Source organism: Rhinatrema bivittatum, chromosome 6, assembly GCF_901001135.1.
Source record: "Rhinatrema bivittatum chromosome 6, aRhiBiv1.1, whole genome shotgun sequence".
NCBI classification, from domain to species: Eukaryota; Metazoa; Chordata; class Amphibia; order Gymnophiona; family Rhinatrematidae; genus Rhinatrema; species Rhinatrema bivittatum.
The window spans coordinates 135,612,768-136,766,200 of NC_042620.1; the positions used below are offsets into that span (position 1 = coordinate 135,612,768).

At 44.9% G+C, this 1,153,433-nt stretch overlaps 5 protein-coding genes and 1 pseudogene across 13 annotated transcripts; 3 read left to right on the forward strand and 3 right to left on the reverse strand.

The window, feature by feature from the left end:
- The first annotated feature begins 8,098 nt into the window (after window positions 1-8,098).
- ZC3H15 (zinc finger CCCH-type containing 15) lies at window positions 8,099-107,836 on the forward strand. Of its 2 annotated transcripts, XM_029605958.1 has the most exons (11): window positions 8,132-8,284; window positions 12,728-13,308; window positions 18,439-18,540; window positions 25,275-25,386; window positions 25,598-25,750; window positions 25,939-26,030; window positions 35,088-35,270; window positions 48,790-48,936; window positions 61,529-61,630; window positions 92,912-93,041; window positions 107,018-107,836. In XM_029605958.1, the coding sequence occupies exons 2-11, from the start codon at window positions 13,303-13,305 to the stop codon at window positions 107,203-107,205; spliced, it is 1,215 nt and encodes a 404-aa protein (XP_029461818.1). In that variant the 5' UTR covers window positions 8,132-8,284; window positions 12,728-13,302; the 3' UTR covers window positions 107,206-107,836. The 2 variants fall into 2 exon arrangements, with proteins under 2 accessions (XP_029461817.1, XP_029461818.1); XM_029605957.1 differs by lacking the exon at window positions 12,728-13,308 and having other exon boundaries at window positions 8,099-8,284.
- A 12,819-nt stretch (window positions 107,837-120,655) lies between these two features.
- On the reverse strand, window positions 120,656-126,014 carry LOC115094656 (annotated as a pseudogene).
- A 24,808-nt stretch (window positions 126,015-150,822) lies between these two features.
- B4GALNT2 (beta-1,4-N-acetyl-galactosaminyltransferase 2) lies at window positions 150,823-562,964 on the reverse strand. 6 transcript variants are annotated; one of them, XM_029605962.1, is made up of 11 exons: window positions 562,813-562,964; window positions 354,738-354,920; window positions 319,271-319,408; window positions 311,799-311,905; window positions 310,524-310,561; window positions 276,428-276,608; window positions 252,719-252,805; window positions 250,774-250,961; window positions 226,086-226,226; window positions 196,576-196,798; window positions 150,823-151,089 (listed from the first exon to the last, which is right to left on the reverse strand). In XM_029605962.1, the coding sequence occupies exons 2-11, from the start codon at window positions 354,758-354,760 to the stop codon at window positions 150,872-150,874; spliced, it is 1,344 nt and encodes a 447-aa protein (XP_029461822.1). In that variant the 5' UTR covers window positions 354,761-354,920; window positions 562,813-562,964; the 3' UTR covers window positions 150,823-150,871. The 6 variants fall into 6 exon arrangements, with proteins under 6 accessions (XP_029461822.1, XP_029461821.1, XP_029461820.1 ...); XM_029605961.1 differs by lacking the exon at window positions 562,813-562,964 and adding an exon at window positions 404,483-404,558; XM_029605960.1 differs by lacking the exon at window positions 562,813-562,964 and adding an exon at window positions 398,554-398,629.
- Window positions 553,540-735,715, forward strand: ITGAV (integrin subunit alpha V). The gene is made up of 30 exons (XM_029605959.1): window positions 553,540-553,838; window positions 586,925-587,052; window positions 611,302-611,393; window positions 626,189-626,306; window positions 645,746-645,807; window positions 646,745-646,790; window positions 651,075-651,200; window positions 656,384-656,428; window positions 658,750-658,793; window positions 659,435-659,491; window positions 672,394-672,446; window positions 673,480-673,685; window positions 674,056-674,247; window positions 676,306-676,351; window positions 678,727-678,834; window positions 680,534-680,592; window positions 681,408-681,562; window positions 681,876-682,013; window positions 684,214-684,281; window positions 687,163-687,310; window positions 697,402-697,494; window positions 709,382-709,461; window positions 710,944-711,024; window positions 714,692-714,797; window positions 716,683-716,841; window positions 722,151-722,264; window positions 727,006-727,119; window positions 727,253-727,360; window positions 732,256-732,378; window positions 732,916-735,715. Exons 1-23 carry the CDS (start codon window positions 553,672-553,674, stop codon window positions 711,014-711,016), a joined length of 2,304 nt encoding a protein of 767 aa, XP_029461819.1. The 5' UTR covers window positions 553,540-553,671; the 3' UTR covers window positions 711,017-711,024; window positions 714,692-714,797; window positions 716,683-716,841; window positions 722,151-722,264; window positions 727,006-727,119; window positions 727,253-727,360; window positions 732,256-732,378; window positions 732,916-735,715.
- A 14,003-nt stretch (window positions 735,716-749,718) lies between these two features.
- On the forward strand, window positions 749,719-792,838 carry FAM171B (family with sequence similarity 171 member B). Of its 2 annotated transcripts, none has more exons than XM_029605966.1 (8): window positions 749,719-750,249; window positions 766,468-766,701; window positions 772,414-772,506; window positions 773,244-773,387; window positions 774,491-774,661; window positions 785,305-785,421; window positions 787,325-787,445; window positions 788,381-792,838. In XM_029605966.1, exons 1-8 carry the CDS (start codon window positions 749,883-749,885, stop codon window positions 789,717-789,719), a joined length of 2,586 nt encoding a protein of 861 aa, XP_029461826.1. In that variant the 5' UTR covers window positions 749,719-749,882; the 3' UTR covers window positions 789,720-792,838. The 2 variants fall into 2 exon arrangements, with proteins under 2 accessions (XP_029461826.1, XP_029461827.1); XM_029605967.1 differs by having other exon boundaries at window positions 750,243-750,381.
- A 28,886-nt stretch (window positions 792,839-821,724) lies between these two features.
- ZSWIM2 (zinc finger SWIM-type containing 2) lies at window positions 821,725-893,146 on the reverse strand. Of its 2 annotated transcripts, none has more exons than XM_029605970.1 (10): window positions 893,109-893,146; window positions 873,955-874,113; window positions 869,265-869,341; window positions 867,035-867,075; window positions 858,429-858,645; window positions 857,378-857,629; window positions 855,812-855,896; window positions 839,308-839,405; window positions 837,658-837,811; window positions 821,725-822,669 (listed from the first exon to the last, which is right to left on the reverse strand). In XM_029605970.1, the coding sequence occupies exons 2-10, from the start codon at window positions 874,102-874,104 to the stop codon at window positions 821,884-821,886; spliced, it is 1,860 nt and encodes a 619-aa protein (XP_029461830.1). In that variant the 5' UTR covers window positions 874,105-874,113; window positions 893,109-893,146; the 3' UTR covers window positions 821,725-821,883. The 2 variants fall into 2 exon arrangements, with proteins under 2 accessions (XP_029461830.1, XP_029461828.1); XM_029605968.1 differs by lacking the exon at window positions 893,109-893,146 and adding an exon at window positions 884,066-884,447.
- Between the last annotated feature and the right edge of the window lie 260,287 nt (window positions 893,147-1,153,433).

Consider the following 1,153,433-nt stretch of genomic DNA (forward strand, 5'->3'; position numbering starts at 1 on the left):
AAATTTCACGGTGCCGAACACGAAACTTCACATGAGACTCTTGCAGTGGGGTCTCAAATGACAGTGGAAACAGCATGTGCAACCATTGCAAAAACATGTAATGTTGACATTTCAAATGAAGAAGGACATCGAGTGGTGGGTCCTAGAACACACGTTAGACAAAGGAGCCCTATTCAGTCCTCCGCCACACAATGCAGTCCTCATGACAGATGCATCCCAGAAAGGTTGGGGAGCACATCTAGACCTCTGGGAAACGCAAGGTCTATGGACACCTACCGAACAGAATCTGCAGATCAATCTCCTGGAACTAAGAGCGATACGCAATGCCCTACAAACCTTTCATAAACACCTGCAAGGTCGGCACGTCATGATTTATACCAACAATCAAGTGGCAATGATTTATATAAACAAGCAAGGCGGGCCCGGTTCATGGTCCCTCTGCAGAGAAGCTCTGCAAATCTTTCACCATGCACACAGGCACTCCATCCATCTTCAAGCGACCTACCTGCCGGGACTAGCAAACACCAGAGTGGACAGGTTAAGTCGCATTTTCCACCCGCACGAATGGTCACTCAACCCAGAAGTGACTCAGCAGATCTTCGATCATTGGGGAACCCCAACGATAGATCTATTTGCAACTGAAGCGAACATGCAACTTCCACAATTTTGCTCGATTCGACCAAGCTCATCAAGACTCGCCCAGGATGCCTTCCTAATACCATGGACGACAAATCTTCTATATGCCTTTCCACCGATTCCACTAATCACCAGGGCACTTCAAAAATGCATATTGGACAACAGCCAAATGATCCTCATTGCCCCAGCCTGGTCCAGACAACCGTGGTACAGTTATCTCTTACGTTTGTCGATCGCAACCCAGTTCGACTTCCAGACCGACCAGATCTTCTACTTCAGGACAGCGGAGTGCTCATCATTCCACTCCATTCCTCCCTCCATCTGACTGCATGGAGATTGAACGGGCACTACTAACGGCACAGGGAGTTTCTGCAGTAGCACAAGCGATACTTCTAGAATCAAGGAAACCATCTACTAGACGCAGTTATACATTCAAATGGAAACGTTATTCCAACTGGTGTACAGAAAATGGTATTCCACCCATCGACTGTTCACCAACCCTCTTATTAGATTATCTCCATTCACTATATCAGGCTGTATTAGCAACATCATCTATAAGAGTTCATCTCAGCACGATTGCCGCATATCACAGACCGATTAATAATCACTCTAATACTGAGCACCCATTATTATCCAGGTTTATCAAGGGGTTACTGCATCTTCGCCCGCCTATAGCTAAACCACCGGTTCCTTGGAACCTCAATGTACTTCTTGAACAATTAATGCTACCACCATTTGCACCCATGGAGTCAGCACATCTCAAATATCTCACCTGGAAAGTAGTAGTTTTAGTAGCAGTAACATCCGCACGTAGAGTGAGTGAATTACAGTCACTAGTACATTATGAACCATACCTACAATTCCATCACAATAAGGTCATCCTGCGTCCTCATCCAGCCTTCCTTCCAAAGGTGATTTCGGCCTTCCATCTCAATCAATCAATCGAGTTACCCATCTTTCTCCCAAAACCTCATTCAAACGACAGAGAATGTTTGTTGCACACCTTGGACTGTAAACGAGCACTGGCTTATTACAAAAGAACTCACTCCACGAACCGGGTATCTCAATTATTCGTTTCCTTCAACCTGAATGCCCCGGGATTGCCGGTAGCTAAACGAACAATCTCAAGCTGGATAGTACAGTGTATCCAGTTTTGTTACAACAGAAAAATAATGTACCACTTCCCTCGCTTCCATGAGCTCATCAAGTTTACGCCATGGCCATATCCATGGCACATCTCAGGAATGTACAACGAGTGGACATCTGCAAGGCGGCCACATGGTCCTCCCTGCATACCTTCACTTCTCATTACTGCATAGACAAGCAGTCAGCAGCAGATGTGAAGCTGGGACAGGCGATTCTTTACACATTGCCTACTTAAAACAAGCGACTATCACACTTACCCATCACGCGCTAGGTAACTGATAAAGCGTGATAGGGAGCTTGGGACTCCCATGACAGCATGGCTAAATCAGCCCTGCTATCGACGGGAAAAAGCAAGTTTGCTTACCGTAAACTGTGTTTCCGTAGATAGCAGGATGAATTAACCATGCTGACCCACCCACCTCCCTGGTAGTCGCATTTTCAACAGCTACGCTCAAGCTTAACTACAGACTGAGGAGAATCTGTTACTTTCTTGCGCGGGAACATACGCGCAGCCGCAGAGACTGAAAAAATCTACACTCTGCTACTTAAGCTCCACCTCCCGGGCCCTGATTAGCAGTTCCCATGACAGCATGGCTAATTCATCCTGCTATCTACGGAAACACCATTTACGTTAAGCAAACTTGCTTTATACGCTAGGCCCTTGGAGAGACCCTGCTGTAGAAAAGCAAGACTATAAGGGACAGGTGAAGACTCTGGCCCGATCCCCTGCTTCGCACACCAGGACTGTCCAAAGTCGCATATATGCCCTGGAAGTGGAAGGGCGCCTGGCCTGTAGCAGCGTGGCAATCACCGGCTCTGAATACCCTCAACCCCCTCTGAATACCCTCAAACCCCCCCCCCCCCCCAAAGCAGGGGCATCCAGCAACAACGGATCGCCCCTGCCAGCCTCTGGTTCCGGATCAGGGTCAGAGTCACCCTGGGGCGTGGCTGCCCGAGGGCCAGCTGCCCGAGGGCCCAGAGAAGGCAGAACCTGAGTCTTTAGACGCTTGGCAGAGCCACCAGCGCTGTCCTGAGACCTCCTCGTTGCAGCCTTCCTAGCCAGGAAGGCCTCATGCATTAGTAGCACAAACTCCGGGGAGAAACCACCGGGTCCCATATCCTCGTCACTGGAATCTGAAGTTGTATCCTTCGGGTCTCCCTGGCCCAGTTCTATCACTACTGGGGAAAGCGGAGATAGCGGGGGTGGGGATGGGGGGTTGGGGGGGAACGACTTCCTTAGCTTCCTTTCCCTGGGTAACCTTCAACCCCAGGGGTATAGCTGTCGTTCCTGCTCTTCCCCCAGGCACACTCTTAAGCTTTCTGGGCTTCTAACCCATGGCAGTAGAGCCCCCCCCCCCCCCGCAGCCTATGAGGCACAGAGAAAGTGAGCATCCAACTCTAAAACCAAGCCACAGGCCCTACAAACCTTCACCAGGGCACTTTCAGACATGGCAGTCTTTCCCCCAGCTCCACTGGGGTCCCAGAAGGAAGAAATCTGTCAGGCTGAGTACTAGCACAAAAAAAACAAAATGGCTCCAAGCCTAGCCCAGGTTCAGCGCTCCACAGAGGAGGAAGAAAACAGAGAAAAAGTACTGCAAGCCTCCGGTTTAACTGCCCAGGCCCTCAGAACGACTGCCCTGAGGCCAAAAATGCCCAGGAGCTACTTCCCCAACCCGAGGAGGCTCCAGGTATTAGGATGCTCCTCCTCCCCCAGCCGAGCACTGCCTAAAAATGGCAAACCTCAGAGAAAAGCCACTGCAGAGAAAAAAATTGAAGGCAAGAATTTCCTTTTTTTTTTTTTAAACTCTAAGTAACAACAAAAAATCCCCACATGGGTACTTTCCTTTAGGAGGCGCTGGAAGAGGGCTTCGGGGCGTGGAGGGAAACAGTCCCCTAGCTATCCAACTCCCCGGAATCCAAGGGCTCTACGGGATGGCCCGCAATCGGAACCTTGCACCTCGGGGAGCACTGCAAAAACTCAGTCCAGAGCTGCAGGATGCACGACCACTATCTGCTGGAGACAGAGAAATACTGAGGAGCTGCAGATTGCATTAGAGTTATATAGCCGTGCCTCGAAGTTTGTTCTCTGCCTCCATCTGCTGATGGGAGTATAAAGCCCACTGGTTTGGACTGATCTGGGTATGTCCATGAAAGATTAATTTGAGGAAGGAGATAAATAGCATAGATGGATAAGACTCTAAAGCAGAGCTTTCCAAAGTGTGTGTCACAACACTTTAGTGTGTCGCCTGCAGTGTGCCGGTGTGTCGCGCAAGCCCGGTGCACGTGACACACCGGCAAGTGGGAGCCAATGCGGCCGCCGGTGAACCTCATCCCACTGGCGGCTTAGTACTGAAGAATCGCTGTGCTGTGTGCCGGAGACACGCAGCAGGAAGATCGGCAAGGCCGTGGTGGAGCTCACGTCACCATGGCCAGAAGAAAAGGGTGACGTCTAAACGTGCAGGTGCTCCTTCTCCTTCCTGCCCATGCGGCCCCGGAAGAAAAATATTGAAGGAGCCGCACGGGCAGGAAGGGGGAGGAGTGTCGGCCACGTGCAGAAGAGGAGCAGCGTTGTTGCTGCCAGCTAAGAAGAGGAGGAGGAGGCCCGGTAGCAGGGTCCCTACCGCGGATCGGCCGGAAAAGAGCAGGGCCGCCGCTGCAGCGGATCGGCCCGAGAAGAGCAGGGCAGCCGCTGCCGCGGATCGGCCCGAGAAGAGCAGGGCGGCCGCTGCAGAGCCCATCCTGCAGCGACCCGTGAAGAGGAGGCCCAGAGGTAAGAGAGAAGCTGAGGGCCCGTAGAGTGCATGTATGCGATGAGTTGAGAGATTGTTTGCGTGTATGAGATGAGTTGAGAGATTGTGTGTGGGAATGAGGACCTGAATGTTTGCAGAGACAGCATGTGAGAGCCTCTGTGTGTGTGAGAGACAGCATGTGACAGTGAGAGCCTGTGCTTGAGCAAGACAGCATGTGGGAGTGAGAGAGAGCCTGTGTGTGTGAGTCTGACAGCATGTGCAAGAGAGAGACTGTGTATGAATGATTGTATGAGAGAGAGCATGTGACAGTGAGAGCCTGTGTGTGTGTGTGTGTGTGTGAGAGAGAGAGAAAGCATGTGAGAATGAGAACCTGACTGTATGTTTGAGGGAAGAAGATAGATGGAGAGAAAAGAAATAGAAAAAAGACAATATGAAAGGAATTGGCAAAAAAATAATAAAGGGGGGGGGGGGTGGAACAAAAAAGCCTGGGACCAACCGATTAGAAAACTAAGATCAGACAGCAAAGGTAAAAAAAATAATAATAATAAATTACTTTTTACTGATTGGCACATGTAATCTTTGGTAATGTGCAGGAGTAGCACTTTCTCTATGCGGATCTCACAATGTACGAGATCAACTTGGAGGAAGTGGAAAACCACGGGGCCTGCACAGAGGAGGCAGCAGAATGGGCTTCAGTGCCAATAGCAGCAATCAGTGCCACCCCAGTAGCCATGTGGCATCAGTGACAGTGGCAGCAGAGGAATGAGAGAGGCTCTGAGGTTGCTAGCAAAAGAAAGAGAGGGGGTCTGCCTTTAGTGTGCATGTGTATGAATGGGAGTCTGCTTGGGGGTGTATGTGTGTGAATGCATGGGTGCCTGCCTGAGGGTGTGTCTGTGTATGAGAATGTATGGGTGTCTTCCTGGGGTTTGTATGTGTGAGAAGAGGCGCCTGCCTGTGTGTGGTGTATGTGTGTGTGTGAGAATGAATTGGTGCCTGCCTGGGGGTCTGTGTGAGAATGAATGTGTGCATCCCTGGGGGATGGTGAGGGAGTGGTATGAAAATGAATGGGAGCCTGCCTGGGGGTCAGTTTCAGTGTGTGAGAATGACTGGGAGCTTGCCTGGGTGTGTGCGTTTGTATGAGAATGATTGGGAACTTGCCTGGGTATGTGTGTGTGTGTATGTGAGGGAGCCAGATAGAGTGAGAGCATGAGTGTGTATGAGAAAATCCAGGGGAGTAAGAGTTTGTGTGGGGGGTGTGTGTGGAGGGGAAGAGAGTGTCTTAGAGTCTGAGAGTGTGTCAGTGTTTGTGAGAGCGAGAGGTTATGGTGGATATAAGAGCATGAATGTGTATGTATGTGACAGTGTATGTGTGAGAGAGAATGGACATGTGAGTATGTGTGTGAGAGAGAGAGGATAACCTCCTAATCCTTGACAATATCAGGGTGACTGGAAATCAAGAGCTCCAAAGTATGGACAGCAGGGGCTTTTTAAAATCCTTATTAGTTTTAATTATTGGGTGTTATTTGATAAATGTGCTGTTTTGAAATATTTTATTGGTGTTTGGGAAATTGTAAAAAATGTATATGATTTTAATTAATAGAAATTCTATTTATCAATAGTTTTAAAATATTCTTTTATTAGTATGGTTTTACTATTATAACTGATGCTTTATGTTTCTTCATTTTATGTTTTATGAGGAATGGTGGTTCTGTTTTTCCATTGTTAATACACAGAGTCTGGCTTCTTGGGATTTCCATTTCAGTTTTTGTCTAATTTGTGCTCCTTTATTTTGTAGTCTGTATTTGGTGAGGGTCTGTCTCTGCTCTGTGTGTGTGACCATGATGAGAGATTCTGCTAGCATAGAGATCTATAGCAATCTGGTTTGTTTTGTTTCCTCAGTAGGTGGTATATTGGTATTCTGGGACCCAGTGTAATATTTACCCTTGCTTTTTCACAGGTAGGGTTATTGTTGTTTGAGTCCTTGGTGTTATTACTGTTACGTTATGATGGGATTGCAGTATAGATTTTGAGTGTCTTTTTTGTGGGGTTTTGTGTTAGTTCACAATGTGCCTGGCAGTGGAAGGTGTTTGTGCTGCTGTTACTGTGAGGTGACACCAGAATTTGAAAATATCTTTTAGTATGATGAGCTGTAAGGGAAACATCCAAGCTCCATTGTTTGGGGGAATTTCAGTGGATGCACAGAGTTACAGAACTGGAGGTGCATTCTGTCCCTTCCTATAAATTCCAGACTTCACTCTCATAGCCATATAGAATTAGTTGAATGAGGCTATCAAATAATTATATAGTGTGAAACTGGCCAGCTTTTTTAAATTACGTAGAAGACCTTTTGGACTTTTTTATTAACATCAAATATTCAAAAGCTGTGTCCATCAAGCTCATATATCTCATTAAAGAGGTAAATTGAATAACACAATAACTTTGTTTTATTATTGTTACTCATAAATTATAACAATAACATTAATCTTGGAATATTATATATATTTAATATAAATGAAAGGTTTTCACAAGATAGGTTGTGTCGTGAAACATTTTATTATGTATATATTTAAGGACACATACATAAATTGTCGAAATACATTTCGTTCGTTTAACCTTTAACCTCTGGTTTGCTAGTAGATGAATTACTGTGTCCCGAAATTATGTTTGTCTAAAAAGTGTGTCACCAACATGAAAAGTTTGGAAAGCTCTGCTCTAAAGAAAAGGAGGGGAGACAGAGCAAGAGGAATCCAAAGGCAGGGCATTGTGAAGTTATTCCTGTCTTGGGTGTAAATAGAAAAGAACTTGTGGGTAAAGAGATGGAGAAACCTCGAGGAATGAAAGGAAAAAGATAGACAGCAACTTAAGAAGGGAGATAGATATGAAGTTATTAGGGACTGGAGATAGAAAGGTAACTAAGAGAGAGATAAAGACAACCACGGAATTAGTACAAGAGAAGGAGACAGAGAGTGAATGAGTATGCAGGGAGGAAGTGAGAAGAAAGGCGTAGGGGGCTGAGGATGCACCACACGATCTGCACTGTCCCTCCACATTTCTAAATCCTAGATCTGCCTATCTGTATGATGGATTCAGTTGAATTACATTTTCCATGCATGGTGAGACTGAGAAACAGAATTGTACATACTGTTCTCGCTTGGGCAGGATAACGTCTTAAAAGACAGGACTGCTCTCCTGTATAAAACAGACTACATATATCTTAAGGTCTTCTTCTATCAACATGATTCTGTTTCTAAACCTCTGACATTGGCATTCTTCTAACATGATGTAGCATTTGAAAACATTTTCAACATAAGCCGTTTAATTACCAATATAACACTAAGTAAGGCCGTAAGTACAAACTAATTTAAAAAAAGAACAGAACTAGCTAAAAATTTCTCTCCAGCCATTGAGTAACCTAGCGGCATGAAAAGCACACCATCCATCTCATTATTCCAGGATCAGCACGAGACTGAATATAAGAAAATTGGAAAGCTCTGACAGAAGCTCAAAAGAGCACTTTCCGACTTCCTGATTACAAATGCACGACGTTCAATTGCGTCACATCCAGCTTACGTTCCTTCCGTTCGCCCCCACAATGCCCCTGGCTCTAGAAGTCTTCAGGCCTGTGCTGGAGTGAGTGGCCGAAGCACGCCAGCGGAGTGATTTACCGCGCCATGCCCCCAAAGAAAGCTGCGGTACCGCCGTCCGCGGGCAACAAGAAGGCCGACCAGAAGAAGAAGGAGAAGATCATCGAGGTGAGCGTCGGCGTGGAAAGCTAGGGCAGCCGGGGCCGGCTCGCGGCCTGCTGCCCGGCTTCCCTTGTTCACCCTGCTGCCTGTCGGCGGCACGGAGCCGGCAAACTCGCCGGACTCAGCATCCGGGTCCTTGGTTGGCGCGCTGCGTCATAGCGAATACTGAGGGCGTCATCATGAATCAAAGAGGAAAGAACCCACAGGGCTGGTGGTGGTGTCGGCAGAAAGGGTCAGTGGTAGCCGGAGGAAGGAACTGCCCCTCCAGCGACTCTGTTCTCGTCTGGCCATTGGGGAAGGTTAAGGCTCTGCTGTCATTATAGCAGCATTTCCTGTGTTTTATCTAAGATTAACAAAAAAATCTACTTCCAGAATTGAATATAATTAAAGACTGTGTCCGAATAAGACGGAATAGAGGTGGCTGTCAACATCATTTTACTGCATTTATCAGTAATAATGTGCTGTGTGGGAGTGTAAACAATGAAGTATTCTTTATTTACATGATAACTTATTTTCAGAATATTCAAGCATGTGGCAGACTGAGTTACACTTTCATGGCTGCAGTGATGTGGGATAAAATGTGGGCAGAGGTGAGAACTGGGTGGTGAAGGCATATTAAAAATATGGGAAGGGGATGGTGGCAGAATATTAGTTTAAGTTTAGGAGCTTGTATCCTCACGTGCCCAGAGCGATTGAGAACCAAAGAAGAAAGGTGACAAAACTGACTTGGACAGGGAGTGATATCCAGGTGGGGAGGCTTGTACAACTAATAGCTGGGATCTAACCTTTGCTAAATAAGAACAATTTGGTAGCATCTGAATGGGTCACTTGATTCTTACTTTCTATCATTTAGTATGTTATGTGCATGTATACACTCATTAAAAACAAATACATTTTGATCTGTAGTTTTTGTAGTTTCTTCCAGTTCCCCTGCCAGCTCTTAATGCAGCTGATCAGAGTGCTGCTGAAATGGGGAATTGCTCCCAATAAGATAACTAAATATCATTATAGGACTAATAACTTGGAGCCACTTGTGATACCTAGAAGAGGCTTTTTTAACTTATGCTGTAAAGAAATAAAGACCACAGAAATACTTGTATCTATCTGACTTTGCATAAATACATATAGAGCGTTCACAATTTTGTATGACATCACAATAAACCATTTGCATAGACTTTTATACCTTACCCAGTTCTGATTCCTACCCAGAAGAATGTCTATTATAATATCTGTATTTCTCCCAGATCTTACTATACAATCTTGCACTATTTTTTGGCCTATAAATTAGCCTTGATTAAAAAGTTATCTCATAAACTTGTCTGTGCCAGTGTTCCATTGTGGGAAGCAATTTCCACATAGATGCAGTGTGTACTAAGTGATTTATCTGTTTGCTATATTTCGCAAATGCCTGCGATCCCCACCAACCTAACCCTGGTGTAAATTCCACTGCTTCCTCCACTATACGTCTGACAACTTGTTTTACTCCCAGGATATTGCCACTCATTTTCAGGACCATCAAACATGAATATATGATCCTTTGTTTTGTTTTGTTTTTTTAAATATGCATTTAAAATAGAAGCTTACCTTAGTTCATCAACAAGATGAGTCACGTAGAAATGCACTGCCCAACACGATTCATGTTTCAGAAGTTTTCTTTCCTCAGGGGTTCAAACAGCAAAAAGGTATAACAATACTCTCTGAAAAGAAAAAAACATACACAGATATTGATGTAAATCTTGAATAAAACAAGTTGTGAAGCATATAGTACATATGTGTCTTGATTGAAATAACTCTTCTCATCATCAACTTTTTAACAGCAGTTGGAGCGTTTCCCTCTAGGATCTGCCATTTTGCTTATACTTATACAATATGATTGGACAGAAATAAACCAATAGGAAACCAACAAATTTGAATTTGCCGATCGGCTTGGTATGCATGTGTGACAATAAATGTTATCCACTACTGCATAAACAAGTGCATGAATCAAACAAGTGACATCCACTCTGTATTGCCATTCATACCCTGTGGGAAGCTGGAAGCCAATTTGAAAATCCAGCGTTGTTTATAATTTAATAGTGATTTAATGCCCCTCCCCCTATCGGGGGGATGACTACATCTAAAATAGTCCAATGTAATTGGTTGAAAGTATGTTCATGTTATAAACAATGTTTTTCTATGGGCGCATCAATTTTACCCGTATTTAGTCTACTGCAATGTTCTCGTAAAATTATTTTGATTGACTTTGTTGTGCGTCCTATGTACAGTTGTGGACAAGTGTGTTGCAACATGTAAACATTCCGTGAATTGCAACCAGTCGTGAACAGTTTCTTATAATACACATTTAGTTATGGGGTCTTGCCAGATGTTACCTTCAAGTGGTTAAACACATATCACAAGCATCGCAGGAGAAATGACCTTTACGATGTGTCATATCTGCTACACTAACAGCTGGAAGTAGGGATGCATGGATAATCTGATTTCTAATACTAGGGCCCTTCTTAAAAGAAATCAGTGGCTTATCTGAAAAAAATTGTATGAAATTGGAGCACATGCCGGTGCTTGGGCTATGGATGCTGCCTTGTCCGAGTGTTGTACGCAAACACCTTGAGTTAGCAAGCTTTTATTGCGATATCCAGCAATGCCATTCAAGGGGAATACAGTGCCCGCTTATAAGCTATTTTAACTATGGATAATGGATAACTTCGCTCAAAAAATCGTTTGGCTAGAACATAGACTTGTGTTTTGAATTCGGCGATAAAACAAATTCGCCGAATTCTAAAGTATTGACTCGCTGGGAGACCATTTTTGAAAGCATGCGGATGGAAGCTGTAGTCTCCAGTTATCACTTTTGGATATCAACATGCACTCCTATGTACAAAACACCACTCATGCTAAATAAAACTATAGAGTCTTCCATTACTTTCTGTTAACATCCATAGTGACTAAAATGTTATTTCTCTCTCTACCAATGTTTCCCATGAGACTACGCTCAAGACTATTGAGACCACTCTTTCATCCGTACAACACATGCATCACATTCCTTCCGAATGTTTGGCTATAGCTCGATTAGTGTTAAAGAGAAATTATTTAAAATTTAATGGGGATTATTACATTCAAACTCATGGAATAGCCATGGGTTCTTCAGCAACCCCATCGATAGCCAATTTAGTGCTGGATTACAATGGAGCAAAAATTCATTTACAAATCTTCATTTTTTTTTCTCATGTTTTTGGAGACTACAGAAATTGGACCTCAATAACCTTTTAATGTATCACAGCTTCCATCTGCAAGCTTTCAAAGATGGCCTCCCAGCAAGCCAATTTTTTAGAATTCAGCGAATTTTTTCATCTGTCGCCGAATTCAAAACACAAGCCTATGTTCTAGCCTCACGATTTTTTTGAGCGACATTATCCATTATCTTTAGTTAAAAATGGTTTGTAAGCGGGCATTGCTGGAATATCGCAATAAAAGCTCTCTGACTCAATATGTTTGTATATTACAACACTCTTGACAAGGCAGTATCTATAGCCCAAAGCATTTGGCAGCATTGGCATGTGCTCCAATTTCATACTATTTTTTTCAGACAAGCCACTGATTTCTTTTAAGAAGGGTCCTAGTATTTTAAATCAGATTATCCGTGCGTCCCTAGTTCTAGCTGTTAGTGTAGCAGATATGACACCGTAAAGGTCACTCCTGTGATGCTTGTGATACGTGTTTTAACCACTCTTGAAGCTAATATCTGGTAAGACCCCATAACCAATGTGCATTAAAGGAAACAGTTCATGACTGATTTTGTAATTCACGGAATATTGTTTGTGTTACAATGCACTTGTCCACAACTGTACATAGGATGCACAGCAAGATCAATCAAAATACATTTACGAGAACATCTCGGTAGACTAAATATGGGTAAACTTGATGTGCCCATAGTAAAACATTGTTTTTAACATGAACATACTTTCAAAAAATTACGATGGGCTATTTTAGAACTCCCTTCCCCCATTGGTGGGAGGGAGTTCTAAAATATGCAATAATTGTAAAGCCTGTTGCTAAGTTCTGTTCTATGTAAACCGACGAGATGTTCCCAACGTTCGTCGGTATATAAAAGTTATTAAATAAATAAATAAAATTGGTGGGTGACTACATTAAAGCACTATTAAATTATAAAGAACTACACTTTATGCAGTAGTGGATAACATTTTTTGTCACCCATGCATACCAAGCTGATTGGTTCATTTGAATTTACCGGTTTCCTATTGGTTTACTTCTGTCCAATCATATTGTATAAATAAGTATAAGCAAATGGCAGATCCTAGAGGGAAACATTCCAACTGCCGTTAAAGCTGGTGGTGAGAAGCGAGTTATTTCAACCAAAACATGCATGTACTATATGCTTCACAATGACTTATTTAATTCAGCATTTACATCCATATCATTTTTTCTTTTCAGAGAGTATTGTTATACCTTTTTGCTGTTTGACCCCCTGAGGAAGGAAAACTTCTGAAACGTGAATCGTGTTGGGCAGTGCATTTCTACATGACTCATCTTGTTGATGAACTAAGATAAGTGGCTATGGTTTATACTGGGAAGCTTCTATTTTAAATGCGTATTTAAAAAATAAACCAAAGATAAAGATTCAAGAGACCTATGATTGCCATACAGTTTTATAATCTATCAGCCTTAGTGGTTTAATAGAAAATTGTAAACCACAAATAAGTTAAACTCTAGCCCTAAAATTACAAGGTCTCATCCTTTGCGGTCATATGAGTTCCCCATTTATATGACCATTTGAAATTTATAGCAGTCATTTTCCATATGGTATTCAGTTTTCTATTTTGTGTGATAAATAATAGTACATCATCCACATACAAGATTACATGTGATGTTCTGTCCACCAAGAGCCTTGACTTTGCTGGGTTAGTACATATTCTCTGTGCCAATATCTCATTTGCCAGATCAAAAAGTAAGGAGGAAAGCGAACACCCCTGTCTACTACTCTTCTGAATCCAGAAGAGATCTGACAAATGTTGGTTAGTAACTACTCTTTGTCTTTGGATGTGCATGTAGCAACTTTATCCACCAACAGTACTGTTCTGGGAGTCTAGCCTTCTCAAGGACTGCAAATAAGAAAAGCCACCTTAGCTTATCAAATGCCTTGTCTTTGTTCAATGCAGCTGTCAGGCTAGCGATCCTGTCCCATTTAGCCACTGCCATAATATTAAAGATTCTGCTTATGGTTGAGAATCTCCCCTTTATAAAAACTATTTGGGCTGGAGCTACCAACTCTCCCATTAGAACCTGAGGCTTATCTGGAGTACTTTGGCCAATATCTTCTTATATTAGCATTCAGTAGAGAAATTTGGGCAATATGCCCCAGGATTTGTCTTTTATCCTATTTATGCAATTAAACTTTCACATATTATTTTCCAGAGATAGCCGCTTTAATGAAGATATCTGAATATATATCCATTTGCACCCTATATGCCCAAGCAGTTTATCAGGTGCCACATTTGTGCTCCTGAAAGCCATCTGGCCCAAGACTTTTTCCATTGGGGAGCCCTGCCACTGCTTTCTCCATTTCCATTCAAGTAATAGGAACTGCTAATTTGCCTTTTTTCCAAATAGGCTTTTATTAAATTCTTCAGGGTGGTTACATCTCAAATACTCCATATTGTGCAGTATTTCAAAAGTAAACATGGTAATAGTCATGTGTAAATCAAAAATGTTACTGAAGATTTTAAAGCTGCTGCCCATCGTTTCATTTGAACCTTGGTAGCAGAGTGGCAACAATCACCTTACACTTTCTGGAACTGATTGTCACAAATGTCATCACACATACTATATAAATAAGATTCCATTTTGAAGAGGTTTCTTTTATGATGCTGCTTCTGAATATGGCTACTTCCAAAGGTTCAAGTTCATGGAAGAAGTTTAAAAATATTTTTCAAAGTGACTTGACAGTAATCATGTTCCCTGATGGATAATGGGAGAGTTTACAGTGCCATTATGCAGGAACAGAGGTTTTCTCTTTTGGATGATAGGTACATAAGAACGTAAGATATGGCATGCTGAGTTAGAATCAGGGCTGATGACCCATTGGTCTGTTTCTGAAAGTGGCTAGTCCAGGGCACTAGAAAGTACCTGGCAGATCCTGAAGAGTAGATCGATTCCTTGCTGCCCACGCCTAGGGATAAGCAGTGGCTTTCCTGCATCTACCTAGCTAATAATGGTTTATGGATGTTTCCTTCAGGATCTTATCCAAACTCCTTTTAAACCCGGCTATGGTACATGTCTTGACCAGGTCCTCTGTTGTCAAATTCCACAGCATTATTGTGTGCTGAGAGAAAAAATATTTTCTCTGAATTTTTAAAATCTGCTGTTAGTTTTATGCCATGTCCCCAAGTCTTAGTATTAATAATCCACTTCACTCATAATGTTATAAACTTCTAAATTTTACCAGCCTTGAATTACTGAAATTGAAATGTCGTCTTACTGTATGTTTGTTTATCAGCAATATCGTAGAGCACAGTTTATCCAAAATGGTTGAGACCAGTGCATTCTGGATAATGGAGTTTTCCAGTTAAGTGTGTATTTACGTCATATATATATTACAAAAATAATAGTTGCTCAAAGAAAAACTCTTGAGTGCAAACTTAAAAATTGAGTTGTGGCACGTGTGGAGCATGTTGAAATTTTAGCACTAGTGCACATATGAGGACTTCAAGCTGCCTGATAAGTTAGAGCAGGTGCGTGCTGTGACTTCTGGGTTGGTAATACTTCTGGAATAGTGATACCTTAAATACAAAAGAGAACTGTATTTTCCAGAGAAGCATGTGAGTCTCAATCTCCAAACCATACTAGCATATCAAGAAAGCCAGTCTGTGAGCTGCCATGGTAGAAGACAGAGTTTGCATCATGACCCATTGATCACAGCTGGCTTGTGAACAAGGCAAAATGACACTGAGATGCTTGGAAACATCTTCCAGGAACACGGTAGAAGACTGTCTTTTATGGGTAGCATGTATGCCTCTTCATTTTTCACTCATGATATTGCTGCTGGATTTTATTTTACAAATTCAGTACGTAAGCCTTTGCCTAGTTTACCACTGGGAACAGGAGAGGGGCTATACTGCCAATCTGCCATGGCTGTTTCAGCTGCAAACAACTGAGAATAGGGGTGAGGTGCTGGCTTATGATTTCTACATGGTGCATAAATTCTGGGTAATAAAAGGTGGGTGTTTGTTTTTTTTTCTGGTAATGGTTCAGGGCAAAGGGAGTATACTTTTTCTGGATAGTGTAAGCTTCCAGTTAATGGATTTCCAAATAAACCATGTTCTGCTGTAATAGTTGCTACCCCTTAGGGTAATACATTCACTTACTATCCTTTTGTACCCTAAGAGGTAGGATATCACTTAGCTGGGAGGTATGGAATCAAATTTATTCAGTCAAATCTGATTAGTTCAACCTTTTATCAAAGGATAGACTAAATTTTACTATTTCTGCTTGGTAATGTTATCACTTTCATTAGTGTCCAATTTAAGGGCAATTGCTGATTTAAAGCAAGTTTATTTGGTAAACAGTGTTTTTTCTGAAGATAGCAGGATGAATTAGCCATGTTATTTGGATGATGTCTCCGATGGCAAACTCAAGCGGACATTCTTCTCCAAGATTCAAAGTCTTTGTGTGCTGTGCCTGCGCGGCACTTCCCGCGCACATCATGACATCACTCTTCAGTTACTAAAAAAGCTAGAAGGCAGCAGTCTTAGTATATAGAAGCAGAAAACATGTCCAGGGAGGAGGGTGGGAAGCATGGTTAATTCATCCTGCTATCTGTGGAAAACGCCGTTTACTGTAAGCAAACTTGCTTTTTTCAGTCGATAAGCAGGCTGAACTAGCCCTGCTATTTGGGAGTCTCAAGCATATAAATAATAAACCGAAGTGATGGTTTGGTTTATTTACATTTTTTTTAACTTCTTAGTGGACATGAGTTTTTTGGTCTAGCACACTGGATAAAACTGCCTGTTCCAGTCTAGTATCCACAGCTGCTAAACATGCCAAGCAGTAGTGCGCAGTAAAAGTGAGAACTGAGGACAAGTGGCAGCTCTACAAATATCCTCTATGGGAGCATTTAGCATATGCGCTATAGAAGAAGCTCTAGCTCACAGTTGATGTGTTGAAAATGAACCTGATAAGGGACTTTGTGTTGAAGTATGACAACTGAATACAGTTTGTGATCCAGTTTTGATATGGTTCTTTTGGAAACTGCCATTCCTAGTGAATTTGGGTTGTATGATACAAACAGTTGGGAAGAATTGCGGTGAGGCCGAGTTCTTTGTTTATAGTAGGCCAATGCTTTTTTGCAGTCTAATATATGGAGCATAGATTCTCTCTTGGCATGAGGCCTGGGAAAGAATATTGGAAGTGTAATGTCTTAATATGAAAAGTTGATACTACCTTGGGAAGGAACTTAGTATGAGTTTGAAGAACTACTTTGTCGTGGTAAAATTGTAAGGCGAGACATGAACTAAAGCTTGAAGTTCACTTACTCTTTGGGCTGAAGTTATTGCTACTAGAAAAACTACTTTCCAAGTTAGATATTTCAAATGAGAAGACTGCAGAGGTTTGAAAGGAGCTTTCATTAAGGTTGGTAAGACTATATTGAGGAACAATTATGTCTCTCATGATACGCCACTAAGGCGCTGAGGTGTACTCTTACTAATGAAATAGCTAAACCTGATTTGGAGGGGTGTGAAGCAAGTGAGTATTTCCATCTGTGTTGAGGTGAATAGATTAATTTTTTGGGTTCAACACCATTTAGTATCTCTCTTCCATTTGAAGGAGTTGTTTTTCCTCATTGATGGTTTTCTTGCTGCTATTATTATCTGTTGAATATCCGCTGTAAGAGTTAAACCTTGTAAGATCTCGTGTTCAACATTCAGGCTGTCAGGTGGAGGGAGGAGTGAAGAGGGTGAAGGAGTGTGGTCCCCTCTTGAGTTAATAGGTTTGGGTCTTGACCAGATAAGCGAACCAGGGTTGTCTTTGCCATACAAGTGCTATGAGTATTGTGCGTCCGCAGTTCCTGCATGATGCTTTGTCATGGTCTGGGCCCAGGCAAATATAACAATAATTGTGATTGTCAGTGATGGACATTGTGTCTGCACTGACAATATTTAAAACCTGGCTTTTTCAAATACATTTTAGCACTGAAAAGTGCTGTTTAGGAGTCGCTAGCACGAACCAAAAGACTTTCTGGAGAGAGAGAGAAGTAGCGACTGTGCCTGAGCGTAGAATAAAAGTAACTGAAAAAAGTGATGACGTGTTGTGCGCGGTAAGTGCCGCTCAGGTGCAGAACACAGAGACTGAATCTTGGAGAAGAATGTCCGCTTGAGTACCCCATCGGTGACATCATCTAAATAGCAGGGCTAATTCAGTCTGCTTATCGATGGAAAATGATTTTTCTTGTTTGCAGAAGTGCTTCAGATATAGTTTATCACATTTTGGGGTAGATTTTAAAAGGTTGTGCGCAGGCGTACATGTTCGCATGCTACCCGGTGCACGCACATGTACACCCAATTTTATAACATGCACGCACGCATGTTATAAAATCCGGGGTCGGCACGCTGCCTTCCTCTGTTCCCCCCCCCCCCCCCCCCCCCCAAATGTTTCTTACCATTTGCGCACGCCGGCAGCCTACCGGCACGCGATCCTCCAACACAGCACAATGGCCGCTTTGTCGGAGGCCTCTGACCCCGGGACTTACACGCGTCCCGGGGCTCTTTGTGCGTCACCGGGCCTTTTTAAAATAGGCCCGGTGCGCGTAAGCCCGATTACGCACGTAAATCTTCTGAAAATCTGGCCCTTTGTATTATGTTAAGACATCTATTTTCTCTTCAGGAAAGAATCGGAAGCAGTCTAGTCTTACGGCCTTCAGATAGTGTAAATATGTCACTGTTGCTTCTTCAGGGAACATTTTCTGTGTACAGTTTTCTGTAACAGTCCATGATATTTCCTCATATACAAAACAATAGATACATGAAGGTGATAGAACAGAAAAAGGCAGGCGAGAAAGCAGAGTCCTCTGAGTGGTCTGTCTTTTTGTCAAGGTTCACCACAGTCATGGTAATAAGTGCTTCATTAAAAGTTGTTGCCTTCTCTTTAAGGACAAAACATTTGGACTAAAGAACAAGAAAGGAGCCAAGCAACAAAAGTTTATCAAAACCGTGACCCACCAAGTAAAATTTGGCCAGCAAAATCCTCGTCAGGTAAGGATATTTTCTATCGACTATCATGTCCTTACTAAGCTCGTTTTCCAGTTTGCCCTCATTGTAGAATTCAGTCAAGCCCCCCCCCCCCCCCCCATTTATTGTAACAATCTGAGCATAGGTTCTGTGGCATGCAAAATGGAAGTCTGCAAACATGCTGGAACGCCGCACAGTTCAGTAGCATTTATGCTGCATGTTTGCGGTATGAACTAGGCCTATCCATTGTTGTTTTTGACATCAGTCACTGTGGACCAGTTACAAGCCTTAATAATAAAACTAAAAGAATCGCTCATTTTGGAAGATGTCTTTCTACCCCCCCCCCCCTTTAATTTGGGTACATTTTGTGTTTTTTTTTTTAATATATAGGTATTTGATTTATATTCTGCTTTTTCAGCACTTCAAAGCGGATTACATTCAGGTACTGTAGGTGATACCACTTTGTAATGGTGAATGTGGCACTTAGGGTGAAGTCTAGATCAATGGTTCACAAGCCAGTTCTCGGCACACTATCTAGTCAAGTTTTCAGGATATCCACAGTGAATATGCATGACAGATTTTCATGCACTGCATCCACTCTGGGGGTAGATTTTCCATTGTGCAAGCAAGCGTCCATGTGCGCCCGCTTGCCAGCGCGCGCACATGGACGCGCCAATTTTCTAACATACGCGCGCATGTTAGAAAAGCTGTGGGCTGCGCGCACATGCGTGCTGGATTTTGTAATCTGCGTACGTGCGGGCAGTGCTCGCAAGGGGGTGAGAATTAATGCAACCTCCGTGCAGAGACGCATTCCAGCCTTCCCCAGTTCCCTACCCCCCTATCTAACCTTCTTTCCTCTTCCCCTCTCCTCCCCACCCCCTAAACCCTACCTATTCTTTTTTGTGTTTGTTTGTTTGTTTTATTTCTTCAGGTCAGGCTCTGAAGTAAGTAAGGTGTGTGCGCCAGCAGCCATGTCTTCGGGAAGTGATCAGTGGTGCTGGCCCGGCATTTATGTGCATACCGGCGTTTACTCACGTGGCCGGGGCCCTTTGAAGATTCGCCCAACGTGTGCAAGGCCCATCCACGTGAGTAAACGCCGGAATTTATGTGCGTAAGACTTTTAAAGTTCGCCCTTAAATGCACATCTATCTCATTCATATTTATTGTGGATATCCTGAAAGCCCAGCTAGATAGATATGTCTGAAGGATTGGGTTCTATCTCTGGGATAGCTAGACCAGTGGTTTATGTACCACAATTGCATCTATTTTGGTAATCTGTTGATCAATAATACCATTAGTCACATTATATGAACTTGACTACTCAGTAGAAATTTTTGAAATTTAAATTAATATAGACAGCCATCCTTTACAAAGACAAAATATCCCTAAATGTACAATGTTGGTGTTCGATGTGTAACCCATGAAGCTTTAATGTCAAAGACCTATGAACTACTTCTCCTACCATTGTCCAGGTGGAGCTTTAAACATTTGCATGGTGTGTGTTGGCATTCAATCAGTAGTATAAATTCAATATTTCACTTTCAGGTTACTATTTTTAAATTGAGATTTATCTGTGCGTCACTGCGATTAACAATATTGGCAGCTGTCCTAAGCTGATCATTCTTTTTAGCATGAGATGTGGCGTGACATACTTGCCAGTCTGGACCAGTTGGATGGTTTAAAACTTCTCACAGGGGACGTGACAGTGAGATCTGGCAGCAGTGCAGCTTCTGAGGCATGAGGGTGATTCTTGCTCCAGATAAGATTACTCTCTGGCCCACACAAGAAAAGGATCAGTGATCCCACTGTATATCTCTGGGTTAGGCAACACCCGCCCTCAAGTCATGCATGCAGGTATGGTTTTTAGCATATTCATAATGAATATGCATGAGATCTACTTGTATACTATGGAGGCAGTATATTCAGCATGCCTCATGCATATTCTTTGAAAATACCTTAGAAACAAACATGTTAGGTAACTAGTCTGAATGCTGCCATCTTTGTTATACCTGCTTCCGGAAGAATCAAAAATGTATCAAAGGGTTCAGCTTGTATGAGGCCTGTTGGTCTCCTTATTGCAACTTCTGGTCTTGGAAATATTCCCTTAGAAGGTATATTAATCAGGGAAAATGGTTCCAGTTTAAGTAATATAAAAGTACCCCTCCTGTACATCATAGAATGGACCGAATCGCTAATAAACTGCACTTAATTCTGTGAATTAATATAAATTAACATATGGAAAGAATTGGAAGTTTCATACCAGCCTCAATTACTGTTCCTACCCTGGATCAGTCCAGACAAATGGGTTTATGTATCCCTATCAGCAGACGGAAGCAGAGAGCAAAACCTTTGAGGCACTGCTACATAACCGAGTGCCACCTGCAGTCTCTCAGTATTTCTGTCTCCTGCAGATGGTAGAGGTGCAAACCTGCAGTCTAGAGTTTGATGTTAAAAAAAAAAAAAAAAAAAAAAAAAAAAGACAGAAGATTCCTGGAAGGCTCCCAGAGATCTTAGTGGGCCATCCCTTGGGTTGAGCAGGTCGAGCAAGGGGTTTGGTGATCCCTGAGCTAGCTCAGCCTTTATCGGTCAGGGGAGGTGAAAGCCAGGGTTCCTGGTTCCCTCACCCCCTCTGAGTCCTTACCTCCAGAGTCTGCTCCCTCTGTATCCAGAAGCAGGGAAGTAGCCCTTTTATTTGTGCTTTCCTTGTTTGCTGGTTATTTCCTTTATTTGGTGTCTGCCTTTTAAAAAAAACACCGTGAAGGGAGCTGCTCAGGTAATGATCGGCTGAGCTGCGGGAGGCAGGGCCGTGCGAGTGAGGGCAAAAACCTCTCAATCGCCGGGCCGGGAGCTCGATTAGCATCGAGGGTGCACCACCAGCGGTGTGTGTTCAGCAGCAGGGGCTATTTTTAGGCGCGATCGCAATTCAGGCTGATGCTCGCTTAGTGCTGGAAAAGTGGCTGTGGTGTGAGAGAAGTTCAACTCTGTCCAACAGCGTTGTACGCAGAGGGTTTCTCGGGAGGAGCTGGGACCTCCACGGGCCCATTGGGGGGGGGAGGGTGTTGGACCATGAGGTCGGCTGGGCCAGTGCTGCAGGCCCTGGGGGCGGGGGAGGGGGGGGCAGAGGCACCGGTGGCCATTTTGAGAGCACATGGTAGGAGCTAAGAGGCTGCTTCAGAGCCTCGAGACGCCCCTCTCCAGCTTTTGCGGTAGATTTAAGCCCTGCTGGTGCCAGGGGAACGGGGGGGGGGGGCGGGCAGGGGGATGATGTGCATAATCACTCCTCTTCAGAATCGGAGCAGTTGTCTGTGGATATTGTCCTGCTTCATCACAAGGCCTATCTGGATGAGAAGGAGGCAGGATCTAGGTGGCTGCTTCCCATGAAACCCCTTGTGACTAAAAAGCCTCGGGGGGGGGGAAGCAGCAGGCTCTGGAGGTTTCCTGCATCTCCTTGGGCTGGGACGGTCCATGTCTGAGGATGGGGACATGTCAGATGAGTTGGATGGGCCTGATCAGCGGCAGGATACTGTGGTGGTGCCGGGCAAGGTCCTGGTCAGTGATTTAGTGGATCTTATTCGATGGAAGTCCCAACTACTGAGGGTGACTGCCCTCGGGTAGTTCATTTGTTCCGCATAGATGTGTTAGGTCTGCTGGTTCCCCAAGTGTTGGAAGATTTGGAGATTAAGGGTTGAACTCTGTCCTAGAGGGACTGCGTGGGCCTCCAAAGGTGGTTTTCCTTTACCCAAGAAGGTGAAGAAGTTAGTGGATTGGGAGTGAGTCTCCCGAAGCGGGCCTGAAGGTAGCCAGAGCTATGGCTAAGCTATATCCCTTGTTGGAACAGACCTGGGAGGACTCGGATAATGAAGGGATGAACCGGTCCTGGAGGAATTAAAGAGACCCCCTAAGGCCTTTCCTTTGCCAACGACAGTGAAGATGCTGGTAGATCATGAAGGGGGAATCTCCTGAGGTGGGCCTAGAGGTAGCGAGAGCTATGGCAAAGCTATAGCCCTGGCCACAGCAGATCTTGAAGTCCCGGGGAAAACATCCATTCCAATAGCTGAAGCGGCAGCTCTAAAAGATATCCAGGCTCAGGAACTGGAGATCCTGCTCAAAGACAGTTTGAGGTTTCGGTTTGGAGCCTTGGGAAGTTTGAAGCAGAGTGTGTGCTGGGTGCAGAAGGCACACAAGCAGTAAGGGACTGTGGCTGAGGCAGCGCAGGCAACCCGCTTGGAGGCGGGAGTGGCCTCTGTGGCTGATGCTCTGTACGACATGATCCAGACTTCCACCCATGTGACCTGGAAGCTGTAGAATGCTTCAAATGGACCAGTCATAATGGTTCCTTAATCTGGTGATTAATTGTTTCATTTTTGGCATATTGAATGAAAGGGAACCATTAGGATTAGCTCATTTGAAGCATTCTACAGCTGATTGGTGGCTTCCAGGTCACATAGGTTTTTTAAAATATGGATGGTAGTTGCAGATTCTTTTCAGTGTATGAGCCAGTGAGCTTACAAGCCATCGGTAAGGATCGTGATTATTTGGATGATTCCATTTTTCCAGCATTGTGTCACTGAAGTAACATCCTCCTGAGGAACAACTTTCATTTGAAATGCGGCCACGTAGGGAGGGCAGTAAGACAATGTTAAACTGTTTATGCTGCGGACTAGCGATTGTTAGCTTTTCAACTACTTAACGAGTTTGTCGTGGATCTCTTCTTCCACTAATTAATAGCATAGACAAAAAAATGTTTTACTGAACATAACACTTTTAGTTTTAATTCATCGATAGTTACTTGTTGTGCTGCATATACTGAATCCATGAATCCATCACAAAATCACTCACGCACTGGAACAACTGCCTAAAATCGATCACCAGCCTTCTCAACAGTCTTAATTTGGTTCTTAAAGCATCTAAGACCGAACTCCTCCTCATCTCCCCCAACCAAGACAATCCACTCTCACAGACCATCCTCAATACACAGCTCACGCATACCCATGTAAGAGATCTCGGGGTACTACTCGACAATCGCCTAAACATTAAGAAAATGATCAACACCACAACCAAAGATTGTTTCTATAGACTTCAGGTCCTAAAAAAACTCAAACCGCTACTATTCTTCCACGACTTCAGGACAGTTCTGCAAGCCTTGCTATTTGCCAAAATAGACTACTGCAGCGCTCTCCTCTTGGGTCTCCCCAGCTCTACCACCAAGTCTCTACAGTTGATACAGAACGCCGCGGCAAGAATCCTGACCAACACCAACCGCGGAGAACACATATCACCCATCCTCCGCAACCTACACTGGCTCCCAGTGAACTATAGAATCCTTCACAAATCACTCACTTTCATTCACAAATCCATCTACAATCACCTACATTTGGACCTTGAATTCCCCCTCAAACTTCATATCTCCAACAGACCAACCAGAGAAATATATAAAGGAACCCTACAGGCCCCATCTACAAAAGCCACTCGCCTCATCTCGACCAAAGATCGATCCTTCTCGACAGCAGGCCCAGCTATCTGGAACAACATCCCCTCCGACCTTAGACTGGAACCCTGCCTCTTAACATTTAGGAAAAAACTGAAGACCTGGCTTTTCCTCCAAGCCTTCTCAGATCCCCCCGATACCCACTAGACGACCGAAAGATCCTTCATGAACTATGGATCTCCGTACTACATTCAAGTTCTTGATAAGAGCCTCACCTGACTCATCAATTGTTTATACTCTTTTTGTTTACTGCGTTCTTAGGCCTTTCTTTCTTTCCAGCAGTCCTTGCTTCCAAGTTTGCTTTCCTTGTTAAATGTAACTTTGTTCTTCCTTTTTTCATATTATGGTTTGTGTTACAGTTCCCCAATTCGATGTAAACCGATCTGATATGGTCTTTTAACCATGAAGGTCGGTATAGAAAAGTGTTAAATAAATAAATATACTGTTTTTAATGCATAAAAAAAAGTTTCCTAAAAAAATCATTATGGAAGGTGGTTGGGAGTTTGATTACATAAGACGCCCTCCATGTTATCAGTCTCTTGTATCAGTAATAGAGCCTGGTCTAAAACTTCCAATCCTTTCCATATGTTAATTCATGGAAGTAAGTGCAGTTTACTAGCAATTTGGACTGTTCTACGGTGTACAGGTGTACTTTTGTATTTATTGTAATGGATATTACACCTATGAGTGGAGCATTGTATCAATTGAGTTTGTTCCAGTTTAAGCAAAACTTTGTTTTTACATTGAGTACAAGTACTCTGTGTGTGAACTTTCTGGAAGCTTTAAATATTTTCCATGTACGGGAACTGCAGAAAGCTGACTTAACTGCTGAACGAAACAAATTTTGTTCTAGGCAGGGGAGTGACTCCAAAGCTGGTTCAGTGCTTCAAGCCCTGTTACGTTCTCCTTGGCATCTTTTTGTTACTGAGCGGGGCAGGGGCCTTTCTCAGCATGAGCCAACTTCTGAAACAAGTCAGGTGAGAGTTTTGATAGCAGAGAAGGCAGTAAAGTGGTATCCACACTTATTACCTGTGCTTTAATGATGCCATCCCGCCAACCCTTTTTCCTTATTTGTGTTAATAGTCCCTTACATTTCCCAGGTCTTACTGTGAAAAGGCAACTGATGCTACCTGCTCTGACCCAGGAGCTCCAGACACATGGGGAGCAGGAGCAGGAGCAGGAAGGGATGTGCTTATGGAGGTATTCCAGTTTTGTGCTATCTTTGCATCTCACAGTGGCTGTGCTTAATGTTTTGGACATGGCACTCTAGGTTGCTCAGGTTGATGGTGAGAAGAAAACAAAGAAGGATGACAAAAAGAAGGAATTGCAGGAGTTGAATGAACTCTTCAAGCCAGTTGTAGCTGCTCAGAAAGTCAGCAAAGGTAAAGCCCGGAGGACTTTAAATAATGATTTCCTGCTGTGTCTTCATGACAGAGGTAGACCAGAAAGCAGAGTACAGTCTGCTGTACCTTGGGAATTTGGAAAGAGAGTTGATGCGCCTGTCATCCTTTAATATTGCCAGTTCGTGGTGCTTCTTTGATAAGACGTGGCATGTGACACATGACTTAGCCAGTTCTTTTCCATTCTTCACAGGTGCAGATCCCAAATCTGTGGTTTGTGCTTTCTTTAAGCAAGGACAGTGTACAAAGGGTGATAAGTGCAAGTTCTCCCATGATCTGTCGCTTGAGAGAAAGTGTGAGAAGCGTAGCGTCTATGTGGATGGACGAGATGACGAACTGGAAAAGGGTGAGTGAAATTCATTTGGCTGTCTTACCTACCACCAGGATCACGGTTTTACTGGAGTCATCCGTTATGTTTGTTATGAATCGGGTAATATACTCTGCATTGTATTCAGTCAAAGGCTGCTTCTGCTTTTTACATGTCTAGTGAATGTGAAGAGTATAATATGTTGATAGTATTCCTGTTGTGCCTAGATACAATGGAGAATTGGGATGAAAAGAAGCTGGAAGAAGTGGTGAACAAGAAGCATGGTGAGGCGGAAAAGAAAAAACCCAAAACTCAAATAGTATGTCCTTTTCTTGCATTGAGTTGCAATATTTACTAGCTATGAGCAGAGAAAATAAAATATAGGACCAATGCTGTATTTCACTGACTGACTGTATTCTGCCATTGATTGTTAAGCTTTATGCTGCACACCTTTGGCTGTATGGCTCCCACCTCCTTTCTTTGGAGCTGGGGCACATTACAGATCTTCCTTGGCTGTGCCTTGGGACATGAGGGACTGGATGCATGCACGGGGTTGGGGGAGAGGGAACTGATTAGCGCTTGCTACCCACTTAGGTCACAATTCTGTTTATATCTCAAGTAATCAAATTGATAAAATTAGGAGTTTTAACTTTTGAATTAGAACATAAGAAATTGCCATGCTGGGTCGGACCAAGGGTCCATCAAGCCCAGCATCCTGTTTCCAACAGAGGCCAAACCAGGCCACAAGAACCTGGCAAATACCCAAACACTAAGAAGATCCCATGCTACTGATGCAATTAATAGCAGTGGCTATTCCCTAAGTAAACTTGATTAATAGCAGTTAATGGACTTCTCCTCCAAGAACTTATCCAAACCTTTTTTGAACCCAGCTACACTAACTGCACTAACCACCTCCTCTGGCAACAAATTCCAGAGCTTTATTGTGCATTGAGTGAAAGACTTTTCTCTGATTAGTCTTAAATTTGTTACTTGCTAACTTCATGGAATGCCCCCTGGTCCTTCTATTATCCGAAAGTGTAAATAACCGATACACATCTACTCGTTCAAGACCTCTCATGATCTTAAAGACCTCTATCATATCCCCTCTCAGCCGTCTCTTCTCCAACCTGAATAGCCCTAACCTTTTCAAGCCTTTCCTCATAGGGGAGCTGTTCCATTCCCTTTATCATTTTGGTTGCCCTTCTTTGTACCTTCTCCATCGCAACTATATATTTTTTTTGAGATGCGGCAACCAGTTTTACACATTATTCAAGGTGCGGGCTCATCATGGAGCGATACAGAGACATAATGACATTTTCTGTATTATTCACCATTCCCTTCCTAATAATTTCTAACATTCTGTGTTTTGACTGCTGCAGCACACTGAGCCGACTATTTCAAAGTATTAATCACTATGATGATTAGATCTTTTTCCTGGGTGGTAGCTCCTAATATGGAACCTAACATTATGTAACTACAGCAAGGGTTATTTTTCCCTATATGCAACACCTTACACTTGTCCACATTAAATTTCATTTGCCATTTGGATGCCCAGTCTTGCAAGGTCCTCCTGTAATGTATCACAATCTCCTTGTGATTTAACTACTCTGAATAATTTTGTATCATCTTCAAATTTGATAACCTTGCTTGTCGTATTCCTTTCCAGATCATTTATAAATATATTGAAAAGCACCGGTCCAAGTACAGATCCCTGAGGCACTCCACTGTATACCCTTTTCCAATGAGAAAATTGACCATTTAATCCTACTCTGTTTCCTGTCTTTTAGATAGTTTGTAATCCACGAAATGACATCGCCTCCTATCCCATGACATTTTAGTTTTCTTAGAAGCCTCTTGTGAGGGACTTCGCCAAACGCCTTCTGAAAATTCAAATACTCTACATCTACTGGTTCACCTTTATCCACATGTTTAACTCCTTCAAAAAAATGAAGCAGATTTGTTAGGCAAGACTTCCCTTGGGTAAATCCATGTTGACTGTGTTTCATTAAACCATGCCTTTCTATATGCTCTACGATTTTGATCTTTAGAATTGTTTCCACTATTTTTCCCGGCACTGAAGTCAGGCTCATTGGTCTATAGTTTCCTGGATTGCCCTGGAGCCCTTTTTAAATATTGGGGTTACGTTGGCCACTCTCCAGGTACAATGGATGATTTTAATGATAGGTTACAAATGTTAACTACTAGATCAGAGTTCCTTCAGTACCCTAGGATGCATACCATCCAGTCCAAGTGATTTGCTACTCTTTAGTTTGTCAATCTGGCCTACTACATCTTCCAGGTTCACAGTGATTTGGTTCAGTTCGTATGACTCATTACACTTGAAAACCATCTCCGGAACTGGTTTCTCCCCAGCATCCTCATTAGTAAACATAGAAGCAAAGAATTAATTTAGTCTTTCTGCAATGGCCTTAACTTCAAGAGCCCCTTTAATCCCCCTCAGTCATCTAACGGTCCAACCGACTCCGTCACAGGTTTCTTGCTTGTGATATATGGCTTTACCCAAGGCAAGTCTTGCCTCACAAATCTGCTTCACTTTTTTGAAGGCGTTAATAAACATGTGGATAAAGGTGAACTGGTAGATTTAGTATACATGTATTTTCAGAAGGCATTTGTCAAAGTTCCTCATGAGAGGCTTCTAGGAAAAATAAAAAAGTCATGGGATAGGTGGCGATGTCCTTTCATGGATTGCAAACTGGCTAAAAGACAGGAAACAGAGTAGGATTAAATGGACAATTTTCTCAGTGGAAGGGAGTGGGCAGTGGAGTGCCTCAGGGATCTGTATTGGGACCCTTACTTTTCAATATATTTATAAATGATCTGGAAAGAAATACGACGAGTGAGATAATCAAATTTGCAGATGACACAAAATTGGTCAGAGTAGTTAAATCACAAGCAGATTGTGATAAATTGCAGGAAGACCTTGTGAGACTGGAAAATTGGGCATCCAAATGGCAGATGAAATTTAATGTGGATAAGTGCAAGGTGATGCATATAGGGAAAAATAACCCATGCTATAATTACACAATGTTGGGTTCCATATTAGGTGCTACAACCCAAGAAAGAGATCTAGGCGTCACAGTGAATAACACATTTAAATCGTCTGTTCAGTGTGCTGCGGCAGTCAAAAAGGCAAACAGAATGTTGGGAATTTTTAGAAAGGGAATGGTGAATAAAACGGAAAATGTCATAATGCCTCTGTATCGCTCCATGGTGAGACCGCACCTTGAATACGGTATACAATTCTGGTCGCCACATCTCAAAAAAGATATAATTGCGATAGAGAAGGTACAGAGAAGGGCTACCAAAATGATAAGGGGAATGGAACAGCTCCCCTATGAGGAAAGACTAAAGAAGTTAGGACTTTTCAGCTTGGAGAAGAGACGGCTGAGGGGGGATATGATAGAGATGTTTAAAATCATGAGAGGTCTAGAACGGGTAGATGTGAATTGGTTATTTACTCTTTCGGATAACAGACTAGGGGCACTCCATGAAGTTAGCATGGGGCACATTTAAAACTAATCGGAGAAAGTTCTTTTTTACTCAGTGCACAATTAAACTCTGGAATTTGTTGCCAGAGGATGTGGTTAGTGCAGTTATTATAGCTGTGTTTAAAAAAGGATTGGATAAGTTCTTGGAGGAAAAGTCCATTACCTGCTATTAAGTTCACTTAGAGAATAGCCACTGCCATTAGCAACGGTAACATGGAATAGACTTAGTTTTTGGGTACTTGCCTGGTTCTTATGGCCTGGATTGGCCACTTTTGGAAACAGGATGCTGGGCTTGATGGACCCTTGGTCTGACTCAGTATGGCATGTTCTTATGTTCTTAAAGTTTTTATTATGAGTTTTTGCCTCTGCGGCCAACTTCATTTCAAATTCTCTCTTCATCCATCTGTCTTATCAATGTTTTACACTTAACTTGACAATGCTTATGCTTTATCCTATTTTCTTCAGATGGATCCTTCCAATTTTTGAAGGATTGTTTTTGGCTAAAATAGCCTCTTTCACCTCACTTTTTAACCATGCCGGTAATCATTTTGCCTTCCTTCCATCTTTCTTAATGGGTGGAATACATCTGGGCTGCGCATCTAGGAGTGTATTTTTAAATAATGTCCATGCCTGTTGAACACTTTTAACCTTTTTAGCTGCACCTTTCAGTTTTTTTCTAACTATTTTCCTCATTTTATCAGTTTCCCTTTTGAAAATTTAGTGGTAGAGCTGTATATTTACTTATTGTCCCCCTTCCAGTTATTAGTTTAAATTTGATCATGTTATGATCACTATTGCCAAGTGGCCCCACCACCGTAACCTCTCTAACCAAATCCTGCGTTCCACTAAGAATTAAATCTAAAATTGATCCCTCTCTTGTTTTGGTTCCAGAACCAATTGCTCCATGAAGCAGTCATTTAGTACATGCAGGAGCTTTGTCTCTCTAGTAAGTCCTGATGTTACATTTACCCAATCAATATTGGGGTAATTGAAATCTAATACAAAATTCTCTTAATATATAATCCCACGATTAAAGTAATCTATATTGAAACACGTGGTATTGAAAAACTTAGACAAATTACAACGCTGTGTATGACAATGTTTTCATGTATTCAGAACATAAGTTTAAAGACCGTCATACCACCCACAGTGCTCACAAGTTAAACTTGTATTTCATGCACTTCATTGGGGTCACTTTTAATCATTGGTCCGAGTAGCTAGCATCCAAAACGTCAAAGTTCAATTTTTTGTTTTTTTGTATAATTTTTTACACTATATATTAAAAGGTATCAACTTCCCTTATTCGTAGCTGTCGGGGTCACTCGAGCCCTCTTTGGGCCCCCTGAAAGATCTCCCAGCTGCAGGAGAAGTACTGCAGTTGAGGGCTGGATCAGGGGAGTGCCTCCCTGAGGAAGAGGAGCAGTTGCTCTTGAGTCAGTTAGGACCTCTGCCTCCCTTCCGGAAGAAAGATCTAGGAGAAAGGGCCAAGTAGCAGATTGGCCATAGAATCAAGCCCTGAAGTAGAGCCAGCCAGAAATTCCTTTGAGGTGTGCCCCAAGGAATTTTCACCAGACTTTGTCGTCATGATGTACCAGATGTTCTGCACCATGAGGAAGCTTGGGCCAGCAGCAATCTAGGATATCTACCCCAAAACTGGGGGGAGTGAGGAGAAAGGATCCCCAAAAAGAAGCAGGATGCCCCAAGGCTGGGGCCTTTGTTGGCCCCCATCCCTACGCCAAGTGGGTTCCTATCCTCAAAGGACAAAGAACAGGCCTTATTGGAAGAGGGGAGCTCAGCGATTATTGTGCTCTTTTGTAAGGAGGAGTTGCTAGCAGCTCTTATGTAGGGGTGTAGGAAGCTTTTAAGGATCATAAGGAAAGGGGGGGACCCTACCTTACAGGGCATGAGAAAACATTCAAAAGCTTTTCCTCTGCATGACGTCCTAGAACAAATGGCATTAACTGAGTGGGGCTCTCTATTAGGAGGCCTTAGAAGGGACAGTGCTATGGGGACGTTGTATCACCTGTCTGCTGAAAAAGGAAAGGCAGCTGAGGATCTGGAGCATGGGCACTTCGGTCTCTGTGATAGCACACAGGACTACAATTCTTGTGGTGGATAGCACAACCTTAAATGATCGCAGGACAGGAAGATAGTTGGTACTCAAGCAGCCTTTGCCACAGGAACTATAGCATTACAGGCATTGATTTGTGGAAACTATGTTACATGGGTAGCCCTACACTGGATTCAAAAACTCCACCAAAGCCAGGAGACCATGCACCTGGAATTGGCAGTCACCTTTTCTGCCAATGTTTTATATGAGTTAATCAGACTATCCTCAAGATCTGTAGTGTCTGGTGTAGAGGCTGGGAGGCAGAGTTAGAGTCCAAAGTCTGCCTGTGTAAGCTTTCCTGTAAGGAAGGGTCTGTTATTTTGGAGCAAAACTAGAAAAGTTGTTGAAGTAGTTGGGGGAGGGAAGCAAAGGATAGAGGCTGGTCAGCCATGTGAGTGCACTTCAACACTTTACATATCAGCGTAAGACCAAAGCAGAAAGATCAAGGGCAGCCCGAGGAAGATCAGGAACAATTCACCCAATGACACCCTGTGCACTTAAAAAAAAAAAAAATGCACGCTCTTGTACTTTTTTTTTTTATCTTGAACGCCGATCAACTTCTCCAAAGAACAATTCACATGTGTGTATTTTTCAAATCTACATACAAAAGAAATCACAATTTTTATTTTTTTAGTGATTTAGATGAATTTATTATATCTGTAGATTTGAAAAGTTACACACATGTGAATTGTTCTTTGGAGAAGTGGATCAGTGTTTGAGATTAAAAAAAACAGCACGCTCTTGTACCTTTTTTTTTTTTTAAGTGCACAGGAACACCAACCTGATTGTGATCTGTGACTGTTGTAAGCTCCCCTGAAGAAGCTCTTTATAGAGAAACATGTTGGGAGACAATGGAAGATTTTGTTAGATTTGGTTTTTATTGGTGTGAATGGTTGTGTGTGGTGGGATGATTTTATTGTCATTGGGTGAATTGTTCCTGAGCTTTCTTTGTGTATTTTTGTAATTATTAAAAGTGCTTTATATATATTTTGTATAAGTAAAATGTATACAGGTTATTTATCACTTTTTATTTTAAGCTTATGATGTAAATGATTATATATAATTTGCCTTATTGTTAAAGTATATCCTTGATAGAGTAAGTGAGACAGTTTTGTTCCTTAACCCTCTAAAGGTATGGGATTATTTGCAGTTACTAGTATTAATGGCAGCAACTAAAGATTTATGTCCATGGGCAGGAGCGCATATGCATCCGCTTCAACAGACACAGTTAACCAATGGTCCCCAGGCTCCCATGATTACAAGTGTCGCCTACGGTTCTCCTGAGAGGTAGGACAGAGTTTTGGATTGGAGGATAATCCCAGGCAACCTAGCAAGGAGTGTGTATTTAGATCCTCCAGATTGGGTCAGGCTGACCACAAATGCCAGTCGGGACAGTTGGAAGGGGCTCACCATCAGTGCCAGGTGACCCAAGGAGTCTGGTTGAAGGAAGAAGCACTCTGGGCAATCAATAGACTGGAATTAAGGGCTGTCAGTCTAGCATTACAGTACTTCCAGAAGCTGTTGGAAGAAGGAAGGCAGTCAAAATTATTTTCACAGTGCCACAGCAGAGGGGAAACTCACAGCCTCAAGCTGGTGAAAGAAATGAGTGGAATATTCAGGTGGGCAGACACACAAACCTAATCAAGCTTCTAGTAGAAAGAAGCTCCCCTACTTTCTCCCAGAGAATGTTGGTTGCTTTAGCAGGGCCCAATTCTAAGGGAAAATCTAGCTCCCTTTTGTCTTACAGCCTGGCCTTTGAGAGGGTGCAGCTTCGAAGCAGAGGATACTCGCAATCTGTAGTAGCTACCATGTTTAGGACTGACTTCATTAACATGTAGCAGAGTCTGGTGTCTGAAGAATATTGTGATGATATTGGGAATTGTTCCAGTTAAAGCAGAGATGCCTCAGATCTTAGACCTTCTACAGAGGGGCCTAGACAAGGGGTTAGCCCTCAGTTTGCTGAAAATATAAGTGGCAGCTATCTTGTGGCCGCCCGTCCGGTCATTGTACATTTTCTACTGGGAACAAAGAGAATTTGGCTGCCTTTCAGGCCAATCTTCCCTCAATGCAATTTCAACTTGGTCATGAGGGCCTTAAAGGGAATTCATTTTCAAGTTCCTAATGGAAGCTTTCATTAAATATCTTTCTTTAGAGACCACCCTTCTGGTAGCAACCTGTTCAGCTTGGTATATCTGAGTTACAGGCTCTATTTTGTAGAGACCTACTTAGTGATATCCATGCAGATGGCTATCTTTAAACTGGTACCCTCATTTCTCCTGAAAGTTGTGTCCTCATTTCATATGAACCAGGCAGTGGGGCTGACAGCATTCGAGAGGGAGGAATGGTTACCTCCGCCTACTAAATGTTTGTCGAATGGTAATCTGTTACCTGAAGACTACTTAATGCGTTCAGAAAAGCCAACAGTCTATTTGTGCTCTTTGGAGGATCTCAGAAGGGGAAATAGCTTACAAGGCCACAATAGCAAGATGGTTTAAAGAGGCCATCTACTCATCATACAATCTTAATGATAAACGGGCACCAGTGGCACTCCATGCTTGTTCCATGAGAGCAAAGGCTTCCTGCTTGGCAGAAGTCTCATCAGTCTTCCCAGAGGAAATCTGCAGGGTCACCACCTGGTCATCCCTGTACTACAGACTAGCTGCCCAGGCAAAGGAAGAAGCAGTCTTCGGGTAATGATTTCTGAGGGAATCCATGTCTTCTCCTTACCTGCATAGGAGGTCACTCCTGTATTTCCATGGTATAATGGATTGGTCTAGTAGGCGATAAGGAAGGCTACATTATTCTTAATTGATGATTTTTTTGAGCCCTGCTAGACCAGTCTAAGCCCCACCCAGATAGACAAGGTCTGTGGGGATAGCAGGTTGGGAGCCTCTATCTTTTTCTCATCTGCTTATTTACCCTTTCCATCCTCCCTAGAAAAGGGATGGTGATCTCGAAGGACCATAATAGCTATTTATGTAATACATATTGGTAGTACACTTTTATGAAGGGCACAAAATTGGACCCGTATCTGCTCACTTTGACAGAAGGCTACTGGCAAGGCCTATGACCACTCCCCCCACCCCCCCTTTTTTTTTAATTTTTATTTTGACCACTCCCCCTTTTATGCCAAGGAGTGAAGTAATCAAGTGAGCATGTCCTCTGTCTCTAGTGGCTGAGGGGGAGGAAATTCCCAGCGTAATGGACTGGTCTAGCAGGACTCTAAGAGAAATTTATCAGGTAATAATTGAGCCCTCCCTTTCCTGAGTTTTACTGTATGTTTTGTAATAACTGGAAGAGAAGATTAGTGAGTGCTCATGCTCAAGAGACTGGCATGGAAAAGTTGATCCAAAAACTAGCACTGTACCCTTTGCCAGTGTGACCTGAGGTACCATTCCCAGCTCAGGCACTAGAGTCGGGACAGTGATATTTCAGTGGATACTGCTGGAGAGGAGAGACACCTGCAAATATTTTTTTTTTCCTGAAAGATCTGCTTTTCTGACTACTCGGCTATCTCTGCATCCTTCTGCATTGCAAAAGGTTGCAAATTGTGAGGTGGGAGAAGAAAAGATAAATGCTTGTGCTAGCTAGAACCAAAACTCCTCCTCTGCATGTTACATAAACATAGTTGGGTGCTGTTAAGGAAACTGAATGTGAAGGAAGTGGTAAAAAATCAATGCAAAATTAAAGTGGGGGAGGAAAGGCTGCATGAGAAGCTTAATGCAGGTTGCCTTAATGAATTACTTTTTCATTACAGGTGTGCAGGTATTTTCTTGACGCCATAGAAAATAACAAGTATGGCTGGTTTTGGGTCTGTCCTGGTGGAGGAGATATCTGTATGTACCGCCACGCCCTCCCAGCTGGCTTCGTACTAAAGAAAGATGTGAAGAAAGAAGAAAAGGAAGAAGAAATTTCATTAGAAGAGCTAATAGAAAAAGAAGTAAGCGGGAAAGAACTAGATTTCACCATTCTGTGTGTGGTTTGGGAGCTGTGAGGCATCATGTAGGAGCACTTTATCGTGCATGATTCTGATTTGACCTTTGCCATTTTGGGGATAAAATAGCATTTGTGTGTAAGGTAATTAGACCATGAAATTTTAAGCCTAATTGCATTAAGGATAACTTTTTTTAATCAGGTGCCAGACTTGCTCATACTGAGATTGGGGATGGGAAGGAAGATAATTCAATTAGTGTTTTCTGGTACACAGGATAGAGCCACAAATAGCCATGTAGGTGCCAGTGTGCCTTTTGTGTAGGTAAGGGAAAGGAAGAGACCCATTATGTATGCAGTTGGGTGTTAACAAAAGACATACATGCTGTGACTTCTGGTCCTCTCATATGTTCCACAAAGCACTAAGTAATGCATTACATCCTTGTTTGCTAGATTTTTCCTCTTTTTTTTTTTTCTCCTGATTTTGTAAATCCCTAAGCACAGAAAACTTTTTTTTTTTAATCTTTTATTTATTGCTTTTTTAAATTCAGTTAAGAATAAACTTGACAAGAAATGGTATACAGAGATAAATAATTCTCATAGATCATATACAATATTTAACAGGAATAATAAACTCTAACATTTAATCCCTGTAATATCCTGTCAGACCACATTTTTGGGGGAGTTCCAATAAAAATCTGAAGGAAATTTAATCTATCAAAATCAAAAAGAAATAGGCAGTCACAAAGCTAGTGGATTTTCCTTTCAATAGTCGGAGCACATTATTCGGAACTAATTCTAGCAATTGAGGGGTCTGGATTAACTTTGCTATTGACAAAAGAATTTAATTGTAGGGGATCAAAAAACGCATATTTTACCCCAGCATGTTTCACCACACATTTACAGGGGAAATACAGCCAAAAGGAGGCGCCCAGACCAAATCGGCTGGGCACATCATTAGGAAACGCTTTCTTTTCGCTTGTGTGGTTTTTGCTACATCTGGGAACATGCACATTTTTTTTACCAAAAAATAATGCATCTCTTTTCCTAAAGAACATTTTAAGGACAAATTCTCTGTCTGAGTCCAGTGCTAGTGTTAAAATCAGAGTCTAAGTTTTCACTTCTTCAATTGAAATTTCCAAAAAGGAAGATAAATGTGAAGTATCTATTATAGGGGACAATTCAGGTCTTATATTCACTTGCAGAGAAGACTTAACAGGCAGGTAATAAGCCTTGGAAATTGGAGGAATCACTTCTTCGTTTATAGATAGAATTTCCAGAAAATATTTATGGAGCATTTCAATGGGTGAGACAAATTTTTTTCTTAGGAAAATTTAACATCCTAAGATTGCAACGACTTACATTATTCTCAAGATTTTCCATTTTATTTTGTAGATATGAGTGTCCCTTTATTACAATGTCTACAGACTTTTGCATGTTTGTCTCTTTAGTCTCCAGGACCTCATTTAGCTCCTTTATCTCAATAATTTGAGACTTTATGGCGTTTACTTGGCCAGTTAAATCTTGATGTTGGGAAACAAAGCATGAAAGCTGGTTTGAAAACTGAGTGATGGCTTTCCATATATTTTCCAAAGTTATTAAGGGAGGTTTTAATAGCGTAAAAGTTGTTACCTCCGTATCATTTTGAAGAGACGCTGCAGGTTGGTTCAATGCTTGGTCAATTCCAGCTCTACCCTCGTTTGCGGTCCGGCTAACAGCTCCTTGTGTTTGCCCCTCCTTAGTGGCTCCTTCCAGCGCTGAGGCAGCTGGCTGCCTGATCTTCTGCATGTGACGGGAGCTGGATGATCACATCATCCCGCTCCATGGGGGGGCCAGGTTGGGGAGGGGCCCGACTCTGCTATGGTGATAGCGATGATTCCAAATCTGGAATGGGCTGCGTTGGCTCACCACACGCTTTACCTTCCAAGGATTTTGCTTCAGAGCTGCTTTCTGGGTTCCGGACTACATGTTGGTCCATAGGGCCAGTCACAGGTAACATCTTGCCAGCTTCGGGGTAAGATCTAGCCTTCCCCTTTCTTTTTCCCAAAATTTGTTTAGGAAATTTTGTCACAAGGTAATTTTATTTGGGAATCGAAGAACGTCCGTAACTCCCGGCACTAGCATGCGGCCATCTTGGAATCTCCCCCAAGCACAGAAAACTTGTTGATCTCTATAACTGCTACTATACAGGCAGGGTTTTGATGTGGGCCAATGTTTTGTGTTAGTAGTGCTAGATATTTCTGCAGTATATAAAAATAACACCAATTAATATGTCTTCTATAACACAAAATGTATAAACAATACAAAGTGACCAAATATAGGGATACTGATCTTTATAAGATTCATGTCACCTCCTCTAATAACTTTTGAGCCACTCATCCTTCTTCATAGAGTGCCTCTGACTTTCGGCCTCTCGCTTCTCATATGTCCTTGGCACCCTCATTGTTTAAAATGTTCCACCTTTCTATTTCCTATAGATCCTGTTCATTCCCTGTACGTACCAGGATCAGTCCAGACAGCTGGGTTATGCCTCCCCTCCAGCAGATGGAGTCAGAGAGAAAACTGAAAGCACCCCCTAGATATACTGGTGTGCCACCTGCGATCCCTCAGTATATTCTCTGACTCCAGCAGATTGAGAGGCATAACCTGCGGTCCTGGTCTGGTCAGTTTATCGGTACTGGGAAACATTTGTAAAAAAAAAAAAAAAAAAAAAAGAGGGACAAAGATCAATTGGTTTCTTCCCTCCTATCGTTTGTTGTCTGTGTTAGTGTCTGGCGCAGCGCGGTTGGAGCTCATTGCGGGCAGGCAGGAGGGCAGTGTCCTCCTTAATTTTCCCGGATTACAGTGTCCTTGAACCTGGGGGAGAGCTTACCGGTGGGCCGGTCACCCTCCCCCCAATTCCAGGGGATTCAGCCCTGAAGGGGGTTTAAAAAAAAAAAAAAAAAAAAAGTTTTGAATTGGGCTAGCTGAGTCACTTAAGTCCTGTTGGGGACAGGCAGTGAGTTATATATATATATATTTCTTTCCCTTAACCCCGGCCTGCCAGCGTGTTCTTGGACCCGGAGGGGGTGGCTAGTTCACCCGGCGCGCTGTATCTGTGAGGATCCTTCTTCACCTTGCCTTTGGCGCCCTTTTTGTGTAGCAGCTCCGTTCGCTGCTCTGATGCCGCGGTCTTTGCTCTGCGTGTCCTGTGGGGGGGCGGGGGCGCGACTCTCCCGAGAGGGTCTCTGTCCCCGATGTTTTCCCGGGGGCGAGGGATCCTCTCGGGGGCCGAGCGCTGCCCGCAGCAGGTCTCCTCTCCCCTCTCCGTCCCGGCATCGCAGCGCTGCAGGCAGTGGTTCTCCGGCCCCTCCTCCCTCGGCCCCTCCTCCCTCGGCCACGAGGCAGACTGAATCGTCAGCGTCGGAGGAGGAGGAAATCTCCCCTCCTCCCTCTCCTGGTGCCCAGAGCACGCACTCCCAGACCGATTTGGGGACTCCTCGAGCACAAAGCCTTTTTGCAGGCAGAATCCGGCTGGGAGGCAGAGGCGCCCACTCCCCCGAAAGTCCCCAGGACCACTGCCTTGCCCCAGGGGACCCAGCCGGGCGCGGGTTCCTCCGGGGGCCAAGGTCCCCGTCCGCGGGGGTGGGGGGGTGCTGCGGACCCGGAGGACTCAGCCGTGCCGGAGTCCCCGGGGGCTCCGGACTCTTTGACGGCGGATACTCTGGGGGCCGTAGAAGGGGATGACCCCCAGGTGCTACGTTTGTTTGGAAAGGAGGAATTGAGCTCCCTTATTCTTCACGTGTTGCAGGAGCTAGAGTTAACGACTCCGCCGCAGGAGGCGGACACGTCTACAGGGGATATTGCAATGGCAGGGATTAGAGCTCCCCCGCAGACCTTTCCCTTTCACCACAAGGTCTTACAGATCGTTTCAAAGGAATGGGACCTCCCAGAGGCGTCCCTGCGGGTGAATCGGGCCATGGAAAGGCTATATCCCTTACCCAAGGAGTCATTGGAGCTCTTGAAGACGCCCGCGGTAGATTCGGCTGTCACGGCTGTGGTAACGCATACGACAATCCCCGTGACGGGGGGTATAGCGTTGAAGGACCTCCAAGACCGCAAGCTTGAGGTTTTATTAAAGCGTATTTTTGACGTGGTGGCTCTGGGGGTCCGAGCGGCGGCTTGCAGCAGCCTTGTGCAGAGGGCCAACCTCCGCTGGGTTCAGCAGCTGCTGACCATGCAGGAGCTCCCTCCGGGAGAGGCTGAGCAGGCGAATTGTGTTGAGGCGGCGGTCGCTTATACTGCGGATGCCCTGTATGACTTGTTGCGCACATCGGCTCGCATTATGTCCTCGGCGGTCTCAGCCAGGAGGTTGCTGTGGCTCCGTCGTTGGTCGGCGGACGCCAACTCCAAGGCGAGGTTAGGTTCCTTCCCCTTTAAGGGCAAGTTGCTATTTGGCGAGGAGCTGGACCAGCTTATTAAGGACCTGGGTGACAACAAAGTCTACAAGTTGCCGGAGGATAAGCCTCGGCAACCTCGGTCGTATGGGAACGCTAGGGCTCGCTTTCGGGGGCAACGGTGTTTCCGTGGGGGAAGAGGGGGTTCCCTTCCCCAGCGGCAGCAGGCGACAAGATCCCAGGCCTGGTCGTCTTCTTCCTTTCGCGGCAGGAGGCCTCTACGCGGGGGCGCTTCCACAGGCTTTCCTGCCATCAAGCCCGCACAATGAAGGTGTGCGGGCCCACTCCTCCGTTCCCGTTATCGGAGGTTGGCTGTCCCGGTTCTGGGAGGAGTGGGCCAAGATCACTTCGGATCAATGGGTCCTCGACGTGGTCCGGTATGGCTACGAGTTGGATTTTGTACGTCCCCCCCGGGATCTCTTTCTGGTATCGCCATGCGGGCCAGTAGCAAAACAGGTAGCTATTGCCCAAACGGTCGCCCATCTACAGGCTCTGGGGGCGGTGGTTCCGGTTCCGCGGGACCAGCTACGGACGGGTCGGTACTCCATATACTTCCTGGTTCCCAAGAAGGAGGGCACCTTCCGACCCATTCTGGATCTCACAGGAGTAAACAAGGCGTTGCGTGTGCCCCGCTTCCGGATGGAGACCCTCCGGTCTGTTATTGCGGCCGTCCACAAGGGAGAATTTTTGGCTTCTTTGGACCTGACAGAGGCCTATCTTCACATCGGAATAAGAGAACGGCATCAACGGTACTTGAGGTTCACGGTGATGGGGGACCACTACCAGTTTTGCGCCCTCCCCTTCGGGTTGGCCACCGCGCCGAGGGTGTTCACCAAAGTTCTCGTGGTGGTAGTGGCCTCCCTCCGCCGTCAAGGCGTCCTCGTGCATCCCTATCTCGACGATTGGCTCATTCGAGCAAAGTCACAGGCGGCCTGCAACCGGGCGGTCTCCTTAGTGGTGCACCAGCTGCAGGAGTTGGGTTGGGTAGTCAACTTCACGAAGAGCAGACTCGAACCGACCCAACAGCTGGAGTTCCTGGGAGCTCGGTTCGACACCTTGGTGGGCAAGGTTTTTCTTACGCACCAACGCATGGTCAATCTCATGACTCAGGTACGGCGCCTGTTGGAGCTCGAAATGCCCACGGTCTGGGATTATTTACAAGTCATTGGTCATATGGTGTCTACTATGGAAATGGTACAATGGGCTTTTGCGCATATGCGTCCATTACAAAGAGCACTTCTATCTCGCTGGGATCCCCGCTCGGAGGAGTACGGGATAGAATTGCCTTTGCTGGAGTCGGCTCGCTCCAGTCTCTCTTGGTGGCTGACTCCAGCCAATCTCCTACAAGGGGTGGACCTCGAACCCCCGCCTTGGTTGGTGGTGACAACGGATGCCAGCCTGTCGGGCTGGGGAGCGGTCTGCCAGTCCCGTGCGGTCCAGGGCACCTGGTCAGCACTCCAAGCGACTTGGTCCATCAACCGATTGGAGACCAGAGCGGTCCGCCTGGCCTTGCGTTGTCTCCTTCCACTGGTACGCGGACGAGCAGTAAGAGTTCTGTCGGACAATGCGACCACAGTGGCGTACATAAATCGACAAGGAGGCACAAAAAGTCTGGCGGTAGCGACCGAGGCGGCGCTGTTGATGTCTTGGGCGGAAAGACACATAGAGCGTCTCGCGGCCACCCACATTGCCGGCGTGGACAACGTTCAAGCGGATTTCCTCAGCCGGCAGCACCTGGATCCAGGAGAATGGGAGATCTCAGCGGAAGCGATGGCTCTCATTGCGCGGCGTTGGGGGACTCCGCGCTTGGACCTCATGGCGACCCGTCGAAATGCAAAGGCGGTGCGCTTCTTCAGTCGGAGGAGAGAGCACGCGTCAGAAGGAGTGGACGCGCTAGCTCTTCCGTGGCCTCGTCACATTCTTCTTTATGTGTTCCCTCCGTGGCCCCTCGTAGGGAAAGTGCTATGACGCATAGAGTCCCATCACGGTCCGGTGATCCTCGTGGCTCCGGAATGGCCGCGGCGTCCGTGGTTCGCGGATCTGGTCAACCTGGCAGTCGACGGCCCACTGCGTCTCGGTCATCTTCCCAATCTTCTTCGTCAGGGTCCAGTATTTTTCGATCTGGCGGATCGTTTTTGTCTGGCGGCTTGGCTTATGAGAGGAAGCAGTTGAAGAAGAGAGGTTATTCGGACGCGGTGGTGTCTACTCTCCTTCGGGCCCGTCGGTCGTCCACTACGCTCGCCTACGCGAGGGTTTGGAAAGTTTTCCATGATTGGTGTGACACGGTGGGTACTTCGGCCAGACGTTCGTCTGTGGCGGATATCCTTATGTTCTTACAAGATGGATTGAAGAAGGGGTTAGCGTACAATTTGCTTCGAGTTCAGGTGGCGGCCTTGGGATGCTTGCGAGGTAAGGTAGAAGGCTCTTCCCTTGCGAGTCATCCGGATGTGGCGCGTTTTTTGCGAGGGGTTAGAAACTTGCGTCCTCCCGTCAGGCTTCCCTTTCCGTCTTGGAACTTGAACTTGGTACTCCGTGGCTTGTGTGCGGCTCCGTTTGAACCTATTAAGGCGGCTTCCTTGAAGGATCTGACTCTCAAGGCTGTCTTCCTTGTGGCCATTTCTTCGGCTCGTCGGGTGTCGGAGCTTCAGGCTCTCTCTTGCAGGGAACCGTTTTTGCGCATATCGGCGTCAGGGGTTTCCCTACGGACTGTTCCTTCCTTCCTACCCAAGGTGGTCTCCGCGTTTCATGTCAACCAAACGGTGGAATTACCTTCCTTTTCGGACAAGGACCTGCAGTCTTCTCAAGGTAGGGACTTGAGGCGTCTGGATGTCCGTCGGATTCTTTTACGCTATTTGGAGGTTACCAATGACTTTAGAAAGTCAGATCACCTTTTCGTGTTGTGGAATGGGCCCAAGAAGGGTCTTCAGGCTTCTAAAGCTACGATTGCACGCTGGTTAAAGGGTGCTATTGCGGCCACGTATGTTGGATGTGGTAAGCCTATTCCTGCTGGGCTTAAGGCTCATTCTCAAGCGACTTCATGGGCAGAGAATCACTTGGTCTCTTGCCAAGAGATATGCAGGGCGGCCACATGGAAATCCTGGCATACTTTTGCCAGGCATTATCGCCTGGATGTTCGTGGTCCTCCTGCAGAGTCCTTTGGGAGCAGTGTAATTCGAGCGGGACTCTCAGGGTCCCACCCAAGTTAAGGCGGCTTGGGTACATCCCAGCTGTCTGGACTGATCCTGGTACGTACAGGGAAAGGAAAATTAGGTTCTTACCTTTGCTAATTTTCGTTCCCGTAGTACCATGGATCAGTCCAGACGCCCGCCCTCAGTACTTCTGGGAGTCCGCTCGTGTTCCATTTCTGTTTTTTCTTCCATTACAGTTTGTATTGGTAATAGATGCCACAGTTTCGAGGTGAAGTATCTCCTTTCCTCGTGTTTTATTGTTCGCTCTGTGGTGTCCTGTTTGTTATGTCTGGTTTTACCTGTTCTCAAGGAGGTTTCTACTTGATCTGGTCATTTAGGTTATGATTTAGATCACAATTTTTTGACATTCTCTTGGGGGTACGGTTGAAGGTGATTCATTCCTTATTTCTGCTTTGATATCACATATACTGAGGGATCGCAGGTGGCACACCAGTATATCTAGGGGGTGCTTTCAGTTTTCTCTCTGACTCCATCTGCTGGAGGGGAGGCATAACCCAGCTGTCTGGACTGATCCATGGTACTACGGGAACGAAAATTAGCAAAGGTAAGAACCTAATTTTCCTATTCATTTGAAATATCAAGGTGGCCAGAGCATATTATGATAATGTGAAATTATTTATAAAGCTGCCCTGCTGTTGAATAGTGCCTTTGGTCACTACCCAATAGCAGCTATCTCCATTTCTTGCCTAGTTTCCTATAGAGAAAAAACATCTCTTACTGTTTAATGATGCCTATATTACACACACATTCATATAGTCAATGTTATCATAAGAAGCATAGGCAAATTTCTATACCAAAGAAGGAAAGCAAGCATCAGAAAATGTTCACAAGTCTCCTTGTTTTGTGCCTTTGATGTGGAGATTATCTACAGAAAGGGCAGTATATGTTGCATGAAAGGAAATTGTTTCCTTATAGTTTCAAAGGTGCTTAGGGTTGTTTTTTTTTTTTTTTCTTTCATTAAATACAGGAGATAATTGCAGGGCTGGAGCAATTTGAGAGTTGAGTCACCTGTGTCGCTGTGTTTCTTCAATGAGTCAGCTCACATGCAGAGTGACTGACTGGGGTGAAGGCAAATCTGCTCATTTGAGCTGGTGAAACAAAAGCTCCCATTAGGAGGCAGCAGAGATCCTCACTTAAAGAAAAACAACAAAAAAAAAACAAACCAGGATTGCAAATTCTGTGTAGTTGGGCCTGTGTGATATTAAACAACCTTTGAGTTCAATAGAAAACTAGCAGGGGAGAAAAAACAATGCTGTCTCTTACAGTGAGAGGCTTGAATTTTTTAAATGAGGTTTTAGAATCTGCATGAAAGATCTGCATGCAATGAAGGCGGTACATGAAAAGCTATCTCCTGCATATTCATTGTGAATATCCTAGATTCCTGTTCGTACCCCGGATTAGTCCAGACAAGTAGGTTTATGCATACCTACCAGCAGATGGAGGCAGAGAACAAAACGTTGAGCCACTGCTACATAAATGAGTGCTACCTGCAGTACTTCAGTATTTCTCTGTCTCCAGCAGATGGCAGAGGTGCAAATCTGTGGTTCTGACTGATTTGAGAGACTTGGAGATCTGACGTTTGGATTCTGTTCCCCGAGGTGCTAAGTTCCTTTTGTGGGCCATCTCTCTCTGATTGAGCTGGGCGACCGAGGAGTTGAATACGTCTGGCTGTTGTGGCCCGCTGTCTCTGGGGACCTAGATACGCAGGGGACTGGCTCCCTCTTGGTGCCCTGAAGTTCCCTTCTGTGCACCACTGGCTCCATTCAGGGAAGTATCCCTCTCTTTATCTTCTTGTTCTCTGAGCTGAGCTTACTTAAGTTTGTTTAAAAAAAAAAAAAGGAGACTGGAGATTTGGACTGTGGTACAATGCCGATGTGGTTGGTCAGCGGGCAATAGAAGTGGGAGACTGAGAGAGGCCGTGTAAGTTTGTTTTCCGACGGTGGAGGAACCTGTGCTGAGCACTGTGAATGTCGCGTGACTTTCGGCCTGTTGCTGTTTTTCCCGCGTGCCGGCTGTTACGGCACAGGCACGCATCTTCGTGCGGCCTGCCTCACGGCAGTGCGCTAGGGCCAATTGAATTCATGGACCTCATGGCAGACAAACCGCGTGTGGAGGCTTGCGGGCTCTGGTCTGCCCGCTTGAATTCTCGCTCTCTCTGCACAGGTTATGCGTTGGAAGGGGAGAGATCTCTTAAAGCTTCTAAGAGTAGGGCTTCCCGTTCCGCAGGGACTGCGGCAGGCACTAAAGTAGAGGTATCCACTGCGTCTTCTCCCGAGGGGGATAGCAGACGGGAGACTCCAGTCGATCAAGAACCTGATGACTGCTCTCCTGCAGGGCAGGAAGCGGATTCAGAGTCCAGTTGTCCTGAGCCAGGGTTTGAAGGCCAATGGGGGTTTCTCCCCCAAATTTGTCCTGCTGATGCACGAGGCCTTTCTGGCTAGAAAGAGAGTGCAGGAGAGAGGAGATCAAGATAGGCCAGGGCCGCCCAAGAAACCTAGGCTGGCTTCAGCGGGCAGTTCAAGGCACATGCTCAAGCCCCCGAGATTACAAGACGCTTGTGTGGAGGGTGATCCCAGGTATCTGGATAATTCGGACAGGAGGATGCTGCATCGTAACAGGGAGCTGATCCGGATGGGGACTTGGATGGATGCGAGCAAGGTTGACCTGGATCTCGTGGAGACCGGGACCAAGGGGGATGACCCTCGAGTGGTCCACCTGTTTAAGAAGGAGAAACTTTGGCCCCTTATTCCACATGTTGGAAGAATTGGGGGTAAAGCAAATTCAAGAAGTCTGATAATAAGGCATCAATCCAATCCTGGATGGACTGCGGGGTCGACCAGTACCTTTCCCATCCCTAAAAAGATTCAAAAGCTAATTAGTTGGGGGTAGGATTTCCCGGAAGCAGGCTTTGAAGGGAGGGAGGGAGATGGAGAAGCTTTATCCCTTGCTTGGAAGAGCTTCGGACCACCTTTAGACTCCTAAGTTGGACTCTGCAGTCTCTGCAGTAACTTAAGGAGACTACGATTCCGGTGGCAGGGTCCTCTGCTCTGAAGGATGTCCAGGACTGCAAGTTGGAGATTCAGGTGAAGCACATGTTTGAGGTGTCAGCCTTGAGTTTGCGAACAGCAGTGTATGTTAACATGATGCAGCAGGCATGCTTGTGCTGGATCCAGAAGCCTCAGGAACAGGCCTCGTCTGGTATGATCACCTCTGTTCAGGCGGCTCATCTGGAGGCTGGGGCTGCTTATTGGCAGATGCTGACACAGCTGCTGTTGCTGTATGTGTTTCCTCTGTGGCATCTTGTAAGTCGAGTGCTGCAGCACATTAAGCGTCATCCGGGCAGAGTAATTCTGGTGGCACCTGAGTGGCTGCATCTGCTGTGGTTTGCGGACCTTCTGCATCTGGCGGTGGACGGCCCTATTTGCTTGGCTCGTCTCTCAGGGTTGCTATGGCAGGGACCCGTATTTTCAGACCAGTAGGATCGCTTCTGTCTAACGACTTGGCTTTTGAGAGGTGGCAACTCTTTGCTTTAGGAGAGGAGACCTTTCACTTCAATGGCTTATGTCCAGGTGTGGAGAGTTTTCGAATCTTGGTGTTAACTGAACAGGGCACAGTCTTTAAAGGTGGACATCCCGTAGATCTTGGCCTTCTTGCAGAACGGTTTGGCTAAGGGGTTGGCCTATATTTCCCTTCGGGTTCAGGTTAGCAGCCTTGGGTTCCCTGCGTGGTAGGATTCAGGGAAGACCACTGGCATCTCATCCAGATGTGGCTCATTTCCTAAAAGGGGCAAAGCATGTGTCCTCCAGTGTGGAAGATCTGTCTGGCTTGTAATCTGAATTTGGTTCTTTGGGCACACTGTGGCCCTCCCTTCAAGCCAATGCGGAGAGAATCATTGAAGGATTTAACCCTGAAGACTTTTCCTGGTGGCCATTTGTTTAGCAAGGTGAACATCTGAGCTGCAAGCATTGTTGTGTAGGGATCCTTTCCTGTGCTTTTCAGAAGATAGGGTTTCTTTACACACAGTTCCTTCTTTTTTGCCAAAGGTAGTTTTTCACCTTAATCAGGTGGTCAAGTTTCCGGCTTTTCCAAACGTAACAGCCGATACTCTGATGGCTAGGGAGCTTCACTTATTGGATGTGCGTCGTATTCTTTTGCGATATCTCAAGGTGACAAATGCCTTTCGGAGATCGGATCATCTTTTTGTCCTATTCATTGGAGTAAAGAAAGGAAATAAGGCTTCCAAGGGCACTATTGCTTGATAGTTAAGAGACGATAGCTTCAGCTTACATCTGTAAGGGCAGGTTGGTGCTGGAGAGGTTGAGAGCGCATCCAACTAGAGTGCAGGCGACCTCATGGGCGGAGTGTCAACTGCTTTCTCTGCAGGAGATTTGTGGCAACATGGTCTTTTCTTCACACTTTTACAAAATGTTACCATTTAAACTTGCGGGCCTCAGAGAAGGTGACATTTGGGGAGAGTGTTTTGCGCATGGGTCGTTCGGGTTCCCGCCCAGAATAGAGGGGCTTGGGTACGTCCCACTTGTCTGGACTGATCTGGGGTATGAACAGGAAAGGAAAATTGGTTCTTACCTGATAAGTTTTGTTCCTGAAGTATCATGGATCAGTCCAGCGACCTGTCCCCATCTGTTGAAAGACTTCCTTGCTTCTGGAGATAGCTGAGCTGGCATCTGATATTCTCAGAGTAATGAGAAGTGTTCATAGTTTGGTATATTTTTGGTGTTAACTCAAGGGGATCTAGTTTGCAGGGGGCTCCAACTTTCTCTGTTCGCCAAGGTTTATTGGAGTTCAAGGTAGACATCTTGGCTTGGGTACAGGTCAGTGCTGCGGGACTGCAGGTGGCACTCTGTAATGTAGCAGTGCCTCAAAGTTTTGTTCTCTGCCTCCATCTGCTGGAAGAGATGCATAAACCCACTTGTCTGGACCGATCCTTGATACTTCAGGATTGAAAATTAGCGGGTAAGAACCAATTTTCCTATACTCCATCTCTAGCTTGAGAGAGAATGTGGTGGCAGGAACTGGATCTCTGATGTTACTGCCTGCAAATGCTGCAGTCCACCTTTTCTTTTATGTCCCATCTGCAACCCTTGCAAGAGTTTCCGCAGTCCATAGTCTAGTGCTTCATGGCCTTTGTTCCTCTGCAGACCTATGTGCCTGTCTTGCTGGAGTAACCCCGTTTCCACATGTCTTTTAAACTGTTTCTTTATTGGAAGGCAGTCTGAGTTGTTGCAGCGACACTGCAAATGCCCATTATTTTAGTACTTATGGAATCAATCATACACTTCCCATTAAAAAAAAAAAAAAGACTAATTTTAAACTGTTCCTATAAACCATTCTTTTATATTAAGTAATTACAGTGTTCATTTGTTCTCATTTTCTTAATTAAAATCAAGTATGGTAGTCCCCCTTTAATAGGTTGAAATATTAACGGTAAGGCTGATACTTCGTAGCTTATTGATGAACTCATATTTTCTCCTTGATGAAAGCTAATAAACATATCATCAAATGTAGAGAAGATTTAGGATGAAAAATGGGCAGGGGCCCCTTCCATTCTCCAGCTAGTCAAATGTGCTATCAGACACGCATGTTTATATTGAAGATGTCCAGGTCTTCTTCTGAAGGAAATTTCTTTAGCAACTGAAGTATTTTTTCTTGATGCATTAGAAGTTTAGCTAATCACATTAAAGCTGAAAATAACCCTTATCAGGGCATAAAATCATACTTGGGGGCACCTGTACTTCTCACTCAGTTTTGCAGTACATAGCTGTTATGTCAGTAGTGAAAAGAATGTTCTAGAAATTTGTATCTTTCTTTTTTTTTTCTAACAGGATGTAATGGTGCATGTCTGATTTATGTACTTGTTCTGCAGCGTGCCGCCTTAGGAATAAACGTTACCAAAATCACCCTGGAGTCTTTCCTTGTGTGGAAGAAAAGAAAAAGACAAAATAAGATCTTAAAGTCTGAAGAAGAAATGGAAAAGAGGAGAGCGGACTTCAAAGCTGGCAAATCCTTAGGGGTGAGTAATATTATCAAAGCTTTTTTCTAATCTCCATTAACTCAATAACAAAAAAATGTCACAGCCTCTACCAGTACACATTTTGGTTGTAATAGGCAGAATTCTTGGCCCTCTAAATCAGTTCTCAACCTTTATTTCATAGCATACTTTTGAAGTTTACTCAGTTCTGAGTTCTTTGTACCTGAAGACTGGAGGATAGCAAATGTAACCCCAATATTTAAAAAGGGCTCCAGGGGTGATCCGGGAAATTACAGACCGGTTAGACTGACTTCAGTGCCAGGAAAAATAGTGGAAAGTGTTCTAAACATCAAAATCACAGAACATATAGAAAGACATTGTTTAATGGAACAAAGTCAGCATGGCTTTACCCAGGGCAAGTCTTGCCTCACAAATCTGCTTCACTTTTTTGAAGGAGTTAATAAACATGTGGATAAAGGTGAACCGGTAGATGTAGTGTACCCCCTATGTTAAATATAATCAATAATCCGTTTTTTCTTCCCGGCAGAGGTTTGACCCCTTTCTTAAGGTGGCAAGCGAAAGGTCTAAACTACCTTCATCAATTAATCCATCCATTAACCAGGGTGTTATACACATTCTCCGACTTCTCCGAGAAGGGCAACCAAAATGATAAAGGGGATGGAAAGCTTCCCTATGAGGATAGGCTGAAGAGGTTAGGGCTGTTCAGCTTGGAGAAGAGACGGCTGAGGGGGGATATGATAGAGGTCTAAGATCATGAGAGGTCTTGAACGAGTAGATGTGACTCGGTTATTTTCACTTTCGAATAATAGAAGGACTAGAGGGCATTCCATGAAGTTAGCAAGTAGCACATTTAAGACTAATCGGAGAAAATTCTTTTTCACTCAACGCACAATACAGCTCTGGAATTTGTTGCCAGAGGATGTGGTTAGTGCAGTTAGTGTAGCTGGGTTCAAAAAAGGTTTGGATAAGTTCTTGGAGGAGAAGTCCATTAATGGCTATTAATCAATTTTACTTAGGGAATAGCCACTGCTATTAATTGCATCAGTAGCATGGGATCTTCTTAGTGTTTGGGTAATTGCCAGGTTCTTGTGGCCTGGTTTTGGCCTCTGTTGGAAACAGGATGCTGGGCTTGATGGACCCTTGGTCTGACCCAGCATGGCAATTTCTTATGTTCGATAAGTTTTTTTCTGGTGCTCATGGTTGATCAGACTGTGTCGCCTCCCAGTGGCCGCCGGCCATCAACCACACACCGCGTTCTTTTTGCCATGGCATTGTCCAGCTTTTGCCAATGCCCCCGGATTATGACCTTCACAGATCCCCACGAGGTCTGTGTTCTTTGCCTGGGGAATCGTACAATATCCATGGTTGGAATATTTGTGCCCAGGTGACCCACAAGGGTCGTCAGGCATGGTTAGACAAGATGGAAAAGCTGTTCGGCTCCAAGAAATCAGATCTGTCGTCAGTGCCCGGGACTTCTACTCCTCAAGGTAAGGAAGTCCCAGCATCAACCCCCTCGGTATCACCTCTGCTGCAGTTCCTCAATCCTGAGGTAGGAGTGGGGGACCAAGCACGTGATGAGGCCTGCTTCGCGCAGCAGCATGTTTGCTACATGGGGAGAGTGAATTTCTTCTGGGATGGCAGAAAAACTGCAGGCAGAAGCCTGCAAGGCCTGTGGGACCTGGCCCACCTGCATGAGTCCCTTCTCCCTGTGCACAAGTTGTGCCTTGGGGGGTGCTCTCGAAGGGATCTAACCTCGGGCCTTCCAATCAGGAGGGCCCGCGTCAGGGGTCAAGGTAGGGTGTTCCCCACCTGATGCTCCCAGGGGAGAGCACGGCAACACTGAATCCCCTCCTCTTTCCCCTGCAGTGTAGGGACGCAGAGATGATCGGGAGGAGGGGAAGGAGTCTCCACCCAGTAGCCCTGAGTGGGCATTGGGGGAGGAGGGGCCCGGAAGGTTGTTCTCCCAGAGATTATTTTGCTTATGCATGACTCCTTTCTGACTAGGAAGGCAGGTGCTCAGAGGCCCAGGGAGAAGTCCTCTGTGTTGTCTAAGTGGCCTCGCTCAGGATCTGCGGGCTCTGTGGTCCGTGTGATCAAGCGTAGTGACTTGTGTGACCCTCGTTTGGACCCTGGCCTCAGGGATCTGGATGACTCTGAGCCACAGGAGGACCCGGAGATAGACCCAGATGTTGGTCTGAGTCCAGGCTATGATGTCTGCAAAGATGATCCAGATGCTGTGGTGAATCCGGGGCGATTGGTGATGACTCTTGTATAGTTCGCCTATTTAAAATGGAGGAGCTGCGCCCCCTCAACCCCCAGGTGTTAGAGGAGCTGGGAATCAAGTTGGATCAAGAGGAGTCGGACGGCGAGGGCATCATCCCAGTTCTTGATGGTCTGTGGGGTCCTCCTAGTGCTTTTCCCATTCCTAAGAAGATTCAAAAGCTCATTACCTGGGAGTGGGATTTCCCAGAAGCGGGCTTGAAGTTGGGGAGAGTGAATACTAAGCTTTATCTCTTGCTGGAGGAGCACTTGGAGCACCTTAGAACACCTAAGGTGGATGCGGCGATCTCTGCTGTGACCAAGAAGACTGTCATTCCGGTAGTGGGGTCGGCCGCATTGAAGGATGTTCAGGATCGCAAGCTGGCAGGACATTTGAAGCGCATGCTTGAGGTGTCCACCTTGGGTCTCTGGGCAGCCGTTTGTGCCAACTTGATGCAATGCACCTGCTTATATTGGATTCAGAAACGCAGGAGCAGGCGCACCTGGAAGCGGGAGTGGCTTATGTGGCGGATGCATTGTATGATCTCATGTGCACGGTGGCCAGGAGTATGGTCCCTGTGGTTGCTATGAGGCGGCTCCTGTGGCTGCGTAACTGGTCCTTGGACAAGTCATCCATGACTCTGTTATGTAATTTGCCATTTAAGAGGAAGCTCCTTTTTGGAAAAGATCTGGATCAACTGATGAAGTCCCTGGGTGAAACCAAGGGCCATAGGTTGCTGGAAGATAAAAGGGGCAGTAAGAAGCCTTACTCGTCTCATCTGCATTTTCGCAAGTTGAGATGATTTTGGTCAGGAAAAGGGGCCCTCCTCTTCAGGTTCCAAACAGTCGTTGGGTCATCAGCAGTCCTTTCATGGGTCTGGCAGATCCGCCAGAGGTGGTTCTGGTAGGGGGCTGGACCTGGCAAGCCGTCCCAATGATGCCAGGCTGGCCCACTCCTCTCTGATGGCGGTAGGGGGCAGGTTGTCCCTTTTTTACGAGGCGTGGGTCAAAATCATCTCGAACAGTGGATTCTGGAGGTAGTGAAAGACTGTTATGCCTTAGAATTTTCGCAGCCTCCCAAAGAAACCTTCCTGGAGTCATACTGCTCTTCGCGAGTCAAGCAGGCAGCAATAGAAAGGACCCTTCGAAGATTGATAGACCTGGACGCAATAGTGCCAGTGCCAACCAGCAAGCATGAGCAGGGAAGGTACTCCATTTATTTCATGGTTCCAAAGGAGTACACCTTCTGTCCCATCTTGAGTTTAAAGAAGGTGAACTTGCGCCTGCGAGTACCACTTTTCAGGATGGAGATGCTGTGTACCGTGATTGCGGCAGTCCGCAAAATCAAGTTTCTGGTGTCCTTGGATCTCACAGAGGCTTATCTACACATTCCTATTCAGAAGGACCATCAGACATTTCTGCGCTTCAAAGTGCTGGGTCAGCATTTTCAGTTTCAGGCTCTCTTTCGGCCTGGCTGTGGCTCCTCGACCCTTCACAAAGATGATGGTGGTAGTAGCTGCGGCCTTGAGGAAGGAAGGAATATTGGTCCACCTGTCCTTAGGCAATTAGCTCATTCATGCGAAGATGGATGAGGACTGCGCCCAGTCAGTGCGGTGAGTGATGCAGACTATGAGCGACTTGGGATGAATGATCAACGTGACGAAAAGGCACTTGGTTCCATCTCAGTCTCTCGAGTATCTAGGAGCCCATTTTGACACCCTGAACAGCCGAGTGTTCCTGACGGCGGACAGGGTGTGGAAGTTGCAAGAGCAAGTTTCTCGACTACTGTACCTGCCAGTACCGAGGATCTGGGACTACCTATAGGTTTTGGGATCTGGTTCCATGGGCCTTTGCTCATATGAGACCTCTGTAGAAGGCGCTGTTGTTCCGGTAGAAACCAGTGTCAGAGCAGTTTTTTCTTCTGCTCCCCCTTCGAAAGGAAGCCAGGATCAGCCTGGATTGGTGACTGTCGAAGAGTAATTTGGAGAGAGGAATGGACCTCGAAATCACAGATTTGGTGCTGGTGATCACGGATGCCAGTCTCCAAGGGCTGGGGATTGGTGCCAGGGTCTATAGATGGTGGCGGAGAAGGCCTGGTCTATCAGTCAATTGGAAATGAGGGCAATCTGCAGAGCCTTGGACATGTTTCTGCCCCGGTCCGGGGCCGAATGGGGTTAGTGCTGTCAGACAGTGCAGCAGCAGTAGTGTGCATCAACCTCCAAGAAGGAACAAAGAGCCCTGTGGTGGCACATGAAGCGCAGCTGCTCTTTGTGTAGGCAGGAATTGCGGTCTCCCACGTTGCAGGAGTCAACAATGTACAGGCGGATTTCCTCAGCCGACAACAGCTGGATCCCAGGGAGTAGGCGCTGTCCTCGGAGACGTGGAACCACGTTTGTGCCAGATGGGGAGCTCCTCAACTGGATCTCATGGCTATGCAAGCCAATACAAAGATATTGAGGTTTCTCAGTCGCAGAAGGGAGGTTGGTGCAGTGGGATTGGATGCCTTAGTATGTCCGTGGCCGGGGTTTCTGCTGTATGTATTTCCCCTGTGGACGCTCATAGGGCATGTACTACAGCGCATAGAAGCCCATCCAGGGTTGGTGGTGCTGGTAGCACTGGAGTAGCTGCGGCATCCGTGGTTCGCGGATCAAGTCCATCTTGTGGTGAATGGGTCTCTACGGCTGTCTCATCTGTGGATTTGCTTCACCAAGTGCCCATATTTTCGAATCGGGAGGATCAGCTTGGCTTTTGAGAGGCGCTGTTTGCACATGAAGGGATATTCGGAACTGGTGATTGCTACCTTTCTCCAGGCTAGATGGCCAGCTACCTCCCTGGCTTATGTCAAGGTTTGGAAGGTGTTTGAGGCCTAGTTTACACATCAAGGTTTGGATCCTCTGGCATCTGTGCCTCACATTTTGTCCTTCCTGCAGCAGGGTTTATCCAAGGGTCTGGCTTACAGTTCGTTGTGGGTCCAGGTTTTGGCCCTGGGCTGTCTTCGAGGCAGGGTCCAGGGCAAGCCTTTGGCCTCTCAACCAGAGGTCATTTGTTTTTTTTCAAAGGAGTGAAGCATTTGAAGCCTCCAGTTAGAAAAGTCTGCCCGGAGTGGAATCTCAATTTCCCTGTATGTACCAGGATCAGTCCAGACGGTGGTTTATGTCCCCCGTCCAGCAGATGGCATCAGAACAGAACTTTTGAGGGTGCTGCTCTATAAGCTAGTGCACCCTCAGTATGCTCTCAGTATTCTTCTGACTCCAGCAGATAGGAGCTGGAGAGCCTTATCTCCCCTGGGATTGTAGGATTTGTATTCTCTCCCTGTTTCTATACAATTTGTGTTTGCTGGTGAATCAAGTTTGTTAAAAAAAAAAAAAAAAAAAGGCAAAGGAAGGTCGGTTTTCCTTCGGGCTCTGCCCCTTCAGCACTTGCAAACAGCGCTTGTTCTCTGTGTCCTTCTTCTCCCTGTTTCCTGATCTTGGGGTAAGTTTTTGTGATTTCTTTCAGATTTTTTTCTGTGGCTGGACCTGCTTTCTCTTGGGGGGGTGACTGCTGGTGGGCTCAGCCTCCCCCCCCCCCCCCCACCCGTGCCGTGATTCGGCCCACGGTCCCGAGATGCGCATTCCTCGGGACCGCAGACAAGAAGTTCTCTACTGTGGGGCCGGGGACAGCAGAAGCGTTTCCCTGCTGCCCGCAGCACTGGTTATCTTGCAGCCCCTCTCTCCTCCGGCCCGAAATCGCGGTGCAGATGCCGCGATCCGAGCGATGCGCCGCCTGTGGAGAGCCAGGGGTATGTTCGCGGTGCGTCCCCGGTGGGGAGGGCACCTCATTGCCGGCGAGACGGCCTTCTTCACGCACTGCGGTGCGCCGGCCTCTGCCTGGGTCTGCCCCTATCCAGTCTTTGGCGGGAACGGCGGCCATTTTGGCTTCGGAGGCAACTTGTGCAGGAACGGAGGAAGAGGAGATGGAGGATCTCCTGGACATTTCCCCCCCCCCCCCCGATTCTCACCCCGGTTCAGCCCTTGGGCCCCGGGGGGCTGCCTGGGGACCCTCCTGCATTGTCTCCCGCGGGGCCCTCTCATTTCACTAAGGAATTTGTGGTGTTAATGCATCAAGCCTACATGGCAAGCATGGGCCATGTCCCTGACCCAGCGTCAGTACCTCCACTGCCCAAATCCCCCAGGGTGGGGGACACCCTGGGGCCCGGCACGTCAGGATCCTCGGCAGGGGCTTCCCGGATAGGATTGGCACTCCCCCCGTCAGCGGGTGGCGCTTCAGGGGCCGATCCAGCCCTCGTGGACCCGCTGCAGGGTCTGGATGACCCTCTCCTGACGGCCCACCTGGAAGGTGACGACCCCAAAGTGTTGTGTATTTTTCAGAAGGAAGAGTTAGATGACCTCATTCCTCATATTCTCCAGGAGCTGGACCTTGACCCACCACAGGAAGTGCCAGCACCCGCAGGGCCAGGGCCCTCCGTTTCAGGGAAGAAGGGGGACCCCGTCCTTGCGGGGCTCCGACCCTTAGCGAGAGCCTTCCCTAACCACCCCATCTTTATGCAACTGATAGCCAGGGAATGGGATGCTCCCGAATCTTCTCTAAAGGTCAGCAGGGTAATGGAAAAGCTCTATCCCCTCCCAGAGGAGGTACTGGACCTCCTTAGGGTTCCAACTGTGGACTCAGCAGTCTCTGCGGTTATGAAACGTACAGCCATTCCGGTAACTGGGGGCACGGCGCTGCGAGACCTGCAGGACCGGAAGCTGGAGGTCAACCTCAAGAAGGTCTTTGAGGTCTCCGCCCTTGGGCTTCGGGCAGCACTCTGCACTTCCCTGGCGCAGCGGGCGGGTCTTCGTTGGGTACAACAGTTGTTGACTTCGCAGGCTCTCCCGCCCAAGGAATCCTCACAGGCAGATCGTTTAGAAGCAATGGTCGCTTATGGAGCAGATGCCCTTTACGATCTTGTGAGAGTACTGGCTAGATCCATGGTCTCGGTAGTCTCGGCACGTCAGCTCCTGTGGCTTCGGAACTGGTCAGCAGACTCATCGTCTAAGGCACGGTTGGGATCTCTGCCGTTCAAGGGTAAGTTTCTGTTCGGGGAGGATCTGGATCAGATCATCAAACTTCTGGGGGAAAATGCGGTACACCGGCTACCTGAGGATAGACCTAGATCTTCGGACCCCAGGTCCTTCACTCCCGCCAGAAACTGCTTCCGAACGCAGCGTAGGTCCTGCGCCACCAGGCAGTAGACACCCTGGCCTTCTTCCACCAGGTCTCAGTCTTGGACTCGGTCCTTTCGGGGCCACAGGCCATCCAGGGAAGGGGTCCCCCTCGGGGCTGCCAATAAGGCCGCCCAATGATGCCAGAGGGTCCCACTCCTAGACACCCAGGATCGGGGGACGTATCTCGCTCTTCTACGGGGAGTGGGCTTACATCACCTTGGATCAGTGGATCTTGGACATCTTAAGATGAGGCTACGCATTGGAATTTGTAAGATCCCCGAGAGACAGGTTCCTCTTCTCACCCTGCGGATCCCCGCACAAGCAGCTAGCGGTCTGTCAGACCCTCGACAGACTCCTAGATCTTGGAGTCATCATACCTGTACCCCACGGGAAGTGGGCTCCGGCCACTATTCAGTCTATTTTGTGGTCCCCAAAAAAGACTGTTTCTTTTGCCCGATCCTGGATCTCAAGATGGTCAACAAGTCTCTCAGGGTGCTATACTTCCGGATGGAGACCCTACAGTCCGTAATAGCGGCGGTTCACACAGGGGAATTCCTTGCGTCGCTGGATTTGACGGAAGCTTACCTACACATTCCCATCCTTCAAGAGCATCAGCAGAAGATTCTGGGACAACACTTCCAGTTCCAAGCGCTCCCGTTCGGCCTTGCAACCGCTCCGCGAACATTTTCCAAGGTTGTGGCGGGAGGGCATCTTGGTGCACCCATACCTAGACGATTGGCTCATCTGTGCCAAGACCCTCGCTCGGGGACATGCTGCGGTCTCTCGGGTGGTACAGCTCCAATCCTTGGGTTGGGTCATCAACTTCTCCAAGAGCACTCTCCTACCGTCGCAGATCTTGGATTTTCTGGGAGCACGCTTCGACACGGCCAAGGGCAGGGTCTATCTGTGGCTGGAGCCGGCGCAATCTATCCGGGAGCAGGTACATCGCTTCTCTACCCTCACAGCTCCCACGGCTTGGGATTACCTGCAGCTTCTCGGATCCATGGCATCCACCATAGATCTCGTACCCTGGACCTTCGCACATCTACACCCCTTGCAGAGGGCACTACTATCAGCTTGTCCTTCCGCTCCCCCAGTGCGCCAGGGACTGTTTCCGGTGGTGGCTGGACCCGCTACATCTGGCTCATGGAATGCCCCTGGAGGTTCCGGACTGGGTGGTGGTCACCACGGATGTCAGCCTATCCGGCTGGGGTGCAGTCTTCCAGTCAAAGTCGGCACAGGGGTTGTGGACACCAGAACATCCAAGTGGACCATCAATCGTCTGGAAACAAGGGCGGTGCGTCTGGCATTGGAACAGTTTCTCCCGCTCGTCCAGCATCGAGCGGTCCGGATATTGTCCGACAACGCGACCACGGTGGCGTACATCAATCGTCAGGGGGGCACAAAGAGCCAACAAGTCTCCCTGGAAGCAGACAGTCTGATGTCCTGGGCGGAGAGGCATCTCTCCCATCTGGCAGCCTCGCAGATGGGAGAGATGCCGTCGTTCACAGGCGGCTTCCTGGGCAGAAAGTCAATCGATTTCCGTTCAGGAGATCTGCCGCGCAGTGACCTGGAAGTCTCTGCATACCTTTGTGCGACACTACCGGTTGCAGCTTCCATCGCCGTCTTCCAGCTACTTTGGGGAACAGGGTAGTTTGAGCAGGGCTCTTAGGGGCCCACCCTCTTTAGGGACGCTTGCGTACATCCCACCGTCTGGACTGATCTGGTACGTACAGGGAAAAGAAAATTACTTCTTACCTGCTAATTTTCGTTCCTGTAGTACCATGGATCAGTCCAGATGCCCTCCCTCAGGAAAAGTTGGGGGATTTACTGCTCAAACTAACCTCTGTCTCTAGTTCTTCGGTTTAACTGTCTCACACCTATGTTCAGGGGCTTCGCTCCACAGTTCTTTTTGCAAGTTGGTTCGTTATCAATCTGTTAATGATAGTTTGTGAGTTACCCATACTCAGTGGGTTTATGCAGTTTGATTCATCATTATTCGCATGTATCTGGCTTTGGCTTTGATATTCTATATACTGAGAGCATACTGAGGGTGCACTGGCTTATAGAGCAGCACCCTCGAAAGTTCTGTTCTGACTCCATCTGCTGGACGGGGGACATAACCCACCGTCTGGACTGATCCATGGTACTACAGGAACAAAAATAAGCAGATAAGTAATTTTCTTTTAGTATTGCAGGATCTCTGTGAGGCACCTTTTGAGCATTTACATCAGGCCACCCTGAAGGATCCTACATTGAAGACAGTCTTTCAAGTGGCCATTTGCTCCGCCAGACGAATTTCGGAGCTTCAGGCTATTTCGTGTTGTGACCTTTTCTTGCGGATTTCCAACAAGGTGTCCTTGCGTACTGTGCCTTCCTTTTAGCCTAAAGTGGTTTCTGCCTTTCATGTTAATCAGATGCTGGAATTACCAGGGTTCCCAGAGTGGTCTCTGGATCCTACAATGGGCAGGGACCACTATCTCCTGGATGTTCATCGTGCTTTGTTGCGTTATTTGAAGGTCACTAATTCTTTCCAACGATCGGACCACCTTTTTGGTTTGGTGGGGCAAAGAAAGGGGAAAGGGCGCGTCTAAGGCTACTTTGGCCCGCTGGTTAAAAGATACAGTTTCTTTGGCCTATATTTGCAAGGGCTGTGTACAGTCCTGACTGGCCTTAAAGCGGATTCCACGTGGGCGCATTCGACCTCTTGGGCAAATGCCAATTGCTTTCTCACCAGGAGATATGTAGGGCCGCTGTTTGGTTCTTACTCCATACTTTTACTAGGCATTATCGCCTGGTTGTGCAAGCTCCAGATTCGGTGAATTTCAGGGAAAGTGTTCTTCGAGCAGGTCTTTCGGGTTCCCGCCCAGTGTAGATGAGCTTTGGTACATCCCACTGGTCTGGAATGATCTGGGTATGTCCAGGAAAGGAAAATTTGGTTCTTACCTGCTAATTTTCATTCCACAGAGCATTCCAGAGGCCTGCCCCACAATTGCTGCCGAAAGACTGATGATTCCCAGCTATGTTTCTAATGCATTCTGCAAAAATTTCTCCATTGAGGATTTTAATCTGGTTGAGTTCCACAGTTGGCAGGAATTATGGGCTTTGGCATTGAAGCCATTTAGTTCAGGGGGAATACAACCCTAGGTTCTAGTTCACCCTGGTGTAAGGGGTGATATTTTTCTTTTGGCTTAGGTACAGGTTAATACTGTGGGACTGCAGGAGGCACTCTTGGTTATGTAGCAGTGCCTCAAAGTTTTGTTTTCTGCCTCCATCTGCTGGTAGGGATGCATTAACCCACTGGTCTGGAATGATCTGCAGTGTTATAGGAACGAAAATTAGCAGGTAAGAACCAATTTTCCTGTTTCTTATCAACTATCTGAAATACCATCTCCAGCCATTGTTACAACTGACTTCATCGGGGCCAGGCTGGACACCGTCCAGACAAAGGCCTTTCTGCCTCGTGACAGGACGGATACTCTGTCTGCCCTTGCTCAGATAGTCTCCTGTTGCTACTGTGTCTCAGCACATCAATTCCTACGACTTATGGGTCATATGGCAGTGATGGTGCATGTTATGCCATTTGCTCGGCTTCACATGCAGAGGGCTCAGTGGACATTACGCTCCCAGTGGCGTCAAGCCACCCAGGATCTTTGGGCTCATGTCATGATCACCATTCCCCCCTCGGCCAACCCCTCATGTGGTAGGCGAACCCATCCAATCTGGAATAGGGGATGCCCTTCTGGATCCCACAGCCCCAGATTGTCCTCACCACAAACACGTCTCACATGGGTTGGGGAGCCCATATTGCAGACCTCCACACTCAGGGTCTTTGGTCTATGTTGGAGACGCAGTCTCAGATAAACTTCCTGGAATTACGGGCGATCCGGTACGCCCTGAGGACGTTCAGAGAGCACTTGCACAAGAAAGTGGTCCTAGTTCAGAGTTCATATGTATACCGCCATCATGTTAAACGTGTTACCGATACAATTTTGTATTACGTAGGAGCATTCTTATAGGTATGCCGCCATCATATTCATTATGCTGCCAAAATTGTTTTCTTCAGATTAAGACAAACTTATTCCCAACCATTACCACGCTCCGTTTCTTTGACGTGAAGGGACGCATCCGAACGTCTCCATGTCATCAGATAGCGGTATATGCATGAGAACTCTGGTCAGTAAAGCGTTTGTGGATGAGAATTGTAAAGATACTTGGAATGGTGCGGACACTATCGGCATAGAGAGCATTTGAAGAATTTATGGAAGAAGGAATATGTTCTATATAAAAGTATGAGATTAGAAACCGTTTAATAATCCCCCTGGGGAAGCCCTGTGTAGGGTGAAATGAGGGTTCTCGTCGGAAGCTTGAGAAATTAGGAGTTTGTGAAATCAAGAGGATTAGGAAGCATATTGAGGAATGGTTAAAATTAATATCCATGCTTTCAATGTGATATCCTTTTAGTTTGTATTGGGGGAATTTCCCCTTATGATGTGGATTTTATGTGATTTGGATGGGTGTTGTGTGAATGAGTGAGAATACACGTAAGGCTGCAGCCTAGATTTGAGGGTAATGCATATATTGGTGTATTACACGATAATATTATTTGCGGGGTGTAACGTCATTTTATATGGGATGAAATGCATGTTAACTTGATATTACTGAATATGTGTGTATAAACATTTTGTTAAATACTGATATTGTCTGCAAAACATTCATTGGTTGAATTTGTATCTCTAACAAACATACATTGTTAAAAAGAGATTAAGAATGTTTTATATAGTATTTCAATATTCCTCTGATTATGGTAATGTGTATTTGATATTTCTTCAGAGGGCCTGCACGGTTTTTGTTACCTCAACCAGAGATCTCAGCATACTTCTAGCATGTGACAAGTGGCCATCTTGAGATCTTGACACCATGCTAGTCTGCCACTTCCTTGTGTTCTGACAGTGCTTTTAGTTGCATGACACTTGAACAAAATGCAAATGTTGCTGGAATTGAAAAGCAAAACTTGAATGAGAAGAGCCGACAGCCGGTAAAATTAAGCATGCCAGGCTTTAAATGGTCAGTGTTAACTTCAAACATTTCATTGTAAAATATAGATGTTCTATGTTTGACATTTTTCATGGTTTTTATGTGGACAGATCAGTGGCCGTGAAGTGTTTGAGTTTCGACCTGAATTGGTTGACGACGATGATGAAGAAGCAGATGACACTAAGTACATCCAGGAAATAGACGAAGCTGAGGTAAGACTCTGTCAGATTGTTTTGTCACAATTTCTGCTCCATTTTTGTAGGCGTATTAGTAAGGCAGCAATTGTGGTGGTAAGACTCTATTTTTTCAGTTACGTCGTTCCCATAAAACTACTTGGTAAAATTATCTTCACCAAACTAATCTGCTGAATCATCAAAACAATAATATAACCAGATTTCCTTATTCCAAGCATTTCTGCCATTTTTGAAAATCAAAGTTAGAGGATACTAAACCGATAAGAACAGATACTACACTTGATTTTGTTTTGAAGAAATTGAAATCTGTGTGGGGAAAATATTTAAATTTCTGCATTTCTGAGGCTTAGTGACTAGATATAGCATTTTCTGTAGTGAAATGATTGTATAAGTGCTAACATAAAATTGATACAAGATTTTTTTTTATAGATGGTACATAAAATAGGGGTTAAAAATTCTATGTAGTGAAAAAGGTACCTTCATACATATGAGATGGTCTTGTCCTGTAATTAAGATCTTTTGGACTGAGATCATTTCTGAGTGTCAAGAGTGCAATCGTTTCTCTCCCAGATGAACCAGCTGTTATATTATTGGAGCATAATTTGGATTGTTTGTATACTTAAAAAAAAAAAAAAAAAAGTGTACAGTTCCCTGTACGTACCAGGATCAGTTCAGACTGCTGGGTTATGCCTCCCCTCCAGCAGATGGAGTCGGGGAAAAGCTGAAAGGCACCCCCTAGATATACCGGTGTGCCACCTGCGATCCCCCAGTATTTTCTCTGACTCCAGCAGATTGAGAGGCATAACCTGCGGTCCTGATCCACATTGCCTAATTGGTTATCCAGGTTTTTAATTTATTGATATTCTACCTGACTAGATCAATTAGTAAAATAAATTGAGTAGGCAGCTTAGGTTTTGCTGTTTTCAATTTGTTTCACGCGCAGCGAGAAGCAGGGTTGCGGCAGGCTTAGAAGGGCATTGCCCTCGTACCATTTTCCTGTAGTTGGTTGATCCCCGTGGCACAGGGGATCTAGGAACAGCGCGATATTGGGGGGAAAAAAAAAAGGATAAAGACCTAGCTAGCACAGGGCCACGTAAGTCCTGTTGGGGGCAGGCAGTGAGCTTACTGTTTGCATCCCCAGCCTGCCGCGGTTCAGCCCGGAGCATCCGGAGGGGGTGGCTGTGTCACCCGGCACACTGTTTCTTGAGGAGCCAGTGTGTTGATTTTTGACGCGCTTTTTCTGGACGCGTGGTTCCCGGCCCGGCTCCCCATGTCGCGTTCTTCGGCCTGTACGGCCTGCGGGGGGAGGGGGGGCAGGGGCGCGAATCTCCAGAGAGGATCTCTGCTCCCGATGTCTCCCCAGGGACGAGAGACCCTCTCAGGGATCGAGCGCTGCCCGCAGTGTTGCTTCATCGTGGCGTCGGGGAGTTCTCGGAGCTCGTTCAGCAGCCTCGCCTCCCTTGCAGAAGGAGGCGGCGGCCAACTTGTCAGCACTGCCGATAGAAGGGGCAGCGTCAGAGCCGGAGGAATCTCCTCCCTCCTCCCCCGACTGCCTTGAGCACGCACAGTTCGGGGGATTTGGATGCCCCTCGACACCCCCCCCCCTCCCTCCAGACCCGCGGCAGCCACCTTGAAGAGGCCAGCCCCGTTTTCTTCACAATTTGTGCTTTAATGCACAAGGCTTTCTTGGAAGCAGAGGCGGGCTGTGAGGTAGAGGACCCCTCACCGCCTAAGATACCCAGGACGACACCGGATCGGGGGACGGTGGGGGGGAGCGGGAGTATCGGATTCCCAGGAGGCCAATCCGGAGGGTCCGGATATGGATGATGGGGGCAATTCGGAGTGTCAAGCGACTGTGGAGGGGGACGACCCCCAGATTCTCCATTTGTTTGGCAAAGATGAGCTGCGCTTCTTGATCCCGCAGGTGTTAAGGGAACTGGATCTCTTGGTTCCACACCAGGAAGGGGATACCTCCATGTGGGATGTAGCTCTGGCGGGGCTCCGAGACCCCCGCCTACATTTCCCTTTCATCCCAAGTTGCTCCAGATTGTCTCTAAGGAGTGGGATTCTCCGGAAGCTTCTTTGCATGTTAGCAGGGCTATGGAGAAGTTGTACCCCCCTGCCTTCGGAGTCCTTGGACCTTCTCAAAACTCCCACTGTGGATTCGGCGGTTACAGCCGTGATTAAGCATACTACAATACCTGTGACAGGAGGTATAGCGTTGAAGGATCTCCAGGACTGTAAGTTGGAGATCGTATTGAAGCGCATTTTTGACGTTGCGGCGTTGGGAGTCCGGGCAGCGGCCTATAGCAGCATGGTGCAGCGAGCCACTCTTCGTTGGATTCAGCAACTGTTAACAACTCAGGATCTGCCACCAGGTGAGGCAGAACAGGCCAACTGTGTTGAGGCTGCGGTCGCCTACACAGCAGATGCTTTATATGATCTGCTGCGGACTTCGGCTCGCGTGATGTCGTCCGCCGTATCCGCCAGGTGGCTGCTTTGGCTACGTCAGTGGGCGGCGGATGCTTCCTCTAAGTCACGACTAGGATCCTTTCCATTCAAAGGAAAATTGTTGTTTGGGGATGAGCTGGACCGGCTTATCAAGGACTTGGGAGACAACAAGGTTTATAAGTTGCCTGAAGATAAGCCCCAGCAATCGCGACCTTTTGGGAATTCCAGGGGTCGCTTCCGGAGTCAGCGCCGAGTTCGTATGGGGAGGGATAGTTCCCTTCCTCGGAGACAGCAAGCGTCGAGAGCGCAATCTTGGACTCCTTCCTTTCGTGGTAGGTGGCCTCAGCGGTCAGGATCCTCACAGGCATTTACCCCCAACAAGACTCCACAATGAAGGCGCGCAGACCCATTCCTCCATTCCGCGCATGGGGGGTCGGCTGGCCCTGTTTCGGGAGGAATGGGTCAAGATAACGTCGTACCAGTGGGTCCTCGATGTGGTAAGTCACGGCTACAGGTTGGATTTTGCTCGTCCACTCCGGGATCTTTTCCTGGCGTCACCATGCGGTCCCCCGGAAAAGCAGCGGGTTATTGCTCAAACGTTGGACCGGTTGCGAACGCTGGGGGCGGTGATCCCAGTTCCGTCGGGCGAACGGCGAACTGGCCGGTATTCCATATACTTCGTGGTTCCAAAGAAGGAAGGCACGTTCAGACCAATCCTGGATTTAAAGCGGGTCAACAAGGCCTTACGCGTTCCTCGTTTTCGCATGGAGACGCTCAGATCTGTTATTGCGGCCGTCCACAAGGGAGAATTGTTGGCTGCTTTGGATCTAACCGAGGCATATCTCCACATTGGAATCCGGGAGCGTCACCAGAGGTTCCTAAGGTTCATGGTGTTAGGGAAACACTTTCAGTTTTGTGCCCTTCCGTTCGGTTTGGCGACGGCCCCAAGAGTGTTTACCAAGGTTCTGGTGGTCGTCGCTGCATCTCTACGGCGTCAAGGTATACTGGTACAGCCTTATCTCGACGATTTGGCTCATCCGAGCAAAGTCGGAAGCATTGTGCAAGCGAGCGGTTCGTTTGGTAGTGGAACAACTGCAGGCACTAGGTTGGGTAATCAACTTTCCGAAGAGCCAGCTGAAACCGACACAACTGGAGTTTTTGGGAGCCCGATTCGACACGGCCGTTGGCAAGGTGCTCCTACCACATCAGCGAATAGTCAATCTAATGAAACAGGTGCGAAATCTGTTGGATCTTCCGTTAACCACGGCCTGGGATTATTTACAAGTCATTGGGCATATGGCTTCTACTCTGGAGATGGTACCGTGGGCGTTTTTGCATATGCGACCTTTACAAAGAGCACTTCTTTCTCGTTGGGATCACAGGTCCGAGGATTACGACATGGTGCTACCATTGCTGGAACCGGCCTGGTCCAGCCTCGACTGGTGGTTGGTCCTGGACCATCTCCTACAAGGCGTGGATCTAGAGCCTCCGCCTTGGTTGATCCTAACGACGGAAGCCAGTCTGACCGGCTGGGGGGGCTGTATGCCAGTCCCGAGCAATACAGGGGACGTGGTCTGCCCGCCAAGCCACTTGGTCAATCAATCGCCTGGAGACCAGGGCGGTTCGCCTGGCCTTGCGTCAACTCCTCCCGATGGTTCACGGTCGGGCGGTGTGAGTTCTATCGGACAACGCGACTACGGTGGCATATATAAACTGGCAAGGAGGCACAAGAAGTCGGCAGGTGGAGGACGAAGCGTCATTGTTGATGACCTGGGCGGAACGGCATCTAGCCCGCATCGCGGCCACCCATATTGCAGGGGTGGAAAACGTTCAGGTGGATTATCTGTCGGCAGCACCTAGATCCGGGAGAATGGGAGCTGTCGGCCGAGGCGATGTCTCATAATTCAGTGTCTCATAATTCAGCGTTGGGGGATACCGCGCTTGGACTTGATGGCAACTTGGCTAAATGCAAAGGCAGTGTGTTTCTTCAGCCGAAGGCGGGAGCACGGATCAGAAGGGGTGGATGCGCTGGTTCTTCCGTGGCCTCTTCACATTCTCCTTTACGTGTTCCCTCCGTGGCCCCTAGTGGGAAAGGTGTTGCGGCGCATAGAATCCCATCGGGGTCTGGTGATTCTGGTGGCTCCGGAATGTCCAAGACGCCCGTGGTTTGCGGATCTCGTTAATCTGGTGGTGGGCGGGCCTCTGCGGTTAGGTCACCTCCCACATCTGCTGCGCCAGGGTCCAGTATTTTTCGATCGGGCGGATCGCTTTTGTCTGGCAGCTTGGCTTATGAGCGGAGGCAGTTGAGGAAGAAAGGATATACCGAAGCGGTTATTATTACTGTACTTCGAGCGCGCAGATCCTCGACTACGCTTACTTATGCCAGAGTATGGAAGGTCTTTGACTCGTGGTGCGGTGACTTAAAGATTTCGCCGCGACAGTCTTCTATAGGGCATATCCTTACTTTTTTGCAGGCTGGTTTGAAGAAGGGTCTGGCCTATAGTTCTCTTAGGGTGCAGGTGGCGGCTCTGGGTTGTCTAAGAGGCAAGGTTGACTGTGTCTCTTTGGCGACTCACCCAGATGTTGCTCGTTTCTTGCGCAGAGTTCGGAATTTACGTCCTCCTGTGAGATGCCTCTGTCCTTCCTGGAGTTTGAACTTGGTCCTTCGTGGTCTCTGCACGGCCCCCTTTGAACCTATTAAGCGGGCCTCCTTGAGGGATTTGACTCTCAAGACAATCTTTCTAGTGGCCATTGCGTCGGTGCGTAGGGTTTTGGAGCTGCAGGCGCTTTCGTGCAGGGAACCCTTCTTGCGTATTTCGGATTCGGGTGTGTCGTTGCGCACGGTTCCTTCCTTCTTACCTAAGGTGGTATCGGCTTTCCATGTTAATCAGACGGTGGAATTGCCTTCTTTTTCAGAGGAGGAACTACAGTCTCCCCAAGGTCGAGATCTGAGGCGTTTGGATGTCAGTCGTATACTCCTGAGGTATTTAGAGGTGACTAACGAGTTTCGGAGGTCGGATGACCTGTTTGTGTTGTGGAATGGCCCCAAGAAGGGTTTTCAGGCATCAAAAACGACTATTGCGCGATGGTTGAAGGCCGCTATCGAGTCCACGTACATTGGTTGCGGTAAGTCTGTGCCTGATGGGCTGAAGGCCCTTTCTCTGCGTTCTCAGGCAGCTTCGTGGGCTGAAAGCCAGTTGGTTTCTTGCCAGGAGATTTGCAGGGCAGCCACCTGGAAATCCTTGCATACATTTGCTAGGTACTATCGCTTGGATGTTCGTGGCCCGTCGGCTGAGACCTTTGGGAGCAGCGTCATTCGAGCGGGACTCTCAGGGTCCCACCCCATTTAAGGCGGCTCGAGTACATCCCAGCAGTCTGGACTGATCCTGGTACGTACAGGGAAAGGAAAATTAGTTTTTTACCTGATAATTTTCGTTCCTGAAGTACCAAGGATCAGTCCAGACGCCTGCCCACATCAAGGTTGTTTAGGAGAGCCCACTCGTGTTTCTATTGTTCTCTTGCAGTGAAACAATCCTTCTGGGACTGTGTTGGTGACAATTATGCGGTAAGTTATTCTGAGGTTATTTCTGGTTTTCATTTCTATAGCGTTGCAGGTTTCTGTTCGACGATGTTACTACTTGATCTAGTCAGTGGATGCACTAAAAAGGGGGATGGTTTCCTTCTGCTTTGATATCAAATATACTGAAGGATCGCAGGTGGTACACCGGTATATCTAGGGGGTGCCTTTCAGCTTTTCTCTGACTCCATCTGCTGGAGGGGAGGCATAACCCAGCAGTCTGGACTGATCCTTGGTACTACAGGAACGAAAATTATCAGGTAAGAAACTAATTTTCCTATAGCTAATTGCATGCTGGTGGCAACTGGGAGAAATTTTCTTCAGCATAATCTAAGTACTTTTTGAATTAAAAAAAAAAAAAAAAGATATTTATGGATTTATAGTGGAGGCGGCTCGGGCTCAGCGGGTTGAGCAGCTTTGGGCTAGACCATATTTCTCAGGCTCTGTTCAGTCAGTTGCTTGGTAGACCGTGGCGGTGATTATGGATTTATACTGATTGACATTGGTGAAAAAGACAGCATCATTTAAGCTTTTAATTTAGTTATTTAACTTGGCTCATGACTTCCTCATGGGAATAATTGACTGACTAGAATTTTATCGTGCTTTAAAAAAAATAAATAAATAAAAAGCTGAAAATTACAAGTTGGATTTATTTGTTTATTTTATTTAAAAGCTTTTCTATACCGGTATTCATGTGAACATATCGGTTTACATCAAAAGATAGAAATTACATCGAACAGGAGGGGGAAAACTGGGGCAGGGAGGGGAAAACTAGAGGAGAACAGACAGAATGAGGTTAACGGCAAACTGGGAAAGCAACAGCAAAAGGCGATATTTTCAGAGACTCTATTTTAATGCCAACACTTCATTAATTTTGAATGATTAATTTGTTATAAATAATTCATATATAAGTTGATTTCTTTACTTTTTTGATCATATGTTGTGGCAAAATATCTGCTATTCAATTATGATTGCGTTAGAAAAATATTTATTCCTGTACACTCAGGCAGGCCAATCCACACCAGTGGGTTATACAATCCTACCAGCAGATGGAGACGCAGTAAAGCTGACTTGCTGACGTCATTGACATATAGCCCTGCCCCGATATCAACCTGCCAGTATTCTTCATCTCCAGCAGATGATGGAAATGCATCTCCCTTGTAGGGATTGCTTATAGTTTAAAAACAAAACAAAAAAACAAGAAGAAGATAGAAGACTAGGAGAAGATTCAGACACACCGCTTGAGTTTTTGAGGTGACACTCTTGGTCCCTTCCTCAGTTGAGCACTTTAAGTCTGGAAGCTTGACCAGGAGTAGATGTGGGGAAAAAAAGTTAGTAGGGAAGTTTTAGACCTCCTTTTCCTTTCTGGGTCCTCCTTTCCCTCTGTGTTTCACTCTGCATCTCTTTATCAGTTTTTCCCCTTTTACTTCTCAGGGGAGTTAATGAAGAGTGGAGGCGGCTCGGGCTCAGCGGGTTGAGCAGCTTTGGGCTAGACCATATTTCTCAGGCTCTGTTCAGTCAGTTGCTTGGTAGACCGTGGCGGTGATTTTTTTTTCTCCGCGCGCTTAGACGCGAGGCAGTATCCTGACATGGGCATGCATATGCACAGGTACTTGTGCACGTAAGGCTGCGGCCTAGATTTGAGCGCATATTTGCATGGCTATACCCAGGCACCATTTATGTGCACACAGGAGGCCGTCTAGAGCCGGGTTCATTCGGAGACAAAAAAGTCTAAATGCCTTGCTCTCTGTGAGGCTTGCCATATAAGGACAATCCAGCTATCACTCTCTCTACACGTTAGCAGTTTAGATGCCCAAGGCGATTTGCCTACTGCTGGCTCTTGGTTCCTCCCTGGTAGTTGATCTAGCTTACCGTCATTGTGTTGTCTGACATTATGCGGACTGCTTGACCCTGGAGTCTGTGGCTGAATTGCAAGCATTCCAGCCTCACTGCCCAGGCTTCCAGGTGATTGATGTTCCAGAGGGCCTCTTCCTTCGTCCAACATCCCTAGGCCGTGAGTTCCTGACAGTGAGCCTCCCCAGCCCGGAGACTCACATCCGTTATAAGAACCAGCCAGTTTGGGGAGGACAGGGACACCCCCCTGCTCAGATGAGCCTCCTGCAACCACCACTTAAGGTGAGAGCAGACTCCCATCGGTAAGTGGAGCGGAATCAAATAGTCTTGAGACTGCGAGTTCCAACGTGACAGCAGCAAGCATTGAAGTGGGCGCATGTGTGCTCTCGCCCACGGCACTACTTCCAAAGTTGCCGCCATCAAACCATCGGGCGTATTGTGTTCATGAACTGACGCACCTGAGACATCAACCTCTGTATCCGTGTGGTCAGGAGGAATACCTTGCCCTGCTGATGTCAAACCGGACTCCCCAGTACTCCCAACGATTGGGAAGGCTTGAAACTGCTCTTGTCCAGGTTTACTACGCAACCTAGTTCCTGAAGCAAGGATGTCACTCTGTTGGTCACCCAGAGACTCTCTTCCATGGACTTGGCCTGATCAACTAGTTGTCCAAGTACAGGTGTTCCAGGAATCCTTCTCTTCTCAACACTGCCATCACAATCATCATAATCTTGGAAAATGTTCTTGGGGAAGTAGCTAGGCCAAAGGGCAGTGCCCGGAACTGATAATGGTGACCCAGTACAGCAAAGCATAGGAAGCATTGGTGTTCTTGACGGATTGGAATATGTAGGTAGGCCTCACATAGGTCCAGGGAGGTTAGGAACTCTCCCGGTTGTACAGCCATTATAATGGAACATAAGGTTTCCATGCGGAAATGACTCGCTCGCAGGTGACAGTTGACACTCTTGAGTTCAGGATGGGGCAAAAGGAGCCTTGCTTCTTGGGTTAGATGGAATAATGCCCTGTATTTTCCTGGGGCATAGGTACTGGGATTACAACTCTCATCCTGAGGAGCCTTAAGAATAATCTCCACTGCCTGCTTTTTGTGCTGGGATTGGCAAGGAGACATCATGTTCCCTGTATGTACCAGGATCAGTCCAGACGGTGGGTTATGTCCCTCGTCCAGCAGATGGAGTCGAAACAAAAACTTCTGTGGGAGGTCCTATATAACCTCACCTCCCTTGCCTCAATTCTCAGTATCTTTCTGACTCCAGCAGATGTGAGCAGGGGACTGTTCAGTCCCCAGCACAGTAGCTTAGGTTTTTTTCTAGGCTCTTTCCCTGTTCTCTTTTGAGGGATCAAGTAAAAAAAAAAAAAAAGATAATTAGCTAGGCAGGAGGGCAGCATTAAACCTGGGAGAGTCAGTTGCCTTGGCTCTCCGTCCCAGTTGCTTGCTGACAGGTCTGTTTTTTCCTTGTCTTCCTACCTTCTGTCTTTCTCCTTCAGACTGTTGTGGGGTAAGTGTGTGAATTTGCTTTTCAGGCTTACCTTCCTTTTAGTTCACTTCAACGTTGCTGTGGGCTGCTCCTGAACGTGGGGGTGCATGTTGGTGGTGCTAACCTCCCCCCCCCAGTGGAGTGAGATGATCGTTGCTGACCCGCAGCCCCGCGACGTGCCATTCCCCGGGGCCACCGGCCGCCAGGAGGTTACATTCCTTGGTGGTTCCTCCGGGTTGGTGGGGGGGGCGGTCCGTGTGTTTTGGCAGCCAGCCGCCGAGGACTTTGCCGCGCTCTCGTGCCCCTCCCCCTCGAACTCTTGATGCCGCGATTGGCAGCCTGTGCTACAAGCGGCTGACAGGGGGGTCGACTTTTGCAGGAGGGGCACTGCGCGAGCTGCCTCCCCGATGGGGAAGACAGCTCTTCAGGGGGACGCCGCACGCGGACAGGACAGCGCAGCCAGGAAGCGGCAGACCCTGTTCCCTCTGAGCGTGGGAACGGCGGCCATTTTGTTTTCTGATTCTGACGCCGGCATCTCTGAGGAGGACACGGAGGCCCCGATTTCAGCGGCACCGCCTGTTTTGGCCCCTTTTGCAGAACCGGAACCAGGATTTCAGGAGGGGGAGGCCCCGGTTTGCCCCCCCCCTTTCGGGGGTTCCTTCGTTTTCTCCCGAATTTGTGCTATTAATGCACAAAGCATTTCTGCAGAGCAGGGACCCGCTTATGGATTTCCCGGGATCCCTGCCCCCCAAACTGGCTCGCACGGCTCTACTCCTGGGGGGACACCCCCCGGGGCAGTACTCCGCTAGCCAGGGGAGTGCCAGGCCCTTCCCGGGACCCCCCCTGCGCCACCTCGAGGATTGCAACCCGTCCCGGGGGGAGACCCTCTCCTGGATCCGGATGGGGACGACCCCATCTTGGCGGCCCAGATGGAGGGAGACGATCCGAGGGTCCTCCACATTTTCCAATCGGATAAGTTGGACGACCTTATTCCCCACATTCTGCAGGAGATGGACATCGACACCCCCTGCCCCGGAACTGGAGGGCCCGACCCCAAGCGGGTCTTTGGCTGCTGGCCAAGGCTTTCCCTACTCATCCCACCTTCTTATAGTTAATCTCCAGGGAGTGGGATGCGCCGGAGGCCACCCTCAGGGTCAGTAGGGCGATGGAAAAGCTGTATCCCCTCCCAGAAGATTTTCTTGAGCTCCTCATGGTCCCCGCTGTGGATTCCGCAGTCTCGTCAGTCACGAAGCGTACCACCATCCCAGTCACAGGCGGCACAGCGCTGAAGAATGTCCAGGACAGAAAGTTGGAAGTCTACCTCGAGAGTTTTCGAGATTTCAGCGCTAGGGATGAGGGCGGCCATCTGCAGTTCGCTAGCGCAGAGAGCTGGTCTTCGTTGGGTTCAACAGCTTCTCACCTCTCAGGCTCTACCGGATGCGGAGGCCCAACAGGCGGATAGATTGGAGGCTGTGGTCGCCTATGGAGCGGATGCTCTATATGACCTCCTTCGGGTTCTGGCACGATCAATGGTGGCTGCGGTCTCAGCTCGTCGACTACTGTGGCTTCGTAACTGGTCGGCGAATGCCTCATCTAAGATCCGGCTGGTATCGCTTTCCTTTAAAGGCAAGTTTCTTTTTGGGGAGCATCTGGACCAAATCATCAAGTCACGCAATGAGAATGCGGTCCATAGACTCCCAGAGGACCATCCTCGCTCCACGAGATCCTTCAGTGCCACTAGGAACCGGTTCCGTAACCAGCAGTAGCCTCCCCGGGCTCCGTCATCTCGCTCGCAGGCCCGGAAATGAAGGACAGGGACCGGGCAACTCCTCAAAGCCTGCCCAATGATGCCACGCTGACCCACGGGCCGATTCCCCGGGTAGGGGGTCGGATTGCTCTCTTCTACGAAGAGTGGGTCCAAATCACGTCAGATCAGTGGGTCTTGTATATTCTAAAACACCGCTATGCCTTGGATTTTGTTTGTGCGCCCAGGGACAGGTTTCTTTTCTCTCCATGCGGGTCCCTTCACAAGCGAAGGGCCGTTTGTCAGACCCTCGACCGCCTCCTCTTGCTGGGAGCGATAGTGCCGGTTGCCGCTTCCGAGCTGGGCCGGGGACATTATTCCATCTATTTCGTGGTGCCCAAGAAGGAAGGCACTTTCAGACCTATCCTGGATCTCAAGACCGTCAACAAGTCCCTCAGGGTTCCGCGTTTTCGCATGGAGACCCTCCGCTCGGTGTTGGCAGCAGTGCATCAAGGGGAATTCCTGGCCTCACTGGATCTCACGGAGGCATACCTTCATATTCCGATCCACCGGGCACATCAACGCTACTTTCGCTTCAAGATATTGGGACAACATTTTCAGTTCCAAGCCCTCTCCTTTGGTTTGGCCACATCACCACGGGTCTTTACAAAGGTCATGGTGGTAGTGGCGGCTGCACTACACTGGGAAGGAATCCTGGTGCATCCCTACCTGGACGACTGGCTCATACGGGCGAAATCTCAGGCCCAGGGTTGTCAAGCGGTCGACAGGGTGGTACAACTGCTCCGTTCTCTGGGATGGATCATCAACTATGCCAAGAGCAACCTTATTCCATCCCAGTCGTTTAACTGTCTGGGGGCGCGTTTCGACACAAAGGAGGGCAAGGTATTCCTGCGGCCGAAGCGGGCACAGGCGCTGTGCGAGCAGATTCTTCGTTTCACTGCACTCGTTTCCCCCTCAGCGTGGGATTACCTTCAGGTCCTGGGAACCATGGCCTCCACCATCGACCTGGTCCAGTGGGCTTTTGCGCACTTGCGTCCTCTCCAGAGGGCCTTGCTATCCCGTTGGAAGCCGGTATCGGGGGATTTTTAGGTGGTACTCCCGATCCCGAGGCCAACAATAATCAGCCTCCGCTGGTGGCTGGATCCTCATCACTTGGCCCAGGGGGTATCCCTGGAGGTTCCGGACTGGGTGGTAATCACCACTGATGCCAGTCTCTCCGGCTGGGGAGCAGTCTGTCGGTTGAGTTCAATCCAGGGCCGGTGGACGACGGATCAAGCATGGTGGCCCATCAACCGCCTGGAAACCAGAGCGGTCCGCTTAGCATTGAAGGGTTTCCTCCCACTGGTTCGCTATCGGGCAGTCAGGATTCTCTCTGACAATGCGACCACGGCATACATAAATCGCCAGGGGGGCATGAGAAGCCGTCACATCTCATTGGAAGCAGACAAGCTGATGCAATGGGCGGAACTCCATTTGCTGCGCCTGGCCGCCTCCCACATTGCAGGCATGGATAACGTACAGGCGGACTTCCTCAGCCGACAGCACTTAGATCCCGGAGAGTGGGAACTCTCGGAGGAAGCAATGCGTCTGATAGTCAGATATTGGGGGAGCCCCCACATGGATCTCATGGCCACCGCCGGAAATGCAACGCCCCTCGCTTCTTCAGCCGCAGAAGGGAGCACGGCGCGGAAGGGGTCGATGCTCTAGTTCTACCGTGGCCCCGGCAGATCCTATTATATGTCTTCCCTCCGTGGCGCCTTGTAGGAAAGGTAATTCGGAGGATAGAGGCTCATCAGGGTCCGGTAATTCTGGTGGCGCCGGAGTGGCCCCGTCGGCCGTGGTTTGCAGACCTCCTCAACCTGGTGAAGGAGGGTCCGGTACGTCTCAGTCACCTCCCGCGTCTTCTCTGTCAAGGACCAATATTTTTCGAGGAGGCAAATCGCTTCTGTCTTGTGGCTTGGCTTTTGAGAGGCGCAAGTTGAGGCGCTGGGGGTATCCGGAGGCGGTAATATCGACACTACTGCGGGCACGTAAAACGTCCACTTCCGTTACTTACGTTCGGGTGTGGAAGGTCTTTGAGACTTGGTGCATGGCGCATGCCATTCAGCCGACCCATGCCTCGGTGGCGCAGATTCTCTTGTTCCTGCAGGCTGGTCTGGATTTGGGTCTCGCTTATAACTCCATCAGGGTTCACGTGGCGGCCTTGGGAGCTTTCCTTCACACCGGGAACAACTTGCTACTCTCTTCCCATCCGGATATCCTGTGTTTCCTCAAGGGAGTTAAGCACCTGAAGCCACCAATACGACCACCTTGTCCCTCATGGAATCTCAACCTGGTACTCCGTGTCCTCAGTGGACCACCTTTTGGGCCTCTGCGGGCCGCCACCCTCAAGGATCTCACCCTCAAAACTATCTTTCTAGTCGCGATCAGCTCAGCGCGTCGTATTTCCGAACTTCAAGCATTATCCTGCCGAGAGCCATAACTCCGCTTCACTGACAAGGGGGTTTCCTTGCGCACGGTACCATCCTTCCTACCCAAGGTGGTTTCGGTTTTTCACCTCAACCAGTCGGTTGAGCTACCTTCTTTTTCCTTGACGGATTCCAGTGATCTTCGTAAGCTAGATGTTAAGCGATGTCTGATGCATTATCTGGAGGTCACTAATGAGTTCCGGCTTTCGGATCATTTGTTCGTCCTTTGGTCAGGTCCTAAGAAGGGTCATATGGCCTCCAAACCGACTATCGCCCATTGGCTGAAGGGAGCAATTGTCGCCGCATATCTTGGGGCTGAAAGGCACCCGCCGCTGGGTGTTAAAGCTCACTCCCTTCGCTCTCAAGCTACGTTTTGGGTGGAGAGTACCTCAGTGTCATCGCAGGAGATCTGCAGGGCGGCCACCTGGATGTCGCTCCACACTTTCGCGAGACACTATTGCCTGGACGTCCGGGCCCCAACTTTCGGTTCTTTCGGGGGGACAGTGTCATTCGAGCAGGGCCGTCTACGGCCCACCCATAGTAGGGAAGCTTTGGTACATCCCACCGTCTGGACTGATCCTGGTACGTACAGGGAAAAGAAAATTATTCCTTACCTGCTAATTTTCGTTCCTGTAGTACCATGGATCAGTCCAGACGCCCTCCCTATATTTGGGGGATTTGATGTGGGACACCTCTGCTCGAATGTCGATTCATATTCAACGCTGTGATCCAGGAAATTTCTTCTTGCAGTTCTGTTCGCAAGTTTCCATTGGGGGTTTTTCTACTGCAGTTATGGTTTTTGTCTTAACGTTAATTTGAGTGCGTTTAGTTACTTGATCCCTCCGTCTCTTCTCTTCTTGGCTTTGTTAGTCTAGTTACTGAGAATTGAGGCAAGGGAGGTGAGGTTATATAGAACCTCCCACAGAAGTTTTTGTTCTGACTCCATCTGCTGGACGGGGGACATAACCCACTGTCTGGACTGATCCATGGTACTACAGGAACGAAAATTAGCAGGTAAGGAATAATTTTCTTATGTCCCAAGGAGTGCTATGAAATTCCAACACATATCCTCCTCGTATTTATTTATTTATTTAAAATCTTTTCTATACCGTCGTTAAGGTGGGTACCGTCACTTCCAGTACCCACTTGTCCGAGGTGATCTTGACCCACCTTTGGTAAAAGAGACAATTGACCCCCTATCTCCTCATTCCAAAGATGGGTTGTAAAATTTCTTCCGAAAAGGTACAGCGATCCCCATAGGGAAAGCATGTCTACATCTGCTGGAAACGGAAAAATACTGAAGGGTTGAGGTCACTGCGGGGGTGTATCTAGGGTGAGATCAGCTTTGAAACCTGACTCAGTCTCCCATCTGCTAGCAGGTGAGCATAACAAATTGGTCCTGTTTAGATGCCCAAGGCGATTTTTCCTACTTCAGGTTTTGCCGATGTTGGGACATTCCCTCAACCTATGGGTGGTGCCAGATGGGTGTGGGGTGGGAGGTGACATAGTGGACAGTTCCCCTCCCTTGTTTCCGATGGCAGATGCATCTCCGGGAGATGGGTCGGAGAGTGCTAGGTTTGGACCTATGCAGCCCAATCCATCATCCTCCTGGGCAGAATTTTTCCAGGGCCTGAAGGGGTGCCCAGTGGAGGTGAAGCAACCTGCTAAGAAGGGATTGTGTTCTCGGGCCTCCTAATTGTCATCCACTGAGGGCAAATGTCACAGGGAGGCTATCCCTGGAAATTCAGGGGGATGCGGATGACACGTCAAATTATTCTGATGGGGACTTGGCTTTCTCGCCTCCTGGAAGAGGGAGAAATTTCATCTGATCTGGAGCCACATCAGATGCCTGTTTTTCACAGAGATGAGTTGCCAAGTCTGATTCAAACCCTGAAGACACTCTGTATAAACGGGGATGATGTTACGGGCTTAAAAAATGAAAGAGCCCATATTGGTCACTTTGTGCAAAGAGTCCCATTTCTTTCTGCTCCTGGATCCAATTCAAGAGTTAGTTGACCTTGAGTAGAATACCCTGGAGGCAAGTTTTAAAAAGGGGTGCACTTTGATGGGTTTGTACCCCTTGGATCCGAAGGCAAGGAAACAGTTACGATTCCTGAAAGTGGATACCTTGGTATGCACTTTTACCAAGTGTACCACCATCCCAGTTGAAGGATGAGCAACATTGAAGCATGCTTAGGATAGGAGGATGGAGTCCATCCTTAAACAGGCCTTTGAAGCCATGGCAATGAATTTGCAAATTGCTTCTTACTGCTGCCTGGTTGGCTCGATCTGCTTTACGTCTCTCTCAGGAGAGACCTAAGGAGCAGGGTCCAATGGTAGATCGGTGATGGAACAGGGAGCCACATTCATAGTCAATGCGGGCTTTGACTTGGTGTGGACGGCAGCTAGAAGAGTGGCTTCCATGATAGCGGCTAGGTGCCAGTTGTGACTGCGAAACTGGTCGGCAGACACTATTTCCAAGTCAAATCTCACAAGGTGACCCTTTGAAGGTTTTCTTTTACTTGGAAATAAGTTGAAGAAGATGGCAGATAACTGGGGCAAATCCAAGGTTCCTCGATTTTGCCAGAGGTCAAGAAATCGACATTGTCCTTTTGGGGCAAAGAATCACTCCAGGGATTCATGTCTGTTTCTTCCTTACAGAGGAGCAACTACTCAAAAATCTCATCCCTTTGGAAGATGTCAGTCCTTTTGGCCTAAGAAGCCTCATAAGGCTGCAGGCTCCATGGCTATGCAATAAAGGCACAGAGGCTCATCTACTGAATCAGGCGATAGGCAGGCATTTATCAAAGGTGGGCCCAGGTTACGACAGACTATTGGGTCCTGGAGGTGGTAAGGGACGACTATGCTCTAGAATTCCTCCGGATGCATTTATGGTCTCCCCATGCAACTCTCTACAGAAATGGCTGTGGGGACTTTTAAGGAGGCTGTTGGATTTGAAGGCCATAATTCCTGTTCCCAGAGTGAGAGAAAATACAGAACACTATTCCATTTATTTTGTCGTTAGAAGAGGGGTCCTTTCAGCCCATCCTGGTTCTGAAGGGAGTGAATCGACATTTGCGGATGACTTACTTCAGGATGGAAATGCTACGTGCTGTAATGATGGCAGTACAAACGGGAATTTTATCATGTCTTTTGATCTGACTGAGGCCTTTTTACATATTCCCATTCTCCAAGAACATCATTTCCTACTCTTCACCATTCTGGGACGTCATTATCAATTTCAGGCCCTGCCCCTCAGGCTGGCTGCTCCACACAGGACCTTCTCCAAGGTCATAGGGGGTGGTAGTGGCGTCTCTGTGCAAGGAGGGCATTCTGGTCCATCTGTATCTGAACGACTGGTTGCTTCGGGCCAAATGTCCAGAAGAAAGTAATTTGGTATTTCGCAAGGTGGTCACCTTGCTTCAGGAGCTAGGCTGGGTGGTAAGACTTGCCAAGTGCAGTTTGTAGCCGTCACAGGAGCTAGAGTACCTTGGCATGTGATTCGATACAGAGCAGGTCAGAATGTTTCTGCCAGAGAGCTGCATTTAGTTACTCAAGTTCACATAGAAACATGTAAAACATAGAAAAAACAGCGGAAAAGGACCAAATGGTCCATCCAGTCTGCCCAGCAAGCTTATGGTAGCATCTGCTGCCCCTTACAGGTCACCCCCATACAGTTTCCTAGACCGTCAAAGTAAGGGCCCTTGTTGATTGCTGTCTGAGTCCAATTCCCTGGTACCTCTTGCCGTTGAAGCAGAGAGCAATGTTGAGTAGCATCAAAAGTATCAGGCTTATTGGTTAAGGGTAGTAACGACTGCATCAGCAAGTTACCCCCATGCTTATTTGTTTTCCCAGACCATAAAATTCAATGTCCTTGTTTGTTGCTGTTCAAAGCCTTGAGATGGACTATTTGCCTGGTAGTGTGGTCTTAACTGCAGGTCCTGGGATCAATGGCAGCCCCATTGGATGTAGTTCCCTGGGCAAGGGCACCCATGTTGCCCCCTTCAGTGTGTGTATTGCTCTCCTGGTGGAATCCACAGTTGCAGGAGTACGCAGTGAGACTCATTGGAGGTGAGTGTCCACTTGCAGTGGTGGTTATAAGCAGATCTAAGGAAGGGGGTTCCCTTGGAGACACCGGACTCCTTAGAGCTCACAAAGGATGTGAGCCTTCTGAGTTGGAGGGGGCTCACTGTCGAGTTGGTGGCACAAGGTCAATAGGATGCTGAGGAGTGGCAGTGGGCCATCAATCTGTTGGAAGCACGTGCAGTCCAGCATGTTTGTGGCTCACCAAGCAACTGGAAGCTCGAGCAGTAAGGATAATGTTGGACAATGCCACGACAGTGGCCTACATCAATCATCAAGGTGGAACCAGAAGCCAACAGGTGTCCGTGGAGGTAGATGCGCTCATGTTATGGGCAGAACAATATCTTCAGGACATATCTGCCTTCCACATTGCCAGGAAGGGTAATGTATGGGCTGACTTCCTCAGCAGGCAGGTTTTGGACTCAGGATCATGGAAGATGGCAGATGAGGCCTTTCAACTCATAGTGACATAAGAACTTAAGAAATTGCCATATTGGGTCAGACCAAGGTCCATCAAGCCCAGCATCCTGTTTCCAATCCAGGCTACAAGTACCTGGCAAGTACCCAAACACTAAGTAGATCTCATACTACTGATGCCAGTAATAGCAGTGGCTATTCCGTAAGTCATCTTGATTAATAGCAGTTAATGGACTTCTCCTCTAAGAACTATCCAAACCTTTTCTTAAACCCAGCTACACTAACTGCACTAACCACATTCTCTGGCAACAAATTTCAGAGCTTAATTGTCTGAGTGAGAATTTTCTCCGATTAGTTTTAAATGTGCTACTTGCTAACTTCATGGAGTGCTCACTAGTCCTTCTATTATCCGAGAGAGTAAATAATCGATTCACATCTACCTATTCTAGACCTCTCATGATTTTAAAGACACCTATCTTATCTTCCCTTAGCCGTCTTTTTTTCTCCAAACTGAACAACCCTTACCTCATATGGGATCTCTTCCAACCCCTTTATCATTTTGGTCACTCTTCTCTGTACTTTCTCCAGTGCAACTATATCTTTTTTGAGATGCAGCGACCAGAATTGTACACAGTACCCAAGGTGCGGTCTCACCATGGAGCAATACAGAGGCATTATGACATTTTCCATTTTATTCACCATTCCCTACCTAATAATTCCTAACATTCTGTTTGCTTTTTTGACTGCTGCAGCACACTGAGCCGACGATTTTAAAGTATTATCCACTATGATGCCTAGATCTTTTTCCTGGGTGGTAGCTCCTAATATGGAACCTAACATTGTGTAACTACAGCATGGGTTTTTTTCCCTATATGCATCACCTTGTACTTGTCCACCTTAAATTTCATCTGCCATTTGGATGCCCAATCTTCTAGTCTTGCAAAGTCCTTCTGCAATTTATCACAATCTGCTTGTGATTTAACTACTCTGAATAATTTTGTATCATCTGCAAATTTGATTACCTCACTCACCATATTCCTTTCTAGATCATTTATAAATATATTGAAAAGCACCAGTCCAAGTACAGATCCCTGAGGCACTCCACTGTTTACCCTTTTCCACTAGGAAAATTGACCATTTAATCCTGTTCCCTGTTTCCTGTCTTTTAACCAGTTTGTTGTCATCCACAAAGGGACATCGCCTCCTATCCCGTGACTTTTTAATGTTCTTAGAAGCCTCTCATGAGGGACTTTGTCAAACGTCTTCTGAAAATCCAAATACACTACATCTACCGGTTCACGTTTAGCCACATGTTTATTAACCCCTTCAAAGAAGATTTGTGAGGCAAGAAGTGCTGGGAGTCAGCCGTACCCTGATTTGATGGCGAGCTCCAGCAATGCGAAGTTACCACATTTCTTCAGTCATAGAACGGATCCGAGAGCACTGGGAATCAATGCTCTAGTTCAGGTCTGGCTGCAGAGTTGCATTTTATATGCCTTCCCACCATGGCCAATGATAGGCAGGGTCATTCAGAAGATTGCGAGTCAGATTGAAACTACTTCTGGTGGCTTCGGATTGGCCCCTGAGGTTGTGGTATGCTGATGCTACTGGTGGACAGTCCTCTGACTGCCACTCAGAAAGGATCCGTTGCATCAGGGACCAGTACTCCACAACAGTCCGGGTCAGTTTTGTCTTACGGTTTGGACCTTGAGATGGCTTGGTTGCTGAAGCGTGGTTATTCTTCTGCAGCGATTTCCACTTTGCTCCAGGCCAGGAAGTTTTCTACTTCCCTAGCCGATGTTAGGGTTTGAAGAGTATTCGAGAGCTGATGTGAGGGGCAAGGTTCTGCTGATACTGGAATTTTTGCAGGAAGGTTTGATTAAAGGATTGGTCTTAACACACACTGAAGGTACAGGTAGCAGTTCTCGCTTGTTATAGGGGATTGGTCAATGGGAGGCCCTTGTCTTCCCATCGGTGATGTGTCCAGGTTCTTGAAGGGCATCAAGCATCTATGTCCTCCCTTGTGATTAGCGGTGCCTCTTTGGGACCTTAATGTGGTCTTGTGTTTTTTTTTTGGCAAGTCCTTCATTTCAGGCAATGTATGGTCTCTTTTTGTGACTACTCACCTTGAAAACGGGTTTTTTTCTGGTAGGAATCTGTTCAGCAAGACAGGTCTCCAAGTTGCAAGCTCTTTCTTGCCGTGAGCTGTTTCTGTAAATGATTCCGGGGGCGGTACGACTTAATACTGTACCTTCCTGTTTGCCTAAATTGCTTTAGAAGTTTCATTTAAATCATTCTTATTTCCCTACTCATGCTGGACAGGGATAGAGATGAGCGGGATTATTGTCTGTTGCATGCCATGGATGTCAAGCAGTATCTGGTGCGGTACTTGAAGATTACTCACTCCTTCAGGAAGACTGATTGATTGTTTGTTCTCCATGGTGGAGGTAAACATAGTGAACTGGCAACGCAGGTGACTATACCCTGTTTTTATTTATTTATTTATTTATTTATTTTTAGTTTTTATATACCGAAGTTCTTGTACAATATACAAATCAATCCGGTTTACAGGTAACAGAGAAAACGCCAGCGGCATTAGTGGGTGCCCAAGGGCTTTACAAGGAACAGTAAAACAGTTGAAAACAATTAAATACAAATTAAAACCATTAAAAACAATTAAAGCAGTTTAGAACAAAGAAACAAAAGAACTCTAAAACAATTGAGTAATAAATCTTACATAGTTATACATAAATCTTACATAGTTGAGTGTTGAGTGAAAGAAGTCATCACGGCTGCCTGTGTGGATTCAGATGTCTTATTACTTAGACAGGTCAGGGTGCATTCCACTAGAGCTCAGGCGGTTTCATGGTCAGAGCGTCGGTTGTTGACTCCCATCAAGATTTGCTGTGTAGTGATATGGTCCTCCTTACTCAAGAGGGCACAGCTTTTGCATGTGTGGTGTTGATGGGACCACAGGCAGCCTCCCACCCTTTTCAAGAGTAGCTTTGGTACTTCACTGGTGTGGATTGGCCTGCATGAGTGCAGAGGAAGGAGAAATTACTACTTACCTGATAATTTCCCTTCCTCTTAGGAAGGCAGGCCGATTCACAACACTCCCTGGGCTGCCTGCTTTCTTTTAGTTCATCCTTTTATATGTGTACAATGAATGTTGTTTCTGTTAATTTGTTTGAAGGACTGGTAAGTGACATAACCAGCCCCTAAGATTAATGGATGTTGACTTTTGTACTGAGCTCCGTGTTTCCCAGTTGGTTGGATGCATGAGTGGTTGACTGTTAAGTCATGTTCAAGTATAATCAGTGTGTCCACAGTTTAGGTTTTCTAGAGATACTGGCAGGCTGATGTCAGGGCAGGACTATATGTCAGTAATGTCAGCAAATCGGCTTTACTCCATCTCTTGGTAGGAGTACATAACCCATTGATGTGAATTGGCCTGCCTTCCTTAGAGGAAACTAAATTATCAGGTAAGTAGCAATTTCTTCTTCTCCGAGGACAAGCAGGATGGTAGTCCTCACTCATAGGTGACATTATCAAATGGAGCCAAGCACAGTAAACTTATGTCAGAGTTTCTAGAACTTTGACTGAACCTCATTGAGCATGCTCAAGCATGCATCATACTATGTGTCCATGCGAGGTCCCATTCATTCTCTTCTTTTCTGCAGAGCCTGTTGTCTCATGATTGGGTGATAGCCTCACTTTTTCTAGCTTTGTGCCTAATTTTTGGCCTACTTTCAAATATTTCTTTTTCATAACTTGTTTCGCTGCCTTGCGTGGTCAATACAGGGTCCTCCCGGTTCTCTCATGAGCATCCTAGATAGGTTTTTCAGTGTTTATTGGTAAGTTTCTTTTTGTAGTCGATACTACAGGGCGAAAATGTGTTCGGTGCCTACTGGTGATCAACGGCCACCGCCTTAGATTTCAATTTCACAATCCTTTTATTTCTTGACATGTCCACTTCGGGCTTTAAGCAATGCCCCCGATGTGTGAGGACCAGGTCTTTCACGGACCCCCATGATCGATATGATGTCCGGTGTTGCAACAAGTATGCCAGGATGACACCAAAGAGATGTTCGATCTAGCTCAATAAGGTGAGTGCCTCTTCAGGCTGGAAAAACTGATCCATTGGCATCAGCATAAAGGGACCAGTAAGCCACACCGAACTATTGACATGTGCAGAGCTGTCAGTTCCATCAAGGTCACCGGCTGAAAGGGACGCCAGAGACCGGCCATCATGGGGCTTCTCTAGGTCAAGGATGTCTGGTTCCTCATCCTTGTCACTGGGAAAGGAGCATGCCGAGTGTCGAGGGAAGCCAAAGAAGCACCAGCCTCGGTCCACTTCAATGCACAGTGCCAGACACCGGGATACACCAGTTTCTGCTGTGATGCTCTCAAAATGACCTTGGAGTGAGGAGAACCAGGCCTCCATCTATGCCGGGGGTATTCCATGGACTCCATCGGTCCCGATGTCAACCAGCAATCTTCCTCTAAGTTCCGAAGAGGATCTGATTGCACCTCCTACATCCCAGCCTCTTTTGATATTTGCAATGATCGAGGACGAACTGGAGAGGTGTGCAGATGACTATCGAGAAGGCGATGTGTGGCCTCTGCATTATGGCATCGTCTCTCCTCGAGTGCTGCTGGAATCCCTGCATGCGCTAATCAGCATGTTACCAACTCAGGTGGTGTCTCAGAAAGACGTTGATGCCCTGCAGGGTACCGCCGCCACCTCCTGCTGATTGGTTGTCATTGCTGAGTCCTCTGAGGAGGAAGCTCCTCCTGGACCAGCAAAGGCAGAAGGACCGTGGCTCCCATGTTCCATTTCCATTGGTTCCTGCACTGCTGGACGAAGGCCGAGCTCCCAGGTCCCGTCCCGAGTCAATGATAGTGCGGATGAGGGCACGTATGACCCCTGGGGGGATGACTCATCTGTGATGATGCTTCTAATGGTCTCCCCTCAGATCCACCTCCTCCAGAGGAGCGAAGGAAGACCCAGCCAGAGGACCTCTCCTTCTCAGGTTTTGTTAGGTTGATAGCAGAAACCATCCCTATTCAATTGATGATTGGAGAAGATACCAGGCAAAAAATGCTTGATAACTTCCAGTTCATGGAGCCTCCCAAGGAAATCGTGACAGTCCCAGTATATCCTTGTGGAGTTACTGTTGAGGATGTGGGAACACCCCCTTACAGTGCCTCCCATAAACAGGAAGGCAGACGTGGTATATCTCATCCAAAATACTCTCAGATTAGACAAGCAGCAGATACCCCACCAATCAGTGTTTGTCAAATCCAATGTCAAGAAGGCCAAGCACTCTCGAACCCATTCTTTGGCACCCCTGGGGAAGAATCGCAGCGCGATGGACACTCTTGGGAGTAAGATGTTCCAGGGCACTATGCTCCTTGCCCGTATAACTTCCTACCAGCTCTAACTGAGCCAGTATACGTGGGATATCTAGAAGCAGTTGCAGAATGTTGCCAAGTAACTGCCTCAGCAGCATAAGAACATAAGAAATTGTCATGCTGGATCAGACCAAGGGTCCATCAAGCCTAGCATCCTGTTTCCAACAGATACCAAACCAGGCCACAAGAACCTGGCAAGTATCCAAACACCAAGAAGATCCCATTCTCCTGATGCAATTAATAGCAGTGGCTATTCCCTAAGTAAACTTGATTAATAGCAGTTAATAGACTTCTCCAACAACTTATCCAAACCTTTTTTGAACCCAGCTACACTAACTGCATTAATCACATCCTCTGGCAACAAATTCTAGAGCTTAATTGTGTGTTGAGCGAAAAAGAATTTTCTCCGATTAGTCTTAAATGTGCTACTTGCTAACTTCATGGAATGCCCCCTAGTCCTTCTATTATTCGAAAGTGTAAATAACCGATTCACATCTACTCATTCAAGACATCTATCATATCCCCCCCTCAGCCATCTCTTCTCCAAGCGGAACAGCCCTAACCTCTTCAGCCTTTCCTCATAGGGGAGCTGTTCCATCCCCTTTATCATTTTCGTTGCTCTTCTCTGTACCATCTCCATTGCAACTATATCTTTTTTTGATTTGCGGTGACTAGAGCTATTCACAGTATTCAAGGTGCGGTCCCACCATGAAGTGATACAGAGGCATTATGACATTTTTCGTTTTATTAACCATTCCCTTCCTAATAATTCCTAACATTCTGTTTGCTTTTTTGACTGCTGCAGCACACTGAGCTGACAATTTTAAAGTATTATCCACTATGATGCCTAGATCTTTTTCCTGGGTGGTAGCTCCTAATATGGAACTTCACTTTCAATGCATATCCAGCGTAGCTCTCTGCTTCAACGGCAGGGGGGAATGAAGAAAATGGGATCTATATACAGACATCAACCAAGGACTGAATTACATAGTCTGTGTAAACAAATAAGCATGGGTGTAGCTTGGTTATTGTGGCAGTTAATACCCCTAACTAATTAAGCTATTTCACTTAGATGCAGTTCCAACACTGCTCTCTACATTAATGGCAGGGGTGGAAGGGAAATAGAACCAAAAGGTTACTAAGGGCCAAGAGTAACAGATAAGTATGAGGAAAAAAAAAGTGCAAAAACTTGCTGGGCAGACTGGATGGGCTGTTTGGTCTTCTTCTGCCATCATTTCTATGTTTCTAACATTGTTTAACTACAGCAAGGGTTATTTTTCCCTATATACAAAATCTTACACTTGTCCACATTAAATTTCATCTGCCATTTGGATGCCCAATCTTCCAGTCTTGCAAGGTCCTCCTGTAATGTATCACAATCCGCTTGTGATTTAACTACTCTGAATAAGTTTGTATCGTCCGCAAATTTAATAACCTCACTCGTCTTATTCCTTTCCAGATAATTTATAAATAGATTAAAAAAGCACCAGTCCAAGTACAGATCCCTGAGGCACTTCACAGTTTACCCTTTTCCACTGAGACAATTGACCATTTAATTCTACTCTCTGTTTCCTGTCTTTTAACCAGTTTATAATCCACGAGAGGACATCACTTCCTATCCCATGACTTTTTAGTTTTCTTAGAAGCCTCTCATGAGGGACTTTGTCAGATGCCTTCTGAAAATCCAAATACACTACATCTACCTTTATCCACATGTTTATTAACGCCTTCAAAAAAATGAAGCAGGTTTGTTAGGCAAGACTTCCCTTGAGTAAATCCATGTTGACTGTGTTCCATTAAACCATGTCTTTCTATATGCTCTACGATTTTGATCTTTAGAATAGTTTCTACTATTTTTCCCGGCACTGAAGTCAGGCTCAGTTCTATAGTTTCCCAGATTGTCCCTGGAGCCCTTTTTAAATATCTGGATTACATTGGCCACCGTCCAGTCTTCAGGTACAATGGATGATTTTAATGATAGGTTACAAAGACACACCTGTCATTGGTCATAAGGGCCTGGAATGTGGAAAACATGAGGTCTGCTCAACCTACAATGTTCTTGAAATGGCATACAGGTTCTCTGCAGCGGGAATCGGTGCCCGCAGACTGGCATGGCTGCAGGCTTCAGATCTCAGACCAGAGGTTCAGGAGCGACTGGCTGATGTGCTGTGCATGGGAGAGAATCTCTTGAGATAAGGTCAAGGACACGGTGACTTAAATTCGGTACCACCATGTGACCCTGCAACAACTCTCCACTAGCACTCCAGACCCTCTCTCATCTAGGCGGTTAGCTAGGTCAGGGACCAGGAAGTCCTTCTTCTGCCTGAGGAGGTACTATCCTCTGCCGCCCTTTTGCTCCCATCAACTCCAGGGCTCCTATAGCCATTCCAGTCAAGAAAAAGCCCCAGCCAGCGCTTCAGTCAAAACCAGGGACAGGTTTTTACTAGATCGTAGGGAGCATAGCCCAGTCACCCATAGCCAGAGCAATGAATCTACCAGTCGGGGGAAGGCTGTGTTTCTTTGCGAACCATGGCCTAGTGTAACCTCAGATCAGTTCCATCGTCCTCCGAGTATACCGATTGAACTTACTGGATGCCCCAACAAATTGGCTCCGGAGCCCATTTTGGGACCCAGTGGAACATCAGGAGGTACTTGTAGCAGAATTCTCCTCCCTCTTAACGGCCAGAGTGGTCAAACCCATTCCACCAGGCCAAAGAGGGCAAGGATTTTACTCCCAGTACTCCATGATACCAAAGAAAACAGGAGGACTCTGTCCCATCCCAGACCTAAAGGCCTTGAACATATTTATCAAAAAGGAAAAGTTAAATATGGTTTCCCTGGGTATCTTGATCCCTTTTTTGCAGAGAGGGGACTGACTATGCTCCCTAGATTTGAAAGACACGAACACATACATCGAGATCTTCCCAAGTATTTCTGATTCGTGATGGGGAAAAAAGCACTTCCAATATAGTCAGCCCAAGTGTCCTTACGAAATGCCTGGCCGTGGTGGCAGTGCACCTTTGCAGACTGGAAGGTCACATTTTCCTGTATCTGGACAATTGGCTGGTCAAGAGCACTTCTCATAATAACATAAGAAATTGCCATACTGGATCAGACCAAGGGTCCATCAAGCCCAGCTTCCTGTTTCCAACAGAGGCCAAACCAGGCTGACAAGTCCATATGTTTGACCATCCGGGTGTTGGATACACTAGGGTTAGTCGTAAACTACCCCAAGTCCCATCTCAACCTTTCACCTCAATCTGACTTTATCGAAGCTCTGCTAGGCATGGCTCAGGCCAAGGCCTTCCTGCCTTGACAGTGGACTAACAACCTGATGACCATCGCAGCAGACATTTAACAAAGCCAGCATAAGAACACAAGAACATACCATACTGGGTCAGACCAAGGGTCCATCAAGCCCAGCATCCTGATTCCAACAGTGACCAATCCAGGCCAAAAGAACCTGGCAAGTACCCAAAAACTAAGTCTATCCCATGCTACTGTTGCTAGTAATAGTAGTGGCTATTTTCTAAGTCAATTAATAGCAGGTAATGGACTTCTCCAAGAACTTATCCAATCCTTTTTTAAACCCAGCTACACTAACTGCACTAACCACATCCCCTGGCAACAAATTCCAGAGTTTAATTGTGCGTTCAGTGGAAAAGAACTTTCTCCGATTAGTTTTAAATGTGCCACATGCTACTTCATAGAGTGCCCCCTAGTCCTTCTATTATCTGAAAGAGTAAATAACCAATTCACATTTACCCGTTCTAGACCTCTCATGATATTAAACACCTCTATCATATCCCCCCCTCAGCTGTCTCTTCTCCAGGCTGAACACTCCTAACCTCTTTAGTCTTTCCTCATAGGGGAGCTGTTCCATCCCCTTTATCATTTTGGTTGCCCTTCTCTGTACCTTCTCTATTGCAACTATATCTTTTTTGAGATGCGGCGACCAGAATTGTACACAATATTCAAGGTACAGTGTCACCTTGGAGCGATACAGAGGCATTATGACATTTTTCCGTTTTATTCACAATTCCCTTTCTAATAATTCCCAACATTGTTTGCTTTTTTGACTGCCACCACACAATGAACCAACTATTTCAATGTTTTATCCACTATAATGCCTAGATCTCTTTCTTGGGTGGTAGCTCCTAATATGGAACCTAACATTGTGTAACTATAGCATGGGTTATTTTTCCCTATATGCATCACCTTGCACTTATCCAAATTAAATTTCATCTGCCATTTGGATGCCCAGTTTTCTAGTCTCACAAGGTCTTCCTGCAATTCATCACAATCCACTTGTGATTTAACTACTCTGAATAATTTTGTATCATCTGTAAATTTTATTACCTCACCCATCATATTCCTTTCCAGATCAATTATAAATATATTGGAAAGCATGGGTCCCAGTACAGATCCCTGAGGCACTCCACTACCCACTCCCCTCCACTCAGAAAATTGTCCATTTAATCCTACTGTGTTTCCTGTCTTTTAGCCAGTTTGTTATCCACGAAAGGACATCGCCACCTATCCCATGACTTTTTACTTTTCCTAGAAGCCTCTCAATAGGAACCTTGTCAAATGCCTTCTGAAAATCCAAATACACTACATCTACCAGTTCACCTTTATCTACATGTTTATTAACACCTTCAAAAAAGTGAAGCAGACTTGTGAGGCAAGACTTGCCTTGGGTAAAGCCAATCTGTCTTTGTTCCATTAAACCATGTCTTTCTATATGTTCTGTGATTTTGATATTTAGAACAATTTCCACTATTTTTCCTGGCACTGAAGTCAGGTTAATTGATCTGTAGTTTCCCAGATCGCATCTGGAGCCCATTTTAAATATTGGGGTTACTTTAGCAACCCTGCAGTCTTCTGGTACAATAGATTATTTTAATGATAGGTTACAACTCAACTTGGCACATGTTGAGGCTGTTGGGCCATATGGCTGCGACAGTTCATATCACTGCCTTGGCACGTTTGCATATGCAAAAGACCCAGTGGTGTCAGGCTATGTAGAACCTCCAGGATTGCATCTGAGTCACCTCGTCTCTCCGGGACTCTGTCCTGGTGGCGAGTAATTTCAAATGTGGAACGGTGGTCCTCCTTCCATAGTCCCCCCTACCCAAATTGTCCTAACCACAGATGTGTCCACACTAGGTTGGAGAGCTCAGCATTTTGGGGTTTATGATCCACCCAGGAACGTCTTTATCAAATCAACTTCCTGGAGCTCTGGCCAATCAGGTACACGCTAGGGTCTTTCAGAGATTGGCTGACCAACAAAATTGTCCTGATCCAGGCACCCAAATAGCAGTGTGGTATATCAGCAAGCAGGGGGTACAGGACCGTATCTCCTGCGCCAGGAAGCGGGCCTGGTATGGTTAAGGGCCCTATCCCACAGGATGGTGGTCAGGTCCATATAACTGGCTGGAACGAAGAACGTGATAGAGGACAGACTGAGTCATGCCTTCATACCCCACAAATGGTCTCTGGACCAAGAGGTCATGAATTGGATCTTCCACCTCTGGAGGAAGCCTGGATGTGGATCTTTTCGCAGCACTTTGGAACAGGAAGATTCCTCGGTTCTGCTCCCTGTACAGGACATGTGGCAAACCAGCCCTCAGTGCCCTCACCCTGCATTGGGGCAAGGGTCTTCTATATGAGTATCCTCTATCTTCACTGGTAGCGAAACACTTTTGAAGCTTTGCAAGGACAAAGGGATTATGATCCTCATAACTCCTCATTGGCCGAGACAGGTCTGGTTTCCACTCCTCAGGGAGATGTCCAGCCGGAAACTGATCAGACCGGGGACTTCCCCAGATCTCATTACACAGGATTGAGTCAGGTTGTGACATCCCAACCTCCAGGCCCTGTTGCTCACAGCCTGGATGTTGAGAGTTTGATATTGTCTCTTGGAGGTTGTGTCTTGGGTCGTATTGGCTTCTAGAAAGCCTTCCAGTAGAAAGTACTGTGGACGGAAGTGGAGGAAGTTTACTGTGTGGTGTGAGCAGAAGGCTCTAGACCCATTTTCCTACTCCCCACAAAAACTGCTTGATTACCTTCTACACCTATCGAAGGCTGGACAGGAGACCAAATCCAAAGTTCAACTAAGTGCAATTGGCACATGCCACCATGCTGTAGATGGTACACCCATCTCTATAGTATGTTTCATGTGGGGCCTGGTTCAGTTGAAGCCACCTCTAAAGCCTCCCTCTGTGATGGGACCTCAGCATGATGTTAGCTCAGCTGATGAAAGCTCCCTTTGAATTGCTGCATTCCTGTGGCCTGAAGTACCTGACCTGGTGGTGGTCACTTCAGCATGTAGGGGTCAGTGTGCTCCAGGCCTTAGTGACTCATTCACTTTACACTACATTTTTTCATGATAGCGTGGTGTTAACATGCACACCCTAAATTCCTGCCTAAGGAGGTGTCTGACTTCCATCTTAACCAGTCCATCACCCTGCCAACATTCTTTCCCAGGGGCCCATTCGCACCAAGGCGAACAAAACTATGCATGGTTTGTACTACAAAAGAGCCTTAGCCTTTTATCTGGAGTGGACAGAAGCCCATAGAGGATCCACCCAACTTTTTTTTTTTTTTTGATAGGAATAAGTTGGGTATTGCTGTTGCCACACTTTCTAATTGGCTAGCAGACTGCATCTTCTTCTGTTATGCCCAGGCGGGATTGCATCTCTGGGGCCATGTCAAGGCTCACTCTGTTCAAATCATGATAGTGTCAGTGGCCTACTTGCAAGCAGTTTCTATGGAGGAGATCTGCAGAGCTGCAATGTGGAATTATCTCCACACATTCACATCTCATTATTATTTGGATCGGGATGACCAGCGCAGCAGTAAGTTTGGCCAATATGTCCTTTGTAACTTATTTGAGGTGTAGAACCCAACTCTATTACTGCCTAGGGCCTTGGCACCTATATTGGGTGCTTTGTTGGTCCCCTTTTCTGTTGGGTGCAGCCTGTAGCTAGCAGTTCACCCATGTGTGAGGACTACCATCATGCTTGTCCTCGGAGAAAGCAGAGTTGCTTACCTGTAACAGGTGTCCTCTCAGGACTGCAGGATATTAGTCCTCGTGAAGCCCACTTGCCACTCTAAGGAGTTGGGTTTCTACTATGTGGGTTTCTTTTCCTTTTCTTTTATCCTTGAATTCTATATTATAAGACTGAAGAGGACTCTGCATGAGCGTGTGGTATAGTGCATGTCTGAGCATGCTCAATGAGGCTCAGTCAAAGTTCTAGAAACTGACATAAGTTTTCCGTGCCAGGCTCCATCCGATGTTACCCATGTGTGAGGACTAACATCCTGCTGTCCTCTGAGAATAATTGTTACAGGAGATCAACTCTATCTCCCTGTTTTTCCTGTTTTACTCTTTTAGCTTTTATTATGGAAATTGTACCCTACAAAGGTTTGGTTTTGGTTTTTTTTATTCAATAAAAAAAGAAATGTAATCAAATTTTATTAAATTTTGCTAATGACAATAAATCTTTCCATCTGGTGAAAGATTAATGTAAAATAATATCCAAGTCATAATGTCTTATCCCAAGGAAGTACTTTTCTGCTATGATTTCAGGTTAGGTTCTTATTTGATAAATCTTGATGTGATTTTTTTCGACTGCTACTGAATTTTTTTACTAGTTAAACTTGATATGGTGTGTTGTATATGCACCAAAAAAATCAAGAAACCTGATTTCTTAAAAACGAAGTCACAAGGCATTCTGCTTTTAATAAAACTTTTGAATCTCCTCACAGATAGAAGACATGGATGACATAACGGATATTGATTTAAGCAGATTTGTTCCTCAAGATGTAGATGAGACTGGCATTACGGTGGCTAGTCTGGAGAGATTCAGCACTTATATTTCTTCTACAGAAAAAGATGGTAAGTTTACTTCCTAAATTCGGCGTCTAGTTTTTCAACTAGCATTGTTATAAAAGGGGGTAAAATGGGATTGCGATGGCAAACAAAACATCTAGTATTGAGTGGAATGACTGCAGATATTTGCTTCATAGTGTTACTGCTAAACAATTTGCACACGGGGAAGAGAATGAATTAGAAATGGATGTTATTGAAATGCTTCAGAGCTACCAGTTGTAGCTTATCTGATTGAAGTTTATACTTTTTATTATTAGTTTCTCTGTGAACTGAAGTAGTAATGTATTGATCTGATTCTCTTCACAATATCAGATGGATTCAAAATAAGTCCAAGTAGAAAAACATCTTTCCAGAACATACCCAGATCAGTTCAGACCAGTGATTTATGCATTCCTACCAGCAGATGGAGGCAGAGAACAAAACTTTGAGGCACTGCTACATAACACAATGTGCCACCTGCATTCCCTCAGTATTTCTCTGTCTCCAGCAGATGGTAGGGATGCATACCTGCAATCCTGACTAACCTGGAGTTGGAAAATTGGGAGCTGCTCCTCCAGGTGCCAGGTTCCTTAGTAGGCCATCCCTCGAGTTGGATACCCCTGGCTGTAGATGCCTGTGGATTCTGGGGCCCTTCATAGCCAGGAGACTGGCTCCCTCTTCGTTCCCCAAGGACCCCTCCTCTCCACCACTGGCACCCTCGGGGAAGTATCCCTTTAAGGGGGTTTTCCTTTTGGTTGTTTTTTTCTATTAGTAAAGCTTTTGTTTAAAAAAAAAACCAAACTTTTCTCTTGGTTTTGCATGTGGAGGGACAGCCAGTAGAGCCAGCCTGTGGTGCAGGACCGGGGCAGACAACTTTGGTGAGTGCCGGGTCGCTGAGGGAGTGGTGCCTGCCGGCGTTCTGTGTGTGTGGGGAGGGGGGTTTCCCAACGGGACCTAATCGCTCCGGCGTGTCACGGCTTATCTTTGCTTCGGGCGGCTATTGCCGTTTTTAGCCACCCGTTTGCGGACTGCCTCCGTTCTGACCGCACAATTCAGAGGTCTTTACCAGTGGGGATTTCTCTTGTGGCCCGCTGCGATTTCGGGCTGTTTGGAGCCCCTTTCGCGCCTGTGTGTGCTTCCCCCACTGCAAACCTTCCCACACCCTATTAGGGGTTGTGTGACGACAAGGCCTAGTTTTAGCCACATGGTGCAACCTTCCCCGGAGCAGCAAGCGCTTCAGCATAGTGGTCGGGGATGTCGGATAAACCGGGGGTAGAGCCCTGTAGGGCCTGCGGTACCTGGTCTGCCCACCTCAATTCCTGTTCCCTGCGTGCTGGCTGTGCTTTGGAGGGGGTGGAACCTTCCGCTAAGGGTCCTAAGATCCGGAGGCCCTCTTGGTCTTACGGGCCCAAGGTGGGGACCCCTGTCCTTGCTGTTCGTGAGGGGGATCGCAATTAGGGGGTTCCAACTCCCAGTGACTCTGACTCTCCTCCTCTCTCAACTGCGGTGCAGTTTCGTGAAGATGGTTTTGAGGAGGGGCAGTTTCTGAGCCTAGTAGGCCTGAGGGAGTTACTGAGGGCTTGGGGGTTTTTTCTCCAGAATTTATTTTGCTGATGCACGAGGCCTTTCTGGCAAGGAAGGCAGCTAAGTTGGCGGGCCTGGAAGACCTCTCCTTCGGCCTCCAGAGACCTCAAGTATCTGCAGGGGCATCCTCAGCATGACCAGAATTGCATCGCAGGTTACGGGCCATACGTACAGATCAGCCTGAGAGATCTGGAGGACTCTGACCCGCAAGATGAGGGAGCATTTTCTCCGGCTGCGGACCAGAATCCAGACTTGGATGGGAGCAAGGATGAACTGGACCTCGCAGATGCTGTCGGCACGGATGGGGATGGACCCCTGGGTGGTGCGCTTATTTAAGAAGGAAGAGCTCTGGCTGCTTATTCCTCAGGTGTTGGAGGAATTCGGTGTTAAGCTGACTCAGGAGGATCTGGACAATGATGAGGGTGTTAACCCGGTTCTTGAGGGTCTGCGGGGTCCTCCCAGTGCCTTTCCAATTCCGAAGAAGATCCAGAAGCTCATTAATGGGGAGTGGGATTCCCCAGAAGCAGGCTTGAAGGTTGGAAGGGCCATGGCTAAGCTGTATCTCCTGTTGGAAGAGCACTTGGATCGCCTTAAAATGCCGACTGTTGATGCGGCAGTGTCTGCAGTGACCAAGAAGACTGATTCTGGTAGCGGGGCAGCTCCCCTCAAGGATATCCAGGATCATAAGCTGGAGGTTCAATTGAAGCGCATGTTTGAGGTGTCAGCATTGAGTTTCTAGGCAGCGGTGTGCGCTAGTATGATGTAGCATGCTTCTTTCTGCTGGATCCAGAAGCTGCAGGAGCAGGTGTCTCTGGGGGTGCTGTCCCCCCACTTAGGCAGCCCATCTGGAGACAGGGGTGGCCTATGTGGCAGATGCCTTATATGATTTGGTGTGCACCACGGCTAGAAGAATAGTCTCAGTGGTAGCAGCCTGGCGACTTTTATGGCTGTGTAATTGGTCAGCGGACATATGGTCTAAGTTGTGTATCCTTCCCTTTAAGGGAAAGCTTCTCTTTGGGGAGGACCTGGACCAGCTCATGAAGTCCTTGGGGGAAACCATGGGCTGTCGGCTGCCGGAAGATAAGGGTATCAAAAGTTTTCCCGCTCAGCCTCGCTTTTGAGAATTGAGGAGGTTTTGGGCCGATAGAGACTTCTTTTCCGTGGGGAAAAAACAATCATCGAATCATCAGTGTTCCTTTCGAGGGGTTGGCCAGTCCTCCAGAGGTGGCTCTGAGTAGGAAGCCCAAGCCAGTAAATCATCCCAATGAGGCCATGGGCACCCACTCCTTGGTGGCAGTAGGGGGTAGGTTGTACTGTTTTGTTTTTTTCGAGGAGTGGGTCAAGATTACCTCAGACTGGTAGGTTCTGTAGGTGGTAAGGGAGGGTTAAGCTTTAGAATTTTCTCACCCTCTCAGTGACGCCTTCCTGGAGTGGCATTGTTCTTCTCAAAGCAAACGAGACGCGATGGAAGGAACTTTGTGCGGGTTGATAAGCTTGGAAGCCATCCTCCTGGTTCCTCTGGATGAGCAGGGGCAGGGAAGGTATTCCATCTACTTTGTGGTGCCAAAGAAGGAGGGCACCTTACGTCCTATCTTGGACTTGCAGAAGGTGAACTTGAGCTTGCGGGTGCCACGATTCCGGATGGAGACTGTGCGTACGGTGATTGCAGCCATTAGCAAGGGAGAGTTTCTGGCATCCTTGGACCTCACCGAGGCTTATTTGCATATCGCTATCCGAAAGGAACACCAGAAGTTTCTGCGATTCAAGGTGCTGGGTCAGCATTTTCAGTTTCAGACCCTTCCCTTTGGTCTGACCACGGCTTCTCGAACCTTCACAAAAATGATGGTGGTGGTATCCGTGGCCTTGAGATGGGAAGGGGTGTTGGTTCACCCATACCTGGATGACTGGCTCATCTAGGCGAAGAAGGAAGGAGGAGTGTGATCATTTGGTGCAGTGAGTGAGACTGCTTCTGTACTCCCTGGGTTGGGTGATCAATGTGGCAAAAAGCCATCTGGTTCCATTTCAATCTCTGGAATATCTGGGAGCGTGCTTAGATACCCAGCAGGGCAAGGTATTTCAGACAGCGGACAGAGTGGCGAAATTGTAGGCGCAACTTTCCCGCTTGTTGCATCTTCCAGTCCCAAAAGTCTGGAATTACCTGTAGGTCCTGGGATCCATGGCATTGATGTTGGATCTGGTTCCGTGGGCATTTGCCCATATGCAACCGCTACAGAGGGTATTGTTGTCTCGCTGGAATCCGATGTCGGAAGAGTATTATGTACCCCTGCCTCTGATGCGGGATGCCAGGTCCAGCCTGGCATGGTGGCTGTCTTGGCCCAATTTGGTCAAGGGAATGGCTCTCGAAGTTCCAGATTGAGTGGTGCTGCCCATGGATGCCAGCCTTAAAGAGTTGCAATGCTCTAGCCTTTTCATTCAAGGCTCACAGTAGGCTGAGCCGGAGCCAAGGGCAGTTCTATAATGAGGCAAGGTGAGGCAGCTGCTTCAGGTGGCAAACTTTGTAAGCTGCAAAAACTGCCCCTTCCCCCCCCCCCCCCCAGCTCCTCTAGCGACTGCTTCACCCTGCTGCTAAAACACAAAGGACCCACGCAGAATTCCCCCCTGCGCAGCCGTGAGCGGAGCACATCTCGTTCGCATCGAAGATAAAGATGGTGCTGGTTCCCAGGTCAGCGAATGTGAGGGTGTTGTGTGTGTCGTGTTGGTTTCCGGGTGAGTGAGTGTGAGGGGGTTGTGTGTGTCGTGTTGGTTTCCGGGTGAGTGAGTGTGAGGGGGTGTGGTGTTAGCGCCTCCTCCTCTGGGGCTTTGCAGGAGCAGATGGCATTGGTCAGGAGAAGTCGCTGAGCTGCTGCCCAGCTCGCTGTTGACTGCCTGCCTCAGGGAGGAGCTGAAGAATCTTTGGTGGCCTTTCTGGTGGAGCACGCATGGATAGGCTCTGGCTTGGGCTAAGTGTGTGTGTGCGTTGTGCCCCTCATGCAGCCAGAGTGAGGAGCCGGTGGGGGTAGATCTGCCTGGTAAATGGACTCTTTTTTTTTTTTTTTTTTTCTCCGTGGGACTGAGCAGCAGCTGACCACCCCCCCTACCCCATCCAGCTCCCAGGGGGTCGAGGGAGGAGATGCTGCCGCTGCTCCTCCGCCTCGTCATGGCAGGGGATGGTGGCCAAGATCCTGGCACCTGGAGCCCAGTGCTGGCTGCAAGAGAAGGGGAGAATCAGCACAGTCACTCGTTGCCTTTCTACTGCCCCAGGTCTGGGAAGAGGGAGCACTCGCACTGCGTGCTCGGTGTCTGCACCACCTCCTCTTGGTCCTCTCGTCTCTGTGTAACTTCGCTCCAACTAAAATCTGCAGCCGCTATGTTTGGCTAAAAGTTAAAAACAACAAGAATTGTAAAGAAAGAGGCATGTGAACTTTCTGCCGCTCCGGCGTGCACAGGGGCTGCCCTTGAGCTCGGTTTGTCCTGATGCCATGGGGCTAGTGTGGGGTTAATCTGTCAGCAGCAGCGCCACGTGAAAGCGGCCGCCTGCAGAGGTGTTGTTATATTGGGGGGGGGGGATATGGATAGCGCAGCTCCCAGCTGAGCGGAAGGCAACAGGTTGCTGCATGTGATTGCCACGCCTCCCAGGAAGTTGGCTAAGCAGCAAACAGGCCCTATCCCCCCAGGCAAGAAACTCCTCGGGGAGGGGGAGAAGCACCAAAAGCGAAGGCCATGGTGAGAGTGAATATATGTAGAGGGGTATGAATGTGTGTGTGTGTGTGATTGCAAGCTGGGGGGGGGGGGGTGTGAGAGCATGTGAGGGTGCTCGGGTGTGGGAGCCAAAAATAGGGAACCTATGGGGGGCAGGGGGTGGGTGCCATCTCATCCCTCGCCTCAGGCAGCAGATTGCCTTGAGCCGGCCCTGGTTGGAGCATCAATTGACACTGGGCCAGTGGGAGGTAAGACTATTGTTTCCCTCTAGCTCAGAATTAGGAATATTTGAGGGTTTCCTGTAGAGCAGAAGTGTGGGGCCTTTTTTGATCAGCTGGGTAGGAGGGGACTCTATTCATCAATTAAAGGAGGGGCTCTCTTTTTGATTAGTGAGTCTTTGTTTTCAAAATGGGAGAGAATTGTGGGGTTATACCTGATTTTCTTTATTCCCTCCTCTCCATCAGCAGGGGTATAGGGAATTTGTTCTCTAAATATGTACTTGGTGTAAAGGGTGGAGGTGGTGGGTGGAAGGGGAGGGTCAAGTACATGGCCCCTCTCCACTGGTAAAGTGCTAATGTGACAGATTGGTGCATTAGTAGTTTATTATTGCCTCTGACAACTGCATTTAAAACACTAAAAGAACACTCTAAATGTATCCTACTCTGAGGGGTCTTTGTCCATAGCATATTGAGATCATTAATATGTACTTGTTTAGCATATGTTGGTGTATTAACATGTACTTTGCCAGTATATGAGAAACAGTGTGCTGTTTTGTTTTTTCTAAGGTGAAGGGTGGCCTTTGTGCATAGCACATTAATTAACGCACATGTAGTACATTGGCCTCATAGTTTAATCTTCTCTGCATGGTCAGAATAGGAGTTTTTGAGTTCAACTTCAGAAAAACTTGCATTGCTAAGGAAGGAAAAGGAACGAAGGGAACAACTATCTCCACTGGAGTTTAGAGCAGATAAGAAATAACATCAAGCAGTATAACAAATATAATTAATTAAAATCCAGTTTATTTTTAATGAGACCCTGCAGGAAATCACCATCTGAAATTCTGATCATTTGCTCCTACTCACATACAGGCCGATACAGTGGAGCGCACTGTTAACCTGCATTTGGACGCACGTTTTCGACGCGCTAGCTTTACCCCTAATTCAGTAAGGGGTAATAGCGCGTCGAAAACACGCGTCCAACCCCCCCCCAAACTAATAGCGCCCGCAACATGCAGATGCATGTTGATGGCGCTATTGGTTATTCCCGCACGATACAGAAAGTAAAATGTGCAGCCAAGCCGCACATTTTACTTTCAGAAATTAACGCCTGGCAGAAATTAAGGCTGGCGTTAATTTCTGCCGACGCCGGGGAAATGTGTGCACCCTCCGACTTAATGTTATGGCGATATTAAGTCGGAGGCCCCAAAAGTAAAAAAAAAAAAAAAAAATTAAAAATCGGCCCGCAGGTCGGAAGACGGACGCTCAATTATGCCGGCGTCCGGTTTCCGAGCTTGTGGCTGTCAGCAAGTTTGAGAACCGACGCCGGTAAAATTGAGCGTCGGCTGTCAAACCCGCTAACAGCCGCCACTCCTGTCAAAAAGGAGGAGCTAGGGACGCGCTAGTGTCCCTAGCGCCTCCTTTTACCGTGGGCCCTAATTTGCATAGGCCACCCTCCTGAATCGTACACCCAGGAGAGTAGCCCGCGCATTTTTCTGAATCGGCCTGATAGTAAACTGTCCATTACTGTTCTGGTACTCCCACCTCTCAAACCTGTGCAGGCACCACTTGTTTCGTAATTAATCATTTTATTTTGGCATTTATGTAGCATGTTACACTGCAGTGCTTCACAGCAAATTACATTCAGGTGCAATAAGTCCCTGTCCCAAAGAGTTTACAGTGTAAATCACAGAAGGTAAAGCCACTAGCCCAAGGCCAGGAATTGTATATAAAATAGATCTACCACATATAACTGCAAAAATGCACTCTTAGGACCTGATTCACTAAGGGTTTTTCCTATAGACACAAAATGGAAGAGAAGCCTTAATGAATCTATCCCTTGGGTGGCAGATTTTGAAAGCTGGGGAAGGGTCATATTTTTTTCCTACTTGTACAGAATTCTAAGAAGCCTTTGAAGAAATTAGAATTGAGACCCAGAAAGAGCTAATGTTTACAGGCTACTAAAGGGGAGCTTTGATTTCAAGATATAAATCGGTCGTTAGTCCAAATGCTTGGTTATGGAATCTGCTTTTGAGAACTGAAGAAATGTTTTCTTAAATGTCAATTTGTTGTACCTTAAATTAGACAATTTAATTTTGCAAATGGAAAACATTTGTGTTCATTTACCTGACTAATTAAAAAAAAATTATACATGAAAACTATGGAGGTAATTTTCAAAAGCATTACATGTGTAAAGGTGACATGACATATAGCAATTTTCAAAAGTCTATATTTTGAAAATTCAACCCTATGGAGTGAATTTTCAAAGGAGTTACACACGAAAATGTAGCAGTTTTTCAAAAGTCTTTCTTTTTACAAGCATAAAACCCAAGTTTATGTGCATAAAACCTTCTGAAAATTACCTCCTAAATATTTAATAAAATCCAAGTAATAAAGATGGAACTGGATCAAAGGCTGAGTATTTGTTTCTTAGCTGTTGGCTCTTCTCAGGCTGGTGGGGGGACTAGAAAGCTGCTGTAATTTAAAGGCAAGCAAGTCTGGTTTCCTTTGTTTACCCCACTGTTAAATCCTAACTAAGGGCCCAATTTACCATCTTGTGGTTCAGAAAAATGTTGATGACTGTTCTGTTTATCATTGATCTGATACTACCCTAGGGTGGTGTTACCAGTATTCTCAACATTCTCAATCCTTTCCATGATGTGGTGCGGTAAGAATTGCCACCTGCAGCTAAAACTAGCAGTGACTGCATAGGAGCTATGCATTAGGAAAATAGAGCCTTTGGGGGCGGGGCACAATATTTTCTAATGGTTTTGCTGCAATTTCAGTTCCTTCTTTGACACTGATGGATTTATTTCCAAGCACCTTTAATCTTCATTGCTAACTCCTTATAGATGATGGTGATAGGACAATCATGGAAGACAATCTATGGTCTGAAAATGGCTGTCGGATCAGTAATTATAGAACTAAAAAAAATAAAAAAATCTAGCTAAAAGGGAATTTGCCAGAACACAGGGGAGTTACAAGGCCAATTACTTGGCCTAAGAAAAAAGTCAGCTGCATTTAGGTTTATGTTTCAGTACATAGTACTTTCTCCAAGGACAAGCAAGGTGGTAGTTTTCACATATGGGTGACATCGGATGGAGCCCTGGTCCGAAACTTTGATCTCCAAGATTCTAGAACTTTCAGACATGCCCTACTGAGCATGTGCAGCTGTAGTTATCACTTTGCCCCCTAGGCATAGTCCCTCGCTCTTTTTTTTTTTTTTCCCCCCGCAGAGCTGTTAAGCCACGGGAGCTGTGTGTCAACGGTATTCAGCTTTGTGCTCTCATCACAGTTTTTGTGATTTTTTTTTTTTTTTTTAATAGAGCTGCAGCTGTTTTTCTTCCCCTTACCTTACAGTAGTTTTATTTTATTTTCCTTTTCTGTCTCTTCTTTCCACTGTCTTCCATCCACGTGGCGGGCCTTAGTTGCTGTGCAGGCTGGCAGAGTCTAATACTATCCCTTATTAAATAAATACTGCATCTGCAGTTTAGTGTCTGTCCCTCTCCTTGCTCTGACTGTATTTTGTATCTTTGTCAGATGCTGGCAGGACTGACAGAATGCAGTGCATGGGTGATCTGTGTAGGCCGCTGAGCTTGGGGACTTGCCTGAGTTCTACTCGGGCAGAAGTTTCATGTTTCACTGATAGATTGGCATCAATGGAGGTTCAGACAGGGAAGAGATTGAGGAACACATCGTTCCTATGGGAGGGAGAGCTCATCCTCCCCACATTCAAAGGAACTAGTCTTCACGGGCAGGAACCCTAGACGATGTAGCCTTCCCTCCTGCTTGCTAGTGATGGCAGTGCAGTCTCCTTGTGAGAGAGAGTGTGAGCAGGAGCCTGGGCAAGCAGCTTGCTGCTGCACCTTCAGTGCTATGCCCAGTAATTGTTGCCCGTGCACAGATGATCTGACAAATCGATGTCAGGATTGCCATTGAGCGCCAAGGTCACCCTTGATGCCATTGAAGTGCCAGGGCGTCCTCAATGCCAATGAGGATTCGTGACTGACTGCCCTTGATGCCATAAGGGCCTTCTATTTCGTAGGCATCTGTGGACTTGATGTACTGGAGTCTTCGAGCACCTTGGGCCTCGATGTGGCAGAGTAGCAGCACAGACATCTAGTGTCGGAGACCAGGACTTCCATCTAGCGCCATGGTCCCCCTTGAAACCATCAGAGCCGCCCTTGGGGCCATTGAGGCCATCAAGGTGTATAGCCTCAATGCTGTCAAAGTACGGGGCCTCCATGCCTCGGCTGCTGTCGAGGTGCAGGGTTGCCATGGAGGTCATCGGGCGTGTTAGCCAGCGATGCCATTCATTGCCATTCCCGACAATGTCTAGCATTATCAACAAGGCAGTGGGATCACCATTGAGCACTCTAGTTGTCCTCGAGGCCATCAACTGCTGAGGCCTGAGAGCCCTCGGGTGATAGGGGTTTCGGCCTTGGACAGACTTAGTGCTGTGGAACGCCGAGGCATCCAGGTGCAGTGTTCCGGTGCCCTTGAGGCTCCTTTGTGATGTCCAGATGGGGCACCAAAGGACATTGGAGTGTCCCATCACTGTCCTACAGATCTCGGGCACCATTAATGCCAATGATCTCAGGGGCCCTGAGCTGCTGGAATTTGGGAACATCGGAGGCCTCGCATGGCTCCGTGCTTCATGCACAGAGGCGTGTTGGGGCTGCAGAGCCTCTGCCTGCAGGCGCCCCTGGTATCCTCGGTACCCCCAGCCCATCAATGCCTTCAGACGCCTGCGGCACTGGGGATGGCACTATATACTGTTGAAGTGATCAAGAGACAGTCAAGCACCATCGAAGCCCTGGGTGCAAGATCATTTGGTGTCATTGATGCGATCCATCATCTGAGTGCTAGAGCGCTATGGGCCCTATGGGCGCCATCACCACAGTGGGCACCAGTGGACATGGTCAGATGTCACAGGACACAACTGCAGAGCACCAGAGACACATCGGTTTCCACAAACTTTGCTGCTGCTGTTCCATGAGGGAAACAGGGTTAGCCATTCTCAACGCAACTTCAAGGGCTGTGTCCAGCCTCTTGGAGTGTAATCAGGAACTGGGGTACTATGGGCGATGCCATAGAACGCCACCCACCACCATACCATAATCAGAGCCCCATTGATATTGGGAAGCCGTTGGCACACTGTTCCTATCCATTCCATTGGGAGATAGTGTAACAGTGGAGTGCAGTATGTGCAGTCAGGTACGGCTGAGCTTCTACTCCAAGCATCTTTGTGCTGGCAGGTGGCAGTCTCCCTGTCTGTGCAGTACACAGCTATGCCAGGGTTCTGCCATTGTCACTTCACGGTATCAGCCTCCTTGTCTATTCTGTAACTGGCAAGGAAGGCACCATCACATACTCTGATTGCTTTTTGGCAGTGTGCTGCCACTAACTCTAACAGGTGGTGCTCGGTCCTTGCTGTGCCATGGGATTCTACCCAGAAGCACGCGAGTGGGTTCATAGGTATGCCGCCATCTGTAAGATGGGATACCACTGTATGTGTACTAGTCAGTGTGCTTTTACAGCAGAGGGCACTATTCTTTCAGTTGCCCTCTACTGTATAGGGTGTGTGTGTTTCCCTCGTGACAAGCCACAGCCACAAGACTGACCTAAGACTGCGTCCTGGTAGAAATGGAGTGGATACCAGGAGGGTAGTGATGGGAGTTTTCTTCTTCCTCAGAAGAGGGAATCTCTTTCGACCCCTCCCATGTTAGAAAGGGATGGAAGAAAGCACCTGGGGTGCTCTGTCCCTTGCAGGTTTATCACTGAACTGGAGCCACGATTCTTTTGAATTGGTTCATCTCTGTGTAGGCAGGACAGGGGGACCGCAGCAGCGGTCATTGGACCATTTTTTGCTGGGGTCCCTCAGTTGATTATCGTGGTGGCCTACTCCATCTGAGAGTGACTACAAGTGGCAGATTGGTCACTTCTGAACCTCAGCGATCAGTGACTGTAATTCAACTCTGACCTGAAGAGTTAGGTTTTTGGGATTGTGAGACCCTTATTCCTGTTGCTTTCCTGTCCTTTCAGAAAGGAGAGAGATGATTGGGTTTCCAGGGTGACCCTTATGGGTTCCTCCCCTCTGGATGCCTGGTTGTCCATCCCGAAGAAGGGATGTCACTGCTTCTGACTGGCAGTCGCTCTCAGTTCCTCATGGAATCCAAGAGCTGGTCAGGCAGTAGCGTGCTCCTTAGGTTGTCCTAAGGCACAGCAGGTCCAATTCGTGAGGGAGCCATTACAGATTCTTCCCTGTCATACTGGGAGTCTCCTCTTTGGGGTAGCTCCCTGATGAAGATTAGGGGGTTTCTCCCATCCAGGAATCACCTTTGATACCTGCTGAGCTCAATGGGCATTTTTTGTGGATGACCACTATTGCCAGTCATTCTCGCCTGCTGGACCCTACCGCAGTGCAAGGAGGGTTCTAGTCTAATTGGCAAGTATGCCTTTCAACCTATCACCATATATCCATGGCTGCGGGAGTTGGGGGACAAGTAACAGAGGTGTAACTCTTTGGTTGCAGTGGCATGCAAGCTATACATCCACATTTTAGGGATAACCCTGTCTGTGGACACGGGAGATCTGGTTCAGTTAACGGTTGTTCAATTTACTGGACCACATGCTTCCTTTTGGGGGGGGTATATGTAATCATGGCAGAGATATTAATACTTAAACATAAGGTTCATGGGCAGTCTGTTCTGAGATTACACTAACCCTGCCCTGGTACCCTTGGTTTCCAGGCCAGTGAAGAAATCCTGTTTGACAGGGGTTTGCACTTGTGGCACCCTGGTTTTGTCTCTTGGTGGAGTGTTTCTGGATTTCTTCTCTGGGGGATTTGCCCTCAGTTTCAGCTGTTCCAGGCAGGCTAAGGGCTCTATCTTGGTGGGTAACTCCCTACTGGAATCGGCAGTGAATTATTCACTTGGGGTTGAAATATACGATCTAATGACTTCTTACCCCTGCAGTCCAACGGATCTGCCTCCTTGTGTTCTTCACTCCTTCTGACTTCCAATTGGAATGTCAAGGGGAAGAAAAGCTAGGGCATTCTAGTTATATCTTAATATATGCCTGCAGGGAAAGATACACCACATTTTCCCTATATTTTTGCCAAGTTCTGGCCTGTACTGCCTTTAGCTTTTCTCACTTCACTAGGTTGTTCAAAGTGTGCCTTTCTGCTCACTTGAACTATCCTCTAATCAAGATGAATAGCCCTGCCCTTGACAGGTTGCAGTGTAGATGAGCTTCAGGCCTAACTTATCTCCCTGGTCAGGGATTTGGGCTAGTGAATCCCATTCAGGGGATTTCCTTTCATCCACTGTAACTCTTGATGCTGTCCTGCATGGTCAGCTATGTCTGGTACTTTGGCACATAGGGTCTGTGACATACCCTGCCATTGCTGCTAATTTATTCTTTCAAGCGTTGCTTGCATTTTTCTGCCCCTTGTGCTTATCAGCCAAACATAGGCATACTTCTGCAAATGCAGTCTGTCCTTCAGATGCCAGTGGACCTCAACTTCTTTCTGGTGAGCTCTTGGGCCCGTTGGTTTTTCGGTTGCTTGTAGCCCCGAAGAAAACTACATGGTCTTCATCCAAGAGTCCTTTTCTTGTTTGCATCTCTAGACTTTTTTTTTCTTGTTTCCAGGAGGTTCTGTATACCTACTGTTATTGTCAGGATTTACTGATCCCTGCTTAGAATGTTTTTCGTGATGCAGACTGTTTCTTCCTGACACTGACACTTAGGTGTCTCTGCTACGCATCGGGGTTTTCTGTCTGTGTCTTTTCTATGGTTTTCTCTTGTAGAACCCAACTCTTTTCCTACCTAGTCCTCTTTGTGGGTCAGCTGCCTCTCAGGCAAAATGGAGAGAGGTGGCGCTTTCAGCACACTGCGGTTTCCCATTTTGTCCTGCTCAGACAGCTTATAGCTTGTGAATCACCCTTGTGTGACGACTATCATCCTGCTTGTCCTCTAAGAAAGCAGAGTTGCTTACCTGTAACAGATGTGCTCCAAGGATAGCAGGATGTTAGTCCGCTATATCATGGACTCTGCCTAGGGGTCAGTGATAACTACAGCTGCACATGCTCAGTAGGGCATGTTTGAAAGCTCTAGAATCTTTGAGAACAAAGATCCGGATTAAGGCTCCACTTGATGATGTCACCCATATATGAGGACTAACATCCTACTATCCTCGAACACCTGTTACAGGTAAGCAACTCTGCTTTACCTTTTAATTGTATTTTTTTTTGTAAGCTGTGATAGTTTTTATTGAATTTGGTATAATAATTAAAATCATAAACTCATAATTGTTAACCAATATGATCTAACAGCAAGATATTCAGATCAGCAGAATATAATTGTTCAATGAAGATGTAGTGTAAGACCTAATATGGTTGTAGCATGCTTAGTATGACTATCTTGTCCATGCCAGAAGAACCAAATTGTGGTATTTTAATGGGCTTTGTGTGGAATATTCATGTGTGTATTTTCCCTCCACAGAAAACAAATTAAATGAAGCCTCCGGAGGAGGAGCAGAAAATGGGGTGCAAAGTGATTTAGAAGATGAGGATGAAGATGAGCAAGAAAATGGTGAAATTGATGCAGTTCCTGTTGATGAGAATCTCTTTACTGGGGAGGACTTGGATGAACTAGAAGAAGAACTTAACACACTTGACTTAAAGGAATGATCAAATAACTAGTCACATCACTGAGAAAAACATCAGCCTGACATGAGTAGGAGGTTCAGACTACATCATCTTTTTCCATCTAGAATTTTTGAATGGGATGCTTCTAGTTTCCCAGGCTGCTTCTGGAAGGAAGATCAAAGTATTTTTTTCCCCATTCTCTTTGTTCTGGTCTTGACAACATCTCTTAGTAAGTTATCAGAATAGTGCATAATTGAAGTGAGAAATAAAGGGCATTTCAGAATATGAAATTGTTTTCTTGTAACTGTCACAGGACTACAACTGCTTCATCAGCCTTGTAAATTTCAGTGGTGTATGTGTGTCTACCAGGTACATCATCCAGCAAACCAGGAATGTCCTTTATCAAAATTGCTTTATTTTCTTTCAAAATGGTTTCATGTTTTTTGTGTTGTAAAAAAGCAACATACTGAAAGAATTGGTACAGCACATGAAACTGTTACAATTTGAGTCTGATTTCAGTCGTGTTGAATTGCTTTTGCACGATGGATCAGATGGACATAACTAAAGGTTCCTAACTAATACAGCTACAGTGCCCTTTGTTGAACTCTTACATTTCCCTTTTTATCTTTTTGCCAATGAAAAGTTGTAAATAAAGACAGACCTCTCCACTTCACACAAATTGCTACATTGACCTTTTGTTGGTTCTGAGATGCAAAGTGAATAAAAATGTAACATTGATGGTTGGGTCACTGTTCCCAGTTCAATTCTGGAAGATTACCTTACCAGTCAGATTTCTGCCCACTGGATATACACTGTCATTACTGACCACCTGAAAATCAGATTAGGGCCGGGTTGGAAACCACTGGGCTAAATTACATTTTCCTGGCCAGTGTGTGGGTCTTGAGGGTTGTAAGTAGAAACAGCATAAGACTACTTTGAATAAGCTCTGTCTTTTGGTTCTGTATTAGTTAATCTGGTCACAATCATTGCTCTCTTTATACTGGGGGCTTGCACTGCTATGGGGAAAATCCCTGTTTTAATCTGAGCTGGGTTTTCCATTCCCCAGGTTGGCTGGGGATGCTGCAAAGGCAGTGTAGGTATCCAGATGGGAAAGTGCGAGAGGAGTCCAGGTCATTAATCAAGGGTGTCATAGATGCCCAATTAAAAGTCCATAATTTCAGGATTCTGATGCATGGCCCCTCACTAATAATTGTCACTGCAGTGACTAGACTTCATATAATAAGAGGAGAGGGGAAATAAGGCAAATTTTCCACTAGCTATTTGCGAATGAAGGTGCATGGTGCCTGATCACAGCCCTGAATCTACTATTTTTCCATCTTGAGTTGGAAACCCAAGAAAGGGGAATCTGGGATTAAAACAAAATATAACCTGATTTTGGGGGATCACGAATTAATGATATAGTTCGGTGGGATTGAGCTTGGTGAAATCAATAAACCCTGGTCACAAGCAATGGTATACTGATGCTCATGTGTGAGGACTACCATCATGCTTGTCCTTGGGGAAAGCAGAGTTGCTTACCTGTAATAGGTGTCCTCTCAGGACAGCAGGATATTAGTCCTCATGAAGCCCGCTTGCCACTCTACGGAGTTGGGTTTCTACTATGTGGGTTTCTTTTCCTTTTCTTTTATCCTTGAATTCTATATTATAAGACTGAAGAGGACTCTGCATGAGCGCGTGGTATAGTGCATGTCTGAGCATGCTCAATGAGGCTCAGTCAAAGTTCTAGAAACTGACATAAGTTTTCCATGCCAGGCTCCATCCGATGTTACCCATGTGTGAGGACTAACATCCTGCTGTCCTCGGAGAATAACTGTCACAGGAGATCAAGGGCAGGGAAGGTACTCTATATACTCTCTGTGGTTCCAAAGAAGGAGGCCACCTTCCGCCCTATATTGGACCTGCAGTAGGTAAGCTTGAGCCTTTGAGTGCCACAGTTTCGGAGGGAAACTGCGAATAGTCATTGTGGCAGTCCGCAAAGGGGATTTTCTTGCGTCGTTGGATCTCACCGAGGCACATCTGCACATTCCGATATGGAAAAATCATCAGATGTTCCTGAGGTTCAAGGTACTGGGCCAACATTTCCAGTTTTAAGCTCTCACCTTTGGATTCACCATGACTTCCCGCACCTTCCTGAAGGTAATGGTGGTAGTGGCGACAGCTCTTCGGAAGGAGAGGGTGTTAGTTTGTCCGTACCTCAATGATTGGCTTATTCAGGTGAAGTCAGAGGAGGACTGCACCTGGTCTGTACACCGGGTGCTTAGTTTCTGCATTCACTAGGCTTGGTGGTCAACAGAGCAAAGACTTATCTGTCCCCCTCTCAGTCCCTGGAGTACCTGGGGTCTTGGCTCCACACCCGAATGGGCAAGGTGTACCTCATGATAGACAGAATGGCCACACTGCAGCAGCAAGTGACTCGACTGTTGCATCTTCAGGTCCCCAGGGTCTGGGATTACCTACAGATTCTCGGCTCCATGGACCTTTGCAAATATGCGACCACTGCAGAGGGCATTGTTATCAGTGTTGTAATACACAAACATCTTGAGTCAGCGAGCTTTTATTACGATATTCCAGCAATGCCCACTTACAAGCCATTTTTAACTAAAGATAATGGAAAACGTTGCTCAAAAAATCGTGAGGCTAGAACATAGGCTTGTGTTTTGAATTCGGTGACAGATGAAAAAACTCGCTGAATTCTAAAAAATTGGCTTGCTGGGAGGCCATTTTTGAAAGCTTGTGGATGGAAGCTGTGATACATTTAAAGGTTATTGAGGTCCAATTTCTTCCAATAAATTTGTAGTCTCCAAAAAACATGAGAAAAAAAAAGATTGTAAATGAATTTTTGTTCCAGTGTAATCCAGGACTAAATTGGCTATCGATGGGACTGCTGAAGAGCCCATGGCTATTCCATGAGTTTGAATGTAAAAATCCCCATTAAATTTAAAATAATTTCTCTTTAACACTAATCGAGCTATAGTCATCAAAAATTCGGAAGGAATGTGATGCGTGTGTTATGCAGATGAGAGTGGTCTCAATAGTCTTGAGCGTAGTCTCATGGGAAACATTGGTAGAGAGAGAAACAACATCCATAGTGACTAGAATGTTATTAACAGAAAGGACTGGAAGACGCGGTAGTTTTATTTAACATGAGTGGTGTTTTGTACATAGGAGTGCATGTTGATATCCAAAAGTGATAACTGGAGACTAAGCTTCCATACACATGCTTTCAAAAATGGCCTCCCAGCGAGTCAATTCTTTAGAATTCGGCGAATTTGTTCTATCGCTGAATTCAAAACACAAGTCTATGTTCTAGCTTCATGATTTTTTGAGCGAATCTATAGTTAAAATAGCTTATAAGCGGGCACTGTATTCCCCTTGAATGGCATTGCTGGATATCGCAATAAAAGCTTGCTAACTCAAGATGTTTGTGTACAACACTTGGACAAGGCAGCATCCACAGCCAATAGCTTTTGGCAGCACTGGCATGTGCTCCAATTTCATACTATTTTTTTCAGATAAGCCACTGATTTCTTTTAAGTAGGGTCCTATTATAAGAAATCAGATTATCCATACATCCCTACTTCCAGCTGTTAGTGTAGCAGATACGACACATTGTAAAGGTCATTTCTCCTGCGGAGCTATGTGTTTAACCACTCGAAGGTAACATCTGGCAAGACCCCATAACTAATGTGCATTATAAGAAACTGTTCATGATGGGTTGTAATTCATGGAATGTTTACACGTTACAATGTACTTGTCCACAACTGTACATAGGATGCACAACAAAGTCAATCAAAATAATTTTACATGAACATTGCAGTAGACTAAATACAGGTAAAATTGATGTGCCCCTCCTAGCACATCTCTGGCCTCCACCCCCCTCCCAGCACATCTCTGGCCCCCACACTATCATTCCCCTCTCCCCACACCCCTCCGAGCATCTCTGGCCCCCACACACTCATTCCCCCATCCCTACCCCCCCCCCCCCAAAAGCACATCTCTGGCCCCACATTCTCATTCCCCCCTCCCAACATACTAATTCCTCCCCTCCTGATACCTGGCTGTAGCTGCACAGTCTGAAGATTCCTTTGCTGTTGCCCTCCAATGCCGTGCTGCTGGCCTTCCCATTCCAGGTCTGCCCACGTGCGATGCTGTGCTGGACGGACGGCTGGGTCTGCCCACAAAATGTGCTCGTGACGTGAGCATCAACAAGGCTTGCAGCTCTGCTCTGATTGGCTTACTGCTGCAATATAGGGATAGGGTGCACCTGCTAAGGACGGGCTTCATCGCAGCAGCAGCCAATCACCATAACATCATTCAAAGCACAAGTCCCGCCCAACAAGCCCAAAAAAACACGACTGACAGAATAAATAGCCCAATTAAAAGCAAACCGCGAATCAGAAAAAAAAAACACGAATGACTACAAAAAGAAGCCCAATCTCGCAGTAACAGGCCAATACAGTTACCCTGTTTCTAACCCGCTGTGTACTCACAATTTGGCTGCATAAGTCTAACCCGCGATTCACTATCTGTTTTTACCGATCCTTACCGCTTCTTTTACTCGACGCATATCCCTTTCCGCCCGCAGCATGCATATGTATGTAAACAATCCGATTAGCTATTCCCTCCCATACAGTAACGTGCGCCCCGACTATCTCCTTTTTAGCCTGCTATCTTGCCGCATCTTTTACCTGCTAATTTACTGCCTACCCTGGCATTAGTGCGGTGAACTTAGCCGCCCAGTCCCAAAACAAACCAACCCAATCCAAGCCCCAGCAGAGAGAGACAAAATTTCACAGTCCCGGGCAAACTTTCCCCCAGCCCCCGCTCACCTGCCCTGGCCGCGGCCACGCAGGCCCCCAGCAGCAGCAGTAGAAGGGTGTTGAGAGAGAGTGACTTCAGCAGATAGGGTGCTCCCCATGTGAGGCGGCTTCCAGCAGCCCTGCCAGCGAAGGTGAATACGCGCATGCCGTGACCTCCGACGTCCAGCCGGGTGCTCAGGTCACGCCGTGTGCGCATGCACCTTCGCTGCCTTGAGCGCCCATATTGGACGTACAGGCATGCACGTATTCACATTCGCCGGCGGGGCTGCTGGAAGCCGCCTCACATGGGAAGCGCCCGATCCGCCCCGGGCTGCTGAAGGCAGGTCCCGCTAGGAATTCCAAGACTAGGTTGAGGTTCCACAGGGGCACTGGCCACTTCAGTGGCGGGCAAATGTGTTTGACTCCTTTCAGGAAACGTGAAACGTCTGGGTGTGTGGCAATGCTGTTGCCGTCACTCCTGGGGCCGTAGCAAGATAGCGCTGCCACCTGAACCTTGATGGAACTGAGGGACAGACCCTTCTGAAGTTCATCTTGCAGGAAATCCAGAATGATGGGAATTTTAGCGGCATGCGGATTGGTGCTGCGAGTTCCGCACCAGGCTTCAAATACTCTCCAGATCCTTATATAAGTTAGTGATGTGGAGAACTTGCGTGCTCGGAGGAGTGTGTCTATTACCGGCCCCGAGTATCCCCTTTTTTTCAGTCTAGCCCTTTCAATGGCCAGACCGTAAGAGAGAGTTGAGCTGGATTCTTGTGGAGGATGGGATCTTGTCTCAGCAGGTCCCTGTGCGGGGGCAGGGGTAGAGGATCCCCTGCCAGTAGTCTTCTCATGTCTGCGTACCAGGATCTTCTTGGCCAGTCCGGGGCCACCAGAAGAACTAGGCCTCTGTGCCGCTGAATCTTGTGTATAATGGCACCCAGCAGGGGCCATGGGGGAAAGGCATATAGCAGGATCCCTGGAGGCCATGGCTGCACCAGGGCGTCGATCCCGTGGGACAGAGGATCTCGCCTGCGACTGAAGTATCTGGGTACTTGAGTGTTGGACCTGTCCACTAGTAGGTCCATGCCCGGGGTCCCCCACTGATCCACAATCATCTGGAAGGCCGTGGGTGAGAGCTGTCATTCCCCCGAGTTTAGGCTTTCTCTGCTGAGGAAGTCTGCCGTGGCGTTGTCCTTCCCGGCAATGTGGACGGCGGAGATGTCCTGGAGATTTGCTTCCGCCCACGCCTTCAGGGGGGCTATTTCTAAGGATACCTGTCGGCTTCTGGTTCTGCCCTGTTGGTTGATGTATGCCACCGTGGTGGCATTGTCCGACATCACTCTGACTGCTCTATTTTGAAGTCTGTGGGCAAATCGCAGGCATGCTAACCTGACTGCCCGTGCCTCTAGTCGGTTGATGTTCCACCCCGACTCTTCTCTGTTTCACCACCCCTGGGCGGTTAGCTCTTCACAGTGTGCTCCCCAGCCGCTCAGGTTGGCTTCTGTAGTGAGCAAGGTCCAGGTTGGGGAGGACATCCCCGACCCCCGGCTCATGTGGCCGGGCTGCAGCCACCACCGTAACTGATTCTGTACTCTGGCAGGTAGAGGTAGATGCACGTTGTAGTTCTGTAATCGTGGGCACTACCGAGATAGGAGGGCGCGCTGTAACGGTCTCATATGAGCCCGTGCCCATGGTATCACTTCCAGCGTGGAGGCCATTAGGCCGAGGACCTGTAGGTAATCCCAAGCTGTGGGCCAAGTGGAGCCCAGCAGATTCTGCAAGTGATCCCGGAGTTTTGATTTCCTCTTGGAGGTCAGGCTGATCTTGTCTTCCAGGGTGTTGAATCAGACTCATAGGTATTCCAGCAACTGCGAAGGCTGAAGGGAACTCTTGTTTATGTTGACTACCCATCCTAGGCTTTCCAGAAGAGATATAACTCTGTTGGTTGCCCGGTGGCTCTCCTCCGGCGACTTTGCCCTGATCAGCCAATCGTCTAGGTAGGGATGGACGAGAATGCCTTCCTTCCTGAGAGACGCCGCCACCACTACTATTACCTTGGTAAAGGTCCATGGCACGGTGGCTAACCCGAAGGGTAGAGCCCGGAACTGAAAGTGCTGATCCAGGTCTTTGAAGCGTAAGTAACACTGGTGATCCCGATGAATTGGGATATGCAAATAGGCCTCTGAGAGATCCAGGGATGTGAGATACTCCCCTGGCTGTATTGCACTTCGGACTGACCGCAGCGTTTCCATGCGAAATCTTGGGACCCGTAAGTGCTGGTTGACTGACTTGAGGTCCAGGACGGGTCTGAAGGTGCCCCCCTTCTTGGGGACAATGAAATAAATGGAGTAATGCCCAGAATTTATATCCCGTGCAGGCACTGGGATTATGGCTTTTAGGGACAGGAGTCTCTCCAAGGTAGCTGCCAGTGCCGCCCTCTTGAGGGGCGGACAAGGCGATTCCACAAACTTGTCCGGAGGGAGATGAAGGAAGTCCAGGTAATACCCTTCCCGGACAATGGTGAGGACCCACTGGTCCGAAGTAATCTCGACCCACCTGCGGTAAAATAGGGTTAGCCTGCCCCCTATGGCTTCTTTCCCCAGATGGGTCGGCTGATTTTCATTGTGGGGTGCGGCCGGGACCCGACCCCCGAGCTGGTTCCCTTCTTGTTGTGCCTGGTCCGAAAGGACTGGTTCCTGGTCTGAGAACGAGGAGCTTGGTAGTGAGCCCTGTAAGGATTGAAGCATTGAGAGCTTCTACCTCTGGATGGTCTAGGAAAAGGGCACTGGGTCCTCCTTCACCTGTCTTCGGGTAGACGGAGTAATGGAGATGCGCCCCATTTATTAGCCAGCTTCTCGAGGTTGCTGCCGAACAGGAGGGATCCTTTAAAGGGCATTCTTGTAAGGAGAGTCTTGGAGGAGGAGTCGGCCGACCAATTTCGTAGCCAGAGGTGTCTTCTGGCTGCCACTGAGGATGACACTTCCTTGGCTGCTGTACGGACTAGGTCGGAGGCAGCGTCAGTGAGGAAGGAGAGGGCTGATTCCATTTCTTCTCCCGGGGTGTTGTTCCTGGCTTGTGATAAGCAGGAGCACGTCACCACGGTGCAGCAGGTCGCAATTCGTAGGGACATGGCTGCCACCTCAAAGGCTTGTTTCAGAATGGCGTCCATGCGCCGGTCATGTGCATCCTTGAGGGCTGCCCCTCCCTCCACCGGAATGGTGGTGCGCTTCACAATTGCACTAACTATGGCGTCTACCATCGGGCACGCCAGCAGCTCCTTGGTTGCTGGGTCTAGGGGGGTACATGCTGGACAAAGCCCGACCCCCTTTGAATGAAGCCTCCGGCACATTCCACTCCAGATTGATTAACTGCTGTGCTGTTTGTAGAAGGGGAAAATGGTGAGCCGTTGGACGCAGGCCCTCTAGCAGGGGGTTCATCCTAGGTTCCCCTGGGGTGCCCTGGCCCGGGATAGCCAGCTCCGACAGGCATTGAGAGACCAGGTCTGGAAGATCCTCCTTAGGAAAGAAGCGTCTCATGGTTCGATACGGTTCTATCCCCGAGGGGAGTTCCCCCTCCTCGGGGGGCTCTCCATCTTCCTCAGAGAAATCCGAGTCCCCATAAATGGGGCTTCCGGGCAGCGGGTGGCCATGCGTAGGTCTTGAGGGTCCCGGGGTCGGGTCATCCGGTATGTATGGGTCCGGTTGGGGATCAGACTGCATCTTGACGAAGGCATGAATCCCCTTGAATAATTCCACCCAGGAGAGCGAAGCAGGTTCTAGCAGTAGGGGCACCAGGTCTGTGGGGTTCCCCAGCTGCTCACCGCGGCCTGCTAGGTTCGGGGTGTTCCCTGAGCAACTGGCAGTCAAACTGGGCTGAGACCGGCCCTGGCCTGGAACTCCCAGGGCCTCCTCACATTGGGCACATAGGGAGTCTGCTTCCTCGCTCTGTGTGGCTCTGAGGTGGCATGCTGAGCAGAGGCCTAGAACTCTTATGCCTGATTCTGGAGGTGCCGGCTCTGTGGACGTATGGGCTCTCATACGCTCCATCGCGTCTAATCTCCTATCAATGAGCACTTATGAATGGGCGCCTATCAACGGGCGCCTATCAACGTGCGCCTATGAGCGTGCGCCTATCAACATGCACGTATCAGCGTGCGCTTAGGAACGTCTGCCTATCAGCGGGCGCCTATCCACATGCGCGTATCAGCGTGCGCTTAGTAACGTGCGCTTAGGAACGTGCGCCTATCAGCGGGCGCCTATCCACGTGCGAGTATCCTTAACTCAAGCAATGGGCGCCCAAATCTTGTCGGACGCTAACATACGCGCCCGTCACCCCGCTTAGATCGAGGCGGCGAACCAGGGCTGGTGATGACGGGCAGGCAGGCAAAATGGCGACCTCCTTGGCGGGCTGCCACGTAGGCAGACCCCGCTAATCCTCCCTCTTCGGAGACCAGTAAAGTAAAGATGTACCTGATCTTCGGCGCTTCCCGGCTGCGACCCGGGCGATCTCCGGCTGCGGGGGGAGAGAGTAAGTACCGTCACCGCCATGCTCGAGGAAGTGCACCCGCTACCTCTAAGCCGCGCCCAAACTCGTCTCGCTCGGGGGCTAAGTCCTCACCGGGACCGAAGCTGCCTCTATGCCGCGCCCGAGCCCTTCTCACTCGGGGGCTAGGTCCCTGCCGTGATCCAGCCACCGGACCGAGGCGCTTACCTCCGAGGGACCACGAAAATCACCTCGGGAAACTCAACTGGGGGAGGGACCCGAGGGTATCACCGCAGGAGTGCGGGGCTCGTCTTCAGGATTTCTTCTACGAATTTAGTCGATATAATTTTGGAAAAACGCTCAGCGAATGTAAGATAGCTCCAAACTGCTTTGGAGAAGGAAATTACTGAGTTGCTGCACTTCCTGCAGGGGTATATGTACCATGTGCTGACGTCAGATCCGTCTCCAACTGCTAGCACGAGCACACTATACCCATTTGTAATGAGTCCATCTGCTACACGCTAGGAAATATCTTTTTTGAGATGCGGCGACCGGAATTGTACAGTATTCAAGGTGCGGTCTCACCATGGAGCGATACTGAGGCATTATGACATTTTCCGTTTTATTCACCATTCCCTTTCTAATAATTCCCAACATTCTATTTGCTTTTTTGACTGCCGCAGTACACTGAACCGACAATTTCAATGTGTTATCCACTATGACGCCTAGATCTCTTTCTTGGGTTGTAGCACCTAATATGGAACCTAACATTGTGTAACTATAGCATGGGTTATTTTTCCCTATATGCATCAATTTGCACTTATCCACATTCAATTTTCCAGTCTCACAACGTCTTTCTGCAATTTATCACAATCTGCTTGTGATTTAACTACTCTGAACAATTTTGTATCATCTGCAAATTTGATGATTTCACTTGTAGTATTTCTTTCCAGATCATTTATAAATATATTGAAAAGTAAGGGTCCCAATACAGATCCCTGAGGCATTCCACTGCCCACTCCCTTCCACTGAGAAAATTGTCCATTTAATCCTACTCTCTGTTTCCTGTCTTTTAGCCAGTTTGCAATCCACGAAAGGACATCGCCACCTATTCCATGACTTTTTACTTTTCCTAGAAGCCTCTCATGAGGAACTTTGTCAAATGCCTTCTGAAAATCCAAGTCTATTACATCTACCGGTTCATCTTTATCCACATGTTTATTAACTCCTTCAAAAAAGTGAAGCAGATTTGTGAGGCAAGACTTGCCTGGGGTAAAGCCATGTTGACTTTGTTCCATTAAACCATGTCTTTCTATATGTTCTGTGATTTTAATGTTCAGAACACTTTCCATTATTTTTCCTGGCACTGACGTCAGGCTAACTTATGTTCATATGTAGTGCACGACGATCCAATTCAGTTTTGTCTTACAGTTTGGAACATGAAAGGGCATGTTTGCTGAAGCATGGTTATTCTTCTGCAGTGATTTCCACTTTGCTGGGGGCCAGGAAATTTTCTACATCTCTAACATGTTAGGGTTTGGAGAGTTTTCAAGAGCTGATGTGAGGAACGAGGTTCTTGCCCTCTTCAAGTTGAAATTCCACTGCTTTTGGAATTTTTGCAGGAAGGTTTGGTTAAAGGCTTGGCCTTAAACACTCTGAAGCTGGAGAAGTGGTGGAGGTAAACAAGGAGAACCGGTGAAGCAGGTTACTATAGCATGATGGGTGAAAAAAGTCATCACAGTTGCTTATGTGGATGCAGATGTCCCATTACCTAGACAGGTCAGGGCGTATTCCACTAGAGCTCAGGCGGTTTTGTGGGCAGAGCTTTGGTTGTTGTCTCCTGTCGAGATTTGACAAGCAGCGACATGGTCCTCCTTACACACTTTTTGCAGGCATTACTACTTGGATGTTGGGGATCAGGAGGATGTGGCTTTCACGTGTGCTGTGTTATCGGCACCACAAGCAGACTTCTGCCCTCTTCGAGGGTAGCTTTGGTACATCTCACTCATGGACTGGCATGCCTGAATGCAACGGATGGAGAAATTACTATTTACCTGATAATTTCCTTTAGTCTAAGGAAGGCAGGCCAATCCACAACCCACCCTGGGCTGCCTATTTGCTTTTAGTTTGTTCTTTATATGCAGATGATGAAAAATGTTATTTCTGTTAATTTGTTTGAAGGACTTGTAAGTGACAGAACTAGCCCCTCAGATTAGTTGATGTTAACTTTTTTGCTGAGCTCAGTGTTTGCCAGTTGGTTGGAAGCATGACTGTTAATAGTCATGTACAAATATTTATTTATTTATTTATTTATTTGTGTTTTTCTATACCGGCATTCACGGCAGTTCGTATCATGTCGGTTTACATAAAACAAGGGGTGAGCAATACATTATAACGTACATAGCTAAAACGTAAGAGTATACATTACAAAAGTATAACAAGTGCGTAGAAGAAAAAGTTACAATAAAACAGGGGTTATTCTAACTGGGATTAGAGTTAGAGGAGAGATAAAAAGTTTAACAAGAAGTAAAACATTGTAGTGATTGGTTGGTATTGTCTGTTTCAGTTTAATAGAAGATGCTCAGTGTTGCTGCATTTGATGGAAGTGAATCATTAAGGGTCCGGAAATGCTTTCACTTGTGTGGTAGAGGTGCCATTTGTGCGCGTATGTTATAAAATGGCCGCGTCCGTTCACGCTAGCCAGCGCACGTGTGTGAATGTACGCCCGTGCGACTGTTTAAAAGTTAGTCATAGTGAAAGTGTACAGTGATAACTTTCCAGTGCAGAGAAAGTGTACAAGCATATCTATTTCTGCCTTTTTTTGTGCTATCCATGTTCAGCATGTACCGCTGTAGAAACACAGAACTATTAATCATAACTTAATTCCATTATTATCCAGGTCATGCATAGTTTGGGCAGGTTTCTTATTATGTGAGTGTGGATCGCTCAGTCATGCATGATGGGATCAGTTCCCATCAGTAAAATCCCCAAAAACAGCCGTCATCATGTTCCTTTCCAGAGATGCAACAAAGGAGGCCAAAAACTGGAGCTAGCGTGTGGTTGTAGGACGATACAGGGCACCACGCGGGTGCAAAGGGAATTTTTAAAATAAATAAATTTAAATACAAAGTATTTTTTTAACGCATCCAGTGTAATTCTTATTGTGCATTCATCTAAAACCGCAGATATAGTGTTCCATTTCATACTGCTCAGCATTTTTTGCCTAAGGCAGCGCACTAATAGCTGTGCAGTCCGAACAAGCTAAGGAGATTTTGAACAAAAATTACTAACAGACCCAGGGTGTGCATCTTGAAAAGGGGGAAACAATTCTTTCATCGCTGTGAAGCAGCATTCCAAGTTTAAAAATAAATGTCTGTTGAAAATTTAATAGCACATTTCTAAATTTGTGAAACATGCTAATAACAGGAGGATGTAGCTATAATTAAAGATGCACACCATTTCCATCAAAAAAAAAGAATGTGCAGCAGTGGGGAGGATGAGGCCTAGGATTAGAGCAAGGGGGAAGGCAATGGAATCACGCCAAGAGGTTGCCTTGTCTATTTTTATTTTTCGTTGATGGGAGTATGGAATAACCATGTGCGACTTACAGCACCTTCCTCGCCTCTGTCTGTGGTGCTGTTTTCATGGGGGTATTTGGGAAGGCTCAACACACAGTACAAGCTTCCAAAGACACTGAGACTTCTCCTACAGAACCAGGGCTCGAATGCATGAACAGAGCTGCTGTCACTTCTTTCTACAGCACCTGTCTAAGGCATTACACTTCCATGTGAACTGTCAAAGAGTGTGAAAGACTGGGCCTCCTGACCCTGTCCAATTAGCAGCTCTGCAGGTGTGATGGCACTGAATGGGCTGGGAGGAGCTGCTGCTGCTGCTATTCCTGCCTGAACAGAGCTTAAATGATCAATTACCACTATTCTGCAGGCCCTGCCAGCTCGTGGTACACATTTACCGTGGACACTGGAATACTCACCAGACTGTGGCCAGGACTAACCAATGAAAACACAAGACAAATCTTGTGTTTTCTATTTTTAGTTCTCTGTAAACCGAGATGATGTTTCCCAACGTATCTCGGTATATAAAACGCTTAAAATAAATAAATAAAACTTCCCCTACACCTTCAGTGGTGGCTTTTTTGTTTGGTTTTTTTTAACTAACAGGAAAAGCAGATATTTTTCAAAGAGGAACAATGCAATGGCTTTATTTGTGTTCAGCTAAACTTTGCTGTATTTACATACAAGAACTTTTTTACTAAAACCCTTTCTGATCTCATAGCAGGTACTTGATAGCAAACACCAACTCTCTGGGAGAACAAGATACATTACCTGCATTTCTCAAGGAATTCTTTTGTATGTTTAAGGCAAAACCCACCCAAACATTCTACTGTTTTCTCCAGTCTTTTCATAGGAATGTGAACCTTCGTCCATACAAAAAGAATTAAAAACTAGACGAACACGGAGCACGGAAAGTCTTTCACTGCAGAGAGCTTGGGCCCTGTTACTGCGGCATAGGTCCTCGCATGGGGCCCCGGAGAGGTGCGGGCATCCTCTGGGCAGGGCGAGGTGGCAGGGGGAGGCCTCGCTGGTACCCGTACGGTGGAAGCCTCGGTGGTCCATTGTAGCCGTGGGGGGGCAGGAGCGGGGGAGGCCCCCGCATCCCAGGGTGCGGCATGTGACCCGGTGGTCCCATGGGCGTTCCAAATGGTGCTCTTGGTGGCATGCCCATGGGCGGAGGGCCAGGATGTGGCATCCCGGGAAGCGGGCGTGGTGCAACTTGCCCACCTGCTCCGGGAGGTCCTGGATGATGCAGGCCCATACCAGGGGGGCCATGATGTGGAACAGACATCGGTGGCATTCCTGGGTGCATGCCTCCAGGTGGGAAGTGGTGAGGTACTGATGGGTGTCCCCCTCCCCCAGCACCTGCCTGGGGAGGTCCTGGAGCTCCAGAGACTGGAGGCATTGGTGGGGGTGGTATTGCAGGAGGCATTCCTGGGGGCATGGTTCCAGGTGGCGGCCCAGGAGGAAAGGATCCATGTGACGGCACACCTTGAGGAATGCCAGGTCCCAGCGCTGTAACAATGGGGGTTGGAGCCGATGGAGGAGGTGGGGCATCCGCAAAGAGCTGATGTGGCCGGTCTGCCTGCGACAAGGGATGCTGTGCGGCCAGAAGCCGCTCTGCCGCTGAGCCATGCCGCTCCCCTTTGGAGTCCTTTTTAAAGGCGTAAGACACTGTGATGGGCCTGTTGCACAAGTACTGTCCATTCATGGCCTCAATGGCAGCATCTGATATAGATCTGATCTAATATAATTAGTTTGTCCACAGTTTGGCTGTTCTAGAGATATTGGGGCAGAGCTATATGACAGTGAGGTCCATGAGTCAGCTTTACTCCATTTCCATCTGCTGGTAGGAGTGCACGACTCACTGGTGTGGATTGGCCTGCCTTCCTTAGAGGAAAGGAAATTATCAGGTAAGAAGTAATTTTGCCTTTATGAAGTTAACTGACGCTATTAACAAAGCATGATTATAAGATAAGTATGTCTAGAATACTACATTAGATTGAAATGAAACCGTTTTAGCTGCATTTCTTTCAAAGTGAAAGTTAACAGTACAGACTATATTCTATAGAAGCAGTTGCTTTCATGAGTAGTGCCCAATTAGTGACTGCCTAATTGATGAATTTGAAAAGTATAGGAAGTGAGAATGAAAGGCCTCCATTGTCCAATAAAAACACATGCTCATTTATTTGTAGGGAAGATTTGTGAGGGGTTTCTACTATGGGAAATTAAAAAGGTTCTGGAAATTCATTATTGCATGGCAAGCTCCATTTAATTCCATACCTGGAGCAAATTAGAATTTTGCAGTGAGTACAGTATGTAGGATTGCTGCCTGCTTTAAAGCTTGGTAAAGAAAGACAATTAATCATAAAGAGAGCCTGCTACGTGCCAGAGTCAAATACTGCTATTATTATACCAAAGTGAAGTTCAGTGTCTGGCCACATGCAGATTTAAATGAACACAGGGAGTACAGAGATAAACTTCCATCTGGCTAACGTTCAGTATGCAGTAGGGGGTACTCTAGTTGTATGAAATGTTCAGGTTTTGTACTTGACATTCTCTTGATTCATATTCTTGTCTTTTATCTTTTCTGACTGTGCTACTCCCAGCAAGCTAGGTCTTGTTGTTTATTATAAAAGTTGGTTAATATCTGCTGATTCCACCTAATCTACAACTATTTCTGGAATGAGAATGGGATCCTGCTATTATTAATATGCACTGACGGTAGGAATGTGCAATTTTAATCAGTGAGTCCAGTGAGCCAGCACTCAGAGGGTAAGGCTGTGCGTAGAAATCAAAGCAACACGTTCACCTGCAGTTATGGCCACTGTTGGTTACATTCTGGCTTTTGATGTTGGAAAGCTCAATGCCTGAGACTTATATGCAGAGATACTACTACTCTATTTCTATCTCCTCCACGTCGACTTGCCACGCTTGAAGGCTCGTGCTCTACTCTAGGTGCCAACCCATTCTAGGGACCCCTTTCCTGCGCAAAGGAAAGGGAACACTCCCCGGGTGTAGCCAGCCTCTTAGTACCCGTTGACCCATGTTGAACCAGAACCGCTGTTCACATGGAAACCTTCTCCACGTCGACTCGCCACGCTTGAAGGCTCGTGCTCTACTCTAGGGGCCAACCCATTCTAGGGAGCCCTTTCCTACGCAAAGGAAAGGGAACTCTCCCTGGGTGTAGCCAGTCTATCTCTTAGCACCCACTGACCCATGTTGAAACGCTGTTCACATGGAAACCTCCACATTGACTCGCCAAGCTTGAAGACTTGTGCTCCACTCTAGGGGCCAACAACCCATTCTAGGGAGCCCTTTCCTGCACAAAGGAAAGGGAACTCTCCCCGGGTGTAGCCAGCCTCTCTCTTAGCACCCACTGACCCATGTTAAACCGCTGTTCAAATGGAAATCTCCTCCACCTCATAGAAACATAGAAATGATGGCAGAAGAAGACCAAACGGCCCATCCAGTCTGCCCAGCAAGCTTTTGCACTTTTTTTTTCTCTCACATACTTATCTGTTTCTCTTGGATCTTAGTAACCTTTTTTTTTTTATTTCCCTTCCACCCCCACATTAATGTAGAGAGCAGTGTTGGAACTGCATCTAAGTGAAATAGCTTAATTTAGTTAGGGGTATTAACCACCACAATAAGCAAGCTACACCCATTATTATCTGTTTTTTCAGACTGAGTACTTCAGTCCTTGTTGATTGTTGCCTGAATATAGATCCACCTTTCTTCATCCCCCCCTGCCGTTGAAACAGAGAGCCATGCTGGCTATGTATTGAAAGTGAAATATCAGACTTGCTCTCCTGCCGTTGAAGCAGAGGGCTATGTTGGATATGCGTGAATTGTCAAAATTTCCTCCCCTGCCATTGAAGCAGAGGGTTATGCTGGATATGCGTGAATTGTCAAATTTCCTCCCCTGCCGTTGAAGCAGAGAGCTATGCTGGATATGTGTGAAGTTGCAAACTTCCTCCCCTGCTGTTGAAGAAGAGAGTTATGCTGGATTTGCATTGAAAGTGAAGTATCAGGTATTTTTTGGTTTGGGGTAGTAACCACCGTAACAAGCAAGCTACTCCCCTGCTTTTTGGTTGCAAATCCTTTTTTCCACATTTCCTCTTGCCATTGAAGCATCGAGCAATGTTGGAGTCGCATTATGGAATAAGGATATTCATCTCCATGTAGTAGCCATCATTTCCTCAAGCCACCCCCATGCCTCTTCTCTTCATTCACATCCTCTAGACTTTATGGATGCACAGTATTTATCCCACGCCCCTTTGAAATCCTTCACAGATTTGGTCTTCACCACTTTCTCCGGAAGGGCGTTCCAGGCATCCACCACTCTCTCTGTGAAGAAATACTTCCTGACATTGGTTCTGAGTCTTCCTCCCTGGAGTTTTAAATCGTGACCCCTGGTTCTGCTGATTTTTTTGCAATGGAAAAGGTTTGTCGTTGTCTTTGAATCATTAAAACCTTTCAAGTATCTGAAAGTCTGTATCATATCACCCCTACTCCTCCTTTCCTCCAGGGTGTACATATTTAGATTCTTCAATCTCTCCTCATAAGTCATTCGATGAAGACCCTCCACCTTTTTGGTCGTCCTTCTCTGGACCGCCTCCATTCTGTGTCTGTCCCTTCGGAGATACGGTCTCCAGAACTGAACACAGTACTCCAGGTGAGGCCTCACCAAGGACCTATACAATGGGATAATCACTTCTCTTTTCTTACTCGATATTCCTCTCTCTATGCAGCCCAGCCTCGGCCTTCAAAATTCTCGTTTGTATATCTGCTACGTCCACCAGATTTTAAAAGACCAGCGAGAGCTCACTAGATGCCAACGGAAACACCCCACTCTATGGGCAAACCCATTCTAGGGAGCCCTTTCCTGTGCAAAGGAAAGGGAACTCTCCCCGGGGCCAGCCTGTCTTGCCCCTATCAACTTTCTGCCACTCTACCTTGCTGCCATACACCAGATGACTCACTCTACTCCTTGTGGTGTTCTTGCCACTATCATGGTTCCTCAGTGTGTTGGTGCTAGTCTTTCTGCTGTTTTGTCCCTTTATCGGCGCCTTGTGGTTTTTTCTGACACTCTTTCTGCTTGCTATGTTCCCCCTTCAATGTGCTGTAGGATGTTGATGCCACTTTTCTTGCCACTTTGCCTGTCATGCTGCCTTCGAGGGTTCATGCAACTGTTATAGGTGCTCTTTTTGAAGCTGTGGTGTGTTTTTGACACTCTCGCTGCTGCTTTGCACCTCTGTTAAAGCACTCTTGCCACTCCTGGTACCCCTTTGCCCCTTTACAGTGCCTTACGCTATTCATGCCACTTTGGTGCCACTTTGCCACAGTCTAAGTACCTTGGAGCTCTTTTCTCGTTCTGATTATTACTCCCAAGTAGTTTCATCACAATTGATTAGAAAACCCCAATTCTGCAGCCAAAAACAGGCTGCAAATACTTCCCCCATTGACTTTAATGGGAAAACGAATAAAGCTAATCAACAAATTGGTTTTTCCTCCTATGAAACTAATGCAACAAATTTGGGTCCCGGCAAAACGAAAACCAAATTGAAACAAAATGTTTCCTTCTGCACATCCCTATGCTACAGCTAGCATAAAAATGAGTGATTAAAGAGCACGGTCTTCAGCATAGACATAAAAGTATTTAAGCAGTCCAGCTGCCTGATCTCTTCTGACAGTGAGTTCCAAAACATGGGCGTGGCAACAAAGGAACCACACTCACGAGTGACAGCCAAGCGAACCTGTGGAGCTGAGGGAATGTCCAAGAGTCTACACTGTTGCGACCTCAAAGCATGAGTTGGACAATACAGATGAACCAATGCATTAATCCAGGGAAGCTTGTCAGAGCTGATCAGTTTAAAAACAATCATGTCCACTTTGCATTGAACATGTTAGACTACAGGGAGCCATCAATGCCCCACTGGCCACCGTTACCTCCTCCTTCTGGTGCAATCCCCATTGTGGGTGCCTCCGAAGCCTAAGGCACCATCAAAACCTCTGGTTCCATGGTCAGTGTTGCCTGGACCGGTCCCAGGGCCTTAGATGCCCTCAGTGCCCAAGCTGCTGGGTCAGGGAAGGGTCCCTCCACGGATGTCCTTGGGTGGTGTCAGTGATGAAGATGCCCCTTATGACCCATGGGGGGATGGTTCCTCAGTGTCTTCCTCTGATGACTCTGGGGATCTCCCCTGTGACCCATCTCTTCCAGAGGTGCATCGCTGGTCCCCGCCTGAGGACTTAACCTTTGTAGGGTTTGTCTGAGCCATGGCAGAAGCCATTCTGTTCAAGCTTTTGACGGAAGAATATTCCAGATACAAAATGCTGGAAGTTCTCCAGTTTGTGGATGTCCCAAAGGAGGTGGTGGCTGTTCCCATTCACAGCATATTCAAGGAACTGCTCCTTAGAATTTTGGAACACACTATATTTGTGCATCCGGTCAATAGAAAGGACGAAGCTGTGTACTTGATTCAGCAGACCTTGGGGTTTGAGAGGCATCAGCTCCCACACCAATCAGTTGTGGTGGAGTCTGCTTTAAAGAAGGCCAAGCACTCCCGTACCCATGCCTCCACCCCTCCCCGGCCTGAGAGCATAGGGCTTTGGATGCACTGGGCAGGAAGGTGTTCCAGGGTACCAGGTTAGTTGTCCTTCCAGCTGTACATGACACAGTATTCCTAGAACCTCTAGAAGAAGGTCTAGGAGGAACTGTCTGAACGCCTGCCCCAAAAGCAGCAGGACACCTTTGCAGCAGTTGTTCAGCAAGGCATGGAATGTGGCAAACATGAGATGCGTTCCACCTACGATGTGTTTGAAACAGCAGCTATGGTAGTGGCAGTGGGCATAAGTGCCCTCAGGATGGCCTAGCTTCGGGCTTCTGATATCCGGCCAGAGGTTCAGGAGAAGCTCGCAGATCTGCTGTGTACTGGGGAGAACCTCTTTGTGAAAAGATGAGGGATGCTGTGAGAGCCTCTAGCATCTCTCTGCTAATACCTCAGACACACTGTCCTTGGCCAGAAAGTCCTCATGTCAGGGCCCAAGGAAGCCCTTATACCACCCGAGGAAATACTACCCACTCGCTTCTCGTGGATGTTCCCAGCGGGTAAGCTTTAGGGCCTATCCTAGGCAAGCACGGGTCTCCAGACCTCAGCCATGTTCCAGTCTAGCCCCGCATTGGGGCTTTTACTGGCTGCAAGGGAGCGTAAGCCAACCATCCATGCCCTCGATGTGCAGCCCTCCGGCCGGTTCTGTCAATTGTTCATCGAGGGTACAGACTGAACTTTCAGGGTGTCCCTCTGGACTCTTCCCCTTGCCCCTCCTGGTGCCAGTCCTTGCATCAGGAAATACTTCTGTGGAGCTCGCTGCCCTTGTGGCTGCCAGGGCCGTTGAGCATGTTCCACTGAATTAGCAGGGGCTGGGATTCAAATATTTCCTGATTCCAAAGAGAACAGGGGGATTCTGTCCGATTCAAGACTTGAGAGCCTTGAACAGGTTCCTAAGAAGGGAAAAGTTCAAGAGGGTCTCTGGGCACCCTGATTCCCCTCCCTTCAGAGAGGAGATTGGCTTTGCTCCCTTGATCTCACTGATGCCTGTGCTCACATCGAGATCATCCATAGTCACAAGAAGTACCTCCGGTTTGTGGTCAACAAGCGACACTTTCAGTACTGGGTGTTGCCGTTCTGCCTGACTTCGGCCCCCCGAATGTTCACCAAGTGTCTGACAGTAGTGGGGGCATACCTCCACCAGTTGGGCATACAGGTGTTCCCCTACCTGGACGATTGGCTCATCAAGAGCCCATTCAAGGAGGGAACGGCAAGATCCCTACACTTGACCATTTAAGTGTTAGAGTCCCTGGGGTTAATTGTCAACTACTCCAAGTCTCATCTAGACCCGTCATGCCATTTGAACTTCATTGGCGCTCTCTTGGACACTGCTCAGGCCTGAGCATATCTTCCATGAGATTGAGTGAGTATGTTGTTCTCCATTGTGGGAGTAGTCCAGCGAAGCCAAGAGGTTTTGGCTCACCGTATGCTGCACCTTTTGAGATACACTGCTCACTTGCATATGTGCAGAGTGCAATGGGCCCTGTGGTCACAGTGGCAGCAAGCCACCCAGGATCTCTGTGTTCGCATCCACATCTCTCCCCCTCTTCAGGACTCCCTGTCTTGGAGGGAGAGTCTGTCCAATTTGGAGCAGGGGAGGCCTTTTCAACCTCTCTCTGCCCAGATTGAACTCACCACAGATGAGTCCAATCTGGGGTGATGCACCCATGTGGAGGGACTCGGCACCCAGGGCATGTGGTCTGCTCAGGAAGCACAGTGTCAGAACTACTTTCTGGAGCTCTGTGGGATTTGGTAGCTCTCAGGGCGTTCTACGATTATCTGCTCAACAAAGCAGTCCTGATCCAGACAACAACCAAGTGGTGATGTGGTACATCAACAAGCAGGGAGGCACCAGATCATTCCCCGTCTATCAGGAAGCAGTCCAGATCTGGGCTTGGGCTCTATCCCAGAGTATGGTCCTCTGAGCCACGTACCTGGCCAGGATGGAGAATGTGGTAGCGGACAGTCTGAGTTGGGCCTTCCCACCCCATGAGTGGTCCCTGAAACAGGAGGTGGCAAACCAAATCTTCCACCTGTGGGGGATCTTGGACATGGATCTGTTCACCTACCTGTACAACAAGAAGGTGGGTCAATTCTGTTCCCTGTACAGGGGCTACAGAAAACCAGCCTCAGATGCCTTTGCCCGTCATTGGGGCAAGGACCTTCTGTATGCGTATTCTCCACTTTCTCTGGTGACGAAGACTCTCTTGAAGCTGTGCCAGGACAGGGGGATTATGATCCTCATAGTCCCTCATTGGCTGAGGCAAATCTGGTTCCTGCTCCTGTGGGACCTCTCCCTCCAGGACCTGATCAATCTGGGAACTTCTCCAGATCTCACTCATAGAAACATAGAAACATAGAAATGACGGCAGAAGGAGACCAAATGGCCCATCTAGTCTGCCCCGCAAATTTTCTCTTTCATACTTATCTGTTTCTCTTAGCTCTTGGTTCTATTTCCCTTCCACCCCCACCTTTAATGTAGAGAGCAGTGATGGAGCTGCATCCAAGTGAAATATCTAGCTTGATTAGTTAGGGGTAGAAGCCGCCGCAATAAGCAAGCTGCACCCATGTTTATTTGTTTTACCCAGACTATGTTATACAGCCCTTATTGGTTGATTTTCTTCTCCCATGCCGTTGAAGCAGAGAGCCATGCTGGATGTGCATCGAAAGTGAAGTATCAGGCACATTTGGTTTGGGGTAGTAACCGCCGTAACAAGCCAGCTACTCCCCGCTTTGCGAGTGCGAACCCTCTTTTCTGGATGTGTGAAGTATCAGTTTTTCTTCTCCCCTGCCGTTGAATCAGAGAACTATGCTGTATATGCATTGAAAGTGAAGTATCAGGCTTATTTGATTTGGGGTAGTAACCGCCGTAACAAGCCAGCTACTCCCCTCTTTGTGAGTGTGAATCCTTTTTTCCACATTTCCTCTTGCTGTTGAAGCTTAGAGCGATGTTGGAGTCACAGTAAGCCTGTGTATGTTTATTTAATAAGGGTATTGACTCCAGGCAGTAGCCGTCATTCTGGCGAGTCACCCACTCTTCATTGGCAGCCTCTTGACTTTATGGATCCACAGTGTTTATCCCATGCCCCTTTGAAGTCCTTCACAGTTCTGGTCTTCACCACATCACTCATCCCGCAGGATCAGAGCAGGCTATGCCATCCCAACCTTCGGGCCTTGTACCTGATGGCCTGGATGTTTTGCAACTGATTCTGCAGCCCCTTAACCTCTCGGAGGATGTGTCTTGAGTTCTGGTGGCTTCCAGAAAGCCTTCCACTAGGAAGTCTTATGGCTTGAAGTGGAAGAGGTTTTCCATGTGGTGTGAATGCCATGGGTTAATCCATTCTCCTGCTCCACACCAATGCTACTGGACTATCTTCTACACCTTTTGGAGGCTGGCTGTAAGACCAACTCCATCAGGGTACACCTGAGTGCTATCAGTGCCTACCACCAGGGTGTGGATGGTTCGCCCATCTCTGTGCAACCTGTAGTGGGACACTTTATGTGGGGTCTGCTTCAATTGAAGTCCCTCCTGTAGCCTCCCACTTTGTCCTGGAACCTCTATCGTGTTGGCCCAGCTTATGAAGGTGCGTTTCAAGCCGTTATGCTCTTGTGACTTCAAGAACCTTATCTGGAAGGTCATGTTTTTGGTTGCGGTTCACAACATTCTTTCATGATAAGTTGGTTCTGTGTACGAACCCTAAGTTCCTGCCAAAGGTGGTGACAGATTTCCATCTTAATCAGTCCATCATCCTGCCCACCTTTTTCCCCAAGCCTCATTCACCAGGGCAAATGAGCTCTGCACAGCTTGGATTGCAAGAGAGCCTTAGCCTTCTACCTGGAGCGGTCAGCAGGCCACAGGCAGACCACACAACTCTTCATCTCTTTTGACAAAAATAGATTGTGAGTTGCAGTGGTTAAGCATCTCCTTCTGCTATGCTCAGGCGGGACTGCAACTTGGGGCCCTGGTAAGGCTCATTCTGTTCGAGCCATGGCGACTTTGGTGGCCCACTTGAGAGAGGTCACCATGGGCGAGTTCTGCAAGGCTGCAATGTGGAGTTCTTTCCACACTTTCGCAGCTCACTACTGTCTGGACAGGGATGGCCGATATGATAGCAGCTTTGGCCAGTCTGTCCCCCAGAATCTCTTTCAGCTGCAAAACCCAAATCTTCCTTCCTACGGCACATTATTCGGGTTCAGGCTGTTCCCAACAGCACCTGTGTAATTGTGCCCATTGGCACCTGTTAGGTGACTGTTGCTTGAATTGTTACTGGAGAGTAGAGATGTGAATCATGTCCTCGATCGTCTTAACGATCGATTTCGGCTGGGAGGGGGAGGGAATCGTATTGTTGCCGTTTGGGTGTGTAAACTATCGTGAAAAACGTTAAAATTGTGAGCCGGCACACTAAAACCCCCTAAAACCCACCCCCCGACCCTTTAAATTAAATCCCCCACCCTCCCGAACCCCCCCCCCAAATGCTTTAAATTACCTGGGGATCCAGCGGTGGTCCAGAACGGCGGCGGTCCGGAACGGCCCCCTCAATTGAATCCTGTTGTCTTCAGCCGGCGCCATTTTGCAAAATGGCCGCCGCAAAATGGCGGCGGCCATAGACCAAAATGATTCAACGCAGGAGGTCGTTCCGGACCCCCGCTGGACTTTTGGCAAGTCTTGTGGGGTTCAGGAGGCCCCCCCAAGCTGGCCAAAAGTTCCTGGGAGTCCAGCGGGGTTCCGGGAGCGATTTCTTGCCGCAAATCGTTTTCCGTACGGAAAATGGCGCCGGCAGGAGATCGACTGCAGGAGGTCATTCAGCGGCGGCCCCCCGCAGGAGGTCATTCAGCGGCGGCCCCCCGCTGAACGACCTCCTGCAGTCGATCTCCTGCCGGCGCCATTTTCCGTACGGAAAACGATTCGCGGCAAGAAATCGCTCCCGGAACCCCACTGGACTCCCAGAAACTTTTGGCCAGCTTGGGGGAGCCTCCTGACCCCCACAAGACTTGCCAAAAGTCCAGCGGGGGTCCGGAACGACCTCCTGCGTCGAATCGTTTTGGTCTATGGCCGCCGCCATTTTGCGGCGGCCATTTTGCAAAATGGCGCTGGCTGAAGACAACAGGATTCAATTGAGGGGGCCGTTCCGGACCGCCGCCGTTCTGGACCACCGCTGGATCCCCAGGTAATTTAAAGCATTTGGGGGGGTTCGGGAGGGTGGGGGATTTAATTTAAAGGGTCGGGGGTGGGTTTTAGGGGGTTTTAGTGTGCCGGTTTTCCTGCCCTCCCCCTTCCCCCGATTTACGATTTTTTAACGATAAATCGGGGGAATTGGTATTGTATCGTGGCCCTAACGTTTTTTGACGATTTAAAATATATCGGACGATATTTTAAATCGTCAAAAAACGATTCACATCCCTACTGGAGAGCAGCCTGTAGCTAGGGATTCTCCCATGTGTAAGGACTTAGTTTTTGGGTACTTGCCAGGTTCTTATGGCCTGGATTGGCCACTGTTGGAAACAGGATGCTGGGCTTGATGGACCCTTGGTCTGACCCAGTATGGCATGTTCTTATCCTGCTTGTCCTAGGAGAAAGCAGAGTTGCTTACCTGTAACAGGTGTTCTCCTAGGATAGCAAGATGTTATTCCTCACAAAACCCACGCACCACCCTGTGGAGTTGGGTTTCTCCTTTTTATTATTTTATTTTTTGTAATTCTATGTTACGAGACTAAATAGGGATCCCGTGTGGATAGTGGCATGCTGTCACCCATGTGTGAGGACTAACATCCTGCTGTCCTAGGAGAACACCTGTTAAAGGTAAACAACTCTGCTTTCCAGTACAAACTACATATTATGCAATCAATAATTTCCAAATGTTTCAGTAAACAGATATGCATTTACATATTTACAGAACATCTTTACATCTTCAATCAACCTCAAATACTGTGGGAGAGCATGCCATAATTGTGGGCCAATATATGAAAATGCACGTTTACATGTTTCTGCCAAACGATATTCTTTCAAGGGGGAAAGGGCAGCAGACAATCAGCTTCTGAACATAAGCATCATTTTGAGATATATTTATGTAACATTGATAATAAATAAGATGGACCCATATTCTTCAGTGATTTGAAAACCAATAGAAGTATCTTAAATTCAATTCTATATTCTATTGGTAACCAATGTAAGCACTGAAAAAGTAGAGTAACATGATTTCTGAAGTTGCTGCGTAAAAGCATATGGGCAGCGGCATTCTGCATTATCTGTATGAACTTGATTTGATACTTGGGTAGTCCAAATAATAGTACATTACAGTAATCAACAGTTGTTAATAAAAATATTGTACAATATTTCTAAAAATCAGCAGTATCCAAAATAAAATTAAGAAGTCTTAAAAATTGGTTTATAAAAACCAGATCTTAATACTTTTTTCAAATGGTAAATATATGTTAGGGAAGAATCCATTTCAAATCCCAAGTTGCGGATCTTATCTTTAAATGGAATCAAGATGCCATTAAATAAGACTCCAGGGCAGGTGTGATCATAAGATATTTTTGAAATAAGCATTACTTTCTTTGTGTGCAGAGAGGTGAATCCAGAACCAGAAATAAAAAACATCTGAAAGTCAAGTGGGTGTAGGAGGCTGAGCACGGCAGGGATCGGTCTTGTACTCAGCTGGGACGGGCTGAGCTCAGGTAAAGGGGCAATTTAAAAAAAAAAAGAGGGGAAGGAGAATTCAGTAGGGACTCCTCTCCCCCCACCCCAGCCTCCATGCTTGGTGCACCAATTCAACAGATGGTCGCGCCTCCGGGGGAGCTTAGGGGATGTGGGCAACTTGGAAGGTTGAGCAGTCTTTATTTGGCTAGGCCCTGCACTTAGGCTTGTCTTGTTTGCCACGTGGTAGGCCGTGTTGGTGTTTTCATGCATTTTTCTGCACACAAGACTGCCCTCTCTGTTTCCGTTCGTTCATGCTTGTGCGCTCGACTGGGCATTCAGCTGTGTGTCCAGGTGGTGTACCTGGTTGGGTGCCTAATTAGGTGCATAGTAGCACCTATGGGGTGCCCAGTTGTGTGTGTGCGCACACACACACACACACACACACACAGGCACAGGCACTTATTTGTGCTCAGTATCTGAGCATCTTGGTGGGAGCTCAGTTTGTGCACTTGTCAAGGCACAGTGTTGGGCACCTGATATTTAGCAGCATCAACACAGCTGGGCACACTATTATCAGATGCCTGTTAGGGCATATTGACAGAATGGCACCCATTGCAAAGAAGCCTAAGCGCCTTGCACTATTTGTTGCTTGTCATATTCAGGCATCCCAACCTAGCTTTCCCTCTAATTTGTGTTAGTGCTGTTTGAAAGCTCAGGGAGAATTGCCTCCATCTGATTTTACTAAGTCCAGGTCTTCCTAGCCTGGTGCAGAATGGAGAAAGAGCTGCCAGAGGTGTCGCCTGCTTTTGGGACTCCCCTAAGTGGTTTGTCAGCGGGGAAAAGTAGTTCAGTGGGTGCAAGTCTGATGCCCCCTGGTTTTGGTATGGATCCCTCTGCCTTTTCTTGGGTAGAATCTTTTCAAGGACTGCAGTCCTTTCTTCAGGCTCAGTCCTTGGCCCCAGCCAATCTTGACAATTTCAGGATCGCAAGCTGCGGATTCCCGCATACCATGTGTTGTGGCTAAGCATTGGAATAAGCCCAGATCTGCTGCGGGCCTCCATGACAGGGACCAGATGGCACACATGATGAACCGATCCTTCCTTCCTGGAAGATGGAGAAATTCCTTCGTGATTAGAGCCGTATAGAACTACGTTGCATTTCTTTCTTAGATATGCTTTACCAATTCTGATTTTCCAGACATTGAAGATGCTGGGAGTTCCGGGTACTGAATCTATGTCTGAGCCAAAGAAAGATCTCATTCTATTTATTTATTTAAGGCTTTTTTTATACCGGCATTCATGATAAAATCACATCATGCTGGTTTACATAAAACAAGGGGAGTGATAACTTTGAACGATAAACAGGTGTAGAGAGGCAGAAAAGTAAGTTACAATAAAACAAGGGAAATTGGAACTAGGAGAAGAAGAGTAGAAGCAATAATTTAGGCAGTAGCAATGAGAGGAATTATTTACATGGTGTTGACAGGAAATTTACAAATTGATGTAGTCTGTCTGGTGAGAAAGTTAGGAGAGTCAGTTGTGGTCAGGAAAGGCTTTTTGATTTTTGATTTTTTTTTTTTATTTCTTTGTGTAAAGCCTCTTGTTTCTTCCCTATTATGGTGGCATTCAAGAAGTGACTGATCTTGAGTGGGGCGCCCCGGAAGATAATTTTAAAGGAAGATGAGTCTTGGAAGGACTGTACCCCCTGGATCCAGCTGCAAGAAAGCAATTGCACTTTCTGAAGGTGGATGCGCTTGTGTGTGCTGTTACCAAGCAGATGACTATCCCCATAGAATGGGGAGTGGCCTTGAAGGATGCACAGCATAGAAGAATTGAGGCTATCCCTAAGCAGGCTTTTAAAGCAATGGCAATTAATTTGCAGATAGCTTCCTGTTGTTCCCTGGTGGCTTACTCTTATTTACTTCTCTCTCAGGAGGTCGATGAATCTGGTGTGAATTACAGGGCAGTGATGTAACCAGCAGCCACCTTTTTGGCAGATGCGGGCTGTGATTTGGTCCGCGCTTTGGTAATAGCGGCTAAGCATCAGCTATGGCTGAGAAATTGGTCGGCCAATACAACCTCGAAGTCTAACCTTAGGAGGTTGCCCTTTAATGGCTTGCTCTTATTTGGGAGTGAGCTGGAGAAAATGCCCAATAAGTAGGGTAAGAAACAAGTGATGAGCTCATTCAGCACAAGAGAAGGTTCAGACATTTTCGACCCTTCAGAGAAGTGGCTTTTCAGAGGACTTGTGCTTTGGATAGGTCTCAGTCCTTTCATCCCAAGCAGTCCAGATTGTGTGCAGGCTCGGGTAGTGGAGCATCCCGTGCCTCCCAATGAAGGTGTACCGACCCACACCTGAGAACAGGAGATAGGTCATCTCTCTCTTTTGTACTGGAGGTGGGTCGAGATCATGTCAGACCAGTGGGCTCTGGAGGTGATAAGAGATGGCTATGCGCTGGAGTTTTACATTGTTCCTCAGGATGTGTTCATGGTATCTCTCTGCAACTCTCTGCAGAAGAGATAGGCAGTAGAGTGTACATTGTGAAGACTCTCAGCCTGCGGGCTATGGTTCCAGTGCCCACGTCTCAAGAAAATGTGGGCCAATATTCCATTTATTTCTTTGTGCCCAAGAAGGAGGGCTCTTTTCATCCCATCCTGGAACTCAAAGGAGTCAACCATCATTTGTATGTGACTCATTTCCATATGGAAACCTTGCACTTAGTGATAATGGCAGTACAGTTGGGGGAGTATCTGGTGTCTCTGGATTTGTCTGAGGCATACCTGCATATTCCCATACAGCTAGAGCATCAACGATTTCTGTGTTTGCGGTTTTGGGGCGCCATTATCAGTTTCGAGCACTAGCTGTTGGATTGGCCACGACACCCAGAACTTTTTCCAAGGTTATGGTGGTGGTGGTGGCAGCAGAGTTGAGAGAGGATGGGATCCTGGTACACCCGTACTTGGACGACTGGCTGATTTGGGCCAAGAGTCTGGAAGAAAGCCTTCGAGGTGATCTCCTTGTTGCAGGAGCTAGGTTGGGTTGTGAAACTGGCCAAGAGCAACCTTCAGCCATCATAGTTGCTAGAGTATATCAGTGTACAGCTAAACATGAAACAGAGCAGGGTGTTCCGGCCAGAGGGCCATATTCAGAAGCTGATGTTGCAGATGTGTCTCTTGATGAACACAATATGCCCGATAGTGTAGTCCTCTCTACAGGTGCTTGGATTGATGGCGGTGACCCTGGAGGTGATGCCATGGGCAAGGGTGCATCTGTGTCCTCTTCAGCACATTCTGCTGTCTTGTTGGAGCCCACAGTCTCCGGACTATTCAATTTGGGTTCGTCTGCTGATGAAGGTCTGCACACAACTGCAGTAGTGGTTAAAAGCGAATCATCTAAGAAAGGGGGTTTCCCTAAGATTACCAAACTGGCTAGTATTCATGACAAATGCGAGCCTCCGGGGTTGGGGAGCTTCCTGTCAGAAGCTGACAATGCAAGGGCACTGGAATGCAGAAGAGTCTGTAGAACATCAATTGGCTGGAAGCCCGTGCAGTCTGGTTGGCATGCTTGCAGTTCGGCGACCGATTGCAGGGTCGAGCGGTCTGGATAATGTCATACAATGCAACGACAGTGGTTTACATCAATCAGCAGGGAGGAACCAAGAGCCAGCAAATGTTGCAGGAAATAGCCCAACTTATGGAATGGGCAGAAGTGTATCTTTAGGAGATCTCACATATTACAGGAAAAGACAATGTAAGAGCAGACAGAGTCTGGATCCAGGAGATTGGAAATTGTCAAACGAGGTGATTCAGGTAATAGTGGATCACTGGGGCCTTCCATTTCTAGGCCTGCTGATGACTTTTCACAATGGGAAGGTTCCAAGGTTCCAAAGCCCTTGGGCATCGATGCCCTCATGTTGGAGTGGCCAGAGGGCAAGCTGCTTTGTGCTTTTCCCCTGTGGCCCATGTTGGGCAGAATAATTCAGAAGATTGAGAGTCACAGGGTGATGGTGCTTCCAATGGAACCAGATTGGCCCAGGAGACCGTGGTATGCAGATTTGCAAAGACTCCTCTCCTGTTTACAAGGCTCTGATATGGCAGGGACCTGTTCTTCATGAAGATCTGACTCAATTTTGTCTCTTGAGGGCTCGATTGCTGAAGCGTGAATATTCTACTGCAGTGATTGCCACCTTTGCTACAAGTGAGAAAGTTCTCCACTTCCTTAGCTTATGTGCGGGTTTGGCGAGTATTTGAGGCTTGGTGTGAAGATCGAGGGGGGTTCTTCCTCGTTCGGTTAAGATCCCGCTCATTTTGGAATTTTTATAGGATGGATTGGCCCTTAAATCATTAAAGGTACAGGTGGTGGTTCTTGCCTGTTTCCGAGGTCAGGTGAATGATGGACCCTTGAAAGGAGTGAAGCATCTTCGTCCTCCCTTGTGATTACCAGTGCCCTTGTTTTAATCTAGTTTTGGATTTTTTAGCGGGCCCTACTTTTTGGCTGATGCATACCCTTTCCTTGAGGTTACTGACCTTGAAAACAATGTTTCTTGTGGCAATTTTTTTGTGCGTTGAGTATCCGAATTGCAGGCCTTGTCTTACTGGGAACCATTTCTACGAGTGACTCTGGGGGTGATACAGCTGTGTACTATTCCTTCCATTTTGCCAATTGTGATCTTGGATTTTCACTTGAATCAGTCCATTTTCCTGCCATCTCTGGAAAGGGAAAGAAAATTGGAGGAATATTGCCTGTTACAACAATAGGATGTTAAAAAGCATATATCTTGAGGTATTTGGAAGTTTCTTAACATCTCAGGAAGTCGGATCACCTATTTGTTCTCCTTGGTGGAAGTAAACAAGGTGAGCTGGCGTTGTGGGCTACAATAGCCTGCTAGATTTAGCTGGTACTCACGGCCATGTATGTGGGTGCTGAGCAGCCATTACCAAGTCAGGTTAGGGCTCATTCCACTAGGGCTCAGACAGTGTCATGGGCAGAGGATAGATTGTTGTCTCCCATCAACATTTGCCGAGCTGTGACATGGTCCTTTTTACACACCTTTTCCAGGCATTATCTTTTGGATGTGCAGGCCTGGGAGGACGCAGCCTTCACATGTGTGGTTTTGACTGGACCATGGGCAGCCTCTTGCCCTGTTCGGGAGTAGCTTTGGTACATCCCAATGGATCTGGATTCCCCTGTCTGAACGCTAAGAAAGGAGAAATTACTACTTACCTGATAGTTTCCTTTTCTTTAGTACAGACAGGTGAATCCACCTTCCTGTCCTTGGCTGCTAAATTTTTGTGCTAAATGGTTGTGCTATCATTGTCCTGCGTGGCTGCATGTTCTAGGGAGAACTATTAAATGTCAATTCACTCCCTAGACTAGTGTTGTTGCACTCTTTGTCTGAGCTCAGTGGTTTACTGTTATCTGAGTGCTAGTGTGGTTGTTAATAATCACGTTTTTGTTAGTTTGTCCACAGTTGGCTTTTGCAGAGAATACTGGCAGGCTGATGTCACTGCAGGAGTATATATACTGTGATGTCAGCTTTGCTCCATCTCCATCTGCTGGTAGAAGTGCATAACCCACTGGTTCTGGATTCACCTGTCTGTACTAAAGAAAAGGAAATTATCAGGAAAGTAGAAACTTCTCCTTCTGTCTTTTTTAAGTTTAAAAATAACTGATTTGCCTTCATCCACATTTGTATAGTCTTTAAACTATCAATAATGTTCTGTACCGATAGGATAAAATCCATGTCCATAGGAAAATAAACCTGGATTCTTCAATTTAACTTCCCTCTGCTCACAATACCATTGTAGCAATCTGGTTTCCCACTAACTATCCACTTTGTAACAAAGTCCACAGGTATTTTTACTTGTGTTCATAGCATTTTTTAACTCATCCCATTCAAGTGCCCTAGCCAAGATAGAGAATGTGATCACACTACTTGACCTTCATAGTTTCCATGATCTATGTACTAATGCAAAATAGTGTTAGAATGTACTTAAGTCATTCATTCAAGAAAACTAAATAATAAAGTAGTGTGGTTGCAGTGTTAGTATACTTGAATATACAAAAATAAAGATCAACATGCAAAAAAAAAAAAAGTGATACCTTTTTATTGAACTTAAAACATACATAGATTTTATTGGACTAATTTAATATATACATAAATAATGATATGGTCATAATGCATAATCCAGAAAACTATGGCCATCATAATTTGGTGATTAATACCTACTGAAACAGCAATTAGATTACCATACCCTTTATATGCACTATACATTCATTCATTAATGCCTAGGGACCTTACAATGAATGTTGAGCTAATCACTGAGTTACATACAGACTGAAACATATTATATTAAAATTACTGTTTCCCTGCCCCTTTTTGTGATGTTTCTTGTGTGTTAGCACAAATTGCCCTAATCAGGGTGTACAGCACCTTAACTATTCTTGAGTCCCAGTTACCATACTAATATTCCCCCCGAGTGGTACAAGACCTTTGTCGCTTTGTGGGCCCTTATGCAATGGTCCAAAAAGTTGGGGTAAGGGGGACATAAACAGGTAGCATAGAAACACCAAGCCAGGGGACTGAAATGCAATGCAGGAAGCTTATCCAAGACTATGCAGGCACAAACCCAGAAAGTTGGAAGTGATGTAGCTATGGGTAAGTCTGGGTGAGCCACGGCCCAGCCACTTTGGGCTCAGGCCCACCCAATTAGTGTATCTTGGGAATTTCACAAGACCAATGAGAGAAGAATGAGGTGCTGGTGTCGGTACCTTGCAGCTACAGAACTGAAATGGAGAAGGTGGTGTTAGTGCTGTGTGGGTCAAAGAGGCTGCTGGGCATTAAGAAGAAGAGTCAGAGCTGTTTCAATGCCGCATGGCCAAAGAGAAAGATAAATTCAAGCTGTTTCGGTGCTGCGTAATGAGAGAAAGAAGAGTCGGAGCTGATTCAGAGCAAAGTGAAAGAGGCTGCGGTGTCAGAGTTTGTATTAGTGGCCCTTGGAGGCTTATGACCTGAATGGGATTGCTATGGGGTGACAAATGACTCCCTTTGCCACCCCAGCTAGAGCACAGCAAGCAAAAGGAGCACTGGGAGCCTAGTTCTCCACACCACACCCCTTTTCCTTCTGTGATTGTTATGGTGCCTGCACCATGATCAGATTCAAAACTTGCATGTGTAACCTCCTGTTGCTAATCTCACAAGCTCAGCAACAGGAAAAGCTGCTAGCAACTATTGAACGTGCTGGTGATGCCAGTGCCATAATAAAGAAGAGTGGTGGGGAGGGGAGGAACAGGCTTGTGCTGCTTCATTCATTTGAAGGAGAGTGGGGAAGTAGGAAGAGGTGAGGCAGATGCTGGGAGAAGGCTGGACATGGTGGGGCAGCTGTTATAGTGGGAGAGACAAGGGGAAGATTTGGTCTTTTTCTGCTGTAAGTACTATGTTACTAAGCTGTTGGGGCAGGGGAGATGGGGAGGTAGGTGGCGGGAAAGAGGCAAATTACTGGAGGGGGAAAGAATGCTGAGAAAGGAGGCAAGGGGAGATGTGGAGAGCAGCAGGGGCAGATGCTGGGAAAGGGAGTGGGAAAAGCAGTGGGAATGGATGAAGAAGAAAGGCAAGAGGGAGGCTACTCGGGAAAGAAGCAGGAGGGCAGATGCTGGAAAAGTGGGCAAAGGGCAGGAGGGCAGATACTAGAAATGAGGTGACGGGAGAATAGGGACAGAGTAAGGTGGGGACTCAAATTTTGTGGGAGAGTAAAAGAGCATATACTTGGGGATTAGGAGGAGAGTGGGAAATCAGGACTTGATTGGATATTGGGTAGTGTGAAAGAGTGCTAAGAGTTTGGGATCTCAATGAATAGGAAGAGGGCAAGGACTAGGCAATTTAGTAGGGAATGAATAGAGTTGTTTAGATGGCCTGTGGAGTATGAAACAGGGTAACAAACAGTGCAGAGCCATGGGAAAATGGTGTGAATGATCTGGAAAGGCTAGAAAGGGGCTGGAAGACAGTAAAAAAGGAGGAGACTGTGCAGGGAATAAGAGACAGAAGAAAAAACGAGTCTTCAAAGGGGATGAAAGAGGGTGGAAATGGAAGAGGTGAAAGGGGGAATAGGAGAATAGAAGGTAAGAGACAGAAGAGGGGGCTGGAGGCAGAGAAGTAGATGTGTGACGGAAGGAGCTGGGGCTGGTGAGGTATGACAGGCAGAGGAAGGTAGATGAGGACTCAGGAGGTGGTAAGTATGGTGGATGGAAATGGTGAATACGAGAGCAGGTGAAAAGAGAATAGAAGTTCAGGGAAGGAGTGAAAGAGGGGGGAATGGGAGGACTGGGGAGGTGAGAGTTAAAGAAGGAAGACTGGTAGGTAGGTTAAAGTAAAAAGAGGCAGACTGAAGACTGGAGGTGAGAAGGGGAGGTGAAGAAGTAAAATCTAGCTATGTAGATAGAAAGGCTAATGAGAAAAATTGAAGAAGAAGATGAAAAGGAAAAATCATTGTCAGATGCAGATGTTGGGGAGGAAGAGAAGAAGACAGGAGGAGAGAGAAGAAACTGAAAATGGAAACAAGACTTTGATTTTTTTTCTTTTCAATTATATGTTTATTGATTTTCATATATTAGACATGAAATAAAACATAATTATTAAACTATATCATAGAATCATTTTCTTTACAGATCAAAAACTTTCCATTAATATTTATAGTCTAAGTTATGATGTAATCAAACAGAAATCTTTCAATCATTATCTGAACCAGAGGCATATTGAAAATAAAATGGGAGATACAAAGAAACATTATCTAGAGTTTAACATTGTATTCCTGCATTAAGTCTATGCTTCACCATTGGGTTGTGGAAGAATTACTTCTAATCTCTTTTGTTCTACAAATGTTTTTAGATGTTCAGGGACAAAGAAAATGTATACATCTAATTGTTTCCTGATCACACATTTACATGGATATCGCAGGGTAAAAGTGAAACCCATCTCTATCAGTTCTTGTCTATATAGCAAAAATTCCCTTCTTCTTGCCTGTGTAGTGATTGATAAGTCAGGGAAGATCTTAACCAAACTTTCATGAAACATGATAGGGTACTTGGCAAAATATTGTTTCATAACATTATTAAGATCATTTAAATTAAGAAAAGTTACCACTAATGTACCTCTATCTATTATCAAATTGTTGGTACTTTCTAAAAAATTTGTGAGGTTGCCTTGAAAAGGCATTTCCTCAACTCTTAAGTTTGGGTCTTTTTTAGGAAGAAAATAGCAATGGGTAATAACAGGCATGTCATTTTCTAGCAAACTCACGGCTTCTAACAGAAATCTTTTCAGCGTTTCCATCAATGTCTGCCCTACCACCCGGGGGAAATTGAGCAAACGGAGATTTAGGCGCTTGCTATTATTTTCGAAGATTTCTATTCTTCGAGATAGTGAATCTCTATCCTTTACTACCAAGCTTTGAAATTCTGAATTCTTTTTCTCCCTGTCTTCTAATAATGATATCCTTTCCTCTGATTTTTTCACAACATCTCGGATTTCCTTAATATCCTGCTGTCCTTTCCCTGCCATTGTATCCACTTTCCTATCTAACCCTTTTATATCTGAAGACATTTTATTCATAATGTCCCACAACAAGTCCAATGTTACCACAGTAGGGCGTTCGGGGGTCACTATGGAGTCACCAGCTGAGGCTCGATCTTGTGTCTCATTTCCAGCCCCTCCTGTGATATTCTCAGTGTGGGACTGTGGCTCAACTATATTGAGCTCCTCAGGTGAATCCATTTTGGGGCCCTCTGTTGCCCTACACAAAGGTGGTCTGTCCAGATTCGGACTCAGTGATGCCTCCTCCATAGACTCTGATACTCCTCCCAAAGTACCTGAGCCAACGGTATCCTTGGCCACTGGAGTTGATGCAGGTATTGACAAAAACCGAACAATTTCCTGTTGGATCGGTGAAGGGGGAGGTAGGGAAGGAAACACCCTTACTCTCCCCTTCCGTTTTGGCGGCATCGTATATCTAAGATTACTTATATCAGGATGTTCGTTCTTTGCAACAATGTTAATAGTTATTTGCCTCTGTGGCAGCAGACACTCTGGCAGGACTTCACCTCCAAGCCTCCCAATGCCGAACTAAGCCGCACAAAGCCGTGCGCCCCTTGAGTGTGCGCGGCTTTGGTGGCGCGCCGGCGACGGTGGCGCGCCTATTAGGGACGCTGTTCTTGTAGCGTCTCTCGGCCCCTCCCGCTGACGTCGGGGTAGCTGCCAGGAACCAGAAACCAATAGAAAAATAAGGCTCTCCGGGTGCTTTCTCCCACCACAATCGCTGCAGCTCAGGTGCCTCTACGACGCCGTTCTTGTAGCGTCTCTCGGCCCCTCCCGCTGACGTCGGGGTAGCTGCCAGGAACCAGAAACCAATAGAAAAATAAGGCTCTCCGGGTGCTTTCTCCCACCACAATCGCTGCCGAAACAAGACTTTGATTTTAGCCCCGATGGTAGCGCATTGTTTAGAAGGAAAGCATACTTTCCAGCAATTACAATGGCAAATTATGGAACAAGTTCCTATTAACCCTAGAAGTGGGGATCCGAATGCAGTGTTAAACGTGCGTAAACAACAATGGATTTTCCGCATGAAAACAGCGGCACCGGAAGGTCTAAATGCACTGCAGTAATTGATTGGAATTCTTTGAATTAAGAGGAGTCCTGTAGAGTCATGTGGTCCGTGATGTCAGTAAACGTTTTTTGTAAGATACCACACTCAAATGCACTTAGGGGTACATTTTCAAAAACCGCGCGTGCGCGAACAAAAGTACGCTGGATTTTATAAAATCCAGGGTTGGCGCGCAAGGGGGTGCACATTTGTGCAACCTGCGCACGCCGAGCCCGGCGTGCGCTGCTTGTTCCCTCCACCTCCCCTCCCCTTCCCCTCCCTTCCCCTCCCTTCCCGTACCTAACCCACCCCCCGGTCCTATCTAAACCCCCCCTACCTTCGTCGGCAGATTTACGCCTGCCCAAGGCAGGCGTAAATCTGTGCGTGCCAGCAGGCTGCTAGCGCGCCATCACCTGTACCGGAGGCTGGTCCGGAGGCCTCGGCCACGCCCCCTGGTGAGCGCCACGCCCCTGGACCCACCCCGATCTGCCCCCTGACCCCGGACATGCCCCCAGACACACCCCCTCCCGCCCCTTTTACGAAGCCTTGGGACTTACACGCGTCCCGGGGCTATGCGCGTGCCGGCGGCCTATGCAAAATAGGTGCGCCGGCGCGCGAGTGCCCTGCGCGTGTAAATGCGGCTGGATTTACGCGCGCAGGGCTTTTAAAATCCGGCCCTTAATTCTTACTTATTTCAGAGGGAATCAAAAAATAACATATACTGTAAACCATAGAATCACCTCGTCGAATGATCTTTCTTCACTTTAAACTTTCAAAAAGTAATTCAATCTCCCAAATGGGTATCTTGTGCAAATATTTTATAACATATTTAAAAAAAAAATTTGTGAAAAAACACAAAAAAAATTTTTTTAGCTGAAGAGGAAATTTTCATACCAACTTTTTATCCCCAACCGGGTGATATCTCTTATATTGTAATCATGAACTGACCTCCACCAGCCAATGTGTTTTTCTGTGAAATTGTATGTGTGTGAATTAAAAATCAATTCACAAAGCAGACTACACTGCACTGGACAATATTATACATCTGCATAAATCATCACGTACAACAAGATCTACATATAAAATTCAGCTGGATGTTCCTTCATTACCACAAGCCAAACTATCCTCCACTAGAAATAGAGCCATCTCTATAGCCGGCCCAAAATTATGGAACTCACTACCTCTACACCTCAATTCACAAGAAAACTTTAAAGCTTTTAAAAAAGAACTTAAAGAATGGCTACTCTCACAATCATACAATGGCTGCTCACCCAATGACAACAGAACATAAATCCTTTCATTTCCACCTCACGCTCCTTTTTATTCCAGCAATTTCCTTCTGATACTCACCCTAATACACAGAAAACTTTCATTTACAATACCAACCGTCAACTTCAAGTGTTGCATACTTTCATATCTAATGTTCAATGTACTTATCGATGTTTATTAAGTTAATGTTCTGATTCAAATTTGTTATAATGTCATGAATTTAAATGTATCTGGTTCGTTATAATGTAAACTGGAGTGAAGGCAATGTCAGCTGTACCTCGGTATATAAACAAAATGCTAAATAAAAATAAATAAATAAAACAATGCATACAGAAATTCCAGATCAGAAACCAAAGAAAAAAGCTCACTGTGATGGATGACTCTGTCATCAGAGGCACTAATCTTTCCCCTTGCACAAATGCAAAGGGAAAAGTGGATAACAAAACTCAACTAAAGAGGTCACAAAAGGAGTCCAGGAACAGCAGTAAACTGAACGAAGAAAGCTGAAAAGCTATGAGCACAAATTCTTGTAGTTTGGGCAATAAAATCCCAGATCTGCAAGCCCTAATGGTAGAGGCGGACTTGGACGTTATTGCTGTCACAGAAACGTGGTTTACGGAATCTCATGACTGGGATACGGCAATACCAGGCTATAACTTGTTAAGGAAGGACAGAGAGGATAGGAAAGGGGGAAGAGTGGCTCTTTATATCAGAAACAATATCCAAGCATCTGAGCTGCAAGGAAGATGGGACAATGAAGAAGCACTATGGGCCGACCTAAAAAAAAAGATGGGGCATCCATTTTTATTGGAGTGGTTTACAGGCTTCCAAACCAAAAGGAAGAGCTGGACAGAGATCTGGTTGAAGACATCCAAAAGATAGGAAAGAAGGGAGAAGTGGTGATCGTTGCAGACTTTAATATGCCAGATGTAGACTGGAGAATCCCATGTGCAGAATCTAATAATAGTAGAGAAATAGTGGATGCCCTGCAAGTAGCTTTGTTCAAACAAATGGTAATGGAACCCACGAGAGAAGGAGCTATACTCGACTTAGTGCTCACTAATGGAGATAATGTCTCTTATGTCCAGGTGGGCGCCCACCTCAGCACCAGTGATCATCAAACGGTATGGTTTAATATCACAATAAGGATACGGAAAAGAAGCACAAAGACCCGAGTTTTGCAGTTCAAAACCACGGACTTTGATGAAATGGGGAAGTACCTAGAGGAAGAACTAAAATGCTGGGAGAACGAGAGAGATGTGGATCAACAGTGGACCAGTCTAAAAGGAGCAGTTACCAAGGCAACTAATCTATATGTTAGAAAAGTAAAGAAAAGCAAAAGAAAAATTAAACCTATCTGGTTCTCAAAGGAGGTGGCTGACAAAATAAAGGCTAAAAGAACAGCATTCAAGAAATATAAAAGATCCCAAAGGGAGGAGCACAAAGAAGAATATCTGGTAGAACTGAGGGAGACGAAGAAATTAATCAAGACATCAAAAAGTCAAGCGGAAGAAAGGATTGCCAAGGAAGTAAATAGAGGTGACAAAACATTTTTCAGATACATCAGTGAAAAGAGAAAAGTTCAAAGTGGTATAGTGAAATTTAAAGGTGGAAAAAGGATCAATGTGTGGAGAGAGATGAAGAAATGGCAGAAATATTAAATGAATACTTCAGTTCTATGTTCACTAAAGAGGACCCTGGAGAAGGACCGTCGCTAGTTAACAATAAACTGGAGGGGAGTGGAGTAGATGTAACTTCATTTACAGTAGAGAATGTATGGGAAGAGCTGAGGAAACTGAAAGTGGACAAAGCCATGGGGCCTGATGAAGTTCATCCCTGGATACTGAGGGAGCTCAGAGATGTGCTGGTGGGTCCGCTGTGTGACCTGTTCAATAGATCCCTGGAAATGGGAGTGGTGCCGAGTGATTGGAGAAGAGCGGTGGTGGTCCCGCTTCACAAGAGTGGGAACAGAGAAGAGGCTGGTAACTCCATTACTTTTCCCACCACTTCAGTGGTGGGAAAAGTAATGGAGTCACTGTTTAAACAGAGAATAGTGAACTATCTACAGTCGGGAGAATTGCTGGACCAGAGGCAGCATGGATTCACCAGGGGAAGATCCTGTCAGACAAATCTGATTGACTTTTTTGACCGGGTAACCAAGGAATTGGATCAAGGAAGAGCACGCGATGTCTTCTACTTGGATTTCAGCAAAGCTTTTGATACAGTCCCTCACAGGAGACTGGTGAATAAAATGAGAAGCTTAGGAGTGAGTGCCGAGGTGGTGGCCTGGATTGCAAACTGGTTGACGGACAGAAGACAATGTGTGATGGTAAATGGAACTCTCTCTGAAGAGAGAGCGGTTTTAAGCGGTGTACCGCAAGGATCAGTGTTGGGACCGGTCCTGTTCAATATCTTTGTGAGTGACATTGCGGACGGGATAGAATGTAAGGTTTGTCTTTTTGCAGATGACACTAAGATCTGCAACAGAGTGGACACGCCGGAAGGAGTGGAGAGAATGAGACGGGATTTAAGGAAGCTGGAAGAGTGGTCGAAGATATGGCAGCCGAGATTCAATGCCAAGAAGTGCAGAGTCATGCATATGGGGAGTGGAAATCCAAATGAACTGTATTTGATGGGGGGAGAAAGGCTGATGTGCATGGAGCAGGAGAGAGACCTTGGGATGATAGTGTCAGCGAAACAATGTGATAAGGCGATAGCTAAAGCCAGAAGAATGCTGGGCTGCATAGAGAGTGGAATATTGAGTAAGAAAAGGGAAGTGATAATCCCCTTGTTCAGTTCTGGAGACCATATCTCCAAAGAGACAGAGACAAGATGGAGGTGGTCCAGAGAAGGGCGACCAAAAAGGTGGAGGGTCTTCATCGAATGACTTATAAGGAGAGATTGAAGAATCTAAATATGTATACCCTGGAGGAAAGGAGGAGCAGAGGTCATATGGTACAGACTTTCAGATACTTGAAAGGATTTAATGATCCAAAGACAACAACAAACCTTTTCCGTCGGAAAAAATCAAAAGAGCCAGGGGTCACGATTTGAAGCTCCAGGGAGGAAGACTCAGAACCAATGTCAGGAAGTATTTCTTCACGGAGAGGGTGGTGGATGCCTGGAATACCCTTCTGGAGGATGTGGTGAAGACCAGAACTTTGAAGGACTTCAAAGGGGCGTGGGATAAACACTGTGGATCCATAAAGTCTAGAGGACGTGAATGAAGAGTGGGTGGCTCGCGGGAATGACGGCTACTACCTGGAGATAATATCCTTATTCAATAAACATACACACGGTTAATGCGACTCCAACATTGCTCTAAGCTTCAACGGCAAGAGGAAATGTGGAAAAAAGGATTTGTATTCACAAAAAAGCGGGGAGTATCTTGCTTGTTACGGTGGTTACTACCCCAAACCAAATAAGCCTGATACTTCACTTTCAATACATATCCAGCAGAGCTCTCTGCTTCAATGGCAGGGGAGAAAGTCTGATACTTCACTTTCAATGCATATCCAGCATAACTCTCTGCTTCAACGGCAGGGGGAATAAAGAAAAGTGGATCTATATACAGACAACAACCAACAAGGATTGAATTACATAGTCTGGGTAAACAAATAAGCATGGGTGTAGCTTGCTTATGCGGCGGTTAGCAGCCCTAACTAATTAAGCTAGATATTTCATTTAGATGCAGTTCCAACACTGCTCTCTACATTAATGTTGGGGGTGGAAGGGAAATAAACCAAAAGGTTACTAAGAGCCAAGAGTAACAGATAAGTATGAGAAAAAAAAAAGTGTGAAACTTGCTGGGCAGACTGGATGGGCCCTTTGGTCTTCTTCTGCTGTCATTTATGTTTCTATGTCATTTCTATAAGGGCCAAAAAACAGAATATGAAAAACAAATAAAATAAAAATATGGTGCAAAACTGGCCCTTAAAAAACTTGTGATGTTATGTGTGATTATACCCAATGTGAATGCTCCTTGTGGGAAGGGAAATTGCTTAAAAAATTAATTTAAAAAATAACAAAATAAAAACTAAGACTAAGAGGATTTGCCTGCTGGAATGGAGGGTGGGGAGGAGACTCTTATTATCAACGACAGGTAGGCCATATAGCCTTTTTGCTACTGTCATTTTCTAATTTTCTACTAGCGGACCCCTGCTACGCATTGCAGTGGCTGAGTCAGATTCTTTTTCCTCCCTGCCCCTTCCCCTTGCTCATTTAGCTCAGTCATTCATCCTCTTCCCCCTTGTTCAATCCACCCCCGCTTCCCTCCCCTGTCCCCGCTCCAACTCTGTCCCCTCACACTCACCTCTCCCCTCATTCTTCCTCCCCTGACAGTTACCTTCCTCCTCATTCTTCCTCCCCTCACTGTCACCTCAGTGACTCCCCAGCTGGTGAGGGCTGCTTTGTTTCCTTTCGGAGATGGTGCACATTTTGTGTATGTGTTTGTGTGCGCCTTCCCCCTTTGCAACCCAAAGTATTCCCCACATAAACGTTGTGTTTATATAATCCTCCCCCACCCTCCTTTCCCCCCTCACAGGCCGGCGAAATAGACTAACCCACAAGAGTTGCAGAATCTCGGAACTGCCTACTGGCCTCTTCCCCCCCCCCCCCCGAACATGGACGCAAGAACATCCCCACGCCCCCTCCCTGCAGGCCCGATGATACCTTTCAAAAATGGTAGTTAGTGGAGAGGGCGTTCGTTCCAGCATGGAAGTATTGTCACCGGGCCCTCGAGATGGAGCAATGGGAGCGTTCGTCTCGCTCAGATAGTAAGGGTGAAGGTGCGCAGGTTACCAGTTCAGAAAATGGCGTCGACAGGCCTTCGCCCTTACTATGTCACTTGGGCTATTTATTTATTTATTTATTTTTGGTTTTTTTATATACCGATCTTCTTACATTGGATGCAAATCAAACCGGTTTACAGTAAAACATTAGAATTTGCCTAAGAGCATTACATGGAACAAAGAACATTGAACATGGAACAACTTAAAATGCTTGAGAGCATTACATAGAACGAAGAATATGCTACTGCCGCTATTGGCGTTTCCGAGTGTCCTAGTAAGGGAAAGAGCCCTCGGTGCCATTTTGATTGTGGGCAGCCGATGGCTGTAGTATATGCGATGTATACCGGAGCGGTGTTGATCCCCCCCGCTAAAGCAGCCCGAATTATTCTGCAGTTTTCCGTGCATTCGGAGGGTGTGTCATGTGCGTGGGGAGTTGAGGAGGGTGTTTGTGTGTGATTTCGTAGGGTGTGGGAATTGCAAACATGTGTTATGTGAGTGGCCTCCCGGTGTAGCATGCTGGTATTTATTGGTTTTTAGTGTGTTTTTGGAGGGTGTGTGAAATAAGTAAAATTGGCATGTGTGCGGGGGGTGTGAGGAATGTGGATTTGTGTCTGTTCGGAGGGTGTGTGAATCGCAAACATTGGTCACGTGTGTGTGGGGTGTGAGCGTTTGTGCAAGGTGTAAGAGCTTCCGCTTACAACCACCAGATGTCGCTGTTTTGTGGAACCAAATTTTAAAACTTTTTTACCAGCCCCGGTATGACATATATGTAATGTAAGTATAGAAGATCCTTGCCGTATGTGAGGTGAAACTTGTGTCCAAATTTGAACGCAATCGGTTAAGTGGTTGCTGAGATTAGCGATTTTGTACAAACTATTTAACATTTTTATTTATATAGATTTTCGTGTGTAACATTTTAAGTTGTTTTTGAAGAATATCCGTGCCAGTTTTGACTGGAATTCATCTTGTTTTTCATTTCGGAAGGTGGCATAGATTTTCTCCACATTCACCAGCTTAGGGTCAGACGGCGTGTCCTTCTTCTGGTGTCCTACAGAAACATCTCTGCAGGAACCAACGAGCAGGGTGCCCAGTCCATCAATAAAAAGCTCTGCAATGAAAGCAACTACTGGTTAGCACCTGCATGCCACACAATCTCCCTATGCTACAGCTGTGCAATTAAATCAAGCAGGATACATAATTAGCACACATGATGGATTTCAGACAATAAACTCTCCAATCACACAATATAACCACATGATAATATCCTAATACTAAGCAAACAGGCAGGGAAAATCTAGGAGGATATTATGCAATAGAACCTGTTCATTGGTTTTTAGGTGGGGCTTTCCTCTTACCACTAGAGGGCACATATGATGTATCCTAATACTCAGAGTCTCCATTTTACTGATCTTAGGAAATCATTGTCTGTATTTAAGGCAATATCTAAGAAAAGTGTGTCAGAACTGTTGAAAACTGCATCTTTAAGTATTCATTAGTCATATAAAGGTATCTCAAAACAGCTACTTTGATAGTTTAATTTCCATGAACTATACTTTTGCCAGATCAGGCAAACCTCCCTATTTTCTGAGATAAAAGATACTACAACCGATCTCACACCAAATGCAGGACTTACTGACAGTATAAAAAAGAAACATAAGTTAGAAAGCTGATATACCTCTTGGGTACAATAAGAAGTTAATATTGTCTTTCAGTACAGTCTGTCAAACCTACTGAGGAGGGCTTTAAACTAGGATCATCGGGGAGGGTAAACAAAGCCCTAAGGTAAGTAAAAATACTCAGGTAAGTAAAATATTAAAACATATGTATAGAAATGGGGAAAAAGGGCAATATCTGGAAAGCTGTGTACACTAATGCTCATAGTATGTAAAATAAAGTCCTGGATCTAGAGTCAGTTAAGTGTAGAAGCTGGCTATCATGGAAAGAAAGCCATGATTGGGACATAGTTATACCAAGTGACAATCTACTCAGGAAAGACATGAAGAAGGAATGGCAATATATATAAAAAAAATATTAAAGCAACAGAATTGTTGGACTTGTAGGGTAAGGAGGGGAACTGTGGGTTAATCTTGAAAGAGAGAATGAAACATCTATTTATATTGGTGTAAAGCAGAGTTCCTTACCTGTAACAGGTGTTCTCCCAGGACAGCAGGATATTAGTCCTCACAGATGGGTGGCATCATCAGATGGAGCCCTGTCACAGAACACTTTTGTCAAAGTTTCTAGAACTTTGACTGGCACACTGAGCATGCCCAGGATGCTACCAACCCCATGGCCACACAGGGTCCCCTTCAGTCTCATTTTATAGCAAAAAAGCACGAGCAAAAAATAAAATAAGAAAACGTCAGCGAACCCAACTCCACGGGGTGGCGGGTGGGTTTCGTGGGGACTAACATCCTGCTGTCCTAGGAGAACACCTGTTACAGGTAAGCAACTCTACTTTCTCCCAGGACAAGCAGGATGGTAGTCCTCACAGATGGGTGATTAGCAAGCTCCAGGCTGTCCCTGAAACACCCTGGGCCAACTAACACCCAATAAATTGCAACAGGTATAACAACAGGGGCGCTATTGGCAACAACAGGGCAGCCTGAAGATCATACTGGGACAAAGGTAGGAAGAGTTGGTTTGTTATACTGGAAACAAATTACGGAGGACAGACTGGCCTAAGACCCTGTCATGTCGACCATCCTTGTCCAGGCAGTAATGGGTTGTGAAGCTGTGGAGGGAGCTCCATGTCACATCCTTGCAGATTTCAGTAATAGGGACTAGAGATGTGAATCGTGTCCTCGATCGTCTTAACGATCGATTTCGGCTGGGAGGGGGAGGGAATCGTATTGTTGCCGTTTGGGTGTTTAAAGTATCGTGAAAATCATTAAAATTGTGAGCCGGCACACTAAAACCCACCCCCGACCCTTTAAATTAAATCCCCCACCCTCCCGAACCCCCCCCCCCCCAAATGCTTTAAATTACCTGGGGATCCAGCGGCGGTCCGGAACGGCGGCAGTCCGGAATGGCCTCCTGCAATTGAATCGTGTTGTCTTCAGCCGGCGCCATTTTCCAAAATGGCGGCGGCCATAGACCAACACGATTCGACTGCAGGAGGTCGTTCCGGACCCCCGCTGGACTTTTGGCAAGTCTTGTGGGGGTCAGGAGGCCCCCCCAAGCTGGCCAAAAGTTCCTGGGGGTCCAGCGGGGGTCCGGGAGCGATTTGCTGCCGCGAATCGTTTTCCGTACGGAAAATGGCGCCGGCAGGAGATCGACTGCAGGAGGTCGTTCAGCGGGGGTCCGCTGGATCCCCAGGTAATTTAAAGCATTTGGGGGGGGGTTCGGGAGGGTGGGGGATTTAATTTAAAGGGTCGGGGGTGGGTTTTAGGGGGTTTTAGTGTGCCGGTTTTCCTGCCTTCCCCCTTCCCCCGATTTACAATTTTTTGACGATAAATCGGGGGAATTGGTATCGTATCGTGGCCCTAACGATTTTTGACGATTTAAAATATATCGGACGATATTTTAAATCGTCAAAAAACGATTCACATCCCTAATAGGGACTGCCCGGAAGCGTGCCACTGATGCTACAATGGCCCTTACTGAGTGCGCTTTCACTCGTCCATCGAGCGGAAGGCCTGCTTGCTGGTAGCAGAAAGCAATATAGTCCGCCAACCAATTTGAGAGGGTCTGCTTGCCCACTGCAACTCCCAGTCTATTCTTGTCGAAGGAGACAACGAGTTGGGTGGACTGCCTGTGGGCTGCGGTGCAGTCCAAATAAAAGGCAAGTGCACACTTTCATTCCAAGGTAAGCAGAGCCTGCTCCCCTGGGTGTGAGTGTGGCCTTGGGGAAAAAGGTGGGCAACACAATGGGCTGATTTAGGTGGAAGTCAGTCACTACTTTAGGCAGGAATTTGTGGTGAGTGTGCAGTACCACCCTGTCTTGGAAGAACCTTGTGTAAGGTGGGTAGGTTACTAGGGCCTGCAGCTCACTGACTCTGTGAGCAGAAGTAACCACCATGAGGAAGAGAATCTTCCAAGTGAAGTGCTTGAACTCACAGGAGGGCAGAGGCTCAAACGGAGGCCGCATGAGCCACGTTAGCACTATGTTGAGGTCCCAGGCCAGAACAGAAGGACATAATGGAGGCTTCAGCTGAAGTAAGCCTCTCATGAAGCGCCCTAGCAAGGGCTGCACCGAGACTGGGGTATCGCCCACCCCTTAGTGGTAGGCGCTAATGGCACTCAGATGTACCTGGATTGAGGTTGTCTGTAGACCAGACTCCGAAAGGCACCAGAGGTAGTCCAAAAACCTCGGCGTGGGGCAAGAGAAAGGGTCAAGGCCTTCTTGCATACACCAAGAGGAGAAACCTTTCCACTTCATCGGATACGATTTTCGCGTGGAAGGCTTTCGCGAAGCTACTAGGACCCGCGAGACATTATTGGAAATGTCGAGGGACTGCAGTATCAACCTTTCAACATCCCAGGCTGTTAGGGTCAGCGACTGGAGGTTTGGGTGGTGTAGTCTACCCTGATCCTGCATAATGAGGTTGGGCGAGGTGCCCAGGCGAAGGGGCTTCTGGATAGAGGTCATGGAGAATGGGAAACCAGACCTGACATGGCTAATGTGGGGCTATGAGGATCATGGAACCTCGGTCCTGCTGTAGCTTCATGAGAGTCTTGCCTTTTAGCGGAATCAGAGGGTACACATATAAGAGGCCCGCACTCCAGGTGTGGGTGACGGCATCTACAGCCAGTCTCTCCTGGTCCTCGTGCAGGGAGCAGAATTGGTCCACCTTGTGGTTCTGCGAAGACACAAAGAGATGCACATCCGGCAGACCCTAACAGTGGAAGATCCTGTCCACTACACCAGGGTTCAGGGACCACTCGTGGGGCTGGTATGTCCGGCTGAGGCGGTCTGCCACTATATTCTCAGTGCCTGCCAGGTAGATGGCTTGCAGGAGCATGGCACATGACAGGCCCAGGCCCATATCTGTGCCACCTCTTAGCAGAGCAGATAGGAGCTTGTGCCCCCCTGTTTGTTTACGTACCACATGGCTACCTGGTTGTTCACCTGGATCAAGAAAACTTTGTTGGACATGCAGTCCTGGAATGCGTAGAGGGCATACCGCATCGCCTGGAGTTCCAGGAAGTTGATCTGGCAGGCCGCCTCGGCTCTTGACCAAACCCCTTGTGTCTGTAGGCCGTAAACATGGGCTTCCCAGCCTAGGTTGGAGTTGTCCATGGTCAAGGTCACCTGAGCAGCTGGATGCTGAAAGGGAAGTCCCTTGCTAAAGTTGGATTCCTCAGCCCACCAGGCAAGGGAGAGCTGGAGCGGGTTGGATATCTGGACGAGTGCTGAGAGTTTCTGAGTTGCTTGTTGCCACTGAGACCGCAGGGTCTACTGTGTGAACTTCATGGCTTGGTGGGCTATTGGGTTGACATGCACTGCTGCTGCCATGTGACCCAGCAACTTCAGGAGCAGATGGGCGGAGGCAGTCTGCCGGCAGCAGATGGATCTGGATAGGCCGGTCAGGTTGGCTATGCGTTCGCTGAGGAGAAACGCATTGGCCACTGTGGTTTCCAGGTCCGCTACTATGAAGGTCAGTCGCTGGGATGGATTCTGCTGGGATTTCGGGTAGTTGACAAGAAACTCCAGTGACTAGAGGAGGTGTAACGTCATGCTGAGGGACTGAAGGGCCCCTTCCCTTGATGATTTGTTGATGAGCCAATCATCCAGATATGGGAACACATGTACCCTGTTCCGGCGCAAATGTGCTCCCACCACTGTCAGGCACTTCGTGAAGACCTAGGGTGCAGAGGTTAGCTCGAAGGGAGAACCCTGTACTGAAAGTGTCAGTGGCCAACCACAAAGCACAGATATTTGCGATGAGGAGGAAAATCACAATGTGTGCGTAAGCGTCATGTAGATCCAGAGAGCAGAGCCATTCCCCTCAGTGCAGAAACAGAAGCAGGGTGTCCAAGGACACCATTCTGAACCATTCCCTGCAAAGGAACCTGTTTAAGGCTCGAAGATCGAAGATGGGACGGAGATATCGAGAGTAGAACCCTTGCCCCTGCTGAGCCCGAAGGACCAGTTCCATGGCTCTGGACTGTAGCAGGGCCGAGAGTTCTAACTTGAGGGTCTCCGCCTGCTCGACCAGGCTCCACAAAGGGGAAGGTGGAGAGTCTGGAGAAACAGCAAGGAGATTCAGGTGATAACCGTGAGCTACGATGGACAATACCCATTGGTCAGTGGTGATTGGGCACCAATGGTTGACAAAGTGGCAGAGATGACCTTCCTCAGGTGGGCTGGACAGTGTGGGCAGAGGGGATTGGTTTCTGTTCTCTGGATGCCAGTCAAAACCCAGCTGCAGGACCAGGCAGGGAAGCTGGCTGAGCTCTAGGTGCTCTTTGGTAAGAGTTCCCTCTTTGGGAGGACCGAGCTACACGATCACGGGAGGCCAGAGGGTAGTATCTCTGTTGCTTGTAAAATTGCTTCCTAGTATCCCTATGTGGACCTCTATGGTCGCTGAGGGGGCATTAGAAGTGGTAGTGGATAGCTGATGCAGGGTCTCATGGTGGTCCTTGAGTTGGGCCACTGCATTGCGGATCTTGTCCCCAAATAGCTATTCTCCTGTACAGGGGAGGTCAGCTAACGTTTCCTAGACCTCTGGACAAAGGTCTGAGACTTTGAGCCAGGCCCAGCATCTGGCACTAATACCCACGGCTGAGACCCTTGACGCTGTTTCAGAAACATCATAGGCTGCCCTCACTTCGTGCTTCCCAGCTTCCAATCCTTTCTAGAGGATGGAGCCCAGGCCCTCCTGAAACTGCTGTGGCAAGGTCTCTGAGAACTCCTGAACTTGTTTCCAGAGATTCCTGTTATACTGATTCCTAGGGATAGTCCTAGGGATGACGAGGTCATCAATGTGCGTCAGACCCCATTTCCCATCACTGGCCCTTTAAGAAGGGTAGGATCAGGCATGGGCGCCTAGGGGAGCAGCACATTGGGGCTGGAGGAATCTTGCTGTGCATCTGCATGAGCAGGATGGAGGCTTTGTTCAGTGCCCCTGCACAGTGGCCTGAGTTCTCTGGTGTCGGGGGAACGCCGAGGTGAGTGTGGCGGCTCGCAGGAGGCTGTGAGCCACCAAGTGCAACAATTTGAGAAGCTCTCCAGTTAAATTCAAGAGGTACGAAATTCAGTTGACTCTTTTAATGGCTGCATTGACACTGTGGGGGTACACATATGTAATAATGAAGAATAACTAAATATGCCCCAGCATAAAATTGTAGCACTTGACAAAATAGTGAATGAGAGAGAAGCTAAATTAGAGGAGCTGTAAAACAGGTCTAGATGAAATAATCTTTGTTTCATAAGGCTCCCAGAAGATCTGATTGAAAGAGAGCTCCCTGTGCCACTCGAAAAATGGTTACCAAAGGCTTTAGGGCTTACCACATTACAAGGCCTGCTAGTAGTAGAGTGGGCTCACCATTTGGGGCTGCAGCAAGAAAATTGTACCCAACCAGAGAGGTGATCGTAAATATTTTAAATTTTGCTCACAAAGCAGAGATTCTCCAGAAGTACAACTCTACACAAAATCTGCAGCATCAGTTGAGTAAAATTCTCCTATTTCAGGACTATTCTGCAGTGGTTTCTACAAAAAGGAGAGGAAATTTGACCTCATGCAGTGAGCTGGCTAAAAGGAATACAAAATTTATGCTTACCTATACCACCAAGTTGAGAGTATGGAGTCAATTGCAGTGCTTAGCTATGGTGAAAGCAGCACAGAAGTTCTTGCAATCCATTCAAGATCTGGCATTGGACTGAAGGAAATGTGTGAGGTCTAAGTGTCAGGGTTTCAGCGATTGATGATTTACCTCTTGAACACTGTAGTGAATTCAGATGGCAAGAAAATAAGCTTGGAAGAAGAACACAATTGCTGTGGCTGTATGCGCCTGATGGGGAAAGTATCCTTGAATGTTTGAGATGTTGCAGTTAATAAAGGTTCCAGTGGTTAAAAGTTGAAAGCTTGGTTCAGCTACTCAATCAGGATACATGTTAGGAATTATTAAGAAGGGAATGGTTAACAAAACGGAGAATGTCGTGGTGCCTCTGTGTTGTTCCATGGTGAGACCGCACTTTGAATACTGTGTGCAGTTCTAGTCACCATCTCAAAAGGGATGCAGTTGCGATGGAGAAGGTACAGAGAAGGGCGACCAAAATGATAAAAGGGATGGAACAGCTCCCCTCTGAGGAAAGGCTGAAGAGGGTTGGGGCTGTTTAGCTTGGAGAAGAGACGACTGAGGGGGATATGATAGAGGTCTTTAAAATATTGAGAGGTCTTGAATAAGTAGATGTGAATCGGTTATTTACACTTTTGGATAATAGAAGGACTAGGGGGTACTCCATGAAGTTAGCAAATAGAACATTTGAGACTAATCAGAGAAAATTCTTTTTCACTTAATGCACAATTAAACTCTGGAATTTGTTGCCAGGGGATGTGGTTAGTGCAGTTAGTGTAGCTGGTTTAAAAAAGGATTGGATAAGTTCTTGAAGGAGAAGTCCATTACCTATTAATTAAGTTGACTTAGAAAATAGCCACTGTTATTACTAGCATCAGTAGCATGGGATAGACTTAGTTTTTGGGTACTTGCCAAGTACTTATGATCTGGATTGGCCACTGTTGGAAACAGGATGCTCGGCTTGATGGACCCTTGGTCTGACCCAGTATGGCATGTTCTTATGTAAAACTGGTATTCAGATATACGCCTGATCAGCATAGACCCCTGGAAAACCCATCGCCCAAGGGTGTCTAAGGCCCTTTGGTCTTTTCCTGGAGGGGCAGAGGAGTGAGGGCAGGTCCTCTTGGCTTTCTTCTAGGCCGATTCCACCACCATCGACTGGTGAGGCAATTGGCTCTTTTGAAAACCCAGGGCCTGTTGCACTAGGTAGGTGGCATCCGTCTTCTTGTTGACAAGGGGCACAGTACCTGGATGTTCCCACATACGGTAAAGGAGGTCCAGAAGAACCTCATGTACCAGGACCACCATTACTTCTTTAGGAGCATCCAAAAATTGTACAACCTCCAACATTTTGTGGCAGGCATCTTCCTCTGTTGACAGCTGGAAGGGAATGGTTTCTGCCATCTCCCTGATGAAACTGGCAAAGGAGAGATCCTCCAGAGGTGAGCACCATCTCTCTTCCGGGGGCAAAGGCTCTGAAAGAAGGTCCTCGGAGGCCTCCGAGGAATGTTAAGAGGAAGCATCCCCCTATGGTCATAGGTGGCCTCTTCCTCACCAGCGAATCCTCTGGGTCGAGGAGAGAGGCTAAACCCAAGAGCACAGGGCACGGGCACTGATGGATGGTACAATGGCATTGATAGTGGTGGCACCGGCATCGAGGGCAGTGGGGCCTGCGAGAGACACCAAGGCACCGGGAGGCACAATGGTCCGGGGACGGGCTCCGGCATTGGCAGCTATGACCACAAAGATAGGCACGTAGCCGCATCTTCCTTTTCTGAAGAGCCCGGGATTGGGATTGAGACTGGAGGCAGCGCCGGTGGCTGGCTGGGCACTGAGGGCCCCGCCAGTACAGGTTGCATCGGCAAGGTACCGAGCAAGACGTCCAGCTTTTCCAGGAGAGGTGCTAGCATGGAGGGCACCGGTTCCCATGCCGGTATGTGGGCCGGCGTCAGTGGCGGTTGAAGGCGAAACTGACTTACTGGACATCAGCGAAGTCGATGCGCGATGGGGTACCCTGAATGGGGAAAAAAACTTTGAAGAAAACTTCAAAGTATTCCATGTGAGGAAAACCTCCACAGAGCTCCAGTAACTGCGAGGCAATCGCTGCACGGAAAAAAAGAGACTGAAGGGGTGCCCTGTGTGGCCATGGGGTTGGTGGCATGCTGGGCATGCTCAGTATTTCGTGACAGGGATCCATTTGATGATGTCACCCATCTGTGAGGACTACCATCCTGCTTGTCCTGGGAGAATATACATACTTTTACTTATTTATTTTATTTTATTTAAAAGTATTTCTATACCGTCTTTTCAAACAATGTTTAATCAAAACGGTTTACATAATTGAATAAAATAAGCATAAACAAAAAATTAAAAAAAATTAAAAGAACATAAGAATTGTAAAAGCATAAGATTACAAAAAAATAATCAATACAAAATAACAAACTATCTAAAAATAATAATTAGTTAATATAAAACAAATCAATATATAATAATGTTGTGCCAAATTATTTGCAAGCATGGAAAGGAGAGATTGTATAATTTGGTAAGTGATATATGGAATGCAGATTGAAACAGATGTGTTTAAGGATTTTTTGAAATGTTTAGAATTGGATATGGATCTTAGAGAGTCTGGTAGTGCGTTCCATAGAATGGGACCTATGACTGAGAATGCTCTTTTTCTGGTGATGTCAAGACGGGCCTGTTGAGGTGATGGGATATCTAAAAGGTTTTTGTCCAGTGATCTTAAGTGCCTAGCCGGTTTGTATATTCGAAGAATAGAACATAGAGTGACAGAGTTAGGAGTATAGATGAGAGAATGTATAATGGACATATATTTTATTTATTTATTTATTTTATTTAAAAACTTTTCTATACAGTCGTTAAGTTAATTAACCATCACAACGGTTTACAGGAGGGCACGATAATGAAAACTATGGGTGGTATAGCTAACAAATTAATCATGTGCCATCATAGTATGGTAACAATTTTAAAATAATAAACTAAGGGCCTCATTTTCCACCAATGCAAATGAGGCTTCTTTCGTGCAGTGGGGAAACATCGCGTGCGGCGATGTTTCCACCATTCGCGAAAACATTACCACCACACACAGTTTTCCCAGTGTGCAATGATTCTTTTAGTGTTTTGTGAGAGAGAGAGAGAGAGAGAGAGAGAGAGAGAGAGAGAGACTTACAATAGTAACTATGCCCTAGACAGGTATTTGAATCCCTGTGGGAGGGCCACCTACTAACTCGGGGTGGGGATTAGGCATGAGCATCGGGGGTTGGGGGCCACTTTCGCATTCCACATGAGACGTACGGACAGAACAGTGGTCTCTAGTGCAGATTTGTTGGCCGTCGGAGTGAGGACGCTCACTCCAAGAAGTGGTTTGGGCAACGTTCTCTCCACCTAGCATGATGGACACTCTACCTGGGCAACAACAAGCTAGGTGGAGAGAATGTTGCCCAAATCACTTCTTGGAGTGAGCGTCCTCACTCCGACGGCCAACAAATCTGCACTAGAGACCACTGTTCTGTCCGTACGTCTCATGTGGAATGCGAAAGTGGCCCCCAACCCCCGATGCTCATGCCTAATCCCCACCCCGAGTTAGTAGGTGGCCCTCCCACAGGGATTCAAATACCTGTCTAGGGCATAGTTACTATTGTAAGTCTCTCTCTCTCTCTCTCTCTCTCTCTCTCTCTCTCTCTCTCTCTCTCTCTCTCTCTCTCTCTCTCTCTCTCTCTCTCTCTCTCTCTCTCTCTCTCTCTCTCTCTCTCTCTCTCATATATCTGTAGTGCAGTCCTTAACACAAATTTGAGGGTTGTAGATAGCAGCTGTGCTAACACTGTGGCTGTTTCACTGCAAATGATAATCAGGTTCCTGCTTTACATATGCTCTGCCCCCTGATACCAAATGACTAATTTGCAATTGTGTTAACAGCTGTAAAGTGCTTGGAAAATGAGGCCCTAAGTGTGTAAATTAAACCTGTTCGTTAGGAACATATTAGGCAGTTTGATTTTAATTTGCTTTTGTAGGTTAAAAAAAAAAATAACTTCTAGCTGGGTGCGTCCTTATCCATCAACTGTTTTTCTCCTTTTCTTTATCTTCATAAAAAGCTAGTTAAAAAGCCAGGTTTTCAGATTAGTTTTGATTATTTTCAAATTTCTCTGCAGCCTTTTTTCAAGTGGCATGGTGTTCCATAGTACGGGACCAGCCAGTGACAGTGCTCTTTCCCTTACTTGTGTCAGACCTGCTGATTTCACAGAGGGGACAGTTAGAAGAGCCTTATTAGCAGATCTCATGTTTCTTTGTGGGACATTAGAGGTAGAGATTTAATGGAGGATATTCACAAAATTGCTATGAAAGAGGAAGTGCTATTGCTATGGGATTTCAATCTCTTGAATGTTGATTAGGACAGCCCAGCTACATGGTCTTCTAGAAGCAGGGAGATCCTGGAATCTCTTCTAGGAGACCTGATCCATCAACTGGGAATGGAACCCACACAGGAGGGATTGATACTGGATCTAATGCTTACCAATGTGGACAGTGTTTCTAATGTTGTGGTGGAGAATTTGGGATGCAGTGACCAACATGCTGTGGCTCAGAGTGCAGGAGATGAAGGTTCATTCAACAGTGAGGATCCTAGATTTCAGGTAAACTAACTTTGTTAAAATAGCTGGATGGGAAAATCTAGGGGAAATAGAAGAGCAGTGGGAAAAACTAAAAGGAAGTATTTTAAAGGCAATCTTTTTGTTAGAAACATAAATAAAGAAAAGAGAAAAAAGAGGCTGTTATGCTTTTCTAAAGGAGTAGCTGAAAAGATAAAGAAAAAAAGGTTAGCATTCATAAATTACAGGAGATTGAAGAAAAAGGAAGACAGGCAACACTATCTGGAACAGGTAAGAGAAGCTGGGAATGTAGTCAGGAATGCAAAGTTGCAAATGAAAGAAAAAATTGCAAATAAGTTAATATTGGGGGCGGGGGATAGGACTCTTGTTAGAAATGTTAGGGACAGAAGGAATTGCAAGTGTGGCATTGTGAGAATCAGAGATGATGGGGGAAATATGCAGAGGCTGAAGAGGAAAATGCAAAATTTCTTAACAGATATTTCTGTTCGGTGTTCACTGTAGAAGAGGCAGGAGTGGGCCTATGTAAAACAATAGGATTGGAAATGAGGAAAACATCAACTGATTTTCAGAAAAAGCGTATTTGTGAGGAGCTAACTAAACTGGATAAAGTGATGGAGTATTAAGGTATTAAGGGAACTTAGAGAAGTTCTGGCAACATCTCTGGCTGACCTTTTTAAAGTGGATGTGGTTGACAAAGGGTGTGGAGTCAAGATAGCGCCCTGACCAGTTGCATTGTTTGTTTGCTACTGGCATATTTCCTCGATTAAAGTATTTTCCTTCATTCAAAATGCCACCAAAAAGAAAAGGCAGGGTGAGGAATTACCCCTCCATTACCACCCTGCCTCTTGGACAAAAAATCATCCAACAATGCATCAAGTTACCCGCACAAGAAGGGAATAGAGTTCCCGCTGTTGGAACCCCAGGAGGAGAAATGGATCTAACCACGGACGAACTATCGCTAAGCCCACCTGATGAGAGGTCACCACCGGAGCATAGAGAAACCTTGATGCCATGCTCGAGGACGGACTCTGAAGTCAAGATCCAGCACGCGCAGGAGAGAGGGAGCTTCGCCGCAGGATTCTCTTGCCATTAGCCCTCAGGAGATAGAGGTGTCTTTGACCGGTGAGTTTGAATGGGAGGATGGAGAAGTGCAGGTGGGAGGTAGAGGAGTGAGGCCTGCAATCCCCCTTAATCCCTCCACCGGAGCATTGGTAGGCTTGGAAAAGCCTGAGGTGGTGACTTTGGAAGTGCTTTGGCATCTAACATCAGCCATAGCGAAATCCTGTGGGGACTGTTCGGAAAACATCAATGTGCTTTCTCAACAAATGGATTTGTTGAATAAAAACTTTGAAACACAGAAGCAGGAAGTGATGGGGTAATTGGAAAAAACTGGAAAATGAAATTAAGCAGGTGAAATCTGTACAAAATGTTATTATCCAAGACTGTGGGAACATCAATAGAAAAATAGAAATAATTGAAAATGTGTGAAGACATCTCAACTTACGGATATTGAATTTTCCCAGGATCATGTGGGAATTTCCTCATAGTACAATTAAAAGGTACCTTACTGAAGTATTGGAATTTCCTTCTCAAAGTACCCCACCCCTGGATAGAGTATATTTTCTGCCAAATAAGAACAGACAGAATATACTGGAAACTCCAAGAGACTTTGCTAACTTGACAGAGTTCTTAGAATCTTCTGGTTTTGAAATAATTGAAAGAAGCACATATTGATTACATTCTACAATGAGAAAGATCTTGCAGATGTGATGAAAGCATATTTCAAAAAAATGGATGCATTATTTATGGGTGCAAAAATGAGAATATATCCAGATTTGACAAAAGCTATGCAGGTAAAAAGAAAAAAACTTTCTGGCATTGAAGCAGGAGACACTTGCTCTAGGAGCTTCATTTTTCCAGAGATTTCCCTGCAAGTGTGCAGTGAAATTTAATTGAGACAGTTACATTTTCTTTCAGCCCGAACAGTTAAAGGATTTTATACAATCTAAAAGAGCTCAGCTGATGCTTGAGAATTAATACTCATATTAAGAATAAAAGGGTAACCAGGGTAGCTTTTTTCTTGTTTGAGATAATATTTCCTGTGTTTTCTCCTCTGTTCCCTCCACCCCATATTGTTCTACGTGCAGGTCACCAGAGGCAGGCAGAGCTCCGGAGTCTCAATGCGTGGATGAGACGATGGTGCAAGGAAGAGGGATTCAGTTTTGTTAGGAACTGGGGAACGTTTTGGGAAAGGGGGAGTCTCTTCCGAAGGGATGGGCTCCACCTTAACCAGGGTCGAACCAGACTGCTAACCTTTAAAAAGGAGATAGAGCAGCTTTTAAACTAGAACAAAGGGGAAAGCAGACAGTCGCTCAGCAGTGCATGGTTCGGAGAGAGGTATCTTCAAAGGATACTAATGATGCATTAGAATTAGGGCATCCCGACAGTGAGGTTGCAATAATAAGAAAAGTAGTCCAAATGCCTGTAACTAAAAACTCACCTGAGCTAAAAAATTCTAACTTACGAGAGATCACATGACACGCTGAAGGAAGAAGACGTGTTCTTCCTTCCCGGGGGATAACCTCCACCTATCCAACCCCATCACGCCGTTTCGCCGCCTCTATTTACCCGCTGGAGGTCGCATTGCACTGTACCATCTAGTCTCCTGGGAAAATAGCCCTCGATGGCGACGCACACCGCAAAAAAGGACAAAGACAGAGAGAAGACGCGGCTGCAGGACCCGCCGCCGGAAGATGAGGCTGGGCCGGCGGACGTTGCGGCGCTTCCCTTGCCGAGCTCGGCGGAGATGACTGCGGCGGTTGTGGCAGCCCTTACCCCAGAACTGAAGAAAATATCGGCGCAACTTGCTGAGCTTACCGCAGGTATGGCAGGGATTGAGAACCGGTTTACTGAGGCAGAAGCGCGAATCTCCGCTAATCAAGATGGCTTCCACGTGGCCCAGGGGGAAATCCAGGCCCTTAAAGAGGCAGTGGCGAAACAAGCTGCAAAGCTTGAAGATTTGGAAAACCGCTCCCGCCGCTCGAACTTGCGGTTTGTCGGCTTCTCGGAGGAAATGGAAGATAACAACCTAGCCCGGTTTTTAGAAAAATGGCTGACCGAGAATCTGAAGCTGTCGGAGGTATCCGGCCCACTCCGCGTGGAACGAGCCCATCGACTTGGCCCTCGGCGGGAAGGGAGCGCGCGACCAAGGGTGATCATAGCAAAGATTTTAAACTTTGCTCATAAGGCGGCGATCCAGCGAGCGGCCAGGAGGGGTGAGCCCCTAACATACTCTGGGCAGAAGATTTTAATTTTCCAGGACTTTTCTGCGTCTTTGTCCGCACAGAGACGTGTTCTGGCCCCCTATTGTTCTCAGCTGATTCAAAAAGGGATGAGAGCAGTACTGATTTATCCGGCGAAACTACGAGTACAGACATTGAATGGAGTGCACTGGTTCACGGATGGCTCAGCAGTGGAGCAATTCCTGCGAACCCGAGGGAATGCACAAAGTTCAGGTGCGAGCAGCCCCCGAGAGGGAGACCCATGAGGCTGGCGTGGAGCGACGTGGAGCTTGGCGGCCCAGAGTGGCGGGTTTGAATATATTGCTGTTGCAGTATTCGATTTGGGGATTATACAGTTTTTCTTCTGCGTTGTCCTAGGAGTTCCCACAGGACTGTTTTGTATAGATGGTTATTTTTTTCTTCTCCTTCCTGTTTTGGAAGCTCTACAGGGAACAGTGCGGTGAAACGAGGGATTTCAGTTAGAGCCATGGAATTCTAAGTTTTTTGGAGCTAGCAGGTTGAGCTCTCTACAAGTTTTTTTTTTCCTTTTTACAAAGCCTTCTGCGGTGTAGAAAGGGGCTAGACTATTGTTTTGTTCCTGGATTTTGTTTGTTTGTTTGTTTGTTTTATTTTTTTTCTCTCCTTTTCCATCGCCAGAATGAGTGAACCAGCACCCAGCTTTCTACACTGACACAGGCTAAGCTCCGGCTGTTAATATGTGCCGTTCAGGCGGTTCATTTTGCCAATTAGGCCATATATGGACAGAACATGTAGAGTAATCTTTATCATGGCCTTGGTTGGGAGGTGGATAGGGGGAGGTGGGAGGGGGGGACCTGGAACGTGTCGTTAGATCTCACTTGCTGCGCAGCACAGCAGGCTAGGTTCTGGAGATGGGATGGGGGGGCAGGTAGGGGGAGAGGGGGGAGGGATCCGGCATGGGGTAGGGGTGGGAGGGGGGGGGGATGGGACGGAGTCCTTGTGCTATGGTTGTTGGGGAACTGTTGAATTTTGTGTACTACTTTGGTCTTTGCCCGTGGTTCCGATGGGCTATGGGAGGCGCTCCGGCTGGGAGGGTGTCTCCTGTACATCAGAAGGTTAACTATTTACCATATGCCTTTCTGTTAGTTAGGAATGAGTGTCAACACCACTAGAATAGTTACCTGGAATGTGGGGGGTATTCACTCCCCCATAAAATGCACCAAGCTTTATTCAGCCCTGAAGCGCCAGAAAGCCGATATTGTCCTTTTACAGGAGATGCATCTCTCCAATCTCGAACATGAAAAATTAAAAAGGGGATGGGTGGGGGAGGTCCGGTATGCGACGGCCACAAATAGATCTGCCGGGGTGGCCATATTAATCCGTCAGGGGATTCCGCTGATTATTCATCGGGAGATCAAGGACCTGCAGGGCCGGTATCTGATCTTAGTGGCTGACCTGTATCAAACACCGGTGGTTTTATGCAATATTTATGTGCCCAACCAGTATACTCCTTCCTATTTTAGAGAGGTATATGGGCACATACTACCACTCTTGGACAATATTCTGATCCTTGGGGGAGATTTCAATGCTGTGCGGGATCCCAGTCTAGATGCCTCCCAGGGGTTGCCGATACACCGCCCGCAGAGCAAGGGCATAGCACTTCTGGAAAACTCCCTCCATCTCTTAGATGTGTGGCGAACCCTCCACCCTACTGAGAGGGACTTCACACATTTATCCCGACCGCATGCATCCTTCTCCCGTATAGACTACCTTTTACTTAGCACTTCCGCACTCGGGAAAGTGGAAGAGGCCCAGATAGGAGACATCTGTATCTCGGACCACGCCCCAGTTTGGTTCGATTTTCGTTGGGGCTCGCCGACAACACCTTCTAGAGTGTGGCGTTATCCCTATTATCTCGCAGACGACATATCCTTTCAGAACTTTTTGAGGGAACAGTGGGCAGAGTATGCTAGGGTTAATGCTGGGCAGGCGAATGACCCCGTTCTTTTTTGGTACGTGGGGAAAGCGGTCCTTAGGGGCGATATTATTTCTTACTTGGCGCACCGTCGCAAGATGCTAGATAAACAGCTACTAACCCTGACTGGGGAATTGCGGGCTGCCAAGAGGAACTATATACGGACCCCTACACTGGCCAATAGGGAAAAATAGATGACTACACAGGCAGCGGTAAATACCCTTCTACATCAAAGAGGGAAAAAAAGTTTACTGTATTACCAATTCTGACTATTTCAATACGGTAACAAGACTGGGAAGTTGATGGCCAATTTGCTCCGGTCTAATCGCCAATCTCGTCAGATAGCGGCACTGCGGGACCCCTCTGGGCCCCTTTTCACTGACACTGATGCGATTTTAGCTGCTTTTCAGAGATATTATGCTGCTCTCTATACGGCGGAGGCGGCATCACCACAGGACGTGGAGAGCCTTTTGTCCTCCATGCCCTTACCTTCTTTGACCCGGGCACAATCGGAGTACTTAAATGGCCCTATAACAGCATTAGAGGTAGTCCACGCCATTCGGGCAGCTCCTAGGCTCAAAGCCCCAGGCCCGGATGGGTTCAGTGCGGAGTTCTACAAGGCTTTGTCGGTCGAACTGGGGGACATATTAGCATTGACTTTCAACACTCTAGTTCAAAGGGGATTCTACCCAGCCCATACTAACATTGCCCACGTCACGCTGATTCCCAAACCTGGGAGGGATCCTTTACACCCAGAGTCTTATCGCCCTATTTCACTCCTGAATTTTGATCGAAAACTTTTGGCTAAGATTTTGGGGGAGCGTTTGAGTACTATTTTGCCCACTTTGATACTGGCTGGACAGGTGGGGTTCGTTAAGGGGCGGTATGCCTTTACCAATATCTGCTGGGTGACCATGGCCATGGCTCTGAGTAGAAGAGTAGCAGAATCCTTTTTAGTGGTCAGTCTAGACGCGGAGAAGGCCTTTGACCGGGTAGATTGGAGTTATATGTTCACTACTCTACAACACATGGGCTTTGAAGGGTTTTTCCTACGGAGCCTCCAGCTGTTGTATCGGGACCCGGCAGCCGTAATCATAGCTAATAACAGTCAGTCTCAGCCATTTCCAGTGGCGAGGGGGCGAGGCAGGGTTGCCCTCTTTTCCCCTTATTATTTCTTCTTACTTTGGAGCCCCTGCTGCGTGAAATCCAAGATACCCCGGCGATACGGGGAATCAAGTTGCAAACTCAGGTGTTTAAGTACGCTGCCTTTGCAGACGACATACTCTTGTTTCTGACGAGACCAGCCGCTTCATTGAAAGCGCTTTTGCAGCTTTTTTCCTTTTGTATGGCCAAATCTCTGGACTTAAGATCAACTGGACTAAGTCTGAAGCGCTGGGTTACCCACACACAGTTCGCTCAGGCTGGGATGGGCCCTTTCCCCTGCGGTGGGCGGAGGGCCCTTTTCGGTATTTGGGAGTGTGGTTATCTATGGACCCTAGTGAGTTATACTCTCTTAACATCCCTCGCCTTCTGCAACGCACTAAAGACAGACTTTTCAACTGGCGTAATTTGCCTTTATCGTTGGGAGGGCGTATCAATATTTTTAAGATGGTACTGCTGCCCCAATGGCTTTATGTTCTCCAGAACACAGTGATCTTTTTGAGGCGGAGGGATGTACGACTTTTGGACTCCATGCTGACCAAATTTTATTGGCAGGGTAGGAAGCCCAGAATTGCCCTGACGACTTTAAAGGGAAAGTGGGGAAGTGGAGGGATGGGTGCCCCGGATTTGCTGAAGTATAATTTGTCCAGTAACTTGCGTATAATTCGGGAATGGCTGTTGGATAGTGCCCACTATACCCACCTCCCGGCCGACCGCACACTGGTTGCACCCTTTGATCTTCGGTTTGTGCTCCAATGTACGGGCTCCCAATTGCCTGATACCCTGCGGGGACACCCACTTACGGAGCCTATACGGCAAACATGGAAATGTCTATGTAAATATTTGCGCATTCCGACGATTTGTGTCTGCTTTATGCCCCTGCAGGGGAATCCACAGTTTATGCCTGGATCCACCACGATGGGTTTTCGATTATGGGCTCAGAAGGGCATTACTTTAGTGGGTCATGTTATGGACAGAGACTGTTTTTTAATAACTTTTGCTGAACTTGTTAAGATGTACACACTGAGACCGCAGCAGACATTTCCATACTTACAGATAAAACACTATATATCTTCTCTACCGGAGAACTGTAAGAACCTAGCTAACTTTGAGGCTTTAACTAAACTTTTGAGACTAAGGCAGGCAAGTAAATTGTCTTTAGCCGAAGCATACAGGGGCCTAACTCAATTAACAGTTGTTAGGGATTGGGGGAGGCTGGCGGAGAGGTGGAGCAGTGACGGTACCTTCCAGGTGTCTGCGAGCATGCTTTGTTCGTGCATTAAACAAATTTCCAAGGTGACCAGCAATTTCTATTACAGAGAAATGCAGTATAAAATACTGTGGAGAGCATATTTTTCCCCCAGTTTTCTTTTTCGGGCTAATTTGCGAGAAACCAGTCAATGTGCTAAGTGTTTCGCAGAGGAGTGTACACTCTCGCATGCTTTTTGGGATTGCCCACGAGTACGTTGTTTTTGGAGGGCGGTGGTGCGTTATCTGGAGAGATTGTTGGCAGTCGCTGTTCCACTCTCTTCCTCCACTCTGTTGTTTGGGTTGCCAAATCCCAACCAGATTAAGAAACTGGAGACACGGCTTCTTATTCAGAAGGCGTGCTATGTGGGGAAAAAGCTTCTCTTGTTACATTGGAAGGGCTCTGAAGTACCGACCTACTGGATGTGGCGGAATAATTTTCATAAATTACTACAGATGGAACTTTTGGCATCGCGGCTTTCTCCTCTCCTTGTTGATCCAAAATAAAAATTTAAACCCCTCACCTTCCTTAATCCCCCCCCCAAAGACTTACCACAACTCCCTGGTGATCCAGCGAGGAGTGAGGACGCCATTTCTGAAATCCTTTGCGAGGAGCACGTGACGTCAGCGCCACGTCGGAGTGACGCGGCGTCACGTGATTCCCCGCGGGTTCGCGCCGGCACCCTCGTTGGGTCAGCACCCTCGTTGGGCCCAAGTTACTTTTGGGCCCAACGAGGGTGCCAGCGCGAACCCGCGGGGAATCACGTGACGCCGCGTCACTCCGACGTGGCGCCGACGTCACGTGCTCCTCGCAAAGGATTTCAGAAATGGCGTCCTCACTCCTCGCTGGATCACCAGGGAGTTTTGGTAAGTCTTGGGGGGGGGATTAAGGAGGGTGAGGGGTTTAAATTTTTATTTGCACGTATGGACATAGACTCAAATTATGGAATTCTCCATATGTCCATATTGACCGCAAATGGGACCCCCTTTCGACTTATGGACATATGAACTTAAACTTTTGCTCTGCACATCCCTAATGGATGGTGTATATTCAGTCATTACCACATAGGATTCGGAGTCATATCCTCAATGCTTCTGAAGAACCTCGTTCCTTGCTGATGGACTGATTCGGTTGGTGGCGTGAATGGACCACGAGACACATGACCTCAACAACCATTATGACAACTATGTTTGGACTCCTTAGGGGGGGAGGGACAGAGAGGGGGGGGGGGTTTCGGGATGGAGGATACCTTTTCGGGGGGAAATAACTCCATGTAAAAGAGCTTCTTCCTTACATTACTGTAGCGGGGGGCTAAGGGCTATAGCCTCCCGGGCAGAATGCAATATGTTATGTGGTTTTTTTTCATTGCTCAATAAAAAAGCGTTTAAACATAAAAATTCTAACTTATCCCTATCAATTAAAAAGCAGAATGAAAATACAAACAAAAAACAAACTTTGAAATGTCTGTATGCTAATGCCAGAAGTCTAAGAAGTAAGATGGGAGAATTAGAATGTATAGCAGTGAATGATGACATAGACTTAATTAGCATCTCAGAGACATGGTGAAAAGAGGATAACCAATGGGACAGTGCTATACCGGGGTACAAACTATATCGCAATGACAGAGAGGAGCACTCGGGAGGTGGTGTGGTACTTTATGTCCAGGATGGCATAGAGTCCAACAGGATAAACATCCTGCACGAGACTAAGTGCACAATTGAATCTTTATGAGTAGAAATCCCTTGTGTGCCGGGGAAGACTATAGTGATAGGAGTATACTACCGTCCACCTGGTCAAGATTGTGAAACTGACAGTGAAATGCTAAGAGAAATTAGGGAAGCTAACCAAATTGGTAGTGCAGTAATAATGGGAGACTTCAATTAGCCAAATCAGAGAAGTGCAGATCATAGAATTTTAGTCCTGATCAAAGGAGATTCCAAACATTTTATGCAAAGAACAATTTATAAATTTTATTGCGGCAACTCCACTGCATAATAATATCACAGAAAACAATTTTCAAGGTGCCCCAACACGGTCCCGTGTTTCGCCGGTGGCTGCATCGGGGGGAACCAACAAAGATTCAATCAATCTGTAAATTTAAAATAGTTAAAGATCAGGACATAAACAATGGACTGAAGCTGATGTACAACTTAAAACAGTAGCAAATAACATACCTGAGTACGGAGTGTTCACAAGATGGCAGGGAGTGCATTTACCCTCAATACAAACAGGTATTTTAAAGGCAGAATTTGGGCGCCAAACTGCAGGTGAATTGATCACCTTTCTCGCGGGAACCAATCACCGGTTCCCAAGAGGCAAAGCGCCCAAGCAGGTCCACAGACGGACAACCAGTGACGGTGTAATGAGTAAACAAATTTACGTGAATAAGTGCCATTCAATTACCCCAATATTGACTGGGTAAATGTATCATTGGGACACGCTAGAGAGATAAAATTCCTGGATGGAATAAATGATAGCTTTATGGAGCAATTGGTTCAGGAACCGATGAGAGAGGGAGCAATTTTAGATCGAATTCTCAGTGGAGAACAGGATTTGGTGAGAGAGGTAACGGTGGTGGGGCCACTTGGCAATAGTGATCATAATATAATCAAATTTGATTTAATGACTGGAAGGGGGACAGTAAGTAAATCCATGTCTCTCGTGCTAAACTTTCAAAAGGGAAACTTTGATAAAATGAGAAAAATAGTTAGAAAAAACTGAAAGGAGCAACTACAAAAGTAAAAAGTGTGCAAGAGGCGTGGTCATTGTTAAAAAATACCATCCTAGAAGCACAATCCAGATGTATTCCACACATTAAGAATGGTGGAAAGAAGGCAAAACGATTACCGGCATAAAAGAGGAGGTGAAAGAAGCTATTTTAGCCAAAAGATCTTCATTCAAAAATTGGAAGAAGGATCCAACAGAAGAAAATAGGATAATGCATAAACATTGGCAAGTTAAATGTAAGACATTGATAAGACAGGCTAAGAGAGAATTTGAAAAGAAGCTGGCCGTAGAGGCAAAAACTCACAGTAAAAACTTTTTAAAATATATCTGAAGCAGAAAGCCTGTGAGGGAGTCAGTTGGACTGTTAGATGATCGAGGGGTTAAAGGGGCACTTAGAGAAGATAAGGCCATCACGGAAAGATTAAATGATTTCTTTTCTTTGGTGTTTACTGAAGAGGATGTTGGAGAGATACCCGTACTGGAGAAGGTTTTCATGGGTAATGATTCAGATGGACTGAACCAAATCACGGTGAACCTAGAAGATGTGGTAGACCTGATTAACAAACTTAAGAGTAGTAAATCACCTGGACCAGATGGTATACACCCCAGAGTTCTGAAGGTACTAAAAAATGAAATTTCAGACCTATTAGTAAAAATTTGTAAGCTGTCATAAAAATCATCCATTGTACCTGAAGACTGCAGGATAGCTAATGTAACCCCCATATATAAAAAGGGCTCCAGGGGTAATCCGGGAAACTACAGACCAGTTAGCCTGACTTCAGTGCCAGGAAAAATAGTGGAAAGTATTCTAAACATCAAAATCACAGAACATATAGAAAGACATGGTTTAATGGAACAAAGTCAGCATGGCTTTACCCAACGCAATTCTTGTCTCACAAATCTGCTTTACTTTTTTGAAGGAGTTAATAAACATTTGGATAAAGGTGAACATGTAGATGCAGTATACTTGGATTTTCAGAAGGCATTTGACAAAGTTTCCTTCTAGGAAAAGTAAAAAGTCATGGGATAGGTGGCGATGTCCTTTGTGGATTGCAAACTGGCTAAAAGACAGGAAACAGAGAGTAGAACTAAATGGACAATTTTCTCAGTGGAAGGGAGTGGGCAGTGGAGTGCCTCAGGGATCTGTATTGGGACCCTTACTTTTCAATATATTTATAAACGATCTGGAAAGAAATACGACAAGTGAGATAATCAAATTTTCAGATGACACAAAATTGTTCAGAGTAGTTAAATCACAAGCAGATTGTGATAAATTGCAGGAAGACCTTGTGAGGCTGGAAAATTGGGCATCAAAATGGCAGATGAAATTTAATGTGGACAAGTGCATGGTGATGAATATAGGGAAAAATAACCCATGCTATAATTACACAATGTTAGGTTCCATATTAGGTGCTACAACCCAAGAAAGAGATCTAGGCGTCATAGTGGATAACACATTGAAATCGTCGGTTCAGTGTGCTACAGCAGTCAAAAAAGCAAACAATTTTGGGAATTATTAGAAAGGGAATGGTGAATAAAACGGAAAATGTCATAATGCCTCTGTATCGCTCCATGGTGAGACCGCACCTTGAATATTGTGTACAGTTCTGGTCGCCGCATCTCAAAAAAAGATATAATTGCGATGGAGAAGGTACAGAGAAGGGCGACCAAAATGATAAAGGGAATGGGACAGATCCCCTACGAGGAAAGGCTGAAGAGGTTAGGGCTGTTCAGCATGGAGAAGAGACAGCTGAGGGGGAATATGAGAGAAGTGTTTAAAATCATGAGAAGTCTAGAACGGGTAGATGTGAATTAGTTATTTACTCTTTCGGATAATAGAAAGACTAGGGGGCACTCCATGAAGTTAGCATGTGGCACATATAAAACTAATCGGAGAAAGTTCTTTTTCACTCAACGCACAATTAAACTCTGGAATTTGTTGCCAGAAGATGTGGTTAATGCAGTTAGTATAGCTGTGTTTAAAAAAGGATTGGATAAGTTCTTGGAGGAGAAGTCCATTACATGCTATTAAGTTCACTTAGAGAATAGCCACTGCCAATTGCAACGGTAACATGGAATATACTTAGTTTTTGGGTACTTGCCAGGTTCTTATGGCCTGGATTGGCCACTATTGGAAACAGGATGCTGGGCTTGATGGACCCTTGGTCTGACCCAGTATGGCATGCTCTTATGTGGTCTAAAGGGTAACAAGTAAGGGATTTACCTTTGTTATAATTTATTTCCAATTATATTAAGTTATTGCGATATGATGCTATGTTTCTGTACAAAGTGTATACTTTGATGTTTATTTTGAAAATTCAATAAAATATAAATTAAAAAAAAAAAGTGAATCTGGTTCCTATTCACAAAAGTGGAAGTAAAGAGGAGGCTGGGAACTACAGACCAGTTAGTCTGACTTCTGTGGTGAGCAAATTAATGGAATTGCTGCTAAATTCTGGAATTCAGTGGAGTAGAAGACCAGAGGTAGGTCTTATCAGACAAATCTGATCAATTTCTTTGAGTGGGTCACCAAAGAGTTGAATCAGGAGAGCACTAGATGTAGTGTAATTGGATTTCAGTAAGACCTTTGCCCTGGTTGCCGATAGGTGACTTATAAATTAATTGAGCACTCTTGATATGGGACCTAAAGTGACTGAATGGATGAGAAAGCGGATGAGTGGGAGATGAAAAAGGAGGGGAGGGGAAGAGGGGGGACCATAGAGACAGTTGTTGAGGAGCATAATTAGATCAGCATCACTACTAATAAGGTTTCTAAATGGGATGTGTCTCACTCTATAGCTAACTCTGTCTCCCTTCTGTGTAGTAGTGCTATGGTGCAAATAGCTAGTGCAACAGAGTACACTTTTCTATATTCCAGGCCCCACAAGTACACAATGTACACATCTGGGTGCTGAAATGGGGTTGAGGATTGGAGCAGGAAGTAAACAGACAAGTCCAGGAGGAGGCCAAAGGTCAGGACTGGTGGTGAAGAGAGCAGAGTACTCCGCATATTGTGGCAGTAAATCCAGGGAGGCTGTGGCAAGGAACATCGAGAGAGGATGCCTAACAGGAAGAAGGAACACCTGGTGGCAATGAGAACTCCATTTGGCCAGCTGGAGAGTCTCCCAGTCGATAATGGGGGAGTGCTGCTGAACCACGGTAACCCGAGGACAATAGGATGAATCATCTTAACAATAACGTGGAATGTTATCTCCTCGAGATGCAGCATGCCGGTCCAGAGACGCATGGGGAGAGTGGTCCTGGTAACTTGACCTGGGAGGGGGTACCCGGAGATCACCAGTAGAGTGTTTCGTAGTATCTTGGGCAAGTTTAGGTGGTCAATCAAGCTCTTCATAATAATATTCCCTCCTGCGCCTGAGTCTATAAGGGCCAGGGTGGAGAATTCTTGCTGATTCATGAGAAGGGCTACTGAAAGGGGGAGCAGGATCCATAAAGCCTAGAACCACCTCCCCAGATGGTCCTAGGCCCTGGGAGTTTCCCAGCTTCTCAGGATATTGGGCTAAGAAGTGGCCTTTCCCCGCACAGTACAAGCACAGGCTCATCACACACTGATGCTGCCTCTCTTCAGGAGGCTTCGCCCCAGCTGCATTGGTTCTTCCTGCCTTGTTCTTCTGAATGCCAGAATCAGGGTCATCAGTGGCCGGGGAAGGGTGCCAAGGTGATAGGTCTGCACGGTATCCACAACTCCTGGGAGTGTTGCTGGAGGCGGCAATCCACTCTGCTGGCTAGGTTCATAAGAGCATCCAAGGACTCCCGGAGTTCCCAGGTCACCAGCTCATCCTTGATGCCTGAGGATAGACCCTCCAGAAAAATACTTCTCAGGCTGGCCTCCTGCCAATTCAATTTGGTGGCCTTGGTGAGAAATTCTATGGCATAGTCCGTCAATGGCTGTGCTCCTTGGCGGAGGTACAGGATATCAGAGCTGATGGCAGACAGACAGCGAGACTCATTGAAAGTCTGTTTGAACACTTGAATGAAGCATTGTAGGTCCTGGAGGAGTGGGTCCCCTCATTCCCATAGAGGGGATGCCCAGGCCAATACTTTACCATTCAGGAGGGAGAAGATAAAGGTGGTCTTAACGGTATCCAAGGGGAACTGCATGGACTGTAGTGTGAAGTGCATGAAACACTGGTTGAAAAATCCCTGACATTGCTTGGGGTCACCAGCATACTGGGGAGGAGCCACTAACTGTAGGTTGGCCACTGCAGGCACCACTGGAGTGGGAGGTGTGTTTGTGGCTGTGGAAGCATCGAGGCAGAAGTTCAGATGTTCCATTGAGGCAACCAACATCTCCAAAAACTGTTGCTGTTGCTGAATCTTCATGGCCAGGCCTGGGATAGCCTGGAGGCCCGAAAGATCCGCCGAGTCCATGGCCTCAGCAAACTGTTACACGGAGTGGACTCTTGGGCTGGGGTGAGGTTGACGCTACCTGCAGAAAGGAGTCCTCATCGTCAGTAGGTGGTGCAGGTGATGTGGAAACCCAACAGGGCCTTCACCCACACCAGCCCTTGTTTCCTGCAGGTTGAGCCCTTGGGTACCGGGGATGGTTGGAAAGGTCTCCAAACAACAAATCCAAGGGTGATGGCAGATAAGTGGAATGCAGAAGACAGGCTGAAGATTGGACAGGCAGCAAATAGACGAGTCCAGGAGGGGGCCAAAGGTCAGGGCTGGTGGTGAAGAGAGCAGAGTCCAGAAAACAGGCAGAAGGTCAGGGCAGGCAGCAGACAATCTGAAGTCAGTGGAACATACCAAGGTCAGGCCAGAGAATCAGTCCAAAGAACGGGAGCACGGAGTCAAGATCAGGAACATGGAAGCAAGACCAAGAACATGGAGGCAGGATCACCACGCTGAGCAACTCACTACTCATAAGAGTTTGATCTATTGCTGAGGCAAGGGTTGGGCAGCAGGGGCTGCCTTAAAAAGTGCTGTGGGCTGACGTCAGCATCCGGAGCCGCAGGAAGTTTTCCCGCCGCAGTCCCTTTAAGTTTTGCAGAGAGCCGCATGCGCATGCCTAGTGGCGGCTGAGGCAGGAAGTGCAACAGCAGCAGTGTCGGCGCCCCACCGCACTGGAAGGAAGCAATGATGGCTACTCAGGGACGTCATGAAGGGGCCCGGACTGGCTAGGAGGGGGAGTGTGGCTGGCCGTGTGGTTCTACGGCCAGCCATCACAACATCTTCTTAGGAAAAGAAAATGACAACAGCTGCTTTCTTATTCTAATATGCACAGCTATGCATTAGCTTTTTTTCGGATCAGACGTATTTGTTCTGATACAATAGAATTTGAAAAGCAAGCTCGTGAGATATGGCTTCGCTTTAAATCTAGAGGTTATCCAACTAAAGCGATTAATAATGCATATAAGCGAACTAAATTCTATGACTGACAATCTCTATTACAATATAAACCTAGAAAGGAAAATTCTCAGTTTGCGTTTTAAAACAGACTACAGCAATGGCAGTGATTGCATCATCAATCCACAAACACTGGCATGTGTACTGTCTCTGCATGAGGTTTTCCTGGAACCCCTTTTGATTGTTACTACATGGGGGAACAATATACGGGACAGGGTTGTTCATGTTCAACTACAAGCCTTCTCGGAAAGGGAAGAAGTGGGACACTTTAAATGCGGACAATGTTCTCATTGTGTAAACTGCATTGAAAGTGAAGATTGGATAGATCCCACATTTGTAGTATATGCATTAATATGCACCTGCCCGATGATTTATGTTGGACGTACTACTCGTTCAATACGGGTTTGACTAAGCAAACATAAATCACGCTTAAAGAACAAGCAGCTTTCAGCCCCAATCATGCAATATTGAATACAGTATGATCACAGTTTTATGCAGTTAAAATGGACCATTATAGATCATGTGAGCATTTCAACTAGAGGGGGGATAGAGTGATTAAATTGAATTATCGGGTGGCATTTTGGATTTTTACTTTAAGAATGAAAACTCCAGGGGGTTTAAATGAAGAATTGGATTGGTTCACTTTGGAGTATTCATGTCAGTTGCTTGTTTCTGATTGGTCAGTTTTTTATTCTTCTGGGTAGTACATATTGGTCATCTTAAAAAGGATATGGCGTCTGGAATAGTCAAGAAGTGAAGCTTATGGAACAGCACACCTTATTGAGTTAACAATTCGTGAAATGATTTGGATAAAGAAGTCGACGGATTAAAGACAAAACATCCCCTGAGGAAAGACTATGGATGTCTGAAATGTGGCCTTGTTGGGAGGGCTGTAAATTTTTGATTCACGTCGAATTTAACTTTTCTGATTTAGAAAGGGAAACGCGCTTGAGAGCATATTGACTAGTATGAAAATAGACAGAAGTTATGGAACTGTAAGATTAAATATTTAAAATTGTGAACTGAGATGTACACAATTTTTATTTAAAAAAAAAAAAGTGTCCTTTGATAAAAACAACAACACATTAATTGGATTGATTTATCATGCTCAGAAATATAAAACAGCTGAAGGTTGGAGGGTTGATGATTAAAACATGATTATATCATTACTGGATGGTAACGCTTAAACGATATAAAACCTTTAAACATTTTTTTCATAATTTTTTTTCATAGTGGTGATTTAATTGATAGCACAGGTTATGTGTTTCTTTAATTAAGGATTTTTTTAAAGTTGTTAAAAGAGAGTAGATAGTTGAGGTAGCATATTTGGAGTCGATTATAGTTGGTTAATCCCTCAGTGAAAATTTTGACATGCTTTGGTATATTATGTTGAATTCACTGTACATTAGAAGACATCGTGGAAGCGTGGAAACAGATTTATAGCTTCTTAGTCGCACATATATCTGACATTAAGAATGAGCAATCATTATTTTCTGAAGCTGAAATGACCAATCATGAATCTTTATGGGAGGAATTCATGCGATTAAGTAAAAAGTTAATTCGCGTGGAATTGCATGGCACAACATTAGTGGAATATATTAAACAGATTATTCCACATGGTCTACGGATTCAAAAAGAACCAATTTTATTTAGTGACAATGTTGAATTCACTAAGACCTGGATTGCAATTTTAAATAAGTGTTCATTAGACCTAATGTTGCTGATAGGAGGTCAGGTTAAAAATGGAGTGGCATTAACATCACAAATACAGGATAAAATTGATCAAGAAAAATGGAGTTGTATAATTTTGAAGAAAAATTGAAAGAATTTAAATATAATTTGGAACAGTTGAAAGGGTCAATTAAAAATATGAAAATTAACAAGTTTAAATGAGATCAAGCAGATTATAAAGCTGAAACAGTATATATGTGGTGGGGTACCAAAATTCAGAGTGGATTATCTAAGAAAGTTTGTTTCAATTTTTCATCAGATGAGAATTCCAGTGGCTCCGATGAATTTGAAAATAGCAATCAAGAAAATATTGATACAGGGGATCAGAGTAATTGTTTAACCAATCGAGGAGGAAGAGGCACATGACGCCCGTTTTGAGGCTGCCCACACAATACAGATTTAGTGGATACGGGCACACAGGGAAAGGAGCATTCATGTGCAGTCCAAGAAAGCAGTGATAAATTTGTCAGCTGTTCCTTTGTCTGCGACTCAATCAGAAATATTAAATCATGGACTTTCATTTGTACCAACCACTGGACATTCTCCTTTTGATTGCTGTATAGCATTATAATGGTTCTTTCGGAAATTAAATTTGAAAGTATATTTTTCACATGTACCTAACAGTGATAGTATTTGATCTATCGATTGTACATCCTTGTTCTACTTGGAACCCTCTGGGTCCATGTGATCCTTTTATTCGTACATTCCATCAATTAGTATTACAGGATCTTTCTATGTATGAAGCCTGCAATCATAAATGGTATCATAACTTATCTCGTGAACTTCATGATGCATTCATTTCACTGGCACAATCTCCCCAAACCAGTGGACAAAGATGGGGTAGTTCTGGTACAGGATCATTCACAGTATACCACTCTTATGCTCCAACATTTGAACAATTCCAAATATTACTTAAGGTTGACGATTGACCTGACTAAAGCATTGATTAACGTATTAAATCAGTGTTGAAAACAGCTAGGGGTCTAACGGAAAGGAATGTAAATATTTAGTAGCTGTATTCACACATCAAAGGAGATGCAAAATAATAAATAAGGTCCAAAGCATGGGTAGATTTGTAATGAAAAATTATTTCAAATTTATTTTGACACTCATTTAATTCGGCAACTCCATTGCTCATCCGTCAAAAATATACAGTTCTCGACCAGGTACCCCAACACGAATCCCATGTTTCGCCAGAAGGCTGCGTCAGGAGGGACAGTAGACAATATATATTTCAACAACTGAAATGTAAACACAAAAAATAAGCTTAAAAGAACTTTAAACTAAAGTAGGACCAAAATAGTACATGGTATACCATAAGAATATTTTGCCAACAAACATACCTTGTATGTAGAGCCACATTTAAATAGGCATGGAGAGCGGGTGGCACAGACAGACAGAAACATTTAAAGGGACTGACATTTGGCGTGAAAAAATCAGCCAATGAGAAAGCAACAGCTCAAGAAAGATACAACCGATCGTAGAGTGAATAATGTAAGATGACAAAACTAGAGTAAGCAATACAGAGTAACAGAAAACAAAGGAATTACACGAAATATTGCCATTCTATTTCATTGTTCAAACCCTTGGGGGCAAGACAGTCCAATCTGTGAATCAATTTTTTTTCTCTACGGATCAGCATTTCAGAGAAGTTGCCACCCTTATTTATTATTTTGCATCTCCTTTGATGGATGGATATTTATTATTTAGAGTGCAATCTCTCCTGCTCCATTTTTTCGTTTTTAATATTTTGTAGCTGCACATCCTCGTGTACCTGTTATTTATTCCGTGCTGAAAATTCATGAAAATGTGATTAATCCTCCTATTCGACCAATTATTGTTGGAGCTTGCGTTGGCTTTGACATCAAGGAACATCAGGAAGACTATGGAGGTATGAAGATACAGGATTCACGGAAGTCCATGGAGCTGGAAACAAGGAATCCTTGGGAGAAGTAGCCCAGGAGGACTAGCTCCTTGCCGAAGCAAGGACTGACTGATGGAGAAGCCCTTTTATAGGGCAGGAAGACAGGCAACTCCCTGGGAGGAGTTCCGATGGGCCACACCTGGCTGGCCCTTTAAAAGAAGGAAGAAGGGGGAGCCTGAATTGGAGGTGAGAGGGGCCTCCAGGTATTGCCGCTATCTCGAATTGACCCAGGACATCACGGGTCGTAGCCCCTGGAACAGCTGAGAGGACTTGGTCCTCGGGAACGAGAACGAGGCTGAGTGACGTCACCGGAGCGTCCGCTCCTACAAATTGGGCAGTGGATGCTGTATTACCTGGGGAGCCTGAATTGGAGGTGAGAGGGGCCTCCAGGTATTGCCGCTATCTCGAATTGACCCAGGACATCACGGGTCGTAGCCCCTGGAACAGCTGAGAGGACTTGGTCCTCGGGAACGAGAACGAGGCTGAGTGACGTCACCGGAGCGTCCGCTCCTACAAATTGGGCAGTGGTCTGCGCACCGCCGCCGTCGGTGCGCGCTGCCTAAGCCGCGCGTTCCGAAGGGGCGCGCGGCTTGGTCCGGCTTAGGCTGGCGTAGGCTGGAAGGCTGCCACGGATTTTGGTATCGGAACCTGAATCCCCTATAGCCTCCTAAACCTTGATGTCAATTGGCGGAACTGTGAGTAAATCCCTTAAACTGTTATATTACTTATCTGCTTACATTTATGCCTCACACGAAAAGAAAAGGCAAAGTCAGGCAGGATGCCTCTACCCCTGTCAGGCCGGGTCCTATACAAACAACTTTAAGGGGATTTTACACACCTACAGCTGTTATGACCCCGGAGTGTCCCATTACAATGGGGGAATGTGAGCAAGTTTCCCCATTGTCGGGAGAAATAAGCCTTAGTCCCGGGGTACCAACAACTCCTTTACCACCAATCAGCGGTGCAGATACCATTGGTCTAGGATCACTGCAACTGCGGACAGAGTATATTGCAGTGAACCCGTTAGAGGAAGCTCAAGAGGGGAAAGCTGCACTGCCAAAGAAAATGGAGGGGGTTTCCCCATTTTCTCAAATGAAGGATCAGAGAACTGGAGTAGCCAATGAGAGACTCTTGGCAACTGGAGGAGCCATGTTTGCCCCTACTCTGGAGAATACCTCAGAACAGGAATCCTTAAATTTATGGACAAAACCCTCTACCTCTAGTGCTATGCTAGGTGAAACGAAACAGATATCGCTAGAAATGTTATGGACTGCAATAATGTCTCTGCAAAAAAATGTTGAAAACATGAATATCAATATTAAAGATGTGCAAACTACATTACTGAATTTGAGCCCTATGGTAATAAATAATGGAACGACTCTTAAGAAGGTAGAATCAGATATTATTAAGATTAAAGAAGTACAGACAACAATAATTAAGGGTGAAAATATTTTATCTAGAAAAATTGAAAATATGGAGAATGTTGTTCGTTACTCAAATCTTTGATTTGTAAATTTTCCTAAATGTAGGATGATTTCCCCAGTAGAACAGTTAAAAAACTATTTTATAGAAGTTTTGTCATTCTCTTCTGATAATCTTCCGTTGGTTAAATGTGCATATTTTTTGAATGAAAGAAACCAAAATCTTAATATACCATCACAAGAGTCTATTTTGAATGTTACTGATCTGATAGAGTCTTCATTCAGTGCACAGATAGAGAAAAGGGGAACTCTAATTGTTAAATTTGCCCTCTCTTTGGACAGGGATAAAGTATTAAACCATTTTATGCAGAATAGATCCTCTCTCTATCTAGGCCAGAAGCTATGGGTCTATCCAAACGTAGCAAAAGATACTCAATCGAGAAGGAGAAAGTTTATTGCCTTAGCTGGTATAGCCAGAACATATGGGATACAGATAATCATACGATTCCCATGCAAATGCACTATGAAGGTCGATGGTTTAAAATATGTGTATTATGAACCTTCAGAATTAGAAAGATTCCTGGAAGAACGTAGAACTCAGAGGGGGGAGGCTGGTTCCTCAAATTGAATTAAGTTGGTATTTAAGAAGTTTCCATATCGTTCTGTCATATGTGTTTAAATGCTTTTTATAAAAATGGTTTGCTCATCGGGCTCCCCCCAATATATAGTAACTGGAAACTAGGAAGCTATGTAAAATTTTTATGTTTTTTTGTGATTGAACCTATTGTTTCCTAAAAAGTTAAATGTAAAAATTGGATACAAATTAAGTGATTTACTTTGTAAATTGAAATCAGAAATAAAGAATTAAAAAAAAAAAAAAGAAGGAAGAAGCCGCAGGCCCACCCCTTAGGAAGGAGGGGCAGGACCCTGGATAGCGGCCATGCTGCCACTGCAATGCTGAGTCGGAGAGGAGATGGAGCAGGCCTCAGGGCAGGCCTGACGAGGAGCGGCAGCGTCCAAGCTGCAAGTAGGTTCCGGGAGCAGCTCCTTTGCTGCAGGAAATGTTGTGGATGTGGCCTCAATGCCGCAGGAGGAGATGGCGGCGGCAGCCACCGGGCCGCAGAGGAAAAGACAAGTGCGGCTCCTTGCCACGAAAGGAACCTCGGCACGGCTCCTGCCTAGCTAGTACGATGGTGGCCCCGGGCCGCGAGAATCAGGCAAGACCCCGGCTTTGCGGCTTCCGACCGCACAGGTAAGCACCTCCCATGGCTCCTGCTATGGGAGGAGCGCAACAGTACTCCCCCTCAAAGGGGGTCCTCTCCCCTCCTCAGGAGGTCCAGGAAGGACAACTGGAACTGAGATGGTGCAGGCACCTCCTGCAGGTTGTATGGAAGAACAACATGGAAGAGACCAAAGGACCAGGGAGTGCACAATGGGAAGAAGAAAACATGGAACAAGTACAGGCAAATGGAACAAGAACAGGTAAATCAGGGGAGCAAAAAACAAGACAAGCAACAGCAGAGCACAGGAACAAGACAAGAAACAGGGGAGCACAGGAACAAGACAAGAAACAGTGGAGCACAGGAACAAGCAAAATAGCAGAGCAAAAGAACAAACAAAACAGCGGAGTGCAGGAACAGGACAAGGAACAGCGAAGCAAGAGGAAACAAGGAACATGGAAACAAAAGAACAGTGGAGAGCAAAGCAAGAATACAACAATGGAGCGTAGAACAAGAACAAGGAACAAATGGGGAACAACAAGAACAAGAGAACAACAGGACTAGGAAGAAGAGAACAACAAGGAACAAGACCAAGGAAGACAAAGGTGGGAATCCAGGGTGGGATCAGGCTATGACAGCAAACATCAAGTGGAGCACAGGCGCCTCCTGCGGGTCGTGGAACCCCATCCTGGAATTGTCAAGGACAGGAAGTCTGGATGCAGGCTCTTCCTGCAGGTCGTGGGAACTAGATAGCTGGCGCCTCCAGCAGGTCATGGATTCAAGAGAACTGGCGCCTCCAGCAGGTTGTAGAATCAAGAGAGCTGGTGCCTCCAGCAGGTCATGGAAAGTCCAAAAAAGTTTTTTCTGGAGCCCAGGACTAGACCCGGGACAAGGACAGTCCCACCTGACACATGGCTTTGGAAATCTGTTGGAGCTTGCGTCGGCCTCAAACTCGGGATGTTCAAGGCTTGGCCCTCCTGTTGAGCTGACAATGGGTCAGAGCACAACCAAGGGATGTCCAGGATGGAACAATGAGAATGTGTGCCCTTGCGGTGAAGACTGTCCAAGTCTGGGAATCAGGAACCTCGAATCCTCCACCGACCTGCACACCCATGAGACCACCAACGCAATGGTGATCTCTAAATGGTCCTCCGGCCATTCAAAGCCCTTTCGGACCTGCCACAGGGTGTAGCAGAGGTTGCAGGCTGGACATAGGTCACGGTGGAAGAATGTCATAGGCATTGGAGTTTGGAGTGACGACTGGAACTTGGAACGAAGACAGGAAACAAGAGGGATGAGCAAGACCCTCAGGCACCCTCCACTGCACATGGGGCTGGTCGCGGACCACACTGTCCCCTTCGTGCCCTACATAGTTGGATGGCTGGTTGCGGACGACGAGGAGATCGGGAAGGTTCAGGAAGACTCATAGCACAGGTTAGTGGAAACCCCTCAGATCCTCCGGAGTCAGGACTTGGGAAACAAGATAAAACCTTGGAGCTTCGAAACTCAGAGTAAAAGCAGGGAATCTCCAGAGGCACAGGTCCCTCCAGACCTGGAGCACTAGGACTGGGAACATGATGGAACTTGGGACATCAGGACATCGAGGAACTGAGGAAGACTATGGAGGCACGAAGATACAGGATACACGGAAGTCCATGGATGAAATCAGGATGCCAGGAAGGAGCTGGAAACAAGGAGTCCTTGGGAGAAGTAGCCCAGGAGGACTAGCTCCTTGCTGAAGCAAGGACAGACTGACGTCCAGCATTCCCACTTCCAGATGGTCCACGTTGGGACCATCTGGAAGTGGGAATGCTGATGAAGAGGGAGAGAGAGCCATACAAATCTCACCTGTGTTTATCACAGGGGGAAATGGGGCCCCCCCATTGGTAACTCCAGGGACTGGAGGAGAAAATCCTATACCAAACTCTCAATCAGCAGGAAGCATGACTCGCCCTGCATCGGTGACGCTGGAAACGCTGTGGGAAATGATGGCAGCCATGTCTATAAATATTAAGACATTGGAAGGGAAAATTGATATGGTATACAATAAGCATGAACTAGACTTTCTACAAACTCAATCACAGTTTAAAGAAACTAATGATAGAATTAAGTACCTGGAAAATCAAGAAAAGAAGTTTAATTTGGCAGTAGTAAAAGATAGGGAAGCCATGACTAGGCGAATTGAAATGTTGGAAAATAGTTCAAAGAAACTTAATTTAAGATTTTTGAATTTCCCGAGTTGTTGGTGAGGAGCCCTTAATTACTCTGAAAAAAATTTGGGTAGAGCAATTTGGATTCTCCCTGGAACAAACGCCTGTAATTAACAATTGCTATTTTCTCCCAGTAAGAAGGGATTTACCAGGTACAGAGTTGTCTCAGGGTGACCTCTCTATTTTTTTAGAGGACTCCTCAAATAATGTAATAAGCTGGGGTACGCTATTGGTATCTTTTTATTCCACAGCTGATGTTAATGCAGTAATGAAAAAATACTTTAACAAATTTCCAATTTCCTATCTTCAAAAACCAATAAAAGTCTTTCCAGATCTAGCTTTTTCCACCCAATCAAGACGAAAAGCCTTTTTTGGCCTATCGTCAGGATGTAATATCATTAGGATTTTCATTTCAATTACGATTCCCTTGTAAGTGTATTGTAAAAAGACAGGATGATATATTTATCTTTTTTTGTTCCCGACCAATTAAAGACATTTCTAAATCAGATGAGACAGTCTACCTCTACCCCAGCTGCCAGTTAAGAAAAGAAAAGAAGGTTCAGGATATGCTAATTGTGTATTAAAATATATTTCCTGATAATTTTCTCCCATATTAGAACTAAAGTCCCTCCATTTGTTTGATAAAAAGAATGGAAAGGTTAACAAACTTTATCTTATTTTCTTTTTTCTTTAATTAATATCTTATATGTTTATTTGTTTATTTTATTTGTTAATTATTCATTGATATTTCAATTATGCAATCCTTGTTTGAATGTATATTAAAAATTGATAAATAAAGAATTAAAAAAAAAAAGACTGCCTCTGGCTCCAGCAAACCGACTTGGCAATGTTTCCCACATTCTTGTTTCAGCGTTCCTGTTGCAGCGTTCTTGCTCCTGCACTCTGATCCCAGATCTCCGGTCCCAGTGCCTCTGCTCCGGTTCCAGTCCTCGCCCGCTTCGGGCCCATCTCTCGCTTCTGACCTCAGACCATACCTGACCTATGCCTACTACTGCCTGCCTCTGACCTTGGACCGGACCTGACCAACGCCTCCTTTTGCCTGCCTCTGACCGGACCTGACCACTGCCTTTTGCTGCTTTCCTCTGACCCCGGACTGGACCTTACCATACCTCCTTCTGCCTACCTCCAGCCTTGACTGACCCCTGCCGGTCTGGCCTCTGGTTCCTGCTCCAGTCCCTACGGATCAGGCTTGACCTGCCTCTCGCCTACCTCGGGCTCACAGCCCCGAAACATCTGTCTCTTCTGGCCACTCTCCGGGGACCAGCTGCGCAGAGGCCCATCTAAGAGCAGCCGGCCCCAGCATCCAAGGGCTCAACCTGCGGGGAATGAGGGCTGGTAGTGGCGAAGCTTCTGTTGGCCTCTGTTTCCCGTTCGGCCTTGCCTCCCGATGGTAGGAACCTGTGGGGTCCGTCCCCACAGGTAGCACCAACACCATCTTGGGCCAAGGGTCCACAATCTCTAAGAAATTTCCAAGTCCATGGACACGGTGGAGGCTTCCACTTTGCAGGCCATTCCAGGCCTGGCCCAGAAAATCCTCGCGCAACAGAAGGTTTTGGAAACTCTTGTGACAGCAGTGGAAAATCTTGGGATCTGCGTAGACTCCTCCGTCTCGGCAGGCCCACCTGCACCTCCTGCCCCAAGCTACGTGGCTCTCATGCCGACCCCCTGAACCGTCATACTGCTTCCAGCACCTCCACGCTTCTCCTGGGATCCTCAACAGTGCCAAGGCTTCTAAACCATTGCAACATGCATTTCTGCCTATAATCCACACTTTTCCCGGATGAGATGATGAAGACCACCTACATCCTCTCACTTCTGGATGGGAAAGCCCTGACCTGGTCTTTGCCCTTGTGGAAGTGCACAGATCCTGTCCTATGGGACCTGCCTGGCTTTCTGGCCCTCTTTTGCTCTGTTTTCGATGACCTGGGTTGGCAGTTGGCCTCCGGTTCCACCTTTCTCCTCATACGCCATGGTTTTCGACCCTTGACGGATTATGTCATTGAATTCCAGACCCTGGCTTCAGAACTCCACCTGGTGGTAGACTGCTTGCGTTCCATTTTCCTCGAGGGATTGGCCGCGCGGATAAAGGATGAACTAGCGGCCCACAAGTTGCCCAGCTCTCTGGACGCCCTCATCGATCTCGCCGGGCACATAGACTGATGTCTCCAAGAGCGCTCCCATGAGTTGCAGTCCTCTAAGAAGCACTCTCCTGCCTCTCAACGCCTCCGGTGTTCCCCTTCTCCCAAATCTGGCCCTTTCTCATTTGGGTTGCCCGGGGAGGAACCCATGCAACTGGGCTGTGGCAAGCTCACACTGGAGGCATGCCTTCGATGCCAATAGACCAGCTTCTGTTTGTATTGTGGAGGGTCTGGCCATGTGATAGCTCGCTGTCTGGTGCGGCCGGTAAAATCCCGGGCCTAGGTTCTGACGGGAGACTGTTCCTAGGCCTGACTTCACCAACACCTCCACTAACCCTTCCAGTGAACCTCTCGGTAGGAAGCCGAGACTTCCACACCCTTTTCCTGGTGGACTCTGGAGCAGGGGGCAACTTTATCCTGAAGCAACTGGTAGAACATCTCCAGATTCTCACCTGCTGCTCCACGGTGCCCCTTGTAATCTCTTCCATCCAAGGCGAACCCTTGCCAGGCAGGGTCACTCACACTAGTGCTCCACTCAGACTCCGCCTCGGCTCCCTGCATGTGGAGCTCCTAATATTCCACGTTCTCAACAAGGCCATACACCCCTTTGTCCTCGGCCGGCCCTGGCTTCAGCAACGCTCTCCCCAGTTCGATTGGACCGTGCTGCAACTGTCCCGCTGGGGCCTGTCCTGCCACACCTCTTTCCTGGAAGCTGTCACCCCTCAACATTGTCTAGCGACCTCGCTTCTTCCTTCTGGCCTGCCACCCCAGTACGCGTCCTTCTCGGACATCTTTTCCAAGAAGGCTGCAGACACTCTGCCACCTCATCACTCCTACGACTGCGCCATTAATTTCATACCTTACACTGAACCTCCCCTGGGCAGGATTTACCCGCTGTCTCCCCAGAGACCTGGGCTATGTCTGAATATGTCTGTGAAAATCTGTCCAAGGGCTTCATATGCCAATCTACCTCTTCTGCGGGAGCAGACCTTTTCTTTGTGGGGAAGAAGGATGGGACGCTTCGCCCCTGCATCGACTATCACGGCCTAAACACCATTACTCTAAAGGACCGCTATCCCCTGCCGCTTATTGCAGAACTCTTCGACTGACTCCAAGGGGCCAAAGTATTCTCCAAATTGGATCTTCGAGGGCCTTATAATCTGGTCCGTACCTGGAAGGGTGATAAATGGAAGACGGCCTTCAACACCAGAGATTGCCATTACAAATATCTAGTGATGCCTTTTGGTATTTGTAATGAGCCAGCCGTCTTCCAAAACCTGATGAATGAGGTATTCCGGGACATGCTGTATGAGTGCATGGCGGTATACCTCTATGACATCCTGGTATTTTTCAAAGACCTTCAGACCCACCGCCAGGATGTCTCCCATGTCCTCCAACACCTCTGGGAGAACTAGCTGTTTGCTAAACTAGAAAAATGCTCCTTTGAGAAGGAGAGCTTACCGTTTCTGGGCTAAATTGTCTCCAGTCAGTGCTTCCAGATGGACCCAGAGAAACTCAAAAGCATTCGGGATTGGCCGCAGTCCTGTGGCCTGCATCCCTACAGAGGTTCCTTGGCTTCGCGAACTACTACCGTTCCTTCATCCATAGCTACCCGAAGCAGGTGGCCCCCCTCAAGACCCTAACCCATAAGGGGGCGAACCCTATTCGGTGGCCTCCCAATGTCATAGCTGCCTTCCAAAACCTAAAGGCTGCCTTCCTCCGGGAACCCTGCTTCTGGCAACCAGACCCTCGTGCCCCTTCATTGTGGAGGTAGATGCCTTCTCCGAAGGAGTAGGGGTGGTCTTGAGCCAATACTCCATCACTAACACTTTCCACCCCTGCTCCTCTTCTCTAAGCAGTTCTCTCCAGTGGAACAGAATTACATCTTAGGCGACAAAGAGCTCCTAGCTATCAAACTCGCCTTTGAGGAATGGTGCCCTTGGCTAGAAGGAGCCCAGCACCAAAATCACTGTTTACACTGACCACAAAAATTTAGAATACCTGCACTGGGTACAATGCCTCAACCCACGCCAAGCTCATTGGGCCCTTTTCTTCACCCGCTTTAACGTTGTGCTGTGTTTCTGGCTCAATGACAAAAACCTCAGGGCAGACGCCCTCTCACGGTCCTTCACCACCGAAGATTCGATTGATCCTCCTTGACACATCATTGATCTGGCCAGGGTCTTGCTTGGCGTCACCACTCCCATTCTTCCTAGGAAGATGCTTGTTCCACGCAGACTCAGTAATAAAGTGCTCTTTTGGGCCCATGATTCCCATGTAGCAGGCCACCCTGGACAAGCCCGGACTCTCGCCTCTCTCCAACGTTATTACTGGTGACCTGACATGAAGAATGACGTCCAATCCTACAGCCAGTCCTGCCACACCTTCACCCAACACAAACTCCCAGTAGGCCGGCCCTGGGGACTGCTCCATCCTCTGCCGGTTCCCAACGAGTCCTGGACTCACATCTCAACATTTTTCATTGTTGACCTCCCGCTCTCCGACGGCAATACTACCATCTGGGTGATAGTGGATCGCTTCTCTAAGATGGCACATTTCATCACCCTACCTGGCCTTCCCTCAGCCCCACAACTAGCCCAGCTCTTCGTCCGCCACGTCTTCCGACTCCATGAGCTACCCAAACACATCCTCTCCGACCGCGGGACTCAGTTCACCGCCAAATACTGGAGGTCCCTCTGCAAAACATTTGACATCACATTGGATTTTATGACTGCCTACCATCCCCAGGCTAATGGGCAGGCAGAAAGGATGAACCACACCCTAAAACAATCTCTCTGCGCCTATGTCAATACCAGACAAAAGAACTGGGTGGAACTGCTCCTCTGAGCAGAACTTGCTCTCAACTCACATCCTTCCTCAGCCACGAGCTCCTCGCTCTTTCAGTGGTCTACAGGAGACAGCCACTCCCTCCGCTACCTCTGTCGGTGCCCTCACCTGTGGCACAGTTGACCGCCCATGAATTACATCACCCATGAATTACACCACCAATTACAACAATTGCTATGCAAAGCAGGGCAAAAGGCCAAGAAGTTTGTCCGACGCCCATTGCAGAGCAAGTCCTGGCGAGAGGGTATGGCTCAGCACTTGGTACATCCACCTCAAACTCCATTCCATGTGTCTTGTACCATGATGCATCAGGCCCTTCCCGGTACTTCGCTGCCTAGGCCCCGTAACTTATCAACTCCGTTTACCACCCTTGCTAAGGATCCATAACTCCTTCCACATTTCTCTCCTGAAACTCCTGGTGCTATCTTGGCCTTCAAGGAAATCACCTGAGCCACAACCACTCTCCTCCGAGTCTGACATCACCTACCAAGTGCATGATGTCCTGGATGTGAGAAAACATGATAAAAAATGGGAGTATTTGCTCACCTGGGAAGGTTTTGGCCCTGAAGAAGATGTTGAAAAACATTGAAGACAATGGATAATTGTATATAAGATAGACTCTACCGTACACAGCAGCAGACATGGTAAACATTACTAATCAAGGACCTATGGACTTGGCGTATATAGTCTTTCTTACTTTAGAAATGGATTCCTAACAAACAGAACATTCTAGTTGTGACAGACCAGATATGAACAGGCATGCCACACCAGGGACCAGAGAGCAGAGACTATTGCCCAAGTATTATGGGAGAAATTCTTTGTAAACTATGGACTCCCAGCTTGTTTACACTCTGACCAGGGGAGGGATTTTGAAAGCAAACTCATTAAAGAGATGTTGCAGGTGGCTGGTGTTAGGAAGTCACATACCTCTGCCTATCATCCCCAAGGAGACCCTCAGCTTGAGAGGTTTAAAAGGACACTTGTTGGGAACAAGTATGTGATCTATTTGGTGCATACTTACAACTGCACATACAATGATGCTACAGGGTTTTAACCCTATGGGTCACTGATTCAGACTATTGAAAGCAATGTGAAGAAGCTAAAAGGACAATTGGGGGTAGGATATAAGTTGGCTGTAGAGTTTGCCTACAAACTGAGCTAGAGAAACAAACATTGATATGACCAGAAGGTGAGGCATAATGACTTGACAGCAGGGGACAGAGTACATTTGACAACTGGGGGTTGGTTGGGAGACAAAATTGCTAAAGGTGGAAGTCTACCCCTTATGTTGTTGAGGAAAAATTGAACAATCTGCTATTTATAGGGTATGGCCAGAGTGAGGTGAAAGACCAATAAAATGGTACATAGAAACCATCTCCTGATCATTGGACTGTTGGTATTTCCCCGAGAGAAGTTCCAAGCTATAGCTGATCCTCCTCCACCTCAATCAAGAAGGAGGGGAACAGTAAGATCTGAGACCCAACCTCTTTGGGAGTGTGACAGTAATCTCCATCAGAAATTGGTAGGGACCCTTGAGTATCGATTGAAATACAGACATAGTAGATATAATAGTGAGGATTCAGAAGGAGAGTTAGATGGGGGAAATATGAGATACCTTGAAGCCATATTGGACAGACCATACCCCAAACTAACAGGCACATGATGGTGACTTAGTAAGACAATTCCCAGGGATGGAAACCCAGGAGAGAGAAATCCAAGAAGCTTCCAAAAGTAAAGATGGAACTGAGGGTAGTACAGATGATAAGAGAGGGAAGATCCCCTGGAACAAGAAAGGAAAAGAGATGCCACATACACCCCCAGAGAGAATCAGAAACTATAGAGGCTGAGGAATTTGTTCCATTGCCACTCCGAGAGCCAAGAAGGACAGGCAGGTCTGTGAAGTCTACAGTAAGGTTCACTTATGATAGCCCTGTAAACCCAGAGAATGTCCCCCTGATAGTAGCCAACAAACAGGTGACTGCCTATTACCAAAAAAGAATGAAGGAATGCCTTGAGACTTTAGTCTAAAGGGGAGGTACTGCTAGAGAGTGGTGTCTTGTTGAGGACAAAAAGAAATTTAAGTAGGGGAGAATGAACCCCCCTGCCCAAATGAGAGGAGGAGTAAACAACATGCTACTATTTAAGTGAACTGCAACAGAATAAGAGGGTAATGCAGCTATGTAAAATGAGCCACCTGCCCAGGAAAACCAGAGTGAGATTGAAAAGATTGCCAGACCCCTTACTGTGAAGGTGCTTAAATGAACAGATGAATCAGGGACTCAGGTTGAAAATTTGCATGTCACAGCCCCCTTGACTACTACTGGTAACTTATAGTGAAACATCACAAAGGATAGCAAATTCCTAAGATAGAGAACTTTGGCCTGGATTTATCAAAATGTGGTAAGTACCGCATGCGATAGCAAAAGGGGCGTGTTTTATGCTAATATAGTATTTATCGCATTTTGCGATAATTACCTGTGCGAAGAGCTAAGTTAGTGCACTTTGCGATACCATTTCAGATTCTGCGATAAGTGCCAAACCTGATGTATTTCCTGCATTCAACCACTGGGGGACCAGTTTTTCAATGATCCCAGACACAGAGAGAGAGAGAGAGAGAGAGAGAGAGAAATAAGCCCACTCTCCGCCCCTAACTCCTCCCATTTTTTGAATTTGCATCACACCATACGATATGGTGCGATCGCATGCGGTAAACACATTTTTGCATGTGTTAAAGGCCTATTGCATGCAAAAATGAGGCTTTTCGCATGCGATAAGCCCTTAACGCATGCGAAAACGCCTTACCGCATTTTGAAAAATGACCCCCTTTGATTGAAAAAGTCCTACATTATAGAATTCTGACACAGAAGGATTGGTGAGAGACGTACTGAAAATCAGCCCTAGGAAGCAAACAGATTCTCACCCTGACTAACAAGAGGAGTCAAGACCCTTGGGTACCTAGTTTTCAGACAACAGAAGAAAAAGTCCAGGCAGGATGGAAGTGTTTGTACATATTCTCTTTCATAGTTCAGTATGGGCCTTGGACTTTTGGCTGAGAGGAAATTATTACTCCAGTATGAGTAACAGTGAATGCCTTTCCATGAGTTTAGCTGAGCTTGAATCATTGAAAGTTGAGATTGTTGAAGCCCTGAATAACTGAGCAATAAACAAGCCATGAGCTTAGTGTAACTATGAACCCAAGAAAGATAAAACCCTCTTACAGGAGAAGAAGAGCCTAAGCATAACTACAGCTCTGGAAGTGGAGTTAGTTCCCCCCAGTAGGACTGGGACCACAGTGCCAAATAGGGTGTTGACCTCAGGTCCCCTACAGGAAAAAGGACCCAAGTGGCAGATCAGGAGGTAATTTTGGGTCCCCCAGGAGGAAGAGGACCCCATCAGTGGATCAGGAGTTGAGCCCAGGTCCCCTTGAGGAAGAGAATCCTAGTGGCAGTTCAGGAGGTGACCCCAGGTCCCCCAGGAGGAAGGGTAACTCAGCAGTGGATCAAGATTTTATGCCAAGTCCCCCATGAGGAAGGGGAAGCCAGAAGTGGACCAAGAGGCAGAGTCAGGTTCCGCAAGAATGTGGGGTTGTGTCCCTCAGGAGGGTGTGCACTCCAGCGGTGGACCAGGAGGTGGAATCAAGTTGCCCAGGAGAAAAAGGACCCTAGTGGTGGATTGGAAGTTGACGAAAGGTCCCCCATGAAGAAGTGGACTCCAACCGCGGACCAAGAGGTGGAATCAGGTCTCCCAGGAGAGTGTGGACTCCAGCGGTAGACTAGAAGGTGGAGTCAGATTGGCCAGGAGCGTGAGGACCAGGAGGCAGATTCACATCCCCCAGAAGGGCAGGGACCCCAGCAGCAAAACAGAAGGCAGAGTTGAGTCCCCTAAAGAGGGCACTGACCTGTCAGAACAGAAGTGGCTCAGAAGAGCTGGCAGCAATTTAGACATAATGAACTCCAGCCCACCCCAGCTCTCCACTGCCTAGCAGCCTGGTTGCATCTTTTCACATGAGTGAGACTTGGGATAAAAGGGGGAGGATAATAATAATAATACTTGATAAAGTGGGAACACAAGAGGTCCCTCTTATTCTATATGGTGGTATAATGTGGTGACCAATAACCCCAAATTGCCAAATATTACATGTTCTTGCTATCTTGTAGAAATGTATTGCATGGCCTGAGATTACTAACCAAAAGCAGGTAAGAGTGTTGTTTGATATCCTATTAGCAATGTATATAATCATGTAGAAATCTATATACTTATATAGTCTAATAAACCTGTATATATTTGTATATATTGCCAGTCTTGTTCACAGTCCCAGTTCTTTTCCTGGGGGGAAGGGAAGGAAATCCCACCCACTAACACCTTCTTCCCTAGGTGGAAGCACCAGGTGCCACGAACACAAGGACTGGCGGAGTATGCCCTGGGAGGGGGTGTCTCTCGCCAGATCATTTCCTGACCCAGGAATGCCCCATGAGGTAAGCGGTGAAGGGGGCATTACAAAAAGGAAACAAATAACATGTAAATAAAAATGCCTTTAGTATTCAGAGAATAGCCTCTCATAGATATATCTGTTCACCCTGGAATGCATGACATCATATACAGAATATGCTGGTGATCAAAATCGAACCAGAAATTGTGTTTTGTATAATTAAGAAAACAACTGTGCTTGTTCTGTGAGGCATAGCACCTTGGGATGATATAATCTTCTGATATGCTGTGTGCACTAAAGAACTTAGTCCCATGATGCTATCTGAATTCTGAAATGACAATGCTCAAATCTCAATATTATAGTAAGATTTTGTATTACTTATGTAATGTTCAGATACATTATCTTTTCAATATAGTGTATTTATCTGCACAAAAAGAGGCCCTATTTAAATGCATGATATTTACTTGTGGTAAGCAGACTCTGTTCACCTGGATCATTATATAAGCTTAGTTAATCTGTGTGACAAACAGAGGCCTTAGTTACCTGGGTGAGCCACTCTCTGATATTTAGGATCAAAGCCAACACTTCGGATTTTCTCAGTATGTGCCAGGAAGAAATTCACCACGCCTCCAGTGACCACACAATTTGGAAATCCTTCCAGTGGGTGGTAAAAGCCAGGCCTCATATGCAAACAGTCCCCATCTTCATCTCCTTCTTGCAACAACAACTTAAAATTGAAGAACCTTCCATTCGCTCCACCACTCACCTGTGCAGAACAGAAATCTTCTTTATTTCTTGAAGGTATCCTTGTATACATACAGGTAAATTTTAAAAGGAGTGCACGTGTGCATGCAAGTACACGTGTAACATTTAAAATATCCCTGCTGTGCATATGTGTGCAGCCTTTACGTGCACAAGTGACCATATGAGAGAGAGAATCTGACACTCTGTCTCTCTTACTGTAAGAGGGGCACTTTCAACTCAGGGTGGGTTTTGGGGAGGCAGTGTTACATTGATCTGCCTAGGGTGCAAGTGTCTGTAGACCCTTGTAACACTGCCCCCCAAACCCCACCCTGAATTGAAATGTCTCTGAGATGCCAATTAAGTCTGTCTTCATTCATTGCTCTGCATTCTAATTCTCCCATCTTACTTTTTAGACTTCTGGCATTAGCATACAAACATTTCAAAGTGTGTTTTTTGTTTGTATTTTCATTCTGCTTACTAATTGATAGGGATAGATTGGAATCTTTTAGCTCAGGTGAGTTTTTAATTGCAGGCACTTGGATTACTTTTCTTATTAATGGAACCTCACTGTTGGAACGCCCTAATTCTAATGCATCATTAGTATCCTTTGAAGATACCTCCCTTCGAACCATGCACTGCTGAGCGACTGTCAGCTTTCCCTTTTGTTCTAGTTTAAAAGCTGTTCTATCTCCTTTTTAAATGTTAGCGCCAGCAGCTTGGTTCCACCCTGGCTAAGGTAGAGTCCTGCTTCTTATTATCCTCCGGCAATTGGGGAAGTGAGGACTTGCCCCACTTACTGGCCAGCTTTTTCAATTTGCACCCAAATAAAAGTGGTCCTTTAAAGAGCATTTTCATAAGATTAGCTTTGGATACCACGTCAGCTGACCAATTCTGCAATCAGAGCTGACATCTAGCACCACCGAAGCCAATCTTTTGGTTGGAGTTCAGACTAAATCACAGTTCACATATGCCAAAAAATCAGCAGCAGGTTCATAACTGCTCTGGAATTGACCACAGAATCATCTACCTCCTGAGAGAAAAGCAGCCAAGAATGGACCACAAGAGTGCAATAGGAAGCAATCTATAGGGATGTGCAGCCAAAAAACCTTCGTTGCATTCAGGATACGTATTCATCGGGGGTCATTTCCGTTGCATTTGGACATATGAAGAATCTGATACGTCGATAGGTGAATATGTTTTCGGTTCCCATTAAAGTCAATGGAGGAAGGATTTCCTGCCTATTTTTGGCTGCAGAATTTGGGTTTTCTTATCAATTTTCATGAAACTTCTGGGGAGCAATCATCACAACAACAAAACAGCTCCAAGGTACTTAGACTGTGGCAAAGTGGCACCAAAGTGGCATGAATAGCCTAAGGCACTGGAAAGGTGCAAAGGGGTACCAGAAGTGGCAAGAGTGCTTTAACAGAGGCACAAAGCAGCAGTGAGAATGTCAAAAACACACCACAGCTTCAAAAGAGCGCATCGATAGCAGATGCATGAATCATCGAAGACAGCACGACAGACAAAGCGGCAAGACAAGTGGCATTGACATCCAACAGCACAATGAAGGGGGAACATAGCAAGCAGATAGACTAGCACCAACACACTGAGGAACCATGAGAATGGCAAGAATACCACAAGGAGTTAAGTGAGTCATTTGGTGTATGGCAGCAAAGCAGAGTGGCAGAAAGCTGATAGGGGCAAGACAGGCTGGCAGAGTGGAGATAGGGGAAAGACAAGCTGGCCCAGGAGAGAGTTCCCTTTCCTTTGTGCAGGAAAGGACTCCCTAGAACGGGTTCACACCTAGAGTGGGGAGTTTCCGTTGGCATCTAATGAATACCGTTGGCGTCTAGTGTATACCGTTGGCATCTAGTGAATACCGACTGTACTTACGTGCGTCAAAGGACAAAGGAACTTGAAGAGCTCTCAGAAATAGGAATACTGCTATTCAAGTCCAAATCTGCAATATCAACCTATGTTGACTTTGTACCGTACAGTGCCTCTGTAAACAATGGGAACACAGAGGATGAACTAGAGTACAACTACCACCAGTTTTCAATAGCACTAGAAACATTAATGTAGCAACTAAGAAACAGCTTGGGAAAATGGCTCGTATTATGAAGGTCATGAAAACTATATCCTAGCTCCAAGCTGGACAGACAGGCACAGCGTTAGAGGTCGAGCCCTGGTAGGGACATAAGGCCTGGATGAACAGGCACAGCAATCAAGGTCAAACACTTGTAGGAACACAAGGCATGGATGAACAGGCACAGCAGTCGAGGTCAAACACTTGAAGGAACACAAGGCCCGGACTGACAGGCAAAGCAGTTGAGGATAGAAGTCAATCCCACCTAGGGACATAAGGCCTGGATGAACAGGCACAGCAATCGAGGTCAAACACTTGTAGGAACACAAGGCCTGGATGAACAGGCACAGCAATCGAGGTCAAAGAATTGAAGGAACACAAGGCCCAGACTGACAGGAAAAGCAGTCGAAGACAGAAGTCAATCCCACCTAGGGACATAAGGCCTGGATGAACAGGCACAGCAATTGAGGTCAAACACTTGTAGGAACATAAGGCTGGGACTGACAGGCAAAGCAGTCGAGGACAGAAGTCAATCCCCCCTATTGACATAAGGCCTGGATGAACAGGCATAGCAATCAAGGTCAAACACTTGTAGGAACACAAGGCCTGGATGAACAGGCACAGCAATCGAGGTCAAACACTTGTAGGAACTCAAGGCCTGGATGAACAGGCACAGCAATCGAGGTCAAACACTTGTAGGAACACAAGGCCTGGATGAACAGGCACAGCAATCGAGGTCAAACACTTGAAGGAACACAAGGCCTGGACTGACAGGCAAAGCAGTCGAGGACAGAGGTCAATCCCACTTAGGGACATAAGGCCTGGATGAACAGGCACAGCAATCGAGGTTAAACACTTGTAGCAACACAAGGCCTGGATGAACAGGCACAGCAATCGAGGTCAAACACTTGTAGGAACACAAGGCCTGGATGAAAAGGCACAGCAATCGAGGTAAAACACTTGAAGGAACACAAGGCCTGGACTGACAGGCAAAGCAGTCGAGGACAGAAGTCAATCCCACCTAGGGACATAAGGCCTGGATGAACAGGCACAGCAATCGAGGTCAAACACTTGTAGGAACACAAAGCCTGGATGAACAGGCACAGCAATTGAGGTCAAACACTTGAAGGAACACAAGGCCCGGACTGACAGGCAAAGCAGTCGAGGACAGAAGTCAATCCCACCTAGGGACATAAGGCCTGGATGAACAGGCACAGCAATCGAGGTAAAACACTTGAAGGAACACAAGTCCTTGAACACTGTGTACAATTCTGGTCGCCGCATCTCAAAAAAGATATAGTTGCGATGGAGAAGGTACAGAGAAGGGCAACCAAAATGATAAAGGGAATGGAACAGCTCCCCTTTGAGGAAAGGCTGAAGAGGTTAGGGCTGTTCAGCTTGGAGAAGAGAAGGCTGAGGGGGGATATGATAGAGGTCTTTAAGATCATGAGAGGTCTTGAACGAGTAGATGTGACTCGGTTATTTACACTTTCGAATAATAGAAGGACTAGGGGGCATTCCATGAAGTTAGCAAGTAACACATTTAAGACTAATCGTAGAATAATATTTTTCACTCAACGCACAATAAAGCTCTGGAATTGGTTGCCAGAGAAGGTAGTTAGTGCAGTTAGTGTAGCTGGGTTCAAAAAAGGTTTGGATAAGTTCTTGGAGGAGAAGTCCATTAATGGCTATTAATCAATTATACTTAGGGAATAGCCACTGCTATTAATTGCATCAGTAGCATGGGTTCTTCTTAGTGTTTGGGTAATTGCCAGGTTCTTGTGGCCTGGTTTTTGGCCTCTGTTGGAAACAGGATGCTGGGCTTGATGGACCCTTGGTCTGTCCCAGCATGGCAATTTCTTATGTTCTTATGTAAGTCCCGGACTGACAGGCAAAGCAGTCGAGGAAAGAAGTCAATCCCACCTAGGGACATAAGGCCTGGATGAACAGGCACAGCAATCGAGGTCAAACACTTGTAGGAACACAAGGCCTGGCTGAACAGGCACAGCAATCGAGGTCAAACATTTGAAGGAATACAAGGCCCGGACTGACAGGCAAAGCAGTCGAGGACAGAAGTCAATCCCACCTAGGGACATAAGGCCTGGATGAACAGGCACAGCAATCGAGATCAAACACTTGTAGGAACACAAGGCCTGGATGAACAGGCACAGCAATCGAGGTTAAACACTTGAAGGAACACAAGGCCCGGACCAAAAAGCAAAGCAGTCGAGGACAGAAGTCAATCCCACCTAGGGACATAATGCCTGGATGAACAGGAACAGCAATCGAGGTCAAACACATGTAGGAACACAAGGCCTGGATGAACAGGCACAGCAATCGAGGTCAAACACTTGAAGGAACAAAAGGCCCGGACTGACAGGCAAAGCAGTCGAGGACAGAAGTCAATCCCACCTAGGGACATAAGGCCTCGATGAACAGGCACAGCAATCGAGGTCAAACACTTGTAGGAACACAAGGCCTGGATGAACAGGCACAGCAATCGAGGTCAAACACTTGTAGGAGCACAAGACCTGGATGAACAGGCACAGCAATCGAGGTCAAACACTTGAAGGAACACAAGGCTCGGACTGACAGGCAAAGCAGTCGAGTACAGAAGTCAATCCCACCTAGGGACATAAGGCCTGGATGAACAGGCACAGCAATCGAGGTCAAACACTTGAAGGAACACAAGGCCCGGACTGACAGTCAAAGCAGTCGAGGACAGAAGTCAATCCCACCTAGGGACATAAGGCCTGGATGAACAGGAACAGCAATCGAGGTCAAACACTTGTAGGAACACAAGGCCTGGATGAACAGACACAGCAGTCGAGGTCAAACACTTGAAGGAACACAAGGCTCGGACTGACAGGCAAAGCAGTCGATGACAGAAGTCAATCCCACCTAGGGACATAAGGCCTGGATGAACAGGAACAGCAATCGAGGTCAAACACTTGTAGGAACACAAGGCCCGGACAGACAGGAAAAACATTCGAGGACAGAAGTCAATCCCACCTAGGGACATAAGGCCTGGATGAACAGGCACAGCAATCGAGGTCAAACACTTGAAGGAACACAAGGCCCGGACTGACAGTCAAAGCAGTCGAGGACAGAAGTCAATCCCACCTAGGGACATAAGGCCTGGATGAACAGGAACAGCAATTGAGGTCAAACACTTGTAGGAACACAAGGCCTGGATGAACAGGCACAGCAGTCGAGTCAAACACTTGAAGGAACACAAGGCTCAGACTGACAGGCAAAGCAGTCGATGACAGAAGTCAATCCCACCTAGGGACATAAGGCCTGGATGAACAGGAACAGCAATCGAGGTCAAACACTTGTAGGAACACAAGGCCCGGACAGACAGGCAAAACATTCGAGGACAGAAGTCAATCCCACCTAGGGACATAAGGCCTGGATGAACAGGCACAGCAATCGAGGTCAAACACTTGTAGGAACACAAGGCCTGGATGAACAGGCACAGTAATCGAGGTCAAACACTCGAAGGAACACAAGGCCCGGACTGACAATCAAAGCAGTCGAGGACAGAAGTCAATCCCACCTAGGGAAATAAGGCCTGGATGAACAGGAACAGAAATCGAGGTCAAACACTTGAAGGAACACAAGGCCCAGACTGACAGGCAAAGCAGTCGAAGACAGAAGTCAATCCCACCTAGGGACATAAGGCCTGGATGAACAGGCACAGCAATTGAGGTCAAACACTTGTAGGAACATAAGGCTGAGACTGACAGGCAAAGCAGTCGAGGACAGAAGTCAATCCCACTTAGGGACATAAGGCCTGGATGAACAGGCACAGCAATCAAGGTCAAACACTTGTAGGAACACAAGGCCTGGATGAACAGGCACAGCAGTCGAGGTCAAACACTTGAAGGAACACAAGGCCCGGACTGACAGGCAAAGCAGTTGAGGATAGAAGCCAATCCCACCTAGGGACATAAGGCCTGGATGAACAGGCACAGCAATCGAAGTCAAACACTTGTAGGAACACAAGGCCTGGATGAACAGGCACAGCAATCGAGGTCAAACACTTGAAGGAACACAAGGCCCAGACTGACAGGCAAAGCAGTCGAAGACAGAAGTCAATCCCACCTAGGGACATAAGGCCTGGATGAACAGGCACAGCAATTGAGGTCAAACACTTGTAGGAACATAAGGCTGGGACTGACAGGCAAAGCAGTCGAGGACAGAAGTCAATCCCCCCTATTGACATAAGGCCTGGATGAACAGGCACAGCAATCAAGGTCAAACACTTGTAGGAACACAAGGCCTTGATGAACAGGCACAGCAATCGAGGTCAAACACTTGAAGGAACACAAGGCCTGGACTGACAGGCAAAGCAGTCGAGGACAGAGGTCAATCCCACTTAGGGACATAAGGCCTTGATGAACAGGCACAGCAATCGAGGTCAAACACTTGTAGGAACATAAGGCCGGGACTGACAGGCAAAGCAGTCGAGGACAGAGGTCAATCCCACTTAGGGACATAAGGCCTGGATGAACAGGCACAGCAATCGAGGTCAAACACTTGTAGGAACATAAGGCCGGGACTGACAGGCAAAGCAGTCGAGGACAGAGGTCAATCCCACCTAGGGACATAATGCCCGGACTGACAGGCAAGGCAGTCGAGGTCAAACACTTGTAGGAACACAAGGCTTGGACAGTTGATGGTCAGGCACAGTGTTTCATGTCAGGTACATGTGCTGCAGTGCTTATATTATCTGGAGCATAGGAGGCAATTGGAGCTGCTGCAAGGCTTTGAATTGCTTTTATTCATCTTGCCATTTACAGGGAAAAATTGGAAACCCAAGCAAAGGCAGGTTTACTTTCAAAAACACTAGCATTTCCATCAACTCTGGTGGCAGCCTTGAGCAGTGAGGGCTCATGATATCCGCTGTCATTGAAAAGACACGTTCCCTGGGCACACTGGTTGGTGGACATGACAGATATCGCTGAGCCACTTTGGCTAGGTGTGGCCATACAGTGTACTTCTGTGCCCAATATGCCTGCGGATCTGTCTGCATTTTCTCTATCGGCTCTGAGAGATACCGTGTGACTGACAGCTGTGCTGCTCTCTCCTGTGCTTGGGCGGGCTCAGAGTCACTCAATCCAGCTGCTTTCTCTCTCACCCGTTGCACAACTAATGAATCTTTATGGGCAACATGCCTTGGGCGTTCTGATGTGGAGGAGGAGGTACTATCTGTCGCTGACACAGTGTTGGTCCTGCTTGGGCTAGCAGCACAACTCTCTGACGTGCCTGCTGTTTCCACCTCTGCTTCAAGCCTAATCTGTCTCCGCCTATGGTGCTCCTGTTCACGGACCTTTGCTAACAGCAGCTCCTTCACAAATGACAGACAATTGGACTGTAGGGCGAGTTTACCTTTCACACGGAGATTACAGACAGAGGTGAGAATGTATGTGCGGTTGTCTGTTAAAGGCCTTAATCTGTCTTTCACCTGCTGCTGCAAAACGTCCAGACACTGCAGCACCTCAGCAGTCATTCCCTCTTCCTGTTTAAAGGCCTCCAAATGTTCATCCAGGAAATTAACTATAGGGATGATGTCAGCCAAGGTGGCACTTCTGGAACTCAGCTCGTCCATGACATCCTTGAAGGGCTGCAGGATTTTTACCAGCTGACTCATGACTAAACAATAATGATGCCCTAGGGGATTCTGCACACCTACGTCCATTGTACCAGAAAGTTCATGAAGGGGTGTCTGCATCTCCAGTAACCTCTCCAGCATCATAAAGGTAGAATTCCACCGGGTGGCAATGTCTTGAATGAGACGCTTGTGGGGCATATCCAAATCAGTCTGCTTTTGTCGGAGAACCTGCCCCACCTTGACACTTCTGTGGAAGTGTGCTGCTATATTCCTGCACTTCTGTATTAACCTATGCAGGTATTCATTCTCTTTGTCATTGGACTCCAAGCCCAGAACTGACTTCAGTACCAGGTGCAGAGTGTGTGCAAAACATCGGATGTCTTAAAGCACCCATCGGTTATTGCCTTAATCATGTTTGTACCATTGTCTGTGACAAAGAACCCTGCCTGCATTTTCCTGTCTTGCTGGTGTAGTTGCCAGCCCTCCAGCATCTGTCTGATGCATGCTAAAATCTTGGCTGTGGTATGGGCCTGGTCCGTCAGGTGGGTATGCAGTAAAGCCCACCTCCACCCTGATACTTCAGTAATAGAGCTGCTGGCTGCCCCTGCCTCTGCCATGTCCCACCAGTGTGCTGTCAGAGAGAGGTAAGAGTGTGCAGTATTCATGGCAGTCCAGATATCACAGGTGAAATGCACTCTTCCGTCTGCCTTAGCTAGCAGTGCTTGCATGTGACTGCGACACAGCTTGTACAGGCTGGGGATGACCTTTCTACTAAATGTGGTTCTGCACGGGATTTTGTAATTTGGAAGTATGACCTTCAAAAAATGCTTGAAACCCACATTCTGCACTAGCTGCAAGGGCTGGTTATCAAGGGCAATCATTTCCCCAATGATCCTGGTTACAACGTTTGAGGCTGCCTGCATCCTACCCCGGGATAGCGTTACCGCACTCCATCCCATTTCCTCCATGGTGGATTGTCGCTTCTGCCACATGTCAGGGGTTGCTGGCCTGCTGCCTGACTGCTAGAAGGGGATGAGGGCGTGGGCTGACTCTGCTGCTTTCCTACCACTGCACACTGGTTGGAAGGGGTCCCCCGACTGGAACTGCCACCATCCCCAGATGGCAGTAATCTTGTTGGGTGTAGCCTCTTCATATGATGGTTCATGCCAAAGTTAGATAGATATCCCATTTGCTTGCCTCTGCTAATATCCCTGGCACAGTAATTACACTGAGCATAACGCGGGTCTTCCGTCACTTTAAAGTGTTTCCAGATCGGAGATGTCTTTCGTGATCCTCCCCTCTCTAACACCTTGGGGGTGGATGCTGGCACTGGAGTTGAGGTAGTGGGTGTACCCTGAGAAGCAGTGCCAGAGGAGGCATCAGTCACCCGCTGTGCCTGTACTGACTGCTCTTCCTCCTCCTCGTTATCACTGTCATCTCTCCCCTGCTGCACATTTCTGGAGGCTAAGACAGGACTAACTGATTCTACCGAAGATTCATCAGCTATTACTTCTTCTGTTTCTGATGAGAATCCCACAGAAGAAGATTCTTCATCTGAATCAGAAGCAATTGCAAACAGTGACTGTGCTACCTTATCAACGCTGTTAGTCGAGACTTCTGTCCCCCTGCTGCTTTTGGGTGTCTACATTTTGTCTGGCATGACTCTGCCTCCCCTTCCCTCACCTCCAAAACAACAGGGCCAGAAACAATGGTGGCGATGGCGATGTATCATGGTCAGATTTCATTTTTTTTGGCATGGAACTGCCATCCCCTACAAAGAGTTTAGATTGCTACAGTTGCCTTTTTAGCTGTACTGGTGATGTTGCACTTGTATCTTTTGAGTGCCTCCTCTGCCAGTCCCAATCACTCGATTACATCTCTCTTTCCCTGACATTATGGATTTAATGTGACTGAGTAGTAACACTGCCCACTGTCACGGTGCCTGGCTGTGCACTAATGTGTGTGGCATGTACACAGAAGCTGCTTGCTTGTAAGCACAAAAGAGGCACACTCCCTGGGCACTTGACTGCACAGACCCACTCAATAATAAGGTTCAGTCTGTTTAAAATGCTCACTGTCCACTATCAAGGTGCCTGGCTGTGCACCAATGTGTGTGGCGTGCCCACAGAAGCTGCTTGCTTGTAAGCACAAAAGAGGCAGACTCCCTGGGCACTTGACTGCACAGACCCACTCAGTAATAAGGTTCAGTCTGTTAAAATGCCCACTGTCCACTATCAAGGTGCCTGGCTGTGTACTAATGTGTGTGGCGTGCCCACAGAAGCTGCTTGCTTGTAAGCACAAAAGAGGCACACTCCCTGTGCACTTCACTGCACAGACCCAGCCTGTTAAACTGCCCAGTGAAGCCCAGTGCACTGAGAGACCAAGTAATTGGAATTTAAAAAAGCAGGATTTCCTAGCTTGTAGCAGATGGACTCAAAACAAGTGGGATATGGTGTGCTCGTGCTAGCAGTTGGAGACGGATCTGACGTCAGCACGGGTACATATACCCCCACAGGAAGTGTAGCAATTCAGTAATTTCCGTCTCCAAAGCAGTTTGGAGCTTCCTCACGCTCACTGAGCGTGTTTCCAAATTCTACACGACTAAATTCATAGAAGACACCTACCTGAAGACGAGCCCTGCACTCCTGTGGTGATACCAGTCGGTCCCTCCCCCAGTTGAGTTTCCCGAGGCGATTTCCGTGGTCCCTCGGAGGTGAGTGCCTCGGTCCGGTGGCCGGCTCACGGCAGGGACCTAGCCCCAGAGTGAGAAGGGCTCGGGCGCAGCATAGAAGCAGCCTTGGTCCTGGCGTGGACTTGGCCCCCGAGCAAGACGAGTTCGGGTGCGGCCCAGTGACAGCGGGTGCACTTCCTCGAGCGAGGCGGTGACGGTACTTACCCTCTCCCCCCGCAACCGGAGACCGCTCGGGTCGCAACCGGGAAGCGCCGAAGACAAGGTAAGGCATACATCTTTACTTGGTCTCCGAGGAAGTGAGGCTTTGCAGAGTCTGCCTGGGTGGCAATCCGCCACGGAGGTCGCCATTTTCTTGCCTGGTTTGTTAGCCGCACGTTGTTAGGTGCACGCTGTTCCGCGCACACTGTTCCGCGCATGGCGTTAGGCGCACACTGCTCCGCGCACACTGTTCCGCGCACGGCGTTAGGCGCACACTGTTACGCGCACAGCGTTAGGCGCACGCTGTTAGGCGCCCGTTGTTACGCACACGCTGTTACGGCGTCCGTTCCTAGACGCACATGGAGCGTAAGAGAGCCCAGGCATCAGCGGAGCTGGCCCCTCCAACATCAGGCATGAGCCTCTGCTCAGCATGCAACCTCAGAGCTACACAGAGTGAGGAAGCAGACTCCCTATGTGCCCAATGTGAAGAGGCCCTGGGAGTTCCAGGCCAGGACCGGTCTCAGCCCAGCGTACTTGCCAGTTCCTCAGGGAACACCCCGGACCTAGCCGGCGGTAGTGGGCAGCCGGGGACCCCGAGGGACCTGGTACCCCTCAGACCAGATCCTGCTTCGCTCTCCTGGGTGGAATTATTCAAGGGGATTCATGCTTTTGTCTCAATGCAGGCTGCTCCCCGAGCGGGTCCATACATACCGGATGACCCGGCCCCTGGACCCTCAAGGCCTAGGCACGGCCACGTGCCACCCGGGACCCCCACTTATGGGGATTCAGATTGCCCTGAGGAAGACGACGAGTCCCCCGAGGAGGGAGAACTTCCCTCGGGGGTTGAACCATATCGGACCATGAGGCGCTTCTTCTTGAGAGGGGATCTCCCAGGCCTGATCTCTCAATGCCTGTCGGAACTGGCTCTTCCGGGCCATGATGCTCCAGGGGAACCGAGAGTGAACCCCCAGTTGGAGGGCCTGCGCCAAACGTCTCACTATTTTCCCCTCCTACAAGTAGCTCAGCAGTTAATCGATCTGGAATGGAATACACCGGAGGCCTCATTCAAAGGGGGTTGGGCCTTGGCTGGCATGTATCCCTTAGACCCGGCAACAAGGTAGACGCCATGGTTAGCATAATTGTGAAGCGCACCACCATTCCAGTGGAGGGGGGGACGGCCCTCAAGGATACACATGACCGGCGCATGGACACCATTCTGAAACAAGCCTTTGAGGTGGCAGCCATGTCCCTACGGATTGCGACCTGCTGCACCGTGGTGACACGTTCCTGTTTATCACAGGCTAGGAGCAACACCCCGGGAGAAGAAATGGAATCAGCTCTCTCATTCCTCACTGATGCAGCCTCTGACCTAGTCCATACGGCAGCCAATGGAGTGTCATCCTCAGTGGCGGCCAGGAGACAGCTCTGGCTACGTAATTGGTCGGCCGACTCCTCCTCCAAGACGCTCCTCACGAGAATGCCCTTTGAGGGATCCCTCCTGTTCGGCAGTGACCTTGAGAAACTGGCCAATAAATGGGGCGCCTCTCCATTACCCCGTCTACCAGAAGACAGGTCAAGGAGGAACCAGCGCCCCTTCCCCAGACCATCCAGAGGTAGAAACTCTCAGTGCTTCAACCCTTACAGGACTCGCTACCAAGCACCTCGTTCGCAGGCCAGGAACCATTCCTTTCGGACTAAGCACAACAAAAGGGGAACCGGCTTGGGTTCCGGCCCTGGCCGTACCCCACAATGACAATCAGCCGACCCATCCGGGGGTCGCAGCCATAGGGGGCAGGCTGTCCCTCTTCTACTGCAGGTGGGTCGAGATTACATCGGATCAGTGGGTCCTCACCATCATCCGAGAGGGGTATTACCTGGATTTTCTTCGGCTTCCGCCGGACAGGTTTGTGGAATCTCCTTGTTCGCCCATCAAGAGGACGGCCCTAGATGTCACTTTGCGGAGGCTCCTGTCCCTAAAGGCCATAATCCCAGTGCCTACAAGGGAGATGAATTCTGGGCATTATTCCATTTATTTTATTGTGCCCAAGAAGGAGGGCACTTTCCAGCCCGTCCTGGACCTCAAGTCAGTCAACCGATACCTGCGGGTCCCCAGCTTTCGCATGGAAACTCTGAGGTCTGTCAAAAGTTCAGTACAGCCAGGGGAGTTTCTCACATCCCTAGATCTGTCGGAAGCCTACCTGAATATCCCAATCCATCGGGATCATCAGCGCTATTTACGCTTCAAGGTCCTGGACCAGCACTTCCAGTTCCGAGCTTTACCCTTCAGGCTAGCCACCGCACCGCGGACCTTTACCAAGGTCATAATAGTAGTGGCAGGGTCCCTCAGGAAGGAGGGAATCCTAGTCCATCCCTACCTGGACAATTGGCTGATCCGGGCGAAGTCGCCAGAGGAGAGCCGCCAGGCAACCAACAGAGTTATAGCTCTTCTGGAAAGCCTAGGATGGGTTGTAAATTTGAACAAGAGTTCCCTACAGCCTTCTCAGTCACTGGAATACCTAGGAGTCCGATTCGACACCCAGGAAGACAAGGTCAGCCTGACCTCCAAGAGAAGATCAAAGGTCCGGAATCGTCTGCAAGCCCTGCTGAGTGCCACCTGGCCCACAGCTTGGGATTACTTACAGGTCCTCAGCCTTATGGCATCCACTCTGGAAGTAATACCATGGGCGCGGGCTCATATGAGACCATTACAACGCGCCCTCCTATCTCGATGGAGCCCACGATCACAGAACTACACCACACACCTACCTCTACCAGCCAGAGTGCGGAATCAGATACAGTGGTGGTTGCAGCCCGGCCACATGAGCCGGGGGTCAAGAATGTCCTCCCCAACCTGGACCCTGCTCACTATGGATGCCATCCTGAACGGATGGGGAGCACATTGCAAAGAACTCACCGCCCAAGGGCGGTGGAACAGAGAAGAGTCGGGGTGGAACATCAACCGACTAGAGGCATGGGCAGTCAGGCTAGCGTGCCTGCGATTTGCTCACAGACTTCGCAACAGAGCGGTCAGAGTGATGTCAGACAATGCCACCACAGTGGCATACATCAACCGACATGGCGGAACCAGAAGCCAACAGGTATCCTTAGAAATAGCCCCCCTGTTGACTTGGGCGGTAGCAAATCTCCAGGATATCTCCGCCGTCCACATCGCCGGGAAGGACAACGCCACGGCAGACTTCCTCAGCAGAGAAAGACTACATCCAGTGGAATGGCAGCTGTCACCCTCAGCTTTCCAGATGATTGTGGATCGGTGGGAGACGCCGGGCATGGACCTACTAGCGGACAGGTCCAATGCTCAAGTACCCAGATATTTCAGCCGCAGGCGGGATCCTCTATCCCAGGGGATCGATGCCCTGGTACAGCCATGGCCTCAGGGGATCCTGCTATATGCCTTTCCTCCATGGCCCTGCTGGCCGCCATTATACACAAGATTCAGCGGCACAGAGGCCTAGTTCTTCTAGTGGCACCAGACTGGCCAAGAAGACCCTGGTACGCAGACATGAGAAGACTACTGGCAGGGACTCCACTACTCCTGCCTCCACACAGGGACCTGCTGCGGCAAGGTCCCATCCTCCATGAGGATCCAGCTCAATTCTCTCTTATGGTCTGGCCCTTGAGAGGGCTAGATTGAAGAAACTAGGATACTCGGGGCCGGTAATAGATACCCTCCTCCGAGCACGCAAGTTCTCCACATCACTAACATATATAAGGATCTGGAGAGTATTTGAAGCCTGGTGCGAAACTCACTGCACCAATCCACATGCCGCTAAGATCCCTATCATTTTGGATTTCCTGCAAGATGGACTTCAGAAGGGTCTGTCCCTCAGTTCCATCAAAGTTCAAGTGGCAGCGCTATCCTGCTACGGTCCCCGGAGTGACGGCAACAGCATCGCCACACACCCAGACGTTTCACGTTTCCTGAAAGGAGTCAAACACATTCGCCTGCCACTGAAGTGGCCGGTGCCCCTGTGGAACCTCAACCTAGTGTTGGAATTTCTAGCGGGATCCGCCTTCAGACCACTTTGAGGCCTGTCTCTCCGTTTGTTGACCTTGAAGATGGTGTTCCTACTGGCTGTATGTTCAGCACGCCGCATCTCAGAGCTACAAGCACTGTCCTGCCGTGATCCATTCCTCAGAATCACTCCAGAGGCTATCCATCTTCGCACGGTTCCTTCCTTCTTACCCAAAGTAGTCTCCCAATTTCACCTCAACCAAACCATATCCTTGCCAACCACGGAAGGTTTGCAGAAGTCAGAAGAAGGTTGAATACTGCGTCATCTCGACATCAGCAGAATACTGGCCAGATACTTGGAAATGTCAGAAGCAGTACGAAAGATGGACCATCTGTTCGTCCTTCACAGCGGGAAGAAGCAAGGAGAAGCAGCCTCACGGCCAACCATCGCCCGCTGGATCAAAGACGTTATCAAGGCGGCCTATGTAGAGGCAGGAAGACCACCACCTCTACAGGTTAAGGCGCATTCTACCAGAGCGCAAGCAGCCTCTTGGGCAGAAACTAGGATGCTGTCGCCTGCAGAGATATGTAAAGCGGCGATGTGGTCCTCCCTCCATACCTTCTCCAGGTTCTACCGTCTGGACGTTCAGGCCAGGGAGGACACAGCATTTGCGAGGTCAATCCTAAACGGACCTCAGGCAGCCTCCCGCCCAATCCGGGAGTAGCTTTTGTACATCCCACTTGTTTTGAGTCCATCTGCTACACGCTAGGAAATGTTGAGATTACTTACCTGATAATCTCCTTTTCCTTAGTGTATGCAGACGGACTCAGCATCCCGCTCGGCTGCCGGTATACATGGGGATTCGCCGACTCACGGTAAGCCATGTTTGCTTATATAGGCCTTCCACTCTGCCGGGTGTCGACGCCTTCCGATTAAGTACACTGGCGGTCTCCAGCTACCATCAATTGGTCAGGGTAATCCTGTTTATTTAAACGATCGGTCAGTCACACATATATCCATAAAAGCTTTTGCAAGGAAGATTACTGAATTGCTACACTTCCTGTGGGGGTATATGTACCCGTGCTGACGTCAGATCCGTCTCCAACTGCTAGCACGAGCACACTATATCCCACTTGTTTTGAGTCCATCTGCATACACTAAGGAAAAGGAGATTATCAGGTAAGTAATCTCAACAATTTTTGTCACTGCAGAAAAATGGATGAAATTGAAAATAATATATCTCTCCAAGCCAGCCCAACACCCTAAATGGTGGTCAGTGCTAGCTGACCTAGCACAGCTTCTCTTCTCAGTCAGAGATGACCAAAATAAACAGCTTGAAAGAAACAGGACTAGTAGTAGCTGTAGCTGACCCTGGCACTGCAGCAAAACAAAGAATAATTTTCTTTCCTTTACTAGTAGCCTATCTCTCTTAGTTCAGCCTCCTTCTTCTTCCACCCAGCCCATCTCCCCACAGCATTGCTGGAAATAAGTGTGTGGCTCCTCATGCTGATGTTTATATACTGTTGGCTCATCAGTAAAATAGACAGAGAACACTGAATGACAGCGCTATTGGCTGCATTCAGTGCAGCTCAGAAAATGTCAGCGCGGATACGCTGCATTCCGGTATCCATGCCAACCTGTCCGACCCTTTCCTGTGAGTCACTGTGACTCACAGGAAAGGGTCAGACAGGTCAGCATGGTTACCGTAGGGGCGCTGCCATTTTGTGCAAATCATAGGTAGCAAGTAGCTAATGGGGGCGAAGAAAAGCACGCGCCGCTGGGCGCGCTGAATTAAACAGAAAGTACGCTAAATACGTGGGGAGTCGCGATACATTTCGCCTCCCCACGTATTTAACGGATAGGACAAAATACGTTGCAGATCGCCAATACGTCGAAAATGGATGCACACTCCTAGCAATCTATAAAGTCATTGCCACTGCATCAAAGACCTGCTAAAGGATAGACTCAATCCTTCTATCATGTACATCTTTCAAGACTGCTCCTCCCTCCACAGCTATAGTCATTCGCTTAGAGATGGCACAAACCAACGTATCCACCTTGCAAAAATGCAAATATTCTCTCACAGCTGGATCCAGAAGGTAGAAACCCTCCAATGCCTGACCACCTTTAAAACTGGCTTCCGGGGCATCCATTCAATCAGTTCCTGAACAACAACCATAACAGGAAAAGAAGCAAAAAGCTTTGTGCAAGGAAACCAAAATAGGATGCTTCTTCTGCTCTGACATATGATCTACTCCAAGAACTCCCAGCATCTTCAAAGTCTGGGAAATCATGGCTGGCAGTTTATCTTTATGAAAGAACCGTAACATGATCCAATATGGTTTCAAACCAGGTGTTACGCCCGTCAGGCGCAGGTGGCTGCGACCGCTGTTGCTCACCGCATGTCTCACTGCTCTCTCCCCTTTGGGTAGACTCGCAGCCTCCGCCAGCTATCTCAGGTCCTCCTACCTCCGTTCCTGGGCTCCCAAGGCGGCGAGGACGCCGCCGACTGCCATGTTATCCTCTGAGTTCCTTAGGCGCGCGCGTGCCCCTGGGCCAGTCTTAAGCACATCATGGCGGGAACCTCAGGGGTGTCCCCTCTGGATGGCGTCACTACCCCTGGACTCTTAAGCCTGCTGGCCCAGATTGGCAACGAGTTCCCTCCTTGCTGAATCCCGCTATGCTTCAGACGCTGATCCAGTTCCACTTGCAGTGATGCTAGACATTGGGTACCCACTCCTCGGGGGCCCTCTCTGTCTCTTGACTATCTGCTCCTCGGAGGGTCCTGTGTCTTGCTACCTTCTTCTACCCACGCTCCTCATGGCACCTTGGAACCTTCTTCTCTGCTTCTCACCTGCGGAATATAACTATGCAATTGGGGAAAGGAGCTGTTGGTGATCAAACTGGCATTCAAGGAGTGGTGTCCTTGGCTCGAGGGAGCACAGCATCAAATTACTGTATACACAGATCACAAAAACCTCGAATATTTGCACTGGGCGCAATGCCTCAATCATCGCCAGGCTCGCGGGGCTCTTTTCTTCTCTTGATTTAATTTTTTGTTGAAGTGCTGCCCAGCGAACAAGAGCCAACGCACTTTCCAGTTCTTTTGTGACTGAAGACATCCTAGATGAACCGCACCACATCACTGACCCAGCCAAGGTCATTCTAGCTTCCACATTCACAGTACCACCTGGGACGATGGTAGTTCCCCGACAACTTTGCCGGAAACTACTCCATTGGGCCCTCGACTCTCTGACCACAGGCCATCCAGGTCAAACCAGAGCCCTTTCTACACTTCAACATTTTTACTGGTGGCCCTCCATGAGAAAAGATACACAAGCTTATGTCACATCGTGCCCCACTTGTGCACGTCATAAGCCTCCAGCTGGCCTTCCTTGAGGTCTCATGCAGCCACTGCCTTCACCTAGCGAACTGTGGACACACATAGCCATGGATTTCATCGTGGATCTTCCTCCTTTGGATGGTAACAGCACGATATGGGTTACAGTGTACAGGTTCTCTAAAATGGCCCACTTTGTGGTACTTCCTGGTCTGCCCTCGGCCCCAGAGTTGGCGAAGCTGTTCATCCGCCACATTTGTTGACTCCATGGACTCCCAAGACACATCTTATCTGATGGAAGAGTACAGTTCACTGCCCGGTTTTGGAGAAGCCATTGTAGAAAATTTGACATCACCTTGGACCTCACGTTGGCTTATCACCTGCAGGCTAATTGTCAGACGGAAAGGACCAGCCGGACTCTAAAGCAGTTCCTCCGGGCGTATGTAAATTCTCATCAGAACGATTGGTCTGAACTACTGCCATGGGCCGAGTTTGCCCTTAATTCTCACCAGTCTGCATCCAGGGGGTCTTCCCCATTTCAAGTGGTCTACAGACACCAGCCGTTGCCTCCCCTTCCACATTCTCTGTCGGTGCCATCCCTGGCGGCACAAGCAACCACACAAGAGCTGCACCATCTCTGGGATCACACCAAACAACTTCTGCAACAAGCCGCACAAAGGGCAAAGACGTTCTACTATATCCATCATCATGAATACCTCAGTTCGCTCCTGGGGATAAAGTGTGGCTCAGCATGCATTTCATTCACTTGAAGCTCCCTTCAGCGTGCTTTGCCCCCAGATATTTTGGACCATTCCCCATACTCCGTCGGCTCGGCCCGGTGAGTTACAGTCTGCGACTCCCTACATCTCTCAAAATTCATAATGCCTTCCATGTCTTGCTACTCAAACCGCTCGTACTGTCTGACTTTTCTAAGAAACCGCCCGAGCCCCAACCGCTGACATCAGAATATGATGTTTCCTATCAGGTCAAAGATGTCTTAAACATACAGAAGCGCGGCAGGAGTATTTCATTTCTTGGGAAGGCTATGGTCCCAAAGAAAACAGCTGGGAGACTGCAGTCAATATCCTGGACAAAGAGCTAATCAAACAATTCCATGCCTCTCATCCAAGAAGGCCTAAGGGGGGGGGGGGGGGTACTGTTACACCTGTTGGTCGCAGACGGCTGCGACAGCTATTGCTCACTTCATGTCTCACTGTTCTCTCCCCTTTGGGAAAACTCGCGGCCTCCGCCAGCTATCTCTGGCCCTCCTGCCTCTATTCCCGGTCCTCCCAGGGCAGGGAGGATGCTGCCGACCGCCATGTTATCCTCGGAGTTCCTTAGGCGCGCGCCCCTGCCCCTGGACCAGTCTTTTTTTTGTGTTTAAATTTTTTTTATTGAATTGAAAAGGAGAAGTAGACAAGAGCTTTACAAGTAATACATTTACCTAGAAAAAATATAATTGAAATGTCAGAGCCAAAATGAGTGAAAGGGAAAAAGATAAGTACATATTATCCAGATACTTATAAGGAAAATCTCTACTAAATAACATGATAAATTGAAACTCTGAATACAGAGTTAATAGAAGTGTGGGGAATAAAAAAAGAGAGAAGTAAAGTAAAAAAGAGAGCAATAGAGAAACGAGAGGAGAGGGAGGGAGAGAAAAAAAAGGAGAAAGGAAGAGAAGAGGGAAGGGAGAGAGAGAGGAATGCTGTTATATAATATTACGGAGTTAGATAAGTCTGCAACAGGTGTTAAGCTGATTATGGAGAAGCTAAGTAGGTAGTTAGTGGTTTCCAAACTTGAGCCTGTTAAACTTGACCGCCATGGCCTTCTCATATTTGTAATACAAATTCACAGAATTCCACCATAGATGTTCCAATAGCATATCCCCACATTTCCAATTAGATAAAATATTAAATTGTGCCACTGTAAGGAAAAAATCCAAGAGTGTATGTTGAGGAGTGGTAATAGGGAGGTGTGGGTGAGCACCTTTGAGAATTATAATACTATATGAGAATGGGCATGTAAGGTGTAATATGTTGGACACAGTTAACCAAATTTGGAGCCAAAAAGTGTGTACGTAAGGACAAAAAAATAACATATGGTGTAGGGCAGCCTGAGGTGCAGAGAAGGTCCAACAATCATGAGTTTTAGTTAGCCCAGCTCTATATAATTTCCATGGGGTCCATACTGCCCTATGCATGATAAAAAAAGGATGTTTGTGTCAAACTAGATGAAAGGGATATGCGGATGGAAACATTCCATACATGATTCCAAACCTCTGTAGAGAGCGATTCCTGTAAATCAGGCGCTGTCTGAGATAAACGTTTAACAAGTTTGTACATGTGGGATACCCCTTAGGACCATATTCCAATATAGGTCTAATAAGTACGGAGATTTGGTAGGGAAAATGGTATGCTCTTTTAAAGGCTGTAAAGCGTTGCGAAGTTGTAACCAAGCATAAAATTGTGTTTGGGTTAGGTTAAACTGTTCCTATAGTATGGTAAAGGAGTGAAAGGTATTATGTTGGAAAACAGATGCCACAGTCCAAATATTCCTAGTTTGCCAAACTGACCAATTCAGGGGCTGATTTCCAATACGGATTAAGGAATTTCTCCACAGAAGGGCCCATTTAGATGATCGCCAAGTATAAGTTGAGGGTGGTCATAAAATTTCTAGTTCCAATAAAGCTCTATGTAGGGAGCTCAAAATCGGACAAGTAGCATGTTTGGATTGCAAGGAGATGCCTGTAAATATTTCTAAAGGGTATGGAGAAAGAGGATTGCGTTCTAAGGATAGCCATCTGGGAGGATCTATTTGGAGCTCACGTAAGGCAAAGTAGTGGTATCCCTGTTGTAATATGAAGGCCTGGTGATATGTGTAAAAATCAGGGAAATTCACTCCCCCATCTAGTTTGCTAGCCTTTAACTTCTTTAACGCAATTCTAGGAGTTTTCTCATTCCAAAGAAACACTGTGAAGAGGCGATCCACATGGGCATACAAATCTTTGGAAAAAAAATATAGGGAGCATTGACAGTGTGTACATAATCTTTGGGGCTAATACCATTTTTATGGTGTCTAATCTATCCCACCAAATAAGGTGAAGTAGAGACCATTTAAGAGTAGCGTGCTTCACCTGTTGCAAAATTGATTCTTCCACATGTGTGATAGTATCTGTTGGACACATGTAAAAATGTATCCCCAAATATTTGAGACCTTTAGAAACTTTTTGTATCTGAAAATGAGAAGTGTCAATCATGGAACCTCTATAATTGAGAGGGAGGAGTTCTGTCTTATGCCAATTGATTTTATAACCAGAAAGGGTAGAGTACAGTGAGATGAGATTAAAAAGATTGGGAAGAGAAGAGTCAGGGTTGGAAAGAAAAAGAAGCACATGATCAGCATATGCAGACAATTTGAATGTATCTGATCCAACTGTTATTCCAGAAATAGAAGGGTTATTACATATAGCCGATAGTAGTGGTTCCAATGCCAGATTAAAAAGGAGTGGGGAAAGAGGACAGCCTTGTCGTGTGCCTCTAAACAGAGGAAAGGGCAGGGACGACAGATTATTAATATATAAATATAATATATAAAAACACGGACGGAGAGAGGTAAATATGTTTTATCCAAGAGAGAAAGGTGGAGCCAATGCCATGCCACTGTAAAACATGAAATAAAATGGACTATTCAACGCGGTCGAAGGCTTTCTCAGCATCCAGTGCGATAGCTACTGCAGAGAGTTAGCTGAAAACATATACTGATGTATATGCAAAAAAAGGCAGGAGTTGTTAGATATCAGCCTATTTTTAATAAATCCTGATTGGTTTGAATGAATGAGAGATGGCATGATACAGGATAATCGGTTGGCTAAAATTTTTGCAAAAATCTTATAATCTGTGTTAAGCAACGATATAGGATGATAATTTGCAATATTGGTATCATCTCTGCCTGGTTTAGGAATCACTACTACACATGCTTCAGTAAAGACCGAGGAAGCTTCAGGGTGTAAAAGAAGAGAAGAGTAATAGTCCTGAAGATGTGAAACAAGTTCCTGTTTAAAAGCTTGATAAAAGTCTGTGGTGTATCCATCGGGGCTGGGAGCTTTCCCTGTGGAGAGAGAAGAGATCACCGCTGAAATTTCAGGAGTAGTAATTGGAGCGTTGAGTTGGAGGTTTTGAGAGTCAAAAACAGTGCCTTTGGGAAGGGTGGCCAAGAAACGGTAAATTGCATCTGTCGATTGTGAGGCTTTGGATTGATATAAAGAAGCATAAAAGTCTCAAAGCTTGAAGTATGTCCGTATCAGTATGTAGCATCTTGCCTGAAGAGGAGGAGATTTTAATAATCCTTTTTTTTCCTGTTTTTTCTTGAGGAAAGAGGATAACAAGTGTCCGCACTTGTTGTTCTCTGCATAATACAAGGACTTAGTATGAAAAAGGGATCATTTCACTTAGCAGCTGGTTGTATTGAAACCACACCTTGATTAAAGCTTGAAAGGATGAAGTAGTAGGAGAACGGATATGAGAAGCTTCAAGGGCAGCAACAGTTTGGTGAAGAGTGTAATTCCGCCTTCTGATTTTTTTTCAATTGAATAGAATAGCTAAGGACTTTGCCTCTGATCGTAGCTTTAAAAGCTGCCTAGAGTGTAGAGGAAGTAATGATCTGTGTATTATTAAGTTGAAAACATTCCAAAATCTTAGGTTTTAAGAATTCCAGAAAGGCCGGATCCACCAGCAAAGCTGAGTTGAAGCGCCATTGAGGATCCACAGGCATTCTATTCTATATGTTACATTGAAGAATTATTGCTGCGTGATCAGATATGAGAATTGGACATATTTTTGCCACTTGGATCTGGGAGTCATACTGTTAGAAGTCAAAAAGTAATCAATATGTGAATAGGAGGAGTGCGGAAATGAGTAGAAAGTATAGTCTAGGCCAGTGGGATAAGTAGTCTCCAGGGATCTGAGAGACCAAACGTGCTGATTAGATGTCGCAGCGTGATCGTAGAATTGGAGATTGTTGATTTAGTCAATGATTTCTTGTCCAAGATTGGATCTAGTGGCTGGTTGAAATCACCACCTATGATGCATTGAGAGGAGTCGGTTGATAACAGCTGGGCAAAAGTAGAGTGAAAAAAATTTGTATCGTCTTGGTTGGGGGCGTATAGATTGAGAACCATGACCTTTTCATCATGTATTGAAATTTGAAGTAAATTCCATCGGCCATCTATGTCGGCAGATTGGTGTAATATTTGTGCCCCTAATCGTTTATGTAATAAGATAGTCATGCCACGCTTCTTCTGAACCGCTGGACTGAAAAAACTTGGCCGACCCATTGTTGTTTTAATCTCAGCGATTCATAGGCTATTAAGTGAGTCTCTTGGAGCAGAGCAATGTCTGCATGTAGATTCTGCAAATAGGTCAGGACTTTCCTTTGCTTGATGAGATGAGAGAAACCATTAACATTTAATGATACTAATGTGAGTGTAGAGGGAGTGTTAGCCATGAGATTTGCCAGAGAAATCAGTAACCTTGCAAACAGACCACAATAATGAGCACAAGGAAAGGTAAAAGAAGAGACCAGAAAGAGACTCAAGAAAGAAAGAGAAAGCAAAGAGGGAGAAGGAAAGGAAAGTAGAAGTGTACATATTATAAAGCAACTTAAATTTAGTAAGAATAGGTAGGAATCCCTACTGCACCAGGACCAAATAGAATAACACGATTAGTCGAGGAAAAAATAAAGAGCCTCAAGGCGGACAAAAGGCTCCCGACTCTCATCTCCTTGAGACAGACATTATTTAGTGTTGGATTATATAATAAAAAAACAGCTTGGTTAAACAGATGAATGGTCTATATCTGAGCCAAAGTGCTCAGCCAACCTAATAAAAAAACAAATAGAAAAGTCACATTGTTCTCCATGTGAACCGTGTATAATATGAATCAACAGAAAAACTGTCAGAAGCTCTGACCTTTGGAGGGATAAGAATGAGCAAACAAAAAAGATATGGGTTAATCAAGTGACCATTTCAGTGGCTCCTTCCAAAGTTAGAATAAAATCCTCCGCTTCTTTTGGCTGTTAGAATAGCTTAGTTTGATTATTGCAAGTAATTTTCAGTTGAGCCGGGTACAGTATGCCATATTGGGCCCCTATAGCTTGTATCCGAAGCCTTAGCGCTAAAACACTTTCCTTCTCTGTAGACTTAGCAAGGCCGGGTACAAAAAGTATAGTGTTGCTCTGATAGTGGATCGGAGCTTTACTGCGCGCTGTTGCCAGGATATCCAAAACCTGAGGATATCACAGTACTTTTAGTACTATCGGGTGAGGTTATTTTGGAGACCGGGGAAGTCTCGAGGGAACTCTGTGCCCATTCGATTTCAATGGGCTTATCGAAGGTAAATTGGAGTCTGGAAGGGATTAATTTGGTGACAAAGTCGATAACATTCATACCTTCTGTTCCCTCTGGGATGCCCAGAATTCGTATATTGTTCCTCTGGTTCCTGTTGGAGAGATCCTCCATATCCTGCTGAAGTTTCCCCAATGTCTTTAGTTAGGCGCAGCAATGACACAGTTGCAACCAGCAAAGAGGAGGTCTGACTCTCCATGTCATCTAATCTCGCTTGGAAATTAGTCATCTGGGTTGACATCGATTGGAGGTCACTTCGAATCATGGCAGTAGCATCTATATTAAGTTGAATAAGTTCTTTTAGCTGCTTAAGCTCTGTCAGAACTAAATCAGCCGACGCCATTGATTTAGGAAGCGGGACCTTGTCAGGCGTCTGAGGATCTTGCTTTGCTCATTTGGTGCCGGCCGAAGCCGCAAATGCCGCTTCAGTTTTCTCAGACTTAGCAGCAGCCATTCTTATTAAAGGATAATGAAAAACTTAACGATTCACATTCGCAGATTGATATTTTTTGTTGATTTGAGGAGAAAGTCTCATGGAGCTAAGAGATCAGGCGGCCATCTTGTCGCTGCTCGAGAGTGCCCCCCCCCGGGCCAGTCTTAAGCACGTCATGGCGGGAACATCGGGGGCATCCCCTCTGGATGACATCACTACCCCTGGACTCAAGCTGGCTGGCCAGACTTTCAACGACTTGGCAACGAGTTCCCTCCTTGCTGAATCCCCGCTACTATTCAGATGCTGATCCAGTTCCACTTGCAGCTGACACAAGACATTGGGTACCTGCTCCTCGGGGGCCCTCTCTGTCTCCTGACTATCCGCTCCTTAGAGGGTCCTGTGTCTTGTTGCCTTCTTCTACACGTGCTCCTCACGGCACATTGGAACCATCTTCATCGCCTGGAATCCACTGTGACTCTTCACCACGGTGTACCCCACTCTGCGGACCATTACCGTGCTATGCTGTTGTTACTCCCAGCCCAGTGTACTCCACTCTGCTACCATTCCTTCTTTTCAGGGAGCTCTTCCCTCAGTGGCCTCATCCCACGGGCTGCTACCGTGAGTCTCTGCTACGGTGTATCCCGCTCCACGGGCCATTGTCATTCTTCTAAATGGTACTCTCTCTGTCAGTATACTTTGCACTGAGGACCACCCATGCTACACTGCAGTGCTTACTTCCCTGCACCCTGTGCTATGGGCCTTGCTAGCTCTTGAGCTCAGAACTGTATGCGCTATCCTGCTCCTCGGGATAGCGCCTCCATGGACCAGAGACTGTTCTAAACCTCCCGCTCATCGGGACAACGTCTTGTCTCCTGCTTCGAGGTCCCAACCTCTCTGTGTGCCACTTGGTCCCAGCTTCCTCCCCAGCTCAGACTATCCCATGGCTTCGCCCCTGTGAGTCACTCTCTCACTCTGGCACTGTCCCTCTCAGCATGCACCACACTCTCCGGAGCGATTCTAGCACTCCACCACTAGAGAGACCTACTGGGGACTTCAGTCTCTTTCTCTCGGATTGACCACTGGCTAGACCTCACCTCCTGATGGTGAGGCTCATGGGGCTTCTCCCCGAGAGCTGTGTCATCGCTCAGCTCGGACCAAGAGCCCTCAACCACCACAAACCATAACACCAGGAGGAATTTCCCCATCTTCCAAGGAACCAGGATTCACCCATCATCCATGCCATCTGGATCCCTGTCAGGGAAACATGGTGAAACGAGACATGCCTCGATGCTTAACTGTAGGAGTGGAAGAGGGAGGGGCCACTGGCTGAGCGTCTGACCTGACAGGAGTGGGAGAAGTAGAAGCCTAAGCCTGAGCCTGAACAAAGGCCTGTAAATCCTGGAAAAACCCCACCCAAGAAAAAGCAACCAGATCCAGGCCAAGCCCAGAAGGTACTGGAGGGGTGCCAACAGAACTGCCATCTCCTGCGGAGGACTCAGTCAAGGAAGTATCAAGATCTGGTGCACCTTAAGTCAAAACCGTAACCAGACCATCATCAGAATGGGAGGATCCAGGCTTAGCAAAATCCGAGGAAGACAACTTTTCCTAAGGATATGTACAGCGCTGACACATGTTGGAAGACAGGTCAGGCTGAGAACCCCTAATATGACAGGCAATGAAAAGAGCAAGGCACATAGGCTTCTTGGTTACTGGCGCCATTAGCGATGGTAACAGTGCATGCAATAAGCTCGCGCAGAAAAATTTATTCACACAAAATTCAGGCACCAAGGAACAAGCGTGACAAGGCACATGCACCACATGTGCATCAAGACTCTACGCACTGTGCATACCGACGTACTGTAGAGGGCAGTAAGGCACGCACAAGAGCACACAAAAAAAACGTCACCATGGCCTACCATGGGGAGCGCCAACAAAGCCCAAAGCGGGGCCTATCCCAACAGGGCTGCTCAACCCACAAAGCTGCCCAGGTCCCAAAATTCTGATGTGAGTGGGAACAGATATCGGAATGGTGTGTTGAGCATGGAGACCGGAGGAAGTCCTGAAAACCCCTCTGACTGTCTCTGTCGCTAAGGGTAAAACCCTTTCCTTTTTTTTTTTTTTAACACTTATCTGAGCTCAGTGCTTACCAGCTGAGCTCAGAGACGATCTCTGGCTGTGGGCGAGAGGGCTTTAGCCATCACTGCCACACTCGGCCTATACACCTTCTGCCTTTCAGCTGCACAAGCAGCAAAGTCCATGCTGGGAACCAGCTACAGGACCAAGGCACACCTCTGAGGGATCACGGAAATCACCTCACAACTATCTCAAGTGGGAGAGTGACCTTTAAGTATCACCGCAGGATAGTGGGGCTATTCCTTTTTTCTCAATTTAGAATTCTCCTTCTAAAAGAAGGGCAATCCCCATAGGGAGATGCATGTCCACCATCTGCTGGAGATGGAGAATACTGGGAGGCTGGGGTCACTGCATGTGTATATATACTGTGGAGTATATATACGTTGATGTCAGCTTGCTCTGTCTCCATCTTCTGGCAGGGGAACATAACTCACTGGTCCTGAGTCTATCTGTCTACATGCTAGGGCAATTTAAAAACTGCATGTTGCTGTAAATTTTGCACTTACCTTTTATGTGCAGACTTTACTCATAATTTTCATAGCAAGCTTTTGCACATAAAATCACTTTGTAAATTCCTGTATTAGTGGCCTAGAAAACACCCAAACTAACCCTGCTTTATGGAAGGTGTAACTTGTACATACAACTGTGTTTTATGCATATAATAGGTTTGAACATCTGAACCTAAGAGACAAACAAATACCTTCAATTCATCTCTGCATACTCATTACCCAGGTTCATAAATATCCTTTTTATTCTTGCATGTGAAAAAGTTGAGCCTCTAGTGAAGCATCTGGACTCTCATTAGCAGGGTTTGAAAAATGAGCTCTTGCTTTCCTTGGGTCAATGGATTTTTTTCATTATTTGAGGGCAGTGCCTCCAGTCTCAATTGGGGCCCTAATAGAGGAGGCTGCATTTTTTGATCCAATCAGGATCTAGGAAAGAAAAGGCTGTGGAATAGGTAGGAGAGCAAGAAGAGAGAAAGTGGGGAGGAAGAGAAAAGTGTTGTGCTGGGAGGTGGACCCTTGGCCTAGTGCAGGATTGGTAGGCTCCCTGGTCGGACCCAGAGAGTGCCTGTCACCAGGAGGCGAAGCACAGGAGGAGACAGAGGCTTAACTGGAGCTTCACCACTAGCAACCCGGGATTCCCTCAGGTTGAGCCCTTGATTACCCAGGCCGCCTGGTCTTAGGTGGGCCTCACAGGATCTCCTTGAGAGAAATTTCAGAGGTGTGCCCATCACGATCAAGGGTACACAGTCTATGTACAGGCTAGAAGTCTGGGGTGCCAGATAAGGCCAGAATAGAGACTTGGAATGAATGGCAAGGATCAATGCGAGAGTCAAGGTAGCGTAGTCAGCCAAAGCAGAGGTCAATACCAGTGGTCAGTCCATGAATAGTCAGCCAAAGCAGGGGTCAGGTTTGAGTGGTCAGTCCATGGGTAGTCAGGCAAAGCAGATATCAGGTTCCAGGCAGCCATCAGATGTGGTCAGAGGTCAGGCAGAGGTTGGTTCCAGGCAACGTGAAGACGTGGTCGAGGAAACAGGCAAAGATCAAATCCAGGCAGTGATCAACGTAGTCAAGAACAGGCAGAGGTCAGTACCGAGAAGACAGTCTGAGAGGTACTACCTGGGGAGACGAAGGAACAGGAGAGCACAGGAACTGAAGGATGCTGGAACGAGACTGGAACAAATACTGGGTACGCAGGCAAACTAGAAATCACAGGCATTATCGACCCAATTGCCAAGGCAGGGAAGTGTAGGCAGGCACTTCCTTTTATACAGCATTCAATCAAGACGCGCCGCGGAGCTGGGATCCGCCCCTGGCCCTTTAAGGGACCGGGTGGTCCAGGTCCATGCGCCTAGGGGTGGGGCTGACTCTATAGAGGACACCGAGCCCAACCGTGAGGCCTGGCTTGAGGTGGAAGGCTCGGTGACTGCTGCCGTGGGACACCAAGGCCTGGCTGTGCTCGCTGCTGCTGCAGGAGAGGAAGACCTGGGACCCATGGAGGAGTTAGTGAGGTGAGCAGGCCTGGACGTGGGCCGAGCACACGTAGGATCCGCAACAAAAAGAAACTTGGGGGGGAAAAGAGGGAGACTGAGGGTGGTTAAGGAGAAAGAGTGAGATGAGAGTAAAAGTTATGGCTGTCAAAAGAAGAAAAAGGCGGGAGAAGAAGAGGAGAGGGCTCCATAGGGATGGGATGGGGTGTGTCTTTACCAGGGAAGAAATGCACTTATCATTTACTCCTGCCTCTTGCTACTCTCAAATAAAATTATATTTTGGGGAAGGGGAGGGAAGAATTGAATAGGAGTACACGGTGAGTGCATTTTTTCCCTAAAGAGTAAGTCCTTCAGGGTTTGTTTTTTTTTAAATCCTGCTTATTCAGTTGTATTTTCTAAATATATCACTGCCTTGTCCCAGGAGTATTCTTAGCTCTTACCACATCCAAGTTTGTCTTTTCCAACACATCAACCAGCTTCTCAATTTTAGTTTTTTCATTGAATAAAAAGTCATCATCAATCCAAAGGAAGTATTTGGTTGTAACCTGAGATACTGCCAGATTTCTCCCAGCAAACCAGCCCTGTTACACGAGAAAATCAGATCATTAACCGACTCACCTACAGAAGAAATCCAGTCTTAGAAAGGCAGATATAATAAAAACTAAAATAATCTGTTGGTGCAAGAGTTTTAAAAGCTGGACTTCTCCTTCCATTGTTTCATAAGTTTAGTTACACTATACTTTGTGTCTATTCTGTCCACTGGCCTGAATGGTCCCTAACAAATCAGCCAATAAAGGACATGTCTTTTGTCTCAATTAGTTCTTCTCATGTTTTAGAGATACCTCTCACTTCAATTATGTCATAGTTTCCTAGTTACCCCAAGTGCTTTTGCTTCTTTTGAACACCACATGGCCACTTCAGTTTTTGAGAGGTCCATATGCAGTCCATTTGTCTAAGTTTAGCACTTTATAAATTAATCAATGGTTTAAACTATACAGCTACTAATACAAACATAAACAGATAAACAAGTATATATATATATATATATAAACAACAAAATCTGTACCCAATTATTTTAAAATAAGTATACCATAATCAAATATATTAAATAATGATAACATAACAAAAATTATGAAACTTGAATTGACATCACCAAATATTGCATATAATACATAATCTCTGGCCACCACTAATTTACATTAACCAATAAACACAAAAAAACCCCAAACAATAAAATAGACATAGATTAGGGCCCACAGATGAAAAAACATACAGTACACACACACACACACACATACACACTCTCACACTTACATCTCAAAGACAACATAAACCTGGGACACAACCACCCAAAAATATCTCAAAACAATCCCAAAACAATAAAAAGAAAATCTACAAATCAAAAAAAGTGTCCATCAAAATCCAAATAAAGAGTAAAAAATTATAATAGTCAATGTCCACCAATTCTTCAAGTGCTTTGCTATAACAAATCCACAGATAAACTTAGTATAAATTTACAAAGCTTCACAAACAACATTGAATTACCAGATGATTTCTAGTTTTATTGGGATTGTTTTGAGATGTTTTGGATAATGGTGTCCCATTTTTATATTTTCTTTTATATTAGAGTGTGTGTGTGTGTGTGTGACTGCTTTTTCATATGTGGACCCTTATCAGTGTCTCTATTGTTGTTTATTGGTTAATATGTATTTCTGGCTAACTTAGCTGATTTTCAGTGCTATCCTGCTAAGTTAGCCAGATAACTTTAGACCTACATCAGAGCAGGTCTAAAATTATCCTGCCTTGTGTGGCCTGATAACTAGCTACTTAATCAGAATTAAAAAAAAAAAAAGAAAAAAGAAAAGGGTCTGTGGACAAATCTCTCCTTTCCCCAACCTAATTATTAAATGGCCCTATCAGGCCATATGCCCCCCATCCCCCAAAACATCTCTGATATTACTGTAACTTACAGCACTTATACTTCTAGTGCTGAAAGCATAAACCAATCATAGATTATGCTTTCAGTGCTGCTTCCATCAAAAGCGGTGCTGGAGAGGCATGAATGGGTGAGTTAAGACCTTATGCCCAGCAAGGATTTTTTGGGGGGTATTTGGGGGTGGGATGAGGCAGTCTGAAGGGGTGGAAATGACCTGGGCCTATTGGGATTGCAGGAGAGAGGAAGATCCAAGGGGAACAATTTTCAAGAAAACATTGAAAATTGGGACAGGGAGCTGTGGACTGCAATGTGTACAGTAATGTCGGAGATGTTTAGCAGATTGCATGACCTGACAAGGCCCTTTATTAATTAGGTTTGGAAAGGGAGAAAGACAGGCTATAGGCCCTTTTATTTCTTTTTATTTTTTTAATTCTGACTGTGCTACTTGATGTTTTTGAAAATATCCAGAAGTAACTAGTTATCCAGCTGCACAAGGCCACAATAATTTTAGACTTGCTCTGAAAAAGGTCTCACGTTATCTGGATAACATTGAAAATCAGCTAAGCTAGTTGGATATCTCAACACCTCCCCGAAATGCACCTGGAATGTCTTTTTTTTTTTATCCAACTAGCTAGACAATGACTTATCCAGCTATAATAAGTGGCTCAATATTCAAAAGCTTGCCATATAGATGGGATAACCTTTGAGTTATCCATCTAAATGACTTTGAATATTGACCTCCTTGTGTATTCATTAGGGACACATTATTTAGAAAATACAGGGAATGGTAAGGCAATGTTTCTAAACTCGATCCTCTTAACCCACCCAACCAATCCAATTTTTCAAATATCCACAAAGAATATGCATGAAATGTACTGTATTTGATTCCACAAACCGAATTTTGATCCACTGATTATAATAGATAGAAGCATGGATAGCAAAGGTACAAATAACATCAGAAAGCGAAAGTTGAAAGAGTGAGGAAAAAGCATAAGCATTTCCAATTTAAGTGTAAAACATAGATAAGACAGGCTAAGAGAGAATTTAAAATGAAGTTGGCCATAGAGGCAAAAACTCATAATAAAAACCTTTTAAAAATATATCCAAAGCAGGAAACCTGCAAGTGAGTCGGTTGGACCACTTGATGACCAAGTTGTTAAAGGGGCTCTTAGGGGAGATAAGGCCATTGCAGAAAGACTAAATTAATTCTTTGCTTCTGTGTTTACTAATGAAGATGTTGAGGAGATGTGAGTTCCACATTTTCAAAAGTGATGAGACAGATGAACTGAAGAAAATAACGGTGAACCTGGAAGATTGATAAACTAAAGAGTAGCAAATCACCTGGAGCAGATAGTATGCACCCCAGGGTTCTGAAGGAACTAAAAAATGAAAACCGAAATTTCAGATCTGTTAGTTAAAATTTGTAATCTAGCATTAAAATCATCCATTGTACCTGAAGACTGGAGGATGGCCAATGTAACCCCAATATTTAAAAAGGGTTCCAGGGGTGATCCAGGAAACTATAGACTAGTGAGCCTGAATTCAGTGCCAGGAAAAATACTGCAAACTATTCTAAAGATCAAAATCACAGAACATATAGAAAGGCATGGTTTAATGGAACACTACATAGATTTACTCAAAGGGAAATCTTGCCTGAGAAATCTGCTTCATTTTTTTGAAGGGATTTTTAAACATATGGATAAATGTGAATCAGTAGATGCAGAGTATTTGGATTTTCATGGGTTTGACAAAGTCCCTCATCAGAGGCTTCTAAGAAAACTAAAAAGTCATGGGATAGGAGGCACTGTCCTTTCATGGATTGCAAACTGGTTAAAAGACAGGAAACAGAGGAGACCGGGAAGGGGAGAGATTGAGCGTCCTGTGTGCGTGTCTGGAGAAGGAGACCGGAGGCCTGTCAGGGCTGGAGTGTTCCGGGAAGGCTGATGAGGTGGGCCGAGGACACACACCCATGTGACGTCACCGGCGTGCAAAGTCGGAGGAGGCTTAAAAACCGCCTCCCAAAGTACCTTCCCCAGGAGACCGGGAAGGGGAGAGGGTGTGCGTCCTGTGTGCATGTCTGGAGAAGGAGACTGGAGGCCTGTCGGGCTGGAGAGTTCCGGGAGCGCTGATGAGGTGGGCCAAGGATGCACCCCCAAGTGCCGTCACCGGCGTGCGACATCGGAGGAAGCTTAAAAATCGCCTCCCTGCAGCGTGCAGCTGCCACTGGCATGGCTTTGGTTTTGACATCTTTGGTTTTGTTACATCTAAGAAGCTCCTGTACTCTTCTCATCGCCACCAGGGGGAATTCAAGAAAAAGATGATCTAACTCAGCTAAGTACCTTTGTTTTCTGGATTTCTTTCTTTCTTAAAGTTATGCCTCACTCAGCCCGTAAACGTAGGGTTAGAGAGAGGCTTACAGTGGAAGGTACGGTAGCGAGTCTGGTGTTGGGCCCAATGGATGCCTACATCAAAAGGGGAGTCATAACTCCGGGTGGAATGTCACTTGAAGGGTTACAGGAAGGCATTGTACCCCTTCGTGACTTAGAGATCTCATTGTCTCCAGAACAAAGAGCACCCCCTGAAAACCCTGCAACGGTAAGATTGGAATCATTTAAGGACACTCTGTCACTTCTTGAAGAGAGTAGCGAACGAGGTGGTGGACTAGGAACAACTTTGATTCCAGTTGCAGGAGAGACCAATGTGGTTAATATTTCAGAGGGGAATGTTATAGAGGGTGTGTTGTCACCCCAGGAAGCTATTCAAGGTTGTGATGATGCTGGAATATTGCCAATTGTAAGACTGCCTATATTTACTCTAGAATTTATATGGGAAACCCTAATGGTCTTAAATAAAAATGTTACTCTGCAATTGAAACCTATAGTTAACAATATAGAAAAATTGGAATCCAGGATTAACAAGATAATTCTTGATGATAAAAAGAGAGATCAGGCAATAGAGAATACTACTTGTGAATTATAAAGGTTAAGTGGAGGAGTAGCCTAGTGGTTAGAACAGTGGGCTATAAACCAGGAGACCAGACTTCAAGTCCTGCTATCACTCCTTGTGACCTTGGGCAAGTCATTTTTCTCTCCATTGCCTCAGGTACAAACTTAGGCCTGGATTTATCAAAATGTGGTAAGTACTGCATGCTATAGCAAAAGGGGCATGTTTTATGCTAATATAGCATTTATCACAATTTGCACTAATTACCTGTGCGAAGAGCTAAGTTAGCTCAAATTGCGATACCATATTCAGATTCCACAATAAGTGCCAGACCTGTTGTATTTCCTGCATTCAACCACTGGGGGACCATTGTTGAGAGAGAGAGAGAGCCTGAGCCTGGCCATAATGTCATGGCCCATAGGTAGGTATTTGTATCCCTATGGTAGGCCCACCTAGTAATTCGAGGTGGGGTTTAGGTAAGAGTGTAGGGGGTTAGGGGCCACTTTGACATTTTACGTGACACCTACGTACAGAACAGTGGTCTCATGAAGATTTGATGGCCTTCGGAGTGAGGAAACTCACTCCAAGATGAGATTTGGGCAAGATTCTCTCCACCTAGCTTGATGGACTCATCAAGCTAGGTGGAGAGAATCTTGCCCAAATCTCATCTTGGAGTGAGTTTCCTCACTCCGAAGGCCATCAAATCTTCATGAGACCACTGTTCTGTTCGTAGGTGTCACGTAAAATTTCAAAGTGGCCCCTAACCCCCTACACTCTTACCTAAACCCCACCTCGAATTACTAGGTGGGCCTACCATAGGGATACAAATACCTACCTATGGGAATGACATTATGGCTAGTCTCTCTCTCTCATTCTCTCTCTCTCTCTCCCCCCCCCCCCCTTTCAATTCACCTGAAATAGGCCTTACGGGAGACATTGCAAAGGGTGATGAAACCTTTCTGCACAGTCATGGCAGCTATCACACAGCCTAATGCAATTCAAAGAGGTGTAGTTAAAATTGGTGTTATGGCTGTGCAATAGCTCTTTGCAGACAGGCTAACCCAGCCCACTCTCTGCCCCTAATTCCTCCTATTTTCTGAATTTGCATCGCACCATATGATATGGTGCTATCGCAGGCGTTAAAGGGGCTTTTCGCATGCGAAAATGCCTTATCGCATTTTGATAAAATGACCCCCGTAGATTGTAAACCCTTTGGGGATAGGGAAATACCTACAGTACCTGAATGTAGTCCACTTTGAAGTGCTGTGAAAAGTGGAATATAAATCTAAATAAATAAGTAACCAACATGAGTTGATAATAAAAGAAAATCAATATTTGTCTAGGAAAATGGAAAATCTTGATAACCAAATGCGAAGTAGAAACTTGAGGGTGGTAAACTTTCCAAAGTTGCCAGCCTTATCTGCAAAAGAAAACTGAAACAAATTTGCTTTAGAATTTCTGAAAATTCCACAAGAAGTGTTGCCTCCTCTTTCTCAAATTTATTATATCCCTGCTTGGAAAATGAAATCCGAGAAAGAACAAGAATTTCAGTCAATAACACCATTAAATTTTACTGAAATTTTGGAATCTAGAAACTTAGAAATGGCTCAGCCAGACACTTTGATTATTTCCTTTTTATTAAATTTGGATAAAGAGTGGGTACAAAAGTTATTTTTCAGAAATATTAAAGAGACATTTGTCAGTTGAATGTTAGAATGTTTCCTGTTGTCACTAAAGACACTCAAAGGAGAAGGAAATAATTTCTCAATCTGGGAGCACTGTTTAAATTAAAATTCCCATGCAAATGTTGTATTACATACCAGATAGTAAAGTATTGTTTTTTTCAGCTGTCACACCTGATAAAGTTTATTACAGATAAGGATATGGAACAAAATGTAGAAGCTGCAACTCCTCAGTAATATACCTAGAAATAGCTCTAAAAGATAGAAATAGCTATCCTAGTAAGACCATCTATTATTTATTTAGAATATTGTGTGAATAATATGCCTTTGAAATGTTACCTTTTGAATTTTCCCCTTATTTAGAGGACTCGGAACTTAAATATGGTTTTGAAAATGTTTCTTATTGGTAACTTTATATATATGTATTTCTGAATGGCCACATATGTCTATCAAGGTATTCTTGATTGTATTGTTAAAATTTTCAGAAATAATAAAAAAAAAAAGACAGGAAACAGAGGGCCTCATTTTTTAAAGTATCGCAGGCCTGCGATACTTTAGGGCAGCGGTTCTCAACCGGTGCGTCGCGACACATTAGTGTGTCGCCAAGCACCGGCAGGTGTGTCGCGTGGCTCCCGGTCCCTCCCGCTGCTCGTTCTTCCCTGCTGTCGTTGCCGCCGGGCTATCAGCACGTTCAAGCCCAGCGGGAACGGCAGCGGTGCAAAAAAAAAAAGCTGTGGCATCCGCGGCTGGCCTTTTCTTCTTCCCGCGCCTGCATTCCCCCCCCCCCCCCCCCGGACCCGGAACAGGAAGTGGTGCGCGGGAAGAAGAAAGGCCGTGCCGCAAGAGAACCCACGCCTCGCGCGCCATCACGGCACACATGGGGAAGCGCTGCTGCGGCCGTATGGCCAACCGGTCTTCCTGTTCGGGGGGGAGCGGAAGCGCCGCGCGCAGCTTCCGCTTCCTTCCCCCAATGCAGGAAGATCAGCTGGCCTCTCCTGCTGCCACCCGTTCTCCTGCTATCTTCGGGCCAAACGGCCCGCCGAACTTCCTGTTTGGGGGTGGGGGAGCGGAAGCGCCGCGCACAGCTTCCGCTTTCTCCCCCAAAGCAGGAAGATCAGCTGCCTCTCCTGCTGCCACCGGCCTCCTGCTATCTTCGGGCGTCGGGCCGTATGGTCCGCCGATCTTCCTGCTTGTGGGGGGGGGAGGGAGGAAGCGGACGTTGTGCGCTGCGCTTCCGCTACCCCCCCCCCCCCCCGACAGGAAGTTCGGACGCCCGAAGATAGCAGGAGTCCGGTGGCAGCAGGAGAGGCAGCTGATCTTCCTGCTCTGGGGGAGAAAGCGGAAGGGAAAGGAGAGAGCAGCATGAGCTTCCCGCGATCGATGGAATTCTTCCTTCTTGGCCTGCGGGGGCTGGAGGAGGAGGAGCAGCTACCGTTTGTGCTGGGGGGGGGAGAAGAGGAAGTGAGTGACAGAAAGAGAGAGAAGCAGCCAGCCAGCCTGTGTGTAAGTGAGAGAATGTATTTGATCGAGAGTATGTGTGTGATTGAGAGAAACTGGTCAGAGAGCTGATGTATGTGTATATGTGAGAGACAATGAAAGTGACTGCTCAAGGAGATGACTGATGTGTATGTGAGAGTGTGAGACAGTCAGGGATGTGTGTGTGTGTGAGAGAAAGAGAGAGAGAGAGAGAGAAAGCATGGAAGTGAGAAATCTGGGTATGTGAGAAAGCATGGGAGTAAGAAGCCTGGTGTTGTGGGGGTGTATGTGAAAGAAAGCATGGGAGTGAGAAGCCTGATTATGTGAGAGAGAGCATGGGAGTGGGAAGCCTGTGTGTGTGCATGTATATGAGAGAGACTGGTTGGTAAGGTGACGGTGTGACTGGTGTGTATGTGAATGTGTGAGAGAGAATGTGATTCAGGGAATGAGAAGCCTGTGCACGTGGAGAACGAGCATGGAAATGAGAGAGAGACTGGGTGTGTGTGTGTAACAGAGAAAGTGATTATGGGAATGAGAAGCCTGTGCATGTGAAGAGAGTGAGCATGGGAGTGAGAACCTGGGTGTGTGTGAGACACAGCATGGGAGGGAGAAGCCTGTGTATGTAAGACAGAACATGGAAGTGGGAAGCCTGTGTGTGTGTGTATGCATGAGAGAGATCAGGTGACGGGTGTGTGTGAGAGAGAGAGAGAGAGAAAGTGATTATGGGAATGAGAAGCCTGTGCAGGTGAAGAGTGGGCATGGGAGTAAGAAACCTGTATATCTGAAAGAGAACATGAGAGTGGGAAGCCTATGTGTGTGTGTATATGCATGAGAGAGATCAGGTGACTGGTGTGTGTTTGTGTGTATGTGAGAGAGAGAAAGAAAGTGATTATGGGAATAAGAAGCCTGTGCATGTGAAGAGTGAGCATGGGAGTGAGAAAGCTGGGAGTGTGTGAGATACAGCATGGGAGTGAGAAGCCTGTATATCTGAAAGAGAACATGGGAGTGGGAAGCCTGTGTGTGTGTATGCATGAAAGAGATCAGGTGACTGGTGTGTGTGTATGTGGGAGAGAAAGAAAGTGATTATGGGAATGAGAAGCCTGTGCATGTGGAGAGAACAAGCATGGGAGTGAGAGACTGGTGAGTGTATGTGAGAAAGAGAAAGTGATTATGAGAGTGAGAAGCCCATATATGGGAGTGGGAAGCCTGTGTGTGTGTGTATGGCATGAGAGAAACTGTTCAGGAAGGTGACTGGTGTGTTTGTCAAAGACTGGGAGATGATTGGTGTGTGAGAGACAGAAACTGGTCATGGGGGCATGACTGGTATGGTGTGTGTGTGTGTGTGTGTGTGTGAGAGAGACATGGGCCCTAAGGAAGAGGACCATGAGTATAGAGCTTAGCCACTACTGCTGCTTCTGGTGTGTGCTACAGCCTGCATGGAAGAGGAGTAGGAGAGCTGCTGGAGGGGGTAAGTAAAGGTGGCTTTTTAAGTTTATTTTTCTTGATTGACTGCTATTTTAATTATTTAATATTATGTGATGTGTCTGCTTTTTTTGAAATATTTTATTGGTGTTTGGAGAATTTTTAATAGTTTTTATGAGTTTTTAATTGTTGGATTTTATTCTGTTCATAGTTGTTGTGAAACATTTATTCTGCTTATTAGTATAGTTTTACAATTATTTCTGTGTGGGGATCTATAGCTGCTTGCTAGTTCTGTTTTCCTAAGAAGAGGTGTATTGGTTTTTAGGGCCTGATTTAATATTTGTAGTGTTGCCTTTTCATAGATAGGGTTGCTCCTGTTTGAGTGTATTCCATAATACAGGTGTAACTGTGTGTGGATTAGTTTATGTGCATTACTACAGATCCTGGGAGTATGTTAGGTCAGTTCTGTGTCTGTTACAGAGATATTTTACTAGCATGTAAGTGTTTTATCAGTCTTATTTGTTGCGTTTTCTCAAGAGGACATGCATTGGTGGTAAACTGCTGTCTTTTCATAAGTAGGGCTATTGAGCCTGAAAGTAGAAGGAGTTTGAGTTGCTGTTACTGAGATGACACCAGAACCAGAATATATTTTTTGTAGAGTGAGTTGAATGGGGAATGTCATAATTCTTCTTTACATCCATTATTGTGGATCAGGGGGGTTCCCGTGGATGCAAACTGTACATTTACATCTAGCCCTGTGACGATCATGGGTCAGTGTGTCACGCATGTGAGAACCATCTGTCAGGTGTGTCCCGACAGAAAAAAGGTTGAGAACCACTGCTTTAGGGAATGAGGGGCGGGGGGTGGGCCTGTGCTAGCTGGCAGCGATTGCACCGTCGCAGTGCGATCGCTGTCAGTTTTGCACCCAATAGCGCCACCATAGAAGGTGTAGCTATTGGGCGTGAACTCGGACGCGAAAAGGGCCTTACCTTTTCGTCTTCCGCGGTGTCTTCATGGAGTCGGCCCCGGTGACACACCAACTCCTCCTCTTCCGGGGCCAACTCCGCCCCCATTTTGGTATTGCATGCGATAAGAGACATTTCGCGAGCGAAACACCCCTTATCACATGCGATCTGTTTAGAAAATAAGGCCCAGAGAGTAAGATTAAATAGTCAATTTTTCACTGGAAATGGGTGAACAGTGGAGTGCCTCAGGAATCTGTTCTTGGACTGATGCTTTGCAATATATTTATAAATGATCTGGAAAGGAATACGATGAATGAGGTAATCAAATTTACAGATGAAACAAAATTATTCAGAGTATTTAAATCACAATCACAATCAGGAGGAATTGGGCATCCAAATGGCAGATTAAATTTAATGTTCAAGGTGATGCATATAGGGAAAAATAACTCATGCTGTACTAGTTACACAATATTAGGTTCCATATTAGAAGCTACCATCCAGGAAAAAGATCTAGATGTCCTAGTGGATAATACATTGAAATTATCGGCTCAGTGTGCTGTGGCAGTCAAAAAAGCAAACAGAATGTTAGGAGTTATTAGGAATAGAATGTTGAATAAAACAAAAAATGTCTTAATGCCTCTGTATTGCTCCATGATGAGACTGCACCTTGAGTACTGTCTACAATTCTTGTCACCACATCTCAAAAAAGATATAGCTGCACTGGAGAAGGTATCAAGAAGGGCGACCAAAATGATAAAGGGAATGGAATGACTTCCCCATGAGGAAAGGCTAAAAAGGTTAGGGCTGTTCAGCTTGGAGAAGAGAAAGCTGAGAGATCTATAAAATCATGAGATGTCTAGAATGGATAAATGTAAATTGGTTATTTACTCTTTCGGATAATACAAGGACTAGAGGGCACTCCATGCAGTTAACAAGTATCTCATTTAAAGCAAATCAGAGAAAATTCTTTTTCACTCAATACATAATTATGCTTGGAATTCATTGCCAGAGGATGTGATTATGGCAGTTAGTGTAGCTGGGTTTAAAAAAGGTTTGGATAAGTTCCTAGAGCAGAATTCCATAAACTGCTATTAAACAATAAGGGTAGATTTTTAAACATATGCGTGCGCGTGCAGTTGCACGCATGCTATGAAATCTGGGGCGGTGCACTCAAGGAGCAGACTGGGAGGGAACTTCCCTACCCCCCTGCCCATACTCCCTCCCTCTTCCCCTTTCCTCCCTAACCCCTTAAAATGGCTTACCTTTTTTTTTGTTTCAGAACTTACACCAGCCGTACCGGCTGCCTCCAACTCTGCCCCTCCCTGCCCCCTGGAACCGTCCCTTTTGTGAGGCCCAGCCGCACATGTAACCCACGGAATTTCCACGCACGGGGGAATAAAAATTTGGACTTTAATGTTTGGGTACTTCTCAGGTACTTGTGACTTCATTGGCCTCTGTTGGACACAGAATACTGGGCTTGATAGGCTCTTGGTCTGACCCAATATGTTCTTATGAGTCAGAATGATGTGTTCCTTAAGTCAATATCCAATGATGGAATGAAAATACTGAGAGATCCATATTCAGCTGCTTGCTGGCTAAGAATGTTAGCTGGATAGAAGGGATTTGCATTTGTTTGAAATAAATGGGTAAAATGCAACAATTGAGGCAATTTTCATTTCATTTTTGGTCCTTCAAACAAATGGGGTTCACGGAAAAAATAAACATTTTCATTTAATATTTTTATGTTTACTTTTAAAGTATATGGTCTATGTAAAACTGCAGTAGAAAAATTGGTATTTTTCGCCTCAGGGAAACTATAGCAACTAAGCAAAGCAGTCAGAAATTATGAGTAACATGCAATATTTGTTAATGTCAAGTCAAATAATTTTTGTCATGTTATTTTATTTATTTATTTATTTATTTTGTATACCGTCGTTCAGGGGTGCCATCACAATGGTTCACATGGTTACAATGATTTAAAATAAAATAAACATAAAAGTTAATTAAGTTATAAATACAAGTAAAAGAAAATAAAATTCAAGCTTACAGTAGAGCTTCATCCAAGTAAAAGAAGATAAAAGACTAAATAAAAAGGAAATAGGCCTTGACAAAGAAACAGAGAAACAGGCTACTGCACCAGAGTTTTGTCATAGATATTATTCTGAGTCTTGATAAACCTTGTTGAATAACCAAGTCTTTAGGTCTTTTCTGAAAGACTTTAGATCCGATTGTAAATGTACTTCAGTTGGCAGGGAGTGCCAAATTTTAGGACCGGCAAGTGAAATGACTCTAGCACTAACCTGACTGGTATGATTATTTAATACATTTTATTTGGTATACTTATTTAAAAATATTTGGGTACCTTTTGTTTATTGATATATTTGTTTGGTACTTAGCAAGACAAATGCTGGGATTTCAAAATCCTGCTTGCCTGACCACCAATCACTTAGCATGATAAGTTTTAACTCGCCGAGAATTTATCCAGCTATGTCAAGGGTAGTTCAGGGCATTCCAGAGCAGAGCAGCTTTATCCAGCAGAAGCCTAGATTTATCAAAATGCTGTAAATATAGGGGAAATAGCCCTCACGATTAAAAAGTGGCCATGGTTAGACTAATTTCTTGTGTACCGCACCGGTTTAAGCAATTTTCACAAAGCATGTTACATTATTGCATCGCATGTAGTGTCAGTGTGTCGAGCATCATTTTACACTGTGCGCTTTGGTGTACAAGTGGTGCGTTATATTTTTGTTTATTTATATATACCAGCTTCCTGTAGCTGCTTCTTTGAGGGTGTGTCTAGGCGCTGCTTAGAGGAGAGAAGGTGAGTTGATGATTTAGGTAGTTGATCGGTGTAGGAGATTAGCGATATCTGAGTGCATTGACCTGTTCTTTTCTGTTCTCATCTGTTTTCCTTTACTTTTGTCTCTTGTCTTTATCTCTGTGAGAAAGTTTTTGTCAGTTTGCCACATTTGACTGTCTTTTTGTGTGGAAGAGTTATGAGGAATAGTGGTGATGGTGGTGTGGAGGAGTGAGGAGGAGTGGTGATGGTGGGGTGGAGAAGTGAGGAGGAGTGGTGGTGGTGAGTAGGGATGTGCAGAGCAAAAGTTTATGTTCATATTTTTTATGTCCGAAAGGGGGTCCCACTTGCGGCCAATATGGACATAAAAAAAATCCAATGAGTTGGGTATATGTACATATGTGCAAAAAAAAAAATTAAACCCCCTCACCCTCCTTAATCCCCCCCCAGACTTACCACAACTCCCTGGTGATCGAGCGAGGAGTGAGGACGTCATTTCTGCAATCCTTGGCGAGAAGCATGTGACGTCGGTGGCACGTCGAGTGACGCGGCGTCACGTGATTCCCGGCGAGTTCGCGCCGGACGGCTCGTTCGGCCCAAAAAGAACTTTTGGCCAGCTTGGGGGGGCCTCCTGACCCCCCCAAGCTGGCCAAAAGTTCTTTTTGGGCCGAACGAGCCGTCCGGCGCGAACTCGCCGGGAATCACGTGACGCCGGCGTCACTCGACGTGCCGCCGACGTCACATGCTTCTCGCCAAGGATTGCAGAAATGGCGTCCTCACTCCGCTCCATCACCAGGGAGTTGTGGTAAGTCGGGGGGGGGGGGGGATTAAGGAGGGTGAGGGGGTTTATATTTTTATTTTGGCTCAACAATCGCGATTTCCCACATATCGAACATATCTATGTTCGATATGTGGGAAATCCGATCGTTTATGTCGAATCAATTTTTTAAGTAAAAAAAAAAAAAGAGTTGCGTTTCACTAATGCGGTCAATCCGAATGCACACCCCTAGTGGTGAGTAAAGGTGGAGAGGATGGAGCGTGAGAGGCAGGGGGAGAGAGAAGAGGCGTGAAGAAAGAAGAAGGGGGAGGGAGGATAGGAGGAGGGAATATGAGGGCAGGAGGGCTAGGGGAAGGAGTAGAAGTAGGGTCAAGGTCAAGAGTAGGGAGGGGAAGGAATAAGAGGATATGGGATGGAAGGGGATAAGCAGATGAATACAGTGGAATGAAGATGACAGGCTAGGGATAGACAGAGAGGGCAAAATGGAGGGGAGTTGGAAGGGCAAGTACAGGAGGGGAGTGAGGAAGGAATGGGAGAGAGGAGTGAGAGTGAGCAAAGGGAGAACACCTCTCTGGAAATAGAAGTGACACCAGTTTCTGGCAGCCAGACAGCAGGGTGTGTTTGTCTGAGGGATTGAAGAACAGCCAGGAGGATAATGAGATGATCATCGCAGGGGTTCTGGAACATTATGCCATGCTCTTTGGCAATCATGCAGCCAAGACCTTGAGGGCATCCAAGGTCCAAAATTGGCCCACCATTGTCCAGGCTATGTCCTGGCGAACTGGTGTGAAATGCAATGGGGAGCAGGTGGCCCAAAGGTACCGGGACATAAAGGCACAATTGAAGAGAAAGGTTGCTAACCACAACAAATACATATGGCAAACCAGTGCAGGAGCCCTTTGTCCAACTGTGCTCATACCCATGGAGGAGCACTTTGTCCAATGGCTGGAACCAGATGTGCTTGAGGGCATGGCTGAGTGGCTAGACACCACTTGAGCCAGAGCTGTAAGTTCACCTTACATTAAATGGCAAGGCTGCTACAGTTGTGAACATCATTTGGCATAAGATGCTCACATTGATTGGGATTGAAAGTGTACATCTCATGCCAAATGGTGCATATGTGCACTTCTTGGCTTTGGTACTTATGTCTTCTTTGTTTCCATAGCTTTCACCCAGGACTCACTCAGATATTAAGGGGTAGATTTTCAAAGGGTTACGTGCGTAAGATACGTGCATAACCCCCGAAAAGCAGCCCCAAGCTGCCCCTGCACACGCCGAACCTATCTTGCATAGGCTTGGCGGCGCGCACATGTCCCGGGGCTTCGAAAAAGGGGCGGTCCATGGGTGCGACGGCAATCTGGGGGTGGTCTGGGGTCGGGGCCGAGTGCTCCGACACAGTGGTCTATGCTGGGACATGGCGCGCTGGCACGCACAAGTTACGCCTGCCTCGGGCAGGCAAACCTTTTCAACAAAGGTAGGGGGTATTTAGTTAGGGCTGGGGGGTGGGTTAGATGGGGAAGGGAGGGGAAGGTGGGGGGGCCAGAGAAAAAGTTCACTCCAAGGCCGCTCCGATTTCAGAGCGGCCTTGGAGGGAATGGGGAAAGCCATCGGGACTCCCCTCGGGCTTGGCGTGCACAAAGTGCACATTGTGCACCCCCTTGCACGCGCTGACCCTGGATTTTATAACATGCGCACGGCAGCGCATGTTATAAAATCGGGCATAGATTTGTTTGCGCTGGGTTGCGCGAACAAATCTACGCCCGTGCATAAGTTTTAAAATCTGGCTCTAATTGTTTGAAAGCCAGTGCACATAAGTAGATCTTCAGTTTTTTTCTTGAGCTCCTTAGGATTGGATAGTAGCCTTAGGGAATCTGGTATAGAGTTCCAAAGCGTGGGACCTGCAACTGAAAAGGCACACTTCCTTGTGAGATCAAGCCCTGGCTAGTTTAACTGATGGGACTTCAAAAGGTGAAGGTGATGTGTAGGTTGATAAATGCGAAAACTTGAACATAACCAAATTGCTGATTTCTTGTACATGAGATTCTGAATGATCGTGAGAATATTGTACTGTATGCATAGAGACACGGGGAGCTAATGTAGAGAACAGGTGTTATGTGATCATGATGTTTTGCATTTACAAGAATGCAAGCAGCAGTATTTTGAAATACCATATATACTTGTGTATATGTCAAGAAATTTATACCAAACAATCAGCATAAATTAGCTGGCTGGACTTATATACGCATACTATACACATGTTGTGCACAGCCCCCCCCCCCCAAAAAAAAAAAAACAACTCACTGAAAGTCCATGGTAGTCCAGTAGGGGGCCTAGGAGCGAACTTCTGCTCTGGGGCTGTCAGCTACCAGTAAATCTCTCCCTTCCTCCATGGTTGCCCTCCCTGTTCAAGGCCCCTCTCCCTCCCTAACCCCCCAGAATCAACAAAGTCCCTGAAGGTCCAGCGGGGGGCCCGGGCATGATTTCCCATGCCCGGGCCAGTGGCTGCCAGAATTCAAAACAGTGCTGGCGGCTCTTCGCCCTTACCATGTGACAAGGGCTTCCAGTGCCATTGGCCGGCCCCTGTCACATGGTAGGGCCATCCATTGCTCTTACCATTACGTTCTGCAATTGTTTCTATTGCACACAGGGACCACAGTAGTATCTCAGAAAATATATTGAAGGCCAAGCTCTCTTCTTGACTTCTCATTTCTTTAGAGTTGCCTTGTAGGATCTCTTTCCTTCCTTCTACCTAAGTCACTGGCACATATTTATAATCTCATCACCTCTTGTCACTTCATGAATTTTACTAAAGAGCGTGATTTGACATGATTTATGTTTAGGAAATAAAAATCCTTGGTGTAAGTACTGTTATGTAGAAGATATGGTTCCCACGCCATGCTTCTGTTCTTGAGCCGGCCAGAGCTAGGGTTGCAGTGAAGGCAACAGTCACAGCCTCTGTGGTGAGGGAGTCTTAGCTACTGCTCAGCAGTGGCACTTAGTGACCAGATTTAGCATCCATCTGAGCCAGATTTTGTAGACATGTGGTATGTGACTTTTGACCAAATACTATCACGGTAATGTTTGAGCTAAGTGGGAGATATATAGAAGGAAAAAGTCCTCCATGTAATTGCAAATGGAGGCTCATGAGAATATAGTCCACTGGAGGCCAGTTCTATTGAATTTAATGAAAACCCAGAGGAACATTTATTTATTTATTTATTATTTTGTTATACCGACTTTCATGACTAGAATCACATCAACCCGGTTTACAATTAACAATGTGTGTAAGGCAGAGAGTAACATAGTAATTAATATTCCCATTTCAAACTTCAAATACAGTAAACAATATTATAGATGTGAGAAAGTTACAATAAAACAGGGAAAATTAACTAGGATCTGGAAAGGGGGAGAAACTGAACAAAGAATATTTACATTTCAGCCAATTGCATCAATTAATATAGTTGTATAGCAAAAATGAATATATATGATACAGTTGTGAAGGATGATAGTATGGTGCTGTGTAGGAGTGGGTAGTTGGTGGATTCTTATTTCAATCCTCTTATTTCAATTTTTGAATATGAGTTTGTGCTGATGGGTGGAGGTTTTAATCAAGGCCTGGGAATGCTTTTTTAAAAAGCCAAGTTTTTAGTCTTTTCCTAAATGTTAGAGTGCATGGTTCTTGTCTCAAGTCAGGTGGGATAGAGTTCCATAGAGTTGGACCTGCTGAGGAGAAAGCTCTGAGACTGAAGGATTTGTGTTGGTAGGTTTTGGCATGTGGAACCTGAAGAGATTCTTTGTAGTATTCCCTGAAGGGTCTAGCGGATGTGTGTTTTTTTAAAGGGGATTTGTAGGTCAAGCTGAGTGTGTTGGTGGATGGCCTTGTAGATGATAGTGATGGATTTGTACATGATTCTGTAGTGGATCGGTAACCAATGAAGGTCTTTGAGGATAGGGGAGATGTGGTTGATTTTCCTGGAGTTTGTAAGGATTCTGGCTGCTGTGTTCTGTACCATTTGTAGAGGCTTGGTAAAAGAAGCAGGGAGGCCTAGTAGTAGTGAGTTGCAATAATCTAGTTTGGAGAAGATTATTGCTTGTAAGATTGTTCTAAAGTCCTGAGCATGGAAAAGTGGCTTTATTCTTTTCAGAATATGTAATTTGTGGAAGCAATCTTTGGTGGTTTGGTTAATGAATGGTTTGAGGTTAAGACAGTTGTCTAAGATGGCTCCTAGGTCTCTTACGTGAGCAGTTTGGGCTGGTGGCTTTAAATGTGTGTTGTTGTTTTCCGGTGATATAAGCAGGTATTCCGTTTTCGAAGCATTGAGGACTAGGTTTAGGCTGGTGAGGAGGTGTTTGATTTCTAATAAGCAACTATCCCAGTATTCCATTGTTTTTGAGATTGATTCTTTTATAGGGATCACAATCTGTACGTCGTCTGCGAAGAGGAAGTGTTTCAGGCTTAATTTTGTGAGTAGTTGACATAGTGGTAGCAGGTAGACATTAAAAAGCGTGGGTGAAAGTGATGAGCCTTGCGGCACCCCTCGGGTGGAAGGGTGATATTGGGATTCTGTATTATGAATTTTGACCCTATATCCTCTGTTTTCCAGGAAGGTTTTGAACCAAGTTAGTGTAGCACCTGTCACTCCTATGTTTGACAGCTGTTTTAGAAGGAGGTAATGGTTGACGGTGTCAAAGGCCGCCGAGAAGTCGAGGAGGATTAGTAAAAATGCTTGGCCTTTATCGATTCCGGAAAGGAGGAAGTCTGTGAGTGAGAGGAGTAGCGTTTCGGTGCTTGCAGCTTTGCGAAAACCATATTGGTTTGGAGACAGTATACTGTGGTCCTCCAAGTAGTTGGATAGTTGTGTGTTCACCAATCTTTCCCTAATTTTGGCTATGAATGGGAGGTTGGAAATAGGGCGGAAGTTGTTGGGATCGCATGCGTTTAGATTCGTTTTTTTTTTAGGAGGGGTTTGATTGAGGCTGTTTTTAGGTCATCTGGGTAGATACCCTGGGCCAGGGAACAGTTTATGATATCGGCTAGGGTTTTTGATATAGTATCAGGGATGAGAAGAAGCATTTTGCAAGGGATTTGATCAAAAGGGTGTGATGAAGGTTTCATTTTCTTCAGCACCGATTGTATCTCTGTGATTGTGATGGGTTCGAATGCGTTAAGCTGAGTGTCTTTGTTTGGAAGAAGATATGTGTTATCGGGAGAGCTAATGTTTGGTGTCAGCTGATTCGAGAAAGGGCAATCCTATATTCTTGCCTTTCTCGACATCTCTTCCGCATTTGACACCATCAGCCACTCCATTCTCCTACAGCGGTTAACTGAAATTGGCATCACAGGTGTTGCCCACAACTGGTTCAATTCCTACCTCAGTAACAGAAATTTCAAAATCCAGCTAGGAAACCACGTATCCAATGCCATCCCCCTCAATCAAGGTGTCCCACAAGGTTCATCCCTTTCCTCTACCCTTTTCAATATCTACATCTTACCCCTCTGTTTCCTCCTTTCTAGTCTCAACCTCCCTCATTATGTTTACGCTGATGACGTTCAGCTGCTCATACCCATCACTGACTCTCTTTCGAAAACCATGGATATCTGGAATGACACTCTCCAATCCATAAACAATCTCCTGTCTTCCATCCACTTAGCTCTTAACACCACTAAAACTGAAATCATGTTCATCTCACCCCAAAACCAACCGAACCCCCCCCCCCCCCTCTTTCTCATATTCCATTTGCCCAACAAGTCCGTGATCTGGGAATCATCCTCGATGGTCACTTCACGCTGAAGAAATTCATCAGTAACATACTAAAAGACGGCTTCTTTAAACTTCACACCTTAAAAAAAACTTAAACCCTTACTACATCCCCCCGACTTCCGTACAGTACTACAAACCACCATCTTCGCCAAAACCGACTACTGTAATTCTCTCCTCCTCGGCCTACCGAACAACGCCATCCACCCCATTCAAATATTGCAAAACACAACAGCCCGGATTTTGACCAACTAACGCAGACATGACCATATCACACCTGTTTTAAAAAACCTGCATTGGCTCCCAATAGCATCCCGCATACAATATAAGGCTCTCTCTCTCATCCATAAGGCCTTATACAATCCTGAAATGAACTGGTTTAATGAATCCTTCCGACTCCACCAATCTAATAAGCCCACTAGACACCCTCATCTCGCCACCATGCCTACCCCCTCTCCCAAACTCTACAAACTAACTTCCACGAGAGCCCGTGCACTATCAATCGCCGGGCCAACTCTCTGGAACACAATGCCAGTCGAACTACGGCAAGAAGAATGCCTAAAAACTTTCAAGCGGAAGCTTAAGACCTGGCTTTTCACTAAAGCATACACCTAACTTCCCCTATCTCTCTCCACCGCGCTACCCTCCCCCCTTTCCCTCCCCACTCCCCTCTCCCTTCACCCCCCCTCTCACTTCATATTCTGCCCAAATTTTATATTTTATGTTATCTCCCATTATTGTACATAGAGGGGCGGATTTTAAGAGCCCTGCTCGCGTAAATCCGCCCGGATTTACGCGAGCAGGGCCCTGCGCGCCGGTGAGCCTATTTTGCATAGGCCTACCGGCGCGCGCAGACCCCGGGACTCGCATACGTCCCGGGGTTTTCGGAGGGGGGCGTGTCGGGGGCGTGTCGCAGGCGGGCCCGGTCGTCGCGGCATTTCGGGGGCGTGTCGGCAGCGTTTTGGGGGTGGGTACGGGGGCGTGGCTACGGCCCAGGGCGGTCCGGGGGCATGGCCACGCACTCCATACCCACCCCCAGGTACCCGCCCGGCGTACCCGCCCGGCGTACCCGCCCTCCGTACCCGCCCGGCGCGCAGCAGGCCCGCTGGCGCGCGGGGATTTACGTCTCCCTCCGGGAGGCGTAAATCCCCCGACAAAGGTAAGGGGGGGGTGTAGACAGGGCCGGGTGGGTGGGTTAGGTAGGGGAAGGGAGGGTAAGGTGAGGGGAGGGCAAAAGAAAGTTCCCTCCAAGGCCGCTCCGAAATCGGAGCGGCCTTGGAGGGAACGGGGGTAGGCAGCGCGGCTCGGCGCGCGCCGGCTATACAAAATCGATAGCCTTGCACGCGCCGATCCAGGATTTTAGTGGATACGCGCGGCTCCGCGCGTATCTACTAAAATCCAGCGTACTTTTGCTTGAGTCTGATGCGCAAGCAAAAGTACGCTGTTCGCGCTCCTTTTAAAATCCGCCCCATTGTATATACTTGCAAATCTTGTTTATAATAATTTAACGCTATACTCCCCTTTATATCTCCCCCCCCCTCAATTACTCTCTTGTTAACATGTTATATTTGTTCGACGTTATATTTGTTCGATGTAAAGCGCCACCCCAGGCATCTGTTTGCGTTACACTGTGAACCGATGTGATATCATTGATGAATGTCGGTATATAAAAACTTTAAATAAATAAATAAAAAACTTGAGGAGGTCAGAGATTTTTTTGCTGAAATGAAGAGCCAGTTCTTCTGCTTTAGTCTGGGATAGTTCGGGTGGGATATCTGGAGTGATAGCTTTAGTGAGACTGGAAACGAAGGCAAATAGAGCTTTTGAGTCAAAGATGAGTTGCCTAAGAAACTGATGCCTCCTCTAAAAAAAAAAAAAATCCTTAATCTTAATAAAACCTTTCAAATTAATTCCCATTTAATAAAACAATTAATTAATTCACCATAAGTTGAAATGCCTCACAGCCAAGGGTGGATTGCAGGAAAATATCAGCCCAGAGGATATTTTTCAAAACCATCCCACAAGATATCTGTGACTCACTTGTGTGCTTTCTGTGTAGCACATATTTTAACAGTTCCAAAAACCACACTGTCGACCTGTGAGAGGCCTGGCAGAATTGAGAAAACATCTTCAACAAATTTAATATTTTTCCTAAACAACTAACTACACAACGCCTTAGACTAGGGGTAAGCAAACTGACTGCAGTCCCCTTCCGTCCAAGCAATTTGTTGGGCCCCCACAATTTTGGTTACATCTCTCATATATATATATCCTGGTCTGGAGTTAAAGTTGCTTGCACAATTAAGCTTTGGACTTTGTTGCCAGAGGATGTGGTTAGTGCAGTTAGTGTAGCTAGGTTTAAAAAAGGTTTGGATAAGTTCTTGGAGGAGAAGTCCATTAACTGCTATTAATCAAGTTGACTTAGGGAATGGCCTCTGCTGCTACTGGCATCAGTAGCATGGGATCTTCTTAGTGTTTGATTATTTGCCAGGTTCTTGTAGCCTGGTTTTGCCACTGTTGGAAACAGGTTGCTGGGCTTGATGGACCCTTGGTCTGACCCAGTATGGCAATTTCTTATGTTCTTATGTTTTTAACCAATCAAATGTTGAACCAATTGCCAAGAAATGAGACAACACACTGCCAACCAGTGGGTCATTTGCACATACAAAGACATTTGGTGATGTGCTGCTGCTCATATGTTCACTCAGCAAGTGCCCACTACCCCAGCACTTCCACATCATTATGTAAAAATTCTTGCTTGTTGCCAGCCTAACCTCAGCCTACTCTCTTTCCCATTCTCACTCCCTCTTGGCATCCGTTCTCGCCTACAGACTCACTGATTCCATAGCCAACTTCCCCTCTCAAAGCCCTGCCACCTCTGACAGAAGCCTCACTAACGCTGTACAGGCACTTCTTTCTGGCTCACCCCTCTCTTTCCATCAGGCCGATACAGTACAGTGTATTCAGTACAGTGTATCCAGTGTATTCAGTAAGGGGTAATAGCGCGTCGAAAATGCGCATCCACCCCCCCCCCCCCGAACCTAATAGCGCCCGCAACATGCAAATGCATGATGATGGCCCTATTAGGTATTCCTGTGCGATACAGTAAGTAAAATGTGCAGCCAAGCCGCACATTTTACTTTAAGAAATTAGCGCCTACCCAAAGGTAGGCGTTAATTTCTGCCGGTGCCGGGAAGTGCACAGAAAAGCAGTAAAAACTGCTTTTCTGTGCACCCTCTGACTTAATATCATAGTGATATTAAGTCGGAGGCCCAAAAAGTTAAAAAAAGTAAAAAAAAAAAAAAAATTAAAATCGGCCCGCGGTTCACGGGTTGAAAACCGGACGCTCAATTTTGCCGGCGTCCGGTTTCCGAACCCGTGGCTGTCAGCGGGCTCGAGAACCAATGCTAGCATAATTGAGCATCGGCTGTCAAACCCGCTGACAGCCGCCGCTCCTGTCCAAAAAGAGGCGCTAGGGATGCGCTAGTGTCCCTAGCGCCTCTTTTTGCCATGGACCCTAATTTAAATAAATTACTTTACTATATCGCGCGCACAGGAGAGCAGGCACTCACCCGCTCTCTCGCGATTTTTACTGTATCGGCCCGTATGATAGTAGCTTGCCTCTATTTGTCAGGCTCCACCCCAGCACATTTATATTGACTGTGTGCTACACAGAATGCTGCTTTTGTGGTTCCCTAGGCTCTTCTCTGCCAACCAACTCCAGAGAAGGGGGAACCAGAAGTGATCCATGCTGCCAGCTTCCTCCAGGGCTTAAGAAAAAGAAAAGAAAATTAAACCCTGGTCAAGAAAGAGGCTGGGGAGAACCTGGCCCAAAGCAGCACAGCTCCAGATGGGATCCTGCTTTCCTACATGGAGCCAGTGCAGTTAGAGCTAGATTGGTGCAAGGGTATTAGGCAACCCTTACAGCCTTTCACACCCCCCCCCCCCCCCCCAGCCCCAACCTCTCCACATGAAAATGGACAGAAATATCTCAACATATATATTATATTTACAAGCACTGCTGTGGTACCAACCAGAAAACCCTGTAAAAAAGTAAACAACACAATTGGAACTCATATTATATTAGACCTATTGTAATATGTGTTGGCTGTAGGTTTGGCCCTCAGAAAGTCATGAGTTAACTAAATTACAAATTGTAAACCTCCCATATGAAAACATCACTATCTGCCAGCGCTCAAACCTATCTAGAAAAGGCAACACTGCATAACCCAAAACACTAATACCCCTCCTATTAGGAAAATAGAACAAGCCAGGCTACTATAGATCATTACAAAAAAAAAACACGCTAACAAAATAGCTGATCTCAGTTACACATGCATAACACAAGCAGACCCTCATCAAATGCAGAATAAAAAGAACATAAAAAGGAATGTGCAGACAATAAAACTAAACTGGAAAATGCAACAAGCCAGACTCTGTATGCAGTGCAACAATAAAAAACAAACATTACTATTGCTCATAGAACATTGAACAATAAAAACTAAGAAATATAAAATATAATAGTATAACCAAACCAATAAATACAGTAAATGCTAATAAAAACAACACATATTTCAAAACTATTTTTTAAAATTTCCCAATACCAATAAAATATTGAAAAAATGAGTAGATGCATAAAATAACACCCAATATTTAAAACAAATAAGGATAAAAAAAATATACCCTGCTTTCCATACCTAGAAACATTTGATTTCCAGTCATTGTGAGATTGTCATGGATTAACAAAATGCAAAACCACATACACAAGCTTCCCTTCTGTCTCATAAAAATAAGCTGCCTCTCACACAAACACACACACACACACACACACACACACACACACAAAAGCTGCCTTTTTCTCATGTGGGGCCTCTTTTCATTCTTCAGCCCAGCAGGCATGGACTCCAGCGGCAGACGCGCAGCCTCTCTTTGATATTCAACCACTGCCGGCCTCTCTCCGCTATTCAGCCGCTGCCAGTCTAGGTTCCAGTGGCAGCCTCCAGACTCTCTCCACTCTTCAGCCGCCACTGGTCTAGGCTTTGGCAGTGGCCCGCAGTCTCTCTTCACTTTTCAGATGCTGCTGGCCTGGGTTCTGGAGGCAGCCGTCACTAGCATGGGCTCCAGCAGCAACCAACAGCCTTTAGCTGCTAATGTCTGGCTCTTCACTCTGCACACCAGAGCACATGGACATAGAACAACAGAGGAAATGCCTATTCCAAATATCATGTGACCAGCTTCATCAGCACACCGGGGGATGCCCGATCCCCCAATAGGCCAATCTGTCCCTGCTCACAGCAAAGTTAAAATTTCATAACCATACAAATTACTTTCCTGGTTATTCCCTCCTCAATTCTCTAGGACTGAAGGTACCTTTGCATATGGCATGAAATATTGTTCCACGTGGGGTTCCTGCAGTTTTTCAGGGGGATCACTGTCATCTGCAACAATTATTGTCATGTCTGGATAATACTGACGAATACTTTTAATTAAAATTCGCAGTTTATGATAACGGAGAAAAGTCTTTGTGGTAATTGTCACCAATGAGCTGATTTTCTTGTCTGCAAAAAAAGAAAGGCAAAAATAAATGCAGGATTCTTTCATCTTAGGGTATCAAATCTCTGAGAAGCGCTCGCTAGGGTCATTGCGAGTCACAGGGTTTTGTTTCTGAGGGTAATCGCTGGGATTAGTCCCCAGTCTCAGGTGGTCCTGTACCCTAAAGGGGAATTGCAGGAGTTGGATCCCAGTCTCAGATGTTCAGTTCTTGAGGGGTTATTGTTGGGGTTATCCCCCAGTTAAGGAGTCCTGAACACAAGGGGGCACCACTAGAGTTATTCCTCATTCTCAGCGAGCCTGTCACCAAGATGGAATCTCTGGAGTTAGACTCCAGTTGTAGTGGTCCTGTCCTCAAGGGTAAATCATTGGGATTGCTCCCTAGCTTCAGACATTTCTGCAGTTAATCTCCACTCTCAGTGATTCTGTCCCTGAAGAGAGTTTATTTCCTGTCTCTCTCCAAAGCACTCCCAGGAAATGCACTTGCCAAATTGCAAGGAACATCTGCCAGAAAAGTTCCTGCACAGCACATTTCATGTACCCTTCTGGCAAAGCATAAAACAGAATATAGGCTGTAACTATATGATTGTGAACTATGGTAATATGCATCATCCACTGTGGCACTACAAAGTTGACAGTAACAAAGTTCATATACAATAGTAAACAACTGAAAAATATACATAACTTGGGCTTATTCCTTTCCACTTGGTGCTGAATCATCAAAAGAAAAGAAAACGCTCTCAACTGAGGTAAAAAGAGAGGGAGAGGTCATTTGTCAGTCGACACAGGACAGGAATGAAAGTACCAAGAGTAATGTGGCATTGAAACGTTCTAAATCACAGGCTGGCCAGGAGGAGAAGTATAGGGACAGAGAAGTGCTGCGGCAGAATTAAGTTAGGAGGGAGAGGAAGTTCCCGAACTGGGGCTTGAAGGGATGAAAGGCCATAAGGTGGAGTGGAGGAGGGGCTTAGTGGTTAGAGCAACATATGGAGAACCAGGGTCAAATTCCATTTCTCCCGCTGATGTTCCTTGTGACCATGAACAAGTAATTTTGTCTTCCTTTATCTCAGGTACCAACTTAGATTATAAGCACACTGGGGCAAGGAACTACCTACTCTACCTGAATTGTATCTTGCCTTTAGTATGAGCTTGGAAAGACAAGCAATTATTATTATTTTATTTGTATACCGTCAATCTGGTAAGACAATCTTGGCGGTTCACAATAATTTAAAAATACAGGTATGTAATGACAAATAAGCAACACACATAAACTACATTAAAAATCGTACTTAAAATACAAAATTGAAATAGACTCAGCTGCTATAATATTGTCCTGCTGTCTTTTCCTATCTATGGAAACATGATGACATGTAGCAAGGTTAATGTAACTTCACTGTTACGATGTTTCCCTGTTAAAAGCAATGCCGGATAGCCATATTTTTAATGCCTTTTTGAAGTTTGTAATATCTGGTTCAAGTCTTAGCTCGACTGGCATGGTGTTCCAGAATTTGGGACCAGCTATGGAGATAGATCTCTCCCTGACTTCACTCAGGTGAGCGCCCTTAACCGATGGTATGTGTAGAAGCCGATCTTAATGTTCTATTGGATCTGTAAAGATGTAAGGAAGCATTTAACCAATGAAATCCAATATCCAAATACAAATTACAAAGTGGAGATAAAAGGACACGCACAGAAATCCTATGATGAACCTCCCTGTTCCACAATGAAATATGAGTTTTAATTAATATTAGCGTTGGAGATTTACCTGCTCCAGGATCATATAACTTTGCAATGTTTGGTTGTCGGATAACCACAGGAAATCGAACTACATGTGATCCCAACTCGAAGGTGACTGAAAAAGAGTAGAATAGGAAATTAATATTTATAGAGACCTCCATCCCTCTCTTCTCTATCCCTATCTCCCTTCTCTCTCTCTCTCTCTCTAATGTGCAGTAGGGGTGGGGATTCATTTGCATTTCCTTGGACTAAAAAATGAAAGAAAATCTATGAAATTGTTTGTGTTTTTTCTTTTGTTTGTGTTTTTTTTAAAGATGCAATGTATTTATTTTTTTAAAAACCCTGTATCCAGAACCCTCTCCCAACCCTTCCCTTTTAATAAGCATTTGAACCCCGACCACTTTAACCCACCCTCCTGAGCTCCAATGGACTCACCAAAATGTTCCTGGTGGTCTAGTAGGGGCCTGGGAGCAACCTTCTACTCCCGTGCTGGCAGCTGCCATTATTCAAAATGACGCTGGCTGACCCTTTGTCCCAATCTTGTGATAGGGGCTCCCGCTGCCATTGGGCAGCCCCTGTCACATGATAGAGGCAAGTCTTGGGCCCCTTTTGAATAATGACAGCTGCTGGCCAATGAGTGAGACGTTTCTCCCGGACCCCTGCTAGACCACCAGGAACATTTTGGTGAGTCAGGGGGAGCTCGGGAGGGTGGGCTAGAGTGGTCAGGGTTGAATCACTTAATAATGGGAAAGGCTTGAGAGTGGGTTCTGGGGTATTTTTTAGTTATGAAATAAAAAAAAAAAACAACCTAGGGTGGACCTGAAATGGCCCAGCCCTGAACGAAATTCAAAATGCAACACATTTTTTTTTTTGGGATACCACCCCTACTGTGCAGCAGTCTTCTCTCCCCTATATAGCACCTCCCTCCATCCTACACCTCCTATCTTCTTGTGTGGCCACACTCCTTTCATCCTTACACTCCGCCCATAACCTGTAAATTGGTGTGTGTGTGTCCAGTATTATAAGAGGAAACTCTATGCACTGCTGAACTGCCTTCCTGCATCCCTCAGGAACTAGCATCTCAGTATACATTATGAGGTAGATCTTAAATAAGTACGCTGGATTTTATAGCCGCACGTATCATATAAAATCCGGGGTCAGCGTGCACAAGGCTGCGCAAAATCGGCAGCCTGTGCGCGCCGAACCGTGCAGCCTGCCTCTGTTCCCTCCCTCGGAGGGAACTTTCCTTCCTTGTCCCCCCACCTTCCCATTCCTTCCCCTATCTACCCCACCCCCTAGTCCTACCTAAATCCCCCCTACCTTTGTTGGGCAAGTTACGCAGTGCTGTGAGACTTGGGACCGCCCTCCCGGCCAGCTCCCGAACCGTCACCATGCCCCCAGACATGCCCCCTCCCATCCCTTTTACGAAGCCCCGGGACTTATGCAAAATAGGCGCACCGGTATGTACGGCAACATGATTCAACTGCAGGAGGTCGTTCCGGACCCCCGCTGGACTTTTGGCAAGTCTTGTGGGGGTAAGGAGGCCCCCCCAAGCTGGCCAAATGTCCCTGGGGGTCCAGCAGGGGTCCGGAACGACCTCCTGCAGTCGAATCGTTTTTCCGTACGGAAAAACGATTTGCGGTAGGAGATCGTTCCAGACCCCCGCTGGACTTTTGGCAAGTCTTGTGGGGGTCAGGAGGCCCCCCCAAGCTGGCCAAAAGTCCCTGGGGGTCCGGGAGCGATCTCCTATGCTCCTTCCATCAGGGGACAAAAAAACAAAATGGCGCCGGCGCTACCTTTGCCCTGTCATATGACAGGTCAAAGGTAGCGCCGGCGCTATTTCTACAACGCACGGAGGTCCGAGAGTGAAAGATCACACCGGGACCCTTCCTCTGGACCCCAGGTAATTTAAGGCATTTTGGGGGGGTTCGGGAGGGTGGGGGATTTATTTTAAAGGGTCAGGGTGGGTTTTAGGGTTGTTTTAGTGTGCCGGTTTTCCCGCCCTCCCCCTTCCCCTCCCCCTTCCCCCGATTTACAATTTTTTGACGATAAATCGGGGGAATTGTTATTGTATCGCGGCTCTAACGATTTTTGATGATTTAAAATATATCGGACGATATTTTAAATCGTCAAAAAACGATTCACATCCCTATAATACAATTAAAAGGGGAAGGGAAAGGCGGGGAGGGTAGATAGGCAGACATTTTCATTGGGGTCGGGCATGGAGGCTCTGCGGTTAACAGTGTTTTCTCTTTGCAGAGCGAGTCAGGGCGGCGGGAAAACAAGAGTGCGTCTGGATTGTGGGCCACTCTTACGTGCATTGGGCACAGCAACGGGCATGGAAGAGACTGTATAGAGAGCACCTTGATCTCGAGAGCCAGAATGTGACCATCGCCTGGTTCAGCAAGTGGGACGAGCTTTTATCTTTCCTAGGGAAAGGGAGGGCTTGTGGGAGGTGCCCGATATATTGTTGTTGCATTTGGGGGGTAACGATGTGTGGTCTAAAACTTATAGAGCGTGGGTGACGTGCGTAAAAAAGGATTTATCTCAAATTCTCATATGTTGACCACAAGTCAAGATGGGTTGGTTGGACATTATCGTGCGGCTTTGGTGCAAGGATGATGTTTTATGGAAGTCGGGGGTGCCCAAGATGAATAAACAGATTGGAAAATGGGTGATTCGGGAAGGGGGGGTTTGGGTGCGGCATAGTTGGGCGTGGGGGGTGGATGAGGGTTTTTTCAGAGGGGATGTGATCCATTTATCGGACATTGGGATGGATTTGTTAAACAATGATTGGCAGGAGGGGTTGGAGCAGGTATTGCTCGAGGCCAGGTTTGCCCCCGCTGGTAGTGAGGCGGGGCAAATTGGGGGGGTCATGGGGGGTGGGGCTTTACCACTGGGGCGAGGTGGTAAAGCATTCAGAGGGAGGTGGGGAAAGTTAAAGGGGGCGGGGGTTGTTTGCTATCATTGTTAAGTTTCAGTGTTAGTTGACTGTTAGGGCTCGGGTTAGGTAAATAAACTACAGCCTGTTATAAAGCCAAAAGCGATAAACTGTGTCATGTGTTATTTGGGGGGGGGGGGGGGGGGCGGTATTGAGCCGAGCACATGTCTTGACTCCTTGTGTTATAGTCTATTTTAATTTATAGCTCTGATACGACTAGCACATTCAGATAGATATGAAACCCAGAATTGGTCTGTAAGGGCCAATCCCTTATTTTTTATTTTATTCTTTTTATAACTTTTGGAATTTCAAAGTATAATGATTAACATTCTTGCTCTTGCTTTTGAAATGGAGCAGGACATAACAGCACTGGCTTTATTAATTTGTTTAGTGTTGCCAGTATAGCAATTGTCTTTGCTGGTGATATACACGGAAAAGAAAAACATGAGTGTGTTGGAGAAACCAATTCTAGGGCATATCCAAGATTTACTTGTCTCAGGTAATGTGGATCCATTTTTTGTAAAAATATGTGTTCTAGGTTTCCTGTAAAGTAATATTTAACCTCAGGAAGTCTCTGTGATTTTGATTCATCTTGACTCAAGACTAGTCTCAAGTATCTCGCCAAATTATCTCTCTTTGCAAGGCATTTGCAGAGATGAAATTTGAAGATAGAGCCAGCAGCCTAATGCCTGAGTCATTGAGGGCTTCTAGCTCCTAATGTGCTAGTGATCTGGAAGAACTATCAAATTCATTAACCTTGACAAAATGATAGGCAGTTGTGGATTCAAATTGTGTCATCTGTTCTCCATCAAAAAGCTGCAGATTTTTGCTGCATAAAGCCCTTTCTACCTACTAGTGCAGATGCTCTTTTGAGTCAGTAACTTGTTGTGGTGTTCTGCCACTATTCTGCTCCTACCCCTCTTATGGTGCCTTGGGGAACTCCTGAAAAAAAAAAGTTAAGCTTAATTCCTTATATACCACGCCTCCTTCTAAAAGTGGTGAGAATCTCCAGCAACCAGTGTCTTAAAACAGACATTTCTTTACCTGAAAGTAGTTTAATCTCCAGTTCTGCATAGAGTGGAACACCTATGGATACCTTCTGTGTCCTCAGAACTGAATCACAGTGGGCAGAATTTGTCATACCTAAATTTCAGCTTAGTGAAACAGATGGATTATTGAGACCTGCTATTGCTCAGAATTACTTTTTTTTGTAAAGGCTGAAAAGCTTTGTTTAAGATTCGTAAACCTCAGAGGCAACCTGCTTTATCAATGTTTTACACTTAATTTGACAATGCTTATGCTTTTTCCTACTTTTTTTCAGATGGATCCTTCTTCCAATTTTTGAAGGATTTTTTTTTTTTTTTTACTAAAATAGCCTCTTTCACCTCACCTTTTAACCATGCTGGTAATTGTTTTGCCTTCCTTCCACCTTTTTAATGCATGGAATACATCTGGACTGCACTTCTAAGATTGTATTTTTAAACAATGTCCATACCTGTTGTACATTTTTGACCATTGCAGCTGAACCTTTCATTTTTTTCTATTTTCCTCATTTTATCAAAGTTTTCCTTTTGAAAATTTAGGGTTAGAATTTCAGATATACATATTGCCCCCCTCCAGTCATTAGTTGAAATTTGATCATTTTATGATCACTATTGCCAAGCGGCCCCACCACCGTTACCTCTCTCATCAAATCCTGCATTCCACTAAGAATTAAATCTAAAATAGCTCCCTCTCTCATTGGTTCCTGAACCAATTGCTCCATGAAGCAATTGTTTATTCAATCCAGGAACTTTATGTCTTTAGCATGTCCTGATGTTATATTTATTCAGTCATTATTGGGGTGATTGAAATCTAGTACAGAAAATGTGGAAATCGAAATATAATAAATTTTAGCCTAAGAAGGTGTCAGCAAGCCTGACGTTATATGTCCTCATAACAGACACTAACCGGTCTACTCAATCATCCACCTTCATCATTTTTTAATGCTTTAATATTCCAAAATTTTTTCTTTGAGTTTTTGTCTTTTAACTAAAAATGTCCTCCATGGAATTCATAGAACAGCAGACTCTTAACCAACGACTATTTCATGTTGCCCTACACGGGCCGGTGTTTCGCTTATGCAGCTTCGTCAGGAGCACATCAAAAAGATGTTTAAGCAAGAGTCAGTTACCTACAATAATCATATGGTAATTACTTCATATATCAAGAAGAGGAGGAAAATAGTACTTATCTTAGTAAAGGCAGGGCTACCGTTCAGAATGGACCTCACGTCTCGACCATCTTGTAAGAAGAAAAATGGAGGAACTGAAACCGAGGTTCAAAGCTCTTTAAATTCACCTGAATTCTGACGTCACAGACCTAATTCAAGTGTGATTGGAAAATCATGAATTAAACAATGAAAGAGATTAATCACCCCAGGAACGCATGCAGTTCTAATTCATTATTCAAGCCAGATGGGGACACAGTATTAAGTCTATATATCCAGCGCTGTTCAGCTTGCAATAAAAGACGATGTCTATTTCCCCCCTCGCCAATGAGGTAATATGTGATCAATTGCACAAAAACGTAGATCAGCAAACGTATGTTTCTGTTCTTGACAATGCACAACTAGCGGTTCATCCTCACGATTATTTTTGATATTAGAACGATGCTCTATCATTCTAGTCTTTAGAAAACGCTTGGTTTTCCCAACGTAGAGTAATGAACACGGACATTGAATCAAATAAACAATCATTGAGGAGTCACAGGTAGTATTATATTTTAAATATATTTTGTATCCTGAAGGTAATAATAGGTGATCCTGTATAGACATTGATGATTGACACACTGAACATGTATTACAAGGACGATGCGATCCAGAAATTTGGCTGCTTGAAACTGCAGTCATAGAACTGTCAGATTTTACTAGTAGATTTCTCAGATTAGCAGCACGCGGAAAAAGTAATACGTGGTGGAGATTGGAAAATCTTGTGTATTTGTAAAACGTGCCAATATTTCAAAATTGATTCCCGAATCTTAGAAGCAACAGAGGAATAAGGTAAGATACAGGTCTGACGTTCAGAGTCTTCTACTGTGCGTTGAAGAAACAGGTAGTCTCGATTAGAATATTTAGCACGAAGGTAAGCCTTCTTAATACAAGATCGAGGATAACCTCTAGCGAGAAAGCGTTGATGTAATAATTGAGATTGCATTTCAAATTCTGCAGTCGTTGTGCATAAACGTCTTAAACGGATATATTGACTTACCGGCAGGTTCCTCTTTAGATTCCTCGGATGAGCACTGGTATAGTGAAGATAAGTATTTGAGCAAACAGGTTTACGGTATAATGAAGTGACAAACTTTTTGTCAATCAAAGTGATGTGAATATCCAAAAATGTAATGGTATATGGATCAATTGAGGCAGTAAACTTTAAATGGGAATTACAAGAGTTTAGCCAATTAAGAAACAATTGAAAAGTCTCCTCATCACCTCTCCAAAGAACAAAGACATCGTCGATGTAACGCTTCCAAGTGACCAAATGTTGCATGAATGGATGAGTAGTGAGCCAACTGGTCTCAAAGTGACGGTTCGTTGATCAATTTTTGGCACCGTTTGTCCCCCTAATGCCATCTTACATTAGGGATTCTTCAGACATGATTATGTTTTTGGAACACCTAGACATTGACACTACAGGTTTACAATTAGTAACATTGGACGTGGAAGCTCTCTATACTTCTATACCTCAAGATGAGGCAATTGAAATTGCAAATAATTTTTTTGACTTACGCCCAAGACCCCATCGAATTCCAAGTGAATTTTTGTCACAGTTGACAGAGATTGCATTAAAGAAAAATTTTTTTGCCTTCAATCAAGAATTTTATTTACAGGTATGTGGTACGGCCATGGGGGCATCCATGGCCCCAGATCTGGCAAATTTATACATGCATCACTTTGAGACCAGTTGGCTCACTACTCATCCATTCATGCAACATTTGGTCACTTGGAAGCGTTACATCGACGATGTCTTTGTTCTTTGGAGAGGTGATGAGGAGACTTTTCAATTGTTTCTTAATTGGCTAAACTCTTGTAATTCCCATTTAAAGTTTACTGCCTCAATTGATCCATATACCATTACATTTTTGGATATTCACATCACTTTGATTGACAAAAAGTTTGTCACTTCATTATACCGTAAACCTGTTTGCTCAAATACTTATCTTCACTATACCAGTGCTCATCCGAGGAATCTAAAGAGGAACCTGCCGGTAAGTCAATATATCCGTTTAAGACGTTTATGCACAACGACTGCAGAATTTGAAATGCAATCTCAATTATTACATCAACGCTTTCTCGCTAGAGGTTATCCTCGATCTTGTATTAAGAAGGCTTACCTTCGTGCTAAATATTCTAATCGAGACTACCTGTTTCTTCAACGCACAGTAGAAGACTCTGAACGTCAGACCTGTATCTTACCTTATTCCTCTGTTGCTTCTAAGATTCGGGAATCAATTTTGAAATATTGGCACGTTTTACAAATACACAAGATTTTCCAATCTCCACCACGTATTACTTTTTCCGCGTGCTGCTAATCTGAGAAATCTACTAGTAAAATCTGACAGTTCTATGACTGCAGTTTCAAGCAGCCAAATTTCTGGATCGCATCGTCCTTGTAATACATGTTCAGTGTGTCAATCATCAATGTCTATACAGGATCACCTATTATTACCTTCAGGATACAAAATATATTTAAAATATAATACTACCTGTGACTCCTCAATGATTGTTTATTTGATTCAATGTCCGTGTTCATTACTCTACGTTGGGAAAACCAAGCGTTTTCTAAAGACTAGAATGATAGAGCATCGTTCTAATATCAAAAATAATCGTGAGGATGAACCGCTAGTTGTGCATTGTCAAGAACAGAAACATACGTTTGCTGATCTACGTTTTTGTGCAATTGATCACATATTACCTCATTGGCGAGGGGGAAATAGACATCGTCTTTTATTGCAAGCTGAACAGCGCTGGATATATAGACTTAATACTGTGTCCCCATCTGGCTTGAATAATGAATTAGAACTGCATGCGTTCCTGGGGTGATTAATCTCTTTCATTGTTTAATTCATGATTTTCCAATCACACTTGAATTAGGTCTGTGACGTCAGAATTCAGGTGAATTTAAAGAGCTTTGAACCTCGGTTTCAGTTCCTCCATTTTTCTTCTTACAAGATGGTCGAGACGTGAGGTCCATTCTGAACGGTAGCCCTGCCTTTACTAAGATAAGTACTATTTTCCTCCTCTTCTTGATATATGAAGTAATTACCATATGATTATTGTAGGTAACTGACTCTTGCTTAAACATCTTTTTGATGTGCTCCTGACGAAGCTGCATAAGCGAAACACCGGCCCGTGTAGGGCAACATGAAATAGTCGTTGGTTAAGAGTCTGCTGTTCTATGAATTCCATGGAGGACATTTTTAGTTAAAAGACAAAAACTCAAAGAAAAAATTTTGGAATATTAAAGCATTAAAAAATGATGAAGGTGGATGATTGAGTAGACCGGTTAGTGTCTGTTATGAGGACATATAACGTCAGGCTTGCTGACACCTTCTTAGGCTAAAATTTATTATATTTCGATTTCCACATTTTCTGTACTAGATTATTTTTGTGGTTATCTATTGACTCTCTGTTTGTTTGTTGTGCTCCACGATTCTGAGTCATGGAGGCTGAAACCATTATTCCTTTAAAGACTTTGAGTTTTTCTGACGCCGACCTACAAGTTCTTTTGGAGAAACCATCCTCCTTTATCACCTCTGTTAATTCTACTTCACCGGACACACAATGGTTTACATTACAAAAGTTATTCCGTCGTTCAATTCGTACCATTTCTCATGCTGATACTTTATTGGAATACTGTCGAATTCAGCGTATCCCCCGAGGTCTCCGTATGATTAAAGCACCACATCTGTTTCAGGAAGACGCTGAGTTCGTCTCTGATTGGAATGCAGTGCTTAACAAATGTAGTCTGGATCTAATGATCTTGATCATTAAGAAATCTCAATCTACAGATATTTTGATACGTGAAGAAATTGAAATTACAAAAACAATGTTGGCATCTACAGTGGAAACAGAACATTTTAATACTCAGATGAAATCCACTGAGGAATTAATGGAGAAATTTAAATCAGAGCTACGCCAGTTTAAATTTGAAAAACTTTGCCGTGATGAACGGGATTACAATCAAGGCTATGTGTATCCCTGGATGGCCAAGGAATGTATTGAAAAATCATCCCGACATGTGACCTTTGATTCAAGTGCAGATGATTCATCAGGGGACGATGAGCGTTCCCGTAGACAAAGATCAGAGCCTACTACATCATCAGCTTTTTTAGGACGAGGCCCCCGCCGTCCATACCGGGGCCGTTACAACCGGTTTCAATCCACCGGACGAAGGAACACTCAAGAAACCCGATATCCATCAGCGGGTCGGCAAGATGCATACGAACCACGCATCACGAGGTCACAACAAATGAAAAATCTCTAATACTTAATTTATCATCTCGACAACTCTCTGCAACAGAATTTAAGTTGCTTGAACGAGGACTTTCATTTGCACCAACAAATTTGGGTGATAAATTTCCCTTGCAAGTAGCTCTATTTCGGTTTGTCCGTACGTTGAAAATTAAAAATTTCTTCACTACACACCCTACAACTGTGGATTTATCTGTGCTTTCGAATCCTTCAACTTGGAGTCCTCCTGGACCGGAGGATCCCGCTATTAATGTTTTTTACCAACTCATTTCACGAGATATCTCGTCATTGGATCTTACTGCTGATGCTACTTTTCAAAATATATCTCGATGTGAGCGTAATGCCCTTCATGATCTCCAGTCTGCATCTGATGTAATCATTAAGTCCGCTGACAAAGGAGGGAAAATTGTGCTTCAGAATCGATCGGATTATGAAAATGAAATTCGACGTCAATTAGATGATGTTCGGTTCTATATACATTTGGATGTTGATCCTACTAATGAGATTAAGAGCCTCATTACATCGGTGGTTAAAGCTGGAATGAAGTCTGGTTTTTTGACTTCTAAAGAATCTAACTTCTTGATTAAACAACATCCCCGTGTACCAGTATTTTACACGCTGCCAAAGATCCATAAAAACATTGATCACCCGCCAGGACGACCGATTGTTTCAGGTTGCGATTCACTTCTCGAACCCCTGTCACGGTTCGTTGATCAATTTTTGGCACCATTTGTCCCCCTAATGCCATCTTACATTAGGGATTCTTCAGACATGATTATGTTTTTGGAACACCTAGATATTGACACTACAGGTTTACAATTAGTAACATTGGACGTGGAAGCTCTCTATACTTCTATACCTCAAGATGAGGCAATTGAAATTGCAAATAATTTTTTTGACTTACGCCCAAGACCCCATCGAATTCCAAGTGAATTTTTGTCACAGTTGACAGAGATTGCATTAAAGAAAAATTTTTTTGCCTTCAATCAAGAATTTTATTTACAGGTATGTGGTACGGCCATGGGGGCATCCATGGCCCCAGATCTGGCAAATTTATACATGCATCACTTTGAGACCAGTTGGCTCACTACTCATCCATTCATGCAACATTTGGTCACTTGGAAGCGTTACATCGACGATGTCTTTGTTCTTTGGAGAGGTGATGAGGAGACTTTTCAATTGTTTCTTAATTGGCTAAACTCTTGTAATTCCCATTTAAAGTTTACTGCCTCAATTGATCCATATACCATTACATTTTTGGATATTCACATCACTTTGATTGACAAAAAGTTTGTCACTTCATTATACCGTAAACCTGTTTGCTCAAATACTTATCTTCACTATACCAGTGCTCATCCGAGGAATCTAAAGAGGAACCTGCCGGTAAGTCAATATATCCGTTTAAGACGTTTATGCACAACGACTGCAGAATTTGAAATGCAATCTCAATTATTACATCAACGCTTTCTCGCTAGAGGTTATCCTCGATCTTGTATTAAGAAGGCTTACCTTCGTGCTAAATATTCTAATCGAGACTACCTGTTTCTTCAACGCACAGTAGAAGACTCTGAACGTCAGACCTGTATCTTACCTTATTCCTCTGTTGCTTCTAAGATTCGGGAATCAATTTTGAAATATTGGCACGTTTTACAAATACACAAGATTTTCCAATCTCCACCACGTATTACTTTTTCGCGTGCTGCTAATCTGAGAAATCTACTAGTAAAATCTGACAGTTCTATGACTGCAGTTTCAAGCAGCCAAATTTCTGGATCGCATCGTCCTTGTAATACATGTTCAGTGTGTCAATCATCAATGTCTATACAGGATCACCTATTATTACCTTCAGGATACAAAATATATTTAAAATATAATACTACCTGTGACTCCTCAATGATTGTTTATTTGATTCAATGTCCGTGTTCATTACTCTACGTTGGGAAAACCAAGCGTTTTCTAAAGACTAGAATGATAGAGCATCGTTCTAATATCAAAAATAATCGTGAGGATGAACCGCTAGTTGTGCATTGTCAAGAACAGAAACATACGTTTGCTGATCTACGTTTTTGTGCAATTGATCACATATTACCTCATTGGCGTGGGGGAAATAGACATCGTCTTTTATTGCAAGCTGAACAGCGCTGGATATATAGACTTAATACTGTGTCCCCATCTGGCTTGAATAATGAATTAGAACTGCATGCGTTCCTGGGGTGATTAATCTCTTTCATTGTTTAATTCATGATTTTCCAATCACACTTGAATTAGGTCTGTGACGTCAGAATTCAGGTGAATTTAAAGAGCTTTGAACCTCGGTTTCAGTTCCTCCATTTTTCTTCTTACAAGATGGTCGAGACGTGAGGTCCATTCTGAACGGTAGCCCTGCCTTTACTAAGATAAGTACTATTTTCCTCCTCTTCTTGATATATGAAGTAATTACCATATGATTATTGTAGGTAACTGACTCTTGCTTAAACATCTTTTTGATGTGCTCCTGACGAAGCTGCATAAGCGAAACACCGGCCCGTGTAGGGCAACATGAAATAGTCGTTGGTTAAGAGTCTGCTGTTCTATGAATTCCATGGAGGACATTTTTAGTTAAAAGACAAAAACTCAAAGAAAAAATTTTGGAATATTAAAGCATTAAAAAATGATGAAGGTGGATGATTGAGTAGACCGGTTAGTGTCTGTTATGAGGACATATAACGTCAGGCTTGCTGACACCTTCTTAGGCTAAAATTTATTATATTTCGATTTCCACATTTTCTGTACTAGATTATTTTTGTGGTTATCTATTGACTCTCTGTTTGTTTGTTGTGCTCCACGATTCTGAGTCATGGAGGCTGAAACCATTATTCCTTTAAAGACTTTGAGTTTTTCTGACGCCGACCTACAAGTTCTTTTGGAGAAACCATCCTCCTTTATCACCTCTGTTAATTCTACTTCACCGGACACACAATGGTTTACATTACAAAAGTTATTCCGTCGTTCAATTCGTACCATTTCTCATGCTGATACTTTATTGGAATACTGTCGAATTCAGCGTATCCCCCGAGGTCTCCGTATGATTAAAGCACCACATCTGTTTCAGGAAGACGCTGAGTTCGTCTCTGATTGGAATGCAGTGCTTAACAAATGTAGTCTGGATCTAATGATCTTGATCATTAAGAAATCTCAATCTACAGATATTTTGATACGTGAAGAAATTGAAATTACAAAAACAATGTTGGCATCTACAGTGGAAACAGAACATTTTAATACTCAGATGAAATCCACTGAGGAATTAATGGAGAAATTTAAATCAGAGCTACGCCAGTTTAAATTTGAAAAACTTTGCCGTGATGAACGGGATTACAATCAAGGCTATGTGTATCCCTGGATGGCCAAGGAATGTATTGAAAAATCATCCCGACATGTGACCTTTGATTCAAGTGCAGATGATTCATCAGGGGACGATGAGCGTTCCCGTAGACAAAGATCAGAGCCTACTACATCATCAGCTTTTTTAGGACGAGGCCCCCGCCGTCCATACCGGGGCCGTTACAACCGGTTTCAATCCACCGGACGAAGGAACACTCAAGAAACCCGATATCCATCAGCGGGTCGGCAAGATGCATACGAACCACGCATCACGAGGTCACAACAAATGAAAAATCTCTAATACTTAATTTATCATCTCGACAACTCTCTGCAACAGAATTTAAGTTGCTTGAACGAGGACTTTCATTTGCACCAACAAATTTGGGTGATAAATTTCCCTTGCAAGTAGCTCTATTTCGGTTTGTCCGTACGTTGAAAATTAAAAATTTCTTCACTACACACCCTACAACTGTGGATTTATCTGTGCTTTCGAATCCTTCAACTTGGAGTCCTCCTGGACCGGAGGATCCCGCTATTAATGTTTTTTACCAACTCATTTCACGAGATATCTCGTCATTGGATCTTACTGCTGATGCTACTTTTCAAAATATATCTCGATGTGAGCGTAATGCCCTTCATGATCTCCAGTCTGCATCTGATGTAATCATTAAGTCCGCTGACAAAGGAGGGAAAATTGTGCTTCAGAATCGATCGGATTATGAAAATGAAATTCGACGTCAATTAGATGATGTTCGGTTCTATATACATTTGGATGTTGATCCTACTAATGAGATTAAGAGCCTCATTACATCGGTGGTTAAAGCTGGAATGAAGTCTGGTTTTTTGACTTCTAAAGAATCTAACTTCTTGATTAAACAACATCCCCGTGTACCAGTATTTTACACGCTGCCAAAGATCCATAAAAACATTGATCACCCGCCAGGACGACCGATTGTTTCAGGTTGCGATTCACTTCTCGAACCCCTGTCACGGTTCGTTGATCAATTTTTGGCACCATTTGTCCCCCTAATGCCATCTTACATTAGGGATTCTTCAGACATGATTATGTTTTTGGAACACCTAGATATTGACACTACAGGTTTACAATTAGTAACATTGGACGTGGAAGCTCTCTATACTTCTATACCTCAAGATGAGGCAATTGAAATTGCAAATAATTTTTTTGACTTACGCCCAAGACCCCATCGAATTCCAAGTGAATTTTTGTCACAGTTGACAGAGATTGCATTAAAGAAAAATTTTTTTGCCTTCAATCAAGAATTTTATTTACAGGTATGTGGTACGGCCATGGGGGCATCCATGGCCCCAGATCTGGCAAATTTATACATGCATCACTTTGAGACCAGTTGGCTCACTACTCATCCATTCATGCAACATTTGGTCACTTGGAAGCGTTACATCGACGATGTCTTTGTTCTTTGGAGAGGTGATGAGGAGACTTTTCAATTGTTTCTTAATTGGCTAAACTCTTGTAATTCCCATTTAAAGTTTACTGCCTCAATTGATCCATATACCATTACATTTTTGGATATTCACATCACTTTGATTGACAAAAAGTTTGTCACTTCATTATACCGTAAACCTGTTTGCTCAAATACTTATCTTCACTATACCAGTGCTCATCCGAGGAATCTAAAGAGGAACCTGCCGGTAAGTCAATATATCCGTTTAAGACGTTTATGCACAACGACTGCAGAATTTGAAATGCAATCTCAATTATTACATCAACGCTTTCTCGCTAGAGGTTATCCTCGATCTTGTATTAAGAAGGCTTACCTTCGTGCTAAATATTCTAATCGAGACTACCTGTTTCTTCAACGCACAGTAGAAGACTCTGAACGTCAGACCTGTATCTTACCTTATTCCTCTGTTGCTTCTAAGATTCGGGAATCAATTTTGAAATATTGGCACGTTTTACAAATACACAAGATTTTCCAATCTCCACCACGTATTACTTTTTCGCGTGCTGCTAATCTGAGAAATCTACTAGTAAAATCTGACAGTTCTATGACTGCAGTTTCAAGCAGCCAAATTTCTGGATCGCATCGTCCTTGTAATACATGTTCAGTGTGTCAATCATCAATGTCTATACAGGATCACCTATTATTACCTTCAGGATACAAAATATATTTAAAATATAATACTACCTGTGACTCCTCAATGATTGTTTATTTGATTCAATGTCCGTGTTCATTACTCTACGTTGGGAAAACCAAGCGTTTTCTAAAGACTAGAATGATAGAGCATCGTTCTAATATCAAAAATAATCGTGAGGATGAACCGCTAGTTGTGCATTGTCAAGAACAGAAACATACGTTTGCTGATCTACGTTTTTGTGCAATTGATCACATATTACCTCATTGGCGTGGGGGAAATAGACATCGTCTTTTATTGCAAGCTGAACAGCGCTGGATATATAGACTTAATACTGTGTCCCCATCTGGCTTGAATAATGAATTAGAACTGCATGCGTTCCTGGGGTGATTAATCTCTTTCATTGTTTAATTCATGATTTTCCAATCACACTTGAATTAGGTCTGTGACGTCAGAATTCAGGTGAATTTAAAGAGCTTTGAACCTCGGTTTCAGTTCCTCCATTTTTCTTCTTACAAGATGGTCGAGACGTGAGGTCCATTCTGAACGGTAGCCCTGCCTTTACTAAGATAAGTACTATTTTCCTCCTCTTCTTGATATATGAAGTAATTACCATATGATTATTGTAGGTAACTGACTCTTGCTTAAACATCTTTTTGATGTGCTCCTGACGAAGCTGCATAAGCGAAACACCGGCCCGTGTAGGGCAACATGAAATAGTCGTTGGTTAAGAGTCTGCTGTTCTATGAATTCCATGGAGGACATTTTTAGTTAAAAGACAAAAACTCAAAGAAAAAATTTTGGAATATTAAAGCATTAAAAAATGATGAAGGTGGATGATTGAGTAGACCGGTTAGTGTCTGTTATGAGGACATATAACGTCAGGCTTGCTGACACCTTCTTAGGCTAAAATTTATTATATTTCGATTTCCACATTTTCTGTACTAGATTATTTTTGTGGTTATCTATTGACTCTCTGTTTGTTTGTTGTGCTCGGTGATTGAAATCTCCCATTATTACTGTACTGTCAAACTGATTAGCTTCCCTTATTTCTCTTACCATTTCATAAGAACATAAGAACATAAGAAAATGCCATACTAGGTCAGACCAAGGGTCCATCAAGCCCAGCATCCTGTTTCCAACAGTGGCCAATCCAGGCCATAAGAACCTGGCAAGTACCCAAAAACTAAGTCCATTCCATGTAACCATTGCTAATGGCAGTGGCTATTCTCTAAGTGAACTTAATAGCAGGTAATGGACTTCTCCTCCAAGAACTTATCCAATCCTTTTTTAAACACAGCTATACTAACTGCACTAACCACATTCGCTGGCAACAAATTCCAGAGTTTAATTGTGTGTTGAGTAAAAAAGAACTTTCTCCGATTAGTTTTAAATGTGCCCCATGCTAACTTCATGGAGTGCCCCCTAGTCTTTCTACTATCCGAAAGAGTAAATAACCGATTCACATCTACCCGTTCTAGACCTCTCATGATTTTAAACACCTCTATCATATCCCCCCTCAGTGTTGCAATCCCCCCTGTTGTTGCGCTACAGGAGGGCTCTTACCTTCCCCCGGAGGCCGCTCTGAAGCCAGGGCCTCGCCTGCGCATCATCCAGGACTTGCTCCAGGGCCTGAGAGGCCTAGCTGTGCCTGTGGCTTGCATGCCATATATTGTGGGAGGGAGGGGAGGCGGGGGCGGCCAAAGGCCGCCCCGCCCCCTGAAAGAAAAAGGAGAAAGGGACAACAAATGTAGGGAAAAGGAGTAACACACAGCACTCCAGCGCCACCTAGTGAGGGCGCCAGAGACCAATAATGAGAGTTGACAGAGGGAGGAAAGGGAGGGGTGACAAGAATAAGAGGCCACGAAATGGAACACGCGGCCAACCACCCCCTGGTGGTAGGTCGAGGCCCAGGAGACTCAAAGTCACAGGGCTGGAGGCCCAAGAGACGGCACTACAGGGCTGGAGGCCTAGCAGACACAGTTCCAGGGCCCGAGAGGCCTAGCAGACACAGCTCCAGGGCCCGGGAGGCCTAGCAGACACAGCTCCAGGGCCTGTGTTCCATCCGGGACTTGCTCCAGGGCCTGAGAGGCCTAGCTGTGCCTGTGGCTTGCATGCCAGCGTTTGGACTTCCTGTTCGGCGACGCCCTTCCCTAGGGGCTGGCCCGCAGCTCTCTTCCCCAGTTATAGGGCCAGTGGTGGGCAGTCCTGGCAAGCTCCTCCCAGGGAGTTGCCTTCTACTTCCAGTATTTAAGGACTTTCTGTTCAGTTGCAACGGGCTTCGGATCAGGTCCTACAGTCGTCTGTATCCTTGCTGATCCAGGTCTTCCGTGATCACATATGCCTTGATGGATCCCTGTCCAGTGTCTCTGCCTAGATGTCTGTTCCTGTGCCTGCCAGCCGAAGGGGCTTCGGATGTCAGTATCCCAGCATCGGAATCCTGTTCGCCTGGAGTTTCCCTGCACCCTCCTTCCGCAGCGTGGTCCGCGACCAGCCTTCTGGGCTGTGTAGGGCGCGTCTGGGACGGGGTGGTCCGCGACTCAGTCCCACGGGTGGGCTGAGTAGGGTGCCCTGATGGACAGTGCCATGTTTCCGTCCAGCCTTGTCTCAATGTCTTGCTTCAGCCTTTGCCCTGATGTCTTCGTGTCTCTGCCTTGACCTACGTCCTTGTTTGGTTCCTGAGCCTTCTGTCCTGTTGGGCCCTGGAGTGGCCAACAGGAGGGATTCGTCCCACGGGCTCTTGAGCTTCTGCCAGCCGAAGGGGCTTCGGATGTCAGTATCCCAGCATCGGAGTTCCTGTTCGCCTGGATCTTACCTGCCTTGTTTACGAGTTCTCGCTTCAGCCCTTGCCCTGATGTCTCCAACGTCTTGCTTCAGCCTGTCTTGATGTCTGCTTCAGCCCCCGTCTGATGTCTTCTGCAAAGGACTCTGTCTGCCCTCGCCTCTGTCTGGCCTGCTGCCCATTGCCATTCCCAGCGGCAGGTCCGAAAGGGCCGGGAACAGTCGGAGGACCGTTCATTAGTCAACTTCCCCCGTGTTGGCTACCATGGGCATGCAGGTCCGGCTGAGGGTCGGACTTCCTGCTTCTGTTCCTGCCTGCCTGGCTCACCATGCTTGCTCAGCTCACCTCCCACGGTGTGGCTTTGGGCTCTTCCTGGAGTCCTGCCATGGCCCAAGGGCTCACCACCCGCTTACGACGACCGCGCCCGCGCGCGCTCGTAACACTCAGTCGTCTCTTCTCCAAGCTGAAAAGTCCTAACCTTTTTAGTCTTTCTTCATAGGGGAGTTGTTCCATTCCCCTTATCATTATCTGTCTGACCATTTTGGCCAGGTGGATGTAGTATACTCCTGTCGCAATACTTTTACTCAACACATGGGGTTTCTACCCATATTGATTCTACTTTGCATTTAGTCTCTTGTATGATCTTTATCCTGTTGAATTCTATACACTTCTGGACATAAAGTGCCACATCCCCACCAAGTTGATCCTCCTTATCATTGCGATATAATTTGTACCCAGATACAGCACTGTCCCATTGGTTATCTTCCCTCTAGCAGGTCTCTGAGATGCCAATTATGTCTATCTCATCATTCACTACTATACTCTCTAACTCTCCCATCTTACTTCTGGCATTGGCATACAGACATTTCAAAGTGTGTTTTTTGTTTGTATTAACAACCTGCTTTTCAGTTGATAGGGATAACTTGGAATTCTTAAGCTCAGGTGATTCTTTACTTATAGACAGATGGAATATGTTTACTTTTATTGGAACCTCTCTGATGGGTTGGCCTAACTCTCTTGTTTCATTAGTATTCTTCAAATATATATTCCTCCAAATCATGCACTGCTGAGTGACTGTCGGCTTTCCCTCTTGTTCTAGTTTAAAAGCTGTATTATCTCTTTTTTAAAAGTTAGAACCAGCAGCCTGGTTCCACTCTGGTTAAGATGGAGCCTGTCCTTTCAGAAAAGTCTTCCCCTTCCTCAAAAGGTTCCCTAGTTCCTTACAAAGCTGAATCCCTCTTTCCTGCACCATCATCTCAACCACGCATTGAGACTCCAGAGCTCTGCCTGCCTCTGGGGACCTGCACATAGAACAGGGAGTTTTTCAGAGAATGCCACCCTGGAGGTTCTGGATTACAGCTTTCTACCTAAAATTCCTAAATTTGGCTTCCAGATCCTCTCTCCCACATTTTCCTACGTTGTTGGTGCCCACATATACTACCTTGTGTTGTGGTATATGTGGGCACCAACATATTGTGTTGATCTGCCACTATTGAATGCAAAAATAACTGACTCTCCTTTGGTTCAGTAACTTGTTGTGGTGTTCTGCACCATTCTGCTCCTACCCCTCTTATGGTGCCTTGGGGAACTCTTGAAACTGTGTTTTCTGCTTTTCCCCTCACTCGGTGCCATGGAATGTTAATGTCACTGTTGTTGTTTGCCCCTCTCATGGTGTTTTGGTTCATTCATGCCACTATTGGTTCTTCTTTACCCTCCTCTAGGTGTCTTGGAATGCTCTTCCCTCTGTTATTGCTATCTGTCTGCAAATTTAATTAAAACTGGATATAAAATAAAAATTTTAGAGCCCAAAATAGGTTGCATTGCTTTCCATATTGACTTAATGGAAAATGACTGACCAAATGACACAAACAAATAATATTTTTGGTCCTAAACTGAACAAAATAAATCACCAAACCAAATGGAATGAATGAATGAACCAAACCAAAAATTTTTTTCTGCGCACATCCCTAGTGTACATTGTTCTTTGTGCACTTGAGCAGGGCATTGCTGCAACATAGTTTCCTTTCTGCTACTGCTGTCACTTATACTCTCTTTCCAGATAATATTCCCAATGTTCCTTCGTACCTAGAACGTGTTGCTTTGATGACCAACTGGCAGAACGCTGTCTCAGAGCCCCCTACTGGCCATTAGAGATGTGCAAAGCCTGAACCTTTTGGTTTGGGCTTTGTTTTCAGCCTGCCGTGGGAAATTTTGTATTTCCCGTGGTTTGGGTCTTTTAAATTTGGGGGGACCCGAATTTTGGATTAGTGCGCACTAACATTTTTACGTTAGTGCACACTAAACCCGAAAACAAATTTTTCCAGAAATTTCAGGAAAAACTCATTCGGGTTTCGGGCTCCCTGAACCAGGACAAATGCACATCCCTAGTGGCCATCACTACTGTAGAATGATCATCTGGATCCATGTTCTAAGATTTTGCCGCTCATAAGTAGAGTGCCATGGCAACGCCTCTTAAAAGCTGTACTGGCTCATGGCCCTAAAGCAAGTAGAAGCAGGATCTCTTTTTAGTTTGGATACATGATGCCTTCAAAATTTGCCCCCACTCTAGGCAGTTGCTCATGTTGCCTATGCCTAAATCCGGGCCTGGGAACAGGTAGTGAGTGAGAAAGGACATGCTTCCCATTTGCTCCAGGGGTTATCTGATATTTCAACCTCCACAATGATAATTGGCAATTTATTTTGCAAGTAAATTAGCCTACAGTAAACTACACATGTCATTGTATGGACAGGATTGTATTTAAAAATAAATGCCTCAAGATGGCCACCAAAAAATTTCTAGAGACAGGGAAAAGGAAAGGGCTGTAGACCCTCGGATGGAGGATACTCCAACAGATAGTCCATAATTACCAGTAAAAGATTTTCTGGTGCATAAGGTAGCAGTAAAGGTAGTAGTGGCTTTGGAGCATAAATTTGATACTGTCTAGTCTACAGTAAATTTGAGAAGATTAATCACCCATTAACCGACATAAGTTAAAAAATAAACGAAGCTCAAACAAGAATCTCAGAAGCAAGAGAGTGTTAGAAAATTCTTCTTACTGTCTAACCTAATTATCAGGCTGATACTGTACAGTGCGCTCCGACGGAGCGCACTGTTAGCCTGCTCTTGGACGTGCGTTTTCCCTTACCCCTTATTCAGTAAGGGGAGGAAAACGCGCGTCCAACCCGCGGCACCTAATAGTGCCCTCAACATGCAAATGCATGTTGATGGCCCTATTAGGTATGGGCGCGGGATACAGAAAGTAAAATGTGCAGCCAAGCCGCACATTTTACTTTCAGACCCAAAGGTCGGCGCTAATTTCTTCCAGTGCCGGGAAAGTGCACAGAAAAGCAGTAATAACTGCTTTTCTGTGCACCCTCCGACTTAATATCATAGCGATATTAAGTCGGAGGTCCCGAAAAGTAAAAAAAAGTTCAATTTTGCCGGCGTCCGGTTTCCGAGCCCGTGGCTGTCAGCGGGCTCGAGAACCGACGCCGGCAAAATTGAGCGTCGGCTGTCAAACCCGCTGACAGCCGCCGCTCCTGTCAAAAAGGAGGCGCTAGGGACGCGCTAATGTCCCTAGCGCCTCCTTTTCCCCATTTTTACCACGTCACCTAATTTAAATACAGAATTGCGCGCGCCGGGAGAGCGGGCGTTCGTCCGCTCTTCCGCGGACTTTACTGTATTGGCCCGTATGAAGGTAATGAGGCACTGGATTGTGTTATCTGAGGGAGGGATGGGGAATTCTCTTTGTATGTGTAATTATAAGAGCAGGTTAGTTGCACATCTACTGGGGATGGTTTATGGACAAGGGATCCTGCCTATAGATAGTGGACATCTTATCAACAGTAATCTCATACCATAGAAGGCTGTGACTTTGAAAGGTATGAGCTTTAAAGCAATGGTCTTTTATAAAATACATTTTAATATGCTATTTGTAATTGATTATAAAAGTTCTACAATCGTTGGAAGTTGCTGACTGTGTTGCAATCTATAAGCCTTTTTGTTAAGAGAGATTAACATGTACTAATGCTAAATTTGGTGCTTAACATTAATTAAATTCATGTTACTACAAATTAATGAAAACAATTTATTTTAATGAAGACCAAGTGTTACTGATCTGTGACAAAAGTAAATGCATTAAGAACGGATTAAACCATTCAGTTTGCATTGAGCCAAATAAATTTCACTACCGCTTAAGGGCCTGATTTTTAAAAGCATTTTATGTAGATAAAATGAAGTTTTATGCCTGTAAATGATCCTTACAAAATTACACAGGGGTGGAGGTTTGTGTGTAAAAGTACACAGGGAGGTGATTCTGCACACACTTTTATGTGCACTGGAAATAAGCATTCCAAGGCGGGGGGAGGGGGAATAGAATTTACATGCATGTTTTCAATTTTCAAAAGTATGTATGTAAATCTATTTGCATGCATTTATAGCTACTAATTAGCAGATGTAAATGTGTGTATGTATGCCGCAGTGGGTTCTGTATGTACCCCAATTTTCAAAGTCTGCTTTGAAAATCAAGCTAAAGTTTGTTTGTACATTTGCATGCAAACCTTAGCTCTGCGTGGAATGCTGAAAGTTATTCGGTAAGAAGGGTTCTTAAATTTTGGCCAAAAGCATTGGCAGGTAAACACACCTGCCAACAAGTCAGCTTCCCCAGCAACAGGGGCAAATAGCCCCGAATGTTCCCATACCAATACTCACTCTTTCTCATTCCCAAGCAGACCCCTCTAAGCAACCCCGCCCCCCAGAGTCCCTGCACCTGAAAACCAAACCCACTCTCTGCCCAACTGAAGAAACCCCTCAAGTCACCCCAAAGCCTCTTCTCCTAAGATCTTCCTAACAGAACTCCTTAGGAAGCAGGGTTCTCTGAGTAGAACTGATTCACTCTTGCCTGACCAGCTCCGTTATTCAAACTGTGCTGGCTGACCCAATGTTCATCTTGATCCTGCAGGCCTCATTCTGCTCAGGAGAACTTCGATCTAAAGAGTTCTAGTAGAATAATCCTAAGGAAGAAGGGATCTGAGGGGGGTTTCAGCTAAGGGATTTCTTTGGCATTTGGGTGTGGGTATGTTAAGTGTGCAATAAGGGATCTGGAGGGGGAATGGGGCAACATAATTATATGCCTTGTTTATCTGGGGGAGGAAGTCATATGGGTAGGGTTCTGCTGAGGAAATAGAGGTCCTTTTTATTTCTGGTGGGAAGGCCACCTTGCATTATTGTGGCTAGTAATCATACAGGTTGTGAAACAATCACACACAAGAAAACACACAGAAAAAGGAAAATAGAATGATATTTCAAAGAACACTACGCATAAATTTGTTCATTACAAGGCCATTATGGGGTAAGGATGAGGGGTAAGGGGTGAGCGGTGACTGGAGGATTGAGTAAGCCAGACAAATGGCAAGATTTGAAAATTCCTGCTGGCTGATCATCTAAGAGTTATCCAGCTAGTTATTCAGGTACATCTTATCCAGATAACTTGAGGCAATCCAGGGATTGTTTCAGGGCAGAGTTAAGTTAGCCGGATAAGTTATCTGACTAGGCCTAGTATTCAGAGTTAGCCAGATAACTTATCCTGCTCACTCTGGTCATACTGTAGAGCAGTCCTAACATTAGCAGATTAAAGTTATTTGGCTATCTTTAAGATAGTTGGGTAAATTCAGCAGCACTGCTGTTTATCTCAACAAAATTAACTCAATTTGTTTTTGGCCAAATAGCAACTGGTATTGGACCCCTATATTGTATATGAGAACTGTTTTGTGCTCCCAAAATATTAGTAGAAAAGTTGCCAATAATGCATGCACTTTACCACTACTGGGAATTTACATGCATTACACATACACACACACACACATACACTCATATACAACCTGGTTTTTAAACACTATTGCCAAAATCACAGCTACTTATGGTAAGTGATTACAAGGCTCATTTATAGTAATATTCTAAAAAAAAGTAACTTGATCCTGCTCTCTTGGAAATGTGAGACAATGCTATTAGCTTTGAATTCATCACCTATATCCAGTGCTTGGACGTGGTAAACACTGCTTGTATAGGTGATATGCTGCAATATGTAATTTAGAGAAGCAACGTCCATGGTGGAAATAATCAGATGATTCTTGCCACGACCTTGCACCATCTTTTCCGAGACAACCATGAGTGTGTTCAGTGTTCCCAAGGATGCACGCAATGTCACCTGCAACAACACAGAATTCAGACTATTAGTGCCATTCATGCGGTCCCTTTCTATGTGCAGCAGGCAGACATTCAGGGTCTTATTTTCTAAAGGATTTACACATAGAAACCATGGTTTCTATGCATAAACCACCTTTTTAAAATGAATTAGGAGTCCCTGTGAATTAAAATACACACAGAACATGATTTTGCCACCCCACGGGTCCAGAAAATTTTAGGAAGAGAGGAAGGCAAGAAAGGAGAGAGGAGCATTTGCCCAGGCATTGCACCTGTATGGGCTTCTTTAACTCACTGGCTCAACCTGAATTCTGATGTAGCCCATGGGACTAAAAACAAAATGTTCTGCTGCTGCCCCACACTCCTGATCCAACCCATGCAGGGCTGAAGAAACTGTGACTGCTACCAGAGCCAAAAATGTGAGTCAGCTGCTGGTGCTTTCTCCTTCCCATGATTCACCACAAGCCAGAAGAAGAGTGGATCTGGTGCCTCTCACACTCTCATGCAGTTTAAAGTCTAAGATACCATTGGAACCATATGGAGCTCACTAGAAATTTAAGATGTACTTCATAGTTCAAACTTCTTCTTAGACTGTGAATCATGCAGGAGGAAAGGAAAAGAGCCAGTTGGGCCATGGAGAAGGAGGGAAGGAGAGAAGTACTTTATGCATTTGGAGGAGAGCTGCAACTAGGGTTAGGAGGGGAAGAGCAATACCTGGGGCAGTAGGGAGTAGAGCAGGGACAAGGGGTTGGGGGGAGAGAAGCACCTGGGGATTCGGGTTGGTGAGTGAGAGATTAGATGTGGGTAGGAATGAACAGGGAGTAGGACACTTGGGTGTATGTGGAAAGCATGGATTGGGAATCCATGGGTTTGTGGGGAAGGTAGTAACTAGGGGTCAGGATGAGGGGTAAGGGGTGAGTGGTGACTGGAGGATTGAGTAAGGTCTGGAAAATTGGGAAGAAATGGGAGAGAGGCAAATGAGGCATGGGTGGATGGGAGAAGACTTGATGATTTAGTGGGGACTCGGGAGAGCAGCACTTGGGGCATTGAGAAGAAGAGCATGGACTGAGATTAAGTAGGAGGGGATTTGCAGGAAATAGAAGATTGGGGGTGGGTGTGTAGAGAAGATATAATTTGGGAGGTTAATTATGGATGGGAGATTGGGTGATAGGATTCTGGGATCAGCTGGGGTTGATGGAACTTGAGTGTGAGTCTAGAGAATGTGAGACTGGGAACTGTGTTTAAGAGTGAAGATGTATGGGACAGGGAGCAGATAGTGTAAGCTGGGAAAATGATATGCAGCTAGTGGATGCTAGAAGTGGGGATGGGAGCTGAACAGTGAAGAAGGGGTCAGACATGGTATGAAGGACCTGGAGGATTGGGAGGGGGAAACAGTGGAGAGGGATGGGTGAGAGAGAATGGAAATGGAGGACTAAAAAGAGGGTGAGAGGAGGAATGGGAAGCTGGGTAGCAGGAAAGAGAGAAGAAAGGGACTAGAGCCAGGGGAGAGTGTGAATTACAGGGAAGGAGTTTAAGCAAGTGAGGGTATAAGAAACAGATGAGAGTTAGGGAAGGGGTGAGTACAGAGGGTCGAAATGGATGACTAGGCAGTGGATGAAAAACAGAGAGAGAAACAGGAAGATAGGGAAGAAGAACATGGGAAAATGGAGGAAGGGTTAGAGCGGAAAATATGAGCTGGGAAAGGGGTGTGTAAAAGTGTGAGAGAGAGCTGGTAGGTAAGTGAGAGATGAAAAGAAGGAGACTGCAGATTGTGAGGAAGAACTGTGGTAAGGACAAAGGCATCAGAGCTTGAGATCAGTGAGAGAGAGATGGAGAGCTGAGAGGGGGCAATGAAGGATAGAGTTGGGAAAGGAATAGCAGGAGCAGGGAGAACTAGAGAGAGAGCAGGAGGAATGAAATCTAGCAATGAATAGAGAGAGAAATTAAATGAAAGGAAAATATCAATGTCAAAGACACAGGGAAGGAAGAGAAACAAACAGGACAAGAGAAGTAGAACATAAGAAGAACCTGGAAAAGTAGTTTGGAAAAAAGAAGAAGAGGAAAGCACTGAAGACAGAAGAAAACAAGAACAATGCAATTAGAAAAAAATAAAATACCTAGACAGCAAAGGTAGAAAAGATTTTATTTTAAGTTAGTGACTGGAATATGTCAGCTTTGGAAAAGTGCATCTCTAATATCTTTGTATTTTACATAGTACAGGAGGAAATCCATTTCTATTCCTTTTTCTCCAGTGTTGTATTGTATGCAGAGTTAGGCTTCTTGGGGTTTCCATTTCAGTTTTTGTCTGCATATTTCTGTATCTAATTTGAGGTCCCTTGTTCTGTATTTGGTGAGTGTCTGTTGGTGTTCTGTTTGTGACTTACAATATTCTGCTAGTTTCTTTTTTCCATGTACAGATCTCTAGCAATCTAACTTGTGCTGTGTTCCCAGTTGGAGGTATATTAGTTTCTAGGGCCTAGTACTGTTGCGGTCCCGGGCCGTGCCCCAGTCCCTCCACCTACCTCGGGGACGGCTCGGGCCGTTTCGGGGCCTTCTCGGGCCTGCATGGCCTCCAGCGTGTCGCTTCCTCCTCGGGAGAGATGCCGACGATCCACCGCGGTTGGCCCCATCCCCTAGACGCACGCACGTGAGGAGGAGTCCCTCTTAAAGGGGCCAGCACGGGAAAACTCTAGCCCTTCCTTGGATGACTTCATACGCTATCAGGGTATTTAAACCCTGCTTCTGGACATCTTCAGTGCCTTGCAACAAGGTTCACTCAGTCCCCTGAGTTTCTAGTTGCTGCGTTTGGATCTTGGATCGTCTCTTCTGTCTTCTGGCTTCCGACCCAGCTCCGTCCCATGACTCTGTCTTCAGCTTCCACCCCTGGTTTTGGTTTGGATCTCTAACTTCTGGCTTCTGACTTGGCTTCACTCCTGGACTCCAACATCGGCTTCTTCCACCACCTCAGGTATCCGGTACTCGCTGGCCCAGAGGATTCTCCTAAGTCCCAGCGGCTCGGGCTCTCACAGTCTCCTCCCGGGGGAGCCGTGGGCTTCCGAGGGTGAAGACTCTTCGAACCTCCTGGGCCCAGCTGTCCTCTTCGTCCACCTCTCCAGACGCTGCCCGGATCCTTGGTCGCATAGGATCCCACCTAAGTCCAAGAGGCCCGGGTACCTACGGGCTCCTCCTGGGGGGACCTCGGGCTTCCAGTGGTGAATTCTTCTCCAGAGTCTCTTCAGCGCCGCCTCCCGGCTGTGACGCTTCCTGTGGGTTTCCACAGTAGTCCATCTACTGTCTCAGCCGGCCCAAGGGTCCACAACCGTAACAGTTTGCAAGGCCATGGACCCGGCGGATCTTGCAGGCTTGAAAGCCATCCCAGGGATCGCACAGAGGCTGCAACAGCAGCAAACATGCCTCGAGTCCTTGATGGCAACAGTGCAGGGAGTAGCTGACCGCGTTGGTGGAGCCACTGCTTCCAGTCCCCCGGTACCTGGAGCTGAGACCAATACCGGACCAGTGGCACCCATACAGATGCCAGCACCCTCGCGGTTTTCAGGGATTGTGAAGATCTGCCGAGGTTTCCTGAACCAGTGCTATATTCGATTCAATCTTCTTCCAGCCCAGTTCTCGACGGACCGGTTGAAGACGAGCTATATTATCTCCCTGCTGGATGGGAGACCCTTGGCGTGGGCCTCCACTCTGTGGAAGCATTAGGACGCCCGCCTAGCCAATTTGGTACAATTCGTCACCGCCTTTCGGCGGGTCTTCAATGAGTCCTCCCGCAGACCTACTGCCGCATCTGAACTGCTCCAGCTGTGTCAGGGTAACCGGCCTTTGGCTAAACTTGCCGTGGACCTCCAGACTCTAGCCGCCGAATTGAACTGGGCAAGTGATAGCCTGCACGGCATCTTTTTGGAAAGTCTCTCCCCAAGCCTTCAGGATGAGTTGGAGGCCAGAGATCTCCCGGACGACTTGAATGATCTCATTGACCTAGCGGGCCGCGTAGACCGCCGTATCCAACACCGGTTCTGAGAGAGGAAGCCTGCTCACAGACTCGGGAGCTCCGGAACCACACCTTCCCGAAGCGGGCACTCCCCTTCTGCCTCTCCCAGGGCTCAAGATCCTGAACCCATGCAGGTGGGCCTGGGGCCAATCTCTCAAGAAGAAAGGAGGAGACGTCAGTCCCTGGGTCTGTGCCTGTATTTCGGTGGCAAGGGCCATTTCCTTGCTCGCTGTAGCGAGCATCTGGGAAATGCTCGGACCTAGGGACAGTCGGGGAGCTAACCCTAGGTCACACCACTTCTGCCTCCCCGTGCACCATTCCGGTGACCTTACTCCTTCCCGAAGGAGAGTTCGATACGCTATCCCTGATCGACTCAGGAGCAGGGGGGAACTTCATCCTCAAAAAATTGGTTCAGCAACTCCAGATTGGGGTTCAACCCCAAAGACCCCCTCTCTGTGTGTCTTCTATTCAGGGACCATTGCTATGTATACCAAGCCTCTCATACTACGCACTGATATTCTGCATCAGCAGGAGATCTCGTTCCTCATCCTGGAAAAGTCCATGCATCCGGTCATCCTGGGGATACCTTGGCTGCAGAAGCACTCTCCTGTAATCTCATGGGATACCCTCCAGGTGGCGTCCTGGGGCCCCTCGTGCTTCGACTCCTGTTTAGCCACTGTCCCATGACCACCAGTACCTCTGCTGATGACTTCCTTGGCATTGCCATCCCGCTCCAGCATTTTCTAAGGAAAAGGCTGAGATCCTCCTGGAGCACCGCTCCTTCGACTGTGTGATCAACTTGCTCCCAGGTACCACACCACCATGAGGGCAGGTATACCCATTGTCCCTTCCTGAGACACAGGCCATGTCTGCATACATCCGGGAGAACCTGGACCGAGGGTTCATTCAACCATCCAAGTCCCCAGCTGGAACGGGGTTCTTCCTTGTAGCGAAGAAGGACGGGTCCCTCTGACCCTGCATAGATTATCATTGCCTGAACATCATTACCTAGCGGGATCAGTATCCTTTGCCCTTGATTCCAGAACTTTTGGACAGACTACAGGGGGCCAAGGTGTTCACTAAGTTGGATCTCCGTGGGGAGTATAATCTAGTGACAATTCGGCCAGGAGACCACTTTTAACACAAGGGATGGCCACTACGAATACCTGGTCATGCCCTTCGGTCTCTACAATGCCCCAGCAGTATTTCAGAACCTCATGAACGAGGTCCAGAGGGAGATGTTACATACCTTGGTAATTGTTTACCTTGACGATGTGCTCATTTATTCCAAAGACTTGGAGACTCATCGCTATGATGTATGCCATGTGCTACAGAAACTCCGAGATAACCAACTCTACGCAAAGTTTGAGAAGTGTCTCTTCGAGCAGGAGTCGCTACCCTTCCTTGGGTACATCATATCCTCCACAGGTTTTCTTATGGACCCAGAGAAGGTCGCAGCGATCAAGGATTGGCCGCAACCACTGGGAGTGAAGGCACTCCAACAGTACCTGGAGTTCACCAACTTTTACTGGCAATTTATTCCCCACTATTCCCAGATGGTGGCCCCGCTGATGGCCCTTACCAGAAAGGGCGCCGATGCTAAGAACTGGCCACCGACGGACTTGATGAATGCATTCCTCCAAGACACCTGCCTCCGCCACCCTGACCCTCAACGCCAGTTCATTGTGGAGGTCGACGCCTCCGACATAGCTGTAGGGGCCGTTCTGAGCCAGTTGTCCAATGGAGGCAAACCCCTGCCGTATTCCTACTATTCACGCAAATTCTCCCCTGCCGAGAGGAAATATGGCATAGGGGATAAGGAGCTACTGGCCATCAAACTTGCATTCGAGGAATGGCACCAATGGTTGGAGGGGGCCCAACACCCAGTAATCGTTTACACAGACCATAATAACTTGGAGTATTTGTGTCGCCCAGCGCCTTAACCCACGGCAGGTGCGCCTGTCACTCTTCAGCCGTTTTAATTTTTCTCTTCATTACCGACCGGCGTCCAAGAACGTTTGATCGGATGCCCTCTCCCGCATGACAGAGACTGAAGATATCACCAACCCGCCTCAGTACATTCTGGACCCGGCCAAAGTTCTTCTGGCAGCATCCGAGGTGGTTCCCGCGGGAAAGACTGTGGTGCCCTCTCGTTCCCGCCAGAGTGTTAGCATGGGCCCATGACTCCTTGACTGCTGGACATCCAGGAACAGCCAGGACCCTTAGAACTTCTGTTGGAGTTCTACCGATGGCCGCAGCTCAAGAGGGGTGTCCGACTCTATGTTCAGTCGTGTCCTACATGTGCCCAGCAGAAACCCTTGCATGGATGCCCCTGGGAGCTCCTTCAGCTGCTGCCCATTCCTACCGAGCCCTGGACCCATCTTTCCACCGATTTTATTGTTGATTTGCCTGTTTCAGATGGGAAGACCGTGATCTGGGTCACGGTCGACCGTTCTCGAAGATGGCTCACTTCGTGCCTCTCGCTAAACTGTCCTCGGCACCAGAATTAGCTATCCTCTTTACGCAACATATCTTCTGTCTACATGGACTCCCTTTGCACATAGCCTCTGACCGTGGTCCGCAGTTTACTGCAAAATATTGGAAGGCCCTTTGCAGGAAGTTCGGTGTGCAACTCGACTTAACAACAGCCTTAAGGTGAAGATACTAATGGAGGGTCTTCAGAAATTGCTGCTCCCATTCTCCTTGCTCTTTTTGTTTGGTATGACTTTACAGAAGGGATGGTTGTTAGGATCCCTGGCTGATAGTAGTGGAACCACCGGTTAGACCGCTTACCTAGTGATGAGAAGTTCCAAAGGCAGTCCGAGTCAGGGCAGGCAGCAGGCAACGAAATCCAATACTCAGTCCGGGTCGGGGCAGGCAGCAAACAATCAGGAACCAAAACAGCAGATAATCCAAAGGCAGGCAGCAGGCAACGAAATCCAATACTCAGTCCGGGTCGGGGCAGGCAGCAGACAATCAGGAACCAAAACAGCAGATAATCCAAAGGCAGGCAGCAGGCAACGAAATCCAATACTCAGTCCGGGTCGGGGCAGGCAGCAAACAATCAGGAACCAAAACAGCAGATAATCCAAAGGCAGGCAGCAGGCAACGAAATCCAATACTCAGTCCGGGTCAAGGCAGGCAGTAGACAATCAGGAATAGCGGCAAATCCCCAGGCGAAAGCTCCACAGAACAATCGTGGCCGAAGCAGCGAATTGGGGAAGCTGCTTCCTTTAAATAGTCTATTCTCCCGCGCAAACGGAGCCTCTGCTGGCGTCTGACGTCAAGGGGGCGGAGCCAACGCTCGAATCCCGCGGTGATTGGTTCCCCTCGCCGCGCGGAGACGCTGCTCTGCCCGCGGAGCGAAAACGCCCCGATCCCCGCCAGCTCGCGCTGACGATGCTGCCGGGACCGCCCTGCTACTCCCCGGAGCCCGAACGTCGCCACCAGCGCGCTGCCTCGCCGCGGCCCGCGCGCCAAAGGTAACAGTACCCCCTCCGCAAGGCCCCCTCCTCCCACCTTGAGGTCCAGGCTTGAAGGGAAAGCAAAGGTGAAAGGCCCGCAGCAAACGGGAAGCCTGTATATTAGAGGAAGGCTCCCAGGTATTGTCCGCTGGGCCAAAGTGTTTCCAGGAAATCAGGTATTGAAGCCGACCCTGCACGCGCCTGGAGTCTAAAATCTCCCGCACTTCGTATCGACCATCATCCGGAAGAACGGGTACAGTGGTCCGTCGCCGGCGCTGAGGCCAAGACAGGACAGCAGGTTTCAGCAAGGAAACATGGAAGGCGTTGTGAATACGCAGGGAGGGGGGGAGGCAAAGTCCATAGGTGACTGGGTTGATCCGTCGTTGAATCGGAAACGGCCCAATGAAACGAGGCGCAAACTTGGCAGATGGGAGACGTAAACGAAGATGACGGGTGCTCAACCAAACGAGATCCCCACAACGAAGATTAGGAGCCGGAATCCACGTCTTATCCGCCTGATGCTTCATGGCAGCAGCATTCTTAGCCAATAAGGCATGTGTGGCGGACCACAGGCGGGACATAGAGGCGACCGTGGCATTGACCGCAGGACAAGTGGAGAAGGTGTGGACCGGCAGAGGGAAGTTCGGATGCCTGCCATAGACCAAAAAGAACGGGGAGCCTCCTGTGGCCCGACGAACATGATTATTATGGGAGATCTCGGCCCAGACCAGTAGAGAAGCCCAATCATCCTGACGTTGATTGACATACGCCCGAAGAAACGCCTTGACAGATTGATTAGTTCGTTCAGTGAGACCGTTGGACTGAGGGTGATAGCAGATGAAAAATCAAGCTTCACTCGTAGAAGTTTACAAAGATTTGTCCAAAAGCGGGCCGTAAACTGTACACCCCGATCGGAGACAATGCTAAGAGGAAGGCCATGGAGGCGAAACACGTGGTGCAGGAAAAGATGAGCCAGTTCCGGGGCCGAAGGCAAGCCAGGAAGAGGAATGAAATGAGCCATCCGGGAAAAACGATCCACCACCACCCAGATGACAGTATGACCCCCGGAGGACGGAAGATCGGTAATAAAGTCGGTGGCAATATGTGTCCATGGAGACGTGGGAAGAGGAAGCGGGTGTAACAACCCCAGAGGACTCCGGCGTGGCGTTTTTTGAGCCGCACAGACCGAGCAAGAATCCACAAAATCCTTGACGTCCCTCTCCCAGGTTGGCCACCAATAATGACGAGAGAGAAGTTCCTTGGTACGAGTAACCCCCGGGTGGCCTGCCAGCGGATCGGAGTGACACCACCGGAGAACCTTCAGACGCGACCGTTTAGGGACAACGGTCTTCCCTATGGGCACCGTGAAGGTGGCAGCCAGTTGAATTTGGGCTGGATCAATGAGGAAGCGAGGAGGATCCGGAGTATCAAGCACGTCAAAGCTACGTGAGAGTGCGTCGGCTCGAACATTCTTTTGAGCCGGACGGAAGCGGACGAGAAACTGGAACCTGCTAAAGAAAAGAGCCCATCGGGCCTGCCGTGGATTCAGTCGCTGAGCAGTCGCCAAGTATTCAAGATTTTTATGGTCGGTATAGACCGTGATGACATGACGAGCGCCCTCCAACAGATGTCGCCACTCCTCAAAGGCCAATTTTATGGCCAACAATTCCTGGTCACCAATGGTATAGTTGCGTTCCGCAGGCGTAAACTTCTTAGAAAAGAAGGCACAGGTCACCCAGTGCTCCTCAGTCGAGTGTTGAAGAAGAACCGCCCCCACACCCACTGCTGAGGCATCGACTTCGAGGGTAAACGGCCTTGCAGGATCAGGGCGGCGGAGGCATAAGTCAGTGGTGAATGCCTTCTTTAATCGATGAAAGGCCAATACCGCCTCCTCCGGCCAGTGCTGCGTAGAAGCTCCCTTCTTAGTGAGGGCTGTGAGTGGTGCCACCAAAGAAGAAAAATGAGGAATAAACTGTCTATAATAGTTCGAGAAGCCCAAAAATCTTTGTAAGGCACGTAATCCTACAGGCTGAGGCCAATTGAGGATGGCTTTGAGTTTGTCAGGGTCCATAGATAAGCCCTTGTTGGAAACAATATAACCGAGGAAAGGTAACTGTTGTTGATGAAAAATACACTTCTCCAGCTTGGCGAACAATTTATGCTCCCGGAGGCATTGCAAAACTTGCGGAACATGGAGCACATGTTGAGACAAGGAATGAGAAAAAATCAATATGTCGTCCAAATAGACAATGACGTGGGAATAAAGAATATCACGAAAGATGTCATTTATCATGTCCTGTAAAACCGCCGGGGCGTTGCAAAGCCCAAAGGGCATTACCCGATATTCATAATGACCGTCATGGGTATTAAATGCGGTCTTCCACTCATCCCCTTCTCGGATCCGTATCAAATTGTAGGCCCCCCGCAAGTCCAATTTGGTAAATATTTGCGCCCCCTTAATCCGGTCAAATAACTCCGTGATGAGGGGAATAGGATACTTGTTCTTTCTGGTGATGGAATTAAGACCACGATAGTCAATACAAGGCCTTAAAGACCCATCCTTCTTCTTAACAAAAAAAAATCCAGCTCCCGCCGGGGATGTAGAAGGTCGGATAAATCCCCGATCTAAATTCTCAGCAATATATTGACGTAATGCTGTGGATTCAGGTTCCGATAGGGTGTAAATTCGTCCCTTGGGAGGAGTCTGTCCGGGGAGGATATCAATGGCACAGTCATATTTGCGGTGAGGTGGTAAGGATTCCGCGTGTCGTTTACTAAACACGTCCTGAAATTCTTTATAAGGAAGTGGGATTCCTGAAGACAGTAACGTGGTCTGCACGGAGATAACTGGCAGATTCGTAAGGCAGTGTTGGAAACAGAAGGGGCTCCATGCTGTGAGCTGTAGTGAAGCCCAATCGAAGCGAGGCTGATGAATCCGTAGCCACGGTAATCCCAATATTATCTGATTTACAGATGATGGAAGAACAAATAGCTGAATGTGTTCTTGATGAAAAATACCGGTACGGAGCAACACGGGTTTGGTTCTATAGATGATATGCATTCCCACCGATTGCCCCGAAACCGAGGTTACCGACAGAGGAGTGGGTAATGATTCTATCGGTATCCAGTATTTCTGCACTAGATGTTCCTGGATGAAGTTTCCTGCCGCTCCTGAGTCTATGAAGGCTTGAAGGTGCACTGATTTGTTGTTAAGACAAATGGTCGTGGGTAGTAATAATTGAGGAGAGGAAATGGTGGGACCCAGGGAGGCCTCTCCTACCCGACCTAGGTCTGGGAGTTTCCCGACTTGTTGGGGCATTTATTGAGAAAATGCCCTGCTCCGGCGCAGTACAGACAGAGATTCCTTGCCCGTCTGCGATTACGTTCCTCAGGAGTCAGGCGAAATCGATCAATTTGCATGGGTTCCTCCGAGTCTCCAGAAGCCTGAGCCGTAGGTGGAGTAACCATAGGTTGCTGAAACGTCGGGGCCAATCGGAAATTTCTACGGGTGGCAGCTCTCTCTCGCATCCTTTCTTGAACACGTAAGTCCAACCGGATGGCTAACCGGATCAAGCCTTCTAACGTCTCCGGAGGATCTCTGCCCGCCAATTGATCCTTAATGTGCTCTGCAAGGCCTTGTCGGAAGATGGCCATGAGACTCTCCTCTCCCCACGCCAGTTCAGCTGCTAAGGTGCAAAATTGAATGGCATATTCCCCCACCGTACGTGACCCTTGTCTTATCTGAAGCAATTCATTTGCCGCGGAGGATGAACGTCCTGGTTCGTCAAAAATCAAACGGAATTCTTTGAGAAACCGGTCCAATGAATTGAGGATAGGGTCATCTCGTTCCCACAAGGGAGATGCCCAGGCCAGTGCCGGACCCTCAAGTAAAGACAATAGGAAGGTAGTCTTTGTCTTATCATTAGGAAAGGAGGCGGGTTGTAGAGAAAAATGCATTCGACACTGGTTGATGAATCCCCGACATAAGGCAGCATTTCCATTAAAGCGAGGCGGAGGTGGCACCCTGACTGGGACAGGAGTGACCACTGGGCTGGGAGCTGGTCCCGTAGGTAGATGAGCCAGGGCGTCCATTCGTGCAACCAATCGGTCCAGAACTCCCGTGACTTGGTCTAAGACCCCCTGCTGTTGTTGGATCTTACTAGCCATCCCAGGAATGGCTTGCAGAGCGGTCAAATCAACTGATTCCATGGCTTCGGCCAACTGTTAGGATCCCTGGCTGATAGTAGTGGAACCACCGGTTTGACCGCTTACCTAGTGACGAGAAGTTCCAAAGGCTGTCCGAGTCAGGGCAGGCAGCAGGCAACGAAATCCAATACTCGGTCCGGGTCGGGGCAGGCAGCAAACAATCAGGAACCAAAACAGCAGATAATCCAAAGGCAGGCAGCAGGCAATGAAATCCAATACTCAGTCCGGGTCGGGGCAGGCAGCAGACAATCAGGAACCAAAACAGCAGATAATCCAAAGGCAGGCAGCAGGCAACGAAATCCAATACTCAGTCCGGGTCGGGGCAGGCAGCAAACAATCAGGAACCAAAACAGCAGATAATCCAAAGGCAGGCAGCAGGCAACGAAATCCAATACTCAGTCCGGGTCAAGGCAGGCAGCAAACAATCAGGAACCAAAACAGCAGATAATCCAAAGGCAGGCAGCAGGCAACGAAATCCAATACTCAGTCCGGGTCAAGGCAGGCAGTAGACAATCAGGAATAGCGGCAAATCCCCAGGCGAAAGCTCCACAGAACAATCGTGGCCGAAGCAGCAAATTGGGGAAGCTGCTTCCTTTAAATAGTCTATTCTCCCGCGCAAACGGAGCCTCTGCTGGCATCTGACGTCAAGGGGGAGGAGCCAACGCTCGAATCCCGCGGTGATTGGTTCCCCTCGCCGCGCGGAGACGCTGCTCTGCCCGCGGAGCGAAAACGCCCCGATCCCCGCCAGCTCGCGCTGCCGATGCCGCCGGGACCGCCCTGCTACTCCCCGGAGCCCGAACGTCGCCACCAGCGCGCTGCCTCGCCGCGGCCCGCGCGCCAAAGGTAACAATGGTCCAATGAAAAACTTTGGCTCCTGCGGCCCTTTGTCCCAGAGTAGGGATGGGTGGACCAAAATCCTCCCATACTTCCAAAAACTGATACTTTAGCTAACAAAATAAAAAGCCATATGGAGAGAATAAAATCACGTTCACTGCTAGTCTGCCTTGCCCCATAGGCATATTGCCACATATTCAGTGTCCTGGCTTCTAGCTTGGGGAATGGACCTTCACTAAAAAACCAGGCATCCACTCCAGTCTAAAGGAAAATCTGTAAGGACCGAAGGCAAAACCCATTGGCAGGGAGTACTGCACATCAGGGTTAGCCTTCTATGAACAAAACAGTGAGGAGTTAGGCCCTACTCTAAAGAAAAAACTCCAAGGTACTCTTTACTCATTCAAAACTATAACCAAATTGCCACACTACTCCTCTTCTTAGCCCCACTAAGTACCCTGAGACAACCAATTACCAACCAACCTCGCACAAGCATCAGAATTGTGATCTCAGTACTAAGCTGTTATAACTCCTAATGTGCAGTTACATAAGGCCATCTAATGGCTGACTAGAGGGTTCATCACACAAAATAAAGTATAAGCTGAAAAAGTTTCTATCTTTTCCTTTTCCCTTGTACTGCAATTGTACAATTTTTGGAATCCAATGGATTACAAGATCAGAGGCACCATTGCTTTACCATAGGTAAATCTTGTCAGATGAATCTAATCAATTTCTTGGATTGGGTGACCAGAGAGTTGGATCAAGGGAGAGCACTAGACATAGTGTACTTGGATTTTAGCAAGTCCATTAACACGGTTCCGCACAGGCTTATAAATAAAGGGGAGGATTTTAAAAGCCCTGCTCGCGTAAATCCGCCCGGATTTACGCGAGCAGGGCCTTGCGCGCCGGTGCGCCTATGTTCCATAGGCCTACCGGCGCGCGCAGAGCCCCGGGACTTGCGTAAGTTCCGGGGTTTTTCAAGGGGGGGGTGTCGGGGGCGTGTTGGGGGGGGGGGCATGTCGGATCGGTGCGGCGTTTTGGGGGCGGGACGTGGCATTTTGGGGGCGGGCCCGGGGGCGTGGTTTCGGCCCGGGGCGGTCCGGGGGCATGGCCGCGCACTCCGGAACCGCCCCCAGGCCGCGTCTCGGCGTGCTAGCGGCCCGCTGGCGCGCGGGGATTTACTTCTCCCTCCGGGAGGCGTAAATCCCCCGACAAAGGTAGGGGGGGTCTAGATAGGGCTGGGGGGTGGGTTAGATAGAGGAAGGGAGGGGAAGGTGAGGGGAGGGCGAAAGCGAGTTCCCTCCGAGGCCGCTCCGATTTCGGAGCGGCCTTGGAGGGAATGGCGGCAGGCTGCGCGGCTCGGCGCGCGCCGGCTACACAACATCGGCAGCCTTGCGCGCGCCGATCCTTGATTTTAGCTGATATGCGCGACTGCGCGCGTATCTACTAAAATCAAGCGTACTTTTGTTGGCGCCTGGTGCGCCAACAAAAGTACGTGAAGGCGCACTTTCTTAAAATCTACCCCAAATTGTGCACTCCTGGTATGGATCCTAGAGTAACTGACTGGTTTAGAAAGTGGCTGATTGGGAGTTGACAAAGGGTAGTGGTAAATAGAGTTTTCTCTGAGGAAGGGGTAGTTACTAGTGGTGAACCCCAGGGATCAGTCCTTGGATTGGATGTTTTCAACATTTTTGTGAGAGACATAATGGAAGGGTTGTTGGGAAATGTTCGTCTTTTTGCCAATGATACCAAAATCTGTAATAGGGTGGATAGCCAGAGAGGAGTGAAAAACATAAGGAAGAATAAGGCAAAGCTCAAGGAATGGTCTAAGGTCTTGCAGCTAAGATTTAATGCTAAAGATGCAGAGTAATGCATTTAGGATGCAGAAATGCAGGGGAAAGGTACAGTATTGAAGGAAAAATTCTTCTAAGCACAAAAGAAGAAGAGCAGGATGTAGGGGTAGTTGTATCTGTTGATTTTAAGGTGGTCAAACAGGTGGATAAAGTGATGATAAAAGCCAGAAAGATGTTTGACCGCATAGGGAGAGGAATGGTCAGCAGAAAAAGGGAGGTGATATTGCTCCTGTAGAGACCTCACTTGGAAATCTGTGTACAATTCTGGAGATTGCACCTTCAAAAGGATATAAATAGGATGGAGTTAGTCCAGAAGGTGGCTACTAAAATGGTCAGTGGTCTTCATTCTAAAGCATATGAGGATAGACATAAAGATCTAAACATGTATACCCTAGAGCAGTGGTTCTCAACTGGTGTGTCGCGACACACCAGTGTGTTGACAAGAACACGCAGGGGTGTTGCCACACTTCCCGGTCCCCTGCTGACCCATCTGCTCCTTGGTCCTCCTCCGCCCGGGCAGAACGCGGCAGAACAGCTGGAGTCAGCGGCACCGGCATTGTCTCTTCTTCCAGCCCCCTCCCCCGCGGCCCAGAAGAGGAAGTGGTGAGCAGCAGGTGCGTGCACGGGAAGAAGAGACCATGCTAGTACGGGCAGCGTCGGCCTGAAGGACAGAAGAGAGACGCGGCCGGAGAAATGAGCAGCGCGGCTCAGAGAAAAATGAAGAAGAATGTCAACCCCTGCGGCCGATGGGACTCCTTTCTCCGCGCGAGGGCTGAAAATGAAGGAGGTTAGGGTTGGGAGGAGGCTGCTGCTGCCGCTAGTTCCGGGGAGGGAGAGAGAGTGAATGAGCAAGCAAGCATGTGTGTTTGAGATCCTGTGTGGGAGTGAGATAGCATGTTTGTGAATGATTGAGAGCCTGTATATTGAAAGAGAGTATGTCTGTGATTGAGAGCCTGCCTGTGAGAGAGAGAGAGCATGAATGCAAGTTTACGATTGGGAACCTGTTTGTGTGAAAAAGTATGTGTGTATGATTGAGATCCTTTGTGTGTGACAGAGATTATGTGTATGTATGATTAAGAGCCTGTGTGTATAAGTAAGGGAGAGAGCATGTGTGTCTGTGTGTGATTGAGAGCTGGTTTAGGTGAAGGAGCCTGTGAGCCTGTGTGTAAATGGGAGAAAGAGAGAGAGCATGCTTGTAAGCATGTGAATGAGAGTCTGTGTGTGAGAGAAAAAGACAGCATGTATATGTGTGATTGAAAGCCTGTGTGTGTAAGCGTGAAAAGATAGACAGCATGTGTGTAAATGTGTAATTAAGAACCTATATAAGTGAGAGAAAAAGCATGTGTATATGTGACTGACAGCATGTGTGTATAGGTGTGTAATTGAGAGCCAGTGTGAAAGAGAGCACTGGTAAGTGACTGAGAGAGAGGAGAAAGTTCCAAGCAAACCATCCCTCCTCCTGCTAATTCAAAACAATCTCAGGACACCTGGATTTCAAATGCTCCCAGGTATGCAGAGCAAAAAAATTTTTGTATCCTTATCTTTCATTACTGGGTCTTTGTGTCTGCTATTTTGAAATATTGTATTGGTATCTAGAAATTTTTTATATGAGTTTTTAATTATTGGATATTCCACTCATCAGCTGTTTTGAAATAATCTGTTCTTTTTGTTAGTATGGTTTTACTGCTATTGATTTTTATATTTCTTGATTTGTTTTATGAGGATGGGTGATGTTTCTTTTTTCCTTTATTACACTGCATACAGAGACTCTGGCTTGTTTCAGTTTCCAATTCAGTTTTTTCTGCATGCTTCTAGTTATGCATTTTGGTCTCTTTATTCTTTGTTAGGTGAGGTTAGTACATGTGATTCAGGTGAGGTTTTCTGCTGGCGTGTAGTTTCTGTGTAGGGCTCTATAGAAGCCTGACTTGGTCTGTTTTCCTAATAGGAGATGTATTGGTATCTTAAAGCCTGGTGTAATATTTTCAGTGTTGCCTTTTCTTAGGTAAGGTGGTTACTGCTTAAGTGCTGGAAATTGGTGCTGTTTTGGTGTGGAATGTTTACTATTTATGCAATTTCTGTTCAGACAGAATATGTATCTTTCCTAGTGTCATTTTAAACAATAAAAATAATTACCGGAACTTTACTTTGTATTTCCATCATGAATTGTAATGAGCAGTGTGTCACACATGTGAGCGTGGCCTGTCAGGTGTGTCACGATGGGAAAAAGGTTGAGAACCACTACCCTAGAAGAAAGGCAAGATAAGGGAGATATGAAGAGAGACATTCAAATATCTCAAAGATTTCCATGCAGAGGAGGTGAGCCTTTTTCAAAGAAAAGGAGGCTTTAGAACAAGGGGTCATGAGATGAGGGTGAAAAGGGGTAGATTCAGGAGTAATCTTAAGAAGTATTTCTTTACAGAGAGGAAGGGTGGATATTTGGAACAACCTCCCAGTGGAAGTGGTGGAGACAAAACAATATCTGGATGGGCCGAGTGGATGGGCCATATGTTTTTTTTCTACTGTCATGTTTCTGTGTTTCTATGCATAGTAAATACTTGGGATGGGGGTTTTGCAGTTGGAAATATTAGGATTTATGTAATATGTGCAGATAGCTTGGGATTCTTTATAGTAGTTAATTATGTAAATGTTTTTTAAAAAAAAGTATTGGTGATTCTGCAATATAGAGGTGGAGGTGGTCAGTTAATGCTTATAATCAAAGAAAATCTTTTGTCAACCAAGTTTTGATGCTTAAGATTGGTTAAGATATAAAACTACCATAGTTCTACTTTATTACCATTTAGCTCATTTAAAAAAATTTCTTTCAAGCAGATTTTTCACATATTAAGAGAATAGAGGGGTTAAATTTTTTTTTTAGTTGGGTTGATATTGTTAACCCCAAGAGTGGAGATTTTTGACATTTTGAGTTTGCTATTTATGTAAGGCCAGTGGCTTGTCCCTGTTGCTCACACAGCCTTGGCAATCTGTTGCGGGAGTGCTGGGGAGCGATCCCCCTTCCTCGAGAAGAGATGTACCTTAGGCCTTGGCAAACTGTTGCACTAGGATGAGTAGAGTGTGCCCTTGGACCTCGGCGAACTGGGAGAGGAGCTCCGAGGAAGTGCGAAGGCAGGTGAGACGGGACCTTGTCTGGGTGGAAACCGGAAGACCAGGCCCCTGCCAACCTGCACAGCCTCAGGGAGGCCAACCATGCAAGGTTGCTCTCTGAGTAATCCTTCAACCACTCCAAGCCCTTTCGGACCTGCTGCTGGATAACGGCAGAGGTGGCAGGCCGGACAGGAAGCAGAGGAGAGTCTCAGACGAGGAACTTGGAACGTGGAAACTCAGACACAGGTGAGCAAGGTCCCTCAGGCACCCTACACAACCCAGCTTGGTCGCAGTCCACACTGTCCCCTACGTGCCCTACACAGCTGGTCGGCTGGTTGTGGACCATGAGAGGAGCGGGGCAAGCTCTGGACAACAAACACACGTCAGGAACGCAGCAACCCATGGACCCTTCGAGGTCGGAACAGGATACTAGACTCAGAATTAAAACCTGGAACGCGGAAGTCGGAACTTTAAAAACAAGGAACCGCCAGAGGCGCAGGCTGCTCAGGACCTGGAACATCAGGACTTGGAACATCAGGACTGGAGCACAGAACATCAGGACTGGATAACGGAACATCAGGACTTGGAACACGGAACATCGGGACTTGAACATCAGGAACAGAAGAGTCATCAGCAGAGATCAGGAACAAGGACAACGAGAGATCCCAAAATGAAAAAAGGAAATGCCAAGCAGGGGCAGGAACATGGAGTCCTAAGGAGGACTAGCCCTTTGCAAAGGCAAGGAAGGAATGGAAGCAGGGCCCTTAAATAGGGCTGAAGAGGAGGAGACACCTAGGGAGGAGTTCAGGTGGGGCCCAGGGCATATCCAGCTGTGGGCCCTATAAATGAGGCAGAGAGACGCAGCCTCGCCCCTTAGGAGGAAGGGGCAGGACCCTGGACAGCGGCGTCCTTGCCGCTGAGCGGAGGAGCAGGGCTGGGCCGAGGAACAGGCCCCGACGTGAGGGAGGCGGCCTCCTGTGGCACGAAGGAGAAATGAGGGCAGCTCCTGCTGCAACCAAGGCCAGGGACTGTGGCCTCCAGGCCACAGAGCGATGACATCAGCGGCTCCTGCCACTTCGAAGTGCCAGCCTGGCCCCTCCGTGCAAAAACATGAAGGCGGCCTCCGGGCTGAGGAAGGACATCAGCGGTGGCTCCTGACATTCTGGGAGGTCCGGGGACGACAGCGGCCTCCAGGACGCGAAGTAAGTGCCTGCTCGTGGCTGGGCCTCTGAGCAGGAGTGCAACAGTCCCTTGCCTAATTTTAAAGTTAAATTAATAAAAAAAAAAGAAAACCTGTGGAATGATAAATACATCTATAATCTCATTTTTATATATTTTTGATTGTGTTCTATTGTTGTTCACCACTTTGAATGGTCATACGATCATGAAAGAGGTATAGAAAATAATTAAATGTAAACATAGCTAAATTCCACTTTTTTAAGAAGCAATACTCAAAATTGGAAAATAAATAAAAACAGTAGAAGCACCTGCAGTACACCATTCTTTAATGCACATTGTCCCCAAGAATAGCAGCAGCAAAACGTTTTGGATCTCAAGAATAGTTTGATAAAGGCTGCTGGGAATGTTGTTAGATTGGTATACATAACTGCTTCTTTATTTCAGCCTTGCAATCACATCTAGATATCTCAAAAGCCGATCTACTGAGTCACTAAGAGGTACAAAGATTCTAAGACAATTGCTAGAAATAAATCTGAAGCCAGAGACAAAAGCATGTGATGACTAATTGAAAAAATAACTGAGGAATTCTCCATATTCTTTGTTTCAGCTGATGATTTTCTTTTGGTCCAGAAGTTTACTGCTATTCCTTTGCGCCTCCAGTTCAAATCAGAACTAGTTTCAATTGAACTATAGTGCTATGAGCCTTCATTTCCAGCTACCAAGGGTTTTCAGCACTTTTTAAATCCCCTCCACCTCTCTAACTTAGCCCAGCCATTGCAGTGAGTGTCCTTGGCAATGGTCCTCCTCAGACCATGGCTCCCTCTAGATCATGATAAGTGTAGACTAAGAGTCTGGCCGCTAGGTATCACGTACACTGGCCAAGACTATCCCCCTCAAGGTTTGTGAATGCTGCCTTCACAGCATTCAGGAGCAGAAGCTGGGACCAGGAATCAAACCTGGAAAATGGCCTATCAGCTAGTACTTTGAAAATCATTTGCTGGATTGGAAAGATGTTGAAAGAACCTACAGAATTTCAGTTGAGAGAAACACAGATCCTACAGAGCAAATTTTCAAAGGGGTTCCAGGAGAAAAACAACTTGTATGCACAAATGTTTGACATACACATGTATAAGTAATTTTAAAAACAAACTGAACACATATGAACTCTCATGTTGCTATGAGTGCGACCTCCGGCAGGCTGTAGGGACCAAGGGCTTGGGGTCTTCGGATCCCATTACGACCCGAGGACACAGTGGCCTTCGGATCCTGTTACGAGTATGACCACCGGCAGCGGTTGCACACCGAGGCACGGAGGCGCAGTCGTCTCTAAAGCTTGGATGAGAGTCCTTGGGCCACGGCATGACCCAGGGAGGAGCCCCAAGCCACACCACGGGAGGTGAGCTGGTGCAAGCATGGGTAACGAAAGCAGGACAAGGCTGAAGTAAGGACTAGGGTACAAGCTCTGACCCTCAACCAGACCTGCAAGCCCCAGGATAACCAACAACGCAATGTTGATTAATGAACAGTCCTCCGACCGTTCCAAGCCCTTTCGGACCTGCTGCTGGGTATGTCAATGGGCGGCAGGCTGGACAGAGGACAAGGTCAGACGAAGTCCTTGGAACACAGAAGTCTTGGGACTAGAACTGAAGCGAAGACACTGTAGACATAGACTCTGAAGCAAAGACACTGTAGATGTTGTTACGGGAACGGGCCGTGCCCCGGTCCCTCCTCCTACCTTGGGGCCGGCCCGGCCCACGCGGACTCTTCGTCGGCCAGCCAGGCCCGACATGGCTGCCACCGCAGCTCTCCCTTCCCGAGGGAGACCCCGCCAACCTGACGCGCTGGGCCACGCCCCCTAGGCACGCATGCACGCAGGGGTTCGGCTCTTAAAGGGCCCAGCACGAGAAATCCAGGGGATGGCCTCCAGATGACATCTGATGCTGCAGGGTATGTAAATCCTGCAGTTTGGCTGAATCCCTGCCTTGCAACAAGGTTCCCTCTGGGTTCAGAGTATCTAGTTGCTGTGTAGGATCCTGGATCGTCTCTTCTGTCTTGACCCGGCTTTGCCTGCTTTTGGTATTGACGTCTGACTTCTGGCTTCTGACTCAGCTCCGTTCCATGACTTCGTCTTCAGCTTCCGTTCCTGGCCTGATATCGTCTTCTGACCTCTGGCTCCTGACCCGGCTACGTCCCACAACTCCGTCTTCTGCTTTCGACCCTGGCTTTGGTTTGGATCTCGGAATTCTGGCTTCTGACCCGGCTTCGCTCTTGGACTCAGACTTCGGCTTCTTCTTCATCTCAGGTATCCGGTACTTGCTGGCCCAGAGGATTCTCCTAAGTCCCAGCGGCTCTGCTCTCACGGGCTCCTCCCAGGGGAGTCGCGAGCTTCTGAGGGTGAAGACTCTCCAGCTACCTGGGTCCAGCCTTCCTTCATCCATCTCTTCAGCCATAACCTGGATCCTTGGTCACATAGGATCCCACCTAAGTCCAAGAGGTCTGAGTCCCTACGAGCTCCTCCTGGGGGGGACCTTGGATTTCCAGTGGTGAAGCCTCATCTGAGCCTCTTCTGTGTCGCCTCCCAGCTGTGACACTTGCTGTGGTCCTCCACAGCATACCATCCACTGTCTCAGCAGGCCCAAGGGTCCACGACCGTAACAGACGTAGACTCTAAAGCAGGGTACTATAGACATAGACTAAAGCAAGGTACAGTAGACGTAGATTCTAAAGCAAAGTACTGTAGATGTAGACTCTGAAGCAAGGTACTGTAGACGTAGACTCTGAAGCAAGTTATTGTAGATATAGACTCTAAAGCAAGGTACTCTAGACGTAGACTCTAAGGCAAGGTACTGTAGACGTAGACGCTGAAACAAGGTATTGTAGACACAGACTCTGAAACAAGGTACTGTAGACATAGACTCTAAGGCAAGGTACTGTAGACATAGACGCTGAAACAAGTAGGAAGGCTGAGACATTGGCACGGTCCCTCAGGGCGCTCTACACAGCCAGTACCACTGCTCTGGTCATGGACCATCCAGTCCTACACCCACAGGAGCGGGACTCGCGCAGGAAAGGAAAAGCGCTGTGCAAGCAGTCCAGGGAAAATACTGCACTCCTGGCAGGCTGAAGCAGGTTACTGAACTCCGGCAGTCTGAGGCAAGCTTAAAAGCATCAGGATCAGTAACAAACACCAAGGAACATCATGAAACATCAGGACATGCAAGACACACAGAAGAGCAGAACATCAGGTACTGGGGACACAAAGACATCTAGATGAAGAAAATCTGGAACATGGAAATGACTGAAGACCTGAACGAAGAACATCTAGAACATGGAGATGACTGAAGACCTGGGCGAAGAACATCTAGAACATGGAGATGATTGAAGATCTGGACGAAGGACATCTGGAACATGGAGAAGACTGAAGACCTGGACAACGGACATCTGGAACATGGAGACGAAGCCGTCAAAACAGAAGAAGACCACGGAGGACCTGGACCGGTCAGAAGGCACAGACAACTGTGGGGCTCAATCCGAAGGCAACGAGAGACTGAAGAGGAATCCCTTTTATAGGGCTGAAGCAGGAAGTTGTCATCAGATGGAGCCAGCACCACTTCCTGTGGCTGGCCCTTTAAATAGAGTGAAGAGGCACGCACCGGCGCCTAAGGAAGGCTGAAGCAGAGAAGCAGGACCATGGTTAGCGGCACCCCCCTGCTCGCTGACACAGATGCAGGGAAAGGCAGGCTGGCTGCAAGCACCAGCAGGGACAGCCTCCCTGCCGGTCAAAGACCCCGGCAGTTGTGAGGATGGCTCCCTGCCGTCAAAGAATCCCAGGAGGAGCATCGGTGAACCAGAGTGGCATCGGCCGCGAGGGAAGGCTCCCAGCTTGACCAGTCCTGCCGCGCAGGGCCGAAGATGGGCATGATCCCCAGGCCATGGGGGATGGAATCGGTGGCGTCCTGCTGCCTGAAGAGGCTTCTGTTAGCGGCACTCCCTGCCGCAGGGCAGGTAGGCGGCGGCTGAGGTGAGAGGCCTGCTCGCAGAGAGTAGCTCCGTGGGCAGGAATCGTAACAGTACCCCTCCTTAAAGACCCCCTCCTCAAGCCTCATGTCAACAGCTTAGAGGAGACAAGGTATCATTCCAAACTGACAAGGGGAGAGCGAGGGTCCAAGAACAGACGTTGGAAGATTCTTGGCAAGGAACTGTAACGATGGTAGTACTGTAGCTGAAGACATGAAGAATATTGAAGATCTAGGCAAGACGTAGATGGGACATAGAAGACATAAACAAAAGGGGTGTGCATTCGGTCCATACGTATTGGCAATCCGCAACGGATGTGCCAATATTCGTTGTATTCGTGGGGAAGCGAAACGTATCGCGATTCCCCACGGATACATCGAATTTTTGCCGAATTATTCGGCCGCCAATTTAAACAACCCCCCCCCCTCCTGATCCCCCCCAAGACTTACCAAAACTCCCTGGTGGTCCAGCGGGGGGTCCGGGAGCCATTCCCTGCACTCTCACACCCTCTGTACTAGTTCAAAATGGCGCCGATAGCTTTTGCCCTATCATGTCACAGGGGCTACCGGTGCCATTGGTCAGCCCCTGTCACATGGCCATCGGCGCCATCTTGTGCTCCTGCCATGTGACAGGGGCTGACCAATGGCGTCGGTAGCCCCTGTGTCATAGTAAGGGCAAGACTATCGGTGCCATTTTGGTTCCTGGCACCCGACGGCACGAATGCAGGAGATCGCTCCCGAACCCCCGCTGGACCCCCAGGGACTTTTGGCCAGCTTGGGGGGGCCTCCTGACCCCCACAAGACTTGCCAAAAGTCCAGCGGGGTTCCGGGAGCAACCTTCTGCACTCAGGCCGTATTGCCAGTATTAAAAATGGTGCCGGCGCTACCTTTGCCCTCACTATGTCACAGGGGCTGAGGGTCGGCCCCTGTGACATAGTGAGGTCAAAGGCTTGTGCCGGCGCCATTTTGAGTACTGGCAGCCGCTAGCTTTTGCCCTCATATGTCACTGACCGTCAGCCCCTGTAGCAGAATGAGGGCAAAAGTAGCGCTGGCGCCATTTTGAATGCTGGCAATACGGCCCGAGTGCAGGAGGTCGCTCCCGGACCCATGCTGGACTTTTGGCAAGTATTGTGGGGGTCAGGAGGCCCCCCCAAGCTGGCCAAAAGTCCCTGGGGGTCCAGCAGAGGTCCGTGCCGTTGGGTGCCAGGAACCAAAATGGCGCCGATAGCCTTGCCCTTACTATGACACAGGGGCTACCGATGCCATTGGTCAGCCCCTGTCACATGGCAGGAGCACAAGATGGCGCCGATGGTCATGTGACAGGGGCTGACCAATGGCACCGGTAGCCCCTGTGACATACTAGGGCAAAGGCTATCGGCGCCATTTTGAACTGGTACAGAGGGTGTGAGAGTGCTTCCGGACCCCCGCTGGACCACCAGGAAGTTTTGGTAAGTCTTGGGGTGGTCAGGAGGGTGGGGGGTTGTAGTAAATTTAATTTTAGCCGGGTAACGAATAGGATTAGACATATAACCGTATCGGCACGCCATATGGACGTATACAACGTATCTGCCCCCCGACGAATACATATCCCGAATTCAACGTATGGCGTCCCTCTGCACATCCCTAATAAACAATCAAGACATGAGATTGCAGGACAGCAGGCTTGCATCTCACGTTCTAGTGACCGAAGAGGCAGAGTTCAAGGCAAGACATCCAAGATGAACAGAAGGCCTTGACGAGTATTAACTTGTAGTGTAGACCAGTTCTTGGTTCACAGTGGTAACATGAAGTGAAGTTCAAACTGGATTCTGTAGCTGTAACGGTGGACTTGGAAGAATACGTAGACAACTTTCTAGCTGACTTGAAGAGCCATGGAGTCAGGAGGACTCGAATTGAAGTCCGATGCACAGAATTCAAATGCTGGAGAGTAATTATGGAGGCAACTTGTCTAAAGAAGATGGTGGATTCAATACTGAAGGAAGACTCTCAGCGAAGGTCGTAACTGGGATACTTACAAGATCTTCAACATTGGAAGCTCGAGATCCCCCCGGGCAGAGCCCTTGAGGAATTGAGCCGCTTAGGCTTAGGAGTGGACATCCGGGAACTAGTGTGCGATGGAAATTTCAAAGGACATGAGTCGAGCAAGAAGTCGGAACCAGAGAGACCCACAATCTTTACCATAGGAAACCCGAGATCCCCCCGGGAGGAGCCCTTGAGGATCCGAGCTGCTTGGGCTTAGGTGGGGTCCGCGGAAAGCGGAAGTCTGAAACTGAGCAGGTAGCAGAGACTAAGAGGCTCAGGATTGTTGCTTCCCGACTGGCATGGTTGAGAGAAGAAGGTCTTTACCGCTTAGTGTGAGAGTGAGCGACTTGGGAAATCCATGAATACTTCGGGCATTCACAACGTAGTGACGTCACACTCAGAGTTGATGGTCAGTAGGTGTCACTATAGTACTTAAGCAAGGGACTGTTTGCTGATGATAATTGCTCCGATGATGTAAGGATGTAGTCCCCTTAAGCTGGAACAAGGAACATCCCAGACGATAGATGTCGCTGTGGCACTATGCAAGGAACTTTTAGTCAAAGGAAAACACTCCTTTAAGGCGGAGTCAAGAAGCCACGTTGAGATGGAAGGAGCTTCATGGGACTAGACTTGAAGATGGCAATGGATTCCAATGGGTGCGAGGAACCCCCACAGACAGATGGTTAAATGTAGGCACTGGTGAGCAAACTTGCAGAAGTGAGTCACTGGTGGCAGAATAGATGACAAGGAATCAGGATGGAGGGAGAATGGGGTGGGTTGGGGGGGAAGGTTGGTAGTGTGATATGTAATAACCAAACATGTAAAATACCCGTTTTCTTTGTTTGCTGCTCTGCCTGTTCGCAAGTATTGATTAGGCGATGGATTGTCTAATTTTGATTATTGTATGGCGAGCTACATTATGTTTTTTGCTACTTTAATAAAAATTGTGTTGAAGTAAAGGCTTGAAATGCTACATGTTTGAAAAACTCATGGTGGCGAGCTCATAGGTTCAGGATAGCTCGCGATGGTTATCCTGAGTTGAATTCATCTGTATGGAATGGAAGCTGAACCAAACTATGGATTCAAGGAAATTCACAGGAAGGTGACATCTGCGAAGAACCAACAGGTATTCTATAGCTGGGAACTCCCTTGCGGATATGAAGAGAGACTTCTAGTTGAAGATGGCTCCTATGGCAAGCACTAGGACAGTAAAAGCAGGAGTGGAGTCAGGAGCGAAGAGATGAAGATGCGTCTAGGGTGCAGGTGCCCCCTGCTGGTCGTAAGAACCCTATGTGTGAACTATGAAGGAAACTCCTGGCTGAGACGACTCCAGAGCCAGCACTAAGCCAGTGCAGGCAAGGGCTAAATAGACTGAGAAGATGTTAAGACAAGTCTTGGGTGCAGTCGCCTCCTGCTAGTCGGAAAATTTCAAGACCTGAGGTGATGTAATGATGCATTTCGAAGACAGGCATTCCCTGAAGCATGAAGATTCTCGAAGTTGAGGATGTTGGTTGCTGGATGTGGAACCTGGGTGCAGGCACCTCCTGCAGGTCATGGGAACCAGACAGCTGTAGCAGAGGGACATCAACAACAAACTACAACATTTTTTTGACTAAAGCAAGCATTAAGGGGCGGATTTTCAGAGCCCTGCTCGCCGGCAGCGGTGGTCATCTCTAAAGCTGGGATGTGAGTCCTTGGGCCACGGCATGACACAGGAAGGAGTCCCAAGCCATACCACAGGTGGTAAGCTGGTGCGAGCATGGGTAACGAAAGCAGGACAAGGCTGAAGCAAGGTCTAGGGTACAAGGTCTGACCCTGAACCGGACCTGCATGCCCCAGGATAACCAACAATGCAATGTTGATTAATGAACAGTCCTCCGACTGTTCCAAGCCCTTTCGGACCTGCCGCTGGGTATGGCAATGGGTGGCAGGCCGGACAGAGGACGAGGGCAGATGGAGTCCTTGGAACACAGAAGACTTGGGACTAGGACTGAAGCGAAGACACTGTAGACATAGACTCTGAAGCAAAGACACTGTAGACGTAGACTCTAAAGCAGGGTACTATAGACGTAGACTCTGAAACAAGGTATTGTAGACATAGACTCTGAAGCAAGGTACAGTAGACGTAGACTCTGAAGCAAGGTATTGTAGACGTAGACTCTAAAGCAAGGTACTGTACTGGCGCCGGCCATCCAGTGCTTCTACTATGTGACAGGGGCCGGCCAATGGCACGGATACCCTGTCACATGGTAAGAGCAAAGGGCCATCGGCGCCATTTTTATTAGTGGCAGTCGATGGCCTGAGAGCGGGAGATCACTCCCCGCGCCCCCACAGGAAATTTTAAAACATTTTGGGGGGGGGGGGTCGGGAGGGGGGGAAGCTAAGGGGTCGATTTTTAAAGGGTTGGTAGGTTTTTTTTTAATCGGGCCATTGGCGCCATTTTTATTAGTGGCATCAAAATGGCGCCGATGGCCCGAGAGCGGGAGATCGGTCCCGGGGCTTCCACTAGACCATCAGCTACTCGTATAAGGTTTTGGGGGGGTTCGGGAGGGTGGAGGAAGGTAAGGGTTTAGTTTTAAAGGACCGGGGTGGGTTTAGGGGTTGTTTTGGTGTGCCGGTTTTCCTGCCTTCAACCCCCTCCCCCTAAATCCCCGATTTACGATTTTTCACGATAAATCGGGGGAATTTCTATTGTATCGCGACTCTAACGATTTTTGACGATTTAAAAAATATCGGACGATTTTTTAAATCATCAAAAAACGATTCACATACCTACTCTTAGATTCTTGTTGATTAGTGTGTGTGTGTGTGCGTGTGTTCATACACAGTCTTTCTCCTCAGAACATTAAGAAATTGCCATACTGGGTCAGACCAAGAATCCATCAAACTCAGTATCCTGTTTCCAACAGTAGCCAATCCCTGGCAAATACCCAAACAGTAAATCTAAATCTCATTTTCTCTCTCATATGCACATACTCTCTAACACAAACGTTCATTCTTACACACATCCGGGTACATTTGTAATCAGCCACGTGCGTAAAAAAAGGGGGTTACGCACGGGGCTGGGCCTTCCGTGCACTGCATGCATTTTCAAAAGGGCCTGGCCAGGCTCCCATTACGTGCAGAAGTGCTGGGCCAAAGGAAAGGGGCAGTCTGGGGAGTAGGGAGGGGCGGTCCGGGGGCGGGGAGAGGCTGGGTTGGAGGCGGCCGGTACAGCGGCCATTTGCCACTGTGCTGGGGAGGGGACTGCAGGCATGCACAAGTTGCTTCTGCTCCAGTAGAGCAGTAAGCAACAAAATAAAAAAAAAAAGGTAGGAGAAAGGGTTTAGGGGGTGGGGAGGAGAGGGGAAGAGGAAGGGGAAGGGAGGTTAGGTAGGGGGGTAGGGAAGTTCCCTCCCAATCTGCTCCTTAATTGGAGTGGACTGGGAGGGAAATAGGGAAGGCCGGGATGCATCACCGAGCGGAAATTGCGGAAGTTTCCTCCCCCTTGTGCGCGCCACCCACACATACGCGCATGGATTATAAAATACGGCACGCATGTGCGTGCAGCCCCTGGATTTTATAACATGCGTGCGCCAGGGCATGCATGTTATAAAATCAGCATGTCCATGTGTGCGTGCCGGGAAGTGCACGCACATGGACATGCGCGTGCACCTTTAAAAATCTACCCCATACTCTTTACCTTGCACACCTGCTCATAAATGGATACCTACCTGTTCACTCTCACACATACATACACACTCACATACATGTTCACTCTCACACATGCACACACATTCACATGACCATACACATGTACAGATGTGCACACACATTCACTCATACATACATATATTTATTTTCACTTTTATACATACACACTCACTCATGCTCACTCACACATGAGCACACACAAACAACTCTTACATGTGCACACATTCTGTCATGCTTACTCTCACTCTCAAACATACACACACTTGCCCACACATTCTCCCTTTTACTCAGCTCACATGTCTGTCTTTGTCTGGGACTAGGGGCAGCCTGATCTGCCAGCCTGAGGCTCTAGTCTTTGTCCCTGAACTGACTGCACTAGTCAATGGGGGAAGAAAGAGTCCTGCACTACAGCCAATAGCTTTTCATGTCATGAACCACCAGGCAGGATGTGCTGTTCTCTCCCTTGTAGTTCCAATCTGCTCTGACTTTTCTGATTGGAAAAGCAGGGGGCCCATGGTGTGAGGCCTCAGGGAAGTAAATCTGAAACCAGAGCACGGATCTGCATCACAATTGCTGCTGAAGGGGAGGAGTTAGAAGTGCTGGAGAGAGATTGCTTCTCCTTCTCTTCCTTCCCTGAACAAGCAGGAAGGAGAAGAAGGAGCAACAGTGATTTTGGCCTACCTTTGCCACGCCACCTCCCAAAAATGTGGCACTTTAGGCAGCTGTCTAGTCTGCCTTATAGAAACATAGGAAATGACAGCAGAAAAGGACCAAACGGTCCATCCAGTCTGTTATGTCCGCCAGCCACGATACCCGTGGCCGGCCTTCCTCAACTTCCGCCGTGACAGGGGATAGACTCTAGTCCCTTCCGACGTGGGGGGAGCGCCTCCAGCGCTGCCTCCCTCGTGGCGGCCGTGCCGGCGGTTGGTGCCGTGGGGTGTGGCAGAGACTCCATCACTGCTTTCTCAGCTGACCCGCCCTCCTAGGCATACACGCTCGCCTCACTGGAACTTTTAAAGGGCTCGCAGTGGGAACCAGGCCACGGACCCCAGATGATGATGTTACACCCTGCAACAGGCCCCTTGCTCCTAGATGCCACTGGGCCTCGAGTTCTCGACTTCTGCTTCTTCCAGATTGCTTGCTTGGACCTTGACCATTGTTTCATCTGACCACGCCTGCCTTCTCCGTGCTTCGACCATTGCTTCGTATGACCATGCCTACCTTCTCCATGCCTTGACCATTGCTTCATCTCACCATGCCTGCCTTCTCCGTGCCTTGACCATTGCTTCGTCTGACCATGCCTGCTATCTTCGTGTCCTGACCATTGCTACGAACGACTACACCATAGACTTTCTTGAGTCCAGAGGTCTATGTTGCTTGCCTCAACTCCTACTTGTTGTCGGTCCTGATCTTTGCCTATCCTCTGGATGTGGACTGATAAGGCTTAGGCCTTCCCTTGCTCGAACACCTCCAGTCTTTCCTAGTTCCTTTGGCGCCCAAGTTCCTTATCAAATACAGTCCAGGATAGGACTACGCCACCTACAGGTTTCTGTCTCTGGGCTGAACCATCTCTTATCTTTAGCTACCCTCGAGGCCTACCTAAGTCCTTCCGGCCCCGGCACCCAAAGGCTCAACCCACGGGGAACGAGAGCTGGTATAGGTAAAGCTCCAGCGGCCTCTGCCCTTCAGTCCTTTATGCCTGCCGATGATTGGGCACCCGTATATCCCTACCTATGGGTTGCATCAACACTACTTCAGTCCAAGGGTCCACCTCTGCCGCAACAGATTGCAAAGGCCATGGACTCGGCGGATCTGTCAGCCCTCCAGGCCATGCCGGGCTTAGCCCAGAAGATACAAGAGCAGCAACATTTCCTGGAGGCATTAGCTGCATCAATTGAATGGATGAATTCCTGCTTGGATTTCCAGCTGGTGGATTTTGTCACATTGAAGTCCATTCCCAGACTAGTCCTGAAACTTCAGAGTCTCCAAGCGACCCTAGAGGTAGTAGTAGCGGACGTAAATCGTCTTGCTGCTCGTCAAAACTCCATGCCACAGTTCAATGCACCACTACCATCCTTGGCGGCCTCTGTGCCAACTCCCGATCCTAGACGGGCAGTCATCTCCTTGCCGGCACCGCCGCACTACTCAGGAGACCCCAAACAATGTTGGAGTTTTCTAAACCAATGTCAGATGCATTTTACTCTACAGTCCGCACTTTTCCCGAACGACTTGGTCAAGACAACATTTATTCTGTCTCTATTGGACGGCAAGGCCCTGACCTGGGCTTCTCCACTGTGGGAATGTTCCGATCCTCTGCTATCTAATCTTCCCCAGTTTACGGCTGCCTTTAGGCAAATTTTTGATGAACCTGGTAGGCTCCCCTCGATGGGTTCCAACTTGTTGCAGTTAAGACAAGGGACTCGCTCTTTGACCGATTGCGAATTGAGTTCCGCACGTTGGTCACAGAGCTGAACTGGCAGGGGGACAGTCTACATGCCATTTTTTTGGAAGGATTGGCACCCAGGCTTAAATACGAACTCACTGTACGAGAGATTCCTGCATCCCTTGAAGGTCTAATTGACTTAACTGGGAAATTAGACCGACAACTCTAGGAGCGGGCCCGAGAAAACCGGTCTATTCAGAGGATCCACCCTAGGACCCCACTCCCTTCTGTTGGGAACTGTCTACTGCTCTTGGAAAACTCTGCTGAAGAACCTATGCAACTGGGCCGTTCCCATATTTTGTAGGAAGAAAAACCCCGCTGTCGCCAACTCGCCCTTTGTTTGTATTGCGGGAACCAAGGTCACCATTGTCTTCAATGGCCTGAGAAAAAGGAACCGTTGTCGCGTCGAGGAATCATGGATTTGATAGCCCTTGGTCTAGCTACAGTATCACCTTTGTTTCTACTACCAGCCTCCCTGGAACAATCCTCTATCTGCTTCACCACCCAGGTCCTAGTGGACTCCGGTGCGGGGGCAATTTTATCCAGCAAAACCTCGTGGACCAATACCGAATTTCCACGTGCTCCTTGACTTCACCACTGGCTCTAGCCTCTGTCCATGGAGACTTCCTTTCCGGATTGGTGACTTGAGTTACACATCCTGTGACACTAACGGTAGGACCTGATCACACCGAGCTCATTACCATTTACGTCCTTCCCAAGGCTGTGAACCCAGTTATACTAGGCCTGCTGTGGCTACAAAGACATCAGCCACAGTTCGATTGGACCTCAGCAGACCTTATTCAGTGGGGCCCACAATGTTAAAAAACCTGTTTGGAACCGGAGGAGCCTTCCTGCTCTCTGATTGTGGCTACCACTCTACCTAATCATCCAAATCCAAGCATGAAATCCAAGCATGAGGAGACTCAGACTAATTTCAACTTCCTCTGCAAGAATCTTTTAAATACCATCTTTACACAGCTGAAGGAGCAACTGTCACATAGGACGGCCGAATACGAAGCCTTAGAAAGGGAACACAAGCAAACTATGAAAGGATTTGTGTCCCTCCTGTCCTTCAAGGAAGAAGAAATCCAGAATCTACATGTCCTCCTATAACAAAAAGGAGAGGGGAAAGTCTCTCAATGTACCCGAAGTTGCGGACAACCTATGTCTCTGCCTACAAAACTACCAGAAAGGGGGCCTTGAAGAGGGGGTACTGTTATGTCCGCCTGCCACGATAACCATGGCCAGCCTTCTTCACCTTCTGCCGTGACAGGAGATAGACTCCAGTCCCTTCCGTCGTGGGGGGAGCGCCTTCAGCGCTGCCTCCCTCGCGGCAGCCTTGCCGGTGGTTGGTGCCGTTGCAGCGCGGCAGAGATGCCATCGCTGCTTTCTCAGCCGACCCGCCCTCCTAGGCGCACGCGACTCACTAGGACTTTTAAAGGGCCCACAGCAGGAACCAGGCTGCGGACCCCAGATGATGAAGTCATACCCTGCATAGTATATATACTCCAGTGTTCCACAGAAGCTTTGCCTTTGCAACAGGTCCCTTGCTCCTAGTTGCCACCGGGCCTCGAATTCTCGACTTCTGCTTCTTCCAGATTACTTGCTTGGACCTTGACCAATGTTTCGTCTGACCATGCCTGCCTTCTCCGTGCCTCGGCCATTGCTTCGTCTGACCACGCCTGCCTTCTCCGTGCCTTGACCATTGCTTCATCTGATCACGCCTGCCTTCTCCATGCCTTGACCATTGCTTCATCTGACCATGACTGCCTTCTCCGTGCCTTGGCCATTGCTTTGTCTGATCATGCTTGCTATCTCTGTGTCCTGACCATTGCTATGAATGACTATGCCATAGATTTTCTTGAGTCCAGAGTTCTATGTTACTTGCCTCAACTCCTACTTGTCGCTGGCCCTGATCTTCGCCTATCCTCTGGATTTAGACTTATAAGGCTTAGGTCTTCCCTTGCTCTAACGCATCCAGTCTTTCCTAGTTCCTTTGGCACCCAAGTTCGGTATCAAATCCAGTCCAGGATAGGACTATGCCACCTACTGGCTACTGTCTCTGGGCTGAACCATCTCTCATCTTTAGCTACCCTCGAGGCCCACCTAAGTCCTGCCGGCCCCGGCACCCAAGGTTCAACCTGCTGGGAATGAGGGCTGGTATAGGTGAAGCTCCAGCTGCCTCTGCCCTTCAGCCCATTCCGCCTGCCGACAGTGGGGACCCATAGGTCCCTACCTATGGGTTGCATCAACCTCACCTCGGTCCAAGGGTCCACCTCCGCCGCAACACAGTCTGCCCAGCAAGCTTATGTTAGCATCTGCTGCACCATACAGGTCATCCCCGTTTCCCAAACCGTCCAAGTCAGGGCCCTTATTGGTTGCTGTCTGAGTCCAATTTCCCATTAGATTAAGATAATACTTACATTGCAGTAAGAGTCCTAATTTTATTGCTTCTGTGGGTTTTGCAAATTTGCAATTTAAAAAAGCCTTACCAGCTAGCTGTTTCCTGCAATAATATATGTGTTCTCTGCTGCCAATAATTGCAGTGGCTAATCCCTAAGTCAAATGACTTCTCCTCCAAGAACTTAACCTAACCTTTTTAAAACCCAGCTACACTAACTGCACTAACCACATCCTCTGGCAACAAATTCCAGAGCTTAATTGTGCATTGAGTGAAAAAGAATTTTCTACGATTTGTTTTAAATGTGCTACTTGCTAATTTCATGGAGTGCCCCCTTGGCCTTCTATTATCCAAAAGATTAGATAACTGATTCACATTTTATCCATTCTAGACCTCTCATGATTTTAAAGACTTTTATCATATCCCTCCTCAGCCCTCTCTTCTCCAAGTTGAACAGTCCTAACCTCTTTAGCCTTTCCTCATATGGGAAATAAAAACCTACCATATAAAGTGAAATAAAATTACTGTCTTGTGGTATTGAAGATTTATTTTATTTATTTTATATATTTAAGCATTTTATATACCGTCATTCCTAATAAAGATCACAACGGTTCACAAGACAGTCATAGATAATCAAACTGCTAATTCACTACATTCATGTGCAGTGGCATTCTCAGATTTTCAAATATCGTAATTCTATACTTACCCCAAACATTTCATCATCTGGTCTATGGATTCTTAGTCCTAGGGGCAACACAGATTAAAATTACTATAAAGATATTTCTAGAACAGAAAAGTTTTGTCAGATATTTCCTATACTCCCACAATCCAGTCAGGACCCTCCTTTATTCAGATCCTGTTTTGTCAGGTCTCTTCATAGTCTATTATCCCATAGCTCAAATCCCAATTCCTTTTTAGCCCAGCTATCAGTCCTCCCTTGAGCTTTTCCCAATACAGTTCTATCAGTAAGGAAGTGGCATCCCTCCTCTGGTGGGAATCTAGCAGCTGTATCAGAGACAAGTGCTATGAGTCCCAAGCAGAAAGTGTTAATGATGTGATGATGGTATAATGGTATTCTTTTTTTCGGTATTTATATATATATATTTTTTATATATATATATTTTTTTTTAACTTGTACACGCTATGGTAAAATTACTTTTACTGGCCTTTCTTCTTTCCAGCTTGTTGCAAGCTTCCAAGTTCTCGCCCCCTGTTGATTGTAACTTTGACTTATTCCTACTTATTGTTAACTTTCGTTTACGTGAATTTGTTACTCTAGTTTTTTCCCTTTGTTAAACTGTAAACCGATCCGATATGGTAATTTACTATGAAGGTCGGTATAAAAAAATGGCCAGTGTGAATTTCACTAATGGCAGCTGCTGGCCCGGGAGTGGGAGTTTGATCCTGGACCCCTTGCTAGACCACCAAGAGTTTTTGTTGAGTCCTGGGGGGTCAGGAGTATGGGTTAGGGTGGGTGGAAGGATCTGCTGGTGGGGGTCCTCAATATTATAATAAATGGGAAAGGTTAGGGCAGGTTCTGGAGATTTTTTTCCTAACTTGATTTTTTTGGCACCCCCCCAAAAACAAAATAGGAAAAACAACATGATATTTTGTGTTTTTTCCTATCAAGTCTTATTTTTAATTCCAAAATGCAACAAAACAGAAAATATCGGTATTTCCTATTTTGTTGCAAACGAATGCCCACCCCTAGAAGCTAACGTTTATCTATGGCATAGATTGCTGACTTGCTCAACTATCCAAGACATGAATATATTCCATAGCAATAAAATAGTTCATTGTCAAGAACACAGCAATACTAGAACCAGGAGATTGAGGCAACAGCACTATTAGATGCCCACCAAAAAACATATACATCATCATTCTATCTGCAACTTAGCAATCTTAGGGTTCTATTTTCAGGAGAGAACATCCAGGACTTTGGTTTGGAACTGGAGTTCATGTTTGAGCAAAACAGTGATACCTGGGACCAAAATGGTATGAAGGGGATTTACTTCTACTCCATGGATAGGGTAACTCAGCGGGGAGTTTGGCTCAGCTAGGAGCACCTTCTGATCCTGAAACGCATACCTGCAGGAAAGCCAGAAAAGTCTCACATCAGGGAAAAAAGAATACAGAGAATGCTAAGAAGGTGGCTAAGGATAGATTTTCATATGCCATTATTCACTCAAAATTATGTAACTACAAAATATTAGATTTAAAACTCAAGAAAGAAGGTGCCCTATGTCATTCTTTTCCACCCTTCTGGAAACCATATTTGGGGGAGGGGGTGTTTCTCCATATCCTACTGGGGTGATCAAGGTATAATGAGGATGTTATTATAGGGATCCATTATCTTACCCACCCGGGGGGTCTTCACCATTACGCTCTTCCCAGATAGTAGGGGTGTGCATTCGGATTGACCGCATTAGTGAAACGCAACTCATTTTTTTTTTTTACTTAAAAAATTGATTCGACATAAACGATCGGATTTCCCACATATCGAACATAGATATGTTCGATATGTGGGAAATCGCGATTGTTGAGCCAAAATAAAAATATAAACCCCCTCACCCTCCTTGATCCCCCCCCCCCCGACTTACCACAACTCCCTGGTGATGGAGCGGAGTGAGGACGCCATTTCTGCAATCCTTGGCGAGAAGCATGTGACGTCGGCGGCACGTCGAGTGACGCCGGTGTCACGTGATTCCCGGCTCGTTCGCGCCGGACGGCTCGTTCGGCCCAAAAAGAACTTTTGGCCAGCTTGGGGGGGTCAGGAGGCCTCCTGGCCCCCTCAAGCTGGCCAAAAGTTCTTTTTGGGCCGAACGAGCCGTCCGGCGCGAACTTGCCGGGAATCATGTGACGTCGGCGTCACGTGATTCCCGGCTCGTTCGCGCCGGACGAACGAGCCGTCCGGCGCGAACGAGCCGGGAATCACGTGACGCCGACGTCACATAATTCCCGGCAAGTTTGCGCCGGACGGCTCGTTCGGCCCAAAAAGAACTTTTGGCCAGCTTGGGGGGGCCTCCTGACCCCCTCAAGCTGGCCAAAAGTTCTTTTTGGGCCGAACGAGCCGTCCGGCGCGAACTCGCCGGGAATCACGTGACGCCGCGTCACTCGACGTGCCGCCGACGTCACATGCTTCTCGCCAAGGATTGCAGAAATGACGTCCTCACTCCTCGCTCGATCACCAGGGAGTTGTGGTAAGTCTGGGGGGGGGGATTAAGGAGGGTGAGGGGGTTTAAATTTTTTTTTTGCACATATGTACATATACCCAACTCATTGGATTTTTTTTATGTCCATATTGGCCGCAAGTGGGACCCCCTTTCGGACATAAAAAATATGAACATAAAATTTTGCTCTGCACATCCCTACCAGATAGGTTTATAACCCACCTAATACAAGGCTCTCCCAGAGGTTGAGAGGGGAAGCAGGGATAAAGCTGGATTATTGAAAAGAAAAAATCATCTGTCAGAGGATATTATTTAGTTTGCTTTATTGTCTAAAGATGTGGCTAGTAGAAGAGCGATGATAATTCAATAAACAATTTCACATTACATTTTAAATTTTATATTTAATAATAAGTACTTGTTATAAAACTTAGTAACAGTACTCTATAGTTATAGTTAACTGAAACTCCTGAATTTTAAATACTATAACTTACATTTCTTATAGGTCTAATTTTACAACATAGAGCACTGTGACCAGATAGATTTTTTTAGTAATACTTTCTCTTCATTTCTCAACCAATGTAATGTAAGAATAAACTGCTATTAATCAATAAGGAATAGTAGCTTGAGTTCTAGTTAATGTTTGGGTACATGCCAGGTACTTGTGACTTGGATTGGCCACTGCTGGAAACAGGATAGACCTTTGGTCTTATGTAGCTGTGAACTTCCTTCCCTGTTGTCATATTGGTGGTCAAGGAATAAGGCTTCTGGGTTTCCAGTAAAGTGAAAGAAGTTCAGTAGATGGTAAAAGCTACAGTGAATTTACACAGTAATATATATGACTTAAATTTTACCAATAAATACATTTTATTTTAGAAAAATCAGCTGGCAGGAAAAAGTTAAGTTATTCTCAAATTACTTTCAATACATAACTCTGCTGATAGATATGTAATCCTTCTTTGCAAAGTTCTCTGTCCCTCTCTATGAAACTTGATTGTAAAATAAGATCATGTCTCTTTAATTAGACTGTTTAACTATGATTAAAAGGCTGTTGTGAATGCCTACATGTGGATAACCACTTTTTGAAATGTGCACACCTTACTCTTTTTGTTAGACTGTAGTTTTTCTGATAGGAACTATCCCTGCTTCTGTAATATCTCTATTGTAAATAGTTCCTTGCCTAGTTAATTTCCATATAAACCTGTTGGCACAGGGATCACCAGGATGCTTCTTGGGACATAAAACTTTCATGGGACCCTCTCTTAGGTCTTCCCGGCTGAAATCGGGGCTTTTTAAATTTTATTTTTATCTATTTTTGCCTGTTTTTAAAGTTTTAATTCTTCTCCAGGCCAGGACCTGTTGAATGCTAACATCATCAGTGACATCAGCGGGATTAAGGCCTGCTTGCTACTATTGCGCTGTGGGCTTTCCTAAGGCCCTTGATGTCTTTGGTCACCCTCCTGCAGTGTGTTTAATTTTTTAATTCACTGCCCACCCCATCTTTGGTGGGAGCATTGGTAGTGGTAGCTTCCTATGCCGCACTGCTTGCTTTTTCTGCAGCTTCTAAATTGCCGCAGGAGATCCTTTCATGCTCCTGCGACTCTGAGCAGCGTCATGGATCACTCTTCTAAGGCTCCTCCTGGCCACTGCAAGACTGTGGGGAACTTTCACATTATTCCCGCAGCATCTCTACCACCACAGCACACAGCTGCTGGAAAACAGTACCATGCTACCTGAACCAGGCCCATTGGAGCCCCATGAGAGGCCTTGCCACTTCCCCATGGCAGCTCCAGAATTTCAGCCCTAATCATCTCCTAACTCCTGGGTCCACAAGTGCCCTGACTGTATCAAAGTATCTCACAATGCCAGGGGCTAGAGTCACCAAACAGGAAATTATATTTGTTTCTATTTTATTTAACCCCTGTCCACAATAAGATTCTTTCTTAAAAGATATATATATTTTCTTCTTGCAGAGATATTACGCTTCTTCAAATTATGTGGGTTCAGAGAAGTATGAAAGTGTTTTTCTCCCTTTTATCCTAAGGAGTGGAATTAGCTCAGTCACTACAAGTAGAATAGCTGACTAGAAATTAGTGTTTGTGCAGAATATTGCTCACAAATTCAGAACCTGGTTACTTAGGGTACCAACCTTCTATGTCCCTGGTCTCTGTCCTGTTCTGGTATCCGATACTCTGTCTTTACAAACTCACTAAGAAAAACTTTATGACTCTCTCATGTCCATCTTTCGTAAGCTATAGTATGTAGCTTATTCACTGGATACCTAGGTGATTTTTGTGAAACTAAGTAAAAGAAAAGATATGTTTCCCTGCCTTTTTCTGTTAAGTTCTTTTTTTGTTTATCCATAGGCTGTAATTCCCCAATTCATTACCTTTATTAAGGAATTTTTCCTCTTTGGACAAAAAATCCTTTTAGTCAGCCACTTATCGTTAATACAGATCTGTCATTGCTCCTTCTTATGCTGGCACTGCTGCTTCAGTGTCAGTTTATTAGTATTCCGCTAGCACAGAGAAAGGATTGAAATCTGCTGCAGGTAACAAAAAGTCACCTTTTTCTTATTCTAAGAAAGGAATGTTTTAACTTTAATTCCTTTCAAGTTAGCCAATTGATTTATCCTAAATTTGCCAAGTTTCACAACTTAATCACCCAAATAGTGACTTAAAGCTTTGGACAGCTGTCAGTGAGGGACAAATCTTTTAAAAGAGACTGTTAAGTACAAAAAAATGAAACTATTACATTTTCACTTTTGTTTCTTTAAGCTTATTGGTATTTATTACAGTTCATAAACTTTTGTCAGTCACTTCATTTCCACATTTCTGCTTCAACGATAAATTAATTTTCCTTTTATCTTATATTGAAAGAAAATTTGTTCTCAAATTAGTTTAAAAAACTCACTCTTTCTTTCCTGCTACACCATTTCAGAATGATTGGGTTTGGTCCCTCATCCAGTTGATAGAGAGAAAGAACAATCTCTTTTTTTTTTTTAATCCTTTGGCATCACTACTACATATATGTGGTGCAGTAACAGATAAATTAAATATGGGTGGATTTACACATGACTCTCATACACAAATAAGCATCACAAATGAACTTAATGAGAGTCTATATTTATTCAACCAAATAACATAATTCAAATACCCACATTAACATTATAAAATGCCACACACAACACATTCACACTACATCCATACCTTAAAAACATACTTCACACATGAAATCCACAGATTGGTACAGTATATATCATCAATAATTATAAACACAGGAACATCAAACTATATTTCTTATACTACCACAAAATAGTTTTAACACCAATTATACATGATGTTACAGCTGGTAACATCAATCATTAAAATAGGTAATTTTTTCATCTAATGTAGTCCATTAACTTTCCATACATATAATAACAACCACACAAAATCTCACACCCTTGTGTGTACAATTTACATGTCAGTATGTTTTTATTCCAATATGTAGATTCCTTTCATATTTCTTAAGATGATAAATGGAATAAATGGACAAAACACAATACTATCTAGTACAAACTAAAGATGGTAAATATTCCTATGGATAAACTCCAACGTACTATGTACTACTCCCAATCAGCCCAAATGGAAGATATCTTCCATTATAAATCGACTGTATCTTCTCCTACGGTAACCGCTGGATCAATATTCTTCCATTTAGTACACTTTTTGGGAAGAATATTGATCCAGCAGTTAACGTAGGAGAAGATACAGTCGATTTATAATGGAAGACATCTTATATTCGGGTTGATTGGAAGTAGTACATAGTACTTTGGAGTTTATCCATAGGAATATTTACCATCTTTAGTTTGGACTAGATAGTAGTTGTTGAGAATGTGGACCCTTGGGCCAGCTAGAGTGTATAGAAGGACCACTGAAAGAAGGCCAGTCGCCGGGTCCTCCACACCACCGGAGCTGTCACAGGCCTCCCTACCATGGGACGCCTGTGACAGCCCCTGCGACTTTGCCCCTCCCCGGCTTCCTCCTAGTGCATGCACGCGCCACCTGGGGGGCCTTAAAGGGCCCGCGGCAGGAAATCATCAGCAGCTCCTCCTATTTGACGTCAGAGCCTGCTGGCATTTAAACCAGCTCATACCTGCAGCAGGCGACTTGGCTACAGGTCTGCTTCCTCTGTGTTCTGATTTGGTCTCCTGTTCCAGCGTGTTCCTGTTCCTGTGCTCTGTTCCTGCTCCAGCTTTCCTGTTCCAGATCCTGCCTGCCCGTTCCTCTTCCTGGCCTTCTCCCTTTGGATTGATCTTCTGGCTTCCTGACCTCGGACTGGCTGTCGTGTATTCTTCTGGCTTCCTGACCTCAGACCAGCCGGTTGGCACTTTTACCTTGGGGTGAATTTGCCCTCAACTCCCACGTCTCGGCCAGCACCCAGTCTTCTCCCTTCCAAATAGTCTATGGAAGGTAGAGATGTGAATCGGAACTGGAATCTGTTCTGATTCCGGTTCTGATTCACATCGTGGGTTTTTTTTCCGTCCGGCCCGATCGCGGTTTTGTTTATCGGCTGCGCCCAAGCCGATAAACAAAAAACCCACCCCAACCCTTTAAAACGAATCCCTTAGCTTCCCCCCCCCCCCAAATCTTTTTACAGGTACCTGGTGGTCCAGTGGGGGTCCCGGGAGCGATCTCCCGCTCCCGGGCCGTCGGCTGCCACTAATCAAAATGGCGCAGATGGCCTTTGCCCTTACCATTTGACAGGGTATCCATGCCATTGGCCGACCGATGTGGGAGGAGCATGGGCAGAGTTTTGGGTGGGAGTAGGCTGAGAATGGGTGGGGCTTAGACTGGACATAAACCTGATTGGCTGATATCAATTTCGAGTGACAGTGTACCTGTTATACTACTGTCGCTTACTGTAGTGCTTTGGATGGTGCAAATGAGAAGAAAGAGATATCCAGGAGACAGTGGCCCCAGGGACGTTTGCTGTGACACCCTGTATTAGAAACATCTAAACCAAGAGGGGGGTGGGGGGAGAGGTTATAGAATATTCTTCCATTTGCTGAACTAGGTGGTTGCCTAATGTGCCACAATTTGTGGCATGGCAAAAAGCTTGGAGATTTCAATATGCTACCTATCCACTTTTAAGGCACAGCACCCCAAGAGAAAAGTGAATGGATTCTGGGTATATGTGAAGGGTGGGTTCAAACAGGAAGCTGAGTGGGTAAAAGAGTTGTGGAGAGAGCATGTTGAGTTAAGTGGAGAGAGAGAGAGAGAGGGTAATATGTGAGTGGAGAAAGAGTGAGAGAGTAAGTGTGAGCAAGTGCTGGACAGGTGTGGGAGGGGTAGAGAAAGAGAGAGAAGATTCTGGGCAGGTAGAGGGTGGAAAGAGAGAAGATACTTGACACTGCAAAAAAGGGATACAGAGATTAGGGTGATGCTGTTGTACTCAACAGAGAGTGAAAGGAATAAAGAGGACAATGCTCAGATAGATGCTGAACAGAGAGAGAGGGAGAGAAAGGATACTAGGTGCTGTGGACAGAGGCAAAGGGAGGAAGATATAGGACTTGGCAGACGGTGAGAGAAGAGTGAGAGGTGGATGTTGAGTAGGGTGAGAGAGGGGGATGCTGTGCCAGAGCTGCCATTAATAGGCATGGGTATAAAAGGGAGGAAAACAAGACTGAAAATTTGCCTAGGGCACCTAATACCCTTGCAATGGCCCTGGATCAGGATCATAGACACAAATTGTGTTACTATGTCTTAAGCTCCCACCTCTTTATTAATTTATTTAATTTATTTAAAAATATTTTATTCTGCAACTTCCTAGTACCTGTTCAGTGCACACTCCCTTCTTCTTGCCACCTCTCTCTTGTGCAATACACAGCCCATCTCATTAATTCCCCCCAGCTAGCCAAAAATTGTTTCAAACGCAGAAAAGAATGAGAATCCATCTTGAGACTGCCAGGATTTTATAGCATACTAAATGCTATAAAATTCTATGGCCTAGGGTAGGTAATTTTAATTAATTTTAGTTTACTTTAATGTTTTTTAAATTTGTATGGTTTGTTAATGTAGCTTTATTATGTATTGTTTTATTGAGTTGTAAATTGATCTGTTTAAACTTGTACATCGCACCAACCAGGGTTTCCCTGCATGAGTGGTTAATAAGAATGAATGAATAAATAAATAAATAAATGCTGCTCCATCTTGTCCTATACTATGGTACAAGAGCCATGTCTTTCTGTGGCACTCAGCTCCTCAAATCTGCAGAGGGACATCATTCCAAGAAAATTATTTACCTTCTCTGAAAATGACTCAGTTCCATCTTTCTTCTTTTTTTGACAAGCTCAATCTCGTCTGGGTTGAAAATATCTTGCAGCTGATAGGTCAGCATTTCTTTCTCATTCTGACACATGCATGACTTATTATCGAGCAGGCTGTAGAGAAAAAATAAACTATTAATTAAGCCCTATTCACAGGAATTCTTGTTGCCTCCTCTAGTGTACAACTGGGAAGACATTCAGTATATAATTAATAGGGATGTGAATCGTGTGCCCGATCGTCTTAACGATCGAAATCGTCTGGCAGGAGAAGAAAATCGTGTTTGGCACGATTTTTTAGTTAAAAAATCGTTTTTTCCGATTAGAGCGCACTAACGGGAGTTAGTGCGCACTAACCATTGTTTGGGGCGGATTTTCAGAGCCCTGCTCGCCTAAATCCGCCCGGATTTAGGAGAGCAGGGCCCTGCGCGCCGGTGCGCCTATGTTCAATAGGCCTACCGGCGCGCGCAGACCCCGGGACTCGCGTAAGTCCCGGGGTTCTCCGAGGGGGCGTATCGGGGGCGTGTCGGGGGCGGGCCCGATCCGTGCAGGGTTTTCGGGGCGGGACGTAGCATTTCGGGGGCGGGCCCGGGGGCATGGTTACGGCCCGGGGTGGTCTGGGGGTGTGGCCGCGCCCTCCGGACCTACCCCCAGGTTGCGTCCCAGCGCGCTAGCGGCCCGCTGGCGCACAGGGATTTACGTCTCCCTCCGGGAGGCGTAAATCCCCCGACAAAGGTAAGGGGGGGGTTTAGACAGGGCCGGGCGGGTGGGTTAGGTAGGGGAAGGGAGGGGAAGGTGAGGGGAGGGCAAAAGAAAGTTCCCTCCGAGGCCGCTCTGATTTCGGAGCGGCCTCGGAGGGAATGAAGGTAGGCTGCGCGGCTCGGCGCGCGCCGGCTATACGGAATCGATAGCCTTGCGCGCGCCGATTTCGGATTTTAGCGGCTACGCGCGTATCTACTAAAATCCAGCATACTTTTGTTTGCGCCTGATGCGCCAACAAAACTACGCCAAATTGCGCTATTTGAAAATCTACCCCTTAGTGCGCACAAACAGAAAATGATACAATTTGACACTTTTCAGGTCAGTTAAGGTCAGTTTAGGAATGAATATGTATTCCTATTGGCTGCCCTCTTATTTATTCATGTTACCAAGGTTCCCACTGACAATATATGGGGGATGGGAAATGGAAACAGTTGGTAGCTTGACAAAAAAAGTAATGTGATCAGTCAATGTTACTAGAACTTGTGCCCTAGCCCTGATGCCAGGAGTGTTGTGATCTTCCTGCATGCAGTGCCGTATCCTGATACTGGGAGAGTTGTGATCTTCCTGCACAGTGCCCTATCCCTGATACTGGGAGTGTTGTGATCTTCCTGCACACAGTGCCCTATCCCTGATACCAGGAGTGTTGTGATCTTCCTGCACTCAGTGCTATATCCCTGATACTGGGAGTGTTGTGATCTTCCTGCACACAGTGCCCTATCCCTGATACCGGGAGTGTTGTGATCTTCCTGCATGCAGTGCCGTATCCCTGATACTGGGAGTATTGTGATCTTCCTGCACACAGTGCCCTATCCCTGATACCAGGAGTGTTGTGATCTTCCTGCACACAGTGCCCTAACCCTGATACCGGGAGTGTTGTGATCTTCCTGCACGCAGTGCCCTAACCCTGATACCAGGAGTGTTGTGATCTTCCTGCACACAGTGCCCTATCCTTGATACCGGGAGTGTTGTGATCTTCCTGCACACAGTGTCCTAACCCTGATACCGGGAGTGTTGTGATCTTCCTGCATGCAGTGCCGTATCCCTGCTCAGTGCAGGAAGATCACAACGCCCCCGGTATCAGGGATAGGGCACTGCATGCAGGAAGATCACAACACTCCTGGTATTAGGGATAGGGCACTGCATGCAGGAAGATCACAACACTCCCAGTATCAGGGATACAGCACTGCATGCAGGAAGATCACAAGGGCACAAGTTCTAGTGACATTGACTGATCACATTACTTTTTTTGTCAAGCTACCAACCATTTCCATTTCCCATCCCCCCAACCATAACCTCAATGTGAACCTTGGTAACATCAATAAATAAGAGGGCAGCCAGCCAATAGGAATACATATTCATTCCTAAACTGACCTTAACTGACCTGAAAAGTGTCAATTTGTATCATTTTCTGTTAGTGCGCACTAACTCCCGTTAGTGCGTACTAACCCGATTAACGATTTTTTAACAATAAATCGTTAGAATTCCTATTGTATTGTGTTCTTTAACGATTTAAGACAATTTTAAAATTATCGGACGATAATTTTAATCGTTGAAAAATGATTCACATCCCTAATAATTAAAATGTTGTCCTCTGGTGCTGGAGTTCTCAACCTAGCCCTCAGGATCCACCAAGCCAGTCATGGCTACTATGTCCATGAAGCTCTCATCTATATACCTATCTGTCTCCTTCAAGTCTGCCACTCTAGCTTCCAGAGATCAGATTCGTTCTCTGAGAGACAGGAGCTCTTTGCATCGGATGCACACATATAACTTCTCACTGGTAGGTAAAAAATCATACACATGGCACTTGGTGCAAAAGACAGGGAGGCCCCCCCCTCTTGCTGCTGGTCTGCTGCCTTCATCTCAAATTTGATCAGTTCCTAATTAAGTTTTAGGTTGCTATGGGAGTAGGAATGTGTCTAATTAGGGTCCTTTAAATGCATTAGTGTATTCATTATATATCTGGTAGTGGCCTACAAAGGAATGATCAAACTCTCCATAAGGTGTGGAGAATTCATGAAGTGAAGTTATAGGCTGATTTTTTTTTTGTGTGTGCATGAAAGTGGCGCCTGTCTATAAAATAAAAGATGAGCTGGTGTGGGTGGGAGGGTTGGGAAAACAAACATACTAACTTGTTTATTAGCTGCTTTACTATTTAAAAAATAACCCAAAAACAACACACACTAACTTCTGTTTATTAGCTTCCTTTCTATTTAAAAAACAAACACTAACTTCTGTTTATAAGTTGTCTTACTGACTATTTAAAAAACAAACACACTTAATAATATACCCCAATAGTTTACTTCTCCCCAATACTTTAAAAGAATTTCCCAAGCAGAACTTACTGATTCCTTTCAGCCACCTGCTAGGTGATCCTTTCCTCTCAGTGCTCCCCCTGGATTCAAAATAAGCTTTCCTAGCTATAGTCAGCAGGATTTGAACCTGCACAGGGAAACTCCCAATGGATTTCTAACACATTGCCTTAACCATTCAGCCATGATTAAATCCTATATGATATTATCATTAAGGTTCCCTTACCTAGTAATGTTTATTTAGTCACAGTACCTAAGAACTCAATAGTTACTGTAGGGGGTGTGTCTTATACTATCTAGAACCAGACCCAATTTCCACAGAAGTAGAAATCTTAGATGTGTTTTGGGGCCATTAAATCAATTTTAATGAAAACCTGGTATATCATTTAGGCTATAAAGACTCTCACACTGAACTGTCTGAAGACCAAGACACGCAGAAATAGCTGATTACAGAGATGAAGATATTTTACAAACTGTATATAGTCTTATGCCTTACCTGCTTTAGCCATGGTAATCGTAGCCCACTTGCTATTTTCAATCACCCTGTTTATCAGGGTAATGACCCTAATGAGACACATATGGGAAAGGTCTCGCCGTAAAGCTATACTCTTGCGAAACCTCCCTCAGCCCTCATCTCTGGAACCATATGAGGTATGAGATAATCAGTGATCAATTTTTGTAGCTTTCCAGACTTGGAAAAGGAGGGTTGCAGACACACTCTATCTCAAGTCTGAGATGAGATCTCTACCTCATATTTCTACAGCATGCACCACGTGAGAACTACATTATTTCCTTATTTCTTATCACCCATATATATTTCCTATTACTATTATTCATTTATTTTTCTTCATTATACCTTTTACCTTTCCTCATCATAATGATTATTTTATTCCTTATTATTAAATCTATTACATTATTACATTACTCCCATGCTATTATTACTATTATGATTCCTTATAAGTACTATGATAAATATTATTGTTGCATTATTCCTACCTCATGTTGATGATTTCATCATTGATGGTCATATATGTCATACAACTGAAGCCTGCATAGTAGCAGATAGGCTTAAGTGAGATAAGCTCTATTGCTGACTCATCTTACTTAAGAAGAGGAAAATGTAGGGAGATATCACTGTTTTACCACAGAAGCTCATATATGAATTATATTAGCTATGTATAAGCCAAATTCTGACAGGCCCCAGATGCTTTTACAGCAAGAGAAGGAATTTTAACCAGTTGAATTTTAAACTGTATTGCATTTCATCAGTAGAAACAAGAGGCCTTGTCTTGATACACTGAAGGATACCTTATCAGATGTGCCTATTTGTCAGTTCCCGTGCAAATAAAAAAACCAGACAGAAGAGACAATATGACTTAAACCTAAGCAGGAGTCATGGTTCAATCAAAGAAGAGTACAGAAGGGTTTGAAGACTCCCATCCTTGTAAGGAAGAGGGGGGCTAGCCTGAGACAATGCTGACACTCTGTCATACAGCTTTTCCCCCTCCCATTCCCCTGAAGGAATGGGAGGGAAAAAAGGACCTATAATGCAGCAGGACCCCCCTGGAAGTAATGGAGAGCTGGAAAAGACCTGCAATGTAGCAAAATATACTCCACCTACCACAAGGTTCTATATGAGCTTATGCATATTTATTAGCTGGGAAATATAAGACAGTGGGGCAAGGAAGAAAAAATGAAGGAAGAATGGACCCCCTGGGAGAGCCCTGAAAGAAAGGAAAAAAGAAGGGACCCCCCTAGGAGAGTGACCCTGAAACCAAAAGGGAGCAGGGAGGCAAGCAATGGACCCCCAGAGGAAGAGGAGGCACAAACCCTGAACACAAACCTGGGGTGAAAACCCAGAGAGCGAGAACCTTTGCTGAGGTTTCCTTGGAAGCAAAAGGGGGCCAGAGGCAAACCAGCCCTCCCTGCTATTGAGAAGGGAGAAGACTAGGTGTGGCCAGGTGATTGGAGATAGGAGACTCCAGCTTAGGTGCGGAAAGTGATATGGAGTCATAGATGAGGAAGGGTGAGAACCAGCCGAGATAGCCAGCAAACACCAGAGCCAAAAGCTAGCCTCCTTCCTGCACAGCCTGCATGCTCTGCCATCACCAAGCCAAGGAAGCAAGCCTTTCCCCTGCCCACATTCTTCAGCTCTCCAGCCGAACTTGCTTCAGAGGTGAACAGAGGTATCACCTGAAAGTTGGAATCAGGGGAAAGTTAGCCATAAGTATTGATACCTTTAGCAGGCTAAAGTTTATGGCATGTTTTGTTACCAAACAATTTCACAAATGAAAATAGTGTCACTATTTATCTACATTCTCGGTATGGTAGTAGTAGAAATAGAATCTTTAAAGAAGTAACTGACATACCATAATTAGTTATCGACACAAGATGTTAACACAAAATTGTGAATGACCATCATATATGGGCACAATGTGTTCTGTGGACACGTACAAGTCTAAAAGTTGACTTATAATGAGCCCTGTTGAGAAGGAATCCCACTTTCCGAAACACGGACCATGTTGGGCGTTGTTTGCAGTTTAAATCTGCCATCTATTCGTTGGGCTTATAACATCATACAAGTTAAATCAAGATAGCATTATTTATAATATAGTGGATGAATATTGTGGCAAATTCTTTATTACGTGGAAAAATACTTTATTATTTCTCAAAAATTCTTTAATATTGCATCACTTGAAAAAAACCTAAAAATGACCGATGATTAAATATTGTGGCAAGAAGTTGATGTGCTAAGCACACTGAATAATGTGTGTCCACAGAACACATTGTGCCCATATATAATGGTCATTCACAATTTTGTGTTAACATCTTGTGTTGATAACTAATTATGGTATGTCAGTTTCTTCTTTAAAGATGTTTTGTTACCACCCATGACCCAGAATTTTCTGTAGGGAAAACTGGTGCTTACTGGCCAGGATGTTAGAGATAGGAACTGTTGTTATTTTCTAAATGCAATGTCTTGCCAAATCTGATAAATAAAGTTTATTTCTGAGGAGAATACACATGGTCTTTTCCTTGACATAGGATTGCAAGTAAGATGGGAGGGCAGCTGGCAGTGTCTTGTAGTAGACAGATCCCTGAACCCCTAAACCTGTTTACAATTGTGTCAGAAGTAGGAGGAGTGAAGAACCCCATGTTTATGGGGACATATTAGGAGGCATCAGGCTGAGTTAGACCCCAATGTTGTTTATGGGACTGTGTCAGGAGGCAACAGGATGTAACAGACCCCAGTGTTGTTGATAGGGACATATCAAGAGGCAGCAGGATGTGATAGACCCCAGTGTTATTGATGGGGATGTGTTGTGAGGCAACAGGATCTGACAAGAAAATGGCACTGGTCAACCATTAAATGTCACCATTTTATGTCACAATATGGAGCCAGTCTCAGAGCCAGTCTGCAACATTTGAATTATAGAGAAGCTAGGGGCAAGAGGCGATTGAACATATCTCATGTCCTCCTAGAACGATAGACCCCTATGGACGGGATAAGTGGAAGCTGGTGTGGTTCCCATCTCCAACTCTTTGTTTTGGGAGGGAGAGGGGATGCACAGAGAAGGGGATTGGAGGCCCAGAAGGCCTCATAAAAGTCTCAGGGCTTCTAAAGGGAGATTTTTTTTCTATTCTTTTTAAACTTTCAAAATGAAATGGAAGAAACAATGAAATTTTGTTGTTTTTTCTTCCATTTTGTTTTGAAAACATTATGAAATGAAATAGGAAATGTTGTTTATTGTCCATCGGGGAACTTTTTATATTTTCTGACCCTGTCCATCTAGATGCATTTTTGTAGACACATCTTCTGTGACAAATTAATTAGTTTTGGGGTGCTTTGGAGTTGGAGTATTAATTGTACTCAGCATTGTCAAAGTCTCCTTGTATTTTGTTTTAAATTTTTCCTCCATTTTTTTCTTTCTTGTACTCGGTTTATTATGGGGTCTTGAAATGTGCTATATGCTTCCAGTGTTACTTAGGTAATAACACTGGATACATACTTCTAAACTGCACAGTACACTTCCAGCATTATTACCGAAGTAAGAACCAGGATGGCTGTGCTTAGCACAGCCATCCTGGCAGATCAAGAGGTGCGATTTGAATGGTAACTGGGTGAATGGGAGGTTGCCTGGCTGGGGGGGGGGGGGGGGGTGAGTGAATGTTTGGGGGGCCAGAAGAGATAAAGCTAATATTTTTTAGCCAAGAGGAGGCGGACTGGAGGCCCAGGATGGCAGCACTCATCTTCTTACTTTTATTTAGCACTTTTCTATACCGACATTCATGAACAGACATATCACATCGGTTTACATTGAACCAAGGTTAAACAAATTATTATTATTACATCGAACACTTTATTACATCTTGCACTTTCGTGTATTTTTTAAAGATTGGGGACCATTTTTTTGGTGATCAGAGGAGAGGGGAGTTGAGACAGGTGATGAGAGAGTGAGCATTGGACCAGGAGGCCCACAACTTGGTGCCTTTTTTTTTTTTTTTTTTAAGGTATGCTACTTAGACAGATATCTCTGAAGATATCCAGCCACATGAGGCAGGATAACTTTAGATCTAACTGACCATATTCAACCAATGGCTTGTTAGTGTTATATGAGTGTTATATGAGGCCAGATAATTTTAAATAAGTCTATTCAGTGGGACATTTATCCTGTTGAATATACTGGACAAGTTATCCAGCAAACTTTAGCCAGATAATTTATCCATTAAACAACTTACAGAATATTGGCCTCAAAGTTATCAAATTAAAAATATTAGATTTTAAAGGATATCAAATAATATAAAATCCCTTAAATTGAGAGACCTACTTACTCCATAATCAGCTTTAAAACTTTATCAACTTAATAAAATTAAGGTGCTGACAGAAGTTCAGCAATGAGTTGGGGGCTATCTAGTCTTTTGCACCGAATGCCACATGTATGATTATCTACCTATTGGTGAATTGTTTTATGTCTGTACCCAGTGGAAAGAGCTCCTGGCTCTCATATAGGCCAATACAATAAGAAGTGCAGGAAAATGAGCACTTCGTGTTGAGTGCCCGCTCTCCCAACGCACGCCCAGCCACCTCTCCTGGGCATGCGATACTATATTTAAATGAGGGGGTCACGCTAAAAAGGAGGCACTAAGGACAATAGCACATCCCTAATGACTCCTTATTAGCAGAAACCCAGGAGAGGTGGCTGTCAGTGGGTTCAGAAAACAGACGCTTATTTTTACGAGCGTCGGTTTTCCGAACTCGCTGACAGCTAAGGGTTAGGAAAACAGATGCCGTTAAAATTGAGCATCCATTTGCCTAACCTGACCGGCCGGCACATTTTTTTTTTTAATTTTTATTTTTAACATTTTTGGTTCCTTTGACTTAATATCGCTAGGATATTAAGTCAGAGGGTGTGCTAAACTCCTTACAGTATAAGGGGTAGTGGATGCGCATTGAAAACACATGTCCAACCATGTGTGAAACAGTGTGCTTGGCTGAGCGCACTTTACAGTTTTGTCCTGATAGAGAACACATTTTATGTCTGGACGCCAGAGTGGCAGACCTGGAGGAGTTGAGGCAGACAGAAAGGTATATAGTTTATATAGTTGAGACTAGGAATGTGCAGCCAGAAAGTATTCTTTGCATTCGGGATACATATTTGTTGGGAGGCATATTCGTTGCATTCATACAATGGCGCCCCAATACATTGATACGTGCATTCGTTTTCCAGTTCCCAATAAAGTCAATGAGGGAAGTATTTGCAGCCTATTTTTGGCTGCAGAATTGGTGTTTTATTATCAATTTTGATGAAATGTCTGGGGATCAATCATCAGAACAACAAAACAACTCTAAGGTACTTAGACTGTGGCAAAGTGGCACCAAAGTGGCATGAATAGCCTAAGGTACATTAAAGTTTGCCTGCTTCCACAATTAAACCTCTTCAACTTCTTCAAAACGCTGCCGTCAGATCCTTAACAAGTTGTAGAAAATTTGAACATATTACTCCAATCTTGAACCAATTACATTGGCTTCCCATCACTTTTAGATCACTGTATAAGATAATTATGCTTATCCATAAAGCATTATACAATAGAGATGTGAATCGTGTCCTCGATCGTCTTAACGATCGATTTCGGCTGGGAGGGGGAGGGAATCGTATTGTTGCCGTTTGGGTGTGTAAACTATCGTGATAATCGTTAAAATCGTGAACCGGCACACTAAAACCCACCCCCGACCCTTTAAATTAAATCCCCCACCCCCCCGAACCCCCACCCCCCCAATGCAGGAGGTCGTTCAGCGGCGGTCCGGAACCCCCGCTGAACGACCTCCTGCAGTCGATCTCCTGCCGGCGCCATTTTCCGTACGGAAAATGATTCGCGGCAAGAAATCGCTCCCGGAACCCCGCTGGACTCCCAGGAACTTTTGGCCAGCTTGGGGGGGCCTCCTGACCCCCACAAGACTTTCCAAAAGTCCAGCGGGGGTCCGGAACGACCTCCTGTGGCGAATCATTTTGGGTCTATGGCCGCCGCCATTTTGCGGCGGCCATTTTGCAAAATGGCGCCGGCTGAAGACAACACGATGCAATTGAGGGGGCCGTTCCGGACCTCCGCCGTTCTGGACCACCGCTGGATCGCCAGGTAATTTAAAGCATTGGGGGGGGGGTTTGGGAGGGTGGGGGATTTAATTTAAAGGGTCGGGGGTGGGTTTTAGGGGGTTTTAGTGTGCCGGTTTTCCTGCCCTCCCCCTTCCCCCGATTTACGATTTTTTAACGATAAATCGGGGGAATTGGTATTGTATCGTGGCCCTAATGATTTTTGACGATTTAAAATATATCGGACGATATTTTAAATCGTCAAAAAACGATTCACATCCCTATTATACAATGATTACTCATCTTGGTTACAAAAACCCCTATATCAATGTATTTCCACTAGAAATCTACGCTCAACAGACACAGGGTTATTCACTATTCCCCCCAACAAAAAAATTCACAAAACAGCTACTCTGAACCGGGCTGCTTCTATAATTGGTCATACACTATGGAACTCCCTACCATCACCACTAAGGACCGACCCTTCTACACCTTCCTTTAGAAAAAAACCTTAAAACATGGATTACATCCCTTTTCTATAGTTTTTCCTTTTATTTTCGTTAGATACTTAAATTTGTTTTAGAACAATAGGTTATTGTTTTATATAGATCTACTTTTAATCTATGTTGGGTTTTTTTTAAATCTAATGTTTTTTAGTTCCATACTTAATGTTTGAACTGTTTTAGTGTATTATGTCCTCAATATTATTTGATGACAATTTGATTCAATGTAAACCGATGTGATATTTTGAATTGAATGTCGGTATAAAAAAAAGCAAATAAATAAATAAATAAAATAAAGGGGCAAAGGGGTACCAGGAGTGGCAAGAAGAGTGCTTTAATAGAGGCACAAAGCAGCAGCAAGAGTGTCAAAAACACACCACAGCTTCAAAAGAGAGCACCAATAACAGATGCATGAACCCTCGAAGGCAGCACGTCAGGCAAAGCGGCAAGACAAGTGGCATCAACATCCTGAAGCACAATGAAGGAGGAACATAGCAAGCAGAAAGAAGAGCACCAACACCCTGAGCAACCATGATAGTGGCCAGAACACCACAAGGAGTTGAATGAGTCATCTGGTGTATGGCAGCAAGGCACAGAGGCAGAGGGTAGATACAGGCTGGCTACACCCGGGGAGAGTTCCCTTTCCTTGGAGCCGGGAAGGGCTCCCCGGAATGGGTTGGCCCCTAGAGTGAAGCACGAGCCTTCAAAGCGTGGCGACCTGGAGCAGGGTCTCACTGTGAGCATGGTCTCACTGTGTTGTGTTTGCCACAGTCTAAGTACCTTGGAGATCTTTTCTTGTTCTGAACATGGGTCAACAGGTGGTAAGAAATAGGCTGCAACAACAGCGAGAGTTCCCATTCCTTTGAGCAGGAAAGTGCTCCCTGGAATGGGTTGGCCCCTAGAGTGTATAATGGTACAAATTGTTAGGAAATAAGCATTTGCAAACAGATCATGACTTCATAAGCAAGACGGAGGAAGTTCTCTTCTCTGCCCTGAAACTAAAGGAAACTGTTTGTTTTATTTAAGGATCCATGCTATGAAGGATTACTAGTTTGAATTGCCAGAGACTGAGGTTTCCAATGAGGGTTCAGCCGTTAGGACTGGATATAAGGCCTGGACTGACAGGCACAGCATTCGAGGACAGAGGTGTATCCCACCTAGGGACATAAGGCCTGGACTGACAGGCATAGCAATCGAGGTCAAACACTTGTAGGGACATAAGGCCTGGATGAACAGGCAAAGCAATCGAGGTCAATCCCACGTAGGGACATAAGGCCTGGTCGGACAGGCACATCAATACAGGACAGAGTCAATCCCACATAGGGACAAAAGGCCTGGACAAACAGGCACAGCAATACAGGACAGAGTCAATCCCACATAGGGACAAAAGGTCTGGACGAACAGGCACAGCAATACAGGACAGAGTCAATCCCACATAGGGACATAAGGCCTGGATGAACGGGCAAAGCAATCGAGGCCAATCCCACGTAGGGACATAAGGCCTGGTCGGACAGGCAAAGCAATCGAGATCAAACACTTGTAGGAACATAAGGCCTGGACGAACAGGCAAAGCAGTCGAGGACAGAGGTCAAGCTCACGTAGGGACATAAGGCCTGGACTGACAGGCACAGCAATCGAGGTCAAACACTTGTAGAAACATAAGGCCTGGACGAACAGGCAAGCAGTCGAGGACAGAGTCAATCCCACTTAGGGACATAAGTCCTGGACGAACAGGCATAGCAGTCGAGGTCAAACACTTGTAGGAAAATAAGGCCTGGACGAACAGGCAAAGCAGTCGAGGACAGAGGTCAAGCCCACGTAGGGACATAAGACCTGGCATGACAGGCACAGCAATCGAGGTCAAATACTTGTAGGAACATAAGGCCTGGACGAACAGGCAAAGCAATCAAGGTCAAAGACTTGTAGGAGCATAAGGCCTGGTCATACAGGCACAGGATTCAAGGACAGAGGTGAACCCCACCTAGGGACATAAGGCCTGGACTGACAGGCACAGCAATCGAGGTCAAACACTTGTAGGAACATAAGGCCTGGACTGACAGGCACAGCATTTGAGAACAGAGGTATACCCCACCTAGGGACATAAGGCCTGGACTGATAGGCATAGCAATCGAGGTCAAACCTTTGTAGGGACATAAGGCCTGGACAAACATGCACAGCAATTCAGGACAGAGTCAATCCCACGTAGAGACATAAGGCCTGGATGGACAGGCAAATCAATCGAGGTCAAACCCTTGTAGAAATATAAGGCCTGGACAGACAGGCACAGCAATACAGAACAGAGTCAATCCCACATAGGGACATAAGGCTTGGATGGACAGGCAAATCAATCGAGGTCAAACCCTTGTAGGAACATAAGGCCTGGACAAACAGGCACAGCATTTGAGAACAGAGGTATACCCCACCTAGGGACATAAGGCCTGGATGTACAAGCAAAGCAATCTAGGTCAAACCCTTGTAGGAACATAAGGCCTGGGCGAACAGGCACAGCAGTACAGGACAGAGTCAATCCCACATAGGGACATAAGGCCTGGACGAACAGGCAAAGCAATCGAGGTCAATCCCACATAGGGACATAAGGCCTGGACGAACAAGCACAGCAATACAGGACAGAGTCAATCCCTCATAGGGACATAAGGCCTGGACAGACAGGCACAGCAATCGAGGTCAAACACTTGTAGAAACATAAAGCCTGGATGAACAGGCACAGCAGTCGAGGACAGAGGTGAATCCCACCTAGGGACATAAGACCTGGACAGTGGACGGACAGGCACAGCGTTTCAGGTCAGGTCCTTGTAGGGACATACGGCCTGGACAGTGGATGGTCAGGCACAGAGTTTCAGGTCAGGTACATGTGCTGCAGTGCTTAAATTATCTGGAGCATAGGAGGCAGTTGGAGCTGCTGCAAGGCTTTCAATTGCTTTAATTCATCTTGCAATTCACAGGGAAAATTTGGAAACCCAAGAAAAGGCAGGTTTACTTTCAAAAACACTAGCATTTCCATCAACTCTGATGCCAGCCTTCAGCAGTGAGGTCTCATGATATCCCCTGTCATTGAAAAGACACGTTCACTGGGCACACTGGTTGGTAGACATGACAGATCTCTCTGAGCCACTTTGGCTAGATATGGCCAGACAGTGGACTTGTGTGCCCAGTATGCCAGCGGATCTGTCTGCATGTTCTCTGTCGGCTCTGAGAGATAGCGTGTCACTGACAGATGTGCTGGTGTCACCTTTGCTTGGGTGGGCTGAGAGTCCCTCATGCCAGCTGCTTTCTCTCTTGCCCGTTGCACAACAGATGAATCTTTATGGGCAATATGCCTTTGGCATTCTGAAGTGGAGGAGGAGGTACTCTGTGTCGCTGACAGAGTGCTGCTCCTGCTTGGGCTAGCAGCACAACTCTCTGAAGTGCCCGCTGTTTCCACCTCTGCTTCATACCTAATCTGTCTCTGCCTATGGCGCTCCTGTTCATGGACTTTTGCTAACAGCAGGTCCTTCACCAATAAAGACAATTGTACTATAGGGCGAGGTTTCCCTTTCACACGGGGATCACAGACTGTGGCAAGCATGTATGTGTTCTGTGCTGTTAAAGACCTTAATCTGTCTTCTACCTGCTGCTGCAAAACGTCCAGATAATGCAGCACCTCAACTGTCATTCCCTCTTCCTGTTTAAAGGCCTCCAAATGTTCATCCAGGAGATTAACTATAGGGATGATGTCAGCCAAGGTGGCACTTCTGGAACTCAGCTCCTCCGTGACATCCTTGAAGGGCTGCAGGATTTTTACCAGCTGACTCATGACTAACCAATCATGATGCCCATCATGATGCCCACCTATGTCCATTGTACCAGAAAGTTCATGAAGGGGTGTCTGCAGCTCCACTAACCTCTCCAGCATCATAAAGGTGAAACTCCACTGGGTGGCAATGTCTTGAATGAGATGCTTGTGAGGCATCTCCAAATCAGTCTGCTTTTGTCAGAGAACCTGCCCTGCCTTCACACTTCTGTGGAAGTGCGCTGCTATGTTCCTGCCCTTCTGTATTAACCTATGCAGGTATTCATTCTCTTTGTCATTGGAATCCAACCCTAGAGCTGACTTTACTACCAGGTGCAGAGTGTGTGCAAAACATTGGATGTTGTGAAAGCGCCCGTCGTTTATTGCCTTAACCATGTTTGCACCATTGTCTGTGACAAAGAACCCTGCCTGAGGATTCCTGTCTTGCTGGTGTAGTTGCCAGCCCTCCAGCATCTGTCTGATGCATGCTAGAATATTGGCTGTGGTATGGGCCTGGTCCATCAGGTGGGTATGCAGCAAAGCCCACCTCCACCCTGATATTTGTTCAGTAAAAGAACTGCTGGCTGCCCCTGCCTCAGCCAGGTCCCACCAGTGTGCTGTCAGGGATAGGTAAGAGTGTGCAGCATTCATGGCGGTCCAGATATCGCAGGTGAAATGCACTCTCCCCTCTGCCTTAGCTAGCAGCGCTTGCATGCGACTGCGACACTGCTTGTACAGGCTGGGGATGACCTTTCTGCTAAATGTGGTTTATTTATTTTATTTATTTATTTTAATCTTTTCTACACCGTCGTTTAGTGGTATACCATCACAACGGTTTACAGATAGGCACATAAATAAGTCTGGTTAAGATTATAAATTAGCTAGTAGGTGCCAATAAATTTTCGGTTACATGATTCAAATAATATACGCTATCTGGATCGTGGATTGGAAATTCCATTTATATGACTAATAGAATATCTATATATGAGATATACTGTACTCTCTTAAATTAATCTTTAGGTATGAGAAAAATAATAAAGGAGGGATAACTGCTGTTTGTTGACTTTCACTGTGTGTCAGAGTTCTTTTTCTTGTTCGTTAGTATTCCTTACTCCCCACTCTCACTGTTAAAAGCTTTTATGAAGAGACATGTTTTTACATTTTTTTTAAAGAGTTTTAAATCTTTCATTAATCTTATTTCGAGTGGCATTGTGTTCCATAATATTAGACCCGCTAGGGATAGTGCTCTCTCTCTTACTTGCGTCAGTTTTGCTGGTTCTCGAGGGGCTTTGGAATTTGGAACTACGACCTTCAGAAATGCTTGAAACCCACATTCTCCACTAACTGCAAGGGCTGGTTATCAAGGGCAATCGTTTCCCCAATGCTCCTACTTACAACTTTTGAGGCTGCCTGCCTCCTACCCGGGGTTAGCGTTACCGTACTCCACCCCATTTCCTCCATGCTGGGTTGTCGCTTCTGCCACATGTCAGGGGGTTGCTGGCCTGCCACCTGACTGCTAGAAGGGGATGAGGGCGTGGGCTGACTCTGCTGCTTTTCAACCACTTTATGCTGCTTGGAAGTGGTCTCCTGACTGGTACTGCCACCATTCCCAGATGGCAGTAATCTTGTTGGGTGTTGCCTCTTCATATGATGTGTCATGCCAAAATTAGATAGATGTCCCATTTGCTTGCCTTTGCTAATATCCCTGGCACAGTAATTACACCGAGCAAAACGCGGGTCATCCATCACTTTACAGTGGCTCCAGATCGCAGATGTCTTTCGTGATCCTCCCTTCTCTAACACCTTGGGAGTGGATGTTGGCACTGGAGCTGACGTAGAGGGTGCACCCTGAGAAGCAATGCCAGAGGGCCTCAGTCACCCTCTGTGCCTGCGCTGACTGCTCTTCCTCCTCCTCCGTTTCATCTCTTCCCTGCTGCACTGATGTGGAGGCTAAGACAGGACTAACTGATCCTCCTAAAGCTTCGTCAGCTATTACTTCTTCTGTTTTAGATGAGAATCCCACACAAGATGATTCTTCATCTGAATCAGAAGCAAACAGTGACTGCGCTACATTGTCAACGCTGTTAGTTGAGACTTCTGTCCCCCTGCTGCTTTTGAGTATCGACATTTTGTCTGGCATGACTCAGCCTCCCCTTCCCTCACCTCCAAAACTACAGGGCCAGAAACAGGTGGTAGTGATGGCAATGCATCATGGTCAGATTTCATTTTTTTTGGGATGGAACTGCCTGCCACTACAAAGAGTTTAGATTGCAACAGGTGCCTTTTTAACTTTAATGGGGGAGTGGCACTAGTGTCTTTTGAAGTGCCTCCTCTGCCAGTCCCAATCACTCGACTATATCTAGCTTTCCCTGACATTATGGATTTAATGTTACTGCCTAGTGCCTTCCGGCTGCCCACTGCCACGGTGCCTTGCTAAGCACTAATGTAACGTGTGTGGTGTGCACACACACGCAGTTTGCTTGTAAGCACAAAAGAGGCAGACTGGGTATTTCACTGCACAGACCGTCCCTATAATAAAGTTCAGTCTGTTAAACTACCCACTGCCCACTGTCACAGTGCCTTGCTATGCACTAATGTAATGTGTGTGGTGTGCACACACACGCAGCTTGCTTGTAAGCATAAAAGAGGCAGACTGGGGATTTCACTGCACAGACCGTCCCTATAATAAAGTTCAGTCTGTTAAACTACCCACTGCCCACTGTCACAGTGCCTTGCTATGCACTAATGTAATGTGTGTGGTGTGCACACACACGCAGCTTGCTTGTAAGCATAAAAGAGGCAGACTGGGGATTTCACTGCACAGACCGTCCCTATAATAAAGTTCAGTCTGTTAAACTACCCACTGCCCACTGTCACAGTGCCTTGCTATGCACTAATGTAATGTGTGTGGTGTGCACACACACGCAGCTTGCTTGTAAGCATAAAAGAGGCAGACTGGGGATTTCACTGCACAGACCGTCCCTATAATAAAGTTCAGTCTATTCAACTACCCACTGCCCACTGAAGCCCAGTGCACAGAGAGACTGAGTGACTTGAATTAAACAAACTCAGTTTAAAAAAGCTGGAATTTTTGGCATATCAGGAAAATGGATGAAATATATTTTCCAATACAAATTCTAGCAAAATTGAATATATCTCTCTCAGCCTCAACACCCAAATTGTGCTTGCTTGCAGCCTAGCCCAGAGGGTGAATGAAAAAAAAAATGGCACTGCTAGCAGCTTGTCTCCCTGGCACAGAGAGACCATCTCAGATCACCTAAATAATAAACTGATTCAAACAAACACAAATAGGGCTAGCTGGCATAGACACTGCAGCCAAATTAAGAATAAAAATATTTTTTTCTCTTTCCTAACTAGCCAAAATTGCTCTCAGTGCAGCCTCCTTCCACAAAGCCCACCTCCCCACACCACACCTGCAAAGAAAGTGCATGGCACGCCTCATGCTGATGTATATATAGCATTGGGTCATCAGTAAAATCCTCACAGAGCGCTGAATGACAGCACGATTGGCTGCATTCAGGGGCGGATTTTCAGAGCCCTGCTCGCCTAAATCTGCCCAAAACCGGGCGGATTTAGGCGAGCAGGGCCCTGCGCACCGATAAGCCTATTTTACATAGGCCTACCGGCGCGCGCAGAGCCCCGGGACTCGAGTAAGTCCCGGGGTTTTCGGAGGGGGCGTGTCAGGGGGCATGTCGGGGGCGGGCCCGAACCGCGCGGCGTTTTCGGGGCGTGTTGGGAGCGTTCCGGGGGCGGGCCCGGGGGCGTGGCTACGGCCCGGGGCAGCCCGGGGCGTGGCCACGCCCTCCGGACCCGCCCCCAGATCGCGTCCCGGCGCGCTAGCGGCCCACTGGCGCGCGGGGATTTACGTCTCCCTCCGGGAGGCGTAAATCCCCCAACAAAGGTAAGGGGGGGTTTAGACAGGGCCGGGCGGGTGGGTTAGGTAGGGGAAGGGAGGGGAAGGTGAGGGGAGGGCGTTAGAGGATTCCCTCCGAGGCCGCTCCGATTTCGGAGCGGCCTTGGAGGGAACGGGGGTAGGCAGCGCGTCTCGGCGCGCGCAGGCTATACGAAATCAATAGCCTTGCGCGCGCCGATCCAGGATTTTAGTGGATACGCGCGGCTCCGCGCGTATCTACTAAAATCCAGCGTACTTTTGCTTGAGTCTGATGAGCAAGCAAAAGTAGGCTGTTCGCGCGCTTTTAAAATCCGCCCCTCAGTGCATTTCACAAAATGTCAGCGCTGATACTCTGCATTCTGGTATCCGTGCCAACCTGTCCGACCCTTTCCTGTGAGTCATCAGTGACTCACAGGAAAGGGTCGGACAGGTGAGTCACTGTGACTCACAGGAAAGGGTCGGACAGGTTGGCAAGGATACTGGAATGCAGGGTATGAGCACTGACATTTTTTTTAAAGATTCCAAATGGCGGCGAAGAAAAGCATGCACGCCACGCAACATATTAAATGGATGTTAAGTCATATTCGTGGGGAGTCGCGATGCATTTCGCCTCTCCACGAATATAACGAAAAGTGACATATACGTTGCAGATCGCCGATACGGCGAAAACGAATGCAAACCCCTAGTTGAGACCTTCAAGGACATAAAATAGAACAGTTCCAACGCCAGTCTAGCAGCCATTGTGCTTCTTTGGAGGATCAAGGTCATCTGGCAGGAGACCATCACCTTGGTGTGACAAAAAGTGATCTACCCTCCAAATGATCTACCTTCCAAGTGATGCATTATCCTCTTACTCTGAGGATGTGTGCCCAGGAGGGAAGGATTAGGATGGCTGTTATAGCATGTAAATAGATCATTAGAAATGCATATAGCTGGGTGGCTGGTGGACATGAGAGTCACTTGGTAACTTACCTGCCCGGTGCAAAGATAGCAGACTTCACACACCACTAGATAAGATTCTTGAGAGTATTGAAATGAAGCCAACTGTTGTGGTTCATGTGGGTACCAATGACATAGCAAGGTGCGGAAGGGAGGATCTGGAGGTTAAATTTAGACTCCTAGGTAGGAAACTGAAACCAGAACCTCCAGGGTTGCATTTTCAAAAATTGTCCCCATTTCATGCACAGGATACCTGTGGAAAGCTGAGAACCAGAGTTTCATGGTGAGGATGAGGATTTTAGAAACTGAGGAACATTCTGGGAAAGGGGAAACCTATTCTGATGGGATGGGTTCCATTTTAACCTGAGTGGAAACAAGCTATTGGCACTAACCTTTAAAAATGAGATAGAGCAGTTTTTAAACTGGATGATGAGAGAAAGCCAACTGTCACTCAGAAGTACATGGTTTGCAACGATGTATCTTTGAAGGATACTAACAAAACAGGTAAGTTAGGGTATCCCAATAGAGAGGCTGCAATAAACGTTAAAGTAAGCCAGGTACCTTTAAGTAAAGAGCAGACAGAGCAGAAAGATTCCAAATTATCTGTCAACTAGTAAATAGGTTGTTCATATAAAAAATATGTACTTTGAAGTGTCTGCATACAAAAGCTAGAAATCTAAAAAATAAGATGGCACAGTTAGAATATATAGCAATGAATGAAGATGTCATTATAATTGGCATTTTGGAGACCTGATGGAAGGAGGATAATCAAGGGGACAATGTGATACCAGGGTACAAATTATATTGTAATGATAAACTGGATCAACATTTGGTGGAGAGGTGGCGCTATATGTTAAAGAGGGCATAGAGTCAAACAGGATAAAATTAACTGCAGGGAACTACGTACACTGTAGAATCTTTATGGAAGAAATTCCATGTGAGAAGGGGAACAGAATAGCAGTGGGGGTATACTACTGTCCAGCTGGCTAGAATGAACAGACATATGATAAACTGCTAACAGAAATTAGGGAAACTAACAACAATTAGTGACACAGTAATAATGGATGATTTTAATTGCCCCAATATTAACTGGGTAAATGTCAAATTAGGACATGCAAAAGACAAAGTTTCTAGGCAAAATAAATAACTGCTTCATGGAGCAGCTGGTAAAAGAATCAACAAGAGAGAAACCTATTTTAAACCTAATCCTTACTTGCACACATGATATGGTGTGAGAGGTAATGGTATAGAGGCCACTTGACATTAGTGATCATAGTACAATCAAATTTGACTTGATAATTGGAGGGAAGGTACTAAAACATCTACTGTGATAACATTTAACTTTCAAAAGAGAAACTATGAGAAAATGAGAAAAATGGTTAGAAAAAACTACTTTCTGGCATGCACACATGAATGTGCCAATCTTATAACATTTATTTATTTATTTGTTTGTTTGTTTGTTTATTTAAAACCTTTTTATACCGGCATTCGTAGATACATCATACCAGTTTACTTTGTAACAAAATGGTTGAAAATACATATAACAGGGCTAGTAAACAGGGTACACAAGATAGAAGGAAGGATAGTGTAACAGCAGACAACGTCTTAACAAGCTAAATCAAATAAATGTATCAATAAGGGAGAGCTCTTAATTGCTAATTGAGTAGAGGTAATTAATAGTTGGCTGTAGCTATGTACAAATATGTATGAAGTATAACTAAACTGAAGCTATATACAGAGTAAGCGAGGTAAACTGGAGTTATAACTCCAGTTTACCTCGCTTTTTACTCCAGTGTGCATGTTATAAAATTGTTGGGCTGAACACACATCTGCACCGGATTTTGTAATCTGCACTCATATGTGCGTGTGGTGGATGCAAGGGGAGGGTAGAAATCTGGAAATTTTGCGCTGCAACACATTCTGGCCTTCCCCAGTTCCCTCCCAGTCCACTCCATTTTTAACGCACACAACTTTTTGAAAATCTACCCGTTTGTCGAGAGGTAGTCTAGATACTTGTGAATTGAGTTCTATACCTAAAAAGGAGATGACATTGGAAGCGCCCTCAGTTTTCTCCTGTGCGATCAGTATTCCGAACTCCAAGGCAATCTTTTGGAATTAGCCAAGCAAGCCAGCACATACTTGTACCCACCCATTGTTCTACCACCCAGTGTAGGAAGGAACTGAACAACTCAAAGTGCGCATAAGAAACCGCACAACCCATAGGCATACATTTGTCAAAATAGTAATGCCCAGGGAAATGAAAACCTAGCACCGGAAAACTGCATAGTTGCACTAGAAGAAATCTAATGGCAAACTCAATGTCATCTTGGCCATCAGGGTACCCTGTCTGCATTGCCTAAAAAATGCAATAGCACTGTCGAAGAATGCATATTGCACGGAACATTCTTCCTGTGGTAAATGGTTAGTCACTGACCCCCAACGCGGTATAGGACAATTTTTGAATGATCCTGAATTTTCTGGCTCCATTCTTTTTTTGGAATGACTGCCAGGAACAGGAGGGGTCAGTGAACGGACCAGCCATTCAACCCTGTGCTAACTCCGCTTCAGTTTTCTACTGTACTATATCAGCATGATGTATGATAAAACACACATTATGTGCAACATGTGTGATAATCTTCCCTTGCACAGGTATTAAGAAACCTACCCAAAACCACTTGGCTAGTTTGTGAGCAGCGCTGAGCTTTGGGTAACAGTTCAGCCAAGTAATCATACTGCACAACCTAATCAAAAATGGGTCATTATAAAAGTGTGGGGGTCATTTTAATTTAGCAGAACTCCCATTATTGGGCCTTTTGATGCACTTAGCAGAGGGGTGAGGCCTGAAGCAAATGGAACAAGCGTGCTTAAACTTGCCATCCTGGAAATTGCAAGCAGACTTGTTGAAATGCCAACAAATGTTATTAACCTGAGTATGGGTGAACCAGAACCTGTGGCATTGCTCGACCTCTGCACTGACTGCCTTCGTGCCCCCACATTGCTCACCTTGTTGGTCATTTGCTTTAGCCACAACCCCACAACCCCACATTCTGCATATTTTATGTAATGAACCAGTTCTTTTCCATTTTGTCCCGGAAGCATTTGTCATAGTTTAGCCATGCCCATCCCTCATGATGTCTATATGCCTCAATGATGGTGTCAATCAAATCGATGCACTATTACCATTATACCGAGGGATATATATCTTAAATCTTAATTCTACCAGATATCACCTCATTTATTTTTTTTATAGAAACATAGAAACATAGAAATGACGGCTGAAGAAGACCAAACGGCCCATCCAGTCTGCCCAGCAAGCTTCACACATTTTTTTCTCATACTTATCTGTTTCTCTTAGCTCTTTGGTTCTATTTTCCTTCCACTCCCGCCATTAATATAGAGAGCAGTGATGGAGCTGCATCCGAGTGAAATGTCAAGCTTGATTAGTTAGGGGTAGTAGGGGTAGTAACCGCCGCAATAAGCAAGCTACACCCATGCTTATTTGTTTTACCCAGACTATGTTATTCAGACCTTATTGGTTGTTTTTCTTCTCCCCTGCCGTTGAAGCAGAGAGCTATGCTGGATATGCGTGAACTATTAGTTTTACTTCTCCCCTGCCATTGAAGCAGGGAGCTATGCTGGATATGCGTGAACTATTAGTTTTACTTCTCCCCTGCCGTTGAAGCAGGGAGCTATGCTGGATATGTGTGAAGTATCAGTTTTACTTCTCCCCTGCCGTTGAAGCAGAGAGCTATGCTGGATATGCGTGAAGTATCGGTTTTTCTTCTCCCCTGCCGTTGAAGCAGAGAGCTATGCTGGATATGCGTGAAGTATCGGTTTTTCTTCTCTACTGCCGTTGAAGCAGAGAGCTATGCTGGATATGCGTGAAGTATCAGTTTTTCTTCTCCCCTGCAGTTGAAGCAGAGAGCTATGCTGGATATGCGTGAAGTATCAGTTTTTCTTCTCCCCTGCCGTTGAAGCAGAGAGCTATGCTGGATATGCGTGAAGTATCAGTTTTTCTTCTCCCCTGCCTTTGAAGCAGAGAGCTATGCTGGATATGCGTGAAGTATCAGTTTTTCTTCTCCCCTGCCGTTGAAGCAGAGAGCTATGCTGGATATGCTTGAAGTATTAGTTTTTCTTCTCCCCTGCCATTGAAGCAGAGAGCTATGCTGGATATGCATTGAAAGTGAAGTATCAGGCTTATTTGGTTTGGGGTAGTAACCGCCGTAACAAGCCAGCTACTCCCCGCTTTGTGAGTGCAAATCCTTTTTTCCACATTTCCTCTTGCTGTTGAAGCTTAGAGCGATGTTGGAGTCACAGTAACCATGTGTATGTTTATTGAATAAGGGTATTATCTCCAGGCAGTAGCCGTCATTCTGGCGCCAACGTTTCTTTGTTTGTATATATTTTTTAAGATTATACAATTAAGTATATATTTTTAAATTCTTTAACATGCTCTATCAAAAAAAAATTTTTGAAAAAATATTTTAAGGAAAGAGAAGCCTTCAGACTGCTTCGTCCCACATGCTTCACCTCAATATTTGCTTTCTCCACCAGCCTCGGGAAAATGGCGACACCGCGTCTGCTTGCCGCATTCTACGGCATCCCTGGAACAGCTATGGCAAGGCATTCCACCATGATTCATCTGAGAGCCTCCTAGGGCATGCGCACACGTGCTACCCATGTCTTTATTCCAACGTTGGCACGAACCTCGGGGGCGTTCCCCTCGAGTGATATCACATCATCCAGGTATTTAGGTTGCCCATTTGCTGACTGACTTTGAGTTAGCAAGGATTGGATTCGTCCGGTCTAAGCTGCTCTGCCACTTCTCACTGCTGCTGGAAGCTCTCTCTACCCTCCGGGTTTTACTATCTTCGGTACCTGCTCCTCGGGGGCCCTATGCTTCTTTCCAGGTGCCTATCCAGTATCCAGGTACTCACTACTCGAGGGCCTGAGTTATCTACCTTGGTGCCTGCTACCAATACTTCTACCTGCTGGGAACTCCACCATTACAGCTACAAGAATGTGAGTAAACTAACATCTACCAGTCTGTCTCACCTACAGCTCCTTATTGGAAACCTTCATCGGAGCTCCCTATACCACCATTGTGGGACGGGTCTCCTCAGCTGAGGACCCAAGACTGCTGCTGCAGGAATCTACTCACTACTGCCACCTCTGGTGAACTCTACAAGCTGTTCAATAAAATCTATCTCTGTGTTTCTGCATCTGAGTCTAGCATGGTACTGCAGTTCCCCACGGGGCTCCTCCCCATTGGAGTAGCCATCATTGCAGCACCTAATAATCTACCAAACACCTCAAAACCATAACATCATATAATTTTCTGTGTCACTACATCCAGTAGTGTATCCCATATAATCATTAACCAACCTCCTCCGACGTTTTATGAATTTTATCTATTTTTATCAGCGTGTTATCAATTTTATTTATTCAATTGGTTTAAAACAACTCTTCATATATCTTGACTGTCAATCATACATTTCTGTGCATCCTCCGCAATGTTATTCAACTCTCAAGGAATGTTTTTTCACTTAAACCGTTCCACTTAAACCGTTCCATAAATGCCAAAGTTATTAATTGTTTAAAAGTCAAAAGTCAACTGTTACCACATAGAAAATTTGTCCCGGACTTATCTTAATATATTTCTTCGTCCCAGCAAGGCCTTGTTTCAGATCAACCGATCCTTCATCAAGGGATCTTCATATGTTTCCAGTTCAAAATGTTCTCACGGCGTTTCTCAAATCTAGCTATCACATCTTCCCGTCGCTGAGTTGTAACTGGCGCCATTCTTGCTGACTACTTATATCCTACCCAATTCCTTCAAAATTCACCAACCACAATACATGTTATTATGATGTCATCTCGTCCAATCTCACTGCACGTAATCATGATGTCATTTCGTCCATCTAAAACACCCCTCCTTCAGCATCCCCAGTGCTTGCCCAGCATGTCCAATCAGAGTCTAGCACTCATTCACTCCATTTAACCCTCATTTTAGAGTAAAGTGCCCCATTCCAATTCCTCATTTAATCCACTTGGCGATTGCTTCTGAAGTGTAAAAATCCAATAAGCCTCTCTTTGATTCAGCAACTCGGTACGGCTCCCACCATGTATGGATGATTTCACTTGATCAATGATGGTCCATTTTATCTGGGAAAATGTATGCCGATACTGTATACAGTGATTGACTATCGGTGCTGTTAATGTTTGTGTATGTAAACGGGACTTGTGTTCATTCAGTCTCAGTCTCATATTATGTGTAGTTCTTCCAATAAATACCTTTGGACACTCACAAATCAATTCATACACTATATGGTTAGAATTAAAAGAGGTGAACGATCTCCGTTCCACTCTATATTTAGTTACTGGATCTATCCATGTTTCACCTTCAATACAATTAATACAGTGTGTACATTGGCCACATTTAAAATGGCCTTTTTCTACTTGATCAACATTTTGCCACATTTGTGCATGAACAAGTTGGTTGCAAATATTTTTACCTCTTGTCATGACAATTAATGGAGATTCTTAAAATATGCTATGTAGACCTAAAATATGCCAATGTTTTCGGATAGATGCTGCTGCTGTTTTCAGATAGATGCTGCTGCAGCTGTTGTGTGTTGTAACACACACACTAATTGTGGGTCCTGTATTTTAGGTTTATATGTTAGAAGGGACTGTCTGTAAGAAACTTTTGCCATTTATACGCCTGCTTGACTGCTTTTTTCAAATATCCCAGCTGTAAAAATCTGTCCCATAATGATGCTGCCTTTATTTCAAATTCAGACATGCTGGAGCATATTCGTCTGATACGAAAAAATTGACTCGTTGGTAATCCATATTTGAATGAATGCGCATGATGGCTGTGGAACCTCAAAAGTTTGTTGCGATTGGTGGCTTCTAAACACTGTCGTTTTCAATACTCCATCGATGTACTGTATTGAAACATCCAAAAAGGTTATCCCTTGATCAGACCATTGTGCAGTGAATTGTAAATTTTCATTGATAGTATTGATCCATTGGCAGAATTGGTTCAAACGTCCTTCAGTACCTTGCCATATAAAGAAAATGTCATCTATAAATCGACACCACATAATGATATCCTACCACCATTCAGATACATAGATTTTCTCACTTTCAAAGCATGCCTTATACAAATTAGCTGTGGTAGGAGCAAGTGGTGACCCCATGGGGATTCCATGGGTCTGTAAATATAATATAGACTCAAATAAAAAATAATTATTGGTTAATACTAACTCTGCCAATTGCATTATAAGAGTAGTAGATATTCTCTGTGCCCCTGTTCTTTGGTTCACTGTCAGTTGTATGACATCTAATGCCTGATCTTGCAGTATATTTGTTGTGGCACCTGGCCGTGGTAGACCCCGGCCAGATCCCCCTACCTTCATTGGTTCGCCGGCACAGGGACCCTCTCGACGCGGCAGATGACGCACGATCCACGGCGCGACTTCCCCGGTGTTCCTGCAGGCAACATCGGGGAGAGCTTAGCAGGCTCCGCCCCTTAAAGGGGCCACGGCATGAAAACCAGGCCGGCCCTGGAAGATGACATCATCAGCCAGGGAGATTTAAACCTCTCCCTGGGACTTGGAAGGCATCTTGCAACAAGGTTCCTGTGGTGTTTGCCTGCCTTTGTCTCTTCGTGCGGTCTTCTTCTCCTGGCTTGACTTCGGATTGGTTCTTGGTTTTCGTCTGTCTGCTGCCCGCCCTGACCTTGCTTTGGACCCCAACTCTGCTCCTTGCTGTCGGCCCTGTATCTTCTGCCTGGATCTCAACTCCGCACCTTGCTGCCAGCCCTGGATCTCCAGCTGGGCTCCATCTCTGCTTTTTCACCGCCTGTCTCTGACCCTCGGCCCGGCCTGTTCCTTCGTGAATACCCGACACTTGTAGGAACGTCTGTAGTACCCGCTCCTCAGGGGCTCCTGATGCTCCTAGGCTATCCGCTCCTCGGAGGGTCACCTGGCTATTCTGCGGGACATTTGTTCAAGTAAGACTGTTGCCCATACCACCTTCCAGAGACAAGTTCATCAGGGCTGTTCCTCGGTGGGTTGTCATCCTTCGCTCCGGACTAAGGATCCACAACCATTACAATATTTGTGTATAGGGCGGATACATCCATGGATGTCAACAAAAAATGTTTCTGCGGATCCAACGTGCAATCCTGTAATTGTTGTAAAAAGTGTATCGTGTCCGTTGTGTATGATTGCATATTTTGCACATATGGTTGTAAAATCCGATCAATTAATTTTGCTGGAGCTTCCAATACTGATGAGTTAAGGGATACAATGGGATGTATTGGGGGATTCTTAATGTCCTTGTGTATCATTGGTAAAGAATAAATTACTGGAATCCTGGGATGCAAAGCCATCAAAAATTTTTTCTCTGTCTCGGTCAATCGAATTGATGACTCAACAATTGATTTTATCATCTCCACCAGTATTCCTGTTGGATCCTGTGTTAATTTATGATAATATTTCTCATCAGTCAGGTGAGCTTTTGGAGTAGCCGCTTATGAAAAATAAAAGCAAGGAATTCAGTTTCCTATTTTGCAACACTACAAATCTTTGAACTATATGATTCTTTCTGCTCTCTTTTTTTGTGTGTTGATATTAAAACATTATCATCATTATTATCCAATTCCAAAATCACGCAAACTGAGGGCCTCATTTTCAAAAGCTGTTAGCGCAAGCCTGCGATAGCTAGCGAAAGTAGCGCAGGCCTGCGCTACTGAAATTGGGGCGGAGTCGTCCCCGGAAGAGGAGGAGTCAGGGGCGTCACCGGGGCCGACTCCACGAGGATGGTGCGCTGAGCGGAAAGGTAAGGCCCTTTTCGCTCGCTATTTCGCGCCAAATAACTACACCTTCTATGGTGTAGTTATTGGGTGCGATGCCGGCAGCGATCGCACCGTGGTGGTGCGATTGCTGCCGGCTAGCGCAGGACCGCCCCCCCAGCCCACCCCCCAGTAGCGCAAATTTTCTAAAGTATCGCAGGCCTGCAATACTTTATAAAATGAAGCCCTAAGTCCAGAGGGCGGGGGGGGGGGGCGGTCCTGTGCTAGCCGGCAGTGATCGCACAGCCGCGGTGTGATCGCTGCCAGCATTGCGCCCAATAACTACACCATAGAAGTTGTAGTTATTGGGCGCGAAATAGCGAGCGAAAAGGGCCTTACCTTTCTGCTCGGCGCGCCTTCCTCGCGGAGTCGGCCCCGGTGACGCCCCCGACTCCTCCTCTTCCGGGGCCGACTCCTCCCCGATTTCAGTAGCGCAGGCGTGCGCTACTTTCGCTAGCTATCGCAGGCTTGAACTAACAGCGCAAGCCTGCGATAGCTTTGGAAAATGAGGCCCTTAGTTAGACTCAGTAAAAAACATATTTGAGTAGAATTACATGGCTCAACACTGATAGAGTATATAAAGCAACAAATAATCCATAGAGGATTACGGATCCAGAAGGAACTGATGCTATTTACGGGTGACAAAGAGTTCATGCAAACCTGGATGGGGATACTTAAGAGCTGTCCTCTGACTTTAAATTGGACTTGACTTAAGTGGTTGAAATTAAACACTGTGTTCAGTTCCTCCTGATGCAGCTCTAAGCGAAACACGATCCGTGTCGGGGGACCTGGTTGAAAACTACGGTATATCGCATTGAGCTTTTGGAGTAGCCGCTTATGAAAAAATAAAAGCAAGGAATTCAATTTCCTATTTTGCAACACTACAAATCTTTCTGCTCTCTTTTTTGTGTGTGGATAATAATTGGAAAGCATTCCTGCTATTTGTGTGTTGGACTAATGTTTTAACATCAGCAATCTGCGCCTCCGTAAAGCTGAAAACTTGTTTCCACACCTCCATACTACAATTGATAACTTCCCTAGTGCTGTATACCATAAGATACCAATCAAATTGATGCACTATTACCAATATACCGAGGGATATATATCTTAAATCTTAATTTTCCGAGATATCACCTCATTTATTATTTTTTTTCAAAATGTTTTTCTTTGTTTGTATATATTTTTAAAGATTATACAATTAAGTATATGTTTTTAAATTCTTTAACATGCTAAATCAAAAAATGTTTTTAAGGAAAGAGAAGGAAGGTTTCATACAATTTTCTGTATCACTACATCCAGTAGTGTAACCCATATAATCATTAACCAACCTCCTCCGACCTTTTATGAATTTTATCTATTTTTATCAGCGTGTTATCAACTTTATTTATTCAATTGGTTTAAAACAACTCTTCATATATCTTGACTATCAATCATACATTTCTGTCCGTCCTTCACACTGTTACTCAACTCTCATTGAATGTCTTTTCACTTAGAACGTTCCATAAACGCCAAAGTTATTAATTGTTTAAAAGTCAAAAATCAACTGTTACCACTAGAAAATTTGTCAAGAACTTATCTTAATATATTTCTTCATCCCAACAAGGCCTTGTTTCAGATCAACCGATCCTTCATCAGGGGATTTTCATATGCTTCCAGTTTAAAACGTTCTCACTGCTTTTCTCCAATCTAGCTATCACATCTTCCCGGTCAATGAGTTGCAACTGGGGCCATTCTTGCTGACTACTTATATCCTACCCAATTCCTTCAAAATTCACCAATCACGATACATGTTATTATGATGTCATCTCATCCAATCCCACTGCACGTAATCATGATGTCATTTCGTCCATCTAAAACACCCCCCCCTTCAGCATCCCCAGTGCTTGCACAGCATGTCCAATCAGCGTCTAGTTGATTAACAGTGTGGAGGACGCACAGAAATGTATGACTGACAGTCAAGATATATGAAGAGTTGTTTTAAACCAATTGAATAAATAAAGATAACATGCTGATAAAAATAGATAAAATTCATAAAAGGTCGGAGGAGGTTGGTTAATGATTATATGGGATACACTACTGGATGTAGTGATACAGAAAATTGTATGAAACCATACTGCCATACTGGCAGTCGATCGCCTTTGCCCTTACCTTGTCACAGGGAGCGACGGTCGCTCCCTGTGACAAGTTAAGGGCAAAGGTGATCGGCGCCATTTTGAAACCTCCAGCACTGGCACTGGCACGATTGAAGGGATGGCTCCAGGACCCCCTGCTAGACCACCAGGTACATGTAAAAGGTTTTTGGGGGGGTCGGGAGGGTGGGAGAAGCAAAGGGGTAATTTGAAAAGGGTCAGGTGGGGGTTTTTTTTCGGGCCATCGGCGCCTTTTTATCAGTGGTAGCAAAAATGGTGCCGATGGCCCGAGAGCGGGAGATCGCGCCGGCCCCCCCCCCCCCCCCCCACTGGACCACCAGGTAATTAAACTTTTTTTTTTGGGGGGGGGGTTCAGTGGGGTTTTGTTTATCTGCTCAGGCCTCACTAAAAAATTAACAATGTGAATTGGAATCGGAACGATTCCAATTCACAATCTCTAACGATCCGATTTTTCCCTCCCACCATCCGAACCTGATCATTAAGACGATCGGGCACACGATTCACATCTCTACTATACATTTACATGGAAAGCGTAAAATAAATTTTGCTCCCCTAACAATAACTTCAGTCCTCATCTGTAAAAAATTTCTTCTCTTATCCTGGGTAGTTTTAGTAACATCCGGATAAATCCAAATTCTATACCCATGGAAGGTATATCCTTGATTTCAAAGAAATAATCTTAATACGGTGTCTCTCTCTGCAATAAACACAAAGGAGACTACCAAAGTTTCCCTTGTCTCAATAACAGATTCAAGAGTCAAATCAAGCAATGTTGAAACATTCAAAAGTTCTTCTTGACCTCCTTGCTATTGTTGATTGCCTTCCTTCCTTTCTTTAAGCATCGCTATATATAGTACATTTTAAAAATGGCAGGTAACCCTTCTTCAGGAAATTTTAATATATTCTTTAAATAGGATTTAAACATATCTAGTGGGGCCACTGCCTTCATCTTTGGAAAATTCAATACCCTCAAATTAATTCTTCTGTTTTCATAAGATACATAGCCGCGCGTATCTTATAAAATCCGGGGTCGGCGCACGCAAGGGGGTGCACATTTGTGCACCTTGCACGCACCGAGCCCTACACGCGCTGCCCGTTCCCTCCGAGGCCGCTCTGAAATTGGAGCTGCCTCGGAGGGAACTTTCTTTCCACCACCCCCCCGCACCTTCCCCTCCCTTCCCCTACCTAACCCACCCCCCGGCCCTATCTAACACTCCCCCCTACCGTTGTCAGCAGAGTTACGCCTGCCCAAAGCAGGCGTAACTCTGCGCGTGCCAGTGGGCTGCTGGCGCGCCATCACCCGACCCGGGGGCTGGTCCAGAGGCCTTGACCACGCCCCCAGGCCGGTGTCACGCCCCGACATGCCTCCCGCCCACCCTGAAATTCGTGCCGGCCAACCGACACGCCCCCGACACGTCCCCTTTGCGAAGCCCCAGGACTTACGCGTGTCCCGGGGCTTGCTTGCGCCACCGAGCCTAAGCAAAATAGGCTTGGCGCGTGCAAGGGGCTTTTTTAAGGGTTACGCACATAACTTATGCGCGTAACCCTTTTAAAATCCGGCCCTTAGTGTTTTGCAAATTTTCTTTCAACATAGTAGTCAAAACTTTTATAGAACTGTCCATTGAGACTAATACTTTCCAAATAAGATCAAGAGTTATTTCTGGAGGCTTAACTAAAGGCAGGCTACATATAACATGTACCTCTGATTCATCTGTCCCTGTAGCCACAGGTTCTCCGTTCTCACTGTCCTGATGTTGCAGCTCGGTCTCCATGCCCCCGGAGCCCTGAATAACAGGGCTCTCCGAAAAGATCGTTTTACCCGTGTCTTTTCTCAGTGCTGTTGTTCTTAATGAAGCCTCTTTCCCCCCCAGCCATTTAGCCGTGGCGTCTCCAGACATGCTGAAGATTTCTGACAGCGGTTCCGGAGGATTTGGAGCGCTGGGGCTGTGGGATGTTTCCTCCACCTGGGGGCTTGGCGTCTTCTCCATGTCGGGCACTCCCGCGGTTCCTCCCACTGGCAGTTGTCTCATGGATCCAGCAAACAACGATTCGATTCGCGGCTGTCTCAAGTCAGGATTCGACGTAGAGGTAACAGTTTCTTTCAATTTTGTCTTTCTTTTAGTGTGAGGCATAGCAGAAAGAACTAAGGTAATCAGCAAAAAGGCAAATTGAAGAAAATCCGCAGAGCGAGGTTGTGAGCGTCCTCTCTAGGCGGCAGCCATCTTGGACTCTTTTTAGGGCTTTCTCATTTGTGTGCGTACTGGGATATATGTGCATACATGCATGGTGTGCGCTGGCCGGACATACTCTCATATCTCCCAGCTTTGATGCATGCTGGACTTTTAAAATTCACTTAAATTAATTTAACAGGTAACACATTTAAGATAAATAAGAACATTTATTTTTACTCAAAGCAGAATTCAACTCTCTAATTCATTACCAGAGTGTGGTAAAAGCTGTTAGTGCAGCTTGGTTTGAAAAAGGATGAGATAAACTCCTGGATGAAAAGTCCCTAAATCATTACTAAGGTGGATTTGGGAAAATCCATTGCTTATCCCTAGTATAGTCAACATGGAATCTGTCAAAGTTTTGGGATCCTGCCAGGTACTTGTGATCTGGATTGGTCATTGTTAGAAACAGGATATTGGGCTTGATAGACCTTGGGCTGACTCCGTATGGCAAATTTTATGTTATGTTCTTATAGTTTATCCTTTGGAAATCTGCCAGTTACTTGTGGCTTGGTTTGGCCATTGTTGGAGACAGGATGCTGGGCTTGATGGAACTTTGGCCATTTGTTATATTCTTTACGCGCCTAACTGGCCTTATGCACGCTGGGCCTATTTTAAAAAGGCCCGTTGAAGCACGTAAAGCCCCGGGATGCGTGTAAGTCCCGGGGCTTGCAAAATGGGCTGGTCCGGGGGCAGGCATAGGCAGGGGAATCGCATGCCAGCAGGCTGCTGGTGCGGAGGCGCAAAAGGTAAAATAAAGATGTGTGGGGGGGGGGGAGGTTAGAGTAGGGCTGGGGGGGGAAAGATTAGAGGAAGTTTTAAAATTGGGTGTACATGTGCGCACACCAGGTAGCATGTGCATATGTACGCCCGCGCACACCCTTTTAAAATCTACCCCATAATGTGTGATTTGCTTGTACTATGAATTTCTGAAATATTTTCCTTCTTTTCATATAAAGGTTATAATTATATAGGGGTAGATTTTAAAAGAAGCGCGATCAGCCTACTTTTGCTTGCGCATCAGACTCAAGCAAAAGTACGCTGGATTTTAGTAGATACGCGCGGAGCCGCGCGTATCCACTAAAATCCTGGATCGGCGCGCGCAAGGCTATCGATTTTGTATAGCCGGCGCGCGCCGAGCCGCGCTGCCTACCCCCGTTCCCTCCGAGGCCGCTCCGAAATCGGAGCGGCCTCGGAGGGAATCCTCTAACGCCCTCCCCTCACCTTCCCCTCCCTTCCCCTACCTAACCCACCCGCCCGGCCCTGTCTAAACCCCCCCCTTACCTTTGTTGGGGGATTTACGCCTCCCGGAGGGAGACGTAAATCCCCGCGCGCCAGCGGGCCGCTAGCGCGCCGGGACGCGATCTGGGGGCGGGTCCGGAGGGCGCGGCCACGCCCCCGGGCTGCCCCGGGCTGTAGCCACGCCCCCGGGTCCGCCCCCGGAATGCTCCCGACACGCCCCGAAAACGCTGCGCGGTTCGGGCCCGCCCCCGACACGCCCCCCGACACGCCCCCTCCGAAAACCCCGGGACTTACTCGAGTCCCGGGGCTCTGCGCGCGCCGGTAGGCCTATGTAAAATAGGCTTATCGGCGCGCAGGGCCCTGCTCGCCTAAATCCGCCCGGTTTTGGGCGGATTTAGGCAAGCAGGGCTCTGAAAATCCGCCCCATATTGAAGAGTAAAGGGTGATTATTTTGAACTGTTTAGTGGAGTCTTTTCTGGTTATATTTGCAGTGATGTCTTTGCTGCTCTTTGAGTCCTGGGAGTTAGGGCTGTTTTTGTAAGGCAGGTTTGCTACACAGGAATTGAGTGTCTTTTTGTAGTTTTGTATTACTTTACAAAGTGCCTGGCAGTGAAGAGAGTTTGTATAGCTGGTATGTAGGTGACAATAGGTTTTGAATATCAGATACCAAAAAAGGAACACTAATGAAACAATATTATAGAACATAAGAACATAAGAAAATGCCATACTGGGTCAGAACAAGGGTTCATCAAGCCCAGCATCCTGTTTCCAACAGTGGCCAATCCAGGCCATAAGAACCTGGCTTTTCAAACAGGCTACCATTTTTTCTAGTCCATTGTTTATATAGGGTTTCTTTGAAGAGTTGTCACTTTGAAGTTCCGAGTCAGCGTCATTTCTCAAACCAGACTGCTGTTTTTTCTAGTTCATTTTTTTATATTTGACAGACTTAAAATATTGGACTTACTTTGTCTGATTTCCTATTTGTTCAGCAACCTTGGATTTATGTTCTTGAATATGCTGCTTAAACTTAGATCCTAAAGTGATGTATGTGATTGTATACTTTATGAAACTTTGAAACATTTTGTTATAGAAACATTTTTTGTGATATTTTTGTTCTCATAATATTGGAATAGTTTTTCATGTACACTAGTTAGCACCAGTTAAAAAAAAAAATATTTTGGGTACAAATTAATACATTTTTAATGGTTGTTCTATAATATTGTTTCATTAGTGTTCCTTTTTTGGTATCTGATATTTGTTTATGTTTTGAACACTTTATTGCTCATATTTTTTTCATTATTTTTGTTCAATATATATATATATATATATATTTTGGTATGGTGAGTTTTATAGGAAAATGTCCTTTCTCTGTTTACATCTGTTATTGGGGGAATGTCTGTGGGTGCGGATAGTGTGTTATAGAACTGGAGGTAAAGGTTTATAATGAGTTCTATTCCCTTCTGTATGTTTTATTATTTATATTCCAACTTTTAGTAACTTCCAAGTTGAGTACATTCAGGAACTATAGATGTAGACTCCAGACTTCAATCCCATATAAGAAGACTTGCCTTAATGATGCCATTGAATATTTTTAATATAAGTTTTCTGCATGATTGAAACTGGGCAGAGATTTCTTTATTACATAGGAGTCCGATGGAACTATTTCACATAGAGCCAATTTAAAGGAAGAGAGTCATGCTATGGTGGTGGGAATGATATATAGACATGTCACTTTATTTTGCCTCTCACAATACCAAACTTGCCTCCTACAACTACATGCTGCATACGTGTACAGAGTGACTGATGTCATATTTAACATCCCAGTAATGTGAAAAGAGAACTTAAAATTGCTAGGAGGAGGCAGAATACCCTCAGGATAAAATATGCATACTTCTGTCTAGAGACACAACTGGTTATACACATAAGCAGTAACTGGTTATCTGGTGCTTATGCACAGCAAGTTGGAAAAAAGCATACATATCATTCCAATACAACATGTTAAACAGCTAAACAAAACAAAATCTTCCCTAATTCTGCAATTAGACTTTAAAGTAAATCTCCTGGAAGGTATCAGCTATCTGAATTTATGTTCTTCCTCAGTAGTACCCCAAAAATGTACTTTTACATGCTTTTTACGTTTAAAAAGTGACTGACCTGAATCCATCATAGATAAACATGTTGCTAGATTCTTCTGCTGAGAAGATACTCCAGTTGAAGCGAATGCGTGAAGGCTCATGTGTTTCTCTTTTTTTTGAAACGAACTTTGCTGTTTTAATGGTAGAGTAACACCCAAAGGCCAGGATGAACAATTTTCCCAGAAACTTCAGCTTATCATTCCTTCAAAGAAAGAAAAGAAAGGGGAGTAAGTAGAAATTTTAAATAAATAAATGAATAAATAAAATAAAGCAGAAAAAGAAAAAGTTTTCATCAGTTTGAAGAGGGGGAAGGGAGGGTGAGGCATGAGGGTGAGGCATGAAAATCTAACGTGCTCCCTGCAAGTGATCTTGATGATAGGGAATAGAGGACATCCACTCTAACATGTGTCAGTTGCCATTACAGGTGTTATTCACTACTTAAATATGTCTGAAATATGTTCTATAAATAAATAGATAACACTATATGCTGCTTAAGTGTCAGAATGACTGGTGTCATCCCAGTAATGTGAAGAGAAAACTTCGAATTGCTATGAGGAGGCAGAGTACCCTCAGGATAAATATGCATACAATAATATACAACACAAGGCAGAGTATCCCAGAAGTCAGAGTATCCCAGAGTATCCCAGAAGTCATGTAAGGTTTAAAATCATTATTTGTCACTGTTACTTTTACATTTGTGCTACTAAAAGTAATTTGATGCAATATTGAAAATATGACTATGTGACATAAAAGGGCCAACCAGAGTGGGAGCCTTGCTGACTCTTCTCTGTCACTTTTCTGCTATTTTGCTCTGTGGTCACTGATCAGCAGTCTCACAGGCCAATGCAATATCTAGTGTGCAGGTCAGCACACCGCTATGAGGGGCGGATTTTAAAATTTTGCATAGGCCGCCGGCGCGTAAGTCCCGGGGCTTTCGAAAAGGGGCGGGAGGGGGCATGTCCAGGGCGTTCCCGAAACGACGCGGCATTTTGGGGGCGTGCCGTGGCATTTTGGGGGCGGGCCCAGGGGCGTGGCACCGGCTCGGGGGCGTGGTCAAGGCCTCCGGACCAGCCCCTGGGTCGGGTGACGGCGTGCCAGCAGCCCACTGGCGCGCGCAGATTTACGTCTGCTATTAGCAGGCGTAAATCTGCCAACAAAGGTAAGAGGGGGTTTAGATAGGGCCGGGGCGTGGGTTAGGTAGGGGAAGGGAGGGGAAGGTAGGCGGAGGGCGAAGGAAAGTTCCCTCCGAGGCCGCTCTGAAATCGGAGCGGCCTCGGAGGGAACAGGCAACGCACGCTGGGCTCGGCGTGCGCAGGTTGCACAAATGTGCACCCCCTTGCACGCGCCAACCCCGGATTTTATAAGATACGCGTGGCTACACGCGTATCTTATAAAATCCAGCGTACTTTTGTTCACGCCTGGTGCGCGAACAAAAGTACGCGATCGCGCAAGTATTTAAAATCTACCCTTATTTGTAGTTGGATGCACTAGACTTTCGCCTGATGCAAAACTGGGATTAGTGCATCCAAAACGCACATCCAAAGCAGCGCATAGCTAATAGCACTCATCACATGTAAATTCCATGTAGACAAGGCTATTAGCTATAACCTCACAATTCAAAAAAGTCCCACATGCCAATGCACCCATTGTAATGCGGCAAATTTAACGACAGTTGGCATTAAGGCATGCTGTGCTTAAGGGCACAAACAAAATAATGAAAATTCTGCTTTCTGTGATTTCTCCTAAAAGTATTGTCACGATACATAGTAGGAGAAACCAGAGAAAGCAGCATCATACAAAACATAAAAAGTCTTGAAAAAAAAATTCTGGGAGCCCAGTACACATGTGCAATATACCCTGTCCAGGCTGTGTATATTGTGCCAGTAGCTGGAGAAAATGGATGCTCATATTGAGCGTCCATTTTCCTAAAGTGCATTGACAGCCTAATGCTGAGGAGGTGCTACGGATGCACAGTTTCCACTAGCGCCTCCTTTATAATGCCGCAGCTCATTAGCCTACTGCATTGCGTGCCCAGGAAAGGAGGATGAGTGCGCATTAGAAAATCAGGTACTCAATCATGAACGCCCATATTTTGCATGCCGATATTGCATCGGCCTGTCAGTTTTCAAACACTGGCCCTTCAAGAACTATACACATAGGGGTAGATTTTAAAAGCCTATTTTGCATAGGCCACTGGCGCGTGCAAAGCCCCGGGACGTGTGTAAGTCCCGGGACGTTGCTCGGGGGGCGTGTCGGGGGGGGGGCATGTTGGGGCAGTGTGGCGTTCGGGGGCGTGACGGTGGTCCGGAGGCGGGGCTGAGTGCTCTGGCACAGCGGCCTGTGCTGGGGCAGGGAGCCGGCGATGCACGCAAGTTACGCCTGCCAGAGCAGGCATAACTCAACAAAATAAGGTAGGGGAGGGGGATTTAGTTAGGGTTGGGGGGTGGGTTAGATAGGGGCAGGGAGGAAAAGGTGGGGGGGGGGCGCAAAAAAAAAGTTCCCTCCAAGGCCGCTCCGCTTTCTAATGATCAGACTGGCATACAAATAAATATGACACCCCCCCCCCCCCCCCCCCCCCCCCCCCCGCCAAAGGAGATGGAATTTGAAGAGTATGCTACCATTAAGAGAACTGCAGCAGAAACAAAAGAGGACAATGAAGCTATGTAACATGAGCTGCCAACCCAGGAAACTCAGAATGAGATTAAAAAGGTTGCTAGACCCCTTACTGTGAAGGTACTTAATGACCATTGAATAGATGAGTCAGAGTCTCAGGTAACATAAGAACATAAGATATGCCATACTGGGTCAGACCTAGGGTAAATCAAGCCCAGTATTCTGTTTCCAACAGTGGCCAATCCAAGTCACAATTACCTGGCAACTATCCAAACATTAAATAAATCTCAAGCTACTATTGCTTATTAATTAATAGCAGATTATGGATTTTTCCTTTAGGAACTTATTCAAACTGGGGTAGATCTTTAAAAAAATACGTGATCGCGTACTTTTGTTCGCGCACCAGGCGCGAACAAAAGTACGCTGGATTTTATAAGATACGCGCGTAGCCGCGCGTATCTTACAAAATCCGGGGTCGGCGCGCGCAAGGGGGTGCACATTTGTGCAACCTGCGCGCGCTGCCTGTTCCCTCCGAGGCCGCTCCGATTTTGGAGCGGCCTCGGAGGGAACTTTCCTTCGCCCTCCCCCCACCTTCCCCTCCCTTCCCTTACCTAACCCACCCCCCCCGGCCCTATCTAACCCCCCCCTACCTTTGTCAGCAAAGTTATGCCTGCTGGGGCGGATTTTAATCCGTCCGGATTTACGCGCGCAGAGCCCTCGCGCGCCGGCGCACCTATTTTGCATAGGCCGCCGGCGCGCGTAAAGCCCCGGGACACGCGTAAGTCCCGGGGCTTTCGAAAAGGGGCAGGAGGGGGCGTGTCTGGGGGCGTTCCAGAAACGACGCGGTGTTTTAGGGGTGTGCCGCGGCGTTTCAGGGGTGGGCCCGGGGGCGTGGTGCCGGCCCGGGGGCGTGGTCGAGGCCTCCAGACCAGCCCCTAGGACCGGAGGACGGAGCGGGGCTGCCGGCCGACAGGCGTAACTTTGCCGACAAAGGTAGGGGGGGTTAGATAGGGCCGGGGGGGGGTAGGTAGGGGAAGGGAGGGGAAGGTGGGGGGAAGGTGAAGGAAAGTTCCCTCCGAGGCCGTGCCGAAATCGGAGCGGCCTTGGAGGGAACAGGCAGCGAGCACTGGGCTCGGCTTGCGCAGGTTGCACAAATGTGTACCCCCTTGCGCGCGCCGACCCCGGATTTTATAAGATACGCGTGGCTACGCGCGTATCTTATAAAATCCAGCGTACTTTTGTTTGCGCCTGGTGCGCGAACAAAAGTCCACGATCACGTATTTTTTAAAGATCTACCCCGCTGAAAGCAGGCGTAACTTTGCGCGCGTCGGCCGGCAGCCCCGCTCCGTCCTCCGGTCCCGGGGGCTGGTCTGGAGGCCTCGACCACGCCCCTGGGCCGGCACCATGCCCCCGGGCCCGCCCCCGAAATGCTGCGGCACGCCCCCGAAACTCCGCGTTGTTTCGGGAACGCCTCCGGACACGCCCCCTCCCACCCCTTTTCGAAAGACCCGGGACTTACGTGCGTCCCGGGGCTTTACGCGTGCCGGCAGCCTATGCAAAATAGGCGCGCAGGCGCGCAGGGCTTTTAAAATCCGCCCCTGAGTGAATAAGAATTTTCTTTGATTTGTTTTAAATGAGCTACTTGCTAATTTCATGGAGTGCCCTTAGTCCTTCTATTATCTAAGAAAGAAAATAATGGATTTACATTAACTTGTTCAAGTCCTTTCGTGATTTTGTAGACCTCTATCATATCCCACCTCAGTCATATCTTCTCCAAACTAAACAGCCTTAACTTCCTTAGCCTTTCCTCATAGGGCAGCCATTCCATGCCCTTTTATCATTTTGGTCACCCTTCTCTGAACTTTGTCCAGTGCAAATATATCTTTTTTGGATGTGGCCACCAGAATTGATCACAGTATTCAAGATGCGGTCTCACCATAGAGGGATACAGAGGCATTATGATATCCATTGTTTTATTTGCCATTTCCTTCCTGAATAATTCCTAACATTCTGTTTGCTTTTTTTATCGCCACAGCACACTGAGCTGATGATTTCAATGTATTATCCACTATAATGCCTAGATCTCTTTCTGGGTGGTAACTTCTAAGATAGAACTAGACATAGTATAACTACAGCAAGGATTATTTTTCCCTATATGCATCACTTTGCACTTGTCCACATTAAAATTTCATCTGCCATTTGGAAGCCCAATCTTCTAGTCTTGCAAGGTCGTCCTGCAATTTATCACAATCCATGTGAGTACTCTGCATAATTTTGTGTCATCCACAAATTTGATTACCTCACTCATTGTACCCCTTTCCAGATCATTTATAAATATATTAAAAAGCACGAGTCCAAGTACAGATCTGTGCATGTCTCAGCCCCTTTTAACGCTCACCCCGCCAGGGGGGCGGAGTTAGTGATCTGTTGAGGAACTCCTCCTGGAGAGGGAGGAGTTAGCAATCTGTTGAAGACCAGCTCCCCAAAGGGGAGGAGTTAGTAATCTGTTATGACTCTGGATGCTGGATACTCCTGTTGAAGAAGGAGATAACAATCTGGTAGTGATTCCCCACCAGGGGGCGAAGTAGCACACTGTTATGGTTCTTGCTAAGGAGTAGCAATCTGTTAGTGCTCTGCTCTTCCAGAGGGAAGGAGTAGCGACTGTTATGCTTGTTCCTGTAGAAAGATGAACCAACAACTTGTATGATCCCCATGAGGAGATAGCTATGTGATATGGATCAGCTTCCACAGAGAGAGGAGTAATGGTCTGATGTGGGTTGGCTCCCACAGAGTGGCAGATGATAATACCACTCTTGTTAATGTAGGAATACCACTTAGTAGAATAGTGAATAGGAATGTGAATCGTTTTTTGACGATTTAAAATATCGTCCGATATATTTTAAATCGTCAAAAATCGTTAGAGCCGTGATACAATAACAATTCCCCCGATTTATCGTCAAAAAATCGTAAATCGGGGGAAGGGGGAGGGGAAGGGGGAGGGCGGGAAAACCGGCACACTAAAACAACCCTAAAACCCACCCCGACCCTTTACAATAAATCCCCCACCCTCCCGAACTCCCCCAAAATGCCTTAAATTACCTGGGGTCCAGAGGAAGGGTTCCAGTGTGATCTCTTACTCTCGGACCTCCGTGCGTTGTAGAAATGGCGCCGGCGCTACCTTTGACCTGTCATATGACAGGTCAAAGGTAGCGCCGGCGCCATTTTGTTTTTTTGTCCCCCGACGTCAGGAGCGTAGGAGATCGCTCCCGGACCCCCGCTGGACCCCCAGGGACTTTTGGCCAGCTTGGGGGGGCCTCCTGACCCCCACAAGACTTGCCAAAAGTCCAGCGGGGTCCGGGAACGACTTCCTGCACGCGAATCGTTTTTCCGTATGGAAAATGGCGCCGGCCATATGACAGGGCAAAGGTAGCGCCAGCGCCATTTCTACAACGCACGGAGGTCCGAGAGAAAGAGATCACACGGGACCCTTCCTCTGGTCCCCAGGTAATTTAAGGCATTTTGGGGGGGGTTCGGGAGGGTGGGGGATTTATTGTAAAGGGTCGGGGTGGGTTTTAGGGTTGTTTAGTGTGCCGGTTTTCCCGCCCTCCCCCCCCCACTGGACCCCAGGTAATTTAAGGCATTTTGGGGGGGGGTTCGGGAGGGTGGGGGATTTATTTTAAAGGGTCGGGGTGGGTTTTAGGGATGTTTTAGTGTGCCGGTTTTCGATTTACACGATTTACACGATTTAAACGATATTTTAAAAACCCAAACTGCGACGATCCGATTCCCTCCCCCTCCCAGCCGAAATCGATCTTTAAGACGATCGATCACACGATTCACATCTCTAATAGTGAATCCCTGGGCCAATGGCAGATGACAGCGCCCTCAAGTGGAGATCCTGAGAGAGATCACCGGCTAGGCTGGAGTATTGAAACAAACACAGATAGTTCTTTATTAGCCTGAAAGTAGAACCACCAGAGGTGGTAGTAGTGAATTGATATGCCCGGCAGAGCTGAAGTCCCTCTGATACTGGAACTACGATCTCTGAGTTGTTAAGCTGTAAGGAGAGACTATAGGGAGTGAGTAGACAGGGTATGCTGGGCATAACCAGTGGTAGATGATACACTCACAATTATAGATCTCTGTAGTGTCTTCTCTATGCAACAGAGAGTCATCAGTAGTCAGAAACAGGAGCCACAGGCGAATACTGGTTTCTGTAAGCAGTCTGAAATAGAACTCATAATGACTATGTGTGGAATGGCTTCTGGATAGAAGAGAGGTTAGAAGAGATATAGGAACGTAGACCCTCGTGGAGCGAGTAACGGTCCCTCTCTGTGAATCTGTAATAAAATCCATAAGATATAGGTAAGCGATATCTTCTGAGGAAGAAGAGAGTAGGAGAAAGGAATTAGGAACACAGGCCCTTGTGCAGATTCCTATCTGCAATCTGCAATGGTAACTCACGATCTCCATACCTGCGATAACGTCTTAGACTGAAGGGAGCCTTAGCGATTAGGAACAATGGCCCTCGTGGAGCGAGTACCGGTTCCTGTCTGTAATAGGACTCACTGTGTTCACGTCTGCGATCGCCTCCAGGCAATAGGAGTCTTCTGAGTCTTCGGGACTGTAGTCCCTCGAGGAGTGAGTTCCGGATCCAGTCCAACAATCTGAAATCAAGAATAAGAGAGCGGAGCCCCCAAGGATTGGGTACTCCTGGTAAGTTTGAATAGGCCGAGCAGTGGAGAAAGGTTTCCCCTTGCTGATCATTGTTGCAAGTAGCGTGGACTGCCAAAGCAAGTCCGGTTGGAGTTCCTTGCTAACTCATTTGAGGTTAGCAAACAAAAACCTTTTAAAGGGGAAAGTGGATGACGTCACATGGGGGGATGCCCCCGAGGTTCGCGCCCTTGCTGGTACAAAGTCTGGAGCATGCGCGCGCTCGCACCCTTACGTCATCAGGAACATGGCAGATCTGTAGCGTCCAGCCAGCCCGGGGACACTGGGACCAAGAGGCAGGGAGAAGCCGCGGCAGCATCTGTCCGTTAGAGCCGAAGGGAGTCGCCACAAAGGTAGAGATGGTGGAGCGAGGGCGAGAATACGCATGAACGCAACAGCCCCCTGGTAACTTACAGTGAAATATCACCTTAAAATCAAAGGATAGCAAAATCCTAAATTACAGAACTATGACTGGAAAAGACCTACACTGGAGAATTATGAATGACAGAGGGATTTGTGATTAAAATGTATTGGAAAAACAGTTCTAGGAAACAAACACATCCTCACCCTGACTAACAAGGGGAGTCAGACAACAGAAAAAAAAAAGCCAGGCAGGATCGAAGGATATACACACATTCTCTTTTCAAAATCCTGTCTGGTTCTTGGCCTTTTGGCTGAGAGAAGGTGACTCATCCGGGCTGGGTAAGAGCAAATTACTAGTCGTGAGCCTAGTGGAGCTGTAAACCCAAGCCAGGGAAAACTCTCCTACCAAGGGAGGTGACCCTGGTTCCCCCTTGAGCAAAGGGACCCCAGTGGCAAATCTGGAGGTGGAGCAGTCCCCCAGGAGCAAAGGAACCCCAGTGGTAGATTGAGTGGTATCCCAGGAGCAAAGGGACTGGATCGGCAGATTGAGTGGTTCCCCTATGTGGAAGAGAACCCCAGTAGCAGATCCAGAGGTGAAGCAGTCCCCCAGGAGCAAGAGGACCCCAGCGGCAGATCAGGAGGTGACACTGGGTTTCCTCTCGAGCACGGGGACCCCAGTGGAAGACTGAGTGGTTCCCAGGAAGGAGGGGACCCCAATGGCAGGTCCAGAGGTACAATCAGGTCCCCCAGAAGGGTGACCCCAGTGACAGACTAGGAGGCAGAGTCAAGTCCCCCAGGAGGGCGTGGACCCTAGCAACAGACCAGGAGGTGGAGTCAAGTCCCCAAGAAGTCATGGACCCCAGCACTGGCATAGACCCTTTCAGCTGAGTGAAAGTGGCACCAAGGAGATGGCAGCAGTTAGACACAATGGACCCCCCCCCACCCCAGGCCAACAATGTCCAACAGTCCAGTTGCATCTTTTCACATGGGTGAGACTTGGGATAAAAGGGGGAGGATAATAATAATACTTAATCAAATGGGAATGTGTTACTGTCGTGGACCATTGGGCTAGCTGAGACAGTAGATGGTATGCTGTGGAGGCCCACAGCGAGTGTCACAGCCGGGAGGTGGCATGGAAGAGACTCAGAAGAGGCTTCACCACTGGAAGTCCGAGGTCCCGCCAGGAGGAGCCCGTAGGGACCCGGACCTCTTGGATTTAGTTGGGACCCTATGCGACCAAGGATCCGGGCTGTGGCCGAAGAGATGGACGAAGGACGGCTGGGCCCAGATCGCTGAAGAGTCTTCACCCTCGGAAGCCCGCGACTCCCCTGGGAGGGGCCCGTGAGAGCCCGAGCCACTGGAACTTAGGAGAATCCTCTGGGCCAGCAAGTGCCGGATACCTGAGGTGATGGAAGAAGCCGAACTCGGAGTCCAAGGGCGAAGCTGGGTCAGAAGCCAGAAGTCAAAGGACGAACCAAAACCAGGAGCGGAAGCTGAAGACGAAGTCAGGAGATGAAGCCGGGTCAGAAGTCAGGAGTCAAGAGTCGACAGAGATGAATTGGAGTCCAAAGCAGCAACTAGAGACACAGAGGAACTGTGTGAACCTCGTTGCAAGGCCCGGTCCTGATGGAGCTGCAGGGTTTAAATACCCTGCAGCATCTGACGTCATCCGGGACATCCCCTGTAGTTTTCCCACGCTGGCCCCTTTAAGACTTTAGCCCCTGGGCGTGTGCGTGCCAAGGGGGTGGGGCCAAGCGCGTAGGGCCGGCGGCATCTTCCTCGCACAGGGAGAGCTGCAGCAGGCCACAGATCAGGCCTACTTGGCCTAGGGAGCGTCCGTGCGGGCCAGGCCAGCCCGGAGGTAGGAGGAGGGACTAGGGCCCGGCCCGGTCCCATAACAGAATGTAAGATGTCCCTTCTATTCTATATGGTGGTATACTGTGGGGGCCAACAACCCCAAGTTGCTAAATATTAAATGTTCTTGATATCTTGTAGAAGTGTATATAGTTGCATGGCCTGAGACTACTAACCAAGAGTAGATACGTTTGCTGTTTGATATCCTGTTAGCAATGTACATAGTTGTGTAGAAATGTTTATACTTGTATAGTCTAATAAACCTATATATATTTGTACATACTGCCAGCCTTGTTTACAGTCCCATTTGTTTTCCAGGGGTTAAGGGAGGGGTATCCCACCCACTAACACCTTCTTCCCCAGGTGGAGGTACCAGGCACCAAGAACATGAGGACAGACAGAGTTTGACCGGGGTGGCCTCCCGTCATGTCAGACCTGGACCCAAGAACGACCCGGAAGGTAAACAATCAAGGAGGCGTTACAAATATATTCTAAACACAGCAAACTTCATATTTCTTATTTATTGGAAATATTTGCTGGCAAGATTCTGGTGACAGGGAACCAAGGTACTGTAATGTTTATTATATTTTGTCCCTCCTCAGTAAAATATTGCAGTATGGTAAACCTCCCCCCCTAGTCTAAGTCCTCTGGGGATAGGGGAATCCTACAGTACCTAAATATAATATGCTTTGAAGTGCCAAAGGGTAGAATATATATTAAATAAATAAATACATAAAGAGTCCTAGAGGGAAATTTGTAATTGTGGCTAACACATGTAGAAGAGACTTAAAGCCAACATTGTCCACTATCTGCAGTATCTAGTCATCCTGGGCAAACATTTCTCAAAGTCACATCATTACTGCTTTCAATGCTTCCTACGTCTTGCCCAAAAGAGTGATATGGAACACCATCCTATTTCCTTTATGGTGGTCTGATACTGGCTTTTACTTTGTGTGGCAGGAAGGGTCTCCAGCTAGTACTGCCACCCTTGCAGCACTCAGGTGTGGATACTTGGCCTGGTGCAGGATAGGACAGCTCCCTGGTCAGGCCCAGGAAGCACCTGCCACCAGGAGGCAGAGCACAAAAGGAGACAGAGGCTAGCTGGAGCTTCACCACTGGAAGCCCGAGGTCCCCCTGGTGGAGCCCATAGAGACCCAGGCCGCTTGGACTTAGGTGGGCCTCATAGGTTCTCCCAGAGAGGAAGTTCAAGGGTGTGCCCACCAAGAGCAAGGGAGCGCGGTCGGTGTCTGGACAGGAGGCTGGAGGAGCCATGGAGGGCCAGAATAGAGTCTGTGATGACAAGGTTAGGAGCAAGGCCAGAATCAAGAAGGCGTGGTCAAGGATAGCTGGGGTCAAGTTCCAAAGGTCAGTCCGTGGATAGTCAACCAAAGCAAAGGTCAGGATCCAGAAGGTCAGTCCGAGAGTAGTTGAGGAGGCAGGCAGAGGTCAGGTTCCAGAAGGTCAGTCCGAGAGTAGTCGAGGAGGCAGGCAGAGGTCAGGATCCAGATAGAAAACAACAAAGTCAGAAGCAGGCAGAGGTCAGTACCAGAGAGTCAGTTCAATAGGTACTACCTGGGGAGACACAGGAGACAGACCCTTGAACAGGAGGATGCTGGAATGAGGCTGGAACAGAAGGACGCTGGAACCGGAGGACACTGGAACAGGAGGATGCTGGAATAGAAGGACGCTGGAACAAGACTGGAACAGGCGATGAGACAAAGGCAAACTAGTATACAACAGTATTGACCCGATTGCCAAGGCAGGGAACAGGGGACTGAACCTTGCCTTAAATACAGGGCTCATGTGATGTCATCGAGGCGTGCCGCGGTGAGGCTTCCCATGCTTTGGCCTTTAAGAGGCCGTGAGTTCCACGCGTGCGCACTAGGGGGAGGGGCCAATGCCTGCGAGGACACAGAACCCTGCCACGAGGAGCCATGTGAGGTAGAGGGCCCGGGAGAGGCCATGGCCTGCCGCGGACGCCGGGAGCTGGTGGCGGTTGCCAGGGAGGACGGACAAGGCCCTGCTGGGAAACCCCTGAGGTGTCCCGCTGGCTGCTCCCCACAGAGGGACAGTGCCGTCGAGATGGAAGAGCATGTCCCGCTGGCTGCTCCCCACAGAGGGGCAGTGCCGTTGAGATGGAAGAGCATGTCCCGCTGGCTGCTCCCCACTGAGGGGCAGTGCCGTCGAGATGGAAGAGCATGTCCCGCTGGCTGCTCCCCACAGAGGGGCAGTGCCGTCGAGATGGAGGGGGAAGCACCATGCAAAGCTCCTCCCACCCACCTGCTCACCTGGCTCACCGGCATCCGCTGCACCACTCTGCTGTCTGCCACCGCCTTCCGCTGTGCCACTCTGCTGTCTGCCACCACCATCCACTGTGCCACTCTGCTGTCTGCCACCTTCTGTGTCAAGGGCTGCAAATTCTGGCAGTGTGCTGTAGGATGACTGGTCTGCTGAAGGCCTGTTAATGCTGGTTGTGTGGTGCGTTCTGTGCCTCATGTCTCCAAAAGCCACGTGCTGCTGTGTCGTCCTGGGCCGCCTCCTGCTGCTGTGTCGTCCTGGGCCTCCTCCTGCTGTCCTGCTGCTGTGTCGTCCTGGGCCTCCTCCTGCTGCTGTGTCGTCCTGGGCCTCCTCCTGCTGTCCTGCTGCTGTGTCGTCCTGGGCCTCCTCCTGCTGCCATGCCGCTGCTGTCTGGTCCTGACCCTTCACTGCTGTAGCCAGACCCTTCATGTTTTTGCCTGCTGCCTACATGCTGAACCGCTGGTTACCTTGTCTGCTGGCTGGACTTTCACTCTGCTGGCTGGCCTCTCAGGCTGTCCTCTTTCAGTGCACTCTTTCAACATGGACTGCCTGGGGCCTGGACTTTCACTCTGCTGGCTGGCCTCTCAGGCTGTCCTCTTTCAGTGCACTCTTTCAACATGGACTGCCTTGGGCCTATGCCTGTCTACTCATTGTATACTGACCAGCGGTAATCTATGTATTACAGTATCCAAGCTATTGGGGTGCCACTTCCTGTTTCTCCGTTCCTAGGTAATCATGCTTTGCCAGTACTGATAACACCCACTACCTGCATATGTGTATATACTGCTGATGGTGGAGTGATGTAGTCCGGAATTGGATCACTTTGGATCTATTAGCTATCTAGTACTTGCAGATAATGAATACCTAAGAACATCAATTGTATGCTGTTACTGCTGACATAATACTTGACGATACCCTGCAGAATGTTGTCAGAAATAAATATCCTGTTTAACCTGCCACCTATTGTGTCCTTGTTATGTTCCTAATGTGCTGTTGGTGTACCCCCGCCACACCTTGCATGCTGTATCCCACATTGCACCGATACTGAGTGTTCAAACTGGTCCCTGCCTGAGGTTCAGTATTGCAACATGTGCACATACCTTACAGAGTAAAACATAGGGGAGTACCTGACATGTCCCTGACAGTAGAAGAGGTATTGTTCCTCAGTACAGGGAATGCACAGTAATGGAGTGTGCTGATGTATGCCAGCACTCCTGATCTGTGAGGAAAGGGGAAGGGGTGGCCAGCTGTGTATTGCAATAGCACTGCTCATGTCACGCACTGTTGTCGGTGAGGAGTCCAGACATGGATATCTGACCAGGGTTCAGTATTGTACCTATCTCTGCATGACAAACACCACGTAAGTAAGGCTAACTGATGCTAAGGTACTAGCCGACGTTGCTTCCTAGATAGTCTCTCACCTGTGCAGGTAAATGGAAGATTGCTTCCACCACTGCTGGGTGACTGACCGAGTGGTTGCCATGCACGACATCCATGATAGTGGTAGCGCATGCACACTCTTCATTTCCAGGCACCATTGGCATACAATACTGTGTAGGCCTTTCCAGCTGTACATGCTAAGCATGTACCCTGTGCAATCTCATATATCAGTGTACATCCCCACCATGGCAGCATGGTTGTGTGCCAGGAAAGCCATCCTATAGTCACGCTTTTAGCATTAAGGTTGTGGGCCCCTGACAAGTGTGGCAGGGGAAGGGTAATGTTGCTATCTGCATGCTGTGTATTAAAGCAGTTGCACAGACTGTCAGCAGCCAGCTAAGTGGGCTATTAGTCGTACGGAGAGGGGACAATATTAATGCAAATCTGTCATACCTGTTTACAGGGTGCAAGCGGTGTAAGGCATGGTCAACAGGCCTTAAGTGTGTTTAGCGGGTGTCCATGTGCACACAGATGTGGTGACTGCTGGTGTGCAGTCACTGTTACTCACCCATATAGGATTTTGGGGGTCTGAAAAGTGCAAAGATCGCAAGAAGGAGACCCCATCCGTAGTGGCACACATCCCTCTGGTGCCATCTCCTAGCTGTGGGGTGTGCATGGAGCCTCCATTAACTGTTCACATGGTGGACATGGCCCACCATCTGATGGCCCACACTGTGTGGTCCACAGTCCTACAGTGTCTTCACATATGTAAGGTCGCTACACACACATATGCAAGCCACTCCCCAAGGTTGACTGTCCTTGGTGATAGGGCATGTTGATTGGCCAACCAGTACAGGGCAGTCACAGGTATCGGTCACTTGTGACAGATATTCGTTAGACATAACTGTCCCTCAACAGTACAACAATCATTAACATGCTGCAGAACCCCAGTGGACTTTCCTTCCTACAGGTGTGCAGTTGCGATGGTTACAGGTCAACAATGTTGCTCACACATCATTATCAGCAGACATTTTACAAAGACTGTGTGACCTGTGTCACCATCAGGTTATGTACCCACCTCACCCCCGTTGTGCTACATACTCTGTCGTGAAGCTCCTGTACCTGCAAGCCTTTCTTGAGGGACATCATGTGGATGGGACGCCTACCCTCCCAACGTAGCAATATGGGTGCATCTATGTCACGCGGAGGGACATATAGGCCCATGTGTGGCCCTTATTCCCTATATGCTTGCACACCGCGCAGTTAGCAGTACTGGTAAAACCACTGTGCACCAGCTCCTGTGCACTACATACTTGGGAAGCAAGGTAAAGGGGTCTTCTACACATATAGCCTTTCAGGCAGTGCCACAGGTCATTCAGCATGTGGAAACAGTAATGTTCTGCTGATAATGATGTGTGTGCAACATTGGTTAGCTATAACCTTCTGACCAGCACACCTGTAGGGAGGGAAGTACACTGGGGTTCTGCAGCATGTGAATGATTGTTGTCCTGTTATAATTCAGTAAATTATAATGAAGATCTGTATCACTGGGTGTCACACACTTCTGTACTCATGTCATTACTAAGGACTCTGTTGGTGCACCCATGGAGGACACAATCCATGACTGATGGTCTGCCATTGTACGTGGACATCATGAAGCTCTCACCTGTCGAACTCTTGCCATACATGGTGTACGGTGTTGCCTCCATGTCCATGCCACTGTGTGGCCTGTGTATGTACTGATTCAGAGGCCAAGTGCAACACTGAACACTGTAATGGTATTTGTCAGCGCCCTTAGGCACATCTTGCTTCTCTGACACATTCCGCCTCATTAAGAACAGGTAGCCATGTCAGAAGATACAGCATGTACCGTTCAGCCTGTTTAATGTCTGTGTACCGAGCTAGTGGAAATCCAGGACCACACAACTGTGGTGCAGCAGGTAGCACAATTGTTAAGGATGCACATGTGCTTGGCCAAGTGTGAGGTATTTGAACACTGTGGCCAGCCATGGCAGGGGCTCATGGCACCGTTGGCCCTCCTTATATACCCTTGTGGAGGACATCGCTGGGTGCAGCCAGGTCGCGTGCTGCCAGACGGGTGCACCCTCATAAGGTACAGTACATGTAGGCTCTAGGTGTAAATCTGCATGGTATCATGGTTGAGGGGCAAAGCAAGAGTGGATGGTGGTGAGGGAGGGTGTGTTCTGCAGAGCCTAGGTACCACCTGTACCCCGAGATGCCATCCTGGTATGGGCTGGTGCAGTGGGCAGCACCATCATTGTCATATAGTGGCAACACACCAACCTGTGCCATTCACACAAGCTGGGTGGGATGGGTTTGCATATATTGTGGCCAGACTGGGGGGGAGGTAGGGTTGTGGTCAGAGCGCAGACCGAACATCATCCCAATTGGTCACCTTCCTGCCCAGTGTACCATTGTACCGTACAGTATGAGGGTGACAGTGCAGTGTATCCTACATACCTTATGAGCCACAAATGCTTCCAGTATTATGATAGAGCCAGCCATTAGTTTGTCACCCGGCCTGACCCGCTGTCATCCTCATCACTGCAAGTAGCAAGCATGGAAACCGCTGTGGCTGTACAGTCATGGGTACCAACTAGTCCATCATCACTCACACCCATGCACGTGCTGGTGTACCCAAGAGCTCTGGAATATGGTGTGCATTAGGGATGTGCAGGCAAAAAGTTTTCGTTGAAACATTGATACGTTGAAGGTGAGGGTCGATTCCATTCAATATGGAAGTATGGAGAAATCCATAAGTTGTGGATCTGTCCATTCGTTTCCCGGTTCCCCTAAATAAAAATTTAAACCCCTCACCCTCCTTAATCCCCCCCCCCCCCAAGACTTACCAAAACTCCCTGGTGGTCCAGCGGGGAGTCAGGAAGCCATCCCTGCGCTCCTTTGCGATTTCCTCACGGCGCCGATAGCCTGTGTCACAGGGGCTGCCGTGCCATTGGTCAGCCCCTGTCACATGGTCACGGCGCCATCTTGTGCTTCTACCACGTGACAGGTAGGTCATGTGGCAGGAGGTCGCTCCGGGACCCCCGCTGGACCAAACCAGAACTTTTGGCCAGCTTGGGGGGGCCTCCTGACCCCCCCAAGCTGGCCAAAAGTTCTGGTTGGGTCCAGCAGGGGTCCGGGAGCGGAGGCGCGGAGGAGCACGTGACGCCGACGGGGGGGTCAGGAGGCCCTCCCAAGCTGGTCAAAAGTTCCGTTTGGGTCCAGCGGGGGTCCCGGAGCGGAGGCACGGAGGAGCACATGACGTCGGCGTGACGTCGGCGTCACGTGCTCCTCCGCGCCTCCGCTCCCGGACCCCCGCTGGACCCAACCGGAACTTTTGGCCAGCTTGGGGGGGTCAGGAGGCCCCCCCAAGCTGGTCAAAAGTTCCGGTTGGGTCCAGCAGGGGTCCCGGAGCGACCTCCTGCCACATAACCTACCTGTCACGTGGTAGAAGCACAAGATGGCGCCGTGACCATGTGACAGGGGCTGACCAATGGCACGGCAGCCCCTGTGACACAGGCTATCGGCGCCGTGAGGAAATCGCAAAGGAGCGCAGGGATGGCTTCCTGACTCCCCGCTGGACAACCAGGGAGTTTTGGTAAGTCTTGGGGGGGGTCAGGAGGGTGGGGGGTTTAAGTGTTTATTTAGGTTCAACGTATTCAACAGAAATATGTTGAATACGTTGGAACTCACGATACGTTTCTCCTCAAACCTTTTTTTTCTCTTTTAAAAATATAAGTTGCGTTTTACATATGCATTCAAAACGAATGCACACCCCTAGTGTGCATAGGTTGTGTGCTGAAAGCCTGGTCGCCTCTATCCAGACACCTAGCAGACGGTCATTGTTCCCGCTCATTGTTCACCGATTCCTCCTATTCCACACCCAAGTTTGTTGCCGCACAGGGGTCGTACACATGTTAGGAAAGGAGAGTGGCCCGTACATCAATAGACCTCATCACCTGCCTAGCCATACATTGGAACCCCTTCATGCACACATTGCACCCTGTGCAACCTCCATCAGCATTCTGCAACCTCCATATGGGCAAGAAATGGGTAATGTGGGTTCAGCCACAGCCTTCGGCTCTATGGACAGTTTCACATGTTTGTATTGACGGCCTTTCTTGCCAACTCAGGCCCTGTGCTGGAGGCCTGTGTGATCATCTGTCATTAGTGACATTAGTTAGTCATCATAAGCAGTACGGCAGCTGTGATGAGGGCATTGTTAGAGCCTATATGAGTATGATGGTCTGTGTTTGCACGAGCGTCAATGACTGTGTGTCTGCTCACCAGGAGCATGCTGTAGGGGTACAAATGGATGGTTCGATGTGCTTCCAATGTCCACAACATGCCTTATGTGCTATTGAACAAACTGCAGTGGGTTACGTGGTAGCAGCCACACCCACATCAGCACCTTGTGTAGCTGTGACCCATTTGTGGGTGGTTGTGCAGGCCATCTGTTGAGGCCCTGCCCGAAGAGGCACTCTGTTACAGTCCAGAGAGCCGCATAGCCATTTGGCCCAGATCCCTATGTTTGACTACATTGCAGCCTGCTACTTTCTGCACCTTATATACATTGGAAGGGCACCTGACACCACATTGAGGGGCACTGCATCATAGTGCCTTTCACCTGTCAGTCCTCTTGTGAGGGCTCACACTTCAGTAATGGCCATCTATCACTCAATAGAGCAGTATACACATGCATGCATCCTTCCTCTGCTAGCCTGGCCGATCAGCTGTGCTGCTGGTCACGGGCCATCCGCAAGGTGGCTGCCAATCACCTTTGTAGCAAAATATGTGAAATGTGGCTGGGTAGCCCCATGCCACAGCTCAGTGCAGCCAGCACTGCTGACACTTTCTTCAGGTGAGATGTCATGACAGGAGTATGTCCGGCATGCATTAAATGGTGGCTGTGTGTCCCAACAGGGGACATCTATATAATGAGGAGTCTGACAGCATGTGTGTGTGCTGCTTCCAGGAGCATGCATGGCTAGGTGGCTCATCCTTGCTTCTCTGGTGCACTGTGTTGATCAGTAACTCCATCAGATAATGTGTGCCATATCTGGCATGACACAGGTGTGTGGTACGCCTTGGATGGCAGAAGTGCACTGCACAGCAACCCAGAGTATGTCGCAAGTGCTTAGCCCAATGGCACAGAATAGGTATCACACATACAGCACCTCAGCAGAGGCTTGAGCCAGCCCTTCGCCACCCTATTATGGCCTAAACCCTCTGTGGTAGGGCACCAGCCCAAACAGTTGTTGGCTGGACACGCGTAGCAGGTGAGGCACGTAGCAGACTGAAAGGAGGTCTGCACATTAAACTATGTCCTAACCCATCGGTGGGCAAACAGGGCTTCTGGGGCAGGGTTCTGTCCCATGCCAACCTTAAAAGTGTGTCTGTATAAGGTGTTGGCGAACCTGGCTGCCCCTGAGTGTGTTTTCATGCCGTCGTGCACGCGCACTTGGGGGATCAGGTCTGAGGTCTGGATCTATAGCCACAGGTATTCCATGGCGAAGAGCCACATTATGGAACACACAGCAAAGCAGGATGATCTGAGCAACCTTGGGGGGGGCATACAGTAACGCTCCCCCACTCTTGTCCAAACATCGGAAGCGGCTCTTCAAAAGGCCGATGGTACGTTCGATGACCGAGCGGGTAGCACGTAAGACCTCATTATAGGCCAGCTGTCGTGCTGTGGCAGGCTGGAGGATTGGGGTCATAAGCCAGGGCCTGCATCCATAGGCTGTGTCTCCTGTAGCAATGACATAGGGAAGAGATTACAAATACTGATGTTTGTGTCCCATGGGTGTATGTGCTCAATACATGCAGTAGAACCGGATGGCACGAGGTAGCCCATTCCAGTTTCCCTACACCTTATGTGTCTGGCTTCAGGATTGCTTTGGCACACAGCTGGTGTGTGGCTATTAGGCGTTATAGCACGTGAAGGGCCCCTAAACAGTGAGATGTATGTCAGCTCTGTGTATGCGGTTGGTGCATTACACCACTGTCCTTACAGATGACATCTCTGTGTTCGAATCATATGCATTATGCACTCCAGTCATTGTGTACTGACATATGTGCTCAAGTATACCTTCTCTGTAGGTATGCATACCCAACAACATACATGGTGTCAACTGGCTGCCCCTCAATGTGCACAACTGAGTAGAAGTGTTCATGCAAAGTCTCAGGAAATTCAGGAGCTCACTAACACCTGTGGATGTGAGCTGCCCTTACATGACAAGTCTCGATTCATCTTGCACACTGCCAGTAGCCATGGCTACACCCAATATGCGTAGGCTGTCCACCTGTGCAGTGAGGTGACCAAGCCATGCCATATACAGGCCTTACAGGGGCTTCTGTATAGTTTGTGCTTGGCAGCCAATAGTAAGTGGTTGGGTGCATTAGCCATTCCACCACTTTCGCTAACACAATGTGCCACTCAGGTCTGTTGTGATGGGGACCTGTGACTCCATCCCGACAGGCGTCTACATCACCTTTGTGTGCCATTACAGAGATGACCATTGCAAATATGTTATATGTATGTTAACGTGGATCTTACCTACAAGCCAACCATCGCCATACAGGCCATCTTCGAATTTGTGAAACAGAGCTGATTGCCTGAGTATGAAGGAATCGTGCGCAGATCCCAGAAAGCTGGACATCACCGAGAGGATCCGCATTCCAGCATCACACACCACTTGTACGTTGAGGGAGTGGAACTGCTTTCTGTTGCGGTAGGCTGCCTCTGTCTCACGGGGTGGAACGATGGCCACATGAGTGCAGTCAATAGCTCCAATGACATTCGGAAAGTGGGCAATGTCATGGAAACCACGCTTGAGCTCCATCAGGTCCTGTCTGTTGCACGGGAATGCTATGTAGCGAGGCATGCGGTCCATAACAGCTTCAATGACCTGGTGCAGACACCGGGAAAAGGTGCTCTGTGACATCCCACCCACAACAGCTACCGTGGATTGGAAGGAGCCACTTGCTGTGAAGTGCAGGGCGGCCAAGAGTTTGGTCAGGCCGGGGACGGCATGGCTCTTTCGGGTTCGAGGCTCAAGGGCGCCTCGTATGTCTTCATATATTTCCATGATGGCACGAGCGCTGAGGCGATATCTGCTGATCACAACATCCTCTGGCATACCCAGCAATGAGGTTCGTGGAAGATAGATCCGCTGCCTGTACCCACGGCGACGTCGACCAACGTCCTGGCGTCTGCGTCGGGCCTGCTCAGCCATGGGGTGCACCTGCCCCATACACTGTGAATGTGTGGAGCAGATAGACCTACTAAGAACAGGCCTTTTTATTGGGCAGCTGTACCTTTGTAGGTCTGTGGGGATTGGTTTTCCACATTTTCATTCAATCCGATACTAGCGCAGTGCGCGCTGTGCGCCGCGATACACTGTATCGCATTTGAAAGGGTTGTAGTTATTGGCCGCGTTAGGAGCCACGCTAACACCGCAGCTGTTTTCGCGCCACGCGATACATCCTCCCTACTTTACATTTGCCCCGCCCAACTCCGCCCCCTGAATACATTATCCCAAATTTACATTCGCGAACCGCGATAGCTGCTTGTTATCGCAGTTTGCGAACTTTTCGCACGCGATACAGCCGTATCGTGCGCGGTAACTCCTTGGAAAATGACCCCCATAGTCATTAAAACCAACAAATGATCAGAGAAGGCAATATCTAACATTTCACAAGAAATTAATTTATCAAAAAGTGACTCAGATAATAATATATAATCAATTCTTGAATAAACTTTATGAGATTTTGAAAAAAAAGAAAATTCTTGAGCATTTATATGTAAAAAATGCCAGGCATCAATTACATGCAATTATTGCATCACAAATCCTATCCCTATATCAGCTTGTTTTTTTTTATTTTGGGATTTTTGGCGGCTTACAACTATGGGATAGATCTTTAAAAAATACGCGATTGCATACTTTTGTTCACGCACCAGGTGCGAACAAAGGTACGCTGGATTTTATAAGATACGCGCGTAGCCGCGCGTATCTTATAAAATCCGGGGTCGGCGCGTGCACATTTGTGCAACCTGCGCGCGCCGAGCCCAGCGCAGCCTGCCTGTTCCCTCCGAGGCCGCTCCAATTTCGAAGCGGCCTCGGAGGGAACCTTTCTTCGCCCTCCCCCCACCTTCCCCTCCCTTCCCCTACCTAACCCACCCCCCCGGCCCTATCTAAACCCCCCTACCTTTGTCAGCAAAGTTACGCCTGCTGAAAGCAGGCGTAACTTTGCGCACATCGGCCGGCAGCCCCGCTCCGTCCTCCGGTCCTGGGGCTGGTCCGGAGGCCTCGACCACACCCCCGGGCTGGTGCCACGCCCCGGGCCCGCCCCCGAAACGCCACGGCACGCCCCCAAAATGCCGCGTCGTCGGGAATGCCCCCAGACACGCCCCCTCCCGCCCCTTTTCGAAAGCCCCGGGACTTACGCGCATCCCGGGGCTTTACGCGCGCCGGCGGCCTATGCAAAATAGGCGCACCGGCGTGCGAGGGCCCTGCGCGCGTAAATCCGGAAGGATTTACGCGCGCAGGGCTTTTAAAATCCGCCCCTATATATGGGTTGTGTTTAATATTAAAATCACCACCTGGGGGCGGGTCCAATATGGCCACCGGATGAGTAGCTGTGTTCAGAGCGTCCTCGTGTGATTCTGAAAAACTTTTTGTTTCTTGCGAAAGTTTTGCCTGTTATGGGAAGGAAGCACAAACCAAGGACTTTTTACCCCGCTGAACCTTCGGTGAGTGCTCTGTCCAGCCCGATGGATGCCCATGTCACACGCAGCGCCAGAGTGGCGGGAGACCTGCCGCTGCAGAGTGGGGGAGGGGAATCGGAGCTCCCCTCTCTGCTTGGCTCTATGTCGCCTTTGAGTCCCGCCGTGAGGACCCCACCGCTTGATTCAGCTGCTGGGAGAGAGGCACCATTTTCTGGGGAGGACACCCTGAACCGAAGCGTCCAGGATATTTTCCCAGCGAGGATGGGAATGATGCTGACGGCATCCTATCGGGGGAAACTTTAGATGCTGCTGCCTCTACTTCCATGAGAGAAATACCATCTATGGTAAGGCCTTCAGTCTTTTCTTTTGAGACTTTGTGGGAAGCCATAAATGAAATGAGGACTAATATATTACAGCAGCTAACTCTAGCAATGGAACAATTGAGAAGGCATGAAAAGAAGTTAGAAGTGTTTGAGAAGTCAAATATGGAATTAGAGCAACAATCTGTAACTATTCGGACTGAGATAAAAATGATTCAGCAAATGCAATCAATGCTTATAAGGGATAATAAGTCTATGGTTCAAAAGATTGAAAATTTAGAGAAGAGAGCCGGAATATAAGATACATAAATTTTCCTCAGTTACCAATGAGATCTTCAAGGGAAGTTCTTAATAAATACATGTGTGAAATATTGAAAATTTCAGCTGATCAAAGTCCAACAATTCTGAAATCATTTTATTTATCGAAGCTCAGAAAAGAAGCAGAAAATCGAGGAGGTGAATTGGAAACATCGGACACAGAATTGGCTATCCCAGCAACATTGATAGTAACTTTTGCCTCAGAGGCAGACAGGGATAGGCTCTTAAGAACGAGTATAAAACATAGGAATGAGAGATTTCTTGGATTGTTGGTTAGAACCTTCCCCGATCTGTCTCGTGAGACACAGAGGAGAAGGAAAGCTTTTTTACTCTTGAGACCTCAGGTCTTACTAATTGGGGCAAGATATTTCCTTAAATTTCCATGCAAATGTGTGGTAAAATATTTGCAAAATACTTATGTTTTTTTCGATCCACCCCAGTTAACACAATTCTTAGTGGGTAAGATGCCACTCGCAACAGATGGAATACCTCGTGACGAGGTTCCTAGCTCCTCATAAGTAATTAGAGTCGCTGTAATCCGGGAATTTCTTGCAATTCTTAATTTTTATATTTTCTTTTTCCTTCAGGTTTGGTAAAGATCCGCCCCTCCCTTTTGTGGATCTCTAGAAGAGATACTATAAACGATTTTTTTTTTCTTTTTTTCATTGTTTATTATTAGATGATATTGTGTAAAAAAACAGTATCTGTGTTGATTACAATGTATTCTCTGATTTCTGTACAAGATTAGTTCTTGAAATAATTGTAAAATTCGCATAAATATAAAATTTAAAAAAAAAATCACCACCTAATATTAGTGAATATGTTTCCCATTGAATCACTTTGGCAATCAATAAGGAGAAAAAAAAATATGTGAAAAACAATTAGGTGCATATACATTAAGTAAAAGATAATTTCTACCATATAGTTTACCTGCAACTAATACATATCGTTCCCCTGGATCCAGAATGTTATGCTCAACTTCAAATAATATATTTTTATTTATTAAAATAGTAACTCCTCTCTGCCTATTTGTGTATGATGCAAAATTACATTGCCCTACCCATTCGACACAATTTCTTATGTTCTATATCTGAAAGATGTTTTTCTTGTAAAAATGCAATATTTACTTTTTTATGACTTAATTCAGACCGCATTCTTTTTCTTTTTCTTGGAGAATGAAGACCATCTACATTAAATGAACATATTTTTAAATCACCTTATTATATATTTGCTATCTAAAAAGGAGATAGCCCTCCAACTTAGGCTACCTTCCCATAATACATTTGTATCCATATAGATATATAAACAACCAACCTTTTGTTTTATGCTAATATAGCATTTATACTAATTACCTGTGCAAAGAGCTAAGTTAGTGCAAATTGTGATGCTGTTTTCAGATTGAGAGAGAGAGAGGGAGGGAGAGAGAGAGAGCGAGCGAGCACCTAGCCATGATAGCATGGCCCATAGATAGGTATTTGTTAGGGATGTGAATCGTTTTTTGACGATTTAAAATATCGTCCGATATATTTTAAATCGTCAAAAATCGTTAGGGCCACAATACAATACCAATTCCCCCGATTTATCGTCAAAAAATCATAAATCGGGGGAAGGGGGAGGGCAGGAAAACCGGCACACTAAAACACCCTAAAACCCACCCCCGACCCTTTAAATTAAATCCCCCACCCTCCTGAACCCCCCCCCCAAATGCCTTAACTTACCTGGGGGTCCAGCGGCACACTAAAACACGGCACACTAAAACCCCCTAAAACCCACCCCGACCCTTTAAATTAAATCCCCCCCTCCCGAACCCCCCCCCCCCAAATGCCTTAAATTACCTGGGGGTCCATAGCGGCGGTCCATAGCTTAAATTACCTCCGTAGCGGCGGTCCGTAGCTAAATTGGGGGAAGGGGGAGAGCAGGAAAACCGGCACACTAAATCGTGTAGTCTTCAGCCGGCGCCATTTTGCAAAATGGCGGCAGCCATAGACCAAAACGATTCAACGAAGGAGGTCGTTCTGGACCCCCGCTGGACTTTTGGCAAGTCTTGTGGGGGTCAGGAGGGCCCCCCAAGCTGGCCAAAAGTTCCTGGGGGTCCAGCGAGGGTCAAGGAGTGATTTCCTGCCGCGAATCGTTTTCCGTACGGAAAATGGCACCGGCAGGATATCGACTGCAGGAGGTCATTCTGTGGGGGTCAGGAACCCTCGCTGAACGACCTCCTGCAGTTGATCTCCTGCCGGCGCCATTTTCCGTATGGAAAACGATTCGCGGCAGGAAATCGCTCCTTGACCCCCGCTGGACCCCCAGGAACTTTTGGCCAGCTTGGGGGGGCCTCCTGACCCCCACAAGACTTGCCAAAAGTCCAGCGGGGGTCCGGAACGACCTCCTTCGTCGAATCGTTTTGGTCTATGGCTGCCGCCATTTTGTGGCGGCCATTTTGCAAAATGGCGCCGGCTGAAGACTACACGATTTAGTGTGCCGGTTTTCCTGCTCTCCCCCTTCCCCCGATTTAGCTACGGACCACCGCTACGGAGGTAATTTAAGCTATGGACCGCCGCTACGGACCCCCAGGTAATTTAAGGCATTTGGGGGGGGATTTAATTTAAAGGGTTGGGGTGGGTTTTAGGGGGTTTTAGTTGCCGTGTTTTAGTGTGCCGCTGGACCCCCAGGTAATTTAAAGCATTTGGGGGGGTTCGGGAGGGTGGGGGATTTAATTTAAAGGGTCGGGGGTGGGTTTTAGGGGGTTTTAGTGTGCCAGCTCTCGATTTTAACGATTTTCACAATACTTTACACACCCAAACGGCAACAATACGATTCCCTCCCCCTCCCAGCCGAAATCGATCGTTAAGACGATCGAGGACACGATTCACATCTCTAGTATTTGTATCCCTATGGTAGGCCCACCTAGTAACTCGAGGTGGGGATTAGTAGGGGTGTGCATTCGTTTTGACCGCATATGTAAAACGCCACTTTTTTTTTTTTTTTAACTTAAAAAAGTGATGAGGCGTATACGAGCGGATTTCCAACTTATTCAACATAGCTATGTTGGATACGTCGAACCGCCATGCGCGCGCTTTCTCGCCGCCATTAGCTGCGAGCTCGGAGCCCCGGATTACCTCAAAATGGCGGCGCCCCTGCGGTAACCATGCCAACCTGTCTGACCCTTTCCTGTAAGTCGCAGTGACTCACAGGAAAGGGTCGGACAGGTCGGCATGGATACCGGAACGCAGCGAATCTGCGTTCACGTTTTCAGAGAAGCACTGAATGCAGCGAATCGCGCTGTCATTCAGTGCTTCTCTGAGGATTTCCTGACGAGCCAGCACTATAAAAGCAGCAGCAGCACGAGGATTCACGGACATTTTCAGCGATTGTGTGGGGAGGTGGGCTCGGGCTCGGGCTGGGTGGCAGGCTGAGACAGGCTGAGACAGGCAAGAAAGCAGAACCAGATTTGATAGACAACACAGAACAGATTCTGTGTTAGGCTAACAAAAAAAACAACTGAACATAGTTATTGACAATATTGAGTGAGTCTGTTCCTTTTATGCTGTGAAGTGCTAGGGCACTGGCAGGCAGTACTCTGCCTCATATCTACTTAAAAGGAAGCTAGTTCTGTGTGCACTGCACACACACAGACACATTCAGTGCATTGCCAGGCAGGCAGTGAGGCAGTGGGCATTGTAAACAGAGTGAACATTGGCCTTCAGCGAGTCTGTTCAATTTGCTATTTTTAAACAGACTTAACCACATTGTCCTTGACTGGTTCAGTGCTGGGTGGGGGCAGTGCCAGGGCTGGGAGTGCTGTCCCTCATATCTACTTGACTTCTGTGTGCACTGCACACACACAGACACATTCAGTGCATTGCCAGGCAGGCAGTGAGGCAGTGGGCATTGTAAACAGAGTGAACATTGGCCTTCAGTGAGTCTGTTCAATTTGCTATTTTTAAACAGACTGAGCATTGTCCTTGAGTGGGTCCGTTCATTTTGTTATTTTAAACAGAGTGAGCATTCTTCTTGAGTGGGTCTGTTCAATTTTGTTATTTTAAACAGACTGAGCATTGTCCTTGAGTGGGTCTGTTCAATTTTGTTATTTTAAACAGACTGAACATTATTATTGTGGGACAGTGGGCAGTGTTACCACTAGTACTCATTGACATTAAATCCATAATGTCAGGGAAAGAGAGATGCAAGCGACTTAGTGGGACTGGCAGCGGAGGCACCGCAAAAGACACCAGTGCAACACCACCAGTACAGCTAAAAAGGCAACTGTCGCAATCAAACGTCTTTTTAGGGGATGGCAGTTCTATGGCAAAAGAAAAGAAATCAGACCATGAAACTTTGCAATCGCCACCACGTGTTTCTGGCCCTGTTGTTTTGGAGGAGAGTGAAGATGAGGCAGAGTCTAGCCAGACAAAAGTTACACACCCAAGAGCAGCCAGGGGACAGAAGTGTCCAGCAAAACTTCGCGGTGACAAGGTAGCGCTGGCACTGTTAGCTTCTGATTCAGAAGAAGAATCTTCTTGGATGGGATTCTCATTAGAAATGGAAGATGTAATACCTGAGGAATCTTCGGTAGAATTGTCAGTTACTCCTGTTTTAGCCTCCACCTCCAGAATTCTGCGGCAGGGGAGACATTCCACTGATATCGAGGAGGAGGAAGAGCCATCAGAAGGGAGACAGAGGGTGACTGTTGCCCCCGCTGGCATTGCTTCGCCGGGTGCAGTGGGTGCACCACCCACACCCACTAGTACCTCAACTCCAGTGCCACCATCCACCCCCAGGGTGGGAAAGAGAGGAGGATCACAAAAGAAATCTGCGATCTGGGCACATTTTAAAGTGACAGAAGACCCGCGTTATGCTCGGTGTAATTACTGTGCCAGGGATATTAGCAGAGGCAAGCAAATGGGACATCTATCAAATTTTGGCATGGAGCATCATATTAAGAGGCAACACCCAACAAGATTACTGCCATCTGGGGATGGTGGCAGTTTCTGTCGGGGGACCCCTTCCCCTTCCAACCAGGGTGCAGTGGTAGGAAAGCAGCAGAGTCAGCCCACGCCCTCATACCCTTCTAGCAGTCAGGCGGCAGGCCAGCAACCCACTGACATGTGGCAGAAGCGACAATGCACCAAGGAGGAAATGGGGTGGAGTGCGGTAACGCTATCCTGGGGTAGGAGGCAGGCAGCCTCAAAAGTTGTAACCAGGAGCATTGGGGAAATGATTGCCCTTGATGACCAGCCCCTGCAGTTAGTGGAGAATATGGGTTTCAAACGTTTTTTGAAGGTCATACTTCCAAATTACAAAGTCCCCTCCAGAACCACATTTAGTAGAAAGGTCATCCCCAGCCTGTACAAGCACTGTCTCAGTCACTTGCAAGCACTGCTAGGTAAGGCAGACGGAAGAGTGCATTTCACCTGCGATATCTGGACCGCCATGAATGCTGCACACTCTTACCTCTCTCTGACAGCACACTGGTGGGACATGGCAGAGGCAGGGGCAGCCAGCAGCTCTATTACTGAACAAGCATCAGGTTGGAAGTGGGCTTTACTGCACACCCACCTGACGGACCATGCCCATACCACTGCCAATATTCTAGCATGCATCAGAAAGATGCTGGCGAGCTGGCAAGTACACCAGCGAGACAGTAAAACGCGGGCAGGCTTTTTTGTCACAGACATCGGTGCAAACATGGTTAAGGCAATAAGCGATGGGCAGTTTAAGAACATCCGATGTTTTGCACACACTCTGCATCTGGTAGTGAAGTCAGGTCTGGGCTTGGAGTCCAAGGACAAGGAGACTGAATACCTGCGTAGGTTAATACACAAGTGCAGGAACATAGCAGCACACTTCCACAGAAGTGTCAGGGCGGGGCAGGTTCTCCGAGAAAAGCAGACTGATTTGGATATGCCTCAGAAGCGTCTCATTCAAGACGTTGCCACCCAGTGGAATTCCACCTTTATGATGCTGGAGAGGTTACTGGAGCTGCAGACACCCCTTCTTGAACTTTCTGGTACAATAGACATAGGTGTGCAGAATCCCCTAGGGCACCACGATTGGTTAGTCATGAGTCAGCTGGTAAAAATCCTGCAGCCCTTCAAGGATGTCACGGAGGAGCTGAGTTCCAGAAGTTCCACCTTGGCTGACATCATCCCTATAGTGAAATTCCTGGATGACCATTTGGAGGGCTTTAATAGGCAAGAGGGAATGACTGCTGAGGTGCTGCAGTGTGTGGACGTTTTGCAGCAGCAGGTGAAAGACAGATTAAGGCCTTTAACAGAGGACAGCACATACATGCTCGCCTCTGTCTGTGATCCCCGTGTGAAAGGTAAACTCGCCCTACAGACCAATTGTCTGTCATTTGTGAAGGAGCTGTTGTTAGCAAAGGTCCGTGAACAGGAGCACCATAGGTGGAGACAGATTAGGCTGGAAGCAGAGGTGGAAACAGCAGGCACGTCACAGAATTGTGCTGCTGCTAGCCCTGGCAGGAGAAGGACTGTGTCAGTGACAGATACTATTATTAGTACCTCCTCCTCCACGTCAGAACGCCCAAGGCATGTTGGCCATAAAGATACATCAGTTGTGCAATGGGCGAGAGAGAAAGTAACTGGATTGAGTGACTCTGAGCCCTCCCAAGCACAGGAGGAGACAGCAGCACAGCTGTCAGTGACACGGTATCTCTCAGAGCCGATAGAGAATACGCAGACAGATCCGCTGGCATATTGGGCACACAAGTCCACTGTCTGGCCACACCTAGCCAAAGTGGCTGAAGGATATCTGTCATGTCCACCAACCAGTATGCCCAGTGAACGTGTCTTTTCAATGACAGGGGATATCATGAGCCCTCACCGCTCAAGGCTGTCACCAGACTTGATGGAAATGCTAGTGTTTTTGAAAGTAAACCTGCCATTGCTTGGCTTTCCAGATTTTCCTTGTGAATGGCAAGATGAATAAAAGCTATTGAAAGCCTTGCAGCAGCTCCAGTTGCCTCCTATGCTCAAGATAATGTAAGCACTGCAGCACATGTTCTTGACATGAATCACTGTGCCTGACCAGCATCTACTGTGCAGCCCTTGTGTTCCTACAAGTGTTATACCTCCATTGCTGTGCCCGTTCATCCATGCCTTGTGTTCCCACAGGTGTTTTAACTCCATGGTTGTGCCTGTTCATCCAGGCCTTGTGTCCCTAGCTGGGATTGACCTCTGTCCTCGAATGATGTGCCTGTTCCTCCAGGCCTTGTATTCCCACAAGTGTTTTAACCTAGTTCATGTGCCTGTTCATCCACGCCTTGTGTTCCTACTGGTGTTTTAACTCCATTGCTGTGCCTGCCTGTTCCTCCAGGCCTTGTGTCCCTAGCTGGGATTGACCTCTGTGCTCGACTGCTGCACCTCTTCATCCAGGCCTTGTGTTCCCACAAGTGTTTTAACTCTGTTGCTGTGCCCGTTCCTCCAGGCCTTGTGTTCCTCTGGGGATAGGGAAATAATACATACAGTACCTGAGTGTAATCAAGTATGAAGTGCTAGAAACTTTTTAAAAAAAGAATATAAAACCATTAAAAAGAAAATTTACTATCCGAGTATCCGTGTTCATCCATGTTCCTACTGGTGTTTTAACTCCATTGCTGTGCCTGCCTGTTCCTCCAGGCCTTGTGTCCCTAGCTGGGATTGACCTCTGTCCTCGAATGATGTGCCTGTTCCTCCAGGCCTTGTGTTCCCACAAGTGTTTTAACCTAGTTCATGTGCCTGTTCATCCACGCCTTGTGTTCCTACTGGTGTTTTAACTCCATTGCTGTGCCTGCCTGTTCCTCCAGGCCTTGTGTCCCTAGGTGGGATTGACCTCTGTGCTCGACTGCTGCGCCTCTTCATCCAGGCCTTGTGTTCCCACAAGTGTTTTAACTCACTTGCTGTGCCTGTTCCTCCAGGCCTTGTGTTCCTCTGGGGATAGGGAAATAATACATACAGTACCTGAGTGTAATCAAGTATGAAGTGCTAGAAACTTTTGAAAAAAAAAAATATAAATCCATTAAAAAAAAAAATTTACTATCCGAGTATCCGTGTTCATCCATGTTCCTACTGGTGTTTTAACTCCATTGCTGTGCCTGCCTGTTCCTCCAGGCCTTGTGTCCCTAGCTGGGATTGACCTCTGTCCTCGAATGATGTGCCTGTTCATGCAGGCCTTGTGTCCCTAGGTGGGATTGACCTCTGTGCTCGACTGCTGCGCCTCTTCATCCAAGCCTTGTGTTCCCACAACTGTTTTAACTCTGTTGCTGTGCCCGTTCCTCCAGGCCTTGTGTTCCTCTGGGGATAGGGAAATAATACATACAGTACCTGAGTGTAATCAAGTATGAAGTGCTAGAAACTTTTTAAAAAAAGAATATAAGACCATTAAAAAGAAAATTTACTATCCGAGTATCCGTGTTCATCCATGTTCCTACTGGTGTTTTAACTCCATTGCTGTGCCTGCCTGTTCCTCCAGGCCTTGTGTCCCTAGCTGGGATTGACCTCTGTCCTCGAATGATGTGCCTCTTCATCCAGGCCTATTGTTCCTACTGGTGTTGTAAGTCCATTGCTGTGCCTGCCTGTTCATCCAGACCTTGTGTTCCCACACGTATTATTATTTCTGAGAGATCTTCCAATTCTTTTTTCATCAGCTGAAGTGCATAAGTAGGGTAGCAAACTAGTAAATGAGGAGAATATTGGAGGGGCGATATTATTTATAATATATTAATTATAATATTGGCAAGGCTTGTGTAAGCCTTGCCGATTTAATATTGGGAATTGATAACAAGCCCTTAGCCTATCTCAGCTCTCTCTGAGGTATGTGCTGGCGTAGAGATGTATTCAGCCATTCCGTTCGCTCCCCGTGTACAACATTTTGAATTAAACAGGCCACTTTATATTGTATGCAATATTGGATTGGAAGCCAATGAAACTTGATCAATGTGGCGGTAATATTGGTCGCATTTCCGTTTACCAGACAGAACACGTGCTGCTGCATTCTGCAAGACCTGCAATGGTCTAATATATGAAACCGATAAGCCAAGTAATAAAGAATTACAGTAATCTAAATTCACAAAATCAAGGTCTGTAAAACAGATATAAAATCTTTAAAATTTATGAATGGCTTTAACTTTCTTAAAGTTAATAGTTTAAAATAACCATCTTTCAATTTGGCGGCAATATGCTTTTTAAAAGAGAATTCAGTGTCTATAATCATACCTAAGTCACGGGTATAAAAAACAGGACTTATTTTAGTGTTAGCATTTCACCTCAAATCTGGAATACTTTTAACATGACATTTGCGTTCAAGAAGCACAATTTCAGTTTTGTCCATATTCAGAACTAAGCGCAAGTGTTGAAGTATGAGATAAGTATGAGAGAAAAAAATGTGTGAAGCTTGCTGGGCAGACTGGATGGGCCATTTGGTCTTCTTCTGCCGTCATTTCTATGTTTCTATGTTTCTATGTAAGTAGCTGATTTAAAGATAAAATAAACATTTTACCAATTTCTAACGTGGCCTCTACTGAATTTTCAAGAGGTACTAAAAACTGAATATCGTCAGCATTCAAATAAAATGTGAAACCAAGCCCATTTAAAAAGTGACATATAGGTAAAACATAAATATTAAAAAGGGTGGCTGATAATGTTGAACCCTGCGGAACACCTGTTCATCCAGGCCTTGTGTTCCCACATGTGTTTTTTTTATTATATTTGTAACTTTATTAACAAGAGATCAGATACATTGAGGTCACCCCCCAACATTAAGGTTCCCCTTCCCATGCAACAAGATAAGATTGTTGACTTCATTAAAGAATGTCCCCTGGTCCTGATTGGTTATTTGTTAAATGTAAGCCCCCGAGGCGACAGTTTTGTTTCATTGTACACCGGTGCGATGTGTATATTATACAGGAGCGTCGGTGTATAAAAACTAAATATAAATAAATAAATAAATTGGGAGCATATAGATTTACACAACTATATTCCGTTCCATCTATTGCTATCTGTAATAATAAATATCGACCCAGCGGGTCGGTAAGGCAAGAGCGGTATTCAAACAGCAGGTGCTGGGCTATCAATATACAGACCCCTGTGCACTTGGTAGAGGTTTTGCTAGGAGTAAAAAATTGTTGAGGATAATGTGAGTTTCTTAATAAGATCTCATGCTTATGCTTTAAATGAGATTCTTGAATGAATACTACATCTGCTTTCAGCAGATTTAATTCTTTAAACAGGCTATGCCTTTTATAAGGTGAATTCAGTCCCTTAACATTAAGGAATACCAGGCGGAATGTGGCCATTATCGCTGTTTAGAGTAAATAGTATTCCAGCACCATCCACCAAAATACACAAAGCCATGCATTGCCTTCCAGCTGAGCATTCTTCTTGAGTGGGTCTGTTAATTTTCTTATTTTACACAGACTGAGCATTGTCCTTGAGTGGGTCTGTTCAATTTTCTTATTTTAAACAGACTGAGCATTGTCCTTGAGTGTGTCTGTTAATTTTGTTATTTTAAACAGACTGAGCATTGTCCTTGAGTGGGTCTGTTAATTTTGTTATTTTAAACAGACTGAGCATTCTTCTTGAGTGGGTCTGTTCAATTTTCTTATTTTAAACAGACTGAGCATTGTCCTTGAGTGTGTCTGTTAATTTTGTTATTTTAAACAGACTGAGCATTGTCTTTCAGAGTGGGTCCGTTCCTTTTGTTATTTTAAACAGACTGAGCATTCTTCTTGAGTGGGTCTGTTCAATTTTCTTATTTTAAACAGACTGAGCATTGTCCTTGAGTGTGTCTGTTAATTTTGTTATTTTAAACAGACTGAGCATTGTCTTTCAGAGTGGGTCCGTTCCTTTTGTTATTTTAAACAGACTGAGCATTCTTCTTGAGTGGGTCTGTTCAATTTTCTTATTTTAAACAGACTGAGCATTGTCCTTGAGTGGGTCTGTTAATTTTGTTATTTTAAACAGACTGAGCATTGTCCTTCAGAGTGGGTCCGTTCCTTTTGTTATTTTAAACAGACTGAGCATTCTTCTTGAGTGGGTCTGTTCAATTTTCTTATTTTAAACAGACTGAGCATTGTCCTTGAGTGTGTCTGTTAATTTTGTTATTTTAAACAGACTAAGCATTGTCCTTGAGTGGGTCTGTTAATTTTGTTATTTTAAACAGACTGAGCATTGTCTTTCAGAGTGGGTCCGTTCCTTTTGTTATTTTAAACAGACTGAGCATTCTTCTTGAGTGGGTCTGTTCAATTTTCTTATTTTAAACAGACTGAGCATTGTCCTTGAGTGTGTCTGTTAATTTTGTTATTTTAAACAGACTGAGCATTGTCCTTGAGTGGGTCTGTTAATTTTGTTATTTTAAACAGACTGAGCATTGTCCTTCAGAGTGGGTCCATTCATTTTCTTATTTTAAACAGACTGAGCATTCTTTTTGAGTGGGTCTGTTCAATTTTCTTATTTTAAACAGACTGAGCATTCTTCTTGAAGGCCGAAGTGGAGAAGGGTTCCATGTGAACAGCAGTTCAACATGGGTCAGTCGGTCCTAAGAGATAGGCGAGAGCTGTTCGGAAGGGACGGGCAATGGCCTCCGTCGCCCTCGGCCGATCGAAAGGGAGTCGGGTTCAGATCCCCAAACCCGGAGTGGCGGAGATTCGGTGCTGGGCTCTTCCCTCTTCACTCGCCGTTACTGAGGGAATCCTGGTTAGTTTCTTTTCCTCCGCGGCTTGTGTCCCTAGGTGGGATTGACCTCTGTCCTCGAATGATGTGCCCCTTCATCCAGGCCTTGTGTTCCCACAGGTGTTTTTTTTTATTATATTTGTAACTTTATTAACAAGAGATCAGATACATTGAGGTCACCCCCCACAATGAGGTTCCTCTTCCCATGCAACAAGATAAGATTGTTGACTTCGTTAAAGAATGTCCCCTGGTCCTGATTGGGAGCATATAGATTTACAAAACTATATTCCGTTCCATCTATTGGTATCTGTAATAATATAAATATCGACCCTGCGGGTCGGTACGGCAAGAGCGGTATTCAAACAGCAGGTGCTGGCGTATAAATATACAGACCCCTGTGTACTTGGTAGAGGTTTTGCTAGGAGTAAAAACACCGGGGGGAAACGGCGAAGCTGCTGCCGGAGGGGGGGGGGCTATAACACGCGCCGCCGGAGCGGCGGGCCACCTGCCCCCCCTGGGCCTTCCCATCCGACCCGTAGCCGGTCGCGGCACACCGCCGGAGGAAATGCGCCCTGCGGGGGCCGGGGCCCTCCGGGAGGCGTTCCCCGCCCCCCCCCCACCCCCCGCGAAAGGGGTGGGGGTGGGGGATCCGCCGAAACCCCGGTCCGACCGAACTCGCCGGGTTGAATCCTGCGGGCGGACTGCACAGACCCCACCCGTTTACCTCTTAACGGTTTCACGCCCTGTTGAACTCGCTCTTCAAAGTTCTTTTCAACTTTCCCTTACGGTACTTATTTATTTTATTTATTTAAGGTTTCTTTATGCCGGCATTCATGAAATCTTTAACATCATGTCGGTTTACAGAAAACAGGGGTGCAAAGAAAACAACCTAAAACATAAAAATACAGTACACGTGGTGAAGAGATGCAGTTACAATTAACAGGGGCTAATGAACTGGGAGTGTAAGAAATAAAGAGAGATAGAGGAGGTTAATTATATACATGTGTACAATATAAATATACAAGAGTACAATATAAATATGGAGTCCAATATATAGCTTCTGAGCAGAGAATTTATTGATGGTGCGTGTTAGGTGGAGTTCGGGAAGGCTTGCCTGAAAAGCCATGTCTTGAGTCTTTTCCGAAAGGTTAGGAGGCAAGGTTCATTTCTGAGATCTGGGGGGATGGAGTTCCATAATGGTGGGCCTGCTGTGGAAAGGGCTCGATCTCTTAAGGTGCTGTGATTAGTGGTTTTGGTGGGTGGAATAAGGAGGCATCCTCTGTAGGCTTCCCTGGTCGGTCTTGTGCATTTGTATAAACGGAGAGGAATTTGTAGGTCGATTATGGTGTGTTGGTGAATGATTTTGTATATCAAGGTGATGGATTTGTAAATGACTGAACTGAATTGGTAACCAGTGGAGGTCTTTTAGGACTGGGGAAATGTGGTCTCTTTTCCTAGTGTTTGTTAGTGGACGGGCTGCTGCGTTTTGAACCATTTGGAGTGGTTTTGTGTATGAGGAAGGGAGTCCAAGTAATGTAGAGTTGCAGTAGTCTAATTTAGAGAAAATGAGGACTTGGAGGATGGTTCTGAAGTCTTTGGCGTGGAAGAGTGGTCTTATCCTTTTTAAAACTTGCAGTTTATAGAATTTATTTATTTATTTATTTAAAGTTTCTTTTATACCGATGACCGTTTACACATCGCATCGGTTTACAGTTAAAAAGGAACAAATGGGCAGAACCCTTACATATAACATTGAAAAAACAGGTTAACTTTTGGGCAGGGCCCTTACATGTAACTGAGAACAAGGTGGTTAAAAGTGGGATAGGGTATAGAGCTGACTATGCCGCGAGCGTCCGTGATATCAATAAATAGATACAGCAAAATCAGTAAAATCACAACTATTTACAAAAGCTAATTACATAAGTAGCCGAGTCAAAGTACAAAATCGATGGGCATGAGACATATTCCGAGAAATAGATTCCTAGTCATGTAGCAAATTCTTAGTTACTCAATTTTTAGTTAAACAGTGGGGGTTTATGTAATGGCAGGTGATATGTGGTAAGCTTGCTGGAAGAGCCATGTTTTCAGTTTTTTCTTGAAAGTGGGTGTGTATGTTTCCAGGCGTATATCGGGAGGCAGGGAGTTCCATATGGAACAGTCTTTGGTGGTTTTATTGATGTGGGCTTTGAAGTTCAGTTAATTGTCGATTAGCACACCTAGATCCCTCACATGAGTAGTTTGTAGGTTGGTTGGGAGACAAGCTGTGAAATTGTTGTCAGGAGTTATGAGTAATACTTCAGTTTTAGAGGAGTTTAGTACCAGATTTAGGCTGTTGAGGAGGCTTTTGATTTCTAGGTGACAGGAATCCCAGTATTCAAGGGTTTTTGAGTATGATTCTTTGATGGGGATCAGGATCTGGATGTCGTCTGCATAGAGAAAGTGTATTAAATTGAGGTTGGTAAGGAGTCGGCAGAGTGGTAGGAGGTAAATATTAAAGAGTGTAGGGGATAAAGAGGAACCTTGTGGGACTCCGATGGCCGAGTCGTGGCGTGGTGATTCTTTGTTCTGGATTTTTACCTTACAACCTCTGTTGCTTAGAAACGATTTGAACCAGGCGAGCGCCAATCCAGAGATTCCTATTGCTACTAGCTGTTTGATCGGTCTCGTGCCGGTATTTAGCCTTATATGGAGCTTACCACCCGCTTTGGGCTACATTCCCAAACAACCCGACTCCGAGAAGACCCGGTCCCGGCGCGCTGGGGGCCGCTACCGGCTTAACACCGTCCGCGGGCTGAGCCTCGATCAGAAGGACTTGGGCCCCCGAGCGGCGCCGGGGAGGCGGTCTTCCGTACGCCACATTTCCCGTGCCCGCCGGATGGGCGGGGATTCGGCGCTGGGCTCTTCCCTCTTCACTCGCCTTTACTGAGGGAATCCTGGTTAGTTTCTTTTCCTCCGCGGCTTGTGTCCCTAGGTGGGATTGACCTCTGTCGTCGAATGATGTGCCTGTTCATCCAGGCCTTGTGTTCCTACTGCTGTTTTAACTCCATTGCTGTGCCTGCCTGTTCATCCAGGTCTTGTGTCCCTAGGTGGGATTGACCTCTGCCGTCGAATGATGTGCCTGTTCATCCAGACCTTGTGTTCCCACAAGTGGTTTTTTTTTTTATATTAACCATTTTTATTAAGACTGTTTCAGTTCAAAATGGAAATCTTTATGTATCAAGATACCCAACCCAGAATATTTATGGGTCGACGTTGCTAAGCCACGATGAGTAGGAGGGCCGCCGCGGTAGGCACGGAAGCCCGGGGCGAGGGCCCAGGTAGAGCCGCCGCGGGTGCAGATCTTGGTGGTAGTAGCAAATATTCAAATGAGAACTTTGAAGGCCGAAGTGGAGAAGGGTTCCATGTGAACAGCAGTTCAACATGGGTCAGTCGGTCCTAAGAGATAGGCGAGAGCCGTTCGGAAGGGACGGGCGATGGCCTCCGTCGCCCTCAGCTGATCGAAAGGGAGTCGGGTTCAGATCCCCGAACCCAGAGTGGCGGAGATTCGGCGCTGGGCTCTTCCCTCTTCACTCGCCATTACTGAGGGAATCCTGGTTAGTTTCTTTTCCTCTGCGGCTTGTGTCCCTAGGTGGGATTGACCGCTGTCCTCGAATGATGTGCCTGTTCATCCAGGCCTTGTGTTTCCACACGTGTTTTAACTCAGTTGCTGTGCCTGTTCATCCAGGCCTTATTTTATATTTTTTATTTAACATTTTTCTATACCGACCTTCAAGGTTGAATACCATATCAGGTCGGTTTACATCGAACAGGGGTAGATCAGTATAACAAAACGTTACATAAGGAACAACTTTTTATAATTAGTGGAGACAAAGCAGAGAAGTAAAAAAGTTACATAATAACAAGGACCATAAACTAGGAAGCTGATTCAGCTGGAAAAAGAGAAGCCTTAAGAGGGTATTAAATTAAATACATTGTGAAATGACCGAGCTTGGTCTAGAGCTAGTTAGCTTATTAGGGTAGCAAACTAGTAAATGAGGAGAATATTGGAGGGGAGAAGTTCCATATTAAAAGCTGAGTAGTTGTAGTTATCTAGTGAAAGTTTGAAGGATCAGGGAAGGCTTGTAAGAAGAGCCAAGTTTTGAGTTTTTTTTAAAATGTTGGTAGGCACGATTCCATTCTGAGTTCTGCAGGGAGGTTGTTCCAGATGGCTGGACCTGCTGTAGAAAAAGCTCGGTCTCTGGTAGAGATGAGTCGTGTGGCTTTAGATGGTGGGGCTTGTAGTGCTCCTTTGTAGGTTTCTCTCATTGGTCTGTTGGAAGTGTGGAGTTTGAGTGGGAATTCGAGGTCGAGATGGAGGAGGCTATGAATTGATTTGTGAATTAGAGTTAGAGCTTTGTGTAGAGCCCTGTGACTGACTGGTAACCACTAACCAGTGTAAATTATGGAGGATGGGCGTAAAATGGTCTCTCTGGTTGGTGCTTGTCAAAATTCTCGCTGCGGCATTCTGTATCATCTGTAAGGGCTTGGTTGTTGAGTTGGGTAGGCCAATGAGGAGAGCGCTGCAGTAGTCAATTTTGGCAAATATTAGGGATTGGAGAACAGTCCTAAAGTCATGAAAATATAGGAGAGGTTTGAGTCTTTTTAACACCTGAAGTCTGTAGAAGCACTCTTTAGTTGTGGTTTTGATCATATTCTTTAGGTTAAGACGGTTGTCTATAATTACTCCAAGGTCTCTCACATGAGTGTGGGTGAGAAGGTGTTTGTGATGGATCTGAGACGGGAGGTTTTCTTGGTTGGAGGAAATGAAGAGGAGTTCAGTCTTAGAGGCATTGAGGACCAGGTTTAGACTGTTGAGGAGATTAGTGATGGCTTGTAAGCTGTTGTTCCACAGTGGGATGGATTTGTTAATAGATTCTGTTATGGGAATAAGAATCTGAACATGGTCTGCATAGATGTAGTGAATGAGGTTAAGACTAGTTAACAGTTGGCAAAGGGGAAGGAGGTAAATATTGAAAAGGGTAGGTGATAGGGATGAACCTTGTGGTACGCCAAGGGAAGAATTTGTAGATGGTGATTCTTTATTGTTTATTTAGACTTTAAAACTTCTATTACTGAGGAACGACTTGAACCAATTGTGGACTGTTCCCAAAATGCCTATGTCTGAAAGGCGATTCAAGAGGATGGGGTGGTTGACGGTGTCGAAAGCCGCCGAAATGTCTAAAAGGATTAGGAGAAAGGAGTGTCCTTTGTCTAGACCCATAATAATATGGTCAGTTAGAGATATGAGTAGGGTTTCTGTGCTGCGAGATTTGCGGAACCCATATTGAGAAGGGAAAAGTAAGTTGTGATCTTCTAAATAATCCAAGAGCTGGATGTTGACCAATTTCTCTGTGAGTTTGGCTAAAAATGGTAGATTCGAGATAGGGCGGAAATTAGCCAGAACACCAGGGTCTAGGTTATGTTTCTTGAGGAGTGGTTTCAGGGATGCGTTATTTAGACTATAGTATCTGGGTAGAGTCCTTGAGTTAAGCAGCAGTTTATGATTTTGGTTAAGGGACCAGAGATTATATTTGGAATAAGTAGCAGTAGCTTGGAAGGTATGTTGTCCGATGGGTGGCTGGATGGTTTCTGCCTTTTAAGAATGGATTCGATCTCTTTGGTTGATGTTAATTCGAATTTGTCGAACTTGACTCCCTTAAGAATGTAGGTGTTATCGAATGAGGTGTTGTAGTCAGTCTTGGTAGGAAGGAGAGCAAGTGTGTTTGAAATCTTCTGCTGAAAGAATAGGGCTAGCTCATTCGCTTTGGATTGAGCTTGTTCGCCTTGTGTCCCTAGGTGGGATTGACCTCTGTGCTCGACTGCTGCGCCTCTTCTTCCAGGCCTTGTGTTCCCACAAGTGTTTTAACTCCGTTGCTGTGCCTGTTCATCCAGGCCTTGTGTTCCCACAGGTGTTTTAACTCAGTGGCTGTGCCTGTTCATCCAGGCCTTGTGTTCCCACAGGTGTTTTAACTCAGTGGCTGTGCCCTTTCTTCCAGGCCTTGTGTTCCCACAGGTATTTTAACTCAGTGGCTATGCCGGTCCATCCAGGCCTTGTGTTCCCACAGGTGTTTTAACTCAGTGGCGGTGCCGGTTCATCCAGGCCTTGTGTTCCCACAGGTGTTTTAACTCAGTGGCGGTGCCTGTTCATCCAGGCCTTGTGTTCCTCTGGGGATAGGGAAATACCTACAGTACCTGAGTGTAATCAAGTATGAAGTGCTAGAAACGTTTTAGAATAAGAATATAAATACATTAAAAAAAAAAATTACTATCCGAGTATCCGTGTTCATCCAGGCCTTGTGTTCCCACAGGTGTTTTAACTCAGTTGCTGTGCCCATTCTTCCAGGCCTTGTGTTCCCACAGGTGTTTTAACTCAGTGGCGGTGCCTGTTCATCCAGGCCTTGTGTCCCTAGCTGGGATTGACCTCTGTGCTCGACTGCTGCGCCTCTTCATCCAGGCCTTGTGTTCCCACACGTATTCTTATTTTTGAGAGATCTTCCAATTCCTTTGTCATCAGCTGAACTGCGTAAGTACAGTCGGAATTCACTAGACGCCAACGGAATTCACTAGACGCCAACGATATTCACTGGACGCCAATGTAAACACCGGGTACACCCAACTCTAGGGGTGGACCCGTTCCAGGGAGTCCTTCCCTGAACAAGCATCAGGGTGGAGGTGGGCTTTACTGCACACCCACCTGACGGACCATGCCCATACCGCTGCCAATATTCTAGCATGCATCAGAAAGATGCTGGCGAGCTACCAGTGTTTTAACCTAGTTCCTGTGCCTGTTCATCCAGGCCTTGTGTCCCTAGCTGGGATTGACCTCTGTCCTCGAATGATGTGCCTGTTCATCCAGGCCTTGTGTTCCTACTGGTGTTTTAACTCCATTGCTGTGCCTGCCTGTTCATCCAGACCTTGTGTTCCCACACATATTCTTATTTCTGAGAGATCTTCCAATTCCTTTGTCATCAGCTGAAGTGCGTAAGTACAGTCTGAATTCACTAGACGCCAACGGAATTCACTAGACGCCAACGATATTCACTGGACGCCAATGTAAACACCGGGTACACCCAACTCTAGAGGTGGACCCTTTCCAGGGAGTCCTTCCCTGCACAAAGGAAAGGGAACTCTCTCCTGGGCCAATTGATAAGAAAACCCCAATTCTGCAGCCAAAAATAGGCTGGAAATCCTTCCCCCATTGACTTTAATGGGCGACTTATGGACATAGACTCAACTTATGGAATTTTCCATATGTCCATATTGACCGCAAATGGGACCCCCTTTCGACTTATGGACATATGAACTTAAACCTTTGCTCTGGGGATGTCTGCTAGGCTTGATGGGGGGATTTGGGGGCGAAAAACAGAGGAGACTTGCCCTGCATATCTTCGTAGCTGCCAGGTGTGAAATTGCCTTTAGATGGAAAGGAGATACCGTTCCTAGCCTGACACAGGTATTATCAAGATTGGATAGAGTTTATCAGTTGGAATATCTGACAGCGGTTACACATGACCGGGTCAACAAATTCCATGCTATTTGGGATCCGTACCGAGTCTGGCAACAAAAACAGTAGTCACCAGTAGTGCTTGTCTCTGTCTCTGAGTCCGATTAGAGCACCGTAATATGGACGGCGGGGTGGGTGGGGAGGGAGTAGGGGGGGGGGCATATAGGGGGGATAAAACCGGGGGAGCAGTTTGATATCATACGCCACACATGTTGATATTTGGGAACAGTTTATTATACTTATGTACACAACGCTATAACATTTGCCATTGTAAAGCGCATAATATATGTACACTTGTGCAGAAAGTTGTGTTATACTGTCGGTGCAGTTGAATGTTCTTCTTCTGAAGCTTTTTTTTTTGTATCTTTGTGTTGTACGAGCTTAAATAAAAAATTTCAAAAAAAAAAAAAAACTTTTGCTCTGCACAACCCTAGGGATTAGGTAAGAGTGTAGGGGGTTAGGGGCCACTTTGACATTCTACGTGACACGTACGAACAGAACAGTGGTCTCTTGTGAAGATTTGATGGCCTTCGGAGTGAGGAAACTCTCTCAAAGATGAGATTTGGGCAATGTTCTCTCAACCTAGCTTGATGTTACCCAGGTAGAGAGTGCTTTACTTCACAATACAGTATTTACTTCACAATACAATCTCAGTACTGTTTCACCTTTCATACACTACCTGCCCCTGACTGATTTATTCATAAGTGACAGCCTGGATACTGATTAACTAATTCTGCTGAACAAGAAAGGTAAGAAAATCTGAAATAAAAATCATTGCCATAGGTCTGAAGATGCAGAATTTGAATGCGCCTAATAGCCTTGTCTCTGATCAGGAGCCAGGCCACTGAGCGAGGGGAGGATTGGAAGAAAAAGGAGAAATAGGACACTGGAAGCTGAGGCTCTGGCTCTGTGAACTTGCTCTGGACTTTTGGCAGCGGTCTGTGGTCATTGACAGGAAGTTTAAGGGAGGAAAAATTTTGATTCTCAGCTGCACCCAACTGAACTGTGTGACATGGCTAGGCTACCACATAGAGCTGGCTTTCCTGCAGTATAGGTACCCTGAGAACTGGGGAGGTTACTGCAAAAAATCCCAGCCAGCCCCACACAAAGGGGCTCATTTTCCAAAGCGATCACACACGAAAAGTCCCTTTTTGCGAGTGATCACTAAATGGGGACGGAGTCAGGGCGGCATCAGGACCGGAACAGGAGGAGTTGGGACGGCACCGGGATGGACACCGTGAAGACTTCGTGAACAGTAAAAAGGTAAGAACCCTTTTCGCTGCCAATTTCACGCCCAATAGTGCCACCTTTTATGATGGCGCTATTGGGTGTGAAAGCCGGCAGGGATCGCACCGCAGAGGTGTGATCGCTGCCAGCTTTCGCAGGTCAGCCCCACACTTCGCCCGCCCCCCCGCCGCCACCACCCTGTATTGCGCGATCCAAAGAGCCTGGCGGTATTAGAGAATCCAGGGCAAAGGAAGGGAAGCTCGCCCTGCAGCTATGTAAGAAAGCAGTAGAAGGGTGAGAAAGGGCTGCCAGGGCTCCTCTGAACTCTTCCTTACCACTTCTTCCACCAGCTAGTTCTGACTCTTAATCCCTGCTGCCTGTTTCATTGGATCCTTAATCCTTCCTCTTCCCTTCTCCCTGCTGTCTCCCCAGCCCAATCTCTGGTATTTAAAACTTTATTTCCTTCCCAGAGGCTGTTTCCAAGATATAATTCATTTCCCCTTAGCCTCCTGAATTACTTTTCTCTCCAGAATATGCTACTGTTCTTCCTTTTCTTTTGGTTTCTCAATTTATTTTGAATTCCTAAAATAAAAACACTGGGATGAGAGATAGAGGGACAGGGGGAAAAGAGAGAAGCCACTAGGACAGAATACAAGTGCTTCCATCTGCCAAATAATATCCTCCCAGAGAAGTCACAGAAATCACCCTGATCCTAGAAATACAGATGCCAAACCAAAAAAGTGCATTAATCCCCTTTTTAGAAAAGCCCAAAACACTGTAATTTAACTAACCTGGTGCTGCACATCCTCATCTCTCCAGGATAGCATTAAGATAAAATTGAAAGGGATAATGCAATGATAAACTCTGCCAAAGAGTTGCTAAAAAGCTGCATACCTAACCTTTTATATAAGTCCAGCCTACTAACCACACCTATTTACATAATGATAAGAATGTAGACAATTACAGTCTAAATGTTTTTTTTCCTGTCTAAACTGGTCTAGCTAAAGATATATATAGCCTGTCAGCTAGAGAAGCTTGACCAGTTTCAGAACATCATTCCTTATCCTCCTTATTTTCATGCATCACCCTACTAGATAAATGAGCATATATAAATTCACATATTTCCTCCCCTGGCCCAAATGCCCTTCTCCTATTTCCCACATACATATCTTTTCTAGGGATGTGAATCGTTTTTTGACGATTTAAAAAAATCGTCAGATATTTTTGAAATCGTCAAAAATCATTAGGGTCGTGATACAATAGAAATTCCCCCGATTTATCGTGAAAAATCGTAAATCGGGGGAGGGCGGGAAAACCGGCACACCAAAACAACCCCTAAACCCACCCCTGACCCTTTAAAACAAATCCCCCACCCTCCCGAACCCCCCCAAAATGTTTTAAATTACCTGGTGGTCCAGTGGGGGGGGGGGGTCCCGGCGCGATCTTCTGCTCTCGGGCCATCGGCGCCATTTTGGCTGCCACTAATATAAATGGCACCGATGGCCCGATAAAAAAAAAACCCACCCGACCCTTTAAAATTACCCCCTTAGCCTCCCCACTCTCCCGACCCCCCCAAAAACATTTTACACATACCTGGTGGTCCAGGGGGGCCGCAGGGAGCGATCTCCCATTCCCACGCTATCAGCTGCGCTAAAACAAATGGTGCCAATGGCCCTTTGCCCTTACCATGTGACAGGGCAAAGGTAGCGCCGGTGCCATTTTGAATATTGGCAATATGGCCCAAGTGCAGGAGATCTCTCCCGGCCCCCGCTGGACCCCCAGGGACTTTTGGCCAGCTTGGGGGGGCCTCCTGACCCCCACAAGACTTGCCAAAAGTCCAGCGGGGGTCCGGGAGCGACCTCCTGCACTCCGGCTGTATTGCCAGTATTCAAAATGGCGCCGGCGCTACCTTTGCCCTCACTTTGTCATAGGGGCCGACGGTCTGTCACATGTCACATGGTAAGGTCAAAGGGCCATCGGCGCCATTTTTCTTTTAGCGCAGCTGATAGCGTGAGAACGGGAGATCGCTCCCCGCGGCCACCCTGGACCACCAGGTATGTGTAAAAAGTTTTGGGGGGGGGGTCGGGAGAGTGGGGGAGGCTAAGGGGGTAATTTTAAAGGGTCGGGGTGGGGTTTTTTTATCGGCGCGGGCCTTACTAAAAAAATTAGTGATGTGAATTGGAATCGTTCCGATTCCAATTCACATCTCGTAACGATCAGATTTCCCCCCCCCCCAGCCGAACCCGACAGTTTAAACGATCGGGCACACGATTCACATCCCTAATCCTTTCTTCTCCCTTTCCTCTACCTCCTCTCCCTGATTCCTGAGATTCTACTCCTAGGCTGATACTCCATTCTTTCTCTCTTTCTTCCCTTTTCTTCTTTGTATTTTCATGCTCCCATGCTCCTTATCCCTTCCCTGTACAGATCATACAGGCCGATACAGTACAGTGCGCTCTGACGGAGCGCACTGTTAACCTGTCATTGGACGCGCGTTTTCCCTTACCCCTTATTCAGTAAAGGGTGGAAAACACGCGTCCAACCCGCTGAACCTAATAGCGCCCTCAACATGCAAATTGTTGTTGCCCTATTAGGTATTCGCGCACGATTCAGAAAGTAAAATGTGCAGCCAAGCCGCACATTTTACTTTCAGAAATTAGCGCCTACCCAAAGGTAGGCGTTAATTTCTTCTGGCACTGGGAAAGTACACAGAAAAGCAGTAAAAACTGCTTTTCTGTGCACCCTCCGACTTAATATCATGGCGATATTAAGTCGGAGGTCCCGAAGAGTAAAAAAAGTTTAAAAAAAAATTGGAAGTCGGCCGGCGGCTGTTGGGTTGAAAACTGGACGCTCAATTTTGCCAGCGTCCGGTTTCCGAGCCTGTGGCTGTCAGTGGGCTCGAGAACTAACGCCAGCAAAATTGAGCGTCGGCTGTCAAACCCGCTGACAGCCGCCAGCTCCTGTCAAAAAGGAGGCGCTAGGGATGCGCTAGTATCCCTAGTGCCTCTTTTTGCCCGTTTTTACCGCCAGGCCTAATTTAAATACTGAATCGTGCGCACCGGCGAGTGGCCGGTGCACACGCCGGGAGAGCGTGTGCACCGGTTCAGCATGTGCACCATTCAGCGGCGGTCCGGAACCCCCGCTGAACGACCTCCTGCAGTCGATCTCCTGCCGGCGCCATTTTCCGTACGGAAAACGATTCGCGGCAAGAAATCGCTTCCTGAACCCCGCTGGACTCCCAGAAACTTTTGGCCAGCTTGGGGGGGCCTCCTGACCCCCACAAGACTTGCCAAAAGTCCAGCGGGGGTCCGGAACGACCTCCTGCGTCGAATCGTTTTTGTCTATGGCCGCCGCCATTTTGCGGCGGCCATTTTGCAAAATGGCGCCGGCTGAAGACAAAAGGATTCAATTGAGGGGGCCGTTCCGGACCGCCGCCGTTCTGGACCACCGCTGGATCCGCAGGTAATTTAAAGCATTTGGGGGGGGGGTTCGGGAGGGTGGGGGATTTAATTTAAAGGGTCGGGGGTGGGTTTTAGGGGGTTGGCTCATGATTTTAACGATTTTTCACAATATTTTTAAAACCCAAACGGCAACAATACGATTCCCTCCCCCTCCCAGCCGAAATCGATCGTTAAGACGATCGAGGACACGATTCACATCTCTATCATTTACAGAATCTAAAGGAAAATTGGTTCTTATCTGTAATTTTCATTCCTGTAATACCCCAGATCAGTCCAGACAAGTAAGTTTATGCATCCCTACCAGCAGATGGAGGCAGAGAACAAAACTTTGAGGCACTGCAGTGCCACCTGCAGTCCTTCAGCACTGACCTGTACCCATGCCAAGATTAACCTCAAAACCCCCCACCAGGGCAAACAGGAAAAGCAGGGCTGGAAGTTACAAGGGATACGACCAAAATGGCCTTGCATGCAAGACTGACACTGGGCATCCCAACTTGGGCTTGGGCACAATCTCACATGCAAGGCCATTTAGGAACAAGCACTTACAACAATTAGGGATGAACAGCACCTAAGTACATACTGTTTGTCTATATGTTCCCGCACTAGAATTCTTACCCTTTGGTTTGACTTTTCTTGCCTTACCAAAATGGCCTTGCATGCATGATTGTGCCCAAGCTGCGATGCCCAATGCCAATCTTGCATGCAAGGTCATGCTCCTGACTCCTGTTTTAAAGCACTATTTAAAGCACTTTTCTGCATTAGTGTATATTTTTCAGGATGTTACTTTTTAGAATGTTTTTTTCATTTTGCATACTTTTTATACTCCTGCTCAGTTTGTATCGAATTAGCTTACTGGTTACATTGAGACTGCACGCAGATCTTTATGCAAGCATTCTTTGTTGACACAAGCAGTAATCTGTCCCTCCTGATGCAGTATATCTGTGAAACACGTATTTGTCGGGGAGACTCAGCATCTTTCAGGATATCTCTGAACATCAGTATTTTCAAGGAATAAATAAATTACTTCTTGATTTTCAGATCAATCACTGCCTTGTATACGTGATTATATTTTGGCACTTGGAATTAAAAGGATTTTCATTTGTGACTTCTTCACTACTTTTTTGCTCTATTTATGCTTATGTGGTGCAGTTAATGAGCACTTGTCCTATTGAATATTAAACTGTAAACAATTGAAAATCTTGAAGTTTGCAGAAGGGTTTTAAATGGTATCCTGGACTATCAAATTCTATAAACCTTGCCCTCCCTTTTTTACAAGGTTTTGTCTGTTTGCTACCCCGCTTTACTTCACAATACAATTTCAGTACTGTTTCACCTTTCATACACTACCTGCCCCTGACTGATTTATTCATAAGTGACAGCCTGGATACTGATTAACTAATTCTGCTGAACAAGAAAGGTAAGAAAATTTGAAAAAAAAATCATTGCCATAGGTCTGTAGATGCAGAATTTGAATGCGCCTAATAGCCTTGTCTCTGATCAGGAGCCAGGCCACTGAGCGAAGGGAGGATTGGAAGAAAAAGGAGAAATAGGAGACACTGGAAGCTGAGGCTCTGGCTCTGTGAACTTGCTCTGGACTTTTGGCAGCGGTCCGTGGACATTGACAGGAAGTTTAAGGGAGGCAAAATTTTGATTCTCAGCTGCACCCAACTGAACTGTGTGACATGGCTAGGCTACCACATAGAGCTGGCTTTCCTGCAGTATAGGTACCCTGAGAACTGGGGAGGTTACTGCAAAAAATCCCAGCCAGCCCCACACAAAGGGGCTCATTTTCCAAAGCGATCGCACGCGAAAAGTCCCTTTTTGCCTGTGATCACTAAATGGGGACGGAGTTCAGGGCGGCATCAGGACCGGAACAGGAGGAGTTGGGACGGCACCGGGATGGACGCCGTGAAGACTTCGTGAACAGTAAAAAGGTAAGAACCCTTTTCGCTGCCAATTTCACGCCCAATAGTGCCACCTTTTATGATGGCGCTATTGGGTGTGAAAGCCGGCAGGGATCGCACCGCAGAGGTGTGATCGCTGCCAGCTTTCGCAGGTCAGCCCCACACTTCGCCCGCCCCCCCGCCGCCACCACCCTGTATTGCGCGATCCAAAGAGCCTGGCGGTATTAGAGAATCCAGGGCAAAGGAAGGGAAGCTCGCCCTGCAGCTATGTAAGAAAGCAGTAGAAGGGTGAGAAAGGGCTGCCAGGGCTCCTCTGAACGCTTCCTTACCACTTCTTCCACCAGCTAGTTCTGACTCTTAATCCCTGCTGCCTGTTTCATTGGATCCTTAATCCTTCCTCTTCCCTTCTCCCTGCTGTCTCCCCAGCCCAATCTCTGGTATTTAAAACTTTATTTCCTTCCCAGAGGCTGTTTCCAAGATATAATTCATTTCCCCTTAGCCTCCTGAATTACTTTTCTCTCCAGAATATGCTACTGTTCTTCCTTTTCTTTTAATTTCTCAATTTATTTTGAATTCCTAAAATAAAAACACTGGGATGGGAGATAGTAGGGATGTGCAGACCAAAAGTTTAAGTTCATAAGTCCATAAGTCGAAAGGGGGGGTCATTTGCGGTCAATATGAACATATGGAGAATTCCATAAGTTGAGTCTATGTCCATATGTGCAAATAAAAATTTAAACCCCTCACCCGCCTTAATCCCCCCCCCCCAAGACTTACCAAAACTCCCTGGTGGTCCAGCGGGGTCAGGACGCCATTTCTGAACTCCTTTGCAAGGAGCACGTGACGGCGGACGCGTGGGGAATCACGTGACATCCGACGCCACGTCGGAGTGACGCGGCATCACGTGATTCCCCGCGGGTCCGCTCCCGGACCCTCATGGAACTTTTGGCCAGCTTGGGGAGTTTTGGTAAGTCTTGGGGGGGGGGGATTAAGGAGGGTGAGGGGTTTAAATTTTTATTTAGATCAACAATCGCGATTTCCAACGTATTCAACATAGCTATGTTGAATAAGTTGGAAATCTGATCGTTTACGCCTCATCACTTTTTTAAGTTAAAAAAAAAAAAAAGTTGCGTTTTCCATTTAAGTTGAAAACGAATGCACACCCCTAGGAGATAGAGGGACAGGGGGAAAAGAGAGAAGCCACTAGGACAGAATACAAGTGCTTCCATCTGCCAAATAATATCCTCCCAGAGAAGTCACAGAAATCACCCTGATCCTAGAAATACAGATGCCAAACCAAAAAAGTGCATTAATCCCCATTTTAGAAAAGCACAAAACACTGTAATTTAACTAACCTGGTGCTGCGCATCCTCATCTCCCCAGGATAGCATTAAGATGAAATTGAAAGGGATAATGCAATGATAAACTCTGCCAAAGAGTTGCTAAAGAGCTGCATACCTAACCTTTTATATAAATCCAGCCTACTAACCACACCTATTTACATAAGAATATAGAAAATTACAGTCTACCTGTTTATTTTCCTGTCTATACAGGATACATATAGCCTGTCAGCTAGAGAAGCTTGACCAGTTTCAGAATATCATTCCTTATCCTCCTTATTTTCATTCACCACCCTACTAGATAAATGAGCATATATAAATTCACATATTTCCTCCCCTGGCCCAGATGCCCTTCTCCTATTTCCCACATACATATCCTTTCTTCTCCCTTTCCTCCACCTCTTCTCCCTGATTCCTGAGATTCTACTCCTAGGCTGATACTCCATTCTTTCTCTCTTTCTTCCCTTTTCTTCTTTGTATTTTCATGCTCCCATGCTCCTTATCCCTTCCCTGTACAGATCATTATTACATAGTAGATGAAACAGAAAGGCTAACTGGTTCATCTAGTCTGCTCAGTTATCTTGCTGCACATTGTCAAGAAAATATCTCAGGTATCATTTACAGAATCTAAAGGAAAATTGGTTCTTATCTATAATTTTCATTCCTGTAATACCCCAGATCAGTCCAGACAAGTAAGTTTATGCATCCCTACCAGCAGATGGAGGCAGAGAACAAAACTTTGAGGCACTGCAGTGCCACCTGCAGTCCTTCAGCACTGACCTGTACCCATGCCAAGATTAACCTCAAAACCCCCCACCAGGGCAAACAGGAAAAGCAGGGCTGGAAGCCCTGCACTGGAGCCTCTGACACCTCCAGAACACCAAAAACTTGTGTACAACTGAAAAAAACTCTTAGAAATATTTCACAGTGACCAGCTGGAAAAACACACAGGGCCAGATATTCGTACCTACGCGCGGGTGTAGATTTGTGTGCGCAACCCGGCACGCACAAATTTACGCCTGATTTTATAACATGCATGTGCAGCCGTGTGCATGTTATAAAATCCGGGGTCGGCGCGCGCAAGGGGGTGCACACTTGTGCACATTGCGCTCACTGAGCCCTAGGGGAGCCCCAATGGCTTCCCCCATTCCCTCCAAGGCCGCTCCGAATCTTGTGATCCTTACAAATATACGCTGCACAAATGGTCTCCTTTAGCCAACATGTAATCTTTCTCACCCGCCAACCAACACAAAAAGATTATCTGACCGCTGGAAAAGATTGGTGACTCCGTATACTGCAAGAGAATCCGACGCACATCTGAAAGATGTAACTCCCTCTCCTGCAGGGGTGGAAGAGTTCAGGGGGAGGTGTTCCTGTCATTGTCTCTGTGGGGAATTTGGCTGGTATAAGTAATGTATAATGGGTAATGATGATAGGCATTTGGGTGGTGAGATGACCTCTCATACAGCCCTTGCTAGGATAATGCTACCTCTTCCCCATTTGCCCCATTTGCCAAATACTTTGCCTCCATCTTGTTGATGTCCCTTCTCCAAAAGATATCCAGACGAAATTGACCAGAAGGCTCTGGACAAAATTGAGCCTGGAGTCATCCTCCACTAAACTTACCTGCTCCCTTTCCTGACCTACCCTTCCCTTTGCTCCATATGCCTGTGACATGAGGGCAGGGCAGATAGGTGTCAGGAGGTCCCCTTGATAATGTGGATGGGGGTTTGAAAGGGTCCAGTTGACTATCCACTTTCTCGCCCCTCCTCCCTCTTCTTGCTGTAGAGCTACCTTTTCCTTGTAGATCTGATTTTCTTTTGGTTTGGAAGATTTCTTTTTCTGGAAAGGGTCTATTCTATCCTTCATATTTCTTGAGGGGGTTACTCTATTACCAGATCTCCCTGTGTCTGGGTCTTCTGTTAGGGTCCAGGACAGATCTTGCCCTTCACCTCTGCTCCCAGGGATGGGGAGTTGAACCCATCTTCGGGCTCCTTGTTACTCATACTCCCATGGATTTTTGGACCTTATGAGTGGTTTGTATTAGGGAACAGTTTTCAAAGGTTTGGCTTTGTTCCCGGACTGCCTTCAGTAATGCCTGGATGGTGGCCATGGGTGGGGCACGCAGGGGCCTCAGTCTCCTTCTGACCCAAGTTATACTGACCCTACTTCCTGAATGCATTTGGTGCTGAGGGGTTTCCACCAACCGGGCACATTGGCCCGGCAGACATATAGGGGGTAATTTTCAAATGGATTTACACATGTAAATGTAACTACTATTGTAACAAGCTGATTTTCAAAAGCCATTTACCCATGTAAAGTGTACTTAGATGGATAAATCCTATGGACAATTCAATGGCAATAATGTGAAATTTTCAAAAGCCCACTTACACAGGTAAAGTGCATTTAACATGTGTAAAACCCAGTTTTAAGAATGTAAATGTTATTTAAAATTGGGCCCTAAGGAAATGCCACCTTCAGAAATAATATGGGCAAAATGACTCACTAGGCTTGAGGTGGAGGGAGTGGAGGTTCATGCTTGGGCATCTTTCCCCAAAGGAATTGTTTCTTTTGGCTTGCAGTGGGTTTAGCCTGAGTCAGCTGGGAGGCTTCTGCCCTCCTGTGACTCCCAGCCTTCGGGTATATGAGGTGCATGTGCACCAACCCTTGACACAAAACATCTTGCCTCCTCGATTTGGTAGTAAATTATGTGGAGGATACCCTCATACTTGATCTCCAGGTGCCCCTCCAACTCCTTCTGCCCTTCCAGCAAAATGATCCAGGCCTGCTGCTTATATAATATAGTGGTGAGCATGTGCCTTAGGCCTTGGTCATGGTGACTGAGGGATGACACTGAAACGGTCTTTATTTCATCCAGGTGTGCAAGATGGAGCAGCACATCCAGGAGATAGGGTAGTAGGTTAGAGATGACCACTCTAAAGCATGGCACTTCCAGAGGCTCCAGCAGGTGGATGATTTCCCCCACAACTTTAGAGCATAGTGCAAGGCCGCCAGCATCTGCATGAACATGAAAGCTTTGCCTTACATGCATCCAGCAGCCACCACATTCAGCTTGCCCACCATGAGCGCAAGAGCCAAAAAGTATACATAGATGTCATCGAAAGCCAGGATAGGGTAGTAACCCCATGCTTCCTTGAGAGTCCATTGTTGTCTCCTCCAACTGTTCCAGTCTGGGCTTGAGCCATGGAGGTTGGAGGGGGGGTGTTTGTGGCCACAGCTGTAAAAGATTTTGGAGGTTGAGTATATATTGAAGCAGGGGCTCCACCTCCTCCCCTTCTTCAGGGGTGGGGTCAGGAGTTTTTTCTTGTCTTTCTTTTTCTTTGGTGTAGTATCTAGGACTTCTCCTCCTTTTAGAGCTTGGTGGCCTATGCTTCCACTAGGGTTAGAGGCCAGTGTCACAACACCAGTGCCTTCTGCAGAATGCTGTTTGATGCAGGGCTGGTGGCATTCATGGGTTGTATCTTGCTCAGGCAAAGGGATCCTGGATGCCCTCCAGTTTTCCGGGCCCCTTGAGGTGGGATAAATCTTTTACAAAGTGTGATCATCTTCAATAAGGAGGCCACAGGTAAATCCTCAAAAAGATTGTTTTTATTTCTGTTGCTCTTGGCTGGGGTATGGTGGCAGAAGTCATCCCAATTTGCCTACCCTTCTGAATGTATGGGACTATATTGAGCCCACCCCTTCAGCCTCTCCAGGACAGAATGAAGCCAAAGTACTCCCTGCTTGCCCACCCCAAAGGGTAAGTGTTTGCCAGTGGGTTAAGCCTCCCAATCCTCTGCAGGACAGGTAATGTCCAAAGTCCTCTCCCGCTCCCTACCTGCTCACCCTATAGGGTCTATGTTTGTCAGTGGGTTAAGCCCCCCAACCCTCTTCAGGACAAATAGTGGCCAAAGTATCTCCCTCTCCCTGCCTGCTTACCCCCTTAGGTTTGGACATATTAGTGGGTATGGTAAACCCAGCTGGCCCCTCTGGGACAGGTAGTGGCCAAGGTTTACCCTGCCTGCCCATCCCTTTATGGTCGGAGCATGGAATGACCATCCTTGCCTCCTTCCCTAGCCTCTGCATGATGGGGTGTGACCGGGGTACCTTTAGAGCAGGCTTTTCCTTCCCATTTGAGAAGCCCACCCTGGGACTTGACATGTCGGTACTGGTAGGGTGAATGGACTGGGGGTCTATGGTATGGGGGTTTTAGCCATGCCCCTCCCCTCATGGCCAACAGCTGTTATAATGGGGTGGTTGCCTGCAAGTTTGATGAGAGGCAAGCCTGGCTTGTGTTTTTTATGCTTTGGCTTGTGTTTTGTTTGGCTTTTTTAGACTAGGGCATTTTCTGTATGGCATGCATGAAATTACTGCAATGTTGCTTTTGTCTGCTAGTATATGAGGATCCTAGATTTTGAGTCATTGTGTGAATAAATAAGAGGATAAAATGAAATAAGGAATAGGCTTAAATTCAACCTAATGGCTAAAAGGTATAGGTATGGGGAAAAAAAGTGAAAAAGCTCTCCTTTGCTGCAGTTTTTTTTTTGTTTTTTTTTAATTCTAGCTCTGTTTTGTGCTGGTTATGTGATGAGGTTGGGGGGGAAGGGATAACAAACTGTAATACGATGGGTTAAAAAATGCTCTCAGAACAAACATTATGCTGTCCTGTAACTTTCTGAGCTGGGGACTTGTTTTTTAAGCAAAAAGCTGTATCAGCAGGGTTTACACAAGTGGTTGTGGGGGAGAGTAGCTTATCTGTGCCTGGGACCTGATTCAACAGGAGGAGGAATGCCTGGCCAGAAGTCCTTCAGAAAGGTTCGCAGACCCAGGTGCTGGCTCATCTATGCACACACACTTGTTTACAAAGCCCTATAAAAGTTCAGGGTACTCCATGGGAACTTGGAGCCTTACCTGTGCACTGACAAGTGGCGCAGGATGTTTCCTGTTAAAGCTATGTGCTTCTGTTTTTTGGTCACACTGGGGTTCCCCAACCTGATGAGTGGCAGGATGCTAATTAGCTGTGTGCTCCTGTTTTTCAGTCGCACTGGGGTTCCCTGACCTGATGAGTGGCAGGATGCTGATTTGGTATGTATTATAGTCATGGAAATGAAGTATGTGTGCTGTAAATAAAGCTATACTTTCATCACTATATATCTCGTATCTTGTATCATAGTGTGTGTGTGTGTGTGTGTGTGTCAGTGTGTGTGTGTTGCAGGCCTGCCTACCTCCCATTCGGGCATCTTGTTACATTTGGCGCTGTGAGCAGGATGTCCTTGATTAAGAGAAAAAATGAAAGAAGGACAGTAAAGAATCTGCAGGGGAGGAGGTGCAAGCCCAAATGGAAATTCTCAGCTGCGAAGATGTACCCTACTCCTTGCTGGCCAAGGAGTGGGGATGTAATACTGGTTTGTGTGAAAGTGGGCATAGAACCCCATGAGATGGTGGATATTTTAAAAAAAAAGATCCCTGTAGTTGCAGGGAAAGAAATGGCGTGCATTGCCCGGCAGGGATGGATACCTCTTACTGGGTATAGGAAAACTCACTTAAGGGTTAATGAGTTGCAGTAGCAACTAGCTGCAGCCCAAGAAGAATTAGGGACGTTAAGGCAGGATAGAGTGGTGTTGCAATGTCAGTTGCAGATTTGTAAAGATAAAGTGGACATATATCAAGTGATGGCAGAGAGGGCAGCCATATGGGCGATACAAATACAGCGTGGTGCAGTGAGCTGGGCTATGCAGAAAGTGAAAGGAAAATTAGTGTAGCATAACATGTAAATAAGCAATATAAAATGTATAATTCTTGAAAAAAAAAAAAGGGTGAAACTAGTGGGTTAAAAGACTTCCTAGATATCCCGGGATGGGAGAATAAACCGTATAAAATGCTTATGAAAACTGGGAATCAAAGGTAAAAGTTGTATATGAGTCTTTAATTTGTGTCTGTGTTCCCCTTCATCTTTTAGTGTGAAGGGCTGATGTGTTTATGTTGGGACCATCTAGCTTGTGTTAAGAATTTTTCTTGTAATCTGCAGAAAGCAGGATAGTACATAAGAAAATCTATTGAGTACAGAATATTCTGTGTGTGTAATTAACATTAGCATTATGTGGCAACAGAAGGTGTCATTTGTTAAGAATCACAAGGACACTAAACTAGAATTAAAAGCTGAAACAAAGAGAAAGCACTTTTTGGAGATTGCAGCAGCAGTATATGGGAAGAATCCATGGGATTCTAATGTCGCAGCAGACTTAAATTCTTTTGATGATGTAGAAAATAAGATTTCTAAGTATATCCATGCCACAATGCTCAAAAATAAGAGTAACCAAAATACTATGCACCCAGTTCTGATTTTATAAGGGATACTTGTTACATCAACCAATAAATACCAACTCTCATAGAAAGTGTCCCATATGCGATTTTATAAAATATCTTTCAAAACATTATAAGGGAAATGCCTCCTCTGTTAAATCAAACTGTTTTCTTAAACGATTCATTCATTGAGAAAAATTTTTGAGAAGAAAGTGTTGCGGTCTCTACCGCTTCCCCCCTATCTGTTATGCTTGGGACTCACCTCCGACAGGGGGTACACCGCGTCCGCGGCTTCACTGGGCCTCCAGGGCGCCCGCCATTGTTCGATCAGCTCACTGCTGCCACGAGCGTGTGCAAGGACGCGCATTTTGGACGCATGGCCGCCGGAAGTCTGGCCCCGCCTGAGTTAATGACGCCACGCCCCAAGCCCGATTTAACCAGCGTTCGCCTGCCTTCTCATTGCCTTGCAACGAGGGTCGCTACTGTTAGTAGTTCTTAGTTACGCTTCTGCTGTCCTGCATTCCGGTTGACCTCAGCTTGTGCCCGACTTCGCTTCTGCCTGCCGTCTGCCTTGACCTCAGCTTGTGCCCGACTTCGCTTCTGCCTGCCACCTGCCTTGACCTCAGCTTGTGCCCGACTTCGCTTCTGCCTGCCGCCTGCCTTGAACTCAGCTTGTGCCCGACTCCGCTTCTGCCTGCCGCCAGCCTCTGACTTCCGCTACTCCAGAGACTGCTTTTTCTGCTGCCAGCTCGACTTGGATTCGTCTCCATTCCTGCGCCGTTGCACACTTCAGACTCAAGTCCTGCCTTCTACTGGTCAGTGCACTACACGCTACGGACTCCGGTCCCGTCTCCTACCTGCTCCACTCCACAGTTTACTACAGACCCCGGGCCTGTGCTCAGACTGTTTCCTTTCAACAGACCAGGGTCTCTCTCTGACCGCTCTGCCTTCACCGGGCCTTCCAGCCCCCTGGTTACTGGACTCAGTGATTTACCCTTGCCCAGCATGTGCACCGTTCAGCGGCGGTCCGGAACCCCCGCTGAACGACCTCCTGCAGTCGATCTCCTGCCGGCGCCATTTTCCGTACGGAAAACGATTCGCGGCAAGAAATCGCTTCCTGAACCCCGCTGGACTCCCAGAAACTTTTGGCCAGCTTGGGGGGGCCTCCTGACCCCCACAAGACTTGCCAAAAGTCCAGCGGGGGTCCGGAACGACCTCCTGCGTCGAATCGTTTTTGTCTATGGCCGCCGCCATTTTGCGGCGGCCATTTTGCAAAATGGCGCCGGCTGAAGACAAAAGGATTCAATTGAGGGGGCCGTTCCGGACCGCCGCCGTTCTGGACCACCGCTGGATCCGCAGGTAATTTAAAGCATTTGGGGGGGGGGTGCGGGAGGGTGGGGGATTTAATTTAAGGGTCGGGGGTGGGTTTTAGGGGGTTGGCTCATGATTTTAACGATTTTTCACAATATTTTTAAAACCCAAACGGCAACAATACGATTCCCTCCCCCTCCCAGCCGAAATCGATCGTTAAGACGATCGAGGACACGATTCACATCTCTATCATTTACAGAATCTAAAGGAAAATTGGTTCTTATCTGTAATTTTCATTCCTGTAATACCCCAGATCAGTCCAGACAAGTAAGTTTATGCATCCCTACCAGCAGATGGAGGCAGAGAACAAAACTTTGAGGCACTGCAGTGCCACCTGCAGTCCTTCAGCACTGACCTGTACCCATGCCAAGATTAACCTCAAAACCCCCCACCAGGGCAAACAGGAAAAGCAGGGCTGGAAGTTACAAGGGATACGACCAAAATGGCCTTGCATGCAAGACTGACACTGGGCATCCCAACTTGGGCTTGGGCACAATCTCACATGCAAGGCCATTTAGGAACAAGCACTTACAACAATTAGGGATGAACAGCACCTAAGTACATACTGTTTGTCTATATGTTCCCGCACTAGAATTCTTACCCTTTGGTTTGACTTTTCTTGCCTTACCAAAATGGCCTTGCATACAAGATTGTGCCCAAGCTGCGATGCCCAATGCCAATCTTGCATGCAAGGTCATGCTCCTGACTCCTGTTTTAAAGCACTATTTAAAGCACTTTTCTGCATTAGTGTATATTTTTCAGGATGTTACTTTTTAGAATGTTTTTTTCATTTTGCATACTTTTTATACTCCTGCTCAGTTTGTATCGAATTAGCTTACTGGTTACATTGAGACTGCACGCAGATCTTTATGCAAGCATTCTTTGTTGACACAAGCAGTAATCTGTCCCTCCTGATGCAGTATATCTGTGAAACACGTATTTGTCGGGGAGACTCAGCATCTTTCAGGATATCTCTGAACATCAGTATTTTCAAGGAATAAATAAATTACTTCTTGATTTTCAGATCAATCACTGCCTTGTATACGTGATTATATTTTGGCACTTGGAATTAAAAGGATTTTCATTTGTGACTTCTTCACTACTTTTTTGCTCTATTTATGCTTATGTGGTGCAGTTAATGAGCACTTGTCCTATTGAATATTAAACTGTAAACAATTGAAAATCTTGAAGTTTGCAGAAGGGTTTTAAATGGTATCCTGGACTATCAAATTCTATAAACCTTGCCCTCCCTTTTTTACAAGGTTTTGTCTGTTTGCTACCCCGCTTTACTTCACAATACAATTTCAGTACTGTTTCACCTTTCATACACTACCTGCCCCTGACTGATTTATTCATAAGTGACAGCCTGGATACTGATTAACTAATTCTGCTGAACAAGAAAGGTAAGAAAATTTGAAAAAAAAAATCATTGCCATAGGTCTGTAGATGCAGAATTTGAATGCGCCTAATAGCCTTGTCTCTGATCAGGAGCCAGGCCACTGAGCGAAGGGAGGATTGGAAGAAAAAGGAGAAATAGGAGACACTGGAAGCTGAGGCTCTGGCTCTGTGAACTTGCTCTGGACTTTTGGCAGCGGTCCGTGGACATTGACAGGAAGTTTAAGGGAGGCAAAATTTTGATTCTCAGCTGCACCCAACTGAACTGTGTGACATGGCTAGGCTACCACATAGAGCTGGCTTTCCTGCAGTATAGGTACCCTGAGAACTGGGGAGGTTACTGCAAAAAATCCCAGCCAGCCCCACACAAAGGGGCTCATTTTCCAAAGCGATCGCACGCGAAAAGTCCCTTTTTGCCTGTGATCACTAAATGGGGACGGAGTCAGGGCGGCATCAGGACCGGAACAGGAGGAGTTGGGACGGCACCGGGATGGACGCCGTGAAGACTTCGTGAACAGTAAAAAGGTAAGAACCCTTTTCGCTGCCAATTTCACGCCCAATAGTGCCACCTTTTATGATGGCGCTATTGGGTGTGAAAGCCGGCAGGGATCGCACCGCAGAGGTGTGATCGCTGCCAGCTTTCGCAGGTCAGCCCCACACTTCGCCCGCCCCCCCGCCGCCACCACCCTGTATTGCGCGATCCAAAGAGCCTGGCGGTATTAGAGAATCCAGGGCAAAGGAAGGGAAGCTCGCCCTGCAGCTATGTAAGAAAGCAGTAGAAGGGTGAGAAAGGGCTGCCAGGGCTCCTCTGAACTCTTCCTTACCACTTCTTCCACCAGCTAGTTCTGACTCTTAATCCCTGCTGCCTGTTTCATTGGATCCTTAATCCTTCCTCTTCCCTTCTCCCTGCTGTCTCCCCAGCCCAATCTCTGGTATTTAAAACTTTATTTCCTTCCCAGAGGCTGTTTCCAAGATATAATTCATTTCCCCTTAGCCTCCTGAATTACTTTTCTCTCCAGAATATGCTACTGTTCTTCCTTTTCTTTGGTTTCTCAATTTATTTTGAATTCCTAAAATAAAAACACTGGGATGGGAGATAGTAGGGATGTGCAGACCAAAAGTTTAAGTTCATAAGTCCATAAGTCGAAAGGGGGGGTCATTTGCGGTCAATATGAACATATGGAGAATTCCATAAGTTGAGTCTATGTCCATATGTGCAAATAAAAATTTAAACCCCTCACCCGCCTTAATCCCCCCCCCCCAAGACTTACCAAAACTCCCTGGTGGTCCAGCGGGGTCAGGACGCCATTTCTGAACTCCTTTGCAAGGAGCACGTGACGGCGGACGCGTGGGGAATCACGTGACATCCGACGCCACGTCGGAGTGACGCGGCATCACGTGATTCCCCGCGGGTCCGCTCCCGGACCCTCATGGAACTTTTGGCCAGCTTGGGGAGTTTTGGTAAGTCTTGGGGGGGGGGGGATTAAGGAGGGTGAGGGGTTTAAATTTTTATTTAGATCAACAATCGCGATTTCCAACGTATTCAACATAGCTATGTTGAATAAGTTGGAAATCTGATCGTTTACGCCTCATCACTTTTTTAAGTTAAAAAAAAAAAAAAGTTGCGTTTTCCATTTAAGTTGAAAACGAATGCACACCCCTAGGAGATAGAGGGACAGGGGGAAAAGAGAGAAGCCACTAGGACAGAATACAAGTGCTTCCATCTGCCAAATAATATCCTCCCAGAGAAGTCACAGAAATCACCCTGATCCTAGAAATACAGATGCCAAACCAAAAAAGTGCATTAATCCCCATTTTAGAAAAGCACAAAACACTGTAATTTAACTAACCTGGTGCTGCGCATCCTCATCTCCCCAGGATAGCATTAAGATGAAATTGAAAGGGATAATGCAATGATAAACTCTGCCAAAGAGTTGCTAAAGAGCTGCATACCTAACCTTTTATATAAATCCAGCCTACTAACCACACCTATTTACATAAGAATATAGAAAATTACAGTCTACCTGTTTATTTTCCTGTCTATACAGGATACATATAGCCTGTCAGCTAGAGAAGCTTGACCAGTTTCAGAATATCATTCCTTATCCTCCTTATTTTCATTCACCACCCTACTAGATAAATGAGCATATATAAATTCACATATTTCCTCCCCTGGCCCAGATGCCCTTCTCCTATTTCCCACATACATATCCTTTCTTCTCCCTTTCCTCCACCTCTTCTCCCTGATTCCTGAGATTCTACTCCTAGGCTGATACTCCATTCTTTCTCTCTTTCTTCCCTTTTCTTCTTTGTATTTTCATGCTCCCATGCTCCTTATCCCTTCCCTGTACAGATCATTATTACATAGTAGATGAAACAGAAAGGCTAACTGGTTCATCTAGTCTGCTCAGTTATCTTGCTGCACATTGTCAAGAAAATATCTCAGGTATCATTTACAGAATCTAAAGGAAAATTGGTTCTTATCTATAATTTTCATTCCTGTAATACCCCAGATCAGTCCAGACAAGTAAGTTTATGCATCCCTACCAGCAGATGGAGGCAGAGAACAAAACTTTGAGGCACTGCAGTGCCACCTGCAGTCCTTCAGCACTGACCTGTACCCATGCCAAGATTAACCTCAAAACCCCCCACCAGGGCAAACAGGAAAAGCAGGGCTGGAAGCCCTGCACTGGAGCCTCTGACACCTCCAGAACACCAAAAACTTGTGTACAACTGAAAAAAACTCTTAGAAATATTTCACAGTGACCAGCTGGAAAAACACACAGGGCCAGATATTCGTACCTACGCGCGGGTGTAGATTTGTGTGCGCAACCCGGCACGCACAAATTTACGCCTGATTTTATAACATGCATGTGCAGCCGTGTGCATGTTATAAAATCCGGGGTCGGCGCGCGCAAGGGGGTGCACACTTGTGCACATTGCGCTCACTGAGCCCTAGGGGAGCCCCAATGGCTTCCCCCATTCCCTCCAAGGCCGCTCCGAATCTTGTGATCCTTACAAATATACGCTGCACAAATGGTCTCCTTTAGCCAACATGTAATCTTTCTCACCCGCCAACCAACACAAAAAGATTATCTGACCGCTGGAAAAGATTGGTGACTCCGTATACTGCAAGAGAATCCGACGCACATCTGAAAGATGTAACTCCCTCTCCTGCAGGGGTGGAAGAGTTCAGGGGGAGGTGTTCCTGTCATTGTCTCTGTGGGGAATTTGGCTGGTATAAGTAATGTATAATGGGTAATGATGATAGGCATTTGGGTGGTGAGATGACCTCTCATACAGCCCTTGCTAGGATAATGCTACCTCTTCCCCATTTGCCCCATTTGCCAAATACTTTGCCTCCATCTTGTTGATGTCCCTTCTCCAAAAGATATCCAGACGAAATTGACCAGAAGGCTCTGGACAAAATTGAGCCTGGAGTCATCCTCCACTAAACTTACCTGCTCCCTTTCCTGACCTACCCTTCCCTTTGCTCCATATGCCTGTGACATGAGGGCAGGGCAGATAGGTGTCAGGAGGTCCCCTTGATAATGTGGATGGGGGTTTGAAAGGGTCCAGTTGACTATCCACTTTCTCGCCCCTCCTCCCTCTTCTTGCTGTAGAGCTACCTTTTCCTTGTAGATCTGATTTTCTTTTGGTTTGGAAGATTTCTTTTTCTGGAAAGGGTCTATTCTATCCTTCATATTTCTTGAGGGGGTTACTCTATTACCAGATCTCCCTGTGTCTGGGTCTTCTGTTAGGGTCCAGGACAGATCTTGCCCTTCACCTCTGCTCCCAGGGATGGGGAGTTGAACCCATCTTCGGGCTCCTTGTTACTCATACTCCCATGGATTTTTGGACCTTATGAGTGGTTTGTATTAGGGAACAGTTTTCAAAGGTTTGGCTTTGTTCCCGGACTGCCTTCAGTAATGCCTGGATGGTGGCCATGGGTGGGGCACGCAGGGGCCTCAGTCTCCTTCTGACCCAAGTTATACTGACCCTACTTCCTGAATGCATTTGGTGCTGAGGGGTTTCCACCAACCGGGCACATTGGCCCGGCAGACATATAGGGGGTAATTTTCAAATGGATTTACACATGTAAATGTAACTACTATTGTAACAAGCTGATTTTCAAAAGCCATTTACCCATGTAAAGTGTACTTAGATGGATAAATCCTATGGACAATTCAATGGCAATAATGTGAAATTTTCAAAAGCCCACTTACACAGGTAAAGTGCATTTAACATGTGTAAAACCCAGTTTTAAGAATGTAAATGTTATTTAAAATTGGGCCCTAAGGAAATGCCACCTTCAGAAATAATATGGGCAAAATGACTCACTAGGCTTGAGGTGGAGGGAGTGGAGGTTCATGCTTGGGCATCTTTCCCCAAAGGAATTGTTTCTTTTGGCTTGCAGTGGGTTTAGCCTGAGTCAGCTGGGAGGCTTCTGCCCTCCTGTGACTCCCAGCCTTCGGGTATATGAGGTGCATGTGCACCAACCCTTGACACAAAACATCTTGCCTCCTCGATTTGGTAGTAAATTATGTGGAGGATACCCTCATACTTGATCTCCAGGTGCCCCTCCAACTCCTTCTGCCCTTCCAGCAAAATGATCCAGGCCTGCTGCTTATATAATATAGTGGTGAGCATGTGCCTTAGGCCTTGGTCATGGTGACTGAGGGATGACACTGAAACGGTCTTTATTTCATCCAGGTGTGCAAGATGGAGCAGCACATCCAGGAGATAGGGTAGTAGGTTAGAGATGACCACTCTAAAGCATGGCACTTCCAGAGGCTCCAGCAGGTGGATGATTTCCCCCACAACTTTAGAGCATAGTGCAAGGCCGCCAGCATCTGCATGAACATGAAAGCTTTGCCTTACATGCATCCAGCAGCCACCACATTCAGCTTGCCCACCATGAGCGCAAGAGCCAAAAAGTATACATAGATGTCATCGAAAGCCAGGATAGGGTAGTAACCCCATGCTTCCTTGAGAGTCCATTGTTGTCTCCTCCAACTGTTCCAGTCTGGGCTTGAGCCATGGAGGTTGGAGGGGGGGTGTTTGTGGCCACAGCTGTAAAAGATTTTGGAGGTTGAGTATATATTGAAGCAGGGGCTCCACCTCCTCCCCTTCTTCAGGGGTGGGGTCAGGAGTTTTTTCTTGTCTTTCTTTTTCTTTGGTGTAGTATCTAGGACTTCTCCTCCTTTTAGAGCTTGGTGGCCTATGCTTCCACTAGGGTTAGAGGCCAGTGTCACAACACCAGTGCCTTCTGCAGAATGCTGTTTGATGCAGGGCTGGTGGCATTCATGGGTTGTATCTTGCTCAGGCAAAGGGATCCTGGATGCCCTCCAGTTTTCCGGGCCCCTTGAGGTGGGATAAATCTTTTACAAAGTGTGATCATCTTCAATAAGGAGGCCACAGGTAAATCCTCAAAAAGATTGTTTTTATTTCTGTTGCTCTTGGCTGGGGTATGGTGGCAGAAGTCATCCCAATTTGCCTACCCTTCTGAATGTATGGGACTATATTGAGCCCACCCCTTCAGCCTCTCCAGGACAGAATGAAGCCAAAGTACTCCCTGCTTGCCCACCCCAAAGGGTAAGTGTTTGCCAGTGGGTTAAGCCTCCCAATCCTCTGCAGGACAGGTAATGTCCAAAGTCCTCTCCCGCTCCCTACCTGCTCACCCTATAGGGTCTATGTTTGTCAGTGGGTTAAGCCCCCCAACCCTCTTCAGGACAAATAGTGGCCAAAGTATCTCCCTCTCCCTGCCTGCTTACCCCCTTAGGTTTGGACATATTAGTGGGTATGGTAAACCCAGCTGGCCCCTCTGGGACAGGTAGTGGCCAAGGTTTACCCTGCCTGCCCATCCCTTTATGGTCGGAGCATGGAATGACCATCCTTGCCTCCTTCCCTAGCCTCTGCATGATGGGGTGTGACCGGGGTACCTTTAGAGCAGGCTTTTCCTTCCCATTTGAGAAGCCCACCCTGGGACTTGACATGTCGGTACTGGTAGGGTGAATGGACTGGGGGTCTATGGTATGGGGGTTTTAGCCATGCCCCTCCCTCATGGCCAACAGCTGTTATAATGGGGTGGTTGCCTGCAAGTTTGATGAGAGGCAAGCCTGGCTTGTGTTTTTTATGCTTTGGCTTGTGTTTTGTTTGGCTTTTTTAGACTAGGGCATTTTCTGTATGGCATGCATGAAATTACTGCAATGTTGCTTTTGTCTGCTAGTATATGAGGATCCTAGATTTTGAGTCATTGTGTGAATAAATAAGAGGATAAAATGAAATAAGGAATAGGCTTAAATTCAACCTAATGGCTAAAAGGTATAGGTATGGGGAAAAAAAGTGAAAAAGCTCTCCTTTGCTGCAGTTTTTTTTTTTGTTTTTTTTTAATTCTAGCTCTGTTTTGTGCTGGTTATGTGATGAGGTTGGGGGGAAGGGATAACAAACTGTAATACGATGGGTTAAAAAATGCTCTCAGAACAAACATTATGCTGTCCTGTAACTTTCTGAGCTGGGGACTTGTTTTTTAAGCAAAAAGCTGTATCAGCAGGGTTTACACAAGTGGTTGTGGGGGAGAGTAGCTTATCTGTGCCTGGGACCTGATTCAACAGGAGGAGGAATGCCTGGCCAGAAGTCCTTCAGAAAGGTTCGCAGACCCAGGTGCTGGCTCATCTATGCACACACACTTGTTTACAAGCCCTATAAAAGTTCAGGGTACTCCATGGGAACTTGGAGCCTTACCTGTGCACTGACAAGTGGCGCAGGATGTTTCCTGTTTAAAGCTATGTGCTTCTGTTTTTTGGTCACACTGGGGTTCCCCAACCTGATGAGTGGCAGGATGCTAATTAGCTGTGTGCTCCTGTTTTTCAGTCGCACTGGGGTTCCCTGACCTGATGAGTGGCAGGATGCTGATTTGGTATGTATTATAGTCATGGAAATGAAGTATGTGTGCTGTAAATAAAGCTATACTTTCATCACTATATATCTCGTATCTTGTATCATAGTGTGTGTGTGTGTGTGTGTGTCAGTGTGTGTGTGTTGCAGGCCTGCCTACCTCCATTCGGGCATCTTGTTACATTTGGCGCTGTGAGCAGGATGTCCTTGATTAAGAGGAAAAATGAAAGAAGGACAGTAAAGAATCTGCAGGGGAGGAGGTGCAAGCCCAAATGGAAATTCTCAGCTGCGAAGATGTACCCTACTCCTTGCTGGCCAAGGAGTGGGGATGTAATACTGGTTTGTGTGTGAAAGTGGGCATAGAACCCCATGAGATGGTGGATATTTTAAAAAAAAAGATCCCTGTAGTTGCAGGGAAAGAAATGGCGTGCATTGCCCGGCAGGGATGGATACCTCTTACTGGGTATAGGAAAACTCACTTAAGGGTTAATGAGTTGCAGTAGCAACTAGCTGCAGCCCAAGAAGAATTAGGGACGTTAAGGCAGGATAGAGTGGTGTTGCAATGTCAGTTGCAGATTTGTAAAGATAAAGTGGACATATATCAAGTGATGGCAGAGAGGGCAGCCATATGGGCGATACAAATACAGCGTGGTGCAGTGAGCTGGGCTATGCAGAAAGTGAAAGGAAAATTAGTGTAGCATAACATGTAAATAAGCAATATAAAATGTATAATTCTTGAAAAAAAAAAAGGGTGAAACTAGTGGGTTAAAAGACTTCCTAGATATCCCGGGATGGGAGAATAAACCGTATAAAATGCTTATGAAAACTGGGAATCAAAGGTAAAAGTTGTATATGAGTCTTTAATTTGTGTCTGTGTTCCCCTTCATCTTTTAGTGTGAAGGGCTGATGTGTTTATGTTGGGACCATCTAGCTTGTGTTAAGAATTTTTCTTGTAATCTGCAGAAAGCAGGATAGTACATAAGAAAATCTATTGAGTACAGAATATTCTGTGTGTGTAATTAACATTAGCATTATGTGGCAACAGAAGGTGTCATTTGTTAAGAATCACAAGGACACTAAACTAGAATTAAAAGCTGAAACAAAGAGAAAGCACTTTTTGGAGATTGCAGCAGCAGTATATGGGAAGAATCCATGGGATTCTAATGTCGCAGCAGACTTAAATTCTTTTGATGATGTAGAAAATAAGATTTCTAAGTATATCCATGCCACAATGCTCAAAAATAAGAGTAACCAAAATACTATGCACCCAGTTCTGATTTTATAAGGGATACTTGTTACATCAACCAATAAATACCAACTCTCATAGAAAGTGTCCCATATGCGATTTTATAAAATATCTTTCAAAACATTATAAGGGAAATGCCTCCTCTGTTAAATCAAACTGTTTTCTTAAACGATTCATTCATTGAGAAAAATTTTTGAGAAGAAAGTGTTGCGGTCTCTACCGCTTCCCCCCCTATCTGTTATGCTTGGGACTCACCTCCGACAGGGGGGTACACCGCGTCCGCGGCTTCACTGGGCCTCCAGGGCGCCCGCCATTGTTCGATCAGCTCACTGCTGCCACGAGCGTGTGCAAGGACGCGCATTTTGGACGCATGGCCGCCGGAAGTCTGGCCCCGCCTGAGTTAATGACGCCACGCCCCCAAGCCCCGATTTAACCAGCGTTCGCCTGCCTTCTCATTGCCTTGCAACGAGGGTCGCTACTGTTAGTAGTTCTTAGTTACGCTTCTGCTGTCCTGCATTCCGGTTGACCTCAGCTTGTGCCCCGACTTCGCTTCTGCCTGCCGTCTGCCTTGACCTCAGCTTGTGCCCCGACTTCGCTTCTGCCTGCCGCCTGCCTTGACCTCAGCTTGTGCCCGACTTCGCTTCTGCCTGCCGCCTGCCTTGAACTCAGCTTGTGCCCGACTCCGCTTCTGCCTGCCGCCAGCCTCTGACTTCCGCTACTCCAGAGACTGCTTTTTCTGCTGCCAGCTCGACTTGGATTCGTCTCCATTCCTGCGCCGTTGCACACTTCAGACTCAAGTCCTGCCTTCTACTGGTCAGTGCACTACACGCTACGGACTCCGGTCCCGTCTCCTACCTGCTCCACTCCACAGTTTACTACAGACCCCGGGCCTGTGCTCAGACTGTTTCCTTTCAACAGACCAGGGTCTCTCTCTGACCGCTCTGCCTTCACCGGGCCTTCCAGCCCCCTGGTTACTGGACTCAGTGATTTACCCTTGCCCAGCATGTGCACCGTTCAGCGGCGGTCCGGAACCCCCGCTGAACGACCCTCCTGCAGTCGATCTCCTGCCGGCGCCATTTTCCGTACGGAAAACGATTCGCGGCAAGAAATCGCTTCCTGAACCCCGCTGGACTCCCAGAAACTTTTGGCCAGCTTGGGGGGCCTCCTGACCCCCACAAGACTTGCCAAAAGTCCAGCGGGGGTCCGGAACGACCTCCTGCGTCGAATCGTTTTTGTCTATGGCCGCCGCCATTTTGCGGCGGCCATTTTGCAAAATGGCGCCGGCTGAAGACAAAAGGATTCAATTGAGGGGGCCGTTCCGGACCGCCGCCGTTCTGGACCACCGCTGGATCCGCAGGTAATTTAAAGCATTTGGGGGGGGGGTTCAGGAGGGTGGGGGATTTAATTTAAAGGGTCGGGGGTGGGTTTTAGGGGGTTGGCTCATGATTTTAACGATTTTTCACAATATTTTTAAAACCCAAACGGCAACAATACGATTCCCTCCCCCTCCCAGCCGAAATCGATCGTTAAGACGATCGAGGACACGATTCACATCTCTATCATTTACAGAATCTAAAGGAAAATTGGTTCTTATCTGTAATTTTCATTCCTGTAATACCCCAGATCAGTCCAGACAAGTAAGTTTATGCATCCCTACCAGCAGATGGAGGCAGAGAACAAAACTTTGAGGCACTGCAGTGCCACCTGCAGTCCTTCAGCACTGACCTGTACCCATGCCAAGATTAACCTCAAAACCCCCCACCAGGGCGAACAGGAAAAGCAGGGCTGGAAGTTACAAGGGATACGACCAAAATGGCCTTGCATGCAAGACTGACACTGGGCATCCCAACTTGGGCTTGGGCACAATCTCACATGCAAGGCCATTTAGGAACAAGCACTTACAACAATTAGGGATGAACAGCACCTAAGTACATACTGTTTGTCTATATGTTCCCGCACTAGAATTCTTACCCTTTGGTTTGACTTTTCTTGCCTTACCAAAATGGCCTTGCATACAAGATTGTGCCCAAGCTGCGATGCCCAATGCCAATCTTGCATGCAAGGTCATGCTCCTGACTCCTGTTTTAAAGCACTATTTAAAGCACTTTTCTGCATTAGTGTATATTTTTCAGGATGTTACTTTTTAGAATGTTTTTTTCATTTTGCATACTTTTTATACTCCTGCTCAGTTTGTATCGAATTAGCTTACTGGTTACATTGAGACTGCACGCAGATCTTTATGCAAGCATTCTTTGTGACACAAGCAGTAATCTGTCCCTCCTGATGCAGTATATCTGTGAAACACGTATTTGTCGGGGAGACTCAGCATCTTTCAGGATATCTCTGAACATCAGTATTTTCAAGGAATAAATAAATTACTTCTTGATTTTCAGATCAATCACTGCCTTGTATACGTGATTATATTTTGGCACTTGGAATTAAAAGGATTTTCATTTGTGACTTCTTCACTACTTTTTTGCTCTATTTATGCTTATGTTGTGCAGTTAATGAGCACTTGTCCTATTGAATATTAAACTGTAAACAATTGAAAATCTTGAAGTTTGCAGAAGGGTTTTAAATGGTATCCTGGACTATCAAATTCTATAAACCTTGCCCTCCCTTTTTTACAAGGTTTTGTCTGTTTGCTACCCCCCGCTTTACTTCACAATACAATTTCAGTACTGTTTCACCTTTCATACACTACCTGCCCCTGTACTGATTATTCATAAGTGACAGCCTGGATACTGATTAACTAATTCTGCTGAACAAGAAAGGTAAGAAAATTTGAAAAAAAAATCATTGCCATAGGTCTGTAGATGCAGAATTTGAATGCGCCTAATAGCCTTGTCTCTGATCAGGAGCCAGGCCACTGAGCGAAGGGAGGATTGGAAGAAAAAGGAGAAATAGGAGGACACTGGAAGCTGAGGCTCTGGCTCTGTGAACTTGCTCTGGACTTTTGGCAGCGGTCCGTGGACATTGACAGGAAGTTTAAGGGAGGCAAAATTTTGATTCTCAGCTGCACCCAACTGAACTGTGTGACATGGCTAGGCTACCACATAGAGCTGGCTTTCCTATAGTATAGGTACCCTGAGAACTGGGGAGGTTACTGCAAAAAATCCCAGCCAGCCCCACACAAAGGGGCTCATTTTCCAAAGCGATCGCACGCGAAAAGTCCCTTTTTGCCTGTGATCACTAAATGGGGACGGAAGTCAGGGCGGCATTCAGGACCGGAACAGGAGGAGTTGGGACGGCACCGGGATGGACGCTGTGAAGACTTCGTGAACAGTAAAAAGGTAAGAACCCTTTCGCTGCCAATTTCAGCCCCAATAGTGCCACCTTTATGATGGCGCTATTGGGTGTGAAAGCCGGCAGGGATCGCACTGCAGAGGTGTGATCGCTGCCAGCTTTCGCAGGTCAGCCCCACACTTCGCCCCGCCCCCCCCGCCGCCACCACCCTGTATTGCGCGATCCAAAGAGCCTGGCGGGTATTAGAGAATCCAGGGCAAAGGAAGGGAAGCTCGCCTGCAGCTATGTAAGAAAGCAGTAGAAGGGTGAGAAAGGGCTGCCAGGGCTCCTCTGAACGCTTCCTTACCACTTCTTCCACCAGCTAGTTTCTGACTCTTAATCCCTGCTGCCTGTTTCATTGGATCCTTAATCCTTCCTCTTCACTTCTCCCTGCTGTCTCCCCAGCCCAATCTCTGGTATTTAAAACTTTATTTCCTTCCCAGAGGCTGTTTCCAAGATATAATTCATTTCCCCTTAGCCTCCTGAATTACTTTTCTCTCCCAGAATATGCTACTGTTCTTCCTTTCTTTTGGTTTCTCAATTTATTTTGAATTCTAAAATAAAAACACTGGGATGGGAGATAGTAGGGATGTGCAGACCAAAAGTTTAAGTTCATAAGTCCAATAAGTCGAAAGGGGGGGTCATTTGCGGGTCAATATGAACTATGGAGAATTCCATAAGTGAGTCTATGTCCATATGTGCAAATAAAAATTTAAACCCCTCACCCGCCTTAATCCCCCCCCCCCAAGACTTACCAAAACTCCCTGGTGGTCCAGCGGGGTCAGGACGCCATTCTGAACTCCTTTGCAAGGAGCACGTGACGGCGGACGCGTGGGGAATCACGTGACATCCGACGCCACGTCGGAGTGACGCGGCATCACGTGATTCCCCGCGGGTCCGCTCCCGGACCCTCATGGAACTTTTGGCCAGCTTGGGGAGTTTTGGTAAGTCTTGGGGGGGGGGATTAAGGAGGGTGAGGGGTTTTAAATTTTTATTTAGATCAACAATCGCGATTTCCAACGTATTCAACATAGCTATGTTGAATAAGTTGGAAATCTGATCGTTTACGCCTCATCACTTTTTAAGTGTAAAAAAAAAAAAAGTTGCGTTTTCCATTTAAGTTGAAAACGAATGCACACCCCTAGGAGATAGAGGGACAGGGGGAAAAGAGAGAAGCCACTAGGACAGAATTACAAGTGCTTCCATCTGCCAAATAATATCCTCCCAGAGAAGTCACAGAAATCACCCTGATCCTAGAAATACAGATGCCAAACCCAAAAAAGTGCATTAATCCCCATTTTAGAAAAGCACAAAACACTGTAATTTAACTAACCTGGTGCTGCGCATCCTCAATCTCCCCAGGATAGCATTAAGATGAAATTGAAAGGGATAATGCAATGATAAACTCTGCCAAAGAGTTGCTAAAGAGCTGCATACCTAACCTTTTATATAAATCCAGCCTAACTAACCACACCTATTTACATAAGAATATAGAAAATTACAGTCTACCTGTTTATTTTCCTGTCTATACAGGATACATATAGCCTGTCAGCTAGAGAAGCTTGACCAGTTTCAGGAATATCATTCCTTATCCTCCTTATTTTCATTCACCACCCTACTAGCTAAATGAGCATATATAAATTCACATATTTCCTCCCCTGGCCCAGATGCCCTTCTCCTATTTCCCACATACATATCCTTTCTTCTCCCTTTCCTCCACCTCTTCTCCCTGATTCCTGAGATTCTACTCCTAGGCTGATACTCCATTCTTTCTCTCTTTCTTCCCCTTTTCTTCTTTGTATTTTCATGCCTCCAATGCTCCTTATCCCTTCCCTGTACAGATCATTATTACATAGTAGATGAAACAGAAAGGCTAACTGGTTCATCTAGTCTGCTCAGTTATCTTGCTGCACATTGTCAAGAAAATATCTCAGGTATCATTTACAGAATCTAAAGGAAAATTGGTTCTTATCTATAATTTTCATTCCTGTAATACCCCAGATCAGTCCAGACAAGTAAGTTTATGCATCCCTACCAGCAGATGGAGGCAGAGAACAAAACTTTGAGGCACTGCAGTGCCACCTGCAGTCCTTCAGCACTGACCTGTACCCATGCCAAGATTAACCTCAAACCCCCCCACCAGGGCAAACAGGAAAAGCAGGGCTGGAAGCCCTGCACTGGAGCCTCTGACACCTCCAGAACACCAAAAACTTGTGTACAACTGAAAAAAACTCTTAGAAATATTTCACAGTGACCAGCTGGAAAAACACCACAGGGCCAGATATTCGTACCTACGCGCGGGTGTAGATTTGTGTGCGCAACCCGGCACGCACAAATTTACGCCTGATTTTATAACATGCATGTGCAGCCGTGTGCATGTTATAAAATCCGGGGTCGGCGCGCGCAAGGGGGTGCACACTTGTGCACATTGCGCTCACTGAGCCCTAGGGGAGCCCCAATGGCTTCCCCCATTCCCTCCAAGGCCGCTCCGAATCTTGTGATCCTTACAAATATACGCTGCACAAATGGTCTCCTTTAGCCAACATGTAATCTTTCTCACCCGCAACCAACACAAAAAGATTATCTGACCGCTGGAAAAGATTGGTGACTCCGTATACTGCAAGAGAATCCGACGCACATCTGAAAGATGTAACTCCCTCTCCTGCAGGGGTGGAAGAGTTCAGGAGGGAGGTGTTTCCTGTCATTGTCTCTGTGGGAATTTGGCTGGTATAAGTAATGTATAATGGGTAATGATGATAGGCATTTGGGTGGTGAGATGACCTCTCATACAGCCCTTGCTAGGATAATGCTACCTCTTCCCCATTTGCCCCATTTGCCAAATACTTTGCCTCCATCTTGTTGATGTCCCTTCTCCAAAAGATATCCAGACGAAATTGACCAGAAGGCTCTGGACAAAATTGAGCCTGGAGTCATCCTCCACTAAACTTACCTGCTCCCTTTCCTGACCTACCCTTCCCTTTGCTCCATATGCCTGTGACATGAGGGCAGGGCAGATAGGTGTCAGGAGGTCCCCTTGATAATGTGGATGGGGGTTTGAAAGGGTCCAGTTGACTATCCACTTTCTCGCCCCTCCTCCCTCTTCTTGCTGTAGAGCTACCTTTTCCTTGTAGATCTGATTTTCTTTTGGTTTGGAAGATTCTTTTTCTGGAAAGGGTCTATTCTATCCTTCATATTTCTTGAGGGGGTTACTCTATACCAGATCTCCCTGTGTCTGGGTCTTCTGTTAGGGTCCAGGACAGATCTTGCCCTTCACCTCTGCTCCCAGGGATGGGGAGTTGAACCATCTTCGGGCTCCTTGTTACTCATACTCCCATGGATTTTTGGACCTTATGAGTGGTTTGTATTAGGGAACAGTTTTCAAAGGTTTTGGCTTTGTTCCCGGACTGCCTTCAGTAATGCCTGGATGGTGGCCATGGGTGGGGCACGCAGGGGCCTCAGTTCTCCTTCTGACCCAAGTTATACTGACCCTACTTCCTGAATGCATTTGGTGCTGAGGGGTTTCCACCAACGGGCACATTGGCCCGGCAGACATATAGGGGGTAATTTTCAAATGGATTTACACATGTAAATGTAACTACTATTGTAACAAGCTGATTTTCAAAAGCCATTTACCCATGTAAAGTGTACTTAGATGGATAAATCCTATGGACAATTCAATGGCAATAATGTGAATTTTCAAAAGCCCACTTACACAGGTAAAGTGCATTTAACATGTGTAAAACCCAGTTTTAAGAATGTAAATGTTATTTAAAATTGGGCCCTAAGGAAATGCCACCTTCAGAAATAATATGGGCAAAATGACTCACTAGGCTTGAGGTGGAGGAGTGGAGGTTCATGCTTGGGCATCTTTCCCCAAAGGAATTGTTTCTTTTGGCTTTGCAGTGGGTTTAGCCTGAGTCAGCTGGGAGGCTTCTGCCCTCCTGTGACTCCCAGCCTTCGGGTATATGAGGTGCATGTGCACCAACCCTTGACACAAAACATCTTGCCTCCTCGATTTGGTAGTAAATTATGTGGAGGATACCCTCATACTTGATCTCCAGGTGCCCCTCCAACTCCCTTCTGCCCTTCCAGCAAAATGATCCAGGCCTTGCTGCTTATATAATATAGTGGTGAGCATGTGCCTTAGGCCTTGGTCATGGTTGACTGAGGGATGACACTGAAACGGTCTTTATTTCATCCAGGTGTGCAAGATGGAGCAGCACATCCAGGAGATAGGGTATAGGGGTAGTAGGTTAGAGATGACCACTCTAAAGCATGGCACTTCCAGAGGCTCCAGCAGGTGGATGATTTCCCCCACAACTTTAGAGCATAGTTGCAAGGCCGCCAGGCATCTGCATGAACATGAAAGCTTTGCCTTTACATGCATCAGCAGCCACCACATTCAGCTTGCCCACCATGAGCGCAAGAGCCAAAAAGTATACATAGATGTCATCGAAAGCCAGGATAGGGTAGTAACCCCATGCTTCCTTGAGAGTCCATTGTTGTCTCCTCCAACTGTTCCAGTCTGGGCTTGAGCCATGGAGGTTGGAGGGGGGGTGTTTGTGGCCACAGCTGTAAAAGATTTTGGAGGTTGAGTATATATTGAAGCAGGGGCTCCACCTCCTCCCCTTCTTTCAGGGGTGGGGTCAGGAGTTTTTTTCTTGTCTTTCTTTTTCTTTGGTGTAGTATCTAGGACTTCTCCTCCTTTTAGAGCTTGGTGGCCTATGCTTCCACTAGGGTTAGAGGCCAGTGTCACAACACCAGTGCCTTCTGCAGAATGCTGTTTGATGCAGGGCTGGTGGCATTCATGGGTTGTATCTTGCTCAGGCAAAGGGATCCTGGATGCCCTCCAGTTTTCCGGGCCCCTTGAGGTGGGATAAAATCTTTTACAAAGTGTGATCATCTTCAATAAGGAGGCCACAGGTAAATCCTCAAAAAGATTGTTTTTATTTTCTGTTGCTCTTGGCTGGGGTATGGTGGCAGAAGTCATCCCAATTTGCCTACCCTTCTGAATGTATGGGACTATATTGAGCCCACCCCTTCAGCCTCTCCAGGACAGAATGAAGCAAGTACTCCCTGCTTGCCCACCCCAAAGGGTAAGTGTTTGCCAGTGGTTAAGCCTCCCAATCCTCTGCAGGACAGGTAATGTCCAAAGTCCTCTCCCGCTCCCTACCTGCTCACCCTATAGGGTCTATGTTTTGTCAGTGGGTTAAGCCCCCCAACCCTCTTCAGGACAAAATAGTGGCCAAAGTATCTCCCTCTCCCTGCCTGCTTACCCCCTTAGGTTTGGACATATTAGTGGGTATGGTAAACCCCAGCTGGCCCCTCTGGGACAGGTAGTGGCCAAGGTTACCCCTGCCTGCCCATCCCTTTATGGTCGGAGCATGGAATGACCATCCTTGCCTCCTTCCCTAGCCTCTGCATGATGGGGTGTGACCGGGGTACCTTTAGAGCAGGCTTTTCCTTCCCATTTGAGAAGCCCACCCTGGGACCTTGACATGTCGGTACTGGTAGGGTGAATGGACTGGGGGTCTATGGTATGGGGGTTTTAGCCATGCCCCTCCCCTCATGGCCAACAGCTGTTATAATGGGGTGGTTTGCCTGCAAGTTTGATGAGAGGCAAGCCTGGCTTGGTGTTTTTATGCTTTGGCTTGTGTTTTGTTTGGCTTTTTTAGACTAGGGCATTTTCTGTATGGCATGCATGAAATTACTGCAATGTTGCTTTTGTCTGCTAGTATATGAGGATCCTAGATTTTGAGTCATTGTGTGAATAAATAAGAGGATAAAATGAAATAAGGAATAGGCTTAAATTCAACCTAATGGCTAAAAGGTATAGGTATGGGGAAAAAAAGTGAAAAAGCTCTCCTTTGCTGCAGTTTTTTTTTTGTTTTTTTTTTAATTCTAGCTCTGTTTTGTGCTGGTTATGTGATGAGGTTGGGGGGAAGGGATAACAAACTGTAATACGATGGGTTAAAAAAATGCTCTCAGAACAACATTATGCTGTCCTGTAACTTTCTGAGCTGGGGACTTGTTTTTAAGCAAAAAGCTGTATCAGCAGGGTTTACACAAGTGGTTGTGGGGGAGAGTAGCTTATCTGTGCCTGGGACCTGATTCAACAGGAGGAGGAATGCCTGGCCAGAAGTCCTTCAGAAAGGTTCGCAGACCCAGGTGCTGGCTCATCTATGCACACACACTTGTTTACAAAGCCCTATAAAAGTTCAGGGTACTCCATGGGAACTTGGAGCCTTACCTGTGCACTGACAAGTGGCGCAGGATGTTTCCTGTTAAAGCTATGTGCTTCTGTTTTTTGGTCACACTGGGGTTCCCCAACCTGATGAGTGGCAGGATGCTAATTAGCTGTGTGCTCCTGTTTTTCAGTCGCACTGGGGTTCCCTGACCTGATGAGTGGCAGGATGCTGATTTGGTATGTATTATAGTCATGGAAATGAAGTATGTGTGCTGTAAATAAAGCTATACTTTCATCACTATATATCTCGTATCTTGTATCATAGTGTGTGTGTGTGTGTGTGTGTCAGTGTGTGTGTGTTGCAGGCCTGCCTACCCTCCCATTCGGGCATCTTGTTACATTTGGCGCTGTGAGCAGGATGTCCTTGATTAAGAGGAAAAATGAAAGAAGGACAGTAAAGAATCTGCAGGGGAGGAGGTGCAAGCCCAAATGGAAATTCTCAGCTGCGAAGATGTACCCTACTCCTTGCTGGCCAAGGAGTGGGGATGTAATACTGGTTTGTGTGAAAGTGGGCATAGAACCCCATGAGATGGTGGATATTTTAAAAAAAAAGATCCCTGTAGTTGCAGGGAAAGAAATGGCGTGCATTGCCCGGCAGGGATGGATACCTCTTACTGGGTATAGGAAAACTCACTTAAGGGTTAATGAGTTGCAGTAGCAACTAGCTGCAGCCCAAGAAGAATTAGGGACGTTAAGGCAGGATAGAGTGGTGTTGCAATGTCAGTTGCAGATTTGTAAAGATAAAGTGGACATATATCAAGTGATGGCAGAGAGGGCAGCCATATGGGCGATACAAATACAGCGTGGTGCAGTGAGCTGGGCTATGCAGAAAGTGGAAAGGAAAATTAGTGTAGCATAACATGTAAATAAGCAATATAAAATGTATAATTCTTGAAAAAAAAAAAAGGGTGAAAACTAGTGGGTTAAAGACTTCCTAGATATCCCGGGATGGGAGAATAAACCGTATAAAATGCTTATGAAAACTGGGAATCAAAGGTAAAAGTTGTATATGAGTCTTTAATTTGTGTCTGTGTTCCCCTTCATCTTTTAGTGTGAAGGGCTGATGTGTTTATGTTGGGACCATCTAGCTTGTGTTAAGAATTTTTCTTGTAATCTGCAGAAAGCAGGATAGTACATAAGAAAATCTATTGAGTACAGAATATTCTGTGTGTGTAATTAACATTAGCATTATGTGGCAACAGAAGGTGTCATTTGTTAAGAATCACAAGGACACTAAACTAGAATTAAAAGCTGAAACAAAGAGAAAGCACTTTTTTGGAGATTGCAGCAGCAGTATATGGGAAGAATCCATGGGATTCTAATGTCGCAGCAGACTTAAATTCTTTTGATGATGTAGAAAATAAGATTTCTAAGTATATCCATGCCACAATGCTCAAAAATAAGAGTAACCAAAATACTATGCACCCAGTTCTGATTTTATAAGGGATACTTGTTACATCAACCAATAAATACCAACTCTCATAGAAAGTGTCCCATATGCGATTTTATAAATATCTTTCAAACATTATAAGGGAAATGCCTCCTCTGTTAAATCAAACTGTTTTCTTAAACGATTCATTCATTGAGAAAAATTTTTGAGAAGAAAGTGTTGCGGTCTCTACCGCTTCCCCCCTATCTGTTATGCTTGGGACTCACCTCCGACAGGGGGGTACACCGCGTCCGCGGCTTCACTGGGCCTCCAGGGCGCCCGCCATTGTTCGATCAGCTCACTGCTGCCACGAGCGTGTGCAAGGACGCGCATTTTGGACGCATGGCCGCCGGAAGTCTGGCCCCGCCTGAGTTAATGACGCCACGCCCCAAGCCCGATTTAACCAGCGTTCGCCTGCCTTCTCATTGCCTTGCAACGAGGGTCGCTACTGTTAGTAGTTCTTAGTTACGCTTCTGCTGTCCTGCATTCCGGTTGACCTCAGCTTGTGCCCGACTTCGCTTCTGCCTGCCGTCTGCCTTGACCTCAGCTTGTGCCCGACTTCGCTTCTGCCTGCCGCCTGCCTTGACCTCAGCTTGTGCCCGACTTCGCTTCTGCCTGCCGCCTGCCTTGAACTCAGCTTGTGCCCGACTCCGCTTCTGCCTGCCGCCAGCCTCTGACTTCCGCTACTCCAGAGACTGCTTTTTCTGCTGCCAGCTCGACTTGGATTCGTCTCCATTCCTGCGCCGTTGCACACTTCAGACTCAAGTCCTGCCTTCTACTGGTCAGTGCACTACACGCTACGGACTCCGGTCCCGTCTCCTACCTGCTCCACTCCACAGTTTACTACAGACCCCGGGCCTGTGCTCAGACTGTTTCCTTTCAACAGACCAGGGTCTCTCTCTGACCGCTCTGCCGGAACCCCCGCTGAACGACCTCCTGCAGTCGATCTCCTGCCGGCGCCATTTTCCGTACGGAAAACGATTCGCGGCAAGAAATCGCTTCCTGAACCCCGCTGGACTCCCAGAAACTTTTGGCCAGCTTGGGGGGGCCTCCTGACCCCCACAAGACTTGCCAAAAGGTCCAGCGGGGGTCCGGAACGACCTCCTGCGTCGAATCGTTTTTGTCTATGGCCGCCGCCATTTTGCGGCGGCCATTTTGCAAAATGGCGCCGGCTGAAGACAAAAGGATTCAATTGAGGGGGCCGTTCCGGACCGCCGCCGTTCTGGACCACCGCTGGATCCGCAGGTAATTTAAAGCATTTGGGGGGGGGGGTTCGGGAGGGTGGGGGATTTAATTTAAAGGGTCGGGGGTGGGTTTTAGGGGGTTGGCTCATGATTTTAACGATTTTTCACAATATTTTTAAAACCCAAACGGCAACAATACGATTCCCTCCCCCTCCCAGCCGAAATCGATCGTTAAGACGATCGAGGACACGATTCACATCTCTATCATTTACAGAATCTAAAGGAAAATTGGTTCTTATCTGTAATTTTCATTCCTGTAATACCCCAGATCAGTCCAGACAAGTAAGTTTATGCATCCCTACCAGCAGATGGAGGCAGAGAACAAAACTTTGAGGCACTGCAGTGCCACCTGCAGTCCTTCAGCACTGACCTGTACCCATGCCAAGATTAACCTCAAAAACCCCCCACCAGGGCAACAGGAAAAGCAGGGCTGGAAGTTTACAAGGGATACGACCAAAATGGCCTTGCATGCAAGACTGACACTGGGCATCCCAACTTGGGCTTGGGCACAATCTCACATGCAAGGCCATTTAGGAACAAGCACTTACAACAATTAGGGATGAACAGCACCTAAGTACATACTGTTTGTCTATATGTTCCCGCACTAGAATTCTTACCCTTTGGTTTGACTTTTCTTGCCTTACCAAAATGGCCTTGCATACAAGATTGTGCCCAAGCTGCGATGCCCAATGCCAATCTTGCATGCAAGGTCATGCTCCTGACTCCTGTTTTTAAAGCACTATTTAAAGCACTTTTCTGCATTAGTGTATATTTTTCAGGATGTTACTTTTTAGAATGTTTTTTTCATTTTGCATACTTTTTATACTCCTGCTCAGTTTGTATCGAATTAGCTTACTGGTTACATTGAGACTGCACGCAGATCTTTATGCAAGCATTCTTTGTTGACACAAGCAGTAATCTGTCCCTCCTGATGCAGTATATCTGTGAAACACGTATTTGTCGGGGAGACTCAGCATCTTTCAGGATATCTCTGAACATCAGTATTTTCAAGGAATAAATAAATTACTTCTTGATTTTCAGATCAATCACTGCCTTGTATACGTGATTATATTTTGGCACTTGGAATTAAAAGGATTTTCATTTGTGACTTCTTCACTACTTTTTTGCTCTATTTATGCTTATGTGGTGCAGTTAATGAGCACTTGTCCTATTGAATATTAAACTGTAAACAATTGAAAATCTTGAAGTTTGCAGAAGGGTTTTTAAATGGTATCCTGGACTATCAAATTCTATAAACCTTGCCCTCCCTTTTTTACAAGGTTTTGTCTGTTTGCTACCCCGCTTTACTTCACAATACAATTTCAGTACTGTTTCACCTTTCATACACTACCTGCCCCTGACTGATTTATTCATAAGTGACAGCCTGGATACTGATTAACTAATTCTGCTGAACAAGAAAGGTAAGAAAATTTGAAAAAAAAATCATTGCCATAGGTCTGTAGATGCAGAATTTGAATGCGCCTAATAGCCTTGTCTCTGATCAGGAAGCCAGGCCACTGAGCGAAGGGAGGATTGGAAGAAAAAGGAGAAATAGGAGACACTGGAAGCTGAGGCTCTGGCTCTGTGAACTTGCTCTGGACTTTTGGCAGCGGTCCGTGGACATTGACAGGAAGTTTAAGGGAGGCAAAATTTTGATTCTCAGCTGCACCCAACTGAACTGTGTGACATGGCTAGGCTACCACATAGAGCTGGCTTTCCTATAGTATAGGTACCCTGAGAACTGGGGAGGTTACTGCAAAAAATCCCAGCCAGCCCCACACAAAGGGGCTCATTTTCCAAAGCGATCGCACGCGAAAAGTCCCTTTTTGCCTGTGATCACTAAATGGGGACGGAGTCAGGGCGGCATCAGGACCGGAACAGGAGGATGGCGCTATTGGGTGTGAAAGCCGGCAGGGATCGCACTGCAGAGGTGTGATCGCTGCCAGCTTTCGCAGGTCAGCCCCACACTTCGCCCGCCCCCCCGCCGCCACCACCCTGTATTGCGCGATCCAAAGAGCCTGGCGGTATTAGAGAATCCAGGGCAAAGGAAGGGAAGCTCGCCCTGCAGCTATGTAAGAAAGCAGTAGAAGGGTGAGAAAGGGCTGCCAGGGCTCCTCTGAACTCTTCCTTACCACTTCTTCCACCAGCTAGTTCTGACTCTTAATCCCTGCTGCCTGTTTCATTGGATCCTTAATCCTTCCTCTTCCCTTCTCCCTGCTGTCTCCCCAGCCCAATCTCTGGTATTTAAAACTTTATTTCCTTCCCAGAGGCTGTTTCCAAGATATAATTCATTTCCCCTTAGCCTCCTGAATTACTTTTCTCTCCAGAATATGCTACTGTTCTTCCTTTTCTTTTGGTTTCTCAATTTATTTTGAATTCCTAAAATAAAAACACTGGGATGGGAGATAGTAGGGATGTGCAGACCAAACGTTTAAGTTCATAAGTCCATAAGTCGAAAGGGGGGGTCATTTGCGGTCAATATGAACATATGGAGAATTCCATAAGTTGAGTCTATGTCCATATGTGCAAATAAAAATTTAAACCCCTCACCCGCCTTAATCCCCCCCCCCCCAAGACTTACCAAAACTCCCTGGTGGTCCAGCGGGGTCAGGACGCCATTTCTGAACTCCTTTGCAAGGAGCACGTGACGGCGGACGCGTGGGGAATCACGTGACATCCGACGCCACGTCGGAGTGACGCGGCATCACGTGATTCCCCGCGGGTCCGCTCCCGGACCCTCATGGAACTTTTGGCCAGCTTGGGGAGTTTTGGTAAGTCTTGGGGGGGGGGGGATTAAGGAGGGTGAGGGGTTTAAATTTTTATTTTAGATCAACAATCGCGATTTCCAACGTATTCAACATAGCTATGTTGAATAAGTTGGAAATCTGATCGTTTACGCCTCATCACTTTTTTAAGTTAAAAAAAAAAAAAAGTTGCGTTTTCCATTTAAGTTGAAAACGAATGCACACCCCTAGGAGATAGAGGGACAGGGGGAAAAGAGAGAAGCCACTAGGACAGAATACAAGTGCTTCCATCTGCCAAATAATATCCTCCCAGAGAAGTCACAGAAATCACCCTGATCCTAGAAATACAGATGCCAAACCAAAAAAGTGCATTAATCCCCATTTTAGAAAGCACAAAACACTGTAATTTAACTAACCTGGTGCTGCGCATCCTCATCTCCCCAGGATAGCATTAAGATGAAATTGAAAGGGATAATGCAATGATAAACTCTGCCAAAGAGTTGCTAAAGAGCTGCATACCTAACCTTTTATATAAATCCAGCCTACTAACCACACCTATTTACATAAGAATATAGAAAATTACAGTCTACCTGTTTATTTTCCTGTCTATACAGGATACATATAGCCTGTCAGCTAGAGAAGCTTGACCAGTTTCAGAATATCATTCCTTATCCTCCTTATTTTCATTCACCACCCTACTAGATAAATGAGCATATATAAATTCACATATTTCCTCCCCTGGCCCAGATGCCCTTCTCCTATTTCCCACATACATATCCTTTCTTCTCCCTTTCCTCCACCTCTTCTCCCTGATTCCTGAGATTCTACTCCTAGGCTGATACTCCATTCTTTCTCTCTTTCTTCCCTTTTCTTCTTTGTATTTTCATGCTCCCATGCTCCTTATCCCTTCCCTGTACAGATCATTATTACATAGTAGATGAAACAGAAAGGCTAACTGGTTCATCTAGTCTGCTCAGTTATCTTGCTGCACATTGTCAAGAAAATATCTCAGGTATCATTTACAGAATCTAAAGGAAAATTGGTTCTTATCTATAATTTTCATTCCTGTAATACCCCAGATCAGTCCAGGACAAAGTAAGTTTATGCATCCCTACCAGCAGATGGAGGCAGAGAACAAAACTTTGAGGCACTGCAGTGCCACCTGCAGTCCTTCAGCACTGACCTGTACCCATGCCAAGATTAACCTCAAAACCCCCCACCAGGGCAAACAGGAAAAGCAGGGCTGGAAGCCCTGCACTGGAGCCTCTGACACCTCCAGAACACCAAAAAACTTGTGTACAACTGAAAAAAAACTCTTAGAAATATTTCACAGTGACCAGCTGGAAAAACACACAGGGCCAGATATTCGTACCTACGCGCGGGTGTAGATTTGTGTGCGCAACCCGGCACGCACAAATTTACGCCTGATTTTATAACATGCATGTGCAGCCGTGTGCATGTTATAAAATCCGGGGTCGGGCGCGCAAGGGGGTGCACACTTGTGCACATTGCGCTCACTGAGCCCTAGGGGAGCCCCAATGGCTTCCCCCCATTCCCTCCAAGGCCGCTCCGAATCTTGTGATCCTTACAAATATACGCTGCACAAATGGTCTCCTTTAGCCAACATGTAATCTTTCTCACCCGCCAACCAACACAAAAAGATTATCTGACCGCTGGAAAAGATTGGTGACTCCGTATACTGCAAGAGAATCCGACGCACATCTGAAAGATGTAACTCCCTCTCCTGCAGGGGTGGAAGAGTTCAGGGGAGGTGTTCCTGTCATTGTCTCTGTGGGGAATTTGGCTGGTATAAGTAATGTATAATGGGTAATGATGATAGGCATTTGGGTGGTGAGATGACCTCTCATACAGCCCTTGCTAGGATAATGCTACCTCTTCCCCATTTGCCCCATTTGCCAAATACTTTGCCTCCATCTTGTTGATGTCCCTTCTCCAAAAGATATCCAGACGAAATTGACCAGAAGGCTCTGGACAAAATTGAGCCTGGAGTCATCCTCCACTAAACTTACCTGCTCCCTTTCCTGACCTACCCTTCCCTTTGCTCCATATGCCTGTGACATGAGGGCAGGGCAGATAGGTGTCAGGAGGTCCCCTTGATAATGTGGATGGGGGTTGAAAGGGTCCAGTTGACTATCCACTTTCTCGCCCCTCCTCCCTCTTCTTGCTGTAGAGCTACCTTTTCCTTGTAGATCTGATTTTCTTTTGGTTTGGAAGATTTCTTTTTCTGGAAAGGGTCTATTCTATCCTTCATATTTCTTGAGGGGGTTACTCTATTACCAGATCTCCCTGTGTCTGGGTCTTCTGTTAGGGTCCAGGACAGATCTTGCCCTTCACCTCTGCTCCCAGGGATGGGGAGTTGAACCCATCTTCGGGCTCCTTGTTACTCATACTCCCATGGATTTTTGGACCTTATGAGTGGTTTGTATTAGGGAACAGTTTTCAAAGGTTTGGCTTTGTTCCCGGACTGCCTTCAGTAATGCCTGGATGGTGGCCATGGGTGGGGCACGCAGGGGCCTCAGTCTCCTTCTGACCCAAGTTATACTGACCCTACTTCCTGAATGCATTTGGTGCTGAGGGGTTTCCACCAACCGGGCACATTGGCCCGGCAGACATATAGGGGGTAATTTTCAAATGGATTTACACATGTAAATGTAACTACTATTGTAACAAGCTGATTTTCAAAAGCCATTTACCCATGTAAAGTGTACTTAGATGGATAAATCCTATGGACAATTCAATGGCAATAATGTGAAATTTTCAAAAGCCCACTTACACAGGTAAAGTGCATTTAACATGTGTAAAACCCAGTTTTAAGAATGTAAATGTTATTTAAAATTGGGCCCTAAGGAAATGCCACCTTCAGAAATAATATGGGCAAAATGACTCACTAGGCTTGAGGTGGAGGGAGTGGAGGTTCATGCTTGGGCATCTTTCCCCAAAGGAATTGTTTCTTTTGGCTTGCAGTGGGTTTAGCCTGAGTCAGCTGGGAGGCTTCTGCCCTCCTGTGACTCCCAGCCTTCGGGTATATGAGGTGCATGTGCACCAACCCTTGACACAAAACATCTTGCCTCCTCGATTTGGTAGTAAATTATGTGGAGGATACCCTCATACTTGATCTCCAGGTTGCCCCTCCAACTCCTTCTGCCCTTCCAGCAAAATGATCCAGGCCTGCTGCTTATATAATATAGTGGTGAGCATGTGCCTTAGGCCTTGGTCATGGTGACTGAGGGATGACACTGAAACGGTCTTTATTTCATCCAGGTGTGCAAGATGGAGCAGCACATCCAGGAGATAGGGTAGTAGGTTAGAGATGACCACTCTAAAGCATGGCACTTCCAGAGGCTCCAGCAGGTGGATGATTTCCCCCACAACTTTAGAGCATAGTGCAAGGCCGCCAGCATCTGCATGAACATGAAAGCTTTGCCTTACATGCATCCAGCAGCCACCACATTCAGCTTGCCCACATGAGCGCAAGAGCCAAAAAGTATACATAGATGTCATCGAAAGCCAGGATAGGGTAGTAACCCCATGCTTCCTTGAGAGTCCATTGTTGTCTCCTCCAACTGTTCCAGTCTGGGCTTGAGCCATGGAGGTTGGAGGGGGGGTGTTTGTGGCCACAGCTGTAAAAGATTTGGAGGTTGAGTATATATTGAAGCAGGGGCTCCACCTCCTCCCCTTCTTCAGGGTGGGGTCAGGAGTTTTTTCTTGTCTTTCTTTTTCTTTGGTGTAGTATCTAGGACTTCTCCTCCTTTTAGAGCTTGGTGGCCTATGCTTCCACTAGGGTTAGAGGCCAGTGTCACAACACCAGTGCCTTCTGCAGAATGCTGTTTGATGCAGGGCTGGTGGCATTCATGGGTTGTATCTTGCTCAGGCAAAGGGATCCTGGATGCCCTCCAGTTTTCCGGGCCCCTTGAGGTGGGATAAATCTTTTACAAAGTGTGATCATCTTCAATAAGGAGGCCACAGGTAAATCCTCAAAAAGATTGTTTTTATTTCTGTTGCTCTTGGCTGGGGTATGGTGGCAGAAGTCATCCCAATTTGCCTACCCTTCTGAATGTATGGGACTATATTGAGCCCACCCCTTCAGCCTCTCCAGGACAGAATGAAGCCAAAGTACTCCCTGCTTGCCCACCCCAAAGGGTAAGTGTTTGCCAGTGGGTTAAGCCTCCCAATCCTCTGCAGGACAGGTAATGTCCAAAGTCCTCTCCCGCTCCCTACCTGCTCACCCTATAGGGTCTATGTTTGTCAGTGGGTTAAGCCCCCCAACCCTCTTCAGGACAAATAGTGGCCAAAGTATCTCCCTCTCCCTGCCTGCTTACCCCCTTAGGTTTGGACATATTAGTGGGTATGGTAAACCCAGCTGGCCCCTCTGGGACAGGTAGTGGCCAAGGTTTACCCTGCCTGCCCATCCCTTTATGGTCGGAGCATGGAATGACCATCCTTGCCTCCTTCCCTAGCCTCTGCATGATGGGGTGTGACCGGGGTACCTTTAGAGCAGGCTTTTTCCTTCCCATTTGAGAAGCCCACCCTGGGACTTGACATGTCGGTACTGGTAGGGTGAATGGACTGGGGGTCTATGGTATGGGGGTTTTAGCCATGCCCCTCCCCTCATGGCCAACAGCTGTTATAATGGGGTGGTTGCCTGCAAGTTTGATGAGAGGCAAGCCTGGCTTGTGTTTTTTATGCTTTGGCTTGTGTTTTGTTTGGCTTTTTTAGACTAGGGCATTTTCTGTATGGCATGCATGAAATTACTGCAATGTTGCTTTTGTCTGCTAGTATATGAGGATCCTAGATTTTGAGTCATTGTGTGAATAAATAAGAGGATAAAATGAAATAAGGAATAGGCTTAAATTCAACCTAATGGCTAAAAGGTATAGGTATGGGGAAAAAAAGTGAAAAAGCTCTCCTTTGCTGCAGTTTTTTTTTTGTTTTTTTTTAATTCTAGCTCTGTTTTGTGCTGGTTATGTGATGAGGTTGGGGGGAAGGGATAACAAACTGTAATACGATGGGTTAAAAAATGCTCTCAGAACAAACATTATGCTGTCCTGTAACTTTCTGAGCTGGGGACTTGTTTTTTAAGCAAAAAGCTGTATCAGCAGGGTTTACACAAGTGGTTGTGGGGGAGAGTAGCTTATCTGTGCCTGGGACCTGATTCAACAGGAGGAGGAATGCCTGGCCAGAAGTCCTTCAGAAAGGTTCGCAGACCCAGGTGCTGGCTCATCTATGCACACACACTTGTTTACAAAGCCCTATAAAAGTTCAGGGTACTCCATGGGAACTTGGAGCCTTACCTGTGCACTGACAAGTGGCGCAGGATGTTTCCTGTTAAAGCTATGTGCTTCTGTTTTTTGGTCACACTGGGGTTCCCCAACCTGATGAGTGGCAGGATGCTAATTAGCTGTGTGCTCCTGTTTTTCAGTCGCACTGGGGTTCCCTGACCTGATGAGTGGCAGGATGCTGATTTGGTATGTATTATAGTCATGGAAATGAAGTATGTGTGCTGTAAATAAAGCTATACTTTCATCACTATATATCTCGTATCTTGTATCATAGTGTGTGTGTGTGTGTGTGTGTCAGTGTGTGTGTGTTGCAGGCCTGCCTACCTCCCATTCGGGCATCTTGTTACATTTGGCGCTGTGAGCAGGATGTCCTTGATTAAGAGGAAAAATGAAAGAAGGACAGTAAAGAATCTGCAGGGGAGGAGGTGCAAGCCCAAATGGAAATTCTCAGCTGCGAAGATGTACCCTACTCCTTGCTGGCCAAGGAGTGGGGATGTAATACTGGTTTGTGTGAAAGTGGGCATAGAACCCCATGAGATGGTGGATATTTTAAAAAAAAGATCCCTGTAGTTGCAGGGAAAGAAATGGCGTGCATTGCCCGGCAGGGATGGATACCTCTTACTGGGTATAGGAAAACTCACTTAAGGGTTAATGAGTTGCAGTAGCAACTAGCTGCAGCCCAAGAAGAATTAGGGACGTTAAGGCAGGATAGAGTGGTGTTGCAATGTCAGTTGCAGATTTGTAAAGATAAAGTGGACATATATCAAGTGATGGCAGAGAGGGCAGCCATATGGGCGATACAAATACAGCGTGGTGCAGTGAGCTGGGCTATGCAGAAAGTGAAAGGAAATTAGTGTAGCATAACATGTAAATAAGCAATATAAAATGTATAATTCTTGAAAAAAAAAAAGGGTGAAACTAGTGGGTTAAAAGACTTCCTAGATATCCCGGGATGGGAGAATAAACCGTATAAAATGCTTATGAAAACTGGGAATCAAAGGTAAAAGTTGTATATGAGTCTTTAATTTGTGTCTGTGTTCCCCTTCATCTTTTAGTGTGAAGGGCTGATGTGTTTATGTTGGGACCATCTAGCTTGTGTTAAGAATTTTTCTTGTAATCTGCAGAAAGCAGGATAGTACATAAGAAAATCTATTGAGTACAGAATATTCTGTGTGTGTAATTAACATTAGCATTATGTGGCAACAGAAGGTGTCATTTGTTAAGAATCACAAGGACACTAAACTAGAATTAAAAGCTGAAACAAAGAGAAAGCACTTTTTGGAGATTGCAGCAGCAGTATATGGGAAGAATCCATGGGATTCTAATGTCGCAGCAGACTTAAATTCTTTTGATGATGTAGAAAATAAGATTTCTAAGTATATCCATGCCACAATGCTCAAAAATAAGAGTAACCAAAATACTATGCACCCAGTTCTGATTTTATAAGGGATACTTGTTACATCAACCAATAAATACCAACTCTCATAGAAAGTGTCCCATATGCGATTTTATAAAATATCTTTCAAAACATTATAAGGGAAATGCCTCCTCTGTTAAATCAAACTGTTTTCTTAAACGATTCATTCATTGAGAAAAATTTTTGAGAAGAAAGTGTTTGCGGTCTCTACCGCTTCCCCCCTATCTGTTATGCTTGGGACTCACCTCCGACAGGGGGTACACCGCGTCCGCGGCTTCACTGGGCCTCCAGGGCGCCCGCCATTGTTCGATCAGCTCACTGCTGCCACGAGCGTGTGCAAGGACGCGCATTTTGGACGCATGGCCGCCGGAAGTCTGGCCCCGCCTGAGTTAATGACGCCACGCCCCAAGCCCGATTTAACCAGCGTTCGCCTGCCTTCTCATTGCCTTGCAACGAGGGTCGCTACTGTTAGTAGTTCTTAGTTACGCTTCTGCTGTCCTGCATTCCGGTTGACCTCAGCTTGTGCCCGACTTCGCTTCTGCCTGCCGTCTGCCTTGACCTCAGCTTGTGCCCGACTTCGCTTCTGCCTGCCGCCTGCCTTGACCTCAGCTTGTGCCCGACTTCGCTTCTGCCTGCCGCCTGCCTTGAACTCAGCTTGTGCCCGACTCCGCTTCTGCCTGCCGCCAGCCTCTGACTTCCGCTACTCCAGAGACTGCTTTTTTCTGCTGCCAGCTCGACTTGGATTCGTCTCCATTCCTGCGCCGTTGCACACTTCAGACTCAAGTCCTGCCTTCTACTGGTCAGTGCACTACACGCTACGGACTCCGGTCCCGTCTCCTACCTGCTCCACTCCACAGTTTACTACAGACCCCGGGCCTGTGCTCAGACTGTTTCCTTTCAACAGACCAGGGTCTCTCTCTGACCGCTCTGCCTTCACCGGGCCTTCCAGCCCCCTGGTTACTGGACAGTGATTTACCCTTGCCCAGCATGTGCACCGTTCAGCGGCGGTCCGGAACCCCCGCTGAACGACCTCCTGCAGTCGATCTCCTGCCGGCGCCATTTTCCGTACGGAAAACGATTCGCGGCAAGAAATCGCTTCCTGAACCCCGCTGGACTCCCAGAAACTTTTGGCCAGCTTGGGGGGGCCTCCTGACCCCCACAAGACTTGCCAAAAGTCCAGCGGGGGTCCGGAACGACCTCCTGCGTCGAATCGTTTTTGTCTATGGCCGCCGCCATTTTGCGGCGGCCATTTTGCAAAATGGCGCCGGCTGAAGACAAAAGGATTCAATTGAGGGGGCCGTTCCGGACCGCCGCCGTTCTGGACCACCGCTGGATCCGCAGGTAATTTAAAGCATTTGGGGGGGGGGGTTCGGGAGGGTGGGGGATTTAATTTAAAGGGTCGGGGGTGGGTTTTAGGGGGTTGGCTCATGATTTTTAACGATTTTTCACAATATTTTTAAAACCCAAACGGCAACAATACGATTCCCTCCCCCTCCCAGCCGAAATCGATCGTTAAGACGATCGAGGACACGATTCACATCTCTATCATTTACAGAATCTAAAGGAAAATTGGTTCTTATCTGTAATTTTCATTCCTGTAATACCCCAGATCAGTCCAGACAAGTAAGTTTATGCATCCCTACCAGCAGATGGAGGCAGAGAACAAAACTTTGAGGCACTGCAGTGCCACCTGCAGTCCTTCAGCACTGACCTGTACCCATGCCAAGATTAACCTCAAAACCCCCCACCAGGGCAAACAGGAAAAGCAGGGCTGGAAGTTACAAGGGATACGACCAAAATGGCCTTGCATGCAAGACTGACACTGGGCATCCCAACTTGGGCTTGGGCACAATCTCACATGCAAGGCCATTTAGGAACAAGCACTTACAACAATTAGGGATGAACAGCACCTAAGTACATACTGTTTGTCTATATGTTCCCGCACTAGAATTCTTACCCTTTGGTTTGACTTTTCTTGCCTTACCAAAATGGCCTTGCATACAAGATTGTGCCCAAGCTGCGATGCCCAATGCCAATCTTGCATGCAAGGTCATGCTCCTGACTCCTGTTTTAAAGCACTATTTAAAGCACTTTTCTGCATTAGTGTATATTTTTCAGGATGTTACTTTTTAGAATGTTTTTTTCATTTTGCATACTTTTTATACTCCTGCTCAGTTTGTATCGAATTAGCTTACTGGTTACATTGAGACTGCACGCAGATCTTTATGCAAGCATTCTTTGTTGACACAAGCAGTAATCTGTCCCTCCTGATGCAGTATATCTGTGAAACACGTATTTGTCGGGGAGACTCAGCATCTTTCAGGATATCTCTGAACATCAGTATTTTCAAGGAATAAATAAATTACTTCTTGATTTTCAGATCAATCACTGCCTTGTATACGTGATTATATTTTGGCACTTGGAATTAAAAGGATTTTCATTTGTGACTTCTTCACTACTTTTTTGCTCTATTTATGCTTATGTGGTGCAGTTAATGAGCACTTGTCCTATTGAATATTAAACTGTAAACAATTGAAAATCTTGAAGTTTGCAGAAGGGTTTTAAATGGTATCCTGGACTATCAAATTCTATAAACCTTGCCCTCCCTTTTTTACAAGGTTTTGTCTGTTTGCTACCCCGCTTTACTTCACAATACAATTTCAGTACTGTTTCACCTTTCATACACTACCTGCCCCTGTCTGATTTATTCATAAGTGACAGCCTGGATACTGATTAACTAATTCTGCTGAACAAGAAAGGTAAGAAAATTTGAAAAAAAAATCATTGCCATAGGTCTGTAGATGCAGAATTTGAATGCGCCTAATAGCCTTGTCTCTGATCAGGAGCCAGGCCACTGAGCGAAGGGAGGATTGGAAGAAAAAGGAGAAATAGGAGACACTGGAAGCTGAGGCTCTGGCTCTGTGAACTTGCTCTGGACTTTTGGCAGCGGTCCGTGGACATTGACAGGAAGTTTAAGCGAGGCAAAATTTTGATTCTCAGCTGCACCCAACTGAACTGTGTGACATGGCTAGGCTACCACATAGAGCTGGCTTTCCTGCAGTATAGGTACCCTGAGAACTGGGGAGGTTACTGCAAAAAATCCCAGCCGGCCCCACACAAAGGGGCTCATTTTCCAAAGCGATCGCACGCGAAAAGTCCCTTTTTGCCTGTGATCACTAAATGGGGACGGAGTTGGGGCGGCATCAAGACCGGAACAGGAGGAGTTGGGACGGCACCGGGGCAGACGTCGTGAAGACTTCACGGACAGCGAAAAGGTAAGAACCCTTTTCGCTGCCAATTTCGCGCCCAACAGTGCCACCTTTTATGATGGCGCTATTGGGTGTGAAAGCCGGCAGGGATCGCACCGCAGAGGTGTGATCGCTGCCAGCTTTCGCAGGTCTGCCCCCCGCTTTGCCCCCCCCCCCCCCGCCGCCCAGTATTGCGCGATCCAAAGAGCCTGGCGGTATTAGAGAATCCAGGGCAAAGGAAGGGAAGCTCGCCCTGCAGCTATGTAAGAAAGCAGTAGAAGGGTGAGAAAGGGCTGCCAGGGCTCCTCTGAACGCTTCCTTACCACTTCTTCCACCAGCTAGTTCTGACTCTTAATCCCTGCTGCCTGTTTCATTGGATCCTTAATCCTTCCTCTTCCCTTCTCCCTGCTGTCTCCCCAGCCCAATCTCTGGTATTTAAAACTTTATTTCCTTCCCAGAGGCTGTTTCCAAGATATAATTCATTTCCCCTTAGCCTCCTGAATTACTTTTCTCTCCAGAATATGCTACTGTTCTTCCTTTTCTTTTGGTTTCTCAATTTATTTTGAATTCCTAAAATAAAAACACTGGGATGGGAGATAGTAGGGATGTGCAGACCAAAAGTTTAAGTTCATAAGTCCATAAGTCGAAAGGGGGGGTCATTTGCGGTCAATATGAACATATGGAGAATTCCATAAGTTGAGTCTATGTCCATATGTGCAAATAAAAATTTAAACCCCTCACCCGCCTTAATCCCCCCCCCCCAAGACTTACCAAAACTCCCTGGTGGTCCAGCGGGGTCAGGACGCCATTTCTGAACTCCTTTGCAAGGAGCACGTGACGGCGGACGCGTGGGGAATCACGTGACATCCGACGCCACGTCGGAGTGACGCGGCATCACGTGATTCCCCGCGGGTCCGCTCCCGGACCCTCATGGAACTTTTGGCCAGCTTGGGGAGTTTTGGTAAGTCTTGGGGGGGGGGGGATTAAGGAGGGTGAGGGGTTTAAATTTTTATTTAGATCAACAATCGCGATTTCCAACGTATTCAACATAGCTATGTTGAATAAGTTGGAAATCTGATCGTTTACGCCTCATCACTTTTTTAAGTTAAAAAAAAAAAAAGTTGCGTTTTCCATTTAAGTTGAAAACGAATGCACACCCCTAGGAGATAGAGGGACAGGGGGAAAAGAGAGAAGCCACTAGGACAGAATACAAGTGCTTCCATCTGCCAAATAATATCCTCCCAGAGAAGTCACAGAAATCACCCTGATCCTAGAAATACAGATGCCAAACCAAAAAAGTGCATTAATCCCCATTTTAGAAAGCACAAAACACTGTAATTTAACTAACCTGGTGCTGCGCATCCTCATCTCCCCAGGATAGCATTAAGATGAAATTGAAAGGGATAATGCAATGATAAACTCTGCCAAAGAGTTGCTAAAGAGCTGCATACCTAACCTTTTATATAAATCCAGCCTACTAACCACACCTATTTACATAAGAATATAGAAAATTACAGTCTACCTGTTTATTTTCCTGTCTATACAGGATACATATAGCCTGTCAGCTAGAGAAGCTTGACCAGTTTCAGAATATCATTCCTTATCCTCCTTATTTTCATTCACCACCCTACTAGATAAATGAGCATATATAAATTCACATATTTCCTCCCCTGGCCCAGATGCCCTTCTCCTATTTCCCACATACATATCCTTTCTTCTCCCTTTCCTCCACCTCTTCTCCCTGATTCCTGAGATTCTACTCCTAGGCTGATACTCCATTCTTTCTCTCTTTCTTCCCTTTTCTTCTTTGTATTTTCATGCTCCCATGCTCCTTATCCCTTCCCTGTACAGATCATTATTACATAGTAGATGAAACAGAAAGGCTAACTGGTTCATCTAGTCTGCTCAGTTATCTTGCTGCACATTGTCAAGAAAATATCTCAGGTATCATTTACAGAATCTAAAGGAAAATTGGTTCTTATCTATAATTTTCATTCCTGTAATACCCCAGATCAGTCCAGACAAGTAAGTTTATGCATCCCTACCAGCAGATGGAGGCAGAGAACAAAACTTTGAGGCACTGCAGTGCCACCTGCAGTCCTTCAGCACTGACCTGTACCCATGCCAAGATTAACCTCAAAACCCCCCACCAGGGCAAACAGGAAAAGCAGGGCTGGAAGCCCTGCACTGGAGCCTCTGACACCTCCAGAACACCAAAAACTTGTGTACAACTGAAAAAAACTCTTAGAAATATTTCACAGTGACCAGCTGGAAAAACACACAGGGCCAGATATTCGTACCTACGCGCGGGTGTAGATTTGTGTGCGCAACCCGGCACGCACAAATTTACGCCTGATTTTATAACATGCATGTGCAGCCGTGTGCATGTTATAAAATCCGGGGTCGGCGCGCGCAAGGGGGTGCACACTTGTGCACATTGCGCTCACTGAGCCCTAGGGGAGCCCCAATGGCTTCCCCCATTCCCTCCAAGGCCGCTCCGAATCTTGTGATCCTTACAAATATACGCTGCACAAATGGTCTCCTTTAGCCAACATGTAATCTTTCTCACCCGCCAACCAACACAAAAAGATTATCTGACCGCTGGAAAAGATTGGTGACTCCGTATACTGCAAGAGAATCCGACGCACATCTGAAAGATGTAACTCCCTCTCCTGCAGGGGTGGAAGAGTTCAGGGGGAGGTGTTCCTGTCATTGTCTCTGTGGGGAATTTGGCTGGTATAAGTAATGTATAATGGGTAATGATGATAGGCATTTGGGTGGTGAGATGACCTCTCATACAGCCCTTGCTAGGATAATGCTACCTCTTCCCCATTTGCCCCATTTGCCAAATACTTTGCCTCCATCTTGTTGATGTCCCTTCTCCAAAAGATATCCAGACGAAATTGACCAGAAGGCTCTGGACAAAATTGAGCCTGGAGTCATCCTCCACTAAACTTACCTGCTCCCTTTCCTGACCTACCCTTCCCTTTGCTCCATATGCCTGTGACATGAGGGCAGGGCAGATAGGTGTCAGGAGGTCCCCTTGATAATGTGGATGGGGGTTTGAAAGGGTCCAGTTGACTATCCACTTTCTCGCCCCTCCTCCCTCTTCTTGCTGTAGAGCTACCTTTTCCTTGTAGATCTGATTTTCTTTTGGTTTGGAAGATTTCTTTTTCTGGAAAGGGTCTATTCTATCCTTCATATTTCTTGAGGGGGTTACTCTATTACCAGATCTCCCTGTGTCTGGGTCTTCTGTTAGGGTCCAGGACAGATCTTGCCCTTCACCTCTGCTCCCAGGGATGGGGAGTTGAACCCATCTTCGGGCTCCTTGTTACTCATACTCCCATGGATTTTTGGACCTTATGAGTGGTTTGTATTAGGGAACAGTTTTCAAAGGTTTGGCTTTGTTCCCGGACTGCCTTCAGTAATGCCTGGATGGTGGCCATGGGTGGGGCACGCAGGGGCCTCAGTCTCCTTCTGACCCAAGTTATACTGACCCTACTTCCTGAATGCATTTGGTGCTGAGGGGTTTCCACCAACCGGGCACATTGGCCCGGCAGACATATAGGGGGTAATTTTCAAATGGATTTACACATGTAAATGTAACTACTATTGTAACAAGCTGATTTTCAAAAGCCATTTACCCATGTAAAGTGTACTTAGATGGATAAATCCTATGGACAATTCAATGGCAATAATGTGAAATTTTCAAAAGCCCACTTACACAGGTAAAGTGCATTTAACATGTGTAAAACCCAGTTTTAAGAATGTAAATGTTATTTAAAATTGGGCCCTAAGGAAATGCCACCTTCAGAAATAATATGGGCAAAATGACTCACTAGGCTTGAGGTGGAGGGAGTGGAGGTTCATGCTTGGGCATCTTTCCCCAAAGGAATTGTTTCTTTTGGCTTGCAGTGGGTTTAGCCTGAGTCAGCTGGGAGGCTTCTGCCCTCCTGTGACTCCCAGCCTTCGGGTATATGAGGTGCATGTGCACCAACCCTTGACACAAAACATCTTGCCTCCTCGATTTGGTAGTAAATTATGTGGAGGATACCCTCATACTTGATCTCCAGGTGCCCCTCCAACTCCTTCTGCCCTTCCAGCAAAATGATCCAGGCCTGCTGCTTATATAATATAGTGGTGAGCATGTGCCTTAGGCCTTGGTCATGGTGACTGAGGGACGACACTGAAACGGTCTTTATTTCATCCAGGTGTGCAAGATGGAGCAGCACATCCAGGAGATAGGGTAGTAGGTTAGAGATGACCACTCTAAAGCATGGCACTTCCAGAGGCTCCAGCAGGTGGATGATTTCCCCCACAACTTTAGAGCATAGTGCAAGGCCGCCAGCATCTGCATGAACATGAAAGCTTTGCCTTACATGCATCCAGCAGCCACCACATTCAGCTTGCCCACCATGAGCGCAAGAGCCAAAAAGTATACATAGATGTCATCGAAAGCCAGGATAGGGTAGTAACCCCATGCTTCCTTGAGAGTCCATTGTTGTCTCCTCCAACTGTTCCAGTCTGGGCTTGAGCCATGGAGGTTGGAGGGGGGGTGTTTGTGGCCACAGCTGTAAAAGATTTTGGAGGTTGAGTATATATTGAAGCAGGGGCTCCACCTCCTCCCCTTCTTCAGGGGTGGGGTCAGGAGTTTTTTCTTGTCTTTCTTTTTCTTTGGTGTAGTATCTAGGACTTCTCCTCCTTTTAGAGCTTGGTGGCCTATGCTTCCACTAGGGTTAGAGGCCAGTGTCACAACACCAGTGCCTTCTGCAGAATGCTGTTTGATGCAGGGCTGGTGGCATTCATGGGTTGTATCTTGCTCAGGCAAAGGGATCCTGGATGCCCTCCAGTTTTCCGGGCCCCTTGAGGTGGGATAAATCTTTTACAAAGTGTGATCATCTTCAATAAGGAGGCCACAGGTAAATCCTCAAAAAGATTGTTTTTATTTCTGTTGCTCTTGGCTGGGGTATGGTGGCAGAAGTCATCCCAATTTGCCTACCCTTCTGAATGTATGGGACTATATTGAGCCCACCCCTTCAGCCTCTCCAGGACAGAATGAAGCCAAAGTACTCCCTGCTTGCCCACCCCAAAGGGTAAGTGTTTGCCAGTGGGTTAAGCCTCCCAATCCTCTGCAGGACAGGTAATGTCCAAAGTCCTCTCCCGCTCCCTACCTGCTCACCCTATAGGGTCTATGTTTGTCAGTGGGTTAAGCCCCCCAACCCTCTTCAGGACAAATAGTGGCCAAAGTATCTCCCTCTCCCTGCCTGCTTACCCCCTTAGGTTTGGACATATTAGTGGGTATGGTAAACCCAGCTGGCCCCTCTGGGACAGGTAGTGGCCAAGGTTTACCCTGCCTGCCCATCCCTTTATGGTCGGAGCATGGAATGACCATCCTTGCCTCCTTCCCTAGCCTCTGCATGATGGGGTGTGACCGGGGTACCTTTAGAGCAGGCTTTTCCTTCCCATTTGAGAAGCCCACCCTGGGACTTGACATGTCGGTACTGGTAGGGTGAATGGACTGGGGGTCTATGGTATGGGGGTTTTAGCCATGCCCCTCCCCTCATGGCCAACAGCTGTTATAATGGGGTGGTTGCCTGCAAGTTTGATGAGAGGCAAGCCTGGCTTGTGTTTTTTATGCTTTGGCTTGTGTTTTGTTTGGCTTTTTTAGACTAGGGCATTTTCTGTATGGCATGCATGAAATTACTGCAATGTTGCTTTTGTCTGCTAGTATATGAGGATCCTAGATTTTGAGTCATTGTGTGAATAAATAAGAGGATAAAATGAAATAAGGAATAGGCTTAAATTCAACCTAATGGCTAAAAGGTATAGGTATGGGGAAAAAAAGTGAAAAAGCTCTCCTTTGCTGCAGTTTTTTTTTTGTTTTTTTTTAATTCTAGCTCTGTTTTGTGCTGGTTATGTGATGAGGTTGGGGGGAAGGGATAACAAACTGTAATACGATGGGTTAAAAATGCTCTCAGAACAAACATTATGCTGTCCTGTAACTTTCTGAGCTGGGGACTTGTTTTTTAAGCAAAAAGCTGTATCAGCAGGGTTTACACAAGTGGTTGTGGGGGAGAGTAGCTTATCTGTGCCTGGGACCTGATTCAACAGGAGGAGGAATGCCTGGCCAGAAGTCCTTCAGAAAGGTTCGCAGACCCAGGTGCTGGCTCATCTATGCACACACACTTGTTTACAAAGCCCTATAAAAGTTCAGGGTACTCCATGGGAACTTGGAGCCTTACCTGTGCACTGACAAGTGGCGCAGGATGTTTCCTGTTAAAGCTATGTGCTTCTGTTTTTTGGTCACACTGGGGTTCCCCAACCTGATGAGTGGCAGGATGCTAATTAGCTGTGTGCTCCTGTTTTTCAGTCGCACTGGGGTTCCCTGACCTGATGAGTGGCAGGATGCTGATTTGGTATGTATTATAGTCATGGAAATGAAGTATGTGTGCTGTAAATAAAGCTATACTTTCATCACTATATATCTCGTATCTTGTATCATAGTGTGTGTGTGTGTGTGTGTGTCAGTGTGTGTGTGTTGCAGGCCTGCCTACCTCCCATTCGGGCATCTTGTTACATTTGGCGCTGTGAGCAGGATGTCCTTGATTAAGAGGAAAAATGAAAGAAGGACAGTAAAGAATCTGCAGGGGAGGAGGTGCAAGCCCAAATGGAAATTCTCAGCTGCGAAGATGTACCCTACTCCTTGCTGGCCAAGGAGTGGGGATGTAATACTGGTTTGTGTGAAAGTGGGCATAGAACCCCATGAGATGGTGGATATTTTAAAAAAAAAGATCCCTGTAGTTGCAGGGAAAGAAATGGCGTGCATTGCCCGGCAGGGATGGATACCTCTTACTGGGTATAGGAAAACTCACTTAAGGGTTAATGAGTTGCAGTAGCAACTAGCTGCAGCCCAAGAAGAATTAGGGACGTTAAGGCAGGATAGAGTGGTGTTGCAATGTCAGTTGCAGATTTGTAAAGATAAAGTGGACATATATCAAGTGATGGCAGAGAGGGCAGCCATATGGGCGATACAAATACAGCGTGGTGCAGTGAGCTGGGCTATGCAGAAAGTGAAAGGAAAATTAGTGTAGCATAACATGTAAATAAGCAATATAAAATGTATAATTCTTGAAAAAAAAAAAAGGGTGAAACTAGTGGGTTAAAAGACTTCCTAGATATCCCGGGATGGGAGAATAAACCGTATAAAATGCTTATGAAAACTGGGAATCAAAGGTAAAAGTTGTATATGAGTCTTTAATTTGTGTCTGTGTTCCCCTTCATCTTTTAGTGTGAAGGGCTGATGTGTTTATGTTGGGACCATCTAGCTTGTGTTAAGAATTTTTCTTGTAATCTGCAGAAAGCAGGATAGTACATAAGAAAATCTATTGAGTACAGAATATTCTGTGTGTGTAATTAACATTAGCATTATGTGGCAACAGAAGGTGTCATTTGTTAAGAATCACAAGGACACTAAACTAGAATTAAAAGCTGAAACAAAGAGAAAGCACTTTTTGGAGATTGCAGCAGCAGTATATGGGAAGAATCCATGGGATTCTAATGTCGCAGCAGACTTAAATTCTTTTGATGATGTAGAAAATAAGATTTCTAAGTATATCCATGCCACAATGCTCAAAAATAAGAGTAACCAAAATACTATGCACCCAGTTCTGATTTTATAAGGGATACTTGTTACATCAACCAATAAATACCAACTCTCATAGAAAGTGTCCCATATGCGATTTTATAAAATATCTTTCAAAACATTATAAGGGAAATGCCTCCTCTGTTAAATCAAACTGTTTTCTTAAACGATTCATTCATTGAGAAAAATTTTTGAGAAGAAAGTGTTGCGGTCTCTACCGCTTCCCCCCTATCTGTTATGCTTGGGACTCACCTCCGACAGGGGGTACACCGCGTCCGCGGCTTCACTGGGCCTCCAGGGCGCCCGCCATTGTTCGATCAGCTCACTGCTGCCACGAGCGTGTGCAAGGACGCGCATTTTGGACGCATGGCCGCCGGAAGTCTGGCCCCGCCTGAGTTAATGACGCCACGCCCCAAGCCCGATTTAACCAGCGTTCGCCTGCCTTCTCATTGCCTTGCAACGAGGGTCGCTACTGTTAGTAGTTCTTAGTTACGCTTCTGCTGTCCTGCATTCCGGTTGACCTCAGCTTGTGCCCGACTTCGCTTCTGCCTGCCGTCTGCCTTGACCTCAGCTTGTGCCCGACTTCGCTTCTGCCTGCCGCCTGCCTTGACCTCAGCTTGTGCCCGACTTCGCTTCTGCCTGCCGCCTGCCTTGAACTCAGCTTGTGCCCGACTCCGCTTCTGCCTGCCGCCAGCCTCTGACTTCCGCTACTCCAGAGACTGCTTTTTCTGCTGCCAGCTCGACTTGGATTCGTCTCCATTCCTGCGCCGTTGCACACTTCAGACTCAAGTCCTGCCTTCTACTGGTCAGTGCACTACACGCTACGGACTCCGGTCCCGTCTCCTACCTGCTCCACTCCACAGTTTACTACAGACCCCGGGCCTGTGCTCAGACTGTTTCCTTTCAACAGACCAGGGTCTCTCTCTGACCGCTCTGCCTTCACCGGGCCTTCCAGCCCCCTGGTTACTGGACTCAGTGATTTACCCTTGCCCAGGCATCCTTGCAATAGAGACTGTGCTGTGCTCCTAAGTCCCAAGGTTCTAGGACACTATGGGCTCCTCCTGGGGGGTTCCTGGTTCCCAGGTGAAGACCTTTGCCTGTGGTTCCGCCTCCCGACCTACTCTGCCTTCAGGGTAGTTCGGCTCAAGGGTTCACACCTGGACTGCAGCTTCCAGACTGCAACAGTTTGCAAGGCCATGGACTCGGCGGAGTCTCCCAGTCTGCAGGCTATCCCTGGGATGGCGCAGCGGCTTCAGCAGCAGCAACATTGTATAGACACTCTCGCTGCCACTGTGGACCAATTGGCCTCTCGTCTAGAAGCTTCTACTCGCCGAGGGCCTTCTGGACCAGTCACTGTTCCTAATACACAGTTGTCAGCTCCTAGCCGGTACGCAGGGGACAGTAAGTCCTGCCGTGGGTTCCTGAACCAGTGTCAGGTACGGTTCACTCTGTTACCATCACAGTTTCCCACTGAAGCGGCTAAGGTAGCCTATATTTTTTCTTTATTGGATGGCAAGGCGCTTGAATGGGCTTCACCCTTATGGGAGCGCTCCGATCCTCTGCTACAGAATCTTCAGGAGTTCCTTCTTCAGTTTCGCCTGGCCTTTGATGACCCTGCACGCCAGTCCACAGCGGCTTCTGAACTCCTGCATCTCCGCCAGGGAACACGTCCGGTAGCGGAATACATTATCAATTTCCGAACCCTGGCCATGGAATTGGCTTGGCAGCAGGACTGTTTAAAAGGGATCTTCCTCGAAGGCTTGGCCGGCCGGATTAAAGATGAACTGGCTGGAAGGGAGATTCCTGAGGAGTTAAATGATTTAATGGACATTGCGGGCAAGGTTGACCGCCGTCTTCAACAGCGGGACAGAGAGACTCGGCCGGTTAATAGGAGTCAGCCGCGCCTACACGTCTCCTCCAGGTCTCCTCTACAAAGGGGTTCTCCTGCTGCCAGCCCTGTCTCTGAACCTATGCAGCTGGGCAGGTCCCCACTGACTCCAGAAGAGAGGAGCCGTCGGCGCTCCTTAGGCCTCTGCCTATATTGTGGAGGTAAAGGACATTTCTTCTCATCATGCACTGAGCGTCCGGGAAACGGCCGTGCCTAGGTTATACCGAGGAGCTACACCTAGGGGCGGATTTTAAAAGGCGCGCGAATAGCCTACTTTTGTTTGCGCTCCAGGCGCAAACAAAAGTACGCTGGATTTTAGTAGATACGCGCGGAGCCGCGCGTATCTGCTAAAAACCTGGATCGGCGCGCGCAAGGCTATCGATTTTGTATAGCCAGGGCGCGCCGAGCCGCGCAGCCTACCCCCTCCAAGGCCGCTCCGAAATCGGAGCGGCCTTGGAGGGAATCCTCTAACGCCCTCCCCTCACCTTCCCCTCCCTTCCTCTACCTAACCCACCCCCCCGGCCCTGTCTACACCCCCCCTTACCTTTCTCCGGGGATTTACGCCTCCCGGAGGGAGAAGTAAATCCCCGCGCGCGAGCGGGCCTCCTGCGCGCCGGGCCGCGACCTGGGGGCGGGTACGGAGGGCGTGGCCACGCCCCTGGACTGCCCCGGGCCGTAGCCACGCCCCCGTACCCGCCCCCAAAACGCTGCCGACACGCCCCCGAAACGCCGCAACGTCCGGGCCCACCCCCGACACGCCCCCCTCGGAGAACCCCGGGACTTACGCGAGTCCCGGGGCTCTGCGCGTGCCGGGAGGCCTATGTAAAATAGGCTTCCCGGCGCCCAGGGCCCTGCTCGTGTAAATCCGCCCGGTTTTGGGCGGATTTACGCGAGCAGGGCTCTGAAAATCCGCCCCCTAGGCGCTACCGGATCCGCTCCTCTCTGCACTCTGCCTGTAACCCTCAAGTACCAAGGTGGGGAGATCCAGATTCGGGCCTTTGTAGATTCTGGAGCCGAGGGGAATTTTATTGTAGCCGAGTTGGTGACACAACTGGGCCTGCCTACGGAACCAAGGAATCCTCCTCTACGCATCTCTTCAATCCGAGGGACCTTACTGCCTGGAGTTATCGCCCGCTCCACGAAGCCTGTAACTTTGCAAACAGGCTTATTTCACTCCGAAGAGATTCCGCTACTCATTCTAGAACGAGCCGTGCATCCACTGATCCTGGGACTTCCGTGGCTTCGCCAGCACTCCTCCGTCATCAGATGGGATGACTTCCAGCTTGTCAGCTGGGGTTCTGCTTGCTTTGACCGGTGTTTGCATCTTCCTCGTCCGCCCAACTCTCTGCATCTCTGCTCATTGCACTTCCTGCCTGAGGCCTACCAAAGTTTCCAAGATGTCTTCTCCAAGGAGATGGCAGAGATCCTTCCGGAACACAGGCCATTTGACTGTCCCATTGATTTGGTTCCCGGTACCACACCACCTCGCGGCCGTGTATATCATCTCTCATTGCCAGAAACTAAGGCAATGTCCCAGTACATCTCCGAGAACCTAGCCAACGGGTTTATTTGCCCATCCCGGTCACCAGCAGGTGCTGGATTCTTTTTCGTGGGTAAGAAGGATGGTTCGCTACGACTGTGTATTGACTATCGCGGTCTCAACGCCATTACCAAGCGAAACCGCTACCCACTCCCGCTTATCCCGGAACTACTGGATCGTCTCCAAGGGGCTCGCATCTTTACGAAGTTGGACCTTAGAGGAGCCTATAACCTCGTCCGTATTCGCCCAGGGGACAAGTGGAAGACGGCGTTCAACACACGTGATGGGCATTACGAGTAACTCGTGATGCCCTTCGGGTTTGAAATGCCCCTGCCGTCTTCCAGCACCTCATGAACGAGGTGCTTCGAGAGATGCTCCATTCCCACGTAATAGTCTACTTGGATGATGTCCTTATATTTTCTAAAGACTTAGAATCTCACCGCCAGCATGTTTGCCAGGTTCTTCAGGCCCTCCGGGCCAATCATCTATACGCTAAGCTTGAGAAATGCGTGTTTGAAGCCGAATCTCTACCCTTCTTGGGATATATTATCTCAGCCGCTGGCTTCTGTATGGACCCTGAAAAGGTAGCCGCCATCACTAAATGGCCCCAGCTCACGGGTCTCAAAGCCCTTCAGCGCTTCCTGGGCTTTGCAAACTTTTATCGACATTTTATCTCTCGCTACTCTCACCGTGTGGCTCCCCTTACAGCCTTAACCCGTAAGGGAGCAGATGTTAAACACTGGCCGGACGCCACAACTGCAGCCTTCACAGACCTCAAGGAGGCCTTCCTCTCAGACGTTTGTCTCCGACACCCGGATCCCTCAAGACCGTTCATCGTGGAGGTTGATGCCTCCAGTATCGCTGTAGGAGCGGTCCTCAGCCAGCACTCTGAGACTGGTCAACTCCTTCCTTGCTCGTACTTTTCCCGGAAGTTCTCTGCCGCAGAGTGTAACTATTCTATCGGAGATAAAGAGTTGCTGGCGATAAAACTCGCCCTCGAGGAGTAAAGACAGTGGCTCGAGGGCTCCTTACATACCACCACTGTCTACACGGACCATAAGAACTTGGAATTCCTGACCCAGGCCCAACGATTGAATCCCCACCAAGCCCACTGGGCCTTGTTCTTCAGTCGATTTGACTTTGTGGTACAATATCGTCCAGCTGCCAAAAATCTCCGGGCAGACGCCCTGTCTCGTACTTCCTGTGCCGAGGAAGACAGTGAGCCACCTCAGCTCATCTTGGACCCCGCTAAAGTACGCCTCTCTGTGATGACCATCCTCTCACAAGACCGGACGGTGCTCCCGCACCGGGATCGCCTGACGGCATTACGATGGGCTCACGACTCCCTGATTGGTGGACACGCTGGCCAAGAAAGGACCCTGGAGCTCGTTAACCGGTATTACTGGTGGCCCAACATCCGGCGTGATGTCGCCACTTATGTAGCTTCTTGCCCCACCTGTGCTCGCCAGAAACCCAATCCTGGCTCCCCCTATGATCTCCTGCACCCGCTTCCGGTTCCCACTGAACCGTGGACCCATATAGCGACAGACTTCATATACGACCTGCCTCCATCCGAAGGACATACTGTCGTCTGGGTCACGGTTGACTGTTTTTCTAAAATGGTACATCTGGTTCCTTTGCCTAAACTCCCCTCTGCACCCGAGTTGGCCCACCTGTTCACCCAACATGTGTTCAGGCTTCACGGCCTCCCTCAGGATATCGTCTCGGACAGAAGTTCGCAGTTCGTGGCCCGCTACTGGAGAGCCCTCTGTAAATGCTTCCAGGTTAAGCTCAGTTTCTCCACCGCTTTTCATCCTCAAAGCAACGGACAGACGGAGAGGATGAATAGGACCCTAAAGGCATACCTCCGGGCCTTCATTAATGAGAGACAAGACAACTGGTCTGAGCTCTTGCCCTGGGCTGAATTCGCATATAACAATCAGGTCCATGCGGCCACAGGCAAGTCTCCGTTTCATCTGGTATATGGTAAGCCACTGCGACCATCGCTTTCGCTAGAGGCTTCCAGTGCCTCCCCTGCTGTGCAAATAACTGCCCGACAACTCCGGGCCTTATGGCACACGACACGTAAACAGCTTCTCCGTGCGGCCATGAAGGCGAAGCAGACGGCCGATCATCATCGCCAGCCAGCCCCCACATTCCAGCCCGGGGATAGAGTCTGGCTAAGTACGAAGAATCTGCACCTTCAACTTCCCTCTCGAAGATTTGCACCGAAGTTCTGTGGCCCATTTCAAGTCGCTGAACGAGTGGGACTGGTATCTTATCGGCTTCGGCTACCCTCTTCTTTCAGAGTACACAACGTATTCCACGCCTCACTGCTCAAACCTGTGGTCCTCTCTCAGTATCACCGCACGCCTCCGGATCCTGCAGACACAACCCTTGACGACGATCCTACATACCAGGTACGGGACGTCCTGGACATCCGATTTCATAACCGCAGGTGGGAGTATCTACTGGCCTGGGAGGGTTGTGGCGACGAGGATAACACCTGGGAGCCCAGCCGTAATATTCTGGACAAAGATCTCCTGCATCAATTCCACCAGGACCATCCTGAAAAACCTGGCCCGCTCAAGAGGGGCAGTAAAGGGGGGGGGGGTACTGTTGCGGTCTCTACTGCTTCCCCCCTATCTGTTATGCTTGGGACTCACCTCCGACGGGGGGTACGCCGCGTCCGCGGCTTCACTGGGCCTCCAGGGCGCCCGCCATTGTTCGATCAGCTCACTGCTGCCACGCGCAAGGACGCGCATTTTGGACGCATGGCCGCCAGAAGTCTGGCCCCGCGTGAGTTAATGACGCCACGCCCCAAGCCCGATTTAACCAGCGTTCGCCTGCCTTCTCATTGCCTTGCATCAAGGGTCGCTACTGTTAGTAGTTCTTAGTTGCGCTTCTGCTGTCCTGCATTCCGGTTGACCTCAGCTTGTGCCCAACTTCGCTTCTGCCTGCCGTCTGCCTTGACCTCAGCTTGTGCCCGACTTCGCTTCTGCCTGCCGCCTGCCTTGACCTCAGCTTGTGCCCGACTTCGCTTCTGCCTGCCGCCTGCCTTGAACTCAGCTTGTGCCCGACTCCGCTTCTGCCTGCCGCCAGCCTCTGACCTCCGCTACTCCAGAGACTGCTTCTTCTGCTGCCAGCTCGACTTGGGTTCGTCTCCATTCCTGCTCTCCTCCTGTTCCTGTGCCGTTGAACACTTCAGACTCAAGTCCTGCCTTCTACTGGTCAGCGCACTACACGCTACGGACTCCGGTCCCGTCTCCTACCTGCTCCACTCCACGGTTTACTACAGACCCCGGGCCTGTGCTCAGACTGTTTCCTTTCAACAGGTCAGGGTCTCTCTCTGACCGCTCCTAGGACCCTATGGGCTCCTCCTGGGGGGTTCCTGGTTCCCGGGTGAAGACCTTTGCCTGTGGCTCCGCCTCCCGACTTACTCTGCCTTCAGGGTAGTTCGGCTCAAGGGTTCACACCTGGACTGCAGCTTCCAGACTGCAACAGATAGTGGATTGTTTCATAGAACTTCAATGCATTACTTATTTGTAATGCTATATATCGGTTTTAATCATGAACATTCCACCTCCAACCCTTTTATTTTTCTTAAATTTTTTTGTGAATTACAGTGTGCTTTAAAAACTTATCATAGAAATTCTTGATGGCAGTGCTCCTCAAAATGGTGCCAAATAGCCTCTGAACTACCATGTCACAGGGGCTACCGGCGCCATTGGTCAGCCCCTGTCACATGGCCATCGGCGCCATCTTGTGCTCCTATCCCCAAGGCTTGCCAATAATCCCTGGGGGTCCAGCGGGGGTCCGGGAGCGATTTCGTTGTCGGCTGCCAGTAATCAAAATGGCGCCGATAGCCTTTGCCCATACTATGTCACAGAGGCTTTTGGCGCCATTGGTCAGCTCCTGTCACATGATAGGAGCACAAGATGGCGCCGATGGCCATGTGACAGGGGCTGACCAATGGCGCCAGTAGCCCCTGTGACATGGTAGTTCAGAGGCTATTCGGCACCATTTTGAGGAGCACGGCTTGCAGTAGCACACCGGGCAAGGAGGGCAAATGGAACCCGGGACCCCGCTGGACCACCAGGGATGTTCGTAAGTTTTGGGGAGGGATCGGGATGGGGGGGTTGTATTATAGTTAATTTAAATGTTTGGGGTAGTTTGGGGTGGTTTTTATTTTTTTTAAAAAGTGCCCCTCTCCCCATGCAAAATCGAAAAACGAAGTTTCCCCGAAGTTCGGGGAAAATCCTTTTCGGGTTTCGGGGCCCCCGAACCACTACAAATTAGGCAATTTCGTTGTAATTGCCTAATTCGTGATAAACGACTGCACATCTCTAAAAATTGCTAGTACTCAGAATTAAAACTTTAAAGTCTGAAATTACCCGTCTAAATAGTTACTTGAAGAAGAAGAATTAAAAATCCTTTGGTAACACCGTAAACCCAAATCCTCCTCTGATTATAAGAATGAAAAAGAAAGTAATATAAAGACCACTGCAAACAGGGGAGAAAATGATCCAGAAGAGGGGGGAGTGAGAATGTCACCACTGCATGCATCTGTGACAGGACGTTAAAGGGAAGACCTGTATTTAGTTAGAAGTTTTGTGGCATTTGTTATCGATGCAGGAGAAAAGGACATACAGCAAAATATTGTCACAAACCCCCAGATTTTACATTCAGTATTTACCTTCTCCTCCCAGCAGGCCCGCAGATTAGGTTGGGGGTGGCTGACCCCAGTCCTTCTACTATCTGGCACACCCAATACTTATTTAAACAGTGGGGCATGTGGCCTCAGCTGATAACCTAATGTAAAGTTTGTAATATTTTAATTGTGCAGCTATAGGTTGAGCAAAAAGATTTTGTAGAAGCAGGGAGAGATCTGACTAGTAAACCTTTTTCCTTTCTCCTCTCTTCCTTCTATCTCGCATGACCAAATTTGAAGGAATGTAAACAATTCTGGTTTCTGTGATTAAGAAATCAGAATCTTTTAGTTAGAAGATAATCAAAGTAGTGGTTTGCTACTTTAATGTTGTAGCTCAGTTACTTAAAGCTAGCCACTTAATACTTTGTAATGTGATTTAAAAGATTAAAATTAACCTCTTTGTATGTGAGATTTTTCTTTTACAGATTTACAAGAATAAAAGCTGCTGTACAGGATAAAGTGTAAAAGCTGAGGTTTTTTTCTCTCTCCTAGATTTTTATTTTTTTTAACAGATCTGTTTTAAAAATTCTGCTTTTTGCTTATTTCTGGATCCAAAGATTTTTGTTTTTACTTTTAAAAGGCCTACTTTTTGAGCTCTAATGTTCGATAATTGTTTATTGTCTGTGGTTCTCTGTCATTACCTGTTCTGTTTGTGTGTCATTATGTGTTGTACATGTTACATTGTGTACAGATGAAGACAGAGTTTACTGGCTATAGAAAAGTGCCGTGAATAAACAATAGCTTCTGACATCATTTAAGCGATGCAGTCACAGCTGAAGTTTTATGGACAAAATGTTTTAAATAATGTTCTAGAGTATAATATGCTAAGGGATGATATTTGAATTTTTTATTTTTTATTCCCTCTTCTCGTCCTCCTTTTTTCCCTGTTAACTTTTGTTTACTTGCAAGTAAGGAGGTACTGTGAGGTGTTTTTTTGTTTTCTTTTTCTTCCACTTTTCCTCCTTCCACCTTTTGGGGTTTATGTACAGTTTGAGTGAAAGGATGATTAAGCATCTGGGTTGCTTTTGTCTGAATATTGTGTGTTACTTTATAGGAAAGTGAGGAAACAAAGAAGGGATTAGACATTTTGTAGCTGTTTCTTTGAACTATGACAAAACAATATTGGATATCCATATGAATAGTGTATATAGGGATTATTACGTACAAGGAGTTATTGATGTTTATTGTAGAGTTTCTTACTTAATCTCATTTTTTTATTCATCTCATATCAGGTATTAATCCATAAACACGAATATCTGAATTAGTGATGAGAGTGTAGAGGCTGTACTTCGAGGACAGCTTCCAGAGTGCTGGGCCATGAGAATTGTACACATCATTGGTCATTGACCTCATAACGTGAAATCATCCCACCCCTTGCCACAGAAGACATCTTGCATCTTTCATTTTATGGACTGAAGTGCTCAGAATTTCCTTATTTCATCGGGGTGGCATTATTTAGACACTGTTTTTAAGCAACATGTATCTTTCTTTGAAATGTAATAACTGATTATCATGATGAAGTATGATTATGATAAACTCAGCTAATAACTAGTCACACTGTTACTTGCAGATGCTACTATTTTGATTCTCACATTAATGATACAGTCTGAATTGATGCACTTCTATTGCTCTGTAGTTGCTGTTCTCTGTGTTAATGTTCAGATAGTAATTTTTCTTTTTGTAGAAAGAACTAGAATAGATTTTTGAAACAGGAATTTTTTTTTATTGCTGTTGTTGGGTTGTTTTTTTTGGCACCACCAGAGGGTGGGGGAGTATGTACTACACCTGAATTTAACTGTTCCAGATACCTAAAAGATAAGGAGATTAGCAGCCTGTATGCTGCCAGTGGGAGAGGCCGTTGAGCAAAGACCTGAGATAATACTTCATGGAGGGGTGGAGAGGCACCCAAATAACTGCACATGTGGACGCAGGCTATACTGAGCGCAGTAAGCCTGATACTGGATAATCAATGAAAGTTGGCCTATATATCCTGATGAGCTGGGTATCCCCCAGGCCAACCACATACAACAAGCAAAATGGAGATCACAATGGATGATAGAAGACACTGAGACGGATCGCTGTGGATACACCAGGCAGGCCAGAGGCACACCTTGCTAATGTTTTAAATTGGGTAGACTTCTGGGTCAGTTAAATTCCAGGGCCATGCAGCTTAGATGGGACTTAGGTATTCTTGATAAGGCTATTCTGACCAACTGCACAGAGGGAGCAATGAGTTAATGGATTTAGCTTTTCTTTCAAATATGGTAGTAGCCCTGGTCTTTTATATTTGCTAGTCCTAAGGGAACCAGTGTTTAATGCATTTATATATCCAACAAGTAATACACATTCTTGTGATTAACGCTGACCCAAAATAAATATAGATTAGGAAATGTTTCATCCAGCAATTGTCGGTGTGAAAACTCTGAATTCAGAGGTGGAATATGTTGGAGAGGCCAAATGCATTCAGAGTTTTCATCCAGACACAAACTAGTTTGAAGGCCACACAGCTGTTTCTGAAAACTGATAAGAACTTAGAAGGAGGGAAGCTATTGTTTTCACAATCATTTGTAGTATATTTTATTTATTTATCTATTTATTTATTTATTTGTTTATTTATCGAGTTTTATATACCGTCGTTCAGTTTCACCATCACAACAGTTTACAACGTTTCAATGTTTAACAGAGGTTCCAAAAGGTTCCTATGATTGTTAACATATATATTGTAGGCTTTATAAACATAGTTCGGATGTCAAACTATACAGTTTAGGCTACGTGTTATATTACGTGCTTGCATAGGCTCCACATGTTTGCATTGGGTCAGTAGGAGGGAAGTGATGTTTTAGAGTCATTGGGTGAGTTGGTAGGCTTTGGTAAACATCCAGGTATTTAGTTCTTTTTTGAAGGTTTTTAAGTTTTGTATAGGTGAGACAGCCAGAAAGAAGAGAGAGAAAGAGCAATAGAATAATAGACTGTGATTTTATTCTTTAATTAAGGACTTTGTACATTGCAACATCATGTTAGCTTGATTAATCAGTCCATATTGGCAACAAAGCTCAAGCCATTATTATTCAGGATAAGTTATCAAATTAGCAGCTAAAACTGAATCAGACACTGCCTATAGTTGGTGGGATATTTTTACTGGCGCTTCACCAAAAGCTACTAATTTTTGGAATTGGGTAATTCACCACATTTTAATAGTTTTAGTACTAATAATAGTACTTTTTGTATGTATATGTTAACATTTATTCTGCTTTAGTAACACAAGCATGGATTAGAAAGGTGCATTATGAAGAGACCATATGTAATTTGTCCTGAGAGGAATGGGTGAAATGTAATACGATGGATTAAAAAAATGCTCTCAGAACAAACATTATGCTGTCCTGCCAGGGCTTACACAAGTGGATGTGGGGGACGGGAACTTGGAGCCTCACCAGTGCATTGATGAGTGGCGCAGTATCTTTCCATTGGAAGTTGTGTGCTCCTGTTGTTGCGGTCCCAGTCGCTAGGCTAGCGACCGGGTCCTTACCTCTCCACCGACTCCCCCGGGCCCGCCACGATCCGCTGCTCCTGGGGCCTGCACGGCCGCGTGGCGGCGGCTCCATCCACGTGGAGACGCCGCCGAAGGCCGAATCTGACTCCTCCCCCTGCCTGGGAATGCGCACGCGCGCGAGGAGACTGCTCTTAAAGGTCCAGCACCCGGAAGTGCTGAACCGCCCCGTTCCTGATGTCAGACGCCGGCCGGCTATTTAAACCGGCGTCTGACTCTCCTACCTTGCCTTTGCAACGAGGTCGCTCCTTTGAGTGCTTAGTTGCTTCCAGTTCTGGTTCCTGCTTGTTCCAGCCGTGCCTTGCTTCCAGCTCTGGTTCCTGTTTCTTCCAGCCGTGCCTTGCTTCCAGCTCTGGTTCCTGCTTGTTCCAGCCGTGCCTTGCTTCCAGCTCTGGTTCCTGCTTGTTCCAGCCGTGCCTTGCTTCCAGCTCTGGTTCCTGCTTGTTCCAGCCGTGCCTTGACTCCAGCTCCGGTTCCAGGTTTTACCTTGTCTTCAGCCAGCCACGACCCTCGGACTTCTTCACGATTCTCCTTGTCTTCAGCCAGCCACGACCCTCGGACTTCTTCATGATTCTCCTTGTCTTCAGCCAGCCACAACCCTCGGACTTCTTCACGATTCTCCTTGTCTTCAGCCAGCCACGACCCTCGGACTTCTTCATGATTCTCCTAAGTCCCAGCGACTCGGACCCCTACGGACTTCTCCTGGGGGGGTCTCGGGTTTCCAGGGTGAAGACTTCACCAGTCCGCTCCAGATAGGGTCCGCCTCCCGGCTCATTAACAACTGTTGGACTTTGTCTATAATCAGCCGGCCCAAGGGTCCACTATTGACTCTCTCCATAACAGTTTGCAAAGGCCATGGACTCGGCGGACTCCTCTCCCATGCAGGCCATTCCCGGTATGGCCCAAAGAATCCAGCAGCAACAGCAATGCCTGGAGGTCTTGGCAGCTACAGTGGATCGTCTAGCCAACCGGTTGGACGCTAATCCTCCACAGGTGGTACAACCCCCACCTCCGCCTGGGCCTCCGACTCCCTTGCAGACTCAACTTCCGGTGCCCACACGTTACTCCGGGGATGCCAAATCATGCAGGGAGTTTCTGAATCAATGCTTCATCCGCTTCACCTTGTTACCAGGGCAGTTCCCTTCTGATGCCGTCAAGGTGGCATATATTTTGTCACTGCTCGATGGGAAGGCCATGCTTTGGGCCTCACCCATGTGGGAGAAGCAAGACTCCATGCTTCACAATTTACAGGATTTTGTGACTCATTTCAAACAAACTTTTGATGAACCAGCTCGTACGACTACCGCTACCACTGAGATCCTGCAGCTAAGACAAGGGCCCCGTTCTCTGGCAGAGTACGCCATTGAATTCCGCACTCTGGCTATGGAACTCGGCTGGCAGGATGACTGCTTGCGAGGTATTTTCCTGGAAGGACTCGCAGGGCGTATCAAAGACGAATTGATGGCTCGGGATGTTCCTCTCACCCTGAATGGGGTAATAGATTTGGCAGGGAAGATTGACCGACGTTTACAACAGCGAGCCAAGGAGGGCCGAGTTCTTCGTCGGCCAGTTTCGCTGGCACCCACCTTCTCCCGATCTCTGACTGCACCTCACAAGACACCATCGGCTACCGGTAACTCCTCGGAAGAACCCATGCGGCTTGGACGGGCGCCTCTCACCGAGGAAGAAAAGAGACGACGTCGCACCCAGGGGCTCTGTCTTTATTGCGGTACCAAGGGTCATTTCTTGGGTCAATGTCCAGCGAGACCGGGAAATGGTCAAGTCTAGGGAGAAGTGAGGAGATTCCCCTAGGCTGTATTAATGCTGCTCCTCAATGTACGGTTCCTATAACCTTAGAGTATCCCGGAGGCTCCTTCCAGACTCTAGCATTTATTGATTCCAGTGCCGGTGGGAATTTTATCCTGGAAGAGCTGGTACGCCAACTGGGATTATCTACAAAGCGCCGGATACCTCCGTTACGAGTTACCTCCATCCGGGGAACCCCTTTACCTGGCTGCATTTCTGAAACCACGATGCCTCTCACCATACGAACTGGCACGCTCCACACTGAGACAATCTCTTTTTTGCTACTCGAGAAATCAGTACATCCTGTGGTCTTGGGACTCCCCTGGTTACAGCAACATGCTCCTGTGATCCATTGGGACTCACTCCAAATTGCTCAATGGAGCTCTTTTTGTTTCCAGAACTGTCTGGATCCCCTCCCAAGGCCAGAAGTACTACTCTCTCACTCAGCTCTGGAACTTCCTCTGCCTTATCAAGAATTCTCTGACGTGTTCTCTAAGCAAAAGGCAGAACTCTTCCCGTGCCATCGGCCCTTTGACTGTGCCATTGATCTACTACCAGGCTCCACCCCTCCGCGGGGTAGGGTCTACCCTCTTTCATTGCCAGAAACCCGCGCAATGTCAGACTACATTACAGAAAATCTTGCTAAGGGCTTCATTCGCCCTTCACACTCCCCTGCAGGAGCAGGCTTCTTTTTCGTAGCCAAAAAAGATGGCTCCCTCAGGCCATGCATAGACTATCGAGGGTTGAACTCCATCACGAAGAAGGATCGCTATCCCTTGCCGCTGATCCCGGAATTGCTCAATAGACTTCAGGGAGCCAAGATCTTTACAAAGCTGGATTTGCGTGGGGCATACAACCTGGTTCGTATTCGTCTGGGAGACGAATGGAAGACAGCATTCAACACTCGTGACGGACATTACGAGTATTTGGTAATGCCTTTTGGCTTATGTAATGCGCCTGCTGTCTTTCAGAATCTTATGAATGAGGTACTCCGGGAGATGCTTCATTCTTTTGTCATAGTATACCTCGACAACGTCTTGATTTATTCCCAAGATCTCTCTTCTCATCGTCAACACGTCAAACGGGTGCTACAGGCCCTTAGAGACAATCATTTATATGCCAAATTTGAAAAATGCCAGTTTGAATGTGAATCGTTTCCGTTCTTAGGATACATTGTTTCCTCATCCGGTTTCCAGATGGATCCAGGAAAAGTTGCAGCCATTATCAATTGGCCCCGTCCGTCTGGCCTGAAGGCCCTACAGCGTTTCCTTGGTTTTGCCAACTTTTACAGGCATTTTATACCTCATTACTCTCAGAAGGTAGCTCCTCTCACGTCGCTTACTCGCAAAGGAGTCAACGCTCACGATTGGCCCATTACCGCCTCCGATGCCTTTGAAGAGTTAAAACAAGCATTTCTAGCAGTGTCTTGCTTACGTCACCCAGATCCACAATGTCCCGTCGTCTTGGAGGTCGATGCCTTGAACCTGGCTGTCGGCGCTGTCCTCAGTCAACACGATGCTTCCGGCAAGTTGATGCCATGTTCCTACTTTTCAAAGAAATTTTCGCCCGCCGAATGTAATTACGGCATCAGAGACAAAGAACTCTTAGCCATCAAGTTGGCCTTCGAGGAGTGGAGGCAATGGCTAGAGGGGCTAACCATCCGGTGACTGTATACACTGACCATAAAAATTTATTGTACTTAGCTCAAGCTCAGCGACTGAACCCACGGCAAGCGAGATGTTCACTCTTCTTCAGTCGTTTCAATTTCGTCCTCAAATATCGACCTGCAGAGAAGAATGTTCGAGCCGATGCCCTATCTCGTACCACTCAGCTGGAGGAAGAGGAGGACTCTCCGCAACCCATCTTGGACCCTGCATGTGTTCAACTAACTACCACCTCAATTGATTCCACAAGTAAAACTCCGGTTCCAAAAAGGCTTCGGAGAAAAGTTTTGTCTTGGGGACACGACTCTTTGACCGGGGGGCACGCCGGTAGACAGAGAACATTGGATCTCATAAATCATTTCTATTGGTGGCCCGGACTTCAACATGACGTTTCGCTCTACGTTAACTCATGCCCCACCTGCGCCCTGCAAAAACCACTAAATGGTCCTCAGAGAGGTTTACTACAACCGTTACCGGTGCCCACGGAACCCTGGACACATATTGCCACAGATTTTGTGGTAGAACTTCCGCCTTCTCAAGGCAAGACTGTGGTGTGGGTCACGGTGGACCGCTTCTCTAAAATGGCTCACTTCGTGCCCCTGCCCAAATTACCTTCCGCAACTGAATTGGCTTCTCTGTTCACACACCATGTGTTTCGTATTCATGGTCTGCCCCAAGACATTGTGTCCGACAGGGGTCCTCAGTTCACAGCCAGGTATTGGAAGGCCTTATGCAGAAAATTTAAGATCCAGTTGAGTTTCTCTACCGCTTTTCACCCGCAAAGTAATGGGCAAACTGAACGCATGAATCGTTCGTTAAAGTTATTCCTACGAGCGTTTATCAACCACAGACAAGATAATTGGGTGGAGCTTCTTCCTTGGGCAGAATTTGCTTATAATAATCAAATACATACGGCAACAGGAAAGTCGCCCTTCCAAATCGTGTATGGTAAACAGCTTAAACCACCATTACCCCTGCTTGTACCCACCTCTTCACCTGCCGCTCAGTTAACCGCTGATCAACTGAGTAAACTTTGGACCTCTACTCAACACCGGCTTCAGAAAGTCGCACGCACTGCTAGGCGCTACTATGATCAACACCGGAGACCTGCATTCTCTTTTCTCCCAGGCGATCGAGTGTGGCTTAGTACAAAAAACATTCATCTGAGGCAACCTTCCAAGAAACTGTCACCCAAGTTCTGTGGTCCCTTCCGCGTAGCAGAAAGGGTAGGTCTGGTCTCTTATCGCCTACGACTTCCCACCACTCTACGCATCCATGATGTCTTCCACGTCTCCCTCTTAAAACCAGTAATTCTTTCCAGATTTCACCCCAGGCCACTCGACGATGGTTCCACCACCGCAGATGAAGATCCCACATTTCAGGTACGAGAGGTCCTTGATGCTCGATTCGCCAACAGGCGTTGGGAATACTTGCTGGCCTGGGAGGGTTGTGGGAACGAGGACAATACGTGGGAGCCTGCCCGCAATATCTTGGACAAAATTCTCCTGCAGCAGTACCATCTGGACCATCCTGATAGGCCAGGTCCTTTGAAAAGGGGGCGTAAAGGGGGGGGGTATTGTTGCGCGACCGGGTCCTTACCTCTCCACCGACTCCCCCGGGCCCGCCGCGATCCGCTGCTCCTGGGGCCTGCACGGCCGCGTGGCGGCGGCTCCCTCCACGTGGAGGCGCCGCCGAAGGCAGAATCTGACTCCTCCCCCTGCCTGGGAATGCGCGCGAGGAGACTGCTCTTAAAGGTCCAGCACCCGGAAGTGCTGAACCGCCCCATTCCTGACGTCAGACGCCGGCCGGCTATTTAAACCGGCGTCTGACTCTCCTACCTTGCCTTTGCAACGAGGTCGCTCCTTTGAGTGCTTAGTTGCTTCCAGCTCTGGTTCCTGCTTGTTCCAGCCGTGCCTTGCTTCCAGCTCTGGTTCCTGCTTGTTCCAGCCGTGCCTTGCTTCCAGCTCTGGTTCCTGCTTGTTCCAGCCGTACCTTGCTTCCAGCTCTGGTTCCTGCTTGTTCCAGCCGTGCCTTGACTCCAGCTCCGGTTCCAGGTTTTACCTTGTCTTCAGCCAGCCACGACCCTCGGACTTCTTCACGATTCTCCTTGTCTTCAGCCAGCCACGACCCTCGGACTTCTTCACGATTCTCCTTGTCTTCAGCCAGCCACGACCCTCGGTCTTCTTCATGATTCTCCTAAGTCCCAGCGACTCGGACCCCTACAGGCTTCTCCTGGGGGGGTCTCGGGTTTCCAGGGCGAAGACTTCACCAGTCCGCTCCAGCTAGGGTCCGCCTCCCGGCTCATTAACAACTGTTGGACTTTGTCTATAATCAGCCGGCCCAAGGGTCCACTATTGACTCTCTCCATAACACCTGTTTTTCGGTGGCACCGAGGTTCCCTGACCTGATGAGTGGCAGGATGCTGATTAGCTGTGTGCTCCTGTTTTTCGGTCGCACTGGGGTTCCCTGACCTGATGAGTGGCAGGATGCTGATTTGGTATGTATTATAGTCACAGGAAATTAAATATGTGTGCTGTAAATAAGGCTATACTTTCATTACTGTATATCTCGTATCTTGTATCATAGTATGTGTGTGTCAGTGTGTGTGTGTTTAGTATTATGCAGGTCTGCCTACCTCCCATTTGGGCATCTTGTTACACAAACATTCAAAAGAAAAAAGTGAGGACTGAGGCTTTAGCTGCAGACCCAGCTGGGGAGGAGGGGAAGTAATAGGAAAAACAAAACAAAAGGAATTGTTTTCAGTCAAAGGGAGGGGGAGGGGGAGCAAAGCAGAAGAGGAAAAAAATCAACACAATAATGTAAATGTTTATGCAAAAACTATTTGGTGTATTCCTTCCTTGACCCCTGGTTACCTCAAATGCAGTTTTTGAATAGAGATGGCTGCTGCTTACTGGGTGGGGCTGCTGCAAGCAGTGTGGCTTGTTAGTGTTCTCTGCGCTAAAAGTAGTTGCAATAATTAAGGGGTTGATTTTAAAATCGATTTTAAAACATGCAGGCAACGGCGTGAGCATGTTCTAAAATCCGATTGCCATTTGCACATGCGCACTGGATTTTAAAATCCAGTGTGCAGGGAGGGGAATTTTCCAATTAAGCGCAGTGATGCAATCGGCCTTTTTCCCAGTTCCCTCAGTTCCCTTCAATTATGGAGCAGACTGGGAGGGAAATTCTCTAACCCCCTGTACCTAATCTTCCTCCTCCTCTCCTCCTCCCTGCTCCTTAAACCTAACCTAACTATCCCCAATTTTTTTATTTTGGTACTTGCTGTTCCTCTGCCCCCTCCGGCCCACCCCTTTGGAGAGGCCCGGCACTTCGGCGTATACCGGGGTTTACGCCTGTGGCTTGGCCCATTGTAAAATGCCTGCAAGGCCCAAGCCACGCACATAATTCCCGACATTTACACTTGTAGCCCTTTTAAAATTTACTTATAAGTACCTATGACTCTGGTAGTTAGCCTGTTTCCAGCCCAAAGTATATTTGTAATCCACATTATCATTAAGGTTTTGTTGTTATTCTTAGTGATGGTTCAATAAACGAATGTCTTTGGCTCTTGGCAGTTAGCCAGCTCCAGGCCCAGTGTAAATTAGCTAACCTCACAGTCCTAAAAGGTTTTATTGTTGTGTACAGGTGGAATTTGAAGCAATAAAAAAAAAAAAAAGGTTTGGCTCTTGTCAGTTTAACTTGTAAAGTCCACAAGGCCCTCTAAGATTTTCTTGCTGGTGTGCCATGGCTGAACTGCTGGTGTACCGTAGCTGTGGTCTCTTTCTCTCCTGGCCTGCAAGATGTCCTCCCACTAGTAGGCTCCTGCTCCCCCCTCTCCCACTGGCTGTCCCCTGCAATAGAAACTGCATAGGGCTCTGATGTCTTGTGAGACCTGTTGGCCCTGTGCAGTTCAGATTTGCAAATGGAAGCTGGCAGAGGAAGAAGCAGCACCCAGTAAAACTACTCCCATACTTTTGTTGTTCAAGGATTGGCGGTGGGGAGATGAAAGGGAAAGCTGAATGTGCTACTGGATGTGGATGTTGAGGTTGTGGACCCTTGGGCCGGTCGGGATAATGGGTGGTGCGCTGTGGAGGACCACAGCAAGCGTCCCAACCGGGAGACGGCTCGGAGGACTCAAGGAAGGCCTCAGCCCTGGAACAAGGTGGAGTCCTATGCGACCAAGGACGGACGACGTTGGGCCCTGGTGACTGACGAGTCTTCACCCTGGAGACTGGTAGTCTAGCGAGTCGGGGCAGTCTCCTATCGATTGCGTCTGCCTTCCACCTTGAGGATCCACAACGTGTTCCACGTATCCCTACTAAAGCCTGTGATTCTCTCAAAGTTTCATACAAAGCCTCCCGAGCCGGCTACCACTACGGCAGATCCTGATGTCATATACCCCTGAAAAAGATGTCCTGGATGTTCGATTCCACCACCGCCGGTGGGAATACCTCCTCTCATGGGAGGGGTATGGTCCTGAGTAGAATTCTTGGGAGCCGTCCTCCAATATCCTGGATAAAAACCTCCTCCACAAATTCCATCTGGACCACCCGGGGAAGCCTCGGCCTCCAGGGAGGGGGCGTAGGAGGGGGGCTACTGTTACGGCCCCGGACCATGCCCCGGGTCCCCTACCTACCTCAAAATCATAGAGCATATAGAAAGACATGGTTTAATGGAACACAGTCAACACAGATTTACCCAAGGGAAGTCTTGCCTAACTAATCTGCTTCATTTTTTTGAAGGGGTTAATAAACATGTGGATAAAGGTGAACCGGTAGATGTAGTGTATTTGGATTTTCAGAAGGCGTTTGACAAAGTCCCTCATGAGAGGCTTCTACAAAAACTAAAAAGTCATGGGATAGGAGGCAATGTCCTTTCGTGGATTGCAAACTGGTTAAAAGACAGGAAACAGAGAATATGACTAAATGGTCAATTTTCTCAGTGGAAAATGGTAAACAGTGGAGTGCCTCAGGGATCTGTACTTGGACTGGTGCTTTTCAATATATATATATATATATATATATATATAAATGATCTGGAAAGGAATACGACGAGTGACGTTATCAAATTTGCGAATGATACAAAATTATTCAGAGTAGTTAAATCACAAGCAGACTGTGATACATTACAGGAGGACCTTGCAAGACTGGAAGATTGGGCATCCAAATGTCAGATTAAATTTGAGGGATGTGCAGCCAATTTGAGGGTCCGGGACACATAGTGAGAGCAAAGGCGATCGGTGCCATTTTGAGTATTGGCATCGGACGGCCGGCGTGCAGGAGGTCGCTCCGGGACCCCCGCTGGACTTTTGGCAAGTCTTGTGGGGGTCAGGAGGCCCCCCCAAGCTGGCCAAAAGTCCCTGTGGGTCCAACGGGGGTCCCGGAGCGACCTCCTGCACGCCGGCCGTCCGATGCCAAGACTCAAAATGGCGCCGATAGCCTTTCCCCATACTATGTCACAGGGGCTACCAGTGCCATTGGTCAGCCCCTGTCACATGGTAGGAGCACAAGATGGCACCGGTGACCATGTGACAGGGGCTGACCAATGGCACCGGTAGCCCCTGTGACACAGGCTATCGGCGCCATGATGAAACCGGCAAACGAGTGCAGGGATGGCTTCTGGACTCCATGCTGGACCACCAGGGAGTTTTGGTAAGTCTTGGGGGGGTCAGGAGGGTGGGGGGTTTAAATTTTTATTTAGGAGGCCGAATAAAACAGAAATCTGTTAAATACGTATTTAACAGATAGGACAAAATAAGTTGCGGATTACAAATACGTGGAAAACGGTTGCACACCCCTATTAAATTTAATGTGGACAAGTGCAAGGTGTTGCATATAGGGAAAAATAACCCTTGCTGTAGTTACACGATGTTAGGTTCCATATTAGGAGCTACCACCCAGGAAAAAGATCTAGGCATCATAGTTGATAATACTTTAAAATCGTCGGCTCAGTGTGCTGCAGCAGTCAAAAAAGCAAACAGAATGTTAGGAATTATTAAGAAGGGAATGGTTAATAAAACGGAAAATGTCATAATGCCTCTATATCGCTCCAAGGTGATGCCACACCTTGAATACTGTGTACAATTCTGGTCGCCGCATCTCAAGAAAGATATAGTTGTGATTGAGAAAGTACAGAGAAGGGCAACCAAAATGATAAAGGGGATGGAACAGCTCCCCTATGAGGAAAGGCTGAAGAGGTTAGGGCTGTTCAGCTTGGAGAAGAGACGGCTGAGGGGGGATATGATAGAGGTCTTTAAGATCATGAGAGGTCTTGAACAAGTAGATGTGACTCGATTATTTTCACTTTCGAATAATAGAAGGGCTAGGGGCATTCCATGAAGTTAGCAAGTAGCACATTTAAGACTAATTGGAGAAAAAAAATTTTCACTCAACGCAAAATAAAGCTCTGGAATTTGTTGCCAGAGGATGTGGTTAGTGCAGTTAGTGTAGCTGGGTTCAAAAAAGGTTTGGATAAGTTCTTGGAGAAGTCCATTAACTGCTATTAATCAAGTTTACTTAGGGAATAGCCATTGCTATTAATTGCTTCAGTAGCATGGGATCTTCTTAGTGTTTGGATAATTGCCAGGTTCTTGTGGCCTGGTTTGGCCTCTGTTGGAAACAGGATGCTGAGCTTGATGGACCCTTGGTCTGACCCAGCATGGCAAGTTCTTATGTTCTTATGATGTACTTTCTCCCGGAGTGGTGTATATCTGGCTCGCAGCCGGCGCAGCATCCCATCGGGGTAAGGCCCTAAAACTCGCCCCTACCTCCGTGGATCCCGCTCCGACCACGTGACCGCCGCCGCCGAACGCCGCCGCCGCTGAACGCGGCCGTCGCCGTCCGCCACCCTGAAGCCCAGCCCTCAACCCTGAGGCCCAGCCCGACAGACACAGAGGCAGCCAATCAATCAAAAGTCGCCCCGGTGACATCACAAGAACGCGACCGCAAGGCCCTTTAAACAGCAACGAGGCTCACAGGCGTCGCACGCCTGGGCGTCGCGCGTCTAAGGAGCGCGACAAAGGGGCCCGCCCCTTTGTGCGCCCCTTCGTGCAGCCCCTCTCGGACAGTCCCCGAGGGACCACACAACGTCACTCCTCACCCTGCTAATCCTCGTGGAAGCCTGTCCCTCAGGCGGAAAGGAACACAACCGGATGATACCCTGGTCACACTGAAACCACCTATCGACTTGACCATCATCTATAGACAAGACCCTGCACCCGAAGCCTTACTGGTCAGGTCCTTGTAGTCCACCTTGCCAGACCGTGTCCACTTTCCGGACCCGCTAATAGAATTTATTTGTAACCCCCTCATCTCCTCCTTCCTTCCTAAACCCTCCCCCCCAGCTTCCCCTGCAGCCTCCACACCCTATTATCGAAACGCCCTGGGAACAGCTCCATACCTTGCAATGTACTCATGATCTGTTGTACTACTCATACTCATACCAATGATCCCAGTTCACCGATCTGTACCTTGAGACATCCCATCTTCTGGACCTTTGATTTGAACCTGTTCTACAATACCTGCCTGTCTTCCCAAATCGACACCTGTGTAGTGCAAATGGTATAATTCTGCTCTGTATTATCTATATTTACAGCACCACTATCCGCATCACTTGCTCACTCACCACTTACCCTACCCCATCTCCTAACCTTATAATCAACCCTCTCCCGCTTACTTTCTACCTGTCCTCACTCCCCCCCCCCCAAAAAATGTGTTTCCCTACTATACCTATCATACACCATCCCAACCGGCGAATCCTACGCCAAGTACACCCTCACCTCCTAACCCAACAAAAATCCCTAATCCCCATCATGATTTCCCCCAACACACAACTCCTAGGCCTAGCCACGCTCGCCATCTCCCTCTTCAATGCACAATCCATTCTAAAAAAAGCCCCCATACTCCAAGATTTGCTCACTGACACCAACCCTGATATCTGTGCGATCACAGAATCCTGGTTAAAAAAGTCAGACCATGTTTTTATCAACCAACTCCCCACACAGTCATACGACATTTTCTCAATCCCAAGGCCTAAAAAAAGAGGAGGAGGCTTACTCCTAGCTACCAAGAAACACCTCAACCTTAAGCTACAAACCATCTCCCCCCCACCAAGACTTGAAATTGGCCTACTTAAATCCAAATACCTGCAGATATGCCTTATCTACGCCCCTCCTGGAATACTCGAACAGGACCCATCCCCCCTCATCGAATACATCACTGAAAACATGAAACCAGATTTACCCGCAGTAATTCTTGGAGACTTCAATCTCCATATAGACACCCTCCCCGCAACGCCTGCCTGCGAAACCCTACTCATCACCTTAAACGCCCTGGGTTTCAGACAACTAATCTCCGAGCCTACACACAAAGCTGGTCACACACTCGACCTCCTTTTCGTAAATACAGACATCATAGTACCACACGCACCCACCACCACCCCCATCCCCTGGTCCGACCACTTTCTCATTAATGCCCACCTTACTATCAACACCATCACACCGATCTCAAATTCACTTAAAAAAACGATCTCCTTCCGTAAACCATGTCCATCTGAGCAACTCTCACTAGCATTCAACAATATTAGTGAATATCTCGACCTTACCAATCCAGATACCGCTCTACAGTCCTGGGATAAGTCCATCTCCGACATTGCCAATGCCCTCTGCCCCACCATCCACAAAACCATAACACCGACACGCACAGAAAAAAAACCATGGTACACAAATGAATTAAGAACACTAAAGCAAGAGCTCCGATCCAAGGAACACACCTGGCGTAAACAACCTACACCCTCCCTCAATATGGCCTACAAGCATACATTGCATACATACCGGCAAGCTATTCTCCTCGCCAAACGCGATTATTATGCAGCCAAAATCCATAGCTACACTTTCAACCCCAACGCCTTATTCTCCTTCGTTTCAGATCTCACAAAATCCTCCTTTCCCTCCCCCCAAGATGAAAACAGCTTAGAGAAATGTGAGAAGCTTGCTGACTATTTTAAAAATAAAATCTCCAAAATCTTAACTCTGCTCCCATCCAACCCTGCCCCAACAGACCCACTACCTTTCCACAATGGAGGTACCCTCAGCAACCTTGACCTCACCTCCTTGAAGGAAATTGAATCCATACTAAAAAAGATGCGACCAGCCACCCACACTGCAGACACCATCCCATCAAAAATCCTCCTTACCATTCCTACCGCCATTGCAAAACCAATAGCAGACATTATAAATTGCTCCATCACCACCGGCAAAGTCCCCGACCCCCTTAAGCTTGCTATTGTAAAGCCTCTACTAAAAAAACCCACCCTTGACCACAATGATCCTGCAAACTACAGACCCATATCCAATCTACCTTTTATCTCCAAAATCATGGAGAAGGTGGTCAACACCCAACTCACAGAATTCCTAGAAGAAAACAATATTTTACACCCCGCCCAATATGGCTTTCGCCAAGACCGAAGCACCGAAAAACTCCTACTCGCCATAACAGATACCATCCTTAAGGGCATGGACCACAGCCAATCCTACATCCTTGCCCTCCTAGATATCTCAGCCGCATTTGATACTGTGAACCATCAAATCCTAGTATCACGCTTATCCGAGATAGGCATATCAAATACAGCCCTATCGTGGTTCTCCTCATACCTAGATCATAGAATGTACTTAGTCAAACTCGATGACTTCGAATCCGCTCACATTCCCCTCACGCAAGGCGTCCCACAAGGCTCCTCTCTATCATCCATCCTCTTCAATATTTACTTACTCCCACTCTGCCACTTACTCTCTAAACTAGGACTGAAATTTTTCCTATACGCAGATGATGTACAAATATTGATTCCCATTCGAAAATCCCTCAACGAAACCCTGCAGTACTGGGAAACTTGTCTGACCTCCATCAACTCACTCCTCTCCAATCTCCACCTTGCACTCAACACCTCCAAAACTGAAATCCTTATCCTAACAAATCAATCTTCCGACTCGATCCACCATATGATCCAAAATGCCTCACAAGCTCAATCACTACCATATAGCGTCAGAGACTTAGGAGTTTACCTAGACAACCAACCAAACTTGAAATCCCACATTAAATCACTGCTAAAAAGAGGCTTCTTTAAACTCCAAACCCTCAAAAAACTGAAGCCCCTCCTACACGCCCATGATTTCCGCACCGTTATGCAAACCACCATGTTATCCAAACTCGATTATTGCAACGCCCTTTTCTTAGGCCTCCCAGCCTCTACTATTAAACCTCTTCAAATCCTCCAAAATGCTATGGCACGTATCCTAACAAACACCAGAAAATCCGATCATATCACTCCCATACTACAAAATCTCCACTGGCTCCCCATTGCTTTCCGTTCCCAATACAAAACACTTACCATCCTACATAACACACTATACAAAAACAGCTCCCCCTGGCTTGAAGATATGCCTCAATTCCGGCAATCGAACCGCCCCACCAGAAACGCCCTCGCCGGCACCCTCCAAACCCCCTCACTCAAAATTGGGCACCTCACCGCCACCAGGGAAAGAGCCTTCTCTATCGCGGGCCCCTCCCTCTGGAACTCCCTCCCGGCCAAACTCCGCCTAGAACCATCCCTGAGCCACTTCAAAAAAGGAATAAAAACATGGCTGTTTAAACAGGCCTACCCCAACTCCTCTCAACACTAGGCCTCCCGCGCATATAGGAACCTGCATTCTCCATACAGCCCTTCCCACCTTTCCCATCCTGGTAACCCTCCAGCACACCCTATGCTCCCCCTTACCCCCCCTCCATCCCCCCTCCCACTCCCCCCATCCCGCTCCCCCCCCCTCTCCCCTCCTTTAGCCTCTACAGCCTCCCCCTCCCCGCCTTCTTTACCTTATCAATCCCTCTCTTATCTTTACCTCCTCTTTCTCATCTATTCTCCCCCCCGTTCCCTCTCCCCTCACCCCTCCCCCCAACTTTGTAAATATTTTTTCATATGTAATTTTAAATCCATATCGTCCCAATTAAGTTATCCATGCTTGCTTACTCTATCTCTTGTACTTCGCTATTTACCTTGTTCTTTATTATCCAATTATTTTCCAATTTCTCCCAGTTAAACCCCCTTGTTCAATGTAATTTCCTTTCTCAGTTAATTGTGAACCGACATGATGTGTCCTACGAATGCCGGTATATAAAAATGTTAAATAAATAAAATAAATAAATAAATATATATATCTATATGACAGATAGGTGCATGTTTAGGCTTTTCTTAAAAATCAAAATTTAAAAATCAAGAATATTACAAATATTTTAGAAAAAGTACAAACCTACAATATGAAATTACTGATGATTAAAATTTGCAAGCACAAGGAGAGCTCTTTAATAGTCCTTCAGCATTAAGAGGTTCAGTATTTTATGATCCTCATTGCTTTAATTCATGCTCTATTATGATGATCATTCATATTCTGCTTTGATATTTACAATAATATCATGCATCAGAGTGGTTGTTAAAGTGAGATCTTCATTGTTTCAGCATCTACATCTGGCAGAGTAAGGTGCAAAAAATGTGGCCTGGTATGTCAGCATCTATTTGGAGTGTCCAGGTTCTATTCTACAGAGAGGAGGCTAATTAGGCCACAGTCTAGAAAAAGGGAACCTCTAATAGAAGCACTAGCATGAATCAAGCAACCTCCCTCACACCCCCCCCCCCCCAACAGCAAAACCTCTCTGGAAGCTGAGGCTGTTGGAACCATGCATACCCCCCAAAGAATGGACAATTAGGTCCACTCCAAGTACTAAGTGGAAGAGCAACAGGGTTTGGGGGTGGAAAGGGTACACTATAGGCAGATATCTACTCATCCAGAAATGTGACACCCCATATCTGAGGTTGGATGCTGTCAAGTTTCACATTTCCCCTTCTCAACATAAGGAAGAAACAGTGTGAGCCATACGTAGAATGGTATTTGAGCGTGAGCCCATTTCCTCACTCAACGATACAATTGTATCTTTAAGGCACCCGGTGTAAACAGTGGAAGCACAGGATCACTTGTGTTGAAAGACAGTTTGTACAAAATGGATGAACACTAGGGATGTGGCTGGGGGGGGGGGGGAATCTGATCCTTACGAGATGTGAATTGGAATCGGTTCCGATTCCAATTCACATCACTATTTTTTTTTAGTGAGGCCCGCGCCGATAAAAAAAAGCCCACCCGACCCTTTAAAATTACCCCCTTAGCCTCCCCCACTCTCCCGTCGGCCAACCGTCGGCCCCTATGACATAGTGAGGGCAAAGGTAGCACCGGCACCATTTTGAATACTGGCAATACGGCTGGAGTGCAGGAGGTCGCTCCCGGACCCCCGCTGGACTTTTGGCAAGTCTTGTGGGGGTCAGGAGGCCCCCCCAAGCTGGCCAAAAGTCCCTGGGGGTCCAGCGGGGGTCCGGAGGCGATCTCCTGCACGTGGGCCATATTGCCAATATTCAAAATGGCGCCGACGCTACCTTTGCCCTGTCACATGGTAAGGGCAAAGGGCCATCGGTGCCATTTTTTTTAGCGTAGCTGATAGCGTGGGAACGGGAGATCGCTCCCCACGGCCCCCCTGGACCACCAGGTTTGTGTAAAAAGTTTTTTTTGGGGGGGGGGTCGGGAGAGTGGGGGAGGTTAAGGGGGTAATTTTAAAGGGTTGGGTGGGGTTTTTTTTTTATCGGGCCATTGGCGCCATTTATATTAGTGGCAGCCAAAATGGCGCCGATGGCCCGAGAGTGGGAGATCGCACCGGGACCCCCCCTCTGGACCACCAGGTAATTTAAAACATTTGGGGGGGGTTCAGGAGGGTGGGGGATTTGTTTTAAAGGGTCGGGGTGGGTTTAGGGGTTGTTTTGGTGTGCCGGTTTTCCCGCCCTCCCCCCGTCCCCCAATTTACGATTTTTCACGATAAATCGGGGGAATTTCTATTGTATCGCGACTCTGACAATTTTTGATGATTTAAAAAATATCTGACGATTTTTTTAAATTGTCAAGAAACGATTCACATCCCTAATGAACACACATTTCCTGATCTGGGGTATGTATAGGTGTGGTAACAGAGGGAACAACAAGGCAAACATCACCCACAGACAAAGATGTAAACCAAGGCTAATGTCACTCACCCAAATGCACACAGTCACACATATGAGCTGGCTCTTGTTTAGGGACAGACTACACCTAGTAGTTTGTAGAGATGTGAATCGGAACTGGAATCGGTTCGGATTCCGGTTCGGATTCACATCGTGGGTTTTTTTCCGTCTGGCCCGATCGCGGTTTTGTTTATCGGCTGCGCCCAAGCCGATAAACAAAAAACCCACCCCGACCCTTTAAAACTAATCCCTTAGCTTCCCCCACCCTCCCAACCCTCCCGGCCCCTGTCACATGGAGGGAGCACTGGATGGCCTGTGACAGGGGCCGGCCGATGGCACGGATACCCTGTCACATGGTAAGGGCAAAGGGCCATCGGCGCCATTTTTATTAGTGGCAGCCGATGGCCTGGGAATGGGAGATCGCTCCCGGGACCCCCACTGGACCACCAGGTACCTGTAAAAGTTTTTTTTTTTTTGGGGGAGGGGGTCGGGAGGGTGGGGGAAGCTAAGGGATTAGTTTTAAAGGGTCGGGTTGGGTTTAAGGGTTATTTTTGTGTGCCGTTTTTCCCGCCCTCTCCCAAAACGATAAGAGAACCCCCACGAACAATATCGTGGGGTTTTCCTATTGTTTTGGGGGAGCCCCCGATTTCTGACGATTTTGAAATTATCGATTTTGAATTATCGATTTTGAAACCTCTGGGAGCAGTTGCCCCATACTTTCAGCACAGTTACAGGTTTCCCAATGAGGTCATCAGCTGATAACAACTTCTCTAGCCTTTATGCTATATAAAGAGTTGATGATTGAGTCTATCAGCACACCTGCCTGCTCACCACTAACTGTAAAGGTGACAAACAACAGATGAGGCACAGCTTATAGGACAGTAACTCTTCCAGCTTGGCCTCAAGTCCTGCCAGCCATTTGGATCATCAAGGGCCTGCAACCATAAAACCCCTGAAAGGCAGTAACAGACCTTGGAAACAAACCATTCTGCAAGCTGTTCACCCCAGGAATCCTCAGCCTATGTGCTTTAAGAACATAAGAACATAAGAACATAAGAAAATGCCATACTGGGTCAGACCAAGGGTCCATCAAGCCCAGCATCCTGTTTCCAACAGTGGCCAATCCAGGCCATAAGAACCTGGCAAGTACCCAAAAACTAAGTCTATTCCATGTAACCATTGCTAATGGCAGTGGCTATTCTCTAAGTGAACTTAATAGCAGGTAATGGACTTCTCCTCCAAGAACTTATCCAATCCTTTTTTAAACACAGCTATACTTACTGCACGAACCACATTCTCTGGCAACAAATTCCAGAGTTTAATTGTGCGTTGAGTAAAAAAGAACTTTCTCCGATTAGTTTTAAATGTGCCCCATGCTAACTTCATGGAGTGTCCCCTAGTCTTTCTACTATCAGAAAGAGTAAATAACCGATTCACATCTACCCGTTCTAGACCTCTCATGATTTTAAACACCTCTATCATATCCCCCCTCAGTCGTCTCTTCTCCAAGCTGAAAAGTCCTAACCTCTTTAGTCTTTCCTCATAGGGGAGTTGTTCCATTCCCCTTATCATTTTGGTAGCCCTTCTCTGTACCTTCTCCATCGCAATTATATCTTGTTTGAGATGTGGCGACCAGAATTGTACACAGTATTCAAGGTGCGGTCTCACCATGGAGTGATACAGAGGCATTATGACATTTTCCGTTTTATTCACCATTCCCTTTCTAATAATTCCCAACATTCTGTTTGCTTTTTTGACTGCTGCAGCACACTGTACCGACGATTTCAATGTGTTATCCACTATGACACCTAGATCTCTTTCTTGGGTTGTAGCACCTAATATGGAACCCAACATTGTGTAATTATAGCATGGGTTATTTTTCCCTATATGCATCACCTTGCACTTATCCACATTAAATTTCATCTGCCATTTGGATGCCCAATTTTCCAGTCTCACAAGGTCTTCCTGCAATTTATCACAATCTGCTTGTGATTTAACTACTCTGAACAATTTTGTGTCATCTGCAAATTTGATTATCTCGCTCATCGTATTTCTTTCCAGATCATTTATAAATATATTGAAAAGTAAGGTCCCAATACAGATCCCTGAGGCACTCCACTGTCCACTCCCTTCCACTGAGAAAATTGCCCATTTAATCCTACTCTCTGTTTCCTGTCTTTTAGCCAGTATGCAATCCACGAAAGGACATCGCCACCTATCCCATGACTTTTTACTTTTCCTAGAAGCCTCTCATGAGGAACTTTGTCAAACGCCTTCTGAAAATCCAAGTATACTATATCTACCGGTTCACCTTTATCCACATGTTTATTAATTCCTTCAAAAAAGTGAAGCAGATTTGTGAGGCAAGACTTGCCCTGGGTAAAGCCATGCTGACTTTGTTCCATTAAACCATGTCTTTCTATATGTTCTGTGATTTTGATGTTTAGAACACTTTCCACTATTTTTCCTGGCACTGAAGTCAGGCTAACCGGTCTGTAGTTTCCCGGATCGCCCCTGGAGCCCTTTTTAAATATTGGGGTTACATTTGCTATCCTCCAGTCTTCAGGTACAATGGATGATTTTAATGATAAGTTACAAATTTTTACTAATAGGTCTGAAATTTCATTTTTTAGTTCCTTCAGAACTCTGGGGTGTATACCATCTGGTCCAGGTGATTTACTACTCTTCAGTTTGTCAATCAGGCCTACCACATCTTCTAGGTTCAGTCCATTCAGGCGACCATGGTTTATCTGCATTGGTTTTTCCGGAGAACCTGCCAGTAATGCCTTTAACTTGGGGCTCATGGCAGGGGTGGTCGTAGTGCAGGAGGTCGGAGAGTCTTTACTTCCTGGTACAGTTCCCGGAGACGGTGGTCTATCCGCCCAACCAGAGAGATCAGTTCTTCCAAGGATGTAGGGATCTCTCGGGTGGCCAATTCATCTTTCGAGGATCCCCATTGAAATGAGGAGGAGCTGGGAGGGCCAGCAATGCCCGCGAGGGTGATGAGACAGTGGACGGACTATGGGCAAGGGCCCCTGTGTTGGCCATAGCAGATTCCTCGAGTTGAGAATCCAGTCTTTTGACTGAGGTGACCAATGCTTCAATGAATTATTGCTGCTCCCGGATGCATGTCGCCAGACCTGGAATGGCCTGCAAGGCAGAGGACTCCACCGAGTCCATGGCCTTGGTAAACTGTTGCACTGGAGATGGACCCTTTGCCTGGTGCAGGATTGGTACAGCCCTCTGGTCAGACCCAGAAAGCGCCTGCCACCAGGAGGCAGAGCACACAAGGAAACAGAGGCTAGCTGGAGCTTTGACAATAGCAAACCGGGGTTTTTGCAGGTTGAGCCTTTGGGTACCCGGACCGCCTGGACTTAGGTGGGCCTCAGAGGGTCTCCCTGAGAGGTAGAAGAGAGGTGTGCCCACCACGAGCAAAGGTGTGTGGCTGGTGAGGAATGGAGGGACTAGACCTGAATCAGGATCATCGGAGACTTCTGGAATGCAGCAGGAGGTGAAGGTCCTCCGGGCGAGATAGGCAGCGCCTACTGGTCTAGTCTGAAGTAGGCCGTGTGCAGTGCCCGAGCAGGCTGGCTGGTGGTCACAGGAGCAAACAGAGTATCCAAGTGTAGCGCAAGGGTCAAAGCCAGGGTATCCGTCCAAGGGTGATCAGCCAAAGCAAGGGTCAGTGCCAAGATCAGTCCATACGTAGTCAAGAAGAGCAAAGGTCAGTTCCAGGCAGCGATCAAATGTGGTCAGGCAAGCAGAGGTCAGTACTGTGAATCAGTCCGAGGAGGTCGACAAGAGGAGGAATGTGGAGCAGGAATCAGGAGAGACAGTGGAGCACAGAGAGGACCACGGGAACACAGGAACGCAGGAGCACTGGAACAAGACAGGAATGCAGGCACACTGGAACAAGACTGGATCAAGAAGCAGGTAAACGCAGGAACTAGGAACAGCAAACTAGAAACACCAAGGGGATTGGGCTTCACCTTAAATACACAGGCTAGATGATGTCATCATCGGGCGCTGCAGACTGGTTTCCTGCGTTGCACCTAGGGGCGGGGTCGACATCGTGGAAGATGCTGAGCCCCAGCATGAGGAACGCTGAGAGTCAGGAGGCCCTGATGAGCCTGGGGATGCCCAGGGACGCTGTGGGCGAGAGGTACTGGCTGCGGCTGCAAGGGACGAGGAGCCGGAGCTGGTTGAAGGAAGCGCGAGGTGAGCTGGCCCGGTCGTGGCACCAACGCGGCCGGAATACGCAACAGAGAGAGAGCATGTGAGTGTCATAGTGCATGGGAATGTGGTTGTGTGTGTATGTAAGGGAGGAGAAAGTTTGTCCACTCCATCTCCACTAATCCACAACAATCTCAGGATGGCTGGAAATTAAATTGCCAAGTATATAAAGTAAGGGATTTATTAATTCTTAGTGGATTTAATTATTAGATGTTATCTGATGTGTCTGCTGTTTTAAAATATTTTATTGGTGTTTGTGAAATTAAAAAAATGTTTAATTATTAGATGTTCTGTTTGTCACCTGTTTTAAAAATATTTATTCTTTTTATTAGTATGGATTTACTGTTATGATTGTTTTATATTTCTTGATTTTGTTTAATGTTTTGGGAGGAATGGTAATGTTTCAGTTTTTCCATTGTTGCACTATATACAGTGTCTGTCTTGTTACAGTTTCCTTTTCAGTTTTTGTCTGCAGGTTTCTATTTATGATTCATGGTATCTTTTTTTTTCTGTATTTGGTGAAGATCTGTCTGCATTCTGCATATGACTGAGGCAAAGTATTCTGCTAGTGTGTAGGGATCTATAGCAGCTTGGCTTGTTCCATTTCCCAATAGCAGGTGTATTGGAGTTTTGGGGGCCTAGTATAGTATTTGCGATCTTGCCTTTTTCAAGGAAGGCAATACTGTTTCTATTTGAAGGCTGACAATTTGCACTTTTTTGGTATAGGAAGTTTACTATAGTGTAATTCAATTTATTTATGGCTGTCTAAGGGTCAAGCCTACACCCAAAGGGGCAGATTTTCAGAGCCCTGCTCGCGTAAATCCGCCCAAAACCGGGCGGATTTACGCGAGCAGGGCCCTGCGCGCCGGGAAGCTTATTTTACATCGGCCTCCCGGCGCGCGCAGAGCCCCGGAACTCGCGTAAGTCCCGGGGTTCTCCGAGGGGGGCGTGTCGGGGGCGTGTCGGGGGGCGGGCCCGGTCGTCGCGGCGTTTCGGGGGCGTGTCGGCAGCATTTTGGGGGCGGGTACGGGGGCGTGGCTACGGCCCGGGGCGGTCCGGGGGCGTGGCCGCGCCCTCCGTACCCGCCCCCAGGTCGCGGCCCGGCACGCAGGAGGCCCGCTGGCGCGCGGGGATTTACGCCTCCCGGAGGGAGGCGTAAATCCCCCGACAAAGGTAAGGGGGGGGTTTAGACAGGGCCGGGCGGGTGGGTTAGGTAGGGGAAGGGAGGGGAAGGTGAGGGGAGGGCAAAGGAAAGTTCCCTCCGAGGCCGCTCCGATTTCGGAGCGGCCTTGGAGGGAACGGGGGTAGGCAGCGCGACTCGGCGCGCGCCGGCTATACAAAGGGGCGGATTTTAAAACGAGCGCGAATAGCCTACTTTTGTTTGTGCTCCAGGCGCAAACAAAAGTACGCTGGATTTTAGTAGATACGCGCGGAGCCGCGCGTATCCGCTAAAATCCTGGATCGGCGCGCGCAAGGCTATCGATTTCGTATAGCCGGCGCGCGCCAAGCCGCGCAGCCTACCCCCGTTCCCTCCAAGGCCGCTCCGAAATCGGAGTGGCCTCGGAGGGAACTTTCCTTTGCCCTCCCCTCACCTTCCCCTCCCTTCCCCTACCTAACCCCCCCGCCCGGCCCTGTCTAAACCCCCCCCCTTACCTTTGTTGGGGGATTTACGCCTCCCGGAGGGAGGCGTAAATCCCCGCGCGCCAGCGGGCCTCCTGCGCGCCGGGCCACGACCTGGGGGCAGGTACGGAGGGCGCGGCCACGCCCCCGGGCCGTAGCCACGCCCCGTACCCGCCCCCAAAACGCTGCCGACACGCCCCCGAAACGCCGTGACGACCGGGCCCGCCCCCCGACACGCCCCCCTCGGAGAACCCCGGGACTTACGCGAGTCCCGGGGCTCTGCGCGCGCCGGGAGGCCTATGTAAAATAGGCTTCCCGGCGCGCAGGGCCCTGCTCGCGTAAATCCGCCCGGTTTTGGGCGGATTTACGCGAGCAGGGCTCTGAAAATCCGCCCCAAAATCAATAGCCTTGCGCGCGCCGATCCAGAATTTTAGTGGATACGCGCGGCTCCGCGCGTATCTACTAAAATCAGGCGTACTTTTGCTTGAGTCTGATGCGCAAGCAAAAGTAGGCCTATTCGCGCTTTTTGAAAATCTACCCCAAAATGTATTACATTAGGCCTAATACCATATGAAATCCAAGTGTCTTTTTTGAAGCATGTTTTGGCTGGTACCTGAGTAATGCATGTAAATATATACACATTTTTGTAAGTGATTTTTTTTTCCTCAGAAGACTGTATTTTGATATCCTTTTTCATGTAAGCTCTGTTATTAATGCATAGGGGCGGATTTTCAGAGCCCTGCTCGCGTAAATCCGCCCAAAACCAGGCGGATTTACGTGAGCAGGGCCCTGCGCGCAGGGAAGCCTATTTTACATAGGCCTCCCGGCGCGCGCAGAGCCCCGGGACTCGTGTAAGTCCCGGGGTTCTCCGAGGGGGGCGTGTCAGGGGCGGGCCCGGTCGTCGCGGCGTTTCGGGGGCGTGTCGGCAGCGTTTTGGGGGCGGGTATGGGGGCGTGGCTACGGCCCGGGGCGGTCCGGGGGCGTGGCCGCGCCCTCCGTACCCGCCCCCAGGTCGCGGCCCGGCGCGCAGGAGGCCCGCTGGCGCGCGGGGATTTACGCCTCCCTTCGGGAGGCGTAAATCCCCCGACAAAGGTAAGGGGGGGTTTAGACAGGGTGGGTTAGGTAGGGGAAGGGGAAGGGGAAGGTGAGGGGAGGGCAAAGGAAAGGTAGGGGAAGGGAGGGGAGGGCAAAGGAAAGGTAGGGGAAGGGAGGGGAAGGGAGGGGAAGGTGAGGGGAGGGCAAAGGAAAGTTCCCTCCGAGGCCGCTCCGATTTCGGAGCGGCCTTGGAGGGAACGGGGGTAGGCAGCGCGGCTCGGCGCGCGCCGGCTATACAAAATCAATAGCCTTGCGCGCGCCGATCCAGGATTTTAGTGGATACGTGCGGCTCCGCACGTATCTACTAAAATCAGGCGTACTTTTGCTTGAGTCTGATGCGCAAGCAAAAGTAGGCCTATTCGCGCTTTTTGAAAATCTACCCCATAATTTTTAATTGTGTGTGAGAAGTGCTGGGGGAGAGGAAACAAGGTTGTAAGGATCACCTAGGGCACCACACAGTTATCCCCCACCATTCACCCATTTCCCACTTCCCTGGTGCACAGATGCTGAGGAAAGATGGGAGATAGGTTGTAGGGTTCTTGAGAGTGTGGCTGGGTTGCCAGATTCCTAGAAATATCATTACTGTCACTATCTGCCACTCCTCTGGGAACGTGGTTGTTTGAGGGTTGAGGAAGATAGCCAGAGGGGGACATTTTGCTGTTGCCACCTTACAATTTTGTTCCATGCCTGGCCTCAGGCCCTGCCTAATTGTAGAATTGCGCTGTTTGCAGGTATGGAGGGTGAGACTGGGAAATTTCTTTATGCGTATTAATTTTAAGGTATGTGTGTGTGCATATATATGTAAATGATATATATATAAATTGTATTGTGTGTATAATTGGGTACCTATGGGCAGTATGGAGAAAAATCCCTCAGGCCAATATTTTCCCACACTTCACCCCGTTGCTATTTCCCAGTCAGAGCATCAGCATCTACATAGGCAATGCTGGTAAACCTCATTGATATTTAGGAGATAACCCATTCATACATCCAAACATTTCCCACAGTCCCTCCCAACCCAACCTCACCTAATAACCCACATTCATTTCATTTCACAAGTTTCAACCACAACAACAAACAAAACCAACAAATAATAGCTTTTGTATAGGATCTTCCTATACAAAAGTGCACCCCTATGTGAGTGCACCCCTATGTGAAATTTAAGGAAGGCCAAAAATTGCCTAAGCTATATAAAATTCTCCATAACTGTGTAGCAATGAGATCCCAGTGTCGCTTCACCTTCACTCATGTCAGATATGTCTAGCAGATAATATAAATGTGATTTCAAGTTAAAAAATAAGCTTAATGTCTATCAGATTCTTCAAAGAGGACATATATCATGTTAAAGTAGAAACGGATGTGGAAAATTTTATATACCTTAGGCAATTGTTGGCCTTCTTTAAGTTTTGCATAGGGGTGGACTCATAATCTTGTTTGAAAAATCCTATACAAATCTTATTATTTGTTGGTTTTGTTTGTTGTTTTGGTTGAAATTGTGAAATGAGATGAATGTGGGCTATGGGGTGAGGTTGGATTGGGAGGGAAGGTGGGGAATATCTTGATGTATGAATAATATAGAAAAGTGCAGTATTAGGTAATCTTCCAAATATCAATGAGGCTTACTAACATGTCTATGTGGTTGCTGCTGCTTGGGCTGGGAGACGGCAAGCAGCAGCAACACAGTCATCTTTCTTGGAAAAACAAACAGCCTTGTTTAGCTTGTAAAAGTATAGCTTAGTAAAACATCCAGAGGTTCAGATAGCATCATTGAGGGTCTGGATAAAAGATTTAGCTGCTGCAGTTTCAAAAAATTGGTCTGACCTTATGCCCACCTTTCATCTTCACCGGATACTGCAAGGAGAACTTAATTTTCTTACTAAACAGGTCAGAGAAGAAAATCCCTTTGCTTAGCTGAAATCTTGCTGGAGAAATCTTAGGAAACCAAAACTTATTTCCCTTAAAAACACAACTCTTTTTTTTTCACTGTGTATTTGAAGTGTAAGATTTTTAAGAGCATAGTTCAACAATGCGCCATCACTACACAAGGTCTGGTTTGCCCTCCATGGGATCTAGCTCCAAGCCTATGTGCATACTCAGACAGAAGTTTTCCCTTCAGATCTGGAAATCTGGTTCTATGGGGAGTCAGCTTTCTAATGCATCCACCTAGTCTGGATCCACCACGCTTTCATCCGTACTGATGAACCTTAAGTTATTGTGGCATGATCTAGTTTCAAGATCATTGATTTTGTCTTCCATTTCACTGTTTTGCTTTTTTAACCTTTGCACGAGTACATTTAATTCTTTTATTGCCTCCTCTCCAGGTGAGACTTTTTGTTTCACAGAGTCCAAACAATTACCTACAGCCATAAGTGTATTGAGCACATCAAATTATGCATGCATTTTGTCACAGTCATTTTTTAAGTCTGTGCCTACTCTGCTAGTTCCTTTGCAGTCAGGTCCTCATCTGAGTCTTGAAGCAGCACATCATCCTCTTTCTCATCGGCCACCTTTGTTTCACACAATCACACCTTATCTTTCTCTTTCTTCCCACTTTTTGTGGTCATTACAGCTTTGCTTATCTTTTTTAATAAAGCTGAAGCTTTTACACACAAAATGCAGATGCTGGTATCAGAGAACTTTTAGAGCCCAATGTACCGAAAATTATAGGGAATGGCAACTGGAACTTAGCCGCAGGATAACCGTTTTAGTTCACAGAATCATATAACTACCAGCTTAGATACCCTTAGACTAGGGCAAAATAGCATCAGAAAAGAAGAGGCAGGGTAAAAAGAAGCTCCTAAAAAACAGGACAGCAAAGAAGTGACAAAGTAGGCCAACAATACAAACCTCTTACATCTAAAATGCTCACCAGCTATGTCATAACAACTGGTGCACAACACACATCTACCAGATAGATCTTGGGTTAAGTAATGGGACTCTCCACAATCTCTCTGGAATGCTCCACCTATAATGGTCCCCTCTCCTCCTTCCTCAGATTCTTCCTCTGTATCTCAGCTACCAAGCTACCTCTTCTGGCCAGGAAGGATGGTGACAGATATAAATGTTGTGTGATATTAACCACACAATGATCACCTTGCTGACTTTCCAGGTGCAAGGGCAAGAAAGCCTCCTCTGTGGTCTACTGAGCAAAACTGGCTTTTCAGCAGCCCTAAGGTGTGTTTAACCAGGGACCTACTGGAGCAGTGAACATGGTTGTTCTGCTCTTCAGAGGTAGAGGAGGGATAGAGGAAAGGAGTCAGAAATCAGGCCAACAGATGGTCGCCATTATCATCTCCAAGCACAGAAATGAGTGGCCCATTATGAAATGCTAGTAGTTATGAACACATCACAAGCACTACTGACAACTACAATGGTTCCAGCACTTACTCAGAAGAACTCCATTTCCTGTATCCTAAGCACACATTTAGTCATAGAGAGAGATCTGTTTAATTATAAGAGAATTGTGGCTGGAACCAGGGAACCTGACCACTACATCTGTCACCAGTAAGTGATGATCTTAGCAAGCATGTTCAGATTGGGGTAAAGCTTACACTTCTGGCAGATGGCTTCCAGGCTGCAATCAGTAAAATTGATGATATTAGAGAACTCAAGCACTTTCTTCTTGTCCTGCTCAATATAGAGATACTGGATATAGTCAAGCATTGGGGCAAACAAGGCTTTCAGAAAAGAGATGACATAGCTTGAGAGAGATGATTGACTGTGGTCAGTTGTGTCTCTTACTACCCACTGGAACAAGACAGTAGACAGATAATGAAGAGCTGTCATGGCTTTCACCTCAAAGGATGGCTTATACAATGGGCCTGGAATCCATATAACTGTTCCACACAACTCAGAGCTGGAGATAAGAGCTTTGGATAGCCTGGATCTTCTCAGTACTCTTTCTTTGCTCTTCTAAATCTTTCCTGAGATGAAATGTTCTCCTGTGTAAGGTTTAGTGTCTTCTACAATGTGCATAAAAGAAGAGTAGATGCTAACTTAAAGCCACTAAAATGTACTTCAAATGTTATCCATCTTAGACTACATAAAAAGGAAACCACCACAATCTTTGTAGCCCTTTTATATAGGCTGCTGTTAATTCTGAGCTGATCACAGGAAGTTTTTTAGAATGTGTCAAATGGCTACCTCCCTTCAAACAGCTGGTCTTCCCAGAACAATACTAGCAGATATGCTTCAGTGATCTCAGTACTGTCTCTTTCAGAGAGCATTGAGCAATAGCTGTGAAATGGGACTTTACCCCAACTTTTTCCTGAAACATTTTTTTATTCCATTTCAACAGAATCAGATAGCAAAAAAGGTGAACGTGTGGCATGACATAGGCTAGCTCCCATGATTTTCTATGGGCAGGAAAGAAAATAAAAATAACGTTTTCACTCCCATAGAAAATAATGGGGAGCAATATAAGCAAAAGGGAGACTGCATGAACTTAACTCCTGAGCTGAGCAGGGAGCCAAATAGAAATGGCATGACTAGGTTAGAAAATAACCCTTTTGGGGGCAAAGTGAAGTTTGATAATGGAGAGTATAAACAGGATCTGCCTCCTGCATGCTCCAAATATCTTTTTGGGCCTTTCCAAATAAATTTATAAGTGTTATAAAACACATCAAACAGCAGCAAAATTTCTTCTTTTTACAACAGTAAGAATTTTGGGAAAATCCAATATTTGGCTGCTGTTTACCTAGTGGAGGCCCAAACATTTCGGGGATGAACTGACCCTACTATTACTTTATGTGCCTTTTTGTAAACCGTTGTGATGGTAAATAACTTAACGAAGGTATAGAAAAGATTTTAAATAAATAAATAAATAAATAATGCGTGGGTGGTTTATAAAATCCGGTGTGCATGTGCGCACGGTCCACGGAATTTCTAATATGCACATGCCAGTGCACACATGTTAGAAAATTGGCACATCCATTGGAAAAATCTACCCCTTAATCTACTGATTCACCTTTACCCACATGTTTACAGCATTAACCTTCAAAACAAATGTAGCAGATTTGTGAGTCAAGACTGCCCTTGGGTAAATCCATGCTGGCTGTGTCCCATTAAACCATGCCTATCTACATGTCTGATTTTATTCTTTAGAATAGTTTTCGCGATTTTTCCCAGCAATGAAGTCAGGCTCATTGGTCTATAGTTTCCCAGATCACCCCTGGAGCCCTTTTTAAATATCAGAGTTACATTGGTAACTCTCCAGTCTTCAGGTACAATGGACAATTTTAATGATAGATTACAAACTACTAGTAATAAATCTGAAATTTCATTTTTGAGTTCTTTCAGAAACCTGGGGTGATAATCATCTGGTCCAAGCGATTTGTTAATTTTTAGTTTGTAAATCTGGCCTACTATATCTTCCAGGTTCACCTTGATTTGGTTCAATTCATCTGAATCATCATCCTTGAAAACCATTTCCGGAAAGGGTATCTCCCCAACAATCTCATTTGTAAACACTAAAGCAAGTAATTCATTTAGTCTTTCCGCAATGGCCTTAGCTTCTCTAAATGCCCCTTTAACCCCTCAATCATCTAACAGTCCAATCAACTCCCTCACAGGCTTCGTGCTTCTGATATATTTTAAAAAGTTTTTATTATGAGTTTTTGCCTCTATGGCCAGCTTCTTTTCAAATTCTCTCTCAGCTCTCCTCTACAATAAACATAGAAACAATAGAAGCCTCCACCACTAAGCTCGAACAGGATATAGCACAATTTAAGAACCAACTAAAACAGTTTAAGATACAGAAATTCCATAGGGATGAAACGGACTATAAAACCGATAACATCTATTTTTGGAAACATAAAAAGTATTTTCCTCATTTTATCAAAGTCTCCCTTTTGAAAGTTTAGTGCTAGAGCTGTAGATTTACTTATTGTCCCTCTTCCAATCATTAAGTCATATTTAATCATGTTATGATCACTGTTGCCAAGTGGCCCCACCACTGTTACCTCTCACACTAAATCCTGTATTCCATTAAGTATTAGATCTAAAATGGTTCCCTCTCTTGTCTGTTCCTGTAGCAATTGATCCATGAAGCCTCATTTATTCCATCCAGGAATTTTACCTCTCTACCATTATTGCTGAGTTTATTTATTAAAATTTCAAGAAAGGGACCCTGTGGGCCAAACCCCAAGTCTTTTAAATACCTATCAATACCTCTGCTTCTATGGCTGGCAGCTGGAAAATATCCTTAGCAATGTAAACCAGAGTCATTGGGCAGCTGGATGGGCCAACTGGTCTTTTCTGCCATGTACTATGTCACAATCAGTATTATTTTCTCTTTAGTTCATGTAAAATAAATCTGAAATTATAAATCTAGAAATTTTATTCATACTAATGCACAATATTAAATAATCTTCAAAGATTAGTGGAGGGGAAGGAATCAAAGCTGAAGGTTCGCCTATGGTGCCTAATTCCCTTGCACCAGCCTTGACCAGTCCATCCAAAAGGCTATGAGAAAAAACAAAAGCAAGACCGATGCCTTGGAAAGTAAATGTATTCAATACAACAATGCCCGCCAGACTCCAGCTGAGTTTCGCCCTTTCGGCTGCATCAGGGGTCTGATATAAAACAACCCAATGTGAAAATTAAAATTTTCATTAAGATGAATAAAATCTATTTGTTTAAACTGAATAATACATATACATAAAATAACACAATAAATGAGGGAGACAACATATTGCGTGTTTTTGTTAAGAACAGAGAGAACTATGCAATATATGTAGTTTGGAGATTAAACCAAATTTAAAAATATAAAGGCAAATATTACCTTACAATTGCATAATTTACAGAATGTGTTCTCAGACAGACATGGGTAATGTGCGTGCATGTTATAAAATCAGGGGTCGGCGAGCACAAGGGGGTGCACACTAGTGCATCTTGCACGCGCTGATGCCTGCGGCCTTCCCCCTAAACTAACCTTTCCACCCCTTCCCCTAACCTTTCCCCCCTAGCCCTACTCTAACTCCCCCCCCCCCCCCGACCTCTGTCTTACCATTTGTGCCAGCCTGCCGGCACACGATCCTCCGACACAGCGGCACATGGCCGCTGTGCCGGAGGCCTCTGGTCCCGCCCCCGGACCGCCCCGCCCCTTTTGTAAAGCCCTGGGACTTAGATGCATCCCGGGGCTTTATGTGCATCATCGGACCTTTATAAAATAGGCCCAGCATGAGTAACCATGCGTAAATCCTTTTAAAATCTGGCCCTAAGGTTATAAAGGGGACTCCATGAGTCGCTGAGGAGCTAGAGAAGAGGCTCCAGGAGAGCAAAAGACAGATTTCCTTTTCTCTCCACGTGAGAAAGAGTATGTTTGCTTTCTCATATGGGCTGGAGTGAGTTTCAGGATGAGCTCAGCAAGCAGTGAGTGTAACCAACCTGTGATACCACTTAAATATCTGTAGGAGAAGAGAATATAAAGGTTCAGTTGGGGCCCTAAGAGAGAAGCCCATAAAAAGCAGAGGAGGTCAAGCAGCTTGAGAAATTGATTTCTGGTGATTTTTTTCTCCTGACCACATGGAACTGTAGTGTCTATTGGTTTTTGTGAAGAACTGTTTTCTTGCATGTTTCTATTTTTGTACTGAAATTTCAGCTTTTGGTTTCAGTAAAGTATATTTTGTTTTGGAACACAACTCAGTTATGTGGACAGTTTTCATTAAGAGCCTTTGTCAGTGACCCCCTGGGTCTCACGGCTTTGTAGTTCCCCTTGGAAGAATCTTGTTCTGGGTCTGCAGCCAGGTTTTCCTCAACCTCTCTGGCATCCTTGACTGCATCTAGGACTGCCTGGCAAAAGGGGGTGTCATGTGTGAGAGATCGTTCTCCATATATTTAGGAGGTGCTTCATTTCCAAGTGTTTAGTTTCTATAAATGCATGTATGGAATAAAAAAAGGCGGAATAACTTCAGTTTTGTGGGAAACAAAAATCAAACAACCCCCTTCTCTGGGAATAGTTATTTATTAGCGAGCACAATTCAGTGAAATCATTATAAAAGATCTTTACATGACCACTTGCAAATGGGGTGAGTACATAATATAGGCACCCCCCCACAGAATCTCAGCAAGGAATTTATACTCTTTTTGCAGGCTGAAGCCCTGGTTTTACTTCCCCCTTTTTGACCACACTGATAAGCACCCTCTTGCTTGTTCCACCCCTTTTAGTTATCTCTTCCTTTGCAACTGGGAGGGGGCCCCTTATCTCCATTCCCTGATGCTTATCAGTGTCTGGCAGGTCTTTGTACCTGCAGTTTCTAAATGGCATGGCTACAATATCTTATAAGAAGCTAATTTGCACAGAAGCAGAACTTTAAAGGGAGAAGGGGGGGTTAGTTCTAACCTCCTGCCTTCACTTTATGCTTTGTCAGGAAGAAGAGGCCCCTAAGTGCTCTCCAGGCATATTCTGGGCAAAAAGGCATATAGAAAGGGACGTTTTCTTTAGCAATGTTTAAAGGTCATTTTAATGAAAAAGATTTTTAATATCTGGCTTAATTACTGAGATGGCAACAATTAAAGTCATTTCTCACAGTTTTAAACAGATTTTTGGGCCAGACTCCTTCAAAATTTTATTAAAGGGAAGTACCACAAAAATGTTTTCCTTTCATTTTACTTACCTTATTTCCTATTTAGCATCTAAAATGGTTTCACTGTTTTTTTTCCTTAGAATTTCCCTATGTTGATCATTTATTTTGATATATTACCATCGTCTCTTAAGCTCATGCTTGACCCCTTTTCAGGAAGAGTGACTCCTGCCCCTTAGGGCATTATTGCCATGGGATTCATTTTGATGAGGTCAGATTGCTTGAGGACCCTAGTGCTTCCATCCATACTCACTGTTTCAGGATTGCACAGAGCTGGGCTGCAATGCCACTAGTACAGTGCTGCAGCATTTCTGAGCTTTTCAGACTATTTTGCTTCTCAGTAGGTAAACCCTCTCATCCACTTACATAATTTCAGCCTTTCCAGTGTCAGTGACTGCTCTTCTGCCACTCTTTGGGTCTATAAAGGTAAATATTTATCAAATAAGTCATCAAAAGATTATCCAAATACCTGAGAGACTTACAACTAAGGGGGTAATTTTCAAAAGGAGTTACATGCGTAAATGTAGCTACTACTGTAGCAATTTTCAAAAGCCATTTACTCAAGTAAAGTGCACTTATGTGAGTAAATCCTATAGACAAGTCAATGGCATATATTGTAGCAATTTTCAAAAACCCACTTACTCAAGTAAAGTGAATTTACTCCAGTAAACCTGGTTTTTACTCGAGTAAATGCTTTTTTAAAATCAGGGCCTTAGTGTAGAAATGTTTAGTTTTATACTTTGTAATTGTGCTTCCTCTTTAAGCCTCCCTATCTACTAGGACCCTTCAAGTAAATGAGAACTGCACTACAGAATGTACAATATCTGCTCAAATACTACAGATCAGTGTCATGTTAGAATTAACGTGCAAGTGAATGTTGTACTGTGGAGTGGGTTACCACCAGGTGGCATGGTGGGACTGAACCTGGAAATAAAGAAAGATAGAAAGTTTGTTATGAATGGCCAATGCCCACGACAATCAGAAATTGCAAATCCATATTATTCCTGTTTTTCAGCCTTGCTTAAAGGCCTATATGTTCTAAAAGTCATTTCACTATTGAAGATCCATATGTTTACTGCTTCACAGGGCTGGCAGGAACATTAAATGGCCTAGGCGGCTGCCTAGGGCACTAAAAGTGAGTGGGGAAGCATTGACCATATGTGAGGGAGCCATGTTTTAAAACCTGGAAAGAGGTTGGCAACGGAGGTTTAGGGGGAGGTTTGGTACGATTCGCAGGGTTTCAATGATTCAGAAGAGAGAGAGAGAGCGCACTGCCTAGGGCAGCTGCAGATGCTGGCACCAGCGCTGCTGTTGCAGCTAGAGGAGTATCCATTGTTCACCCCAAAATGAGAGTCGGCATTAATCCACATGACCTGGGGAAATCCAGGCAAAGCCATTCACCTACTGCAGTGTTTCCAAAATAATTTCACATCTGGTTTAGCACACGAAGCATGTTTGCAACTTGAACACAAACTGATTTCGGCATCACTTTATAATAAACTGAGTGTGATTTTCACATTACCCTGCATTTGGATGATAGAACATAAGGTTTATCATATTCCAAACCATCCATGTCATCCCTATTGACTATCAAATTATATGAATAAGACCTAATCTGATGGTTTGTTAGTTGTGAAAAAAGAGTTTTCACCTATGTCTAGATCATACTTTGACATTTCTGACAAATCAGAGAATTTTCATATCATGTTCTATTGCTGTAGGAATGTGCATGGGAACCAAAGCAAGGCAATCTTGGAATCTCTGTGTGGTCCCAAGGAGAAGGGCAAGTTTTCGGCAGTGAAGTTCATGCCGTTTAGAACACTAACATAATCCTGCAACAGTTGATGTTTCTGGCACTTATGGCAGTAACAAGGAGACCTCAGCATTACGTGGCTAAATTTTAGAAGCCTCAACGCAATTCGAAGTGCTTTCTTTGTTGTTTAAACAACCACGGCAGCTTTCAAAAGCAGACACACACAAATACACCTTTTACACAATAATGTACGGTGCTTGGCAACATTTAAACTCCCCCTGAAAAAGCCTGTCTGTGAAACCAGGATCCTTGTTGGGGTTCTTCTCAGTTGTATTCAAAGATCTGAGCCGTTGACTTCATTAGCCTATGTATCGATGTATTAATATATGCTTGACTATCCATGACATGATTATGCACATGGTTGCAAGGTTCTAGCAGTGCTTACAGGATAATTTTTTAAATTGTATGTACTTAAATTCAATGTCAATTATAATGCAAGTTACTGACTAATAGGTACAATTAAATATATTGTAAGTAAATTTTCTAATTTTTTAAACAATTTTGTATGACTGATGTTATAATATAGATTTTTTAAAATTTTAAACAAAACATCAGTACAGGTTTACCTTTGGGTTTCATATAGCATGTAGATTATATATATAACACACAAAAAAAAAATACACTCAAAGCCAGAGTGGGGAAAAAAGCACTTGTACTGATTAAAGTAGTAATGATATATAGAAAAAAAAAACCCATTTCCTTTATTAATACACACTTAAAATAAAGCCTGTAATGATTCAATTTGAATAAAACAACTCAAATACACAAAACTGTCTCTAAAGGAACTATCTAGACCAGTGGTTCTCAACCATTTTTCTATCAGGACACACCTAGGAGACGATGCTAGGAGCATCCTCTCCCCTGTGCTCTCTCTCTCTCCCCTGCTCAATTCTCCCTGCCTTCCCCTTTTCCCTTCCCTACCCAGCATAACTCTGACCACCTCTTTCCCACCCCATCCTGCTCAGCATCCTCTGACCTCCCCCAACCCAACAGACCCCACATGACCGTCATATGCTCTGCATCCACAGGTGTCCCCCCCGCTTCCTAACAATGGGTGCAGAACAGAACTAAGACATTTCCCTGTACAACTCGCCATACAAAAATGATATTCTGATTCTGGTCTCATCTTAATATCAACATCACGAAGTCCCTCTACTGCCAGGTGCATTGTAAAATAATGCAAACAAACTCCACTCTGTACAAGTCTATCAAACCTGCCACACCTCAGCAGCGCTAACTCCAAGAAATGAAACAGCAATAGCCCTACCCATGAAAAGGCAGCAGTTTACCACCTGTGCAATATAATATTGAGAAAATACGACTGATACAAATCCCTACATGGTAGTAAAGTACCTCATCTTAATCACACACAGACAGAACACAGACAGACAGACAGACCTGCCTTCACCTAATATAGAATAAAATATCACAAATTACAAAGGTGGAAACAAAACCTGGAATGGAAACCCCAAGACCTTCTGCATGCAGTGCAAAACTGAAATATATTTCCTCCTACACTAAGCAAAGTTCAAAGAGAGAAGAAATGCATATTCTCAAAACGGACATGTTATGGCTCTTGTATCCCGTCACTCCCCTCCATGCCCCCATTACCCTTCACTTCTCCCAACTACTCAATCTTCCCTTCACATGCTCATCTCCCTGTCCAACATTTTCCCCTGCATCCTTTCCCCTGTGCTCTCTCTCTCCCCTGCTCCATTCTCCCTGCCTTTCCCTTTTCCTCTTCCCTACCCAGCATAACTCTGACCACCTCTTTCCCACCCCTTCCTGCTCAGCATCCTCTGACCTCCCCCAACCCAACAGACCCCACAACTCTATCCCTCCCTCCACTTCCATCTCTCCTCCCAGCCCCTCTTTCCTCCAACTCTCCCTACCCAGCAAACCCAACCTCCTTTCCCTCACCACTTCCTACCCAACATTCCTGTCCAGCACATTTCCTCCTCCTTCTGGCTCCCAGCCAGCATAAGCCTTCAGTCTAATCCAGAGTCGACCTCCCGTTTTACCAGCAGCAGATGAAAGCAAAAAGCATTGAGGAGAGGAAGATGAAGCAGCAGCAGTGGATCTACAGAGCATGTCCCTCTCTCCGTCATGCTCCTGATTTCATGTCCAGGCCCCATGGGATGAAGAGAGCATCAGCAGACTCACTGCCAGGCAGAGGAAGATAAATTTGGTGTCCTGTCAGGCCCATATGAACAGGAGTTGGTGATATCTCACTCTGATCTGGGTAAAAGAAGGGAATAACCTCCCACTGGGCCAGGAAGAGAAGAAGGAAGCAAGAGCAGCTTCCTGTCATACCCAATAAAGAAGAAATCAGCCAATTCCTGCCCAGACAGATGAGGAAAGAGCAGCCTGCTGGGTCTGTGACACACTTTCCGTGACCTCGCAACACACTAGTGTGTCCCGACACACCTGTTGAGAACCATTGATCTAGACAAACAATGTCTAAGCTAAGCTGGGAGTAGAAAACTAACTTGATTAGTGAAACAAACAGTGTGGAAACAATATGTCTCAATAGTTACAAAATGTTAGTAAAGAACAGTCTGTATTTGAAGGTCACAATGTTTTACAATGGTTATTAGAGGAGAACAAAGTTACAAGTATAATACATTCGGACAAATCAATTCAAATAACGAATACAAAGGTTCACCAAGGGTGATACCCAAATATAGCATTCCTTGTCATCTGAAACAGATGAATATTCATATAGTAATGGTGTTCCTACTGGGTCAGATGTTACTAAGCCCTGACAAGACCCTTGTTTCACCAAGGCTGCTTCCTCAGGGGGAAACCCTGATATTTTGGACACCCAAACAGATTCTTATGGGGCTCCGCTCATGCCGAAGCAAGGGGAGCCGAAACCAAAAACTATTTTTAAAATGCTCTGTGGCGCAATAAACCAAGTTGTTTGAACAATGTAGATTTAGGACATGAAAGGTCACTCATGTTTTGTTTTAGTACATGCAGTTTTGCAATGTGCATACTTTATTAAATTTTATTACAGCACATGTACTTTACTAAATTCTGTGATTAGCGCACACTGAGAAAATTTCAATGACATTTTGCTAAGTTTTCTTATCATTTTGCTAGCAAAACAGCACAAAATTAAATGACAAATGACATTGATGCTTTCCTGTTTTGAAATGACAGTGCATCTTGAACTGGTTACCGAAACATTAATGAATGGCGCACATGAAAGCTATTTGTAACAGTGTCTTGGGCCAATGTCACATTTGCCCCAATTTATTTGACTCTCATTATTGGGATTCATTGAACTTCATGACCTATTGTTGTTTGGCTTATTGCAAATTTGTGTGTGCATACTTACATGTATAGTCCTCATTGGTCAACTTCTCACTTCTTTTGCTATAACAATCAAATATTTTCAAGTAATGCTCACATTAGGACACTTAATTCCTTGCTGCCATGTGTGGATTAAGTATCTTGCAGAGAAATCTATTAAATCCTTTTGGAACATAGCCCTAAGGAACTAACAAAATATTTCCATTGTCCAAGACAATTTTTTCTTCTATTTTGTTTTACTGGGAAACTATGGATGAGCTGCTGTCTAGGCAAAAATTGTTTTCTTAAATCCCTATAGAGCCTATGTAATCTTGGCAAGTGCTGTATATTGTAGATTGCACAATGTGACAACTCTGAACATGATCTATTGTTTTTCACAATCTAGATAAATCTGAGGTTAAAATATTAAATTGATGTCTTTCCCTCCATAATTTCTTTCTTTCCTTTAATTCAGCAATAGGCATAAATATCACTTATGATTAAAAGTAATAATGTCCATTTGCAAGTTTGAACAGAAGGAAACTTCTGAAGGTGTGTTATGACTGTCTATAAACTCATAACAGCTACATAAGTAAAATAAATAAATAAGATAAATACAGTAAATAAATAAATGTTGCAATTATTGAGAAATTTGTATTCTATAAGGTCTCAGACTAAGGGTAGATTTTAAAAGGGTTACGCACGTAACCCTTAAAAAAAAACCCTGCGTGCGCCGAGTCTATTTTGCATGGGCTCGGCGGTGTGCGCAAGCCCCGGGACGCGCATATTTCCCAGGACTTGCAAAAATGGGCAGGGCACGGGCAGGGCCAGGGCGGGGTCACGGTCCAGGGGCATGTCCAGGGGCATGGTGGCAGTCCAGGTGCATGGCCGAGTGCCCCAACACAGCGGCCTGTATCGGGGCCTGCCGCACTGGCAGAGAGCCGGTGTGCGCAAGTTACGCCTGCCAGAGGCAGGTGTAACTCAACAAAATAAGGTAGGGGGGATTTAGGTAGGGCTGGGGGGTGGGTTAGATAGGGGAAGGGAGGGAAAGGTGGGGAGGGAACAAAAAAAAAGTTCCCTCCAAGGCCGCTCCGATTTCAGAGCGGCCTTGGAGGGAACAGGGAAAGCCATCGGGCCTCCCCTAGAGCTCAGCGCGTGCAAGGTGCACATGTGTGCACCCCCTTGCGCGCACTGACCCCGGATTTTATAACATGCGTGCGGCAGCGCTAGCATGTTATAAAATCAGGTGTACATTTGTGCATGCCGGGTAGCGTGCACAATTATAAAAATCTGCCCCTAAGTGCTTTAATAGAATATTAGTAGTTTGTGTTACCTTCTCTTGGATTGATGTAAGAATAATCAGAAGTCCATGTGATACATAAGTGTTCAAGATCAGGTGGGTTCTTTCTTCTGAACATGGAACAAATGCAATCTTGAAAATCCATCTTATGGGAGGTCACGTGATGTGGTGAGCTGGGAGGATGCTCTCTGCTCAGCTCCCAGGACCCGCTCCGCTCATCTGCAATAATCCTCGTGAAAATCCTCCTCTAAAAAGATACGAAGGGACCAGAGAAAAGTGCCTATGTCGATAGTCACATATATGAAAAGAAATTCACCAGTGATGACCACTAAGGGAGGGGAAAAGGATAAAGATAAGCCTCGCGGCATGGAAGTCAAAATGGCAGCTGGCAGTGATGAATTGGGCCCAAGTCCTGGATCCAGTATCTCGATAGCAGACATCAAGGAGGTCATATGAAAAATTAGCCACCATAGTGTCACCACTAGAGGAAATGAATGCATGAATCCATGAACAAAATAAATCCTTGGACTGAGTGAGCGGAAGGTAGGATATCATTTCTTGAAGATGATGCGAACGTCTGCGCCGGTAAAATGGCCACCCACGTCAAGAAAATAGCCGACCTGCAAAATAAGTTAGATGATCTTGAAAATCGAACATGATCGAGGAGAGAAACTTGAAACAAGAACTAGAAAATTGGCTACCGGAAATGTTAGACCTTCCGGAGCTGAAAGGGAAGCTGGTGGTTGAAAGAGCACATAGACTGGGAATGAAAAGAGATGCAACATGCAAGCCGCGATTTGTAATAGCAAAATTTATGAACTATGCTTATAAGGATGAGATCTAGTGGGTGTCACGGAAAAAAGCTGAAATGCACTATAATACTCACCCAATAAGCATCTTCCAAGACTACTCTTTCTCAGTCTCGGAGCAGCGCAAAAAATTCTCTCCTGTGTGCTCTAAACTGCACAATCTCAATGTAAAAATTTTGTTGTAATACCCAGCCCGACTGCAAATTTGGCATGGTGATGCAGTGCACAGTTATGACACCCCATAAAAAGCTAGTGCCTTCCTCGACAAACTAAAGAAAACCGCATACCAAGGACAGGCTGCATGCAGATTATGGGAGACACTGAGTTCAGAGAGGAGAATTAGAATCAGAAGCAGTTTTAAGACATGGCAAAGGAAAATATTTATTTTAATTTTTGAGTAATGGAGGAATATTTAATTTTCAACCTATAAAGAGCTAAGGGGAACCCTATGAACTGGTAAACCAGGATCTTAATATGTTCATATGAAGGACAATATGCCGGGGGCAGACACGCTAGCAAGAGTACACATAATTGGAGTCCTTGGAAGAGGGCCGCCTACAGGTTCTAAACAGCATGAGAGGGAGCAATAATCCAGAGAGTTACCCCTATAAGTCACTCTGGAGCACTACAATCATACCACAACTGTCACACATCAAAGAGCCGTGTGGTCGAGCGAGGAACCCACCTGCTTCTTGAGATAAAATGCCAGTTAACCTGGGCACTCTGCTAGATGTTTTGAGGGGCTAGGCATTAAAGATGGACCAATATTCCCCTATGGAAATTTTTACTCTGGCCCTTATTGCCTCTTCATTCCACCAATTGAGGGTAAGTTGGAGGTGTCCTAGTAGCAGCTGGGAATGGCTACATTAACTACTAACTGGGCTGACTGATCTGCCAGGCTAAAACGGGCCACGGAGCACATAGAGAATCTAGCTGAGCCCGGAGACTGAAGGATACTTGGGGCTGTTACATTTTTTCCCGTCGATGGGATGGTGAATCCATTGGGAGGATAGAAGTAACACAAATTATAACGCCTTGGGTTAGCGGTGAAGAAGTCTAAGGCCCCTGAGGAGCGGGGCTGGGAACTCTAATGAAATAGGAGGTTCCACTATAAAACTGTGGAGAGGTTCCCAAGTTTTATCACTCTAATGCACACCCAACCGCCCAGCTATGGATCACCTAAGTTAAAATTGAGTAATCACAGTGAAGTGCGCCTGCGACCGCAGAATACATTGATACAGCAGTTGACCTTGGCATTCATAAGTTCTTCCTCAGCCAATACCTGCAGGAGGAGTGAGGCACCTGGGCCCATTATATCGGACCTCAGCACCTAAAAAATGAAGACTATGTTTTGGACTATAGAAATTCGGGGAGTTATAGTTTAAAGGGGAGGGAAGGGGGGTACAGGGTGGGGTAATAGAAAGAGGGGGTAGGAAGTTAAACAACAACGAACCTTCTTATCTTTTCTTATTCATATTGCAGTTACATTAAGCGGGCACATTGACGGCAGTTTAGGAACCAGTGCACGTGCAACCATGCCGAATTATATTCCTCATTTACTACATCTCATTTACCAGTTGGGATGGCTAGGCTGGGGGCCATCCAACAGACTAATCTGATTATATTCTTCAAATTATACTTTCCAAACCCACTTTATGAATAAATTAATATCTTGGAATGTCAATGGGCTGGGGTCTCCCATTAAAAGAAAGAAGGTACTCTCACACCTCAAAAGATTGCATACGGATATAGCTTGCATACAGGAAACACACCTATCCGCAGCTGAAAGTCAGAAATTACAAAGAGAATGGGTAGGATCATGTTTTTATGCAGCTGCTTCCCATAGGAAAACAAGAGTTGCGGTTCTGATCAACAAAACTACTAATTTTCAAATACATCAGAGTGTGGCAGACTCTGAAGGCAAGTACATATTGGTCATTGGGGAGTGGTATGGAATTCGAGTCACTATTGTGTGTCCATCGGTCTCAGACGGCTTTGACCTCTGTGCCTCACCTTTCTTTCTGCCCTCCCCGCAAGCCTTGGGAAGATGGCTACCACCGCGTCTGCATGCCGCTGTCTTTGGCATCCCTGGAATGGCAATGGCAAGGCTATCCTCCATGTTTCTCCTGAGGGCCTCCTAGGGTGTGTGCACGCATGCCACCCATGTCTTTATTCACGTTATGGCGGGAACCTGGGGGGCATCCCCTTGAGTGATGTCACGCCATTCGGGTATTTAGCCTGCCCTTCGTTTGCTAACAATCGAGTCAGCAAGGATTGGATACGCCTCCGGTCTGAGCTACTCTGCTGCTTCCGTGCTGCCACTTGAAGCTCTCTCTGCCCTTTGGGGTATTTCTCTAACCTGGGTACCCGCTCCTCGGGGGCCTTTTGCTTTCTTTCAGGTGCATATCTGGGATCAGGTACTCGCTCCTCGAGGACCTGCTCTCCCTGGCTCGGTGCCTGTAATCCAACTACTTCTACCTGCTGGGATCTCCATCTATACAGCTACTAACTTAGTGAGTAATCTAACATTGTCAGTCTGTCTCATCTACAGCTCACACTGGGAACCTGCATCTGGAAATCCCTATACCATCATTGTGAGATGGGTCTCCTCTGCAAGGGCCCCTGGACTGCTACCACTGGATCATCTCACTACTGCCACCTCTGGTAGTATCATTCAGCAATATAATAAAAGACAAATCTCTGTGTTTGCGTGTCTTGAGTCTAGCCTAGTACTGTGGTTCCTCATGGGGCTCCTCCCCGTGGGAGTGGTCATCACCACAGTACCCAAGAATCCACTCCAACACCTTAAAACCATAACAGATTGCTAACTCCATGGATCCGGCTCAGCTCACTGCATTGCAGGCCATTCCAGACATGGCCCAGTGAATCTCCAAACAACAGAACTCGCTGGATAACTTGACTAATGCATTTAACCAGTTGCACACACAGATGAATACACCGTCCACCACAGGTAAAGAAGTTACACCGCCAGAAGTAACGGTCAAGACAACTGTGCCTCTATCTGCTCCAAAACACTTCTCAGGGGAAGTTTGGAAATGTAGATTTATCAATCAATGTTGCATGCACTTTTCTCTGCAACCTAATCATTTTCCTACAGCTTAAGCCAAGACCACCTATATCTTGTCTTATCTGGACAGAAAAGCGTTGCCTTTGACCTCTCTGCTGTGGGAGTGCGATGACCCTATCCTCAATGATCTTGCCGGGTTCCTTGAACTGTTCAGATCAGTATTCGATGACCCTGCCCGGTACACAACAGCAGGATCTACATTGGTTCATCTGAAGCAAGGTAATAAACCTTTACCAGACTTCGCCATAGAATTCAAGACGTTAACGTCAGAATTACATTGGGACCCTAAATGCCTGAAGACCCTCTTCTTTGAAGGACTGAACTCCCGGTTGAGAGATGAGCTGGTGGCTCGAGAGATGTCTGAAACCTTAGCAGAACTAATGAAGTTGGCAACAAGGATTGATCGCCGACTTCGTGACAAGGATCAAGAGGCCAAGAGTCTCAGAAGACCATTTCAGGGAGAGACTCAAGTTAAGTCTACACCCAGGCCTATTCCCTCAGGTCCAATTACTGGCGAAGAAGAACCAATGCAATTAGGCCATAGTCACTGGACTTCAAAAGAGAGAAGAACGCAAAAGAGGTTGGGACTATGGATGTATTGTGGACAAGCTGGTCATGCTGTACAAGCATGCCCTATATGTCCGGGACACTGGCAGACCTAAGTCCTGTGTGAGGACTCTTCTTAGGTCTAACTGCACCCTCTCCTCCATTCTCTCTCTTCTTGTATCCTTAATCTGCGGACCTCTAGAATACCAGACCCTTGCCTTAGTGGACTCTGGGGCAGGGGAAAATTTCATTTTGAAACATCTAGTGGAACATTTGCGGATCGCCACCACTACCATGACATCTCCTCTACTCCTATCTTCTATTCATGGGGAGCCCTTACCGGGTGAAGTAACCCTGCTCACCGAACCAGTGAACTTACATACCGTTGCTCTTCATACAGAGACTATTTCCTTCTTTGTGCTAGAGAAGGCCATCACCCTTTAGTGCTTGGGCTACCGTGGCTACAGAAACATGTGCTTCAATTCAACTGGGTCACTTTGGAGCTTTCATGTTGGGGCCCAGATTGCCATGGTAAATGTCTGATGGAGGTCTCTCCAATACCCTGCATGCCAATTACCCCGTTGTTGCCTGGGTTGCCGCCTCAATATGCATCTTTTCAAGATGTATTTTCCAAAGAAGCCTCATACGTTCTGCCTCCACACAGATCTTACGACTGGGTCATCAATTTGAAGCCTAACACAGAACCAACCTCCGCAGTAGAAAATAAAGCTGTGTCAGAGTACATACAGGAGAATCTTCAGAAAGGCCCTGTGCCCTTAGCATGTGACAGGGTATCCATGCCATTGGCTGGCCCCTATCACATGCTAAGGGCAAAGGGCCATCGGCGCCATTTTGTTTATTGGCAGCCGACGGCCCGAGAGTGGGAGAATGCTCCCGAGACCCCCACTGGACCACCAGGTACTTAAAATTTGGGGGGGGTGTTGGAGGGGTCCGGAGGGTGGGTGGATACTAAAGAACTAATTTTAAACATCGGCTGTGTTTTTGTATGTGCCCTTTCTTCCCGCCCCCCCCCCCATAACAATAAGAGAACCCACAAAATTAAACGTGGGGTTTCCTATCGCTATCGGGGACCCCCCAATATCTGATGAGATTGAAAATATCGTCTGATATTTTCAATCGTCAGATAAACGATTCACATCCCTACTGCAAAGACTTCATGAGAACTGCTTATACGCTAAATTGTCCAAATGCAAATTCCATAAGGAATCTGTGCCCTTCTTAGGGTACATTGTTTCAAACCAAGGCTTCCAGATGGACCTTCAGAAGCTTGAGAGCATTCAAAAATGGACACAACCCACCGATCTAAAAGCTCTTAGACAATTTCTGGGATTTACCAAATACTACAGAACATTCATCAAGAATTACTCTTCACTAACTGTTCCACTAACAGCAGTGACTAAGAAGGGTGCCAATGTCGCCAATTGGTCTACAGAAGCTGTGACAGCATTTCAGAAGCTGAAAGATGCCTTTTCGAGTAAACCATGCCTCTACCATCTAGATCCTACATGGCTCTTCATTATGGAAGTCGATGCCTCGGATGTAGGCGTAGGGGCCGTGTTAAGCCAGACCAGTGACTTTAAAATCTTGCATCCATGTTCTTTCTTCTCTCAATGCTTCTCGCCAGCGGAAAAGAACTACAGCATTGGGGATAAAGAACTACTGGCAATAAAGATGGCATTCAAAGAGTGGCACCCCTGGCTTGAAGGTGCACAACATCAGATCACTGTCTTCACTGATCACAAAAATCTTTAGTACCTCAGTCATGCTCAGTGCCTAAAACATAGACAGGTGAGGTGGTCCCTGTTCTTCAACAGATTTGACTTTGTGTTGAAATACCGCCCTGGAGATAAGAACATCAGAGCAGATGTCCTATCTCGCTCATTTCTCTCTGAAGACGTACCTGATGAACCCCAGCATATCATCAACCTGAAGAGAGTTATTCTGTCAGCTACACATCCAGTACCTCTGGGCAAGACCATTGTACCCTGCAATCTAAGAAAGAAATTGTTAGAATGGGCTCACGATTCGAAATTGGCTGGACATCCTGGTCAACGAAGAATTCTGGCTAAACTACAGAAGTACTATTGGTGGCCCACCATAAAGGAATGAAATAAAGAATAGATGCCTGTAGTCTAAAATCAATCCTTTATTGAAGTGGAGACACAAGGGTAGCCCGACTCTGGCCGAGTTTCGCCGTTTCAAACGGCTGCCTCAGGGGCTAAAAACACAAATAAAAACTTTAAGAATAAGAATGAAAATACTAAAAGTGACATCATCAATAAATATATAGTTAATTAAAATAAATCAACTACATTGGTGAATCAACAATTTGAAAACCAGATAAAAAAAGGGGGATAATAAACTCATGGTGACATAAAGAGGGTATGTACACTAAAAAAACTTATAACAAACCAAGTAAATTTATAATAAGCCTCACGGTTGAATGGACTACATAAAAACTAAATTCAAAATATTGGTAAAAATGTCAACATTACCTTACAACAATCTTCTTGAATTCATTAGTTATATATGAACTAAGAATGTAGGGTGATCATATAGAGAGCTTCAATAAAGGATTGATTTTAGACTACAGGCATCTATTCTTTATTTCATCCTGACGGCTATTATAGATCGCCTTCCTTTGTGCTTTCTGGGTCCACCATAAAGGAAGACACGTTCGCCTATGTTGCTTCTTGTTCCAATTGTGCTAGACAGAAACCTCTGCCCGGACGTCCTTGGGGCCTGCTTCATCCCTTTCCAGTACTAGATGGGCCCTGGACTCACATTGCTGCAGACTTCGTGGTAGACTTACCACTTTCTGGAGGTAAAAATACCATCTGGGTTACAGTGGATCGATTCTCGAAGATGGCTCACTTCGTGGCTCTCCCTGGCTTGCCTTCAGCCATGGAGCTTGCTAAATTTTTCATCACCCATATCTTTCACCTACAAGCATGCCAAAACACATTGTCTCTGACTGAGGAGCTCAATTTACAGCAAAGGTCTGGAAAGTTTTGTGTAAGAAGTTCGACATCACTCTCAACTTTACCTCTGCATACCATCATCAATCAAATGGCCAAACTGAGAGAATGAAAAGAACACTCAAGCAGTTCCTTCGAGCCTATGATGGTTCACATCAAAATGACTGGGCTAAATTCACCATCAACTCTCATCCAGCATCATCAACTGGATCTACACCATTTGAAGTGGTCTACGGATGACTACCATAACCACCTTTACCACTTCCACTTTCAGTGTCGTCCCCAGCAGCTCGATCTACTGCCAAAGATATCCAACTACTCTGGAGTAAGACTAAAGAGATGCTCCAAAAAGCAGGACAAAGAGCAAAGAAAGGCTACATAGCTCACCACAGCAAGGCTCCTGAATTCCAGCCTGGTGACAAAGTCTGGCTGTCTACCAAACATCTGAGACTCAAGCTACCATCAGCTCGATTTGCTTCACGCTTTGTCAGACCCTTTCCCGTCCTCCGACGATTGGGTACTCTCACGTATAGCCTGAACACAAGAAACCAGTGAGGGAGTCGGTTGGACCATTAGATGACAGAGGGGTTAAAGGGGCTCTTAGGGAAGATAAGGCCATTGCAGAAAGACTAAATGAATTCTTTGCCTCCGTGTTTACAAATGAGGATGTTGGGGAGATACCAGTTCCGGAGATGGTTTTCAGGGGTGATGAGTCAGACGAACTGAACGAAATCACTGTGAACCTGGAAGATGTAGTAGGCCAGATTGACAAACTAAAGAGTAGCAAATCACCTGGACCAGATGGTATGCATCCTAGGGTCCTGAAGGAACTCAAAAATGAAATTTCTGATCTATTAGTTAAAATTTGTAACCTATCATTAAAATCATCCATTGTACCTGAAGACTGGAGGGTGGCCAATGTAACCCCAATATTTAAAAAAGGCTCCAGGGGTGATCCAGGTAACTATAGACCAGTGAGCCTGACTTCAGTGCCGGGAAAAATAGTGGAAACTATTCTCAAGAACAAAATTGTAAAGCATATAGAAAGACATGATTTAATGGAACATAATCAACATGGATTTACCCAAGGGAAGTCTTGCCTAACAAATCTGCTTCATTTTTTTGAAGGGGTTAATAAACATGTGGATAAAGGTGAACCGGTAGATGTAGTGTATTTGGATTTTCAGAAGGCGTTTGACAAAGTCCCTCATGAGAGGCTTCTACGAAACTAAAAAGTCATGGGATAGGAGGCGATGTCCTTTCGTGGATTACAAGCTGGTTAAAAGACAGGAAACAGAGAGTAGGATTAAATGGTCAATTTTCTCAGTGGAAAAGGGTAAACAGTGGAGTGCCTCAGGGATCTGTACTTGGACCGGTGCTTTTCAATATATATATAAATGATCTGGAAAGGAATACGACGAGTGAGGTTATCAAATTTGCAGATGATACAAAATTATTGAGAGTAGTTAAATCACAAGCAGACTGTGATACATTGCAGGAGGACCTTGCAAGACTTGAAGATTGGGCATCCAAATGGCAGATGAAATTTAATGTGGACAAGTGCAAGGTGTTGCATATAGGGAAGAATAACCGTTGCTGTAGTTACATGATGTTAGGTTCCATATTAGGAGCTACCAGCCAGGAAAAAGATCTAGGCATCATAGTGGATAATACTTTAAAATCGTCAGCTCAGTGTGCTGCAGCAGTCAAAAAAGCAAATAGAATGTTAGGAATTATTAGGAAGGGAATGGTTAATAGAACGGAAAATGTCATAATGCCTCTATATCGCTCCATGGTGAGACCACACCTTGAATACTGTGTACAATTCTGGTCGCCGCATCTCAAAAAAGATATAGTTGCGATGGAGAAAGTACAGAGAAGGGCAACCAAAATGATAAATGGGATGGAAAAGCTCCCCTATGAGGAAAGGCTGAAGAGGTTAGGGCTGTTCAGCTTGGAGAAGAGACGGCTGAGGGGGGATATGATAGAGGTCTTTAAGATCATGAGAGGTCTTGAACGAGTAGATGTGACTCGGTTATTTACACTTTCGAATAATAGAAGGACTAGGGGGCATTCCATGAAGTTAGCAAGTAGCACATTTAAGACTAATCGGAGAAAATTATTTTTCACTCAACGCACAATAAAGCTCTGGAATTTGTTGCCAGAGGATGTGGTTAGTGCAGTTAGTGTAGCTGTGTTCAAAAAAGGTTTGGATAACTTCTTGGAGGAGAAGTCCATTAATGGCTATTAATCAATTATACTTAGGGAATAGCCACTGCTTTTAATTGCATCAGTAGCATGGGTTCTTCTTAGTGTTTGGGTAATTGCCAGGTTCTTGTGGCCTGGTTGTGGCCTCTGTTGGAAACAGGATGCTGGGCTTGATGGACCCTTGGTATGACCCAGCATGGCAATTTCTTATGTTCTTATGTTCTTTAAAATGGAAACTGGAAATTGGTGAACAGAATTCAATGTGAATTAACATGTTCTGGTATATAAGATATTTATTGTATCCTTTGTTTGATAATGGTTTGAGAGTATATCTTTGTATCTGTTTCACCTTTAATAAAAAGGATTAAAAAACAAAAACAAAACAAATAGACATTAAAATGTCCTTTTTGTGGCTTTCATCTATTATTTTTTAGTTTAAGTTTATGGTTAAACAGAAGGATAGACAGACATAGCCTTCAGTGCCCACTGGACAGTTTTGTGGTGCATGATGTGGTGGGTGTAGCAGGGCTGGTGCAAGGGTATTAGGCACCCTATGTGACCCTTACAGCCTTGTACTCCGTCAGCCCCTACATGGACTTCTCCACAAGCAATTAAAAATGATGCATTTGTAATAACAGATTTTACATGAAAAAGGACATTCAAAGTACAGTCTTCTGAGGTAAAGATATCACTTATAACAACATGTATATTATATTAACATGTACTGCTGTGGTACCAACTAGAAAATCCTGAAAAAAAAAAAGAAAAAGATACTTGGGATCCCATATGGTATTAGGTCTATGGTAACACATGTTGGGTATGAGTTTGATGCTCAGATAGCCATGGTAAACTGAGTTACAATTGCAAGGATATCTAGCCCTTACTATAAGATTGCCAGCTAGTGCTACTCTATTCTTTAAAAGAGGAAGCTTCTAGCAATTGGAGCTTCCCTGGGAGTCATAGCCATCTTTACTGTTACCAAGAGTGAATTATGTGGGAGATAATCTAGAGTCACTAGCAAGAGTCTAGAGAAGATTTTTGAGTGAATAAATGTACATCTTAGATGGTGTGTGAGGAGAGGCAACAGAGAAGTTGTACTCTGCCTTGGATTTCAAATGATTTGCAAGAGAAATCTCTCTTGTAAGGGCAAAGTGCTATTCCAGGAAGATCCAAGCCTAAGAGAATGGGAAAATGTTCTGATCAACCAAGATAGTTGTGAGTAGTAGTTGGTACAAAAGATGATTCTGTTGATATTCTTGGTGAATGAAGCATAAGCAGCATAAGATCAATGTCTTCATATGTGGTTGTGATAACCTGAAGAGCTGTCTGTTTGGATTTTTGAACTGAGACTGTTTAATTTTTGTAACTATGCTGAATTTTGGATTCTTTAGTAAATTTCTTTTGTCTGTTTGGAGCAGAAGATTATTTGGTGGACTGATAGACCTCCTAGCCTTATCTGCAGGCTTGTTCCTTTATCGAGTGGGTCAGTGATCATGATCAGCAGGGCTGAGAAGTGTGGCCCCCATCCCCAGAGGAAAAGTTACACAATTAAAGTATAGTAAACATAGGGATTTTTCCCCTGTATTATTATCCCACAGCATATCTAGTCTAGTCATTGAAGCAACAGTCTTAGTCTGAAGGCCATACACCAGAGCTCCTTCTAGAACCCTGCACTCATGAACCTTGAATCTGACCACTAGGTGTCATCATTGTGCAATGACCACAACTCCCTCCCTCTGGGAACAATGAATGCTTAAACTTAATTTTAAACATTTTGTCCCATATTTGAACTCCGCTTTGTTACTAATTATAGTATAACACTTTATGCTATGTAACATATAAGTAAACTATTGGATAACCAAGATTTTCTGAGCTATTTTATAATTGTAGCTCATAAAAAAGATTATGTTTATTTTCTAGAAAGAGATTATAGACTAGAAGCAAAATAATTATATATCCCATAAAGTATCTTTACCAAATTAAAGAGGTTATCAAGATGACTTAATATAATCATTCACAATACATTAGTCCTTTTGGTACTGATACCTAGGATTCATTTTACAGGACATATGCCAATTTGTAGGTAATAGAATACAGAGTGAAAATCTTGTTAAATTGTAATGTTATGATATTCAGAGCTGTGCATTAAAATGATGTGAATGTGAAATTTGATCGGAATGAGTCAATTTTTGCTTAGGTTTTTGTTATCTGAACCAAATGGGTGCAGCCCCTCAAAAATGTGAATCCTTTTTGACTCATTTAGTTTAGTTCTACTAAAGACTACAATGTAAGCAAAGTCAGACTGAGTGGAGCTGGTTGGAGATGGGACAAGTAAGGAATCATGTTTCAGTGCTTTTTCAACCAATCTATCTGAGCTGGCAGCTACATGAATTAACTTTATCATATGTTTTTAGGTGAAAGTGAAACTAAGAATTCTTTGATCAGCCAATGATCATTTTGTTCTCAGTCGTTCCTTTGTTGGATCTCAGGAAGAGAAGGCAGATATTTTGAAGTTCTTTGCTTCAAAGTTCCAGCGGTAAGGAAAAGATTAGAAAAGAAAAATCTTTATATTTAGAGAAGAAAGCAAGGTATGCGCTTACATTCACTGTCACTGTGCTGCTATCAGCAGGAAAAACTGTAATGTCTGTCAAATGGTTACAGAATAATTGTATATCAGCAGGGTAAAACGACACTTCTTTTCTACATTAAATAAGCAGTATGATTCAGTACCTGTAGGAAACATACAGAGACAAAGAGATTGATTTTTTTTTTCTTATAGCATGTACAGAGTTGCCAGTGACTGTGACAGGGGTCATAAGAACATCATGACATAATAAATTGCCGTACTGGGTCAGACCAAGAGTCCATCAAGCCCAGTATCCTGTTTCCAACAGTGGCCAATCCAGGTTACAAGTACCTTGCAAGTACCCAAACAGTAAATAAATCCCATGCTACTAATGCCGGTAATAAGTAGTGACTCTTCCCTAAGTTAAATTGATTAATAGCAGTTTATGAACTTTTCTTTCAGGAAATTGTCCAAAGCATTTTTAAACACAGCTATGCTAACTTCCTTAACCACATTCTCTGGCAATGAATTCCAGAACTTAATTGTGTGCTGAGTGAAAAAGAGTTTTTTCCAATTTGTTTTAAATCTGCTACTTGCTTTCTCTATGTAAAAAGGTCAGTGACACTTAGACACTGTACTAAATACATGTGTGACTCTTGCACTAACTTCTTAGTATACATAGCAAGCATGCCTTGGGGTCTTGATACCATTGTGCTTGCTGCCATACTCCCCACTGTATGCTTTGGGGTTTTTGTGCATCTGTTGGTGCCCTTTGTCCCTCTTTTCGTACTATGGGGTGTTTGTCACTATTTTTGCTATTTTTCCTTTTTTACAGTAGATTGGAATGTTCATGCTACTGTGTTGCTTCTCTTTGTCTCTCTATTGGTGCCATGTAGGGTTCATGACACTCTTTGTTTCTTGGGGTACTGTTGCCTCTGATGCTGATGTCTGCTAGTAAGTTTCAAAGAACTTGGATGCAAAACCCAAAATTAAAGTAAAAAATAGAATGTATTGCTTTCCTCAATGATTTTAAAGGAAATGAATGATCCAAATAAAATTAATAAGTTTCTAATCTGAAATGAATAAAGCAAACAAAACAGGAAACTGAACAAAAAATCCAAGCAGAACCACATTTTTTTTTATGTGTACACAGCTATTGGTACCGGAATTCATTATGCTTTCCCTCCATAAACAAGGTTCAGTGTATAGTATTGACTGATTACAATATAATTGAGCACTATGTACATGTAGTATATTGTCTTATTAGATTTGCAGGAAAAAGTAAAGATATCCCAGAAATGCATATCAAGAGAATATTACCCAGTAATGAGCAGATGTACAGAAAGAAGTTTTTTTGGGCCTCATTCACTAAGGCTTTTCTCCCATTCTTTGTCTATGGAAAAATAAATACATAGAACACAGGGCCCTGAGCAACCTGTGTTGGATGATTTCATTCTGTCCAAACCAGAGACTTATATGGTTTCCATCTAAAGCCAGTGACAGATTTGTCTATGATTCTGACTGTATGAAGCCTTATTTTGGAAAGAATGCTTTGGTCAATGACTAGTATCTTATCCATTACTGAACAAGAACAAATAAGAAAACACTGAGTTACTCACTGTCTGTTCATGATGTTTGGCTTCTTGTTGTGTGTCATAACTCTAGATATAATATTTGGAAAAGTGTGAATGACTGCATCTACATTTTAATGAATGGGAAGCATGTAGAATAAATAGATCTTGGTGCACCTTTTCTCTGCAAATTCCATTGATTCTTTTGATATTTTCTTTAAAATTCAACATTGCTTTCAGACCATATGTGAAGCGAGAGGGGAAAGATACCAGAATGGTGGTATCTGACTTTCTTGTCCTAGCTCCTCTATCACATTAGCCCTCACCCTATACCTCTTACAAAATGGCAAAAATGTGATTTTTAGAGCAGTTTAATACAGTTTTATACATACACTGGACAGATACTTACTTTATACTATTACTCATAGGCCGTTATAAAAAATAACAGAGCTGTGTTTATGTGCAGTCTGGAAAAGATGAAGGAGAAAAGAAGAGAAAATAATATAGAAACATAGAAATGATGGCAGAAGACCAATAGGCCCATCCAGTCTGCCTAGCAAGCTTTCACACTTATTTTCTCACACTTATCTGTTACTCCAACCACTGAGTTCAGGGCCCTTATTGGTAACTTTTTTGATTTTAATTTCCTTCCACCCCCGCCATTGATGCAGAGAGCAGTGTTGGAGCTGCATCAAAGTGAAGTATAAGGCTTAATGTTTGAGGATACGGATAGTAACTGTCATTTTGCCATTTTGCTAAATGGCGCCGGCCGTACGGCAACACGATTCGAGTGCAGGAGGTCGTTCCCGGACCCCCGCTGGACTTTTGGCAAGTCTTGTGGGGGTCAGGAGGCCCCCCCAAGCTGGCCAAAAGTCCCTGGGGGTCCAGCGGGGGTCCGGGAGCGATCTGCTACGCTCGTGACGTCGGGGGACAGGAAGCAAAATGGCGCCGGCGCTACCTTTGCCCTGTCATATGACAGGGCAAAGGTAGCGCCGGCGCCATTTCTATCAACGCACCCGTGGCCCGAGAGTGGAAGATCACAATGGGACCCCCCCCACTGGACCCCAGGTAATTTAAGACATTTTGGGGGGGTTCGGGAGGGTGGGGGATTTATTTTAAAGGGTCGGGGTGGGTTTTAGGGATGTTTTAGTGTGCCGGTTTTCCCGCCCTCCCCCTTCCCCTCCCCCTTCCCCGATTTACGATTTTTGACGATAAATCGGGGGAATTCCTATTAAATATCGCCTCTAACGATTTTTGACGATTTAAAATATATCGGACGATATTTTAAATCGTCAAAAAACGATTCACATCCCTACTAGCAATGAACAATTTCGTACTCAAAGGTTTTGAAAAAGGCAACAGCGACCTTCTAATCCTACTCGACCTATCTGCAGCCTTCGATACAGTAAACCACTCCATCATGATTGACCGTCTATCCAAAATTGGAGCTAAAGAAACAACCCTACAATGGTTCTCCTCTTACCTGTCACAAAGATCCTACCAAGTGCTACTCAATGATTCCCTCTCAAAGAAAATCAATCTAAACACTGGAGTTCCCCAGGGATCCGCTCTGTCAGCGACACTCTTTAACATCTATCTACTTCCATTGTGCCACTTCCTATCAAATCTCAATCTGACCCACTTCATCTATGCTGATAATATTCAAATATTAATCCCAATAAAAAAATCACTAGAAGAAACTTACAAATCAACAGCAACTCACCTAAACAATATAAAGGAAATACTAACCAACTTAAAACTCATCCTCAACTTCGACAAGACTGAAGTGATCTTATTAGACAGAAGGAACAACTCTCCTCAAATACCACCACTTAACCTAATGAACCAAAATACGGCTATATCTCCAATCAATCATGCTCGCAACCTCGGAGTAATAATTGACAGAGAACTTTCCTTCAAAAACCATATCACAACAAAAATCAAAGACTGATATAATAAACTACTTACACTCCATCACTTAAAACCTTTTCTTTCCAATAATGACTTCAGATCAGTCCTTCAATCACTAATTTTCTCCAACATAGATTACTGTAACTCACTCCTTTTCAACTTACTTCTAAACACTATTCGCCCACTCCAGATCCTACAGAACGCAGCTGCAAGAATCCTCACTGGATCCAAAAAGCACGACCACATCACTCCAACACTTATTTCACTACATTAGCTACCAATAAGATTCAGGATTGAATACAAAGTACTATCCATCCTTCATAAAATTATATATGAAATGTTACGGGAGTCTCTGTTTAGTGGACCCTTGGGCTGACCTGCAAGAGACTGGGATAAGGTGTTCTAATGTCTCTCAATATGAGCAGGTCGGGAGGTGGATAACTGGCAGGACGTAGATGATGCTCTTCACCCTGGAAGCTGGTGCTCCCCTGGGAGGAGCCCGTAGGAGCCCAACTGCTGGGACTTAGGTGGCTTCACCCTTGGAAGCCGAAGCCCCCTGGGAGGAGCCTGTAGGGACCCGGCCGCTGGGACTTAGGCAGGTAGTGGATCAGGACGGGTAACTGGAACCAGACTAGGACAGTAGCAATACTGTAACTGGGTTCGGGTTCTGGAACCAGGCAGGAACTGAAGCAAGACTGATACTGGAACCGGACTGGAACTGAAGCAAGACAGGTACGGGAACCGGACTGGAACTGAAGCAAGAGGTTACTAGAACCAGGCAGGAATGGTGGCAAGACTCGGGAACTGGAACCAGGCAGGAACTGTAGCAAGACTCGGGAACTGGAACCAGGAAAGAACTGTTGCGGAGACCGGAGCCCCTCCGGGAGGAGCCCATAGGGGCCCGGCCACTGTAGCAAGCAGGCAATAAAGCAGAAGGCAGGAACTGTAGCAGGCAGGCACTGTAGCAGGCAGGGAGGCACTGTAGTAGGCAGGCAGGCACTGTAGCAGGCAGGCAGGAACCAAGCAGGTAATGTAGCACACCTCGGCGCCTGGAGCAACTAGGGTCCGCGGTGGAACCCGGTTGCAAGGCCCCGAGTAGGAGCAGATGCCGGGGTTAAATGCCCCAGGGCATCTGATGTCATCGAAGAGGGCGGAGCGTTGTGTGGCGGGAAGCGGGCTATTTCAGCCCCCTTCCTGCGTGCGCGCGCATCTAGGGGAAGGGCGTTCCTGGGGAAACCTCCGCGGGAACACCGCCGACATCTGCACCGCCGAGACCAAGGAAGGGAAGGTAAGGCCCCGGTCGTGACCGGGACCGTAACATGAAAAACAAGAAAATTGGCTAAGCTCCGCTATAAAATTACATACCCCAAACAGAAACCTAAGATCAGCAAATAAGGGACTTCTATAAACACCACCTACGCGTTCCAATCAACTCACCTCAACCCAAAAGAGAGCAATATCTCTAGGTAGCCCAAAACTCTGGAACTCCCTCCCAACTGAACTCAGAACCCAAGAAAACCTAAAAACATTCAAAAAAGATCTAAAAACATGGTTGTTCAACAAAGCATACCAGCTCACCCAATGAACAACACAACATCTTCACCCTCCACTCCAACCTGAAGATTAAATGAATAAATGAACTTATCACAACTATAGATTATAACAAAGAAATGAAACGTAAAACAGAACAGTAACTAACTAGCATATGATTCCCCTATGTTTAACAACTGTTTGAACCTTTTTTGAAACCCTGTTAATCCCCTTAACCTTGTAACTTCGTATTTTTGTAAACCGTTATGATGGCTTTATGATGACAAACCCAAATGATGGTATATAAAACTTGATAAATAAATAAATAAATAAAATAAGTATAAATATCAAATAATTAACAAGCATGTTTTGGTGGAAAAGAGGTCCTAGAGTCAGAGATCATGATATGAGACTGCATGGAGTAGGCTCATGAAGTAACATAAGGAAATTCTTCATGGAAAGAGCAACCAGTGCTTGGAACAGCCTTATGATCTTTTTCCATGTTCTTTAGTAAATACTGCACAAGCTATTCTGTATTTACTCTTCATTCTGGACAAGCACAGTTGGGCTTGATTCCTTTAATATACAATTCAGAACTTGCAAAGCTTGGCAAACAAAAAAACAATTGTATCCTATGTTAAAAATGTGCATCATGATCTGTATATTGCAGGAGCATTGTGTAAATCCATTATATGCATGTTTTTTAGAACGATTCTGTTCTGTGGGGCATGAAAAGAAGCATCACATCTGCCACAATATTCCACTACTGGCTCACAGCTCCTCATGATTTAGAATGACTGAGATCCTGGGGGGAGACAGGGGAAGGGGAATGTAAGTTTGCAGCACAGGGTGAGAACAGCAGAGGAGAGAGAGAGAGCAATGGGAAGTGAGAGAATGAGCACTGGGGATGGGGAAGTGAGAGAGGGAGTAAGGGAGAGGAAATGAACAAGGGGATATGAGGAAAGAGTAAGAAAGGGAGGAGAGAAAACATCAGGGAGTGGGGAGAGAGAAAGTGAGTATGGTGGTAGAGTGGGGAGAGAGAGAGAGAGAGTGAGCAGAAAAGCAAACCAGACACTTTGGAAGGAGATCATGAGCAACAGACAGGCCTACTCATCACATTAAATGTAAATGAAACTAACCTTGGTCTTTTTTTAAATCATATCTATTTTATGCACTGTTTAAAATAGATTGCAATGTCTAATTTCAGTTATTATTTGATGTGGTTAAAGCTAGCAATTATTGTTCATCTGTTAACCAGCAGAAGTACTGTGTAAAAGAAGATGTTTTTCTTGACAGGATAAAAGTCAGCTTTTTTTTCCCCAGCTCATACCACCTTCCTTAAGTTGAAAATAGTGAGAAGACCGAACCTTTTTCAACATCTATGGATTTAAGCACAATTGTCCAGTTGCTAGTCATGGCTGGTGTAACCCTTTTGTCATGGATTAGTACTGTTTCCAAAGGCATACAAAAATATTTCTTCATTTCTCTGGGGCTGTCTTCACTGACTCTCTTACGCTCATGCTTATCCCCAGGGTGTGGATTCTTTCTGTGGAGGTGAAAGCAGACCTTCTTGGCCCAGACAGTGATGTGAATTCCTCCTAGTGTGTGTGTGTGTATATCTCTAGTGATTTTTGTGATGCAGTGCTGTAGGGACAGACAGGATGGACACAGATGTGAGTGTTCAACATAAATTTACTGATTCTTTGAAGTAAAATCAATGTTCAATCATCAATTCAAAATGTAGTTTTACAGCTGTCTTTGTTTACACTGCTCTCTCTTGCTCTGGATATGTGTCCTGTCTCTCAGGTGCCTGGGATGTGGCTTATCTGTTGCGGTCTCCACCGCTTCCCCTTCTCTTACTCTGAGCAGGGCTCACCTCCACTACTGGAAACGCCGCGTTCCGTACGCCCGGGACCCCTGCGGCTCTACTGATTCCTCATGGCGTCTGCCATTGCTTGCCCGTCTCCCCGCTGCCTCGCGCGCGCGTGAGGACACACACTATGTGCGCACAGCTCCCGGAAGTCTGGCCCCGCCTGTGCTAACGACGCCACGCCCTGAGTCTGATTTAACCGGCGTCCAGACGCCTTCTTCTTGCCTTGCAACGAGGTTCACTACTGCCTAGTAGTTCTGAGTTGCGCTTTCGTCTGTTCCTCGCTCCTGACTTGACCTTTGGATTGCCTTGACTACGCTTCAGCTTGCCGCCTGCCTCCGACCTTGGTCCGTTCCTGACTTCGCTTCAGCCTGCCGCCTGCCTCCGACCTTGGTCCGTTCCTGGCTCCGCTTCAGCCTGCTCCGGTTCACAGCCAGCTACAGCCTCCGTTCCAGTCTACAGCCTGCTCCGGTTCACAGCCAGCTACAGACTCCGTTCCAGGCTACAGCCTGTCCCGGTCCACAGCCTGCCTTCAACTCCTGCCTCACGGTCCAGCTTGCCACAGGTGTTGTTACTGCCTGCTGTCCTACCTTCAGCTGGTCCTCAACCTGCATTGCTGGCTTATAGACTTTTGTGTTCTCTTTGGACTTTTCATTGCTACACCCTCTGCCCAGGCTTCCTCTGTCTATAGACTCTGAGCGTTCTCCTAAGTCCCAAGGTCCCAGGACCCTACGGGCTCCTCCTGGGGGGTTTCTGGTTACCAGGTGAACACCGCTAGCCTGTGGCTCCGCCTCCCGGCCTACCCTGCCTCCCTGGGTAGTCCGGCCCAAGGGTCCACTATCCTGACTGCAGCACCCAACTGCAACAGTTTGCAAGGCCATGGACTCGGCGGAGTCTCCTAGCCTGCAGGCCATTCCAGGGATGGCTCAACGTCTTCAGCAACAACAACATTGCATTGACACTCTCGCTGCCACGGTAGACCAGCTGGTCTCTTGCCTGGAGGCTTCCACTCGACAGTCGCCCTCCGCAGCTGTATCCACTACAAGTACTCAACTGCCCATGCCTACTCGGTACGCTGGGGACAGCAAGACATGTCGTGGTTTCCTGAACCAGTGTCAAGTGTGGTTCACGTTGCTGCCTTCCCAATTCCCCTCTGATGCAGCCAAGGTAGCCTTTATCTTCTCCTTGCTGGATGGCAAGGCCCTCGACTGGGCTTCACCCTTATGGGAACGTTCCGACCCTCTGCTGCAGAATCTGCAGGACTTTCTCCTTAACTTCCGACTGGCCTTCGATGACCCTGCACGACGTTCCACCGCGGCCTCGGAGCTCCTACACATCCGACAAGGGAGTCGCCCGGTGGCTGACTATATTATAGACTTCCAAACCCTGGCTATGGAACTCGCCTGGCAGGATGACTGCCTGAAGGGGATCTTCCTCGAGGGCTTAGCAGGTCGAATCAAGGATGAACTGGCAGGAAGGGAGCTCCCGGAGGACTTGAATGACCTAATGGACATTGCGGGTAGAGTGGATCGCCGCTTCCAGCAGCGAGATAGAGAGACTCACTCAAGCCGCAGAACCTCACCCCACCTGTCTGCCTCGGCCCGAACACCGGCCCCCAGGGTTCCTCCCTCTGCTTTGCCTACGACAGAACCCATGCAACTGGGCAGGTCCCCACTCACTCCGTAAGAAAGAAGGAGATGGCGTTCTCTGGGCCTCTGCCTATATTGTGGGGGCAAAGGACACTTTCTTTCTTCTTGCCCTGAGCGTCCGGGAAACGCTCGTGCCTAGGTTACACTGAGGAGCTACACCTAGGCGCCACTGGATCAGCTCCTCTCTGCACGCTACCAGTAACCCTAAAATACCCAGGCGGGGAAATCCAGATTCGGGCCTTCGTTGATTCTGGAGCAGAAGGGAACTTTATTGTGGCCGATCTGGTGACACAGCTTGCCCTGCCCACACACCGAAGGTTCCTCCCCTGCGGATCTCCTCGATCAGAGGGACCTTGCTTCCAGGAGTGATCACTTGCTCCACTGCACCAGTGACTCTACAAACCGGCCTGTTCCACTCAGAGGAGATCTCTCTACTCGTCCTGGAACGAGCAGTGCATCTGCTAGTACTGGGACTCCCTTGGTTACGTCAACATTCTCCAGTAATCCAATGGGATGACTTCCAGCTGGTCCGCTGGGGTCCTGCCTGTTTTGAACACTGTCTGCACCTCCCACGTCCGCCTCGGCCTCTGCACCTCTGCTCTTCGCATCTCCTCCCTGAGCCGTACATGGGCTTTCAAGACGTCTTCTCCAAGGAGATGGCAGAGATCCTTCCCCAGCACCGGCCATTCGATTGTCCCATCGACCTGCTTCCGGGCACCACTCCTCCTCGTGGCCGAGTGTACCCTTTGTCATTACCAGAAACTAAGGCAATGTCCCAGTATATCACGGAGAACCTAGCCAAGGGATTCATCCGCCCATCTCGCTCTCCGGCGGGCGCCGGATTCTTCTTTGTGGCCAAGAAGGATGGCTCTCTCCGCCCGTGTATCGATTACTGCGGTCTCAACGCCATTACCAGGCGGGATCGGTACCCTCTCCCGCTCATTCCTGAACTTCTGGATCGCCTCCAAGGTGCTCGCATCTTCACAAAGCTGGATCTCAGAGGGGCCTATAACCTCATATGCATACGCCCAGGGGACGAGTGGAAGACAGTGTTCAACACCAGGGATGGGCACTACGAGTACCTGGTGATGCCCTTTGGGCTCTGCAATGCCCCCCGCCGTCTTTCAACACCTCATGAACGAGGTTCTCCGGGAAATGCTTCATTCACACGTCATAGTTTACTTAGACGACGTGCTCATCTTTTCCAAAGATGTGGACTCCCATCGCCAGCACGTCACGCAGGTACTCCAGGCCCTCCGAGACAACCACTTGTATGCCAAACTGGAGAAGTGTATATTTGAGGCTGAGTCTCTGCCCTTTTTGGGCTACATCATCTCCTCTACCGGCTTCCGCATGGACCCAGAGAAAGTAGCGGCAATTACCAGGTGGCCTCAGCCCACGGGACACAAGGCCCTCCAGCGGTTCCTGGGCTTCGCTAATTTTTACAGACACTTTATCCCGCGTTACTCTCACCGAGTGGCCCCACTCACGGCTCTGACCCGCAAGGGAGCTGACGCTAAGAACTGGCCTGACGCTGCGGTGGCAGCCTTCTCCGATCTCAAGGAGGCATTTCTCACCGATGTCTGCCTCCGGCATCCGGATCCCTCTAGACCCTTCATCGTGGAGGTTGACGCCTCCAGTATCGCGGTAGGGACGGTCCTCAGTCAACACTCCGACTCTGGCCAACTCCTTCCCTGCTCTTACTTCTCCAAGAAGTTCTCTCCCGCTGAAAATAATTACTCTATCGGGGACAAGGAACTCTTGGCAATAAAGCTCGCCTTTGAAGAGTGGAGGCAGTGGCTCGAGGGATCGCGGCATACCACTACCGTATACACGGATCACAAGAACTTAGAGTTCTTGTCACAAGCTCAATGACTGAACCCCCGTCAAGCCCGCTGGGCCTTGTTCTTCAGCCGCTTTGACTTCATTCTTCAATACCGACCAGCGGCCAAGAATCTCCGAGCGGATGCCCTTTCCCCCATTACGTGTACCAAGGAGGATCAAGAACCTCCTCAATTCATCTTGGACCCGGCTAAAGTCCGCCTGTCGGCACTAACTGTCCTCTCCCAGGACAGGACAGTGCGCCCTCGCTGGGATCGGCTAACTGCCTTGCGCTGGGCTCATGACTCCCTCATCGGAGGACACGCTGGATGCGAGAGGACCCTGGAGCTCGTCAACCGGTTCTACTGGTGGCCCAACATCCAGCGGGATGTCACCTCCTATGTAAATTCGTGTCCAACCTGCGCACGCCAGAAGCCCAGCCCCGGGTCTCCTTGTGGCCTTCTACAGCCCTTACCGATCCCCACTGAACCATGGACCCACATAGCTACGGACTTCGTAGTGGACTTGCCCCCGTCCAGTGGGCATACGGTCATCTGGGTCACCGTTGACCGTTTTTCTAAGATGGTGCACCTGGTTCCTCTACCGAAACTGCCTTCAGCACCCGAACTGGCCCACCTCTTTGCCCAGCATGTCTTCAAACTACATGGTCTTCCTCTGGACATAGTTTCAGACAGAGGTTCTCAATTTGTTGCCCGCTATTGGAAAGCCCTCTGTAAATGCTTTAAGGTAAAGCTCAGCTTCTCCACGGCCTTCCACCCCCAGAGCAATGGACAAACCGAAAGAATGAATCGGACACTAAAGGCATACATTCAGGCTTTCATCAATGAAAGACAGGACAATTGGTCTGAACTCTTGCCCTGGGCCGAGTTCGCGTACAACAACCAAGTTCACGCTGCTACCGGCAAATCCCCGTTCCACCTGGTCTACGGGAAACCACTGAGACCTCCACTACTGCTAGAAGCTCCCAGCACCTCTCCAGCCGTACAGATGACGGTGCGGCAATTACAGACATTGTGGCACTCGATGCAGAAACACCTTCAGCGCTCAGCCGCGTCTCCCAAGCAAGCGGCCGATCGACACCGAAGACCAGCTCCCACCTACCAACCCGGGGATCGAGTCTGGCTCAGCACAAAAAACATCCACCTCCGGCTCCCATCCCGGAGATTCGCACCCAAGTTCTGTGGGCCATTTCAAGTTGCTGAGCGAGTAGGACTGGTGTCATATCAGTTAAAACTACCATCATCCCTCCGAATCCACAATGTCTTTCATGCAACTCTGCTTAAACCGGTGGTTCTCTCTCGGTTTCATCGCACGCCTCCGGCTCCTACAGATACTGCAAGTGAGGAGGACCCCACGTATCAAGTGCGAGAGGTCCTGGATGTCCGCTTCCACAACCATAGGTGGGAATACCTACTGGCATGGGAGGGCTGTGGTGACGCAGATAACACCTGGGAACCCAGCCGCAACATCCTTGACAAGAGCCTTTTGCAGCAGTTCCATCAGGACCATCCAGGAAAACCGGGTCCTCTCAAGAGGGGCCGTAAAGGGGGGGGTACTGTTGCTGTCTCCACCGCTTCCCCTTCTCTTACTCTGAGCAGGGCTCACCTCCACTACTGGAAACGCCGCATTCCGTACGCCCGGGACCCCTGCGGCTCTACTGGTTCCTCATGGCGTCCGCCATTGCTTGCCCGTCTCCCCGCTGCCTCGCTCGCGCGTGAGGACACACACTATGTGCGCACAGCTCCCGGAAGTCTGGCCCCGCCTGTGCTAACGACGCCACGCCCTGAGTCTGATTTAACCGGTGTCTGGACGCCTTCTCCTTGCCTTGCAACGAGGTTCACTACTGCCTAGTAGTTCTGAGTTGCGCTTTCGTCTGTTCCTCGCTCCTGACTTGACCTTTGGATTGCCTTGACTACGCTTCAGCTTGCCGCCTGCCTCCGACCTTGGTCCGTTCCTGACTTCGCTTCAGCTTGCCGCCTGCCTCCGACCTTGGTCCATTCCTGGCTCCGCTTCAGCCTGCTCCGGTTCTCAGCCAGCTGCAGGCCCCATACCAGTCTTCAGCCTGCTCCGGTTCACAGCCAGCTACAGACTCCGTTCCAGTCTACAGCCTGCTCCGGTTCACAGCCAGCTACAGACTCCGTTCCAGTCTACAGCCTGCTCTGGTTCACAGCCAGCTACAGACTCCGTTCCAGTCTACAGCCTGCTCCGGTTCACAGCCAGCTACAGACTCCGTTCCAGGCTACAGCCTGTCCCGGTCCACAGCCTGCCTTCAACTCCTGCCTCACGGTCCAGCTTGCCACAGGTGTTGTTACTGCCTGCTGTCCTACCTTCAGCTGGTCCTCAACCTGCATTGCTGGCTTATAGACTTTTGTGTTCTCTTTGGACTTTTCATTGCTACACCCTCTGCCCAGGCTTCCTCTGTCTATAGACTCTGAGCATTCTCCTAAGTCCCAAGGTTCCAGGACCCTACGGGCTCCTCCTGGGGGGTTTCTGGTTCCCGGGTGAACACCACTAGCCTGTGGCTCCGCCTCCCAGCCTACCCTGCCTCCCTGGGTAGTCCGGCCCAAGGGTCCACTATCCTGACTGCAGCACCCAACTGCAACATTATCACTCCTTTGATGAATGCATAAGTTGTACTAGTGGACCAGGGAATATCCTACTGGTAGGGGATCCCTTAAATCCCAGAAAAATCCTACCTGAATCCAAATATTCACTCTCTTGAACCCAGCCCGTGTCCTGGTCCCTTTAGGGTGGAGATCCTGTTGAGTGTCCCCAGATCTTGCTCCATCTTCCCGAATTTCTTATGGATTTGACTTCTCTGAGGGAAAGGTTTGATGTGAGCAGGATACCAGCTACCTTGTGAGGAGGGATGGATCAAAAAAACTCCTCACAACCAAAAAGTTAAAGAAAATATTTAAATCCAAAAGCTCTCACTCACACTGTAGCTCCTTCTCTGGAATAGAAGGGTGGCTCACAGATCTTCAGCTCCCTGTCTTCAGGACCCGGGGTTCTGTCGCTTAGCAAAGGATACAAGGCTTCACACCAGTCAAAATCATTAAAACAGCCAACTGCAACATCACTCCTATCGCAACTGCAACATCATTCCTATCACAACTGCAACATCATTCCTATCACAACTGCAACATCATTCCTATCGCAACTGCAACATCATTCCTATCGCAACTGCAACATCACTCCTATCACAACTGCAACATCATTCCTATCGCAACTGCAACATCACTCCTATCACAACTGCAACATCATTCCTATCACAACTGCAACATCATTCCTATCGCAACTGCAACATCACTCCTATCGCAACTGCAACATCATTCCTATCACAACTGCAACATCATTCCTATCGCAACTGCAACATCATTCCTATCACAACTGCAACATCATTCCTATCGCAACTGCAACATCACTCCTATCACAACTGCAACATCATTCCTATCACAACTGCAACATCATTCCTATCGCAACTGCAACATCACTCCTATCACAACTGCAACATCACTCCTATCGCAACTGCAACATCATTCCTATCACAACTGCAACATCATTCCTATCGCAACTGCAACATCACTCCTATCACAACTGCAACATCATTCCTATCACAACTGCAACATCATTCCTATCACAACTGCAACATCACTCCTATCGCAACTGCAACATCACTCCTATCACAACTGCAACATCATTCCTATCGCAACTGCAACATCACTCCTATCACAACTGCAACATCACTCCTATCGCAACTGCAACATCACTCCCCACTCCGACAGCGGGGCGGTGGGGGGGAAAATGGGAACTGGATACAGACAACAACCAACATGGGCCCTGACTTTTACGATCTGGGGTACTGACATGCAGACATAAGGGGAAAAGCCCAGGACAGCTTCTACAGTCAAGTTCCAAAGAAAAGAACGTCAAGCAGCATTGTCTGAATTATCAAGAAAACTCCTCTCCTAGTAAAACTGTTGCTAGCAGTAATATATGGGTTTAACAGTTGCTTGGTTTTGATTGATTGTAAATATTAGGTTTGGGGTAACTGCACGGACTGGCAGAAATTACCATAAGAAGCTTGCTGGGCAGACTGGATGGGCCATCTGGTCCTTTTCTGCCATCATTACTATGTTAATATGTTACTATGTCTTTTAGAAAGAAAGTCAAAGCGTGTTTTTTCTAGCAGGCCTGAATGTATGCCTGCTGGTTTTATTGTTTCCTGTATTTCTAATTACCTTTTTTAGGTTTTACTAGGGCCAGAATCTTTTTTCATTTAATTATATTTATAACTCGCTTCAATCAAGGCTTCATGCTGAAAGCAGATAACACATTAGGCAAAGTAAAAAGGCCAAGTTTAAACAATTTTAGTTAAAAAATAAAACAGCACAAGTTCAAGTAGCAATAGCAAACACACAGTGACAAATATTACATAGAAAACAATAAAATAAATGGGAAAATTGAAACAAAACTTAACAGAGCCATTAGCACAAATTTCCAGCATTATGTACCCTTGGGCTCAGTAGGCTCGAAATGATTGTAAAATAAAATAAATAAAAACAGTAATAAATAGGGGGAGGGAGGGGGTGGGTTTTGCAGCTTCTGTTACTATGACCCTAATGCATTGCACCTGTATTGGGATGACAGTGAAAAAAAAAAAAAAGGAAAAGAGATAAAGCAAAGGAACCAGCTAAAATATGAACCTGAGGCTGACTTTGGCAAATTGTATTCTCATCGAGACTAGTTTAGCCTGAGGTAATTGTACATTCTCAAAGCTTTGATGAGGCGATTAGCTATTTGCCCTAAATACAAAAAAAAACCAAATGTGCGCTTGATCCGCACATTTGTACGCTCAGGGGCAGATTTTAAAAGCCCTAAGAACATAAGAAAATGCCATACTGGGTCAGACCAAGGGTCCATCAAGCCCAGCATCCTGTTTCCAACAGTGGCCAATCCAGGCCATAAGAACCTGGCAAGTACCCAAAAACTAAGTCTATTCCATGTTACCATTGCTAATGGCAGTGGCTATTCTCTAAGTGAACTTAATAGCAGGTAATGGACTTCTCCTCCAAGAACTTATCCAATCCTTTTTTAAACACAGCTATACTAACTGCACGAACCACATTCTCTGGCAACAAATTCCAGAGTTTAATTGTGCGTTGAGTAAAAAAGAACTTTCTCCAATTAGTTTTAAATGTGCCCCATGCTAACTTCATGGAGTGCCCCCTAGTCTTTCTAGTATCCGAAAGAGTAAATAACCGATTCACATCTACCCATTCTAGACCTCTCAATCCAGCTGGATTTACACATGCAGGGGAGTTACACGCACTGAGACTATTTTGCATAGGCCCGGTGACGCACGCAAGCCCCGGGACCCGCGTATGTCCCGGGACTTGAAAAAAGGGGCGGGTGGGGGTGGTCCAGGGCGGGGTGGGGGCGGGGTGGGGGCGGGATGGGGGCGTGGCCAGAGGCCTTCGTAGGACTGCTAGGCCAGGGGATCGCGCACCGGCACTCAGCCGGCACACGCAACCTATGCCTGCCCGGAGGCATGCGCAACTTATAAAATAAAGGTCGGGGGGGGGTTTAGGTAGGGCTGGGGGGCAGGTTAGGTAGGGGAAGGGAGGGGAGGGGAAGGTGGGGGGTGGGGTGAAAGGAAAGTTCCCTCTGAGGCCGCTCCGATTTCAGAGCGGCCTCGGAGGGAATAGGGAAAGCCATCGGGGCTTCCCTAGGGCTCGGCGCGCGCAAGGTGCACAAATGTGCACCCCCTTGTGCGCACCGACCCCAGATTTTATAACATGCGCACGGCTGCGCGCGCATGTTATAAAATTGGGCATAGATTTGTGCGCACTGGGTTGCGTGCACAAATCTACGCCCATGCGTAGGTACTAAAATCTGGCCCAGTATTTTCTGCTCTTCTGTACACTTTTAGGCTGGCATTAAGTCACGATACACGATATTAAGTCAGAGGAGCCAAAAGGTTAAAATAAAAAAAGTGCCAGCATTCAGGTTAACCCGTGGCTGTGCAAAGGTTAGGAAATGGACGTTCCTAAAACTGAACGTCCATTTTCCTAACCCGCTGACAACCACCTCTCCTGGCCGCCTGCTGTGAGTGAGTTGCTAGGGGCATGCAATTGTCCCTCATGCCTCCTTTTAGTGCGACCCCTCATTTAAATATTATATCGTGCACCCAAGAGAGGTGACCGGGCGCGTTAGGAAAGTGGACGCTCAACACTGAGCACCTATTTTCCGCATGACTTTACTGTAGCAGCCTGCTTGAGTGCTACCCTGCTAAAAAATGACCTGGGTGGCTGTCCTAGAGTTACCCGGGTAACTTTATCTGGCTAACTTTAGGAGAGTATATTTTTCCGCAGACTTACCCTGGTAATTCCCACTGAAATTCTTGCCTAAAGTTACCCAGATAAACTTACTCAGATAACTTCCTGCTACCAGGGCAGTCCTTGGGCGACCACCCCAGGCCTCACATCGCCATGGTAGCCCCATCCCCAGCATTAGAATTTCACTCTTCCAGCGGTTGATTCACCCTGGGCCCTGCATCTTCCTCTTCCTAAGGTCAGCTCTGCCTGCTCCCTGCCTTGCCGAATATGGACTTCATAGTTGCTGCGTCTGTGAATAAAGAACTGTCGCTTCTCTGTGATTCAAAGGCCCACTGTGTGACAGTGAAAATAACATGACATTTAGCATGCGCCCTGCAGATAAAAATATTATTTTGGTTGGTTAGTAGCTCAGTAATCTCACAGGTTTCAGTTTGCTGTCTATTCATTTTGCAGCCAGCTGGAACGCTTCCAGTTGAACAACATCAGAGACTTCTTCCGATCAGATGACATAATCTTGTTAAGGTCTCACTGTAAATATTAATTAACTCTAAACCATTTTTTGTACAGTCAGCTAGAAAGCCTGTTTTGGCTAAGTGGGTAAGCGATTTGTCAGACAAATAATTGCTAGGCACCAGTGGTGCAGAAAAGACGACCTTTGCTTTCATGGAAACAGACATTGTGCTTCTCCTTCATCAAAGTCTTTCCGTTTATTCATGACAGCGTGCAGGCAATGTCTGTAGTCCGCAATAACTATAAGCCAAGTGTGACTCGAGAGCCCTCCTCTCTCTGTCCCTCCCATGGAAAGGAAATTGGACCATTTATGGACGCAGCTACACACCCTGAAACTGACTAGACTGATTCGGTCTGACTGTGGTACATTTAAATCTCAGACAGAAATGACTGTGCCACTTCCGGTATTCTGGATGACTAAACTCGGGGGGAGTTAAGACAAGCCATGAGTTATCGTCTGTGATATGACCAGTTTCATAATCTTATACAAACAAAACCAAAGTGAGGTTAAAAAGAGGTACTTAAAGTGGAAAGCAGTTATAATGTACCAAATCCACATAGTCAGGAGAAACTAAAGGGAAGAACAAGAATTCTCTAATAGTTAAAGCATTAAACTATGCATCTGGAGAAATCCAGATGAATTTAATCTTTTAATTTAATTTTACACTTTTATCCTAACTTTTCAATCCCAGAAGTTGCCCAAAGTGCTTATAGCGTAGTAAAAATACATTCCCCTCCTAACCCTGATTATGTGACCTTGGATCAGTCACTTTATCACCCTGTCACCCAGCCAAAATGTTTGACAATATGTTTAACTTAATATGGCTTTTTTGGGCTATACATTTTAAAAAATTCTATAATTTTATATTATTATTATTATTATTATTATTATTATTAATTAAAAAATTTAGGGCTAGATTTTAAAAGAAGTGCACTTGCGTCCATGTGCGTGCACTTCCTAGCGCGTGCACATGGACGCGCCCATTTTATTACATGATCGCATGTTATAAAATCCGGGGGCCGCGGGCACATGCGTGCAGGGGGGGCCTAATATTACAAACATATCCACGGCGACGAGATCAGGCCTCTCCCAGTTCCCTACCCCCCATCTAATCTCTCTTCCCTTCCCCTCTCCTCTCCTCCCCATCCCCTAAATCCTTTCTCTTACCTTTTGTTTTATTTTGTTGCTTTCTGCTCTGTTCAAGCAGTAGCAACTTGCGCACGCCGGCAGTCCCTTCCCCGGAACTGCGGCAAATGGCCGCTGTACCGGGCGCCTCCAGCCCTGCCCCTTCCTGCCCCCTCTCCGCCCCTTTCCTTCTGCCCAGCACTTCTGCGCGTAATGAGAGTTCCGCACGCGGCCAGGCCCCTTCTAAAATGTGCGCGGCGCACGTGCATAACCCCCGGATTTTACGCACGCAGGGGATTTTAAATTCCCCGTTATATTCCACTGATCCTCCAGTCTCAGTGGATTACAACAAAACATATATACTCAACAATAACACATTCCATGACAGCAAAAGACAGCTTCATTTATTCTTATTACTTCATGCTTTATATATGCTCAGCAACCCAGTAAGAAGGAGTCCCGGCCACCATCTAAAATAGACAGAGAAATCCGAGATGGAAAAATGGGAATTAAGAAGCTTTCAAAAGCCGAGCAAATCAGTTTGAGTTTTTAGCTCCTCAGGGAGATTATTCCACAAGGTAGGGCCTGCTAGGTGGAAAATATGTTTCCTAGACACAGTTAGTCGTACCTGATATTAATTGTACCTCATAATTGTAGGTGATAACTGAATGCTTTAGAAAGGATTGATGCTACCTATTTTTCTGCCCCTGTGCAAATAATTTCTGTGCTGCCCTCCACACCCATCCCTCCCCTTGGCCCTTCAAGGTCTTCTCTTTTTTACCCAACACTATTTTTGTGTGTCTGAACATAGTTTACAGGTACAGTGGGCAAATTTGGGACACTTGTTTCCCAGAGTGCCAATAGTAGCAACCAGTTCATTTGGAGAAGGGTTTGTGCGCTGGATTGTCCCCATGGAAAATTGTAGTAATCTACTTTCAAAATATACCTTAAAAGCACATTCTTTGAATTGTGTTACCACTTAGTATTTCAAGCCAAATACAAAAGCCTCAGGGCTGGCGGATGTCTCCTACATACAAGGGAAATCATTATGCACCAGAAAAATTCATTTTGAAAATTGCTACAATATATGCCATTGAATTGTCAATAGGTTTTACCCATGTTAAGGGCACTTAGCTTGGATGAATGGGCTTTCAAAAATTGCTATGATAGTACAGTATGTTACATTTTTCTTTGAAAATTGCCCTGAGAGTCTCTTTTTTTTCTGTGGGCATCAGGAAATGTGTCTTCCTATTTAACACAGCACTATAATCTATCTTCTATGGACACTTCTTAAAGCACTTTTTTCAATCAGTGAGAAGCAAAAAATCTATTAAAACACTTCATTAGAGTTTTTATAATTTAATATAAATGTATTCACTGATTTCTTATAGAAGAATATAAAAGTGTTTCCGCATTGTATTTGCCGTTCCCTGTTTTTCCTTGCTCATGGGTCTATTGGAAAGGATGCAATGGAACTCTACCAGGGAGAACTGACAAAAGGGAACAACAGTACAAAAAAAAAAAAAAAAAGGTGTTGGAGAGAAGAATGTAAGAGGCGCTTCCAAAGACTTAAATGGAGTTGCACTGCTGCAGCCAGTAACCATGATGACTTGCTCTTGCCTCAGGCTTCAGTAAATGGATTCATTCGGAAGACAAACGGGATGGTTTGGTGGCTGACTGGAAAGCTCCAGAAAATATGGCAGAATATCATTTTTTCCTGCATCAAAGGTGCAGGTTTTTGGGTGTGCGTGTTGTTTCGATGTGGCCCTTCTACTGAATGGGAGAAAATAAAGGGTCAGGTGTACTAAAGGGTTTTTCTTATTTTGTGCTCAGTTTATTCACAGCAGTCCAATGCTGGAAAAAACTTTCTAGAATGCTGCCAGGAGAGAAAAACTGATTCTGCCAGCCTCAGGAGGGCAAGCCACTTACTGTCCTGCTGGTTTTACCTCTCTGGGACTCTCTGTTAGCCACTGTGGGCTCCAGGGTCATTGTACCACAACCTCAAAGCAAATGTTAGGGCTGCTGACTCTAAGCCTTGCCCCTTTAATGTCACCTGCAGTCCAATGCTGAAAAAGCCCGTTGAAATGCCACCAAGCAGTTCATGGCTGGCAGCTCGTCAAAGGGGTGAGACCCTTAGCTGTCCTTGTGTTTTCTTCAATTTATTTTATTTTAATCTAATTTAATTACATTTATCACTCTCTTGTTATTTATTGCTTGTATGTATTACAACACTGGGAAGGAGTCTGGTAAGAATTTTATACTATATCTCGAGCCGCTATTTAACATCTTTGCGGTAACTATACAATGTGTTGCTACCACTTCAAACACCCTGCAGAATCAGTTTGGGGTAGAAGAATATATCAGGTTGGAAACCACATTGTAGGAGATCTCTTATTTATTGTTATTAATATTATGACCCAGTCTCTTATACAAAAGACTCTTTGAACCCTATATCATTAGCTATGGGATTCATCAATGTCAGGTTGATTAAAAATAAACTTCCCTTGTGTCATGATGTATTGGAGAGTTATAAATTGAAAATCTAATGCCTGAGAGAGATGTGGATAGAATATGGGGCTATAGTTATTCTGTAACAAGCATGTCCTGAAAGCTACTTGTTGTTAGGATGTGGAGGAGGAGTGGCAATCATCTACCATGACTCTTTCATTCTAAAGATGGTTGATGATGGCAAAACAACTAAATAATGTTTATTTATGTATTTATTTAACATTTTTCTATACCGACATTCGCACGAGACATCACATCGGTTTCCAGGCAACAGCAAATTCAGCCAACAGGGCTTTACATTGTAACTGATATTATAACTGGGGGGGAGGGAAGGGAAGGGGCAGGGGAGTAACTTGGAACTTTATGAATATGCTGGGAACAGAGGAGGGAAAGAAGGTGGTTTATTTACAAAAAGCAGGAGTTATGGTGTCTTGTGCTGCAATCAGCAGGTCAAGCGACCATATAGCTGTTATTTTTCATATCCCAGTCAAGCTTTATGATGCCTTTTAAAAATTATTAGAATATTTCTCAGATTTGTGACATCCACTGTTAAACTGTTGCTAGTAGGGCCCTTTAATGTTCATGCTGAGGATTCTACAGGTATGAATGAGAGCTTCATTAAAAGCATGGAAGACATGGGTTATTTGGAGCACCTACACATTGTGCAGGTCATTCACTAGATCTGATTCTCCAGTCAAACATGTGTAGATATAAAGATTGAGCCAGTGTCCTGAAATGATCACAATTTCATCTGTTTTTCATTATATTTTGTAATGGATAAGCACCATACATTGGAAGCTAAAACCAGGTTTCAGTTGTTAACGGGTTATTTTTGCCCCTTCTATGCATGAGGTAAAGGATCTGAAAGCAGAGGATTTTGCTGATTTTTTTAAAATCAAGATTACCTCTATTTGAATAGATATTGAGAGGGAACAGAAGGAAATGGAAGGGGATGATATGCTAATTGCTTCATGTAATCCAGTTGAAAAGATCACTGAAAGAACAGATAATATTTTGAAGCTTGAAGTTAGATCTGTAATGACAGTTGAGAAATTGAAGGTTATTAGAAGAATTAAAAAACCTTCTTCTAACCTTGACCCAGTTTCCTCCATTGATAATTATCCTGGCAAAACTGTATATACAAAATTATGCCTGGGGTTCAAATCTTGCTGCTATTCCTTGTGCCAGGCAACTCACTTTACCCTCCATTGCCTCAGGTAGAAACTTAGATGGTGAGTCCTCCAGGGACAGGAAAATACAAAAAGTACATCAGTGAAATTCATATTTGGTCTGTGTAGGTTTGCTGATAGAATTTATGTACATGCATTTTACAATCAAAAGGCGTGCATGCAAGTCCCACCACCGCCTGGAGTGCCTCTTACCTGTGCAGGTAAAAGTGCGCACCTACACCAGGTACGTACATAATTTTACATGCAGATTGGTTGCTCAATTTTCTAACGGGCCATTTCTGTGGATAAAAACTGCTCCACCCACAGAGATCTCTTTGAAAATTACCCTTCCTGTGGCTAAATTTAGTGATTAGTAAATGATGCCAAGCAATGGAGCGGGAATGCAGTGTGCAGCTGTATGAGTGAATGGGAAGAGGATGTAAGAATGATGAGAGGGGCAGTAGCATGTGTGGTATGTGAGTGCTGGGATGTTGCCAGATAGGAACTGTCAAAGTTGTTTTTCATAAACTAACTGTTGTGCTATAGTATGGCAATCACAGTAACTCTTTTTAAAAGCATCAAGAAATGGCTCTAAACTGAACTTCTCACCCAACTCTTTCTTCATTCTTCTCTCCCCCCCAGTTCTATTTCCATGGATTCAAAGTAGAAGGAACAAGGGTGGCATGGGCCAGTTCCCAGGAATTTCCATGGTAGGAAAAAATATGCTCTCCCTTTGGAAAGCATGGGATCCAAGCAGGCACAAAGAAGACTGCCTGCACATACTCTTACATCGAGCAGCTATAAATGTACACATGGTGGAGGCTGCAATGAAGTGAGTAAAAACTGGGAGATCAACATTCAAAGGGGTTTGTCTGGGTCACCCCAAGGTTTAAATATCCTATCTCTCTAACCAGCTAAATTAGATCCAAGTGAGTCATTACTTGGGGATATATTCAACTGAAAACTTAGGAACTTAACTTAGGTGCCTAAATTTAAGATCTCAGAGGTTGATATTAAAAAATAGCTAGGCACCTAAATGTAGGCTCCTGTAGGATCCTAAGTTTTCAACTGAAATTTCATTTCCTGAAGTTTAGTGTACTAATTAAATCTAGGCCTGCTATTCAATTGCCTAGATTTAGGACCCTAACCCCTTGATTCATCAAAAAGTGTTAATAACGTATTGATAACGCCTGCAATAACTTAGCACACCCAGGAGGGGGGAAGAGAGAGAGACTATCTACAAGGCCTTCATAGTAGTGAAGTATTTATATCTCTATAGGAGGGCCATCTAATAGGTCGAGGTGAGGTGTTGGTGGTGGTTTAGGGGCCAGTTTAGCATGTATTTAAATATAAGAACTTAGGGGCCTAATGCTAAAAATCAGAGCTAAGCACATAACATTTTTGCCCCCACCCTAACCCTGCCCCCATAACTACCCATGTTTTAGGATCCTAAATTTAAGACCCTAATGAAACTAGAAGCCTAAATTTAGGAACTCAGTCTTAGTAAATTTTCAAAATGGTTGATTTAGGGGCATAACTCAACTCAGCCTTGCTATATTTTTATTGAAGAACTAGAGTTTGGCATATTCAAACTTTATTTTATTTTACAAGCCAGCTGAACTAAGGCCCTGTATGGGATTTTTACAAGCTGTTTTGCAATTGGCTGATTTCGAGCTTTTTTATATGAAGAATTAAAAGTAAGTAAGATAGATTTATCTGACTAACTAGTCGAGTCACTCAGCAGATAAATATTGCCCCCTAAATTTAGGCACTCAGACCTAGTAAATTTTCAAAAGGGTTAATTTAGGGGCCTAAACTCTTTGAAAATTGGCCCCTTGGCTTTTTTTTGAATTTCAGCCTCAAAGCATTAGTGCAAAGAGTTTGGTGAATTCTGAGCCTATCGGAAACCAGCTTTCCACTAATAGAATAAAGAGCAGTTCAACATTATAATGGCTCAGGTAGCCGAAGTCAGTGAGTTTCACAAAAGCAGTACTGTGTTTGAAGCTCTAATCAAATGTATTTTGTGGCATTATGATCTCCAGCTCTAGCAGTAAACATTTATGCTTTCAAAATATTTTACCTGCTAAAGGAAAATCCCATCTATTAAAAGCATCATTGATAATATAATCATGATGCTCCAAACTTTGGATGTTTCTGTGTCTCATTAACCGTTCATGCATGTTTTTACTGAAGTACAATATTATGTATTTTGTACACAGAAGCCGGCAAAGCCTGCCATGCCAGAACTTTTTCCAAAAGATATCAGGATTTTTTTTTTTTAGATCTTATCCTTTTTATTGTAAGTGAAATTAATTCATTCCAAGAGTCCCAGCTGCGGTTAAAAACAGGCAGAAATGCGGCAAAGCAAAACAACGTCTGTAAAGCCAGCACAACCACAGCATAGGAATCACTACTCAAGTAAATGACCTGTTAGACAGATTATCACAGCCAGTTCTCAGAGAGACTGAAATTCAACCTTCAATTTTCAGATCAGAAGAGAGAGCCTTGGCATGCTGAAGCAAAATGTCTCTGCTCAGAAGCATGAACCAGCTAAATTCTCCATCTCCTTCATTTCTCAGCCCTCCCTTCTCCACATCCTAGAAAGAATCTGTAATGCCCAAAGCTTGTCTGATTCTAGATAGGATTTCCCCACTGAATCTCTGTGGAGAATTGCATAAGCTTCCACATATTGCTGCCATCATAACTGTGTGGGGTGGGGTGGCAGAATGCTATGGCTGCCCCATTTTTCAACAATAAAAAACATTCTATCTATTTAATACCCCCTTCCCCCTGTACCTCTCTGCTCTAGGCCTGATGTTGGTAGTGGCAGGAACGGAGCCAGTGTTTATTTATAGGCCCCATCCCCTTCTGGCTCCTGTGATTAATGGAATAGCACAGAGATCGCTGCTGGTACCTGTGCTATTTAACATATTCATAAATGATCTGGAAAAAGGAACAACAAGTGAGGTGAACACATTTGCAGATGGCAAGAAATTTTCAAAGTTGCTAAAACACATTCCTGGGCCAAAGTCATGTCAACGCCATTTTGGAAAAATATCACCGACCGGGACGGGTGGAAGGGGGTGCCCTGGCCCTGACAGGGGAGCCCCTTCTTTAATTTAAGGTTCTTGGGGAAGGCTGGGTCTCGAGACTGTAATTTTTTTTTTTTTTTTGCTCTGGGGGGACCTGGGGGGGGGGGGGGTGTATGCTATTGTTGGTCTTGGAGAGAGGGATGTGGGAGCCACAAAATGAGGACACTAACATTTATTAATGGTATTCAGGGGTGAGGGGGGTATTGCTGCATGGTTTTTTGTTCTATTTTTTTAACTTTGGGGGAGTCAGGGCTGCCTCAGGTTGAGATAGGGGTCAACACTGACCCCCACTCAACCTCCCCATGTGGCTGCAACATTTTATTTTCTTTGTTGGCTCTTTAAATGTGAGGCGGGAGCCTCAGGACCCACATTAGGATTAATGATTTTCAAATAGGTGTTATTTATTATTTTATTTATTATTTATTGAGTTATAACACTTAAACAAAAATGGAAAAGATGACATACAGTAGGCTGGAACTCTTCTTATCCTCCTAGATGTGGGCTGGTATAGTAAAATATATTATGTAATGTATAAGATGATCTCGTTATTATTTATGGAAATTCCTGGATTATTTCATTTTTGTTTAAATGTTATAACTCAATAAGTAATAAATAAAAAAAAAGGTGCTATTTTATCATAGCTGATCACCTTCTCGGTCGGCCATGATAAAATATTTGCATAGGATTTTCTATGTATGACTTAATTTGCATGCATTTGCATTATTCATGTTAGCAAAAAGGTCATTGTAATAGGGGAGGGTAAAAGAGCAGGGAGATGCATAATATCATGTATATCGCTTGATAATACTTCAAAATGTCGGTACACCTGGTCTTCTCTTAACACTTATTAAGAGCAAGCTAACATATATTTGTGGGACCTCTCCTCCCAGGGTCATGGTATTTTTACCAGACTCTGTCTCATGGTTCTGGGTCCGTTTTACTTTATATTTTTTTGGTATTTGTCATTTTTCACCAATCACCATTTTTTTAAAACTTTTTTTCTTTTTTTCAAAGCCAATGAATATAGTCACTTTTCAAAAGTCACTGAACTCGACATCAAAAGTACTTATCTGTACAACCCAACACGATCGCGTTTCGGACCACATCCCTTGAGGTCCTGCTTCAGGGGACAAAGATTTTCATCATTTTTCTGTGACAAAATAACCAACGAAGAGTTCAATAGCTGCATTCAGGCATGTACATTCTTATATCCGCGATCCCGGCGTTGGATTCCAGCCAGGAGAGCATGCTCGTGGGGGACCTCTGGTGGTGAGGCGGCTGCGTAGCAGCCATGGTCGTAACATCCACTATGAATATGAATGAGATAAATTTGCATGCACTGCTAAAGGTCCTCCAAGACAGGTTTGGGAACCACTGAGCTAGTACATTTGCAAAAGGGCCAATTTACAAAGTTAGGGAACTAAACCCTTTCAAAACTAACATCTTGCAGTGCCTAGTTGAGAATCCTGACTCTAGCCTCCGAGGCAATGCATCACTTTTCCTCTTCAGTTGTCTCGTTCAATATATGCCTTTCTGCCCTTTGTACTCACTATCACAAGCCTATCTAGTAGTGCTGGCCCCAAAGAACTATGCCTTATAAGCACCAGGAAGAAATCTTTCCTTGGATCAGTCCCAACCTTATGAAACTCCCAACCACCAAATACCAGATAAGCTCCAGCTCTTCTTCAGAAAGCAGCTTTCGGTCCACAGCCGCAATCTGATCCATAATTGGTGCTCCCTGCCTATGCGGATTGTACATTATTATGTATTTTATCTGATGCATTCCTGTTCTTAAACTGTGATCGCTGGCTTATTCTCATATTTTGATGTAATCTGATGTGTTGATGTTCTCTATGCTTTTTATTTGAGATGTTAGAACTATTAATATTGACCTGCTGTGGCACTTTGCCTTTATTTTATTTATTTGCGAGGGTATATTATAACAGATCATTATATTGATCTGCTATAACATATTTTGAGCTCTTCAGTTGGAAAAGCATGGAATAAATGAATGATGATGGTGAACTGCTTATGGCCCTATGCGCTAGTCATTGTCTTCACAGACACAAAAGGGGCCAATTCAATAAATGTTTTTTTCCTTAGGCAGAGAATGGGAAAAAGTCCTTTGTGAATAAAACCGCAAATGGGAGAAAACCTTTAGTACAACCTTATTTAATGAGACTTTCAAAACCTGGAAAACACTGGATACAAGAAAGAGAGAATGTATAGAAGTGAATGTATTAAAAACATCTTAAGAATAGTTATATGTAGTCATATATTAAAAAGGAAAATCAATTTTATACAGTTAATCTAAATCAGATTGTATGGATTGACACTGTATAAAGGTGAAAGGAATGTCATTTAGCCTGGTTGGGACTGAATTGAGAGGCAAAATAGGGAAAATTCCTTTTTTTGAAGTGCTGGTGAAAAAGCAATGGCCCACAGTTAAAGCACTAATGAGCTGTACCAAACTGAGAAGGGTCCTGCTGGGTGGATTTAGTCACAAGTGCAGATTCAAACCTGGATAGCCTTTTGTTGGACGTAAGGCTATCAAATATATTCATACAAGTGCCTATAGTGGCGAAATAGCTTCTCTCCTTCCTGCTTTAAGTGCTGTGCCCATCTTAATATCTGTCATCTCAAGTTCTATGAAAGCCACAATAAGCAGGAATATAACTAACACTGTTCCTTCTCTCTCTATTTTTCACCAAAGCAAGACTTCCATTGAGTGTTTCTGATTTCTTCACTAACACTGCCGTAATTGTAGTTACTCTTATGAGCATGGAAAATTCTACCTCAAAAATGAATATTCTGTTTATGCTGTTTTATTTCATTATTTTAGAGCAGTGGTTCTCAACAGGTGTGTCAGGAGGTCCTGGGAGGTTTTTCGCAGGATCAGCAGGAAGCTGCTCTCTCATGAGCCCAGGTAGGAGTCAGTTGACTTCTTTATCGGGCCTGACAGGAAGCTATTTTTTAAGATGGTGCCGGACGTCCATTCCTCCTACCATGTGACAGAGGCTGGCCAATGGTATCGATAGCCCCTGTCACATGATAAGGGCAAAGGACCACCGGCACCATTTTGATTACTGGCAGCCGACGGCCCCAGTAATCAAAATGGGCCCCCTGCTGGACCACCAGGGACTTTCGGCAAGTTTTGGTGGGGTCGGGGGGGTGGGGGTTGTAGTTAATTGAATTTGAAGGGTTGGGGTGGGTTTGGGTTTTTTTTTTCAGGGCAGCCAAAAAAAATCGGCCCGAACCGCGGGAAAACAACATTTCCCACGGCGGGCTGATAATGAAGGCGAAACCAAAAGGTTCAGCCGAATCACATCTCTATACAATACAAATGAAACACTAATTCGGATAAATATACTGGCCTAGTACAAGTATAATACATATCCCTAAAACAAGTTGACCACAGACTGTATGTGAAGTACATACTAATTAAATTAATATGGTGCGAGGAGTCACTAGTGAACCCAGGAGTAGGAAAATAATCATAATAGTCCTGTTAATAACCCAATCTGAAGCTAATCAAATGCTGGATGCCGGCAATATGAGTGACCTTAAAATATGGATGAATCTGCGGGAACTTTGCCGACTGAACCAAGACTATGCTCCAGAGTAAATACTTGTATGAGTACAAGATTTATATAAAAACCAGAAACTGCATTTTATTGGTGTGCATCTGTGACTGGTCCACTGCACGCAGGATGACCTGACTGGTGATAATTGATATAGTGTCGAAGAAAGCTCCAAAAACAAGCATCTTAAGATTTAAAACAGGAAAGGTTATCTTAAACAATGTCTAATAAAATAACTTATGCAGGGTTGACCGAGTGAGGAAAATGCTCTAAAAACTAATGTGATCTTGAAGTAACAGAGCCCGTTATCAGCCTAAACATGTAATAATGAAACAAAATCAGCATGGTTGATCAGTTACCATGCTCTATTCTGTTAACTGGATCGTTGAAATTGCCTAATTCATCCAAAACGAATGCACATCCCTAAAATGGGCTTATATCATGAGAAAAATATCTCATACTACTGGACAATTACAGGGGACCTCTTTGCAGGTTAATACGGTGACCTCCTAAGTTGTTATACAGCATATTACACCTTATGAACTCCAGAAAGAAACTCTCTCTAACACAATGCAAATTTAAGATGAGCATTAACAGTAAATTTGAGAGGATGAGATTGTACCTACCTACCTAGCATACTTTCATCTTACGAGTGATGTTCATTCCTGTCATGGTATGTGCAAAACAAATCCATTTGGAGACACTACCCTGATAGTTATTCATTGGTTAGTTTCTTTGAGAAATACTTATCCTGGCATATTTGGTAGTAAACTTCAGACATGCTATATTGTGTTGTCATGTGAACCCTTTCTACATGGCATATAGCTAGGGCATTGCTAAGACCACCACCTCAAGGCACACACAAATCTGTTGTATGCAAGATGTAAATTGTATATGGAAACAAGATGGAAAACAATTGAGTATCTGGGAAATACCACTTTTAATACATCTTTTAGACTTTCAACCATTTACCTTTCCCGAACTTATTGTTAGAGATGGGACAATACAAGATGAATGATCTGTGGATCATGATCCACGACCCACTTGGCTGCTGGCTCATGGATTATTTTCCAGGTTGCAGTCACCACAAATGTTGTCACACTGATTGCCAATCCTAGACCGAAATATTTCAAACCCTGGCAGAGGATGTGAGCCTTATGATGTTTTATGACTCAGTCTGTGTGTGCCTAACTCTAAGTTTAGCAGATTCTTTAAACTTTTCAACAGTCCGAGAGGGAAGGAAGATAAAATTGCTTAATATAAACTAGACAAATGGACAGGCACCCCACCACAGAGATAAAAATAGAGCAGGAAAAGTAGTGGAAATCAAGATGACAAAGTGAGATGTTAGAAAACTTGTAACATGTTACAAAACATAAAAATCGCACATCCATTTAATAATAAATAAATGCTTCGGTCTGTTTATTTGTCTCTTCCTACGGTTATCTGTATGATTACAAAGGAGACATTTCTTCTTGATAATTTGCTGAAGATTCTACACCCAACTGGCTTTACAGTTTCTGTTTTGTAGTGAAAATGCATTTGAAAAATAAATGACGATTTATTCTTGTGGCTTAAAAAGAAACAAAAAAATCTTTCAGGGAGGGTGGTTTTAATGTTTTGTAATGTCTTGATTTTGCGCATATCTTGCCAAGAATGAACCTCCCTAATAAGCCAAGGTATGTCAATATGATCACAATCTCTCAAATGTACTGCTGATGCCCTTCTTATTGCATGCATTTTGCCAAAGAGAGCCTCCTTCTGGAGTTCATAAGATGTAATTATGCACAGTCAACATGTCTAGATATGCCTGGAAGTCCTTATTAATCAGGCCAATGACACTCAATACAAGTGGGACTGTTTCTGTCTTTCTACCACATTTTCCTGTTCTCCGATTGCATCATTTGATATTTGAGGATTTTCTCTCTCTCCATATAATCTACAAAATAGGCACTATGTACTGGCACTTTTATTTAGGAATGCTGTTCTTGTGCTTTTCTTTTTTATCACTCTGTCTGGTTTTCTTGTGTTGAGCTTTTCACCTGTTGGACTGGGAATAGTCCAGGTGCATCTTCACATTATGCCAGATACAGAATTCTGTTTTCCACTCTGATAAGAAGTTAGAACACAGGACTCTGTTTATCAGACTCACGGTTTATCCTTAGAGCAAATAAGTGTGACAGTGAAAGCAATATGTATCCACAGTATTTATAATAGTTTAATAAAATGTATCAACACTTCCAAATTACATTTTCCCATTAATTTAAAGCCCTGTCGTTACTTTCTAAGATCCTTCAAATGCAAGCTCTCTGTCTTCCAAAAGCAGTCAGTGTGTAAACTGGGGATGACAAATGCTAATTCCACAGGTGGCTTTTAGAGAAGAGACACAGTACTTTACATTAGACATTATACTGAACAAATATTAACAACTTGGATATCCGGGACTCCAAGATATTGCAGAATGTCATCAGCAAATAATGCATTTTTATGTTGGAAACCATCACTGACTATAACAAGAGGTCTTTTTATTTTTCATTTATTTACTAGTAATGCGATTTTTCCTTCCAGCATTTTGTTGTGTAGGATGGTGTTAAAGTCATATTTTCATGTATTACTTAATTGCTTTGCTGTAATGTTTCTGTGGGAAAGAGCAACGATTCCCACAGGCCTGGAGACAAACTAGACTGACTCCAGCCTTTCTTAAAACAATAAGCTTTATTATGCCTTCACACGTGCACAATAGTAGACTTAGGGGGTAATTTTCAAAAGGAGTTACACATGTAAATGTAACTACTATTGTAGCAATTTTCAAAAGCCATTTACTGGAGTAAAGTGCACTTACACAAGTAAATCCTATGGACAATTCAATGGCATATATTATAGCAATTTTCAAAAGCCCACTTACTCAAGTAAAGTGCATTTACTCGAGTAAAACCCTGTTTTACTCGAGTAAATGCTTTTTAAAATCAGGCCCTTAAAGTGTGTTGCTTCGTCTCAGCTTACTTTTTGGACAGTGTTGCATACAGGAACTGCCTTCCTCCCGGAGACCTGGCCTGGTCTGCATATCCCCACCTGGATCCCAGTTTGTATTCCTCAGTCTCTGGCTACCTCTGAGCTGCACCTACTCCACAGGATCCCATCCATAGAGCACACTCTCCTTAGTGGATTTAAGGTGGAATGGTCCACCCTGCACAAGTAAATAGAAGAATACTAGGTGCACTGCCTTACAGTTTCATTAGTTTATTTAATTAACTTTAATAAACACTTTCAAATTAAAAAGAAAAGTTGGAGCATTATCCCTGGTGTTTTGCCTGAATTCAACTTCTACCCGCTGTTTTATCGTATGCAGAGACACTAAGGGGGTCATTTTTTAAAGCTAGCGCACGTGAAAAGGGGCTTTTCGCGTGCGATAGCTAAAAAAGGGCAGGGTCGGGGGCGGCATCTGCCCCAGAAGAGGAGGAGTCGGGGCGGACGCCACGAAGGCAGCGTGGACGGCAAAAAGGTAAGGAGCTTTTTTGCTGCCCATTTCGTGCCCAATAGCACCACCTTTTATGATGGTGCTATTGGGTGCAAAGCCGCCCCCCTCCCCCCCCCCCCCCCGCGCAATTCACGTCGACGCGGTGTTTTAGAAAATATAGGCCTAAATTACATATGTACACTGATGGCTCTTCATCAATAATAATTTCTAAATATACTGCATGTAATATACTACATGTGCGTGTTTTGTTATTTTGTCACATTCTAAAAATCATATTTGCCCTGTGTTTTCAGGAGATTTGAGGAGTGGTTTTGTTTCCTTAGTGTGTCTTATCAAAACAGAAATAAAAGGGATTTTCTCATGACAGCAATTTTCTGCATGTTTCCTGTGAGTGACGATGAGTGTACATGCATAAAATGCACCTCAGAATTGTCCAGCATCTTTGCAGCTAAAAGCATGCATTCAGTGTAACAGTGCCCATACTTTTACCTGCTACATAAAATATACACTCAAGCAATCTGCGATTCAGGTACAATGCATTTCCTGTTGGAGAGGGATTGACTCTGTACAAGTGAATGCCTTTTTTCCCTGTCATTTTTGATGGGTCCTTATACTAGTAAGAATAATAAATGTGCCACATCTGAGAAGGGTCCTACATGGTCTAAGAAGTTTATGTATTACAATATCTTTATTTTCTTTTGTCCAATAAAAGATTTCACATTCTACAATGATTCCATGCAAACATTGGCAAATGACAAGCAAAGACAGGACCTGATTCACCAAGAGGTAAATTTTAAGACCTGTGCGTGGGCGCACGTGCGTACATGTGTCGGCGTGTTATAAAATTGGCTACGTGAGCGTACACATGCGCACAATTTATACTGACATGCACATTTGCGCACAAATGGCGAATCAAGTGCGTAAGTGGGAGGAATTTTGATAGATGCACGCTGATGCAATTACCTGTTTCTCCTGTTCATTCACAGTTCGCCCTAGTAAAGAAGAGGACTTAATAAACCATCCAGCTAACTTGCCTCCATTTTACCCTATTAGCCCCGACCCTTAAAACTCTGACTAGCCTAGTTTTTTTCATTACAAGACTTACATGCTGTCCATAGCAGAAGTAAAGTTATATGAAGGGGGACCACGGCACGCGCTTGTGCGCTGACTTCATTTTATACATTCGGCCCACCCATGGCCCGCCCAGACCCTGCCCACACTCTGCCCCTTTTTGGATATTTGTGATTTGTGCACATAGCGGGAGATACGTGCGTACCCACACGGGTTTTAAAATCCACTACGCCGGGCCAAGTCACACGCGTATTTCCCGGCTTTGGCGCGTGAAGGGATTTTAAAATTTACCAGTAAGGATTTTTTTTTCCCATAGACAGAAAATGAGAAAAAAAGCCTTAATGAATCTGGTCCATATTATGAGAACTGCAATAAGATATACCAACATATACTTGGTAGTAAGGTATCAGCACTTTTCAGGGGATTGAAAGCATAAAACAAACAATATACCGGATGCAGATATACGTCAACAGTCACTGTTGGACCATATTTAGGGACCTTTGTATTCAATTTTTATTTTTCCCAGGAATATATCAGTATTTATTACAAGAACAACAAAAATGGTATTTACTTACTAAAATGACGAGTCATTTTTTTCATTGATTTATCTTGTAATAGATTACTGATAAATTCCAGAGTAAGATAAAATAAAAATTGAAAGCAAAGTGTTGCGCACATGGGCCTGCTCGCCTCGCTAGCTCCTCTGCAGGTCACGGGTCGGCCTTCCCAGCGGCAGCCGCGAGCTCCTCCAGGCCTCGGCATCCCGCGGCAGTGGTCGCCGGGCCTTCCACTGCGCACCAGGCCTCACGCCGGAGTTTGGCGCCTCCAGTGGCGTTGGCCACGCCCCTATGCACGTGCGGACTGCCCGGCCTCTTATAGGGCCAGGGGCGGGTCCTAGCTCCATGGTGCGCCCTGATTGAATGATATAAGGAAGTCCCTGCCTGCACTTTCTTGCCTTGGCAATCGGGTCGGCACTGTAAGTGTACTAGTTTGCCTCCACGTTCATAGTCATGTTCCAGCGTCCTACTGTTCCAGCCTTCTAGCATCCTTCTGCTCCAGCGTCTGTCTGTCCTGACTCCCCAGGTAGTACCCTCGGACTGTCTCTCTGGTACTGACTCGGCCTACTCCTTGACCATTCTGTCCGCTGCCTGGATCCTGACCTCTGCCTGCCTTGTGACCTTGTCTGACCTCCGGAACCTGATCCCTGCCTCGTTGACTACTCCTCGGACTGATCCTCAGATTCTGACTTCGGCTACCATTGACCACGTCGCCTGATTCTGGCTCTGTCCCTTGCCTTGTCTTCGCCTATGCTGTTCTGGTCTTCCTTACTCCTCCAGACCTACAGCCTAGAGTCCGACCTCGCTCCCTTGCTGTCCGTGGGCATGCCTCTCTACTACCTCTCCAGGAGACCCTGCGAGGCCCACCTAAGTCCAAGCGGCTTGGGTCTCTAAAGGCTCCACTCGGGGGGACTGCGGGCTTCCAGTGGTGAAGCTCATCCTAGCCTCTGTCTCCTCCTGTGCTCCGCCCCTGGGGGCAGGTGCTTCCTGGTCCCTTCCAGGGAGCCGTTCTCCACTGCTCCAAGACAAGGGTCCACCTCCAAGCGCAACACAAAGGTCTCTAGCCATATTGCATAATTTACAAGTATTGTAAGATTTGGTAAATGAGGATTTCAGCTTAAACTAATATTTTTTTTTTTAATTTCTTGACTGTACTAATGAAAATGTATTGCAAGCGTGATCACTAGAAAAAAAAAGTACACAATTGTATTAAAAAATCAGTTGCATTGACACTTCCTATATGACTCACTAGCAAATCTGACTAAATTGGCCTCATATTGGAGGCAAAATGTCAATGTAATCCAATTATTTTAGGGGACTATTAACATTTAGATAGCTAATGAATAAAGTGATCACAATGAGCTGCTAAATATTTTTTAAACTATCTAAAATGATGTAGATTTCATTAAAGATGTTGGATGAGTAATTTTGTCCGATGGGTCATTAACAAGCTCATCCATCTGATCTATTGCAACACCAAAAGTATGTTTATTTTTCTGGGTAATTTACTATCCCTTTGACCCCCAAAGCTTCATAGATTTTTTTTTCTGTTTTCATTCTGTCTATATATACTAGTGGAAAAGCATGTCAAAAATAACATCCAGGAAAGTAGCCTCATAGAAACATGAAGGCAGAAGACGACCCTTCTGTCCAATTAATTTAGCATTATAATTCTCATCACTTCCTTAGAGATCGCCTGTATTTATCCCATGCTTTCTTCAATTCAGATACTGTTTTTGTCTCCACCACATCCACTGGGCGGCTGTTCCATGCCTCCACCACCCTCTCTGTAAAGAAACATTTCCTAAGATTATTCCCTTCATTGCATGACCCCTCGTTCTAGAGCCTCCTTTCTGTTGAAAAAGGATCACCTTCTGTACCTGGAAACCTCCGAGAGATTGTCTCTATCATATCTCCCCTATCTCACTTTTCCTCTAGGGTATATATATGTTTAGATAACGGTAACATGGAATAGACTTAGTTTTTGGGTACTTGCCAGGTTCTTATGGCCTGGATTGGCCTCTGTTGGAAACAGCATGCTGGGCTTGATGGACCCTTGGTCTGACCCAGTATGGCATGTTCTTATGTTCTAAATGATTAAGTCTATACCCATATGCTTCAGAACGAAGACCATTGACTACTTTAGTAGCCACCCTCTGGAATGATTCCATCTTTTTGAAGGTGCAATCACCAGAATTGTACACAATATTTTAAGTGAAATCTCACCAGATACAGTGAACACCGAACTCCTATACATAGCACATGTACCTCTGTCAGACACAGAATGTGCGTATCTCTTGCAGCAGGCAAATGTGTGCACACCATTATACAGAGCATATATTTTCACCCGCAGAGAGTGATCCGCAGTTTACGACTCTGGATCCAGTGAAACGTGTCAAATGGCTAAAACAATTTTTCTTCAGTTTCTTCCTTTAAAGGTATATATAGGTTTTCCTAAAGGCCTTTTTTTTTTTTTTTTTTTTTTTACTGGGACAGGAAGAGGAAACCTATGGGCGAATATGCTTTTTTCCAGCCTTACGCACACAGTGATCTAGCAAATCATATAGTAACATACATAATAATGACAGCAGAAGAAGACCAAATGGTTCATCCAGTCTGCCCAGCAAGTTGCTCATGGTAGTAACTGCCGCTCCATGCAGGTTACCCCATTGCCTTCTGTTAAGGGTATATATAGGTTTTCTGAATCTTGCCCTCCTTATTACGTTGTAGCTCTCTTATTTGTTTTCTTTGTGTCTTGCCTAGAATGTCTTTGCGCCTAGGGGCTTACAATCTCCTATGGATCCCTGTAAATGGTATGTGCTATATAGGAATGATTAATAAGAATTTGCTCTCTCTATATAGATATAGATAGAAAGATAAAGATATAGAGTGAATTATAAGTGGTGGAAAGAAATATTAGATAGATAGATAGATAGAGTAGGGAGAAGGAAAGGGATAATCACCGTGTACAGGCTGAGCCTGCGGAACAGTGGCTTAGCAAGGGCTGGGTGTGGGGGGTCACCCTGCCCACGCTCCTTCAGCGGCTCAGCGCCTGGGAGCGGCCTCTCCCCCTCCTGCCCCGCCTGCCGATTTGCGGAAGTTTGCCGCCCGCCGCTGGGATGCTTCGGATCCCTCTCACTTCCTGCTCGGAGGAGACGCGGCATTGCTGAGCCGGGGCAGGGCCATGCTGTACTGAGCACGAGCCGGGCTCGGCCGGGAGGGGAGGGAGAAGGACATGGCTCGCGATCGGCATTCCCGGCGACTGCCCCCTCTCCTGCTGCTGCTCTCGATCGCCGGTTGCAGCGCCTTCAATCTGGACGCGGACGGGCCGGCGGTGTATTCGGGCACTGTGGGCAGCTACTTCGGCTTCGCCGTGGACTTCTTCGTGCCCGACGCCTCCTCGTAAGTGCCGCCGGTCCTGAGTTATGCGAAAGGTGGGGAGGAAAGGGGCTGGGGGACATTCCCGCTGCGCTTCCCGATCCCCGCCCAAACGGCAGTAATCAGGACGGGCCCTCTCCCCATTTATGCTGATTGCTTCTGTCTCCGATATAGCAAACTCGCCTCCCGAAAGAACTGCTGCATGCTCTTGGCTCCAGCGACAAGTTCTGTATGAAATGCGCTGTCCTCCTTTGTTGTGAATGGAGACCTCCTAAAAGCCCTTTCTCTAGATGTGCACCACTGGCAGCCCCCGTGTATCCGCCAGCAGACCTTGTGAACACCCCTCTTCTAAGCTGAAGTTCGTTCTCTTGTGATCTGCAGAGACCAGAAGTTGTGAAATAAGATTCTTTTAGTATAATTAGTTTAGCTTTAAGCTTGTGGCAGCTGACGTGAATGGAATTTATTGCATGATTGTGTTCGTTTAAAAGTTTCCTCGAGTTGGTAGCAAAATCTGTTCTGTTTGAGATTCATGTGTTTGCTTTTTCTAATACAGAGTTCTACTGGACCTATTAGTTTTGGAGAAAGCTGGATTATTTGCAGGCTGTGATTCCTTTTTATTGAACCTTATCACATGAACTTTCAAGCCCATCTGCTGCTACTACTACTGATCACTTCTATAGCAATACTGAATGTATGCAGTGCTGTACAAAAACATGAGACAGTTCAGTCCCTGCTCCATACTATTTACAATCTTATCAAGACATAACTCTGGCACGCCGTAGCTCACGGACGACCGCCCCTCCCACCCTTGACCACGCGACAACAGAGTAGGTAAGCCAAGATAACTTTTATTAAGTGGAAGAAACGGCCACAGCCAGCATTTAACATTATAACCTTATTACTTTATATTGCAGCAGCTTAAACAATTGGCATTAGCTAAATGCCACGCCCTCACCGGTACCTTGCTTGTTCTTCCCACCCCAATGCTTTTTTGGAGACGGCAGCCCTCCATCCTTCCGCTCCGTGAAGGTGGTATACCGTTGGCACCCCGCTCCGTGAATGCCAATCCCGCCTTCCGCTCCGTGAAGGGGAACACCCGCCACTGGCATCCCGCTCCGTGAACGCCTCCGTGGCTACTGCCGCTCCGTGCAGTATTCTGCCGCCTCCTCCCACCCCTGGCCTTGCGGGCCGCGATTATTGCTTATGCCAGGCCTTCATTGGGCCACCCCCAGACCGGCCATTATCTCGGTCTCCGCCATGCTGGCCTTGCGGGCCGCGGTTATTGCTTATGCCAGGCCTTCATTGGGCCACCCCCAGACCGGCCATTATCTCGGTCTCCGCCATGCTTAGTTATATCCATGCCCCCGCTTTCCCCCTATGCAAAGTCCTTGGTGCTGTGCTCCTCCCCTTCCCCCTCCCCCAACACCAAAAACTTCCCCCCTATGCAGCGACACATCCCCTTATGCTCCGGTGAGGGCACCCGCTGTTCCTTTTGTTATGGCTGTGATGACTTATCCCCCCAATCCCAGTATCCCCTTGCGCTGTGGGGTGGTGGGAGGGTTGCTCTCGCTTCCAGGCTGCAAATGTGCTCCCCCCACCCCGCCCTACCTCTAAGTACCCGAGCTCAGAGACGCCGCCTTCCTTGTCTCATTGGCTCATGCCCAGGTTTGAACTGGCCCCTAGCCCCATTGTCCGCCCCTCTCCGCACCTAGGCTGTGCCCCCCTCCCCCCTCCCTCTTGCCTGCCGCACGTCTGCCCAGTTATACGGCCCATGCCTCAAGAGGCGGGCCTCCTTAACTCTGGCACGCCGTAGCTCACGGACGACCGCCCCTCCCACCCTTGACCACGCGACAACAGAGTAGGTAAGCCAAGATAACTTTTATTAAGTGGAAGAAACGGCCACAGCCAGCATTTAACATTATAACCTTATTACTTTATATTGCAGCAGCTTAAACAATTGGCATTAGCTAAATGCCACGCCCTCACCGGTACCTTGCTTGTTCTTCCCACCCCAATGCTTTTTTGGAGACGGCAGCCCTCCATCCTTCCGCTCCGTGAAGGTGGTATACCGTTGGCACCCCGCTCCGTGAATGCCAATCCCGCCTTCCGCTCCGTGAAGGGGAACACCCGCCACTGGCATCCCGCTCCGTGAACGCCTCCGTGGCTACTGCCGCTCCGTGCAGTATTCTGCCACCTCCTCCCACCCCTGGCCTTGCGGGCCGCGATTATTGCTTATGCCAGGCCTTCATTGGGCCACCCCCAGACCGGCCATTATCTCGGTCTCCGCCATGCTGGCCTTGCGGGCCGCGGTTATTGCTTATGCCAGGCCTTCATTGGGCCACCCCCAGACCGGCCATTATCTCGGTCTCCGCCATGCTGGCCTTGCGGGCCGCGGTTATTGCTTATGCCAGGCCTTCATTGGGCCACCCCCAGACCGGCCATTATCTCGGTCTCCGCCATGCTGGCCTTGCGGGCCGCGGTTATTGCTTATGCCAGGCCTTCATTGGGCCACCCCCAGACCGGCCATTATCTCGGTCTCCGCCATGCTTAGTTATATCCATGCCCCCGCTTTCCCCCTATGCAAAGTCCTTGGTGCTGTGCTCCTCCCCTTCCCCCTCCCCCAACACCAAAAACTTCCCCTCTATGCAGCGATACATCCCCTTATGCTCCGGTGAGGGCACCCGCCAAAGTAGGAAACAGTAAAACCTTATTTGTTTTCTACCCCCACTAATTAACTAAAGCTGCTGTGGCCGTTTGCAGGGCAAGGATGAAGATATCTACCCCAACGTCTGATAAGTGAACCCCATCCGGCCTATACATGCCTGAACATGAGAGCGAAATATCATCATGCTTGATGACATACCCCCTTATAGCTCTCAACCACGTCCCCACTTCTTTATTTAATTTGCTCCTGCTTTTTTTCGATGGATTTGTGCGACCTCGCGTCCCTCCATACCAATCGGGGAATAATGTGGGACCATACCAATACCACGGCTGGCCATATAGCCTTAATTGCAGTCAAGTCCTTCTTGATCGCGATTATTAAGTCAATGTTTTTGACTGCGACCAAATCGTTACCGCCCAAATGACAGATGATATCAGGCTGTGGTAGTTGCGTGGCGTATTGGAGGATGCAAGGCATTAGTTGGACCCACCTCATCCCTCGTTTGCCGAGCCAGAATAAGCTGGCCTTGCTATGCGGTATGCCCATCTGCTCGCTGGAGGTCTTTCTCTTGGTTCTAATGTGCGCCTAATAAATGTACGAGTGCCCCATGATCCATATCACTTTCGCGCTCCCCGCTGGCGAGTCTATGATAGACAAAATAAAACGGTTATGTGTAACAGGACGGTAAATATATGCTTTTTATGTTTCCCAGTGAGACTGTTCATTGGGCTGTCTGGTTATTGGGTCGTATGTATGTTTTGAATTTACCGGATTTCCACCGCCCTAGCGCCTTAATTTGATCTTCGCTTAAACCGCTGCTGGCGAAGGATGCTGCGCCTATTCGGAATGAATGTGTGTGATAAGCTCCCGCGTCTTCCCCTATCTTTTCCAAGCCTTTGTGTAGCATACTGATAAACTGGTAACGCGATAGCGCGTTGCCATCTTTGTGTTTTAGAAAGGGCCCTCCCCCCAGCGGGCGTATTGGGTATTCTGTTGTAGCCCTTACAGGGCATATCACCCCCGTATGAGCAGGGTATAATGTAATCCAGCGACCTACTGCCCGTTGATCAGTTTTTGCTCGCCTGAGAAAGATCTGTACTGTCTCATTAAACAGCCTTATGTTTTCTATCAGGAGACCCCCATCCGATGCCCTGGTCACCTTTGCCCTCGGGATAAGCTCGCTGTTTCTAAATGCACCAAGGAACATTAGTGAAAAAGCCACGGTCCATAGCTTTACCTCATAATTGTCCCAAACTAGGCTGGGGAGCTCCTTTACCAGTGCTGGTAGCAGCATTGGTGTGATAGGCTTTCTGGCGTCCCTTCTAACTGGTTCTTGTCTCCGCCAACCCTCTAATATCTTTTTTATGAGAAAGGAGTTGCTAATTGAGCCTATCCCCCATAGTTTGGAGACGAAAACAATAGCAGCTACATGTTGCCCTGCCTGTGCTCTTGATACTCCCGAGTTCTTGAGGTAGAGCAAGAACTCTGTTACATTTCTCTCTGTCATTACATTTCTCTCTGTCATTGTCCCCTGAACTTGCGTGTTATTTGATTGGCAAAATTTTTGGAACAGGCTCCAGCCGCGTGCATATGCTCTCCCCGTACTCTGCCAGAGCCGATCTCAATATGGAGGCGATTCCGGGCACCCTAATTCCCAAATCCGCGGAAGGACGTGATAAGGGTGATGCTCTGCTTCCGGGGCCAGGAATCTGAAACGAGACCACTGACAACGAGACAATGCATCAGCGATGCCGTTAGCTTCCCCCGGAACGTACTTAGCCTTAAAGACCATGTTAATGCGCAGGCAGAGCAGTACTAAATCCCGCAATAGCCTAATGACCCTAGGGGAGTGAGCGGTGAGAGAACTTTTCGCCTGTACAACCGCCATGTTGTCTGACCAAAAAACCACTCTTCTGTTGTGGAAACATGCTTTCCACATGTGTAATGTTGCAACAATAGGGAACAATTCGAGAAAAGTGATGTCTCTGAGTAAACCCATGGCTTCCCACTGTACTGGCCATCGTTCCGCGCACCATTTCCCAGCCAGATAGGCCCCAAATCCAGCGCTCCCCGCTGCGTCGGTGTAGAGCTGCAGCTCCCTATTGGTCATGATTGGGTCCCTCCAAACTGTCCGCCCATTATATTCCCCTAGGAATGTCTTTCATACTATGAGGTCCTCCCTGAGCTCCTTGGTGATTCTAATGAAATGATGGCTCCTGCGAATACCTGCTGTGGCTTGGGACAATCTTCTCATGAAGGGGCGACCCATGGGCATGATCTTGCAAGCGAAATTGAGGTGACCAATGAGTGACTGCCTTTGTTTTAGCGTGATTGTTCGGTAGTAGATATGTTGGCACGTAACGCTTCTAGTTTTGCGGGCGGTAGGCGTGTGACCATTTGCAGAGTATCAATTTCGATACCGAGAAATGACAATTTTTGTGACGGTCCTTCTGATTTGTGCTTAGCTAGCGGAATGCCTAATTCGTCAGTTTTCCGGGTGAATGCTTCGAGGGCTTGCGCACAAGCCTGTGTGTCCCTATGGCCGGTAAACAGAAAATCATCCAAATAGTGTATGATTTTCCCTTTCCCGATGTCCTGCTCTACAGCCCATTGCACAAATGTGCTAAACCTCTCAAAGTAGGCGCAATATATAGAGCAGCCCATCGGGAGGCATTTATCGAAGTAATATTTACCTCGGAATTGAAACCCCAACAGATGGAAGCAGCTTGGATGTATTGGAAGCAAGCGGAAGGCTGATTCAATGTTGGCTTTTGCCAACCATGCCCCTTGCCCCCAATGCCTCACCATGTCTAATGCCTGGTCGAATGAGGCGTAGGCGTCCGAGCATGCTTCGGGGTCCAAGTAATCATTCACTGACCCACCCTCTGGGAAGGATAAATGGTGAATCATTCGGAATTCCCCTGGCTCTTTTTTGGGAACCACCCCCAGAGGGGAAATCCTAAAATGAGGTAGAGGTTTGTCCTTGAATGGGCCTTCCACCCTACCCATGTCGCTTTCTTTTTTGATCTTTAGTGCAATGACCTCTTCATTATTCCTCGCAGATAAGAGATTCTTAGCCTCTGTGGTGGTTTCTGGCCCCATGAAAGGTATGTGAAAACCTTGGGAAAACCCTTCGTATAGCCATCTGGCCTCCTTGGGCTGATAACCCTTTAAACAGACCTGCAAGCTATGTATCTTAATGGGGGTGGGTGCTCTGATGAATTTATTGTTGCTCTGTGTGGGGGATGGTTCCTCCCCTTGAGCATTTTGTTTGAGGGTGGCCTGCACCGCATCCTATGCAGGCGTGTCTGAATTTGCAGGCAGCAGTGAATCTGCAAAAACCAGATTTGAACAGCCTACAGATGGGAGTCCCCCCACCCCTAAATCTAGTGGCTTGCCCCCACCTTTGCCCTTGACGAAAGGGCTGACCTTGCCGAAATGGAAATCTTCCCGTAAAAGTATGTTGGCGAGGAGTTAACCATGTACTCGGCTGGTATGCATTGCCAGCGAAGCCAGGGACAACCTCCTGCACCTGTCGGTACGGTGTGATTTTTGAGAGCCAGAGGTCAATATCCTTGCGATCCCATTCTAAACCTGGGTTCACAGCCATATTCCTTCTGAACTGCTCATCATACTCCAACCAAGCCGTACCGCCATACGTGCGATAAGCACCACAAATGACGTCCTGGTAAGCAATTAAGGAGCAACATTTTTCAGGAAATTCTTGACCCATGATGGATGACAGAATCCCGAATCCTGCCGACCAACCAGCCAGCGTCCTAGCGATGCAGGGTCTCTCCCTAGCTGAGAGTTTGCACGCTTCGTGGCACTTGGGATCGGAACCCTCCCCTTCTTTCCTGAGCAGCTCGAATATATCTACATATTCGCTGCGCCATATTTTCTCTTTTAACGCCTCTGACACATGCGCGGTTAGTGAGCCCACTGTACATGTGTATTGCGCAGCGTTATTGCCATTCGTGGCTGAGCTACCAGTGGTATTGTGCCCATTGGTCCCCAGCTGACCCACCATTGTTACAACCGCTGTAGCTGTGGTTGGTGTTCCAACAGCTGTAGCTGTGGCTGGGGTTGGTGTCACAAGTAAAATATCCCCCATGGGTCGTCCTGACTGCCCTGTTTCCTGTGTTGGGCTAGTGTTAGCATTACCCTGCCCATGCCAGTTATCGAAAATAGCTTTCATAGCAGCGAAATTGTCAGTAGGAGCGCTTTGTGGCCCCAGCCACACTTCGCTGCCATTCCTTGGTGGTGGGTAACTGGGCTGTGTTGGGGGTACCTGCACATTACCCTGGCCCCGGTTTAAATCAGGGTACTCACAGTTCTGTCCTTCTTGCGGTTGCCCGTGTTGTCCATGAGCTGTCTGTTGACGTGCTGGTGGCTGGGTGTTGCCAGCTGAACTGTTGGAGCTGCCCGCTGCACCGTGCTGTGGACCGATGGGCACTGAGCCAGGGGATGGGCTAGTGGTATGCGTTAAGGCATCCAGCATTGCCTTCACCCTGTCCGTGCCATGGATAGCAGCCGCTGACCAGGTTTGGTCCATGAGCTGACGCAGCTGTCATTCGGTAACATTGCCGAAGTTCTCTCGTGGCGGTGCTGCAGGGGTCGGTGCTGCAGGGGTCATGCCCCGTGGAGGGGGCTGCTCCGGCACATAGCAGCCCAAATGGCTGATGCTACGCGGTTGTCGTGTGCTTGCGGATTTCCTCTTCTTATTCCTCTGTGTCTTGGTCTTACGTTTTTCGACTTCTGGCGTTGCCGCGAAGTTTTCCTGCAATTTGCTTGGCTTCCGACGTGCTCGCTTGGCTAGAGCCTGAGCCTGGTCCGGCATAAGTGCGGACGGGGCAAAAGCCATAGCAAACTGAGTGGTAGCCATGCTGTGTAGACATATTAAATGGTTAGATCCCGCACAGTTTTGGGGGGGGGGGGGGGGGCATATGAATAGGTAGCCAAACGTGGGTGTGCGCACACCTGCTAAGGGGGGTGGGGGGGGGGCAGCGAGCCGGGGGGGGGGGGGGGGGGGGCTGGGCGCACGTTTGGGCCCGGCAAGTTTGGGGGGGCTGGACGGGAACAGGATGGGGGTGGGGGCAGCTGAGGAAGGTGGGGGGGGGGCGAGGGGCGGCCGGACTCTGTGGGGAGGCGGGAGTGCCGGCGCATGGGGGGGGGGGGGCCTGGGGAGTAAAAGGAAAGTAATAAAAAAAAAAAAAAAAGAAAATCCTGAAAGTCCATGTGCTGACCTCCAAAATGGCCGCTGCCATGTGCTGACCTCCCAAAATGGCCGCTGCCATGTGCTGACCTCCCAAAATGGCCGCTGCCATGTGCTGACCTCTGCTGGCAAGCCCTTCCCATGAGAACCACAATACCATGCTAAGATGTAAGCCAACCTTTCATTAATATTTTAATTTACTTTGTATAGAGCTGCATAGCGCAGCCTAAATCATATCTATCAAGCTGGGGGGCCTGTACCCCTTATAATTCAGTATAAACGTGCACATGGGACAGCTGTCCCTTTAAATGGTAACCGAATGCTAAATATCACCTTTAGGATTAATATAAAAACATCCTGTTAACCTGGCTGAGCACTCAAATGCCGTACCACTGTCCCACAGACATATCATCAGAATTCCCAACTACGGGATGCTGGCTACTTTTTAATTGTCAGATTACTTAGGTATAACAAAGCACATCCACAGGATGTTGAGGTAGCATGGTAGACATGAAGCCTGCCCACTTCCTAGCAATTTAGAGAGCGAGGGGTAAAGCAATACATAGAAAACATCGATTTTAAAGTAAAGTAAGCCTACAAGATCAGTGCTCTAACCACTGAGCTACCAAGCCTGCTACTGCCAGCCATGTGCTCTAACCACCTATGCATTCACCATGTGTAGACCCCGTCAATGGCGTTTCTTAAGAGGCTACAAGTGAAAGATAACCAGCCCTGCACTCGCTGCCCTTTCAATAAATACAGCAACATGCAGAGCAAGCATTGTGCTGAAAGCCAGCCATGAATTCATAAATTATATATATATAATAACAGGTAAAGTGGGGCCATGTGCCCATGGCGTTTCACTAAATATATATTAGTTAAAATATATATAACCAGCCATGTGCTAAGGCATTTCCTTAAATAAAATAACATTCCAGGCTGAAGCAGCCATGCATTCAAAGCCTTTTCATTAAATAAAAGTACTAGTAATGCAGAGCCAGTTCAATGCAAAAGGGGGGGGGGGGGGGGTGAGCATACCTTCCAGACCTTAGCAACACAAAATTACCATTAATATTCTCAACATTTTGCCTATCAGCCACAAAATCTATGTACTTTACCCAATGATGTAATCAAAGAAATCGTTCCTGCTCCTTTAGCTGATCTGCTCCTCTTACAGCACGGCCGTGCTGGAGGCAAAGTGAAAGTAAAAGCAAAACTGTTGTAGCACAGCCGTGCTGAGGTCAGCCTGTTACAGCACAGCCGTGCTGAGGTCAGCCTGTTGCTCTCGCTTCCAGGCTGCAAATGTGCTCCCCCCACCCCGCCCTACCTCTAAGTACCCGAGCTCAGAGACGCCGCCTTCCTTGTCTCATTGGCTCATGCCCAGGTTTGAACTGGTCCCTAATCCCATTGTCCGCCCCTCTCCGCACCTAGGCTGTGCCCCCCTCCCTCTTGCCTGCCGCACGTCTGCCCAGTTATACGGCCCATGCCTCGAGAGGCGGGCCTCCTAAAACCATGCATGCAGGTCCTTTTTTCAAGTGACCTTGGTTGTGTTGAAAGCTCACTCGCATTTATGGATAGTTTTATTGCTGGTGCGGCAGAGGGGATCCTGACCTGCCACTAATCAGGCGTACATTCTGAGGCAAAGGGTTTAAAAATTCAACAGCATTTTAATACACCTCTTCAAACAGCTGTATTACTGAATACCAAGTCACTTTTTTCAAAATTAAAAATCTGTTAAATGTTTAAAACGGTTTATTTTTTGTAAAGAAATAAAATATAGACATTTTTTCTGTTCTTTCTTTTTTCAGTTTCTTCTGGTCTTTTTTAAAATTTTACTTTTCATTCCATAGGGCTTTATTTAGTATGGCTTGGAGTAGCGGCAGGAGAACTGCAGCCTCATTGGGTTGGACACAGGTTGGGGGAGGGAAGGATCTGTGATTTGGATATTAGTTTGGAGCAGCAACAAGAATGGGTTGAGAGGGTACAGCAAGTTGCAGCCTGAGGAGGGAAACCCGAGGGAAGAATAAGGCCGCAGTCCAAGAGGGGAAGAGGGTGTGTGTGAAGAATAAAGCAGCAGCCTGGAGCGACAGCAAGGTGAACAAGATGGCAGATCAGTGAGGTAGGAGGAAGGGGTTGAGGTAGGCTTTAGGATTTAGTGGTGGCGGCAAGGAAGCATGGCGTCAGCAGAGAACAGGTTGAGGGAGGGAGAGGAAGGTAATAGCCGGAGGGATGGAGTGAGGTTGGTACAGGGCTGCTGAACTGCAGCAGAAGGGAGGTAGTGGTATATTGTAATGTTGGCTAGCAGACAGTTTGCCTCGGTTCCACAGTATTTGCCGTGACTGTGGATTTCCTGGAAACTAGGAACCTCACTAATAACCTGGATTTTGTATTTTATAGTGAGCCATGGATGAATTTTGCATTGCACAAACAGCTTCGTAAAGTGAAATTTGCTGTTTGAGGTCTTTCAGCCTGGCCAGCTAAGTTTAATTGCTTTAAAAGTTCATTTCTCCCACCGATAACATTTCAATATTTTTTGTCAGAAATGCAGGTTTTGACATGTGCCAAGAGAGCATTTGTTCCCTCTGGCAGTACTTCCCATTCACAAGCTCTTTGAGGTGCTGCAGGCTTCCCCTGCAGCTTCCTGCTAGGCCAGATGTTTAATATTTATTTATTTATAACACTTTTATTTCGCCTATAGTGGCAATGCCATACTAATTGGATTACAAAAAACATAGACCATTATTATAAAACAACAAACAATCAGCAATAAAAATTACGTACGCAGCATAAAGCCCAAAATATTGCAGGAAATTGCTTCTTTTTTTTTTTAAAGTTTTCTTATTCTTACAGTTGTATGAAGAAGATTATCACCAAAAGACTGTATGGTATTGTCTGCATTTGTGATCTGTGTGTAAATGCTAATAGGCATACACAGGCCGATACAAGTAAAGTGCACTCGGCAGAGCACACTGTTTAACACACGGTTGGACGCATGTTTTCGACGCACGTCCTCTATCTCTTATCCGGTAAGGGGTTTAGCACGTCGAAAACGTGTGTCCAACCCCCCTCCCTGAAACTAATAGTGCTCATCAAATGCAAATGCATGTTGATGAGCGCTATTAGTTATGCACCCGGGATACTGAAAAAAAAAGTGCAGCCAAGCCACACATTTTACGCTCAGAAATTAATGCCTGCCCTAATTTAAAAACAGAATCGCGCACGTTAGGAGAGTGGGTGCTCAACACAGAATGCTCGTTCTCCCGCAATTCATATTGTATCAGCCTGACAATATATTAGTATTTTGTCGTAGGTAATGCAGTTTTCATACTTCCCCTTTGTGTAATATTTTGGCATAGCTGAGTTGGCTAGGCTGAGGAGCCTGATTGATGTGTTAATTTGTTAAGTCTTTGTTGTCTCGCAATATTAACAATAATGAAGACAAGGTTTTGAAAGAGATTGTATTAGAATGAAAAGGTTTGGAAAGATCTTACTGTAAGGCTTCACGATCCCCTTCCCCTCTGCCCCCCACACCCCTGTCCTAGCACCGCTGTGGACCCACATAAGACCAGCAGTAAATGGAAGAATGAGATGGGGTTTCTATGACTAATAAGTAACTGGGATCTTTGTGCTAAGGTGCTACAGCAGGGGTAGGCAGTGCAAACAGGTCTGGTTTTTAGGACATCCCCAGTCAATATTCATGATATATTGGCATACAATGGAGGCAGTGCATGCAAATCTATCTCCTGCATATTCATTGTGGATATCCTGAACACCAGACCCATTTGCGGCCTTCCAGGTCCAGAGTTCCTACCTCTGTGGTACAGCCTGAATGTAAATTGCTTCTCTTTGATATTTTACATTACAGTTAGGACTGGAAGGCTTGCACTCTGACATCCCTCTACTAGAGTTCCATTCAGTTGCTTGGTGTTGTGCATCCACTGTTGCGCCTCTGCCTAAATCCCAGGGATCTGAGCTGGGTAGGAATCTACTTCGTCTGTTTAGTGGTGTACGGCTGTGGTCCCTAAATCTGTCTTCTGGGACACCCCATGGTCCTGTTTTCAGGAGATGCACAATGAAAAAGCTTTGGCATGCACTGTTTACATGATCATAATGCGTATCTCGAAAATCTGTCCGACTAGGAATCCTCAAGGACATATTGTGAAACCTCTCTAAGATAAAGTGCAAAGGTTTTGGAAGGCTCCCTAATTTGCATGACTTGAAAGATTGCAGTTGAAATAGGAGTGAGGTAGGAGGTGTCATAGGAGTGAGGTAGGAGGTGTCAAAATACTTGCTGGGAAAGCAAATATGTCAGAACCCGTGTTTAATGCATATGCTTGCCTGGGTGACAACAAAGAGGTCTGATTTTTTTTGGACTGCAACAATTAATATTCATGACTTATAGTTGTGTATAACTGGTTTCTGAATCAAAATGTCTAAAATTCAGACCTATTGGCTTACAAGGAGCTAAGCTGGAAGTCCACCAGTTTATGCCTTTGTGGAGAAATTAATTTAAAATGCATCTGCAAATTTCTTCTTCATAGGAATTACCTGGGAAATGTCCCTTTCTCTGCATTTATCATCCCACTTTTATTTGTATGGCTAAGCACTGCAGAAGTGGTGAATCCTGCCCTTTTCTGCCTTTCTCAAGAACATGTTTCCTGGTTAAATCAATAGAGAATATTTCCATTTAGCAGAATGTTTGTGGAATAGATTTGCAGAATGAAGCAATGATTTTTCACCAGTCCTTGTCCAAGAGCCTGTTTTCTCATGCAACGTTTTCTTTATTCCTCATGCAAAGGCCTTATTTTGAATTATTGCTCATTCATTTTAACCCTAGGAGAAGTACAGATGATTTCCCCTGTGCCTTTTGATTCTAAAATGTTGGCAGTACCCTGCAATAATGCTTAGACTGAAATAATACATTTATGGCCCTATGAAGATTTGAATGGTTTTGCAATCCGTTGCTTTGGCTAGTTTTGTATCTTCCCTAACATTCAAAGTTAGAATTTGCTTTTTTAATTTTCAATCTACTTATTTCATTTATTAACCTGTGAAAGGCCATTGATTAAGAATCCACTTCTCTCCCATACAATACACAATTTAGTGGCACGTTAGTATGGGAAATCTCTTCTGCCAGCTCTGAGATGTTATATTAATCTTGAGCCAAAGGTACATTATATGCTGTCTAGGGCTGAGTGAGTGATGTTTTTTTTAGCATTGTGATGGTTCAGCAAAAGGCAGCCCATTTAAATGTAATAAATACAACCGCTGGCTGTTTGCTCTCTGGTGAAAAATAAGGGTATGCTGTCTGTTTTAAAAACTTTTCATCATCAACAATATTTGTTATGCCATTTTGTTTCATTGCCCATTTGAAATGACTCAGAAAAACACAAATGAAATATTATTATTTTTTTATTTTTGTGACTTCAGTGGGCAAGATTCAAAAATGTTATCAAAAAACGTTCCTCTGCACTCAGGCAGGCCAGTCCCCACCAGTGGGTTATGCACTTCTACCAGCAGATGGAGATGGAGCAAAAGCTGATGAAATGGATATATAGCCCTGCCCAGACATCAGCCCGCCAGTATTCTCCATCTCCAGCAGATGGTGGTCAGGCATTTCGCTACTGGGGATTTCCTATAAGTATGGTTTCTGGAGCAGACAAGCGACTGGCTAGCACCTCTTGCTTCCTGAGGTGATACCGTTGGGTACCTCCCTCAGTTGAGAGCCTTGAGTCTGTTAGCATTTTTCTGGCATGGCCTTTTTTAAAAAAAAAAAGAAAGAAAGAAAGTAGTGATTGCAGATGAGAGAGGCTTGGTGGTGAAGGCTTCTGCCCTCTCCTCCTGTAGCCGGAGACCCATTCCTGCTCTCAGCCAGGGAGGGCTGAGCTCAGGTAAAAACAATTTTTTTAAAGTTTTCATGAGGCTCTCCTTTGTTCTAACTGGGTGTCTCTTCTCGGCATCGGTGTGCAGCGTCTTCTGCTCACGTCTTTGGGGAGTTTAGTGAAGAGTGGAGGCAGCGCAGGCTTGGCAGGTTGAGAAGCCTTTTGGCTAGGCTCCGCTTCCAGGCTTCCTATCTCTGGTCACATGATAGGCCGCAGCAGTTCCTTTGTGCATTTCTTTTGTATGTGTGATATTGGCACGTGCGTGTGCGCCTACTTGTGTACCTAGATCCATGTCTTCTGTTGTGCACGTACTTATGTGGTCTATCATGGTGCTAGCTTTGTAGAGTGGCTGAAGTGTGTATTGTGTGCACAAGTCTGTGAATGCATTATGCATCTATTGTGTGCATAGTTAAGCGCATAGTTGAGCAGGTATTGTGCGCATAGCAATGTGGCCAGGTATGCATTTAGCTTAGTGTGTGTTAACGCATGCCTCAGTACTATATGAGCTTAACGACCATGCCATGACGCCATCATGAGAAGTCTAAGCACTTAGCAATTTATGGTGCATGCCATATAAGGGCAATACAGCTGGAACCTTCTGCAAGCTTATGTCAGTGCTGCTTGGATGCCGGAGGTGATTTGCCCCCACTGTTTTTGACAACACTGGTCCATCTCCTCGATCTGAGGGGAGTGGGGCTGGAGGCAATACAACAAGGGTGTCCCCTTCTTCAGTTGATTTACTGGCAGAGACGTCTTCAGGAGAGTCTCACTTACAAGATGTCAGGTTTGCACCTATGGGGCCTGGTATGGACCATTCCTCCTTTTCCTGGGTGGAAATTTTCTGGGGTCTACAGACCTTTCTGCAGGGGTGTCCTTCGGAGATGGTAATGCCTCCTAAATCAGGATTGCATGCTCAGGTCCCTCCTTTGTCTGCCACCTCGTGCAAACGCTGTGGTGCAACAATCTCTGACGACGTTCGAGTGGATGTGGGTCAAGATGACACTGATGATGATTTGGGTTTCTCTCTTGAAGAAGGGGAAATTTCCCTGGATTTAGAGCCACATAGAACTGCAGTATCTAGGCTGGATGGCACAAACCTTATCTTCTTTCTCACACACATAACACATTCATTCTCTCACTCACTCCCTCTCTCATATACATGCCTCTGCTCTCCCACACACTCCCTCTCTCTCACATATACAGTCTCGCTGTCCCCCACAGACACGTGTGTGTGCCTGTGAGAGCCTATATGTGACACACAGGCTCTTTCAGGCTCACACACGCAAACATGTAAACAACTTCCTCTACTCTTCAGACCACTGTGGGATGAGCTTGGGATGAGCTCCACCACGGCCCATGGGCCTCCTCTTTACTTCAGGCTGTGGTGGGATGATGTCCACGATAACCTGACTGACCTCCTCCTCACTTTAGGCTGAGGTGACATGAGCTCCACCACGGCCCCATCAGTCTTTTTGCCACAGGTGGGGTGGGGGAGGGGGGGGAGAAGCTTCATGCACACACAGCAGAGAGAACACATCCCCTGTGGCCTCTCCTCATTTCCAGCTGTTGGCAAGTTGGGCTCCTCCAGTGGCCCACAGTCTCTCTTCTTTTTTGATTGGTTGGTGGCTCCCTGGCCTCTCCTGCTGCCACTGGCCCCAGGTCTGCCGCCCTGTGCAAATGCAGTGTGGACACCTAGTTGCACTGGGCCTGCTTGTTCCTGGTAGTTTGAGGTTTATTGAACCATGTAGGAGAACCCAGTGGGAGATCTGTGAAGACTTGTTATTGAAGTAAATTGTAGATTTTCTTCTTGAAGGAAAGGAACAGAGTACCTGGAAATTCTAGTCTTGGACCAGACCCATGCAAATAACGAGAATGTGTATTTTGACTAGAACTGAAACCCCAGTTGTATAAAGTCCTTCAGAGTAATTGGACTTGTGTTTAGGTTGGAACCTGCTATATGTAAGCCAGGCCATTACTCTTATGTTGCCAATTTGATGAAAGCCAAGTTTAAAATCGTGAAAGATTGTGGCTTGCCTTAGTAGAAGCTCAAAATCTGACAACTACATGCATAGAACTGAATTTTCAATTAGCTGTTCTCACTAATCCTATTAACAGGCAGACTAAACCCGCTGTTTGTTATTCTAGTAATGAGAAGGACCTAATACTTCATATTGCTGTTTAAAAAAAAAAAAATCAAGCTACACCTTTCCATCAAAGCAGTGAGCTGATCCTATCATGAGAGACTTGAATCTGAATTTGAACAAGGAAGGAGATATGTAATTTTATTCAGAAGATTTTAAACCACCTTGACAGATTACAAATCAAAACCAAGACAGTGTACAGTTGGTAATACATAAAACAAAATAATCACAGAACAACAAATATAGTATAATATGACAAAAGCAAGACAGGGTCACACATGCATCAGGTTATAAAATAACTAATAAAGGCCTTTATTCAAACTTTGCTCATCCTTATAAACTTTTGATTGCAACATGTATCTGATTGGGGGAGGAGGAACAAACTTATCTTCCCTGGTATTGTGGCTGTCCCCCAGTAACAAACCTATTTTATAACACAAGCAGTACTGAAATTGAGCTGGTATGCCAGACCGTAACATTTTTTCTAAACCGTACTGTACCACACCATCACATGCTTAAATTAGGATGCTGAAAAACAGGCCCTCTTCCACCAGCTTCAAAAGCCGCAGAGAAGCCACCTTGCTTGTTTATTTATTTATTTATAGATTCTTTTATACCGCGGTACGTATAGACATACATCACCTCGGTTTACAGTGAAACAATAAATTAGCAACAGGCTTTACATGTAACAGTTTAAAAAACAGTAAAACATTTGACAGCAACAGGCTTTACAGAAACAAGGGTTTTAAAGATAATATGCATACATCATTAAAATAACAAACAAAATATAAATAACCATGTATTCGCCGGAGCAAATTAACTGTCAGCAGCAAATTATTAATTAGTAATTAGATGGCTTGTGATTCCATTTTCCCAGTGGCGCTAGAAGCGTGCGACAGCAGGCACTGTCTTCATGTCACAGATGACAGAGGAAACCTGAGGAGCCCCGCTGGAGCCAGCCTGCCATTCCCTGAGCAAGGCCCAACTGGAAACTCCTAGAGCTAGAGGAAACCCATGAGAGATAGCTGTTGGACCTGGTGTTGGTAGTTAGCTCTATTTAAAACATTGCCTTTGCTTCTTACTTTCACCTTTTTATTATTGTTTATATTTATTGGATTCATTTCTCGCTTCACATATGATATACTAAGCAAGGTATGACAAAATGACAATAACATAAAATCAGCAGCACTTCCAATAATAAAGTATAAATATACAAATATAATAAATATACCAAAACGCCCATAAAAATACATTAAGAATAAATTAAAGAAATAAAGCATAGCAGTAAAGACTAAATACTACTCCCAACACAAAACAAAGATAGCAGCCACAAAGAAGGGAAACGAAACATAACCACAAAAATGTAACAGACGTAAATCAAAAGATTTATAATAGTTAATTAAAAACAGATTGCAGTAACCTTTACTTTTACTGTTGTTAAACACTAGGGGGCAGATTTTAAAAGTCTACGCTTTTACGCGCGTGTGTGTGTGCGTGTGGGGGGGACGGCGCCGAGCCTATTTTCAAAAGGCCCGGCGGTGCGAGTAAAGCCCCGGGGCATGAAAAAATTGGCAGGGCGGGGCCTCTCTTTGGCTGCTGGGGATCGCTTGCCGGCACGTGCAAGTTACACCTGCCTCTGGCAGGTGTAACTTCTGGGATAAAGGGCTGGGGTGGGACAGGTAGGGGAAGGTGGGTCAACTTCGGAGCCAATGGGGGAAAGCCATCTAGGGCTTGGTGCGTGCAAGGTGCACTAGTGTGCACCCCCTTGCGTGTGCACATGAATTTATTAAATCCGGGCATACATTTTATAACAAATGTATGCCCGGATTTATAAAATCAGGCATACATTTGTGCACACCAGGTAGCACACACAGGTTTTAAAATCTGCCCCTAGATCTACATGTTCCCCCTACTTTATTTATTTTTATATACTGACATTCGATCAGAGATATCACATCAGTTTACATTCAGGTACTGTAGGAATTTCTCTATCAGTTTTTGTACCTGAGGCAATGGAGGGTAAAGTGACTTGCCCAAGGTTACAAGGGATAGCAGGACTCAAACGCTGGTCTCCTGGTTCATAGCCCACTGCTCTAACCACTAGGCTATTCCTCCTCCCTTGGTCTGACCCAGCATGGCAATTTCTTATGTTCTTATGTAAGGTTAATTTATCCATGTGGTTCCTTTGCCTCGAGGTGTTGTAGTTTTGACATGCATTATGGTACTTTTATGGCGCAACCCTTTGGTTTGTTCTGCGTGAAAGGTTTTGGAAGTTTTCCCTGTATCAGGAAATGTATTATTCAACACTGAATAACAACTTCTCATTGTGAAAGAAATGTGAAATTTGAAAACCACCTACTTTCACATTTTTGATTTTATTTTTGTTAAAGCTTTTGAAAGTAAAATCTTCCAGATTCACTGCTAATAAAGAGTCTCAGATTATTTTTTTTTAAAGCTCGTCACAGATGCATTAAGTTAGTCCAGTAAATAATTAGTTTGTTAAGGTTTTCTTCATTTTCAGGTGGACTAACAAGGAAACCCCAATGGTTTTCTCACTTCTAACAACCGGAGAAAGCAGAAATCTCTTTTTAGCAGCTGAAGTCCTATCTGCGCATTTAAATAATTCCCAGTGCGAACCAGAATATCACTCATAGCAAATGCATTGTTCAGAGGATACTGTTACTGTTTCTCAGCAAACTTTGTTTTGGGTGTGTTTGAATTTCTTTTATGTTTGTTTTTGGCCTTTTTTTCAAAGGAAAAGAAGGCTTAGGCGGCGACTGTGTGTGTCCTTAAAAACCTTTTGTGTTTGGTGTCTTATCCACACCACATTTTTGGGATATGTCAGGAGGACATGAAGACACTGCAAGGGTGGTGGAACTTCTCGTTTTCCATAAGGAAGTAGTTATGAATCATTCAAAACATTAAATCAGAGAAGCAGAGCATTTCCGGGGAATCCGTGTCTGGCCAAGCGGAAGTTGGGGCATGAATTGAATATTTTGTTCAGCAGGTATGTTGAACACAGCAGACTGCAGGATGTGAGCCAGAAGGGGGAGGCAGCGGATGTGTCAATTTTCAATGAGGCCTTCGATGCTGTCCCACACAGGAAGCTTCATAAACAAGCTTAGTGTCCTAAGGCAGGAAACTGGGTCAAACGGTGGTGGTAAATGAGACTGCATCCTGAGGAAAGGACAGGTATCACTGGAGTGCCTCAGGTACAAGCTCTGGGTTCAGTTCTGCTCAATAGATTCATAGGGGATATTGCCGAGGGGCTGGTGGGAAAGATTTGCAGATGACACTACAATACTGCAACAAGGTGGACACACCAGATGGAGGAGACAAAATGAGGAATGACCTAAGGCAGGGACAAGGCGCTGATATGTATCAAACAGGAGAGGGATTGAGGTAAAGGGGGAAAGTGTCATGATATTTGCTGATTTCAGGGTTACCAAATAGTGTGGCAAGATAGTGATAAGAGCCAAAGAAATGCTAGGTAGGGTGCATAAGGAAAGGCCTAGCCAGCAGGCAGAAGGAGGGGATAATGCCCTTGTGCAAAGTGTTGGTATGATGCCATCTGAAGTAGTGTCCAGTTCTGCAGGCTGCATCTCATGTGCATGAGATGGGCATTTTCAGTGGAAAGGTAGAAATAAAAATCAACAGTTGTAGATGTGAACTTTTTTTTTTTATTGGACTCTAGTGCTTTATTTCTACATAGCTGAGTGGACTAACATACAGGAAAGGAGAGTCTTGACTGGATCATGGCCTGAAACTAAAATGGACTAGACTTGGAAGAAACATAAGAAAATATGCCCTGATGGAAGGAGTCTTGGATGCTTAGAAGAGCTTCCCAACAGAGGTGGCAGAGGCCAAAATGGTATCGGAATGCACGGGAAAATCGAACAGGATCCTTCCTTGCAGGGAAGCATGGATGAAACTGAAGTCTGTTCTGTGCTGCTCCAACAAGAGAAAGTTTACAGGCTAGATGGGTCTTGCGGTCTTATTCTCCACCATTATTATTATTATTTTGGTGTTTATAGCGTGCCCTGAACCAGAGCAGTGTACAACATATTACAGTACAGATACGAGTCCCTGCCCCAGAGAGCTTACGGTCAAAGTGGGACCTGAGGCATATTGATTGTTTCTCTGTTAAGCACAATGGAACTGTAAATAAGAGAGAGAAATCCTGACTTTTGACCTTAAAACATTCATTACTGTAAAACGTATTATGCAGTTATTGCCCTAAATACACGATGGGGGGCGCTGTTAAATGCAGGGCTGCCAGTCCCATGGGGCTGCAAGCACTGTATTAAGGGAAACTCCATGCAGGATGTTCCTCTGAAAATGAGGCTGGCAGCACCCAGTGGGTGGCAATGTGCATGTAATTGTCGAAATGAAAGCGCCAGCGGTACTTTCGCTCCACCCCAACCTAACCCCCTCTCCTTCTCTGCCACTTTTACCTGTAGTAAAGGGAAGGACGTGCAGTTTTCAGCAGATGCACAGCTGTTTACCCGGATTAAAAAAAAAAATCTATATCCTTTTTTTTTTCTCTTGCTTTATATGAGAAGGCTCCGTCCTTGTTTAGCTTGTAACGTTTATTGCGGTGGAACTGTAAGCCTGCATTTCTTGCCTTTTTTTTATTTTTACTCCTTGGCTTTGTTCTCCATAAATAGCTCTCATCTTTGTGGCCTCATTAAGTTTACATTTTTGGAAGATATGTTGTACAGCTCTCGTTAGCAAATATGTAGCCAGCTTGCAGCTCCTTGCACATTTTTCAGGATTTCCTATTTCTTGGCAGGGATTTTTCTGGTTTGGTTTACAGGGCCTCTGGTTTTGGAGAAGAGATGCTTTGGCTTACTTACATCTTGTATTCTTTACACCCTGGGAGAGGATCTTATTGGACCAACAGAGGAATTATGCAAAGAGGATGATGTACATGAGCCTTTCAGATGAAGCCGACTATTGTACTACCTACCCTCTTGCAGAAACAATCAAATGCTTGTGTTTAAAATTAATTTAAAGTGAGCCAGCAAAGCAGTTGGGTGGAAGATGCCTTTTTTTTTTTTTTAATAGCAATTTATAATAAACAGAAGCAAAAAAAACAAAACCTTGTAACAGAAATTTTGGGTTTACATAGATTCTAAATTCAAGACATCCAATATCGAAAAGAAGAAAAGAATAAGCTAGCCCCGGTGCAAAAAACCCATCATGAAAGGACATGAAGGGAGATTCAAAATGAAGAAAGCAAACTTTATCCAGAAAATAAAAAAAAGATGAAATACGGATGTCAAGACAATTACAGTTTAATGTATGTGTAACAGTTCTCTAATTAATGCTGGAAGCTGGCCTATAAGAATCCAGGAAATATCTTAATTGCAAAGGCTCAAAGTACACATATCTAGCATCGTGCGGTCTCAATGATACATTTACACTGATAAATATTTTTCTACGATCTTGTGTAGATCTAGTAATATCTGGGTAAATCCAAATCTTTTGACCATAATATAAAGCAGACATATAACCGGAGGATGCCTTTCTAAGGGTGAGTTTCTTCCACAGGGAAGGTGCAGACATGAGCATGGATGTGCACTGAGTGACCACAGGGAAGGTGCAGACGTGAGCATGGATGTGCAGACGTGAGCATGGATGTGCACTGAGTGACTGCGGGGAATGTGCAGACGTGAGCATGGATGTGCACTGAGTGACCGCGGGGAATGTGCAGACGTGAGCATGGATGTGCACTGAGTGACTGCGGGGAATGTGCAGACGTGAGCATGGATGTGCAGAAGTGAGCATGGATGTGCACTGAGTGACCGCGGGGAATGTGCAGACGTGAGCATGGATGTGCACTGAGTGATCTTGAGTTCTGTTTTCAATGGGTTTAGGAACCTCTCTTTGAGAGTCAGGGGCCTATTTTTACCCCTGTGATAAGTGGCTAGGGCTGAGCACCCAAATATACGCACCTTTTTTTCACTTGGTCCCTAAATTTCGGTGCCTGGGCCGTGCCAGGGCAGGGAAGGTAAGTTAGAGTTGGAACCATCGACACTGATTTCCAGTGCTGGGTATCTACATTTAGGCAGGTGGAATAGCAGGCTTAAAATTAGCTGCCTGCGTGATAGGCCTTGAAGAATTTTTAGCCTAACACTGAGGTTCCTATTTCAGCTGTAATTTTGCCAGACCTTAGAGTGTCTAAAACTGAGGTGCTCAGGTCAGGCAGTGAGTGTCCTTTTGAAAACCAGTCAGTTTATTACCAGGTTTCTTATTTTATGTGTGCCTGTTTTTATTGGGCACTGGGAAAGGGGAAGAGAGACTGTTAGGTGATAGAAGAAATAATGCTATATGGGTGATCCTGAAACAGACTCCATCTTGTGAAGCAGACATTGGCAATACAAATCTATTAAGGCGATCACAAAGAAGAAAATAGATCAGACTAAACATCTGAGATACAGGTAGCTGACGATGGGTCTGTACTTGGTCGTCTTCTTCCAAGTTGTGTCCATCTTTATAAGACTTGTAGTGCTGGACAAAGAGCACTCCTCTGAGAGGCTTCATCTGTTAATCTTTTTGTAACCTTTTTCTACGAAGTGGCATCTTTCTTCAAGGGTCTAGGGCACACAAAAATAATTTATGTCTCTGAGGTTAGCTTCACTGATTTTTCTTCACGCCCCTCCTTTATCCTCGAGCTGTGGGCCTTTTCCTGGGAGGGGAGCTGATGCTTATGGCCCAGGCAGTGATGTGCTTTTCTAGGCACCTTGTATGTAATTCCTTCTGTAGTCTGTGATGCACTGGACACAGAACTAGGGGTTCAAATAATAAATTACTGATTCTTCCAAAAGTTAAATCAGTGTCCAGTTCTGAATAAATACAATTACTGCTCACTGTCTTTCTGCTGTGTAAGTGTCTCTAGCTTCGGTTCCTTACGACAGTCTTACCTTACTACCAGTAATTTGGGACAATCCTGTTCTGCGCAGGGATCCCCATAGAACACAGGAAAATCCTACCTGAGTCCACAGATGTTTAGACCTTTTACCCAGCTTGTGCCTGTGTCCCTGGGGGTGAAGATTCTGTTGAGGGTCTTCAGATTTGTTCACCTTCTTCCTTATAGTTAATGGACCTCTCAGAAGGAGGGGTCAGATGGTGAAGTTCAGAACTGCGCCTTCCAGCCCAGCTCTAGGAAAGGAGGGGTGGACAAGGAAAAAAAAACCTCCTGCCAAACAGAAATAGTATAAATCTCTTATAGCCAAAAATCTTCTCTGAAGGGGGAATCGCTACCCTGCAGATCTGTTTCTCTCCTAGACAGGGTTCTGTCAGGCCTTCAGTGTCCTGGCATCCAGATCAGGGGAGCTGCCATCACCAAAATGACCAGAATTCTACTTCAGTGATCTTCTCTTAAAAAATAGCAAAAATCATAAAGAAAGTCTCTTACTCTAAGAAGAGGCAAATCCAAACTGTCAGGAAGGGCCCAGAAAGGAAATAACCTCCAAAAATATGTACTCAGTGAGGGGGGTAAGCCTTACTCGAAACTAAAGGAGTTCCTTTCTCCTCAAAAGCTGAACTCAAATGCCACACCTCTTATTACTCTAATCTTTACTTATAAAAGAAAGGTGCACCCATTTAGGCCGCCGCTGGAGGAGGAGCTGAACTGTGGTATCCCTTGTAGCTGGTTTGTGGGATACTAGGGAAATCTAGAGACCAACCCGGAGGGGCGCCACACTTTCATATGAGCAAACAGCATACGAGGGGCTCACTGAGCCTATAGACTGTGTGGCAAGCCTTGTAGAATGGACCAGATTTAATCAGTATAATTACAGCTGATCAGCCGCTGCAGGGATCTTCTAGGCCACTGGTTCTCAACCAGAGGTACTTGGAAGGCTGTCACGGGGTACACGGGGTCCCCTGCTGCCACACGAGAAAGGGGATCCTGAGCCCCTGCTGCAGCAGGAGCTAGTCTAGTTGCTCTCAGTGATCCCCAGCAGTGAGACCACCTGTGGTATCTCTTAGTCTTGCGGCAGTTGGGGAGGAGCAGGAGAGGCTGCTGGTCGCAGAACTAAACCAGAGGCAGCAGGCACCACAGAGGAGGCTGAGGCACTATGCTTCCTGACCCCGTGACTGCAGTTTCCTCCTCCACCCGTCTTTTTTGGTTACAAGGACTTTCCTATGCCCACAGCTGTCGGAGAATGAGACTTCAGCTGTGGGCATAGGAAATGGAGAGCTTTCACTCAACCCTGTGGTATCTGCTGCCTCTTCCCAGTCTGTGCTTGTGGTGGTTGCTTGGCTGCTTCTCTTTGGTTACTGTGGGCGAGACAGCAAGATTGGGGAGAAGCAGGGATAAGAGGCTGGAAAAGCGAAGAAGGGATTTGGGACTTGGAGGGAACCAACAGTTTAGTGGCCTAAGAGCTTGGGAGAGAAACAAGAGCAAGGAGCTAAGGGAAAAGATAGGCGGGGAAGTGAGAGGAGCAGGGGAATGCTGGCGTGTGTGAGTTTTCTGGGGGGAGGTCGGAGTGTGGGAGAGCCAGAGAGAGGAAGATGGTGGAGTGAGAAGAAAAGAGTCAGAGGAAAGTAAAAGAGGGGGAAACGGAGAGCTGAGAGCCAGCAAAGAAGAGAAGAAAAGCACAAACGGGGACGAGAGTGGAAGGGCAAGAAACAGAGAGGTGAAGGGTGAGAAAGCGAAAAAGACTGGTAATGATGAAAGAGAGTGCTGGAGAAAAAAAGATGAAGAGAAATGAGTAAAGAAAGTTATCTGAGAGAGAGAGATTAATGAAGAAAGGAGAACTAGGAAATTAAGCTAGAAGACAGACAAGATGAAAACAGAGAAGAGACCAAGATGGGGGGGGAAAAACCCATTGTATATCCAGTTTAGGTATTAGAATATACCTTCCTGAAGTATTGAATTATTTTATATTCATATGCAATTTATTTGTATTATTTATAATTGTGTATAAGTATTTACAGACAGCACTACTGCCCTGTTTAGCTCTGTTTTCTGCATGTAATAATATGTGTCCCTAAAATACACCATACACTCTTTTTGGCGTAGGCTTTGGATGTGGGGAGAAGTGACATGGATAGGGCAGTGTCCACGTGTAATGTATTCCTCTGCCCCCTACCTAAAGCAAGCAGGGCAAACTTGGGCTGTCCAGCACTGCCTCCCTCTACTGCAGCTCCTGCCATTCCTCCCTGGAGCTTTGAGCCCACGCCAGTTTGTCAGGAAATGAACCCACCAGCTCCATTGCACTAAAGTCATTTCTTGCTAGGTTTGCATTGAATTCAGCAGTGTCTATCTGTGTCTGTCTGTGTGTGCAGGGCTGGCTCTAGGTCAAATGGCACCCTGGATGAAAATTGTCAGTAGTGTCCCCACTCTCTTCATTCTCTCACACTTTTCCCCTTCTCTTCCTCCAGGCATTCTCCTCCCTTTCTATCTCTTCATATATTTTCTCTCATCTCTTCTAGCAGCCTCTCCCTCTTCTCCCCTTCCCTCCAGCAGTCTCTCTCCCCCTCCCTCCAGGCATTCTTTTCTCCTCTCCTCCCTCCAGGCATTTTCTCTCTCTTTCTCCCAACTCCCCTCCCTCCAGGGATTCTTTCCTGCCCTCCAGAGGTTTTTTCCACACTCCCCCCCCCCTTCTGCCTCCCTCTATTCACTCCTCTCTCCCTTCTTCCAGATATTATATTACACTTTCTACACTTCCCCTCCTCCCAGGTATTCTCTTTCCCCTTCCCCTATCTGCTCACCTTCCAGGTATTCTCTCCCCCTTCTCATGTACATCTTCTCTTATTCCCACTCTACCACTGATCCATCTACCACTTTATTATTTCACAAACCTTCTATAATAATAATAGCCCATTTTCTTACAATATTGAATTCAGATAATACCACTCAACTATGATTTATTTAAAGGTTTCTTTTTATTGCTCTATAAAACATGTACAATAGTATACAATTATACCGCCACAGATGATGGTCAGTGTACATAATAAACAAAGTCTAGAGTAATCTAGTAATAATAACACAGTCTCTCTACTTCTAGGCATTTTGGAAATAAGACAAAAGTCTGAAAAAAATATATTTCAAACCTATAAGGAAAATTTGACATACCAAAAAGCACTAATTCCCAGGACTCAGTCAGAAAAATCCTACCTATGAAAGGCATCACTGTAAATATTGCCCTGGGCCCTAGAACACCAATAAATCTCCTACTGGGAAAATGGAAAACAGATTGCTACAGATCTTTACAAAGAAAATAAACACTAGTAAACTACTTCACCTCTGTTATAAGTGCAGAACACACACGGATCTAAACCAAATACAGAGAAGGTGACCAGAAGTTAGAACTAGAAACCCTGAGAAGTCCAACTCTTCAGGCTGTGTGACATCAGAGAAAGAGAAACATATAGAAGTGACGGCAGAAGAAGACCAATGGCCCATCCAGTCTGCCCAGCAAGCTACGCAGTTTATCCATTTTTTCCCCCTTTTTTCTCCCTCCCACCCGTCTCTATTGGCTTCCAGCACCCTCCGGCCCCAATTCCCTTCCACCCCTCCACCAATGCAGAGAGCAGCGCCATCCTAGTGAACATCCAGCTCAATCAGGGGTAGCAACCGCCGCAACCAGCAGGCCACACCCCTGCCCCTTACCCACCCCTGTTTTGTTTGCTTGTTTTGTTTTTTTTTGAGATGGCAGCCCTCCATCCTTCCGCTCCGTGAAGGTGGAACACCAACCACTGGCCACTGGCATCTCGCTCCGTGAATGCCTCTGTGACTACTGCCGCTCCATGCAGTGTTTTGCTGCCTGAAGGTGGAACACCAACTACTGGCCACTGGCATCCCGCTCCGTGAATGCCTCTGTGGCTACTGCCGCTCCGTGCAGTGTTTTGTTGCATGAAAGTGGAACACCAACTACTGGCCACTGGCATCCCGCTCCGTGAATGCCTCAGTGGCTACTGCCGCTCCATGCAGTGTTTTGCTGCCTGAAGGTGGAACACCAACTACTGGCCACTGGCATCCCGCTCCGTGAATGCCTCAGTGGCTACTGCCGCTCCGTGCAGTGTTTGCTGCCTCCTCTCTATTTATGCCCACTAGACTTGATGGATCCACAGTGTTTATCCCACGCCCCTTTGAAGTCCTTCACAGTTTTAGACTTCACCACTTCCTCCGGAAGGGCATTCCAGGCATCCACCACCCTTTCCGTGAAGAAATACTTCCTGACATTGGTTCTTAGTCTTCCTCCCCGGAGCCTCAGCTCGTGACCTCTGGTTCTGCTGATTTTTTTCCTACGGAAAAGGTTTGTCGTTGTCTTTGGATCATTAAAGTCTTTCAAGTATCTGAAAGTCTGAATCATATCACCCCTGCTCCTCCTTTCCTCCAGGGTGTACATATTTAGATTCTTCAATCTCTCCTCGTACATCATCCGATGAAGATCCTCCACCTTCCTGGTCGCCCATCTCTGTACCGCCTCCATCTTGTCTTTGTCTCTTTGTAGATACGGTCTCCAGAACTGAACATTTACCATCACACATTGTCTTCTGTCCGTCAACCAATTTGCAATCCAGGTCACCACCTCGGCACTCGCTCCTAAGCTTCTCGTTTTATTCACCAGTCTCCTGTGCGGAACTGTATCAAAAGCTTTGCTGAAATCCAAGTAGATGACATCGAGTGCTCTTCCTTGATCCAATTCCTTGGTTACCCAGTCAAAAAAGTCAATCAGATTTGTCTGACAGGATCTTCCCCTGGTGAATCCATGTTGCCTCTGGTCCATCAATTCTCCAGACTGTAGATATTTCACTATTCTCTCTTTCAGCAGTGACTCCATTACTTTTCCCACCACTGAAGTGAGGCTAACTGGTCTGTAGTTACCAGCCTCCTCTCTGTTCCCACTCTTGTGAAGCGGGACCACCACCGCTCTTCTCCAATCTCTCGGTACCACTCCCGTTTCTAGGGATCTATTGAACAGGTCACACAGCGGACCCGCCAGAACATCTCTGAGCTCCCTCAGTATCCTTGGATGAATCCCATCAGGCCCCATGGCTTTGTCCACTTTCAGATTCTTTAGCTCTTCACATACATTTTCTACTGTAAAAGAATTTTCATCTATTCCACTTCCCTCCAGTTTCTTGTTGTGTAGAGATGGTCCTTCTCCAGGGTCTTCTTTAGTGAACACAGAACTGAAGTATTCGTTTAATATTTCTGCCATATCTTCGTCTCTCTCCACACATTGATCATTACCACCTTTTAATTTCACAATACCACTATGGACTTTTCTCTTTTCGCTGATGTATCTGAAAAATGTTTTGTCACCATTTTTTATCTCCTTGGCAATCCTCTCTTCTGCTTGACATTTTGCCATCTTGATTAATTTCTTTGTCTCCCTCAGTTGAATCAGATATTCTTCTTTGTGTTCCTCCCTTTGGGATCTTTTATATTTCTTGAATGCTGTTCTTTTAGCTTTAATTTTGTCAGCTACCTCCTTTGAGAACCAGATAGGTTTCAATTTTCTTTTGCTTTTCTTTACATTTCTAACATATAGAGTAGTTGCCTTGGTGATTGCTCCTTTTAGATTGGTCCACTGCTGCTCCACATCTCTCTCGTTCTCCCATCCTTTTAGTTCTTCCTCCAGGTACTTCCCCATTTCCTCAAAGTCTGTGTTTTTGAACTGTAAAACTCGGGTCTTTGTGGTTCTTTTCCCTATTCTTTTAGTGATATTAAACCATACCGTTTGATGATCACTGGTGCTGAGGTGGGTGCCCACCTGGACATCGGAGACATTATCTCCATTAGTGAGCACTAAGTCGAGTATAGTTCCTTCTCTCGTGGGTTCCAATACCATTTGTTTGAACAAAGATACTTGCATGGCATCCACTATCGCTCTACTATTTTTAGTTTCTGCAGATGGGATTTTCCTCCTCTAAAGACGTCACAAATGCACATTCCCAAAGTTGACATAGTTCAATAACTATCTTTAAAATAAAATATTTTCTGCCTTTGTTGTCTGGGTATTAGTTTTTTTGGCTTTCAGTGCTGCTGCCTTCTTAATTTTTCCCTTTTCAAAGCCTCCTTTCCATTTTCTCTCTCTCTCCTCCTTCCTTCACTTCCTCCCTACTTCTGTCTCTGACATTGATCTTTTTCTTTCATCCCATTTCTGTGCTTCTTTGCGCAAAACTAGATATCACCCCCTGCTTCTCCTCCTCCTCCAGTTCTTACTGCTTCAGCTTTTTATTTCCCTAGCCGTTCCCTCTATTGCCCTTCATCTTACTCTCAATGATCTCCAGATATCTGGCTTCCTTGTCCATACCATGCAACTATTGCCTCTCTTCAGGCTCTCATTCCCCTGCCGACTCTCTCCAACCGTCCACATTAAAGCTCTCCCATCCTCATCTCTTTACCTCTCTACTTTTCATTTCTCCACATCTTTTTTTTTGTCTTGCAGCCTCAGTCACCACTCCCTATCCTACCTCTCTTGCTCTCGTACCTTCTTTGTTCTTCCCAGACCACAATCTCCTTTTCATCTTTGCCCTGTCGCCCAGCTTTCTATCTCCTAATCTCACTTCTCTTCCCAGCCCTTCTTTCCCTCTTTCTCTCTCTCACCATCTTCCCATTCTCCACATTGTCACTCTTCCCCAGCCTCCTGTGTCTCCTGCTGTCTTCCACGCACTCCACAGCCCTCGGCTACTTTCTTCTTCCTCTTAGCCCCTCACCATCTCAAGCTCTTTCCCCATTGTTCCCCTTCCTCTTGACTCCAATCCCTTTTTTCTGCTGTCCTGCATCCACTCTTCTTATTCAGCCACCATCCCTAATCCCCTCTCTAGCTCCCTCCGTCCCTATTTCCTCTCTTTCTCTCTCTCTCACTTTCTCTGCCCTGTTAGAAGACAGGAAACAGAGAGTAGGATTAAATGGTCTGTTTTCACAGTGGAAAAGGTAAACAGTGGAGTGCCTCAGGGATCTGAACTAGGCCCAATGCTTTTTAATATATCTATAAATGATCTGGAAAGGAATAAGACGAGTGAGGTGATCAAATTTGCGGATGAAACAAAATTATGCAGCGTAGTTAAATTTCAAGCAGATTGTGATAAATTGCAGGAGGACCTTGCAAGACTGGAAGATTGGGTTTCCAAATGGCAGATGAAATTTAATGTGGACAAGTGCAAGGTGATGCATATAGGGAAAAATAACCCTTGCTGTAGTTACACAATGTTAAGTTCTATCTTAGGAATCACCACCCAAGTAAGAGACCTAGGCATCATAGTGGATAATACATTGAAATCGCTGGCTCAGTATGCTGTGGCGATCAAAAAAGCAAACAGACTGTTAGGAATTATTAGGAAGGGAATGGTTAATAAAACGGAAAATGTCATAATGCCTCTGTATCGCTCCGTGGTGAGGGCACATCTTGAATACTGTGTGCAATTCTGGTCGCCCCATCTCAAAAAGGATATAGCTGCACTAGAGAAAGTGCAGAGAAGGTCAACCAAAATGATAAAGGGGATGGAACATCTGCCCTATGAGGAAAGGCTAAAGTGGTTATGGCTGTTCAGTTTGGAGAAGAGATGACTGAGGGGGGGTGGGGGTGTGTGTGTGATAGAGGTCCTCAAAATCATGAAAGGACATGAACAAGTTAATGTAAATCGGTTATTTACTCTCTCAGTTAATAGAAAGACTAGGAGGCACTCCATGAAGTTAGCAAGTTGCTCATTTAAAACAAATTGAAGAAAATTCTTTTTCACTCAGTGCATAGTTAAGCTCTGGAATTCATTGCCAGAGGATGTTGTTATGGTAGGTACTGTAACTGGGTTTAAAAAAGGTTTGGATAAGTTCCTAGAGGAAATATCCATAAACTGCCATTATTAATAAACAATAGTAACTTGAGATTTATTTAATGTTTGGGTACTTGCCATGTACTTGTGACTTGGATTGGCCACAGTTGGAAACAGGCTACTGGGCTTGATGGACCCTTGGTCTGACCCAGTATGGCATATCTTATGTTCTTATGTACCATCCCAGATTTAGTCTGACACTTCCCAGATCTTTGCACACTCTGTCATCCTATCACCCTCTCACTCTTTGTCCAACCAGCCTCAGCTTTCTTGCCCTCTATCTGTGGTCTTTTCTCTCCCTTGCTGGGTTCAAAAAAGGTTTGGATAAGTTCTTTGAGGAGAAGTCCATTAAAGGCTATTAATCAAGTTTACTTAGGGAATAGCCACTGCTATAAATTGCATCAGTAGCATGGGATCTTCTTAGTGCTTGGGTAATTGCCAGGTTCTTGTGGCCTGGTTTGGCCTTTGTTGGAAACAGGATGCTGGGCTTAATGGACCCTTGGTTTGACCTAGCATGGCAATTTCTTATGTTCCCATCCTGAATGCTCCCCTTTCCCTACCCCAGCTCCATCCTACCCACGGCATCCCAGGAACAGTCTCACTTTCCATGTCCTTCATATTTTGTAGGTCTCCATCTCCTTGTCTTCATATACAGTGAGGGGCGGATTTTCAGAGCCCTGCTCGCCGGGAAGCCTATTTTACATAGGCCTACCGGCGCGCGCAGAGCCCCAGGACTCGCGTAAGTCCCGGGGTTTTCAGAGGGGGCGTGTCGGGGGGCCGTTTTCGGGGCGTGTCGGGAGCGTTCCGGGGGCGTGGCTACGGCCCGGGGCGGCCCGGGGGCGTGGCCGCGCCCTCCGGACCCGCCCCCAGGTCGCGTCCCGGCGCGCAGGAGGCCCGCTGACGCGCGGGGATTTACGCCTCCCGGAGGGAGGCGTAAATCCCCCGACAAAGGTAAGGGGGGGGTTTAGACAGGGCCGGGCGGGTGGGTTAGGTAGGGGAAGGGAGGGGAAGGTGAGGGGAGGGCAAAGGAAAGTTCCCTCCGAGGCCGCTCCGATTTCGGAGCGGCCTTGGAGGGAACGGGGGTAGGCTGCGCGGCTCGGCGCGCGCCGGCTATACGAAATCGATAGCCTTGCGCGCGCCGATCCAGGATTTTAGCGGATACGCGCGGCTCCGCGCGTATCTACTAAAATCCAGCGTACTTTTGTTTGCGCCTGGAGCGCAAACAAAAGTAGGCTATTTGCGCTCGTTTTAAAATCCGCCCCTATCCTTTTACCTGGTCTCCACAACCTCATATGATGTTTTCCCTCTCTCTATCCCCACACGATCTCATGTTCGTCTCTCTCTTGTCCCCTCCACCCCAGGTACAATTTCCTCTCCCTGTCTCACCCCATATACAATGTCTCTCTGTCTCCACCCCCACTCCAATGTAGGTCTCCCTCACTCTGCTCCACTCCACCTTACTCCACTCCATGTATGTCCCCCCATGTGTGGTATTTTCAATCATTCCCCATACCCAGCAGCCATATCCCCCAGCTTTTCTTTAGCCCCCTTCCCCACAGCTAGTGAGTGCACTGTTCAGTAGCTGACACCATGAGACTTCCCCACATGGGCATCAAAGCTGACATGCTGTTGAGCACTGTTCCTCCTGCCAGACATGCATGTGGTGGGGGATGGCATGATGGAGGCAGATGAGGACCAGCCCAGCAGACAGTACTGGCGGTTCCTAGATCATTCCTCATTTGACAGTAGTCGGGTGACCATCCAGCTTGCTTTAACTGTCTGTTATTTGGAAGTTAATTGCCAGTTGGAAAAGAAGCCCAAATATCAATTAAAATGTAAATATATTTTTTGCTGTGAAATTTTGTGACATGACACCTCCAACTCTAGAAAAGGGTAAAGCAGTCATGAAAAAGCACTATTCTAGGCTTTTGGGTCCTGCTGCTGCAGCACTCACAACTTGCAACCAGAGGATACATCACATTTTAGGAAATGGTGACACCTAGAGGTTGGCAAAGAGCATCTTAGTAACTACTGCTGTATGAACTTCTTTACAGGAAGGATTATGGGAGCCATTGAAGCTGCAGAATAATTTCAGCCCAAATATACATTGGGGTTGGCTACATTGAAGTGCAGCAGCACTTCAATGTAGCCAACCCCAAGGCAGTTGCATCGCAGTGCACATCCATGGGCATTTGACTTTTCTTATGCACTGCACCATGCCAGTCTTATTTTGGAAACAGAGAACACTTTTTTTTGTCTTTACTATGCTCCTGCCTAGCCACTGATGTTATGTGCTTGGTATCTATCTATGAATCAACTTGACTTGCTTTTTAGGGTCAGAATGTTGTAGAGCTGGCACCTCTGTGAGGTCAAATCTTGAATCTGCACCTTTTTTTTTTTCCTTTTTGTAGGATATTTTTGCTGGTAGGAGCCCCCAAAGCAAACACTTCCCAGATGGGCATTGTGGAAGGAGGTCAAGTGCTCAAATGCGGCTGGAAGCAAAATAGGGATTGTCAGCCAATTGTTTTTGACTCCCAAGGTAAGATGTCTGAGATGTTCATGCTGCACACTAGCCATAGAGAACTTGTGAGCTCCGAATGGGGGTTAGAATGAGTTTTTTTTTTTCCCATCTATAAAAGGTTGAGTAGAAGTTTGAATAGGGTTTGGATTTTGAATTTGATTACTTTCCTTTCCAACCTGAGCTCGAGGCTGTATAGTTTTTTATTGGGGGGGGGAGGGGAACCATCTTCCTCCCAAAGAATTAATTTGTCACCCTCCATATACTAGAGACACTGACATTTTAGTCTGAAATTCTTCTTGAATTGTTCAAGGACTTCCAATATTAGGGACTGGAGAACCCATTCCATAAACTGTATAGCATAAAAAAACCCCACATGCTGGAGGTAATTTTGTAATATCATATGTAAATTAACTGACAGAATTGCACAAACATTTATATCAATTATCAAAGCAGACATGAGTATATGTCAACACACACACACCTACATACACCTATAACCCCATCCCTGGGTGCTGGAGTGCTACCCGATGGGGCCATAAACGGATTTGGTTCACTCTTTGAGGCTAGCTTTGCATGGTCTCTTCCTTTCATCCTTTGTTGAGTGTGGGGGGTGGGGTGGGGAATTACTCCCAAGGCCTCGGGCGGTAAGGATGACCCCTCGTGTCCTTGTTCTCTTATCTCTGGGAGGAAGGGGGGACTGTATGTCCCAGTGTGTGCTGGATGGGCTAAATAAAGTCACTGGAGCCAACATGTTAGTGTCCAAACAAAATCTTTACTGTTGCAAATCTATGAAAGACAGTACAACAAGTGTATCCACAGCACCACAGAATCTTTCCTTTTTACAGTCTGCTCCTCAATCTGTGCAGAAGTGTCTGACGCCAGAGCCAGGGGGAACGTCCACCCTCCAGGGCTTGGGAAAAAATGGAGTCCCCAGGTGGGCAGGGTGTCCTTTGGATGGGCAGAACACCCCTTCTGGCTGACCAAAATACAAAGTTACTGTTTCTGCGGAGAGGGAGAGTAATTCTCTCTCTCTCCCCAGGGGTTTGAAAGCACCGGATGGGTGTCGTCAAGAATGTTAGGCTTTGCCTTTACTCGCTGTTAGGTGAGTTCCCGGACTTCTTTGGTTGTGAATCAGTCCTTTTATCTCTTTGCTCTGGATCCCAGATGGGAGGGATTCCCTGAAGCAGGCAATTCTCTGAGCTTCAGTCAGGAAGGAAGGACAGCCAGAACTTCCTCCTGGATCTTGAAACCAAATCTTTTCCAAAAACTGAAGATAACACCAGGGTGTATCCTTGCAGTAGGTCACTGGTACCCTCTGTGACTGGGCTGATTTCAGTTTTAAAGTATACTTCTGAGGTTGGGAGGTGGGTTTCATCAGGTGGTCAGGGTCCCCTAACCTGGCCACCATCATTGGCTTTTTTTAAAATTAATTAATTGATTGATCGATTTTTATTTATTTATTTATTTATTTATTTATTTTTTACATGCATGGTTTCCCCCCTCTGAGCCACAGGCACTCATTGATTTCATCAGTGACATCAGTGGGACCACAGCCTAGCCGGCTTGGTGTGCCATAGACTTTCCTGAAGCTCTCCGACGCTGATCGTTGCTTTTTAAAAAAAAAAAAAAAAAATTATCTTCACAGCGATGCCTCAGGGCACTCACCCAGTTACTTGGTGCTCATGGCTGGAGGATGCCGGCAGCCACAGCGCCTCAGTGTGTTTGCAGCCTGCTCCTGACTCCCTCGGATCGCGCCTCGTATACCTAGGCCTGGCAGGGTTAAGCCTAAGGGAACAATGACTCTAGCAGCAGGAATGACTGGCAGCCGCAACAGCCCTGATGCTGCTTAGCTGCCCGGGAGTCTATGCATATTGTGGGCCTCAGCCGCTAGTTGAGCCTCCACTCCTGCCCCTGCGCATGCTGTTGGTGCTGCTGCTGGATGCTGGGCCCACCACATTCAACTGTGCTCAGCTGACACCCAGGCCGTTTCTTCACTGTCACCAAAGATCTAGGAGACCCCTGAGAAAATGTGAGTTAGGCTAAAAAAAAAAAAAGTGAGAGATTTGGGAAAATGAATATGGCAATGAATATAAGGAAAGTAGAGGACTTTTAAAGATAAAAAAAAAATGGCAGCGATGAACAGAAATAAATCAGAGAAAAGTTACTGACACTCAGGGGAATATATTAAAAGCAGGGTCAAGGAGCAAAATTAAAAAATTGGCAAAAAGGTAGTGTCCAACCACCCTATGCTCAGTGGTTAGTCCCAAAGCTACCTGGAGAAATTAGTACTGCTATGGCAACCGACGCCTGGACCGAAGCCGTATCCCAGGAAACATGGCAATGGCTTCCCTAACGACAAGTAATGAGGCAGGCGCGGCATCACCTTAGAAGGTCAAAGCACAGGGGAAACTAAGAAAATTGGAAGAGAGACCACAAATAGTAAGAGTAACTAAAATTTTAAAATAGTATTACTAGAAAACCCAACTAAGAAAGGTAAGCTTTAAATCTGATTTAATATACAAACTAGAGAGTGACAGACAACGACAACAAAAGCAGGGATTTGCTAGGATGTAAAGACTGTAGGCAGTTTAGGGAGAAGCTTGGTGAGATTTGATGTGAGCAGGAGCATGTTACTGCAGCTCGTCACCAAGGCCCATACTGGGTCAGAACAAGGGTCCATCAAGCCCAGCATCCTGCTTCTAACAGTGGCCAAACCAGGCTACAAGTACCTGGCAAGTACCCAAAAACTAAGTCTATCCCATGCTACTGATGCTAGTAATAGCAATGGCTATTTTCTAAGTCAACTTGATTAATAGCAAGTATTGGACTTCTCCTCCAAGAACTTATGCAAACCTTTTTTGAACCCAGCTGCACTAACAGCATCCTCTGGCAACAAATTCCAGAGCTTTATTGTGTGTTGAGCGAAAAAGAATTTTCTCCGATTAGTCTTAAATGTGCTACTTGCTAACTTCATGGAATGCCCCCTAGTCCTTCTATTATCCGAAAAAGTAAATAACCGATTCACATTTACCCATTCTAGACCTCTCGTGATTTTAAACACCTCTATCATGTCCCCGCTCAGCCGTCTCTTCTCCAAGTTGAACAGTCCTAACCTCTGTAGTCTTTCCTCATAGGGGAGCTGTTCCATCCCCTTTATCATCCTGACATCAGACAGGGCAGAGTTCAGTATCTTCACACTCACACTTTTGAGAGTTTTGCTGCAATTTTAGTCTGGTATTCTGAGTGTGAGTTTTTTTATTTGCAGTGTGTATGGTATGTATGGAGTATGAGTGAGTTGTTTAGTACCGGTATATACATTAACATATGCTGGGAAGGGTGCCAACGAGATGGATACTAGGAGGTGTTTTAGAATGTACATGCGAGTACAAAATGAATAAAGATTTTGCATTAAGATATTGTTTCAATATGTAAAATGTTGGGTGCTTTTTTGTTTTGATATGTGTCTATAAATTATATATGATCCTACTTTAGGGCAGTGCCAAAAATTTGTTTGTGCTCGCTGTCTCGGAAACTTTTTGGTAACAAAAGAATTGCATTCTCTTGCTATGATAGCTGTGGTCACAACATAATTGTGTCCCAGATAGGGTAGGGTGCCACGGTGTTATTCCCCTCCTCCCCCCATCCCTCCTGCAGTACTGTATAAGTTCTCAAAGGGATCATCCTTATTTCATAGTGAATTCCTTGTACTTCATCTTAGCTAAAGCACTGAAGGAAAAAGTCACACTAATACCTGCCATGTGGATTCTGGTTTCTTGTGCTGTTAGAATGAGCCAGTTAAGAATGCATTTTGCTATGAAAGGCCTCCCATGGCATGTGAGCGCCGGGGACTGTGTAATAATGTTAGCATGATAGTTCCTCTCTGCTGCAGTTTCCCCTTTGCCTCCTTTCAGTCTTCAAATTTGGGGTAGACAGCTCTGGTCCTCCGGGGCTGCAAACTAGACTGTTTTTAAGCATATCCACAATGAATATTCATCAGATAAATCTGCATACCTGTGCCCTATGAGTCAGATTAATTTAGTTTATTTTAGCTATTATGAAAAGCAGTAACTGTTTGTTGCCCCTCAAAAGCCAAGTGTTCTGCCTATATATAGTTATATCCCATTTATCCTTAGTCCATGGCTATTTAGGAGCTGGCATGAAGGCTACACTTTTGAATAATAGCTGGCATGAAGGCTACACTTTTGAATAATAGAAGGACTAGGGGGCATTCCATGAAGTTAGCAAGTAGCACATTTAAGACTAATTGGAGAAAATTCTTTTTCACTCAACGCACAATAAAGCTCTGGAATTTGTTGCCAGAGGATGCTGTTAGTGCAGTTAGTGTAGCTGGGTTCAAAAAAGGTTTGCATAAGTTCTTGGAGGAGGAGTCCATTAACGGCTATTAATCAAGTTTACTTAGGGCTCAGTAGCATGGGATCTTCTTAGTGTTTGGGTAATTGCTAAGTTCTTGTGGCCTGGTTTGGCCTCTGTTGGAAACAGGATGCTGGGCTTGATGGACCCTTGATCTGACCCAGCATGGCAATTTCTTATGTTCTTATGTATTGTTTTCGATACAGGACTCTGAAGATAGAATTTATCAGGGTACACCTTATTATATAGGATAATTACCATGAGAGCAAATTCCCTGCCTCAAGGTTACTTTCAGGCTGATTCAGTAAAGTCCGCGGGAGAGTGGACGAACGCTCGCCCTCCCGGCGCGCGATGCAGTATTCAAATTAGGTGGTGCGGTAGAAACGGGGAAAAGGAGGCGCTAGGGACACTAGCGCGTCCCTAGCGCCTCCTTTTGACCTGGAGTGGCGGCTGTCAGCGGGTTTGAAAGCTGACGCTCAATTTTGCCGGCGTCAGTTCTAGAGCCTGCTGACAGCCACGGGCTCGGAAACTGGACACCGGCAAAATTGAATGTCCGGTTTTCGGCCCGACAGCCGCCGGTCCAATTAAAATTTTTTTTCTTTTCTTTTTTTACTTTTTGCATCCTTCGGGACCTCCGACTTAATATCGCTATGATATTAAGTCAGAGGGTGCACAGAAGCAGTTTTTACTGATTTTCTGTGCACTTCCCCGGTGCCGTCAGAAATTAGCACCTACCTTTTGGGTCGGTGCTAATTTCAGAAAGTAAAATGTGCAGCTTGGCTGCACATTTTACTTTCTGTATCCCACGCGCATACCTAATAGGGCCATCAACATGCATTTGCATGTTGAGGGCGCTATTAGGTGCCGCGGATTGGACGCGCGTTTTCCTCCCCTTACTGAATAAGGGGAAAGGGAAAACGCGCATCCAAGAGCAGGCTAACAGTGCGCTCTGTCGGAGCGCACTGTACTGTATCGGCCTGTTTATTATCTAAGCTTAAGCCAAGAGAGCTTAAGTGGCTTGCTCGCGGTCATAGGGTGAGTATTAGAAAAGAGAATTAAATCCATTTCTTAAAGTTCACAGTTGTGGGCTCTAACCTGGATGATATACTGCTACTTTTAGCTCTACGTTCTTTCTCCCCTGCTCCTCAAGACTAGTTTTTCAAATATATAAGAGTCTAAAAGGTTAGGGCTCTTCAGTTTGGAGAAGAAAGGGGTGAGGGGAGATATGAAAGAGGATTATAAAATAATAAGTGGAGTGGAATGAATAAACAATCAGTTTTTTACTCTTTCAAAAGATACAAAGACTAAAGGACATTGAATGAAGTTACTTGAATTTAAGACAAATAGGAGAAAATATTTTTTCACTCAACACATAAGTAAACTCTGGAATTTACTGCTAGAGGATGTGGTGAAAGCTGTTAGTGTAGCTGGGTTTAAAAAAAGGTTTAGATAAGTTCCTGGAAGAAAAGTCCATAAACAATTATTGAAGTGGAGTTGCAGAAATCAGCTGCTTATCCCTGAGATAAAAAATAAAAAAATCCTGCACTCTTCTTAAGAGCCTCTGTAGTGATGGGGCTTATGAGAGAAGGGGCGATACTGAACCTGATGTCTCCAAATGTAGAAAGGATGCTCTAGAACGAGGGTTTATGAGATGAGGGTGAAAAGGGGTAGATTCAGGAGTAATCTTAGGAAATATTTCTTTACAGAGGGGGTGGTGGAGGCATGGAACAGCCTCCCAGTGGAGGTAGTAAAAACAAATACAGTATCTGAATTCAAGAAAATATGGAATAAATACAGGAGATCTCTAAGGGAGTGATGTAAATTATAAAGCTAAATTAATTGGAGGGATGGGCAGACAAGATGGACCATGCAGTCTTTTTCTGCCGTCATGTTTCTTTATTTCTAATGTCCGGTAGACAAACATCTGAACACCGGTAATGATCAGGCAGTATGGTTTGAAACAACAACTAAGGCAGAAGGGAATCACACAAAAGTATGAGTCCTGGATTTCAAAAATATCAGCTTTGGTAAAATGGGGAAGTCCCTTAAGGAGATGCTGGCAGGGTGGGAAGATATAGGTGAAGTGGAAGAGTAGTCATCTAAACTAAAGGAGCTACAGAAAATACAACATTTTTATGATGTGATAGTAAAGAATAGACTGATTATGCTTTTCAAAACAGCTGAACAAGTAAAGAGAAAAATGTCAGCATTCAAAATATTCAAGGGCTCTCATAAAGAGAAGCACAAAGAAGAATATCTGGTTAAACTGAAAGAGGAGGAAAATAAGATGCCAAAGGTACAAGTACAAGAAAAGATAGGTAAAGAGAGGTGAGAAGACTTTTTTCAGGTGTCGGTGATAAAAGAAAGGGGGAGACTGGGCCTGAGGAGACGAGAACTGCATGGATGGCATTGTGGAAAAAGCACATGTTAAATAGATACTTAAGAACGTAAGAATTGCCATGCTGGGTCAGACCAAAGTCCATTGAGCCCAGCACCCTGTCTCTGACAGTGGCCATAGATCCCATAGATCCCATAGAGTATATCTAATTCCTTTTACTAACGCCCAGGGATAGCAATAGCTTTCTTTAGTTTACCTGGCTAATGTGTCATGGACGTTTCCTTCAGGAACTTGTCTAAACCTCTTTTAAACCTCCCTATGTTAATCACTTTGATCACGTCCTCTGGCAACAGACTCCACAGCTTGATAGTGCACTGAGTGAAAATATACTTTCAATGATATATTTTGAATCTGCTGGTTGTTAGATTCATGGAGTGTCCCCTTGTTTTAATATTATTTGAAAGGTAAATAACCGTCCTGTATTTATCCATTCCACCCTACTCTTGATTTATAAACTTCTATCATGTCCCCTCTCGGCCATCTCTTTTCCCGAACTTAAGAACTCTAGCCTGTGGAGTCTCTCAACATAAGAAAGGTATTCTACCCTGTTTATCATTTTGATTGCCTTTCTCTGCACCTTTTCTTTTTCTGCTATGTCTGTCTTGAGATGGAGCAATCAGAACTGCACACAAGGTGTGGCCGCACTATAGCTCGATACAGAAGCAATATGATATTTTCTGTTTTATTTTCCTTTCCTTTTCAGATCATTTCTAATATTCTATTTGCTTTTTTTGACTGCTGCCATGCACTGAGCCGAGGATTTCAGTGTATTGTCCACAAGGACTCCAAGGTCCTTTTCCTGGGTGGTGACTTCCAATGCAGAACCCAACATCGTGCACCTGTAGTTGGGATTATTTTTTCCTAAGTGCATCACTTTGCACTTTTCAGCATTAAATTCTATCTGCCATTCAGATGCCCAGTCTCCTAGTCTCACAAAGTCCTTCTGCAGTTCCTCACAGCGTGCTGCCGATTTAACAAATTTGAAGTTTTGTGTCATCTGCAGATTTGATCACCTCATTCATTGTTCCCTTTTCCAGATAATTTATAAATGTGATAAACAGCACAGGTCCCAATACTGATCCCTAATGACCTTTCTCCATTTGGAAAGCTGACCATTTAGTTCTACCCTCTGATTCTGGCCTTTTAACCAGTTATCAGTCCACAATAGAACACTGCCTCCTATCCCATGACTTTGTAATTTCCTGAGGAATCTCTCATGGGGGACATTGTAAAATGCCTTCTGAAAGTCCAAATATACTGTATCAGCTGGTTTACCTTTACCTACATGTTTATTTACACCTTCAAAACATTCTAAAAGATTGGTAAGGCAAGACTTCCCTTTGCTAAAGCCATGATGACTCTTCCCCATTATCATGTCTATCTATATAGCCAGTGATTTTGTTTATAGGAATGGCTTCTACTGTTTTGCCCAGCACTGAGGTCAGACTCACTGGTCTATAGATTTCCAGATCTCCCCTAGAGCCCTTTTAAAAAATTGATGTCACATTAGCCACCTCCATTGTTCAGGAATCATGACTGTTTTAAATGAAAAGTTATAGATTATTAGTGATAGGTTAGCAATTTCATATTTTAGTTCTTTTAGAATTCTAGGGTGGATGCCATTTGACCCATTTGTTTGTTATATTTTAGTTTGTCAGTTTGATTCATTTCATCTTACATTGTTACAGATATTTGGTTTAGTTGCTCAGAGTTTCTATCATTAAAGAATAGTTCTGGTAAAGGTATGTTTCCAGGCAAAGAATTAATTCACTTTTTCTGCTATTTCCTTGTCCTCCCTGAGCACCCCTTGTTTTCCCTTCTGTCATATAGTGGCCCAACTGGCTCCCTCACAGGCCTTTTGCTTCAAATGCACTTAATAACTTTTTATTATTAGTTTGTGCCTCACTGGCAAGCTTTTTCTCAAAGTCTCTCATGGCCTATCTAGCTGCTATTTAATATCTAACTTGCCAGTGCTTATGATGTTGCCTGTTTTCATCATTTGGGTCTGCTTTCCATTTCTTGATCAATGCTCTTCCATTTTTAACTGCCTTTTTTACCTAAGCATTAAACCACACTGGTTGTCATTTGATCTTCCTTCAACCTTTTTTAATGCATGGAATACATTTTATCTGGGCTTCTAAAATGATATTTTTAAAAAATGTTCATATCTTACACAAACTTTCACCCCTTATAACCACTCCTCATAGTTTATTTTCTAATTCATTTCCTCATTCAATCATAGTCTCTCTTTTTAAAGTTATATGTTACTCTAGTAGTTTTAATTAATGTCCTCCCTCCAATGATTATGTCAAATTTGATTGCATTATGATTCTTATTGTTTAGCGGCCCCACAAGAGTAACACCTTGTACCAGGTTGTGCTTTCCACTGAGGACTAGATCTAAAGTAGCTTCCCTTCTCGTTGGTTCTAGGACAAGCTTCTCCATGAAGCAGTCATTTATGGTATCTAGAAACTTAACCTCTCTAGCATGTCCCAATGAGACATTGACCCAGTCAGTACCATGGTAAGTGAAATCTCCCATTATTGTTACCAAATTTATTTGATTTCTTAATTTCAGCTATCATTTCACTTTCTCTTTCTTCATTTTGATCAGGTGGCTGGTAGTATACACCTGCTGCTATATATTTACCTATTAAATATGGAATTTCTATTCATAAGGATTCCACACTGCATTTTATTTCCTGCAGTAATTTTATCAAGCTTGACTCTTAAGTCATCTGTTACATATAGTGCTACCCCTCACCAGTTTGATATGCTCTTCAATTCAGTATTCATTAAAAAAGGGATTGTTGACAAAAGTACATAAGGTAGTTGCCATGCTGTTTATGGAAGTGACCATGTGGCACAAAGCCATAGGACTAGAAGAGCTACACCCTAGGATATTAAGGGAATTTGTGTCATGCACCCTTCACTGTAGTCTATTTCATTGTGTCCTTTTGTTTAGTTTATAGATACTTTCTGATGGTGGATTCTGCTGCGCCCTTTGGCACTTGCCCTATTTTCAATTAACAAATCAAAATTATTGTGTTGGTGTATTGAAGGATTAATATAATTATTTTGTTTTGAAAGCAATATAGAAAGGATTTGTCCATTGGTTTTATCGATAATGTTATGGTGTACACTGCATTCACTTAGCATGGGATATTTGCACGGATTCTGTGCGTTGTTGATTTAACATTCTTGCTCTGAAAACACTCCCAGGAACGAGTCATGAACTGTATACCTCCGGGCACACATACCTTTGCTGTGACTTATATACACTGTAAACCCTGGAAGTGTCTTCTTTGAATGGCTGGCTTTTCACTTGATTTTATTTATTGACAGAATGGAATGATTAGTCCAAAATATCAGAAGTTCTACCATATGACTAGGGGCCTTTGATCTCAGTTTTTATTTTATTTTCCTGGGAATTTCTCAGTATTTGTTATAACGATCAAAAACGGGAGAAAATCAGTGGGGAAAAAAAGTCGTATTTTTTCGCCGCTGTTTTTCTCCCATTTTTATTCATTATAATAATCACTGAGAAATTCCCAGGAAAAATAGAATAAAAACTAAAAACGAATGTCCCTACATATTACATGTAGTGATGTAGGAATTTGAGCAGTTTGGTTAATTTTTATCTATATGATAACTCTTATCACTCTGATTTGAAACTACAGTCATTTTAGAAACATAAAAAATAAATAGAAATGTAATGGCAGAAAAAGACCAGTCACACTAACTAATTCAGCTTTACAATCCCTAGGACTCTCTCTGAGAACCCATGTATATCCCATGCTTTCTTGAATTCAGATACTTGCATGTGGTTTCCTTTTTGTGCACTTTCAAGTTAGAGAGAGTGTGTGTGTGTGTGTGTGTGTGTGTGTGTGTATTTTTCATAACATAGTCACAATCTTTTTTTGGTCTGTATTGTCATCTTATTAGGTTTGCAGAATATAGTAACTGTAGGGTCATTCTGTGGCCACTCTGAGATCTTTATGAATGGCAGTCTGTAGGAAAAACTAAAGAACAACTTCACTTTCCTTGTTGTTCTTTCACCCTATCTGTGAGCAGACACATTAACGTGACCCTTCAACTCTGGGCCGCCTTCCTGATTTTCCCTCTTCCCCCACCCATTTAAGTCCTACCTTGGGCCATCTGTAATTCAGCCATTGACTTTGGTAAGAGATTATGGCTCACAGCTCCCTTTAGGATCCATTACAGATGCATCTTGAATCGTACCCATAGGTGTCGCTGGTGTGCAATGGCAATGACTGCCTCTCCCCTTTTGTCCTCCCACTACCTCCCAGGGTCTGTGGGTTCTCCCGTCACAGTAGATTCTACTCTGTGAACAAGTCCCTTTTAACCGCTGCGCAACTGTACAATACTTCATAAATAATAATTAGTGGTTAAGATAACTGAAGTGAAAGATTCTCACAGGTTTTAGAATTTAGTTGCTAATTGGTTGCAGATGGCTGTGGCGAGTTTCTTTAGCAGGGATTGTGTTGGCTGCTTTGTCATTCTCACAAGGTGAACAAAAAAAAAAAACAACCTGACTCCCAGAATAATTGTTTCACAAAGTAGCATTGATTCATTGTAGAGTTTTCTGTTTTTTGGTTTTTTTTTTCTAACAAAGATAGTTTCAGATGAACAGTGCTGCAATGTGTTTTACATCTGTTATCAGGAGCTGGGAAAAACACTTCTGGATTACCAAGTCAGTCTCGCACAGCTCCAAGGGTTTGTTTTCTTCTCCCTCTGTATCAGATTTGCTGGGATTGATTCAGAAGCCAAAGAATGTTGTTGGGCGCGTGGGTGGAGATGGCTGGAAACAGTTCGACGTTGCCTCAGTGCTTTCTGTGTTAAGCAGCAGAGAGTCCCACAGTATGGAGGTTTTCAGTAGAACATTCTGGGGATTTCCACCATCACCCATTTCATTATTTCTTCCAGAAATAAAGGTTGACCAATAAGTTGTAGGTGACAGTGTTTTTATTTGATTAATTTAATAGGTTTATGACTTAACTCTCCAGAGCTGTACTCCCTTCACCAGGGGACTGATATGAATATTATCAGGTCCTCTGGTTTTCCAGTGAGGCCAGAGTGACTCTCACATTATTTGCAGGAAACCAGCGACCCTCTGCTGCCTTTCACTCCTCCCTCTGGGCTGCCTTACTCGTTGCAGCTTCCCTTCCCGTGCCGGGGCTGCCTATCTCAATTCCACTCAGCGAGGGCTATGCCTTCCCATTCATTGCATTTTTCTGCCTGTACCAGGATGCCTCACTTATTTCTCTCTCCAGCTCTGCTGGTCTGGCTGCAGTGTTTGCTGACCGCGTGTTAGGGAGAGACAAAAAGAATGGTGACCTGTTGAATGCAGCAGGGGGAGGGAAGGGTAGGGTTAAAGGTCGAAGGCAGTATAGAGGGTCTGGCACACTCTAGTTAGAGCTGCAGAAGGGTGAGAGAGGGAAAAAGGGAGGGATGGCAGAGAAATAGGGATCTGGCGACATGAACCTTCATTCTCAGCCAGCCAGGGAGCTTTTCCCCATATTATATCCCCTCCCAAATTGATTTTTAATTTGCAAGCTAGCAGTGCTCAAGCCAATCTTTGGGAACACACTGGCTGGTCTGGATTTCAGGCAACTCATAATGGATATGCACAAGATATATTGTCTCTACCAACCTGGTTCATACATACGAATCTATCTTGTGCATATTCATTATGAGTTGCCTGAAACCCAGACCAGTTAGGGTGCTTTCAGAGACTGGGTACTACACTGGGGAGAAAGAACCAGTGTGGTAAATAAGAGGATGTAACCTGTATGACACAAAAGAGGCTCTTACAGAGAGGGAAAGTTCACAGCCTTCCTTTCCATGTTTAAAAGCCAAACTTCCATATAAGGGTAGGGAGGCAGCTGTGCTCCCGACCAGTCTCCAGCATGGCTCAGGAGCCTGCATCAGCAGCTTGGCACTCCTCTTCCCCTCAGGGGCTTCTTCCACAGGGCCTACTAGTCACATCAGTGGCAGGGAACAAAAGTACTGCTGAAACTGCCTTCAGTAAATGTTACTGCTACAAAATCTTATTGAGAGAAGATTTTTACGTATAATGTAAGATGATATAAAAATAACTTGCCATCTTGTGTGTATAAACATTTTGAGCTTTTTTAATGACCCTGGCAATTTCTTCCTGCTCCTTTGGGATTCTAGCTCTGTTGGACTTCAGTACTTTGAATCTTCACTCGTAAGAACCAAGTCTCCCCCTCCCAATATTTTGTACCTCCCTTCTCTGCAGTCCTAGGCTGGGAACCACAAACTGTGACTGCTTCAGGAGCCTACAGTAACTCCTATTTTTCCTGCTTGCATTTCCTTTATAAATATGGAGGTTGGGGTTGGTGTGGGGGGAGAGAGGGTCACCTGCGGAGGCTGCACGCGCGCTCGCTCGCAGTCTCCGTGCCCGAGTGCTGACAGAGTGCTGGTGCTGCCAGTGCTCAGTGATAGTGGCAGGGCCAACACCATTTTGGGAATGAGCTGAGATGAGCCAGGAGCTGAAGGAGAAGAAGTGGCAGATTGGGAGCCTTGGGAGGCAGAAGGTTATCAGCTTGACAGTTTTATTGCTATTTTGAGGTCCCTCAGGCCTCCTTTACCAAACACTGGCCTGGCTGGCCATATACCAGCTGATTGGTAACCCTAGAGTTCCGTGGAAATTGGCCAGGACACATTTCCCTTCTTTAGTGATAGTGATCAGGCAAGAATTGCGTATCCCTACTTTAGAAGAATAAAATGACTCTCTGATTGTATATGTGGTAAATATATAGGAAATTAGAATTGACGGGAACCAGGAAATGGCAAGATATTTATTTCAGGAATCCAGGAGAGGGAGACAGGATGGAGAATTCTCTTGACCTGGTCAACACTTGGTAGCCTCTAACATCAGTCATTTTTAATAAAAGGGAACGGGATTATTTCATGATAACCTCATGTAACTGTAGTAAGTGGAGAATGATGCAATGCAGGCATCGCTGAGCATTTGTCCCGATGCATTTGAAACCGATTTTTCTTGGATTCTTGCTGCAGTCAGAAACTGGTTGGCAAACTCATTTGGATTTTTATTTATTTATTTGTGTGTTTTTATATACCGAAATTTGGTACAAGCCTTCACTCCGGTTTACAAGTATAACAACTTCTTACATTAAAATCATAACATTGATATAATATGTTAACAGATACACTTTAACATTTATCTTTACTAACGGTAGCATGGTAATTTTTAACTATACTAATGGTAACAAGGCAACAAATAACTTTACTAACAGGTATGGTAACTTTAAGTTAATGTTATACATTGTTAATATTTACTTTTCCGAATTCTATGTGAAGATGGTTTCATATCTTGATGTGTAAATGTGGATCGGTAGGTCTGGAGGGAGAGTGGTTCAGATCTCAGGAGTTGGGGTAATGTGGTTCAGATTTCGGGAGTAGAGGGGGTGGAATTCATGAATCAGGTGACTTGATTGTTTGTGAAGGGTTTACTAACCAATGCCGTCATTGTAAGTTTGTTGAAATAGCCATGTTTTGAGGAGTTTTGATTTGTTTTTTGAATAGTTTAGTGTCATTTTATAACCTTAGGTTTTCAGGTAATGAGTTCCATAGTTGAGGTCCAGCTATTGATGCTGCTCTATCTCTAACTGTTGTGAGGCTAGCAGATGTGACTGATGGGATGATAGCAGAGCCTTATTAGCTGATCTTGTGTTGCGCTGTGGGATATGTTTTTGGAATATAGTATTTAGACTTTCATTTTCGTTGTTATTTATGTTTTTGTGGATTATGGAAAGCAATGTATATTCTATGCATTTCTCTATGGGTAGCCAATGGAGTTCCTTTAGTACTGGAGTGATGTGTTCAGATCTTTTGTGATTTGTGAGTATTCTCGCTGTGGCATTCTGTAGTAGTTGTAGAGGGCGTGTGGATGATTTGGGTAGTCCTATTAGTAGTGAATTGCAGTAGTCAAAGCTTGTGAATATTAGGGATTGGAGAATGGTTCGAAATTCAGGTAGGTTTAGTAGGTTTAGTAGTCTCTTAAGTATTGATAGCTTGTAGAATCCTTCTTTGGTTTTCATGGCTATGTGTTTTTTGAAACTCAATTCAGAGTCGAGCCATATCCCAAGGTCTTTTACATTATCACTCAGTTTGATCATGGTGTTGTCTATTTGGATTGCGTTCTTGGTTTGGTTTAGTTGGTTTTTTCTTTCAAGCAGTATACATTCGGTCTTGTCCATGTTAAGGCATAGATTTATTTGATTTAGAGTATTTTTTTATTGTGTTGAGATGGGTGGCTGTTAGTTTGAGAGCATTCTTGATGGTATTAGTTACGGGGATGAGTAATTGTATGTTGTCTGCGTACAGATAGTAGGAGATACTGAGGCTTGAAAGTAGCTGGCATAAAGGGAGTATGTAGATGTTGAACAGTGTGGTAGATAGGGATGAGCCTTGTGGCACTCTGGATTTTAGCGGAATTAGATCGGAAAGGGAAATATTAATGTTTACTTGAAATGTTCTGTTTAGAAGGAAAGAAGTGAACCAGTTTATTGTTTTACCAATTAGGCCAATTTCAGATAGTCTGTGGAGAAGTGTTTGATGGTCGACCGTATCAAAGGCTGTGGATAGGTCTAGAAGTATGAGTTAAATGAGAACCATGCTGTAACTGCGTTTTTGACACAGCAGAGCTCTCTCATGAATGGACTAATAAAACAAAGCAGCACTCATGCCAGGAACAGAAAACAAGTTGTTTTCCTTGAGCCTATTACTTCCGCCCTACAGCAGTCATGCAGAAATTCACCTCTACTGTGTTTGTACTGGGTGATCAGATGTTTACTTTAGCTGGGTGCATTTACTGGAATTGGGGAAATCTTTCTTCTCTCCCTTAGGAAGCTATCATAAGGCATGGATTTCCTGCTTTTTTATTAGGTGTGCCCTGAACTGGAAGTCATTGCATGTACAGTGCATTTAGTGAGGAAAAGGTGCTTCCTGACTTCAGTGTGTTGTCTGCTGTGCTTTATAACACAGCAGACAACAGCTTCATAGCATTTTCATTATGGTGAATCATAATGACAAAATTGCAAGTGGTCATTTTTTGTTGGGTGCCTCACTTTTCAGTAATTGAAAGGGAAGTATCATCTGCACAGATTTTACATATTGTGCTCCTTATCTTCATAGATGTTGCAAAAAGCATACTTTTTTTTTTCAAGAGTAAGTTAGTTTTAAAGCCTTGGGAGCAGCATACTCTACAGTCATTTTGCCTTCTCTGTCCTAGAGCCAGGATGTATTCCAAGAAGCATTGCTGTGTGACAGAGTGTTGTTTCCTTTGCAGTCCGAGAGCAATTACCTCCAGTTAGTGCTCCTGAAGTCCTTCTCCCTCCACCACAGTTCCTTGGGTTTGCACTCCCATCTCTAGCCATTGCTGCTGCCACTTCACTAAACAAACATAAAGTCCTGAAGCCTTTTTTAGCTGCTACAGTTGAACCACCCTCTTGGGCTAAACCCTACTGCCTGCTTCCCACTGATTCCAGTCCTAAAACTGGCCTGAGCCATGCTCTGCTGCCTGCCTTACATATACTCAGGTACCTGGCAGCAGCTCAAGTGACACCTGCTGCTTATCTCCCACCAACTTTGGCCTCCTTTTCTTGTTGGAGAGTTCCCCAGTGGAGTCAAACCAGAGTGCGCACACAAATGAGTTTCCTAGAACATCATTTGTACTCAGTGAAGGAGGCTAAAGTGACAAAAACAAGAAACAGGCTTTCTCCCATACTACTCCAAGGCTATGGAACACCTTTCCTAAAGAACTGTGATTGACTCAAGATTATTATTATTTGTTTAATTTGATTATTTCTTAGCATCTAGTCATATGAATCCAGAACCAGCAGATGTCAGCTTTTCTCCAGCTCCATCAGCACTGACTCCTGCAGTGACATCAGCCTGCCATTTTTCTCCGTCTCCAGCAGATGGTGGACATGCATCTCTCTACTGGGGTTTGCCTCAAATTTTAGAAGGAGAAAGAAACAAGGAGATTGAATTCATCCGGCTCTCCTTTGCTGCTACCAAATGGACCCTCTCCCAGTTGAGATTTCCTGAGGTGATTTCCATCGTCCCTCATATTTGCCATTGTCCAGTAGCTGGCTTTTGAGCTGGCATGAACTTAGCTGTAATAAAAAACAAACAAACAAAAAAAAAACCACAGCTGAAAGGCAAGTGGGTGCAGGAAGCCGAACACGGCAGTAGTGGTCTATGCCCTCTTCCCCCACAGCCGGAGACCATGCTTGTACTCAGCAGGGATGGGCTGAACTCAGGTAAAGGTTTTTTTTAATTTTGAGAAGAGAAGGGGAATTGATTAGGGATTCCTCCCTTCCCCTCTTCCGGTCTCCATGCTCCGCAAGCGATCTGATAGTTGTTCTTGCCTCTGGTGATGCTCAGGATCAGGGGGCAGCCTGGCAGGTTGAGCAGCCCTTGTGGCTAGGCCTTGCTCCGAGGCTTTCCTGGTTTGCTGCGTGGTAGGCCACAGCAGCGCCTTTGCGCGCTTTTTGTGTACTGTATACTGCCTTCTTCGGTTCCGTTGGATTTGCTCGACTGTGTGGCCTGTTGTGCATTTTGATTGTGCGCCTAGATGAGCACCTAGCTGGGCGCCTAGTTCAGCGCCTAGTTAAGAGCATAGGTGCACCTTCTAGGGCACCCAAATTGTGTACACACGTACCTGCCTTTTTTACGCTCATACACACGAAAGTACTTGTTTTTATGTGCATTGCCTGAGTATCCTGTTGGAGCTCATTTGGGCGCTTATTTCGACATGGTGTTGTGAGCTTTATCTGATGGCATCTGTAGTGAAGAAACCTAAGTGCTTTGCCCTGTGTGTGGCATGTCACATTCGAGCATCTCAGCCTGGCACTATTTGGAGGCTCAGGGAGAATTATTCCTCTCTGATTTTACTAAGCCCGGTTCTTCTTAGCCTGGTGCAGGAATGGAGGAAACTGCTAGAATGGTCGCCTGACCTTGGGGCTTCCCTAACTGGTTCATCAGCAGGGGAAGTTAGTTCAGTGGGCTCAGGCACCTGCCCCTGGGCCTTGGCATGGATCAGTCTGCCTTTTCTTTGGTGGAATATTTTCAAGGCTTGAAATCCTTTCTTTAGGCACAGTCCTCAGCTACAACCAATTTTGCCAGGCCAGATTTGCAGGTGGTGAAATCTCACTCACATGGTACTACGGTTAAGTGCCAAAGTACATCTAGATCAGCAGCAGGTCTTCCCAATAGGGATCCAGATGGTATGGATGTTGAGGCTGATCCTGACTCTGGAGGATGGGGAAATTCCTCTGGGCCTGGAACCATATAGGACTATGTTGTGGTTCTTTCACAGAGATGAGTTACTGGCTGTGATTTCCCAGACATTAAAGATGCTGGGAGTACCTGGGGCTGATTCCATGTTTGAGCCAAAGAAAAAAGCCTCTTGTTTGTTTCCCTGTTATGGAGGCCATTCAAGAATTGATTGATCTTGAGTGGGGTGCCCCGGAAGTTAATTTCAAAGGGGGTTGAGTTTTAGAAGGCTTGTATCCCTTGGATCCAGTGGCGAGAGAACGTTTGCATTTTCTGAAAGTAGATGTGCTTGTCTGTGCCATCTCCAAGTGGTCGATGATCCCCATGGAGGGAGGAGCATCCTTGAAGGATATGCATGATAGAAGGATTGAGGTCATCTTTAAGCAAGCATTTAAAGCAGTGGCAATGACCTGATAGATAGCTTCTTGTTGTTCCCCGGTGGCTCGCTCTTGTTTGCTTCTCTCTCAGGAGGTGGATGATTCTGGAGTGAATTCCAGGGCAATTATGGAGCCAGTAGCTGCCTTTTTGGCAAGATGTGGGCTGTGATTTGGTCTGTGCATCAGCCAGAGATGTGGCTTCGGTGATAGTGGCCAGGCATCAGTTATGGCTGAGAAATTGATTGGCCGATGCAACCTCCAAGGCTAAGCTTATGAAATTACCTTTAAAGGCTTGCGCTTCTTTGAGAGCGAGTTGGAGAAACTGGCCAATAAATGGGGGTGAATCCCCGGTTCCTCTGTTGCTGCAGGATAGATTACCAGTGTTTTCTGTGCTTCGCGGTTTTGGGATGCCATTATCCGTTTCAGATGCTGCCTATTGATTTGGCCACCACACCCAGAACTTTTTCCAAGGTTATGGTGTTGGTGATTGCAGAGTTGAGAGAGGATGGGATCCTGGTAAACCCATACTTGAATAACTGACTGATTCAGGCCAAGTCTCTGGAAGAGAGCCGCCTGGTTACCCGCAAGTTGATCTCCCTCTTGCAGAAGCTCGGTTGGGTGGTAAACCCGGCCAAGAGCAGTCTTCAGCCATCTCAGTCGCTAGAGTATCTCTGTGTTTGATTCAAACCAAAGTAGGGCAGGGTTTTCCTGCCAGAAGCTCTTATTTAGAAGTTGTTGGCACAGGTGCGTCTGATAAACACTATACGCCCAACAGTGTGGTCCTATTTGCAGGTACTCTGATGGCAGCAACCTTGGAAGTGGTGCCATGGGCGAAGGTACATATGTGTCCTCTTCAGTGCTCTCTGCCCTCTCATTTGAGCCCATAGTCTCAGGACTATTCAATTTGGCTCCAACTGCAGATGGAAGTCTGCTCTTAACTACAGTGATGGTTACAAGAGGATTTCTAGAAAAGAGAGTTTCCCTAAAATCACTGGACTGGTTAGTACTCATGACATATGCAAGCCTCAAGTGTTGGGGAGCTCACTGTCAGGAGCTGAAAGCGCAAGGGTGCAGGAGTGCAGATGAGTCTCTCTGGAACATCAATCGGCTGTAAGTCTGAATGGTCCGGTTGGAATGCTTACAGTCCAGCGACAGGTTGCAGGGTTGAGCGGTCCGGATAATGTCAGACAATGCAACAACAATGGCTTACTTCAATTATCAGGGAAGAACCTAGAACCAGCAAGTGTCACAAGAGATAGACCAACTTATGGAATGGGCGGAAGTGCATCTTCAAGAGACCTCAACCTTGCACATTGCAGGAAAAGACAATGTAAGAGCGGACTTTCTCAGCAGACAAGAGTCTGGACCCAGGAGAATGGGTATGGTCAGACAAGGCATTTCAGCTGATAGTAGATCACTGGGGCTTTCCATTTCTAGACCTGCTGGAGACCTCTTGCAATGTGAAGGTTCCTCAATTCTTCACTTGCAGGAGGGATCCGAAGTCATTGGGTATCGATGCTTTCGTGCAGGAATTGCCAGTGGACAAGCTGTTGTATGCCTTTCCCCCGTGGCCCATGTTGGGCAGGATGGTTTGGAGTGTCGAGAGTCATAGAGGGGTGGTGCTTCTGGTGGCAGCAGATTGGTACAGGAGACCATGGTATGCGGATCTGCAAAGGCTCCTGGTAGAACCCGTCTTATGGTTTCCAGTGCACAGGGATCTGTTGTGGCAGGGACCTGTTCTTCTTGTCGATCAGACTCAATTTTGTCTTACGGTATAGTCCTTCAGAGGGCTCGCTTGCTGATATTCTACTGTGGTGATTACCACCTTGCTACAAGTGAGAAATTTCTCCACTTCCTTAGCCTATGTGTGGGTTTGGCAAATACTTGAGGCTTGGAGTGAGGATTGCTGTGTTCTTCTTCATTTGGTTAAGATCCTGTTCAAAGTGAATTTTTTGCAGGATGGATTGAATAAAGGCTTGGCTCTTAATTCCTTAAAGGTGCAAGTAGCGGCTCTTGCCTGTTTCAGGGGTCAGGTGAATGGTGTCCCTTGTCAGCTCATCCAGATGGTGGCCCGTTTATTGAAAGGAGGGAAACATCTTCATCCTCCCTTGCAGTTACCCGGTGCCCTTGTGGAGTCTTAATCTGATTTTGGATTTTTTAGCGAGCCCTATGTTCAGACCAATGCGTAACCTTTCCTTGTGGTTACTGACCTTGAAGACTGTGTTTCTTGTAGCAATTTGTTCTGCACATCGGATTTCCGAACTTCATATACCCGGCTATCAGCTGGATAGGTATATCTGGCTATATTTAAACCTGCCCTCTAGTGCGGCCAGAGTTAGCTGGTTAGGTTAACTGGCTAACTCCGCTCCTCTGAGAAACGCCTATTGCCCTCCCCTGGAACGCCTCCAACTTAACCGGCTATATTCTAGACAGATAAGAGTGTTAAAATCACATTTTGGTCATTAGACCGGTAACTTTTCAGTTATCCATCTAAATGGATTTTGAATATTTTCCCCAAAATACATTATAATTCACATCATATATTATACTATATAAAATATAAGTAAATTAAAATAAAATAAAAATCAACAAGCATGAAAACCCCCCATATAGCTGCAAAAATAAGAAACATTCAATAAAACCAAGTTGCACATATTAAGTTAAAAATAGGATAGCTATACTTCTGAGGTAACAATTGTTATACTTCATAAACCTTTGATGAAAACATTCTAGTTTCTCAAGTCTTCCAAAATTGTAAAGGTTTTTTTTGCCTTCGTAATATTCAATGGAATACTATTCCAAAGTGAAGGAGCCATGAAACTGAACGCTCTGTGTTGTACATGTTATAACTATTCTCACAGGAGAGAGAATATAATGAGTAACTCCTGTTGGGAAGAACATAAACAACATGCTGGCTGATAAGGGAGCAAATAAATGGCCAAATATTGGGGGTATCCCTTAAGAATTGGCTTAAGAACTAAGCATAACCTCTTGAACTTGATCCTGTAATTAATTGGTGAAGCTTAAATATTAATGGAGTAAAAGAATCATTTTTCTTAATATCAAACAGAAATTTAATGGTTGTGTTTTGAATTAAGCAGCATTTAAGCACTACCTAAAAGCTTCACTATTTGTTCAATCATATGTAGATCAATAGGATTTAATGTAAATAAGTTAATTAGTTCTGATTGGCCTCTCTGTTTTATTTGTTGCTGAAGATGGTATTTATGATTGAAATTTTTTTTATTATTCCCTGGATTTTATTATAGCTAGTATTGTGATTTGCATTGTGTCATGTTTATGATTTTGTGATGGATTTGTATTTTGCTATCGACACTGTTGCTGGTAAAATGTGTTATAAGTTAATGTGGTTATTTCTGGCAGCAATGGGGGTTTAAGTTCTACCTTTGGGGCACTGGGAAAGTTCTCAGGAACTCAGAGACCACAGAATTAAAAAAATAAATAAATAAATAAATTAAAAGGTGCAGTAGTGCGGATAGAGGAACTGTTTCTTTCAAGCATGCTTTGTCTTGGTGGTGGTACTCCTGCCTATAATAATAACTGGAATTTTAGCCTGCCTTCCAAAGAATGTTTAACATGGCTTATTAGCATTCAGGTACAATAAGTCTTCACTTTAAAGAGCTTACAATATAAGCAGGTACAGGAGGCAAAGGGAGATAATGTGACTTACCCTAGGTCATAAGGAGCAACAATGGGATGTGGAGTCTGGCTGTCCTGGTTCTCAGCCCTCTGCTTTAAGCATTAGGCCACTCCCTCTCTTTCCCCATAACTCCCTGGGCAAGGAAGTATCATCTGGGAGTGCTTGGAGGAGTGAGGCTGTCTCATCCCCCACAGACGCTTTCATGGACTGCAGTGCTACCTCCCTTTCTTTGTTTACATGGGTATAGGAGGGCTATGCACAGGGGAATAGCCAGGAGGACAGAGGGGGGGAAAGGGAGGAGATAAGGACAGAGAGGTACAGGGAAGGGAAAGGATAAAGGAAAGAACTGTTAGCAAACAAGAGTAAGCACTCTCTTCCAGGCTGGTACAATTATAAGAAACTCGCTTCAGGAGAAGGAAAGCTGGTATCCTGAATGGACAAGTTCCTAGAGAAAACGTCCATAAACCATAATTAAGGTGGAGTTGCAGAAATCCACTGCTTATCCCTGGGATAAGCAGCATGGAATCTATCAACCTTTTGGGATCCTGCCAGGTACTTGTGACCTGGATTGGTCACTATTGGAAACAGGACACTGGGCTTGATGGACCCATGTTCTGATCCAGTATGGCAAATCTTATCTCATGTTCTTACATGTGTCACTGTAAACAGCATTTTCCCACGTGCAGATTTTAGAAAACGCTATGGAGCATGAAGCACCATACAGGATACAGGCTTCCCTTTTCCTGCCGTGAGTTTATTACGATGTTACCAACTTGGAAAAGCGGTCACGTTATGTTTCTTTGGCTGCCAAGCGCACGGTTCCAAGTTTGGCTGTTTCTGCCCTTTTTTCTTTGACTGTGCACCATCTTCTTGCTGGTTCCCCTGTAGAAGGTGTGCTTTGGACTGCAGGGGAGAGGTGGGGGGACCAGAGGGAGAGGGATGGAAAGGCACAGGGTGGAGAATGCACAGAGAATGGACAAAAAGGACTAAGGGAGGTGAGAAAACTGGAGAGGGGAAGGAAGGGGAAATGGAGGTGAAGAGGAGAAGAAAAATCAAGATATGGGTAGAGCAAGACTTCCCCCCCCCCCCCCCCCCAGGAGGTTTAATCCTTCTGCTTTGGCAATGGTTGTTACATCATTGTGGCCCCAGTGGGGTCGGATGGCAGGGCATGCACCCCCATATTCTACCAGTTCTCAGTCTCAGCCTAACGGCCAAGAAGGGATTGTCCTTGGCTCATAATTCAGACTCTGAATTTGGATCAACGAAAAAGAGGCAGAGATCAGCTTATTCAATCTTTACCCGAAAAGAAGCCAACAATGCTAGTGTTTCTGCTACATATGACTGTGCCAGAAATCACAGTGTATGTGTTGATACTTGTGCCACCACCCCTTAGGTTTCAGAGTCAGCAAATTTCAGATGTTCCCAGGTTATTTTTTACCCAACTCTCCATGCAATAGGAGACACAAAGGAGCTGATATTCAGCTACAGAGCAGCTAGTTAAGTTAGCCGGATATAACTATCCGGCTAAATCAATGGGGATATTCGGTGGCGCAGACACGCCGCTGTATATACCTGGCTGTATTAAAGTTAACTGGAGAAGTATATCTGGCTAATTGTAGGACAGCCCTACAGCGCGACCAGAGTTAGCCGCATGGGTAAACTTATGCAGCTAACTCTGGCCTGCCCTGAAACACTCCCCACCTGCCCACAAGGCTGCCCCTAATGTATGCAGCTTAATTCTAGTTTCAAATATCGCTGCCTTGCCATTTAGATGGATAACTTTTCAGTTATTCATCTAAATAGCTTCTGAATATTGGCCTCTAAGAAACTAAGATGCTGATTAGCAGGGAGAACAGGAAGTAATTTCAAATGCACTTTGGGGACTAGATAATTCTAAATCAAACACACAAAGAAGCAGGGTCCATGATGTAAGCCAATAACAAGGTGCTTAAATCATTAAACCTTCCTGCTCTCTTTTGCCTTCCCCCATAAAAGAAATATATATATATTTTGATAGTAGTTGCCTTGTAAGAGAAAAAAATATGAATCTATGTATACATCAATTTTCCTTGCAATGAATTAGTTTTATTTTCATTTTGTGCTTTCTTTCAGGTAACAGAGATTTTGAAGAAAATGATCCAATAGAGTTTAAGTCTCACCAGTGGTTTGGAGCTTCAGTGAGGTCCCAAAATGACAAAATTCTGGTATGTCTTATTTACTGCATTGTGTTTGAGTGGTCTCCAGCAGCAGGTACATATGAAATAATGGCAGGAAAAAGACCAACTAGCCCATCCTGTCTGCCCAATTGTTTCCAGCTCTTCTGCTAAGGATATATCCCTACTACCAGCCAAAGGGTATGACCACTTGTAAGATATCTCTCCTTAGCCAGGATGGTTTTTAGCATATTTCTTATTTGGATTCCATCCAACTTGGGTGGATGAATATCCAAGATCCACCCCCACTTTGTTCACATCCAGGTCTCATCCCTTCCCATATCTAAACACAAAGCTTTGTAATGATCTAAATTGCTGTCATAACTTGTTTTCACTATTGTCCCCTCTGGGGACAGGGAAATACCTACAGTATCTGAATGGTAATCCACTTTGAAGCACTGAAAAAGCGTGAAAAGCGGAATATAAATCCAAATAAATAAATAATATGCCTGTCCTGGGCTTCCTCTTACTTTGGTAAAAAAAAGAATAGGAGCATAGTCACTTGGTCTGCCTAGGAAGCTGCTGACAGTCTGAGCAGTTTGCTGGCTGGTTCCTGGGCAGGAGAATAAACGCTGCATGTGTACTGGTTCTTCACAGCAGTGTGTCTGTTTACTGTCATAAGAACTGATTGTGCTGGCAAATTCCCCCCTGTTATGTAGCATTCAGTTTGGACAGTAGAAGCAGAGTCCTTGTTTTCTGCAATTATGCGACTGCAGAACATACTTTATGCTGCACAATCACAGGAAACCACTCTGCTGCTGCTACCTCCCTCCAATGGTGTCTCTTTCTCCTTCCATCTGACTGCCTCTTCTGACTGTTGTCTCCCTTGCATCCCACCTTCTACTTCATTCCTCCACTGCCTGCTGTCACCTTCCTTACATCCCCTCCAAGCTGCTGGCTGCCACCTGACTCCTGCACTCCCCCTCCTCCGTCAGTTGCTGACTGCTGCTACCTCCCGCATGTCTCCTGAGCAGCCATTTGCCACCAATGCTCATACATTCCCTCTCGGCAGTGGCCTACTCCAGCTTCTTATACCTTTCCCCCCCCCCCCCCCCCCCCCCCCCGTCCAAAGCTATCACCTGCAGCCTGCCACAGCTGCCTTCCACACCTTTTCTTAGCTGCCACCTATTATAGCCTTCTGTGCCTCCCCTGCCGCCGACTATCGCTGTTTCCTGCCTTTCCCTCATTCCCCTCTACCGTTTGCCATCTGTGTACTGCTGACTTCAATGCTTCCCTCAGCAGCCACCATGCACACTTCCATCCCTACTGCCAGCTAAGACCCCCACCCTGCTCAAAACATTGGCCAATTTTTTTGACCCTCCCCCCTTGCATTCACAGGAGACAAACTGCTAAAGTGAAGTGGGATGGAGGAGTGGCCTAGAGGTTAAGAGCAATGGACTGAGAACCAGGGAAACCAGGGTTCAAATCCTGCTCCCACTGATGCTTCTTGTGACCTTTGGCAAGTCATTTTGCCTTCTCTTTCATTGCCCCAGGTATCAACTCAGATTGTAAGCCCTCTATTGTATCTGAATTGTAACTTGCCTTTAGCAAGGATTTGGAAAAGCAAGTAATTAAATCCACATTTAAAGGTTGAGAGATTTGAGTTATTCCAGAGAGGAGAGAGAAGTGAATGGAAAGATGTATTAAGAAACTTAGTACAGTTGTAAATTCCTGCTAATTCTTCAGTATATTGGCCAAGCATCCTAAGCTCTCTCCTGTTCTTTGGAGGTACCCAGAATATCAAAACCCCTCCTCTAAGGCTGCTAAGAAGCCCTTTTTCTCTAACACAGTCCAGAACATATTTCACTGGGAAGCAAAGTTATACAAGATAAAAGTTTTGATCTGGAAGAGTCACTCTTCCATCCACATCCCTTCTTTCTCCAAGGACAAGCAGGGTGGTAGTCCTCTCATGTAAGTGACATCATCAGATTTAGCCAGGCACGGAAAACACTGAGCATGCCCAGCATGCTACAATCCATGCATCCACGCGAGTACTCTCTTCAGTCTCTTCATTTCTGGAACGTGTGCTCTTTTTTGTGGGGAAATGCTCCACAAAGTGCATTTTTTTCTCTTATCTTCCTGCACTGGGTCTCTCTCTGGTTCCCCATTGGCTTTTTCATTGGTCGGTGAGTTTTCTATTTTCCTCTCCCTCGGTGTCCACTGGTCTTCATGTCCTTGCAGTCTTCTGTGCACCTCATGGCGGCCTCGGGCTTCTGTCAGTGCCCCTGGACTTTGTCCTTAACAGATCCACATAAAGTGTGCATCCTGGGGGCATTGCACGATGTTCAGGGCTGTGAATTGTGTGCTCAGATGACCCCAAAGGACCACCGTGCCTGGCTGGACAAGATAGAGAAGGTTTCTGGATTGTGGAAATCCAATCCTCCCACTCCGGCATTGATGCCATCAACACCCAAAGACTGGGGGGAACCACTCGTCATTGTTTCTGCGGTGTCTCCTCCGATGAGGCCTTTGAGTGAGGAGGACGCCGGAGATTGGCCCGTGTCGGTTTCTTCTAAGTCCTGGACCATTGGATCGTCATCCTCGGTGCTGGGAAAAGACTGGACTAAGCACAGTGTGAGATCTCAGAAGCACCACCATCAATCACTGTCCTCGCGCGGTGTGGGACTCGGGTTGGTCTCGGCGCTTGCTGCCTTGCCACCAAAGTGGCCATGATGAGAGGAGGCCTCATCCCCCCTCACATCTGATGGCCCGAGGCCACTCACACTGATTCCAGTGTTGGGTGCAGACCCTCCTTGGCGACCCAAAGAGAAGCTGGCCTTGCCCCTCCCCTCTCAGCCTGCCCTTTCATTGGAGGCTTTTGAGGTGGAGCTTGAACGTAGGGTGTGCCTGGAGGTGGAATGTGCTTTGTGTGACAGGGCGTGGAGCTCCCGCCACTGGTGCCAGTGCCTCCCTCGGTTGCAGTGCCTTCACCGATGCCAGGATCTTTGCTGATGCCGGTGCCTGCACCGATGCCAGTGGTGCCCAGGTTGGAACCTCCTTGGTGTCCTCCTACCCAGTTGTTGCCAGTGCCCCGTGATCCCTTGGTGACCCCTCAGGTAGCAAAGCGTAGGGCGTCCAAACCAATCCCCGTCGGGGATTCCTCCAGGGATGAGGGCCCATTGGTGCCATCTGCACCATTGGGACTCTGCGTGCCGTGGCCTGTGCTGCCTGGGCCGGTGCCTGGACCCTTGGGCCCCCATTGCCCACAGGACCCCTGGTGCCTCAGCCCCGGGATGTCCTAGCGCTCCCCAGCCTGTCTCCCTGGGCAGTGTTGATGAGCCTGAGGACCCTTATGACCCTTGGGGAGACGATACCTCCGATGACTCGGTGGATTCTGATGGACTTCCTTCAGATCCATCCCCCTTGGAGGAGTGGTGTCTATCTCCGCTGAAGGACCAAACCTTTGCGGGTTTCGTCCGCACTGTGGTGGAGGCCATACCCTTCCAACTTATGATGGAAGAGGATGCCTGCCATAAAATGCTGGAGATCCTCCAGTTCGAAGGAGGTAGTGGTGGTGGTCCTTGTTCATGAGATCTTTCATGAACTGCTTCTTAGACTATGGGAACCCCCCCTCTCTGTTGCCCCGGTGAACCGGAAGGCCAATAGGGTATATCTGGTGCAGCAGACTACAGGTTTTGAAAAGCATCAGCTTCCCTACCAGTCAGTGGTGGTAGAATCTGTGCCAAAGAAGGCGAAGAGGTTGAAAACACATGCCTCAACTCCTCCTGGCAAGGAGCATAGGGTGTGGGATGCTATAGGTAGGAGGGTGTTTCAGGGCTCCATGTTAGTAGCCCATATCTCCTCCTATCTTTTGTACATGACACAATATACTTGTGATATCTGGAAGCAGGTCCAAGAGGTTGCGGATGGCCTAGCCCAACAGCCCCAAGAGGCCCTTATGTCCATTGTTCAGAAGGGCTTGGCGTGTGGAAAGCATGAAGTGTAGGCTACCTATGATGTCTTTGAAACGGCAGGCCTCGTTGCGGCTGCCAGTATTTCTGCGAGGCATCTCGCTTGGCTTCATGCCTCGAACCTCCATCCTGAGGTTCAGGAAAGACTGGCTGACTTCTTGCACCAGGAATAACCTTTTCGGTGACAAGGTGAAGGATGCGGTCTCACAGTTGAAGGATCACTATGAGACCCTTCAGCATCTGTTGGCTGGCATCTCTACTTCTCCCGTCCTCTTCCAAGATGTCCTCAAGGCTGGAGCTGAGAAGGCCTTTCTACAGGCCAAGGAAGTACTATCCTCCTGCCCCTGACTCCCATCCACAGCAGGTCAGTTCTAGGGGCAGGTCCAGGCAGAAGCGGGGCCCCAAGCCTCAGCCACTGTCCCAGACTAGCCCCGCTACGGATTTTTGACTGGCCGCGAGGGAGCACAAGCCAGGGGTTTCAGCCAGTACCAGAGGGCCTAATAGTCAGAGGCCGTCTCCATTTTTTTGCGGACCGATGGCCATCAATGACTTCGAACAATGGATCCTAACTATCATCCATCATGGATACAGGCTGAACTTCATAGAGGTTCTGATGGAATCATTCCCATGTCCATTTTGGGATCCCATCTCACATCCAGAGTGGCTCCTAGCGGAGCTCTCAGTCCTCTTAATGGCCAGGGCTGTGGAGCCTGTTTCTTGGGACCAGCAGGGTCAGGGGTTTTACTCCCATTATTTCTTGATTCCAAAGAGAACAGGAGGTCTCCGTCCCATCCTCGATCTGCGAGCCTTGAACAGATTTCTCAAAAGAGAAAAGTTCAAGATGGTATCTCTGGGCACCCTGTTTCCCCTCCTGCAAAGAGGGGACTGACTTTGCTCCCTTGACCTACAAGACGCCTACCCCCTGCTTTCTGATGGGTCATTGGCATTTTCAATACCGTGTTCTACCGTTTGGCCTGACTTCCATGCCTTGGGTCTTCATAAAGTGTCTGGCCGCGGTCGGGGCCTATCTCTGCCAGCGAGGGATCCATGTTTTTCCATACATGGATGACTGGCTGGTCAAGAGCAGCACCCAGGTGGGAGCTTTGCAGTTGCTTTGCCGAACCATTCGGGTTCTGGAGTCCCTTGGGTTCCTGATCAATTACCTGAAGTCCTACCTCCATTCTTCGTCACAGCTGGTCTTCATAAGAGCTGTGTTAGATGTGACTCAGGCAAAGGCTTTTTTGCCCCGCAACATGGCAGGCGCATTGATGTCCCTGGCGGAAGAAGTCCAGTGGCACCAGATGGTGTCAGCACGGTGTATGCTGCAGCTTCTGGAGCACATGGTCATGACCGTCCATGTCACTTCTTTTTCCCGTCTACATATGTGCCGGGCCCAGTGGTTCCTGTGATCCTAGTGGCCTTCAAGTTCGCATCCAAGTCTCCCCTCTCTCAGGGTATCCCTGTCTTGGTAGAGAACTGCTTCCAATCTGGAGCAGGGCATTCTCTTTCAGGCTCCTCCCACCCAGATTGTGCTTACCATGGATGCATCCCACCTGAGTTGGGGAGCCCACGAGGAAGGCCTCCACACCCAGGGCCTCTGGACCACCCAAGATGCTCTATGTCAGATCAACTTCTTGGAGCTGAGGCAATCCAGTATGCTCTGTCAGCCTTCCGGGATTGGCTAGCCAACAGGGTGGTCCTCATCTGGACTGACAATCAAGTAGCTATGTGGTATATAAACAAGCGGGGGGTACTAGATCCTTCCTCCTCTGTCAAGAGGCGGTACAGATCTGGGCTTGGGCGCAGGCTCAGGGAATGCTGCTCCGAGCCATATATTTGGATAGTGCAGAGAACGCCCTGGCGGAAAGGCTGAGCTGAACTTTCAGACCCCACGAGTGGTCCCTGGAGCAGGAGGTGGCAGATCGGATCTTCCACCTCTGTGGGACCCCAGACATGGATTTATTTGCCGCCTCCTGCAACAGGAAAGTTTCCTTGTACTGCTCCCTGACCAGGTCAGATGGCCAAGCAGCCATGAATGCCTTTGCCCTTCACTGGGGAACAGGCCTCCTGTATGTGCATCTTCCACTTTTATTGGTATCGAAGACTCTCTTAAAGCTTTACCAGAACAGGGGAACTATGATCCTCATAGCCCCCCACTGGCTGAGACAGGTTTAGTTCCCGCTCATGTGGGATCTCTCTCGGCAGGACCTGGTCCATCAGGGGACTGCCCCAGACCTCCTCATCCAGGATCAGGGCAGGCTGAACCACCTCAATCTCCGGGCCCTGTCACTCATGGCCTGGATGTTGAGCGGTTGATCTTGCAGCCTCTTGACCTCTCAGAGGAGGTGACCCGGGTCCTGGTGGCTTTGAGAAAGCCTTCCACCAAGAGGTCTTATGCTTCAAAATGGAGGAGGTTTACCATCTGTGTGAGCAGAAGAGTCTTGACCCCCTTCTCCTGCCCGGTTCAGCAATTCCAGGATTACCTACTGTACCTCTCTGAGGCTGGGCTCAAAACCAACTCTGTTCGGGTACATCTGAGTGCTATAGGCGCTTGCCATCAGGAGGTGGATGGTTTGCCCATCTCGATGCAGCCCATGGTAGGCTTTCATGCGTGGGTTGCTTCAGCTGCGGCCTCCCCTGAGGCCCCCTGTGGTTTCTTGGGACCTTAACATGGTGTTGGCCCAGCTGACGAAGCCACCATTTGAATCGCTGCGCTCATCTACCCTCAAGTATTTGACCTGGAAGGTCATAATCGTGGTAGCGATCCCATCAGTGAACTACAGGGATCTGTATTGGGACCCTTACTTTTCAATATTTATAAATGATCTGGAAAGAAATACGACGAGTGAGATAATCAAATTTGCAGATGACACAAAATTGTTCAGAGTAGTTAAATCACAAGCAGACTGTGATAAATTGCAGGAAGACCTTGTGAGACTGGAAAATTGGGCATCCAAATGGCAGATGAAATTTAATGTGGATAAGTGCAAGGTGATGCATATAGGGAAAAATAACCCATGCTATAATTACACAATGTTGGGTTCCATATTAGGTGCTATAACCCAAGAAAGAGATCTAGGCGTCATAGTGGATAACACATTGAAATCGTCGGTTCAGTGTGCTGCGGCAGTCAAAAAAGCAAACAGAATGTGGGAATTATTAGAAAGGTAATGGTGAATAAAACGGAAAATGTCATAATGCCTCTGTATCGCTCCATGTTGAGACCGCACCTTGAATTCTGTGTACAATTCTGGTCGCCGCATCTCAAAAAAGATATAATTGCGATGGAGAAGGTACAGAGAAGGGCTACCAAAATGATAAGGGGAATGGAACAGCTCCCCTATGAGGAAAGACTAAAGAGGTTAGGACTTTTCAGCTTGGAGAAGAGACTGCTAAGGGGGGATATGATAGAGATGTTTAAAATCATGAGAGGTCTAGAACGGGTAGATGTGAATCGGTTATTTACTCTTTCGGATAATAGAAAGACTAGGGGGCACTCCATGAAGTTAGCATGGGGCACATTTAAAACTAATCGGAGAAAGTTCTTTTTTACTCAACGAACAATTAAACTCTGGAATTTGTTGCCAGAGGATGTGGTTAGTGCAGTTAGTATAGCTGTGTTTAAAAAAGGATTGGATAAGTTCTTGGAGGAGAAGTCCATTACCTGCTATTAAGTTCACTTAGAGAATAGCCACTGCCATTAGCAATGGTAACATGGAATATACTTAGTTTTTGGGTACTTGCCAGGTTCTTATGGCCTAGATTGGCCACTGTTGGAAACAGGATGCTGGGCTTGATGGACCCTTGGTCTGACCCAGTATGGCATTTTCTTATGTTCTTATGTTCTTACATGCCTTAGTGACTTCTCTGTCCTACACAAGATTCTTCCATGACTGGGTAGTTTTGCGCATCCACCCTAAGTTCCTTTTGAAAGTGGTGACAGATTTCCATCTTAACCAATCCATCGCCCTGCCTACTTTCTTCCCTAGGCCTCATTCCAACCAAGGGGAAAGGGCGCTGCACACACTCAATTGTAAAAGGGCCTTAGCTTTCTACCTGGACCGGACAGCAGGCCACAAGCGATCCACCCAGCTCTTTGTCTCTTTTGATTCTAATTGGCTGGGACTGTTGCTGAGCAGACTCTTTCCACCTGGCTGGCAGGCTGTATTCCCTTCTGCTATGTCCTGGCAGGACTGCAACTGGGGGGTCACATCATGGCTCATTCTGTCAGAGCCATGGCGAATTTGGTGGCTCATCTGCATGCAATTCCAGTGAGGGAGCCTGCAAAGCTGTGACATGGAGTTCTCTCCACACCTTCAAAGCCCATTATTCTCTGGTCAGAGACAGCTGTCAGGATAGCAGATTCGGCCAGTCTGTCCTCAGGAACCTCTTTCAGCTGTGAACCCAACTCTTCCTACCTAAGGTGCCTGGTTTGGGTTTAGGTTCTCTCTGCTGTTACCAACAGCACCTCTGTTATGCTCGTTGGCACCTATTTGGTATCTGTTGGTCCAATTGTTTTTCAGGGCTAGCCTGTAGCTAGGGATTCACCCACATGTGAGGACTACCATCCTGCTTGTCCTAGGAGAAAGCGAAGTTGCTTACCTGTAACAGGTGTTCTCTTAGGAAAGCAGGATGTTAGACCTCAGGAAACCCACCCACCACCCTGCGGAGTTGGGTTCCTATAGTTTATTTTTTCGTAATCTACTTATGAGACTGAAGAGAGATCCCGCTTGGACGCATGGATAGTGGGCATGCTAAGTGTGCCAGTCAAAGTTTCTAGAAACTTTGACAAATTTTTTTCCATGCCAGGCTCCATCTGATGATGTCACCCACATGTGAGGACTAACATCCTGCTGTCCTAGGAAAACACCTGTTAAGGTAAGCAGCTGCACTTATTCTCACTCTGGACACTCTTGGGTACTCCTCCTGCCCCTAACCACAGAAATGGCTTCATCATTCTGTTTCCTTCTGATTTTTGTTAGGAACTGCATCAGCAAAATAGAAATCAAATAAGAAATTAGTTCTTGAAAGGATATTATTTTAATAGATATGATCCAGCTTATCTGGAGATCTTGGAAGTTTTGTCAAGCTTTTAGATCTTGTTTGATCCTCCTGAAGAGTAGGGGAGAGGTGGTGAGATGGGGAATAGTTTGCTTCATAAAGGTTAGTGAGATTTATTGATCTCTCCCCATCCCAAATAGTGCATTTCTCTTTCTTCCCATCTTAAAGGGAAAAACTGCCCCAGGGAGTTTTTTGTTGACTCAATTATTATTATTTATTCAATTTATGAATTGTATATACAAAAGAAGCTCAATGTGATGTACAATAAAAACATAAAATAAAAAGAGCAAGGGGAGCTTTACAATGCAAAATATAATAATAATGGAAACAAAATAGCATTTTGAAAATTCAATAATAAATAAAAGATAAAAATTCAGCAAAAGAAATTTCAGAAGCACCATGCTGGGAAGTGTTTGTGAAAGACAGTAACCAGGTGTCCTCTTCTCACCTGGGCTAAATGGACTGGATCTAGCACCCTGCTGACACTTTTATAATATTTCCTCCTCCTAATAAAACTTGTCTGGCCTCCGTTAACAACAGAAGGAAATGTAGCCTTAAATCTTCTTGGTAAGATCTTTGCCAGGATCTTAAACTCAATTCAGGAGAAAAAAAGCACCTAGTTGAGTTTGTTTCCTTCTTGTGAATAACTGATATTGTAGCATTCAACATAGATTTAGGCAGAGGAGCCACCTCGACTGCTGCATACACATTTTTAGTCAGTTTAAGTGCCAATAGTATCTTTGTAATGTTTATAAAATTCCAAGGAGAACCCGTCTCACCCAGGCACCCCCCCCAATTTCATGGCTTGGATTGCTGCATCTTCTCATCTGTTACAGGAGCCTCTAACATTACCCTCTCTTCCTCAGAAATCCTAGAGAGGGAATGATCTCACAGGAAGGACTGGATTTCCTCCAGGGCACCCTCCAGTTCATAAGAATATAATGACCTTAGTACTGAGCAAAAGCTTGGGATGCTTTCCTAAACTGACCATTCTCTCTTCCCTGAATATCCGCTATTTCAATAATATTAGCATTACTGTCCCACTTTTGCAGTTTGCGGGCCGGCGGTCTATCCATCTTCCCATTACTATAGAATAACTTCAGTCTTCCACCTCATATGTAAAAACAGTGCCCTGCTCTCCTCTCGTATGTATAACCTTACTATAATTTTCTGAGTACAACTTTTATTCAGCCCCCAAATTTCACTTAGTTCTCTCCTAGGCACTTCTGTCCCATTTCTTTAAGCCCACATCAGTGTTGAGCCAATATTAGTAGAGATGCCTACTAAGCTACCCCTCATGAAGATGTGTGTTCTCATAGGGTACCTTTTTGTCTTATAAAGGGACATATCTACCTTTTAGAATTCTTACTCTTTGCATCTTAACTTTAATGAAAACATAAATGAAATTTCAAGTTATAATTATTTTTTGACCTCTTGCTCCTTTGTACTGAACATGGCTCACTTGTTTAAATAAGCTTTTGGCTAAGTTTGAGATGTCTGGTGAACTTTATTGTTTGTTTTTTTTTAACTTTTTTATTATTGTCTTTATTATTTGAAATGTTTATTTTGTTATATAAGCAATGTTTGGGATGTTTGAATGAGATTGATTTAGCTACTTGTACTTTGTTCGGAGCCTGTGGGATGGGACGATTCATCAAATATCAATAAATAAAATACTTCCAATGCAGCTGGAAACGATTGCTGGGATCTAGTGCCATGAGCCTTCATTAACATCTGGGCGGGGATTTTTTCCTTTATTTTATTTCCCATCTTCCCGCTCCCTGCCAATGTACCTAGTCTGGTCATTGTAGTGAAAGGCCAGGAGCATGCATCAGGACTCCTTCCAGAATGCAGCAACCCCAGGCCCTGAATCTGGCCGCTAGATGTCACCCTTAAGCAATGACCACAGCTCCCTCTCTCTTTCCCTCCCTCCCGCTGACCGAAGTCTGTGAAGACTGCCTTTAGCACATCTCCAGCCAACCAGTGAAACCAGTGAAATACCCAACTGGGAGGTCAGACTGGGTTGGCACTGGACCAGCTCCTTCATTTCTAAGCATGTGAAACACTTACAGTGGTGCAATATGTTTCCTGATCGAGATGTCCTGGGGACTTCATTTAAGAGATTTTTCCACTGGTTTTCTCCTTTTAATGGAGAAGTTCAGCTCCTTAACTTTCATAGATTCATACTTAAGCTAGACCACTGTTCCCTCATATTAGGTTACAATGAAAAAGGAACCTACATCTATCTCGCAGGGATGATGCAGATCCTGCCTTCATCCATTACCACTCCTATAATGAAGCGCTTATCTAAAAGCACTCAGACAAAACCCGAGCACAACAGCCAACAGGCATACAACTGTCCTCCTCCTTGTTCCCTGTAGATCTGGACAGCAATATGACTTGTCACCCCTGCCCTGCAGAACAAACTGGATAAAAAGTTGTGGGAATCGCTGTCCCTGTAAAAACACAGAATGCTTCCTCCCTGCATTGTCGCTCCCACACATTCCTCTATTGCCATATGAAATGTAACCTCTGCAATGGCTGCGTCTGTCACCACCTTTCCTAAAATAATAACTTTAATTAAACTTTTCTTCCCTTGCATTCCAGGGTCTGTGTTATTTCCCTCCCTGGTGTCTTTCCTATCCCTGTGCTGAGCTGGTGGAGGAGTCGCTTGCTCCTGGTTTAGCTGCCGGCAGAGAATCAGAAAGCAGCGGTGTGCAGAAAAGAACTGTTAAATGAAAGTTATTCTCCCTTTCTGATGGCTTTTAGGCTGATGAGACTGAGGTGCTGCTTGAAATAAACTGATGGAGACCATGTACAAATTTCAAGCAGTAACACCTTTCGCTCACGTAGTGCTTGCCATTTGAATGGAGTCTCAACTCGTACATGAATTCTCCTCCAGAATGAGCAGCCCTGCTTCTTTGGAATTTTTCGACAAAATATTTATTTAAAACATTTCTAGATCGCTTATCAACATTTCTAACTGGTTTACTATTAGACATTCATAAAATTATAAAACAAAAATAAGAAAAAAAAGTACTCCTGACACTGGAAGTAAAATGTAAAGAGGGCTGATATTCAGACCACAATTTAGCAACCAAAATCATTGGTTAGGTTTTAGCTGCTTAGCTTAGTCTAATATTTTAGCCACTAGATTGTGGCTGGAAATTCTCTTAAGTTGAGCTGGCAGGTGCAAAATATGTGTGATAAGGGCTGTGTCGGGATCTCAAAATGAAATGAAATCCCGGGGTATATTTTAGCTGGCCTGCCTGGCCTTAATCCCACTTAGTACATCTCCTTTTCCCTATAAAAAAAATACAATGCATGCATATTTTCCCCTGCAGAAGAGGGGGTGGGGGGAAATATTGTAATAGGGTTTTTCTGTGATTAAACACTCATATACCCATGGAAATCCCTTTGAAAATTGCATTCAAAATGTTTTAAATTGAAGTCCTTGCATATCATATATTCAGTGATGATAATAAAAATGATATATGGCACCTTCTAGCCGTACAGGATTCCAGCGTGCTTTACAATTTATTACCTCGGAAACGTATGCAGCCACTTCTGAGGTAGAAGATTTGCCTGCCATGTTTAAAACTATGATCCCTAAAAGACTAGAAGATGGGAATAAATAAAAAAGCTTAACCGGCACGGAGCGGCAGTTACTACCCTTAAGATAAACATGGGGGTAACCTGTACAGAGCGGCAGTTACAACCCTTAAGAGAAACATGGGGTAACCTGTTCGGAGCGGCAGTTACTACCCTTAAGATAAACATGGGGTAACCTGTTCAGAGTGGCAGCTACAACCCTTAAGAGAAACATGGGGGTAACCTGTACAGAGCGGCAGTTACTACCCTTAAGAGAAACATGGGGGTAACCTGCACGGAGCAGCAGTTACTGCCTTGGGAAGCTTGCTGGGCAGACTAGATGGGACCATTTTGGTCTTTTTCTGCCGTCATTACTGTGTTACTATATTGGTGCTTGATCGGTGTGACTGTTCCCATAAAAGAGGAGAGATCAGCAACAATGTTACTGTACCGACATGATCTCAGGGCCAATGTGATAACATGACTCATCGGAGTTCACATAGAGGGAGGCAGTGGAAGAGCAGGGACTGAATTCACACATCTCAGCAGCTCTTCTAGTTGTATTTTATCTGCTCTGACCAGCAGGCCATGCCTCTTACTGTTTTCTAGGGGTGTGCATTCGTTTTGAACTTATATGTAAAACGCTACTTTTTTTTTTTTTTAACTTAAAAAAGTGATGAGGCGAAAACGATCGGATTTCCAACTTATTCAACATAGCTATGTTGAATACGTTAAAAATCGCGATCGTTGATCTTAAATAAAAATTTAAACCCCTCACCCTCCTTAATCCCCCCCAAGACTTACCAAAACTCCCTGGTGGTCCAGCGGGGAGTCAGGAAGCCATTCCTCTATTCCTTTGCGAGGAGCACGTGACGTCCGCGTCACTCCGACGTGACGCGGCCGTCACGTGGTCCACCGCGGTTCCACTCCCGGACACAAATGGAACTTTTGGCCAGCTTGGGGGGGTCAGGAGGCCCCCCCCCCCCAAGCTGGCCAAAAGTTCCGTTTGTGTCCAACGAGGGGTCCGGGAGCGGAACCGCGGTGGACCACGTGACGGCCGCGTCACTCTGACGTGATGCGGACGTCACGTGCTCCTCGCAAAGGAATAGAGGAATGGTTTCCTGACTCCCCGCTGGACCACCAGGGAATTTTGGTAAGTCTTGGGGGGGGATTAAGGAGGGTGAGGGGTTTAAATTTTTATTTAGGGAACCGGTGCACGTATGGACATAGACTCAACTTATGGAATTCTCCATATGTCCATATTGACCGAAATTGACCCCCCTTTTCGACTTATGGACTTATGAACATAAACTTTTTGTCTGCACATCCCTACTGTTTTCTGAGCCACACAGTTAAAGTACAGTGTGGATTACCCACATGTAATATAACTGGAGCACTTTCAAGTCTTAATGCAGTTTCGTAAAGGGTAAATGCAATTTTGGGAAGGATAAATATTTGCAGATTGCCTTGTTCATAAAAATCCCAATAGAATTGATATTTGTATGATCTATTTTTGGCATTCCTACGCTGCTGCAGCTCCTTCCCATGTTCGTCTACCAACTTCCTATTTCTTTTTACTGATGAGCACATTTCAGTGCTTGTGAGTTGGCCTTAGGATGATCCCCCATAATGTTCAGGGGCCATCCTCAAGCAATTGGCGGGCCAAAAGGTGTTGCATGGTCTGCCTATCACTACAGTCTTAGGGTTTGGTCATGGCAAATCTACAGACTGACTAACTCTTAAGGAATTTATTTATTAAAACGTTTTATATTCCGCCTTCTGGCATTATACCAATCCAAACAGTGTACAAAACAGAATTAAAATTGCCAAACAATATCAAAATAAAACAAAACTATATAGAAAAAAACAATAACCACAAATAAACACAACAAAAATAAAACTGCTGCAAAAGTTAATTGTATCTCAGACCATCCCAATTGTGTTTCTGCTGCCTGGGAACAACCAACTGTTTTCTAAACTGTAGATAATCTGCTTGCTGACGAATCACTGAAGGTAAACTATTCCAAAGTGTTGGTGCCACCATTGAAAACATCCTTGATTACATCTGATGACCTCACTTCATTTTAACTGTAGGGATCACAGTCAGTGCCTCCTGGCTAGAAGACCTTAAATTTCTACATGGCTTATACCATCTCACCTTATCTTTCAAGTTATGAGAAATAACCTTCAGTTTCTCAGTATGATGTTTTAATTTTTTTTCAGGCCTGTGCCCCATTGTATCACTGGAGAACAGAAGTCAAGCAAGAGAGGGAACCTGTTGGAACTTGCTTCCTACAGAATGGAAACAAGGTGGTTGAGTACGCCCCCTGCAGGTCAAGTAGTATGTATCTGGCTTTGTTTTTTTATATCAGAGCAGGGCATCCTAAAGCTGTCCTATTGATCCCATAGCCAGTTGAGCTTTCAGGATGTCCCTACTTAACATGCGTGAGAAATGTGCATATTCTGGGTGTGCCATGTATGCATATTTCTTGTGCATATTCACTGTGGATATCCTGAAAGCAAGCACGACTGGCTGTGGAATCAATAGGACAGGTTTGGGAACCAGTGTGATAGGGAAAGACATTTCTTTTGTTTACTCCAAATGGAATTGTCTAATTGCCGTAAGTGGGCAACATTTTAAAAGAAGATCTCAACATGGCCAGCCAAAAAAATCCTCTCTGTTAAAATGCTAATCCTTATATATAAAAGCTTTTTTAGATCATGCTATCTACTTTTGCAAGTGAAATACAAGTAAAGGTATATAACTTATTTTTTTGACCACTGTACCTGAAATATCTTCTGTTGGCATATCTTTAACCTCTGCTAGACTCTGTCAAGAGAATGTACTGTCCATAAAATGCTTTTCTTGACTCTTGGGCCAGCTGGTGGCATTAAGGGAGTAATTTTTAAACAGCCCTCCTAAAAGTTAGGCGGCAAAACACATGTACATTAAACCAAGTTTTAAAGCAGAATTACCTGCATTAGTCTCCTTTGAAAATGCTCCCACCAAATTTACCTGCACATAATTGCATGTACTATTTATGTGTATGAAAATTGTAAATTTTATGTGTATACATATGCAAATTCAAAAGTATGCAAGCAAGTTCAAACCCTTCCCATTCCCCACTCCCAGGAATGCCTCCACTCAGTCTAGGCAAATACAGGACATGTGCTTGGAAGTTTACCTGCATTTTATTTGGGCAAGTCTATAACAGGCCATTTCTGTAGGAAAAACACCTTTGCCTGTGGAAATGTCTTTGAAAATATCCTGTATGTCACGAGTCCCAAATCTTGCTCCTTGGGGACTACAGCTCAGTTGGCTTTTCAGGATTTGCATAATGAATATGCATGATATCTATTTGCATACAATGGATCTCATGCATATGCATTGTGGACATTTTGAAAACCTACCTGGATTACAGCTCTTGAGGACTGAATTTGGAGATCCCCCCCTGCTCCAAGTCTTTTAATATAGTCAGCGGTTGGTTAGCTTTGCTGCTGTCCAAAGGCATGTGGAAACGGAACAGTAGAAAGCCAAAAACCTTACTTTCAGGAGGGCTAAACTTTGGCCTTTCCCAATCGTCTTCACTTGATTTTCAAGCTATTTCTAGAGTTGATGGCATTGAATAATGTTTGAAAATTTATACTGATCTCAGCATCTAGCTATTGTATTCAAAATATATTATTCAGAGCTCTCAAATGATCTTTTATCTCATTACATCCACGCCTGAGCTTGGTCTTTCAGTTTCCTTTGGGAGCAGTTTTGTCTAGTAAACCAAACTTGTCAGTCAGCCAGTGAGATCATGCCCTTGGGCAGGGACAGAGGGATATACCAGACATCCTTTGCTTGAGCATGTCACCGGGCACCTTTTTCCACATCCTGTGGTAATAAATTAGCTCTTTTAGAGCCGTGAGAACTGAAGACTGGACACATTTTGACAGCTGCATGGCACCTGAATATACTGACCCTGTTGGAGATGATGGCGCCAGTCCAGGGAAGCCCAATGAAGAGAGATTTACAGACGTGGCCAGGGACGTTTTTCTGGTGCTTTCTGCTGTAAATGATGTGCACCATTCATTTTGCGAGCGTGATGCATGTTCATGTTAGAATGTATGGCATCAAAGTATGAGCAGCAGTACAGTTTTCATAGGAACATTACTGTGTTACCTTTGCACATGTGCAGCAAACACCATGACCAACTGAAGCAGCCACATATTTTATTTCCTTTCTATACTTAAGAGCATAACTGCTAGTGAATGCTGCACACTGTCAGTGTAAAAATATGGAAGCATTGCCTGGATAAATTCACCGGCACCTCTGGAGATGTGGTCAACGTACAGCACAAGAAATCTATCATGATGGGATCAATGTGTTAACAGATAATTTGGTGGGAGTTTATGGACTGCCCCCCTCCACACACAGGTTTTGGGCCTTACTGCTTCTTCCCTGCCCACATCTGGCAAGTCCCACTTGAGGCATCAACCCACCTGACCTCCAGTTCCCCCATGAATTTTTCAGGTCAGAGTGTGAAGGGCCAAAGCCACTGTTTTGATCCTAGATGGTGAGATAAAGTAGGTCACTCTCTTCCTTCTGCCAGACTTGGGGAGGTATTCAGGGCTGAGCTAGTAGATACCTTGAATGGAACTGGGGGGGGGGGGGAATATTGGGTGGAGGGACCATAAGGAGAGGTGCCTGGGAGGGTCCTGCTGGAGATGGAGGGGGGCGATGTTGGGGGAACCTGGAAGTGGGAATGGAGGACTGGGAAGAGAGGTTGCTTGTGCTTACCACTGAATCCCTACTCCCTCCAAATCCCTCCTTCAACTGTGGGGCTTCTCTTCGCTACACTTGCTGACTCTTAAACTCTGGGTTCATTAATACAAGTTAGCAAAGCTAGATAATGATGCGCAGAGTATGGCTGCACTCTGGAAATTTCCTCAGTTTATGCTGTCTTTAAATATGGTTTAATGCAGTTTAGTAAACAGGTCCCTTAAGTGCTGACATTCTGGGCTTAGCGTTGGGTGCTGAGCACATGACTGAGCATGTTGTGCTACAAAAAGTCACCGCTGTAATAGCCGATCATGGGCAATGAGTTTGGTGCCTAAAATTAAAACTTTATGCAAATTGAAAGATTTGTGGATTTGGACTTAGTTAACTTCCCTTTTCAAACTCAAGCTCAAGGCAGGTTTTATTCATGTACAGTAAACATTTCTCTGCCTACGAGAGCTTACAATCTATGGGCCCTGTCTACTAAGCATTTTTCCCATAGACACAAAATGAGAGAAATCCTTTAACATAAAAAAAATCTAAAATAAAATTATGAAGTAAAATGCAATAGAATAAGATAAAATGAAGAATTAGATAAAAATACATACATACACTCTTAATAATAATGAAAGCAAATCAGTTGCAAATCACCAGAAACAGATCTGCCATTTTAATTTTTAGTTCCTTCAGAACTCTGGGGTGAATACCATCCAGCCCCCAGTGATTCTGTTATTCTTTAGTCTGTCAATCGGAGTTCTGTCCTCCAGTTTCGCATTGATTCCATTTAGTCGCTTACAATCATTATCATCAAAAAATGTTTCAGTATGAATATGGCCTGACATCCTCTGTAAAGACTGAGGCAAAGAATTCATTTCGTTTTTCCTGCTATTTTCTTGTCCTCCTTGACCACCCCTTTTACTCCTCAGTCATCTAGTGGCCCAACGGACTCCTTCACAAGCTCTTTGCTTCAAATTTACTTGAAAAAGTGGCAAGCTTCTTTCAAATTCTCTCATAGTCTGCTTAAATACTTTTTTTACATCTAACTTGCCAGTGTGTATGCTCTTCCCTATTTTCTTCATTTTGGTCTGCTTTTCATTTTTTGAATGATGCCTTTTTTCCTTTAATTGCCTCTTTTACCTCACTATTAAACCATGTTGGCAGTAATTTAATTTTCTTTTAACCTTTATTAATGCACGGAATGCATTTTGCCTGGGCCTCAAGGATGTTAATTTTAAACAGTGTTCATGCATCCTGCAAGTTTCTAATCTTGTGGATTGTGCCTTTCAGGTTTTTTTTTCTAAGATATGCCCTCATTTTATCATAATCTCCATTTTTATAGTTAAATGCTACTGCAGTAGTTTTCCTTAAATATTCACTCTCCAATAATTATGTGAAACTTTATTACATTATGATCACTGTTGCCAAGTGGATCCACCACCTTTACCTCTTTCATCAGGTCCTGCATTCCACTGAGAGCAAGATCTAATACATTTCCCATTCTTGTTGATTCTATGACCAACTGCTGCATGAAGCAGTCATTGATGGCATCTAGGACCTTTACCTCCCTTGCAAATCCTGATGTGATATTTATCCAATCAATACTCGGGAAATGGAAGACTCCCATAATTGTTTTGCCTGTATTACTAGCAAGTCTAATCCATGTTAGTATTTTGCTGTCTGTTTCCTCATCCTGGCCAGGCAGACTGTAATATATCCCACTACTATACTCTTCCCTTTTTCCCTTGGAATTTGTATCCATAAGATTCCAGAGTGCAGTTTGTTTCCTGCGAAACTTTTAGCATGCTTGACTCAATGCCATCCTTAAACAGAGATGACACTCCTCCACCAATTTTATCTATCCTGTCATGTTTTTACAATTTCTATTCTGGTATCACAGTGTTTCATTGGTTATTCTCCTTCCATCAGGTCTTCAAGATGCCTATTATGCGTCTATCTTCATTTAGCGCTCTAGGTAAGTTTTAGGGGTGCAGGAACCTGTCTGCTACTGGACATTTCCGGTTTCCCTCCCACCTTACGAGCCTAAGTTCAGGAAAAGACAATGTTTTCTCCACAGAATTAGACTTTTATTTATCAGATTGGGCAGGATTAGCATTTAGAAGATAACAGTACTTGTCTCTAACATCCTGGCCACTAAGCACCAGTTTACACTAAAGAAAGTTCTGTACCATAGGTGGCTTAAAGCATGCTGTAAACCTTAGCCTGCGTAATATAATACTACTTATGGCTAACTTACTTACCCCTGGTCCCAACTTCAGGCGATTTCCCTGTTTACCTCTAAAGCAGGCTCTGGCTGGAGGTCTGGAGAATGTGGAGGAGGGGAGGAGGCTTGCTTCTGGGTCTGGTACTGGCAGAGCTGCCATGCTGTTTTCGGCTTCTCACCGCCTCAGACTCCAGGCACGATGTTTTCTCTCTCCAGTCTCCTGGCCACACTAGCAGGGGATATTGGGGCTGCTTCAGGTCCGCTCCCTTTTTCCTTATTTGCCCCATCTTATATTTTCCAGCTGATAAATATGCATAAGCTCATGCATAATCATGAGGTGGGTGGAGGGTCTTTGCTGCATTGCAGGTCTTTTTCCCCTCCCCTTTTCTTCGGTGTGGAGAGGGGGCTGCCATCTCTGGACCAAGGCTGTCTGCATTCATCTGCGTTTTCTCCATTTCGGAGTGCTCTTCCTTTGTTCAAGGGTAGGAGCTCCTCTGCCCTCTGGACTTCCCTTGGCTGGTCAGTGGCTTCTGCTTTTTGAGCCAAAGTTGCTGCATTGTCCCTCTGCCTTGGTTTCATTTGCACAGGATCTTTCAGACAAGCAGATCTTGATAAGTATCCTTCAGTTCTGGTTTGACGTTTTCAGATGGACAGTTTCTTCTTTTCCCACTTCCTACAGTGTTTTTTTGGCATGTCAGCATTCTTGTCAGCATCCCTCTTTGGATATTATGATTCATATTGGGTGCTCTCAGTGATTAAACATGGGATAGCTTCCTACAGCGCCATACATTTTAATTCTCCAGTTTTATTTTTAAGATTTCTGCACTCACATGCAGACTATATAAAGTACTTTTATTTGTATTTTTATATGTACCTATAACCTGCTTATTATCAGATGATACTTATCAGATGATACACAGTTTGGAGTAATTTTTATGTGCATACTCTGTATTTAATACATCTGGGTTTTTTCAGCTTTTAGAGCCACCTCTCTGTTGGGACATTCTAACTTTGCTTGGTTTGCCAAGAACCTTTGAAGATACCTCCCTCCAAACCATGGATTAGCAAATGACTGTCTGCTTTCCCCCAGGCTCTACTTTAAAAGCTGCTCTATCTCCTTTTTAAAAGTTAGCACCAGCAGCCTGGCTCCACTCTTGTTAAGATGGAGCCCATCCTATGGAAATAGGCTCCCCCTTCCCCAGAATGTTCCCCTCTTCCTCACAAACCAAAAATCCTCTTCCCTGCACCATCCTCTCATTCACGCATTGAAACTGGAGCTTGACCTGCCTTTGGGGTCCTGCACATGGAACAGGAGGTATTACTGAGAATGCAATCCTGGAGGCTCTGGATTTCAATTTCCTACCTAAGAACCTGAATGTAGCCTTCATAACCTCCCTCCTGCACCTTCCTATGTCATAAATACTTACATGTAGCATGACAGCAGGCTCCTCCCCAGCAATCTCTAAAATCTTATCTAGGTGGTGTGTGTGTGTGTGATCCACTATCTTCGCACAATAAGCAAGTTACCAAATGATCTTCACGTCCACCAGCCACCCAGCTTTTCACTTTCATAATAATTGAATGATCCACTCTAAGGGCCATCCTAACCCTTCCCTTCTGGGCAAATAACCCCAGAGATGCATCCTCTGTACAAGGTGATAAAGCATCACCTGGAAGGCAGGTGCTAACTACAGGATAAATTATTGCCACACCAAGGTAATGGTCTCCTGTCAGGTGAGCTTACTCCTCCAAAGCAGCACAAGGACTACTAGACTGGAGTTGGGAGCGCTCTGTTATGTCCCTGAATGTCTCTTCTGTATACCTCTGTCTGCCTTAAGCTCTTCCAGTTCTGCCACTCTGGCCTCCAGAGATCAGACTCTTTCTCTGAGAACCAAGTGCTCTTTGCATCTGATGCACATATACAACTTCTCACCATCAGGAAGGTAATCATTTATGTGACAGTCGATGCAAAAGAGTGGATAGTACCCATCTCACTGATGGGTTTCTGTTTACATCTTAATTTGCTGAGTTGATAAAGTATGAAAGACCGATTAAGGAGTAGATATGTCTCAGTTTAGGGTTTTTAAATTTAACTACCCTTAATCACATTTATTAATTAGGTGTCTTTTTAAATCTATGTTTTTTAAATTTGATAACTGGTTTACTAATGCTAGTGAATGACTAACAGCAGGACTAAAATTAGTCAATCACTAAAATCAGTGACTTAGTTTAAGTGACTGACTAATTTTGAAGATTTTCCTCCTTGTGTGTGTATGTCTGTGGGGGGGGGGGGGGGATAATCTATATATTAAAAAATGGGAGAGGTTGGGTGGAAGGATGGGAATCAAACTAGTAATTAATTACCCAGGAACTAGCACTCTCACCTTCTCAGATCAAGTAGGTAACCTTCGCAAACTCACAGTTCAAACACTGGCAAACAAATATTAACTTTAAACCTAGCAATACTAACCTGGCAAACTAGCTCAGAGACTCTGTCTATTTTCCTGCTACACAAACTGTTCTAACACTGACAAACAAATACTAGTCTTAAAACTAGCAGACAATATAAACAGCCAGTAATAGTTAACTCGCCAGGAAATATTATTATTTTTACATTTTGTCTCAAGATTTAAGTGCTTGTTCCCATCCAGTCCAAACTTACTGCCCTCAGATGAAGGTTCTGCTGTCAGCACTCCCTCTGAACTGAGGTTTACCCGGTTCTTACTTTCCTAAATGTTTTTGCTTAAAAGGCAGTCTCATTCTTCCTATCTTTTTCAGTCTGCAAAGTCTGCTTTAACCATGGTGGCATACACCATTGTCCAAAGTCACAAGGAGCATCAGTGGGAGAAATAGGATTTGAGCTTTGGCTTCCCTGCTTCTCAGATCATTGCTCTAACCACTAGGCTGCTACTCTAAGAATAAGAGAAAGTGTCTTAATTCCAGAAAATATCTTCTTATGATTCAGTCATTAAAAGCAATAGAATCTGAAATGAATGAAAGAAAACAAGATATAGATTGGATCATTTGCTTATACTAGAAGATGTTTTAATAGGCAAGAGATTTTCTTAATTTACTTCCTTTCAATGTTTGTCACAAACCGGGTAAGCCAGCGGTAGCTCAGTGAGCTGTCTTGAGTTCTGCTGGGCTGAGGTGGGTTTTGAAATGAACTTAGAATTCTACTGATTGGCACAGGATCAGCCACGACAAGAAAGTCTTAAATTGCTCATGCTATATTATTTTGATATATTTTTCTTTATTTTATCTTTTATATTGTGCCTTAAACTATGGCGCTATGAAACATGCAATCAGATTTGATGGGGGGGTATCCAGTATGATGCCGGTGTAAAAGAAAATGTTTTTGCTCTTTTAGCTTGTGAATACCGAGTCACAAGTCACCATAATTTTGAGTGTATTTCTGATCTATATGGTTGAAAGGAAGGGAAAGTTTAACCTTTAGCCTGTGCTTGATCTGAATTCCATGGAGTCAACAAAGAAAGGTTCATTGGATGTTTTTGTTTTTTTTCATTGGCTTTTCCCCTAAGACTCATTCCTCCTGTCCATCCACCTGAATGCTCATTGAGGGAGGGACTGGGTTATACACAGCATGGACTTAACTGGATCTTAAACATTTCACAAATGGGTTTCCCATGTCAGATCCCATCTCTGCTTTAGTTGCACATTATGATCGATTGCAAGCTACCCAACTGCCTCTATTCATTTTAATTCATTGTATTCCGCCTTGAGACCAACTTTGGGAAAAGTCAGAATATCAATTGTCCATAAATAAATAAATGTAACCCTATCTTCGGGTAACCATTTACTACCTATGAGGCCATAAATGTAAATATAGAAACATAGAAATGATGGCAGAAGAAGACCAAACGTCCCATCCAGTCTGCCCAGCAAGCCTTCGCACTCTTTTTTTTTTTTTTTTCTCCTCTCTCATACTTATCTGTTACTCATGGCCCTTAGTATCCTTTTGGTTCTGTATCCCTTCCACCTCCGCCATAATGCAGAGAGCCGTGTTGGAACTGCATCTAAGTGGATATCTAGCTTAATTAGTTAGGGATAGTAACTGCCGCAATAAGCAAGCTACACCCATGCTTGTTTACCCAGTCTATGTAATTCAGTCCTTGTTGGTTGTTGTCTGTATATAGATCCACTTTTCTTCATCCCCCCGCCATTGAAGCAGAGAGCTATGCTGAACATGCGTGAAGTATCAGTCTTCCTCCCTTGGCTTCCCAAGGCTTGCCAATAATCCCTGGGGGTCCAGTGGGGGTCCGAAAGCGATTTCGTTGTCTGCTGCCAGTAATCAAAATGGCACCGATAGCCTTTGCCCATACTATGTCACAGAGGCTTTCGGCGCCATTGGTCAGCTCCAGTCACATGACAGGAGCACAAGATGGCGCCGATGGCCATGTGACAGGGGCTGACCAATGGCGCCGGTAGCCCCTGTGACATGGTAGTTCAGAGGCTATTCGGCACCATTTTAAAGAGCACGGCTTGCTTGCAGTAGCACGGGCACGGAGGGCAAATGGAACCCGGGACCTCGCTGGACCACCAGGTCCATCCCGATCCCTCCCCAAGACTTAGTAAGTCTTGGGGAGGGATCGGGATGGGGGGGTGGTAGTTTGTATTTATGTAGAAAACTGATTTTAAATGCTTGGGGTGGGTTTTTTTTAAGCTTCCTTTGCCGTTTCGTTTTTTGGCCCGGTTTCGGGTTTCCTCGTTCCGTTTTTCAAAAAACGGAACGAGAAAACCCGAAATTTACCACGAGGTATCAGAGTCAAAAAACGACCCGACAGAAAAAAACGAACCACATCTCTAGTGAGTACCACTATCATCTACTCCTCAGAGTTGTCTCCCTGGAACCAGGTACTCGCTCCTCGAGGGCCTGCCCCCGTTACAGCACCAGTGCCTTCTCTTATGTGGAACTGCTGTGTGAGTACTTTGCCAACAAGTCTCTCTACCTCCAGGGATCTGGTACTCGCTCCTCGAGGGCCAGCTCTCCCTATCTCGGGGCTTCTCCATACTTGTGAATGTTCTATTGTACTCACTTTCTCAGTTCTTTCCACTACAGCACTGCTACCGGAGAAACTGCTGTTCCAGCGCCCTGGGGAATACTAGCCCAGCCAGGCTACATCTTCTACTCACTACTGCCACCTCTGGTGGCTTCTCAAACTGTCTAAAGAACTATCTGTGTTTGTGTGTCCAGAGCTGAGCCTGACCTGTGGCCCCTCACGGGACTTCCCCCCGTGGGCATGGTCAGCTGCCACAGTGTCCAAGGGTCCACTCAAACCTCACTAACTATAGCAGAACCCCAGTGGGTCATTACAAAAAAATTGTAACATAATTGATGATGGCAGAAAAAGACCATCCATCCAGTCTGCCCAGTTATTACAGCCCACATTGCCAAGGATACTGTATATCCTTGCTGCTAGCCAAAGTGTATGGCTGCCTGTAGGATATTGTACTTCATGCAAGAAAGCTCTTGTCATCTTCATCCCTTGAACTCCACTCTCTTGGGTAGCTGATCATGTAAGATCCCCTCTTTTTAGTTCACAGCCAGTACCTCTTCTCTTCTATTTCCATGTACAAGGTCCCATAATAATATAAATAGCCATCAGCACCAGTGCTGCTGATACCTGGACATCCAGCCTGCTAGGTGACTGTGACCTTTCCAGATAGCTCCTTCCACCATAAACCTGTTGCTCTTCAACCCGTCAACATAGCCTGCCAGACAGACCTGATTGTGTGAGTGCCCGATTTCCACTAGGACATCTAGTTTTTACTGTACTTGCAGCTTGCTAGACAGACCCAGCTACTAATTAATTCTACTATCGCAGCCTGCAGTGTCAAATCTTTGGCAACAGTTTTTTTTACCACTGGTATTGGGTGGGGATCTGCCTTCCGAACAATTATTAGAGGGCACATCCCTGGCCAATATGCCACCACTGGATTCATCTGCGAAGGTTTGTAATGCCTGCAGTGGCTATGCCAACATCTGCACAGTTACCCCCCCCCCCTCCCCTTTCCTGTGTTTTGTACAACTGTCTATGGCTTCTGCAAATTCAGCAGGTTTTTGCAGTGGGCAAGTGGAGAGAGGGGGGATTGGATATCTCCAGTGAGCCTCAGTTTTATCAATGGCCTGTCAGGAGATTTCAGTTGGACAGCATTTTCAGCATTGGAATCTTCAAATCAGAAAAAGCTCATGGCAGGAAGTGACTTTAATTTTCTTTCTTCTGTAGGACAGCTTTTCATTAATGCATCATCCTATGCCAAGGGAAATAATTTTACAAGCTCTGTGGGCAGTCTTGATGAGATTGAAATCTGCTGTTATTACCAGTGTGAACAGTACTAATACTCTCTGGTTGGAAAGTTGCATGTTCAGTTGTTACAACGGGATGGGAAAATCACTGAACTTGAACAGAGAATTCAGCAACTGAGCAGAGAATCCAGTCTCTGGAAGGAAAATTTGATACTTCTGGGACACTTTGTAGACCAGGGTTTCTCAAACCCATCCTGGGGACACCACAGCCAGTCGGGTTTTCAGGATACCCACAATGAATATGCATTGCATAAATTAGCATATACTGGGTTTCCAGTGTATGTACATTTATCTCATTCATATTTGTTGGTTTATCCTGAAAATTCAACTGGCTGTGGGATCCCCAGGACAGGTTTGGGAAGTCCTGGTCTCTAGGAAAGTCGTGAACTTAGAAAATTCTATGAAGTATAGGAATTTAAGGTGTATTAATTTTCCAAAACTTAGTCATCTCTCCAAATGAGTTAAATAAATGATATTTGTTGTAAGTTTTATTGATTTCTAGGAGAGCATTGCCCAGCCACCAGGTGGCATATTTTTGCTGTCTGCAGTGGGAAATGTTAAGGACCTATGCTCCAAGGATAATTTAAATGTGACTCAGACAGCTGAGAATTAGGAAGATCGAGTGGTTAGTAAGGCAACATTGGTTGTTCCTTTTCTGCTTGTAACCAAATGTGATTGGGTTCCAAAAATATTCTTGCATAAAACACTATGAGTTGAGTTTAGCTGGTGCAACCCGTGTTCCCCGATATTACTTATTTTACACAATTACATAGGAAAGAAGTTATGAAACTGAGAGAGGCTGCTGTATGATTAGGACCACAATTTATTGTGAAATATCCTTCTAAGGCCCAATTAATGTAGAAAAGTGCAAAGTGATGCACACATGAGAAAATAATTCAAACTATGGATACACATTGCTGGATTCTGTATTAGGAGTCACCACTCAGGAAAAGGATCTTGGAGTCCGTGAGGACAATACATTGAAATCCTCTGCTCAAGGTACTGTAGCAGCAGCCAGAAAAGGAAATAGAATATTAGTAATGATCTGAAAAGGAATGGAGCATAAAGCGGAAGATATCATATTGCTTCTGTATCGATCTATGGTGTGACTGCACCTGGAGTATGGGTACAGTTCTGGTCATCCCATCTCAAGAAAGACCTAATGGGACTAGAAAAGGGGCAGAGGAAGGCAACAAAAATGATAGAGGATGAAATAGCATTCCTGCGATGATAGGCAACCTGATTAGGGCTCTTTAGCTTGGAAAAGAGATGGCTAAGGGGGGACTTGACAGAAGCTTTTAAAATCATGAGTGGGGTGGAATGGGTGAATTCAGAATAGTTATTTAATTTAATTCTTAGTGGAACGCAGGATTTGGTGAGAGAGATAACAGTGGTAGGGTCACTTGGCAACATATTTAAACTAATAACTGGAAGGGGGTCAATAAGTAAATCTGCAGCTCTAACACTAAACTTTCAAAAGGGAAACTTTGATAAAATCAGGAAAATAGTTAGAAAAAAACTGAAAGGTGCAGCTGCAAAGGTTAAAAGTGTTCAACAGGCATGGATATTATTTAAAAATACAATCCTAGAGGTGCAATCCATAAGTATTCCACACATTAAGAAAGGTGGAAGGATGGCAAAATGATTACAGTCATGATTAAAAGGTGAGGTGAAAGAGGCTATTTTAGCCAAAAAAAAATCCTTCAAAAATTGGAAGAAGGATCCATCTGAAGAAAATAGGATAAAACATAAGCATTTGCTTTTTATACAATGGGAGAAACAACAGACGGGCCAGCAGTAGTTTGATATCAGATCCAGAAGACATTTTGACCTATCAAGGATCCTATCTTGGATTTATTCCCTTATATTATAGTAATCTTACAGCACTGCATTAGAAGTAGATTATGCGAGCTCATGGACGGGGGGGGGGAGGGGCATGTAGAGTTACAGGATTGTTCTAACACAGTGTTATGTATCTGATTGCACTGTTAACTTTGAAAATAGAAAATTATAAATTGAAATAAAAACCATAAACATTGTCAAGTTAAGTGTAAAACATTAATAAGACAGACAAAGAGAGAATTTGAAATCAATTTGGCTATAGAAGCAAAAACTCATAATAAAATTTTTTTTTAATATATCCAAAGCAAGAAACCTGTGAGGGCATCGGTTGGACCATTAGATGACAGAGGGGTTAAAGGGGTTCTTAGGGAAGATAAGGCCATTGAAGAAAGACTAAATGAATTCTTTGCTTCTGTGTTTACTAATGAGGATGTTGGGGAGATACCAGTTCCAGAGATGGTTTTCCAGGGTGATGAGTCAGACGAACTGAGCGAAATCACTGTGAACCTGGAAGATGTAGTAGGCCAGACTGACAAACTAAAGAATAGCAAATCACCTGGACCAGATGGTATGCATCCTAGGGTACTGAAGGAACTCAAAAATAAAATTTCTGATCTATTAGTTAAAATTTGTAACCTATGATTAAAATCATCCATTGTATCTGAAGACTGGAGGGTGGCCAATGTAACCCCAATATTTAAAAAAGGCTCCAGGAGCGATCCGGGTAACTATAGACCAGTGAGTCTGACTTCAGTGCTGGAAAAAATAGTGGGAACTATTCTCAAGATCAAAATCGTAGAGCATATAGAAAGACATGGTTTACTGGAACACAGTCACCATGGATTTACCCAAGGGAAGTCTTACCTAACAAATCTGCTTCATTTTTTTTGAAGGGGTTAATAAACATGTGGATAAAGGTGAACCTGTAGGTGTAGTGTATTTGGATTTTCAGACGGCATTTGACAAAGTCCCTCATGAGAGGCTTCTAAGAAAACTAAAAAGTCATGGGATAGGAGGCGATGTCCTTTCGTGGATTACAAATTGGTTAAAAGACAGGCAACAGAGAGTAGGATTAAATGGTCAATTTTCTCAGTGGAAAAGGGTAAACAGGTCCAAGCACCGGTCCAAGTACAGATCCTCACGGATGATCTGGAAAGAAATACAACGAGTGAGGTTATCAAATTTGCGGATGATACAAAATTATTCAAAGTAGTTAAATCACAAGTGGATTATGATACATTACAGGAGGACCTTGCAAGACTGGAAGATTGGGCTTCCAAATGGCAGATGAAATTTAACGTGGACAAGTGCAAGATGTTGCATATAGGGAAAAACCTTTGCTGTAGTTACACGATGTTATATTCCATATTAGGAGCTACCACCCAGGAAAAATATCTAGGCATCATAGTGGATAATACTTTAAAATCATTGGCTCAGTGTGCTGCAGCAGTCAAAAAAGCAAACAGAATGTTAGGAATTATTAGGAAGGGAATGGTTAATAAAACGGAAAATGTTATAATGCCTCTATATCGCTCCATGGTGAGACCACATCTTGAATACTGTGTACAATTCTGGTCGCCGCATCTCAAAAAAGATATAGTTGCGATGGAGAAGGTACAGAGAAGGAAAAGCAAAATGATAAAGGGGATGGAACAGCTCCCCTATGAGGAAAGGCTGAAGAGGTTAGGGCTATTCAGCTTGGAGAAGAGACAGCTGAGGGGGGATATGATAGAGGTCTTTAAGATCATGAGAGGTCTTGAACGAGTAGATGTGAATCGGTTATTTACACTTTTGGATAATAGAAGGACTAGGGGGCATTCCATGAAGTTAGCAAGTAGCACATTTAAGACTAATCGGAGAAAATTCTTTATCACTCAACACACAATAAAGCTCTGGAATTTTTTGCTAGAGGATGTGGTTAGTGCAGTTAGTGTAGCTGGGTTCAAAAATGGTTTGGATAAGTTCTTGGAGGAGAAGTCCATTAGCGGCTATTAATCATGTTTACTTAGGGAATAGCCACTGCTATTAATTGCATCAATAGCATGGGATGTTCTTAGTGTTTGGGTAATTGTCAGTTTCTTGTGGCCTGGTTTGGCCTCTGTTGGAAATAGGATGCTGGGCTTGATGGACCCTTGGTCTGACCCAGCTTGGCAATTTCTTATGTTCTTATTTACCCTTTTAAATGATACTAAAGCAAGGGGACAGTCCACTAAACTAATAACCAGCAGATTTAAAGCAAATTGCAGAAGATACTTTTTCACTCGGACTACAGTCAAGCTGTCGCCAGAGCACACAGTCAAGGTGTCTAGAATAGAAAAGGGTTTAAAAGAGGTTTAGATAAGGTGCAGGAGGAAAAACTCCACAAAACATGATTAGCTAAAGAAAGCTTATTGCTGTCCCTGAAAGTGAGCATAAAGTAGATTACTTTATGGGATCTGCCGTGTGCTTGTGACACAGACTGGCCACTCTCAGAGGCAGGATGCTGAGTTTAATGGACCTTGGTCTAATTCAGCATGACATTTCTTATGTTATGATTTGCTAAGCTTTTCCCCCCAAAGACACATTATGGGAAAAATTCTTCAGTAAATCAGGGCCTAAGTGATTATAGAATATTTGGGAAAGTCCTATGTTTCTGTAAAAGTTAACTGAGCTGGAAAGTCTATCCATTAGCTTTATTAGTGCCTACACTTTCATTAGCTGATTTGTTGAGAAAGTATTTGCTGTCAATTCTGGCCCTCCTTTTTTTTTCTGGAAAACTGTGCTTTTTATTTTCTGTTTCTAAATATTATTTTTCTGTCAGAGCAAGAGACTGTCTGATTCTTCCTTTGTGATTTTGATTTAGATGTGTTATTCCAATGATGATTATTTGGAAGACCATTATAAAATATAATAAAAATAAAGTTGAAAAAAAAATCTGATTTGTTGACAATGGTTGTATGAAAATGGTGTTGGTGACACCACGGCTAGCATAGACCAATCAGTCCTGTGTGTCTGAGTTAATTTGTGTGAGATTGTTCTGAGACTGGCTGCTCCCAGGAGGTCAGGCGGTTACAGGAATTAGCACAGTAAGGAATTTTTCAAAAAAGTAACTTCTCACTCTGCATGAAAACCTGACCCCTACCCCTAAACCACCACCAACACCTCACCTTGAGCTATTTATTAGCTGCCCCTCCTATAGAGATATAAATAATTGACTACTGTGAAGGCCTTATAGATAAGTCTCTCTCTCTCTCTCTCTCAGCATGAGATGTGAAATAGGAAGTATCATGGGGCACAAAATCTTTTGTTAGGCCTGTGATATTACAGCGTTTTGATGAATCTATGGGCAAAATTGGTGTTATACGATAAACAATGAAAACAAGCACAGACAAGACTGGAACGGAAAATGAGATTGGTAGAAGTAGATGCAGAGTTCAGTCAGTTATATCACCAAAGACCTGGCAGAAAGTCCATGCTTTGCCGTGTTTCCTGAAATGGAGGTAGCCCTGGAATAAGGTACAGCACGTCTGGGAGCAAGTGCCGGGTGGGTGGAGGGACACGTACTTTTTTTTTCGTTTGGCAAGGGTGTAACTATGGAGACTCCTTGGGATGACCGTAAAGGTCTGGAAAGGGCATATAGAAATAGACTACTCTTTCAGTAACCTGGGCCATTGCTTCTGATGGCTTTGAAGGTTAAATGAGGGTTTTAAATTTGTCCTGCAGATCACTGGAGACCAGTGAAGTTTTTCTGAAACGGATGTGATCTAATCATGCCACTTGCAGCCCTCTAGCAGATGTAAAGGTGCTTTCTGAATTACTTGAAGCTGGCATAATCCTTTTGTTGTCAGGCTATTATTCAGTGCATTACAGTTGTCCAACTGTGATGTTACTATGGAATGGACTACTGTTGTCGGCCTCGTCTTTTCAATAAATGGATGGAGTTTGTATAATCATTGTAGATGGTAGATGCACCTTTTTAAAGATTGTCTGAATTTGGGGTGACTGGTTAGTGCAGAGTCTAGCAGGATCCCCAGGTTCGTAACCTGTAATTTTAGGGGGCGTTCATTTTTACCGAAAGGGATTTTGATATCAGGAACTTGGCCACTTGCATTATACGCCCATAAAAGCTTGGTTTTACTTAGGTTTGGGCAAAGTGTGTTACTTTTATCTCATTCTTGAATTATTGTGAGACATGAAGACAGCTTTCTCACTACTGTTGGTAGGTTTGGTTCTGTGGGTATGAGAAGCTGTACATCATTGATATAGATATAGAATTTGATATCCATAGCCTGGATTAGCTGTGCTTGTGGCTTCAGGTAGATATTGATTAGGATGGGTGACAGAACAGAGCCTTCTGGTTAGGGCCCAGGATGGAAATGTAGAGCCAGTGAACTGTACAGACTGCTATATGTTTGATAGGAAGGATATGATACAATGTCACTAATGCCTGTCTCTGCCAACCATCGGGCCGATACAATAAAACCCGCAGGAGAGCCGGTGAGCGCCCGCTCTCCCGATGCGCGCCCAGGCCACTCTCCTGGGTGCGCGATTCAGTAAGAAAAAAAATGTAAATGAGGGCCCACGGTAAAAGGAGGCGCTAGGGACACTAGAGCGTCCCTAGCGCCTCCTTTTTGACAGAAGTGGCGGTTCTCAGTGATTGACAGCCAACGCTCAATTTTACCGGCCTCAGTTCTCGAACCCGCTGACAGCCACGGGTTTGGAAAATGGACGCCGGCAGAATTGAGTATCCGTCTTCCGGGCCGCGGGCAGATTTTAAATTTTTTATTTAAAATATTTTTTTACTTTTGGGGCCTCCGACTTAATATCGCTATGATATTAAGTTGGAGGGTGTACAGAAAAGCAATTTTTTTCTGCTTTTCTGTACACTTTCCGGATGCCGGCCGAAAATAACGCCTGCCTTTAGCAGGTGTTAATTTCTGAAAGTAAAATGTGCAGATTGGCTGCACATTTTACTTTCTCGATCACACAGGAATGACTAATAGGGCCATCAACATGCATTTGCATGTTGCGGATGCTAATAGTTTTGGGGGGTTTGGCCGCACGTTTTCCACTGTATAAGGGATAAAAATAGCGCGTCGAAAACGCATGGCCAAACGGGGGCTAACAGTGCACTCAGCCTGAGCGTGCTTTACTGCATCGGCCCGCATGATAGTATACTAAACCGGTGATATGTATCCTATACAGGAGCATCGGTATATAAAAGTTTTAAATAAATAAATAAATAAATATACTCAGTACTGCTAAGAAATCCAGTAGCACCAGTACTGAGGCAGGGCCCCTATCATGGCTTCTGTGGAAGTCATTTAGCAGGGAGACAAGAACCGTCTCTGTTCTCTATCTGGGTCTAAAGCCCGATTAATTAAGGTCTAACCAGTTTCTCTTATCCAACTAGTGACTGAGTTGTGTGCATACTGCCTATTCCACCAGTTTCCCTCAAAAAAACAGAATTTTGCACATTATAAAAACTCCCCTGAAGCAGGCATTCATGCCAAAACATGGACATGCTGGGAGTTTCTAAACATATCTCTAAAACTCGTAGAACTCTCCAAATAACTGGCTTTATTTTCTAGTTACTTATGCTCTGTCTCCTTCTTCCCCCACTTTTTTTCACCCCCGTTTTATTGTAACTTTTTTACTTCTGTACTATGTTAATGTATTCAAGGTTATCGTTCCCCAGTTTTATGTAAACCGACATGATAGGACTCCGTCATGAATGCCGGTATAAAAAAAAAAAAGCATCAAATAAATAAATATTTGAAGTGCCAGTTCTTTGGCTATTGTTTTAATTAAATATAATATTTCTTTTGTTTGTAATGTGTCTAATTGTTTGATACGCTATTGCATTTTTGTGTACTGCCCCATCCCCCGCCCTGAGTAGACTTCCACTGGATTTGTATTTCTTTCTTCCTCTCTTCTTACACCACTATGTTGTTATCCACCATATGTTACCAGTTGCCATGTACAACACAGGCAGTGTATGCAGATATATCTCATGCATATTCATTATGCGTATCCCAAAAACCTGACTGGGTAGGGGATATTCAAGGCCCGGCTTGAGAAACACAAGGCTTATCAGGTTGGATTCTTTTCTGATACTGCTACATTTGTCTTCTAAAGTGCGAGAGTATTACATGCTTACATTAGGAACTTAGGACCTGCTTTATTCCTGCCTAATTACAAAAACTAAAACATCAAACTTTTGTTCTATTAGCTGTCATATTTTGTCATATGATGTATGTTTTTGTTGCTAATTTATGTAGAATTCTGATTGTTATTTTGTGATCTGCACTGGATAATTTTGTTGCAAGCTTGTGGATTTTTAGAATTGCAATAGACAGACACTTGGGATTATGAGAAAAAGCAAATACGCCCACAATGATAATGTTTAATAACCATATTTAAATTGCTGTAGAACTTAAACCAAGATACTGTATGCAGGCAGTTAAAGCTCATGTAAGTAGAATTCTGCTAATTCCTGCTCATTCTGGCCTGGTTTCTGTCTGTTTGAAGCTTTATATGCTGATATCTCAAGTTTTGAAAATGATTGCGGACAGGTACAGACAAGCGGTTCCCACTTTGTAATTCTTATTTTCCAACCTCTTTTTTTTTTTTTTTTTTTTTTAGCAAGTCTTGATGCTGACGGACAAGGATTTTGCCAGGGAGGATTCAGCATTGACTTCACAAAGGTATGCTATATTATTCAGCTTGGAGGAGACTTCCTCCAAAGACAAACTTAACAACTTTTGTTGCCTCCTTTAGAGACCTGATCGTAGCAGTTTGGTACTGTATATAAAGCATTTTATAAGTTTTTCTCTATGCTGAAATGTTTCAAGGGGCTTTTCCTTAAAGTCATTTGCATTACCAGTGGCTGTAATGAGACAATATTAGCAATGGCACTCACCTCTTTCCTCTGCCACATGTGCTTGTTTCTATACTGAAATGATTAAGACTTGATTTGGAGCTCCCATGCAGACTGATTTCTTGCCAGTCAGCAGAGTTGTCCCTTTGATGCTTCTTGAACATCTGCCGTCCTGTTGGTGCTAACAGATGTGTCAGGATAGCTGCTGCTCACATGGTATAAATTAACCTGATGCAAATTGGGATATTAAATGATGTAGGAGCAGGAGTCTTCATGCTGAAGTCTGGCAAAATCTCCAAAGGATTTTTATAAAGCGAAGAACATTTTAAGGAAAAAAAAACAGCTAATCACATCTTAATTCTCTCAGATTGACATTCTTAAAGGTTTTCTTCTAAACAACTTGTAGGGGATCCGTTCCTCCTAACAATCTCCAGCATGAGTTTCTTGTCCAGGTGGATCATCTGGCTGTCGCGATGAAGGAAACTCCAAAATCAGTTGGCATTGTGGTTTATTTTGTTTCTGTCAGAAAAAAAAGATGAAGCCATGACATTATAGGGAGGGCAGTTCTCAGCCCAGAGAAATTACCCGGGATACTGCTTAGTGGCCAGGTCAAATTCCTTTGAAAATTGGACAAGTAGGAATATGTCAACTCATATGAGCAACAACATGGCTGTTTTCCTCAAAGTAGTTATTCCCTGTCAAACGTCTCTATCACGAGCATTATAAAGAGGCATGTGTTACTCGCTTTGCTTGTTTCTTCATAGGCAGACCGAGTGCTTCTTGGAGGACCTGGCAGTTTTTATTGGCAAGGTACTGTATCATCGAGCATTGAAGGTGACATGAAGTGAGTGGATTGTATTTCTGCTCTTAGGAAACTCTTTCCTGATAACATTTGAACATACAGCAAATGCATATTTTTCTTTTATCGTTTTCATAAGTAGTCCTTCTAACTCTATAGCGCCGTTCATCTGCCTTGGTTTTTCTATACAGGAAAGAATGTAGCAGCCTCCAACACAACTGTTCATGCTCCACAGTAGAGGTTTACCGATGATACATACTTCTGTTCAGTGACAGAGGGAAAAGGGGTCTCTGGCAATGTTCCCTGCAAGCTCTGCGCACGTGCACAGGAAAACATAGCATGCACAAAAAATGGAAAATAGAATGGCATTTCAAAGAACTGTGCACAAATTAGATTTCTACTTTGCGCATGAGAACTTTTTCTGCAAGCAAAGCCTACAAAGAATTAGAGAGAACGTTGGTTTCTGGCACGAGACCCTCACTACTACTATAGATGAATTCTGATAGCAGGCTAGTGACCTACCCTCCTGTAGGGCCGATACAGGCCACTCTCCTGTGCGCGCGATTTAGTATCGGCCCGCATGCAAATAAGGGCCTGCGGTAAAAAGAGGCACTAGCGTGTCCCTAGCGCTCAATTTTGCCGGCGTCTGTTCTCAAACCTGCTAACAGCCACGGGTTCGGAAACCGGACGCCGGCAAAATTGAGCATCCGGTTTTCAAGCCGCAGGCCGATTTTTAAAGTTATTTTTTTTCTTTTTAATTATTTTTAACTTTTGGGACCTCCGACTTAATATCGCCATGTACACTTTCCCGGTGCCGGCAGAAATTAACGCCTACCTTTGGGTAGGCGCTAATTTCTGAAAGTAAAATGTGCGGCTTGGCTGCACATTTTACTTACTAAATCGCGCGGGAATAACTAATAGGGCCATCAACATGCGTTTGCATGTTGCAGGCGCTATTAGTTTCGGGGGGGTTGGACATGCGTTTTCGACACGCTATTACCCCTTACTGAATAAGGGGTAAAGCTAGCGCGTCAAAACTTGCGTCCAAATGCGGGTTAACAGTGCGCTGCGCTGGAGCGCACTGTACTGTATCGGCCTGTGTGGGAGCTGAGAACGTCACCTTTGTAGTGACACAGACTTACTTAACGCAGCCTTTGAAATCTATTATCTATTACTAATGAGCCAAGACAGTTTTAGATCAAACGAAATTTGAGTCTCCTCAGGTAATTGGGATGGGCATATCCATACATGCAAATGAAATGTGAAAACGCCTTAAAATTATTGCTGTGGGCCACATAGAATTTCAAACAGGTGATGTGTGTAATCCAAACAGGAGCTCCTTCTTACATGTCTCACTTACAGCTAAATATCATGAGCCTGTCCCAGCCCAGCTACATGTTGGGATGTTGCCTTTCCATAAACAAGGGGACGGCAATTCTGATGCTGCCCATTTGATTAATGGCCCCTGGGGTACTTTGCATCTGCAGGCCTTCCTGCTCATTTGCAAAAGGGACCTTCCCCATGGAGTTTCCCCTTGAAAATGTAGCTGAAGCAAACTGCACATCTGGCAGTACGTGCGGTGATTTGTAAACGCAATCACGGCGCATATTTTCCCTCTTCTGACCCATTCCCACCCAAATTTTCATGCAGATAAGTCTGCACACTGTGCAGGGGGGACGGAAGAAGGCAGTTTTCTAACTGCATTTTTATTTGGATAAACGTATTTACTTGTGAAATCTTGTGAATCTTGTCCCCTTTAATGTCTTAATGAAGACGTAACAGGACGTAACTGGTGGCCAGTTGGTAAGATATTCTACAGCCTTGCAATTGCCTTATAGAGCAGAACATTTCCTTCTGCAGCCCCGGGTCACATCTCTAGATTGTTCCTGCTAGAGATTCATTTTGTAAGTCACAAACACAACCCCATTGTGTAGGGATGGCTTCTAAATTACCTATTTTTTCATAACCTCACTGACTAAGGAAACCAGTAAGTAGTTGCATTTGCATTGCCAGCATTTTGGTTGTATGCAGATGGTTCCAATTAAATCTTTTTCTTCTAATTACAGTTTTCAAACTATTTTTAGGGATCTGAATGACTTTAAAAGTGTCTGAATCAGTTATTGTGCTCGCTCTGAAGCAGTTAAAACCATTACTAAAAATAGTTTGGACAGCGTGATTGCTAATTTTGTTTTAAACAGTGTAGCGTTTCAACTGCACTGGTTTAACTTGTGCATGGGCAGGCCCCTGCAACCTTTAACCTGTTTTACGGAGACACTTCGGCTCCAGCACAGAATGTGAATGAAACTGCTTTAAGGTTTCAGCTCAGGGTTCTGTGAAGATTGTTAACAGGTCAAGAGAGACCTTTACAGAACTGAGTTTTGTAAGGCAGACACACCGAACTGCATGTTTGAGGGCTTTGTCAGGCTGTTGGCCTTCTCACATAACCTGTTTCTCACCTTCTGTAGAGTCGAATCCAACTGGGCACTGAAGGGCGTGAACGATTTGCTTTTGGATTTATTTAGATCATAACCAGTTCATAATAATAGCAAAGTAAAACCAGCTTTGCATATTAAAGTTTTAGTTTATTTGACCTCACAGCATTTTACATTACTTTATATGCTTTGCTTCAGATCTCCAGTGTTTGGTGGGGTTGTAGGAGATTAATTTACATGCTTTGAGCTGGAGGACTCTGGTCTTATCAGTTCTTCAATGCTGAATTTAACACAGTCCAAAGGATCTGTTGTAAGTAGTGTTCCGTTGCTTATATCCAGCATCCAGTTTTCATGCCTGTTAAGTACTTTATACGTTATCTGTTCACCCAGTTTGATCAGTTGAGAATTGCAACGATGGGCCTGATTTTCCACACAAGTCTCTTTGCTTGTCATGGAATGCTGTGAAGGTCTTAAAATGAACGAGTTAACTGATAAAATCTGCAGGGCACAGATGCAGTCTGAGTTCTTTTTGGGCCTCTGACCTGAGGTCCTGTTAGATTGCTAGCTGTCTAGCAACCCTCTTTTCACAAAATCCGGCAACATAATTATGTTGCCAGTGGCAGTTTACAGGAGAAATGTGAAAGACTGAGGCCTTCAGGAATTATGATGCAGTAAGAGTTGATTGTGCTAAAAGCAAAAGCAGCCTGATCTTAGACAATATGAACTTTTGCCTTTCTCTTTATCATTATTTTATATTGTATGCTGCTTTGAGTCCGAAAAGACAAAAGTGGGCCCTTAAATTTAAATAAATAAATACATATATAAAAAAGGTGTAAATGACATTTTATTGATAGGACTTGGTTAAGAAAATGAATGTCAGAAAATTCCATGCATCTGAAATATTCTAATAGCTCTGAACATCAAAACAAAATATTAAGATCCCAGGTTTTGTTTTGTTTTGTTTTTTTTAAATGAGAAAGGAACAATTTTTGCATACCATGTTCTTTTCCACTAGGAAGGTCTTATCAAACCTTTGAAGTAAGATGGGTTTCATGTAGGCAGTGCCACATTGAAAAATTGATTCACAAAGTCAAATCTCTGTTGTACTTTTAAAAATGATAGCAAAAGGTAGAAAAGGTAAAGATACAATTTAATTGAGGGATAATTGATATCCCTTGTTGTTGAGATACCCATCATGCATTCACACCTACTCAGAGTCCTCATCAGGGATAACACAGTTTCTTGAAAAATGTAATACTATAATTACACTTGGCTTTAATGATTTCTCCCCAGAACCAAGTAGCTTCCCTCTGAGGATTATCAACTTCTTTTAGCATTTCATTCACATCTCAGCTGCTTGCCTTCCGGGCTACCTATTGCCCTCAACACTAACATTTCTGTTCAAAGGTGAACCTTAACATGACCTGCACATAGTTATAGTTATACAAGGGACTGAAAGATTAATCAGGATCCTGGTGAAGGTCCAGTGCTGGGACCAAAATATTGGTCTAGTTTGGTCTGTATCATTACATTTTGAATGTTAAAGTTCTATTAATAATATGCTGTTACAATAAATTAACTATGTGCTCGAGTTTGTTTGAATTTACAATGTTACAAAATAGTATCACAGAAACTGGATCTTTTTAGCTTGCTTTCTGCAGGAAAAGAAGGCTTATGAAATTGGTCCTTTTGTTCCCTTAACAGCTTTTGTGTATGGTGTCCTATCCACACCAGTCAGATCCATACGTACGCGCGCACTGTGCATGCGTGTGTTTTTAAAAGTAAGCTTGTCAAGCTCTGGGTAGAACTTCTTGTTGCTGATAATGCTTGCTAAGAAATTATTATATATTTTTGATCTTGCAGGTCAATTAATTTCTGATCAAGTGGCCGAAATTGTGAACAAATATGATCCTTCTAAATTCAGCATTAAGTATAGTAACCAGTTAGCAACTAGATCAGCTAGTGCTACATATGATGACAGCTACTTGGGTAAGTGATTGAAAAACACAAGTACACTTGAATGATTTTTTATTGCAGGTAAATTCATTCTAACTCATGGACAAATATTATTGGCAGTAATAATCGCTAAACTATTTTAAATCTATGCCTTCAAACCTGCTGATTATTTTATTTGATTTTTTGTTTGTACAGAAACATGAAACGTAATAGATTATTATTTATTTGTTTTGATTTATATACTGCTTAATTTTCATAGAAAGCCCAAATGGCGTATAGCCTAAAAGCAATAAGTCACAGAGTTACTGTGATGTTGAAGTCTACTGCCAAAAAAAAAAAAGATGTAGGGAACTGTTTATAAAAGACATTATTATCAGGTCAATCAGCTCATGTCAAGCTAACCTAGTAAACTATATTGAGTCAGTGAGCAGACACAGATAAGGGAAATATTTTGAATGTCAAATATCAGAACTTGCTAGCAGTTTTCAGATAGTGCCACTAAAAATGTATTAATAAGCTTCAGCAGCAGAAAGTGGGAGCACCTTAGGAAGCTGAAAGAAGTGGAAGATAGCATGGACATTTTTGCAGGTGGACTAAATACCCTAGCAGATATTGAGAAGACGCAGAGGCACTTCAATTCAGTCCTTTGCAAAAGGTTAATGGCAGATTTGTTGTTCTAGAGAAAATAAAGCTAAGCACTTTGGAAAGAATTATACAAGCAGTTTCTAAACTGAGAGGGGAGATGATTGGGATATCAGACTCGGGGAGTTTGCTAGACAGGATACTATTTCTTTATTATATTTTAATAAATAAGACTGCAACACAGGGACAGTAACTTTCAAATGGGTGTGCAGGCGCACACTGACGCACGTGCATCGGCATGTGCCAACATGCACAGCCTTTTTATAACATGTGCGCGCATACGGGTTACCACCCCGGAGCGTATATGTGTGCGCCCAATTTTGCAAATGGGGGCGCACAGTCACCTAAAGTCGGGTTAGTGCCGCATGAGTGGGAGAATTTCATAACAGGCGCGCATCCACACCATGACCAGTTTCACCAGTTTGTCTGTCAGTTCATCCAATCTACAGCTAGGTCCTTCAGTCCCCACCTGGTTCTTTCGCCTGCACTTCCTCCTGTTACCCCAGACCCCTTAAATCCCTCAGTGATGCCTGTATTTTTTTTTTTTTAACTTTACTTCTGCTATGGAGGAGGTGTTAAGTTATGAGGCACTGGACCTGGGCGTGTTACCAGGCACATGCGTACATACATGTACATCTTTTGGCCCCGCCCCGGAACACCCACACCATGCCTACGCCAATACCATGCCCCTTTTTTTGAACAAAGTGAGATGTGTGTGCATGTGGGCGGCTATTAAAAATCAAGTGGAAACGCACATGTCCTACATGCACACACATGTCCTACATGTACACACATCTTCCGATTTTGGCACACGCATCTCTTTTAAAGTTCACCTTATTATTTGCAGGAAAATAAATATTAAGCACAAAATGCAAGATAATTAATGATCCACATGGAAATAATTAAAAAGGTTCAAAAATATTATTGTGCCAATCAACCTTCTATAAAGTCCCCAACATAACAGGATACTAAATATGCTGTTTCCGAGTCATGTGGTGAATACAGGCTGGTAAGATTCTATCAGTCTATAGGAAGGTTAATTAGAACAAGAAGAAATGAAATGACAGTACTCTTCTACAAGGCCTTGTCTACAATATGAAATACAGTTTTGGATGCCTGTTCACCAGAACAATGTTGACGGGATTGAAGATTTTGAAAGAAAAATAACAAAGCTAATCAATTGAATTGCACATTTATCATATTAGGAGAGAATAGAAAAAACTAATAGTATTTTCCAGGAAATAAAATAAATTATTATATGAAATATACTTGAGGATTGTACAAAGATTCTAGGAACTGGCATTCAGAACACACGGAACTTGCTCTCAAGGTTATTTCAAGTGCTGTGAATTGACAGAAGTAGGAGTATGTACTTGTGAAATTTCTCATTTCTCTTGTTAACCAAGGACTTTAGATTTGTAATTGAGCAAATATTGAAGCTCAGAAGACTTCTCAAAAGAATAATGAGCAATTATAGAACCTCTTTCATCCAGGCAGTATCCCAACTTGTTTTACCATTCTAGCAATGCAGCGATATATCTACAGACATATCAGTGGTGGTTGGTCAGTTTAGAAAGTTGATAATGAAAAATCGTCATTAGCCAAATGAAAATGTCATAATGGGGAGATATTTAACAAGCTAATTTTCCAAAGTACATATATGTTTGTTCAAATTCTGTTTCAATAAATCTGTATTAAAAATTTAACCATGTAAAATCTCTGTTTGCAACAGATCCTCACCATTCATACATTCACACATCATTTCACCTGCCAAACCAGGCTTCTTCAGTGGCAGCGTAGGGTTATCCTTTTAACCTGGGATGCATTTAACACAAACAACGAGGTGCAAAAGACAACGCACATATAATATAGAACTATAAATAAAGATCCTCCGGAAGAAGCCCGGTTTGGTGGGTCGATTGAAGGCACGCATACTACCATCTGTTATTGGAGTTTGCACCCATTTATTATCTCAAGGATATAACTGAAATTCAGAGAGGAGTAATGTGCATCACAAGGTTTCTATATACCATCTTCAGTCTGGAACCTTTGCATTTAGCTTATCAGCATCTCCAACAGAGTTTATTGCTACATGTATAGACACTATAGAAAGTCTTAGAATTGTCAGAATGTTTTTCTGCATTGTTACGAAATGAGAGTAATCGGGAATTTGCTGCCTATATGAGAAGACAAAGCAGTGAATAGATGGTTTTATGTGCGGATGAGGATGGTTGATGAGTGAATGAGTTGTGAATGTATGAATGGTGAGGATCTGAAGCAATCAGATTTTACGTGGTTAAATTTGTAACAGATTTATTGAAACAGAATTTGAATAAATAAAGGAGACAGAAGGTAGGGACTGAAGTATTTTTTTGGTTTTTTTTGTGTATATATAGGGGTAGATTTTCAAAGGGTTACGCGCGTAACCCCCGAAAACCTACCCCTGTGCATGCCGAGCCTATTTTGCATAGGCTCGGCGGCACGCACAAGCCCCGGGACGCGCGTATGTCCCGGGGCTTTGAAAAAAGGGGCAGTTCGGGGGCAGGGCCGAGTCCTCCGGCACAGCAGTCGTGGTGGAGGTTTGCACGCCGGCGCGCGCAAGATACGCCTGAAACAGGCAGGCGTAAAAAATAAAATAAGGTGGGGGGGGATTTAGGTAGGGCTGGGGGATGGGTTAGATAGGAGAAGGTGGGGGGGGACCAAAAGAAATGTTCCCTCCAATACTGCGCCAATTTTGGAGCGGCCTTGGAGGGAACGGGGAAAGCCATCGGGGCTTCCCTCAGGCTCGGTGCAAGCAAGGTGCACAAGTGTGCACCCCCTTGCATGAGCTGACCCCGGATTTTATAACATGCATGCATGTGGCAGCGCGCACATATTATAAAATCGGGTGTACATTTGTGCACGCCGGGTAGCGCGCACAAATGTACCCGCGCACGTAAGATTTAAAATCTGGCCCCTTATATGTATGTGTATATATGTGTGTGTGTGTGTGAGACTGGGTATTTTTGTTTGTACTGCTACTACAATAATTGCAAAGAAATGTATAGAAACTGTAGAATTTAAAAAAAGATTTTCCCTCTTGTATCCCAAAAATAGAACTAGACACATCATTAAAACAGTATAAGTATCTATTTTTATTCAAGGGGAAGTGCACTCAGGGTACTTCTGAAAAAGAAATGCATATACAACCAAGCTTATATGTTCTCTCTTGCAAAATCATGGTTAAGAAAAAACATTTCAAATGAACTAATCATAATTTCACTTCTTACCTTTCATCATCTCATTCTAAATCATGTCTAAATTAACAGGTCAGCATAACCCAGGCCCTCATCGCAATGACATACAAGTGCAGCACACAAACGAGGACATCTCAGCATTATTTCTATTTTCCAACACACATAATTAATTCTTCAATCTTGGCATAGTGGTATTATGCCTGTCTAAGGATTGCTTAATACTTCAGTATCTTCCCTAGTGCAGGCATAAAGTTTTGCAACAACCAATACATCTGGTTTTATGTAAGGAATAGCATTTAGAAAAAGAATAAGTATGAGAGTCTTTTTTTTATGTTGAATTGAACAGAGAGAAAGAAAATCTTTTGTCTTCGGCAAAACAAAGATCAATCAGAATTGAAATTGGTGGTATATTGCATTGATACAAGTACTCGAGCAAAAGCGAAAAGTAAAAGCTTTGCTTCAGACTGTCATTTGTATTTTATAAACTGATGTTCAGTATATAAAGCCTTGAGGGTCCATATTCACTGTCATTGAGCCGGATAACTTGTGAGTTATTCAACTAAATGCCAATTTTTTAATATATCTGCCACCTATCTGGCTAAAATTTAGCTGGACAGCATAAGCACTGTCCAGTAGGGATGTGCAATCGTTTTTCCCGAATTAGGCAATGTCAACGAAATTGCCTAATTCGGAATGGTTAGCGTGTGCTTACTCTGCCAGGTTAGTGCGCACTAACCCGAAAATCAGGGCCCCTGAAACCCCCCCCCCCCCGAACCATGGGAAAAACGAAATTCCTGCGTGGGGGGGCCCCTAAAACGAAGCCAGACACAAAATCTTTACCCGAAGCACATCTCTATGGATTTAATTTAACCAGACAAGTTATCCAGCTAACTCTGACATCGAGAGTAGACCTAAAGTTAGCCAGATAAACTTAATCTTGCTAATTTTAGGATAGTCTGGTATATTAAGTGGTGTAGCTGTGCTGCTGAATATCTTGCCAAAGTAGCTAACTTTGCAAGCCAGCCAGTGGCTGAATATTACCCCCTTTAAATTTTGTGGCTGCTGCTCCATACAAAGATTACAAAAAGCTTAAAAGTTTGACAAGAGTCAACTGCAAATGAAATTTTGTTAAATCTGTTTCCAGTATGTGACTGAAATTACATGAACATACCAATTCAAGTCTTTGTCATTTAACTTTGTTCAGGCTAGTCCAAGAATAATTAGGGACATCTCCCTAATGACTCTTGGAAGTGGGTGGAATGAAATAATATTCAAAAATTCTCAAATAGGCAAAGCTAATACAGTTTTCTGGTAATTTGCTTTCTGTTTGTGCTCTAGGATATTCCGTGACTGTTGGAGATTTCAACAGAGATGGAACAGAAGGTACGAAATGCTATGAACTTTCAGGAAGTGATGTAGTTGGTCATCTTTAAATATGGAGGTATTAAAGTTGAAGAGATGTTAAGAATGAAGGCCAGTAACTTGGTACTAAGGCAACATAAAGATCAGTTAAAAAGTAAGGATAAATCATGGCCCTTTTTGAAGTAATGCATTCTCCCCACATTTTTTAGTTCTTATGCTCAAGAGGATAAATATCCTGACAAGACACACTGCCAAATGGTAGGTTATGATGTTGGGAAGAGTGCAACAGAATATTATACTGTTTCATAGCATTCAGTGGATTAAGCTACAGCACCTGACACCTGAGAGCATAAGAACATAAGAAACTACCATACTGGGTCAGACCGAGATTCCATCAAACCCAGCATCCTGTTTCCAATAGTGATCAATCCAGGCTACAAGTACCTGGCAAGTACCAAAGCACTAATTAGATCCCATGCTACTGATGCCAGTAATAGCAGTGGCTATTTCCTAAGTCAACTTGATTAATAGAAGTTAATGGACTTCTCCTCCAAGAACTTATACAAACCTTTTTTAAATCCAGCTACATTAACTGCACTACCACATCCTCAGGCAACAAACTCCAGAGCTTAATTGTGCGTTCAGCGAAAAATAATTTTCTCCAATTAGTTTTAAATGTGCTACTTGCTAACTTCATGGAGTGCCCCCTAGTCCTTCTATTATCCAAAAGAGTAAATAACCAATTCCCATTTACTCATTCTAGACCTCTCATGACTTTAAAGAGCAGTTTGATAGTGCTCAAAACCATTTTCCTTAGAATTTTTTTTTAATTATGGGGAAGAAACATTTAGTTGTTCACTGTTATGGCTAACTCTACCAAAGTTATGATTTGGATGAGAGACATAAATCTTATTTATTTCTTTAAAAATATTTCTTAGCCTCCCAAGGCGAGGTACAATAAACATAATGGGGTAGATTTTATAAATCTACGAGCGCGTACTTTTGTTCGTGCATCAGGTGAGAACAAGAGTATGCGGGATATCAATAGATACGCGCGTAGCTGTGCGTATCCATTAAAATCCGGGGTCGACGCTCGCAAGGCTGCACAAAATCGGCAGCCTGCGTGCGCCGAGCCGCACACCTGCCTCCGTTCCCTCCGCCTCCCCCCACCTTCCCCTCCCTTCCCCTACCTAACCCATCCCCCCGGCCCTATCTAAATCCCCCCTTCCTCTGTCGCGAAAATTATGCTTGCTCGAGGCAGGTGTAACTTTGCGTGCACCGGGCCGGCTGCCACGCGCCATGTTCCGGTCCGGGGGCTGGTCTGGAGGCCACGGCTACCCCCCTGGGCCGAAAGCACGGCTGCGGCGCCGCCCCCAGATGACGCGCCGGCCGCGTCACGCCCCCCTGACACGCCCCCGATGACACGCGGATCACGACATGCCCCCCCCCCGACACCCCCCCCAGGAAAGGCCCGGGACTTACGCGCGTCCCGGGGCTTTGCGCGTGCCGGAAGCCTATGCAAAATAGGCTTGGCGCGCGCAGGGGCATTTTAAAAGGGTTACGCGCGTACCTTATGCGCTTAACCCTTTTAAAATCCGGCCCAGTATTCTCAAATAAAGGCAAAGAAAATAAGGAATCAGTTAAACAATAAAAATAATCTTAAGAAACTATGTCATCAAAACACAGTACTTTACATCATTACAAAACAAAGTGCAAAGTAATCATAGATAATCCAAAAACAATGCCCACCCATAAGTACATAGCTCTACGGCCATTAATGACAACTTCCAAACCTATAGCAGATACCAAAGAAGATACACTAGGATGACTAATGATCGGTATCTCAATGAAGGCCATATGCCTGAAAAAAGAGCCACAATTTTAATAGTTTTCGTAACGGAAGTAGTTCTTTTGTCAATTTCATCTCTTCTGGGAACTATTCCAGAGGGTAGGTAAAAGCAAAAGAAGGCTCTGTTGCAAGTCACTGCTGATCTTACATTTGAAAAAGTCTGTCTGATGATAAACATCCCTTTATATTCTTTCAGGTGCTGATGATGTTATTATTCAGACTGTAGTCATGCCAGCTCTGATTTTTAATTCATTTTTCAGTGATAAAATATTAACCAGTTAACTTGGGAAATATAATTGGAAAGAGACAAACCAAGGCTTTACAGTTAGTAGGAAGATGCAATTTTTATTCCATGACTTTTTATCACTGGAGGGTAACTGTAGTTTTCTTATTGGATGCTCTCTTGGTAACCCCTGAACTTATTGCTATGCTTGACCATCTGACTATATTTTATCTCTCAGAGAATTATAGCATTATCTTCCTTTTCTTTCAGATTTTGTCTCTGGTGTTCCAAGAGCGGCCAGAACTTTGGGCATGGTATGACATATAAACCATTTCACATGTCTCAATTGTGGGATCAGGCATATATATTTAAAGCTAGTTCCTGTTTGTTACATTGTCATGAAAAGAGTCTGATGTCATAGTCTTTCACCAACCAATCAGCTTTTGAACCAGTTGCCATGTGATCACACTGACAGCCAGTATCTCAAAGCCCCAGTTTTGTTTCTTTTTGATTTGCTATAAGGAGCTTCCCATACATGCCAAAAAACATACACACATGGTGAATTGAAGCTTGACAGTGGGGACTATCAACATATTATACTGATGGGGACAGAATTAAGGCTGAGAAGGGAAAGTGAAGCTTTAGGAGGATGATTGAGACTAAGAGAGGTTGCTGGATGGGCACTGAGATCATTTTGGCATTGTGTGGGAGGGGTAGATCAAGTGAGAGGGAGGAGAGAGAGAGAGAGAGAGGGATAGATACTGAGCAGTCACATGATACAAAGAACATCTTTGGAACTATTGTATACTTCATGAAGTACACTTTTCCAAACTTGAAAGGAAATGGACTGCCCTTCTACTATACTTATAAAATATTTGAACTCTCATATCCTATAATTTATAACTGGGCATTTCTGTAGTCAAAAATAAAATAATGGGAATGTTTCTTGTTGCAGGTATCCATTTATGATGGGAAAAATATGGCATCCCTACATAATTTCACAGGAGAACAGGTATGATGACATATTTCGTGAAATTAGAGCAAAATGAAGACTAATTTAGTATATTAGTGCATGCCCATATTATCTCTTGAAGGAACAATGAGCATTGTGAAATGGTGTGAGCAATTTGGAAAAACATTTGTGTGTGTAAAAAGTGATTTTTATGGATAAATCAGCTCTCCCACTGCAGCTAAAATATACTCAAATTGTTCCATTGGAGAAGGACCAATATTGTCTGTCCTCATGAGTGTGGTAATAGGAAGGAGGTAGGAAATTACAGGCTGGTTACCTTCACCTTAGTGGTGAATTAATGGAGACTCTACTAAAAGAAAGGATAATGGAGTATTTTGAATTCAGCAAGATGCAGGATCTGAGGCATCATGGCTTTCCCAAAGTGAGATCGTGAAAAATAAATTTAATCAATTTCTTTGACTGATGACCAGAGGCCTATGCTAGTTATAGTTTACTTGGATTTCTGAAACATTCTTATTACTGTACTGTATAGGAAATTCACAGATGAACCGAGCAGACTGGGATAAACTCCCAAGGTGCTGGATTGGATTAGAAACTGATTGTAGACAATAGAGGTAGTTCCTAACTCTGAGGATAGAGAGGTGATTAACGGAAGGCCTAAAAGATCAGCATGTTACTGTTCAGTATGCTTTTGAGCAGTATTGTGAAGAGGTTAGAAAGAAACATTTGTCTTTTGCAGCCAACACATTGATCTTCAAAAGTGTGGACTCCCTGAGGAAGCAGACAGTACAAAAAAAAATGATCTATAAAAGCTTGAGAAATAGTTGAGTTCTTTGACAGTTAAGATACTTGCACATTAATGCAGAATCATGCATTTAGGCTTCAGAAATCAAGAGAACAGTACGCATTTGCGGGATGAGAGACTGATGTGCTGTAATTGACCGGGTCATTCTTCAAACCGCAATGTGCCAGTATCGCTGGCATTAGGGCTTTATTGCATGCGTGGATGTATTATGCAAATTAGGGGAAGGGGACGAGTGTGGGTGGTGGGGTTTGGGCAGAGTTATGTCCCGGCAGCACTATGGGTGATACTGTTTGCTACATTATCGCCCACAGCACCACAGGAAATAACTACACCTTTTCCTGTGGCACTATGGATGGAAAACTGTGTGGCCTGGTTGCAACTGCGGTGGGCGAAAATGCACTGTCACGATGCGTCCAGCTGCAAGATTTCACCCCCACCCCCTTTTTTCGCGCAGCTCATCATTCTGCTTTTAGAGGTCTCTTCCCAATTAAAGGAAAGCTAGATTATAATCATAGTCAATAAATCTTCAAGCCAGTGTATGAACCTCATCTAATAGAGGCTTTCTCTTTCATACAAAATGTGCTGCATTTATTTGGTGTAAAAAAGAAATCATTCATTGGCATGTTTTCCAGTGCAAAATAGGTTTTAGCAGGACAGAGTTGTTATGTTATGCTCTCCTTCACCTTCTATTCAGCATGCACTCTATAATAGCTGTCTCAGAGCAGGTGTTAACTTTTCAACATGCATGTTAGTTAAAGGGCTCAGCTTCCAGCAAGCTGAAAGTTGAAGGTCATGCACAGGAGATTACACTGTAAAAGTTCAGCAAAAGAGGCAGGAGCTACTACAGCTTTCTACTTTTTGGAAAAAAAGAAATATCCTAATACACATTTTAGATCTTCCTACTCAAATCTGCATTTATTAACTCAATAAAAAATGCCTTTTCAAACAAAAAGGCAACATGTAAACAGCGGTTTGCAAACATTGTACACCTCACAAAGTATAAAGTACAGTAGTATGGTGATGCCTATTAAAGGGGATGTGCCATAGGGTCCTAGCCAATTATGATGGTCCATTGCCATCTTGAATTTGGTTCGTTAGTCCAAAGACTATTTTAGACATATGAGTTTTGAGCCAAGAAAGGTGAAAAAAAAAAAATTATTATATTTGAATTTTATATTGAGGCACTGCTGCAGCTAGCAAGAGTCTCACAGAAGCAAAAAAAAAAAAAAAAACCCAGCTCATAATGCTAACTACAGAGATCTTATTAAATTTGCTTCTTGACAGTTTCTTTTTGTATATACCAGAGGCAAAGGTCCTGAAGTAATGATAAACCCTACAGCAAGATGATTAAAACAATTACAGCATGTGTCAAAGCTCACTCTTAAATGCCTCCATCATTTAGAGACTGGTCAAGAATGACACCCGTATACACAAAGCAAATTCATTTATATAAGAATTGCCATGTTCTTGCTCATAGGATAGATTTCTTTCTGAAGTAAAAAAAGCACCCCTGTTTCACCAGCCTTTTTCTGAAGTACTACTATCCCGTACTCCTCAGTGACTTTGTTTGGCTGATTATCATCCTGGAAAGCTGCAGGCTCTTGAGATCGTGCTAAACCTCTGACAAAATTCCATTTAAAGTTTCCATGTATGGACATGAACACTGAGAAGATCAAGAAGGCGAGAGGATTCTGGGAATGAAATCCTCAGAAGCTAAAAAATATGGCTTCTGTATAACCCCATGTCTCTAGGGATAGGCTAAGCAAGTCCTAAATTTTGCAACACTGAATGTGTGGATTGTTTAGATGCAATGGGGCAAAAACCAAGATTGGCTCAATTTGTCCCTGATGACATTTATTTATTTATTTATTTATTTATTTTTAATATACCGATGCTCAAGACCATGTCTTATCGTACCGGTTTACATCACAACCAGGGGAAAAACCATAAATTATGAAAATGAAAGTTACAGTGAACAGGGCGAATAATCCAGGACCATTGAGAGTAGAAGGAATTAGATTAAGAAAACGCTTTTTAAGGAAATGCGCAACAGGCAACTATAAACAATTGTTTTGCAAGTCATTGCTAGTTGGGGAGAGCTTCATACTGGAAAGGCTTGAGAGAACAGCCAAGTTTTCAGTTTCTTTCTAAAGGACAGAAAACATTGTTCCTGGCGTAGATTTGGGGGTAGTGTGTTCCATAGCTGTGGTCCGGCGGATGACAGTGTTCGTTTTTGAAAGGAATTGTGGATAAAGGATTTGTATGGAGGTGCCTGGAGAGTTCCTTTGTATGCAGATCTTATCGGTCTATTGGAGTTATGGAGGTTGGGGTTGTTTTATTAAGTGTTTTGGGGTTGTTTTATTAAGTCAAATGCAATTAGGGAGTCATACACTTTTTACTGTACATAATCACATTTATTAATCAACCCATTATTTGAATCACATAAAATGAAACCACATTCATTCCCCACTCATACCATAAAATAGTCAAACTGTCTAAACTACAAAAATATCACTTGCATATGAAATTACACATAATATTCGTATACATAAACAAAGGTATTTGAACAAGTTGCATTATCATATAACCATCTATCACCCATATAAACCACTATGCAGCAGGAGTTACATGAATAACTAGATATCACTAATATCAGTTTAGTCCTCTTAAAATTTGTTTTACATTCTTATATGTTCATCTGCCTATTTCCAAACCAGTTCACATTCCAATATACGTAACCCACTTTTCATGTTCCTTTTTCTTTTTCTATATTCTTGTGTGGTCCTTATATTCATCTCTCTGTTTTCATCATGCTTCATGTTTCAGTGCACATAACCAACTGTCTGTTTTCCTTTACCCATCAGTTCCCTTTTTCCTACAAGGGACCCTCGTTTCGCCTATAAGGCTTCAACAGACGAACCAGCCATATCTATCAAAAAATGAAAAGGAATTAGGAAAAATATAAATAACCTATAATATTCACCTCATAATAACAATACACAGATAACGAACACGACTAACCTAATATGGGGCGGATTTTAAAAGGCCTGCGCGCGTAAATCCTTCCGGATTTACACGCGCAGGGCACTCGCACGCCGGCGCGCCTATTTTGCATAGGCCGCTGGCGCGCATAAAGCCCCGGGACGCGCGTAAGTCCTGGGGCTTTCGAAAAGGGGCGTTTCGGGGGCGTGTCCGGGGGTGTTCCCGAAACGACGCGGCGTTTCGGGAGCGTGCCGCGGCGTTTCAGGGGCGGGCCCGGGGGCGTGGCGCCGGCCCAGGGGCGTGGTCGAGGCCTCCGGACCAGCCCCCAGGACCGGAGGACGGAGCGGGGCTGCCGGCCGGCGCGCACAAAGGTAGGGGGGGGGGTTTAGATAGGGCTGGGGGGGGAGTGGGTTAGGTAGGGGAAGGGAGGGCGAAGGAAAGTTCCCTCTGAGGCCGCTCCAAAATCGGAGCGGCCTCGGAGGGATCAGGCAGCGCGCGCTGTGCTCGGCGCGCGCAGGTTGCACAAATGTGCACCCCCTTGCGTGCGCCGACCCCGGATTTTATAAGGTACGCGCGGCTATGCGCGTATCTTATAAAATCCAGCGTACTTTTGTTCGCGCCTGGTGCGTGAACAAAAGTATGCGATCGCGAATTTTTTAAAGATCTACCCCTATATGTTTTCACCACTCCTCTGGTACTTCACATAAAGTTCAAATAAACCATCTTCATACAATGTCTACTACTTGTACCACGCCTAACTGAAACTGGAAAAAACATACACAAAACATGACCAAAACTGCTCATCATACCTTAACCTACCCATTATATTAAAATACTCAACAGATGAGACTTACCCAGAGATGGATAGCCCCAAAAATGGATTACAAAAAGAATTGTTACACCTTGAATGAATTCTCACTCGAGAGTTTTACACAGCATACAGATGCTACCAAGCATGACCCAGTATCAGCTTAGTGTGCCACCGCGACTAGAAACACCTTGAATGAATCCCATATTTGACTTTGAAACTAACCAATCACACTTAAGACGTCATCACACATGACCAATGAATGACGTGAAAACACTAAGAAAATACCCAGATGGTAACCAAGGGGCTACTCATAAATGCACCAAACATCACAATATACTGCAAAGTAACACTTACCACCAAGTACCTAAAACTCCCCGATCTTTCCAATATGGACCTTGCAGGACTCATCACTAACACCATAAATTATATTATGCATCATAACCCATCTATCCAACAATCCAAAACATCTCTAATACATAGATGTAGACCATACAAAACTCCCTGATGTCCCTTAATGTCCAATGAGTACTACTCACAAAAACCTTAGATATTAAATACATTGTTGCCAATCTATCCAACAACCCCAATGTATAGGTATCAACCATAGAAGACTTCCTGATGTCACTTAATATACAACAAACACTACTCACAAAAATGCCACACATCCATTATAAACTTCCCGAATTACATTATTCATATAATTCATATCCATGCACAACACATCCTTAATCAATGGTACCTCTAACATTCCAACACCATACCTCTCTTACATAAATGCTGTTCATTCCACTTCAATGTTTAATCCGTGAGGAACCAGCATAAGCTATTCATAAATGAATCTTTGTTCCCATTGCCGTAATAACCGGGAGATATCCCTCCCATATTCACACTGCAACTGCTTGATGACAAAAACTTTGACATCATTAATTTCATGCTTTTCAGCCTGCCAGTGGGAAATCAACGGTGCATTCTTCCTACCTGTACGTACACTACTCTTATGTTCAATTATACATAATCTGATCATTCTCTTAGGCTGTCCAACGTAGACTAAACCACACAGGCATACTATCGCATAAACGGCTCGCTCAGAAGTACAAGAAAAATGACCTGGTAAACTGTATGTACGAGACAACCTCTGGTTGTTCTTTACCTTATTCCATCAGAATGACAGCGGTTAAGCATATTATACAAAAACATTGGCCCATTTTGAAAACCTTATCAGGATTTGATGAGAGACCTATATTTTGCAGTTAAGAGGGGTCAAAATTTAAAGAATAAATTAGTGAAGAGTTGCCTGACACATTGATCAATCTATACAAGTGGGAAAATTTTGTTGTGGCATGTGCTCTGTTTGCCACAATGTGTTACAGTTATAATATTTTTCCCACCAGAGGTTGTCCGTACACTAACTACACCCGAATCAGTGTACCTTTCAGGTTGTTTTGTTAAGGCCATTTGACCTATAATGATGATTTATAATTAAGCAAATTAAATTAAATTACAGATGTTTCTGGTTGTAGCAGGTTTATCAAAAAGAGAGATCAGGAATTTATTTATTTATTTAAGGCTTTTATATACCGATGTTCCTGTACTAGTACATATCACGTCGGTTTACATAGAACCAAAGTTGGAAATTACATCAAACAAGAGGGTACAGATAACAGGGCTAACTTCGTATGAACTTATAGATAAAGCAGCGAACGACTTAAAATAACATTAAATTATTATAAATATAAGTATAAATATACAAAATATAAATAAACATAAACAATCAACAAACTTGGATTTACAGCACACTTGAAAAGCTTGAATGCATTATAACATATAGCTAGCGGGGAAATAATGAGATTAACTTATAAGATTAAATGGTTACGGCGTCGGACATCTCGCATATTGGGTTATGAAATGTGTGAATCTGACCCTGAGGGAGAGACCTTTAAGTGAAGGCTTTTGTGAAAAGCCAAGTTTTGAGCTTCTTTTTGAACGTCCGACTACAAGTTTCTAGCCGAAGGTCTGTGGGGAGGGCATTCCAGTGAGAGGGGCTGGCGGTCGAGAATGCATGTTTCTTGAGCGATGACTTGGCTGGAGGTGCATATAAGGTGCCTAAGTAGCTGGTTCTGATTGGTCTCGATGATGCGTGGGGACGAAGTGGGTCACTTAGATTTAGCGAAGTTTGGGAATGAATGGCCTTGTGGGTTATGGTTAGAACTTTGAATATGGTTCTAAATTTAATAGGGAGCCAGTGTAGGTTCTTTAGAATAGGTGTGATGTGTTCTCCTCTACTAGAGTTGGTTAGTATCCTGGCAGCCGAGTTCTGCAGCATTTGTAATGGTTTGGTGGTGATAGCTGGGAGGCCAATTAGCAGAGAGTTGCAACAGTCAATTTTTGAAAATAGAATAGTTTGGAGGACTGTTCTAAAGTCCTGAAAGTGGAGGAGAGGTTTTAGCTTTTTCAATATGTGTAGCTTGTGAAAACCTTCTTTCGTAGTGTTTGTGACAAATTTTTTGAGATTCAGCCTGTTGTCGATAGTAACGCCAAGGTCTCTTACGTGAGTGGGGGAGATCATTAGCGGTGTGATTAGATTGTTGGCAGCCTGACAGTTGTCATCCAGGGTGATCAGCATAAGTTCCGTTTTTGCAGTATTGAGAACTAAGTTAAGGCTAGTGAGGAGGGAATTTATGGACTGTAGACAATTCTTCCAGAAATTGATGGTGTTGGAGATAGATTCAGTGATAGGCAACAGGATCTGGACGTCGTCTGCGTATATGAAGTGTGTGATCTTTAGACTTGAGAGCAGATGACATAGTGGGAGAAGATAAATGTTAAACAGGGTTGGGGAGAGGGAGGATCCTTGTGGGACTCCAAGAGTGGACTTGACCGGGTGTGATTCCTTGTTGCTTATTCTGACCTTGTATGTCCTATTGTTAAGGAATGATCGGAACCATTCAAAGGCTGATCCTGAGATGCCTATGTCTGAGAGCCGGTTGATGAGGATAGAATGCTTTACAGTGTCAAAAGCTGCAGATATATCGAGAAGTGCCAGGAGGTAGGGGGTCTTTTTCTTTAAGCCGGAGAGGACTCTGTCCGTCAATGAGATTAAGAGGGATTCCGTGCTGAGGGATTTGTGGAATCCGAATTGGGCTGTTGTGAGAATCTTGTGGTCTTCTAGGAATTCCGACAACTGTTTGTTAACTATTCTCTCCATAAGTTTGGCGACAAATGGTAGGCTAGCGATGGGGCAGAAATTGGCAGGTCTGCAGGGTTCAGGTTGGGTTGAGGAGAGGTTTGAGAGTGGCTAGTTTCAGCGTGTCTGGTACAAGTCCTTGTGTTAGCGAGCGGTTGATGATCTCTGCTAAGGGCTTTGCAATGATGCTTGGGATGGTGAGTAGTAATTTAGATGGAATGGCCTCTATCGGATGAGTGGAAGGTTTCATCTTTTTGAGAATCGATTCAATTTCGAGTGAGGAAGTGAGTTCGAAGGATTCTAGGTTTGTTTCTGGCTGAAGGGGGGAGAGTAGAGAGGGGGCGGTTCTATATTACACGTAGCCAGAGGTGCTATTAGCTTGAGGATTTTGTTTTCGAAGAATTGTGCAAGTTCAGAGCATCTGGATTGAGCTTGGTCGTCAGGGATAACTGGTGAAGTGGGTTTTGTGAACTCTGATACATATGAGAACAGTGCTTTGGAATAAAGCACTGTTCTCATATGGAATAAAGGAATAAAGAACAGGTAGTAAATATTGGAATAAAGGAATAAAGAACAGGTAGTAAAAGGAACACCTTGATTACATGTAAGTGCTTTACACAAAGCATGTTTTGTTAAAGTACACTGACTTTCTTATTTAATCATCCAGTAATTCATTAAGCCATAGTAAAATGGCACATTTTTATGCTATTTTACCACAACCTATTTTCCATGGGATTTACTGAACAGTGGTATCTGAATACCACAGTTTAGTAAATCCCACAGAACGTTTTGTGTTCCTGCCGCGACAACAGTGGCAGCACCCCCATCCCGGAGCTGCCATCAGATGGCCCTATAAGAGGCCCCATCATCCCCTCATTCAGAACTCCCTGGGGATTTAGTGGCCCCTGCCACACACCTCCTTCTGCACCCTCTCCCAACCCTAATTTAAGACAATTGCAATCCCACAAATCTTGCTTCCCCAATGAAAAGCCCAGCCCTGGTACCCAAAAATGCCTCCCTCCAAACCCTCACCCCCACCATCCAATAGGTGGATAGGAAGTTTTAGGTGAAATCTTTTGTGTACTTAAAAAAAAGCCAAGTGTATAATTTGGAAGGCAGACAGGAACTTTGACAAACACTCTTGTCTTCTAAAATAATGACGAAAGAAAATTACCATTCAGTTTAAGGCAGCAGCTGAGCTGCATTCAGGAGTTGAAAGAATGCTGTTTCATAAGTTGGAACTGCGTCCTCCTTCCATGTATATACAATCCCATGATCATGTGCCCAGTAGATTTCTGTCCCTAACAGAAACTCATTTTTGCATAATTAAATATTAACCAGTAGTAAGGCATATATAGCATACAGTGAGGTGTGGACAGTGGGCATATGGTAGATATGTGACCTCAGCTAAAGCCAAGATAAATAACAGAGGCCAGAGCAGATAAGTAATGAGATTAATGCTTTTATGAGCTGTCTGAATTCTCACCCAAAAATGCTTCAAGCATTTAATGGTTAATTTTCAGTCCTTTGGTGCAGCTAAAATGCGCACAGAACTGCAAACTGATTTTCAAAGGGAAACTCCCTAGGGAAGAACTTCCCTTTGAAAATGCTCTGATGCATACAGCACAAGTACAAAGTATGTCCTGGAACATGTGTGGCAATTTCACAATGAAACCTCCCCTGATGTAACCCCATGGGTGAATGTATGTGTTTTGGGAAATAGCATGCATACTTTTACCCTCTCTGATGGGGAAGAAGGGCAATTTTTGAAAGCCTTTTCTAGACAGATAAGTATTTATTCATGTAACAAATTTTGAAAATTGTTCTTTAGAGACTTATGAAAGGTGTCATTCATATACAGAAACTCAGTTAACTTAAAAAAACATCACCTCTGACATTCTGGGGACATTTCTGAGTGAGATTTTGGAAAACCTGAAAGTCAGAGGAAGGAGAGGGACCATACTTTAGGTGGTCAATTTTCCAAGGGATTTCTGGAGGTGAAAAGCATTTTATCTGCATTAATTGGTATTCTGAAAATTGCTCTCCCAGTTTACGGGTTAAGGTACACATGTGATTCCACAACCCGTGTACTTTTACCCACAATGAAGTGGAGCTGTCCCTGGGGCAGAGTTAGGTTACAGGAGACAACTATGTGCATCCTTTCAGATTTTCAAAATTATAGGGTGAATTTTCAAAACTTTACTCAAGTAAAAATTTGCATATACGCACGTAAGTAGCATCTGCTTGAGCATTCTGTTTTTTATAAAAATAAAAAATGCATGCATATTTTTACTTTCATGCACACAAGTTACTATTTTAAAAGACACGTGTGCTTATTTGCCAATTTACTCGTATATTTTTACATGCACTGATTATTTATTTATTTATTTATTTATTTATTTATTTATTTTATATCTTTTCTATACTGTTGTTAAGTTATATACCATCACAACAGTTTACAGAAAGGCACATATAGAATTATGGGGATTGTATATATTAATACTATCTATAAAGAAGTGCCTTTAAAGTCCAGTTACATAGTTTCATAATAAAGACTATTTGATGAATGTTATAAATATTGTCCTTTTCTACATGTATCAGTATTATTTACATGTATAACTCTATTGAAGTGTATATTTCACTTATGTTAATGGTGCAATAAAATAACAAAATCGCACATATTGAGTTAAGTGTTGTGTGCTGGTGTCCTGCTGCCTGTATTCATTACTCCCCTATTCTCTGTTTTCTCTGCAAAATGCTTGTTTAAAAAGCCAGGTTTTTAAACTCTTTTTTTAAAAGTTTAAAATCTCTCTGTAGTCTAATCTCTAGGGGCATGGTGTTCCATAGTATAGGTCCGGCTAAGGATAATGCCTGTTCTCTGACTTGGGTCAGTCTTGCTGTTTTAACAGAAGGGATGATTAGAAGGGCTTTTGTTAGCAGATCTCAGGTTTCTATGTAGGACATGTACACGTAGTGCTTTGTTCAGCCATTCTGCTTTTTCGTCGTGAATTAATTTATGTATTGTGCATAGTGTTTTGTATTGTACTCTGTGTTCAATCGGTAGCCAGTGTAATTCTGCTAGAGTTTCAGTAATGTGATCCCTTTGTCTTTTACCAGTAAGTATTCTTGGCGCATGGTGAGTCTTCTGTCACACGGCACGAAGACCCTGTGTTTGCTTGTGTCCAGTATGGCCCCTATGAATGGAATCTTTTGAGTGGGTTGTAGGTTGGACTTCTGGTAATTGATAATCAGTCCTAATTGGTTGAGACAACGAATCGTGTCGTGAAGATGTTATAGTAGCCAGTCGTCGAGGTAGAGAAAAATTGTTATCCCCTGTTAACTGACATGTGATATTAAATGTGACCTAGAGAGGGACTGGGCAAACTGGTGGACTAACTGGTAAAACTGGTAATTTCCTCGATGCGTGCATGTTTTAAAATTGACCTACTTATGCACAATAAATCAAGACATACATAATTCCTACTTTACTTTCACGTGTAAAATAATCACGTGTGGTCATACCCATTGACTCGAGGCTTTTGGCGAAAGGTTATGGACTTAGTCCTCTCAATTACTGGGATCTGGATACCTTTAGAGGCAGAAGCCATATTATTTGATACTCTGCAATGAGTGCCTTTTCATACCAGATATATAGTTTATGGTGCAGAAAGGTACTTCAATTAGCAAAAAAAGCAATCCTGCAGAAATGGCTTATGTTAGAGTCACCCATAATTACACAGTTAAGAAATACTATATATATGACTTGACTAAAATCAAATTTATTTTTCTAAGGGTCTAGAATATATATTTACAATCATTGCCTTATAAAGTTGGCAGCATGATTGTAAATGACCTGTCCAATGGGTGAAGAGATTGCATTGGATAGATAATACCATCTAGAGTATAATGAAGGGTGGTGATAGATGGGAGGTAGGGATGGGGAACAAAATTGGGTGGGGATGGGGGGATATTCCTTAACTTTTATACTGCCAAGAATGTGTTGATATAACAAAAATGCAATAAAAAGATTACACACAAAATAGGTAGGAAAAGTACCCACACTCAATGCATTGCATGTATTCATGCATAAGCCTGTGTACGCGTGTATGGTGTGGGGCAGAGATAGGCGTATTCTATAATATACATGTGGTAAAACTGCGTGCGGCCATAAACACACATATATGTTGCCACTCACAGTTGTTTGGAAGTTATCCTCCCCATGTGTTGTTTTTGGTCAGAATAAGTGTCTGCAGATAAAGAAGGTGCAAATGTCTGCGGGTAATTTTTTCTGGGGCAGTTTTCAAAATAAAAGTACGAGTGCACTTTCTCTTTGAAAATTGTGGCAAAGACCACAGCTAAAAAGTAGCCGTGGGCTTTGCAGCAATGTGGGAAGCTCGAAAATTGCCCTTGTTTTTTTTTTTTTTTTTTTTTTTAAATAAGTACAAAATCCATCTGACCCAAACTGCTGTGCCTAGCAGGGCTGGCTATCCAGGCACTTGGTTTTAGAGCACCCTGTAATGGTTTATTATTCAAAAGTGGGCTGAAAGGTACAGCACTGATGCTCTGGGGCCTTCATACCCTCTCTGGGCTTCTGATTTAATTAGTCTCAGGTTGCGAGTGTATCTCTCTCTGCCCAGATCCACATCGACAGACCATGAAACAGAATGTCATCTGTGTAGTCAGCTCAGTGGGGAGTGACTGCTGCTGCTTCTCCTTTTCCCTTCCCTAGCCCAGCCATTCCCAATGACCCAGGGTCCGGAAACGGGACAGAACTGAGCATAGATTACTGATCACCGAGTCCTACCTTCTGATTGGATGAGAGCACGTCGCAGAATTGTCTAATAAGCCTTCTCCTTCTGCCTGAGTACTTTAGTGACCTCACGGTTTTTTTTTATTTCTTTTTTCTTCATGTTGGTGATCCTGGCTGTCACAAAACATTTCATTATTGAAATTATAATCAGACAAGTGGGAAAGGCCACTAATGTTGGAGTTAATCTTGTTTGTGCTAATTTAAACCTTCAGTAGGATGAGAAAGAAAGTGTAAATTGGAGCTCAGGCATTATGTTCTGACTTGTAAATCTGTAATTGTGTACGTTCAACACTTAAGCCAGATTTGATTGAAATATTAAAAAAAAAATCTTTTCAATCCTGTTGCCCAGATGGCTGCGTATTTTGGATATTCTGTGGCGGCCACTGACGTCAATGGGGATGGGTAAGTATTAGTAACCAGTATTCACTGTTTGCATACTGTTTGCTGATTACGCTGTATTGCTTATTCCTCCTTTGTCTTTTGTACAGTGCAGCACGCTCGGTGGCTGCTGTCTGTACTGCCAAAGATAATGCAGGGTTTGCCAGCTCTGCTCCTTGAAGGCCCCAGATGGGTCTGGTTTGCAGAAGGGCACTTGTATCCCATGAGGTAGACAATCAAATACAGTCTGGCAAACTGCACAGGTAGCTTTCCTTGAGGGGTTTGCCAGGATAATCAGCTACACAGGTACACTTCTTTCCTGAATTGTTCAGTGATTGGAAGCTACCTGCATCTCTCCCTCTATGTTATGGTCTCTTAAAGACATACAGAAAGATTTTTTTTTCTTTTTTCCTTTGATGATGTCTGACTCAAATAATGGGGGAAGGGGGAATGAAATCACCTAGGCAAGAAGTTTTATTTTGATGATTGCCCCCCTCAAAAGTACCCATACAAATTTGCATGTTTTGTTTTCTGTGGGTGCTTTTTAAATATCACACTTAACTTTGAATAACCCAAACTATATACATAGTTGCATCCTCTGACTTAATCCTGGCCCAGGAATACCTGCAAAAATAGGTAAACATAGGAGTGTTGTTGACATACATGAGTACTTTTACTCATGCAGAGGATGGGCAATAATCAAACAGTCCTATTCAACAGGCTTTCACTATTGCCCTCCATATTTCTAAAATGTGCATGTTAGCTATCCTGTGAAACAGACTTTTTTTGTGGCCCTACCATATTGGGGTTGGCCATCCATGATTTAAAGCAGGTGGGCTAGAAAACTGTACTGCAAATCCTTGCTTTGGATCCTGATGCCTTGCTCACCAGTTACTGTAAAGAGAATCCTGTCCCAACTAGCAAGAATTTATTAAACCCATTTAAAATAACACTCAAGCATTTTTGATTTGGCAAAAAAATGTCAATGATTAATGAACATGAGGCAGAAAGTTATCATTTCTTGAGTGAATTTGAAAACCTTGTGCTCTCCACTCAGTTTCCCAGACTTGTTCATTGGAGCCCCTCTCTTTATGGACCGTGGCTCTGATGGAAAGCTGCAAGAGGTGGGTCAGGTCTCCATTAACCTCCAACAAAGCTCTGGTGGATTTCAGGCTGCGATAAGGTTGAGCGGGTTTCAGATCTTTGCAAGATTCGGCAGTTGCATTGCACCACTTGGAGACCTTGACCAAGATGGCTTCAATGGTATGATATTATTTTCTGAATTATTGAGTACAAGATTATATCTGGTGCAAGATGAGTATATCAATCTTTGACTACAGCCAAAGAGTAACATATCAATGAAGAACTTATGGCGCTAATACTATAAGAGTTTTGTCTCTGTTGCTGTAACCTTTCCATGTAACCATTTTATAATGGAATACATTTTTTTTTAAATGTTAAACTATCAAGTGAAGAAAAATTTAGGGAAAAAAAGAGTTTAGACTAAGATAGTATTTTAAGCAGGGCGCATCTGCTTAAAAGTTTTCTAAACAAACCCCTTTCATTGAAAAGGATTACAGAAAAGCAGGAGGTATCTGTTGTCTATAATGAAGGCTTTTCACTTTGTCTCCAGATATTGCCATTGCTGCTCCCTACGGTGGTGATGAAAAGCGAGGCCTTGTGTACATCTACAATGGAAGAGCTGCAGGTCTCAATTCTGCACCCTCTCAGGTTCTGGAAGGCCAATGGGCTTCCCAAACTGTGCCGCCCAGCTTTGGATACTCGCTGAAGGGAGCAACTGATGTGGACCAAAATGGCTATCCAGGTATGCTTAACGACTTTATTAGATAATTGCACCCTTATCATCACTTTGGTTGAAAATGAGAACTATATTTTGTTGTGTAAGTAAGAACGGTTCCCTGAACGTATCCAGATCAGTCCAGACTCCTGGGTTTTGCTGCAGCGAGCCTCGGACGCTCGGGCCTCGCAGGGTCCCGGTGAGGCCTTAAAACGCTGCCTCCATCTGAAATTGAAGTGCCTCCCCTCCCCCCCCGGGTTGGCGAGACAAGCGCGCGCACATCCCCACAGGCCCAGCAGGCCATACCATGTGGCATTGGAGCGAAGAAAACTGAGCCGGTAAACGAAAACGGCAGCTGAAAATAGAGATGCTGCAATAAAGGAACCGAGCACAAAAAAAGAAAGGGCACCATAAAACTGTTCTTTTTTTTTTTTTTTTACACCACCTGTCGGCAGCTTTGATCGGCAGCTCTGAAAAACGCGGGTCCTATCCCTTGTGAGGAGAGTGAGCCGGGCTCCCCGGTATCACCTCAGTGGACTGGGGGAGCACTGCAGGATCTTCGACCCCGGCTCCACTAGCCTCAATACCAAGGGGCATGGTCCCCTCAGGACCTGCCAACCCCCTGGGAGGCTTCACAGCAAAGGCAATCAATTTCTCTTTTTCTTTTTTTTAAAGAGATAGTACAGCTAGCTAAAGTCCCTCAGAGAACTATCCCCCCTTTTTTTTTTTTTTTAAACTAAAGACTAACTACAGACTGCAGGATTTTGCACCTCCACCATCTGCTGGAGACAGAGAAATACTGGCAGATTGTGGTATAGGGCAGAGTCAGTTAAATGTCTATGTCTCTATCTGCTGGTGGGGAGGCAAAATCCAGGAGTCTGGACTGATCCGTGGTACTACAGGAACGAAAATTAGCAGGTAAGAACCAATTTTCCTATATTTGCCATTTACAATCCCCTGTGATATAGCAGAAACAAGAAATGATGTGGAATTAGCCAAATAGTGTTAACAATTTCTGGCCTCTACTAGATTTTTTTTGCATTGAATGATGGAGCATGAATTGATTAAAGTAATTATTTGTTGTCTGCTTCTAAAGCTGAAGTTTTGGTAACATTTTGCAGAATGTAGGCATCTCTAAACATGATGTGAAACAAACTCATCTAGAACCTTCCTTAGGTGTATCAGTGAACAGCATTCTATGGTAATCTAAGTTTATGCCATAATGACATAATTAGAATAATTTTAAAAGCCATTTCCATGGTTAAAAGAGTACTTCACCCACGCAAATGGGCTTTATGAAAACTGTCTTCCCTGCGTGTGGGTACATTTAGCTGTGTAGTGCCGCTCCACGAGTAACTTTACCTGCAATGAGAAGAGGCGTTCCGAGGGGGGTGGGGGGAGAGTTTGTATTTATGTATTTTAGTTTCTGCAAGAAAAGTACCTGCCCACATCAGCAGGCAGAAGTGTGTATGGGTAGTTTTCCTGGGATAATTTTCAAAGTGAAGGCATGCAGGTAATTTCACTTTGAAAATTAGTGCAAAGCCCACAGGGTCCTCTTGGACTTTGCACCAATGTAGGCGATTACAAAGTCATCCCCTGTGCCCCTGGTGGGTGGTAAAGGTAGAACAGCATGCCAGAGGTCAGGCAGGTCACACTTAAAACCTGGATTTCATTAGGTAGTTAATGTGGTGCGGCTGCCGTTTCCATGGCAGAATAAACGTGTGAGGGCGAGCTTCCTTAGCTGAGACATCTCCTCCTCTCTGCACTGAGGGTTTCTTTGCTTCAGGTTAATAAGAGGCTGCTGTTTTGTTGAATACGGGTCAAGAAAGTTATGCTGATTTCACCATCAACCTTGTAATTTGCCCATGCTTGAAACCCCATTTCAATATCCAGTTAGCTCAGCTCGAAGGTGCAGCATGTATTTAGTCATGTGTCATCGATGTTGAAAACCTTGGGATTGCTCCACACATCTTGGTGTCTAGAAGGGATACGGACATGAGAGTATCTGACGTCAAAGTACAGTCCTTCAAAATTTTGAAAGGTCTGAGTGTTTATTGCTTCTTGTTTTCTTTATTTTTTTCTTAGATTTGATTGTGGGTGTCTTTGGTGCTGACAAAGCTGTTTTATACAGGTACGCAGGTTTGTAGGCCAATATGAATGGTCTTCAAAGTTTTATTGCATGCTCTGGGGCCAAGCGATTGCACCACATAACGAAACTGGAGGATTTGGGCTCACACTTTATTTTACTGAAGAGTGGCCCAAGAAAGGCTTAGGCCTACGTCACAATGGATCAATCTGAAAGTGTTTCAGGATAAATAGTTATCACACATGACCTGCTTCAGCATTTATTTTCCCTTTTCACTCTCACCACAAGCAGTTAAACTCAAATGTGAGGACAGCACTGACTGTGATTTCCCCCACTTCTGAATAATTAGCTTATTAAGCCATAAATACTTTAGGTTTGGGTGGGAGGGGGGGTTTAAATTCTACAGTCTTCTATAAATGATAACTGTTTTTTACCTTTGAAAGTTTTGAACTTGGTACACACACTGGGCCAAATTTTCAAAAGGATTTCTGCAGTTAAAACCTCCAGAACAGGTGTAAATGGACTCGTGCACATTTCTGCGCGTCAGCCTGCCCTAATTTTCAAAGCAGATTTACACGCGCAAGGCCGCACTGAAAACTGGGACCGACGTCTACGAGTACTTTTTACTCGCAGACTGGAGCTCTGCGCTTACAGCTATAAAATCACCTTTGTTGTTTCACTGCCTCCTAATATCTCAGTGTGTATTAATAGAATCATAGAGGAGGTAAATAGAGAGCTAAATAACAACGTGCTGATGGTCAAAGCCAGAGAGGAGGATTGGGGCTCCTAGCCACGATGAACCCTAAAAATCCAGTTTCTTAACTCAGAACAGGAAAGTCCAAACCTGGCAAAGGATCCCCAGAGGACGATCCCAGTCACACACTGAGGGCGATTTTCCCGCAGCCATTTGCACAGGTGACTAGCATTTTACCCGTGTCAGTCGGCTCTCTGATAACTGCCGTCCCTCAGTGCGGCTAAAAGTCTGTTAGTCCTTCCACTGCACCTGTGCTTGTAGCTGCATTGGGAGGGAGGGGAAAGTCCGTGCGGTGATGGAGTTTTCAACTCTTCACAGGCGCTCTTCTAGCGAAATCCTTCCTGCCCAGAAAATAGATTCAAGTGACCATGCGTACTTTGTACACGTGGCAAAGTTTAAATGTGAAAGCACGGTGTCCGCAGATTAAAGGTTCCCAGCATGGAGAGTTTGAAAATTCTGCTTCTGTTTTGTTCTGTGGGAACTGAAAATGCTAACTTTCATAAATTAGTTTTAAGCCCTTGCTGCCACCAGCAGTGCCAGTCTGTCTGTAGTCATTGTAATGGGAGTTTCCCACACAGTTGACGTTACCAGTATGGCCTATGGTTGTAGCTCTTTAGGGTCAAGCACGCAATCACAGATTTTCACTCCTGACGTGCACTGGCCACTTCCAAATTGGGAAGGGAAGAAAAATTAGCATGAAATGCCGAGTCACAGTTGGGTTGAGTGGCGCACAGCAAGAGGAAGTGGCTTGCCAGAGCTGGGAGTAGAGCCCTAGAGCCCTAGGAATTCCTTTAACTCCTTGTTCTGTGCTGTAACAATGCTGAGCCCCCACATCTGAGGATCTCCTTTAACATTCTGAGGACTCTGTTCGTGGTGCTCTGCAGAACATGAAAAGGAGGCACGCACATAAATGTAACATATTGTCGCAGCAATTTTCAAAAGCTCACTTACACGGGTAAAGTGCATTTACACAGGTAAAACCCAGTTTTAAGCATGTAAATCCTTTTGAAGATCAGGCCCTTACTGTGTTAGAGACTCTCAGGGTCATTTTTCAAAATGTGATGGGCCTTATCACATGCGATACCACGCTAACACACGCGATAACACGTGCATCGTGGCATGAAAATTAAAATGAGGGAAAGGGGAGGGTTAGGGTGGGTTTTGAGCAGGGTTAACAAAATTTTTGGCCTGGTGGTAGCACTGCAGGTGATTATTATTATCACATTATCACCGGCAGTAGCGCTGGAAATAGCTGCACCTTTTGCAGGGGCACTATGGGGGTGCTAGTGTGCTGCGGCGAGCAGAAATGCACTGCTGTGATGCGGCCAGGGGCACACTATCACGCCCCCCCCCCCCCGCCCCTTTTCTGGCTGTGGCTCTTCATCCTGCTATATTTATAGAGGAATGAAAAATCTAGACCTAAGTTTGAAGTTTTTAGCTGGATCATCTCATCGCAAAAGTATCATAACTGAAGCCATGCCCTACGCATTGAAAATTTCTATTAGAAATCAAAGCAGCTCAAGCTTGTAGCGGAATTGGTGCATGGCATTGATTAATGTATTTATGCTATGGAAACTTACCTGTCTAAGCCAAGATAACAATTTTGTCATGATCAAAGTTCCAGAGAAAAAGAAAACTTATTTTATTTCATGTTATGTTTTCTTAGGGCTAGACCAGTTATCACTGTAAATGCAGTTCTAGAGGTTTCTCCAAATGTCCTGAACCCGGAAAATAAGGCTTGTGATCTTCCAGATACTGGTGCTAAGGTTTCCTGGTAAGCATTATGTATGTTGGTATGCAGTTCAGTGTAAATAAGGTTGAAATAAGCAGTGAGATTTTATGGTGGCGATGATCCCAGTGAGGCATATTTTTTCCATTTATTGCAAAACCATTCAACCAGTGAATATGGCGGTGAGCGGCATTTTCTGGTTAATAAAAACTTTGACTTTGATTGTGTTGTAGTGGGTTTTACAGATAAAGTAAAATGTCCTAAAGGCACAGGCTTCAGTTTCTAAGCTGAGGTTCTGTGCAGTGGGAAGAGAGGGAGTCTTAGCCATTGTACAGTGGTGATACTGAGTGGTCAGCCTCAGGGGCACAATACCTACACTAAGGAGCTGAATGTAATCTGCTTTGAAGTGCTGGAAAGAAGAAATATAAATAAATGTGTATATATATATATATATATATGTACTGGATTCTGGAAGCAGCTGCATTTTCTGGCCCCAGGTTGCCAGTTGTCACTGTCATTCTTGGATGGATGGAAGAGAAATATTAAAAATGTGGGGAAAAAAATCACAAGTAGCTAATGAAGACTCCTGGTGTGATAAGTAAGTAGAACTGACTCCAGTTAAGGTGAAAGCTTAAAGCAAAAGGAGGTAACTGCTGAACAAAAAGTAAAAAGACGCGGGCCACCTCTTTTGGAAATAGCAGAGCTTTTAATTTACTTAAGCTGTTTTCCCCATAGAGTCAGAGTGGGGAAAATAATTAGGGCCATAATGTTATATACAGAACATTCTGTAAGAGCAAGGGATACAATTCCTTTGATTTTTTTTTAAACTCCAAAATGTGCGTGTCTATCTTACAATTCAACTGTGGCATGTATTTTCTTTTTTTAATACCCACTCAAGATGTATCTTATGGCTATTAACAAGTATTTGGAGATTTCTCAATAGTTATGCCTAGGGTCCTGCCCAGTGACTCATGGGCAGTGCCGTGGGCTGCCATGTAGAAGATCCAGGTTCAATTTCTGAGTTTGGCTTCTGTCTCTTGGGCCAGTGAGGTTTTTCGATAATGTGGAAGCAGCATTCACAGCTCCTGGGAGACTGGGGAAAAGGTTGCAACCCTTGCCCCATGCCACCACCTAGTGTCCAGAATCAGGGTTCCAGCGTGACGGGTTTTCTTGTCCTTGGCTGAAGAGTATCACTGCAGTGCCTGGGCTAGCTGGGAAGGGGGAGGGGTTGTGAATGAAATCTTGTGGTGCTACTGAAGAGGTTGGCTCTGATTGGAACCCCAAAGAAACAGAACAGAAAACCCTGGGGTCAAAATATTTTTATTGATAAAGCTGATGATGTGAAGGGCTTACAGTTTTTCGAGGATGTGAAATGCTGACAATGTTATCTTCTATTGCCATCAGCTGTGGCAGCACAGTGGTTTCAGCTGGCAAACCATTATGCTATTGCAGCTACTGGCAGCCGACAAACCTTGCGTTCTGAGCATTGTCAAATAATCACCCACCAAAAAAAAAAAATTTGCAAGCCCTAGTTAGGGCCAAGTCATGGAATATTGCAAACGTCACAAAATTGTGTGCGACACTGAACTCGATGATGCTTGTGAATGAGATCTGAAGAGGAATGACAAACATGCGTGAACCAGAAATTAAAATGTGTATTTAAAAATTAAGCCCTCACTGAGGCATGCTTTTTTGACTGAATAATAGAAAATGAAATAGTCCTGTCTTACATATTTGTCAACAGTTTTACAGTGAAGTTCTGCCTAAAGGCTGACGGTAAAGGAAAGCTGCCACGAGATCTTAGTGAGTACAAACATTCAATAGCTCTCACTTCTCATACATCTGCATTTCTCCATGGAAAGCCAGAGCTCAGATGCAAGCTGAGTTTATAAATCAGGTGCTTTATTGAGCTCTGGGTCATGGTTGTCCATGCTTATCTTAAGTGATTTGAAAGTCCTTACATTAGTCTAGCATGAACTTCTGTTCCCTGTACATACCCAGATCAGTCCAGACTCCTGGGTTTTGCCTCCCTTCCAGCAGATGGAGACACAGAAAGTTTCGTAGGCACCGCCTCTTAACCTGGTGTGCCACCTGCATCTCCTCAGTATTAATCAGTACCCAAGCATAACATATTTTAACAAAACTTCAGATAAATCAACTCTACAATATTCCCCAGAACGAGCAGGGGAAAGAGGAAAATTCACAATTGAGAACTATAACCAAAATTGGAATCTTTTTTGAAAAGACTAATGAGAAACCTGTGCCATTCTTCAGTGCGGGCTCGTTTTCAAAGGGGAAAATCCCTGCGGCTTTTTTCTTTTGAAATCCCTTGCCTGGCAGGTGCAAACTCCCCTGGAAGGTAGCCACAAGATGGCCCCAGCCCTGCCCCCTGCCTCCTACGTGGAAGAGGGGGACGATGTTGCCATTTTGAAAGGGGCTTGGGTACACACCCATTGACCTGCAGCAAATCCCTTTGAAAATTGCCCCTATAAATAATACATTACCGCTTTTAGCTGACCTTTAGGATTGCTTTTGGAGCATAGTAGTTTTGTACTGAATGCAGGATGTGAAGTTCTCTGGGAGATTTTGTCTCTTAACCAAGCATTTGGATTCTGTAGCTTTCCAAGTGGAGCTGCTGTTGGATAAAGTGAAGCAGAAAGGAGCCATCAGGCGAGCTCTGTTTCTGCACAGTAGGCAGTCTGGACACTCAAAGAACATGACCATCGTCAACGGGGGTGGGCTACGCTGCGAAGAACTCCAGGCCTTTTTGCGGGTAAGAGCTCGGCTGTTTTACATTTTAAGGGCTCCTCGCTGTTGTATTGTTTCAGACCTCTCGAGCAGCAGCAGTCTCGGCATGCATGTGCATCTTTGTAGAGGAAGGAAATGGAAGCAGGGTTAATCTTATTTCCGCATTTCTCTGTCATCTAGACCATCCTCTGCAGCTATGTGCAGGTGGCATGTCCCTCAGTCAAGCCATGATGAAGGAGATAAACTAATGGAGGATTAGTATTAGATCTATGTCCCCTGACTCATTAAATCTTTAAATTGTTTTCGACTTACTTATGCACTAATAATATGTCTTCTAGGATGATTCCGAGTTCAGGGACAAGCTTACACCCATTACCATTTTCATGGAGTACCAACTGAATTATAAAACAGCTGAAGATTCAACGGGACTACAACCTATCCTTAACCAGTTCACCCCTGCCAACATCAGCCGGCAGGTTAGTACTGTACCTGCAGCCCTTACTTTTGCAAACTACTAAATTGTTATATTTAATTGTATTTTCTTTGGTGAAGCGACAGCAGATATCATAATGAAGACAGAAAAGGGGTTCTTCACCTTCTATACCCTTCTTTGTTATGTACAAGATTAATTGTGCCACCATCCTTGGCTATAATTAGGTCATTGCATTTGAACAAACAAAAACATTGCAAATCTGGCCTCCATCTTATCATTCTTCACTCCTTTGTATTGAAAATAGTATCTAACATTTTGGAGTTTTGCGCTGTTATTTTTTGCACAAAGCCCCCTTTTGCAAAAAAAGCTTTGCAGTAGTAAACTTTCATGCATAGTCTGTGGTGTGCAAGTTTATTTAAATCATTCAATAATGAGCTGCTGCGATGCAGGAACATACAGAGCCCCTCACTGTGTGATGTTGTGAAAAAGACTGCAGGCCTGTTTTCGCAAGAAAGATAGCCGCTCCTCAAAGAGGTGTAGTCCGTCTTTGCTGCGGGGCTGGGTGAGTGGTGCCTCGCGGCCGTATCATCTCCCCACTCTGGCCTGCCGCAGCATATCCAGGTATTGCCTGCTGTTCCCAGCCTTCAAAATGGTTCATGAGGTCAGGAGGTTCCAAGGCGCTCACAAGGTCACCCAGTGCCATTTTGAAATCTGGCGCCAGTAAGGCAGGAGCGAGTGGGGATTGCCATCTGCTCCTAGAAGACCACTTCTTTGATGGGATAAACTTTGGGGAGGGAGAGACAGATGGGCATGGAGAGGTCGTGCATTTAAATCGATTTTGTGGGGTTACATGGGTGGGGCATGAAGGGGGTCAGTGCTTCAGAAAAGATTTCTCTAACATTTATGGCCCATGAGGGGCTAAGAGGTTAGGGTGGGAGGGTCCACTAGAACCAACAGGCAATTTTAAATATACTGGGTAGGGGGAGGGTCATAATGGCCATGAGGCCCCTTTATCTCCCCCCAGCTCGTGCATGAATCAAGGGCCAGCTTCGCATGTTGCCACGGTCAGGACTGCATGAAGTTCCTGTCCATGGCCACATGTAACAAATATTTCCACAATTTTGTTACACATGCTAATGAGCTTGGAGCTCATTAGGATGCATAGCAAAATTTCTCCTAAACTGCGGAAAATACAGCGGCTTCATATATTGGCCCCTCAACTACTGATACCTCGGGAATATGTTGTGGGAGATTTGTTATTAATTTTACTACCAGGCTAGCCCCAGAACAAGTGCACTTTCTTCTGAAAGATGTAGTCTTGGAAATGTTTTAATAAATAATAACTAAATACATAGTCTTCATCATACAGTCCCAAAATCAAGTCAGAGTGTTAAGATCTAATAATGCTGCTTGCTAAATAATCTGAATTAATCTGAATTTCCTCAGCAGGAAATCATGGACTGCATTTGTCCCTGACTCCTTAATTATTCTCTAGGGCATTACCAGATTAATTAACCCAGTTATCTAAGAGTTCTTGATAGTGTTCACACTGCCCTAGGTTTTTTTTTCTCTGCAGGATATGGTAACTTCATGCAGTTCTCTAGCTCAATCACTTTTAATTGTTGCGTTAAGCAGGGACTCAATCAGATTAGCAGTTTGATATTGCTTTGAAAATCTACCCTGGAACTGCAGAAATGCCTTTTTTTTTCCTCACATGCCCAGCAGCATTCAGTGACCTAAAGCCTACAGCTGAGTAGATACCCTGTGCTGCAGCAGTCACTCTGCTTTGTTCATAGGTGTGTACCTGTCATGGCTCTCATTTCTGCACGAGCATTTTTAAAAATAGAAACGGAGAATGTGAAGGGAGATAAAACACTGTTTTTGTAAAAATGCCATTTCTGCATGTGAAAAGCTGTTTTATCCACCAAAGTCCCTTTGACAGTTACCCCCAGAATGTTCTTAATTTGTACAGGTTTTCCCTTGGGTGGCTATCAGAAATTGTAGGCAATATAAGAACGGAATGAAAGACCAACCTTCAGCCCCCACACCTCAAATTCTGAAAAGAATGACACTTTTGTTAACAAACATTCTCTTTTTTATCGGCCAAAGATTGGTTTTGCTGTTGATTTTGGAAATATTTAAAGCTGTAGCGAAATGTGTGTACGAGATCTGGAAATGAAGATCTATAGTGCTAATGGTGACGAGACTGACTTTGTTAATGGGGATCTTTCCTTTTGAAACAGGCTCATATTCTTCTGGATTGCGGTGAAGACAATATCTGTAAGCCGAACCTGAAGGTTGCAGTAGAAAGGTAAGCGAGATAATAGAGAATTAAGATTACTCGCTATTTTAAGAGAGCTATCTTGACATCACCAATTATTCTCTTAAAGATGAACTTTAAAAGCCTGACGCACGCCGAAATCAGGGGATGCACGAATATGTCGGGCCTGTGCATGCCAAGCGGATTTTAAAAGCCGCCTGTATATGCGCATAAATGCCGCTGCATGCACATCTCGGATCTTCTCAGAAAAGGGCATGGTCTGGGCAAGGCATGGGTGGTTCTAGACTTTAACCAGAAATTTGCACATAAATATTTATGCAGTCTGATGTGAACCAAGGTCCCCTGTCGGGTAAGTTTACTTCTGTTTTGGATGTTGTTTAAGTAAAAAAAAAAAAAAAAGGAGCTATTTTGGCAGGGTATAAAGGGTTTGGAGTAACTGGGGGGTGTACAGGCTATCAAACCAGGGGCATTTGGGGGACCTAGTAAGTAACTGGACGAACTGGGGAGGAACTGGTAAAACATGCATTGGTATTGGCGCTCATCCCTTTTAAAGTTTCCCCACTTACACGGTAAAAGCGGCTTTTGCACGCACAGATGTACATCCAGTTAAAATTCAGCACACATGCACACGGCCAGGCTATTTTATAACATGCGCGTATATATGCACATATGTTAGAAAATAGCCGCATCTCTGGGCCCGGACTGACGAACGTGCACACATGTGCCCCCATGCGCCAATTTTAAAATTCACTTTTTAATGATATAGTCTATAGGATGGTAACTATCTTGCATCTTGTTTTCCATCATGTTCCTCCTTGTACTTTTCAGCATCATATAAAATGAGATGAACCAAGCTCAAGTTCATCTAGATGGAACAAAACATAAATTAGGCTCTCAAATATATGAAAGCTGATATTAAACAAAGCACAAAGAGATTCCCCTTCAACCAGCTATGGCTGCTTCATTGTAGGTTTCAGAATGGCATCTGGCTATGGTCTTGGGGATTCATGTCACTTCTAGATGCTGTTAGTTTCTTTGGTTCTTGAGAGATACAACATGCCTTCCTGCCTCTAAGACAGCCAATCTCTTTGACACTAAAGGACTGTTTGAGTGCAGTCATTACTGCTTCTTGGACTGAGAGCTCTGTGTACTCATGCCAGGCTCCCAGCTCAGTATAAAAGACAAATAATTCTTTCTCAAATAGAGAAGATTTTTTTCTGATCAATCTGAAGGCCCTGATTTTCATTACTTGACTTATTTGTGGGGAGCACAACATTTTTCTGGTCATCTTTCCCATCTGCAGATGTTCTTCCCTATTAGTGGCGCACAATTTTAATGGGGCATAAACTTTTGGAATAATTGCCTTATTGGCTAATGCTACAGCATTGGCCTATCTGTTTTTGCAAAGCACATTCCCATGTTTAATTATTGGTTTTAAAGAACATTTGGGAGCCTGAGTACTTCAAACACTTTTGTACCAGTTACTACATCTCCAGTAGATGGTGTTTTTCCCTCATGGTCTCTGTACAATCCACAGAAGAATTTTTAAACTTCAGAACAGTGTCTGAAATGACTTCTTTTGGTGAGGCTGAGTTCCTACATTAACCTAGAACTATTTCTCACCTTCTGTTACTTCCATTTTATTTGAAAGAAATAAAAAGCAGCTAGTTGTAGCACTACCAGGTAAATTAAAAAAAATTAATAAAATAAAACAGACACAAAGGACTGAGATCCCAAGGAGCGAGTTAAAAATTTACAAAACAAATACTAGAGTACAAAAAATCAATAGAATATACTCAGTATACTAATACAGCCACAAATCAATGTTTCATTTCCAAAATAGAAACTTAATCAGCAAACCTCAGTTCCTTCATTTGCTTTCTATTTTAGTAATTTGGGAGCTTCCTAGTCCCTGATCTATGTTGTTTATTTTAGAGCTCAGTTTTATAACAGCTCTCATGTTCAAAGTAGACATGGACTTCAGCCCTGATTTTCAAAGTGAACTTACACGCTATAGAGCTAATTTTTAAAACCCGGTGCGCACCAATACCGGGAGATAGGTGTGTGGCCAGGCCGCTCGCATTTTACAAGCGGTCCAACCACACCCATATCTCCCTGTACACGTGGAAGAGCCGGGTTTATAAAAAGGGGAGGGCCAGGGGCGGGGTATGGGCAGGGCAGGGGCTGGCCGGGAAGCGCGCGCCAGCAGCTGGCTGGCGCACAGAACTTGATGCTGCTCAGGAGAGCAGGTAAGTTCCAAAATAAAAAAATTATTAGCTTGGGGGTGGGGGGGAAGTTAGATGTTGGAGCGGAGAGGGGAAAAGGGAGGCAGGGTAGGTAGGGGGTTAAGGAAGTTCCCTCCCAGTCCGCTCCTTTATTGGAGCAGACTGGGAGGGAACTGGGGCAGGCCCGATTGCGTCACTGCACGCTTCTAAATGACCCCCCCCCTTGTATACACGAGTCAGCACCCACGTGCACATGCGTGCGCCGATATAAAAACGGGCGCGCGTGTGAGAGCGGATAACTGATTTTATAACATGGGGGAACCGCGCGCACATAGACACCCGCATGGTTCTTTCCTCACAGATGTTTTCGTGCATGCTTTCTGTAATTAAAAGTACGTGTGCAAACGAGCTCTCCATCCCTGGGGAATGCCTCTGTGCAATAGTATGTGTACAGATATACCTGAAATCACTCCTGCGCATACCGTTATGCATACAGCCCCTTAGGTAATATACCAAAAGCTTATTGATGCACACGAAAACTACATTTTACACCCATCTGTGCTTTTGAAATGGATCCCGTTAATGTTTAGTTTACATGTTTGGAGGTGTGGTTTTTATACTTTTCCCTGTTTTTGTTTAATAGTTTTATTTTCTGTGAGAATTAAATCTTGTCACTTTGCATCTAGTGAACAGAAACAGATCTATATAGGAGATGACAGCCCTCTGACCCTGATTGTCACAGCGCAGAACCAGGGAGAAGGGGCCTATGAAGCCGAGCTCATTGTGCAAATGCCCCCTCAGGCAGACTTCATTGGGGATGTCCGCAATAATGAGGTAGGCCATGTTAACTGTGCCATTTTCAGATGTTCAACTGGCTATACCTTCTGAAATTATTTTGAGATTTCTTTTTGAATACTGATCTGTTGTAGAGCAAAACAAAGGCTAATGAAGCACAAGTTTAGTAACTTAAATTAGTACTTCAACCAGAATTTCCCAATAGAGAGGAGGTAGTGAAAGCTGAAGTAGCTCAGGTAGATTTAAATGAAGAGCAGACAAATGTGGTTGCTTCAGAATTACCTGAAATAGCTGCTAGCAATAAACAGGCTGTGATTAAGGATTTAAAAAAAACAAACATAATTTACTTCTCTGTATGAAAAATCGAAAAGTCTAAAAAATAAGATCAGAGAGTTAGAATGTATGGCACTAAACATAATAGGCATCTCAGAGACATGATGGAAAGAGTATAATCAATGGGATACTGGGATGCCAGGGTATACTGAATTGGGAGCAGGGTGGCACTGTATATTGAGAATGGCATAGAGTGAAGTAGCATTATAGTTCAGCAGGAAACAAACTGCATTGTGGAAGCTTTACAGATACAAATTCCATGTGAGATGAGGAAAGAGTATAACAGTAGGAGTATACTATCTTCCACTTGACCAGGATGATGAAACAGACTGTGAAATGCTAACAGACATTAGATAGGCTAATAATTTTGTCAATTCAAAATAATGAGGAATTTCAATTACCCCAAGATTGATTGAGTACATTTCTCATCAGGGCATACAAGGAAGGTAAAATTTGTAAATGCCTTAAAAGACTGCTTCATAGAGCCACTAGTCCTGGAGCTGACAAGAGGGGGAACTACTTTATATTTAGTTCTTGGGGGCCTGCAGGAACTCACAGAGGGGGTAATATAGTGATCATAATACAGTAAAATTTCAGATAATTACCGAAGGGAGAATTTTAAGCATAACTACTACAGTATCATTCAACTTCTAAAGAATAACTTTGAGAAAATTAGTCAGCAAGAAACAGAAAGGGGCTATTGCAAAGGTTGGAAATCTGCATAGGGTATGGAGATTGTTTAAAAATATCATACCAGAAACCCACATAAAATATATTCAATGTATTAAAAAAGGTTGATGAAAGACCAAATGACTGCCAGCATGGTAAAATGGTGCTGTGAAAGAGGCTATTAAAGCCAAAAAGACATCTTATGAAAAATGGAAAGCAAATCCAAATGACAATAGGAAGGAGCATAGCCACTGGCAAGTTTGATGTACAACATTAATAAGGTAGGCTAAAAAAGAATTTAAGAAGATATTTGCCACAGAGGCAAAAGTTAATAATAAAAAACTTTTCAAGTACATTAAAAGCAAGAAGACTCCAAGTGTAGACCACTAGAGATGACCAGGAAGTAAAAGGGGTGCTCAGAGAAGACAAACCCACCACAGAAAAAACTAAATGAATTTTTTGCTTCAGTCTTTACTGGAGGATGTTTGGGGAGATACAGGAACTATTCTTTGAAGGAGATGAATCAGAGAAACTGAAGCAAATCACTGTTGAACTGTAGAATGTATTTAAACAAATTGATAGGTATAGCAACAGATCAGCAGGACCTGATGGTATTCACCCCAGAATTCTGAAAGAAATCAGATATGAAATTGGAGATCCTATTAAACTGTAACACATCATTAAAATATGCCACTCTATCTGAAAACTGGAGGGGTAGCCATTGTAACACCAGTTTTTTAAAAGGACTTCAGAGGTGATCCAGAAAGCTACAGACCAGTAAGTCTGATGACAGTACCAAGCAAAATGGTAGAAACTATAGTTAGAATTTCAGGATAATATATAGACATAGCTTAATGTGGACAAGCTAACATGGTTTTAGCAAAAGAAAGTCATGTCTTACCAGTGTTTTAGAATTCTTTGAAGGTGTAAATAAGCATGTGGCTAAGGGTGAGTAGGCTGATATATAGTATTCCTGGATTTTCAGAAGGCATTTGATAGAGTCCCAGATGAGATTCCTCAAGAAATTATGAAGTCATGGAAAGGAGGCAGTGTCCTTTTGTGGACCGGTACCTGATTATTTTTATTTTATTTATTTAAAATATTTCTAGGCCGCCCAATATCTAAAGCTCTGAGTGGCTTACAAAAATAAGCATCCATAATAAAGTCAAAACATACGGAACAAAACAAACAACAAATCACAGCCCTGGAACGATTTTATATCAGCCCTCCATAAATAATCTAGTGCTCAGTCACTGTCAGGAAATGCAAGCTGGAAAAGAAGCGTCTTCAGCATATTTTTTAAATATGATGGTAAGTGGAAAGCCTCCAATAAAGTCTTCCACAGCTCAAGGGCCACCACCAAGAAAGATCTCTCATGGGTCTCTGAGAGCCTTGCACTGCACATGGAAGGTACATCTAAAAGTCCTCTTTGCTGGACCTCAAGGCCCTAGATGAATTGTGGATGTGGAGCATGGAATTCATCCATAGTCGAGCATCTGTGCTAGTCATTTTACGGACTAGACAGGGAACTTTGTACTGGACCATTGCATTAACCAGGAGCTATGTAGCTCTTGTAGCATTGGTGTTATATGTGCTCTTAAGAACATAAGAACATAAGAAAATGCCATACTGCGTCAGACCAAGGGTCCATCAAGCCCAGCATCCTGTTTCCAACAGTGGCCAATCCAGGCCATAAGAACCTGGCAAGTACCCAAAAAAAGTCTATTCCATGTTACCATTGCTAATGGCAGTGGCTATTCTCTAAGTGAACTTAATAGCAGTTAATGGACTTCTCCTCCAAGAACTTATCCAATCCTTTTTTAAACACAGCTATACTAACTGCACTAACCACATCCTCTGGCAACAAATTCCAGAGTTTAATTGTGCGTTGAGTAAAAAAGAACTTTCTCCGATTAGTTTTAAATGTGCCCCATGCTAACTTTATGGAGTGCCCCCTAGTCTTTCTACTATCCGAAAGAGTAAATAACCGATTCACATCTACCCGTTCTAGACCTCTCATGATTTTAAACACCTCTATCATATCCCTCTTCTCTTAATTCTAGTTAAGTGAGCAGTGGAATTTTGGAGGAGCTGAAGAGCAGGCAATGCATAGGACATTAAACCAATGTATAATGTGTTACAGTAGTCCAGGATGGGTAAGATCATTGCCTGGACTACAGAGTGAAAATCTTTTTTGGTAAGCAAAGTTTTGGTGGCCTTAATAAATGGAGTTTATAATAAGCCACTTTGATTACAGCAGCATTCTCATATGATATTGAGAGCTCCCTGTCCAAAATGATTCCTAAACTTTGAAATCTGAATATTTTCAAACTTGAAAAAAAAACAGGAACTTCAGAGAGAATTGTGACTCTACAATACCTTCACCTCTGTTTTGCTAAAAGAGGTTAAATGATAGAACAGAAAGCAGGTCTAAATGGTCACTTTCCTAGCGTTTAGCCAGATGGACTCAGGACCAATGGGTTATGCTCCCCTGCCAGCAGATGGAGACGGAGTCAGATTTCAAAGCTGACGTCACCCTGGATACACCCTTGCAGTGACCGCAGCCCTTCAGTATTTCTCCTCCAGCAGATGGTAGACACACTTCTCCCTATGGGGATTGCTGTACTTTTTGGAAGAAGAAATTCTACATTTAAACTGGAGAAAAAATTGAGCCCCACTCTCCTGTGGTGATACCTAAAGATCCTTCCCCCAGTTAAGAATTTCTGAGGCGATTTCCAAGATCCCTCAGAGGTGTGCCTTGATCTGGTAGCCGGTTCCTGGCATGGACTTTGCTACTTAAGCAGCTGAAAGGCAGCAGGTGCAGGAACCGAGCACGACGACGATGGCCAACGCCCTCTCCCCTTGCAGCTGGAGACTGTCTCTGTACTCAACTGGTAAGCGCTGAGCCCAGATAAGTAAAAAAAAAAGATGATTTACCTCCCGATTCAGAGATGTTTGGATGGGTTTTCGGTAAGACTTCCTCTGGTATTCTTGCTTGGTGCGCCGTACCGATGTTGTTCCTGGTCCTGTTGGGGTAAGGAGTAGTGGTCTTCCAAGCAGATTGAGTGGCTCTCTGGTGGGCTAGGCCCCGCTTTAGGCTTGATTGGCACGCCACAGCGGGGCCATCTTGCATGCATCTTTGTGCGTGTCATATTGCCTTCCATAGAACATCATTACTTTCAGTGCGTTGGCTCTGTGTACGCATAATGTCTTGTCCGTACATATGCACACAACCTACTAAGTGCAGAATACAGGTAAAGCCAGGCGCATGGGCTGTGGATGTGCCTCACCACGTCCTGCCTAGGTGCCCAAAATCTGTGAGTATAAAATTTTAAGCATGAGCCGATAGAACGCACAGTTACTGCTGCCAATGGTTCTGGCAGCCAAGAAACATAAGCGCCTTTCTCTCTGCGCTGCTTGTCATATTAGGCCCTCACAGTCTGACCTGGATGATTCCAACTTATGTCAGCACTGTGAGGAAGCACAGGGAGCGTTGTCCTCCCTGGACTTTGCTAAGCTTGGCTCGTCCCTTTCAGAGGATGGATTAGCCACAGCCTGGAATACCCCAGATCTGAGTACCTCCGTGACTTGGTTATCCATGGGAGAGGGAAATTCAACGGTGCCTACCCCAGTACCTCCTGGATTAGGCATGGACCTGGATGCCTTCTCTTGGGAATTTTTCCAGGGCCTTTAAGCCTTGTTTAAATGTCTTCCTCTCACCCCTCATTTGTATGTTTTATCGAACTTATGTACTGTTGTGATCTAGTGATTCTCAAAGTTTCTCACGTGGAATGACTGTATACAAAAACCTAAAATAAATAAGTATAGGCATAGTCTGCTACCTCACTTGCCCCTGTCTAGACAGAATCTCAGTCGGTAAGCCCTCCCTCTCCCAGTCCTATCGGCAGACCTCAAGGCATGCCACTCCTCACTAAGGGTATCCCAGGCAGGGACCCGGATGGCATGGATGAAGAGGAGGATACGGATTCCTTGGAAGATGGAGAAATTCCCCCTGGCTTAGAACCATATCAGACCATGTTATGGTTTTTCCATAGAGGCCAGTTACTGGCCCTGGTTTCCCAGAGCCTGAAGATGCTGGGAGTTCCTGGGGCGGACTCTATGATGGAACCAAAGAAGAATCCCATTCTGACTTCCCTATGGAAAACCTCTTGCTACTTTCCAGTACTGGAAGCCATCCAAGAGTTGATTGACTTGGAATGGGATGCCTCAGAAGCATATTTTAAAGGAGGATGAGTGTTAGAAGCTCTATACTCTCTGGATCCGGCAGTGAGAGAGTGATCACATTTCTCTAAAGTGGATGCGCTGGTCTGTGCTGTCTGTAAGTGAACAACTATCCCAGTGGAGGGAGAAGTGGCCTTAAAGGATGTGCACGATAGACAGATGGAGTCCATCCTTAAACAGGCCTTGATGCAGTAGCAATGACCTTACAGATTGCTTCTTGTTGTGCCCTGGTAGCTCGTTCATTCCTACTCCTCTCTCAGGAGGTGGATGACTTGGGGTGAATTCCAAAGTGGTTATGGAACCCACCGCCACCTTTATAGCTGATGCGGGCTCAGATCTAGTCTGCCAGAGGAATGGCCTCAGTGGTGGCAGCCAGAAGACAGCTATGGATGTGGAATTGGTCAGCAGTCGCAACCTCCAAGGCAAATCTTACAAAGATGTCCTTTAAAGAATCACTCCTTTTCGGAAGCAAATTGGAAAAGCTAGCCAGTAAATGGGACAAATCTCCTATTCCCTGGATACCAGAAGATAAGAGAAAGCAGTTACAGTGCCCCTCACCTAGGAGCTCTCAGTGCTTTCACCCCTACAAAAACTTGACATTTCAGAGGTCTCAGTCCTTTCATAGTCAACAGCCCAAGAGAGGAGCAGGATCAGGTTCAGATTCATCCTGAACCGGGGCAGGCTCAGGTTCATCCTGACACCCCCCCCCCCCCAATGAAATTTTGCCGACCCACCCTTGGAACACGGATCTAGGGGGTTGACTGTCCCTCTTCTACCAGCAGTGGGTCGAGATCACTTCAGACAAATGGATACTGGAGGTCATATGAGAAGGATATGTATTGGAATTTCGCAGCACACCTTGGGAGATATTCATGATACCTCCTTGCCATGCCCAGCACAAGAAGCAAACAGTGGAGACTACTCTTTAAAGGCTTCTCAAGATGAGGGCTTTAATCCCAGTACCTGCGCCCCCAGGAAAATACGGGGTTTTTTCCATATATTTCATTGTACCCAAGAAGGAAGGTTCCTTTCGCCCTATCCTAGACCTCAAGAGCATCAACTGACATCTACAAGTGAATCATTTCTTCATGGAAACTCTATACTCCGTGATAATGGTTGTACAATCTGGAGAGTTTTTAACCTCCCTGGACCTATCCGAGGCCTACCTACATATTCCAATCCGTCAAGAACACAAACATTTCCTGTGCTTTGCACTGCCCTTTGGCTTAGCCATCAGCCCCAGATCACTTTCCAAGATCATGGTGGTCATAGTGGCAGCATTGAGAAAAGAGGGAATCCTGGTGCACCCGTATTTGGACGACTGGCTGATCCGGGCTAAGTCCATGGAAGAGAGTCTCCAGGTGACCAACAAGGTGACTTATGTAAGATGGGCTTGCTTCAGGAACTCGGCTGGGTCAGTCAGCTCAGGGACCTTGTACTGAGGAAGAGGCCCTTTGGAATATCAACTGCCTGGAAGCCCAGGCAGTCAGATTGGCATGTCTACAATTCAGCCACAGTCTCCATGGTCAAGTGGTCCACGTAAGAACATAAGAACATGCCATACTGGGTCAGACCAAGGATCCATCAAGCCCAGCATCCTGCTTCCAACAGTGGCTAATCCAGACCATAAGAACCTGGTAAGTACCCAAATACTAAGTCTATCCCATGCTACTGTTGCTAGTAATAGCAGTGGCTATTTTCTAAGTCAACTTAATTAATAGCTGATTAACTTAGAAAATAGCCACTGCTATTACTAGCAACAGGTCTGACTCAGAATGGCATGTTCTTATGTGGTCCACGTAATATCGGACACTGCAACAACGGTAGCCTATATCAACCGCCAGAGTGAAACCAAGAGCCAGCAAGTGTCACAGGAGATAGATCTCCTTATGGAATGGGCGGAAATACATCTACAGATGAACTCAGCCTCTCACATTGCAGGAAGAGACAATATCAGAGCAGACTTTCTAAGCAGGGCGAGTCTGAATCCAGGAGAGTGGGCATTGTCAGTCAAAGCCTTTTAGCTGATAGTAGATCACTGGAGTCTCTCGACCAAGACCTGCTGGCTGCATCCCACAATGCAAAGGCTCCCCGATTCTTCAGTCACAGAAGAGATCAGTGGTCCCTGGGGATTGATGCTCTTGTTCAGTCCTGGCCGGAAGAAGAGTTGCTATACGCCTTCCCTCCTTGGCCCCTGCTGGGCAGGGTCATTCACAGAATCAAACACCACAGGGGATTAATCCTACTAATAGCTTCAGATTGGCCCAGGAGTCTGTGGTATGCCGACATGCGAAGACTCCTGCTGGAGACCCCCCCCCCCCCCAATGCCTCCCACCACACAGGGGCCTGCTTCAGCAGGGACTGGTCCTTCAAGAGGATCAGACTCAATTCTGTCTTACGGTCTGGCCCTTGAGAGGGCTCACCTGAGGAAGCGAGGATATTCTGCGGCAGTAATTGCCAACTTACTCCGCACTTGGAAGTTCTCTACGTCCCTAGCGAATATGCGGATCTGGAGAGTATTTGAGGCCTGGTGTGAGGAACGCGGTGTCCCCCCTCGGGTGGTCAAAATCCCACTAATTCTGGAACTTTTGCAGGATGACTTGAATAAAAGTTTGACCCTTAACTTCTTGAAGGTCCAGGTAGCGACACTCTCCTGTTTCAGGGATGAGCTGAACGGAACCCACCTCTCAGCTCATCTGGACATGGCCCGTTTTCTGAAAGGTGTGAAACACTTCCAGTCACCCCTATGGTGGCCAGTTCCCTTGTGGAATCTTAATCTCGTATTGGAATTTTTGGCAGGGCTCTCCTTTCAGCCACTGCACAGTCTTTTCTTGCATTTATTAGCCTTGAAAACGGTGTTCCTGGTGGCTATAAGCTCAGCATGTCACATCTCTGAACTGCAGGCATTGTCGTATCGGGAACCATTCCTTTGGATGACTCCAGGAGAGTTACAGCTCCATACCATTCCATCCTTCTTGCCCAAGGTAGTTTTGGAGTTTCATTTGAATCCGTCCATTTCGTTGCCATCCCTAGATAAGCACAAGGACGCGGAAGAATACCACCTCCTCCATCATTTGAATGGCAGTAGACTTTTGGTGCGGTATTTAGAGGTTTCAGAACCCGTCCGAAAGATGGAGTGCCTGTTTGCCCTTCATGGTGGAAGGAAGCAGGGCAAACCAGCTTCTTGGGCTACCATAGCTTGCTGGATTAAGGAGGTGGTCATGGGATACATGGAGGCAGGAAAGCCATTACCTTCTCAGACTAAAGTCCATTCCACTAGGGCTCAGGCAATCTCATGGGCAGAAACTAGATTGCTGTCTCCCGTCATTATCTGCCAAGCGGTGACGTGGTTCTCCTTGCGCATCTTCTCCAGGTTCTATCACCTGGACATACAGGCCCAAGAGGACGCAGCCTTTGCAAGGGCGGTGTTAACCAGATTGCAGGCAGCCTCCTGCCCCGATCGGCAGTAGCTTTTGTATATCCCATTGGTCCTGAGTCCATCTGGCTACATGCTAGGAAATGTAGAAATTACTTATCTGATAATTTTGTTTTCCTTAGTGTAGCAGATGGACTCACCTTCTCTCCCATGGCTGCCCAAGGATTCACCCGTGGAGTGGATATAGATTCCAAGAGATTACGGGTAAGCCATCATCCAGTCCCTAGATCAGGGCATCTATATTCTTACTGGAGTTCAGTGTTTTTGATTGGTTCAGTACAGTTATGGTTATCTGTTTTTAATCATACATTTAATCAAGTTTTTTTCAATAGTATGTCCACAGTGGCTTTTAAAGAGAATTCTGAAGGGCTGAGGTCACTACAGGGGTGTATCTAAGGTGACGTCAGCTTTAAAACCTGACTCCGTCTCCATCTGCTGGCAGGGAAGCATAACCCATTGGTCCTGAGTCCATCTGTCTACACTACAGAAAACAAAATTATCAGGTAAGTAATTTCTCCATTTTCCCAATGGAGAGAAGTGAATAGTGGAGTGTCCTAGGGATCTGTACTGGGACCAGTGTTGTTTGACATATTCATAAATGACCTAGAAAAGGAGCAACGAGTGAGATGATCTGATTAGCAGATGACATAAAATTATTCAAAGTAGTTAAAACATGAATTGCAGGCTGACATTATGAGACTGGGGACTAGACTTCTAAATGGCAGATGAAACTTATTGTGGACAAGTTCAAAGTGACGTAGACAGGAAAAAATAATGCTAACCATGTATTCACAATGCTGGGCTCCATATTAGTAGTAAATATCCAGGAAAAGGAACTTGGAATCACTATGGATGTTGAAATCTTCAGCTAAGTATGTGGCAGCCAAAAAAGCAACTAGAATGTGAGGAAGTATTTAGAAAAGAATGGAGAAAAAATTTGCCTCTGTATCGATCCATGGGGCAGCCACACATTAAATACTGTGTGCAATTCTAGGTATCACACCTCAAAAAGGATATTGCACAACTAGAAAAAATAGAAAGATGGGCAAATTTTAAAATTATTTTAAATGTATGTTTTAACTTAATGACTTTATATCTCCATTATTCTGAGATCTTTGTTTACTTATTAGGACTGTCCTATCACATTGGAGGTAATTTTCAAAAGGATTTATGCGTGGAAATGGGCTTTTGAAAATTGCTATTTTACGCACTTAACTCCTTTGAAATGTCACAGAATTTTCAAAAGGTTTTACGTGCGTAAATGGACTTTTGAAAATGATTATGATATATGCTACATTTATGTATGTAAGTCCTTTGAAAATTCACTCCATTGTGTATGCGCAAGATGGTGGGGACATGAAACTTGACCTTCCTGCTTATGTAATACAGGTTTATGGTGGGTACTGTTGTACAGTGCCTTAAAACCCTCTCTCTCTCTCTTCCGTTGCAGTCTTTATCAAGATTGGCATGCGCATTTAAAACAGAGAATCAAACTCGCCTAGCAGTCTGTGACCTTGGAAATCCTATGAAGGCTGGAACAAAAGTAAATTTGTTTTCTTTGTATGGTCTTGGATGTTTTTGAGGGCAATTTTCAACAGGATTTAGCTGGATAATTAAGCATCTAGTTGGCTAGATCCTCCCCCAGCTGGAAATTGCACCTTGCAGAGTAGGTGGTTAGATTTAGCTATTTTTAAAATAGGCATTCATGGGGTAGGGGGGCTGGGGTGCAATTTGGTCAGCAGAGTAAACTGCATGAGCCCAATATTCAAAAATGCTAAACGCTAAGTGGCAGCCGCTGAATATCCGGCTATGATCAGTGGTTACCACTTAGACGGATAAACCACTTATCCAACTAAGTACATAGCCAGATAAGTCAGGAGCAGGCAATGGGCAAAACAGGACGGTGCTACTTATGCAGATAACTTAGCCCGATAAGTAGAACTATTTGGACTTACCTGGTTACGTTAACTATTAGACAGGTAAAACTTATCCAGCTAACTAGCATTTTTTAAACAGATATTCAGCAGCATAGCGTGCTGCTGAATATCCCATGAAAGTTAGCCAGGTAAGTCTTATCTGGCTAACTTACCTTCCTGGATACGTTTGAATATCAACCTCCACATGCATAATTGAATTTTCAAATATATGTGCTTAGTTTTGCCCTCTTTCTTTCACTCATAGAAATAACAGGGGCAAAATAGATGTGTACTTTTCTACCTGTATAGGTGAATTTTTAAAAAGAAACTAAATGGGTGGTTTCTATGAATTGCTACAGTGTGAAGATCAAAAGAGAAGTGATATTTAGGGAAGCAGAAATGGTATTTACAGAAAGTTCTGATAGTTGTATAGCTGTGTAGCTGATGCTAAGATCTCCTACACTGTTTACTGATATGTATTTTACTAAATGTTTTATCCCTAATTTCACCATTTCCTGAGTATTTTAATAGGGAAACATAGTTAAGAATAAATGAAGCAATTTTCAGACTGCTTACTTTGATATCAAGTCTGCAGGTACTTTTACCTTTGGACATTGCACCAAGGAGCTAATTTTCAGAATCATTTGCATTGGTAAATAGCAATCTAAGCACGTAAATTGTCTTTCTGAAGATTGTGCCCCGATCTGCCAACCCAGCTAAAAGTCCATGCCCCTGTTGGTAAGGGACTATTCCACAATTTTCTGAGCTGACTCATCTCATATATTAGAGTTCTTATCAGGGTAAAGATCCCTTTTGTTTGTCAAGATTTTAGAGGATTTTGTTATATTTTTAAAGGTTCAACACAATGGTTACCCAGGCTTACATTAAAAGATTGTGAGGTCAATATTCAAATCCATTTAGATGGATAACTCAGAAGTTCCTGTTCGTACCCCAGATCAGTCCAGACAACTGGGTTTTGCATCCCTACCAGCAGTTGGAGGCAGAGAACTAAAAGCTTTGCGGCACTGCTACATAACCAAGAGTGCCACCTGCAGTCCCTCGGTATTCCTCTCTCTCCAGCAGATGGTAGAGGTGCAAAGCTGCAGTCAAGAAAAATGAAAGAAAGAAAGGAGAGAAGAAGAGAAGTTAGAAGACGCTCCCGGAGGTGTTAGGTTCCTTCGTGGGCCATCCCTCAGGTTGAGCCAGTTGAGCGGGGGTTTCCCTGTACGTACCCAGATCAGTCCAGACTGCTGGGTTTAGGCAAACGTGGGGTTAGTAATCCCTAATTAGCTTTAGCCTGCAGCAGATCCAGGGTTTTGACAGCCAGGGGTCCTGGTTCCCTCTTATCCCCTGAAGGCTCCTTCCCAAAGGTGTTGCCAGCAGCAGGGAAGTATTCCTTTTTGCTTGAATTTCTTTGTTTGCTGTGGCTGCTGTTTCTTTAAAAAAAAAAAAAAAAAAGTGATACATTTTTCTTTCAGCAGCAACCGCTCGGGCTGTTTCTGGTTTGATCATCAGGGCAGGCCCAAGCTGGGGAAGGGAGCAGTGTAGCTCCTCTGTTTGTGGCTTCAGGCTGCTCGAGGTGCCGGAGCCTGTTCCATGTTCCTCTTCTCTCCCGCTCGCTGCGATCATGCGGCTTCTATTCCTCTGTAGCAGGCCCAGCCGCAGTGGAGACAAGATAGCTCTGACAGCGATTTCCCAATGCAGGAAAGCTTTGGGCTGCTCGGGGAGCCGGAGGCTGCATTGGGTAGCGTTTCCCTCCTCTCCTGTGAGTCGTGATCACACAGCTTCTGATCCTCTGCAGCAGGCCCGGCCATGTAGAGGCAAGGTGTCACCAACAGCAGTTTCCCAGTGCAGGAAAGCTTGTCGGGCCAACGGCCTGGCTCGGGGACAGATGAATGCAGCAGCGCTATGTCGCAATTTTTTTCTGGAGAGGAGGAGCCCTCCGGAGGGAGCAAGGCTGGTAGGAGAGCCACAGGTTCCCAAGGCCCTGTCAGGATCAATACTGGGATCCTAAACAGCCCGTCAGCTCAGAAGGTGATGGACTCTTGGGAGCCTAGGGATTCCTCTCTCCCGTGGTCTCCGGCAATCCCGTTGGGGGAGGGAAGAGATGCAAGCTCTGGGCCTGACTGGGGAGAGGATGAAGTGGAGTTTTCCTCAGAATTTGTCTTGCTTATGTATAAGGCCTTTTTAACCAGAAAAAGCACTGGCTCTAAAAGAGCATTTCTGTCAGCCATCTCATCCTGTTGCAAAGAGCCAAGGAGTTGCTTGGCCAGGGGGTCAAGGGACCTCCTTTGCCAGCTGGACCTGGACCATCCTGAGGGACCTGGTGGCTCGGATGATTTGGAACTGGATGACCCAGAAAATGATCTTGGGGTTGGTCCAGGGGTGGATCAGGATGACCCAGCAGATCTCACGGTGGATGTCTGTCAGGACGGGAATAAGAACGTGGCTGATCCAGAAGAGTCCCAATAATGGAAGAAGATGACCCGCGGATGATTTGTCTGTTCCATAAAGAGGAGCTGAGGCCTCTTATTTCCCATGTTTGGAAAGAACTGGGTATTAAGGTGGTCCAAAAGGAGTCGGACAATGAAGGGGTGGATCCAGTGTTGGTTGGACTCCGGGGCCCACCGAAAGTCTTTCTTCTCCCTAAAAGGATCAAGAAGCTGGTGAACCAGGAATGGGACTTCCCGGAGGGTAGCGCCAAGGTGGACAGAGCTGTAGCAAAGTTGTATGCCCTCACGGAGGATATCCTGCAGCTGCTGGTATTGCTGAAGGTGGATGCTTTGGTCTCAGCGGTCACTAACAAGATGACTATTCTGGTTGCAGGTTTGGCAGCGTTAAAGGATGTTGAGGGACCGTAAGCTAGAAATTCATCGAGAGAGGATGTTTGAAGTCTCGGCACTGAGCCTGCGAGCGGTGATCTGTGGAAGTCTGATACAGAGGGCCTATTTGTGCTGGGTCCAGAAGACTCAGGAGAAGTCTTCAGCAGATGCTGGTGTTAATAGCCAAGCAACTCAGGTAGAGGCTGGGACTTCATATGAAGCTGACATGCTTTATGACTTGATCTGGACTTCGGCCAGGTATATGGTCGCGGCAGTCTCTGTGCGACGTCTGCTATGGTTGCATAATTAGTCAACTGTGGTCCAAGTCTCAGCTCTGTAATTTTCCCTTTAAAGGAAGAAAAATTGTTCAGGAAGGACCTGAAACAATTGAAGGTTTTGGGGAAGTCTAAAGGGAATAAGCTGCTGGAGGATAAGATGACAGTCAGGTAATCTTTTCTGCCTTGCTCTAGGTATCGGGGTGCGGCAGTTTTTGTCCCAATAAAGGCTCTGCATTGTCTTTGGGACAGAACCAGGGATCTGGTAGGCAGCAGTCCTTTTGAGGTACCCAAAAACATCCCTGACAGGGCTCCGGCCAGGAGCTGGTGGCGGTAAGGCTTCACAATGAAGCCAGGCTGGTCCACTCTCTCGAAATGGCAGTGGAAGATCGTCTATCACGATTTTACGAAGATTGAACCAGGATTACCTTGGACCAATGGGTCCTAGAGGTTATAAGAGATGGCTACGCTTTAGAATTTTTTCACCCCATCACGGAAGCTTTCGTGGTGACTCATTGCAGTGTGAGAGGCAAGCAAGCGCCAATTCAGGACACGTTGTGTTGCCTTCGGTTGCTGGCCTGATAGGTACCAGTGGCAGCCAGGGAACACGGTCGCGGGAGGTACTTGATTTACTGTGTCTTTTGTCCCATCCTCCACCTGTAAAAGGTGAAATGTGATACTGCAAGTTCCCCGTTTTTCCATATGGAAACATTGCAGACGGTGATATAAGCAGTTCGTCATGTGGAGTTCTTCGGACCTCGCTGGACTTGACGGAAGCCTATCTGCACATATCCATTTGGGAAGAACATTAAAGTTTCTTCATGTTATAGTTCTGAAGTAACTTTTCCAGTTTCGGGCCCTCCTGTTCGGTTTGGCGTTCACAAAGGTGATGGTGTTGGTGGCAATGGCTCTTCGAAAGGAGGGGATCCAAGTTCATACTTTCTGGACAACTAGTTTATCCGAGCAAAATCGGAGGAGGTATGCCGGCAGTCTGTGCGCATGGTGATGGATATGTTGTGGTCCTTGAGCTGGGTAGTGAATTTGGTGAAGAGTCACCAGAGCCCTATGCAGATGCTGGAATATTTGGGGGAAAAGTTCAATACTCAGCTCGGCAGAGTGTTTCTCACCTCAGAAAGCATTTGGAAGTTACACTCTCAGGTGGTGTGGATTTTGCGGATGCCAATGCCCAGGGCTTGGGATATCTTCAGGTCTTGGGTTCAATGGCATCTACGTTGAATTTGGTGCCATGGGCTTTTGCCCACGTGCGCCCTCTAAAGGAGGCGTTGCTGTCGAACTGGAATCTGTTGTCAGAGGAGTTTCATTGGCCTTTAACGTTGCAAGGTACTTCCAGATCCAGTCTCTCATGGTGGCTATGTCGGCCCAATTCGGAGAAACATAGAAACATAGAAATGATGGCAGAAAAATATCAATCGGCCCATCCAGTCTGCCCAGCAAGCTCCCACACTTATTTTCCCATACTTATCTGTTTCACTGACCACCAAGTTCAGGTCCCTTGTTGGTAACTGATTCAAATTTCCTGCCACCCTCTGCCATTGATGCAGAGAGTAATGTTAGAGTTGCATCAAATGTGAGCATAAGGCTTAATGGTTAAGGGTAGTAACCACCTCATCAAGCAAGTTACCCCGATACTTGTTTACCCAGACTGCACAGATCGATGCCTTGTTGGATGTTGTCTGAATGTAAATCCTCTTTTCCACATTTCTCCCTGCCATTGAAGCGGAGAGCAACGCTGTATATGCATTCAAAGTGAAGTGTCAGGCTTAATTGGTTTAGGGTAGTAACTGCTGCAATAAGCAAGCTACCCCCATGCTTATTTGTACACCTAGACTGTGTAGTTCAGCCTTGTTGGTTGTTGTCTGAATGCAAATCCTCTTTTCCACATTTCTCCTTGCCGTTGAAGCAGAGAGCAATGTTAGAGTTGCATTAACTGTGTGAAGGCTTATTGAGTAAGGGTAGTAATCACCAGGTAGTAGCCTCTATTCCAGCAAGCCACCCCCATGGCTCTTCTCCTCATTCCCATCCTCTAGCCTTTATGGATCCACAGTATTTATCCCATGCCCCTTTGTATTCCTTCACAGTTTTAGTCTTCACCACTTCCTCCGCAAGGGCATTCCAGGCATCCACCACCCTCTCCGTGAAAAAATACTTCCTGACATTGGTTCTGAGTCTTTCTCCCTGGAGTTTCAAATCATGACCCCTAATTCTACTGATTTTTTTCCAACGGAAAAGGTTTGTTGTTTACCGTGGATCATTAAAACCTTTCAAGTATCTGAAATTCTGTATCATAACACCCCTGCTTCTCCTCTCCTCCAGGGTATACATATTTAGGTTCTTCAATCTCTCCTCATAAGTCATTTTATGAAGACCATCCACCTTTTTGGTTGCCCTTCTCTGGACCGCCTCCATCCTGTCTCTGTCCCTTTGGAGATACAGTCTCCAGAACTGAACACAGTACTCCAGGTGAGGCCTCACCAAGGCCCTGTACAAGGGGATCATCACTTCCTTTCTCTTACTAGATATTCCTCTCTCTGTGCAGCCCAGCATTCTTCTGACTTTAGCTATTGCCTTGTCACATTGTTTTGCCAACTTCAGATCGTTAGACACTATCACCCCAAGGGATGGGCCTGGAGGTTCTGGACAGGGTTATAGAGATCACGTATGCCAACCTCAAGGATTGGGGGGTGATCTGTCAAGAACGGATGGCACAAGGGCTGTGGTTGCCAGCAGAAGTATCCTGGTCTAGCAATCACTTGGAAATGAGAGCAGTATGCAGGGCATTGGTGGAATTCCTTCCACAAGTCCAAGGTCAAATGGTCAGAGTATTTTCGGACAATGCGACAATGGTGGCTTATATCATCAGCAAGGGGGAACAAAGAGTTGCATGATTGCCTGAGGAGCCCAGGACCTTTTTGCCTGGGCAGAGCAACATTTGCAGGGGATAGCCACTTCATATGTTGTGGGAGTGGTCAATGTGCAATTGGACTATCTCAGTAGGCAAAAGTTGGACCCAGAAGAATGGGAGCTGTCAAAGGAGGCCTTCAGCCTTATCCAGTCTCTTTGGGGCAATCCCCATCTGGATCTGATGGTGTCAAGAAGCAATGCCAAGGCAGCAAGTTTCTTCAGCCGCAGACAATAGGTTGCAGCCGAGGGCATAGAGACTTGGTTTCTTGCATGGCTGACAAGGATCCTGCTGTACGTGTTCCCCCCACGACTATTAATAGTTCGAGTGTTTAGGTGGATCGAGAGGCATCGTGGCCAGGTGATATTGGTGGTGCCGTAGAGACTGCGACATCCATAGTTCACTGATCTGATTCTGCACGCAATTGACAGGTCCCTGAGATTGGCTCATTTGCAAGGGCTGTTAAGGCAAGGTCCTATTTTCTTGGATTGGGCGGATCACTTTTTTCTCGTGACTTTTGAGAGCCGACGCTTGCGACAAAAGGGATACCCTGAGCCTGTGATTTTCAAGGACTTAGTTTACAATTCCTTGCAGGTTCAGAGAGCAGCCTTGGGGTATCTCAGAGGTATACTCCAGGGAAAAGATTGTTGGCCTCACATCTGGATATTGTGAGGTTTTTGTTACAGTTTTGGCTGCAGTGCAACCGCCTCACCACCAGGGGTCCCTCTAGTGCTGGCTTTCCGGACAGGCCCAGTCCATCTTATCTGTCCACTCTGTGCTCTGGGTGTGTCCTTATAACCCTGCCTGACAGTTGCCTCGGTGCTTCGGCATCGAGCTCACCTGGGCTCCCTGCTCTAGCCTTGCGCGGCCTTCGGGCCTTTCCTTGCCTTGCCCTGCGCGGCCTTCGGGCCTTTCCTTGCCTTGCCTTGCCTTGCGCGGCCTTCGGGCCTCCTTCCTCGCTGTTCTCACCTGGCCTACGGGCCTTCTGACCTGCCTGCTCTGCTTACGGTGTGTGGCCTACGGGCCTTCTGTGTATGTGTGGCCTATGGGCCTTCTGACCTGCTTGCCCTGACTACGGTGTGTGGCCTACGGGCCTTCTGTGTATGTGTGGCCTACGGGCCTTCTGACCTGCCTGCTCTACTTATGGTGTGTGGCCTACAGGCCTTCTGTGTGTGTGTGGCCTACGGGCCTTCTGACCTGCCCTGCTCTGCTTATGGTGTGTGGCCTACGGGCCTTCTGTCTGTGTGTGTGGAGCCTACGGGCCTTCTGACCTGCCTTGCCCCGCTTATGGTGTGTGGCCTACGGGCCTTCTGTGTGTGTGTGGCCTACGGGCCTTCTGACCTGCCCTGCTCTGCTTATGGTGTGTGGCCTACAGGCCTTCTGTCTGTGTGTGTGGAGCCTACGGGCCTTCTGACCTGCCTTGCCCCGCTTATGGTGTGTGGCCTACGGGCCTTCTGTGTGTGTGTGTGTGGCCTACGGGCCTTCTGACCTGCCTTGCCCCGCTTATGGTGTGTGGCCTACGGGCCTTCTGTGTGTGTGTGGCCTACGGGCCTTCTGACCTGCCTTGCCCTGCTTACTGTGCCCTGACCCAGCCTGAACTTAGACTCTGCTCATTGCCGCCTGCCCTGACCCAGCCTGAACTTAGACTCTGCTCATTGCCGCCTGCCCTGACCCAGCCTGAACTTAGACTCTGCTCATTGCCGCTTGCTCTGACCCAGCCTGAACTAGACACTGCTTATTGCTGCCTGCCTTGACCCAGCCTGGAACCAGACACTGTTTCTAGCTTCCTGTCTCTCTCCACCTGGAGCCACCCTGCTGGGTGGTGTTCACGCCTCCTGACCGGAGCCCAAGCATAACAATTTTTGAAGGGAGTCGAGCATCTGCGGCCACCGGTGCAAAGATTGGATCTGGTGTGGAGTTTAAACTTGGTCTCGTGGGTGCTTTGTGGACCTCTGTTTTGAGCCATTGAGGAAGTTGTTGTTAAAGGACCTCATGCTGAAGGTGGTATTTTTGATGGTGATTTGTTCATTCAGAATGATCTCGGAGCTGCAGGCTTTGTCTTGTAGGAAACCATTTCTGAAGATTTCAGATGCGGTGGGTGTCTTTGTGCATAGTACCCTCGTTTTTATCTAAGGTGGTATCTTCGTTTCACCTGAATCAGACTGTGGAGTTCCTGCCTTGCTGAAATGGTCTGCTGAGTTGCTGGAGGCAAAGCTCACAAACCGTTTTCGGCGATCGGATCATTTTTTTATATTGTTTGGAGGTGCCAGAAATGGATGCAAGGCCTCCAAGGGCACGATAGTGCATTGGCTGAAGGAAGCTATTGTTTCAGCCTACCTTTGTAAGAGGAGAAGAATTCCAGAGGGGTTGCATGTGCACTAGAGCAACCTCTGGTGAAAGTTTGAGAGGGGGGTCTTTTGCGGGCCCTCCCAGTATAGGGTACATCACACTTGTCTGGACTGATCTGGGGAATGAATAGGAAAGGTAAATTGATTCTTACCTACTATATTATAGTAACTTTTTAATATTCCGCTTTTTGCACTTCAAAGCGGATTACATTCATGTACTGTAGGTATTTCCCTATCCCCAGAGGGCTTACAATCTAAGGGAGTTATTTTCCAAGCCGCGTTATGGGGGAGGAGTTTGGGGCAGGATTTCTGGCCAAAAAGGCTGGCTTTGTGTTAAGCTGTGCAATATTCAGGGGGTGGGGAGAGAGAGAGCACCTAGCTATAAGGCCCTCATAGTAGTTAGGTATTTATACCTCTATATGAGGCCCAACTAGTAACTCGAGATGAGGTTTAGGTAGGGGGTTAGGGGCCACTTTGACATTCAAAGTGAGATGTACGAACAGAACAGATTATTCTTGTGAAGATTTGATGACCTTCGATTTGAACAATATTCATGTCCCTCTTCCTATCGCATGCGATAGTTTAATGAATCCTGGCCTAACTTTGTACCTGAGGCAATGGAAGGTAAAGTGACTTGCCCAAGGTCACAAGGAGTGGCAGTGGGACTTGAACCCTGGTCTCCTGGTTCATAGCTTGCTGCTCTAACTACTAGGCTAATTTTCATTCCTGAAATACCACAGATCAGTCCAGAGACCTGGCCCCTTAATGTTCTCAAGACTGTTACGGCAAGTCCATGTTCTGGCATGCTTACTGGGAAGAACTGTCAGAATGTATATATACAGAACCTAAAGAAGTTTGCCAGGTTGTGAATAGCCCCTTGGGTTGATTTGTGGTTTGTCCGTTTGGGGGGCTCCAATCTTTGGGTTTGGTGTTCGCTCTCATTTAGGAGGTTGTTGAGGAGTTGGTAATCTAGAGTTGGCTTGGGTACAGGTCAATACTGAGGGACTGCAGGTGACACTCTCGGTTATGTGGCAGTGCCCTAAAGGTTTTAGTCTTCTGTCTCCATCTGCTGGTAGGGATGCAAAACCCACTTGTCTAGACTGATCTGTAGTACTTGAAGAACAAAAATTAGCAGGTAAGAATCAATTTTCCTTTATGCATCTAAATGGCAAGTTATCCACTTAAATGTTAGTTTTGAATATTGACCTTTGTACATTTAGCAGTTATTGCACACATAATAAAAATGTGTTCAGGTGCTTTATAAAAATAAGGAACAAAAATGAATAAGCATATTTATTTAGTACACTTATAGCCCGAGTTGTACAATAAATATATGCAGATATCCAGTTTTTTATCCCAGTTATATTCACTTGTTCTAACTCTGTATTGCTAATGCAGAATTGTCTGAAGGTGCTAAAACTCTGAGCTGCTCAACAATAAACTTGCATTAAATGTAGCCAAAACTGAGATTATAATATTAAGCAGAGCTCCATCTGATGATATTCCAACTAATACACCAACATCTGCTCAGATGTGGAATCTTGATGTGATATTTGAATGGGATCTGTCAATGCATACTCATGTAAAGGCAGTAGTAACAATGTCATTGTTTAAACTACATATGTTGCATATGTTATAGCCCTACTTGAACCATCAGCTTTATCAATAGGCCTTGATTATTGTAATTCAGTATAATGGATTCCCAGCAACTGCTCTTAGACCTTTGCAGGAGGTTAAAAAAATATAGCAGCATGGGTTTTAATGGGTAAAAGCTTGAGAGATCATATTTGCACTTTGCAAAGATCACAACCTCACTATTCACCTCATTAATGAAATTAAACAGCCCAAACCTTACAGCTTTGGTGAGTCACAGAACATTTGTGTGTTTCACTAAGCATGAGGTCAGCTAACTTGTCTTTAAGAAATGAAACAAAAGTTTTTCCCTTGCTCACACTTACTGGTTTTCATGGGTATCATTTATTTATATCATGCCTTTTCAAATATATTGAATAAAAACAGTTTAAATACACAATTTCAAGTAGTGGTGCAGCATAGAGAATACTGTTATAGTTGAGGATCAGCTGTAGGGAGAGGCATTATGTACAGCTGTGATAGGTAGGGATTCTCAAGGCAATATGGTGCAGTAAATACTAAATTGCTAGAGAATAGTGCAGTATGGTGAGGTCTAGTAAGTTAGTAAATGTATAGACTGGGTATGCAACTTTCTGCTAGGCATTGGGAGAGAAATACGGGCAGATGTAGTCTCATTTGAAGTGGGGTATTGGCTACATTTGGTCTACTTGGGACAAATTCAGACAACAATAAGGAATAACATATTCTGGTGATTGTGGTATTGAGTGCGGGTGGGGGTGTTCCTTAGTCAGGGGCTGTCATTACCGCTGTAGACCAAGTGCAGTATTTCAGAAGTTTCATGATAGCCATATCTAAAGCTAGTCTGATGTTGGGTGGTAGAGAGAGTTCCATAGGGTGGAAACAGAGCCTGAGAAGGTTTTATTTGTGGTGGAAGTGAAGCACATTTCCTTAGGGAGCCGGTATGACTAGGCTTGTGCTATTGAGGATAGAAGGTGTGAGACTGCTGACGTGGGATGGTACTTAGCCTTTGAGTGCCATGGACCGGGATTTTCAACTTGACAAGATAGAACAGTGGGAGCCAGGTTAAGTCTTTTAGGCAAATGTACTCATATTTACCATCATTATCATCACTGCGAGGCAATTAATAGAAAACAAATGTCAGCTAGGGGGAATGAAAACTGTCTCTGCCCAGCTGAAGTTAATATATACAAAGAATGTGGAATTAATTTGGGATTCAGCTTCAGCCTGAATCATTTTGTCTTAACAATTCATGGACTGTGAACAGTAGTTCTGTGAGAGAAAGGTGTAAAGTGTTCCTTATTTTTGGAGGTGTTATTTAAAAAAGGAAGAGGCGCGTTTCAATTTCCTCGAGCCATCTGTTTTATTTTGATATTGCATGGCTGATAGCTCTGGCCCTGTGCTTCAGCATCAGCAGAGAACTCTGCTAGCTTCAGTATACAGTCTTCTACTTCTAGGGCTCCTCTGCTGTAAGTTTGCTAATCTGTTCCATTTAATCTTTCCTTCTACCCCCTCCCACCCCACACTTCCTTTTTAAGCTTTTAGCAGGTCTTCGTTTCAGTGTTCATCAGCTGTCCGAAATGGAAAACTCCGTGAAGTTTGATTTACAGATCCGCAGGTACAAATGAGCTTGGAACTAATATCCCCCTCTGACGGTTAAGCAAACCCTTCACGATTTGTAGACTTTAGCACATTTGAATATTTCCTGAAACAAAAATTCCAATACCTTGAAATAATGCAAGAGTCATATTATATTGGCACCAAAAATATTGGGGTTGATTTTCCAAAGGAGTTTACCCAGTTTCCGCATGTAAACTGCCTTTGGAAAATCAATCAGGGGGCAGAGTGTGTAAAACATACATACAGACTTTTTACGTGCACTTGCAAGAGGCATCACGGGCAGGGTGGAGACAGAAGAATGGTAGAAGTGGGGAAAGTTGTATAAACGTGCACTGTTTATAGCATTTATATAGACCTCTATGCTTTTCGGGGCAGCCTGGCACTACAGTATAGTAGAACAATATTGTTTCCCACGTTTAAATAAAGATTCCAAAGCCATAACTTTGTTGTGCCTTTATTCATTATCCCTTAATGACACTGATAGCAGTGGGCCAGAGTTGTCGTTACAAAAGTCTTCCCACCAAAAAAATCAGCCATGTAGAAATTTGTAATGCTAGTTGTTCTTTATTGCAGGTGAGTGTCTCTGATATTAAAGGGGTCCATCCCTAGATGCCAGAAAAAGGAAAAGATTTAAAAAAAAAAACGATTTTGAGGGTGCATTCTGCACTTCTAGGGAGGATATCCTAGGTGTGTCAGCCATAGCGCTTGGTTAACATCAGCAGTAGCTTATCAAAGTGTTGTGATGGCACTTTGATAAGCTACTGCTGATGGCAGCATCATCTTTCCATTAGTTCCAGTGAGCTGCAGTTGTCCTGTGGGACCTTTCCTGGGAACAAGTGAGCTGCATCCATAGATATACAGGTACTCTTTCATGATTGCCAACATCAGAGATGATAACTGGCCAGATAGGTAGGCCAGCTCAGGGACTTGATTCCCTGTTCAGGTCTTTTACACCATGAGACAACTGGAGCCAAGGATGCTGTGGAGGCAGAGTTCACAGCCCCTGTCAGAGAGGGATTCATATTAATTGTGCAATGGTGACATCTAGTGGTCAGATTAAGGACCCATGATTGCAGGGTTCCAGAAGGAGCCCAGGTGCATGGCTTCCATCCAAGGACTATCACTACAATGATTGAACTAAAGTAAGATGGGAGGGGATGTATGAAATAAGGGAAAAGATTCCTGGGTAGTTGCAAACAAAGGCTCATGGTGCCATTTCCCCACCCAAGTGAGCTGAAAGCCCAAAGGAGTAGGAAGAAACTGCAAGGTCAGAAAAAAAATTGGCCATAAATTTCAATGCAAACCTTTAATAAGTGTGTTAAGAATCCTACTAAAATCATTTCTGTTGAAAAGCCTTGCAATAATAACCTCATCATTCCTTTTCATGAATAAACCACATTTACAAGTTGCACAGAAGCATTGCATACAAAAAGCTTCTCAAAATGTAGGTATTAACTCTGGTTTCTTTCTCTCTTTACAGTTCTAATCTGTACGACAGTATGAGTTCAGTAGTGTCTTACCAGATTAATCTTGCTATTTTTAGCAACTGTTGAATTAGAGGGTGAGTGCTGATATTATTCTTAGACGTTTTTATTTCAAATATGTTCATGATCAGAGAGAATTTTCATTTGTATTCTTATGAATACATTTTCAAAGGGGTTTACGCATGGAAAATCAGCATATACGTGCATAAGTAGCCTGTGTTCACTCACATTCTATTTTATAAAAATTGAAAAGTATGAACGTATTTTCGGTTTCACGTACACATTTGCCGGTACAAAAAAAGAGGTGATCTAGAGGCATCCGGGGCGCACTCATGAGGTATGCCGAGAGGCTGATATTTTGTAAGAGATATTCGCATATAAATTAGTAAACTTATTTGGGCAATTTTTCTCTGTCTGTTGTCTGCAATGTTTGGGTGGAAGTCTGGGTAAATTGGTGGAGGTTCAGGATGAACTGCTAGAGGATGGCTGGCGATGGACTGGATGAACTGACAGAAGTATCGGCGAAGTGATGATTTCAAGTACACATGCGAAAAAGTATTTTCAAACGGCGACCGTGCGTACATTAATAAAATACCTGTTTTTCCGTGTACATGTTATATATTTTTACACATCGAAAATATACACATGTATGTGTTGTAAAATAGGTTGGAAAAATAAGCGCTTTCATTGCGTTGGAAGTATTACCGCTTTCGGAAACATACGCACATACTTTCAAAGCATAAGCACGTGGTATTTTATAAAATGTGCAGCTCCCGCTACGCAGTTTATAAAATACTAGGATAAATGTTTGCGCATCCACTTACATGCACTTATGCAGTAATGTGAATAGGTTTGAAAGTTCGGCTCTGTGAGGATTCTGGAACTTCTAGGATGGGGATCCAAAGCAGAACTCTTCTCTGTTTCTTGATCCTCAGTAGGAACTGCTCTGACAGCGAGCGAGCTCCTGGCTGCTGATCATATAACAGAAAATTGTAAAACACAAAACTCTAAATAACACATTTAGGGGCCAGTTTCACTAAAAGATGAATTGTTAAAAGAGTTGCACGCATAAAAATTAGCACATGCTCGCACATGTAGCGTATATTCACAATAGTTGCTATTTTATAAACTCATACATGTGCAGAATTGGTGTGTGAATAAATTGCTGATATAAAAAAGCGGCGGGCCCAGGGGCATTCTGGGCTGGAACAATATTTACACATTATAGGGCCAGATTTTAGTAAGCCACGCCTGATTTTATAACATGCGCTGTCAGGCCGCGCGCATGTTTAAAATGTGGGGTCGGCACGCGCAAAGGGGTGGCACACTTGTGCAACCTTGGGGCGGATTTTCAGAGGGCCCTGCTCGCGTAAATCCCCCAAAACCCGGGCGGATTTACGCGAGCAGGCACCTGCGCGCCGGGAAGCCTATTTTACATAGGCCCTCACCGGCACGCGCAGAGCCCCGGGACTCGCGTAAGTCCCGGGTTTCTCCGAGGGGGGCGTGTCCGGGGGGGGCGGGCCCGGTCGTCGCGGCGTTTCGGGGGGCGTGTCGGCAGCGTTTTGGGGGCGGGTACGGGGGCGTGGCTACGGCCCGGGGGCGTGGCTAACGGCCCGGGGGCGTGGCCGCGCCCTCCGTACCCGCCCCCAGGTCGCGGCCCTGGCGCAGGAGGCCCGCTGGCGCGCGGGGATTACGCCTCCCTCTGGGAGGCGTAAATCCCCCGACAAAGGTAAGGGGGGGGTTTAGACAGGGCCGGGCGGGTGGGTTAGGTAGGGGAAGGGAGGGGAAGGTGAGGGAGGGCAAGGAAAGTTCCCTCCGAGGCCGCTCCGATTTCGGAGCGGCCCTGGAGTGGAACGGGGGTAGGCTGCGCAGCTCGGCGCGCGCCGGCTATACAAAATCCATAGCCTTGCGCGCGCCGATCCAGGATTTTAGTGGATACGCGCGGCTCCGCGCGTATCTACTAAAATCCAGCGTACTTTTGTTTGCGCCTGGAGCGCAAACAAAAGTAGGCTATTTGCGCGCCTTTTAAAATCCGCCCCCTTGTGCGTGCCGAGCCCTAGGGGAACCCCGATGGCTTTCCCTTTTCCCTCCGAGGCCGCTCCGAAATTGGAATGGCCTTGAAGGGAACTTTCCTTCTGCCCCGCCCCCACCTTCCCCTACCTAGCCCGCCCCCCCAGCCCTACCTAAACCCCCCCCTAACCTTTGTTGTTCAAGTTGCGCCTGCCGGCCAAGTGCCGGCACGCGATCCCCCGGCCTAGAGGCCCTACGGATGCCTCTAGCCACGCCCACGCCCCAGACCGCCTACGCCCCGCCCCTTTTTTCAAGCCCCGGGGCATACCCCATAAGGTGCTGTTTAATAATCTGCAAAAGCAAAGCGTGCACGGCTGTTGCCTGCGCATATTTATACCTGTTAATTATCTGGTGTAAGTCAGAATAAAATTCTTTATAGCCACATACTGACTGGACGAGGGCTCTGGGTAAACTGGGGAGGAGTTCAGGCTGAAGAGCTGCAGTGGTCTTTATGACCTAGAGATAGACGGGGCAAACTGATGGACTAATTGTTGTAAATGATAATTTCCTCCACACGTGCATGTTACAAAATTTACACGTAAAAGCCGACAAATGCTAAGGAAAATATGTGCATTACATTTCCTCGTGTAAAATTAGGAGCACAAATACGCATGCATAGCAGATGTATGCCACTTATGATGAATTTAGATTTATCTGGCTAAGTGGTGTCATAACTGCCAATTAAACAAATAAGTATTAAAAAGCAGTACTTAGCTGTATAATAAAAATGCCAGATACGTCTTCAAATGCTAGTTATATCTGTCTTACCTAGCCAGCTAAGTTGTGCTTTTCTTTTACTTAGCCAGATAAGTTGCCAAAGCGCTACTTAGCCGGATAAGTCAGAATTTATCCTGCTATGTTTAAAATTCATGCCGTGTATTTTTAGATATGTGAACATGTTGGGTAGATTTACTCATATTTTATATAGTGTGTGCCCATTTGCGCTCACAATATAAAATATGTGTGCATGCGCGCATGTGTCCATATAGCTGCATATATGGGCGTGCTCATGCATGTTTTAAAGTTATCCTCTATACAGTGAATTTTCAAAGGAGTTACATGTGTAAAAATAGCATATATCATAGCAATTTTCAAAAGCCATTTACAATGGGTAAAGGCTTTTAAAAATTACCTCCTATGGCTTTTTTCCTATTTTTGGACTATAGGAAAAGACATGATGAATCAGGCCCATACGCTAAATACTGGTTATGGTGCAAGCCAAACCTCTGTATGTGTGTGGGGTTTTTATTTTTTTTTCATTTTTATTGAAATTAGACTTATCTTCACTGCATCAATATTGTGCAGAAATCCTTGAACAAGTATCCTAGTGCAAATCAGTTTTGAAACTGAAATGTATAGAGTTCTAGTAGCCATATGAGTCCTGAAGAAAGGTGCATTATGATACCTTTAATTGAGACCAACAAAACATTGTTTCCTAGCGTGTAGTCAGATGGACTCAGGACCAATGGGTTATGTGCTCCCCTGCTAGCAGATGGAGATGGAGTCAGGTTTCAAAAATCTGGCTCTTAAATTAGTATCTCTGAAAACAGACACCAGCATTACATGGGATTTTCTGTTCATGCACATTTGATTTTAGTTACGGTACACAGCTACAAATCAAGTACATTGTTGGCTAATTGCTGCTTTTATGATTTTTCTCCTTTCTCTTCATAGGCGATCAACTCCTAATGAGGTGTTCCTACCCATTGCAAATTGGCAACCCAAAGAGAATCCAGTCACAGAAGAAGATATAGGACCGCTAGTTCAGCTTGTATATGAGGTGATTCGATTGTTTTGAAAATTAGAAAGCAGTAGAGTTATGTCTTATGAAAATGTTTTGAATTTACAGAATTCCATGTCAGACTTGCACCTAACGTTCTGATTTTGTAAAAACGTTTTAGTCGTATGCTTTCTGAGATTAGTGTAATTCTAAATTTCAAAAAAAGCATGATTTCATGAAGTTGGCTTATGCTAAATGGTGCCTTCTGCAACCAAGAGTGGATAAAGGGAAATAATTAAATAAAAAAATACTCAGTTTGTGAGGTTCTGGACCCACAACACTTTACTGTATTGAGAGGAAATTGAAAGGGGGAGGATATGTTTTACTTTTACTTTTCACAATAAACATAAATAAAGGTGTAAAGGTACACAAAAAGTACTATATTCGTTAGAATCTGTATCAGAAGTTTAAATGTGCTATGTGGAGATAATCCCCTGCCTCTTGCCCTCAATGGGCTTCCAGCAGATATCAGGCCACAGCACTGCTACGTCATTTATTTATTTATTTATTTATTTGTTTGTTTGTTTGTTTGTTTGTTTAACGTTTTTATATGCTGGTATTCGTGGGACCATCATATCGGTTTACATGTAACTCGAAACAAGAAAGAAGGTACATTGAACAGGGAGAATGCAACTAGGAAGGAGAGCAGAAGAGCTTAAGAAAAAACATTGCACAAATTATTTACAAGTTGCGGCAGGAGTTATTTTGCTGTAAGGGGGGGGAGGGGGCAGCAAGGTTCTGGGGGTTGGAGGGCAGGATGAGGGGGGAACCCTGAGAGAGGTGCAAAATGAGGGGGAAGGGGGGCTTGGTGGAGGAGCGGAGCTTGCGGTGTAGTTGAGGAGGGGAAAAGAGATTATTCTGGGAATGCTTATTTAAAAAGCCATGTTTTTAGCTTTTTTTTGAATTTTTGAGTACATGTCTCAAGACGGAGGTCTGGCGGCATGGAGTTCCAGCGGGTGGGTCCTGCTATAGAGAAGGCACGCTCTTTTGTGGATATCAGGCGATTCACTTTTTTGTTAGTCGTGCGCAAACATTTTTAAATAATATCTGCCAACCAAAAATACAAACAATCTGTCTGAAGCATAGTAAACCTTTTATCATTTTTAATTTCCTACAATCATACACTTAATCTTTGTCTGTAGCTAGCACTTCTTATTACCATTTCAAAGTCAAAATGCTCCTGCTAGCATTACCTGTCACGGCCAGCATTTCAGCGGCAATACGCGCTGCCTTCCTTAGAGGTCAAACGTGCAAATTCAGTTGTTAAGGCTATGTTCTTGCTTCAAAAAATGACGGCACGCTTTCACTTGAGGGCAAGAGGCAGCGGATTATCTCCACATAGCACATTTACATTTCTGATTCCAATTCTGCCAACAAATTAGTACTTTTGTTATGTTCGTTTGTGTTCATTGTGATATATTTGAGGTGTTGCATACATTTTCTTTTACCTTTTAACATGTACAAATACCAGAATCTTCAGATACAACCTGCCTCCAACTCAAAACATCTGACCAGCAATTTGAGATTTTTAAAATACAGCAATTCCTTGCTAAACAGATACTCGCTTACAGAATTTTGCTTTAACAGAATGTAATTTTTTGAGACCTCAGTTCAGTTTATGGAATGGAAACTGCTATAATGGAATTTCATTAAAAGAAGAAATTAATAAAGAACATGTGAGGTAGCAAAATGAGTCAAAAGTGACTAAAAAGTGTTCTGCATTAATTTATATGCTTTATTATATCTCCTTGAATGTACATGGAAATCTGTGGAGAAAATGCGTTGCAAATTACAGAATTTCTATGTATATCAAAAACTGTGGCAATGTATCACTTCCATATATCAAGGGACTGCTTGTGTAGCTGATTTTCTGTTTTCTCATTAGCTGCAAAACAATGGCCCGAGTGGGTTCAGCAAGGCCATACTCAATATCGAGTGGCCTTACAAATATAACAACAACACTCTGCTCTACATAATCCAGTATGAAATTGATGGGCCCATGAACTGCTCTTCAGACATGGCGATCAACACATTAAATATTAAGGTAAGCCATATCTGCTTCTGACTATGTGCTTAAGAATTTCAGTAGCTCTCTTGCATGCATCTAAGAAGTTGGCTACTCCGGGAGGACATTACTGACATGGTGTGTTCCAAGAATTGGGTCAGCACAGTTTAGAATGCAGCTTCATAAGTGATTAGGGATGTGCAATCGTTTTTCCCGAATTAGGCAATTTCATCGAAATGTACATTTTTTTAGCTCATAAAATATGTGCACATATGTTTATATAATAGAAAAAGTATGCGCTTTCAGTGCATTGCTAATTTTCATACTGACTGAAACAAATGCATATATGTTGGGGGGTGGACCAGATATGTACAGGTTGTAAAATGTTATAGTAGATCTCCACACACTCATATACGCGCATATATGGGATCATGTGGAGTTGTTTGAAAGTTTTCCTCGTAGTGAGGGTAATTTTTTTTTAACTGTTCACATAGTGGTAAATTCTGCATGTACTTTGTGCATGCAAACTTTACCGAGGATTTTCAAAGGGAGCTTAAGCAAATAAGTTTCTTTTAAAAATCCTTGGGGGCGGATTTTCAGAGCCCTGCTCGCGTAAATCCGCCCAAAACCGGGCGGATTTACGCGAGCAGGGCCCTGCGTGCCGGGAAGCCTATTTTACATAGGCCTCCCGGCGCGCGCAGAGCCCCGGGACTCGCGTAAGTCCCGGGGTTCTCCGAGTGGGGCGTGTCGGGGGGCGGGCCCGGTCGTCGCGGCGTTTCGGGGGCGTGTCGGCAGCGTTTGGGGGCGGGTACGGGGCGTGGCTACGGCCCGGGGCGGTCCGGGGGCATGGCCACGCCCTCCGTACCCGCCCCCAGGTCGCGGCCCGGCGCGCAGGAGGCCCGCTCGCGCGCGGGGATTTACTTCTCCCTCCGGGAGGCGTAAATCCCCGGAGAAAGGTAAGGCGGGGGTGTAGACAGGGCCGGGGGGGTGGGTTAGGTAGAGGAAGGGAGGGGAAGGTGAGGGGAGGGCGTTAGAGGATTCCCTCCAAGGCCGCTCCGATTTCGGAGCGGCCTTGGAGGGAACGGGGGTAGGCTGCGCGGCTCGGCGCGCGCCGGCTATACAAAATCGATAGCCTTGCACGCGCCGATCCAGGTTTTTAGCAGATACGCGCGGCTCCGCGCGTATCTACTAAAATCCAGCGTACTTTTGTTTGCGCCTGGAGCGCAAACAAAAGTAGGCTATTCGCGCGCCTTTTAAAATCCGCCCCTAGGGCAATTGGTCGAGTATGCGCACAGATTGCCTCATACAAAGCGATACCTGCTCCAAGCCAGGCATAACTTGTGTAGGACAGCTTGTACACATACTTTCCTAGTGTGTAGCCAGATGGACTCAGGACCAATGGGTTATATGCTCTTCTGCTAGCAGATGGGAGACGGAGTCAGATTTTAAAGCTGACATCACTCTAGATATACCCCTGCAGTATCTCTCTGTCTCCTAGCAGATGCGGACACTATCCCACACACTAGAATAGTGTTAAGAATGACAGCAAAAAAGAAACAAATTTTACCTTAAAGAAGATCGAGCCCCGCTCTCCTGTGATGAAACCTAAGGGTCCCTCCCCCAGTTGAGAATTCCTGAGGTGGTTCCGATATCCCTCAGAAGTGTGCCTTGGTCTGGTAGCCGTTTCCCGGCATAGACTTAGCACATCTGAGCGCGGCGGTAAAGGCAGAGCCCTCTCCCCCTGCAGCTGGAGATCGTCCCGGCACACGATCGGTAAGCGCCGAGACCAGGTAAACAGAAAACCTTAATTTCAGGTCTCCGAGGCTCGGATTGCTGTACCGATTCTGTTTTTTTTTTCTTCCGGCGAGGTAAAAAGGGCGCACCAATCAGGTTGAGCAGCCCTGCTTGGACTAGGCCCCGGTCCGGTGCAGGGGTCCACATGGAGACCCTTGGGAGGCATCGGCACCATCTTCCCTTCTCGACAGGCAGAACGCGCGGGGCAGGCCAGGCGGCCAATGCGCCTAGCTTGTTCACGTCCAATACAGACACGCGCACAGCTGCGTGCACAGCAGCGCACACAACTGAGCGCACACCGCGCACACGACAAGCACAGCCGCGCTTACATCCACACACGCGCATTGAAGCACATTACCTGTGCGCCTAGACATAGAGGCTATGACACCGGCGTCCAAGAAGGCCAGAAGGCACTCTCTTTGCACAGCCTGCCACATAAGAGCAGTGCAGCCTGAACTGGGTCCTGCCTGTGTCAGCATTGCGAAGAAGCCCAGGGAGAACCAAAGCCTGTTCCCTCACTGTCTGGGCATGGGTCTGGAACTGCTACAGTTCCAGACCCATGCTCCCTGGATCTATGCTTCTCTGAGATGGCTTCTCCACAAGAGGGCACCTCAGGGGTCCCTACTGCGACTCCCCCTGGGATTAACATGGACCCACTGACCTTCTCCTGGTTAGAATTTTTCCAAGGGCTGCAAGCCTTCGTTCAGGCGCAATCAGCCCCGGCTGTGCCCTGGGCTCAACCCCTGCCGGAAGCACAAGATCTTCCCGGCCCTGCTTGGATGCCTCGAGACATGCCTCGCCTAACCAAGAATTTCCCTGACAGGGATCCAGACACCTCAGATGATGATGGCGGCTCCCTGGAAGAAGGAGAAATCCCTCCAGGCCTGGAACCATACCGAACCATGCTTTGCTTCTTCCACAAGGATGAATTACCAGCTCTTGTTTCCCAGTCTCTGAAGTCTCTGGGTATTCCAGGCACGGACCCTATGGTGGAACCAAAGAAGTACCCCATCCTGGTGTCCCTTCGTAAAGCCTCATGCTACTTCCCAATGATGGAAGTCATCCAGGAACTGATTGACCTGGTGTGGGACGTCCGGGAGGCCAGCTTCAAAGGGGGTCGGGCTTTGGAAGCCCTATACCCTCTGGAACCAGCGACCAAGGAACGCCTGCATTTCTCGAAAGTGGACGCATGGTCTGTGCCGTCTCAAAGTGAACAACCATTCCCGTTGAGGGAGGGGTTACATTGAAGGATACTCAGGATAGATGATTGGAATCCATTCTTAAGCAGGCCTTCAACACAACAGCAATGACACTGCAGATTGCTTCCTGCTGCGCACGGTGGCACGTTCCTGCTTGCTCCTCTCGAAAGAGGCAAATAACTCTGGAACGTATACCGGTGAGACGATGGAACCTGCAGCAGCCTTCCTGATGGGCGTAAACTCAGATCTGGTACATACCTCAGCCAGAGGAGTAGCCTTGGTAGTGGCAGCCAGAAGACAACTATGGCTGCAGAATTGGTCTGCTAACGTGACCTCTAAAGTGAATCTCACAAGAATGCCCTTTAAAGGATCTCTCTTGTTCGAAAGCGAATTGGAGAAATTAGCCAGCAAATGGGGCAAATCCCCAGTGCCTTGGCTACCGGAAGACAGGAGTAAAAGATTTCAGCGCCCTTCCCCCAGAAGAACCAAGGGCAGAGGCTCACAACGCTTTAGACCCTACAGGAACTCGCAGTTCCAGGCACCTCATCCCTCTGGAAGGTCCCAGCCATTTCGGAACTGACAGACCAAGAGAGTTACAAGCCTGGGGACAGGCTCCAGCCATGCTCCCCAATGAGAATGGGCTGACCCATCCACAGGAAGAGGAAATAGGGGGTTGTCTTGCCCTCTTCTACCAAAGATGGGTCGAGATCATGTTGGACAAATGGGTACTAAACATCATCCGAGAAGGTTACTCTCTGGAGTTCTGCAGCATCCCTCGAGACAAATTTATGATGTCACCCTGCCACTCCCACACCAAGAGACTGGCAGTGGAAGCCACTCTGACAAGACCATTCAGTCTGAAGGCAATAACTCCGGTTCCTATGCCCCAACAAAATACGAGGTGTTATTCCATCTATTTTATCGATCCCAAGAAGGAAAGATCATTCCGACCCATCTTGGATCTCAAGAACATCAACTGTCACCTGCGAATACTACTCTTCCGCATGGAAACTCTTTGCTCCATAATAATGGCAGAACAACCAGGAGAGTTTCTAACCTCCTTGGACCTCTCCGAAGCCTACCTTCACATTCCAGTCCATCAAGATCACCAGCGTTTTATACACTTTGCGATACTGGGTCACCATTACCAGTTCAGAGCGCTACCTTTCGACCTAGCAACCACCCCCAGAACATTCTCCAAAATTATGGTGGTCATGGCGGCAACACCGAGGAAGGAAGGGATTTTGGTACACCCTTGCTTCGACTGGCTGATCAGGGCAAAGTCTTTGGAAAAGAGCCGGCAGGTGACCAGCAGAGTCAAGAACCTACTGCAGGAACTTGGTTGGGTCGTGAACATGGGCATGAGCAATCTTCAGCCCTCTCAATCTATAGAGTACCTGGGGGCCCATTTTGACACCAAACAGAACAAAGTCTTCCTCCCTCCCCCGAGGAGAAGGAAACTGATGGGTATGCACATAAAAGTACACATGTAACTCTGTTTCGTATTTACTTTTGCACGCACGCTAAATAGATGTTCCGGGGCGGAGTTAATTTGAAAAAGCATGGGGGCAATTTTAAAAGCATTTACATGCATAAAATGGCCTTTTGAAAATTACTTTGGGGGTTGTACACATAAAAGTACACATAGAAGTGATTTTGTAAATACTTTTATGCATACTGAAAAGAGGCTTTCCCAGGGGCAGGGAAATAATTTGTGCACCTACTTTCAATTTACAAAAGTAGGCATGTGAATGTCCATGTGGACAATTGCACCTACTGTCTAGCAGCAGTAAATGTGTGTGCCTTTGCTGCACTAAGGTACACATAGTCCCACTAATTTTCATAGCGGACTTACACACGTCAAGTCAACTTTAAAATTTAAGGCTGAAATTACACGTGCACTTTGGTCCTGCATGGGTTGCATTATAACATTGGGCTGCATGTGCATACGTTGCTACACAGGAGTTCTGCCTCACTTGGAGCAGGCACAAGTCTTTGTGTGCGTAGACAGCCCATTACCCAAGTATTTCCAAAGTGAAGTATGCATGCAAGTCAAAATTCTCAGTAAAGTCTGCGTGTACAATGTACTCACAGCCTTTACTGCTATGCAAGCAGTTTGAAAATGATCTCCAAAGAGTACCCAGGGGCTTTGTATCAGGGAGGGCAGTTTGAAAATTAACCCTAGACGCTGAAGTCCCAAAACTTTCAGAAAATGATTAAAAGTTCTGTTTCGAGGACACCAGCTTGACAAGGTGCATTTTTTTCTTTCTGCATTCATGAATCTTTATTTTTATGTGAGTAAATTTTAAGTTCATTATTGAATGCTGCTAATGAGCTTTTCTTAATGTAACTTAGATGTCAACCCCTCAGAAAGAAGAAGCAAATGAAACGCATGCATTTGATGACCGAAATCGCCACAACATTAATCGACGAGATGTGACTGCAGCAGAAGGCAACGTGCAGACCCTAGTAAGTTCTGCTGGGGCAGGTGGTATTACTGAACCTAATAAGTGATTGAACTCTTTATAGATCTTATGTTCTGAAAAGCTTCTTAAATATCCAACAGTCAAATCCTGCAGGCACTTTAATCTTAATATACATTAGTTAATTTTGCAAAAATAAGGAAAAGTTTTGTTGGATGCTCACAGGCTCCTGAATATCAGAAAATAAACCGAATCGACGATAGCCTAGGCACACCATTAGGGAGAGAAATGTTCAAGCTGATGTAACCATGATACTGAAACTTCAGTTTTTATGAATGCCCCTCAGGGTCCTGATTCTGAAAATTATCTTGGAATGTTTTTGTTCATTTTGCAATGTGTACCAAATATATATATTTTTTAAATCTTGTGCTGTGAATGTATATAAATATACTGAATGCCTGTACTCATGATGCCATTTTTCTATACTAATTTGAAAAGGGGATCATGTGATTTGTTTTAGCGCCCATTTTTGGCCTGTGTGCATATTTTCAGTTCTGTGCATGCGTGCGGCCTGAGTTTTGTAGCCTGAGGTAATTGCATGCCAAAAGGTTAACTGCTTTACGTGTATCACAGAGTTTCTGAGCCAAAATGTTTTCCACAAAACAGCCCAAAAATGCACGAAGTAATGGGAAGCAGCACTTTAAGACAATGTTTCTCAACCTCTGGTCCATGCACCAGCACCAGTCCCCGGCTGTGATGGTGATTGCTGGAGGATGAAGAGGAAGCATGGCCTGTTCTGCAGTTGCACACGCTGCACTTTATCTGCACCACAGCCAGCAGAGACTTTTCCTAACCTCTCCCTTCCCTGCTCTATTTCACACACTATTTTTTCCCAGTTGGGGCTGACCCTGAGGTCCCATCTGGGAGGGGAGCTGCTGCAGTTGAATGTTAATGAGCCAGTGTGAGACTGAGCAGTGTCTGCTGTGCTCTCTCCCATACTGTATCCTAAACAGAAGCCAAGAGAGGGAAGAGATCACCAGAGAGCCTGATAGCAGAGCAGACATGGTCTGAGGTTGGATTGTTAATATTCGGCTGCAGTTGCTTCCATCCCAGAGATTAAATCTCAAAACTGGCCCTCAACTTTGGGGGGGGGGGGGGGGGAGATGGGGGAGTCTACAAGGCAGAGGTAGTAATTGTATTCCTTGCATGTACCTGGATCAGTCCAGACTCCTGGGTTTATACATCCCTGCCAGCAGATGGAGACAGAGAAAGTTTTACTGACACTGCTACATAACCCTGGTGCCACCTGCAGTTGCTCAGTATTTCTCCTTCTCCAGCAGATGGTGGATGGTGCAAAACCTGTTGTTCTGCAGTCTGGAGAGTACTTTATTTTGGTGGGCCCTTCCTCCCAGGGGTTTTTTGGGTTCTGGTGGATCCTTTCCTGTCTGGTCGAGGTGGACAAGCTGGGGGGTCAGTGACCTTTCTGTATGCTCGCTCTGTTGTCCCTTGGGATGTAAACCTGGTGGTCCAGATCCCTCCCCTTCACGAGGCTAAGGCAGCTGTGGGCTCAAGGCAGCTGGGTTTTTTTTCTCAGTTTGCCTCTCCTTTTTTTGAATCAGGCTGTTCTTCCTAGAGTGCTGGACAGCTCTGTGTTCCATGCAAGCGAAGTTTTGCTTATGTTTATTAAAGTTAAAAAAAAAAAAAAAGAGTAAGAGCAGGAGCCAGAGGAACTGAGGTAAGAAGCGGGAGGCCTGAGAGTTCTGAAGGACGGCTCTTTCCTCTGGAATGGTTGGTGGTAAGGGGAGAAGGGCTACTTTTGCCTCTCCCGCGTTTTGGTGAGCCCTGGGCTCAGCAGGGGTTTTTTTTATCCCGCTGAGAGCATTATGGTAAGCGACTCAGTGTACAGTGCCTGAACCACTTGGGCTCTGTGCCACTTGAGTTTTGTTTTTTTTTTGGGGGGGGAGAAAGGCCGTCTGAAGGGCCCAGTAGCGGATAAAAGATGTAAGAGGAGTGCAGGCTGTCCCACAGTGGTTGTCCCTGTGTGCCGGAGTTCTGAGTGGGTCAGGGCCTTTTTCCTGAACATACCCAGATTAGTCCAGACATGTGGGTTTTGCATTCCTACCAGCACCAGTCAGAGAACAAAACTTTGAAGCACTGCTATCTGTCAGTATTTCTCTGACTCTAGCAGATGGTAGAGATGCAAACCTGCAGTCTAGTTAAAATAAAATAAAAAGTTAGGTGTTAGGTCAGAAGAGGATGGCGGAAGCTCCCTGAGGTGTTACATGCCTTCGTGGGCTATCCCTCAGGTGGAGCTGGGTGACCAGGGGGTTGGATACCCCTGGCTGGGCTTCATCCGCATCGTACCGGAGGGCCTGATAGCCAGGGGTCTGGCTCCCTTGACCCTCCGAGGCTTCCTTCTCTGATACCACTGGTCCTTTCAGGAAAGTAATTCAGTTAATTAAGTTTTTGTTTAAAAAAAAAAGAAAGATAAAAAAAAAGAGGAGTATATTAACAGCAGGGAAGACAGTCTTGGATCCAACAGTAGTGGGACTGGACGGCAGGTCCATGCTGGCAGAAGGGAGCGTTTTTTCGTTAGTGTGCCAGCAGCCCAGGGCCCCGGGTGAGTGTGTTGACCCGACGCAGGCACAGGATTGGGGGGACTGAGTTGCGCCTGTGATTTCACTTGTGACTGTGGAGGGCCGGCAGCAGGCATCTGGTGAGGCGACTGAGATCCTATTAGCACACCAATTGGAGCCAACTTTGGTGCGGCGGCAGTTGCGAGGGCTTTGTCTTGTGTGCCGGGCGGTGCTGGTGCCACGTATGTGGCCTCAGGTGAGTTATGCAGCGAGTGGTAAGCCATATTGGCGCCAAAGCAGAAAATGGCAGCGTGCCGGTGGCCTGTATGCGGCACGGCTGGATGCCCGGCCCCTCTGTGTGGAATGCAGGTCAGGACAGGAGAGCTCCTTGGCAGAGGGCCATGGAGGGAAACAAGGTCTCCATTCAGCCGGGCCCAACCCCTAAAACCCCCCTAACTAACCTTTTCTTTTGTTTTTCAACTTACCTGCTCTCCAGAATAGCAGTTCGTTGCACGGGCCGGCCTAATGGTGCTGTCCCAGTCCGCCCACATCCCACCCAGACCCCACCACAGCCCTCTCTCAGCTCGCCCCTTTTTTCAAAGCCAGCTCTTCTGTGTGTAGCAGGAGATACACGCCTGGCCACGGTGCTTTGAAAATGCGCATAGCACGCGTGCGGCCCGGCCATGCATATTTACCGGTATTGGTGAACGCCGGCCTTTTAAAATTAAGCCATGAGTTGGTGAGCAGCATATTTATCCAGATAACTTTATACAATAAGTTCCACTGAATTTGGTTAAATTTATATGGACAAGTTTTACTCGAGCAACTTTGCTGCCCTCCAGCTAACTGAATATTGACCTCTCTATTTTATTTTTGTCTCATTTGCTGTAAAGCACTGAACCACAGACCTCTGCTGCTGCTTCATGCTGCTGTTCATGTAGAATTGCCATTTGTAACTCAGGAAATACGGATAGGCCATTTTAAACAGTGCCTGGAAGCAGTATGTTTTAAAAATTGGCTTTGTACTCTTATGTGAGAAAGCTTTGAAAGCAGATACACTCTTTTGAAATGGTCTCGCCTTTCACAACTGCGTTTGTCTCTGTCTAACTAGTTGGGAACTTGGCATCTGGTGCCTCTCTCCATTGGAACCATTCTTATGTCCTTACATGGGAGTTAATCTTGCTACTAGAATTTAAATTGATTAAAGGCACAGACCAAAAGTGTACTTTCCTCTTCCTCACCCTTCTCAAGAATTTCTTACTGTATTTTCTGTGCAGCCTCCTGAAGATATACATAGAAACATAGAATTGATGGCAGAAAAAGACCAGTCGGCCCATCGAGTCTGCCCAGCAAGCTCTCACACTTATTTTCCCATACTTATCTGTTTCACCAACCACCAAGTTCAGGGCCCTTGTTGGTAACTGTTTGATTCAAATTTCCTGCCACCCTCAGCCATTGATGCAGAGAGTAATGTTGGAGTTGCATCAAAGCTGAGCATAAGGCTTAATGGTTAAGGGTAGTAACCGCCACATCAAGCAAGTTACCCCGATGCTTGTTTACCCAGACTGCACAGATCAATGCCTTGCTGGATGTTGTCTGAATGTAAATCCTCTTTTCCACATTTCTCCCTGCCGTTTAAGCAGAGAGCAATGCTGTATATGCATGCAAAGTGATTTATCAGGCTTAATTGGTTTAGGGTAGTAGCTGCCGTAATAAACAAGCTACCCCCACGCTTATTTGTTTACCCAGATTGTGAAGTTCAGTCCTTGTTGGTTGTTGTCTGAATGCAAATCCTCTTTTCCACATTTCCCCATATACATATTTCCACATATACAATTTTTGTCACTTGAAAACTGAAGGTGAAGGTTATTTAAATAGATTTTCTCTCCAATAAACCCTAACATAGATGATATTACTACTCACCTTGGTTCTAGCAGCCACAATATTACAGAGCATCTGTTCTATATTACCATATATAGTGGCATTTCTCATTCACACCTAAGGCTGTGTCTTCCAGTGAAGTGACATGGTGGATAGGCTAGACAAGCAGTAAATTGTCAATGAGATGTACCGTAATTACCTTTGGAATCATATTAGTGAAGGTCGTTGGAAGGTTAGAACCTTTCTTAACAAGGTCATGTTCTATTTAAGTATATGAAATAAGCTAAAGTGACTTTTTATCACTGAGGTTGTTTCCTTTTTTGCTTCCAGGGCTGTGGAACCGCTGAATGTTTAAAAATAACCTGCCAGGTTGGCCGGCTTGACCGGGGAAAGCGGGCAATCCTGTATGTGAGGTCACGACTCTGGACTCAGACATTCATGAATGTGAGTGTGCTCAGCGCCTAATGCTTCTTCCCTTACTTTTTTTTTTCTTTTTTTAAATAAGACTGTATATTCAAAAAGTAGTGTATTGCCCTAGTAGAGAAATGATAATCTTATTATTGTGTGTTTGGCACAGAGCGAAAACCAAAATCGTTCGTATTCTCTCAAATCATCAGCCTCGTTCAGCGTTATAGAATTTCCTTATAAGAACTTTCAGCACGCTGACATCAGCAATTCCACTGAGGTGAGTGGTAATGTACGCCTGGGCCTGGTCACGCTTTCTGTCCACTCTACGAGGAATCTTTCAGGCTATTCAGTTGGTACATTTTCAAAGACCTAGTCACCTGTTGTGTAGGGAAAAGTAGAATGAAGCACCATGAGTCATCACACGCCTAGACTTGTCTGCATAAAAAAAAAGAGGCATTCCGGGAGGGAGGGGGATGTTTTCTGGGTGTATATGAGCAGTACACAGGCACCTTGCTTTCAAAAGGTTCACGTGCAGATGGCATGCTGCTAATGCCATCTGCATGTGAGATGCAGATGGCATTCAGAGTTAGCTGGCTAACTTATCCAGCTAAGTATGGTCAGTCCAATGGGCTGTCCTAAAGTTAGCCAGATAAACTTATCCGGCTAACTTTAAGATAGTTGGATATATTCAGCCCCATGGCCACGCTACTGAATATATGAGTTAAGTTAACCAGATACGTTTTTCTGGCTAACAAGCCAAACTGCACAGCAGCGGAATATGGACCTCTTTATTTTCAGTCTCGGCTCTCGCAGGTACTTCCTTTTCATTAGGCAGACTTTCAAGCACACGCACACCATAACTTTGCAGTTAAGCACCTCTCTGGTAATAAGTCTAAAGTACTGCCCATGCCACCTTCACCAAAAGTACGGGGGAATCCTGTTTGGGGGCAGTCTATAAAAGTGGATGATTGTGATGGTGATTCTTTTTTTATTTACGTTAAGGCCATATTAAAAAGCCCAGCAAGCAGCAAAGTTATTTGGATAACTTTGGAAATTCAGCAGAACTTAGCAGGGTTAAAGTGCCTGGATAAAGTTATCCTGATTAACACTTTTGAAAATCAATCAGACTCAAGCAACACTAGATTCCACTCTCCTGCCACTTCAACATAAAATAGTAGCGGACATGCATGATTCCTATTCCCTCATGCCCATGGGGCATGAGGGAATAAGTGATATATACTAGTACAGGAACAGGCATAAGTGATATGTACTATTACAGGAACATCGGTATATAAAAGCCTTAAAAAAAGCCTTAAATAAGAACATAAGAAATTGCCATACTGGGTCAGATCAAGGGTTCATCAAGCCCAGCATCCTGTTTCCAAAAGTGGCCAAACCATGCTACAAGAACCTGGCAAGTACCAAAACACTAAAAAGATCCCATGCTACTGATGCCATTAGTAGCAGAGGTCATTCCCTAAGTCAACTTGATTAATAGCAGTTAATGGACTTCTCCAAGAACTTATCCAAACATTTTTTAAACCCAGCTACACTAACTGCGCTAACCACATCCTCTGGCAACAAATTCCAGAGCTTAATTGTGCGTTAAGTGAAAAAGAATTTTCTCTGATTAGTTTTAAATGTGCCACATGCTAACTTCATGGAGTGCCCCCTAGTCCTTCTATTATCTGAAAGTGTAAATAACCGATTTGCATCTACCTGTTCCCAGACCTCTCATGATTTTAAAGACCTCTATCATATCCTCCCTCAGCCGTCTCTTCTCCAAGCTGAAAAGTCCTAACCTCTTTAGTCTTTCCTCATAGGGGAGCTATTCCATCCCCTTTATCATTTTGGTCGCCCTTCTCTGTACCTTCTCCAGTGCAACTATATCTTTTTTGAAATGTGGTGACCAGAACTGTACACAGTACTCAATGTGCGGTCTCACCATGGAGCGATACATAAACATTATGACATTTCCCTTCCTAATAATTCCTAACATTGCTTTTTTGACTGTTGCAGCACACTGAGCTGACAATTTGAGAGTATTATCCACTATGATACCTAGATCCAAATCCAAACCCAGCTCAATATCCTCCACTTAATGAAAATACTGGCCAAAATCCCTCTCCTCCCTGCCAAAATCCCCTCACTGGAACCCAAAATGTATCCCCTGAAGTGGATCAGGAGGACAAAAAGGTCTTACCTCTTCTTGCTTTGCTGAATACTAAGTGCCAGTCTAGCTGACAAGTACTGGCACTTAGTATTCATTTTTCACTTCACTCTGGGAAGAGATCTATCCTGGTACTGAATGGTGATTGGCTCCTTCCCTGTCAGTGAGCTCTGAACAGGGATTGGTCATTTCATTAACAGAAAAGGAGATGCTTATGCCACTGGGCACTTTAGAGCAGACATCAAGAACATTGTAATGAGATTATCTGCATAAACGTGGAACTTTTAATATGATGAGCACAGTAACAAATTCAGCCTTGCTATTAAAAAGAGGATTTGTAAAATAAAATAGGACAAAATGAATAAGCACCAGTCTAATGGTTGAAAAGATGCTCAAATTAAAAAGATGTTAATGCCTAGTAACTGCAGGCATTGCTAACTATGATAATACCTTTCACACTGAATCGTGGCAGTAGCCATTGTGTATCTCATGATTTTGTGTTGCGGTTCTTAATTTTACTTTAGTCTATAATTCCTATGCATGTCTTAGAAAGCAATAAATAATGCTTAGGCTGTATAGAATCTCTTAATTGACCAATAGTCCTCGTTGTCAGATAATATCTAGATGGTGGGGAATTGGAGCTTCCTACAGCTCAACAGCACTTCACACTAGATGTCTGATGTAAAAGATGCAAAAGGCTGTTATACAGTTCTCCATTAAAGATGTATTTTCTGGCCACATGCATTTAATTGAAAATAAATGGGTTTAGAGGGAAATTTTTCAAAGCAGTTTATGACGATCAAAGTCATTTTACTCATGTAGGTCCTACTGTGTGCAGATTGCCCACCTCAGTTTGAATCAAATTCCGTGCATTGCTCCATGTCGCATGTGCTTTTATCTGTACTGACAGGAGGTGGCGGCCCTGGGAACATGCTTAGGCCGGGGGAGGAAACCTGAAGCACACAGACGGCATTTTCAAGTCTTCATATACAGTTTTCCTTTCAGAAAGTACCTGCTAAAGAAGTGGGTGCCAACAAAAGAACCCATGACAAGTCTCAAAGCGAAGCTGCGCATGTTCCCTCCCACTGAACATTGGCACAAAGTCCACGGGTCATAAAGTGTCCACAGACTGCGTCCTGATGTGAACAATTTGTTCCCAGGGCTTGCGCAGCTGCAGAATCTGTGGCAACTTTTTGTCCACGGATTTTGCACCAGTTTTCGAAGGAAAAGGACGCACCCACATGTGGATGTTTGTGTCTCCTTTTACTTCGGGCACTGTTTTGGGTTTTTTTTCTCTCCCAACAAAACCAACGCACAAAACTTTGAAAATACAGAAGCACACAAGGTGGTGCAGTCCCCCCGCCTTATTCCGCTCCCGGGAACACCTCCGTTAAATGCAGGTAAAGCTACATGTGCACTTTTACCCACACACTGGAAGGGCAATGTTCAAAGAACCCATTTCCACAGCTAAAATATTTGAAATTGCTCTCCCTCTGTTTAGTGCCAGGCACATGAAGTGCAAGCAGTTGCAAGGTGTCAGCCTTCGCACAGTTTTTAGTTGATCATAACTTCTAGAAAAGCATTCAGCTTGGGAGAGAATATGAGCCGAAAGAAAAACAGGTCTGGTTGACTTTTTCCCAATTTTCTACTTAGTCTTTTCGTATACTACATTGGGAAAGGTTTACAATGGACAGTGCATTAATGAATATACGAGTATACATTCTGGGTGTGTTTTGGTAATTGGGAAGTTCAGGAAAAGGCTTTAATGCACAGTCTGGGGCTGTCTCTGTGACCTGAAAATGTAAACGAGCCATGAGAGGTGGAGGTGGGGGAGCTGCTGAGCACTACATTTGCTTCCCGGGTTCACAGAGATCTTTTCTTTTGACCCTTGGCATTGAATCAAAGGAAAGAGCAGTACTGGGTGGCTGCCCATCAGACGCACGTCCTCAGACTTTCCAGAATCCATTTGTTCACGTTTGTAAGTCACAGAGATAGAACAGACTTGGAAGTTGAGATCTGAATCTTGTGTTGTGCATTAATTCTGCGGTGGAGCCAAAGGAAGTGTCTGACCTGTGACAGAGGAAAACGGCAAAATCAGGGTGGAGGTGTTTTCAGAGCTGATTCATTTTTCTTTTAAAACTTCAAATGAATTCAGAATGGTACGCTATAAAAGAATGGGGGCTTATGCAATTCCTGCATGCAGAGGGCTCGATAGGCAAAAGATCTGCATAGATACGATTGTTTTTATATTTGTGTACATCTAACTGGCTAAATCTCCTACATCCCACCCCCAGGCCCATTATCCAGCTAAACGTCCGCACAAAATCCCTGTGTGCCTAGATTTAGCCAAACAAAAAGAAAAGAGGGCCAGTTTAGGGCGTGCCCATTGCAGAGTTGTTAAAATTTAATGGTTTGATGCGATATTCAGCACAAAATGGTTAAATTTGTCCATCTAAATATGGTCGTACAAGAAACCATCCTCAATCAGACTGCACAAATGTACGCTGAGCCGCACATTCTGCCAGCTAGATGTGACTGAATGTCCAGCTAGTAGGTAACAAGGTAAAGCTGCTTGTGCAGTTCTGTTTGGCCTCTTTGTGGCCGCCGAGTACCAGTTCCATAATGTTTTATCCAATTTAAGTCAGAGAGGTGGGAATCTGATTGGCAATGGGTTAGAAACTCTAGATGGAGGATTGAAGCTATAAATTGTATTCTATATATTGTATAGTGACTGTGGAAATAGGAGGAGAGTGCTGTGTAATGAAGGCTTCACTGGCGATATTGGACCAGAGTACTCCATACCAGCCAACGAGAGATCATCGGACCTCTATCACTGAAGCTTCTTCTTTATCATCGCGGTTGTTAGGTGCCTTTATTTATGTTAGCAGAAAAGGTGCCTTGCCTTTTGTGTGACTCTTAGGCTTAGTCTTAAACACATGCAAAACCAATTCAGAGGGTCTAGCTGCTGTCCTTTAAAAGGTGATGTGTTTGTTTTCTTTTAGGTAACCACCAATGTGTTATGGGTTATTACAGGACCTAACCTGCCAGTACCTGTCTGGGTTATTATTTTAGCTGTTCTAGCAGGCTTATTGCTTTTATCTCTTATGGTCTTCGTGATGTACAAGGTGAGCACAATTACAGCCTGTGTCAAATAATTGTGTGTGTTTCCATTGGGTTTTTTTTTTAAACATGTCTTTATTACATTTTAAATACATCTGTGGGTAAAAGTATGCTTTACACGCAAAAAAGGGCCCCATTAGAAAATTGTGCGACCGACACATGTGTAAAATTACACACATACACTGTATGTAAGAAGTGTTCTTAGGGTGGAGCCTGGGTTGGGACTTATGTGCATAGTGTATGATTTTAAAAAGGATGCATGTAAACACTATGCACACCAAATAGCAGGTGTAATTGTATGCATGTAGTTTTGCCAGACTCAAGGGAAAAAAAATTGTGAATGTGGGTTGTTGATTGTGCCTTTAGCAGATTTACCTACATCAGTGGATCTTGGGGTTGGAGGATTATATTCAAAGTATATTCAAAGAGGTGTGACTTATGCGTATATTTGCTGTCTAACTGCTGTGCAATGTTACAAAATTACCACCAAAATGCAGATACTGAGACTTGATCGGATTCATTTTTTTCTATTCACATTTTAGTTTGGTTTCTTTAAACGGGTGCGGCCACCACAAGAAGAACAGGAGAGGGAGCAGCTCCAGCCCCATGAAAACGGTGAAGGGGCCACCGAAGCGTGAGCTTCATTTATTTGGAGACCCGGTGATGTCTTCTCCTTCATGGTGGTTTCCTGATTACCCACCAAGCCTCCAGGACTGCACTGCTGCTAATCTTTTTAAACAATGGGAATAGCCTTAAGAAAATGAGCAATATTTGTCATCCTTTTATGCAGGGGTTTTGGGATGAATCTAATGCACTGACTGTTTTAGGTAACCTAGATTTTAAGAGACCGTGTCCTTTTGTCATTCACATTCATTTAGTATAACTTGCCTCACAGCAGTATACAGATTTGCTAAAGTTTGCATTTTAAGAAAGCTTTTGTTGTTTGCTGGACTTAGTATGCTTTTTTTGAAATCAAGAACTTTTAATGCAACCAATCATCAAAATCTTTTAATCAGAATATCACGTGTTGATTATTGTATGTGCTAAGTATAATTTTCATTTGTATGACTGTTGACTTACTGTATAGTTCATAAATAACAGCACACCTGTCTATTTGATGTACCCCATACTGAAATGTCCCTTTTCTACTGCATAGTCCAAAATATCCTCCAGGTTAGTCTACATGTCCCATTGTAAATTAAGACGATGTTATTTAATATAACAGTACTGTATACATTTGCCTTTTTTTTTTAAATTGCACTTTAATTTTCTACCCTTGCTTTAGTTACTATCTGCCTCTCTCCCTAGATTTTGTAAAATACAGCATTTTGAGGTTTTTTTTCTGTTCAGAGATTTGATGCAGATGGATCCTGTTTTCAAAAGCTTCCCCCTCCACAATGACACCGCACATTTCATCTTTGTCTTTCAGTAAAATCCTTTTGGCAATCAACCAAGTCTCAAAGAATCAGGCTGTGAGCTCTCTCTTTTTATTCACCATTAACAGATATTAGCCAGATAGATTCAATTACTCATTTCTCACTTCTGGGAGCGAGGCATCATGCAATGGACTTTCTATTAGGATCTTCTAGGAATTTGCAAGTGACCTGGACTGGCCAGCGTTGGAGACAGGTTGCTTGGCTCAGTGGACCATTGGTCCAATCCAGTATGGCAATGCTTATGGTCTTACGTTCTAACCTTACCATTTTAAATAGTTGTTCCATTTAAGCAGTCTCGGAAGAGGGGCATTAACTCCCAAATGACCGGATTAATATCCCTGCACTAGAAGTAAAAAAACAAAAAAACAAAAAAAATGGGGAGGAAATATTTTGAAAACAGAACCCACTGCTTCAAAACATCATTTCTGTATGGATGGTGGAATCTTAAAATGTATAATTACCAGGATCCTCAAACACAGTTTACAGTCATAGGACTGTTACAGAGTTTATTTGCTGCAGTACTAATATGATAATGTGGAAATGTGGTTCTCCATACTTAGGGCAAATACCACTCACATGCGGTAGGATAAATCACAAACCTCTGGAATATGTTCCAGGCACCCAAAGCACCACCTCTGCTCTGGCTGTCGCCGATGAAATTGCAAGAGGGGCAGATGAAAGAAAAAGTGATTAATTGCTAATGAAAGCAGAGGCAGGCCACAGAGCTCATCTAAGTCTGCCCATTCCTCCTGCAGCTCATCATGCCCCTACTTGGGTTCAAGACTTTATACTCACTTCCCCATTGCTTTTGTGTTTATCTCCTGCTTTTGAAATATTTCTGTTACCAAGCGCGATCCACTCCATCCACCAAGGAGTTCTGTTACTCTGGAGACTACCCCCCTTCCAGTTTTACACCATGACCCTTTGTTTGAGAACTTCCTATCCAGTGAAAGATCCTTGTCTCTTCTGCATTCATTCTACTCTGGAATTTTTTGAATGGATATCTCATTATTTAGACTGCAATATTCGTCCCTATTCTGTGGCAGACTTTTCAAAATCTGGTTGAAGTTGCATTGACTCCTTGTGTACTTTTCCTGATTGAACTGTTTCTAAATTTTGAAGTATTTTGCTAAAACTGTCAAGTATGTTGTATTTCACTGCCCACACAGTTTTAGGATGCTCAATTTACTTGTTCAGCTACTGGACTGGTGGAAGTTCACGATTACTGTATAATGAATGAATGGATAAAGCATCTGAGACTCTAACCTATTCAGTTAGTCTCATGAATATTAAATTCACCCCAGTTATATTGAGGTTCATGTTCAGCCGCTGAGTGACTTGGCTAGTTAGCTGGCGTGGCAATGCTGCTGAATATACCCAGATATCTTAAAGTTAGCTGGATAAGTATATCCAACTAACTTTAGGACAGCTTTACAAAACGACCAGAGTTAACCGGTTAGGTTAACTTAGCTGATTAACTCCGCTTCTCATCAGAATGACTACTTCTTGCCCCAGGAACACTCCCATCTTATTTAACCAGATTAGGGATAAATATAGCCATGTAAGCTATTTAGATGGATAACTATTACGTTATCCATCTAAATGGCATTTGAGTATGGGCATCATTGTAGCAGCAAAGTGTGTGACGTCACTGTCTTTGTGAGTACAAATTACTTTAATACTTTGTAGCTACCAAAATGGGATTCTGTCTTTGTTTTGGATAATATAATATTTCCTGTCCTTTTATTTTAAAATACATTTCTTACTTTGGATCAGGATGCATTAGGTAATTCATTTAAAAAATGCTAAAACATCTCATGAAATATTCTTCATTTTTCATTCTAATAGTACAAAATGGGTACATGTACAGGTAAGGTATAGGTGTATTAAATTTTTAAACTATAAAGTCCTGCTTCCATCAGTTTTTAAGGTTTATGAGGATTTGCAGTGGGACCATGGCATGAACAGATATTTCAGTAAGGGGCTTTAGTCTAAAAGGAATCCTGTGTACTTATGGTATTCTTATACTGTCACTGAGTCATAATGTTTGTACAGGAAGCCCTCCTTATATCCGATGAGGGGTCAAAAAGAGAAAAACATTTGATACATATCTCTTAGCATAGGTTATATATTTAAATGTAGCAACACTGTGTAAAAATTAACTCTTTAGGTTACATGTATGTATCTGCTCTGTGACATCCAAGTGCTATTTGATTAGCTTGGCGGTTCAAAATCATTTTTTACTGCATGTGCTGCAAGGTGAAAATGACTTCTGGAGCTGAAATGGGATTTCTCATGGTCCTGCCATCATCAGGTAATAATTTTTTATGTGGGCTGGTGAGAATGATGTCATGAACAGAGTTTAGCATAGCTAATCATTGCCACACAAGCAGTGCTCACCATGCAGTACCTAACAGAGTATTAAACTGATGCAACATATAAAAGAAATCATTGAATCTACAGTATGTAACAGCACAGCATATCCATACTAGCTGAAACTTTCATGAGGTCAACTTGTCTGGTGTGTGATTCCTCCTTTGATCTTATTCCTATATTTCCTTTTGTTTTCAGTCCAAATATGTTTTCTCATATTTTTTGGGGTGGGGGGAGGAAGGGAGATATAAAAAGTGTGTATCATTATAGTCATAGTCTTTCCTGAATCTACTTCCCATTTACTCGTACTTTACATGTAGCAGTGTGTGGTCTGTGTAGTATGGCAGTGCCCCACTTTACATAGACTCAGAATGATTAAGGTGGCTCGGGAGAAGACATTTTCTAAAGCTTGCAAAATTAATAACAGCTCTAGACTGGAAGAAAGCTCAGAATGGAGCAGGATAATTAGAATGATTGGTTTGTCTATTAAATTAATTGTTGGAACCTCCACTTTACTTTTTAGAAAGGTGGTTTGTGGTGGTGTTTACTTTTAAGGAAAACTAGCATCGTGAGCATTATTATTGTTAAAGTTCCATCTTATAAACTTAATACGAGCTAATATGAGCTAAATCAAATGCAATGTATGGCAGGTATGTTTTAACAAAGCCAGAGATTCATTTTAATTTTGAGAATCTTTACAGATTTGTTCTCGCTTTACTGATGTTTTCTTGCTTGCTGTTCTTTGAGAAGAGATATTTTTTTTTCCGAGCTTGACTATAGAAAGTTGAACTTACTCTACTGTTCTGACCAGGCAGGAGGCCTGCACAGAAACCACTGTTAAAACAGCTTGCTTGGATAGAACTAGATCTCTTCTTAATTTCGGAGCACTTATTGATACCAAATCATATTACTCGAAAGCATAACTGCAGTAATTGGTTCTAGCACTTCACGATGAAATAGTTATGTTATTAGCCTGCACTAAGAAGCATGAGCACACAAGCAAAGTGCAGGGGGGAAAAAGTGTTGAAAAATGAAAATAGCAGGAAGATCAGACAAAGTCTGAAACCTGCAATTGTGTATTGCTCTCCCAGGGACCTTGGCTATAGCCTAAAGCAGTCAGAGGCAAGTGTTTGTTTTGGCGCTCTACTTTCTTCTCTTCCTCAGCCCCTTCACCAGTGCCCGCTATTGAGCACAAGGATGCAGAGCAGCATTTTCATTACAAGCCAATGTCACTGTAGACGACCGCCAAAACATTCTAAAACAGCCACATTATGAGGCAGTTTCAGTGTTGTGGTCCTTGTGTCCAAACTAAATACAGTTTAGAGTTGATGTCTATTAAAGAGTTTTACTTTCGTTTGTGAAAGGAGGGGTTTCCAGTTTTCATAATGAACTTAGTGGCTGTACTAGAGAGTAGAGAAAGGCTTCCTCTTCCCCATGATCAGTGAGGATAAACCTTGTATTTTCTATAGCTTAGTTGCTGGAGTACAACAACACGAGCCTATCCTCCCATTGGGTTCTGTACTGTTGCCACAGTCTTTGATTTATTTTGTTAATGACCTAAATTGTTTATTTTAAGATTTAACTAATTGATGGGATGGTTCCAACAAACAGTGCAGGGATCTGCCTTTGTTTAAAAATGACATGGAAAACGTTGATGGTTGTTGTATGGTTTTATCTTGTTTATAACCCGAAGCAACAGAAATAATTTTTCATTACATTTTTGCATTTTAGCATGCACCTAATCAATTTAGCAAAAGCTAAAGTGACTTGTTGCACACTAAAAAAACAGAAATGACATGAAATCTGCCTCCCCCCCCTCAAAAAAGCCAGCAATGAAACAAAAGTTTTTCCTATGCACACCCCTAGCAAAGGACAGCTGGTTAGCCAATTTTCTGCCCATCAGACTTCCTGTGGCTACTTAATTCTAAAATCCTGGAGTTCACTGTGGGGGTCTTATTTACTAAGGGGATAATTTAAAAAAAAGATTTATGGGCATAAAAATAGCATATATCATAGCAATTTTCAAAAGCCCATTTACGTGCAGTGCAGCAAATTTTCAAAGGAGTTATGCACGTAAATGTAACATACTATCATAGCAATTTAAAAAAAATAATTTACATGCTTACGTGCACTTACGCACATAAAATCTATTGACAATTCAATAGCATATAGCAATTTTCAAAAGCCCACTTATGTGTGTGAAGTGCATTTACATGCATAAAACCCAGTTTTAAGCACATAAATTCTTTTTTTTTTTAATTTGTTTTAATTTTATTTTTAATTAAATTTTACAAATACAAGCACAAGAATCCCTTGTACCAGAAATATATGAAAAATGTGTCACATCATTACACAATATAGTATCATATTAGCAACATAATAGGGGAAAAAGGGGAGACCAAGAAAAGAAAAAGAGCAAATAACACTGTAATAAAGAAAAAGGAAACGAGAAACAACCTAAAACACCAGAATTTCCAAATTGCCTACATTCCTAAAGAGCTAACTGGCATGCCAATCCAGAAATAATCTCAGTTGAGAAGGTTCGAAGTAAACATAGTTAGCATTGAGATGCTTTATGTAACATTTACATGGATAACTCAGTGTAAACTGTGCACCTAATGACAAAACTTCTGATTGCATAGAAAGAAATGTCTTCCTCCGATCTTCGGTTACTCTAGTGATATCAGGAAGTATCCATATCTTCTGACCATAAAAGGACAAAGATCTATTTCCTAGCGTGTAGCAGATGGACTCAAAACAAATGGGTATAGTATGCTCGTGCTAGCAGTTGGAGACGGATCTGACGTCAGCACGGGTACATATACCCCCGCAGGAAGTGCCGCAAATCAGTAATTTCCATCTCCAAACCAGTTGGGAGCTACCTCACGCTCGCTGAGCGTGTTTCCAAATTCTAACGACTAAATTCCTAGAAGAAACCTATTGAAGTCAAGCCCCGCACTCCTGCGGTGATACCTGGCGGTCACTCACCCAGTTGAGTTTCCCGAGCTGACTTACGTTGTCCCTCGGAGGTAAGAGCCTCGGTCCGGTGGCCGGTTCGCGGCAGGGACCTAGCCCCCGAGTGAGAAGGGCTCGGGCGCGGCTTGGCCCCCGAGCGAGACGAGTTCGGGCGCGGCCTGGAGGCAGCCTCGGTCCCGGCGTGGACTTGGCCCCCGAGCGAGACGGGTTCGGGAGCGGCCTAGAGGCAGCCTCGGTCCCGGCGTGGACTTGGCCCCCGAGCGAGACGGGTTCGGGAGCGGCCTAGAGGCAGCGGGCGCACTTCCTTATGCGCGGCGGTGAAGGTACTCTCCCCCCACAGCCGGAGACCGCCCGGGTCGCAGCCGGGAAGCGCCGAAGACAAGACGGCCTCACGGCCAACCATCGCCCGCTGGATTAAAGAAGTGATCAAGGCAGCCTACATAGAGGCGGGAAAACCACCGCCTCTACAGGTCAAGGCTCATTCTACCAGAGCACAATCGGCCTCTTGGGCAGAAGCTAAGCTGCTGTCGCCTGCAGAGATATGTAAAGCGGCGACGTGGTCCTCCCTCCATACCTTCTCCAGATTCTATCGTCTGGACGTCCAGGCCCGGGAGGACACAGCATTTGCGAGGGCAATCCTAAACGGTCCTCGGGCAGCCTCCCGCCCAGTCCGGGAGTAGCTTTTGTACATCCCATTTGTTTTGAGTCCATCTGCTACACGCTAGGAAATGTTGAGATTACTTGCCTGATAATCTCCTTTTCCTTAGTGTATGCAGATGGACTCAGCATCCTGCCCGGCTGCCGGCATACATGGGGATTCACCGACTCACGGTAAGCCATGTTTTCTTATAATAGGGCATCCACCCTGCCGGGTGTCGACGCCTTCCGGCTGAGTACACTGGCAGTCTCCAGCTACCATCAATTGGTCAGGGTAATCCTGTTGATTAATCGATCGGTCAGTCACACATATATCCATAACAGCTTTTGCAAGGAAGATTACTGATTTGCGGCACTTCCTGCGGGGGTATATGTACCCGTGCTGACGTCAGATCCGTCTCCAGCTGCTAGCACGAGCACACTATACCCATTTGTTTTGAGTCCATCTGCATACACTAAGGAAAAGGAGATTATCAGGCAAGTAATCTCAACATTATGGAAGAAAAATCTAAGAACTAAATTTCTATCATTCAAAAAAGCAAAAGAAACTAGTTAAGTTCCCCTTTTTGAAACAAAAACTTCCTGTGATGATTCAAGAAAGTCCGTTAAGTTTAAAAAAGAATCTTGCACTTGATCTTCACTAATTCCCATTGTGTGTTGTGGCAAATAATTTGCCTTAGTGATAACAGGCCTTGCCTCCATAGGAATCTTGAGAAATATAGTTCTTAAAAAGATCCAACGGTGAAATCAGTTTTATAATAGAAAAATTAAGGACTTCCAAGTTCAGACTTCTCATAGCATTCTCAATGTTCTGTAGCTTCATAGTTTGAATCAAATCAGATTGAACCAAACTGTGTTGAATCCTCTCTACTGTAGGCACTTGGGCATCCAGAGCTTCAATTTTTGTCCCGTGTGAGGCTACCAACTTATCAATAGCCACCATTCACTGATTGGTATCCAAAGAAATTTTTGTTAAAGAGGAAATGGAGGCTTCTAATGAACTTAGAGCATTCCAAATTCTAATGAGCATTCTAATGAACTTAGAGCTTCCAATGTAATAATGGCCGGTTTAACTAAAGTTACCTTTGGAGCCAACAACATCCTGGTTTCCAAACTGCCTTCGCTCAATAAGATGTCATTTCCTGGAGTGTCCCCTCCAATTGCCAACAGAGCCTGCATCGAGGGAGCAACAGATGTAATTCCCTCCATGAGAGTAGAAGAATCTCCTCCACTTAGCTCCTCCAATAAGGCCACATAACTATGGCCTGTAACTGCCGCTGTAGTGGTTCTCCCAGGCGCTGGTATCACCTGATTACTTACGGGGCTTACCGGCCTCAGCTCTGCTTCCTCGGGTGTTTGAATGAAAGAAGGAGACAGCGTTGTAGGCATGCCAATGATATTTTTCCAGCCTGCAGCACCGATGTTGACTCAGCATCGGAGTCCACAACAGCACTCATACCCGGTGTGATTGTTGGTGCAGGGGCAAAGAAGCCCTCAATCTGAGGCTGGAATAAGTCAATCAAGGGAGAAGCCTGGGTAATTTCTCTCAATTTGGCTTTTTCTTTTTGTAGGAGGCATTATAGGAAAAAAGAAATTTACAAGCCAAATATACGGAGAAAGCCCAGCCCAACTTCTGGGATCATGGCCATCTTGGATTTCATGTAAATCCTTTTGAAAATTACCTCCTAAGCTTTTTTCCCCATAGACATAAAATGGGGGAAAAGCCTTAGTAAATGAGTCTCTATATTTGCTCAGAGAAGGTCTACTATCAGTAAAATGAGTCACTGGCATAGGAGAAGGGATGAGTAGCTGCTTGTCACATCAGGATACCATCCCTGACATTTCACAGTGCTGCTGTTTTTGACATCTGTAAAGAATGCAGGTTCCCAAGGGCAGATATGGTACGATTCTGGTAACTATGTATTTGTTAAGTCGGTTTCTCATAAAGCACTGTTATAAAATGATTTTCAGCAATAATATTAATAGGCTTAATCTTAAAACAAGAATATTTCATATTTTGATGTTTATGTTGCATTCCTCTAAAAGGTCCCTAGGGTGGCTTACATTAACATGTACATGACATATATATAAAATGCAATAAAAAAGCTCAAATGCAATAGCATGAATATAAAATGCAATAAATACAATAGGATAGACATCAAAATAATAAAAGGTAAACTCTTCCCCCCTCCTCTTACAAGAATCAGGACAACTGACATCTAATACCATACCCTTCTACCACTACAGAAAAATGCTCCCCAAACCTCCCACACCCTCCCAGTCACTCCCAAAGGGGTAACCAGCCCCCTGCAGCAAGTCTGCTCTTCTGGTCAGCCAGTAATGACATCAGTGTGTGTGTGTGTGGGGGGGGGGGGTGCATGGCCAGTGGCAGACTAGGAGCAGGAACAGCAGCGAAAAGCTTCTAGCAGTACAGGGTGGCTCTTGATAGTAAAAGACGTGGCAATTTTGTTCTAGTGAACGTTTTTTAGAATTTAAATATAAACCTTTAAATAAATCATGAAATCAATGCAGTAGAAAATGGTCAGATCCCCCATATTGATTAAGTTGGTGGCAAAAGGTAATTCTGAAATGGTCACTCTCCAATTGTCGGGTGCTTGAGTTCCTGAACTCTGTATGTTGCACTTCGCAGGTCATTTGGAGTGTGTTCCTAGAAGTACTAATGTTATGAGGCTGTAGAGTTACCATTGTGACTTAGAGTTGTACATCATGCAATTGCAATGACGTTTGCTTCAAAGCATTATATTCAAGATTGCTCATATTGACAGAAATAACCTCAATTTCACTTTTATTTTGAAAAAAAAGTCTGGTTTTTAAGGCTGAATAACATGATCTTAAATTCATCCAAATACGTTAGTGCGCGCTAAACTGAAAAATGATTTTTCCGAAATTTCAGAAAAATTGCATTCATTTTTTGGTTCTCCTGAACCAAGATGAATTAGACAATTTTGTTGAAATTGTCTAATTCATGAAAAACAAATGCACATCCCTACCAAATAATATATATAGAAATTTTGCATTAGGTGGAACAGATTTGTAAGTGTACAAATGATGATGATTCAGCCTCATAAATGAACACGTTATTCTACTAACCTTTTTACTAACTTGAGCCAAGTATTGTGGTTGCTATTAGTCCACTTGAATATGTAGAAGTGCAGGTCAACAATTTTTTTTATTAGTCTAACTGTCTATATCTGTGATTGGTTTCCAAGAACTGTGATCCATTCATGCAGTCAAAACAAGATGAGCAACTTATACACGTTCAATACAGGACTTTTCCATCACATATTAAAAAGTCAATGGCATTAAATTCAGGAGGTTGTTTGGTTTGATTGACCCCATGACAAATGCTTTGGCATCTTACAAAACTGTGATTGTGGGTCTCGTAGTGTGGTTATGGGTTGGCTTCCTCTATAGTTGGAGTAGCATGAATCACATAGGCAGGTTAAAACTCTTTGCGGAACTGTTTTTTAATTTTATTTTTTTGTGAACACGATGGAGATGCAAACCTTACATCAGTGCTGACTTTCATTAATGTTACCACTAGTTCCAGTGTGTATTATTATTATGACCCCTTTACTGTCTACAATGATCCTGTTAATTCTGGCTTATATTTACTGTATATTATGTCATAGATTCTGATTTTTATGATGTTCTTTAGAGCTTGTTTTTTTAAACTCTTCTGATAAATTTTCAACATATTTAAAAAATATATATATTACAAAAGAGAAAACCAAGGATATTGTTTGTAAAATGTTTTATGATCTTTAGAGCTTTGTAATAAAATATCTCTGTATAAAAAAGTTGTTGAATTTTTTGCTAAATTTTAAAAATGTATTTTTCAACGCACCTTCATAGAAAAAATATCGAAAGTCATTCCATTCAGTTCCAAATGATAAAGGAAAAACCAAAAAGATGAATTAGGCTATGCACCCTGCTTTCTCCATTTCTGCACCCCCATGTTTTTGACAGAATTACAGCATGCATCACGATGGCTAATTTGTGTTTGACATCAGGTACCGATGCATCCAACCAGAAATTTTGACTGGCAAGTGCTACCAAGCCTGTGCAATGGGGGGCGGGGGGTGCTGTGTGCAGCCAGAAAGAGGTGGCAGCAGCTTTACTCTTTCCTCCATAGTCCAACCCTTTCTATGCAAGTGTTTATTCCATATTTCCACAATGCAATGGGCCATGTTTGCTGTGCCAGCACTATCCATGCTCATCTTTCAGGGGACATGCAGGACTCTGAAGATGTCATCGGGTAAAATAAGGGTAAAAAAAAGAACACCTTATTTTACAACCCTCATCATTTCTTAGAGCTCATAAAATAAAAACTGTAGATCCCTGCCTTACCCAACAGCTCCTAGCCTAACCTGATCATCCTTTTCCACAGATTGGCAGCCTCATCCTACTATCCTCCTCCCCCCCCCCCCCCCCAGTGTGAAGAATTGCCAGGTATTTCATGCAGCTCCATTTCAGATAATGATGTGAACCATATATGATCAAGAAATGGAAACACATTTTAGGTCCTATAAGATTGTCAGAGGCCAGCAGAGCACCAGAGACCTCCAAACTACTTAAGAAAATAAGAAATTGCCATGCTGGGTCAGACCAAGGGTCCACCAAGCCCAGCATCCTGTTTCCAATAGAGGCCAAATCAGGCCACAAGAACCTGGCAAGTACCCAAACACTAAGAAGATCCCATGCTACTGATGCCAGTAATAGCAGAGGCCATTCCCTAAGTCAACTTGATAAATAGCAGTTAATGGACTTCTCCTCCAAGAACTTATCCAAACCTTTTTTGAACCCAGCTACACTAACTGCACTAACCACATATTCTGGCAACAAATTCCAGAGCTTAATTGTGCATTGAGTGAAAAAATTTTCTCTGATTAGTCTTAGATGTGCTATTTGCTAACTTCATGGAGTGCCCCCTAGTCCTGCTATTATCAAAATAAATAAATAAATAACCGATTCACATCTACTCGTTCAAGACTTCTCATGATTTTAAAGACCTCTATCATATCCCCCCTCAGCCATATCTTCTCCAAGCTGAAAAGTCCTAACATCTTTAGTCTTTCCTCATAGGGGAGCTGTTCCATTCCCTTTATCATTTTGGTTGCCCTTCTCTGTACGTTCTCCATCACAACTATATCTTTTTTGAGATGCGGCAACCAGAATTGAACACAGTATTCAAGGTGCAGTCTCACCATGGAGCGATACAGAGGCATTATGACATTTTCCGTTTTATTCACCATTCCCTTTCTACCAATTCCCAAAATTCTGTTTGCTTTTTTGACTGCCGCAGCACACTGAACCGACGATTTCAATGTGTTATCCACTATGAAGCCTAGATCTCTTTCTTGGGTGGTAACACCTAATATGGAACATAACATTGTGTAACTATAGCATGGGTTACTTTTCCCTATATGCATCACCTTGCACTTATCCACATTAAATTTCATCTGCCATTTGATGGCCAATTTTCCAGTCTCACAAGGTCTTCCTGCAATTTATCACAATCTGCTTGTGATTTAACTACTCTGAACAATTTTGTGTCATCTGCAAATTTGATTACCTCACTCATCATATTCCTTTCCAGATCATTTATAAATCTATTGAAAAGTACGGGTCCCAATACAGATCCCTGAGGCACTCCACTGCCCATTTCCTTCCACTGAGAAATTGTCCATTTAACCCTACTCTCTGTTTCCAGTCTTTTAGCCAGTTTGTAATCCACGAAAGGACATCGCCACCTATCCCATGACTTTTTACTTTTCCTAGAAGCCTCTCATGAGGAAATTTGTCAAACACCTTCTGAAAATCCAAGTACACTACATCTACCGGTTCACCTTTATCCACATGTTTATTAACTCCTTCAAGAAAGTGATTTGTGAGGCAAGACTTGCCTTGGGTAAAGCCATGCTGACTTTGTTCCATTAAACCATGTCTTTCTATATGTTCTGTGATTTTGATATTTAGAACACTTTCCACTATTTTTCCTGGCACTGAAGTCAGGCTAACCAGTCTGTAGTTTCCCGGATCGCCCCGGAGCCCTTTTTAAATATTGGGGTTACATTAGCCACCCTCCAGTCTTCAGATACAATGGATGATTTTAATGATAGGTTACAAATTTTTACTAATAGGTCTGAAATTTCATTTTTTAGTTCCTTCAGAACCCTGGGGTGTATACCATCCAGTTCAGGTGATTTACTACTCTTCGGTTTGTCAATCAAGCCTACCACATCTTCTAGGTTCACCGTGATTTGGTTCAGTCCATCTGAATCATTACCCATGAAAACCTTCTCCGCTTCGGGTACCTCCCCGACAACCTGTTCACTAAACACAGAAGCAAAGAAATCATTTAATCTTTCCACGGTAGCCTTATCTTCTCTAAGTGCCCCTTTAACCCCTCGATCATCTAACGGTCCAACTGACTCCCTCACAGGCTTTCTGCTTCGGATATATTTTAAAAAGTTTTTACTGTGAGTTTTTGCCTCTACGGCCAACTTCTTTTCAAATTCTCTCTTAGCCTGTCTTATCAATGTCTTACATTTAACTTGTCAATGCTTATGCATTATCCTATTTTCTTCTGTTGGATCCTCCTTCTTCCAATTTTTGAATGAAGATGTTTTGACTAAAATAGCTTCTTTCACCTCCCCTTTTAACCATGCTGGTAATCGTTTTGCCTTCTTTCCACCTTTCTTAATGTGTGGAATACATCTGGACTGTGCTTCTAGGATGGTATTTTTTAACAATGACCATGCCTCTTGCACACTTTTTACCTTTGTAGCTGCTTCTTTCAGTTTTTTTCTAACTATTTTTCTCATTTTATCAAAGTTTCCCTTTTGAAAGTTTAGGATGAGAGCCGTGGATTTGCTTACTGTCCCCCTTCCAGTCATTAATTCAAATTTGATAATATTATGATCACCATTGCCAAGTGGCCCCACCACTGTTACCTGTCTCACCAAATCCTGTGCTCCACTGTGAATTAGATCTAAAATTTCTCCCTCTCTTGTCAGTTCCTGAACCAATTGCTCCATAAAACTGTCATTTATTCCATCCAGGAACTTTATCTCTCTAGCATGTCCTGATGATACATTTACCCAGTCAGTATTGGAGTAATTGATATCTCCCATTATTACCGCACTACCAATTTGTTTAGCTTCCCTAATTTCTTTTAGCATTTCACTGTCCGTTTCACCATCTTGACCAGGTGGACAGTAGTATACTCCTATCACTATAGTCTTCCCCAACACACAAGGGATTTCTACCCATAAAAATATGACTGTATTGCGACCGTCGCTGCCCGACGTCTCCACTATGACCACCTTACCTCTTTGGCGACTCTCTCTTTGCCTGTTGGAGGTTTGGGTGCCACGGCGTCATCATGCTGTTCTCCTCCGGCGTCCCCAGACCGGCTAGACACCGCACTCCGCCATGTTCCCAGCAGCCTAAGGGCGCGTGTGCGGCACAGCCCCGACTCAAATACCAGCAGTGGCGCGAACCTCAGGGGCATCCCCCTGAGGTGACATCATCTCCACCGGATGTTTAAGGTCTCTGAAATCGCTAACTAATCAAGTTAGCAAGGAGTTGGATTACAAGGGCAAGGTTTTCTTATGCTCCTAGCTACTCTGCCTCCTCGGACTTACCAGGGGTACCTGCTCCTCGGGGGCCTCGTTTCTCTTTTGCCTTTCAGGTCGCAGTCTGGAACCGGTACTTGCTCCTCGAGGGCCCACGTTCTCGGACCTGCTTCTGAATACCACTTCTGCCAGGAAGTCATCGCTGCCTACAACACCAGTGAGTTACCATCTCTCTCTCAGAGAGTTCCCTGGAATCAGGTACTTGCTCCTCGAAGGCCTACTTCTTTCCAGCTCCTGGGCTGCTGCTAAGAGACTATTATGTGAGAGCTACCATCAAGGGTCTGTTCCTGAACTCTGCATACCCTGCCTACTCACTATCTTCAGTTTCTCTACAGCTCAGTTATCCAGGATCACTGTTCCAGTATCTGAGGGACTACAGCCCAGCCGGGCATTCCAGCTCACTGCTGCCACCTCTGGTGCTTCCATATACTGTCTAATAAAAGAACTAGTGTGTGTCTGTCTCCATACTCTGAGCCTGACTGGTGGTCCCTCTCAGGATCTTCCCCTGGGGGTGTGGTCATCTGCCACTGGCCCAAGGATCCACCCACAATTACCTCAAACACCAACAGACTGTGCATTTAATCTCATGCAGGATGTTTATCCTGTTGGACTCTATGCCATCCCGGACATAAAGTGCTACACTGCCTCCCGGGTGCTCCTCTCTGTCATTGCAATATAATTTGTACCCCGGTATAGCACTGTCCCATTGGTTGTCTTCCTTCCACCATGTCTCTGAGATGCCAATTAAGTCTATGTAATCATTCACTGCTATACATTAGTTCTTTTCCAATTACATTCACCTATAAGTTACATTCACATATTAATCAGACTTGTCTTAAAACTCTCTCTTAATAATTGTCACTCAATCATCTAACAATATCAAAGTTCTTTATTGAGATTTTCTGCATATTATGATAGATTATACACATTTTTCAAGAGCCAGGTTTTCAGCTCACGTTTGAAACTCTTTCTTTCTGTTATCATATGTAACTACGCTGGTAGAGAATTCCACAACATGGCGCCCGCTATGGAAAACATTTGATCTATTTGTGTTAGATGTGTACTCCGTGTTGTACTCACCGTTAATAGTCGTTTGTTTTGTGATCTTAGTGTTCACTGTGGTGCATATGGTTGGAGAGTCACTCCTAATAAACAGGGGTTTTTGTCATTGATGATGTTAAAAATTAGTATTAATACTTTATAGTGGATTCTTAATTGTACTGGCAGCCAGTGTACAGCTATTAGCGAGGGGGTGATGTGGTTGAATATCCTTGCTCCTACTAAGAGTCTTGCTGAGACATGACACATGCTACAATAAGTAGCATGGTTCATCCCCAGAAAATATGTAATAACTATACCATTGTGATATCAAAACAAAAATGAGCACAAGACCCTGACAAGAACTGCATGGAATGAAGAGTTTTTTTTTTTTTTATCACATGGGCCATTCCAACCAATATAAAGCCTGATGCCAGAATAGCGGACATTATGGTAAAGGAAAAAAGCACAAGAACAGCTGCTAATCAAAAATTTGTACTAAGTGACTATTCTGGATTAGGTATGAAGACATACCTGATCATCAAGTAGCAAGAGATGCGTCAGAGCCCAAGAAAATGTGGAAAAGATGAAAGGAAAAAATGAGTCCCAAAATCCCAGTGCCACTTTCCTGAAAGAAAAGAACTTATGAGGGCACCTCATCTCTTCATATTATACTTTAGGAGCTCCAGAGGGAAGCTCCCTTTGGCGCAAGGCACGTATTAAGATGAGCACTAGTAGTAAATTTGAGGGCTCGAGATCATTAATGGACATACTTCTCCTTTAAGAGTGAGGTTCATTCCTATCATAGTATAGGAAAACTAAACCTATGTGGAGTAATAAAGAAAATGAATTTGGATTATTTCATGAGAATTGTTACCATAAGTTCTTGTATTGCGCTGGACTCACCTTTCCAACGTTAGTCCCACTTTAAGATGGTCCACTAGTGTAAGCTACTAGAGTAGAGATCACCTTTATCTGAGCTTGGTGTATACAGTAGGGCGCCAACGAATATTAGAAAAGAAAGAAAGAAAGAAAGAAAGCTTATGCTAGGTGATGATGACATCCATGCATTCATCCTCCTAGCTCTGAGCGCAGATGGAAGTCAGAGCTCAGCATCTCTGAGAGTGCTGCGAACGGGTGGGGAATAGAAAGCCGGGCTATGACGCCATCGCCCCGCCCCACTCCATGATTGACGTGTCTATCCCCGGCCGGGTCTCGCCGCGTTCGTCTGCAGCCCTCCATGCAACGCTGCCTGGGGGGCGAGAGCGGGCGGGAAATCATGGCGCGGTCCCGACGCTGAGCACGCACCCCCGCTGCCCCCATCTCTCCCGCACAAAATATGCCTCCCTTCTGCCATCGCCTTTTGCCATGGCGGGCACTGTCAGGCGCTTTCCCCTCTCCCTGCTCCTGTGCGCCCTGCTGCTGTTGTACGGACGGGCTGGCGCTGCCGCAGCGGGTTCGGGCAGCGCCGACCCGGACAAAGACAGCCTGAGCCTCGCCGTCCAGCCACGGGGATCGGGTGCCCGGCAGCAGCAGCAGCGTCGGAAACTCGATCCCCAGCAACAACTTCAGCAGCAGCAGCAGCAGCAGCAGCAGCAGGGACCTGATCCCCTGCTACAACAGCAGCAGCAACAAGGACCTGATTCCCAGCAGCAGCAGGGAGCCCCTCTCCAACAAGAACAGCAGCATCAGCAGCAACGCCATCAGCGGAGGCAGTTGTTCATGGCAGCCTCAGGTACTGTACCGCACACAGCAGCAGCCCAGGAGTCTTCCCTTTCAGATTGCTCTCTCCCTTCTGCTAGCCACTGCTCAGTGAGAAATAGGAGGCCATGACGCCCAGGGCAAGAGGACTCCTCTCTAAAACCAGGTTTATTTTAATTTATGGGTATTTTGGGAAGGGGGGGGGGGGGACTGAAAAGTATTTGGGAGTGGCAATGTGTTCTGCTTTCCATTCTATTTCTAGGAGGTCATGCATGATTTGTCAAATCACTTTTGTGCTGGGTAGCCCTCAGAAAGTCTTGCTTTTGTTGTTCTTTTTGCAAAACTGTTTGCCAGGATGCTGCTGGAGTTGAAAACTAGGTTACTGCATAAGACTGAGATGCTGTTTTGTGTATACGTTTGTGGATGCTGCTGAAATGGGATTCCAGAGACTTTAGGAGATTAACATGAAGCTGGATTGCATATTTATTAGGGTACACACTAATGATGTAATGATTTGCCTCCCCTCCCCCCCCCCCCCTACACACACAATTTTTCATTTCTTTTTTGCTTGGAGGGAAGGCATTTTTCAGTTTGTTTCATGTTTTTCATTTTTTGTAGCTTGATTAATTTGCCAAACTGAAAAAAACCCCCCATTAAAAAATGACCCAATAAAATTAAAAAAAAAAAAGCATCCTGTGGCCCTGGAAATCCCTTTTCCACCCAGCACAACTTAAGCCTGAGTCTGCTTGACTGGGCTCCCCCACTCCTGGTTAAAAAAACGACCAAATTTGGCCTGCAACCCCTCCTTTCCCTTTCCACCATTTAAACTTTGTGGGGTCAGAAAGCTCCCACTTACCCCCTTCCTGGAGGATCCAAAATAAAAATGGACAGGAGCAATCCCCAATTGTTCCCACTCAGGTTCCAGCCCTTTAAAAATGGCACCATCCGCCTGGACGATGGCACCGAAGCAGTCTGGAATTAAGATGACAGTGTCCCTTAAGCAGAGGACTGAAGGCAAGAGGTTCCCTCCTTCCCCTCCCCCCTGGAAAGCAGAGAGCAGCGGGATGGGTAATGCAGGTTTTGGGGCATCTTCATAATTTCGTACACAAGGCACATGCCTGTATTGCCTGTTCCTAAATCTGGCCCTGCAGTGAAGTGACATCACTTTGGTGCCTTCCATGCTGGTGCCAATATGATGACGTATGGCCATACATCAAAGTGGCACAGGCTGTGCCGGAGGAAGGCGCTGCATTGACATGAGTTGGGCACTCCTCCTCTAGGGGCAGATGACATCATTTTTTAAAGGGCTGGGACCCAGGCGGGAGCTCCTGCTCTTTGTTTATTCAGGATATATTTATCTTGTATAAAAAAGATGTATTCCCTGCTTTACACAGTTCAGGATCCAAGCAGGGGGTAAATGAGGGCCAGGGTGGGAGCTCCCTGGCAAGTTTAAATGAGGATGGGGCTTGCGCAGGCTCCGGCCGGCCCAGATTCTTTTTTTATGAAGCCTGGAGTAGGGGGTCAGAGGGGCCTGGGGAGGCCCAGCCAGGCAGGTCTGGGTTTAGGGTTTTGCTAGAGTAGGAAGGGGGTTTCCAGGGCTGATGGGAGGCCCATATTTATGCCATGAATACAAAAATATCTGAAAATTAATATTTTCAAGGGAGGCTATTTTTGGTTCATTCCAACAAATGCACACCCTTAGTAGACACCAGAGGTCCATTAGATATATGCAGCAGGAACAGATTCATTTAAATTTTTCTTTCATACTATTGTCTCAACACTTACCCTAGGGTTGCTTTCCTCAACACAAGGCGCATTATTCAAAAGATTTACCAGTAAATCTAACTGGTTAAAAATCTGGCCACTCTAATTGCCTGAATTTGTGCAGATACAACTGCAAACTGCACAAATGTAGCCAGGTAAAACTGGAGGAATTCCCAGATCATCTTTTTCAGAATTTAATTGGCCAGCATGATATTCCACGCTAAATGACTAAATTTACCCACATAAATTTTGAGCGAGTAGATTTATGTTTAAAACGATTTTTATTGTTTTTATAAACAACAGTACAATAAATAGAGAGTGGTGGGTTTCTGGACCACTCTCCAGCAACAAAGAATTATAATCAAATCGGAACATTCCCCTCCCTCTCGCTCCCCCAATCACCCCCACCCAAACCCAACCTCCCAAGAGGAAAAAATCCAGTGTCCACACATGCGGTAATAGTGTCCACTTCTAATATCACGAGAGAAACGTTCATGGACGTGTCAACTGGGCGTCACTCATTGAGAATAGAACTGCGAGAACGTTGTGGGAGGGATTGCAGATAGGAGTCCCAAATATCCAAGAAACGTTTCTTATGACGGGGAGATGATCGCATCGCAGCCGCATCAAAGAGCATCATACGATGAAAACTGTGGCGCCAGCTCCAGTAGGACGGGGGTAAGTCCTCTCTCCAATTCACTGAGCGAGTAGATTTAGCTGGATCTTCAGCTGCAGAATTAGCTGAGTATATGTGGCTGAATATCTGGCTAAAGATAACTGGGGTAAATGTATGCAGTTATTTTTACCCACTTGACGGACTTGAATATCTGCGCCATAGTAACTTAGTAGATGATGGCAGAAAAAGACTGATTGATCTATCCAGGCTGCGCCGTTATTCCTATGCACGCAGCCAAGGACATATTTATTTATTTTCTGTTTTTTGGCACTTCAGAGTGAATAACATTGAGGTACTGTAGGTATTTCTCTCTCCCCTGAGGGCTTATAATCTAAATTTGTTCTTGAGGCAACAGAGAGTAAAATAACTTGCCCAAAGAACAACAGTGGGCTTTGAACCCTCGTTTGTACTCCACTATTCTAATCACTAGGCTACCTCTCCATCTACCCATTTAGTATAATGGATATTGCTTCCTCCATTGTACACCTTCCTGGCTAGCTAGATCTCCTTTTTAGCTTACATCCAGCACCCTTCCTATTTCCAACCACAAGGTCCTGCAATAATCCAAACAGCCTCCAACACCAGCATGGCTGTTCTTTGATCATCTGCCTCTTAGGTCTCTCAGGCCCATCCAGAAGTTTCCCCTGCCACCACCAAGTCACCACAAGAAGCATGTAGCCTGCCAGACTGACTCAGCTGAGTGAGTGCCTATACATTGGGTGGATGAGCTGATATCAATGCTTCTCCTATTGGGTATCAGATGGATGTATCAGCAGCTGGGAAGCATTTTTTAGACTCTTATCAGGCTGGATTCTCGTGCAGCCTATGTAAACAATATTTATTCACTCAACTTATATACCTCAATTCTCAATTATGGCTTTGCCATTAAAATACTCATAATGATAAATACATAAACAAAAAAATACAAAAATTATTAATACATAATACAAAAAACATTTAGGGGGTTATTTTCTAAAGCTATCGCTTTAGCCTCAGCAGGGATTTCTCTGCTGAGGCTCTGAATCCAAATGTGGGTGGGAAGGACATGAGATTGCCCTGGATGGCCTAGCAGGTGTTCTGTTGAAGTTAATTGGGACAAAATGATGGGGGTAAAAGCTGGATATGAAGGGCTGTTTTTATATATTTGTAAGTCTTGGTATTTTATTTTTTTAAGTTTTATGATATGGTTTTGTTATGTAATTATTGTAATATTATGTGCTACTTTTGTACTTCATTTTGGGCAATAATCTTTTATCTGTAAAGCAATTAATAAATGATGATACATAAAATAAATTAATAATTGACAACTGCTTGGGGGAAAGGTAGCTCCGAGCTGCTGGCACTTGGAGGAGGTGTGGGGAGGCATCTAATGTAAAGCACGTATCCCTTATGATGTAAGTTGGCCGATTTAGATAGTCTAAGGCAGTCCAGGGATGTTATATTAACTATTTGCAAATTTGTTCATGAATCTACATGACTTTTTCCCAACCTCTTCTGGTCCAAGGCAAAAAGATGAATACAAATTTTCCATGATACACTTTTTCAACTGATAAAAATGTAAAACATATTTTACTTCTAATAAGAACTCTGAGTTTATACTGATATGCAGATTTGGTGCTCTTTTGCCGCTGTTCTCAGGCTTAGAAAACTTGGGGCTTCATTTACTGAACCTTTATCCCTCCCTGTTCCGTCTTTTAGCCGACCCTAAGGAATTCAAAAAGACACTAAAAACGCACCTTTTCAAATGTGCTTTCCCAGAATAACATTTTTTCTGACTTATTCTCTGTTTGACGCTCCATTATCTCCTCTCTAGATTCTCCACTTCTTTTTCATCTTACTTTCATTTTCCCCTCCTCTTCTTCCCTATTACAAGTTTATTTTATATTTTCTTTTTTGCTTATTTTAACTTTGTTCCTTTTATATTATGTTATTATTATGTTTGTTTTTATTCTTTTTAACTTTATGTATGTTTTTACTGTAAACAGCCCCGAACTTTGGAGGGTGCGGTATATAAGCATTTTAAATAAATACAAATAAATAAATAAATAAATACATAAATAGCCACAGAATGGGAGAAAAGCCTTCGTAAATACCCGTAATGGAGAAGGTTTTCATGGGTAATGATTCAGATGGACTGAATCAAATCACGGTGAACCTAGAAGATGTGGTAGGCCTGATTGACAAACTGAAGAGTAGTAAATCATCCGGACTGGATGGTATACACCCCAGAGTTCTGAAGGAACTAAAAAATGAAATTTCAGACCTATTAGTAAAAATTTGTAACTTATCATTAAAATCATCCATTGTACCTGAAGACTGGAGGATAGCAAATGTAACCCCAATATTTAAAAAGGGCTCCAGGGGCGATCCGGGAAACTACAGACCGGTTAGCCTGACTTCAGTGCCAGGAAAAATAGTGGAAAGTGTTCTAAACATCAAAATCACAAAACATATAGAAAGACATGGTTTAATGGAACAAAATCAGCATGGCTTTACCCAAGGCAAGTCTTGCCTCACAAATCTGCTTCACTTTTTTGGAAGGAGTTAATAAACATGTGGATAGAGGTGAACCAGTAGATATAGTATACTTGGATTTTCAGAAGGCATTTGACAAAGTTCCTCATGAGAGGCTTCTAGGAAAAGTAAAAAGTCATGGGATAGGTGGCGAAGTCCTTTCATGGATTGCAAACTCGCTAAAAGACAGGAAACAGAGAGTAGGATTAAATGGACAATTTTCTCAGTGGAAGGGAGTGGACAGTGGAATGCCTCAGGGATCTGTATTGGGACCCTTACTTTTCAATATATTTATAAATATTCTGGAAAGAAATACGACGAGTGAGGTAATCAAATTTGCAAATGATACAAAATTGTTCAGAGTAGTTAAATCACAAGCAGATTGTGATAAATTGCAGGAAGACCTTGTGAGACTGGAAAATTGGGCATCCACCCCTAAATCTAATAAATTGGTATCAGAGATTTTAAGATGTGTCTGGAGTTAATTTCCATGCCAAAATATATAGGGGTGGATTTTCAAAGGGTTACGCGCGTATATTACGCGCATAATCCCGAAAATCTGCTCCTGCATGCACCGAGTTTATTTTGCCGGGAGGCCCTACCAGAGTGTGGAGAAAATACATGTTCACTCTGCAGCTGCTCTCTCTCTAACTGAACCCCCGCCCCGAGTGTTAAAATGGCCGGGCTAAATAGCACTGAGTCACCCAATCGAAAGCCTCCTGGAGGGAGGGCCTGAAGGGATGGATGGCTCCTACTAATTATATGTTCTAAGCATATTAGTCACACATCTGGAAAATCTGCCATTGCTACTGGTCAGTTTGCTGAGGAAAGAAATTCTGCTGGATAATTTTCCCCACATAAACAATGAACTTGCAGGGTTATTCGGTGCAATAAATTGAACACGGATTGCAATAGAATACCTATGCAAAGCACTAAAATAGCGCGCAGTGCGGTAACCCTAAAGTTATCCTAGCCAGGCCCCTTTTTCCTTATCGCGGGCATTATTCATGTGAAATTTATAGCATTTTGATGAATCTAGGCCTTGGTTTGATACTGGTGCTTTGTAAGGATTCTTGTGGCAGGATAAACTGGGATCCTAAGTCCTTATTTTATCTTTGAATACATTTTAGTTTTAACAGTTCTGTAGAGCAAGAGCGCGTGGTCAGATTAAATCAGAAAGAAATTTGACGATTGGGACTTTGCTGTCCGTCCTGATCTTAACAGGTTTGGTCATCCCAAGGACTGAAACCGCTGTTTTCCCAGATAAGAGCTGTGTGGGGTGCTTCTGAAGTGAAGTGAGAAGTCGTATAATCCCCAGACAGAGAGCCATATCTATGGCATTTGTTGTTAGTTTGAATGATGACCCGAGTAGCTGACTGTCTGAAGCTGTCATAATGGATATTTTTTTGATATCCACTTATGAAGTCCTTGGTTTTAATTGCCTAGAAAGATTGCTTTGTTTAGATGCATCCCTAGCCTGGCGAATAATAGCATCTCCAGATACCACAGAGAAGAATAAAGCCTAAATTTGAGTAAACGCTTAGAAAAGAACATTCTGATCACATTCATGCTTCTGCAGCTCTCAGCGTCTGTGAGTAACCAGTCAGAGCCCAAGCCTCATCATTTTTCTGTGTCCTCGGTTCTCAGTTTTTCAAAATCCATCCTATTCAGAGTAAATTGAACCATTAAACGCATGAACTATCATTTTGTTAGGCCTTCTCTGAAAAAAAAAAGAGAGGTTGATTACAAATGATCTTTAAGGAAGTCTGTTTCACTATAGAGTGATAAAATAAGTCTCATTAATACACAGAGTCAGTAAGTGCACAGATGTGATAACTCAAGCCAGAGTCTGATAAGTCTGTTGGTCCATACAACTGCATTTTATTGTACTTTCTATTTGCATAAGAAATGGCATGCCGCTGCAATAAACAGTAAAATATTATACTTAGAATATTGCTCTATGCAATTTCTTTTCTTTATATAGTTGCAGGTCTATTTTACAGTGCTTGCTTTGACTTCTTTTAATCCATGCTTATCAAATATCATTTTTCTTTTTTTTTTTGTGACCTATTTTATTTCCCAAACTGATGTGTAAATATACCACAGAGAAGAGCAAAGAACGTCTATTGATCTAGTGTTAATTTTATGTTCCTTCTGAAATCAGGTTTTCGTGCCAAGCTTGTTTACTAAGGGCCGGATTTTAAAAACTTATGCGAGTAAAAAACCTGGGATTTACGCGAGTGGCCGGGCCTTATGCACGCTGGGCCAATTTTCAAAGGGCCCGGCCACGCGCTTAAACCCCCGGGACGCATGTAAGTCCCGGGGCTAGCCAAAGGAGCGGTCCGGGGGGTGGGGCGTGGCTAGAGGTGCCCGGCACAGCGGCCATTTGCTGCTGCGCCAGCAGGGTGCTGGCGCCCACAACTTGCTCCTGCTTAGAAGCGGGAGCAAAACATAAGATAACAAATTTGGGGGTATTTAGGATAGGGGAAGGGCAGGGTAGGGGAAGGGGAAGAAAGGTTAGGCTAGGGGGTTGGAACAGACTGGGAGTGAACTGGGGAAGGCCCCGATGTGTCGCCACGTGTAATTGCAATAGTCTACCCCCCTTGTGCGTGCTGACCCGAAATTTTATAACATGCGCGCGGGACGGGGTGGGGCCGGAGCCTCCAGGCACAGCAGCCATTTGCCGCTGTGCCTGGGATCGCTGTGCCTGGGATCGCGGGCTGGCCGTTGGCCGGCGCGCACAACCTATGCCTGCCCGGAGGCAGGCGCAACTTATGAGTTAAAGGTAAGGGGGGGTTTAGGTAGGGCTGTGGGGCGGGTTAGGGAGGGGAAGGTGAGGGGGCGGAAGGAAAGTTCCCTCCGAGGCCGCTCCGATTTCGGAGCGGCCTCAGAGGGAACGGAGGAAGGCTGTGTGGCTCGGTGCGCACAAGTTGCACAATTGTGTAACCCCTTGCGCGCGCCGACCCTGGATTTTATAACATGCGCGCGCATGTTATAAAATCGGGCATAGATTTGTGCGCGCTGGGTTGCACGTGCAAATCTACGCCCACGCACAATTCTTAAAATCCGGTCCATAGGATGGGAGGTTCATTGGTGTGATATTTTGTAAGGATTAGTTTATTCTGTAGGTAATCAAGATTGTTAGGATTATGACAAATAGCCATTACATTTTCATACTTCAGAAAAGTCATGTAGTTGCTATGTCAGTCCACTTAAATACATAAAAATAAGGGTCAACAAATAAATTATAAGGGATGCCCTCTTATTGTACTAACTTTTGAGAACTATGCTCACTTCATAAAGTTGCGAGATCCAAGGCAACATGGTTTTACCAGAAGGAAATTGATCTTGGATTTCAGTAAATCTTTTGACCCTAGCCTGTATAGGAAGCTCATAAATAAAATGAGCACCCTATGGATGGACCCCAAGTAGTTCATTGGATAAGAAACTGGGTGAGCAATAGGAAACAGAGGGTAATGGTAAATAGAGTTCACCCCAAGGAAAGAGAGATGATCAGTAGGGTGTCCTGGAGCCAGTTCTGTTCAATATCTTCCAGCCTGATATTGCAGAGAGGTTAGCAGGAAAGGTATATCTTTTTGCTGGCACTGCTAAGATCTGCAACAGAGAGGGCACTCCTGATGGAACAGACAGAATAGGAAACGGTCTTAGAAATCTTGAGGAGCGGTTGAGTGCTTGGCAACTCAGATTCAATGCAAAAAAAAGTGCAGGGTCATGCATTTGGGGTGCAAAAATGAAAGGGAACAGTATGGGATGGGATGGGATGGGGGATTGAGTTACTGATGTGCTCCAAGGAGGAGTGACACCTTAGGGTGATCATACCTGATGTCAAGGCACCAAAACATTGCGACAAGGCAGTGGCCAGATCCGGGGGAGTGCTAGGGTGCCTAATGAAAGGTATAACCAGTGGGGAATAAAAGGAAGTGATAAGGCCTCTGTGCAAGTCATTGGTGAGTCCTCATCTGGAGTATTGTATCCAAATCTGGAGGCTTGACCTCTGAAAGACCGGAGGCAATCCAGAGAATGGGCACCAAAATGGTGCAATCTTCAAAAAGGGATTGGGACATTCATATATCTGAAGGGTATAAATAGTCACAAGAAGCAAACATTTTTCAGTGGGAAGGAATTTTCTTGAACAGGAGAGTAAGATATAAAACTCAAAGAAGATAAATTCAGGAGTAACACTAAATACTCTTTCTTCATCGAAAAGGTGGTGAATATCTGGAAAAGTGTTCCAGGGGAAGTGAAGGAGGCCTAAAAGAGCAGCAGAATTCAAGAAAGCTCGGGATAAGTACAAGGGATCCTTAATTATGATCAATGTTTTTGGTTTTTTATAGAAAGAAAGGTGCCAGTACTCAGATGCAGCGCCATCCCTGAAGTGGGGAGTGGACTGGGAAAAGTCAGGGCAACTATCCAGTGCCGCCGCCCCCCCCCCCCCCCCCCCAAAGGGTAGGCCAATCCTCTGCATCTGTCTTCAGGGTTCAGTCACAGCCCGATCCTTCCCCCTTCCCATCCTCACCGCCTGCAGGTAGCAGGCGTACGAGAGCAGGACCTCCTCTGCCCCCATCATGGCATGGGATAAGGAGGCTGAAAAAGGGAGAGGCACCACTGGGGCTTTTCTGAGATTTAGATTCAGGACACTTTATCATGACACAATTTGTACATTTGTTGCCAAAGTAATACATAAAGGGGCAGATTTTTAAAAAGTACGCTGGATTTTAAAAGATACGCATGTAGCCGCACATATCTTTTAAAATCTGGGGTCGGTGCGTGCAAGGCTGCGCAAAATCGGCAGCCTGCGCGCGCCGAGCCGCGCAGCCTGCCTCTGTTCCCTGCCTCTGTTCCCTCCAGCCTGCCTCTATCTGGAGGCCACGTCCATGCCCTCGGAACGCCCCTGGGCCGGAACCACACCTGCGGCTCTGCCCTAGAACGCCCCCGATGATGCGCCAGCCGCAACACACCCCCCAGGAAAGCCCCGGGACTTACGCGCGTCCCGGGGCTTGCGCGCAACGCCGAGCCTATGCAACATAGGCTCAGCGCGCGCAGGGGGTGGAAGGGGCAGCTTTTCGGGGGTTACGCGCGTACCCCTTTGAAAATCTGCCCCAAAGTGGTTAAAAGGACAAAAAGAGCTAATAACAGTAATTTAAAATTATAGGATACAGGATAGTTAATGTTATGGATAATTACTAGGTAGATGCTTTTCTGTATTCTCCCTTGTTACTCCATTGGCCAGTGCTCTGCAGAAAACAGAGAGGAGCAGAGCAGAGCTACTCTGCTCCTATTGCAGCTCCTCCCCTCCTGTCATTTCCCAAGGGCTGATGCAGTGGGGAGGGGAGTGCTGAAAGAAAAAAATAGAGGCCCTGGTTGTGAAGAACATAAGAACATAAGATTTGCCATACTGGGTCAGACCAAGGGTCCATCAAGCCCAGCATCCTGTTTCCAACAGTGGCCAATCCAGGTGACAAGTACCTGGGAAGCACCCAAACATTAGACATCACAAGCTATTATTGCTTATTAATTACCATACTAGCAACCAAGGAAAACCCTGAGTCCAGCAATTCGTGTCCAGGTAGTCAGTATCAAAGGATTTACACCAACTTCAGGTAATCCAGAACACCGTGGCATGACCATTAGAGGGCTGCCAGTGATAGGATCACCTCACACCCATCCTACAAAAAGTACGCTAGTTTCAGTTTCTCTACAGGACTAAAATGTAAGGCCCTGATTCTAATCTTCAAGGCTCCCTAAAAGACAATATGCCCCTGTTTGTCTTTTAAGAATCACCCAAGGAGCCTTCTTAATTTTACCATCATGGAAAGAATAAAAAAAGGTTTGATACCCAGTAGTGGGCCTTCTCAGGAGCAGCACCCACCGTCTGGTATGCCTTCCCAGGAAGGCCTCACGTATCTGAGCACCACTTCCAATTCAGGAAGCAGGGGGGAAAGCCTGGCTATTCTGCCTGGCCTTTAATGGGTGCTGCCCGTTATAAACTACATTAGAGTAATTCAGCCATGAGGTTATCCCGCATGGAGCACTGTGACCAAACTCGCTTTCTCAATGATGGAGTTTCCATGGTTGTCATAGACGGAAGCAACAGCTTTTAAATGTTGATTGGATTTGGAGAAGCACAGTTAATGCCGAGTTCAGCAGGATCCTGAGGCTCCTGACCTGTAATTTTGGAGGGTGTTCTCAATTTCCAGAGGGGATTTTAAAGTTGGAAACCTGCCCACTCGCATGTGGAACCCACAGACTCCATTTTACTTGGGTTCATATGAAGTTTGTTTGTTGCTTTTTGCTCATTCTTGAATAGCTATGAGATATGCAGTTACCTTTGACATAGCTGTTGGTGGGGTTGGGTCCATAGGTAGGAGAAGCTGTACATCATTGGTGTAAATGTAGACTTTTAAGTTAAAAACTGAATCAGCTGAGCTAGTGACTGGAGGAAGATATTGAACAGAACAGGCAATGGTACAGATTCCTATGAGACCTGAGACCCCAGAGGTTAAGAGTCAAAATGAGGATGGATATCCCCGAACTGTACAGCCTTTTGCGTGCAATCATATTTTGTTTCTGTGTACAGGAAAACGTATTTTGCTTAAAACTCTGTTCATTTTCCTCTTCTTCTTCTTTTTTTTTTTTTTTAATAGTTGTGGGACTAGGCTATGGTGCTTCCATGACTTGCTTTCAGTCCCATGATTACAAAGTATTCTTTTTGCTTTCCAGTCTACAATCCCTGGTAATCAGATTTCGCATAGGTGATATTCAGATACATCACAGAAGAAAACAGAATAGATAAGGGGGCCTAACATTAATTGTTGTGGTGGTACTTACAGCCTGTGAGAGGGTATGCAGTTGATGTACTTTTCAGGTTTCAAACACAAGATTCACAAGTCAGGAATAGCATTCATAATCTTGGTTTCCTTACCAGAAGGAATATACTACCGTAATTAGCATGGGGAGATTTATTGAAGAGAGGTTTGGGTTTTGCTCCCCTGTCTAAGAGTTGCAGGTGGTTTACTCTAGCTGTTTATCACCACTAGGCATCATCTTAGGATCGTCAAATTTTAGTTGGATTTCCTAGAGGTAGGAGCTCTGTGCCTTTTGTCTGTTTCTTTTTGTAACTTAATGAAGAGAGAAGCTAGTTGTTTTTTTTCTCTTTAAAGCCAGCCAGACAGATCGACTCATTTGAAGCTGGGTTTTTTCTTTTTGATCCAAGTTTTGAGATTTTCCCTGTGAGAGCCTTGATACCGCTTCACAGAGAATTGGGGTATCCCTGCGCAAGATTAGATCAAGGGGTAGGGAAGGCTCTGGCAGTGTTCTATTATTTCTCCAGGGTATAGACCCGTCAGTGACCCCATGCAGAGGAGTTTCGACCTTCAGTTGTTTTCCTATCAGTTACTTTCTCCTCAAATTGGGGAATGGAAGTTTTTTCCACCCCTCCTGTCTCAGGTTCATTTCCCCTATTTTTGGAATGAAAGATTATTACTTGTTCCACCTGGAAGTGAGTGCCTTTGGTGTCAGGGAATCAGTTTCCATTCTTTTGGGAAGAGGTATCTTTCACCTGGGAAGAGCCTGAGGAATGCAGGTTACATCTGAGAAGTGGAGTCCTGTCCCTTGCTACAGGGAAGGAGCCGGAGATTTTTGAGAACTGTGTTTACTACTGACTCAAGTGAGCTACAATGGAGAGGATAGTGCCCACTGGTACTGTATTTAGGTGGTCTAAAATATTTAAGAAGATTTCAGGAAAGGAATGAGAGTTGGGACCTTCTTTCTGATCAGTTATTGGGACTTTATTTTAACCATTCTACAGTGGGGAGAAGATGTGAAAAATGTGGAGTGGAAGAGGGTGGAACTGTCTTCCATGTGAGTAACAGGCAAGAGATAAAGAGGGTAAAGGGCTTTGTATAGTGCTTAGTACAAAAGGGCCTTGAGGCTAAGCCTCCCCATCCCCCCCCCCCCCCCCCCCCCCCCCCCCCCACACACACACACACACAAGGAGCCCTGGAACTCAGGTGGGAAATTCTCTGCGAGGAGTAACTGAGAGCAGATAGGGTTCATCTTTCTTCTGTTGTGCTGATGTGATGGGAACTGTAAGCATCACAACATTTCCTATGTTCCCTTGGGTGCAGTCTGATGGCTCCATCCCACCCAGATTTTATATATAACTTTAATAAGGCCTTCCTTAATCTAAGTGACAAGGTCATATGTTATCATCTTTACCTTTAATAAGTTGATACCTGAAGATCTAGGCTTAGGAGCCAGAGTGGTCAGCAAAATGAGTTTCTTGTATTGTGACTTTGTCCACATTCCTGTCAGAAAGTTCATTGCCTTGGCTGCTTATGTGGTCGAATATAACATTCTCCTCCCCTCCCCTCTATAATTTGTTTTGAGTACTGTGTGGATTAATACAAATGCATTCGAAGGAATGTAGATGTTTCAGAACATCAAGACCTGTCTAATCTACCTCATGAGGGATTGTACTCTCGTAAAACATTTTAATAGCACAAGAGCCTATTGCTACAGGCTTTACTGTAAAGCAGTGGGGTACCTAATGTATTTAGCACTAGGGGCAGATACTTCCTTTGGTACCCCTCCCCCATTATATAATTTTAAAATTTCCTAAATATCAATAAAATATTTCAAAACAGCAGACACATCACATAATATCCAATAATTAAAACTAATAAGGATTTTAAAAATCTCCCACTTTCCATACCTGGGAACTATAGATTTCTAGTCATCCTGTCGTGGATTAGAGGAGAGTGCACAATCTTTAACCCCTCTCACACACATATACACAGGCACACATGCGCAGGCACAGGCACACTCTCTCACAGAAACCCACACAGGCACTCATGCACATTACATAATATACAGCATCGAATTGGAACCCTAGTGACAAAAAAATGGGCCCGGACTAAATGTCTGTGGGTCCAATACAAAATGAGATTGCTGGGCAGACTGTATGGGCCTTTTGGTCTATTTGTGCAATCAATTTCTAATGTTTCTAGGTTACTGTGCTTCTGTTCCCATTTCCAGGGCCTGATTCGTCAAGGCATTTTCCCATAGACACAGAATGGGAGAAATGTCTTAGTGAATCAGGCACCCAGTTTGGTTCGCATTGGGGTAGATTTTAAAAGGTGCACGCATGTCCATGTGCACACGCTTCCCGGCACGCACACGTGCATGTGCTGATTTTATAACGTGTGCGCCAGTGCGCGCATGTTTTAAAATCCGTGGGCCATGTGCACACGCGCGCCAGATTTTATAATCCGCGAGCGCATCTATGGGCGGCACACAAAGGGGGGGGCCTAATTTTATAAAAGTACACGCAGCAATGATATCGAGCCTCTCCCAGTTCCCTCCCAGTCCGCTCCAATTAAGGAGCGGACTGGGAGGGAACTTTCCAACCCACCTAACTGACCTTCCTTCCTCTTCCCCTCTCCTCTCTTCTCTTCCCTGCCCCCTATCCCTATCCTAGCTAGCCCCCAATTTTTTATTTAACCTTTTTCTCCCTTCAGGAGCAGTAGCAACTTGCACGCGCTGGCAGGCTGCTGGCGGGCGCTTCCCCGGCACAGTGACAAATGGCCGCTGTACTGGCCGCCTCCAATCTCATCCCTCCCCGCCCCTTTTCTCTGGGCCCAGCACTTGTTACGCGCATGGCTGGGCCTCTTTGAAAATGCACAGCACGCGCAAGGACCGGCCACGCGCGTAACCCCTGTTTTTTACGCACGTGGCCGATTTGTGCATTTTCTAATTGTTTTTTTTATACCCATAGCTAAATAAAATAAATATATAAAACACAGAAGGTCAAAATGTCCACTTTTAATCAGTGGATTTGTGTCTTTTTATTTGATGTGGTCTGATCTGTGACTCGTGAGATACAGTAGTGCATAACCAAAGAAATTCATTGAATATGGTAGATTTTTTGCAGGTTGGCGTTCTTTGTCCTGAGCCAGGACTTATAGAGTAGGGTATCTTATATCCAAAGTCCCTTTATTCAAAAACTTCCATTATCTGTAAAAATCAGAGGCTTCGACATATGTTCTGGTATCTGGAAAAGTTCTCATTACAAAACTGTGTATGAAATGTCAGTAAAATAGCTCTTGATGCCTTAGCTCCAAGACACTGTGACCGATCACTCTGTATTCTGGCAGCTCCCTCTTTTCAAGAGGTTTCTTTGGCTCTGCACTTGTGAGTGAACTCTTGCTTGAAAATAGTGTTTTATTGTCATCAGATTTATGTGTATGCATATGGAAACAGCATCTTTACCAGGGAAATACACTGTTTGGACATCATCCAGTATACATTTTTAACTTGTTTTCTAATATGTTATCCTGTTTATAGCATTAAGTTACCTTGTTCTTTAGGTGGATAAAACTCTGGTGCACCTCATTGCCTTTGAAATGCATGGCTAATAATGTTTTATGGACTCTTCCTCCAGGAACATATCTAAACCTCTTTTAATCCCTGTGCTCTGCTGGTCACCTTCACCGTATCCTCTGGCAATAGATTGAACAGCTTGATTGCACATTGAGTGAAAAAGTACTTTCTACAATTTGCTTTAAATCTGCTGGTTGTCGGTTTCGTAGAGTGTCCCCTTATTGTAGTATTATTTGAAAGAGTAGATAATTGCCCTTTATTTACCCATGCCAGCACACTCATGATTTATAAATCTCTATCATGTGTTTCTTTTCCAAGCTGAATAGCCCTAAAGGGAGCCCTGTTGCATTCTCTTTATCACTTCTGTTTCCCTTCCTTGTACCTTCTATAGTTCTCTTTTTGAGATGTGGCATTTCTCCACATTAAATTTCACATGTCCTTTTCCTACCCAGTTCGTTAATTTGGCAAGGTCCTATCTGGTGCTTGTGTTTTGAAACTAGCGCTCTGGGTGGAAATTGCTCCTCCTTTGAAATCAGACAGAGAGCTGCTCTCAAAACATAAGCCCCCAAAGTCAGTGAATACTTACTCTAGAGTTTCTACAAAGGCGTTAAAGCCACAAATAAAAAGGAAAATACTGTAGTTCATTTCGATTTCAAAAAGAATATTTACTTCCAAAGACTGAAGAGTAGGAATATCAGAGACCAGCAGGGAGCACATGACCCTGAAAGAGCTCACCAATAAAAACAAAAGGTAAAACTTAATTTACAGGGGAATTTTTGACTTAGCACTGTACAGTATTGCTGAGCAGTCACATTTCCACAGTTCCAAATGGGAAGTATTTGGAGAGATGCGTTGAAATGCCGTTTTTGCCCATTCTCCCATGTTCTTGTTTTGTAGTATCCATGTTTACACTGAAAGTTCAAGTAAATGACATCATCAGCCATCAATACCTGCGCCAGGCGGTCGTAGAGGTGTTTGTGAACTACACCAAGACAAACTCGACAGTCACAGGAAACAATGGAGCAGTGCTAATCAAAGTTCCCTACAAGCTGGGCCTGAGTTTGACAATTGTATCCTACAAAGAAGGCTACATGTTGACACCGCTGCCTTGGAAGACAGGAAAAATGCCAAGTAAGTACAGCCTTAAAAATCTCATTATTTCATAACTCAACTTTGGGTTTTGATAATCCCTTAACAGTTGTCCATTTCAAGGGTACCCATGATTGCATACAAGTCAAAGACCAGGGCTAATTGTGTGCCAATATATTTAGATATGAATTTTGTTTCTACAGGATAAGCTGAATTGGCTTAAAGCAGGAATTCTTCCTGTGGTGCATGCATGCTCACAAAATGAAGAAAAGCCACTACACTCAGCCACTCTCTTTTCAGCACAGATCATGCCAATATTGGAAATGCCGCACTTTTCCTGTGTAAGCAAATTCAGTGGGGCTGCTGCTCTGTTCCTTATTGTGAGCCACACAAAGGTGTCCAAAAAGCTATTAGCCGAACAAGAGGGTTTTATGATTTGCCATGCTGATATAGGGCCTGATTTACTAAGGCTTTTCTTCCATTCTGTGTCTATGGGAAAAATGCTTAGTAAATGAGGCCCATAGCATCCTATTATCATGACGTGTATGTTATTGCCTGGTAGCTTCCATCACTAAATTTCTCTATATGTTCTTTTTAATACTTTGTTTATTGAGCTTTCAAAGTACAAAAACAACCATCAAATTTTAACTCCTGGAAAAAAGTGAATGGGCCTAGTGGTCTTTACCTGCCATGAGAGCTAACTCTCTGTTGGGCCGATACAGTAAAAATCGCGGGAGAGTGGGCGAGCGCCCGCTCTCCCGGCGCGCGCACAGGCCACTCTCCTGTGCACGCAATTCAATAAGTTAATTTATTTAAATTAGGGCCCGCGGTAAAAAGAGGCACTAGGGACACTTAACGCGTCCCTAGCGCCTCTTTTTTGGCAGGAGCCGCGGCTGTCAGCGAGTTTGACAGCCGATGCTCAATTTTGCCAGCGTCGGTTCTCAAACCCGCTGACAGCCACGGGTTCGGAAACCGGACGCCGGCACAATTGAGCGTCCGGTTTTCAACCCGCGAGCAGCGGGCCCATTTAAAAATTTTTTTTTATTATTATTTTAACTTTTTTTTAACTTTTGGGACCTCCGACTTAATATTGCCATGATGTTTTTACTGCTTTTCTGTGCACTTCCCTGGTGCTGGCAGAAATTAACGCCTACCCTTTGGGTAGGCGCTAATTTCTTAAAGTAAAATGTGCAGCTTGGCTGCACATTTTACTTACTGTATCGCGCGGGAATGACTAATAGGGCCATCAACATGCATTTGCATGTTGCGGGCGCTATTTGTCTCGCGGGGGGGGGGGTTGGACGCACATTTTCGACGCTATTACCCCTTACTGAATAAAGGGTAAAGCTAGCACGTCAAACGTGCGTCCAAATGCCGGTTAACAGTACGCTCCACTGGAGCGCACTGTACTGTATCGGCCTGTGTGCTAGCAGTGTAGTTTGATGGTTAGAGCACAGACAAATTAATCCAGAGTCATCTGTCCACTAAGGATGTGCATGGCAAAAATTTTCATTTTGTTTTTAGGGGTGTTTTTATTTCTTTAAATAATTTGTTTCAAAATTTAAATATTGCTTTTAGTGTGCAATATTTCAAATTAGTGCACACTATTAGAATGCACTAAAAATGCATGACATTTTGTGGGGCTTTTTGTGGTTTTGTTTGAGAAAAACGACATGAAATGATATAGACAATGTTGTTTCAAATGAAAACAAAGCATGCTGTCCAGCTATGTTCCCCTGTTAAATATTACTTTGGGCCAAACCTGACCGTGCTTAAAATTTAAGTTGTAAGTTGTTGGAAAAAGGGACATTATACCTGTGTGAATAATCTTGTAAAGTGGTATGTACACTGATGGTGCTAAAGGATTAACAAATATTATAGTGATACTTTTAATAACTTAGGGGCAGATTTTCAAAGAGTTACACGCGTAACATACGCGTGTAACCCCCGAAAAGCTGCCCCTGCGCGCCTATCTTGCATAGGCTCAGCGGCACGCGCAAGCCCCGGGTCGCGGGTATGTTCTGGGGCTTCGAAAAAAAGGTGTTTCAGGGGCGGGGCCGTGGGCGGGGCGCCAGCCCAGGGGCGTTCCGGGGGCAGGACCAAGGCCTCCGGAACAGCCGCTGTGCCGGGGGATGGCGCGCTGGCAGCCAGCCGGCGCGCGCAACTTTCCCGATAAAGGTAAGGAGGGTGTTTTAGATAGGGCTGGGGGGTGGAAGTTGGAAGGAAAGATTTCGGAGTGGCCTCGGAGGGAATGGAGGAAGGCTGCGCGGCTTGGCGCATGCAAGTTGCACAATTGTGCACCCCCATTGCGCGCGCCGACACTGGATTTTATAACGTGCATACTGCAGCGCGCGCATATTATAAAATCAGGCGTAGATTTGTTCGTGCCGGGTTGCGTAAACAAATCTACGCCCGCGCACAGGTTTAAAGATTTGCCCCTTAGTGTTCCAGCACTTAATTTAAGTCTAGAATTTTTATGGCAGGAAAAGGATTTTAGATAGTGTCCGTGTGTAACAGCTGCTCTGGGATGTGTGTGTGTGTGTGTGTGTGCATGTTATTGTTCCTCTAGGGCAGTGGTTCTCAACCTTTTTTTGGCTGGGACACACCTGACAGATGGTTCTCTCATGTGTGACACACTGAACATGTGACTGTCATGGGGCTAAATGTAAACATGCACTCTGCATCCACAGGAATCCCCTCAACCCCCAGCAATGAGTGCAGAGCAGATCTAGGGCATTACCCATACAATTCACCATACAAAAAAGATATTCTGGTTATGATTACATCTCAGTAAAAGCCAAACAAATTCCCTTTACTACCAGGCAGAATACCCCTCCTTATGAAAAGACAGTAATTTACCACTAATGCATGTCCTATTGAGAAAACACAACAAATAAGATTGATACAAATGCCTACATGCTAGTAATATACCTCAGCTCGGTCACACACCCAGAAGTGACCTTCACCAAGTACAGAAAGACCACAAATTATAAATATGGAGACAGAAATTGGAATAGAAAACAAAAAAAAAACCCCACTCTGCATGCAGGGCAAACCTGGAGAAATGGAAAGACATATAGCACTTAACATAGTCCCAGGATCTGCAATAATGCATACAAACTAATCCACACAAAGGTACACCTTTACTATGGAACACACTCAAACAGTAATAACTCTACCTATGAAAAGGCAACACTACCAATATTAAACCAGGCCCTAAACACTAATACACCTCCTATTAGGAAAACAGAACAAGCCAAGCTGCTATAGAGTCCCACACAGAAATCATTATAAAACTATACTAATAAATGATACAAAATAGCTGATGAAGAGAAAAATATCCAAAAATTAAAACTCATAAAAATTATTAAAAATTGTCCAAATATCAATACAGTATTTCAAACAGTAGATACATCACATAATACCCAATAATTAAAATGGCAGTCAATCAAGAAAAATGAATTTAAAAAGCCACCTTTACTTACCCTCTCCAGCAACTCTGGTGTGACACTACACACTGGTTGAGAATAGCTGCTCTAGGGGGAGAGGAGTGTAACTTGTTCTGGAAAGATGTTATGTGTTAGAGTTACTCTGGAGGCAGGTAGTGGGTATGTGTGAGAGTTGCTGTGGGTGTGTGTGTTACAGTTGCTCTGGGGAGGGGGGTACCCCATACTCTCTTGCACCCTCTCCATGCACCAACACCCAACGCACCCTCCACTTTCTCCACTTCCCTCTAAACCACTTTGCATGCTTCTTATTCCCCTCCCCCGGTGCTCTCCACCATCCTCTCTCTATCCCCTGATCTCTTCCCACTTAACCAAGCTGTCTCCCTCCAAGTTTGTCCCTCCCCACACTCTTTCCCACCCACTCCACTCCTTCCCCATGCTCTCCTCCTGCCCCTGCATGATTGCCAGCAGAGCAGACAGGAGCCTGAGGAGAGACTTCGGGGCAGGTGGCAGTGGCAAAGAAGGCTACAAATGCCCAGTCCCTGTCTTTGTCTGACGGAGCCTGAGGATCCCCACCAGACTTGCTGTTCTGACCACCATTATACTTATATTCTCATTTTCTTCACCTTCCCACTACTATTACTATTTATTACAATGCTGGGAGGCTGGGGAGAGGTTGGCTGTGGATGTGCTGCTAGGTTTTTGGCTTTTTTTTGCCATATTCAGTAAGCCGGGGAGGAACTAAGTTACTTAGATACCTTTATCTGAGTAACTTTAGCCAAGTATATTCAGTGGGAGATTTGTCCTGTTGAATATACCTGCTAAACCTACCTGGTTAACTTTCACCTGTTCACTTGCCGTTTGCTGGATTACTCAATATGGATCTGTAAATGCGTTTTGAAGCTTCTTCAATGTGCACTAAAATAATTTTAATGCACGTTGAAAAATATATAACACGCATTAAAACAAAACAACGTAAACAAAAAAAAAAAAAAAAACAGAAAAGACCCAGAAATGACACAACATGAAACAGTACAAAAATATTTTGCCTGCTCACCCTTAAAGACTGTGTGTGAGCATGAATGATGGGCATGTGTGTGAGAGTTTGCATTAATGTGTATCGTGTGTGTACCAATAGTGGCTATAGGGGAGAGATGATGTAAGATAGGAAGGGAGGGTAATATCTGGTAGGAGGTAGCATTTGGCTGATTGATGAGGATGAAGGGCCCAGCCAAGTAGTTTTTAAAAAAATTGAGCACCACAATTTCCTGTGGAAAAAATGGTTTGGAGTCTTTCTAAGTAGCTTCAGCCACAGGAAAGCGCAGTCTCTTGTTTCTACAGAGCCAAAGTTTTCTTGCACATTTCCCTCCCATGGCATGCAGTAGAACAAATGGCACGTTATTTTTAAACTAGGTTGTTGCTGTTTTGCCCTGAGAGAAGCCAGATATCAAAATTGCTTCCCACAGAGTTTAATGGGTGCTGTGTGGCTGTGGCAAGGAACCTGCTAGAAATATCCCAACCCTAGACAGAAGTTAGTGGGTTAGAGTCTGAGTGCTCCAGGGAGCAAGCAAAAGCCGTCTGTGTGGTGGATGGGTGGGTGGATAACTCTCTATGAGTTGGTTTTTAGGCAGAGCATGCGGTATTAATGGAGAGTCTGTGGTGGCTTGCCCTGCATACCCCTGAATATTTTGAGAGCCATAACTAATATCTTTTTGACCACCTCAAGTACTTCCTGAATATTCCCTTTCACAATGGCTATTATTCAGCGAAACCTGAATATCTCAAAATAGTCACCTTCCAATGTCCACAGTCTCCCAATTACTAGAGGAAATAACCGCAACATTGCTGGCTACCAATTCAGAGTAATCTCTAATAACCAAATTCATAATCTCATGTTCTGTACTTCCTTGTACAATAACATCATGTAGTTTTTTTTTCCTATTAAAGCAGTGGCAGCTAAAATATCAGAAACTGGGTAGATTTGCCCTGAAATACAGAAGCCCAGATTTCCTAGGTGTTGTGTTGGGTTGCATTTGTGAGTTGTATATGCACAACTACCAAAAGAACATGAATCCCAACTGGGCAGACTGGGTGGGCCATTTTGGTCGTTATCTCCGTCATTCACTGTGTTACTGTAATGCAGTTTGTGTTATACAAAGTACAAGTAATGAAACCAGGCATAAAAACTACTGCAACCTGTGAAGAGGCTTTGTTGGCTACATTTTCACTGCTTAACATATTTCTGCTATGTTTGGTTTACTGAGATATGACACATGTTATAGCAGTGTTGTCTTATTAAACTTTGCAGTATTTTCAGCAGTGACTCTCTCACTCGTCCCACAAAGCCAAGCAAATATATGGCTCTTTGAGGATACTGTCGTAATTACTGGAAAACTAACTGGTAGGTACAGAATTTTTATTGATGTGAAGCTTTTGTCCTTAAATGAAATTATAAAAGGGTTAGACCTGGGCAAGTGCATAGAATGGGAGTTGGAGAGGTCATAAATCAAAAGACTTAAAAGTCAAGTGGTTTCTCTAGCTCACCAGCATCCCAGACGTTACACCCTTACCATGTAGACCTGGATACAGCTTTTGTAACATATCAAACATCCAAGGACGCTGTCTAAAAATAATTGAAAGAAATTGTGGGTGCCTGCAGTTAACTAGGAGAGGTGGGATCTGCCTGAATATAATCGGCAAATAAATTATATGAAGCAGATCTAGAGGAAGTTCTTAAATGGTGTGCATGAAGTACCTATTTGCCAGAACCACTTATAGAGGGCTGCAGGACACAGAGGTGTGACTGTGGCAGCGTTCCCTTTTCATGGAGCTCTTGCAGTGCGCTGCCGTGCTGTGCACATCCTGTCATACCCATGCATTAACCCACCGGTTCTAAAAGCGAGCTAGTGCATAGGCTCCCAAGACTAGCTCCAAGACTTGCAAGAGAATTGTTTCCCTTCTGGTAAAATGGCAAAGAAAGCTGCATCCTCAGGGAATCGTGACAGCTCTCGTGTTATGTCCCTTCTTCAAGGGGAAATAAATATTCATGCTGGAAGGTATGCAGGATAAAATAGCTGCCGTAGGCAGTTTTAAATCTGAATCCTGAATTACTTCTGAAAAATGTTACTTTCTTTTCAGATGCCAAATACCAGCCCAGGGTTCAGTTTCCCAAACCTGGCAATCACAATATTGCAAATGTGACGGCATATCTCACTGTGCCACATCAGTTTTTAAAAGTGGACAGTTTTCTTTATACCACAGGAATTCTTTTTAATAAATCAGGTAACATTTTACAGTTTTTGCTGAATGTAATGTGTATTACCAAGTGGCATAGAACTACACAGGTTCCAAGTAGAAGGGTATTTCACTCTTGATGGCTTCAGTTTTAAAGGTCTATAAAAAAGCCACATATCATTCTCGACAGTTTGCACTTAAGGGTCTATGCAGTAACGAGAAGCATGCACACTAAGTTCCCGTGGCTTGCACTCAGAATAGTCCTGAGCATGCACCCTAATCTGGTCCCAGAAGATGTTAGCACATATGCACACGTAAATTCAGGAATATCGGATGAAAATTAGTGCATGCTTGCTAAATCCTAAATAGCTTGTTCTGTGCTCTTTCCAACCTCTGTGTAGTGCACGCACATACTAAGACCAGAAATGTAACACCTTCCAACAACCAGGTATGGGGAGGACAATTTTCAGAAGCCATTTATCAAGGCAGGCATGGGGTCTCAATCTCTTGCAACCGGGAGTGGGCAATGGAGAGGGGATCCCAGCATTGGGATCTGCTAGCTGCTTCCAGACGATTCTGATTGTCACTGTCAGAGAGAAAGATGCTGTGCTCAATAGACCATTGGTCTGAACCAGCATTACCCTTTATATGTTCAGAAGCTAAAGTGTAGGATTTGTTGTAGTGAGCTTTCCTATTTTTCCCCTATTGTAAATTAACTTTGTGAATGATCAATATCCCCCTCCTAGGAAGACCTGGGAGCTGTGCACCTGTGGCAGTGCTTCTACCTCTGCTTCTATCAGCCTCAGGTATACTTTCACAGTACAAAGGCAATCTAACGATATATATCACACATCTCATATATCAAAAACAAAAAGTGATATAATCATTTATATTTAATAAAAAGAAAATCAATAGTTTCTTTTTATAAAAATTATTACAATGATTAGAAAAGTTACATCATTAATAAAAAGAAATGATCATTAATAAAAAGAAATGATGAATCTTTTCTAATCATTGTAATAATTTTTGTAAAAATAAACTACATCTGCATTAATAGTATATAGATTATGTAAATCCTATTGAGTTTAACTGCATAAAACAACTAAAAAAAAGTGTGACTGCTCAAGTATACACTTGTTTTTCTTCTGCAGGTTTCAAAAGTATTGAATTGACACCTCTTGCTGCAGTATGTGTAAACATGTTTTCTGCTGGGAAGGAACTGAAAATAACCGGGCCCATTCACATAACACTACCTCTACCAGCCACAGTTTTAGTGAATATTGGAGAATCTGTTCCTGCTTGGACATTTGATATGAAAACTGGTACGTCTATCTGTGGTATGGACTGCAAAGTATATGCTAGAGCTATGTCATTATAAGGCCTTATTATAGAACAAGGATAGAAGTTCTACAACAACTCATTCCTGAACATACCCAGATCAGTCCAGACCAGTGGGTTTTGCATCCCTACCAGCAGATGGAGTCAGAGAAAAAATACTTTGGACACTGCTACATAACCGAGAGTGCCACCTGCAGTCCCTCAGTATTTCTCTGGTTCCAGCAGATGATAGAGGTGCACTCCTGCAGTCTGATAGTTAGTAAAAAAAAAAAAAGAGTTAAGCAGAGTAGTTAGCTGTCAGCGGTGGAAGCTCCCTGAGGTATTAGGCACCTTCGTGGGCCATCCCTCAGTTGAAACCGGGCGATCGGGGGGTTGGATGCCCCTGACTGAGCCTCACCCGCAACGGTCTGGTGGGTTTGATAGCCAGGGGCTCCTGGTTCCCTCGACCCCCGAAGCTGCTCCCTCATACTCCCCTGATCCTGTCAAACGCCAGGGGTAGCTGTCATCTAGATAAAGTTTAAAACAAACAAAAAAAAAAGGTTTTCAAGTCTCGAGGTAAGCAGCAGGAGTCTGTGCTGTGGATGGGCCTCGACAGCTTAGCTGCAGGCAAGCAGGAGAGAGAGGAGCAAGAGCCGCTACTCTGCTCGTCTTCAGCCCAGGGCTCCGGGTAGGACAGAGGGGAGGTACGGCCCTCGATCAGAGGGGGGATCGCTATTGACACGGTGGGAGTGTGGGCCGACGGGCCTAGCCAGGGACAAGATATCGCGCCAGGGGGATGATTTACCTGAGACTCTGGGCGGCAGTGTGTGACTTTCCCCGGCCCGAGGGTACCAGTCAGGGTGATTTACCGCGTGGCTGCAAAGGAAGAGCCATGGTGCCAAAATCCAAGATGGTGGCCTGCCTTGCTTATGGCGCGACGGGGCAGGTACTGGATTCCAAATCACTGTGCCTGGCCTGAGTCTCTGGTCAAGAGGGTTCCTCGGCAGGGGGCCGGGCAGGGAAGCAAGGGCTCTGGTTGTCAGGGCCTGTTTCCTCCACAATGGGGGTGGGTGCCCCGGGTTGCAGAATGTGGGGAGAGGATTCCCCTCCCATCCTGACCCCGGCAGAGCAGGGTTGCTCAAGTGGGGAGGAGAACACGCTACACTGTTCCCTTGGCGAGGGGGAGGATGACTCGGGGGACTTTTCTCTGGTGTTTGTTTTTCTGGCTAGAAAGCAGATTGCTTCCAAGAGGGGCCCCCGGATCTTCTGCAACATCTGGGGCTTCATGGGCCTGGTGAGCCGCATTGCTTGGGAGTCGATGAGGGGTCGGAGGACCAACATAGGGGGCTCCCGATCCGCAGGGAATGGATCAAGATCCGGTCTACAACCCCGATTTGGGTGAAGGCACCCGGGACGACCCGGATCTGGACACATGCCCGAAGCTGAAAGGGGATGATCCAAGCATACGCGAGGAGCTCCCTCATGCCTCAGGTGTTGGAGGTTCTGGGGGTTAAGATCTCCCAGGAGGAGTTGGATAGCGAAGGGGTTAACCCAGTCCTGGATGGTATCAGAGGACCGATGACTGCCTTCCCTCTGCCGAAGAAGATACATAAACTGGTGAACCGGGAGTGGGACTCCCGGGATGAAGGTGGGCAGAGCGATGGCAAAACTTTACCCCTTAGCGCAGGAGACCCTGGATCTTCTTAAGGTTCTGAAGGTCAATGCGACGGTGTCTGCTGTGACGAAGAAGACCACCATTCCCATTCCCATTTGGTCTTCGACAAATGAGTGTAATCCTTTTCCAGAGGATGCAGAATCCACCAAGCATTAACCAGCTATAGTTCAGTATTCATAAGGGATACTCCCTTCTTACCCTGTATTTATCCAAATCAGGATCATGCACCAAACTGAAGTCTCCTCCCACAAAAATACAATGGTCTGGATAAGGTAACAAGAGCTGAATTATAGCCTGAAAAAAAGAATGATCATAACAATTTGGAGCATAATGGTTGCATATAACAACTGGCTTCCTATGAAGTTCAGCTATCAGGATACTGTAACACCCTCCCTGGTCTTTGATTTTCTGTTTAATCACTAAAGGCACAGATTTACGAATCAGGATTGCCATTCCAGCCTTCTGTGAATCAGCAGAAGCAAACTTTACATCTCCTACCCACCAATTTAATATGTCTTGCATCAGTTAAATGTGATTCTTGTAGCAGAGCAATATCTGCAGACATTTTATTTAATGAGGAAATAATCTTCAGTCTCTTAATAAGGGAAGTAATCCCACAGACATTCCAAGAGACAATTTTAAGCCTAGATTTATCCATTAAGGTCACTAACTCGATACATTACTCATATATACTCATCTATCCACAGGCGTCCTCCCAGACAAGACCCCCGTGCAGTAGAGTCAGAGATACCTCCTGAGCAATCAAGCAGAAAAAACCATGGCACTTCCACATTTATTCAACATCCCCCCCCCCGATCCTCTTCCCCTACCCTTCATCCCCCCATTCCCTCTCAAATCCCAATCCTAATACCCTTCAACCTCTAACTGCATGAGGGAAGATCATGTTTTAGTACAAAAATCCTCCCACCTCCTAAGGATCCCCATATGATACAAAATAAAAGCAATGTCAAATACTAAAGACCAACAATCAAGGTCCTGGCTAATAAGCCAGTAGAGTGTTGTTGTATTTTGGACATTGAAGCGTGGGCCCTTGGTCGCTGTAAGCGATGGCACCTCCCACAGGGTGGGGCCCTGTGAGGACTTGCAGCGATAGGCTAGCTCAAGGCAGAAATGAACACAGAGAATTAGCTTTATTGTACTGCAACGTAGATGGTAACCCGAGGAACGGGTGATGACTCCAGCCAGGAGAGGAGGCACCAGATGGTAATGTTCCGTCAGTACGTTGCAGGGTGGAAAAGGCAGTTCCACAGTCTCACCAGGTCCCAAGAGGGAGATGGGTCCGGTAGTGGTCCGCGAAGTGGGTTAGGCTGAGAACCCAAGCTTAGATGAAGAAGCCAATAGATCCGGTAGGGTCCGCGGTGCGGGGTAGGCCGAGGATCTATGGAGAGAGAGATGAAATAATGCAAAGACAGAACTGAAGTGGCAGTACTCACTCTGATGCTGGTAGTTGTAGTAGAAGGGAACCCATGAGAAGCGGAGGTCCAGGGCGAACAAGGCCCCCGAGGAGCGGGTACCGTAGGCGTCCTGGTAATGAGTAGGCAACCCTGGAGTGTAGGTAGGAGCACAGCAAAGCCCCTGAGGAGCGGGTACCTTAGGCGTTCTAGTTGGTAGGAGGTAATCCCGGAGGGTAAGGAGGAGCGAGACAAGGCTCCTGTGGAGTGGGTACCTAAGTCGTCCTGGAGCGAGAGTACAGAGAGTGGGAGCGTCTGGTAACGTGGAGAGATCAGCATGGAGGATTCCTTGCTAACTCGTAGAAGGAATCGTGAGCGGAGATTAAATACCAGAGCTAGTGATGTCATGCGGTGGGGACGCCCCCGAGGTTCCTGCCATAACGCACATAAAGGATGGGGCTGCGCGCATGCGCGTGCCCTAGGTGACTCCTGAAGAAAGATGGTGAACGCAGTCGCTCTTGCCGGACCGGGGATGCCGGAGGGTACGGTGAGGAGAAGCGGCGGCAGCCATCTTCCCAAAATGAACTGAGTCGGGTAGAAAAAAGGTGAGCAATAGAGGGCGCAGCCGTCTGCGACCGGGCGCAACAAGTGTTAAGAGGTAAAGAAAAAAGACTCTAAATAACATAGCATAAGAGAGCGAAAGAAACAAAATAAATGCCCAGAATCTTGACCATTCTCCATGAAGCTGTTATATGAGAATTCATCCCAAAAAGAGTTTATTCTCCACAATAAAAAAGTCGTACAAACTTAAAAAATAAAAACCATCCATAAGCAAAAGAGACATTGTGCTCAAATAATCTGCTGAGCTGTGAAAACAAGGGGAGCTCGCATTCAGGATCTCAGTAACAACTAAGTGTCACATCAAACTGAGTAACGGAAACTGTCAGCGTGTAGTACCCCCCAGATAGAATGGGACTTTTCCTTCACCAAATGCTTCACACACTGTTTGACACCACTTTACACCATCTGGGAGAGCTACTCATAGGATATTTATTTAATTTATTTAACATTTTTCTATACCAAACTTCATGACAAGCTTCATATCAGGCCGGTTTACATCAAACTTAGGGGTTAACTTAACAGAACCATATAACAAGAAGGCCGAGGCGCAGATACAAATAACATGGAGAATAAAACTTGGGGGCTAGAGTAGCCAGGAAAAAAAGGACAGAAAAAACTGGAGAATGAACACGAATGAATATACAATGGCTGGGTCGGACATTTAGTCTATTGAACTATATGACGAAAACTGTTGCAATTTAGAACACTGTGATGCAAATTGTCTTCATTGAGCCGCCAAACATATAGAAAAGTCTTGAAAAACTAACACCTTGATATTATTATGCTTTAACAATTTCCTGGAGTGCAGCAGCTGGAGGATCTCTGACTTACTGGAGAAATCTAGAAGTTGTGCAATCACTACCCGTGGCCTGTCAGATCTCTCCCTCCTCAATCCCAGGCGATGGGCTCTCTCAATAAGCAATGGGCTATGGGATTGTGATAGGCCAAGCTCTGTAGATAGTCACTATTCTAAGAATCGTGCCAACTCTGACTCTTCTACCGACTTCGATATGCCCACGAAGCATTGATTATTGCGGCAAGATCTGTTCTCAAGATCTCCGTGCATCTCTTTTCTGCAGCATAGATTTTAACTCTGCCACTTCCTCTGATGCAGATTGAATGGCATCCAGATTGTCAGAAATCCATTGCTCAACCTCAGCAAAATGTAAGTCATATGCAGTCATATTCTTTGCCACTTCATCCAGCTTTTGGCCAATTTTTTTGAATTCAGGTTCAAGCGCCTCAACCACCGCTGCTTTAAGTTCAGCTACCACAGCTGTAGAAGTTGTTTCTCGGTCTGGAGTCTGTTGACTGTCCACCATCTTCCCCTCCGGGCCTTGTCAAATCTTTTTCTTTATTTCTCTTCGTCATTCTCGTAAGCATTACAAAATATTTTATGCACAGATGAACAAATGTAAATCCGCACACCAAGGAGCTCAAATGCAGCACATGTACACTCCAATGGAGACGGATTCAGAGGGTGGAAGATTGGAGCAAAGCAAGTTACATCCTACCTACTATACCACATAATCTCAAAATAACATTTTTTATTAAAAACTAATTTCATCATAGTATGAATGTTCTTCTGGGTATTGTACAAGCAGGATGGCAGTCCTCGCGTATGGATGACATCAGATGGAGCCCAGCATGGAAGTTTGACTTCAAAGCTTCTTGAAACTTTGAACATGCCTTACTGGGAATGTGCAGCCTGCCATACTACCACACCTCTATGCAGGGCCCCTTTAGTCTCATTTTTTCCATGGAGTCCACTGTTCATAGATCTTTTCTCTCTACTGCTTACCAGGGATATTTTTGCTTTCCAGCAGTGCAGGTATCCTTCTTCGCAGGGCCCCATGGTCTTTTATTACCCTTTACTCACCTTTAGTTGGTCTTTGAACATTTTATAAGCTTATGTTCATTTTCATTTGTCATATTTTGCACTGGTGCCCATGCATTGAGATGGCAACCGTCATGATTTTTCTTGATATTATTTGATTTTACTTTATTAATTTTTCAATCAATACCCCAGGCATCAAAAATGTCCCCCTTGTCCTTGCCTTGGAGTCAATCACAATGTTGTTAGGTGTCCCCTCTGCACGATTTTAACCCCTAGAAGACATTGTTCCTAGCTTAACCTCATGGAAAAGCACTGTTACTGGCGGTGCATCGAAGGAGAGGGGAATATCCATTCCCTCAACATCTAGCATCAAACAGGACCAGGGAAACAGGTCATTGTAGGGGTACTTTAAGGATTTTTTTTGTAGAGATGGACTGGCTGCTGCCAGTGAAGCAATATAGATAATTACAGCACAGTGAGATTGCACTGATCAGATTTGTAGAAATAGCCAAAGCTGTTGAAATGCTAAAATGTAAGCAAAAGGTTAACCAGTATGTTAAAGGTCAGCATTAAGTTTCATTTCTGCCTTCTTAGCTGAATTTACAATCATGCGGTCCATATTCAGCCTTTATCTAGCTAAATTCTAGCTGGCTAAGTTAGGAGGCTAGCATTTAGCCAGATAAGTTAGGGGCGGTCCAGGGGAGTAACTGGGGGGAGTTGAGTTAGCTGGCTAAGTTAACTGGTTAACGTCAATATTCAGAGTTAGCTGGATGACTGAGCCGGCTAAGGCTAGTTGAGTCAAAGAGCTGTCCTAAAGTTAGCTGGTTATAGCCATATAGAACTCCGTATGACTTACAAGAATCCAGTCTTATTAGCATATATGAGATAAAATTATAATATCAACCAGTTGGAAAATGTTATGCCAGTAAACAAACTAACTCATTGGTGTGAAAGTTTAGGGGCAGTGATGTATTTAACTGAATGTAACAGCTCAGAAGAGCTGAGCTGGGGTTTTCTCTATATTATTTAGTAAGCTGCACTGCCCCTATATTGCGACCGTCGCTGCCCGATGTCTCCACTACACCCACCTTACCTCTTTGGCGACTCCCTCTTTGCCTGTTGGAGGTTTGGCTGCTGCGGTGTCATCTTGCCGTTCCCCTCCGGCGTCCCCGGACCGGCTGGACGCTGCACACCGCCATGTTTCCCAGCAGCCTAAGGGCGCGCGCGTGGCACGGCCCCGACTCAAATACCAGCAGTAGCGCGAACATCAGGGGCGTCCCCCTGAGGTGACGTCATCCTCACTGGATATTTAAGGTCTCTGAAATCGCTAACGAATCGAGAGGATTACCACATTGATATATGCTGTAGAGAGGATATGAATGAATCAACAGGCATCAGCATGGGACTTGTTGAGGTTATTGGGCCTCATGGCATCAACAGTTCACGTTACTTCTTTGGCAAATCTTCACATGAGAAAAGCCAAATGGACCTTTAGATCACAATGGAATCAAGCTACTCAAGATCTTCGGGACAGCATCCACATAACCCAGCTTGTGAAGGATTCTCTGTCCTGATGGCTGATTCATTGCAATCTGACCAGAAAAATATCATTCCAAATTCCTCCAGTGCAAATTGTCTTAACCACAAATGTGTCCAACCTGTGCTGGAGAGTCCGCATAAAGGGACTCTGGACCCAGGGCCTTGGTCTGGTCAGGAAAAGCTTTATCAGTTAAACTTTGTAGAGCTGAGGGCAGTATTATATGCTCTAAAGACTTTTAGAGATCAGTTCATCAACAAAGTTATTCCCATTCAGATGGACAATCAAGCAGCAATATTCTACATAAAGAAGCAGGGAGAAACAGGCTTGTACCTCCTATGTCAGGAGACTATCCAAATGTAGGACTGGGCTGTTTCTCAGGGAATGGTCCTCAAAGCCATATACCTGGCAGGCAAGGAGAATATCCTGCCAGACATATTGATTCAGGTCCTGAAACACTATGAGTGGCCCCTGAACAGGAGGTAGCAAGCTAGATATTCAGTGAGTAGAGCACTCTGAAAACAATGGTTCCTCTTTTCTACTTCAGAAGGAGGACTCTAGGCATACTAGTCTTAGATGCCTTTGTCCTGAATTTGGGTCAGGGTCTATTGTTTGCATATCTTCCAGTTTCTCCAGTGGCAAATACCTTAATGAAACTCAGAAGGGACCAGAGAACTCTGATCCTCATAGCTCCCTACTGACGGAGACAGATTTGGTTTCCAATTCTTTGGGAGGCTTCCAACAGGAAAAAAATCAGGCTGGGGAATTCCCTATCTCTCATCACTCCTGAGCAGGGCCTGTTGCCCCATCTACAGTATGGATATTTGAGAGAGTAACTGCAACCCCTAGATCTTCCTGAGAAAGTGTCTTATATTCTTCTGGTTTCTAGGAAGGATTCCACAAGGAATCCCTAAGGATTAAGTATAGGAGATTTGCCTTTTGGGATGAGGGAAAGGCTCTAGATCCTTTCTCTTTCTTCACACAAAAACTGCTTGATTAACTTCTGCATCTTTCTGAGTCTGGTCTTAAGAACTCAGAATTCATTTCTGTGCAGCTGGCACTTACCACCACCATGTAGAAGTTAATCCCATCTCTGTACAGCCTTTAGTTGTTCGTTTCATGTGAGCCTTGCTTCACTTGAAGCCTCCCATCAAACTTACCATTGTGTCATGGGACCACAATATGGTAATGACCTGGTTAATGAAAGCTCCCATTTGACCCTATAGATTCTGTAAGCTTAAGTACGTGATCTGGAAGGTAATATTTTTGCTGATGGTCATTTTGGCTTGCAGAGTCAGTGAGCTGCAGGCGTTAGTGATTTATTGTCGTTATTCCAAGCGTTTTCACAATACTGTGGTTCTGAGCACATATCCGAGCGTACTGAATAACCCGCAGTCGGACGCGGGTTAAATAGATGCTAATCTTCTCATCAATCTTCTCCCTCTAACCTCATCAATCTTCTCCCTCTAACAATTCTTCCCAGACATAATTTGAGCACTGCTATATACCTCGTTATATGATTTATATTGTTTGTTTGTTTTTATTTATTGCACTAAGTTATTGTTCAGTACCAGTTCCAGTTTCTGTTTAAATGCTTTAGATGTAAGAAGTTGTTGTAAATGTAAACCGGAGTGAAGGCATTTTTTTGCTATACCTCGGTATATAAAAAGCTCCTAAATAAATAAATAAACAAATAATCCACCCCCTAATGCAATAGGGGAATTAGCGCCTATTTAACGCGCATCCGACGCGGAGTGAATGAGATAGCGCTCATCACATGCAAATGCATGTGAATGAGGCTATTACTCATTCTCTCCAAATGCAAAAAATAAATGTGTGCCTGGAGCAGGCATTAATAGCTGAGCGCATTGAAAAAAAGTAAAAAAAGAAAAAAACCTCTCTGCCGGCCGCTTTGAAGACCGACGCTGATATGCTCAGTATCAGTTTTCATAACCGGCTGACTGCAGTTATGAAAACTGACACCGAGTTTATCGGCGTCTGTGTTCATAACCGGCAGACCGCCGGAAACTGCGGGGTCACAACTCCCTAATTTGTTTATTGCATGGCGCCTTGTGGGCCCTGGTAAGAAAGCGGGCGCTGAAAAGTCAGGGCCCGTTTTCCGCATTTAATATTGCATCGGCCCCCTAAGGTAGTGTCAGACTTCTATCTTAACCAGCCAACGTTCTCTCCCAGGCCATATGTCTACAAAGGCAAACAAGTGCTACACAGTTGGACTGCAAGAGAGTCTTGACCTTCTATTTGGAGAGGACTGAAGACCTTAGAAAGTCTACCCAGCTTTTAATTTCTTTTGACACTAATAAAACTGGAATTGCCATTGCCAAATGCACCATTTCTAATTATCTAGCAGATAGCATGTCTAGGCAGGCCTGAATCTGGTGGGTCAGGTCAAGGCTTATAGTGTCAGAGCCATGGCATCATCAGTGGCCCACATAAGATCAGCTGCCATGGTGGAGATCTGCAAGGCTGCAACAGGGAGTTCCCTCCACACATGCACATTGTGCTATTGCTTGAACAGGGACTCCTGACGCGACAGTACGTTCGGCCATTCTGTCCTGAGGAGTCTCTTTGAGGTGTGGAACCTGATCCCATTCTTTCCAGGGCCTGTTATTTTGGTACCAGACTAAGGAAAACTCAGAAAATGCAATAATGGTAAGTTGCCACCAGAAAACAATTTCTGCCCACTGGTAACATTTGGATTTTTTTTCCCCCCCCTTTTTCATTCTGTGCAGTCTGTAGCTAGGTATTATTCTATGAGTGAGGGCTGCCATCCTGCTTTTTCTCAGAGAAGCAGAGAAGCTTACCTGTTCTCCAAGGTTAGCGAAACGTCGGTCCTCACAAAACCGATCAGCTTCCCCTTGGAGTTGGTTCTCCAAGTCTAAACTAAATTATAGACAGAAGAGGCCTCACGGGGAGGTGTAGCATGCTGTACATGCCCAGTAGGGCATGCTCAAAGTTTTTAGAAAATTTGAAATCAGACTTCTGTGCCAGGCTGCATCTGACATTGCCAATGTACGAGGACTGATATCCTGCTGTCCTCGGAGAACACTTGTTACAGGTAAGCAACTCTGCTTTATTCAATCCTTGCTGAATCTATGAAGGAACTGCTGCAAGATAACCCTATTTGGCTCAGTTTGGGGGTTGAAGTACAGCTGGGGAGAGAATTACTTGTTTTCTTTGACATATCATCCCCAAACTGCAAAGAAAATTGTAACTTTGTTATCTTACTACAGAGATATAGTGCCACCACACTGCAGGAAGTGTTTCAACCAGAATGACTTTTGATTTAACTGTTTCTTTCATAACTTGATTACAGTTAGTCTTTAGTCTGTGCCACTCAATGTATTGGGTTGCACAGTACAGCTTCAGTTTAGACCTATTTTGTTTTATTAACCCAGCAGAATGGTGCCTGTTAAAAGTGTCATCGTTCCTCTCGGGACTAGAAGCAACATAAGAACATATAGTGTTATCTAATCTATGTTAGCATAGTATACGTGCATAAAATTAAACTTCTGCCTTAAACTATTCATCTACTACCTTCCTTTTAGGTGCGTGGATAAATCGTAGTGGGGGAATTGTAAAGCAGGAGAACAGCCATTTAGTATGGACATATGCTGCACCACACATGGGCTACTGGATAGCTGCTCCGCTCTCTGGACCTGAAGGTAGTATGTACATATAAACAAAAACAACAACAAACTACAGCTAACTGCTTGAATGCAACTATACTCACATACTATAGATAGAAGAGGACTTTAAAAGAAATACATTCTCCCAAGATGCCAAAACAGATTCAAATTCAAGAACTAGGACTGTCCAGCAGAAATGTATTTTCTCTTCACAAAAGATTTTCTCGAGTGCCTTCATTTTATTGCTGACTGTTCCAGAAATATCCACTATTAGGTCAATATGGGGGGTAATTTTGTAACATTGCATATAAATTATCCGGCAAATATGTACATAAGTTGTTCCGATTTTCAAAGCGGATCTATATGCACAAGTCCGCTTCGAAAAATTACCCTGGCAAAAATACTTGCACACAATAACATCTGCCATTTGGTGCGTATAGTGAAGCTGAAAGAATTTATGCGCATGGGGTGACTTTTCAGAGTTACCCGTAACATATTTGGACCTGATTTTCAAAAGCTTGAACGCACTTAAAATTGTGTTTTACACATGTGAATGCACTTTACCCATGTAAGGGGGCTTTTGAAAATTGCTACAATATATGCCACTGAATTATCAATAGGCTTTACTTGAGTTAAGTGCAGTTAATGCAAATAGATGACTTTTGAAAATTGCTACAATTGTATGTTATAGTCACATTTTTTATGACACATCTTTTAAGGGGACAGGGGAAGGGGTGGGGAACCCCTGAACTCCAATTACCTTGTTTTCTTTTGGGGGAGGGTGTTGGGGACCTCTGAACTCCCAATGAATTTGATTGACCTTGGGGGGGGGGGGGGCATCGCCGTGCTGGCACATTACTTCTATTTTTTTTAATTTTGGAGAGTCGGGGCCGCCTCGAGTGGTGGCTCCGAGTTGAGCCAGTGTCAGCCCTGACTCTTGTGCAACCTTTTCTTGAGTTGCGTCACTTTTGTTTTTGCCAGCACTTTACATGTCAGGCAGGAGCCTCTGGATCCACATTAGGGTCCCGGGGCTCTTGCCTCTCATTTACCTTAATAGGTATTATTTTATCACATCTGACCAGTTTTTCAGGCAGCTGCTTTAAAATATTAACATCAAATTGCCTATTAATGCCCTTGTTTACATGGTTTTGCATTATTCATGCATACAAATTACACGCAAAGAAGTTCATTGTAATAGGGGAGGGTATCAGGGCCAGGGGCATGCTGTTTAATGCATATTAGAGCACTACTAGAGCTTGATGCACTTCCACTTTAGAAACCTAACTTAGGAGCCGAAATTTAGGTGCTCAGCATTTTTTTTATGTTGGTTTCAGAACCTTAGTATAGTACAATATATATCTTAATTCTTGTGGTGCAGACGTCTATATTCTACTGGTGACATGATCTATACTTTTCCCTCCTAACAACATATATATGCTATCATTTGTACATAAACCTATCCTAATATATCAATGCTATCCTCTTAACCCTCCCTTCCCACCTGACCGCTGTATTTAATCCCCCTCCTGTTAACAATATATCTCAAGAATTGTTCTATGTAACTTTACTCTTTACTGTTTATTGTAAACCGATACGATGTGCAAACGGTTATCGGTATATAAAAGCCATTAAATAAATAAAATAAATAAATAGTGAAAATTGCAATAGGGAAATATTTTGAGAGGCGAAGAAAAAGGACAACCTTTTTTGAAATCTGATTCTTTTTGTATATTAGCATTCAAGCTAATTACCATTGCTCTCAGCTGAGCCTGAATGCCTAAAATAGTTTGTAAGATAGAAAAGCAATGCCAAAAAATACAGCAGAAATATAACTACAGAAAGATAAGGAACATTCTGGGTATACTTTGGTTAAGTAAAATGTATAACTTTATAAAAATAAAATCTATTTATATATATTTTTGCATTGGCCACCTTTTAGGATCAGCTAGTAATGTTTCCAAAAACATCGCAGCCTACCATACCATGTTTCTTGCAGCCATATTAGGAGGCACTGTAGTGATTATCATTGGATTCTTTGCTGTCCTACTTTGCTATTGCAGGTAAGAGAAAACTGCTACCATGTACCATGTTCAATTAGATATCATTTGAACAACTACCCACCCCCTTGCCACCCCTCCCAGTTTCATAATCAATAGTACTGTCTAGGAAATCTACATGCTTTATAAGGGAAGAAGCTGTGGTCCATTTTGTGTAATCAAATAGGCTTTGTGTATTGCCATGGCCCTGAGATCCTGTTGTTAGTTTGTTGCTTTTTCTGCTAAGCACGCTTTCCAATAACTCAGAGCTATGCTGATGTTTTTTGAGGAATTTAACCGATTTTATTGATGAACCAGAGACATGGAAAGAGATCTCAGGGGATGGTAATGCTGAAGATTCTAGCAAATTATAGAATACAGATGATCAAATTGTAGGAGATGCCTGCTAAAGAGCAGTCCTAAGGTTAGCTGGATAAACTTATACAGTTACTTTTAGTATCGCCATGAAATTAAGTCGGAGAGTGCACAGAAAAGCAATTTTTACTGCTTTTCTGAGCACTTCCCCGGCAGAAATTAATGCCTTCCTTTGGGTAGGCGCTAATTTCTTAAAGTAAAATGTGCGGCTTGGCTGCACATTTTACTTACTGTATCGCGCGGGAATGACTAATAGGGCCATCAACATGCATTTGCATGTTGCGGGCACTATTAATCTCGGGGGGTTGGATGCGCGTTTTCGATGCGCTATTACCCCTTACTGAATAAGGGGTAAAGCTAGCGCATCGAAAACGCGCGTCCAAATGCTGGTTAACAGTGCGCTCCATCAGAGCGCACAGTACTGTATCGGCCTGATAGTGATTTCTCATGTACTTTTAATATGCAACAGCTCTATTTAGTTTTTCAGTGTAAACTCCCCTCCATGTAGTGATTTGAACTAGGGTCTTGTAATACTGAACTTGTAACCTTCAAAACTGATAAAAGCTGGTGTTTCTTTGCAACAGGGATAAATGTGGTCAGTCACAGAAGAAGGAAAAAAGCATTACTAAAATGGAAATCTTAAAAAGGGACCAAACAACGTCAACCACCCATATAAATCACATCACATCAAAACTGGAGGAAAAGTCACATTCGTTCAGCACCAAGATCTCTTCCTGTAGTCCCCAGAGAGAGCTTTCTTCAAAAGATGAACTGGAGGACAGAAGATTAATGGCTAAAGCTAAAGAGAATTTCAGCATCTACAACGAAGACCTTTCGTTTCGATCATCGAATCAAAATGGTCGTTCGAGAAATTCTGCTCACCCAGTAGAATTTATTAATGGGACTAGACATTCGCCACAAAAGAAACATATTAACAGCCATGTTTTGCAGGCTCCCAGGGACTCTCATGAGCAAATCAAGAGATATCCTGCAGCGAGTGAGGATATGTACAGTCTTTCCCATCTCTCAGAACAGTTTATGCATATTTATAGTCCATCCATAGCTATTCTTCAAACCCCAGATCTTTTTCACTCCCCAGAGCAGTTAGCAGTATGTAAATCAGCTACACTGCCAAGAAAAGGACAAATAGTCTACAGCCCACTGATTGAGTCCATAAGTCGTGACAGCTACACCCAGACATTGCCTAAAATGCCACTTCATTCTCATCTCCAACCTGCCACCAGCAGAGAACAGAGTGTTGTTCTTGAAGGCCCACAGAACTTGTCTTCTCAGTCAGCAGACTGGGGTCGCTATACGAGTAGTTTACTGGAGTCCGTCTCTGTTCCTGGGACACTGAACGAAGCAGTTGTAATGGCTCCATTTTCAAGTGAGCTCCAAGGCATTTCAGAGCAGACCCTGCTAGAACTCTCCAAAGGGAATCCGTCAGCACACCCCAGAGCATGGTTTGTTTCCCTAGAGGGCAAGCCTATCACTCAGATCAGGCACTCTTACATAGACCTGAAAAAAAGGAAGAAAAAAGACAGCAACGACACAAGCTTAGACTCTGGCGTGGATATGAATGAGCTTCATCCCGGTCGAAAGCTGGAGAGGGAGAAAATGTTTATTAAAAGCATGCCTCATTCTAAAATCATGTACCTAGAGGATTTGGATCTGAGTAGTAGCGAAAGTGGGACCACTGCTTGCACCCCTGAGGATCCGGCTCTCAGGCACATTCTAGATGGCGGGAACGAGCAAATTATGGAAGAGATCGAAGAAGCACCAAGAACAAACAGCACAACAGAGGTTTATGAATCTAGTAGTCCTCCAAATAAGAAAAATGGAAAGCATGTGCTAGAGAAAAGGGAGAGCAAAAAAAATATCTGGCAGAAGAGAGAGGAGCGGCCACTTATGTCCTTGAATTAGAGCCACCTGTGTAGGATTCTAGAGGGATATCCAGGGTTTGCCTAGTTTGCCTGTTATTAGTAATAATTGTAGCTTGATGATGATTAAAAGAAAGCAATGAATATTTGATGTTTATGAAGGATCAGGGAAAATTGTATTTCTTAAAGAAACAGCACCTGCTCAGCTTGGAGTGAAGTAGGCAGTGATTTTCTTCCTCTCTGGTTACGTAATCCAGTCCCATGTCTCTCAGAATTAGTAGAAAAATAATTCTGAGTGATTTTTTTGAGGATCTAAAGATGACCACTTTTGGAAATTTTTTTTTTTTTTTAATTTATTCAAGGCCCCACTCATTCTTCTGAATGAGAGTTCCTACTGACTGAACGGTAAGCTTGAGGAGTGAAGTGGAAGGGTATTATAAATGTACTACATGAAAAAAGTGAAAGAAACATGGCAACTCTAGATCTGAGCAAGACTGACTAGAAAAAGAAAAATGTCCTAAAACAAAACAAAAAAAAAAAGTGGTGAAATGAAATACAGAAAACAATTCTGGGATTAAAGACATTAGAATAGCTTTTTTTGGATATGTCTCTAAGAGGTACTCCTCTGCTTGCATACATGGACAAAGGATTTGAATTTTTAGCTGAGTAATGTACATAAAAGAATAAGTGTATTTGACACCACAGAGAACAGTACGGTACTGAGAAGCACCACTGTTATTACTGTTAAAGGTTATGGCGTTTTTTTCCCTATGAATCAGAATAAAGATCCGGTATTTACGTTTATAGATCTCAATACACTTTATCATTTAAATCCTTCTAGGATGTAGCAACTGTATATTTTTAACTGTGACTGGAAGCATTTTTGGTGTGAAAGGAGGGAAAGTGGAGGGGTGGCAAGTAATCTGTTGAATAATGGAAAACAGCATAAGAACAGCATTAAATCCGTACTGTTGTCTGTTACAGTATCCCTACAATTATTAATGTACATTTCATTTGGCTAGAAAGGCCTTTTCTCTTAGGGCCTGATTTACTAAAGGTTTTTTTTTTCCATTCTGTGTCCATGGGGAAGGGAGATGGAACCTAATAAACAGGCCCTTTAGAAATAGTCCTTCATGAAAAAAGCCAAAATAGAGAAAGCAATTTTTTATGACTGCCCTATATGTGGAACACAACTTACCAAGAGTCCTAAAAGAACATATGAGCTGAAAATTGTAAAACTGCACTGGATGCACATTTTTAACACAAGTAATCAGTTTAGGAAATGTCAACATTCCTCCCTGTTTCTGACTTCTGTTTGGGGGGGCAGCGGGGGCAGTATAGCTGTTTAATATGCCTCTTGTTTTGCTATGTCCACTGGTTGAGATTCTGCTGTACTGTTCATCATTAGAAACCTGTGCTAATCATGTTTTATCACTGGGACTTGTACTTGAGGGACCTCAGGGGAGAGGAAAGGACTTAACCAGAAGAAAAGTCGTAAAAGAGCAAGAAAGCTGCACATTCTCTGGGACCACGATCTTATTGCGGCAGAAATTCATAGAATAAAATTGAAGGAAACCCAGGCTGTATCTTGAAGAAGCACATAAGCGGGATGCCCATTTTTCTTCACATTCCTGCGGCTTTATTGTGTGTATTTTTGTCTCTACAACTTGTATTTCTCGGTAGTTTGAAGTGCTGCACTGCTTTCTCGTTCATTGTTTGCAGTGGGACCAGGTGCCTGAACATAGTCATTTTTCACTGGCTCCTTCCTAGAATGACTAAAACTAAAAATATAAAGAAATAAAATAGTTTTCAGAAGAAAATAAAAAGCCATAAAAAAGGAGACATGGAACAGCTTGATATTTTGAGGAAAGTGTCCAAAACTATTTCTTTAAAGGGCAGATCTCTTTAATGTTTTACAGCACCTTTGACAAGGTGAATTCCTAGATTCAAGGGACTTTTCATAGTTCATACAGCTTGTCTAGAGAAGAAGCCTTTGCTTTTCTTGCATGTTCTGCACTCTTTAAAAAAAATGTTTTTTCATTAATTTTTTAGATTCTGCTTTTCAGCACTTCAAAGCAGATTACAATTCAGGTACTGTGGGTATTTCTCTATCACTCTTTCGTTAGGCGTACATAGTATCCTGTTTTTGCAGGAAGTGGAAGACAGGCCAAGGTAGACTTGTAGCATCAGCGGCACAGGTCCTATTTGTCTTACAGACAAGAAACACGGATAGAGCATATCCCATTAAATCAGCTCAGTCAGAGACAATAGCTTTCTTTCTATGTTTCCTGTGCTACATCAAAGCATACATTTAGGTTGTGTGGTTCACCATTATTAAATGCAAGAGCTGGATAGTACCATCTGGAGTGCTTATTTAAAATAGTTTAACTTTTTTCTCATCTCCCATATTGCTCATTTAGCAAAACTGAACCGAATTTTGTGAAGCAATCAGAGGACATGGTATATGAGGAGAAAGCATCTGTCACATTCACTACTACACAGTGTATTCAGTGGCTTCCTGTAACGCTGCGTACGAAAATCACTTCACCTTAAGTAAAAAGCTTATAGCTTTAGAGCGTGTTTTAGGGGCCCTATTGAAATAGCTTCTGTACAGTGAACTTTTGCAAATGGTCTAATTGACTTTGGTCTGAAATGGTTTTTAAAAAATGTTTGTTCCTATTTTGATTCTGTAGTGAGAAAATCTTAAGCTAACTGTTGGATTCACTTTAGACCACCTTTTTATGTGTGTTATTTCGATACGTATTCTACTCACAATCCTTTGTATAATATACTGTATTTTTACAGCTGTTTGCAGTAGTCGGAAGGGGGAAGGGACTTCTCTTTTTAACGCACAACAAAGCACAAAACTCACCAAGTGTTTAGAACAAGCACTTCATTGCTTTTGGCAATCATTTTAAACTGTTGTCTTGTAAAAGTGTTTTATTTCCAGTTTCCGACGTGAATAGTACCTGTCGTTCTCCACTTTTTTCTCTTCTAACTCATTGTAGGGAATGGAGTGTATTTGTCATTTGTATTCTGTAACCAAAGCTGTCTTTTTTCCATTTTGCAGTCTATTTAAAGCCAGGAATTGTAACTCTGAAGTTCTCCAATGTTCAAAACTCTGTTCATACAATATAATAAAAAGGTCTGTGTGCATAATGATCTCTTTGTTTTTCTCAAACAATTTTATCTTCTACAAGACGTTTAAGGTTGAAATCAGGGTGAAATCTGAACCCAAGAATATGCTGACCTGTGGGGTCTTCCTTGAGTCAAGAAGAGCTCAAATTAACCAGATTAGGGTTTGTAAGGGTCATCCTGCTAGCTATGAACAGCAGAGAACACTATGCATTGAGTAATATCAAACATGAATGATTTTTACAGGTAAATGTCTTGTAAGCTGCTGCACAGCAAAAATAGCTGAGTAATTTTGGTTATCTTTAGCCAACTTCTCAGCCTCACCTAAACGGCTAGGTTTGTGTCTGAAAATGCACTTAACTCTAGCCAGGCAAAATGTATCTCGCTAGGTTTAGGACAGTTACTAACATGACCAGAGTTATCTGGCTAAATTTAGCCAGTTACTGCTGAAAATCTGCACTGACCTGCTATCTTGATATCTCACCTCAGGAGCCCTTCACAGCCACCTCTTTTTTTTTTTTGGTTATCCAAATTTGTGCACTGGGTGAATTTGGGACGACACATTTAGTTGGACAGAGAGAGGAAATTTTCAGAGTTGGAGGCTTATCGGAGTTATCTGGATAAACCTTTTGAAAACAGACACCAACCCATTGATTCATAATACCATGGCAAGAGGGTTTCAGGGTCCCAGGCTACGCCAGGACGTTAGCAAGTAGAAATTCCTCACTCTGATGGTGAGGTGGTAATCCTTTTTTTAAAAAATTTAAAAATAAAAATTAACTCAAAACACAATTTTATTTAAAATCTATGTCAGAAATGTTATGTTGAGCATTCTGTTTCTTGTGAGACAATGGTTGTGGAAGCTAATCAGAAAACTAGGATTTCCAGCCTCATGGGCCAACCCTGTCAGGTTTATCACTTCAAAACATAAATATTGCAGTTGAGTTACTGCATTTAACCTTCCCCTAGGGGGCTCAATTCAGACACATTGTGGATGGAAAGATATTTGTTGATGATGGGGAAACTCAAGTAACCACCTCCTCAAACAGATGAGTAGGAGGCTCTGTGTATCTCTGAAAAACCAATTAAGCCACTTATACACAGGTTTTTAGACCATCTCCCTTTTGGGATTGCATCATACATTTACCAGCTTCAGTAATTATGCACGAGTCTCACTGTCCCTTTCCTGATGTGCAAAGTCACAACTCGGTTTAACCAAGCTGGAAATGTATCACACATGCTTTCACTGTGATATCAACCTGAACAGCAAGAAGCTAAAACTGCTTGCCCATACCTCAGTCACCACATTGCTTCATTTTAATATGCTCAACACTATTTATGCAATAAAGAAAAAAATAAAGAGGCGAAAGAAAAGTAGCATTTAAATCAGTCTTTTCTGTTGAAGAAAATAACACCATTGATAGCAATAAATTAAAAACAATGGAGTTCGAGAAGGTTTACGTCAGTGTTTCCCTATTGGTGTGCCTTAGGAACAGATCAGGTGTGCCACAGAAAAGTCATCACTTCTGATACTCAGATCCAAGTCAGCACTTGGGCTCTTCACTCAGCACCTCACAGCAACAAGAAACGCCAACGGTGGCTCTTAAACACGTGGGAACTCATTTCTGAGAACGTGTGTAATTATGCATGAGTCTTCCAGCTACAGCATGAATCCTGGCGTGCAGTAATGAATGGGCAGCCCGTGGGGCATGGATAGCTGGGCCTTGCTTTGTGCAACCCACGCATTGCACACAGCATCTCCTCATCTTCCCCATCCCGAGCCTCCTCCTTTCAGTCCTTCCAGCCTCTGTCCTATTCCCAGGCACAATGAGATGGTAAAAGCATGCACAGAGCACAGGATATGACTTACTCTGTCTGTTGGGAGTAGTAGCAGTGAAGGAGCTTTGGCAGCCCTATGTGATAGCTATGGTAACTAACTTGGCTGGCTGCCTGCAGCACAGCAACTTCTCCCATATCCTGCACTTGTACAGTATATAGAGAGGGTTGGTCCATTGTGATAGGTTTATTTGTCCCTGTCCCATCTCTCCCTTTTAAAATTTGGAAGAGAAACTGGTGAGGCTTTTAGTGATTCCCTAGCTCTTCCTCTGGCCACATGAGTCTCTTCATATCCTGCTCTGCGAAGGTTGGTGTGCCACAACATTTTTGTTAATGTAGGTGTGCCTTGGTATGGAAAAGGTTGGGAAACACTGGTTTACATATTTATATGAAACTTAAAAAAGCAAACATTCTCTTAAACCCCTTCAAAACTTTTCCGAGAAGCATTGTACATCAAGGAGGATTCTGTCTTTCACAAACAGCACTCTTCTGCATTACATAGCAATGATTATAACATGCTCCATTACAATCCTCCAAGTCTAGCTTGTCCTGAAAGCTCTACACAGCACAATACTGATTAGTTTAGCAATGACAGGGTATATATGGCCTCACGTGTGTGCATAAAAATGTAATTATGCTTAAGTATGTCAAGATGGGTTTACTATCCCATCACCAACACTTTTATTAGTTACACTTCTTCTCAGACAGCGGTATGAGCAGGTGTGTAATTTGCAAGAAAAAAGAAAATAGAATTGTGATAGTTGGAGTTGTGGGTCGGGCCTAGCTGCTCTTGAACTGGCAGAGCAGCTAGCAGGGAGCTTGGTCACAGAAATACAACTTTAGGTAATTAGCAGGCCCTTCTAGCAAGTTCATTTTTCTCTTTGCCTCTGATTCCACCTAGCTGCCAGTTCATTGGTATAGAAGGGGCTAATTCTGATCGGTTGCAGTATTTAAACCCCCTTGCAGCACTGGTTCTCTTCTTGAACCTGCTGCTTAAATCTCTGGTCTGTTCTGGTCCTGTTGTTTGCTGCTATTTACCTGCCTGCTTTTATCTTCTTCTGTTCCTGCTGATCTGCTTGCTCTGCTTCCTATCAGACTGACTTCTTGGTTCTGACTTCAGCTTGGAACTGACTCTGCTTCTTTTTGCTGTGCTTCAACTATGACTTAAGGTACTGTTCTTGCTTGATTAACTTACGTGAAGACTTGTTGATCACATGCAGAGCTGGTTCTTACATGTGTAGACCTAGGCAATTCCCTAGAGCAGAGCTTTCCAAAGTGTGTGTCGCGACACTTTGGTGAGTCGCCTGAGGTGTGCCAGTGTGTCGCGCAAGCCCGGTGCACGTGACACACCGGCAAGTGGGAGCCAATGCGGCCGCCGGTGGAGCTCATCCCACTGGCGGCTGAGCAGCGAAGAATCGTTGTGCTGTGTGCCGCGGACACACAGCCGGAAGATCGGTAAGGCTGTGGTGAGTTCACGTCACCACAGCCCGAAGAAAAAGGGCACGTCTAAACGTGCAGGTGCTCCACCTCCTTCCTGACCACACGGCCCCGGAAGAAAAATGTTGTCGGAGCCGCACGGGCAGGAAGGAGATGAAGCAGCTGCGTGCAGAAGAGGAGCCGCGTTGTTGCAGCGTGCGAAAAGAGGCCCGATAGCAGGGCCACCACCGCGGATCGGATCAGCCCGAGAAGATCAGGGCCGCTGCAGAGCCGATCCTGCAGCGACCCATGAAGAGGAGGCCCAGAGGTAAGAGAGAGGCTGAGGGCCCGTAGAGTGCGTGTATTAGCTGAGTTGAGAGATTGGGTGCCTGTATGAGCTGAGCTGAGTTGAGAGATTGGGTGCCTGTATGAGATGAGTTGAGAGATTGGGTGCCTGTGTGAGTTGAGAGATTGGGTGTGGGAGTGAGGATCTCAATGTTTGCAGAGACAGCATGTGAGAGCCTGTGTGTGTGTGAGAGAGAGATAGCATGTGACAGTGAGAGCCTGTGCATGAGCAAGACAGCATGTGGGAGTGAGAGAGAGCCTGGGTGTGTGAGAGTCAGCATGTGCAAGAGAGAGACTGTGTATGAATGATTGTATGAGAGAGAGAGCATGTGAGAGTGAGAGCCTGTGTGTGTGTGAGAGAGAGAAAGAAAGCATGTGAAAATGAGAACCTGACTGTATGTTTGAGGGAAGAAGATAGATGGAGAGAAAAGAAATAGAAAAAAAGACAATATGAAATGAATTGGCAAAAAAATAAGAAAGGGGAGATGGAACAAAAAAGCCTGGGACCAACCAATTAGAAAACTAAGATTAGACAGCAAAGGTAAAAAAAAAAAAGAAATAAATTACTTTTTACTGATTGGCACATGTAATCTTTGTTAATGTCAAGAGTAGCACTTTCTCTATGCGGATCTCACAATGTACGAGATCAACATGGAGGAACTGGAAACCCACAGGGCCTGCACAGAGGAGGCAGCAGAATGGGCTTCAGTGCCAATAGCAGCAATCAGCGCCTCCCCAATAGCCATGCGGCATCAGTGGCAGCAGAGGAATGAGAGAGGCTCCGAGGTTGCTGGCAAAAGAAAGAGAGGGGGTCTGCCTTTAGTGTGTGCATGTGTATGAATGGGTGCCTGCCTGGGGTGTATGTGTGTGAATGGATGGGTGCCTGCCTGGGGGATGGTGAGGGAGTGGTGTGAAAATGAATGGGAGCCTGCCTGGGGGTCAGTTTTAGTGTGTGAGAATGACTGGGAGCTTGCCTGGGTGTGTGTGTTTGTATGAGAATGATTGGGAACTTGCCTGGGTGTGTGTGTTTGTGTGTATGTGAGGGAGCCAGAGAGAGTGTGTATGAGAAAATCCAGGGGAGTAAGAGTTTGTGTGTGGGGTGTGTGTGGAGGGGGAGAGAGTGTCTTAGAGCCTGAGAGTGTGTCAGTGTCTGTGAGAGCGAGAGATTATGGTGGGTATAAGAGCATGAATGTGTATGTATGTGACAGTGTATGTGTGAGAGAGAATGGACATGTGAGTCTGTGTGAGAGAGGATAACCTCTGGGAAATTGTAAAAAATGTATATGATTTTAATTAATAGAAATTCTATTTATCAGTAGTTTTAAAATATTCTTTCATTAGTATTGTTTTACTATTATAACTGATGCTTTATGTTTCTTGATTTTGTTTGTTTTATGAGGAATGGTGGTTCTGTTTTTCCATTGTTAATACACAGAGTCTGGCTTCTTGGAGTTTCCATTTCAGTTTTTGTCTAATTTGTGCTCCTTTATTTTGTATTCTGTATTTGGTGAGGGTCTGTCTCTGCTCTGTGTGTGTGACCATGATGAGAGATTCTGCTAGCATAGGGATCTATAGCAATCGGGTTTGTTTTGTTTCCTCAATAGGTGGTGTATTGGTATTCTAGGACCCAGTGTAATATTTACCCATGCTTTTTCACAGGTAGGGTTATTGTTGTTTGAGTCCTTGGTGTTATTACTGTTATGTTACAATGGGATTGCAATATAGATTTTGAGTGTCTTTTTTGCGAGGTTTTATTTTAGTTCACAATGTGCCTGGCAGTGGAAGGTGTTTGTGCTGCTGTTACTGTGAGGTGACACCAGCATTTGAAAATATCTTTTAGTATGATGAGCTGTAAGGGAAACATCCAAGCTCCATTGTTTGGGGGAATTTCAGTGGATGCACAGAATTACAGAACTGGAGGTGCAGGATTTATATTGACATTCTGTCCCTTCCTATATATTCCAGATTTCACTCTCATAGCCATATAGAATTAGTTGAATGAGGCTATCAAATAATTATATAGTGTGAAACTGGCCAGCTTTTTAAAATTATGCAGACGACCCTTTGGACTTTTTTATTAACACCAAATATTCAAAAGCTGTGTTCATCCCATCAAGCTCATATATCTCATTAAAGAGGTAAATTGAATAACACAATAACTTTGTTTTATTATTGTTACTCATAAATTATAACAATAACATTAATCTTGGAATATTATATATTTTTAATATAAACAAAAGGTTTTCACAAGATATGTTGTGTTGTGAAACATTTTATTATGTATATATTTAAGGAAACATACATAAATTGTCGAAATACATTTCGTTCATTTAACCTTTAACCTCCGGTTTGCTTGTAGACTAATTACTGTGTCCCGAAATTATGTTTGTCTAAAAAGTGTGTCACCAACATGAAAAGTTTGGAAAGCTCTGCCCTAGAGCATAGTAATTTTGGGGGCAGTACCAGAGGCGTCCATAAATGTGAGTAAACTGGGCTTTGCCAGTGCCCATAATCTCAGGCCACTGAGAACAGTCCTCTGCTTCCTGCTCTAGCCCTCCCCTCCCAGGCAGTGTGTAGGGATCAAGATGGGGAGGGGTGAGTGGAAAGAGCAAACCAACAAAAGCCACTCTGCTCCCTATTCCACTCCCTCCCTCCCTCCCTCCCTGTTGTTTCCCCCTTGTCTTCTGACCTGAAAGGAACAAGAGGGGAGGGGTAGACCTGGAGTGGACAAGAATTCAGTTTTTGTCTACCTAATATATTTCTAATTTGTGGTCAATTATTCTGTATTTGGTTAGGATTTTTCTATGTTCTGTGAGTGTGATCAACATGAGGTATTTTACTAAGGTGTAGTTTTTAGGTAGTCCAACTTGTTCTGTTTTCCCTTTAAGAGGTTTGTTGCTATAATAAACTTGAAGCTTTAGTCCAAATTTTCAAATAATTCTCAAGGAGACTTACACCATTTTAAGAATTAAGGTATTTTAAGACCATGCCCCAAACAGCTTACAATCTTAGGCCTCGATTCACCATTCTATCACAGAATGGTGAATCCAGCGAAAATGGGGGGCGGGGGGTGGGCCTGCGAAAGCTGGCAGCCTTTGCACCACCACGGTGTTTTCGCTGCCGGCTTTCGCACCCAATAGCGCCACCGTGAAAGTTGGCGCTATTGGGCGTGCTACTGGCGACGATAAGGTTACTAACCTTATGGCCGCCAGTGAAGACATCGCCGAGACTGCTCCCTCGCTGCCCCGACTCCTCCCCTCCCCTCGCCACCCCGACTCCGCCCCAGCGTGCTATCGCACGCGAAAAGGGACTTTTTGTGTGTGATAGAGGCTTATCGCACGCGATAAGCCTTTTAAAATGACCCCCTTAGACGGTAACTTTGAAACAGCCATGCAGTCACACAGGTATGCACATATGCCAAAGGACACGGCCATATTATAACATATGTGCATATACAAGCGTATGGTATAAAATAGACTGAGGGGTAGATTTTTAAAGTTATGTGTGGGTGTAGATTTGTTTGCGCAACCCGGCGCGAACAAATCTATGCCCGATTTTATAACATGCGCGCGATACTGTGCGCATGTTATAAAATCCAGGGTCGGCGCGTGCAGGGGGGTGCACAATTGTGCATCCTGCGCGCGCCGAGTCAAGCAGCCTGCCTCCGTTCCCTCCGAAATAGGAGCGGCCTCGGAGGGAACTTTCTTTCCAACCCCCCCACCTTCCCCTCTCTTCCCCTACCTAACCCTCCCCCCAGCCCTAACTAACCCCCCCCCACCTTTATTCAGAAAGTTACACCTGCCCAAGGCAGGCGTAACTTGCATACGCCGGCTGGCTGCCAGTGTGCCATTCCCCGGCCCGGGGGCTGGTTTGGAGGCCTCGGCCATGCCCCGGAACTCCCCAGGCACCATGCCCATGGCCCCGCCCCCGGAACGCCCCCGAACCCCGCCCCCGACACGCCCCCCCCAAGCAAAGCCCCGAGACCTACGCGCGTCCCGGGGCTTTGCGCATGCCGGCTGCCTATGCAACATAGGCGCGCCGGCACGCAGGGCTTTTAAAATCTGCCCCTGTATGTGCATACATGTGCACACAATTTAATATGGACGCATGTATATGCTGCCTCTACTGTGAAAGTGAGGGAATTTTAGTAGATATGTGCGCCAACACAATAACCAGTTTCCCCAGTTCATTCCAAGTTCGCCCAGGTAAAAGATAGGACTTCCTTATCAGCCTAGTTAATTAGCCTCCCTTTTACCCTTTTAGCCCCAACTCTTAAAACCCCGCTGACTAGCCTAGTTTTTTTTTTGCTTTAGGACTTACACACCATCCATAGCAGAAGTAAAGTTACTTGGTAGGATACCCCAGTGCGCACATGTGCATGTAGGTATTTATGTGCTGGTTTCATTCATAAATCCTGGAATGCCCATACCCCGCCTACACCCTGACCCTTTTTCAGAAAAAAAATGTGTGCATACCGGAAGATACACACATATGTGGGCACTTTTTAAAATTCACCCATAAATGGGTACCTGAGGCAATAGGAAATGCCCAAGGTATGTCAATGGGATGTGAACTTGTTTCTCTGGTTCTCAGCTCATTGATCTAGATTCTGAGATCACTGACCTTTAAGAATGAAGTATAACTATTACAGTGCAAGAGAGGAGTCTTCAGTAAATTCGGCCTGGACACTATAATTAGAATAGTGAGTAAATACATCTTGATACTCAAAAAGTACTAAAATAATGGTAAAAACAATAATATTTATTCATAAGGGCCGGGATGGGATGGGTGTGGCCAGGGCCAGGTGTTAACTCTCACACCCGCACACATACCTGAATCTGTGGCTGCCCTTGTAAGCAGCTCAGCACTCTGTTCTTCTCCACTTCCTCCACGGGATGGGTGGCCATAAATAACCCAAGCAACTGCTGGCTCTGTTCAGTTGCCTCTGCAAATCTTTCAGAGGTAATGATGTTCATTTTTTGGATTGACAAAGATGAGAAATCAGAACACAGACAAAAAAGACATAGAACTTGGAAGATACAAACTGGTTACAGGACTGAGGCTGGGAATGTGTCCACGTGCTGACCCATGGGGCTCAAAAACACTGCCATTCCAAAAAAAGAAATATCTAGGAAGACAGTTTTCCGAAGCTATTTACCCAGGTATATTTTTGTCTGTCTGAAAAATTGTCAGCTCTTACCTGGCTAGAGGTATGTGTGGCAGGGGTGTCAGCAGCAGTGGTGAAAAAAGAAAAAAAGAAAAATGAAGGAAAACAAAATGTAGTTTGTGTTTCATTTTAAAAAGCAAATTAAAGTATGAACATTTCACATTCATTTCAAATGAATACACATCCCTGATGGGAGGGGATCAACAGTGTGTGACTTTTTAGCAGGGTGAAAAGTAGGGGTCATGTTTAGCTTGAGGAGGGAAATAACACACAGGCCGATTCAGTAAAGTTCGCGGGAAAGCAGACGAACGCCCGCTCTCCCGGCGCGCACACCGGCCCTTCGCCAGTGCACGCGATTCTGTATTTAAATTAGGTGATGCGGTAAAAACAGGGAAAAGGAGGCGCTAGGGACACTAGTGCGTCCCTAGCGCCTCCTTTTTGACAGGAGCGGCGGCTGTCAGCGGGTTTGACAGCCGACGCTCAATTTTACCGGCGTCAGTTCTCGAGCCCACTGACAGCCACAGGCTCGGAAAACCGGACGCCGGCAAAATTGAGCGTCCAGTTTTCGGCCCTACAGCTGCGGGCCGAATTAAATTTTTTTTTTTTTTTTACTTTTTTTACTTTTCGGGACCTCCGACTTAATATCGCTATGATATTAAGTCGGAGGGTGCACAGAAAAGCAGTTTTTACTGCTTTTCTGTGCACTTTCCCGGCGCCGGAAGAAACAAAGGTTGGCGCTAATTTCTGAAAGTAAAATGTGCGGCTTGGCTGCACATTTTACTTTCTGTATCCCGCGCGCATACCTAATAGGGCCATCAACATACAGTACAGTGCGCTCCGTCGGAGCACACTGTACTGTATCGGCCTGACACAGATTCCATTTTCAAATCTATGCACATTAAGTTTTATGGAAAAAGTACCTGCAGAAAAAGGAACTGCAAATCTCTGTGAATACTTTTACCCAGGGTGATATTCAAAGGGAAAGTATGCTTTTACTTCCCCTTCAAAAATCTCTGCAAAGCCTACAGGTACTTGTGGATTTTGCATTTATGGGGGAAGATTTGAAAATTGTCACCTATATAATTATCCCAAGGCTGTGTCAGCTTCAAACAGTTTTATGAACATAAGCTTTTGAGTTTGCCAAGATTTGTCAGATTCTACCCAGTGGGTGTGTTGGAAAATTTGCATAAACCTTGTCAGTATTTAGTAAATTGTTATACAACTTGGTGAATATTTATCAACTCTTGTGTAAACATAATTTCCAAGAAAAGCTGCAAACATCTATGAATTCTCCATAAGTCACAGGTAACCTTGGACATAGTGATAAGGGCTGAAATCACTATTTTGAAATTAGAACAGCGGATCAGCAAGAATGAGGCAGGCCACTCTCCTCCTGCCATCTCAGTTGCTGAGCGGATGCCTTGGAGGAAGGTGGTTGCCTTAAGGAGAAATGCTTTAGTGGGGATGCGGCTGGAATGGAGACTTAGAGGATAAAAGAGGTGCCACGTGTGCCCCTCCGCCTCCCCTCCTTGTGGTAGCTTTGGCCTGGTTAGTGCAATGTGTCTCAAGCCAGCCTGGAGTTCCTTCTTGAACCAGTCTAAGTTTTCAGGAAATCCACAATGAAATATGCCCGAGATAGATTTGTATGCAATGGAGGCAAATGTATCTCATGCATGTGGATAACCTGAAAACCAGGCTGGTTAACTGGCACTCCAGGACTCATTTCAGAAAGACTGGGCTAGTGCAGATTTCTATGGCCTGGTATTGAATACATAGACTGGCCATGCTAAAATGCATCTCATTAGTTTAGTATATATTGTGTTAAATTGCTATTTAATGGGTGTAATGCACAGTAAGCTGCCAATTTGTAACGCCAGTAAGTACATAAGCTCTTTTGTAAGTTATTAGCAAGCTGCAAATAAGCTTTCAATGAACTACTAATGTGTTAATCAGTTTGCTAATAAATTACTATGTGGGTACAAAGGAGTAGGTGATGAGCTATTAACAAACTACTATTGAGTCATTTGTGAGTTAATTAGAGTATTAAGAACCACTGTAATTTAAGACTGCTGGGCGATCATAGGCATGCAAAAAATATGACTGTACCAGAAGCTGCAAGTCATAGGAATAATGTTTTAACATTGTTTATTTGATTTTATTTGTATTTATATTCCACCTTACAAGACCCTTCAAAATGGACTGTGACATATTTTGAAAAGGTCTTTACCAAAAAATGGAGACTCCAACAGTCGGTCTATAAGTTATACTTTATTAAGTTTTATATAAAATACAAACTATCGGATGATTAGTCAGAATTCCAAAAATATGTAATCATATGAAATAAAATCTATTAACCCTAACAGTACAATTCTGTCAATTTTCAAATGTCATTTTACATACAATATCTAAGTTCCCTCTACATATATTCTTTTTAAAAAGTTGAAATGTAAAATATTGCACCCTGGAATCCTCATACACGAACACTCTGGGACTAAATATAGATTACAAATGTGGAAAGAGAATGTGCTTTGGCCTCAGTTCAACATTTTCACTTTTCAGCATCTTACCTAAAAAAGAGCTGAGAACTTCTTTCAGCAAAAATTGACTGAAGACTCACCTAGGAGAAACAAGTTAGCTAGCCAAGAGTTGCCGCTCACTCACGACTTCAGATCCTTTACCCTCCTCCCGACACCAAGGACTATCCCCAAAACAGGTATTTGAGTCTAAACATCATCAACCACTGCATGACTGGGTCTCAAACTGGGAATCTAGGTGACTGGGAGTCCACTGCCCTGCCCTCTCAACCACTGGAGGATACTGGTGAAGGCAAACTACTACAGATTAAGAGCCCTGGCGTGGAGCTTCGTGAGAAATTGGATTGGTCCCAGGGATTAGGAACGGCCTTGCTGGGAACAGAGGAATGTTACAGCAACTTGAGGGATAGGATCCAAGATTCTGTGACCTGTGAGACTTGACCTGTTGTGAGTACTGGTATATGTTGATGTGAATACTTGAGATTTGACTTAAGGAACGTACCTGGACCTAAGCAACAGAAAGACCTGAAGATACTTTGAAATGAGCTTCTTTGAATTACCAAGGACTTTCATAGAGTGGAAGCACACTCTGGGCAAGCATGCATTTTGTTTACAGACTTATTATATTTGAGCAAGCAGAGCTCATATTTTGCTTTTATGCCTGGTATATGAAGCAGCTTTCTGTTATCTATTAAGTTGCTGCTAAAATAAACCTTCCTTGGAACCTAACTGCATATAAATTCCCATATTAAACCAACAACAGCTCCCCCTTTCCAACACCCCCCATCCAAATTTCTCATCCCTGTTTATAACCTGACACCCAGACTCCCTCCAATGTCATAGCACCAAATTTTGTATGCTACTATGCTCTTCACTAAAATGCAATCTATTCTATGATATACGTAGCTTTATGCTTGCTATCAATACAGTATTGACTATTATTACTAAAGTAGACTGTGGAACAATGAGAGTAAAAAATATACCACCAGAGTAAAATACCCATTTTTTTGTGATGATAGCAGTGTTCTCAAACAAATCATTTGTTTCCAACTAGTTTTGATAAAGCATGGTTGTGCTAACATTTTCCTTCTGTTAATTAATTAAAGAAATAAGAAGAGAAAGCATTTCCTAGGAATATTGCCCCAGCTGGAGGTAGTGGTTAACAGCAAGTATTTTTTTCTCAAATATTTTGACTCTATTTACAATGCATTTCATTTTGGGTTTTCCTTCGTGGTGAGTGAGATTTCCTCCAAACTGGTTTGATTTTGCAAAAAACTGGACTCAACCAAGTTAGCTTTGACCTGTGTTTGATTCTGACTTGGATTATAGCAAAAATTAGATTTGAATAAATATTAAGCAATTTGAAGAAATCAAGAAAAACTCAGGACACTATTATGTGTCTCACTCTGTACAGATCCTTCTAAAATTGCTCATCCCCCATCCCCCCCCCCCCGCCAGCTACAAAATTGCCCACTTCAATGCAGGAGATCTGGATTTGGGGGAGGGAGGGAAGACAGTTGCCATTACCGTGGAGGACCCGGTCAGTTAACAAGTGGCACAAATGATGCACTTCCACTCCTTAGGCCAGTGGGATTCCCTGAGCCATCCAGTCATGTTATCTGGGGAAGGAGGATCACAGGTAAGAGGGATTTAATTGGTGGGAGGGGGGGGAGGAGGAAAGAGCTTCCTGTAACTCGTGCCTGTAGCAAATTTTAGCGAGAATTTTTCAAAAGCCCACAACCCACATTGTGTGCAAACCATGCAGACTATTTTAGCCCGTGCAATTTGCATAATTTCTCACGGGGAAGCAGCCCACGTTATTCCCCTTTCAGCAGGTGAAAAGTGCGTGCGTCAACATTATCCACATGCTTTGTACCTGATGCATGGGTGGGTTGCCCAATGATGGCAAACGAGAGCGCGGGCTTTAATGAACAGGGACCTTTTTGTGAGTTTCATATAGGATGGAATTTAATAGTGCACGTACAGATTGAGGCATAATGAGAAATTACTACTTACCTGATAATTTCCTTTTCTCTAATGAAGACAGGTTAATCCACGACCAGTGGGTTATGCACCTCTGCCAGCAGATAGAGACAGAGCAATGCTGATGTCATGGTATATATATATATATATATATATATATATATATATATATATATATATATATATATATATATATATATATATATATATATATATATATACCCCTGCTCTGACATCAGCCCGCCAGTATTCTCTGCAAAAGCCAACTGTGGACAAACTACTTGATTAGAACAATTAATAGACAAGCACTCAGCCAACAGGAAACCTTGAGCTCAGATATAGGGGCAGATTTTAAAAGCCCCATGCGCCAGTGCACCTATGTTGCATAGGCCGCAGGCATGCGCAAAGCCCCGGGATGCGCGTAAGTCCCGGGGCTTTGCTTGGGGGGGCATGTCGGGGCGGCGCAGCATTCGGGGGTGTTCCGGGGGGCGGGACCGTGGGTGTGGTGCCAGCCCGGGGGTGTTCCAGGGGCATGGCCGAGGCCTCCGAACCAGCCCCCAGGCCGAGGAATGGCACGCCAGCAGTTGGCCTCAGGCATGCGTAACTTTCTGAACAAAGGTGGGGGGGGGGATTTAGTTAGGGCTGGAGGGTGGGGTAGGGAGGGGAAGGGAGGGGAAGGTGGGGGGCAGGGGCCGGAAAAAAGTTCCCGCCGAGGCAGGCTGCTCGAACAGCACGAACAAAGCTGCGCTCGTGCATATCTTTACAAATCTACCCCATAGAGTGTAACATCGCTAATCTAGGGACTGAAACTGACACTTACCAGTTATCCCCGGAAATGAGGCCACTTAGCAGGACAATAGAACCACAAACTGGCAGCAAGGGCAGGAAGGTGGATTAACCTGTCTTCACTAGAGAAAAGGAAATTATCAGGTAAGTAGAAATTTCTCATTTCTCAGCATTCAGACAGGCTAATCCACGACCAGTGGGATATACCCAAGCTACTCCTGAAGAAGGCAGGAGGCTGCCCGCAGTCCGAGCAAAACTGAACATGTGAAGGCTGCGTCTTCCCAGGCCTGCACATTCAGATGGTAATACCTGAAAAAAGTATGTACGGGAAGTGTTGTGTCGGCCGGCTGCGGTCCCAGCAACTGGCCTTCCTCACCTGGTGCTCTGCTGCCTCGCCAGGGGCAGGCCCCGGCGGTCCGAAGTTGTGAGGGGTCCCAGCGCTGCACTCCTCTTTGTGGCCTGCCTGCCGCCGGTGGTCCTGGAGCACAACGGAGCTGCCGCCGCCGGCTTCTCTCATCCACTTCCTTAAGCGCGCGCTCCTCCCCCATTCATTTAAAAGGCCCGCGGCAGGCTAGGGCTGCCGGCCCCCTCTAGTGATGTCATCAGCCCGAGACTATTTAACGTGAGCTCTGACAGTCAGAGCTTGCCTTGGCACCAGGTCTCCACGATTGCTCATGGGCTTGTTGTCCCCTCAGCTCCTGCTTGTGTTCCTGATAGTTCCGTTCCTGTGTTCTTGCTTCTGACCGGCCAAGACCTCTGCTTGTACCTGACCTCCGAGATACGCTGCCTGCCAGGACCTCTGCTTCTATCTGACCTCTGAGATTCGCTGCCTGCTAGCCCTCAGCCTGCACCCGATCTCCAGCTATGCCACCTGCCTAGCCTTGCCAGTTCTTGCCTTCTACTCATCTCCGTCTGCTAAGAGCTACGCTGGCACCCTGACTCTGTCTCCTGAGGCACCATGTAAGTCCAACTGGCCCTGGTACACAAGGGCTCAACCTGAGGGGAACGTGGGCTGGTAGTGGTGAAGTGTCAACGGGGTCTCAGGCTTCTCATAGCCTCTCCTGCCAATGGTGGAGACCTGTGGAGCTCCTCCCCACAGGTGGTACCAACTTCCCCTTGGCCCAAGGATGCACGCTCCATAACAGGAGGACCACGTCGCTGCTTGGAAAATTTTGACAGGAGACAACAATCGAAGCTTTGCCCATGTCAGTGCCTGTGCCCTAGTAGAATGCGCTTTAACCTGTTTAGATAATGGCTGCCCAGAGCGAGGCCACAGATGAGAAGATCCGGTAGTGACCCGCGGAGTGAGGTAGGCTGGGGATCCCCTCTGACGAGTGTAGGCACCTCAGGAATACAGATCCGGTAGTGGCCCGCGGAGTGGGGTATGCCGAGGATGTCTGTACAGTAGTTGTTGAAGAACTGATAGAGATGCAAGAACCCAGAAGTGGCTTCCATAGTTGGTGTGTCGATACTCTGCAGTGCAGGAAAGCTGAATAGCTTCTACTGAAGAAAGGCAGTAGTGGCCCGAGGCTCGGGGTACACCGCATGAAATCCTCAATACAGTTCATATAGTAGAAGTCAGTAGAGGTACTCACATTAGATGTTTCCTGGAGAGAAAGAGAGACCTGAGAAGCAGGTCTAGTAGCAGTCAGGCAGGTAGGCCCTCTGAGGAGCGGATAGCTGGGAACGCAGGGGAGCCCCCGAGGAGCAGGTACTCAGAGCGTTAGATGCCAAGACCAAAGTCAGGAACAGGAAGTCCTTGAATGAGGTGGATTCAGCAAGAAGGAACTCCTTGCTAACTCGAAGAAGGCAAGAGCCAGTCAGATTAAATACACTAGCGGGTTGAAGTCATCGGGAGGGGACACCCCCAAGGTTCCCGCCATGATGTGTTCAAAACAGGCCCTTGCGCATGCGCTCCTAAGTAATGGAATCAAGGCCCGCAAGCTCAGAAGTCTCGATAACATAGTCTCTACTGCCTGCCTCTTTTGCAGGGAGCTGCAGGGAGATGCCATGAAGACATCCTGAGAAACACTGAGAAACTCCAGAGCATAGCCATCCCTTATCACCTCCAGAAACCACTGATCTGATGTTATCCTGATCCACCTCTGATAAAAAAAGATAGACGACCCCCTATCTCCTGCTCCAGTGGGTGAGTCAGCCCACCCACTGGACCTACCCAAAGGTCTAGCCCTCTGAGAAGCCGCTCCTCTGTAGGGTCGAAAACATCTGAAACCCCTAGCACAGCCTCTTGCGCCAAACAAGCATGGTGCCTGCTTAAATCCTCTGGCAACCAAGGAACCTGGGACTCTCCCCACTTATTGGCCATTTTTTCTAACTCACTCCCAAATAAAGTGAGCCTTTAAAAGGCAATTTTGTAAGATTCAACTTTGAAATTGTGTTGGATGACCAATTTCACAGCCACAGCTGGACCACCTGGCCATTTTCACCGAAGTCACTTCTCTGGCAGAAGTATGGACTGGTTGCAGCTCGCATCCACCAGAAAGGCGACTGCTGGTTCTATCACTGCCCTGGAATTCAAACCAGTCTCATCGACCTCTGCGATAGAAGCAAACAGGTGCGAGCCACCAAGGAGCAGCAAGAGGCTATCTGCAAATTATTTGCCACTGCTTCAAAGGCTCTGCTTAAGGATAGCCTCAATTCTCCTAATCTGAGCATCCTTCAATGCTGCTCTCCCCTTCTACTGGCATGGTTGTCCGCTTGGTGACAGAGCACAACCAGCGCAACTGCTCTCTTTGTTAGCCGCCCCGTCTGCGGCCATCCCACGCACGGCCTACTCACCTTCACGGTTCCCATGGCAGGTCCCGGGTCAGCCTCCCTAGCGGTAGTTGCCAGCTCCTCTAGGCCCCGGCTTCCCGTGGTGGCGGTCGCTGGGCCTTCCACTGTGCACCAGGCATCACGCCGAGGCTCGGCATCCTCAGCGATGTTAGCCACGCCCCTACACATGCGCGCACGCGGACTGCCCAGCCTCTTGTAGGGCCAAAAGGCGGGCCTTAGCTCTGCGGCGCGCCCTGATTGATCCTTCGATATAAGGAAGTTCCTGTCTCTGCCTCCTTGCCTTGGCAATTGGGTCGGCTTGTATGCTAGATTGCCTCTGGGTTTGTTCCTGCTCTTGTCTTGTTCCAAGTCTTGTTCCAGGATCCTTCTGTTCCAGTCCTGTTCCTGCCTTGTTCATGCATCTTAGTTCCTGCTCGTCTTGTTCCTCTGTTCATCTGTACATTTCCCCAGGTAGTACCTCCGGACTGTCTAACTGGTACTGACCTCAGCTTGTTCCTTGACCTGCCTGCCTATCTGCCGCCTGCCTCAAAACCTCAGCTGTTCCTTGACCTGCCTGCCTGCCGCCTGCCTCAAGACCTCAGCTCATCCCTTGACCTGCATGCCTGCCTGCTGCCTGCCTTCTGACTTCAGTCTGCCTGTGACCTCGTCTGACCTCCGGTATCTGACTTCTGCCTTGTTGGCCATCCCAAGGACTGACCTCTGGACTCTGACCTTTGCTCACCAGACTTCGTCCCTAGATTCTGGTTCTGTTCCTTGCCTTGTCAATCACCTATGCTGTTCTGGTCATCCTTACTCCATCGGACCTCTAGTCTCGAAACCCGATCGTACTCTCCCTGTGTTCTGTGGGACTTCTCCCTGTGTCTGTGGGACTTCTACTCTCCCAGGAGACCCTGCGAGGCCCCACCTAAGTCCAAGCGGCCCGGGTCCCTATGGGCGCACTCCCGGGGGGACCTCAGGCTTCCAGTGGTGAAGCTCGTCCGAGCCTCTGTCTCCTCCAGTGCTCCGCCCCTGGGGGTAGTTGCCTTCTGTTCCCTATCAGGAGGTGTCTCTCCACTGCCCCAGGACAAGGGTCCACCTCCGAGAGCAACACTCTCCACTACCGGGTCCAGGGGGTACAGACCTACCAAGCTCATCCTCCTTTAAAATTAGGTCCGGAGCACCCCTTTCAAGATCAATTAACTCTTGAATAACCTCCCTAATGGGGAAGAAACATGATGCTTTACGCAAAGTAACCAAAATGGATTCTTCTTTGTCTCATACATGGGACCAGCATCTGGCACTCCTAGTATCTTCAGTGTCTGAGAGATTAATGCCGGCAACTTATCTCTATGAAAGATGCACTATATCATTCTTTAAGGTTCCAACCCTGGGGGAATTTCCTTATCCATCAGGGAGTGAGAATCACCTTCCTCATCTGTGCCATCTGGGTCCCCATCAGTGTGACCCGCAACAGGCTGAGATGCCTTTCGACATTTATCCATTGCACAAGCCTTGCAGAATTCTGCAGCCTATGATCCTGAACTTTCAGGTTTGGCTGGTTTTGCCGAACGTGCCTGTGAGAAGGACTGCGGCCCTTGAAAAAATTCCACCCAAGAGAAGACGGAAGGGTCCATAACAAAATCAGGGTTTGTCAGACTGGCACCCATTGAGTTGCCCTCCCCTGCTGATGAACCAGTTAGGGGAGTCTTAAAACCAGGCAAAACTTCTGACAGTTCCCCCTCCAGTTCCCTTCCATTAGCTTGCTGGGAAGGGCTGGTCTCAGCAAAATCAGTTGGCGACAACTCGCCCTAAGCCTCCAACCAGCACTGACAAAGATGCCTGAGTATGGCAAGCAGTGCAAATTGCAAGGCACTTAGGCTTCTTTGCTACTGGCACCATAGTTAAAGCCATACAGTAGCAGCACCCTCAGTGACAATATTTGACAATTGTGTATGCAACAGTGTGTCCATACCTGGCAAGCCCAGACAGGATGCCCAAAAATATATAAGCATCCTATATATATATATATATATATATATATAGTATATATATATAGATATATATATATATATATATATATATATATATATAAAGAGAGAGAGAGAGAGATACTCCACTGAATGCACCTACTGTGAATGCCCAAATTTTGGACGCCCAACTACGTGGTCCAGACAGATGCTTAACCTGGATGTGTAGACGCGAACTGACATCAGGCACTGCTTTCACAGGAGACTTGTGCAGAAGAAAGTGCGTGAACTCCACTGCGGCCTACCACATGGCATCCTAATGAAGCCTGAGAGTGGGGCCTAGCACAAAGGGCCGCTCAACCCCCCCAAACTACCGTGACTCCCCACGTCCCCCATTGAGATGAGAACGCACATCGGATTGATGCATTGAAGCTCAGAGACCAGAAACAGAAGAGGGGAGAAGAATGCCTAAATCTCTCTCTCTTTACTCTTTTTATTTTTGTTAAAACTCTTTACCTGAGCTCAGCTCGTCCAGGCCGAGTACAGAGTCAGTCTCCAGCTGCGGGGGGAAGAGAGCTAATGCCTTCACTGCAGCTCTTGGCTTCCTGCACCTGCTAGTCTCTCACTGATTCTTTCCTGGCAGTTAGGTCCACGCTAAAAAACCAGCTACTGGATCGAGGCACTCGACTGAGGGAAGGATCACAGATATCACCTCAGAACTCTACTGAGGGAGGGAAACACAAGATATCACTTCAGGAGAAGAGCGGTACAATGAACAATCTCCTTCTCTTTTTTCTTTTTTTAAATAAGCAATCCCCAGTAGGGAGATGCATGTCCACCATCTGCTGGAAAATACTGGCAGGCTGATGTCAGAGCAGTAGTATATTATACATGATGTCAGCTTGCCTCCATCTCCATCTGCTGGTAGAGGTGCAGAACCCACTGGTTGTAGATTAACCTATCTGAATGCTGAGAAATGGATCCGTTGTCTTTTTCTGACTACCATGCATTTCTCAGTTCGGTACACTTTATCTGGAAAGTTAAAAACTGAGGGTCAGATTTAAGGATGGGTTAATATCCTACAGTGCTATTCATAACATTTATTTATTTATTTATTTATTTATTTATAGAATCTTTTATACCGAGGTACGTATAGCTATACATCACCTCGGTTTACAGGGAACAATAACTTAGCAACAGGCTTAAATCTTTTAGGCAGCTTCAATTTTTGTTCATAGTATCAAATTTACTGTATCTCTTGGGCAAAGTGTGTGCTATTTCAAATGGTTTCCTTCCTTGCAGAGTGATGAAAATTGCAAGAATTTTGTGCTCATTCAGCTCATTCCCCTCCCTCCTCACTAAACTTAATGTCCCAGTGCAAACTCTTGTGGGAGGTCCTGATATAGTGTGCTAGCCAACTTTGACAACATCAGACTATGTCATTGTTGTCGTTTGCTGGGTTGTAATTTAAACCGAAGTGATAATTAATTCTGTTAATTGAACCTCGGTATATAAAGTTACAAATAAAATAAATAATAAATAAATAGATAACTCAGTGTCATTCTCCCCTATTTCTCCCCCCAACAAAACCGTAATGTTGCATATTACCATTGTTTGTAATTCAGTTCTGGAGCAGAGAAGACGTAGGCTGATGTTGGTGGGGGGTGAGGGGGATGCTGGCAAATGTTGGTGGCAAGGATGAAGAAAAACATTGGGAGGGCCTGAGTGGGAGGGACATCACTTTTTCTCTCTATAAACTGTTAGCATGGCATTCAGAAATTGCCTGACCCCTGTTACCATGGCAGTTGTAATGCAGTGCTCATTTACATTACCATGGCCTTAGAGAAGCAAATGTTACCATTTGCAATGGTTTTAAAAAGTTGGCCAAGGTGCCTTTCAAAATAATCATGGGTTTAGGTGACTCAGTCTCTGTATTGTCATGCATGGAACAAAGTGTTGCAAGGTATAGGTCTTCTAAACCTGTCTTGATGACCCAACAGCCTGACAAGATTTCAGAATATCCACAATGAATAATCGATGAGATTAAATTTGCATACATTGGAGAAGCTTACTACCAGAGCATACGGCTTATATGGTAACTGATGGTTATTATAAGGGGAAGCGTGTTCGATCTTGAATGTATTTGTTGTTTAACAATGAAATCTTGTTTTATAAAAATTATGGTTTTTGCAGATAAGCAAGCTGAATTAGCCATGCTTCTGGGAGTGCCCCCTAGTGGCTTGCAGCAGGAAACTTCTTCTATCCAGTAGTAAAGTTTTTTGCTTGCATGTCTGCGTGGTGCCTTCCCGTGCGGTTCAACAATTTCTTCTCTCAGCTTTTGCCTTTCTTGTGCAGCGATGGGTGTGAGTTCTTCTCCGCCCGAACATCTTTTCGTTTCTACTTCTCTTCACTTTCATGAACCCCCAACAACACTTTTCAGTGCTAACATGGCTCCGAAAGCCCTGGGTTTCAAACTTTGCCAATGTTGCAAAATTATGTTCGTAACAGATGGACATAACTATTGTTATCTATGCCTTGGGCCAGACCACGACATGGCGACTTGTCAGGACTGTGGGAGAATGTTGTCAGGACTGTTGGGAGAATGTTCCCCAGGGTCCAGTGGCAGAGGGCCACAAAGATCGCCTGACTAAAGGATGGGGAGCATGCTGCATTGGGCTCACATGCCCCGCAGCGATCAGCCTACACTTCTCCAGGTGGAGAACCTAAATGGGCGAAAGGAGTCAAACGAGTCTCCTCCCTACAACCCTCCTCCAAAGTAAAACACTCGGAGAGCAGAGGTAAGGCTGTAGCACATTCCCACAAATGGCTCCAAAAAGAGCCGGCTCCCAACTTGGCCCAGACCCCAGGTGCATCATCTGTGCTGTAGGGACACCCTCAATGGCATGGAGGGGACACTCTGGACTCAATGCGAAAAGTGAAGCGTCGTGTGTTGGCTGATGCACATCATTGTTTTACGCACCTGAAGCAGAGCTTCAATGCTTTGATGTTCCCGACACAGTTACCGGCATCTGTGCCGATGCACCTGATGCACCATGGAGCTTCAGGTGAATCATCGACGCATGTGATGCATTCAACTGCAAGACAAGGGAAAGCGAAAGAAAAAACACACCACATTGAGCACCGTTCCTCATAACCCAAGGAAAGACCGTCCAGAGATTCTACTGCAAGGAGCCCCTGGCTCATCAACCCCCCATCACTACCACTCCTCCTATCAGATTTGGAATACTCCTGGAAGTCAAAGAGGGAAGTACCCCATCACTCACACCACTCCTCTTCATCTACCTCTGGCCGGGATGGTGACCAAAGGCTTCGAACAGAGCTCTCATGTGCCTCCCCACCTCCCCACTCCCAGAAAAGAGGAGGATGGCTAAGCAATCCTCAAGGATGTTAAACGGGAGTAGCCTCAAAACTTCTGCACAGATCACAGGACGTCTTCAAAACTTCTTTGATTCCATAGCTCCTTCTCAACGAGCCTCATTCCCCCTCAAGCCCTTCTGTTGAAGGTTCGGGGTCATTCAACCCCTCTTTCTCTTCCACAATCTGTGGGCAAGGAACTGGACAGAGAACATAGTCCATAAGGGACTGCATTTGACAAGGAGCTGCCACGCCCCCTCTTCTGTATCGCCAAGGCTCTTCACAGGAATTACCTCCCAACCCTGAGGACCCACAGAACCAAACGTTACCCCCCAGAAAGATCCTTCCTACTCAGATTTTATTGAGAAGGTGGGCTCTCTCTTTTAAATCTGGGGACCAAAAATTACCTGATCCACTCACGGAGATACACGACCTCCTAAAAATTTTTGATGTTCCAGCTGAACCTTCAGCTCTAGCCTCCCATTCAGTCTTGGATGCCGTCATGGATAAAGCCGGGGAAACACCTTTCTCTACACCCACCACATCCCGGAAGAAAGAGCTAAAGTTCAGGCTGCAGAAATCTCCCCATTACACTGCAGTGCAGCTACTGCATGCTTCGGTATTGGTGGAATCCACTATGAAGAAATCCAGGGACACCAGACTCTATTCTAATGCCCAACCGGGCAAAGACAACTGCTACCTAGATGATTTTGGCAAAAGGGTGTTCCAGAGTTCCATGCTGAACGCCAAGGTACAGCAACATCAGTTCAATATCACTCAACTGAAGTCGGATGAGGGTCAGCCTATGGAGTCCAGTCATCATAAACAGACAGTAACTGATCTAGAAGAGGGCCCAAAACACCTTATATGCACCATCTATGAAGGATTTGAACTGTTGGCCCGAACCTCCACCTCCGCTATAGCATCCCGGCGCATAGCCTGGCTGAGGGTGAGTGCGAACCGCGAAGATGTCCATGACAAACTTTGCAGATCTACCTTGCAAAGGTGATAACTTGTTCGGTGACAAGCTTCACGAAACCGTCTCACAGCTTAAGGAACACGTGTGTCAGTGTCATCGCTCACGTTGCTTCTAGAACCGACGACTCCAAAGCGCTATATTCCTTCCTACAGGAAGCCTTTGTATCCCTGGAATTCTTACATATCGTACCTGCTGTTACCATCCTCCCCTCTTACCCTATACAGAAGGCTCACCTCCACAATCACAACAGGGCTGGGGCCGAGCTCAGTGCACCCCCAAATCAACCTCTGACTGCTGCTGCGCCAAAAAACCAGTCATCTTTTTATTCTACCGCAGCCACAGCTACCAGAAGTAGTAGGCAGATGCCTTACTTCGTTTGTGCAGCATGGGGCCAAGTCACATCCGAACATTGTGTTCTCCAGCATCATCGGAATGGATACCATCTAAATTTCAGAAGACCCCCCCCCACCCCTTACCACCACCTTGCACTACCCCCCCCCCCTTTCACCGTGGGCGATATTTCTATTCCTTCACTCTTTAAAAGAAGGTCAAATCCCTCCTGGAACAACGAGTGATACAATGGTACCCCGTTCCCAAAAGTCTGAGGATTCTACTCCAATACCTTCCTCAGTCCCAAGAAAAAGTGGAGGACTGTTGACCCCATACTGGATCTCAGGAGCACTCAACAAGTTCCTACATGGGAAAAAAATTTCAAAATGACTTCTCTCAAGAGCATATTTGCCCTACCTGCACCCAAAGACTGGATGTACTCACTGGACCTCAAGATGCTTATGCTCACAATCCCCATGCACCCCCTCATCCTGGCACTTACCTATGCTTCTGAATCACAAACAAACATTATTAAGTATTGGGTTCTATCTTCGGCCTATCATCAGCGCCCAGGTATTCACCAAATGTCTAGCGGTAGCTGTGGCCCACCTTCAAAGGCATAAAAATCTTCCCTACCTTGATGATTGGCTACTAGTAGCCCCGAGCCCAGAACTGATTCACAACCATTCAAATTCAAATCCTATCTTGTTTGGAAAAACCTGGGCTTCCTAGTAAATTACGAGAAGTCTCACTTCGACCCTTCCCAGGACACTACAGTTATAGTGCACTCATCAACACCCACATCTCTGCAATCAGCCTTCCTCTGGGGAGACAGAATTGCCACATTTCAAAACCTAGCCAAAAATCTGAGATGTTTAGCACACTGACGATTGCATCAGGTCTAATGTTTCTGAAGCACATGGCAGTAGCAAATTATGTGATTTCACACGCCCGCCTCCACATGCATCATTTCCAGTGGGGCTTAAATCCCAGTGGTCCCAGCATTTTCACCCAATGTCACGCAGGGTAGCTCTAACATGCTCAATGGCAAGAGATGTGGACTCTGGTGGCTGCAGACAGACCCCTTGCGTCTGGGCCCCCTTCTGGCACCCACCACACTCAGATCTTCTGGACTATAGATGCCTCCACGAAAAGGATTGGGGGCCCAGTATTACACCTTAAGACACAGGGGCTATGGTCACTTGCAGAGAAGAGGTTGCAAATCAATCTACAGGAGCTGCGAGCCATTCGTTAAGCAAGCCACACCTTCTCAAATCAGTCATGGTATACTTGGACAACCAGGTAGCCATGTATTACATAAACAAAGAAGGTGGGTCCGATTCCAGGACTTTGTGCAGAGAATCTGTGATACTACTGGAATGGGCACTAGCACATTTGATACAGCTACAAGCCACTTATCTCCCCGGCATACAGAACTCAGAGACTGACAGGCTCACCAAGTGTTTCATCCCCACGAGTGGGAATTGGACAGAGACATAGCTTCCAACACCTTTCACCGATGGGCAACACCTCAAGTAGATCTATTTGCTACAGAATGCAATGCAAAAGTACCACAGTCCTGCTCCCTCTATCCGAGCAGGGTGCCTACCTGATAACTTGGTCGGGAAATCTCTTCTATGCATTCCTTCCAAATCCCCTGCTAGGATGGGTTGTATAAAAATGCATCACGGGACAATACTCGGATCTCATCCTCATTGCCCCGGCGTTGGCCCAGACAGCCATTGGTATGCTACCTGAATTTACCTGCCCCCTACCATGCCAATTTCCCTTTGCAACAGAGTCAGCCTCCTAACTCAGGAAGGGGGGATGCTGTTACATCCCATGCAGGACTCCCTTTACTTGACGGCATGGAGATTGAAAGGGAGGTATTAGATCACCTTCCCAGTGCTCAAGAAATCAAGATATCCTCATCTCAGCAAGAAAGCCTCCACAAGAAAAATATTGCTGCCAAATGGTATGCTACTGCCACTGGTGCATAAAAGGCGTCCATGGACCCCTTCCGCTCCTCACTGGAACAGTTACTCAAATACCTCCACTGCTTTTTAGATCTGGGACTGGCGATCTCATCCATCAGGGTACACCTCAATGCCATAGTGGCGTACCATTCATTCCATTCAAGGTGTCTCCATCTCCACGCATCCATTTATATCTCACTTTATGAGGGGTGCTCTATGGCTCAGGCCCCCTGTTACACCACCTGTCGTTCCTTGGGGCTTGAACATAATCCTCAAAGCATTAATGCTTTCCCCCTCTGAACTCATGAGGGTGGCCTCGTTAAAGTTTCTCACATGAAAAGTGCTTTTTCCTTATACCCATCAATGGTCAGTTCGATGGGTGGGCAAGTTATAAGCTCGTACACTACTCCCCCTTTCTGCAATTATTACACGACAAGGTAACACTATGGACAACGTCCATCCTTTGTTCCCAAAAGTGTGTTTAGCTTTCCATCTCAATCAGACAATCACGCTACCCGACCTTTTTTCTGAAACCCCATACCTCAGAACAGGAAGCATTATTACACAAGCTGGATTGCAATAGAGCCCTAGTTACTACAAACAGAGAACTCATTCACCTAACAGGCCTTTGCAACTTTTCCTCTCCTACAACCCAAATGCTCCAGGACTGCCGGGTAACTAAAAGCACATTGGCTAATTGGCTGACCCAATGCATTTCACTTCTGTTACAAAAAGTCGATCAGAATCTTTATCATTTATTTATTTTATTTATTTAAAATCTTTTCTATACCGTCGCTAAGGTTATATTACCATCGCAACGGTTTACATGTAGGCACATATTTAATGTAGGTAAAAGGTGTACTATAGTACATTCTAACAGGTGCCGTCAAAGGTTTCGGTACAATATATCATTAGACAAAATAATTTTTAGAGAGTGGGTCATGACCGAAGTGTACTGAAGGTACTTTTACGGGTAAATTTATCATACATAGTGTTATCAATATGCTAGTTGTGATATGGGGTTCATAGACTACTCTACTGTATCGTCCTAAGTAGTGTGTCGGTGCTTATCTGCTTATTCCTGAAATAATTTCTATTCTCCTGTCGCCTTGTTAAATGCTTGTTTAAAAAAGCCCAATTTTTTAAACTTTTCTTAAATGCCTTGAGATCACTTTTGTAATCTGATCTCTGGAGGCATTGTGTTCCAAATTGTGGGTCCTGCTAATGATAAGGCCCTTTCCCTCACTTGGGTAGTCTTGCTGTTTTAACTGAAGGGATGGTTAGGAGTGCTTTATTTGCTGATCGAAGATATTCTGTGTGGGACGTGTACCCGTAATGCTGTGTTTTAGCCAGTCTGATTCTCATCATGAATTAGTTTATAGATGGTACATAGGGTTTTGTATTTAATTCTGTGTTCAATCGATGAAAGCTCACCAGCTAAGAACTGTGGCTAATTCGGTGGCACACCTACGACAGGTACTCTTCAAGACACATGTAAGGCAGTGGACCTGGTCATTATTACACATTTCACCTCCCACAATTGCCTCCAATAAGCATACTAGATCAGACGCCCTCATGGGACAAGAAATACTACGTCATGCCATGAATATATAGGACTGTCCCACTGACCTACGGAATTTCTCCGCACAGCAAAAAAAAAAAAAAAAAAGAGAGGAATAGCTTCTATGGATACGCTACACTCTCAGCTGTGCTCCAAATCGTTCAGCTGGGGACTCCCAGAAAGCATGGCTAATTCACCCTGCTTATCTGCGAAAAAAGCAAGTTTGCTTACCGTAAACGGTGCTTTCCCTAGATAGCAGAATGAATTAGCCATGCGTCTCCTCCCTCCTCCCTGGACAGTCCATGCTTCTTCCTGCTCCTATTGCACTATTCTGATATCCTTTTTCTGTGCTTTGAGACAACTGCGAAGAGATCCTTGGACCACGCAGGGAAGGCACTGCGCAGGCATGCAGCAGCAAAAACTTTACTACTGCTAGGAGAAGTTCCCATCGCAAGCCGCCAGGGGGCACTCCCAGAAAGCGTGGCTAATTCATCCTGCTATCTACTGAAAACACCGTTTATGGTAAACAAACCAGCTTTTATTATCTGATTGTGTGTTTATAGCTGGGCCAATCCATAGTACATATATATGCTCACCATTCAGATAATGAGTGAATTGTTTTAAGAGAAGAAAATATATTTGAATGTAATATATTATTTTGCATTCTATATTATAAATAACCTTTAATAAATATAGGTGAGCTGATCCACAAATACAAAAAAAGAAATATTCAATATGAATATTCTGACCACCCAATAGGCTGTAGGATTGCCAAAACAAGTTTGAGAAGCACTGGCAGAGGAAATACTATCAGTTTGTTTTCTGCATTAGGCTACATACAATGAAAAGGAATCATGTCCAGCCAAGAAATATTTTGCATCTTCATAGGGAATTTTTAATTAGGCATGTTTATTACTCTTCTCTTTTTAACAACCATATTTTCGGAGAGGGATTAAATTAAAGTTCACTGAATAAAAGCATCATAGTTCCCATTTCAGAGATCATAGGAGGCCAGACAAAAGGCTAATTCTATTAAAACATTTAACATAAAACATAAATAGCATTCTTCATATTAAGTAGTTTCAGTGTGTTGTAATCCTTTGCTAGCTACCTTTATCTATGCTGTTTACAACCATATTAATTCTAAACTATTCATTATTGTAAGTCTCATAACTTGTGTTTGATGTGTCATTTATTTGTAGTAACACAATGATTTGTCTCTGCTCCTCAGTCCATATAATCAGGTTTCCCTATAGGAGATGAAATGGAGATTATTGCTCTATGCTGGATAATTTAGAGAATCTAAATCACTTTGCCTACACAAATATGGAGTATTTATAACAAAATAAATCAGTGGTATTCACTCTCAGCCCTCAAGGACCACCAACAGGTTGGATTTTCAGGATATCCCTAATGAATATGCATACGATAGATTTAATACAATGTAGGCAGTGTGCATGCAAATCTATCTCATGAGTATTCATTAAGGAAATCCTAAAAACCACAGGGGTAGATTTTATAAATTTACGTGCGCGCGTACTTTTGTTCGTGCACCAGGCTCGAACAAAAGAACGCTGGATTTTGCCGCGCGTATCTTATAAAATCCGGGGTCGGCGCGCGCAAGGGGATGCACATTTGTGCAACCTGCGCACGCCGAGCCCGGCGTGCGCGGCCTGTTCCCTCCGAGGCCGCTCCAAAATCGACCACGCCCCCAGGCCGGCATCACACCCCCGACACGCCTCCCGCCCCGCCCCGAAATCCATGCCGCCCACCCGACACGCCCCCGGCACGCCCCCTTTGCAAAGCCCCGGGACTTACGCGGGTCCCGGGGCTTGCACGCGCCGCCGAGCATATGCAAAATAGGCTCGGCGCGCGCAGGGGGGGTTTGGGTTAGGTTTTCAGGGGGTACGCGCGTATCTTACGCGCGTACCCCTTTGAAAATCTACCCCTGTTTGTGGCCCTTGAGGGCTGGGAGTGAATACCATTGATATAAATGTAAGCTACATTTCTTAGAATTTTCCCAATGTTCTGAAGATCATAGATTACTGTTCAGTGTCACTCCTTCCATCAGAAATGTCCTTTCTGGTGCTTGAGCAATTGCAGGGGTGTGCTTTTAAACTTTTTGGCCGAAATCTCCTCTGTGGTCTATATTTTTCAGCATATTTGGGGTCTCCCTTCAGTAGAACAAAGCCCTCTGTGCCAATGTTATCTCCAAGATTCATATCTTCAACAGCTACAACTCCCACACTTTTACTTGGGATCCTCCCATTAAAAACTACAGCTCTGCTTTGATTAAACTGCTTATTATGAAGCTGCTCCCTTGATTCATTCTGCTTGTTGTTCTGTTTCAATGCACGTGCAGATGAGTCTCTACTATTAACAGCACAACTAATAGGCTTTTGAGATAAAGGTTTCTTGAAGATTCCTAGGGTTAAGTCTTGAATAAATTTGGAAGACTGTAGCTCAGTATTTTGTGTAGCTTTATCCTTGTGTGAACTTGATTGACAGAGATTTAGACATCTTAAATCATTTAATGGTACAGACTGCTGGGAAACTGTTGGCCACTGGTCACTGCTCAGTCTTTTATTAGGGTTTCCAGGTGTATGTTCAAATTCTGTTTGCTTGTAGGACAATCCAATTCCAGGTATGAAGAGGTCTGACTCTTGTTGCTTTGTCAGCCTGAAAGCATTAGCCTGAGGTCTTGAAAGACTTATTTTCTCATCAGTTGCTACTTCTTTCCATGTCAATGGATTGTACAGAACTTGCCCATCCACTGGGCAGGAGTAATCATTATGCAATAACCAGTTGTCAATACAGTCCCTGTGAAACTAATTCAAAATAGCAGTTTAGTCCTAAGTTACTGAATGATGCACTTATCAGCAGAAAATTATAAAGCATGGTTTTCTGCCATTAAAGGAAGAAAGTGTGATCATACCACAAAAAAGTAAAGGAAGAAACTAAGATAAGCAAGGTGGACCCACAGAAAAATGAATTTGTATTTGTATCCTTCTCCATAACCATAGGAGGTGTCTCGCCTGTGGTAGAATGCAAACAAGCACGTTCACTAATTCTATCTTTATGACAGTGGCACTGGCAGAAGAGGGTCATTGGATCCAAATAGCTAGTATCACGAGTAAGGACCCTAGGACACAAACAAAGCAATTGTATGCACAAGCAAATGCAACTGGGTGGAGTCCCTTATCACAACTACAGACTATAACTAAGAGGTTAAATGTAAAACAGAACAGTAAATAACTAACATTTGATTCCCCTATGTTTAACAACAGTTTGAACCTTTTTTGAAACTCTGTTTATCCCTTAACATCATATTTGTAAACCGTTATGATGGATTTATGATGATGAATTCGAATGACGGTATATAAAACCCGATAAATAAATAAATAAAATGAGAGGAGTCCTTGAAGCTATGGGTGGGGACTTGTACCATATTGAAAAGATCCAAACATGAGAGACACGGATGTCAAAGACTCAGAGTGGTAGAGGAAGAGAGGGGAAATTGCTCAGGATGGAGGTGAGGCTCATTCCAGTGCAAGAAGGAGCCACAGTCGCTGAATTCTGCATGTCCAGAGCTGAATGCATAAGCAAAAGGAGCTGTGCTGCCCATAGAGCCTGAAACATTCGCTGATTGCAGCATTGATTGCTCCTGTGAGAGGAGATGAACTACTGAGGCTGCACTGCAGATTCAAGTCAGAAGCAGAGGCAAAAGAGAAAAGGGGAATTGAACCTAGTAATCATGATTGCTTGGCTAGGTAGAATCTAGACAATTTTCATTTGATAATGTGGTAACATTAAAAATTCAATTTTCTTTGGTACTACTTTTGTTTTTCAGTCAGGTGGGAGCTCAAACATGCTCTGTAGTAGACTAATATGTGACAATTTTGAAATTTTCTGTATAATAAAAATAAAGTTTAAAAAAAATCTATTTCTTTTCTTCTAAATAGCTCTAAATTCCTATCGGAGGGAACAAAACTCTTCTTTTAGTAAGGTGTCACTAACTATTTTCAATTTTATTCTTTGCTTGGCAACTTCCTCCTGCTGTGTTCCTATTCAAGCTCACTTGGTCCTTACACCAAAGTGGGGCTATGGTGTCTCCAATTGGATCCAAAGACCAATTTTCCGACATTTTTAAAAAATTCCATCTTGCATCTAGCCCAATCATTGCAGTGCTAATTCTCTGCGCAAAAAGCACAATCTGAAGGTCCCTTCCGAGTCTGTGCATTTGAGCCAGTCCGGTGCTGCTCTTTTGAGATGACTGGGACTCCTTCCTTCCTGGGAAAAAGTTGTACCTACAGGGCCCCCAACATCTGCCAGCCTGAGGAGTGGGAGCCAAATGAAACCCAGCTCGACCAGCATTAGATATTAGTGAAAACATCAGGTTAGTAATTTTGCGGACTAAAAAAGACCTTTATAGCCTGGAAAGGACTGAATAAGTTTCCCAACTGAATGAGAGGACTGAATCCCATTTTGGCTCAAACATTTTTTATAATCATTCCTCCGAGAATGATTTATACAAACCCATTAGTTAACTCAGCTGTCAATCAAAATGAGCCACATTTCGCCCAATTCAAGAAAGATAAAAATAAAAGCTCTTTTTCTCCCCATTTGTTATCAGAATTTGTTATTGTTTGAGCATCATTTCCTGCTTCAAACGTGAGATCTGAAACCTTGTCTGCGGTTTTGACAAATTCATCAGTATTTAATGCTTTGTTAGAATCATTTTCTCAAATTTCTAGGGATTATTTCTCCATTTGTTCTTAATGCTCTTCAGAAATTGCACACAGTTTTAAAAGGTGTTTACAAAATAAAAATCAACAGTGTACAAGTATGTGGTCAAAAAGATATATCTATGCATGCTTTAGTTTTTTGAGAGGTACAAGGCCAATAGCTTAGAAATATGCATAGCTTTACAACCACACACCCTATCGTGGGTCAGTCCATATGAATCAAGAATTTACTGTATGCTCTTGATTCTAACAAAGATTAGTAGGGAAATTGTTATCTTCTGAAATAACAAAACATCCAGTGTAGGGATTTCTTTCATATAGGTCGATGTAACAACTCATTGAAGTCGCTGCAGGAATGCTCCAATACCACAAGGTTTTTTCTCAAGGTGCCAGGCTATTTGTATAGTAGGGATGTGCATAGTAGGAATTTGCAAAATGCAATGAATAAGGGCCAATATTTTTCATTCAGGGGCCCCAAAATGAATTGAGGCCCCCCCAAATTAAACAAATCTTACTTGTTTAATTTGGTTAAAATTTCTGGTTGGGATTAAGACTAGGCCTGGGCCTCCCCTAAGGCATAGGCTGAGGCCCAAAGCAAGGGCTGCAGTCTATGCCCGAGCACAATGCCAGAGCCTTGGCCTAGGCCTAGGCCCAAAGCTGTGGTCTCAACTAGGGCATAGGCCAAGGCCCACAAAGGGGCCACGGCCAAGGCCCGAGTGCAATGCCAAGACTCGAGGATAGGACCAGGCCCTCCCAAAAAATTACTTATATGATCTATCAGGTATCTGAAGCCGCAGTCAGACCAGGTTTTGACACCTGGGCCTCAGCCTAGACTGGAGGCCAGCTCAGGCCCAATGCTGGGGCCCAGTCCAGAGGCCAGGTCCCGACACCTGGGTCTCAGCCTAGGCCAGAACCCTGATGCAGAGGCCTGGTCTAGAGGACTGGGTCTCGGCCTAGGCCAGAGCCTGGGCCTAAGCCCAACACCGGGGCCCGGTCCAGAGGCTAGGTCCTGATGCCTGGGCCTCGGCCTAAGTTGGAACCCTGGAACAGGCCTGATGCTAGATCCTGGCCTGGAGGCTAAGAACTGATGCCAGGGCCTCAGTCTAGGGCCAAGCCCAGGCCCTGAGGCTGGCGCGCTGGCCAGTAGCTCCTTTTCTGGTCTTCTTTCTTGCACATGACAGTGTCCTCTGGTGAAGTGCCAGAGTAAATTTACTTCAGTGCATCTTCCTCAGCATATGGACTTTTTTGCTGTACAGCACTGTACGGCATTGCCAAACAGCAAAATGGTGCCCTCTGTTGAGGAGGATGTGCCAGAGTTAATTTACTCCGGCACAGCCCAAACAGATGCCGTCATTTGCCAAAGAAAGAAGACAAGAAGAGGATCTATCTGCCAGCGCTCAAGTCTTGGGGATGGGGCCTGGGTCTAACCCTAGGCCGACGCCCCAGTGTCAGGTCCCAGGCTCCAAGCCTCAGCCTTGCGTAGAGCCTAAGCCAAGGTCGTGGTGCCTTACCGTGGCCTGGGCCTGGGACTAAGCCTCACCAGACCGGACCGGATAAGTGAGGGCCAGGGGGATCCTTGCCTTGGCATTTTTCTGGGTGGGAGGAATGGATGATTTTATTTTATTTTATTTATTTGAGTTTTTTCTATACCGGCATTCGCGATGGGAAATCGTGCCGGTTTACAATTAACAAGGTGTGACAAAAGGAAAAATAATATGAACATTAACAAGTGCTAAAAGAAAAAATAGCAGTTACAATAAAACAGGGACATAATACAACTTGGAATGGTGAGAAGGCAATAGTAAATTAACAGTGAAAAATAAAAGAATAAAATAAATAAATGATGGGAACAGGAGGCCTTCAGAGGCCCCATTTCCTTTCTTTTATCCCTTTTTTATGTTTGATTCATTTTTTTATAATGAAAGTAATGAATTAAACAAATCGAAATTTGTAGGGGAAAATCTCCCGAAAATGAACCGAAAAACAAAACACATTTTTTATCTCCGCATACCGCAATTGCATAGGATATACATGGCTCCCCTGGTGACTCCTGCAGGAAAAGGTTAGTGAGGAATCCTGAGGTGTAGCTAAGTTTTGTCAGAAATTGCCCATTTGCACAATTTTCCTTGCAAAATGAAACTTATGGAGAATTGCTAATGGGCTAAATTGCATGATTTCAGTTTTGCAAACAAGTTGGCAAAAGAAAAGCAACATGTGCGAAATCACCAAATAGCATGCAGTATTTTTTGCAAATGTGATAATGCATGCTATTTGGGATTTTTGTGCATGCTATCCATTTGTGAATCCATTCGCATAACAATATATCAGCCTCATGGTTTCATTAGTGTGTGGGAGGTGCAGGGCTACAGCTTTAAGAAGTAGGGAAAGCACGAAAAGGCATGGCTTTGAGAATACTTTCCAACATAGATTTGTAGAAGAGGTGGATGTGAAATTAGTGCATGGAGGAGTTTATAGAGAGGGTATATGTCTGGGAAGAATGGAAGATGTGATTATATATAGGTAGGGTATGTAGGTGGGAGGGTTGTGTGTGTGTATGTGGTAAAGATGTGTATTTGGGGATGTGGGCTGTGTACGTGGAGGGTATTGTGTTATAGGTAGTGTATGGGAGGAGGCATATTTGGGGGATGGATGTGCGTGTGTGTGTTTTGGGTGCATAGAGGTTGTAGGAGTAGTTGTGGAGGAGTTGTGTGGTATGTATTTTTTGAAGGTATGGCTGTGTGTTTGTAGGTAGTGGATGTAGTTTGTGTCAGTGTATAGGTGGTGCTTGTTAGAGGAGTGCTTTTTATGTGTTTGTGGAGGAGGTTATGTGCATGGGGATGTCTGTTTGGGGGCTATGGGTGAGTGTGTGTGTGTGTGTGTATGTGAGCTGCTGCTGACAACTCTCTTCCCGGCACAACAAGCCATTTTACAGTTACTGGCTCCTCTGAGAGAGTGAAAGTTGCTTCCTGGAAGTTCCCGCTGCCACTGATGGCCCAGCTGTCATCGATGGTCTATGGCTCTGCCCCCCCAATGTCATCAGAATGGGGAGGTGAAGAGCTGGCGTGCGATGCTGGAGAAGGACTGTGCTGCTGCTGACAATACTCTCCCTGGCACAACGAGCCATTTTACAGCTACCGGCTCCTCTGCGAGAGTGAAAGCTGCTCCCTAGATGTTCCCGCTGCTGCTGCCAGCCCCATCTGTCATTGATAGCCTATGGCCTCACCCCTCCCAACAATGTCATCAGTGGAGGGATGAAGAGCCAGCTTGTGATGCCGGAGAAGGACTGTGTGCTGCTGCTGACAACACTCTCCCTGGCACAACAAGCCATTTTACAGCTACCGGTTCATCTGTAAGAGTGAAAGCTCCTCCCTGGATTTCTCTGCTGTCACTACTGGCTCAGCCATCATCGACGGCCTATAGCCTTGCCACCTCGATGATGTCATCGGAATGGGGTGAAGAGCTAGCATGTGACGCTGGAGGCGCCGTGTGCTCTGTCATGTGCACGAAGGAACACGACAAAGGAGCTCCTTTGTGTGCTCCTTCATGCATGCCAAGGGCCGCCAAGGCAAGCAAGGATGCCCAGTAGTTCTCTGAATGACATACCCTTATCAATCTCAACTATCACCAAGCAAGGAAGGTATTGTGATTTATCTTTTGTCAAATCACTTTTTGTGTCTCATCGGCCATCTTTACTTGTTCTGATCCAACCATGAAAAAAAGGATGTGCTGTTGGTCTACTCATAAACTGTAAAGATTGCTGGAAACTCAAGACTGAGAATCTAAATGGTGACTCTCCTTATGAAATGCTTACAGTATCCTCAAACTGTTTTTCTATATGCTTGGTTTATTGTCCTCCAAAGTTGCTGTAAACTAATCTTTCCCCTTTTTTTGAGCAATTATTATTATCCAAATGTAATCTAAACAACATAGTTATTTTAGGTGATTTTAATTTACATGACTATGTCTTGCCTCTCTCCTCACAATGTGCTCTTTTTCTCGACATGTTATCATCTTTAGGCTGGCATCCACTGATTCACTCTGCTACCCACAAGCTTGGTCACACTTTAGATTTAGCTTTTATCAGTGAGTCTCTCAAAGATGTTGGTTCTAACTCCATGTTAATCAGCAAGGTCCTTGGTCCAATCATTGTTTGATTAGCTTCCAAATGAATATCAATCCAGTATGGTTAGTCACCAGCTGTGGTTGCATATATACTACACAATTTAAATCCTGCATCTCCCCCTCTTTACAAAATATTAGGATGGATTATTCCTCAGTCACTGTTTCCAACTGGGATTCTACTCTACACTCTGTGTTAGATATATTAGCTCCTTTAAAGCCTGAGGGCAATAGAACATTTTCTCTGCAACCATGGATGATATCTGCTCTTAAATCTATCTGGTAATTCACTGAGAAAATGTGAGCACACATGGCACAAACATTGTACCCCAGCGTTATCTTCATTTAGAACTTTATTAAATGTTTATCAATCCCGAAGCCAAAAAGGATTATTACTCTAAACAGATACATGACATTGGCTACATCCAAAGGCTCTATTCTCACTAGCCAAAAAATTAACAAATCCCTCTTCCATTGCCAATTTACCTTCAGCACACTAATTTTATGGTTTCCTGTAGGGAATGATGAGCATTTGCATCGGGCCTGTGATCAACCAGTTATCCAAGTATGGGAAGACTTGTATCACTCATGAGAGGCTTCTAAGGAAACTAAAAAGTCATGAGATAGGAGGTGGTGTCCTTTCATGGATTACAAACTGATTGAAAGACAGGAAACAGAGAGTAGGATTAAATGGTCAATTTTCTCAGTGGAAAAGGGTTAACAGTGGAGTGCCTCAGGAATCTGTACTTGGACCAGTGCTTTTCAATATATTTATAAATGATCTGGAAAGGAATATGACAAGTGAGGTTCTCAAATTTGCAGATGATACAAAATTATTCAGAGTAGTTAAATCACAAGCGGATTATGATACATTTCAGGAGGACCTTGTGAGACTGGAAGAATGGGTATCCAAATGGCAGATGAAATTTAATGTGGACAAGTGCAAGGTGATGCATATAGGGAAAAATAACCCTTGCTGTAGTTACACGATGTTAGATTCCATCATAGTGGATAATACATTGAAATCATCAGCACAGTGTGCTGCATCATTCAAAAAAGCAAACAATGTTAGGAATTACTAGGGAAGGAATGGTGAATAAAATAGAAAATGTCATAATGCTTCTGTATTGCTCCATGGTGAGACTGCACCTTGGGTACTGTGTACAATTCTGGTCGCCGCATGTCAAAAAAGATATATTTGTGATGGAGAAGATACAGAGAAGGGCGACCAAAATTATAAAGGGGATGGAAAAGCTCCCCTATGAGGAAAGGCTAAAGAGATTAAGGTTGTTCAGCTTGGAGAAGAGACAGCTGAGGGGGAGATATGATAAAGGTCTTTAAAATCAAGAGAGGTCTAGAAAGGGTAATTGTGAATTGGTTATTTACTCTTTCAGATAATAGAAGGACTCCATGAAGTTAGCAAGTAGCACATTTAAAACTAATGGGATAACATTCTTTTTCACTCAACACATAGTTAAGCTCTGGAATTTGTTACCAGAGGATGTGGTTAGTGCAGTTAGTGTAGCTGAGTTTAAAAACGGTTTGGATAAGTTCATGGAGGAGAAGTCTATTAACTACTATTAATCAAGTTGTCTTAAAGAATAATCACTGTTATTACTGGTATCAGTAGCATGGGATCTACTTAGTATTTGGTTACTTGCCAGGCACTTGTAGCCTGGTTGGCCACTGTTGGAAACAGGATGCTGGGCTTAATGGACCCTTGGTCTGACCCAGTATGGCAATTTCTTATGTTCTTATGTTCAATCAATGGTGAAGATATGCCGCTACTACAGCCATGCATTTGGTGAAGGTACGCAGTGCAGTGGAGAGGCCAAATGGTAGAACCTTGTACTGATAATGGGTTTTATTCACCTGGAAGCAGAGGTATTTTCAGCAAGATGTATGAATTTGAATGTGCGCATCTGCATCCTTTAAATCTAGACAGCACATCCAGTCACCCTGCCATACGAAAGGCAAGACTTTGCTCAGAGATTTCATCTTGGAATATTCTCTCCGCAGGTTGACATTTAGTTGTCGAAGATCCAATATAGGGTAGAGACCTCCAAATTCTTTTGGGATAAGGAAGTATCAGAAATAAAACCCTGTATCCTTCTAAGGCGTAGGGGCTTCCTTTATGGCCCGGTGACAGAGAAGTTTTTGTATCTCAACCTGCAACTGTTGTTAGTTTGCATGGTCACTATACACAGCAGACACATGTGGCAGCTGGGGGCATATAAAAAAGTTAAGATGATATCCCTGACATACAATAGACAGCACCTATTGATCCTTGGTGATGATTTTCCAAGTGGACAGGTAGTCCTGAATCCTGTCTCCTATAGATGTGAGCTTCTCCAGGACTGGTGGTACAAAAACCTTTGAGTGGTTTTAAGCTGTGACTGCGTGGTCAGCTTTTGAGGATGATGATCCCTCAGTAGTCCTCGAACTGGCAGTTGTTTGCTCTATTGCCTAGGTACTTGCAATGGGGGCAACCAATAGTACTGCAATGGCCAGTATATACAATGTGAGTTTTGATGTCTTGAAGGTGTAGCATGGGCATCAGGGCGCCATGGAATGTTTGGAGGACAACGATTGGACAACAGCATTTTGTTCCTTCAGTTGGGACACAGTCTCCCTTAGCTTTTCACCAAAAAGGTTGTCCCCTAAACATGGGAGATCCGCCAGCATTTTGTGCACTCCCAGATGGAGTGTGCCCTTAGCCATGCCATTCTTTAAGCTCCAGTTGATGTAGCCAATGTTCTGGTGATGGGATCAAAGGACTCGCTAGCATGCAAAAGATGACAAACTACTTCTTCAAGGTTGAAGAGAGGTGGTAGAATGAATGTATTCCCTAAATCATCCTGTATAAATGGCTTTAAAACCTGTATGCAGGTATGAATATATTGGATCATGTAAAATTTGTGATGAACTATTTGGACTGCCAGCATGGTCCCTTGAAAAACTTTCTTTCTGAAAATGTTGAGAAGTCTATGTTCTAGGGATGTGAATCGTTTTCCATATCGTCTTAACGATAGAAATCGTGTGGCAGGGCAAGAAAATCGTCTTAGGAAACTTGGTAACATGAATAAATAAGAGGGCAGCCAATAGGAATACATATTCATTCCTAAACTGTCCTTAACTGACCTGAAAAGTGTCAAATTGTATCATTTTCAGTTAGTGCGCACTAACTCCCAGTTAGTGCGCACTAACTCGAGTTAGTGCGCACTAACGGGAGTTAGTGCGCACTAACTGGGAGTTAGTGCGCACTAACGGGAGTTAGTGCGCACTAACTGGGAGTTAGTGCGCACTAACTGAAAATGATACAATTTGACACTTTTCAGGTCAGTTAAGGACAGTTTAGGAATGAATATGTATTCCTATTGGCTGCCCTCTTATTTATTCATGTTACCAAGTTTCCTACTGACAGTATATGGGGGATGGGAAATGGAAACAGTTGGTAGCTTGACAAAACAAGTAATGTGATCAGTCAATGTGACTAGAACTTGTGCCCTAACCCTGATACCAGGGGTATTGTGATCTTCCTGCACACAGTGCCCTATCCCTATTAATACCAGGAGTGTTGTGATCTTCCTGCACACAGTGCCCTATCCCTAATACCAGGGGTGTTGTGATCTTCCTGCACACAGTGCCCTATTCCTGATACTGGGGGTGTTGTGATCTTCCTGCACACAGTGCCCTATTCCTGATACCGGGGGTGTTGTGATCTTCTTGCACACATCCCGATATCAGGGATAGGGCACTGCATGCAGGAAGATCACAACACTCCTGGTATTAACAGGGATAGGGCACTGCATGCAGGAAGATCACAACACTCCTGGTATTAATAGGGATAGGGCACTGCATGCAGGAAGATCACAACACCCCCTGGTATCAGGGATAGGGCACTGTGTGCAGGAAGATCACAATACCCCGGAGGAGTGAGGGTCAGGCAGCTCCCCCTGTCTGTGAAGCCAGCCTCTCACTAGTAATGCAGGGAGGGCGCTGTCTCAGACTTCACCATCCTCCCCCCCCCCCCCTTACCCACACACCATTCACTAGCTGGGACATGGGGGAAGTCAGGAGTGAGGGTCAGGCAGCTCCCCCCTGTCTGTGAAGCCAGCCTCTCACTAGTAATGCAGGGAGGGAGCTGTCTCAGACTTCACCATCCACCCCCCCCCCCTCACCCACACACCATTCACTAGCTGGGACATGGGGGAAGTCAGGAGTGAGGGACAGGCAGCTCCCCCCTGTCTGTGAAGCCAGCCTCTCACTAGTAATGCAGGGAGGGAGCTGTCTCAGACTTCACCATCCTCCCCCCCCCCCTCACCCACACACCATTCACTAGCTGGGACATGGGGGAAGTCAGGAGTGAGGGTCAGGCAGCTCCCCCCTGTCTGTGAAGCCAGCCTCTCACTAGTAATGCAGGGAGGGAGCTGTCTCAGACTTCACCATCCTCCCCCCCCCCCCCTCACCCACACACCATTCACTAGCTGGGACATGGGGGAAGTCAGGAGTGAGGGTCAGGCAGCTCCCCCCTGTCTGTGAAGCCAGCCTCTCACTAGTAATGCAGGGAGGGAGCTGTCTCAGACTTCACCATCCTCCCCCCCCCCCTCACCCACACACCATTCACTAGCTGGGACATGGGGGAAGTCAGGAGTGAGGGTCAGGCAGCTCCCCCCTGTCTGTGAAGCCAGCCTCTCACTAGTAATGCAGGGAGGGAGCTGTCTCAGACTTCACCATCCACCCCCCCCCCTCACCCACACACCATTCACTAGCTGGGACATGGGGAAAGTCAGGAGTGAGGGTCAGGCAGCTCCCCCCTGTCTGTGAAGCCAGCCTCTCACTAGTAATGCAGGGAGGGAGCTGTCTCAGACTTCACCATCCCTCCCCCCCCCCCTCACCCACACACCATTCACTAGCTGGGACATGGGGGAAGTCAGGAGTGAGGGTCAGGCAGCTCCCCCCCTGTCTGTGAAGCCAGCCTCTCACTAGTAATGCAGGGAGGGAGCTGTCTCAGACTTCACCATCCTCCCCCCCCCCCTCACCCACACACCATTCACTAGCTGGGACATGGGGGAAGTCAGGAGTGAGGGTCAGGCAGCTCCCCCCTGTCTGTGAAGCCAGCCTCTCACTAGTAATGCAGGGAGGGAGCTGTCTCAGACTGGTATCAGGGTTAGGGCACTGTGTGCAGGAAGATCACAACACTCCTGGTATTAATAGGGATAGGGCACTGTAAGAGATGACTGTAGTAGATTGAATAAAGATCTGATGTTTCTGCTCTCCTCACACCAAACAAAAACAACACACAAGCAGAGAAGCCCTTCTTACAAAGCTGAGCTAGTGAGTTAAGTAGGAGGAAAAGTAAACATACTGGTGCCAGTGTGGCTACTTAAAAAATACACTTACCAACAATCAATTACATATATTTGAACTGTGTACAGTTCCAGCCAGGACCACCTTTCTAAAATGCACAGTGATTGGCAAATTCAACATGCACTAGCATTTCAGGTGCCTGCTAACAAAAATAATAAACAAACAAGTTCTAGTCACGTGAGTGCTGATCATTACATTACTTTTTTTGTCAAGCTTCCAACTGTTTCCATTTCACATCCCCCCAACCATATTGGTAACATCAATAGATAAGAGCACAGCCAGCCAATAGGAATACATACATACATATTCATTCCTAAGTGACCTTTACTGACCTGGGAAGTGTGAACACTTTGTTTCATTTTCTGTTGGTGTTCGTTAGTTTCCAGTTCCATTTCCCATCCCCCCAACCATCACCTCAGTGGTAACCTTGGTAACATCAATAGATAAGAGGGCAGCCAGCCAATAGGAACACATATTCATTCCTAACTGACCTTCAGTGACCTGGAAAGTGTTTATTTGTATCATTTTCAGTTAGTGCGCACTAAATCGAGTTAGTGCGCACTAACGGGGAGTTAGTGCGCACTAACACGATTTAACGATTTTTAACGATAAATCGTTTAGAATTTCTATTGTATCGTGTTCTATAACAATTTAAGACGATATAAACATTATCGGACGATAATTTTAATCGTTGAAAAACGATTCACATCCCTACTATGTTCTTTTCCTGGTAGGGAGGTGGAATGCAGCCTTGTTTTCTTAGTCTTCTTTAAGGTGGATTTAACTATCACTGACTGGTGAGGTAATTGGACTACCCCATGAACATGTGATTTTTGCAAGTGGAATTTTAAGTCCAACTTCCTCTCTGTTGGCGTCAGAGAGATAGGAGTCTCCCATATCTTCATTTGCACACTATCAAAGAGCGAATGGGTTGGTAAAGCAACAGGCTAAGCAGGAACCTCTAAAATGTGCAGAATGTTGAGGATTTTGGCTCTTGGATCATGTCCTTGAGGACATAAACGCACAAGAATTTTACCATTTTCTCAATTAATTTTGAATACATCAAGTCTGCCGGAGGGGAATTATGATCCAGTGGAAGTGGAGACTGAATTGATGGGATTCCAGTTGAGCTATCTGGGGACTCCCCTAGGGAATACCCTGTAGATGAAGCCAGGGATGGAGTACACGAGTGTGGAGAGGGGCATATAGTTGAAAGAGCGGGTTTCTGTGGATATACAGGCTTGAGTCTTCTCAGTGGAGAATTTGTTCTGATTGAAAACGCCTTTCTTGGGGAAAAAGTTGGCATCCCTGGCATCACCCTTGGTGGTGGATGGTCCAGTAAGAAGGATCCAAGAGTTGGTAGTGGTGGCAGTGTACCCAAGCCTGACACAAAAGTTGCGAAGAATATTTTTACAATGTCTGTGAATTACTCCACTGAAGTCTGAATTTGTTGGGTAGGAGAGGCCTCTGAATCCTCTTCTGGAACCAGTAGGGAATTGTCACCCAAGGAAGCCAGTCAGCTCAAGATTCTCTAGGCACAAACCTTGCGTGACCAAATGACTGATTGGAAGTGTTCTGATGGGTGGAGGGTAACAGAATGGTTGAGATGGGTGTGCCATGCATCTGTATGGTACTGGTAGAGCCACTGAAAGAATGTCTAGTTCTGGTGCCAATGGCTGAAGGGGGGGGGGGGTGTCCTCTTTTTGGGGAATGCCTAGAGGGTTGAGACAGTTCAAGGGATGCTGAACTGTGTCTGTCAGCCTTGTGCATTGCGGAATGTGTTGAAGATGCGAGCGATGTTGGTCGTTGCACTGTTATGCCAGAGGAAATGGTATGCGTCAAGACTATCCCATGCTCATGTGATTTGTTGATGTGCTTTGGCTGGGCCAGCGCACTGTGATTTGAAGGCCCTAGGGCATTTGACGCAGTTTGCTTTGTATACTTCAGGGCTGTTGATACTGTTTGCATCGGGTGCTTGCCATGTGTTAATTTATCCGGTGCATGTGTCAACTTTTTTGACACTCCATGTTTCGTCAATTCTGGTTGTGTCAGCTGGGTTGTTTTCAGTGCTAGTTGTTTTGTGGTGAGTGCTGATGTTGATCCCAGAGACACCAGTGCACTCTTTTGCCTTTTTGGCATTTGGATGCCTTCCTCATCTTTATTACATTTTGACAACTTTGGTTGAGTGGGGTCATAGCAGGGGAAGCAATACTTGACTCATTCCCTAGTTAAGGTGAAGAGGAATAACTGTGTCCTACTAACCCATGCAGCTCCTCTATCTTTCCCACCCTTTTTCACTGGACCCTTGGTGACATTTTGCCAGAAGCTGAACAGCTGGGCTGGTCATGACTGGCTCCCAAGCAGAGGTAGCACACATCATGTATGTCTGTGACAGACATCAGATGGCCACAGATGCAGGCCTTGAACCTGCTTACTGGTTTCTTCTGGGACACTCCTGTTTTTCTTCTTTTTTTTTTTTTTGGTAGCATTGAGAAGTTTTGGGGGCTGTCAAGGTAACAAGTAAAGTTGTAGAGGAGAAGTGTTAATTTTTATTCCCCCCTGCATTTGAAGTAGAGAGAGAGATAGTTATCCATGCTCCAGCATGGACAAAATAAGACTGAGGAGACTATTTGATAACAGTCGTGCGGGAAGTCCCGCACATGTTCAATAAAGCTGAAAGCTCTATTAGCTATGAGAGAGAAGTCTGTTCTGTGCCACCAGATGGCATCACCCAGAAATCATGGCTAATTCAGATTGCTTATTAAAGGAAAACAATAATAATAATAATAATAATAATAATAATAATAATAAAATAGATTGATTATTTTAAACACATGGCATGGCAGTGCTTGGTTGTATACAATATAAAAAATAAATGTAAATGAAAGATTAGACAATGTAACAACAGCATTGGCTGAATGTTCCATAGGTGCTTTATAAAAGTTTTCATTATGTGATTAGTAGGATGACCATAGTAAAGCTTTATGGTTTTTATGGATGATGTCTTATCGAGGATATTTTGTGTTTTTATGTTTTATATGGGATGATAGTTATGTTGCTTTATGTATTTTGTAGTTTTGCATTTTGTGTGATGACTAATATCTTTTGCAACTATTGTAAATTTCTTTGGGCAGTGCTGTTGGAAAAGCAGTCTAAAAATCAATAAATTCAATTGTTACCACATACAACATTATTTTAACATTCTTATAAAAACATCCACAGTCTTATAGCACTGGGATTATTCATAAAGCCACTGACAAGTAATATTTGTTCAATATTTGCCCACTGGCCCACTAAAAGTAATTGTGGTGTTAAATCACAGATAAATACAGAAATTGAAGAGAACAGGAGGAAATCAAGACAGGGCATGTGACTTGTGCTGCTAATCATTTTCAATTCAATGGTAAGATTCTCAGCAGCGCTTAGAGAATAGACACAGGAGAATCTCAGGTTTAGGACAGTCCAGAAGATTTTAATACAAATTAACATGCTGAACCCATCTTTTGAATTAATTCTTGAAAGACAAATGTGACTGCCTGATTACATTTAACCTGTGCTTGAATAGCACTGAACTGTTTTTACCTTGTGGTTACATGGCAAATGTCTTGCATGCTGGCCAAGGCTGAAAGCCTTTAGACATAGTCGACATTGTTGACCCGGATTAAGCAATGCACTTCTTTGTCGAACCAGAATGACAGGGAAAGACTTCAAAATGTGTTTTGGGACAGAGAAGGATCTAGGCAAAGAAATGGCATAAATAATACAACAGTTTTTCAATAAGCATTAGGCAGATTTCACTTGTCTACTGAGTTTTCAGTAGACTGAAGACAGGTATTGCCACAAGGATCTTGGATTACTAATTAAATTAGAAGAGCAGTTAAGAACAATTTGAGATCAACTAATTCTGCACTTGCAAAAATATGTTTCAGTTGGCCTAGTGGTTAGAGCAGTGGGCTACCGAACCAGGGTTCAAGTCCTGCTGTCGCTCCTTGTGACCTTGGGCAAGTCACTTTACCCTCCATTGCCTCAGGTACAAAACTTAGATTGTAAGCCCTCTGGGGATCGGGAAATACCTACAGTACCTGAATGTAAACCAATGTGATATCTCAGATCAAATGTCAGTATATAATAAATAAACAAAATAATGAAATCTCAAAAATCATTCCTTAGGACTTGGCCTACAAAAAGGTGCAGGTTAGAGACAAACTGCTATTCGTGCCATAACTCCATGCACCTCTGGATAATGTGCCATGGAAAGGAAAAAATCACCCTGCTAGTACCAACATTTAGAAACAGCATGGTATTCACAAAGCTGATTTTGCTTACAGAGATAGAAGGCCTTTTTCTAAGTAAATCCATGTTGCACATAGAGTCACTTGATGCTGGCTTTATGCAAGAGCAAACTTCCTTTCCCCACCAGAATGTATTTGTTTCAATCACATTTAAAAAATGAACATGGAAATGTATGACAGATAAAGACCTTCCAGGTCCGGGTAGTCTGGCCATTTCCCCTAACTTCTGCTGTACTGTAGATTTTTTCAAAATATGCCACCCTGTCGAGGAAGGAATCTTGGCCTCCTGCATGACAAGCAGGTACACAGTCTCTGTATTAATGAGGTGTAAATTTCATGGTGCATTAATACCACTTACATATTCTTCCTCTGGTATTCTCTAATTTTTACGACCAATGAGTTTAATTGGACCTCCTCTGATGTGTGCTGGGGTTTTAAACCTAGTTTTCCTATACAGTATTGTATTTTACTTGATCAGTGGATTGCACCAATCAGCACAGAGGGGATCCATCAAAATGTTCTTGTGAAAGTAGCAGCAGACTTCTGCCTTTGGCTACTCTTAGGCATGTGGACAGCAAGAGACTCAAACAGCAGGGCAGCTACCTATAGACACTTACCTGCTCTGCCTATTGGGAAATCCACCCAAAAAGCAAGGGCTGGCCCAGTGGCCCCAGTGGCAGAGCTTCATTTTGCTATGAGGAGGACCTGAAAGGAATTCCCAGGTCAGGTCTTCTGCTTCCTGGAGGAGGAAATCTCACACATCATGCAATAGCAACACCTAGTGTCTGGACTTAAGGCCTATGACTGGAAGATTCCAGAAGGAGTCCTGGTGTTAGCTGAGGACTGTTGATGCAATGACTGGGCTAGGCAACTTGGGAGGGGATACAAAAACATTTGCAAAAAAAAAAGTCAAAACTGTTAACAAAGTGATAAAACTTGCCTCTTTTCCAGATTTAGCAATTCCTCTTTCGTGCCTTCCCTAAATCCAGCAAACATTTCTGAAAATTCTTCCACTGGTTTCCACCTTTGGTTTCTCTTCTGTAGCATAGAAACAGGTTCATTATTTAGTGATGCTGTATTGTATTCTTAGCCACCTTCATGACTTATATAATGAAATTGTGATTATATGTGATCATTTGAAACAGGAAAGGATATTGTTTTCCCAATGTGACTATTACATAATGACTTTTGGACATGAATGCCCCTGTAAAATGTTACACAAGTGCATTTCCTTTTTTTTATTTCACCTAATAAACATGCTAAATCTCATTACTGATTTTAGTAATAGGAAGAATACCATTCAAGATATGTACCTGCTCCCATGTTAAATAAGAATATTGTCTTAGGCAGTTTTGAAAATTCACTTCTTAATCAGTTACGTTCATAACATTAGCATATACGTGCACAAGTAACTTGAACTTGCATACAAACTATTTTATAAACATCAAAAATATGCATGTATTTTCAGTCTCGCACACACAGGTACATGCAGAAAAAAGGGATGGACTAGGGGAGTTCCGTGGTGGAGCTGAGAGGAATAAACATATAAAGGAAACTTGGTTCTTATCTGCTAATATTCATTCATGGAATATCATAGATCGGTCCAGACAAGTGGGTTTTCAATCCCTACTAGCAGATGGAGGCAGAGTATAAAAAGTTTTTCAGGCACTACTACATAACAGAGAATGCCACCTGCAGTCCCTCAGTATTGACCTGTACCCAAGCCAAGATGTCCAATCTTGGCTTGGGTACAGTTTCGGGGTTTAGGTACAGTTTCGGGGAGGCTCAAAGTTGGAGCCTCCCCGAAACTATAACCTATTTACAATATATGAAATTCTGTATATGACTAAACAAACTGCCTTTGCAACATCCAGAAGCGAGGAAGGTCTTTCAACAAAAAGAAATGAAATGAAATGAAACATAGAAACATAGAAATGACGGCAGAAGAAGACCAAACGGCCCATCCAGTCTGCCCAGCAAGCTTCACACATTTCTTTTTCTCATACTTATCTGTTTCTCTTAGCTCTTTGGTTCTATTTCCCTTCCACCCCCACCATTGATGTAGAGAGCAGTGATGGAGCTGCATCCAAGTGAAATATCAAGCTTGATTAGTTAGGGATAGTAACCGCCGCAATAAGCAAGCTACACCCATGCTTATTTGTTTTACCCAGACTATGTTATTCAGCCCTTATTGGTTGTTTTTCTTCTCCCCTGCCGTTGAAGCAGAGAGCTATGCTGGATATGCGTGAAGTATCAGTTTTTCTTCTCCCCTGCCGTTGAAGCAGAGAGCTATGCTGGATATGCGTGAAGTATCAGTTTTTCTTCTCCCCTGCCGTTGAAGCAGAGAGCTATGCTGGATATGCGTGAAGTATTAGTTTTTCTTCTCCCCTGCCGTTGAAGCAGAGAGCTATGCTGGATATGCGTGAAGTATCAGGCTTATTTGGTTTGGGGTAGTAACCGCTGTAACAAGCCAGCTACTCCCCGCTTTGTGAGTGCAAATCCTTTTTTCCACATTATTTCTTGCTGTTGAAGCTTAGAGCGATGTTGGAGTCACAGTAACCATGTGTATGTTTATTGAATAAGGGTATTATCTCCAGGCAGTAGCCGTCGTTCTGGCGAGTCACCCACTCTTCATTGAAGGCCTCTTGACTTTATGGATCCAAGGTTTTTATCCCACGCCCCTATGAAGTCCTTCACAGTTTTGGTCTTCACTACTTCCTCCGGAAGGGCATTCCAGGTATCCACCACCCTCTCTGTGAAGAAATACAAATCATAGAGGGCTGGGCTTCTGGACTGATCTGTGGTATTTCAGGAATGAAAATTAGCAGGTAAGAACAAATTTTCCTTTTCTGTTCATACCCCAGATCAGTCCAGACAAGTGGGATGTACCCAAGCCCCTCTATCCTGGGCGGGAACTTGAAAGAATCACACGTAATATACTTTCCCCAAATGCAGATCACTTTGGCGCATGCATGTCCAGACGATAATGTTTGGTAAAAGTGTGAAGTGAAGACTATGTCATTGCCTGACAAATTTCCTGCAGAACAACCAGTTGACACTCTGCTCAGGAGGCAGCCTGTGCCCTAGTAGAATGCGCCTACAGCCCCTCCAGGACCGATCAACCTTTAAAGATAAAGGCTGAAATTTTTGCTTCTTTTAACCATCGTACAATCGTGCCCTTGGAAGCTATATTTCCCTTCTTCACTCTAGTGAACAGGACAGAGATGATCTGATCTCCGAAAGGCATCTGTCACCTTAAAATATATTAAGAGAATTCATCGAACATCCAATAAGTGAAGCTCCTTTGCCAGTGGACTATCGGGCATCAAATGTGGGAAGGCCAGCAGTTCCACCATCTGGTTGATATAAAAAGAGGAAACAACCTTGGGCAAGAAGGAAGGGACCGTATGTAACGATACACCATCCCCTGAAATGCGTAGAAAGGGGTTTCTACACGATAAAGCTTGAAGCTCTGAAATCCTCTTAGCTGAGCAAATGGCTACCAAGAAAATGGTCTTCAGGACGAGATCCTTCAAAGATGCCCTCCTAATCAGTTCAAAGGGAGGATCACATTCAACTTGAAGAACCAGATTAAGGTTCCATGCTAGACACATCCTCCAGATTGCCGGACACAAATGCTTTGCCCCCTTTAGAAAATGCACGACATCCAAATAAGATGCCAAAGGTCTCCCCTACAGCTTACTTCAAAGACAACCTAAAGCTGCAACCTGTACCCAGAGAGAATTATAGACCAATCCCTTAGCTAAACCACTTTGCAGAAAGGCCAAGACCTGAGAAACATCTAAATGCAATGGCTCCAGCCCATTCTGCAAACACCATGACTCAAACACTTTCCAAACCCAGATATAAGCGAAAGACATGGAAGGCTTCCTCACCTGAAGTAAAATTGTAATCATCGGCTCTGAGTTTCAAGCAAACCAATCTCCTCTCAAAAGCCAAACCACTAGACAAAAGCGATCCGCCTGCTCTGAAAAGATGGGTCCCTGATGTAGCAGCCCGTGCAGGTGGGTCAAATGAATGGGACCGTCTATAGTGAGATGAACCAGATCTGACAACCACGGCTGGCACAGCCACTCTGGTGCCATGAGGATCACCTGACTGGATAATGTTCGATGCAACACAATATCCGACCTATGAGAGGCGACGGGGGAAACCCGTAGAGCAGCAGCTTCGTTGGCCACGGTTGAACCAGGGCATTGATGCCTTTAGAGCCAACTTCCCTCTGGTAGCTGTAAAACCAATTTGCTTTTCTGTTTTCTTGAACCCCCATGAGGTCTAACTCCAGCCTGTATAAGCGCAAAAACCCCCACGAACATCTCCCACTCCCCCAGATCTAACTGCTGTCTGCTGAGATAGTGAATGCATATTGTCCACTCCGGCCATGTGAGATGACGCTACTCCCACCCAAGCAAACAACTCCTGTGTCTCTTCAGCCACCAGATGACTCTTCACGCCGCCTTGACAATTGGTAATCACTACTATCATCATGTTGCCCGAAAACACACGTACTGTTCGTCCCTGAATGAGCGGAAGAAAAGGCAGTTCTGGAACCTCCACGTTCACCCCCTTCTCCAAATTGGGACAAGACAGGCATCAAGAAAGCCTGGACCTGGCATCCCCCCAGAAGGGGCAAAGAAAGCTGAAATTCTTTTGAGAGTGGATTCTTTTTTTTTAAATTTTTTATTTATCACTTTTAAACATATAAAACAAAGATACACTTTGTAATGAAATTATAAGAGGCTGAACAAGAAATCTATTAAATGATTTAAACATCTGAAAAGAACAAAAAAATTTTTCATTTCTCTTATCTCCATATAAGAAACTTAGGAGGGAGGAGCATTTACTAAACAACAATAGAGGAGCTATAGGATAATCATATTTCTATAGAAAAGGCCTGCATGCTTCACCGTGTCTATATTATAACGATCCACTTGTTAAATGCATACAGGATTTTGTACTCTTGCATTAAATAATTCCCTTAACTGATCTGGGTTAAAAAAAAAGCAAAAGTATTAGCAGATAATTTTACTATACATCTACATGGATAACGTAGTTGGAAATTAGCTCCTAAGGCAACAACTTCTTGACACATTAATAGAAAGGCCTTACGGCACAGCTGAGTTGATCTCGCTAGATCTGGGTAGATCCCAACAGTATCTCCATAATATAAAGCATTCAGATTTTTAAAATACAATCTCATCACTAAACTGAAATCATGCTCAGAAAAATAAGATACAAACAATATAACTCCTTCTGTTATTTCTATGTTTGAGTTTTAAAGGTAATCTGTTAAATTTAAAGCATATTCCCTATTAATTGCTGAACTCTGTGTAATAGCCAATCTCTGGGGCAAAAAAAATAATCTTGATAGCTGGGATTTGTTCTAAAGGAATCTTTAAAACATCCTGTAAATATCTCTTGAAGGTAATTGTAGGTAATTCACCTAGCATGTTAGGGAAGTTCAATAGCCTCATATTTAAATGTCTTAAGTAATTTCCTATGGATTCCAACTTTCTTGATGAATTTAAACAGTCTCGAGTAGTTACCACAGATATATCATGAACACTTTTCACTTTTTTTTTTAAGGACTGAATAGCTTGCGATTGCTCACTCAGTACCCGTTGATGATCGTTGGCTACAGAATTCACTTTACAGGCTACAGCGTCTAACCGATGAGTCTGCTCTTTAAATGTGAGAGAAATACCTGCAACCAAATCCCATAAGGATTCAAGGTTGACGACCTCCGGTCTTTTAATCTCAAGGGTCTGCATGCTCTTTTCTCTCTGGTCTTGTCCCGAGTCGATTTCCTCTGATTCCATTGGAGGGTTGCCTCCCCCGTCTACACCTTTCTCCTCAGGGGCCTCGGTCTGTCCGATCAGTGGAAGTAACAGATCTTTGTTCAAGCAGACACCAGCAGTCTTAGCCGACTGAGGCTGCCTGGTGATGTCATCATCCTGCGCCTCAGCTCTGACGACAGTGCCTGAAGAAGAAGCTATGGGAGGTTGCCGTGGATCCGGAGGGCTCAGTGAAATTTCCCCAGGTGACATTGGGTCTCCTCTCTCTGATGCGCCAGTGGGGCGAACTCGGCAAAGAAGCAGCGAACTCTGATATTAAACGTTGATCCAAGGGAACGTGGAATTCAGATGGGTAAATTCTTATTTTCCATTTTTTTTATGCAGCATAATTGCTGGAAGCTTTGAAGTTTAGGTAATAGAAACAGGAGCAGCGTTGAGTCCGTCTGCTCAGGCAGCCTTCTTGACTCCTCCCTTGCCTCTGAGAGTGGATTCTAATGGGATAAAAGTGCCCTCTGGAGAGGTTGCATATGAGAAAACGCCCAAGGAATTAACTCCAGTGTAGATGCCATAGAGCCCTGGACCTGCAAATGATCTTAGACTCTGGGAACCGAAAGTCACAGAAGCTGACACACCTGAGCCTGCAACTTGATCACTCTCTCCATGGTCAGAAACACTTTCCCGACACAGGTATCAAATTGAGCTCCCAGATACTCCAATGTCTGGGACAGCTCCAAGTGACTCTTTGCCAGGTTCAACCACCCAGCCTAGCGACTGCAGCAGCTGCATGACACATCAAATCGAATTATGTCACTCCAGTTCTGACTTCGCCCTGATGAGCCAATCATCCAGGTACGGGTGCAGCAGGATACTTTCCTTCTTGAGGGCTGCTGCTACTACCACCATCACTTTCATGAACTGTGGTGCTGTTGCCAACCCGAAGGGAAGGGTCCGAAATTGGAAATGATCCCCTAGCACCATGAATCTCATGAATCTTTGATGGTTGGATCTTATAGGAATGTGCGGATAGGCCTTCGTCAAATCCAGTGATGCCAGAGACTCTCCCTTGTGAACCGTCGCTATTACCCTTCTCAGCGTTTCCATCTGAAAGTGCAACACCTGCAGTGCTGCATTGACCCTCTGTAGGTCCAGAATGGATCAAAAAGTCCCCTCTTTCTTGGGAACAACAAAAAACATGGAATATCTCCTTAGTCCCTGCTCTTGAAGGGGAACCGGAACACTGGCATTCAGGCTCTGCAATCACTGCAAAGTGTCCCACACTGCCTCTCGTTTATCGAGGGAAGCACAATGGGAGACTACATTGGCTTCTTTAATCGGGCATGAAAATTCTAATGCATAGCCATTTCTTAATACCTCCAAAAGCAATTGGTCTGAGGTGATCCTGGTCCACTCCTTGAAAAACAAGGATAGTCTCCCTCCAATGGTTTCCAAGGAGGAGTGGACCAGCCCACCTTCATTGGCTAACCTTACCTACCCCCTCGCTGGCATCTTCATGGGGAGGCCTCACTACCCCCAAAAGGACTGCTGCTTTTCTGAGCCTTGCTTTTGAACTGCAGGCAAAGAACTCCTGTTGGAGCGAAACCTCCTTGCATCTGGAAAATGAGCATACGGCAGAAAGGTCTTCTTGCCGGTCTTCCTATCTTCAGGCAATTTATTTCCCTTAGACTCCCCCAATTGCTTCATCTGTTGTTCCAGATCCTCTCTGAACAACAGCTTTCTTTTAAAGGAGAGGTTACACAGCTGTGCTTTAGACCACACATCCGCCGACCAATTTTGTAACCACAGGGGTCTCCATGCTGCCACTGCGGAAACCATATTTCTAGCAGAAGTACGGACCATGTTGTATAGGGCATTCGCTACATAGGCCACTCATGCCTCTAAGCGGGCAGCCTGTGTGGCCTCATTTGTCACCCCAGATACCTTCTCCTGTGCCTTTTACAACTAGCACAAGCAAGCTCTCTGCATCAAACTCCTGCAAACTGCCGCCCGAAGGCTTAAGGCTGAGGTCTCAATTAGCCTCTTCAACAGAATCTCCAGCTTCTGATTCTGAATATCCTTCAAAGCAGCCAACCCTGCCACTGGGATGATTGTCTTCTTGGTCACTGCTGACACTGCCATATCTACCTTGGGAAGCTTCCAAAACTCCAAGGTCTGCTCCAGCAAGGGATATAACTTAGCCATAGCCCTGGTTCCCTTAAGACCTGCCTTGGGAGATTCCACTCCAGATCGATCAACTTCTTCACTTTCTTTGGTAAAGGAAAAGCCTTAGGCGGCTCCCGCAGTCCATCCAAGACAAAGTTCACTTCCTCATTGTCAGAATCTTCCTGTGTGACCTTAATTCCCTACTCTTCCAACACCTGGGGAATTTGTGGTTGCAGTTGCTCCTTACACCCCTGCAGAGGTTCCAATCCCTTTGGAGGCACAACCGGGGCAAAACGCGGCTGCATTGAGGCGCAATTGCCTCAGACCACAACCTCGACATAATTTCCCGCACTCAGTGGGAGGCACCATAAAATGCGGTCAGCGGCAAAATTAACTCCTGCCACTGCAGAGTCCTCCGCCAGCGCAAGAACGCTGTCCAAAACTTCACTGACACTCGGTACCCCACTCATCTGGCTTTGGCCTCTCGGCACAAACAGCTTTGCCATTTCGCTCCCAGGCTAATTACTAAGGCTTTATTTTGTTTTGTTTTTTTTAAAGTAACAGTACACAAGGGAAGATAGCAAGAAAAGAAAAATGAATACTTCCCTTGCTCCTGGATGCTGACGGCTAAGGATGAGAAGAACCCAGGAGTGAGGGAACCAGGACCCCTGGCTTTCCTTCCCTTTGGACAAAGAGGGTCGAGCTAGATTGGGGAACAAACCCCCTGCTCGCCCTGCTCTACTCGAGGGATGGCCCATGAAGAAACCTAACACCTCGAAGAGCCACTTCTAGAAATCTTCCTTCTTCAAATAATTTTTCTTATCTTTTTCTTTTTCTTTTTTTAAGCTCAAAACTCTAGACTGCAGGAGTGCACCTCTATCATCTGCTGGAGACAGAGAAATACTGAGGGTCTGCAGGTGGTACTCTCGGTTATGTAGCAGTGCCTGAAAACTTTTTATTCACTGCCTCCATTTGCTGAGTGGGATGCAATACCCACTTGTCTGGACTGATCTGGGGTATGAACAAGAACTTGCTATTTTATAAGAGATTTAAGCAAGCACATTTGGCAACTCAATCGCCCCATTTTACACCTGCTAATTATCTCAAGCAGTTGATGTTAGACTGTCTGTTGTTTGCTACCGGTTGGCGGGGAGGTCTGGATGAACTGGGGGGAGTTCCGGGTGAAGAATTAGGAGGAGCTCAATGAACTGAAAAAGAACTGGGTGAACTGGTAGAGGTATCAGCAATTACCCCCACATATTTTAAAATATACCTGCTTCTGCGTGTAAATCAGGGTTTTTTCATGCATATAATATATGCACATATGTTTATAAAATAGGTAGAAAAAATGAAAATTAGGTCTTACCTTTGATAATTTTCGTTCCTGTAGTACCACGGATCAATCCAGACTCCTGGGTTTTGCCCCTCCTCTAGCAGATGGAGACAGAAGTTTACAAACCAAAACTCTGCCTATATCTAGGCTGGTGCCACCTACAGTCTGGCAGTGTTACTTAATGTCAAAGCAGAATAATTCAATCAAACATCTCCAACTAACTATATAACTATTAACATCGATACCGGTTCACAACCCCCCAACTGAGAACAGAACCCGTGTCACCGATAACGGACAAAGACAGCAACACATTTGACTGAAAATGCCCAAAACAGATACCGTACTGCCTCTCTCGGCATCAGCAATACCTCCGGGCGGGACTCTGGACTGATCCGTGGTACTACAGGAATGAAAATTATCAAAGGTAAGACCTAATTTTCTTTTCCCTGTATGTACTCGGATCAGTCCAGACTCCTGGGATGTACCAGAGCTTATCTTACTTGGGATGGGATCCGGAGAGGCCCGCTCTGAGCACTCCTTCCCCAAACTCCGTTGGTCCTGGAGCCTTGACATCCAGACGATAATGCCTGGCAAACGTATGCAACGATTTCCAGGTAGCCTCCCTACAAATCTCCTCCGTAGAAATATGGTGACATTCAGCCCAGGACGTGGCTTGCGAACGAGTAGAATGAGCCCAAAGACCCAACGGTAGAGACCGACCCTGGACCAAATATGCCGAACTAATGGTCTCTTTCAACCAACGAACAATGGTAGCCTTAGAAGCCGCATTACCCCATCTAGGACCACTCCAGAGGACGAAGAGATGGTCAGAGACCTGAAATGCATTGGTCACTTCCAAGTAGCGCAGCAACATTCGCCGCACATCCAACTTACGGAGATCCCTAGACAATGGATCCGAACTGTCTAGCTGTGAAAACGACAGCAGCACAACTGTCTGATTCACATGAAAAGAAGAAACCACCTTGGGCAGAAAGGAGGGAACTGTACACAACGACACTCCCGACTCGGAAATACGCAAGAAGGGCTCTCGGCACGACAATGCCTGCAACTCAGAAATTCTTCGCGCTGAGACAACAGCCACCAGAAACACCACCTTCAGAGTTAGATCCTTTAAGGTGACTCCACGAATAGGCTCAAAAGGAGCGCCACACAACGCCTTAAGGACTATATTCAAATTCCAAGATGGACAGGGCTGCCGAAAAGGAGGCCGCAAATGCTTCGCCCACCTAAGGAAGCGCACCACATCCGGATGAACCACCACCGACGCCCCTTGAATCCGACCGCGCAAGGATCCCAGTGCCGCTACTTGCACCCGCAACGAACTACACGAAAGTCCCTTAGTCAAACAGTCCTGCAGGAAAAGTAGGATATCAGACACGGCCGCCTGAGTAGGGAGCATGTCCTGAGAAAGGCACCATGATTCGAACACCTTCCAGACCCGCACATAAGACAACGACGTAGAGACTTTTCGGGAACGTAGAAGAGTAGTTACCACCGCATCCGAATATCCCTTGGACTTCAATCTTTGCCTCTCAAAAGCCATGCCGCTAGACAAAAGCGATCGACCTGGTTGAAACAAACGGGACCTTGATGCAGAAGATCCGGCACATACGGGAAGCGGATGGGTTCCTCCACCGCTAGATTCAGAAGATCCGCGAACCACGGGCGCCGTAGCCACTCCGGAGCGACTATGACCACGTCCGCCGGGTGTACCTCGATTCGCCGAAACACCCTGCCTATAAGTGGCCACGGAGGGAACACATAGAGTAACATGTCTGTCGGCCACGGCAGCGCAAGAGCGTCCACTCCCTCTGCCGCCGTCTCCTGGCGTCGAGCGAAGAACCGAGGAGCTTTCGCATTCTTGAAGGTTGCCATCAAGTCGACCGCGGGATTTCCCCACTGTGCACAAATGAGTTGATAGGCGTCCTCCGCGAGCTCCCACTCTCCGGGGTCTAACCAATTGTGACTGAGAAAATCCGCATGAATATTCTCCATCCTGGCAATGTGAGAGGCCGCTATGCTGTTCATATGCTTCTCCGCCCATGCTATCAATAGCCGGACTTCGGTCGCAACGGTTTGGCTCTTGGTTCCCCCTGTCGATTGATGTAAGCCACCGTGGTCGCGTTGTCCGAAAGTACTCTGACGGCTTGACCGCGAATCATTGGGAGAAACTCTTGCAGAGCCAGCTGAACTGCTCTGGTCTCCAGTTGATTGATGGACCAAGACGCCTCCCTCGGGCACCACTGACCCTGCACAGACTTCAGTAGACAGATCACTCCCCAGCCATACAGGCTGGCATTCGTCGTAATTACCGTCCAGACTGGTATCTCCAGGGGCACTCTGCGACACAAGTTGTTCGGAGACAACCACCAATCCATGCTGTCCCGGGCCGCCTGGGTCAGTGACAATGGTAGACAAAATTCTTCTGATACTGGGTTCCACCGGGAAAGCAACGCCGACTATAAAGGCCGCATATGAGTGAAAGCCCAGGGGACCAATTCCAGTGTGGAAGTCAATGATCCCAACACTTGTAAATAGTCCCAGACGATTGGTACCAGCTTGGATAACAATCTTCAAATTTGCCCCTGCAACTTGACCATTCGCTCCTGTGTTAGGGACACCGATCCCCGACGGGTGTCGAACAAAGCTCCCAAAAACTGCAGCGACGGAGAGGGAACTAGATGACTCTTGGTGACATTGACTATCCAACCCAAGGCGTGTAACAACTGAAGCACCCTCTGAACCACCGTTCGACAGAGTGCCTCCGACTTGGCGCAAATCAGCCAATCGTCCAAATACGGATGCACCAACAGACCTTCCCTGTGGAGCTGCGCTGCCACTACCACCATGATCTTGGTAAAGGTGCGAGGTGCAGTCGCGAGTCCGAACGGGAGCGCCTGAAACTGAAAATGCTGCCCCAACACTGCGAACCGGAGAAACTGCTGGTGCTCTTTCCGAATACCGATGTGCAGATACGCCTCTGTGAGGTCCAAGGAGGCTAAAAACTCTCCCTGCCTTATGGACGCGATTACCGATCGCAAGGTCTCCATGTGAAACCAAGGAATCCACAGACATCTGTTGACTCTTTTCAGGTCGAGGATAGGCCGAAAGGTTCCTTCCTTCTTCGGTACCATGAAGAAATAGCCTAGTGGTTAGAGCAGTGGACTATGAACCAGGAGACCAGCGTTCAAGTCCTATTGTCGCTCTTTGTGACCTTGGGCAAGTCACTTTACCCTCCATTGCCTCAGGTACAAAAATTTAGATTGTAAGCCCTCTGGGGATAGAGAAATACCTACAGTACCTGAATGTAAACCGGTGTGATATCTCGATTGAGATCGAATGTTGGTATATAAAAAATAATAAATAAATAAATGGAGTAACGGCCCCTGCGCAGCTCACCGGCCGCTACTGGGACAATCACTCCTAGATCCCGGAGACGACCCAGAGTTGCCCGTACCGCATGGCGTTTGTCTGAAAACCTGCAGGGCGATACTAGGAAACACTGGCATGGCTGGTGAAAAAAATCTAATGTGTAACCATGTCTTATCACATCTAGAACCCATTGATCTGATGTGATTCTGGTCCATTCCTTGAAAAACCGAGCTAATCTGGCCCTGATTTTCGGTACGGAGGAATGGACCGTCCGCACATCATTGTTCAGGTTTGCCCCCCTGCACATTCTGATCGGTTCCCGGACGACTGAAATGGCGCCTGCGAAAGGACTGCGAGTAACACTGTTGTCGATTTGCACCGTGGTGAAAGGAGGAAACCGAACCTCAAGAGACCCGAGGCCGACGATCACCGCAAAATCGAGAGTGAGAAGCCGGCACCCTCCTGGTCCTCGGTCTGTCCTCTGGCAACCAATGCACCTTATTCTCACCTAAAGACTCAATCAGATCTTCTAATTCTTTGACAAACAAGAGTTTGCCCTTAAAGGGCAGTGAACCCAACCAGGCCTTAGATGTCACATCCGCCGACCAATGACAGAGCCACAGTAGACACCTCGCGGATACCGCGGACACCATAGTTCTGGCCGATGTGCACAGCAAATCATAAAAGGCGTCTGCGCTATATGCAATCACTGCTTCTAAGCGCCCCGCTTGCCGAGCCTCCTCAGGCGAGAGAGATTCGTTAGCCAACAATTGTTGTGCCCACCGAAGGCCAGCACGTAAGGAAAAATTACTGCAAATAGCCACCCGAATTCCTAAAGCCGAGACTTCAAAAATCCTCTTAAGCTGTATTTCCAGCTTCCTATCCTGTAAATCCTTAAGCGCAGTACCCTCGGTCACCGGGATGGTGGTCTTTTTCGTGACCACAGCCACTGCTGAATCCATCTTCGGCATGCGCAACATTTCCAGGGCCTCCTCCTGCAAGGAATATAGCTTATCCATGGCCTTTACCACCTTCAGCCCCAAGTCAGGAGTGTCCCACTCGTTAAAAAGCAAATCGGAAGCAGAAAAATGTAAGGGAAAAGCAGAAGGAGGACCCCGAAGTCCTAAGACGCCCGGGTCCGTCGCTCCGAGACGTGACTCTTCCTGAGGCACCTGAATTCCTAATTCCCCAGAATTTCAGGGATAAGGGGCCCCAACTCATCCTTCCAGAATAGCCTAATTACCTTTGGGTCATCACTTTCCGTCTGTGAACCACGGGTACCCGTGGGCCCCTGATCTCCGTCCCCATCAACCCCCCTTGGGGGCTGGGACGGGAGGTCCTGATCCCCTTGAGGATTCTCCGGCTCATCGGTATCCGTGAAGGTATCCGGATCTCCCCTGGCTGTCCGAGGCCGGAGAGGCCGGGATCTGTCCGGGCCCCCTGTAACTGGAATGGCCTTTGACCGCTTCCCATGTCTACTGTCCGGAGCGGGATTATCCAGGGGCCTTTTTCTGGCCAGCCTACGGGCCTTAAAGGCCTTGTGCATCAATAAAACAAACTCTGATCCAAACGAAGAATCTGAGGATGCTCCGTCATCATCCCCCTCCGATATGCTGACATCCCCCGGCCTCGCAGGTCGGCCCCCCACCGGGACCCCGCGCTGGGGGGATAACTGCGGAGGAGGGTCGTCCTCCCCCCGATCCGCCGGAATCGCGGGCACCTCGGCTCCCCGAGGCGACAAAATGGCCACCGTTCCCGCCAAAACCGAGCTAGGAGGATTCAAAATGGCGGCCGTTCCCAGGCTGTCCGATAACGGACCGCCGCTGACCGCCGACTTGACCCCGGAGGACCCGGCGCGCGAAGGCTTACCGCCTCGCGTCCCGATTTGGGCCGAAGACCCTCCCTCTTCCCCTGAGACACAGGAGAAGCAAAGGCTCTCTCTGGACAGCTGCGCCTGCGCAGACCCGCAGGCCCGACAGGCAGAACGCCGCGGCATGCCCTGCCTCAGCGAAGGAGGGATAGAAAGAAAAAACCACACAACAAAACTCCCGTGAGCTATACGGAGCTTGGCCCCCCTCCCCGCCGGAAGAAAGGGACCCCGAGAGAACAAACAGAATAAGTAAACAACCTTACTTTTCCATTTTTTTTTTTTTTTTTAATCACGTTACTGGTCACTTCGGGTTCAAGTCCAACTGGGGGGAGTGAGCCAGGCCCCCTGGTGTCACCCCCAGTTCAGATAGATCGCCGGCATATGGGGATCCCCCACTCTTCAGCGGCCTCTGGAACCAGGGGGGATGGCTCCTCAGGACCTTGCAAACCCCTGGGAGGCGTAATCCTGGACCAGCAGGCAAGCTTCTGCGGTCCTTAAAACTACCCTGAATCTCTATTTCTTTTTTTTTTTTTTTTTAAACTAACTACCACCTAAAACTTAGGCCTCAGCTCAGACTGTAGGTTTTGCACTCTCTCCACCTGCTAGGAGACAGAAGAATACTGGCAGACTGTAGGTGGCACCAGCCTAGATACAGGCGGAGTTTTGGTTTGTAAACTTCTGTCTCCATCTGCTAGGGGGGGGCAAAACCCAGGAGTCTGGACTGATCCGAGTACATACAGGGAAGTACGTGCTTTCCATGCATTGCAGGTATTCAGGTGTAACCAGTCATGCGCATGTTTTATAATCTGCGTGCACCTAAAGGGGCAGATTTTAAAACAGTATGCGAGCGCGTACTTTTGTTCGCGCACCCAGCGCAAACAAAAGTACGCCGGATTTTAATAGATACACGCATAGTCACACGTATCTATTAAACTCTGGGTCGGCACGCTCAAGGCTGCACAAAATCGGCAGCCTGCACGCACCGAGCCACGCAGCCTGCCTCCGTTCCCTCCGAGGCCGCTCCGAAATCAGAGCGGCCTCAGAGGGAACTTTCTTTCCAGCGCCCCCCCCCCACCTTCCCTTTCCTTTCCTTCCCCTAACTAACCCGCCCCCCCCCCCGGCCCTAACTAATTCCCCCCCCACCTTTATTTCAAAAGTTACGCCTGCTCAAGGCAGGCGTAACTTGTGCGCCCGGGCCGGCTGATGGAGAGCCATGTTCCGGTCCGGGGGCTGGTCCAGAGGCCGCGGCCATGCCCCCGGAACACCCCTCGATGACGCGCCGGCCATGACACGCCCCCCAAGGAAAGCCCCAGGACTTACGCGTGTTCCGGGGCTTGCGCGTGCCGCCGAGCCTATGCAAGATAGGCTCGGTGCGCGCAAGGGTGGAAAGGGCAGCTTTTCGGGGGTTACGCGCGTATCTTACGCGCGTACCCCTTTGAAAATCTGCCCCAGTATGAACAGGTAATAAAATACTATAGTAGATCTCTGCGCAGCCATATATTCATGTACAGTATATGGAGCTGCGCAGTGTTGTTTGAAAGTTATCTGCAATGAAACTAAAATGTATATTCTAAACAAAATATTCCAAAAATAAACAAAAGGTGCTGTGTTGTCTACTAGTGTTGCAGAAATGATAAGTAGAATTGGTTATTATAAAGCAAAAAAAAAAAGACAGAAAGCATTCTAGTTTAACCTAAGGCATTACTTAGAATAAATTTTGAAAAAAATAAATTCTAAAAGTAGTGTTCTTTAAAAACCTAGAGAAGGAAGGTGTGCTAAGATGGCAGCTACCCAGTGAAACCCACAGATGAGGGTCAACTGAATGGCTGATTGAATCTTTTTATAAACTTAAATTTGTAGTCAAAATTAAATTTGTAGTCAAGATTAAACAAAGAATGCATTCTTACTATGAATGTTCCATCCTATTTTTCTAACTGGGGATCTCGGGATATGTACCCGTATCCGCCCTGGGTGCCAAATACTTTAGGTACGCCACCGGTCACAGCTCTTATTCCTGTCCTGCTAGGCCCCGCCCACAGAACTCTCTTTCACAAGGGGAGTTAAAGTAGACCAGACTGGGTGCTTGCACCTGTTTAAGGGGGGGACATAGGAGCACTGCATCACAGTCATACTTAAAGGATAACTTTCAAACAACTGCACGTGGCGGTATATACGCATGTGCAGAGTTTTACCACAGTATTTTATAACCCGTGTGTATGATATATACAAGTTTTATAAAATACACGTATCTCTACCTCCACAATATACGCGTGCAAATGTAGGCTTAGGCACAAACAAGTGCAAAGCATTGAAATCACATATCAACACATTGATCGTACATACTTTTCCTTACCTTTTTAAAAAATATACATGCAGTAAAGTAGGATTTACTCACGTAAGACCCGATTTACGCAGGTAAGTTGGCCAATTGTAAAACATGTATGCATAAATGAAATTAACCAGTTTATCAAGTAGCCCATCAGTTTGCCAAGTTTTCTCAAGGTCACCAAGCCCTTCCTGGTTCTTCAACGTGAACTGCCCCAGTTCACCCAGACCTCTCAAAATACATAATAAACACATTTAATATCACTTAAGCCAGATAAATATCAGATGTAAAAATATATGAGTAAATTGGAAAATGTACACCCATGTCTTTTACAATAGCAACTTACATGTGTAAGTGTTGGCCAACCCTGAAAGTCCCCTCGACAATCTTTTTACACTCGTATATGTGCATGCGAAAGTGAAAATATGCATCAATTTTCAACTTTTATAAAATATGGACTACGCGAGTAGAGGCTACATTTAGCTAATTTTTACATAGGTAATGTTTTGAAATTTCACCTTTAAGGAAATAAATCCAGCACAGTACCTGCCGAGTGACAAATGGATGCGGAGCATGGCAAGTGCTTTGAAAACATTCATGGCAGAGATGGAAATTTCTACATTCAGCACATCTAAAGGGATCAAAAATAATTTTATGGTAAATATTTTCCTTCTTTTCACATTAGACATATAGTATATTCAAGAATGGGAATTCCTCCTTGAAACAGTTTTAAATTCATTGTAAACCAGTCTTCAAATTAATTTGCAATACTCAACAATTCACGTACGATAAATGATTTTTATCGCGTAATATTAGTAACATCGCATATTTTCCCTAAAAACCCAACCCTATTAAAATGAGCTGTTTTGCATGCACTTTGCTTGCATAATTTTTTCAAATGCTCATGTCTACTTGGCTTGCCAAAAATAATGCAAGCCATGTTAATTTACAAAACGTTTGCTTCAACTCAGAAGTTGTAGCTAACTTTTTCCCGGGATATCGAGACATTAATGCATGTCCCAATGTTCTGATGCTGACGATTAAAAGTCCATCAGCAGCCCAAAACACTCCCCTATCCTAGCTGTATAAAATCCCCCCTGGGTGGGAAATAGGAAGCTGCCTATCCCTTCTGCTGCCTGTAGAAGCAGCCCAAAGTTATTAAAAAAAAAAAAAAAAATAGTTTTGTAAGTCGAGTGGCAATGCCTCACTTCCTTCTCATTTTCTCCCCTTGAATCCTAATCCCCCCCCCCCCCCCCAGTTCCAACCCCTATTACCCTTGCCCACCTTCTGGATCCCCTATACCTTTCAGTAGTGCCTTAGTGGTCATCCTTGTTGTCTAGTGGGTTCCAAAGCAACCCCTAGGCTCTGGGTTGGTCAATGCCATCTTTCAAAATAGCACTGCTTGGACTTCGCCCCTATCACGTGATGGGGCAAAGGCCGGTCAGCACCATTTAGGAAAATGGTGGCGCCAGCACAAAGGCTAGGGGGTGTTTCAGACCCCCACTAGACACCAGGGATACTAATTAGACCACCAGGCCACTACTGACATGTCTGGTGTCCGGAGGGTGGGCTAGTGTGGGGAGGATCGGAACTGCGGAGTTTAGATCAGTGGGGCAGATGACTTTGTTCAAGTGAAGGGATTTGGGGAACTAAGGGGGTCATTTTCCAAGCGGATCACACGTGATACCAAGATTGGGGCAGAGTCGGGGCGGCGTCAGCCCCGGAAGAGGAAGAGTCTGGGCGGCAACGGGGCTGACGCCGTGAAGACTTCGCTGACAGCAAAAGGTACGCTTTGTTTTTGCGATAGCTGGCAGCGATAGCCGGCAGCGTTTTGCGATAGCCGGCAGCGATCGCACCACGGAGGTGCGATCGCTGCCGGCTATCGCGGGACAGCCCCCCATTTCGCCCCCCCCGCCCTCCATTACCGCCGAATTCACTATGTCTTGCGGCATTAGAAAATCCAGCCCTAAGTTAGCAGGATAACTTTAGGATTGCATGAAAAAGCAGTCTTAAAGTTTGCAATCTGGCCAGCAGCTGAATTTGGATTTCATTATTATTGTAACTGCAAACTACAAATGTATTAACATTTAATGACAGTTAGAAATTACATACTTGTAACATTTTCCCTCTATTGGCAATGCTCTGCAGTTATTACAAGGGATTCCAAGATGTCTGTCTAGCCGCTCCTTCTCTGCAGCAGTTACTAGCTTGTTAGAATTCTTGAATTCTTCGACAAGAAGCTTGAATGGTAAAAATTCTTCCCTACAGAGGGGGCACTTGACCATGGAATCATATTCTGACTTAGTCTGATGATCAGCCCAGATCTTCATACATGCAATGTGAACATTGTTGCCACAACCAAATCTATAGAGGAGAAATCAGACCTCTCCAAAAATTAGTATGCCCTCTAGGATTAAACATAATAGACAGTGCACAAGAGGAGTATAACATAACACAACTAAAGATGAAATATGCCAAAAGTAATATTTAAACCAATATTGATCAAAAGAAATCCTTTAAATACATTCCTACATCAGCACTGCCAATTGGCATCAGGATTCACTATTGACCTCAAAAATATCAAGACATACTCATCAGATAGGAACACTCATGTAGCCACAGAAAGCGATAAACCAACATTAAGTAAAAACTATCTGGGATATTTAAACCACTGTTTATCAAAAGGAGAAATCCTTTGTAGGCACTTCTACATCAGCACTACCTGGGTAGCGCGCACAAATGTACGCCGTGCGCATACCTTTTAAAATCTGTCCCATAGTTTTGTAGGTAAAACTTACACATTCTTTTGAAAATGAACACTATGCACATAATTCCACAATCTACCCCACCCTTCTCCACTCACGTAGAAAATGTGAATACAGGCCTATGCTTGTACTTTTACCTGCATATCAGGTGGGCAATTTTTAAAAAGCCCATTTCTGTTACCCATGGAAAAGGCTTGGAAAATCACCCTCAATATGAAAATAAACATGGTTCTTAAATCACAGGTTTGCAAGTACATGACATAATTTTTCACTGCAGAAACCCTCATAGATAGATCCATTTATAGCACTTAAGGACGCAAGTTCCTCATCATTGGTTTATAAGATCTATCATGTGAATTGCTAGCATGAAGGAATGCACTAGAACAAGTATAGCCTACCTGCAATAAGTGACAGGGAGCTTTTTCTTCAGGAGTCCTTCCTGACAAATAGGACACACATCCTCCCAATCAAGATCTTTCTGCTTAATGCATCCTTCTTCCTTCTGCTGTGTTTTGTTAGCATTAGTAGGGGCGGCTGGGCGAGCAGTCTGTACTCGATGCAGTCCCTGGAGCACCTCATTGATTTCTCTTTCCACAAGGCCCAACTGAAATGCATCTTCAAAAACAAATTGCATTTGATTAATTAATTGATTATATCAGGTTTTTAAAAAAAATATAATATTAATACTGCGGTCCATATTCAAAAGATTACTCTGGTTAACCGTAGGAAATACCTGGACAAATCTTTGGTTTCAAAAATGTATCCCCTGTCCATTTAAATTTTGCCCAGGTAAAATGTAGTTGGATAAAAAGGAGGCGCTGGTGGGGATGTTCCAAGAGCGAGGCTTACTTTTAGCCAGTTAGCACTGATATTCAGCACTATCCGGATCGAGCTATCCAAGTAAATCTGGCTGTGCCGGAATGCTGTCCTAAAGTTTTCTGGGTAACTTTGATTGTAGTCAGGTATATATTCAGTGAAATGCGCATCCAGTCGTTTTCCGCTGAATATCCAAGAAACTTTCCCCGGCTAACTTTCCTGCTCCCTGGCTTACTCATTAGAAACAGAAACTTACGATTAAAATTGATCACGGCTATTAGAGTAATCATTATAAAAGGCTTGGCTTTTTTGTTAGGATGTTTGTTAGGAAATTGTAGAGGGAAGTGATAAGATGCTTTGGGATGTGACATGCAAGAGAATTAGCACCTCCTTAAATCAAAACACCAATATTTAGGCTATAAAGGACTCTATGACTATCGTAAATCCTAACTCATGGGGATCACCTGAGCCAGGAGAGGGACCATACAGAGGATTTGTTGGGGGCAGTAGGGGAGAGAAATCACTGCCCATTGGCTCCTTATTTTGCATGTAGAGGAAAGTGGATGAATTGAGACATAAGTTTACTAATGCAGACCCAAGAGAATTAGCACATTAGTTTGTTTTATCATTAATGAAACCTAAATGCGAAGAAAATTAAATGAACTGATTGGCATGCAAATACATGCTAATCAGCTAATGAGGCTGATGGGGCCTTCATCCCCACTGCTGGTACATATGAGAAAGGGCCAATGAGCTCCAAACAACTCCCCCCTCTCCCCGTGCACTTCCCATTTAGGTGTGATCCCTTTTCCCTTGATCTTCTTGGAAAAGACATCATCAGCAGGGGTAGCTCTTGAGGCAGGGGTGCTGACTCAATAGGATTCTGCCATGGGGATAATGCCTCAGCCAGGAGGGGGGCCACACAGGAGGTTTGTTGAGGTGAGATCGGCTCCTACTGGCACCTTCTTTTACATGTCAAGAAGGCTGAGGTCCCCATGGTCTGCTGCATTACTCTCACCAGACTAACACCAAAATGTAAGTACACTGCCCAGATGAGTGTTACTAGCAGCATTAGCTACTGCTGAAACCTGCTATTAATGCTCCAGGAGCTAAAGGCCTTACATCCTTTAGTATATTGGGTGTTAAATGCACAGCTAACTCTTCTGCATTAATGAATGATTTTCATGCAGTTGAACGAACATTCCTTAGTGTTTCCTCTAAAGTGAGCAACCTTAAATCCTTTTACATTTTAAATTCTTTAAGCTTTGTATATTAATACAGCAGCATCTTCTAGTTACATCCAAAAATGTTTGTTAAGATCCCACAAGTAGTCAGACTCTGGGACTGGCAGTTGGGATATATCCTTAGCAGTGTGGACAGAAGTACAAGAGGAATCTGGATGGACAAGTGATCTTTTTCTGCCATCATCTGTAAAATACCTTTTCCTTACAACCCAGAAATTTTCGGCATTTCTTCCTTCAGCTTTTTTTCTTCCTTTTAATGTTAAAACATTTTTCTTTTCTTGGCCAGTGCTACGATGTAGGACTTCCATGCTTTGGGTTTGCATTTCTGTGTAATACTTCTGAAATATCCTTAGGACTTTTCTTCTCATTCTTACTTTAGCCAATAGGCACTCACATTACATGTGAGTATTTAATTAATTTAATTTGAGTTAATTAATTAATTAATGTAATTAATTTAATTACATGTGAGTATTTAATTAATTTAATTTGTATTTTGTCTAACCAGTTATTCTTTCCTATCTCTTCCTTCTTCTCCAAGTTCTGTGACCCTTGTTAATTGTAACTGTTTCCTTCGATCACCACAGTTTTAATTTGATGTATTTAATGCACCCCGTTTCATGTAAACCAGCAAGATATGTCCTCATGATTGCCGGTATATAAAAACCTTAAATAAATAAATAAATAAATAAATAAATAAATAAAATGTAGCAAAGGGAGACATTTGGATTGAAACTGAGCACAATTTGAGAAGTGTACTAAGGTGGATCCTCAAAGAATGAAAGGGCAGTTTGGCCGGAGTGCCGGGCCGCCCGATACTAACGGGCGCGCCAGACAAGCTCCGGCAGCTTGACGCTGGAAGGGGCGGGTGCGGGGAAGGGAGGCTAGGGAGCCTGAAGGTTAATTTTGAATACTCCCTCGCGGCGCGATCGCATTGGCGGGCGCCGCAGGGAGTATCGGGACTTGGAGCATCATTTAAAGGGGCGGGGCTCTCTTCTTCCCTGGGTTCCTGGCTGAGCAGCGACCCTCCCTCCCTCCCGCCCTTGTTTTGTGATCAATTTTGTAATTAGACGGTTTTGGTTGATGTCACAGCTTTGACTGGCGGTTTGCCCGAGCCTATTTAGTGCCAGGTGGTGGCTCGACGGGGAGCTAGTTTAGGGCATCTACTGGCTGGAGCGATACCTGTTGGGCAATTGGCTCCTCTGGGCTTAGCTCCTTGCTGGCCGGTGGCGGGGGCTGGAATTTAGGCGGCGGGTGCTGCCTAACTAGGACTAGGCTGGGTGGCCTGTGGTTGGTTATCTTGTTGGTTGGTGGCGGATAACTGATGTTTTATGTTGTATAAGAGCTTGGGCTAATTATATTGGTTAATAAAGCTGCGGCCTGATAATTCCCATACCAGAGTGTTATGTCTTTTATTGAATATATTGTGAAAGGACGGTGAAAGAAGGTGAAGTTCTGGCTGCATCTGTTATTCTTTAAACATATCTTCTCCTACGTCTCAGAAATACAGGTGTCAAAGAACGGAAGAGATAACTTATCCAGAGATAGGAGGTCACTCTATATCTCACTCAATTTTGATTAGATGAAGGTAAACCAGACCAAATTCAAAGCCAATAAAATGAACCACTTTATATAAGGTCTGGTATACTGTAAAACCACATGCAAGCAACCAGCTATCACAATGGAGTTCAGCATCTAAAGTGCAGTAAAATGCTAACCACAAATGAAACTGGGCAGACTATATGGGTCAAATGCTTCTTACCTGCTGGTATATTCTCTGTTTCAGTTCTGACATATCCATCAGCGGGGTTACAAAACAACTAAAGTACAGTGTATGTGAAAACTAAGCTTCTGTTTTTTGGTTGTTCAGTTAGTACGCTAACTTTTGTGCTAGCTGTAGGGACAAGACAGGTACTCAGTTTCGGTTGGAGGCACGACTGCTTTAATTCATGTTTTATAACAATACCTATTTAAATACAGACCAAAATCTTACATTCTACATCTAGAAGGGTAGCCAGTTTAGTCTGTAGTAGCAAAAATGACCCAGAGGCTGGTGGCACCTTATAAATTAATAGATTTATTGTGGTGTAAGGTCCTTAAAAGCTTATGCTTTAATAAATCTACTAATTTATAAAGTGCCACGAGCTTCTGAGTCGTTTTTGCTACTACAGACTAAACTGGTTGCCCTTCTGGCTACCCTTGTCCTTGAAAGCTTATATCTCAATAAATCTGTCTTCCAGGAGCAGCTCAAGGCAATCTGCTGACTGAGGTGAGGGATGAGATGGTGCTCCCGCCCCCCAACACTCTCCCTCTCTCAAGGCACGGGGGGGGGGGGGGGGATTTCAAATGCTGTGGAAGGGGGAAAGCAGGGGCGTGGCAGATAGAGTGTCAGAGATCATATTTCTAGGAAGCTGGTGAACCTGCCATACTCCCAGGAAACTTCGGACCTGCCTCCCACCTTTTCCCCAGCATTTTCTCTTGGAGAAGTGTGAGATGGGTGAATGTTGGGGGTCTTTGTGTGGCAAGGGCATTAGGGCCACCCTAAGCAAATTTTACAGTCTTGTGCCAGTGCCAGTGCCCCCCCGCCCTCAGCACACACAATAAAAAATTCTGCATTTATAATAATCAATTTTACATGAAAAAGAATATTGAGGGTATAGTCTTCTCAGGTGAAAATATCACAACCCTGCAAAAAACTCACTTGGAATGCTTATGATATTATGCCTATAGTAATGCATTTTGGGTGTGGCTTTGCCTTCAGAAAGCCGAGAGTAAACTGAATTACAAATACAATATTGTAAGCCTCTTATACTAAAAGAGCACTAACTGCCAGTCCTCAAACAGTAAAAACCCTAACTATGAAAAGGCAACACCGCAAACATTAAACCTGGCCCTAAACATCAATATACCTTCTATTAGGAAAACAGAACAAGCCAGCCAACTATAGGTCACTACACAGAAACTATATGCCAGCACAGTTGTTAGAGTTGCAGGCGGTGAACTAAGGTAGTCAGGGTTCAAATCCTACTACTGCTCCTTGTGACCTTGGGTAAATCACTTCAACCTGCATTGCCTCAGGTATAAAACTCAGACTGGGAGTCCTCAGAGGATAGGGAAGTACTTGCAGTACCTGAATGCAATCCACTTTTAAATGCCTCCAAAAAGTGGAGTATAAATACATCTATATAAATAAAAATGTTAAATAGTTTGTACGTCGTCACCAACCGCTTAACCGAATGCGTTCAAATTTGCACACAACATTCACTTCCCATACAGGAAGGATCTTATACACTTACATTACATATAGGTCACACCTGTGACAGGTAATACAAGTTTAAAAATTGCTTACACAAAACAGAGACATCTGGTGGCCGTCAGCGCAAGCACAACCTCTTACACCTTTCACACACACTCACACACCACACACCTCCCCCACACAGGGCTATTGTCTTTCATTCACACTCCCTCATAACACACAGAAATCCACACTCATCACACCACACACCCCCACCCACACGCCTGCCAATGTCTCTTACTTCACCCACCCTCCCAAAACACACCAAAACACGAATTCCTGGCTGCTACATTGCGAAGCCACGCATTTCACACACCCTCCGAATTTAAATTAAAGTACCCTCTTCCACCCACCCACGCACTGCACTCCGATCACACACTACACCTGATACAAGTCCGTGCTTCTCCGCCGGCACCACAGGAACGGTCCGGAACACATCGCATTCAGTAGGGCCGATGGATGCCAGCAACCAAAATGGCGCCGGCGGACCTTGCCCTTACTATGCTATACGGAGACAACAATGATGTCGGTACACCATGTGACATAGTAAGGGCAACAGCCCGTCGGCACCATATACTCAGCGGACATTTGCCCTTACTAGATCAGGAATCATGACGCACCACTTTCACCGGTGAAGTTTTGCGACATGGCAGCCGGCGGAACAAACCCTAGCAGACACCCTCGCCACCGGCTGGCAGTTTACACAGGTAGCCGGGGAGGAGCACGGTGGGGGAATCGTTCTTATTTTCCGCTGCGCATTTTTCACGGGGGGGGGCACTGATTCTCCACATCTCCCGAGAGGGGGGCTGTAGCGTGGGTTGCTCTATTTCGCCTGGTTGGGGGGGGGGGAGGGGCCAGGAAGGCGTGCTTGCATATTTAAACTATTCTTTGCTGGTGCTGTTCATTTGGGGTAAAAAAACAAAACAAAACACAAACTGTAACCTTTAGTGCTCTGTTCTGTTTTTTCAACTTAACCAGGCTCAGTTACTGCACCAATTGCTTTCAAATTTGGACACAACCTTGCTTTCACTTTCGGCAAGGTTGTTCTCTATCTAGATTACATAGATGTCACACGGTTACAGAAAAAAACATGTTTTTACATGTGTGTGGGGAAAACAGCGACATCTGTTGGACAGACATGCAACACACGCATGCAACAACATGCGTGTGTTGCATGCGTGTGTTGCATGCAATGAAATGTGTTGCATACTAATGAAAAGAATAAATATGTCAAAACAGCCAATGAATAAAATATCCAATAATTAAAAACTCACCTAAATATTGCAAAACAGTAGACATATGAAATAACACCCAAAATTAAAACTAAGGATTAAAAAAATCTGCTCCCTATATCTCCATACCTGCATGTAAATCTGCTGTTTGAATATTGCTCTCTCTCAATATGGCTAAAAACATGCTCATTGCTACACACTGCATGTGCTTTTAGTTGCAATTAGGGGAGGCATTCATGGGGGTGTGTTTTTTGGGAGGATCTGAAAATAATGGGCCAGATTTTAAAAAGGTTACGCGCACAGGGCCTATTTTAAAAAGGCCCGGCGAAGCGCATAAAGCCCCGGGACGCATGTAAGTCCTGGGGCTTTACTAAAGGGGCGGTCCGTGGGCGGGGCAAGAGGCCTCCAACAGAGGCAGGGGCAAAACATAAAATAAAAATGTGTGGGGGGTGTTAGAGTAGGGCTAGGGGGAAGAAAGGATAGCAGAAGGGGTGGGAAGGTCAGGTTAGGGGGAAGGGAAGTTCCCTTCTGGGAGGGAACGGGAAAGGCAGTGCGGCTCGGCGCGTGCAAGGTGCACAATTGTGCGCCCCTTTGTGTGTGCCGACCCCTGATTTTATAACTTGCGCGCGCCTGTGCTATTAAGTTGACTTAGATAATAACCACCGCTATTACTAGCAAAGGTAACATGGAATAGACTTAGTTTTTGGGTACTTGCCAGGTTCTTATGGCCTGGATTGGCCACTGTTGGAAACAGGATGCTGGGCTTGATGGACCCTTGGTCTGACCCAGTATGGCATGTTCTTATGTTCTTAAGTTATAAAATCAGGTTTACATGTGTGCGCGCCAGGTAGCGTGCACACCTTTTTAAAATGTACCCCAATATGCGTACGTTTTATTTTCAATTCTACATGCATTACTTTGCAAAGAAAATTTGCCCACACAGTAGAAGGTGCAAATGTCCCTAGGTACTTTGTACCCATGATTAAGCTTCAATGTGAAAGTGTGCATACCCGAGGACTTTGTCTCAGTACAAACGGTTTGAAAATTCCCCCCCCCCCCAAAGAATTTGTAACTGTCATTATTGTTACAAAACTTGACCTTAGAGGGTGCATTTCCAAGTACTACAGGAATCAACTAAGAGGCTGATGTACTAACTCATGCTATTTACCACAGTTTAGAGGCCCATTTGCAAGAAATATAGCTACAGATGCAGATGAGCTTGAAGCTCATCTGCATCCACAGCAAACTTTGCTGTGGAATTTTTCACATGTTGTCATGATTGAGATCTTTGTGCATTTCCAGCCTTAGCATTGCACGATGCTGGCTCAGGATCTATGCAGCAGCAAGAGCTGTAAAAGATGCCTGGCAGCCCATGTGAAGCCCTTCCCCCACTCTCCAAAAGCATAAAAAAAAATAGCCTGGTGGGCCCAGTGGATCTCTCACCCTGACCCCCAAACCCCTAGTGGGCCATAAAAATGTGGAAAAACAATTCCTTAGGGAAACCCTGTTGCTGCCAAGCTCTGTCGCTGTGTCCCCCAAAAGCATTAAAATGTCTGTTTGAGGCACCCCCCATCCTCCACTTTTCCATCAAAGGTCTGGTCCTCTGGGGGCAGAAGCACTCTCTACTTGCTCCTGCCGCTGCCCCTCTGGTTGACCTCATGAGCTCCTACACACGAGGCAAAGGAGCTTAGGAGGTCATCTGGTTCCATTTTGAAACCCGCCACCGGCTGGGTAGAAGCAAGCAAGGATCAGTCCTGTCTCTAGAAGGACATCCCTTCAATGGGTTATGTTTTTGATGGGAAAGGGAGAAGGGAAGCCCCAAATGGGCATTTCAATGCATTCTGTGAGACACAGGGGTGGAGATGTTCTATGGAAATTATTTTCTCACTATTATGGCCAGCGAGCGGGCTCGAGGATTGGGATGGTGGTCCACTGGGACCATCAGGCAATTTTTGGATGCCCCTGAGAGTGGGGGACAAGGAGGCTTCACATAGTCTGCAAGGTCCCTTTAACAGCATTTGCTGCTGTATATGAAGCCTGGCTCCACTGTCCCAGCAGCAAAGATAACCACACCTCAGTGAGATGGGGTTATATTTTTTGTGAAAAGTTAAATATTGCAACGCCCCCTTTCACAAAATGTTGTTTTGTAAAGGGGGCTTCTCATGAAAAGTCATGCAAAATCCCCAATGATTAGTGTTTTAGTACATTTCAGGGCATTTTGCACTATTATCCGCATGAAGCCTCCTTTCACGAAATAACTTTGCAGCTTAGTATTCCAGTCTCTAATATGTTTTGTAAATGCAGCATGATTAAACATGTGCTTGAGATCCTACCAATAAGATGAAATGAAAGCAGACAACCAATTGTACTGCAGGTCTGCTAAGTGTATGAGAAAATGTACAAATTCAAATCAAACTTACAGTCATGATCTCTTCGAAGTTTGAACTTTTTCAGTAATACCCTAAAATTAACCAAAACAAGGTAATTTAGTTTAATTTTATTTCAAAAATATTATAGATGAATGGTAATAAATTAAAATCCCTTTCATACTACTGTAAGGAGCAGAGTAATGGACACAAATGTGAATATATGAATGGATGTGCTAACTGCTTTCATTCTAAATAAAGCAGACATTTTTGCATTGTACCATAGAGGCAATTTTGAACTGAACCACAAAAACTAAACCAAACTACTGCATCGTTTCTTGGTAACTGGATTCTGATAAACAGAATGCACAAAAACACAATACGATCCTATATTCAATCTTCTGATTAATGTTAAAATCTTTAAATGATAAAAGTATTCTTTATTTAGTAGCTGGGGGAAATTAGATTCTTTGTAGGTTGCGAGATCTTTTATTCCACCAATAAAGCTAACTGCAGTAACTTCTACTAGACATAGATTAGATAAACTTCAAAGATATCACAGGCTATGAGGAAAAAAACACCTCATTTATTGTGAATGGGAAATATTAATACTATCATGTAAAAGCACTAAAAACAGCTTTATCCATAGGATACATCTGGGCACAGAAGCGCAGAAGATGCTGCAAACAGAGGACAATGTAATGATGCATGGTATTTTGTGTGAGTTAGCGGCTGTTTTGCATATAATTTTGCAACAGATGCTAAAGAGCTCTGAGCTCATAAGCATCCACAGTTAAATTGTGCAAGGAATGTTTTGTGTATTTCCACTGCCAGGAACTTTGTATGTTCCCAAGACCCATGCATCGGCAACCAGTGTTAAAATGGCCTTGCATCTCATGTGAAGCACCCCTTTGCCTCCCGCCCCAGTGTACTGAGATATTCCCTGGAGGTCCCAGTGGACTCCCCCCCCCCCAGCTCTTTTTTGGCTGTAAATGTTTTAAAAAGATTCAAATCAAGCCCAGCCCTCTTCCTGCCCCACTCCCTTGTTCCCCAAAAAGCATCAAGAACCCATTTGAGGTCTATTCCTTGTCCACAACTCTCCCCGTTCCCCCAAAAGCTTAATCCATTGAAGTGGTAGTCTTCTGGAGGCAGCAGGGATCACCACTCGCTCCAGCCCTCCTGGCACCAGGTTTCAAAATGGTGCCGACTGACCACATGACATAGGAGCTCATGAGGTCAATAGGCAGCATTTTGAAATCTGGCACTGGCAGGGCTGGAGAGAGTGGTGATTGTGCCTGATGTCCACCCTTAAATGGAGGGGAGGGGGGCAGTTGGCACCTAATAGGTTTTTTGAACAGGGCTTGCTATTGGACATTTTTAAGAACATTTATGGCTCGGGAGAAGCTTGGGGGGTCAGGGTGGTAGAGTGACCACTAGGATCACCAGAGAACTTTTTCATACACCAGGGGGAGGGGCAAGGAGGGTGCATCACATGACATGGGTCACGAGGCCCCTTTAAATCCATATGGAGGTTTGCACAAACCGCAACATCCCAGGACTGACATATAAAACTAATTACACCTCATTGAGGTGTAGTTATTTTTTTACAAAAATGGGTCTGCCAAGTCCTTTTCACATGCCCATTTTCACAAAATTTCCCTGTAATGAGCTGCTTTGCCTGATTTAGCATTGTAGCAGCTCAGTACCGGGGAATAAACTTTTGCACGTAGCAGACTACACAGAAAACGTTTACTACTGCGAAGATCATTTTTGTGAAATGTTTTTGCAAAAAGGGATTTTCGTACAGAAAAAGTCATACAATACCTACAGTTTTTCATTTTTGCATATTTCTAGGTGTTTTGTGCTAGTTTCATGTGAAAACCCTATGCAGAAAAAATGTTCACTTTAGCACATCAGCCTCTTGGCAAATGTAATAAGTGAAGACCAAGGGATCATATTAATTCAAATTAAGATAATATTTCGACTATAGATTATTCTATCTTACATTTTATACGAGAAGATAAAGATGTAGTTTCATTTAAAAAAAAACAAAAACATACTGTATCTGGTAACTAAAAGATATACTGGCCAAATTCATCAGTCTTTTCTCATAGACTGAGGAAAAAAATCTCAATGAATCAGATCCATAATTCAAAAACTATTTTTTTGGGTACAGACACAAAATTATAAATTCTTTGCTGTCATCAGAAGAAAACATTTGTCCATTGCTTGCTCTTGGCTGGGTCATGGATTCTTAAAGGATTTGCAGGTACACATAACTTACCAGCATATATGCTTACAGAGGTCTTTTTCTTTCGCAAAAGTAGAACAGCTGCAAGAATGAGGATCCCCTAAGAATACCTTAGACATATATATATTAAAAAAAGAAAAGAAAGCCATTGTCACATATTGGAGATTATATTTAGATTCTAAGACAGGCTGATGCTCAAGTTCTGTAACTGTATGGAAAACACGTTTCACAATGAATTTAATTCAAGTTCTTCTTTTCTGTGGGTTAAAAAGCAAAATGCATCCATTGTCCTAAACACCCCAGTGGTACAAAGGAAATGTTTATTCATGAATTAACTATCACCAGTAAAGTAATACATGGGCTGAAAATAGTCATGGGGGCTCTCTCTCTTTTTTTTTTTTTTGTAAATATCTTTATTCAGGATGTATTGAAGAACAGTCATTACAATCGGTTAACAGTAAGAACATTATAGCCCAGATGTTCAATGTCCTGCACACATAAAATCCAGGCTTTACCTGTGTGGCTAGGACTTGTGTGTGCCGAGCCAATTTTCGAAGGGGTCCAGCCACACGCGTAAAGCCCGGTTCGCGCACAAGTGCCGGGCTTCTTCGAAGGGGCGGGTTGAGAGGGCGTAGTCTGGGGAGGAAGGGGTGTTTGGGACAGTGCCATTGTTCGCTGTCCCGAATACCTGGCTGCCAGCATGCGCAACTTACTTCAACTCGGAAGCTGAAGTAAGTTGTGAAATAACAACAAAAAAAGGAAAAAGGTAGGGTTTAGGGGGTGGGGAGGAGAAGGGAAGGGGAACGGAGTTTAGGTAGGGGGGTAGGGAAGTTCCCTCCCAGTCCATTTCTTAATTGGAGCAGACTGGGAGGGAACTGGGGAAGGCCAGAATGTGTTGCCGCACAGAAATTACAGAATCCCCCCCCCCCCCTTGCGCACGCCGCCAGCACATATGCGTGTGACTTATAAAATCCGGTACACATGTGCACTTGGCGCACAGATTTTCTACCATGAATGTCTGGAGCGCACATGGTAGAAAATTGGCACATCCATGTGTGCACGCCAGGAAGCGCGCCCACATGGGAGCACAAGCACAAAGTGGAAAATCTACCCCTATATTTTTTTCCCATAAATAGCCTTTTACCCCACCCATTACTCTCTTCCCCCTTCCCCAGAGCTATCCAAATGCAACCTAAAAACCTACATCAGAGCCTAAATGAGTTATAAGTAAATCTACACATACACAGATTGTATCTATAGGAGTAGAAGCAAATACTGGTATACAAGTATATATCACATGCCATATTATAATACAGTAATTCTGTCATAAAAATCGTTATGCGGAGATCTCATCAAGCTAGTGATAAAATACCAAGCCAAGTCCGATTCATCACTTTTACATCTTCACTTTCATGGAGGATACTCCGGCAGATTCCATTACATGAGTCCTAATGTTGCTAAACTTCATCTGAAGACAGAGAGAACTTGATCCTCTTTAGGTAATCGCTGACTATATGGATTCCAGGTTTCCAAGAAAATACTGTGTTGTTTCTCAAAAAAAAGTATGATAGTACGAAACTCCGTTTGAAACTTTTCATACATTTTGACATGCCACAATGGCAGATCAGGCGGTTTGCCTTCAAACCACTACAGCAAAATGTATCACTTAGCAACAAGCACAGCTTTAAGCAAGCCAAGCTTGTGGGAATATTTTAAAAACATATGAGTTATACTGAGACCCAAAAGAAAGAAGGAATTAGTCATAAGTACCGGGTATTTAGTCATGCCCATTAAAGCCCCAATAAGAGAGTGCCAGGACAGCCCAATCTTCGGACAGTCCCATATACAATGAATAAAGTTTGCTTTTTCATTAGAACATTTCCTGCAGGCTTTAGAATTTGGATAACCTACTATGTAAGCCTGTGTTGGAGTTATAATTATTCTCTGGATGACATGAAATTGTAGTTCTCTGAGAATTAAATTTTCAGAAAGTTTGGAATCAACTTTAAACTTTCTCTGTCATCTTTGTGAATGTCACAATTTAGATCAGTTTGCCATTTTTCCACTAATACTTCTAATCTCTGGTATTTAATAACACTATGGATATAGCAGTATATCATGGATAAGGAGAAATGGTTCCTTTATAAATTTGTATTCATGTTTTAAATGTTAATGGCATGGACACCGAATTTAGTAAAAATAAAATGTAATGTTGAATTTGGAAATAAAGAAAACGGTCTAAATTACACAAGTGCATCTTTTGTTTACATTCTATAAATGACTGTAATTTTGTCTCCTCTGGTATAAGAAAATTGAGATAGTCTGGAATCCTTGCATATGCAACTCCTGGTACCTATTATGCATGTCCCCTGGAGGAAAATCTACATTCCCCAATAATGGAATGAAACCGATGAGGATAGTTGCAATTTCTTCCCTATAAATCTCCAAGCCTTCTGCATCGAGAATGATAAAATAGAGGAATCACCTCTTGCTGATACGTAATCCATCTTCTGAAGCAGATAGTCACAAATTAAGTGGGGCTATCATTTGTCTTTCAAATGCTATATCTGTATATATATATGAGTGTTTATAAAAGCCAGTCACTCATGGACTACAATAGACACATCATATTATAGAATTTAAAATTTGGGAAATGTATTCCTCTTTCTTCTTTCAGAAACATCAACTTAGCCAGAGACATTCTAGGACTTTTGCCATTCCAGACAAACTGGGAACAAGCCCTGTTAAGAATATTAATATCAATCACAAGTAACACCCAAAATTACACAATGTGTATTCCAGTAAACCTCTATTTGTAATACAAAAAATATATAAATGGTTAAACTGGTTTATTTTTTAAGCCATATCATAAGGCCATCAAATTTTGTAGGACCCTTACTCACAGAGTTAGTATTGCAATCAAACTCTCGTTTGGTATAGGGTCACTTTACTTTATTTCCATTTTGTCATTTTTTGTAATATCTTTTTTTGTGTAAATAAAACAAGTCTCTCAAGCGTGCTGACGAACTGCAAATGGTATGAATCATAGGAACCAAATTTCGTTATGAAGCAAAAATGCAAATATCAAGTCCCAATCCAATATATTTCAAAATTATATATGTGTGGGTGGGAGGTGCCAAATACTTAGGTACACCACTGCAGCCAAGCCTTCTCCTAAGACCCACATCTTTGGCCCAGCTTCCTGACCTCCCAAAGAGGACTGAATTATACACAAAAGGGACACAGCTGAATCTTGAAACTATTCAGAAATGGGTTTTCCTATGCTGACTCCCAATGCTATGTTAATTGCACATTCTGATTCCATTGCAAGCTGTTCTAATAACTCTGATCAATTACATTTATTGTAATTTGCCTTGAGATCAACTTTTAGGAAAAAGCAGAATACCAAAATCTCATAAATAAATAAATAGAAGATAGGCAAATAAATACTAATGGTTCTTTCTTTAATGAAGACAGATGACCATTTTAGTAGCTGCCCTCTGGACCTACTCTGTTCAGTTTATTTTATTTATATACCGACATTCATCTCAATTGAGATATCACACTGGTTTACATTCAGGTACTGTAGGTATTTCTCTATCCCCAGAGGGCTTACAATCTATGTTTTTGTACCTGAGGCAATGGAGGGTAAAGTGACTTGCCCAAGGTCACAAGGAGTGATAGCGGGACTTGAACCTTGGTCTCCTGGTCCATAGTCCAGTGCTCTAACCACTAGGCTATTCCTCCTCTTTCTATACTGACGTTCATAAAACACATCACATTGGTTTACATAGAACTTGGATTAATTAACCCAGAAGCAGAAAGCAAAGTTACAATAAAGCTAAGAAGTGGAAGGAGACTGAGATAGGTAGAGATAAGAGGGGTACCAGAGAGGGTAGGGGTGAAAGGATATGAAGGTTTCATTATACAGAGGAATTTATACAGTGATTGTAAAAACCAAAACAAAAAGGGTTATATACATACAACAGGTTAAAAATGCCGAGGATTATATACAAGGAATATACAAATATATATATACAGTGGTTATGTGGCAGAGGGTGCTAAACAGCATCATCTACAATTCGGAGGGGAGGAGGAAAAAAAAGGGGGGGTGAGGGAGGGAGGCAGGGGGAAAATACTGGGGGGAAGAGGAGGAAGATGCTTCCTCTTAAGATCTGTGGCTGAGAAAAGGCTACGTGAAGGCTTGCTTAAACAGCCAGGTTTTTAGGTTTTTTTTAAAGGTTTGAGTACAGTTTTCTAGGCGCAGGTCTGGGGGCATGGAGTTCCATAACTTGGGCCCAACCTTCAAAATTGTACACAGGAGGCCTTATACAGAGGCAATATCACCTCCCTGTCCCTTATTCTGGGGCCTTCAGCAGTGAAGAAATAAAGCGCTGGGAACTGGTAGGTTAATTATTCAAGAGATCTAAACAGGAGATATTAATTTTAGAGGTTCTTTGCTTTATAATGTCTTTATAGTAAACAGGATACAAAAATATGTGCTTTTGTACCTATTCCTGACATTAGCATAAAAAGAGCTAGCCACCCTGGCATAGATCTAGTTTGCTTTAATAGGTTGTATAAGATATAATTTGCCTTGGCTGAAGCATTATTTACCAATAAGTGTGCTATAATATCTTTTGAAACAAAACTCTTGTCGGTAATCATATATTTGCAATATACTATTTCTTAAAGTTACATGTAAATACTTTCATTACTTTACTTTGAAATGTTTTAGCTCTTCTTCCTCTTTCAGTAAGAATCCAGTGGGACCAAATTCTCTGAGTATGTAAATAGTTGTGTTCATGGCTTGATCTTGATGCCAGCTCACTACTTCATTTATAGCCCTCCGCCAGGCTGTACTCCTAGACATTGTGCCGTCCTGAGATATAAGAGGACAGAAGTAAACAACTGGAAAATAAAACAGTTTGATAACCAGAGATGTAAAGCAGCAAAACTGTTAAGGTCACTTAAAGGCAATACTCCAAATTGTAAAAAATTGGTCACTTCTGCTGTCATTGTTAGAAGCAGTGAAAACCTGCTAAATGGACACTGTCAAAGTTCGTATAACAAGAAATGAAATTTTAGGATAGTGAAACAGTTGCATCATAATGTTCTGCCCTTTTTGAACCTATTACTGTTTTTTTTTCTAAATATATAATTCAGAAGGCTTTACTGTGCCATTCTGCACTTACTGACATTTGTTCAGAATTTCAGGGCCAGATTTAAGTTTCAGGCAAAAATAGGATGAAAAAAGTGCACAATGCCTGCTAGCGGGTTTTTATCTCACTGATTTTTCTGATTGAGAATGGTTATTTATCCTTTCAAATAACACTAGGACAAAGGGCACTCCTTGAAACTGACAACCAGCAGATTTAAAACAATTCAAAGGAAGAATTTTTTCACTTAGCGCACAATCAAGCAATGGAATCTGTTGCCAGAGGCAACTAATATATGGGGGTTATTTTCTAAAGCTTTATCGCGTGCGTTAGGGCACTAACGCACACGATAAGGCCATATCGCATGCGAAAAGGGCCTTTTCGCATGTGATAGAATGCAAGTTAGGGGAGGGCAGGAGTCTGGGCGAGGAGGGGGCGGAGTCGGAGATGGCTTCGCTGCCAGCGATAATGTTACTAACATTATTGTCGGCAGTAGGTCGCCGAATAGCACCACCTTTCACGGTGGTGCTATTCGGTGCGAAAGCTGGCAGCCGGCGCACCGCCGTGGTGCGAAGGCTGCGGGCTTTTGCAGGCCCCCCCCTCCCTTCGCCCCCCTGCCCCCCGTTTTCGCAGGATTCATCATTTTGCGAAGAATGATTCCAGGCCATAGTGAGGTAGAAAAAGAGGGTGGGTTAAGTTCCTGAAGGTAAAGTCCATAAAGAGTTACTAGACAGGTAGACTTATTTATGAGAGTTAGAGATGTGAATCGTGTGCCAGATCGTCTTAACGATCAGATTTGGCTGGGGGGGGGGAACCTGATCGTTAAGATATATGAATTGGAATCGTTTCCGATTCCAATTCACATCGCTAATTTTTTTTTAGGGAGGCCCGCCCCGCTAAAAAAAAAACCCACCTCACCTTTTAAATCGACCTCCCGACCCCCCCAAAACCTTTTAACATTACCTGGTGGTCCAGGGGGGCCTCGGGGGACAATTTCCCGTTCCCAGGCATCAGCTGCGCTAAAAACAAATGGCGCCGATGCCCCTTTGCCCTTACCATGTGACAGGGTATCCATGCCATTGGCCGGCCCCTGTCACATGGTAGGAGCACTGGATGGCCGGCGCCATCTTTAAAGATGGCGCCGGCCATCTTTACTCATCAGCCCCTATTATAGGTGGGGGAGGCTAAGGGGGGTCGATTTAAAGGGTCGGGTGGGTTGTTTTTTTTATCGGGCCATCGGCACCATTTTAATTAGTGGCAGCCAAAATGGTGCCGATGGCCCGAGAGCGGGAAATCGCGCCGGGACCCCCCCCCCCATTGGACCACCAGGTAATTTAACATTTTGGGGGGGTTCGGGAGGGTAAGGAATTGGTTTTAAAGGGTCGGGGTGGGTTTAGGGGTTGTTTTGGTGTGCCGGTTTTCCCGCCCTCCCTCAAATAATTCCCGTGCCCTATTTAATGAATTAGGACGATTTATGACGATAAATCGTGGGCATTTGTATTGTATCGTGCACTCTGACGATTTAGGACGATTTTAAAATTATCTGACGATAATTTTAATCGTTCAAAAACGATTCACATCCCTAATGAGAGTGTGATACAAGAAACAGATCCCATATTGGGGATCTTGCTGGGTACTTGTGACCTGGACTGGCTACTGTCGGAGACAGAAAGGATGCTGGGTTCAACGGACCTTGGTCTAACCAAGCATGGCACTTTTTTGTAAGAAGGTAAAAAACTATATTGAGAGAATTGTACAAGAAAAAAACATTTCCAAAAAGCACTCTGGGACTATTTCCTTAGGGGTAGATTTTCAGACGAGCGCGAACAGCCTACTTTTGTTTGCGCTCCAGGCGCAAACAAAAGTACGCTGGATTTTAGTAGATACGCGCGTAGTCGCGCGTATCTACTAAAATCCTGGATCGGCGCGCGCAAGGCTATCGATTTCGTATAGCCTGCGCGCGCCGAGCCGCGCAGCCTACCCCCGTTCCCTCCTAGGCCGCTCCGAAATCGGAGCGGCCTAGAAGGGAACTTTCCTTTGCCCTCCCCTCACCTTCCCCTCCCTTCCCCTACCTAACCCACCCGCCCGGCCCTGTCTAAACCCCCATCCTACCTTTGTCGGGGGATTTACGCCTCCCTCCGGGAGGCGTAAATCCCCGCGCGCCAGCGGGCCTCCTGCGCGCCGGGCCGCGACCTGGGGGCGGGTACGGAGGGCGCGGCCACGCCCCCGGGCCGTAGCCACGCCCCCGTACCCGCCCCCAAAACGCTGCCGACACGCCCCCGCAACGCCGCGTGCTCCGGCCCCGCCCCCCGACACGCCTCCCGACACGCCCACTCCGAATACCCCGGGACTTACGCGAGTCCCGGGGTTCTGCGCGCGCCGGGAGGCCTATGTAAAATAGGCTTCCCGGCGCGCAGGGCCCTGCTCGCGTAAATCCACCCGGTTTTGGGCGGATTTACGCGAGCAGGGCTCTGAAAATCCGCCCCTTTGATTCTCCAATTTAGTACTTTTAGTCATATCTGGCGGGAAATGTCCTTCCTAGAAAATTATGCACTATTTCAAAGCTCTGCCAGTAAACTGACTTTTAGGCTTTATGCTCTTTTTTTTGCCATAAACTGAAATCCAATTCTTAAAGTATAAGCAGAGCAGACAAGGATGGATTATCCTTTGGCTCTAATTTTCATTTCTTTGCTGCTGACAACAAAAATAAAAAAAACTTGCAAAAGTGATCTACAAACAATAAACTTGGAATTAGAATTTACATTCACATTTATTTACAAATCAGATTGTATTTTTCATGCATCTTCTGAAAGGAAAAAAGAATGTACAACTTCATATCTTTTCCCATACATTCTTCTTTATGCAATAGCAACGAAGATAGGTCAACCTGCTGGACCAGTTTCTACACATTTTTACATTTTGAGAAACTAAAATCAGTGCAATTTATTTAGGTCAAGCAAGAGAATGAACTGAGCAAATCGATCCAGAGCTGTAAAGGCCTGGGCAAAAATGGTACAGCTCTGTATTAGGGTTGGTAGTGACCAAAATGTATTACCTTTGAAAAATCATTTGGCAGCCTATTTGAAATGTGGGTAGTCTTAGTTCAGCTTGTTCTAGCCAAGTGTCCCATCACAAATTGGCATCATTGTTGACAGTTTCCATATGAGGCCAAAGATTGCACAGGTATGGAGAAAGAGTTAACTGATTGCTTATACGGGTGGTCCTTCTATAGCAAAGCTGAGATACATGGATGTCAGACCAATGGTCCTTATCTGCTTATGACAGAAAGTCGATGTAAAAAAATGATTTCGGGGCACACAATATACACCCACAATATACACACTCCGGACTGTGTATATTGTGTGTGCATATTGTGCCGGCAGGGCTGGTGCAAGGGGATTAGGCACCCTAGGCGAGCCTTCTCCCTTGTGCCCCCCATTGCTCCGCCACCCCCCGGTCTCAGCCCCCGACTCCTACCTCATTCTCAATCACGCCCACTGACTGTGTGGTTTTCTGGGTCACGAGCAGCGGCCCGCCAAATCTCCACTCCTCTTTGCCACCGCTTGCGGCCCCATATGACTCGCACCCAGTGGCGCACCAAGGGTCTCCGGCGCCCGGGGGCCAATGCATTTGTGTGCCTCTCCAGCATCCCCCCCTTAATCCTTCTTGTACTAATGCTTAAGGTCACAGAAAATCAGTGGCGTTTCTAGACAGAAGAATTTTGGATGGGAGCCAAAATGACATTTTTTCATCACACCCACCTCTATAGCATGGATCCTGCTTTAAAATTGGTTATAAAAAAAGTGTTAATAAAAAAAGTCCAAAGGGTCTTCTGCATAATTTTAAAAAGCTGGCCAGGGGGTCTGAGGAGTTCGAGAGAGAGAGGAGGACCGCTGCATACCAGGTGCCGGCAATCTCTTTAAAGAACTGTGAGTTTGCCGAGTGACATCACTGCCTGCGACCGGGCTTAAAACCCCGCGAGAAGCGGCGCTTAGACGGGGTCTGAGGAGTTCGAGAGAGAGAGGAGGACCGCTGCATACCAGGTGCCGGCAATCTCTTTAAAGAACTGTGAGTTTGCCGAGTGACATCACTGCCTGCGACCGGGCTTAAAACCCCGCGAGAAGCGGCGCTTAGACGGGGGTCTGAGGAGTTCGAGAGAGAGAGGAGGACCGCTGCATACCAGGTGTCGGCAATCTCTTTAAAGAACTGTGAGTTTGCCGAGGTGACATCACTGCCTGCGACCGGGCTTAAAACCCCGCGAGAAGCGGCGCTTAGACGGGGTCTGAGGAGTTCGAGAGAGAGAGGAGGACCGCTGCATACCAGGTGCCGGCAATCTCTTTAAAGAACTGTGAGTTTGCCGAGTGACATCACTGCCTGCGACCGGGCTTAAAACCCCGCGAAAAGCGGCGCTTAGTCGCCTAAGCCGGCTTAGACCGGCTTTGACCGCCTTTGACTGCCTCTGACTGTCTTTGACCGCCTGATTGAGTAAGTGGTGGAATTTATATTGATTTTATGGGGCGGAAAAGGAAAGCTAAGGCTTATACTTCGTCTCTTCTCACTTCCAAGCACGGACCAATGGACGCTCATGTGAGTCGGCTCAACATGCCACAAGGGAATGTCAATGGAGACTCATTTGAAGTCTCACTGAGTCCCGGCACAAATTCCAAGCCTTCACAACCCCCTGTGACAGCGTCCCTGGATAGTTCCAGTGGAAGTAAGGCTGCCAATATGAGTGGAGAGGGAGCCCTACCCGGTGAGGTGGGTCAAGAATCCCCACAAACTTTGTCTTCTTTACATCAAGAAGTAGTTAATGGCATAACAACGCCATTACAAGTAAGCATCCAACCAGTGGAAATGGATGCTTCCAAAGTAACATTGGGGGATGTGTGGAGGATGTTGTTAAAACTTGACTCTAACGTTTCACAAATGAACACCTCTCTTTCAACGATGGTAAATGCTAATAAGGTTGAAATAACTGAGCAAGGGAAAAAATTGGTAGAAATTGAGGCAAAAGTGAATACTTTAACAACTAATGTCCAGAATGTACAAAGTGTGGAAAGTATACGTATATCTGATAATTTGACACTTCATAAGGAAATAGAGAACTTAGAAAATATGCTACGGATTAGGAACTTACGATATGTAAATTTTCCATATACCAGGTTAATGTCTCCATTTGAAATGTTTGTTAAATATTTAAAAGAAATTTTGGCCTATAAAGATGAGGAAATCCCATCAATTTCAAAAATTTATTATTTCCCATTGAAGAGAACTGATAAACCTGGGGAATTGGATGACTTACAATCCCCAGGTATATCAACATTCTTGGAAGATTCGCTGGATGTAATACATAAAAGGACAACTTTGTTTGTGTCCTTTGTACAAGAAAGAGATAAGGAGATCATTTTTGAGAAATCCTTAAAAAATCGTGAAATATCATTTTGTGGGCAAAAGGTTTTTTCCTTTCCGGATGTTTCCAAGACTACACAAAGTCTGAGGAAACAATTTCTTAAGTTGAAAGCCAAAACATTAGAGATTGGGGCAACTTTTTATCTAAAGTTCCCCTGCCGATGTTTTGTTAATTTTCATGGGAAAAAAATTGTCTTCACATTGCCAGAACATATGGAAATCTTTTTAAGGGACAAAGAATTAGAAAAGTTAAATCAGGTTCAAACAACAGAAATGGTTTAAGTATTAATGAGACCTCATTCTCTCTCTGTATCTTATATGTTTTTGTATAAACGTTATGTTTAAATGACCCCCCTTATTATTAGGGTCTAATCAGCCAAGATAGAAAGTTATTGGTTAATTGTTATTTGAAAAATTATTGTGGCATGATTACATTTACTTATTGAAGAGTATGGAAATTACTGAATACATGAATGTGTATTTGAAAAATTAATAAAGTATAAATTGTAAAAAAAAAAGCTGGCCAGTTTCACACTTCTAGTAAAACTACTATAAAATTATTTGATAGCATCATTCAACTAATTCTATATGGCTATGAGCGTGAAGTCTGGAATATATAGGAAGGGACAGAAAGTCAATATAAATCCTGCACCTCCAGTTCTGTAACTCTGTGCATCCACTGAAATTCCCCCAAACAATGGAGCTTGGATGTTTTCCTTACTAAAAGATATTTTCAAATTCTGGTGTCACCTTACAGTAACAGCAGCACAAACACCTTCCACTGCCAGACACATTGTGAATTAACACAAAACCCCGCAAAAAAGACACTCAAAATCTATACTGCAATCCCATCATAACAAAACAGTAATAACACCAAGGACTCAAACAACAATAACCCTACCTGTGAATAAGCACAGGTAAATATTACACTGGGTCCTAGAATACCAATACACCACCTACTGAGGAAACAAAACAAACCCGATTGCTATAGATCCCTATACAGACACTACATGCTAGCAGAATCCCTCATCATGGTCATACACAGAGAGCAGAGACAGACCCTCACCAAATACAGAATACAAAATAAAGGAGCACAAATTAGAAAAAACTGAAATGGAAACCCCAAGAAGCCAGACTCTGTGTATTTACAATGGAAAAACAGAACCACCATTCCTCATAAAACAATAAAATCAAGAAACATAAAGCATCAGTTATAATAGTAAAACTATACTAATAAAAGAATATTTTAAAACTACTGATAAATAGAATTTCTATTAATTAAAGTCATATACATTTTTTACAATTTCCCAAACACCAATAAAATATTTCAAAACAGCACATATATCAAATAACATCCAATAATTAATACTAAAAAGGATTTTAAAAAGCCCCTGCTGTCCATACATGGGAGCTCTTGATTTCCAGTCACCCTGATATTGTCGAGAATTAGAAGGTTATCCTCTCTCTCTCTCACATCTTCACATGTCCATTCTCTCTCACACATACACTGTCCAGCGGCAGATCCCCTAGGACGATCGGCCCGGGTATTCGCCGCCCAGGCCGGCCCAGGACACATCACGTGGTCTGCCGAGCGCAGCTCTGTCACGGCCGCGCACGGCAGACCACGTGACTGGAGCGACCGGCCCACCGGGAGATGCCCGATCCCCCGATAGGCCAATCCGCCCCTGACACTGTCACATACATACACATTCATGCTCTTATACCCACCATAACCTCTCGCTCTCACAGACATTGACACACTCTCAGGCTGTAAGACACTCTCTCCCCCTTCCCACATCCCCCCCACACGCTTACTCCCCTGGATTTTCTCATACACACTCATGCTCACACTCTCACTGGCTCCCTCACATACACACAAACACACACACCCAGGCAAGCTCCCAATCATTCTCACACAAACACACACACACAGGCAAGCTCCCAATCATTCTCACACACACATACACCACACACAGGCAGGCACCTATTCTCACACATACAAACCCCAGGAAGACATCCATTCATTCTCATACACAGACACACCCTCAGGCAGGCACCCATGCATACACACACATACACACCCAGGCAGACTCCCATTCATACACATGCACACACTAAAGGCAGACCCCCTCTCTTTCTTTTGCCAGCAACCTCGGAGCCTCTCTCATTCCTCTGCTGCCACTGTCACTGCTGCCGCATGGCTATTGGGGAGGTGCTGATTGCTGCTACTGGCACTGAAGCCCATTCTGCTGCCTCCTCTGTGCAGGCCCCGTGGGCTTCCACTTCCTCCATGCTGATCTCTACATTGTGAGATCCGCATAGAGAAAGTGCTACTCTTGCACATTCCCAAAGATTACATGTGCCAATCAGTAAAACGTAATTTATTTTTTTTTTACATTTGCTGTCTGATCTTAGTTTTCTAATTGGTTGGTCACAGGCTTTTTATTTCCACCTTCCCTTTCTTATTTTTTTGCCAATTCCTTTTATATTGTCTTTCTATTTCTTTTCTCTCCCTCAAACACACAGTCAGGCTCTCATTCTCACATGCTCTCTTTCATACAATCATTCATACACACAGAGGTAGATTTTATAAGAAGCGCGCGGGCGTACTTTTCTTCGCACAACCCTGCGCAAACAAGAGTACGCTGGATTTTAATAGATACGTGCGTAGCCGCGCATATCTTTTAAAATCCGGGGTCGGCGCACGCAAGGGGGTGAACATTTGTGCACCTTGCGCGTGCCGAGCCCTGCGCATGCTGCCCGTTTCCTCCGAGGCCGCTCCGAAATCGAATCGGCCTTGGAAGGAATTTTTTTTTGTTTCCCCCCCCCCCCACCTTTCCCTCCCTTTCCCTACCTAACCCACCCCCCAGCCCTAACTAAATCGCCCCCTTCCTTTATTTTAAAAGTTACGCCTGCCCGGGCCGCTGCCAGCAAGCCATTCCCCGGCCCAGGAGCAGTTTCGGAGGCCTCGGCCACGCCCCCGGAATGCCCCTGGGCCGGCACCACGCCCCCGACATGCCCCCAAGCAAAGCCCCGGGACTTACGCGTGTCCCGGGGCTTTGCGTGCGCCAGCAGCCTATGCAACATAGGCTTGGCGTGCGCAGGGGGAGCTTGGTGCAGGTTTTCGGGGGGGGGGGGGTACCCGCTTATCTTATGCACGTGCCTCTTTGAAAATCTGCCCCACGGTCTCTCACTGGCACATGCTGACTCTCACACACACAGGCTCTCTCTCACTCCCACATGCTGTCTTGCTCAAGCACAGGCTCTCACTGTCACATGCTACAACTTTCACACACACAGAGGCTCTCACATGCTGTCTCTGCAAACATTCAGGTTCTCACTCCCACACACAGTCTCTCAACTCACTCTCACTCTACAGGCCCTCAGCCTATCTCTCACCTCTGGGCCTCCTCTTCACGGGCAGCCGCAGGATGGGCTCTGCAGCGGCCCTGATCTTCTCGGGCCGCCCGCAATGTGGGATCCACGGTGGCGACCCTGCAACTGGGCCTCCTCCTCTTCTCAGGCCGCTGCGACTTGGGATTCGCGATGGCCCGTAAGCGCTGCTCCTCTTCTGCACGTAGCTGATGCTCCTCCTCCTTCCTGCCCGTGCGGCTCCGGCAACATTTTTCTTCCGGGGCCACGCGGGCAGGAAGGAGGAGGAGCATCTGCACGTTTAGACGCGACCTTTTTCTTCGGGCCATGGTGACGTGAGCTCCACCTCGGCCCTGCCGATCTTCTTGCTGTGTGTATCCGGCAGACAGCACAGCAGTAGTTCACTACTCAGCTGCCAGTGGGATGAGGTCCACCGGCGGCCGCATGAGCCTTCATGTTGGCCATCAGTGGCTCGGCGCCCCCTAATGCTTGGCGCCCTAGGCCCAGGCCTAGTTCGCCTAGTGCTTCCACCGGCTCTGTGTGCCATCTTCCTAACCCACGCTGAGTCACGTCTCCTGGGTGTCCGATGTCATGGATGCACAATTTATCCCCAGCGTGCCTGTTTTAGTGTGACAGCTCATTTACATATTGCATTGGGCGCCAAGGAGAGGTGGATGTGCATACATTAAAAATGTGCACCCAGTTTGGATGCATGTTTTTTATGGGCACTTTATTGCATAGGCCTGAAAATATTTTAACTGCATCTAAACATATCATAAGCCTGAACATAATTGCTGAAAGACTTTACACAGATGTCAGCCATTCCTATTATAGCAACCTCACAGTATCGCTTTATGTGCAGCCATGTTTGCAAAACAAAACTGCTCAGCGAACCTGTACTACGGCACCCAGGCTTCCTCTCTGCTTCTGATCGTCTTCAAATCCACTTCCAACGTCTTATCTCCCTTTCCGGGCTTTCTTTCTTAAGCGTTGTTTGTGAAACTGCAAGAGCGCATTAGGGGGAGAGGGTGTTCCTCCATCCTGGCGTGGGCTCCTGCGTGCGGCGGCTGTCTGTCCATCTGCATGCTAAAGAGCGAGGCAGGCCGAGTAGCACGCCAGGCACAATCTGGGATTGCTGGGTACACCACAAGGGAGTTCACCTTTCCAAATCTGCGGAGGTTCGTAAATACTCCGGACTAATGGCTCCCAAAAGTCACCGAGCACCAGCCAGCTCAGGAACACGCTCTCGCCAGTTAAAGGGAGAGTACAGTACTTGGTCTTGCTTTCAGTTTGCGTCTCCGTAACCAGGCAACTAATTAGATGCGTCTCGGAGAACGGAGAGAGGTGGAGGCAAAGGAAGGGGGAGGGCTGCAAGATCGGCTCTGCTGCAGGGATCGAATTACTTTTTTTTCTCTGCTGTAACCAGTTTTGGATTGTAGCTGAACAAAATACAGACACCAGTATTAAAGGATGCTGTCAAAGGGGGAGCCTAGCAGGTTTCCGAAGGAGAAGGATCAGAGGGTGAAGTCAGGAAGAAGAACCATAAGCATCGCCGGCGGTTGGGGGGAAATGGGGGAGCACGGGGATCTTATCCCCCTCCCCCAGCACCCCGAGCCTGCCTTTCTCTGGCTTCAGGCCAGCACTGTTAAGGAAACACATGCGGCACAGACAGCAGGCAACGGGAGGCGGAAGAAAGCGCTTCGCACACAGCGCCCCTCGTCCGGCTCCGGTCACAGCTCTTGCCCCCGCATGAGCTTCCCGTTACCGTGGCAACAGCTGGGGGGGGGGGGATTGTAGCGCAGCAGGCAGAGCTGTTGCTCTTCCCACTCCTTGGAGTCAGCGTCGTGTCCTAGGCCAGCTGCGAATGTGGGAGGAGGGAGATGGGGCGAATGTTGAGGGGAACTGAGGGGATGAATGCTGGAGACATTGGGATAGGGGATGAATTTTTGGGGAAAACAAGGGTTGGAGACGAGGAGCTGAATGCCATCTCCTCTTCTCACCTCCCCTGTCTCTCGGGAGTTAGGGTTTACATTTGGACTATCTTACATTTTTTCCTCACATACAGGTCGATCCAGTAAGGCCGCGGTAGAAACAGTGCGGTAGTGTCAGGCGCACCCTTTCTCCCCGCACGCACAGTTCTCTTCACTAACTCCCCGATACTCTCCTCTAATCGCATGCAAATGCATGCCGCGGCTTTAAAGCGGTAGGGAAGGGTTATGGCCGCGTAACCCATTTTACTGTATAGGCGCTTAATACAGCGCCCATACAGTAACCAGGGTGCGCTGGTACCTGTCATTTCAAATGTCATTTGAAATGACAGGTACCAGGAAGTGTAAAAATCAAAATTTTTAAATACCTGTGGGAGGGCCGCGTGGGTCCAGGCGGCCGGCGGGATCCGGGGGGCCGGTGGTCGCGTATTAAATCTAGGCCGCGGGCGGGTGGGCGCCTGTTCCGGGCGGCGGGGGGTGGACGCGCGTTAGTTTCAGACGGCCGCGTGGGTCCAGGCGGCCGGCGGCGGCGGGAGCCGGGTGGTCGCGTGTTAAATCTAGGCCGCGGGCGGGTGGGTGCCTGTTCCGGGCGGCGGCAGCGGCGGCGGCGGGGGGACACGCGTTAGTTCGAGACGGCCGGCGGGTGGTCGCGTGTTAAATCTAGGCCGGGTCCGCACAGGCGCGCATTCACTGCCGGTGGGGGCTGCCTCTCCCGGCAGTGAATTAATTCATTCATCCAGGCGGAGGAGCCGGTGGCGAAAGCAGCCGGCTCCTCCGCCTGGATGAATGAATTCATTCACTGCCGGTGGGGGCTGCCTCTCCCGGCAGCCCCCACCGGCAGTGAATGAATGCGCGCCTGTGCGACCCCTGCGATTCGGCGCTCAAGGCAGTCACATGCCGTGACGTCACGCCTTGAGCGCCGAATCGCAGGGGTCGCACAGGCGCGCATTCATTCATCCAGGCGGAGGAGCCGGTGGCGAAAGCAGCCGGCTCCTCCGCCTGGATGAATGAATTCATTCACTGCCGGTGGGGGCTGCCTCTCCCAGCAGCCCCCACCGGCAGTGAATGAATGCGCGCCTGTGCGACCCCTGCGATTCGGCGCTCAAGGCAGTCACATGCTGTGACGTCACGCCTTGAGCGCCCAATCGCAGGGGTCGCACAGGCGCGCATTCACTGCCGGTGGGGGCTGCCGGGAGAGGCAGCCCCCACCGGCAGTGAATGCGCGCCTGTGCGGACCCGGCCTAGATTTAACACGCGACCGCCCCCGGCCGTCTCGAACTAACGCGTGTCCCCCCGCCGCCGCTGCCGCCGCCGCCCAGAACAGGCGCCCACCCGCCCGCGGCCTAGATTTAACACGCGACCACCCGGCTCCCGCCGCCTGGACCCACGCCGGCCGCCTGGACCCACGCGGCCCTCCGACAGGTATTTAAAATTTTTTATTTTTTCTTCTGACAGGTTTTATGTGTCCCACATCATTACATTTTCTCGATCATCTCTGTATCGCTTTTTTTTTAAATTGTGTTTTATTGTTTTTGAGTATCTTAAGCGGTGTCGATGGATTTATTACTAGACTCACAGTCCTAACTCCTACTAGGGGGAGGCGGTAAACTAACACGTTACGGCCGTGGCAAAACAGTGCGTTACTAATGAGAGAACCTGAGCGCGCGTTACGGTATCGGAGGGGAATAGCTAATTCCTTCATTATACAGCTAATTCGTTCATTTACATGCCGGGTGCGGGAAGGGTTACGCGTCTGTTTTAAGAAGCACTACGGATGCGCAAAATTGGAGACTGTATCGCTGGTTTGCCTTACGTGTCCGAATTGTGCGCAGCGAGCTCGTTACAGACGAGAAATCTTCAACTGAACTTTACTGGATCGACCTGATAGATTCTTGTTGCATGCTGTTTAGCAGCAGATGTGAGAGAAACAGAGTGGGAGGTGAGAGAGAGCCTGGGGTGGGATAGAGGGGGTAGATGAGAACTGTGTGAGTTTAGGAGGAGTGTGAGACCCTGAGGAGTAGAAGGCTACAAGAGAGACAGGTATAGGCAATTGCCTAGTTGCCAAATTTTGAAGGCACCAAATAATTACCCAGACCAAAGGGAAGTGCAACAATGCCAAGGAGGAGACTGCTTTAGCAATTTACTTCAAAGGGGCACTGCTAATGTACTCTGGGACTCTGGAGGTAGTGGAGATAGAGGGACTTCACTCACTATTTGATCTCCAGGGTGTCCCATCTCCAACTCTTCAGTCCTGCCTATGAGCACCCAAATCCTAAATCTGGCCCTGGTGGAGGGAGATGCAAAAGAATTGGGGGAGACATAGATTTGGTTGAGAAATCCGAGGGAAAGGGGGAGTAGTGCCAAAGAGCACCAGGCCCCCTCTCTAGCAGGTGATTTAGGATTTTGCTATGACCCTAGCTTATCTTTAAAGTCACAAATAAAAGCAGTGGCCAAAGCAGACTTTTATAAACTTGGGGCACTAAGACATCTTGATTTTTTAATTTCTTCTATTGATTTTAGGTCAATGATGCAGATGCTGGTGCTCAATGCACTTGACTACTGTAACTTGTTATATTTGGATTTGCACAAGACCTTGTTGAAAGCAGTACATATGGTCCATAATTCAGCAGCTGGACTAATAACTTGTACTCACATCACAGGCAGTACTAGCCCAATACTCAAGGGATTACACTGACTGCATATTTACCAGCAAATAAATACATTGACATTTATCTGCAAAATAATAAACGGTGGCATCTCACTGTCTGTCCTCTGTTTTAAGTCTCCATGTTTGCTTATGACCGTTGTGCTCCTCCAGAAAAAAATCTACATGCTATTCCATCTTTTAAAGATTTTAAACTTCAGGAAACTTGACCAAGGACTTTTCCATTGCAGGACTGATTATATGGACTGCTTTACCCAGTGGCTTAAGAGATGAAATTGATTATTTTTTAGAAAGGACAAAGCAATGATTTTTATATAGGCTTTTAGTGAATCTCAGCAGTCTTTTATTTACTTGTCTATTGTTAGATGAACTGCTACATTCAAATGTTTATTGCAATTGATAAGGTTTTATTATGTATATTATAGATTTTATGTCTTTTAAAGTTATGAATATGATTTTGTAATCTGCATTGAACTAACACTAAACTTTCAAAAGGGAAACTTTGATAAAATGAGGAAAATAGAAAAAAACTGAAAGGTGCAGCTGCAAAGGTTAAAAGTGTTCAACAGGCTTGGACATTGTTTAAAAATACAATCCTAGAGGCGCAGTCCATATGTATTCCACGCATTAAGAAAGGAGGAAGGAAGGCAAAACGATTACCGTCATGGTTAAAAGGTGAGGTGAAAGAGGCTATTTTAGCCAAAAAATCATCCTTCAAAAATTGGAAGAAGATCCATCTGAAGAAAATAGGATAAAACATAAGCATTGTCAAGTTAAGTGTAAAACATTGATAAAACAAGCGAAGAGAGAATTTGAAATGAAGTTGGCCATAGAGGCAAAAACTCATAATAAAAACTTTTTTAAATATATCCAAAGCAAGAAACCTGTGAGGGAGTCGGTTGGACCATTAGATGACCGAGGGGTTAAAGGGGCTCTTATGGAAGATAAGGCCATTGCAGAAAGACTAAATGAATTCTTTGCTTCCGTGTTTACTAGTGAGGATGTTGGGGAGATACCAGTTCCGGAGTTGGTTTTCAGGGGTGATGAGTCAGACGAACTGAACAAAATCACTGTCAACCTGGAAGATGTAGTAGGCCAGATTGACAAACTAAAGAGTAGCAAGTCACCTGGACCGGATGGTATGCATCCCAGGGTACTAAAGGAACTCAAAATGAAATTTCTGACCTATTAGTTAAAATTTGTAACCTATCATTAAAATCATCCATTGTACCTGAAGACTGGAGGGTGGCCAATGTAACCCCAATATTTAAAAAAGGCTCCAGGGGTGATCCGGGGTAACTATAGACCAGTGAGCCTAACTTCAGTGCCGGGAAAAATAGTGGAAACTATCCTCAAGATCAAAATTGTAGAGCATATAGAAAGACATGATTTAATGGGACACAGTCAACATGGATTTACCCAAGGGAAGTCTTGCCTAACAAACCTGCTTCATTTTTTTGAAGGGGTTAATAAACATGTGGATAAAGGTGAACCGGTAGATGTAGTGTATTTGGATTTTCAGAAGGCGTTTGACAAAGTCCCTCATGAGAGGCTTCTACGAAAACTAAAAAGTCATGGGATAGGAGGCGATGTCCTTTCGTGGATTACAAACTGGTTAAAAGACAGGAAACAGAGAGTAGGACTAAATGGTCAATTTTCTCAGTGGAAAAGGGTAAACAGTGGAGTGCCTCAGGGATCTGTACTTGGACCGGTGCTTTTCAATATATATATCAATGATCTGGAAAGGAATACGATGAGTGATGTTATCAAATTTGCAGATGATACAAAATTATTCAGAGTAGTTAAATCACAAGCAGACTGTGATACATTACAGGAGGACCTTGCAAGACTGGAAGATTGGGCATCCAAATGGCAGATGAAATTTAATGTGGACAAGTGCAAGGTGTTGCATATAGGGAAAAATAACCCTAGCTGTAGTTACACGATGTTAGGTTCCATATTAGGAGCTACCACCCAAGAAAGAGATCTAGGCGTCATAGCAGATAATACATTGAAATCGTCAGCTCAGTGTGCTGCAGCAGTCAAAAAAGCAAATAAAATGTTAGGAATTATTAGGAAGGGAATGGTTAATAAAACGGAAAATGTCATAATGCCTCTATATCGCTCCATGGTGAGACCACACCTTGAATACTGTGTACAATTCTGGTCGCCGTATCTCAAAAAAGATATAGTTGCAATGGAGAAGGTACAGAGAAGGGCAACCAAAATGATAAAGGGGATGGAACAGCTCCCCTGTGAGGAAAGGCTGAAGAGGTTAGGGCTGTTCAGCTTGGAGAAGAGACGGCTGAGGGGGGATATCATAGAGGTCTTTAAGATCATGAGAGGTCTTGAACGAGTAGATGTGACTCGGATATTTACACTTTCGAATAATAGAAGGACTAGGGGGCATTCCATGAAGTTATCAAGTAGCACATTTAAGACTAATCGGAGAAAATTCTTTTTCACTCAACGCACAATAAATCTCTGGAATTTGTTGCCAGAGGATGTGGTTAGTGCAGTTAGTGTAGCTGGGTTCAAAAAAGGTTTGGATAAGTTCTTGGAAGAGAAGTCCATTAACTGCTATTAATCAAGTTTACTTAGGGAATAGTCACTGCTATTAATTGCATCAGTAGCATGGGATCTTCTAGGTGTTTGGGTAATTGCCAGGTTCTTGTGGCCTGGTTTGGCCTCTGTTGGAAACAGGATGCTGGGCTTGATGGACCCTTGGTCTGACCCAGCATGGCAATTTCTTATGTTCTTATGAACTGTTAGATGGATCTAACTAATAAATAGCTAAGATATTACTAATCCGACCTACTTGCTGCATTCCTGGGTCTTGCCCAGATTCCTGCCTTCCTTAATGTCATCCAGTGAGAACTATAATTCAGAGCTTGCTCTCAGGGGGAAAGAGGAGAGCCCAAATGTACACCTGCAGGTGGTATGAAGAGGGTGAGATGTTTCACTAGGTTTTTCTCTGCAGTGCAGCTGAGATGTTAATGTTCCTGTCTGCTCGCTCCAGTCCTGGTTCTTGCCTGGAGCTCCACCCCCCTGTGATGTCACCTTGTGGAGACTATAACCTAGAGCCCTCTGCTGGGAGTGGGTTGGTCCCAAGTGGCATACCAAGGAGGTCACCTCTTTGGGAGCTTCTTCAGGAGGGTTCTGGTTTATTTTTTGGTAGTGTTTTGGGTAGGAGTGTATGTAGGTTGTCCTAATCCCTTGTGAGAAGAGGGATAGGAATTGGATAGTTATTGTTTATATTTATATGCTATTGTATTTTTATGCCAGTGTATTATGCTGTAAGATGCCTTGAGTCCTCTTGGAAGAAGGGTATCATATAAATTTAAACTGTAATGTAATCCTAACAGAGGACAGAGTGATAAGGGAGAGCTGAGAGATGACTAGGAGTACAAGGGAACCAATGGGTGAGGAGAGGAAGACAGTATGAGAGAGCTGAGGGTGGGGAGTTGTGTGAAATAAAGCTAGAGGTAGTGAGGGGGAAGTGAAAGAGCCAGAGGTAGTGTCAGAATGTAGATAGGGCAGAGGGGCAAAAGTGGTGATGGGTGAGAGAGAATCAGAGAGGCGGAAGGAACAGAGGCTGAGAGAGCCAAACGTGATAGGAAATGGGTGAAAGGGAGCATTAACTGTACTACTAATGCAAGTGTTAAAATGGGTATGTTACCCTGTGTTAATGCATATTTTAATGCACTTTAGTACTTGGAGTTCTTAGTGTAAGGCCTAAGAATGCATAGTTTAGTGTGTGTGCCACTTCCTGGAAGCTTTTTATCATTTTTGTCATTTCCAGACTCATTAATAGTACCTATAATTATGCAGTGGGTCTCCAGCATAAAATAACCAGATTGTCTAAGGTGCAATATCCTGCAAGCAGTTAAACTTCTACAGTTGGCAACCGGAATATATCCTTAGCAATGCAAAACAGAAAAAAATGGGCAGACTGGAAGGGCCAACTGGTCTTTATCTGCTTTAATCTGCTATATTACTATCTCTGTGACTTTTGAAATTTACTGATAAGAATTAAAAGGGATGGACAGCTGGGGATTAGAAGCACACTTCTAAGACTGACTAACATAGTAGCATAGTAACATATTTATTTATTTAGCTAATATCTGTCCATGTTCAATGTGTAGTACAAAACATTCACAATACAACTAAACACAGTAAAACAATATTCATGTAAAATTAAAGTTAAACATAGTGAATGACAAAAGATAAGACCAAAATGGTCCTTCTAGTTTGTCCAGCAAATTAATTTTTTTTAAGGATAGTAGCAACTGCCACTCCATACAGGCTACTTACTACCAAGCAGAGGACGAGGGAGTTGAGGGATAGGATTATATGGAAGGAAAGAAACACAATTTAAAATCCATAGTTTTTAAATTAAAATCACAAATTTTTATAGCAAATGTCCCCCATTTCAGATTTATTTAATTTTAATTGGAGAGGCAGGGATAATGGGGAATAGACCATAGGTAAAGAAAGAAGGCCTGTAGCATGACAGGGCTACTAATGGATCCGACCTGTCAGATGGGTTACAGGGATTCTTCTCTGCTTTTGTAGTTCAAATAATATTAGATGAACTGTAGCGTTACTTCATTTACCTTTCCATCAAATTAATTTCAAATGCATTCCATTTGCTCTATTGCGTTTGAAACTTAATTGCCTTTCAAATTGTTGAGGAACATTAAAAGGAAACTGAACTATATTTTGGCCAGTGTAATCTAGCTGATACTTGCTAATTTATTTACAGCCTAGTCATTGTTTAGGGCTAGATGATACTTCCAATTATGCCCTAATCTAACAAAATGATGTTGGACTATAAAGTAAGTCAATTACATACCAGCAGGCACATTATTAATTTCTCATTGAGATGTGGTATGTAAGAATTTTAGAAAATGCATTTTGGATGACAGATATAAAGGAATGAATTTAAAACAACAACATAAAGTCAGTTTTAAGAATCAATCAGAAATAACATTTTATGCAACCAATTGTATAATAAGCTAAAAATATATATATATATCAGCGTTCAAGAAACATTAAAACAAATAAAAAGTTAAGACATAGAGGCACATAATTTTTCCTGACTGCTAGATGTCTACAAGCAGTCTAGAACCATGTTACCTTAGTCAACAAAGTTTGCTCAGATGTAGCAGAAATTTGCTGCCATTTTCAGCTCTTAAAACCAAATAGTAAGATTTAATGAACTTCCTTTCTCCATGTGTAAGTTTGTTATTTTATAATACTACAGACATCTCTAGCTCCTGACCTCAATGTCCAAATTAAACTCCAACAGCAAACTTCCAAGCTCAGACTGCAAACGTTAGAATCAAAACCTTCTTTTGCATTCTACAGTTCCCATGCCAACCATGGGAGGGATTTCAGAGTGACATGACTCCTGCTATTTTCATGCACACACACCTCTAATCTATTTTCTCATTTCATCTCATGTTCACACTAGGAGACTGGAGAACAAGTTACATATCAGTCCTAGGACAGATAATACCATTTTCTGTCGATAAGCAGGCTGAATTAGCCATTAAATGTGGGTGATGTCATCCAGTGGCACTGGACCTGTCTCTAAACTAGTAGAGCTTTGAGTGCTACTGAGCATGTGTGGGAATCATGTGCGGCCATTGCCAGATGCTTTTCCTCAGTCATTTTTTGTCCAAGCACTCTATCTCTCCTATATTTTTTTCTGTAAAAATCCTTAAAACCTTTTCAATTCAATATTTTTGTTCAGTTTCTTCTTAAGTTTCTTCTTAAGTTGCCTTGTTGCCTGTACAGCCCCACAACTGCACTTTTCAGTGCTACCAAAAAAGAAGTGAAGTGTAACCATCTCTTCCACCATGTCCAGACAGAAGAAGGCATTAACTATGGTGAGCTGTTTCAAAAGTTGTATCTGTGGAAAGATTATGTCCCTCACTGATGGCCACAAACTTTACCAATGCCTCATTCTAGAATACAACCAGAAAAACTACTATGCTTGTGGACAAATGTCCCTGCACTCTCAGAGGTCCAGGGCGCTTCGCATCAAGGAACTGGGCAATAGGGATGTGAATCGTTTTTGAACGATTAAAATTATCGTCAGATAATTTTAAAATCGTCCAAAATCGTTAGAGTGCAAATGCCCCCGATTTATTGTCAGGGGCATTTGTATTGTATCGTTAAATAGGGTGCAGGAAAACCGGCACACCAAAACAACTCTAAAACCCACCCCAAACCTTTAAAACAAATCCCCCACCCTCCCGGATCCCCTCAAAATGTTTTAAATTACCTGGGGTCCAGTGGGGGGGTCCCAGCGCCGTGGCCCTTTGCCCTTATCATGTGACAGGGCAAAGATAGCGCCGGCGCCATTTTGGTTCCTGGCTCCCGATGTCACGCGTGCAGGAGATCGCGCCCGGACCCCCAGGGACTTTTGGCCAGCTTGGGGGGGGGGCTCCTGACCCCCACAAGACTTGCCAAAAGTCCAGCGGGGGTCCGGGCGCTGGCGCTACCTTTGCCCTCACTATGTCATACGGGCGACGGTCGCCCGTATGACATAGTGAGGGCAAAGGTAGCGCCAGCGCCATTTTGAAGATTGGCAATACGGCCCGCGTGCAGGAGGTCGCTCCCGGACCCCCGCTGGACTTTTGGCAAGTCTTGTGGGGGTCAGGAGGCCCCCCCCAAGCTGGCCAAAAGTCCCTGGGGGTCCAGCGGGGGTCCGGGAGCGATCTGCACGCGTGACGTCGGGAGCCAGGAACCAAAATGGCGCTGGCGCTACTTTTGCCCTGTCACATGATAAGGGCAAAGGGCCACCGGCGCCATTTCTCAACGCAGCCGTGGCCAGAGAGCTGGAGATCGCGCGGGACCCCCCCACTGGACCCCAGGTAATTTAAAACATTTTGGGGGGGTTCGGGAGGGTGGGGGATTTGTTTTAAAGGTTCGGGGTGGGTTTTAGGGTTGTTTTGGTGTGCCGGTTTTCCCGCCCTCCCCCGATTTACGATTTTTAACGATTTAAAAAAACAAAAAAACACGACGATCAGATTTCCCTCCCCCCCCCAGCCAAAATTGATCGTTAAGACGATCGATCACACGATTCACACCCCTACTGGGCAAATCTCTCTGGAGTCACAGTAGGTCTCATCCCTCAGTTCAATCTCATCTGCCTTGCCGGGAAAAAGTTGAGCTGAAGTGTCAGAGATAAAGCAGAATCAATCACGGGGGCTATGCAACCTGTGTCGAAGAAACACAAACATTCTAAGAGGGTTGCATTGGTACAGTGTACGTGGCCATCATTGGTGCTGTTGGTGCCTACAGCATCAGCAACACATGGCGCTCTGACTCGCCCGATGCATCTTCCACCAATGCAATCAATGCACAGCGCATCAAGGTGCTTCACACATGACATGCTGAAGTGATCACATGAGCCACTAATGCACTCGATGCAAGGAACTCTGATGCATTTGATCCACGACTCACTGATGCATTCAACGCACTGATACATTTGACACATGATGCTCCTTTGCCATAGAAGCATGCAGCTTCGTTGCATACTGATGCATCTTATGCTGCGGTCACATAGGACTCAGGATCCTATATCAAACAATCATGCAATGCACAGTGCAAGGACCGACAGCACAAGTCCGATGCAACTGATGCAATAACATTGACCAGTGCCTGATTCCTCGATGTGAGTCTCAAAAGGTCCGTTGAAACATACCAAAAGCATTCAAGGTATCTTTCGAAGCCACCAATGCATCCACCTCAGACTTCAATTTATCAGGCTGCTTTGCCAACACAGCGCCACACAGCCCATTCTAGGTCTACAGAAAAATAGGTCAGAATGCCTCTGCCATCACCAATAACCAGGGCACTCACCCTGCCTAGATTATTGGTAGAAGATCTTTGCCTGGGGACTACATAACTATTGCCCTCCATAGTGCCGCTTACTTCTAATTGGTCACCTGTTCTCACACAGGAACTTATCCTGGTCTCGGAAGAAGATGTCCCACCACCTACATCAGTCCAGAGGACATATCAGTTGGCTAATGAAATCACAGACTTGGTTAGGAATTTCTTTACCTCTCTGACCAAAAAGATAGAAGGAATGTTCCGGTCTCTCTATTCTTTCTATGGTGATACCACAGACCGGAGTCTTGATATAGGAGTAAACTCATCATTTGAAACCTTGCTCAAGTGTTTTTCTTCATCCATTGCAGTGAATTCTAGCAGGTCAGAGGTGATAGATCTGGCCACTCCACCTCTGAATCAACTGGAAGCCTCTTCCGGTTTGCCCTTTTTGACACTCAAGCCTTGGGTAAGTGCTTTTACCCTAGACTGAGGCCCTGACATCAGGAACCGGTCTCCAGCTTGGACCTCAGTTTGGTCCTGGGCCTGGGCTTTGATCTAGGCTGAGGCCCAGGTGTCAGGACCTGGCCTCAAGACAAGATTTATTTATTTATTTTATTTATTTAAATTATTTTAATATACCGATGCTCAAGACCAGGTCTTATTGTACCGGTTTACAATAAACTAGGGGGGTAAACCAGTTAACATTGAAAACGAAAGTTACATTACAACAGGGAGTGTGGAACTGGGGTGTTAGAAAAAAAGATAGGTTAACAATTTCTAACTGGAGAGCAGAGCATGTAAGCATAGAGTAATTGCTTACATGGTAGGAATTATATACAATTTACACAATTTACAAAGTGTAGTCAATTAGGCAAGTTATATGAAAGCACAGTTAGCAGAAAAACAGTTCCTTTGTGCGGCGGAAAGAGGACGCAACCGTGGGGTGTAGGACCGTGCGGGTGACTATGAGGCTTCTTCAGGGATATGCTTGGGCGAACAGCCAAGTTTTTAATTTTTTTCTGAATGTGATGTGACAATGTTCCTGGCGGAGATCTGGCGGGAGAGAATTCCAGTGATGCGGGCCAGCAGTTGATAGCGCTCGTTTATCAATGGCATTGTGTATAGTGGATTTTTTTGGGGGTACCTGAAGGGAGTCTCTGTAGGCAGATCTGGTAGGTCTTGCTGAGGAGTGTGGTTTGAGGGGTATGGTGAGGTGTAGAGAGGATTGCTGAAATATGGTTTTGTGAATGATGGTCAGTGTCTTGAAGAGAATTCTGTAGCGAATGGGTAGCCAGTGAAGTATTTTTAGAATCGGTGTGATGTGGTCCATATGGCGAGCGTTTGTGAGGATCCTGGCTGCAGCGTTTTGCAGCATTTGCAGAGGTTTGGTAGAAGAGGCCGGGAGACCAAGCAGCAGCGCATTACAATAATCAATCTTTGAGAATAGTATGGCTTGAAGGACTGAACGGTAGTCGTGGAAGTGTAGGAGAGGTCTTAGCTGTTTTAGGACCTGTAGTTTGTAAAAACCTTCTTTAGTGGTGGTGTTAATGAATTTTTTAAAGTTCATTCCGGAGTCTAGGATGGCCCCAAGGTCTCTCACTTGTTTACTAATGGTGTATTTGTAGTGATGGCTAGAGGGTTATTATCATTGGGGGAAATGATTAGCAGTTCGGTCTTGGAATTATTGAGAACAAGGCAGAGGCTTGTGAGAAGGAGGTTGATGGCATGAAGGCAGCTCTTCCAATAGTTAAGAGTGTCGGGGACGGGATCCTTAATGAGGATTAGGATCTGCACGTCGTCCGCATAAATGAAGTAGGTGAGGTTGAGGTTATTGAGAAGTTGGCATAGGGGGAGAAGATGTATGTTGAATAGGGTCGGCGAGAGTGAGGAAATCTGGGGAACTCCTTGCTTGGCCGCTACAGGGTGAGACTCTTTGTTGATTATTTTTACTTTATAATATCTGTCGCTTAGAAAGGATTTTAGCCAGAGGAGTGCAGAACCTGAGATGCCTATTTCCATCAAATGGTTGATGAGGACTGTGTGGTTAACTGTGTTGAATGCTGCCGAGATGTCTAGCAGAGCTAGCAAGTATGATTGACCTTTGTCGAGGCCCAACAGGAAGTTGTCCGTTAATGAGAGTAGGAGAGATTCTGTATTTCTGCGTTTCCTGAAACCGAAGATCCCAGAATCAGGCCTGAGCTCAGGCCTTGGTCTAGGCCGAAGCTCAGGCATTCAGTCCTGGTCTCCGGGCTGGGCCTTGGCCTATGCCTATGCCAAGGCTCAGGACCTGGTCTCCTGACCAGTCCCTGGCATCAGGACCAGGACTCCAGGCCCCCCCGGCATTGCACCTGGGCATAGCATCGGATCCCTGACAGATCAAGTAAGTGGGGGTCGAGAAATTTCCCGACCTTGGTAACATTTTTTGGGGGGCCTGGTCCTTTGCTCAAGTCTTGGCTTCGTCTATTCCTTAAGCGACGCAAAAGCTTGATAGATATTGTTTTTAGATGAATGAAACAAATAGGATTTGTTTAATTCCAGGGGGCCCTCAATTCATTTCATTTTGCAAATTCAATTTATCCATAGTGATTGAATCTTCTTTGAAAAAAGTGAAGACAACACAGATGCACTCACATTCTCACAGGAAAAGACCACAAACTTTTAGATAACTTTGGCAAGAAAACTTTTCAAAGTGCAATGCTATCTGCTCGCATTACTATCCACTAATTCTGCAGTAAATTTATAACTGCATTCAAAGTTGAAGCCTTTCTTGCCTGCAATAGAGCAAGGCAATTACTATCCACAACCACTCCTGACTGCAGAAGGCATCTGCCTTCCACTCTGATCAGTATAGGACTGCTTTGATTCTTTTTCACATGCTTCTTCCACTTCTATTGGGGCTAAACATATGTGTGCCTTTGAGCGATTAACATCAGAAAGGATGTCCATGTAAAACTGGCAGAGTCATTTCAGTGAAATGCTCTGGGAGATGGTTGCTCAGATAAAAGAACAGAGTGTGGCAGTGAATTTGCACTCCACGACTCCTGAACAATTCCTAATGCTGAAAGGCACCGTTACTTCTACCCATACAAATGCCATACTTCCACAGGAGGCCTTACCATCTTTTCAACTGTACTGTTTGCTGCCCCTTTAAGCCTAGCATCAACAGCCACTTCCTGCCAGGCTAAGGAAAGAGAATGCCATCAGAAGAAAATTACACAACAGTTTTTGATCCCTTTGAACAATCCATTTCTGACTCTCCCACTAGGGGGCAGAATCCAACATTTTGGGGAGGAATGGCATCAGATCACCAAGGACCCCTGGTCTTCCAAACTATGCAATTTGGGTCCCAGTTGCATTTCTCCCAGCCTTCATCCCTCCCACATTGTTCAGGGTGCCATCTGGCTCCATCTCATTTACTGCATCTTTAATTTGAAGTCCAATTGCTTCTCTAACAATGAGCAATATCAATTCCAGATTATCAGCATGCTCTGGGTTTCTATTCCTGATATTTCCTTATCCCCAAGAAACTAGGAGGACTGTGGCCCATTCGCGACCTGAGACACCTGAACAACCTGAGAAAAATAAAAAATGAACTGCCTCAGCACAATCATGCCTTATACTGAAGGATGAATGGAATTGTGCCTTGGATCAAAAGGATGCATATGATCACATGCCCAGCAACCCTCTGCACTGGCCCAGACATCATTTCCAGTTGGATACTTTCCTCTACCATTTTGTCTCTCATCAGCCCTGAGGGTTTTTATGAAATGCCTTGTGCTAGTGGCAGCTCATCTTTTACACCAGGGAATACAAGTCTTCCCATATCTGATTGGCTTATCTCATTGATCTCAAGGGACGAAGCGCTCTGCTCTCTGAACTTGATGATAGCTCTTCTATAACCCTTAGGTTTTCTGATCAACTTCAAGAAATTGAGCATGGAGCCCACTCAGAGACTAAAATTTGTTGGGGCTTGGATAAACTTGATATAGGAAAGAACATTCTTGCCTCTTGACCAAGCAAACACTATGATGTCGCTCATCTGCAATCTCCTTTCTTCTCCACGCTCGTCCACCAGATGGCTCCTAATAGTCCTTGGTCTCATGGCAACAGCCAGCCATGTGGTTCCATTGACCCATCTTTACATCTACTACCGCCAATGGGGTCTACATACCCAGTGGGATCAACTAAATCAATTGCTGTTGTCTCAAATGAAAATCACAGTAGCTATGAAATGGGAGTTGCAGTGGTGGCTATACTCATGAGTTCTCAAGGAAGGAGCCCCTCTTTGCTCACTCCTTTATCAGGTGGTCCTGGCAATGGATGTCTTCACCAAAGGATGGGGAGTGCACACTGGAATCCCTAAAACACAAGGCATCGGGACTCTTCATGAGAGCTACTATGAAATCAGTCTTCTAGAGCTGAGAGCAATCAGATATGCTCTATCAACCTTTATGCATCTTTTTCAAGAGAAGAGCATACTGATTCAAACCAACAACCAGGCTGTAATATTTTATATCAACATGCAAGGAGGAACGGGATCATGATCTCTCTGCCAGGAAGCCGTAAAAATCTGGAATTAGGCACATATGCAATATGCTGGCAGATCAACTCAGCAGAGTGTTTCAACCACACGAGTGGTCTCTACAGTAATCAGTGGCTGATGAACTCTTCATCTTATGAGGTCTACTGTCACATCACAGCAGAACACAAAACTCAATTAATTCTGCTCAATTCTAACAAGCAATCACAACTAGCTCAAGATGCTTTTCTCCTCGACTGGGAACAAAGCTTCATGTACACTTTTCCACCATTACTGCTTATCACCAGTACAGTGCAGAAGATTCTTCAGAACCACATTCCTCTAATCTTCATAGCTCTGATGTGGCTCAGACAGCTTTGCAACAATCTTCCCATACATCTGGGAACAGACCCTACGCTGTCAACCCAACCTTTCAGCCCTTAACCTCATAGTTTGGATGTGGAGTGCTAATTAATTGAGGATCTCCACTTACCTACAGAGATTGTTGACATACTGGTCTCATCTAGAAAGCCTTCTATTAGAAGAAATTATACCTTCAAATGAAAAGATACTACAAATGATGTCATCAAAACAAACTGGCACCATTTTAACGTGAGCCTATGCACCTACTGAAATACTTGTTCACCTTTCTGGCTTAGACCTCCCCACCTCTTCTGCATGAGTGCACCTCTATGTTATAGTGGCTTACCATACTCAAGTAGACAGCAAATCGATCTCTTTCCATCTGCTGATGTCTCATTTCATGAAAGGCCTATGGCATGTCAGACTCCTGGTATAAAAGCCACCTGTTCCATGGGACCTAAATGTAATCTTTTCCCAACTAATGAGCTTGCTTTTGAGCCATTGGAGTACTTGACATGGAAGATAGTGTTCCTCATTGCAGTGCCTTCAGCTAGAAGAGTCAGTAAACTCCAAGCTCTCATCCATTATCCTCTTTATATGCAATATGAGTGGGAAGAAGTAATAATTTTGTATTGCTTTTCATTTAATTTTTTTTTTGGGGGGAGGTTACCCACAATTAAGTTTAAAAAAATCAAATTAAACATTAAAAAATAAAAAATAAAAATTCCACAAGAGTGAAAAAAAAAAGAAATGGGGCATCCCAAGGTCTCCCTTTCCCATCACCCATCCCTTCCACCCAAAAAAAATGCCAGGGCCAGGATCCACCCCCGCCCCCACTTATCCGGTCCAGGGAGGATCCAACAATGAGGCCTAGGCCCAGGCTGAAGCCTTGGCCTTGCGAAGGCCTAGGGTGTGTTAGTAACCACGTCTTCGGCCTAGGCCCTACACAAGGCCCAGGCTTGAAAGCCTAGTCTTGACACTGGGGCCTAGGTCTAGGCTAGGGCCCAGGTCCAGACCTGATGCTGGAGTCTGGCCTAGAGAACAGGTCCCAAAACCTGGGCCTCAGTCTAAGCCAGGGCCCAGGCCCAGATCCGATGTCAGGGCCTGGTCCAGAAGCCAGATACCAATGTCTGGGCTGAGGCTAGATCAGGGCTTGGCCTGGAGGCTGGGTCCCGATGCCCAAACCTTGGCCCAAGCCCAGGCCCAATGCTGGGGCCTCAGCCTAGGATCAGGATCAGACCTTGGAGGTCCTTTTCATTTTGGTCTACTTTTTTTTATCTTCAAATGATGCCATCCAGTGAGGAAACATCAGAGTTAATTAATTCTGGCGCATCTTCCTCCTCAATTAACTGCCATGAATCAAAATGGTGTCTTCTGCTCAGGATGATGCACTGAAGTTACTTTACTCCAGTGAGTCCCCAGCGGACAATGTCATTTGAAGATAGAAGAAAGGTCTCTAAGCTGGGCCTCAGCATCAGGCCAGAGCATGGCATCAGGACCTGGCCTCTGGACCAGGAGTAGACCAGGTCCTGGGCTAAGCCAAGTCCCAGGAATCGGGACCTGACCTTCAGACTGGGCCCAGGTGTTGGGCCTGGGCACAGGCCCAGACTTAGGCCGAGGCCCAGGTGTTGCGACCCAGCCTAGGCCTGGCCCAAGCCCTGGCCTAGGCTGAAGTCCAGGCATCAGGATTCAGCCTCTGGACCAGACCCCAGTGTCAGGCCTGCCCTGGCCCTTGCCTAGACTGAGGCTGAGGCATCATGACTCAGCCTTGAGACCAGGTCCTGGCTTCGGGTCTGGCTTGGGCCATGGCCCAGGTGTCAGGATCAAGCCTCTGGACTGAACCTTGGTTTTGGGCCTGGGCATGGGCTGAGGCCCAGGCAATGGGACCTGCCCACTGAACTGGGCCCTAGTGTTGGGCCTGGTCCCTGACCTATCCCACACCCAGGTATCAGGACCCAGCCTTCGGACTGGGCTCTGGTGTCGGGCCAGGCCAGGTCCCTGGCCTAGACAGAAGCCCAGGCATTGGGACCCAGCTGAGGCCCAGGTATCAGGATAAGGTAAGTGGGGATTGGGAAATTTCTCAGGTCTGGGCCTTTGCTTGGGTTCTGGCCTAGATCTCAGCATCAAGCCAGGGCTTAGAGACCCCGGCATCATGCGCGGGCATATTCTTCTGAAACCTGCATTAATATGACGACCTGCCAGTGATTCTCCATGTGAAAGCCTTTCTTGTTTATAAACAGTGAAGAAGTTAGTTGTCCAGGAGTGGAGCTGAAGGTAGGTAGAGCAATGTCTAACCCCTTCATGTTTTGTCTCCGACCACATGGCAGCTGTACCAGTGGATGCCAGCAGGTTCTGGAATGCAGCAGTGATTTCTACAGCCAACCCATAAAAATGTTCCCAACATCAGGAAAAAGTGAAAGTAATCCATGATTACTCCAGATTAACCGGTCTCCAGAGACACACTTTAATTTAACTCCTGCCCCAACCCAGGCGCTAAAAAATCCACGTTGAAAAACCTACACTAACTGATGTGAGGCTCCCTGCATAGCTCGTGAACAGTTAATTGCCTCATTTGCATGCACTAATGCTAAACTAGCTGCGTGTTTAAAAAAGGTTTATGCGCACGTTTTTCCCGTGCTGAACACTTTATTACGTACCCACGTAAGGCTAGCGTGGGAAAATGCACTCAAAAACACGCAAATACACACAAAAACCCACATCAGCTTTAGCGCTGCTTATTGCGGTTTCTGTAAATGGTATTTTTCCTATACAGCAGAAATGAATTAACCATGGAATACTCACCAACCTCATGAAGAATTAACTATGAGGCTAGCTCTGGGATAGACTGAGGAGAATCATCGGGTAACATTTGTGTGGAAACTCTTGCATATGCTTAGTAGAGCTCAAAGCTCTATTAGCTTGGAGAGATGAGTCCATTTGGTGCTGCTGCATAACATCACCCACATGTAATAGCTAATTTATCTTGCTATGTACAGAGCAGTAGGGTTACGAGCCAAGGAAGCTAGGGTTCAAATCCCACTGCCACTCCTTATGGCCTTGGATAAGTCACTTTATTCTCCATTGTCTCAGGTTCAATCAGACTCTGAGCTCTCTGTGGACCGGGAAAGACCTACAGTACATGAATGTAATCTGCTCTGAAATGGCTAAAAGGCAGAATATAAATCAAAATAAAGCACCATTTACGGTAAGCAAACTTGTGTTTTCAAACATGCTAGTAATTCTGATCCACGAGGACCTTGAGCTAGACCTGCTCCCTGTCTCATTCATGCTGCAAAGTGAACAGAAAATGAGTGCACATTAATGCCACATTAACTAATCCTCTAGGCTTTGTTTTTTTCTTGAATTAGCTATTCTAGGAGTAATGAATGCTTTATTAAATGTAAGGATTTTTAAACTTTTTACTTATATATTTCAATAGTTATATCCATGCTGTACATTAAAAGGAAATATTGATACTTGCACATAAAAATTATTAGGCATATAGTTAGCTGGATAAACTTATCCAGCTAATTTTCTGATAGCCAGGTATATTCAGTGTTATCCCAGTGCTGTTGAATGTCCAATTTCAGTTAGCTAGATAAATTCATCTGTTAACTTAGCTGGATGCCCAGCTGATGAATATTGACCACTGAAATGTAATATGAACATGTGCAAAATGATGCACATAGAGAAAAGTAATCCAAACTGTAGTTACACAATGTTAGTTCCATACTAGGAGTCCCCACCCAGGAAAAGAATCTAGGCTTCATCATGGACAGTATGTTAAAATCCTTGGCTCAGTGTGTGGCAGTGGCGAAAAAAGCAAATCAAATGTTAGGAATTATTAGAAAAGGAATGTAGAATAAAATAAAGAACATCATAATGGCTCTGTATCGCTCCATGGTGTGATCACATCAAGAGTACTTTGTGCAGTTCTGGTTGCCACATCTCAAAAACATTATAGCAGAACTAGAAAGGATACAGAAAAGGGCGACAAAAATGACAAAGAGGAAGGAATGGCTTCCCTATGAGGAAAAGCTAAAGAGGTTAAGGCTTTTCAGCTTGAAGAAAAAAGATGGTTAAGGAGAGATATATTAGATGTCTATAAAATCATGAGTGTAGTGGAACAAGTAAATGCTAATCAATTGTTCACTCTTTCAAAAAATAAAAAGATTAAGGGACACTCCATGAAATTGCTAAGTAGAACATTTTAAATAAATTTGAGAAAATACTTTTTCACTCATTTTACAATTACACTGGGGAATTCATTGCCAGAGGATGTAGTAAAGGCAGTTAATGTAGCTGGGTTTAAAAAAGATTTGGACAAGTTCCTGGAGGAAAAGTCCATAAACTGTTATTAGCCACGTAGACAAGAGGAAACCTACTGCTTATCCCTGGGCATAAGAAACAGAATCTGTCTACTATTTGAGATCCAGCCAGGTACTTGTGACCTGGATTGGCCACTGTTAGAAACAGGATACTGAACTTGATGGACCCTTAGTCTGGCTCAGTAGGGCAGTTCTTATGTTCTAATGGCCCCAATTTTCCAAAGATTTCAGTTTTCTTTAGGACTAGTATAACTACTAGAATCCTGCACTACAAAATATACCTAAGCATAATAAAGTATACAAATTGCTGTTTTCCTATATATATCCCCTAAAAATCAGATGATACAATAATTCATATACGTCAACTTTCATAATTGTTCTGTTACTATGGGGCTATCAAAATAGACGTGACAAAATTTACTCTGTATATAAGTGTTGAAAATGTACACATCTAACTATACTATTGTTGCCTGAGAATATCAAATTCAAATCAACACCCTATATCAATTGTTTGATTTAGAGGGAATCTGTGATTAGAATCCCATTTGTAGCGATGCATTGGTGCTGATAAGGCCTGGACTATGCAGTTAGAAAAAGAGCTTTAACTTCCTCTATTCTTTTATATAATTAAATAATGCAGAAACTGTTAGAGGCTGGACAAGTGACAGAGGACTATGAAGCAAACTAATAGATATAAGTGAAGAATACAACCAATTATAACCAATAGTTTATGTCTAAAAGACCATTAGGATTGCATAAGTATAGCTGCATCTGTGATTAATAAATATTAATAAGCAAAGTACTATGTTTCTGCTTTTTGTTAACCAGTGAAATGTGGCATTTCTGCTTTTCTAGAGATATATATAAAGATTAAATAATTAATTTATTGGTTAAATCTTAATACTTTACCTTATATGAAAGAAAGCAGAAGTGAGAAAGTGTATTTAAGATGGAATATTAAGTGCCAAGACAGGCAATTGCTTCCTGATTTTGTAGTGGCGAGCAGTGGCGTAGCCAGAATTGATTTTTTGGGTGGGCACAAGGTTAACATGGGTGGGCTGTAGGCATGCAGGTCTACTAGTTGTTTTTTTACTGATAAATAATGCCAAATTATGCAGCATAGCATTCACATCTACGCCTAAGTATGAGGTTTACTTAATGATACAAACATAATTCACGGTGATTTGTGGTACTTTAGCCTTCTTATTATTACGATTTTATACACGGCTCCTACCTGTCCATAAATTTTGAGAGAGCGGTTGTGTTGCTTATATTTAAATTGCTAACATCTCAAAATATAGATATATATTTTTACCTTTGTTGTCTGATCTTTGTATTTTTCTAATCAGTTGGTCCTGGTCTCTTTTTCCCATTTTTTCCCTTATAGCTCATTTCCTAATTCCTTTTCAGTGTCTTTCTTCTATTACTGTCTTCTTCCCTTCCACACACACACACACACACATACACGCTTTCTCTCACAGACTCCCTCTCACACACTCAAGCTGTCACTCTCATATGCTCTCCCCCCCCCCCCCCCCCACCCCCCCACAAGCTCACATTCAAGTTCTCACTTTCTCACCCCTCCCCAGGCTTATATTCTTATGCACACACAGACGCACATCCAGGCACCCATTCTCACCCACACACATAAACCCAGACTCCCATTCTCACCCACAAACCCATGCTCCCAGTCTCACCCACACATATTCAAGCTCCCATTCTCATCCATATGTATACACATTTAAGGTACTATTCTCACCCACACATACACACATTCAAGCACCCATTCTTATCCACATATTCAAGCTTCCATTCTCACCCACCCACACAAACCCAGGCTCTCATTCTCACCCAAATATACACACATTCAAGCTCCCATTCTCACCCACCCACAAACCCAGGCTCCCATTCTCAACCACACATACACACATTCGAGCTCCCATTCACCCACATATTCAAGCTTCCATTCTCACCCACATACACACCCAGGCTCCAGTTTTCACCCACACACACTCCCATTCTCATCCACACATACACATTCAAGCACGTGCACAGCTTCCGCTTTCTCCCCCAGAGCAGGAAGATCAGCTGCCTCTCCTGCTGCCACCGGCCTCCTGCTATCTTCGGGCGTCGGGCCGTACTGCCCGCCGAACTTCCTGTCGGGGGGGGGGGGGAGCGGAAGCGCAGCGCACAACGTCCGCTTCCTCCCTCCCCCCCCCAAGCAGGAAGATTGGCGGACCATACGGCCCGACGCCCGAAGAAGATAGCAGGAGGCCGGTGGCAGCAGGAGAGGCAGCTGATCTTCCTGCTCTGGGGGAGAAAGCGGAAGCTGTGCGCAGCGCTTCCGCTCCCCCAAACAGGAAGTTCGGCGGGCCGTTTGGTCCGAAGATAGCAGGAGAACGGGTGGCAGCAGGAGAGGCAGCTGATCTTCCTGCATTGGGGGGGAGGAAGCGGAAGCTGCGTGCGGTGCTTCCGCCCCCCCCCCCCCCCCCCCCGAACAGGAAGACCGGTTGGCCATACGGCCGCAGCAGCGCTTCCCCACGTGTGCCGTGATGGCGCGCGAGGCGTGGGTTCTCTTGTTCGCTGTCGCGGGGATGGGATCCCGCGACAGCCTTGCAGTTCCGGTGCTAGTTGGGTGGGCCTGGGTCTAAGTTGGGTGGGCACCTGCCCACCCAGGCCCACCCGTGGCTACGCCACTGGTGGCGAGCCTCTGTGTGTACACATATCCTGAATAAAAGGAACTTGCTTGACTGCAATGAGATGAATTGTCTGATCTGATTCTTTTTACAGTCTTATCAGGGGAAACAGGGACCTTACGGGAAATTTAGGTTTCCTCACAATGCAGGAAATCAAGTCATTTCTTCAGACACTACGAGGCCGATATTCAGCACCGTGTGTCCGACTAAGTTCAGGCTTAATGGGCAAATGGGATATGAAAATTCTGTGGCATTGACTGGCTCCGAGATAGCCAGATAACATATAGTAGTTAGGTATTTATACCTCTATATGAGGCCCACCTAGTCACTCGAGGTGAGGTTTAGGTAGTAGTGTAGGGGTTAGGGGCCACTTTGCCATTCAGAGTGAGATGTACGAACAGAACAGTTCACTCTTGTGAAGATTTGATGTCCTTCAGAGTGAGGAAACTCACGTATAGATGAGATTTGTACAATGTTCTCTCAACCAAGCTTCATGTTACCCAGGTAGAGAGTCCATCAAGCTAGGTTGATGCCAGCTCACTTGCAGGCGCGCGCACAGTAAATTTCTCCAGTAAATAAAAATATGCTAATTAGGGCCCGCAGTAAAAGGATCAGTGGCTGTCAGCGGGTTTGACAGCCGATGCTCAATTTTCCCGGCATCGGTTCTCGGACCTGCTGACAGCCACAGGTTCGGAAACCGGATGCCAGCAAAATTGAGCATCCAGTTTTCAACCTGCGAGCCACGGGCTGATTTTAAATTTTTTTATTTTGAATTATTTTTTACTTTTGGGACCTTTGACTTAATATCGCCATGATATTAAGTCGGAGGGTGTACAGAAAAGCAGTTTTTACTGCTTTTCTGTACACTTTCCTGGTGCCGAGAAAAATTATCGCCTACCTTTGGGAAGGCTCTAATTTCTGAAAGTAAAATGTGCGGCTTGGCTGCACATTTTACTTTCTGAATTGTGCAGGAATAACTAATAGGGCCATCAACGTGCATTTGCATGTTGCAGGCGCTATTAGTTTCGGGGGGGTTGGACGCGCGTTTTTGACGCGCTATTACCCCTTACTGAATAAGGGGTAAAGCTAGCGTGTCCAACTGCGGGTTAACAGTGCAACCGCATCCAACCGTGGGTTAACAGTGCGCTCCGCTGAAGCGCACTGTACTGTATCGGCCTGTTGATCAGAAATCGGCCTGTTGGACAGAAATCCCAACCCAAACTCCTCCCCCTTTTCCAAATTAGCATTGCACCATGCGTTATGGTGCTTTTTGCATGCATTAAGGCCATAACGTGGCTTGGAAAACAACCCCTATAGACGGATAACTTTAGGCCTGCCAAATAGCTGTCCTAAAGTTAACCCGATAAACTCAACCAATAAGATAGCCGATTATATTCAGCAGTGCAGATGTACCGCTGAATATCCCAACAAAATTAGATGTTTATTCAGCTAACTTTGCTGTCTGGGCAGTGGCTGAAAATGGACCCCTTATGCCCAGAAAAGCATGTGACCCTGATAGAATACTAAATGAAATGCTCAAATACTGTAATGAACAAATCCAAGAATCACAAGTAAAACTATCTAATCTGATTCTATATTCCCATCATTTCCCTAAGACATGGTTAGAAAGGTTAATTACACCAATTTATAAGCATGGGATACCATTAACCCAAATAATTATAGCGGGATGTGTGCCAACAGTAACATTAGCAAATTGTTCTGTAAAGTCCTCGGCAAATGAATACTAACATTCCTAATGATCAGAAAAAGTCTGCATAGAAGTTTGCTTGGGTTCCTCCCAAAACAGATAACCACTGACCACATCCCTACCTTACAAATCAACAAATATATATATAAAAAAAATGTTCCCCTCAATGAGAATATTTACAAAAGCTTTTAAGCCCTATATGTGCCAAAGCTAGGAGATATGTGCATGTCTTGGGCCGGCATGCGCTGTGCGGATTTTAAAAAGTGTGCAAGTGTGCACGTATCTCCCAGTACTCGCACAGATCAAAAACTTTTAAAAAGGGATGGGGTATGGACATGGTTTGGACGGCACAAGGGCGTTCCGGGAATTTAACATGAAATATGCGTGGTATTTATGTGCACAAGCACGTGCCGGGGTCCCCTACCGCATAACTTTACTCTGCTATGGACAGCATGCAAGTATGAAAATAAAAAAAAACTAGGCAAGTCATCGGGCTTTTAAGGGTCAGGGTTAAAAGAGTAAAAGGGAGGCTAAATAACGGGGGGGGGGGGGGGGGGGTGTTAGGAAATCCAATCCATTAAATGGGCGAACTGGGAGTGAACTGGGAAAAAGGGCTATTGCTTTGGTGCATGTACCTAATAAAATTCCCCCACCTCAACCTTAAACTACGGCAAAGTGGAATAGGGGCAAAAAGCTATGATATAATTAAATCCATGTAGTCATTCATCAGATGTAAGGTAAAAAATAAACAACCTGCAGACAGACAGCTTCAGACCAAAGCAAGGAGTGAGACAAGGATATAGTCTGAGCCCCACCCTCTTTAATATCTATATCAAAGATCTCCTGCAGTACTGGAATGGACAGATCCTCAGCCCCAGGGCCAAATTTAGTTGACTCAGAAATGAAATGCCTGCTGTGTGCAGATGATCTGGTCATTTTATCACCAACCCCAGAAGATTCTTAGGAGAAACTAAACCTGCTGGAGACCTACCGCAAATCATGGGCCTTACATGTAAACTTGTCTCTTTTGGCACCCAGCACACAGAACACAGGACACTGAGAAAATTCTCCTAACACAGGGAATTCAGCCTAGGAAATGGTCTCATGCATATTCATTTTGCATATCCCGTAAACCTAGCTGGTTTTTGGCCCTTGAGGACCTGAGTTGGCCACTCTTGAATTAAGTACACATGGGAATTTTAAATTGGCTACAAAGATACTACATGAAAAATCTCTTGTAACCCCACTCTGGGTTGTAGGTCCAGCTTGGGTGAGGCCATAAAGTTATTTATACTCTTTGGGGCAGGAGCCCTGACTAGCTCTTCGATCTCCCTCACTTCCCCGGGTGTGGATTCTTTGTCTAGGGGTAGGAAGGAGCCCTCTCAGGTCACAGTGTGGGGTGACTAAGTTCCTAGGCTGAATTTCCTGTGTTAGGTGAATTTTCTTGGTGCACTTTGTTCTGTGTGTTAGGTGCCAAAAGAGACACAGGGATCACTGATTTAGTGTCCAAAATAATACTTTTCTGTAAACAGTTTGGTTTAATGGCACAAATAAATAATATGATCTTTCCAGTTCCACAGTTCTCTTTCTTTTTCTCACTTAGTATACAATTCTTGTAGCCTCTATCTATGCAAGAGTCTTTAGAGAGGCCAGGAATCCAACTACCGTCCTGGCTTAGGTTAGGCAGTGGTTCCCTTACGTTAAGACCCGTTTAGTGGGTGGAAGCCCCTTCAGGATGGCAACAAGAATCTGTCTTGGCACAGAGAGTTAATTCATTTATTTTATTTATTTAACAGCTTTTCTATGCCAACATGGTTTCAGAGACTCCAGATGGGTGTCCTCCCATTAGATCTAATATTTACTCAGTTAGTTGTCCTTTCTCTAGATGTGGATCCCTGGTGGAAGAGATCCTGGGTGGAACTGCAGGTCCACCGATGGGTAAGAAGAGGGGCAGAAAATCACTTCCTCCCAGATCGTGAAAATAACGAATCTGTTCCCCAAAATAGATAATACCGAATGTCCTCTGCAACAGGTCACCACAACTTCTGAGGCAGGTCTTTCCTAAACCTGGGCATCTTCAACCTGGGCATCTTCAACTCAGGATTCCCCAGTCCCTGAGTCTTGGAAAGGCCCAGGCCTTCAGCAGGGATCCTTCTAATCAAGTCCAAAATCCAAACCAGTCCCTGAGCAATCACTCTGCACCTCACTTGGAAACAGCAACAGTGGAGCCCTGACCTGCCCTGGAGGGGTCTCAGAGGGTTTCCAAGGCTTCAGTAGGCTCAAATAGTAATTCAGGATAAACCTCCAACCTTCCTCTCTAACTTTCGACTTAGACTGCTCCCAGAGCCCTGTGCGGAGCTCTGCTATAAAACCTCCTGCAGAGGATATCCATTACAGCCCCACTATGGAACCACTGCTACTGAATGGATCATCCCCCTAATTATATTTCTTTAACTGCACTAACAGGTCTAATCCCACAGTTTAATAGTAACCCAGAAAGGTGCCCGTGTTACGCTTAAGAGCCTTATATCTAACAAAGAAACCTCTGGACAAATCCAATTCCCCAGTGCTACTATTGAAAGCATTTGATAGCAACATTTGAGTAATCCTCTTATATGGGAATTCAATCTGGGGTCTATCATTAACCCCAAAATAATGGGAAAGCACCTCCAATAGAAATCCTTCACCTCCAGTTCTGCAAAGAGAATTGTTTACCAGAAACACCCCTATTAACGGGTGCAGAGCAGAATTAGGGCATTTCTACCTACTACCCACCGTTCAAAAAAGAATATTCAGATTCTGGTGTCATCTCAATAACAGTGACACAGGCTCCTTCCATGATCAAGCACTCTGTGAAGGATCACAAAAAAACCCTGAAAAAAATACACTATGTAGCAAACCTACTGCACCAAACCAGAAGTAACACCCAGCTACAACTAGGTCTGCAAAAAGGCAGCAATACAAATATTGTAACATGCTCTAAAACACAAATATACCTCCTATTTGAAGGTGCAGATTTGAAAATAGAACAAGCTGGATTGTTACAGATCCCTACATGCTAGCAGAAAACCTCACCTCAATCACACACGCAAAACACAAACCAATCCTCACCAAATACAGAATAAGCGATCACAGACTAAAAATAGAAATTTGCAGACAAAACTGGAACTAGGAACCCCAAGAGGTCAGATTCTGTAAGCAGTGCACCGCTGGAGAAACAGAAACACAAATTCATTTTTTCCTGTGCTGTGCAAAATACAAAGATATCAGAGCTGAAAGAGAAAATCAAAGCCTAAAGAGAAAATCAAAGATTTCCCACAAAAGAATGAACAAGAAAAACTGTATAATCCTGGGGGAAACAGAAGAAACAGCAGCTATAGCAGCTAAATATATGATAATCTGCCACCGGGCCAGAAATGAAATCTGAGGACAATATGGCCCAGTAGCAAAATCTGAGACTTGTGCTTGTCCTTTCTGTAACCTGTAATACATTTTGTAATGCTAAAAATGTTATCTGAATCTGATTGATGCAAAAAGTGAATCATTGCTTCTGTCAGCAGGTGGTGCCTTGGAAAATGCATCTGACTAGAAAGTAAAAAACAGGTTAAAGTAGAGTTAGGAATCTTCATTTTCTGTTGTTATTTTTCCTGGAATTTAGCAGTGTTTATTATAATAAACAAAATGGGAAGAAAACCATTGGGGGAAAAAAAAAAAGAGCCTTTCCATTGATTTTTCTCCTGGTAAATTCCAGGAAAAATAAAATAAAAACTGAAAATGAAGGTCCCTAAGAATAGTGTACCCCTAAAGAATACTGTTATTCCCACAGCTGGTGACTAGGTACAGAGTTTTCATGTTAGGATTCTCGACATCAGGAAAAATACAGTAGTGGATAATTAGTCAATTTCTGAAGGCTGTTTTTAATATTGTCTTTCTGGAAAGTCCAACAGTAAAGTGGTAAGAAACGAAAAGTAAAAAAGTGGTCCAATGTGCAGTAAATAAACATGCAAACTATTCCCAGCGTGCTTGCAAAAAAATAATAATGAAAAAACAAAACAAAACAAAACATGCAATAATGCTGACTGTGGCCATCAAAGAATCCCCAGCAGTTCTGTGGTCTGCCGCAGCTGTCATGGGTATTGACCACAAGTCAGAAACTTGTTAAATATGTACTTAATACATGACCACATTCTAACTGATAAAATCATCCACACTGGCCACAAAGAGAACTGGTCAATGTGTAAACAAATAGAAGGAATTAGAGGATGGCTGCTCTGAAACCGAGGATCTACGATCCAGGATTTGCATACCCGTGACCTCCTCTACACCCATTAAAGTTACTATATTCAGAGGATCTATGCACGGTAGCCAACAAGCTGCAATGGTATGAGCCAGCTTGCTTCTCGAGATTGTCAGAAACAAGGCTTTTAAGTCTTCCAGTTGTTAGTGATTACCAGTTGCAGCGCACCCGTGTAAGGACCTTTCCTTATGTTGCCCCACGTTGTGGAACGAGTTAAATTGAGACAGGAAAGAGACATAAAATATTTTAGAAAATAAGTGAAAGCACTGAATTTTAAGGAGGATGTTAAGTAATTTTATGCTAACATATTTGTAATGTTGATTAAGAATTGTAATTTTTTATGTGAATTTGGTTTATGTGTTTTATTATGTTTTTATGTGTATTCCTTTTATGAGTGTGAAATAATGGCATCCGCACTGAAGAGTATGTTGGAATAGATGGAATACAAGATTTCTTAAATAAATAAATATCTTTCTCTGTTCCTAACCCTTATCAGCACACAGAGCTGCTTACTGGACCTTCCTCACTAACAACTGCTCTGAAATGTCTGTGGATTGGGCCTAGCATACTTGGAATTGTTCAGAAGTCTGAACTAGCATGAGATTGAATGTGGTATTGAAATGAGAAATTCCATTCCATGCTTGTAATTTCTGTATTGAATTTCCCATGAGATGACCTTTCTCTGGACTATGAACACACAAAATGTCCTGATTGAACCATATTCAAATATTTTAAAAGTATGCTCATCTCTAGAGTGGTTTCAGTCACAATGAATATTCAGTAAGCTGAAGTTTGCTTGCAGCTTTTAAGTATTAGTTGAGCTCAGCAGGCTCAGTCTTGCTGCTTCAAATTATATATCTTTTTGGTCAATTCATATTTATTGAAAACTGACCGTCAGGACCTGTTCTTACATTAAGCAAATTAGGTAGTTGCAGCCCTGGATTTGATAATAAGCACACTGGGTCTGTGCCTAGGGCAGCAGAAATCTGGGGAGCAGTAGGCTGGCTGAAGATTTGTTGCCTTTCAGTTGTGCTGAATCTCACTCAGCAGAGAACAACCCTTTGTTTCCTGATCCAGCCCCTCTCTTCTAGGCAGCATTCAGGGAACAGGCCAGCCTGTAGCAGACAGAACAATAGGGGATCATTCTGGGGAGATTAGGAGGGGCTGATCTAAACAGTGCCCTCTGTGGCAGAGACCTTCTCCCACTGTCGTGGCTGAGGTTGGTGGGGTGCTAAAAGTTGCTGTGTTGTAAGACCTCTAGATGGAACCTCACCTGTTTGATGCTCTCTTCCCTACTAGGTCTTCTGCACAGGAATGAGGTCTAGAACCCACCCAGAAAAGACTCCCAGGGGCAGGGAGAAGTTTAGGGTAACTTTCTCTCAATCTAGCTTGATGTTACCCAGGTAGAGAGTCCATCAAGCTAGGTTGAGAGAACATTATTCAAATCTTATCGTTGTCTGAGTTTCCTCACTCCGAAGGACATCACATCTTCACAAGAGTGTACTGTTCTGTTCGTTCCTCTCACTCTGCATGTAAAAGTGGCCCCTAACTCCTACACTACTACCTAAACCTCATCTCGAGTTACTAGGTGGGCCTCCTATAGTAGCATAAATAGCTAACTACTAGAAGGTAGATATTCTCTCTCTCTCTCTCATCAAATGAGCACTTTGCAGGTAGGAAAATGCAATTATGGAGGTATTACCACAAAGCATGAAAAGTTAATGCACTTTGCAGTAATACCTATGCAAAGTTCTAAGATATTGCAATGAATAGGCTATTCAATGAAGCACAAGAGCACTATCTGCACTCAAAAATCATATAGAAACACGAAAAATGCAGAGAAAAATTTGTATAGTCCTTTGTAAATTTCAAATAATACTTCTTTTTTATTGTTCACATGGCATCTCCACTGTAACTGTAATTATAGTAACATTCAATGGGTTCCCCGACACGGACCCGTGTTTTGCCGAGGCTGCGTCGGGAGGGACAGGCAATTAGGGGCAGATTTTCAAAGGGGTACACGCATAAGATACGCTTGTACCCCCCAAAAATCTGCCCCAAGTTCCCCCTTCGCGCGCCGAGCCCATGTTGAATAGGCTCGGCGGCGCGCACAAGCCCTGGGATGCGCGTAAGTCCCGGGGCTTTCCTGGGGGGGGGGCGTTTCGGGGGGGCATGTTGCGGTGGCGTGACATTTGGGGGCGGGGCCGCGGGCGTGGTTCCAGCCTGGGGGCGTTTCGGGGGTGAGGCCGAGGTCTCCGAAACAGCTCCTGGGCTGAGGACTCGCCTCAATAGTTTACTTCTCCCCAAAACTTTTTAAGTTATAAAATTTCCCAAAGCAGTACTTACCGATTTTCTTCAGCCACCAGCAAGGTGATCCTCTCCTCTCAGTGCTCCCACAAGGTCGAATATAAGGCTACCAATTAGCTCACAAGAAATGTACTTAATTTGTTCTATTTTCAGAAATCATAGAATGGACTAATTGACTTGCTCTCACTCCTTTTTCAGATACCAACCAGTATTTTTCTCGCTTATCCTGAAAATTAATTACCTGCAATATCAACTATGGTATTACTAATTAATTTCCTCCTGAAACTTTACTTGATTCCACAGTAATTAAATGTATCTAAATTACTTCCTTGTGATACTCTGCCAACAAATGTCCACCTCCCTAACTAGTGGGTTAGTCTATAAAGTTAGAAGTGAAGGTAGGGGCAGGTGGGAGTTGAGGTAAGGAGAGGGTTCCTTCTACTCTTCCTTTCTAAAACTAAATAGAAAAAAATGCCTAAGAAACAAAAAAAAAGCAATACAAAAAAATCCCTTTTTTAAAAATTAAAAGAACAAAAAGTTATTAATAACAATTACCCCCCTTCAAAGTAAGGTCTCCACAGTTGAATTCAGCCAGAAAACCTTACCTGTTGTAGTTTAGCTGCTCCAATAAGGGCAGATTATTTCTTAGCTTTGGTGACCTATATGCAGAGCTCAGATTAACACAGGCAATGAGCACCTTTCAACTCCCAAGCTTCAAAGAAAACGCTGTCCCTTTGAACTACTAAATCCAAAGGCAGAAACAAAAGGCAGAAACTAAATCCAAAGGCAGAAACAAAAAGACACTAAAGCAAGGCAACCCCTTCCCCTCTACTCTTCCTTTCTAAAACTATCAGAAATAAATGCCTAAGAAACATTAAAAAAAAAAACAATGCAAAAAAATCCCTTTTTCAAAAATTCTAAAAGAACAAAAAGTTATTAATAACAATTATCCCTCTCCAAAGTAAAGTATCTGCAGTTGAATTTATCTAGTAAACCTTACCTATTGTAGTTTAGCTTCTCCTCCTTTTAGAAGAGTCTGGAAAAAGAGAAAAAAGTACCTACAGTGTTTTAGGCCTAGATTTATCAAAAAGCAGTAAATATAAAAAGGGGTATGTTTTATGGTAATAGCCTATTTATTAGAAACATGAAAAATGCAGAGAAAAATTTGTATAGTCCGTTGTAAATTTCAAATAATAGTTCTTTATTATTGTTCACATGGCAACTCCACTGTAACTGTAATTATGGTAACATTCAATGGGTCCCCCGACATGGACCCGTGTTTCACCGAGGCTGCGTCGGGAGGGACAGGCAATTAATGACCACAATTCTAAAAGCAAAACATCAGAAAGGACTATATTAGACAATGGGAACCAATGCAAAAAAATACTATTTATACTATTTTATACAGAAAAAGTTTCAACATACCTTCATAAAGCTTACAAAGTGTATGGCAGGGAGTGTGTACAACAGTTTCACCGAAATATTTTTAAAGCTGTCAAAAAGGCGCCAAAACATGCGGACCAATCAACTGTATAGGAGAACCGACCAATCAGAGGTGAGATAGTGTACCCAATCAGAATTAAATAAAATAATGCCATTCAATCTCTTTGTTAAGACCGAGCGGGGCAACAGTGTTCAAAATATGTATCCATTTTTGCTCTTTGCGCATTAAATACTCTGAATAGTTACCTTACCTCCTCTACTCAGAAAAGTGACAACCTCCAAAACAAAAAAGAATAAATCCGATGTAGTGTGTGAACACTGAATCCAGTGTTCAACAAGGGGAGCATTTTCACGGGAATGTTTTATATTAGACCTATGTTCGATTATTCTGGTTTTGATCCGTCTACTCGTTTTCCCTACATATAGTTTAGCACAAGGGCATCGGATAACATAATAACTCCTTGGGAGTTACAGTCCAAATGATAGCACAATTGATATTGTTTCCCAGAACAGGGGTGTGTGAAGTGAGATAAAGTGCTTGTGTGTGGGCAGACTGAGCAATGCCCACAAGGTTTATGTATTCCAATGGACTGATCATTTATCTGTCTTATACTAGTATCTGAATGTGTAAGCAGATCTCGCAAATTTCTCCCTCTACGATATGTGAACTGTAGCCCACCTTGAAACGTCTGTTGGAGAAATAATGCCTGCCAATGCTTACGTATAGACTGAGTAATGGGGTTACATAACGGAGAAAAGGGTAAAATACAGTTTATAGAATTGTCAGTGCTACTTCCTGCAGGTAAAAATAACAGATCCCAATTGACAAATAAAGCCCGTTTAAAAGCAGACTTTAAAACCTTACTGGGGTACCCTCTTAACCTAAACCCGGATGTCATCTCCTTAGCTTTAACAATAAAATCGGTCTTTTTTTTAGAGCCCTAGGGTGACAGCTGTCAAATCTCAGTAAAGTTCTCTGATTCAACGGCAGGGGAGAAGAAAAACTGATACTTCACACATCCAGCAGAGCTCTCTGCTTCAACGGCAGGGGAGAAGAAAAGAGGGTTCGCACTCACAAAGCGGGGAGTAGCTGGCTTGTTACGGCGGTTACTATCCCAAACCAAATGTGCCTGATACTTCACTTTCGATGCACATCCAGCATGGCTCTCTGCTTCAACAGCATGGGAGAAGACTTATACGTCATGCATATCCAGCATAGCTCCCTGCTTCAACGGCAGGGGAGAAGAAAAACAACCAATAAGGGCTAATAACATAGTCTGGGTAAAACAAATAAGCATGGGTGCAGCTTGCTTATTGCGGCGGCTACTACCCCTAAAGAATCAAGCTAGATATTTCACTTGGATGCAGCTCCATCACTGCTCTCTACATTAAAGGTGGGGGTGGAAGGGAAATAGAACCAAGAGCTAAGAGAAACAGATAAGTATGAGAGAAAATATGTGTGAAGCTTGCTGGGCAGACTAGATGGGCCATTTGGTCTTCTTCTGCCGTCATTTCTATGTTTCTATATGTTTCTATGTTTCTATGATCAGTGTCCTTTCTGAAAATAGTTGTCGAAAAAGTGAAATTGTCAAAAGATATGAGGAGGTCCAAAAATGCTATCTGGAAAGGGTGTATATTCCAGCTAAACTGTAAATTAGGATCACATTGATTAAGCCAGCCATAAAATATATAAAACTGGACATCTGTGCTCAGCCAAATCAAAAAATATCATCAATATAGCTGAGCCAAGTGTGTAAAAAACCAGCCTAGACTGAGGTGTAAATGTGCGTTTCCTCGAATTTTGATACATTAGACAGGCCAGGCTGGGGGCCATGGTCGCCCCCATAGCTGTGCCTTTTATTTGTTGGTAGTAGGTATCTTCAAAACGAAAGTAATTATGAGTTAATGCCAGTGATGTAAGCTGCATTAGAAAGGAGGTTGGCACCCGTACAGGACCCTGACGTGCGTTCAATATTTCCTCAATTACTTCTAGAGCCTTGTCCTGGGGGATATTTGAATATAGAGATACTATATCCAATGGTTCATGAAGGATATAGAGATACCATATCCAGAAGGCATGAAGGCATGAAGGCTGTGGGATACTTAAATCCTTCAGTATGGTAATAAAATGTGAGGAATCCCGTACATGCGATTTTATTAAAGGGACAAAGGGCTTCAAAAAAATATCTACAAACTGTGACAGTGGTTCCAAAACAGAGCCGATACCCAAGACTATCGGGCGGCCTGGGAGGTTTTGTAGAGTTTTATGAATTTTGGGTAACACATAAAAAACAGGTGTAACTGGAAACTCTGAAGACAAGAAATTTGCTTCCCGAGTTGTAATATATTTCCGTGTTACAGCGTCCTGTACGAGTGCTGAGATCTCAGTTTTTAAAGACTCTGTAGGATCAGATTGTAAAGGCAAATAAAAAGTAACATCATTTAATTGACGAAGTACTTCCGCTACATAGTTACATCGGTTCATGATAACTATGCCGCCCCCCTTGTCGGCTGATTTAATGATAACACTAAAATCATCAGCCAAGGATTTCAACAGTGTTTTCTCTTTTTTAGACAGATTATAGTGGGACCCATCGAGATTTGACATAAACCAAGGAGTCATCTTGTACCATTTACTGATTAGAGAAGAACATTTTAAGTTTTAGAGACCTAAAAAACTGAGTAGACGGATCAAAACCAGAATAATCGAACATAGGTCTAATATAAATCATTCCCGTGAAAATGCTCCCCTTGTTTAACACTGGATTCAGTGTTCACACACTACATCAGATTTATTCTTTTTTGTTTTGGAGGTTGTCACTTTTCCGAGTAGAGGAGGTAACTATTCAAAGTATTTAATGCGCAAAGAGCAAAAATGGATACATATTTTGAACACTGTTGCCCCGCTCGGTCTTAACAAAGAGATTGAATGGCACTATTTCATTTAATTCTGATTGGGTACACTATCTCACCTCTGATTGGTCAGCTCTCCTGTATAGCTGACTGGTCCACATGTTTTGGCGCCTTTTTGACAGCTTTAAAAATATTTTGGCGAAACTGTTGATAATACATCAATACATTTACTTTTACTTTACTTTTTATTCAAATGTATTAATTGCCTATAAAACATACATAAAATAAAGGAGCAGCTACAAAGATAAAAAGTATTCAAGAGGTGTGAACACTGGTAAAAAATACCACCCTAGAAGCACAGTATATAGGTGGAAGGAAGGCAAAATGATTACCAGCATGGTTAAAAGGTGAGGTGAAAGAGGCTATTTTAGCCAAACGATCTTCATTAAAAAATTGGAAGAAGGATCCAACAGAAGAAAATAGAATAAAACATAAGCGCAGACATTGATAATAAGAGAGAATTTGAAAAGTGGGCCATAGATGCAAAAACTCACAGTAAAAACATTTTAAAATATATCCGACGCAGAAAACCTGCGAGGGAGTCAGTTGGACCTTTAGATGATCGAGCGGTTAAAGAGACACTTAGAGAAGATAAGGCCATTGTGGAAAGATTAAACAATTTCTTTGCTTCGGTGTTTACTGAAGAGGATGCTGGGGAGATACAAATTTTGGAGAAGGTTTTCATGAGTAATGATTCAGATTAACTGAACCTAGAAGATGTGGTGTGGTAGGCCTGATTGACAAACTGAAGAGTAGTAAATCACCTGGACCAGATGGTAATCATCCCAGGGTTCTAAAGGAACTAAAAAATGAAATTTCAGACCTATTAGTAAAAAATGTGTAACCTATCATTAAAATCATCCATTGTACCTGAAGACTAGAGTGTGGCCAATGTAACCCCAATATTTGAAAAGGGCTCCAGGGGAGATCTGTGAAACTATAGACCAGTGAGCCTGACTTCAGTGCTGGGAAAAATCATGGAAACTGTTATAAAGAGTAAAATCACAGGACATTTAGATAGACATAGTTTAATGGGATACAACCAACATAGATTTACCCAAGGGAAGTCTTGCCTCACAAATCTACATTTTTATGAAGGGGTGAATAAACATGTGGACAAAAGTAAACTGGTAGATGTGGTGTATTTGGATTTTCAGAAGGTGTTTGACAAAGTTTCTTGAGAGGCTTCTAAGAAAACTAAAAAGTCATGGGATAGGAGGCAATATCCTCCTATTTTGTGGATTACAAACTGGTTAAAATACATGAAACAGAGAGTATAATTAAATGATCTGTTTTTGTAGTGGAAAAAGGTAAACCATTGAGTGCCTCAGGATTCTGTACTAGGACTGGTGCTTTTTAATATATTTATAAATGATCTGGAAAGGGGCACTAGTGAAGTGCTTACATTTGTGGATGACACAAAATTATGCATAGTAGTTAAATCTCAAGCAGATTGTGATAAATTGCAGGAGGACCTTGCAGGACTGGAAGTTTGGGTGTCCAAATGGCAGATGAAATTTAATGTGGACAAGTGCAAGGTGATGCATATAGGAAAAATAACCCTTGCTGTGGTTATACGATGTTAGATTCCACATTAGGATTTACCATCCAGGAAATAGGTCTATGCATTATAGTGGATAATATATTGAAATTGTTGGCTCAGTTGCTGTGGCGGTCAAAAAAGCAAATGAATGCTAGTAATTATTAGGAAGGGAATGGCAAATAAAATGGTGAGTGTCATAATGCATCTGTATTGCTCCATAGTGAGAATGCACCTTGAATAATGTGTGCAGTTCTGGTCTCTGCATCTCAAAAAAGATATAGTTGCACTGGAGAAAGTACAAAGAAGGGCAACCAGAATAATAAAGGGGATGGAATGGCTCCCCTATCAGGAAAGGCTAAAGAGATTAGGGCTGTTCAGCTTGGAGAAGAGATGGCTGAGGGGGTGTTTAGACTGGAACTGCTGGCAAGGATAGTGAGTAATTCTGTCCCACAAACACACAGTCTAGTTTGGTACGCACACTTGTTGACATTAGGCTATAAAAGAAAAACAGCTATGGCCCAAAGGTGGGGAGAGTGAGAAACTTTCTTTCACTTTGCTGGCATGCAAAGTGCTGTGTGTCCTTTGTAGACGTACAAAGGGACGGGACCCCTTTTGCCTGTGGTGGGCTCTCTCTCTCAGGCAGGCGGATGAAAAGAGTGTTGTGAGTATTGGCCGAAATGCAGTGCACGGATACAGATGTATATGCTTAGCAATATTTTTAATGCTTAGAACAGTATATGCTTAGAGCTGTATATTTTAGTGCTTAGAACTGTATATTTTAGTGCTTAGATACTTAGAATTGTTAAGATTGTATATCAATAAACATATTATTTTACTTTTACCTTGTTCTCGCCTACCTCATTCCTTACAGGGGGGATACGATAGAGGTCTACAAAATCATGAAATGACTTGAACGGTTTAATGTGAATTGGTTATTTACTCTTACGGATAATACAAGGACTAGGAGGCACTCGATGACGTTAGCAAATTGTGCATTTAAAACAAATCAGAGAAATTTATTTTTCACTCAACACATAATTAATCTCTGGAATTCATTGCCAGATGATGTGGTTACAGCAGTTAGTGTAGCTTGATTTAAAAAAGATTTGGATAAGTTCCTAGAGCAGAAGTCCATAAACTGCTATTAATCAATAAGGAATAGTAGCTTGGGATCTACTCATGTAATGATTTTGTACTTGTCAGGTTCTTGTGACTTGGTTGGCCATTGTTGGAACAGGATATACTGGGCTGACCCAATATGGAAATCTTATTTTTTTATGTTCTAGCCAAAAGTCCTTCTTATGGTTAGTATCTTTTTTCCCTTTTGTCTTTTGCTTTTACTATCCTCTTTCAGTATTGCTTGTCCCTTTGTGTTACTTTCCTATTGAGCTCAATTAGATTCTGCTAGCTTGCTAGTCTGGCCAGACCTAAGATGTGATTTCCTTATATAGGTGTATGTACACACTTATCTGGGATCCAAGCTCAATTTGTGATGCAATCTCTGATGTGATGGTCTCTAGCACAGCAATTGTCTCCTTCAGACAGTGGGTCCTGAGGCTGCTGGCATCCAGTCCTCCATCTGTGTCTGCCTTCTGAAGGGCACCTATTACCTAACTATACTAAATCAAAAACAAAGACTACCTCCCTGGCACCGAGTTATATTTTGCAAGCTAAAAGTCTTTCTGCTGTGGGTTTATGGTGGCTTGGTGAAATTGTTTTATCTAGCTAAAGAAAATAAATGATAATCATGAAGTCCCTGTCTTTAATTTCAGGGGCCAGCAGTTACTGTACACACAAAACAAAATCCCGATCCCCTCTAATTAGAACAGTCAAAAACAATTACCACGTTCCTGTTCAATTACTTCTACTATTATTTAATCTGTCCCTTCTTTTTACCTTCAGGGCACAGGAATCTCTCTGAGATCTGGAATCAAATCTTATTTTTCTTTTCTTTCTCTCTTTGATTCAAATCTACCAGGGTCACAGGAACTTAGTAACAACAGGGTTACTCAGTTTCTGGCTGTTCCCCTTTGGGTGCAGACTAGCTTCACCACAAATACTTTTTGAGCTTAGCAGAGATGACCACTAGCAGTCCTGTCCTCTGCTAAACCTTCTGCCATCTGCTTAATTCAAATGGAAAATCTCTTTCTCTTAGAGAAAATCCTTGCTATACTGATGTTACTATAAAGTAGTGCCACTTTTCAAAATCTTTACTTTCCTTGGAACTGCCTGATGACAGGGCAGAGGTGCAGCCACTTCTATTTAATTTTCCTTATATTAAAAAAAAATAGCTGCATTATCCTAAAACAAAGTTCTAGGGGCTAGTCACCTTACATTTTAGTGCTCCTACACTAGGCAAATTACTGACAAAAGCCATGAGGCTAGCCTTCCACCCCCACCATGCTTTTGAGCTATTCAATACACATGCAGGTAGCCTGCAGGAAAACCTGGACTGGATTTCTGCTTAGACTGGAGTCCCAGCACAAGGGCTTTCCCTGGCCACATAAACACACCAAACCAGCCTTGCACAAGTGATGGGGGCTAGCACTGGTCACCCCAACAATCAATCTGGTCCAAACATTTATTTTTAACCTATTATTCCTTGGAACTACATGGACTTGCTTACTGAGATTCACCTTTCTCTCCAGGACTTTCTCTCCTACAGCCAAGAGGGGGCTGTGGTAGCTTGTCACAGCTGCAGAAGTTTGGCAAATGCTCTCTGCTGCTTGTCCTTTCCCCCACTTGACTTTATTTTAATCTGTCTTAGTTTTCTTTTACTTTAATCTATTTTCTTTTTACTTTTGTACCTGCCCCTGCAGTGATGATATAACCTGGCTTCTTTAAAAGTCCAGGCTATGACATCATCATTGCTGGGATGCTACTCCAGGAGCTCCATAATTGTGGGCAGCAGCAGCAGCCCTTCTCTCTGCTTCACAACTGACACGGGGGGGGGGGGGGGGGGGGGGGGAGGAGGAGAGACAGTACCTAAGCAAAAGAGCAGCATGCTGTCTCTACCAAGCCCTGCCCAGCACTACTTTCTGCAGCACAGGTAGCTTTACTTAATATTTTTTTGACCTGTTCACACTGAATAGAGATCATTGGAGGGTAAGATGAGTGAGAGGGGGGCATATATCTGTGTATGTGACAAAGGGGGGAACAAGGGTAGAAGGGAAGTGTTTGTGTGTGTATGAGAGAGAAGGAATTATTTTATTTATTTATTTATTTATTTATTTATTGAGTTTTATATACCGTCATTCAGTTTTGCCATCATAACGGTTATCAATTAGTTTACAATTAGTGCCAAATGTATGTGTATGTCATATTAGGTGGGATGTTAGAGTGGGGAGGCAAGGAGAAGCAAGACATGAGCATGTTAGGGACACCTCCCTCCTCTTCTCCCCACCCACTGCAATTCAAATCCTCCCTGCCTTGATCTTGGATTATATCACCCAGACCCTTGAACTTCCCTTTCTTCCATCCTTCCTACCTCTCCCTTCTACCCAGATCTTTGACCCTAACCCTTCCTACTTCCTCCTTCCCTTCCTCAATCCACGAGCCTCCCTCTCTCTCCTTCCTCTTATCCATCTCAGATTCCAATCTTCTCAATTCTTCCCATCCCTAGTTCTTTCCTTCTCATACTCCTCCCCTTTTCTCCTCACCTCATTCCTGATCCTCCTCCCTTCTTCTCCCCATCCCTGAGGTCTCCTCTCTATACTGAGAGCTGAGATCACTTTTCTTCACCCAATAAAAATAAAATCAATTATGCTAGTAATTATATTGTAAAATGACTATTTTTATAATGTAATATAAAAGATGGAAACGTTTTCCAATTTCCTTAAGAATCTTTACATTTTTGCCACAGGATCTACTCCTGAGCTGCCACAGGAAACTAGGGGACTTAGACTTTATACTCTCTGTGGTCCAGCCTTGGTGGGTGGGGGGAGGAAGGAAAATGGGAGAGGAGGTAACAGGGGGGGTGACAACACCGACAATGTCTAGGGGTGCCAAAATCCTAAATCCATGGTCTAGAGCAGGGGTGGGCAAGTCCGGTCCTCGAGGGCTGCAAACCAGTCGGGTTTTCAGGATACCCCTAATGAATATGCATGAAATAGATTTGCATACAACTGAGGCAGTATGTATGCAGGTCTCTCTCATGCATATTCATTAAGGATATCCTGAAAACTCGACTGGTTTGCAGCCCTCGAGGACCGGAATTGCCCACCCCTGGCCTAGAGAGTCAACATTTGGGGGACTGAAAAATCCCACCATCACGAGGCCCAGAGACAGAGAGCCAATACTACTAAAAGAATGAAGCACTTTGCTGGAGCTGTTACCAATAGGTAAGCTGGGGTTGGGGGGTGCATGAGCAAAGGTTTGCCTAAGATACCAAATATTCTTGCATTGGCCCTGCTGATAGTGTCCCATTTAACTAGATGCATCTTTGGCATGCTTGTGTAAAGGGGACCCAGAAATTTATGCTTTATAGTGCAGTTGCTTCTTATCCAGTTTAGAGTCAGTGGTCTTACCTGCCCCTGTCCCTAGCCCTAGCCCTGGGAGTGATATCAGGGTAGAGTAGGAATTTTAATAAAACATTCAACCCATGTGTGTGTTGAATGTTTTATTAAAATTCCTGTGCCCAGGGCGTGTTGAAGTTTGCAGAGTGCTGCTAGTGTGGGGTCTTTCCCTTCACAGGGAAAAGACCAGAAGTGGGTCCTCACTCAAAAGAGGGGTGCCTGGAGAAGAGTCCTGTCTTAGGAGAGTGACTGGGGCCCCAGGTCAGGGTGCCCAAGGCTCAAGGAATGGAAAGAAGACTTTTGGCATCTTGGAAATATTTGTGAGATTTCAGTGAAAACATGGAGTAGTTAGAAGAGAGTTAGAAGTACATAAGAACATGCCATACTGGGTCAGACCAAGGGTCCATCAAGCCCAGCATCCTGTTTCCAACAGTGACCAATCCAGGCCATAAGAACCTGGCAAGTACCCAAAATCTAAGTCTATTCCATGTAACCATTGCTAATGGCAGTGGCTATTCTCTAAGTGAACTTAATAGCAGGTAATGGACTTCTCCTCCAAGAACTTATCCAATCCTTTTTTAAACACAGCTATACTAACTGCACTAACCACATCTTCTGGCAACAAATTTGAGAGTTTAATTGTGCGTTGAGTGAAAAAGAACTTTCTCCGATTAGTTTTAAATGTGCCACATGCTAACTTCATGGAGTGCCCCCTAGTCTTTCTACTATCCAAAAGAGTAAATAACCGATTCACATCTACCCGATCTAGATCTCTCAAGATTTTAAACACCTCTATCATATCCCCCCTCAGCCGTCTCTTCTCCAAGCTGAAAAGTCCTAACCTCTTTAGTCTTTCCTCATAGGGGAGCTGTTCCATTCCCTTTATCATTTTGGTAGCCCTTCTCTGTACCTTCTCCATCGCAATTATATCTTTTTTTGAGATGCGGCAACCAGAATTGTACACAGTATTCAAGGTGCAGTCTCACCATGGAGCGATACAGAGGCATTATGACATTTTCCGTTTTATTCACCATTCCCTTTCTAATAATTTCCAACATTCTGTTTGCTTTTTTGACTGTATGCACGCTTAGGAAGGCACAGAGTTGGTGTGGGGGTCGGCGGCATCCTGTCCACTATGAGGAGTCTCGAGAACCCGGAGGTATGCGGCAAAGGCGGCTAGCCCCAGCCGCGAGTTGACCCAGAGAGAAGAGCAGGGCAACACATGACGTGAGTTGAGTCAGTTGTAGCCATCTGCGACCAACGGTCATAACAAACTTTGATGTGCAGTGTGGTGTTTTATATCTTAATTGGACTGGTTTGAAGAAGAGCCCCAGAAAGGAGAAAACTCTCAAAGCCTTGAAAAATGGACTCCTCCCCAGCTCCTATGCCTGGATAGGAATCAAGGCAGTAGCTACACTTGTAGAACATCTAGATTTCTTTCTGGGCATGGTTGGTTTCTAGGTTTTGTTGCTATTTCTATGGTGACAATTGGAAACCTGTGTGTATTTCATCTTTCAGATCTTCTGTTTGTATTTGTTTATTTATTTATTTGTTTTTCTATACTGACATTCAATTCAGAATATCGCAGCGGTTTACATTGAACAGAATTGTCATCAAAATATACTTTTGAGGACACAATACAATGAAACAGTTAAAACATTAAATAAGAAATTAAATATCAAATTAAATACAACTTAGATTAAAAATAGACCTATATAAAACAGGAACCTGTTGTACTAAAACATTCTAAGCACCTAAAGAAAAAAGGAAAATTATAGAATGGGCATGTTACACATTAAATTTGTTGGGGGAAAAGCTTTAAAAAATAGCCACGTTTTAAGGCTTTTTCTAAAGGAAGATGTAGAGGGGTCCGTTCTTAGAGAAGCCGGTAGAGAGTTCCATAAATTAGGACCAATTATAGAAGCAGCCCGGTTCTTAGTGGATGTTTTGTGAATTTTTTTGTTGGCTGGAATAGTGAGTAACCCTGTGTCTGTTGAATGGAGATTTCTAGTGGAAATACATTGATAAAAGGGTTTTTGCAACCAAGAGGAGTAATCATTGTATAAAGCTTTATGAATAAGCATAATGATCTTGTACTGTGACCTGAATGCAATGGGAAGCCAATGTAACTGATTAAGAATTGGTGTAATATGCTCAAATTTTCTACAATTTGTTAAGGATCTAGCGGCAGCGTTTTGTAGCAATTGCAAGGGTTTAATGGTGGCCGCCGGTAAGCCTATTAAAATGGAGTTGCAATAATCTAATTTTGTGAAAAGCAAGGATTGTAGAACTGTTCTAAAGTGTGGGGGGTGAAGTAAAGGTTTTAGTTTTCTCAGAATTTGAAGTTTATAGAAACCTTCTTCAATTAGATTTTTAATGTGAATTTTAAAGTCTAACTCCTTATCTAAGGTGATCCCAAGATCCCGAACTTACGTAGATATTTTATATTTAAGTAATACTGATGGATCTATGGATGGTGGTGATAATTTTTTGGACAGAAGAAGAAACTCTGTTTTGTTCTGATTAAGGGACAGTGCCATATGAGATAGGATGTTGTTTATATCCAACAGATAAAGTTATCATTGAGAAAATGTACTGTTGATGTTGTCTTTAATAGGTAATAATATTTGAACATTGTCTGCATAAAGGAAGTATGAAAGGCCTATTTTATTCAGATAGTGCCATAATGGGAGCATGTAAATCAGGGGTCAGGAACCTTTTTGGCTGAGAGAGCCATAAACGCCACATATTTTAAAATGTAATTCCATGAGAGCCATACAATATGTTTAAAACTAAATACAAGTAAATGTGTGCATTTTATGTAAGATCACACTTTTAAAGTACAATAAGTCTCTGAAAATATTACACCAGGCCTTAAGACACCAATACATCTCCTATTAGGAAAACGGACCAAGTCAGGCTGCTATAGAGTCCTACACAGAAACTACACGCCAGCAGAAAACCTCACCTGAATCACGTGCTGTCCCTCACCTAACATAGAATAAAGAGACCAAAACGCATAACAAGAAGCATGCAGACAAAAACTGAATTGGAAACTGCAACAAGCCAGAGTCTCTGTATGCAGTGTAACAAAGGAAAAAAGAAACATCACACATCCTTATAAAACAAATCAAGAAATATAAAATCATCAGCAGTAAAACTGTACTAACAAAAAGAACATATTTCGAAACAGCTGATGAGTGGAATATCCAATAATTAAAAACTCATATAAAACATTTCCAGATACCAACAAAATATTTCAAAATAGCAGACACAAAGATCCAGTAATGAAAAATAATAAGGATACAAAATTTTTTTTGCTCTGCATACCTGGGAACGTTTGATATCCAGGTGTCCTGAGATTGTTCTGAATTAGCAGGAGGTGGGGTGGTTTGCTTGGAACTTTCTCCTCTCTCAGTCACATACCAGCGCTCTCTCTCACACTGGCTCTCAATGACACACCTATACACACATGCTCTCAGTCACTCACATATACAAATGTTTTTTCTCTCTCACTTATATAGGCTCTTAATTACACATTTACACACATGCTGTCTATCTTTTCACGCTTACACACACACAGGCTTTCAATCACATAAATACATGCTGTCTTTTTCTCTCACACACAGACTCTCATTCACATGCTTACAAACATGTCCTCTCTTTCTCTCATTTACACACAGGCTCTCAATCACATACTCACATGCTCCCTCACCTAAATCAGCTCTCAATCACACACAGACACACATGGTCTCTCTCTCTCATTTAAACACAGGCTCTCAATCACATACTCACATGCTCCCTCACCTAAATCAGCTCTCAATCACACAGACACACATGGTCTCTCTCTCTCATTTAAACACAGGCTCTCAATCACATACTCACATGCTCCATCACCTAAACCAGCTGTCAATCAGACACAGACACACATGATCTCTCTCTTACTTATACACACAGGCTCTTAATCATACATACACATGATCTCTCTCACACACAAAGGATCTCAATCATACACACATACTCTTTCAAACAAACAGGTTTTCAATTACAAACTTACACATACAGGTTCCCAATGGTAAACTTACATTCATGCTCTCTCTCTCACAGGCAGGATTTCAATCACAGACATACTCTCTTTCACATATACAGGCTCTCAATCATTCACATACATGCAATCTCTCACTCACACACACAGGATCTCAAACACACATGCTTGCTCGCTCATTCACTCTCTCTCTCCCCCCCCCCCCCGGGAACTCGCGGCAGCAGCAGCCACCTCCCAACGCTAACCTCCTTCATTTTCAGCCCTCGCGGAGGCGAGGGCGGAGTCCCATCGGCCGCGGTTGAAGATTTTCATTTTCCTCCGAGCCGTGCTGCAGTCTTCTTCCCGTCGGACACTAGCTTGCCTGCGCGGGTCTTCCCGCGCAGGCACCCGATGCTCTCCACTTCCTCTTCCGGGCCGCGGGAAGAAGAGAGCACGCCGGTGCTCTCTTCTTCCCGCGGCCCGGAAGAGGAAGTGGAGAGCATCGGGTGCCTGCACGGGAAGACCCGCACAGGCACCCGATGACTCCAGTGCTGGCACCCGGCTGACACCCGATGACTCCCGCGCAGGCACCCGGATGACTCCAGTCGGCGTGCTCTCTTCTCCTCCCCCCCGCGGCCCGGAAGAGGAAGTGGTGAGCATCGGGTGCCTGCGCGGAAGAAGAGACCACGCTAGTGTGGGCTCTTCTTCCCGCGCAGGCACCCGATGCTCTCCACTTCCTCTTCCGGGCCGCGGGGGGGGGGGGGGGAGGAGAAGAGAGCACGCCGGTGCCGCTGACTCCAGCTGTCCTGCCGCGTTCCGCCCGGGCTGACAGCATTTTAAGCCCGGGCGGCGGAGGACCGGGGAGCAGCTGGGTCAGCTGGGAACCGCAAAGTATGGTGACACTTGTCTGCGAGCCAGATGCAGCCCTCAAAAGAGCCATATCTGGCTCGCGAGCCATGGGTTCCCGACCCCTGATGTAAATGTTGAAGAGAGTGGGTGAGAGGGGGGATCCTTGAGGGACTCCTTGTGGAAGAGGTAGGAGATCGGAAATTTTGTTATTGTATGATACCTTGAAGGATCGATTAGAGAGAAAAGAGTGAAAGCATTGCAGGACAATACCATTGATACCAACTTCTTTTAGTCTATGGAGAAGTATCTTGTGGTTGACTGAGTCAAACGCAGCAGAGATGTCCAAAAGAATCAAGATAAAAGAGGTTCCATTGTCAAATCCACAATGGACTATGTCAGAGTAATTAGTAGCGATTCAGTGTTATGACCTTTCTTGAAGCCATGTTGAGCAGGTAGAAGAATGTTTTGGTTCTCTAAGAATTCCGAAAGTTGCAAATTAACTATTTTTTCTATAATTTTAGTGCCTGCTGATACCTTGAAAAGTCAACATTTAAATGCAGTAAACGGTTACACCCTGTCTCACATGTCACAGGCTAAGGGATTGTACTGCTGTTAAAAATTTTTTTAGAGTATCACTTCTGGCTGTGTGTCTATAATCTCAAAATGAATCCAGTAATACTGCAATTGCCTTTGCAGCACAGTCATTTCATTGAAATAATTGACAGCTGGCTGGCTTAAATTGCTTATAAAATTTTTATAAGCCTGAGCATTGCAATACTGAATGCAATAGGATTCTCCCAGTGAACGTTTGAAGCCCTGCTAATGTTCTTAAGTCAACATTTTTTTGACTTGCTGTGCTATATTGCTTTTTTATTGGAATTATAAGGATTGAGTATAGAAATAAAACAAAAGCTTGAAGATTTTATGCAAACCCAAATTAAATTGAAATATTTGTACATTTCAGAATACTGGAAAAGTGCTTGATCAAGAACAAATACAAAAATTCTTAAGGATGATTATAAAGTTGGGAATATACTGAGATGGAAAACACTTAGAAGACCATATTCAGTAGGCTGTTTAGTGGACAAGTTATCTGGGTAAACATATAGCCGGATAACTTGTCCTGAATATTCAGTGGGATAAATGAATATACTTGCTTAAAGTTATCTGGCTATATGTAGCCAGATCACTTTAAAACCTAATCAGTTATGTTTGAATACAGCTGGTTAGGTTTTAAAGTTATACAGCCTTGTGTGGCCAGATAACTTCCAGATATCTTCAGAGATAACCAGTTAAGTAGCTGTCAGTGTAACAAAAAAACCCCAAAAATAAATCAAAGGGCCCACAGCCCGAATGTGAGTCTTCATCACTGATCAATAAATGTTACTGTGGAGCCCAGCACCCCTCCACCCCAAAACATGCTCGATCCCGTGCTCCCCCCCCCCCCAGCAACCTTTGTCCAGTTTCAAAATGAAAGTTCTAATCAGTTCCCACCCCCATCGCCACCCTCACCCTCCCACAGTGACACAAGAACATGAAATCACCCCCGGACTCACTATCCCACCCTCCTTGATTGCACAAATCCATCCTTGTTGGGAGCGAGGGTCTTACCCACGCCCGGCTGCTCAAATGCTGCTTCTGATAGGGATCGGACATATTTTGGGGTAGAGGGGCACTGGGTACACTGAGCAGTTTACACTTCCAGTGCTACCTATCAGACACAGCTCCTGCCAACCCCGGAACACCCCCGACTCATCCGGCTAAATTCTAGCAACATAGCTAGTCACCCGGGTACAATTTAGCTAAATAAGGACTGAATGTAGCTGGATATGCCATTTAGATGAATAATTATTACATTATCTGTCTAAATGGCATTTGATTAGCAACTTCTTTGAATATACTAATATGCTGGGATATTGGGATATTGGGCAGTGGGCAAACCTAATGGGTTTGGGTGTGGCAGAGAAGGTAAATAGTGACCTGGCTGGGCATTGCAGACTACTTGAGGCAGTCCCAGAGAGGTTCCTTCTTCTGTTCCTGTGCAGATAAGACTCTTAAATTTCTTCTGGGGGATAAAAGACTCTTAATTTTCTGGGGTGCTCTTCTGAGGGAAAAAAGAAAAAAACCAAAAAAAACCCCTGCTTGTTTTCTTTCACTATTCTTCTAATTGCTTTGTGCTGCACTAAAATCTGGGCTCTCTGAGCAGTAGAACTTCTGTGTTTTATACCTTTCTCTAGGTCTGTTATTATACAATAATTGTAATTGTTGCTTGCAAACTGTTATTTTTAAGATCCAGTATACCTGCTTTTCTATTATTGTATAGCTGTTCTTTAATAATCTGGTTAATATTGGCACAGAAGTGCTGAGGGGGTCCTTTAATAGGTAAGAACTAGAAGTTTCCTAAGGTGTCCAGTTAAGGCCAGTTTGGGTGTGGCAGAGAAGGTAAATAGTGACCTGGCTGGGCATTGCAGACTACTTGAGGCAGTCCCAGAGAGGTTCTTTCTTCTGTTCCTGTGTAGATAAGACTCTTAAATTTCTTCTGGGGGATAAAAGACTCTTAATTTTCTGGGGTGCTCTTCTGAGGGAAAAAAGAAAAAAACCAAAAAAAAAACCCTGCTTGTTTTCTTTCACTATTCTTCTAATTGCTTTGTGCTGCACTAAAATCTGGGCTCTCTGAGCAGTAGAACTTCTGTGTTTTATACCTTTCTCTAGGTCTGTTATTATACAATAATTGTAATTGTTGCTTGCAAACTGTTATTTTAAGATCCAGTATACCTGCTTTTCTATTATTGTATAGCTGTTCTTTAATAATCTGGTTAATATTGGCACAGAAGTGCTGAGGGGGGTCCTTTAATAGGTAAGAACTAGAAGTTTCCTAAGGTGTCCAGTTAAGGCCAGTTTGGGTGTGGCAGAGAAGGTAAATAGTGACCTGGCTGGGCATTGCAGACTACTTGAGGCAGTCCCAGAGAGGTTCCTTCTTCTGTTCCTGTGCAGATAAGACTCTTAAATTTCTTCTGGGGGATAAAAGACTCTTAATTTTCTGGGGTGCTCTTCTGAGGGAAAAAAAGAAAAAAACCAAAAAAAACCCCTGCTTGTTTTCTTTCACTATTCTTCTAATTGCTTTGTGCTGCACTAAAATCTGGGCTCTCTGAGCAGTAGAACTTCTGTGTTTTATACCTTTCTCTAGGTCTGTTATTATACAATAATTGTAATTGTTGCTTGCAAACTGTTATTTTTAAGATCCAGTATACCTGCTTTTCTATTATTGTATAGCTGTTCTTTAATAATCTGGTTAATATTGGCACAGAAGTGCTGAGGGGGTCCTTTAATAGCTAAAGGACTAATAAAGTTCCAGAAAGTGTCCTGCTTGTCCCAGGTTCAACTGTTTCCCTCCCACTCTACCCCTGGGATTAGATTACTAATATAGACTGTCTAAATTAGCATTAGCAACAAGATCAATTAGTAAGTTAACAGCTAAGGACATACCAATCCAAAACTTAACCAATATGAGAACTATCCAATGCAACTGTTGTAGTGCCTTTATTCTGAGGGAAAGCATCTGGAGACTTGGAGCTTGCCCGATCTGTGCACAGCTCTCTTCTTTGAAAACGGAGCTGACTGAGGTTAAAGCTCAATTAGCTTCAATTAAAAGAATTACACCCATATTGCATTACTCAGAAAATAATTCCCCAACACCAAAGAATAACCAGGAGTCAAGAAAAAGAAATACAGTAGACTCAGGTAGGATAACACATGTGTCCCACAGTCACCCATTCTTGACAGATGGGAAGCCAACAAGTATACCCTCCCACTCAATCAGTTCATCAAGTAAATCATTAAAAAACAGGATCACAGTGGGCTCTGGTAGAATTAGACCTGTAACAAGGAGACACACACAGTATCAAATGCAACAAGAACATAAAGCCCTCCCTATATTAACTGAAGAAATTCTAGAGAAAAACATTGAGATGGATAACTCTGTCATCAATGGCACAACTGCAAAAGGAACGAGTAAAGTGAATAACAAATCTCAACTAAAGTCTCATAAGGAGTACAGGAAAAGCAATAACCGTAAAGAGAGTACCTAGAAAGCTATGACTACAAATGCTCATAGTTTGGGAAATAAAATCCCAGATCTGCAGGCCCTAATGACAGAGGCAGAACTGGACATCGTTGCTATCACAGAGACATGGTTCACAGAATCTCATGATTGGGATACGGCAATACCAGGCTATAATTTGTTAAGGAAGGACAGAGTGGATAGAAAAGGGGGAGGTGTGGCTCTTTATGTCAGAAATAATATCCAAGCATCTGAGCTGCAAGGAAGTTGGGGCAAGGAAGAAGCACTATGGGTAGACCTAAAAACAGATGATGGAGCATCCATTTATATTGGAGTGGTTTACAGGCCTCCAAACCAAAAGGAAGAGCTGGACAGAGATCTGGTTGAAGACATCCATAAGATAGGTAAGAAAGGGGAAGTGGTGATCATTGGTGACTTTAATATGCCAGATGTAGACTGGAAAATCCCATCTGCAGAATCTAAAAACAGTAGAGCAATACTGGATGCCATGCAAGTATCTTTGTTCAAACAAATGGTATTGGAACCCACGAGAGAAGGAACTATTCTCGACTTAGTGCTCAATAATGGAGAAATCGTCTCTGATGTCAAGGTGGGCGCCCACCTCAGCACCAGTGATCATCAACGGTATGGTTTAATATCACTAAAAGAATATGGAAAAGGAGCACAAAGACCAGAGTTTTACAGTTCAAAAACACAGACTTTGAGGAAATGGGGAAGTACCTAGAGGAAGAACTAAATGGATGGGAAAATGAGAGAGATGTGGATCAACAGTGGACCAATCTAAAAGGAGCAATCGCCAAGGCAACTGCTCTATATGTTAGAAATGTAAAGAAAAGCAAAAGAAAAATGAAACCTATCTGGTTCTCAAAGGAGGTGGCTGACAAAATTAAAGCTAAAAGAACTGCATACAAGAAATACAAAAGATCCCAAAGGAAGGAGCACAAAAAAGAATATTTGTATCAACTGAGGGAGACAAAGAAATTAATCAAGTTGGCAAAAAGTCAAGCAGAAGAGAGGATTGCCAAGGAGATAAAATATGGTGACAAAACATTTTTCAGATACATCAGCGAAAAGAGAAAGGTCCAAAGTGGTATAGTGAAATTGAAAGGTGGAAATGATCAATGTGTGGAGGGAGACGAAGAAATGGCAGAAATATTAAACGAATACTTCAGCTCTGTGTTCACTAAAGAAGACCCTGGAGAAGGACCATCTCTACACAACAAGAAACTGGAGGGAAGCGGAACAGAGGAAAATCCATTTACAGTAGATAATGTATGGGAAGAGCTAAAGAATCTGAAAGTGGACAAAGCCATGGGGCCTGATGGGATTCATCCAAGGATATTGAGGGAGCTCAGAGATGTGCTGGCGGGACCGCTGTGCGACCTGTTCAATAGATCCCTAGAAACGGGAGTGGTGCCGAGTGATTGGAGAAGAGCGGTGGTGGTCCCGCTTCACAAGAGTGGGAACAGAGAGGAGGCTGGTAACTACAGACCGGTTAGCCTCACTTCAGTGGTGGGAAAAGTAATGGAGTCACTGTTGAAAGAGAGAATAGTGAACTATCTACAGTCCGGAGAATTGATGGACCAGAGGCAGCATGGATTCACCAGAGGAAGATCCTGTCAGACAAATCTGATTGACTTTTTTGACTGGGTAACCAAGGAATTGGATAGAGGAAGAGCGCTCGATATCATATACTTGGATTTCAGCAAAGCTTTTGATACGGTTCCGCACAGGAGACTGGTGAATAAAACGAGAAGCTTGGGAGTGAGTGCCGAGGTGGTGACCTGGATTGCAAATTGGTTGACGGACAGAAGACAATGTGTGATGGTAAATGGAACCTTCTCTGAAGAGAGAGCGGTTTTAAGTGGTGTACCGCAAGGATCGGTGTTGGGACCGGTCCTGTTCAATATCTTTGTGAGCGACATTGCGGACGGGATAGAAGGTAAGGTTTGTCTTTTTGCGGATGACACTAAGATCTGCAACAGAGTGGACACGCCGGAAGGAGTGGAGAGAATGAGACGGGATCTAAGGAAACTGGAAGAGTGGTCGAAGATATGGCAGCTGAGATTCAATGCCAAGAAGTGCAAAGTCATGCATATGGGGAGTGGAAATCCAAATGAACTGTATTCGATGGGGGGGGAAAGGCTGATGTGCACGGAGCAGGAGAGGGACCTTGGGGTGATGGTGTCTAATGATCTGAAGTCGGCGAAACAATGCGACAAGGCGATAGCTAAAGCCAGAAGAATGCTGGGCTGCATAGAGAGAGGAATATCGAGTAAGAAAAGGGAAGTGATTATTCCCTTGTACAGGTCCTTGGTGAGGCCTCACCTGGAGTACTGTGTTCAGTTCTGGAGACCGTACCTTCAAAAGGACAAAGACAAGATGGAGGCGGTACAGAGAAGGGCGACCAGGAAGGTGGAGGATCTTCATCGGATGACGTACGAGGAGAGATTGAAGAATCTAAATATGTACACCCTGGAGGAAAGGAGGAGCAGAGGTGATATGATACAGACTTTCAGATACTTGAAAGGTGTTAATGATCAAAAGACAACGACAAACCTTTTCCTAAGGAAAAAAAATCAGCAGAACCAGGGGTCACGATTTGAAGCTCCAGGGAGGAAGATTCAGAACCAATGTCAGGAAGTATTTCTTCACGGAGAGGGTGGTGGATGCCTGGAATGCCCTTCCGGAGGATGTGGTGAAGACCAGAACTGTGAAGGACTTCAAAGGGGCGTGGGATAAACACTGTGGATCCATAAAGTCAAGAGGCTGCCAATGAAGAGTGGGTTGACTCGCCAGAATGATGGCTACTGCCTGGAGTCAATACCCTTATTAAATAAACATACACAGGCTTGACTCCAACATCGCTCTAAGCTTCAACAGCAAGAGGAAATGTGGAAAAAAGGATTCACACTCACAAAGAGGGGAGTAGCTGGCTTGTTACGGCGGTTACTACCCCAAATCAAATAAGCCTGATACTTCACTTTCAATGCATATACAGCATAGTTCTCTGATTCAACGGCAGGGGAGAAGAAAAACTGATACTTCACACATCCAGCAGAGCTCTCTGCTTCAACGGCAGGGGAGCAGAAAAGAGGGTTCGCACTCACAAAGCGGGGAGTAGCTGGCTTGTTACGGCGGTTACTACCCCAAACCAAATGGGCCTGATACTTCACTTTCGATGCACATCCAGCATGGCTCTATGCTTCAACGGCATGGGAGAAGACTTATACGTCACGCATATCCAGCATAGCTCCCTGCTTCAACGGCAGGGGAGAAGAAAAACAACCAATAAGGGCTAATAACATAGTCTGGGTAAAACAAATAAGCATGGGTGCAGCTTGCTTATTGCGGCGGCTACTACCCCAAACTAATCAAGCTAGATATTTCACTTGGATGCAGCTCCATCACTGCTCTCTACATTAAAGGTGGGGGTGGAAGGGAAATAGAACCAAGAGCTAAGAGAAACAGATAAGTATGAGAGAAAATATGTGTGAAGCTTGCTGGGCAGACTAGATGGGCCATTTGGTCTTCTTCTGCCGTCATTTCTATGTTTCTATGTTTCTATATAGGGACTTCAAAGATGGGACTTAAGCTCTGGCACTGGAATTGGATCTAGGCCTGGGCCTTTGCAATGGTTACCAGGCCTTGGGCCGGTGCCCAGCATTGGGCATGGGTCTAGGCCAGGGCCTTGGTGATGAGACTCGGCCATGGGTCAGGCCCTGGTGTTGGGCCTGGGCCTAGACCTAGACATTAGTGATGGGACCTGGCTTAGAGTTGGGCTGTGGCCTGTTACCACCGGAGGTCTTTTTTTTTTTTTTAATTTAAATTACACAAATGCAAAAATACCTTTTCCTTGCTGTCCTTTGTGACTCATCTTGTTTCTTTATTGTTTGCCCTATCTCTGTAGGTGCAGATTTAGTTTATATGAAATTGGATTCTGTTTAATTTAATTAACTTTCTGATTAGTTTTCCTTGATTTTTGTGCATTGTTTACTTTATCAAAGACATTTTCAAAGCGATTTCCATGGCTAAAACAAAATTTCCCACCCCTAATACAGCTAAAAGTATATACATTGTTCAGCGACACATGTACTTTCAGCAGCATGGAAGATAATTGTCATAGGATTTAGTTACCTAATTTTGCGAGTTAGGCTCCTAGACTGGCATGTTTAAAAATGTATTAGGGCTGAGTGTCTAAATTCAGATCTTAGATTCAGAAGGATTCTAAATTTAGGATCCTAAAAACTAGGTGGCTATGGATGTGAATTGCTGGAAAAAGGTTAGGTGGTTAGAACTGATTTTCAGCATCAGGCTCCCAGCTTAGGAACCTAACTCTAGGCAAAGGAATTACAGGCCTAAATTTAGGGACTAAGTTTTAGGTCCTTAAATTTAGGTGAATTTCCAGTTGAAAACTTAAGCCCCTAAGTTCAGCTGAAAATAGGGGTCTAATTTAGGTGTCTAAATTTAGGTTAGGGGAGGAAAAGTACATGTTTATATGGCATTTTCAACTCAATGCGTGTACTTTTCGAGGATAGCAATTTTAATGGATTTCTACCAGAAGAAATGTTCTAACTAATAATGTGAGGGCACAGAGTGTTTAGTGTGGGTTGGAGCTCCCCCATGTGGACTTTTTGCATCTGCAGTCTGCAGATATGCATGGATCCAAAGAAAAAAAAAATCATCCATCAAAGTTATCATGATCCTCTGACATGTCTTGAAAATTCAGTGTGGACAGACACCAAACACAAAGATTATTAGTTGGACACACACACACACACACACAGGGTTGGCTTATGTCCCCATCAACATGAAGCTATCTGGTTACCCTCTAGAAAGGAAATCTCACAAATCCCATAAATTAAGCAATGCACTTTTAGAGACCTCCTCCAATACAAAACTAAAATACACGCTACAGTTGATTGATTAAGCCCTTTGGGATGGAAATAAAGCTTTATTATATAGGATAATTTTATTGCTGTCACATCCTGGAGCTTGCTTTATTTTTCTTGCATTATTTCTTCTTTCTTATCACTATTTTGTTTTTTTTTTTTGTGTGTTTGTTTGAATAGGGTTTTGTTGGACAGTCTATTTGGCTCATTGTCCTGTCCTTCAGATGGACTGCAATGACACACACCAGCTGAAAATCATGTGAATATATTCAGAGGCAGGAAACATTTTATATTTGATGAACAAGCAGGCATCCTACAACTCCTGTTGATACATTTTCCTGATTGACAGTCACCTGGTCAGGAGATCAGAGGCTTTGGCATGTGATCCACTCTTAGAATTGCTACATGGTAACAAACTGCATCAGCAGTGTGAAATATTAATAGAGAACACTGAAATACTTAGGGCTCATCGAGTGGAGACACCGTTCTCTATAAATGTGTTTGCAAATTTCACAGCCAAATACATTTTGTGGTTTTCTTTTTTACTGCTATAAAATATTTAAAATCATAGGACCTCCCCAGGCAATCTCATTTCCTCTGCAAACCACCTTTTCTTATTAGCATTTAAATTTCATAATGTAATCTCTTAAATTTATAAAGGCATACCCAACCTTTCTTTATCAATCCAAGCATGATGACAGTGAATGAAAAACTGACTTGTGATAGAATTTTTCTACTTTAATAGAATTATGAATACTTATCATGAAAGATGTGTGAATGGCACTAGTTAGGGTGGAAAGCTTTGATGACTGGTGCTGCAGGTCATAGGTTTCAAACTTGTGCTAATTCAACCTTTTTTTCTGTGACGTTAAATAGAAGATATTTTCATGAAGTTTGAAAAATGTATTTATTGTTCTATCCTCTTAATAGCTTCTGACTACACCAAAAAAAAAAACAAACCAAAAAAACAAAATTAAAGAAGAAAAAACCTCAAGACCTGTGTACAGATCTGGATTTGTTAATCAGCCTGGCCTGCGCCTAGCCTGGTAATAATTTGGGGAGGGGGGGGGGCAACAAGTTGGCTGAAGATTTTCTACCTTCCAGCTGTGCTAAATCCAACTCAGCGAAGAACAGCTCTCTGCTTCCAGAGCCAGCCCCTCCCCTCCCAGGCAGTCTGCAGAGAACAGGAGGGCAGGGCCCGGTGCTAGCGTTTTTGCTGCCCTGTGTGAAAAATTACTATGCTTCCCCCCAACCCCCATTCATTCAGTGTCTGTCCCTGGCCCGCCAAATAAAGCCCAGCTCTGTCCTGCAATCTATAATTTTTAAAACTGACAAGGCCCCCTGCCCAGAACCCATGGATAAGGAAGTGTATCAGGTGCTCTAGGCCAGGGGTCCCCAACCACTGGTCTGTTGGCCAGGACTGGGCTGTTGGGGGTTTTTTGCCGGTCTGTGGCGCTGCTCTCCCCGGCTGCCGTTCATTGGCTGCTGCTGCTGCGGGGAGGCGGGGCGAGGCTGGAGATCCATCTCCTCCAACCCCAAAAGGGAGGAGCCACAACCCGAAAAGCCAATTAGCACGTTGCGGCTGAGCAGTGAACTACTGCTGTGCTGTGTGCCGGATACACACATCAAGATCAGCAGGGCTATGGTGGAGCTCACGTCACCACAGCCTGAAGAAAAAGGTCGCATCTAAACGTGCAGGTGCTTCTCCTCCTTCCTGCCCGTGCGGCCCCGGAAGAAAATGGTGCTGGAGCCATGCGGGCAGGAAGGAGGAGGAGCTTCAGCCGTGTGCAGAAGAGGAACAGCGCGGCCCAAGAAGACCAGGGCTGCTGCAGAGCCCATCCTGTGGCGACCCATAAAGAAGAGGCCCAGAGGTGAGAGAGAGGCTGAGGGCCTGTAGAGTGTGAATGTGTGCATGTATGAGATGAGTTGAGAGATTGTGTGTGAGAGTGAGTTGAGAGACTGTGTGTGGGAGAGACTGTGTGTGTGTGTGGGAGAGACTGTGTGTGTTTGCAGAGACAGCATGTGAGAACCTCTGTGTGTGTGAGAGACAGCATGTGACAGTGAGAGCCTGTGCTTGAGCAAGACAGCATGTGGGAGTGAGAGAGAGCCTGTGTGAGACTTAGGCAGCATGTGCCACTGAGAGACTGTGGGGTAGATTTTAAAAGCCCTGCGTGCGTAAATCCTTCCGGATTTACGCGCGCAGGGCACTGGCGTGCCAGCGCACCTATTTTGCATAGGCCGCCGGCGTGCGTAAAGCCACGGGACGCGCGTAAGTCCTGGGGCTTCGTAAAAGGGGCGGGAGGGGGCGTGTCCGGGGCGTGTCTGAAGACCAGGGGCGTGTCCTGGGGGCATGCCCGGGGTCAGGGGGCGGTCCGAGATGGGTCCAGGGGCATGGCAAGGCTTCGGGGGAGGGCCGGGAGGGCAGTCCCAAGTCCCCCGGCACTGCGGCCTGTGCCGGGGGCTGATGAGGCGGCACGCACAAGTTACACCTGCTTCAAGCAGGCGTAACTTGTACAACAAAGGTGGGGGGGATTTAGGTAGGGCTGGGGGGTGGATTAGGGAGGGGAAGGTGGGGGGATGCGGAAGGAAAGTTCCCTCCGAGGCCGCTCCAATTTTGGAGCGGCCTCGGAGGGAACGGAGACAGGCTGCGTGGCTCGTCGCACGCAGGCTGCCGATTTTGCGCAGCCATGCGCGCGCTGACCCAGGATTTTAAAAGATATGCGCGGCAACACGCGTATCTTTTAAAATTTGGCTTACTTTTGTTCGCGCCGGTTGCGCGAACAAAAGTATGCACGCGCGTATTTTTTTAAGATCTACCCCTGTGTGTATGAATGATTGTATGAGAGAGAGCATGTGAGAGTGAGAGCCTGTGTGTGTGTGTGTGTGTGTGTGTGTGTGTGCGTGAGAGAGAGAAAGCATGTGAGAATGTGAACATGATTGTGTGTTTGAGGGAAGAAGACAGATGGAGAGAAAAGAAATAGAAAAAACGGCAATATAAAAGGAATTGGCAAAAAAATAAGAAACGGAAGGTGGGAAAAAAAAGCCTGTGACCAACCGATTTGAAAACTAAGATCAGACAGCAGATGTAAAAAAAAAAAAAAAATTACTTTTTACTGATTGGCACATGTAATCTTTGGGAATGTGCAAGAGTAGCACTTTCTCTATGCGGATCTCACAATGTACGAGATCAGCATGGAGGAACTGGAAGCCCACAGGGCCTGCACAGAGGAGATCTTTACTATTTAGCTATTCATAAATGATCTGGAGAAAGGGGTGAAGAGTGAGGTGATCAAAATGGCAGATGACACAAAATTGTTTTAAGTTGTTAAAATGGCAGCGGATTGTGAAGAACTGTAGAAGGATCTCTCGTGAGACTGAAAGACTGGGCTTCAAAATGGCAGATGCAATTTAATGTGAACAAGTGCAAAGTAAAGCACATAGGGAAAATAAATCCCAACTACAAGTACACGATGCTGAGTTCTGTGTTAGGAAAAGGATCTTGTAGTCCTTGTGGATAATACTTTGAAATCTATTGGCTCAGTCTGTGGCGGCAATCAAAAAAGCAACTAGAATGTTAGGAATTATTTGGAAAAGAATAAAGAACAGAAATGAGAATATCATGATGCCCTTGTATAGATCCATGGTGTGACCACACCTTGGGTATTGTGTGCAGTTCTGGTTGCCCCATCTCAGAAAAGACATATCAGACATGGAAAAGATACAGAAAAGGGTGACAAAAATGATAAAGGGGATGGAAAAGGTCCCTTATGAAGAAAGGCATAACAGATTAGGGATCTTTAGAAAATAAATTACTGAGAAGGGATATTGAAATTTATTAAACCATGAGTAGAGTGGAATGGGTAAATAGGGATGTTATTTACCCTTTCAAACACTAGGACTAGGGGACATTCCATGAAGCTATCAAATGGCAAATTTAAAACAAATCGTAAGAAGTATTTTTTCACTCAATGCAAAGCTATGGAATCTGTTGCCAGATAATGTGGTCACAGCAATTAACATAGTGAGGTTCATAAAAGGATTGGAAAAGTCCATAAACAGCCAGGTAGATGTGGGAAAGCTGGCGCTAACCACTGGGAGTGAAATATGAGAGATAGATCAACTATTGAGGATCTGATGGGTACTACTACTTTTGACCCGGTCTGGCCACTGTCAAAGACAGAATGCTGGGCTCGCTGGATCTTGGTCTGACCCAGCAAGGCATTTCTTATGTTCTCATGCTCTAGCTCCAAACTGTTATTTATAAACTTGATTCAGCTATAGGAAATGCAGTGTCCTGTGATGTTAGTATACTTTTTGATGTATGTTAGTATGCTCCATTTCAAAGGAGTTTGGTAAATTTTATGTGACAGTTGTTCTACATTTGTTGCACTGAGTCTGAGTTTTACTGCAGCTTTTCTTACTGCTGTGTATTATCATTGTATACCAGGAAATGGGGAACATCTTAGTGTTCGAGCTTAATTAAGATCCAGAAAATGTAAAATTTTCTCCTGCTACAATTGATTAAAATAAAACTCTGACTGTTTTAGGGAATAAAGACAATTCTCTGTCATCAGACTAGCCTATCACCAAGGTGCACTGTGTGGTAGAAGCAGGTTGTACAGCTACTGCAAATGCTATGTAGCGAGAAAGAGCAAGACTCTCGAGGCTGCTCAGCAATTAGCTAGAATTCAGAGTGTGTACAGTGTAGTTCTCTGTTATGATCAATTTCTTTGCAAAATTAAATAACAGCAAAGCTACGTAGTTTTTGTGTATTGTGTGCTTGTCCCATTTGGCTCTTCAGCATCAGTTGATATAATTATTCACCCCCTCTCTTGGTTATTTCAATGTGAATGGATGTATTCACGACTTTTAAATATCAAAATCTTTTCTGTCCATTTAAACCACTAGGTGTCAGTATAGTCTAAGGGGTGGTTAATATTTGTACTACAAACATTCAATATTTACTCATATACTTTAAAAAAACATTTGTTTTACATAAAGGTTTTAGGTCTGAAAATGTGTAAATCATTAAATACTATTGTATCTAGCCGACCAGAAACAATAAACACATGCTGTCATTTGATTCTTTAATCATTATGAGGCTGATGAAATAAAGAGTGCTAGGCTTAATGCACATTTTTACTCACCTTTATATACATGCTTGCACGTATGATTTAATAAGGATTTTGGCAACTAAAAAACATGCCCAGAAATTAGATCTTCTCCCTGTTTCTTGTTAATCAAGTGTAACGTGCTGTCAATGCAGTTGCCATGCATGCTGTGGTTGGCGTCCTCTTACCTCCTTGGCGCAATTCTGCCACCACCACTGTTGACTCCCTGGCCTCTCATAGGCATGCATGCATGCATGCCCGCAGTACACTAATATAGGTCCCTCAGCGATTAATCTCTCTTCAGTGCTGACAGACGACATCATTACTCCTGACTACTTAAACCTCGCTGGACAGTATGCCGATGCCTCAGCAAAGGTTCAATTGCCTTGTGTGTGGCTATTCCTATTCTTTGTCTCACTATTCCTGTGCCTCCTTGGTTGTTACTGTCCCTGCCTGTGTTCCTGCCTTGCCTGGTTTCTGCCCTTGTCCTGACCCTCTATGCATGTTCCCTTCTGTCCTCCAATTCTCATTGCCTTGTCTTGTCCATCTTGTCTCTCTTGGCCTGACGTCCTAGGTTCTGATCCCTGCTTTGATTCTGACTCTTCTCTGGTTTGGTGACTGCCCCAACTTTTGGTTTGGACCCAGACTCCGTCTTCTTGCTTCCTTCCTCAACCCTTGGACTGGAACTGGATATCCATTACTCGCCTGCCCTGATCACTATCTATACCTGGAATCTCTCAGATCACTCTTTAAGGTACTCTCACCTAAGCCCTGACAGCCCCTGGAACCCAAAGACTCAATCTGCAGGGAACGGGGCTGATTCAGGTGAATCTCCAGCTCTTGTCCCAGCAAGGGCATGTCTGGCAGCTGTCAACATGGGCCTATTGGGCTTGCCTACTAGGCTGCATCAACCAAACCACAGCCTAAGGGATCACACCCGTGACCCTGACAGTTTGCTGAGTGTTCTAAATCTGCTAGGGAGTTAGCAATCTGTTCTGAATCTGCTGGGGAGTAGCAGTCTCTCTATAGTTGTGGGTGGATCCTTGGGCCGGTGGCAGATGACCACGCCCCCAGGGGAAGATCCCAAGAGGGACCACTGGTCAGGCTCAGAGTTTGGAGACAGACACACACTAGTTCTTTTATTAAACAATATATTGAACTACCAGAGATAGCAGTAGTGAGCTGGAAAGCCCGGCTGGGCTGTAGTCCCTCAGATACTGGAACAGCGATCCCTGGAGGCTGAGCTGTAGAGAAACTGAGATATAGTGAGTAGGCAGGGTATGCAGATGGTAACACTCACACAATGTCTCAATAAAGCCCAGGTGCTGGAATGTATAGGCCCTCGAGGAGCGAGTACCTGGTTCCAGGGAAAGCTCAGAGAGAACGATGGTAACTCACTGATGTAGCTGATATAGTTAGTAGTGATGACTTCCAGGGAGAAGAGTATATGAAGCAAGTCTGGAAACAAGGGCCCTCGAGGAACGAGTACCGGTTCCTGACTGTCACCTGAAAAACAAAGAAGAGAGCGAGGCCCCCGAGGAGCGGACACCTCTGGTAAGTCCGAGAAGGTAGAGTAGCTTAGGTAGCGAAACTCCTTGCTAACTCGATGTGTTAGCAAATACTGAAACCTTAAATATCCGTCGCGGGTGACGTCATCTTCGGGGGACACCCCTGAGGTTCGCGCCATTGCCGGTACATCAGTTGGAGCCACGCCTCACGCATACCCCTAGGCCTCCAGGAACATGGTGGATAGCAGCATCGAGCCGATCCAGGAATGCCCGAAGACTTGTGGCAGAAGGACTCCGCAGCAGCCAATCTTCCCGCGGTCGGAGAGGGAGGCGCCAGAGAGGTAAGGAGGGCAGAGAGAGGACGTTGGGCACCGATGGATACAACAGTCTGAGGCTTGCAAGAGATCACTTCGGGGCCAAAACCTTCCCACTTTAGAAGGTATTCAAAAGTCTTGCCTCTTTTACGAACATCCAGAATCTCTGTGATTTTGAGTTCTATTTCATCTTCTGTATTGAAAATCAGTGAGTCTTGAGAAATAGAAGATAGTTCATTAGGAGTTGTATCATCTTTATCCTGATATATTGAAGAACATTCACTGATTAGTGTATTGTCTTTGTCTCGAGGTATTGAAGAACATTCGCTACTTAGTGCATTGTCTTCGTCTTGAGATATTGAAGAACATTCACTGGTTAGTACATTGTCTTCTTCTCCTCCAAGGCAAATGTCCATACCAGCTGGCGACTCTGATGGTTGAGTAAAGCCCTTCTGTAGATTTTCTTCCATATTTTCTGACATTGCCTTATTCTCAAAAGCTGTAAGAATATTCACCTGTACTTTTGGAGGCTCAGCTTTAGACTTCTGTCGTATGGCACAGTCATAGGACTCCAGTGGAGGAAGAATATCAACTACCTCTTTGGAGAAGATATCCCTGAAGGTGATATACTGGAGCGGCAGGCCTGATACTGCTGGAGTCACAGGTATGGAAATAATAGGTGATATCTCCTTAAGGCATTTCCCATGACATTCTGGGCCCCAGTGGTAGAGATCCAGAGATGCCCAGTCGAATTGGGGTTGGTATATTTGCAATCAGGGTAACCCCAAGACGATAGGGTGCACAGCCTTTTCCAGGATGAAGAAGGAGAGTGATTCCGTATGAAGAGCTCCGGTGCGAAGAGTAACTGATTCAGTTTGGCAAGTAACATCTCCCGGTAAGGGCTCTCCATGAATGGAGGATAATCGTAGTGGGTCCTTCAACTTGATGAAGGGAATCTTCAAATATTCCTCTAGAGTTCTGAGAATGAAGTTGCCTCCTGCCCCTGAGTCCACCAGGGCAGGAGTCTGAACTGTGACTGGTCCATAGGTCATGAAGACTGGGAGAAAGAGCAAAGGAGAGGGCGCAGTAAGGCTCAAGAATAGTCCTCCTGTAGGACTTTGGCCTGTTCGTGCTTTTGGATGAATAGAGCATGTAGAGACATCGTGGCCGGGCTGACCACAGTACATGCAAAGGCCACTCTTCTTCTGAAATCTTCTCTCTTTGATAGTCAAGTGTCCATGACCAAGTTACATAGGTTCATCTGTATCAGCAGCAGGGGTTACTGGAATCATCGATGTGTAGAGGCAGCACTGGCCTGTTTCAACCCAGGTACTACCCTAGGCTGGAGTTCCTTCACCTTGTCCCGGAGTCGTAGATCAATCCGAGTAGCTAAGGCTATTAATTCATCCAGCGAGTCGGGTGTTTGGTGAGCAGCCAGCTCGTCCTTCAAACGGTTATCCAGGCCTCTGCAGAAGAGAGTCTTGAGACATCTGGGGCTCCAGCAAAGTTCTGCCGCAAGAGTTTTGAACTCTATGGAAAATTCAGCCAAAGATCTGATGCCTTGCTTCAAATCCACTAAAGCAGAACCGGCTGCAGACATTCGAGCAGGGTCATCGAAAATGGATTTAAATAAGTCCGTAAATCCCTCTATGTCCTGCAAAATGTCCTTGCATTCCCATAAGGTAGATGCCCAAGACAAGGCCCTACCATCCAGGTATGAAAGGATGTAGTCTTGGAGAGAGCTGTAAGAAAGGATGTAGTCTTGGAGAGAGCTGTAAGAAAGGATGTAGTCTTGGAGAGAGCTGTAAGAAATAGAGACGGCTGTAAGGCAAAGTGCATGTAGCACTGGTTCAAAAAGCCCCGGGTCTTCTGGATTTCTCCGGAAAAGCGGATTGGAGCCGCCAGTGGTACAGCAGTCTTCAACGTTACCTCCGGTGACTGACCTTCTTGGTTGCAGGTTGTGCCTTGAGCCTTCTGTGTGTGTAGTTGATGAAACGCTGAAGTAAGTTTCTCCAAAGTGTCTTGCTGCTCCACAATGCGTTGGGCCAGGCCCGGCATAGCCTGCAAAGCACTTAGTTGTGCTGGATCCATGGAGTTAGCAATCTGTTCTAAATCTGCTAGGGAGTTAGCAATCTGTTCTGAATCTGCTGGGGAGTAGCAGTCTCTGTATAGTTGTGGGTGGATTCTTGGGCCAGTGGCAGATGACCACGCCCCCGGGGGAAGATCCCGAGAGGGACCACCGGTCAGGCTCAGAGTTTGGAGACAGACACACACTAGTTCTTTTATTAAACAATATATTGAACTACCAGAGATGGCAATAGTGAACTGGAAAGCCCGGCTGGGCTGCAGTCCCTCAGATACTGGAACAGCGATCCCTGGAGGCTGAGCTGTAGAGAAACTGAGATATAGTGAGTAGGCAGGGTATGCAGATGGTAACACTCACACAATGTCCCAATAAAGCCCAGGCACTGGAATGTATAGGCCCTTGAGGAGCGAGTACCTAGTTTCAGGGAAAGTTCAGAGAGAATGATGGTAACTCACTGATGTAGCTGATATAGTTAGTAGTGATGACTTCCAGGGAGAAGAGTATATGAAGCAAGTCTGGAAACAAGGGCCCTCGAGGAGCGAGTACCAGTTCCAGACTGTCACCTGAAAAACAAAGGAGAGAGCGAGGCCCCCGAGGAGCGGGTACCTCTGGTAAGTCCGAGAAGGCAGAGTAGCTTAGGTAGCGAAACCCCTTGCTAACGCGATGTGTTAGCAAATACTAAAACCTTAAATATCCGTTGCGGGTGACGTCATCTTCAGGGGACGCCCCCGAGGTTCGCGTCATTGCTGGTACATCAGTCAGGGCCACGCCGCACGCGTGCCCCTAGGCCTCCAGGAACATGGTGGATAGCAGCGTCAAGCTGGTCCAGGAATGCCCGAAGACTTGCGGCAGAAGGACGCCGCGGCAGCCAATCTTCCCATGGTCAGAGAGGGAGGCGCCAGAGAGGTAAGGGGGGTGGAGAGAGGGCGTCGGGCACCGACGGACCCAACACTGAGGCCATGAGCTCAGCAGATTTATCCCCAATTCAGGCCATTTCTGGGTTGACACTTCAGGTGCAAAAGCATCAGCATTAACTAAATAACATGATTGGCATCCTACAAGACTTGATGGCTTGAATGGAGCCCATGCAGCTTCCCGCTCCTGCACAGCACCTCCTCTGGTTGTCCCAATTTGGCAAGTAGCCATTATGACGAAACTCCCACCACTGCCCTGGTATGAAGGTGATCCCAAAAGTTTATCAATCAACGCAGAATGTATTCCAAACTTCAGGTGGCCAGTTTTCCCTCTGATTGCACCAAGGTAATGTTCATGCTGTCACTGCTGGGCATCTCTGCCCTAGCCTGGGCATCACCTCTTTGAGAGCGGAAGGACTCCATGATAGAGAACCTGGATGCCTTTCTCTGCTAGTTTTATCTGATCTTTGATGAGCCAAGTCGGGCTTCGTCAGTTGCCTGTGAGTTACTTTGGATCAGACAAGGCAAATGCACTGTGGGCTAGTATGCCATCCACTTTTGATCTCTGGCCTCTGAGCTCTGTGGAGTGAAGAGTCAGATGGCTATCTTCCTGCAAGCTTGACAAAGCAAATAAAAGATGAATTGGCAGGTTGGGACATACTACCCATGCTAGAGGATCTCATTGCCCTCTAGTTCCAGAAGCAAGTCTTGGAGAGAGGGGCCTTCTGGTGACCTCTATGACTGGCTCCCATATTCCCTCATTAGATGCACTGGCCACTTTGCCTTCAAGGAACCCATGCAACTGGGCAGATTCTGCCTCACTGAGGAGGAGAAACAGAGGTGTAGACCACTTAATCTTTGCCTCTACCTTGCAGAACAGGGGCTTTTTGCCAGCCATTGCTCTGAAAAGGCGGGAAACTACTGAACCTAGGATTGGTTGGAGAGGTAACCTTAGGTCAACTTACTACCTCTCCCCAACTACTTGTTCAGTTCGCCTTCTTTTTGGGAACACCATGATATACACTAAGGCTTTCCTGGATTCTGGAGCTGGTGGCAATTTTATCATAGATGATTTGGTTTGTCAGTTTAACCTGCCTACTACCACACTGCCCACCATGGTTACCTTATCATCTGTATATAGTGAGCCTCTGCCTGGGCACCTAGTTCTTGCCACTTTACAGGTAAAGCTTTACTCGGGGCTCCTACACCAGGAGACCATCTCCTGGGTACTACCCAGGGCCATTAATCCATTCTTCCTAGGATTACCCTGTCTCATGCTTCATAACCTGCCAATATACTTAGAGACACTTCAGATAGCTCAGTGGTGGTCCTCATGCCATGGACGTTGCCTCTCCCAAGTCCATCCAATGGTCATAGCTGCTTAGACATCTACCACAGATCTGCCAGGACTTCCGCCCCAGTACACAGCATTCACTGATGTATTCAGCAAACAACAGGTAGAGACTGTGCCTTAAAGAGGAAAAGAAAAGAACTGAACAGTGTTCCTTCCCCTAAATTTTGTTCCTATTTAAACAATGTGTGCTCGCTGCACACCGAAGCAGCCCAAACCCCACCTATTGCCGTCGATTACGTCCTCCTGGATGTCGACGTTCATAGCATCACTCTGTACACCTCCAATCAGCATCAACACTCTGCTATCTATATCTCTAAATATTTGCATTCTGTCAATGTGGTTTCTTTGAAAGTTTTAATTAGGAAAATATTAAGTTTGGATTGCAAAGCCCACTGGTGTGGACTGGCCTGCCTGTCCTAGAGGAAAGTCCATTAACTGCTATTAACCAACTTGAATTAGGAAATGGCCTCTGCTATTACTGGCAGCAGTAGCATGGGATCCTCTTGGTGTTTGGGTACTTGCCAGGTTCTTGTGGCCTGGTTTGGCCTCTGTTGGAAACAGGATGCTGGGCTTGATGGACCCTTGGTCTGACCCAGCATGGCAATTTCTTATGTTCTTATGTTCTTTATCTGTGTTCAAAGATTTTTTTTCTTTAACCATATGTCACACAAACTGCTTCCTTTATAAAAGACACCAAACAAATGTTATGAATGCTTCCACATATGTCTGTCTTAGAACATACTATCCTTGTCACCATGGACATTCAAGCACTTTATACCAACATTCCTCAAACAGAGGCATTGGCAATTAATTATAGCAGCAACATTGGATAAAAGACCACATCCTCATAGAGTACCATCTGAATTTATCTTAGAATTAGCTAAGTTAACTCTAAGAATCTTTTTTCATTTTCAAGATACATTTAAATGCAGGAGTGTTGGGTGCACATGTACCTAAGCAGGGGTTGGAGACGGTGTTTTCAGCGGCATCCTCCTGCGCATGGGGAAATCGGCAGCGTGTGTCACGAAGGAAGGTGCTGGCAGCTTCGGAGTAAGTGTAGCGGCTTGCAGGGGTGTCCCACAGGACTTGCATCAGAACATTCATAGACTGTCTTACTATGTACATATTGTGTGAATGCTTTAATTTCCTGCTGAAGTGATGTTGTATGGTTTAAGGGTCACTGCTGCATCGTCTGGGCTCATACAGCCTGCCAATGAGCTTGTTACAGATTGTCTAAAACCGACAACATAGTGGGAGAATATAAACCTCACAATGTCGGTTTTGCGTGACCTTTTTATAGGTGTGGTGTAGCGGAAGAGTAAAATAGAACTGCAAAGAACAATTCACTCTGGGATCATGAAGTGAAGAGCACTTGATTTAATTAAAAGTGGAAATAAGTCTACGCGCAGAGTTGTTACATTTAAGGATTCTCTGCTGTTTCTTCAGGCCGCCTTATGTAAACCTCATTGTTTAAACAGTCTACAGTTAGTAAAATGTGCTTCTCCCAATGCCATAACAAAAAAGATTAGCCATGACAGCTCTTTATGTATGTTTCCTCCTAGTGGTCAGCCCTCCCAGCCCATTTCCTTCAGTGATATCTGGAGAGGATCTGATAAGACCGGAGCTGGTTTACGTGGGTCAGAGGGCATTGTCTACTTCTCCACTCAGACCGCAGCAATAAAGCCAAACATGTGTTATCACTATCAGACAGGAAGCTGCCAGCCTGCTTGTGTTCAGCAGAGCACAAATGCAGGAAAATGTCAGGCTGGTTTAAAAGCTGCTGGAGCTGTGCTGAGAGATTAAGTGATGTGTGTACAAGGCTGTGATTGGATTTTTACTGTAAGTTGCTTATCTATGCCTGCTCAGAATAAAGAGGATAATCATGACAACATGTAACCTTCGCGGCAAGCTTTCCGGGAGGTAGCATTTCCCAGATACTGTGTGGATTTGAAATAATATGGGATCTGCAGCAGTGAACTCTCCTGTCCCAACAAATGAATGCAGGCGATTATCCTGCTGTCCTCATGGAAGGGACCTGAATTTTCTCCATTTTGTTCAGAACTGGAGGCTTTGCAAGCTTGATTCGCTTTGGCATTCTTTTTCTAAAGCGTATTCTCGGGTTCTAATGGAGCTCTACTCCCTCAAACAACTGAGAAAAGTCCTCAGAAAGACTGCTGCTCCAGAATGTCTGTTGAAGGGAAGGATAACTTCTATTTAATGAGCAGCTAGAAAGACCTGAGCCAGTGACCAAGAATACAATTCAACATGACATTTAGAAACCATACTTTTATTTTTCATTCTCCCATCCTTCTCAATTCCCAATTTATTATGTTTAAAGATTTTCTGTACCACATTCTTACTTGGGCTCAGACTGGTACACAGTATAATATGTAGAAATAAAACAGTATTATCTGTAAAAAAAAAAAAAAAAAAGAAAGAAAGAAAAGATGCAATAATAATTATAATTGTGGAAAACAACGAGATAGTAGTTCAAAAACATTTTTTTTTCAGAAAAGGTGAGTTATCAGATTGCTCGAAAAGTAAACTGTTATGGTTATGAGTTGTTGGAGTGGATTCTTGGGTACTGTAGTGATGGCCACTCCCACTGGGAGGAGCCCCTTGAGGAACCGCAGTACTAGGCTAGACTATACATGCAGACACAGAGAATTTGTATTTATTATACAGCTAGATGGTACTGCCCAGGGAGCGGGCAGCAGTGAGGTAACCCAGTGGAAGTAGTCCAGGGGTCCTCAGCAGGGTCCTCAGCAGAGGAGACCAGTCCCACTCTCGAAAAGATGGTAGGCAGCGCAGGGTAGTAGAGGAAAGTCCTGGATGCAGAATCTGAGCGCTGAAGCTGAAGATGAGACAGACTGACAGGGTTAGTTACTCACTGAAGTAGATAGCTGGATTGATGAAGATCCTGGCAGGCAGAAGTAGATCAGTAATAGGCACCAGAGTAGGAAGAGCAGGCCCTCAAGGAGCGAGTACCCGATTTCCCAGATAGGTACCTGTAAGACAGCAAAGGGGCCCCAGAGGAGCAGGTACCCAGGTTAGCGATGAATTACCCCGAAGGGCATAGAGAGAGCTTCCTGCAGCAGCTAGGAAGCGGCAGAGCAGCTTAGACCAGAGGCATTCCAAACCTTGCTAACTCAGTTTGTTAGCAAATGAAGGGCAGGCTAAATACCAGGATGTCGTGACATCACTCAGATGGGACGCCCCCGAGGTTCCCGCCATGACATGGATAAAGGCGTGGATAAAGGCGTGGGTGGCGTGCACGTGCCCTCAGGAGAAACATGGCGAACACTGTCGCTGTTGCCATTCCGGGGTCGCTGGAGAGAGCGGCATGAAGACGCGGCAGCAGCCATCTTCCCAAGGCTTGAGGGGAGAGAAGGAAGAAAGGTGAGGCACATAGGTCGAAGCAGTCTGGGACCGACGGATGCAACAGTACCCCCCACTTCAAAAGGGCCCCCTCCAGACCCCCTACCTGGTCTTGGTTTTTGAGGATGTGATCGATGAAATTGACGAAGCATCTTTTTGTCCATGATATTAGCCAAAGGTTCCCAAGAGTTTTCTTCTGGTCTGTATCCCTCCCATGACAGGAGGTATTCCCAAACTCTGCCTCTCTTTCTTACATCAAGGATGGCATCAACCTTGTACTCGATGTCTTCTTCTGCATCAACAGGAATAGGTTCAGGTGTCTTGGTGGAAAACTAGCTAAGAACAAGCAGTTTCAGCAGCGAGACATGGAATGCATTATGAATATTTATAGCTGGAGATAGTCTCAGACTGTAGGTGAGTGAGCCCAATCGTCGGAGAATAGGAAAGGGTCCGACAAAGCGTGGAGCAAATCGAGCAGATGGAAGCTTAAGTCTCAGATGTTTGGTAGACATAAGAACATAAGAACATAAGAAAATGCCATACTGGGTCAGACCAAGGGTCCATCAAGCCCAGCATCCTGTTTCCAACAGTGGCCAATCCAGGTCATAAGAACCTGGCAAGTACCCAAAAACTAAGTCTATTCCATGTTACTGTTGCTAATGGCAGTGGCTATTCTCTAAGTGAACTTAATAGCAGGTAATGGACTTCTCCTCCAAGAACTTATCCAATCCTTTTTTAAACACAGCTATACTAACTGCACTGACCACATCCCCTGGTAACAAATTCCAGAGTTTAATTGTGCGTTGAGTAAAAAAGAACTTTCTCCGATTAGTTTTAAATGTGCCCCATGCTAACTTCATGGAGTGCCCCCTAGTCTTTCTACCATCTGAAAGAGTAAATAACCGATTCACATCTACCCGTTCTAGACCTCTCATGATTTTAAACACCTCTATCATATCCCCCCTCAGTCGTCTCTTCTCCAAGCTGAAAAGTCCTAACCTCTTTAGTCTTTCCTCGTAGGGAAGCTGTTCCATTCCCCTTATCATTTTGGTAGCCCTTCTCTGTACCTTCTCCATCGCAATTATATCTTTTTTGAGATGCGGCGACCAGAACTGTACACAGTATTCAAGGTGTGGTCTCACCATGGAGCGATACAGAGGCATTATGACATTTTCCGTTTTATTCACCATTCCCTTTCTAATAATTCCCAACATTCTGTTTGCTTTTTTGACTGCCGCAGCACACTGAACCGACGATTTCAATGTGTTATCCACTATGACACCTAGATCTCTTTCTTGGGTTGTAGCACCTAATATGGAACCTAACATTGTGTAATTATAGCATGGGTTATTTTTCCCTATATGCATTACCTTGCACTTATCCACATTAAATTTCATCTGCCATTTGGATGCCCAATTTTCCAGCCTCACAAGGTCTTCCTGCAATTTATCACAATCTGCTTGTGCTTTAACTACTCTGAACAATTTTGTGTCATCTGCAAATTTGATTATCTCACTCGTCGTATTTCTTTCCAGATCATTTATAAATATATTGAAAAGTAAGGGTCCCAATACAGATCCCTGAGGCACTCCACTGCCCACTCCCTTCCACTGAGAAAATTGTCCATTTAATCCTACTCTCTGTTTCCTGTCTTTTAGCCAGTTTGCAATCCAAGAAAGGACATCGCCACCTATCCCATGACTTTTTACTTTTCCTAGAAGCCTCTCATGAGGAACTTTGTTAAACGCCTTCTGAAAATCCAAGTATACTATATCTACCGGTTCACCTTTATCCACATGTTTATTAACTCCTTCAAAAAAGTGAAGCAGATTTGTGAGGCAAGACTTGCCTTGGGTAAAGCCATGCTGACTTTGTTCCATTAAACCATGTCTTTCTATATGTTCTATGATTTTGATGTTTAGAACACTTTCCACTATTTTTCCTGGCACTGAAGTGAGGCTAACCGGTCTGTAGTTTCCCGGATCACCCCTGGAGCCCTTTTTAAATATTGGGGTTACATTTGCTATCCTCCAGTCTTCAGGTACAATGGATGATTTTAGTGATAAGTTACAAATTTTTACTAATAGGTCTGAAATTTCATTTTTTAGTTCCTTCAGAACTCTGGGGTGTATACCATCCGGTCCAGGTGATTTACTACTCTTCAGTTTGTCAATCAGGCCTACCACATCTTCTAGGTTCACTGTGATTTGATTCAGTCCATCTGAATCTTTACCCATGAAAACCTTCTCCATTACGGGTACCTCCCCAACATCCTCTTCAGTAAACACCGAAGCAAAGAAATCATTTAATCTTTCCGCGATGGCCTTATCTTCTCTAAGTGCCCCTTTAACCCCTCGATCATCTAACGGTCCAACTGACTCCCTCACAGGCTTTCTGCTTCGGATATATTTTAAAAAGTTTTTACTGTGAGTTTTTGCCTCTACTGCCAACTTTTTTTCAAATTCTCTCTTAGCCTGTCTTATCAATGTTTTACATTTAACTTGCCAATGTTTATGCTTTATCCTATTTTCTTCTGTTGGATCCTTCTTCCAATTTTTGAATGAAGATCTTTTGGCTAGAATAGCTTCTTTCACCTCCCCTTTTAACCATGCCGGTAATCGTTTTGCCTTTTTTCCACCTTTCTTAAAGTGTGGAATACATCTGGACTGTGCTTCTAGGATGGTATTTTTTAACAATGACCATGCCTCTTGGACATTTTTTACTTTTGTAGCTGCTCCTTTCAGTTTTTTTCTAACAATTTTTCTCATTTTATCAAAGTTTCCCTTTTGAAAGTTTAGCACGAGAGCTGTGGATTTGCACACTGTTCCTCTTCCAGTCATTAAATCAAATTTGATCATATTATGATCACTATTGCCAAGCGGCCCCACCACCGTTACCTCTCTCACCAAGTCCTGTACTCCACTGAGAATTAGATCTAAAATTGCTCCCTCTCTCATCGGTTCCTGAACCAATTGCTCCATAAAGCTATCATTTATTCCATCCAGGAACGTTATCTCTCTAGCGTGACCTGATGATACATTTACCCAGTCAATATTGGGGTAATTGAAGTCTCCCATTATTACTGCACTACCAATTTGGTTAGCTTCCCTAATTTCTCTTACCATTTCACTGTTCGTCTCACCATCTTGACCAGGTGGGCGGTAGTATACCCCTATCACTATAGTCTTCCCCGACACACAAGGGATTTCTACCCATAAAGATTCAATTTTGTATTTAGTCTCATGCAGGATGTTTATCCTGTTGGACTCTATGCCATCCCGGACATAAAGCGCCACACCTCCTCCCGGGTGCTCCTCTCTGTCACTGCGATATAATTTGTACCCCGGTATAGCACTGTCCCATTGGTTATCCTCTTTCCACCATGTCTCTGAGATGCCAATTAAGTCTATGTCATCATTTACTGCTATACATTCTAATTCTCCCATCTTACTTCTTAGACTTCTGGCATTAGCATACAAACATTTCAAAGTTTGTTTTTTGTTTGTATTATCATTCTGCTTTTTAATTGATAGGGATAAGTTTGAATTTTTTAGCTCAGGTGAGGTTTTAGTTACAGGCACTTGGACTGCTTTTCTAATTATTGGAACCTCACTGTCGGGATGCCCTAATTCTAATGCATCATTAGTATCCTTTAAAGATACCTCTCTCCGAACCATGCGCTGCTGAGCGACTGTCGGCTTTCCCCTTTGTTCTAGTTTAAAAGCTGCTCTATCTCCTTTTTAAAGGTTAGCGCCAGCAGTCTGGTTCCACCCTGGTTAAGGTGGAGCCCATCCCTTCGGAAGAGACTCCCCCTTCCCCAAAAGGTTCCCCAGTTTCTAACAAAACTGAATCCCTCTTCCTTGCACTATCGTCTCATCCACGCATTGAGACTCCGGAGAACTGCCTGCCTCTGGTGACCTGCGCGTGGAACAGGGAGCATTTCAGAGAATGCTACCCTGGAGGTTCTGGATTTAAGCTTTTTACCTAAGAACCTAAATTTGGCTTCCAGAACCTCCCTCCCACATTTTCCTATGTCGTTGGTGCCCACATGTTCCACGACAGCCGGCTCCTCCCCAGCACTGTCTAATATCCTACAGCCAGACTTTATCACCAGGCTGGAATTCAGGAGCCTTGCTACGGTGAGCGTCATAGCCTTCCTTTGCTCTTTGGTCTGCTTTTTGGAGCATCTCTTTAGTCTTTCTCCAGAGCTGCTGTATATCTTTGGCAGTAGATTGAGCTGCCGGGGATGACACAGAAAGTGGAAGTGGTAAAGGTGGTAAGGGTTGTCATCCATAGACCACTTCATAAGGTATAGATCCAGTAGATGATGCTGGATGCGAATTGATAGCATATTCAGCCCAGGGCAACAGTTCAGCCCAGTCGTTCTGTCATGAACTGACAAAGGCGCGGAGGAACTGTTTGAGAGTTCTATTCATTCTCTCAGTTTGGCCATTCGACTGAAGATGGTATGCAGAGGTGAAGTCAAGTGTGATGTCAAATTTCTTACACACCAGAAGTTGGCTGTAAATTGAGCTCCTCTGTCTGAAAAAATGTGTTTAGGCATGCCGTGTAGGCAAAAGATGTGACTGATGAATAATTTAGCAAGTTCCATGGCTGATGGTAAGCTCGGGAGAGCCACTAAGTGAGCTATCTTCGAAAATTGATACACTGTAACCCAAATGGTATTGTTACCTTCAGAAAGTGGCAAGTCCACCACAAAATCTGTTGCAATGTGGGTCCAGGGCTCATCTGGTGCTGGCAAAGGTTGAAGCAGGCCCCATGGACGTCTGGGCGGAGGTTTCTGTCTGATACAATTGGAGCAGGAGGCTACGTATGTAAGAGTGTCTTCTTTCATGGTGGGCCACCAATAGTACTTTTGTAGCTTAGCCAATGTTCGCCGTTGACCAGGATATCCAGCCAGTTTGGAATCGTGAGCCCATGTTAGCAATTTCTTTCTTAAATTGCAGGGTACAATGGTCTTGCCCGGGGGTACAGGATGTGTAGCTGTGAGAATCACTCTCTTCGGGTCAATGATATGCTGGGGTTCATCAGGTATTTCATCTGAGAGAAAAGAGCGAGATAATGCATCTGCTCTGACATTCTTGTCACCAGGGTAATATTTCAGCACAAAGTCAAATCTGTTGAAGAACAGGGACCACCTCACCTGTCTATGGTTGAGGCATTGAGCGTGACGGAGGTACTCCAGATTTTTGTGATCAGTGTAAACAGTGATCTGATATTGTGCACCTTCATGCCAGGGGCGCCATTCTTCAAATGCCATTTTTATTGCCAACAGTTCTTTTTCCCCAATGCTGTAGTTCTTCTCCGCTGGTGAGAAGTGTCGGGAAAAGAATGAACAGGGATGCAAGATCTTAGAATCACTGTTCTGGCTTGGCAAGGCCCCTACCTCCACAATGAAGCATCATGTAGGATCCAGATGGCAGAGACATGGTTTGTTTGAGAAAGCGTCTTTTAACTTCTGAAATACTGTCACAGCTTCCGTAGACCAAGTGACAACTTTGGCTCCCTTCTTAGTCATCACTGTTAATGGAACAGTCAATGAAGAGTAATCTTTGATGAAGGTCTGGTAGTAGTTGGTAAATCCAAAATTGTCTTAGCGCTTTTAGGCCAGTGGGTTGTGTCCATTTTTTAATACTCTCAAGCTTCTGAAGGTCTATTTGGAAACCTTTGTTTGAGACAATGTACCCCAAGAAGGGCACGGATTCCTTGTGTAATTTGCATTTAGTCAACTTGGCGTACAAACGGTTCTCGTGAAGTCTCTGCAGAACACTTTTGACATCTTCTTGATGGGATTGCAGGTCTTGGGAAAATATCAAGATGTTGTCTAAGTAGACAATGACACATTGGTAGAGTAAATCACGCAGTATATCATTCATCATGTTTTGGAAGATAGCCGGGGCATTGCACAAGCTGAAGGGCATCACCAAGTATTCAAAGTGTCCATCCTGGGTATTAAAAGCCGTCTTCCATTTGCAGAGTGGATGCGAACTAAATTATACGCTCCTTTGAGGTCAAGCTTGGAGAATATCTTGGCTCCCTGAAACCTGTCGAATAGCTCCGAGATGAGTTGTAAGGGGTAGCAGTCCTTTATGGTGATCTCATTCAGACCTCTGTAGTCAATGCATGGATGTAATGTTCCGTCCTTCTTCCCCACGAAGAAAAATCCTGCACTGGCAGGAGACTTGGAAGGTCTTATGAAGCCTTTCTGGAGAGTCTCTTGGATGTATGGTTTATGGTTTATGGTTTATTTGGTTTTTATAAACCATCACATCAGTAATAAAACCATTACAACAGTGTATAATTTATAAAATAGAAATACAATAATATAATAAAAATACAAATAATAATAGCTAAATAACAACTAAAATATCGGTAGCTTGGAATTAATCTTAAACAGCTCTAAGACATTATTTAAATCTATGAATAAAATACACAGAGTTAAGCAAAATAAGCTAAAATTAAATTAAGATAATAAGTTAAAGTTAGAATCAGAGAAATTTAGAATATGAAACTTTCTGATTAATTATCATGTCTCCGTATAGGCGCATGTAAATAGCCATGTCTTTAAATCGGTCTTTAATTTCTTGGTATCTGTTTGCAGTCATAAATGAGGTGGTAAAGTATTCCAAAGCTTTGGACTTGTGATAGAAATAGCTCTCTCTCGGACCTCACGCGCGCACCCTAGGAGGCCCTCAGGAGGAACATGGCGAACACCGTTGCCTTTGCTGTTCCGGGGACGCCGGAGAGAGCGGCATGAAGACGTGGCAGCAGCCATCTTCCTAAGGCTCGTGGAGAGAGAAGGAAGAAAAGGTGAGGCACAGAGGTCGAAGCCATCTGAGACCGATGGACGCTACATAAACAAGGTGAAGCAGAATCTTAACTTCCCTGAAAGTCTCACAATGACTACTGCAATATGGAAATGCTTCTTTAAGAAGCACAGAAATAAACATTCAAGTGGACTAACACTGCAGCCAAAATACGATGTGTTTAACAAGTAATAATATACAGTATTTCTTAACCAATAAGACATGGTGGGATTTATTTTTATGGTGTCAGCATATCTCAGACCTGGTACATAATGAAACACAAAGCTGGAGACTTAAGAACATAAGAACATAAGAAAATTCCATACTGGGTCAGACCAAGGGTCCATCAAGCCCAGCATCCTGTTTCCAACAGTGGCCAATCCAGGCCATAAGAACCTGGCAAGTACCCAAAAACTAAGTCTATTCCATGTAACCATTGCTAATGGCAGTGGCTATTCTCTAAGTGAACTTAATAGCAGGTAATGGACTTCTCCTCCAAGAACTTATCCAATCCTTTTTTAAACACAGCTATACTAACTGCACTAACCACATTCTCTGGCAACAAATTCCAGAGTTTAATTGTGCGTTGAGTAAAAAAGAACTTTCTCCGATTAGTTTTAAATGTGCCCCATGCTAACTTCATGGAGTGCCCCCTAGTCTTTCTACTATCCGAAAGAGTAAATAACCAATTCACATCTACCCGTTCTAGACCTCTCATGATTTTAAACACCTCTAACATATCCCCCCTCAATCGTCTCTTCTCCAAGCTGAAAAGTCCTAATCTCTTTAGTCTTTCCTCATAGGGGAGTTGTTCCATTCCCCTTATCATTTTGGTAGCCCTTCTCTGTACCTTCTCCATCGCAATTATATCTTTTTTGAGATGCGGCGACCAGAATTGTACACAGTATTCAAGGTGCGGTCTCACCATGGAGCGATACAGAGGCATTATGACATTTTCCGTTTTATTCACTTGATTAGTATTGATATCCATTATCACACAAAAAAAATTGTTCTATATTGTAATTGTATGCTATCTTTATAAAATAATTATATATTTTTGTAATTGTTTGAAAGTGTGTCCTTCCACCTTGAAAAATAGTTAATAGCGGAAATATTTTACAAAGTATTAAAACTGTATCCTAGTTGCATAGATTTTATTTAAATCTGCTAGGTTGGTTGGACTTCTCCCTAATATTGTACAGTAGTTATGTAAAGTATTTCATGGGTTTTAGTTCAGTCCTGAATATTGATGTTGCAAGTATTCCTAATAAGAAGGAATTTTAAATATTCCTCACTGAGATAAGGAATATTTGGGGAGATGTACCTTTACTGAAGAAGGGTTTATAGTTAATAACAATAAAATTACAATATACTTGAAGCTTGCAATATGTATTTTATTTTCAAATTATTATTCCAATACTTCCTGGATCAATATAAAATGAATGAATAATAGGTAACAATTTTCAACACATTTTTTCCCCTTTAGATAAATGAAATAGTCAAAATAGGATTTATAAGCCTTATATGTGATTCCATCTGAGGCTCAGTATTGACATCAAAATCAATCATTCTTTGAACTAACATTTAACAGTATCATATAGGAATATCTTGCCACTCCAGATATCGGTTAATAGCCATTTTAGCTAGGGATGTGAATCGTTTTTTGACGATTTAAAATATCGTCCGATATATTTTAAATCGTCAAAAATCGTTAGGGCCACGATACAATACCAATTCCCCCGATTTATCGTCAAAAAATCGTAAATCGGGGGAAGGGGGAGGGCAGGAAAACCAGCACACTAAAACCCCCTAAAACCCACCCCCGACCCTTTAAATTATATCCCCCACCCTCCCGAACCCCCCCCCAAATGCCTTAAATTACCTGGGGGTCCAGCGGCGGTCCGGAACGGCAGCGGTCCGGAACGGCCTCCTGCAATTGAATCGTGTTGTCTTCAGCCGGCGCCATTTTTCAAAATGGCAGCGCAAAATGGCGGCGGCCATAGACCAACACGATTCGACTGCAGGAGGTCGTTCCGGACCCCCGCTGGACTTTTGGCAAGTCTTGTGGGGGTCAGGAGGCCCCCCCAAGCTGGCCAAAAGTCCCTGGGGGTCCAGCGGGGGTCCGGAAAACGATCTCCTGCCGCGAATCGTTTTCCGTACGGAAAATGGTGCCGGCAGGTGATCGACTGCAGGAGGTCGTTCAGCGGGGGTTCCAGACCCCCGCTGAAGGGTCGGGGGTGGGTTTTAGGGGGTTGGTTTTAGGGGGTCGGGGGTGGGTTTTAGGGAGTTTTAGTGTGCCGGCTCACGATTTTCACGATACTTTAAACACGCAAACGGCAACAATACGATTCCCTCCCCCTCCCAGCCAAAATCGATCGTTAAGACGATCGAGGACACGATTCACATCTCTAATTTTGGCTGCTTTCAGCAGTGTTGTCTATATTACCTGAGCTATATGTCCTCATTACCATACAATTATAGCCCAGGCTCATTCTAACATGAGTTGGGCACAAGAGTTCTTGTCCTTGGGGCGATTGTGTTTGTGGTAAGGGAAATGGTAAAGGAAATTCACAAGTTGACTCCAGTTGATTATAAAAAATAAACACCCTGGATTATAGCTTCTAAAAGACTTCTTTTGATAAGGTAGATCATTCTATTTTAATTGAAATACTTATTAGTCTAGGCATGCAGGGAACCAGTATTAAATGGCTAACATTCTTTCTTTCTGACAGACTACAAAGTGGGCATGATGTCTCCTTATCCTAGACCATTAATTTACAGGGTGCCTCAGAGTTCGGCTTTGTCACCAGTACCATTTTAACATTTATATGCAGTCTCTTGGGAAGATATTGAAGGATTTGATATTCAATATCAATTGTATGTGGACAACATAAAAATCTGTCTGCCGCTGGGAAATGATCAGATGCAAGTAATCAGCTCCTTAACTAATTGCTTATCATCAATGTCCAGGTATATGTCAGATAGCAAACTTAAACAAAACTGCTGTAAGTAAGCACACTACATTCCGGGTTAGGACATGAATGCCTTATACCAATGGAGTTTCATGCATGCATAGTTCAAATGTCAGGGATTTAAAGTGCTGTCAGATTCCTCTCTTTGTATGGATGCACACATAGTCAATCAAGTGAACAGTTATTCTACTTTTCCTTGAAAGAGGACACATTTTGGCATTGAAGAAAGTACTTGTGTAAGAAAGTTTTTCTCTTTTTCCAACATCATTTCCATTCCCATTAACTTCCAATCTGATCTGTTACTTCTGGTAGAATATTTTTCTCTACACACCACTGGAATACATCATGGCTCTTTAATCCCTTCTCAAACAAATATGATCAAAAGGTTCCAAGGCTCTCTCACATGAAGTTTACTTACAGGACTGATCAAGGATTTTTTTGAGCTCTGACTTCCTTAGGCATGCTGTTGTAGGTTGAACTGATCTCTTTTTTGCTCTATTGTTCTGGGCAGAATTTCACTGTTCCAATTAGAGAAAAGACCAGGATCTAGAACCAGACTCAGAATTAGGTTTCTGCCGAATGATTGCTTTTTCCCTTCAGGGGGTCCCTGTATTCCTAATCCTGGCAGAAGCCCCTGACTGCATACCCAGTGGGTATGTGCAAGAATGTACCACTCTCCACATTAAAGAATGTGTTTACCTTTAAGTAAGGGCAAAAGGCCATTACATTATTATGCTAGCTTCTGACAGGAACCAGATCACTGATTCAGCTAGTAACATTAAGCTGTGTTTCTTCACATGATTTTGAGAGGCAAAATGATGGTGTGACTAGAAATAGTAGAAATTAAGGGGGTCATTTATCAAAGTGTTATATGGCATTTTTGCATGCAAAAAATGCCTTTAATGCATGCGAAAACACCATAACGCGATGCAAATTAGGAAAAAGGGAGGAATTTGGGGCCAACTTTGTAATTTATGAAACCATAGTGCATGGCTTTAACTACACCTTTTTCATTTATTTTAAGCCATGTGATATGGCTTTAGTGCACTTTGCATTTTAAGCTGCTGGAGAGCTAGCATAGCTATGAGAGAGAGAGAGAGAGAGAGAGAGAGAGAGAGAGAATAGCTATAAGGCCCTCCTACTAGGTAGGTATTTTTACTCTATATGAGGCCCACCTAGTTACCCGAGGTGAGGTTTAGGTATTAGTGTAGGGGTTAGGGGCCACTTTGACATTCAGAGTGAGACGTACAAACAGAACAGTGCTCTCTTGTGAAGATTTGATGACCTTTGGAGTGAGGAAACTCACCCAAAGATGAGAATTGTACAATGTTCTCTCAACCTAGCTTGATGGACTCTCTACCTAGGTAACATCAAGCTAGGTTGAGAGAACATTGTACAAATCTCCGAAGGACAACAAATCATCACAAGAGTGCACTGTTCTGGTTGTACGTCTCACTCTGAATGTCAAACTGGCCCCTAACCCCTACACTAATACCTAAACCTCACCTCGAGTAACTAGGTGGGCCTCATATAGAGATATAAATACCTACCTAGTATGAGGGCCTTATAGCTAGTCTCTCTCTCTCTCTCTCTCTCTCTCTCTCTCTCTCTCTCTCTCTCTCTCTCTCTCTCTCTCTCTCTCTCTCTCTCTCAAACCATTCTGGTATTAAGATAGCACACTTTGTGGTAAACGGCCTATTACCATAAAACATGACCCTTTTCCAATTGCATGCAATATTTAGTGCATTTTGATAAATCCGAGGTACAGGATAAATTAGTTTTCTATGGAATTAAAAAAAAAATGTTGAAGTGGTATAGATTAGTCAAGACGATAGCACTAACAATTCTAGAAGTGTGCTATTGACAGGGCCGGTGCAAGGATCTGTAGTGCCCTAGGTGGACCAAGGTAACCCCCTCCTTCCCCGAAAATAAACACTAAAACCCACCCTGAGTTGAATGTGCCCCCTCTTACAGTAAGCTATATAGTCATATTCTCCTTCTTATAATTCATATTCTCTCTCGTTGCTTACAGTAACAGTGATTGCTGCTGCTCCACCTTTAAATATGGCACCCTTCCATCTACAGATGCTGTCCTGCCCACCTATGGTACCCTAGGCAGCTGCCTAGGTCACCTAATACAACCCACCAGCCCTAGGTATTGGATGATCAGACTTTTCCATTTTTGACCAAAGTCAATGACTTAGTTTTGTTATTGGCATGAATTGCACCCAAAAAGAAATGGGAAGCCACTGGAAGGCTCTTTAATATGGGGCTATACTATCCCCTATCTAGACCCAGAGAGTACACGAGACACTGTGTTTTGAATAAGTTGAAGTTACTGTACTGCCTTCTGTGGAAGGCGTAGGAAAGGTCATTAGTTACTAAGCATGAGATGATCAGGGTATATCTTTTCTATCTATTTTATAAACATACGTGCGTATTTTTATTTTTGTAACTGTTTATTTCAATAGACAGAATACAAAAGGCTGTACACAGAATTACATAATGAGGCTTACATACTTCCCTGATCATAAAATGTGACACACAGACGTGTAACGCATATGTCCAATCCCACCCAAAGATACAAAAGAGAGTTCACTCCCATTTATGTCACTGTAACCACCCACTCCTTTGATATCACCAGCAACATAGCACTATTTTTGCAAATAATCCCAAAACATCTTCCAGATATTCTCATATTTATCCAATGTTTCCCTTAATGAATATGTAGGTTTCTCAATGGATGCAATCTCCACCATTTGAGAGTGCCACTGTGATATATTGGGAGCGCCCTTCCAATACAATGAAATTGTGTACCTGGCAGCGAGCAGACATTGGCTAATAAGAAGTCTATCCATATTTGAAATATTTTCAGTAGTATCCCTCCAATAACCCAAAAGCCCCACACAAGGAGTTAGAGAAAAAATGTGTATATTTTACCCGAGTAAAACCCAGATTTATATGTGGGACTCAGTATATTTTAAAACATGCGTGTGTAATTGAAATCATCAGTTTGCCAATACCTCCACCAGTTCAGCCAGTCTGTCTCCAGTTCATCGACACCCTCCTGGCACTTCACCCTGAACTCTGCCCCCAGTTCATCAGAGCCCCACCCAACAATAACGGAGTCTGATATCATTTGCACTAGATATTTAGCAGGTGTAACATTGTACAAATAAGTTGCCTAATGTACTTGCGTAAATTTCTTATGAAATAACTTACATACTTGACCCCATCTCAGAACATCCTTACCCTCCCCTTTTTTGCATAGGTAAATGTATGTAAGTACATGCTACTTATGGGCGTATATAATTCTTTTAAAAATTCATCCCTTAATTTAGAAAAGTAGCATAAGATTTCTTTAGAAGTAATTGTTCCATATGTTCCAAAAATAATGTACATTCAACAATACTAAGGATTAGGGAAAATTAGGTAATATAAATTTAAGCGATCAAACTAATGAATATTTTAAGATCACACAAAGTCTATGAAATCCACTTCTGTTTCCAGGAAACTCACTGAAACTTTTTCGTGTCTTGCTGTTTCAACTTAGAAAATGTAAATTGGCTTTACGTTACAAATTGTTCAGGCTAAAAATGATAAAGTTATCTGTTTATTCATTATACTCTGTCCCTTATCCAGATGTCTGTGTCATGTCATCTTCTTTTAAAATCTGTTGACATAGGGCTAAGGAAAAGGCTTCACAGTAGCGTGGACATGGCCAATAGAGGAATAGCAATTGTTTTTAAAACCATGCTGTACCAAACAAATGAAGAAATGCAGAATGTAAGCAATGATTAAAAATAAGCAAACCCATCAACATACTTATATAAAACGTACAGTTGTTTTAAAATGACCAAAAGGAACCTGGCAAATTAATAGTTGTGCTATGAGAGTTACTCTGGCATAAATGCACTTATTTCAGCAATGTTGGTTCACTGCCAAATGTAATTATGCCAGAAGTGCATTGTTAGGCCAGGAAACTCTGCCCTGACAGCACTTCTAAGATTTCCTTATTAGGGGAATTATCCTGTCTGTTAAATAATCTGTCCTCCTAAACACCTCTCTTTTAAAGGGGTGCTGTCTAGAAACATCAGGAAGCACAAACGGAAAAACAGATTTGAATTGTTTGACAAAAGAGTCCTTTATATCTTCAAGAGTGAGGATGTCAGTAATGGAATCTAATAAGGAGTTTTACCCTGTACCTATGGATCTGCAGGCTAATTTTCAAAAGGATAGCTCCCTGAGGAGTTTCCCTTTGAAAATGTGGCCTGAGGGCTCACCCACCGGTACATTGTACTCATGTACTTTGCATTTGCGTGGGAGCAAGCACATAATAAGCAGTTGAAAATGAAATCCCTCTCATTGTCCCCATATCAACTGCACTCTCAGTGCCATACACTTTCTGCTCAGTTAAAAGCATGGATGCTGTCTGCCAGTGCCGACCTCTACACATGCTTTTAGCCACTTTCACTGTGGAGGGGTAAATGTGTTTACCCAGGTAAAATCTTTTAACTTTTGCCCTTTAAATGTTCATTTGCAAAGGTTTGATTTACAGGTGAGCAGAAATAAAACAGAAAATTCCAAATCATTTTTATTTCCGGGGAGGAGGGGGGTTTAGAAAATCACAGTCCAAAATGAATTTTGTATTCCACCCTTTTTGGTTTTTACTGAACTGTCAAGGAAACTCTCTCTTCTGGTTATTCTCAGTGCATTTCAGTCTCTCAACAGTTCTGTGCATGGGAAGCCTGGTCTCCCTGAAATTATAAAGCAGCTGTCAAAACTACTTTGAATTAGGATCCTTCTCTACTGAATTTTAGGAATTCCTGCACTGATAAATTCACATGTTGATTGATTATATCTTTTCTAAAACATAAATGATGGATCTTATCTAATTTATTATTTAGTTTAGTTTATAAGTTTTGATATACCACTTTTTAGAAAAGTCACAGCTCTCTAGAAAAATCAAATCACATATTTATTTATTTAAAATATTTATTACTCACCTGTCAACTGTTCTAGATGAATAATAATAATAGCTGTCATAAAAGATTAGAAGAATAGAATGACAAACAATAATAACTGCATCACAGTATACACTTCTACAAACCTGCTTTTATGTTTACAGCTTTGGCTCGTACAGTTCAGTCAATGCCATGGACACAGAATAGGAGAAACTCTTAAGAAAATAAGATCCTTGCATTCTTTATAATCATTGGATTACAAGAAGGAGACAGCAATATTCAAAAAAACATGTAAGGATTTTGAACTTTTCTCTAATTCATAAGTCTGAATCAGATCTACTAAAGGCTTTCTCACATTTAGCGTTTATGATAAAAGTTCTTTAATTGACTGCTTTTTAAAAAAAACTATACAGTAGTATGGTCTTACAATACAAAAAGGCCTTTATTCAATGCTACAATACCGGAAGGAAATTAAATGCCTGGTCAGAGCAACAGACAGCAGGCTGTAAAGAAAGCTTGCTTAAAAAAGTAACTTGCAAAACATCTGTATACATCTGCACGTTAATGTAAATAGATTTACTTCCTGGAGGTCACGAGAAGTTAAGCTGGAATTAAGGTCAATCATAAATAGTAAGTTAAGAAATGCTGATGCTAGCAGATGGTTTGAAAAATTATTATTAGCAGCTGCACACAGGGAGGAGAACTTTCAAAGGGACATCTGTGGGTAAAGCAGTGCTTTATCCTATAGAAAATTGTGTGACTGATATATGTGTAAAATTACACACAGACACACACACACACACACACACACACACACACACACACTGTATGCACATAGAGAAGATGTATTCCAGGGGTGGGTGAGGGGTGGAGTCTGGGTGGACTTACACTCATACTTTACCATTTTTAAAACTATATGTAAATTCTCTCAGACAAACTTATGCACATAAAATAGCCAATATAATTGTATGCACAGAGTTTTGCCAGGATCATTTTTAAAGTGGACATATGTGCGTAAGTTCGCTTTGAGCATTAGTGTAACCTGTGCGCATATTTGTTAACTTATGTTAGATGTTACAGGATTGCCCCCCGTAGTGGGCCAAAGATGGGAGAGGAAGATAATCTTCTAATGTGTTAAAGTTTAGACAATCTGGGTCCAATATTCAGTGCTGGCGAATTAAGTAACTTAGCCAGACATAACTAATCTGGCTAAGTTATGAAGTATATTCAGTGGCACGGGAAAGCCACTGAATACACGCGTATATGTATGCACTTAGCTGGATAAGTCTCCCTGGCTAAGTTTAGACCTGCTCTATGGGGTGTCTAAACTTAGATGTAAACTTATGCGGCTAACTCCGAATATCAAGGTTCTCTCAACCTAGCTTGATGGACTCTCTACCTGGGTAACATCAAGCTAGGTTGAGAGAACATTGCCCAAATCTCATCTTGGAGTGAGTTCCCTCACTCCGAAGGCCATCAAATCTTCACAAGAGACCACTGTTCTGTTCGTAGGTGTCACGTAGCATGTCAAAGTGGCCCCTAACCCCCCTACACACTTACCTAATCCCCACCTAAAGTTACTAGGTGGGCCTACCCTAGGGATACAAATACCTGCCTATGCTCCATGATATTATAGCAAGTCTCTCTCTCTCTCTCTCTCTCTTTCTTGTGTGTCCATTACAAATGGTCCCCCAGTGGTTGCATGCAGGAAATACAACAGGTCTGGCACTTATCACAGAATCTGAAATAGTATCACAATTTGCACTAACTTAGCTCTTCACACAGGTAATTAGCGCAAATTGCGATAAATCCTATATTAGCATAAAACACACCCCTTTTGCTATCGCATGCGGTACTTACCGCATTTTGATAAATCCAGGCCTAAGTGATTTATATGGTTAAGTGGCGGCTACTGATCATAAGTACATATTCAGCGGCTGCTACTTAGCTGCATAAATCCCATTAATCCAGCTCAATAGCACTGAACAAGCTTTGAATATTAGGCCCTCTATGTAATGTAAGTCAGTTAACTCACAGAATCATGTACATATTATTTTTCAAATGCCTTCCATCATTTAACAAACATAAGAACATAAGAACATGCCATACTGGGTCAGACCAAGGGTCCATCAAGCCCAGCATCCTGTTTCCAACAGTGGCCAATCCAGGCCATAAGAACCTGGCAAGTACCCAAAAACTAAGTCTATTCCATGTAACCATTGCTAATGGCAGTGGCTATTCTCTAAGTGAACTTAATAGCAGGTAATGGACTTCTCCTCCAAGAACTTATCCAATCCTTTTTTAAACACAGCTATACTAACTGCACGAACCACATTCTCTGGCAACAAATTCCAGAGTTTAATTGTGCATTGAGTAAAAAAGAACTTTCTCCGATTAGTTTTAAATGTGCCCCAAGCTAACTTCATGGAGTGTCCCCTAGTCTTTCTACTATCCGAAAGAGTAAATAACCGATTCACATCTACCCGTTCTAGACCTCTCATGATTTTAAACACCTCTATCATATCCCCCCTCAGTCATCTCTTCTCCAAGCTGAAAAGTCCTAACCTCTTTAGTCTTTCCTCATAGGGGAGTTGTTCCATTCCCCTTATCATTTTGGTAGCCCTTCTCTGTACCTTCTCCATCGCAATTATATCTTTTTTGAGATGCGGCGACCAGAATTGTACACAGTATTCAAGGTGTGGTCTCACCATGGAGCGATACAGAGGCATTATTACATTTTCCGTTTTATTCATCATTCCTTTTCTAATAATTCCCAACATTCTGTTTGCTTTTTTGACTGCCGCAGCACACTGAACCGACGATTTCAATGTGTTATCCACTATGACACCTAGATCTCTTTCTTGGGTTGTAGCACCTAATATGGAACCCAACATCGTGTAATTATAGCATGGGTTATTTTTCCCTATATGCATCACCTTGCACTTATCCACATTAAATTTCATCTGCCATTTGGATGCCCAATTTTCCAGTCTCACAAGGTCTTCCTGCAATTTATCACAATCTGCTTGTGATTTAACTACTCTGAACAATTTTGTGTCATCTGCAAATTTGATTATCTCACTCGTCGTATTTCTTTCCAGATCATTTATAAATATATTGAACAGTAAGGGTCCCAATACAGATCCCTGAGGCACTCCACTGTCCACTCCCTTCCACTGAGAAAATTGCCCATTTAATCCTACTCTCTGTTTCCTGTCTTTTAGCCAGTTTGCAATCCACGAAAGGACATCGCCACCTATCCCATGACTTTTTACTTTTCCTAGAAGCCTCTCATGAGGAACTTTGTCAAACGCCTTCTGAAAATCCAAGTATACTATATCTACCGGTTCACCTTTATCCACATGTTTATTAACTCCTTCAAAAAAGTGAAGCAGATTTGTGAGGCAAGACTTGCCCTGGGTAAAGCCATGCTGACTTTGTTCCATTAAACCATGTCTTTCTATATGTTCTGTGATTTTGATGTTTAGAACTCTTTCCACTATTTTTCCTGGCACTGAAGTCAGGCTAACCGGACTGTAGTTTCCCGGATCGCCCCTGGAGCCCTTTTTAAATATTGGGGTTACATTTGCTATCCTCCAGTCTTCAGGTACAATGGATGATTTTAATGATAAGTTACAAATTTTTACTAATAGGTCTGAAATTTCATTTTTTAGTTCCTTCAGAACTCTGGGGTGTATACCATCTGGTCCAGGTGATTTACTACTCTTCAGTTTGTCAATCAGGCCTAGCACATCTTCTAGGTTCACCGTGATTTGATTCAGTCCATCTGAATCATTACCCATGAAAACCTTCTCCATTACGGGTACCTCCCCAACATCCTCTTCAGTAAACACCGAAGCAAAGAAATCATTTAATCTTTCCGCGATGGCCTTATCTTCCTTAAGTTCCCCTTTAACCCCTCGATCATCTAACGGTCCAACTGACTCCCTCACAGGCTTTCTGCTTCGGATATATTTAAAAAAGTTTTTACTGTGAGTTTTTGCCTCTACAGCCAACTTCTTTTCAAATTCTCTCTTAGCCTGTCTTATCAATGTCTTACATTTAACTTGCCAATGTTTATGCTTTATCCTATTTTCTTCTGTTGGATCCTTCTTCCAATTTTTGAATGAAGATCTTTTGGCTAAAATAGCTTCTTTCACCTCCCCTTTTAACCATGCCGGTAATCGTTTTGCCTTCTTTCCACCTTTCTTAATGTGTGGAATACATCTGGACTGTGCTTCTAGAATGGTATTTTTTAACAATGACCACGCCTCTTGGACATTTTTTACTTTTGTAGCTGCTCCTTTCAGTTTTTTTCTAACAATTTTTCTCATTTTATCAAAGTTTCCCTTTTGAAAGTTTAGCACGAGAGCCTTGGATTTGCACACTGTTCCTTTTCCAGTCATTAAATCAAATTTGATCATATTATGATCACTATTGCTAAGCGGCCCCACCACCGTTACCTCTCTCACCAAGTCCTGTGCTCCACTGAGAATTAGATCTAAAATTGCTCCCTCTCTCGTCGGTTCCTGAACCAATTGCTCCATAAAGCTATCATTTATTCCATCCAAGAACGTTATCTCTCTAGCGTGACCCGATGATATATTTACCCAGTCTATATTGGGGTAATTGAAGTCTGGAGAGAAGAAGAAGCAAAGCCTTGCACATAAGCAAGTATCACGAAACGCTGGTGCAGGATAAAGGTTTTAATCACCAAGAATTTCAATAATGTACTTACACGATTAAACGTCAAACACATATATAGACATTTAAACTGGCAACTCCATGAGTCTCAAGAAATGCTTTAAACACGGTCCCCCGACACGGACCCGTGTTTCGCCAGGCTGCGTCGGGGGGGACCAGGGGTGCATTCAAATCTAGAGTGTAAAAGCAAATACAAGTCAGTTCAAAGTAATTGGTGAAACAAGGCTACAATGTAACATACGTATCATAAGAGTGCATACCTCTAAAATGTCACCCGGAGCGCGCAAGCTCGCACAGGTGACCGCTATTTAAACAGAGGAAAAGGCGCGAACGTGACAGCTTTCGCGAGAGCTGTCAAGCATACTCTTGACAGTTCCCGCGAGAGCGGAACAGCCAGAAGATCTCGATGGATACGTCCCTAGTAAAACAGGTGCCACTCAATTTCTCTATTGAGGCCCTGGGGGGCAACCGTGTCAAGCGTAAATATCCACCTCTGCTCCCTCCGGCCCAAGGCCTCAGGGAAGTCCCCACCCCGAAGGGGGGGACGGACAACCTCAATTGCTGAAAACAGAAGGTCGGAGACGGTGTGACCAGATTGGATCCAGTGCGAAACCAAGGGCTCATCTACTCTGTGAAGGCGAATGTTGGAGCAATGCTCGATCATGCGGGTTTTTAACATCCGGGTGATTCTTCGGCAGAAGACTCTTTGGCACAACGGCATCGCGGTGGTCCCCGTCGAAACCGGGCTCCTCCTTCGACGGAATCTCAGGAACCAGCAGGGCCAGCTGGGGATGTATCATCTGGACAATTCTCCTCCTCCCGTTATTCGTCAATCGCTGCTTCTTTTTTAGATTCTGGCCAGAATCCACGGAATACCCGCAGCACACGATTGCGGGGGGCAGGATCCACGCAGCGCTTACAGAGACCGGTACGCGCAACGCGAGCACAAGCGGATCCTTGGCAGTGACTGAGGAAACAGTTTTCAACTTATCCTCTCGAGAACTATCAATGAATGAATTGAGTGTGTTACGAAAGGGACTCTCCTTTGTTCCCACGATTAAGGGGGATAAGTTTGATGTATTTACACATCTTCATCGCTTTTTCCGGTCACTGAGGCTTAAACTGTTTTTTAAGGATACTGTACCCTCCGTTGATTTGTCAGTGGTGCGTCCTAGGTCTCGATGGATCCCTCCCGGTCCTATTGATGTCACGCTTGGGGCATTTGAACGTCTAGTGAGTATGGATGTACACAATATATTTTCCCATACTCCATTCGTTCGTTACAATTTAATCAGGGCTGAGTCAAGCGCGTTAGCCACTCTGTCGAAGGATCAGTCCATTACTATTAAACCGGCTGATAAAGGAGGTGGCATAGTGGTCCAGGATCGCTCTGATTACGATGGTGAAGTACTTCGGCAATTGAGCGATCTATCTTTTTATAAACCATTACTGACTGACCCCACTGAGTCATTGAAGAATCACATTAAACTTATAGTACAACATGCTGCTGACCGACGTATGATCACCGCTAAAGAGCAAAAGTTTTTGACTACACCCTTTCCTATTATGCCACAATTCTATACATTACCCAAAATACACAAAACCCTCACACACCCGCCGGGTCGGCCTATTGTCGCTGGTATTGGTTCTCTCCTTGAACCACTGTCACAATTTGTGGATTATTTTTTGAAGCCCTTTGTGCCATTGATTCAATCCTATGTGAGAGACTCTACACACCTTATCACTTTGCTATCGGAACTGAGTTACCCCACTGACTCGTTTTTTCTGGTCACGCTGGATGTGATCTCTCTCTATTCTAACATACCTCAACATGAGGCTTTACAGGTGATTTCAGATACGTTAGACAAACGACCTCACCCACATCGTGTATCGACTTCCTTCCTAACCCAACTAGCAGAGATAGCGCTTACCAAAAACTTTTTTCGGTTTCAGAATGCTTATTTCCAACAGATTAAGGGCACAGCTATGGGGGCCACCATGGCCCCCAGTTTGGCGTGCTTATTTATGGACCATTTTGAGCGTCAGAACGTCTATCCTTCTGAATGGTCTCAGTTCATTTTTGCATGGCGTCGGTATATTGACGATGTACTGCTCATCTGGACTGGGACCGATATTCAGTTTTATTGCTTTTTAGATTGGCTAAATTCAGTTAGTACACACATTCAATTCAACTTCCATATTCACCCACGTACTATAGCATTTTTGGACATTACTATAACCTCTGGGTTAGATGGTTTTGACACGACTCTGTATCGTAAAGATACAGACCGGAATACCCTTCTACAGTATCAGAGCTGTCATCCCCGCGCTTTGCGGGATAACATTCCCTCTGGACAATTTTTACGTTTACGTCGACTGTGCTCCACTCGTTCCGAATTTGTGGCGCAAGCGCGCCTGATGAGTGAACGTTTTATAGAGCGTGGTTACCCGCACAAAGTTGTTAAACGCGCCTTTAAAAGGGCGTTGTATTCCACCCGTGAATGGTTATTTGTCCAGTCGACCCCCGTAGAAGATGACGTTAACAATTGCATTTTACCTTTCTCAATTTTGGGGAGATCAATTTCCACGATGATTAGGAGACACTGGGTATCTTTAGCAATGACTGAATTACTTGACAGTTCACTACGCTTTACCTTCAGACGCGGTAAAAATTTGCGGGACCGGCTGGTCCACACATCCCCTTTAGTGGCTCGGACCGATAATGTTGGGGTACATGGTCCATGTGGCCGCTGCACTATGTGCAGCCATACTACACTGTCCCCTGAGTTTATACACCCCCGCACAGGGCGAGTTTTCACACTTCGCTCCACATCAGACTGCTGCACAAAGGGGGTAGTATACATTATTAAATGTCCCTGCTCTCTACTCTATGTTGGCAAAACCACCCGGATGTTAAAAACCCGCATGATCGAGCATTGCTCCAACATTCGCCTTCACAGAGTAGATGAGCCCTTGGTTTCGCACTGGATCCAATCTGGTCACACCGTCTCCGACCTTCTGTTTTCAGCAATTGAGGTTGTCCGTCCCCCCCTTCGGGGTGGGGACTTCCCTGAGGCCTTGGGCCGGAGGGAGCAGAGGTGGATATTTACGCTTGACACGGTTGCCCCCCAGGGCCTCAATAGAGAAATTGAGTGGCACCTGTTTTACTAGGGACGTATCCATCGAGATCTTCTGGCTGTTCCGCTCTCGCGGGAACTGTCAAGAGTATGCTTGACAGCTCTCGCGAAAGCTGTCACGTTCGCGCCTTTTCCTCTGTTTAAATAGCGGTCACCTGTGCGAGCTTGCGCGCTCCGGGTGACATTTTAGAGGTATGCACTCTTATGATACGTATGTTACATTGTAGCCTTGTTTCACCAATTACTTTGAACTGACTTGTATTTGCTTTTACACTCTAGATTTGAATGCACCCCTGGTCCCCCCCGACGCAGCCTGGCGAAACACGGGTCCGTGTCGGGGGACCGTGTTTAAAGCATTTCTTGAGACTCATGGAGTTGCCAGTTTAAATGTCTATATATGTGTTTGACGTTTAATCGTGTAAGTACATTATTGAAATTCTTGGTGATTAAAACCTTTATCCTGCACCAGCGTTTCGTGGTAATTGAAGTCTCCCATTATTACTGCACTACCAATTTGGTTAGCTTCCCTAATTTCTCTTAGCATTTCACTGTCCATCTCACCATCTTTACCAGGTGGACGGTAGTATACCCCTATCACTGTAGTCTTCCCTGATACACAAGGGATTTCTACCCATAAAGATTCAATTTTGTATTTAGTCTCATGCAGGATGTTTATCCTGTTGGACACTATGCCATCCCGGACATAAAGCGCCACACCTCCTCCCGAGTGCTCCTCTCTGTCATTGCGATATAATTTGTACCCCGGTATAGCACTGTCCCATTGGTTATCCTCTTTCCACCATGTCTCTGAGATGCCAATTAAGTCTATGTCATCATTTACTGCTATACATTCTAATTCTCCCATCTTACTTCTTAGACTTCTTAGACTTCTGGCAACAAAATATGTTCCTAAGGGTTGATCCATTTTGAAGAAAGCAAGGGAGCTAAGATGGAAAGCTATTCAGGAATACTAATTAATAGAAAATTTGCTATTCAGAACTGGAGCATGGGCTGAGGAGAATAGTGGCAAACTGAACAATAGAGTGTATAATGAAACATTTCAGGCCTACTCTGCTCCAAGTTGCAGGATGCATTAGTTGTCTCATTTCTTTGTGTGTGAATCCAAGTATAATATTTTGGTTATAAAGAATCATTTTCCTATAGGAAAAAAAGTGGAAAAATTGCACTGAGCATGTACAATCTGTGATGTCAGCACAATCAAAAGGCAGTAAGTTAAGAATCTAAAAATGCCTGACCACACTGCATTGCTGTATACTTTCTTAAACACTTATTCAATTCAATTTCATAAGTATCAAAAGGAAACCCTGATATTTGCAGACATGCAAAGCCAGATTATTATTGTCAGAAAATAAAATGGATGAAGCAAGGAATTTAACTAGTTAGCTCTGGCTTTCAGTTTTAGTCTCTTATATTACTGAGTTAACTCTGAGCATTCAGTTAAAGTTATCTAGGTAAATATATCTGGATTACTTAGTCACTGTCTGGATTACTGAATATGTTCTTCATAGTGTCTATTACTTGGGGTAGACAATATAGTTTAACATTAGAAAAGCATAATTAAGCATAAGTCAGGCTAGGGTAAAGCAGCTCTGCCCCCTTCCTAAGCCCTGTGCCAGTAAACCGGTTACCTGATCATATAAAGAAGGCAGCCAATTTCTTTTTTGGGAGGAATTATGATCAGAAAACTGTTATTACTTCACGAACATTCAATAAGAAACTTATGGAACGTGGAGATCTAACAGCCACCTGCATAAACTCCTTACCAGCATTAAAAGAAAAAGTTGATCATCAGCCATGACCAGCCCAGTCAGAGATGGACAGCCCCCATAGTCTGAGGATGTCAACTACAAGATCAAAGTGGTTCCACTGATAATAACAAAAATAATTCCAAAAGGGAATACTCAAGATCTGCATGTACAGAGACCATAAATGAAATTCTGACCATCTGTGTACAAGAACTATAAAAAAAAAAAAAAATAGCAAACCCAGTCATTAGCAACAAAGTAACAACAGCAGAGCAGCAGCAGCAGCAGCAGCATACAACAGAAGAATAAGAAGGGTTCAGCTGCAAGCAAGTTTGGATTTCCTGCAACATCGATGTTCTTTCTTCCTGTTTAAAGCTATAATGGTTTGAAATACAGGCTGCTTGGATGAGAAGATTCCTTATTTTTTGGCCTTGTCAGGCACAGAGAGAAGTATTTGTGTGGTTGATCTTGTTAACTTGCTGGACAGACTGGCTGGACTGCTTGGGTCATGCTTTCATCATTTATTATATTACGATGTCACAAAGATATAGCAATATCGAGGTTAATTTATAGATAGCTAGTCTGGCTACATTCAGGACTTAACCGGCTTAAAATTTCCTGCTGCTCTGGCTGCCTTTGTCTTATCCAGCTAACAGAGTCATGTATCAAAATGCGTTATCGCCCTAGTGCCTGTGATAATGCCATAACACTAGTGATATGTAGCTCAACGTGAATGCAAAGTTTTTGAATTTATTCAAAGGGACAGGATTGGGGAGAGGTTTGGGTGGGATCAATGAAAATGAGGGCATTATTGCAGCATGTGATAGCATAACACATGCTATTAATGCTGGAAATAACTACACCTTTTTTCCTACCATTAAGCTGTGCAATATGCTCAAAATGGAATTTGTGTTAATATCACAAATTCCATTTTGGGCATTTTTTGAGAGAGAGAGAGAGAGAGAGAGAGCACCTCTGGGGTGGGTCACATATTAGTCAACTATTTATATCACTATAGGATGGCCAGCTGGTAACTCGAGGTAAGGTTTTGGGGGTGGTCTAGGGTTTTGGAGCCAGTTTTACATGTACAGTGAGACATATCAACAGCACAGTACACATCAGTGAAGATTTGATGTGATTGGGATTGAAGAAAGTCACACAAAGATGAGATTTCTACAATGTTCTCTCACCCTAGTTTGATAGATTCATGTACTGTACTGTTTGTATGTCTCACTGTGCATGAAAACTGGCCCCGAAACCCTAGACCACCCCCAAAACCTTGCCTCCAGTTTCTAGCCGGCCCTCCCTCGCTCTCTTTCTCTCTCTGTCTGTCTCTCTTTCTCTCACATTTTGGCAAAGTTATCTGTATAAGTTTATCTTGCTAAGTAGGATTTTGGTTATATTCAGCATTGGCAGCGCTCTGCTGAATACCTGTGGCAATTTATCCAGCTAACTTGTTATTAGGATAAGTGTCTTATTATTCCAGTTTCATGCATCTTTAACAATACTTTACAGAGAGATTGTAATACATATGGAAGGCAATTACAACCATACAATATTTTTCTCAAAAAGTGGCTAAGGTACCGCTGGAATGATCCAAAGCTAGTAATCTCTTTGGAGTGACTTGTTAATACTGCAGATGTGTGTACAATGGTAGAGTGAGTGGATGTGTGAGTCTTGTTGTACCTCATCTCCACTGAATGCCTTGAGAAATGTGCAGGAGAGAGAAGATAGAGTCAAAATCCATATCCTTATCTTGGTTCATCTAGAAACGGAAAGGTTGGGCCCATTGAATAGTCATTTGCCCCTGGAGAAGCCTCTTCCCCCTGCTTGGGAGGCTCCCTGCGTTTGTCACTAACCAGGAAGCGAGGCTGGAATCCTCCCCCCCCCCAAACAAAATAAAGGCTGTCCTGTGTAAGAGGATTCCATACTGTCCCTTATTATTAGGCATCAGTGTCTCCGCAGTCTGAGTTGAGTATGAATGGTAAAAGAGGTCTAACACTCCCCAGTGAGAGGTATCACTAGTTTCACAAAATTCATAGTTCTGGGTCCCTCGAGGATACATCTCTGAATGGAGCAGTGCTAGAAGGTGCCTCCTATCCTAGGAAGGTAGCTGGGGTGCAAGGTTGGGGTTCCCAGGTTTTCAAGGGTAGGAAGGTCTTGTCATGGGATCAAAGAGTCGATTCTGGAGATCTATTGAAGATGAGCGTTAAGCGCTATACTCCAGATTCTAAAAGGGATTTCTTCAGAGGCTGGAGAAAGAGGATTACGTCTTTGTGGAAGTCAAAGGACTGCCCAAAAGGGAGAAAGATCCCAAGTGATGCTGTCTACAAAAAAAAAAAAAATAAAAAAAAATCAGCCAGAGGCTCATCTGTTTTTATTTGAAAAGAGAGAGAGTGCTGCATCCTGAAGAGCAGGTGCCAGAGGAAGTATCTAAGGAGGGTGTGCCTGACTTAGTGCACCTATCAGCCAGGGTTTGCAATCTTGCTATAGAATAAGACTGTGATGTTTAATGGACTTTATATTTTTATTCCTACTGTACAATAAACTATAATGTACCTGGTTTGATTTTTTTTCCTGAAAATCAAGTCACAGTAAATAATTTTATTTTTAAAAAAGCACAATGTGGATTGTGCTTTTTATTTGAACTGTTTGCAGATAAGGGCCAAGTAGAAAAAAATAAGCTTAAGGGCCTTGAAAGACTGACTCCCCTCCTCCATGTGGGAAGAACCTGGGAACATGGATGTAGCCTTGGCCCATGACCTCTCCCGTGAGTCTAGAAGTCGGGGAAAGGCTACATATTGACAGACATTTAAATTCCAGCTGAGGAAGAGGAGAAGGAGAAAAGTGCAATTTGCCAGAAAGACTCAACTACTAATTCTTCTGCCCTCTTTTCACTTTTTCGCAAGCAAAAATCCTCTACATTTATCCTAAGGGGCAAGGTGACTAGCCTATTTCCTCTCCCCCTCCCTCAAATACTTGCCCTCTCTTCCAAATGTACAAAGGAAGCTTTCACAAGGCACCAGCAGGAAAGGTAAGGCTTGGAGGAGAGGAAATGACAAAGCGAGAGAGAGAGGGAGGTGACAGAGAAAATATACTGACACAAACTTGAGCACTTAAAAAAAAAATCCTCCTTTTTCACACAATGCAAATATACTGTATATCTAAGCAACAGGTTACCAAAGGTCTTTGCTGTAATTGACATTTTTAATGTTGCCAAAGACCACTGTAGATATTCAGAGGCTTGAGGCTGAAGACCAGTCTGGGCCTACAAAGCTTGTTGGAGCTAACTAATTATTTTAGTCTGAGGACAGAGCTCATGTCTGTGAGCAATGTGGCAATAGTAAGACAGTATAGTGCAGCCATTGTGGTGCCTACATTCCTTTTTTACAAGGAGGCTGGAGACAAACCTAGCAACAATGGTCCATGGCATGGTAACCACAAGATCTATATTTAGACACAGCCAGATAAAATCATGAGAGGTCTAGAACGGGTAGATGTGAATCGGTTATTTACTCTTTCGGATAATAGAAAGACTAGGGGGCACTCCATGAAGTTAGCATGGGGCACATTTAAAACTAATCGGATAAAGTTCTTTTTTACTCAACGCACAATTAAACTCTGGAATTTGTTGCCAGAGGATGTGGTTAGTGCAGTTAGTATAGCTGTGTTTAAAAAAGGATTGGATAAGTTCTTGGAGGAGAAGTCCATTATCTGCTATTAAGTTCACTTAGAGAATAGCCACTGCCATTAGCAACGGTAACATGGAATAGACTTAGTTTTGGGGTACTTGCCAGGTTCTTATGGCCTGGATTGGCCAGTGTTGGAAACAGGATGCTGGGCTTGATGGACCCTTGGTCCAAACGTATCCCGCTAACTTTGGAGGCATATTCAGGAGTAGTGCAGCTGCACAATTGAATATAGCTGGCTATCATAAGTAGTTAATTTATAGCTAATTAACTTTAGGACAAACTAACCAGACTTAGCCAGCTAACTCTAGGACAAACTGACCAGACTTAGCCAGCTAAGTTAACCAGCTAAGTCTGAATATTGGAGTTAGCCGGTTAACTTAGCTGGCTAACTCAACTCCTCCCAGTTACACCCTCAATTTATCCGGCTAAATTCTAGCCTCCTAACTTATTAGCCAGCTAGAATGTAGCCAGATAAAGGCTGAATATAACATGGTTAGATTACTGTAACACACTGTGTAAGAGACTAACAGATAAGGCTGTCCATCTATAAGCCATCTAGATCTCTAAGATCCTCACAAGGAGCTTGATTCCATCGACAAAATAATTCAAAAGTACAGATACCCATTGATGATCTTTCTTGGGAAGACCATCTGTCTTATTGAACTCTCTTCCACAGAAGCTACATGAAACACTTGCCTACTCCTATTTCAGGAAGTAAGTAAAAGCCTGGCTTTTCCAACAGGTGAGAAGGATAGCAGGTGTGTGAGCCCTTTGTAATGTGATATAGTTGATGCAGCTTTGAAGGTGAACCCAGGAGGCGTAGTGAACATGCCCTGTAGCAGAACAGTCTGGAGTATCACCTTTATCAGCCATCTCTCCCATTGGTTCAGCCCTTGGGTTTTGGTGGCCAGCAGGTCTTAGGCAGGTCCCTAGGGCAGTGAAGATTAGAGATGTGCATTCGTTTATTACAAATTAGGCATTTTCAACGAAATTGCCTAATTCGTTGTAGTTCGGGGGGACCTGGACCACGAAACAGATTTTTCCCAAGCTTCGGGGAAAATTTGTTTTTTGGGTTAGTGCAGGGGGAGGGGCACATTTATTAAAAAATCCCCAAAAAACCCACCCCAACCATTAAATTTTACTTTCATACCCCACCCCCCCACCATCCAGATCCCTCCCCAAGACTTACTATAAGTCCCTGGTGGTCCAGCGGGGTCCCGCGAGTGATCTCTCCCTCCATGCTGTCAGGCCTGCTATGACTCAAAATGGCGCCGATAGCCTTGCCCATATGATGTCACAGGGGCTACCGGTGCATTGGTCAGCCCCTGTCACATGGTAGGAGCAATGGACGGCCGGCGTCATCTTGTGCTCCCAGTGAGACCCTGTTCTATGTCGCCACGCTTTGAAGGCTCATGCTCCACTCTAGGGGCCAACCCATTCCGTGGGAGCCCTTTCCTGCTCTAAGGAAAGGGAACTCTCCCCAGTGTAGCAGTCTATCTCTTAGCACCAGTTGACCCATGTTGAACCGCTGTTCACATGGCACCCTCCTGCACATCGACACACTTTGAAGGCTCGTGCTCCATCTAGGGGCCAACCCATTCTGCAGAGCCCTTTCCTGCTCAAAGGATAGGGAACTCTCCCTGGTGTAGCAGCCTATCTCTTAGCACCGGTTGAGCCATACTGAACCGCTGTTCACATGTCACCCTGCTCCATGTCGCCATGCTTTGAAGGCTCGTGCTTCACTCTAGAGGACAACCCATTCCGGGGACCCATTCCCTGCTCAAAGGAAAGGGAACTCTCCCCGGGTGTAGCCAGCCTGTATCTACCCTCTGACCCATGTTGAACCACTGTTCACATGGCACCCTCCTCCGCCTCGGCCTTGAAAATTCTCGTTTGTATATCTGCTATATCCACCAGATTTTAAAAGACCAGCAAGAGCTCACTAGACACCAATTGAAACACCCCACTCTAGGGGTGAACCCATTCTAGGGAGCCCTTTCCTGCGCAAAGGAAAGGGAACTCTCCCCGGGGCCAGCCTGTCATGCCTCTATCAAAACGACAGGGACCTGACTACTTCAGCTCTGCCAGCCTGTCTTGGCCCTATCAAAACCACAGGGACCAGACTACCTCCGCTCTGCCAGCCTGTCTTTCCCCTATTAACTTTCTGCCACTCTGCCTTGCTGCCACACACCAGATGACTCACTCAACTCCTTGTGGTGTTCTTGCCACTATCATAGTTGCTCAGTGTGTTGGTGCTAGTCTTTCTGCTTGCTATGTTCCCCCTTCATTGTGCTGTAGGATGTTGAAGCCACTTGTCTTGCTGTTTTGCCTGTCGTGCTGCCTTCGAGGGTTCATGCATCTGTTATCGGTGCTCTCTTTTGAAGCTGTGGTGTGTTTTTGACACTCTCGCTGCTGCTTTGCACCTCTGTTAAAGCAATCTTGCCACTCCTGGTACTCCTTTGCCCCTTTACAGTACCTTAGGCTATTCATGCCACTTTGGTGCCACTTTGCCACAGTCTAAGTACCTTGGAGCTCTTTTCTCTTTCTGATGATTGCTGCCCAGAAATTTTATCAGAATTGATAAGAAAACTCCAATTCTGTAGCCAAAAATAGACTGCAAATACTTCCCCCCATTGACTTTAATGGGAAATCAGAAAACGAATAAAACTAATCAACAAATTGGTCCCCCCCCCCCATGAAATGAATGCAACAGATTTGGGTCCCAGCGAAACAAATTCCGAATCGTAACAAATTTTTTCCTTCTGCACACACCTAATCACCTGTCTTCTTGGAACACTGCAGCAGGGTACAACAAGCATCCGTGTGGTTGGCTGGGAGTCAGAGTAGCAGCAGTGAAGAGACGTGGGTGCCCATGGAGAATACTGGGGAGTCAGCCAACCCTCCTCCCAAAAGCCATAGGATGGATCCTGGGCAAGAAGAGAATGCTATGGTGGGAGACCTGTAGGGGAGACAGGACAGGCTGGGGAAGTGCCAGACATTTCCTAGGAAGAGACAGGAACCATAGGAGAGCCAAGCCAAGAAGCATGCAGGGCTGAGGAGGTCCCTGATTCTCATTTGCCACTGCCAGCTCTATCAAAGGGGGGAGGGCTCGAGTCAAGTGATTCAGTGCTTACACAAGGAAGCCCTAGGCTCAGCTCCTGCCCTGCAGCCTAATCTAATAGTACCGCTGCGAACTTCAGGAAGAAGAATGAGGGCGGCTGCTGAAAGGAGAGGAACTCACGAAGCTACCACAAGTTCTTGGGCTTTGAGTGGATAGGTGGGTGGCCCGGAGCTCCTCTGGGATGCGGCAAATATCCATCATCAGTGGGGAACATATGCATCCTGAAAATGGACACCAGAAGCTGACTCCCCAGTATAGAAACATGGCTGGACTTTTTAGTGCTGGCAATGGGCTCTATAGTAGAAGATTCAACTATATCCAGGATTTCCCCAGTCGAACTATCTTCAGATCTGAAGTAGAGACAAGGTCAACATCCAGCAGCACCACCTCATGGAAGTGTAGAAATCTGGGGCTGCCCTGGGGGATATCTGGGTTAGATACTGAGGAAGATGATGTAGATCTTTCTCAGATCCCTGCCCTGGCTGATCTCCTCCCTACAGTTTGGATGGAACTGGGTTGCCTGCATGGTCCAGAGATGAGACACTGGTGAGGAGAACTGTCTACAAACTGTGGGACTATTCCTACCCTATTGTAGGTGCAGTGAAGAAACCAGCACTGCAAAGAGCCAATCATCCATGCTGTTGATTGGTCCCAAAAAAGAAAAAACAAAACCAGAAGGGACTTGAACTGTTTAAGTGTTTAATGTGAAATGAATCCTGAAGGCTTGCTCTATCAAGAGACCTAGAAAACCAAAAGAGGTTTCAGCAATTGGATTTTATTGTTTTTCAGGATGATTAAGAGAAAATTAAAGAATTAATACTGCTAATTATAGTATTGATTAACACAATACTGTTCTGAGTGAAATAAGTTTATAAAAAATGCATAAAAGGTTTTGAAAAGTCTAAAAAAATGTACACAAATTGAGAAAAGCTCCAACTTTCTTTCTTTGTCTCTATTTCTCTCTGATTTATTCTTTTTGTAGAAATGATGGTGTTTTAAGGGAAAAGTTTGGCTAACCTGAGATGTTTCCTACAGGAAGAAGGGGATGAAGGATGTGGTGTGTAATTAATGACCTTTTTATCCCCTCCCCGGGAAAATGCCTAAGAAAGAGACCACTGAGGAGTAAAAAGCTGCATTTTCCCTCACTGGAGAATATTGCAGTGGGTGCTGTACAGATGATTGTATGGTTCCCTCTGGACCAAAGAGTCATGTACCGCAATACTGAGAGACCACTCAGATCTGGTTCTGAGATATACTGGTGGATGGGATTGTGGAAAAGAGAACTCTAGGAATTAAAACACTGATATCCCATTCTGTTCCACACTTGGGATCTATTGGTGAATTGAATTTGAGATGACACAAGGCATGTTTGGTAAACAGGTTCCCTCCTGGGGTTCAGTGGTGAAGAGAATTTTGAGAGTGCATGAATAATGTCTTCAAGGTTTCCTTTTCTCATGAAAGGAAATGTACATGTATATGTGTGAGTGTTGTTTGATGTGTTAACCCATTGTGTTTGCAGGTTGGATACCATTTTTCTAATTTCAGATGCTTTTCCTGTGCTGGACACGGGATTATAAGACTCAAGATTGGTGTCATTCACCTGGAAAGGAATATAATTACTGCCTAACAGTTTCTGCCATGTTGTTGTAACAAACATTTTTTCAGGAAGGGGGAAAGATGTAGCACCTATGTGCCACAGAGTTGTATAAGATTTAATATAAAGCGGATGTGTTACACTAAAGTGGTGAATTTCCTGCTAAGTAAAGTCTGTGAAAGGTTTCAGTAAGGTAATCTGGGAAGGTTCCTGTGAACCAAAGGTCATCTTTTAGTTACAAATTACACTTTGACAGACAGTTTGGTACAGCCCCTAAGGGCATGGCCTAGGAGAGGATTATAAAAACCCTGGTTTAGACTTGGGCTCGGGCTTCTCCAGAGGCACAGGGAAATAAGGAGGATGTAGCTGTCACACTCTCCAGGGGTTACAGGGTGGGAGAAGCAAGAGTCAGGCAGAGAAACTCACCCACTGTTTCAGCCAGCCTGTTTATTGCATAGGCTCCTTAGTGCTTTGAATGAGTGTTTGCATATAAGAAACTGAAATAATTGAATGGAAATTATAATTTTGTATGGCTAATAAACATATAAAGAAGCAAGCTTGGGGGTGAGTTGTGGGGAAGGCTACTCAAACAAAGAGGAACGAAACCTTATTAGTCCCCAAGGCTTGCTTCTTTAAACATTTCTTTGCCTTAAAAGAATCCTCCCTATGCAACTACTTGACTGGTTTTCTTTTAACTAATTTTTTTTTGACAGGCTAATACTGGACTTCCTCTATTGTACACATTTTGAGAATCTTAGAATAGCTTCACCCTATTCCACTGTACATACATTATGTGGGTGCTCATAGTTCAAAGGGAGTAAATGCCACTAAAAGATGACATACAGCATTGCCGCTCATCACTTGCAGCATACTTCTTATCTGCCCCTGGGAATTTTGGGTAAAGGTCAAGAAAAGGCTGCTTTATTTTCCCATCCTGGATTTTCCCACAGTTCCATTTTTTTTTAAAACCTTTTCTCACACTGCCATCATATTCAAAGTCATGTTTATTTAGCAAATTATGTACATGACTGAGTATGGTTTGATAGCTACACAGTTTTGTTTCTACTGATAATATTTTGCTTGACAAAGTAACTTGGTCTAGAGAAATAAAGGGTGATTTATGGGATAGCAGTTGTAATTTCTTACAAAGATGTTATTGTGTGTGCACAGGACACTAATATTTCCAAAATATTTATTCTGTTTCTGTGTAAATTACTTTTTGTATGTTACAAAAATATACCTCCATAAACCAAAGATTTTCTCCATTTGCAATTTTGTGTCATTGGTTTTTGGACTTCAATCATTGCAGGCCACAATAGTCCCAGACAGCCTGATTCAGGCTCTAGAGAGAGAGAGAGAGAGAGAGAGAGAGAGAGAGAGAGAGAGAGAGAGAGAGAGAGAGAGAGAGAGAGAGAGAGAGAGAGAACCTTACTATAGTACCTATGCCCTACATAGGTATTTGAATCCCTATGGGAGGGCTACCTACTAACTCGGGGTGGGGATTAGGTATGAGCGTCGGGGGTTGGGGGCCACTTTCGCATTCCACATGAGACCTACGGACAGAACAGTGGTCTCTAGTGCAGATTTGCTGGCCGTCGGAGTGAGGACGCTCACTCCAAGAAGTGGTTTGGGCAGCGTTCTCTCTACCTAGCTTGATGGACACTCTACCTGGGCAACAACATGCTAGGTGGAGAGAATGTTGCCCAAATCTCTTCTTGGAGTGAGCGTCCTCACTCCGACAGCCAGCAAATCTGCACTAGAGACCACTGTTCTGTCCGTAGGTCTCATGTGGAATGCAAAAGTGGCCCCCAACCCCCGACGCTCATACCTAATCCCCACCCCGAGTTAGTAGGTAGCCCTCCCATAGGGATTCAAATACCTATGTAGGGCATAGGTACTACAGTAAGGTTCTCTCTCTCTCTCCCTCTCTCTCTCTCTCATTAGAACAGGTTCCTGCTTTACATATACTCTGCCCCCCTGAATACTAATTTGCATTTGTACGCGGTAAAGTGCTTGGAAAATGAGGCCCTATTTCATTTCCACTAAAGTCTAGAGAGAAGCAATGCATCCTATTTAGGGGGTTTTCCATCCAAGTTTTATCAAACTTGTAGGCAGGCATCAGCAGTAGAGGAAGCAGCACCCTTAGCCATCAAGAGTGGGGCAAAGTGGGTCACAGCGTTTCACATGAAAGAGATACTAGTGGCTAGGATGTGTGAACAGGAGTGCCAGAGGCATAGTGAGGATGTAGAGCAGGAAAAAGTGGCCACTTTAGATTAGAGAGGTTATGAAGAGTACCCTGTCAACTACCACTTCCTTCCTTACTTCAATACATCAAAGCCATGTTGCCCCCACAAAACCATCTTTTCTGATGCAAGCCATAGCTAAAGCAGATGGCATTAAAGACTCTCACCCCATCCCAACAAAGGAGACCACAGCAGAAATTTCAAACTAACAGAGTCCATTGAGGACACAGATCCTCTGGCATATTGGCCACAGAAGTCTACAGTCTAGCCAATCCTGGCTGTTGAAGAAGTGGACCCTTGAACCAAGGTGGAGTTGGTGCAAGTCACAGGGAGGAGCCTTGTAGGTCCCCACCATCAGCAAGTGGAGCTGGATGGAGCAAAGGCCCAACAGGAGCTTCACCAATACTAGCCCTCGTTCCCCTTAGGTTGAGCCTTCGGGTGCCGGGGCCAGCTGGACTTAGGTGTGGGCCTCTGTGGAGATGGAGAGCTGTCACATAGAGTGTTATAGATCAGCACGGAGAAAAGTTGAGTCAGTGTGAGCAGTAGGTGAGGCAGGCAGCAGGCAGCAGAGACTGGTGCAGGCTCTGGTGGGAGCAGGCAGTGTTCATTCAGTGTCATGGTTCAGGCAGAGGTCTAGGCAGGCAGAGTTCAAGCAGGTCGATGGACAGGCAATGGTCAAAGGCAGGCAGAATTCAAGCAGCGTCAAGGTAAAATCCGACGTCAAAGCCAGGAGTCTGATCCTATGTCAAAGCCAGAAGTGCAATCCAACGGCAAAGCCAGAAGTCCAATCCGAAGAGATGAGGAGAGGAGGAACATCAAGTCAGATGAGACTCTGAAGACAGATGAGAGGAGGCAGACCACAAAGTCAAGAACTCAGGAGAAGACCAGACTTGTGAGGGAACCAGGAAGAGGACACAGAAACTGAAGTATACACACAGTGGAAACAGGAACTAGGAGGCATGGATCAGAGATCAGGAACCAGGAACACAGAGGCAAACTGCTACTCCAGAGTTGACCTATTGCCTAGGCATCTGAAGAGCACAGGAGGGAGGCTTACATATAGAGTGGTCCCCAACATCATCAGGGGCACTGCAGGGAATTTCCCACCATGGGTCCTTTAAGAGGTGGCCAGTCCAGCATGTGCATGCCTAGGGGAAGCCCAGAGCTGCTGGCAGTGGTGTCCATCTCTTTTCGTACTTCTGCCCGGGGTTCTGTCTCAGGATTGGGAAATCACATTTATGGCTCAGGGCTGGAGGTAATTGTGGTAGTCCATGGCACAAGTCCACAGACCACCAAGTGCAATATTGGCCAAGGTAGCACAGCATTACTTTTCCTGTCTACTAACCAACGTGCCCAGAAAATGTGTCTACTCAATGACAGTGGACATCGTGAGCCATCATCATTCAGGGTTGGTGCCAAAGTGATTGAAAAGTTGGACTTTTTCAAAATCAATCTACCTTTGCTAAGTTTTCCAGAATTTCCATGTGAATGGCAAGATGATTGAAAGCACCTTGTGGGTCTTGCTGCTACTCTACCTAGCTTCCATGCCTCTGAAACTACACAATGGGGATCTTGCTGCAATTTTACCTTGCTGCCTTCCATGCCATTGATGCTACATCCTGGGGATCTTGCTGGCACACTGCCTCATTGACATACCCTCTGATGTACCACCACTGGCACTCCACCTTGCTGTCATCCATGCCACTGATGCTACACCTTGGGGGTCTTGCTGCCAATATGGTTTTTGCCATGCCTCTGATGTACCACCTTGGGGTCTTGCTGTCACTTTACCTGGCTGTCATCTATGCCACTGATGCTATATAGCATGTATTTTTTACTTCCATTCTGCCTTTATGCCATATCCCTGACATTATACTGTAGGGATTTGGATGCCTCCATGTTGTTTACTACCTAGATCTCAGTCTAGTTCTTCCAGCCTACATTTTTTTTTGGTTATACTGAGGTATTTTGTCCCCAAAATAAAATATTAAAAAAGAAAAAAAATACAAGTTTCTCCTTCCATCCTACCTTTTTTCTGGTTCTTTGCCTTACTCTTTTGTTATACACCTCTATGATCCTGGCCTAGTTTTCCCACCCTGCTTCTCTCTTGTTTATACTGGGTGTTTTGTCTCCAAAGAAAATATAAAAAGAAAAAAAAAAAAGAAAAAAATGCAAGTTTCTCTTCCCACCACCTATTTCCTGGCTGTAAGCCTTTCTGAATAAGTCTGCCACTGTTACTGCCCAGCATGCTCCTGGCTCTTTCATGGTTCCTTGGAGATCACCTACCTCTACAAATATCATTTTGTCACTTTGCAGAGCCTTGGAAATTCACTCTACTGTTGGTGCTGCTTTTGCTGCTCTTTTGGTGCCTTCCCTGCTTTGGGCTGTTCATACAACTATTGTTGATTCTCTTTACCCCTTTCATAATGCTTGGGGATATTCTCTGTCTCACAGTTTGTGAATAAGGAATCAGTACACATACACAGTGTGAGAGTTATCTTGCATACACTGAGAGTTGCTGGGTGTAATATTGTTCTCTATAACTGTAGTATACTACATAGGCTAGCCAACTAGTAGACAGTATGGGGCAGATTTTCAAAGGGGTACGCAGGTAAGATACGCGCATACCCCCCGAAAACCTGCCCCAAGCTCCCCCTGCTCAAAGGGGGAGCTTGGGGCAGGTGCTGCACGCGCAAGCCCCGGGATGCACGTAAGTCCCGGGACTTTCTTGGGGGCGTGTCGCGGTGGCACGTCATCTGGGGGCAGGGCCGCAGGCATGGTTCCAGCCTGGGGGCATTTCAGGGCATGGCCGAGGCCTCCAAAACTGCTTCCAGGCCAGGGAATCACGCGCTGGCGGCTGGGCCAGCGCGTGAATACAAGTGAATACAAGCTATGCACAACCCTACTGGGGTAATGAGTGGTGACTTTAATCCAGAGTGTGTACTTTGATGATGCACCTTCTCTGGATGTGATAATTTTAATCAGTCCTGTGCAGACAGCACCTGGAGCATCACAATCAACATGGGTCTAGGTAAAGCTATGGAACAATCAGATATTTCCATTCGTGAAAACTATGGTGGAACACTAGAACAATAAAGTATTGCTACAACGTGAACCCACATGAGACTGTGGAGCAATCAGCTAAGGCAAAAGGAGGAGGAGACTTCATAGAGTTCAGATGATGCCACATGAACTGGATTGTGAGGAGGAAATTATATTGTGAAAGTCAACCTGGGCGATGAAGGAAATACAAGCTTATAGACTCTTGTACAGAATGCAAGTCAAAGGAATACTGGAACTTTCAGCATGGGAGGATGTTGAAAGACCATCCAGCCATGAACCTGGGGTATAGAGGAGAGTGGCATAAGAAATGAAAGACTGCCGCCATGAGGGAGCAGCCCCTTAGTCAAAATTAATATCCTAGCCCAGCATTATATGGATGCAGAAGGGAGCGTGGACCTTGCAAATGAGAGGCAAAGAAATTATGCGGTGAGGGATATTACTCCCAAGGACAAGAGGCAGCATCTAGAGATTTACATCTATTTATAAAGAGGGAGCCCCAGGAAGGGACCTAGAGTGGTGGGGGGAGGGGGTGTGCAATCTAAAGAGGTAGTCACCAGGAATGTGTGTTACATTTGTGGAGAACTTAAGCCTTTCCATAGAGTGTGTCCCATTTGAACTGTAGTCTGACATATGTTTGCTTCATGGAGGGATGAGGGAGCTCTGTGCATCATGCCAAGAGTGTCAACTGGTCTCCAACAAAGAGGACCCAGGGTCTCTGCTTATCTCTTTTCCTGTTATAGAAACCTGCATTACACGCTTCACCCTCAATATTGTGAGTCTCCTGGAGAGGAGTAGATGGGGCCATCAATATACATTGGTGGTAATGAACTATGTGACAAGATATCCATGAGGAGACCCCCTTCTGATCAATAACCACCAAGGTGATAGCTTGGGAATTAATAAAGATTTTTTGTGAAATCAGGATTGCCCAGGAGATTTTGTTGAATAGGAGTACTAATTTTACATCCACCCTAGTTCAGCAGGTAGGTACTGTTTTGGGGATTAAGATGCTGAGGATCTCAGTCTATCATCCTCAAACTGACAAACTTGTTGACAGATTTAGAAAACTTTAAAATCAGTGTTGAGGACATTCATGCCAGAAGAAGCAAAGGAATGGGATAAACCAATTCCATTATTGCTTTTTGCCATCAGACAGTTAACCTAGCTCTCTATGAGTTTTTACCTGTTCAAAATGATGTTTGGACAGCGACCAAGATGCTTGCTTGATGATGTAAAGGAGATATGGGAGTGGTCTGAGAAACCTAATGAGAATATTATTACTTATGTTTGCGGTTGAAGGCCAGACTGAGGAAGAAGAAGCAAATCACAAGTGAGAACTCACTGAAGGCACAAGGAAATAGGCAAGTGTGTATAATCAAGGTGTGAGAATAAGGAAATTTAAGGAGGAGGTGGAGATCCTGGTATCAAAAGTGCAGGCAATAGAGAATAGACTGCATCCTACCACTAAAAAGGAAGTGAGGGACTTCCTGGGTCTGGTAGATGCAATCAAAAATGTATGCCTTGCTTTGCAGATAGAGCAACAACCCTGACAGAATTGACTAAGACGTCTGCCTCCAGTTTGGTACACTGGAGAGAGAAATGTGGAAAAGCTTTTATCCAGTTAAAAAGGAGTTTATGCAGGGAGCTAGCACTGTATAGTGTTGATTTCAATTTGTACTACAGATAGATGCCGCCAAAGTGGGTCTAGGTGGCAGTATTGTCACAGCAGATACAAGGGAAGAGCATCCTGTTCTCTTCTTGAGTCAAAGAATCTTCTCTGAGAGAATTATTGAATAAATGAAAAAGAGTGTTAGCATTCTAATGGGCCATAGAGTCGTTATGATAATACTTAGTGGGTTTGGGTAGGAAGTTCATTTTGGTAACTGACAATGCAAACCAAAATGGTTAAAAATGTACAATATAAATAAATAATAATTATTATTAAATTCGATGCCTGACAGTAATGCAAGGTTAACTTGGCATTTTTGGCATTTCAATGTTGTATGTAAACCGGAGTGATTTGTAGTTCTTACAAGACCATCGGTATATAAAAATTAAAAATAAATAAATAAAAAATAAATTTATTCCTACAAACCTATGATTTTGAGGTCATTCGTCAGTTGGGAAAACGACATCAGAATGCAGGCTGCTTGTCCAGAGAAATAGGAACCTCACCAAAGAATCAATATCTGGTGACATTTTGAAAAGGGAGAAGGTATGTGTCTGGAGTGTAATACTAACAAAACAAGAATACCAAAGCAATATTCTAACACCCAAAACAATTTTTTTTTCAAAATCTTTTTAACAAAGTAAATATTTGCTTAATACTCTCAAAATAAATGCACTCAAATACTGAATATCAATTTTAAATCTGCTTATTATAATTAACATGGCCTTAATACAAAACAATCATCTATTTTACTATTTCCTAAACTATACCATATATTTAAAAATAAAATTCTCACTACATTGCACCTTTATCACTCATACAAATCATTCATACCATTCATTCAATTCATCTTACAAAAATGTATCTTATTTCAATGAGTCACATCAATAACTTCAAATTACATAATTGTCTTTTACAAAAATGTTTTCTCTAAGATCCTAAAGCACCTCAATCATTTCAACAATGACATTGGTTAACAACCTCTAACAATTCAATAGCTGATTTTTTAAATTTAAGGCCATGTTATTATATTTAATAGATTTAAAATTGATGTGATACATTTAGTATTTGAGTGCATTTATTTTAAGAGTATTGGGGCAGATTTGAAAAGGTACATCCGATTTTCTAACATGCGTGCGCAGCCGCGCGCATGTTATAAAATCAGGGGTCAGTGCGCACAGGGGGGTGCACACTAGTGCACCTTGCGAGCGCCGAGCCCTCGGGGAGACCAGCTGGCTTTCCCTGTTCCCTCCGAGGCCGCTCCAAAATCGAAGCGACCTTGGAGGGAACTTTCCTTCCCCCCCCCCCACCTTCCCCTCCGTTCCCCTACCTGTCCTGCTCGCAGCCCGAAAAAAAAACCCCGTACCTTTATCTAACAAGTTACACTTGCCAGAGGCAGGCGTAACTTGCGCTCGCCAGCCGACTGCCAGTGCGCGATCCCCCTGTGCCGGAGTCCTCAGCCACACCTCCCGGACCGTCCCTGGAACTCCCTGTCATGTCCCAGGACCACCCCACCATGCCCCAGACTGTCTGCCCAGCCCCCGTCCTGCCCCCATCCCGCCCCTGCCCGCCCATTCAGAAAAGCCCCGGGACATATGCGCATCTTGGGGCTTTACGTGCGCCACCAGGCCTTTTGAAAATAGGCCCGGCACGCGTAATCCCACTACGCGCGTAAATCCTCCTGAATTTATGCACGTAGGGCTTTTAAAAACTCCCCCATTATGTATAAAAAGTTTTTGAAAAAAAAATTGTTTTGGATGTTAGAATATTGCTTTGGTATGCTTGTTTTTTGTTTACATTAGACACCTTACTGGACATTTTTCAGTTACCACTGGAGTGTAATACTGTCACTGGAGAAGAAGAGAATAAAACCCAACAAGGGAGAGACAGCAAAGCATTAAGTAACTGGCCCCCAGGGGGGAGGAAATGTTTTCCACAGGGGATCGCAATAGATGTGATGCCGATCGAGAGAAAACCTGTTGTAGGGTAGGATCTGTTAAGAGTCATTGCCAAGCCAGGGTCCTGGAAAGGCATAGTCCTCAGAGGGTGGGTGTCCTCTCTCACTCAGGTGATTTATTAGCGAGAGCGAAAAGGTGGTCACTGTAGGAGAAGGGAGAGAGAAAGGGTGGGTTGCTGAATAGAGGAGGAGGAGGACACTTCAAGAGCTAAGCCCTCAAGAAGTACGAGTATTTGGGAGCATGTCGATGCAACTGTGCTTAAAATTTGTGCAAGGACTGATGCTGCAGGAGAAGGAGAGCTCTGAAAGAAATGGAACCAGTGGCTTTTAAAAAACCGTGTGAGCTGACACCATGTGGAGGGAGACAGAGCACAGGCAAAGTCTGAGCCAGCTGCATTTAAAATCTGCACAAGGACCGACGAGGCAGGGGATGGGGAGCAAAGGAAGAAACCGAGCAGTGGCTTTTAAAACTTGCAGGTGAGCTGATGCGAAAGGGGAAAGAGGTGTGTGGGAGGTCATTAAGCCTGCTGTCTATGATCTGTGCTTAGAGAAAGGTTAAGAAATATAAATAAAAAATATGTAAGGTGACAGGTTATGAGACGAAGCATGGGGCAGAGACAGAACCAAATCCTGATTGTGGCCTATGAAGTAACTGGGATTAATGGTGTAGTGCAGGAGGGAACTGGATTTCACTGTGCTTACTGATTATATGCAGAGAGCCACTGGGGGAGAAAGTGCAGGAAGGGTCTTCATAAGGAGGCAAAGATGGGGGCTAAAGCAAGCTTGTTGTCCCAGCCGAAAGCTAATGCCCACCATTTTGAGTGCGTTATCTTCAGGTCCAGTCGAACAGCAGAATCTCCCAGAGGACATGGAGAAAGGGACGGTGTGACACCAATATAATTATGGAAGCCTTCCTAAAGGAAGTAGTCTTAGTCTAGTAAAGATGTGTATCGTGTGATCGATCGTCTTAACGATCGATTTCGGCTGTGGGGGGGGAGGGAATCGGATCGTCGCGGTTTTGTGTTTTTAAATATCGTGTAAATCGTAAATCGGGGGAGGGCGGGAAAACCGGCACACTAAAATATCCCTAAAACCCACCCGACCATTTAAAATAAATCCCCCACCCTCCCGAACCCCCCCAAAATGTCTTAAATTACCTGGGGTCCAGTGGGGGGGTCCCGTTGTGATCTTCCACTCTCGGGCGTCGGGCGCGTTGATAGAAAATGGCGCCGGCGCCATTTTGGTTCCTGTTCCCTGAAGTCACGAGTGTAGGAGATCGCTCCCAGACCCCCGCTGGACCCCCAGGGACTTTTGGCCAGCTTGGGGGGGCCTCCTGACCCCCACAAGACTTGCCAAAAGTCCAGCGGGGGTCCGGGAACGACCTCCTGCACTCGAATCGTGTTGCCGTACGGCCGGTGCCATTTTGCTGTACGGCAATATGGCGGGCCATTTTAAGCGGCCGGCCATATTGCCGTACAGCAAAATGCCGTACAGCAAAATGGCGCCGGCCGTACAGCAACACGATTCGAGTGCAGGAGGTCGTTCCCGGACCCCCGCTGGACTTTTGGGAAGTCTTGTGGGGGTCAGGAGGCCCTCCCAAGCTGGCCAAAAGTCCCTGGGGGTCCAGCAGGGGTCCGGGAGCGATCTCCTGCACTCAAATCGTGTTGCCGTACGGCCGGCGCCATTTTGCTGTACGGCAATATGGCCGGCGCCATTTTGCTTAAAATGGCGCCGGCCATATTGCCGGAAGGAATATCAGGGATTATGTGATCCATTCTAAATCGCAAATTTGCGATAAGAAAGGAATTAATCGACACACTAAATGTGGCAAATGCACTGTATGTGAATCCACTATTGAGGGAGATGAATGGACTGACCCGGTCTCAGGATATAATATCTTTAGAAAACCAATACTGATTGCTCCACCAAATCAGTAATATATGCGATTGTATGCAGCTGCCCGAAGGTATATGTGGGTCGTACTAGTAGGGCAGTGAAACTTAGAATAGCTGAACATCGCTCTCGTATAAACAATGCAAACATTACAGCTCCCATTGTTCAGCATTGTATAGAACAGCAACACACTTTTGAACAACTGCGGTGGACGGTTATTGATAGTATTGTGGAGGGGCAAGGCAGACAGGCAGCACTTAATCGCCGAGAACAAGCATGGATATTTAGACTCCATACCGAACAACCAAGGGGACTCAATGACCAATTAGATTGGTTTTCTCTGATTTAGAAGCTTTGGAATGGTTTTCCCAGCATCCAGGAAGTGGGTTTAAAAGTAGACAGGAAGTAAGACAGAGCGAGTGAACGCCGTCAGGAGAGTAATGGAGTACGGAGGTTCTGTTGAGCACCGTTGAAAGTGGAAAGTTATTATTGGAGAAGACATCTAACATAAGAATGAACGTACCCTGAGGAAGACAGCTTGTCGAAACTTGCGCAAGTCGGGAGAATATGAGACATTCTTATAAGCTAAGTAGTAGTCATTATCTCCGACTCTATTCAATATTTACCTTCTTCCTTTATGCCAACTTCTCACCGACCTTAATCTAAAGTTTTTTCTATACGCAGACGATATCCAAATCATCATCCCTATCAAAGACACATACTCTAATACTCTTGACTACTGGGAATCATGCCACCAAAAAATCAAACAACTACTCAACAGTTTACACCTCATCTTAAATTCCTCCAAGACTGAGATCCTTCTTATCTCGCCTGAAAACAACACCAACAACAGTACTCTTCCCACCAATCTTCCTACCACACAAACTAGAGACCTAGGAGTGATAATAGATAACCGGCTAAACTTCAAGGCACACATCAACAAAACAACCAAAGACTGTTTCTATAAACTCCAGGTCCTGAAAAGGATAAGACCTCTTTTCCACGCTCAAGACTGCAGAACGATCATCCAAGCAGTCATATTTTCGAAACTGGACTACTGCAACTCCCTATTTCTAGGTCTACCTTCATCATACTCCAAACCACTACAGATGGTTCAAAATTCAGCTGCCCGTATTCTGACAGGCGCAAGGAAAGAGACCACATTTCACCCATCCTGAAAGAGCTTCATTGGTTACCCGTATACTTCCGCATCATGTATAAAGCCTTAACTATCACCTATAAAACGATACATCAACTCACCACTCTCGATCTCCAATTCCCTCTCCAAGTACATAATTCCACTAGACCTACCAGAGATGCATATAGAGGTTCCCTCCTGGTTCCCCCAGCGAAAACGACCAAACACATCACCGTAAGAGATCGTGCCACCTCCACAGCTGGCCCTCTACTGTGGAATTCCATTCCTACAGACCTCAGACAGGAGCCCTGCCTCCCAAATTTTAGGAAAAAACTTAAGACTTGGTTATTCAAGCAAGCCTTTCTGGACACAACTCAATGACACAATCCAATAACTCCTAAATCACATTGCCGTTTGTTTATAACATTTATTTTGTATACTACATTTAAATTGTATATTGTTTAACCATTTCTATCCTCTTTTCTATTTTTCCTACTCCAAGTTTGGCCACCTTTGTTAAATGTAACTGTACCTTCTGTCACCACAGTTCTAGTTCTATGTTCTTAAGTTCTAAGTATTTTATTGCACCCCCATTCTATGTAAACCAGCAAGATATGTTTTCATGATTGCCGGTATATAAAAACTCTAAATAAATAAAATAAATAAAATAAATAAGTAGTAGCGACGGTACCTTGACGGCATTAAAACAAATGCAATAATTTGAAAAAAAGTGCTAGTCACAGAAAGAAAAAATCTTTATTAAATATTGGCAAATAAAAACACATAAATTTTGCACTGAGATATGGGAAGATTCCCACATTTCATTACAGCAATTTTAGAATAAAAATTAATAAAAAATATATAATAAATTTAGTAGTAAAATTTGGAAGGTGGTTGGTTGTTAATGATTACACCATAAATATGACACCTGGATGGTGCCTTGAAACATATGAAACGATCAACCATCATCCTCAATTATTTTATTGAGTACAGTAGTGATTTCTTTAACATTTAAAGTTGCTGCATGGTTAAGCGGGAAATCATCTCTAGTAAGTAAATAAATAAACAGATACCGGGTGAACATTGGGTGTTTAGTATATTGTACTCACTTGGTGAGGATCTTTTGTGATATTACCTGTCATATGACAGGGCAAAGGTAGCGCCGGCACAATTTTCTATCAACGCGCCCAACGCCCGAGAGTGGAAGATCACAACGGGACCCCCCCACTGGACCCCAGGTAATTTAAGACATTTTGGGGGGGTTTGGGAGGGTGGGGGATTTATTTTAAAGGGTCGGGGTGGGTTTTAGGGATGTTTTAGTGTGCCGGTTTTCCCGCCCTCCCCCTTCCCCCGATTTACGATTTTTGACGATAAATCGGGGGAATTCCTATTAAATATCGCCTCTAACGATTTTTGACGATTTAAAATATATCGGACGATATTTTAAATCGTCAAAAAATGATTCACATCCCTATAGTCTAGTGGTTAGAGCAGCAGGCTATGACCCAGGGAAACCAGGATTCAAATCTTACTGTCACTCCTTGTGACCTTGGGCAAGTCACTTTACCCTCCATTGTCTCAGGTACAAAATTAGATTGTAAACCTGTGGGCTTAGGGAAATACCTATAGTACCTGAATGTAATCTCCTTTGATGTACACTCTTTAAATTTAGTATGGATATTCTAATGTCTTCTCAACTAAATATAAATGATTTTGTAGTTATTCCTTTTTGCCATTGATTCCTATAGAATTAGGACATCTTGCATTTACTTTGTGCTGGCATCATGCTATGAGCAGGATCATTGTCAGCGTGCATTAAACGGGCGCTCATGATTGAGTGTCCGCTTTCCTAATGCGCTGATCCACCTATCTGGGGCACCTGATGCAATATGCAAATGGCTGCTGCAGTAAAAAGGAGGCGCTAGGAGAAATTGTGAGCCCCTACAGCCTCCTTGACAGCGGGCACCCAGGAGAGGTAGCTGTCAGCACGTTCCTAACCTGACCGCCAGCACACTTTTTTTTTTTTTCATGTTTTTTTGACAGTTCTACTTTTAAAGTTCCTCTGACTTAATATTGCCATGATATCGGAGGAAGTACAGAAAAGCAGCATTTTCTGCTTTTCTGTACACTTTTTGGGCTCTTCAAAAATTAACGCCTGCTCTGGGGTATGTGTTAATTTTTGAGAGTAAAAATTTGTGCGTCGGATGCACATTTTTTTTTTTTGCATTGGGGAAAATAACTATTAGCCTCATCAACATGAATTTGCATGTGATAAACACTATTAGCTACGCACTCTATTGGATGCATGTTTTGGATGTGCTAACCCCCGTTTTGCATTGGGGGTTATGGATGCATGTCCAAAACGTGCATCTAATTGTGTATTGAGCCGTGCGCTGCAGCCAGTGTACAATATTGCATTGGCCTGTGTGTTTCCTACATTCTGTTCCAAATGTTGGTGATATCAAGAATATGACTGCTTATTGGGAAAGGGATAAGAGTTGTGTAAATTGTAAAGAAGCTGATAAATGTATTATGTGATTTATAACAAGGGTTGGCCTATAAATATCACTTATAGGAGGTTTATTGATTTTTTTAAGAGATACTCTCAAAACTGCATTTCTTCCATGAAGGATGTTATTGTTTTTATTCACTAAAATTGTTGAATAATTTTGGATGATACCTTTCTCTAAATCAAATTTGTGGGATAATTGATCCCTAGGTTACACATGATTGATGTGAGCATAGAGAATAATCTTTCTGGAACCCCCCTGATCTTAAGCCTTTGCAAATAATGGTGAAATCAAGAATACTTTGTTCGAACTAAATCAAACTTCTTATCTGTTCATTTCCATAGTGAGGTAAAAATCAAGAATGTCATTGTTCTCTGGTTTTATGCAGGTTCTTAAAAACAGCTGCCAATAAAAACTGCCCGAAGGTCACACAACATTCCCATCATAAGCTCTTTGTGCTGAACCTCAGCTGTTCAAATAATGTAATTTTGCTTTTACCCTGCCTGCTGAGAAGTCACTTATGCCTGGAGAAGCAGGTGTACTGTGCTATTCTAACACAATCTAGGCCACTGAAATACATAGTAAAAAAAAAAATTAAAAACCCTATTACCATGATGCCTTTATAAAAGCTGAAAACTTTACTGAAAGATTTCATTAAAAATAAGATAAACCTAAAAGTCTTGAATACTTTATTCTCTACTAGCTCTTTTGGGATATTTATTCAAAAGAATGTGTTTATCATGTAATAACCACATCACCACATAAATAGATATATATTACGGACTTAGCATGCCAAATAAGATGAGATAAAAGGAGTGCTTCCTGGTCCGATAAGTAATATTGAACTATAATATTTAAATATGTAAATCCTAGTGTGCTGTCTTGCTACATTGCCCCTTATGAGTTGCTCTATTCCTTCATGCCTGTCAAAATTTTAGCCTGGATACTATTAACTTGTTGCTTCTCAGATATCGGTCCTATCCTCATGGGACTGTTCTTTACCCTGATCACATGCTCAAGGAGCCAATGTGAGTGTAGAGAAGGAATGGCTAATTAGACAGCCTGAGACGGAAAGGATTTCTTAATCTGCCTGGGCGTTTTGTTTCAGTTAGAGAGAGAGAGTAGAGTAGAAGTGCTGCCCATGATTCTGCCCAATTAGACCTGCTGTTCCATGCAGGGATCTCACAGTGCAAATCCCAGCTGGGCTGGGCAGAGGAAAATAAGTAGATGGCTTTGGGAAATAAGAACTGTGACTCACTAAAAGTAACAAAGTAGCATAATGACAGCAGATAAAGACCCATTTAGTCTGCCCAGTAAGTTGCTTAAGGTTTTAAGTGCCTCTCCGTGCTGGTTACCTTATGTCCTCTTGGAGTCAAAATATGGTCAATACTGTTTTAGACTGAGCTACTGCTCTGTACGGGTTATCTTAGTACTTCGATTCTATCCTCTTGCCATTTAAGGATCCTCTGTGTTTATCCCATGCCTTTTTGAATTCTGTTACTGTTTTTGTCTCCAGCACCACTTCCAGGAAGGAATTCCGTGCAACCATCTTCTTGGAGATTCATATCATAACCTCTAGTCCTACAGCTTCTTTTCTATTGGAAAAAATATTTTCTTGTGCATTAATATCTTTTAGATATTTAAATATTTATATCATATCTACCCTGTCTTATCTTTAGGTCCTCAAGTCCCATCTCATATGTCTTTTGGTGAAGACCCCACACCATTTTGGTTGCCTTTTTCTGGATGCCTTTAGACTACTCTGTCATTCTGAAATATGATCTGCAGAACTGGACACAGTATTATGCTAAGTGAGGCCTCACTAATGATCTATACAGGGCATTATCACCTCTTTTTTTCTCTACTGGTTATGTCTTTCTCTAAGTAGCCTACCATCCATCTGGCTCTAGCCACTGTGTTTCACTACCTTAAGACCATAAGCTACTATCACCCTGAGGTCTTTCTCTGTTTGGTGCAGATCAGCCTCTTTACCCCAAATCCCTGATTACATATAGTTCTTTTGGGTTTCTGCATCCCAAATGCATGACTTTGTACATTTTTGCATTGAAATGTATCTGCTAAGCATTTGACTACTCCTCAAGCCTTTTTATATCACTTCTCACTCTCTCTATTTCTTCAGATCTTAGCGTCATCTGCAAAAAAGACAATTTTTCCTCATATCCCCTCTGCAATATTATTTACAAAGGCTGATCACTGAGTAGGTATGTGCATTTGTTTGCAATGAAATAGTAAACATCAGTGAATTTTCCTATTTCATTTCATTACATGATCAAACTGGAGGAAGGAAAATTCAATAAAATTTTGTTGGTTTTTACCTTCATATTTTTTTTAAGGAAAAAGCTGCAGAATAAAAAGGGAAAAACCCTCTGACACAGATTCAGGCCTTCTTGACTAGAGGCCTATTCAGGGTCAACCTTAGTTGACCCTGGTACCAATCTGGGGCCATCCCAGGGCTGACTTGGGGTTGACCCAAGGCTTTCCATGGGGCCTCCCCAGGGCTGCTCCTAAACAAATTGTTGTCCACCTCCCCTCCAAACAAAAGTGGCCTAGTGTCTCCAAATCTTCTCATAAAAAACATTTCTGGGGCCCAGGGATTTTCTGTCTCACCTCCAGAAAAGATACTGGGGGCTGGGAATTATCTCAGCCCCCACGCCATCCATTGGTGCCAGTACAGAAAAAGGAACAGGAGGCTGAATAAAGCTGTTTGCTGAACTGTGTCCTAATAAGCTTGTGTGCCAATATGTGACAGTTTATGCAGCTGCAGGATATTGGCTAAGTCAGCAGAAAGTAAAGGACATGGGATTGGCCCACATTAGGTACATGTGTGGTCTGTGTGGAAACCAACTACAAAGGAAAGTGCAGACATTGATAAGAGATGATCAATGTCTTTCTACAAGCCATGGGAAGATAGTACAGAAGGAAAACAAACATTTGGACATGAAAGAAAGAGAATTAATTTTTGGGTGCAGGTAGTCTAGGGAAAGGAAGTCAGACCAGAATGACATATTTAGAAATGATCAATACTTGGCAAAGGAAACCAGAAAAAAATGTATATAAACCTTGTAAGATTGTTATATAGGCAAAGAGGGATCTTATGCATTTCTCCTTCCCAGACACACATATTGTGACTGGCAATCATTTATTTCCTATAATAAACATTTTACTAAATTACTAAAATATCTCTGAGTTTTGTGTCTACTATACTGAGGCAAGCACCATATATTTTGGTGACCCCGATGTGATTCCCAGGCATGGCTTGGAGGGCTACAAAAGTTGTTTTTCTCCACAGGATGGAAAGACCTTGAAATACTCCGAGTGAAACGAATGAGAAGTGCAGTGGTATCTCAGTAGAGATATCCAAGAGGTATTGTGATAATTAATGATACCATATGAAGTTCCATAGGATTGGTAAATGTAAGTTTAATTTTTCTTTGTTATTTGCAAGTAAAAGATTTTCTTTGGCCAATTGTAGATAAAGGTGCACTATTTACTTTGATTTGCTGTAAGGATGCCCACTCATGTTTAGGATCTTTCTAGCATGTAGGTTTAGTTTGTGCAGCATTTCCACTTAATATGCTTGTACTGGAACACAATACAAAGAGTTTCAAGGCAGCAAAATCTAGCCCTTGATTGTGTTGGCTACAGTGAGGCTCTTTGATGGCAGCCTTGCTTGCAGGGCTCTGAGATTACTTACAGGAGCATAAGAAGGGAAAGTCTTATGAAAAGCATAAAAGTTTTGGACTTGCGGGAGAACCATTGTCGTACTAGGGAGGGAGAAAAGGATAACTCCCTCCCCAAAAAAAAATTGTTTGGAATTGAGTCTTATGTTTATGTCTGATTGCTTTAATACAATCACCGCTATTGGTAAGGTCAAACTTGTACACAAGCTACATAAATCCAACCCCTACCCCCCAATTATCAAGTATAAAATATAGAGTGAAAGGTGGAGGTTTCATATATCAACCATGCCCCAACAGCCTTGGTGACTTTTTGTTTTACATATTTATAATCATTAACATCCCACCATTCCACCCTGTTTTTTTATTTTTGTTTTTACCATCAAATTATATGTTCCTTCATTCAAACTACATTTTTCTTTATTTATAAATTTTGTAAAAATCTTCAACGTAGGATACATAAGACACAGAACACAAATAACACCATTCAACAATGTCTTGAAATAAGAATGAGAATTGGGATGTTTTGTGATCGGAGAAATTTGTAGCTCCCCTGATGAAGGAAGACCTTTCAAAACATGGCCATGTCAGGAGCAAGATACAGGTAAGTAGTTGAAGAGATTTATTAAGATGGAGTCTTTTGGTTTAAAGATTTAAAGATTTAAAGATCTAAAGATTGAGTTAGCACCAATGGCGTTCTTTTGAAGATTTTTACAGAATTTATAAATAAATAAAAATTTAGTTTGAAAGAAGGAGCACATAATTTGATGGTAAAAACAAAAATAAAAAAACAATAGAGTGGCATGGTGTGGTGTTAATAATTATATGTTATGCGCCCCACCTGCGGTCGTCCCGCGCACAGGACCGCTCACCTTCGGGGTCGCACAGCGGGTCCCAGTCTTGTCTCCCACGCGGCCCTTGCAAGTCCAACTAGGCCCTGCCGTCCCACGGTGGCGGTCATCGGGCCTTCAGTCGCACGCTGAGCCTCACGCCAGGCCTTGGCATCTCAGCAGCTACTCATGCCCCTACATGAGCACGGACCAGGCGCCCTGATGTAGGTTCCAGGGCAGGGCCTAGTTCCGCGGCTTACCCTGATTGAACTTTTGTTAAAAGGAAGTTCCTGGTCTCACTTCCTTGCCTTGGCAATCAGGTCGGTTTGTTCCTGAGATTGCCCTTGCTCGTGTACCTGCTTGCTTGTTCCTAGTATCATTCCAGGATCCTTCTGTTCCAGTTCCATTCCTGCTTGTACCTGTTATAGTTAGTGAGGTTTGGGTGGACCCTTGGACACTGTGGCAGCTGACCATACCCATGGGGGGAAGTCCCGTGAGGGGCCACAGGTCAAGCTCAGCTCTGGACACACAAACACAGATAGTTCTTTATTTAGACAGTTTGAGAAGCCACCAGAGGTGGCAGTAGTGAGTAGAAGATGTAGCCCGGCTGGGCTAGTATTCCCCAGGGTGCTGGAACAGTGGTTCCTCTGGTAGCAGTGCTGTAGTGGAGAGAACTGAGAAAGTGAGTACAATAGAACATTGACAGAGTCCCAAATATGGAGAAGCCCCAAGATAGGGAGAGCTGGCCCTCAAGAAGCAAGTACCAGATCCCTGGAGGTAGAGAGACTTGTTGGCAAGCAGTTCCATGTAGGAGATGGCACTGGCGCTGGAACAGGGTCAGGTCCTCGAGGAGCGAGAACCTGGTTCCAGGGAGACAGCTCTGAGGAGTGGATGATAGTAGTACTCACTGATGGTGTCTGTAGCAAATTCTTCCAAGTAGAAGAGGAGATAGATGCAGGCAACAGGTCAGGGAACATGGGCCCTCGAGGAGCGAGTACTGGTTACCTGATAGCAACCTGAAAGAAGCAAAGAGGCTCCCGAGGAGCGGGTACCCGGTTAGCAGAAAGAGTCCATTGAAAGTTGGAAGGCAGAGTAGCTGGGTACGGAGAGCGAATCCCATCCGTAACATCATCCTTGCTAACTCAACTGCTAGCAATAAACTGTAGGCTTAAATATCCGGGCAGCATGACGTCATCACAGGGGGACACCCCCTGAGGAACGCGCCAATGAGGAAATAAGAATGAGGGCCGTGCGGCGCATGCGCCCTAAGGTACCTGAAGAACATAGCAGGAGGCAGCACCCAAGTCGGTCCGGGGACGCCTGAGAGGACAGCAGGTGGACGCCGCGGCAGCCAGGCGTTTGTGAAGAGCAGGAGAAGTCGCAAAAAAGGAAAGGTAGGCGGAGTGAAGCTGTCGGGAAGTGACATTGCAACAGTACCCCCCTTCAAAGGGCGGTCTCCTCTGTGGGGACCAGGTCTTGGTTTCCAAGGATACGAGAGATGAAACTGATGGAGCATCTCTTTGTTAAGGATATTAGCCAGAGGCTCCCAAGAATTTTCTTCGGGGCCAAAACCTTCCCATGAAAGAAGGTATTTCCAAGTCTTGCCTTGTCTTCAGACATCAAGAATGGCTTTGACCTTGTATTCTAGGTCATCGTCTGCATTGATAGGAGATGGTTCCTGAGACTTTGAAGAGAACTCACTGAGAATGAGTGGTTTCAAAAGTGAAACATGGAAAGCGTTGTGGATGTATAATCCAGGTGGAGCTTCAGACTGTAAGTGATGTTGCCAAGACGTAGGAGGATTGGAAATGGTCCAAAGTAGCGAGGAGCAAATCGAGTAGAGGGTAACTTCAGTCCAAGGTGCTTAGTGGATAGCCAGACTTTGTCACCAGGTTGAAAGACAGGCGCTTTGGAATGGTGAGCATCATGAAACCTTTTGGCTCGATCACTTGCTTTGTGTAGCATTTCTTTTGTCTGAGTCCGTAATTGATGGATATCATCAGCAGTGGATTGAGCTGCTGGGGACGTCACTGAGAGCTTCAGTGGAAGTGGCGGTGATGGTGAACGTCCATATACCACTTCAAAAGGTGTTGATCCAGTGGATGATGCTGGATGAGAATTAATGGCAAATTCAGCCCATGGTAACAGTTCGGCCCAGTTATTCTGACAGCAACTCACATAGGCCTGAATGAACTGTTTCAGGGTCCTATTCATCCGTTCTGTTTGGCCATTTGATTGAGGATGATAGGTAGATGAATAATCTAGAGAGATGTCGAAAAGCTTGCACAAAGCCTTCCAGAATTTTGCCATGAACTGTGATCCTCGATCCGAGACTATGTGCTTCGGTAGGCCGTGAAGGTGAAAGATGTGGGTTATGAAGAGCTTCGCAAGCTTCAAGGCTGAGGGTAAGCCAGGCAGCGCCACGAAATGGGCCATCTTGCGAAGCGGTCGACTGTGACCCAAATGGTATTCATACCTCCAGCGAGGGGAAGATCAACTACAAAGTCAGTAGCGATATGCATCCATGGCTGTTCCGGAGCTGAAGCGGTTGCAACAATCCCCATGGTTGGCCAGAAGTAGGTATGTGCTTGGCTCAGTTGGCACAAGATGCTATGTAGGACAGTGTATCTTCCTTGATAGTTGGCCACCAATAATACATCTGGAGCTTCAGCAGGGTACGGTGTTGACCAGGATGGCCAGCCAACTTGGAATCGTGCGCCCAATAGAGCACTTTCTTCCTGAGGTGTTTAGGCATGATGGTTTTACCAGTGGGCACAGTATGAGTAGCCGCCAAGATGACTTTCTTCGGGTCGATAATATCCTGAGGTTCTTCTGGAACATCTTCCGAGAGAAAGACGGTATGATATCTTGTTTTGAATAAATATAAAAATGATACTGTGATACTGTGAAGTATACATATATTTATACAGCCATACAAAAAAAGTGTCAGCCAGCCCTAAGACCACTGCCATTTTTAAGTCATTATGGTACTGATCTCAGGGCTGACTGGTGCCATTTTAAAGTGGATGACCCAGGAGCAGGAGGCGAGTGGGCATGCCTTGTATGACTCTTGCCCCAGTACACCATCTACAAGACTCAGAAATTTTAGTAATTTAGTAAAATGTTTATTATAGGAAATAAATGATTGCCAATCACAATATATGTCTGGGAAGGAGGAATGCATAAGATCCATGTTTGCCTATGTAACAATCTTACAAGGCTTATATATATATATTTTCTGGTTTCCTTTGCAAAGTACTGATCATTTCTAAATACATCATTTTGGTCTAGCTTCCTTTCCCTAAACCACCTGCACTCAAACATTCATTCTCTTTCTTTCATGTCCAAATGTTTGCTCTCCTTCTGTACTTTCTTCCCATGGCTTATAGGAAGACATTGATAATCTCTTATCAATGTCTGCACTTTCCTTTCTAGTTTGTTTCCACATAGACCACACATGTATCTTATGTAGGCCATTCCCAAGTCCTTCACTTTTTGCTGACTTAGAAAATATCCTGCAGCTGCATATGCTTTCACATATTGGCACACAAGCTTAGAAGGACACAGTTCAACAAGCAGCTTTATACATATCCCTCTTGAACCTTGATGAACTTGTGACCAACCAAGGTTTACAAGCAGTCTGGAGAAAGAACAGGGCAGCATGAGAGACTTTGCAGAAGGTACTGGAAGGCATCATCAGACATCTAGCAGCAGTAACAGAGCTTAGGCCACAACAGTGGGGGGGAAAAAAGGAATCAATGATATCTGCAACCACCCTCCTAACAATGATTCATGCCTAATATAATGAGGGATATAAAATGGTAAGAAATACAAGCCTTTAGGGGGGGCGCAGCCAATCACAAGACGGAGAGGGATTTTAAAGTAAAAAGCTCCACCGGCACCGTTCGTTCAAATCTTCGCCGCTCGTAGGAAGGGAGGCCTGCGCTATTGGCGCCCAGACCTGCCGGGGTAAGGCCCTTTGATTTCCCCTTACCCATGGCGAATCCAGGACGCCGACCATGAGGCAAGTCTGCCGCGCCATCCCTCCACACGGCCCTTCGGTCCCCCTGCAGCCTGTAACTAGCGAACCTCTGGCCAGCCAATCACAAGACGGAGAGGGATTTTAAAGTAAAAAGCTCCACCGGCGCCGCGGGCCAGGCCGGCTCCTTTGTGCGCCCCTTCGTGCAGCCACTGAGAGAAGCCGCAATCCACCTTTCCACTGCAAACCATCGCCACGGAGCTATCACTCTACTATATCAGCTATCACTACCTCCAGCAACCACTTGAGAAAAAGATCACACACTCAAGGTATGTTATAGCACGAACTTTTAATTTAGAATCACCAAGTTCTCTCTGCCTGGAGACAACATCACGCCACCTAGCAAACTGTGTGCCGGAAGCCTCCCCAAGTCATATCATCTGCAGTCCCATCACACACCACAACCACCACCAACCTACCTCCCAGCATCCATATCGCACAGCAACCATTCAGTTCTCTTCGCTTCCAGTAACCACTCTTCTCCCCCCGGCTCAAATTATAATCTAAACTCTTCCAAAAAGTCAACATGATACAAACCTTCCCTATCCCTATTATCCCACACTCATTCCTCAACAGAGATAATTCACCCATATTCAATCTCCAACGATCAAAGAGATCACTGATTCCCATCATGATTTCCCCTCTAACCCAATTCCTAGGCCTGTCTTTAATCACCTTAACCCTCCTCAACTCCCAATCCCTGTCAAAAAAATCTCACTTGCTCAACGACTACCTCCTGGACACCCAACCAGACCTATGTGCAATTACTGAAACCTGGTTGAAAAACACTGATACACCCCTAATCAACCAACTACCGATACAACTATATGACTTCTTCTCTATCCCCAGAACTAAAAAAAGAGGGGGAGGATTACTGTTAGCCGCAAAAAAAGAACTGAGACTAGCCCAGCAAACAATTAAATCAATGACCAAACTTGAAATCGGATTATTCAAATCCACCCAGCTTCAAATCTGTCTTATCTACGCCCCCCCTGGGCTCCTAGAATCCGACCCATCCCCTCTCATAGAAATTGTTGCCAAACACATCAATACAAACTCACCAGCTATCTTGCTAGGAGACTTCAACATTCATGTTGACTCCCCTTCTCCCTCCGCCAATTGTGAAGCCCTCCTTTCCTCCTACCAGGCCATGGGTTTCAAACAAATTATAAATAAACCCACGCACAAAGCAGGCCACATGTTAGACCTCATATTCACAAATGATTCGTTCTCGCCCACTTCTCCTCCTATGTGTACCCCCATCCCTTGGTCAGATCACTCGCTGATGGCTACTGAACTATCAATAAAGAAAAAACCAACTACCAACATCCCTAAATCCTCGATCCAATTCAGAAAACCATGTTCCATGGAAGCCCTCAGCAACATCCTCACCAAGGACCTAACTAACTTGGACCTCACAAATGCCGACACTGCTATGAACTCCTGGCTAACTATCACGCGCTTAGTAGCTGATAAAATATGCCCCATGACTTCCAAAGCTATCAATCCTGTCCGCACTAAGAAAAAACCCTGGTTCTCAACAGAATTAAGAAAACTCAAACAAGACCTGCAACATAAAGAACAACGCTGGCGGAAGGATCCCTCCCCTACCGCACAGGCCTCCTACAAAACCGCAATGATCTATTATAGGGCCACCATTCTTCGTACCAAAAGGGATTTCTACGCCAAAAAAATACACGGCTTCCTATACGCCCCAAAAACACTTTTCTCATATGTTGCAGCCCTCACCACCCCTGTTCTTCCAATCATCCCAGAAGAAGAGGCCCAAAACAAATCCACAGAGCTGGCAGTTTTCTTTGACAACAAAATCAAAAGTTTACTTACTCCTCTGACAACTTCCAACTCTACACCAAACTCCCAGCCTCCACCTAGCCAAAACTACTCCCCAACGATACACAAACAGTCTCTAGAATCTTTTGATCTAACATCATCCTTGGAAATCGAATCTATCATCAAGAAAATGAAGCCCTCATCGCACCCAATAGACCAAATTCCGACCAAACTCCTTCTCACAATTCCGAACACCATTGCCAAACCACTGGCCGACATCACAAATTGTTCCCTCACTCAAGGAACGGTCCCAGACGCATTAAAAACTGCTTCTCTGAAACCCTTACTAAAAAAACCAAACCTGGATCCATCCAACCCTATAAATTTCCGCCCCATTGCCAACTTACCTTTCATAGCCAAGCTAATGGAAAAACTGGTCAACACTCGACTCACAGACTACCTCGACTCCCACGACATTCTCTATCCATCTCAATTCAGATTCAGGAAACGCAGAAACACATAATCTCTCCTACTCTCATTAACAGACAACATCCTGATGGGCCTTGACAAAGGCCAATCCTACCTGCTAGCTCTTCTCGACATTTCTGCGGCGTTCGACACAGTAAACCACACAATCCTCATCAACCGTCTGATGGAAATAGGCATCTCAGGCTCTGCACTCCTCTGGTTAAAATCATTTCTAAGCCACAGGTATTACAAAGTAAAAATAATCAACAAAGAATCTCCCCCCGTACCTTCCAAACAAGGACTACCCCAGGGCTCCTCTCTTTCCCCGACCCTATTTAACATCTATCTTCTCCCCCTTTGCCAATTACTCATTAACCTCAACCTCACCTACTTTATATATGCTGATGACGTGCAGATCCTAATCCCCATCAAGGATCCCATCTCCAACACTCTAAACTTTTGGAGCAGCTGCCTTCATGCTATCAACCTCCTTCTCACGAGTCTCAGCCTGGTTCTCAATACGTCCAAAACCGAACTCCTGGTCATCTCCCCAAATGATAATAACCCCCTCGCCAGCACCACAATTATACCACTAGTAAGCCAAGTGAGAGACCTTGGAGCCACCCTGGACTCTAGAATGAACCTCAAAAAGTTCATTAACGCCACCACTAAAGAAGGCTTCTATAAACTACAGGTCCTAAAACAGTTAAGACCTCTCCTACACTTCCATGACTACCGCTCAGTCCTTCAAGCCATACTATTCTCAAAGATTGATTACTGCAACGCACTTCTGCTCGGTCTCCCTGCCTCTTCTACTAAACCTCTTCAGATGCTGCAAAACGCTGCAGCCAGGATGCTTACAAACTCTCGCCGTATGGACCACATCACACCGATTCTAAAAATACTACACTGGCTACCCATCCACTACAGAATACTCTTCAAGACACTGACCATCATTCACAAAACCATATATCAGCAATCCTCTCTCCAACTTACCATACCACTCGAACTCCACTCTTCATCAAGGCCAACCAGATCTGCATACAGAGGCTCCCTCCAGGTGCTCCCAAGCAAATCCACTATACACAACTCCATTGAAAAATGAGCACTATCAACCGCTGGACCGCATCACTGGAATTCTCCCCCCCCCCCCCCCCCCCCCCGATCTACGCCAGGAACAATGTCATCTCACCTTCAGAAAAAAATTGAAAACCTGGCTGTTCATCCAAGCATATCGCTGAAGAAGCCTTACGGTAACCTGCACGGACCACCACCCCTCGGTTGCGTCCTCTTTCCGCCTCACAAAGGAACTGTTATGCTAGAACTGCTCACTCAAATAACTTGTTAAATCGACACCTCTATGTTAACCATATATGTTTTTACTATTTAAACAATTGCTCTCTGCTTATTTTGCTTTACTCTCCAGTTAGAAATTGTTTAATCTATCCTTCTTCTTCAAACGGCCTTGTTCTATAGTCCCTGTTTTAATGTAACTTTCGCTTTCTGTGTTAATTGGTTTCCCCCCCTAGTTTATTGTAAACCAGTATGATAAGACTTGGTCTTGAGCATCGGTATATTAAAAGAATTTAAATAATATAAATAAATAAATTACCTTTCTCAGAGCTGCATGGAAAAGAACAGTTCTCGGTTTGTAATACTGCAAAGCTGCCATGTGCTTAGTGCATTCCATGTCTTCTACTTCTGACTGGAATGGTACATCTTCAATGCTTTCTTGCTTCTCCAATGGCTCAGTATCAGTTCTTTGTTCTGTCCCTGTCTTTTCTTCTACCTCTGCCCAAGGCTAGTTCTCCACTAACTGCAGGTGATCCTTAGCCTTGATGTACTTCCCTAACCCTGGCCTGCCTATCCCATGTTATGTGACCCAGCTCTGCCTCCCTAGACTTTATGGGATATGAAGTCTTTAACTCTGATCAGTAGGCCCTGTATCTATTATGAAAAACACATTTCTGTTTCTGCTTTTTCCTTTGCATAAGTCCACTTTGAATATTATCCCACCAAATCTACCCACTTGTACCTGCTAAAATTTGTACAGGATTTTTTTCTGGAAAATTTACATGCATACAAAAACATATGTGAAAATACAAATCCCCTCTCCGAAACCCCCAAGTGACATATGTATGTAAGTTTACCCGCATATTGGGCAGCAACTTTGTAAAAGACTTTTTCTTCCTGTAAAACACCATTGAAAATTACCTTCGCTTTATCTCTGAACAGCTCTGGTGTAAACTATATAATTGATTAATAATAACAATAATAATAATAATAATAATAAATTGGCATGTTTGAAAATTGCCCTCAGATTAGCTAAGAATTATGTATAGAGTACACGTTTAGCCACACATGGTATTCCCTTGCACATGTTTAGGTCTTGGGAGTAGAGCAGCACAGAAGGGGGGTATTTGCTATTTTAATCCCACTCTGTTGCCCTAGTTATGGTTTTCTCTTGTGTGGGAAAACTGACCATTTAGTCCTACTCTTTGTTTCCTATCCTTTAACCAGTCACCAGTTCTCCCCCAAAAGGTTGGGATTCTTGTCATGGAGAAAGCAATATTGTTTCTTTAAAGACAAATGAGATTAGCTTCCAAAATGTCAATGATACCGTTTGGGATCTCTGCCTGATACTCCCTTCACTTTTCATATAATTGAAATATGGAAGACTAAAAGAACACAAGGTGACATAGCATGAATCCCATGGTTGTTGATGGGAGAAAAACAAATAATTTTCACAAATCTTCCAAAGTTATTTATTTATTTATTTATTTATTTAAACATTTTTAAAATAAATGTGAGCTGTGTTCCAAAAGGAGGCCAAATTGAACCTGCACCTGACATAAATAGGTGTAACTGTATGCTGGTTGGAGGCCTCTGGGAGATGAATAAAAAAAAGCATGTGTGTGGGTGAATGACCTCTTCGCTTGTTCAGGAGTAGAATGGAGAGTGTTACTGGCTGTGAATATCTTTTTTTCAAGCCATGGGAAAGCAAACTTTTTTTCGACCCTGAATTCCTCTTGCATAGACATTTTTATATGACTTGCCATTGGGGAAAACTTAAATGCTTCCCACTGTTTGTGCAAGGCAGGCTGACAGCAACGGGAACAAATCGACTTCTAAATCCTTTGGCAAAAGATTATCCATTTCAAAATTACGTGAGCAAAATATCGCACAACTTTTTGCACTTTTTCTCGCTGACTTTACCTGAAACTGAAGTCTGGTCATAAGATGCTGTAACCGTTTAAGATTCTGAGAACAATAACTATTGCATTCTATTTGCTTTCCTTTGACTGTTTCATTTTCAATGTAAAGAAATAGTTCAGTCCAAATCAGAAAAGAGAAGCTGGACTTTTGTTAAATGTCATGTGAGAGGATCCAAAACAGATAGCATTCTGATAAAAGAAAGCAGAGAAACTAAAAGATATTTCCCCACTATTTTTCAGTGCAAATCTGTAAAAACAAACTTTCTTAAGGAATAGTTCTATTGCAGTTTGAGCTGTTCTTTTTAACTACCTCTGCTGCAAGAATAGTTAAAAGCAACATTGTGCCCCACCAGTGCTTGATCTACATGTTCATCTGCCAGTCTTGCTTCAGATTCACATTAACATGCACAGGATGGTAGTAGAAATAACAGTTTCCTGCTGGGCAAAGAGCATGCCATGAATTAATGAATAGTGCTGGCAAATCACTGAGGCATATCAAATTAATTGAATCAGAATAACTAAAGTAATTATCCCACTCTGGATATGTATTATATTTAAATTAAGACAGCAAGAAAAGGTATTATATCATCATTTTCTGATGTTCTAAATCTCTGTGACATTCGTCCAAGGTGACTCAGAGTCCCTGCTGTCAAATTAATCAGCACTTCTTTAGATACAACATTGTACCATTGTACATTTGGCATCAGGAAACCCTGCAGTTGTCTCTTTTGATTACCTAAGGGGCCTATCTACTAAGCCTTAATAACATAATGACACAAGATAAATACCAAATTTGCTAGAAAGTCCCCAAAGTGTTCAAAAATCCAGTGACTCTCCTCTTTCTCATTGGGCAGGAATTGGTGGCAATAATAACTGGGCAGCCCAGACACCTGTAGTTCTATTCTGCCCCTTCCCATCCGGGCCGGTCACTAGGCACCTAGTCCTGCAACTACTGCTTAATCTCAAGCACAGGGCAGGTAACAATATCTCTGTTTCATTTCCCCCAAGCAGAAGTGGGAGGGGCTGTTCTCCCTCCTTGTGAGCCCCCAACTGGCAGCGGAGTGCTGTCACTGGAGAGGTCCAGGCAGGTTGCCATGCAGCAGGCCCTGCTGCAGCCCTTCACAAATGTGCCTGGCCGCCGATCCATCAAGGCCCAATCCCCAGGCCTGGCATTCATCATTCGTGGCCAACTCCGAGTGGTGGGTGTGGGAGACTGGCAGAGGCAGCACCAGAGACGGCTCTGATGCGGAATGAGAAAGTACCGAAACATATACTCTGAAGCCCCACTTTCACCAAAGTTTTCTTGAAAGGAAAAAAAACAAAAAACGCCGGCCCCTTCTGAGCATAAGATCAAGCACAGAGTCACGGCCACCCCCTTTTGGGCATAAGGCGACGTACAGAGTCACGGCCATGGCCGATTATTTTCTGTACCTTTAACAGCTGTAACCACGGGGCAAGGCCAATAGGATATCTCCAAGTGGATTTCTCAGATTTTCTCCACCCCTGTGGACCTTCTCAGATTCTCTCCACCCCAGAGGGACTTCTCAGATTCTCCCCACCTAAGTGGGACTTCTCAGATTCCCTCTGCCCAAGCAGGATTTCTCAGATTCTCTCCACCAAAGCAGGATTGAGGGACTCACTCCCTGCGAGCCCCCCTACAAGCATTGTGACCGCCTTCACCAGAGGAAGTCCTGGGCAGGCCACTACGCAGCAGGCCCCCCCCCCCCCCCTACAAGCCCCTTACAGACATGTCTGGCCATTGATCTGTCAAGGCCCAATCCCCAGGCCTGACATTAGCACCCATGGCCCAAGCGCCGGGAGGTGGCCCCAAGGCCCCTCAACATTGTCCAATTGATGACCAGGCTGCATGCCCCTCGATCAGTCCTAGATTGTCACAATCCTAGGCACAGCATGCCATTTGAGACACTGACGTCCCCCCCACAGCAAGCTTCACTGCTGTGATGCATTCCACAATGGCTCCATAGCTCACTAACGCACAAGGCTCCAAGAATTGCAAGCATGAAGGCAACCTGGAAGAGTTTAGTCTCAAACTCGCCTGCTGCTCTCATGGGCAGAACACTCCAAAGCAGTAACAAGAGGTCATGGGTCATTGGTCTCCGCATGTCGAGCTGAGAAGAAGCGCCAAGGCAGTAACAAGACGTAATTGGTCAGTGGTCTCCATGAGTCATGCCATGGCAATAGCTCCCTGGCTTGGCCCCGCCACACCCCCTTGCTGCGAAATACTGCTTTGAGAAGAATGCCAAAGCAGCTAGGCGCGAACGTACCATGTTCCTGGATCTTCCCTGCTGTTTAGCGTGTACTATGCAGCTAATCAAGAGATCCTCTGGCACCCAGTCATCGCAGCTCACCCTACACAGCTGCCTATGACTGGTTGCGGACCACGCCAAAAGCAAAACAGACTCCAGGTGAGAAAGTGAAGACTTGGAACTGGAAACATGTCAAAGATTCAGGAGAGGCCTTACACTGAGGTGCACCCTACACAGCCGCCCATGGTTGGTCACGGACCATGCTGAAGCGGAGCAGGTTTTGGCTTGAATCTTGGTCATGGACAGAAGCAGGTACTCCAAAGACCGGGAACAGGATTCAAGACTCCGGATTCAAGACTCAGAACTCGGATTCAGGAACAGACTTTGGCATTAAAAACAAGGGCCTTCCGGATACTTGCACTGCAGATGTAAAGACAGGCCTTGTGCCATGAAGCGCCCCCCATAGGCTGGTCACGGACCACAACGGTGGCACGTCAGGAAAGGTGGACAAGCAGGAAACCTGGAAGCAGGATGAAGAGCCGGAGACGAGGACATCAGGACCAGGACTGGAACATAGAACATCAGGAATTTCAGGACATGGAACATCAGGACACTGAAGAGATGACGAAGGAGCTCCAATGAAGATCAGAATCAGGAACATGAGGAACATTAAACGAGGAGCCATCTAGACACGAGGAGACCATGGAAGACCTTGACCAGAGAAGAGCCACAGGCAACTGTGAAACCTGATTTGAAGGCCCCGAGGAGTGAAAGCTGAGCCCTTTTATGGGGCTGGATGAGGCTACCACTGATGATGATGATATTCGTTGGGGCCGCAGAGCTTTTTCCACCACTAGCCCTTTAAATGTAAATCAGAGGCATATGCACAAGCTTAGAGGCCTGGGAAGTGGAGGAAGTCATCGGCGGCACCAGGGCCGCAAAGAGACACCCTCAGTGGCGGCTTCCTGCTGCATGGAGAAGCAATGATGGCGGCACCAGGGCCGTATGAAGAGTCCTCCCAGCAGCGGCACCAGGGCCACGAAGAGACAATACCGGCAGCAGCTCCTGCCACGGAGGTGGAAGGATGACTGCAGCGGCTTCCATGCCGCGTGCAGAGGTGTCCCAGCAGTGGCTCCTGCTGCGAAGAGGAGTCCAAGTAGCGGCTCCTGCCATGGAGGTGGAAGGACGGCGACGGTCTGGGTGGCCTAGGCCATGAGAAGAGGACGTCCTGCAGCATCAGGCAGGTGAGAGGCTGCTCATGGGATGGGTTCCGCGAGCAGCATCGTAACAGAACATGCCTTGATCACGCCACAATGTTCATATGCAAACAGTACAACACGAGTACCATGCGTGCTGTCTGGTTCTGAAGGACCAGGCTGCCCTGGGTACCTTTCCACCAATCAGCTTCACTTGTGGCACCAGCTTCCCTACCTGTAACCATTTGCAGCAAGAGAGAGAATCCGCCATCGCACTGAATTCCAAGAATGTGTTTAGTTCGCGCCAGAATGTTCATGCGCAAGCAGCACAACACAAACTCCCACCACAACTTCAACACCAGGAGGCACCTGGAAGGCTACTTATTCACCGACTGGAGCCCCGCTGAATTGCCACACCACAACATTGCCCATTGACAACAAAGTGCCTTACCCCAGATGTGCATGGCGACTACAATGGAAGAAAACTCAGTGAATGTGATATTTCTGGTTGGGCAATCCGCTGTCCAGTGGTCTGGCTGGCATTCTGAGCAGCAAATTCCTTTGACATAACACCAAAACCGATGCTTCCTGATGCATCAGAATATAGTTGGATGCTATCGTTGCTGACTGATCTAGGGTAGGGACTTAGACCATAAAGTTAGGTTCTCCCTAACTGGCCTGTTTATCCACAAGAGGTGGTGGTCATGAACCAGACTCTCTGTGGTGGAATCAAGCTCAATCCCTAGGAAGGTAAGTACTGTCACCAGGCCTTGAGACTTAAACTCAGCCAAAAGGATGCCAACAGCTCCTGAAACGTGTCAGACAACTAACCCATTCAAATGTACCTCCTCCTATAACTAGAAAATTATCCAGATAGAGAACCAGTGATGCTGGCTAAATGTTTCAAAACAGGTGCACAAAATCAAGCATCACATTTGCTGACATCTGTTGCAACAAAAAGACCCCTCAAAATGGATACTGAGCAGTAGATAACTTCTCGGGATGACTGCCAGCGGAGACAGCACAAGATGCACCAACAGGGGCTCAGCGAATGGTGGCTGGCTGGCAGCCCCATTTGAAACCCCCCTCTTGAGTTTCTCCCTGACAAGGCTGAGCAGAATGCGTGCCGAAGGGGCATTGAGCACCTTAAAGGATTACTGCTGATCTGTGTGGGGGATAAGAAAAAAAAATCTCGGAAACCACATGACAAATTAACGTGCTGACCAGGAAGCATCGTCCACCACTTCACTGGGATCAGGGCGACCACCCGGATACATCCTTTACTTCTCTTTTCACAAGCATTTGTTTTCTGGATGAGGTGCTGGGCACTGATTACAGAAGCGCCCATATCTGCAATTGGCAGCGGCACAGGTTCCCCAGTTGCATCTCCAATAAAAGCTGCTAGGGGCTAGCGTGCGCTTTGCTTGTTCGCCTTGTGCCTGCTCGCTGCAAAAGGACGGCTAGCTTTCCTTGGAATTAATGACCATGCTGTAATTCCTGTGAACATCCTTTCTTCCCCCAAGACACATGGACCCAAAGGCCATTTCTCGCAAAAAAAAACAAAAAACAATGCCCCATCATAATCAAGCCTTGTGAATCCGTTGTGTCCCTCATAAGCGCCCAAACAAAGTACAAGCATGTGAATAGGGGCTGCACTGTGGCAGGTTCTGCATGCCCAGAAGATGTTCAAGTGAATGCATGCACCAAGTTAATAATCCCCAAATTGTGTGCTTCCTGAATGAGCACCATGAAAGGATGTGTCCAGGTTCAACCTGTTCCAGTTGGATCCTGCCACACTGCCTGTGGATCGAGCCGGAGAGAGCTGCCGTCACAGTATATATACTCCTGCAGCAACCCCAGCCTTCCAGAGAATCCACCTATGTGGCCGGGACCATGCCATTATTCCAGCAATAATAATAAGCTGATTCGCCCTGTTTCCTTTCACCATGAAGGACAAACAGGAGATCCATCTTCCGGAAAGTTTCCGATACCTCCAGTTACCGCACAACAAGTCTCTCGACATCCAAGGGATGCAGGAGGTGATACTCCCCCGCATCCTTCACCTTATGCAAGGATGGCAAGGAAATGGACTAATTCAAATGAAACCCAGAGACCACCTTAGGCATGAAGGATGGGACTGTATGCCAGCAACAGATTTCTAATCCTGTCCACCACTTATGGGGTCCAAACCCCAGACTGCTCTGTTTATTAACAATGCAGGACTGTATCCAAAGTTTTGCTGAAAACAAATTGTACCACATCCACTTGTGAAAATACAAAATTTGATAATTTAAACCAATGGAGTTTTGATTTGGTGCAGCATGCTTCTTTACACACTCACTGCACTCCTTCTCCTTCCCACTGGTTCCGACCTGGGCTCTGCTTTCAGCTAGTGCATTCACTCACACCCCCCCCCCCCCCCCAAGTACCATTCCTCGCCTGAATCGTGGAATCGCGCCATGTCAGGGGCCAGGGATGAAAAGGCTGAACAAAGGGGAGCCGGTGGGTTTTAAGTCTCTTGCCAGTCCCTCCCTTTGCTGATGTCATCGCGTCGCTCCTCCGGCCAATCATGTGGACTGGCGTCGAGGCGCATTCTGATGACATCAATGCACCCAGTGTCGGAGCAACCGGGAAGGGAATGATGTCACCAGCAGCACCCTGGCTAGATTATCGATTTCTTGCTTTATTTTTATTGTTGGGTCAATATGTAGTCTCTGATAGAATGATTGGTCGGAAAGTTGTCTATCTATTTCTACTATATATTTTTTCTGATCCATGATAACTATAGACCCACCCTTGTCTGCTGATTTGATGACAATATCCATGTCATCTTTCAGATTAATGATTGCCCTTTTTTCACCTCTTGTTAAATTGTTGAACATTTTCTTAGAGTCTTTTTGTTCAGCCCTAGTCAAGTCCTGTAATACCAATGTTTTGTTTGTTTGGATTATCGGATTAACAACACTGGTCGGTATCTATTTACTTGGCCATTTAATAATTGACATATCTTGATTTCTTGGTCTTGTATTTGAAAAAAACTCAATTATCCTGAGTTTTCTTGTGAATGTAAACAAGTCAAAATGAGTTTGGAAATCATTGTAAGAAGCTGTCGGTACAGAGGAAAGACTTTTATTAAGTACTTTAATTTCATCTGGATTCAGTTTGCGTGAGATGTTTATGATCTTATTTTGCGTATCTAGTCCATGCTGGGGCACCTTTCATTTCCTCCTAAAACAACAGGAACAAAAGTCTAAACAAAACTACTTTACTTTTCTTCTCTGTCAGGTGACTTACTCCTGGGGGAATTCTGTAGGGGTGTGCATTCGGTCCCTACGTATTGGCAATCTGCAACGGATTTGCCAATATTCGTTGTATTTGTGGGGAAGCGAAACGTATTGCGATTCCCCACGGATACAACGAATTTTCGCCGAATTATTCGGCCGCCAATTTAAACAACCCCCCCCCACCCTCCTGATCCCCCCCTAGACTTACCAAAACTCCCTGGTGGTCCAGCGGGCGGTCCAGGAACCATCCCCTGCACTCTCACACCCTCGGTACCAGTTCAAAATGGCACCGATAGTCTTTGACCTGCTATGTCACTGGAGCTACCGGTGCCATTGGTCAGCCCCTGTCACATGGCCATCGGCGCCATCTTGTGAAATGATTGAAAATCCAATGAAATTTCATTGGTTTTCACGTTTCATTTTGAAAACAAAGTAGGAATAAGCTGAGAACCAAAGCAAGGGCCTCGGCTTAGGCTACAGCATGACGCTGGGGCCTGGTCCTATGCCTAGGCCTGAGGCTGGGGCTTCACCTAGGCATAACCCACAGCCTGATGCATGAACTGTGGCCTAGGTCTGAGTGTGATGCCGGGGTCTCAGTTGAGGCACATGCCTAACCATGGGGCCATGACTGAGACCCCCCAAAATATTAAAAAACTTACCTGCTCTGGGGATCCAACAATGCAATCCAGGCCCAGGCCCAACACTCGAGCCTTAGTCCGATGCCGGAACTTGACCTGGAGGCCAGGTCCCGACGCTTGGGTCTGAAGCTGCAACTCAGTCTGGAGAAAGGGTCCTGACACCGGGGCTTTGCCCCAGACCCAGTCCAATGCCAGGTCTTTGGCCCAGAAGCCAGGTCCTAATGCCTGGGCCTCGGTCCAGAGTCAGTCCCAGGCTTTAGAGCCCAGGCCTGAGAGCTCCTCCTCTTGGTTTTCTTTCTTCAGCACTTGAAAACAAGATATGTCATCTGCTGGGATTGCACTGCAGTTAATTAACTCCAGCGCATTCACGTCAGTGGATGATGCATTTTGATGTACGGCATTGTACGGCATTGCCCTGGGCTGGGTCGTGGAGTCTGGCCTGGTCCTGAGCATTGGCCTCAGTGTCAGATTCCCTCAGACCAGGTAATTTGTGTAGGGGAAGATCATGGCCCCGATATTTTTTCGGGTAGGTGGGATGGGCGGGGGGTTTGGGAGGCCTTGGTAGGCCCTATATCTTTTTTGGTTTTTTTTTGTTTAAATGTTTATTTCATTTTTTAACGAAATATACAAAATAAATATTTAATTAAATTAAATTTGTGGAAAATCGAACACCAAAAATGAAATGAAAACCAAAATGAAAATTTTTCTTCTTCCCAGCCCTAATAACAACAATGACTTTAGAAGAGAAACTGGTGGAGAGGGAGCATAACGTGAATGAAGTCACCTGGCTACCGCAGTGTGTGTGTGAGGGTCCCAGTTGACTGTACATTTTCTTCCTCTGTTCACATCAGGTTAAGCTTCCATTCAACATTTGGTAGGGATTCTTTTCACCCCTGCTCAAGCATATTCATTATGGATATCCTGAAATCCTGACTGACTGGGTTTGTCCCAAGGAGTGGGCTGAGATCCCCTGCTCTAGAGAATAAGAAAGTAAAATAGGAGACCTGTTTATTTCACTGTAATTTTCCCAGAAGAGTAGAGCTTTTAAAGAAAATAATATGCTTGAATTTCAGCTTATTTTGAGGTGAAATGTTTGATTGTGGACATGCAGACTGGTGGAGCTAAGTACTAAAATATTTGTCCACAAAACAAACATGAGGTACGTTTCTCCCTACTGGTTTATGAACAGCCATGTCAGATCTTGCAGGGTGATTTGAGGACCTTGTCTACACATTGATTGCCAACTGTCTTCAATTTTGCTGAATGCTGTCAGGCAGTTCTTCTGACACGGATATGTAATCACTAAGCATATGTCACTTATGCCTACAGACTGGATGTCAACTAGAATTTTTTTCATAGTTATATTATTAACTTAAATGATACAAACTGAATTTCCTCTGATAACAGTATACACAGTATACATATTCGGAATCAGAATCAAAGATCCTTTTTTTTCCCCTATCAGGGAAAGCAGCAATATACAGCCAAAATAAAATGCAAGCTTTTTAGTATCTCTTGCTCAAAAACCATGGAGGCATAAATGACTTGCCATGAAAGTGCATTACTTTTTGCTTTTTGTTTTTCTTTTCATGTACACAAAGTGATTTATATCATTTAACAAAATGTTTTTGTTTTATGGCTAGGACATCTTTCTCTGTAAGAAGACTCACAAATCCTTGGGTGCTGAACCCCTGGACTATAGGGGTCAGTGTTCATAATGTAAAATAGAATCAAAAGAGTATTATATATCTAGCTTTTGATAGTATATTTCTAGATTTTGGTGAGAACCTTTACCTAGGAAATGTTATACATTATGTAAAAAAAGAAAAGAAAAAGGAATGAAGCAAATAATTGCCAGGATATATAAAAGTGGCTGTGATTGGATGCCCTCAAGTACAGTGGCCAAGGCTGCAGTTTACATATCCTCTTCAGTCATAGGTTCGGAAATCCCCCTTAGGGACTATAGTGACCTTTGATGCCTGCCACTGTCCAACTCATAGCTTAGTCTTGCATTTCCTCACAACTGGTTCATGATCTAATAACTTTGAATAATTTTGAGTCATCGGCAAATTTGAACATTTCAATCACCACTCCCTTTTCCAGATCATTTTTAAATATATTAAAAAGATCCAGTTGCAGTAGAGATCCATAGGGCACTCCACTATTTACCTTTTCTATTGATAAAAATGACCATTGAGTCGTACCCTCTGTTTCCTATCCTTTAGGCTATTACTAATAGGATATTACCTCTTATGACTTTTTACTTTCCTTATAAATCTCCCATGAGGGACTTTGTCAAACACATTCTGAAAATCCAACCACACTATATCAACCTTGTCCACATGTTTTTTTTAACCCCTTCAAAAAAATCTAGCAGATTGTAAGGCAGGGCTTTTGCTTGCTAAATTTATGTGGGGTTTGCCCCATTAGTCTGTGTCTATCCAGATGGTCAGTAATTTTTTTCTTCAGAACAGCTTCTACCATTTTCCAGGGCAATGACATCAGGCCCACTCATTTGTAGTTTCCCAGATCATCCTTGGAGCCTTTTTTAAAAATGTGTGTTATGTTGGTCACCTCCAATCTTCAGGTAGCTTTGCTGATTTAAATGAGAAGTTAGAGATTACTAGTAATAAATCTGCAATTTCATTCTTGAGTTCTTTCAGAACACTTGGGTATATACCATTGATTTATTACTCTTTCGTTTGTTGATTTGCTTTATTACATCTTCCTGATTCGCTGTGATTTCATTCAGTTCCGCCGACCCATTACCTCAAAAATGTTTCTGGCATAGGTAACTTCTCACCCTCCTGAGTAAAGACAGAAGCAAGGAACTCATTTACAGTAGATTGTTTGCTATGGTCTTGTTTTCCGTTAGACGGTAACTTTAAAGCAAGCACGCAGGCATCCATACATGTGTGTATAGGCACGCGAGCGGACATATGCTGGAACTTTAAATCATGCATACAGTTGTGCATGCATAATTTAAAATACGCCTACTACGCATATCTGTGCACCTAATTTTAAGTCGTTACTTAAGCAAACATACTTTGCATATCTTCCTTACGACTTTGAGGGCTTTAAAGCGTGTAGGTAAACGGATTTTGAAACATACTTGGGTGAAGGACATTCCCAGTTTTACCATGTAGCCCACCAGTTTGCCCAGTCTATCTCGAGGTCATCCAGACCCCTCTGGTTCTTCAGCCTGCATTCCCTCCAGATGGCCTAGTCCCTTCACCCTGTCACATTAGGTCAAAAAAGCAATTTCTGCAGACCTACACCTCATCAGGATCAGCAGTAAATGTATGCGGCTAAGAAGCCACTGCGCGCTGTGGCCGCCAGTTTTAAAATACAGATTTACATGCATAATTGTTGGCCCTGCCCCGGAACGCCCATGCCCCACTCTTTTTTGTTTTGCTTGAGCATGCACAAATATCTGCATAATTGTCAGCTTTTAAAATATGCGTAGCTCATGCACAATCCAGATACTCAAGTATATGGACGTTTTAGTGCAAGAAATGCTTTTAAAATTCACCTCTTAGTGTCCGTTTATGATTTGGCCATCTAGTGGTCCAACTGATTCTCTCACAGGCTTCTTACTTAAATATACCTAGACATTTCTATTTTGAGTTTTGGCCTCTCTGGCAGATTTCTTCTGAAATTCTCTTTGACCTGCCTTGTTAATACTTTACATCTAACTTGCCAGTGATTACTCTCTTTTCTGTTTTCTTCATTTGGAACCCTCTTCCAGTTTTTGAAAGATGACACCTCACCATTTAACCATGCAAGAAGTTTGTTCTTTCAACCCTTTTTAATGCATGGAATACATCTAGTCTTGGCTTCTAAAATGGTGTTTTTAAAAAGTGTCCACATCGCATACAAACATTAAATCTTTGCAACCACTCCTTTTAGATTTAAAAACATTATGTTCTTATTTTATCATAATCTCCCTTTTAAAGTTAAATGCATCTGTAGTAGTTTTCTTTAATGTCCTCCCTTCAGTGATTATGTTAAATTTGATTATGTTATAATCACTATTGCCAAGCAGCTCCACCACTGTTACCTCTTGTACTAGATCCTACATCTTGGTGAGGATTAGATCTAGAGTAGTTCTCCTCGTGTCAGTTCCAGGACTGGCATGAAGCAGTCATTTATGGCATCTAGAAATTTTACCTCTCTAGCATGTCCCAATGAAAGATTTACCCCAGTCATTATTGGGGTAATTGAAATCTCTCATTATTATTGTTTTTCCTAATTGGTCAGCTTTTCTGATTTCAATTAGCATTTCAATGTCAGTCTCTTCATTCTAGCAAGGTAGATGTTTGTTATCCCTACTGCTATATACTTCCCCATTACAAATGGAATTTTCTATCATTAGAAACACAGTGCATTTTGTCACTTACTGGACTTTTATGCTCTTTGACTCCATGCGGTCCTTAACATATAGTGCCACTGATCCAGCAATTAGATCTGACTTATTATTTTGATATAATTTGTACCCTGGTATCATAGTGTCCCTTTGGTTATCCTCCTTCTACTAGAACTCTGAGATGTCTATTTTGTCTACATCTTCATTCAATGCCATTCATTCCAACTCTCCAATTTTATTTTTCAGACTTCTGGGATTTACATATTGACAACTCAAAATATCCACAACCTGCCTAGCAGTTGAAAAGGGTAGTTTTAAATAATTTATCTCTGTATGCGCTTTATTAAAAGCACTTGGGCTACTTCTGCCTTTATTATTAGCTGTCTATTGGGATATTCTAATTTCTCTGTTACACTAGTGTCCTTTGAAGATGTCTCACTTTGAATCAAGCACTCCTAAGTGATTGGGAGCTTTATACCATGATCTAGTTTAAAAGCTGCTCTGACTGCATTTTAAATGTTCCATGTCAGCCAGCCTTTAGATTTCTGTTGCTCTTGGAGGTAGACCCTTGTCCTGGAGCAGTGGAGAAAGGCTCCCTGGTAGGGACCAGGAAGCACCTGCCCCCAGGGGGCAGAGCACTGGAGGAGACAGAGGCTAGGATGAGCTTCACCACTGGAAGCCTGCGGTCCCCCCGGGTGGAGCCCGTAGGGACCCGGGCCGCTTGGACTTAGGTGGGCCTTGCAGGGTCTCCTGGAGAGGTAGTAGAGAGGTGTGCCCATGAACAGCAAGGGAGCGCGGTCGGACTCTAGGCTGTAGGTCTGGAGGAGCAAGGAAGACCAGAACAGTGTATGCGATGACAAGGCAAGGAACAGAGCCAGAATCAGGAGACGTGGTCAATGGCAGCCAAGGTCAGAATCCGAAGTTCAGTCTGAGAAGTAATCAACGAGGCAGGGGTCAGGTTCTGGAGGTCAGATGAGGTCACAAGGCAGGCAGAGGTCAGGATCCAGGCAGCAGACAGAATGGTCAAAGAGCAAGCCGAGGTCAGTACCAGAGAGACAGTCTGAGGGTACTACCTAGGGAGACAGGACAGATGGATGCTGGAACAGAAGAATGCTGGACAAGGCTGGAACAGTAGGACACTTGAACAAAGCTGGAACAAGACTGGAACAAGACTGTAAACACGGAGGCAAACTAGTACACATACAGTGCCGACCTGATTGCAAAGGCAAGGAACTGCAGGCAGGGACTTCCTTATATTGGACGTTCAATCAGGGCGCGCCGCGGAGCTAGGACCTGCCCCTGGCCCTGGTCCATGTGCGCACATGTGTATGGGCATGGCCAACGCCACTGGAGATGCTGAACTCCGGCGTGAGGCCTGGTGCGCAGTGGAAGGCCTGGCGACCGCCGTCGCGGGACACCAACGCCTGGAGGAGCTCGCAGCTGCCACTGGGGAGGCCGACCTGTGACCTGCAGAGGAGATAGCAAGGTGAGCAGGCCCATGCGCAGGCTGGGTGCGGACGGGGAACGCAACAATTTCTAGTTGACAGGTGTGATCCACCACCTTCACACCTAGCAGGCTAGTTACCAAGCTATTCCCATGCCCACCGTCCATTCAGCTATCTACCTTTAGAGATGTGCAGGGGAAAACAATTTGTTTTTGTTATTTGGTTCATTTTCGAGAGATTTTTTCCCCCACAAAGTTTGGTTGGTGGATTGCTTGATTTGTTTCATTCATGTGAAAAAAATGGATGATCAATCCCCCCCCCCCAAAGAAAAAAACAGCCAAAAAATGAAATTGAAGCATCCCTCTGACATTCCCGGGAAAATGCCTGGGCCAGGATCCCCCTGGCTTTCACTTACTTGGTCCAGTGGGGATCCGCAGGCAAGGACTAGGCTGAAGCCTCGGACTTGCATAGGCTGAGGTCGTGGTAGGTCACTTTGGCTTACTTAAGACTAAAGCTTCAGCCTAGGCTGAAGACTGGACTCAGGCTTGATGCCTGGGCCTTGGCCCAGGTCAGGCCGAGGCCTCGGAGCCGAGGCCTGGGAGCTCCTCTTTGGATCCTTTTCCTTCTTTGGCTCTTCAATGCCAAATGATGATGTCTGCTGGGGTTGAACCTGAGTTAATTAACTCCGCACATTCACCCCAGAATTTTGATGGGTCCAGGTCTAGGCCCCAGCATCGGGACCAGGTCTCTGGGTCGGGTCATGGGGTCAGGCCTGGGCTCAGGATCTAGCCTAGGCCCAGGCCAGGCATTGGGACCCAGCCTGGGTTCAGGCTCTGGCCAAGGCTGAGTCCCAGGCATTTGGACCGGGTTTCCTGATTGAGTCAGGGCTTGAGCTCCAGGCTAGGCCAAAACCCAGTTATTTGGACATAGCTTCCGGATTGGGTTGCAGCATCAGGCCTGGGTATGGGTCAAAGTCATGCCAGGGCCCCGGCCTCAGGACCCAGATTTCAGTTCAGCACATGGCATCGAGCTTGGGGCCAGGATGAGGCCCTAGCATCAGGACCCAACCTTCATCAGATACCCAATGGATCAGTTAAGGTTTTTTTTTCAACTTTCGGGGGTCTCGGCCGAGGTCTAGGTGTCAGCCCATACCTCTGCAGAGAGCCCAGTGTCACGCTTGGGCCTGGGCCATGGCTTCTGTTTTGGGCCTCGGCCTAGGACCAACAAAAGGATTTGTTCATGCAAGTAACAGGTAAAGCTGTAATAGAGGTAAATACAGCAATGAAGGTGTTAAACAATGTTTTATCAGCCATTTTAGAAACTAACCAGGCAATGACAGTGTTCTGAGCTGCAGTACCCCCGAGTAAGAGACCATTCTTGGTGCTCTAGTTTATTGCCAATTGTAGAAATTTCAAACACCCATGTAAAAGAATAAATATACAGTATTTCTGGCACAACAGAACAATGAATCAACAGAACAAGGTGAACTTTCTATTACATATTCCTCCCTTTTGATTATATTGTATGTGTAATTCTCATCTACTCCACCTCCAGTTTATGATAATCAACATTGGACTCAGTGCATCTACTCATTGGACTCAGTGCATCTACTCCACCTCCAGTTTATGATAATCAACATTGGACTCAGTGCATCTACTCATTGGACTCAGTGCATCTACTCCACCTCCAGTTTATGATAATCAACTTTGGACTCAGTGCATCTACTCATTGGACTCAGTGCATCTACTCCACCTCCAGTTTATGATAATCAACATTGGACTCAGTGCAAAACACTGGATTTCCCCCATCTCACTGCTGGACTGCTGTCTGCAACTTAATATTATTTAACTGTTAGTTATTTAAGGTAACTAAGTCCATTACATGTATTTGGTATATTTTATTTAGTTTATCAATGAACAGCAAAGGGACAACAGTTAATTATTGATTAAAGCATAGTTACTCTATGTTTTCTTTGATTCCCTAACTGACTTTTGTGGTGAACAATTTCTTATTGTCCTTTTCATTGGGATAACATTCTGTAAAAGAAAGAATGTGCTTGGGATAGATGGGAGTCAGGGAGGGAGGGTGAGAAAAAAGACACAAGAAAAACCTATTGTATGTTCAACATTGAAAGACACACCCACACAGGCATAGCCTAATCTTAATTTAACATTTTAAAGCTTTTAAACTTGTAAAAATCATGCACTGGAAATAACCTGGCTTTAACGTTCTAAAGGCAATCACACAAAAATAATCAATTTACCCCCTCAATCTCTCTTCTCACCAAAGCTTTAAATCACAAAAAAAATCTCAGCAATCCAATACTCACAGATCCTGTTCACTCACCAGCAGAAGTAGCTTCTGTTCTCAGTACTCCTTCAGGACTGCGGGTAATTGAGATCTAGCCTTGCTGATGTAAATCCCCCACCTATTACCTCTCAGCAATGTGATTTAGAATGGGTATGTGTAATATGCCTACACAACTAAAACTTCTTGTAGGAATGGGGAAGAGAGGATGGAACAGAAAATAAAATAAACACACAATATTACTACTATTGTTAGTAACATAAGCAAAATCAGTGCATGCACATTTATTTAATACATTTTAGCTCTTATACTTTATGGAAAACAAGCCCATGGCATTATAATAATAGAAGAATTTATTTGCATTGGAAAATTAAGAAAATTTGCCTTTTGTAGATCATAACTGAAAAACCACAAACCCTGTGCTCTCTCTCTGTTCCAGTTCAAGCTAATTAAGAATGAGTTTCCAAAGTTCCCACCTAAATTCTGGCCAGAATATTAGCATAAATTCTCAGTTTAATCTCATATGATTGTTGAATACTTTAGACAATCTTCTCTGCAGTCCAGATGGTTGATGAAGCAGTTATTGATGCTTCAGAAGTCCACAATTTTTTTTTCAACATTCCAGTGGGTCCCGTGATCAACTGGCCTCACAGAGAAAAGTCCAAATTCTCACAAAATGAAATAATATCCCCTCTCTATTCTAAAGAAAATTGCATTAAATCTTCTGAAAATTCCCTGAGACTTAATTAGCCTAATGTTAATAATGTGCAAGCAACTACTCTAGGACTCTGACATTAACTGGCAAATAACCAAAACAAAATATATTTTAAAAAATCACTTTACTTTTGCTAAAAAATAATAAAGAGGCTATGCTTATTTCTGCTTTCTGAATAGGAAGACAGCAAATAAAAACTCATTTACTTTTTTTCTTTGTCTACAGTCAAGATGCAAGTAATGTTTCACCTTATGGCTATTTATTTCTCCCTCTCTGTCTAAGAAACAAACATATTCTTTTAAATGTAATTAGTTAAGTTTCATTAGGTTTTGATCATTTGCTTCTTATTGGCCACTAGGACATAAAAGTATTGCTTATCTAAGTGCTGATGCAAAGATGTAACATTCATCAGTGTAAATATAATTTAGTATTTCTTAAACTAACAAAGGTCAGTTAATTATTTCTCCCCCTTTACTATGGTCCCTCAAGGGGGTAGTATTTGCCAAGAAAACCACACAGTTGTAATCTAGCATATGGTACAGCACTGGCTCCCAATCAAAAGAGACCCCCTGCTATGATTTAAAAAAAAAAAAAAAAAAAAAAGATTTCTTAGGCACTTCAAAAGAACAACCACTATAGTATTTTACTGTAAACAAAATGTTGATTACATCACTTTTGTCATTCAAAAAAACATTTGCTGTCCTACCATTTGGTATTTGTATTTCCTCTGTAACTAACAAAAGAAAGATTTCAAGAAACTGCTTCAAGTTACCATTTGTCCTTGCTGCAGAAGAAGAAAGAATTTAACTTAATAAATCTAAGTCACTGAGTTGCATAATATATCTGTGTTTCTAAGGCAAATTTCTTCTGCCAAACTCCATTGATTGTTCACACTACAATTAGTTTGCCAGAATGACCCTTCCTTTCTAACAATACTTTAGTAACACCAATTTAAATCAATATCACAGTTCTTTCACACCTTCTTAAAGCAAAGTGCCCATTCTTTTAAGGCTTTCTCACTAAGGGGCCCATGCAATTATGTGCGCTGAAAGCGGGCACTGACTTTTCAGTGCCTGCTTTTTTAATGCATGCATGGCACCCGCAAGGGGAAATTAGGGGGTCGCGCTAGGAAGGAGGCTCTAGGGTCACTTGTGGAACCTTAGCGCCTCCTTCCTAACGCAACCCACCCCGGCTGTAGGTTATGAAAACCGAGGCCGAGTTTACCGGCGTCGGTCTTCATAACTCGGCAGTCTGCCGAGTTATTTTATTTTATTTTTTTTTACTTTAAAAAAGAAGTACAGAAAAGCAGTTTTTTCTGCTTTTCTGTACTTCTTTTCAATGCACTCAGCTCCAGGCAGGTGATAATATCTGAGCGATAAATGTGCATCTGAGATGCACATTTATCTTTTTGCATTTGGAGTGAATAAGTAAAAGGGCTCATTCACATGCATTTGCATGTGAATGAGCGCTATCTCATTCACTCTGCATCGGACGCGCGTTAAATAGGCGCTAACCCCCCTAGTGCATTAGGGGGTGGATTAGCACCTATTTAACCCGCGTCCGACAGCGGGTTAAACAGTGCGCTCGGCTGAGTGCACTGAATTGCATCGGCCCCTAAGGAATAAGGAGTAGATTTTAAGACCTGCGGGCGTACATGTATGTACGCCCGATTTTATAACTTGTGCACGCAACCTAACCTTACCTTCCCACCCCTTCCCTTAACCTTTCCCCTCCCTAGCCCTACTCTAACCCCCCAAACTTTTTATCAAAACCTCCACCTAACCTAACCTTCCCACCCCTTCCCTTAGCCTTCCCCCCCCCAGCTCTACTCTAACCCCCCAAAAGTTTTATCAAAACGTTTGCGCCTGCCTGGAGGCAGGCGCAGGTTGCACGCGCCAGCAGCCTGCCAGCACACGATCCTCTGACCCCGCCCCTGGACTGCCCCCTTTTGCAAGCCCCGGGACTTAGACGCATCCTGGGGCTTTATGTACGTCGCCGGGCCTTTATAAAATAGGCCCGGTGCGCGTTAGGCAATTTACGCGCGTAGAGCTTTTAAAATCCAGCCTTAACTATTTAGGGCCTGATTTTCAAAAGCATTTTTGTGCATAAAAGTAAATCAAGTAGATTTTTTGAAAACTGAGTCTGGAATGTGTGCATAAAGGTATGTGTGGAAGTAATTTCAAGTATATTTTTGTGATTATTGGAACAAGCATTTCCTGATGCAGAGTTGGGGTGGGGAAAATATTTATGTGCACACATTCAATTTTCAAAAATAATTTACATAAATGTACATACACACCTCACAAGTAGGTATAAATTTGTTGGTATATGTCACATATGGTTCTACTGATTTTCAAAGCTGTTTTCTGCACGTAAATATGTTTTGAAAATATGGGCTGAAGTCTGCATGTAGTTTCTACATGTGGACTTCAGCCCTATGCAGGTTCTTATTAAATTACTCTCCCTGTTTTTTAACTTTTAAAGGCATTCACAAACATACAGTATATTTATCTAGCTAAAGGACAGCATATCAGGAACAACTAAAGAATAGCAAAAATTGAAGACATTAAAAATGATTATATATGTATCCCCTCCAGTTATATTTTCTTCTCCCACTTATTGGTCTATAATGGGAGCCTAGGTGACCTAAACAAAAATATAAAACTTCTGTCTGAGCAGGTACATTGTTGCAGAAAAGATAGTGCCTCTGATGCCTCCATGCCTCCATCTCAGCGGGCTGTAAAAAACAAATGAGTGTATAATTTCCATGAATAACATTATGGCACACAAACATATACAGTGCTTAATGAGCCATGGGATGCGAAATAGAATGATTGACTAAGTAGAACAATGGCAAAAGGCCAGATGTACTAAAGGATCCTTATTTGCCAAAAGTGAAGAGAAGCAGAACTCACAGCCTAACTGCGCATGTCTAAAATGCCATACTCATCTGATTCAACAATGACTATTGGGGCTGCCTGAATGAATGATAAAGTGGTAAATAAGAAGTATTAAAAGTCCTAATGAAAATAAAGGCAAACACATGGCTGGGTCTGTCTAGTAGGCTGCAAGTACAGAAACAGCAAGAAGACCTAGCAAAACACAGGCATTCATATAGCTAGGTCTGTCGGGCAGACTATGCTGGGGTTTTAGGAGGCATGTTGTGATTCTGCCTTGTTCAGGCAGCTTCTCCATCCCTTCCCTCTTGCTACTCCTTCAGCACGGCTGGAGCCATGCTGCTACAGCCTCTCTAGCGGCCCGAGGACGCCGACATGCTCCGTTAGTGGCAGGAGCTGTGCTGCTGTCAGCAATGCAGCCTGGAGGCCGCCGATATGCCTTTCAAGTGGCAGGAGACGCACTGCTATTTTTCCCTGGCAGCCCGGAGGCTGCCGAAGTTTCTTGGTGCGGTCGGAGCCGCACTGCCACCGCCCAAGCGGCACGGAGGCTGTCGACTCGCTCATCCCATGGCAGGAGCCGTGCTAGCATTCTCTTTGTGGTCCGGAGACCGCGTCTTCAGTATTCAAAGGAACAGCGAAGGTGTGGTGCTTTTCTGATGTCATCGTGGGAGTCGCCTCTTCAGCCCTACAAAAGGGGCTCATTGTCATTCCTTCCTTGCCTTTGCAAGGATCCATTCCTCCTTAGGACTTCTCTGAATCCAGCTTCTCGTTGGCACTCTGTGCTTCGTTGGAATTCCATGTCTTCGTCCTGGTCTCTCGTCTCGTCAGCTTCTGTGTTCCAGATGTTCTTGATGGTCGTCCTCTAGATGTCGTCTTATCTTTGTATCGTCTCAAGTCTTCGAATGTTCTCAACACCTCAATCTTCTAACCAACCTGGAAATTCCAGATGTCCCATCACTGGTTCTTCTCTTCAAATCCTTCAATCTTTCCTTCGACAGCGCCCCCACCGGATGGATTCTGCTTTTACCTCCAAACTCCAGTGCCATACTCCGTGTCCTATTTATGCTCCCGCGCTGAGTCCTGGACCCCGAGACCTTGGTTCCTGGGGTTCGGCCCCTAGGTCTTTCCCTAAGGTTCTATTTTACTGTCAGTACCTCCGGATTCCCTTGATCCTGAACTCTAATAATGAACTCTAATAATGTCCTGCTCCGTTCGACGTGGTCCTTGCCTTGCCTTGACCGGCTGGGTGGGCACGTCTCGGTTCAGGTCTCACTGAGTCTTGTCATACCTTACCCTGGATCTACAATCAGCCTGGCTGGGGACCCTCAAGCGTGGTCCGCAACCTGCTAGGCCTGGCAGTGTAGGGCGCGTGATGTGGCAGTACCTACTAAGTATTTCTCCAAGCAACTTGTGACTCTTTCGGAGTTCTTCTTCAACCAACCGTGAGTCTCGTCTCGCTTCCTCTTCAATTATACTTCTCTGACTTTTCAACTCTTCAAGTAACCTGTCTTGGGATCCTCAAGCATGGTCCGCGAGCTGCCTTGCCTGGTTCAGTAGGGCACGTGTATGTGTGATCCGTGACTTGCCTTGCTGGGTAGTGTAGGGCGAGTCTTGTCGCAGTACCACCTCAGAACTCTAAAACCTTGAGACTCCATCTAAGCACTTCTTTTCTTCAAGTCTTCGTGAAGCCCTCACGTCTTCAATCTTCATCTTCATTTGATGTCTTCATCCTTCGACCACCATTCACTCTGTTGCAGTTGCTGCTCCATGCGGCAGGTCTGAAAGGGCTAGGAGTAGTCGGAGGACCACTCATGAGACCAAACATTGCGTTGTCTGAGTCTCTCTACTGTGCACAGGTGCAGCGGTAGTCAAGGTCCATCTACACCAGCCTACACTCGGACGCCTCTCACCTGCCTCGGCGCTTGCTGGAGCTCCTCTGCAGCTGCGTCGTCGCCCAAGGCTACACATATAACACCAGAGATGGGTCCGCTACCCGCGGCCCCAACAAGGCCAAATGTTTGGGCTGGCTATATTGCTGGCTATTTAGGTTATTATAGAGCTCTGTATTTAAATATGAGAAAAAGGGGTGATGGAAGGAAATATCTGAAGATCTTGTACTTTGAAGTGCCTGAAAAGCAGAATATAAATCAAATCAATCAATCAATCAATGAATGCTTGCAATCTCATCTACCTAGGTTGGTAGACTACTGAGGAGGAAGATATAAAAGAACTGTCGTGGATAAGGTGAAATCTTGCAGATGGTCACACCCTGTATTTGTTAGTTGGGATGTATCCTTAGTAGTGTGGACAGAATAACAGGGCAGATTAGATAGGCCAATTTGTCTTTTTCCATCATCACTTATTACGGTGATATGTTACTAGGAATATTAGCTAATGGCAGGAACATGCATGGCAACTGGAGAATACTACACAAATACATTATTCTAGCACATCACTTCTTATCAGCTCCTTTGTGTTACTGTCCTCATTGGTTCACAGACATGTCTGTCAGTCTTCTTCCTGAATTTTCCTAAGTGTGTCACTACTGCAGATCTGTAGAAGTGACCCAGGAAAATTTAGGAAGATTTCAAAGTGAAAGGACTCCCCCTCAGAGTGGAAACCTTCCTCAGATTTGGAGATTGAAAGTGAAATTTCTCTTCCTCAGGCTGTCATTAACAGATGCAGCCAGAACGTCACGCCCCCTTCTTTCATCGCCCTTTTACAATAGATTCAAAAAAAGACAGCACTCTCTAGTATGGGAATCAACAGGCCGCAGCTTTATTAACAAAACACACAACTAGCCCAAGTTTTACAACAATAAACCATCAGCCAGCAAGATAACCAACCACAGGCCACCCAGCCTAGTCCCTGTTAGGCAGCATCCTTCCATCTAACTTCCATCCCCGCCACCGGCCAGCAAGGAGTTAAACCCAGAAGAACCATTCACTTGACAGGTATTGCCCCAGCCAGTTGAAGTCCCAAACTGGCTACCAATTGAACCACCACCTAGCATTAATGAGGCTCAGGCAAACCGCCAAGGACGCAGGAAGGCAAGACTATCCCGCGCCCCCTAAAGATGCGGCCAGAGATTCCCACAGCAACACACATTCCAAAGCCTCCTGGATAGCATTATTGAATAAGTCCCTACCAACAAAGGACAAATGAATCCCATCTGGCCAGAAAAGGTCATCCTGTGCATCCCAAGACCACTCGTGCTTAATGGGCACCCCTCCCATAACCCGTAACCAGGAACCAAAGTGCTAATTAGCCTTAGCCCTACCATGTCGCCAGATTCGCTGCTCCATCTCTGCAGGACTTGGAATAATGTCCGACCAACATACCACGGATTCAAGCATCCAGATCATCAGCATGGAGATATCATTTCTCACCATGCTCATAAACTGTCAGCCTGACAGCTTTCCCCAATCATTGCCCCCCAAATGCATCACCACAACATCAGTTTGGGACTTGCAGCTCAGCAGATGGAGCACCAGTGGTATCAGTTCTGACCAGTGCATCCCCTGCTGTCCAAGCCAGCGGACAGTCATATCATGTGCAGCCAAGCCCAGATGAGGACCATAAGGTCACTGACATGTGTGCTTTTGTGCCCAAACAACAAAGGAGTTCCCAATGATGCACATTTAATGACCATAGGGCCTGATTTCTACGGGAAAAACAGAAACAGTTAGAACAAGTCTCAGACATCCCCAGCTCCAGGCCTAATGTATACCTAGAAAGCATTGGACTTCCATCTCCCAAGTTTCTGAATCACTTCTTCACCCAGGCCTGACCCTGCAGCAGCAGTGGTGGCTGCCCCAACACAAAATGAGTGGGTCCTGAAATTGGCTGCCTCTAAGCTGATCCTTGAAAGCACAGCCCTAAACACCATTTCAAATTGATACCGGATCAAAGAGCGCAAGTCTCCATGCACTAAAAAATGACAACCCCTATCCGGATGCATGGATAAATAATGAATTACATTTGCCACTGGGCAGGTACGAAGTCCCACCACGGCCCTCAGCACCAACTTAACCCCTCTCCCCGCCTGATCCTTTTTCGATTTAGGAATCAACAACCTAACTACTACATCCTTCCCAACCCGTACATGTCAGAACTGCAACCCCGTACTCTCCACCCCCTGACTAGCCCTAGCCACCAATTCCCCAATATGAAAAGCCCCCAAAAAGGCTAAAACAAATGCTGTGCGAAACAGTCAAACTTCATAGGTGGAAGAACATACTACCGCAGCCACATCCAACAATGCCACCAATATGTCATATGTGACAGGCTGCCTACTGTACTGCACCACCCCCATTCCCCTAGCCCATCCCATCAACTGTTTGCGCACCAGGAAATGACCCATCGGGTAACCCCATCCATGAGTCCTCATAAAAAATGAGAACCCGGCCAACTGCCAGGTGATGGCAGCCTTAGAACGTCCCATCCTGAGTTCTTCCTGAATGAACTGAATAAGTACAACATTGGGAACCGGTCCCCAACACCAGCCTCTCCCCAAGAGAAAGTCTACCACCTTGGATACTCCAGCCAAATAATCTACCCAGGTTGATGGAGCTAATGGTGCCCGCAAAAACTGCCAGGCTTCTGGGAACCAAACCTCCATAGGAAACTTGGAATGGAAGCACTGTAGAAATCTGCTGAAGGGGCAAGGGTCCTGAAAAGTGTTCACTTGAAATGGGAAAGAGAATCGGCGACTTTGTTAAACATACCCGGGACATTGCGCACCCAAGCTGTAACATTTAATCTCATATAAGCACAATACAAATTCTCGCAACAGCTCAGATATAAAAGGCACTCTGCAGCCTGCTTATTAATCACTTAGATAACCCCCATATTATCGTATCAAAACACTATCTTACGATCCAGCAATCGATATCCCCACACGCAACTACAATTGGGAACAATTCCAGGAAGGCTATATTCCAAGTGATCCTGAGCTGCACCCACTTCTCCAGCCACAAGGATGCACTCGCTGAACCCTGGAAGTAGACTCCAAATCCTTTAACCCCAGATATGTCGGAAAACAGCTCCAAATCCTGACTGGACACCATTTCCTTCTGCCATAGACGGACTCCGTTGAAGTCGGCCAAAAATGTCTGCCAGGTCCCCAAATCCTCCTTCATGCTCCTGGATATCTGAATATGGTGGGTAGGATTACATGCCCCAGGCATCACCACAGACAACTTCCGCAAGAAAACCCTCCCCATGGGAATAACTCTACACGCAAAGTTTAAACTCTTCACCAATGACTGTAATTGCTGCAAGGACAACTTCTTTCAAGCACGAGACCCATCCACTATCTCCCTTAACTTATCGACCTTCTCACTAGGCAACCTTGACACCATGCCCACCGAATTCAATTCAATACCCAAAAATGTCAAGGAGCTGCAAGGCCCTTCCGTCTTCTGAGTGGCAATGGGAATACCAAAATCGTCAGCCGTCTTCAAAAAACACTTCATCAAATCCCCACAGGTACTAGATCCCTTAGGTCCAGTGAATAAAAAATCATCAAGATAATGCACTATACTGGGTATCCCAGAACTGAACACCTCGAAGTAGGCACAAGAGATGGAACAACTCATGGGTAAACACTTATCGAAATAAAACTTTCCGAGAAACTGAAAACCCAATAAAGGAAAACTATCTGGATGGATTGGCAGTAAGCGGAAAGCAGACTCGATATCTACCTTAGCCATAAGAGCCCCCACTCCACATTGCATCAGGATCCACACAGCTGACTTAAATGAGGCATAAGACACAGTGCATAACTCCCAAGACACAAAATCACTGACCAAACTACCTGAGGGAAAGGATGCATTATGGATAAGCCGGAATTTATTCGGCTCCTTTTTCGGAACCACCACTAATGGAGACAAAATCATTCTGTCAAAAGGAGGTTTGTCAAAAGGTCCAGCCTTTCTCCCCAATGCCAACTTGACCCATAGCTTACTAACAACAACATCTCACCACCTAACCGCCAAGGTACAATTCCTAACGTGACACCACCCTATTGAACCCATATACAGAATGCGAAAACCAACAGAAAACCCATCCATCAATGCACTAGCAACCTCTACCTTAGGATAAGTTCGAAACCATGGTTCCATAACCCCGAGCACTACAGGAGAGGAAGCCCTCTGGAACACTTCAATTCCCTGTGGACCCAGAAACTGAGTTACCCCTACCTCCAGGAGTTCCCCGCTTCACACGCTTAGTCGCCAGGTGACTGGCACTGCAATTGGAGCACACATGTTTAAATTTGCAGTCTTTGAAATTACAGACGGACCTATTAAAGTGCCAGCACACATCTGATACCCTGGCCCCAGGTTTTCCCACACCAACTGGTGTGGACCCTGATCGAAAAGGCCACTGGCAACCCCTGCTGTACCACTATACTGGCTGGCCGGCGCAGCTTTATTTGTCATTTGAGTAAGCCAAAGCCCAACATGCTGAATGCCCCAAGACATAAATTTATTTTTTCCATTTTGTCCCTACAGTGCTCATCATAGTTGAGCCATGCCCAACCTTCGTAATCCTTATGTGCAGCCAATATAGCATCCGCATAAGCCAACATCAGCCCGTACTGGGATACACCCTGATGCCCTATCACAGTGGTCCCCAACCCTGCCTTGGGGGCCTACCAGCCAGTCGGGTTTTTAGGATATCCACAATGAATATGCATGAGAGAAAATTTGCATGCACAGAACTGCCCTATCACACTGGTCATTTGCAAAAAACATCAAATCTAATTAAGAATAGTCCTAGGCATCTTTTTCAGGGTTCCCTGCAGAAGTTCACTATCCTTCTTACTTCCTTCCTTCCTCTCAACCCGGCAACTCTCCAGGAGCTTAACTATATCTATATATTTACGCTTCCATATTTTACACCACATGGAATGTGATATAGCCTCCCAGAGCTCTGACAATGTCACCAAAAGCAGGAGTACCCCTGTCAAGAGATTGGTACCCCACATCCCTTGCCACTGCTGCTTTCCCAGAGGCCGAGGATGATGAGAAACTAGACGATGTTGTCGAAGAGGAAGAGGAGGTCGATGAAATAAAACGGTCTTGTCTCCGTTTGTGCTTCGATCTAATATGCTTCCTACCCTCAACCTCAACCTGATTGGTGGCCGTTTGCTCTCCCTGTTTACCCATACCACTTCGAACTGCCACAACCTTAGACCCTCCTGATTGCCCTTCTACCCCTCTGCTACAACCTGTTACCCCTCCAACTAGTGCACCCCCGTCACCATTCTTACCCTGTATAGGGGGAACCGCGAACATTCCCGAGGTCTCTGCAACCACAACATCCACTGTTCCCTCCACTGCTTCCGTTGAACCCGATCCACACTCCTTGGATGCTGGACCACAGACCAACAGGCACCCCTCTCCCATGCTGTTGTTCAGCTTGATTCACCTGTGAAACAGAAAAAGTTGATGCAGATGCAGGAAGAGAACCCATACCCATCCCGCACAGATACCCTTAAGACTGTGCTCCTACTGAGACAACCCCGCACCTTGAAGCACTGCCCGATGCAGAAAACCAATCACCCCCACTGCGGGGCAGAATATACCCCATGCCCCCTTCCAGTCCTCCATACCCCCACACCTGGGATGGATATCCAGAAGGACCAGCCCCCCCATCACTGCGCAAACCAAAACCATGTCCAAACCACTGAGGAACACCCCACCCTCGAGAAATGGGAGACATACCAGACAAAGGGACACCAAATATCCCTGAGGGCCAGCCCTGGGCCATTTCAGACCCTTCCTCTGCAAAGCGCGGCTGGGAGATGGGTCCAGGTAATGGCTGGAGACAGACCAGTGTTGAGGGCAAGACCAGGACCAGAATCAAGGGCATGGCCTGGGAAAACATACAAGGGACTGGGCTGGACAGGGCAAAACAAGGACAGGACTGGATGAAGACTGGACAAGGACTGGACTGGACAAGGACAGACCTAGACAGGCAACAGGGAACAAGAAAGCTCAACATGGCCCGAGACTGGGAAAGGTAACTCTAGTAGACCTATAGGCCGCAAAACAGGACAGAGAGATCCAGGAGGCCAGAGAGCAAAGCAAGAAAGCCTGGAAGGCTACAAAGTACGACAGGGAGCCAAGATAGGCCACAGAGTAAGGCAAAAGGCAAAGAGAGGTCATAGAGCAAGGTAAGATGCCAAGAGAGGCCACAAGGCAAGGCAGGAGGCCTGGGTAAGCCACAAGGCAAGGTAGAATAGGAGAAGGAGGTGGCCAGGTCAAGGAACTGAGGTGACTCAAAGAGGCATCGAGGGAATGGACAAGCTGGGTTATGCAGGCCTGGGGCTGAGGCATCAGGTAATCAGTGACGATGTAACTTGTGCTGCTGGGAGCAGGGCTTGCTGAGGATCTTTGCTGATGGGGTGGCTGTATAGCAGCAGAACCAAGACACCAGTAATTACTAAAGTTTGCAGTACTGTGCAGTTGATAAATTGGGGGTGTTCCTCTGTTTTTGTGTTGGTGCATATTGTCACTGGTCAGATTATGTTTCTGGCCTAGTGGCAGGATACAACATATTTTGCTGCTGCAACAGCTATGTCATCCTAGTTCTTCCTAACTTTAGCTATATAACTCTTAAACCTAACCAGCTATATTTGAATATAGAAGTTAGGTTCACATGGCCAGATATCCTTAAGCTTAACTGGTTACATTAAAAAAAATATAGCTAGTGATGAAGCCATACACTTAAAAATAATGTCCAATGAGGGCCTGTAGCCTGATTCCTACCCCAGAAAAAATGTTTCAAATGTATCCTGCAGGGCCAAGCCCCCCCCCCCCCCACAGCACCTCTAAATTTAATTTAAAAATATATGTATAACATTTGGTGCTGGCCTCCCCCTCTCTCCATACCCTCCAAGATAGGCAAAAGGTTCCAACATTTTGTATATTTGTTTCAAATATACAAACACTGACCCCCTCCTCTCCTCTAAATTCCCCCATCCCAAGCTCAACCCTCCCTCACCCAGTAACTTAGGTAAGGCTGATCTGGCCCTGAGATCATAGTACACTCATACCGCAATCCTGGTAGATTCCAGTGTTGCTTTGATAGCAATGCTGGAACTGTACACTACTAGTACTGCTGTCAGAGATTCTTCTGGCAGCTGGATATAGTTGAAAGTTGTCAAAGATAGCCGGATAACTTTACCCGGCCATCACAATGCCCTCGGAATGTCTCTTGTTTAAAAATTCTGGCTAGATTTTAACCAAGTAATTTGTTATCCAGCTAAAATTCCAATGGATGTGGCCCAAATATTCAAAGTCAGCATTTAGATGGATAACTCACAAATTATCTGGCTAAATGCCTTTAACTTTTGACTTCAGTGTGCCTGTTTTTGGATTCGAGCAGCTGGAGTTATTTTTGAGAAATCATCAGCAAGCACTCACTGATAGAGATGTGAATCGTGTCCTCGATCGTCTTAACGATCGATTTCGGCTGGGAGGGGGAGGGAATCGTATTGTTGCCGTTTGGGTGTGTAAACTATCGTGAAAAATCATTAAAATCGTGAGCCGGCACACTAAACCCCCCTAAAACCCACCCCGACCCTTTAAATTAAATCCCCCACCCTCCCGAACCCCCCCCAAATGCTTTAAATTACCTGGGGATCCGGCGGTGGTCCAGAACGGCGGCGGTCCGGAACGGCCTCCTCAATAGAATCGTGTTGTCTTCAGCCAGCGCCATTTTTCAAAATGGCCGCCGCAAAATGGCGGCGGCCATAGACAAAAATGATTCAACGGAGGAGGTCCCCCCAAGCTGGCCAAAAGTTTCCTGGGAGTCCAGCGGGGTTCCGGGAGCGATTTCTCGCTGCGAATCGTTTTCGTACGGAAAATGGCGCCGGCCATATGCGTATGGCCGGCGCCATTTTCCGTACGGAAAATGGCGCCGGCAGGAGATTGAGTGCAGGAGATCATTCAGCGGCGGTCCGGAACCCCCGCTGGACGAAAACGATTTGCGGCGAGAAATCGCTCCCGGAACCCCGCTGGACTCCCAGGAAACTTTTGGCCAGCTTGGGGGGGCCTCCTGACCCCCACAAGACTTGCCAAAAGTCCAGCGGGGGTCCGGAACGACCTCCTCCGTCGAATCATTTTTGTCTATGGCCGCCGCCATTTTGCGGTGGCCATTTTGAAAAATGGCGCCGGCTGAAGACAACAGGATTCTATTGAGGGGGCCGTTCCGGACCGCCGCCATTCTGGACCACCGCCGGATCCCCAGGTAATTTAAAGCATTGGGGGGGGGGGGGTTCGGGAGGGTGGGGGATTTAATTTAAAGGGTCAGGGGTGGGTTTTAGGGGGTTTTAGTGTGCCGGTTTTCCTGCCCTCCCCCTTCCCCCGATTTACGATTTTTTAATGATAAATCGGGGGAATTGGTATTGTATCATGGCCCTAACGATTTTTTGACGATTTAAAATATATCGGACGATATTTTAAATCGTCAAAAAACGATTCACATCCCTACTCACTGAAGTGAGTGGGGGATTAATTTTGAATTTTATTTCCAATTTTTCTGTCTGGCTTTTCATTTACAATAGATGTTCTTTTTCCAAGTTTTCTTATACTTTTCGATTCTGGGTTCCTCTTTATACATCATGAGTTTTCTCTTTATAATTGGATTATATGACTTGTATAATTATGTCAGTTGATGTTAATTGCTCTTATTCATTGTATGCAAACTCGGTGATGTAGTGGTAGTGTGGAGCTAAACTAAGGTTTAGTTTTCAGTATGTCAACCAGCAGAAGTACCTGTTCTAAGCATGGACTTGGACATGATCAGTCTCTCTTTCTGTTGTGGTATGTCTGTCTGGGTGTTCACCTGCTGTAGTCTGTTTCTGTGTATGGTGTGATCTGTCTGCCTTTGTCTCTCTGTTTGTGGGAGTGTGTGTATGCTCCTTGAAGCTAACCAAAATTGGTACTTTGACTTGCTGGCTGCCAGAGTGATTGCCTGGTGCTTGGAAACTGATTCAAAAGCTGATTGGTTGGCAAGAGACCTGGATACTAAGCCAGGAATCCAGGACACCCTTCACATTGATGGAAGGGTTGCATGGTTTGAACAGTTTCCTAACTTCTCTATTAGATCTCTCATTGAAACAGTGTGCAATGTTACACGCACAAGAGCCAGGCCTCTATCAAAGAGCAGTCCCTGGGGCAGGGAGGAGCGGAGTAGGAGGCCGCCGGTACAGCGGCCATTTGCTGCTGTGCCAGAGGATTATGCGCCAGCGCGCGCAAGTTACTTCAGGTCGGGCCCTGAAGTAACTCGACGGAAAAAAGGTAAACCAAAAAACAAAAAGGGATTTAGAGGGTAGGGAGGAGAGGTAAAGGGGAAGAGGAAGGGAGGTTAGGGTAGGGGATAGGAACCGGGGGAACCCTAATCTTGTCGCCACGCAAATTTGCATAATTTTACGCCCCTTGCGCGCACCGCCTGCACATATGCGCGCGGATTATACAATTCGGCGCATATGTACATGCGGCCCATGTATTTATTTATTTATTATTTATTTAAATTCTTTTAATATACCAATGCTCAAGACCAAGTCTTATCGTACCAGTTTACAATATAACTAGGGGGAAAAACCAATTTACAACGATATAGAAGGCAAAGTTACAAAAAAACAGGGTGCATAAACATGGGCGTTAGAAGAGAAGAAGAAGATCAGACGAGTACAATTGGAGAGCCATGTAACAAAATAGTCAGCGAACAATTGATTACATATAGAGTATCTGAATTTTTTGACTGGAAGAATTGTCCTAGGCAGTTTCTAGCACAAAATTCTGTGGGTGACGGATCAGAGGAGGTACAACGGGGGGGGGGGGGGGGGGGGGGGGGGGGGGCAGGGGAAGGGCAGGGACCGGTGCAGAGGGACGGGGGAGAAGGGAATGGGTGGGAAGGTAAAAAGGGGCATGTTACAAAACTGGAGCGTCCATGTGCGCATCCTGGGTAGCGCACGCACATGGACACGTGCACACACATTTTAAAATCTACCCTTAAGAACTTTGTGAAAATTGCTCATGTGCTCACCTAAGTGAGAAGAAATTGCAGTGTGGCCCCACAGATGAAAAGTTTGGACAATCGTATACTAAAGAGTGCCATTTTTTTTTGGTCACTGGAAAAAATGCCATGAAGGATTTTACTTTTAAATGCTAATCATACAGGAAGGTTAAACACTCAATAAGGGAAGGGATAAAAGGTATGTATGAAAATCTTAAATGCTGGTTAGTATTTGTTCTTTTACTTTCTAATACTGTGGTAATTTATACACTGAATCATTAAAGAATGGGAAAAAAGATCTTTCATGGATCAGGACCCTAGTTATTTACCTTTACCTATGCTCCTGATCGCAAAACACTGAAAACCCCAAATTATTTCTGTTAGTAATAAATATAATGTTGTTCTTTTCTGACTCTGAATTACAGTTGATGTTCAGGATATGAGGTTAGGTATGCAAATTTATCTCCCTGGACACCAAGGTTACATTTAATGCCACAGAGACTCAGTTTTAATGTCAGTTCTAAACCTTGTAGTGCTATTTAATTTATACCTTCATACATTATAAAGAAAAACTTTGAATTAAGCAGCAACTATCTCTGTTTTTCATTTTAATTCTGCTAATAACTTTAACATTGACTGTATTTATTGACTTGAAGGCCACTGTTTTAGCCATGAATAAAATGTGAATTATTTTTTCTATTTTACCCTGCTAAATGATTCTTCTGTACAAGTGTAAGGCCCTCATTGTCTCTTACTAATCCCAGTTTCTAAAACAGAGATGGCATTGTTTTATATTTCATTTATAAAATTTTATTCAATGCCTTTCATTACTTAATACCAAGGTGGCTTACAATAAAAACACATAATATAAAAAAAGAACTTAAGAATCACAAATCGTAAAGTAATAATTTTAAATAAAGTTAAATGGAAAATAAATCAGGTACAATAAGAACATAAGAACATAAGATTTACCATACAATGTGAGACCAAAGGTCCATCAAGGCTAGTATCCTGACTCCAAGAATGGCCAATTGAGGTCACAAGTACCTAGCAGGATCCCAAAAGGTTGATAGATTCCATGCTGCTTATTCCAGGGATAGGCAGTCGATTTCCTCAAGTCCACCTTAATAATGGTTTATGGACTTTTCTTTCAGGAACTTGTCTAAATTCTTTTAAAACCCAGCTACACTAACAGCTTTTACTAAATCCTTCAGCAATGAATTCCAGAGTTTAATTATGTGTTGAGCAAAAAAATATTTTCTCCTATTTGTTATCATTTCCTCTAATCTTTGTACTTTTTGAAGGAGTAAACAACCAATATGTGTTTACCTGCTCCTCTCCACTCCACTCATTATTTATAGACCTCTACTATATTTCCCCTCAGCCGTCTCTTCTCCAAACTGAAAATCCTAACCTCTTTAGTTTTTTCTCATTATGGAATTGTTCCATCTCCTTTATCATTTTGGTCACCCTTCTCTTTACTTTTCCTAATTCCACTTTATCATTTTTGATATGTGGTGACCAAAATTATGCACAATACTCAAGATGCAGTTGCACAATTGAGGCACTATGATATTCTCTGTTTTATTCTCCATTTCTTTCCTGATAATTCCTAGCTTTCTATTTGCTTTCTTCGCCATTGCTGCACATTGGGTAGAGGATTTCAACATATTATCCATGATGATGACTAGATTCTTTTCATGGGTAGTAACTGCTAACATGGAACCATGCATTATGTAGCAATAATTTGGGTTCCTCTTCCTTATGTTCACGTGCATCACTTTGCACTTTCCATATTAAATCTGCTATGTAGATGCCCAGTCTCACAAGGTCCTCTTGCAATTTCTCAAATTGTGGGGGATTAAATTAAAAATATAGAGAGCAAGTGCAGGAATAAACCACTTTTTGTTCTGGCAGGAAACATAATAATAATGTAGGTGTATAGCTCCCCCATGTGGATGAGAGTAAATGGTATATTCCTCTGCTATATAAGCTCAGACCATCATTTTAGGGTGTGGAGTTTTATGTTTCTTTTCAAGGTCAGCATGCCTCAGCTGTCGTCTGATTTTTCTGTTGGTTAAGTTTAAATGCCTCCATGGAGTTTATTATTTCTGGATGAGTTTCTTTCCACCCTCCCTATCCTTTTCTCCTATTTTTTTAATTGAATATTTGAGTTCTGAGTACCTGTTAACTAGCAACTCAAATTATTTTCTATGCTATTCTAACATCTAATATACAACTTAGACAAAATGTTTGAGGAAATCCAGGCTAAATGATTTCAGGAGATTTTTTTTCCCACATTCTTACTACATGGGAAATATATTGGTATATCTAAATGACTGAAGAAAAAGCCATAAATTAAGAATGCTATGAAGGTACATGATGGAATGGAAGGAATTGCTATATACATTAGAATGACAGTTCAATGAATTATTAACATGTAGATATTTGTTTGGCTTACCTGTTGGATGTTTTCATTCCAAAACTTGTTCATGTTATCATTTTTAATTTTCTTCTCTTTTATTTAATTCTTTTATGATTTCATTTTAAGGCATTTAATTCCTTACAAATAACAAAACAATTTTGAGGGCCTGGCTAGTTGCCAAGTGCGTAGGTACTTTTACTATGCATGCTTTGTAGCAGATTTTCAAAGGAAAGTAAGTGGGTAGCTTCCCTCTAAAAAATTGCTAGCATAAAGCATACTTTCCACCTGCTATTTGTGAGGTGTAAGAAAGGGTAAAATAATAGATATTCCTTTGAAAATGTCAATTATGTGCACTGGTTTACTCTTCTGATATAAAGACCTCCCAGAAATGACCCTTTTATTTATTTTTTTAGATTGGCTAAATGTACGTGCATTGTTAACTTCCCTTGTAATGTATAGATGCACTAATAATGATAATTTTCATGTAGGCCAATGTACTTGGGTAAATTGGTATTCATTGATTGATGGAAATTTCTGAATTTCCTTCACATGCGCACTCCAGAACTTTGTGGAAATTTCCATATATTGTTGAATTCAAACCATAGGAACATAGATCATGACAGCTGATAAAGACCATACAGCTTGTCTAGTCTGCACATTCACATATCCAGCTCAGCTTTACAATCCCTTCCTCTTCTTTTGCCTCAGAGATCCTTTGTGCTTGTTCTATGTTTTCTTGAATTTTGACACTGTCTTTTTCTCTAACACCTACGCAGGGAGGCTGTTCCCTGCATCTCTACTCATTCTGTAGAGAAATCCTTTCTTAGATTACTCTTCAGTCTACCACCTTTCACCCTCATCCCAGGATTCTGGGTTCTAGAGCCTTCTTTCCAATGAAAAAGAGGCCAGCCTCCTGTGTATTTATTTCTTGGAGATATTTAAATGTCTGTCATATTTCACTTTTCTATCCTTTCCTCCAGAGTATACTCAATGATGGTAACTTTCAAACCTGTGCTCGGGTGTCCAGGTGCACGCAGTTGTTTGCATGGGCTCATGGATGTGCTCAGGGGTGGATTTTGGGAAAATAGTGACCCGGGGGATTTTTCTCCATACTGGCCCATGGGTACCCAATTACATATACAATATAATTTACATATATAAGAATGGCGATTCCAACGCCGGGATCGCGGATATAAGAACGTACATGACTGAATGCAGCTATTGAACTCTTATTGTTGGTTATTTTGTCACAGAAAAATGATGAAAATCTTTGTCCCCTGAAGCAGGACCTCAAGGGATGTGGTCCGAAACGCGATTGTGTTGGGTTGTGCAGATAAGTACTTTTGATGTCGAGTTCAGTGACTTTTGAAAAGTGACTATGTTCATTGGCTTTGAAAAAAAGAAAAAAAGTTTTAAAAAAATGGTGATTGTTGAAAAATGACAAATACCAAAAAAATATAAAGTAAAATGGACCCAGAACCATGAGACAGAGTCTGGTAAAAATACCATGACCCTGGGAGGAGAGGTCCCACAAATATATGTTAGCTTGCTCTTAATAAGCGTTAAGAGAAGACCAGGTGTACCGACATTTTGAAGTATTGTTTACATATATAATTTACATATATATGTACACACCCCTATATTTCGGCATGGTCCTCTCGTATCAACACATTACTATTTGCCAAAACTCAAAGAATAACAACCCCACCTATGAAAAAGAAAACCACAAATATTACACCAGAATCTAAAATATCAATACACCTCCTATCAGGAAAACAGAACAGGCCAAGCTACTAAAGATCCCTTCAGAGAAACCATGTGCCAAAATAATGCTTCATCTCAGTCTTTGCATGCAGAACACAAACTCTCACTAAATACAGAATAAAGCCACATAAAGTATAAATAGAAATGTGCAGACAAAAACTAAACTGTAAAACGTATCACGCCAGACTCTATACAGTGCAACAATGGAAAAACAAAAATGTCACCATTCCTCATGAAACTTTCAATAAAATCAAGATATATAAATCATGAATCATAATTATAAAATCATACTAATAAAATAATTTCAAAACAGCTGATGAATAGAATATCCAATAATTAAAGACTCAAGCAAATTTTGAAACCTTTACCAAACACCAATAAAATATTTCAAATAGCAGACACATCACATACTACCCAATAAATAAAATGGTAGTCAATCAAGAAAAATGTACTTAAAAAGCCACCTTTACTTACTAGGGATGTGAATCGTTTTTCAACGATTAAAATTATCGTCTGATAATTTTAAAATTATCTTAAATCATTAAAGAACATGACACAATAGGAATTCTAACGATTTATTGTTAAAAAATCGTTAATCGGGTTAGTGCGCACTAACCGGGAGTTAGTGCGCACTAACAGAAAATGATACAAATTGACACTTTTCATGTCAGTTAGGAATGAATATGTATTCCTATTGGCTGGCTGCCCTCTTATTTATTGATGTTACCAAGGTTCCCACTGAGGTGATGGTTGGGGGGGATGGAAAATGGAAACGGCTGGTAGCTTGACAAAAAAAGTAATGTGATCAGTCAATGTGACTAGAACTTGTGCCTATCCCTGAAACCGGGAGTGTTGTGATCTTCCTGCATGCAGTGCCCTAACCCTGATACCAGGGGTGTTTTGATCTTCCTGCACGCAGTGCCCTAACCCTGATACCAGGAGTGTTGTGATCTTCCTGCATGCAGTGCCCTATCCCTGATACTGGGGGTGTTGTGATCTTCCTGCACTGAGCAGGGATACGGCACTGCATGCAGGAAGATCACAACACTCCCGGTATCAGGGTTAGGGCACTGTGTGCAGGAAGATCACAACACTCCCGGTATCAGGGATAGGGCACTGAGTGCAGGAAGATCATAACACTCCCGGTATCAGGGTTAGGGCACTAGTGTGTGCAGGAAGATCACAACACTCCCAGTATCAGGGATATGGCACTGAGTGCAGGAAGATCACAACACCCCCGGTATCAGGGATAGGGCACTGCGTGCAGGAAGATCACAACACTCCTGGTATCAGGGTTAGGGCACTGTGTGCAGGAAGATCACAACACTCCCAGTATCAGGGATATGGCACTGAGTACAGGAAGATTACAACACTCCCGGTATCAGGGATAGGGCACAAGTTCTAGTCACATTGACTGATCACATTACTTTTTTTTGTCAAGCTACCAACTGTTTCCATTTCCCATCCCCCATATATTGTCAGTGGGAACCTTGGTAACATGAATAAATAAGAGGGCAGCCAATAGGAATACATATTCATTCCTAAACTGAACTTAACTGACCTGAAAATTGTCAAATTGTATCATTTTCTGTTAGTGCGCACTAACAATGGTTAGTGTGCACTAACTTCCTGTTAGCGCGCACTAACTCCCGTTAGTGCGCACTAATCGGAAAAACCAATTTTTTAACTAAAAAATCGTGCCAAACACGATTTTCTTCTCCTGCCAGACGATTTTGATCATTAAGACAATCGGGCACACGATTCACATCCCTATTACTTATCCTCTCCAGCAGTTCTCCTACTCTTTTCCCTTGTAAGCCACACCAGAAGCAGCAGTAGCTGCTGAAGCTGTCCTCACGGTCCTTTTCCTTAGGGACCGCAACCAGTCTCTTCTCTCTCTCTCTCACACGCACACACCAGTCATACCCTCAAGACCAGTTTCTGTCTCTCACACACCAATCATCTCCCCAACCAGTCTCTCTCTCTCTGTGTCTCTCTCTCTCTCTCTCACACACACACACACACACACATATCAGTCATCTCCCTGATCAGTCTCACACATACACACATCACCTCTCTGACCAGTCTCTCTCAATCACACAATGCTCTCGCTCCCTCTTACACACAGGATTTCAATCACACACATGCTCTCTCTATTTCACTTATACACAAGCTCTCAATCATACACATGTTCTATCTCACTTACAAGCAGGCTCAATCACACACATGTCCTCTCTCACAGCCACAAGCCAGCCAAAAACATGCTCCATCTCTCTTGCACATACACATTGATACACACAAGCACCCTCCCTGACTCACATATACACCACACACATACAGAAGCACCCTCCCTGTCTCACATATACATTACACTCTCACAGAAGCACCTTGCTTTCAGATTTGCAGCGTTTTTCACTTTTACTAAAAGTGAAAGTGATGATCCCAACCATTAAATAAGAAAACCACATTCCAATCAGAAGGTGAAATGACACCCTTCCTTCAGGTTCTGTCCTCCCAAAGGACAGCCACCCACACCGTACAGCTTCTCTTGTTTTACGCTTTCAGGCAATAAAGCAAGTGTCTTTCTTCAAACTATCAGTCATATGATTATTCATGTGGGAGATATGGAACCGAAAGACATCCTTAGTCAACTTCCCTTTTAAATGGGAAGATTCCAGTCTTAGTCATTTAAAAATATACATTTACTAAAGGCTTAAAAAAAAATAGCAAAACCATTTCAGATTGGAACTATTCTAGTCTTCATGCTTAAATTATGCTTAAAAAAACCCCCAAACAAACCCAGTACCTTAAATTTGTGATTTTGCTGATATGAACATTTTAAATATTTTAATTTTTTTTTGCTTTAGTATTTGTCTCTACCCACTTTGCTAAATTTTATTTTCCAGAAGAGGGATGCTTAAAATTCAGTAATTTCATCTTTCATCCAACTTTTCAAAGTTGCGCTACCAGCACAAAAGTTTAGGTATATGTATTGTCACATTTCATTTTTTTTTAAACTGGCAGATTCCTTTCTCACATACATAACACACACAAGCACTGTTCCTTTCTCACACATACATACACACACACAAGCACTGTTCCTTTCTCACATACACACAGAAGCACCCTTCTGATCTAAGGCCCCCAGCTGAACAGCTGGTCTCCGGCGGCGGTTAGCAGCACCGGTGTTCACTTCTTCGGCCCCCGCCGGCCTCGATTTTAATTTCTTTGGTCCCCTGGCTTGGTCTCTGGCGGGGGCCAAAGAAATTAAAATCGAGGCCAGCGGCGGCAGCAGAGGCCGAAGAAAAGAAGATGGGTGCCTCCCAGCCAGCCTCAAGCGGGGGCTGGCTGGGCAGTGCCCATCTTCTTTTCTTTGGCCTCTGCCAGCCTTGATTTTAATTTCTTCGGCCCCCGCCAGAGACCAAGCCGGGGAGGGGGACGGGGGGGACGGCGAAGGAGTAAAGGAGTGGAATGGGAATGCCTCCCTTTTCCCCTACTAACCCAATACCTAATACTCTGTTGCCTACCCTTTTTGTTTTGTTTTTATACTTACGTGCTCTCCGAGGCAGCAGCAACTTCCCCGGGTCCATCATTCCCAGTGTGTGCTTCAGTGGAACCCAAATGCATAACTCTATATTTTTAGCTGCCAGATTCTAAACCATTCACTAGATCCCTCCTCATGTTTTCCACACTTTCCAGGATGTCTACCCTATTGCAAATTTAGGTATCATTTGCAAAAAGGCAAAACTTTCCCTATAGTACTTCTGCAATATCGCTTTTGAAAATGTTGAACAGAACTTGAACAAGATCTGAACCTTGCAATACACCATTGATAAATTCCCCGCCACTTCCTCGGAGTGAACTACATTTATCACTACCTTTTGTTGCTTCCTACTCAACCAATTTCTAAGCCAGTCAGTCACTTTAAGGTTCATACCTATGGCACTCAGTTTGTTTTTCAGTCACCTATGTGAAACCATTTCAAAGGCTTTGCTTAAAAGCAATTACACTACACCTAGTACTCATCTTGATTTAACTATGGTCACCCAGTCAAAGAAATTGATTAGATATGTCCGACAAGACCTATTTATGGTAAAACCATGCTGCCTCAGATTCTGTAATTTATTGGATGCTAGAAACTATACTATTCTCTGTTTTAGAAGCGATTCCATTAATTTACTCTCCACTGAGGACAGACTTATCTGTCTATAGTTCCCAGACTCCTCCTTACTTCCATTTTTGGTGCAGAGGAATCACTTCTGTCTGTCTCCAGTTCTTTTCATTCACTCTTGACTCTAAATCAGCATTGAAAAGGTAAGACCAGGGGCAGCTCAATGCAATCTGCTGCCTGAGGTGAGGGAGGCAAGAGTGCATCCCCATCCCGCCAGCCCCAAGGCACAGCATAGATCAAATCACTGAGGAGGCCAAGGTGGAGACTTCCCACTTCTAGTCTGGCCCTTTGGGTGATTTGAAATGTTGGGGAGGAGGGATGCAGAGGTCAGGGTTCTCAGAGAAGTGGCAGATAGAGCGTCGGTGATAAAATTCCTAGGAAGTTGACAATCCTGCCACATGCCTCCCACCCTTCCCCAGGATGATTGGATGGTGGGGGGTCTGTGTGCGGTGTACTTTCTAAGATCAGTGCAAGGATATTAAGCCAACTTCCTTCTCTAGCCCTCCTCACACACAATTAAAAAGTATGCATTTATTTTACAATTTTACAATTTCATATTAACCACTTCCCTGACTCTTAGAGGGAGAATGAAAAAGGACATTCAAATTTAGTCTTCTGAGATATAAACATCACTTACAACAACATGTATATTATATTATATGTACTGCTGTGGTGCCAATCAGAAAACTCTGCAAGAAGACATCTGAATCATATGGTATTATATCTATAGTAAGGAATATTGGGTGTGGACTTGGCCCTCAGAAAACCATGAGTAAATTGAATTACATTATAGTAAACCTACCATGTCAAAACAGCACTAAGTGCCCCCTCTCAAACAGTAACAACTCTACCTATGAAAAAGCAAAACTACAAATATTACATTGAGTCCTAAAATAGGCTGCTTTAGATCCTTTCACAGAAACTACATGCTAGCAGATTACCTCACCTCGGTCACAGAAGCAGAACATAGACTGATTCTCATCAAATTCAGAATAAAGAGACCATAAACTATAAACAAGCAGACAAAAACTGAACTGGAAACTCCAAATAAGACTCTGTATGCAGTGCAACAATCGAAAAATAGAAACATAAACATTCCTTATAAAAAAAATTAAGAAATATAAAACATTAACCATAACAGTAAACCATACTAATAAAAATAATATTTCAAAACAGCTGATAAATAGAATAATATTACAAAATTAAACATAAAAATGTTTAAAAATTTCCCAGAGACCAATATGTTATTTCAAAACAGCAGACATATCAACTAATCAAACTAAAGATAAAAACATTCTCGCTCTTGATTTCCAGTCATCCTGAGATTGTCATGGATTAATGGGGGGTGAAGGGGGAGCACAAGCTTTCTTCTCTCAAACACACATATACATGCCCTCTCTCTCACACACACCCCCACATGCAAGCTCTCTCACACACATGTTCTCTATCTTCCTCTCGCACACACATGCTCTGTGATACACATGTTCTCTCTCTCACACACACATACTCTCTCTCTCTCTCACACAAACACACACACATTCTTTCTCTTACACACATATACACACACACACAATCTCTTTGTTACACTATCTCTCTCTCTCATATACACATGCTCCCTCTCACTCTCATACAAACATGGTTTCCTACACATATGCTCTCTGTCTCATACACACACACATGCTCTCTCAGTCTCAAACACAGATACACACATGCTCTCCCCCACACACATGCTGTCTCTTACCTTCTCCTCATTCACATCCCCTCTCTAAACTAGGGATGTGAATCGTGTGCCCTATCGTCTTAACGATTGAAATCGTCTGGCAGGAGAAGAAAATCGTGTTTGGCACGATTTTTTAGTTAAAAAATCGTTAAAAATCGTTTTTTCCGATTAGTGCGCACTAACTCAAGTTAGCGCACTAACTGGGAGTTAGTGCGCACTAACAGAAAATGATACAATTTGACACTTTTGAGGTCAGTTAAGGTCAGTTTAGGAATGAATATGTATTCCTATTGGCTGCCCTCTTATTTATTCATGTTACCAAGGTTCCCACTGACAGTATATGGGGGATGGGAAATGGAAACAGTTGGTAGCTTGACAAAAAAAGTAATGTGATCAGTCAATGTGACTAGAACTTGTGCCCTAACCCTGATACCAGGGGTGTTGTGATCTTCCTGCACACAGTGCCCTATCCCTATTAATACCAGGAGTGTTGTGATCTTCCTGCACACAGTGCCCTAACCCTGATACCAGGGGTGTTGTGATCTTCCTGCACACAGTGCCCTATCCCTATCAATACCAGGAGTGTTGTGATCTTCCTGCACACAGTGCCCTATCCCTATTAATACCAGGAGTGTTGTGATCTTCCTGCACACAGTGCCCTAACCCTGACACCAGGGGTGTTGTGATCTTCCTGCACACAGTGCCCTATCCCTATTAATACCAGGAGTGTTGTGATCTTCCTGCACACAGTGCCCTAACCCTGATACCTGGGGTGTTGTGATCTTCCTGCACACAGTGCCCTATCCCTATCAATACCAGGAGTGTTGTGATCTTCCTGCACACAGTGCCCTATCCCTATTAATACCAGGAGTGTTGTGATCTTCCTGCACACAGTGCCCTAACCCTGATACCAGGGGTGTTATGATCTTCCTGCACTCAGTACCCTATCCCTATTAATTAATACCAGGAGTGTTGTGATCTTCCTGCACACAGTGCCCTAACCCTGACACCAGGGGTGTTGTGATCTTCCTGCACACAGTGCCCTATCCCTATCAATACCAGGAGTGTTGTGATCTTCCTGCACACAGTGCCCTAACCCTGACACCAGGGGTGTAGTGATCTTCCTGCACACAGTGCCCTATCCTTATTAATACCAGGAGTGTTGTGATCTTCCTGCACACAGTGCCCTAACCCTGATACCAGGGGTGTTGTGATCTTCCTGCACACAGTGCCCTATCCCTATCAATACCAGGAGTGTTGTGATCTTCCTGCACACAGTGCCCTAACCCTGAAACCAGGGGTGTTGTGATCTTCCTGCACACAGTGCCCTATCCCTATTAATACCAGGAGTGTTGTGATCTTCCTGCACACAGTGCCCTATCCCTATTAATACCAGGAGTGTTGTGATCTTCCTGCACACAGTGCCCTATCCCTATTAATACCAGGAGTGTTGTGATCTTCCTGCACACAGTGCCCTAACCCTGATACCAGGGGTGTTATGATCTTCCTGCACTCAGTGCCCTATCCCTATTAATTAATACCAGGAGTGTTGTGATCTTCCTGCACACAGTGTCCTAACCCTGACACCAGGGGTGTTGTGATCTTCCTGCACACAGTGCCCTATCCCTATCAATACCAGGAGTGTTGTGATCTTCCTGCACACAGTGCCCTAACCCTGACACCAGGGGTGTTGTGATCTTCCTGCACACAGTGCCCTATCCCTATCAATACCAGGAGTGTTGTGATCTTCCTGCACACAGTGCCCTATCCCTATTAATACCAGGAGTGTTGTGATCTCCAGACTGGCTGGGAGCAGGGATGCAGCTCTGCATGGATTACTGGGACAGGCAGCCCCAGACTGGCTGGGAGCAGGGATGCAGCTCTGCATGGATTACAGGGACAGGCAGCCCCAGACTGGCTGGGAGCAGGGCTGCAGCCCTCCATGGATGACTGGGACAGGCAGCCCCAGACCGGCTGGGAGCAGGGATGCAGCTCTCCATGGATTACTGGGACAGGCAGCCCCGGACTGCCTGGGAGCAGGGATGCAGCTCTGCATGGATTACTGGGACAGGCAGCCCCAGACTGGCTGGGAGCAGGGTTGCAGCTCTGATGGATTACAGGGACAGACAGCCCCAGACTGGCTGGGAGCAGGGATACAGCTCTGCATGGATGACTGGGACAGGCAGCCCCAGACTGGATGGGAGCAGGGAAGCAGCTCTGCATGGATTACTGGGACAGGCAGCCCCAGACTGGCTGGGAGCAGGGATGCAGCTCTGCATGGATTACGGGGACAGGCAGCCCCAGACTGGCTGGGAGCAGGGCTGCAGCCCTCCATGGATGACTGGGACAGGCAGCCCCAGACTGGCTGGGAGCAGGGATGCAGCTCTCCATCATCCGTGATCTGGTGGCCAGTGTGGCTACTTAAAAAATACACTTACCAACAATCAATTACCACATATATTTGAACTGTGTAGTTCCAGCCAGGACCACCTTTCTAAAATGCACAGTGATTGGCAAATTCAACATGCACTAGCATTTCACATGCCTGCTAACAAAAATAATAAACAAACAAGTTCTAGTACATGAGTGATGATCATCACGTTACTTTTTTTGTCAAGCTTCCAACTGTTTCCATTTCACATCCCCCCAACCATTACCTCAGTGGAAACCTTGGTAACATCAATAGATAAGAGCACAGCCAGCCAATAGGAATACATATTCATTCCTAAGTGACCTTTACTGACCTGGGAAGTGTCAACAATTTGTATCATTTTCTGTTGGTGTTCGTGAGTTTCCAGTTCCATTTCCCATCCCCCCAACCATCACCTCAGTGGGAACCTTGGTAACATCAATAGATAAGAGGGCAGCCAGCCAATAGGAATACATATTCATTCCTAACTGACCTTCTGTGACCTGGAAAGTGTCAATTTGTATCATTTTCTGTTAGTGCACACTAACTCCCGTTAGTGCGCACTAACACGATTTAACGATTTTTAACGATAAATTGTTAGAATTTCTATTGTATTGTGTTCTATAACGATTTAAGACGATATTAACATTATCGGACGATAATTTTAATCGTTGAAAAATGATTCACATCCCTACTCTAAACACTTCCCTTGTGACGCACCCCTCCTCTTTCCTTCTCTATCATTCACACCCCTTCCATTCCTTTTCATCACTCACTCCCTTTACCTCTTACTCTCCTTTCTTTCCCCCTTTTTGATTCACCCCTTCACTTTCCTTCCTTCTGTCATATACCACAATTTCTCACTCACCTTCCTGCCCTCTCATTCATTCCCCTTTCCTCCCACTTCCTTTTCTTCCATCTCACTCCCACTACCTTTCCCTCCTTTTTATAAGCAAACTTTCTCCCCTTCTCTCCTACTGGCAGGACACTATCGAGAGCAACCAAGTGGATCTTCTTCAGAGTGAGGAAACTCACACAAAGATGAGATTTGTGCAGTGTTATCGCAGTCTAGCTTGATGTTACCCAGATAGAGAGTCCATCAAGCTAGGTTGAGAGAACATTGCACAAATCTCATCTTTGTGTGAGTTTCCTCACTCCAAAGGTCATCAAATCTTCACAAGAGAGCACTGTTCTGTTCATATGTCTCACTTTGAATGTTAAAGTGGCCCCTAAACCCCTACACTAATACCTAAACCTCACCTCGAGTGACTAGGTAGGCCTCATTTAGAGGTATAAATACCTACCTGGTAGGAGGGTATTATGGCTTCTCTCTCTCTCTCTCTCTCTCCCTCCATCCAGTGGTTGTAGAAGAGCCCTCATAGCTAGGCTGGATATCCAGCAGCTTACAATGGTAATAGTGCACTTTTACCATAAAAAATGCCCCTTTTCCTATCACAGGCAATATTTAATGCATTTTGATAAATCCAGGCCAAAGCAAGGACTGATCTAGCAGATGATTTGTTGCCAGATGATGATAAAGTGTTACATATGGCAATATAATGTCCTCATTCTCAATAGCTCAAATATCAAAAGCTTGAATGAATAGATGTGCTTTTAATTTTTTCCTAAATATTCTTGTATATAATTCTGTTCTTAAGTCAGCAAGTAGAGTATTCCATAATATTGGGCCTGCCACAGTGAAAGTTCTATTGTTTGAAAAAATGCATCATGTAAAAGGAGGGAATTTCAAGAAAGTTTTTACTAGATGAGAGCAATGAGCAAGATGGAACATACAGTAGATATGGAGTCACTAGCCAGCCAGCCAGCTAACTTAAGGGCCGATACAGTATAGCGCGCTAGCGTTACCCCTTATTCAGTAAGGGGCCGAAAACGCACGTCCAATCCCCCGAACCTAATAGCACCCGCAACATGCAAATGCATGTTGATGGCCTTATTAGGTATTCCCGTGCGATTCAGAAAACAAAATGTGCAGCCAAGCCACACATTTTGCTTTCAGAAATTAGCGCCTACCTAAAGGTAGGCGCTAATTTCTTCGGGCACCAAGAAAGTGCACAGAAAAGCAGTAAAAACTGCTTTTCTGTGCACCCTCCAAATTAATATCATGGCGATATTAAGTCGGAGGTCCCGAGGGGTAAAAAAAGTAAAAAAAAATAAAATAAATAAATTTGAAGTCGGCCTGCGGCTGTTGGTCGAAAACCGGATGCTCAATTTTGCTGGCGTCCGGTTTCCGAGCCCGTGGCTGTCAGCGGGCTTGAGAACCGATGCCGGCAAAATTGAGCGTTGGCTGTCAAACCTGCTAACAGCCGCCGCTCTGGTCCAAAAGGAGGCGCTAGGGATGCGCTAGTGTCCCTAGCGCCTCCTTTTGCTTGTTTTTACCACTGGGCCTCATTTAAATACAGAATCGCGCACACGGGAGAGTGGCCTGTGCACGTGCCAGGAGAATGCCTGCTCTCCCGCGGACTTTACTGTATCGGCCCATTAGCTGGGATACTCAGCAGCATAGGTGCATTGCGGAATATACCCGGCTATGTAGAACTCAGCTGTATAAGTTTATCCAGCTAAGTGCACTCCACCTCAGAACACCCCTGGACTGCCCCTGCCTCATCTGGCTATTTTTTTACCTGGATAAAAAGTTAGTCAGTTAAAGTCTGGGGTGGTCAGACCAGAGGGATTTTAAATCCCTAGGTTTATCTGGCTATGCACATCATGCCAGCTCCCAAAGCAATGCATCACACCAGTACCTGGAACAAATCCTTCTTAGGAGCAGCACCAACTTGTTATGGTTTTGAGGTGTTTGAGTGGATTCTTGGGTACTGTGAGAGATGACCATGCCCACGGGGAGGAACCCCGTGGGGAGACAAAGTACTGGGCTAGACTCGAGACGCACAAACACAGAGTTTTGTCTTTTATTGTACAGCTGATGTATACCACCAGAGGTGGCAGTAGTGAGGTGATCCAGAGGTAGCAGTCCAGAGACCCTCGGCAGAAGGGACCCGTCTCACCGAGATGGTATAGGGAGATCCAGGTGTAGGTTTCCCAGCACGGTAGAGCTGTAGATGAGACAGAATGAGAATTAGATTACTCACTAGAAGGTAGCTGTAAGGTTGACAATTCCACCAGGCAGAAGTAGATGGTTACAGACACCGAGGCAGGAAGAGCAGGCCCTCGAGGAGCGAGTACCTGATCCTAGTAAGGCACCTGAAAGAAAGCAAAGGGTCCCCGAGGAGCAGGTACCCAAGTTAGAGAATACCCCGAAGGGCATAGAGAGATTCCAGCGGCAGCACGGAAGTGGCAGAGTAGCTTAGACCGGACAAGTCCAATCCTTGCTAACTCAATGAGCTAGCAAACAAGCGCAGGCTAAATACCCAGACGGCGTGACGTCACTCGATGGGGATGCCCCCGAGGTTCCCGCCATGACGTGGATAAAGATGTGGGTGGCGTGCGCGCACACACCCTAGGAGGCCCTTAGGAGAAACATGGCGTGAGACTTTGCCATAGCCATTCCGGGGACGCTGGAGAACACGGCTAGCAGATGCGGCGGTAGCCATCTTCCCAAGGTTAGCAGGGAGAGCAGAGAAAAAGGTGAGGCACAAAGGTCGAAGCCGTCTGAGACCGACGGACTTAACACAACTCTTTGGAGCTTGCTACTATCCAACATCGGGATAGCACACAACTTCCATAGGTTCAGGAAGCTATTAAAATCCTGCTTTTTGATTCAGGGTGTAAACCAAGCACCTTAATGAAATTACCCAAAAAAACAAAGACTCTGAATAAACAGACAACTACCTGACTCTTCAGGAAACTACTATTTTCTCTTTGTTGTACCTTTAAATTTGTTGTACCTGTAAAGAGTTTGCTGTAACCAGCATATTCATGGCTTATATTTCATGTATTTATTCAAGACCCATACTCTATTGTATTGCCCTGTTCTCAATCATTATCATTGCCCTAAAGGCTTATAATGCACCACTCAGATCATTCCTACAGCCCTACCAGGTTTCCCTCAGTTGATTAGTATTTAACGGTACTTGAGTTCCCTGCTGCACTTGACCTCTGTACTTAAATCCACTGAACTTGATCTTTAAGATGGTAATTAAGCAGCTACTGCATGGAAATAGGTTTTCTATCTCTGTCTACAATAATTTGTGGCAATTTTTGAAGTTATTTATTATGCCTAGGTAGTGTTAGGAACCTCGGCTGCACTGGACCTCGACCGGGAACCCTCACCTGCGCCAGCCAGAGGCCCGGCTCTGCTAACACTGCTCCCGGCCACCGACTCCGCTGGCGGCCTGCTCTTGCAGTGCCCCAAATGCCGCAGACTCCAGTTCCTCATGGTCTCCTCTCTAGGAGTGCGTGCACGCTGAGTCACGGGATTTAAAGGGCCAATGGCGGGAAAGTTCCCCGCGGCTTGAGCTGATGACGTCAGACTAGGCGGGTATTTAAATCCTGCCTCTCTGTTCCCAAATCGCCTCAGCAATGGGTCCTGCTGTCTTTAAGAGTGTGAGTTCTCTGTGTTCCTGATCCCTGCGTTCCTGACTCAGCCTTGCTTTGTTCCTGATCCCTGGTTCCAGCGTTCCTGTTCCTTGCCTCCAGTCCCTGCCTTGCTCCTTGTCCCTTGGATTGCTTTCTTGGTTGCCTGGTATTTGACTCTGCTTGATCTCCGCCTGCCCTGACTCCTTGCCCAGTGCTAGGGATGTGCATTCATTTTAGATGAAATAGGAAATATAGACGATATTTCCTATTTTGCCGCGGATCGGGGGTCCCCGAAAATTATAGGAAAACCCCATGAAATTTTGTGTGGTTTTCTTATCATTTTTTTTGGGGGGGGGGGGTGGGAGAAAGGGCAGATAGAAACCCCCCCCCCTAACCCACCCCAACCCTTCAGATCTAATTATTTACAATCCCCCACCATCCCGACCCCCCAAAACTTGTGTAAAGTCCCTGGTGGTCCAGCAGGGGTCCTGGGAATGATGTCCCCCTCTCGGGCCATCGGCTGCAACTAATCAAAATGGCACCGATGCCCCTACGCACTTACCATGTGGCAGGGGCTATAAGTGCCACTGGCCGGCCCCTGTCACATGGTAGGAGCAATGTGACAGCCCGCGCCATTTTTTAAGATGGCGCTGGACGTCCATTGCTCCTACCATGTGACAGGGGCCGGCCAATGGCACCGATAGTCCCTGTCACATGGTAAGGGCAAAGGGCCACCGGCACCATTTTGTTTACTGGCAGCCAACAGCCCGAGAGCGGGAGATTACTCACGGGACCCCCACTGGACCATCAGGGACTTTAGGCAAGTTTGGGGGGGATCGGGAGGGTGGGGGATTGTAAATAATTAAATTTGAAGGATCGGGGTGTTTTGTTTTTTTTTGGATCGGGACAGCCGAAAAAAAAAATGTTCAGAACAACGGGCAACGAAATTTCCCGCGGTTCTACAAAAACAAAACCTGAAACAATATCTGGTATGATACACATCTCTACCCAGTACTTGATGCTGCTTGATCGCTTCCGGCCTCTACACCTGGATTCCTCCAACGTGGTCTCTTCTCGTCTACTGGTTCCATGTCTGGGAAGACCCATGCCTACGTCCTGTCAGCCCCGGTACCCAAGGGCTCAACCTGCGGGGAATGAGGGCTGGTATAAGTGAGGGTCCTGTTGGGTCTTATCTCCAAGAACTGCCGCAGAACGACGAGGACCTCCAGGGGCCACCCCCTGGAGGTAGCAGCAACCTCATCTCAACTCAAGGGTCCACTTTTCCAACAGCTAGACTTCTTATGTATGTACTTGTAGGTCATAATGGTGTTTGTTTTATAGTTCTTTGAATATGTGCGTTTATGATGTATTCTGCTGCAAATTGAATAACGTGTGCAAACGCTAAATTTTTTTAATAAATAAATCCTCTCTACACTCATTGTATCTTGCTTTGAACTCTCCTTTTAGAAAAGTGAAACATATAAAATATTAATGATAGCCTTCTCTGACTTCTCAGCCGAGCCTTCTCAGACAAGCCCGATTTGGAAAGATAACACCCCCAGATGCCGTCCCTGGCAAGGCCACTCAGCCAAGCCTTCTCAGACGAGCCCTATTTGGAAAGATAACACCCCCAGATGCCGTTCCTGGCATGGTCACTCCACTCCCAAGACCAAGTCCCTCAGATCTTACCTTAGGGGCGCTTCCCCAGAGAGCACCCACCCAACGGTTCTAAGCCCGTTTGGTCCATCAGCCCACTGTCATGGCCAGTCTTTTACCTTTTCGGACCAATTCAAACTTATTGGTCTTTAATCCTTTAACTAACCTGTAACTCAGTTGATCTCAAATGCTCTCAAATGCATTCTAATGCAAATGTACTCAAATGTATTCTAATGCATTCCTCCAACTTGTTCTTAAGGTTGTGAACGTTTTAACGTGGCAGTCAATTGTTTCGCATGTTCTCTGTAGTTAATGAAAGTATGCATAGTCAACCTGAAGCGAAGGTATTTATATTTATCTAATTTTCCCTTGTTTGTATTTTACTTGTATTCTCACGTTACTTGTATCGCCCCCAGGCGTCTTTTCAGTTTCTATGTAAACCGGTGTGATTTGTATTTTATACAGGAACGTCTATTTTATACAGGTATAAAAAAGTTAAAAATAAATAAATAAATAATTTATAATGATGAAACCCCTTTTTGAAATGACTACTTGCATCAGAGGAGAACATTACAACAAAATGTATGCAACGTAGAAAAGCATAACTATAGAAATCACAAGCAAGATTGTCTTAATAAACCTATTTCACTAACCTTACCTACATTTAATTGTTTATTTCATTTCATTTATATGCCACACCAGGGGCGGATTGGCCTATCGGGGGATCGGCTTCCCCTCATGGGCTGATCACTCCCATCAAGTGTTTTTTTTTTCTGCTTCCTACTCAAAAAAAGAAGAGGGGCTGCTGTGCCTGAAGAGAGGTCTGCATGGCTGTCATGGGCAGTTCTAAGAGGCAGGGTGAGGCGGCCACCTCAGGCGGCAAAACTTTGGGCACAGCAGGTATCCCCTCTCAAAAAAACTCCCCTGTGGTGGACACCTCACTATTGCCTTTTGATTATTGAAGTCACTGGGGTTTCCACACTCTGCTTGCAAGAAAATCCACTGCGCTGCAAAACGACATGCTGGCGAGGTTCCCACTCCCTGGCAGCAATAGAGAAGGCCCATGGTGGCCCTGCGAAATGATGGGCTGGCAAGGTTTCCACTCCCCACCAGAAATAGGAAGATCCAGTAGGGCTGCCGGCATTTCGTCTGCAGTTGGTGGCATAAGAGAGGCCCAGTAGTGCTGCCAGTGTTTCCCCTGCCACCGGCAGAAGCGAAGGCCCTGCTGTGCAGCTGGAGGCAGAAGGAGTTTCCTTTGCACTGCCAGCAATAGATGAAGAAATCCAGTGAGTGAGAGAGTAAAAGAGAGATTGGCATTGGCTTCGCCCCCGCGCATAAGAGAGGAGACTGCTGCTTTGGTCTGGGCCAAGCTGCTTAAGGGAGAAGGCTGCAGCTGCATTGGGCTGGGCTGCATGGCTGAAGAAAGGATGAGACCGCTGCTGGTGTATTGTGCACATTCCAGGGACAGAGCATCTATGTGTTGTAAGCAATAGCATGTATGAGAACTTGTATATGTGTCTCTGAGCAAAAGTATGTGTGAGTATGAGCAATAGTACATATGAGAGCTAGTGAGTGTGTGAGTCTGAGAAATAGCCTGCATGAGAATTTGAATGTGAATATTAGCATGTCTGTATGCGTGAGTGATGCAGTGTGGACACAAGGAGGCTTCTGCTACCTAAGGGTTCCAGGGATAGAGAGCATGTGTGTGTGTGAGAGAGATGCTGCACTGGCCCAAGAAGGAAGCTGTTGCTGTTCCTCTATATTAGAGGGAGAGAGAGCATCTGTTGGTGAAACTGAGTGTGAGCATGTGAGAGTATGTAAGAGTGAGCATGAGAGAACATATGAGAGAGAGAGAGAGAGAGAGAGAGAGAGAGAATTTGTGTGAGTAGATAAGTGTGCTATTGCATATGAGGAGAAAATCTACATGCCTCCCTCCCACTCCGCCCATTAATCCACAACAAACTGAGGATGGCTGGAAATCAAAAGTTCCCAGGTATGGAAAGTGGGCACTTTTTCTAATACTTATTTTGATTAGAGCTTGTTATTTATATATTTGTTGGATTGAAATGCTTTAATGGAGTTTGGGAAAGTTTAATAATTTTTAATGAGTTTTTAACAATTGGATATTTTTTTAAATGCTTGTTCTATAAGTATGGTTTTACTATCATGATATTTTACATTTCTTGATTTTATAGTTTAATGTTTTATTTGACATGGTAATGTTTCTGTTTTTCCACTGTTGCACTGCATACAGACTTTGGCTTGTTGCGGTTTCCAATTCAGTTTTTGTCTGCATATTTCTGTTTATACTTTATGACATCTTTATTCTGTGTGTGGTGAAGGATTGTTTGTGTTCTGCATATGTGACCGAGGTGAGGTATTCTGCTAGCATGTAGTTTCTGTATAGGGATGTATAGCAGCCTGACTTGTTCTGTTTTTCTAATAGGAGTGTATTGGTGTTTTAGGGCCTGGTAATATTTGCAGTGTTGCCTTTTCATTTGTTATTGTTTGAATGCTAGTAGTTAGTGCTGTTTTCATATGGAAGGTTTACTATATTGTAATTCAGTTTACTTAAAGCTTTCTGAGGGCCTGTAAGCAAGTTTAGGGGTGCAAGGATCTGACTGCTACTGGATACTTCTAATTGCCCTCCCACCTTATTTCATGATTCTAAGTCAGGAAAAGACAACACATATTTCCTCAGAAACAGACTTTTATTTATTAGATGTGACAGGGTTTAACATAAAGAAAATAACAACAACTCTTGTCTCTAATATCCTGGCCACTAAGCACCAGTTTTCCCTAAAGAAACTTCTGTATCATGGGTGGTTTCACACATGCCATAAACCGTAGCCTGCTTAATATATTAATACTTATGGCTAACTTACTTACCCCTGGTCCCAGCTTCAGGCGACATCCCTCTGTTTACCTCTGAAGTAGATGGTGGCTGGAGGTCTGGGGAATGTAGGCAGGGATGAGGCTTGCTTCCTGTGCTTGGTACTGGCAGAGTAGGCAGGCGGTCCTGGAAGGAGACTTGCTTCTGGCTCTGGTACTTTCCAGGCTACCTGGGCTTGCTCTTGCCCCTCACCATCTCAGACTCTGTGTCACTCTCTGCATCTGAGCAGGGCATAACCTCTCTCGAGTCTCCTGTCCTAGTCTCTTGGCCACACCTAGCCTTCTCCCTCCTCGATAGCAGGGTGTGCTGGTCTACTTCTGACACCCTTTCTCTTTCAGGGATGTTTGCTTTCTCAGCTTTCAGGGGGACCTTTGCTTCCAGGGTTGCCTTTAGAGTTTCACTGGCTTCTCAGGTTTTGCTCCCTTCTCCTTATTTGCCCCAAGTCTTATATTTTCCAGCTGATAAATATGCATAAGCTCATGCATAATCACATGGTAGGTGGAGGGTCTTTGCCACATTGCAGGTCTTTCCTCCCCCCTACCCATTACTTTTGGGGGGGGGGGTCCTGCCATGTTGCAGGTCTTCTTCCCCCTCCCCATTTCTTCAGGGGGAGAACTGCCAATCTGTATGCCAGAGTGTTTTTCTCTGTCTCTGACTGCCCCCCCATTCTTCCAAGGGTGGGGGTCTTTCTGACCTATGGACTCGCCTTGGCTGGTCCCTGACACCTACTTATAAGCTTAAGTTGAATTGTTTAAATCAGAGCCAAACCAGTTGACTATATTAATCATATAGATGAAACCCCTTTCAGTACTGATCAATGTAAAGGAATGGAAAAGACCACAGATCAATAAAACCAGTGTTTCACATGTGGTACAGGATGAGGAATTGGTCTGCACAAAACAGGAAAGAAATCTCAGGGTGATCACATCTGATGCCCTCAAGGTAGCAAAATTATTGAATTGTGGAGTGCCTCAGGGATCTGTACTTGGACCAGTGTTTTTCAATATATATATAAATGATCTGGAAAGGAATACGAGTGATGTTATCAAATTTGCTGATGATACAAAATTATTCAGAGTAATTAAATCACAAGCAGACTGTGATACATTACAGGAGGACCTTGCAAGACTGGAAGAATGGGCATCTAGATGGCAAATGAAATTTAATGTGGACAAGTGCACGGTGTTGCACATAGGGAAAAATAACCCTTGCTGTAGTTACACGATGTTAGGTTCCATATTAGGAGCTACCACCAGGAAAAGCTCTAGGCATCTTAGTGGATAATACTTTAAAATCGTCGGCTCAGTGTGCTGCAGCAGTCAAAAAAGCAAACAGAATGTTAGGAATTATTAGGAAGGGAATGGTTAATAAAACGGAAAATGTCATAATGCCTCTGTATCGCCCCATGGTGAGACCGCACCTTGAATACTGTGTACAATCCTGGTTGCCGTATCTCAAAAAAGATATAGTTGTGATGGAGAAGGTACAGAGAAGGGCAACCAGAATGATAAAGGGGATGGAACAGCTCCCCTATGAGGAAAAGCTGAAGAGGTTAGGGCTGTTCAGCTGGGAGAAGAGACGGCTTGAGGGGGGATATGATAGAGGACTTTAAAATAATGAGAGGTCTTGATTGAGTAGATGTGAATCAGTTATTTACACTTTCGGATAATAGAAGGACTAGGGGGCATTCCATGAAGTTAGCAAGTAGCACATTTAAGACTAATCAGAGAAAATTCTTTTTCACTCAACGCACAATTAAGCTCTGGAATTTGTTGCCAGAGGATGTGGTTAGTGCAGTTAGTGTAGCTGGGTTCAAAAAGGTTTGGATAAGTTCTTGGAGGAGAAGTCCATTAACTGCTATTAATCAAGTTTACTTAGGGAATAGCCACTGCTATTAATTGCATCAGTAGCATGGGATCTTCTTGGTGTTTGGGTAATTGCCAGTTTCTTGTGGCCTGGTTTGGCCTCTGTTGGAAACAGGATGCTGGGCTTGATGGACCTTTGGTCTGACTCAGCATGGCAATTTCTTATGTTCTTATGTTGAAGCAGGCAGCCAGAACCTCCCTAAGCTCCTTTAATATCCAAGGATAAATTCAGTCGCACCATTGCCAATAACCAGTTTTTGTTTTGCTAGCTCCATGCAAACCTTTTCCTCTATAAATGGTATGTTACCCCTCCATTTACCATAGATATACCTGACATCTATCTGTGGGCTTTCTCCAATCTCTTCTTCTGGGGACACTGAACTAAAATATTTGTGTTGCCTTTCACATACAGTATTCCTCTGTTTCACCTCTCCAACAATTCCATCCTTTTACCTCTTACTTTAACATATCTAAAACAATGTTGATACCTTGCTGTTCTATCCAAGCTATTTTATCCTTTATACCTTTGCTGTCCTAACTACCATTTTTATTTTTATGAAAATCGGTATCTCAAAATTAATTTACATTTACCTTCCCTACTTTCCTCAGCCTTCCTATTTTCTTCTGCTCTCATCTGAGTTTTCCATGGTTAACATGATTTATCACCATTAATCATTTCAACCTCATTTCAGTTGATAAATCTTACTACCTTGAAGGGCAATTTCTAGGAATAAAAGGTAATTTCTTTAAAAGTCATTTTGCATTGATTACAGTGTACTTTCTTCAGGTTTTAAGGCCTGAAAGACTAAATTCCTTGCAAGAATTATTTCAAAGTGATTTAAGAACAAAAAAAGGGTATTATTGATACTTTCTTGTTCTTCCCAGTAAAATTTAAGAATGATAGATATTTATTGCATACTAATTAATCGACCTAAATCTATCCAGTACATTCATTTCCCTGGACATTTTTTATTCCAGCAGCAGAGTAGTAGCAAAAATTTATGTTGAATGTCTACAGTTTGATTCATTGTACCTTTAATTTGTCATTGTTTCTTCGCTGTCCAATAATGTCACTTTGCACACAGTTTTATAGCTCTTCTTAAGCCATCTATTAATTTTCTGGGACAAAACCAGTCTACCCTTGTTTTCAACCTTTTCTATCACTGTTATTAGAAAATCAAAGCAAATTTGTCAGTTGTACTGCCTAGGGACTCTTGCCGGTTTTATGAGAGTCCATATTAATCACAAATATTCTTACTAAAATGTATGTTTATCAAGGTCTGAAAGGAAAGAAAAAAATTGAATCAAAGTAATTTATTTTGATGTTTGAGATTATCATATTTGAATTTAAGAAAACAGGCACTGGGGATCTTTGATGGAGTGGTAGGGATTGTGGAGTTGCAGACTAAAAAGGCTGTATGGTTTTCTTCTGCCATTATGTTTCTATGTATACCTGCACATATATACTGGAATAAAAAAATAAAAGTCTAGGAATTAGAATTAAAAAAGAGTAATGATTAGATATGTGGAAGCTATAAAGTTGGGATGTACATTCATTTGAAATGACAGACAATGTCAGTGACAGTGCCCAAAACAAAAAATGTCATTTTCTGTCATGTCATGTTGATTGCTGGTTGATTTTCATTTTTCTTAGTTTTCCCAGTTTTTTTTTTCTTGTTTACGACAATAGATAATATTGTCTGAGTGTTTTATTGTTTTCAAAATGAAATGATAAAAGAAAAGAAAAATTTTCTTGTTTTTTTCTATTATTTTAATGTGCATCATTCAGAAATAATATACACATTTTCTGATATGTAAACAAGAAAAAAAACTGGGAAAACTAAGAAAAATGAAAATCAACCAGCAATCAACATGACATGACACAAAATGACATTTTTTGTCTTGGATACTCTAGCTAGAAGTAATGAAGTCAGGGCTGGATTTAAAATGCCAGAGTGGTATTATTCATTGTATGCATGTTTGTGGAGGAAGGAGGGGAATGGGATCCTCTAGGAGATTGGAAAGCACAAGTAAGAGAAAGGGTTCCCCTGGATTTTCTCCTTTCCTCACATCCCAACCCACGTTCTCCTTGTTTATCTTAGATGGTGCCTGCTGCAGCAGCCACAATAGAAGAAAAAAGTCAGCATAGGGCCTGTGAGCCTGTGCACGTTCATAGGCCTTTCAGCCACCTTTCCAACATGGGCTTCCTGTTAGGACTGGGGCCACTGCAGGGCCTGTGAGTGCACACAGGCTCACAGTCCCTGTGCTGACTTTTTCTTCTTTTACTGCTGCTGAGGGTACTGGCTGAATATTGAAGCTGGCAGGAGACTTGGATGGTGGCATAGTATGGCAGGACCTTCCGAATCTGGTGCCAGAGGCAGTTGCCTATGTTCTGCATGCCAAAATCTGGGCCTGAATGAGGAAAAGAATCAATGTAGCCAGTTAGATTTATTTAACTGTACTTCACTTCCCTGTTACACCATAAACACTGTACTTGCACCCACAGTATACCATATTTACTATGTATCCACTATAATGTGAATCTCCTCTGTACCCAGTATAATGCTAATCAGTTGTAACATGCTTTGAATTCATGGTTAGAAAAGTGCAATATAAATATTCAGTGCTAACAATGATGAAGATTATATCTAGAGATGTTAAGCAAAGTTGTTTTTCTGACCAACCCCCACCCTCTGGAACATCCACATACTGTTTGGTTAAATGTAGTTGCCTAGTAAATCTAGGGGACTAGATTATTTAGCTGCTTAGGAGGGGAAAATAGGCATCTAGCCAGCTAATTCATTAGTTGCCTGCCTTGGTCCATTTGAAAATTGCCCCCAGTTGTCTCATGACACTGAAGAAAGCTTTAGAGGAATCTTAAAGGAAGCCCTAAATATAACCTGTCTATAACCTGGCTACATCTGGGAGCTGTGGGCTCATTATGCACCCCATGGTGTTCCTTGGCTCCTCTGGCTAGTAAGAGGATTTTCTTCAAGGCCCTGAGGTTTGGGACTTCAAAAATACTACCTTCCAGTAAACAAACCACTCAGCCCACATATTTTGGGGTTGGTCCAACAAAAGAAAAAGTTTAGTGATCTACTTGTGAAATGGTAATGACCTGACATAAGGTACACCTTCTTTTGGCAACATTCATAAGCAGGTGAAATACAGACTATACAGTTCATTGGCAAGAAGATCACCAATGTCACAGCAAGGTCTCCTCTGACTTCAAGCCCCTATTAGGATATTCTTTATTCTGGCTCCCTTTATTGGTACCTGAATACAGCTAGTGGATTCTCATCCTTTCAACCCACAGAGTAGATGCCCTGAGCACAACTTGAGATCCTTCTTACTATTGTGGTTCTCCACTGAGAATATCTGCAAATTCACATGAGTAAGGCGGCTCATGCTGCCACTCTGATGCAGAGCTCCTTGGCTGCAGAACACATACCATTTGAGGCTGGATCATCAGAAAGTATCTTTCCATTTCTCAAAATTAGGGGAAAAAACTGGGATAGATTTCCCCTAAGGAGCAAGATTCCTGATTAGAGTCTTTCATAGCTGCTCCAAACAATGACTCCTTCCCCAACAGTTCCAGAGACTCCAACCTTGGGTCCTGAACTGCCTAAGACAAGTAAAAAAAAAAAAAAAAAACTGAAAATTCTGGATTCACTCAATATAGTATTAAACCAAAAAATCCCAGACAGCTTCCAGGGGGGAGTATATACACCTTCTTTAACATCATAGCCCAGTATCTGTAGGGACACTGACAATACTAGTAAAGGCTATTTTAGGACTCCTTATGCTGACAACTAAAGACTGGATAGGAATTAGGTTCTCTTCTACACAGTGATGTAAGCACCAAATTACACTAAAGTGGTCCTTTACATATTTGGTTTTTAAAAAGACACTTGTTTTTGTGCAAAGTAAGAGAAGGATCCAGGGATTTTCCCTAACACCATATGAAAAAAACTTTTCTATTTTAAAACTATAACCTTCTGTTTGAAGTCTGTCTAGAAGTCAAAAGGCACTGAGACACTTTCTCAGACTATCCAAAGCTACCAATTATTACCCTCTCTACATCCAGGCTATGAAGCGGTACAGTATATAAAAATTTCAGGGGCCGGGTCCATAGACATACTTTCACTGCCAGCTTCTTGTCCCCCCTCACACACACACACACACACACACACACACACACACACAAAGACTCATGCATGGTGCATTTCTTATTTTCTTCTCCTTAAAAAAATATTTATATATTAAAATTTGACAATTTTAATAATTTGAAGTAGTAACAAGCAGGTCAATTTATAAAAAGATCAGAGAAAAATTTGGAGTGATCAACTCTCAAAACAGGCAATTTTGTGATACCTACAAGCACATTTTGTTACCACAAAATATAAGGACCCAAACTTTCAGGGCTGGCTGCAGAATAGGTTCTGTAGAGAAGGAAATGAATTGTGTGCCAGATAAAGCCAAACTAGCCAATTAAATTCAGTAGTTTTTTATTTGTAAATTCTCTCTGTGGGAGATGCATCCTGGTCATGATACTTTGAATAGGTTTGCAAGATTAGTTAATTTATATTCTTTTTCAGATAATGCAATAGTTTTTCTTGGATTTGCTGGCTCTTTCTTTTTCTTGGCCTTTCTCTTTGCTGTCTTCCTTCCTTTTCTGTTTCAGGATTCATTTCTTCCCTTTCTGTCTCCCTTTCCTTCAGCAATATATTTTTCATTACTCTTCCTCCTTTTCCCTTTCCTCTTTCTACCCTTTTCCCAATCTTTCTTCTTGCTCCTCCAATTTCTCAACTGCTTTCCCCCTTTCCTCTCTGTGTTCATCTTCTTCCTGGTTAGTCTCTCCCCCTTCCAACTGTTATTTTCTCTCCTTTGATCTCTCCTCTTCTTTGTCTTCCTCCAGTGCCATCTCCCCACTTCTTCTTTTTACACTTTTTCCTTGCACTCTCTCCTCTTATTCTCATACTTTTCACCTCAGCCTTACCTCTTGCACTCTTTGTACTCCACCTAACTTCTGTGTTCTTCTCTGATATTTCTGATCCAGCCTTATCCAGTCCCTGTTTCCTGCACTCTGCCTGGGAAGGGAAGGTCCTGGGGCAAGAAACAGAGAGTTGTTCTCTGCAAAGCACCTTCAGTTCCTTCTTGTCCCTTGGTGCTTGAGTTCCTGTTCCACATCCTGTCCAGGGTAGGACCACGCCACCTGCTGGCTGCTGTCTCTGGGCTGAACCATCTCCTACCTGTACTCAACCTTGAGGCCCACCTAAGTCCTGTCGGCCCCGGCACCTGAAGGCTCAACCCAAGGGGAACGTGGGCTGGTATAGGTGAAGCTCCAGTGGCCTCAAGCTTCAGCCCATTGCACCTGCTGATGATGGGGACCCATAGGCCCTCGCCTACGGGTTGCATCAACCCCACCTCAGCCCAAGAATCCACCTCCTACACAACATGGTGAAAAAATGTTTTTATTATCTTCATATGTTTCATCAATTGCAATCTTTTTTTTTTTTTTAAATACTTTATTTATCATTTTCATTTATACAATCAAAAAGAATAAATTTATAGGTAGACTTTCTTACATCTGGATATGAAAAATTTCTCAATTTTTTTTAAAAAAGAAATAGAAATAACATTTCCTAAAAGGAAAAAGAAAAAAATATATATATCCAGTCTCTTTTACTCAAGAAATTATTAAGCAAATAAACATTTTATCATGTACCATATTAATTTTCTTTACAATGTTACACCCTATAGAAAACACGAAAGAGAGGGGGCAAAGGAAATCTAAGTGGGAACGTTATAGCAATTACTTTTATACCAAGTGACATTAACATAGGTTACATACTGGAGATACCACCTTTTTATTAACCCTATTCTTAATCAAGCGGAGAAGAGGTGGTAGGCCTACGGGCATCCACAAATTGACGAAGTTGTTCTATCTGAAAAAATATAAAGCAATCATCCCCTTTCTTAAGAATACATTTACAGGGATATCGAACTGTAAATGTATATTCTAGAGAGACAATATCCTGCCTTAAGGACAGAAATTCTCTCCTCCTGATTTGTGTCGTCTGAGCTAAATCCGGATAAATTCTTATTGCTTGACCATAAAACATTAAGGGAAAATTTCTAAAGAAATTACGCATCACATTATTTAGGTCTAGCACAGAAATAAACGCAACTAGTAAGGTATTCCTTTCTAGTACGTCCATATCAGAGGATTCTAAGAAGCTGGTTAGATTCGCAGGAATAGTTGACACAGGACCAGTCCCTGCAGTAGGAGGTCTATTATTCAAAAATCTACAAAAATTAACAGATGGCATATTTTCCTCTGTAAATCCAAGACCTTCTCTGAAGAGTTTTTTTTAATGTTGTAAAAGGAATCTCACCAGCTACCTTAGGAAAATTCATAATTCGTAAATTTAAATGCCTGATGTTGTTTTCCAGGATTTCCAAGCGTTTGGAACAAGCCATCTGTTCTTTTATAACAGCCTGAAGAGACTGAATTTTATGTTCAGTCTCAGAAACTTTATTTTTTACTTCCGTGGCCTGCTCCTGAATTCCAATTATCTTCTGTTGAAAATTATAATTTAGGGAATCCATCTTTGATTCTAGTCTTTTCATGGATTGGCCTTGGCCTGCTACCAAGTCCCACAGTGACTCAAGAGTCACTGCCTCCGGTCTAGATGGAAGTGTTGGTGACTCACCGATAACGCCGATGGATATTATTGTCTGGCCTTCATCTATCGTAGCCTCCTCATTTCTCCCTCCGAGGCAGGCCTCCAGATCTGAGGTCCCTGAAGCTTCCGCTCCGGCAGCACCCTCCGTTTCTGCCCGGGTGGGCTCCCTCACTCTCGGCGTGTTACCCGAGTTGACCTCCACCCCCCCAGTCGCACTAGCCGCGTCATCGACCCGCGACTGGGAAGAGACTCCGTCGGGGTCACGCTGTGCCGGAGGTTGTCTGAAGTCAGGGCTGAGGGATGCCTCGTTCGTCGGAGCACTCTGCTCTCCCCAGCAGGGGCTCTCATCAAATTCACTGGTTCCCTCGTCTATCTCCAGCTGGCGCATGAAACGGATGATATCGAGTTGCCCCGTGGAAGGTAAGGTCTCGGGTGGAAAGATCCTTACCTTCCCTTTTCTTTTCGAAGGCATAGTAGTCAGAATTAAGATGAATTAATCCAAGAAAAAGAGAAACCTCGGGCAACCAAACGTACAGGCGCCGTCCTATGCCGCCATCTTGCCCCCCTCAATTGCAATCTTATTTTAATAGGAAGTGCGTGGAAACATTGGTTCATTTATTAATCCTTCCTAGGATGGATTATTATAGTAACCTTTATAAGGGCTGTATGGATCGCCAGATTAGGAGGTTACAACTAATTCAAAATATGGCGGCCAAACTTTGATGGAAAAAAATGTGATTCAATTTCCCCCAGCTTATAGAATTATATTAGTTCCCTATTTATAGAATCAGGATTAAAATCCTCTGTTTAGTCCATAAAGTTTGGGCATCTGACAAACTGCAATACCTAGTCAATCACTTGTTTCCCTTTCACCCAACTTTTTTATTGCAATCTGTCACAGGGTGTGTCTGTCACGGGGTGTGAATCTTTTGGTTGTGGCATGATTGGTGCAACCCAGTAGATGAACCAGCTGGGCCCACACTGACAGCAGGTAGATACACTCAAGATGGAACTAGGACTAGGCTTCTCCTTTTCTAGCCTCATTTCCTGCAAGTTGAGCCCTTGGGTTCTGAGGCTGGCAGGACTTAGGCGAGAGTCCAGAAAGAAAATTGTCAGGTGGCATTAGAACACAATGGAGTTTGGGAGAGGCAGCAGTCTGACAGAGACTGAATCCATGAAGTGGTCATGGCAAGCAGCAATCAGGCAGCATCTGTATCTGTGCAGTGGTCAGGGCAGGTGGTAATCAGGCAGAATCAGGATTCAAGCAGAAGTCAAGGTATGAGAGGTCAATTAGAGAGATGAGGAGGAGGAGGAGGAAAAGGAGAAGGCAGGAGCAAGGACAGGAATGAGGCAAGGCAGGATCAGGACTGAAATGAGGCAAAGCAGGAGAAGGAACATGCACTGTAGGCAAGGCATGAATGGAGTCCTGTTCCTGATGTGCCAACTTGTAGTTCCAGCATGGTTTAAGTAGCCCATTCAGCTGACATCATCAGAAGGTAGTATGGTGGGATTCCCGCCACAGGGCATTTAAGAGGTGGCCTGTGATGGTGGAGTCAGCATCAGCATAGATAGTGTCCTGGGAAGAGTGTCAGTGCCATCCTGAAGTGAGTGAGGTTGGCTGCAGGATGGTTCGTGGTTGGCCAAATGTTACGCATTCCTCAAAACAGGACTTGCTCATAGTTCCCTCTCCTTTAATTATTAGATTAGACTGAACTCATCACATAGTTTTTAGTTACATAGACCATTCCACATGAAAAGGAATAGAACTATTTAAAATTTTGTAAGCATTTAAAAATTATGAGTTGCAATCAATATAGATTAACCAGTTTGATATTTGTGAAGACCAATGTAATAGTTCTAAAGTAGTTTATTTTAATTATGTTTGATTTTAATGTATTGTGTTTTAGTTGTGTTTTAATTTTTATTATTACTTATGGGATTTTATTGTAAATTGCTTTGACGACACTGTATCAAAGAGCAGTAATTTGAATTGAATAAATAAAAACAATTACATGCCAACGTCTACTCTCAAGGCGTAAAGGGTAATTTTTAAAGGGCTTTACATGCTTAAAACTGGGTTTTACATGTGTAAGGGCTTTTGAAAATTGCTAAATATATGCCATTGAATTGTCAATAGGATTTAGCCATGTTAAGTGTACTTAATGTGGGTAAACACTTTTGAAAATTGCTATGATAATATGCTATATTTACATGTATAACTCCTTTAAAAATGTACCTGTTAGTGCTCATCTACTTTTATTCAAGACTTGCATCCATCAAGTTCTTGTGATAGCTTGAGTAAGATGAGGTCAGAGAGCTATAACTGGACCAAAGTGTTAAACTGACTGAAGATCTCTTCAACAAGACCTGACCACAAACATGACTGTGGTAAATACTCTGGACCTTCTCTTTGGGCTTGCAGGCCAACTTTAAGGCCAACTTACTCATTCTTGGCCTGGTATGTACTGCACATCTGCCAAGCACAGACCACAGTCAGTGACATCTTTGCACAATAACCACATAAAACGTCAATAAATCCTTTGCCCAGGCACTTGTAGCACTCGGTGTGGTGATCCACCTTCTAGGAATGCTTTGGGCACCTCTAAAGCCACCAGCTTGCTTCCCAAGCTCAGTGTGAAAAATAGTTACTGTGAAGTTAAAAGAACACATTTTCCTGAAGAGACAGACATGTTGAGAGAGAAAAGCTGTGCCCAAGCCACTAATGTAGAATGTTGAAGCTGCAACACACATCGAGTAACGAGGCAGCAAAAAAAAAAAAAGAATGGAACTAATGAAAAGCTGAAAGACCTAAGTAAATTAAGATGAGCTGTATAATAAAACCTCAACTAAACGATACTCAGAGATAAGCAAGATGAGTAGGTTGAGGTCTATATGGAGATTGGAATTCATTAGCGAAGCATCTATGATAGCCACTCCTCTGTGTGCCAAATATTTTTTTCAACCTTTGTAAATACTTTCTGCATTCCAGTTTTCCCTGTTATGATAGTTGATATTTGACAAATTTTCATCATTTAGTATCAATACATTTTTGAGGAAGTTGGTATTTCTTGTATGAAATAATTTCTTCATGCAAAACCATAGTTGAAGCATTTTATTTTGTTTAAGACATTTTAAATATTTAGGTATATGTTTTATGTAAAAAAGGATAACTATACTAGTAAAAGGGCAGTCAACAGGTTGATATATTAATAATTCTAAAAGGTGTAATTACTGTGGTTGGTTTCCATGGAGATAATCTCTCTTTTCCTTACAGAGCAAATAAAGATTTGATTTGTTCTCTCAAGTGAAAATGTAAGTATGTTCCTTAATGTCTAACAAATATAATATATATGTACCTACAATTTCTGTGTCCAATAAGTAGATTATGGCAGAGAATAGTAGTAAGAGGAGAAATTGTAACCAAGAAGGTTGCCAGCTCCTTAACTTTAGGGAAGGGCACGCTTTTGGTTTACTTGGCAGAGTTGCTGGTTATAGACCATTGGGAATATGGATTGTAGTCTTTGAAGTACTACATGAATTTAAGATTGGAAATATCTGCAAACTTGTTAAACCATCCGTTTAATACTGTTTTAGACGGTAGAAAGATTATAAAATAGATGATTAGAGATCTATGAACTCTTTCAGATTTAGCTCATAGAACAATTTACTGAACCTGGAAAATCAGCCTCTGGAATTAGTTCATTGAATATTTTTTCTAGAAATCGAAAGTGGATTTTTTGGAATTTGCTCTGGGTTTTTTAAATAAATCTGATGATCTGCTTTAGATTTTTGGAAAACCCACAATGAATTTTTCTAATTTTAACCAGATAAAATCAGGGGCTGAAAACTGCTTCCTCCCTCTGAAGGTAGGGGGTGTGTTTACACATACTGCAAAGGAGAGGGGGAAGGGAGAGGGTGGAACCTACAGACAATGAGCAAGGATTTTATTTGGAAGTGGATGATTTTTGGTATGGATTTTGGAATACAGGCAGTGCTGGCTGGCCCACACATTTTCAAAGGGAAACTGCAGAGATTTTCCATTGGAAAATGTATTTACAGCCCTTTGGTAACAAAGTACCCATAGACTAACCTCCATGGGTACTTTGATTATTGTTCCTTAAATGTTCTGTAAATTCATGTGTTTAGCATACTTGTTGCAGACTCTTTATGAATTCATTTTTTTTCCAGCACCAGTGAGTTATTTTAAGATAGCTCTTCCTCAATGGGTTTTCCAGTTGTGCATGTGCATAGAATGCTCTGTGACTTTAGATTTAAATTTAGATGATCAAAGTCATGGCACAAACAGGGATATGAGAAGGCAGTCTTCTGTTGAGCTAAGCAATCCTGCTCTTTCCTTACTTTGTGTGAAGCTCCTCGCCTATTCAGGCTGGAGTGCTGCCAGAGTTAGTAGAACTTTAAGTAGCTATAAAAAGCCAAACAATTATAAATTATGGCATTTTTCCTCAAAACTCATCATTAGTGCAAGCTTCTTAAAAGGGATGTTAATTGGGTGCCCGATTGTTTGCACTTTCGGGTTCGTCTGGCCGTGGGAAAATCTTGTTTTCCCGTGGATCGGCATTTTTTTTAAAATAAAAAATCATTTTTCGGCTTAGTGCGCACTAACAAAAAAATAACAAAAAGTAACAAAAAATAACAAAAATAAATGTTTTTTTTGTTAGTGCGCACTAACAGGAGTTAGTGTGCTAACTCCCATTAGCGCATGCTAACCCGAAAAACAATTTCACGAAAATCCGGGGGAAAATGTTTTTGATTCGCGTTTTAACTGATAGAATTAAGAAATATCGTACGATACATCTAGCTCACCCCATTTCCATTACTAACTCATCTTCCACAAATATAAATTCTTAACACACGCTAGCCATTAACTGGATAAACCCGGGGAAAGAGGCCGGTGTTTACATGGTTTGTAAAATGGAAATAACTTTTCTGATGCCTAATTGTCTGGTAGTCCATTACATGTTGTAGATGGAGCAACAGAAAAGTCTCTTCCCTATATCTTTTCTATTCTAATATCCAACTTACCCAGGCTAGACAGTAATTATTTTTATGTAGCGTGTAACAAGAATCCTGGTGCGATTTGCCACATCTTGTCCGGCATGTAGGAAGGGCCCAAGTCATTATTCGTTTTAAAGGAGATCATTATAATTTTAAATTGTACCCTGGCTGTAATTGGAAGCCAGTTTAGTGATTTCTTCAGAAGAGAAACATGTTCTCAAATTGTAAATTTATCCACTCTGCATGCAGCCACATCCTGATCTATCTGTAATAGGGATGTGAATCGTTTTTTGACGATTTAAAATATCGTCCGATATATTTTAAATCGTCAAAAATCGTTAGGGCCACGATACAATACCAATTCCCCCGATTTATCATTAAAAAATCGTAAATTGGGGAAAGGGGGAGGGCAGGAACTTACTTACTTGCCCTAAACCAATGGCAGGAAAACCGGCACACTAAAACCCCCTAAAACCCACCCCCGACCCTTTAAATTAAATCCCCCACCCTCCCGAACCCCCCCAAATGCCTTAAATTACCTGGGGGTCCAGCGGCGGTCCGGAACGGGCTCCTGCAATTGAATTGTGTTGTCTTCAGCCGGCGCCATTTTGCAAAATGGCGGCCGCAAAATGGCGGCGGCCATAGACCAACACGATTCAACTGCAGGAGGTCGTTCCGGACCCCCGCTGGACTTTTGGCAAGTCTTGTGGGGGTCAGGAGGCCCCCCCAAGCTGGCCAAAAGTCCCTGGGGGTCCAGCGGGGGTCCGGGAGCGATCTCCTGCCGCGAATCGTTTTCCGTACGGAAAATGGTGCCGGCCATATGCGTATGGCCGGCGCCATTTTCCGTACGGAAAATGGCGCCGGCAGGAGATCAACTGCAGGAGGTTGTTCAGCGGGGGTTCCGGACCACCGCTGAACGACCTCCTGCAGTCGATCTCCTGCCGGCGCCATTTTCCGTACGGAAAACGATTCGCGGCAGGAGATCGCTCCCGGACCCCCGCTGGACCCCCAGGGACTTTTGGCCAGCTTGGGGGGGCCTCCTGACCCCCACAAGACTTGCCAAAAGTCCAGCGGGGGTCCGGAACGACCTCCTGCAGTCGAATCGTGTTGGTCTATGGCCGCCGCCATTTTGCGGCCGCCATTTTGCAAAATGGCGCCGGCTGAAGACAACACAATTCAATTGCAGGATCCCGTTCCGGACCGCCGCTGGACCCCCAGGTAATTTAAGGCATTTGGGGGGGGGGTTCGGGAGGGTGGGGGATTTAATTTAAAGGGTCGGGGTGGGTTTTAGGGGGTTTTAGTGTGCCGGTTTTCCTGCCATTGGTTTAGGGCAAGTAAGTACTTCCCTCCCAAAGTTGATGAAGTATTAAGGCATTTGGGGTGGGGGATTTAATTTAAAGGGTCGGGGGTGGGTTTTAGGGGGTTTTAGTGTGCCGGCTCACGATTTTCACGATTTTCACGATATTTTAAACACCCAAACGGCAACAATACGATTCCCTCCCCCTCCCAGGCGAAATCGATCGTTAAGACGATCGAGGACACGATTCACATCTCTAATCTGTAAACATTGCATCTGTTTTTGTGGCAGTCCATTATGAACCAAATTACAGTAATCCAGCGTTGAGTTATTAATATAAGATCTGTCAGTTCATTTAATGTTTTGTTATAACTGGCTTTAACATATGCTAAAATGAAAAACCTAAACAAAATTAAAATTCATTGTTTTATCTCTCATTGTGTTATGCAAAGTACATGAAACAAAACAGCAAATATCCCCACTTGGAATGAGAGCTCAAATTCTTCCCAACTGTTTTTTGCTTCTCTGGTTGCCCTCTGCCTCCATGGCAGTTTCCTGGAATTGGTAAATTACTACCCTCTCTCAAACAAACCTCTATGTTGTCTAAGCAGACCCTTAATTAACTTCAATATGTTCCTCAGCTACTATCATGTTTACCTCTATGCTCTGTTCCTTCCTCCTGAATGGTGTTAGGTTAAGACTCCTTGAGATTACAACTCCCAGCAACCTCTTTTTTCCTCTTCCTCCCTTTCTTAAAGTGGCATCAACTCTGGCTGGCTACTTTATCTTCATGTTTGGACTCTTCCAGGCTGTGTGAGGTGTCCACCTCATCACAGTTATGAATGAAGCTACTTGCTGAATATTCCTCAGTAGAGATTTGCATTGAATGTTATTTGATTCAGAAGTTGATACACATACATTTTTTTAGGTGCAAAAAATCTGATCTTAGGCACAGGTTGGATAACTTTCAAACAATTCCTTGCAACCATATATATGCATCTATATGGCCATGCGGAGATCTATACTAGTATTTTATAACCCGCAAGAATCACATACATGCGTTTTGTAAAATGTCTACCCTGCATAATACGTGCATATGTATGCTTATGCACAAATACATCAATGCATTGAAAGCGGGTATTTCTTATGTATTGAATGTACAAAGATTTCCTACCAGTTTGAAAAATGTACACACATATATTTTACATGTAAAATATATAAGGTGAATTTTAAAAGCCCAGTGTGGGCCAAAATTGGGAGATACATGCACAACAAGTTGGGCCAACGTGCGCCGAGCAGATTTTAACAGCTGCCCATGTACACGCATATCTCCTGCTATGCACACAAATGAAAATTTCTGATAAAGGGCTGGGGCATGCGCATGGTCTGGGCAGGGCATGGGCATTCCTGGATTTCACCTTGAAATTTGTGCATAGATACTTATGCACATAGGTGCATGCCGAGGTCCCCTGCCTCGTAACTTTACTTCTGCTATGGATGCATATAAGTCGTAAAACACAAAAAGAATAAGCACAGCAGAGTTTGAAGGGTTGGGGCTAACAGGGGAGAAGGGAGGCTACTAAACTAGGGGTTTTGGAAGCCCTATTTCTTAACTGGGAGAACAGGGAATGAACTGATAAAACTGGTAATGTCGTTATCACACATATCTTTTAAAATTCCCCCACTTATGCAGTGGTAGCACCATTTGCATGAAGCCAAGCTATTTTATAAAATGTGCGTATAATCATGCCTATGGTTTAAAATGGCCACAACAATGGGCGCGGGCTGTCAAAAGGGCGCACATGTGTGCCAATGCACCTATTTAAAAGTTACCCACACTGGGGTAGATTTTAAAAGAAGCATGCGTGGCCTACATGTGCGCACGTGCATGTTATAAAATCCGGGGTCGGCGTGCGCAAGAGGGTGCACAATTGTGCACCTTGCGTGCGCTGAGCCACGCTGACTTCCTCCGTTCCCTTCCCCCTAACCTAACCTTCCCACCCCTTCACCTAACCTTCCCCCCCTAGCCCTACTCTACCCCCCCCCCCCCCAACTCTTGTCTTACCTTTTGCGCCTGCCTCTGGGCAGGCGCAAGTTGCTCACACTGGCAGCCTTCCGGCACACGATCCTCCGACACAGCAGCAATGGCTGCTATGTCGGAGGCCTCTGGCCCTGCCCACGCTCTGCCCCCAGACCGTCCCTTATGTAAAACCCCAGGACTTACACGCATCCCAGGGCTTTACGTGTGTTGCCGGGCCTTTTTAAAATAGACCTGGCACGCGTAACCCTTTTAAAATTCGGCCCACTTTGTATATGATCGTGAAAATATATGCTCATGTAAGATCTGATTTATGCATGGAATTCAACATATTTTTAAATTATGCAAAATAATTAGCAGGTGTAAAATTACACAAGTTGCCAAATGTCACAAAAGTCTCTTTTTAAATAGCAACTTCCGCACAAAACTGTCGACTATGCCCCAAAGCACCTTTTTCTATGTGTGCAAGAAACCTAATGTATGCACATACTTTCGAGGTTATAAAGTAGAGATGGGGATGGTAACTTTCAAACAGCTGCGCGGGCATACATGTATGTGTATATGCTGGCTCGCATCTGGAGACACAGCCATTTTATAACATACATGCGTATCTGCACATATGATAAAATCGGCTGAATGCATGTACATGTGTACACAGTTTTATATGGACGCGTGCATGTGTGTGCAAATGCCAGCTCTACTGATTCAATAGCCCATTTCTCAGTTCATTCTCAGTTTGCCCAGTTAATGGACCAGAATTCCTAATTCCCCTGTTATTTAGCCTCCATTTTACCCTTTTAACCCTGACCCTTAAAACCCTGCTGACTTGCCTAGTTTTTTTTATTTTAATACTTGAACTCTGTTCATAGCAGAAGTAAATTTATGCAGTAGGGGACCCTGGCGTGTGCTTGTGTGTGTAAATACGTGCACATTTCAATGTAATTTCCCGGAATACCCATGTCCCACCCATGCTCCACCCAGACCATGCCCACACCTGCCCACACCTGATTTGTGTGCGTATTAGGAGATATATGTGTACATGCACAATTTTTAAAATCTGCGCGGTGCGTGCTGGCCCGAGACATGCGCATATCTCCTGGCTTTGGCACATGTAGACCTTTATTTTTACACACATAAATGCTAATTTTTACATGCACAACTGTTTGAAAATTCACCCCTTAAGTAAAACTTGCTCATTTAATTCTATGCATAAACTACCACAAAGAATGAAAGTAACAAAAAAATGTGCCAAAAAATAAAAGCTGGAAAGAATAAACTGATAATTTTTGTGCCAAAAACAAATGAATGACATGAATAAAAAATGTATTTTCTGCATTCCTGTATTCCTCAGTTTTTGATAACAGTGGCATAGCTCTGTTTTCTGCTAACAATTCTTTTCCCCCTTCTCTCTTGGTTCTTGTATTTTTCCAGCATATTTTAATTCCCTTCCCCATAGCAGCAGCATGTTTCTCACTAGTCAAAAACTAATATTGGAAGGAAAGATAGTGAAAATAAAAACAGTTATTGCTAAATAATTTTACACTGAGGCATTTTTAAATCTTCCTGAACTATTCATTCTCTACCCTGAATTCTACACTTCTATATAGCTAGTCCTTCACAAAAAATACCCCACAGTGACAATACCTCTAAGAATTACTTGAGTGCTCATTTCTTATTATTTGTCAGACCTTGATCTATTGAGAATCACTTAGTATCATTTTTACTTGACTCTTAAAGCATAAACAAACCTTTTAATAATTATTTTTAAAACAAATGTAGGCAAATATGTTTAATATAAACATGGTGCTTATAAGAAAGGCATAACTTACCTACTAACCCTGACACAGTGCATTGTTTTAAGTCTGTGATGCTAAAGGACTTTCTGGGAGAAGGACCTTGCATACTGGTTCTGTTGGTGAAACATATTATGGGAACCCCCTGAAGCAGAACAGGTCTCAAAACACGGCACCATATTGGAGCTAGCAGCTAAGTTATCCCTTTTTTTATTATCATGGCTCAGGTCCTGGCTAGATGCAGGGAAAAAATATATTGATCACCTCCTACAACCTAGAGTACAAGCAATATCCTCCTATATTAAAGATTCAGCGGATTTCATTAAAGCTTTAGAACAGTATGATAATATAGAGGATGAGTGGTGGTTGGTAACAGCAGACATCTCTTCACTATATACTAACATTCCGCAGGATGAAGCAGTAAGAATTGTACAAGAGATAATAAATGACTCTGATTATTCGGATAGGAAAAAATATTTGTTGATTCAGTTAGCTACGGCAACATTGAAGAAAAGTTTTTTTCAATTTGAAGGACAGTATTACCACCAGATAAAAGGTATACCGATGGGATCGTCCATGGCCCCATCGGTGGCATGCCTGTATGTAACCAATTTTGAAAGTAGGTTCATTTATGCTTCACAATTTTGGGGAGAGATAAAAGTGTGGAAACGTTTCATAGACGATATTTTTTGTATATTTGTTGGTACTAGAAAGAGGTTGGATGAATTTAAGATATGGATTAATACTTTGGTTGAAAATTTATCTTTTGAATTTATTATTAGTCAACAGCGGGTATCTTTTTTGGATATGTATGTTTATAAGGATTTAGGGAAATTACATACAACCATTTATAGAAAGAAAACTGACAAGAATACTACATTAGAGTTCTCCAGCTTTCATCCGAGACGTCTCAAAGAGAATATACCAATAAGTCAATTTTTACGCTTGAGAAGATTATGCACGACAGTAAATGAAATTAAATTAAAATCACAAGAACTGGTTGATAGATTTTTAGAAAGGGGCTATAAGAGGAAGATAGTTAAGAGAGCATACAAACGGGCTCTCTATGCAAATAGAGAGAACCTACTGATAACTGGAAATAGAACCCCATTGACCAGAATGGTGTGCACATTGCCTTTTCCTCATCAAGTGATGAAAATTAAAGAAATAGTTTATCGGCATTGGTCCATCATCAAAGATGATGTAGTGTTTCAAGATTTCCCTATTTTTGCTTACAAGAAGAGACGCGCTTTGAGGGATATGCTGACTTCAACTATGTTAACCACATCGTGGTTAGAAAATGAACAAACAGGACAATATCAATGTGGTCATTGTGTAGTATGTTCTCAGGTATATGTGACAACATCTTTAGTAATACCATCTACAGGTCGAACATATTATTTGTCCAGAAAGTTTGATTGTGAATCTGCTCAAGTAATTTATGTAATCCTATGCCCATGTGGGCTTTACTACATAGGGCATACTAAAAGGAGGATTAAAACTAGAATTATTGAGCATCTTAGTAATATCCGTATACAGATAGAAAACGCACCATTGGTACAGCACTGGCAAGAAAAAAGGCATGATGTTCAGGATTTAAGATTTTGTGTACTCAATCAGGTGGAATTAAGAAGAGGAGGAGATATATCAAATGTTTTCACAAAGAAGGAACAACGATATATATTTCAGTGGGGGACAATGAAACCTGGTGGTTTAAACCAAGAAATAGAATGGAGCGCGTTTCTGTAAATTTAAAGTGATCCTTTTTTTGTATCTCTATGTGATTGACAAAGCCTTGGGAATAGCGTTGAAGGTAGGTGGAGTTTTTTCGGAGAGACGTGGATCATGTGATTCAGAGATATCCAATGAGATTAATAGGAGGGATATTTAAAATAAAGGGTTTAGGGGAGAGATAATGCGCAGCCGCAGCGTTATCGGTGAGAAAATGGAGTGATTTTGAACTACACGCTAGAAGGTGAGCTGGTCTCGTTTGTTTAGAAAACTAAGCTAAATGGTGGATATGAGGGATGAAGGATATTATGTGGTTTGTTATATTTGTTCTAGATGAGGCTTAGCGTGATAGTTGATGACACACCAAAGAAAGTGTTCAAAGGCATTTAGATTAAAGGCTTGTGAAGAGAGCGGCGCTATAAAGGATTTGAAGATACTTGAAATGATGGTTTGCAGAGTGAGCGGTATGAAAAATAAGAAGCGGAGGTGATATAATAAAAGCAACTGGAAGGTTAGTATACTGAAGGAAAGAATTAAAAGAAGATTTTCTAAATTGTGGTAGACTAATATGTTATTATTTTTTGATGGATTGGTAGGTTGTGTATATTGTTCGGAAGAATTTGGAAACATTATACTAAATGAGATGAATAGAGAAACACATAAGGTGAGTGTTTGTGAGAAAGTTGTTAGGAATTTGGGCATGGTGACTGGGCAAGTGTATTTTTATATAGATAAGCGTATTTCACTATGTTTGTTAATCAATTTTAATATTTGTCAACTAATCTTAACATTTATGATTGTGTCTCATCGTAGATAGCACATTAAACATGTATCTATAAGCACAACAGAGGCATTCCCGGTTTTTCAAGTGAGAGAAATGATTTGATAAATGATCCCCTGAGGAAACCTCCTCGGTGAAACGAGAGCTTCTCGTCGGGAGCTATAAATAGATGAAATAAGGAAGGGAGCTTAAAGTATGAAAAGAAGAAACTAAACAAGGAAGCTTTAAGATATTTGTTGGTAAAAGAATAAGAGATAAAGTGAAATATATAGTATTTGTGCTATCTGTTTGTTACAAAGACTACATAATAATTTAACATATGTGATATATGAATGCATTTTAATATGTTAGTAATAGGTACTTCATTGTATTAGAAATAGGTGCTATATTATTGGTGCAATATTTTCTAGTGTGTGTGAATGTGGTATGAGTGATGAGTGTTGATGTAATTTTAAAATAGTTCATGATCTTAAATTATAAAATTGTATTAAATTAAAAGATTAATAAAGATGTGTTGAAATATATACAGGTATATCTCAATATTGTTTATTCGTAAAGAATTATACCTGTGGGTTACCCATGTGATGTAATATAGATGCAGGGAACACCACCCTTAGTGTGGAGCAGGGCTAAGCTAGGGCTGATCTTCTGCCTAATTAGCTCCATCCCCAGCAAGTTGAGCTCTTGGGTTTTGGGGGCCAGCAGGTTACTGAGGTGGCAGTTAGGGATGTGCAGAAGGAAAAATTTTGTTTCAATTCGATTTTTGTTTTGCCAGGACCCAAATTCGTTACATTAGTTTCATAGGGGGGAAAACCAATTTGTTGATTAGTTTTATTTGTTTTCCCATTAAAGTCAATGGGGGAAGTATTTGCAGCCTATTTTTGGATGTTGAATTAGGGTTTTCTTATCAATTCTGATGAAACATCTGGGGAGCAATCATCAGAATGAGAAAAGAGCTCCAAGGTACTTAGACTATGGCAAAGTGGCACCAAAGTGGCATGATTAGCCTAAGGCACTGTAAAGGGGCAAAGAGATACCAGGAGTGGCAAGAGTGCTTTAACAGAGGTGCAAAGCAGCAGCGAGAGTGTCAAAAACATACCACAACTTCAAAAGAGAGCACCGATAACAGTTGATTGAACCCTCAAAGGCAGCACTAGAGGCAAAGTGGCAAGACAACTGGCATCAACATCCTACAGCACAATGAAGGCGGAACATAGCAAGCAGAAAGAGTGTCAGAAAAACCCACAAGGCGCCGATAAAGGGACAAAGCAGCAGAAAGACTAGCACCAACACACTGAGGAACCATGATAGAGGCAAGAACACCACAGGGAGTAGAGTGAGTCCTCTGGTGTATGGCAGGAAGGCAGAGTGGCAGAAAGTTGATAGGGACAAGACAGGCTGGCAGAACAGAGGTAGTCTGGTCCCTGTGGTTTTGATAGGGGCAAGACAGGCAGGCAGAGGTGAGGTAGTCAGGACCCTCTGGTTTTGATAGGGGCAAGACAGGCTGGCACCAGGGAGAGTTCCCTTTCCTTTGTGCAGTAAAGGGATCCCTAGAATGGGTTCGCACCTAGAGTGGAGCACAAGCCTTCAAGCATGGCAAGTCGACATGGAGGAAGTTTCCATGTGAACCGAAGTTCTGGTTCAACATGGGTCAACGGGTACTAAGAGATAGGCTGGCTACACCCGGGGAGAGTTCCCTTTCCTTTGCGCAGGAAAGGGCTCCCTAGAATGGTTTGGCCACTAGAGTATGGTGGTTCCGTTGGTGTCTAGTGAATACCCAGAAGTTATTAACTGTACTTATGCACTTCAGCTGATGAAAAAGGAACTTGAAGAGCTCTTAGAAATAAGAAAACTGCTACTCAAGTCCAAATCTACAATATCAACCTATGTTGACTTTGTACCCTATAGTGCCTCTGTAAACTATGAGAACACAGAGGATGTCCCTACAAGGGCTTGACCTCAAACGCTGTGCCTGTCCGACCAGGCCTTACGTCCCTACAAGGGCTTGACCTCTAACAATGTGCCTGTCTTTCTATAGTAGTAGAAACATTAATGTTGGCACCTAAGAAAGGTTTAGGGAAAATGGCCCATATTATGAAGGTCATGAAAACTATTGAGCATATGAAATATGCAAGCTCCAAACATCTTAAGTCCACCTCATTTCTTCCATGATGGGTTAACGCTTCTGACACTTGGCAGGGGGCTGCTGGCCTGCTACCTGACTGCTACAAGGGGCTGAGGGCATGGGGTGACTCTGCTCCTTTTCAACCACTTTATGCTGCCTGGAAAAACGGGTCCCCTGACTGGTACTGCCACCATCCCCAGATGGCAGTACTGTTGGGTGTTGCTTCTGCATATGATGCATCATGCCAAAATTAGTTAGATGTCCCATTCGCTTGCCTCTGCTAATAGCCCTGGCACAGTAATTACACTGAGCAAAACGCGGGTCCTCTGTCACTTTAAAGTGGCTCCAGATCACAGATTTCTTTCGTGATCCCTTCTCTATAGCCTTTGAGGTGGATGCTGGCACTGGAGCTGAAGTAGTGGGTGCCCCCTGAGAAGCAATGCCAGGGGCATCAGTCACACTCTGTGTCTGCGCTGACTGCTCTTCCTCCTCCTCCTCATCAGTTTCATCTCTCCCCTGCAGCACTGAAGTGGAGGCTAAGACAGAACTAACTAATCCTTCTAAATCTTCTTCAGCTATTAATTCTTCCATTTCTGATGATGAGAATCCCACACAAGATGATTCTTCATCGGAATCAGAAGATAACAGTGCCTGTGCTACATTTTCAACACTAAGTTGAGTCTGCTGTCACACTGCTGCTTTTCGGTCTCACCCTTTTGTCTTGATGACTCAGCCTCCCCTTCCGTTACCTCCAAAACTACAGGGTCAGAAACAAGTGGTGGCGATACATCATCTTTAAATTTGTTTTTTCCGGATGGAACTGCCTGCCCCTCCAGAGATTTTAGATTGGAACAGGTTCCTTTTTAACTTTAATAGGGGACTGGCACTGCCTTTTGAAGTTCCTCCTCTGCCAGTGCCTCCTCTGCAAGTCCCAATCACTTGACCATGTCTAGCTTTCTCTGACATTATGGATTTAATGTCACTGCCTACTAGGGATTTCAATTAAAAGAATTATTTCCAAAAGAGGCCTACTGGGGATTTGGCTTCAAAGAGCACCACTGTCCCAATATATGTGAGTCTGCAAAACTTCCCACAGATGCAGTGCCTTGGTGTACACTACTGTATGTGCACACAACAAACTTGTAACTACAAAAGAGGCCTACTGGGGATTTGGCTTCAAAGAGCACCATTGTCCCAATATATGTGAGTCTGCAATACTGCCCACAGGTGCAGAGCCTTGATGTACACTACTGTATGTGCACACAACAAACTTGTAACTACAAAAAAGGCCTTCTGGGGATTTGGCTTCAAAGAGCACCACTGTCCCAATATATGTGAGTCTGCAAAACTTCCCACAGATGCAGTGCCTTGGTGTACACTACTGTATGTGCACACAACAAACTTGTAACTACAAAAGAGGCCTACTGGGGATTTGGCTTCAAAGAGCACCACTGTCCCAATATATGTGAGTCTGCAAAACTTCCCACAGATGCAGTGCCTTGATGTACACTACAACTGGGACCGCTGTATGTGCACACAAAAAACTTGTAACTACAAAAGAGGCCTTCTGGGGATTTGGCTTCAAAGAGCACCACTGTCCCAATATATGTGAGTCTGCAAAACTGCCCACAGATGCAGTACCTTGATGTACACTACAACTGGGACTGCTGTATGTGCACACAACAAACTTGTAACTACAAAAGAGGCCTACTGGGGATTTGGATTAAAAGAGCACTGCTGTCCCAATATATGTGAGTCTGCAAAACTGCCCACAGATGCAGTGCAGTGCCGTGCCTGTACACTACAACTGAGACTGCTCTGTGTGCACAATTCCTAGTGATGCTGCTTCTTGTTTGAAAATACAAACTCACACTATCTTCCACCCATACCCTGCCTGTGCCTGCAACTACCTACCCCAGGGGGGTAAGATAAGCAGCAAAATGCCACTGCTAGCAGTTTGTCTCAGTGGGAGAGATAGAGAGACCGTCTGAGATCAATAAAAAAAAAGTGCGGTCAAAAAAAGCCTCGCTGGCTGGCACTGCAGCAAAATCGAACAAATATCTTTTTCAATGGAAAATTCTATCAAAGTATCTAGCAATTGAATACAGATTTGAGACACTCAGACTAGCTCTGAGTTAAGCCACCATCCCCGGACCACCCCCACAAAGAAAGAGTGTCGCTTGCCGCATGCTTAAAGTATAAATAGTGCAGCAGCATCAGGTTCAGCGTCACAGAGCACTGAGTGAGAGCGGTGATTGGCTGCATTAGAAAAATGCTTAGCTCTGCTAGGTTGCATTCTCATCTTCTTGCCAACCTGTCTGACCCACTCTATGACAGGGCTGTGAGGTCACTTATGACTAACAGGAAAGGGCTGGTTTTTCTTATGGATACTCCCACATGGCCTTCTCCTATTTCAAACAGCCGCTAAGAAATCACTGCGAACCAAAAGAATGAAACTAATATGATATGTTTTATTCATGGGGGATCGCCATGCGTTTCGTGAACGCATGAATACAACAAATAGGGACTTATGCATTGCGGATTGCACATTCATTGAAAACGAATGCACATCCCTACCAAGGACCTAGGGAATCCAGGCCCTGAAGGTCTAGGAGTCTGCTCACTATGATAGTGGTGGCCTCATGGCAATGAGTTCAAGAGCTGTTGTGAGGTACTATTTCATTTATGCAGATGATATACAATTTGTTTTGCCAGGTAATTCTATGGGTGAAATTCCAGAAGATAAAGTAAAGGAAATCATTAAAAAGTGAAAGATTGGTGGCTACCCATTGCTTGTTTTTAAACATGAAGAAAATGAACATTCTATGGGTAGGAAAGCATACTGATTCAAAGATTGGGAACAATTTGTGGTTATATAGTGACCTCTTGGTACCTGTGCAATCAGAGATTAAGAGTTTAGGTGTTTATTTGGACTTTCAATTGTTGATGAAGGGGCAAATTTGCCATGTCATAAAGACAGCATTTTATAAGCTTAAGATGCTACATCTATTGAGAGTGCTTTTACCTTCTATATTTTTTAGATCAGTGTTACAAGCTGTGGTACTTACCCATTTGGATTATTGCAGCACTTTATACATTGGACTATGGGATAGGTTGTTGCGTGCAATGCAGATGATAACAAAATTCAGCTGTACGAGTTTTAATTAGCACACAGCACATAACCCCAATTTTGAGGGATTTACATTGGCTCCCGATTAAGTGGAGAAGCAATTTCAGACTAATAACTATTGTTTATAAATTCAATCACAATCTTTCATCGTGTACCCTACATGACTTGATAAGTCATTATATGCCTGCGTGCTCCTTGCGATGCACAAATACATATTTGTTAGAGATTCTGCCAGTAAAGAAGTTCAGTTTGGCTAGAACTAGAGAGTGTGCTTTTTCTGTGGTCACTCCTAATGAGTGGAATAAGATCCCACTAGATGTGAGATAGCTACAGGATTTAAAAGTTTTCAGAAAGGCTTTGAAGGCAGTATTTTATGAAGCTGCTTTTGGATGAGGCATACTGTTATTTCTTGTTGTTTTACTTTTTGTTTTATTTGCCTGTTAATGTTTATTTTATTTATGTCTGTTTGTTCTTATCATTTTTATGACTGTTACTTTGTAATTTGCACCGAATATTATTTGGAGGTAGCGGAATAGAATCATTTTTTAAATAAATAAGTCTCCATGAGTTATCCCACCACTACAACCAGACTCCTGAGATCAACTCGGATCCCTCTCATCTCCTCCACAGTCATCTGAATACCCTGTCTGAAAGCTTCTTTAGATACTGGGTTGCAGCCTGGAGCTGGTGTTCCAGCCACTGAATAAGACTGTGGAGCTACTGACAGATCATCAGAAAATGGGTCAAGGATGGTCTGGCCCCTCTCTTGACCAATATAAACTGGCCAGCCTGAGTCCCGACATCCCTATATCCCAGGGTAGAAAGGGGAGGAGACCCTATTGGGAAGGGGCGAGGGATAGGTGGTGCCACTGGCCTGGGGCCTCCCAAGTAGGGGTTGGAGCTGGGCCGCCACTGCTAGGTCCTTTCCAGGTAGTGGTGGTGGAGTGGATGTTGATCTTCCTGGCTGCTGCTGCTTCCCAGTAGTGGCATTGGCTACAGGAGCATCAGAGAGATCTAGACCTCATGATCGTCATCTTCTTCTTCTATTTCTTACTTCCCTTCAGACAAGTAGATATCAACTGTGATGAGAACTGAAAATGTGTGTCATTCATGTGCTCATAGGCTCTAAGGTGTGATGTGCATGATCATACAGGTAGTTAGAGGGTAGGGATGTGAATCGTTTTCCATATCGTCTTAACGATAGAAATCGTGTGGCAGGGCAAGAAAATCGTCTTAGGCACGATTTTTTAGTTAAAAAATCGTTAAAAATCGTTTTTTCCGATTAGTGCGCACTAACTCGAGTTAGTGCGCACTAACGGGAGTTAGTGCGCACTAACTGGGAGTTAGTGCGCACTAACTGAAAATGATACAATTTGACACTTTTCAGGTCAGTTAAGGTCAGTTTAGGAATGAATATGTATTCCTATTGGCTGCCCTCTTATTTATTCATGTTACCAAGTTTCCTACTGACAGTATATGGGGGATGGGAAATGGAAACAGTTGGTAGCTTGACAAAACAAGTAATGTGATCAGTCAATGTGACTAGAACTTGTGCCCTAACCCTGATACCAGGGGTATTGTGATCTTCCTGCACACAGTGCCCTATCCCTATTAATACCAGGAGTGTTGTGATCTTCCTGCACACAGTGCCCTATTCCTGATACTGGGGGTGTTGTGATCTTCCTGCACACAGTGCCCTATTCCTGATACCGGGGGTGTTGTGATCTTCTTGCACACATCCCGGTATCAGGGATAGGGCACTGCATGCAGGAAGATCACAACACTCCTGGTATTAATAGGGATAGGGCACTGCATGCAGGAAGATCACAACACTCCTGGTATTAATAGGGATAGGGCACTGCATGCAGGAAGATCACAACACCCCTGGTATCAGGGATAGGGCACTGTGTGCAGGAAGATCACAATAACCCGGAGGAGTGAGGGTCAGGCAGCTCCCCCCTGTCTGTGAAGCCAGCCTCTCACTAGTAATGCAGGGAGGGAGCTGTCTCAGACTTCACCATCCTCCCCCCCCCCCTTACCCACACACCATTCACTAGCTGGGACATGGGGGAAGTCAGGAGTGAGGGTCAGGCAGCTCCCCCCTGTCTGTGAAGCCAGCCTCTCACTAGTAATGCAGGGAGGGAGCTGTCTCAGACTTCACCATCCTCCCCCCCCCCCTCACCCACACACCATTCACTAGCTGGGACATGGGGGAAGTCAGGAGTGAGGGTCAGGCAGCTCCCCCCTGTCTGTGAAGCCAGCCTCTCACTAGTAATGCAGGGAGGGAGCTGTCTCAGACTGGTATCAGGGTTAGGGCACTGTGTGCAGGAAGATCACAACACTCCTGGTATTAATAGGGATAGGGCACTGTAAGAGATGACTGTAGTAGATTGAATAAAGATCTGATGTTTCTGCTCTCCTCTCACCAAACAAAAACAACACACAAGCAGAGAAGCCCTTCTTACAAAGCTGAGCTAGTGAGTTAAGTAGGAGGAAAAGTAAACATACTGGTGCCAGTGTGGCTACTTAAAAATACACTTACCAACAATCAATTACATATATTTGAACTGTGTACAGTTCCAGCCAGGACCACCTTTCTAAAATGCACAGTGATTGGCAAATTCAACATGCACTAGCATTTCAGGTGCCTGCTAACAAAAATAATAAACAAACAAGTTCTAGTCACGTGAGTGCTGATCATTACATTACTTTTTTTGTCAAGCTTCCAACTGTTTCCATTTCACATCCCCCCAACCATATTGGTAACATCAATAGATAAGAGCACAGCCAGCCAATAGGAATACATACATACATATTCATTCCTAAGTGACCTTTACTGACCTGGGAAGTGTGAACACTTTGTTTCATTTTCTGTTGGTGTTCGTTAGTTTCCAGTTCCATTTCCCATCCCCCCAACCATCACCTCAGTGGTAACCTTGGTAACATCAATAGATAAGAGGGCAGCCAGCCAATAGGAACACATATTCATTCCTAACTGACCTTCAGTGACCTGGAAAGTGTTTATTTGTATCATTTTCAGTTAGTGCGCACTAAATCGAGTTAGTGCGCACTAACGGGGAGTTAGTGCGCACTAACTCGAGTTAGTGCGCACTAACACGATTTAATGATTTTTAACGATAAATCGTTAGAATTTCTATTGTATCGTGTTCTATAACGATTTAAGACGATATAAACATTATCGGACGATAATTTTAATCGTTGAAAAACGATTCACATCCCTATTAGAGGGCATGCCTTTTCAGGGAGAGGTATAGGCAAGAGAACTGCTCCTAGGTATGGGACACCCATGTTATATAGATGGTGGCAAGACCATAGAATGTTTACTTGAAATATATAAGCTTCAGTTCAACAGTATTTTACTAGTTGGTGCCTCACTTGTGATATGGGCTCGGGAAGCAGACTGTGTCTAGGTAGTTAGCAATGTATCAAGGGCCATGATGCAGCATATAGTGCATGGGTATTTCTAGGATAAGGGGAATATACTTTCAGTTGGAATAATATAGGCGTGGGTCAAACAACCTGAAGGTTTTTCAGCTAGGCTTGAAGGTGCCTTCCAAGTAACACTCCATGACAGTGCTATACGTGAGCCAGAAAAATGTCAAGGTCAAAGTACTTTTGCATAAAAGTGTTTGTTTAAGCTCAAGGCAGAGACAGGTTTATGCTGAGTGGTAGGCCAATTCTGTGACTGATGATGGAAACAAGACATAGACTAACCATGTGAAAATCTCCGTGATGGCCATATTATGAACTTCGCTACAGGTATGTAGCTGATCCAGTTACCTCCATTTTTTCTGGTGCAACACCCAGGCCTTCTTCATTAGATCTAGCTATACAAAGAAATAGCTACAGTGCACACATCTTTGTATTCCTATTATTGTGGACTCCATATTGGTATGTATCTATGTTTTCTACTGACATCTGGAGTGAATAGCATGGCTCTTTGCACTCCCTTAATGCACCTAGAAGTGATGGGCTGCCACCAGGCCCATAAGTATCCCAGAACAGGGACCCTCCATGAGCAGCCATGGCACCACTTTTCATGAGGGAGCAAGTTGAGCAGTTGAGACAGTGGGAATATTCCTTCCCAGAAATAGTTAAAAAGAGATAACTGTAATACAACAGAGAGCACATAGCTTTGGGGAATATCAGGAACCAGAGGACAGGGCCAAATCTCTCCCTTCTGAAAGAAGGACATTGGTTAACTCTGTTATTAGGGCCACCAGTAAATCTATTACTTGTTACAAAGGAAGGTGTAGCTGATAATTGCACCTTTACTATACTTATGACTACTGGTTTTTCATACCTTGTTATCCTTGCAATATATTACATTGGCAACACAATTAATGGACTGTATTGACTACTGCCTTCCCTGTGGGCCACATTGGACCCCACCTTTTGACTCCCCATGCACACACTAACTAGATGCCACCACAGTCCCCACACTCCTGGAGCTCCCTTAATGACTTTCATACATACCTTAACCAGCCCCCACCCCTACTAGTAGCCACAATTTACTTACCCCACGTGGGTATGATGCGCCACAGTTAAACTGTCCCTGCAGGCCTTTCTATGCCTGCTTGTTTTCACAGAGGTTCCTCCTTATCTCCCTGATAGGGGAGAGCACCCTCTCATGCTTCACCACCAGGGATGCCAGTCAGGTGACATCTCTGGTGGTGAAGTTTGGTTGGCGTGCTGGTGGGAGCTTCACAGAATTAGTCTGCTTCAGAAGAACTGGTAGTTGACTGTCACGGAAGTATACATGGTGCACATGCAATCTGTGCTTGAAGAAAAGACCATGCCCAAATGTATGCATAACATGCAGACATAACATATAAAATACATGTAATTTTTACATGTATTGTGTGCACTTGCACACACATAACAAAAAATTTACATGCATCTGCACATGAGCCCAGATGTTAAAGTTATCCTCCATGGCTTGGAATCAACATCGTTAACCATCTTGCCTTCTAATACTGCCAGAATGAATCCCAAGATGTACCTTTCTGATATCAGGGTGCTGCTTTGTCTTCAGCACAAGTGCTGAAGTGCTCATCTGAAAGCACTGTGGCAAGCACTTCTTTTTAATGGCATTTCAAGGTTTGGCAGAAGAAATAATTTTAGTAACACAGTAGTATGTACTTGATATAATGACTGTTAATTTAACAGTGCATTTTCCAGCTAACAATGACGTGTGAGAATCTGTAGACAAAACAGAGTTTATTCATATGCATGATACTCCACAGTACTGTAATATCACTTGTACCTAAAATTCCTTGCAACATGAAATACAAAGAAACTAAAATGATTAATGGCATGGTGTATGTCTAGTAGTGCTTTAGAAATGAGAAAAAATAGTAGTAGTAGTAGTAGTAGTAGTAGTAGTAGTAGTAGTACTAGTAGTATTTTAACAGGCAAACAGAAGATGACTCCAAAACTCTTACTGCATAGATATGAAAAAATCAGAAATACAAAACTTAAAAGAAAACCCACAAGTTACTTATATCTTCAAAAAATTATTGATGGTATTCTCACCTTTAGGGGACAATTTTTAAAATACCCATGGGTCTGCAAGCACATTTGTAAAGGAAACCCCTCCCATCAGAGTTCCTTTTGAAAATCTGAAAGTCTGAAATTACAAAAGTACTCTAGGACTTGGCACCTGTTATTTATGTGGGTCAGGATCACAGATAAAAGTTTTTTTGAGATTGTATAATCAGTTTTCTGCAGCTACTTTAACTCCTTCAATCTTCCCTTGCTCAGAGGAATGCTCTTTTTTCCCACCCTGGTAAAAGTATTTTTACTTGCAGTAAGGTTGGGCAATTTTCAAAACCCTGCTTTATGCTCATAACATTTTTACTCATATAAAACCTTTTGAAATGTACATTTTTTTTGCAGATAAATGTAACCTAAGCAGCACTCCAATTAATAGTAATCCTAAGAATTCTGAAGGTGCAGTATTGAAAGCAGAAGATACAGAAATATTGTAAACAAACTAGGGGCCTAACAGAGGATTTCACACTTCAGGCATGAGAACCACAGAAGTTCTCAATCATTTTGCTCTTGACTTTAATGCACTATATACAATTTAGTCTTTAGACTATATCATTTTATTCATACTGCAGGCATCAGAAAGGAAACAAATGATTGTTGTCAAAAGACAAAGTGTCCTCAGGTAGAATTGTTTGAACAGATTTGAGCAATTTGTGATTATAGCTATCAAAGCAATGACTCATTCCATAGATGTTCTGTAAAATAGCATAATACACACAGAGAGAATGTTCTAAAGCACTGAATGTTACATGGATTTAAGTACATTGACATTTTGAGTTGCTGCCTTGAAGAATACGAGCATGGTTAATTAATTTCAGCACTTCCTTTTTTTTTATTGGGTCCAAATATATCTTGTACTATAGGATATTTTCAGATTTTAGAATGGATATGCCACATAGCTGTCATATATATTTTATTGTCAATCTGTGTAATAGTCCATCATCTTTCTTGATCTATCTTTTCTAAGACATAATTGCACTCTCTCAATCACTAAACCAGTGGTATCTAATTTTGAGCTTTGTATTGTTTCATAAAAGGACATTTTTGCATCCTTGAAAAGCTTTTCAGTTTCAGCAGATACAGAATAAATATTCAATTAAGTTGCAGGAATCGATGATTTGGAAATGCATGCAAATCATTGAGAAAGAAATAAGTAGTGACATTTTGAGTATGATTAATAAGTAATATAGATGCAAAAATTATTATGGCACAAGAACACCAGAAGATTTACTATTCAAAAGGACAAAATCAGCTTAAAATAGGAGAAAAAGTGACTAGGAAGAGCAGCAAACCAAGGGAGAAAACATAGAAAGCTATGACCACAGATGCTCAGACTGGGCATAAAATCCCAGAACTACAGGCCCTCATAGTAGAGGCGGACTTGATCACTGTTGCTATTAGAGAGGCATGGGACAATGAGTCTCATGATTGTTAAAGAAGGAGAGGAGAAGCTATATGTGTCAAAAACAATATCCAAGCAACTGAAATACAAGGGACATGGGGTAGGGAAGAAGCCATTATAGGTAGGCATGAAAAAAAATAGAAAAAAAAAAAAAGAAGATGGTGCTTCCATTTTCACTGGTGTGGTCTACAGGCCTCTGATTCAAACAGAGATCTGGTCGAAGACAACCAAAACATGGGAAAGAAAGGAAAAGCGTTGCATGTTGGTAATTTTAATCTACTAGATGTGGATTGGAGTATCCCTTCTGCAAAATCTGCAAGAAGTAGAGAGATAGTAAATTTATTTCAAGGGGCTTTGCTCAAACAAAAAGTAATGGAACCCATGAGGGAGGGTGTGATACTAAACATAGTGTTCACAAAAAGGGATAATGTCTCTCATGTTTTGGTAGGTGTGCTCCAGTGATCATTAGACAGTGTGGTTGAGTATCACAACCAAGACAGAAAGAGCTAGAAGAACTAGAAAAATGGGAGAAAATGGGTGAGATGGAACAACAGTGGGCCAAATAAATAAGGAGCTATTACAAAGGCAAAAAAATCTATGTGTTAGAAAAGTAACCAAAACTGTACCCGCCTCAGAAGAATTCTCCTGAAGATCAGTCTCCATGCTCCCTTGTTCATTATCTAAATCCAGATCTGTCTTCACGCCTAAAACCCATTGCTCTCATGCTTCCTTCATTTGCAGCTGCTCATTAGCCTTATAATATACACTTGCTGGGAGTACTCCCCTGCCTCCTCCTTTCCTATTCCCAGTCAGGTGATCCAGCCCCTACCTCCCAAGACTTTCTGGGAGCTGTAGTTTCACTGATAGTTCTAGTGACTTAGAAAAACCTTTAAAATGGCATAACCTTTTAAATCAAGCTGTCTGTTTTCCTTGCTCTTTGGGAATCAATGGTGATGAATATCCTGGTACCTCATCACAACAGAAATGGACGTTTACAAAATTGCTTGCCTGATATATGGATACATTTATGCATGTATGTCATGTCGGGTTCATTAATAAGTTTACCCAGACTGAATGGAGGTGTTCCTGGGGACAGGGTTTGCACTTATGAACATAGTTTTGTGTTTTAAAACATATGCCTATAAAATTTCCCAAAACAATTGTGTACACAATGTAGCAGGTGTAATTGTGTGCAGGTAGTTTTGGTACATAATTTTTCAAAAGAGAAAGTATGTGCATATTTTTCCATTAAAAACCAGTGTAACTTACATGCACAACTACTATCTAATTTATGCAAGCTATTACAAACATACCCCTAGATCAGAAGTAGTCAACTCTGATCCTCAAGAGCCACAATCAGGCCTGGTTTTTAGGATATCTATACTGCATATGCCTGAGAGAGATTTGCATGCACTGACTCCATTGTATGCAAACATATCACATGCATATTAATTGTGGATAATTTGAAGACCAGGCTTATTTGTGGCTCTAAAGGACCGGAGTTGGCCACCCCTGCTCTATGTGCTAGAGAGGTCACTTAGTAAGAAGTGTGCATGTGGATTTTACTGTACCAACTGGGGCACCCTGTCATTCACATGGGCAAGTGCACAATCTGCAATGCACAGATGCTCTTGCCCTGGGTTTTTCAATCTTATCTTAGAGTAACTCCTAGCCAGTTTAGTTTTTAAAGACTTTCACAATGGATATACATGAGATAGATTTATATTCATTGACCCTACTGTATGCAACTCTATCTCATGCATATTCAATAGGGATGACCTGAAAACCAGAGTGGCTCAGGGTACTTGAGGATAGGGTTGAAAATCCCTGATCTAGCCATTCACCCTTTGAAGGCTTTGCCTGCATATTCCTGAAAACCAAATAGCAAATATGTGTGTTGTGTGTATATATATGCATACCTGAGCATTTAATCCTTTATTTATGCACAAGAGGAGGGCGGAGTGAACAACACACACATATAGAGAAATCACAATCCTTTATTTATGTATGCATGTAATCCTTTATTTATGAAACTTCACCACCACTAAAAAATTATTTAACTAATGAGGACAACGTCATCAGACTATTTAGTGCTATACTTTTAATCCACTGTCTCTCGCCACGCAATGGGCCGCAAACAGCATCAGCTGCTTAAGAGCACTGTATTGTAATCACTTGACGTTGTACCCCAACCATTAACCACCCCTTTAACTAGATCCCAAGCCCAAATTCAAACAACAATTCATTATTTTTTATTTTTCTTAAACTGACATATTTAATATTTAAAAAATACTTAGCTCCCACTGTAGCGTTCTAAACACTGCCCCAACATGGACCATGTTTCGGCTGTCTCCAGCCTTCATCAGGGGATACCTCGTATCAATATGCAATCTGGATGCCTCTTTTACCCATATCTCTTATCCTAGAATAAAAATACTATTAAAAACATCCCCATCACAAACACTCACACCATTTGTATTATATAATCATATATAACCCCACTACCAAGTATACAATTTACTTTAATATCCACAACTAGATTCCTCAATGATTGAACAGTCCTTTATTTATGACTAATTTTACAAATGTATTGTGTTAATGATAGTTTTATGGTAAACTACATCTAGAAGAAAATAATTTGAAAAAGCACCTTCCTAGTAGCTCCAAACAAAACGTCACCTGAGACACATGCAGTCCATTGTGCCTATATATATTCATTCCTTTGTGCATTTCATGGTTGCCTACATTTCACAACACATCTAATATGACTTTACTGAACATGATAGTCAAGAGGTGCCAATTACTTTTTCAGTGAGATATGAGGCAAAGAATGGTTGTGATGTCCCATCCAGATGGCCACTGCTTTCCAACTTCTCTAAACCTTAACCCACTTTAGATAGTGTGTTCAGTACTTTGCAATATTTATGTGTGCATTCTGCATACATGGAAGTCTTCCTTAATTCTTGTATGTAACTTTCTATAACTTGCTTAAAAATATATGTGACCTCAGTCTGGGTTCACTAGAAAGGTACTGTGCTATTATAAAATAGACGCTTTTGATAAATATTGACCAGTCATAATAGGCTTCATCTTATAAGCATTGTAGGTAGATGATTGGCCTTATTTTCAATCATCGGTCAAAGTCCCAAATAATAGAGTAATTTTTTAAATAATATTTTCATTTGCTGAGTGTATCATTCATGCTATTTATGTGACTTAACTTGTAAATGTCGCTGAAGCCATAAGTTGTCAACACGCCCGACATGGGTCCATGTTTCGAACGCTAATGGTTCTTTATCAAGGGCTGGATTTCAGCGTCTAGGAGATAAAACAAATGTTATCTCTATGAAAGTATGAGAAATCACATAGATCAAAAAATATTTTTGTAGTGGGCTGCACATCAATGTTCAGACAAACTGATTGGCACCTACTGTATTTGTAGTCCTTCAGAGTTCAAGATTTCAACAATGGCGTTTCAGCGTATGTTTCCTGCAAGGCACCAGAAATGTGGTCATTGATATATGCTGAAAAGGACGTGGACGGTCGACGTCAATTGATGATGTAAAAATCGACAAACCTTTCATCTCTAAAGGAGCATCTTTTTTAAAGGATACTAAACACATGCCTCTCAACCTTCAAGAAAAGACTCAAGACCTGGCTGTTCATGCAGGCTTTTCCTAACTCCAATATTATTTAACTCCTAACAATCAACACACATCACCATCAATATCACTATTAGCTACCTCTTACAATGTAATTATATGTAATTAGCTGGTTTTCCTTTCCTTTTTCCTTCTCACTCCAAGTTCTATTTTTCCTTGTTACATGTAACTGCTTTTCCGCACTATTGTTCAAGTTTAAGTTTATTTTGCACTCCTGTTTCATGTGAACCAGCATGATGGGACTTTTGTCTTGAATGTTGGTATATAAAAAACTTAAATAAATAAAAAAATAAAATAAACATGCTCACTATTTTACAATCTATTCATTGTGCAAAAAATTCCATATTGGTCACCTTAGATATTCAAGCTTTGTACACCAATATAACTCAAACAGCAGCTTTGGAAATAGTGTTGGATACGTTGGAACAAAGACAAAGACCCCATCGCATACCTTCAGAGTTTATTTTTTCAATTGGCTCAATTAGCCCTTACAGAAAATTATTTTATCTTTCAAAATACATTTTTTCAACAGATCCAGGGCATGGCTATGGGGGCCACCATGGCCCTCAGCACAGCAAATTTATATGTTGCAGCATTTGAGAAGAGATTTTTGTATGGCGCACCAGAATTTGTCAATGTTTCCCATTGGCATCCCTACATTGATGATTAGGGATGTGAATCGTGTCCTCGATCGTCTTAACGATCGATTTCGGCTGGGAGGGGGAGGGAATCGTATTGTTGCCGTTTGGGGGGGTAAAATATCGTGAAAAATCGTGAAAAATCGTGAAAAATCGTGAAAAATCTAAAAATCTAAAAATCGCAAAACCGGCACACTAAAACCCCCTAAAACCCACCCCCGACCCTTTAAATTAAATCCCCCACCCTCCCGAACCCCCCCCAAATGACTTAAATAACCTGCGGGTCCAGCGGCGGTCCGGAACGGCAGCGGTCCGGAACGGGCTCCTGCTCCTGAATCTTGTTGTCTTCAGCCGGCGCCATTTTGGAAAATGGCGCCGAAAAATGGCGGCGGCCATAGACGAACACGATTGGACGGCAGGAGGTCCTTCCGGACCCCCGCTGGACTTTTGGCAAGTCTCGTGGGGGTCAGGAGGCCCCCCACAAGCTGGCCAAAAGTTCCTGGAGGTCCAGCGGGGGTCAGGGAGCGATTTCCCGCCGCAAATCGTTTTCATACGGAAAATGGCGCCGGCCATACGCGTATGGCCGGCGCCATTTTCCGTATGGAAAATGGCGCCGGCAGGAGATCGACTGCAGGAGGTTGTTCAGCGAGGGTTCCGGCGCCTCGCTGAACAACCTCCTGCAGTCGATCTCCTGCCGGCGCCATTTTTCGTATGAAAACGATTCGCGGCGGGAAATCGCTCCCTGACCCCCGCTGGACCTCCAGGAACTTTTGGCCAGCTTGTGGGGGGCCTCCTGACCCCCACGAGACTTGCCAAAAGTCCAGCAGGGGTCCGGAAGGACCTCCTGCCGTCCAATCGTGTTCGTCTATGGCCGCCGCCATTTTTCGGCGCCATTTTGGAAAATGACGCCGGCTGAAGACAACAAGATTCAGGAGCAGGAGCCCGTTCCGGACCGCTGCCGTTCCGGACCGCCGCTGGACCCGCAGGTTATTTAAGTCATTTGGGGGGGGTTCGGGAGGGTGGGGGATTTAATTTAAAGGGTCGGGGGTGGGTTTTAGGGGGTTTTAGTGTGCCGGCTCACGATTCTAACGATTTATAACGATAAATCGTTAGAATCTCTATTGTATTGTGTTCCATAACGGTTTAAGACGATATTAAAATTATCGGACGATAATTTTAATCGTCCTAAAACGATTCACATCCCTATTGATGATGACTTTTTCCTATGGAATTCCAATGAAGAGTCTCTTATTGTTTTTTTACAGTGGCTTAATTCCCTAGATAGCCATCTACAATTTACCATTCATTATGATTTTAAAAAAATTGAATTTCTTGATATTCTTATCTGTAAAGAAGATCAACATCTTACATCTAACCTTTTTGTGAAACTCTGTGCTAAGAACACCTATCTACATTTTTCCAGTTTTCATCCTTTTCATTTACGTAAAAATTTACCTGTCAGTCAATTTCTCCGCTTGCGTCGTTTATGTTCCCACAAAATGGATTTCATCACACAATCACAGATCATGATACAGAAATTTTTACAGCGCGGCTATCCACTCAAATATGTAAAAAAAGCATATAAACGGGCTTACAACGCAGAACGAGAATGGTTGTTACTCGATAACAAAGAACCAGAGGCATCCAACCTGACTTGCGTGTTATCTTTTTCCACATTGGCGCCACAAATTGCTCAATTGATATTTCATCATTGGCCCATTCTTAAGATGCATTCTATGTTTAAAAACCATCCCACAATTGCTTACAATCGGGGAAAAAATTTGAAGGATGTATTAATCCATTCACATTTATTATTACCGCTGGATACCATAACAACAGATACTGTAGGGCATTGGACTTATGATAAATGTTCATTTTGCAGTCAAGCCATAGTTGGCTCTGATTGGACGGATCCTTGATGTTATGTTATGAGTAAAGTCAATAGTGGACCCTTGGGCCGGCTGAGGTGGACAGCGTCCACAGGAGTTAATAAGCCGGGAGGCGGCACTCAGCTGGAGCGGACTGATGGCGTCTTCACCCTGGAAACCCAAGACCCCCCCAGGAGGAGCCCGTAGGGGTCCGAGTTGCTGGGACTTAGGAGAATCGTGAATGAGTCCAAGGTCTGTGGCTGGCTGAAGACAAAGGAGAATCGTGAAGAAGACCAAGGTTCGAGGCTGGCAGAAGACAAAGGAGAATCGTGAAGAAGACCAAGGTTCGTGGCTGGCTGAAGACAAAGGAGAATCATGAAGAAGACCAAGGTTCGAGGCTGGCTGAAGACAAAGGAGAATCGTGAAGAAGACCAAGGTTCGTGGCTGGCTGAAGACAAGGAGAATCAGGAACCGGAGCTGGAGTCAGGATATGTAGACAGCAAGTAGAGCCCAGAGCTGAAGCCAAGGCACAGCAGGACCAAACAGAACCTGACCTGGAAGCAAGGCACGGCTGGGACAAGCTGGAACCGGAGCTGGAAGCAAGGCACGGCTGGAACAAGCAGGAACCAGGGCTGGAAGCAAGGCACGGCTGGAACAAGCTGGAACCGGAGCTGGAAGCAAGGCACGGCTGGAACAAGCAGGAACCAGGGCTGGAAGCAAGGCACGGCTGGAACAAGCAGGAACCAAGGCTGAAAGCAACGCTGGGAAGCAACTAAGCACACAGTAGAGTGACCTCGTTGCAAAGGCAAAGCAAGGAAGTCAGACGCTGGTTTAAATAGCCGGCCAGCGTCTGACGTCAGGAACGGGGCGGTTCAGCACTTCCGGGTGCTGGACCTTTAAGAGCCCCCTGCTCGCGCGCGCGCGTTGCCTGGCAGTGGGAGGAGTCTGAGTCGTTCCTCGGCAGCGTCTCCACGTGGAGAGAGACGCTGCCATGCGGCCCTGCAGGCCCCAGGAGCAACGGAACGCGGCGAGACCGGGAGAGGCAGCAGAAAGGTAAGGACCCGGTCGCTAGCCTAGCGACCGGGACCGCAACAGTACCCCCCCTTTTACGCCCCCTCTTCAGAGGACTAGGCCTGTCAGGATGGTCCAGATGATATTGCTGTAGGAGAGTCTTGTCCAAGATGTTGCGGGCAGGCTCCCACGTATTGTCTTCGTCTCCACAACCTTCCCAGGCCAGCAAATACTCCCAACGTCTGTTGGCGAAACGAGCATCCAGGACCTCTCGTACCTGAAACGTAGGATCCCCATCCGTGGTGGTGGAAGCGTCGTCAAGAGGCCTGGGGTGGAATCTGGAAAGAATTACTGGTTTTAAGAGAGAGACGTGAAAGACATCATGAATGCGTAAAGTGGTTGGGAGTCGTAGACGGTAAGAGACCAACCCTACTCTTTCTGCTACGCGGAAGGGACCACAGAACTTGGGAGAGAGTTTCTTGGAAGGTTGCCTCAAATGAATGTTCTTTGTACTAAGCCACACTCGATCGCCTGGGAGGAAGGTGAATGCAGGTTTTCGGTGTCGATCATAGTAGCGTTTAGCAGTGCGTGCGACCTTCTGAAGACGGTGTTGAGTTGAGGACCACAATTTACTCAATTGGTCCGCGGACAATTGAGCAGCGGGTGAGGAGGTTGGTACAGGTAGAGGTAACGGTGGTTTGAGCTGTTTACCGTACACAATTTGAAAAGGGGATTTCCCCGTCGCCGTATGTATCTGATTATTATAGGCGAATTCAGCCCAAGGCAAAAGCTCCACCCAATTATCTTGTTTGTGGTTAATGAACGCTCGTAGGAACAACTTTAAAGAACGATTCATGCGTTCAGTTTGCCCATTACTTTGCGGGTGAAAAGCGGAAGAGAAACTCAACTGGATCTTAAATTTTTTGCATAAGGCTTTCCAATACCTGGCTGTGAATTGAGGACCTCTGTCTGAAACAATGTCCTGAGGCAGACCATGAATACGGAATACATGGTGTGTGAACAGAGAAGCCAGTTCAGTGGCGGAAGGTAATTTGGGTAAAGGCACAAAGTGAGCCATTTTAGAGAAGCGGTCCACCGTGACCCATACCACAGTCTTGCCTTGCGAAGGCGGGAGTTCCACCATAAAGTCAGTGGCAATATGTGTCCAGGGTTCCGTGGGTATAGGTAACGGTTGTAGTAACCCTCTCGGGGGGCCATTAAGCGGTTTCTGCAGAGCGCAAGTGGGGCAAGAACTCACGTAAAGGGAAACATCACGTCGAAGACCTGGCCACCAATAGAAACGATTTATAAGATCCAAAGTTCTTAGTCTACCAGCGTGCCCCCCGGTCAAGGAGTCGTGGCCCCAAGACAGGACTTCCCTCCGAAGCCTTTTAGGAACCGTAGTCTTACTTGAGGAACAAATGGAAGTAGTAGTTAGTTGAACACAGGCAGGATCCACGATGGTTCGTGGAGAGTCGTCCTCTTCCTCCGGCTGACAGGTACGAGATAGAGCATCGGCTCGAACGTTCTTCTCCGCTGGTCGAAACTTGAGGATGAAATTGAAACGACTGAAGAAGAGTGACCATCTTGCTTGCCGCGAGTTTAGTCGTTGAGCTCGGGCCAAGTACAATAAATTTTTGTGGTCAGTGTACACTGTCACCGGATGATTAGCCCCCTCCAGCCATTGCCTCCACTCCTCGAAGGCTAACTTAATGGCTAGGAGTTCCTTGTCTCCGATGCCATAGTTACATTCAGCAGGCGAAAACTTTTTAGAGAAGTAAGAACATGGCATCAATTTGCCCGAAGTATCGTGTTGACTGAGCACCGCTCCAACAGCCAGATTCGAGGCATCGACCTCCAAGATGAAGGGTCGTTGTGGATCTGGGTGTCGTAGGCAGGAAGCGGCTAGGAATGCTTGTTTTAAGTCTTCAAAGGCAGCCGAGGCGGTAGTGGACCAATCGTGAGCGTTAACCCCTTTGCGAGTAAGCGCCGTGAGAGGAGCTACCTTCTGGGAGTAATGTGGTATAAAATGCCTGTAAAAATTGGCGAATCCAAGGAATCGCTGTAGCGCCTTCAGGCCAGACGGGCGAGGCCAATTGACAATGGCCGCCACCTTCTCTGGGTCCATCTGGAAACCGGACGAGGAAACAATATATCCCAAGAACGGAAGCGACTTGCGCTCAAACTGACATTTTTCAAATTTAGCGTATAGATGATTGTCCCTTAGAGCCTGTAAGACTTGTTTGACGTGTTGGCGATGGGAAGAAAGATCTTGGGAATAGATCAGGACGTCATCAAGGTACACTATGACGAAGGAATGAAGCATCTCCCGGAGTACCTCATTCATCAGATTCTGGAAGACAGCAGGGGCATTACATAAGCCGAAAGGCATTACTAAGTATTCGTAATGTCCATCTCGCGTGTTGAACGCTGTCTTCCACTCGTCACCGGGACGAATACGAACCAAATTGTATGCTCCACGTAAATCCAATTTTGTAAAGATCTTGGCCCCCTGAAGTCTATCGAGCAGTTCTGGGATCAGAGGCAAGGGATAGCGATCTTTCTTAGTGATGGAGTTCAGACCTCGATAGTCTATGCACGGCCGGAGGGAGCCATCTTTTTTGGACACAAAAAAGAATCCTGCTCCTGCAGGGGAGTGCGAAGGACGAATGAACCCTTTGGCAAGATTCTCCGTAATGTAGTCTGACATTGCATGGGTTTCTGGCAGAGAAAGAGGGTATACCCTACCCCGCGGAGGAGTGGAACCAGGTAGTAAATCAATGGCACAGTCGAAGGGCCGATGGCATGGAAGCAGTTCAGCCTTTTGTTTGGAGAACACGTCAGCGTAATTCTGGTATGGCAATGGAAGGTCCAGGGCAGAGTGAGGGAGAAATATCTCCGGTCTAGGAACGGGATCCAGGCAATTCTGGAAACAGGAAGGACTCCATTGCGCAATTTGGAGAGAGTCCCAATGGATCACCGGAGCATGTTGTTGCAACCAAGGGAGTCCCAGGACCACAGGGTGCACCGATTTATCAAGTAGCAAAAAGGAGATTGTCTCAGTGTGAAGCACTCCCGTCCGTAAAGTGAGAGGCATCGTAGTTTCAGAAATGGATCCAGGTAGAGGGGTTCCCTGGATAGAGGTAACCCGTAATGGAGGTATCCGGCGCTTAGTAGGTGGTCCTAATTGGTGTACCAGTTCTCTCCAGATAAAGTTCCCTCCGGCTCCGGAATCAATGAAAGCTAGAGTCTGAAAGGAGCCACCTGGATACTCCAACGTTATAGGAACTGTACATTGAGGAGTAGCATTAACATAGCCTAGGGGAACCTCCTCATCTCTCCCTAGACTTGAGCTTTTCCCGGTCTCGCAGGACACTGACCCAGGAAATGACCCTTAGTGCCGCAGTATAAGCACAGGCCTTGAGTGCGGCGACGTGTCTTCTCCTCCTCGGTTAGGGGCGCCCGACCAAGCTGCATAGGTTCCTCAGAGGGGCTGTGGGAGGCTGATGATGTCTTGTGAGATAAAGTCAGAGACCTGGAGAAGGAGGGTGCCAAAGAGACAGGCCGACGAGGAACTCGACCCTCCTTAGCTCGTTGCTGCAATCGCCGGTCAATCCTCCCGGCCAAGTCTATCACCCCGTTCAGAGTGAAGGGCAGGTCGCGAGCCATCAGCTCGTCCTTGATACGGCCTGCAAGGCCTTCCAAGAAAATACCCCGCAAACAGTCATCCTGCCAGACGAGTTCCATCGCCAGAGTACGAAATTCAATAGCGTACTCCGCCAGAGAACGGGATCCTTGTCGTAGCTGTAGAATTTCAGTGGTAGCGGTGGTAGCACGAGCTGGCTCGTCAAAAGTCTGTTTGAAGTGAGTCACGAAATCCTGTAAATTGTGCAGCATGGCGTCCTGTTTCTCCCACATGGGAGAGGCCCATAGCATAGCTCTCCCATCGAGCAGAGACAAAATATATGCTACCTTGACGGCATCAGACGGGAACTGCCCTGGTAGCAAAGTGAAGCAGATGAAACACTGATTCAAAAACGCCCTGCACGATCTGGCATCCCCGGAGTATCGAGTAGGCGCTGGAAGCTGAGTCTGCGCGGGAGCTAGAACCGCCGGTGGAGGCGGGAGTTGTGCCACCGGAGGAGGATTGGCGTCCAAGCGACTGGCTAGGCGATCCACCGTAGCAGCCAAGACTTCCAGACATTGCTGTTGCTGCTGGATTCTTTGGGCCATGCCAGGGATGGCCTGCATAGGAGCGGAGTCCGCCGAGTCCATGGCCTTTGCAAACTGTTATGTTATGAGTAAAGTCAATAGTGGACCCTTGGGCCGGCTGAGGTGGACAGCGTCCACAGGAGTTAATAAGCCGGGAGGCGGCACTCAGCTGGAGCGGACTGATGGCGTCTTCACCCTGGAAACCCAAGACCCCCCCAGGAGGAGCCCGTAGGGGTCCGAGTCGCTGGGACTTAGGAGAATCGTGAATGAGTCCAAGGTCTGTGGCTGGCTGAAGACAAAGGAGAATCGTGAAGAAGACCAAGGTTCGAGGCTGGCAGAAGACAAAGGAGAATCGTGAAGAAGACCAAGGTTCGTGGCTGGCTGAAGACAAAGGAGAATCGTGAAGAAGACCAAGGTTCGAGGCTGGCTGAAGACAAAGGAGAATCGTGAAGAAGACCAAGGTTCGTGGCTGGCTGAAGACAAGGAGAATCAGGAACCGGAGCTGGAGTCAGGATATGTAGACAGCAAGTAGAGCCCAGAGCTGGAGCCAAGGCACAGCAGGACCAAACAGAACCTGACCTGGAAGCAAGGCACGGCTGGGACAAGCTGGAACCGGAGCTGGAAGCAAGGCACGGCTGGAACAAGCAGGAACCAGGGCTGGAAGCAAGGCACGGCTGGAACAAGCTGGAACCGGAGCTGGAAGCAAGGCACGGCTGGAACAAGCAGGAACCAGGGCTGGAAGCAAGGCACGGCTGGAACAAGCAGGAACCAAGGCTGAAAGCAACGCTGGGAAGCAACTAAGCACACAGTAGAGTGACCTCGTTGCAAAGGCAAAGCAAGGAAGTCAGACGCTGGTTTAAATAGCCGGCCAGCGTCTGACGTCAGGAATGGGGCGGTTCAGCACTTCCGGGTGCTGGACCTTTAAGAGCCCCCTGCTCGCGCGCGCGCGTTGCCTGGCAGTGGGAGGAGTCTGAGTCGTCCCTCGGCAGCGTCTCCACGTGGAGAGAGACGCTGCCATGCGGCCCTGCAGGCCCCAGGAGCAACGGAACGCGGCGAGACCGGGAGAGGCAGCAGAAAGGTAAGGACCCGGTCGCTAGCCTAGCGACCGGGACCGCAACACTTGAGGCAACATTTATACAGCCTATCATCATACTGATTGTACATCAATGAAAGTGATCTACGTTTTACAATGTCCATGCAGTTTACTGTATGTAGGAAGAACTAAACGTTCTATCAAGACAAGACTCACTGAACATCGGAGCTGTCTAGTTACTTCCAAACTTCAAGCCCCGTGTTGCAGTCTGTGAAGCTGCAGACCAGGTGTGAACCCTTGGGCCGAACTACCCCAAGATAGGGCAGGTCGGGAGGCGGAGCCACAGTCAGAGATCTTCACCCGGGAACCAGGAACCCCCCAGGAGGAGCCCGTAGGGTCCTAGAACCTTGGGACTTAGGAGCACAGTGTAAGTCTCTATAGTAGAAGAAGGCCTGGGCAGAGAGAGGGGTAAGGAAGTCCGGTAGACTGTGGCCTAGTTGGGTCCAGCGGTGCTGGAGTAGATGGTGAGCAGATACAGAGTCTCTAGCGTGCCGAGCACTGAAGCACGCTGAAGCAATCCGTGAGCAGGAACAGAGTCTGTAGCGTGCTGAGAACCGAAGCAAGCTGTGAGCAGGAACGGAGTCTGTAGCGTGCTGATAACTGGAACAGACTGTGAGCAGGAACGGAGTCTGTAGCGTGCTGAGAACTGAAGCAAGCTGTGAGCAGGAACGGAGTCTGTAGCGTGCTGAGAACTGGAACAGACTGTGAGCAGGAACGGAGTCTGTAGCGTGCTGAGAACTGAAGCAAGCTGTGAGCAGGAACGGAGTCTGTAGCGTGCTGAGAACTGGAACAGACTGTGAGCAGGAACGGAGTCTGTAGCGTGCTGAGAACTGGAACAGACTGTGAGCAGGAACGGAGTCTGTAGCGTGCTGAGAACTGAAGCAAGCTGTGAGCAGGAACGGAGTCTGACCCCAAGTCAGGCCGGCAGCTGGCTGGAGCGGAATCAGGCACGAGCAGGGTCGGTGGCCGGTGGCGAGCAGAAGCAGAGTCAGGAACAGGCTGAAGTCAATGGCAGGCGGCAAGCAGAAGCGGAGTCAGGAACAGGCTGAAGTCAATGGCAGGCGGCAAGCAGAAGCGGAGTCAGGAACAGGCTGAAGTCAAAGCAGGAACGTGGAACAAGTGAAGCGCAACTTAGAACTACTATCCAGTAGCGACCCTCGTTGCAAGGCATTGAGATGGTAACCGAACGCCGGTTAATCGGGCTTGGGGCGTGGTGTCGTTGAGCCGGGCGTGGCCAGACTTCCGGCGGCTGTGCGTCCATAGTGCGCGTCCTCACGCGCGTGCGTGGCGGCCGGGAGGAGAGCCGGTAATGGCGGACGCCCTGAAGGGTCGGCAGAGCCGTGGGCGCGGCGTTTCCAGCACTGTAGGTAAACACCGTGCAGAGCGGGTAGAGGGGAAGTGGTGGAGACCGCAACACCCCGATAGTTTCGCATTGTGTACAATATCATCATTCCTTTCATGAAATTAAATGGTAGATAATTGAATCGGTTCAAATTAATCCTAGAGGAGGCAACACCAAAGCGATCCTGAACTATAGAGAACAATATTGGATTTTTAAATTAAATACGGTCCATCCTAATGGGCTTAACCTTGCGGTGGAATGGTATACACTGACTCGACGATTTTTACGTCATCAATTGACGTCGACCGTCCACGTCCTTTTCAGCATATATCAATGACCACATTTCTGGTGCCTTGCAGGAAACAAACGCCGAAACGCCATTGTTGAAATCTTGAACTCTGAAGGACTACAAATACAATAGGTGCCAATCAGTTTGTCTGAACAATGATGTGCAGCCCACTACAAAAATATTTTTTGATCTATGTGTTTTCTCATACTTTCATAGAGATAACATTTGTTTTATCTCCTAGACACTGAAATCCAGCCCTTGATAAAGAACCATTAGCGTTCGAAACATGGACCCATGTCGGGCGTGTTGACAACTTATGGCTTCAGCGACATTTACAAGTTAAGTCACATAAATAGCATGAATGATACACTCAGCAAATGAAAATATTATTAAAAAATTACTCTATTATTTGGGACTTTGACTGATGATTAAAAATAATGCCAATCATTTAGCTACAATGCTTATAAGATGAAGCCTATTATGACTGGTCAATATTTATCAAAAGCGTCTATTTTATAATAGCACAGTACTTTTGGTTTCCCGTTGTGCCAGATTTGCGTCTTGCCATAGTACTCAAATTCACTACAATTGGGTTTTGTGTGAGTTATTGTTCACTAGAAAGGTGCCATTCAGTAAAATGTAGAAATTTTCAGTAGAGGGAGATTCAGGAGAATTTCAGGAGGTGAAGGAGTAATGGATAGGTGCCTCCTTTTCCCAAAGCGGATGGGTTTGGTATGAAATATAAAAGAGCCTTCCACAATGTAGTGGGGAAAGCTCTGTGTATTTTGAGAAAAGTCTTGTAAGAGCAGGACATCTTTTATAGAGATGAGGGAGAGAATCCTCACTGTTTTGCCTGTTCATGGGAATTCACTAGTTTGCTAGAGAGACCTGTTAAATCTCTTTGGCACATTGTACAGATCAACTGGAAAGATCTGTCTTTTAAACCATGGGGAAACAATTCTTGTTCTAGAAAAGTCTGCTGGGAAAGAGGAAGGCAAGAGGTTTCCCTGTCCATTTTTGGGACCTGAGAAAGGACAAGATCCTGAGGTGGATCATTGGAGAATTCTGCTGATAACTCAAGTTGCATGAGGTAAGAGTGAGTAACCACTGAGAGTTTCTGTGAATTGACTAAGAAATTCTCTCCTGTTTTTCTGAGTTGGATTATTTGCTGATTTTTCCTGTCTCCTTAGGACTTTTATTTCTGGACTGTAAATAAATGATTTCTCTGTTTTGGAACATACTCTGGGTGTGGACAGTTTGTTTCTGTGTGCAAGTCTCCCCTTGGGCCCCCATAGCATTTTGCTATTCCCCCAGTGGAAAGAATCCTTTTTCCACCTCTGCAGTTGCTAAAGGTGACCTCCGGTGAAGAGGGAAGGAGGAATTACATATGAAAGTGCTGTTTCCACTAAATTTGATATTTCTTATTATCTTTGACTGATCTCTATGAATTCCTTTGAAGATGGGACATACACGTAGTTTGGGAGAATGAGAGTGTGGTGATTTAAGTGCGAGTAAGCATTTTTAGCACATGGCCGTAGTTCAAGCTCATGTCATGACTTGAGCATGCTCAGTGTATTTCCCTTGCTCAATTTCAGATATTTCAGATGTTAGGCAGACATGGGTAATGTATTAGGGCTAATTATGAATTATACTATTTTAAGCTGGAGCTGCTTTTATGCATTTTTTCTCATGATACACAGGACCTTAGTATATATTTTTAAACCTTATAACTGTTTATTTTTGTTTGGCAAAATCAGAAAATATCTTTCTTCAGTAAAGTTTTCTTAGTCATGATTTTGGGAAAATTGAGTCCATGATAGGTAGGGGAAGGGCGAGAGAAAGAGACAGGGAGGGAAAAAGAGAAAGGAACAGAAAAAGACACTCTATGCTTTGATCTAGGTCCGCCTGTATATATACCTCTAGAATTAAGCTATTCTTTTATTTATTTATTTTTAAACTTATAATCCATTTTATCTACAATTCTAAGAGGATTACAGACAGTATGATAATAAAACACATAAAACAGATCCAATCAATACAAACAAAACCAAACAACCCAAACAGCACCACTGCATCAGTCAAAAACTCCTTATTTCAGCAGAATCTAACTGAGCTCCTCAAATGCCTGTACATACAAATATGCTTTCAACATCTTCTGACACTGGAAATACATGGTTCAGATATTTTTTTAAGACAATAAGTTTTGATGATTTAAATATTATTTTGTTATTTAGTTTCTATGAAACTATTTTGTACGTTTTTGTATTTTGCTTGTTTAGCTTTTATTATGTGTGTAAAATCTGTATATCGCCTAGGCCTAATAGTGTTAGGCGATTAATAAATTTTTTAAATGAAAAAAAAATGAAAAAATTAAATAATCAGGCAAAGAATGCCAGAGACAAGGGTCAACCACACACCATAGTCAAATCTGCCTAGTAGATGGCACTTCCAATCAATTGCGAGATGAGGACATCAGCAACTGCTTTAAAACTGCATTAAAGCATTTAAGTGGCAACCCATGTTGTAAAGTTGAGTAAAAAAAAGCTGTGATATTTTTAACTGAATTTAGTACTGATTTCTCCAACACGCAAATGACAGAGCAAATGGCTTCAAGGTTAACCTCTTCAGCATTTTCACCAGATAGCTATCCAGTTCAGGAGCAGTTTGAACAGAGGACAAGGGAAAGATCCTGGGAACTGTGGTTGGTAAAACTTTACCTCCTACTGCAGGCCTATTCACGGAGGCTGAACCAACATTATCCACTTAAAGCTCACTCTTCAAGAAACAGCTAGACAGTGTACCTACAGTACTTATTTGTTGGAGGGAGGGGAGAGTTTAAGCTGATAATGTTTGTATTCGTGCCTTTTATGAGTTGCTCAGGGGTATCATCATGTACAGTTTTTACATGATTAAACCCCGGAGCAATATCCTTCCCTGCCTAATAAAACACATGCATGCCATTATACTTATGGGTTCCAATATAAGGAATATTGAATATAGCCGATACCTATTGTAGAGATTTAGGTTATTTGTTAATTGCTACTTTAAGGAAAATCTACCTCATGTTGACTAGTATTTGGAATAACAAAGCCTGAAGAGAAAATATTCTGCCCAGAGACAGAACAACTGAGGCTGAGAATGGAATGTGAGTGCAGAAATGAATGAGATAAGAAAGGCGCCGAGAAAAGTTAAACAAGAAACAAAGTATTAACGCAAGCAGAATGTGTGATGTCTGAGATGCGCATGACCAGCTGATGTAAGAGATGAGTGAAAGGAGGGGAACTATTATGAGAGCCATGTTTTTTCAGTCTATAAAAAGGTAATTCAGATTTTGAAACATGGGGCATTGCTCCTAGAACAGTATATTCTGTAAAATGGGGCTCCTTTTCCTTTTGTAAGGAAACACAATCTGATTCCCTATTGTTCCGCTATCTCGATTTGTGTATGCTTGTAATGAAATGAACAAAGCCTGCTAGCTTTTATAAGATCTCTAAGCTACTTAATAAATGCTATGCTTTTGAAACTGAAAGTCTGTCTCATCACTGTCTATCTCTGGGGAGGAAACAAGCAGGGTAAGTTTAGGATTAACATTTTAAAATGATCCCGTTCAACATATGGTGGAGAATGCAAGGCACTGCAAGGCACGACAATTGAACTCGCTCACGGTTGTTTCTCAGGCAGTGCAGGGCAAGGACAGCCTGAACTCCCTCTGGTTTCCTCTCTCAGCTCCTTGGGTATGCAGCGGACCTCAGGCAATTTCTTGCTATTACTTTCTGTACTTTCCTTTGCACTTTTCTTTTCTTTCTATGGTACCAGTCTAAAGATTTGAACGCCCCGAGAACTATGGGCTCCGGGTAATGATACTTTGGATATGAAAATTTCTTAGTAACCCCAATGTGATCTGACGAGATATGGTACCATCGTGATGGGATTGAGGTAAGCAAAAAAATTGAAAAAATAGCACTAGCCATCCAAATAGGGGTATAAGTTAAGACCTAGTGTAGCCACAAGCATGATTAGGCATCACGTGAGGTACATGGCCCACGTGAGTATTTTTCTTTACATATGTGAGTATTTTTATTTACATTTATAGTAGCTTAAAGTTGGTAATTTGTTTTTTTCTAAAGCATTCTATGTTTAAATTTATTATGTCACAAGTTACAGAATTCCCCTAGCACTTGTTTCCACATGAAGTTTAAAGCATTAGTTTGTGAATTAAAAGTTACAAGCATTACCAAGTATCAGTTTTTTCTTTCCAAAGTTTCTCCCTCCCCCTTACAAGAGCAGAGACCAAGTAAGTTTAAAACGTGAAAGGACAAGGCAATTAAGGGTTAACAACAGAGACGATTAGCAGCAGAGAGAAGGGGGGGGGGGGGGCAGCATGAGTGGATGATGCAGGAAATTGTTGTGCAAGAGAAAAAGAAAACTCCATTCAATGAATGAATCTTCAAGTTTAAACAATAGATTGGTGAGGAATTAAAAGATGATAATAATGATGTGATATCTCAGATCGAATGTCAGTATATAAAAATAATAAATAAATAAATAAATAAATAAATAATAATAATAATTGCCTTAATTTAGCAAGAAAGTTTAATTTCATTTACAGTGAATAAAAAAATCTTTGTCTTGCCAGTGCAGAAAATGCGGGGTTGGAAAGGCTCTTTTTTTTGGAAGGAGTTTTGTTTGTTTAAATAGAGCATCATTATTGGAAGTTATTTGAAGGTGTGCATATGTGAATAAGATGGAGTTGTGATATGGTAATGTTAATTATGGGAAAAAAGAAAGAGAATTGAGATTGTTTTTAAAGTACAGAGAGACATTGAAAAAGTTACGATTCCTTGGCATGAAATCACTGTTGGGGGTTGGTACAAAGCATTCAAAGGTTTGGTCATCACACCAGCACATCTAAAGCAACCCCCCAGGCCTTTTTCTTTCAAATCCAAATTGATATTATTAAATTGTATAGTATAATTTATTCTCCAAGGTTAAAAACTAAAACTGGTATTATTCCACAGAGCAACTTGCGGTAGCGCTTCCTAGAGGCATAACAATAGAAATAAGAAAGTAGTTTAAAAATTTCACTTTAACCATTACTTTAATTTTTTTGTTGTATGCCAGATTTTATATTTTCCAAATTGACAACCTTCCTGCCATGAAAGATGTGAAGCTGACATTTTTCCCAGTTTATTTTATTTTTATTTTTAAACAGATTTATTTTAATTCTGACTTTTGTTTTGTTCTGGATTGATTCAGACACTCCAAATATTTCCCAAACACTTTTTGGTCTAATTTTTTAGCTCAAATATGTGTTCATTGTTTGTCTTCTGTCTTTTGTCTTTTGTGATTTGTATGTCCTGACACCTGAAGAATGTTGTGAGTGAAATTTATGTTTCTATGTAACATCTGAGTAATCTTCTCATTGATTAATTTGAATTTGTGTTGATTTCATATTAGGTTTTTGATACACATCTCACTTAATAAAGAATTAAGAGGCTATGCTTCGATGTCAAAGAAATACACCATACTGAGAGAACTGAATACGCCATTGATTTTCAGAAATCATCTCATCCTTTCCATGCCTTTACCACAGAAGTTATGCCTTTACCACAGAAGTCATGCCTTTGCCACAGAAGACATGTTGCACCTTTCATTATGTGAACTGAACTGTTGCCATTTTTTGCCTGATTTTATCTTTGTGTTTGTTTTGCTCTATGCCTTACTTAGATGTTGTTTCCCTTGCTTAGACGAGAATGTATTACCCTTTGCTCAAAGATTGCAATCAGTATTATCCTTTATTAGATACACATTGGGGTAAATTTTACAAATCTACGCGCGCGCGTACTTTTGTTCGTGCACCAGGCGCAAACAAAAGTACGTGGGATTTTCTAAGATACGCGCGTAGCCGCGCATATCTTATAAAATATGGGGTCGGCGCGCGCAAGGGGGTGCACATTTGTGCACCTTGTGCGTGCTGAGCCCTGCATGCGCTGCCCGTTCCCTCCGAGGCCGCTCCGAAATCAGAGCGACCTCAGAGGGAACTTTCCATTCACCCCCCTGCACCTTCCCATCCCTTCCCCTACCTAACCCACCCCACCGGCCCTATCTAAACCCCCTCCCTACCTTTATCTTAAAAGTTACTATTGCCTCCGGGCAGTAGTAATTTACGCGCGCCAGCGCGGCAGGCCCCGACACAGGTCGCTGTGTCGGGGCACTCGGCCACACTCCCAAAACGCCCCGGTGCCGGAAACATGCCCCCAGACACACCCCAAAAACACCGCGTCACTCCCGACATGCCCTCCGACACGCCCCCCAGGCAAGCCCCGGGCTTACGCGTGTACCGGGGCTTGCGCGTGCCGCCGAGCCTATGCAAAATAGGCTTGGCGCGCGCGCAGGGGGGGTTTTAAAAGGGTTACGCGTGTACCTTATGCGTGTAACCCTTTTAAAATCCGGCCCTTAGTTATACTTCATGGTTACCCTTTGCTCAACCCGCAGTAGCTGCTGAATTAGGAATGGCTATTAGAAGATTGCAATCAGTAGTTCATGTAATGAAAGCTTTGCAACAAACTGTTGACTTACTATTGTTTCTATGAATAACCGACATGGCTTAGATTATATGCTAAATAATACACAAAAGAGCACTCTATGGGTCCTATAGATCAAAATAATAAGCAAAAGGCACCTCTTACTTTTGCTTTTTAAACGTGGCTCAAGAAAGGCAGCATAGATGCTGTTCCATGTGTCACAATTGGTTGTAAATAATAGTTTTTGAGAGTACCGCATCAGCAAGCCTTCAACGTATTCAATCCGATCCAATTGAACCGTTGGGTCTACTCATCATCTGCGGCTCTTTGCAGCTGTATAGCCGAATTCAATAGATGGCAGTATAGCCTGTGATGTTTGAAATAAAGGTATGGACTTCTTATGCTGCTTGTCACTGCTTCTTAAAGTCCGTCTGAAACGGCATAAGAGAAAATAATCTGATTGTCACAGCTGGCAAAGGCTTGTGAAAAATGACTGTTTTTTAAAATTTGAAGTACAGTCAGGGAGCCGTGAGCCGTGAGGCTTGTAAATGTACTTTGTCCGTTGCTGTCATGGTTAATGTCACAGTTAATGTCACGGTTAATGTCACGGTTCTTCCGTAGGTGTAGCAGCTATTATAGCCTGGTTGATGTCACTAGTGTCACAGCCGCATAGCCTGTATTGATACTAGACAATGCTCGTATGCCCCGACTGTACAAATTTCGACCAATCCGACAGCAGCCGGTGTTTCACTGTTAAACTGCAGCTTCGTCAGGGATGGTAATCTCTTCTTCTGGAACACCAGGTCTCACAATATTTATTAAACGGCGGGACCTCTCTCCCGGTTAATGTCACGGTTCTTCCGTAGGTGTAGCGGCTATTATAGCCTGGTTGATGTTACTAGTGTCACGGCTGCTATAGCCTGTATTGATACTAGACAATACTCCATATGCCCCGACTGTACAAATTTCGACCAACCCGACAGCGGCTGTTTGATAACTATTGTGAGACCTGGCGTTCCAGAAGAAGAGATTACCACCCCTGATGAAGCTGCAGTTTAGCAGCGAAACACCAGCCGCTGTCGGGTTGGTCGAAATTTGTACAGTCGGGGCATACGGAGCATTGTCTAGTATCAATACAGGCTATAGCAGCCGTGACACTAGTGATATCAACCAGGCTATAATAGCCGCTACACCTACGGAAGAACTGTGACATTAACCGTGACATTAACCGTGACAGCAACGGACAAAGTACATTTACAAGCCTCACGGCTCACGGCTCGCTGACTGTACTTCAAATTAAAAAAACAGTCATTTTTCACAAGCCTTTGCCAGCTGTGACAATCAGATTATTTTCTCTTATGCCGTTTCAGACAGACTTTAAGAAGCAGTGACAAGCAGCATAAGAAGTCCATACCTTTATTTCAAACATCACAGGCTATACAGCCATCTATTGGATTCGGCTATACAACCGCAAAGAGCTGCAGATGATGAGTAGACCCAACAGTTCAATTGGGTCGGATTGAATAAGTTGAAGGCTTGCTGATGCGGTACTCTCAAAAACTATTATTTACAACCAATTGTTGACGCATGGAACAGCATCTATGCTGCCTTTCTTGAGCCACGTTTAAAAAGCAAAAGAAAGAGGTGCCTTTTGTTTATTAATTAGATTATATGCTTGCAGCACTAGGTGGCTTATTCACTAATTTAAACAGTTCAGAATATTTTGAGGGAGGATTACAGTGCCAGTGGGACACTCTCTTTTCCTGGTTCTCTAGTTTAAGAGGTCATTTGCGAGATCTTGTAAGTTTTGTCATTTTTTGCCCTATGCTTATTGCTATGTTTCTGTCTCCCATGCCTTTGCTCATGCCTGCAGCAACTCTGACCAAGAATGCCTTTCACTCCCTAGATTATGATTTCTCAGAATACCGTTGTGCAAACCCAAATATGTAGAGCCATGTGCTCCTGTTACAGAATTCCCTATTTGACATTTCATGCCTGAATTTCTCTTTGTTTGTTTTTTTTCTATGCTTTACCTAGATGATGTTTTCCTTGTTTTATGACCTAGGGCCTCATTTTCTAAAGTATCGCAGGCCTGCGATACTTTAGGGAATGAGGGGTGGGGGGCCAAAATGGGGGGCGGGCCTGCGCTAGCCGGCAGCGATCACACTGTTGCGGTGCGATCGTTGCCGGTTTCGCACCCAATAGCGCCACCATAGAAGGTGTAACTATTGAGCGTGAACTCGGACGCGAAAAGGGCCTTACCTTTTCGGCGTCCACGGCGTCTTCACGGAGTCGGCACTGGTGACGCCCTGACTCCTCCTCTTCTGGGGCCGACTCCGCCCCCATTTTGGTATCGCACGCGATAAGGGACTTTTCGCGTGTGAAACGTCCCTTATCGCGTGCGATCTGGATGGAAAATGAGGCCCCTAGTCAATATCTGGTTAGGTATCTATTTGCAGATGCCATTATTTAGATTTCCAAATTCCTGATACAGTCTGAATTAATGCAGCTTTTATTAGACCCTACATCCCAAGTGTTTTGCAGCATTTTAAAGTTAGTCAGATCACATTCAGGGTTCAAGAGGGATCAAGAGGGGTATATAATTCTTTCTCCCTTATTTCTTGTTTTATTTTACTGACTTTCTTCACTTTCCTGTGCAGGGACATGCCCAGATTTAGTAGCCCTACAAAGACATTATTTTATATGTGGACCCAAAGCATACAGAGCACTTCAGTGCAAGTATTTTACCCTATACATACATTATCTGAATTTGTCTGTAGTTCCAAATGTTTATTCTACTTATTCCTGATTGAAGAGAGAATTGTAGCAGTTGTTATTATTTTTACAAAAACCTCCCTATTAGCTATTAAGGGTGTCACTCTATTAGTTACAGGGTTCCTTTTTAAATTCTTATGGTACAAAAATACAGTGCTTACAAGCCATGAATTTGAATATGAATTTGAATATGCTTTTAACATAACTATTAATGAATTATCATAGTCATATGTAGCCCAATGCAAGGTATTTATTATTGTAAAAGGACATTGTGTTTCCATTGATGATAATTTTGAATTAGTAATAGATTTGTCTACTTGGTGGGAAAAACTGGTAAACTGGCTCACATTTCTAGGGGAAATTAGGGGTGTGAATTGTGTGATCGATCGTCTTAACGATCAATTTTGGCTGGGGGGGAGGGAAATCTTATCGTCGTGTTTTTTTTTTTTTTTTTTAAATCGTTAAAAATCGTAATGTGTAGAAACCTTTAAAGCTAAATGTTTCTACACATGCAGATCAACAAAAGTGATATATGCACTGTGGTGCGCATGCCACAAAGTGTATATAGGTAAAACGATGCGTAAGATCAAGAATAGAATTCAAGAACATGTAAGCCGATTAAGGCATCATTCGGAAGGGGCTCCATTAACCAACCACTGGCAACAAATGGGACATCAACCAGAAGAGTTTAAAGTAGCGGTACTTTTTCAAATGCAAGAACATCCAAGAGGTGGTGACTTAAATACTAAATTAATACAGATGGAACAGAAGTTCATATACACTTGGGATACTGTGGCTCCAAAAGGACTTAATTGAGAGATCGATTGGACAGTGTATTGGTAAAAAAACAGCAAAAAAATAAGAACAAGAAAACAATTTACAAGAAATAATAACAATGTGTTGGAGAGGATGACTTCACTCTTAGTGACTATCACAAAAAATCTCTTTACGATAACGATTCCCCAACCTTAGTAACAAATTAAATAACAGCAGTTGATTATGGTACACTTAATGCTTTTTTAAAATACATGGACATAGTGGGCATAGGTTTTCCACCAGGTCCGCTAAATAATAATAGTAAAAATACAAAATAGTACAATGATCAGGACAGTAAACAATTTATTAGTTTGTAAACACATAAAAACGCTAATAGAGATACAATAGTAGCAGTGTAGACTGTGTATTAGATAAGAGAGTAACACCCTTTTTGAGATCGCCGCAGCAGTAGAGATCGCTTTTTGAATAGAGGAGGAACCCCCTTGTGATCGCCGCCTGAACAGATGATTTACAGATAGGCGTGACACTGAGCCCCGCCCAGGAACGCCTCCGGCATCAATCAATGACATCAAGCAAGAAGCAGGACTACATAACGGACGTGGTAGGAGCTAGTTCTCTACCAGGTCCGCTAGATTCGAACAGAACAAATAGCATCAGACATAGGTCTCCATCAGGTCCGCTGGTCCCGAAAGCCAAAAAATCGTGATTATATTGCAAAATTAGATAATTCAACTCTTTTGAGAACGCCGCAGCAGTAGAGTCTGTTTTTTTAGAGGAGAAACCTTTTTGAGATCGCCGTCTGAGTAGATGATTCACACATAGGCGGGGCACCATGCGCCGCCCGGAAACGCCTCCAGTATTAATCAATGACATCAAGGAAAAAGCAGAATTATGTAGCGGACGTGGTGGGAGCCATCTCTCCATCAGGTCCACGTGATTTGAACAGAATAAATGTCACCAATTAGACATAGGTATCCATCAGGTCCGCTGATCCTGTAAGTCAAAAAACCACGATCATATTGCACAACTGGATATAGAAATAGTACCATCTACCACGAAGGGGTTTTAAATGTTTCACACATAATGTTTAATACAAGACACTCCAGATTTTCAGGATTGCAAAGACTAGTTAGTAGAAGATAGATAATTAGTTTTGATTACACACATCTGAGACAGCCTCGATCTGACTGAGATTAGGAGGTGCACTCCCCAGGCAGGTATAAAAAGAGTCAGAGTAGATCAGACGCCCAGACAAGCACAGAAGGTGTCGCACGTTTGACACATGAAGTCTTGAAAAGTAAGTTTCTAAAGAAAAGGTGGGCATAGATTTAAGAGTGAATATACTTTGAAGCAATGTTTTTTACAGCTTACTGTATAAGTAGATATTTTTATATGTTGAAGGTAACATGAAAGCTGTGAACCCTATATAGGACACAGTAAATTCTCCCGCAGTCCCTGAAGCAGGCACACAGTGCCAAAACATGGCCCGTGTCGGGCATGCAGCTCCGTACCCATGAACATCAATAAAGGCGGCGACCTTGATAAGTATGAAATAAAAACTAGAGTGGTTCGGAAAAGCAGCAGGGGAGAAGGGATTTTAAAGAAAAAATAAAAAATAAAAACATGAACAAAAACACTTTTGGTAAATAATAAAAGAATAATAGACGGAGGAAAATAAAAGGATAACTGCAAATCGGTTACCCTAGTGACAAACCTCCGTACAAAACAACCACCAGACAAGGATTCCCTTGTATGTTTCAGTTGGTGAATTGATTAAAAAGAGAAAGAGGTTGGTTAGTGACTAATGCCAGTAATAGCAGTGGCTATTCCCTAAGTCAACTTGATTAATAGCAATTAATAGACTCTCCTCCAAGAACGTATCCAAACATTTTTTAAACCCAGCCTCACTAACTGCACTAACCACATTCTCTGGTAACAAATTCCAGAGCTTAATTGTATGCTGAGTGAAAAATAATTTTCTCTGATTTGTTTTAAATGTGCCACTTGCTAACTTCACGGGATGCCCCTTAGTCCTTTTATTATCAGAAAGAGTAAATAACCAATTCATATTTACCCATTCTAGACCTCTCATGATTTTATAGGCTCTATCATATCCCCCCTCAGCTGTCTCTTCTCAAAGCTGAACAGCCCGAACCTCTTTAGCCTTTCCTCATAGGGAAGTCATTCTAATCCTTTTTATCATTTTGGTCACCCTTCTCTGTTCCTTCTCCAGTGCAACCATATATTTTTAGAGATGCGGTGACCAGAATTATACACAGTACTCAAGGTTCACTCTCACCATAGAGTGATACAGAGACTTTATGACATTTTCTGTTTTATTCACCATTCCCTTCCTAATAATTCATAACATTCTGTTTGCTTTTTTGACTGCCACATCACACTGAGCTGACAATTTCAATGTCTTATCCACTATGACACCTAGATCTTTTTCCTGGGTTGTAGCTTCTAATATGGAACTTAACATCATGTAACTACAGCATGGGTTATTTTTCCCTATATGCATGACCTATCACTTGCCCACATTAAATTTCATCTGCCATTTGGATGCCCAATCTTCTAGTCTCGCAAGGTCCTCCTGCAATTTATCAAAATTTGCTTGTGATTTAACTACTCTGAATAATTTTATTACCTCACTCATTGTATTGCTTTCTGGATCATTTGTAAATATATTGAAAAGCACCGGTCCAAGTACAGATCCCTGAGACACTTCACTGTTTACCCTTTTCCACTGAGAAAATTGACCATTTTACCCTACTCTCTGTTTCCTGCCTTTAAACAGTTTGTAAACCACAAAAGGCCATCGCCTCCTTTCCCAAGATGTTTTAGTTTCCTTAGAAGCTTCTCATGAGGGACCTTGTCAAATGCCTTCTGAAAATCCAAGTACACTACACCTACAGGTTCACCTTTATCCACATGTTTACTAACCCCTTCAAAAAATGAAGCAGATTTGTGAGGCAAGACTTCCCTTGGGCAATCAATGCTGACTGTGTTCCATTAAACCATGTCTTTCTATATGCTCTGTGATTTTGATCTTTAGAATAGGTTCCACTATTTTTCCTGGCACTGAAGTCAGGTTCACCAGTCATAGTTTCCTGGATCACCCCTGGAGCTCTTTTTAAATATTGCGGTTACATTGGCCACCCTCCAGTCTTCAGGTACAATTGATGATTTTAATGATAGCTTACAAATTTTAACTAATAGATCTGAAATTTCATTTTTGAGTTACTTCAGAACCCTGGGGAATTGTGTCGGAGGTGGACCCTTGGGCCGAGGTAGGGTTGACGCAACCTGTAGGCAAGAACCTACGGGTCCCCACCGTCAGCAGGTGGAGTGTGCTGATAGGCAGAGGTCACTGGAGCTTCACCTATACCAGCCCTCATTCCCTATGGGTTGAGCCTTTGGGTGCCAGGGCCAGCAGGACTTAGGTGGGCCTAGAGGTTGAATGGCAAGAGAGGTTGGTTCAGCCAAGAGACAGCAGGCGATGTTTGGTGTAGTCCTACTCTGGACTGGTTAAGGTTCTGGAACTCAGGCGCCAATGGTACAGAGGCTGACTGAGGGCACTCGAGCAAAAGTAGGCTGAAGCCTAATAAGTCCACGTCCAGGGAGTAGGCTTGGAGAGGTGTCAAATGACAGACTTGGATCAGGGCTGGTGGCAATGCGAAGGTCGTGGCAAGATTTGCTGAGATCTTATCACGGAGAAGTCAATAGCGTTAGTCAATCAAAGCAATGGTCTGATCACGGAGAGGTCAACAGCGTTAGTGAATCAAAGCAATGGTCTGATCACAGAGAAGTCAATAGCGTTAATCAATTGAAGCAATGGTCAGGGTCTGGAGGTAGGCTGTAGCGTAGTCAAGCATAGCGGAGGTCTGGGTCTGGAGATAGGCAATAGCGTAGTCAGGCGTAGCAGAGGTCTGGGACTGGAGATAGGCTGAAGCGTAATCAGGTGTAGCGGAGGTCTGGGTCTGGCGATAGGCTGAAGCATAATCAGGCATAGAGAAGTTTTGGGTCTGGAGATAGGCTGAAGCGTAATCAGGTGTATAGGAGTTTTGGGTCTGGAGATAGGCAATAGCGAAGTCAGGCGTAGCAGAGGTCTGGGACTGGAGATAGGCTGAAGCGTAGTCAGGCATAGCGCAGATCTTGGTCAGGAGATAGGCTGAAGCGCAATCAGGTGTATAGGAGTTTTGGGTCTGGAGATAGGCTGTAGAGTAGTCAGGCGTAGCGGAGGTCTGGGTCTGGAGATATGCTGAAGCGTAATCAGGCATAGAGAAGTTTTGGGTCTGGAGATAGGCTGTAGAGTAGTCAGGCGTAGCGGAGGTCTGGGTCTGGAGATATGCTGAAGTGTAGTCAGGCGTAGTGAAGTCGAAGTCCGTGCAATCTAAAGCGTAGGCAGGGCAGGAACGAAGAGAACAGGAACCAGGAACAACGAGGATCGGGAATGAAGAGTAGAGACAAATCTCTAGCAGCAACGAGTACTCGAGTAGCGAGGAGACCTGTTGCAAAGGCAACACTATGGAGCGCAGCCTGAGCTTAAATACAATGAAGTGTTTGATGTCATCATCCAGGGCTGCGGCCAGGTTCCCGCTGCGGGCCCTTCATAAGGATCAGTGATGCGCGCAGGTGCACCTAGGGAGGGGTGCAGCACGGGTAATGGCGTCTCTCCGGGGAGCATGCAGAGAGGCCCGACGAGCAATGGTATCCTGACCTGGAATGCTGGGGACTATGGCAGAGCCAGAGGCACTGAGGGAGGCCTGAGGTCGGAGCTGGCGGCCCACCGCCGCTAGTGAGGAGGAACCAGAAGCTGGAGTCCTTGTAAGAAGGTGAGGGCGCCATGACGCGGGTCTGCTGCAGATGGCACACTTAACATGGGGTGAATACCATCCGGTCCAGGTGATTTGCTATTCTTTAGTTTGTCAATCTGGCCCACTACATCTTCCAGGGTCACAGTGATTTCATTCAGTTCATCTGAATCATCACCCTTGAAAATCATCTCTGGACCTGGTATCTCCCCAACATCCTCATAAGTAAACACATAAGCAAAGAATGAATTTAGTCTTTCTGCAATGGCCTTATCTTCCTTAAGAGCACCTTTAACCTTTTGGTCATCTAACGGTCCAACCGACTTCCTCACAGGTTTCCTGCTTCGGATATATTTTAAAAAGTTTTTATTATGAGTTTTTGCTTCTATGGCCAACTTAATTCCAAATTCTCTCTTAGCCTGCCTTATCAATGTTTTAAACTTAGCTTGATAATGCTTATGCTTTTTTCCTGTTTTCTTCAGATGGATACGTCTTCCAGTTTTTGAAAGATTTTTTTTGGCTAAAATAGCCTCTTTCACCTCACCTTTTAACCATGCCAGTAATCGTTTTGCCTTCCTTTCACCTTTCTTAATGAATGGAATACATCTGGACTGCACTTCTAAGATTGTATTTTTAAACAATGTCCATGCCTGTTGTACACTTTTAACCTTTGCAGTGCACCTTTCTATTTTCCTCATTTTATTAAAGTTTCCCTTTTAAAAATTTAGTGTTAGATATGTAGATTTATATATTGTCTACCTTGCAGTCATTAGTTCAAATTTGATCATGTTATGATCACTATTGCCAAGTGGCCCCACCACTATTACCTCTGTCACCAAATTCTTCCTACAACAACTTTTTTATTTGCAAGATGTCTGGCATGTGTAACTACCATCTCAGATCAGGTATTCCCTAGGCTGAGATCCTACTGTGATTTGAACCTTGAATGGCCTTTCTACCAATTAACTTTGAAAAGGTACTTTACTGTGAGTCCACTGATTCATTTTCATTGCTGTCTGCCAGGAGAAAATGGCCCTTCCTGATGACAGCAATTTGTAGGTGAAGGACATCCCAATTTCTATGATTACTATTATTATGGGATGCAGCAATGGATTTCCAGTTCACTAATGTACAAGCCAAGCCATCCTGTGAATTTGGACTAACTTAAACTTAGATGGAAACTATTATATTCTTGTATTGCATGTTTCGTATACATGTAACACTAAATTGCATTTAATAAATAATATAAATAACACCAAAGAAATTTTAATGATTCAGATAAGTATTGTTCTCTGTTTCCTAATTCAATTAAAAAAGTTAATATGATGAGTTGCTAGGCATTTGAAAATCCACAGGGGTAGATTTTCAAAGGATTGCGCGTAAGATATGCGCACAATCCCTGAAAACCTACCCCTGCCTCCCCCTGCGCATTCCGAGCCTATCTTGCATAGGTTCGGCGGCGCGCGCAAGCCCTGGGATGCAGGTAAGTCCTGGGGCTTGCAAAAGGGGTATTCTGGGGCGGGACAGTGGGTGGGGTGCCGTCCCGGGGGCGTGCCGGGGGCAGGACCGAGGCCTCTGGCACTGCCGCCATGCTGGAGGATGGAGAGCCGGCACGCGTAAAATTACGCCTGCCCAGAGGAAGGCGTAACTTCTTCAATAAAGGTTAGGAGGGGGATTTAGGTAGGGCTGGGGGGTGGGTTAGAAAGGGGAAGGGAGGGGAAGGTGGGGGGAGGCGGAAGGAAAGTTCCCTCCGAGGCCGCTCCGATTTCGGAATGGCCTCGGAGGGAATGGAGGCAGGCTGCTCGGCTCGGCGTGCACAGGTTGCACAATTGTGCAACCCCTGCGAGCGCGACCCTGGATTTTATAACATGTGCGCGGCAGCACGCGCATGTTATAAAATTGGGCGTAGATTTGTTCGCGCCGGGTTGCGCAAACAAATCTGCGCCCGCGCGTACCTTTAAATATTTGCCCTATACTGTATATGGTAATATTGTAACACTGTACCTAACTTATTAAGCAAATATGCACGTTACCCCAATTTTCAAAAGGAACTTACACATGCAAATGCACTTTGAAAATGATCCCATCAAAAGAACCTGAAAAAGTTTCACCTGTTATTTGGTGCCCACAACTTTTTCTTGAAATTGTGTGCTCATACTTTTGAAAATCCAAATGTATGTGCAGAAGTTCAAACCCTTTCCAAACTCTGCCCCCAAGAGCACCTTCGCAAAATTTGGATAAAACTATGCAAGAACAAGACATACACATGCAAATGTAACCATATATTGGATTAACAATTTTATAAGAAACCATTTCCATGGGTAAAACACTATTTTACTAACAGAAATGCCTTTGAAAATTAACCCCAGATCTAGAAACAACTCTAGCAAGAATTGATAGTCTCAGCTACCACATTATTCCTTGCTATATCTCTGATTGAGAATGCAGTTGAAGAAGGGAATACATGTTGAAATATTTAATGGTTCATAATCAATCTTCTCTTTGGAAGGGTGATCAGATTTCTCATGCAGGAATCCAAGGTCCATCAGATGAACCATATCTATCAATGTCTCTTCTATGAATGAACAAAGTTGAAATACGTCTTTGGAGATTTATTAATATTAAGCATTTCTTTGGTGATATATTATCTGAAAACCACCTATTAATAGAGATGTGAATCGTGTCCTCGATCGTCTTAACGATCAATTTCAGCTGGGAGGGGGAGGGAATCGTATTGTTGCCGTTTGGGTGTGTAAACTATCGTGAAAAATCGTTAAAATCGTGAGCCGGCACACTAAACCCCCCTAAAACCCACCCCGACCCTTTAAATTAAATCCCTCACCCTCCCTCACCCCCCCCCCAAATGCTTTAAATTACCTGGGGATCCGGCGGTGGTCCAGAACGGCGGCGGTCCGGAACGGCCCCCTCAATAGAATCGTGTTGTCTTCAGCCGGCGCCATTTTTCAAAATGGCTGCCGCAAAATGGCGGCGGCCATAGACAAAAACGATTCGACGGAGGAGGTCGTTCCGGACCCCCGCTGGACTTTTGGCAAGTCTTGTGGGGGTCAGGAGGCCCCCCCAAGCTGGCCAAAAGTTTCCTGGGAGTCCAGCGGGGTTCCGGGAGCGATTTCTCGCCGCAAATCGTTTTTGTACGGAAAATGGCGCTGGCCATACGCGTATGGCCGGCGCCATTTTCCGTATGGAAAATGGCGCCGGCAGGAGATCGAGTGCAGGAGGTCGTTCAGCGGCGGTCCGGAACCCCCGCTGAGCGACCTCCTGCAGTCGATCTCCTGCCGGCGCCATTTTCCGTACGAAAACGATTCGCGGCGAGAAATCGCTCCCGGAACCCCGCTGGACTCCCAGGAAACTTTTGGCCAGCTTGGGGGGGCCTCCTGACCCCCACAAGACTTGCCAAAAGTCCAGCGGGGGTCCGGAACGACCTCCTCCGTCGAATCGTTTTTGTCTATGGCTGCCGCCATTTTGCGGCGGCCATTTTGAAAAATGGCGCCGGCTGAAGACAACATGATTCTATTGAGGGGGCCGTTCCGGACCGCCGCCGTTCTGGACCACCGCCGGATCCCCAGGTAATTTAAAGCATTGGGGGGGGGGGGTTCGGGAGGGTGGGGGATTTAATTTAAAGGGTCGGGGGTGGGTTTTAGGGGGTTTTAGTGTGCCGGTTTTTCTGCCCTCCCCCTTCCCCCGATTTACGATTTTTTAACGATAAATCAGGGGAATTGGTATTGTATCGTGGCCCTAACGATTTTTTGACGATTTAAAATATATCGGACGATATTTTAAATCGTCAAAAAACGATTCACATCCCTACCTATTAAAACACTGAGTTAGATATCTCTTTTGTCCTAGTTCCTGGAGGAATGTAACTACATTGGCTGAGTTATTCCATGACTTGTTCTGTGTCAGATGTCACACTGAGTAAATTTGCTTCAGGTGGATTTCAATATAAACTCATATTCATAAAAAGGAACATCCCCCCATTCTGAATTTTATTCTGATGGTCTCATATTAATTGTACTCTGTATTAATTCTTTCCTCTGAAAGCTAGAAAAAAGGTTACTTACCAAAGTCAAACTCTTCAAATGTACCTTTAGAAAAGCTGGAGTCAAAAAGGAACAAGTTGAGGACTCAGGATGGCATCTGAAACCTAGCCATTTGCACCTGTAGCTCCTTGATGATACTAATCTTTAGCTTTATTTTTAAAGGTTCCTTTGAATTAATTCCTGTGCTACAGTCATGCATTAGGGGGAAGGTCAAGACTTAGCCTTGTGTCCCCAGTTCCCCACCAGATTTCAATTTCTCAGCATGTGGTTTAAGACCCCAGAGCAGAAGGACTTTTTCTGGTTGGCAAGACTGTAGATGGGGGTGAGGTAGACAAAACTCCATTTACAGAAGGGAATATATGGGAAGAGCTGGGAAAACTGAAACTGGACAAGGCCATGGGGCCAGATGAGATACATCCCAGGATACTGAAGGAGCTCAGAAATGTACTGGAGGTTCAAAATCTTAGAGACCAGCTTGTTCATTCAGCATTAGATCCAGAAATGAACCTGATCAAAAGGAAACCTAGTGGGCATTTCAAAAGTAGTGGTTTTTCACTTTGTCCACAGATGTTACAGACCACAATTTTTGTTCATCCTTTCACATCCAAAGAATATGTTCTGTATGATTTCTCCAACTGCAATACACAAAATGTGGTCTATGTGATCAAATGCCCCTGTGGGTTGATGTACATTGGTAAAGCTAAAAAGAAAATTGAGGATAAGGTTATTACAACACAAAAGTTGTATTAAAAGGAAAATATTGGAAGCACCAGTTTGAAGATTTCAGATTCTGTGTGCTGAAGATTGTGAGGCTTAAGTGGAGAGGAGGTGACTAGGATGCTATTCTAATAAAAGAAGAAGAAAAGTTAATTTTTGAAATGAGAACTGTTGCTCCCCTTGGGGCATATTGGATCCATCATTGTACTCATTTTTTGCTTTATTTTATTGTAAATATGCTGTTATTCCTACCCACTGAATGCTGAAGAATGTTATCATGTGGTGAGAACGGACATACTGAATTTTCACATGCTTATTTTACAGATAGTTTTTCACTTCACTCAAACACCATATTCAGATGACATCACCCCTTTTCAAATTCTGCCTTCCACTGTGCAATAGATTAACAAGAAACATAGAGGTTGCTGTGCTATTCAGCACTATATGTATATAAGCTATTTTTAGAAATTAGCTGCAGTGTAGTAAAGACTACTGGAATGGAGTTTTTAAGAAGATTAAAGCTTCCCAACTGCTGTCTTAGGGTCTTTTGTATTCACCTTCCTTCAAAGACCTACTGCCGCTTCTGTCATTCACACAGTTTGTTGTTCTACCATTTGTCTTTCATTTATAAGCGTGTTCATGAAAGAATTGTACAAAAGTAGTAGAAAATGTATTTTTCCACTTGGTGGTTCACATTCAATGAGGATAGCTTTCAAATAACTATATGGTTGCATATATGCATATATGTGGCCATGTGTAGATTTACTATAGTATTTTATAACATTCATGTATGATATATGTGTGTATTATAGAAAAACTGCATCTCTACCCTGCAACATACGTGTGTATGGAGGTATGCGCACAAAGAAATGCAATGCATTAAAACCACAATAAATGTGTTCTAATATTTCCCAAACACAAACAAAATATTTCAAAATAGCATACAAATGAACTAGCACCCCAAAATTCAAAATAATAAATAATTAAATAATAAAAAAATCTCCAGCTCTCCATACCTTTAAATAAATAAATACCTGGCATCTTTTGATTTCACAGAGAATGTTGCGATTTGGGTGAAGAAGACCACACAATCTTTATCCTCTCTCTCTCTCCTTCAGACACATAGGCACTCTCTCTCTCTCATGGACACATGGCAGGCTCTCACTCTCTCATGGACACATGCAGACTCTCACTCATGTTCACATGCAGGTGCTCTCATACAGAAATAGTATACCCAAACTTGTATAACATGAAACTAAATACAATAAATAAAAGACCTGTTATATATAAGATGTGGATTGAGAGTGCCTTCATACGATGCGAACAAAGTTCAGCTATCGTGTATATGAGCCATATTCTGGCTTCTAAATCATTAGGCACCTCAATTAGGTATTAGATTTTATGTTTGTGTCCACGGGTTTGCGTACTCTTCAAATTATTTTCTTGACTGTAAGTGTATTATAGCCACCACTTATCATGTACTTGCGTATATGTAGTCAATCTTGTGCTGCCGACACCAGGGTGTTTCGGAGCGGGGCTCCTTCTTCACGGGCTATGCTTTGACAAGAGAGACCGCGGAAACGCTGTGGGAAACTACACAACATAAAATTGAACCATTACTGACATCCTGAAAAGATTGACATTAACTGTCACTTGATTGGGTCACTTAGCTGAAAACCAATGTACATACTTGTTCCGGTGGCTGTATAGACTTCTGTGGACATCGGCGTTAGAAGTGCAGATTGTTGAGCTCCGCTGTGGAGTGCAGAATTTGCTCATAATTAGACTTGCAACGTTTTAAAGAATGTGCAGATATATATTTGCCCGCTTAAAAGATAGATTTATAGCGTTGCCTGCATATTGGAATGATTAGTACTTACTGTGTGTCCGACGGCTGCCACGACCTGCTCCTTTTACTAGTGCGGAAGTCGGCGGGAATAGCCGCCATATTTAAAGAGGTTCCTTCAAGTCACACTCATGACGTGCGGGGCGGTGCTACTGACGTCACTGGGGTTGCAGTGACGTAGGTGGATACTAAATCAGTGACAACCACTCGATTTTATCGTTAAGTCCGTTGGGTTCTAGTGTATTCAAACGGTAAATCCACTGATTTTCTTTTCTGTTGAGAATGCTTTCGCGATCTCCACCTCGCCAAGATGTCCGCACCTGTTCTAACACTGCCCATTCCAGATCACCAAAAGAGTGGCTGGTGTCCACACAATGTTGCACCATGGGAGCCTTGAGATCTTTATTATTGATCCTACATTTGTGTTCTGTGAGTCGAATCCGTATTTTTCTCTTGGTCCTACCAACGTATATCTTGGGACAAGGGCATTGCAAAATGTATATGACATGATCAGAGTTACAATTGACGTCACTGCTTAACTTTACCACGTATCCTGTACTTGGATGGGTCCAGCTGATGCCCTGGTGGGCTTGTGCACAAAATATGCATTTTCCACAAATAGTTTGCCCGGTGGTGATGGGATTAATTGATTCTGGAATTGCTGCTCTGATGATATGTTGTCGTATGTTGCGTCCTCTTAAGTACGCAAACATGGGCGCTTGACTGAATATTGGGTATGGGCTAAGAACGTGCCAATACTTCATCAAAATGTTTCTGATCTGTGTGGTCAATTGAGTGTGTTGAAGAACACAGATTAATTGTGTGCTGTTTGGTTTATGCTTATATTGCAAAAGGGATTCCCTGTTGGAATATATTGCCCTTTTGTAAGCATGGTTGATCACCTGTTTGGGATAGCCTCTGACATACAGACATAGCCTCTGACATACAGACATAGCCTCTCATACAGACATGCAGGCTCTCAGTCTCTCATGCACATAGTCAGGCTCTCTCTCATAACACTTGCAGGCTCTTTCTCATACACACATGCAGGCTCACTCTCATGCACATATTCAGGCTCTCTCAAAAACACTTTCAGGCTCTTTTTCTTTCATACACACATGCAGGTGCTCTCTATCATACACATATTCAGGCTCTCTCATGCACATATTCAGACTCTCTCTTTCATACACACATGCAGGAGCTCTCTCTTTCATACATACATGCAGGCTCACTCTCATGCACATATTTAGCTCTCTCTCTTTCATACACACATGCAGGCGCTCTCTCTTTCATGCACACATGCAGGCTCACTCTCATGCACATTTTTAGGCTTTCTCTATTTCATAAACATATGCAGGAGCTCTCTTTCATACACACTTGCAGGCTCACTCTCATGCACATATTCAGGCTCTCTCTCTTTCATACTGCTGGTGCTTTTTTACACACACACACACACACACACACACGCATGCACACACACACACACACACACGCACCCCTCTCAGGTGTTCTCCTTTCTTCTGGGCCTTGGTCACGCCTGTGCTACTCATTTATAGTCAGAGGGGAAGTGGGAGGAAGCGGCCCTGCAACCCCCACATGTGTCCTTCTGCCGACTGTGTAAGTCTTTCTTCAGGCCATATCAGGTTGGGCTCCACTGCGGTCCCGCTGATACCTCCCTTGGGTTGCGACGGGTTGGGCTGCGACCCTGCCGAGACTTTCCTCGGGCTATATCAGGTGTTGCAGCCCTGCAAATGTCCTTGTTCCCCAGGAATTCCTCAGCAGGAGCTGAGATGAAGATCACATGACCAGTGCAAATGGCCCACCGAGGGATGCCCAATATCCTGATAGGCCAATCTGCCTCTGCTTACACCAGAGAATTAGGTGTAAAAATAGCAACTTATGTGCACAACTATTAGCCCCACCCATGAGCGCCCCTAGACTGCCCCTTTTTATAGGTGTATATGTGCTTGTGAAAGTGAAAATACATGTGTATTTTGGATTTTTATAAAATATGGAATATATGAGTAGAGGCTACTTAGGTGCCTACATGCTAAGCTTTACAAGTGTAATGTTTTGAAAATTAATCTTAATGTGTCAAGGTCACATTAAAAGAGAATTGAAAATTACTTCATGACATGCTTGGTAAGTGTGGCTAGTACTAATGTTGGTTTCTACTGGTGGTTTATTTCAAAGTGTGCCACAGCCATAAGCTGGAATGACTGAACTATGGAAGCTGTAATGGCATATGAAATCTCTGCTCGGATTAGCAAAAGTATTGATGAAGTCATAAGCAATGCCTTACTGGTTCAGATCCATGGTCCATCAAGCCCAGTATCCTGTTTCTGATTGTGGACAGTCCTGATCGCCTTGGGGTGCTGGCATCCCAATATGAAAGTTTGTTTCATGTTGCTCTCCCCAAGAGTTAAGAGGTGAAGAAACCAAAGTCTGTCTGGCTAATATTTATTTATGGACCTGTTCTCCAGAAACTTGTCCAAACTTTTTTATTAAACTCAGTTTAATGTCTTGGAGGTTCCTGCTCTGTATCTTCAATCCTGCCTAAGTACTGTGACTCCTCTGAACTGTGCCTCTTCGCCCGGCTCCTCAGGACGCCTCACAGTATATCTCAGTGCAGGTACCTGCGATCACATGGCAGTGACGCAGGACGTTCTCACTCTACTGAACTACAGTCGTGTCCCCTGCTGCAGCTGACCTCGCCTCCCGATAGTGAGGACCTGTGGGGCTCCATCCCTCAGGTAGTATCAACCTCCACCTTGGGCCAAGGGTCCACGAAACCCACAAATCCTAACACATTGTACCTTTGGGACAATCAGGGCCGCCTTGAATGGTGGCCCGAGGTTGAGCCAAAAGTCAGCCTTGATCCCTGCTCAACCTATTTTTGGTGAGCTATTTTTCAGCGGCTGGCCCTTTAAGGCAATGACTATATCTTAAGACTGGGCTGCCATCACATTAAAAGGCTGCTTGTCATGTTCTTTTTGATATGGGAGCGCTGAGGGAGCGGTCCCACTCGAGGGGATTGTGTGCCCTTGAGCCTCGGCACAGTCCCAGACAAATCCAAGAAGCACCGAGGGTAGGCGAGGCACGTCCCAGCATGGGTGGAAGCTGACAGTCCAACCCTCTGCCAGACTTGCATGCTTCTGGAACCAACAATCATGATGTTGGTAATGAACAGTCCTCTGACCGTTCCCGGCCCTTTCGGACCTGCCGTTGGAATGGCAAGAAGCAGCAGGCCAGACTCCAGACGAGGGAAGATGAAGGCTCAGGAGTAGGCACTGGAAACAAAGACACAGGAACAAGGCACTGAAGACAAGGACTCAAACAGGCAAGGTTCAAGGTAATCAAGGAATTCAGGCAAGGATTCAGAAGCAAGCGAAGTACTGGGTTGAGCCCTACCATGCAGCGCACCCTACTCAGTCCACCCTAGGGCGGACCCACGGGACTGGTCGTGGACCACGCTGGACGCGAGGCAGGCTCTAGATGAGGTATGACAGGCTGAGGCTGGAACATGGTGAAGACACTGAAGAGGGCTGCACAGATTACTCACGGCCAAGCGATTGACTTCAGAATTACATCGTGGAAAGCCACATTGAGACGCCGTCGGCGTAGCTGCATAAACAGTAACTTCCGTATGACAATGAAGAATATCTCCGGACAACGATTGAGCCGGCAATAGTGGTATCCGACCCCCCTGAAGAAGGAGGCTCTCTCCGAAACACTCAGTGACGGAACTACGTCGGACCTAACATTTCTGCCAACACCATCTCAAGGCTTTTCGACGGATACAAGCTGCAAGATAGTACACCCTCCGGGTATAGCTCCAGGAATCGGGGCAACCCATTTTGAAGTACTTACAGACTTTAAGTGCATATGGACAGCTTCTGACAGGGAAGCACCTTTCAAAAAATAGCCCATAGAGACCAATGATTAAAAGAAAACCTCGTGCCATTAAAAGCTTATATTAGCTTAGCCTCCGGGCAATCATATATGAGGTCTCACTGGGCTTCTTCACCCACTTTCCATGTATTTCAGGATTTGTATTTTATGTTTACAGTATTTTTGATGGCACCTGTTTAAGAGTTAGAATTCTAGACACTTTATACAACATAGTTTTTGTGCCCTATTGTGAACCGTTGTGATGGCACCCGCTTAACGACAGTATAGAAAAGATTTTAAATAAACAAACAAGCAAATACATAAATACATAAATAAATAAATAAATAAAAATACAGGACCAAGACGGGACTTGGCTTCAGGCAGGAGGGTCCCTCCGGAGGCTTGAGCTGCGGACATGAAGGAGGATGGCGACGAGGAACCAAGGGTAGCAGGCATCAGGACAGGATCACGGACATCAGGAACGGAACTGGAACATGAACATCGGAAACAGGTAACACAGGACATGGAGCTCCAACGAAGAACATGGACCTGACAGAGCACTGGAAGGCAAGACTTCCAGGAGCAGGAAACTCTGATGCAAGCAAGGCAGAACTGAAAGTGAAGTCCTTTTATAGGCCAGAAAGCAGGCAACTCCCTGGGAGGAGTTTCGATGGGCCACACCTGGCTGGCCCTATAAGTATAGAGAGAAGCTGCGGGCCAACCCCTTAGAGAGAAGGGCGGGGCCCAAACCTGAAAGTCCAAGCTGAGACTGGAGCAGGCCTCAGGCAGGCCCCGATGACATTGAAGGCCTCCCAGGCCGTGGAGCAAAATCCGGAAAGCCAGTTCAGGTGAGGCCCCGGCTTTGGAGCGGCTTCCAGAGAAAGGTGAGAGGCCTCCCGTGGCCCCAGCTATGGGAAGAATCGTAACACTTTTGCCCCATGGTGTTTGTCCATGAGACAAAAGAACGCGCCATAGAACCACAATAAAGTTTGGGGGAGGGGCCCCACTGTCACGGTGACTTATCCCCGTGATAGTGGGACCCCTCCCATATCAAAAACTTAATGCTTGATGCATCTAGGCCTAAGCCCTTGAGTAAAGAGTATGAATGGTCTTTATCCATTGTGGACAGTTAGAAAATTGCCGCACCCCCTTTATAATTAATGTCTTCTCCCCTTCTGCTACCTGTGAGTGATATGCATATTATTTAATGGAGCTTTATTTTTGTTGTTATATCAATGCACTAATGTAATTAATTCTGAAACTTTCCGATATATATGGTATAATAAATAATTAAGACTAATAGAAAACTAGGTAAAAGAAAAAAGATCATAATAAAAAGCTGGTTTATTGGAAACTCTATATTCGGTCCTGTCAGATTTCTGTGCTTTTCAATTGGCATCCTTCCTCTTTTTGAAGCAACTTCCAACTTGGATGTTAATTGACTGAAAATATTTAAGCATTAAACAGTGTCATATGTTCTTCAATTGCTTAGAGAAAATGTGGTTATTTAGATATATAATTTAAGACAATTAATGAGCATTTACATTTTCCAAGAATCACATATGTGACACAAGTGCTCTGTTGTCCATATGCAGTTGTGATATTTAGAACTAGCTGTACCCTCAGATAAAGATAATTAGCTACTTTTATCAACAAGCCTACGTGAGGTTTTGGTAAACAAGCAAATGTAATTGTTTTCTGTTTTGTTTAGTTTAAAATGTATTTTTATCTTCCATGAATATAATCTAATTTACCCCTGCTGACTGGGTGTTCCTGCAAATGAGATGCTATCTCAATCAAGCACAATATAAGGCCATTTAAGTCTGGATATGTTGGAATAAAATAAGAATAATTATGTTCCAGCAGGAAGAGTAAACATGCTAGAGGGCTAGTCTGCTGCTCTGGAAAGACTTTAAGCTCCAGCACTAGACATCAAGATGTCCATATTGAGCCACATGCTGTCCAGGTAAGTTATCTGGATAAACTTATCTGAGTAACTTACATTAAATATTCAGAAGCACAGACGCACAACTGAATATATCAGGAAAAACATAAAGGGCCGGATTTTATAACATGTGTGCGGGCGTAGATTTGTGCGAGCAACCCGGCGGGCACAAATCTACTCCTGATTTTATAACATGCGCACGCAGCCACACACATGTTATAAAATCCGGGGTCGGCGCACGCAAGGGGGTGCACACTTGTGCACCTTGCGCGCGCCGAGCCCTAGGGGAGCCCTGATGGCTTTCCCCATTCGGCCCCCCCCCCCACCTTTCCCCCTTCAGCCCCCCCACCTTCCCCTCCCTTCCCCTATCTAACCCACCCCCAAGCCCTACCTAAATCCCCCCCTACCTTTATTTTGCGATTTACGCCTGCCTCTGGGCAGGCGTAACTTGCGCTCGCTGGCCGAGTGCTGGCGTGCGAACCCTGGCACTGCCGCTGTGCCGGAGGCCTCGGTCCTGCCCCCGGACCACCCCTGGACCTGCGCCCCGCCCACACCCCCGCCCCTTTTTCAAAACCCTGGGACATACGCGCGTCCCGGGGCTTGTGCATGTCGCCAACCTACGCAAAATAGGCTCGGCGCGTGCAGGGACAGGTTTTCGGGGTTATGCGCGTAAGTTACACGCGTAACCCTTTGAAAATCTGCCCCAATGTTATCAAGGTAAGTTTATCCATATAACATTTGGACTGCATCTTGGCATCACTAAAGTTATCCAGATAACTTAATTTGGATTTTCAAGTTATCCAGGTATCTAGGGCAAGAGTACATTGCAAAAAATCTCATCTTTGTGTACCTTTCCTCACTCCAAATCACATCAAATCTTCACTGATGTGTACTGTGCTGTTCATACCAACGACTGTGCATGTAAATCTGCCACCCCCCCCCCCCCCCAAATCCTACACCACCATCAAAACCTCACCTCGACTTACTAGCTGACTCTCCAATAGTGATATAAATAGTTTACTTATACGAGAGCCTTAAAAAGAGGTTCTCTCTCGCTCTCTATCACTGACTCTGTCTCTCATGGAATTAGCAAAAAATCCTATTTCAGGCATAATGCACAGGTCATAACACTAGGAAAAAAGGTATAGTTATTGCCCACAATAGCATGTATAACACATGTGTTGTGTAACATCTCATTTTCATTTAATCCACCCACTTGAATAAAATTTGCAGATGCAGCATGCACTGTGATAAATGACACATATGTTATAGCGTTATTGTGGGCATTAAGGCCCTAATACATTCTGTTGAATGACCCTGATAGATATAATTTACTAGCTAAGTAGCAACTTTTACATGCATATTCAGTGGCATAAATGTGTCACTGAAGATCCCATGTAACTTAGCCGGATAAGTTATATCTGGCTAACTTACAAACACAGGTACCTTTCAATATTGAGCCCCATATATCGAACATGCTGACAACTGACATCTCATCCAGAGGATATATTGCCAAAACAGACATGCTCTCGAAATAGCAATCTGGAAGCACACTGAAAGTATGATTAAACATCCAGAACAAAGCATTGATGTTCTGACTGCAAGAGGAATTTTGGGACAAATCTCATCAAATTCATTTCCTTGAATCCAATCCATAATAATATAATCTAACATCTTAAACACCAAGTTCAAAAGCTTGCCTAAATAAAAAAGTTTTCAATGCTTTTGGAAGTGATTGAGTATAAGTCATGGGATGCAACAGTTTAGGCAATGTGTTCCAGAACAGGGGACCAGAGACAGAAAAGGCTTGATCATGTGTTTTGACAAAATGGGCCAATTGTGAGGAGGGGAAAACACCTTAACGCATGCGAAAAGCACCATAATGCATAGTGTGATGCAAGTTTTTAAAAGGGAAGGGATTGGGAGGAGTTGGGGGTGGAATTTTGTAAAAGTGGACTGGTTTCGTGAAGCCATATTGCACTGTTTTAATGCCAAAAATAACTACACCTGTCAACTGTTCGTACACCAATACTGGTGCAATCTCCTCTTTTAGGGCTTTGTAGAACATGGAGTTCATGCCATTGGGTCCAGGTGCTTTTTGGTTAGGGAGCGCTTGAATGGCATCTAAGACCTCTTCCAATGCGATAGAGCATTGTAGCCGCTGAAGTTGGGCATCTGTCAAGCAGGGCATGGAAATTTCTTTTAAAAAATCTGCTATAGCCCCCTCATTTACAGGCTTGGTGGAGTGTAAGGTCCTGTAGTAGTCTGAAAAGATTTCTGCTATATCCTTGGAGGTGGCCTTAACTTCCCCTTGAGGATTTCTTAGATTAGCAATATACTTAGATGACTCCTGTGCTTTTAAAAGTCATGCTAGGAGTCTACCAGCTTTATTTCCATACTGGAAGAAATTAAACTGCCTATGACGGAGAGGAGGTGCTGCCCTAGTGTGCAGTAAGTCATTAAGAGCAACTTGCGTCACCTGGAACTGGGCAGAGGTCCTAGGGTCTACTGGTGTATGCAACCTACGTTTAAGGGCCCTTAATTGTTTTTCCAAGGAAATAATATCTTTGTCCAATATTTTCTTTTTGAAACTAGTATAGCTAATGATATCTCCTCGGAGAACACATTTTGCTGTTTCCCTCAAGAGGACAGGTTGGTCTATGTGTTGCGCATTAGAGGACATGAATTCTTGCCATTTGCTTTTTTAAAAAGTTGGGAATTCTGGGTCTCTAGACAGGGATGCTGGTAGGCACCATTGACCCCAGGATGGCCCCCCCCCAGTAAAGGTTCTCGTTACTGGGCTATGGTCAGAAACCACCAACACTTCAATAGAAGATTTGGTAAATTTGGGGAAAAGGGATTCAGAAATGAGCAGATAACCGATCCGTGATTTAGCTGGATGTGCCTTCGCTATGTGGGTGAACTCACGTTCGCCCGGGTGGAGCACATGCCATAAATCCATGAGACAGAGGTGTTTACATAAAAAACTGGGTCCTTTCCTCTCACTACTCTGGTGCCCACCCCTTGATGGCAGCCTATCCAGTTCAGGATCTATAACAAAATTGAAATCTCCTGCAAGAATCATAGGGCAATCCCCCATTTTGACAAGATGAGAAAGTAGGGTAGTGAAAAAGGTATGATCATAAGAGTTAGGAGCGTAAATAGAGGCAAGGAGCAGTGGGGAGCCCATTAGAGTACCTTTTACCAAAACATAGCGTCCCTGAGAGTCTGCCAGTGTCTCCTGCATTTTGAAGGGAATGGATTGATGAATCATGATGGCTACCCCTCTAATTTTTGAGGTTCCAGTAGCATAGTAAAGTTGCGAAACCCATTTCATTTGGGAGCATATGTGTTTCCTGTAGAAATATGATTTTGGCACGGAGTCTGGACAATCAGGCAAAAACTTTTTCCCTTTTATTGGATGTACCCATTCCCGCTACGTTCCAAGTTACCATGTCTGAGGCCATAACAAATTATAGAAAGAAAATGTCCAAGGCCCCCTAGCATTTGTCCCCTTGACAGATCTGGCAATGTCAGACTCCCATTTGGAATGCATTTGGGTCATCAGGACAAGGTGATGGTAAATTAGAGATAATAACAACAGGAACACTGAGCATGAAATGAAAGTAATCAACCCATTGCAACAGAGATTCTCTACATATGTCTTTCTTCCCCCCCCCCCCTAAATCCCAACAGGTGAAGACCACCAGGAGCCTGACCAGGCACATGCCCCCACCATGAGATATTCCCATTCCCCAGTCCCAAGTAAGTGTAAATCCCCAAGTCGGGATAGAGAGCACGTAGATGAACCCATGTGCTCGGCTGCCTCCCCCTCATCCCAGCATAACAAGCAGAAACATTAATATCCTGACAATCCCAATTCAAATAATAGAGCAGCAAAATTAGCCAAAATCGAATTAGTAACAGAACATGACAGGATACAAAACAAATCCCGTAGAACAAGATCTCATGTGTGTTAGAAACCTTCTGGCCATAAGATCCAGAACAAATTCTCAGGCGTTGCACTGGTGAAGAAAAAGCAATAAGAGATTTACTCAAAAAACTGTCGAACCAGACACAGCCCCCCAGAAGTGAAACACTTCGGAGCTATGGAGAATCAAATTTACCATTTGACTTGCCTCCATGGGCAAGCAGCCCAGACAGTCCCGTCACCAATGGTTGGCCCGGTCCTGGGAGATCCTGAACATAAGCCCGCGCCTCTGCCGCCGAGTCAAAGATTTTCACTTGACCCTGATGCGTGATCCGAAGCTTGGCAGGGAGCATGAGGGCAAAGCGGATTTGTTTGTTTACAAGCTCCTAGCAAACCTCATTAAATGCCTTCCTCTGCAAAATCACTCTCGGAGAAAAATCTTGCAATATCATAATGCGACATGAGTCATAAAAGAATTTGCGGGCTTTCCGGTAGTATAAGAAGCGTGCAATGATCACTCTAGGTCTGCGTGCCATTTCCCCCTTGCTTTTCCGGCCCAGCCGATGCACTCGCTCAAATAGACCCCCCGAGGGAGAGGCAAGGGATGGCATGACACTAAGCAACCAGGCCTCAGCACACGAGGTAGATCAGCATCAGGTAAGGTCTCCGGGAATCCAACGAAATGTAAATTATTTCGACAGGATCGATTTTCGAGGTCATCAAGCTTTTCCTCACTTACCCTAGCTTGTTTGGTAAGTTCCTCGACCTGCCTCTCCAGAGCTCCAACATCATCTTCCACAAGGCCCACCCGGCCTTCAATACGCTCGGTGCGGCATCAAATTCGGTGAGGGAGGCCCGAACATTGGCTATCTGTTCACACAGTTGATGTAGCCGAACCACAGCATGGGAGATTTTGTCTTCCAGAGATTCGCCATCAGGCAGCGGGTTCACATTAGTTGCGGCGGTCATTTTGGTGTCCGGGGCTTCGGCTTTTCTTTCTCCTTGCGAATCGATCTGGTAGCCATGCGACACCACAGAGAGCTCTACAAGGGCTGCGCGTAGACCCTGGATACTGAAGTGATTTAATTTTGCTGAGAAGAACACAGGAAATTCGTGATGGTGAGGGATTTAGCGGGAGGGGCAGCTGGAGCTCAGAGGATGGCACTTTACCAAGCCCACCACATCACGTGATCTCTTCCAATGGACATTTGTATTAAAAAGATAAGTATAGATTGGCTATTAGAATTTTTAATTGCAAGTAAAATGTTTTTCAAAAGCAAGGATATTCATAAGACCCATGATTAAAAAGTGGAGCTACTTTTCTCTTTAAATGGAGTGGTGTTAAATCTGTATGTAGTTTTGTTATAATGCTCCTCAGTAAAGAATGCTCTGTAATATGAAGGTCTCTACATTATTTGTGTGTATAATATGAGTTTGATATTTACACTCTATCTTGGTAGGTTTTTTATTTTGGTATTTGTTTATTCTTTACCATAATTTGTGTGTGATTATATACTATTTTTGTCTGATATATTGTAAGATATAGCACAGATATTAATTACTAAGAGAGATATAGTAGGAAAATTAGGGTGATGTTCCATAATGAGAAAACAACATTATTAAAGTATAAATTAAACTTGGTATTTATTCACAAACACTATGCTTTCCATCAACCAATGCATACCTCATATGGGGGAAAGCAGTAGGTTCTATGGCATCAAGGATAGGCAGGTGGCCAGCAGAGGGCAGCCTGGTAGAGGAGAAGCTCATCTCTCCTCCAGAAGAGGAGGTACAGATCACACCTGCAGAGAAGCAAATCCTCAACATCAATTCCAGAGTGGTGGTGGAGGAGATTGCTGGACCCTGAACGGAGATGAATGGTCTCCAGGATGCTGTGAGGGAGGAAATGTAGGGTCTCAGGGATGTTGTGAAGATGTGAAGAAGGAAATGCAGGGTTTTCAGCACAAGTTATGGGTCATTCATCAGGCAATGAATGCCCAGACTACAGTGTTGAGGGATATGCTGCAAAAAAAATGCCCCCCAGCAGCCACAGCCCCCTCCTGCTCTTTTCTAAGTGGATGCAGCTACTACCAGCCTTTGCTGAACTACAAGGCTGGATGGCCCTCCCCAGGCCAGAGCTCCACGTATGCCATTGCCTGTTCCACCTATTTCTCCACCACCATCTTGCTGCCATCTTCTCCAATGCCACCATCACCACCACTGCCCCTATAGTCTGTAGCATCACCACCAGCAGAGAGAAATACTCCCACCTCTCTGAGGGAACAGGTGGCAAGACACACCACAGCTACCAGCCTATCTTCTGAGCTCAATAAAAGCCTTGCAGGCCCCACCAGCAGGTACAAATTGACAGGTCACCACTGTAGAGGACCTCCAGAATTGGGCAAATTAAAGCAGCAGATCTCCCCCATTTCATAAAAAAGGGTGTCCAAGGAAGCACTAACTTTATATTATATATTAGACATCAAATTGTTCACAGCATGTCAATACATGCACGTTCACTTTATAAAATACCTTTATATCAGAGTGTTCTTTTCCTCTATAGCCTTTCGTTGATTCATGTAAGAACATAAGAACATAAGAAAATGCCATACTGGGTCAGACCAAGGGTCCATCAAGCCCAGCATCCTGTTTCCAACAGTGGCCAATCCAGGCCATAAGAACCTGGCAAGTACCCAAAAACTAAGTCTATTCCATGTTACCATTGCTAATGGCAGTGGCTATTCTCTAAGTGAACTTAATAGCAGGTAATGGACTTCTCCTCCAAGAACTTATCCAATCCTTTTTTAAACACAGCTATACTAACTTCACTAACCACATACTCTGGCAACAAATTCCAGAGTTTAATTGTGCTTTGAGTAAAAAAGAACTTTCTCTGATTAGTTTTAAATGTGCCCCATGCTAACTTCATGTAGTGCCCCCTAGTCTTTCTACTATCCGAAAGAGTAAATAACCAATTCACATCTATCCGTTCTAGACCTCTCATGATTTTAAACACCTCTATCATATCCCCCTCAGTCGTCTCTTCTCCAAGCTGAAAAGTCCTAACCTCTTTAGTCTTTCCTCATAGGGGAGCTGTTCCATTCCCGTTATCATATTTCATCTGCAATTTGGATGTGATATATCTTCTGCAAATCCTGTTGACTCTGCTCCTCTTTCTCCTTTTTCTCCTCCTTCTTCTCCTCTTCATCTGGATTATCTTCCAGTCCTTCTAGAGGAGGACATGCATCTGGTTTTGGCCAAGTTATGTAACAAATAGCAGGCTAGAAAGATCTCACAGACTTTAGATGGTTTGTACAGAAGGCATCTCCCAGATCTGTCCAGACAGCAGAAATGTGTTTTGAGTAGGCCAAAGGTTCTCTTGATGACTGCCCTGGCCTATTGATAGGGCTTGTTGTAGCAAGCCTCTATAGTGGTCTCTGTGTTAGCCAGCAGGAAGAGGAGCCAGGTTTTTAGTGAATAGCATAAGAACATAAGAACATAAGAAATTGCCATGCTGGGTCAGACCAAGGTTCCATCAAGCCCAGCATCCTGTTTCCAAGAGAGGCCAAAACCAGGCCACAAGAACCTGGCAATTACCCAAACACTAAGAAGAACCAATGCTCTGATGCAATTAATAACTGTGGCTATTCACTAAGTATAATTGATTAATAGCCATTAATCGACTTCTCCAACAACTGATCTAAACCTTTTTTGAACCCAGCTACACTAACTGCACCAACCACATCCTCTGGCAACAAATTCCAGAGCTTTATTTGCGTTGAGTGAAAAAGAATTTTCTCCGATTAGTCTTAAATGTGCTACTTGCTAACTTCATGGAATGCCCCCTAGTCCTTCTATTATTCGAAAGTGTAAATAACCGAGTCACATCTACTCATTCAAGACCTCTCATGATCTTAAAGACTTCTATCATATCCCCCCTCAGCCGTCTCTTCTCCAAGCTGAACAGCCCTAACCTCTTCAGCCTTTCCTCATCGGGGAGCTGTTCTATCCCCTTTATCATTTTGGTTGCCCTTCTCTGTACCTTCTCCATCACAACTATATATTTTTTGAGATGCGGCGACCAGAATTGTACACAGTATTCAAGTTGCGGTCTCACCATGGAGCGTTACAGAGGCATTATGACATTTTCTGTTCTATTAACCATTCCCTTCCTAATAATTCCTAACATTCTATTTGCTTTTTTGACTGTTGCAGCACACTGAGCAGACAATTTTAAAGTATTATCCACTATGATGCCTAGATCTTTTTCCTGGGTGGGAGCTCCTAATATGGAACCTAACATCGTGTAACTATAGCAACGGTTATTTTTCCCTATATAGATGTGCTTCGTTTTTTTCTACCGGGTCGTTTTTCGGTTCGAATACTTCGTGGTATAATTCGGGTCTTCTCGTTTCGTTTTCGGGTCGTTTGCCCGAAAACGAAACGAGAAACCCGAAACCGGACCGAAAAACGAATCGGTAACGAAGCGAAAAAAAAAAAACCACCCCAAGCATTTAAAAACAATTTTAAGCATTTTCGTACATATATAACAACCCCCCCCATCCCGATCCCTCCCCAAGACTTACCAAGATCCCTGGTGGTCCAGCGGAGTCCCGGCTTCCATTTGCCATGCCCTCCATGCCCTAGTTCGTGCCAGTGCAAGCCGCGCGCCAAAATGGTGCCGAATAGCCCGAACGACCATGTCACAGGGGCTTTCGGCGCTATTGGTCAGCCCCTGTCACATGGCCATCGGCGCCATCTTGTGCTCCTATCATGTGACAGGAGCTGACCAATGGCGCCGAAAGCCTCTGTGACATAGTATGGGCAAAGGATATCGGCGCCATTTTGGTTACTGACAGCCGAAAACGAAATCGCTTTCGGACCCTTGCTGGACCCCCAGGGATTATTGGCAAGCCTTGGGGGGGTCAGGAGGGGGCTCCTGACCCTCCTGACCCCCCCAAGGCTTGCCAATAATCCCTGGGGGTCCAATAGCGCCAAAAGCCCCTGTGACATGGTCGTTCGGGCTATTCGGCACCATTTTGGCGCGCGGCTTGCACTGGCACGAACTAGGGCACGGAGGGCATGGCAAATGGAAGCCGGGACTCCGCTGGACCACCAGGGATCTTCGTAAGTCTTGGGGAGGGATCGGGGGGTGGTGTATTATAATTAATTTAAATTTGGGGTGGTTTTTAATAAAAAAAAATAATTTTTGCCCCTCTCCCCAGGCAAACCCGAAAACGAATTTTCCCCCGAATTGCGGGGAAAATTTCGTTTCCGGTTTCGGGGGCTCCGAAATAACGGCGTTTATGTTGTGTTTCGGATACTCCGAAACAGAAACGAATTAGGAAATTTCGTTAAATTTCCTAAATAGGGCGAAAAACGAACCACATCTCTAATATGCAACACCTTGCACTTGTCCATATTAAATTTCATCTGCCATTTGGATGCCCAATCTTCCAGTCTTGCAAGGTCCTCCTGTAATGTATCACAGTCTGCTTGTGATTTAACTACTCTGAATAATTTTGTAAATTTGACAACCTCACTCATCGTATTCCTTTCCAGATCATTTATATATATATATTGAAAAGCACCGGTCCAAGTACAGATCCCTGATGCACTCCACTGTTTATCCTTTTCCACTGAGAAAATTGACCATTTAATCCTACTCTCTGTTTCCTGTCTTTTAACCAGTTTGTAATCCATGAAAGGACATCGGATCCTATCCCATGACTTTTTAGTTTTCGTAGAAGCCTCTCATGAGGGCCTTTGTCAAACGCCTTCTGAAAATCCAAACACACTACATTTACCGGTTC

Excerpts from the sequence above, each read along its gene's own strand:
- FAM171B (XM_029605966.1), top strand. The coding sequence starts at position 749,883 with ATGGCGGGCACTGTCAGGCGCTTTCCCCTCTCCCTGCTCCTGTGCGCC. Across the intron at positions 766,702-772,413 it reads GAAGACAGGAAAAATGCCAA|TATTTTCAGCAGTGACTCTC; the intron begins GTAAGTACAGCC and ends TAAACTTTGCAG. Across the intron at positions 785,422-787,324 it reads TCCGCTCTCTGGACCTGAAG|GATCAGCTAGTAATGTTTCC; the intron begins GTAGTATGTACA and ends GCCACCTTTTAG.
- B4GALNT2 (XM_029605961.1), bottom strand. The coding sequence starts at position 404,502 with ATGAGGATGCGCAGCACCAG. Across the intron at positions 252,806-276,427 it reads CGTCCAAGCACTGGATATAG|TCACCTTCGAGTTGGGATCA; the intron begins GTGATGAATTCA and ends ACTCTTTTTCAG. Across the intron at positions 226,227-250,773 it reads ATTTCATGCCATATGCAAAG|GGCTGGTTTGCTGGGAGAAA; the intron begins GTACCTTCAGTC and ends CTCGTGTAACAG.
- ZSWIM2 (XM_029605970.1), bottom strand. The coding sequence starts at position 874,104 with ATGTCTAGGAGTACAGCCTGGCGGAGGGCTATAAATGAAGTAGTGAGC. Across the intron at positions 869,342-873,954 it reads AAGAGCTAAAACATTTCAAA|GTATTCTTAGGGGATCCTCA; the intron begins GTAAAGTAATGA and ends TATATGTCTAAG. Across the intron at positions 867,076-869,264 it reads CTCTGTAAGCATATATGCTG|GGTATTACTGAAAAAGTTCA; the intron begins GTAAGTTATGTG and ends GGTTAATTTTAG.
- ITGAV (XM_029605959.1), top strand. The coding sequence starts at position 553,672 with ATGGCTCGCGATCGGCATTCCCGGCGACTGCCCCCTCTCCTGCTGCTG. Across the intron at positions 678,835-680,533 it reads ACTGGTGCTAAGGTTTCCTG|TTTTACAGTGAAGTTCTGCC; the intron begins GTAAGCATTATG and ends ATTTGTCAACAG. Across the intron at positions 687,311-697,401 it reads GGGATGTCCGCAATAATGAG|TCTTTATCAAGATTGGCATG; the intron begins GTAGGCCATGTT and ends CTTCCGTTGCAG.
- ZC3H15 (XM_029605957.1), top strand. The coding sequence starts at position 8,204 with ATGCCCCCAAAGAAAGCTGCGGTACCGCCGTCCGCGGGCAACAAGAAG. Across the intron at positions 18,541-25,274 it reads GCCAGCAAAATCCTCGTCAG|GTTGCTCAGGTTGATGGTGA; the intron begins GTAAGGATATTT and ends ATGGCACTCTAG. Across the intron at positions 61,631-92,911 it reads AGGAAATAGACGAAGCTGAG|ATAGAAGACATGGATGACAT; the intron begins GTAAGACTCTGT and ends ATCTCCTCACAG.